The sequence below is a fragment of the Falco rusticolus genome, chromosome 3 (assembly GCF_015220075.1).
Source record: "Falco rusticolus isolate bFalRus1 chromosome 3, bFalRus1.pri, whole genome shotgun sequence".
Lineage (NCBI taxonomy): Eukaryota > Metazoa > Chordata > Aves > Falconiformes > Falconidae > Falco > Falco rusticolus.
The window spans coordinates 108714565-109818037 of NC_051189.1; the positions used below are offsets into that span (position 1 = coordinate 108714565).

The 1103473-nt window shown below is 51.8% G+C and overlaps 52 protein-coding genes and 7 long non-coding RNA genes across 187 annotated transcripts in view; 33 read left to right on the forward strand and 26 right to left on the reverse strand.

Annotated features, from left to right (window-relative positions):
* The first annotated feature begins 6311 nt into the window (after window positions 1-6311).
* WNT4 (Wnt family member 4) lies at window positions 6312-21709 on the forward strand. Its single transcript, XM_037380368.1, has 5 exons — window positions 6312-6545; window positions 17861-18096; window positions 20234-20365; window positions 20698-20840; window positions 21068-21709. Exons 1-5 carry the CDS (start codon window positions 6469-6471, stop codon window positions 21533-21535), a joined length of 1056 nt encoding a protein of 351 aa, XP_037236265.1. The 5' UTR covers window positions 6312-6468; the 3' UTR covers window positions 21536-21709.
* A 29083-nt stretch (window positions 21710-50792) lies between these two features.
* On the reverse strand, window positions 50793-79447 carry CDC42 (cell division cycle 42). 3 transcript variants are annotated; one of them, XM_037380374.1, is made up of 6 exons: window positions 79346-79447; window positions 65932-66073; window positions 61060-61132; window positions 58406-58515; window positions 58100-58297; window positions 50793-52215 (listed from the first exon to the last, which is right to left on the reverse strand). In XM_037380374.1, exons 2-6 carry the CDS (start codon window positions 66034-66036, stop codon window positions 52126-52128), a joined length of 576 nt encoding a protein of 191 aa, XP_037236271.1. In that variant the 5' UTR covers window positions 66037-66073; window positions 79346-79447; the 3' UTR covers window positions 50793-52125. The 3 variants fall into 3 exon arrangements, with proteins under 3 accessions (XP_037236271.1, XP_037236272.1, XP_037236273.1); XM_037380375.1 differs by lacking the exon at window positions 79346-79447 and adding an exon at window positions 79185-79207; XM_037380376.1 differs by lacking the exon at window positions 50793-52215 and adding an exon at window positions 52500-53724.
* A 1891-nt stretch (window positions 79448-81338) lies between these two features.
* C3H1orf50 (chromosome 3 C1orf50 homolog) lies at window positions 81339-87134 on the reverse strand. Its single transcript, XM_037380379.1, has 4 exons — window positions 86985-87134; window positions 85990-86076; window positions 84736-84867; window positions 81339-84040 (listed from the first exon to the last, which is right to left on the reverse strand). The coding sequence occupies exons 1-4, from the start codon at window positions 87108-87110 to the stop codon at window positions 83858-83860; spliced, it is 528 nt and encodes a 175-aa protein (XP_037236276.1). The 5' UTR covers window positions 87111-87134; the 3' UTR covers window positions 81339-83857.
* A 110-nt stretch (window positions 87135-87244) lies between these two features.
* P3H1 (prolyl 3-hydroxylase 1) lies at window positions 87245-94756 on the forward strand. The gene is made up of 15 exons (XM_037380351.1): window positions 87245-87793; window positions 88233-88385; window positions 88591-88780; window positions 89232-89363; window positions 90631-90770; window positions 91499-91588; window positions 91709-91761; window positions 92123-92244; window positions 92439-92566; window positions 92666-92761; window positions 92871-93021; window positions 93502-93619; window positions 93802-93877; window positions 94040-94180; window positions 94260-94756. The coding sequence occupies exons 1-15, from the start codon at window positions 87299-87301 to the stop codon at window positions 94383-94385; spliced, it is 2211 nt and encodes a 736-aa protein (XP_037236248.1). The 5' UTR covers window positions 87245-87298; the 3' UTR covers window positions 94386-94756.
* A 1657-nt stretch (window positions 94757-96413) lies between these two features.
* On the forward strand, window positions 96414-101051 carry CLDN19 (claudin 19). Of its 2 annotated transcripts, none has more exons than XM_037380372.1 (5): window positions 96414-96660; window positions 98309-98473; window positions 98683-98770; window positions 99174-99320; window positions 100147-101051. In XM_037380372.1, exons 1-5 carry the CDS (start codon window positions 96438-96440, stop codon window positions 100166-100168), a joined length of 645 nt encoding a protein of 214 aa, XP_037236269.1. In that variant the 5' UTR covers window positions 96414-96437; the 3' UTR covers window positions 100169-101051. The 2 variants fall into 2 exon arrangements, with proteins under 2 accessions (XP_037236269.1, XP_037236268.1); XM_037380371.1 differs by having other exon boundaries at window positions 100656-101051.
* LOC119144704 lies at window positions 100760-107885 on the reverse strand. The gene is made up of 2 exons (XR_005103193.1): window positions 104585-107885; window positions 100760-104185 (listed from the first exon to the last, which is right to left on the reverse strand). It is a non-coding gene; the product is annotated as an uncharacterized LOC119144704 (long non-coding RNA).
* Window positions 107886-110238: 2353 nt separating this feature from the next.
* Window positions 110239-120430, reverse strand: YBX1 (Y-box binding protein 1). 2 transcript variants are annotated; one of them, XM_037380370.1, is made up of 8 exons: window positions 120098-120430; window positions 119665-119728; window positions 115801-115834; window positions 113417-113506; window positions 112891-113193; window positions 112407-112489; window positions 112034-112299; window positions 110239-110617 (listed from the first exon to the last, which is right to left on the reverse strand). In XM_037380370.1, the coding sequence occupies exons 1-7, from the start codon at window positions 120252-120254 to the stop codon at window positions 112065-112067; spliced, it is 966 nt and encodes a 321-aa protein (XP_037236267.1). In that variant the 5' UTR covers window positions 120255-120430; the 3' UTR covers window positions 110239-110617; window positions 112034-112064. The 2 variants fall into 2 exon arrangements, with proteins under 2 accessions (XP_037236267.1, XP_037236266.1); XM_037380369.1 differs by having other exon boundaries at window positions 112034-112311.
* Window positions 120431-122545: 2115 nt separating this feature from the next.
* Window positions 122546-134863, reverse strand: PPIH (peptidylprolyl isomerase H). 2 transcript variants are annotated; one of them, XM_037380378.1, is made up of 10 exons: window positions 134739-134863; window positions 133763-133827; window positions 133139-133162; window positions 132594-132638; window positions 132154-132196; window positions 130048-130140; window positions 128434-128521; window positions 127641-127681; window positions 126315-126403; window positions 122546-123499 (listed from the first exon to the last, which is right to left on the reverse strand). In XM_037380378.1, the coding sequence occupies exons 1-9, from the start codon at window positions 134802-134804 to the stop codon at window positions 126335-126337; spliced, it is 534 nt and encodes a 177-aa protein (XP_037236275.1). In that variant the 5' UTR covers window positions 134805-134863; the 3' UTR covers window positions 122546-123499; window positions 126315-126334. The 2 variants fall into 2 exon arrangements, with proteins under 2 accessions (XP_037236275.1, XP_037236274.1); XM_037380377.1 differs by lacking the exon at window positions 122546-123499 and adding an exon at window positions 124570-124746.
* A 37-nt stretch (window positions 134864-134900) lies between these two features.
* On the forward strand, window positions 134901-135619 carry LOC119144703. The gene is made up of 2 exons (XR_005103192.1): window positions 134901-135134; window positions 135307-135619. It is a non-coding gene; the product is annotated as an uncharacterized LOC119144703 (long non-coding RNA).
* A 1687-nt stretch (window positions 135620-137306) lies between these two features.
* On the reverse strand, window positions 137307-175127 carry CCDC30 (coiled-coil domain containing 30). Of its 9 annotated transcripts, none has more exons than XM_037380344.1 (24): window positions 174632-175127; window positions 173492-173612; window positions 168283-168473; window positions 164656-164742; window positions 163663-163816; window positions 161914-161973; window positions 160833-160948; window positions 158328-158435; window positions 157804-157910; window positions 156819-157011; window positions 152176-152274; window positions 151440-151565; window positions 148523-148680; window positions 147234-147480; window positions 145449-145622; window positions 144926-145135; window positions 144082-144239; window positions 143393-143540; window positions 142702-142823; window positions 141435-141576; window positions 140716-140852; window positions 140301-140415; window positions 139316-139383; window positions 137307-138642 (listed from the first exon to the last, which is right to left on the reverse strand). In XM_037380344.1, exons 3-24 carry the CDS (start codon window positions 168445-168447, stop codon window positions 138429-138431), a joined length of 3108 nt encoding a protein of 1035 aa, XP_037236241.1. In that variant the 5' UTR covers window positions 168448-168473; window positions 173492-173612; window positions 174632-175127; the 3' UTR covers window positions 137307-138428. The 9 variants fall into 9 exon arrangements, 8 of the variants coding, with proteins under 8 accessions (XP_037236241.1, XP_037236237.1, XP_037236239.1 ...); XM_037380340.1 differs by lacking the exon at window positions 174632-175127 and adding an exon at window positions 174001-174279 and having other exon boundaries at window positions 157804-157904; XM_037380342.1 differs by lacking the exon at window positions 174632-175127 and adding an exon at window positions 174001-174279 and having other exon boundaries at window positions 144926-145060.
* Window positions 175128-176014: 887 nt separating this feature from the next.
* Window positions 176015-180266, reverse strand: PPCS (phosphopantothenoylcysteine synthetase). The gene is made up of 3 exons (XM_037380380.1): window positions 179777-180266; window positions 178710-178813; window positions 176015-177394 (listed from the first exon to the last, which is right to left on the reverse strand). Exons 2-3 carry the CDS (start codon window positions 178800-178802, stop codon window positions 177071-177073), a joined length of 417 nt encoding a protein of 138 aa, XP_037236277.1. The 5' UTR covers window positions 178803-178813; window positions 179777-180266; the 3' UTR covers window positions 176015-177070.
* Window positions 179845-193405, forward strand: ZMYND12 (zinc finger MYND-type containing 12). Its single transcript, XM_037380053.1, has 10 exons — window positions 179845-179879; window positions 180066-180207; window positions 180352-180443; window positions 181974-182115; window positions 186678-186849; window positions 187831-188000; window positions 189356-189478; window positions 190348-190468; window positions 191439-191584; window positions 193268-193405. The coding sequence occupies exons 1-10, from the start codon at window positions 179845-179847 to the stop codon at window positions 193385-193387; spliced, it is 1263 nt and encodes a 420-aa protein (XP_037235950.1). The 3' UTR covers window positions 193388-193405.
* Window positions 193406-195777: 2372 nt separating this feature from the next.
* Window positions 195778-208965, reverse strand: SLC2A1 (solute carrier family 2 member 1). The gene is made up of 10 exons (XM_037380352.1): window positions 208896-208965; window positions 203989-204081; window positions 199916-200076; window positions 199481-199721; window positions 198970-199132; window positions 198702-198889; window positions 198491-198595; window positions 198288-198389; window positions 197815-198018; window positions 195778-197552 (listed from the first exon to the last, which is right to left on the reverse strand). The coding sequence occupies exons 1-10, from the start codon at window positions 208911-208913 to the stop codon at window positions 197355-197357; spliced, it is 1473 nt and encodes a 490-aa protein (XP_037236249.1). The 5' UTR covers window positions 208914-208965; the 3' UTR covers window positions 195778-197354.
* Window positions 208966-239762: 30797 nt separating this feature from the next.
* PHC2 (polyhomeotic homolog 2) lies at window positions 239763-250648 on the forward strand. Of its 3 annotated transcripts, none has more exons than XM_037380347.1 (15): window positions 239763-239908; window positions 242954-243141; window positions 243234-243392; window positions 243654-243731; window positions 243826-243987; window positions 244951-245055; window positions 245139-245352; window positions 246027-246355; window positions 247032-247191; window positions 248512-248720; window positions 248836-248965; window positions 249102-249237; window positions 249315-249456; window positions 249550-249856; window positions 249931-250648. In XM_037380347.1, the coding sequence occupies exons 2-15, from the start codon at window positions 242998-243000 to the stop codon at window positions 250083-250085; spliced, it is 2430 nt and encodes an 809-aa protein (XP_037236244.1). In that variant the 5' UTR covers window positions 239763-239908; window positions 242954-242997; the 3' UTR covers window positions 250086-250648. The 3 variants fall into 3 exon arrangements, with proteins under 3 accessions (XP_037236244.1, XP_037236245.1, XP_037236247.1); XM_037380348.1 differs by having other exon boundaries at window positions 239765-239908; window positions 249123-249237; XM_037380350.1 differs by having other exon boundaries at window positions 239767-239908; window positions 249607-249856; window positions 249931-250647.
* A 1453-nt stretch (window positions 250649-252101) lies between these two features.
* Window positions 252102-264399, reverse strand: ZNF362 (zinc finger protein 362). Of its 13 annotated transcripts, XM_037380362.1 has the most exons (11): window positions 263211-263420; window positions 262622-262648; window positions 262430-262514; window positions 260178-260378; window positions 256657-256720; window positions 256266-256512; window positions 255824-256145; window positions 255494-255718; window positions 254564-254642; window positions 254285-254443; window positions 252102-253643 (listed from the first exon to the last, which is right to left on the reverse strand). In XM_037380362.1, the coding sequence occupies exons 5-11, from the start codon at window positions 256717-256719 to the stop codon at window positions 253527-253529; spliced, it is 1212 nt and encodes a 403-aa protein (XP_037236259.1). In that variant the 5' UTR covers window position 256720; window positions 260178-260378; window positions 262430-262514; window positions 262622-262648; window positions 263211-263420; the 3' UTR covers window positions 252102-253526. The 13 variants fall into 13 exon arrangements, with proteins under 13 accessions (XP_037236259.1, XP_037236260.1, XP_037236264.1 ...); XM_037380363.1 differs by lacking the exons at window positions 262622-262648; window positions 263211-263420 and adding an exon at window positions 264330-264393; XM_037380367.1 differs by lacking the exons at window positions 260178-260378; window positions 263211-263420 and adding an exon at window positions 264330-264375 and having other exon boundaries at window positions 256657-256723.
* Window positions 264400-269892: 5493 nt separating this feature from the next.
* On the forward strand, window positions 269893-273633 carry TRIM62 (tripartite motif containing 62). 2 transcript variants are annotated; one of them, XM_037381385.1, is made up of 6 exons: window positions 269893-270001; window positions 270576-271004; window positions 271529-271624; window positions 272236-272492; window positions 272566-272681; window positions 272879-273633. In XM_037381385.1, the coding sequence occupies exons 2-6, from the start codon at window positions 270597-270599 to the stop codon at window positions 273427-273429; spliced, it is 1428 nt and encodes a 475-aa protein (XP_037237282.1). In that variant the 5' UTR covers window positions 269893-270001; window positions 270576-270596; the 3' UTR covers window positions 273430-273633. The 2 variants fall into 2 exon arrangements, with proteins under 2 accessions (XP_037237282.1, XP_037237284.1); XM_037381387.1 differs by having other exon boundaries at window positions 269906-270001; window positions 270588-271004.
* A 1389-nt stretch (window positions 273634-275022) lies between these two features.
* Window positions 275023-276088, forward strand: LOC119145183 (small vasohibin binding protein). The gene is made up of 3 exons (XM_037381390.1): window positions 275023-275141; window positions 275663-275784; window positions 275866-276088. Exons 2-3 carry the CDS (start codon window positions 275665-275667, stop codon window positions 275950-275952), a joined length of 207 nt encoding a protein of 68 aa, XP_037237287.1. The 5' UTR covers window positions 275023-275141; window positions 275663-275664; the 3' UTR covers window positions 275953-276088.
* A 961-nt stretch (window positions 276089-277049) lies between these two features.
* On the reverse strand, window positions 277050-279899 carry TMEM269 (transmembrane protein 269). Of its 2 annotated transcripts, none has more exons than XM_037381389.1 (6): window positions 279769-279899; window positions 277993-278140; window positions 277807-277904; window positions 277574-277717; window positions 277294-277494; window positions 277050-277212 (listed from the first exon to the last, which is right to left on the reverse strand). In XM_037381389.1, exons 1-6 carry the CDS (start codon window positions 279791-279793, stop codon window positions 277079-277081), a joined length of 750 nt encoding a protein of 249 aa, XP_037237286.1. In that variant the 5' UTR covers window positions 279794-279899; the 3' UTR covers window positions 277050-277078. The 2 variants fall into 2 exon arrangements, with proteins under 2 accessions (XP_037237286.1, XP_037237285.1); XM_037381388.1 differs by having other exon boundaries at window positions 277294-277497.
* A 1934-nt stretch (window positions 279900-281833) lies between these two features.
* Window positions 281834-284633, reverse strand: CELA3B (chymotrypsin like elastase 3B). Its single transcript, XM_037380055.1, has 8 exons — window positions 284597-284633; window positions 284412-284488; window positions 284243-284340; window positions 283403-283537; window positions 283184-283320; window positions 282519-282664; window positions 282282-282434; window positions 281834-281851 (listed from the first exon to the last, which is right to left on the reverse strand). The coding sequence occupies exons 1-8, from the start codon at window positions 284628-284630 to the stop codon at window positions 281834-281836; spliced, it is 798 nt and encodes a 265-aa protein (XP_037235952.1). The 5' UTR covers window positions 284631-284633.
* Window positions 284634-287290: 2657 nt separating this feature from the next.
* HSPG2 (heparan sulfate proteoglycan 2) lies at window positions 287291-326134 on the forward strand. Its single transcript, XM_037379716.1, has 93 exons — window positions 287291-287363; window positions 292203-292326; window positions 292512-292595; window positions 293019-293128; window positions 293222-293280; window positions 293875-294035; window positions 294228-294353; window positions 294435-294674; window positions 294751-294870; window positions 294944-295075; window positions 295933-296077; window positions 296596-296744; window positions 296824-296970; window positions 297037-297200; window positions 297272-297448; window positions 298037-298233; window positions 298310-298457; window positions 298540-298667; window positions 298741-298827; window positions 298901-298959; window positions 299056-299123; window positions 299728-299868; window positions 301246-301422; window positions 301502-301681; window positions 301761-301879; window positions 301963-302074; window positions 302158-302271; window positions 302351-302478; window positions 302556-302642; window positions 302732-302781; window positions 302873-302961; window positions 303051-303191; window positions 303268-303457; window positions 303968-304062; window positions 304139-304219; window positions 304297-304527; window positions 304626-304739; window positions 304825-304952; window positions 305022-305108; window positions 307237-307463; window positions 307550-307660; window positions 307737-307837; window positions 308367-308547; window positions 309035-309094; window positions 309282-309404; window positions 309495-309635; window positions 310336-310478; window positions 310565-310700; window positions 310779-310924; window positions 311009-311147; window positions 311226-311380; window positions 311557-311695; window positions 311831-311982; window positions 312118-312256; window positions 312445-312602; window positions 312867-313005; window positions 313086-313237; window positions 313334-313472; window positions 313555-313706; window positions 313793-313931; window positions 314013-314164; window positions 314249-314387; window positions 314471-314622; window positions 314706-314844; window positions 314936-315079; window positions 315154-315288; window positions 315624-315805; window positions 315877-316069; window positions 316160-316339; window positions 317044-317304; window positions 317379-317574; window positions 317661-317758; window positions 318472-318738; window positions 318813-318925; window positions 319009-319156; window positions 319238-319354; window positions 319638-319722; window positions 319810-319954; window positions 320040-320139; window positions 320225-320334; window positions 320410-320518; window positions 320594-320692; window positions 321224-321445; window positions 322137-322369; window positions 322463-322640; window positions 323438-323560; window positions 323642-323695; window positions 323801-323876; window positions 324583-324661; window positions 324752-324822; window positions 324898-324981; window positions 325059-325162; window positions 325690-326134. The coding sequence occupies exons 1-93, from the start codon at window positions 287304-287306 to the stop codon at window positions 325851-325853; spliced, it is 12573 nt and encodes a 4190-aa protein (XP_037235613.1). The 5' UTR covers window positions 287291-287303; the 3' UTR covers window positions 325854-326134.
* LOC119144394 lies at window positions 323896-337883 on the reverse strand. Its single transcript, XR_005103112.1, has 3 exons — window positions 337874-337883; window positions 334442-334447; window positions 323896-324482 (listed from the first exon to the last, which is right to left on the reverse strand). It is a non-coding gene; the product is annotated as an uncharacterized LOC119144394 (long non-coding RNA).
* On the forward strand, window positions 326963-357546 carry USP48 (ubiquitin specific peptidase 48). 4 transcript variants are annotated; one of them, XM_037379676.1, is made up of 27 exons: window positions 326963-327163; window positions 327999-328119; window positions 328362-328518; window positions 329404-329531; window positions 330632-330756; window positions 331349-331457; window positions 332740-332873; window positions 333100-333182; window positions 333484-333663; window positions 335999-336124; window positions 338202-338351; window positions 340916-341116; window positions 342530-342644; window positions 342796-342926; window positions 344300-344371; window positions 347445-347569; window positions 347731-347853; window positions 349707-349768; window positions 350293-350403; window positions 351052-351182; window positions 351422-351528; window positions 353659-353763; window positions 354190-354345; window positions 354557-354682; window positions 355112-355160; window positions 355387-355413; window positions 355521-357546. In XM_037379676.1, exons 1-27 carry the CDS (start codon window positions 327030-327032, stop codon window positions 355541-355543), a joined length of 3111 nt encoding a protein of 1036 aa, XP_037235573.1. In that variant the 5' UTR covers window positions 326963-327029; the 3' UTR covers window positions 355544-357546. The 4 variants fall into 4 exon arrangements, with proteins under 4 accessions (XP_037235573.1, XP_037235574.1, XP_037235575.1 ...); XM_037379677.1 differs by lacking the exon at window positions 353659-353763; XM_037379678.1 differs by lacking the exon at window positions 335999-336124.
* Window positions 357547-358577: 1031 nt separating this feature from the next.
* Window positions 358578-367853, forward strand: LOC119144383 (RAP1 GTPase activating protein). Of its 7 annotated transcripts, XM_037379699.1 has the most exons (22): window positions 358578-358849; window positions 360398-360486; window positions 360575-360617; window positions 360735-360773; window positions 360871-361056; window positions 361660-361754; window positions 361833-361911; window positions 361993-362046; window positions 362137-362220; window positions 362299-362399; window positions 362475-362604; window positions 363139-363294; window positions 363378-363449; window positions 363529-363615; window positions 364460-364597; window positions 364708-364851; window positions 365150-365218; window positions 365300-365409; window positions 365495-365569; window positions 366871-366967; window positions 367041-367269; window positions 367361-367853. In XM_037379699.1, exons 3-21 carry the CDS (start codon window positions 360579-360581, stop codon window positions 367125-367127), a joined length of 1842 nt encoding a protein of 613 aa, XP_037235596.1. In that variant the 5' UTR covers window positions 358578-358849; window positions 360398-360486; window positions 360575-360578; the 3' UTR covers window positions 367128-367269; window positions 367361-367853. The 7 variants fall into 7 exon arrangements, with proteins under 7 accessions (XP_037235596.1, XP_037235590.1, XP_037235591.1 ...); XM_037379693.1 differs by lacking the exon at window positions 358578-358849 and having other exon boundaries at window positions 360215-360486; window positions 360570-360617; XM_037379694.1 differs by lacking the exon at window positions 358578-358849 and having other exon boundaries at window positions 360215-360486; window positions 360570-360617; window positions 366874-366967.
* A 1300-nt stretch (window positions 367854-369153) lies between these two features.
* Window positions 369154-376251, reverse strand: ALPL (alkaline phosphatase, biomineralization associated). Of its 3 annotated transcripts, none has more exons than XM_037379711.1 (12): window positions 376123-376251; window positions 374924-375005; window positions 374724-374843; window positions 374093-374208; window positions 373296-373470; window positions 373043-373218; window positions 371510-371653; window positions 371268-371337; window positions 370592-370726; window positions 370159-370350; window positions 369962-370081; window positions 369154-369840 (listed from the first exon to the last, which is right to left on the reverse strand). In XM_037379711.1, the coding sequence occupies exons 2-12, from the start codon at window positions 374979-374981 to the stop codon at window positions 369590-369592; spliced, it is 1557 nt and encodes a 518-aa protein (XP_037235608.1). In that variant the 5' UTR covers window positions 374982-375005; window positions 376123-376251; the 3' UTR covers window positions 369154-369589. The 3 variants fall into 3 exon arrangements, with proteins under 3 accessions (XP_037235608.1, XP_037235610.1, XP_037235609.1); XM_037379713.1 differs by having other exon boundaries at window positions 374924-375103; XM_037379712.1 differs by having other exon boundaries at window positions 374924-375127.
* Window positions 376252-377694: 1443 nt separating this feature from the next.
* On the forward strand, window positions 377695-390057 carry ECE1 (endothelin converting enzyme 1). Of its 8 annotated transcripts, none has more exons than XM_037379681.1 (18): window positions 377695-377753; window positions 380767-380853; window positions 381776-381917; window positions 382474-382686; window positions 384054-384178; window positions 384478-384690; window positions 384783-384974; window positions 385515-385657; window positions 385739-385853; window positions 386083-386193; window positions 386448-386546; window positions 386665-386742; window positions 387141-387244; window positions 387440-387550; window positions 387679-387746; window positions 387826-388016; window positions 388109-388204; window positions 388491-390057. In XM_037379681.1, exons 1-18 carry the CDS (start codon window positions 377751-377753, stop codon window positions 388665-388667), a joined length of 2268 nt encoding a protein of 755 aa, XP_037235578.1. In that variant the 5' UTR covers window positions 377695-377750; the 3' UTR covers window positions 388668-390057. The 8 variants fall into 8 exon arrangements, with proteins under 8 accessions (XP_037235578.1, XP_037235585.1, XP_037235582.1 ...); XM_037379688.1 differs by lacking the exon at window positions 377695-377753 and adding an exon at window positions 378604-378622; XM_037379685.1 differs by lacking the exon at window positions 377695-377753 and adding an exon at window positions 379348-379699.
* A 5193-nt stretch (window positions 390058-395250) lies between these two features.
* EIF4G3 (eukaryotic translation initiation factor 4 gamma 3) lies at window positions 395251-543568 on the forward strand. 15 transcript variants are annotated; one of them, XM_037379661.1, is made up of 36 exons: window positions 395256-395858; window positions 438714-438789; window positions 445883-446026; window positions 464482-464577; window positions 469781-469813; window positions 477115-477135; window positions 477959-478138; window positions 478704-478818; window positions 482873-482973; window positions 485550-485672; window positions 491106-491214; window positions 496940-497797; window positions 505069-505157; window positions 507048-507297; window positions 509899-510056; window positions 511198-511323; window positions 512449-512559; window positions 516427-516597; window positions 517561-517758; window positions 518446-518592; window positions 518886-519122; window positions 521406-521510; window positions 522828-522960; window positions 524077-524171; window positions 525801-525894; window positions 526152-526269; window positions 527507-527730; window positions 528870-528985; window positions 531138-531310; window positions 533480-533605; window positions 534442-534523; window positions 536377-536475; window positions 537422-537568; window positions 538795-538876; window positions 540330-540476; window positions 541430-543568. In XM_037379661.1, the coding sequence occupies exons 1-36, from the start codon at window positions 395674-395676 to the stop codon at window positions 541609-541611; spliced, it is 5451 nt and encodes a 1816-aa protein (XP_037235558.1). In that variant the 5' UTR covers window positions 395256-395673; the 3' UTR covers window positions 541612-543568. The 15 variants fall into 15 exon arrangements, 14 of the variants coding, with proteins under 14 accessions (XP_037235558.1, XP_037235559.1, XP_037235560.1 ...); XM_037379662.1 differs by having other exon boundaries at window positions 491109-491214; XM_037379663.1 differs by having other exon boundaries at window positions 445898-446026.
* Window positions 531318-541420, reverse strand: LOC119144393. Of its 2 annotated transcripts, none has more exons than XR_005103111.1 (3): window positions 541296-541420; window positions 540589-540745; window positions 531318-532226 (listed from the first exon to the last, which is right to left on the reverse strand). It is a non-coding gene; the product is annotated as an uncharacterized LOC119144393 (long non-coding RNA). The 2 variants fall into 2 exon arrangements; XR_005103110.1 differs by having other exon boundaries at window positions 541255-541420.
* A 3511-nt stretch (window positions 543569-547079) lies between the features above and the next one.
* On the reverse strand, window positions 547080-554487 carry LOC119144555 (collagen alpha-1(I) chain-like). The gene is made up of 3 exons (XM_037380056.1): window positions 554424-554487; window positions 553096-553715; window positions 547080-547513 (listed from the first exon to the last, which is right to left on the reverse strand). The coding sequence occupies exons 1-3, from the start codon at window positions 554485-554487 to the stop codon at window positions 547481-547483; spliced, it is 717 nt and encodes a 238-aa protein (XP_037235953.1). The 3' UTR covers window positions 547080-547480.
* HP1BP3 (heterochromatin protein 1 binding protein 3) lies at window positions 552869-575715 on the forward strand. 11 transcript variants are annotated; one of them, XM_037379702.1, is made up of 17 exons: window positions 552869-552968; window positions 554365-554586; window positions 554904-555026; window positions 557416-557487; window positions 561368-561513; window positions 561983-562085; window positions 563520-563667; window positions 563998-564157; window positions 565237-565380; window positions 565894-565974; window positions 567602-567756; window positions 568493-568583; window positions 569263-569422; window positions 572017-572128; window positions 573087-573215; window positions 573992-574273; window positions 575221-575715. In XM_037379702.1, exons 5-17 carry the CDS (start codon window positions 561472-561474, stop codon window positions 575312-575314), a joined length of 1701 nt encoding a protein of 566 aa, XP_037235599.1. In that variant the 5' UTR covers window positions 552869-552968; window positions 554365-554586; window positions 554904-555026; window positions 557416-557487; window positions 561368-561471; the 3' UTR covers window positions 575315-575715. The 11 variants fall into 11 exon arrangements, with proteins under 11 accessions (XP_037235599.1, XP_037235597.1, XP_037235598.1 ...); XM_037379700.1 differs by having other exon boundaries at window positions 557416-557470; XM_037379701.1 differs by lacking the exon at window positions 557416-557487.
* A 57-nt stretch (window positions 575716-575772) lies between these two features.
* SH2D5 (SH2 domain containing 5) lies at window positions 575773-583316 on the forward strand. Its single transcript, XM_037379715.1, has 12 exons — window positions 575773-576669; window positions 576800-577211; window positions 577338-577492; window positions 577864-578842; window positions 579017-579097; window positions 579215-579289; window positions 579546-579689; window positions 579781-579990; window positions 581198-581366; window positions 581462-581564; window positions 581637-581796; window positions 582995-583316. The coding sequence occupies exons 4-12, from the start codon at window positions 578759-578761 to the stop codon at window positions 583193-583195; spliced, it is 1227 nt and encodes a 408-aa protein (XP_037235612.1). The 5' UTR covers window positions 575773-576669; window positions 576800-577211; window positions 577338-577492; window positions 577864-578758; the 3' UTR covers window positions 583196-583316.
* A 1083-nt stretch (window positions 583317-584399) lies between these two features.
* On the forward strand, window positions 584400-600414 carry KIF17 (kinesin family member 17). 2 transcript variants are annotated; one of them, XR_005103105.1, is made up of 12 exons: window positions 584400-584659; window positions 585858-586004; window positions 586408-586509; window positions 588972-589161; window positions 592622-593074; window positions 594145-594239; window positions 594895-595042; window positions 596070-596152; window positions 596282-596403; window positions 598558-598789; window positions 599699-600276; window positions 600361-600414. XR_005103105.1 is itself a non-coding variant. In XM_037379690.1 (11 exons), the coding sequence occupies exons 1-11, from the start codon at window positions 584429-584431 to the stop codon at window positions 600020-600022; spliced, it is 2127 nt and encodes a 708-aa protein (XP_037235587.1). In that variant the 5' UTR covers window positions 584400-584428; the 3' UTR covers window positions 600023-600325. The 2 variants fall into 2 exon arrangements, 1 of the variants encoding a protein (XP_037235587.1); XM_037379690.1 differs by lacking the exon at window positions 600361-600414 and having other exon boundaries at window positions 599699-600325.
* Window positions 599320-601017, reverse strand: LOC119144392. Its single transcript, XR_005103109.1, has 3 exons — window positions 600893-601017; window positions 599765-599863; window positions 599320-599492 (listed from the first exon to the last, which is right to left on the reverse strand). It is a non-coding gene; the product is annotated as an uncharacterized LOC119144392 (long non-coding RNA).
* Window positions 601018-601124: 107 nt separating this feature from the next.
* Window positions 601125-606243, forward strand: DDOST (dolichyl-diphosphooligosaccharide--protein glycosyltransferase non-catalytic subunit). Its single transcript, XM_037379714.1, has 11 exons — window positions 601125-601285; window positions 601885-601995; window positions 602268-602354; window positions 602723-602826; window positions 603664-603758; window positions 604139-604232; window positions 604644-604792; window positions 605071-605218; window positions 605358-605478; window positions 605555-605661; window positions 605744-606243. Exons 1-11 carry the CDS (start codon window positions 601147-601149, stop codon window positions 605891-605893), a joined length of 1305 nt encoding a protein of 434 aa, XP_037235611.1. The 5' UTR covers window positions 601125-601146; the 3' UTR covers window positions 605894-606243.
* A 561-nt stretch (window positions 606244-606804) lies between these two features.
* Window positions 606805-630415, forward strand: DDI2 (DNA damage inducible 1 homolog 2). Of its 2 annotated transcripts, XM_037379692.1 has the most exons (10): window positions 606805-607005; window positions 611205-611334; window positions 612418-612648; window positions 615017-615143; window positions 617214-617341; window positions 617902-618030; window positions 618821-618924; window positions 619331-619520; window positions 623883-623945; window positions 624047-624163. In XM_037379692.1, the coding sequence occupies exons 1-9, from the start codon at window positions 606868-606870 to the stop codon at window positions 623897-623899; spliced, it is 1194 nt and encodes a 397-aa protein (XP_037235589.1). In that variant the 5' UTR covers window positions 606805-606867; the 3' UTR covers window positions 623900-623945; window positions 624047-624163. The 2 variants fall into 2 exon arrangements, with proteins under 2 accessions (XP_037235589.1, XP_037235588.1); XM_037379691.1 differs by lacking the exons at window positions 606805-607005; window positions 611205-611334; window positions 612418-612648; ... (3 more) ...; window positions 618821-618924; window positions 619331-619520 and having other exon boundaries at window positions 623877-623945; window positions 624047-630415.
* A 4870-nt stretch (window positions 630416-635285) lies between these two features.
* Window positions 635286-662596, forward strand: PLEKHM2 (pleckstrin homology and RUN domain containing M2). The gene is given in 21 exon segments (XM_037380910.1): window positions 635286-635653; window positions 647532-647638; window positions 647794-647903; window positions 648826-648925; window positions 649465-649552; window positions 650062-650248; window positions 652350-652409; window positions 654984-655218; window positions 656363-656516; window positions 656518-657143; window positions 657403-657472; window positions 657560-657650; window positions 657953-658017; window positions 658365-658453; window positions 659090-659222; window positions 659311-659501; window positions 659790-659855; window positions 660294-660453; window positions 660687-660866; window positions 660951-661067; window positions 661447-662596. Coding segments are annotated over 21 exon segments (3027 nt in total). The 5' UTR covers window positions 635286-635593; the 3' UTR covers window positions 661585-662596.
* A 1108-nt stretch (window positions 662597-663704) lies between these two features.
* SLC25A34 (solute carrier family 25 member 34) lies at window positions 663705-666211 on the forward strand. 2 transcript variants are annotated; one of them, XM_037381338.1, is made up of 5 exons: window positions 663705-664358; window positions 664934-664999; window positions 665328-665480; window positions 665579-665713; window positions 665786-666211. In XM_037381338.1, exons 1-5 carry the CDS (start codon window positions 663870-663872, stop codon window positions 666092-666094), a joined length of 1152 nt encoding a protein of 383 aa, XP_037237235.1. In that variant the 5' UTR covers window positions 663705-663869; the 3' UTR covers window positions 666095-666211. The 2 variants fall into 2 exon arrangements, with proteins under 2 accessions (XP_037237235.1, XP_037237236.1); XM_037381339.1 differs by having other exon boundaries at window positions 663714-664358; window positions 665805-666035.
* On the forward strand, window positions 666211-669251 carry TMEM82 (transmembrane protein 82). Its single transcript, XM_037381336.1, has 6 exons — window positions 666211-666472; window positions 666557-666629; window positions 666891-667065; window positions 667592-668000; window positions 668525-668712; window positions 668817-669251. The coding sequence occupies exons 1-6, from the start codon at window positions 666394-666396 to the stop codon at window positions 668877-668879; spliced, it is 987 nt and encodes a 328-aa protein (XP_037237233.1). The 5' UTR covers window positions 666211-666393; the 3' UTR covers window positions 668880-669251.
* A 1060-nt stretch (window positions 669252-670311) lies between these two features.
* FBLIM1 (filamin binding LIM protein 1) lies at window positions 670312-675091 on the forward strand. Its single transcript, XM_037381927.1, has 8 exons — window positions 670312-670391; window positions 672520-672728; window positions 673099-673238; window positions 673334-673445; window positions 673539-673708; window positions 673815-673993; window positions 674099-674216; window positions 674541-675091. Exons 2-8 carry the CDS (start codon window positions 672533-672535, stop codon window positions 674652-674654), a joined length of 1029 nt encoding a protein of 342 aa, XP_037237824.1. The 5' UTR covers window positions 670312-670391; window positions 672520-672532; the 3' UTR covers window positions 674655-675091.
* Window positions 675092-678455: 3364 nt separating this feature from the next.
* Window positions 678456-688064, forward strand: LOC119145161. Of its 18 annotated transcripts, none has more exons than XR_005103328.1 (9): window positions 678456-679307; window positions 679656-679960; window positions 681554-682048; window positions 682429-682479; window positions 682981-683092; window positions 683624-683741; window positions 684188-684295; window positions 685153-685985; window positions 686535-688064. It is a non-coding gene; the product is annotated as an uncharacterized LOC119145161 (long non-coding RNA). The 18 variants fall into 18 exon arrangements; XR_005103323.1 differs by lacking the exon at window positions 683624-683741 and having other exon boundaries at window positions 678458-679307; window positions 686535-687330; window positions 687565-688064; XR_005103327.1 differs by lacking the exon at window positions 683624-683741 and having other exon boundaries at window positions 678460-679307; window positions 686532-686570; window positions 687228-688064.
* A 2563-nt stretch (window positions 688065-690627) lies between these two features.
* SPEN (spen family transcriptional repressor) lies at window positions 690628-760290 on the forward strand. Of its 6 annotated transcripts, none has more exons than XM_037380860.1 (15): window positions 690628-690810; window positions 712647-712967; window positions 716315-716791; window positions 737329-737489; window positions 738711-738911; window positions 739783-739934; window positions 742251-742376; window positions 742957-743070; window positions 744263-744376; window positions 746054-746154; window positions 748587-756522; window positions 757139-757552; window positions 758424-758618; window positions 759140-759298; window positions 760082-760290. In XM_037380860.1, exons 1-15 carry the CDS (start codon window positions 690728-690730, stop codon window positions 760211-760213), a joined length of 10686 nt encoding a protein of 3561 aa, XP_037236757.1. In that variant the 5' UTR covers window positions 690628-690727; the 3' UTR covers window positions 760214-760290. The 6 variants fall into 6 exon arrangements, with proteins under 6 accessions (XP_037236757.1, XP_037236758.1, XP_037236760.1 ...); XM_037380861.1 differs by having other exon boundaries at window positions 748590-756522; XM_037380862.1 differs by having other exon boundaries at window positions 690663-690810; window positions 712647-714271.
* Window positions 760291-762628: 2338 nt separating this feature from the next.
* Window positions 762629-772400, reverse strand: ZBTB17 (zinc finger and BTB domain containing 17). Of its 6 annotated transcripts, none has more exons than XM_037380870.1 (17): window positions 772278-772400; window positions 770835-770933; window positions 770124-770212; window positions 767851-768057; window positions 767494-767682; window positions 767071-767235; window positions 766812-766940; window positions 766119-766357; window positions 765894-766036; window positions 765138-765438; window positions 764936-765023; window positions 764299-764415; window positions 764077-764197; window positions 763847-763977; window positions 763529-763744; window positions 763109-763198; window positions 762629-763014 (listed from the first exon to the last, which is right to left on the reverse strand). In XM_037380870.1, the coding sequence occupies exons 4-17, from the start codon at window positions 768053-768055 to the stop codon at window positions 762728-762730; spliced, it is 2421 nt and encodes an 806-aa protein (XP_037236767.1). In that variant the 5' UTR covers window positions 768056-768057; window positions 770124-770212; window positions 770835-770933; window positions 772278-772400; the 3' UTR covers window positions 762629-762727. The 6 variants fall into 6 exon arrangements, with proteins under 6 accessions (XP_037236767.1, XP_037236765.1, XP_037236766.1 ...); XM_037380868.1 differs by lacking the exon at window positions 770124-770212 and adding an exon at window positions 770254-770371; XM_037380869.1 differs by lacking the exon at window positions 770124-770212 and adding an exon at window positions 770254-770371 and having other exon boundaries at window positions 772329-772364.
* Window positions 772401-773731: 1331 nt separating this feature from the next.
* HSPB7 (heat shock protein family B (small) member 7) lies at window positions 773732-775594 on the reverse strand. Its single transcript, XM_037380880.1, has 3 exons — window positions 775213-775594; window positions 774970-775103; window positions 773732-774552 (listed from the first exon to the last, which is right to left on the reverse strand). The coding sequence occupies exons 1-3, from the start codon at window positions 775337-775339 to the stop codon at window positions 774367-774369; spliced, it is 447 nt and encodes a 148-aa protein (XP_037236777.1). The 5' UTR covers window positions 775340-775594; the 3' UTR covers window positions 773732-774366.
* Window positions 775595-775796: 202 nt separating this feature from the next.
* On the forward strand, window positions 775797-781379 carry LOC119144918 (chloride channel protein ClC-Kb-like). 3 transcript variants are annotated; one of them, XM_037380874.1, is made up of 19 exons: window positions 775797-775991; window positions 776083-776211; window positions 776322-776450; window positions 776539-776678; window positions 776789-776866; window positions 777001-777079; window positions 777169-777294; window positions 777407-777491; window positions 777582-777683; window positions 778790-778874; window positions 778958-779134; window positions 779235-779304; window positions 779693-779803; window positions 779894-780107; window positions 780191-780324; window positions 780402-780493; window positions 780573-780656; window positions 780789-780875; window positions 780959-781378. In XM_037380874.1, the coding sequence occupies exons 1-19, from the start codon at window positions 775883-775885 to the stop codon at window positions 780995-780997; spliced, it is 2070 nt and encodes a 689-aa protein (XP_037236771.1). In that variant the 5' UTR covers window positions 775797-775882; the 3' UTR covers window positions 780998-781378. The 3 variants fall into 3 exon arrangements, with proteins under 3 accessions (XP_037236771.1, XP_037236774.1, XP_037236772.1); XM_037380877.1 differs by lacking the exon at window positions 776083-776211 and having other exon boundaries at window positions 780959-781379; XM_037380875.1 differs by lacking the exon at window positions 777582-777683.
* A 2647-nt stretch (window positions 781380-784026) lies between these two features.
* Window positions 784027-795952, reverse strand: EPHA2 (EPH receptor A2). The gene is made up of 17 exons (XM_037380867.1): window positions 795102-795952; window positions 792229-792296; window positions 790917-791580; window positions 790035-790190; window positions 789601-789933; window positions 789399-789523; window positions 788926-789085; window positions 788732-788828; window positions 788562-788617; window positions 788356-788481; window positions 788083-788265; window positions 787509-787570; window positions 787175-787384; window positions 786942-787091; window positions 786644-786837; window positions 785159-785314; window positions 784027-784158 (listed from the first exon to the last, which is right to left on the reverse strand). The coding sequence occupies exons 1-17, from the start codon at window positions 795169-795171 to the stop codon at window positions 784053-784055; spliced, it is 2916 nt and encodes a 971-aa protein (XP_037236764.1). The 5' UTR covers window positions 795172-795952; the 3' UTR covers window positions 784027-784052.
* An 894-nt stretch (window positions 795953-796846) lies between these two features.
* On the reverse strand, window positions 796847-799091 carry CPLANE2 (ciliogenesis and planar polarity effector 2). Of its 2 annotated transcripts, none has more exons than XM_037380878.1 (6): window positions 799011-799091; window positions 798244-798368; window positions 798008-798160; window positions 797797-797921; window positions 797570-797709; window positions 796847-797159 (listed from the first exon to the last, which is right to left on the reverse strand). In XM_037380878.1, the coding sequence occupies exons 1-6, from the start codon at window positions 799088-799090 to the stop codon at window positions 796856-796858; spliced, it is 927 nt and encodes a 308-aa protein (XP_037236775.1). In that variant the 5' UTR covers window position 799091; the 3' UTR covers window positions 796847-796855. The 2 variants fall into 2 exon arrangements, with proteins under 2 accessions (XP_037236775.1, XP_037236776.1); XM_037380879.1 differs by having other exon boundaries at window positions 798244-798384; window positions 799011-799041.
* A 1229-nt stretch (window positions 799092-800320) lies between these two features.
* Window positions 800321-849769, reverse strand: FBXO42 (F-box protein 42). Its single transcript, XM_037380733.1, has 10 exons — window positions 849631-849769; window positions 833792-834058; window positions 831206-831322; window positions 824069-824203; window positions 806183-806336; window positions 804981-805091; window positions 804607-804703; window positions 803489-803545; window positions 802905-803021; window positions 800321-802752 (listed from the first exon to the last, which is right to left on the reverse strand). The coding sequence occupies exons 2-10, from the start codon at window positions 834039-834041 to the stop codon at window positions 801655-801657; spliced, it is 2136 nt and encodes a 711-aa protein (XP_037236630.1). The 5' UTR covers window positions 834042-834058; window positions 849631-849769; the 3' UTR covers window positions 800321-801654.
* Window positions 849770-850223: 454 nt separating this feature from the next.
* On the forward strand, window positions 850224-865667 carry SZRD1 (SUZ RNA binding domain containing 1). Of its 5 annotated transcripts, none has more exons than XM_037380690.1 (4): window positions 850224-850367; window positions 862088-862137; window positions 863156-863407; window positions 864011-865667. In XM_037380690.1, the coding sequence occupies exons 1-4, from the start codon at window positions 850278-850280 to the stop codon at window positions 864111-864113; spliced, it is 495 nt and encodes a 164-aa protein (XP_037236587.1). In that variant the 5' UTR covers window positions 850224-850277; the 3' UTR covers window positions 864114-865667. The 5 variants fall into 5 exon arrangements, with proteins under 5 accessions (XP_037236587.1, XP_037236585.1, XP_037236589.1 ...); XM_037380688.1 differs by having other exon boundaries at window positions 850238-850367; window positions 863153-863407; XM_037380692.1 differs by lacking the exon at window positions 850224-850367 and adding an exon at window positions 851962-852077 and having other exon boundaries at window positions 863153-863407.
* A 1383-nt stretch (window positions 865668-867050) lies between these two features.
* Window positions 867051-870688, forward strand: NECAP2 (NECAP endocytosis associated 2). The gene is given in 9 exon segments (XM_037382194.1): window positions 867051-867186; window positions 867851-867951; window positions 868056-868160; window positions 868635-868716; window positions 869258-869366; window positions 869745-869898; window positions 869901-869921; window positions 870071-870155; window positions 870523-870688. Coding segments are annotated over 9 exon segments (813 nt in total). The 5' UTR covers window positions 867051-867079; the 3' UTR covers window positions 870572-870688.
* A 32-nt stretch (window positions 870689-870720) lies between these two features.
* Window positions 870721-895752, forward strand: CROCC (ciliary rootlet coiled-coil, rootletin). 7 transcript variants are annotated; one of them, XM_037382181.1, is made up of 36 exons: window positions 870721-871692; window positions 872520-872787; window positions 874271-874422; window positions 875247-875432; window positions 875510-875593; window positions 875677-875768; window positions 875860-876025; window positions 876521-876627; window positions 876730-876936; window positions 877012-877108; window positions 877759-877854; window positions 878025-878171; window positions 878264-878463; window positions 879155-879316; window positions 879802-879946; window positions 880642-881010; window positions 881732-881925; window positions 882001-882128; window positions 882917-883068; window positions 883269-883370; window positions 883447-883581; window positions 884376-884507; window positions 884583-884821; window positions 885397-885556; window positions 885633-885800; window positions 886692-887028; window positions 887648-887775; window positions 887849-887969; window positions 889145-889302; window positions 889380-889583; window positions 889683-889877; window positions 889958-890107; window positions 890908-891066; window positions 892465-892596; window positions 893017-893142; window positions 893217-895752. In XM_037382181.1, exons 3-36 carry the CDS (start codon window positions 874288-874290, stop codon window positions 893265-893267), a joined length of 5364 nt encoding a protein of 1787 aa, XP_037238078.1. In that variant the 5' UTR covers window positions 870721-871692; window positions 872520-872787; window positions 874271-874287; the 3' UTR covers window positions 893268-895752. The 7 variants fall into 7 exon arrangements, with proteins under 7 accessions (XP_037238078.1, XP_037238075.1, XP_037238079.1 ...); XM_037382178.1 differs by having other exon boundaries at window positions 874312-874422; XM_037382182.1 differs by having other exon boundaries at window positions 874312-874422; window positions 890989-891066.
* Window positions 895753-895821: 69 nt separating this feature from the next.
* MFAP2 (microfibril associated protein 2) lies at window positions 895822-904793 on the reverse strand. Of its 4 annotated transcripts, none has more exons than XM_037382198.1 (11): window positions 904316-904793; window positions 903528-903785; window positions 902799-902867; window positions 899097-899185; window positions 897833-897922; window positions 897401-897427; window positions 897227-897313; window positions 896996-897037; window positions 896685-896772; window positions 896494-896567; window positions 895822-896218 (listed from the first exon to the last, which is right to left on the reverse strand). In XM_037382198.1, exons 4-11 carry the CDS (start codon window positions 899131-899133, stop codon window positions 896115-896117), a joined length of 549 nt encoding a protein of 182 aa, XP_037238095.1. In that variant the 5' UTR covers window positions 899134-899185; window positions 902799-902867; window positions 903528-903785; window positions 904316-904793; the 3' UTR covers window positions 895822-896114. The 4 variants fall into 4 exon arrangements, with proteins under 4 accessions (XP_037238095.1, XP_037238096.1, XP_037238093.1 ...); XM_037382199.1 differs by having other exon boundaries at window positions 897833-897919; window positions 902670-902867; XM_037382196.1 differs by having other exon boundaries at window positions 902670-902867.
* Window positions 904794-905251: 458 nt separating this feature from the next.
* On the reverse strand, window positions 905252-924184 carry ATP13A2 (ATPase cation transporting 13A2). Of its 6 annotated transcripts, none has more exons than XM_037382185.1 (29): window positions 923372-924184; window positions 915692-915765; window positions 915268-915435; window positions 914872-914930; window positions 914649-914760; window positions 914443-914522; window positions 913870-913947; window positions 913536-913605; window positions 912956-913090; window positions 912640-912706; window positions 912410-912541; window positions 912093-912260; window positions 911893-912003; window positions 911734-911780; window positions 911425-911613; window positions 911139-911345; window positions 910863-910976; window positions 910557-910713; window positions 910136-910256; window positions 909776-909900; window positions 909012-909169; window positions 908456-908560; window positions 907596-907675; window positions 907227-907379; window positions 907001-907097; window positions 906645-906868; window positions 906260-906411; window positions 906004-906176; window positions 905252-905828 (listed from the first exon to the last, which is right to left on the reverse strand). In XM_037382185.1, exons 1-29 carry the CDS (start codon window positions 923448-923450, stop codon window positions 905658-905660), a joined length of 3606 nt encoding a protein of 1201 aa, XP_037238082.1. In that variant the 5' UTR covers window positions 923451-924184; the 3' UTR covers window positions 905252-905657. The 6 variants fall into 6 exon arrangements, with proteins under 6 accessions (XP_037238082.1, XP_037238087.1, XP_037238084.1 ...); XM_037382190.1 differs by having other exon boundaries at window positions 915692-918442; XM_037382187.1 differs by lacking the exon at window positions 923372-924184 and adding an exon at window positions 921089-921153.
* A 119-nt stretch (window positions 924185-924303) lies between these two features.
* Window positions 924304-934520, reverse strand: SDHB (succinate dehydrogenase complex iron sulfur subunit B). Its single transcript, XM_037382193.1, has 8 exons — window positions 934401-934520; window positions 933194-933321; window positions 931783-931868; window positions 929629-929765; window positions 929194-929310; window positions 926853-926954; window positions 926528-926650; window positions 924304-924528 (listed from the first exon to the last, which is right to left on the reverse strand). Exons 1-8 carry the CDS (start codon window positions 934473-934475, stop codon window positions 924451-924453), a joined length of 846 nt encoding a protein of 281 aa, XP_037238090.1. The 5' UTR covers window positions 934476-934520; the 3' UTR covers window positions 924304-924450.
* Window positions 934521-934739: 219 nt separating this feature from the next.
* LOC119145578 (protein-arginine deiminase type-2-like) lies at window positions 934740-945812 on the reverse strand. Its single transcript, XM_037382192.1, has 16 exons — window positions 945594-945812; window positions 943922-944108; window positions 943772-943841; window positions 943536-943597; window positions 943331-943448; window positions 942585-942710; window positions 941620-941798; window positions 941338-941441; window positions 941045-941156; window positions 940859-940966; window positions 938428-938579; window positions 938012-938156; window positions 936835-936928; window positions 935919-936004; window positions 935617-935745; window positions 934740-935228 (listed from the first exon to the last, which is right to left on the reverse strand). Exons 1-16 carry the CDS (start codon window positions 945683-945685, stop codon window positions 934995-934997), a joined length of 1998 nt encoding a protein of 665 aa, XP_037238089.1. The 5' UTR covers window positions 945686-945812; the 3' UTR covers window positions 934740-934994.
* A 5060-nt stretch (window positions 945813-950872) lies between these two features.
* Window positions 950873-961348, forward strand: LOC119145599 (protein-arginine deiminase type-1-like). The gene is made up of 16 exons (XM_037382234.1): window positions 950873-951102; window positions 952984-953158; window positions 953626-953695; window positions 955020-955081; window positions 955816-955933; window positions 956084-956209; window positions 956819-956994; window positions 957080-957183; window positions 957512-957635; window positions 958335-958442; window positions 958527-958678; window positions 959724-959868; window positions 960178-960271; window positions 960366-960445; window positions 960893-961018; window positions 961115-961348. Exons 1-16 carry the CDS (start codon window positions 951011-951013, stop codon window positions 961346-961348), a joined length of 1986 nt encoding a protein of 661 aa, XP_037238131.1. The 5' UTR covers window positions 950873-951010.
* Window positions 961349-962797: 1449 nt separating this feature from the next.
* Window positions 962798-968766, forward strand: LOC119145600 (protein-arginine deiminase type-3-like). The gene is made up of 16 exons (XM_037382235.1): window positions 962798-963065; window positions 964648-964828; window positions 964899-964971; window positions 965060-965121; window positions 965211-965328; window positions 965414-965539; window positions 965821-965999; window positions 966088-966191; window positions 966263-966374; window positions 966459-966566; window positions 966787-966935; window positions 967078-967222; window positions 967310-967403; window positions 967701-967780; window positions 968182-968310; window positions 968403-968766. Exons 1-16 carry the CDS (start codon window positions 962974-962976, stop codon window positions 968634-968636), a joined length of 1986 nt encoding a protein of 661 aa, XP_037238132.1. The 5' UTR covers window positions 962798-962973; the 3' UTR covers window positions 968637-968766.
* An 820-nt stretch (window positions 968767-969586) lies between these two features.
* Window positions 969587-980382, reverse strand: RCC2 (regulator of chromosome condensation 2). The gene is made up of 13 exons (XM_037381225.1): window positions 980090-980382; window positions 978392-978714; window positions 975697-975790; window positions 974580-974723; window positions 974335-974466; window positions 974145-974233; window positions 973754-973868; window positions 973319-973485; window positions 971945-972125; window positions 971755-971860; window positions 971530-971602; window positions 971301-971378; window positions 969587-971117 (listed from the first exon to the last, which is right to left on the reverse strand). Exons 2-13 carry the CDS (start codon window positions 978707-978709, stop codon window positions 971013-971015), a joined length of 1602 nt encoding a protein of 533 aa, XP_037237122.1. The 5' UTR covers window positions 978710-978714; window positions 980090-980382; the 3' UTR covers window positions 969587-971012.
* LOC119145114 lies at window positions 980095-980776 on the forward strand. The gene is made up of 2 exons (XR_005103305.1): window positions 980095-980183; window positions 980381-980776. It is a non-coding gene; the product is annotated as an uncharacterized LOC119145114 (long non-coding RNA).
* Window positions 980777-984875: 4099 nt separating this feature from the next.
* Window positions 984876-1007866, forward strand: ARHGEF10L (Rho guanine nucleotide exchange factor 10 like). Of its 5 annotated transcripts, none has more exons than XM_037381539.1 (28): window positions 984876-985540; window positions 991099-991183; window positions 991499-991684; window positions 991812-991839; window positions 992615-992700; window positions 992834-992917; window positions 993191-993366; window positions 993870-993986; window positions 994855-994963; window positions 996305-996411; window positions 996610-996687; window positions 996777-996956; window positions 997182-997298; window positions 997395-997487; window positions 997739-997912; window positions 998545-998690; window positions 999255-999439; window positions 999536-999651; window positions 999840-999967; window positions 1000053-1000153; window positions 1001045-1001166; window positions 1001451-1001537; window positions 1001654-1001883; window positions 1001994-1002148; window positions 1003648-1003793; window positions 1005156-1005330; window positions 1006590-1006712; window positions 1006797-1007281. In XM_037381539.1, exons 2-28 carry the CDS (start codon window positions 991147-991149, stop codon window positions 1007279-1007281), a joined length of 3771 nt encoding a protein of 1256 aa, XP_037237436.1. In that variant the 5' UTR covers window positions 984876-985540; window positions 991099-991146. The 5 variants fall into 5 exon arrangements, with proteins under 5 accessions (XP_037237436.1, XP_037237437.1, XP_037237439.1 ...); XM_037381540.1 differs by lacking the exon at window positions 984876-985540 and adding an exon at window positions 986243-986350 and having other exon boundaries at window positions 1006797-1007866; XM_037381542.1 differs by lacking the exons at window positions 984876-985540; window positions 993870-993986 and adding an exon at window positions 986243-986350.
* A 59400-nt stretch (window positions 1007867-1067266) lies between these two features.
* Window positions 1067267-1103473, forward strand: part of IGSF21 (immunoglobin superfamily member 21) — a 41097-nt gene continuing 4890 nt past the window's right edge. The window contains exons 1-6 of one of the 2 annotated variants that reach the window (XM_037381673.1): window positions 1067267-1067513; window positions 1089052-1089164; window positions 1097035-1097156; window positions 1100983-1101101; window positions 1101495-1101610; window positions 1101869-1102316. In XM_037381673.1, the coding sequence (XP_037237570.1) occupies window positions 1067450-1067513; window positions 1089052-1089164; window positions 1097035-1097156; window positions 1100983-1101101; window positions 1101495-1101610; window positions 1101869-1102316 (982 nt within the window). In that variant the 5' untranslated portion in view covers window positions 1067267-1067449. The remainder of the gene's footprint in view (window positions 1067514-1089051; window positions 1089165-1097034; window positions 1097157-1100982; window positions 1101102-1101494; window positions 1101611-1101868; window positions 1102317-1103473) is intronic. The other variant, XM_037381672.1, reaches the window with a different exon arrangement.

Below are 1103473 nucleotides of genomic sequence, written 5' to 3' on the forward strand. Positions count from 1 at the left end.
TTTTCATCGTTTTTCTACCATATTTACCTAGGAATGCGCTGGACAGCTGAGGTGATTTTACTGTCTCTTACATTTCCTCCTCATTTCTGAAAAGAACATTACTTTAAATACAAAGTTTCCCACTACAACAGAAAATTAAATTGAAGAGCCCCAGACAGCCCAGCGCTGCTGTGTGAGCTTCATTCCTGGTGCATTTCAGGAGAAACAAGGATTTGGAGAAGGAATCAGAGTCACCTATTGATGGCATTTTGATAAAGTCGGTCAAAGCTGGTCTGAGTGCAGGAACCCATCCCTCAGTCATCTCCCAAAGCCCAGTCCCACATCACCCTCCCAAGCAGGAGACAATGCCCTATCCAAGTGCCTTCATTGGCCACCAGCAGGATGAATTCGTAAAGCCACAGCCGACACTTTGCTCCATGTGCACCCAAGAGGCCCCGCTGAGCAAAAGAGGAGCTCTCCAGAAGATGCTGCTCACACCCCAGGTTCCTGCTCCCTCCGCTTTGTGGATGCAGATGGTTGGCATCAGGCCAGTAGAAGAGATGGTTCAGCACAAACTTTGGGACTTCCTGAAGATGGGCATGGAGTGGAAATGCTGTCCTTATTGAAAACATTCCCCACTCGGGGAAGGGGAAGACAGGTTGATGTCCTCCAAACGTAGCCACGCTCTGCCATAAGACAGAAAAAACTCCAGACTGAAAAAATACTCCATGTGGCCTTCAAAGGGCTTTGCCAAGGCAGCTCTGCAGCCTCTTGGCTGAAGACAAGGGAGTGGGGGGTGGATTTATGCATGGAGAAGGCAGGCACCTTGGGCAAGATGCAGCAGAGGACTTTGGTCCTGGACTTCTCCATTCATCTCTTCCCTTGTCCCAGGAGGAACCTGCAGGCTCTTTCCAGGCTCTAGTGTGTCGTTTTTCTTGCCACCTGAGATTTAAAGGATTTTGTCCAGCAGCGTTTTTGTCACCATCAGTAGACTTAATATCCCAATCATCATCTCGCTTTTCCTCAATTTCCTTCTGTTCCTTCCGACCCTGGGTTTCTATCCCCAAAGGGCTCTGCCTGTACAACTGAGCAAAACAGGTCAGGCAAAGGTGTCATAGAAGGTTAAATGGTAGTGACCTGCTACAGACCACGTAGCTAAGCCTAAAACAAAGCTGCCTCGTCTATCCCAACCCCATGCCTTGGGACAAGACGTCCCTTGAACTTTGCTTAGCCACTGCCTGGCAGGCTGCAAGTTGGCTGGGCCAAAACCACACCAGTAAGAGCATTAACAGGTTGGGTAGTGCCGAGAGAGCTGGACCAAGGCGCATCCCCACAAGCTCCTTCGGAAATGGTCACACGCAGGAAGAGAGATGAGGACGTCCCTCAAGCTGAGCTGAGCACCTTGGCTTTGGTAACACCACCGGGTGCAGGAGGAGGTCTGATCGGCAGCATGAAGACAACGCCACCGCAAGCCACGAGTGGTCAGAAGGGTTCATCCATGCCAAGTCCTTTCCTGACCATCACCAGCCTGGTGGCCACCTTTGCCATCTTGGTGGCCACCATCCCTCCTCCCAGCCCGCTCAGCTGAGCGTGGCTCCCCACCAGCTCCTGCAACAGGGGATGAAGCCTCCATGCTCCTGAATGCCTGGGGGTATAATAAGCATGGAAGAGGAGTCGATGGGGGTGTTATGTATCCAACCAGCCTGCAGTCTCGTTTGCAGGGTGAGTAGGGCAAAGGTTGCAGTCGCTGGCTGTCACTCCAACGCTGGCTCGCTGCACGTGCCCCGCCGGTTATGACCACTTGTCCAGCACCTGGATCAAGATTTGTTGCAGCAGTGCTACAATCTGTTTGGGTTGGACGGCACCCGGGTGAGCCATGAAGTCAGTTGTGATATATTTTAAACCCTGGAGCCTGGAATCGTGATACAATCTCCTCTGCAGACAGTACAAGCCAAGGGACAATTCATTCACAGCCCTGTGCGAGAGGATATATTTGGCTGGTGGAAAACTTGGTTCTTTCTGCAATGGTACAGTTTGAAAGCGTTCACCGTATTCAGGGGTGCTCTTCAGTTCCCGCATGGACGGCACCCACAAATTCACCACAGGCACTCCTTTTTCCCAGATAAACTTTCCCGGTGTTCAGCAACAACATCCAAAAGCAAAAACCTTAAATCCCACTGTGACTTAAAGTCACTCTGCTTTTTTTTTTTTTCCAGTGCCCAACTTGACAATAAACTGAGAGGCGTGAATTTTTCCAGCCTTGGCACCAGGTTTCAGGTGATGGCACGGCAGATTTGTTAGGGCAGAACCGCTGTGCCTGGCGCTTTCTAAAGCTTCACACGAATAAATGCACATCCCCATTGCCACGCACGCATCCTGAAATGCTCAGCAATCCACGCGGCGCTAATCCTGTTGCAGCTGAAAAAGGACCATCTGGATTCTCTAGTGCCCTTCGTGCCGTGTTTAGCCGACCAGGTGAGCATGGGTTAGAGCAACCGCTCGCTTTCCGTTTATAATGGACTGGACACAGTTCTTTTGTCGGAGCAATTTTCATCTTTGCAAAGCTGCTTCTGTTTGTGGACTGTGCTCCTATACAGCACCTTCTCTGAGCAGTCATCAGCGCCGCTCTGAAATGTTTGGATAGTTTGAAATAAATTTCATCAGAAAAACCACAGGTTTCTATAAAGGAGTACAATTGTCCTGTGTTTTCTGGTATGGAGGCTCCCAGAACAGCTTCTCCTTTCTCCAGGACAGGATTAATACATGTACTGTTGCTAAGTGTCTGATATTTATGTTCCATTAAGTTCAAAACAGAATTTATTTCTATTCAGCCTCAACCCCCACAGCCTCAGATTCACCCGTGAGTTTTGCCTCCCTCTTTCTCACAGCTCTTCTCCCCGTCACACGGCTGAGATCGCCATCCCCACTGGAGACTACCCCACTTTTGATCCCATTTGCTAAGCCCCAGGGGCATCAGGAAGTCGAAAAGAACCTGTAAAATATCTCCCGCAGCCTCAATGACTAATAAATAGCACTGGTCAGATCCAGGAACCGAGTCAGAGTGCTACCTGCCTGCGCTTATTCTTCAGTGTAGTTGTATTTACATCGCTTAAATCCTCTGCGAGCTCTGTGCTTTCCCCTTGGCCTCAGAGGTGGGAACCCCCTTCCTGCCACCACCGCTGGGACCTTTTCCTCGCCTATGACACAGTGATGGAGATTTCTCTGCAGCCTTTGAATAGAGGAGCACCTGGGCAAGCCTATGAAACACTCCTCAGGTGCATTTTATCCCACTTCCCATCCTCTGGGATATTTACACATCAAAGGGAGCCTTCTTATCTAATGGGGTTTTGATGTTTATTAAAGCAACGTATGGGCGGTAATAAAAAGCGCTGCGCTGCGAAGCTGGGGTCACCAGCAGGCGCTGAGCCCCCAGCCAGGGGTGACAAGGACTCTTCGCCCCTGGCTGCTGTCCCGAGAGGGTGGCATGCACAAGGCCAGGAGATCTGGTACCTACTTGAAACACCCTCCTGGATCTGGCCTTTCCTCTCTTCCACATCAGCTGGGCTTTGAAGTCTTCAAAGCAACCTGGCATCTTACGAATGAGGGGCCAAAAGAACCTCGCTCAGGAAGCGCCTAGGGCGATGGCAATGACCGAGTGGTGCTCCATAGGCACCTTTGACAAGACCAAGGGACCCCCCTCTCCTGGCGAGTGTCCATTTCCATATTGTGTCCGCTCACACTCATCATCTCCTCCACCGCCCAGGCTGTAAAATAAACACCCCTCCTGCCCTGCCGCGTCGTTATCGTCTCTGCAGACAGCTCCCACTGCACCTCCCTCCAGGGTGACTCACTCCAGATGTGCCTGCATCTGCCTTCCCTCCAGCGCGGGGCTCCCACCCATCACGCTGTGAACGCCCTCCCAAACCAGACCCCATGCTGTGACTGCTGGAAGTGGCCAGGTACCCTTGTCCTCCGCGTGTACCTCCCTTCCTGCTGGGTAAGTCGGGATGTTCCCCTCTGCTCTACCTGCTACGCTGGAGACAGTGGCTTGAACCTGCTGCAGAAGCAGGTGGACATACTCTACAGCTCCTCAGCCAGGCCAGGAGAGGTGTCATGGTTGCAGGCAGGAGGTGGGAAGTGAAAGGGAAGGTGGAGCAGACCTGGAGGGAAACATCTCGAGGGGTGCTGCGGCCAAGTGGCTGGAAACCTCCACCACTGCTTGCAGGGTGAGGAGCAGAGTGCTGGGGGATCTGCATTCCCAAAGATCTCCTTGACCCAGCCAACCTGCCCTTAACACAGGGCCAGCGACATGAGCCTGGAGCCAGGCGCTGGGAGGGGATATCACCGGGCAGAGGAGCATCACGCATCACCCAGGGATCCATGTGAAAGGCCCTGGGAAATCAAACTGCGGCATCTCATGGAGGTCTTCCAGCTCACGGCAGACACTCGCCAAACCACCCTGCCATCACAGCTCCCCCGACCAGAGCCGCAGGGTGCCCTGAGCCTGCCGGCAGCGCTGCCAGCCCTGGCACCAGGAGCATCACAGCCAGGGATGCTCCTCAGGCTGCAGGTACCCGCACCAGCCAGCGTGCCCTGGGGACCCCTGCAGAAATCTGGGTCCGTGCCCATCCCTCCGGCTGAACTTTCCGGTGTTCCTCCTGGCGGGGGAATAACACAGCAGAGCGAAAGTATGATATTCCCAGGGACCCACGTGGCTTTGCTTCTAACCTCGCATTCCCCTTAGTCTTCCAATTAGCTCTTGCCTTCCTGACGACTTCACTCAACACCCAGAGCGATTAGAAGCCAGAGGAAGGCCACAGCTTTGTCTCCAACGATGAGCCAGATTAATCAGCTCCAGTTGCACTGAATTACCCGGTTGGGGCTCACAGCAACAACCTCCGATTCAGCCAGCATCCCACTTTCAACCGGGATAATCAGCAGGGACGTGAAAGCCAGATGAATGACTAGGTGAGGGTGGGCTGCTGCCTGTCAGGAGCTGGAATATAAGTCAAAGCACTTTGAAATTAAATCCTCGCTTTGACAGGGAACTAATGCAGCGATTTTAAAGTAGGTGTAATACACTTAGACAGGCATGTGTGCAGCCCAGTGCAAGTTGCCGTGCTTTGAATAAGTGCGTCCCAGCTCCACTGAGAGCAGGAAAATGGAATTGAAAAGACAAAGGGAATTTTGAATAGCTCCAAACCAGCTTGGCAAGATTTTAGAGATGGTAGCAAGAGGTTTTAGTAATGGACCTAACTAACAACATTGTCAGGAGGAGATTTGGTGCGCGGTTGTTGGCTGCCTGGGATCTTAGATTTCACACCAAGCAGCCATCTCGTGTTGCTCCCGGCTTTAAATTAAGTCATTTGCACCCGCACGGACTGCTGGGGATAGACGGAGGCATGGTGGGTGAGGGAGGAGGTCGGGATCCCCACCACATCTCCTGACCTCCAGGGCTTCAGGGATTCCCAAGGGCTGACCTTCCTGGAGAACTCCACAGGTGGATTTGATCCTGGATCCTTGACCAGGCATCACCACCGACAGGCACAGCCCGGAGCCCATGGCCAGGGTCCTGCGGCTGGCTGCTACCGAGGGGCTTCACATCCTCATCCCTGCAGCCAGCTGCTACCAAGGGGCTTCGCATCCTCATCCCTGCGGCTGCTCCCGAAGGGCTTTGCATCCTCATCCCTGCGGCCAGCTACTCCCGAGGGGCTTCGCATCCTACCCCTGCTGCCAACTCCACTGCTGTTCCCTCCTGATGGAAGCCCCCAGACCCCTCTCCTCACCAGTGAATTTCCAAGTGCCAAAACTAGGCATTTATAGTGAAGCCTTAGAAAACGGGATTTGGGATACCCCTCCGGATGGAAGGTGGTGGTGAAGGGGAAGGCAGTCCCGGAGATGCCAAGGCTGCCCCCACCCCCCCCACCCCCCGCAGTGTGGGCACCCCCAGCGCCAGACCCCATCCAAGGGCTCCGCTTTCCCACAGCCACGCGGAAATTCTCCTAAAAGCCCCAACCGCGAGGGGAGACCCCCACACACACACACTTCGAGACACCCCCATCCCTCCCCGCACCTCCAGGAGGAGCGACCCCCGACCCCCCCGCACCCCCGGGGGGGGGGGGGGGGGGGGGGGGCGGGGGGGGGGGGCGCAGCGGGGCAGCGGGCGCCGGCAGGACCCCCCCCCGGTGCCCTCCCCGCCGCCGTCCCGCCCCCGGGGGTGTCCCCGGCGGGTCCCGCCCAGGCGGCGGCGGGGCTGGGGCGGCCCCCGGGGCTGCCCCCGCCCCCGGCCCGCCCCCGGCCCGCCGCTCCATCCCGGGATGGGCCGGCCGAGCTGACAGTCGGGCTCGGCGGCCGCCGCGGGCGCATCCAGCGGGCAGCGCCCGCCGCCCCGCTCCTGCCCGGTGCCCACCCGCGGCGGCGGCTGCCCCGGCCGGGCGGGGGGCTGCCGCCGCCGGCCGCCCTCCCCCCGCCCCGCGCCGGCGCTCCAGGATGAGCCCGGAGTACTGCCTGCGCTCCTTGCTGCTCATCATCCTCGCCACCTTCTCGGCCAACGCCAGCAACTGGCTGTGAGTAGCCGCGGGGCGAGGGGAAGCGGGGGGGGACTCGCCACTTGTTGATCCCCCCCTCGGGAAGGCGGAGCAGGTGCTGCCGGGGTCGGGGTGCGACACCCCCCCACCCCCCCTCTCCCCGCGCTGTAGCGATGCTGCCGGGTACCCGGCGGGACACCGGGCTCCGTCCCCATCGCGCCGCGCCCCCTGCGCCCCCCCAGCTCTGGGGGCGGGGGTCGCAGCCCGGGCAGTTGAGCTGCGGGGGTGCCGACCCTCCCCAGCCGCTCGCGTCCCCTGTGTCACGGAGGCTGGTGGGCCTGGGGCTGCTTCCCGAGCCCCCGTCCCGTTTTTATCCTTCAGCCAGGAAGCTGGACCACGCCGGGGGTCGGGGCGTGGGGTCAGCGCAGGGGTCGGGGGCTGGCGAGGTGCCGTGCGGGGGCCAGCGGTCCAGGGGAGGGTTGAGCAGGGCTGGGGGTGGCCAAGGGTGCCAGCCCCGGGGGGCTGCCCACACCTCGGCCCTCCGCTCCCGGCCACAGCGGGGGGGGGGGGGGGTGCTGTTGGATGCTGCAGGGAAGACCGGTGACATTGGGAACCCGCTGAACAAACACTGAAATAATGTGTAAGGTAAACAGGGGCGGAAATCATTCTGGAAAATTCCTGCGTGTTTGCCAAGGCGGTGGGACTGTCTTCTGGGGAGACCCCCCCCCCCGCCCCCAAGGGCAGAGGGGATGGAGCACGACAGCACTTTCCCACCTAACTTTGAACGAAGGCACAGGGTCCTCCTAATTAATCTGCTCTGGTGGGAGATGGTGCTTCCCCTGCTCCCGACGTTGCTGGCTGCCGTGAACAAATTAGTCCCCGCTGTGGGGCTGGGAACGTGGGCCGCCTCCGCATCACCTCCCCATCGGTGGGTTAGCTACAGCCTGACCCAGCGGGGGGTCCCTGGGGCTGTTGGGATGAAAGATCCCAAGTGGCTTGTGCCTCTCCTGCCACCTGTGCTCAGGTGGGCATGGTCCCACGAGCGCATCCCTGGTGTCCTCATCCCGTGTCTGGCTCCCGTCTCTCCTGCCTTGAGATTTGGCTGGCTGGAGGCTGTGGGGTGTGGGTGGGTTTGAGAGGATGCTCCCTACGCCCCGGGGAAAGTGCCAGGTCAGCAGCATTCTCCAAGTGGCCTGCCCATGGGAAAAGGTGCTCGCCCATCTGTAGCTGCCTGGGATGCGTTAGCACTTAGTCCTCTTCCCCTCCTCCTGTGCCAGATGGAGCCACTTGCGCGCCACGCATCTCCAACAAGTGGTGGGTGGATCATAGCAGCTCTCAAGGTGGTCTTTTAAGCTGTCATGCTTCTGGCGAAGGTATATCGGGAACTGTGGGAGCGTTTTTCCTGCAGGGAGAACATCCTGCTGAGGAAGCTTTGCAGGACCTGGCAGGTCCCTGGAGAGGAGCAGCCTTGGCTGCCCTGGGACGGGCATGGGGAACTATCTGGCAAAGGGGGTTTTGTGAGCGAGGTCGACATGGATGTGCAGAGGTGGGACCCCCCAGGTCCCCGGCGCCGCGCACAGCTGGGATCGCATTTGGGAAGCTGGGGAACAGACGGGGAGGGCTGTGTGCAGCCGTCCGTGCTGGCCAAGCGAGGGGTGGGCGCGGGGGGCTCGGCGGCCGGAGAGCAGCGGGCTCATTCCTGCCAACAGGGGAGGAAAAGCAGATCCATTTCAGTGCCTTTGAAAGGAAGGGGGTCAACTTTTTTGATGTTGTAAATGTATTGTGATAAAAGGATCGTCCGCCGCTCCGTGCTTTTTATCCTTTGCCTTTAGGATTAAGACAATTCCCATTGTTTATCTTCTCACATCAGAAACAAAGGCTGCCGGAGGCAATAAACAGAGTTAGAAGGATCCCAGGAGTTATCAGATATTCGAGGAATGAGTGTGCCTCGTATGTCTTCGTGAAGCCTCACGCGTGTGGGCTCCGGCGTGCTCTGCCTTATCATAGTGCTCGGGCGCTGCCAGCCTGTGCCCAGCGCAGCGGGGCCAGATCCAGCCTCGCCGCCGCGTGTTTCCACGCATCGGCATGTGCACGGTGAAGTTTGCTTTTCCAGAAACCTGCTGGATTAGTGATTAAGCTCAGTGGTGACTTTTTTTTTTTTTTTTTTTTTTTTTCCTCCCTTCCCTTAAAGCTGCTTTCAACCTGTCCGGACTCGCATTCCCCCAGCGCTTTGGAAAGACGCTGCTTGCAACACTTGAGCTGAAGGTTTCCTGTTAAGCCTGGCTTGGTGGGGAAGGGCTCGGTTTGGCCATGCAGATGGTGTCCTCTGAGCCACCCCATCCCATATAAAAGGGAGATGGTGCAGGTATCTCTCAGGGGGATTGCTCTGCCTTAGCAGGCATAGAGCTGGAAGGGACTTTGCTGAATCTTTTCATTAAACAGACCAAGCTACTTTCCCTCTGGTTAGGAAGCAAACCTCAGGTGTGTTTTCTCAGTGTCTTGAGTTTAGGGAGTTGCTGCTTGGCTTACTGCCTATCCAGAAAACCTCTGTTCTTCAATCTGAAGAGATGCTCTGTTCCCGCTTCTTGTGAAAACCTTCAGGCTGGCTTTTCTTCCTGCCTTTGGAGGCTCAAAGAGTTTTAAGGCTTTTCCTCCTGCCTCTTCAGGCACAGAATTGTAAAATTAAATAAAGGGCTGTCGTTAGTGCCTTTTACATCTAGCTGGTTGTGCCCAGCAATGTCCCTCCGGCTTCTGCTTTGTCTCTGGAGGAGCCCCGGGATGTGCATTACGCAGGGGAAGGGGCTGAGTTACTGCCCAAAGCAACTCGCGTTTCACAGATTTGATTTGGCTCTTGAACCTGCACGTGCAGTGATGTGGTGGAGTTTGGAAGCGTGTCATCTCAGTGTGGTCCAAAACCGCCCCGATGCTGGGAGGTGTTTTGGGGGGGGGGGGGGGGGTTTAGCCCTATGAGCACCTCTCTGAAGCTGGCGTGGGAGCACCAGGCTCCAGTTTCAGTGGGAGGTAAGGGGCCAGCAGCCGTTTAGTTATTTATTTGTTTCTTTATCTGTTTTGAAGAGAGGGAAGTCCACCTGAAGAAGTGAACTAGAAAATGTGCAAAGTGGGGTGTGGATGTAAGCATCCCCTAACCCCACGTGGCACTGGGGCTGCCGTGCTCCAAAGCTGTTTGGGTGGTTTGAGTGATGAGAGTCAAACCCCTTGCCCAGAAAGCATCGGATACAACCGGGCAGGGGTCCTTTCTGGGTGAGACCCCTGGTTATCAAGCTATCTGAGAATCATTACAGCCTCCCTCCGTTTTTCTTGCAGCTACAAGTGGCTTTGGAGGAGGGTCTCCATATGGATGCTGGATAGTCTGAGATGCGGTTATGCTGCTGCCGAGCAGGGTGTGCCACCAGCAGCTCAGTCTACCCCCTATTTACAGGGGTTTAAAACTTCCCTCTGGGCTTGAGACTTGGCTTAAAGGGCTAGGAGCACAGATGGGCTTTTAAACCCTTTAAAAAAAAAAACTGAATTTGAGCACACTGGGAAAGCTTGAAGACCTTGCAAGTGTCCAAACAAACCTGGCTAAGCAGCTGCTCTCTAATAGTAACCACTTTTGAGGGCTGGAGAGGAAGGGATAAAAGGAGTTTGGATTTCTCCGGACCCCTTTCATCTGAGTATCACAAGGTGCTTTGCAAATGCAGGGCCCGCTTCTCCGTGCTCGTCCCTGCCAGCTTTGCCGCAGGGATGTTGCAAGAGCAGCTTGAACGGTCATTTTGTGCTGCCTTGGGTCATTGTGCAATGTAGAGGACTTGGGAAGAAGCGTGCCTGGGTCCTGCGCTTGCATCCCTCTGGTTTTAAACTGGATTTGATTTATTTTTGTTTTAAGGTGAATCTCCCCGGCTTGGGAAGAGCAGGGAGAGCTCACTTCACCTTGAGCCTGGCTTGGTTTAATTTTGCACAAGATTTTTCGCCTCGTCGTCGTGACTCTCCCGTTTTCCACCTGGTGAGGAACCGGTCCAGCATTTTCCTGCTGGATGCCGTGCCGCTGCCACGCTGATGCAGCAGGTGCAACTAGCTCCAGGGCAGAGCTGCTGCCGCCGAGCCCCGCTCTCCTCCCTGCCCTCTCCCTGTTTTGATGCAAGGTTCTCTCCTGGTTTTGATACACCAGGAAAGTTCCCCAGTCCTGTCTCCTCTGGCAGCTGGGATGGTGGCTTGCAGTGGTCGGGTTTGATGGATAATTTCCTCACTTTGAGGGTCACTGTGGGTTAGACAAGCAGTTCTCCACTTCTGGGGTGCCCAGGTCTCTTTGCATCGCTCTGGGCATCCTGCCGGCTCCATCAGGTTGGTGCCTGCAACCAGGGACACCCATTCCCCCAGGCTGTGGGGAGGGAGAACAAAACCAGCAGCCTCCAGCAGAAATATAATTGAATTTTTATTTCCTTTTAAGTCTTAGCTTGACAAAAACAGCTCATTTTAGCTCAGCAATGAAAATGAGCTGGCTTTAAGGGTTGCATCCTGCAGAGGCAAGAAACCTCTGCTGGTCTTGGTGCTGGACTTCTGACCAGTTTGGCTTGTCTCTGGGCACTGGCCCTATCTGGTGGGAAATCTTCAGGGCTGCGTTTGCCAGGGTATAGGAGAGACCTGTGCTCTCTGGCTCGCCAGCAGTGATGGGCATCTCTATCTTTTCCTAAGGAAACCTTAAATAAAATGACACCCCAGGCTTTAGCAGCAGAGCCTTGTTCTAGGGAGGATGGACGTGAGCGAGATAAAACCACTCTGCACCCCAGATTGTGCAGAACTGGACCAGCTCCAAGCATGAGCAACAGCAAGAAGCAGATTCCTTTTTTGCCATGGTTTGCTGTGACTTCATGAGTCAGAATTGGACTTTTGCATTGAAGCAAAAAAAAAACCAAAAACACGTTACTCTGCTGAGAGCTCCTGTCCTCTCCATCAATTCACCCTTGCAGGTGGAGAGAAATGCATTACAGCCATTTCTTTGGGCTTTCTTAAAATGATGAAATTACTGAGCAATCCTGAGGTTAACAGTTTCCAGGAGGTTCTTCCGTGTTTCCTTACAAGTGCATCGATGCCGACTCTTACAATACTTGGTAACTTTTTTTGCCTTAAAGCTTGAAAGATTTGCAAATCCACAAAAATCTCAGTCATCCAAGGCTGCCTGAACAGCGGGCTCTGCTCTGGGTACAAAGTGCAGGTAACCTTTGTTTGGCTGCAGCCCCAGGGTGTCTGCTCCCCCATGCCTGTGGGGGACCCCTGACAGCACCTCCCAGGCTCCCCAGGAGCTGCTGCCATGGGCTGTTGCAGTTTGCAGCTGGGAAGGTGGCGTGCAGGATCTGCCTGGCTCAGCAGAACTGGAGCCAGTATTGTGCTTTCACTAAATTACTGGGGAGGGGGGGGAATTAATTGAGTATCTTGGCCGATGGAGAGCAGCCTGGGGTCTGTTGCAAGTTGGGCGAGATCAAACTAATCCTGCAGAAGGCTGCTCTCACCACGGATTTGCAAATTCGAATCGAAACTAAAAACTCCTCAGGTTTGCTCCAACCAGATCTAACCTGAAGCACTGCACGAGGGGAATTCCCACGGAGCTCAGCCCCGTGGCCTGCGCTTGCCTCCTCTTGCAACAAGGCATTGCTGTTGTATGCGAGCCCGGGAGCAGCTTCTATCGACTTCTGAAGGAAGATGCGGTAAAGGGTATTTCCTACACATCCAAAGCAGATTTCCAAAGTGGATGCTGCTCCCAGCCTCTCCCCAGCTTCTACCTTGGTCTTCCCCATCACCAAGTGGAGATGTTGCCCCGGGATGCTCAGAAAGGGCATCTTGGGACCAGCAGCCAGGCCACCTCGCTTCCCCCCCGAGCCCTGTGATGGGGGAGGCAGGCCACCAGCGATGCGTGGTGCATGGGTGGGCGGGTGTTTTCTAGGCGCATGTGGTGTTAGGTGCAGGGTCTGAGGTGCAGGGGGGACAGGATTTGAGCTTGGGCAGTGGAGCTGCGTGCTCAGGTCTGCGGGCAGGTCGTGCTGATCATGGCAGTGCCTCCTCCTGCGAGACTGTTTCAGCATTTGTTGGTCGGAGGTGGAGCTGAGGGTGTGAAAAGAGCCGTTTCAGCCAAGAGATGACACTTGCAGTAACTGCGATGGGCAGGACTGAGCCCGAGAGCTGCTTTTCTTCCAGGGAAGGAAACGGGCTCTCAGATGATGGCTTCGGAAATGATGCTTTACGCTTTCAAGGGATGGAAAGGCAAGATATCTCATCCTAGGAGGGGGATGCCTGATCTCTGGGAGGGAAAAGACCTGCTGCAGAGCCATCAGCTGGAGAAGAGCAACCTTGCAGGGTGCAGGTTCTCCAGCAGATCCCGACAGGAACGTGCCGGAGTTGGCAGACCTGCTGAACCGTGCCGAGGACGTGGGTGGTACCAGCAAGCCTGGCCCTGCTGGCACAGGCAGAGTGGCACTAAGCCCACTGCAGGACACCACAAGAAAGCACAGAGGGGGATCTGTGGCCACCTAGAGTATCCTTTGACCTGCCAGCCCTGCGACATCTCTCCGTGCCTTCTCTCTCTGCTTGGAAGGGGAAAGAAACAAGGAAGAGATGATCCCCTTCTCCATAGCTGTGGGACGGCTCCTTGCGGTGCCTGGTCAGTACCTCTGCATGCATCCATCCATCTATCTTCATGCTCTTCTGTTTTTTCCATCCTAAACAAGCCTTTTCTCCTTCCTCAGAAGAAACCTGTCTGCACAGGGCAGCCTCAATCCTAAATACAACCCGGAGTCGCTGGCTGACTATGCAGCCAGCCACAAGATGCGCCACTGATCCAGGCTGGCTTGGCTCCTCCACAAGCAGGGAGGATGTTTGCAGAGGCTGCCTCTCGGAGAGGAGCAGAGCTGAAGCATCTTTGCAATTTAAAACTTGGAACAAGCTTCTTGTGGCCTTGGCCGGGCAGGTATCCCAGGCAGGCTGAGCATCTGCTGAACGAGGTGAAGCTTCTGAGCTTGTCTGGCTTCTCAGCATCTCTAAGTGATGGATCAGTGATGCTGCTGTCTGTTAGCTGCTTCAGGAAAATATTCCCAAAATGAAATAATACGAAGAGTTCTCACACTTGAAACTCATTTGTTTCAATAGAAGAAACACCAGAGATTTCTGCTTTCTCCAAGACATCTGCTACGTCTTCCCTGGCCCGCCTCTATTGAGAATTTGTCAATGACTCAAATTTCCACACCTTCCCATGGCAGGGAATCTCCTCCCCTCTCCTTCTGGCTCTATCTGCCAACCGCTGTGGTTCTTCCGATGGTTTTCTTGTCATTCCACCAATTATTCTTCCTTCTGAAACAATTATCATCATTTTAATTTAAGCAGGGCTTCCTCCTCCCCACCCCACCCCACCCCTCCATGTTGTCTGTGTGTCCCCCCCGGCCTTTTCCAAGCTCCCTGGATTTGAGGTTTCCTTATTTGCCATCTTGCAGGGTGGATCAATTGCAGCTGCTTAAATTACGGGGCTTCAGTCTTGATCTATATGCTGTGGATGGGGGAAAAAAAAAAAGGAAGGGCTGTCCGTCAGTTTGGTGTTAAAGCAGTGACTTTTATTAAAATGGAGCTTGTTCTGTGAGTGACTCTGCTGGATGTGAAGGTGGGAGAAAAGAAATGTAAATGCCATGGTGAAGCAAGAAAACAAAACCTGAACAAACGGCTTGGGCAGCAGCTCACCCCTTGAAAGATTCTTTGCCCAGTCTTAGAAAAGGAAGAAAATGTGCCGTGATTTGGGTTGGGGTTTTTTCCCACTGTTTTGAGGCTGTATGTGAGACTTAAGCCATGATCTGGAGCTCTGCACAACCACCAAGATGTCATATCAGGATGGAGATCTGCACCGAGTCCTTGAGTGGGCAGGAGTGGTTGGGTTCCCCCCATTGCGCCTGCCTTGCTGTATGTGCAGGTAGGTGAAGGCTCTGTCTGTGGTTTCTCCCACCTCAGTCCAGGAAAATGAAGCCTGGAAGCAAGATCCTCCTTATGGACCAGGCGAAGTGTTAGAGCCGCGTTTCCATGGTGACTGTGGGATGCTGCGGATGGATTTGGTGCCTTGCTTGGGCTCCACAGCCCTCTGTGAGTTGTGGGGTAGAAGCATATTTGAATGCTGGTGAGATCTTTGAGTGCTGGTGAGGGCAGAGCAGGTTTCACAGCTCTTATCTCACCCTTCAGCTGCTCCGGAGAGGGGAAGGGGGTGAGACATTCCTGCCCAGTGCCGCTGGATGTGTTGGGGAGAGATGCCATGTGAAAGCCTCAGAGATGAGGTCCTCCAGCAAAGGTCCTTCCTTACATCCTAGACTCAACCCCTGGATCCCTCCTGGACCAGGGACCAGGATGGGAGCCTCCTCCTACTGTGAAACCACCGGGGGTCTCGGTTGTTTTTTTTAAACAGCGATAGTACTCATGGGGTGTAGGAGACTGGTAGCCTGATGGAGCCATGGCATTTTGGGCACAGTTGCCTCCATCCCTAGGGAGGGGCAGACGTGGCATGGGTCGAGGAGGGATGATGGCACACAGAGGACCTGTCACGGAGGATTGAGGCCAGAGCACTGTTCTGGATAGCTTCATCTTATTTGCCTGCCCTGCAAAACAAATTACCAGACCCATTTTTGGAGAGCTGTACCTATCTTTGAAGCATCCTTGGCCTTCATTTTATCATTCCAAACAGCATTAAATGCTTGTTGGGGAGGCATCTTATCAGGCGCATCTACTTGGAAAGGCTTGAAAGGCTCCTGTCACGCTTTTCTTCATGTGTGCTTTGAATTTATAGCTCCCCATTGCCTGGAGAATCCCACTGAGCTGGGAAATATATTAGAAAAGGAGATGATGCCCCCATCCTGAGTGGAGCTGATATTAATGGGGCTGTTACACCCATGGCACGGTTCCCTCCTGCCAAGGTGCCTGCACTCGGGTCAGGCACTGACTCATTGCACGACCAGCCCCGCTGCTGCGCAGGAGCTGCTTCCCTGCTATGATAAATGCTGCTGAAGTTGCAGGATGGGGGTGAAAGCCAAACGGGCACAAGAGGTGAGTTCCAGAGGCATAATCTGGTTTTCTTGGCTTCCAGGCTTAAATCTGATCGACTGACCCACGGTGTCTTGCGGCGAATCTCACCGCTTTGCTGTGTGTCTGTTTCCCCGTGCCCAAGCTGAAACGATGGCTGGACCTGGAAGGGGACAGACCTGTCACAGCCACTCCAGGCTCGCTCAGCATCAAACATCCTCGAAGCTCCCAAGGGCGGATTGCTGCCTTTATCCTGGCTCAGCCGACTGCAGCAAGATGTGGGAAGGGCAGTTGTTGCATCCCATGTCTGGGACCGCAGCATGGGGCCGGGGATGCTTCTTGCACGGTGTGGGGGGCCAGCAGGAAGGTGGCAACCCTGGGTTTTGCCACGGTGAGGGTTCCAAGCCAGCCATCTGCAGCAGGGAGCCGCGCAGCCATGCCCTCAGAGGAGCAGAAAGCCTTGGGCAGGGATGTTTAGCTGGTACAAAGGCTAGAAGAGGACTTGGCTCTGAAAGCAGGGCAGCCTGCCACTTCCCGCTGTCCGAGAGGCATTGCATCAAGTGATCTCCGCGCACAAGGAAAGCTGAATGCTTTTGACGGCTCGCCATGCAGACTCCCCACGGACGCTGCAAGCCAAGCCGGCTTTCTCACCGTCTCCCACGGCCCCCAGTTGTAAGCGTGAAACCAAGCTGGTGAATAATTCTGCTGATGCACAGAAGAGAAAATCCTGTTCTCTCCTCCTGGGGCAGACTGGCAGGGCTAATGAGAGGAAGAGGCTGTGACAACTTGATTTTGTGGCTGGAGTCAGCAGATCTGGCTCCTGGGACACATGGGAACAGGCAGGGAGCAGGAGCCACTTTTGCACAGTCACTTCTCGGAGGCAAGCAGGGCTTCAAAGGAAAAATCCTTAGCAGGATGTCGCAACTTGGGAGGAGGAGGCAAAAAAACAAGCAAACAAAAAACCCACAAGCTCTGTAGGGCTGGGAAATGCAGAGTCAAGGAGTGAGGTTTCCAAAAAGCCTTCGCTCGGGACCCACATCTCTTGGTGCAGCTGAGGGAGCAGCGTGAGCTGACGCCGGTGATTCCCAAGGACGTTAAAGCTCGGCACGTGCAAACGTGCATTTTGCCTGTCCCACGTAGGGGACCTCCCTTCCGCATGGCAGGATGGGGCTCCAGCGGTGGCAGTGTCACTTAAAGCAGGTGCCAGCAGCCACGGGAAGGAGGGTGGCTCAGCTACGCGCGTGCTGGCACAGGCAGCTGTAGATCTTGGATTATCCAACGGCCTGATGAGCCCTTGGACAATCTGACCGGGGCTGCCTTAAGCCCCCTCTGGGATCCAGAGGCTGGAGCGGGAGGATGGACCTGGGAGATGGGTGAGCTTGGGCACGTGCAGGGGGTGGTGGGGTGGGTTACTGGGGTGGGCAGCATGGACCGTTGTGCCCCAGCACTCGGTGAGGAGATGCCAGGAGCTTGCAAGGCGCTTGCCCCAAAGGAGTAAGCTCCCTCCTGCCTCTAAAGCCCAAGAGCAGCTCTGTAACTCCTTCTGCTGAGGATGGGCCACGGAAAGCAGAGCACCTGGTCACCCCCACACAGGACCAGTCCTTTCCAGGTCACCTCATGGCCACGTCCACGAGCTGTGCTGGTGGAGGAGATGCCCAGCACGTGCGATCTTACCCACGGCAGGCTCCTGATTCTGTCCTGCCCACCTCAAGCCCTGCTCGAATCCCAGGTGATGGGAAACCTGGCAGCTCCCGGAGGCCATCCCTGCCTGCTGGGGGCCGGGGGAGCTAAGAGCAGGCTCCAGGAGGGAAGTGGTTTGGAGGGTGATGTTTGTCGGTGATGAGCACAGCCACGCTGCGGGAGCAGTGTGGCAGCTGGAGCTGGCAGCTGAGCCCCTGTCCTGCTTGTTTTGGCTGACTTCAGAGGCCTCTGGCTTTTCCTAGTAGCACTTGGATGTGCCGGTACTCAGGAGACCTGACCGGGCACATTCAGACAACGCCGAAAATATCTTCCTTGCAGGCAACAGAGGCAAAGGGGAGCCAGCAGCTGGGCTCCCTGAGAGACGGGGGACCAGGCTGCAGAGGGAAGGTTGTTTTGCTTGGGTTTGCTCTCTGCCAGCCAAAAATGCATCCTGAGGAGCCACCGCAGTGGCACATTGAAGGTGACCCCAGATGGGCACCAGGTCTCAGCTGTGGAGGAGATGAGAGGGTAGGTCTCCTTGCCTTCTGCAGTGCAGGGTGTCCCAGCTGAACACGGGTTTGTGCTCCCCCGAGCCCTCCTTGCCTCCTAACCGGTCGTGCTGGCTGTCGTGGCAGGTACCTGGCCAAGCTGTCTTCAGTGGGGAGCATCTCCGAGGAGGAGACCTGTGAGAAGCTGAAGGGCTTGATCCAGCGCCAGGTGCAGATGTGCAAGAGGAACCTGGAGGTGATGGACTCAGTGAGGCGCGGAGCCCAGCTGGCCATCGAGGAGTGCCAGTACCAGTTCCGCAACCGCCGCTGGAACTGCTCCACGCTGGACACCCTGCCCGTCTTCGGCAAGGTGGTAACACAAGGTGAGCCATGAGGATGTGTGCCTAGGGTGCTACGTGGGGGACTGGCTGCCACAGCAGCCCGGTGGGCTGCACGGGGGTCTGGCTCGCCTGCCCCTGAGCCGGCAGCTGCAGGGAGAAGGGAATGGCCTGGTGTTGGATCCTGGGGCTGACCAGCCTTCCCTGGGCGTTCAGCAGGGCTCTTTTCACAGTACAAGGGGCAGCGTATCCAGACCCTTGGAATTCCTCAGCTGCTGGGTGCTCCCTCTCCCAAACCTTTTTTGCACCCAGAGGGTGCCCGTTGCATGGAGGCACCAGCCCAGGGCATCTGGAGAGCCCGGACCTTTTACAAGGACAATTCCAAGCTCGGGTGAGGGCCCTAAAGTCACGCTGCGGTCTAATCTCTTCCCCACCAAGCCCAGGAGCCGCTCTCCACAAAGCCGTGGCTGCGTTCGCATTTGTTTGGTCTCTTCTCCGGGCAGCCGAAGCGATGAGCGCTGCCAGAGGAGCCCTTGGGAGGACAGCCCTCTGCCGCCCGATGGGAGTAAAACACATTTTTTTATGGATGGACCCTCCGAGGACATCATCATCATCGCCCACCACCACCCAGCTGCCCACCTTCGGGGGGGGAGTTCTGGCCAGGGCAGCCCCCAGCCCATCTGATCCCAGCTGCACGCAGGCGTCCTGGAGGCACGGGGCTGTGATGAAACCAAGCAAGGACCCAGAGCAGCGGGGTGAGGAGACGAAGGGGAAAGCCCCTCCGCAAGCCCTGGAGACCACCAAAGCAGCCCTTGGCTCCCCTTAGGTGCCGCCTGTGATGTACCCTCTCGCCTCCCATCCCAGGACCCATAGACCGAAGCCACCCCCCGGCTCCTTGTTTGACTTTCCTCCCCTCCACACAGGGGTGAAGATCTCTCCTTGTGAAGGTTCAGGGACTGGAAATACCAGAAATACCAGAAACTAAAAGTCGTCTCTTTTTAGGCAGCCACAGCACAAACCGACCAACACGATCCTACTATTAACCTCGATTAACTTGGAGGCGGTTCAGTCCCCGCGCTGGCTGGGTCCTCCCCAGCCGCTGCCGCCCAGATTACAGCTGGGCCACCAAAGGCTGGGCTGCGACCACCAAAGGAGCTGCCCTCTGTCCGACCGGCGAGCCAGGGTGACATCTGCTTACAAGCCATCCCCTCCTCTACCCCAAGCATGGGGCTACCCCAAACGCCAGCCCTCCTTGCTTGGCGATGGAGGGGCCGTGTCCTCCACCAGCCTTGGAGGATGGTGAGGACTAGGGTGTTGTGGGAGCTGATCCCTGGCTACGCCGCCCTGTGTGTTTATCCCCAGGGATGCTCCCTGACTTCCCAACCAAGTGTTTCCTAACCGTGCGGCACCACAGAGGTAGATGGAAGAGCTGGGAAGGGGCTGCACCCTGGGGACCGGCGAGGTTTTGCAAGGCGCTTTGGGAGCGGCATAGGGCTTCGCAGGGTGGTTTGGGAGGTGCTGGAAACCACAGGACCCTGTGTGAGAGGGTGGCAAGGAGCTGCAGCTGCAGGGGATGTTCCTGGACATGGAAAGCAGGCAACTAGTTTGGATGCAGGAGGGATTTCACGGCAGAGGTGCATTGCAAGCACCAGGCAGGACAGTCTCTCCACATAAACTCTGGAGAGCTCTCCCCACGTTGGCAATACAGCCATCGCCACGTTGCCAGGTTATCATCTGCCCATCACATCCACGTTTTTAACCTCGTGGGGCAGTTCCTGGCTCCTTCACTATTGCAAGACAGGGCTCTCGCTGCTGCAAATGATCTCCCAGCACCGAGGTGTCTCTGCTGAGACTGGTCCAGGCTTGGCACTAAGCAAAAAGCATCCCTGGGAGCAGGGAGGATGGAGCATCCCACGTGGGGTACCCCATTCTGGGAGGAAGAGATAGAGCAAAGGGTTTGACTCCATAGCTCCGCATAGCGTGTTTTGCCAAGAGCCAGTTTTCAGACCAGCTTTTCAAGGTGCAACACCAGCGTTAGGAGGGAAGAGGAGCAGAGACACACACAACAGCCCACCAAGGGGCTTTGGCCACCTGGCTGCACCCCCACACACCCCCCAGAAAGCCCCCTTTGCATGCCTTGGACTTGCTGCCACGTTTCCCACCATCGTTTGTACTGTTGCAGGGACACGGGAGGCAGCATTCGTCTATGCCATCTCTTCGGCAGGGGTGGCCTTCGCAGTGACCCGAGCCTGCAGCAGCGGCGAGCTGGACAAGTGTGGATGCGACCGCACGGTGCAGGGGGGCAGCCCGCAGGGTGAGCATGCAAAGAGCAGGGGGGGGAGACTGAGCGGGGATGCAAAATAGCCAAGCATGGAAATGCCCATTCTCTGGAGCCACCCTGAAAGGAGGAAAAAACAAAATAAAAAAAATAACCAAACTCAAAAAACCCTCCTGTTAGTCCCCAGGAGTGCCCTCAATTTTGGAGCATCACCCATGGGGGAGGGAAGGTCGGTGTGTGTCCCCGGTGCCCCAGACAGCCCAAAGACAGAAGGGGGGGCAGGTCAGCTGCATTTTAGGAGGGGCACGGCTGCAGGGGATAAGCAATGCGGGGTGGCTTGTCCATCTCATCTGTGCTTGCTGCCTTAGGCTTCCAGTGGTCGGGCTGCTCCGATAACATCGCCTACGGCGTGGCCTTCTCCCAGTCCTTCGTCGACGTCCGCGAGAGGAGCAAAGGGGCCTCTTCCAACAGGGCATTAATGAACCTCCACAACAACGAGGCAGGGAGGAAGGTAATGGTGAGGGGGCAACCTGGGCAGCCGGCGCGGCTGTGCAGCATCCCAGCTGGGCTCCGCAGCCGGCGCTTGAGCCGTTTGGGCTTCGTTGCATCCCGTGGGCTGATGTACAGCAGCAGCAGCGCTTCCTGCACCACCCTCCCAGCCCCCATACGTCGCACCCTCCTTGCCGTGTCCGTCCCGCGCTGACCGTCCCGTCTGGTTTCTTGTCTCTGTCCCTCCAGGCGATCCTGAACAACATGCGGGTGGAGTGCAAGTGTCACGGCGTGTCGGGCTCGTGCGAGTTCAAGACGTGCTGGAAAGCCATGCCCCCCTTCCGCAAAGTGGGCAACGTCCTGAAGGAGAAATTCGACGGTGCCACAGAGGTCGAGCAGAGCGAGATCGGATCCACCAAAGTGTTGGTGCCCAAAAACTCCCAGTTCAAGCCACACACGGACGAGGACCTCGTCTACCTGGACTCCAGTCCTGACTTCTGTGACCACGACCTCAAGAACGGGGTGCTGGGCACCAGCGGCCGGCAGTGCAACAAGACCTCCAAGGCTATCGATGGCTGCGAGCTGATGTGCTGCGGCCGAGGCTTTCATACGGACGAAGTGGAGGTTGTGGAAAGGTGCAGCTGCAAATTCCACTGGTGCTGCTCCGTCAAGTGCAAACCCTGCCATCGGGTGGTGGAAATCCATACGTGCCGGTGATGCACGGAGGGGAGCAGCCAGCCATCCCCCTTCTCTAACTGACCCTGCTTCTCCCTTGCCCCACGGCCAGGACTGAGGAAGTAACCCAGATGCTGCAGGGAGAGCGCAGCTCTTTACAGAGACACAGCCCCAGAGAAAAACAGATTTTAAAGAAAAAAAATATTTAAAGTTTAAAAAAATCGATCATTGTTGGGTTTTTTTTTTTTATTTGCTTTTGTTTGCTTGCTTTATTTACTGCTGAAGCCAGAGCCCTGAGCCCCTCGGTGTCCTGGGCCAGCAGGGACATGTCTGCTCCCGGTGCTGGCCGGGGACCCATGCGATGCCTGCTTTCATCAGATGGGCTCCTGCCGGCTGCGGAGCATTGCAGACAGGAGGTGTTTAAGCCAAGGTTAGCGTTACGCATTCGGTATCTTCTATCACAGTTATTTTTATTTGTTTAAGGCATGCACTGAGCATCCCGGCACGCTGCTTGCCTTGGCCGAGCCTCCGGAGGGGATGGAGCGCGGCCAGCCTGCGCAGCCAGGTGCCTTGCAGAGGATGGGCAGATGGTGACGGGGTGGCACTGTCCCCAGGAGTTACGCTCCATGTGGGGAGAGCCCAGCCAGAGCGATCGGTACGTGAGGGGGCTGTGGGATGCTCCTGGGTCCCCTTGTTGTGGGATGCTCAATGGCCTCCCTGGGCACTGGATGGATTTTGGAGCAGCTCCAGTGACCACTGATTTCCAGAAGCTCCTCAGCTGCTGCCCAGGGCTGTCGCGGGACGCAATGTTCTGACTGTGCTCCCTTTCCCCTTGAAAGCTGCCCTCCCCCATCACTTCTCCAGCATTTTGTTCAGCTGGAGACTGTGAAGAGGGTCCAGAGAGGCCATGGTACCTACAATCCCATAACTTAACGGAGCTGGGAGCTGATGGGACAAAATCCCGGGGGATTTCTTTTCCTCTGTCCCATCATTGCCCCCACCTTGCTCACCAGCATCCCACAACCAGGTCTCCCCTTCTTCCTCCACATGCCTGAGAGCTCTGAGGATGGTCCCTGTCCCGTTGGCTGCTGAGAAAACCAAAAGCATAAAGTGGAGTCGTTGTTGGGGCTGGGGGAAAGATGCTGCTGGGGAGAAGGGCTACGCTCGTGCTCTGCCGCTGTCTGGCCCTCAAGAAGCGTGAGAGGAGGGCCGAGCCGGAGGGATGCTGCCATGTGTGCCCCGACCACTGGGATTTAGCGCAGCAGGGCCCCAGCTGCCCTGTCTGGCTCCCTGCAGGCTGGCCTGGAGCGATGCCACGAGGATAACGCGCTGTCCTACCCCCTCCGCCTTCCCCTCCGCCTGGGATCCTTGCTGCTGGGCTGTGGGACGAAATATTTGGAGAACTAATAAGCAGAGGGGCACTGCGAGGGGAGGTGGAAAGCAAACCCGTTCCTTTCTCCCTCACCCACTTGTCTGTGAATCGAAAGGCAAAAGGGGAGCAGAGAAAAACCTCCCAGTGGCACGCGGAGCCAGCAGGAGCATCCGCAGGCGGCGTGGCGAGGACCCACCCTGGGGTGGCATGGCCAAGCCCTCCCGCGCAAGCGGAGAGCTCCTGTGTGGTCCAAAAAAGCCCGGACCTGTGCCCATCACCCGCTGGGCTGGAGGAGGGGGTCCTTGCAAACCTGCAGTCTTGGTTTTGTCTCTTGCTTCATCTTGAGAGGGGAAAGGTTGGGGGGGAAGGCGCAGATGTACGTGAGATCCCGTCTGTGCCGTGGCAGTGATGGGCTGGGGGAGAGCCTGTGGTCGCTGGAAGGTCTCCAGACACCGTCCGGCTGGAAGGCTGCTGACAACTGACTTGAAGCAGCGCAGGGCCAGGGAAGTTTGCATCGAGTCATCCCCCCAGGGTCAGCCTTCCTGCTGCCTGCTCAGCCCCAGCTCCAAAAAACCTTCAGCAAAGGGTGCTGGGTGCCTGGCAGAGGGGCTGCCACCCTGGGGAGACCATCAGGTGGAGCAACCCTGGGTTGATCCACTTCAATGTAAACCAAAGATCTCCTCACCAGAGCAAGGACTGCCTCTCTCAGTGGTTTGGAGCATTAAGTCTTCGGGGGGGGATCTAAGCTTCACCCACCCACCCCAGCTCCATCTCTTTAGCCCCCCAAGGCTGCAAGTTCTCAAGTACCTTGGAGACTGTTCCTCCTCTTCCCAGCTCACGCAGAGGAGGTCACGGACCTCAGGCCACTGGCCAAGTTTTCTGCTCACTGTCCATCTAGGATGAGGGCCAAAGCTGAACAAGACAATCCAGATCAGTGTGGAGATAATCTCTGCCGATGGGATTTTTTCAAGCTGCGATGAAAACTGAGCCCTGTAAATGTCACCCGGAGATACCCCGGCTCTGCAGCGCTCTGGCTCTTCTCACAACTGTAAATTTCAGCACCACAGGGGGAGTGGGAAATGCCTTTTTTTTTTTTTTTTTTTTTCCCATATTTACTTTATCTATTAAATAATGAGTTTGTGCTGAATGAGCCATGGGGTTTTCTTCTTGTAGCAGTTGGGCTCCACCAGGCTGTGTAAAACCAGCGTGTGCTGCAAACACCAAATCGTTGGTCCCTTCCTCAGAGCCCTCAGCTGGGAGGAAAGATGCTCACGTCATGCCTCTTGGCGCAAAGGGGACACCAGAGCTGTCCTCATCCCTGCTCCTGTCTGTTCTCCAGAGATGCTGGACCACAGGCTGCATCCCTGCTTTCCTGCAGTGGAAGGAGAGCTTGCTCCCTAATCTTCTGCCTTAACCACTTGACACACCGCTGGCTTAAGAGGCCACTTATCTTAGATTTCACTAAGTCTGTGACTTCCTCCTGCCGAGAGGGCGCTGATGTTTATCTGCTTAAAACACTGCTCTCCTCCCTTGCCCGCAGCCACTACGTGTGCTGCTGGAAGCATCTTACCAGTGGTCTTAGGAGTGTTGGGGCTGGGAGGGGGCGAGAGATGCAGTCAGGGACCTGCTGCCTCTGGCCTCCATCCCTGTGCTGCTGGGTACCGGATTTGGAGGGGATGCAGTGCCAGACGCCTGGCACACTCCAAGCTGCCTCCAGCCAGTGCATTTCACTTGTCCCTTGTCCCTCCACAAGCCCAGGGCACCCAGCTGTATCTTTTTCACTCTGTTCCTTATGGTCCCGAGCTGCTGGCATCAGCACAGGCTGCTGCTGTGTCTCCTTTCTTTAGTTGCAGCTCTCCATTTTTGTGCTCTCCAAGCTCACCTTCCCAGAGGATTCACGGTAAAACCAATGGCTTCTGACTTCGGCCTCCATGGGTGGCAGAGGTTGAGGGCTGTTTTTTTTAAGTTTAACCGTTGTCACAGAAATAGGATGGTAGGACGGGAGAAAATGAGCCCTGAGCCTCCCAAAACCCCTTCTTTCAAACAGCTTCTCTCTTCCCCAGCTGGATCCCACCCCACAACCTCCCAGCTCCATCCCTTCCCCTCCCCACTCCCCCACGCCTCCTCCCAGCCTGGCGGTGAAACAAAACATGCTTCACCGTTGTGCTGAAACAAGGTGCAGGGAGATGCCAGCTCCTCCGCGACTGTGGATGAAGCAAGATGTTCACCTCCTCCAGTGCCCCCCACCTGCTCAGCCTGTCCCCTGCATCCCGCACGCATCCGAGGACATCAGGTCTCTCCCCACCACTGCATCCCTCCACATGCTCGCCCCCATCCCAGCCCCACAGGCTCAGCGCTTGTTCCTCATCCTCGACCCCCCTGACACCCTCTCCCTGGTGAGCTCATGTCTCCTCCAGGCACTCACAGGCTGACGTCTCCACCCAGCCTCTCCCACTTGTAAACCTTCCTGGATGTCCCACTGCCAACTCGAGATCATCGTGGCAAAAACAGGACATCCCCTCCAAGTCCTCCCCACCCTGCTCCAGCGGATGGGTAACTCCATGATTTTTTCCCATTCCCCAAACTCCCAACTTTGCCACCATCTTCCGCTCCTTCTTTTTTCTTCACCTTTTCTCCTGCAAAACCCATCCCACGTGTCACATACCTTCAACCTCAGCTACTCCACGCTCTGGGCTTCACGTTTGCCAGCTCTCCAGCCTGAGCATGACACGGCCTGGCGCACGGGCAGAGCTGCTGTTTCTCTCCAGCTGTTTTGACCACATCACCCTCATGCCCTTTATGGGCCACGAACACTTCCATCACTCACAACTATCTCATGCTCCCTCCCCGGGCATGCTCAGCCTCACCCGCCGCTCTTCCCGCAAGGCAATTAAATCACCATGGGCAATGCTAATAGCGCTCACGCAGAGCACAAATTAGCACCCACAGCCTTTCCCTCCCTTACACCATCAGCGAACATCGTAGCAAATCCTTCTGCATATTCCTGCAGCGACAACCACAATAGTTTTCCTCTGTCTCCTGCTCTCCTGTTATCTGTGAGTTCACCAGCTGGTGGTAGGGCAGCCAAGTGATGGAGACAGCAGGAAACAAGAGCCTGGGACCACGGGGAGAAGATGCTCAAAGGATGGGATGGGTCTCTGCATGGTCAGGCAGCAGAAGAGGGTGAGTCCTTATAGCTGCCACGTCACGGTGATGACTGGAAATGACGAGTCTCACCTTGGTCTGGCACAAGAGCACCCACACTGGGGTGACTATTTCTCCTACCAACACTTGCTGGAGATGTCAACAGTGTCTTGGCCACCCAGGCGCTTCCTCCGCCATCCCTGGTGCAGCGGCAGAAGGCCACGCTGAAGGACGCCTGGTGGAACGGAGCCTTTGACAGCAGCGTGATCCCGTGACAGCAGGAGGGCGGCCAGCCAGCGTTCCTCAGAGAGGCCTCTCGACCCTGGCTGCCAAAATCCTGCTTTAAGTACAGGAAAATAAATTGTGCAACCTGCCTTAGGCTGGCTTGTAACACCCAGTGCAGGGGAGGGGGAGGAGGGGGCAGGACGCAGGCTGAGGATCAGGCCCTTCATCCCAGCAGTTAGGCTGGACCGTGCTAACATCTGGCCCTCGAGCAGCACCAGGCACTCGCCTCCTCATCCCTCGCAGACATGCCCGGGAAGCTTCCATAGCCGCAGAGCCCCTCCTCGGGGCTCCCAGAGATGCGCCCACTGACAAGCCCCATCCTTGTGCCAGTGCTCTGACCTCAGGAGCCACAAGCTCCTCTAGGCTGGTCCCCTGACCCATTCCTTCCCCCATCCCAAATCTGATTATTAATATTTCCTGGAGCACATGAGCAAGGCGTGCCGGCTGGGAGAGCCCCCGTACCCCTGTGGATCCCCAACCTGCCCTGGGAAGCACCGTGACACCAGATACTTGGTCCAAAGCAGATAAACCATCATACCTCAGGGGTCCTCTCCTTCCAGACCTCCCACCAGCCACAAGAGAAAGCACAAACTGCAAGCCTTAATTAGAATTGATTGCTCAGCAGCGCAAAAAATAACCACCCAAACCCCCTCAGTGGCTGTTGAGCTCACTTGTCCCTCCCAGCTCCAACCTGGGACTGTTGTTGCTTTGCTCCCGTAATTGCAACCACGCAAGACAGCCCAGGAATACCCACATGAGCTCCTCCACATGCATGCCAAAGTGAGAGCAAGGCATAAAAAAAGGGGTTGGAAAACACAAGAGCCTGTCTCCAGATGTCCCAGCCTCCCTCAGCTGAGGGGCAGCTGAATTCAGTCCATGAGAAGGTCTCACCGCTGCCTCCAGCCCTTTCCAAACGAACGCGATCGAGCAGGGCTGCCAAGCAGGCAACCACCAGTGAGATACCCTCCCTTCACAAGTGGCTACTGGTGTACAGACCAGCAACAGGAACCCTGATGGGCTGGTCACCTCTCTCACCTGCCTCATCACCCCTGGGTGCCCCCCTTTGCCAGAACAGGGCCACTCTCACCAAGCAGGAGCTCAGCAGAACCGTCACTGCTCCCCCACACCATAATGAGTTCCCATCCTTTGACCTGCGAGATGATTTCAGCTCAATGCATGTACAACTTGGAGAAAAAAAAAAAAAAAAAAAAAAAAAAAAGCGCTGTACAAGCATCGCTTTGCTGGTCCAGAAACAAGAGATGCACAATCTGCTCCCACCACACGTCAGGAAAATTGCCATGGCCAGGAAAGGATGTAGGACACCAAAAGTGCTCCTGCATCTTCCCTCTTATCTATAGTTTCCAACAAAGAAACCCAAGAGAAGAGACTCAGCACCTGACAAAGCACGCAATTCACAGCCTCAGAACCTCACCTTTTCCAAAGGAGGGAAAGTCTTGAACCCAAGAATTAGAAATTTAAAAAGGGAGTTTTCAGGCTGCTTCTGAAAAAGACAGTTCAGGCACCCTGCTGCACTGCAGAAAGTTGCTTGCTGAGCTACTGTCCAGGATGGAAGTTGTGCAGAAAATTAAATGTGGCAGAAAATTAAAATAGATGCCTTCAAAGTTGAAACTTGGCTATAAAACAAGATGTCCAAGAAAGACCCACAGAGACACAGAACATGTTCAAAGCAGTGCCAGGGGTCAAGGCACTGTGGTTTAGATGCAGCTCTCAGTTGAAAGAGTGAAAAAATCTGGAATTCTGCAAGAAAAGGAACATCGGTATTCACATTGCCTCACTGAATTACCAGTGGTAACAGACCTTGCACAGACAAGCTATCCAAGGCCAACCACAGGGTGACGGTCAGCTTGTGGCCACTTCCAAGGACACTGTGAAGATGTTCTGGAGCCTACCTGCAGCAAGATCTCAATCTTATTTTGCATGCTAACACCACTCTGCAGGCTGGAGGGGGGGGGAGGCTATAGGCAATGCATCTCAGAAGGCTTCATGGTGCAGCCTTCCATTCTAGAGCAAAGTCCTCTCTCCGGAGGTCAACTCGAGCACTTTATCATTTTCTTCATTAGCAACGAGCCACGCGTCCTTCCAGCTGGTTTGCTTTGTTTTGGAGCAAAAAGCAGCCTTGTTCCCAGTCATCAGTAGACCTCACTAGATCCACGGTAATAAAGTGGGGAACAAGCACAGCAGAGGCCATCTTGCAGCTCCGGGGCTGCCTCTCACGTATGCGTGAGCTGGTGTGGTGGTACCACATCTTTGCTGCTTCATCAAAGCCGAGGGAAGAAAGAGAGTAGGTCTGGATGGAACATGGGATGACCGAGCAACCAACCGGGCAAGAGAAGGAAAAAAACCCCCACAACCCACAGCACAGCAGGAAGATGCACAGTCTCGAGAGGACTGGGACCGCGACGGGGGGAGTGGGACAGACAGGACCCCCAGGATGTTATGAAGGGAAACGAACTTTGAGATGAACAGGGGGAAAGGCAGAACAGCCCAAGTGAAACAGCAGCAGTGGAAGCCCTGCTGATAGCTCATCTGGGACTTGGCCTGGTGCAAGTGCTCTGCTTTCTGTGGCCAGCTGGAAGATCTGCAGCCGTTTCATTTCCACCCAGAAACCCGGAACATCTGCGAGGGCCTCAGAGCTGAATTAGATGCAAAAGAAATCAGTCCTTTGTGTCCTTTTTTTTTTTTTTTTCTCAATAAAGTCACTTTGCCACCTCAATTTTCAATGTGCCACAGCTGGGGAAAGCCAGGCTGACAAGCACGCTGGGATGATGGCACACCTCGGAGTCCCTGCTCGGGGTTGCCTGGAGATTCGGGAGATGCCTGGAGAGTCAGTGCAGCAGTTACCTCTGCTCTTGGGCTTTTCCCTGTTACCTTCTCCTGGTTAGAGAAGGCTGGTGTATACTGCTGTGCCTGCAAACCAGAGGTCTGAACACCATCCTGGTCTCCGTGGTGTCAAAGGCAGAAGCCCTGATCAGAGGGCAGGCACGCAGCGGGAGCGCATCTTCCAGTGCCATGGGCATGAGAGAGCCGCCAACCTAAAGGCTTCAGCAGGTGAAGATGCTGGAGGCCACAACGTGCCATCTAGAGGGGCAGAGGTCAGGACAAAGATGTGGCTGGGGAAGCAAACGGAGATTTTGGAGCTGGGAAGCCTGCCCAGGTGCAAGGCTCAGGGCAGAGGCAGCAGTGGAGGTGCTGCGACTTCCCCGAGCCCTGAGTTTCTTAGGCAGCATGAGCTGGAAACCTCCCAGAACCGGGCAAAGAGCCCGGGAGAAGCTGAGCTCAGGACTAGGGAGGGTGGTGTGTGGAGAGCAGATGCAGCCGAGGTCGCAAAAACCAGTTAGAAGTGAGGGCAGTGGGACAAATCTTCCTGCGTGGCTCTGCCACCGTTTTAAGAGCAGCCCTTGGGAGGTGTCCAAGCTGTCCTAGCACAGCAGCTTCCCAGCTGCATTCCCTGCATCTTCCCACGGCGCCGAGACCCACCCGCCCTTACGCTTCCCCGTGAAGAAGACCCCCCGGTGCTACGGAGGCAAGAGCAGAAGTGGATGCTCGGCTGGGAAGGTGGAGAGCAGCAGTTTCGTTGCTGCCAGAGAAAGTGCTCAGCCCATCAGAGGTTTGGGGGGATCCCAATTCTGCCGTGGGGCTGAGCACCCGCAGCCAGAGGAGGAAGGGAAGGATCCCAGGACTCGGTCCAGGGTGGCAGCGGGTGTTTCACAGGTGACCCGAGCACCGCACCATTGCCAGGGATGCTCTCAGGCGCGGTAACAGACTCTGCACGTGGGTTTTGGCCAAACCCGGCTCGGGAGGGTCCGCTCTGCACCCTGACATAGCAGAGGCCCTGAGCTTAATTCTGAAAGTACAATAAAAATCCCCTCTAATAAACAAATTCACAATGGTCCTAATAATGCCAAGCCTCTTTTTTTTTTTTTTCTTTTGTGACAACCAATGGGGAAGCCACCTCAAGCTGTTTTTTCCCAGTCCTATTTCTGTCTCCATCTCCCATTTCCTTCTATCCAATATTACCTTCCAAATTCCAGCTCTGATCCTTGGATAATTCGAACATATTGCATTGCTTTACAAACTGTGTTATTTTATCCCTTTCACCTGCCACTTTTCTTTTAGATAAACACTCATAACTCCCAACAGATCACTTTAACTCTTTGACTGTCACTAGAAATTGAACCAGCTGAGACTTTTGCGGGGGAAATTCTTTCCTTTCCTTTTCTTCTCCATTTTGTGCGTTAAGCCAAGCAAAATCTCACCTGCCTTAGCACTGTCTTCAGATCTTTTTACTTAAGCTCTCCCTAATAATTTCACCAACTTCTGAGGTTATTGTATCTGGTCCAGGCTGGACTTGTGGTGTAAAGCTCTCTTAATCACAGATCCTTGTTGAGGGCTACTTATCTCCCACCCCAGCCATCACCTCTTAGGATCTGGAGATGCTGAGCTGTGCACAGGACACCAGCTATAGGTACAGGCACGTCCCCAGCAAAGCAGGGAGCTGACACATCTCACACCCATCTCCATCCCAGTGAGCACAGACAGCACCACGAGCAGGAGCTGAACAAAACACTCCCACATGAGAAGCATCTTCCTGGTCCTCCTTCCATATCACTCAAAGTCCAGCCCTGTCTCATCCTTGCTGTTGGATCTGAGCTCAGAGCTACTCCAGCAGCACCTCTGGCACATCAGCAGCACCCTGGCAAGCCAGAAACAAGCCATGACAGAGTTGGGGAACAACAGAAATAGGGGGCAAAGGGAAAAAATGGCAAGGTAGAAATCCCTTTTTGCCCTATAAACAAGTCAGGAGCATTTCACTCACCATTCTCTCATCCATCACCCAGGGATCCCTGTTCAGCTCCTTGGGCTTAGCTGTGCCTGCTCTCCTCAGGACCCAGATCCCGTAATCATGGGATCAATTAAATCACCATCCTTCAAAACAACCAATACCTCTGTCTTCCCAACCTTAACCACCTTAAAGCCTGTTGTCTTTCACCGGATTTCCTCGTTTGGGATGCTGGACCAACATGGTTTTTGGTTGGGTTTGCCAAAGCAGGAGTTTGGCAGGGAAACCAGCCACCGGCATGGAGTCCCTGCCCGGTCAGAGCCAACAGCAGCCATTCAGGTGTGCCGAGAGGGGACCAGCATGGAGCATCGCCCTCATGACCCTACAACAGCTGGATCCACGCTGAGTCCTGCTGAGAATCCTACCTCAGCCATGTGCTCCACAGCGCTGGGCCACCGTGGCCACCAGCCTGGTCCTCTGCCTCCCGTGTACCACCTCAGTGTCCTCAGGTGGGATGTCATCCCAGTCCAGGTGGGCTATGGGAGGAACATGTCATGCACAGGGGCGCAGGGAGAAGCTACTTGGAGCACAACTTTCTTGCACCCATGAGAAGGCATCTCCTGGTGCCTTCACCATCCTTTGGACACCGTTTCAAGGGAAAATGGCCATATGGCAAGGGTCAGTCAAGCTGCAGACTGACCTCCTGGCCCCAGTGCTCCACCACTGAGCCCACACATTGCATCCCCTTCCCACCAGCACCGCTCCAAACCAGAACTCAGGAGTGGGACGAAATCTCTGCCACGAGGGACAGCTGGTTGGAAACGCCTCACAGATCAGGGGGGACCCCACAGCCCCCCAAAAACTGCTGCTGACTCTCTTGCCACAAGCCTCAACAGGCTGCTGGGAGGCGCCTGGGTTAGCAGGGCTGCTCCACAGAGATCCACCCATTCAGCCCAGGGTCACAGCCCATCGCTGTCGCAATGTCTCTCTGAGTCATCCCTTTCCTCCCCGTCACCCAAAATGGCCTCAAAGTTTGCACAGATGGTGCTTAATCCCGTTTGGACAATGGGTGTTTGGGCTTTTAAACGACAATTACTAAATGCAAGCAGGGGGAGGGAGGGGAGGCAGCAAGGGGTGGGAGAGGGCACGGGCAGGACTGCAGGATGGAGGCAGCAGTGCAGGCAGCACTCAGCATCCAGCAGGGATGCAGGCAGCAATGCAGGCGGTGCTCAGCATCCAGCAGGGACGCAGGCAGCGGTGCAGGCAGCACTCAGCATCCAGCAGGGATGCAGGCAGCAGTGCAGGCGGTGCTCAGCATCCAGCAGGGATGCAGGCAGCAATGCAGGCTGTGCTCAGCATCCAGCAGGGATGCAGGCAGTGCTCAGCATCCAGCAGGGATGCAGGCAGCGGTGCAGGCAGTGCTCAGCATCCAGCAGGGATGCAGGCAGCAATGCAGGCGGTGCTCAGCATCCAGCAGGGATGCAGGCAGCAATGCAGGCTGTGCTCAGCATCCAGCAGGGATGCAGGCAGCGCTCAGCATCTGCAGGCAGTGGTGCAGGCAGCGCTCAGCATCCAGCAGGGATGCAGGCAGCGGTGCAGGCAGTGCTCAGCATCCAGCAGGGATGCAGGCAGCAAAGCAGGCGGTGCTCAGCATCCAGCAGGGATGCAGGCACTGCCCAGGCAGCCTGGCTTAGCCCGTAGAGGCTCAACACAACAGTCACTGCTAAGTCTCAGAGGGATAAGGCCCAGGTGACGTGTCCACCCCAGGGACCTCTGCCTGCCTGGGGCTTTCTGTCCTTGACCTGGCCATGAACCCTCTCCCTGCACATCGCCCTGGGGGGCCGTGGGTCAATGGCATGGCCATGGCTGCATGAAGGATGGTGGTAGGGTTTGTGGCCTCTTCCCAAGGCCAGAACAGCATCTAGCAGCACCTCCTCCTGCCCTAGATCTCACCCAGGTCTGGGAAAGGACATCCCCTCCCACCACAGATGGACACAGCTGAAGCTACAGGGGATGACGGTGAATTTGGCCTGCTCAAAGTGGGGTGACACTGAACGATGCTGTGTCCAGCCTGCCAAGGGAAACGCTCAGCACCCTAGGGCATGCACCCAGGTGCTGGCATGTCTGGAGGTCCCAGAAAAGCCCTGCAGAGCTCTCAGGATGGTGTTTTAAGGCCTCTCCTCCTGTCCTCAGCTGCACTCATACCAAGGTGAGGGAACTGAACCCCTTTGCATCACCACCTCAGCCCCAAAGCAGGGCCAGGTACAGGGAAGGGACAGTGATGGAGGGGGTCGGCCTACGCTCGTGTGAGGGGGAAGCCCTTCCGTGGGGCAAAATCTTCCTTTCCCACCCCTCATTCTTCCCAGCCACGGCACTTACAGGGGACTTACAAACAAGCATGAGAGCAAACCTGGGCTGAGAGAGGGCAGGGAGAGCCAGCAGGGCTCAGCACCTGGATGTGGGGCAGGGAAAGCCTCTTCCCTGCCAGTTCCCTCTCTCCAGCCCAGGAGAGATGATGTGGGGCAGGGAAGGGGGTGGCTCTTTCCCCACCGAGAGCAGAGCATCACTCCTCAGTCCCAGGGCTCCCGAGCAACTGGCTCACGGCTGAGAAACCTCCGCTCCCCACAGATTAAGCGGGGTTGATGCAGCCAGGAGAGGCGAGATACGAAGGTCTTGAGAGCCCTGAGCATGGGGCCAGCTCTCCTCCCCGGCTGTGCTCGCTGTCCCCGTCACACGTCCGTTTGACAGAGCCCCGCACTTCAGAAGCAATTAGCAGCCGAGTTCAACTAATTCCCCGCCACGGTCCAACACAAACAGCGCAGGCTGGCCCGCGCCCCACACCTCCGCGTGCATTCACCTCTGTTTCGGAGGGCCAGGGCATCCCTGCCAAAAGCAACACAAATAACCCGCTGCTTCTCCAGGTTAAGAGGCAGCCCTGGAGGGCTGAAGCTTGGTGGCCGGGGCCATGCACGCCGCTGCCGGCTCCGAAGCTGGCAGAAAAGCAGCCTCTGTTCCCAGCTCGGGTCAGGGCAGAGGCAAGCAACAAGGATCCGTGTATGCAGCACTTGTCCCGGGGGGCTGCCGGGGGGGAGCGTGAGGTCTGGGGGCAGGCAGCGAGGGAGCCCCGAGCTGGGGAGCGGGGGGGTTTTGGGGTGGAGGGGAGAAGGTACTTGCAAACAGCACCTGCGGGGTGTTTGTCAGCCCCGCAGAGGCTCCGGCAGCTGAAATAACAACCTGGGGAAGGGTGGGGAAACGCTGCTGGGCCCCCTTGCCCCAGCACTGGTCCCTGCTGCTGGGCTCCAGCACTGCTGGGATGCAGGCTGGTGGGTCAGCGCAGGGATTGCTCAATCCCTTCTGGAGCCAGGGATGTTCCTGGGCTTGGTGACAGCCCCTGGCAGGGGTCTGGGACTCATCCAAAGCCTCCTGCTTCTGTTTGAGCCTCACAATGCTGCAGCACTTTCTTTCTGCAGGTTGCCAGACTCTCCTGAGGTGCATCGTGATTTTGGGTGCCAGGGGGTTGCAGAGTTAAACTCAGGTCCTCTCTCTCCAAGAAAAGAATGCAGGACAGGTCTTGTGACAACCAAGGAACCCAGGCTGCTCTCCAGGAGACAAACCCACTGAGGGCTGAAGACAGGAGGGGAGAGAGCAGCAAATCCCCCCGCCTTGGCATGCCAGCCTGCCCAGAGCCCTTTGGCACAGGGCACCACGCTGCTATGGCCAGGCCAGGATGCCACCCCCACAGCCCCAAGCAGCTCAGGGCTGCCCACCTTGGCAAGCACACCAGGACAGCTCCAGGGCAGCAGCTGAGCACCCATCGGAGCCGGCACACAAAGGAGACGCGGTGCGGGAGAGCAGCCGGCAGGGTTACGGCCGCGCCAAGCACGGTGTCTCACCTGGGATCAGCACGCGCCAGGGATCCCCGGTGGCACCGGCGAGGCTGTGACCCCGGTGTGCCAGCTCTTCCTCACTTCTCACTGCTCCTGGAGTTGGGGCCGTATTGATCTCACGCATCACCTGTGCCAGGACACAGCTGGGCTCATGCTGGGTCACCGAGGAGAGGGAGAGGGAGAGGAGAGGGAGAGGGAGAGGAGAGCTGTGCCACCAAGCACCACCCCCAAACCCACGTCCCACACATGGCCAGGGACAGTCCCCTGCCTCCCCAGGGTCCCTTCAGGTGCACTTGGACAGGCAGGGGCTTGGCTGCCCACCCTGCCCGTACTCCCCCAGCCGGCCCAATGACCCAGCAGAGGGGTAACCATGTCCCCCCGCAGACATCAGGCTCACACAGCCCACCCAGGCAGAGGGACTGGCGTCTCCCAGAGTGGCGGTGCACACAGGAGCCGTTGGCCCACAGATGCTCAGCCCTCTGCTGCGAGGGGAGGTCTGTCCTGCCCCTGCTGCAACGCACGGCCGCAGATCCACCCCAGCGGAGCAATGCCTGGCTCGGGACACGTTCCCACACGTGCTGCAAAATCCCAGCCGCTGCCCCAAGCAGGCGATGGAGAGGTCCCGGGGTCAAGCTATTAAGCCTCCTATCTGTTTAAACCCTTAAGCTGTCCTGTGATCTTGGCCAGGCATCCCCGTGCTGGAGCCCACGGCGGGGAGGGAGAGGGGCATTCAGCAAACGATGCTGCAAGCACCCCAAGGAGCCAAGGATTGGGGGCTGCCAGGATTTAGGGGGGGGGGAAGTGGCAGAAGCAGGGTTTGGGGGGCTGCCAGCGGGCAGGGAAGGCTCCGCGGCACAAAGCGTCCCATTTTCCACCTCTGCCCAGCCCTTGGGCTCCTTTCCACCACGCCTGCACGAGCCCAGCAGCTTCCAGCCCCTGAAGGCATCTGCAAGGCCATAGGAGAGGAACAGATGGGGGGGCCAGGGCAGAGACTGGCGGATGGATGGGGTGGGTGGATGCATGTGTTGGCTGTGGTGGGAGAGCCAACCAGCCGTACCTGGCAGGACCAGGTTGTCCTTGGGCACTTACCCCAGGCAGCGGCTTGGCCTACTGCTCGGTGTCTCCTCAGTGTGTTCCACTGCTCTGGTGCATCCAGTGGCTGAGATGTGGCTGCTGCCATGTGCCCAGGGTCCTACCCTCAGCAGGGTGGGCAGGAGGGTGAAAGAAGCCACAAAATGCGAAACATGCCCTCAGATGAACTATACAGATGCCACAGCAGTGCCAGCTCATTGCAGGAACATCCTGCAGGCAGGAGAACTCCTGGGACACCTACCCATGAGATCTCCACCCTACTCATGCAAGATCTTCAGGGACAAGGGAAGAGCCAGAGCTAAGGTGGAACCTCCAAAAGCCAGGAATGAACAGGCTGCTCCATAAAGCTCCAGGCCGGCTGGGTCTGACCCAGCCCTCTCTGCCACCAGCCACGCCACCAAGCAGACTTCTACTCCAGCATCACCCCCGCTGCAGGTAGGATGCACAATGTGTATTGTCACCCATGTCCCTTGAAACCAGGGATGTGCTGCAAACACTGCTCGGGCTCAGGCAAGCTTGGAAAAACCAATGCTTCCATTTTATCTTGGTCCCCAAGTCGCCCAAAACAGAGGAGACCCTCCCAGCCAGCCCTTGTGAGATGCTGATCCAGCTCTCCAGCCACCACACAGCCAGGTCCCAGCCTCTGCTGTTGGCTGTGGTGTGGGTCTCCGCTCCTTCAAGCTCCGACAGGACCCAGAGTGACCGAAATGATCCTTCTTGTTGCTGCAATGACATCAAACAGATGTAAGCACTCGTTCTGCCCATGACTGTGCCTTCCCCCAGCCTTCAGGAGGGAAGCAGGCAAGGAGCCAGAGCTGGCAAGCTACGCCAGCAGGTTCAGGGGCATTTTTTTGGATGGGACAGTGTCAAAAGACTGACAGACCCAGCTGCATACCAGAGCCCTGGTTCTCTGAGCTGCTCTCAGGAATGAAAATAGAGTGACGCAGACCTTCCGAAACTAGCACCCCTGTCCTGAGACCTTCCCATGGGTCATCAGAGCCAGCAGAAGCCCTGCCAGTGCGGTTTGTTTTCATGTTCCCCCCTTACTCGTCCTCATTCTCCAAGACTCCAGGTCCCAGTGTTGTTCTTCGGATACGGGCATCACCCCTGGAAAGCTGCAGGATTGCTTGGGTACCCAGGAAGAAGCCTTGTTCCCCCTGTCCCAGGTTTCTTGGGGGTAAACCACGGAGAGAGAAGGGGGTCTGGCGACGCACACGCAGCACACAGAGCCTCCCCTACCACCCCGGCTGCGGCGGGACCCGCGGGGTGCACCACGCTCCCTCCAGCCTGACATCTGCTAACTCCACCCAGGACAGTAATAAAAACGCATCCGGCACAGATGGGGAATAATACAGCTGCAGCTCTCCGGCTTCGTTATCTGCACGCAATGAGATCTCCCTCCTCAAAGGCAGGGGACAGGCAAGGAAGGGACTGGAAACCCGGCTTCGCTCGCAACGCAAGCCCGGAGCAAGTCTTGGGTGTCCTGGGCTTGGGCTGAGGCTCCTGCCAGGCAAGGTGACAAGGGAGCCAGGCTCACCTGCACCTCCAACAAGCAACTGCTGCCCCGAGCACCCCCACCCCGGCAGCACGCCTCTGCAAGCACTGCGCAAGTCCCTCCGCAGCTGGAGAGCTGGGAAGGGGTGCTGGGCATCACCTCTGGCCACAGCAATGGCACCACTGGGGGACTCAAAGCCATTTCAGAGACTTGGAGCTCCCCGTGGCAGAGATGGACAGTGCTCCATCCCCCTTCCCATCCCACCACAGCCTCTGAGCAGTGCCCCAAGGCTCAGCACTTGAGGGAGGGTGGGCAAAGCCTAAGCTAACCCCCCAGCGCCCCAGCCACACGGCAGGGAGGGCCAGCACCCGATCCCCTGCTCCCTTTTGCAGGCTGTCCCCACACGGGACACGAGCAGCAGGTTGAGTGACCACCACACTCACCTTGCCACGCGCTGTGCTAATTTTTAAACACCACGATAGTCAGTTGCACCTTTTGCAGAGCCAGAGCCTGCCACGTAAACTCAGTTATCTTCAGCAACCAAACCTGCAATCTCCCCAGAGAATGAAATCAGGGCTGTTAGACCAGGACTATTGTTTTCGACCCCAAATTGCTGTAGATCCAAGATCGTTCATTGTCTTCTTCGTAGGTTTGTTAAAAACAGCCTGACAGATTAACCCATGCTGGAGCCAGGCTAGAGCCAAGCCAGAAGGGACTAGAAGGGAGCGGAGTGAGATCAAAGCAAGAATCGAACTCCAGGCTCCTCACTCAGAGGCAAAGCCTGCACCACGCTGCAGGGATCGGAGGAAGGACCAAAAAGCAGATGCCTCCAGCACCACGCTGAGGCTTTCCTGCGTTCACAGCCAAGTTCGTCACTGAAGGGCAAGGCAAGCACTGCGGGCATGCCACGCATGCCCCATTAGCACTGCCGACACATCACGGCAGCCCAGAGGCTTTCCTGCTCCTCCCAGGGTGAGAAGCACATCTGAACACCCCCCTCAGCCAGCCCCAGGGAGAATCATCCCCCATCATGTCCCAGACAGGGCTGGGGAACAGGACAGGCTCTGTCAGGGCATGAGGTCAAAGCTCACATTCCCAAGACCCCCTGGAGCAACACAGTCCCATCTTCAAAAGCGATATGGCTTTCTAGGCACAGCAGCTGAGCTCCGGCCAGACACCATGGACAGGTTTTCAGAGAGATTTCAGCCCCTCATAACCCAAATTAAAGTCTGGAGGGATTTGCAGAGGCAGCTCTTTGGGCACACCAGTACCTGCATCCATGAAGCTCCTGAATTACTCGGGCATCACAAAGTCTCCTGCTCTGGGGCATCTCAAAGAGTCTCCTGCTCTCCTGCAGAGGCACTGGTGTCCCCAGGTTCTCTGGGCAACATCTGAAGCTGGCAGCAGCTTTTCCATTTCACTTGGGACACATCAGCCCAGCAGATTCAAGCTGCCTCGCTCTCAGGAGACAGAAGATGCTGCCACTGTTTCGCTGAACCCTCAAAAGAAAAGCCCCAGCCTGCAAAACTGAGCAGCATCTTCCAAAACGTGAAAGCATCCAGAAGCCAAAGCTGGGGAGAGGCATCAGTCTGGTGGCCACGTCCTCCCTGGGACAGGTTTGTCCTACTCCCCTTAGCGATGTCTTTCACCAAAGAGGCCAAACCACGCCAGGCTCACTGGGGCTGGACACTGGGGGACAGGGAGCACCCCTGCAGGGACATCTGCAAAGAGGGATGGGGTGCCTGGGCAGCATCACAGGTGGGCACAGGCTGCTACAAACCCGGATCAGGGTCCCTGAGAGCCCGCTCTGTGTGCCCGTGCAGAAACCACCACGCAGGGACACAGCTTGAGAGCAAACAGGCGCTTTGGGTGAACTTGCTCAGCAGCCAGGGGGATGCGGGGAAACCCAGGCTGCTCAGCACAGCCCATCCAGGGAACAAACTCCCGCACGAAACCCCCTTGCCTCTCTCCTCTTCCTCCTGATCCTCTCTAAACCAGTTCAGCCGGAGGAAGCCAAAAGCAACAGCGCCTGGGCTGCTCCCGGCAGCAGTCGGAGCCCAGCTGGACGCTGCTCATTCAGCCACGCTCTGTTGATGGCGAAGCCCCGGCGCAGTTGTAAACAGCTCAGCAGTTTGTACACTCTTCCAGTATTGATGTTATACAAAGGAGCTGGAAATGTAAATGATTGCACTAGACCTACAGCCGGTGGCTGCTGGTGCAGACGGCCTTCAGGAAAATAATAATAAAAAAGAAATTAAAAACAAAATAAAAATCTCCAACCCACTCCTTGGCACTGCAAATAGGGCCTGACTCTGGCCAGGAGCGGAGGAGCAAAGCTTTTACATGTTTGCCATCTAGTGGGCTTGGGAAAGCCTGCACAGAGGTGCAAAGTTTCACCAGGTTGCAGGACTGGAAAGAAAATCACCGCAGTTTGGCCGAGATGGTCGCAGTTCTGCCCACTGATGCTTTGCAACGGAGTCAAGGCAGGGTGGCAGAGCAGGTCCTTGCAAAGTATCCTGCTCGTGAGACCCCGGCTCTGGAGGTCACACATCTCGGGACAAGACAACATCCATCAGGGGCCAGGGGTCTGCACCTGCAGGGTATGAGCATCAAAACCCACCCCAGGGCAGCTCAGGTGGCCGCATCTCATGGATGCAAGGATGCCGCCTGCATGACATCTGCTTTGCCTGTTCATAGAGGAGGCTAACTACTATTTTTAGGAATAATATTTTCATTTTTACAATCAGCGGTTTCAAGGGAAAAGGGCTTAACATTTCCACCATGCTCCCAGCCAACTTGGCTGCTAGCTCAATTAAAAATCATTTGGGCTGTAAGGACCCACACAGGCCTGCTGCCCCATAGCCCACTGGAGTGTCTTTAGGATCATAAAGAAAAAGGGGCATAAGAAGAAAGAAAAACACATGATACCATGCCATAGCACTAACAAGTAAACTGTTTTAATTTTCTCTCAAATAATAATTCCTAAGGAGGAAAAACAAAGTTTGTTCAGCTGTAGTTAAGGTTGAACAAACATAACACTAATCGCTTTTGCTTTGCCTCTTGGAAAAGTGTGTCAGATTTGGGAAAAAAAAAAAACCCAAACAAAACAACCAAACCACCAAAAGTACCCCAACCACCACAACTCTCAGCCCCTGGGAAAGCTCTGAAGAGCCGGTGCTGCTTCACCTCCACGGGGTTTAAAAGTCTTGCTGCAACCTGGAGCAAGTGACCAGCTCCCCCCACACCTGCCCAGCTCCAGCAGCACGTTTTCACCCTCCAGAAGGCTCCAACCATACATCATCCCACGGGAATCGGCTGCACAACTGCTGGCAGACCCTACGGCATGCCGAGATGGCTGCAAGAAGGCTTGAGCACGTGGGATCTGCTGCCTGGCCCCATCTCACGGCCTTCTTTGCCGGCATCTCACCACGCTCCCTGCCTTTGGGAAGGGGGGGACCTAAGGAGAGGCAGCCCAAAAGGACAGAAGGTGGAAGGAAAAGAGAGAAGGATGCTGCAGAGGGAGGGATAGATGGAAAAGGAACACTTGTGGAGAATACGAGACAGGTGGAAGGGGTTAGAGGTACAACAGAGAAGCAGAACGAAGCCAGAGGATACTGGGAAGGCATGTGGGGGGCCAAGAGGTGGGAGAAGACTGCCAGTGGGAGAAGGGAAAGCAAGGGAAATTCAGCGGGAGCTTTCCCTCCCCTCCTCCAGCCTGCAGGGACAGTTCAGTGCAGCGCAGGGTGTCACTGCTCCAGTTAATCCCCTTTGGAAACACCAGGCTGCTCCTAAACCGCTCCTCTCAGGTCACCAAGGATTTGCCAACTAGCCCACAAGGAGCAGACAACAAGCATCTGCAGAAAAGGGGGTACCTTGCCCACCCCACAACCCCGTACCCAACCCAGCTGTACCACCCCTCTGGTTTGTCCCCACGGGGTCCACCCGCAGCAGAGGCCAAGCACTGGGGCAGACCCTGGTGCCCAGCTCCCTTCCAGCTTCACCCACAGCTCTGGCAGCGGTGCCGCAGCCACCCTGCACGCACAGGGACCTGAGCGGGCAGGAAAACTGAAAACCTCTGTCCCAGATGGTAGATTTCATCCCAGGGAAAGCTGCCAGGAAGCAGGGAAGGGGACAGCACGTCGCGGCGAGGTTAGCTGCACGGGCAATAGCAACCCATGTGCTCAGCAGCAGTGAGAAATTCCAGGTTATTTCTCACAGTCGACTCCGTCCCTGCGTGTTCCCCCTCTGCACGTAGGTGACAAATTACCATCTTTGTTATTCGAGCACATACCGAATCAGGGTGATCAGTATTTGTCAAAGAAGGGAAGAAAAATACATTGCGCAAAACATTTCAAGGTTTATTTTAACAGGGCTTTCAGTATCAGTCAGTGCCAGGTTCATAAGCACCTCTTGGGACGGTCGGTCCTGGTTTGCCATGAGACTTTTTATTTTTTTTCCCCTTCCCTTTTTCTTTTCATTAATTCAAAGGAAATAAAAAAAAAAGCCTGCTGCCTATCCCATCGGAGGACAAACCCCGCGCTAAGCAATGCCAGCTCTGCTGTACAGCAATGACTTATGCAGAGCTGGTGCTTCCCATTGCATCCATGCGAGCCCGAGACAGGCAGCAGAGGCTAAACCCCTGCCTGTACACGGAATAAAACACTTTTCAATCCCCAAGCAGTAACGGGGCTGGACTCATCTCACCCTGCACCAGTGGGCAGAGCTCCCAGGAGATGCCAGTCCGCACCAGGCAGAGGGGAGACCCACACCAGCCTCCATGGCTGCTGGTCTCCCACAGCATCAGGTGTACTGACACAGACAGGCAGCTGGCCAGCCTCAGAAAGGCCGGCGGGCTCATTTCTTTGCCCCCCACCACCCCCCCAAATCCAAAAATCACTGCAAGCGCTCCCCAGTCCTGTAAAAACCATGCCAACAGCAAGTGGTACCTGCTGGCTTACCCCCAGAGCCCCACTGCGGATGCAGAATGTGAGCAGAGAAATGTGGCGATATGGAAGATGTTTTTTCTTGCGCTTCAGAGCCAGATCTGTGGGTGCTGGAAAGCTGCGATTGCTGCTGTACGCTCCGGTGAGACTGAAGGCAGGCGATGGTACAGGACAAGCTTCAGAGCGACCCACAGGTATCCTGACAGCGCAGGACAGCAGGGCGCAACGCCACAGCAGTTACAACCACGGTATCTCCCGTTTAACCCTACAGGAGCCGCTGAGTGTCCAGCTCCGGTCCCACAGACCAGGAGAGCAGAGCAGATCCCATCCTCCACCAGGATCTGACCCAGGGTCACAGCTAGATCAGTGCTCCTTAGCTCAACCTTCGCTGGCACAGGAGGCTCCTTAGCAGGGCCAAATACCTCCAGGGATCTGCCGTAACCACCACCTTGGTTGCCAAGTATCCCCTTGTGGTGGCCACAGCAGCCACCTGCACACCCCAGTGTTGCCACCACTCGGGAGGAAGCCAGGGATGTCGCGCTCCAGGATGGGCCAGCCAACACCCCTGAAAATTGAACTTAGGATGAAAACAGAGAGCAGCAACCATGCAACAATACCACTGCCTTCTGCCCGCCAGCCCCGCCGCTTCTTCCCACTTCTGCGTTTCAGGAAGCGGAGCGGCTTCTCCTCCGGAGCTGCATTGCTCAGACACGGCCAGATCCCCCCGTCAGCGCACCGGCAGGTCGGACACGGCCAGATCCCCCCGTCAGCGCACCGGCAGGTCGGACACGGCCAGATCCCCCCGTCAGCGCACCGGCAAGTTGGACATGGCCAGATCCCCCCGTCAGCACACCGGCAGACCAGCCCCTTGTGCCTTCCCGCAGGAAACAAGCAACAGCCGCTTGGCTGCCAGGACGATGCCTCCACAGTTTCTAAAAGCAGTGCCCGAGTCAGACATTGCCCAGGCGAAAGGAAGAAGCCGGAGCACGTTTACGGGGCAAACCCTTCACATGCCATTAGCTCCTACGCAGATCCAAGCATCCCCTCCGCACCCTGCAGAGCCCCGCACCTCCACAGCGCATATTCAGCTCAGACAGGGCATGAAGGATCCCACTGCACCGTCGGGCCACGGACGAGAAGGCTGACACACTCCTCGAGGGCCAAAGCAGCCGCTTACCTCGCTCGGAAGACATCGGTTCCCAACCCACACGCAAAGGTGCTCACTGCAGGCTTCCAGTCGCCGTCCGACATCCGTGCCGCTCTGTGCCCACGGCTGCATTGCAGAGGGATTGCTTCTCGCCCTGCGGCGAGCCTCGGGTGTAAGGAAGGTACCCAGCCCAGAACTGGGACGGGCAGGTGAAAGGCAGCAACTAACGCATCGAGAAGCAGGGGGCCGCCCTGCTGAGAGCTCTAGGAGGCAGGCTGTACTGTGCTGGCATCTCAAGTTCTCCTTGGGTACCAAATTGCGAAAGGCGGGAGGGAGAGGATTTGGGAAACAGAGAAACCAAAGCAGGGCAAGCCACTGAGCGGGAGCACAGGACTTTTTGAAGGCTCCGTCCTGACAGGAAGAGAAAAGCCTTCAAACCAGCACAGCATCATGAAGAAGGGGGCAAGATACCGACCTGCTTCACTGCCACCACAGCTCTCGGCAAGGGAACCTCCCCACCCATCTGATGCTCTCAAAACATTCAGGAAGAGTCAAGAGCTGTGAGTTTCTCCTGGGTAAGCCTCCTTTAGCTGTAACCATGCTATCAGGAGCACAGGGAGGTCACATCCACGTGAGGGATAGCACCCTTTAGACTCTAGAGCCCATGCTAAACTTGAGGAAGACGTATGCAGCACTCTGCTGCCCACCTGTCCCTCTTTCCAGGGCTGCATGTCAGATAAAAGTAACCATTCCCCCTCTGCGTGGATGTGAGGCATCCTCTCCCCTCCCCGTGCAGTCACAGCTACACTTTGGCGAGCATCATTACCGCTGAAAAAGAGATGCTGGTGTCCTCCCACACACTGAGCGTTGGCAGGTCGGCAGTGTCCCAGAATTGTGCAGAAAACACTTTTATTCAGGAAAGAGGAGCCAGACTTTTCAGCAGCAACATTTCCTGAGGCGTGGGATATCTGCAGGTACCGCGCTGACGTTTTTACACAGCTCAGGGAAATATCAGCCCATCAGACAACAGGCAGATGTATCTGGGGTCAGTTCGGCAGGAATAAGCCACACAAACCTGCCCAGCGTTCATCCAACTCCAACCAGTGCCTCCAGTGACTGTACAGATGGGACCAGTACACAGCTTGTACTGTGGGGTTTAGGCTTTTTGCTTGCACGCTTACGGCGACATCTTTCACACGGGCACTGCTCTAGCTTGAGAGGTGCAGCAAGTGGAGGTGAAGGAGTGAGCAGATGAACACACATTCCCTGTATGTGTAGGCGCTAACCCCAGGCTGCACTACATAACCCTCAGCAGGGTCCCAGTTTCTTCAAAACGAAGGAAAAGCCAGAAATTCAGAACTAACAGAAGTATTTTCACACACGCATGAAGTCTAAAAGTCAGGAACTTAGTAAACATCTAGTTCAATTTTTTGTTTACGTAGTTTAGCGCACTAATACTGATGGTAAGGTGATAGCAAAGTTGTGCCCCAGAGCTCAAGCCCACCCCTTACCAGAAAGCCCGTAAGGCAGCTGCTGTACAGCCCCTGGCTCGCATTTTCCTGCTCCAGAACTCCACCACCGCACCCCGAAACCTCCAGTCACCTCCCATGCACCTACTAACCCGTGTGACCCTTACAGCTGATTCATTTAGTCCCTCATCAGGCTTTATTAGCAGCACCCATGACCCAGGCACGGCTGGAGGCCATCCAGGAGGCCCAGAGGGCTGCTGGAGTGGAGCCCACCATGTCCCACCCTGCCAGCTCCTGCTCCGAGCTCCGGATGCTCCCTGGGTGTGGTGCGGGGAGCGCTCGGTCCAATTTGCTGCAGAAGCTCTTACCAGCGGCTGACGTAATGGAGGCTGATTTTTCATCTCATCCTTCTGTCCAAAACCACCAGAGGGCAGCTTGAAACATAACCATTTCCAGGCTTGGCGGCATTAAATATTCCATTTCTGAGCACCGAAACCTGCCCCAACAGTAACTTCAAAGTGACACCCCACCCCACCCCACCCTCTCTACCCTTTGGATGAGCTTCAGGTGTGACGAGGCAGCTGTTGATGTCTCAGGGAAGCCCTCTTCCCTGCTGTAAAGTATTCCCAGTGGCCTGCCAGCACGCATCACAGCGGGTCTGTGTCTATTTGTCTATTTATTTGTCTATATAGCAGCAGGCTCACCTTGAAACTCAGGCCCAAAATCTCCTGGGAGTAAGGAAAAGACTTTACTAATTTCGAGGGACCGCTAGATTGGGCGGTGAGCAGACAAACACCCTGCCTTTGTTACTCTCAACCTCTGACAAGGCTGGGAAGCAGGCAGAGGGCAGCAACATCAGGCAAGGGCTAAAAAAACCTCCAGAATCCATACCCAAGAGAGTGCTCAACATCGGACAAGAGCCCTGCTGTAACATCAAGAGTTTCATTCTGCTCCCCCTACAATCCAGGCTCCTCTGTCTGAGCCAAAATAAATGTCTTTTTTATCCAGGCTTTTTATCCTGGTCTAAACCCATGATAAATTATATTTTTATCTCACCTCGCTATAATGGGGAGTTGATTAGCTGGCAGCAGCTTACCAGGGAGGGAGGAGGTCCTGGACTTGCCAGTGTGTTTATGACTGGGCAGCAGGATCTCTAGTTAAGATAACCTTGTTGTTGAGCTCAAGCCTGTGCCCTGCTACCAGTTTCTTACGCAATGCTGAGCAAGTCATTTAGGGCAGGAGTTCACAGGACAGCTCCCAGCCACTGACTCCCTGCTCATAGTTTCTTTTTTCCCAGGCTGGGTTTCAGGAACTGATTCAGCATATGAAAAGGACGGGACTAAGGTAAAAAAAAAAAAAAAAAACCACACACACACCAGAAATGCATGGCCAGGAGCAGGGGTCTGCTTCTTTCACCAGCAAGAACTAATTTAATTCTTAGTTCAATCCCTTCAGGATTATTCTTTACAGGTTCTGAAGCAGTACTTCCCTCTTTCATGCTTGACCTTCCCTACTTGTTTTACCACTCGCTAGCAGGAAGGTCTCCAGGCACCCAAATGGTGACTTGCAATCCTGAGACAGGAGACCAGGGGGTGAAGAGGAAGAACAGCAAGGAGGAGCGTTTCTCAGAGGAAGCAAAGAATGGGCAGCCAGAGAGCAAAGCAACGCATCTCCCCAGCACAGGACCCCAAAAGCACCCCACATAAAATAGTTACACAGCGACAGAGAGGCTGGTCTAATAGAAGTTAAGGCAAGAGGAAAGCTGGGTCAGGGGCAGTGCTGACAAAAGCTCTTGCAAATCCCACTCAAAAGTCTGTTTTTAAAAGGAGGCAGCTGCTGCCAGCTGCAAAATGAGACCTAGATGGTGGCCAAGTAAGAGAGGACACTGCTGCCGCTTGGGAAGATGCCAAAATCATCAGTCTGTTTTTAGCAGCAAACAGCAGAGATGGTAGGAGCAGACCTGCCAAGTGAAACCGTACCCCACAACACCACCGCGTGCTTCTCAGGGGGCCCTTCAAACAAACTCCAGCCAGGTCCCAAAGACCCAAACTCCATTTGCTGCTGGAGGACAACATCCACGTAAATCTTACCTAGTACAAATCCAACTAGCACACTCCAAAAGCACCCTGGGATGTGAAATCAAGCACGTAAAGTATGGACAGCTTGGGAGATTTGCACATCGATCTGACCTAACCATCACTGAGCTGCATCTTGTCAGATCTCCTTTCTGGGAGTCCTTTAAGAAAGGAAGAGCAGACAGACATGACCCAAGCAGAGACAGTGAACAAGGCAGAGGACCATCCCCAGGTCAGATGAGGCACTGTGCTGCTTGGAAAGCCTTTTAGGTGCTGGGCAGCATTTGCCCGGTGGCGTACCACAGTTTGGGCCACACCGTGAAACAAACAGCTAAGGAGCCTGGGTGACTCAGTGGTGCTGGTAAAGATGCAGTTGCTCCCAAAAGCTCCTCTCAGAGGTCTTATCAAACGTGCTCATCTTTCCTTACACGATACCCTACCCACGTTTTAATAAGGGCCACACCTAGGTAAGTATAATGCACAGTGCTGATGGCAAGAACTAGCACATTACTAGGGAGGAGAGGAGGAAATACGGCTGAGCAAATGAACTCCCACCTGGGAAAGCTGCAGAGCTCAGCCTATCTCGCAAACACTTAAAAAAAGATGACTCTAGCTGCGTCCGTTCACAGCAGCACCATTTCTTTCAAGACATAACATCGCTTCCCATTGCCCCATCGAGAAACAGGCAAGGGGAGAGCAAGTAAAAGCTCACGTTTTCAGCATGTTCCTGATGGCACAGCACAGGGGAGCTTAGGGACAGCTTCTGGTTTACCAAAATCCTATCACCGGTCGGAGTTACAGCAGCCGTGCAGAGACCATGCCTGCACCAGAAGCTACAGAAACAGCAGGGTAAGTTACACCAGCTGACACACAGTGGGGAATTTCCACATATTAACCAAATCAGCAAGGGAGGAACTGGGCATAAGGGTGTGCTTAAAGTTATCTCCTGCTCAGGGAAGCAACCGCTGCCCTGGAGCACTCTTCCCACCAGTAATCAACCCTGGAGTCCAACCTCTTGTTTTGGATTTCTGATGCAAGTATGTCCCTTACAAGAGAGGCAGGACTTTTCTCCACGTTAAGTACTTGCCCATTTAGCTGACAGTCCTCAATTTCCACCTTACAACTCTGTTGACAACAGCACAGTGGGAAAACAAACTGATTGAAGCTATTTGTCACCACAGCATACATGTGTTTACCTGATACAGCTGAACTGGCCAGCCTGTGCGTGTGCTTCCACCTCCTCCCTAATCCTCTGAGCCAGATCTGCTCCCCTACCTCCTCTCTTGCAGTCATTTTAGCATCAGCTTGACCATGAAAAACAGGCAGTAGAGTCCACTAGTTCAGCAGGAAAGCGTCCTGCAAGATTTTACTTCTCCATGCTGAATGTAAACATCTTCCTATACAGCTTAATAGAGTTAATATGAAGGATGGGAACACGCAGAGCCGAGGCAGGGAAAGGGGGATGATCGCTGCTTCAGGGACATCAAGCAGCTGATAAAGATACAGAGCAGCCTACAGAAGCACGAGCTCCACTCGCTACCTGCTTTTCAGTAAAACTGATTTAGTACCAGGAACTGGAGGTTCACACGAGAGCCAGCTGAAACCCAGAACTCGCTAACCTATTCCTTGTGCAGGAAAAACCAAAGCATTTCATTAAGGAATCGCTGTGTGTCCCAGCCACTAAAACAAGAAGCTGCTCTTCAGCTTCCATGCCTTCCATCCTTGGAGCAATTTTAATATCATGCCTTCCCATCAGAGATTTTTAGCCCTTTACAAGGGACACCATTAACACGTGTAGCAGCTGGTTAAGCAGCCAGCCCGGCCCTCGCGAGTGGTTTGTGCTAGCGAGCTGCCACGGGAACCTCAAAAATCCTCAGAGATGAGAGAGAAAACAGCCTTGAGCTGTGGGTGCATCCTCAGATAGGCAAGTCCTCTACGGTAAAAGCAGTCACATCAGACAGCCCGGCTCACACCATGTGTTAGCTTGCCAAACTAGTATCAAGGGAAGTGGCAAGCATTCCCACCTGCCTCCAAGACCTTTGCTTTGGAAGAAAGCGGAGGTTTTGCCTGCTTTTGTGCCAGTTTTGCATGCCTTCACGCCGCGAGACAGTCATCAAGGAGCTCCTACAACCTGGCAACACAGAGCACATCTCACATACCCAGCTTAACACAGACCTCACTACTGAGCTCTAGCGGGGTGGAAAAAAAAGAAAGCATGGAGTGAAAAAGCTGGTGAGCTAAGGGGTTTGAGCTTCTTTAACAGATTCCACCACCTTGTCCTCTCTTGGGACTGGGACAGCCATGTCCTAGCAGATTTATGGAGCTATCAGACAGATTTTTGCAAAGCTAATTCAACACCGAGGGGAAGGAAGCAGCACCACTCCTTGAAGTGGATGTTTTTCCATCATCCAGTGCCTCCAGGATTCCCTCCAGAGCCAAGTTTAACCTCGTGGCACCAATTTAACAGAACAGACTTTATTTCTTTGCCAAATGGACCGGCATGAAAGGACTGGCACAGATCACTGCCATAAAAATCTATGCAGAGGGACCAGACAGCTATAGGCAACCCTCATGTAAGGATCCATCCAAGACAGAAAAAGCTTGACAGGGTAACCCTGCTACTTAAAAGCAGAAATCCTAAAGCGTTCTCTACTTCAGAGGCAATTTCCTGCTTGATTTCATGCAGGCAAACCCTTGGTCACCAGTCCTGCTGCTGGCTTTAGACAAGACAAATTTGGTTTAGCTATTAGAAGGTGCAGAAGCCCATTTCAGTCTGCTGTGAGCACATGGAGCAGCCACCAACGCTGAACTGTCACCAAGCATTACAAGTACCAGCCGTCCTTTGAACTGGGAGCCACAGACCTACAGCCAAGCCTCCCACCAGAGACAGCAATTAAAAACTGAATTGCAAAGTTGAACAGCACCACTAATTGCTAGGGAAAGTGAAAAAACACTTATTTTACACTAAGCTTCTGGATTACAGCACTCACAAGGCAGCTTCTTAAAATAAAAGTGACCTTTAATAAGGCCCTTTAGAATGTGATTTTATCATTAATACAAGTTATGCATCAACAGTGTGAGACTTCACCTTTTCTTTAGGGAATTAATGAAAAGGTGTAATTAACCCTATGTGCATTTCTGGGAGGGAGATGGGTATGGTGTCATTTGTCCCTTTAGGGTTTGTTTTTTTTTTGCTATCTGCCCATGAAGAGGGAAGAACAGGAAACTTCCCCAAAGACTAGCTTCTTGACAAAAGACGTGCAAGAGCCCAATAACCCCCAAAAGCCAACTTTTCGTATTTGGGAACACACACAACAAGGAGCATTCATTCCACTGAGAACCACCGTATCCTCTCCTCAGCGCTGGGTATGACAGCAAGGACATTGCAGCAAAGATTAGAGCAATCTCGACAGAACTGAAGCCAGCAGCAGAGATGAGGGAAGACATGAGCTGACAGGATTAAGCATTAAGGAGAGACCCAAACTAACTTGCAAGGAGGAGAGTAGGGCTCGCAAGGGGATAAAATCTGTATTTACAAGTCCTCCACACTCAAGAGATAGGCAAGGTAAATAACTACCCTCAGGCAGGCTTGTGAAGATACTTTATGTTTAATACATCTGAAAAGAATGCATATACAAAGAACTTAGACATGAAAAAGCATTGGTTCAACACTAATGAGTCTACAAGAAATCGGAATTTTGGAAGATGGAGAAGATTCCTTAAGTCTTAAAAAACTTCGAATTTGCAAGCCGAAATATATTTTTGGTAAAATCCCTCCAACGTTGCAGTCAGTCTACATAAAGACCCCGCACACAATCTTCAGCGGGCTGGAGCCAATCTTACAGGTTCAAGGTTACTTAGAAGCACAATGCAGAAAAAGGGGATTCCCTCAACTGGTCCCTATATGGTGCCACGCTAAACACTAGAAACCCTTCCCTGCAGTCCCCTCCTACTGACACAGGTCTAGCTTTCCACCCCTCCCTGAAGGATGACAAACCATCCAGCAAGAGATGCACCACCAGGGCCAGCTCCAGAACTCGTCTTTTAACATACACCACCTGCCTTCAGAGTGTCCAAAGAGCAGTGCATACACTGGTCACAGTAAAGTTTCTCTAATAATTAAGGACTGGCAAGAGATGGATTTGTTAAAAGCCAACTGCATCAGTTGGGCGTGCTTGAAAAGATGCCGTTACTTCTTCACCACGTGACAAAAGCTTAGAATGTGAAAGATTAAGAAAGAGACTGGCAAGCTAGTTTCAAGTCTGATGGTGCATCCAGAGAAAAAGATTCTCCTATTCCTAAGGCTTCATAACTTAGAGGATGGGGTAGAAATTCATGACCTGCACAGTGGAAAGCCAGGGGAAGAGATACAAGGCAACTTCAGAGGAGATGCAGATACATTTTCTACACTCCTCCTTAGAGGAGCACCAGCTTGGGACATTTTACTTTCCTGTATTTCTCTTAGTACTAAAGTCTTCTCACACCCAGGCTGCTGGCTGGCTGCAGATAAGCCCCAGAAGTTCTTGAAACCAGAACCAAGTCTTGCCAGACTTGCATAGGGGACAAGGCTTCAGTAAAACAGCCTAGAATTAGTCTGTTACGGAAAAAGTCATCACAAGCATGCCTGGATTTTAAACAAAAATTAGAAACAGTAAACAAAATAAAAAACTAGTACTGATCAGTGTTTTCTGATAATACATAATTACTCAAAATTAACTAGTTTAACTGAATTGAGGGGGCACTGGGGAATAAACACTAACATTCTCATCTCACACAAGGATCGTGTGGGGGAGATGGGAGTGCAGGGCATTTGTCATTATTGCGAAAACAAATTTTAAAATTTGTATCTTTAGTTTGATTTAAACATTGCTTTTAGTATGACATCAAACACCAGCTTTGCAGAAGGGGCCATGGAGGGATGTTCATAGCAGCACACACCTGCGAGTCTTCTTCGGCTCCGGAGGCTCCAGGGCAGCCAATATCGCTTCGTCAAATACATTCTTTAGGCCTTTCTGAAAAGGGGCAAAGAGAGAAAGGGGCAGTCTCATTTTTAAGTTTTCACACAAACAAAACCACAGAAAGCCAAGTGGCAGACAAACCCCTCCAATGCCGAATCGAGGTTTGCCATCTACAACTCCCAGAGTCTCCTCTGCGTTGCTGTGGTTCGCAGTTCCTTAGCACAGCAGCTGATTTTCTGAACAGGAACGCGAATCCTTCGAGACCAGACCAGTATACTTCACGAGAAGCAAAAACACACGTACCAAAGTCATTTCCCTAAGGCAATTTTTTTTTTTCATTAGTTGGCTACTAACATGTTTCACATGCTAATGACAAAGCAGAAAGTGCCGCATACAAATGGAAGAGCTCAGTTTGGAGCACGTCAGGTACAGCAGCGCAGGCACCCAGGTGTCAGGGGAGAGAAGAGACAAGGCAAGCATGCAACGAGATAAATCGGTCCGGTACACACGCTGGTCACACCTCCGGCCCCAAACACCCGATGGTTAGAAGCAGCCAGGTAGAGCCCAGAAGCTGTGCATGGCATCAGAGAAGTCAAGATGGGAGGAGGACGAAGCAGGTACTGTACGCTGCGTTAAGTGTTAAACTGAAGCCAGGAAATGCAAATCGGAATAAAGCTTCATCAGTCATTTATACAAACAACTGCAATTTTTAATTTCAAAATTTAAAGACAAGCTACAATTGATGTTTTCTCCTTCAAACAATAAAAATCAGAAGCATGATATTAAGAAGCAGCTTTACATCTTACAGTAACAGGCTTAAGGATCTATTATTGAAACGAAGAGGTCTACCATGTTAGGGAAAGCAAGAATTTTAACAGTTCATAAAGCAGTAGCAAGTACATTGATATTTCCTTCCCCCCAAGGACTGACAAATACTCCACTATAGCACAGACAGCCAAAGCAATAGCAACAGAAAAACATCTCACTGCACAAAAGGAGAACCAGAAAACCCTTCACATTACAGCGTAACTTGCAGATCACCGTTTCATGTACTTTTGTCATGCAAATACAGTTAACAAGAGTCACAAGTAGAAATTGAAAAACACACGCATCGTTTCTTCCAGCTGGATTCAGGAAGATCAAACAACATGTCTCATTCTTTTGATCTTTCTTTAAATAATGATGTTGTAACCAGATCCTTTCCCCCAAACAGCCTGAATTATAAAGCTACCCACATCTGGCAACCCAAGCAGCAGAGAGTTAAGCGAGTCCAGTTCATGTTCCACGGTCACGTTTTACTAAAGAGCTTAAATATATTGTTTTCAGTCCAAGAGTTAATACAGAGGTTGCTCTAAGATGGTAAGCAGACACAACAGCTTTCAATCAAGGTGGTTTTATTCTTTTTTTTTTTTTTAACCAGGTTTCTACAGTAGTGGGACAGAGGAAGCAGCAGCAAGAGGGGAAGGAGAAAGTTTAGAATATACAGCACTTCCTTTTGGGCTGAGTTTCCGGAGGCTCGAGGGCAGCTAGGATAGCCTCATCAAACACATTCTTCAGACCTCTCTACAAGACAGAGGGGAGGAGAAAAAACAGCAGCCAGGTTAGAGGATTAGAGAAAAACAAGCAGATACAAAGAGCATTCAGGATAGACCAGGCTGAATTCACAGAGGCAGTAAACAGATTTACTTTGCAAAAAACAAAGTAGATCCCAGGAGGAAATCTCATGTAGATGACCCAGAAGTCAATGTCAGAGACAGACAGGACACGTGACAGACCAAGTTGGACAAAATGAACACCCAGAAGGGCAGAGGCACAAACACAGCAGCAACTGGCAAGAACACAGGGGTGGGAGGGGCTACACAAGAGATGGTGCTTTCCACTTCACTGCTGAATGTACACTTTGGGAGTTTACAAGGGAATAAACACAGGGGAGAGCAGCTTGCCCCACCACGGGGATCCAAAAGGTCAGGTAAACCTTTTGTAGTCACCCACTGCGGATAAGCAAGCACCTCAGATGCACCGACTTACTGCTGCCAACTTCCCCAGCGGCAGCTAGTCCAGAGCAAGGACTCCAGACAACTCTTCTACTTTGTGAATTCAGCCCCTGAATAACTGAAGATCTCCAGATGGCTGGGAGAACAGGATCTGGGATCGAAGCAGTACCTCTCTGGTAAGCCATCATCACCTTCAGACATTAGCTATCGGTCTTTTAAGAAGCGATGCAATACCTTACCAGCGCTGCTATTTCGACATTGCGAGCCAGCATGGAAACGATGCATTTCAGTTATTCAGTTTAGTTACCAAAGCAAGTATAACCACTCAAGTCACGGGAAAAACAGCAACGGTGTTAGGATTGGAATAACGGAGCTCCAACACCAGACAAGCAGTCACAGAGCTGCAAGGAGTCTGCAGGGATCACACCGGAGCACGAAGCATGCGTTGGGTTTGCTGTAAGCACAACAGGAACACTGCAGTGTGTTACCACTCCCACAGAACCCTGCCAAGTTACACAGAACACCAGGAGTGAAACCTGGCTCAGTTTATGCTAACTGGACTCGCCTAAATCTACTGTCATGAGTACAACCTTCATAAATTCAGAAGAAATGCTTTATCCCAGCTAAAAACAAACAGAAAAACTTGAATTACTTCCTGTAAATAATTGCAGTCTTTGCAAAATTAAGATTTTAATTTTCTTTTTTTTTTATATCATTTAAATGTAACTGGTTTCTCCCTCACAGGTTCGACTGGGTATAACGCTTTAAAAAGGTCTTTAATCTTATTTTACTGAAGCACATACACGGGCAATCTCTAAGGCAATTCCATCTGGAAGCATTTAAGTCCATCACGTTACAAGCAAGATTATACTTGAAAGAACAGAAGTTAAGAAAATTACCATGTACAATCATCCTGTACATCTTCCCCAGCAACTTTTTTTTTTTTTTAACCCAGCTGACAAAAGAGCTAGAGACCTCAGATAAATAATGCCTATGTGAAGTACTAATTAAAATTCTTCTTTCTTTGCAAGAATGAAGTCGCAGTATAAACTCAATTATGTACTGTTAGATAGATTAAGAACCCAGGCAGGCCAAGAGTCAAGAAAATCTGCTTCCTTAATTCTCCTACTCAGGGACTTCTCTTTCGGTTTCCTGTTGCACAGGAGAAAATTTGTTCAAGAGAACAGAATCTGGGGTTTGTTTTGAAGGACCTAACAAAAACGTGGGATAAGGGAAGAGGAGAAAAACAAACAGCACAGGGACAAAATTGTTGTGAAAAATGGGCCTGGGGTTAAGAGCCTGGATGATACAAGAGTAGCCACAGGAAGGGAACTGTGTTGGATGCCACTGGCACACAGACCTCAATACTCTGGCTCAAGTAATGGCTCTGTGCTGCACTGGGGAACAGGCAGAGCTCAGGCTCCCTTCACCCCCTCCATTCATGGACAGTTTAAGACCCTTTATAAAAATCTGTCAACCCAGCATCGGGGGGGGGAGGGGGGGGGGAAGGAACCAATTTCAAAGTTCTCCCTTGTGTTAGGTACCAGCATTGAGCTTCAGAAAGTCTGCTCAGACCATTTAACTCTTAAGTGTAACAGAAGCAACTATCATTTTAGTTGTAATCTATTTGTCAGTCACCCTCTCCTAATAGCAGTGTTACCTACTTTTTACAGTGGTATTGGGTACTATTTTTTAGAGAAAAGTTGAAGACAGACATTGAAAGTGCCTTCATCACAAAAAGGGATTCCACAACCTGAGGAAAGGAGAGAGAACTGACCCCTCAGTACTGCAGTCATCCAAACTCAGGGAGAAGATACTCTGTCTTTACAGAAAAGACTCAGAAACTCAGCCTCGTAAGGACTCACCTCGTACTTGCAGAACATCGATTCTTCCACACAAACAAGCAAATTCCTCCCAGGAGAAAAAAAACCAAAATGCTCTGGCTCCAGGATTTTATGATCACTTGCTACTGTGGTGTCAAAGTCGTTTGTAAATTAGTTGAGAAGGAAAAAAACAGCCTAGACTGCCGAGGTGAACTGTGCAGACAGGAGCCAAGGTAAAGAGAGATTGAGCTAGGCAGGTAGTCTAGCTTTAGTTGAAACCAGCTACTACAACACTGCCTGGCAGGTAAGAAAACAACCCTCCTGGCTAGGGAAGCCAGCCGACTTGTGTTTAACGAGCTGCCAGCTAGATCAGTGCCGGGAACTTCAAACAACCCTTTGTAGATAATCTACACTTCTGTTTGGCAGCTGTTACTGACAGCTGAGGAAAAAGGTGTTTTGTGAGGGGAGTCAACAACAAATGAAGATGAACAGAGCAGATGCGAACTGACTAGTCTTCCAGGTGAGAAGGCTTCTGAAACCTCCTCCCAGGTTACTCTTGATTCCTAAAACCATCAATGGGTTTGCAAGCACTAGTGTGCTGGAAGAATTCAGGCTGAGCTTCCAAGTGCGTAACGATGTTCTCTGCAACAGATACAGTTTAGTCTATCTGGAAGTGGGGAAAAGAGGAAAAAAAAAGGATAAACACTGAAACTTTTAATCATGTCAGCTCTTACTCGGGTAATTCTAGGTGCTCCCGTGCAATTTGAGCAGACTAAACAAGGCAAGTTTAAAGATAGAGGAAAGGGTCTCAGTGAGCAATACAGGACAAAAGTCCTGGTATGTATTTATCTAATTATCAGGTTCTACAGCCTAGTTAGCAGCAGCACTCAGGATGAGCCAGACACCATCTATAAAATGGTATTTTGGGACTGAACGGATCTAAGAGAATTACAGCACAAGCACGATTAACCCTCAGTTTGCACGTGGGCAGTAAGGAAGCACAGCCAAGGCCACCTTTTGATCAGGGATTCCCAGGATGAAATGCAGCGTGCCTTGGCACAATACCTCCAGCACCACTGTCCTGCACCTTTCCATCAAAAGCCTCTTCCTTCTCAGCAAACACTCAAAGCTTTGTTACAAAAAAAAAGTCTCAGGATCCCAGATGGAAGAGTCAACATGCAATCTGGGCAAAAGGTGCAAGACAAGGAGAACTTCAGGCTCCATGATGTTTGGCAATAAAGATTTGTACTCAAGAAACTCTAGAGATGAACACACAACAAAACTGAGAAGAAGAGTGAGGGACGATACTGTGCACCCCTAGTTCCCTGCACATCAGGTAGCGACAAATTCTTTATACAGTAACATTAAGGAAATCGTTAAAGAGTTGTAGCCAATTCTGCAAGAGTAGGCACACAAGATTCCCAGGGCATCCAAAGTCAAGGCAACATGCCAGCTAGCCAGCCAACAGCTCCCATCCACTCCACCCTAGTATTCCTAACTTAAAGGATAACCAGGTTTCCTGGCCTCAAATCAGCTATTTTAGCCTGCTTTAGACTCACATTCACGAGTTAGTCCACACAACGTCACCACGTTTACATCTTAAGAACTACTTCATTGTTATTTTCTTTCAACACTTGCCTCTTAAGGTGGACACAGGAAACTTAGCTCATCACCAGCTGCACAGGATGAGAAAGAAGCTCTCAACTATGAAGGCTTCTAGTCCTACGAAGTACCAAAACTGACTTCTCCAATAGGGTTTTTATTTTTCTTTGCCTGCTCTCTTCTACAGTGACCTGCATTGTGTCTTAACCCACCTACTGTCCATAAGACACCCTCTAAGTTTTCAATAGTTATCTTCCTCCAACACAAAAGCAAACATGGCAAGCACATCCTCCTCCATCACCCCTCTACACTATGCCTAATCTTCACAGGCTGGTTTTCTTCATACCACTGCCAGCTCCTTGTTCCTTAGATCAACAGGACAGAAGAGAAAGCTACACCGTCAACAGCACAAACAGAGCTTATATACCCTCTCACATCCATATTGAGTTGGTTTTCCCCAATACTGAAAAAAAATTATGGCATACAAGCAAACAAAAATAGTCAAAGACCAATCCTCACCTGCGTAAGTGCAGAGCATTCCACATATTTGACAGCCTTCAGGTCCCGGGCCAGTTTTTCAGCCGTCTCTGGAGTTATGGGCTTCTGCTTATTCTTGGCAAGTTTCTCAATTGTTGAGGGATCATCTCTTAGATCAATCTGGGTCCCAACAAGCAGGAAAGGAGTCTTTGGACAGTGGTGAGTAATTTCAGGTACCCACTAAAGACAGAGAAGACACAATTATTTGTTACTAACCACCTAAGATAACGCCTGATGTATTTCCAGAACCACTGCAGCAGCCCCATTTTTAGGCAGAGTTCAACCAACCTTTTCTTTCACATTTTCAAATGAAGAAGGAGACACCACTGAAAAACAGACCAGAAATACATCTGTCTGTGGATAGCTGAGGGGTCGTAATCTATCATAGTCTTCCTGACCTAGAGAGGAGAAAATGAACACAGTATTAGACCCAGACAAGAAGTACTGCCCTTTACAGGTGGTAGGGTGCATATTCTGGCACAACAGTATTACTGTGATTAATCCTAACTCTTAAGCAAATACACATGCCCTGAACCCAAACATTCTAAGATCCTAGTTTTCAAATCCAGAATTTATTCAGTTGCTATGTCACAGTAAGCTGCCTAAAGTCACAGGAGAGTTGGGAAGTCTGATAGGAATATGATCTAATAAATTTTTAGATCAAACACGCTTTAGACTGCATAACGCTTTTCTCTATTATAATGAAGTTTCAGAACATGGATCTAGTTATAGATGAGGTCTTCCGCACCTAGTCCATTCATTAGAATTATTATGCCATCAAATTTCATTATCCTGCAAAAACCCTGCAGTTTGGAGGGGAAAAAAAAGCAATTTTGTTTACTAGAATGTTCTGACATGCTTGCAAATGCTTAGTGAAGTGTCCTCCAAGCAGTAAGAGGAGAATGCTGCTGTTACAGGTGAGACTGTGTTCAGCTCGTCCAGCGGCACTCCCCCAAAAATGCACCAAATTCCTGGCGCAGGCTGTGCCTCAGGGGAAGCCAGGCTCTCCCCTCTGGGTCCGACAGACAGCAGGCAGTCCTCGCAGGGCACCATCAGCACTGACCCACCAGCCTGACTCTGCTTGAGCTCATCCTTAAACTTCCTCCTGCTCAATTCAGCAGTATGCTGTTTTTAGAAACTACACCTGGCACTAGAGAAACTACTGCACCAGCTGGCAACCAAATCAGGACCGCTTGCTCAAAATGCCTCGGATTTCAGCTGACACTCTCTTGCCTACAATGCAGGACAAAAACCTCTGAGATTCTGAAGGAGCCAACCGAACCCTGGGGACATCTCAATGGAGAAAGAGCTACAGTTTGAAGATGGAGGTCTAACAGCTTGTTACAGCTATCATGCTTAGCTGGACACAGAGGAGCTAAGCACTGATGAAAAAAATTCATTGCAGTTAACAGACTACTCGAGAAAGCTTTGTCTTCATAGCCCAAGTTCAAAACAAGGACTTTGGTTTTCTTTCTAAATTGGACAGTTAGTAATACAGGGTTTATCCATTGTTAAGATCTGTAATTTGTGCTGGCCACTATTTAGCAAAAAGCAGGTGACCCTTAAAGCACAAAGGCCACTTCAGAAGCCCAGCTCCAAAAGGAAAGCCTTTACATTCACAAGTACGTAGCATCACCCACATGTGCTAAAGCCACTTTAAGTTTTCAGAATTACTAGATGGTTACTGCACTCATGTTGCTAGACAGTACACAGATCTGCCCGTCTATGCATGCAGCAGCTTCCAGAGCCCTGAACCTAGAGGACCTCCACAGAAAACCAGGCAGAAAAGGACCCAACGCAGCTTTTACCCACACAGGTAGAAGAATGCTTATAACAGAGACCCATCTAAGTACTGATCCCTACAGCAGCCTACACAATGTCCAGGAAGGAGCCTCTCTTCTCTACTTACCTCCTTTATCCATGAACTAGGGAGTTTGCAACACCTAAGCACACGAATCACATTTGGGAGAAGAATGTGAAGAGCTAATTGAAGCTCCAGTGTTTAATTGGAAGCCTAAGACCATTTCATTCATCAAATAAAGACACTAATGATGCATCTGTACGAATACAGCTGGCAACAGTCAGGTTAAGTTCTATCAAGACAATTTTAGGTAACAGCTTATCAACTAAGCTCTCTGGAAGGACTCTCCTGAAGAAGACTTCACAATACCAGATGCTGCCATACCACTTTGATATTATTACAGGTTGAGGACTGGTAACTAGCAGTTGAACCAGTTTCTACCCTTTCTTGCTAAATCTTCACACGTGCAAAGCAATGTGTGTAGCTGTTTAATCACTGTGCAGCTCTCCAGCCAGAAACTGAGATACAGTCTAACAACCATAAACAAAGAAGCCTGCAGATTTATTTTTCATTTTAAAAAGGCACACAATGCGAGGGCTTACAGAACTCCAGACATCCCGATTTCATCCGTGTTAAGAACACGGACACACATGCACATCCAGGATTTTGTAATGTTAGTCATTCTGTCTTGACATTTGGTCAAAAAAATAGGCTATTTACTAAATAAAAACTACACAGAATCCACGTATTTTATTCAACACAACTTCTTCCTGTAAGTTTTGTTTAAAAACATAAAACCCCTTTATCTTTCAGGTATCCTGTAGATGAGAGGTGCAAGTTTGTAAGTTGTCATCTGGTGTCACAAAATAGCTCTAAAAGAAGTAGAGGGTTTTCTTGTCTTGGTTTGGTTTTCTGTTGTTTGGCCGGGTTGGGTTTGGTTTTTTTTTTTTTGTTTTGTGGTTTGTTTTTTTTTTAATAAGTAAACTGAATTTAGCAAAAAAACCCCAAAGGTCAGGAACAAAAAAAATGATGAAAAGGGAAAATCTTTCTGGAAAACAAAACAAACCGTATGTCTTCATGTTCAACACCACCTCAGCTAAATCTTGGGCAGTTACAATGATGCAAGCACTTGATTTCTCACCTGCAGTATCAAAGAGGCCTAGGGTGTAAGGCTCTCCTCCAATCATCACTGTTACAGCATAGTTATCGAAAACCTGGTAAGAAAAGAGAAATATTTAAGAGGATGTGAATAAGCTATTTTTTAAACCATCACCCTACTCACCTTGCCAGACAACCCCCACCTTGTACAATAGCCACCTGCACAGGATAACAGAAGCCATCAGGCTTACAACACTATCATCATTAAGGCTGTTAACAGGCCAATTCAACTGTGAATAGGGGTGCAAGAGACATTTCCATGAGGTATCTAAAGCAAAGGCACCCTAGGCACATTGCTGCATTCAACAGGTTAAAAGCAAAACACCTGCAACAGCTCTTGCCTGTAATTGCAAAGAGGTCTGCCACATCGCCACAGAAATTTCAACCAGCATGCCTGGGTCTGTATACAGTGAACACATCCCCACAAAGACAGAACTGATAAATTCCAGCCCTGCCCTTCAGGGCACAGAGGTACGAGGCTTCTTCTAACAGGACCCAAGTCCTCTGATGTTCATCTTTCTGAGCATCGATGGAATTCAATACAGGGTCCATCTTTTCAACAGGAATTTATCCTCCATCTCTGGAGGAAACCATATAGTTGGCCACAATCAGTCTGTGTCAAATTCACTCTCAATCTAAACTGAGACTTGCACTCCAGAAGACCAAGACAGATTGTCTCGCTGTACAGCATGTGGCACAACAATCCTGTCCTCAAGGGCAGACCGACTACCAAAAATGTTTCACCCAGTAACTTGTTTACAACACAACTGAGCACAAGGGCCTACACAAAGCTTTCTCCTTCAACACCCACATACTCAGCATTAAGGAGTATACCGTCTGAGGTCAGTATCCTTCATTTCAAAAACAATTCTATCTTCAGAACCACGATAAGACAGCATTTCAGAAAGTAACCTCAGCAAAAAATCCTTCCCACTGGAAAAAAACACCAAACCCTGTCCCTGCATACAGTGCTGCAAGGTTACCCAGAGAGTGTCGAGGTCTCTGAATAAGGATAAGGAAGCCCTGCTTCAACACAGACCTAAAGTCTGAGCAGCCCCACACCTGCAGGAAACTGCAACATCGAAAAGGCTAGCAGTCACCTCAAAAGCTTTTCATGGAGGCTAGGAGGGAGGAGCATGGAAAAATGAGGAGTCACATGCATGTATTTAGAGGGCTTTAGTAAGAGCTTAGGTCCTTGAAAAAAATCCCACTAAAAACGGAGGTAGGACCAGCAAGACAGCACTTCAAAGCTGAACTTCCAAGAGGTCAGATGTCTCCTTTCCATTCCACCTGACACCACACCGAGTTTTTTCAACTTCTCGCAGCTCCCAGTGACCAAGCAAGCAGCTATGGCCAGAGCATGCTGCATACCCCCAAGACCACCAGCTAGAAGCAGAAGTCCACCTCGTACAATTTTCGATTAGCATTCAAGATTTTTAAAGCACTGCAAGAGATTTCACCACTTACCTCCGTCATCTGCAGCCCGATCCTTTACACATTGCACTGATTTTGCCTTACTGAACACCTCAAAGCATCCAGCTACAAATAAGACCTTCAGGCTGGAGGAGTGCGGAAGGCATTTCACATCACAACTACTACTTCAAGACTCCAAAGGACAGGTTCAGGATGAGAACTCATCTATTGCCAGGTACAGAACAAGAAACTAGTATGCTCTGCGCTGAAGGTCAGAACACATTCACTCTTTCAGGTATCAGATGGTTGGCAGCTTCATCCCCCAAAGATATCCCCTCATTTTCACCCAGTGGACAGGGAGTCGATAATACTACTTGTAGCTGCCCTTTAGGGGGATCAGCATGCACTCCCCCTCATTTTTATTTTATTTATTTTTGTTTAAGCTCTCAATTTCCAAAATGGGAATAATTTTTTTTTTAAAAGGTACAGCCACTATTGAAAAGGTCTGGGATTCAGCCCTAAGGAGGCCAGGATTGCAAGGCTAGCCTTCAGAACAATCCGGCAACTAATCTCACAGCATAATCGACAGACGATTCCACCCTCAGTGACACCAAACAGGCTAAAAACCAGAGCAAAAATTAGCCCAATAAGGAGTTTTAATTCCTGCCAGTGCCAGACATCCCACCACAGCAAGTGGATGAGTTTGTTACAGGACTCACACCTGATCTGCCACTACCCAAACGTTACCAGTGCCTTTCCACAGCCATACCCCTCGCTGCCATTTTTGTGAATGGCAATGACATCAAAACCATGCAGGTGACAAACCATGTGCAGAACCAGTATGAAACCCATCTCCCACTGGGAAATAGCCTCAAAAAAGTGAAAGGGTTGCAAAACACAGAGCCAAGTGAAAGACTCATCTGTCAGTCTGAACTGGCGCACTCTCCAGCAACATTTTGGCCACAGAGCTGCACAAGCACAGCCACGCAGGGCGACAGCACGGGCAGGTTACACCAGCCACTCCAGTGCTCGCACACACGGAGTAGCTCGGTTTGAGGCCAGCCCGTTAGTGATTTGCCTCAGCACCCCAACATTTACTAACTTTTGTGCCCTGTACTGCTGGACACCCTGAAGAAAGAAAAATGTAACCTTCCTCTCAAGGGAGGCCTTGCAGCAGCTGCTGCAGCTGGATTCCCAGTGTCTGTGGGCACACTGGCCTTGAGCTACCACCAGTGTTTACCAGGATCTCAACAACAGAACTTTATCTCTGGGTTCTCTTCCTGCTTCAACGTTCTCGTTAAGCAGTTTTGAGTCCTACCTACTTTTCTCCAGGGTCCTTATTCAGCCACAAACATTCTGAGGACATTAAGGCTTGTTGGCTCTTGGACAGCTTGCTTTCATTTTGGGAACAATGCTACCTGTTACATTTCTTCGCCTATTTATTACAAGTATTAGCTGGAATATCAGAGGTTACTTACCAGTTTCCAGAGTCTGAAATACACCTCTAGGCCATACACAGAATTGGGAATAGGCTGTGATATCCCCAGAACAGTGAGTTCCTCAAGCCGTGAAGTACAGAGGTAAATACTATTCCAGAAACACGGGACAGTTTTAAAAGGCGCTATAAATAAGCCTTAACACACCTTGGTCACACTTTACTGGCAAGTAACTTGCTTTGTTTTTCCACACTGCTCATTAGCAGAGATTTACAGACAGTACTACAATCTGCAGGACAGCAGACAAACTCGCAAGCTTTCAAAAATACACATTTTAAGATTATAACATTTTTCAACATAATTAAGGGTCATTTCGCTAGGGGCAAGTATAGAAACACTCGCTGCCTGAACTCACCGACCACTTTCATTTTGTCTTGACCATAAAGAATAGCTTAAATAGGGCAAGCAGTCTCCCACAGGTTCAGCACAGGATGTGGTTGTCCTAGAAGCATCACAGCTGGCTACTTGATACGCCTCAACTTGAGAATGGCAAAAGGCAGTTTCAAACGTAACTTTCTCTCTACCCATCCCTAAGAGAGGACCTCCGTGAGGGAAGCTGAACGTGGGTCTCCAAGCCTGCAGCACAACCCTCAGATTCCTAGCAGCGACCACTGCATCCAACCTGAATACCCTCGGGTTTAGGAGCCCTTTCATCTTTAGTTCCTGCACTACAACTAAACACAAACATTTTCATTCTGTGGAAGCCTGTCCTATTCTTAAAACTTTCCATTTGGCAGGCTGCAAAAACAACTTTGGATAGCGTACAAAGCCAATACCTCAAAAAGAGGCAGTGACATTCACTGCAACTTATCTTCCACAAAGAGAAAACATTTTTATGAATTTTTATGAAGTAACTATTCCAAAAGAGCTGTAAGGCAGAGCTACCTGGCATCTCAGAGGAGCTATCTGTTCTTTTAAGTTGCTTTATAATAGCAGAAAATATTATGACTCTTTCACCAGCAGGTGTTCAACCTCTTTGCAAGGCATTTCCAGATCCGAATTTGTTTGAAGTAACTCGGTAAACTCTTCAATTTTCCTATCAGTAAAGATAGATTTTTTGGGTCCATAACAGAAAACTAGTAAAAAGAGCATCCAGATGTCAAAGTCTCTTGCAGCAACCACACTAAAAAACTGAACCGCCTCAGTGTCAGTGTGCTGATCTTGTATATGCAACATTAAGAAGAAAAGGACTGTTCTATTAGAAAGATAATGCACATGCCTCACAGGCAGTCAGCAAACTGCTCCCAATCTGATCTTTAGGTAAGCCAAGGGATTCAGTATCTCAAAAAACTGAGCCTGTAAAACTCAGAAATGTTATTCATAGTGAGGGACTACACACAAAGTTGGCAAATGTTTGGAAGTTCAAATGAATGAGACTGCGTGGTCTAAATCCAAACATATTTCTCATGCTTAGCTGGAGCGAATTAGCCATGCTCCACAGTTCACTGCACGACCTCAGGATCTTTCAGAGTTGCAAAGCACAAATCTGCATCCGAAAGCATTAACTGTAGTCACTGACTATTTTAACAACAAAATACTACTTTCCCTAAAAATGCAGATGTAGCAAGAACCGAGAGAGCAAGCTGAAGAGCAGGTGTTCCTGCTGCTTGCTCTCCACTTAGCAGTCCTAACTGCAAATAATTTTGTTCACTGAATCCAGCCAGTGGCCATCAACAAACAGAAGCTCAGAGTCCACAGAGCAGTTAAGCAGCAAGAACTGACCAGACACAGGAAAGGCATCCCAGCCCTACCCCATAATATGAAAGATAGGTAGCAGCAGTGTATCAGACCAATCGTTACTTTTCCATCACGTATTAGTCTCCAAGAGGAAAGCAGACTGTAGGGACAAGTATTAGGGCATGCACGCTATAAAGGTTAGTTATAAAGGAAACTCATGCTACCCGACCCCATCATGCCCAAAGAACTGGAGCCATTCTCACACTTACCGTTGGTACATATTCCGATGGGAATTTATTTGTTGTGTAAGAAATTAAGAGACAGGTTTTACCGACAGCACCATCACCCACGACTACGCACTTGATCGTCTGCATTGCTGAAGTCAACTAGAATATCAACTCCAATGAGAACCTAGGAAAAAAAACACACATATTTAGATGTTTCTCATACTCACTAGATAACAGTACATTTCACTGATGAGCTCTGATGGGAGCCCAAACCACTAACAGCACATTTGGGATCTAAAACCAGGACATTTCTAAGTGAGTTGGTAGATCCATCCCTCCATCTCACACACACACAACAGGAAGCTGTGCATTTGCATAAATGCAAATACCTCCTCCGTACAGTTAGACCCCTCTCACTGCACACAATTGCCAAACACCACCCAAGACTACGGCACCGTCACTTTTCTGCACTGGGAAGAAGGACTAGGTAAATACAATCTCTCTAACACAGTGCCATTTTTGACTAGTTATCTAAAGGTGGGCAAAAAAGGTCTTTAGGCTTTTCCAGACTGTTTTTAATGCATGGAAGCATCCAGTCTTAGATGCACTGAAAGCCTAAGCTTGGGTCTTGATAGCTGCTAAGTAACACACATGCCTCCCAAGAGATCTTCCCTCTGGAGAGCCCTTCAGCCAAGAAACCTCAGCAGGAAACAGCAGTATAAGCTTTGAAACTAGTTTATGGGATAAAAATAAGCACGTACAGACAGAAGTAAACATGATTACTCCTCCCCTCACCTTTAAGGCCTAAATACAGTTCCACAATCTTTTGGTTGAAGTTGCTACCTAACACATACCCCTATCCCCACTCTGAAGCAGCTAACAGCACTGAGCAGCTCAGCAGGGCACGCGGCTCCCAAGGAACCGGATTGCTCTCCAGCCATTACAAAATCACGATGCACCCAGCTACTTCAACACCACCCCAACACACACTTTAGCACGTGAACTAAATCAGTATTTGCCACCAAGAGCCCCTCCAAACATGAGCTAGCTACCTCCAGTTCCAGGCACAGCTGCCTTTCATTAATGTATTACTTTAATTAGAAAAGCAGCAGGCCTCTGGCCATTCATTCACATACAGGTGTGAAATCCTGACCCCAACAGCCTAGTGGCAAAGCTCCCACTGACTTTCAATGTTTCCATATTATTGGAAGTACTTTTATTTACAGCAAGGAAGACTTGCAAACCAAGTTACCCCCTGCCAGGGTGTGGGGGGAGGAAAGAAGAGACATCCCCTGCAGCAAATTTACCCTCAGAAAGGTGGCAATCCTTTAGCCTAGCAAGGATGTTGCAATGGCTCTCAGTTCTGGGTAACTGCATTAAAAAAATTGAGTCAATCCCTACTGAACTATGTATTCCAGCACTTCCTGGGGATTTAACTTAGAGTGATCTGGAAGAAGTCCAGTGCAATTCCAAGTTTTTGAGCACTCTGGTCACAGCTAGCAACATGATTTGATATTGCAATTCACATTTCCAAGGAAAGACAATTGCTAGTGACTCAAAACAAACCTCACACCACTAGCTTTTTCTTCAGGTGCTGCAGGGATGCTCACAGATTTAGACAAAGCCAGCTACCTTCACAATAAACATCCTCAAAAGTTCCTAAAAACAGGACTTGAAGGGGAATACTAATCACACACACACCCCGTTCCCACAAGCCACAGAGATATCCACAAACAGTCAATTTTAGGAAATAGCAGCAGACTCTTTCTCAGAGCAGGACATCAGCCAGTACCTGGTACATCACACACTCACATTGCTATCTATACATCTTCTTTCAACACATACAGATGATTAAGGATTTGCACAGGCATCAGGCATTATCGCCACTCCTCTACTTGATACTGTATTTCAATATCAAAATAATAGAATTTGTTGATTTATGCATCAGACCTCAGTTTCACACAAGACAACCCAGCAATATGCACAGCAAAGCCGTATCAACAGGCCCTTTATTAATACTACAAAAAAGTCTGAAATCTGGCCCTGAAGCGCGCACACATTTATTCAGAATGACAAAGCAATTGTTTCCATTTCAAAAGACATTTTCTACAGCTCAAACGTTTGTATTTAATATTAGTCAATATTGCCTCAGCTGCGAGGGTGCTCACATAGTTCTGCCTCGCCACACTGGTGGCACTGATCACAGAGAAAAAGGTCACATTTTAGAATTTAAAAGTCACCAGAAAGCAGGCAATGGAACAGAGCAGCTCAGTCCCAAATTAAGAAAGGCTTCATGCTCTAAACAAAGGTGGAAAAGGATGAGTCACTTGTTGAGTACGTTTTAAAAGGAACACACATCAAAACAGGTATCAGGCCTAGCTAACCAGCTCAAGCATGCTCCAACTAAAACCAGCCTGAATTACCAGCATGCTCCGCAAGCTTGCCAGCCTTATCCATGCAATACGGCACCGTCATTGGCCTTTTGGTTTGGGATTTGCCCAAACACAGCCAGCCATTCAGCTGTGTCACTGCACAGCACAGGTAGCAGCCTTTGCTAATTCCTTTCGGAGTTAATAAATCAAGTGCAGAACAACTCTTCGCACTGGGTTTCCCAGCCACTGCTCATATGCTTTTTCAATTTCAACTGGCACTCATTACAGCGCCCCCCAGCCCCAGGGAGCCCCTGCTCCAGCTGTCCTTGCTCACTCCAAGTGCTATCACAGAAGGATCAGCACATCCACCTCCAGGCTAACAGCACTGTGCAACCACCCCTTGGGAGAAACCCGGCCCCACTTTCCACCCTGCCCTCCCCCCAGCAGACGCCTCCTCCTTCATCGTGTATTCTTCCCCTCCCTTCCTGCTCTACCTCCTCTTCTACCCTCTTGCCTAATTATTTGTATTTCCTTGTTTACCCATAATTTGCAGGTTACACATCTGCTTCAGACAGCCTACCCAGAAAGCACACCAGAGGAGAGCACTTCCTATGCACATTGCAGTGCACCAATCCATGAGCAACTATAAATCTTAAAATTCTGTATATGCACTTTGTACAAGAAAAGCTCACAGATGCCTCTGAAAAAAAAAAGGGGGGGGGGCAGGGAAATGTGTTTAATTGTGTTTAATGTTACTCTTTGACAACTTATTATTCCAGACAGCATAAAGCAAGCAACAAAATGAAACCACAGTATCAGAAAGCACAGGAGATCACCCGAGGGTGCTACATCCCTCTGCTTCTCTCCTGTCCTCAGACACAGCCAAGCCCGCCGCCGCCCCCCCCCCCCCCCCCCCCCCCCCCCCCCCGGGAGACAAGCTGCTGTGCTCTGCTAAGGGCTCAGGTCAAAGACTCCAGCAAAGCCAAAGCACAAGGTGCACACACGTGCCTTGCACGCCGATTGCACTATCCCTGCAACAGTCAACTCTGACTTTTCCAGTGAACCATCGACTTTACCTACACAATTACTCTCACACAGCAGAGAACACCAGCAAGGCAAATTAGGAGTATTTCCTGCAGAAGACTGCTTATCCTCAAATTCATTCGCAAAGTAAAGAGCGAGTATGGTCCACATCACCGATTCAAACAGGTACCACCCTACACTGGGGCATTAGTGTGAGGCAAAGGCTCTGAACCGAAGCCACACACCACCTTTTCCTGCCAGATGCCCCAACCCTTTAAGCTTTCTGGCAGCAGGAACAAAACAAGAGTGCAAATAACCCGAGGCATCACTCTGGAGGCGTAAAGCAGAACCTGAACTGCACAGCAAGGGACCTGGAAAAGCCGGAGTGGGGGTGGTTTGTTGTTCTTTATTATTATTATTATTTTCTAAAAGAAGAAATTAACAATATTTACCATGAAAAACACTGAACTGGCCCACCAGAACTTCTCTAACTACCAAGCAACTAATCACTTCTCTTACAGTTGTTTAATTGCCCCCCTACCCCACCAGACACTCCAGGATCACATCCTTAAAGGACCAAAAATGCACTCAAGCACATATTTAGGTACAGGGATCTCCTCACCTGTTTGGTTTTTTTTTTTATGCATATATATCTTTAAATACTGAAATAAGATGGGCTAAGTTATAAACAGATTTGGAGTCTTAAGCATGGGCCTCCAGAATCTTACCAGTGGGAAAGCAGAGCTGTTGAATACGTTATTTTACTTGGATTAGTAGGCTTTCTAGATTAGCTAGATGAGCTACTTCATGTTTCCTACTTCTAAGGAGTCCACAAAACACAGCTGAAAACAAGCCCATTTTTTAGGGACCTTAAACATAATATCCTGGGACTTACTCTTCCATAGGAATGGCTTTAAAGACGCATAGAGTTTAAAAGTAATTTAATCCAATAAGAGATATGACTAGAAAATAACTCATCCCCAGAGTACAATGCCAAGGGAGGTAGAAACAAAGAAGTTACAAGGGGTCTGGGTTTGTTCCACCTCCAAAGTAACCTAATAAAAGGAAGTCTACATAAACAACACCCAGCAGGACAAGAAAAGTAGTTTTAAATATCTGAGGGAATTGAAACAGACTGGAAAGTGCACAAGTCATCCCAGTTTGAGGGCAGTGAGTGGATTCTGAGCCATGTAATAATGAGCAATCTGGCCAAGCCCAGAGAGGAGAGCTGATAAAGAGTGGAAATGTAATGCAAGTCAGTGTGACTTCATTCTGTTCAACAAGTTCTAAAGATTATTTAAAAAAACCAAAATCCAGAACAACTGAATTAATTTCTCAAACTTCTCTGTATTGTAATCAAAAACTTCAGTGCTGCAGTAAAGTACACGTTACCAGACCATACTTCAGGTTGGATTTAACCTGTTCAGCATGTGATCACACCAGCAGGATTTCACAGAACTCAACAGCATCCCGGAGAGCCAGGATCTAGCACCCTGGAAACTGCAGATTACAAAGCCTTGTAAACTCTGTTAAATTCATCATAACCCTATCCCAGGCTGAATAGACCCCTTTTACAGAATTTTGGTTCAAAGCTTGGTTACGCTTTTATGAAAGGCAGCTGATCTGCATTTAGGATTAATCCCAAAAAGTGGTAAAGACATGCAAGCAGTGCAACGAACAGTTAACCGAAGTCTCCAGTGGGGTGTTGTGTAGACAGGCAACCCTTTCTAGTGCAAAGGAAAATTTGGAATTACACACTTTCTTCACACAGGCCTGTGCATGCACCAGAAGACACTGACAGGCCGCTAAAGGCTGAAGAAATCCACGGTACCTGTAGCAGGTTCCCATTTACCAAGCACAAGTTGCAAGAAATGCTGCCCCAAATGCACCCTGACACCGCAGGCCACTGCCCCTCTTGTGCAAGCCTAGTTTTCCCACCTTAACGGCAAGCACATGAAATGTGCTGTTATTGTGGGAGCTCTTTAGTTTTAAAAACTGTCTGTAATTCAGAGTAGCTGCAATATATTCTAGTTGCTGTATGAACTACCAACTAAAGAATTAAGTGAAATTTTGTGGGTCTTTGTACACAACCAGTGTACCCCTACTACACCAAGGGGTAAGAATCTGCACGATCTTGCCCTCACTCGTAACTAGACATGCAGTATGAAGTAGAAACCACCAGCTTTCAAGCTTGTTAAGATGCCTTTTATTTTTAAGCTACTGCAGTCTGTTTTCAGGTTAAAATGTGTACATTCCCCTAGCCAAAGGAAACCGAGCTGTCAAATCTGTCTACACATCCTGCACTAGCTTCCTGTGGAGCCTCAGCAGCACCATGACTTCCTCTTTCAGGCGGGACTGAAACTGCTGCCATTTCATCACAGGTACCGGCTAAACTCAGCCTGCTGCAAGCAACCGCCACTGATGACCAAGAACCATTTCAGGATGCCCTTTAGCACACACCATTAACTCACAAATGGAAGCCTAACCAGTCCGTCACGGCTTCCAGATCCTGTTTGAGAGCCTGCTTCACACATTGCAAGGAAAGAAACACAGCCATTTCTAAAAAACTAAGAATAAGACCTCCCTCCCACAAGCAATGCAATTTTATAGTGAACAGGTTCTATAACCAACGCCTGTGGGGTCAAAGCACTCCAGAGACCACAAGGAAAGCAGCAATATACACAGGATTTTACTCGTGATCTCCATTAACCACTTCTACACAACTTTCGTATCTTATAAAAAACCACACATTCCTAAATAAAGTATTTGTTTGAATTCCATAATTTCTTCCTAGTCACACCAATTTCAAGGTACCCCTGCCCCACCATTTCAAGGTCCTTACCCTTTGCCACCTCCTCTGTCCCTACTACAAACTAATATTTATGCTTTTCAAAGTGACAAGGCTCCCAAATCAAGAGCACCAAAGAGAGATAATCAGCTACTACAATCCAAGGCGTCAGGTTTTCCCCACCAGAGATAGTACCTTCTCCATATAATGCTGGTAGGTAACTGCACACGCCTATGACAAACCTGGCGCAGCAAACACTTCATCACAAAGATCACTGCATACAACACGCCAGTTCTCTGCAAAGATTGCAAACCACTAATGAAGAGACAGCACAAGTTCAGTCATAGAGTTAAAAAGACCTTGGACCTCTTGGTACACCGCTACTGTCGCAAGCCTATGATGCAAAACACCAACACAAGTCACTCCCTGATTGAGAGCAGAAATCCAGAAAGACTAACAGGCACAGAAGGCAGAACTGGTTTCAAGAGCAGTATTACCACGGCCAGCATTGTCCTCTGCAGGTACACAGCAGTCATTTTACAGACGAGACCGAAATCTTCCAGCCCAAAGCTCACCTTTCAGCTTGCTAGGAATCATCTTCGTCAAGAAGATCTCACCCCAGGACTTCAACACCTCTGCCACTTCTATGCTAGTAACGTGGTAAATGACATTTAAAAGAATGTGGTATGCTCTAAACCACCTGGTGCCCGAGATCACCTGCTTGTCTTGCCCATACCTCAGGCTGCCACAGGCACATAAGCTCTATACACAAATGTGTTTGCTCCCAAGGGCATCAAGTTGAGCTTAAGACCAGAGTATTTAGTTTCTTAAACAGAGCTTAAAAAAGGCTGTCAAACTACAAAGCACCACAGGAGCTGCACTCCCTTAGAATAAGGCAAATCATGAAGTCCAAGGCAAAACCTGCAAAAAGCAGAAGGGCCAGACTCAAGAAACAATCTTGTACCACATCAGGATCTTGGAAAAGATACCCTTCTTTTTAAGCACTGGTTGGCTGGCTGGCTGGTTGTTTTTAAACTGCCACTAAGTAGTCAGACAATCCTTTAAATCTTATCTCAGAATTTGTACTCCACCAGGGAGAACTATCTCCAAAAACCAGTGCTGCTGTTTGGTTTATATGGCAGGTGTCTAATTAGGAGACGTACAGCCAAAAAAAGCTCTGTTGTGCTACAGGCTGGTGTTAAGACAAACAAAAATTTGGGTAAAGATCCAGACCTGCAGCCAGCAAGCCTCAATGTGCAGCTGGAGAGACTCATCACAGCAGAGCACGCTGGTGGGCTCTGCCTTGCGTGCCTGCTCACACCCACACTCAACCTGCTGTTGGGTGGGAAATGTTTAGGCAGGCCCAGAAAGCGAGCTGTATGAAGAGACACAGACGGGATCACCATCACCAAGGTAGCTGGACCAGCACCACAACAAAATTGATTTAGCTCTCAGGCTGATGTTCTTGAAACCCACAAATTTGCTACCTTTATGGGAATCCCTGTTAGAGATGAAGTATGTGCCTGGGATCTTGGCACATCCCTACGTCTGCCACTTGACAGGGCTTATCCCAACATCTCTGGTTTTGAAGCATCCATTTCTGGACAAGTTACTATGAATTACCAAGGAAGTAGTAAGAGATTTAAGAGGTTTCTTCTCAAAACACAACTGTCTGAGATCAGACGGTATTTTCTACACTTAATTCAATTTTCTTTTTCTGATTAGGCAAGAATTGACAGCTACTTTGTACATCTCCATACAGGCTCCTTATAACAAACCAGTAAAGCAGAGATGTACACAAGATAGGAAGCGAAGGTAGCTGGGTGGATGAATTTTAAAAGCCTGAACCCAAGCTACCAGCAGTACAGTAACACGTTTCAAGTTCTACAACTTCAGAAAAAGGTGAAAGCCATGTCATTTTGGTTTTAGTCCTCAATTCAAAACAAGAAAGCTGCCCGTGCAGCCCGATCAGATAGAGCGCGTGACTCGGTGGGCTCTTTGCTGCCACACCAGTTACCCGCCTGCTTTAGCACTGGCACTGCTGATCTATCCCACTTCACGGCTCAGAAAACCTGCCTTAACTTTATCAGGAACTTGACAGAAAGAAGCAAGTGTGTCAACTTTTCTGTTATCGCTCTGATTAAGGTTACACTGTCAAAACTAGCCATCAGCACTGGGAAAACCTGCTCCAGACTAAACACTGGGAAGTATGTGGGCTTCCATTAAGTCCTTTTCTGTCAAAGGCATTTTAATCTTACATTATTACTCTTCACTTGCATACTCTACAGGAAGCTGTTGTACTCAGCCATGTAACAAAATCCTGTTCAGTATTTTAATACCACATTAAAAAAAAATAATTACTTCCAGAGTGTTAATATTTAAAAACACAAGCTATACCTATACTCCTGTTTGCACATACTACCAAATCACAGCGCTCACTAGCCCCAACATTTCTCTCCTCATACCCACAGCACGCTACATTTAGCGGTGGTAAAACAGAAGTTCCTCTATTTTGAGGCACATTTTTGCATAATGGGAAGCACCCTGCATGCACAGCGGTTGCAAGACATTACCCCCATTTCGGTTAAGCCCAGGGACCAGGACAGTTGCGGGAGCTCTGTGCACACGGCCTGACAGGTGCCTGGCGTACAAGGTGCTCAGGTGGAGGATAGCTCAGGCCAAGTAACATATACTACCTGAGGAGTGAAGAAAGCAAGCTTTGTTAAAAAACACTGCAAAAGCAACTTTCCCCAGAGATTGAGCTACCTTGGTGTTTCTGTTGAAAGTAAGGAAGTAGCTAAGAAGCTCGCTGACTCCAGGACTGAAGAGGGAGAGGTCGCCCTGCACTCACCTAACCAAAGGAACCACAGCAGCCGAAACCACCCTCCACCACACAGCAGAAGGCAAGCCACCCGCAGCGCCATGACTCCAGCCAAGGCTGCAGGACCAAGAGCATGTTGGGCAACTGGTTTCTCAGTTTCTCAGCAGCAGGTAAACACAGAATACTCAAGAAGTAAAAGCCCCCACTTCAGGATGTAGAAAATGAGGATCCATTCTCATAAGGAGCCAAGCCTTTAGCTCAGCAACACTTCACAAGCACTAAAAAAAAAAAAATAAAAATCACTAAACTTGAGCTAACTGGTCAAACACACCAAGGTGAACCGTAACCAGAACATGCCTGCTGTCAAATTCAAGCCCAGCACAGCCCTCCCACAAGCGCTTTTGCATTCAGCTGTTTACCAACCACAGCTGGCCCAACGCAAACAGCTACACCGTTTATGAAGTGGCAAATGCCTTCTTTCCTTACATCCAAAGCTGCAGGAGCATTTTTGTCATTTTTTTCCCCCAAAACAGAACATTCATCATTGGCCAAAAACATAGCACAGGATCTTTCAACTTGAGAAGAGCTGAGCAATTCAAAACAGCTTGTTGCAAACCAAGACAATTCTGGCAGCCTTGGCTATTGCTGCGAGGCTGGCACCACAAGTGACAGCAATCCTCTCCAGGCGTACCCGGCCGTCTGCCTCTGGGCCTTGATGAGTCCCACTCCACCACACAGTGTAAGGTTTGCTCCAGCACCGTATGAGCAGAGTAAAAACCTTCACCTTGCCATAGTTTGATCTACACGTAGAAAACACACACTGATCCCACACAATCTGACCACAGGCACAGGAGTCTTAGTACAGACCAGCTAGTACCTGCACACCGCCTCCAGACAGAGAGGCTCAAAGAAAGCCCCTGCGTTACTTTTTTAATAAAGGGTTTGGATTTTTAATGAGACCAGAGAACAGCGCACGGACCAACTCTCCTGCTAGGAATTACACCATAACATTTGAAAGTAATGCAGTGAATTAGCAGTGCAACAGCTTAAAATAGAACAACGGGTTTTAAAAGCTTTTGCAAAACTAACTCCTTGTTTTCTTTTTATAGAATGTCATTATTTTAGAAGAAAAGTCAATACATCTCAAGAAAAGAACAACTCCTTTACTGAAAACAGGCCAAATACAGTATTTTGAAGTTTTTTTAAACCTCTTTAAAACTGAACCCGCTATCTGAAACTCAATGGGAAGATTACAAAGATTAATTACACGACAACAACATTGAAACTTGGCTTCTTGCACTCGCCACTTTAAATTTACTGCACACATAGGGCTGGTGTGCAAAACAAATCCAGTTCTTCCATCCAAGAACAGCCTAAAGGTTCCACACCAAAAGCCGGGATACCTTGTCCCAGCACCATTTCTGCCATCTCCTACCTGCACAGCATTGTAACGACACAGCAGGGACTGCACAAGGCAGCTGACCACACACAGGGGAGGCCGGACAACCTCGGGGAGGGCTAACTTTGTGCCAGGCTTTAGCCCTGGGTGATACTCTGGCGAAAGGCTTTTACCTGCCATTTCTAGGGGAAAACAATCCTTTCCGATGGTGCAAGTCTGGTGTAAGCTATTTTAAACAGAGCATGAAGGAAGCCACTTAATTAAATGACAATAAGCTGCAGAAGTGTAGAGATACTTCATGTTTCTCTAAAAACTCAGCCTAAAAGCTTATCTAGTCACTAAGTTATTTGTCATATATTAAATACTAAAAATAGGGCTTTTTTCACCTGCTATTAGTGTAATGGGGTGAGAGGACCCAAGGCAGAAGTCTACAATACATTAAGTCGTTAAAGAGAGCTTCTTGCTACCTGGAGTACCAGAAACCAGTTTCACTTCCATTTAATTTGACAGCACCTTCATCTTCTACAAAAGGTGCTGTTCTTTCCTCAAGAGCAAAGATAACTACACCCCCTGCAATTCCTCCTTACAGGCTATTTACTCTAGAAGCTCAGATCATTGAAATTCTTATGATCGAGCCTAATGACAGCATGAAGGCTTGGCTGACCACAAAAGGCAGGGAGAGGAAAGAGCTAGCTAAAATACACAAGCCCACAGATGACTTTTAAAAGCTGTGAGCGCTCACATTAGCGTAAAGCAGAGTACACACACCTTGGCTGCAATGATGCATGTTCATTTATTGTACAAAACCCAGCTATACCAACACGCTGTACTAACTTAGAAGCTTGTAGGGTAACAGATAGCTGTTGAAAAAAATTTTAATTAAAGATGTCCAGCTGTCTATATGCTTGTAAGACTTGGAAATTTACGGTAGCACCACAGCTGCATTTTAACCAGAAGGAACTTTTACATCAGGATTGGCGGTCAACTTCATCCTGCACTTCACATTGGCCCTTCACATGCTTTACAGGAAAAGTAAGAAAAGCACAGTTGCACACTCATCAGGGAAATCCCTAGGAGTTTCAGATGGGCTCCATTTCTCTTCACTATTTTTCTTTTTGTAGAAGATCCCCAGTTTCCATTTCAGATATTCTAGGATTTTCAGAGCATTTCCATTAAACAGTGAAAACATCATTCCCAAAACTGGCCATCAGGTTCAGGCAAACAAACAGCCCCAAAGCACAGCATAATAATGAATTAAGAGCATCAGTTCCAGGTCATGAATAACCAAGTTCAAAGTATGCAAATCTAACGATTAAAATTTCTGCCTAGAACACATTACCAAACTGCAAACATGTTTTATCTTGCATTGCAGTAGTTTTTATTCCTTGCCAAGACTTAAAAACCCTTTTCCTCATTGTTACTGAAGCATACAAATCAACAGTTTAAACACAGAATCATTTCTACAGTTAGCGATGCACTGATTCAAGTTTTATGTGCATCCGTAAGACCTGTTTCAAATATACTTTGCCTATATTGCCTTCCCCATAATCCCACACTAACAAGAAGGAACAGTTTACAAAGCAGAACAACAGATTTTCCACATATAGCTAGCCGAATACAAAGGCTTTCTATCTAAAGTTGGTTTTGCATGAGACCTTTTCGCTAATTGGGGGGAAAGAAAAAAAAAAAAAGAGAGAGAGAGAAGCTTTAAATGCTTTCTGAGTTATTCCAATTAGCAACGAGGGGCTTGAACCAGGTTTCAAATACACTTCCAAAAAAAAAAAAAAAAAGATATTTGAGGCACTGCGGTTTAACACTTTGAATCAAGACAGCTAGCACCTCCTTTCCTAGGAGAGAAGGAGCAGAGATGAACAGGAGACAAAGACGATCACAGATGGCCACACCAAACTACTTCTGACTACCCGCTTGTCAGTTAACATGGCCTCCTCCTTACGGCCTGGTCTCCCCCGTGTCTTTCTCAAAGGAGAGTAACAAAGCTGCTGTGGCTCCACCGGCTGCAGTACCCACACAGACAGGGCAAGAGGAATTTGAGCATTTTACAATTCTTCATTAAGCACAGGTTTCCCGGTGCTGATTGGTATGTTTGCAGCTACCTGGCTCGCCAAGCGTCTCCCGCTGCCGCTGCCACCAGCTGCAAGTTCTACCCGCATACAGGAAACAACACACGGCTGAAGTCCAGATCACTAAAACAAACCTTTAAAACACAACTAGGTGATGTGCTGCCGCAGTGTATACACCCTGATGACATTTTTCACAGGAGAAACATATGTCAACACCAGCCACACCGGCTCTGACCCGGGCCAAAACCAGCGACATCGTTGGCACCGTGCAACAACAGCTACCAGGCGGTCTTGGAGCAAGACAAACACCTCGCACCTAGGGAGGCAAAAGCCAAGAAGCGTCTCCCAACTCCTTTTTGTGCGGGAACTGAGTTTTTGCGGTGCATCCAGCTTGAGCTAAGCCTTCCACAGCGCCTGCACCCCCCCAAGGCTCACCCCCTACCAGGGGAGCCGGCGTTGCTCGCCTGAAAGCGGCACGACAGCTCAAGCTGCAGCCCCATGGGCCCAAGCAGCCCTTGGGACGCTCCCCAGCCCCAGGAGCAGCACAACCCCGGTGGGGAGCGGGAAGCCCCCCGTGACGGCCGATGCACGCAGCGCCGCAGCGGCCTCCCGAGCGCCGGGGGTCCGGCCCCCGCCCGCCGCGCCAGGAAGCGGGGGAGGGGAGGAGGCGGCGGCCCGCCACAGCCGCCCCCCGGTAGACCCGACCCCACAAAGGCCGAGCCCCCCCGCCCAGCACGCACCGGAGGAGCTCCGCAGAGCCCACACACACACCCCTCCTCCGAGCACCGGGAAGGGCCCCACACACACACACCGGCGGCTGCCCGAGGAGGCCCCACACACACGGCGAGCCCAGGAGAGCGGCTCCCTCTCCGTCCCCGGGAGGGACGACGGGGAAGAAGGGGGGTGGGGGAGGTCGTAACGGGGGGGGGGGGGTCGCGGCGCTCCCGTGCCCGCCCCGGCGCGGCCGCTCACCTCAGAGTCTCCGCCGGGCGTTGGCAGCTCGCTGCGGGGTCTCCTCGGCTCAGGCACAGGGGCACGCCGCCGCTGACGTCATCACGCACCGGACGTCGGGCGGGGGGGTAGCGACGGGTGTGGCCGGTAGGGGTCGCTGCTGGTTTGGCACGGCACGCCCCGCCCCGCCCCGCCCCGCCCCGGGCGCGCGCGCGCGCCCGGGGCGGGGCGGGGCGTAGGGAGCTCGGCTGCGGCTTGCCCGCACCCTGGGGGTGGGGGTCCCGGCCACGGGGGAGGGGGCCATGCCAGGCGTGCACAGCCCTCCGTGCACCCCCTGAGGCCGTGGGATCCCCCAGCCGCACCGCCCTGTGTGCACCCCTGGAGGCTGCAGGACACCCCCCCTCCCCACATCTGCATCACCCTGCATGCACGCTGGGGGACCCTGCACCGCCTTGTATGCACCCGGGGGGCTGGGGGACCCCCACCCTGCATTCATGCTGGGGGCTGCAGGACCCCCACCCTGCACCGCCCTACATGCACGCTGGGAGCTGCAGGACCCCACAACTGCACCACCCTGCATGCACCTGGGGGGCTGAGGGACCCCCACCCTGCAAGCACCCTGGGGGCCATGGGACCCCGCAGCTGCACTGCCATGCAGGCCCCCCTTGGGGACCGTGGGAGCTGGCCTGAAGCACACCACTGCTGAGTAATTCCATTTTTCGAAGCCAGGAAAGCCCCCCGCCCCAAAGGCCAGCGAGCGTCGGCTCTGGGGAGCAATGGCAAGTGGCTCAGGCGTTCGGAGCATCCTTCTCCGCTGGCTCTTCGAAACGAGCCCTGGTTTATCTGCCCATCCAAAAACGGAGCAAAACCCACCCTGCCCAAGGCTAATGGTGTCAGAAGCACATCCACGTCTTCTCCTGCAAAAATGGTCCATCCCTGGGGATTTCGCAGCCAGGCGCTGCCTTCAGACCATGTTCACTGCTGCCCTGAGTGCTCATGAAAGAGCAAAAGGAGAGGAATATTTTCAAAATGCATTTTCAAGACAAAATCGTGAATGGAAATGAAGTCTTGCAGCAGACTGCTGATTCTTAACCTTTTTTACCAGGAAATGCGTTGCGGACTGCAGCTGCGACAGCAGCATGAGCCTGCAGCCCCCAGTTCTGTCTTCGTCACCCCTTACCAGTTGCTCCTCTAAGTAGAGGGCACACACTCGCCTAAATGAAGGGCTTGAAAAACATGCAGGAGCGAGACATGGCCCATATCTCACCTGCGGACAGCGTGTGCCCTCCGGCACCACGTCCCACTGACTCTTCCCAGCTGCTTTTTGGATTAAATCCCTGCCCCGTTGAGCCAAAAACCCATCAAGGCACCGGCTCAGTAGAGGCTGAGCCGAGCAGATGAGATCATGAACGAGGAGTCCTCCACCATGCACCATCTCCTGGGCTCATGGACACCCATCCTCGCTGCGAGCGCTGCAGGAGGCTCCGGCTCATCTTCCTGCCACCAGCCCCATCCCTGCCCGCTTTCCAGAGGATGGGTTGCTCAGCTCTGCAGCAGCACCCTCCGGTATTTCTGATGCTGCCTCGGCGCTTTGGGTTTAATCAGAACAAAAACCAGCTGAGATGGCGACACTGGGCGAGCTGTTTTGGGGGGGAACAGTTCCCCCTTTCCAGCATCACCTCCCTGCACCGCAGCAGGACCATTTGGGAGCCACATCCCTGCTTCCCGCAGAGCAGGGAGCACCGAGCATGAGCCCACCGTCTCCATGTCCTGCCTCTTGATACCTCCTGTGTAATTTAATACAAAGCTACAGCCAGAGGTTTTGCTCTTCTGGGAAGAATCCAAGAAAAGGCTGGCTAGTGCCCAGAGGAACTGCAGGACACCGGCGAGTTGCGGGGTACGGAGGGTCAGGGGGGCTTGTTGGAGGTGTAGGAAAGCACACGCCAAATCCCACCAAAGGCCAGCGTGTGAAATCCCAAGCTAGAGCTCTACGAACTTCACCCCGATCCCTTCGTGCATTTCATTGTACGGATTTTAATGATAGGAAACAGAGATAAAACTGGGGCAGGAATCCCCTCTTCCCAGAGGAGCATAAATCAACACATGAAGGTCTGTGATGTTGCTGTAATTAGCACCGTGGCAAAGCCCATGCAGTAATTAACTTTCTCCCTTCCAACTTCAGATTTAATAACATGCAGTAAAATAAGACCTAGGGCATTGAAACAAGCAGGGAAAAACCCCATCAAATTAGACACTTGCGACTCGATAAGGAATTAATTATACTCTGGGCTAATAATAACAATCATACATTGCTTTTAATCTGCCCTTGTGCTCCAAGTGAGGGAGGGCGCACTGGGAAAAGGTGACTGAAATGTCCCGCATTGACTCCGAGGAGCAGGGCTCTGCCAGAGGCTTGGCCACACTGGGATGGGGCTGAGCTACCGCACCTGGCAGAGCTGGGAGAAGAAAATCTAGGACAAAAACATCCTGGGCTGACAGGGAGCTGTCCCAAACCGCCCATCCCTCTGTGATCCTAGCAGGGAACAGCTCTTCCCATGGGGAACAGGCGCTGCCAGCAGCCTCGAGCATCAATCAAGGCAAATCCCAGGGTGTGCCAGGGCTGTGGGGATGAGAAAAAGAGGGAGACCAGAGGCAGGAGGAGAGGCTGCACCCTGCCAAAGTGGGAATAAACCACAGCAATGGCAAGACCCAGTGATGGTGCTGGTCCCCAAGGGTCTCTTGGGGATGCAAAGAGGCCCTCCCCCACCTTGGCAGTCACTGCAGCACCCAGCCCAAAGCAGCAGGTTCTGACATTGAGATGGAGAGGCACAAGACGAGGGTGACCTGGGAGAACGTGGTGCTGAGCAGCCTCCTCTGTAGGACTCTGGTGGGGCACTCAAACCCCTCCCAGCTGCAGGTGAGGGCCAGGAGGAGCACAACCCTCTGGGGACTTGGCATAAGACGAACAAATCAATGCTAGAAAGGGAAGAAGGAAGTTTGGAGGAGTTAAGAGATTATTTTGAGACCGTATGCATGAACCGATCCAAGATTGATGCACAGAATTGTGTCAGGCATCACCCAGCAGAGCTGAAGGCAGCAGCGTCTTCCTCAGCAGTGGGTAAGGGGAGATGGGCAATGCCTGGGAAGGTCACTTGGAGCTGAGTGATTGCCTGGAACAAGCCAGCCCCCAGGAAGGTGAGCAACTGCTGCACCCAAGGCCATGCCGCGGGGAACAGAGAACACCACTCTTCCACCACCACCTCGGAAGTCAGGAGAGCCCGACCACAAAGGCTGGTGGAGGTAGAGCTTCTCGCTGAAGCACAACTGCAACTGCACTTCGGTTGGGCTTCACCAAGAAGCACCACCTCCACCCTTGGTGTGCCCAGACACCAGGGTCACAATTCTCCTTCCACAAACGGTCCCCAACCCTTACAATGTCACCGGTGGAGGAGGAGGCTGCAGCCAGTGCGCACATGCAGTGCCTTGAGCAGCACGTAAGGTCACTACCTTGCCATCTCAGGGAGGTGAACAAGTCATAGGAGGGTCTGTTATATGCCAGGATCCAACCTGGATGTCTCCTTCTCCATCAGTACATTCCCACCTTGGCACTTTTCAGGGGAGCAGGCGAGCTCCTGGAGGAGCCCTGTGCAGCTGAGCTGAGGGAGGACACCTCCACAGCTCTGATCTTTGCTTCTCCCCAGTTCTTGGTAGAAAAAGAGAGGCTGGAGATGTCCTACCGGCTCCACGCGCCACCAAGTCTCCCTGGTAAAGCCAAAGGGATGCTTGCCGTGCAGAGAGGACACAGGGCTTGTCTTGGAGGTACATGTGAAATCAAGATCGGTTTATTTCCTCCACAGCTTTGGCACAGAGGCGTTCAGTGTTCCTGCACGTTCCTGTCTCACCCTGGCTAATCCGCTTAAAACTAAGGGCAACACACGAGGACTGTGAAACACCCACATTTTGAGGAGCACCTGAAGCCTGCACAGCACTTTTGAGGACACTCTTCCCAGAGAAGCAAGCTCCAGGTCACCTCATGTCCCAGACTCAGGGGTCTGGACAAGCTGCAATGCAGACCAACAGACTCCAGTCACAACAGACTCTTCTGCACAGGATTTTGACTGCTCTTCCCAGGCCAAAGAGCTTCCTAAATAGGTGCATTTTAACGAGAAGCAAAATCCAGCCTTGAAATCATTACCTGCTGCAGGTAGTCACAGGGAGGTACACCAGAGCCGAACAGGTAGGACATATTTTATAGCATTATCACACCTGCCCCGAGCAATTTTGCTTTTTGCCCCAAGCCCTCTTGGAATTGACTCCACCTATTATCCCTCTCTCGCTACAGCTTGGCATAAGTCGAAGAAATAAATTACTCAATTACCAGAAAATCCAGTAAGACTGAATGCAGAATTAGTCTCTTAAAGCACAGAGCAAGTACTGGCGGCATCAGCATTTTTGGTTCTTGGTCTCCTTCCTTGCCCTGCCTTTGGCAGCACGCAGGGACTCTACTCAGGAGGTCCTGTATGGTCACTTGTGTCACTTGGTCAAGCCCTGGAAGTTGGGCTCTGTACACGGAGGCAGGGCTGCCTGCCGGCTCAGCAGCTTGTCCAGGATGTTTATTTCAGCATCTCGTCTCTCAATGTCCTCAAATGGAGTCCAGGACATGTCGTGCTGGAGCTTATAGGCACCAAGAAATTCATGGGGACTGGTCCCCCATTCCTGAAGGAGAAAGGAGATATTCACATCACTGCTCAGTTTCCCTTGGAGCTGGGCTGCGCTGTCCCTCAGCCCAACTTCTGCCCGTGCTGGATAGCCCTACCACCTCTGAAGCAGTCCCAGCGATGTGACCATCCAGTTTTCTAACTTAAAAATAGGCTCAACTACCCTGAGTCTAGGACTCGGTAGAGCTACAAGCGCTGCTGACGCAGGGAGGTTTGGGCATACAAGATCTCCCTGACCTGCACAGAGCTTCTCTACATGCTCTGTGCTTTGCTCTGAAGCCTTCACCCTGCATGTAAGAAAATGGGTGGCCTGGAAGGAGGATCATCTCTCTGAGATCACCCCTACCAAGCTGCAGACAAACTCACTCCCAGGGCTGAAGCACCAGAGGAGACAGTACTGCCAGGCAGGGAAGGCCCTGGGCACGTTTGCAGTTCTTTATTTCCAGAGAAAGCACTGCAGGAACCGAAAGGCAGAATTCAGGACCAGACACCAAAGGTCTTCTTGCCCACCATCCGCTAAGAGAACTTCATGATACGGTTCTTACACCAGCAGAGTAACTCAGACCAAACACCAACTGAGCAGGGGCCAACAAACACCCCCTCGGTGCTTTAGTCTGAGCTCAGAAGTACCCAAGCACCAGAAAAATGGGGGGTTTCCCCTCCATGCTTCCCCAGGGGCTGTAAACCACCCACCTTCGGAGACAGGATGGAGAAGTATCGCTGACCACTCTCCCGCCTGTACATGTAGTAAATGTTTCCTGGCTTCTTCACAAGGTTGCAGGCCACGTGGTGCAGGTCAGCGTCTCTGTTAGCTTCATCCAAGACCTAAAAAACCCCAAATTTAAAATTTCCCCACTTGAAATAAAATGACAACATGCTACTGCCTCTCAGCCAGAGCCCAAGATACATCGCTTGACACACCACTTGCAAGGCCTCATCCTCCCCCGCGCACATCTGACTTCAAGCGGCACATCTTTACTTGCCCCAGGAAGGAGATACTTTCCAAAGAGAGAAAGTTTTCTCCAAGTTTCCCCTGTCAGCTGAACCTCAGAGCTCCTGCAGTCCTCTACGGAGGTGGAGATAGCTCCAAGCATCAAGGACCTCTTCACCACAGCCCCAGAGTTCACCTCCGTGCCTGACCCCACCATGTGCTGGACTCGTTCTTTGTCTCCCTATGCAGCTGCTGGACCCCGGGGGCTTCCCTGCTGCCATCCCCAAGGGACGGGACAGCAAACAAAGGGGGAATTCATCTCTCCAGCTCCACCAGCTGACTGCGCCACAGCTCTGGCTCCACCAGTTAATGACTACATGACGTAGTGGCCTTGATGGCAGCAGGCCAGTCACAGTGACTGGCAGATCCTTTCCCACTCAGGCTCCAAGATTTCACCCCCAAGGATGAAGTCTGAATTGAAGAGGACAGCCGAGCCTTGCTGGGCTTGTTGCCAGGGCCACCTGCTCCAGCAAATGAGCTGGGACAAACTGGAAAGCCAAACCCATCATCAGGTAACAGCTCATCTCCCCTAGGGACTCAAAATATAGCCAGAGCCACCACCTGTCCACCCCACTGTGCCGAGTCCTCCTGGGAGCACAACACACACACTACAGTGACAGGAGTCATCTGTCCCCAAACTAGTCATCTCTCTGTCCCTTCTGACACCTGGACTGCTTCTGACTAGCCACCGTCTCCTCTACCATAACAGAAGTTCCTCTGATGTGCAGAGGACTCGGGGAAAACACCACAACCAACCTTCCCCCCTCCCCAGCTGATACCAGACAATGAACCCTCCTTGTTTCTTCACCGAACCGTCTCTGCTTGTCTCCCAGCCATGACTCACATCCAGGCCATGACTCACATCCAGGCCGCAGCTCTCTCAAGTGCTTGGAGAGCTCGCAAGCCCCTCGCAAGCACAAGGTAACAAACCTTCTGCCCAGCAGATGCACCCTCACCTTCCGAGCCTGCTCCTGCAAGTACCGGATCTGCTCGGCGATGACGGTCAATTTATTGCAGGCGTTCGCTCGGATGAAGTCGTCTGCCTGTGGGGAAGAACGAGGTTTGGTCCGGACAGGGGAGAGCCGTGGCCGCTCGGATCCTGCCATGTGCATGCCAGTGCAGCAGCAGTGGTGGCCTCGCTCGAGCCTTTAATGGGGCTGTGGGTGCTGCAGGAGCTGCCCCACGTGTGGCTGTGGGGCAGCTGTGACACCCCACACGGTGGGGCAACAGCCACGGAGGAGAGACCAGGCACTGGGAGCTGCCTGAACATGCTGGGTAGCAGTGGGAGCAGTAGGGTGTACTGGGAGGCACTGGGGTGGACCAAGAGGTAGTGGGATGCACTGGGAGGAGGCAGGACTCAGGGAAGCATTTAGTTGGACTGAGAAGCTCTGGGGGGCGTACTGGACTGAGAGGTATTATTGGAAGGCAATAGGATTTACTGGGAGGCACTGGGGGTGACAGGAGAACATACTGGGAGGCACTGGGATGGACTGGGAGTCGCTAAAGGGGCAACAAAACGTATCAGGAGGTGCTGGGATGGAGTGGGAGAGCAGGCGGTAGGCCACGCTGAAGGCACTGGGGTGGACTAAAGGCAGTGGGGCATGCTGCGAGGCAGCAAGCTATACTGGGATGCACTGGGAGCTTACTGGGACGTTCTGGGAGTCACTGGCGGGCAGCAAGACGCGGCAGGAGGCACCGAGGCGCAATGGGCGGTACCGGCAGCATGTGGCGCACTGGGGAACACTGGGGCGCACTAGGAGGGGACGGCGGGATACGGTGGAAGGCACCGCGGAGCACAGCGGGAGGCCGTCGGGGACAGCGGCGAGGGGCGAGATGTGCTGGGAGGCACAAGGGCCGCCGGCGGCTACGGAAGCCCTACAGGCGGCCGGGAGGGAACCGGGACACCGGGTACGCTGCCTCCGCCGTCCCGCCGCCGGGGCCCGGCCCTCACCTGCTGCACCTGCCGGGCCAGGGCCACCAGGTCCCCGGGGTCCCCGAGGCGGGCGGCGCGGCCCGCACTGCCCTCCACCAGGGCCAGGCCCACGCCATGGGGCTCCGCGCCACCCTCCGCCGCCATTACCGGGCCGCTAAACCCCCCCTCTTCCGCCCGGCGAGGAGCGACTTCCGCCGTGGGGCGGGGCCAGGGGAGGTGCGGGCGCTGATTGGTCGGCGGGCGGGGCGCGGCGGAGGGGCGGGGCGAGCCGCGCTCCGGTGCCCGGTTCGGGGCGCGGCGGCGGGGGCGCGCGCGCGGCCCCGGGCTCGGCCATGGCGCTGCCCGCGCTGCTGTCACTGCCGCTGCAGCTGCTGCTGCTGCCGCCGCCGCCGCTGCTGCTGCTTCTGCCGCGTGCCGCGACGCCACTGGAGTCGGTACCGGGGCCGGTACCGGGCGACCCCCCGCTGCCGGCCCAGTCCCCGGATGCTCTGTTCGCCGCCGGTGCTGAGGCGTACACTCGGGGCGACTGGCCCACCGTGGTGCTGCAGATGGAGCGGGCGCTGCGGGCCCGGGCGGCCGTGCGCTCCCGCTTGGTGCGGTGCCGCCTGCTCTGCGCCAACGGCACGGCCGGACCGGCGGAGGGCACCGGGCCCCAGCTCGAACCGGTGCTCCGGGACCTGCTTTTCTTCCGGGGGCTGCTGCGCCGCGCCGCCTGCTTGCGGGGCTGCGGGCCCGCTGCGCCCACCCGGTACCGCCTGGGCGACGAGCTGGAGCGCGAGTTCAGCAAGCGCAGTCCCTACAACTACCTGCAGGTCGCCTATTTCAAGGTACGGCACCGGCACCGGGAACGGGAACGGCCGAGGGGGGGGGTGCCGTGACCGGCGGGACCGGCAGAGCCCCCGGGAAGGGCAGCGGGATGTCCCGGGGAGGGATGGGCGGGATGCCCGGAGGGATCGCAGAACCGGGCGGGGGGTGGTGGGATGGAACCGGGGAGGGAAGGGGGGTCCCGAGAGGCGGGAGGGGCCGGCTGTCTGCGCCGAGGGGGGGAGGGCGCCGAACGGCGGCCCCGGGCCCTGCCCGGCCCTCCCCTGCCCCCCCCCCGCAGTGCCACGTCGGAGCTCGCCGGGGCCGCCCCCCGTCCCCGCCCTCCATCCCGGCTGCGGGACCCCCCGGGGCCACCGGGATGCTCCGGCGGGCGGGAGTCCGCCCGGTACCCCTCGGTAGCCCACGCCGTGGGGTCTCACCTCCGCTTCTGGTGCCACCCAGCTGAACCGGCCGGCAGCGGCGGCGGCAGCAGCTCACACTTTCTTCATGGCCAACCCTGCGCACCAGGAGATGAGGCAGAACCTGGAGTACTACCAAGCCATGGCGGGTGTCCGCCAGGAGGACTTCACCGACCTGGAGGCCAAGCCCCACCTGGTGAGACACCCCCACCCCCCCCAAACACCCATCAGCTGCTGGACCCAGCCAGGTCCCGCCACTGCTGTTGGCTTGGCAAAGCTCATGAGATGCCACCTGGGTGCTGTGAGGTCCATCCTGGGGGGGTGAGGCATCCCCGGGGGCTCCGTCAGGGGGAGTGGAGTCTTCTGTCCCCCCCAGCCCCTCGTTTCTCATCCCTCCGCAGAGCGAGTTTCGGCTGGGTGTCCGGTTTTACACGGAGGAGCAGCCGGCTGCCGCCATCCTGCACCTGGAGAAGGCGTTGGAGGAGTATTTTGTGGCAGACGCCGAATGCCGCGCCCTCTGCGAGGGCCCCTACGACTACGAGGGCTACAACTACCTGGAGTACAACGCGGACCTTTTCCAGGCCATCACAGGTGGGATTCACTCAAGCTGTGTCCCCGTCTCAAGAGTTGGGATGATCCTGGAGGGTGGTGGTCCCCAAAGAGGGCAAACCCCATCTTAGGCTTCTCTAGGAGCGTGGCCAGTAAGTGGCAGGAGGTGTTTGCCCACGCTTAGCGCTGGGGGTGATGCCCAGGAAGCCCCCAAATTCCAGAGGGATATGGAAAAACAGGAGAGGGGCTAGCGGAGGGTCACCAGGATGCAAGGATGGGAGGCTGAGGACGGCCATGCCATCTCCAGAAGACGGCACAGCCCCATCACCGATATGCGGAGGTGGGCAACCACCATCCTTGAGGGCTTCCATCACCAAAAAACTGGCAACAGCCCCGCTGTGAGCCGGAGATTGGAGTGGAGGCCCCCTCAGGGTGCTGTCCTCCAGCCCTTGGGTGACCACGAGTGGTGACCTGAGGGTTTTTTTTCCAACAGATCACTACATGCAGGTGCTAAGCTGCAAGCAGGGCTGCGTCACGGAGTTGGCCTCACCGCCTGGTCAGGACAAGCCTTTGGAGGATTTCCTACCCTCGCACTTCAACTACCTGCAGTTCGCCTACTACAACAGTAAGCAGCTGGTTGCTGTGTCCTCCGATGGCCATCGGGGCTGGACGTCGCGTTCTGCAGAGGCAGAAATCAGAGGTTCACCAGATGGGTTGGGGTTGGGAAGGGACCTTCAAAGATCATCTAGTCCAAGCTGAGATGGAAGGACATCTTGCACTAAACCAGGCTGCTCAGAGCCCCATGCAACCTGACCTTGAACGCTTCCAATGATGGGGCATCCACAGCTTCTCTGACTGTCCTGTTCTGGTGTTCCACCACCCTCAGCGTAGATTTTCCTCCTCTTGGCCAACCTAAACCAACCCTCTTTCAGGTGAAAGCCATTGCCCCTTGTCCTGTCGCTACAAGCCTTGGTAAAAAGTTGTCTCCATCTTTCTTGTAAACCCTCTTTATAGACGGAAAGGCTGCCAGAAGGTCTCCTTAGAGCCTCCTCCAGACTCAACAACCCCAGCCTGTCCTCAGGGGAGAGGTGCTCCAGCCCTCAGATCATTACTCTGGCCTCCTCTGGACACCCATTTCCCCAGTCTTTACTGATACTGGTGGAGAACCTTCCACTTGACCTTGTTGAACCTTCCACTTGACCTTGTTGAACTTCACGGAGATCTGGATCTCGCTGCACCAACCCTCCACATCGCTTTAAATGCTCAGTTCCCAGGCAGCTTCGCTTTCCAAGTGAAATAACAGCCTGGAGAAACATATTTTTCCTTTTTTTTTTCTCCCAGCTATCCACCTCTTGCTCCAAACCACAGAGCCACCCTCCCCCTCCAGAACAGTTTTGTTATAACCCAGGCAAATCCACCCTTTTTTAAAAAATATTTTATCTTTTTTTTTTTATTCACCTCCTTAGAAAACTATAAGCTGTTTCTGTACAAATTTCTCCAAAAGGAGGAGGAGGGAAAAAAATGAAGTCCAAGAAGATTGAAAGGCTGGAATTCTTGGCGTGAAAATGGGTCGGGATGCTTAAGTGGCTGAAAATTGGGAACGGTCGGCTCTTGCTGCCTGGAAGTAGGTTCAGGATGTTTTCCAAGCAAGAAAATTACCCAGGCAGCCTCCCCGATTTCTGGCGAGATGATTTCTGGAGGCAGGAGAGTGTCTTGGACTCTTAATTTTGCCGTTGTGGCAGCAGTTGTGTTTGCTTCTGGGCATCTGCCCTCCTTGGGAGACCCTTTGGAGAACAAGAAGGACTTTCTTTCTTGGTTCTCCTCCGTATCCCTGTTTGCTCCGTCTCAGATGCTCTTGGACGCGCTGTTAACGGCCCCGTTTCTCTTTGCAGATGGGAATTATGAAAAAGCCATTGAATGTGCCAAAACATACTTGCTCTTCTTTCCAAATGACGAGGTGATGAACCAGAATTTGGCCTATTACACCGCCGTCCTGGGGGAAAACCTGGCAGGACACATCCGACCCCGAGAGGTGAGCAAGGAGCTGGGGTGAGCCCTTGCAGGGACATCTTTTCCCCTCCTTGGAGACCTTGGCAGAGGTTTTGGGGTCTGCTTTGGATGGGTCTGCTCTGGGCAAGCCACCCTTTTTGGTGGCAAAGTGGAGAGGACTGGATGAAATGCACGACCCAAGAAGCTAGAAAATAGCTGAGAGACCGAAAAACATCCTTGGCAAAATGTCTTTGGCCAAGTGAAGGCTTGGTGGCTTGCCCAAGGGGACCAGCTCTTGTGGGAGAGGGCTGTGAGAGGCAGAGGGACAGGCTTTTTTGGAGGATCTGAGCCCGCCTCTGTGACACATTCCATAACGGAGGTGAAATTGCTGAAAAAGGAAAGGATTTGGCTTCAAAATAGCTGGATCCGGACGCTCGCGTGCTACCTGGGAGGTGGTGGGCAGGGATGGAGGTCTCTGCCCCACGTCAGCTGGAGCATCTTCTAAAGAGCTTCCTGCAGGAGGGATGTGCATGTGCCTCTGTCTCCCCCGTCCTCTCCCCAGGACTCGTCCACGTGGGACAGGGAGGTTCATGCAAGATGGGGAAAGCCACTCGCTTCCCGGCTGCCAGAGGGACCGGGAAACCAGGGCTGTGGGTCTGGAGCGAGGACTGCGGGAATGATGTAAACCCTGCGCCCTCCCGCCCTCGCTCGGGGTCTTCCCAGAGCCCTTGTGCCATGCCCTCACCCTGCCCCCTCTGCCCCTCGCCGCAGGAGATCCAGGCATACCACCAGCGAAGCCTGATGGAGAAGGAGCTGCTCTTCTTCAGCTACGATGTCTTTGGCATCCCCTTCGTGGACCCGGTGGGTGGTGCTGGACCAGGCTGGTGGTCCAGCATGCAGTGGCCAGATGGATGGGGCGTGAGGGGTCTGCATCCCAGCCAGATCCTCGTCCAGCTCCTGATGTTGTTCTTCTGGCTGCAGGACACTTGGACACCCGAAGAGGTGATACCAAAAAGGCTGCGAGAGAAACAAAAGTGAGTGCTCTCCCAAGCTGATGGCCAAGCCAACCCAACGGGGGCTGACGGGACGTACCCCTCTTTCTCCATGGGCTTTGGGTGAAAGGCCATGGCCATGGAGCTGCTGCCAGGGAGGGGGGGGTTGGTGTTGGGGCTGGAAGAGGCTGCTGGAGGGCAGAGCTTTGTTCCCTATGTGATGGGGTGGTGGTGATGGGCATGGGTAGGTCATCCCAAGCAGCTTGGGGTGAGGGATGCGTTGAGATGACTCTCTCCAGCCTTGGGCTTTGTCACCGGCCCCTGGAAGCAACTTGTCCTGCTGCCCCTCGTTCCTGATGTGGGGAAAGTGGGGCGGTGGAGCTGATGGCTGCCGCGTGCCCAGGGTGGAGCGGGAGACAGCAGCGCGCATCTCCGAGGAGATTGGCAACCTCATGAAGGAGATCGAGACGCTGGTGGAGGAGAAGGCCAAGGAGTCCGCCGATATGAGCAAGTTCATCCGAGAAGGTGTGGAGAGCTGGGAGGGGAGGTGGGATGGGAACCTCCATGTCCTCTGCTGCCATGCCAGCTCATGGTCCTTCCTGCTGCCAACTCATGGTCCTTCCACATGGGTGGTGGCAGGAGCAGGTCCCAGGACCACAGCTTCTCCCAGGACTGGTGGCACCTATCCCCACCTCCTCCTGATCCTGTTTGTGCCACAGGTGGCCCTTTGGTGTACGAAGGAGCCAGTGTCACCATGAACTCCAAAGCTCTGAACGGCTCCCAGCGTGTCGTGGTGGACGGAGTCCTTTCTGCCGAGGAGTGCCGGGAGCTGCAGAGACTCACCAATGTGAGTGGGGGGACGGCGGGCAGGGTGGGACAGGGGGTGCTGGGGGGCCCCGTATTGCAGCTCACAAGTTGGACCGGTGGCACCGATGGGGTTTTGCAGGCAGCTGCCTCGGCCGGGGATGGCTATCGTGGGAAGACATCTCCTCACACCCCCAGTGAGACCTTCTACGGCGTGACCGTCCTCAAGGCTCTCAAGGTGAGGGTGGCTGTGGGGAGCGGGGAGGAGCAGGCTGTGGAGACAAGGTGGGTGGTGGTGGTTGGCCAAGCCACCTGGGGCTGAGCCCATGTCCCATCTGTCCCCACAGCTGGGCCAGGAGGGCAAGGTGCCCCTGCAGAGCGCCTACCTCTACTACAACGTGACGGAGAAGGTGCGGCACATGATGGAGTCCTACTTTCGCCTGGAGGTCCCGCTCCACTTCTCCTACAGCCACCTGGTATGCCGCACGGCCATCGATGGTGAGCATGGCCTCGGAGGAGCACAGCCTGAGGAGAAACAAGTCTCCTTCAGCTTCTTGTCCTGTCTGGGTCCCCTCCAACAGCTGGGGTGGTCTGGGCTTGGACCTTGCCTTGGAGACCTCCTTGCTGCTCCCAAACCTGCTGCTTCTCCCTAAGCCGGGTTTGGGAAGATGAGCAGCTCCAGTGGTTGCCCCCAGCAGGGCAGGTGGCTTCGTGCCACGCAGGGTTCCAGCGCTTGGAGGCGGTTGGGATCGGGTGCTGGGAGAAGCTGGAATTGGAAGGCCATGGAGATGCCATGGGACAAGTCAACAGAGGCTTGTGCCACCTGAATGGCCTCTCATAGTCCACGCTCCAGTGAGTGGAAGGGCTGTAGGCTACAGGTGACTTTCTTGTCACCTCCAAGCACGTGACGCTGGGGGACAGACCCTGGTCCTGCAAGGATGGAGTGGTCCTGATGTGCCAGGTCTCGTTCCACCCTAGAGAAGCAAGAAGGCCGGAGTGACAACAGCCACGAGGTGCATGTGGACAACTGCATCCTCAACGCAGAGGCCCTGGTGTGCCTGAAGGAACCTCCAGCCTACACCTTCCGGGATTACAGGTATCAGTGGTGTGTCCCCCACGAGGGCACCGTGGCTTGGTGGCACCTGGGTTGGGAGGACAACCCAGCCTGGGCTCTCCTACCTCCGGCTCTTGCCATGGTGTTGGGGGAGCTCCAGACCCACCTGCTTGCCGGAGCTATGGTGATGGTTGTCACCTCCGCTTGTCGCCTGCTTCCTTCAGCGCCATCCTCTACCTCAACGGGGACTTCGAAGGAGGAGCCTTCTACTTCACCGAGCTGGATGCCAAGACCGAGACCGTAAGTAGCTCAGCTCCTCGAGGATCCCTGTGCAGCACCAAAGCCACCTCCTGCCTGCTGGGGAGGTCCCCTGTGCCACCCACCGTGAGGGATGAGCTTGGGGAGGGACCCACTCGCCCCCCTCTTGTGCATCCTGACGGGGGGGTCTCCCACCCATCGCAGGCGGAGGTCCAGCCACAGTGCGGTCGCGCCGTGGGCTTCTCCTCCGGCTTGGAGAACCCCCACGGGGTGAAAGCCGTCACCAAGGGCCAGCGCTGCGCCATCGCCCTCTGGTTCACCCTGGACCCCCGGCACAGCGAGCGGGTGAGCTCCCTGCGGGGCAGTGGGTCTGGGGGGGGGAGGTGTCAGGGGCCGCACTTATCACCATGGGTCTGCCCCACAGGAGCGCGTGCAGGCAGACGACCTGGTGAAGATGCTTTTCGGCGCAGAAGAGGGGGATTTGCTGCAGGAGACGGAGCCGCAGCAGGACCCGCCGGCTGCCCTCGCGCTGGGGAAGGACGAGCTGTGACATCCCAGAGCTGTGACATCCCACAGGCACCGGGACATCCCTGCCGGGACCAGCGATGCTCAGGCTGGATGGGACCCCCCTCTGCCCCCCGCCGGCGTGGGAAGGGGATTTGGGGGATGCCCTGCACCCCGCTGCAGAGCTGACCTGGGGGTATCACAGGCGGAGCTGACCTGGGAGTATCACAGAGACTCTGGGGCGGGGGGGGAGGTGACATGGGGGACAGGTGACATGGGGGACAGGGGAGGGATGCTCTTTTCAGGGCGAGGACCCAGTGCCACCGTAGCAGACACGTGCCTTTCTGCTCGGCTGAACCTGCGGCTATTTAAGTGCCTTCTGCAGAAAATGGGTGAATAAAGGTGGGTTTTTTCTAAGCTGTCACTTGCTGAGTGGGGGGCTGAAGGATGCCCCCCAACCCCTGCCCTCTATGTCCTCTGGCCTTGGGACACATCCTGCCCTCATTCCAAGCATTTTCCCGAGGGTTCTACAGCCCTGCAACCCCAGGAGGGCGTTTTGTGGGGACAACAGGGATGCTTTCGGGGGGCGAGCATCTCCCGTGGGTGCCAGGGGACTTCTTGGCAGGGGCCGTGCCCCCCCGCCCCCAGCTGCACCCCGGAGCATCCCCTGGCCCCTGCAGCGTGGGAAGGGACCCACAGCTTCAAGGGGGAGGCAACCGTCCTTGAACAAGAAGGACATTGAGCGTGGCGGCACCCCCGGAACAGGGCATGGAATTGTTCATGTCCAGCCCCAGCCATTTCCATAACCATCCCGGGAATGCGACTCCGTAAATCCTGCCCCACGCCACCGGCACCCGCTCCCCCATAATACCGGGGGACGGCGTCGGGCAGGGCCCGTGTGGCATCCCGGTGGGGGCTGGGGGCTCTTGGGGATGGGGTTCTCCAGGCTGGTTGGATGGTCCCGTTGGTGGTGGCCCACCATCCCTGTGTCCGCCACCTCCACCACCCCGGTGTCCGACCCCGGCCGGGCGCGTGAGCAGACTGCTGATGAGGCCGGGGCGGTTAACGATTGCCAGGGCCTGGGGCTGCCACCGGGGCGGGGGCACGTGTGTGTCCGTGTCCCCCCCGCGCCCCGTGTCCCCCGTCAATGGCGGCTGTTGTCGGTGCCCCCCCACCACGGGGCGGAGGCGAGGGGCAGGCGTGGGGGGCACGACCCCCCTCCCTGCTCCCGGCTGAATTGCTGGAGCCACCCACCCCCAGGGCCTCTGCGGCTGAGGGGGGGTCCCACAGCAGGGGGGGAGGGGAACCTCCCCTAGTGCCCCCTCCCCACCTCCCATGGAGACCCCCATTTTCCCATCTCTCTCCGCTGCTGTTGGGAGGGGGGAGGGTTCCCATCTTGCTCAAGACCCACATCTCCCCCCTGGAACCCAAAAGCCCCCCATGTCTGAAATCTGTCCCCCCAGCACCCAAATCTCTCCCCAGGACCCTGAATCACCCCTCTCCGGACCCAAACCCCTCCCCCCCCAACCTCCCCCCTTCCTCCCACCCACCTCTCCCCTAGAGTCCTAAATCCCTCCCCCCCAGACCCAAACCTCTCCCCCCACCCCAAACCTTCCCCTCCCTCCCACGCAAATTCCTCCCCCAGAGACCCAATCCCTCCCCCTCCCCCCCCCCCCAATCTCTCCTTGGGACCCCAAACCTCTCTCCTCCCCCTCCCTTCCACCCCACCTCTCCCCCCACCCCAAACCTCCCCCCTTCCTCCCCCCGAAATCCCTCCCCCCCACCCCAAATCTCTCCTTGGGACCCCAAACCCCTCCCCCCACCCCAAACCTCCCCCCTTCCTCCCCCCGAAATCCCACCCCCCACCCCAAATCTCTCCTTGGGACCCCAAACCCCTCCCCCCACCCCAAACCTCCCCCTCCCTCCACCCCATCTCTCCCCCCGGTCCCCCCCACCGCGCCCCCTACCGCCGCGGGGGCGGGGCGGCGGGCGGGGCGGGGGGCGGGGCGGGCGGGGCGGGGGGCGGGGGGGGCGGGGCGGGGGCGGGGCGGGCGGGCCGTGGCGCGGCGCGGCGCTGGGCAGCCCCGCGGCGGCGGCGATGGGCGGCGGGGCGCGGCAGGTGGCCGGGTACCTGGCGGCGCTGGGCGGCTGGGTGGCGGCGCTGGCGGCCGCCGTGCTGCCGCACTGGCGGCAGAGCTCCTACGCCGGGGACGCCATCATCACGGCCGTGGGGCTGCACCAGGGGCTGTGGATGAGCTGCGCCGCCCAGAGCACCGGGCAGGTCCAGTGCCGCCTGCACGACTCGCTGTTCTCCCTCAGCGGTGGGTACCGAGGGGGGGGTGGGCTCCCTTGCGCCCTGCAGGGCTGAGCCCCGCCGTGGGGCTGACCCCCTTTATGGGTCTGAGCCTCTGTGTAGGTCTGACCCACCCCTCCTCCCGTAAGGGTCTGTGTCCCGTCCCCACCCATATGGGTCCGAGCCCCTCTATGGGTTTGACCCCCCTATATGGGTCTGAGCCTCTGTGTAGATCTGACCCCCCCCGTAAGGGTCTGTCCCCCCCCAGGGGTTTGACACCACCCCCCCCCATATGGGTCTGAGCCCCTCTATGGGTTTGACCCCCCTATATGGGTCCAAGCATATATACAGGTCTGATCCCCCCTATACGGGTCAGAGCAACCCCCTGTATGGTTTGACACCCTCCCCCATATAGGTCTGAGCCCTTCTATGGGTTTGACCCCCCCTGTGTGGGTCTGACCCCCCCCGTAAAGGTCTGTGCCCCCCCAGGGGTTTGACACACACCCCCATATGTGTTTGACCCCTCTATATGGGTCTGAGCCTATATATAGGTCTGATCCCCCCCGTAAGGGTCTGTCCCCCCTATACGGCTCTGAGCAACCCCCCTATACGAGTTTGACCCCTCCCCTATATGGGTCTGAGTCCCTCTGTGGGTTTGACCACCCCTGTATGGGTCTGAGCCTCTGTGTAGGTCTGACCCCCCCCCCCCCCCGCCTAAACGGTCTGTCCCACCCTGTATGGGTTAGACACACACACTCCATATGAGTCTGAGCCTCTCTATGCGTTTGACCCCCCCCATATGGGTGTGAGCCCCCCCATATGGTCTGTATAGTTCTGAGCCCCCCCATATGGGTCTGAGCTCCTCTATGGGTCTGTCTCCCCCTGTATGGGTCTGTCCCCCCCCATATGGGTCTGAGCCCCTCTGTGGGTTTGATGCCACCACCCCCCCCAACAGGTCTGTACCCTCTCTACATCTGAGTGCTCCCTTGGGCCTGAGCTCCCCTGACCCCTCCAGGGGTCCGAGTCCTCTGCAGGTCTGAGCCCTCCTAGCCCTTCCCCCACCCCCAGGCCTGAGCCCCTGTACTGCACCTGAGCCCCCCCACAAAGGATCTGAGCTCCCTGCACCCTTCCACTGAGTCAATGTGGGTCCAAGCTTCCCCCCTGCACCCCGTGGGTCTGAGCCCCTCTTGGCCCCCATCCCCAACTGTAGGTCTGAGCCCCTCTTGGCCCCCATCCCCAACTGTGGGCCTGAGCCCCTCTTCCCCCCCTCCATGGGTTTGAGCCCCTCTGTATGTCTGAGACACCCCTGGCCCCTGTGGGTTTGGGCTCCAGGGTGGGCACCACATTTGGGGAACTACAGTGTCCCGTGGGGACATCACAACCCTGGGGCTGCGCATCAGCCTCGTGGCATTGGGGGACTGTGGTCCCGCTGTGGGCAAGGTACTTCCCCAGGAACCCATGGCGAGGATGAGTGTGGCAGCGAGGAAGGTCAGGGAAAGCAGTGGGAGCAATGCCCTGAGCTGAGGTCTCCCCACCGGCCGAGCAGAGAGAGGGGGTGGCATGGGAGCCATGCAGCAAGGGTGGGTTAAGGCCAAGTTCATCCCCAAGGTGGGACCAGGTGATGGTGGTAGAAGGCACATGGTGACCAGCGGCTTCTCTGCCCCTCTCCGCTGCAGTTCACATCCAGATCTCCCGGGCTCTCATGGTGATTTCTCTCCTCCTGGGTTTCTTCGGCATCATTGTCAGCGTGGTGGGCATGAAATGCACCAAAGTTGGTGAAGAGGATCCTGTCACCAAGAGCCGCATCGCTGTGGCTGGAGGCATCCTCTTCATCCTCTCCGGTAAGGCAGCTCCAGCCTTGGCACCTCTCCCCCACAGAAGACCCCAAACACCTTCCAAAAACTGTTTGATGGGGCAGGGGAGAGGTTTGCTGGGGGGTTGGGGATGTTCTGATGTTCCACGCCTCGAAGAGGTGGCTGCAGGGGACTGGGTGGGCTTTAGGGGTCCCTTCCAACCAAACCACCCTGGGATTCTGTGGTTCTGGGTCCAGGTCTGTGCACCTTGATCGCCGTGTCCTACTACGCCATGCAGGTGGCCCACGAGTTCTTCGACAAGAACCCCTTCCCCGCCAACGCCAGGTAAGCGCCTGGCTCGGGGGATGCTCTTTATCTGCATCCCACCGCGCTTCCCAGAGGACCTTCCCTCGGGAGGGGGAGGGAGTGGGGGGTGGGTCGTAGGCAGCTGTGCCACGTGGTGGGACCTCTGCCACCCCCCCAGCTGCTGCGCTGGGGCAGATCTCCCCGACGCTAAAGCTTTACTGGGTCCCACTGCCGGTTTTGCACTGGGATAGAGCAGGAGCTGCAGCCCCAAGGAAAGACAAAAGTGCCGGGAAACGGAGCAGCGGGGTCCGGCCACCGTGAGAGATGGGGGTGGCCAGGGAGAACCAGCATCTGCCTCGACAGGGCTTCGAGCATCGCGGTGGCCCTAGGGGTGTCCCCCCCCCGCCAACGCTCCCCTCTCTCTCTCTCTCTCTCGCCGCAGGTACGAGTTCGGCTCGTCGCTCTTCATCGGCTGGGGGGCCGCCAGCCTCTCCCTGCTGGGGGGGTCCCTCCTGTGCTGCTCCTGCCCCGCCAAGGAGCAGCGAGGCCAGCAGTACTATCGGCAGTCGCAGCCTTCGACGGCTCGGGAGTACGTCTGACCCCTAACGCTCCCCTCCTGCTGCCCAGCGCCCCCCTCCCCTCCCCAAACCAGGCAAGACCCCGGCGCTCCCACACCACACCACACGGTCCCTGGATGCTCCCTGAGACCTTTCTCCTCCTCAGCTTCCAGGTTTCAGCACCGTTTGCTACACTGTCCCCTAAAACAGGGGGGCTGGGGGCCATCGCTCCCATATCCATCATTGCCAGGCCCCCCAGCACCGGGCAGGTTGCCCCCCAGCCCCCTGGGGTGGGCAGGACTGTGGATGCTGGGCAGAGCGGGACGATGCCGGGGCACGGCGCCGGTCCCGCGGGGGTGTGCTGCACAGAACGGCTTTGTGCTTTCGCCCACCCCCTCTCCATCCCGTTCTTGGGAGCAAGCAGGGAGTGCAGCCAGTGCTTGCTTTTCCTGGGATGAAGCTGCCGTCCACCTCCATCAGGGGCTGGAGCATCCCTGCACCCCGCTTTTGGATGCTGCCAGGGTGCAAGTGTTCCCCTGCCTCACTGCTACCCAAAAAGCAACATTTTTTTAAAAATTATTATTAATTTTTCAACCGAGCCTGGTTGCTGGTGCTCCAGCTGAGCTCTGCCAGCTAAAATCTGCCCTGGGTTTATTTCTCACCAGGCACAAGTATGTGGCCTTGTTAAGCAGAATAAATGGCATTGGGCAAATTAAAGCAGGCAAAAAGGGGACTTTGAACACAAAGCAGCAGTTTGTTTTTATTTTTGGTGCCCAGCGCAGCTATTTCAGGTAGCAGATGGACAGACCCATGAATTTTGATGCCTCCCCACTGTGTCCAAATCCCTTTCCCCAACAGGATCCCCTGGAGCGGGCGGTGAAGTCTTCAAACGCCGACAGTGCTAATTGCCTCCACCTCCTTGTACCTCGTCTGGACCGCTACTAACCGCTCTGCAAACACCACCGCTCCAATTTCATCAGTAATTCCCCCAAACCACCCCATACCTCCATCCATCCATCCATCCATCCATACTGATGTGCTATGCCAGCTAACCTGCAGGAAAAACCAGTGGAAATTACCCAAAGAGCTTGATTATGTATTTTTTATTATTATTATTATTATTAATATTTTTTAATCCATATAGCCAAAGTAGCTGATTTTTTAAAAATTTATTTCATTTTTCTCTGGTTTATTTGACCTTATTTCCTTTGATTCTCTTTTTTTTTCCCCCTCTCTTTTATTTTATACCCAACTGCTTTGGGTCCTGGTCTATGCTGGAGGGGAAGCAATGCTATTTTTTGCCCTGGGGGGGTTGATTTCTTTCTCTCAGGTGGGACTAACAGCCCTTTTTCTCTTTTAAATTGCAGACCCCCTGTAAAAATGTCTTCTTCACCCATCAGGGGAGAGCAGTGCTTATAGCCTGGCTTCACCCATCAGGTGCTTGGTTGGCTGAACCCCTCTTACGGGGTTCCCCTCCAAAAATACACACCGAAAGCTACTGCAATGAGGATTGAAAAGGAAATTTGTGTTGTTTTTTTTTTTTTTTAAAGCCAAATAACCAAAAAGGTGTTTTATAGCAAGAGCACCGCATCGCGTAGAACGACATATTTTTTATTCTTTTCCTATAAAATTGCATTAACTTTTCTAGGGGATGCATGGCCGTGGGAATGGGACCGATCGGGATTTTTCAATGCATTCTTTTGCTGATTGTTTGTACTAAAAATTGTGACTCAGTGGTATTAAAATATTTCCAATCACGGGTATCTTGCTCAAATCGTCTCTTTGTTCTCCGCACTTCCAAATCTGGCCCAGTCCCCTGCGAGTGACAGCTCTGCTGGGTCAAAGCCACTACAGGCGGGGGGCTCTCCCCCGTGCTGAAGGTTTTTTTGCCCTCCTGGGCAGGTGCTAGCCCAATAGCTCAAGTCTTTTGCCACATGTGGCTCTAGAAGGAGGGGACATGGCCTTAAAAATTGCTTAGTTTAAGGCGAAACCCCTGGGAAACTCGGCATCTTGCGCCCTGGTCCCTCTGCAGGGCTGAAGTGCCACCAGCATCCTCCTCTTATTGCCTCGCATGGACCCTCGACCAGCATCCTCCTCTTATTGCCCCCCATGGACCCTTGCAGCTGGGCTCTGCCTTATTTTCTCCCATTTTCCATGAATCCAAATTCAAATCCAAAGTGCCTAACTGGGCACTTTGCTAATTTAACTTGATTTTTGCTTTCTTCGTGGAGGAGCAGGACCCCTGGCCCCGTAATGCTGTACTTGGTTCTCCTCAGGGGATGATGCTTTCCATCCAGCTTTTTGCATGGCTGCCGTCTTGTCTCGGCATCCTCATCCCACCTGCAGCACCTAGTCCATAAGTACATCCCATCCCACCTCAAAAAGCAGGGATTTGTGGTCCGGGGGGGCTCCCGTGACATCTCCACGGGTCACCCGAAGGCTCCTGGGGAGGGACGCTACGGCTGGATCAAAGTGGGTGGTGGCAGGGGGAAAATAGCAGAGTGGTGATAATGTGGCTGGGGGTATAAAGGCCCCCACTGTCCTTGGGACAATCCCTCGTGTGTTTTACTCAGGGCAAAGCGGGATAAAATGTGGTAGCAGGACACAGGGCTCGCTGCGGTACATGGGAGCTGCCTCCATCCATCGCACCCCGGCCAAAAGTTCTCCCCCCCGGCCCAACACACATATTGTATTGAATAAAACCAGTAAGATGAACAATATGTAGGTTGCAGGGCACACCGCTTGCTGGCACCCAAACCCCCATGGAATATTATTAATTTTTAAATGGGTAGACAAGAGGGAAAAGGGAAAATGACCCCCTGGAGGCCAAGATCACAGCCAATCTCACCAAATTGCCGCAGCACTGAAATTCCATGTAAATAATGAGTAGAAGGGGGGGAAAAAAAATCACGGTTTTTTCATAAAAAAAAAAAAAAAATTCTAAAAATCCATCTGGGCACGCCTCGTTACATTTAGCACGAAGATGCTTCTGCAGCAGCACTGCCCTTGGCCGGGGGCCCGCAGCCGGTCCACACGCAGAGGAGCTTTTCTCACGCCTCTGAGCTGTGCCTGTTTTAATTCAATGCTGGTTTTATTCTTTTTTATTCATTTTTATACGTTAGCTTGCTCCAACGGCATCTACAGAGCCCTCTCCAGCTCTATGGCATGGCCCCATCAAAGAAAACATCTTTTATTTCTTCTTTTTTTTTTTTTTTTTCTCCCTTTCCAGCTGTAAGAGGTTTCCTCTGCACAACATGTGCTAAAATACAAAGCTTTGGGTCTCCTGTTAGCACTATTTTTTTAACACACCGGTTTTACAAACATAGTGGGACACAAGATCTGATTTTTACCTTCATTAACCAGGGAAATAATCTTAATTGTTCAACTACTGATCGATCTGCCCCTCTGCCTGCATTCTTTCAACCCCTCCCAAAACGTTTCAGTTGAGAATTGACCAGGCAGATTAGTTTGACATATAATAAAGGGACCGTTTAGATGAGCAGAAAATAAAAATAAACCTGTTTTAGAAGCACCACCAGGGTGCACAGCTGCAGTTCTGTACTGCTTGGGGTCACACCAGAATTTCAAATGCCATGGACGTCCAAGTACCACAAAATCCTGAGATGTAAATTTTGGAAAACGAAGGTACAAACCCTCCTGGATGTTTTCAGCACTAATTCATTGCTCCACGCTGAAGCGTTGGAGCTGTCATGTGCCAAAATTCCAGGAAAACAGGATAACCCCCCCCAAAAAAGTCAAGCACCTGGGTGCCTCTGCAGGGCTGAAGCTCAAGGATTTGCCAAGACCCTGGTGCGTTGCCAAAATCCCCGCAGTTCAACGCTGCAAAGGATTATCTAGAAGGAAAAAAAATCCACCAACCAACTCGAAAACAAACCTAAAACCCCCAAGGGCTTCTCTTAAATTTAATCCACGAAATGGAAATAGGGATGGAGCTGAGGGTGCAGCCATGCCTGCGAGCCATGGGGCGCAGCTGATCCCAAGGATGCTCAGAGGACGCTGCAACACGCTTTGCAAAAAAGTGAGAGCAAAAGGGTTTTTTTGTTTGGTTTTTTTTTTTTTCCCCAAATAGTAGGGGACCAGGGAACAAACCTGAAGTTTTCAGGACAGCTCCAAGTGCCAGGCAGCTGGGACACAGCTTTCCACGGTCACAAAAACCTCCTCGGGAGCTGACTGGACACATTATCTGAGCCATAACCACCACATATAATGGGGCGGGGGGGGAGGGGGGGCAGGGAAGGGTCTTAATTATTGGCTGCATGCCTGGCCAAAGGGTTTTAATTATCCCCTTTGCATTTTAGCTTCTTTCTCTGGCCGCCGCCACCCCTCTGACTCTCTCGCACCGGTCCCAGGGACCCAACATGTCTCAGGCCACTCACCCCTAGGCAGTAATTAAAAGGTCTAATTAAAGAACAGGGGATATTTGCCTGGGACACAAAGTCCCCCACCTGGGGAGTGTTCCCAGCAGGCTCCCACAGGTTCCCCACGTGGTATTTTTGGGGGAGGCTCCCTTCCCAACCTATTACCATTCTAACCGCAGGGATGCCCATCACACCTTGGAGCCCAAAGTCCATCTGACGTGCCTTGGACCTCGGAAAACCGTTAAATAACCCAGCACAGGCTTGGGCAGGCGTTGCATTTCCCTCATTCCATCAGGTGGGTCAGGATCGAACCCCACCGGTACTTGAAAGTCTTCAAGACCCACATCCCCAGCCATCGTCCCACCCCGGCAAGGATGAGCCTGCAGTGAAGGTAACACTTACCCCCACCAGCCCCTTTTTATTGCTAACACAATTTCTTTTCTTTTCTTTATTTCTTTTGCTGGTATAACTCCGATGGCTGAGCAGATTTTCTTCAAAGGCTCCAAAACAGCCAGAGTCTAGTGGAAAAAAAATCAGGTTACGGGGAGTTAGTTCAGAAGAGAGCCTGGGAAATTAAAAAAAAATATTGTAAATTGGGGTCTGAGAGGCTGCCTGTTAATTACAGAGATACACTCTCTGGGTGAAACTGATGGACATTCTCACAGAGATGGGGTGAGTGGTCCCTCTGCTCCCAGTGACGTGCCAGGTGGGATGTGGTGGGAGATGTTGCACCCCAGGTATGGGGACCACGACCCTCCCTCCCACCCCTGCCCCATGGGGAAGCCTGTGCCGCGCCAGGGTTGGCAGCACCTGGCTGGAGGTCAAAGCCAGCGATGGTGAAGAGTCATCACCATATGATAATTAACCCATGCAGCTCAGAGAGCTACCCAGTCTCATTAATTAAGCCATTAACTCACAGGAACCCCTTTGCCCAAAGGGCTGCAGCTTCAGGCGCTGAAATATTTAGCATCTTGGGTTGCAAAATAGAGCAAAGGAGGATTTGTGTCCAGGCTTCGGAGAGACGATGTCCTCTGCTCCACACCTTGGGCACAGCTCCTCTCCTAATGTCCCTCCATCTCTGGCAAGGATGGAAAACAGACGGTCCCATCCCTTCTGGTCTTCAGGAAGCCTTGGCAGCACTTGGGGGCACCCAGCAGCCCTCACCCACCTCCGTGGTGGGAGATGCTTTCCTCCTTGGGCTGGCCACTTGAGATAGGGACACCTCCATGGGACACTTGCTTCTGCTCCAACCTGGCTGTTTCAACACTTCATTGCTTATCTTGGGGGGACAAAAAAAAAAAAAAAAAAAAAAAAGCATGCAAAGGCAGGTGATCTTCCCGCTGAATCACATGGCTGCAGGGATGGAGGCATCAAGGAAACCTCGGGGTATCAGGAGCCACATGCTGAAGTCACAAGTTTAGACAACAAGAGTCGTTTGACAGCAGTTTCCAGCAGCTCGATTCCCAAAGGACAAGTAGTACCGGTGGGCAATACCAGGGGGTCTCGGGATGAGGGAACATCTGGAGAGCCGCCCCGTGGGGGTACAGCTCTACTGCAGAAGCGATGTGTCCCTGTGTACATGCAAAACTGGCTCTGCAGCTCCGTTGGAGCATTTTGGCAGCGCTGAGGACCACGAGATGAGGTCCAGATGCCTCTTAGGGATCCAGGCGACGCCCCAGCCTAGGTGGCACTTTGGTGGCTCAGGCAGCTGGGAAGCAGCCAGAGCAGAGGTGATGGACATCTCGACGCCCTCGCAGGTAACCCCATGAGCGCAGATTTGCAGCTGACGGCGTTCGGTCTCGTTCTTCTCTCAAGCCTTTTCCTGCTCCTCGCCACCTGCACCGACTGCTGGATGGTGAACGCTGACGACAGCCTGGAGGTGAGCAGGGCAGCCAGCTCCCAGGTTAGCAGCCGGGAGCAAGGTGGGTGCCTCGCCATCCAGGGGGTCCCACCGTGTCTCCCCAGGCTTGGAAAGGGGGTGTGGTGGGACAAACCTGCTGCTTTCTGCATCAGTTGGAGGGTTAGAGGATTAGAGAGAGAAAGAAATGCTGGAGCAAGAGGAGGAGACAGAGAGCAAGGTATGGGTAGGCAGTCACCAGGACACGTCCAGTGGTGGTGGGCTATCTCTGGGGGGAGCTGGGGGGCTTTTTGGTGCTTTCTGCTTGAGCATCTTTCTCCTGCTTCCAGGTAAGTCACAAATGCCGGGGGCTTTGGAGGGAGTGTGTCACCAACATGCAGGACGGGGTGAGAACCTGTGACCAGTATGACTCCATTCTGGCTGACCATCCAGGTAAGCTGGCATGGCCTGAAGGCATTTTTGAAGTTCACAGCGAAGAGTTCTCCCTCTTCCCTTTCCAAGAAGACGCGCCTCTTGCAAGGGGCTGCCCTTCATCAGGTAGCAACGCAGGGCCGGGGCTTCCCTGGCTCTCCTGCCCCACCAGCACAGCCTGGACAGCCACCCATGGTCCAGCCAGACCTGCCACGGGGTCACCAAGCGGAAGAGAAGCTGTGCCACCTCCCAACAAAGGTGTTGTGGCACGTAGAGCCCAGGCGCCGCTCCTATCCCCCACCGCACGGTGGGATTTGCAGCCCCGTTGACGTTGCACGCAGGGCTGAGGACCACCCCCACCAGCCAGGGACTTGTGTCCTCAGCTCCTGGACAGTCGTGTCATGGTGTGGAGACTTCTCCATACCACGGATGGTGACAGGGGACAACACAGATTGGGGTGGTGGAGAAGGGAACAAGATGTCCGCACGGACCAAGTGGGGCTGCTGTGCTGAGAAGCTCTGCAGGAAGAAGTTGCACTGCATTGGTGACATCACAGCTGGTGACGTGCCTCATGCCAGCTCCACATTTTTCCCCGCTATTTTTTAGAAAAAAAAAGACATTTGCTGGTCAAAACACCAGTTACACAACTGGGAGGAAAACCAGGCAGTCTGGACAGCAGCATCTTCTGTCCAAAGCTGTGCAAGAAGGTCTTGAGTAGGTGATGACACCCTGGGTGCCGACTGGTGCGCCTTAAATGTCTGGTTTCTTGAGCTGAGCTATTAACGAGCTCGTTAAGTCCTGTTGCAAGGTTTCTGGGGAGCACTTTGCCCAGGGCAGGTGGTGGGTCCCAGTGTCGGTATCTCCTATGGACACGGCCACTGGTGAGCTGGGTGACTCTAGCAGGGACACAGGCAGCAATCCGGAGCGGGGAGACCAGTTCCTCTGACCATTCCTCAGTCCCTTCTTCTGGTTTTTTTTTTTTTTCTTTCCTTCCCTGCCCAGTGAAGATCGTGGTGACGCGGACCCTGCTGATCGCAGCGGATCTCCTGGCTGGCCTGGCTTTGGCTTCCTTGCTCCTCGGGCTTGATTGTGTCAAGTTCCTCAAGGAAAATCCTCGTGTCAAGCTGAAGATGCGCTATGGGGCTGGTGTCACCCTTGGTGTTGGCAGTGCGTGGCTGGGAGCGCTCGGGGGTCCCATGGGGAGCTGGGAGGGGTGCCAGGAGCTCGGGGCACCCTCTCAGAGGGGTCCTGGGGGGTTGCAGAGTTCTTTCTTAACCAGCCCCGTTTCTCCTAGGCATCCTGGGTCTCGTGGGCTCCGTGTGGTACGCGGTGGACGTCTACGTGGAAAGGGCCACGCTGGTGTCGCACAATATATTCCTGGGGGTCCACTATGACTTTGGGTGGTCGTGCTGGCTGGGGATGGCCGGCTCAACGGGCTGCTTGGTGGCATCTGTCCTGCTGACCTGCTGCCTCTACTCCTGCACAGGTCAGTCCGCCCTGGCCCCCCACAGCCCACCGCAGCCCGATTGCTGCCCTGCAGGGACATACGTGGGGGGAAGGACCAGCTCAGAGGGTGCAGACACTTCTCACAGGGTCCAAAGGGATCTCCATGGCCCCTGGGGGGGGCTGGGTCACGCCAGGCAGGATTGGGCTGCGGGAGGATCCCCGAAGCCTCGTGAGGGGATGGAGGGGGGGTGCAGAAACATCCCAGCCACATCTCTGGGACCTTGAGGTCCTGGTATGTTGGCATCTACCCAAAGTGGTGGCCGTGCTGCAGCTGTGTCACTGTGACCAGCCCAAACCTGAGCGGGTGACCACAAGGATGTGCTGGTGAGAATCTGGTCCCACCAGCAGGGACGTGGGACAGGCGATGCCTCACCAGACACCATCTCCACTCCTGACGCCTGGTCCCACTGGGTGGAAGCTGCCCCCCCAGAGCTGGCTGTCCAGCTTCATCTCTCCTGCCATGTCCCCACACTGCAGCACCCCCCCTGAGTCGCGCCCCCCCCCACTGGTGGCCATGACACAACCCCCCATTCTCTCCTGGCAGACCCCAGCAGGCACCAGCAACCGCAGAGAGCTCCCCAGCCCCAGGGCCACACGGCCACCAGCAAGATGTATGCTGTGGACTCTCGCGTGTGATGGGCATCAACACCTCCCGCACCCTGTCCTGCTGTGGGATGCTCCCCTGCTCCAGTCAGACCCCATTAAAGCACCATCACCTATACTGGGACAGCTCTGCAATCGCTTTAAGGCTCTGACTGCAGGGTTCATGCCAGCTGCAGCACCAGGGGCTGCAAAAAAGTAAGGATGCTGCAGAAGCCACCCAGAGAACAGGTTTTCCCCCACCCCCCACCCCGCTTTCAGCCAGGTTTGATGAAAATAAACCCCAGAAAAGTGTTGCTTTAAGAAAAGATCGCCTCCAAATCCCCTGGGGAAGCCGTTGAGCAAAGAGCTCTTATGATGTGGCTTTGGAGGACTTGAGTGGAAAGCCTTTTCTGCACGGAGCAACACTGACTCCACGTGGCTGGTGGCCCCGATCCCTCGTGCACGAAACCACCCCTGCGCTCAAAAACTTGGCAGCAAAAGGTTTGCTTTTAAAAAGCGGGTAAAGCGAGCAGGCCGCAGCATTAACGAATGCCGCCGTGGGGTGGTTGCTGGAGGATCGCTACCGCCGCACGTCAGGCACAAGGAGGGGAGTCAGTTTGAAGCCTACCCGCCGTGCTCTACTTGCAACGTTGGGTTTTTGAGTCCACGCAAAAAGAGAATCCTTGTTTTCCAAGCGATTTACCATCCTTTGCTTGCAAACCGTGATGAAAACAAACCAGAATCCAAACCCACCAACAACACCCCCCCCTCCCTCCACCTCCAATTGCTGGTTTTGTCCTTATTCCCTTATTTCTCCAACAGTTCGCACACAGACAGCATCGCAGCGCAGGGAGCTGGGCAGAGAGCTGCCCAACACAGGCTCTGCACCCCAGAAAGCAGCAAACCAAGCCCCCCCCTGCCCCAAGCAGATGTTGCTGCAGGGCCCCAAACAGCCCCCACGAGGGAAAGGCGCAGAAAAGACACACAGTACCGCTTCTGTAGCCTAGGCAGGCTGCAAAACACCTACACCCCCAAACCAGGAAAGCTGCAAGGGTCCTCCCAAGCCCCCAGGGAAGGCAGGGAGAGAATTCCCAATCTCACCTAAAGCTGAAAAGCAGCAAAGCTGTTGCTTTCTTACAGCTCCTCACTTCACCTGCTAAGGCAGAACCGCCAGCGGCCAGCTGCTGCATCCTGCAGCACCGGAACGAGTCCGTCGCGTTATTAGCAGAGGTTAAAGCAACGCCACGGGGACCTGAGGAAGGAAGAAATGCGATCACTAACGGTGCACGACAGAAACAGGGCGTGACCGACAGCTTGCTGGTAAACAGCAGGCAGCCGCGGTCCAAAGGCTGGGCAGCCAGCAGCATGCTACGAGGTAGAGAGCAAAGCCTAAAGCCCAGGGCTGCTACCAGCTGGCACTTAAGCGCACAGGAAAGCGATTCAAAAGAGCAAACCCTCGCACCATACAAGCACTAAGCACCTTAGTGCATGCAAAAGCTTGCAAAAGCTGCCATCAACCACACCGCAACCACTGGGTGCTCTCCATCGTATGCGTTACTGCTGATTTGTAACTGGTTTGCACGCAGCAAACAGGAGAAAGCTCCATCTCCCACCACCAGGACCCCAGACCGAGCAAGAATGCTCCTGTGCTCTGTCACCCCCGGCGTGACAGCAGACCCCGTGGTCAGTCACTGCGGGGTACAAGGAGTGTGTCACCCCCTGGAAAGGCTTGGTGTCACAACAGGGCAGCTTGGGGGCAGCTGTGGGAGGCTCTGGATGCCAAACCCAGCCGGGAACTCACCTTTTCCCCTAGTTTTCCCCTCAATCCCTCTTCCCACACACCAGCAACTCGTTACATCCACGCTCCAAGATCCCAGAGCAGCAGGGCTCTGCACAGCTCAAAATGAGTTTCAGCGTTTGGGTTTTTTTTCTTCTTTTTAAGTATTTCACACCACCTCAGTTTTGAGACTACCCCAGCAAACAGCTCTTGGAAACATGCACCAAGCACCTCCCCTCCAAGCCGTGCCACCCAGTTGCAGTAAGGACTCAATCGATTTTTAATTATTTTTTTAACTTCGATTTTTTTTTCCTTTTACTCCAACCTGCCTGCACACTTCAGAAATAAAGCAGGTTTTTTTTCTCCCCCAAACTTTTTTATGAAAACTTAAACCCTTTCACACAAAAGTGGGTATAAAACAACCAAGCACACAAGGCAATTCTTTAAGACCTTTATTAACAGATGCTTGCAGTTTGACTTGAAAAAATCAGGTGTATATTTCATACAAATTAAAAATGAGGTTCTTAAAAATCTCAACTTGACCAGATATGAAACAATTTAAAAACCTTTAAAGGTATATTGAGAAAAAACAGGCTTTTAAAAAACGTGTTTATCGTTTCCAAAAGGAGACTTCTTTAGGTAAAAATAATAAAAACCCCATGCTGCATAGATAATGCAGATAGTTCTAGTAATCTGGTCAACAGCAAAAAGCAAGCACTTAAGGTCTTCAGTTCCAATTCTTTTGTTCATTTCTTATTGCTGGAATTTCATTTTCTTTTCTTCTTCATTTCTTAAGTCTTTTCTTTGATGACTAAACTGAAAAAGAGGAAGAAAAAAAAAAAAAGGATGATCAGACAGGTGTCAGGGGGTTATGCAGACATTTTGCCTGGCGAGCCTCACCTGCAATTCACAAATTCTGGCTAAGCCACCTTTCCTGCACACACAGAACCTCACCAAATGCAGCTCTTTAACATCACCAAATGCAGCTCTTTAACATCAGCCCACTTTCAGTGGCCAGAACAGCCAACTTCCACACAAAGGACTCCAGAAAGAGAAGAGATGATGAAGTTTAAACCCAAAGGGATCCCACTTCCACCTCTCCCCGGCCTCCTGGGGTGAGCTGCTGATGTTTGGGCTCTGCTGACACAGCCGGCTCAGCGCCAGGGGACCAGGCCTGGAAAACCAGGCTGGAGAACCCCAGACAACCCCCGGGAAGGCAGGCACGAGGGCAACTCCAGACCTTCAGAAGGTGGCTGAAGAGCAGATTTCTACCTGTGCCTAACAGAGGCAGCATGGCTTCAGCAAGCTGCTGCCCAGACCGCAGAAACCACAATTTATATTCTCCCCTACTACCCAAGAGACAGAAGAGCAACCAAAACTTCATCCTGGTGTTTTTTAAAGCCCATGATATTAAGAATTCATCCAGCAGGTGTTAATCATTACAATGAACACCAGGAGAAAACAAAGGTTCCCATCACGTGCACAGAAAACACCGCAGCAAGGCTTGAAGAGCCATTGAGGAATCCCACTGGATCCAGCAGCCCGCGAGCCCTGGAGCTCTCGGAGCTGGGAGAGGTCTGCGGCTGCCAGTGGCACCAAGCTACTCCCCATGTCCAGCCCCTGCATTCCCTGCTCATCCCCTTCATGTGACCCTGCACCGTCGCTCCCACCAGGACCCAACGCCTCTTTCCGTTTGCCTGCCCTCCTGGCGACGAGCGACCAGCGAGACAATAGGGATGGGATATGAACGCTGGCGAGAGGAAATACAGAGAGGGGAAGGACAGAAAAGGCAGGCACCAGAAAAAAAGCAGAACAAGTACAAACAGTCCTAGAAATGAAAATACTTTCAAAATAGCCACTGTCCATTGGAAGACAGCACCAAATCAGGGCCAGCCCACCTTGCAACAGAACTAGTTTTAGCATCAACATTTAGGCAATCCTCCCAAGCAGCAAGCCACACCAGCACCTCAGAACTTCAACCACCACCACCCTGGATGCCCCTTAAAAAAAAGCCTGTCTCCCACTAGTTTTTCCAGCACTTTTTTCTTTAGATAAAAAGCCGCTACTGACACGTTCTTGCAAATCTTGTGTCAACTTTCCAGAAATTAGTGCCTAGAGGTCTAAATGCCATTCACTTCCCCTTGGGGACCGAGGGATGGAAGCTCGGACACTTCGGAGAAATTAAAGGAAAGCATCGAAAATAAAAAGAAGGGTCAGCAGATGGACACGCACCCGGATGATGGTAGAGATGGTAAGCCGGTATTTACTCAGCCCCGCCCTGCTCGGCCTCGGGAGCGGACGTGTTCTCAGCTGGTGGTTCGGCTGTCTTCGTCTCTTTGCCATCTTGTGGTTTAGGGTTCTCTGGGCGTCTGCGTCTGTAGTTGAAGTTACGACGGTACCGACGTTGAGGTGGCTGCTGACTTTGGGTCTCATCCCCTTGGTTCTCCTTATCTTCTTCGTTCCCATCCTCTCTAGGCTGTCTTTGACGAGGAGGACCCCTGAAAGTCAAGCTAGGCTTTAACAGTGCAGCAACTGACCATCGCCATGTTCTGTCTCTGTTGCCAGAAGGCAAGGTTAAACCAAAAAAAGTCGATCTGCCGCATACCTGCGAAATCGGGGTCTATAACCTCGATACATGTTCTGCCTGACTGGTCTGCCTTGGTCTCCTGCACTCTGGTTGTCAGCACCCTGGAAGACATCAGGCAACAAACCATTTTAGATGCAGGAAAAAGCACGGGAACGCCACAGCTGGCCAAGTGGTGAGGGGGACAGCTCTAAGGGGGCTGTCGGGTTTGCTCAAAGGCGTACAAAGCATCCTAGGGTGGAAGAGTACACCCCATGCAGAGTTTCTGTTTCTTCCATGCAATCCTATAGAAGTTAATGCAAATTGCAACACTCTGGCTTTTAAAAGCTGTGACATCACCACCTTCAGCCTATCCACACCTGCTACAGGGTTCATCTTCCTGCCAAATCTTGCCAAGAACACCCCCCAGTCTCCAGGAAAGGTGGCAAAACCCTGCGTCCCACCACCCTGCTCCAAAGCAATCGAGCCAGTTTGAGTGTCACGCTTCAAGCGGCCGTTACGTTACCTCCACGATCTCTCCCTGCACGGGAGGGTTGGAATATTGTGGTCGACGCCCGTAGGGCCTACGCATATAGTAAGGTGGGTACCGCCGCCTGCGATAGGGACGGCGTTGCTGGGCTTGACCTTCTGGTATGTTCTCTGCTCCTTCGTTCTTTTCCCCACTCTCACTGTTCTGGTAGTTTTGCTGGTAGTTGCGTGGAGGACCCCTACGACGTGGATATCGTCTGTAATGGTTACGGTCTGCTGCGTATTTACTGCCTTGCACTGGAACTCCACCGGGACCTGTAACATTAGCTGCCTCCGCACCCTAAAGAGCGGGGACAGCGTGAGGTAAACGGTCAGCATCGTTATCACTTAGAGCATAACAGAATTTAGTACTGAGCAACGACTGACATCCACCTTGTAAAGCCATGAAAAAACATTCCGTCTCCTTGGATGGCATCAGGCACCGACTCAAACCACAGGCACCACACCACAGCCTGCAGACCGATTTTTCCATGCACACTCCAACCCCCGAGAGATGTGTTTACCTTTTCTCCCTCAACCACATCAAACTCCACGGTCTCTCCATCTCCTACGCTGCGGAGGTACTTCCTGGGGTTATTCTTCTTTATGGCAGTCTGAGAACATAACATTGCAGGATTACTTTTACAGGCACAGCATGAGAATGCTACTTAGCACATCTAAAGACTTTTTTTTAAAAAAAAAATTAAGAAACTTGAGTATTTAATATCTTAGGAGAAAGACCTGTACTCCTGAAAAAGCAATTAAGCCACCGTGAAAATCCAGGAAGCCAGAAAATCTACCTGTATTACTATAGTTATGGCCTATTTGAAATGTACAACAGCTTTACCACTGACTGGAAACATCTGTCAACACGCTGTCTGCGAGCTGAAAAAGCAGTCTGAAAACAAACAAACAAGAAGCACCCCACAATACAAGCTGGCCAGAGTATTCCTAACCAGAGTTCTGCATTTAACACCCCCGTAGTATTTATTCATCCCTCTGAAGCACATACACCAACGTGTAAGCCTTTCCAATCCCATCCACAGACTTCAGCCCTCTACCATTTCCCACACCACCGCAACAGCCTACGTGTCCCAAGCTACATAAACACATCGACAGCCAGAAACCAAGAGATTTCTTTCTCTCAGGCTTCCAATACCATCACTCCAGCCGCAGCATTTACCAGTCAATCACAAATCTACTCTAGCTGCGTGCGTATTATACACCAAGGATTAGCCCTTCCAAGGTGTCAGCACCAGACAAGCCTTTGTATCAGTATCTGCATGTTAAACGACATTACTAGAAAACACTGAATTTTCTGTGCTGTTCAGCAGCGGATTAAATTTTTGACAGATGAGTTAACACTCAATATGCACTGCTCTCTGCCACGTTATGCTTATCAAAGGCTTTAACTGAACAGTAATACAAGTGTAAGTGTAACAACTTTACAAAAAAATACCAGCAACAGAATCTGACTGGATTTTTTTTCCCCTAAACGGAGCAAAATCTATGGGAAAACATGCCCACAAGCCTCAGCCTATAGAGCAGTGATTTTAGGGAAAGAGAGGAAGCTTTATTACAACAGCTCTGCATGAGACCCAAGCTTGATAATGGGGATGGGGAAAAAGTATACAGCTGTAACTCCTAAAACATGCCCATTTCTTCCAGATGAGACCCCTGAAACTGTTTTGCTATGAAAATCATTACTTGAAACAAATCACTGCCAAACTTGCTTTTACAACCACTGACGGTAGTTACAGGACAAGTCCTGAAATCTGACTTGTAGGTCAAGGTCACTTAGGGGTTACCCTACTTGCAAATCAAGTAATAAAGCCTGAAAGCTTTCCTTCAGGGTATGTATTCCTGCCTCAGCACACAGGAACACGGTGGAGTCACTTGGCCTTCCTCCACTGCCCATTATAGAATAACCTTTGCTAAACAAATGCCTCTACATTTTAATAGCAGGTAATTTAGGTACAGCACAAGCAAGAAGCCGAGAGCTGACAAATTAAACCGGAGTCAGGATACTTCCCAGGGGTTACTCCTCCCTCCCTCTGCGTTTGCAACATCAGTAGTGTACCCCTAACTCAAAACAAACCAACAAGCCACAGGCTCCTAAATGCCAGAAGGAAACCATGCCCTGCTAAGAACTCTTTGTGGGCTGCTGCACAAGAAATCCTAAGACAGAAAGGAAAAAAAAAAAAAAAAAAAAAATAAAATCACACTGCTGATCACAGCCTTGTAAGTCCGACACGAGACTAACTAAAGCCAACCTGCTCCATGAAATAAGCTGCAAGCGCAGTGTGCAGTCTCACCCTGGTCTAGTTTCCAGAGGATTACATGCTCACCAGACATTGTATCTGAGTGTACATATCTGTTAAACAGAAAATATACCTATTAAAATGTTTGCAGGCTTTCGCTGAAAGCCTGGAGCAATAAAATCTACCAAAGTTCTGCCTAAAAAAAAAAAAAAAAAACCAACCACCTTCACTGGTGGCACTTCATCCCTATTACAGCCCAATTAATTTCTCTCCCTGATGCAAGCTTTTAATTTAACTTTATTTCCATATGCTTATTTAACAACTATATGGATCCACAAGGCAATTTAACTGGACTTCAAAGAGTTATCCCCAAGCCAACAGAGCACACTTGCAGACAGCGCAATTTTCATCACTATAGTGTGTCAGCCCGCTCAACCCCACAGATCTCGTGTCCTCACGATGGATGTGCAAAACCCCCAGCCGCAAGCTGGCTCTACATGCCATCCAATAGTGAGAAACAGTTGTTTGTGTTGAAGTAACGGTTTTTGGAAAAGGTGAGGCTCCCTCACCACCTCAGCCCTACTTACACAGGTCATGCATAGCAAGTTTCAGCGAGGTAACGCATTTTAGTTCCGAGGAAATCTTACCTGATGGACAAACACATCTTCCTTGGTGTCATTCCTGCAAGACAACAGGACATTGAAATCCATGCACGAAATGCACAGTCAAGTTAAAAATTCAATTGTCTGGGGTGGGAACAAAACACAGATCTGTCGAGACAACTAGCTTTCCGCATCAGCCTTGCTCCTCAACCTGCTCTCAGCTAGTCCCTCTACTAGTTTACTGCCTGGAGTAAGGAGATGGCCAGGTAGGTTCAGAGCAAGGTTCAGAGCGCAGGCTGAAGCGCAGCAAGTTGCAGCTGAAGGCATTCTTCCTCCCTCCTGCACACCCCTCTACCTGTCACATCCCACCAATGGAGATGTTCGCAGGGGAGAGAACACCCGACAGTAACCTGACAGTCACTCCTGGCAGTGCTCTGCGTGGGCATGGGCCTCCACAACCTTTGGAACAGGCTGTGACACCACCACCCTTGGGTGATCTCTCCAGAGTTATATCCTCTCAGCCTCAACATTTCCTTGGTTTAAGAAGCCAACACCACCAGCTGACCACTGAAGGCAAACAGGGTTAGTCAAGCTGCGTTTGTGAGCACAGAGAGGGAAGAGCTTGGGTTTCTCACCTCACAAGAAACAGAGCAGCTCAAGCCCGCACCTACGAAGATCCAAGAGCATCCTTCAGCGCTATCACAATACGCAATTAACACGCTGAGGCCAGACAACCCCCCTACAGTACCAACCTCGGTCAGAAAAGTTTCTCTTCTGCAATTAAGAGGTACAGCAGAAACAGCCTCTGTGCAGGTCTGAGCGCTGCACGTGCCGTTTCTACCGCTCATGACAAACTTACAGCCGTAAATCCCAGCTCGCGTTGCACCAACTGAACCTCACCACGGGATGAGTTTCATTGGTTTGACTCAATAGCAAAGTGGCTTTAATTTCCTAGAATGACTGGTTAAAGACATTACAAAGCAAGCTTGCATGAAAATGTGCTCAGAACTGGAGAGCTTACAGGTACGGGTAACAGAATTAAGAATTTTTTTTTTTTAAAAAAAAGATAAAGCCAAGTGTTCCTCACCACTGGCTTGAAAACGTGAGGATGACAGGTAAGACTCTTCCAAAAACTCAAGCCCAGCTATAGTTACTCCATCAGACAGCACTAGAAAAAAAAAAAGTCCCCGTGCTTAATCATGGAACTGATGTCTACAAACCTCAAAGGTTACTGGAAAAAGCAGAGCCAGCCCAATCACCACAAGGCAGCTCACTTCTGAGGTGCCACGATGCAGCATCCAGCAGCCCTCACAAAGCCTGAGCCTAAATATTTTCTTCTTTACCATGCAAGGTCTCTTGCCAGATGCTCCAAAAGCTGAAAACCTTCAGAAGATCCCACTAACAGGCTTTCAGTAAAAATGCTTAGCACCTTCCTCCACTCTCAACTGAAAAAAGGTGGTAGGAAGCGCTCATCATCTGTGCTCTGCAAGCGCGGATGCTCTCGTTCTCGCTTAGGTTTTGGGCAACCAGACCAGACATTTGAAGTCCTTTTGAAAAGTTTCTATTCAAGAAGACACTGGAGGTTTAGATCAACAAATGACACTGTTCCACAGACCCAGCTCCAGGTGAATAAACAGTTAAAAAAAATAGACTGTCCAATTTTAAAGCCCAGTGCCACACAGCACACGATTCCCAACGCTGTTTTCCAGCGAGCACATCTAGATAGTGTCATAGTAATAGCGATCGCTTTCTCAAAATAAAACTTGAAATGGTACCAGAGAAACTCCCATTCTGAAGGCCCAACAAGCCATTCAGCTTATCTTTGCCCTAAATGACTCCGCTTCCAACATTCTTAATCCATGAAAGTGGGGAAAAAAAAAAAAATTGGACAAGCAGACAGATTAAGAGAACACAACCAGTTCAGCAGAGCACTGAATACAAATCCAGATATCAACGTGCAGCTCCAATTATGGTAAGAGGACCAAGCCCCTGGCCTGCAGGTCCATTTATTATTTTGACAACTGTGAGAAACAATTGACAGATGCTCAGAATTCAAACCGGCATTTCACAACAGGAGCGCGCTTTGACGGTTAAGAGGAACGCAGGAAGCACTCAAAGCCAACGTGCACCTACACCAAAGGTAACATTTTACTTCCAAAGTTCACGTTAGCTGCAAGCAGACCCAGCTGAAGCAAAGACAGGCAAGGGCAGGAGCTCCCGTGAAGTTTCCCTTGCAGCAAACCAGAGAGATTCCAGAGTTGAGGAAATGTCCTCCAGTTGAGTTCCCATGCTGCCGCTCTAATCTCCTGATAACACGAGATCACGCTGGGTTTCTCATTAAAAATGGCAACCTCAGGGATTAAACAGCTGCCAAATTAATGACTGGGGAAGCCATTTGGATGTCTTAACTAACTGCTGTTGCTTCCTCGCTTGACTCACATCACTCAGCATTTCCACTACTGAGGGAAACAGGAAAAAAACCCTTCCCTAGAGGTAGAGTTTGTGGCCTATGACTTTATACACGTTTACAAAAGCCAAAGACATAAAAGCTTACAGCACCATATAGAACACGTAACACTAAAACACTTTTTGAGGAACACAAAGCGGGCAGACTCAGAGTCAAGTTTTTAAAGTTGCAGACGCAGAACCGATTGAGGAGCTTGGCAGATGCTTCAGGCTAAGTCATCAGGTAACAGACAGTTTAAAAAGGCAGAGTTTAAACCGAACCTAAGCAAAAGGGCCAATAAAAGCTCCAACAAAGATGGAATCCCAAGTTTTCAGCCAAAACTTGGGGTTTGAAGCACTAGGTGGATAAGGGGAACAGTTCTTTGGAATATGGCCTCTGCAAAATAACCCCCGGGGAGGCCCTCCAGAGCTGGTGGGTACCACAATTTCCCATTTTTCCAGATTCAATTCGCAGAGCAATTCCAGGACTCCTCTACTACTGGATAGCTACACTGACACACCTATTTTAAGTACTTACACAACTCAGTAAGTGTTAAAATTTTTCTTTCAAACCAAGCACTGTCACAAAAAGAACCTTCTAGGCACTTGTTTCTCGAGACCCCTTCGTATCCCAGCCCTGCGGCCTAAGACAGATCTGGATTTTGCTCATTTCCTTAAACATTCAGGTTTCCCTCATGGGAGCACATTTTTAACTACCAACCCCTCCAACCTTATTTTTTTGCTGGCATGGCTGTGAGCGAGCTTCATGCAGAGGTTTACACAAGAATCTCCTGCATGCGAAGAGCCACCAGCCTTTTATACCCTTGAAAACGACCCCCTCCTCCCAAAACCCAACCCCCCATTAAAAATATATCTTAATATTAAGAAATATCAGCAGGAGTCGCTAAGGGAGCACGGCTCCTGCTGGGATTAGCGCAGGGAAAAGCCAGCCCAGTGGGAGACACTGGGATAGGGGTAGGGCCTGCCTCGCCTGCTGTCCCCAAGCAGGGCAGCAGTGTCCCCAAACAGGGTGGCGGTGCCCCCCAAGCAGGGCCTCCCAGGCAGGGTGGCAATGTCCCCCAGGCAGGGTGGTGGAGCCCCCCAAGCGTGACCCCCAAGGAGGGCGGCAGTGCCCCCCCGAGCAGGGTGGCAATGTCCCCTAAGCAGGGCACCCCAAGCAGGGTGGCAATGTCCCCAAGCAGCGTGGCGGTGCCCCCCAAGCGTGACCCCCAAGTAGGGCGGCAGTGCCCCCCGAGCAGGGTGGCCATGTCCCCCAAGCAGGCCCCCCCCAGCAGGGTGGCAATGTCCCCCAAGCAGCGTGGCAGCACCCCCTAAGGAAAACCCCCAAGCGGGGCCCCCCGGGCAGGGTGGCAGGGTGTGACATAAGCACAGCCAGCCCGCCCCCCCCCCTCCCCCCCCCGTGTCACCGCGCCCCGCAGGCCCCACCCCCCCGGGCCCCCTCACCTGTTGATGAAGCCGTAACCGTTCCTCACGTTGAACCATTTCACTGTTCCCAAAACCTTCGTTGCTGAGGGAGGGGGGCGGGGGCGGGGGGGTGACACACACACACACACACACACACACACACAGAGAGGAGGCGGCGGCGTCAGGGCGGCACGTGGCGGGGCGGCGCACACAAAGGCCCCGCGTGGCGGACATTTTGAGCCGCCCCGCCCCCACCCGCCGACACGCGGGGCCCGGCGGCGCGCGCGGGAGGAGGAGGAGGAGGAGGAGGGCGCCCAACGGCCGCCACGGGCGCGCGCGCCGGGAGGAGGTGGGAGGGAGGAGGAGGAGGAGGAGGGGGAGGAGGAGGCGCGCGCCGCCCCTCAGCGATGGCGGGCGGCGGGACGCGGGGACACGCGGGGCCGCCCGACCCCCAACCCCCCCCTCCCCTCACCGATGACCTTCTTGTCCCCGCCGGCGGGAGGCGCCGCCGAGGCCAGGCCGCTGCCCCCGTTCCCGGTGCCGCCGTTAGGCTTAGAGTCGGCGGGGGCGGCGGGGGCCGCCGCGGGGACGGGGGCGGCGGGCGGCTGGGTCTCGGCCTCGCTGCTCATGGCGGCGGCTGTTCGGTGCGGACGGTGGTGGTGACTGGCTGTTTGCGCCGCCTCCCGCGGTGTGATGGTGACTGAGGCCGGCCGTGGGGGGGCTGCTCCCTGCTCCGGGCTCGCTGAGCTCCGCTCTCCGCTCCCGATACCGATCGAACTGGCCACAATGGCGGCCCGCACCGGCTAGCCACCCCGCGCGCCCCGCCCGCGCCGCACGCTACTCGCCGCGCGGCCCGTCCGTCAAGCGCCCAGACAGCCCGTTGGCTCTTCCCCTACCGGTCACCGCCCCCCGCCGAAAGCCTATTGGTAGCCGCACCTGCCTTTCCTCAGGAGCGCGCTTCCATTGGCTGTTCCGCCCGCGGCTGCCAGGCTCTCTTTTCTCACCGGCCTACCCGGAGTCCCCGCCTCCGCGCTCCGATTGGCTGCTCCCGCCACTCCCGCCCCCAACGGGCCCGACCGGGGAAGCGCGCGCGACCATGTGGCAGCGGCGGCTCCGTGCGCTCCCGGCCCGGGGGCGCCGCCACCGCCAGCCCCCCCCCCCCCCCACTCCCCCGGTACCACCGGGACCCGGCCTCGTTCCAGGGTGAGGCCCAGGCTTCCGTTAAAAAAAAAAAAATCACGATGGGAAGGAGCCCGGAAGCGTTAATTACCGGTGGGAAATGACGGATCTGGAGACATGGCGGAGCTGCTTCAAATACGCCGTTACATGCAGTTCCAGCGCCGGCACCAACCGCCCGAGAAACGGCTGCGGGGGTTGCGCGGCGGTGGCGAAATGCCCCGAGTGCCACAGCTGGCGCTTGAACGGGGGGGGCTGGACTCACCCCTCTCCCCCAGGAGCTGGGGTCCAGGTCTACCCCACCATCACCACCACCCAGGAGCAGGGGATCCTGGTCTAACCCGCCCCCTCCCCCCCAGGGAACAGAGATCCAGGTCTAACCCCCCCCCCCCGCCCAGGAACAGGGGGTCCTGGTCTAACCCCCTCCCCAGGAGCAGGGGGCTGGGTCTAACCCCCCACAGGGCAGTGGGGTCCTGGTCTAACACCCCCCACCCCACCCCCACGAGAACAGGGCCCTGATCTAACCACCCACCAGGCGCGGGGGCCTGGTCTAACCACCCCCTCCATGGAACAGGAGCCTATGTCTAACCCCACCCGCAGGAGCAGGGGTCCCGATCTAACCCACCCCCCCCAGAAGCAGGGGTCCTGGTCTAACCCCCTCCCCAGGAGCAGGGGTCCTGATCTAAGCCCCCCAGGTGCCAGCAGAGGCACTGAGCCCATGCCAAGTCCCCCGACACGGAGGGGAAGCGTCCCTGGCATCGCCAAGGGGAAGGGGGGCTGCACCCGCGCTCCCCCAGCTCCTCTGACCAGGCAGTCACACACCCACCCCCCCCCAGACACCCCCTAACCCAGCCCTGCAAGCGCCAGGCTGCAGCCCCAGCTCAGAGGGCTCCTAAGAAAAAACGTTTTGGCTTTCATCAGCCTTTTCCCAAGAATCCCCCCTTTTCCAGTGCCTCTCCCAGAGTGGGGGGGAAGCTCACCCTACCCCGAGCCTTCTCCCCACCCAGGCTGCCAAGAAAGCATCACCGCTGCCCTCTTCATCCTGCTGGAGCCCCCTCCAGCCACCACCTTCCCTCTTTGCCACCCTTCCCTATGCCTTCCCCCTACAGCGGCTCAGACAGACCCCAGACCTCTCCTGGATCCCACCGGGAAGGGCCAGGGTAAACCCAGCATCCTGGTCCACCAAGTTATTTCCCTCGGGCACCTGAAAAATGCGGTTGTTGGCCATGGATTCCCAGCCCGGCCCCCAGCTAGGTCATTCCTGCCACACAAGAGGAGGGAAAAAGTCACCAGCGACCACCAAGGTGGTCTTTGGGAGCTGACCCATCGCTCCATCTTTGCAACTGATGTGGAATCCCCATGGGATCAGCCTTTCCAGCATCGCACACAAATCACTGTCGATTCCCACATCCCAGTGTGAAGAATAGATGCTGGCTCCCCCATGACACCATGGCCAGGTGAGAGGCTCAGGTGGGGTCAAGGTCAACCCCCCCAACCACCATGGTGGGTTTATGGACACAGGTCAAGCTGCCTTGGTAACTTTTCCATGAGATCTCCCACTCAGCTAATAAAGGAAAGAGCTTTAAAACTTTAAAAGAATACAACTCCACAGGCTCTCTTTTCTCACCGGCCTACCCGGAGTCCCCGCCTGCATGATGAAATCTGTATCAGGATTACAACCTTGATAAAGGAACTAAAATGATATCAAAGCTGGATGATGCTTGGGAAATCAACTGAAAAATACATCTTAAAGTATCATGGCAAATAGGGAATCCACCACACGGGAAACCCTAAAGGGAGAAAAATGGGGAGAAAACTCCAAACCTCAGCGATGAAGCTGGTGAGGATGTCAGAGCCATGCACCAGCAGAAAAAAACATGGGTCACCCGACAGTTAACGACATCTTCTGGGGGTCCCAGAGGCCAATCCGCTCCCCAGATCCACAGAGGCAACCAGAAACATCATTTCCAGTTGCAGCATCCACAGCTGGAGGGAGATGCTGGAGCTCAGAGGGAGAAGATCCACCAGCTGCTCTACAGCAGGAGATTCCAGAACTTGCTACATAACCGGTGGGGGAACTTCATCGTGGCGGGATTAGACCTACAAATGTGGTCTGAGAACACTTTCAGCCAGCAGATGAGGGACGGCAAGATACAGACGCTGGAAAGCCAAAGCTCTGCACATTCAGCATCAAAGAGAAACATAATGGGATATAATTACCCGCTGGAACAACTTTCAAAGAGGCTGTAATGGATTTGCCGCTGTTAATTAATTTGGGGAAGCTCTGTGACCCTTGCTATGTGGGAAGTGAGACCAGCTGATCACAGTGGCATAAATACATCAGGCTGAGAAAGTGCTGCTGAGCCCAGACCCAGAAAGAAGCTGTTTTTTCCTGGTGAAAAAAGTACCGTGGATTTGGGTACCAAATTCAAACTGCAAAGCTCAGCACTGAGGGGCTGAGCTCCTGCCTAAATCCCACAGGGAAGTGCCATCCGGACACGTTCCTGGAGCAGGACCAGCAGCCAAATTCCTCTGGTTTTGGTTACCTCCACCTCACAGCTGTCACCCGGCTCCAGTTTTCTCCTTCCTATTGGGAATCTTCAAGCCCCATCCCATAGGAGAGTGCCTGCCCTCTGCAAAGTCTTTTTGGGGCTGGAAAGGGATGGCATGGTTTGTGATTCTTTCCTCGCCTGATGTTCTGCAGGTCTAAGAAGGTGAGACATTTCAGGCTGGAGAGAAACAAGCGTCCTCAGCAGCCGTGCAATCCCAGGAATGGAGACCCGAGAGCCCGAGCCTGCTCCAAGGACTTTGAACAAGTCACCAGATAAAAAAGCACACGCCAAAGCACACCTGCAGGATCTGCACTCGCTCTCCAACGCCGTGTAACGTGCTAGTAAGCACACCACCTGCACCACCCCGAGACAGCCCCACACAACGCGCTCCCGCTGCCCAACGAGCGAGGGGCCGTATACGGATGGCGTGAAGTGCCCACACGTGACACAACAGACTTTGTCCCAACTCCTTTACCTTTAATCTGCAGCCCAGTCACCAGGAAGGGTGCTTCCTCGTCCCCCAGCGGGCAGGCCAGTTTGCAACCCAATTGCGGGGAAGTTTTTCCACCAGCCTGCAGCTTCAGCTGCGCTTTTTGTATCCGTGCAAGATAAGGAGCCCCAGTTTCTACTCCTGCAGCACAATCCTCCTCTGCTTCCCAGCCCAAAGCCCTGCTCCAACGCGCCTGCAGCACCCAGGTGAATCCCTGAAACACTGGTGCCGCTGTGTGCCAGGGGAGGCGTTACCAACGCTCATTTACAACATAACTCACCCCAGAGCCCAGCAGACTCACGGTGATGGATGTCTGCGCCGTACCGATTCCTTCGGCCTCAGTAATAGGAATGCAGAACCAGCAGAACACCAAAAAAACCCCACCAAAACCAAACTCCACCAAGTGACATGTCACATGGGAAGAAAAATACATGAGATCAAAACAGTGCCACGCACTCTCTCCGTGCTGGTTCTTGAAGATCCTCCAGATGCCCAGAACCTCTCTGCCAGGCAGCCTTACTCAGCTGCCCAGTAAAGGAGCTGGTGTAGCACAACTCTGCTGTGCTCCTTGCACCCCTTTGTTCCCATTTTGCAAATGCCCAACCCCACGCACGGTACATGTTCCCTACTGACCCAGCCAGGGATATTGCACATTGCTGAGGATGCCACAGCCCTTCTTCCCTGAAGAATCTGTTCCCAAGCACATTAACTGATGTGCACTGTACAGATATTTTAACAAAAATTCTTTATTTACATTGCAAAACATTAAAAAAAAAAAAGAGTGATGCCAATTGTTAAATAATTTCAGGAGAACATCGAGAGGACGGGGGCAGTGGGGGAACTGGCTGGAGTTGGAAGTGGTTGGAGTTGGAACTACATGGAGCCAGCACAGGTGAAGGAACACTGAAACAAAGAAGAAACAGGTCCGAAATGCTGGACCAACTCATTCCCAACAAGCCATTCCCAATTATCCTACAACAACAAGGCTGCACAGTGACACTGGGTGCCACTACAGTGATTTGCAAGTGAGTGCTACTCACTGCGTGCACTAACTCACTTCAACCCAACTCTGAGCTAGAAAACTTGGGAGTGGTCCTGGCTCTCTGTGCCGGGCATCCCCCGCTACCTCTGAACCTAAAAAAACCCAACAGTGCCCGTTTCTCCTGGCTGATTTTAAAGGATCTTGACAAATACCCGCTTTAGCTGCCTGAAGCTGGGCAAGACAAATGCTGTCCATGTCTACAGCGGCAGAAGGGTACAGGAAGGCGCTTCCAAAGACCTGGCTGGGACCTACACGTGGTGACACCAGCCTCGTACCTAGAAATGAAAACCTGCCAGTCTCAAGTTGGATGTTGCCTAGGGATCGTGGACGCCCAACTGAAATGACCAACAAGTCTGGGCTTGAGGACAACCCTAAAGGGGACCTGACCCATCAGCACGGGTCTTCCCACCTGCAAGAAAGCCCGTTAACGAGGTTGTCCCCTCAAAAACCTACAACCACCACCAGAAGTACCAGGAAAATGAAAGAATGATTGCATTCCCTGTTAGCACTTCATCAAACAGGAGGAGCTCCCAAGAGTCTGAAGCTCTGCAGATCTGAAAGACCTTTTTTACAGAAGCAGGGACACATCTTCATGGGCAATTCCAGATGTCTTTAGACATCATTTAATGGAAGGTCAAAAATGGTGGGGATCTGCTTTTGTCAGTGCCTGCCCACTGGCTGAAATTTGAAAAATCCGCAACCAAAAGGCTAATACAGCAGATTTTTTACAAGCTGCAGCCTGACACATTGAAATCGAGACAGATTTGTTTAAATGCTTGTGTTTTTTACGGCAAAGTGGGCGGACAAATGGAAACAATACCGTACATTAGCCTGAGCTCCGTCTTGAGCCTATTGGTTTAGTCAAAACGAAGCCTGAATAATAGGAAATGCTGGAAACATCTCCCTTCAGATGAGGACAGTGGTATTTTTTTGAGTTGTACTGAGCAAGGAGGCTCAAGTCCTCTCTTTCTCCTCTTCTTTCCTTGATCACTGCCTGCCCCACACATGGCTGCTCCTCTTTCTATAGCGATCAGAGGGTTCACCCACCGGCAGGTCAAAACGAAGCCTGCACCCACTCGACTGCCCGGGTAATACCGGCTGGATTCCTGCCACAGCTCCCTTTCATCCGCTGGTGTCTAAAGCCGAGGCTTCGAGGCAGCCCAACCCCATCTTCCCCTCGATCCCAGCTGCAAAATCTCACCCCTCCAGCACTGCCTGTGGTGTTGGTGTAGCCCAGAGGGAAGCCAGTTCAGGCGGTTGAGCTGGCAAAAAACCCTGACGCTGTCAGAGAAGCATCTTCTGGTGCCTCACGGAGCTGAGTCAGCTCTCTGCAGGCTCAGATGGACGTGGAAATAAGTCAAGAGAAAAGCAAGGCGCAGAGCAGCCTGGCGTTCAGCTGCACTGGGTGCCTGTGATGAATGAGACTTACCACATTTCTGCTCCGTTGCTTTACATTTCCCCACACTGAGAGATCACAACCGGCAGCTTGGGTTTGTTATTGGGACCTGTAGGCACGTTCTGAGGACAAACATAAAGTTAAACGTTATAAAAACACGGCAAACTGCTCACCAGTGAGTGACAGGTACCTGAAGACTGGCTAAGAGATGCCTGTACAGCAGGAGCAGGGAAATCGAGACTCAGCTCCGAGTAACACGGAAGCGCCGTTACACGTTTTGGCAACGGACCCAGCCAGATTCCGTGCACAGTTTGGGATACTGACAGACCCCCCATCCTCGGAACAGGAGGGAAGAAACAAAGCAAAAACTGGAGAGCTCCTCACGAGATCACTTGAGGCTGCTCTGGCTTAAATCTTTAAAAGTTACTAATTACAGCTGCAACAAGCAAAGCCAACTTGTATTTGTACAGAAAGGGAATCTACGCACGAGGCAGTCACAACGCAACCCTCATCCTGAACCTCTCGTTCTGCTGGACTCGGCTGCTCTTTCATGAGTCTCTTATTTATTTCCTTTAACTTGCCCCTTCCTGCAGTGATGCACAAAGCCGGCACACCACAACCCTTCCACCAGTGCTTCTGGCAAAACACGGGCTGTATCATGCTCTACAGCTCCTTGCACGTGACCTTTTCTCCACACCTCACAGCTCTGTGTTTGCCCCACTTTCTAGACTGAGATTAGAGACCCTCGTGCACATTATCCCCTGCGTGTGCAGTGAAGCTGTGTCCACTGCCTTGGAGAACTCAACGCTCTTTGTTAAACCTACTCGTGATCCTGCCATGACACCCCGGCACAAAGCTGGTGGCAGCTACCACCCTGAGTGTCTTTATCTTCAGCTCCTGGAAGCCCATCAGAAGATCAGTTTAATTTTTCTTATTGCATATGCTGATCACGGATCAGCAGAACTGATGATGCAGCATCCACTGAATAATCCCAGGCAGTGGCACAGAAGGGATCTGCTTTTTGCTCTTGTCTGAGTTGCTGATGGAACAGCTTTTTAATTCAGCTTCCTGAACAAATGCAAAGCGTTGCAAATAAAGCCACAAGACCCAATCCCCACTCAAAGACCAGCCAGCAACCACAAGAGCACAGTAATTCGAAAGTCAATCTATATGACAGCCTTTGCCTCAACAGATTTCCTGCTACTTTATGAAGATGAGAACTGATAATACCAGTTATCAACACTGGTATTCCCCAGTTCCTGTAAACAGGCAGTGGGAGAGAACACAACAACCCTTGCTAATCCTCTACGTGACTTTCCAACATGGATATTCACAGAGAAAGAAGGGAATTCCACTTACTTCGATTTTTCTCATGACCAACAGCCCATCAACAATTTTACCTAGAATGAGAAAATTGATCCGTTTCAATACGGCCAGTTTTTACCGTTGCTCCTCCCGACTCATGACAGGTACACGCATTTTTGCCCATCCTGAAAGCCTTGGGCAGTGTATGTAGCTACTGGGCACTTCAGGGTTTGTTGCCCATCTCTAAATAAAGGAAACAATCCCTCTGAAAATACTTTCCTCGTGTAGAACAGATCAAGTGCATTTTCCCATCCCAGGGGTGGCACCTGTAAAAGTCTAGATTTTGAGACCTACAGCCACCAGCTGCGCAAAAATACAGCCCAAACACCCACCTATCAACACCACCCTCGTAATGATGCAAAACCAGCGACGAATGGCATCAGGGTTACTGAAGAACTGGAGAAAGCAGTAAGCAGGAATCAGCTTAAAGGCTTGGAAACCCTACAGCTCAAGTGGCACTGCCTGAAACGCTAGCAGACGTGGTTTCGCAGAGATACTGTCTAAAAATTCTGCTGAAAATTCTAACAGCGGAGAAGAAAGGCATCCCTGCACTCATCTGTCTTCTGCACTGGCACAAGGATTTGTGTAGGAACACGATACACCGATCAAGGAACTGATCTGGATTAAAGCTAACCAGGGAAAAAATAAAAGTGTTTCATTTCAATAGCGTTCCCTCTCAGTGCCTGGCAGCACAGGTACCTCTGCTAGCACAGGCGCGGGGGGAAGAACAAGCCGTTTATTTTAGTGTCTGTGAGCCGGTACCGCGGCCCCTGTGGCAGGTACTCACCGAACACAACGTGTTTTCCATCCAACCAGTCGCATTTGGAGCATGTAATGAAGAACTGACAGCCGTTGGTGCTTGGACCACTGTTTGCCTGCAGGGGAAGAATGGCAAAATACAAAAAATGTACAATTTCAAGACTTCCCAAAACTGAAGGCAGAAAAGAGCTGCTGCTCTAGACCTACCCTAGCTTATTTTTAATTTATTGCTACATGAAGGAAGGAAGGAAGATAAACATCTGGAGGGGAGTACCCTGTGCTGGGACGCAGCACGCCACGTCTCGTCATGCTGGTGTGCACAAAAGCCACATTACCAACTTTTTCTTACACTTCTACAAAAGCACATTCAGCACAAGGCTGTGCTGAAATCTGGGTGCTAGAACATGCTCCAGAAAAAGGGCTGAACTTTTTGGTGGTGCGCACTTACTGGCTGCAGTATTTCCTAAAGGAAAATGGAAAGCCAGGAACCAGGGCAGGAAAAAAAAGCGGCCGATTTCTGCTATTCAGAAGGTTTCCTCAGAATTAAAGAAAAAAAAGTGTCTGTTCTGATGTCAGGATGAGAAAGGTAACGATTGTATCGGCGCAGGGCTCACGGGAATAGAGTGATGCAGATGTGGAATTTAATTCACACCTGAGCGCAACACCCAGAGCATTCACACTCTCCTGAGAAAACATCTCGGCAACACTTAAATCCATTTCAATTTTTCAAAGCTCTGCTGACAACCAGGCAATACTAAAGCACGCTTCTGTGCCGACAAGCAAACTGGGCAAGTTTTGCAGCTGCAGGACTGCACATGGTCACATTGGATTTTTACTTATTGCTAGCCAGTTCCAGAAGCATCCAGCTGGGATGGACCATGGTTTGGCCCAGCAGAATGACTCCAGAGCCATGCCACTTTAAAACAAAGCTGGTAATACCAGCGTGGATCCCTTCTCCCACACCACGACACACTGGTTGCTTAGCTGTGTCGTGACACCTCTTTTTGGGCCGTGTTTTGAACCAGATAAATAACTAATCCAAACAGTGAACGCCCTAAGCAAGCGGTTCTAAGGGCAGGGCAGCTCAAAGAGCTGGGGAAGCAGCAGTTGTGGACAGGAACGCTGAAACACTGGCCCCACTTGCTTTCCCCTGCAAAAGTCAGCGTCATTCCTACCAGGCAACATGCAAATGTTGCAGTTTTTCCTACGACGCTGAACTGGAATATGTTATAAAAGATACCATGGTAACACCGCTACGGCTTTGAAACTCCCAAATCTCTCTGTTTCATCCTTGCCGAGGTCAGTGTTTGACAACAGTATCAGGGAAGAAGAAACCACCACCACTCGCCACTATAAAAAAGCTGGAAGAATCACGTTGTTCCAAAAGCTGATAAAAAAAACCACCTGCCCCAGCACTCCAACAGGTAAAAACCAAAAGGATGCAGCAGAATCCAGACTTTTGTGTTACTCAACACATTAACCCATGAGTAGACTTCTGACTAGTAGTTGTTACAAAGCAGACCCTGTATCCCAGGGTGGAGATTTCTGTTGTCTGGCAAATAATTTACACACTTAGGAAAAGGGCAAAGAGGAAGTACCAAAAGCTTTTTTTAGTCTTACAATGTCAGTATTTTTTACTCACCATAGAAAGCAGCCCTGGAGCAGAGTGTTTCAGCTTGAAGTTTTCATCTGCAAAAGGACCCCTATATATACTGGCTACTCCAGTGCCGTCTCCCTGCGTGACAGAGGCACCCAGTCAAGCCACAGCATTTGTTCTGGAGCAACTGCTACAGAACAATTTAAAAATTAAATTTAAAATCCCCAGGCAAAGGGACAGGGTGAAGCAGAGCCCCAAATGGATGCTGTAACTGCCCATTTATATACCCTGGCAGCAAACACATTCAACACTTCATCGCTGAAGAGGAACAGCAACTGCTTTCTAACCACAGCGCACATCATTTGCCATCCCCACGTTGGCAGAACCCCACGGAGATGCTGAGGGTTAATCCAAGCCTCCCAGAGTGAGATGGAGCCTATAGATGGCTTGGTACGGACCCACCTGGACTTCGCAGAGAAAAGGGAGGGGACACAAAGGTATGGTGTGACAAGGAAAGCAGAAGTGATTGTGTGGAAAAAGTTGGTAGCTGATGGCGTGCTGACTTATTTCACCTTATTTTCTGTGACTTTACTGGAAACGGGGAAATGATCTCTCTGTTCAGCAAGGACAGTTTCTAAACCACGGAATTTCCAATCTCTGCTGCACTTTCTACCAAGTCAAGGCATCTGGTACTTAACTACAAGCCCCGGCACTCCGATCTCAAGACAATTATAAATTCAAGCTGCATGGCCCATAACGGCCGCAGGTTGCAAGCTCTGACTGCTCACAAGTTTGTAACTTTGGGGAAGGATGACACACGATTCACATGGGACGCATGAACTTGTGGGACTGATGAAAGGCCACCCTGCCTCGGGTGCAGCGCGGCAGAGACACTCCTGTGTGATGCCAAAAGGACCGAGCAGGGACCTTTCAACAGACAGAGTGGCCTTAAAGGCGCTGCAGCGAGGAACCCTTCGGGGAAAGCCGCAGAAGCAATGCAAACAGGCACCTCTGGCACAGTCAGATTTACTATTCTGACCGTAATTTCCAGTTCTGTGTGGATTTTCCCTGTCTGTGGCAGTTCTGCCTTGCTGCAACCTGTCTCCCTTTATCGCCTTTCTGCTTAATGTATGCATTCTTTATTAGGCTAAATTTAACAGGAAAATAAACGCCAGTAATACAGCAGCACATGCAAGTCCACATCTTCTGCTCTGCTCGCCTCGCCTTCGCTTCTCTTCCTCCTGTTCTCTGTGGTTTGCTTCAGCTGTCAGCTCTGAGACGGGAACACAAACCCTACCTTAGTGGTCAGCATGACCCTTCTTGCTCCTCAAGTGACTTTTTAATAAGTGTAAGATATAAATTACAAATACTGGTGCAATCCGTAATTATTGTTGAGCTTCAGTGGAAGCAATAAAGCCCACTGGGACGTTTGAGTGGCATCACAATTGACAAAATTAGAAAAATTGGCTAGAAGTCTGGTGTGGTTGAGCCACCTGCTGTGTGGGTCAGTTCTCTCAGTGACTTTCATGCAACCAACTTTTATAAATTTGGTATTAACAAAAGCTTCATCACCTCCCGGAGATTCTGAAACATTTCCAGAAGTGAAATAATTTTACTGGGTCCTAGGACAGCGAGGAGACCCTGTGGGCCTCCAGCCTTCCGCCGGCACTCTGCGTATCCCCAAGCCAGAGTGTGACCACCTCTGTGGGCACGAAGTCTTTTCACAAAAAGTGAGTTTTCATTTAAACTATCTCTTGCACTAGATACTTGGTTCTAGACTTAGAGACTCTCCCTCCACAAAGCTAATAGAAATTCACAGGATTTCTTGTTTGGGGGGACAGGAGAACAGGGAAGGACAACAGGGTTAAAAAAAAAAAAAATCTTTGAAAGTTTCAAAAGCCTCTACCTGTACCGCCATGCTTTTTTTTAAGAGGAAATATTTTGGAAAGAAGGTATGTTCACCCAAGACTCTGGATTTGTTTTCCAAGTACGTTCTAGTCTCTTGCAGTAAGATGACAGCAATGCGATGAGGAAACCTCCAGCTACTACTGGGGACCCCAAAAGAGAGGCAACAGATCCCGCAAATCAGCATGGGAACAGCTGCACGTTATACCACACGGAAAAGTACAAGAGGAATACAGAAGTACATACGTTTACAAAGTCACCTCCCTGGATCATGAAATCCTTTATTACCCTAAAAAAGTAAAACAATACTTAGTTCTCAGTAGACAAATGGCTCAATATGTGCTAAAAAGGAGTTGTGCCTCACAGCACACACAAGTTATCAGGGTCTATGAATGCTACAGTCTAAAATCTACAATAAATATTAACTACTAGCTAATTTGGGACCTATTGCTCTTCAACCAGGGATAGTGATTAGGTGACAAGATGCCAGAAAACAATCTCTGACCTGGTACACCAGTAATGGGGGATCCCTCCCAGTGACCCCAGTGTGCACACCTAACAGCACCCCCAAACCCACAGCAGGATGAGATCATGACCTACAAATGCCCCCCAGACCAACAGTGCCTTGAGGCAGGTCTCAAACCCACACCTAGCTCTGACGGCCAACACAAAAGCACATGAATTACCTGTGGAAAGTGCTTCCTTTATAACCTATAGGGACACCATCTTTCCTGGAAGGAAATAGAAAGGAAAATCATGGCAACTTACCGGATATGCCAACACAAAACCCTCCCAGAATTCCAAGTCCCAAAGGGTTGCCCTATACATTAGTAGCCAGGCTATACGACCGAGCGCTGCAGCCTGGCTTTCAGCTGGTGCTAACAGAGGGAAAGGGAAATCTCAAATGGGCTCTGCACATTAAATGACACACGATTTCCTACAACTTCCATACCGTCACGTCTACGAGATGCCACTGCAACCTGAAGCGTGAACAGGTGGGATTTGCAGACAGGGCTTTGTAAAGCAACCTAAGCACAAACAAATTCATGTCTAAAAGGGAAAGTCTGCCGCCTCCATGACTGACTGAGCCCATCACAATTTCATCAGAGCTTATTTCCATAACTCTTTTTTACTGGCAGAGTAAGAGAAACTTCCAAGTGAGCCTTCTTCCTACTCACTCAGTCCCATTTCTTTGAACAGGCTACTTAAAACGACGCTATAACCCACATACCTGAATTCACCTGTACAAAACTGCCTGGAAAACAAAAAAAAGAGAGCAGAGCGTGAGGCACATCTGAACCCTGAGGACACAGGGGGCTCTGTTCAGCAAACTCGTACTGACTGTTGGGATATCCCCAACAAGACTGGAACCGGCAGTAACTCCTCCCAACTCCCATTTCACCACAGATTTCGGCGCTATCTGCAGCTGAGGAGGTCACCGAGGCGGTAAGAGGTGGTGAATGGGGAGCAAGCACCACATTTCACAGAGAACAGGGCACATCCATCTCTCCCCTGGAAGTGGGATGTCCAAGTGGCACGTCCTTCAGGCACTGGCAAGAGAACTGGGTGCCAAGGAGACCTCCACCGTGACACTGAGATGCTGCCTTTTATAAATGGAGTGAGCGTATCAGAAGCTCCGAGAGGGGCTGGGGTCCTTCACCTTCCGACCAGGTGGGCTCCCCTGAGCGGTCAGGATGCCGCATGGTCACACCGCTCCAGGAACGGAGGAAGGAGCAAAGCAGCTGCAGTGGTTTGGGGGGACAGGTAGCCCCTCTGTCACCAGAGACAGTCCCGAATAGAAAAGCCTTTGCAGCCAGGTCCAGGTGGCGCTGCAGGAGCACAGGCTGCTCCTTACCTGAAGTTCTCCGCTGTTTTGGGGACAACATCAGCAAAGAGCTCGATCTTCATACGCCCGACCTCCTGGGGAGACAGTGGCCAGGTCAGCTTCGCACACACCACCCTCCGCCCCGCAGGCAGGGAAGCTCCAACAGACCCAACCCCTGCTGCACCCCCACCCCACCAGCCCCCTCCTGACGCACCCTGCACCCCCTGCTGCACTGCTGCAGGCCCTTCCTAGTGACCCCCCATAACCCTACAGCCCACCACCACCCCCTGCACCCCCCACTGTACTGCTGCAGGCCCTTCCTAGTGCCCCCCATAACACTACAGCCCCCCCCCCCCCCACTCCCTACACCTCCCACTGCTCCCTGCAGGCCCTTGTCAGTGCGCCCACCGTAATCCTACAGCCCCCCCCTGCTCCCTGCAGGCCCTTCCCACTGCACCCCCATAACCCTACCACCCCCCCTCTACTTCCTACACCCCCCACCGCTCCCTGCAGGCCCTTCCCAGTGCACACCATAACCCTACAGCCCGCCCCCCCCCCGCAGGCTCTTCCCACTGCACCCCGATAACCCTACAGAGCCCCCTCTGCTCCCTACACCCCCCACCGCTCCCTGCAGGCCCTTCCCAGTGCCCCCCCGTAACCCTACAGTCCCCTCCCCCACTCCCTGCAGGCCCTTCCCAGTGCCCCCCGTAAACCTACAGCCCCCCCTCTGCTCCCTGCAACCCCCCCACTCCCTGCAGGCCCTTCCCAGTCCCCCCCCATAACCCCACAACCCCCCCCGCCCCCTGCACCCCCCTCCCGCTGCACCACTGCCGGCGCTTCCACCTGCAGCGCTGCAAGCCCCACAGCGACCCCCTGAACCCCCCATGGCCGCAGCCCCCCAGGGAACACGGCGAGGGCCGCCCCCACCCCGGGCGCTCCCCTTCGCCCCCCCCCCCGCCACCTCCCCGGGGGCAGGGGCCCTGCCCAGCCCCCTCACCCAGCCCACCTGCCCGCCGATGCTGACATCGAAGAAGACGACGGGGTTGTTGGGATTGGAAGCCAGCACCGCCATTGCGGCCGCCTCGCCCCGGAACCGGAAGTTGTCGGGCCCTGAAGCGGAAGTTGTCCGGCCCGGAACCGGGGTCGGTCCGGAACCGGAAGTGGCTGACGCGGGGAGCGGGGCGGCGCGTCCCTAGGCTGTCCGGGGCTATCCCTTATCCCGATGAGCATCCCGGAATGTCCAGGCCCAGCTGGGGGGGCCTGGGCCGCCATGGGGGGCTCAGCACGGCCAACGGGTCGGTCCTGGTGCACCAGCGACCCCCTGAGCGCGTTTCTGATAGAAAGCTTAGAAATCACTAGATTAACAGGATATGGAAAACTTAGAATAATGAAAACTCTCACGGTACGTACAAAGAGGAGATTCACAGCGTGACTTTGCAAATCAGGCCCCGTCCTGGGGCCCGTTGTACTGCTAACGTGGGCCTGGGGTGCTCCTGTGCTGGTAAGACACCGGTATCAACCATCTGCGCCTTGAGATCTGAAAACTGGATCTGTTCTGTTTTATGGTCTGGAAGAAACTCAAGACACAACTGAGTCTGCGCAAAAGCAAAGGTGACAAGTTCGGAGCGAGGGAGACTCCTGAGCCTTCATCCTCACCGACTTCCGTGACCACCACCAGGAGACAGCGCGCAAATGGGAGAAAACTTACGTTAATGACTTCTCGGTAGACTAGTTATCCTAACCCCACCTATTCTTAGGCATCTCTTGAATATGTAAGAATGTATACTTTAAATCACACATGCACTAAGAAGTCAAGGCACCAGGTGTTTTTGGAATTACGCACCCTGATGCCTGCCAGTGAATTAAACATACCTGCTTTATAACCTATCCTGAATTATAAAGTTCAATTCCGCACATCGTTTCTGTTCCAAAATTCCCAAAGATTTGTGTGCGGTCTGGGGGTGTCCACCATCTCTGCTGGCAACCTGTGCCAGCCTTTCATCATCATTCTGAAACATTTCTTCCTCACATCTAGGCTAAATCTACCCTCCCTTACTTCAAAACCATCACCCCCTGCCCTATCGCTACAGGCCCTGCCAAAAAATGTGCCCCCTCTTTCTCAGAACCCCCTCCAAGCTCTGGCAGGTCTCTGGGGTCTCCCCGGAACCAGCTCTTCTCCAGGCTGACCAGCCCCAGCTCCCAGCCTGTCCTCACGGGAGAGGGGCTCCAGCCCTCGGAGCAGCTCCGTGGCCTCCTCTGGACTCGCTCCAGCAGGTCCGTGTCCTCCTTACGCTGGGGGTCCCGGAGCCGGAGGCAGCGCTGCAGGGGGGTCTCACCAGAGCAGAGCAGAGGGGGAGAACCCCCTCCCTGGCCCTGCAGCTGGGGGTGCAGCCCAGGGTAGGGGTGGCTGGCTGGGCTGCGGGCGCGCATTGCCAGGACACATGGAGCTTCTCACCCACCAACACCCCCCAGTCCCTCTCCATCTGCTCCCAGCCTGGATTTGTGCTTGGGATCACCCTCACCCACGTGCAGGACCTTGCACCTGCTTGTTGAACTCCATGAGGGTCACTCAGGACCACCCCTCAAGCCTGTTGAGGCCCCTCTGACTGGCACCCCTTCCCTGAGGCAGCCCTCCATGGTTGCAGCTCTTTTTTTTTTTTTTTTGGAGGACTTTCCTCCTCCAAGCACTCAGATTTCCTCGGTTCCCATCTTGCAAACTGTGATTCCTATTCATCCCACGCATGGGAAAACCACTTGAAGGTGGGAAATTATAGAAAACTGGCACCTAACAGAAATTATAGGATTATAACCACCTTTTTAGGGTAAAATACAGTTGCCACTTCCAGGACGGTTCACACGTACGGAATCTACTCCATCAGGGTTCCCTAGGCAGCACCACCTGCTAGCCTGGAGGAGCAGCGGAGGGGGGAGTGGGGTGGAGACCCCACAGCCAGGCTGTGCTCCCCACAGGACTGGGAGCTTGGTGGTACCACACAGCCAATAAGCTGCATAGCAGCTGTTGGCTGGAAAACACACGAGCAGGTACCCACTGCTGGGCCAACAACTGTGGCCAAATTATTCTCCTTAGACGAACCTCGCTCATTATAATATCGTTATAATACTAATGTACACCTCCATCCCACTCCTCCCTCCACCTCTCCCTCCACACCTCCACACCTCCAAAGTGTGACCACCCCTCACCGAGCACGCGCTTTCCAGTTCTTACCAACTATGTCTTTAAATGAAAGCCAGAGAATTTTATACCAATAATAATGAAGCAATGTACGACTGGAGTCACTCCAGCTCTGCCTTGAGAGTCAAGAAAAATATAACAAGTGAATGAATGAGAAGGGAAGTTAGGGAAGACTCCATTGTAACTTCTGGGATCAGTCGATGGGCTGAACCTGTCTTCTCCCCCCTCAGGACGCCTGGTGGGTAAGAACTTTATGCACGTTAAATAACTAACTCATTTTAGCTGTCATTAGTAATTAAGGTTTTGGTTGTCTCTAGTTTGGTTGTATATAATTTCAAGCTTGTTTTTGCAGACAGTCCCTCTCACTGGCACTCACGACTCTTAACTTGTCACCATTTTATAATAAAGAGCGTTATTCCGTAAGGTGTTAGCGTGAGCCCTCTGTGGGCACCAGCAGCAGGTGACACATCCAAAGCGGGCAGAGCTGCCCAGGGGTCCCCACGATGCTCCCCTGATGCTGTCGGTGCATTGCCCTGAACGAGTCAGTCGAATCGCCCCCCGATCCAGCGGGACTGGGCAGTGAAGGGGCCCGGGAACGGGGCGCTGCCAGACTGGTGGGGCACAAGGGTCTCAGCTGATAGATCAAACACCCAGGGCTGAGAGAATCCGCCCCCCACCGCTTTTCACGTGACACCCATGTCCTCCTGAGCAAGCACAGAACTCTTCTATTCCCACTCACGTGTCCAGGTCCCTTCTCCTCCCCACAATTCATGCTCTGATCCTTTCTGCTCCCCTCTTTGCATACACAGATCCCTTCTACACCCCTGTTCTGCATGATCTGATCCTTTCCACTCCCACCCAAGCATCCTCACGGAGCCTCCATCACTGTCAGTGCGCATTCAAGATCTAGCCCCTTTCCTCCTCTGGGTGTTCAGATCCCCTCCTTTCTCCTGCTCCTGTTCCATTCCCCTCATCCCCTCCATCTCCATCTGTCTTCTGGTCCCTTTACCCATCATCCACCATTGTTACATGTTCTCATCACCCCCTCGGCACTCAGATACCCCCTGTTCCCCTCCACAGGCTCACACGAAGCAAAATGGAAGGGGTAAGAGCACGCAAAAGGGAGCAGCTGGCATCTGGGCACAGATCAAGGGGACTGGAGAGAAGTGGGCGCATGGTGGAAGGGAACTTCTCCAAGTTTTATTTACAAAGTTTGTAGCTTTGTACTGGACAAGGAATCAGGGTTCAGAGCTTCAACCCCAACCCTCTTCCATTTTACAGAGTTTATCTACAAATTCCAGCCTCCAGGTGAATCTGGGATCTCACACACACGGAGTTGGGTAAGTTGAAAAAATGCCTCTTGAACACTGTAGTTGAAATATGGCAGGAATCACCGGGTCAGTCCATTTGGCAATTCTTCCTCCGCAGTCTTTGTCATCCCACAGCAACAGCAGCCCAAATCCTTGCCATCCAGCTAATATTTTCAGCAATATCTTTCCCCGTTTAGAAGTTCTCGGAGCTGATGCTCTGACTCTCCTCCTGGAGCTGGGAGGCTGTGGTGTCTCCAGGTGAAGCTACATTCAGGTACCCGATCTCAGAAGGTTGAGAGGGGGACAAGCAGAAGGGCGAGTCTTGGCTTTCAGCTTCTCCTTCAGGCTTTGTGTCTGGCGTGGCCTTCAGGATGCTGAGAGAGTCTGGTGGTTCTTGTGATGGGAAGCTGAAAAGAAATTTCCTCTCTTAAAGTCACTCCGCAAACCCCAGCCACCCACACAGCCCCAATATTCCTTCCTCCCAACATCTACAGTCAATGCCTTTCGCTTGAATGAAGGCTCCTACACTCTTCCTCCAGCCAAGCAGTGGCCGGCCCTCATCTGCCCCAGAACCTGCTCAGACTGTCACCCTCAGCAGCACCGAAGGCTGTAACCAAGCTGGCCGGGCTGGGTCTCCAGCGGGCAGAGACCGGAGGTGCAGAGCCTCTCTGCATTCCCCTTGCCCGTTTTGGCACGGATCGTGGTGCTCCTGGCTCCACCAGTGGAGAACAGCTCGAGCTCCCTCCTGCCCGGGACGTGGGTCATACAGCTCTGCGCAGCAGGCGTCCTTTAAGTCTCACCACCTCTCATGTAAAGACACTCCTCCAAAACCACTGGGCGTCACACCGATTCCTAAATCCCACGGTGTTTCCCAACATCTTTTGAAAATTTTACTTCTTCATCCCTATAGTTTCAAATCTTTTTAATATCATTTTCCCTATAATTTGACCAAAAAACCCCCCACACCCAAAACCCACCCCTTGGAGGTGAAAGCAGAGGGTGGAGCAGCCAAAACACTCAACTTGTCCCTCACTACATACAGCGAGGCATTCCCTGCTGCCTCCTTTTACCCCACGGTACCTGGTACGGGGAGAGGGCAACACCTTGCTCTGGAGCTGGCTTTCGGAGAAGTTAACGTTCTTTGAGTCCTGGAAGGAGGAACAGAGACTTTCACAGGAGGAGGTGCATGTCAGACCCCGAATTTCAAACACAGTCTTGGTCTTCACAGTGCCCCCAGCTCGACGGAAAGTTCTCCCCACGAACTCCAGCCCCGCAGAGGTACTAATCATAGATTTGTCCTTTGGGGCTGAACTTAAATTACAAAAACCCAACCTAACTAGCCCCAGTGAAACTAACAGAAAGAAATAAAAAGAAAAAACCCACACACAAACAATTCCTTCTGCACTTTCACCCCTAACAGCTAGTTTCCAACCAAACTGGGGTTCCTCCAAATCTCAAAATGTACCAATAAACTTTTAAATAAAAACCAGTGGATCTGGAAAGCTGTTGAAACACAACCTTTGACTTTCTTGGCTTTTTCTCCATCTCTTCCCCCAAAGTTCTTCATTAACTTGGCCAATCCAAACCCAAGTTCTCAGGTAAGGCAAACCTTCATTCCGTTCAATTTAATCGGTATTATCTGTCAGCTCGGTCTGAGGGTTTTTTGGCTTACAGGAGTAACATTCCCAACCACACTGCTCTGGGTTATTTCTCCTATTTTTAGAGCTAACTTTAAAGCTGAGGCCTTTTAACAACTCTAAGTCTGCAAAAAAGCCAAAATGAAAGTTCCATCCTTGGGGAAAAGGATCTCATCACGCAGCAGCTGGGGCATAGAGCAGTATGACGAGCGTGTCGAGTGTATTTCAGCCCCCCACAACACCCCTCCTCACCGCACAAAGCCCTTGCAATCGCCTGGGGGTTTGATGCCACTCTCCACCCCAGCCGAAGAACCGATTCAGCTCTTCTCCAGCACCCTCAGCTGCAGCAACAAACACCAACCCGCACCCACAGGAGACAACAGCTCCTGCAACCCGCCTGCTAAGCCCAAGCCCTCCCCGAGTCTCACCTCTGTGGTGGGAGCGTGGATGCTCCTTGGCGGGCGGTGCGAGGTGGGCACGTGGCCGGAGAGCTGGAGTTTGTTCTCGCGCAGCCGCACGTTCTCCTCGTCCAGGATCTTCACTCTGAGCACGTCACACAGACAAGGCACAAGTTATTTTCCTTCTGGCCACGCTATGTTTTCAAAGGGGCATTTTACTTTTTCACCCTTGGACCCTTTGGCCTCCACAGCCTTCACCCGTATGCCCACAGCTCCAAGGGGGAAAGGAGCTAAGTACATCCCACAGCAATTAAAAGCCACAGCACTAGTGACTGGGGCACAGCTTGGATTTTCCTCTGGATTTCTTAGGAGAAACAGGCATAAAACCAGAGAAATGCTGGGAAGAGGCAAGCTCCCAGAGGCGCAGACATCATGAAGTACCTACCTGCTCTGCAGGGTGGCAATCATAGACCGGTTGCTCCAAGGGGTCTCTTCTTGCTCGGTTATCTTCTGGAGGAGCCGTCTTCTTTCCTGGAGTAATTTCTCGTTCTCGGCAGTGAGCTGTGCGATCAGCACCTTTCCCTGAGCAGTGTTGCAGAAGGAAATAACAACCGGCGGTTACGCTTGGCTCTTCTCTGTCCTCTGTAAACCTCAGAGCGCTTTACCAAAGGGGTGACCATTGAGCACGTTAACTCCTAGAAGTGACGCACTACTTGCTGGAACATACCCCAAAAAAGAGGCTTTTGAGTCACTTCCCCGCAGTAATATTTCTGAAGTAAAAGAAGATGGAGCTTAGGCAGTTTCTGAACGGGATTTGAGGACACAGGTTCCTCCCCTGAAGAAAAACTTGAGCCAGGAATTTCTGTTTGGCTATTTGTTCCTACGAGGACGGGCTGGTGCCCCTCGGCACTGCCAGCTGTCTCCCAGGGCAGCATCAGTCCCGCGCACAGAGCAGGAGCAGCATGTCAGGCAGAGCTCCCCATGCTCCGACTGATCATTTAACAGTGCAATCCCAGTGCCTGCAAACCAGCTATTCCTAAACTTCATTGTCTTTTTTTTCTCTAAACCGCATTTCTTTTTGGAAGAAGGGATGCTCCCACAGCCCTGCGGTAGCCTGCTCCCCTGCCTTTCCTTGCAGGAGAAGCCCTTGCTGTGTTCTCTCACCTTTTCCACCTGGAGCTTTGCCTCGCTGAGCTCACTTTCAAGCTGCTTAATTCTGCTGTCCCTTTGTTTCACCTCGTGAATAAAGGTCTCCTTGGCTCTGCGGATCTTGTCTTTGTGGCGGAGCTGCATTTCATTATATTTCCTGAGGAGGCAGAGACACAACCATCAGGCACTGAAATGCTTTTGTGTTCTAGGTTAAAATCAAGGCAGGAGATGTCCTGTATTTATTCAGGCTCTTCAAAGCCTGAACTGGGAGCCTCAGCCACCTACCCAGCTCCTTCTGGCTATGCAGCTAACGGCAGAATGAGCCCACTGGCTTTCTGGACTATGTCTTTCACTGATCAGTCAGTTGGTTTGTTTTCTGTTATTGTTGCAAAGGTTATATTGTTAAGTGTCAACCAAATGGCAATTGATTGAGGGAAAAGGATCCAAAGCATTCCCGAAACTGACTCCCAGCTTTACAAATCCTTGTGCTCACCCCTCTCAGCTCTTTATACCAAACAGGGATATAAAGTCACAAAACCTGGAAGTAACAGGGAAAGGGTAGGTCGTTTTATTTGGCTGGGGCTGGGGGTGGTTAAGGGGAAGTATTTGTGTATGGGGGCAAAAAGGCCAAAAAATAAGAATCCTAAACAGCAAGGGCCAGGCAAACAGGTTGCAGAAAGGGCTACTTCGGTGGGTGCTTCATAGAGCTGCAACAGCGAGGTTAAACATTTGTCTCTACTGAGACTTGTGCTGATTGCTCTTCCCCCTCAAACTTGTCTCGTTCAGGCAGTGTTCTTTATTTTTAACCAGCTGGGGTAGAAGAGAAAATAATGTCAAAAAAAAAAAAAAAAAAAAAAAAGAGAAAAAATCTCTACCATATAAGGGATATTTGCCCATGATATTTGCTCACAACTTACAACAAAAAGGCCACTGTGCTTCACATTAGATCACAGGTGCTCTGGGGAGAAACGAGCAGCTCCGTGGAGCATCTCTGCCAACGCCAGACCCTCCACAGCAGCACCCGCAGCTCTCCCTAGGCACCCCCTCATTTTCTGCACTGCTGCTGAGGACAACATGACAGCAGACATGCGAGGCACGACACAACCGCACGCAGAAGCGTCAGGCTAAGGCAGATCTCTCAGTGCTAATTGCCTTCCAGGAGAGACAAGAAAGGCTACAGAACAGTCAAATCCAGTGTCACTGCCAGGCATGTAAACAGCAATTCCTGGGTACGTTTTTTTCCTGTGTCTACACCTCCCCTGCCTGCTGCTGCATTCATTACCTGACATACACATCCTTCTGGTTCAGGAGACGGACTCCTTCCTCGTAAAGGGCTTTGTTTTCCCCCTTCAGCAATGAAAGTTGCTCTGAAAGCTTCTGGTTCTCCTTCTGGCACTGGAGGTGCTGGAAAACATTTATTTTTTATTCGCGTGTGCGTCCTTAGCTGTAGAGGCCCCTCTGCCTCCTTTCAGTCTGGTCTCCAAAGCTTCTCTGTCATAAATCCCAGTGATTCCCACTATAGATAACATCCATCCATTCTGTCCCCCCAAGGCCACTGCCTGCTCCCCTTAAAGGAGGAGGGGGGTGTGAATTTCTGTGCTGCCGGGGGGCTGCTCTAGGCTTCAACAGGGCATCCTCCCTGGACTCTGCCAAGATGTCCCTGCAAGAAGCTCTGTGCTCTGCAAGAAAAGGGAAAGAAGCCACCAAGTCCTCCCTCCTGTGCCCTTGGAGCTGCATTCCCAGGAAACCTACACGAGATGGGATGGTGCTTTTCCTCTGGCTCCCATTTAAATCAGTGTGATCTGCATGGGCTCAGCACTTGGCCAGAATTGACCCTACTTCAGCAGTTCCCAGGTACAGATTTCACACTGGGATGGTCCTGTTTCGCCCCAGAGCTCAGCGGTCTGCTCTGGAGCCAGCCACCAGCACAGCATCCCCTTGGGTGACGAGGAGCCACCTGTGCTGCAGCTCACCTCGTTCGAGTCAGTTTTCCTCTCATCTTCCAGGACGTGCAGAGTCTTGGCCTGCAGCTCCACGTGCATCTTGGCCAGTGACGCCTCTGTCTCTTGTGAATGCCGGAGCTGCTGCCGCAGCTCCTCCACCTGCTGCTCCAGGAGCTTCCTAAAAACAGGTTGGTGTGACGGTGAGACACAAACGTGGAGGCCAGCCGGTGATGTGCCACCGTCAATTCAAGGCTGGCTTGATCTAAAAACCATCAGCCCGCTGCTCTGGCCCTGCCCTGGGCAACACTAAGGATAGAAAGAAATCAGGACGTTCTGGTTGTCCCCATGTCCCAGTGGCATGTGAAAGGGTGCACGATGTGTCTAGGATTTCCAGTCCCAGTTGCAGAAAAAAGGGGACTGCTGGCATCTAGAGGGTAAACCAAATCACTGGGCTGGCAGGAGGGACCACACACCTTTTGAGGCAGCTGGGGTCTCCAAAAAAGCTTTTAAATCTCATAAAGAGGGGATCCTGGGGAGGGACGCTGGCAGGTCAAAAGGAGAGAGAGGAAGGTAAAACCAAGGGTGCAGGGTCTCCTTGAAGCCACCTAGGGCCAGTCATGGAGCTGCAGGAGGTAGCTGGAGGGAGGCTGGCACAGCAGCATTTGCTGGCACACACCTCCCCTCCGCACCCAGCTCAGGCACCACCCGGCTCTGGGTACCTTTTCAGCTGCTCCTCGTGAAGTTCTTGCTGCACACGGGCTTCATTTTCTCGGGTTTCCTTCAATTCCTCCTCCAAGAGTTTCTTGTCTGAAACACGGGCCTCTGCCAGCAGGAGCTGGTGTTGTGAGTCTTTTAGCTTTTGCTGGAGTTTTGAAATCTGGGATTAAAATTGGATACAGATTAAACATTCTGAATTTACAGGCCAGTATCTGAATCCAAGGGATTCACATGCCTTTGATCCCTCTGTATTCAAGTCATGGGAACGCAAGGTTTTCTCGCTTCTACTCAAAGTACTTCTGCATGTCTTTGTGTCAAAGTCCGTTAAAAGCAAAACCTTTCAAACAGCTGCCAGACTTGGGATCACACACTATGTCATGAATTAACAACAATCCTTTTTGCACCTAATTCAGTCCTGCACACTTCAAAAAACAAATCCAACAATTAGTGCAGGAATACGGCAGAATCGATGCCACAATTCTTTTGCAATTTAAAAACACAAACTTTTGCAATTTACCAGATAGCAAACAGTAGCAAATCTCCTTGTCAGGAATGTGGTCTGGGCTCCCTGTGCCTGCCAGCCCTGCTACCAGTATTTTCAGAGACACTGAGCTTCAGAGGCAGGAGTTGAGCCATCAGATCTCACTTCTATTGTTTTGATTACGCTCCCACTAGTAACACCTATTTTCCCTAAAATATTTAGCCAAGTGATCTCAGAACGGACTAGCAAAATAGGCTTCAGGGAACCAATTCAATTGCTGCTAGAGCTTCTTTTTCCTGAACTACAGTTGCACGAAACTGCTAAAAACATACCTCCTGTTAACTTAGCTCATGCTGAAGAGTTACCTTTTTTTGTGCTTCACGTACTTTGGATTTCTCTTGTGCAAGTTTCTCTTGCAGACCGCTCTGCAGTTTATCAGCCTGGGAGCACTTCAAGAGCTCTTGTTCAAGTTCTTTGACCTTCTGCTGGCTTTTTTCCCACTGTGCCGAGAGAGAGGAGCATGTTTCAGTTGTGTCCGAGAGTTTTGCCTGGGCTTGCTTCAGCTCAGCTTTAACCTGAGTTTCAAAAGAAGAAATGAAGTTTGCACTTCAACATATGTCATCTGAAACGTCTTGATTAGGAAAGGGCCAACAGGATTCCAGAGAGTGAGCAAGAATAAACAATCCAGGGAGCAAGCACAGCACATTTTATTTGGAGGCAGTGCAATTTCCACTGAGCTGAGGCAGAGCACACTGAAAAGCCCAGGTGCTGTACAGTCAGATGTAAATGAGGTCCAGCCTGGCGAAATCAGCACCTCAGACCTCCCGTTTGACCCTTGTAAAAGGATGTGACGCTCCCTACAAGCAGCTCTCCCTGCTCTGTTCCTACCTTGGTGCATTCCTGTTGGAGCAAGAGATTTTGCTTGTGTAAGTCGACGTTCTTCTCCCTTTCGTATCTCAGCTCCCTCTCAGCTGAGCTGCACAAGTTCTGAACTCGACGCAAGTCCTGCCGCAGTTGCTGCATTTTTTCCTCCTGCTGCTGGAATCTCTCCTCAGACAGACTCTGCAGGAACAGCAAAATGACAAAGGTTACATTGGACATCAACTTCAAGGAAAGATAAAGACTAGTAATTAATACAGGTAGAAATACACCAATAGGATTTAAGGGCATTTAGTAGGAAGACAGGTAAAGCCAGGCAAGCACTTCTGCCCCCACACTATGCTCCCTACCCTGTCCATCCCCCTCTGGAGGTCGAGGGAAAAGATGCAATAACCTGGATGAGGGAACAAATCCCTGTGAAAACCAACCTGTCAAAACAAATTCCAAACCACCCACGTTACTCTTAATGCTTGTGCCAGTTTCACTGGCACTCACTAAGGCGACTCAGCGGGAGTCACACATCCAGCCGCGACTCCCCGCGGTGGCAGGAACAAGGCAAGTCCTGGAAGTGGTACAGAAACAGACAGGCTGGCACAAGGCGACAGCAGCCTGGGCACCAGGAGGCAGTCACTGATGGTCTGTGATGGCTTTCAGAAGATAATTGAGCTCTTTGGTTCATCCACCTTCTCACAAGTGCCTTGCATGCAGACTAAAAGCTATTCCCACGTCTGGTGTACCAAAACCCACTTCCAGCCATCTGTCCATCTGCATTCCCGCTTTGCGTCTTCACCCTCTGCATGAAGTCCACTGAAGTTCAAGCTTCCCTTCTCAGACAAATCACCAAGCTGGGGAGTCTTGATCTAGCGCTGTGGGATCTGGCAATGTCATTTGTCCTCGAGGTCCGTTAGATTTTGTGGGGTTTTTTTCCCCCACCTTCTTCTACCGGGATCCTTTTCAGCATCCCCTCTACACCATGTTGTCTTGCTTTGGTCTGCTCTAACCGTACAGATTTGCTGCTTCTTGGTGTCAGCACAGCTCCAACCCTCTCCTTTCCACTCCCACTCCTGCCTAGATGCCACCCTGTCCACTCCTTTTCCAAACACTTGCATATAATCCTTGCTCTTCCTCAGACTCCCCACCCCGGGTACCTTCATCATTTCTTCCCCTTTTGGCAGAGCTTGCTGCTCTTCCCTTTCTTTTTCTGATCCCACGGTAAGAAAGGAGAAAAAAAATTGCATTTCAAAGACAGCTAAACGTAGTGACAAACAGGGGTCTCGCCTGGCAGCTGCTAGAGCAGTCACCGAGATGCAGGCACGGGGCTGCAGCCAAACCCAGCTGCTTGTGAGCTGCCACGGGGCAGCAGCCACGGGGTCAGTTCAAGCCCTGGAGTGTAAGAGCAGAAAATCCCAAGGAGAAGTAGGGAAGAGGAACAGCTTCTGCATCCAGCAAGAGCAAGACTGTTGTGGGAATAGCAAGCCAGCTCCACTTCTCACACTCCAAAAAGGAGCTGAGAAAGAGCTTCAAACAGTTTAACACGTCATTTAAGGACTGTATAACTTCTTGCATGTGTACTAAGGGAGCCCTTCAGTTTATCCAAGTTCCCACTACAACGAAAAATACAACAGAAGGAAACAATGACACTCAATTCCCAAACATTTCCCCCAAGGAAATCAGTCAGCCTCATCTCCCTGCCGTGTGCTAACACTCCAGGATTGGCTTCCAGTCCACTTCAATTAGGCTTTGCCACTAAATTAGTGAAAAAAAGTACAGTGCAGCTGGCAAAGCTGCCCATACCTGTTTAACGCTCCCATCTAAACTGCCTGCAGAGCTCTGCGCCACGAGAAACCTGTTCTCTCTATGTGCCAGGCCTCGATTCATCCACAAAGTCTCTTCAAGCGTGCTGTCGCCCTGCTCCCGGGTAGTCTGGATATCTTGTTTTAGCTGGGCAATTTCTTCCAGTAACAACCGTTTTTCTTCATTGCTCTCTTTTAGCTGCTTTTCTAGCTCCTCCCTCTTCTTGTTGCTCTCTAGTAATTCAGAACTCGAAGGAGAAATAGTAAAGGAGAGAGGTAACTATACACATCCAAGGGAAACCACCCTCTGAAGGGGAAAAACTTGGGATACAAGAATCCAGTGAAACGCTCAAGGCAATGCTTAAGTGTCTCAGGAGGACCCAGAAGGGATTTAATCCTGGGTCTAGCAGTTCTGGGCAAGGGTCTGTGTCCAGGGGAAGCTGGCCCACAAAGAAACATGTGTCCAGAGGGTCAGCTCTTGGGCATTCATGAGTGGGTGAAGTGCTGGCTAAGGAGACACTCACACAGAGCCACGTGAGCTGGTCTGAGCTCACAAGTGGCGGAGAAGCACTTGCTGTATGGAAATATGAGCTCAGGTCTCCCGATCAAGCTGTCTGATTTATCTCAATCCCTACCATATGTCCTTATAAGCTAACCTACCTGTCCTAGCCTGGTTTTACTTTGTCTCACTACCTAGGTACCAGGTCATTGAGCTGATTGTAACTACAATGGATTTAATCCAAGCTTTTATTACTAACGGGAGCCTGAGGAGGGAGGCTTCAGCTTCAAATTTGTATTGATCTACTGAAAAAGAGGAGTCAGAGGACCTGTAAGAGCTTTGTTTACAACCCCGGTGGCTGCTGACACCTGCCTTCCCAGGACAACTGAAATCCACAGCAGGATGTAGCTCAGCAGTTAGCCCCAAGGAGCCCAAGCCCCCCACGGGAGCATTTTTTGGGACCGTGTTAGCTCAAAACTCACTCCAAGAGAAGCCTCCTCCCTAAGGACAGCTCTCATTTATGCCATTCAGAATGTGGAATAGCTGCAGAAAAAAAAAAGGAAGGAAAAAAAAAAAAGAAAAAAAAGTTTACTCCTGACAGACCATGATGTCGGTAAGGGCAATGCTTATTCACCAAAATCTCTACAGAGAGATGATCATCTGATAAGGAAGACACAAAGCTGCTGTGCCCATTTTTGCCAGAAGCAGCACTACGGGGATTTTTAACACATTAAAAAATTAGTCAGCAAAGATAAGAAGCAGAAAGTACCACAGGCCTTGTTAACGTTTACCAGAGCAGTTCTTGTTCATCCCTCAAGTTTTTGATTTGTTCTTCCAAAAATACTACTTTAGCCATCTGTTCTTCATATATCTTTTCATCTGTACATAGATCTTCATGTTGCTGCTCGAGTTTGTTAATCTGTTCTCTTTCTTGTAGGAGTTCAGAGGCCTGTAAGGTCAGAAAACACCACGACTTTGACTTGCTTCATGGAAAGCTTTTGAGCAGTATATGGCAATCTGGGGGCTCCATCGTGATTCTGTAGCTAAATTAGTGTAGTTCTTCACCCTTGAAGATACCCACGTAAGGCCTTTTTTTCTGCATGGGAAGTATCTGTGTGTAAACTACTATCGAATCACACTTCTTTATTTGTTTTCATCCTTCTGTGGCCCATCTGTAGTTCTCAGGGCTTTATAGCATGTGCCGTTATCTCTTTACAAAAGTGGCAACTCTTGGGAAAACAGGGAGAGTACAGGATATGTATTCAGCTGTCTCACCCGGTGCTACGCATCCTCCATCCATGTCAGCCCGAAACAACTCCCTAGGGAGGGCTGGTCTCCGCTTTCCACCTCACCTAACACCTTTTTTTGGCAGGCCCAAAACCTCAGACATGAAGAGAAGATGCCAAGAAAATAAAAGGATGAAGAAAGGAAGGCACGAGGAGTGCATAAGGACACAGGAACTCCCAGGCTCGAGCAGAACCAGAATCTTCCTGGTCTAGTATCTCCCACTAAGCGGTGGTAAACCCAAATCCTTCAAAGAAAAATGCTTATAAGCCCACTAAACACTAGCAATGACTTTGATTCCTAAAGCCTCTTAATCCATAACTCTTCCTGAGCATATGCTAGCACTAATGTTTCAATTTCAGGTCTTCCTTATCTACACCAAGATGAATTTACTTACATTGGAGCAACACACACTAGCAGCTCTGTCTACATCAGACACCAGAACAACAGGGATTTCTTTACCTTTCTCACCTCTGTATCTAACAAAGCATTATTTTTTTGTAGCTTCCAATGGGATACACTAATGAGATCCCTGCTTGCTGATGTTCTTTGGAGATTTGGAAGTTATTACAATGGCTTGTAAACTCAGATTTTGAGTCAGGCAACCCCGGTGAGGAAACAACAGGAGCTAGTGGATGTAATGCACCCCTAACTACAAGCTCAGAAAAAGCTTTCTCCTCTCAGATGTCCAAAAACCTCTTAAAAACCAGAAGACAGCTCCAAACAAATGCAGAGAGCTCTCTGCATAGCATCATAGCACGTTATTAAAATTTACAAGAACAAAAATAACTATCCAATTGACTCGCCCAGTCCATGTCTTGGGCATCCTGACAAACACAGCACTGAGCAATCTCAAATCCTGACCTCCCGGTGCGTATCACCCATGAGAACCCGATGATTTCACACCAAGCTCATTTCCAGCACCCTGTTGGTAAACAATTCACCTCCATAGAGCTGCTCTATCAGAAGGAAATAAACCCATCTGTGAAGTCAGAAATCCCACCAAACACACACAAAGTCCTCTATTTTCAAGACTGTTACAGTCTAATACAGGCCACCAGATTCCACCTCTTCATCCTTGAGATGGAAGAACAGTCCTCTCCTCAGGTGAAGCCACTGGCCAGCTGGTGGCTGAATTACAACCAAGCTTACAGGGATACAGGGATGCATCATTTTGATTAAAAGGTCCCTGGACCACGAGTAGATTGCACTATTGGGATGCAAAGGTTATCATCCCCCAAATCAGACGATTCCTTTTCATGTGCATATTCACAGACTGACCTAGCTCCTCCCTAAACTGCCCTTCCACAAGGCTTGGTCTGCAGCCCAAGCTGTTACGATGTGAATTTATTGCCCAACAGCACTACAGAAGTCCTGTCCTCTAGATGCCACTGTTCCTCCAGTAAGACTCTTGCATATGTGCAGTTCTGCCAACAGTTCAGGACTTTCATTGGGTTTTTAGTTATGTTCAAGGAAGCGAGATGACTCACAGCTGGTTTAAAGCCTCTCAGAGTGCTGAAAAGGGGGGTTTACAATAGATGTAAACCCTCTCCACTTTGCCAGTCTCCCTCAGGTCCCCCTTGTCTGCCCAATCCAGGCCACAGGTCTACAGTTTTCCTAAATTTCAGCCTAATTTTCAGCCCCTACCCTACCTATGCCTGTGCCAGCCCTTGTACAATTTTGCTGGCATCACTTGTCCTCTCTCCTCTGGCCCAACTGGAAGACAAGAGCACCAGCAACTCTCCCAGCAAAGATAAACTCACCAGAAGCCTATCTAGCAGTTAAATCGCTTCCAGCAAAGCATACTGAGGTCCTATGGGCACATAAAGCAACACCGGGACCTCAGCAAGCTGTTCATGTAGACTTCTGTGACTCTTGGGTGTTCTGACTTCTTATCATGCCATATTGTGGTTCAGAAAGAATACTATTCATTTTAAAGGGGATCCATGTTAAACAGATTTAGAACTAGGCAGTTGATCAACCGCAGAAAAGCAGTCACTGCGAACAGGTGACCCTGATGTTGCTCTGCAGGAAGGTCTCAGCTCAAATCTCCAAGTACCCTGCCATGTTTGACACAGAGTGATGAAGGCTCGTGATCATGAGCCTTACGATCACAAATAACTCTGCAACAGCTACGTAAGTCGGAAAACTTCCACTCTACCTTCTAGAGAAGGGGGCTTTGGCTACAAAGTTTGAATTGAAAGGGAAAATAAATTAAGAGAGACACAGTTCCATTAAAGCAGATGGATTTAAAATCACCTGCCCAAGAAGCTTTGAGATTGGCTGGACTAGAGAAATGCATCAAGAGCAGTCAAGCGATACACTTGGGGGGCAACTAGGAATGTTTCATGGAGTCATCCCAAGGCAACTGCCTCCTGCAGGGAGTCCCACTGCAGGGGCGATACATACTGGGCTCCCCAGTACCTTCTTCTCAGCCTTCAGATCTTGTCGTAACAGTTCAAGCTCAGAAGCAAGTTGCTTTCTCCGTTCTCTCCGCTCTCCCAACTGACTTCCCAACTTTTCTATCGTTTCCTGACAGCTTTCCAACATCTGGAACAAAAAAAAAAAAGAAGAGTCACTTCTCCAGCATCATTTATTCTAGCAAAAGAGAAACAAATTGCAGAAAACTTGTCTTCTGGAAAACAAGGATAGGAAAAAACGATTCTCAAAAGTTGCCAGGGCTGGCAGGACATCTCTCAAGGCCTGGAGCCTTCAAGGTCCTCTCCCAGAGGTAATAAGCTCTGTCCAGCTTATACACCTGGCAGATCCGATTGTCTGGATCTGTCTAGCAAGTAACAAATGGACAGCAAGGCCAGCCTAAGACCAGCTGGGAAACAGCCTTGTCGATGTACCTATGCACTACCTAGGTTTCATCAAACCCTAAACAAGATCAAGCCCCTTTACACATGCAAACCCTTCACCAGGGAGTCAACAAGCTCCTCAGCTTGCAGCGCTGAAGGCAGGACAATCTCACAAGGGAGATGAGTTATGCCAGTACGATCTCCATGCTCACTGCTACCCTCTAAAGACATCCCTCTGTCCTGTATGAGCTGATGGGCTACCAGTTCTGAGAAGGTGGTGACAAAAAAACATTCACAGGAGATGCTCATTTCATATGTTTCTAAACAAAACTATTTACTTCCCAAGGAAAACCTCTTACCTCTTGCATCTCTTGTGCTCCAGACAATGCCTGCTCTTCCCCATTCATCTCAGTTTTGTTCTTCTGCACTTCAAGTAACTCCGTTTCTAAACTTGTGATCTTAGGACAGACAAAGTGCAAGTTACAAGCAAACCAGTACTCACAACTAGTACTAAATACACAACCACTACGAAATGTCTCCTTGTGCTGCTGTTGCAGAGCAAACCCCACATTTGGAAGCATGGAGTAGGAGGGGATGTGGACAGCCGCCAGCGGGGGCTTGCTCCACCTCACGTCTTTCACCCTCTGCTTCAAAGGGGGAAGGAGCCATCCAAGGCCAAGTTAGAAAGCGAAAGAACCCTGCTCCACAAAAGGAGAGGAACAACCCAGACACGTGGGGAAAATTGAAGGTCTCCACAGCTTGTGGGCCTTCTACACGCCGCTCCCCCAACACTGAGGACCCCACGAGACCCCGATGTATAGCGCCGGCCATCTCCCTACCCCGTGCTGTTGCAGTGCCTGCTCGCCTGCAGCTGACCTCATCCAGGCAGGTGTTCAGCCCCGTCAGCCAGAGGGTCCTGGTCCCTCCGCTGCTCAGAGGAGGTGGTAACTCCCTCCTGCAAGGCTCTGAGGACTCCGGACTCGAGCCAGCAAAACACTGACCTCTGTTTCTCCTGGCAGGCATGAGTTTGCCTGGACAAGTGCTCATTCTGCATTTACACCACCACCTCCCCCCCTCCCAGAGGCATTTACTTTTGCGGGGGGTGAATCTCGTGGGAATGATTATTAATCCTGCTGCTTTAAAGGGTTTAAAGGAGCGAGAACAGTCCAGCTTCTCCTCCCCATTACAGCTCCTGCAGGCCCTTTTGTAAAATCAGAGTCTTGGCACTCACGGCCACCCCGCTCCGCTGCCAGCCAGCAGGGCATTCAGCAGCTTTTCCTTTCAGCTACTTTCAGAAGAAAGTTTGTGCTGGTTTTCTGATTTCTAAACCACCAAGCTGGCTTCCCCAACTGCCCAAGCTGGGCTTTCGCTGAACAAGGCTGCAGAGCAAGCAGGGACACTGGAAGGAGATGAAATCTCTTACAAAAGCTTAAAATCTTAAAAAAGCTGCAGATGAAATCCAGCTTCACACAGCATGCCCTGTACTCATAGGAGCAACAGCTATCACTCCACTCACGCAGACGAGTGTATGGTGAAGCATATAAGATGTCTCACACCTTTCCCACTCTCCTTGCTTTGCAATTATTCAGAGATCATTTTTCATTCCTTTCCAATGGGAAGCCAAAGCTGAGGAAGTGCCAAGCCTCTGCCAATCCCAGTCCATTTAAAGCGGTTACAAAGCAGCACATCAAAGTCCAGGAGCTTTTTGCCTTCACTGACAGGCTTCAGGCACAAGATGGCTCTGTTGGAGCTCCCAGCAGGGAATGATCTCAACACAGAGGAAAGCTGCTGTGATACTGGTTTTTAAGACAGATGATGTTGCCTAACCTAGGTGTTAAAGGCAGATCACTGAGGTGAGACCTCCAGGCCTCTTACAGAACAGCTAGAGGGTAATAAAAGGCCCTCCTCTTGCATGACTAGATGATAGTTTGGGGTTCAATAAGACTTTGGAGTTCTAGAAGGGAACTCAAAGGCAAAATATACCTCCCCTCCTCACCCCGCAGCCAACCTTTGGTCATGAAGTTGATACCTAGCGATGCATTTCCATCCTTTTGCTTATACATCCTCCAAGCCACTAACTTTCCAGCATTTTAGTTGTGCTGGTGCCAACAGCAGAACAATACTCATGTTGTATCCTGGTGTCCTTGTTCTGAGTCAGTGGCCTAATCAGCCAAGATTTTTGTAGGCGACCCAAACTAGAAAAGACTTCCAAGTCCTGCTCACACGGGGCAGGCTGGCAAATGCCCAGCAGCGCCGCTTTCTCCAGGCTCCAGCGCACCTGCCCTCCCTCCAGTGCAGTCCTTCCCTCCTTACCTCCAAGGCACGCAAAAGCCCCTTAGAGATGAAGGGTGCAGCTCTGCAGCCCTCCATCTGAGCAGATGCTGGATCTAACCAAGGGTTAACCCAATTCCTCTTCCATCCTGAAATCTGCCAGTCTCCCCTCTGCTGCCCTGCTGTGCACATTTCTATCTTTTTTTTCAGCCTCAGCGACTGCCAAGCTCCTGCCAGCCAAAATGCCTTGCATCTCCTTGGCTACTCGGTGCTCCCCTGCTGCGTTCGCCCTGTGTCCCCCAAAGCGGCGTTCCCAGGGATCTGTTTAACAACGCACTGAGCAAAGAGGGGATTTCTCCAGACTGAAAACCTGTCTTGTTTGATTTGTTGAGGGTTGTGTTTATCCTGCTTCGATGAGAAAGTGGGAAACATTTCAGTCTGTGCTGAACAAGCCCCGATTTAAACAAAAGCACAGTCATGGTGGACAGACCTTTTGGCATTCCCGTCACAGAGCCTGCCCTTGGCTCCACGGCTACACACTTAGAAACATGATGTCTGCTGGCATCCTTCCTTAAGATATTTGAACGTGCCTTCAGTCTGTTTCACTGTAGTTAGAGACTTCTCCCTCACAGCCAGAGGCTACTGACAAGCAATTCAGCCTTTCTGTCTTTGGACAATTCATCTTGGAGATGTGTGGTTACTTCAGCATTCACATAGGATATGCCTTCACACATGTATTATCCTCCTACGTCGTTTTTTAACCTGAGACACCCGAGCACTGCTCACTCCTGACTGAAAACCTGTGTGTGGCCTTCCTTCTCACCTCAGAAATCCAGAAGACACTACGGACTGGTCCTGCCGCCCGGAGATGCAGGACCAGAGTCACTGCAGAGGGCATCTCTTAGCCACAGACAGAGGGGAGAGGGCAATGGCCCAAGGGAGGAAGAGCTTTTGGCCAGGCAGCAGGGCTTCAGCCAAAGGAAAAGACCTCCTCAACCAGCTTTTCTGGGGAGAAGCCCACCTCCCATCTAGCAAGACCAGCTTCTGGCTTCCTCTGTTCTCTCTGGCTATAAATTCTTCAGCTGCCCTGTCCGTAAGGGATCACGTGCCCTGGTAGCGATGCTGCACGAATGCTGCATGAATGCTGCAAATGGTATTTTCCCTGAGGACAAGTAGTGACAAACCAGTCCACAAGCGCAGATGCTCCTCACAGAGCTACCTCCAGAGGGATGGAGAGTCCATCCAATAAACTGAGCCTAAAGACAACCCTGACAAAGGCATCATCAGGCTGAGAAGCTTCAGCAATGACTTAATCCTCACTCAAAACGTGGATGGAGATAGCTCTTCAGATGTTGCAGGGAGGCCTCTAATGTTGCTGTGGTTCTGGTAAACCAAATAATCAGCACGATGCTTCACATCTGCAATTTCCCAGAGGCTCCCTGACTGTCACATGCAAATGAGTGCAAACAACCAAGACTTCCTATCAACCTCCTAAAGTCAAAGGATGATCTGAGTGGACTTGTCCTATTAACAGGAAAAGATTCAGATTGCCCTGGGATGAGGGTGCCCAAAATCAAGTAGGATGCGAGTTAGGAAGAGACTGTCAAGGTCACATCTTGATCAAGATTGAGCAGAGCAGCTCCAGATGGATCAGCTTATCACAGCACTTCAAAAAGAAGTCTCCAGCCACGGCTGCCCCATTCAACAGCAGATCCTGCACTAAGAGATCGCAGGCAACGAAGGAAACTCTCCATCCCCTCAAATTTATGTTCAGCTAGGATGTCCCCAGGCAGTGCAGATCCTGGCCCCCACACCCAGAAGTGCCTCAGTGTTTGACACATGGGCTGACACGTTTACGAGATGCTGTGCTTGGGGAAAAGCCAGAAGTACAACCTTTTGCCACCAGCATGCTGAAGCGGTGACCTTTCCTGGGATCAAGGAGCAACAGTGTCCTGCGCTGACCATTTTCACCTGTTGGACAGGTCTGGAGAGGGGTTAGAGATTCAAGTCAAAGCCTGGAGTTCTGTCATGCGTGCCAGGTTAAAAGACATGGGCTTCAGGAAAACCTCTTGCCTCTCTTCTGAGCCTCAAGAGGACTTGGGGCTTCCTGGAACTTGCTCTTCAGCAGGAACTGCAGGCAGAAGAAACAGCCATCCAACATGGAAAAGCAGTTCCTGCAGGAGACTGTCAGGAGCACTGATGCCATCTAGGACAGCCTCTGGGGGGGAAATAAGAGCTTCTGAGCTACAACAGGCTCAGAAGAAATAGCTCCTGAGAAAATAAGATGCAACTTGAATTTGAAACAGGCTTTGCTTCAGCTCAGCCAAGAAAGCGAAGGGTGTACAGCGCCCACATGTACAGAAAGGCTTTACGGGAAGGGAACACTGCCTGGTCTCACTCCTGTGGATGCAGGAGCTCTGTTAGCTACTTAACGCTGCTTGCCCAAGCACGGAGAGCAGGGACAGGGGCTGGAAAAGACAATGCTGCTGTAACACTGGGGGAATCTGCATCTCCAGAGCAAGCGTCATTTACTCAACGGCTGGAATTTTTTCCTTCTTTTCACCTCTTTTCTGAAACTGCCAGATTTTTGTAGTTGTATTTCTTGTCAAACTAAACAAAGCAGCCTGCAGGTTTAGGTCAACCGTAATTTTATTTTACCAATCATTATGCAGAGAGAAAACCAGCTAGAATTAAGCAGACCCAAACTGTATTTCCTCCATTCCTTACTTACTTTCCGGTGAAGTCCCTCCACCTCAGTCTCAAACTGTTCCTTCTCCTGCTTGGTTTGGATCTGCGTCTCTCCCAGAATTGATTCCAGCTCTTCATTGCGCTCAACCAAATCCTCATGCTCCTGCTCCAGTTTTTGCAGCTTGTGAAGGAGCTGTGAATTCCTGCCCTCGATGTTTTCAATCACCTCTCGGCACCTACACACCAAAGACCACCATCACCAAGGCTAGAACTGCTATGTAAACCTATTGACACACATCATGAAAAAGCCAATGTGTTTTCCACTATGGAATATTTCTGTCCTACTAATTTTGAGTCTCACACCCAGCCTGACCCATGCCTGCTCTTATTTAGGTGGGCTCCACACAAATAGTGATGAAAATCCAGGGAGAAAACTGGTCAGGCACAAGGATGCTAACAGCAAAGAGGCAACGGCAAATTCAGCTCCTTGAGGGGGGGAAAACAGGCTTGGGCATTTGAAGAGAAAAAGTCAGAGGGCTGGGATCAGACCCCCTTTCCTCTTTGAACCTGCTAGAAGAGGCGCAGCAGCTTTCCGAGCAGGCCACAGGAGAAAGAAACTTTGACTTCCCTTAAAAATCCCAGTTTACATATTTACATTTGAAAGCCAAGTGTTTTGGTATAACCCTGGACAGCAACCAAATCCAGAGAAATCTTCCCAGCAACAAAACAGTTCCAAAACCAACACTTTTGTCTGCAGAGAGCCCCAAAAGCCCAACCCTATTATATTAGGAAAGCAACAAACTGGAGAAAGTGTCAGAAAACAGCCTGCATTCTTGATACCAAAGGCTACAGACCTACTCAGGACAGGCACTACCTCTGCTTTGGGAGCAGAGCAACAAAGTTAGCACCAAAGAGTATTCTAAAGAATCCAGTACTTAAATCCACTCTGCAAGACAGAATATCAGCAACCAGAGCACCAGGTAAGCCACCGTGAAAATACAACAATGAAGGATTCCTACACTGCTCACCTTCTGTGAAGTGTTTCACTACTCTGACGTCTGTCTTCTTGATCTGAGCCAGCTTTGCCTGAAGCGCAGTCTCCTTCCACCCCCGCTTCATCCTTTGTGCCCTGTGTCTCAAGAGAAAATGAAAAGTCAGCATGTAGTTAAGACTGAAATCTTAGCACAATGTGATTATCATATTATCATAAATAAACAAGACAACCAGAAAACATGAGCTACATCATCTACATTTGTCTGCATTAGGTAATCCGCTGGCCATAGGAGCAAAAGCTCCCCCAGACCCATAATAATACGAGGGCACTAGTGAGTATTAGCTTAGGCCAACAGATGTGCTCTACACATTAGTGTATCCATCAGGCCCAGCACAAATCCTCTGTCACACCTGCACAGGGTGCGTGGAAAGGAAAACACAACCACTCCTGCATGACAATCCTCGTGTCTTCATTTATGGCAGGGGGCTGGAACGCAGAGGTGGGGCTGCTTGCTCGATTTGCTTTCTAGAATGGCAAACAAAGAGCCCTTGAAAATACCTGCAGCGAGGACGCTGCGACTTCTTCAGCCTCGGTGGGTGCAGGCAATGGAAGTCCTTGCTTCTCGCTCTTCTGATACTCACAGATCTCCTCTTTGAGCTGTTCAATCTTCAAAAGAAAAACACTTGGTTTTGGTGAATGTTCATCTTGCTGGCTTAGAGAGTTAAGATGCCCCTCAAATTCGCTGTAGATAAGCTACAGATTTATTAATATCAACCACACAGCTTGAGATCGTGTGGTTGCTCCAGCTGGGTGGTCTCAGACTACTGAGGGATGTAAAGAGCAGTAAAAGGAGGAATGCATGCTGCATTAAAGGGTAAGCAGGTTTTCTTAATTTATTTTAATTACTGATCACGCACATGTTGTACATCCCCTTTTACCAAACAGGACTGAGTGCAGAGAGGTAGACAGATTACAACCACTACTTCTGAGGACACCTTTTAGTCTTTGTTGTTATTGATAGGATCAATATAATATTAATTAGCAGGTAACTGTTCACACCACACAGTCACTTGCACATATTCGTGGCTGCCAGTTGGAGCAGCAGCTGGGAAGCCAACCCCAGCTGTTCATGGAAAGGCAGAGTTGTACCACAGTGGCTCCTGGATGGGTGTTCCTGAAGTGCTCCCCATCAGGTGCAGATATAATCCTGCACCCTTCGAGTGTGCCCAGCAGCACACACGGATGCCATCTGAGCCTCACGCAGTCAGTGCAGGCCTTGCACAGGTTCAGCGGGCCACTGGTGTCCCAAGTTTATAATTTTTTGCAGATTTAGCAGCCTGGAGCTATCAGCCCTTGCAAAGCCTTCACGCACCACTTTCTCAGCACGCATTTTTCCTCCTTTCTTCAGCTTTGTGCCATGCCTCCACCCACACCCACAGGCAGAGCCCACTCACACAGACTCGCTCACACCACACAGACACCAAATCTGCACCATTAAGGCTCAATACTCCAACTGGTGGAGCATGTGGCAGAAACGCCATCGGTCTTCCACTGACCACCAAACCAAAGCCATAGCCAGCCTGCTCCTCACCCTGCTGTCCGCAACTCACAGGCAGAAAAAAAAACAAACTTCAGGACACAGAAGTTCTGTGGCTCATAGTAAGTACGCTTTCAGCTTCTACAAATTAAAAACTATGGCTTTCTAACTTCTATGCCAACAGTTACACCTCATTCCAAGGAACAGAAAGATGGTTGGTTGGGCGTGCTCTCAGTCTGGCTACATTTTTCTTCTGTACAGAGAAAACAATACCTTCTGTGTAGCTCTCTATTTTTTGTATATATATATTTCTTTTTTTATACAGGTTAAAAATATACACACACACACACACATGTGTATATATACTTAGTGACTGAAAGAAGCAATGTCCTAAAGCAAAGAAAATGTTATTTGGAATAAAAAAAAATATATGTAAACAGAGGAAAGTGAACTAAATTACATATTTTTGCAGACCCAGAAACAGACTGTCCTGTAAATACAAGGTTTGTGAGGACAGATATGCTTAGCTAAGGAAGAGCCAGCAACTTTTTTAAATGCAAGGGACAGAACTACCCACTAAATTTTTAAAATCCTCAAACATGAATAAATTATATTCAAGAAAGTAAGCCTTGGATATTATTTGAAAGAAATATTCTCAGAAATACTTAAATTATTAAGATACTCATTTTAATCCAGGAGAACAACAAGATAGCTACTGGGCTTTCTGTGCTGGGATGGCTGCTGGCAACCAATTATAGGCTGTTGAAGGACTGATATAAAGAATTTTAAGAACAGAAACAGAATTCGTGCCAAATAACACACTTTAATGGGAAACAGACTGTTATATTCATTCACTATTGGCAATCTCAGTGAGGAACTCTTGTTGATAAAGATTAATGCATTTAGAGAATCCTCAATCTATTACGTCAAGCATTTAACTCAGAGTAATTAATAGTAAGTAATTCACTGAAAAAAGCCCACACAAAATGAAAAGGATGTTTATTCTTCTACTGAGCAAATCAACACAGCCACATCAAAAAGCCAAAGAGGCTGAGAAGTATCAAAACATGAGCCTAAATCAAAAATTCTTTTATAAATAGCTAGTACTGGAGTTTAGACTAAAATGACTGTCTTTAGTAACAGCCCCCAATAAAAGGTAGAAATATTGCTTACTCTGTTCACCCCCTTGATTTTGTGCAAATATGAGCTAGTAAAGAAAGCTTCAAGCTGAGCCTGTACGCTGGGCACAGGAAAACACGTATTTCAGAGCCCTACAGCACACCTCAACCTGAGCGCGTACAGCTCACCCCCCATTCTGTGAAGTATCAAACTCTCCCTGCGCTGAAGGATGCTGTAAGAGCTGAATTTTTTCAGGGCTGCAGTAACAGCAGCTGCTTTAAAACACTCTTGGGATATTTATCCTGTTTGTTTCCCAGATTCTATTACTCCCCGAGCCATGAAACATCAGAACGGCAGTTCTGGAAGGACTCGCTGGTGCCACAGCAGACCGGGAGATAGGTACTCACCAGATCCAGGAACGCTTTTCTTTCCAAGTCGAGCGTTTGGACCCGTGCTCGCAGTGCCAGAATTTCCTTGTCCAGTCTGCTGTTGTGCTCCATGGCCTTCTGTAGCTCAGTCCTGTCTGTACGGAACAGAAAAAAACAGTCACCAACACCAGTGTGGCCCTTGACCAAGCTCAGAGGGGGGCTATCGCATGAGTAAGGTTTCTGAAATTGCCTTGCCCTTATGCGACAGCACAGAGCAGTTTTCCATATATATGGTGACACGTCCTTTTCCTCAAATAGCAGAGGTTTCTGGAGATGCAGGTTCAATAGCAATGCTATGTTTATTGTAAGAGCACAGCAGTCTCTCCACAGTTATTTCAGCGATTCAGTTCACCTCTGGATCATGGAAAATGCCTCACCTCAGATATTTAGGTATGGGTTTCCCAAACAGCTAGGGTAAGCTTTGAAAAACCCAAACAGCCATATTTCTTACTTTCATCATAGAATTCATAACTTTCTGCAAGCGGAAACACAATCACAGTTAGTGTATCAGTGTTGTGCTAGCATTAATATTTAGGAAATGGCCAGTACAGTAAAAATTAGGGTTGCATACCAACCCTTCGAGTCTGAATCAGTAAAGATATATATAACCATCACATCAATTAGCACAGACTATCTAGTATTTGAAGTGCAAGAAACAGGAAAAGATGTATTAGGAGTACACTGACAGAAACCTGTGAGTATGCACTGGTATCCAAATCCTAAGTAAAACCAGTGAGAAGACACAGATTTTTCCCTTTTCAGCTTAATACTGGGCACAGGAAATTTCAGCTTAAGTTTGACTTCTATTCAGGCAAAAATTAAAACATACATTCTTTCTAGATCCCAGTCTGGCAAAACCAAAATAAACCACAACCTACAGCCCCAAACCCCTGTTTCACACAAGGATCTTGATATGGAATTTTCAGTTTTGTGATTTGAAATAAAAGGCAAGGAACACCTTCTACCAAAGTGTTGTTATTCTGCTGAAAAGCCTGTTTAGCACTACAGAAAGCCTTGACAAAATTCTGGATCTTCACCACTTGTAAATAGTGTAACTTACCGCTCTTTCTCCATTCTTCCTGGCTCTCAGGTGCTTGCAGGGCTGACGATGAGGCCGACTCTATGAGGATAAAAGAGACAGTTTTACTGAGACAGCCCATACATATGTTGCTGAAAGCTAAACTCTGCAACGTTTTTAATGCACTTTAAATACAGAGTTGAAGGAAAACTAAAAAATAAACTAGTACACAGCTAGGCACACAATTCAAAATCTCTAATCACCAAAGACCCAATAACAGGGCTACAAAGTGGCCAGAAGCAATCTTGTATTTTCTCTTCAATGCAAGCAAGCAGCTGCAAGTTATCATTGAACAAAAATATGCTGTGCCAGTGGAGGTTTACTAAAGATCAGAGATTTCATTTTAGGTTTGTATTAGAACATCAATTTGCTTACAGAGCAGTTGGCTCTGAAGTTCATTGGGAGAAGGCATGCTGATATTCATCATCAGGGAAGCCGCTAAGATGCTATAACAGTAATTCCTCACACTAATACTCGCGACATAATAAACCACACAGACATAACAAGCATTCAAACCCTGACTCACAGTTTGGAAAGTTTTATATTCATTTGATACTTAAGAAGATTCTAAAACAGAGATTCCCCCATGCAGGCTATGATCCGCTGAGCAGAGCTGCACACTGCAGCCCGTCCGGGATCTGGAGAAGCAGTACTGTTGGGAGGCTGCAACGCGATGCTCGCTCCATCCCCAGGGACACGTGTATCGATCAATACACAAAGCAGATGCCCACAGAGTGCTCATTTCCCTGCCTTTGATTAAAAGGCTGTAAATGATGGGTTTGGAAACTGGCTAGAAGGTTTAGTTAGGTCTGAGTGCTGGGCATGAGCTGCGAGGTCTGCAGTAGGACCTGCAATTCACACAGAAACCCTACCCAGGTGGTACCGCTCTCTGCAAAGGGACATGGGGTCAGAACATGTTCTCTCATCACATTTTGCTGTTCTCCACTGAAATTTTGCATCACAGATTTTGGGACAATTAAGTAATCCGAAAAAATGCATCCAGAAACTAGTGTTTTGCTTGAAGAAATCTCCTGTAGGAAGTAGCAGCGAAGCACCTGGCTTTAGAGACCTCTCCAATAGGAGTTTTATCAAGTCATTTGATTTCCCTACAGAAAACCATTTATTTTTACAGTCAGCATTTAAAAAAAAATAAAATTAATACTTAAGGGCTGGTCAACAACAGTTATTTCAACAAAGAGGTTAAGCAAATATCACAAGTGATAAGAATCTAACCAGTCACTTCCAGACTGCTGATAAGCCTTGCTTATGAGCACTTGCTAACAGCTCCTAACCAGGCAGCATCCCAAACACAGCATCTGAGGAACCTAAAAATTCATGGTCAAGCTGTGCTAACACTGTGTGTGTGGCATTATAGCTACTCTGTCTCTGGACCAAATAATTTCTTCTCCATCCCCTACAAGAGCCTGAATTTCTCCCTGTACAGAAGCCAGAAAGTCAGTCAAGACCCTGCTGCTGTAATAATGGATCAGATAACCCCATGTCTCAGCCTTCCCCATTCGGAATTAATTGATTTGTGACTGTTAACAACTGCATTCAGATCTCCTAGGTACCAGGCTAACATCTGACCCTGATTTTTCCACATTACAAGCAGAGAGGACCCTGGGCAGACTGCCTCCAGCTCCCCTGGGTGAGAAGTCCAAGGCTTACACTAACCAGGGGCAGGCTAAGCACAGGCCAGTAATTGGGACTGGCCACAAGAGAAGCACTTACCTGTTTTGCTCTGCTCCTTTCTTTGTGCATCCAGCTCATCTGTCAACCTTTGGATCTCTTCCTGGGCTGTCATCAGCCTCTGTGTGGCCTCATCCAGATCTCGTTCAACTCTTGCATGTGCTGCTTGTTCCCTCTCCAGCTCTTCCCTGTAGAACTGAAACACAAGAGCTAATGCTCCAATGGAAAAGATACAACCCTCCCAGTGATGTAACCAAGGCAGGTCCCTCCTCCACACTACTCCTGGCCTGCCAGGACAAAGGTGGCAACACAAACAGAAAGCAGGTGAGGTCAGGGAAGCCACTGCAGAGGCAGAAGGCAGACACGCAGTGGATAACCCTCTTCACCATAGACACATGCCATAGAGCAGGTGGTGAACAGCACGCTGTGGCTATTTCCCGACACAAGGCTCTGTTTTTCCCTCCTTGTGACAATGCCATTAATTACGATGCATTTTCAAACACATAATACACAAGGTTTTCCAAGCAGAGGGCTCCACCACACCCCGTGAGAGTCTGCTCCAAGGACAAGTCAATTCTGCATGTCCCTCCCCCAGCCGTTGTGAGAGCTACCCTCAAGCCAATCTGGCACCTCCGATCCTAGAGGGAAGGAGAAAGACCTGCTCCTGCTGTCCTGGGATTCTGCAGAAAAGTCACTTTAGTTGATATAAAAAGAGCTATTTCTCACTCCCTTGGACTTTGGTCCGCTCATCTCCAATGCCATTTCTTTGACATACCATTAAAGGCAGGTGAGTGCTTCCAAGCCAGCCCTGACCAAAGCTGGTGAGACATTAACCCTGGCTCTCAGCAGAAGTGATTAACCCATGTGCAGCACCAGGCTGATGTGGTTGCACAGCCTGAAGTTCAGAGCCCACTTGCATCCCATCAGCTAAAACCAATTAAAAAAAACCCTCACAGCATGCTTAAGAGCAGACCCACAGCTTGAAATCTCAACTATGGGCCTTTTCATCAGCAAGAAAACGTGCAAAACTGTTACCTTATGCATTGCCTCTCCAGTAAGCTGCATGGATTCGTGATGTTGTTGAAGTTCATCTTCTGTCTGCTGAGTGTGATCAAAATCATCCTTGCACAGAAAAGAGATTTTAATAAATTAATATGACTAGAAAGCATGCTACCATGTATCACTCAACACCAGTGTGTAGGATTTTCAGTTTTAACATAACTTTATTAGAAGGGGTTTTGTAATCACACCTTATATTTGAAGAGGATGTTTAAAGCACAGTTTCCCAAATCCTTGTGAAAACCCCTCAAGTTGTCTCAGCTAGTACTGGGAACTCTGTGGGTTCACTGTTTTCTCTTACAACCTGTGATCTCCTTGGCATCTTCCTCTTTGAGCCTGTGGGCTCAGCTTTGCCCAAAGAAATGTGTTGGGGCCAAGTATGCTTGACTCACTTTATCAGAGTAATGCTGGGTTACTTCCTCACGTTCCTCTCTTTTGAACCACTTGCCGAGTTAACAGATTCCTGCTTCCCTGCAGCCTGCACAACTGAACCAGCATCAAGGATTTGCTAACACTCAGGAGGTTGGTTGCAATTAATATTTTGCACCTTGGCTCTAGAGAGGTGAGCACGTTTGCACATGCCATGCCTTCCACCAGCACTCGGAAAGCATTTCCCCACATATGTATTAGTGACTACCACACAAAGACACATGTTTGTACCCTGGCTTTTTGCATTAGTGGGGATGCATCAAAAAAATCAATTATGCCTGAGCAGTCTAGCGAAAAGCTGCATTCATTTCTGTAACAGTCAGGAACGTGTCTGGACCTTCAGTCTAAGAGTAAAAAAAAGTACGTAACAGGTCATTTGAGAATAAGAAAGGCTACATCTTCCAGTAAACAGAGTAACAAGAGCAATTAACCTATTAACCTCTAACACTGCTGTGACTCTAATGATTGTGTAAAACAAATATGATGCTACCCCAAACAATGGAGTGCTTAATCAACAGTTTCTAGTTCACAAGCATGGATAGCAATGACATCATCTGGGGAAGATAAACAGTCTGCTTTAGAGAAAATGTTTTCCTGAAAAATAGAGGTCCAACATAGCTTTCTTTCACCTGGCTTTAAAGACACAGACAAGGTATCCAATATAAGGACTGCAGAGAAGTTGTGTTTGATTAGAAACAAGGAGCATTATACTTATAATGTGTTTAGATCATGCAAAAATATATTTTCCTTTAATAAGTCTTATTCCTCTAAACAGCTGCATGAAAAGTGGGTAAAAGTCAGGTATTTACAGGGCTGTCTACCTACTAGGGGATCCTGGCACCATGCACCAGGAGGAATTCAAGTAAAATCCACACTGCCCTTCATGCATAGACAGCCTATATTGTTTCCAAATAGAAGATTTTGCCTTGGTTCTGTCCTTCACTGAGACCAGCTGGAGCAACACTCTCTGTCTTCACCCAGTAGTCCAGACCAGTTACAGAAACATGTTCATTAGATCATGAGAAAGAATGGACCCGAGAGGAGACTGCTAGGAGAAGCTGCCAGTGCAAACGCTGGAGCTTCATGAAGTCTGCAGCCAGGTGGAGAGGGCGTTCAGCCACAGGGTGCATGAAGAAATAAAAAACAACAAGAGCAGAAGAAGGCAGAAGCCCTAACCCTTATTTGGAGTTTTGCTCCCTGCCTGCTTGCTCCCCTGGCTCCAGCAATCTGCCTTTCTTCCCTGCTTGGTAGCTCAGCTCCAACGCAGGGTGGCCAGTCATTCCCTCTGGGAGACAAAAATTCAAGTTAAATTCATCTGAAGTGATCCATGGGAGAAACTTGCACTTTAACCTTCCTGACCAAGTGCTTTAGCGACAGCCTGTGAGGCAGAGGTTCCTTCCCATCAGCTGCATCCTCAGAAGGACGAGTTTTGTGCAGGAAGGTTGGATTCAACACCAGACTTGCAGACATCTGTGACCTTCCTTTGCCCTGGCCCTGCTTTCCTTACTTGGCTCTGGAAGAAGAGCAAATCCAATCACATCTGGGAAATGCTTAGTAGCAGATGTGGTTAACTGGCATTTCATTGGAAGGTTACAGCTCTGCTTCCTCTTTAACTACAGCGAGGTTTCTATCACAGTGCTTCATAGGGAAAACGGTGTGTTTGCAGCAAAAAAAAAAAAAGTATCAAGTGACGGGCATCCACTGTAGATTATTTGATTTGCAGAGAGGTGTTTTCTATCCAAGAGTGGGAGGCAGCGCATCAGGGAAGCTCCTCGGCCTCACTGCAAACAAGATTCTTTCATTCTAAGATGGATAGTTACATCTAAGATATACCACGGATGCATCCTGAATGACACCCAACCCTAGAGTAGTTAGTAGGAGTAGCTCTCCAGCCAGAAAGGGATGCTCTTGAGGTCACTAAAATCTCAAGTGGCACAGAAAAGGCAGATAAAAGGGCAATTGTTCACTGCCTTTTCATACGAGAGCTGGAGAGCACTGAACGAAGCCCGGAGATGGTAGATTGAAACAAAGGAGCTTCCTGTGACAGTAGCTGAACTGTGAAAGTCCTCGCTACAAATCGTTGAGGATATTAAGAAAACTGCACAGGTTTAACAAGCAACCAAATTCATGGAAGATAAAAATTAATCAAGGACTACTGGACACAATAATAGCACCTCTGGTTCAGACACCACATACCACTGGAGGCAAGGAGAGCATTTGTGATGCACTGTCGTGACGTATTTGCCCTCTTATGACGTTGCCTTTTGAGATTTTGCATTTGGCTTCTGGTCAGATGGTGCAACACAGCCCAAACCAAGCTGAGCTTTGCAGCAGGGCTTCCAAGTGTCCCATCCTCAACAAGCTTACTCAAAAAAGGCCAAGAAGCTCTAACTTGGAGGCCACCCAACCCAGCCAGTCCCCTCTGGCCCCAAGAGGGCTTTCCTGTGAACAGCTACAAGAGCCAGCAGCTCCTGGGCTGCCATTCTGTGAAACAGCCATACTCAGTAGCAGGTGGACATTGGAGGCCTTGGTGGGAGGGAGATCTCCCCAGCTGAGGCGATCGGCCACAAACTGTCTCTCTAACATGGAGTAGCTGCTGTTCCTCCACCATTTGTCAAAATTCCTCACCTCGGAAAGCAAAAAATCAGGACACGGATGGTCCTCTCTAACCTGCCAATCATCAAGTCGTGGTGACATTTATTTACTGAACTCAGTGTGTAAGCAGAGGTTTGCTTAACTTCCATCCTCAAGCTCAGCAGCTGGAAGGGAAGAGTTTTAACCTCACTTTAAGTATAGGGAAAGGTGTTGTGTTTTTTTTTTAAATTCACGATTTTCATGGGAACTTAGTCATCTGAAATTAAATACTGGATCACCAGGAAATCTAGATTAGTAGAAAGTCATTATTACGCAATGAAGATCCTCAGACCAACTATATCACAAATTCTTCAACATTTTGTCTGTTAAAATGAATCCTATTCACTATCCCTGTGCAAGATGTGGGAGCAGATCAAGTGTAAACATGCAAGTGTGAAAACTAACAAAGAAATCAACATCAGTATTAAGAATCCACAGTGTCCTCATAGACAGGCGAAGTATTTTTACTTTAAAAATCTCCAAGACATCCTTTTCCCCAGCACACTTTCAGCCAGCCTGAGCAGCTAAAGCAGGAGGTACCTGAAGCTGTGCCACATGCAGCCTGTCTGCGTAGCTGTGTGAATTCAACTTCTGATCTGTGATCTCCAGTTTCTCCAGCAGCGTTGTTCTTTCTACCAGTAAATAAGCAATCTGTTCACTGGCATTACTGTGAGCTATTTCGGACAAGCCTTCCTGTTCCAGCATCTCCTCGATCTCCTTCAGCTGGGCTTCTGCAAGACAAGGCTTGCTGTGAGCAAAAGAGCAAAAAAAGCATGGTTTCCTGCAGATCTGAGGTCCCAGCTCCTCCAAACACTCCCCACTGCAACAGCCCCCATTTCTCCCGGAGCCCAACAGCTCCTAAAGTCTCTTCTCCCATCTCCCTTGTTGCCTCCTGCCCCCTGTTCTTACCTGTTGTCTCAGCCCTATTCCCTCCGTCCTGATGTTTCTGATCTGTCCCAACATTTCTGCTCACAGCCACCACCCTGCCTGCCGAGCAGGTGAGAGGACCTGCTGCATCTAGACTGAGTTCTCCTGCCTTGTCTTCAGCGCGGGATTTATTACAACCATTTTCTTCCACCCGGCAGCTAAGTCTCACCAACCTGGTTATCCTCAATCCTTTTGACCCTTAATACAGCCTGGTGGCAACTAAACAACAAATTAAATGGGCATTGAGAGAAACCAAACAGATGGATGTGCAACCACATAAACATTTTCTTTGGAAAAAGAGACACAGAATATCATAGCACTCATATAAGCAGAACATTACTATTTTCCTAAGGGCTGTTTGGTAGGGAGGTAGATCTGTATATCTTTACTTTTTCGTTGTGCAGAACTCAGAGGGTTCAAAGGGACTCAGAGTACTTCTTAAAACACAACCTTAGAAATCACTCCCTCATTCCTCCAAAACCAGCCATAAGCCCAGGCTAAGGACTGCCTCTGGTAACACAGACCTGTTGTATGAAGGTCTCCTGTAGGATTAAAGGAACAAAAAAAAAAAATCCTTTTAAATTTAACTGCCCATTCTTCACCATTTATCCCAAAATTATAGCTAGGGAGACTGTGCACTGGGAAGAACTTCAAGATTCAATGACCTCCAAGGCAAATACATGACATTTGCAAGAGAAGTTGGTTTATGGCTAGGACCATTGTGTTTGTGCAACAAACAGTTATTAAAAAGAGCCCCTCATTTGCATGGTTAGAAATTTATCTGCCAGGAGAAAATGAGGAAACTTTGGTCTCCTGCGTGGTTGGGGCAGCAACTCCTGCACTGGACACCATAGCTTATTAAGCTCAGGAAGGATTTTTCAAAACCTCCCTACATAATTCATATTAAAAAGAAAACTAACAATCCCTGCTGCCAATTTCTAGACCAAACCAGATTATAAAGGTTTCCAAGTGCTGTAGCATGGGAACTGTGGGGAGCTGTGGGTATTGTACAGAAGCAGGAGGGACATTCACACTCTTTCACTGCTTAGGAATACAGTTAGATGTCTGAAGTTAAGCAGTGCAAATATTCCTTATATTCTTACACAGGATACATACTCAGCTCTGAACAAGTCTGTTCCTCACTTCCATACACTGGATTTAACAGAGGACCCAGTGCAATCACATCCTAAGGCTCAAATCAATCACATGTTTCCACTCTGCATTTTGCAGCCAGCTCTGTCCAGCCCTATGGATGGAAAACACCCTGCGGTTTCCCATTCGCCTTCCCCTGTGGTTATAAATTACAGCTCGTTCAATGAAGAGGTCAAACGTGGCTGGTTTGCATCCTTCCCGCATGAAATGGAGCAAAGTATTGCATTTTGCACTTTAAAAATAGCTGGTCACTTGCTCCATATGCATTATGAGGAGCCTACAGCTCATATTAAACTGAACCCTCTCCCTTGCCTTCAACCAGCCTTGCAGTTTCCTCCCATGGTTTTGCCACATCCCATCTAAAATAGGCTGAAAGCTGCTCTGCTTTATAGCCAGAAACAGGACAAGCATGTCTGAACTCATAGGGCTGGCTCCTGCACAGACAGTTTCACTTGCAAATGTTTCCCTCACAGCCAACCTGCAAAACATTATTAAGCAGTATAGCTTGTGGTAACAGGACCTAGAAACTTTCCACAGGCTGAAGAAGAAAAAATATTTGTGAGGATGAAGGGATTCTGCCATACACAGCACCGATTACCTGCTTGTAAAAGCCCACTAATTCCTTAGAAATATCTCAAACACCTTCCCTCTACCACATCCAAGACGTCCCACTTGAGAAAGCAAACACCTCATAGAAGCAACGTTATACCAATGCACTGATGTGTTCCCGCTTGCAGTTATCTCCTGCACCTCCTCTGCACTCGCTTCGAGTTTTACATTTGCAAAGGTTCTCACCCCAGGAAGTTTCTCAGAAATAAGCAATTCACCAGTATCCTCACACCCACCACAGAAGTTGCATCCTCTCATCCATGCTGGGTACGTTTAAGCAGTACAGCCATTACAATAACCAAGCTCAGGCCACGACTATTTGTTCTTTTTGTCTCACTTTTTAAAGAAACCCGGGCAAGCCCCCAACAGCATTGTGGTTTACTGCCATTACCAAAAGCCTTTCTGAAAAACAAATGTAATGCAGCCCATGAGTTATTGATCTGCCCTCCAAAAACACTGAGGCATATTTGACAAGAATCATTGGAAACAGATTACGAACTGCCTCGAGGAAAGGAAAAATTTCACTCTGGGCAGAGGTACCAAATGAGGTAAAGCTCAGATCAATAGCCCAACATAAAACCAGCAGCATCTGCTCTCTGCAGTAACCCTTCGAGCTCTTTCCAGGCAAGAAGTAAACATGTAAACAGAAACTTACTTTTTATCATCAGAAACAGCTTTTAACAGATCAAATTGCTCCCAGCGATCCTCAGACCAAGCAGAGCTTCTGATCCATTTGGCTGCTTTTGAAAAAGGGTGTGCGCTCAATCCTGAGAGCCCACTCGAGTGATCTCCCGCATTTCCCCGAGCCTTTGCCCCTTCCCTTCCCAATCTCTCAGCTCCCCAAAGCCAGGATTCCCAACTGTCACTACAAGCCAGATCAGGACAGATCCCATCCACCCGCACCTCACCATCCGCAGGCCAGGCCCCTCCTTTGTACCACAGCCTTGAACCAGCCTCTGTCTTTAACTGCCCTTTCCCATCTGAACTTGTTATCGTCCTCAGCCCCCCAAAAGCTCCCTACCACCATCCTCTCTTCTTGCCCTGCCCACATTTTTGTTCAGCAATCCCAGCAGACTGGGGTATGCCTTTCCACAAAACCCTTCTCCAGTCCTGTTTCCAGCATGATCTGCAGTATCAACGTGGCCCTGCTAAAGACAGCCAGCTGCCCTGCAAAAATGAGGGGCAGCAAGACCCAGAGGACAATCAACTTGTGGTTTAAGACCTCCTTCAGCCTGCCCTGCTCCTACAGGAGGCATCTCTACGCTGGTGTGTACACACTCTGATGAAAAGCAGAGGCCCAGGGAACAGACACAGCAACGCAGCACTGAACCCTGCAGCAGAGCCACGTTAAAGACCCAGAGATGGCAAAGGCCCGACAGAAGTCTTTGAGAAAGTGCAGCAGCTGAAGTACAAGCATAGCCATACACTCTGTGCCAGAGATGGGCAGTGGCATTGCTTGTTTTTTTGTGTGAACAGGCTGACCTGTGAAGCAAAAGGTCAGTCCCTCAAGAAAACTATCTTACAAGCATCCCAGAACACATCAGGGGTGGCATCCCTCCCTGCAGAGGACAGCCTGGTGGAAGGCAGGGCTTCACCCGCTGCCCAGATCACTAAATTATCAATGCATACCGCAGGACCGCAGCTAATGCCATCGGTATGGCAACTGCAAGTCTTCAAAACCAAAGTCTGACAGTAATATCCCAAAACAAACTCCTCCACAAAGCTGCACAGAAACACTGTACGACACCAAAGCACCGCTGAACCACAAAAACCCCTCGGGGGTGGCAGCCTAGTAACAACTTGATTACATACAGCCACCCACCATGGACAGGATACACTGAGATCCACGGACATGGATCTGTTGCCATTTAAGCGTTAATCATTGCTCAATAGCCACAAGAGTCCCTAAAAAAATGGAAAAAGTCCAAAGAAGCAGAGCCGCTGCCAGGAAATAAATGCAAAACCAGCTTTCGGGATGTTTTTGTCATTCGTCTGCCACCTTGTGGGGAAGATACAAGACCCAGTAATAAAGTTTTCTGCCACAGTGATGCTCCCGAAGGCTCATGAGTAGTTTAAACCCTGGCATGTCAGCATTTTCAACACTAAATGATGGCTTTACATGCCCTGAGGAAACAGACTTTCAGGCAGTGCTTAAGCACACCCATCTTTGAAAAGTAACCCCACCAGATGAAACCCTGAAGCCCACGGGCTGGTCACAGCTGAGCAGAGACTCAAAACTGCAATCAATCACCCAAAACTCCTGTATCTGCTGCCCCAAATAAAGTATGCATAACAGAAAAAAAACTGTTAAAGGTGTGCTAGCACTCCCAGTTTTACCTTAGACCCAGGATAATATGCACCATGAGAGGAGGACTTAATGATAAGAGTGTGCTATTAGCAGCACTCAAAACACAACAGAAGACTAGGAAGAAAATCAAGAACTAACCCCAGCAAAATATATTTGCTTTTACTGGAAGCAACCTCAGGGTTTGAGAGGAAAGCAAATTATTTGAAGTGAAATGTAAGTGAAATAATTTGTTTTAAAAAAACCGAAACTATACTAAAATAACCACACATGGCAAATTTTGAATCACTGTCACAAACATACCACTGTCCTTCAGAATTGTTTTAAAAAATGTGGATTTTGACTAAACCAAAGCCAACGGCAAATTCCCTGGCATCAGCCAGAACACAGTTCAACATTCCGTTACCTGAGGAGTCTCTAATTTAGAGTTGGAAAACAAACAGCACCATCAATTCTGTTCTTCAACCAGCCTCTGGAAGACGCTTAGTGCAACAACGGAGCCACACGAAGCAAGAAACCGCCCAATCCACTGAACAAATGCAGTAAAAGCAGACAAGACCCTTCAAGGCAATTACAAATCAGTTGTAATATTTCATTAACGCTTCTGCCAACCTCCCAAACCTTACCACACACGCTGCTCTAACAGAACTCACTGAGAAACGCCGCTCTGCTTTCAAAAAAGCTTTCAGCAGCTCTGCTAAAGACCTGGATGCCGCTACCTGTCAAGGCATCTCTGTTTCGGAGGGAAAGGATTACCCTGCTGCAGCTGCAGCCGCGTCAGCTCAAGCCTGAGATGTTCGTTTTCTTTTTCATATTCAGTGGTGATGGCATCCCGTTCCTCCGACAGGTGACGGACGTGACCCACATAGCTTTCCACCTAGAAATAAAGAAAACATCACAATCCCGGAGTGTGTTTGCAAGGCCTCGCCAGCAAGTTGTTGGCGCAAATAGCTCTCCATCCCCCTGGATTTGCAGGACACCATGTCTTCATGGCATCTGGGGATGTTAAGGAGTGATGGAAAGGTGAGGGGGGTGGGAGGGGGCGGTGGTAGGAATGCAGGGGCTCTGAGCCTGGCTCGGTGGGAGATGCTGGGCTCGCTGGGTGCTCCCAGCACCCCAGTGTGCGGAGCTGGGCCGCATGCTGCCAGGCATCGAGGAAAGTGGCCAGCAGCTGCGAACACCCGTTAACCTGCTGCTGCAAAAGGAGGGGGAAAGGCCCCAAAAGCCCGGGGCTACAGACCCAAGGGCTAACGGTGACCCCTTACGTCTCTCATCTCCTGGGCCCGCCGCCGCTCCAGCTCGCCCAGCCGCGCTTCGGCCCGCCACAGCAGCCGCCAGGCCAGGCCCAGCTGCTCCTCGGCCGGGGCGGCAGGGTCGGCGCCCTCGGCCCGCAGCCAGCACCGCACGGCCTCTGCCGGCACCGGGCCCTCGGCCTGCGGGGGCAGCCAGAGAAGCGGGGAGCGGCGGCCCGGCGGCCCCGGGCACCCCCCGTCCCCCCGCGGGGCCGCGGACGGCTCCATGCAGCGCGGGCCCGGGCCCCGCTGCCGGCGCCATGGCAACGGCGCGCGCCGCCTCGCTGCCACACGCGCCCCCTGGCGGCGCGGCGGGAGCACCCAGCGCCCCCTCGGGGACACCGCCGGGGGGGGGCAGCCATCACCCCCCGGGACACAGCGATACCAGGCGAGGGGGGGCAGCCAGCGCCTCTCCGGGACACGTGGACACCGGGCCGGGGCAGCCAGCGCCCCTCCGGGACACCACACCGGGACAGGAGCAGGAGGGATAAATGCGTGTCCCCCCAGGCCACGAAACCGGTGGCATTTAGGGCTTCCCTGCCCCCACCCACACCTCAACCTTCAGGCCAGTGCCTCAGGCCCACGGCACAAGCCCAGGCCCTACCGAACACTGTGCCAGTGCCAAGAGCCAGCAAAAAGGGGCTGACGGGTTTTCCCAATTTCCTTCCAAACGCCATGGGAAGCTGTGGGAGATGGAGGGCTTCCCCAGAAGCAACCAAGCCGGAGAAAGTAAAGGAGGCTTTGTCCTGCAGAGCTGCCCGAACAGGTGAAAGCACTGTGCCAGGGGATGGTCCAGAAAGGAAGAGATGAGGGACACGGCAGTGTGCAGCGAGGACCTTCGGCTGAGTGGTGGTTGGGATCCTTGGAAAGCGGCATACCGATGGTGCTGGGCCTGCAGGAGCTACTTCCCACTTATGGTACCACAACAGCATCCCTGAAGGAAAAGGGCTGGTGCCCTGACTCGGCCAGCGCTGGAGGTGTTGGGATGGGAGCTCTCAAGGTCTCGGTTCAACCTCCGGCACGGAACAGGACTGTCACTGACACCGGATCGGGATAGCTGCGGCTTAGACTGAGCTTTGGAAGTCTCTCCAACCTGGACTTCACACCCACCCTGAAGAAGGAGGGGCAGATGTTACACAGGGAAGCCCAGAGCCATGCTCCCGAGAGGAGCGCTGCAGCCCTTTGAGGCACCTGCAGGGCCCAAGACAGGCAATGCCCAAGTCTTCCCCATGAAACGTTTAAATTATTTCTCTCCTGCACAGCCAGCTTACAGAGAAAGTCCAGAATACTCCAAAGAGAGCCTTCATTGCACTTCTCCCTCCCCTCGTCCCAACACTCCTGTTCCATTTACACAAGTTTTTATATTCCCGTCTTTGCCAGCCCACTCCACAAACTCCAGCTCACTCCACAGACTCCAAAGACTACGGAAGCCCCTACATCAGCAGGGCTCAACGTTCACACCAGTCACATACTGGGAGATGAAGACAGGCAGCTCTTGGAGCTCACGAGCGCATACAACACACATGCAGGCTGTTCCATCATCTCCTTCCCTATCTGCATGTCTCCAACAGGTGCTTCCCACATCTACAGACAGTCTGTGCTGCGGTTCTCTCTCCACCTTCTGCAAATATCAGTCCTGGCCATGTAGAAGTTGTTAGTTCCTTCTCCCAGCTCAGTTACTAGCTGGATCTCTGCGCTCCTGACTAATCCGGACCGTTTCTCCCATCACTAAGCACCTTCCCTGCACATCGGCGGTCCTTTAGCAATCAGTGCTCCCTCCTAATCCACTGAGCCCAACCTCACGCTCTTTTCTTGCTCTTCTGCCTTCCTTTTTCCCAGTTTTATGAGCACACCTGATTTTCAGGTGATCAGTGGCATTACAAAAGCACTGCGGCCTTCCTGAATGCTCAGTGGCTTTAAATACGAGCACAGTCCCACCCCTGGAGAGGCATCAAGCACGAGAATAGCATTCTTGTGCATCACCATCTTTCTTTACAGACTTCCAGTGAATTTATTTCAAGGAAAACATGTAAACAGGCACACAACAGACAGCAGTAGAGCTGCAGTTAAGGTTTTACACATTGCACACATTTGCACATGGCACGCATTTACACGTTGCATGCTGCACTTCTTGCAAGCATGAGGAATGTATGCTTAGAAGTTGGTAATCATATAGAAGCAGGATTTAGAGAAAACCAGGAACGTCCCAGCTCTAACTCCACCCAAACAGCCAAGAGACAGTTCTCCCAAGGCTGATCACCGCTAGTCCATCCACCTTCACCTCCACCCCCACTGCCTACTCCCTTTTTCCAACTTCTTGTCCTCAAGCCACGCGCTTGTGCTCTGTGCCACATGTCTGCTTGCCTTTATACTCTCCCCAGCCATCTACCAACACTCCAGATGGAAGGAAAACTTTGGCGGAACAGCTGCTTTAGGGACACTGCCACAGTACCTATTTCTTGAACTGTTTCTGAGCAAAGTTCTTGACACGTAGGTCCACTGGATCTCTCCCTGAGCAACGGACGCTCTCCAAAGTTGTTACCACCTCATTCTCCTTCGTCTTTAGCCACACTTGTTTCACCATCCACTTTCAATACCAGACGATTGCCAGCTCTGTTGTTCCACTCCAATCATAAAACCAGAATGTCTTATTTTCGGCAAAGCACCATTCCATCCATCCAACACATCAAAAAGAAACTTTGAAGAGGCAGATTCAATAAAATCTTTTATATACAGACATATATACCATTTCTCCACCTCCTGGTTCTCCCAGCCCACGGGACAGAAATAAGGCAATATATCCTCTCCTCCTTTAGACACTAGAATAAATATCATCTTTTGAAATGTTTTCACCTGTGTGCATTTTTTTTTCAAAGCAAGCAACAATAACCTTTACCAAGTTGTAGAAAAGTTACACTGTTTTGGACGGCAGCCTTTCACACAGTGTTCCACTGAGGATTGTTTTATTTACCTGGGATAGAGAATTGCTCCAGTTCCACTCCCTCTCTAGCACAATTTCACTTGTTTCATTCAGAGCTGGTCCTCAGACTTTTTTCTCTATAAATGCAGTATGTTGGCCCTGAAGATAGCTCACTATCTTTTCCTCTATTTCCATGCCTTGTGCTATTTCCTCATCAGAAAGAGATAACGGAGTCTGTGAGTCTTTGGTTACAATAATAACAGAGGTTCTCCGCGACTCCAGGATATTTGCTACCACCACCTGGTGACGGTATTTCTCCAGAGCCTGCCGTGATTTATCAATTAAGATCAAGGGATCGGTCTCCAGTTTAAAGGAAATAACAAATGCCTCTGGGGCCCATTCTTTGACGAGAGGAGACAGCATTTTTGGCACCATCTTCATTGTGATCTACAATTGGGAAAGACAGTAGAGAAAAGTTTCAGTAAAAACATTATAATGGGTTTTAGTAAGAGATGGGGGGAGAGGGGGAAGGAAATTCCAGCTTCGCTTCATGTCATATTTACACTGGAAATGTTTCCAAGGCAGTATTTGGTTAGATCCCACCAAACAAGGTTAAAATCTCACTGGCATGCAGCGCACAACTAAATTAAATTATCAGTGTGGTATTAACAGTAAGCAGGGCATTCTTAAGTGATGAAGCAGGCCCACAGTAACTGCATAAACATTTTGTTATTTAAGAGCTAAAACCCACTCTGGGAATATAAACATAAGCAGAGGAAGACATAAAAAAAATAGAATTATATCTGCAGAGGTCCAAGTTTTCAGTTCTCCAAAATCCAGGCAGCCTACCAAATTTTAACCCTTCTTTCTCTCAATTCATTAAGGCACATGATGCATAAATATGCCAAAGCATGGCGAGGGGGGGAAAGTAGATGCCCTTGTTCTCCAGCTTCCTAACCTCTGGGTCCGTCACTGGGAATCAGGTTTTGCCTTATCTTCCCTACGCTAACAACAAAAAACTAAGCCCAGTGACTTGTTAGAAGCTAATTAAGTTAAATAAATTTGGTATTTGCTATATACGGAGCTCAGAAATCCACCTGCTCCCATAGGTGAAAGGCACCTGGGCACCAGGCACGTGCTACAGCTTTGGACTGTCATCGGCGCGAGCCGGGAGAAAGCAACACAAATACTCCAGCAGCCGTTCCTAAGAGCGCTTCAGCTACCTGTGACGCGCCATGTGCCCACCTCCGTGCTGTAAGCACAGCAGCTCCAAAGCAAAAGGCTAGGAAAATAGAAGGCAATCTCGCAGGCAGGCTATAAGCACATGCCATACCAGAAACCAAACTGTAATACTGCTGTTTCTCAAAGATAAAGCAGCGATGAACTCGGCTGCTTTCTCCTGTCTGCAGATAAGATGCTACACCACTCACTTTTGGTGCTTAAGTCTGCCAGTTACCCTCTTCATACCATTCTAAAAATAAATGTCAATCAAACTAGAGCAGGACCAATCCTGCCTCATCCTCTCATCCTTGCCCCTTGGTGCAAGAGAAGAATAAAACAATGCAATTCCACCGTTTCCACAGGATTCTGTCTCCGTCAAAATTCACCCTCCCATTCCCACTGCAAACTCCTGCTTTTTTGGCCAGCGAGCCATCGCTTTACAACCTTTCCCAGGTCTTATTCACAGTCAGACCCCTGGCAGCTGCGCCCCTGGCAGGATGCTGGGACAGGCAAGGCAGGGGGAGGGGGGGGCAGGCCTCACCTGCAGGGGCCCCTCGGAGGACTGGATCTTGTGCTCGGGCATCTCCGAGGCCGGGATGTAGAAATCCGACACGGCAGCAGCCAGGTAAAACATGACGCTGGAGCCTATGAGAAATACAACCACAGTCACCCACTGCTACTGGCGCCTTCCGACAGCCTGGCCCCCCCCACCCCTGCGACGGAGCAGAGTCAGTGGGACTGCCAGTGTGCCCCAACACCAAGGAGGGGAGCCCAGGTCCCCCCCCGGGGAGACCCCCCACTGCCTACTGGCACTGTCCTGAGCAGGGCAGCGCTGACCCCCCACACCAGGGTCCCCTCAGACACACTGTCACCCACTGAGCCTCATGCAGACTGCCATGGCAGGGTGCTGCAGCCCCCACAGGCCCCCTGCGCCCCAGGGACACCACCCCCGGGCCCCCCTGTCCCCTCACACCAGTGACACCCACCTCTTGGGCCCCCTCATCCCCTCACACTGGGGGGGTGGGGGGTGGGGTACGACACACACACCCCCAGGCCCCCTCGTCCCCTCACACTGGGACACACACACACAGACCCCCAAGCCCCCCTCATCCCCTCACACTGGGGGAGGGAACACACACACATACAGAGACCCCCCGGGCCCCCTTGTCCCCTCACAGTGTGAGGGGGGAACACACACATACCCCCCCGGGCCTCCTCGTCCCCTCACACTGGGGGAGGGGACACACACACACACAGAGACCCCCCGGGCCCCCTTGTCCCCTCACACTGCGGGGGGAACACACACACAGACCCGCCTGGCCTCCTCGTCCCCTCACACTGGGGACACCCACCCACCTACCCCCGGGCCCCTCCTCTCACGCCGCGGACGGGACACAGACGCCCCCGGGGATCCTCGTCCCCTCACGTCGGGGGGACACAGCCCCCTCCACCGGGGACCCCCGTTCCTCCTCACACCGGGGACACCTATCCCCGCCCGAGGCCCCTTGTCCCCTCACAGCGGCGACACCCCCCCCACCTCCCCTCACACCGGGGCCACACACACGCCCCGGGGCCACTCGCCCCCTCCCGCCGGGGCCCTGCCCGTACCGAAGGGCGCCAGGGCGCGGGCGGCGGCTCGCAGCAGCGCCAGGTACTCGCCCAGCCCGGTGAACTCGATGGCGAGCAGCGCCCCCGCCTCGGTAGCGCGGCGGTAATCGCGGAGGGCGGGCAGCAAGGCGGGCAGGGCGGCGGGGTCAGCGGCCACGCCGGGCGGCGGCCCAGGGGTGAGGCGGAGGGCGTCGAGCAGGGCGGGCCCGGGCGGGGGCAGCGCCCTGGCCCAGGGGAAGGCGGAGCGGGCCCGGTGCAGGAAGCAGACGCCGTAACCGGCCCGTACCAGCCGCTCGGCCGAGGCGGCCCCGCGCCTCCCGCTGCTGAAGTTCTCCAGGAAGCGGACGGCGCGCGCCTCCAGCGGCACCTGCGTGCCGCCCGACGTCACCAGCGCCACGCGCCGCCCGCGCGCCGCCTGCCCCGCCGCCCAGGCCCGCACGCGCCCCTCCGCCGCCGCTGCCGCCGCTTCCTCCGCGCCCGCCGCCGCCGCCGCCGCCATGCCCGCCCCGCCCCGCCCCTTCCGCCGGAAGTGCTCGGCCCGCGCCCTGCCGGAAGCGTCGCCTTGGTAACGCGGCTGCCGAGCGGCGCTGGAGGGGCCGGGGCGTTGCGAGCTGTGCGGGGCGGCTGCGCGGCTCCGCTGCCCCCGCTGCCGCCTCACGCACTACTGGTGAGAGCCCGCCGGCGGCGGGGCCCGCGGAGCGGGGCAGGGGCTAGCCCCGCGGCAAAGCCCGGGGTACACAGAGAAGGCCCGGGATGAGGCTCAGAGCTTAGGGAGAAAGCCCAGGGTGAAGCCCAGGAGGCAGGAACAGCCCCGGGACAGAGAAAGAGGCAGGGAGAAAGCCCAGAATAAGGCTCAGAGCACAGGGAGAAGGCCCGGGAGACAGGAATAGGCCTGGGACAGGGCGAGAGGCAGAGGCTAGCCCCCCGGCAAAGCTCAGCATACACAGAGAATGCCCACAATGAGGCTCAGGGCATAGGGAGAAAGCCCAGGATGAGGCCCAGAAGGCAGGAACAGGCCCAGGGCAGAGCAAGAGGCAGGGAGAGCCCAGGACAAGGCTCAAGGCACACAGAGAAGGACCTTGATGAGGCTCAGGGCACACAGAGAAGGCCCTGGATCAGGCTCAGAGCTTGGGGAGAAAGCCCAGGGTGAGGCCCAGGAGGCAGGAACAGGTCTGGGACAGTGCAAGAGGCAGGGACTAGCCCCACAGCAAAGCTCAGGATGGATGCCCAGAGAAGGCCCAGGATGAGGCTCAGGGCAGAGGGATAAGGCACAGGACAAGGCTCAGGGCATGGGGAGAAGGCCCAGGGTGAGGCCCAGGAGGCAGGAACAGGCTTGGGGCAGAGCAGGAGGCACAGACTAGCCCCATGGCAAAGCTCAGGACACAGAGGAGGCCCAGGATAAGGTTCAGAGCATGGGGAGAAGGCTCAGGAGGCAGGAACAGGCTCAGAGTGACACCCAGGAGCCAGTGGCAGACCTAGGGGACAGGGCAAGGGCTGAGAGATAGGTACAAACCCTGGGACACAAGGGACAGGGCAAGAGGCAAGGACTAGCCCCAGGATGAGGCTCCGGACACAGGGACAAGCCCCAGGACAAGGCTTAGGATGCAGGGATGAAGCCCAAGTAGCAGGGATGGGGCCTGAAGCAAAGCTCAGCAGGCAGAGGTGAGGCCCAGGATGGAGCCTGGGGGAAGGCCCAGGACAAAGCTCAGCAGGCAGGGTAGCAGGAGCTGGAGCATTCCTCCTTGCTTCCAACAGTGCCTGCATCAAAGAGAGAGCAGTGCAGCGAGCTTTCTAGGTGTCTGCAAAAATATCTTCACTTACACAGGGTCCTCGCTGAGGTCACATGTTAGCTGTCTGTTTCATTGGTTTCACAGTGACGTGGGGTTTGTTTGGCTTTGTTTTGGTTTTTTTTTTGTGCACTGCAGTACTGAAAGCCAGGCATTTGCTCCAAGCTAACTGTAGCAAGAGTTCTTTGAGCGATTTAAATAAAGTTTTAACATACAGAATCATGGTGACCGAGCAGGACCAGCGCTGTGTTCCCACTTGGGAATATCAAGTGTGTGTATTAATACTCTGTGAGCAGACTAAGGCTGCTGACTTAGTCTGCAGTGAAAGTCCAGATCACACAATAGGCAATAATCTTTCCTTACATTGCTTCCAAGTAAACAAAAATATCGTTCTTCCCTTACTTCCTTAGTGATGTAGACCATCAAAAAGCTGACTGGGTTAGTATCCATGAGCGAATATGCCAGCTGCTGATTCCAATCCGTACATCCCTCCCTTGTCTCCTTTCTGAAAAAGAAAGAAAACATGGCATGGAACAGCTGGTGAAGAGGCAGGTACGTACAAGAAAAACAAGGACCACTTCAAAGTGCTGCCAGTGAAATTTAACTCAATCTCTTCCTCCTATGTTTTGATGTACACAGTGTTGGGAGGGCACCTTGTTGGTTGATTGTTATTTAGTTGCAGAGCTTTAAGGTTCGTTTTAAACAAAAACTCTGTGATAAGGGTAGTGGGAGCATCCTCTCTCTGATTCTATGAGCCTCTTGCCTTTTTTGCGGTCCTTACTTGAAGTCCTGAGCTTCCTCAGGCTGCGACAATCCTGGATCTCCCGCCTTGTCAGGCAATTAGTCCACCTCCCTGGTTAGTCTGGGATCCATCTGAGTATTTGCTTCTTATGGGCTGTCCTCATCCTTCACTGATGAGAGGGATTCCCCTTTCTGAAAGCAGGGGGGCAAAGAAATAACGTCCCCTCCCTTTGTTTACCTGGCCAACTTTAAACACCCTTTCCCACAAAGTAGTCTTTTTATCTCTGCTTTTTGGCCTCGTGAGTGGTGCAGATGTGCAGCTCCTTTCCAGCCCAAGTGGTTTTCAGCTTTTTTTTGTTGTTGTTGTTGGTTTTTTGTTTATGGGGTGGCAGGATCTGCTTTTCCACAATGTTGATAAAATAAAATAACCCACCCAAATGCATCTGCTACTTAAAATCTTGCCCATAAAAATAAATCATCGTTCTACGTTGCGTAACTCCTAATCACAGAATAATAGAACAACAGGACAGCTGCAAGCGAGCTCGTAACAATCAAGCAGTGCCACTGAGAACATCATTAATCTTCTGGATTGTACATCACACATTATTTTTAAGGTTGTTTCTGGGCCAGGTGCTAGTGCTTTGGTGACTGGCTTGTTGCTGTGGTCTTTCTTGGGAGCATCCAGAAAGAGAAAATCTAAAAGGGGTGGAACTGGCGTAGGCAAAAGTCCTGCTTGGTGAAAGCTTGTGGGAGGCTTTAGGCAGCAGATTCCTTTAGACTGTAGGAACTGGGCACTGGCAACCTGGTTTTGAAAATCTCATCTGTTTGAAAATCACAGACAAAATTGTTGACCAAAGTCCAAAGAAGGAGTGTTAGAACAGTATGTCCCAGAAGCATCAGGAAAAATGTAAAAGCTCCTTTGCTCCACTTTACGTTTGAGTTGGTCTTTTATAAAGTCTCCAAAGAAAGTTAAAATTGGTTTTACTGAGGGTGATGGCAGGGGTTTTGCATCCTTAACTGCTTAAAGCTTTTCCAAGAAACTTCACCTAATATTGAACAGCGATGGTGAAAGCATCTATTATTACCTCTTTGAATCTATAGCAGCTAAAATTGTGCTATATACATTACAAAAGTCCACGTGACCCCTAGACCAAGGAAGTACTCCTTGATTAGCTGTAAACTAATCATTTGCTTTCATTAGGTTCCAGGGAAGGAGAGCAGGAAGACGGGCGAGTCACTCCTCTTGATTGGAGGGCACACCTAGGTTAGCAGACGGCAACTGCAGATCTGCAGCTTGAGCCAAGGCTTGGAATGACTTCATGGGCTAAGTCACAGAGAGCAGATTCCGATTCTTTTTTTTTCCAAGTAGAGATTTTTTTATAGGATCTTTAACAACCCTGTTACATTTGTTCTTTGACCTTTGCCTCCTGATTATTTAAATAGAGGTTCTGGGAACAATGTGTGCTGGGACACTTTGTCTTCCTTCTTTCCTAAGAAAGGAGTGAAGAAGTTGACACGTCGTGTTGGTTACCCGTTCGCTTTCACAGTGAGACCGCAGCTGCTAGCCCACAAATGAAGCCTGCTTTTCTGTACAGCCGGCTACATGGTGGACAGCGCTGGGCCTGGACTGTCTGACCAGCATTGGAAGAGCGGTATGGAGAGGCTGAGATTATTTAATGCCCTGGCTTGCTGGCTTTATCACATTTCTAGTCGTGGAGACAACAGAAATGCTGTAAAAAAAAAGGTCTTTGCAGCTCAGGGGAAAGCTATGTAGTCTCATGAGGATCTGAGAAAAAAACCACCTTCTCGAAGTCTGCCCATAGCTTTGTTATTTTTTGAACGTTTTTGCTGTACTTCACAAACTCCTGCACGGTGTTTGTTTAGAAAACACACAGCTCGAGCCTCAGTCAGGACATGGGAAAGCTTGTGCACGTCAAAATGCCCCATGGCTTAAGGGAAGGTGCGTGAAGCTGAGAGCCAGGAGGTTATGAGTTTCATACCTCGTCTGCACTCCAAAGCTTTGTTGATAGAAATCTGCTTTTGTCAACGTAGCCGGGGGCTTGCCTGCAGACAGCACCTCCAAGCTGACAAAACTCCAAGTTTCTGTTTGTAGAATAGCCTCACCTGCCTGCGTGATGTCAGCTTACCGCAGCCCCTGGGTATGGGAAAAGATCCATGCCTCAGCCAGCTACAGCAGTCCTCCAGCATCGGTCCGACTGCAGGTTTCAACTCAAACTGACGAGGAGCCTGCCTTCCTCTTTAAATCGTCATTTAATCAAGGCCACCATCGGTTTTGGTGCCTGCAACTGAGTAAACGAACGTGGCATCGAACCCCAACCATGTTCCCAACCCCCTGCTCCCACCTGGAGCAGAGCTGGGGTCCTCAGCTGCCTCAAGCCCCAACTGGGGGAAAACTGCGTGGGGGCATCTTCAGAGAAACCTCTGTAATTGCAACACACATGAAAAAGCCCAAAGCGTGCAGGTCTGGGGGCGTGGGGCTACTGGCAAGATGAAAAACAGCGCAGGGCCAAAGCTAACAATCCCCTCGAGGCTTGTAACTGCGCAGTCTTAAATATTCGGTGCTGCAGGGCTTCTGTTGTCTCCTGCCCTTGCTTCTCCTCCTGGGAGCTGTGCGAGAGCCTAACCCTTAGCTTGTCCTCACTGCAGATGTTTTGAGATAGCTTATATCGGGGGAAGTAGCGATGATCCTATTGACAAGGAGTAAAAAATGAATTATCTTGATCTCCAGCACCTCCCCAGATGACAATCTGCTTGATACCCACGCACCAAATCTGGTGCCGGTTGCAACAGAGACAGAGCAGCATGGACAGAAAAAGCTGCCTGATAAATAACTGCTTTTATTGCTCCTTGCCCTGAGCGTGTGCTGACCTTCTCCTGGACACTGCTCCCCCAGCACGGTTTGGGTTTGATGCATGCCTTTTTCGCTCTAGATGTGGTAGCTCAGGAGTAGAGAGGGGGGTGGGCGCTATGTTTTCTAGCTCTTAGTTCTCCTTGCTCTAGCAGGGAGCTATCACTCTGAGGTGTGTTCTCTGAAGCTCTCATTGATCCAGAAAGGATGTCCCTTTATCTCTGCCAGGATCCCCAGGAAACACTCGCAAGGCAAGTCCTTGAGGCTCCTATCCCTGAGCTGTTCCTTCACCCATGGCCTACCTCTCTCTGAGCACTTAACCTCAGCAAAATGCCAACACCTGGCCACCAAAAACACTGGAATTTGTTTTTTTCTGCCCTCTCCTCAGCCACAGCTGGAAACCAGCAGGCAATAAAGAGGTGAAACGGTATTTTCTGCCGGCGCTCACTGCACAGGCCTGCCCGTGCCTTCTAGCAAAAGAGCGAGCGCCTCGCTGACTTCCCATGGCAGCACTGCTAGGCACGCCAGCAACGGGATTTCTTTCCAGACAGCTTTCCCTTGTGTGAAAAGCCGACGCAGAATTGTTGGGAGTTGGCAACCATTAGGCTGCAAGCAAAGAGATAAATAAGCATCCTGGCTCTTTTTTCGCTGGCATCCCTCAACACCTCACGCAGCATCTCCAGTTGCCTCAGAGCTCCTAACGGGCATTCAAACGATACATTTACAGAGCTGGTGGATAATCAGATGCTGCAAAGGGTGAAAAGACCAAAGGTGGTGTGGCCTGCTAGGAGCAGCGAAAAGGCAGGGAGCGACGCTTCGCATGGGAAACATTAGGGATCCTGACACCAAACAGAAATGCTGCAGAAGCTGCCTGGCCACCGAATCCGGCGCAGGCGCTGGCTGTACAGAAGCGTCACGCCGTGCGTTCGGGTGTTCTGATTTTGACCTGGTTTCCAGACTCCGTGCCTAAAAATATGAGGCCCAAAACTGGCCAGGAGAGGGTGGGAGGAAGCTGCAGCACCATGTGAGGAGCTCTCTCCTCACTTCCAGACAGCGTCTCCCAGAGCTGGAGCTGTGCCATGCTGGCACCAGTTTGCCAAACCATATGCTCCGCTGCCTGCTATGAGTCACTGTTATTACCGTCAGCAAAACCCTACCGTAGCCCCTTTGTCTAATCTTTTCTATGGTCTTGTGATGATCATTTTCTGTGCTTCACAGCTTTTATTGCTGCAGCCTTATTAGCCCTTTTTCGTAGGCATAAAGGATTCTTCGTCTCATAAGACACCACATGACCTAAGAGGATGTCCAGAGCTGTTCCTGCTAGAAGTAGGAGCGAAAGCCAGGCTCTAACATGACAGCTCTAATTTCCACCCGTTAATTACAGACACAAACAACATTGCAATCACTGTTTTATAGTTTTCTAACTTGAATGTAAAAAGAGACCATGCGTTTTATTTCACCTTACGCTTTGTTCAGTCTGTCTCATTACTGTGTTTCCCTGCAGAAATACATCATTGATGTCGCATCCAGCACAGCCCAGGAGTTTGTTTTGGATGGGAAGCATAAAGAAGCGATACCTGCAGCTTTACATGCACTGCGCTTCGCTACCGAAGCGTACGGCTCAAATTCCGTGCAACTAGTGCCTGCTTATCTCCTCTTGGCTGAGGCCTCCGCTGGTAAGTATTGTCTAAATAAGTAACGTTGGCAAGGGCAAGACCTCCCCTGGGTCAGGTTTCTGGTTTCCTTTTACCATTTATCAGGGAAGGAGCAGCTCTGCATTTCAGCATTGTGCCATGCCTCTACCCTGCCCTGTCTCAAGGGCATTTCAGAGAGATTTCAGAAGTCACACACACACCCCTTTACTGTGTGAGTCTGGGGAAAAAGAATCACTCGTGGGTGATGAGAGATCAATGAAATGTTTTCTCCCTCGGTCCCAATTCCCACAGGAGGAGCAATATGAAAAGCTGTTCTTCACCTCTGTGGCTTCATCTGACTCTCAAAAGCATTAAATTCCTGAGGGTGGTTGGTTGTGCTCTTATCTCAGGGAACCAGCAAACATTTCGGAGGCCGTTGCATCAGAGGCATGCCCGAGTTCATTCACAAAAGCACGCTGTGCCTGGAGCGGAGCTTTTTCTCATTGACTGTATGCTTTATAAAGAATGTCAAATTAGGGCTCGGTGTGCATGGAGAGCTGCTCCCTTCAGCTGGAGATGTAAAGGACTGAGAAATCACTGTAAATCGTTGCCATTACGGGAGTACATGCAACGCTCAGCCAGCAGAATTGAGCTCTCTCAAGGATTGTCTTAAATGGTGTGGCGAGAGAAGGGGGGGGGGGAAAAATCCCATGAGTAATTCTAGTGTGATAATAAATGAGTCATTAGTGGCTGCCTGTAGCTAACCTGTTTTGAGCACGTGTTTCAGAGATGCTGAATGCATTACACAGTTTCTGGTTTCTCTTGTAGCTGTAGACACTCAGCCTGTCCGTAAATCAGATTTTGAACACCTGCTCGGCTACGGAGCGCTCGGGAGAGAAGCGGGGAATCCACAAACTAGGTCTTTATATCAAACTACTGCAGAGGGCTAGCAGGCAGTATTCTCTAAATTTCTCCCATCCAAAAAGTGCTCTTTATCTTGCTTAATCCTACGTGTCATTTCAGGTGTTGGCCGTCTTCCACAGGCATCTAAGTATCTCTCCCAAGCCCAGTGGATTGTCCTCAGAACTCCAGACTGCAGCGTTGCTCTTCAGTGTAAACTGCATCGTAGTCTGGGGCTTTTCTGCGCTGCTGAAGGAGACTTTGAACAGGCTTTGTATCACCTGGCAAACGATGTAAGCCAACTCAAATACAGAAAGGCTTCAATTTTTCTTCCCACTCTAACACTTCCACATCGATATGAAAACCCCAGCAGATTGGTCATTCTGGGTTTAGGTACTGAACGACACGTTACAAACACCTGAGCTGTCTAGATCTAAGATACCCGCGTATCCACGTGTTAGCCAAAGCATTTTACCAGGGATCCTTACTCCCATGAAGTGCCACATACCTTGTCTTTAGTACATCTGCTTATAAATTTACCTGTCAGCCTCGTACTGAGATGAACAGATGTGCCAACCCCAAACCGGTACAGTTGCCTTTTATTCAACAGGTGGGGAAGTGACTTTATACTTGGGCCATCATTTTCCTCACTACTTTTCTGTTAGACGGCAGCTCTCTGTCAACTGTTATTTAACAAATGCCTTATTTAATGATTTAAACGCCTGGTTCAATGGCCTTTTCCCCGACTCAAGCCTTTTCAGCCCCAAGAGCAGGTTGTCACATTGGAAGTGGTGGTTGCCAGCTGTTTCCTGAGGATGCTTTGCCTGTCATTTGATCCTCCAAAGGCAGATGAACTCTGCAACATCCTATTTATGTCCCGTGTGGACTAAATTTATCTAGTGCAGAGTGATGTATACCCGCTACTGTTGAATTTGATAGTAGCTTTGTGTGGGTGTAAAGGATGACATATGGTTGGGAAGAATTCAATGGTTTCTGTTGTAGGCTATACAACCCTGGCTTTGTTCAGTCTGTAAAACTTCAGGGAGGTTCCCCGCTGTGCCATTGTGTGTTTAGGTGTCCTCAATCAGGTGCCTGAAAGGGCATCAGGTAATAATTTTCTGCTCTTAGCGAGTCGCTGGTCTACGTCAGAGCAGCCCAAGACCTGCCTGAACCCTGGCTGCGTGTCAGATCTGCTGAGAGTCACACGCCAGCTCAGAATAGCTGGAATGCACCACTGCCTTCCCACTCCCTGGCTCCGGCCGGGGCTTCGGGGGGAGAAACTGGCACCGCGGAGCTGGAAAGCAGCAGCAGGTTGCGCGTTTGGAGGCGGGAGGTGTTCGCAGAGTGAGGACGAGATGTGGGAAATCTGCCCCATGCTTCAGTGGGGTGATAAGGTTCCTCTGCCCCAGGGAGCAGAGAGTTTGGGGGCACTGTGTTCCTTTGCATAAACCCGTAAATTCCTTCACATAAAAATACAGCTTTTTGAGTACCACATTTGACAGTCAGAAACAGGTATCACTAACTTTTTCATTACACAGAAAAAACCTGAATGCTTGTGTTATCATTATTAATCCATAATGAAAAGTTTCCCAGGTTTGACATGAATGTTAAAGTCTTGTCATTTTTTCATTTTTCATACTGATTTCAGATTTACCTTGCTAGTTCTACATTTGGACTAAAATCTATTGAGACCTCTGGAGGTTATTTCCACATGGCCAATGTTTTCTTTCAGCAGAACAAAACGGACATAGCAAACTTACTGTATGCTAAGGTTGGTAAACTCGAAGGTCACCCTCCTATCTATTTCTCACTTATTTTTCCTGTGCCCTTTCTGATGTTTTTCCTGTTTCTGATTGCCTTTAATATAATGGCAACCATATAAAGTGTTGACGTTGCCTTTTTGGATCAATCTGGGAAACCATTTTCATACTTATGTATTTCTCAGAGTTAAAACCAGGAGACATTATTCCTGTGCTAGGTTCAAAATCATTATTCAAGCTGTCTTCAATTTGGGCAGCCAAACCTTGTTAAGAAATAGCTTTGTTACCAAACACCCCGTGCCAGGGGTTAAAGAGTCCCACAAGCAGAGAGGATCACCAAGGATTTTCCGTAGCCAGGGAAGAGTGGCTGGTACATACAGCAGTGGGATACAAACGAGCCATGTAAAATTTACAGTGAGAATCAAGGAAAAGTCACACTGATAAAAGATTGTCAGAATGGAAGGATAAAGCAAGGGAAGGAACAATTATCTAAGCACTCTAAGAACTAACAAAAAAAAAAATGAGCTTTTCTTTCTTTAGCCTGATTTTCTGTGGAAACAAGGCTTTGGCTGCTGCGCAATTTGCCTCTGTTCCCCTTGCAAACTGCTTTTGTTTAACGATTTAGTTAGATTTGTTCAAGTTTGATAAAAAATTAATAGCTGGCTGGAGAAGTGAGCTTCCAGCTAAGGCTGCCAGCGGGAGAAGAGCAGTCAGATCTCTCCGTGAGCCATCCAGCCCAGCAGCAGCCAGCTCAGTGACCAGCAGGCACTCCAGTTATCGCAGGAGGGACGGGCATTGCAGGACACAGTGTTCATGGAACAACTAGTTGCTAAATACCATGGATTCATGCAAGTGAAATAATTCATTTGCTTCCTGATAGGTAACTGACATCTGGCATGCTTTTCTTGTGAAGGCAGTTCAAGCGCAAGAACAAAGTCTCAGCTCACGGCTGGAAATGTCTCCGTTCGCCGAGGAGAAGGAAGTCAGCGAAGACCTGATGAGTAAGCACCACTCTTGCGCAGAGCCACTCAGAAGATGGGATTTTAAAGAATCTGTATATCCTATGGTTCATGTTTACCATGTTGGGTTTTGCGTGGCATTTTTGTAGACCAAATTTAGTCGGAATCACAGGTGTTCCTGGGGTTGATGCTCAGCAGCTTGCGCTGGATGAAACAAGGCTGCTTTAGGAATAAGGGTGTTTGAGTGGAAGCACAGCTTTGCCCTTTTTGTTTCCGTGCTCCTTTTCACAGCACCCGTGGCAGCTACTTGAACAGTGCAGGATTTGGCCTTTCAAGATTCAATTCCACTTCGACATACTTATTTCTCTGCAGCTCCTTTGTCTCCATTTAATTATGTGAAAGTGAGATGTCATCTTGCTTAGGCAGGTTCACAGCTTAATCTTCTGAAGTGGTAGGACACAGTGGGATAGCACGTACTGATAATTGGATGCATTAATCAGGAGAATACTCTCAGGGGAGAAGCTGGGGAATCTCTCACTAGGACATAAAGGGTTAGGAAACATGCTATTGCACGTGGTACTACCCTGTGCTCCGCTGAAGTCAGACTAGACTCTGGTCCTTGTCTTCTTTCCACCATCTATACTAATCAAAATATTGTCAAAGAGAAACATTCCAGCAAATCCCATTACCCAGCGTTGTCTCCGTTGGTAGTTGCTGCCGTAGGAACCACACCAAGACAGGGCCACGCGATACCATCTTCGGTTATGACAGGAGTATGAAAGTTGCTCTTTTCATGCAGCTGTTATGACTCCACATCCTTACGAAAGGCTAATCAACACAATTACCGACTGGATGAAAAGATACCTGTTAATGGGTATGGAATTTGCATGGAGCTGGGATACCGCGTTGATGCTTGTAGTAGAAATGCTTTGATGTCTAGAAGAGATAATTGGACAGCTTTGAATATATTATCTTGCATGCATCCAACGAGATTGTTTTATTCTCGATGCAGCCGAAGCCCAGCAAGCAGAAGCAACCCGAGTGCTGAGCGCCGTGTTAGCTAGCAGGGAGCAGGCACCAAAGCAACAGCCTGGGGAAACCGCCAGAGTTCTGCATGCCCTCGCCATGCTTTATTACCTGACCCTGGATTTGTCAAAGGTAAGTTTTGTCTGGCAGAAGGCTCCAGGAGAGCTGCCTAACTCTGCCTCTGTGCTCACCCCAGCTCACGAAGCCAGTTGCTTCTGTTCCCCCAGCACCTCTCCTGAGCCCACAACAGCCTTGCAGCACTGGATGACCACAGATAAAGCTGCCTTAGCAGCTCTGTGTGAAGGCAGTTTGCGATCTGCACTCTGCCGAGGCTGACAAACCTCACCGCGTCCATTTTGGTCTCTGCCAGGCCATCCACTGTCACAGCACTATCAAAACTCACCAGCTGCAGCGAGGCTTTTACCACTCCATCCCAGGTTAACTTCAATAAGCAGTTCCCACACCTTTTCCTGGCACAGCCACCGATTTCCCCCAAGGTTTCAGAAGTTCATCTACTGTCCATGCTGTTTCTTCATCCTCTTCAGGCCAGTCCACACTGCTTCTTGCCTCTGCTGCAAGTCCAGATTCTTCTTTCCTTGGGATCCTCTTCCAGCCAGCCTTTCCTCATCCAGACCCTCTTCCTCTCCTAGGGCTTCGCCTTGTCTCTCCTCCATCCAGGGCACTCTCTCCTCCCGCTGCTTCTCCCAGGCCTCTCTCCATCCAGAGGTCCTCCTCCATGCCCCTCAGAGCTATTTAACTACTTAGCAGGAACCAGCCACAGCGGCACCTTACCCACGTCAGCCAACCCACCGCCCCTGAAGCCAGCCCACAGCTGTATATTATCAATGTTAATTAACCTGCCTTCATTCCTCTACAATTCCTCTACAATCCACAGTGGATCCTATAGTCATCCATGTTTTCTGGGTTCGTCCTTTACCTGGGACATCCTGGCGGAGCAGCTGCCTGTCACGAGCTGCATTTAGGCATCAGGTTGGGTGAGAGAAGACGCTGGCCTTGCACGTGGCTCTCCTTGAGCCAAACTCCCTCTAATTACCACAGTGTTAACGCAGGTTCACTCTGTTGGACCCTGTAATTCGGTTTTGAATTTGCACCCCTGTATTTTGATGGCTAAAAGTTTCAGATGCGACTCCTAACTTCAGAGCGCCCAGTTCTCTGCCTTAACAATAATTGATTTTGAGGAAATGCTGAGCACTGGAAATCAGGTCTCTTTGTCTGGGCAAGGGACTTAAAATCCTGAGTCTCTTCTGCCCGTGTTTTGGAGGGTGAAAATAGAGATTATTAATGGTCTCTTCATTGTGTTGGAGAGAGACGTAATGATGTGAGTCAGTGTTTGGAAGACACAAAGAAACAAATTCAAATTAGGAAAAAAAGGCAAAGCTTTGTAATTGTGACAATGTCTAATCCCTGGAAAAGCTACCGAGGGAAATGAGGGATTTAGTTCAAACTGAGTCAATACAGCTGGGTTGTTTGGTTTTTTTTTTTCCTGAAATAGCTTTGGGAACGTTCAGACAAGCTGCTGTATTAGATGGGAGGTAATGATCTCCAGCACAGGGGGCTGGGGTTCGTAATCTCTTCTGTCTGCACCGCTGGATCCTAAATATGATACCTGTTGGCAGCTTTTCTCTCTCCTGTAAAGCAGCTTGCCCAGGTCACCCTCTGGAACGGGTGGCTGAGAGGCCGGATCCTGATCGGCTCCAGCGCCACGGTTCCAGTCAGCCTCTGCAGGCATTTCAACTGCCGCTTGAGAAAAGGCAAATTCCTGACGATTATTTTGTCTTTTCCGTTTCCTTCCAGGCTCGTGAGGTGGGGGTGAAAGCCTTTGACCTGGTGAAACAACTGCCCCAACATGAGTCTCTAGAAACTATCGGTCATTTGTTAAAGTTGATTAACGCCAAGCTTCCCTGCGCAAAATAAAGAGCTCTCTCCACCAGAGGCAGGTGTTTGGCTGGGTTCTCTCTCTGGAGTGCTGAAAACCAAAGGTGTGACAAGCCGTGTGGGTCCTTCCCGCTGCTGCCAGCTTTCCAGATGTGTCCCTTTCTGCCTCAATGAGTCTTTGAAAATGAAACACTTTGGTACAAGTTAATTTTCCTGCCCTGCTCAACCTCAGTCACCTGTTACGGGAAAATAGTGCGAGGGTGAGAAACCAAAAGCACAACCGACACGTGACGCGTAAATCGTTATCTAATGATTTATGAATAAGCAAACAGCCTCTTACGTCCTCACATTGTCTGTCCAGAAGCCGGGACCAGCCGATGTGTGTTTGTTACTGGTTTCCTCCATTTGCCTTTCAGTGTGATGAGGGAGGAGCCGCCGGGGAGGGACGGGGGGGAAGGTCTTCGCCGCGCCCTAACGCGGGGCGAGGCTCAGGACCTGGTTGGGCTCCATCAGGTGCTGCACCTCGCTGCGGGGCCCCTCCATTTCCAAATCTCCCCGTTCTCTTTTTGCAGAGCTTTAGCGGGGTCTGGCGGCTCTGGCACTGGGGAACTCCTTTGTTCTGCAGAACTTGTGCCCAGGAGGGGCCAGAACAGCATGAGGGGCTGTCAGCCGTCCTGAGGGGCAGGAGTGAAAGGCCAGCTAGCTCCCATCCCAGCTTCCAGCCCAAAGGAGACGTGGTTTCCTCACAGCTGGGAGCTTGCCAGGGTGCCCCATTAACTCTGACATCACCCTCAAGAGGAGGAGGTCCCTTGTGTCACCGCTTTCCCCTGGAGAGCCGGGAGACCGGCCGGGCAGGGGGTGCAGGAAGGCAAAGGGACATTGGGGAAGGGCTAGAGGGGACCCCAGGGGTGGGACACGGTGCGCTGAGCTCGGTTCAGCCACCAAAGCATGTGACAGCCTCGCACAGCTGGGAAAGAGGTCAAGGGAAACTTGCCCCGCTGCGAAGGTCTGGATTCAGCTGAGCTTTAAGCCTACGATTAAGTCTCATTTACTTCAGGAGGATTTATGAGCGCATTTAATTGCCTCGCTGAATTGGGATGGAGTCAAGTACGCTTCTAAACGCTTCGTCAAGCTGGGACCGGAGCAATTAGAAGGGATTGATGCTGCTGGGAAAGGGAAAGGCTCCACGCCAGCCCCGGTCTTGTTACACGGGGCAGGGTAGCGCTGGTTGGGGTCCACAAGGGGCCCCACCAGCAGCTGGGTTGGGGGGACGGGTGGGAGACCTCCCAGTACCAGGGGAGATGCTTGGGGATGGATGGGAGACATCTCAGTACCACGGGAGATGCTGGGGGACACATGGGAGACGTCCCAGTACCACGGGAGATGCTGGGGGACGGGTGAGAGACCACTCAGTACCATGGGAGACCTCCCAGTACCACAGGAGATGCTGGGGGATGCGTGGGAGACCTCCCAGTACCACGGGAGATGCTGGGGAACATGTAGGAGATGTCTCAGTACCACAGGAGATGCTGGGGGACATGTGGGAGACCTCCCAGTGCCACGGGAGATGCTGGGGGACATGTGGGAGACCTCCCAGTGCCACGGGAGATGCTGGGGGACACATCCAGCCTCATCGGGTCTCTCCACAGCTGGCACGACCACCGCCGCAGGGTGGGGGATGCTGGGGGGACGCTGCAGCTGCTGGCACGGTGCTACGGGTGCAGAGGAATTGGGTCATCGCGGCTGGGGATTTGGAGCCGCGGGCGCGCGGGTGCCGTAATCCCTCGGGGCGCTGCACGACGTGCCCAGCCGGCCGCTCGCTGTCGCTGCTCCTGCCTGTTCGATGCTGTAGAAGACAGCGTGAAAATTAACTTTGCGTAGGGCCGAGCATCTCCAGGGGCTGGGCTGGAGATGTGAGCGTGGGCGAGAGAGCCTTGGGCTAACCAGGAATATTTCTGGGCAGCTTTGGAAGGTTTTGGAAGAGCTGGTTCCTTGACACGCCGCCCCAGCGCGCACACTCCGGGGTGAGGAGACGTTTCAATCAACAGCCAAAAGCCCGGAGTGACCAAGCTCAGCGCTTCCCTGCCCGGGACCGCTCAGACTTGCAGCTCTTGGCACCTGAATTCCAGGGAAAAAACCCAAAATCTGGGAAGAAGCAGCAGCCTCCAGCCCTGCCTCGCCCGGGGCAGCGGTTCAAGGGCGGCACAGGCCACCCCTGCAGCCGGGAGAGTTGGGCCCGTGGGGGCGAAGCCTCGCAGGGACACAAACCCCCCAGGGACCCGCCATCCCCGATTCCCATCGCGGCTTCCCACAGGATTCCCCCCTTCCCCACCCTGTTGCAGGAACGTGCCAGGCGTCGGGTCCCCGGGTGCGAAAGGACGAGGCGGCCGCAGTGGCGCAGGGGAAATAAAGGCACGGGAGCCAGTGGGCGGGGTCGCTGCATCCATTCTCCTTTATTGTTAGCACACCACACACCGTCCTCTTGGCACTTAGTAAATTGTATTTGCTTTAAAAAACACACACACACGCGCGGGTGCCATGCTGCGCAGACGCCGCAAGTTTATCCCAGGGTCTTTTTTTTGTAATTTTTAGTAATTTATTTTTTTTTCCCCACCTACCTTTTATGTTAAGTGTGGTCAAATGTCATCACTTCCAAAAGAGACAAATAAATAAAAAATCTTAAAAAAACCCAGAACTATCTATAAAACACCGCCTGGGGCTTTGGGAATGTGCCAGGAGCTCCCACACCAGCTGCACTCAGGGAAATGCTTTTTTTTGTTGTTTGGGTGGGGTTTTTTTCCTCTTTTTCTTCAGTTTTGTTTGAAAAGGACAGGATTTCTCTTTTTCTTTTGTTTTTTAATATACTCCAGCTTGAAATTCAGTGCAATAGATACAACTACAGTGCAGGGAATGAACTATACAAAAGTCATCCTAACCATGTACAAGCTTTTTTTTTTGTCTTAGTCGCTATAGAAACTATACCTTTGCATCTGTACCTTTTTGTATACATTATACAGTGTGAATATACTCCAAGAATATTTACAGTACTTTGCTCATCAAATCAGAAACACTATAACTTAAACGTCTACTATTAACAACCATTGAACAAAAATATATATAATATAAATATCTTCCAGTCTATACACAGAGCAGGACATGGATGTATCCGCGTGCTGATGGATTTGGGGGAGCCGGGGGCGGGGGCAGTAGCAAGGGAGGGGGGTGCTGTAGTGTGCGGCTGCCGGTTGGCTCTGCCGGCGCTTCACCGTCGGGCAAATATTGCCGAGATTAAACCACAAAAAAAAAATAATAAACCAACAAAAAAACCGAAACAGAAAGAAAAATCACGGTCCCGCTCCTCTTCTCCCCTCCTGGCTGAAATTCAGGTGACGGAGATGAGAAGCCACCAGCGGAGCCGCTCTGCGGCGGGACAGTGACCTTCCCGCTCAGGTCCGCACGCTCCGTCCAGGAAATCCCCATCCCCGAACCCACCGGGGCTTGAAATCAATTAGACTGCTTTAAAAAACAACTCGTTTCTTGTTTTTCTTTTTAAAAAAAAAAATCGTTGGTTTAGGTTTAGTCAATTTACATGATTTTTCTAAGATTAGAACCTTATAAAAAAAAAAGTTTCCAGCTTTAAAAACTTCCGCTACGTGATTTCTCGTTAAATAACCTATCGCGTCATTAAAAACAAGGGCACCGCCCTCCCGTGGCAGAGGCCGCATGGTTGGTTTTTAAAACGCCGACTGGCTTTGAAATCCTGGACGCGAAACCAGCTAAAAAAATAAAACCAAAACCCACCAAAATCATTCCTAGCAGGAAAAAAATAAAATAAAATAAAATAGGTCAGTCTGTCCACGTTAAACCAGTGGGGGAGTCTGGAAAAGGGGTGTAAGCGCAAGAGCCGGACCCCCCGCTCCCTCCTTCCCGGTTTCTGTACAAAGCGTTTTAAAAAATAACCCCCAAACTCAGGAGAGAAGGTGGGCGGCTGCAAGGCCGCGGCGGGTTAGACCTGCGAGTCGGCGCCCAAGCTGTGAAACTCGTCCGGGGTTTTGTCGCTCTGGCTGGCTCCTCCCTGGCGGAAACCCGAGGCGATTTCGTCGAAGGTCCGACCCTTTGTCTCCGGCACCTTGAAGTAGGTGAAGATGAAGAAGAGGACTAGCAGCACCGTGAAGATGATGAAGACGTAGGAGCCGCAGAGTTGCTGGGAAGGAGGAAAGAGGAGGAGGAGGGGTGAGCACGTGGGGGGAGGCGGCGCTGGGAGCCGATGGGCAATGGCTAAAGGAGCATTCAGCGACCACCCGCCCCCCCGGCAGCTCGGGGCACCCTTCCAGCAAGCACCCCGAGTGGGAAGGGACCCATAAGGATCGCCACGTCCCGCTGCTGCTCCTTCCCTCCCCCCTCCTCCGAGGGGTGCCCATCCCCGGTGTCCCCCTGGCTCGCGGCGAGCGGCAGCGGGTGTTTACCGCGATGTACTGGAAGCCCATGCCCACGATGAAGTTCGAGGTCCAGTTGGAGAGCCCGGCGACAGCGAAGGCAGCGGGCCGAGGGCCCTGGCTGAACAGTTCGGCCACGATAAACCACGGGATGGGGCCTGGACCGATCTCGAAGAAGGCCACGAAGCCGAAGATGGCCACGATGCTGAGGTAGGACATCCAGGGCATTTGGTCCTAGTCCAAGGGAGAGAGAGAAGGGTGGTTCGGTGAGGGGGGACGCAGCACCCGGCCATCCCAGATGAGGAGACTCGAGCACGCATGGTGCTGTGGGGCTTCTCCATGCTGGAGACTGGATTTCTGGGACCTCGAGAGAGACGTGGGCAGCGGGGACCGCTCAGCCGTCACCCTTAGGACAAGTCCTTCCTCCCCCAGGTGCCCCCAGCGAGGGGCAGCGGGCAGGGCCTCCTCCTGGCCCAGCCGGCCTGTCAGCACCCACCGCTCACCAGCAGCGTCAGGGCGATGGTCATGAGCACCGCGCACCCTGCCATCCCTGCCAGGCCGATGAGGTGGAGCGTCCTCCGTCCAGCGCGTTCCACCACGAAGAGCTGTTGGATGGAGACACGCGTCTGTCAGCACATCCCCGGCACACAGGAAAGCCCGTGTCGCTCCACCTTCCCTGGTGAGAGCCTGGTGGGCCACAACTCACCGAAACGACTGTGAAAGCTGTATTGACCACGCCGGAGCCAATGGTGGCGTAAACGGGCTGCTCCACACCCGACTTCTCAAAGATGCTGGTGGAGTAGTAGAAGACCTACAAAGAGCAGGGATGTGCCATGAGGAAAGGGTCTTGGAGCCAGCACGACGTGAGCTGTGGGTGAGCAGCTGACCCATGGCATCTAGCTGCCCCCAGAACTCACCGCGTTGATTCCCGAGAGCTGCTGGGACAGCTGCAGGACGATGGCGATGAGGATGGGCTGGCGATACATGGGGGAACGGAAGAGCTCCATTATGGTGACCTTCTTCTCCCTCATCATTTGCCGGCTCTCCTCCTTCATCTCCTGGAGGTCGCTGCTGACGTCCGTCGTGCCCCTCAGCTTCTTGAGGACTGAGGGGAAGAGCTGGAGTCAGGAGCAGCTGAGGACCCTCCTGCGTGGTGGGACAAGCTTGGGGATGGGGGTCACTCACCGCTCTTAGCTTTGTTCTCCTCGTTGCGGTTGATGAGGAGGAAGCGGGGGCTCTCAGGGGCGAAGGGCAAGATGATGCACTGCAGCAGGGCAGGGACGAAGATGAACCCCAGGAGCAGTGGCCAGAGCGAGTCGTTTCCCATGATCAAGTCCAAACCGAACACCTGAGGACAAGAGGGGTTGAGTCACCCTTCCCCAGCTCAAGTGAGACCCAACTCTGCTGCTCACAGGTTCGCTACAGGCTTGGAAACCCATCAGAGGGGCACAGACAGATATGCTGCTTCCAGGTGGCCAACAGATGCTATATCGTGCTGCTGCCCACCCCAAACCTCAAGATCTCACAGCATCCCTGCTCCCACTGAGCTCCAGGTCCATCCCTCTAGCCCCAGCTCCATCAGCCCAGCACAGGCAACACTCTGCGCTGCCACACAAAACCCCACCCCCTGTGGACCCTGACAAATGTCAGCACCAAAGATGGGGGAACCCCCTGCAGCCATTTCTCCGGCACTCACCTGTGCGATGAGGATGCCCAAGACGATGCCAAGCTGGTGGAATGTTCCCAACGCGCCGCGCAGTGCAGTGGGGGACACCTCACCCACGTACATGGGCACAAAACCGGTGGTGAGGCCAGAGTAGAGGCCAATGATGAAGCGGCCAAGGATGAGCATCTCGAAGGAGAAAGCCATCTTGGAGAAGCCCATGAGGACGGCTGACACGAAGGCGAGAATGTTGGACATCAGCATGGAGTTGCGCCTGGGGAAGGAAGGGAGGAGCGTGGTGAGGACCAGGGGGGTCAGAGAGGCTGAAGGGGCATCAGGAGAACCCAAAGAGCAGCTCTTGGCAGGAGGGAGGTGCCCAAAGCCACCCCCCTGGGATGCCGGGGTGGGGTGAGGCTGCACAACCCCCTCGTTGAGGTCCACCATGGGTCCACCACACTCTGTGCTCACCGTCCAAAGCGATTGACAAAGAGCCCCACGGAAAAGGATCCGATCATGCCTCCGACAGAGAAGATTGCGACGGAGAGGGACCAGAGTGTAGTGAGGGTGGCAGGGCTGATGGGCTCATCATATCGGTACAGCCAGGTACGGTTGTAGAAGTCCTCAATCACCTACAAAAGAGGGAGGAGAAAGGAAGCTGTGGGTTAAAACCATCTCCATTTCATCCGTGCCACCGGTGTCATGAATTGCCTGGCCTCAGCCCGGCCACCTACGGACCCTTGGCTGGCGAGCGCTGCTCACAAGACGATGCGTCACAGAGCCAGGAGCCGCCCAGCCGCCAGGCTGGTGGCTCAGCTCCAGGCCAAGGGAGGAAACCTGATGGGATGCACGGGGGAAATGCAGCCAGACAGGTTCTGGGCTCGCCCTGCCGAGAGAGCGGCTTGGCATTGCCAAAACACCTCTTTCGCCTCACCGGGCGGCCACCGGGAGGTCATGCTCCTCCCAGGGCACAGGAGGTGGGAAGGGACACGCCTCCATCCCCAGAGAAACAACACAGAAGGGGAGACAGTGGAGCTGCTGGAGGAAGGTGAGGAAGACAGCAGGGTGATCCAGGCAGCTGATCGATTCCCATCCCCTTGGACACTCCCCTGAATTTAATTTCTAGGGTTTTTTCTGCAATACTTCCATAACGCAATACTTATAACACTATAATTCCGCAACACTTCCGCAACACTAACATCCAAGACAGGCACTCGTTTTTACACAGAACACCCTTTTTTATATATATATATTTATATAAAAATATATATATTACAAAAATGTATTTTTAAAGCCAGCCCACTGCTGAAAAGCCTCGAGTAAAGTTATTTAAGGGTCACCCACCCCCAAACCCAAAAAGCAAAGGGCTTGGTAACACACCCAACTGACCCCGGGTGGAGGGAGCAGAGATTCCGTGTGCGCAGGGGAAGCTGCTGCTGGACATCAAGTGGCCCAAAGGCCTCACTGCCTCCAAGGGTTTTGCACGTGCTTGATTTAAGTGTTTGCACAATCACACTTGGTTTTCTAGTTTTTCCGTCATTTCAAGCACAAACAAGAGCCCCTGGCAAAGGCAGCGCAAGAAATACACCCTGTACTTCACTATTCATTTCAATAATGTAATTATTATTTTTAAGTTGTTCCTTCTACAAAGCTCCTAAACTATTAGAATTTCAGTATTTAAGTGATCTCGTTCGCTTCCTGCTTCACCTGGAGGTTTTGACGCTTTGGGGGCTTTTCCCTTCCTTTTCCTAACATCACCAAAATAGATTATTGATATTATTACTTGGAGAACCCAGGACTGGCCCAGGCTCCGGTAGGGGTAAGCAGGTCTCCGCACACACCCCACCAAACCTTGCAGCGCTCTAAATTCCTCCCTACTTTCCCAAAATTGCCAGCTCTCTCGCCTTGAAGCAGAAAAAAATTAATTCAAGCAACAGCGGACACCCCAGTGCCAGCTGAGCTACACTGGGCTGTGCCTCAGCTTATCAAAAAATAACACCCAAATACCCCCCTCCTGGCACCCGTTCCTCCTGCAAAAAAGGATGGATGGAAAAATCCACCATAAGCCAGTTGTTGGGAGAGGAGGAGATGAAAAATGAGTTTAAAGTGAGAAGCATGAAAAAAAAAAATTGCCATTTCCCAAAAGCTGGGGTTTTTTTCCCCTTCTCTTCCCCTTCATTTCACTTCAGCTGAGTGTTTGCTACCAGCCCTCGCCCAGTTTCGGGCCATTCCCTCCCCACATCACATCTGCAAACACCCCACAAACACCAAGCCGCTGTTTCAGCAGCAGGGAGGACTCTATTAAGAGGACCACAAAACCGGCGCTCAGCCCTCCACCTGAGAAAGGAGCCTTTCTGCAAGGCCGCCGGCCGCAGGGAGCGGCTGCCAGCAAACACTGCTGCACTTGCACTGCTGAGGCCAGGGGAATGATGCATCCCAGCCCTTCACCCCACTCCATCCCCATCCTGCACCCTGATGCATCCCCACGCCTGTGCCACACTGCGTCCCACTCCCAATCCTGCACCCCAGCGCACCCTGACACATCCCCATCCTGCACCTCAGTGCACCCCAATGTATCCCCATCCCAGTCCTGTACCCTGACACATCCTGATGCATCCCAGTTCAGCACCCCAATGCATCCTGATGCATCCCCATCCCAATCCTGCACCCCAATTCATCCCCATCCGGCATCCTAACCCCAATCCTATGCCCCAGATTATCCTGATGCATCCTCATCCTGCACCCCGATGCATCCCCATCTCATCCCTACACACTGATGCAGTCCCATCCCAATGCATCCCCAATCCTGCACCCCAACACACCCCCAGACCCACGTCCCAACGTGTCTCCACCCTTAAATGTGGGAGGAACCCCCATGCCCAGAGCATCCTGCTACCCAGGACAACACTCACCCTGCCTCCCCTCACGCCTCCAACACAGAGCACCCCAAATCCGTTCCCCCATTAGTTCTGCACCCCAAACACAGCATCACTCGCTTGGGTGACTCGTCCCTAAAACACACAGCCCAGCCCTGGCCTAAGCTCCAAGGGTTTAATCCTAAAATGCACAAAGGAAACTGAGGCAACACCCATCGCAGGGGCATCCTGCTTTGCTGGGGGCTCTGCAGGAACCGGAGCTCAGTCCCCAATGCTCACATCACCCAGGGCAGCATCTCCTGGGTCAGGAGAGGATGGAGTAAAGTCCTTCAGCCACAGGGAAACAACCCACATCCTTGGGATGCGGGGCCGGGCTCCGATGCAGGGCAGTAATTACAGAGCTCCTGCTTCCCGCGGTGCCGGAGCTCAGGGGAAAACGAGGGCAGATGCCAGAAAGCAGCTCCTCAGCACGTTTCCAGGGATTTCCCAGCTCGCCACCATTTCAAACGCTGCTCCTATCGCCTGTCTCCAGAGGAGGATGCTCACCGCCAGCCAAGTGGGAGCGTTACCAGCGCGCATCAGTCCAAGGGAAGGCGAGCATGGGTTAGGCTGTTTTAGCAGGGTGATGCTTTCAGCAGACTGATGCATGCACTGTGGCCGTGGGTGCAAGCAGCAAGGGTGCTGGACAGGAGTCACAGCCTCCACCCGCATGAAATCCTGCATGGGCCACTCATCGGGATTAAATACAATTTAATGCAATACTTCAAATAAAGACAATTTGCATCTTTTTTGTTCTTTCCATATGGGTGGGGTCCAAGAAGTTTTTGCATGGGGTCTTCTGTCCCACAAGGAGTTTTTTCAGCGCTTGAGGTGAGATATTGCAGCCTGCTCCCTGGTAATGGGATTAATGCTCTCGCAGCGTGAATCCTGTCTTGGTGGCTTTAATTATTTGGGATGGTGAACCAGAGCAGAGGCTGCAACGATGCTGAGGGACAGGCTCTGAGCTCCTGCAGCAGCAGCCAGACCCCAATTTGTCCTTTGACACCTTACCCCAGCAGCCGAGCTTTACCCGGGGCACATCACAAGCCCTGCACGGGATTTCTGAGCTAACATTTCCAAACCTTTAACTCCTCAAAAAGCCACATCATTCAGCAAAAGTCAAGTTTTTCAAGGCTTCCATGTACCTACCAGTCGCTGGAGAGTCCAGGCACTACACTAGGGGAAGGAGCAAACACCTCCTGCTCTCCACCCTCCTTCGCACACAGCCTGTCCCAGCTGACCATCTCCACCCCGGGACAAGGGGACATCCTGCCTCCAACGCTCCGGGATGCAAAGCACCCACCCCAGCAGCCATTCCCCTGCTTCCAGATGACTCAAACCCTAATTAACTCCCAGACCTTTGCTAAAAGCCAAGGTTAAAAGTTACACTGGTCCCACTTGGAGAGCATCCTGCATGCGTTCCTGGGATTTTTCCCAGCAAAACCGCTAAGTAAGGAGGAAACTAATTCTCCCGGGAAGGCGGGAGCTAAATAACGGCCTTGCAAATCCCATTACAGGCATTAAGCTGCCTAGCGGGATGTACTATTTTAGCCCGGTTGGCAGCATATGCAGGTTTGTTTTCGGGCACAGGGGAGTGGAATTTTGCACAGCTGCTCGGCGCACGCTCACCTTTTGTGGGGCGTTGATGACACCAGTGTTGTAGCCAAACTGCAAAGAACCCAGCACCGCTCCTCCCACAGCGAGCATCAGGCGAGCAGTCATCTGCAGGAAAAGGGGGAAGAAAACAAAAAAGAGGGGTTAAACTTGAGGTCCCAGCTATGCCCCCCCCGCCCCCCCAGCAGAAAGGTCCCCCAGTGCCTCTCCCTGAAGAGCTGCAAAAGGAGGAGGGATGCTCATAAGGTTGCAAGCACAAATACACAAGATAAAAGAGAAAACTTGCTTTTTTTTATAGCATCCACATGGGCTAAGGGAAAAAAATACTAGTTTGGGGTTAAAAAAATACTGTTTGGGTATTCCATGATTATTTTGCCTCTGGCGTGGGGCGGGAGTTTTTATCTGGATTTGCAGGGTCCCCTCCGAGGGCTCCACGTGACACCCAGGCAGCATGCCAGCACAAGATGTTTTTGGGGACGCCACGGTGACGCTGCCGGTCAGCCGAGCGTTGTCCCAGCATCAGCATGAGGATGCCCCAGACAGCCACCACTAACAAAGTTTTTGCATCAGAGCCTAATTAACAGTCCCTAAGCAAAATCCCGGCTATTTGGCAAAGCCTTCACCCGCCTCCTCTTCCTCCCGCTTAAGCCAGAGTGACAATCAGAGCCTTGTTTAGGAGCAGGGTCAGGGCAGGCCAGTGCTTGGGCCACCTTCGTTAATGGCCCAATTATCCCAGGCAGGAGATTTTCCCAGTGCTCAGCTCCGAGAACCAGGATCCGACATTCCCGGTTAATCAGCTTTGGGATGGTCCACGTGAAATTTATAAGCCCCTTAATTTGGGGGGTGGGTTCTTCCTGGTTATCCAGGGAGACCAGTGCATTACCCCAACCCCAGGGATGCTCTCCTGGCATCTCAGATTAATATTCCTAAGGGACTGGTGCTGGTCAGGCTCCACCTAAACACCTCCCCCTAAATCAGGAGGGCTGATTGCAAAGTACATACACACAAGAAAGGGGTATTTTCTTACTGTTTTCTTTTTTTTTTTTTAATAAATACAAGTAAGTGCTGCGACTGACCTCCCCTCTCTGGCCAAACTGCCTCCTCCCGGCGTTAAAGTTTGCAGGGAAAAAGCAACAGGGAATAAAGCCAGCCCCGTTAATGAAGCTCATTAATTAGGCTTGGCCCCAACACAACTAATCAGGGAGGTTTTGGCACTTGGTTTTGTTCAGTGATTCTGAATAAACCCACCCTGAGACAAAAATGTCCCACTTGGGAGGGCAAAAACAGGCTGGAAAGTTGCTGGCATCCCAGAAAAACAAGGAAAAAGCCCCCAAAAAATTCTAACTCCAACCTCATCCATCTGCTCACTGCTCTGCAAAACTGCAACAGGCAACATCAGGAACGCTGAAAGCAACCCGTGCTTGAATAAACGTTGTTTAAAAAAATTAGGGTTTTTTAGTCTTTGGGTGGTTTTGGGGAACTTTTTTTTTATTTCAGGGTTCCTGTGGGGCTTTAGGAGGGGTTCTTTGCTTTTTGGGGTAGTGATTTTTATTTCGCATCACTAAAGGCTGGGTCACCCACCCCGGAAAGCTGGGGCTGCAAGTGTGCAGGTGAGTCACGGCAGCACCATGCCACAGGGATAGGGATGCATCACGCCAACATGACCTTTACTCCAGGAAGGTGGCAGGCAGTAACACCTCGTTGCTCCAACACCAGCCATGGCCCCACAAAGAATTAAGTAAGAAAATTACTTTTTCAATTTGAACCTCTAGCAAAAAAACCAACAGAACAAGAAGAAGCCAAAACTTGTGGGTTTAACCTCTAGCAAAAAACCCCAAACTTATTTTTAACCTTTAGCAACAAAAAATCTTTATATTTTTATCTTTTAGCAAAATAAAAAAAAACACTTTTATTTTCATTAAACTCCAGCAGCCTGAAGAGACGATGGGAGAGAGTCAGTCGGAAGGCTGCTGGCGTTTCTGGAGGCTCTCCCCAGGCAGGGTCACTGTGATTCAGCTCCTCTCCCTCCCTTCTGGCTTCCCAGTTCCAAACACGCTGCCTGGCCCGATCCGGGAGCCTTTCAGCTTTAACCTCGCCATTAAAGGAGAGGCTTAAGATGGCGAGATGGGGGGGGGGGGGGGGGGGGGGGGGGAGGAAGAAAAAAAAAAGTTTATTTTTCAGGGCAGCCTTGCACGGGAAACTCCAGCTAAAATCACATGCAGGGTCTTGGGCCTTTTTTTTTTTTTTTTTTTTAAACCAGCTTGCAGAAAGCAGCAGCTTTATTTAGAGTTCAGGGGAAAAGAAAAGAAAACCAAAATACTTCCCCTTCTTGCTTTTGTGCACTAAGCTTATTTACAGCCTGGATATATCTAACACTTGCGGGTTTTTTCCCCTACTAACTCCTATACCTTATAGGAAGTTGAGTGCCACGCTTGTAATTTTCATAAATTTGTATTTAGTTTTTGCTGCTTCCTTCATCACTCTAAACACAGAGGTCTGGATGCTCAGAGGAGGGTTCAGCCTGCAGGGTGACAGCAGCCCCCTCAAACCTGCAGCGGGCTGTGTCTGTCTTTACAATTTTTTGTAATATTTTTTTTTACCCCTTTGGTTTTGGTTTTTTTTTCCTCCACTGCAGAATTACAGGATGTTGCCTACCTCATGGAACAAGGAAATTAATAATCCCTTTAAAAATAATAACATTAACAAAAGCGTCCCAGGAGGGAGTCTCAAGAAAAAAATCCACATTTTAACAGAGCTCATCAAAATTAGCCACGCAGCCTTAACGAGCATCCAAAGGCTCAGTGCAAGAGGTCCCATCCTGGGCCAGGCTGGATACAGCGGGCAATTGTGGGGAGGGGATGCAGCCTTACAGCATCTTGTACACTTGTTTGCACACTTATGTACACTCGCTGGAGTGAAGACAACCGGATTCGGTCATTGCCTGCTGGCTCCCAGCCCAGGAAAAACTTACGCATCCACCGAGGGCCAGGTAAAACCTGCTCCTAAAGCCACGGTATGGGCCACAGCACCAGCATTTACCGACAGGAGGGCTTTTTTGCAGCCAAAACAAGGGGTAACACCAGCACCGTGGGGATCAACCAAGATTTTGTTGGGGGATTATTGGTGTGGGAGAAAACTCAGGGTGAGGGGAAGTGGAGTCAGAGCAGCATTATTTCTTTTTTTTTTTTTTCTCCCCTTAAAGGTCAGCTGGGGACGGCGACATGATCCCTCTCAGTTTTGCAACCACAAGAGGTCTGCGACAAGCCCAGGAGATGTTTTTGCATGCAAAAGGCCAGAGCTGCCCAGCTCCGTGGGCAGAAAAGCACGTCCCACTTTAATAATATTAAATATTAAATTGAAGGGCGGAGGGGTAAGCTCGTCCCCCACCTCCCAGCACCCCCAGCATCCCTACCGCCAGCTGCTTGAATAAAAATCCTTTTCTTCCTTGCAAAACACGCTCCGGATTATAAGCGTCGCCCATCAGAGCGGAGCAAACTGTTCCTGCAGTTAACTACCCTTAAAAAAAATGTAATTCTTTCTAACCCAAATTTATCGAATGGGGTAGTTAAGATGGAGAAGCAGAGGGAGCACATCTCTGGCTCCATTTTGGTAGCCGGGAGTTAAGCCTGGCCGGCAGCGCATCGGATTTCTTCGTTATGAGAGCAAATTTCCTTCCAATTCCTCCCCCCATCGACGCGCTGCCGGCCGTCACGTTCCCAGCTCCCACCCCTAAACCCACACCTCGCCCAAAAAAAAAAAAAAAAAAAAAGAAAAAAATGGCGCTGGGGTAGAACTAGCTTTAAATAAAATAATATTTCTATATAAAAGTTTAATTAAAAAAATAGTATTCCCAATGCTCCAAAGCAGGGGACGGGGGGAATAAGGAGTTGTTTGCTGGGGAGAAAAATAAGACTAGTTGTTCCTCTAACATCTTTAATTGGAATAAAATTATTATTTTTGTTTTTAATTACACGTTGTCTGGCGCTTTGTACAGCCACGGAGCAAATTTTTTACTTCCTTCCCTGGAAAAAAAAAAAAAACACGAAAAAAAATATCCCTACATACTTGAGTATCTCCCAAAACACTCCCAGAAGGGAATATTGGGGGGGTGAGGGGGGCCAGAATCCCCCAGGCAAGGCCGGGACAAGCAGAGCCCGGAGTCTAACGTTAACGACCCCCGTGCAATTAACTCACCTTCCTCATTCTGGGCCCGATGTCGCATCGCTTTAACCCACCTCTATTATTATAAATCAACTTATGTAAAGGGGGGTTGCGGCGCTGGGAGGACTCGGCTACTGCCGACGGGCCGACTGAGTTTAGATTACTTAATTAACTCATTGGGGGGGGGGGGGGGGGGGGGGCGGTAAACTGCTGTGGATTGCGTCCCGGTGGCGCAGAGGGCTGACACCGGGGTCGAACCGGCCGAACCTCCGCACTGCCGGGGGGTCCCTCCGTATCACGCCAGCCCTGCACCCCCCTGTCGCCAAGCCGGCACCCCGGGGCCCTGCCTGCCTCCTCCTTACCCCCAAAGCGGGGCCAAAACCGCCCTGTTTTGGCGCTTTCCCCCGCACCTCAGGGGGCAGAGGAGCGCCTCACCCCGAACTCTCATCCCGGCGCGCTGTGAGGCACCGAGGCTGCGCGACGGCTGTTTGGGGGGGGGGGTTCCCCCTTGTTTCTGAGGTAAATTTTTTAAAAAAAATGTTTATTTCGCCTGGCGCCGGCCACCCAAGCGTGTCCACAGTGTGAGCTGTGCCCGACGGCTTCGGGGACCCCAAAAGCTGCCGGTTAACCCCAAACCCACCCACCGCCTGCTTCACCCGGGGCCCCGCGGAACAGCTCGTCGTCCCGCCAGTTGTGTAACGCGGGGGAGGGGGCGGCGGGCGGGACGGGACGGCGGCGGATCCCCGGGGCGCTGCGCTCACCTTGCTGCCGGTGTCCATGGCGGCGGCGGCGGGGCGGCGGGGCGGGCGGGGCGGGCAGCGCGGGGGAGGCGGCGGAGCGGCGCGCAGCGGAGCTGAGCGGTGACGCGCGGCCGCGGCGGGGGCATTGAAGCGGCTTAAGAGAGCGGGAGCGCAGGGAGCGCCCGGCGCCGCGGGGCGGCGGCGCCCATTGGGCCGTGCGGCGGGAGGGGGCGGGGCGAGGAGGGGGGCGGGGCGGGGGCGGGGCGGGGGCGCGGTGGTGTGCGGGGAAGGGCGGAGCGCGTGTGGCTCTGCACGTGGGCCCGAGGGCGCGGGGGGGGGGGCGGGGGGGGCTAGGTGTGCACGTGCGCCGGTGTGCAAGGGTGCGTGTGCGTGGGGCGGGTGTGCACGCGCGCGCGTGGGCCTGTGCGCCCGGGTTTGCACACGCGCGAGTGTGCCAGGGCGCCCCCGCGCATGCTTGCACACGCGTAAACTGCGTGTGTGGCTGGGCCCGTCGCGCGTGAGTGTGCAAGGGCGTCTGTGCGTGTGTGTGCACATGTGAGTGTGCCAGTGTGTGCGGCCGAGTGTGCCAGTGCATGTGCAGTTGTGTGCAAGTATGTGCACACACATGTTTGCACACGAGCAAGTGTGCAAGGGAATGCCTGCATGTGTTTGCGTATGTGTGCGTGCAAACACATGCTTGCCCAGCTGGGTGGGTGAGCGTGCAAGTTTGCAGGGGTGTACACATGGCTGCATGCATGTGAATGTGCAAGGGTGTGTACAGGTGAGCATGCGAGTGTTTGTGTACCTTTACACTTGTGCAAGTGAGCACAGCTGTGTGTGTGCACATGCGGGAGTGTATGTGGGGTTGTGCATGTGTGAGTGTGCATGCGTGTGTGTGCACATATGAGTGTGCTAGTGTGTGCATGCCTGTACATGTGTGCCTCTGCATGCACATGAGCATGCAACTGTGTGTGTGTGCACACGTGAGCAAGTGTGTCTCTATACATTGTGCCTCTGTGTTGAATAATGGGCCATAAATCAGTGTGCACACGTAAGCATGCGTGTTTGTGCATGTGCTTGCCTCCACGTGTGCATGCAACCACTCGCACGTGCTCGCCCATCTGCATGTGTGCGTGCCTCCGCATGTGTGAGTGCACACGTGTGCAAATCCACGGGCACACGCATGCAAGAGCTTCCCTGCAAAGACCTAGTGAGTACACATGTGTGTGCAACAGCCGCCTGCAAGGGGCCACCCCCTTGCAGCAACCCCCTTTGCTGAGTGCAGCCCCTGGGGTCCCAGCTCCCCCCCCCCGCCTCCATCCCCAGAAAATCCCCACACCTGGTGTAAAACACCCTGCAGCTGGTGCAATACCCCACGCCTGGTGCAAAACCCTGCACCCGGTGCAAGACATGCTGTAGGCTGTAGTGGTGCGATACCCTGCACACGATGTGAAATCCCATGTGCAGGGCAAACCCCCGCACGTGGTGCAATACCCTGGTGCAAAACCCTGCACCCAACGCAATACCCTGCAGCCGGTGCAATACCCTGGTGCAAATTCTTGCACCTGGTGCCATACCCTGGTGCAAAACCCTGCACCCAATACAACCAGCCCCAAGGCGCTGGGCCGGGTGAGAGCAAGCCGATTCCCCCCCCCCCCCCCCCCCCCCCGCTTTTCGCGGGGTGCCATGGGTTTTGGGGGGCAGACAGCAGGCAATCCAGTGGGAGAAGCAGCCAGGCAGGGGTTTCTGCACGTCCTGCACGTCCGCCAGCTCCTCCCATCCCGGCATCCCACCGCCAGGCCACCAAAGGGGACGCCGGGGGTCCCGCTCGGGGACGCGCTGCAGCTCTTTGTCCACCCTCGGACCCCAAAACCTCCCCTTTTCCCCTCAAAAGCATTTAAAAAAAAATCATTAAACCCATAAAAATAATTCCAAAAATTCAATTTCCCCATGATTTCTCATCCAAAAAATGGGAGGGGGGGAATAATGGGAAAAAAAATTAAAATTGCAAAAAATGCAAAAAAAAAAGGCAAAACAAAGGCAAAAAAATTAAAACATGAAAAAGAAAAATACACGAAAAAGAAAAAACACACAAAAAAGCAACAATTTTTTTTTAAAAAGGCAAAAATAAAAAAAAAGAAGCAAAGAGCAGAAATTGGGCACAAATTCCAAAAACTTGAAGTCAAGAATTCATTTTATTTTCCTAAAGCTGCAAAATTTTGCCCCAAATCTGGCTGGTTTGGGCAAATCCCTGCCTCTAAACTGCAATAAATACAAATTTTAGCAACCCCAACCCCGTCCATTTGCTTTTTCTCCCTTTTTTTGCTGATCCCAAATGGGAAATGGGGAAAAAAATTTATTTTTTTTTTTCCTGAGCTGGCATTTTTCTGGTGGGGGGCGGGGGGGCCAAGGGTGTCGGGCGGGAATGCTGATGGAAGGGAAAAGGGCCGGAGGCGGGATAATCCCGTCGGTGCCACTGAGCTGGAGGGGGATTTAGGGGAGATTTTGTCAGTCCCGTCCTTTTGAATGGGAAGGGGCGGGGGAAAGGGTTAAAATCGTTAAAATAATATCCCGGCGGGTAACGGTGGAGGCCAGAGGCCACGGTGATGGGTCAGGGACCAGCGTGGTGGTGGGACTGAAGCCATGGTGATGGGCTCAGGGACTGACATGGTGGCCACAGTGATGGGCTCAGGGACTGGAGTGGTGGCCACAGGGATGGACTCAGGGATTGGCGTGGTGGTGGGACCGAAGCCCCAGTGATGGGCTCAGGGACTGGAGTGGTGGCCATGGTGTTGTGCTCAGGGTTTGGCGTGGTGGCCACGGTGATGGGATCAAGGACTGGAGTGGTGGCCACAGTGATGTGCTCGGGACCAGAGTGGTGGCCATGGTGATGTGCTCAGGGACCAAAGCCACAGTGGTAGAGCTCAGGGACCAGCGTGGTGGCCACAGTGATGGGCTCAGGGATCAGCATAGTGGTGGGACTAAAGCCATGGTGATGGGCTCAGGGACTGGAGTAGTGGCCACGGTGATGCGCTCAGGGACCGAAGCTATGGTGATGGGTTTGGGGACCAGCATGGTGGCCATGGTGATGGGCTCAGGGACTGGCATGGTGGTCACGGTGATGCGCTCAGGGACCGAGGCCACAGTGATGGGCTCAGGGACTGAAGCCATGGCAATGGGCTCAGGAACTGGCATGGTGGCCACGGTGATGGGCTCAGGGACCGAAGCCACAGTGAAGAGCTCAGGGACCAGTGTGGTGGCTACGGTGATGGGCTCAGGGACCAAAGGTACGGCAGTGGGCTCGGGGACTGCCATGGTGACCACAGTGATGGGCTCAGAGACTGAGGCCACGGTGATGGGTTCACCCTCTCTCCATGGGATTCGAGTTGTGGCAAGGCCAGAGGCCACAGTGATGGGCTCAGCCTTCCCCTCCTCACCCTCTTCCCTGCCCCGCGTTCCAGCTGTGACTCAGCGGCATGGCACATGCTCCCCTCGCCACCTGGCCGGTGGGATTTCTGCTGAAAAACACGAATTCCTGATGGATGAGGAAATCCGGCCACTTAGATCCCTCCTCCATGCCGCCTCGCACTGTCATCGGTCCTTATCTTGCGGCCTCTCCCATCCCCAGCCGTGTCCCCACCCCGGGGACACGGGTGACACGGGCGTCCCAGTGACACACATGGGTGCAGTGGGGAATTGTGGGCAGCGGTTCCTATTTTTTTGGGCAAAGTCCGGGCTGGGACAGCCTTTGCCGGGATAGCTTCCCGTTAATAAAGCCAGCATCACCAGATGGTGCAAGGGAGGGAATTTGGTGCTGCTGGGACTTGATGCCGCTGATGTCTCTGCAGCCAAAAATCCTGGGTTATTCTAACAAATTTTGGGAAAGTGTTAGCGCTTGACCTCTGAGCATCCTTGGGATGGAGTTGATCCACTGCAGGAGGGAATTTATTGTAATATTTCCCATGTCCTTTGATGCGTTGGAGCCTGAAGCCCTTTCAAACAAGCCCCTGGGCCAACAATTTCTTTTTTTCCCCTTTCAAAATCCAGGCAAAAATCCGCAAAAACGGGATTTCCAGAGATCCACCACCCCAATTCCTCCCCACCCCCCTAAAAACACAGCTCCCTACCCAAGCTCATAATTCCTCTTGCACAACAGCTGGAAGCAGCTGCCAACATCTGGCTGGCCCCGCTGAGCCCATTGGCACTGCGGCAAAACTGGGTCAAACCGCAGCGGTTTTGCCCTTTGAAGGTGCAGGTTGGGACTGGGTCAGGTCAGGAAGCAGCTGGAGCCAGAAAACACCAGTTTAGGTGATGAAATTGGGGACAAAGTCCATAAGGAAACAGGGATTCGTCATCAAATTGGGTTGAGCAACGCCGGCGTGAGCTTCCTTGGGGATTGCAGCCCTTAAATACCACCGGACAACCTCTCCAGCAGCGTTGTGCTTTGTTCCCGGAGAGGTTTGAGGGACCAGGAGATTATCCAGCAGCATCCCAGCACCGCCTGGGATCATCCCCATCACTCCTGGGTCAGTTCCATCACTCCTGGGTCAGCTCCATCACTTCTGGGTCAGCTCCATCACTCCTGGGTCAGCCCCATCACCGGCGACACCAAAGCACTTTAACGGCCGCCGCGCTCAGATCCGGCAGCTGCATCCTCTTGCTTTTCCCATTTTATCTGTAACCCAGGACTAGTTAAATCCCTCCTTGTCAGGCTGGGATCAACCCCGTGGTCTTTGGGTCAGGTGGATGCTCCACATCCGAGGAAGCTGGAACACCAAACCTAATCAAAGCAATTGGTCCTGTGTAATTTATCCCAATTAATCAGCACTGAGCCCCTTGCTTGGTTTTCCCAGCTAAGCAGCGACTTTCCATCCTAAACTGCGCTGGGTTTGGTGACTTCTCACCCATTAAAGATAAAAAGGATTGGAAAAGAAAGGGATTTTCTGTTTTTTCCATTAAAAGGGGGGATTTATCCCCCCGGTTCCAGGTCTTGCAAAGGTGCCTTTTGCATCTCAGCCCTTATTTTGCATTTTTAGGGCGAATTGATGCTCATGGAAACACGGGGAATAAAGAGGCCAGAGCTAAAAATAATCAGGTGAGTCACAGCGCAGCACTGGGACGTGTCATAGAGCCGGAGCTGAAATCCATGGGAAGACTTAGAGGGAAAAATCCATTTTCCCTTCGGCTTCGCCTGCTCACGCGAGTGGCTCCCTGTTCCTCCTCCAAGCAGAAAGGAAAAGGGACACACACGTGCACATATTGACATATAGATCTATACGATGATGCTTTCCCTGCCCGTAAAAGCTCCTTGGACCTCACAAACGCCCCTCACAGCCAAAATTGCAGAAAAAGGGAAATTTTTTCCCCATTTCCCATAACACTGAGATGAAATAATTCCCATTTTCTGGAGTTTTCTTCCCTTCAGGAGCTATTTCTGGAGCCAAAGGAGAGCAGCTGTTAACGCTAATAATTAATCATTAATGATAGTAAGCAGAGAACGGCCACTCCCATGTCTTAATTGGCAGAGATGCTCCTTTTTGTTTAATTTTTTATTAATTCAGTTATTTTTTTATCCCGTTCCCAAGGTGTGGACAATACTAGGGGGGAATTTGGGGGTGTTGCAGGGTTTTGGGGGTTCAACCACTGGGATTTTCTCCGCTTGGGGAGAAAAAGGGCGGAATAAGGACATTTTTGCCTGTTTGCCACCCCAAGGCCGGGCGGCTGGCGCGTTCCTAAGGTCACCAACCTTGGCTCAAGGTCACTGTGATAAGGGATGTGCGAGCAAGAGTCACAACGTGGGGGGGGGGGAGCCCCCAAAACTGCCTCCAGCAAAACCCCCATCACCCTGCAATGAGCATCCTCCCCTCCCCGGCACCACCATCCCAGGAGGAATCCACCCAAACCCGCTCAGGATTTAGGAATTCTCCAGGAATTTATTTTTTTGGGGGGGTGGGGAGGGGGAGAGTGGTGCAGCAGCTGGGTCCTGAGCATCCTGCAGCACCCAGAGAAATCGCAGATTTGCTCCCAGAGCGATGGCTTTCCTTGCAGGCAGATTTCGGTCTGCCCATCCCATGTTCCCTGCCAGACTTGGCAAAACCCAAAATGTTGATTTTTCACCCAAACCAGCCCCGGTTTTGCTAATTTTAGGCATCCTGCCAGCCTGCAAGCCGCTGGTGCAGAGGGAGCATCCTTCTGCCCCTTGGCATCCCCGAAATGGGCTTTCTGTGGCTGGTTATGGGGAGCCTGGAAGGGGGCTGGAGGAGGATTTCTGGGCTGAATTTCAGGGCTTTGGGGGATGGGGAGCTTGGATAAATGCAGTTTTAGAAGCTGGGAGTGTCGTCGTTGCAATATTAAATGCAAGGGTGGGCTGGATGCTGCTGAGCACCAGAGGGGTGCAAGGTGAGATGCTCCCCGCATCCCGCTTCAGATGGAGAAGGAAGACCTAAAGGAAGACCTTTTGGGATGCTCCATAGGACACCATTTCATTCTTAATTAATTAACTTAATAACTTTCCTCGCTCTGCACAAGGCTGGAGCCAGGCAACTTCTTTCCCTCCACGCCAACGGGGAGCACATCGGATGCTGGGGGCAGGTGGCGTTGGCATCCCAAGCTGTGAAACACCAGAAAGGAAAAGAAAAAGCTCAAAAATCCTCATCTCTTGCATTAAAAACCCCTCCAGCTACAGGCAAGATAGGGTTTGCCCCCCCATCCCCTTACTGGACTGGGAAGTGCCCAGTTTCTGCACTGGGAATAGGCCGGAGCAAGCTTGCATCTGCAATTACCGCCCCGCAGGAAGACAGATTAATCCCCATTACCTAATTAACTTGCTGAATAATAATTAGTCAGGTATTTCTTTGCTCTTCAGTCATAAAACCTCTTTTGCAGGGGCATGTTTTAAAGCTGGTCCCGTACATCAAACGCGTTTCTGCAAACTCAGAAGCAAAAATAAAATTCATCACCCTTGCCCTGGGGCGGAGAGCGTCACCCTGCTGCCCTGTGCCCTCCTGCTCCGGCAGCGCTGGGCTCAGGGTTTTAGGGTCACCATCACCCCAGGGTGATGCAATTGGATTTTTTGGGAGGAGTTATCGTCATTCCAGCCCAATGTAATTTGATTTTTGGGGGACATCACCCTCCCAGGGTGATGCAATTTGATCTTTTGGGGAGCTAGCATCCTCCCAGGATGATGCAAATTGATTTTTTGTGGGGCCATCACCCTCTTGGGATGATGCAATTTGATTTTTGGGGGGCCATCACCTCCTGGGATGATGCAATCATATTTTTGGGGGGCCCACATCCTCCCATGATGACACAATTTTATTTTTTTGGGGGTGCTCCCAGCACCCCTCCATCTCACCAAGACTCAACCTGCCCTCTCGGTAACCCCGCTCCCCAAATTCATGACTCAGCACCTCCCAAAAATTCAGGAGGCGGATTGCAAAACTCATGACTTGACCCGTTCCTTTCCAAGTCGGAGAAGAAGAAAAGCCACGCCGCCGGCTCGCCTCCAAAAAAAACCCTCCCCAAAAACTGTCTCTGTCAGCTCTGGGATTTATTCAAATTTTTATTTAGGCTTTATAAATAATGAGGAATAAAAAGGTTGGATAGAAATTATCTGTATTATTATTAGCTGCGTCAGGCTGGGAGAGGTGAAGAGTCAGCAGATGCATGCCCTGAGCATCAGATGGGCGAGATAAAGCAGAGCTTGCAACCCCTTTGCTCCTGGATTTGGGAATATTCTCTCTGTTTTTGGGGGTGATGCAAAGCCGTTGGGTAAAATCGGTGGAAAACAGCCCCCCAAAAGCCCCCCTCGGTTGATTTTCTTGCAGGGCTGGGTCACCGTCCCCTTGGTTCTCCCAATTAAAAGAATTAAAGAAAGGAAATTGGAAATGCGGCCCCCGCTGCACCTCGTCTGGAGTAATTAAAGCCCAAGGTTTTAATGAGCGGCTGATTAAATACAAAAGCAGAAGGAAAGGGAAATTCTCTGCTCATTAGAAGAAAGCGGAGGTGGCGGAGTGGGGGGCTCAGACCCCCCAAAAATGTGGGGTGACGTATAGGGTCTTGCTGTGGCCACAGGGAAGGGAAATTGATGCCATTTGCCATTAAATCCTCAAATTTGGGGGGGGTTCCTGGCTGGATTGGAACAGAGGGGAGGCCAAGAGGCTTTTTGTACCTTGCCTGGGCAGTTTGCAAGGTTTAAGGCTTTTAAATCAAATTTTGAGGCTCCAACAGAGCCTGAAAGTCCCTGACAGCCAAACCAGCTCCAGTATCTTCCAGACTGGACTTTCCTTCCCCATTCCCAGGTCTGTAAATGCAACAGGACCAGTTTAAACCCCCAGATATTTGCCAAAGGGCTGCAGGCAGGGCCTGAGCCCCTCCCGAAATGCACCAGTGCAAAAGAGCCCCCCTTCGCCTTAAGCCTGCATCCCCTCAAACCCTTTGTGCACCTGCAGAAGCAGCTCTTTCCTCGTTCCAGGCTTTGCTTCCCATGCAACTATCCCATGTAATCATCCCATGCAATCCTATGCGATTCCATGCAATCATGCCATGCAATCCCAAAGCAATCCTCTGCAATCATCCCATGCAATCCTATGCAATTCCATGCAATCATGCCATGCAATCCCAATGCAATCCCATGCAATCATCCCATGCAGTCCCATGCAATCATCCCACATAATCCCATGCAATTATCCAATACAATCCCATTAAATACCAGGAATCACCCCTTGCAATTCCCATGCAATCCCGTGCAATCATTCCATGCAGCCCCATGCAAGATGATGCAATCCCATGTGATTGTCCCATGCAGTCCCATGCAATCGTCCAATGCAATCATCCCATGCAATCGTCCCATGCAGTCCCATGCAATCATCCCATGCAATCACCCCATGCAATCCCCAAAGCCAGACCCCACGGGCAGTATCACTGCCGCATCCCGCAGGGAGGGTGGGATTGGGCCAGAGCAAAGCCCCCGGCACTGGTTTTTTAGCACCAAATTCTTTGCATAAGAGAAGAGAGAGATAGGAAAATGCTGTAAAAGCGAGTGCTTCCCAGCACGTCCCGGCATGCTGGAAAACCGGCCCAGCTACAAATGTACCAGTGGGTTTGGAGGATGCTCAGAGCATCCCAAAAAAGCCGGGTGTCCAAAAATACCGCCCCCCCGCCATCGGGGTCCTTTAGGTGGTTAAAGCCCCAATTTTGGGGGCAGGGCATCAGCCAAACGTACCAGGATGGTGAGTGATGCTGGTTGGATGGACCCTAATTTTTTGGGATGTCAAAGCAAGGTCACCTTCGGATCATGCCAGGGCTTGCGAGGTTCCCACGCAGCCGCTTTCATCCCTCCCTCAATTTTTAGCCTCCGACATTCTTGCGGCTTTTCCATTACACCCTGCGCTACCCTGCCCTGGGTTTCTGATTTATTTTTACCTCCTTTCCACATTCCCCAGCTCATTGCGGGGGTCAAGATTTTAGGGGTTTCCCCACCCCCGCCCCATTGCCCAAGCACCCCCCGAAAATAATGCTCCAGCTTTTGCAAGGGGAGCAAAAAAATCGCTCGCTTCCCAAAGCCAAGGTCAAATCCTGGCAACACCCACCCAAAAATGATCCATGCCGGAGCTGCAGGGGCTTGCCCTCCTGCCCATCCATGGGAGCCCCAAAATTTTAGGGGGGGGGGGCCAAGCCAAGGCTTGTTGCCTCCTGTTGTGGTAATTGGGGCCGGCTGGCAGCTGGGGAGGGCGGCGGAGATTTGCTCCAGCACGTCGGGATTTGAGCAGAGCCTGAGCCCTGGGATGCTTGGGATGTCGATAGGCACCATTTCCCGGTGGGACTGGTGGGATCCATGGGGGGGTGAAGGGCACCCCTGGGGTGAAGGACACCCGTGGGATGACTGCCAGCAGGCATTGCTTGAGCAGGGACCCCCACCGAGAGGGACGGTCCTGGGGACACCCAGGGACAGGTTGCTAGCGGGTGGGGGCTGGATTTTGGAGGGGATGCCCTGGCCAGGCTCCAGCACCCCTTCCAGGATGGGGAGGGGGGGTAGGAAGAGGAGGAGGAGGAGGACTACAACAATGAGTTTCTTCCTCATACCAAGCTCTTGCGTAAGGACGGAGGGCAGCAGGGTTGGGCATGTAGCGGCCTGATGCCAGGGTGATGGGCACCGTCTTGCCCGGCAGCAGGCAGCTGCCTTCTCCCTGCATCTCCCAGTTCCCATTTCTTGGATGGTCCAGAGCTGGATTTAGCCTCCTGGATGGAGAATCCCCTGGGATGAGGGGTCAATATTGTGGTCAAGCCTTTTTCCCAGGCTCCCGGTCACCACCAGCAGCCGAGAGCACTTGCCCACAGCAAACGATGGGGCTGGTGGGCTCCCGCGCTCCCATTCCACCTGCTTCTTGATGAGCCAAATTTAGGCAATTTCCACCCAAAATACGCAATAAAACAACCATTTTCAGCCCCGGGTGCAAGGGCTGCGTGGGTGCTCTCTTGGTTTGAAGTGACTTTTTTTTTTTTAATACCTCTTTTTTGAAGTTTTATCTGCTAAAAGGCAAAGAAAGAATAAAGAAAATTTAAATCTAACCCCCACCCCCCACCCCCGGTGATATTTTGCCCCCGGGGCAGAGGCGGGTGGGAGCTGCTGGCGCATTTTGTGCTGCGTCTGCAGGGTCGGGGCGGCGGATCAGGCTGTGTTGGCTTTGCAAAGCCGGGTCCCGCCGCGCTCGGCTGCGCAGCAAAGCCCGACAGCACGGTGAGGGGCTGCTGGCCTGGCACACTCGCTGCCCTTGCACGCCTGCCCCTTTGCACGCTTGCTCCCCTTGCGTGCTCGCTCCACTGCGGGCTTGCTCCCTTTTCACCCTCACTCTCTTGGCTGCTTGGTCCCCTTCCATGCTTGCTCCCTTTGCAGCTCGCTCCCCTTTCACACTCAATGCCTTTGCACACGGGCTCCCCTTGCACACTCTCTCCCTTTGCACGCTTGCTCCCCTCCTACGCTTGTTCCCCTTCTATGCCTGTTCCCCTTGCATGCTTGTTTCTTTACAGGCTTGCTCCTTTTAAACACTCACTCCCCTTGCACATTTGTTGCCTTTGCACAGGGGCTCCCCTTGCACACTCACTCCCTTTGCAGCTTTCTTCCCTTCTATGCCTGTTCCCCTTCTATGCTTGTTCCCCTTGCATGCTTGCTGCCTTTGCAAGCTTACTCCCTTTAGACACTCGCTCCCCTTGCACACTTGCTGCCTTTGCGCACGTGCTCCCTTTGCAGCTTGCTCCCTTCTACACTTGTTCCCCTTCTATGCCTGCTCCCCTTCTATGCGCGCTCCCCTTGCATGCTTGCTTCCTTTGTAAGCTTGCTCCCTTTAAACACTCGCTCCCCTCACACACTCGCTGCCTTTGCAGCTTGCTCCCCTTCTACACTTGTTCCCCTTCTATGCTTGCTTCCTTTGCAAGCTAGCTCCCTTTAAACACTCGCTCCCTCTGCACATTTGCTGCCTTTGTGCATGTGCTCCTCTTGCACACTCACTCCCTTTGCAGCTTGCTCCCCTCCTACACTTGTTCCCCTTCTACGGTTGTTCCCCTTCTACGGTTGTTCCCCTTCTACGGTTGTTCCCCTTCTATGCTTGCTTCCTTTGCAAGCTTGCTTCCTTTATAACTCACTCCCCTTGCACACTTGCTCCCCTTGCATACTTGCTCCCTTTGCACATAATCCGTACTTCCATGCTTGCTCCGTTTGCAAGCTTGCTCCCCTTGCATGCTTGCTCCCCAGCTCACTCCCCTTGCACACTTGCTGCTTGCAAAGAGGTGTGCGGTTGAACAAACCTCGGGAAGGAGACATCACCCCCCACCCACCCCCTCAATATGGGTGCTGGGGAGTGCGGGTGTCAAAAACCCCGGTGACGACAGTGAAGAGAGCGATCACGCGTCCCACTAGCCTTCTCCCCCATCGCCATCCCAGTGATGCCGGGTAATCCCAGTTCTGGGGGGATTTCGGGGTGCAGAAGCCGCTTACCCCCTTTCCCACGGCCCCAGCCCCTCCTGGGGGTTTATTTTCCCCACCCCCCGTGGCGCAAGCTTTTCTCTCCCTTCCCTTCCCCTGCCCAAGATTTCCTCCTGGCTTCCTGGCCCGCCTGTTTATTCCCTTTCCCACTCCCAAATCCTGGATTTCTTTGTTCGCCCGATGGTAATTTTCCATCGAGGCTCCAAATCCGACACGATGCTGTAAATTCCGGCATCACCGCACCGAAAAATCAATGTCCCACCAAAAAAACCTAATATTTACGATCTTTTATAGGCACAAAATACTCATTTACATTCCCACCAAACCCCTACAATGACTTTCCAAAGAAGGTTGCCCAAAATATCAAATTTTCCAAAATTTTGGAAAAATTGTAGTGTTGCATCCATCAAAACCTATTTAATATCTGGAACTGGGATGCCAGGGAACATCTGCAAGACTTGGATTCCTGGGTCATGGATATAAGTACTTGGGTGGCGTTTTCCTTGTGGAGGAAACCCCTGAGGATGCTGGTTTGGGATGAGTCGAGGGCTGGTACCCAGCTGGGATGCTGGGATGTAAGGGGCTGAGCCGGGCAGAGATGTTTGGACATGCCAGCCACAAAATTATATATATAAATGTATATGGGGGGTGGGGGTGTTAGGCCCTTTTTTGTGCTAGGAACCTGCAAAAAAAAATTATATTTAATATATTATATAAATATAATATTAAAATAGCATCATGTTTTTCAATGCATTATATAATAAACATAGAATAATATACTCTACTATACAATACTACTATAATATCATATACTATATTATAGTATAACATAATATAATAATTATATATTTATATATAATACACAATATTATATAACTATGACTAAAATCAATTGAATGAGTACATATACTACAATAAACATATTAATAAATAAATAACCAGGAATTTTCAAATCCTTCCTGTGGAAAACCACTTTTTTTAGACCTTTTTTCTAATGAGACACTGAGTAAAATCTGTCCCGGAGCAGGGAAAGTTGGGCTGGAAAAGGCTGGAACTATGCAAACTCATGGCACCAGCCATGAGCCCTTGGAGTGTTATTTAAATCCGACAAGGGGGTGACTTTTGGGGGAGGATTTTCCAAAATCTAGAAGAGCTCAATCCATGGATTAAGGTTTTTTTGGGACGGCCCCCATTTCAGCATCCTGCTTGTGGCGGGTACCAGAAGCCACACCAGCATCAACCCCTGGTGATGCAGGCAGGAATACAGGAGTTGCAGCATCCTCCCACATCCCACCGCCCATGCTCGTTAGAAAAGGCCTTTTCTAATGAGCTTTAATCCACAACGGATTTTTTTTCAGGCATTAACATTTTTCAGATATTATTCTCCGCCGTCACCTGATGTCCGATGAGGTTTCGGGGGTTTTTTTTTTGATGCCTGCATGGTTTGTTTTCCTCTTCCTGGAATAGCCAAAGAACAAAATAAAAAATAATAAAATAAACCACGGACAGGGGCATTTGCGGGGTCAGGAAAATTCCAGGAAGGTGGGAAAAAAACCTGTTTATTTAATTCAGGAAACCCAAACCCAAGCCCTCCCGGTGCTATTGAAGGCGGGATGTGCATTGTGCCCAGTCAGTTCCCCGCTCCGGTTCCCCGCTAAGGGCGCTGGGGGGGAACAAAGCGGTCGGGAACCCCCCGCTGGGTGGGCTGGAGGAGGAGGAGGAGGAGGAGGAGGAGGCAGAGGAGGAGGAGAAGGAGGAGGACAAGAGGTATGAGCGCTCCTCATCCACTCCAGTGCAAAGTCATTCCCTCCCTGGAGTCGGTGTTCCCGGCAGAGCAATGTCACGGGAGCACACGCAGGGGGGGGCACAGTAAAATAATGACTGTTTTTAGTTTTATTATTGTATTGCTTTTATTTTTACATGCTCGTTTTTATTATTGTTCTTTTAGGTTTGTGTTCTTCTAAGGTTTTATTCATTTCACTATTTTTATTTGTGCATTATCACATTATTTTTGCATTTGTTTGGTTTTGCATTATTTTTTATTCCTTTTTTTTATTCTTATTCTTGTGTTAGCTTTCTTTTTGCATTAGTTTATTTTTACATTCATGTGTTTTTTGTTACTTATTTCACTAGTTTTGTATTTCCATTAGTTTATTGTTCTGTTGTCTTGTTATTTACATTTTTGCCTTTTCATTCGTTCATTTTTGCGTTGTTTTATTATTTTCATTTTGTCTTAGTTTGTTTTTGCACTATTTAACTTCCGAATCATTGTACTTTCTCATTCTTTCATTTTCCCGTTTTTTTTTTGGTTTTTTTTTTTTTTGCATTATCCTTCCATAAAACAATAAATTTTGCCCGTTTCCAACCATTTTTCCAGGCATCCAGCCTTTGGGGGGATGCTCCAGGCGCATCCACCCTCCAGCTTCCTATTTTTTGTCTCCCAAATCTATTAAAAAAAACGGAGCTAAACCCATTTAAAACCATTTCAATGAAACATTTCATTTCCCAAATGCAATAATTAAAATTAAAACGATTGTTGTTGTTATTGCAGAGGGGGAAGGGGTCCTGGGTGACGGGGGATGGAAAGAAAAGAGGGTGGGGGGTCACGTGAAAGGGCTGCGTGCTCTAGGCTGGGTTTATCTTTAGGTCAAGTAGCTTTAGGCTGGCACTAGATGCAAAAATATCCCTCTCCAGGGGCCCCCCGAGACAAAAAATAGTTGGGGGGGGTGTCTGTTCTGCAGCAATGCACCTCCCTGCGGACTCCCTGCTGCAGGATGGGTGTCCTGGGGGACCCCATGCTAGAAAAATCAGTTTATTGGGGGACCCAGCATGGCAAATACAGGTTTCTTAGGGGATACTGTGAGGGAAAAATGAGGGGTTTGGGGGTTCCCTGTGCTGCAAAAATAAAAGGGGTCTCGTGGGGGACCCTGTGGTGGGAAACCGGATCTGTTGGCGGAGCCCACCAGGGCAGAAATGGGTATACTGGGGGACCCTAGCACTGTGAAAAGGGGTCTCTTGGGGGATCCCATCCCTCAAAAACAAGTTTATTGGGGGGTCCCAATGCTGCAAAGCAGGTGTCTTGGTGGAGTCCATGATGAAAAAAAAAAAAAATGGGTCTGGGGGGACCCCATCCTGCAAAAATGCAGTTACTGGGGGGCACCAGCATGGCAAAGCTGGGTCTTATGGGGAGCCCTGTGCTGCAGAAATGAGTCGGGGGGGGGGCGGGGGGCATGCTGCAAAAACGTGTTTCTTGGGAGACCATGTGCTGAAAAAATGGATCTTTTTTCAGGGGGGGGGGATCCCAACGCTGCAAAAATGGGTCTCTTGGGGGACCCTGTGTTACCAAACTGGGTCTCCTGTGGACCTCACGCTGGAAAAATAGGTTTACTGGGGGGGGATCCCCCTACAAAATCCCCTCATCCCAATTTCCCATGTTTAACTTTGGGGAGGGAACTGATCGACTCCTTGCAGGGGGCAAGCGGGGTGTGTCAGGCAGGAGATGCCGTATGTCCCCTGTCCCCACTGGCAGCCCCGAACCCTCATGCATCCCCCCTGTGCCCCCACCCGCCATCGGATCCCATCAGAACATCCACAAGGGGCTGGGAGGATGCTCCAGCCCCCAGCCCAGTTTTGGGGATCATGTGGGTTTTGGGGTGCAACAAAAAAGTCTGGCAAAGACTTTTCTGCCTCAAGAGGGGATTTTTGGTGCTTTTTTCACACTATTTTTGCTGAAATAACAGCGCGGTGATCAAGTAATTAGCGGATTAGCCAGGGAAAAAATCGCACGGGGATAAAAGCAGCCCTTGAGCCACTCAAGGAGGGGTTGCTGCCGATTAAATCATTTCCCAAAACCAGGCTTTTTGATTTTTAATACCTATTTGGGGGTTCAAGAGCATTTCCCACGTGGGATGGGGTGGGAAATCCTGCCGGGACACCCGGTGCTCCAGGCAAGGCTGGGACCCTTTCTGCAAACTGGGGACCCCTTTAAGCAAATCTGGGGTGCCTTTCTGCAAACATGGCATCCTCTTTTGCAGATCTGGGGTGCCTTTCTGCAAACCTGGGACCCATCTTTTGCAAATCTGGGGGGCTTTTCTGCAAACATGGCACCCTCTTTTGCAAATCTGGGGGGCTTTTCTGCAAAACTGGCACCCTCCTTGGCAAATCTGGGGTGCCTTTCTGCAAACCTGGGACCCATCTTTTGCAAAACTGGGGGGCTTTTCTGCAAACATGGCACCCTCTTTTGCAAATCTGGGGTGCCTTTCTGCAAACCTGGGACCCATCTTTTGCAAATCTGGGGTCCCTTTCTGCAAACCTGGGACCCTCTTTTGCAAATCTGGGGTGCCTTTCTGCAAACCTGGGACCCTCCCTGGCAAATCTGGGGCCCCTTTTCTTAAACCTGGGGCCCCTTCTTGCAAACCTGGGGTGCCTTTTTGCAAACCTAAGCCCCCATTTTGCAAACCTGGGGTCTCTCTTTCTTAAATCTGGGATGCCTTTTTGCAAACCGAGACCTCTTCGTGCAAACCTTAAGCCTCATGTTGTGAACCTAGGGTGCCTTTTCTTAAATCTGGGATGCCTTTTTGCCAATCTGGGACCCCATTTTGCAAATTTATGGTCCTGTTTTGCAAGCCTGGGGTGCCTTTTTCCAAGCATGGAGCCCCTTTTTGCCTACCCAAGGCTCCAGCACCTTTTCCCCTTTGATGTAGCATCATTCTGCAAAGCGCTTTTGCTTCTCCTGTCAAAGGCAGGAGGGCTGCAAAGCTTATTGCTCCGCATCCCCACACTCAACAGGATGTCTCACCAGCCTCAGCACCAAGTATCTTCCCCACAAGGCTCACATCTGACCCCAGAGAGGGATGTTCCCACCTCCCTCGCCTTCCTGGCCATAAAAGAGTTTTTTGGGGTATCTTCAAAGCAAAAAAACAGGGTTCAGTTATATAGTGCAGTATAACGCGTTGCTTAAAATTAAAAAAATCTGGGAATTCTCATTGCTTGTCTCTAGGGGCTCTTATTTAGCTTGAAAGATTAAAATTTCTCTGAATTTCTAGCATCCACTTCTATTCCCAGGCGTGCTTTCCCATTTGAGGGAGGACAACCCCCCTTATTTCACCTTTAAAATGATAAAACTGAGCCTAAAAGTTGCAGGAGGATGTTTGAGGACAGCATTACGGGACGAGATTAAGGAAAACTTGGGCTAAGCAGCAAACCTGGCTGTGGGATTTAGGGGCATGTGCCCCAGCAGGAAATATTTTCAAGCATCTATAGTTTTATTTCACTGTTTAATGAATAACAGGTCTATTCTTCGTTAGGAACTGGTGGGGGATTAAGCTGGAGGCAGCTAAGCTTGGGGCTGGGTTCTCCCTTTCCAAGCCAGCTCCTTTGCAGGGAAAAGGGGTTATCAATTTATAACTTTATATTTTAGATATAAATACATATACTTGGGGGGAGGAGGTGTAAAATTAAATTTATAACCCCTAGGATAGCTCAGACTGGGGGATTTAAAAGCTTCCCCCAGGGCTGCAGAAATCATAAATTCAATTAAATCCCTGGTTTTTTCTTTATTTTAAATATTGGAGTGGACCTGATCCATTGGGCATCTTCCTCCTCCACGTGTACCTGCTGCGACGTGGGATGCCAAGATGCTAATCCGGGCTGTATTGCCCGCTGCAAAACTCTGCCGGGAAGGATTTGGGGGGATGGGGGGGGTGGGAAATCCCTTCGAGCCAACACGTTTGCTGTGAAATTTCATGCCAAGGGCTTCATCAGAGCCGGACGGATTTGGAGCTTGAGCTTTGCTACAACCCATATTGCAGGTGGACGTGCGGTAACTGCGGCTGTTCAGTGGGGTTGGCAGGGATGGATGGGGGGTGGGGAGTTGGTTATTTACGTTAAATTTCTCCCGCTGGTGCAAAGGGCTGGAAAATAGAAAGCAACAGCTCCGCTGGCATCTTGGCCTCCTTCCGACCTGCTGAGCTGGAATAATCTGCAGGGATTTTTGTTTGAGGTTACCCCAGTCTCGTTGCAGGTTTCTGGCTACTGAGTTATGAAATGGGAAGCAGAGGGAAGGAGGGCTGGAACCGGGGGGTGGGGGGGATGAGGGGGTGGTCTGCATCTCCAGGGCTGGCATTGCCCCACGTTAGGGAGATGTGTGTTGGAGCCAGTTAAGGTTAATTTGGATTTTCAGGCATGTTTGGCACCATCCTTTACAGGAACACCCTCCATGTCCCTGTGGTTGTGCTTACATCCTCCTCTCACCCTCCTCTTCATCAGCATCCCCCAGCCCAGCTCCCCCGTATCTCCCAATGGGCATTGACCTGGGAATCTTGGTGACCTTATGCTGGTTCTTCTCCTCTTGACCTGGGAGGGTCTAAAGTGGCCACATCGTTCTGAGAAGGTGGCACCAACCCAAGGGGCAAATGTCTTGACTGGCCAATGCTCTTAACATCAAGAGCATGTTGGAAATACCAGCTTGCTCATCAAGAAGAGACCTGTCACCTTCCCTCGTCATGGGGTTGTGACTTCTCCTGGTCAGAGGAGAAAGCTTGGCTGATACATCAACCTCTTCTCACTTGTCCTTCTCCCCAGAGCAGCGTGACTCAACCAGTCCTACGTTATTCAGGGCATTCTCCTGGAGCAGGAACTCCAGGCTGACTCAAAAGGAAGCAAAAACGCGGATTCAAAGGGTAGGAAAAGGAAGAAGCCAAGTGGTAGACAAATAATCACAGTCCAGGAGAGCAAAGCGGGAGGATGTGACCCCATGCAAGCAGTGGTGGGAATGGGACTGAGTCTTGCCTGGGACCATGCATCCAACCCATGGTGCTCTTGGTGTGAGCAAGAGATGAACGTCTTGGTGTAAACAACAGAATAAGGTCTTGGTGCAACCAAGAGATGAACGTCTTGGTGTAAACAACAGATTAAGGACTTGGTGCAACCAAGAGATGAACGTCTTGGTGTAAACAACAGATTAAGGTCTTGGTGCAAGCAAGAGATGCAAGGAGGCTGAGCTGGAGAACCAGAGCCATCAGAAGGAGGATCTGCAGCTAACATTGGAAATAAGACCAAGTTGGAGATCTCAATTACTTTGGGTGGACCAAGTGGCATGCAAAGCCAACAGAAACTTTGCATTGGGAGCTCCACCACTTTGCATGCTCCCGGCTCTCATTTGCATGCACCTTGAAGTGGTGCAACAAGGCTTTGTGGTGCACATGCTTTTCATATCGGCCAACAACCAAAGCTGGAGGAGAAACTCAACCAGCAACAGGTTAGCACCAAGCAAAGTGAGGAAGAAGCATTGCATGCCCAAGTACCCTCCTGTTGCTCCCAGAGATTACCAAGGCACCTTTTGGCCCTCAAATCTGTTAAGAAATGAGGATGACTTGAGCCTGTGAAAGACTGTGTCAACAACCTCAGGGTGGCTCAAAACCAGCTGGCTAGAGAGTTGCTGAGCAGGGATGGATGGAGCCACATAGCTCCATTTGTGTCCCAGGTCCGTCCCATGCTGGAAGAGACATGGGAAGAACATCAACTCATCATCCGTAAAGGTCTTGGAGGCGAGAGCTTAAACCTTGTGGTGGTTTAGGGTTGGATGTAGATGATGCATCTGGATAAAGCAACTGGAGGTGACACTCCAGTGTCACTTTAGGGCTTATTTTGCCCTAAAACTGCGTGACGTGCCCCAAAAGCCACGTGAAATGAGACTGGATGAAGCTATGGGGTATGGTTACCCACTCATAGACTTGTATACTCAGTACTTACATATGGTAGACAAAACAAAAAAACTATTTCCAGTTAATTATGTCCTCAGCATGCTGTTATCAATCCTAATGACCAGCCGCATCCCACCTAAGCCCGGCTGACGTCCCAAATCCACTGTTTACCTTCTGTCATTGGAGATAAGAGCCAGAATCCGGAACAGCTCCCTGCCAGCCCAGGTGATGCTGAGCCTGGCTCGATGCCACGTTAAATAACCCGGGAAGAGCTCACCCTGTTTGTTTTACCTTGCTGGCATTCCCAAGATCCAAGCGGATCATTTCCGATGGGTGGTGGGGCCATTCAGGACATGGTTCGAGGAGAAATTCCCAGGGATAAGTGACTATATCAGGCTTGGAGCATCTTTATTAGAGCCAAGCTCTTGGCATGCAAAGGTTTTGGAGGTGATTGCACCCAAATGATGGATGGAGGCACTCAGGGGACTAGGGTTTTCCAGCTCCCCAGCGCCATCCGATAGTGGGATGGCCAAGCAAAGTCATGGAATGCTTCAAAATGTTCCCCAATCCTCTATTAACAGCACTTCATACCTACTCTAGAAAAATGGCACTTTTTTTGCAAATGTAGGTGGTTTCTCCAGCAAAACATCTCCGTGGGAGATGCTCAGGAGCTGGGCAAGGGGCTGTGAAGCATCTCCAGCAGCACCAGAGCATTGTCGTGCATCCCCAGCCATGGTGAGGAGCACAGGGAAGACATCGTATTGCTGCTCACTGCACACAGGGAGGGATAAACATCCCCTATCTGCAAGAAAAAAACCCACAGCTCCATTTGCTCCACCAAAAAACCCAGCTCCACCACGCAATCGGGGGGATTTTAGCTCCATATCCCTGTCACAACATGGGTTCGGCATCAGCGCAGGTTTTTCCCCAGCAGTATAAATAAATCGAGGAGTATTTTGCTGCAGGGGGGTCTATTTTTCCTGTGTTATCTCCTCCTTTGCTTGATTTGGCAGGTGTTTCTGGCTGGAGGGGAGCAAACCTGGATGAGTTCACCGGGATTTACTGGCGATAACATCTTTGCTCCTCCTAGGAAAAAATCAAAATACCAGAAGCAGGTTCTCCAGGAGGTTTCTCGAAGGGTAAAAATCCATGCGGGAGGTTCCCACGCGCCCATGGGTGACTGTACCCATGCAACCGGTTGTGGGGCTGGGTGAATCATTGCATTTCAACTTGGGTGAAAACCCTCCGACCAGAGCTCCTCTTCCTTTATTTTGGATATCAGGGATGAAAAGCAAGTGGTTGGGATGGGCTGAAAACTTCTCAGACCAGTTGTGCGATGTCTTCTCCAACTCCTTCCCAAAATGACCCCTCCTCGGTGCTTTCATCTTAGCGTCTTGCCCCAGCAATCAGGACTTGGGATTGTAAATAGGATGGCTGGGGAAATTTCTAACAAAAGGTACTGCCAGCCCCTATCCATTGCAATTCAGACCCTGATATATGGAATTTTTTCAGGAGGTGATGCTGAACATCCCTCACGGTGCAAAATGGGGACCGAAAGCATCCTCAGATCCCGCTGGAAATAGGGAAAAGCTTGAAAGGAAAGTGAAATCCCACCAGCAGAGCAGCTCCATTAAGAGAAAAAAAATATCAGAAATATATAAGAGAGAGAGAGAAATGCAGGATCTATAAAATATATTGCTTGATGCATTTTGTCCTCGATGTGGGGCAAAATGACGGGGAATGGAGGTTCAGTATCACCAGCAGGTTGTTGGTACCCAATGCAATACCATATTGAAAGGTGGAAAAGCCATAAATTAGGGTCAGGGATAAGGCAATAAATCCTTTTTGAAGGAAAAATGGATTGTCTTTTCCCAAAGGAAAGCCCCAGGAAGAGCACGGGGACAGCAAGCGCGCTTGGGTTTGGGTCGGGGCAATGGCTGAGCTGGCCCCAAGGAGGGGATGCTGGAGAGCTGGGAGCTGGTTTGGAGGTCTCCCACCCAAATCCATGTTAATCTGTTTAATTAACGCAGGTTTGCTCATCAAACAAGGACTGGGGTGGCATTTTATTGACTCTTGCACTGGAGAAAATGCCGGGTGTGAAGCATTTTTTGTAATTAGCGGGGGTGGTTTCCCCTCTCTGCAGTACAAATCTATAACAGAGGTGGAAAGTAGCGTCCAGTTCCTTCAAAAAATGGTAAAAATGCAAATAATTCCCTCAATTTATGGGTGTATTTAGGTCTTCCGTCAATATTAAAAATAAAATAGATTCTTACAGATTCCATGATTAACTTTGCCTGGTTAAAACCAAGGGGGAATCAGAGCAGAGCAATGCCTGGTGGTGGCCGAGAGCAAGCCCAGGGTGGCCCAAGCAGGACAATGGCATATTTTCCAGCTTTTCCCAAAAAATCCCCACCTCAGATGATGCTGTGGGAGAAGTGGAGGTGGCGTGGGGGTCCCTGCTGGTGGCTCTTGTTGATCTGCAAACCCATTTTTCGGGCTTCCCCTCTCCTGTTGGAGCCCCATTCTCGCTCAGCAGCAGCGCGGGGGCTCTCTGCTAGCATTTTCCAGGAGAAATCCAAGCGTTTCCCACCACAAATGGGATTTATGGTCTCCCTTGGGGTGGGAAAAGGCCTGGAACAATGTTTTTTCGTTTGTCCCGCTCCCATGTCCAGCGTGCAAGTGAGAATGTTGGGATCTGCTCCTTCGGCCACCAAATATTTGGCTTAAATGTGAGATGGGGTGAGGCGAGGGCAGGAGAACAGTGGGACAAGTAAGAGTGCTCTGGTACGAGGGGAGTAGTCCAGTGTAAGACTGTTGCAAGCCCCTTGTAAACCCATTGCAAGCCTGTTGCAAGTCTGCTGCAAGCTACTTGCAAGCTCGTTGCAAGCCTATTCTGAGCCAGCTGCATGCCTGTTGCAAGCCTGTTGCAAACTCACTGTAAACCTATTGCAAGACACTTGCAAGCCCATTGTAAGGCCCTTGTAAACCCATTGTAAGCCTGCTGCAAGTTACTTGCAAGCTCATTGCAAGCCTATTCCAAGCTACTTGCAAGCTCGTTGCAAGTCTGTTTCAAGCCTGGTACATGCCTGTCGCAAGCTTGTTGCAAATCCACTGTAAATCTATTGCAAGCCCATTGTAAGGCCCTTGTAAACCCATTGCAAGCCTGTTGCAAGTCTGCTGCAAGCTACTTGCAAGCTCGTTGCAAGCCTATTCCAAGCTACTTGCAAGCTTGTTGCAAGCCTATTCCAAGCCTGCTGCATGCCTGTCGCAAGTCTGTTGCAAACCCACTGTAAACCTATTGCAAGCCACTTGCAAGCCCATTGTAAGGCCCTTGCAAGCTCATTGCAAGCCTGCTGTAAGCTTGTTGTAAGCCTATTGCAAACCCCTCACGATCCCATCACATCCCACCACCAAGGGAAGGAGGAGGTTGGGATCCTGGATCAAAGGAACCCCGCTGCTCCAAGCCTCCCTGTGCTGAATTTCCCAGCCTGGGCTCCCCTCCCTTCTGGTTCCAGTTACTCAGAGGCTCCAGGGCTTCCTTCATCTTCGCTGTCCTGCCTTCCCGCGCGTCACCAGTCACAGCCCCATGCAGCCATCACACCTTCGGGGTCCTTCTCCGCAGCGCCAGGGGGTTTTCCACCCTCCCCGGGCTCCAGCCGACTCTTTCATCTCTCCCTTCAGCAGCTGCTTTTCCTTAAAGCCGGAAAGCAAAGAGAAGGGCAGGGGGGTGGCTGGAAATAAAACTTCTCCCTGGATGGTCTGAAACAAGAGGCAAACCCTGGGAAAGCTGGAAGCATCACCAGGGTGTTGGGAAACCTCCAGGCTGGCCCCAGCCACACTGCTTCTGGAGACGAGGTGCAAAAACTGGGAGCTGGGATTTGGCTTCCTGAAATGTGTTAGTATTTTAACCTGTATGGTTAGAAGACACTGCAAGCCCATTGCAAACTTCGTGCAAGCCCATTGCAAACTCCTTGCAAGCCCATTGCAAGCCCTCTGCAACATCCTTGCAAGTCTATTTGAAGCCCTTTGCAACTTCCTTGTGCAAATCCATCGCAAACCTGTTGCAAGCGCATTGCAAGCTCATAGTAAGCTCATAGCAAGCCAGGGCTGCTCTCAGCCCTCTATCCCACCCTACTGCAGAAGCCACCCAAGCCCCCAGCGCACCGATCCGTATCTCCAGTTAAATTTTGTTTAATTAAATCTTTCCTGTTGGAAAAATAAGATATACACGAAAGCGAAAAGAGAAAAATCGCATCACTTCTCGTAGCCTCCCCCGCGCGAAGCCCAGTGCCTCGCCGGGGCATCACCCCATTGCTCCCAACCCCGCCGGCTCAGCAGAACCCGCCGACAGCCTCGTCGGGCCCCTTGGCCTCGTTAGGGCTCATTAATGAAGCGTCCGTCTCGCTTTTCCAAGCTGTCAGCGCCCATTACCATCCGGGTCTCCTTCACCCCATCCCGCGGGCTGGGAACGGGACGGGAGCGGGAGGATCAAAGGCGACGGGTGTCCAGCTCCAGCAGGGCAGAATAATTTAATAGAGAAGCTTATAATTTATTTTTACAAGGTTTGTTGGGGTTTTTTTTTGCTATTACCAGCTTTTTTTATTTTCTTTGCTATTACCCGTCTCGATTCAGCCCATAAATCTTTGCTGCCAGCTCTGTCCGCTCCCATTCCACTTCCACCACCAGGAAAAACTGGGTGTTTTTTTTAATTAAGCTCAAAAGTTTTGGCAAATTCCACTTTTCTCTTTCCAGGGAAATTAAAATTTGTTGGAAAGGCTGGGATGGACAAGGGGGAGGCAGTGGGATGCTGGCGTGTTACCACTGCTCTCTGCTGGACCCACTGCATTTCCCACAGCTGGAGCCAGAGCCAGACACCGCGGGGCTGGGGCAGGGGAGGAGGAGGAGGAAGAGGAAGAGGGATGGTGCTGGGGCAACCCTGTCCTGAGCATCCCCAGCTAGAGAGAAGAGGCAGTGGTGGAGCTCCCATGGCCCTGCAGGCAGTGAAGTGTCCAGTATTGCAACCTTCTCCCCAGTGCTGCAATCCTCCCTTTAGTGTTGCAACCCCGTCCTGAGCATTGCAACCCTCTCCCGAACACTGCAACCCTCTGCCCAGCATTGCAACCCTCTCCCCAGTGCTGCAACCCTCCCTTTAGTGTTGCAACCCCATCCTGAGCATTGCAACCCTTTCCTGAACATTGCAACCCTCTGCCCAGCGCTGCAACCCTCTCCTCAGCATTGCAACCCTCTCCCTAGTGTTGCAATCCTCCCTTCAGTGTTGCAACCCCCTCCTGAACATTGCAACCCTCTGCCCAGTGTCGCAACCCTCTCCCCCGTGCTGCAATCATCCCTTCAGTGTTGCAACACCATCCTGAGCATTGCAACCCTCTGCCCAGCGCTGCAACCCTCTCCCTAGTGTTGCAATCCTCCCTTCAGTGTTGCAACCCTCTCCCAAACATTGCAACCCTCTCCCCAGTGTTGCAACCCTCTGCCCAGCATTGCAACCCTCCCTCCCACATTGCAACCCTCTTCCCAATGTTGCAACCCTCTCCCCAACACTGCAACCATCTCCCCAGCATTGCAGGCTTCCCCCCAGTCTTGCAGCCCTCTCCCCAGCGCTGCAATTGTGCCCTGCATGTGTCCCGGCTCTAACTCTGCTGGGGAAGGTTTATTTGCTCTTTAGAAAACCAGAGCCTGCTGCAATTTCAGCTGGAGCTGCTTCTCTCCAGGTGGGCTGGAAGCACCACCAGCAGTTTCACGGGGTTGGAAAACCCAGGCTCTACCGCAGCGCTGAGTTTTCTCTTGGGATCTGGGTACGAAAAATAAAAATCCCTCACGCCTGTGAACTCAGCAGCGCCTGGGCTGCTGCCGGGGTGTGTGCAGCACCCGGGGAGGAACACTAAATGCACCAACAGTCCCAGTGCTAAATGCACCGGTGCTTAATGCTGCAGTGCTAAACTCACTGTTGCTTAATGCACCAGTGCTAAATGCACCAGTGCTCGATGCTGCAGTGCTAAATGCACCGATGCTTAATGCTGCAGTGCTAAATTCACTGTTGCTTAATGCCCCAGTGCTAAATGCACCCATGCTTGATGCTCTGGTGCTCAACACACCAGTGCTCTATGCCCCAACATTTGCACCGGTGCTAGATGCCACGGTGCTTAATTCCCTGGTGCTAAATGCCCTGATGCTGAATGCTCTGCTGCTGGATGCACCGATGCTTAATGCACCGACACTGCCCTGATGCTAAAACCCCAGAGCTGAACGCCCTGGCAGCACCCGACTCATCCCGCTTTGACGGGGGGGAGGGCAGGGGGTGCGGGGAAATGCAGGTTGCAAGCAAGAACAGCAGCTTCGTTTTGGGAGACACCCCACACACCTCCATCCTGGAGTTTAAGCCATTTCCAAATTAATTGGTGTGATTTAATTAATGCAGAGGAGGTGATGCATGGGAGACACAAGGGGATTTAAAGTACTAAAAGGTGCTCGGTTCCCGGTGCTGATTTGGCACCTGGTGGGATTCCAGCCAAAAACTAGGAGCTGAATCACTCACATAGGGATCCTATAGGATATTCATGACCAGGTAATCGTTAATGCTGGTAAATTAAGGCTTTAATTGCAGGGAGGTGAATGCAGCCCCCTCCAAACAAGCCAACGCTGATGGGTTTGGGGTGGTTTGGGATGGATGGACAGACGGACAACAGGGCTGGAGCTGACACCAAGTGGATGGAAATTGCAATTTCTTCTCCATGAGCAGAAAAAGGACGATTTGGGGCAAAAAATGGAGGGGATTGCAAAAAAAATCCAAATTCCCACCCTGCAAGCAGCCAAAATTGTGCAAAAAAAGGACAATTTGGAGCACCCAGAAGAAGCCAGGGAGGGCGGCGGTGGCAGCAGGGGGGGAACCACGTCAGCCTGCAATTTCCTTTGGAAAAATACCCGAATCCACCGCAAATAAATGAAATAAACCCCCAAAGCTGACTCGAAATATTTATGTAACCTCAGTCATTCCTTTTCGTAGCTTTCCTGCCCCAGAATGGGGGGATGCTGGAAGCTGGGGGGGGGGTGTCTCTGGGGGTGGAGGGGTGATGCTTTGGGTCACCACGGTGACCTTCACATGCCAGGATGCTCATGCAAGGGAGGCAGGGATGGATGGGGGTCCCTCAGCATTCTGGGGGGGCTAAAGAGCTCCCAGCCTCATTAAACCACCTGCTTTCGTTAAGAAAGGGATGCAGTGACACCGTGCATCAGCAACCTGGGGACCATGGCAGTGTAGCCCCCACCCCCCACCCCCGCCCCCCACCACGATAAGGGTACTGGCAGGGAGGTGGGAGCCTGACACTCATACGAAGCCTTTATTTGGTCCCAAAAATTTTATTTTTTATTCCCCCAAAAAATAAAATTTTGCCTTTTTTTGGAGGGATTTAAAGCAGCTGGAGGCCGCAGGTAGGCGGATATGAACCAGCTCCGGCCTCGGCTCCGCTCACATCAGAAAATATCCGGCTTCATTGTTTGGGGGGGGGACGCACCGTGTCCGTGCTTTGTTCCCTTGGGACCTTTTTGAACCGCATAAATATTTGCAGAGCTGAAATACGTAGGGAGGTGGAGGAAATTTTTCTCTCCCCCGCCCCCCCCTCCTTATTTTTTGGGGCCAAATGTGGCTTTTTGTACTTTCGGAGGGAAATTTCCGGCTGGAAACCCAACCCTGAGCATGTTTGGAGGTTGAATGGTCACCCTGCTGGGTAGAAACAATACGAATTTTTGCTTAAAAGCTTTTCCTGCCCGGTTCCCTGGAGCGATCAGGAATTGCATCCCACCAGCATCATCGTGGTGCGGTGCCGGCGGGATGCACGAGGAGCATCGGGACTCCTGGATCTCGGCATGGCATGGATTTTTTGGGGGGGTGTTCAATGCAGACACATGGAGCTGGGGGTGGGAGCTGGGGTGGGGTACCCCAAAATGAAGCCGCATCTCCAGGGTAAAGGATGCTGGTGGGGCATCACCTGTTTGATGGGCATCGTCTTTCCCCCCAGGGTGGTACCTGAAGGGGACCACCTGCCCGATGCCACAGTTGGTGATGTCATCACCTGGTGTGGCCTTTTTTGGGTTGAAAAGGGCAGGATTTTGGCCACACACTGGTCTGAGTGGTTTTGGTGGGGGCTGGGATGCTCGGTGGGCCCTGAGCATCCTGAATCCTGGGCGGTCCTGGGGAAAAAAAAAGGAGGGGACAAAAGAGGGTGGGGGGTAAAAAAAGAAGGAAAAAAAGGGGAGAAAGGGAAAAAAGGGGGGGAAGGGAAGGGGAAAAAAGGGATAAATCCCGCCTCATCCAGGCCTTTTCCAAGCTCAGCGTGGGAGGGGAGGCATTGCCCCCTCGTGGCAGCAGCCAGGAAGCCCAAAGAGGGGGGCCAGCCGCCCCCAGCCCGTGGCACGTTCCCCCACAGCCCCCCCCTTACCCCCCCTCCCCCCCCTCCCCAGTAAGCTTCCCTGGGGTCCCCCCGCAGCCCCCCCAGTACCCCCTCATAGCCCTGCCGGTACCCCCACCAGTTCCCCTCAGTATCCCCCATAGCCCTCCCTGTACTCCCCCAGTTCCTCCCCCCATAGCTCTCACAGCCCCCAGTACCCCCCAGTTCCCCCCACAGCCCCCCAGTGTGTCCCCCCCGGAACCCTGCCATCCCTCAGTGCAGGCAGGAGAGGGCAGCACCTGCCCTCACAAAGCCAAGGGGGGGGGGAGGGGGCAGGATGGGCCCCCGAGGGTGGGGGCGGGGTGTTGGTGGCCTGGCCCCTGCCCCCCCCTCCCCCCCCGGGCTCCCGTTGCTGCTCCCTAGGGGCGGGAAGGGCTGGGGTGCTCGGCCCCGCTTGGGGATGCTCCCCCCAGATGCAGCCCCACGGGTCCCCCTGCAACCCCACGGGCGCCCCTTTGCCAGCCCACGGGTGTCCCCTGCAAGTCCACGGCCCCCGCACAAACCCACGGATGCCCCCTGCAAATCCACGGGTTCCCCTTCACAAATCCATGGGTGCCCCTTTGCAAACCCACTGGCCCCCTTTGCAAACCCCCAAGCGCCACATGGAAACCCCCAAGTCCCCTTTGCAAACCCACAAACACCCTTTGCAAACCCAGGACTCCCTTTCTGCAAACCCCTATGGTCCGTTGCAAAGCCCTACGTCCCCTTGCAAAGCCCTACATCCTGTTGCAAACCCCTACGTCCCGTTGCAAACCCCTATGTCCCATTGCAAAGTCCTACGGTCTGTTGCAAAGCCCCATGGCTTGTTGCAAGCCCCACTGCCTGTTGCAAAGCCCTACATCTCGTTGCAAGCCCAGAGCCCGTTGCAAACCCCTACATCCCCATTGCAAAGCCCTATGGCCCGTTGCAAACCCCTACATCCCATTGCAAACCCCTACATCCCGTTGCAAACCCCTACGGCCTGCTGCAAACCCCTACGGCCCGCTGCAAACCCCTACGTCCTGTTGCAAACCCCTACGTCCTGTTGCAAACCCCTATGTCCCGTTGCAAACCCCTATGTCCTGTTGCAAAGCCCCACAGCCTGTTGCAAACCCCTACGTCCCATTGCAAAGCCCTATGGCCCGTTGCAAAGCCCCACGGCCCGTTGCAAAGCCCCACGGCCCGTTTCAAACCCCTACGTTCCGTTGCAAAGCCCCACGACCCATTGCAAACCCCTACGTCCCGTTGCAAACCCCTACGTCTCGTTGCAAAGCCCCACGACCCGTTGCAAATGCAGGAGTCCCCTTTTGCAAACCCCCAGACCCTGTTGCAAAGCCCCTGGCCCTTACAGAGCAGATATTTTTATTTTCCACAGCGGGGCGGTGCAGCCAGGCTCGAGGCGTGGCCAGCATCTCCAGCCGGGCGCTGTGCACCTGCACAGCATTGATCTCCGAACGGGTCCAAAGTCCAGCTCCCGCCACAGCCTCGGAAAGACAGGGATGAACCCAGCACCCAGCTCCATCCAGCCGCAGAGAAATGGGGGGGTAACTGCTGGCCTGGGGCCTTCGGGTTTCTCCGGGGCACCCCAAATGAAGAGATGTTAATTAGGCAGCAGCTAATGAGGTGTGACTAATGGCCCAAATTCAGCACCCAGACTCCCTTCTGCAAACCCCGTCCCCACCAGCAGCTCTGTCCATGTGGTTCTGGGTGGGCCTCGGGGCTGCTTGGGACATGGGGACAGGGGCAGGACCCCCGCCGGTGTGATGGCCTCCCGCGCCTGCCCGGCCCCTGCCCCCCCAGCAGCTCCCCCAGGGACCACAGGCAGCACCGGGGCCACCATCCCTCTGGTGCAGCATCCCACCAGTACCAGTGCCGGACACCTCTGGGAGTACCCCCGGGTGACCCCTGGCAGTGGGGACACGGGGACTGGTGCCACCACCCCTGTACCGCAGCATCCCACCGATATCAGCCCCAGGTGACCCCTGGCAGTGGGGACATGGGGCCCGGTGCCACCACCATCGTACTGCAGCATCCCACCGGTCCCGGTCCCGGGTGACTCCAGGTGTCCCCAGGCAGGGGGGACATGGGGACCGGTGCCAACACCCCTGTACCACAGCATCCCACTGGTACCGGCCCCGGGTGACCCCGGGTGACCCCTGGCAGCAGGGACACGAGGACCGGTGCCACCACCCCTGTACTGCAGCATCATACCGGTACCGGTCCTGGGTGACCCCGAGTGTCCCCTGGCAGCGGGGCCATGGGGACCGGTGCCACCATCCCTTGTGTGCAGCATCCCACCGGTACCGGCCCCGGCCCCGGGTGACCCCGGGTGACCCCGGGTGACCCCTGGAGGCGGGGACATGGGGGCCGGTCCCCCCACCCCCGTACCGCAGCATCCCACCGGGACCGGCCCCGGGTGACCCCGGGCAGCCCCGGGACCGGTGCTGCCCCGCCCACGCCGCAGGGTCCCGCCGGTCCCGGCCACCCCCCTCCTCCCGAGGCGCATCCGCAGCGCGGGGCGGGCTCCCCCTCCCCGTTGCTACGACGACCCCCCTCCCCTCCCGTTGCTATGGCGACCCCCCTCCCCACCACCCCCCCTCCCCACGTTGCCATGGGGAGCGCGAGCGGCGGCCGCCGTCGCGGCGGGCGCGGGGCTAGGTGGGCGTGTCCGGCGGGGCGGGCGGGGCGCTGATTGGACAGCCGCGCCACGTGACGCGCGGAGGAATGCAAATGAGTTATGGCATCGGGCCGCCGCGCCGCCGCCTGAGGGAGGAGGGAGCGGCCGCGGGCCCGGCCCCGCCGGCACCGGCACCGGCAGCGGCAGCGGCAGCGGCCCCGGGACCCCCCCGCCCGCCCCCGGAGGCGCCAGGGCCATGGCCGTGGCCGGCGGGAGCCGCTCCGCCCCGGCCGCAGGTACCGCGCTGCCCGCCGCTACCGGGCCCCGGCGGCTTTGTCTGGGCCGGGCCGGGGCCGGGGGGGGGGGGGGCGGGGGGGGTGAGGGGGGGCCGCGCCGCGCATGCGCCCCGCCGCCAGCCGTGCCTCAGTTTCCCCACCCGCCTGCCCGCCGCCACCGGGCCGGCCCAGACCCCGCCGGTGGCCGTGTGCCCCCTGCCTGCCGCCCCTCCGCTGTACCCCACCCCCACCCGTGTGTGCCACCTCCCCCCCCGCCACCCTGCGCCCCTTCCTCCAATTCCACACCCCCTGTTACCCCTCCCCACTCGCCGCTATCCTGCTTCACCCCTGCGACCATCCCCCCTTCTACCCCCCCAGCCACGATCTCCCACCCCCCACCCCACCTTGTGCCCCCACTTTCTCATTTTGCCCCCCTTATTATCATCTCCCACCCCCCTTCCCATCCTATTTGGCCACTTACTGTCATACCTGCCCCCCCCCCCCGTGCTATCCCACCTCCCCACCAGCGTTTTCCACCATCCAACAACCACATCCCACCCCTCACCATCATCTCCCACCCCTGCCTTATTTTGCACCCCCTTTTTATCCCCCCCCCAGTACCATACCCTGCTGCTACTAGTCTCTCTGCCCCCCCTCTGATTTTATTTGCCCCACATCCTAGCCCACCCCCCATCACATCCCACCCCCCCTGTGATTCTCCCCACCTAGTTTGGGCTCAGCTCAGGGGACTCCAGCTCTGCAGCTGCTCCCCGGGAGCAGTGGGACCCGCATGTGCCCCCCCAGCCATGGTGGGTCCTGCCATTGCCTGGCGGTGCCGGGATTCTTCCCCCTTTTTTTATTAATTTGGGTGGGGTTAGTGGTTTTGGGGAGGTTGCAGGGGTTGGGGGTGGGTTTCCTCTGGCTCAAAAGTGAGGTGCCCCCCTGTGTCACCCTGGCATCCACGGGGGTTTGGTGTGGGTGAGGGCAGGGGGCTCAGCCCCACATCAGGTGAGTGGTGGGTGCTACCAGGGGCTGCCCGGGCCATGCTCCACTTGAGGGGATTGGCTCAGGATGGACCCAGAGTGGTCCCTGTGGTGGCCCCATGTCACCCTGATGCCACCAGGGTCTTCAGGCGGTTGGGGGTGTCCAGCAGGGGAAGGTACTTCCCAAAATTTCTCTGGCTTGTGATGGACACATGCCATTGGGCAGACCCAGCACTGGGAATTGTCATTCTGGGCCACGTGCAGGGATGTCACATGAAGCAGTGGTGGGGGCACATGCACGTCCCACCTCACACTTCGGGGCAGCAACACCCTCAGGGGACACAGCCCCATGGGCCACTGGGGCCAGGGACGTCACCTCTGTCATGTTCCTTGGGTGCCATGCCGGGGCTGGAGGTGGCTGGTATGGTTTGGTGGGGCCATGCTGTGGTGTGGCCACCAAGGCCACCTGCCGTGGCCACCAAGGCCACCCACCGTGGCTGCTGTCCATGGTCTGCAGCACCCCACACTGCTGTCCCTGGTCCTGCCACGGTGGCACGCGTGGTGGTGGCACCCATCATGGTGGCACCCATTGCCTGGCAGTGCAGGGGCTCAGCTGGGGCAGACGTCATGGGCAGGTGACCAGAGGTCCTTTGGTATGCACAGAGCCACCAGAGCGCGGTGGCCGTGGGTGGCTGCTGGTGACCACGGAGCCTCATGGCCACCACGGTGGTGGTGCTGCCCGCAAACCCCCTGCAGCCTCTGCAGCACCCATCCGTCTGTCATGTCCTCCTGTCCTTCCGTCCATCCCTCTCCTACCATCGAGTCGTTCCTCATCTTCCTCCCATCTGTCCTTCCTTCCAGCATCCCTTCATCCCTCTCCTTTGTCCACCCTTCCTTCCATGCCTGCATCCCTTGCCTGCGTTCATCCAGCCTTCCTTTCGTCCATCCATCCTCCCTTCTGTCTGTCTGTCTTTCCCTCTATCCCTTCGTCCTTCCCTTTCCTCCCTTCCATCTTCCCTCCTGTCCTTGGTCCCTTTCCTTCTTCCCTCCATCCTTCTGTCTGTCCATCCTTCCCCCGCCACTTCCATCCCTTTCCTCTCTCTGTCCATCCTTCCCTCCATCCTTGCCTGTCCGTCCTTCCGTCCCTTTCCATCCGTCCTTCTCTCAGTCTCTTTCCTCTTCCTGTCTTTCTGGCCCTCCTTCCGTCCTTCCCTTCGTCCCATTCCTACTTCCGTCTGTCCTTTCCTACTTCCATCCCTCCCTCCCTTGGTCTCTCTACTTCCTTCTGTCCCGTCCTCCTCCCGTCCATCCCCCTGTCCTTTGTCCCTTCCCTCGTTTCCGTCCATCTGTCCCTTCATCCCTCTCCTCCTGTCTGTCCCTCTGGCTGTCCCTGTGTCCCTGCCTCCCAGTGCCCCTCTCCCCATCCCTCTGTCTGTCCCTCCCTCCCACCATCCCTTCCCTGCCCCTGTCCACCCTGCCCGCCCTTCCTTCTCCCCCTCTGCTAGGACTCCTCCCGCCTCCCCCTCAGCACTCAGGGCAGGATGTGGCCCCAGCCCCCCTCACCACCCCTTTGGTGGGGGAGGATGGACCAGGGGGCCTCCTGCCTTCCTCCTCCATCCCGCCATCCTCCTCCTCCCGCTCCAGCGAGGCGGGGGAGTCGCAGCCGTGGCCCCCCCGCAGCCGGGGTCTGGCAGGCAGGAAGCAGCAGGCAGGGGGCCGCAACTCCCCTGGGGCCTTTGAAGTGCGGCAGGACCAGGACGGCACAACCCCGGGGGTTTTAGCCGCGCTGGAGGTACCAGGCTGGGCGCCCATGCGGGTGCCAGCCCCCTCTGCCCCTGGCTGACACCCATGGGTGCATCCCGAGGTGGGCGATGCTTCACCCTGGGAGCCCTCAAAGAGAGGGGTTTGGGGGGGTCTTATCCCCATCCCAAACACCCGAGGGGGACGCAGCAGCCCCACACGCCCATCGGCACGGGAATGCCAGCACGCTGGCCGCGACCCTGTGCCGAGGCTCAGAGCAGACGCCGGGTGCCAACTTAGGGTGCCGCAGGATGCTCCCTCACTCTTTGTCACCCTGCCCCAGCTCTAGCCTGACCCCGCCACCTCGCAGCCCCCCGGCAAACCGCCATGGAGAACGAGCAGCTCCCAGCACCTCCGCCTGCCAGCAGCACCGGCGGCACCGCCACGACGCCCAGCAGCACCGGCACCGCCCGCCCACCCGCTCCCCAAATCTCCGTCTACAGCGGCATCCCCGACCGCCAGACTGTCCAGGTACGGTGTTTTGGGGGGCTGGAGACTGGGGAGGAAGGGCAGCGTTTTGGGGTTGGGGGCAGCCCAGGAACATGTTTGTAACCCCCAAAAAGGTGATCCAGCAAGCGCTGCACCGGCAGCCCAACACGGCGGCACAGTACCTGCAGCAGATGTACGCGGCACAGCAGCAGCACCTCATGCTGCAGACGGCAGCGCTCCAGCAGCAGCATCTCACCAGTGCCCAGCTCCAGAGCCTGGCCGCCGTCCAGCAGGTACGGCACACCACCCCCGGGGCACCCATGGGTGCTGCGGCGTGGCACACCACCCCAGGGCACCCATGGGTGCTGCGGCATGGCACACCACCCCATGGGTGCCACAGTACGGCGCACCACCCCAGGGGCACCCATGGGTGCTGTGGTGTGGCACGCCACCCCAGGGGCACCCACGGGTGCTGTGGCACAGCACACCCAACCCAGGGGCACCCGTGGGTGCTGCAGTGTGGCACACCGGTGACATTTGGCTCTTCTCCCCAGGCCAGCCTGGCGGCAAACCGGCAGAGCGGCTCTTCGGGCGCTAATGGTGCCCAGCCAGCACCGGCGCAGCAACCCACGGTGAGTCCCCTGTTCCCTCCGGCACCCATCCCGCTGTCACCCACTCACTGATCCAGCACGGCACCCCAGCCTTCTCCCACCACCCTGTTTGCAGATCAACCTGGCAACGTCGCCGGCAGCCGCACAGCTCCTGAACCGGGCGCAGAGCGTGGCCCCCGGTGCCTCGGGCATCGCACAGCAGGCCGTGCTGCTGGGCAATGCCGCCTCGCCCGCCCTCACCGCCAGCCAGGCCCAGATGTACCTGCGGGCACAGATGGTGAGGGCCCCCGAGGTGCCATGGGGGGGATGGGGGGCTTTGTCCTGCTGTGGGGTGGCCAGGACTCGTAGGGTGTCCATGGTCCCATTGCAGGGTGGCCAGGATGCTATAGGGTCCCTGGTCTTGGGTACCCATCGTTCCACTGTGGGGTGCCCAGGAGCCATGGGGTGCCCATCATGCCGCTGTGGGGTGCCTGGGACCTATAGGGTGCCTGTCATCCTGCTGTGGGGTACCTGGGACCTATAGGGTCCTTGTGGTCCTGCTGCAGGGTGGCTGCGACCCTATAGGGTTCCTGACTCTGTAGGGTGCCCGTTACTGTGGTGTGGGGTGTCCAGACCTATAGGGTGCCCGTCATCCCCCTGTGGGGTGTCCAGACCTATAGGGTGCCCGTCACCCCACAGTCGGGTACCCAGACCCCATAGGGTGCCCGTCACCCCACTGGGGGTTGCCAAGACCCCATAGGGGCCCCCCGCTGTGCTCAGGCTGCATGGACCCCATAGGGCACCCATCGGAGCAGTGTGGGGTGCCCTGAGGCCACAGGCTCACTCAGCTGTTGGGGGGTGCCCAAATCCCACAGGGTGCCCCCCACCCTCCTGTGGGGTCTGAGGACCCACAGGGGAGCCCCCCTTGCCACACTGCGGGGTGTCCACACCCCATAGGGGTGCCTGGACCCTGTAGGATCCCCCCTGCCCCACTTGGCACCCACAGACCCGCTTGGGGGGGTGTCAGGACCCTATGGGGGTGGGGGTGTGTCTCCCCCTGGGGACACCTAGATCCTATAGGGTGCCTGTCCCTTGCACGCACGCCTCCCGGCACCAGCAGTCCCTGGGGACACACGTGTCACCCCACCCGCAGCCCCACACCCCATGGGTGCCAACCTACAGGGACACAGAGCGGGGGGACACGTAGGGTGCCACCCCCCTGTATCAGGGGGGCCACACACCCACTGTCCGTGCCCCCCAGCTCATCTTCACGCCCACGGGCCCCGTAAGCGCCGTCCGGCCTGAGAGCCCTGCGCCAGCACCGCCACCGGCACCGCCACCCGCCCCGCCGCCTGCTGCCCCACAGGTGAGCGCCCCCGCGCCCCCCCACCCCGCCAGCCCCCCAAAATCCGCCCCCTCCGGGACCCCCCTGACCCGCTGCCATTCCAGGTGCACAGCCTGGCCCTGCGCCCCACCGGCCCCCACCTCCCCGCCCTGGCCATGAAGCCCCCCGGGGGTGCCCCACCCCGGGCTGGCCCCCCTCGGGGTCCCCCGCCCGACCCCCCAGCTGAGCACCTCAAAAAAGCCGAGGGGCCTGACGCCCGCACCCACCCTCTGGCACGCGCCGCTGCCCCCACCACTGCCCACCCACTTGTCACCCCAGGTAAGTGCTGCGCCTTGGCGGGGGGCGGGGTGGGGGGCACCCGTGGGTGCTGGGGGAGTTACAGAGTAGAGTGTTCACTCTGAAACCTAATAATGGTTTTCTTGCCCCTACATGGGACTGGCAGCCCCGTCTACCCACCTCAGGGGCACGTCGCCCCCACCTCGGGGGCTCGGAAGGGGCGGGGTGAGCACAGTGGGTGCAGCTGAGCAGCCTGCGGCGTGTTCACTCTGAAACCTCATGATGGCCATTGCTGGTGGTTGCTGTACGTTGGCACCCTGCCTGTATTTGGGATCTTGTGGGTCCACACGTTCCCCCAGGGGCCCTGCCTGGGAGGGTCACAGCACCCATAGGGGCCTGGGGCCCTGTGGGGTGAGCCCCTGCAGGGGGTGCGGGGGGCTGAAGCAGCGAGGGTGTGGGCTAGGGGGCCCCATGGGGTGATGGAGCCTGGGGGTGCTGTGGTGGCTTCCAGAATGGTGACCCCCACCTGAGCCCAGCCGCCTCCTGCAGCAGCTGCGGGAGCTGGCAGAGCTGGTTGTCAGTAGGCACCAGAGTGAACAGACGCTAGCGTGAAGAGCAGCCTTGCAGCCTGGGGGAGGATCGTGGGGGTGGGGTCTGTTGGGGCTGAGGTACCAGTGACGAGGGGGGGTCCCTGTCCCCCGTCGCTGTCCCCGCAGCCTACACCCCGCTGCAGCCCCCCCAGTTCCTGCAGCAGCCGACGAAGCCAATGCAGCCGCAGCAGCAGTTCGTCATCCAGCAGCAGCAGCAGCAACAGCAGCAGCTGGCACCCCGCGGGCAGCCCCCCCCGGGACCCCCTACTGCCCCCCAACTCCAACCCCTGCCCCCCGCCAGCCCTGGCCCGGCGCCCCCCCCCAAAGCGGGGGTCCCCCAAGGAGCTGGGGGCGAAGGTGGCCCCCCCAACGGTCACCCTGGTTGTCACGCTGCCCCCCGCAAGTTCCAGCATGCCTCCGCCGTCATCCTGCAGCTGCAGCCCACCGGTGCCACGGTGAGGGACGTCGCCCCCAGCGCCCCTGAGCCCCCCAGCACGGGTTGGGAGGGGGGGGGCCGTGCATGGGGGGGCTTGGGGCCCCAACCTGTGTGTGCACACGTGTGTGTTTGCATGCACACGGGCGGCTGAGGTGGGGTGTGCAGGTGTCCAACCCTGGCACGTGTGCTTGAGCCGCGTGCCTGCATGCGTGTCTGGCCCGTGCACACGCATGTGTGCGAGTTGGCCAGATTCATGCACGTGTGCATGTGTGTCTGATCCATGCACGTGTGCTCAATCTGTGTATCTGCCTGTGTGTGCATGCGTGTGCCCTATCTGTGCACATGCGTGTGCAGATGCGTGCCAGATCCACACATATGCATGTGCATGGTCTGTGCACTTATGCAGGCATGTTTGCATGATGTATGCATGCATGTGTGCACCTGGGGGGTGCATGTCCCTGATCAGTGCACACGTGCTTGATCCATGTGTGTCAGATCATGCACACATGTGTGCACAGGTTTGCTGGGTACGTGCACATGCGTGTGTGCATGTGTGTCTCTGTTCCATGCACACGTGTGCGCACTCACACCAGAACTGCGCCCACACGTGTGCATTGGATTCAGCCACGTGTGTTTGCAACCATGCACGTGTGTGTGCCCTGACCCTCGCACATGCGTGTGCCCCTGCCCCACAGCCCCCACTCGGGGTCCCCGAGGGCGCCCGCAGGGACCCGCCGCCCACCCCGAGGAGTGCCGAGAGCCCACCCGCCGCCCCGCTGCAGCCCCCTGCCCTCTCGCCGCCCGCTGCCCCCCCAGGCCCTGACACCCCTGAGGGCGAGCGGCCCCCCACTCACGGTAAGCCCCACGCCCCTCCCCGACTCCTGGCACCCACCCGCGGGGTGAAGTTGCCCCCTCCACCCCGAGCACCCACTCGTGGGGGGAGCTGCCCTCCCCTCTGGTGACGGGCGGCGGGGGAGCGCTGAGCCACGGGTGGGTGCGGGGCGGCGGTTCCCTAAGCCCACGCGTGCCCGTGGCGCCGCCCCACAGGTGACACTGGGGGGGTCCGCGCTGCCTGCCGGGCCCCGCACACGGGTGTCCGCGGGGCGGGGGGGGGGGGGGGCCGCCCACCCACGCGTGGGCACGGCGGGGGCCGCGGCTTGTGCGAGGCCCCACCTCTTTCCCCGAGGTCCCGCCCCCTGGCGGCGTGGGCGCGCGCGCGCGGCGGTAGCCAATAGCGGCGCGGCAAGGGGGCGTGCCCAGCGCCAGGCCCCGCCCTCCCCGCGCAGCCGCCGCCGCCGCCCCGGCCCGGCCCCGCCGCCGCCGCCGCCGCCTTTGTCCCCGCTCCGCCGCTGCCGCCGCCGCCCGCGCCGCCTTTGTCCGCGCCATGGGGCCGCCGAGCCGCTGAGCGCCGCCGGTGAGTGCGGCCCAGCCCCGCCGCGGCCGCCCCGGCTCAGCTCGGCCTGGCCCGGCCCGGCTCGGCCCGGCGGGGCGGCGGGCGCTGACCTCACTTCCGCATCCGCCCCCCCGCACCCCCCCGGTCCCGGCTCCGCAGCCGCGGCCCGGGCGCAGGTAGGGGCGGGCAGGAGCGGGCTCCGCCGCCGGACAAAGGTGGCGGGGCCTACCGGGGCCTAGCGAGGCCTGCCGGCGCCTCCCCGGCGCTTAGCGGACCGTGCGGGGGCAGTTGAGGCCTTACTGGACCTTACTGGGGGAGGTGGGGCCTTTACTGGGGTCTAGCAGGACTTACAGTGGTAGATAGGGCCTTACTGGGGCGTACTGGGCCTTACTGGGGCGTGTATGGGGTCTTTCCGGGGTAGATGGGGGTCTGCTGGGGTGTACTGGGGCCGTACTGAGAGGTGCTGAGGCTTTACTGGGGGTTCACTGGGCGCCCCTGGGGGCTCCTCGGGGGCTGCCGGGGTATTTGGGGGCTGTCCGGGGTCCCCCTGGATCTTTTGGGGGGGCCTGGGGGTTCCCCAGCCCCCTGCTTTCCATGATACCAGAGGGCTCATGGGGGCTTACTGGGAGCCACTGGACCGCACTGGGAGCGGCAGCAGCTGCTCCCCCTCCCGCCCCCCCCCCCCCTTCCCCAAAGCAGCCCAGCTGTATGGTAATAGAGGCCCCAGCGTCACCGCCGGCGTCACCGCGTCCCCCGTAACCAGCCGTGTCCCCCCCGCGCAGAGCCGCCCGCCGACCGCCTTCATGCTCAGCCCCAGGCCCTGGCCAGCGTTCCCGGCATGACCTCGGGCACCGGCAGCTCTGCCTCCACCGTCGCCGGCGCTGCCCCCCACAATGGTGAGAACAAACCGCCCCAGGCCATCGTGAAACCCCAGATCCTCACCCACGTTATCGAGGGCTTCGTCATCCAGGAAGGGGCTGAACCGTTCCCGGTAACGTATCCCCCCATCCGCATCCTTTGGGCTTCACGGAGCTGGATATCGGGGTGGGGGGGGGAGGGGGGATTGGGGGGTGGGGGGGGCACCCACTAGTGTTTTCCCGTCCCAGGTGGGGCGCTCCTCATTGCTGGTGGGGAACCTGAAGAAGAAGTATGCGCAGGAGCTGCTGGCTGAGAAACTCCCGCAGCAGGACAACACCACCACCACCGACTCCGAAATGGAGGAACCTTATTTACAAGGTAGCGCTCGGCCCCCCCGAAACGCTTGCCTCGCCTAGGGGGGTGCAGTAAAACTGCCCCCTCCCCCAGCCCTGCTAAGCCAGGTGATGTTTTGGGGGTCCCCCGTGGCTGAGCTGGTTTGTGTTTCTCTCTCTGGGCGTCCCTCCGCGTCCCCCAGAATCCAAAGAGGAGGGGAACCCCCCCAAACTGAAGTGTGAGCTCTGCGGCCGCGTCGACTTTGCTTACAAATTCAAGCGCTCCAAGCGCTTCTGCTCCATGGCTTGTGCCAAGAGGTAACCCCCAAAAAAACACAGCACCGCAGCCCCCCTGCCAGGATCCGGCCCCTCTCTCACCCCCCTCCCTCCCGCAGGTACAACGTGGGGTGCACGAAGCGGGTGGGTTTGTTCCACCCTGATCGCAGCAAGCTGCAAAAACCCGGCGGTCCCCCCCACGGCCGCCGTCGCACCTGCAAGGGGACATTGCCCACCCTCAGCAAAGACACCAAGAAGCAGGTGAGGGCTGGGACCGGGCAGGATTTGTCCCTGCATTCCGGGTGACACGCACACGCGGGTGGGCTCTGAGGCCGGTGCTGCTCCGTCCTGCAGCCGCCGGTTTCTCTCCCGCCGGGTTCGGTGCCTCTTTCCGTGACGGCGTCGTTGCAGCTCAACCACAGCCAAGAGGATTCGAGTCGTTGTTCGGATAACTCGAGCTACGAGGAACCGCTCTCCCCCATCTCGGCCAGTTCCTCTACGTCCCGCCGGCGGCAGGGCGAGCGAGACCTGGAGCTGCGCGAGATGGAGCTGCCCGACGTCCACGTCCGCGACCTGGCCAGCATCGGCCATCGCTTCCTCCCCAGCGAGCCCAGCAAGTGGAACGTGGAAGACGTCTACGAGTTCATCCGCTCCCTGCCGGGTGAGGAATCCTTAGGGATACCCTGCGAGGAGTTGGAGGGGGGGATTTTTCTGAGCGTAGCCCCCTCCCCGCAGGTTGCCAGGAGATCGCGGAGGAGTTCCGGGCGCAGGAGATTGACGGGCAGGCGCTGCTGCTGCTGAAGGAGGATCATCTCATGAGCACCATGAACATCAAACTGGGGCCGGCCCTCAAGATCTACGCCCGCATCAGCATGCTCAAGGACTCCTAGAGCCGGTTGGGTGGGTGGGGGGGCACCCATGGGACCCCCCCTAAACCCCTGCCCAGCCGTGGGGAGGGGGCTTGGGCAGGGCCGGCAGGGGGGGAGCCACTTGTGAGCACAACCCAGCCCTGGGGCAGCCCCTCCCCGTCCCCGGGGTGTGTATATAGCCCGTAGCTATAGTGTCCCCCCATATGGGGGGGTCACCCCCCCTTCTCCGGCAGGGAGGGGGGGTCCCCACGTCTCCCCCGTGTCCCCCCCACACCCCCTCCCCAAAACGGCAGGGCGAAGCAGGACGATTGCCTTAACGTGTGCCCCCTCCCCAGCTGAGATTTGGGTTACCGGCCCCAGGGGGAGTGACGGCCCGGGGGGTGGGGGGGGCACATCTCGGCGTGCCTGGGCACAGAGACAAAGCGTCACCCCCACCCCACCCCACGCTGGGCTCTTTTGGGGGCACCTTAGTAGAGGATGGTGGCGGTGGGGGGCCCCCCCAGGCAGGTAAGGACCCCCCCCGTACTCCCCCCCTGGCCACCATGGTCTTTTTAAGAAAAGAAATGGAAAAAAAAAAAAAAGGAAAAAAAACACACGGACCCCACACACCCCTTTTTTTTCCTGGGTTTTTGGTTTTTTTGGGGGGTTGGGGTTTTTTTTTGGTTTTTAATAAACACTGGAAAAGATTAAAACCTTGGGGCCCCCCCACTCTTCCTCTCCTTCCCCCCCCCCCCCCCGCCAAGTTCCTTCCCAGGTAAACTGAGGCAGCACCTTGGGGGTGTCCCCATGCACCACCGAGGGTGGTGGGATCCTCTGTGGGTGACGGGGACAGGGCTGGTGTCACTCCCCCGGTGCCCTCCTGGCCTGGATGACCCTATGGGTGCCTGTGCTGACCCCCAAGTGGGGGGGGGGGGGGCTGAGGTGTTGTGTCCCCCTGTGCCAGCTCCCTCGCAGGGAGCTGGTGGTGGAGGTGGGACCCTCCACGCCTGCAGGGTGACCCTGAAATCCCAGCGCTCGGGGCTGTGGGGCCCCGAAGTTCATGAGATGGGGAGGGGGACAGGAAGGGACACCCACCATGGTGGCATCGTGGTGGTGGGTCTGTGGGGAGGTGGTCCTGGAGCTGGTGCCTGGGGGGGTGACACATCCCTGGAGCTGGTGGGGAGGTGGCCCCAGGGGTGGTGGCCATGGGGAGGTGGCCCTGCCACCAGTACCCACCGCAGTGGCATATCCTGGAATCTGGTGTCCATGGTGAGACGTCCCCAGAGCTGGTGGCTGTGTTGAGGTGTCCCTGCTGCTGGTGGCCATGGTGGTGACATGTCCCTGAAGCTGGTGCCCATGGTAAGGTGTCCCAAGAGCTGATGGCTGTGGTGGTGATGTGTCCTTGAAGCTGGTGGCCATGGTGGTGAGGTGTCCCTGGAGGTGGTGCCCATGGTGACGCAGCCATGGTGAGATGGCCCCAGATCTGGTAGCCACAGTGAGGTGTCCCTGGAGGTGGTACATGGTGACAGGGCCATGGTGAAGTGTCCCTGGAGGTGATACCCATGGGGACATGGCCATGGTGAAGTGTCCCCAGAGCTAGTGGCCACAGTGAGGAGGCGCCCATGGGGACATGGCCCCAGTGAGGTGTCCCTGGAGGTGGTACCCATGGGGACATGGCCCCGAAGCCGGTGGCAGCACTCCTGCCCGTGGTGACAGTGTCCCCAGCCGTGGTGGCCACGCTGAAGTGTCCCCAGGGCCATCCCTAGCTCAGGCCACCCACCCCCTGGGGCCCTGACCCGCCGCCTTCGCCCCAGACACTGGTGACCAGTGTCACTGGGGCCACCCCACCATGGGGGGTGGCCCCCAGCTCCTTCCTCCCCCCCCCCCCCCCCCCCGCAGGGACCCCCCCCGCACAGCCCCCAGCCCCACACCCCCATTTCCACCAGAAATCATTTTTCTACCTTCTGCCACACAAAAACGAGAGATATTTTCTTAATTAATTTTTTTTTTGTTCTGTTTTTATTCTTCCTTTTTTTTTTTTTTTTTTTTTTTTTTTTTAAAGGGGCACCAGTTTGGGGGGGGGGGTCACTCCTTTTCCACACCTCAAACGCTCCCGGTGAGGCCGCGGCTCCCCCCCCCCCCCGGCTTCTCCGTGAACCACAATGCAAGACAGCGGGGGCGCGGAAAGGGCTTTTTTTTTTTTTTTTTCTTTCTTTCTTTCTTCATTTTCTCCTCTTTTCTTTTTTTTCTCCTTTTTTTTTTTCTTTTTTTTCTCCTTTTTTAATAAGGTAAGAACTAGCTCTAGGGACGCGTGGCCTGGATTTCCATCGAGGAAAATAAAAAAAAGCCCCAAAACTGGGGAGGGGGGGGGTGTGGGAAGGGGAGGGGGGGTGTTAAGTGTATAAGAGGCGTATTTACACGGTATTAACATGCTGACAAAAAAGATTACAATATTGAGTATCGTACAACATCGAGAGGGGAAATGAGGAACGGGGGGGGGAAATAAAAAATAATGGGGTGGGGAGGGATTAAAAATTAATAAACAGAAGGTAAATAAAACACCCTGGCGAAAAAAAAAAATAAACCCAAAATAAACAATGAGTTAAGGCTTAAAAAGTGTATAAAAAAATAACACAGTTAATATCCAAAAACAGAACCAAAGAGTACAGAATATAGATGAGTTTTTTTTGTTGCGGCTCTGCGGGGGGGGCACGACCCCCCCCCAGATCTATACATGGGTTTATGTACAGGCGCCCGGGGCCGGCAGGCACAAGGCAAAGCGATTTAACCCCCCCACCCCCCCAAGACGGATTTTGGGGGATCCTCGGGATGGGGGACGTTGGATCCAGCCCCGGAGGGACACAGCTCTGCCCACCGGCTTCTCCCTCAAAAGGGACACCCCACCCCCCCCCCCAAAAAAAAAAAAACCCAACCCCCCAAAAAACCGACCAACCACCAAACCCCCAAAATTGTTAAAAATAAACCCAAAACGTCCCCCAGGAGGTGGCAGCCGCCGCGGTCCCTGGCCCGGGTCCCAGTCCGTGAAGGGGGAGCGGCAGCAGCGGGCCCCCCCCCAGCTTCCTTTTTCTCCATCCACGGTTCGTTTTGGGTCTTATTTCTGTTTTTTTTTTTTTTTAGCAGCACCAACTTCTTGGCCAATAAATATATATATATATTTGTATCCAAAAAATGAGAGGAGAGGGGGCAGGGACTCGCAGGAGGAGGAGAAACATCCCCCCCCAGTCCGCCGTGTCATCCCCCCCCTCCAAAATAAACCAAACCGCCGAGATTCAAAGTGCTCTGAAACCGTCTTTGGATGTCACCAAACCTGCGGGGACCCGGAGCGAGGGGGGGACACAGCCCCGGGCACGTCCCGCTGGGCTCCCGGCCAGGGCTGGGGTGCTGCGGGTGAGTCTGCTTCTTCCTCCTCCTCCTCCTCCTCCTCCTCTGCGTGGGGGTGTCCCCCCCTCCCCAATTCCCCGGTTAGATGAGGGAGATCCGTACGGGAATGCCAGGTGACTCCGTCCTCTGCGGCGAGTGCTGGCTGACGAGGTGCTCCACCACGGTGTGTTTGGACATGTGCTTCATCAAATAGGTCTCCTGCGGGGGGAGGAGGAGGAGGAGGGAGGTGAGGGGGGTGGGTCTGAGGGGGGGTGGGGGGGGCAGTTTTGTGGTTCAGGGTGGTGCTGGGGGTAGGTGGGTGGTTTTGGGGTTGGGGGTGGGGTTGGGGTTGGTGGTAGGGGGACGGTTTCAGGGTTAGGGGGGCTTCGGGTGTAGGCAGGTGGGGTTGGGGGTGGGGGTGGTGTTGGGGGCGGTGTGAGGGGTAGGTGGGTGGTTCTGGGGTTGGGGGTGGTGTTGGGGGTAGGGGGCAGTTTTGGGGGTAGGGGGGTGGTTTTGGGGTTGGGTGTGCTGTTGGGGGTAGGGGGGTGGTTTGGGGGATGGTTTTGGCGGTAGGGGCGGTTTCGGGGTAGGCAGGTGGGTTTGGGGTTGGGGTAGTGCTGGGGTTGGGGAGTGGCGTTGGGGTTAGGTGGGTGGTTTTGGGGTTGGGGGTGGGTTTGGGGGTAAGGGGGTGGGTTTGGAGTTAGGGGGCAGTTTCGGGGGGTAGGTGGGTGGGGTTGGGGTTGGGGGGTGGGGTTGGAGGTAGGGGAATGGTTTTGGGGTTGGGGGTGGTGTTGGGGGCAGGGGGCAGTTTGGGGGTAGGGGGGTGGTTTTGGGGGTGGGAGGCCCGTGCCCCCGCTCACCGAGGTATAGGCGCGGCCGCACATGCTGCAGCAGTAGGCCTTGGCGTGCTTGATGGCGTGAGCCGAGAGGTGGATCTGCAGCGAGGCCGAGTCCGTGTACGCCCGGTAGCAGTTGGGGCACTTGTAGGGCTTGTCCTTGTTGTGCTGTCGCTGGTGGGACTGCGAAATGGCGGGGGAGGGGGGTTACGGCAGCCGCCCCACGCTGGGCCCCCCACAACCCTGGGGGGCCGGGGCTCCTGTCCCCCCTCCCAGGGTCCCCACCGCCACGCCGGCGCTGACCTGGAGGTTGGAGAGTTGCGTGAAGGCCTTTTCGCAGCCGGGGTGCGGGCACTTGTAGGGTCTGTCACCGGTGTGGATTCTGGGTGACAGGGAGGGGACGTCAGGTCACCGTCCCCTCTGTGCCCCCCCTCGCAGCCTCACTGGGGACCAGCACTGCTCCCTCGCACGGGGAGGGGTCACACCAGGGCGTCCGTGTCTCATCAGGGGAGAGCCAAGGGGTTTGGAGGTGACGAAGGTGGTGGGGACGACGATGTGGGCACACAGAGGTAGTGGGGGATCACGAGGGTGGTGGGGACGATGAAGGTGCTGGAGACGATGAGTACGGTGGGGATGATGAAGGCAGCAGGGACAAGAAACATGGCATGGACAGATGTGGCAGGGGTGAGAAAGTGGTGGGGACAATAAAGGTGCTTGAGGGGATGAGCATGGTGGGGACCATCAAGGTGCTGGAGATGATGAGCGTGGTGGGGACAGATGACCATGGTGGGGACCATCAAGGTGCTGGAGATAATGAGCGAGGTGGAACAATAAAGGCAGGGGAGAGGGACTGGCATGGTGGGGACAGATGACTGTGGCGAGACCAATGAAGGTGCTGGAGATGATGAGCGTGGTGAGGATGATGAAGGTGCTGGAGATGATAAGCGTGGCGAGACCCATAAAGGCAGAGGGGAGGGACTGGCATGGTGGGGACAGTTGACCGTGGTGGGGTCAGTGAAGGTGCTGGAGATGATGAGTGTGGCGGTGACAGTGAAGGCAGTGGGGACAGACTGGCATGGTGGGGATGGATGAGCGTGGGGAGGATGATGGTGACGAGGACAGCAAGCATGGCACGAGAGATGCAGGGTGTGCACCCCACCACCCGCTAAGGGAAGATGGGGCTCAAGGCCCCCCCCAGACCCTCCTGGCCCCACAGGGATGCCGTGCCCTCACCTGGTGTGCTGCTGGAGGTGGGACAGCTGGCGGAAGGACTTCTCGCAGTAGGAGCAGTGGTAGGGTTTGACGCCCAGGTGGATGCGCAGGTGCTGGGCCAGGTAGGAAGCGTTGGCGAAGGATTTGGAGCAATGGGGGCACTTGTGGGGCTTGGCCTCTGTGTGCGACTTGGAGTGGATCTGCATCTCCGACTTGGTGAAGAACGTCAAGGGGCAGACCTTACACCTGGAGGAGGGTGGGGGGAGAACCCCGCAGGGACCGGGCTGGGCTGGGTGGGGGGGGGCACCCCACCATCGCCCCGGCCCCCCCAGCGGGTGGGTGGGTGCCTACCTGTATGTCTTCCCCTCTTTGGCCGTCTCCCCCGAGGCCAGGATGGGATAGGGCACCACCAGGACCGGCGGTCCTGAGGGATTTTCTGCCTTGATCTTCTTACGGCCCCGTTCGGCCTTGGGTGCCCCCAGCAAGCCGTGGCCCTGGATTGTCTTTATGGAGTCGAGGAGGGGGGGGCTGGTGATTCCTGAGATTAGGGTGGGCGAGGAGGCGATGAGGCGGCTCTGGCTGGTGGAGGTGGGAGTCGATGGGGTGGTGGTCCCCGTCCCCGTGCTGGATTCTGAGGTGCTGACCACCGGCGCGCGGGACGCCAGCCCCAACCCTGGTGGGCAAAGAGGTGGGGGGTGAATTTTCAGGGGATGCGCCCTCCCCTCTTCTCTCGCGGCAGGGTCCTGAGTTGGGGGAACCCTCCCCCCTTGGCGTGGGCACTCAGCCCCAGTACCTGTGACGGTGCTGGTGGCTGGTCGGGCGTGCAGGGCCACATCGGGCTGGGGGACGGCTTGAGGGTGGAGACCCGGGACCTGCTGCAGTTTGGGGAGGGACATGATGGACTGGCTGCTTTCGGCGGGTGAAGGGGGCACCAGGAGGGGCTGCTGGGAGGCCACCGAGGTGGGGGGCAAGTGCGGGGGTCGGATCTTCTCCGCCATCAACTGCTCCTTGATTTTGTTGATCAGGACCAGGTTGTCCAGCTGGTGGGGGTGGAAAGAAGGCAGAGAGGTGGGTCAGGGCAGAGGAACCAGGACCCCCAGCCTCCCCTCCCTGGCGTCGTCCCTGTCCATCTGCCCTCCCTCCTCCCCAAAATCCCACTGTCCCGGCATGGGGGGGGGTCCTACCTGGCTGGGCATGGTTGGGGGGGGTGGCCAGAAGTAGGGGTTGTTGAAGCGAGGCTCCGCCATCCTGCTGGGAAAGAGGGGGGCAGGTTATGGGGAGGCACCAGCCACCACACAGACACCCCCCCTCCCACCTCCCCTTGGGGGCTCAAACCCCACCGATACCATCAGTCCTCCCCCCGAAACAACACCCAGGCTCTGGAAGAGGGCAGGGAGCAGGCAGGGAGCAGGCAGCGCCAGGGAAATGCCCAAGCATCTTCCCAGCTGGAAAATTCCTGCAGGATCAGGGTGACACCAAGCACCCGCCTGCCCCGAAGACCCCGCAACACCAGCAAGCACGCTGGGAAGCCATTTGGCAAGGGGCAGGGGCAGAATTTGGGGAAAATAAAACCAAATCTCCCAACCCTGGAGGTATTGCTGCTCCTCCAATATCTCCAGGAGGGATTACAGAGGCGGACGGGATGCTGCTGCGGGAGAGGGCGAGCACGGTGGCGGCACATCGAACCCAAAGCCAAACCTGGCTGAATCCTCCCCCCAAAAAAAATAAAAAAGCCACCCCTATTCCTAAGCAAAGCGACCCACAACATCCAGGAGCAGCTCAGCAGGAAAACCCAGCCAGGAGATTTATAGAGACACTTAAACACATTGGGAAAATTAATTCTAAATCCATCTTTGGGTAATAGAAAACATCTGAAAGGGGGACGGCGAGAAAACAACACAGGCGTAATGGCCCAGTGTAAACGAGCATCGCCACGCCGGCAAACCTCATTACGGGGGTCTCCGAGGGTAAAGCATATAAGGAACCCCCGTGGAACATATAGGAGAGGGCCCCCAGGAGCTCTGTAATATAAACCAGGCCACAGCCAGCGTCCTGGGAGAAACTAGACCAGCACCTCCAGCAAAGCATGTCCCCAAAAGCCCGCGGGCTGGCAGGATTTGGGGGCGAGGTACCGATGGGAGAGCACTGGTGGCTGGGGAAACTGAGGCACGGAGAGCCCCAGGTCCTGGCCATGGGGATTTGGACACAGTCCTGCATTTGCCAGGCAGCCTCCTCCCAACACCACCAGCACTGCCGCTGTCCGGGAGCATCCCTGCTCCCACAAAAGAAGTGCCCTGGGAATGGGATGGGGCAATGAGCCTTCCTCCTCCTCGCACTCACTCACTGCCCCTACATTTAAATCAGACCTTGAGCTCTCCGTGGGTGGGTGGGCAGCACCCAGCAAAAGGGGGTCCTGGTTCCACCAGGGACTTTGCAACCGTACAGCCATCTCAGCCTGAACAAGAGCCACAGGCTGGACCCCTCCAGGCTCATTTTCACAGGAAACTGAGGCAGAGAGGAGGAGACTGGCCAAGCCTTGCGATACGGAGCAGCACAGCACAAGACAAGGCGCGTTTTTGGGGTGACTCAGACCGACACACTGGCAGCTGCAGGCAGCGCCGAGGAACGGAAGCCATTTCACGCGGCAGACCCCAACACCGCAGCCAGGCCGGGAGACCACCCGGACACTTGAGCACCCTGACTGGCTTCAGAAATCCCCCTTCCCTGCCTCCAACCGCTCCGCGTCACTTCCCGGCTGCCCATGCACCAATTTCAGCTTTTTCCAGTGAAAGCAGACCCAGATCCTCACAATAGCCCCAGGCACGATTGTTTTCCCCGTTTTCTCTTCGTCCGCTGCATTTACCCCCATCTCTGCGGTGCAGGCAGGCGAAAGGCAGAGCCAGGAGTCCTGCTCTGCGCCATGCCTGTGCACACAGAAAGGGAAATTGCTGGGGCTATTAAATGCGCTTTCCCATACGTGTACACGCCCGCCACCGGCTATTTTATATAGATTATATATGTACCCGCATGCCACCCACGTTGTGTGTTTACCCACCAGCTACGTATATATATATATATATATGATCACTTGGGATGATGAGCATGGGATAGGGGGCTCTGGGGTGAGGGGATGACGGCACAAGGGGCCGGTGCACGCAGAGATGGGGCCAAAAGTGGAGGTTGTGGCAGGAAAAAAACCCTCGTGATGGAGACAGGCAGGGAAGCGGGCAGCAAGCAGGCAGGGGAGTGCAGGCAGGAGGGCTCTGGGTCTCCCTCGATGCGGCCAAGCACCCCAGCACCAACCCCACCACCCCGGCTCGGCCGGCAGCAGTCCCACGGCATGGGAAAACAGGAAACCAGAGCTATGATTAGAAAAGGGTTTTTTGGAGCTGCTCCCCCATCACAGCAGGTGCCCTGCGACCTCCGTCCTTCCCATCTGCCTGTCCATCCATCCCTCCGTCCTTCTCCCTGTCCCAATAGCACGCCGGGCTCCATCAGAGCCATCAGCGGCACCAAGAAGGATCAAAACCACTGGCGCGGCTCCCAGACCATCGTCGGGACAGGGCACGAACCACTACAGACAGTCCCAGGACCTCTCGTGCAAAGCTGGAGGTGGAGTTGGCAAAAGGCACAAAGGGCACTTTGGGGAGGAAAGCGCAAATATCGCATGTATCTTCCCCCCCGCCTCCACCTGAGGAGGTCTTATTATATAAATAATATATCATTTGCAAAACCGTCGCACTCAGAGCTTGACGAACCTGCCCAGAATAAAGAGGAAAGAAATGGTCGGCGTGCCAAAAAAAAAAAAAATACAAATCCTTGTTCCTGTCCCGATGTAATGTTATAAATCGTGCGGTATTTCATCGGGAGCAGAGGGAGCGGCTTCCCCCTCTCCCAGAGCTGGGATGGCTGGGGGAGGGAGCGGGAGGGGATAAAAAGCAGATGGAAAAAAAAAAACCAACCCATACATATATAAAAACTCCCTTTTTCTATATTCTCAGCTAACTATGAAAAATGGAAGCTGACATGCAGCAAAGAAAAAAAAAAAGGAGAAAATCCATTAAAATGGAAATTATGAAGGGTGGGCAATGCTGCAGTGCATCTCCCCCTGGCGCTGCGGGACCTGGCTGTGTGGGGCACGGGGGGCAAGTGGGGCAAATTAGGGCTCTCCCTGCCTCCCAGTTTTTGGCTGGGCAGGGGGAAACCCCCCCTGGGTAACAGACCTCCAGCAGCACGGGGTCCTGTGGTCCAAACCACAGGGTGGGAGAGCACCTGGCATCCTCTGCAGGCACGGGATTTGGCCCACTCTTGCCGAGCAGATGCCAAAGGTTGTCCCGGGGCAAAAGGGTGGGTGCAAAAAGCATCGCAGCCGCCCGAGTGGGCATGGCTGGAGGAGAGCGATGTCAGAAGAGCAAGCAGAAAGATGCGCGGAGCCCCAAAAACAGGGGCTGAACCCTGAATTCCCACAGAACGACACGGTACCCAGCATCACCGCTCAACTGGGCGAAGGGGGAAGCGGCAGCATCTCAGGTGACCCTAGAAAGACACAAAAACCATTGCCTCCGCACCCACAGGGAAGGAAGAGAGCTTGAGAAGCCAGCAAGCTGGGGCGAGGGGGGATGCCGAGGGGGATAGGGGTGCGGCGGCGGCAGCAAGGGGTCGGCGGTGACGAGATACGGTTGGACGCCGGTGTTTTGGTACTCACAGGCTGGCCTCAGAAGCCAGGTGGCCGCAGCTGCCTGGGGAGACGTGTCGATGAGGCTCCAGATTGATGGGAGGTAGATGATGGCACGGGTGGGCACGAGCTCACTAGAGCCTTCCAACTTCCTACCCAACTGCCGCTAAGTCAAGCTACAGTTCTCTAGGGAACGCCTCTACCTTGGCAGCCCTCTCTGTCTCGCCTTCGCTGAAATAAAAAGAAACAAGAGATTTCTTTTCACGGCACCGCCGAGAGAAAGGGGGCAGCTCCCAGGTACCAGCAACCCTGAGGACGGCGAGCGATCACCGACCCAGTACAGCCAGCAAACAGGGGGCTGGGAGGCGAGGGGAGGGATTTGGGGCGACCAGAGTGGCAGTTAAGAGTGTCTCAACGTGCCCTCGATGAAGTGAGAAGCTGAGCCCTCGGGGTCCCCCAACCGCAGTGTCCTGTCCCCGAGGGTCCCAGCGAGAGCATCAGGGCAGAGATCCCACCCCCCCACCTCCATGCCAAGCGGCGAGCACAGGAAAGCCAACGGCGGCCCGACACGACGCAGCGGGCGAGAGCCAAGCGGGGTGGAGGTCCCCTGCATGTCCCCCCCGCCCCAGCACGCCCTCGCCACCACGGGACAGACAGGGTACAGTGATGCTGGTGTAGCCGTGCTCCCGCCACCTCGCACAGCTGGGGAAGGGCAGAACCCAGTTCTGCCTCGTGCCGTGCCTCAGTTTCCCCCCAAAACACAAGGCCACGGCCCCTCTCCCCTGGAATTTTCCCCCCACGTCAAGTGGGGAAGCAGGATTTGCCTGGAGCAGGAGGGTTTTTCAAGAGAAAGCGAGTGCCCCTCCACAAAACCGCCATCCCAGAGCTGCCAGGGTGGGAAGCAGCATCCACCACCATCTCACTTGCATCCTCAGGGAACACATATCCCTCCCCACCCGGACTGTCCTCATCCGGGAGGGATTTACCCCTAAGCAGAGGTGGCAGAAGGCAGGCAAGGCCGAGGAAGCAGAAACGACAGGCAAGACCCGAAATCCCCATCACTTGAGGAGGGGGGGGGCAGACCGCGCGCCAGAAGAATTCACCCAAGATGGAACCAATTAAACCCCACGTTTCCGCCCCCCGAAGGGCTGTTAACTGGTGTTTCTCCTTTGGATTTTCAGCAAAACCAACCCAAAATGAGCCTCAACGTAAACCCCATTCTGGTATGGGGGTCCCTGCATGGGAAAGGGGGCGCGCGGGCACAGGGATGAGGAGCCAAGCACCGGCAGCAAGCAAAAGGGGAGGCAAAGCCACGCCAGGGACCACCACGGGATCCATGTGTCCCCCCGGGATGAATCAGGAAGGCAACGCTGCCAAAAGATGGGGGGCCAATGTGGCGCAACCCCAAATCCTCAGGGCCAAAACACCGTCTGTCTGTCCTGTCACTGATGGGACCCACTGAAGGGGACATGGGGACAGCCCGCAGGGAAACCTGGCGCCCGTGGGGTGACGGTCACACCAAACATGGGGCCCACGTGTCCCCCAAAACACACTGTTCCCCAGCACTAGGGGGGTTACCTGCTTCCCCAGACCCCCAAAGACACCCACCCCCCTAAAAGAGACCAGCTGGACATCCTGCAAGGCAAAGCTGGTGCCCACAAACCAGCCAGCTCAGGGGCAACCAGCCCCCCACGACAGCAAGGCAGGGGGGTCTGGAGAGCACCCATGGGTGACACTGCCCACTGGCGGGTGGGGAAACCGAGGCACAGGTGGCTTAGCAGGGGTTCACCCCGAGGAGGTAGCAAGCACGCACCGAATCCAACATGCACTTGTCATGACATCGCACCCGCTGACCAAAAATCCACATTTTTTACAGAAAAAAAATAAGGGGGGGTGTCAAGGGAGAAGAAGATTATTTTACGCATACAAATACACTCTCTTTAAACAGAAATTTCAAGTGATGACACTTACAGTGTGAGCAGGGTCCCCTCTGCTGCCAGATCTGGTCCCCTCCCCGCAGAGGGGGTAGCCAGGTGACTCCCCGTGCCCCCCAAAATCCTCCAGGGAAGGCCAAAATCTGCCCCCGCTTATATAAATATATATATATGCACATGATAATACCTATATTATGATGTGCGTATGTATTATTTTTATACGCATACATCTAATTACATGCACACACATCATTAAGCACATATAACGTTATTTTACGATGTAAATATATAATATACAGGGGTGGGTTTTTTTCCCTCCGGTCCCCTCAATAAAGCTGGCATGCCCACCTCTGCGAGTACTGGCGTTGCTTCCCCTTATCCGCGTCCATCTCCAGCTCTAGCTGAGACCGGGTGCTGCACGCGGGGCGTTTTTCTACGGGGGGACAAGGAGGACAACTTCACACACCCCGAACCCACCGCCAGCCCCCGGCGCGCGAGATCCCAGAGCGGAGGAACAAAAGCGAAGCGGCTCCGACCTACCCGACCCGTGGGAACTTGGGGTTTTTCCTGAAAATAGAGAGAAAAAAAAAAAAAAAGAAAAAGAAAAAAAAAAAAGCAATGTGGTTTTTCTTTTTTTTAGCCCAGCTCACCCCCAAGCTGCCTGCAAAGCCAAGGGATGGGGAGCTGGCTGGAAAATCGGGGCTGAAATCCATCCCCTCGCCCCGGACCCTCCGCCTCTCAGCAAATTGCACGCCGGGAGGGACCAAAAACTTTTTTACCTCTCTGCTAAAATATCACTTTATAATCTCAAAGGCCTCGGGCTTGAAGCCGCTGTTGCCTGCTCCATCCTCCCCAGATTAAAAATCCCAGCTGATGTCCGAAGGACCGTGGGACCAGGGAAAAAAAGAAAACCAAACAAGGAGCATCCTCCGACCTTGCAGGGAATTTGCTGGAGAAAACGAAATAAAAATCTGCAAATTAATCATTCCTGGGTTAAAAAGCATCTTCGTCCGGCTTCACCGCAGCCACGCCGGCTCTAAGCTCCCCCCCGGGGCCCCCGACGTGGCCGGGAGATTATGGATGTATAAATAGTATATGGCTAAATATACGTCCAGGCAGACAGACAGACCTCTCTAAGCACCGCCACGGAAATTTGGGTCCCTCGCTAAGGCTGCCGCATTCCTGCCAAAGCGCGATGCAAAAATATTCCCCCGTTAGACCTTCCAGCCAGCGAGACCACTTTCTAGACAAAACCGGTTAATGCGGAAAGAGAGGAAAGGAAGGAAAAAAAAAAAAAAAAAGAAAAAAAAAAGAGGGGGGGAAAGGAATAAAAATGGTAATAATAGTAATAATAACCAAACCCCCCCCCCGCGCTTCTTCCGCCACCCCCTGCGTAAAGAAAAAAAAAAGCCATGAATAAATAAAAAAGCAAACCTCCCCCCCAAACATGCAACATCCACAAAAATAGGTACGTTCAGCTGCAATTAACTTTTCCATTAGACCATCCAGAGGGAGAGAAAAAGAGAAAATCCAGCGAAACGGGTATTTTCCTGGATGTTCCCCCCCTTTTTTTCTCTTTCCCCCCCACTTTCCTTCGTCCTCCTCGGCAAAGCGGGGTGGGGGGGGTGGGGTGGAGAGTGTAAAAATAAAATAATAACAATAAAAAAAAAAAAGAGGTGGAAAAAAGGCGAAGTTTGGCGTTAAGTGAAGTTGAAATCCTCGACCTGGGAGGGGAGATGGGGGGGGGGTGGGGGGTGGCCTTTTTTTTTTGCAGACAAAAAGGCCGGGGGATGGGTATGGAAGGGGGGGTTTAGGGGGGGGGGGTTTGGCCCGGCCGGGAGCTTCCCCCCCCCTTCATCCGCCGCCTCTCCCACATTCTCAGACGGTTTTATTAAAATTCGCAGACAAAAGGAAAACAAAAATGGCAGCCCCGGCTTATTTTTAAAACGCTAGGACGGGGACGCCATATTCTGCAGATCTGCGAGGAGGGGAAGGAAGGGGGGGGTGTGACGAAAAAAAATGTAAAAAAAAAATAATAAAAATTAATTTAAATTAAAAAAAAAAAACGAAACGCAGAGCGGGGGGGTGTGGGGCCGCCCCCCCCCAATCGCACCCGAGGGGGGGGGGTGGGGGGGGTCTGAGGTGTTTTGGAGGAATGGATGTGGGGGGGAAAGGGGGGGGGGGAAGGAAGGGAAGAGGAAAAAGGAGGGGGGGGGGGGGAGAAAAAAAAAAAAGACACTTCCTATACCAACAGCCATGCTGCCCCCGCCGCGTCCCGCCGGCTCCGCCGCACGGAGGAAGATGGGCGCCCCGCGCCGCCCGCCCGCCCCCGCGCCCGCCCCCGCCGCCCGCCCAGCCCCGGGCCCGGCCGCGGCGCCGCCTTCCCCCTCCTCACCCGGGAGCGGGGTCCCTCGGGGTCCCCCCGGCACCCCCAGGTCTCCGCAGGCCGCCAGGGGCTGCTCAGCCCGCCTGCGTCCCCTCGGCCCCCGCCAGGTCCCCGCAGCCCGCCAGGGTCCCCGCAGCTCCACCGGTTCTTCTCAGCCCGCCTGGATCCCCTCAGCCCGCCTGGATCCCCTCAGCCCCCCCGGTTCTCCTCAGCCCGCCTGGATCCCCTCAGGGCCCCCCCAGGTCTCCTCAGCCCCCTCAGATCTCCTCAGCTCCCCCAGATGCCCTCATCCCACCTGGATCCCCTCAGTCCCCCTAGGTCTCAGCCTGCCTGGATCCCCTCAGCTTCCCTGGTTCTCCTCAGCTCACCTGGGTCCCCACAACCTGCCTGGATCCCTTCAGCCCACCTGGATCCCCTTGTCCTCCCCAGATCTCCTCAGCCTGCCTGGATCTCCTCAGCCCCCCCAGGTCTCCTCAGCTCCCACAAGTCTCCTCAGCCCGCCTGGATCCCCTCAGCCCCTCCAGGTCTCAGCCCGCCTGGATCCCCTCAGCCTCCTCAGATCTCAGTCCGCCTGGATCCCCTCAGCCTGCCAGATCCCCTCAGCCTCCTGGTTCTCCTCAGCCCCCCAAATCTCTTCGGTCTCCCCCAGATCTCCTGAGCCCCCCCAGTTCTCCTCAGCCCCCCTCAAATCTCATTGCTGAGGTCCCTCTCAGATCTCTCCCTCCAGGTCTCCTCAGCCCCCCCAGTCCCCCCAGCCCCTCTCCCTACCTCTGCAGCCCCATAGCCCCCCTCAGGGTGTCACCCCCACCTTTGCCCCCCCCAGCCCCTTGGTGGGTCTCTGCAGACCCCAGGGTCTCCCCGAACGCCCCAGCTTTGGCAGCTCCTTGGGCCTCCCCATTTGCTTTCTCATCCCCACATTCCTTTTGCGGAGCATCCTTTTTCTTTAAAATTTAAATTTATTTCTCTGTTTTTTCATCATTTTATCCGTGTCCCCCTCATCTTGGCCCCTCACTCCAAATCAGCAGCTACAACCCCCAGGGGAAGGAAAATGGAGGCAAATCCCACCTGGTTCCCCGCCTTCCCCAAGGTCCAGGGGATGATGGTGCTTCTGAGATTCCAATTTAAAAACAACTTTTAAAAAACAAAACTGGGGATTTTTTCCACACTTTCCCAAAATGGTCCATCATGTCAGGTCATTTAGAGGAGACAGATGCCCTGAACAGGTGGACCCATAATTAGCAAAGGCAAATGATGCTGCTGAGAGAGAGGTAGGGAGCAAAGAAGGACCAGGGATGGGGTGTGGTGGGATGGGATGAGCTTCCAGAAGGTCTCCATCAAAGTGTGGGTATTCTTCTGCCCTTGGTGAATGAAGAGGCATGAAGACACTGGGGAAGGTCCTGGCCAAAGTGGTGGTGCTGGGGCAGGGGTGCTGTCACCCCCCTGCTGACGCCTTAGGTCTGGCTGTGTCCCCTACCCATGTCCCTGTGCTTCTTTAGCAGCACCAGCAGCTAGCTGGCCTGGGATCCCCCATCACCCAATATTTCCCCATCTTGGAAGGTCCCCAGATCCATTAATTATCCATGACTCAACCGAGAACGTGAGCCAGCAGCTCGAAAACTCCCCTTTTATCTGATTTTCAGAAGCTGACACCTAGCAGTTGCCACTCAACGCTGGTGTCACACCAAAACAGGACACCAGGAGAGACTGGAACATCTCAGAGCATCGCTGATGTCCCTTAAGCCACTGGTGTCTGCCTGATGCCACCGAGTTCCCCCTCATTAGGTTTATTTTCATCAGTGCTTTCACTTCTGCCGCAGCACTGGGGCTTTCGGCTGCTGGGATTTTTTTGGTCGTGATTATGAAACTGGTGGTTTTAAACCTCGGCACCATTTGATGAGATTCCTGATATCTGGGGGGCTTGTCCAACCCCAAATTCATGGTGGGAGGACATGGTGTGGGTCACTCCTGACCTTGGGAGGTCCACCAAGGGTTGGTGAACGTGTCCTGGGACTGCCCTTGTTGAGACTGGCTGAGATAAGCAACGCTCCAGGCTTTTTTTCCGACCCTATGTTGGGTGGATTTAATCTTGGGTGTGGGAAAGGGGCCCCTTTCCTGGGGAGGTGGTTGGTATGCAGGGATAAAAAAAAAATTAAAATAATAATAATAAAACTGTGCCCGTCTCCATCCCAGGTTGCAAAATGGAGGAAATAAGCACTCGCCTTCTGAAAAAATAGGGTTCCAAGGCTGGTTTTGCCCCCGGGATAGATCCGACCGCGATTAAAAGGAGGGGAAGGCAGGAGCAGAGGTAATTCACCGCCGCAAATCACTGCCGTGGGGGTTTTGGGAAAGCTGTGGGGCCGCTACACCTGTGCGCTCCCCCCCGAACAGCAGCTCCTTCCCATTTCGGCATCACCATGAAGCCAGATCCGTCCGGCACAGCACCGGCACTTTGTAAACCCACTCTCGTTGACACAGTGGAGAAAGTGAAATGTTTATGGAAGGCAACCTGGGATGTTCCAATGGGAAAACATGATCCCTGAGGGGTGACACTAGGCTCCCGTTGAGCTGTGCCAGTGTCCCCAAAGTCTTTGTCCCCAACTGCAGGACACCAGGCATGAAATCCTTTAGGAAATGCCTCTCCAAAATGCCTCCATCCCACCTGCCCTCCCATTTCCTTCATAAGAAATCCCTTGTTTTGCATACAACGCCGGTGAAAGCATCCACTGCCTGCCCAGAAGAGGTTCCCTGATGCCGGGTGGGCACGCTGGGCATCAGTGATGCTGGTGTTCCTGGTGCGGCTTGGGCCAGATGGGTGAAAATCCTCATTCCTGGCTTCTTGGGGTTAGCGAACCCATAAAGTGGGTTTTTCACCCCAGATTCCCAGCAATCCAGAGGGCTGGGTGCCAAGGTCTGTGCCAATGCTGGCATGAAGCTGGCGAAGGTTTTGGGGTGTTTGGTTGGGCAGGGGGGGAATAAAAATGAAGGTGCCTGAATTTCCCTTCTCCCTGCAAATGGGAGGGCCGTTTGGTTCTAATTAGGTAATAAGTTAATTAGGATTAATTAGTTAATGTTTGCAAAGCACTTAGGAGATGAAAAGCGCCAGCCTGGGGTGGCTTTGTGTGGACGTGCTCTCAGTGGAGGGGTGCAGGGGCTTTGGCTAAAGCCCCCTCCCCATGAGGGCCCTAGGAAGGGACTCCTTAAGCCAAGCTGAGCCAGGCCGGGCTTAAAACCCAGCAAGAGGATGGGCTCCAGTAACAGGAGGTCTGAAATGGTGAGGGACGCTCCCGGCACTCTGCCTTGGCTCCGGTGAGGGGAAGAGCTGTGCCGGGATGGAGGCATGCATGCCGAGAGCCAAGCGGGCACGTCCCAGCGTGCCCATCCTGCCGGCAGCGCTGTTTCATCCGGCGGTGGGGGGGAAAATTCCAGCACCGCAGCTCAGGGGCCTCCCTTCCCGCCAGCATCCCATGGGCAGAGCCGGCACACGCGGCACACGTGGGAAGGAGCCAGGTTTTCCCTGCCCGGCGGGTGCATCACCACGCTTTGCCAGATCACCCAGACCCTCACCCCATCCTGGCATCCTCCAGCACGCCAGAGCCAGGGCAGAGAAGGGCTGCATACCCCCAAAAAAATAGGAATCAAGGCATGGCAGACCCCCCTCCAGCTCACACTGGGGTTACCGGGAGGTAATGAAGCCAATTTACTAATTAACTGGGATTAATTTCCCTGTTTGCCCATATACACCCGCCCCGCGGTTTCCCTTCGTTGCCTAACGAGCTGCGGGGATGAGCACTGGCAGTCCCGGCTGACCGCCACGTGGTCTGGTGGGACGATGCTCTCTGTTGCCCAAATTTCCCGTGTATTTTGCCCACATGCTTGGGATATGAATTAAATAATAACCTGCTAATGACTCAGGATGGGACCCCCCAGTCCCGCATCTGAGCGGGGGGCTGGATTTGGGGTGTAAAAGGGTTGTTGTTTTTTTTCTCCAGCAGAGCTGGCTCCATCCCTGCTCGCCGGCGCGGTTGTTTGATGATATAATTTCAGCCGTTCCTCAGTCCCCGGTGGGTCCCGGAGGGGAGACAAGACCTGAATTCCTAATGCAGAAAAACAAGCAGGAAAAAAACCAAATCCATGTGGGTTTATTTTTTTTTAATTTTTTTTGGCTTTTTCTAAGCTTTTTGGGCCTGTCGGGAAGAGGAACAAAGCGGGTGGTTATTCCCCAACAGGAGGGGAAGGGATATGGGGGGGATACCCAGGTTGTGCGGGGGGGGGGGGGGGGGCGGGCACAGAAAGGGGGGTGCCGGCAGCCCGAGCGGGGCAATTTGGCAGCAAAAGCCGCGGAGTTTGTTCCCTTTGGCTCTGGGCCAGGCGTTCACACCACTGCTGCAATAGGCGGCTTAACCCCCCACCAGGGAATTGCGTGTATCCCCCCTCCCCAGGCCCCTCGCCCCCCGCCCGCCGTCCCCTCCTGCCCCCGGGGCTGGGGGACCCTGTCCTCCATCTTGCTTGGTCCTTGGAGGGGAGCGAGGGGATCCCCACGGTTCCCCAGGGCCTCGGGTGGGGGGAAGGGTTAGGAGGAGGCCTTGCCATGGGGCAGCCGGTGCTGGCAAAGCCCACTGGTTCCCATAGGTCCCACAGGTCCCAATAGGTCCCATAGATCCTCCTAAGCCTCACAGATCCCCATATGTACCATAGATCCCCATAAGTCCCCCAGGTCCCATAGATTCCCCTTAAGTCTCACAGGTCCCCACAGGTCCCATAGATCCCCGTAAGTCCCACAGGTCCTATAGATCCCCATAAGTTTCACAGGTCCCCATAGGTCCCATAGATCCCCATAAGTCTCACAGGTCCCCATAGGTCCCATAGATCCCCATAAGTCTCACAGGTCCCCATAGGTCCCATAGATCCCCATAGATCTCCACAGATCTCCACAGGTCCCCATAGGTCCCACAGGTCCCACCGTGGCCAAGCATCACGGTGAACGGGAAGGACAGCCAGACCAGTCACTCAAAACTTTCAACGTGATTTTTGGCCAGATTCGTAAAATTTGGGGAAAACTTGTGTTTTCTCAGCAGTACCTGTGGCAGTGTCACCTGTGGTGTCCCCTGTCCCCACAGGCCCCCCCCACTGCTCTGCCGGGGGGTGGTATGGGGGCATACAGAGGGATGGGACAGTGGGGAAGGTGGTTGCGGGCAGGGCTGGGGCCCGCGGCGGAGCTCCGGGGGCCGCCCCGGCGCCGCGGCCCCTTTAAGCGCCGCCCCGCTCCCCCCGCGCAAAAGGCCGCCGCGGCCCCTTTAAGCGCCCCCCCCGCGGGCGGGCGGTGGTGCGCGCCGGTGGGTCGCGCCGCGCGGGGGACAATGGGGCGGGGGCGGCACCACGGTGGCTGGCGGGGGCGGGGCGGGCTGGGCAGGAAGTGCCGCGCGGCCCCGCCCCCTCCTCCTCGCCCACCCCCCGCCCGTCGCGGCGGGGCGCGCTGTGAGGCGGCGGCGGGATCGCTCCCCCCGGGCACCGGCAAAGGCCCCGCCTGCGGCTGGGTGAGGGCGGCGAGCAGCGGCGGCTGCGGGAGGCGGGGGGCGGCCTCTCTCCGGGGCTTGGCGGGGGCCGGGCTCGAACCCGGTCCCTTTGCAGGGCGCGGAGCGGGGGGCGGGCTCGAACCTGGGCTCCCCGGTTGCAGCCGGCCGGCAGCCTCAGCTCCGGCCCCCCCGATCCAGCCTCACCCCCTGCCCCTGAAATCCAGCCTCGCCCCTGGGCCTCTGTAGTCCGGCCTCGCCCCCGGCCCCCCACATCCAGCCTCACCCCGGCCCCCCACTGCAGCCTCACCCCCGGGCTCCCCCATATATATCATCTTCACCCGCAGTTACTCCCCCATTACAACCCCATTGTACCCCCCAGGCTCCTCCGTATCACCTTCACCCCCAATTCTCCCCCATTACATCCTGATCCTGCACTGCAAGCCCCCCAGCACCCCATTGCAGCCTGACCCCTCAATTCCCCCCAATTCCCCAGCCCCCTCCCCAGCAGCCTCACATCCAGACCCCCACGTTTTCCCCCTCCCAATCTCGCATCTGCCCCCAGGACCCCCCTTTACCGTCTGGCCCCCCTCCCCAGCCTCTCCCCCAGCCCTGAGCCATGGCTTGCAGCCTGAAGGACGAGCTGCTCTGCTCCATCTGCCTGAGCATCTACCAGGACCCGGTGAGCTTTGGCTGCGAGCACTACTTCTGCCGCCGGTGCATCACCGAGCACTGGGTGCGCCAGGAACCCCAGGGCACCCGCGACTGCCCCGAGTGCCGCCGAACCTTTGCTGAACCCACCCTGGCCCCCAGCCTCAAGCTGGCCAACATTGTGGAGCGTTACAGCGCTTTCCCCTTGGATGCCATCCTGGGTGCCCAGCGCAGCCCCTTCCCCTGCAAGGACCATGAGAAGGTCAAGCTCTTCTGCCTCACTGACCGCGCTGTTGTCTGCTTCTTCTGCGACGAGCCCGCCGTGCACGAGCAGCACCAGGTCACCAACGTGGATGATGCTTTTGAGGAGCTGCAGGTGGGTCCATCCCTCCCTGGCCACGGAGCACCATCCCTCCAGGATCCCCTGCCCTGAGCTGCTCCTCTGAGCTCCTTTGTCTGTCTGTCCCCTCTTGCCTTGGTGTTGGCTCCCATCCATCTGTACCTGCACCCCTTTTGTCCCCATTGGGATCAGCCCTGTCCGTCTGTCCATCCATCAATCCACATGCACTTCTGCAGCTGCCTCCATGGGGTGCCCCCTTTTCCATCAACACTGGAGGTCCTTGGGGCTCCCCAAACCAGCCAGCCATGCACCCCCATGGATCTGCTGGGCTGTGCCTCAAGTAAGACCCCTCCGAGCCATTACCTATCCCCCAGCTGTGCCCTGGACAGAACCCTCTGTGCCGCAGGGACCAAGGGTGCCCCTGCCGCCCTCTGCACCCCCCTTTCACACAACCCCTGTAACCCCACAAGCCAGGTTTTGGCTGGAAAGCTGGCTGCTGGGATCCGTTTTTTTCCCCAAAATCCCTCATTTTATGGGTTTTTTTCCTCCCCATCTTGCAGCGGGAGCTGAAGGAGCAGCTCCAGGGGCTGCAGGAGAGCGAGCGTGGCCACACTGAAGCCCTGCACCTGCTCAAACGGCAGCTGGCTGAGACCAAGGTACGAGCGGGGACGTGGCTGTGACCCCCAGGTAGCTGGAACCCGGACCTCCTCACTTCCCCCCAGCCCTTCCCTGTGCACCCTTTGGCAGGTGGGTGCAGGAGTGCAGCCGGGATTGGGTCAACCCCATCCCTCCTCCGACAGCACCCCAACCCCAAGCCTGGCCAACCTGATTTTTGGGTCCTCCAAAGACTCCAGACCCCACAGTTTCATGGATCTGCCCCATGTTTTCCTTCTGCAGTACCACGAAACCCGCCAGCAGGTTGACAAAGCCACCCATCAGGCTGCTCATCCCTCTTTTTATTTCCTGCAGGGCTGCTTTTCTTTATCCTTTTAATTAATTCATGTTTTGTATTTATCTCCTCCTCCTTGCCCAGGGGTTCAGCTTCCAGCAAAGTTCAATTTTATCTTCATCCCTGCCAGTGATGGGGTTTATTTTTTTTTTTTAGGTTTGCTATAGGGATGCGGGGTCACATTTCCATCCTTGGATGCTTGGAGCATCCCACATTGTTCGAGTTAATGGGGCTGTAGGGGTTTGTTTTGGGGAATTATGGATTCATGAAGGGGTCAGGGTAGGTTTGGGGAGTCCTGACACCCACCTGCACCCCAAGTCCTCAGCCAAGAGCCTGCGGGTGACTATCGGGGAGGCTTTCGAGCGGCTGCACCGGCTGCTGCGGGAGCGGCAGAAGGCGATGCTGGAGGAGCTGGAGGCGGACACGGCGCGGACGCTGACCGACATCGAGCAGAAGATCCAGCGCTACAGCCAGCAGCTGCGCAAGGTGCAGGAGGGCAGCCAGATCCTCCAGGAGCGCTTGGCCGAAGCCGACAAACACGTCTTTTTAGCTGGCGTCGCATCCCTTTCTGAGAGGTGGGTGACACCAGGGTGACACTGGGGTCCCCAGCGTCATCCCGCCCTCTTCTCCATCATCTCTCCTTCGCAGGCTGAAGGGGAAGATCCATGAGACCAACCTGACCTACGAGGACTTTCCCACCTCCAAATACATGGGGCCGCTGCAGTACACCATCTGGAAATCCCTCTTCCAGGATATCCATCCTGGTGAGGGGCATGGGGATGGGCTGGCTGCGGGGGCGGGGGGTTCCTGGTGAGGGGCAGGTATGGGGACACACCGGTGAGGGATGGGGACACACCACTGACCTCACCATGGTGGTTTGCAGAACGGTGAGACAAAGCCACCTGTGCTGGGTCTGGGGGCTGCGTTGACGCTTCTCCCCGTGTTGTGTGTCCCCACCCAGTGCCAGCAGCCCTGACGCTGGACCCGGGCACAGCTCACCACCGCCTGATCCTCTCCGATGACTGCACCATTGTGGCGTACGGCAACCTGCACCCCCAACCGCTGCAGGACTCCCCCAAACGCTTTGATGTGGAGGTCTCAGTCTTGGGTTCGGAGGCCTTTGGTGGCGGGGTCCACTACTGGGAGGTGGTGGTCTCTGAGAAGACCCAGTGGATGATTGGTTTGGCACACGAAGCCGTCACCCGCAAGGGCAGCATCCAAATTCAACCCAGCCGAGGTTTTTATTGCATTGTCATGCACGACGGTAACCAGTACAGCGCCTGCACCGAGCCCTGGACCCGGCTCAATGTCAAGAGCAAGTTGGAGAAGGTGGGGGTCTTCCTGGACTATGACAAGGGGCTTCTCATCTTCTACAATGCCGACGACATGTCCTGGCTCTACACCTTCCGGGAGAGGTTTCCCGGCAAGCTCTGCTCTTATTTCAGCCCCGGGCAGAGTCACGCCAACGGGAAGAACGTCCAGCCCCTCCGGATCAACACCGTTCGCATCTAACGGGGTGGATTTGGCCCCTGGGGTTTGGTGTGGATCCCCCCACCAGGTGTTTTCCCACTGTTTGGTGGAGCTGGGCTGATCCTGCCCCAGGAGCTGCCCCCGTACTGGGCAGGATCCGGCCTTTTCACCCCCCTCTGTCCTGCACTTCCAGGAGGGTCCTGGCGCAGGGGGGCCGGGCAGTGGCAATAAAAGGATTTGGAGAGATGGGGCCGGGTGGTGGAGAACCCCTGGGCAGGGGTTGCGCCGGATGGGATGGTGACGCCAGGATGTGCCACGGTGCACCGTGGTGTGCCACTGTGCCATAGCGCACCATGCCATGCCATATGGCACCGTGCTGTGGTGCACCACGCGGTGCCGTACGTCTGGCACTGTGCCATGGTGTGCTGTGCCATATGGCACCATGCTGCGGTGAGCCACGTGGTGCCATACGTATGGCACGGTGCCATGGTGTGCTGTGCCATATGGCACCATGCTGCAGTGTGCCACACGGTGCTATATGTACAGCACTGTGCCATGGTGTGCCGTGCCATATGGCACCGTGCTGTCTATATGGCGCTGTGCCACAGTGAGCTGTGCCATGCCATACAGCACCATGCCGTGGTGCACCACGCTGTGCTGTACGTATAGTGCTGTGCCATGGTGCACCGTGACATGCCAAATGGCACCATGCCGTGGTGCGCTATGCTGTGCTGTACATACAGCATGGTGTGCTGTGCCATGCCGTACAGCACTGTGCCATGGTGAACCACACCATATAGTGGTGTGCCATGCCACACTGCACATACGGTGCACCGTGCCATGCCATACATCCAGCACTGTGCCAGAGTGTGCCATGCCATGCCATACAGCACTGTGCCGTGCTGCGCCACACTGTGCTGTACACATGGCACCATGTCACGGTGTGCTATGCCGTGCCATACATACTGTGCTGTGCATGATGTACCATGCCGTGCTGTCGTGGCCCTGGGGATGCTGGGGAAGCGGGAGGGCTCTGTATAGGGGATGGTGCCTATGTGTGGGGGCAGTTCCTCTACAGGGGATGGCGCCTGTGGGGCTGGGCTGGGGAAAGTATATGTATATAGGGGGGGCACAGCGTGGAGAGTGGGGCTGCGCTGCAGGGTGTTGCGTGTGTATTGGGCTGTATACGGGTGGGCTATAGAGGGGCTGTGATGCATGGAGGGGGTTTGTATAGAGGCTGGGCTGTATAGGAGTAGGGCTATACAATACATGGAGAGGGGCTGTGTAGGGGCTGGGCTATATAGGGGTAGGGCTATACAGAGGGTGTAATACGTGGAGGGGGCTGTATAGGGGTGGGCTATACAGGGGTGTGATATATAGGGTTGGGCTGTGCAGAGGGTGTGATGCGCAGAGGAGGCTGTGTAGGAGCTGGGCTATGCAGAGGTAGGGCTATATAGGGGGTGTGATGTGTAGAGGGCGGGCTGTATGGGGGCAGTGGGGAGGCTGGGGGAAGCCGGGGACACTGGGATGGTACTGGGGGGACGGGGACACCGCTTTCAACCCACCGTTCCCCGCCCGCCCGCCCGCCCTCCAGGCGGCGCTGCTGCCCCTCCCCGCGCTCGGGCTGGCGCCGCTTGGGCAGGGGCGGGGCTGCCTGCGCGTGCGCGCGGGGCGGGGCTCTGCGCAGGCGGCGCGGCGCGGGTAGCCGAGGGGCGGGGCTCCGCCGCCATCTTGCCCCGGGCACGGGCCCGCTGGTACCGGGCACTGGGGGACTGGGGGGTGGGGATTGGGGGGGCCATGGGGAGGCTGCGGTTTATGTGGGGCTGAGGGGGGGCTGAGGGGGGGGCCTGTGGGGCTGAGGGGGGACCGTGGGGGGCCGTGGGGCTGAGGGGAGGCTGCGGTTTATGTGGGGCTGAGGGGGACTGTGGGACATGGGGGGTAGGGGATGGAGAGATGCATGTGGGGCACGGGGGCTGTGGGGCTGGGAAGACTATGGGATCTATAAGGGGTTGTGGGGCTGGGGGGTGGAGTGTGGGGAGAGGGAGCAGCCGAGGGATGTGGGGGGTGTTACAGTGAGGAGCCTGTGGGGCTCAGGGTGTGGGTCGGGGGCCCCTACGTTGCCTGGGGGGGTGTTATGGGATGCGGGGGGCAGGGGTGGAGCTGCAGGCCCAGTGGGGCTGTGGACGTGGAGGGGGGGGCTGTCAGTGGGGCTGGGGCCGGTGGGGTTGGCAGAAGGAGGAGTGGGGGGCCTGGGGTGACCCTCCCCTCGCCCCAGCCATGGAGCCGAGTGGGGGGGGGCGGAAGGAGCGGCCAAAGCCCCGGGAGCCGGCGGCTCGCCTGGAGAAGGCCAAGCAGAAATCGGCCCAGCAGGAGCTGAAGCAGAGGCAGAGGGCTGAGGTGAGTGACCCCGGGGGACACACACACAATGGCAACACTGGGGCTGACCCCCCCATCACCTCTTTGTCCCCCCTCTCGCAGATCTATGCCCTCAACCGAGTGATGACAGAGCTGGAGCAGCAGCAGTTTGACTCCTTCTGCAAGCAGATGCAGGCCTCCGGCGAGTGAGGCGCCATGTGCAGCCCCCCACCAACCCCCCACCCCCCTGCAGCTGCCGCTCGTCCCCTTTTCTAACCCCTTTGTTATTTATTATCAAATAACTGTTTGGTTTTTTTTTAAATAAAATTTGTGGTGGTTCCACGTTTCTCTGGCTCCTGGTCCCTCAGCGGCACCGGTGGCTCCAGCCCGGCCCAGTGCCGGGTGGGAATGGCGTGGGGGAGGCCAGATCGTGGCTGGGCGCCAGAGCAGCTGTGGCCACCAGCCGCCAGCTCCAGCCCCCCTCACACCGAGCGAGACCTTGGTCCGCCGGTTCCCTGCCAAGGGGAAGGGTCCTGCCCTCCCGGTGCCTGGATTCGGCTGCTCCCCAGGGCCACTGGAGGGGTTCTGGTGGGGGCTACGTCCAGTTCTCGCAGCTGCTTGTGCCGCAAGAGCTTCCCCAGGGACCCTGAATGTTTCTCTCTGCCGCTCCGTGCAAGGTTTGACCTTCGCTTCCTTCCTCCACCCACACGCCCTCCGCTTTCCAGCCGCCGCCGTCCGGCATCCTCTGGCTTTCCAGAGAGTTTGGATTGCCGCCTTCAAATCCCACTTTCCCCTTCCACCTCCCTCCCGCACCCCAGCGAGCGCACACCAAGGGCGGGGAGGGGGGGGGGCCGCGAATAAAACACATCTGAGAGATCAGTTCCCTACAGCGATGGGTAAAATAATAAATACCAAAACTCTGCCGGTGAATCAGGTCTCAAAAAACCCTCTGCAGATTTGATTGGTGGCTTCCTCCCCCCAGGGAGGGGGCCTTCCTCCTTTTTCGGGGTGTAAACCTCCCCCTGGTAATAAATTAACAACGTACAGTGGGAGCAATCCCTAAGTTTCATGTTCTGCGCTGGGAAGGGTTTGGGGGTCTCTGGAGCGGGGCTATTGTAGTGGGGAATGGGGGTTCACTCATGCCCCGACAAGGGATGGGGTGCAGGGAGGGTATTTTGGGGTTCCCCCAAAGCAGAGCCTTTCCTACCCCTTCAAATTTTTCCCTTTTATAAACAGGCCCCTGTCGCGGTTTGGATTCGGTGAGGAGAGCGAAGGGAGATCCCAGTGGAGGAGGAGGCACCCAGGAGTGAGGAGGAGGAGAAAGAAGGCGGCTTTACTAGGCGTTAGGCGAAGGCAGAGCTGACGCTTTGCAGCTCCAGATGGCAAAGGGGAAGATGATGTAGGACGTCGACCAGGCGAGGCAATAGATGGAAGCCACCGCCACCGGTGAGAAGAGGACAGCCGCCACCCCTGCAGATTGGGGAAAGCCTTTGGGATCTGCTCCTTCCTCCTGTGCCGCCACCTTGGTTTTGATTTTGTCCCCATCCTTACCTCCAGCGTAAACCAATTTCTTCCAGAGCTGGGACTCCAGGACCTTGTCGTGGGGGTAGAAGCCCCGATCGACCATGAAGAGGATCATGACGATGGCGGTGACACGCAGCAGGGTGATGTTACCCCCCGTCAGCAGGAAGGTGCCCGCCAGCAGCGAGGAGGCGTAGGGACAGGGCAGCCCCCGGTAGGTGAAGGGGATCCCTGCTGGGTACCAGATGTTCATCTGAGGGGGGGAAATCACTCCCCAAACCCCCAGAACTCCCCAAAATCCTTGGCTTACCACTGGAGAAGAAGCACAGGCGAGCAAATACAGCCAGCACGTAGGCGATGGCCAGCAGCCCGTCCAGGACACCCTGAGGCTGCAGCAGCAGAGCTGTGGCCAGCCCGAAGGTGGTGAAGTCGGCAAAATCATCCAGTTTGGCACCTGCGGGCAGCGAACGGGCAGCTGCCAGATGGGTGGGGAGGGAGGGAGAACCCGGTGGGGGGGCTCCTGGGGTGGTGGGGCAGACTCACCCAGCGCCGAGCAGGCATCGAGCTGTCGGGCAACGGCTCCGTCAGCCAGGTCCAGCAGAAACCCCACCAGCAGCAGCCAGCAGGAGTGGTGGTATTGCCTGGGGAGGATGGAGAGGGCAAAACCGGGGTGACCCCCCCGCCCTTGACGGCTTTACTCTGTTCCCCTCCTTTCCCCTTTTTCCCCACCTATTGAGGCTGCAGAGGACAGAGGAGAGCCCCGCCACCAGATTGGCCACGGAGAGCCCGTTAGCGGCGTTTTTCCGGATGAACTCCAGCGTCTGACCCCAGCCCGCTCGCTCGCTCAGGAACAGCTTCTTGGTGGACTGCAAAATACCTGCAACCCGCCGGGGGGGCCGGTGAAGGGCGGAACCCACGGCCGCTTTCCAGCCGGGAAACTTCAACCCCACCCCAGGTAGCAGGTCGGTGCTGGGGAGGGGGGAGCAAAGCCCCGCAGCCCCCCCCTCCAGCACTGGGAAGGAGCTGGAGGAGGTTTTGGGAGTTGCTGCCGACGATGGGAGCGTTGCTGGCTGTTCCCCTCCTCAAACCGAAGCCCCCAGAAGCCTTTTAGCAAGCAGCAGGATGTTTTTTGAATATTTTTTTTTTTTGCAAGCCCTGCCTCTTAACTACCCGCCGGAGGTGAAAGTAAAACCAGATAAACCACTCAAAGAACCACAAAAAGAAAAGAAAACAAACAAAAAAAATAATAATCCACACCCCATCTCAGACTAAAAGCCAACCCCGCTTTTAAGCTCTATTGATCTTATATACCTATAGGGCTAAGCTTTAGAGAAAGAGTTTAAGGGTCATGTCCTACTAGTGGGCTTTGCACCCTGCCTTTGCCGTGGTCCCAAAGCCAGGCAAGCTGGTGAGATCCTTCATCTGAAAGAAAACAGCACGTCAGAGCAAAACAAAAGCCACCCCTTCCCCTCGCCATCCCACCCTGAACCCGCTCCGGGCTAGGCCCAGGCCAATTCACCATCCCAGCACTGAGACGGTGCCAAAAATGGGCTGCCAAGGTGTTTCAAAAAAAAAAAAAAAAAAAAAAAAAAAAAAAGAAAGGCAACAAAACCCCCTCGGTTGCAAAGAATTCAAATATATTCCTGGTTTTGGGAATCCCGTTGGGGTCGGTGGTTCCGTGTGCCGGCAGCTGGACGGATGTGGTTGCTGCTGGTGACCTTTGGACACCGCACCCGGCTCGGGGCGGCTGGGGATGGAAAAATCCCCTCCGATCCGCTGGGACAGTGGCTCCGCCGCCTCGGATTTTACCAGATCTAGTGGGTTTTGGGGGTCCGAGCGCACACCTGGTGCCGTTCCCCCCTTTTTCCCCCTTGGTTGGGGCTGATCTGGTGGGTTTTGGGGTCTCCAAAGGCAAAAAGGGGCAAAACCTGGTGATTCTGGGGCTTGCTGTCACCACACCTACCCTCCCCAGTGCCAGGCAGGATCAGGCTCCCAGGGAGAGTTACTGGTGCTGTCACTGCACTGGAACTGGGTGCCAGCAAGCATCACAATACCCAGGCATTGCCACGGCAGCCAAATGTGCCCATTCTTTGTATTCCTAGCCCCAAAAGCAAAGGGCTGGGGCGGGAGGGACTTCCTCAGCCCTGTGTCATTGCCGGTGCTTTTTATTATTTCTTGGGGGGAAAAAAAGATGGTTTTGGCTTTTCCCAGATGACCCCGTGTGCATTACAGGGGGCTTGTGCCCCCCAGAAGGGTCTCCCCGCCCCAGGGCCAAGGGGAAAAGGGGGTTCAGCTGGAGGAGGTGCAAAATTAACCTATTTTTTTGCAGCTGCTTTATAGTTTCTATGCTTTTCTGCCCCAATTCACAGGGCCGAGTGAGTGGCGCTTGGCCAATGACCCTTATTTTCTCCCTAAATCCCCCCAAACGGCGATTTTTTGGGGAGGGGAGGGGGAGACGCCTTGTGAAGGGGCCGAGCAGCATCAGGGCGTCAAACTGGCACTTACCGACCGGCGGTGACACCATCCACATGGCGGCGGCGGTGGCGGCCCCCTGGGAAGGGGAAACTGAGGCAGGGGCGGTTCAGCGGGCGCTCGCCCGGCGCGGCGGCAACGCCGCGTTATATAAGGAAAGGCTTCGCCGGCTGAGTCACCCCGCTGGGGGTGGGTCCGGCCAGAGGACACGGGGGTTTTCGGAGGCGGCTGGCACCACCGGCGAGGGAGGAGCTGTCCTGGGGGGGGCAGGGGGCCATGCCAGGCTCGCAGCACCCATGCCAGCCTCCAAGGCCCTGCGCCAGGCTCGCAGCGCCCGTGCCAGGCTCGCAGCGCCCGTGCCAGGCTCGCAGTGCCCGTGCCAGGCTTGCACCACCCGTTCCAGGTGTGGACCACCCGTGCCACCCTCACAGCACCTCTGCCAGCCCTGTGACACCCTTCATAGGTTTGCGCTGCCCGCGCCAGGCTTGTGGCGCCCGTGCCAAGATTCCACCACCCATGCCAGGCTTGCAGCAACCATGCCAGGCTTCTAGCACCCACGCCAGGTTTTGCAGCACCCACGCCAGGCTTGCAGCACCCACGCCAGGCTTGCAGCACCCATGCCAGGCTTGCAGCACCCACACCAGGTTTTGCAGCACCCACGCCAGGCTCGCAGCACCCACACCAGGCTCGCAGCACCCACACCAGGCTTGCAGCACCCACGCCAGGCTTGTAGCACCCACGCCAGGCTCGCAGTACCCACACCAGGCTCGCAGCACCCACACCAGGTTTTGCAGCACCCGTGCCAGCCCCCTGACACCGCCGCACTCTGGCCCCGTGCCCGCACTGCCACCGCAGGGCATTTGTGCCTGTTGGGCAGCACGACCCCGCGCCACTTCACTGCCGGTTCGGTTCGTGCCACCGGTGGGGGCCGTGGCCGGTGCCCCCCGCCATCCCCTGGCAGTAAGAAACCACCGGCTCAGCCAGGTGCCGCCAAGCGAGGTCACCCCTGTCCCCGCCAGGGCCTTCAGCGGGCGGCACCCACTTGTGCAAGGGTGTCACGAGTTGGGGTGGCCTCAGCCCCCTCCTCGAGCAAAGGGCCCGCGATAGCAGCGGGGCCACAGGGTGCCGGGGCAGCGCTGGTGGACAAGCGCGGCGATGCCGGGGCACGCGGGGAGAGCAAAGGTCCCCTGGGACACGGTGACAAGGGGCCAATAAAACTTATACAGCCCCGGCGTCCCGCCGCAGGAATTTTCCACCCGGATCCCTGGGAGAATTGCGGGGTGCTCGCAGCACCCATCCCTGCAGAGTGCCTCGGTGCGCTTGGGGCAGCTGGGGTGCCCTGCTTGGGGGTCCCAGGGGTGCTGGCCGCGGCGGGGTCACTGGTGAAAGGGCTCTTTGTTGGCTGGTCACGCGCCGGTGGCAGCGGTTGCGAAGCGACGGCGGGTCTGGGAGGGCAGGAGGGACAGAGCCACAGCCACAGCCATCCCACCCTGGGGCGCCTGGAGGGGGCCAGCCCCGGGCCTCAGGGCACCCAAGGGGGCTCGTCCCCGTGGTCACAGCGTGGCACCGGCTGCCCAGCACCGTGGCATCAGGGCACAGGGCTGAGGCCGTCCCCGTGTCCTCAGGGCACCTCCGGGCTCACCCCCAGGGCATCCAGGCTGCTGGTGGCGCCTGTCCCCTTTGGCACCACGGTGCCACACAGTGCCCAGCCATGTGGCTTCAGGGCACCTTGGGGTGCCTGTCCCTGTGGCACCTGTGTGTCTTTGGGTGCCCATCCCCGTGGTCTCTGGGCACATCTTTGGGTGCCCGTCCCTTGTGGCAGCTGGGTGTCTTTGGGTGCCCATCCCCGTGGTATCTGGGCACCTTTGGGTGCCCATCCCCGTGGTGTCTGGGCACATCTCTGGGTGCCCCATCCCTGTGGTACTTGGGCACCTCTGGGTGCTCCCTCTGCCTGCTCTACCAGTTCCATCTTCTAGCCCCCCGCCGCCCCTGCCTGCTGGCCCCCCCGCGTGCCCACGCCCCGCACAGGCACACGCGTGGTGTTTCAGCTGTGGGTTTATTTGCCCGGTGCCGTGCCAGGAGGTCGTCACCGCTGCACTCAGTTCTGGCTCATGGTCTGGAAAGGAGAAGTTGCTCAGGGGGGAGCGTGGCACCCTGGCACCCCAGCACCCTGGCACTCTGGCACTCCGGCACTCCGACACCCTGGCTCCCCAGCACCCTGGCACTCCAGCACCCCGGCGCTCTGGCACCCCAGCAGCCTGGCACCCCGGCACCCTGGCACACCGGCACTCCAGCACTTTGGCAGTCTGGCACCCCAGCACCCTGGCGCTCTGGCACCCTGGCATTCCAGCACCCTGGCACTCTGGCACCCCAGAGCTCTGGCACCCCAAAGTCCTGGTACTCTGGCACCATGGCACCCTGGCACCCCATCACCATGGCACCCTGGTACCCTACTGCCACAGCACTCCAGCACCCAGCACCCTGATACACTGGCACCCAAGCACCCCAGCACCCTGGCACCCTGGCACCCAGCACCCCGTCCCCACCTCGGTGATCCAGTCCTCGAAGGCAGAGACGCGGGTGAAGACCGTCGGCTTCTTGGGCGCGTTGCAGCCCAACCCTGAGACAAAGCTGGCGATGCCGTGCACCTCCCAGGTCCCGTCAGCCGCCCGGCAGTTCAGGGGACCCCCTGAGTCACCCTGGGGTACAGGAGGGGGGAGGTCAGCACCAGGGGTGGGGGGCTCAGAGCGTCTCCCCCTGCCCCGGTCTGGTGCAACACTCACGTTGCAGCCGGCCTTCTCGGCGCCGCCGGCGCAGATCATGGTGCGGCGGATGGCGAGGGTGCCCCACCAGTCGGGCTGGGTGCAGCGGTCAAAGGCCACCACGGGCATCAGCGCCTGCTGCAGCTGCTCTGGCAGCGGCCCCCCCGCTGCCAACCGGGCGGCAGGAGGTTGGGGGGTGCCGCTCAGTGTCTGGCCTGCTGGCCCTGAGCACCCAGCCCACCCAGCCATCCTTCCCTCCATCCCTTCACCCCTGCATCCTTCCAGCCTTTCCCTCCATCTGCCCACCCAGCCCTCCATCCTTCCCTCCATCCATTCATGCGTCCATCCTTCCCTCCATCCCTTCTCCATCCCTCCATCCCCGATCCAGGTCTCCATCCCTCCAACTATCTCCCCATCCCTCCCTCCATCCCTCCCTCCACCCCTCTTCCATCCCTCCAACCATCTCCCCATCCATCCCACCATCCCTCCCCCTCTCCAACCATCTCCCCATCCACCCCTCCATCCCTCCAAACATCCCTCCAACTATCTCCCCATCCCTCCCTCCCTCCCTCCCTCCTCCAACTCTCCCCATCCCTCCCTCCCTCCAACCACCTCCCCATCCCTCCCCCCATCCCTCCATCCCCCCACCATGCCCTGGCCCCACCCGCCGCATGCCCCGGACGCACTGGACAGACGCCCCCAGCCGCTCAGGTAGCAGGGGTACCCGTCGGGCAGGATGGTGCCCGCGGGCGGCAGCTGCCCTGTCTGCACCTGGGTGTTGAGCACCGCTGGGTGCTGCAGCTTCAGCAAGGCGATGTCATTGCTGCCAGGCAGGGACACGTGTCACCGGGGGCCTGCTGGGGACCGTGTCCCCAACCCCCCCACCCCCCCAGCACCCTGCTCACCCGCAGGCCACGCAGGAGCTTCGCCATTTGGGGTGGACAAAGATGTTGGCGCGGGCCACGGGGATGCGCTGCTCGGGGCCCTCGTTGACACCCATGTCGTACTCGCCCAGCACCACTTGGTAGGTGAGCGAGGAGCTGCCCGGGGACAGGGACATCAGGGGCTGCTGCAGCCCTCCTGCACCCCTCCCTGCACCCAGCACCCCCATGCACCCTCCATGCACCCAGCACCCTTCCGTGCATCCTGCACCACCCATGCACCCACCTTGCACCCGGCACACCATGCATCCTGCATCCCTCCACGCACCCATCTCGCACCCCTCCGTGCACCCATCTCACACTCAGCACTCCCTTCCTGCACCCTGCGCCCCCTCCTGCACCCATCCTGCACAGGGTATCACCCCTGTGCCCATCCCTGCACCCAACACAACCTCCAAGTACCCTGCACCCCTCTACACCCCTATTCTGCACTCTGCACCCCCCTGCACCCATCCCTGTACCCCCCTGCACCCATCCCTGCACCCTGCACCCCCCTGCACCCCTCCTGCACCCATCCCTGCACCCCCTGCACCCATCTCTGCACCCCCTGTACCTCCCCTGCACCTCTCCTGCACCCCCCTGCACCCCTCCTGCACCCTGAACCACCCTGCATCTCCCTGCATCTCCCTGCACCCCTCCAGCACCCATCCTTGCACCTTGCATCCCCCTGCACCCCTCCTGCACCTCTCCCTGCACCCCCTGCATCTCCCCTGCACCCCTCCTGCACCTTGCAGCACCCTGCCCCCCCTCCTGCCCCCCTCCCTGCCCCCCCAGCACCCGCCGCGGCTCTCGGGGGTCCCTCACGAGATGCAGTGCGCGGCCGTCATCACCCAGTTGGGCGCGATGAGGGTGCCCCCGCAGGTGTGGCGGAAGGTGCCGTCCCGCTCGTACTGCAGCGAGATCTGCAGGGACACCGGTGGGTGCCACAGCACCCATGGGTGCCACCCCCCACCCTATCCCCCCGCCCGCTCACCTGCCAGGGCCAGCCGTAGGGCACGGCATTCTCCCCGTTCACCACCCGTGAGTCCGGCAGCACGGCGGCGTGGCTGCCTGCGGGACAGGGCGCCTGTCACTGACCGGGCACCCACCACCCCACCCAGGCTTGGGGACACGGGTGGGGGCCGTGGGGACACGGGTGGGGGCTCGGGGGCACCTTACCGCCAGCCACCAGCAGCAGGAGGAGGCTCAGCATTGTGGTCACAGCTCGGTCAGGGCATGCGGGGCCGGCCGCGGGCCTTAAATCCCCCCGTTATCGGGGGCACCCAAGGGCGCCCCTGGGAACGGGCACCTGGCGCCCACCTGGGGGCTGGGGGTGCACCGGGGGGGTGCGGCGGTGTTAACCATTAACCTTGGCCTTGGGGGCATGTGGCACCTGGCACCAGCCGGGTGCACCCGGTGCAGACCCTATAGACCCCATAGCTCCCTCCTGTCCCTGGGGACCCCCACAGCCTTGAGAGCCCCCCCGTGTTGCCCATACTGCCCCATGCCCCTCCTGTCCCCATATGGCCCCTATAGCCCCCATGGGCTCAGTGCCCCATAAATCCCCTCTCCTGGACTCCATAGCCCCTGTGCCCCCCTCCAGCCCCTATGACCGCTCCTGTGCCCTCCACAGCCCCTATAGCCACCCCCGTGCCCCCCATAACCCCTATAGCCACCCCTGTGGCCCCCCAGCCCCTATAGCCACCCCTGTGCCCCCCATAACCCCTATAGCTACCCCCGTGGCCCCCAGCCCCTATAGCCACCCCTGTGCCCCCCATAACCCCTATAGCCACCCCTGTGCCCCCCCAGCCCCTATAGCCACCCCCATGCCCCCCTCAGCCCCTATAGCCACCCCCGTGGCCCCCCAGCCCCTATAGCCACCCCTGTGCCCCCCATAACCCCTATAGCCACCCCTGTGCCCCCCCCAGCCCCTATAGCCACCCCTGTGCCCCCCATAACCCCTATAGCCCCTATAGCCACCCCCATGCCCCCTCAGCCCCTATAGCCACCCCCGTGGCCCCCCAGCCCCTATAGCCACCCCTGTGCCCCCCATAACCCCTATAGCCACCCCCGTGCCCCCCCACCCCCTATACTGCCCATGCCCCTGGTGACCCCCCCGGCCCCCACATACACCCCCCTCCTGGACCCCATAGTCCCTGTGCTTGTCCCCGTGGAAATCTACAGGTGTCCCCAGGGTGTCCCCATGTCCCCCGTGTCCCTGTGGACACTCACAGAGGTGCCCCCCAGGTAACCCCCGTGCCCCCCCCCCCATCCCCTCGTGTCCCATGGAAGTTCTGTCCCCCTCCCCCCGTGTCCCCATAAAAGTTCCCAGGGTGTCCTACGGTGTCCCCATGCCCCCCCCCTCTCCCCCCATCCCTATAAAAGTTCCCAGGGGTGTCCCCATGCTCCCACACCTCCCCCCTAAATTTCACAGGGTGTCCCATGGTGTCCCCAAGACCCCCGTGTCCCCATAGAAGTTCCCAGGGGTGTCCCCAAGCCCCCTGTGTCCCCATAAAAGTTCACAGGGTGTCCCACGGTCTCCCCACGCCCACTTGTGTCCCTGTAAAAGTTCGCAGAGTGTTCCACGGTGGCCCCAAGCCCCCTGTGTCCCCATAAAAGTTCACAGGGGTGTCTCCAAACCCCCTATGTCCCCATAAAAGTTCCCAGGGTGTCTCACGGTGTCCTCAAGCCCCCTGTGTCCCCTTAAAAGTTCCCAGGGGAGTCCCATGGTGTCCCCAAGCCCCCCTTATCCCCATAGGAGTTCACAGGGGTGTCCCCAGTCCCCCCCGTGTCTCCATAACAGTTCCCAGGGGTGCCCCATGGTGTCCCCAAGCCCCCCCCGTGTCCCCCTAAAAGTTCACAGGAGTATCCCCATGCCCCCCGTGTCCCCATAAAAGTTTCCAGGGGTGTCCCACAGTGTCCTCAAGCCCCCCGTGTCCCCATAAAAGTTCCCAGGGGTGTCCCTAAGCCCCCCCTTGTCCCCATAAAAGTTCCCAGGGGTGTCCCATGGTGTCCCCAAACCCCCCTTGTCCCCATAAAAGTTCACAGGGGTGTCCCATGGTGTCCTCAAGCCCCCCTTGTCCCCATAGAAGTTCACAGGGGTGTCCCCAGTCCCCCCATGTCCCCACAAAAGTTCCCAGGGGTGTCCCATGCTGTCCCCAAGGCCCCCCGTGTCCCCCTAAAAGTTCAAAGGAGCATCCCCATGCCCCCGTGTCCCCATAAAAGTTTCCAGGGGTGTCCCACGGTGTCCCCAAGCCCCCCGTGTCCCCCTAAAAGTTCCCAGGGGTGTCCCATGGTGTCCCCAAGCCCCCCTTGTCCCCATAGAAGTTCACAGGGGCGTCCCCAGTCCCCCCCGTGTCCCCCTAAAAGTTCCCAGGGGTGTCCCATGGTGTCCCCAAGCCCCCCTTGTCCCCATAGAAGTTCACAGGGATGTCCCCAGTCCCCCCCGTGTCCCCATAAAAGTTCCCAGGGGTGTCCCCAGTCCCCCCATGTCCCCATAAATGTTCTCAGGGGTGTCCCATAGCCCCCCCCGTGTCCCCCTAAAAGTTCACAGGAGCATCCCCATGCCCCCCGTGTCCCCATAAAAGTTTCCAGGGGTGTCCCACGGTGTCCCCAAGCCCCCCTTGTCCCCATAGAAGTTCACAGGGATGTCCCCAGTCCCCCCCGTGTCCCCGTAAAAGTTCCCAAGGGTGCCCCCGCGCCCCCCCGCACGCTCCCCCCGTGCCCCCCCCGTGCCCCCCCGCGGGCGCGCTCCCGGCCCCGCCCCGCGGTGTGGGGGGTGGGGGTGGGGCGGGGCTCCGGGGCCGGGAGCGGCGGCGCGGGGCGGAGCGGCGGGGCCGGAGCGGAGCCGGGAGCGGCGGGACCGGAGCCGGGAGCGGAGCGGGCGATGGGGCGGCGGGGCCCGGCGGCGCTGGGCGCCCTCCTGCTGCTGGCGGCCCTCCTCGGGGTGAGTGTTCCCCGCCAGCCGGGACCCCCGTGGGGCGGGCGGGGGCCAAAGGAGTCGGGGGCCCCGAGTGGGTTGGGGTGCCTTGGGGGGGTCTCCCCGAGCTGGGGTCTCCCCCGGAGCTGGGGTCTCCCGGGGGAGTTAGGGTTCGCTGGGGGAGATGGGACCTCCCGGAGTTAGGGTCCCCTGGGAGAGTTGGGGTCCCATGTAGGAATTGGCACCCCTCCCCCGGAGTGGGGTCCCCTGGAGGAGTTAGGGTCCGCTGGGGGAGGTGGGGTCCTTTGTAGGAGTTGGGACCCCCCTGCGGAGTTGGGGTCCGCTGGAGCAGTTGGGGCCCCCCCGGCGTTGGGGTCCCCTGGAGGAGTTGGGACCCGCTAAGAGTTGGGGTCCTCTGCGGGACGGGGCGTCCTTTGTAGGAATTGGGACACCCCCCCCCGGCGGAGTTGGGGTGTGCTGGAGGAGTTGGGACCCCCCCAGAGTTGGGGTCCCCTGGGGGATATGGGTCCCCTGGGGGAGTGGGGGTCCCTTGTAGGAATTGGGACCCCCCGACGGAGGTGGGGTGCGCAGGGGGAGTTGGGACCCCCTGGAGGTGGGGTCCCCTGGGGTCCCCTTGGTGGGCTTTGGGTTCCCCTGGGGGAGTTGGGACCCCCCCGGAATTAGGGTCCCCTGGGGGAGTTGGGACCCCCCTGCGGAGCTGGGGGACTTGTGCTGTGTTGGAAGGGAATTGGGGGTGTCCCCGTCCGTCCCCCCCTCCCCCCCCGCTGCCGTAGACTGCGGGGTCGCCCGCATCGTGCCCAGGTCGCTGAGGGAATTGGGGTACCCCCCGGCGGGGGTGTCGGGACCCCCCGATCCTGCCCCATCCCACCAGGGAGCAAGGCCCCCCCGGCGCCAGGGGCAGGTGGGGTTCCCGTCCCATCTGGGACTCGGCCGCCCCCCCGGATCCGGCGTCCCCTCCCCAGGCTTCCTCCCCGGGGGTCCGAGCTGGGGACCCCCAGGCTGGGGGGGGGTCCTGTCTCCTGCCCCATCCCCCCAGGGACTTGGGATCCCCCAGGCCGGGCTGGGGGTGTCCCGTCCACCCCCCCCAAAGCCACCCATGGGTGCGTGCCCAGCTTTTGGGGTGCTGCCCCCCCAGCTCCATCCCCCACCCCGGCTAAATTTAAAGGGTGACGGGTGGCGCCGGCCACCCTAAAAATAACTCTCCCAAAATACCCCCCCTGGGGGGGTCACACCCAGCTGGGGTGCGGGGGGTGGGGGTGTGTGTGTGCATAACATCCCCCCCCGGGTGCCCCGCAGTGGGTGCAGGGTGGGTTTGCGCCGTGGGGCTGGGCACTCCTTATCTGAGGGGGGGTCCCCAGGCTGGGGGTGGGGTGGGGGTGGCACTCTGGGGGCGGGGGGGTGGTTTGGGGCTGGGACGGTGCCCGGGGCTGAGAACAGAGGGGGCCTTGTTGCTCGGGGCCATGCTGGCAGGGCTGCCCCCCCCCCCCCCCCCCCCGGTGGGGCTCCCACCCACGTGCGGGAGGGGGGGGGGCGGAGGGGGGAGTGTCCCCACTTTGCACCCCCCCTCCAGCCCCATTCCACCCTGGGATGAGGGAATCTGGGGACACCGCAATAGGATGACACCCCAATACCCGCCCCCCCGCCTCGTCCCGCCGGGATGCTGAGGAATGCGGCCCCCCCCCCCCCCCCCCCCCAAAAAAAAAAAAATCACGCGGGGGGGGTGTCAGCCCACTCCGCGGTGGGGGTGATGGGGTGCTCCCCCCCCCCGCCCCCCGGGCTGCGAAGGGTTAATGGGGGGGGTTGAGGGCGCAGCAGGAATGTGCGATAAGATCGCCCCGCCTGGGGGGAAGGGGGGGTCCACGCACGCGCGTGTGCACGCGCAGGCACCCCCCCACCCCCCCACCCCGGGGCACGCTCGTGGTGGGTGCTTGTGCACGCTTGGCTTGGCTCCCACGGCCCGGGGGGGGTGTGGGGGGGTCGTGTCCCCCATGGGAGGTACTGGGGACACTTGGGGGAGGGGGGTGTCCCCCCTCCCACCCCGGGACACCCCCACCCAGGCACCCCCGGGCCTCAGCGCACGTGGCTCTGCTCCCGGTTTCATTCCCATGGCCAAAGATGGGCTGGCTGGGGGGGGGGGAGGAGGGGGCAGCCCGGGCACCCGGCCCCCCCCGGCCCCCCCCAGCCTGGCTCTTTTGGGATAAATTAGGCAATGCCAGCGGGGAGGAATGCAGCGCGGGGGACACACACACATATTTTGGGGCCCCCCCCCTCCCGGCGGTGACTTTGACCCCGCAGCTGTTTTGACCCCCAAATCGCTGGGGGCGGGCGGCAGCTGCCTGTGCCCCCCCTCGGGACCAGCATCCCACCAGCTGTGCTGGCAACTTCCCCCCCCCCCCCCCCAAAACCCAGGAGGTTCTGCCCCCCCCCCCCAAACCCAGGAGGTCCTGGCCCCCCACCATGGGGGTGGCTTAGCACCGCAGCAGGGTCCCCTCGGTCCCAGGGGACCCCCGGTGGGGAAGGAATGGGGGGGGGTGTGTGTGTGACACCATTTAGCCACGACCTTGGGGGAACAATAAGACTGGGGGGGGGCTGCTATTAATAACCCCCTCCCGGTTATTATTCCTGCTATGCGTCACCTCCTCTTCCTCGGCCGGATGAAGTAAGGGGGGGGCACATCCAGATTTGGGGGTATATCCAGGTTGGGGGCCACATCCAGATGTGGGGCAGGGGTGTACATTGAAATTTTAACGAGGTGGCACATCCAAATTGGGGGGGGGGGGGTTGGCGTCCCCCCCCACCAGAGTGGGGCACAAGGTTTTTCGAGCGAAGTGGCACATGGGACAGGGTGGTGCTTCCTCACCCTCCTCTTCCTCATGTCCCGTCCCATCCCCCCCCCCCCATTTTCCCCAGGGTGTGGGGCAGGATTTGGGCCGGCAAGTGGAAAATGTGAGCATCGTCGTCTGGCCGGGCGCGGTGCCCCGGCGGTGGGGGGAGCCCAGCGTCCGGCGGGGCTGTGGTGCAGGAACCTTCCGGAAACTGGAGAGGGGCGATTGTCCCCTGCCCGGTCACCGGCTGCAGGGACAGCAGCTGCCCTTCCGCCAGCCCAAGATGGGGCCCGCTGCATGCTGGGGCTGAGCACCCGCCCGCTGAGCACCCACGCACTCAGTGCATGTGTGGGGAGCAGCGCTGAGCACCCACATGCTTGGTGCACACGTGGGCTCCTCCGTGCCTCAGTTTCCCCCTCTGGCCACCTCCCCGTTGCCCCCCTCCCCAGCAGCTGGGGCTGGGCTGGCACCCATGGGTGCCCCCCCTCTGGAGCCAGACTCCCTTGGGTCACTGGGTCCCCCCTGTTTGTGTGGGCAAGTGGCCATGTCCCCCCCTTGTCCCCCCCGCCCCCCCCTCTGCGCCTGCTTAATCCCCTGGCGCTTGTTTGCACAGCAAAGTGCTGCCCCGACGGATTCCTCACCGCGGCGGGCGCCGGGGGGGGGGGGCGGGGGGCACCCGCCGCTGGCACTGTGATGGGTGCGGGGGGCACCCGCCGGGGTGGTGCACACGCGTGTGCGCAGCTGTGGGGGTGCAATCACAGCCGTGCGTGAGCCGTGTGGGTGCCGAGGTGTGCATGCTTGTCAGTGCACACGCGTGCCGGTGCGTGCAGGTGTGCACGTGCTGTGGTGCAAACATGTGTGTGCAGCCAGGTGTTGGCATGCACAGGGATCCCTGTGTTGGTGCATGTGTGTAGTGGTGCAAACACATGTGCACAGCCCCACGCCACTGTGCACATGTGTCCCTGTGTAGGTGCATGTGTGTAGCAGTGCAAATGGGTGTGCACAAGCACCCCAGTGTGCACGCGTGCTCCTGTGGTGGTGCAAATGTGTGTGTGCAGCCGCGTGTTGGCGTGCACAGGGATCCCTGTGTTGGTACATGCATGTAATGGTGCAAACACATGTGCACAACCCCATGTATCCCCGTGTTGGTGCATGCGTGTAGCAGTGCAAACAGGTGTGCACAAGCATGCCAGTGTGCGCTTGTGTTCCTGTGGTGGTGCATATGTCTGTGCACTGTCACATGCTGCTGTGCACATGCATCCCTGTGTCAGTGCACACATGTAATGGTGCAAACACATGTGCACAACCCCATGTATCCCCGTGTTGGTGCATGCGTGTAGCAGTGCAAACGGGTGTGCACAAGCATGCCAGTGTGCATTTGTGTTCCTGTGGTGGTGCAAATGTCTGTGCACTGTCACATGCTGGTATGCACATGCATCCCTGTGTCAGTGCACACATGTAATGGTGCAAACACACGTGCACAGCCCCACACACTGCGCACACGTGTCCCCATGGTGATGCATGCATGTAGTTGTGCAAATACATGTGCAGAGCCCCACGCCACTCCACGCAACGCATCGTCGTGTCAGTGCACACGTGTCATGGTGCAAACAGGCATGCACAGCCCCATGCCACCATGCACACGCATCCCTGTGTGGGTGCATGCACGGAGCAGTGCAAACGCGCGTGCACAGCCACGTGTCAGTGTGCACACGTGTCAGTGCCTGCATGTAGTGGTGCAAATGCGTGTGCACAGCCCACACTCCCCTTGCACACGCACCCCCACGTGCCTGCACACGCGTGTGCCCTCTGCCGTGGCACGGTGGGGCCCTGACGGCGCAGGAATGCGGTGGGTGGGCGATGAGCTCATCCCCCCCCCCGCGCCGTGACTCCACCGCACAGCTATGCACCCCGGCCCTGCCAGCACCCACCCGCGTGGCCATCGGTGTCCCCCCTTCCCCCCTCCCCCGTGCTGGTGACGTGGCCTGGCACCCAGCGGGGGGGGATGGGTGTCCCCCAGGTCACCCGGGGTTTGGCCGAGACCTCCTTCCCCGAGGACACGGTGGCTGACCACATCGGGGGGACACGGGGACGCCGGTACTACGCACAGCTCTCCGATGATGAGGACCTGGTGGCATCTGGTGGTAAGGTGGCACTGGGTGAGGGGGTGGCACTGTGGGTGGGTGTCACCCTGGGTGCCCCCTATGCTGTCCCCATTGCAGATGGCAGTGGGACCTGGTGGCACCCGGCAGTAAGGTGACACTGGGTGGGTGGGTGGCACTGTGGGTGGGTGCCACCTTGGGTGCCACCCATGCTGTCTCTGTCGCAGATGGTAGCGGGGAGGACGGCAGCGGTGTCACCTGGCCACCAGTGAGTGCTACCCATGAACCCGGCGCTGGGCTGGCACCCACTGGTAAGGGGCTGCTGTGGGGTGGCACCTGTCCCCTGGGTGTCACCTGTGTGTCACCGCTCTCAAGCTCTGTCTCCTCTCCATCCTTCTTTTATTCCTCCTCTTCCTCCTCCTCCTTCTCCTCGGTGGGCAGCGCCCGGGCCCCCCCCCGCACCGGCGGGTATGGTGGTGGCCGAGCCCGAGGACGACCCCCCACTGAGTAAGTGACACATTTCGGGGGACGCCCCCCCACCTTGCTGCACCCCCACTTTTTTCTCCCAGTGCTGTATATTGGAGGGGGGCACCCCAAATATTGGTGGGGGCGGTCACAGCTGGATGGGGGGGTCACAGCTGGATAGGGGGTCATAGGGGGGGATCTTTGGGGGTGCAGGTGCCATGCCCCCCATTTTTGACACCCCCTACCCCCCCTTTTCTGACCCTTCCCAGTTTATTTTCGGGCACTGGTGAACTTCACCCGCAGCATCGACTACAGCCGGCAGCTGGAGGACCCCGAATCCGAGGAATTCCGGGAGATTTCCGAGGCCGTGGTGGATGCGGTGAGTGGGGGGAGCACGGGGGGTGCTGGGGGTGTGGGGCACCCCAGGAAGGGCACCCTGACCCCCCCCCATTTTCTCCCTTCCCCCCATCAGCTGGAGTCGGAGTATTATAAGGTGCCTGGGGAGCAGGTGGTCAGCGTGGTCTTCATCAAGTGAGCTGGGGGGGCTGGGGTGGTTTGGGGGGCTGGGGAGGGTTGAAGGGCTGGGGGGGGTTGGGTTGGTGGGGAGGTTTTGGGGGTGTGTGGGGGTTGTGGGGATGGGGAGGTTTGGGGGGGGAATTGGGGGGTTTGGGGGTGCGGGGGGTGTCGGGGTGCAGGGAGGACCCTGATTTGGGGGTGCAGGGGAAGCTTGGGGGTGATGGAGAAGTTTGGGTGGCTGTGGGGGGGTTGGAGTGATGGCGGGTTTGAGGGTGCAGGGGGGGTCAGGGGGCAGGGAGGGCCTTGATTTGGGGGTGCAGGGGAAGCTTAGGGGTGATGGAGAGGTTTGGGGGTGCAGAGGGATCGGGGATGACCCTGATTTGGGGGTGATGGAGAGGTTTGGGGGGGCAGTGGGGGTTTGGGGGTGCAGAGGGGTCGGGGATGACCCTGATTTGGGGGTGCAGGGGAAGGCTGGGGGTGATGGAGAGGTTTGGGAGTCTGGGAGGGGTTTAGGGGTGCAGGGGGAGGTTTGGGGGTGTAGGGGCTATTTGGAGGGGTGCGGCAGGGAGACTTTGGGGTGCTGACCCCTCCCCCCTCCCTCCCCCCCAGAGAGCTGGAAGGCGACGTCTTCGTGGAGCTGGACGTGGGCTCGGAGGGGAACGGGGACGAGGAACAGCTGCGGGGGGTCTTGCGGGACCTGGTGGCTGCCGGCTCCATCGCCTCCTACCTCACCTCCCCCCACGGCTTCCAGTTCCGCCGCCTGGGGGCTGGTGAGCTGGGGGGGGGGGGCTTTGGGGGGGCTCCGGGCTGGGGGTGCTCCGACCACCCCCTGTTAATCCATATCACATCCCCTGCTCGCCTGAAATGGCGTGTCTCATCTCCCCCCCCCCCCCCCCCCCCCCTTATTTCTGGTGGGTGGATATTGTGGGGGGGTGTCAGCCTGACTGTGCCCCCCCCCCCAGTGACCCCCCACCCACGTGCTTGCACCCCCTTGGAGTTCACCTGCGGCAGCGGTGAATGCGTCGCCGCTGAATACCGCTGCGACCGCCGGCCCGATTGTCGTGACGCCTCCGACGAGGATGGCTGTGGTGAGCCCCTCCCCCCATAACCCCCCCTATAACCCCCCCCTCGCTACCCCATTTCCCTCTATAACCCCCCCATCCCCACAGAGCCCTTGACACGGATGCCCCCCACCACCGCCCGCCCCGCCACCACCCGCCCGGTGAGCACCGTCATTGTCGCTGCCACCGCCCCCCCACGCCGCCCGCTCACCCCGCGCCCCCCCAAGCCCCCAGCCGGGGGGTGCCGAGTGGGCGAAGCCCCCTGCGCCGACGGGCGCTGTGTCCCCCGCGATTACCTCTGCGACGGCGAGCCCGACTGCGCCGACGGCAGCGACGAGGAGGCTTGCGGTGAGTTTGCGGTGCCGCGGTGAGGGTGGCACTGGGGGCACCCTATGGGTGCTGACCCCCCCACCCCATCGCCCAGGCACCCCCTCGCCCTGCGAACCCAACGAATTCAAGTGCCGCAACGGGCACTGCGCCCTGAAGCTTTGGCGCTGCGACGGCGAGAACGACTGCGGCGATGGCAGCGATGAGACTGATTGCCGTGAGTGTGGCTGGGCTGGGGACACGCGTGGTGACAAGACCCCGCTTGACGTATGTCACCGTCACCGCTGCAGCCACCAAGGCACCCGGTGCGGCGTGCGGGCCGGCGGAGTTTCGATGCGTGGCGAGCGGCACCTGCATCCGTGCCAGCTACCAGTGCGACCGGGAACCCGACTGTCCCGACCGCTCCGATGAGGTCGGCTGCGGTGAGTGGCATCCGCAGGGGACGTGGTGGCCAGGGAAGGGGACACCTCTGCTGGGGGGTGTGCCCAGCGCTGGGTTGGGGACCTTGTGTTGTGGCTGCTTGCGGGGGGTGCTGTGCCAGAGCTGTGCTGGGGGTGCGGTGCTGTGGCACCAGGCAGGGGATGCTGTGCCGTGGCACGGTGCTGGGTGCCGCACTGGGGACCCTGTGCCATGGAATAGTGTCAGGTACCATGCAGGAACCCCATGCCACACAGAGGACCCTGTGCCGTGGCACAATGCCAGGTGCCACACTGGGGACCCTGTGCCACACTGGGGATGCTGTGCTGTGGCACGGTGCCAGGTGCCACACTGGGGATGCTGTGCCATGGCACGGTGCTGGGTGCCACAGTGGAGACCCTGTGCCACACTGGGGATGCTGTGCCATGGCACAGTGCCGGATGCCATGCTGGGGACCCTGTGCCACACTGGGGATGCTGTGCCATGGCACGGTGCCGGATGCCATGCTGGGGACCCTGTGCCACACTGGGGATGCTGTGCCATGGCACGGTGCCGGATGCCATGCTGGGGACCCTGTGCCACACTGGGGATGCTGTGCCATGGCACAGTGCCGGATGCCATGCTGGGGACCCTGTGCCACACTGGGGATGCTGTGCCATGGCACGGTGCCGGATGCCATGCTGGGGACCCCGTGCCATGTGATGGCACAGTGCTGGGTGCCATGCTGGGGACCCCGTGCCATGGCATAGTGCCAGGCGCCATGCTGGGGACACTGGCGTAGTGCCATGCTGCTGCCCCATTGCCAGGCTGGGCTGTGTGGGGTGCTGGGGGGCTGCGGGTGGTGACGGGGGGCTGTGGGCAGTGCCCCCGCAGGTGGTGTCGCTGCCACAGGAGGCGGTGCGGGCCGTGCCAGGCCAGACCGTGACCTTCACCTGCGCTGCCACCGGCGTCCCCACCCCCATTGTCACCTGGCGCCTCAACTGGGGCCACACGCCCAGCAGCCACAGGTAAGGGGGGGGGGGAAGGGGGTGTGGCCATGGGGGTCTGGGGGAGGGGCTTGTGCTTGGGTGTGACCTGGGGGTGGGGTTGTGTGTGCTGGTGGGAGGGGCTTGTGCTGGGGGAGAGGGTTGCACTTTGGGAGGGGGCTTTGGTGGGAGGGGCTTGCACTGGAGGGCATGTGGTGGGCGGGGCTTGCACTAGTGGGCAGGGCGTGCAATGAGGGGTGGGGCCTGGGCATTAGGGCATGAGTGGGCCACCCGTGCCACTTGCTGGGTACCGCGTGGGCTGGGCACTGAGGATGCCGGGTGTGCTGGGCACCGTGTGGCTGGGTGTACAGTGTGTGCCGGGCACCGTGTGTGCCATGTGTGCCAGGCACCGAGTGTGCTGCGTGTGCCGTGTGTGCTGGGCGCCGTGTGTGCCACCTGTGCCAGGTGTGCCGCGTGTGCTGGGCACTGAGCATGCCGTGTGTGCTGGGTGTGCCGGGCACCGTGTGTGCTGGGTGCCAGGTGCCAAGTGTGCCGCGTAGGGTGTCGATCGTGAGCGAGGCCGGGCAGGGCACACTGACCATCCGGGATGTGAAAGAGGCCGACCAAGGTGCCTACACCTGCGAGGCCATCAACACCCTCGGCATGGTCTTCGGCATCCCCGACAGCATCCTCACCGTCACCCGCCCCGGTGAGCATCCCCTGCCCTCCCCTCCCCATCCTACAGTGTGCCCCATGGCACTGTCACCATCACCCACCCTCTCTGGCAGGGCCGTGCCCTGAAGGCCACTTCCAGGTGACGGGGACATCCCGCTGCCTGCCTTGCTTCTGCTTTGGTGTCACCACCGCCTGCCGTGCGACCGCCCGGCACCGCCATCGCCTCCACCTTCGCTTTGACCGCCCCGACAACTTCAAGGGTGAGTTATGGGGACGAGGGATGGAGGACAAGGGACACCCCAGGGGCTGAGCATCTCTCCTTGTAGGTGTCAACGTGACAGTGCCGACAGTGCCATCTCCACCAGTGCTCTCGGCCACCCAGCTCCACGTGGACGTGAGCACTGAGGAATTCCAGCTCCTGGATCTGTCCCGCCGCTTCCTGGCCCTTGACGCCTTCTGGGCGCTGCCGGACACCTTCCTTGGGGACAAGGTGACACCAGGGTGGGGACAGGGCTGGGGATGCCGGCAGCACAGCTGCTGACAGCCCGTTGATGCTGCCAGGTGGATGCCTACGGGGGAGCACTGAGCTACGGGGTGCGGTACCGGCTGGGGCGGGGGCCCCCAGAGCCCACCGCCCATCCTGACGTGGTGCTGCGGGGCCACGGGCGGCAGCTGCGGGCGCGCGCTGGGGCCACCCAGCCCGATGTCCTCAACCGGCGGCATGTGCCCTTCACCGAGGTGTGTGGTAGTTGGGCAGGGGTGGGGGTGGTGGGTGGGTGGTGCTGGTGATGATGGGTGTGGGTGATGTTAGTGGTGGCGGGTGATGCCGGTGGTGGGCAAGTGATGCCAGTCTTGGTGGGTGGGTGATGCAGGTGATGCTGGTGGTGGTGGGCAGGTGGGTGATGGTAGATGGGTGATAGTGGAGTGGTGCCGGTGGTGGCGGGTGGATGTTGCTGGTGATGGATGAGTGATGCCAGTGGTGGTGGGCTGATGATGCGGTGATGGGTGGGTGATGCCAGTGGTGGCAGGTGATGCCGGTGGTGGGCAAGTGATGCCAGTGGTGGTGGGTGGGTGATTCAGATGATGCCAGTGATGGGTGGGTGATGTTGGTGGTGGCGGGTGGGTGATGCAGGTGATGATGGTGGTGGTGGTGGGTGGGTGATACTGGTGGTGGGTGGGTGATGGTGGTGGTGGCAGGTGGGTGGGTGATGGTGGTGGTGGCAGGTGGGTGATGCAGGTGATGGGTGGGTGATGCTGTTGGTGGCGGGTTAGTGATGCTGGTGTTGGCATCACCCTGGGGTGACACTGGTATCACCATCCTGGCAGGACCACTGGGAGGATGAGGAGGGTGCCCCAGTCAGCCGGGAGCTGCTGCTGCTGGTGCTGCAGGAACTGGAGGGCATCTTCATCCGGGCGGTCTACGATGGGCGCATGGCCAGCGTGGGGCTCAGTGACGTGGCCATGGATGTCACCAGTGCTGGTGACACCGGCCTGGGGCCAGCCGGCGACGTTGAGGAGTGCAGGTGACTACCAGCAGCAAGATCACAGGCCCGGTGCCACCACTGCCACGATGCCACTGTCATACTGCTGTGTCCCTAGGTGCCCCGTGGGCTACACTGGGCTGTCATGCCAGCGCTGTGCCACACGCTTCGAGCGGGTGACGAGGGGACCTTACCTGGGGACCTGCTCTGGTTGTGGCTGCCACGGCCACTCCAGCACCTGTGACCCCGTTTTTGGGCACTGCCTGGTAAGGGCAGGGGGTTGACAAGGGGATGGGGACATGGTGCAGTGCCACCTCCCTCCATGCCACATGTGTCTGTTTCCCCCAGAACTGCCAGCACAACACGGAGGGTCCCCAGTGCGAGAAGTGCAAACCTGGCTTCTTTGGCGATGCCACCAAGGGCACGGCCACTGCCTGTCACCCCTGTCCCTGTCCCTACACTGAGCCGTCTCGCAGGTGGGTGCCCACCACAGTGACCTACCCCTCAAATGTCACTGCCCTGGTGTGTCACCATCATTGTCACCCGCAGGTTTTCGGAGTCGTGCTTTTTGGACACGGATGGCCAAGCCACCTGTGACGCCTGCGCGCCTGGTTACGCTGGCCGCCGCTGTGAGAGGTGGGTGAGGGGTGTCCCTATAACCCTCCCCCCAACCTGAGACCCCCAACCCATCACCCATCCATCCCCGTAGGTGCGCCCCAGGCTATGAGGGAGACCCCATCCAGCCGGGTGGCAAGTGCACCCCGATTGGTGAGTGGTGGGAGCTGGTTGTGGGGTGCCCCCTCCCCCATCCAAGGGTGCCCCCCCACCCATGGGTGCCCCCACCCTCACCCTCACTGCCTGCAGGCCAGGAGCTCGTCAAGTGTGACACCCGCGGGGGCAAGGACGATGCCGGTGGCAAGTGCCGCTGCAAGGTGCGGGCAGGGCATGGCGGGGGGGCTGGGTGTTCCCATCCCCCGTGGCACCCAGTCCGGTCTCTGAGGCACCCAGTGTGCCCCCCGCATGAGACCCAGTCTGATCCCTGGGGCACCTATCCCATATGGGGATCCCACCCCCATAGCCCCTATTCTCAGCGCCCCCCCTGAGGTATCCAGTCCAATCCCAGCAGCACCCCATCTTATCCCACACAGCACCCAGTCTGCTCCCTGGGGCACCCAGTCCGATCCCCCATGGCACCTATCCCGACCCCCCAATGGCACTGAGTCCATGGTACCCAGCCTGATCCCCCCAGCACCCATGCCGCCCCTTCCCAAAGCACCCGGTCCGATCCCTGGGGTACCCAGTCCCACCCCTCCCACAGCACCCCTTCCCACACCCCCAGCACCGAACCTGACACCCCCCCCCGCCCCAACACCCAGTCTCATCCCTGGGGCACCCAGTACTCATCCCCACCAGCACCCATTCCCATCCCCCGTGGCACCCACCTCCCCACCCTGCTGTACCATGTCCCGGTCCCCCAGCGGGTCCCACCCTCCCCGGTACCCTGGCACCCCCACCCACGGCGCCCACCCCCTGCAGCCCAACGTGCGGGGCCGGCTGTGTGACGCCTGCGCCGCCGGCACCTTCCACCTGAGCGCGGCCAACCCCGACGGCTGCCTGCAGTGCTTCTGCATGGGCGTCTCGCGGCACTGCGCCAGCTCCGCCTGGCACCGCCACCAGGTACCGCGTGGGTGCAGCCGGGCTGTGCCGGGCCACCCTGCGTCATCTCGTGCCGCATCTTGCCGTGTTGTGTCATGATATGGTGTTATATGCCATGCTCTGCCGTGCCGTGTTGTGTTACGGTGTGCTGTGCCGTGCCATGTTGTGCTGTGCCATGTTGTGCCATGCCACGTCATCCTATGTCATGCCATGCCATGCTGTGCCATATAGTGCCTTGCCATGCCATGCTGTGCATATAGTGCCTTGCCATGCCATGCTGTGCCATGCCCCGTCATCCCATGTTATGCCATGTTGTGTCATGTTGTGCTGTGCAATGCCATGTTGTGCCATGCTGCGCCTTATAGTGCCTTTGTCATGCCATGCCACGTCATGCCATGTCATGCCATTGCATGTTGTGTCACGTCGTGCCGTTGCAATTGCCACGGTGTGCCACGTCATGCCATGTCGTGCCATGGCATGGTGTGTCACGTCGTGCCGTGCAATGCCACGGTTGTGCCACGTCATGCCATGTCGTGCCAGGCATGGTGTGTAACGTCGTGCCGTGCAATGCCACTGTGGTGCCACGTCATGCCATGTCGTGCCATGGCATGGTGGTGTCACGTCGTGCCGTGCAATGCCACGGTGTGCCACGTTCATGCATGTCGTGCCATGGACATGGTGTGTGTCAAGTCGTGCCGTGCATGCCACGGTGTGCCACGTCATGCCATGTCGTGCCATGGCATGGTGTGTCACGTCGTGCCGTGCAATGCCACGGTGTGCCACGTCATGCCATGTCGTGCCATGGCATGGTGGTCACGTCGTGCCGTGCAATGCCACGGTGTGCCACGTCATGCCATGTGTCATGGCATGGTGTGTCACGTCGTGCCGTGCAATGCCACGGTGTGCCACGTCATGCCATGTCGTGCCATGGCATGGTGTGCACGTCGTGCCGTGCAATGCCACGGTGTGCCACGTCATGCCATGTCGTGCCATGGCATGGTGTGTCACGTCGTGCCGTGCAATGCCACGGTGTGCCACGTCATGCCATGTCGTGCCATGGCATGGTGTGTCACGTTGTGCCGTGCAATGCCACGGTGTGCCACGTCATGCCATGTCGTGCTGTGCCATATGGTGCCATGCTGTGCCGTACTTTGCTGTGCAACATTGTGTTATGCTACATAGTGCCATGTCGTGCCGTGTTGTACTGTGCCATGCCATGGAGTGCCATGCCATGCCTCGCTGTGCCATGCCGTGCCATGCCATGTTACACTGTGCCATCTCATGCATTGCTATGCCGTGCCATATAGTGTTGTGCCGTGCCTTGCTGTGCCATACTGTACCGTGCCGTACTGTGCCGTGCCGTGTCCACCGCCAAGCCCCTTCTCGCTCTCCTTGCAGGTCCTTCTCACGGCTGAGGAGACGCCGGCGCTGAGCCTGGCCAACCCGGCTGGCACGCAGACGGTGGGCGATGGCATCCGCTTCTCCTCCCCGCGGGAGCTGCTCTTCGCCGCCTTCCCCACGCTGCCCCGTGACGTCTACTACTGGGTGCTGCCCGCGCCCTTCACCGGTGACAAGGTGCCAGCACCAGGGCCGGCTGGGGGACAAACTGGGTGTCCCCAAGCCCAGCTGAGCCTCACTGCATCCCGCCCCGCAGGTGACATCATACGGTGGTGAGCTGCGGTACGTGGTGACGCATCGGGCACTGGTGGGTGCCCAACCTTTGCTGCACCAGCCGGATGTCCTGCTGCAGGGCAATGGCATCCTCCTGAAGCACTTCTCTGATGCCACCCCCCCCTCCGGCGTCCCCACCGCTGTCACCGTGCCCTTCCGTGAGGTGAGGACCGGTGGGTGTCCCTCTCCTTCCCTGGGATGGGGTTGGGGACATGGTGGTCACTGCCTGGTTGTGCCCGTAGCATGCCTGGCGACGGACGGACGGGCGCGATGCCACCCGGGAGCATCTCCTGATGGCTTTGGCTGACGTTGACCTCTTCATGATCCGGGCGTCCTACTCGGATCAACCGGAGGAGAGCAGGTACCAGGGACAGGGCAGGGGACGCTGGGGACATGGGGGCAAGGGCAGGCAGGGCAGTGGGGACCTCCTGTCTCTCCCCACAGACTGGCCGATGTCAGCCTGGATGTGGCAGTGCCACATGCCACCGGCCGCCCGCCCGCGCTGGAGGTGGAGGATTGCGCCTGCCCAGATGGTTACCGCGGTGCCTCCTGCCAGGTGAGACCCTCAGTGTCCCCTCACCTCAGCGTTGGCAACACTGAACAGTGGCCCACCCCCTTGTCCCCGCGTCCCCTCCATAGGACTGTGACACCGGCTACACCCGCAGCACTGCAGGGCTCTACCTGGGCACGTGTGAGCCGTGCCAGTGCCACGGCCACGCTGCCGAGTGCCACCCTGAGACTGGCGTCTGCCAGGTGAGCTGGGGACAGTGGGAGGACACCCCGGGGACCCCCGTGGCAGTGCCACCGATGCCATCGCCCCACTCCTTTGCAGGGCTGCCGGGATCACACGGAGGGCGCCCAATGTGACAAGTGCCAACCCGGCTACTACGGTGATGCCACCCGGGGTACCCCGGGTGACTGCCAGCCCTGTCCTTGCCATGGACCCCACGGTGACACCCAGTAGGTGCCACCCCCTGGTCCCCTACATCCTTGGGGACACCTGGCAGGGTCTCAGCCACCCCGTGTCCCCTCCGCAGGGTGACAAAGAGCTGCTTCGAGGACACAGATGGGCAGCCCACCTGCAGCGCCTGTGCCCCAGGACACAGCGGGCGCCTCTGCGAGAGGTGCCAAGGGAACCCGGGCTGGGGGCTGGGGGTGGGTTTTGGGGTGCAACCCCCCCCCCATTGGCTTTTTTTGTCCCCCCACCCCGTAGGTGCTTGCCTGGGTATGTGGGGGACCCGCTGAGGGGAGAGCTGTGCCGAGGTGAGTGGCATGCTGAGGGGACAAGGTGGTGTCCCCTGTGGTGGCACTGAGGGGGGGTTACGCCTAACCTGCTGTGCGTCCCCCCGCCCAGAGCCGGGTGTCCCCAGCGGGCAGTGCCAGTGTGACCCACGCGGCAGCACCGGCGAGGGCTGTGACGCTGACGGGCAGTGCCGCTGCAAGGCGAGTCCTGAGTCGTCCCCCCAGCGTGTCCCCAAGCCCTGGGAGAGGGTGACAGGGCCATGTCACCCCCGCCCCGTGTCCCCCCCCAGGCCAATGTGGAGGGTCCCCGCTGTGCCACCTGCCGTCCCCACCATTTCCACCTGAGCGCTGGCGAGCCGGCTGGCTGCCTGCCCTGCTTCTGCATGGGCATCATCCAGCACTGCGCCAGCACCGCCTATGCCCGCGGCACCGTGAGTGACCCCTGCCACGTCCCCAGGGTGTCCCCACATGTCCCCAGCCCCGCTCACCGGTATCCCCATCCCACAGGTCCGGACGCCCTTCGCTGCCGGTGATCCCCAGGGATTCGCCTTGGTGAACCGGCCAGCGCAGCACCCGGGGGGCACCGGCTTCAGGGTGGAGCCGGGCACCCCCCAGCCCCGCTTGACCTACGACCGTTTTTTGGGGAGCTGCCCCCGATCCTACTACTGGCAGCTGCCGCCACCCCTACCAGGGGGGACAAGGTAAGGGGGGGCGTCACCCGGGGACAGGGACAGCCGGCTGGCTGGAGCAGCTGCCCCACGGGCAGCCCGGGAGGGGGAGGTGGGGCTCAGCCCTGCCGTCGCCTGCCTTTCCTTTTTTCCCTTTTTCTCCCTTGTCTTTTTTTCCTGCCTTTTCCTTTTTGCCCCTCTTCCCCCGCGCCTCTTGCCTCTTTCCCCCGCGCTTCTTGCCTCTTTCCCCCGCGCTTCTTGCCTCTTTCCCCCGCGCTTCTTGCCTCTTTGCCCCCGCGCTTCTTGCCTCTTTGCCCCCGCGCTTCTTGCCTCTTTGCCCCCGTGCTTCTTGCCTCTTTGCCCCCGCGCTTCTTGCCTCTTTGCCCCCGCGCTTCTTGCCTCTTTGCCCCCGCGCTTCTTGCCTCTTTGCCCCCCCTTTCCTCTCCATGCTTCCCCCCCCTCCCTTTCCTCTACTCCCTTCTTTTTTCCCTTTCCTCATCCCTGCCATGTCCCACCACCTTCCCCGCCTCTCCCCACACAGGTGGGCTCCTACGGCGGGCGCCTCCGCTACACCCTGACCTACACCCCGGGGGGGCAGGGAGCCCCCCTGCCCGATGCTGACATCCAGATCACGGTATGGGGGTGCCTGGAGCCGGGGGGGACACACACAGGGTGCCACCAGGACCCCCACTGACCCCTTATATCCACAGGGCAACGACATCACGCTGGTGGCGTACCATCCCGACCTGCTGCTACGGGCACCCCAGACCTTCGAGATTGTTTTTCGGGAGGTAGGGGAGGGGCAGGTGGCTTTTGTCCCTGATGTCCCCCATCCCCACGGCGTGGTGACCCCCCCTTCTGCCCGCAGCAATACTGGCAGCGGCCGGATGGGCAACCAGCGACGCGGGAGCATCTCCTGATGGCTTTGGCAGACCTGGATGAGATCCTCATCCGAGCCACCTACTCCACCAGCACCGCCGCATCCAGCATTGCCGACATCGCCATGGATGTGGCCGTGCCCCCCCAGCCCGGCCTCCCCCCAGCCCCCGAGGTGGAGGAATGCCGCTGTCCCCCTGGGTACCACGGGCTGTCCTGCCAGGTGAGCCCCCAGCATCCTCCCCCAGCATCCTCCCCCCTTCACAGTGATATCTGGGGGGGGTCACAACACTGAACCCCCCCCCCCCCCCGCCCCGGCAGGATTGTGCCCCCGGGTACACCCGCACCGGCGGGGGGCTGTACCTTGGGCACTGCGAGCTCTGCGAGTGCAACGGCCATTCAGAGAGCTGCCACCCCGAGAGCGGCGTCTGCTCCGTAAGCTTCTGTATTACACAGGATTTTGGGGGGCTGGGGTCTCATCCCAGCCTAGACCCCTCCAATTTGTGTGTCCCCCCCCCAGGGATGCTTGCACAACACAGCAGGGGACTTCTGTGACCAGTGTGCCCCTGGTTTCTACGGGGATGCCACCGCCGGTACCCCTGAGGACTGCCAGCCCTGCGCCTGTCCCCTCCCGTACCCCGAAAACCAGTGAGTGCTGGCGCCAGGGCTGGGGGGGCCAGGAAGGGGACGCCCCCCCACCTCACCCTGTTCCCACAGGTTCTCCAGGACCTGTGAGAGCCTGGGGGGCGGCGGGTACCGCTGCACCGCCTGCGAGCCAGGCTACACCGGGCAGTACTGCGAGCGGTGAGGGCTGCGGCCAGCACCCCCAAATCCCCCCCCACCATGGGCTCACCCCCATATACCGACCCCGATGGGCTCACCCCTGTAAGATCCACCCCGATGGGCTCACCCCTGTAAGATCCACCCCTGTAAGATTCCACCCCACTATACCTGCCCTGAAGTGCTCACCCCGATGTGCTCACCCGCATACACTCACCCCCATAGACCTGCCCCAATACCCACCCTGATGGGCTCCCCCCGATAGACCCATCCCAAAGTGCTCACCCTGATGGGCTCACCCCAATATACCAAGCCCCGTATACCCACCCTGATGGGCTTAACCACATGCTCACCCCAATGTACGCACCCCAATAGACTCACCCTGATATGCTCACGCTGATATACCCACCCCTACGAGCTCACCCGGATATACCCACCCCGATATACCCACCCCGATATACCCACCCCGATGTGCTCACCCCGATATATGCACCCCTACGAACTCACCCCGATATACCCACCCCGATGTGCTCACCCCGATATATGCACCCCTACGAACTCACCCCTATATACCCACCCCGATATACCCACCCCGATGTGCTCACCCCGATATATGCACCCCTACGAGCTCACCTGGATATACCCACCCCGATGTGCTCACCCCGTGCTCACCCCATACCCACCCCTACGAGCTCACCCCTACGAGCTCACCCTGATGTGCTCACCCTGATGTGCTCACCCTGATGTGCTCACCCTGATGTGCTCACCCCGATATATGCACCCCTACGAGCTCACCCGGATATACCCACCCCGATATACCCACCCCGATGTGGTCACCCTGATGTGCTCACCCCAATATATGCACCCCTACGAGCTCACTCCGATATACCCACCCTGATGTGTTCACCCCGATATATGCACCCCTACGAGCTCACCCCGATATACCCACCCTGATGTGTTCACCCCGATATATGCACCCCTACGAGCTCACTCCGATATACCCACCCTGATGTGTTCACCCCGATATATGCACCCCTACGAGCTCACCCCGATATACCCACCCTGATGTGTTCACCCCGATATATGCACCCCTACGAGCTCACCCCGATATACCCACCCTGATGTGTTCACCCCGATATATGCACCCCTACGAGCTCACCCCGATATACCCACCCTGATGTGTTCACCCCGATATATGCACCCCTACGAGCTCACCTGGATATACCCACCCCGATGTGCTCACCCCGTGCTCACCCCATACCCACCCCTACGAGCCCACCCCGATGTGCTCACCCCGATGTGCTCACCCCGATGTGCTCACCCCGATGTGCTCACCCCGATATATGCACCCCTACGAGCTCACCCGGATATACCCACCCTGATATACCCACCCCGATGTGGTCACCCTGATGTGCTCACCCCGATATATGCACCCCTACGAGCTCACTCCGATATACCCACCCTGATGTGTTCACCCCGATATATGCACCCCTACGAGCTCACCCCGATATACCCACCCTGATGTGTTCACCCCGATATATGCACCCCTACGAGCTCACCCCGATATACCCACCCCGATATACCCACCCCGATGTGCTCACCCCGATATATGCACCCCTACGAGCTCACCCGGATATACCCACCCTGATATACCCACCCCGATGTGGTCACCCTGATGTGCTCACCCCGATATATGCACCCCTACGAGCTCACTCCGATATACCCACCCTGATGTGTTCACCCCGATATATGCACCCCTACGAGCTCACCCCGATATACCCACCCTGATGTGTTCACCCCGATATATGCACCCCTACGAGCTCACCCCGATATACCCACCCCGATATACCCACCCTGATGTGTTCACCCCGATATATGCACCCCTACGAGCTCACCTGGATATACCCACCCCGATATACCCACCCCGATGTGCTCACCCCGATATATGCACCCCTACGAGCTCACCCGGATATACCCACCCTGATGTACCCTACCAACCCTTATAAGCTCATCCCAATACACTGACCCCAATATACCACCCCAGTGCACCCACCCTGATGGGCTCACCCCTAAATATGCACCCCCAGATGCTCCCGCTGCTCCCCCCTCCCCTGCGCACCCCAATACCCACTCACCCCCTTTTCCCTGGCAGCTGCGCGCCCGGCTACATGGGTGACCCCACGGTGCGCGGGCAGGCGTGCATCCCGGTGGGCTCCCCACTGCCACTGGTGGTCCGCATCCACCCGCCGCGCACCACGGTGGCCCAGGGCAGTGCCGTCACCCTGCGGTGCCAGGCCAGCGGCGAGCCCCCCTTCTATTACCACTGGACGCGAGAAGATGGGCGACCCCTCCCCAAGGGCGCCCAGAGTCGGCGACAAGGTATTGAGTGGCTTTGCAGGGGTGGACTGAGGTGTCCCCAAGGGGGGGACACATGGGGTGTCACCCACGTGTGTGTCCCCCCCTAGATGAGGAGCTGCACTTTGCCAGCATCCAGCCCTCTGATGCCGGTGTCTACGTCTGCTCCTGCCGCAACCTACGGCACAGCAACGCCAGCCGCGCCGAGGTCATTGTCACCGGTAGGTCCTTGTCACCGAGGCAGGGGTGCACACGGACGGAGGGGAGGAGTGGGGCTCAGCTCTCCCATCCCCACAGAGACCCCTAGCAAACCCATCACTGTCACTGTGGAGGAGAAGCGAGTGCAGCGGGTGAAGCCCGGGGCTGATGTCACCTTTGTCTGCACTGCCAAGAGCAAGGTGAGCCAAGGGGACACCCTTGGGAGCCTGTGGGGACATGCAGGGTGCACAGGGACACCCCTGGGTGCTCCCTGGGCCATGCAGAGCATGGGGACACCCCTGCATGCTCATCTACTCACTCGGGGCGTGTGAGCACCCTTGGGTGCCCATGGGGACGTGCGGGACACAGGTGTGCCCTTGGATGCCCACCTGGCTGTGCAGGACATGCAAGCACCCCTGGGTGCCCCCAAGGCCCTGTAAGGCATGTGGACACCCTTGGGTGCCCACCTGATCCCACAGAGCAGAGGGACACTCCTGGGTACCCCAGGGGTCACGCAAGGCACAGGGACACCCCTGGGTGCCCATCCAGCCATATGGACCCCCCCAGCACCCTCAGGTGCCCATGTGCCCCTATGGGGCACCCCAACGCCCCTGGGTGCCCACCTCTCCTCCGTGGGTTGCCTAGGCAGGCTTGCAGCCCCCCCATCCCCAGCAGACAGCCCCCCTGTGTGCCCATCCCCGTGGCCTCAGGCCTCTCTCTCCCCGCCAGTCGCCCGCCTACACCCTGGTGTGGACGCGGCAGAACCACGGGACGCTGCCGGCGGGCGCTGTGGACTTCAACGGCATCCTCACGCTGCGCAACGTGCGGCCTGAGGACGCTGGCGTCTACATCTGCACCGGCTCCAACATGCTGGACATGGACGAGGGCACCGCCACGCTCTATGTCCAGGGTGAGCCCGTGGGGCGCCCGGGCACCAGGGGGATGGGCATGTTCAGTGCCCGGGCACTGGGGTTGTGGGTGCACTCAGTGCTCAGGTGCCGGGGTGATGGGCGTGCTTGGTGCCCAGACGCTGGGGTGATGGGCACACTCAATGCCCAGGCGCTGGGTTGATGGGCACACTCAGTGCCCAGGCGCTGGGGTGATGGGCACACTCAATGCCCAGGCGCTGGGGTGATGGGCACACTCAGTGCCCAGGCGCTGGGGGGTGGTGGACACATTCAGTGCCCAGATGCTGGGGTGATGGGTGCACGCAATGCCCAGATGCTGGGGTGACGGGCAGGCTCACCGCCCAGATGTTGGGGCAGCAGGCATGCTCACTGCCTAGATACTGGTGTGATGGGCATGCTTGGCCCCCACCCACTGGGGCGATGGGATTGCTTGGTGCCGAGATGCCGCGGTGATGGGCACGCTCCCCTGAGACCCTCACCCTTTTGCAGCCCCTTCAAAGACCCAGATGTTTTATGGACCTGTTGAGTTTATGGAGGGGCACAGACCAGGTAAGTCACCGCTGGGGGGGTCCGGGGGAATCCACGTGCTCCCCTCGCCCACTGCATGCTGGGGTTCCACTGTGCACCCCACTACCAGCCGTGCCACGCTGCCCCCCTGCTTCCCACTGCCTGGGGCCAGCATTTGGAGGGGGGGGCCCTGGCGAGCCCTGAGCCCCACTCCTGGCTCTCGCCACAGCCGGCACCGCCGCTGCCCCCACCGCTGCCGTGGAGCCGGCACAGCTGAGTGTGGCACCGGGGCAACCGGCAGAGTTTCGCTGTGTGGTCACCGGCAACCCCCTGCCCACCCTCGAGTGGCTCGGTAGGTGCCCACAGGGGCTGGTGGGGACACACACCAGCACTTGGCTTGGGGACATGGCAACCAGGCGTGACGCTGGGCTGTGTCCCCCAGGCACGCTGCCGCCACGGGCGGTGGTTCAGGGTGGGACGCTGCGTTTCGGTGCTGTGGAGCCCGCCGACGAGGGGTACTACGCGTGTCGGGCACGCAGCAGCGCCGGGCAGCACACGGCGCGTGCCTTCCTCCACGTGCAAGGTGAGCATCGTCTCCATCATCCCTGTTGTCCCCATTGTCCAACCCCATCATTCCATTGCCCCCGTCGTTATCATCTACATCATCCCTGTCACCACCATCATCCCTATCCTTGCTATCATCTATGATCACCCCCACTGCCTTCATCATCCCTGTCACCTCTGTTGTCCTCATCATCCCTGTCAATCACCCACCATCGTCCCCATCGTCTGCATCATCCTTGTTACTCCCACTGTCCCAATCACCATCATCATCCCCGTCATCATCATCCCTGCCATCTCCCATTGTCCATCCCTCCCATCACTCCCACTGTCCCCATCACCCTCACTGTCCCTATCATCCCTGTCATCATCATCCCTGCCATCTCCCGTCGTCCATCCCCCCATCACTCCCACCGTCCCCATTGTCCCCATCACCCCCATTATCCTCATCATCATCATCCCTGCCATCTCCCGTCATCCATCACCCCATCATCCCTGTCAGCCCCATCACCCCCACTGTCCCCATTGTCTCCATCATCCCCATCACTGCCACTATCCTGATTGTCCCCATCATCCCTGTCATCACTATTGTCTCTGCCTGTCACCCACCATTGTCCCTGTCGTCCCCATCTTCCTCATCATCTGCATCACTCGTGTCACTCCCGTTGTCCCCATGGCACCCCACCCCCCGGTGCTGCGCTGACCCCCCCCGCTTCCCTCAGCCGCCAGTGCACCCCAGGTGCAGGTGAGCCCGGAGCGGACAGAGGTGCAGGAGGGCTCCACGGTGCGGCTCTACTGCCGGGTCTCGGGGTCACCCACTGCCACCATCACCTGGGAGAAGCAAGGGGGGACTCTTCCACCACAGGTGAGCCAGGTGCTGGCACCCTTGGGTGCTTGCAGGGGGGTGTGGGTGCACCGTGGGTGCCACTCACACCCACCCTCGTGCCACAGTCCCGCGCCGAGCATGCCGACATCGCCACGCTGGTCATCCCTGCTGTGACAGCAGCTGACGGTGGCATCTACCTCTGCGTGGGCACCAGCACCGCTGGCACAGCCCGCGCTGCCATCGAGGTGGCAGTGGTGCCAGGTGAGGGACACTGGTGGTGGTTGGGGATGGTTTGGGGGGGCCACAACCCACCCGTGTCCCCCCTTTTCCTTCCTGCAGCATTGGCGCCGCCTGTCCGCATCGAATCCTCGTCCCCATCTGTTACCGAGGGACAGACCCTGGACCTCGACTGCCTGGTGGCAGGATCTGGCCCTGCCACCGTGATGTGGTACAAGCGCGGTGGCTCCCTGCCTGCCGGCCACCAGGTAAGACACGGGCAGCATGGGCAGCACTCCAAATCCTGCCCTGTCCCCCCTCTACATGACACCGATGGATGTCCCCAACCCCAGGTTTCAGGATCCCGGCTTCGTGTCCCCCACGTCACGGCAGCTGATTCAGGGGAGTACGTGTGCCGGGCGAGCTTGGGGACCACCGTCCGGGAGGCATCTGCCATTGTCACTGTTGTAGCTGGAGCTGGCTCATCCTATGGTGAGACTGGGCTCGGTGGCACCGGGGGATTCTGGCAGGTCCCGGACAGGCTGGTTATGGCTCTGTCCTCCCCACCAGGGCCACCAGCTTCAGGTGTCCCCGTCCGGATCGAGGCATCCTCATCCACCGTGGCCGAGGGACAGAGCCTGGACCTCAACTGCATGGTGGCTGGGCAGGGACAGGCCACCATCACCTGGTACAAGCGCGGGGGGGCCCTCCCAGCCAAGCACCAGGTAGGGGACCCTGGAGGGGAATGTCACCGACAGGGGTGGTTGGGGTGGCTGCATGGCCCCATGCAAGCCCAGCTGGCACTTGGGCACTTGGCCAAGCTTGAGCAGTCCCATGCAAGCCCCAGCAGCCCCATGGAAGCCCACGTGGCCCTGGTGACCCCCGTGTCCCCTCCCCACAGGTGTCTGGCTCCCGGCTGCGGCTGCTGCAGGTGACAGCGGCTGACTCGGGCGAGTACGTGTGCCGGGTGACCAGCGGGGCCACCACCAAGGAAACTGCTGTCATGGTGACAATCCAGCCCAGCGGTGCCGGCGCCTACTGTGAGTGGGGACAGGGGGTGACAGTGCCAGCTGCGGATGTCCCCACATGCTGTGGCACTGAGTCATGTCTCACATGCTTATGCCGGTGGGGCTCTGCCATGGTCACCAGTGTCACCCTCTCGTCTCGGTCCCCAGCTCCGGGCAGCACGCCCCCCCTGCGCATCGAGTCACCGTCCTCTGCCGTGGCCGAGGGACAGACCCTGGACCTCAACTGCGTCATCGCCAGCCCCGCACAGGCCACCGTCACCTGGTACAAGCGCGGGGGGTCCCTCCCGGCCAAGCACCAGGTAGGGGAGGTGGAGGGACATGTCCCCAGGGGGTGGTTGGGATCAACCCATGGCCCTGTGCAAGCCCCAATGGACCCGTGCAAGCCCCATGGAAGCCCACGTGGCCCTGGTGACCCGTGTGTCCCCTCCCTGCAGGTGTCCGGCTCCCGGCTGCGGCTGCTGCAGGTGACAGCGGCTGACTCGGGCGAGTATGTGTGCCGGGTGACCAGTGGGGCCACCACCAAGGAGACCTCCATCATGGTGACGATCCAGCCCAGTAGTGCCGGTGCCTACTGTGAGTGGGGACAGGGGACGTTACCCATGAGGGGTGACACTGTCCTGCTGTGTCCCCAGATCTGGGACAAATCGCTCCTTAGGGAAGCCACCCATGTGTGCGCCCATCCCAGCTTCCTGGGCTCTTGGTGTCCCTTGGAGGGTCACACATGGTGGTGACCACTGTCCCTAACCTGTCTTGGTCCCCAGCCCCGGGCAGCACTACGCCCCTGCACATCGAGTCCTCATCCTTGTCATCCCCTGTGGCCGAGGGACAGACCTTGGACCTCAACTGTGTCATCGCCAGCCCCGCACAGGCCACCGTCACCTGGTACAAGCGCGGGGGGTCCCTCCCGGCCAAGCACCAGGTAGGGGATGTGGAGGGTCATGTCTCCAGGGGGGTGGTTGGGATCGACCCACAGCCCTGTGGAAGCCCAAGTGACCCCATGGAAGCCCATGTGGCCCTATGCAAACCCAAGTGACCCTATGGAAGGCCATGTCGCTTGTGCAAGCCCAGGTGGCCCCATGCAAGCTCATGTGGCCTCATGCAATCCCAGATGGCCCCGTGCAAGTGCTGATGGCCCTGTGCAAGCTCTTGTGGCCCTGGTGACCCATGTGTCCCCTCCCCGCAGGTGTCCGGCTCCCGGCTGCGGCTGCTGCAGGTGACAGCGGCTGACTCGGGCGAGTACGTGTGCCGGGTGACCAGTGGGGCCACAACCAAGGAGACCTCCATCATGGTGACGATCCAGCCCAGCGGTGCCAATGCCTACCGTGAGTGGGGACAGGAGGGGACAGGGGACCAAGGGACTGTTCCATAGTCCTTAGAGTGACCCTTCCATCTCTGTCCCCAGCCGCTGGTGTCACCCCACCTGTGCGCATCGAGTCCTCGTCCTCCTCCATGGCTGAGGGACAGACCCTGGATCTCAACTGCATTGTGGCCGGGCAGGGACAGGCCACCATCACCTGGTACAAGCGTGGTGGGTCCCTCCCAGCCAAGCACCAGGTAGGGGACCCCAGAGGAGCATTTTGGGGTGGAACAGGGATTTTTTGGGGTGTTGAGGGGTTTGTGTCCCCCTTTTCACATCTGTCACCCCCGCAGGTGTCGGGCACCCACCTGCGCATCCCCCAGGTGACAGCGGCTGATTCAGGAGAGTACGTGTGCCGCGTGACATCAGGCGGCGTCACGCACGAGACGTCCCTCATTGTCACCATCCAGACTGGTGCTGGCTCCTCTTACGGTACTGGGAACGGGTGGGAGGTGACACGTGGACACCATGGAGACACGGTGGCTGCCCCCGCTGACCCCACTGCCATCCCCAGCTGTCGGGGTCACACCGCCGGTGAGGATCGAGACCTCCTCTGCCTCCGTCACCGAGGGACAGACCCTGGACCTCAACTGCATGGTGGCAGGACAGGGCCACCCTCATGTCACCTGGTACCGGCGCGGGGGAGCTCTGCCCCCCAACAGCCAGGTGGGACGCTGGGGAGATGGCATCACCCTGCAGGGCACAGCCCCGTATCAGGCACTGATGTGTCCCCAACTTGTTACCTCTCCTAGGTGTCAGGGACCCGCCTGCGCCTTGTCCAGGTGGCGGTGGCCGATTCAGGGGAGTATGTGTGCCGGGTGACCCTGGGGACCGTCACACAGGAGGCATCTGTCATTGTCACTGTGCCCGGCGGTGCTGGCACCTATTACTGTGAGTGCAAGAGGGCAGTGCTTGGGGACAGAAAGGTGCCACCTCAGTGACAAACGTCCCCTTTCTCTGTCCCCTCCCCAGCCTCCGGTGTCTCCCAGCCCCTCCGCATCGAGTCCTCATCCTCAGCCATCGCTGAGGGACAGACCCTGGACCTCAACTGTGTGGTGGCAGGATCCAGCCCTGCCACAGTGACATGGTACAAGCGCGGTGGCTCCCTGCCCGCTGGCCACCAGGTAGGGCACAGGGGGGGCTCACCCCGAATTTGTCCCATCCTCTGCTCTTTGGTGCTGACTTGTCCCCAAATTGTCCCCTCCGAGGTGTCAGGCACCCGCCTGCGCATCCCCCAGGTGACAGCGGCTGATTCGGGGGAGTACGTGTGCCGGGTGACGTCAGGCGGTGTCACGCACGAGACGTCCCTCATCGTCACCATTGATGACGGAGCCAGCCCATCCCACCGTGAGTGCCACCCTTTGGGGGGACGGGTCCCCACCAGTGCCCAGGACCAGTGGGGACATTTGCCCTTAACTCTGCCCGTACAGCCACCGGTGTCACGCCGCCCATCCGCATCGAGTCCTCGGCATCCTCTGTCACCGAGGGACAGACCCTGGACCTGGACTGTGTGGTGGCCGGGCAGGGACAGGCCACCATCACCTGGTACAAGCGTGGGGGTCCCCTCCCAGCCAAGCACCAGGTAGGTGGGGACACTGGTGCAGTGGCAGACAGTGGCCATGCGTGGCTGGTTGATGCCATCACCTCCTGCCATCATGTCCCCAGGTTTCGGGGTCCCGCTTGCGGCTGTCCCAGCTCTCAGTGGCTGATTCGGGGGAGTACGTGTGTCGGGCGGACACGGGCAGCTTCTCCCGTGAGGCCACTGTCACTGTCACCGTCACCTCCCGGGACAGCTCCAGTTACCGTGAGTGAGGCCATGGGGGCGAGGGAGGATGCCGAGGGGAGATGGGGGACATGGATGACCTCGTGGCTTCCCTGTCCCTTTGTCCCTACAGGTCTGCAGAGCCCCATCATCTCCATTGACCCACACAGCATGGCGGTGGCACCAGGCGAGGATGCCACCTTCAAGTGCCGTGTCCACGACGGCGCCCGGCCCGTCAACGTCACTTGGCGGATGGGACCTGGCCAACATCTCCAAGGTATGGTGGTCCCCAGGGTGGCCCTGGCATGGTCTCCAGGATGGCCTTGGTGCTGATGGCCCCTCCTTGCCCAGACAATGTGAAGATCAGCCCCAATGGCTCCGTCATCTCCATCACCGGCGCCCATGTGGGCAACCAGGGTGCATACCACTGTGTGGCCTCCAACCGCTTCGGCGTCGCCAGCAGCGTCGTCAACCTCCTGGTGCAAGGTGCGAGGTGGCCAGGGTGGCCCTGTCCCTGTTCCCATGTGCTCCAGATGTCCCTGGTATGGTGGTGTCCCCATCCCCATGTCCTCCATGTGCTCCAGATACCCCTGGGGTGATGGTGTCCCCATACCCATGTCCTCTCCACGCTTCAGGTGCTCCTGGAGTGGTGATGTCCATGTCACCATGCTGATGTCCTCCAGGTGCCCCTGGGATGATGGTATCCCCATGCCCATGCTGACATCCTACCCATGCTCCGCATGCCCTCAGGGTGGTGGTGTCCTCATGGCCATGTCAACATCCTTACTTGGCCCCATGCTGATGTTCTCCTCTTTCTCCAGGTGCCCCCACGGTGTCAGTGATGCCACCAGGCCCTGTGACAGTGAAGGAGGGCAAATCCCTCAGCCTGGAGTGCCTTGGCCGGGGCGAACCCCGGCCGCTGGTGCGCTGGAGCCGGCTGGGCTCCCGGCAGAAGGTGGAGCACCAAACGCTGCTGCACATGGACAGCCAGGCCATCCTGCAGGTGAGCAGGGCACCCTGGGGTGCCAGGGGGTGCCTGGTACTCGCTAACCCACCCTGTCCCCCCCTCCCCAGCTTTCACCAGCCAAGCTGGAGCATGCCGGGACCTACGTCTGCACGGCACACAGCGCCCTGGGTTCGGCACAAGCCCGGGTGGATGTCCACGTGGTGACGGCGCAGTCGCACCCCGGGGCCCCTGAGGTCACCGCGCCATCCACTGTCACTGTGGTGGCTGGGGACACCGCAACGCTGCACTGCACAGCCAGAGGTACAGGGAGGCTGGAGGCTGGTGGCAGAGGAGGGGTGTCGTGCCGCGGTACCCTGACACCACGGTGACGGGCACCGGCGTTGCCTGTAGGTGAGCCAGCACCGCGGATCGAGTGGTCAAAGCTGCGGGCACCCCTGCCCTGGCAGCACCGGGTGGTGAACGGCAGCCTGGTCATCCCCCGCGCCGCGCAGCAGGACTCGGGCCAGTACATCTGCAACGCCAGCAGCCCCGCTGGCTTTGCCGAGGTCTTCGTCACCCTCGACGTGGAGAGTAAGGGCGGGGTGGGGGGTGTCAGGGTGCCCCTGGGCCCCTCCTGCCATCTGCACTGTTCCCTTCACCCCCGATGTTGCCATCACCCATCCTTGGCTCCTCTCTGTCCTTCCTCCGCACGCGGCTATCTCCATCACTGCTCCCACCCATCGAGCCCTGCCTCGTGGATCCATCCTCACTCCATCCCGACACTTCCTGCTCTCCATCTCTCAAGCTCCGGCATCCAGCCCTTCCCATGGATGTGTCTGTCTGCTTGTCCCGTCCCAGTGCACACCTGTCTCTCTCCTCCATCCATCCCCTATTCACGGATCTGTCCATCACTCATCCATTCCAGCTCACACCCATCTCTCCATCTCCTTTCACACACCTCCGTCCATCTCTTCCTCATGGATCCATCTGTTTCTCCTTCATCCTGGCACATGCCCATCTCTCCTCTAAAACTCCTCCATCCACCCCTGCCTGGTGGCTTCATCCATCACTCAGCCCTCCCAGCTCACACCCATCTCTCCACCTCCTCTCACACCCCTCCATCCATCCATCCATCCCATCCCATCCTTTGTGGATCTGTCTCTGGTCCAGCCCAGCCCATGCCCACCTCCATCCCCACCCACACCTTCCTATCGCTGCCCTCCTTGCCCTGCTGACCCGTTCATTGCCCCATCCTGGCTGTGGCTGGGCACTGACGGTACCGGCCGTCCCCGCAGCACCACCGTACGCCACCAGCCTGCCGGAGGAGACCGCGGTGCGTGCCGGTGATGCGCTGCAGGTGCAATGCCTGGCCCATGGCACCCCACCGCTGCTCTATGCTTGGGACAAGGTCAATGGCAGCCTCTCGGCCCGCGCCATCCACCGTGCCGGCCTCCTCCGCATCAGCCCGGTGTTGCCCGCCGATGCTGGCACCTACCGTTGCCTCGTCACCAACCGCGTTGGCACTGCTGAGAGCTTCGCCCACGTGGCCGTTCACGGTGAGCCCCCGCCGCAACGGGGACGGTGCGCGCTGGGGAGGCCGGGTACCATCAGGGCTTTGTGTCTTGCCCAGGGGATGCTGGTGATGGTGGTGATGCCGGCGGCGGTCCCTTGACGGTACGGATAACGCCGGGGAGCCTCGTCAAGGGGGTGGGCAGCACCGCCGAATTTGCCTGCACCGTCTCGGGGGACCCCCGGGCACGTCTGGAGTGGCTGAAGGATGGCGGGGAGCTGCCCTCCAGCCACAGCGTGCGGGATGGGGTGCTGCGGTAAGGAGTGGGGGGCAGGGCAGTGGGATCCCCCCTGGGGTCCTACAGCCCGGTTGTGTCCCCACACCCCGGCTGTGTCCCCCCAGGATGCCGGAGCTGGCGTGGGGGGCGCAGGGGGTGTACGTGTGCCGGGCCAGCGCCCCGGGCAGGCAGGTGGAGGACAGGGCCACCCTCACCGTCCAGGGTAGGAATGCACCCGTGTGCCGGGAAATGCCGGCACCTCCCAACCTGTCCCCCACCAACACTGGCACCCCGGTACCCCCATCTCCCCCATGCCCTTGGGCACCCTGGTACCCCACATTTCCCTACACCCATGGGCATCCTGGCACCCGACATCCACCCACGTACCCCCTATTTCTTCTCACATTGATGGGCACCCTATTACCCCCCATCTCTCCCAGTGCCCATGGGCACCCTGGTACCCCTCATTTCCCTACACCCATGGGCACCCGGGCACCCCCCATCACTCACTGCACCCCCCATACACTCCCATGCCCCCTATTTCTTCTCACATTGATGGGCACCCTAGTACCTCCCATCTCTCCCAGTGCCCATCCAAATCTCTCTCCATGCCCACAGGCACCCCAATACCCCCCACCTCTCCTCAGGTTTGTGGGCACCCTGACACCTCCAATCTCTCCTCACACCCACAGGCACCTCGGTATCCCCCATCTCTCCCCAAACCTTAGAGCACCCTGGTACCCCGCCATCTCTCCCCATGCCCATGAGCACCCCGATACCCCCAGTCTCTCCCTGCACCCATGGCCGCCCCAATGGTCTCCCCATGCCCTCGAGCACCCTGTTTCTCCCCATCTCTCACTCCTCTGGTTGGCACCCCCGACCACAATGCCTCCTTGTGCCAGGGGGGGCCCCCAAAACCCCACTGTCCCCCCCAAGCTCTCCCCAGGGCCCTGATCAACATTCGGACGGCGGTGCAGACGGTGCTGGCGGGGATGGCGGTGGAGCTGGAGTGCCTGGGCTTGGGTGAACCCCGTCCCCACGTCACCTGGAGCAAAGTGGGGGGCCATATCCGACCCGGGGTGCTGGTCCGCGCCGGCACCCTCACCATCGAGCGGGTAGAACGGGCAGATGCTGGGCAGTACCGTTGCACCGCCACCAATGCTGTGGGCACCGTGCAGTCCCACGTCATCCTCCATGTTCAGGGTGAGGATTGGCACACGGAGCTGGGGACGCACATGGTGTCACCGCGGGGTGGTGATACCTCCGTGTGTCCCCAGCTGCCCCCCAAATCGCCGGGCAGCCGGAGGTGAAGGAGGTCTCAGTGGGTTCAGCGGCTGTTTTGCCCTGCTTGGCATCTGGCTTCCCAGTGCCGGAGATCACCTGGAGCAAGGTGAGGTGGAGGGATGCAGGGATGGGGATGCAGGGTCGGGGGGGCACCCCATGGGTACTGACCCCCAACCTGCTCTGCCGCAGCTGGAGGGGGAGCTGCCGGCAGGTGCCAGGGTGGAGGGGAATGTTTTGACGCTGCCGGCCGTGCACCATGAGGATGCTGGCGTCTACGCCTGTGCTGCCACCAACCACCGCGGCCAGGAGACTGCTTACTATGTCCTCAAGGTCCGAGGTGAGGATGGATGGACAGATGGATGGACGGAGCGTGGGGGGGAACGTACTCCCACCCCTCCTGACTCTGCCATCCCTGCAGAGCGCCTGGTCCCCTATTTCGGGCAGACGCCCCGCTCCTTCCTCCCCCTGCCCACCATCAAGGATGCCTACAAGAGGTTCGAGATTGTCATCACCTTCCGACCTGATGCTGCTGATGGTGAGCACTGACGGGAGCCCCATGTCCCCTCCGTGTCCCCTCCATGTCCCTTCCACATCCCCTCCATCGTTTTCTCCTCCCTTCCCTCTCCATTCCTCCATCCTTCCATCCCTCCATCCGTCCTCCCTTCTCCATCCTTTGGCTCCCATTCTCTATTCATCTGAACCCACATACACCTTATGGGGGGTTTCTCCTCCATCCTGGGGGTATTTTGGGGACTCCCAGTATGTGACCCCCTCCCCAAGGTGGGGACCACCCTGCCTGACCCACTGCCACCCCACAGGGCTTCTCCTCTATAACGGGCAGCGGAAAACCAGCGGCGCCGACTTCATCTCCTTTGGTTTGGTGGGCGGCCGCCCTGAATTTAGGTGAGACCCATCAGTGGGTGCTATGGGGAGGGGGGGAGAAATGGGTGCCAGCACCCACCCACACCCCTTGTACCCCCCAAAAATAAGGTTTGACGCCGGTTCGGGCATGGCCACCATCCGGCATCCAACGCCGCTGCGGTTGGGCGAGTACCACACCGTCCGTCTGCTCCGCAACCTCACCAGGGGTTCGCTGGCACTGGATGGGCACCCCCCCATTAATGGGACTTCCCAGGTATTTTTTTGGGGGGGTGTGTGTTGATGTGTATTGGGTGGGGGTCAGGGTGCTGGAGGTGGTGCCCACCTGCCTGTGCCTGCAGGGGAAGTTCCAAGGGCTGGATCTGAACGAGGAGCTGTACCTGGGGGGGTACCCCGATTTTGGTGCCGTGGCTAAGACAGGGCTCAGCCGTGGATTTATGGGTGAGTGGCGGGTTTTTGGAGGGCGCCGGGTGGAGGGGCTGAGCCATCCTGTCACTCCCTCCACCCCATCACCATCCCTCCATAGGATGCGTTCGCCAGCTCCGCATCCAAGGGGAGGAGGTGGCTTTTGGGAACATGGACCTGCAAGCACACGGTGTCACCAGTTGTCCCACCTGCCAGGACCAGCCGTGCCAGGTGAGGATGGGGGCTGATGCCCACCCATCGCCACACATCCCCACCTATCGCTGACACCCATGTCACCTCCTCTAGAATGGCGGCGTGTGCCAGGATGCCGAGAGTGGCACCTACATCTGCCGCTGTCCCCCTGGCTTCACCGGCAGCAACTGCGAGTACTCGCGGGCTTTGCATTGTCACCCAGGTAGGTGCCTGTACCCTGGGGATGTCACCCCAATGTCCCTCCCTGGATGGGTTCTCATGACTTGTCGCCCTACAGAGGCATGTGGGGCTGATGCCACCTGCGTCAACCGGCCGGACGGGCAGGGCTATACCTGCCGCTGCCACCTGGGCAAGGCTGGGGAGAGGTGCACCGAGGGTGAGCATGGCTGGAGACACAGTGACAGGGCTGGCACTACCTTGGGGACATGGGCGTGGGATGGGCAGCACCCCAGGGGGATGGACATCGGGCTGGCACCACCTTGGGGACATGGGCATGGGATGGGGACTGCTGTGGGGAGGTGAGCACAGGGCTGGGTCTGCCCTGGGGACATGGGTGCAGGATGGGGAGCACCCCAGGGACATGGGCATGGGGCTGGGACGGCCCTGGGGACATGGGCGTGATGGGGACAGGAGATTAGGTGCCATCTGGGGAGATGGTCATTGGGGAGATGGGCGTCATGGACATGGTGGAGATGGGCCATTGGGTGTCACCCCAGGGAGATTGGCACGATGGGGATGGGTCATTGGGGACCACCCTGGGGACACAGGCTGAGGACCACAGTGGGGAGATGGGCACAGGCCTGGGGACCATGCTGGCGACAGGGCTGGGGAGCACCCTGGGAAGATGTTCACAGTGGGGCTGGAGGCTGGGGTCCTACGGCTGGGCGCTGATGTGAGGGTGCTGCAGGCGAGGCGGTGAGCGTGCCATCCTTCGGTGAGGCGGGCGCCTTCGTCTCCTACCCACCCCTCACCAACGTCCACCACGAGCTGCGGGTGGAAGCCGAGTTCCTGCCGCTGGCACCTGACGGGCTCCTGCTCTTCAGCGCCGGCAAAGCCGCCCCCGTTGAGGACTTTGTCGCCTTGACCATGGCTGGTGGCCACCTCGAGTTCCGCTATGAACTGGGCTCAGGTGGGCTGGCGTGGTGACAGGGTCCTGGTGGCACTGAGGGGGGGGAGGGGGGCTGGTGGCACCGAGGACCCTGGGTATAGGTGGGGTGACCTGGTATTCCCAGCATCTACTGGCATCATTGGGGTCCCCTGGCACCACTGGGGCCCCCAAGTGTCACCAAGAATCCCTGGCATCACTGTGGTCCCTTGGCATCACTAGGGTCCCCAAGTGTCACTGGCATCCCTTGGCATTGTTGGGGTCCCCAAGCATCACCAGGATCCTCTGGCACCACTGGGGTCCCCAAGTGTCACCAGGGCCCCTTGGCCTCCTTGGGCTCCTCAGGTGCTGCTGTGTCCCCAGACACCACTGGGGTCCCTCTGGTGTCACTTGGGTCCCCTGGCATCATGGCACTGGGGTCCCTGCCCTGGCACCAGCCGGGTCCCCAGATGTCACCAGGGTGCTCGGACATCAGTGGGGAGTCCCTTGGTGTCACTGTGGTCCCCTGGCATCACCCATGTTCCCAGGCACTGCCAGTATCCCCAAGCATCGCTGTCACACCACCAGGGTCTCCTGGCATCCCTTTGGTCCCAGATGCTGCCAGTGTCCCCAGGCATCAGTGGGGTCCCCCAGCATCACCCAGGGCACCTCTCTGCTCCCCAAGCATCCCTGGTGTCCCCCATCCCCTTGTGATGCCACCATCCTGTCCCCCCAGGCCCAGCAGTGCTCCGGAGCACTGAGCCGGTGACACTTGGCCACTGGCACCGGGTGACAGCCGAGCGGGTGCACAAGGATGGGACGCTGGTGGTGGATGACGCTGCCCCGGTGAAACGCTCCTCGCCCGGCAAGAGCCAAGGTCTCAACCTCCGCACCCCCCTTTACCTGGGGGGCACCGAGCCCCCCCTGCGCCCCCCAACCAACACCTCCTTCCGGGGCTGCATTGGAGAGGTGAGACCCCCTGAATCCAACCTGAGTGCCCAGGTCCCCTCGCTGGGGGAGGGAGGCTGGGGGCTGATCCCCCCCTCCCCGGTGTCCCCCCAGGTCTCCATCAATGGGAAGAAGGTGGATTTGTCATACAGCTTCCTACGGAGCCGTGGCGTGGGGCAGTGTGGGCAGCGCTCGCCCTGCCTGCACGCTGCCTGCCTGCACGGGGGCCGCTGCCTGCCCCTGCCGGCTGGCACCCCTGCCTACCGCTGCCTCTGCCCCCCCGGCTTCAGCGGTGAGGCCCACACTGGGGCGCACACGCGTGCAGTTGGCATGTGCATGCATGCAGAGCATGCGTGTGCACTGTGGGTGCAAGTGTGCTGCGTATTGGGCATGCTGGGCATGTGTGTGTGCGGTGCATGAGTTTGCTGTGTGCACATGTGTGCTGGGCATGCGTGTGTGCAGTGCATGCCTTTGCTGTGTGTGCATGCGTTTGTGTGCACATGTGTGCTGTGTGTGTGCGGTGCATGTGTTTGCTGTGTGCACATGTGTGCTGGGGGTGTGCGTGCAGTGCATGCGTTTGCCGTGCGTGCATGTGAGCTGCAGATGTGTGCGCTGTGCACTGTGTGCACACATGTGTTTTGCAAGTGGCGTGTGTGATGCGTGCATGCAGGGGTGCTGGGAACACCTGTGTGCACACTTTGCAAGTGGGTGCATTTGCTGCATGTTCACACAGTATGAGATCATACTACATATGTGCTGCACATGCACGTGTGCTGTGTGCAGTTGGCATGCGTGCTATGCACTGGCTGCAGTTTGCACGAGTGTGCATCTGCCATGTGTGCGTTTATACATATGCATATGCTGTGTGCATAGTTTTCACACGTGCATGGTGTGCAGGAGCATGCGCAGTGTGCAGGAGCGTGCAGCGTGGCTGCTGTGCGTGCTGTGTGCACACACGCCTCATGTGCATGTTTACCCTGCACACACACATGTGTGCAAGGGGAACTCCCGGTGCAGCAGGTGAGCTGAGAGGATCTGACCACCCTCACCGCTGCCTGTGTCACCTGGTGTCCCCTTCTGTGTGCCCAGGGCCACGCTGCGAGCAGGAGGAGGACCGCTGCCTGCACCGAAACCCCTGCCTGCACGGCGGCACCTGCAAGGGCAACGCCTGCCTCTGCCCACAGGGCTACACTGGCCCTTACTGCCAGCACAGTGAGTCAGGGGATACTTGGGGACATGGGGGGGAGGGGGCAAGCATGTGCCACCCCCTCCCCAACCTCCCTTTGCCTGCAGGCTTGGCACTGGTGGAGCTGGAGCAGGACTGGCAGGAAGGCAGCGGGGGTGGCGGTAGGTCCCTGCACCCATTTTCCCCCTTCTTGCACCCAAAAGTGATGCTGTGGGCGTGGCAGCTGGGCGTGGCCCCCCCCCCTCACCCTCTCTCTTTCCCCCCAGATGCCCCAGGACAGTTCAGCGCCGCTTTCCAGGACGGCTCCTACCTTGCCCTGCCTGGGCAGCTCTTTCCCCGGGGGTGAGCGACACTGGGGACAGGGCCCCTCTGAGCAGGGTGCTGCACCCCCACCCGTGGCATTGCCTGGGGAGTTGCACCACTTCCCATGGGCTGCACCTACCACAGCGTTGCACCCTTCCCATCATTGCACCATTTCAGCATTGCACCCTTCCCATAGCATTGCACCCATTGCAGCATTGCAGCCTTCCCATCATTGCACCCATTGCAGCGTTGCAGCCTTCCCCTAGCATTGCGCCCATTGCAGCGTTGCAGCCTTCCCCTAGCATTGCGCCCATTGCAGCGTTGCAGCCTTCCCCTAGCATTGCGCCCATTGCAGCGTTGCAGCCTTCCCCTAGCATTGCGCCCATTGCAGCGTTGCAGCCTTCCCCTAGCATTGCACCTGTTCCCATGCCATTACACCCTCATAAGGTGCTGCACCCCCTCCTGCAGCATTGCACCCTTCCTACCGTGTTGCAGCCATCATGCCATTGCACCCCTTCCAGCAGCATTGCACCCATCGTGGTGTTGCACCCGTCGCAGCATTGCATCCTTCCTGGGGTGCTGCACCCTTCCTTCCTATAGCATGGCACCCTCCCTGGGGTGCTGCACCCATTGGGCCATTGCAGCCTTCTTGGGGTGCTGAACCTTTCCCAGGGTGCTGCACCCCTCGTGCCGTTGCACCATCCTGGGGTGCTGCACCCACCAAGCCGTCCCCCTCTCCTCGCAGCCCACCCGAGGCGCCCGAGAGCATCGAGCTGGAGCTGCGGACGGGCAGCGCCGACGGGCTGCTGCTGTGGCACGGGGCGGTGAGCGGGGAGGGGACCAGGGTGCTGAGCCCCCTGAGGGTGGGGGTCAGGGTGCACCCCACCCCGCTCACCGCCCCACTGCACCCACAGGAGCCCGGCGAGGGTGGCAAAGCCAAAGACTTCATTGGCCTCGGCTTGAAGGACGGGCACCTGGTGTTCAGGTGAGTGGGGGGACACGGTGTCACCTCAGGGTGCCCTGTGCCACCCAAGGGTGCTGATCCCATGTCACCTTGAAGCTACCAGCTGGGCAGCGGCGAGGCCACCATCATCTCTGAAGACCCCATCAACGATGGCGAGTGGCACCGCGTGGTGGTGACGAGGTGGGTGGGGGTTGGGGCAGGGGGAGGGGTGGGGGGCGGGATGGGGGTCAGGGTGGGTGCTGATGGGTGCCGTGCAGGGAGGGCCGCCGCGGGCAGCTGCAAGTGGATGGGGAAGAGCCGGTGAGCGGGGAGTCGCCAGGAGCCAACATCATGGCCAACACCCAGGGCAGCATCTTCGTGGGTATGGTGGCACCTGGGGGACGGGGGGGCACAGGGGGGGCCATGGGTGGGCCATGGGATGGGACTATGGGGTGGGATGGAACAGGGCATGACATGGGATGGGACATGGGTTGGGATGTGTCATGAGGCATGGAACGAGACATCTGATGGGACACAGGGTTGGATACAGGGTGGGACACAGAATGGGACATGGGCTGCATCGTGGGACATAGAGTGGGACAGGGGGTGGGACAGGGCACACATGGGATAGGACACAGGATGGCCATGGGACAGGACACAGGGTGGGACATGGAATGGGACGCCTGATGTGACATGGGGTGGGACATGGGATGGGACACGTGATGGGACACCTGATGGGACCTGATGGAACATAGAATGGGACACCTGATGGGACACGGGGTGGGACATGAAATACACATGAGACGGGACACGTGATGGACATGGGGTGGGGACACCTGATGTGACACGGGCTGGGCAGAGGCGGGTGGCACAGGACCCCCCGCACACCCTGTGCCCCCCCCCCCCCAGGCGGAGCCCCAGACCCCCGCAGCCTGACGGCCGGCAAGTTCTCCTCGGGCATCACCGGCTGCCTGCGGGGGCTGGCGCTGGCGCCCCCCGGCACCCCCCGGCACCCCATCGACCTGCGGCACGGTGCGGTGGGGGGCTCCCCCGCCCCCCCCTGCCCCTCCTAACCCCCCCCAGCCTCTTTGGGGGGATTGTGGCCAATTTTACTCTTTTCCAAAAAAACCAAGCCAGGAGGAAACGGTGCTTCGCTGCCCCGGGGAGACTCCGGGGGGGGGGCCGGGACCCCCAAAAATGTTTACACCCCCCCCCACCGGCACCCCGAAGCTGTGCCGGGGTGGCCGGGCCGCCTGGATGCCCCCCAGGGTGGCAGCGGGGTGGGGCGCGAGGGACAATCGGGGTGCTGGCGGGGACCCCCGCGGGGACAGCTATTAAAGGAGAGAGAACCAGTGCGGCTGCGTGTCTGGGGGTGCGCCGGGGGTGGGGGGGCTGGGTAGTATGGAACGTGTGGTATGGGGGGGTGTAGTACTGGGGAGTATGGAACATATGGTATGGGGGGTATGGTACCAGGGAGTATGGAATGCATGGTATGGGGGGGTATAGTATTGGGGGGTATGGGGAGTATGGTATGGGGGGGATAGTACTGGGGAGTATGGAACGTAGGGTATAGGGGGATAGTACTGGGGAGTATGATAAGTATAGTAGGGGGGGGTTATTGGGGGTAGGGGTATGGAGAGGGGATAGTATTGGGGAGTATGGTATGGGGGGGTTGTGGGGGGATAGTACAGGGGGGTATGGAATGTATGGTATGGGTTATGGGGGGTAGGGGTATGGGGGTTATAGTATTGGGGAGTATGGAATGTATGGTATGGGGGTATGGGTAGGGGGTTATGGCGGGGTAGAGGTATGGTGTGTATAGTATTGGGGAGTGGGGTGTGGGGGTGCGGGTCTAGGGGGGTACAGGTCGGGCTATGGGGCTACGGGGGATTATGGTCTGGGAGTGCGGGGGTACGGGGCGGGAGCGTTACGGTGTTGGGGTGCAGGGGGGTACGGGGCGGTACGGAATGGGGGTGCGGCGGGGGTGCAGCGTGGAATGGGGGGACGGGGGCCCTGGGGTGGCGGTGGCTCCGCCCCGGTGGCCCCGCCCCGCCGCAGGCCCCGCCCCTCGCGCGCCGCGTGTCGCAGCCCGGCAACGTCAGCGCCTCGCGCCCGGCAGCGCGGCGCGCGCGTGGCGTCACAGGCCCTGGCGGCGGCGGCGGCGGCGGCAGCGGCAGGAGGGGCCGGGCGGGACCAGGCCGGGCCGGGGCCGGAGCAGGCCCGGGCCGCAGCTTGGGGCGGTGGCGGCGATGGCGCCGCGGCTGCAGCTGGAGAAGGCGGCGTGGCGCTGGACCGAGACGGTGCCGCCCGAGGCGGTGGCGCAGGAGCACATCGAAGCGGCCTACCGCGTCGGGCTGGAGCCCTGCCAGCGCGGCGCCTGCCGGTACCGCCCCCCCCCCCCCCCCCCCCCGGAACCCTCCCCCCCCGGTCCTCCCGGCGCGGCCCTCCGCCTCCCCCCCCGCCGCTTACCCCGGCCCTCGGGGCCGCAGGGGACCCCAGGCCTCCCCCGCTCCCCCCGGGTCTGGGGCCTCGCCTGGTCCCTCCTGTGCGCGCCTCACCCCCAGGGCGGGGGGCGCCCCCTGTTCCTCCACCCTCCCGGGGGGCTGGGGAAGCACCCTGCCCTTCCTGGAGTCCTGAGGGCCGGCGGGGACAGCCCTCCCCCCCCATTCCCTTCTCTGGGACCCTCATTCTCTGGGGTTGGGGTGGGCGGGATATAGGGCACCCCCCGGGTTCCAGGGCCCCCTCTCCCTGCCTGGCTCCCCAGACATAGGGTACCCCCCCCCCGGGCTGTGAGGGTCTCTCTCCCTGCCTGGCTGCCCTGATATAGAGGATCCCACCAGGATTGGCGGGGGGGCCCTCCCTGCCTGGCTCCCCAAATGTAGGGGACCCCCTTGAGCTGTGGGGGTCCCTCTCCCTGCCTGGCTCCCCAGATGTTGGGGATCCCCCTGGGTTGTGGGGGCCCCCCTCCCTCCTTGGTTCCCCAGGTCCTGTACTCTTCCCTAGGATTCCCCTTTTTTCCTCCCCTCTAGTTCTCTATCTCTTTGTTCATCCATAACCCCTGTTTTTGCGGTGTGTGTGGGACCTGCATCCCACCCTGTTCATTCTTTTTTAGCATTAAGCGTCCCCCTTGCTGCCCTTGTCCCCCACGGTCACCCCCTCAGGGGACGGGAGCATCCCTTCAGTGAGGGTGACAGTTGGGGTGGGTGCTGGTTCTACAGGAGGAACTGCCGGGGGAACCCCAACTGCCTGGTGGGCATCGGGGAGCACGTCTGGCTGGGTGAGATAGACGAGAACAGCTTCCACAACATCGACGACCCCAACTGCGAGCGCCGCAAGAAGGTAGCTCTCCCCTCCCCCAAAAGCATCCCCTGCCCTTCCTGGTCCCCAGGAGAAGATGGGGACAAGGGGCGGTGACACCTTGTGTCCCCTTGTAGCCAGAGAGTTTGGGATGCAGCTGTTTGTACAGTACCGGAGCGGCGTTTTCCTGAAAAACAGCTGTAAAATTGCCGCCCCAGCTGCTGGATTTCTGCTTGCTCCTCCACAGTGACAAGTGACAACTGTTACTTTCTCTCTTACACCAGAACGCATTTGTGGGCTTAACGAACCTCGGCGCCACGTGCTACGTGAACACTTTCTTGCAGATGTGGTTTCTTAACTTGGAACTCCGGCAAGCCCTCTACTTGTGTCCCAGCACCTGCAGCGAGTACGCGACTGGAGAGGGCATCCCGAAGGACAAAGGTGGGTGGAAAGTCATCTGCTGCGAGCAGGAGTGGTTTTGCTCATTTTCTCCTAAATTTTTACACGTTGGCGTCCGCTTCGGGATAGTGTTTATCAGGAGAATTGAGGGGAGAAGCTACAGCCTGCTTATCCCATCTCTTCGCCATTGTTTTTGAGTTTATCATCCGGCCTTGGGGAACAAACTAACCTTTATCTGAGTTATTTCTTAAATCAGAATGTTCTGATCAGATTCAAAAATCTGATTCGTGTTCGTTCCTTGCCAGGCTGCTTTCCAAAGCATTCTCAGCTTAATGATGGTGCTGGGGGGTGGAAGCACATGGGTTGGGACCGATCTGCGTTATTGCGGAGCCGCACTCATCCCGTGGGAGGGCAAAAGTTTAGGTGCCCAGTAGGAATGAGACTCCTGGCTGCACAGTGGGCAGTGGCCCCGGCTGACGTACCTTTATGTACGGTATGGTGCTATAGGTGTGCTCTGGGTCAGGGCAGCTGCCCGATTTCTTCTGTTCCAATTTTTATGGGATTTTTAAATGATGTCTCGCTACTTAAGGTAAATAAGACGCTATTGCTATGTGGCAGTCGGTGCGTTCTGCTTGAATTCTTCACTTGCAGCTCGTGCTAGGCACTGTGGGACACTTACAGTTGGACTCGATGATCTTTAGGTCTTTTCCAACTTAAATAATTCTGTGATATTTGGCTTGCACTGGGATTTCAAGCCATCAGTGACTTGAACCACTTTGGTTCTTATGATAACTTGAAATGACTTTTAAAAAACATCACTTCTGATCGTTAAATTTACTCTTAGAAAGAAAGAACAAGCAAATTACTTGGAACAGTTATCTCTTGCCTTGAATTACTTACTGTAATTTGTGCAACTTGTTTTAATAGACTATGAGCCTCAGACCATTTGCGAGCACCTCCAGTACTTGTTTGCCTTGCTGCAGAACAGCAAAAGGCGATACATTGATCCCTCTGGATTTGTCAAAGCACTGGGCTTGGATACCGGGCAGCAGCAGGTAGGTTTGAGGCACGGCCCTTGAGTAATTAATTACCTTCCGAGAGCCAGGTTCTGCTGCACAGTACAAACACAACAGGAGAAGTGGTGCTCCAGGCTCTTCCCATTGGTATGGGAGGTCAGGGGGAGCCCGGGAAGCGATGGGATGGGGACTGGGAGTGATGGGATGGGGACTGGGAGTGTTGTTAGCACTTAGTCGAGCCCTGAGGGTCCTTTCGCAGGTGTTTGGTGGGCTGCTTCTCCCAGGCGGGTAGTCCAGCAGGGGTTGAAGTGCTCTTGCATGATGAGAAGATACTTGGTTGGGTCACCAAGAGCCAGTCACCATCCAGGGCAAGGGTGTGGGGTGGAGAAAGCACGGTTAGAGAGGCGTGAGTGCCGCAGCGGGGTCTTGCAGAGGTGGAACTGAAGAGAGCTCAGGAGCAGGGCACGGCTTGAAAAAAGTCCGCTTGGAGAAGTAAGGGAGATCGTGGGAAGAGGAGCCTGAGCGCCAGCACGCGTTTCCTTGGGAGGCTCTGGGAGGGGAAGGAAGCGGTCGCTACTGACCGGTGATCCTGAAGGACAGCTGGGAGAGGCCAAAGCCTGCTTGGTTTTGGGAGAGGAAGGCGCTGAGATGGGTGTGGGGAGGCTCCCGAGCCTTGCAGGAGGGGATGAATCCACAGGCCAGCTTCTCATGTTTGGGGTGGGTTTATTTTTCTTTTTGCCTATAAGGCAAGTGGGGACAGCTCGTATTGCGTGCTCAGCTTTGAAAAACAAGCATTAAGGGGATAGAAAGCCCTGCAGGAGTGTTTTTGTTTTGTTTTTTTTTTTTAAATTCCAGAGCCCTGCAAGGAGTGGGGCAGAAGTCAAACCACCCGGCGCGGCTGGCTGGGAGCCAGGTTTGCTCACGCCGTGGTGTCACGCTGGGGGCCTCGCACTCCTTTTAGGCAAATTCCTCTTTTTCTTTAGTTCTCTCGACTGGTCTTTTTTTCTATTCAGTGCACGACCGAAGCCTCTATGTAGCCTGTGTGAGGGCTCCGGGTAATTTGCAGTAAATTAGCGACAAGGTTGTGATTGGGCTTTGTGCTGCCGCATATTGTTAACGGACTTGGCTTTCACTTCTAGGACGCCCAGGAGTTTTCAAAGCTGTTCATGTCACTGCTGGAAGATACTTTATCCAAACAAAAAAACCCAGATGTTCGAAACATAGTGCAAAAGCAGTTCTGTGGAGAGTACGCCTACGTCACGGTGTAAGTATCTGGTCTTCAGGAAGAACCTTTCTGTAAATATTTAAACCTTTTACAAGAATGTGAGGCGGGGGAAAGATCCCTCCTAACAGCCGGAGCGGGCAGGTAAGCTTCTGCTGAAACATTTTGTAAGAGGTTTTTAGCTTTCAGGTTTCCTGATTCTGTGCATGTGGTGGTGGTGGTGTGGTTCTCCAGACGCTTTTAATCCTTTAATGAAAATTTACTAATTAAACGTGCAAGTGAATTAATGGGACGTAAAATCTCGCAGATAGAAAACTGTGTACTCACGTGTTGTATTTTTATTCCTGTGTTCTGGGAGCTGTGGATTTTGCCTCCAAAATGATATAAAATGGTGTATGCAAGTTGTAAGCAGGTGTTCTGTTTTTTCCTGGTGGATGCTATGATCTGCTTACACCTTCTTGCAGAGGTTTTGTTGTTTAGGGGTGTGAATCACACTAATTTTGACTTCTCCTGCTTTTATCACTCAAAGAGTATTTTACTAGTGGTTGGGGAGTTCAGACACATGAACCAGTGAACTGTCCTCATGCGGTTTTGTCTTTTTTTTTTTTTTTTCCTTTCTTTTTTTTAATCTTAGCTGCAACCAGTGTGGCAGGGAGTCCAAACTCGTGTCTAAATTTTATGAGCTGGAATTAAACATCCAAGGGCATAAGCAGCTGACAGACTGTATAACGGAATTTCTTAAGGTACGAGCTTATTGTTTTTCGAGTCCTGCTATTCTTAGCAAGATATTTTAATTCCTTCCTTCAATTAACAGCCTTTGAGGTCGGTATCGGAGCAAAGCAACTTAAGTCTTCTCAGTAAGATGCATCTAAAAGGAAATGTTTTTTTTCTGCAGACTTGGACGAGAATTAGTACATGCGCATGTTACAGCCTTAAAAAGCACTTGAAAGTCGCCTGTTTAGTTAAAAAAGCACTTGAAAGTCCCGTGTTTAGTTAAAATACTTTTCCAGCAAAGTTGGGAAAACATCTCCAAAGTCTGACAAAAACTCCCTGTGTGCTTTGTCATGGATAGCACCGGGAGAATGGCTGCTTTTTGTGTTTTCTATATCGGTAGTCATCTGCATAGCAACAGGAGACATTCCCTGCTCTAAAATGTGCTCTCAAAAATACTAGGGAGGACCCCGGGAATAGCTGCTGCCGGAACAGCTGCAAGTGCTCTTAATTCTACTTGAAAATTTGCCTAGATCTTAAGTTAAGATATGGCACGTGAAAGGTTCAAGATGTGGATTCAACGACAAATATTTGGGACAGAACTAACCTGAAACGTGACCCTGTACCTGAGCTGTCTGGCTGTTGGGCAGTGGCTTTGCTGATGCGCTTAGCAAACCGGTTGCTCAGCTTGGGGAAGGTCTGCTATGAAAAAAGACTGGTTGGTGTATGCGCATTAAAATCCTGAAATGGTGAACTTCAAGTTTGTCTGCTCCTCCTTCAAATGAAACAGCCTGCTGACCTTGTTTAGGGCAGCTGGCGTTCTCTGGCTGAATCATGCCTTTGGATCTACTTAGGCAGAGGCAGTGGCTCTTAGAGGTGATGTTTGCGTGGCTGAGCACAAGGGGATTGTAGTTTCCAGGCTAAAATGTGGTTTTACATTAACCCGGTCCATGTGAACTCATAAAAAGGCGACTTAATTATTTTCTTTTGCCATAGCCCTCATTGGTATTAACCAACTCAGTCAAGCAGGGAGCAAACCTGATGGTCTTGTAAGCAACCTGAGAACTAGGAATAACGCTTGATTCAGTCTACAGTCTCCCTTAAAGTGAGAGCAGCCTACTGTGACCGTGCTGTAAAGTGCTTTTATTAGCACGCATTTTTAACCAAGAGATTATTTTGGAAGGTAGTTGGGTAGAGAATTAAATGGTTAAAACAACTTCTGTACTTTTCAGTCCCCAGCTGTTGCGTAGCTTGGACTGCTTCACTTTTTTTCGGTTCTCAAGACCTTTCTTTCTGCCTCCCCTCCCCACTCAGGAAGAAAAATTAGAAGGGGACAATCGTTATTTTTGTGAAACTTGTCAGAGTAAGCAGAACGCCACGAGGAAGATCAGGCTGCTAAGTCTTCCCTGCACACTCAACCTGCAGCTGATGCGTTTCGTGTTTGACAGGTAAGGCTCTCGCTGGCACGTGTGCTGGTAAGGCAGGAGCAGCATGGGTTGCAAGGAAGCTCTTTGGGGAGTCATCTGCTTTGCTCTTTCTGCGTTAATTTAAGAGACTGAGGATCAAGCGCGTGCGTGAGCTTCTCTGGGAATGCTCGGTGGGTTTCAAGGGGAGTTCTTTTGAGATGTGAACTGTTATTGCTGTCCCCTGAGCTGAAGCTTTGCCTCCCCACAGACAAACTGGCCATAAGAAAAAGCTGAACACCTATATTGGCTTCTCCGAGCTGCTTGACATGGAGCCTTTTATGGAACAAAAAAGTGAGTTTTGTGCGCTGTGTTCCATCAGCTTTACCTACTGCCTCTCAGCAGACGAGCAGAGATCTCCTCTGAATCCCCTTTTTGAAGGAAAAATCTGTCAGGAGTTGTTTGAAGCCTGCGTTTCAAGTAACTGCCTCGCTAAGTGGGTTGTGGAAGTCACAACCTACTTAGCAAGGACTTGGAAAGATGCAAGTTCAAGGGCAGTCTTTGTCTGCTGCCTTACAAAAACATGAAGCACTAGGAAAGAAAAGATCTCTGCTGTTCCAGCCAGAGCGCTGTATAATTGCTGCTTTCCTTCCAGACGGCGTTTACGTGTATGAACTTAGTGCTGTCCTTATACACCGCGGTGTGAGCGCCTATTCCGGGCACTACATCGCCCACGTGAAGGATCCACAGACGGGCGAGTGGTACAAGTTTAACGACGAAGACATCGAAAAGATGGAGGGGAAGAAACTGCAGTTGGGGATTGAGGAAGATCTAGGTAAAACCTTTGAGTTGTGAGTGCCCTTTTAAAATAACTCTTTTCACCAAAAACACGGAGGCTGAATACGTGGAGGCCCTGTTACTCTTAAAACAAAAGTTCTCCTACGCGTGCTGTCGCATCTTAGGAGTAATGTGTGAAACAGCAATTCTGTTAATTGCAGCCAGATTTTCTTCTTTTCAGCCCTGTGTGAGTGTTTACACACACCTCGTGATCAGTTCCTCTAGTATTTCTCTTGCCTGCCACATGGCAGATAAGATGCTGATAACTTGGGCAGCAGTCGCCTATCGGGATGAAACAGACAAGTTGTCGCTTCCTTGGCCGCTGTGCAAAAGGAGGGTTAGGAACAGATAACAAGATTATTTTCAGTTTCCTTAGCACATTATGTTTTTATTTCCACTGAGGTGTTTTACTTGGAGACAGTAAAGAGTCTCCGTAAAAAAATCTTGATCTGTATAAGGGCTTGGAAACCAAAACTGCCTTTTTCTTTGCATTTTTTACTTCTTCTTTGCGCTCTTCTGTTCTACCGTTGTCGGCTCATCTCGTGCCCGTGTCCTGGTGCTGCCCTGATAACCACGTTCCCTGGACGGGACAGGGTCCTGATGTCTTGGAGGGGTTGGGCTGAGGCTGTACCTGGGGGGGGTTTCAGTCTGCAGTTGATCTATAGGAACAGTTCAGCGTTAAATTGGTATTTGGAGTGCACGGATTTGCAGTTGCCCAGTGTTCCTTAGCACAGGATGCGTTGCAGGATTGGGAAATGGGGAAGTTAACGCCAGACATTTCACTTCCAGTGCAAACAGTGCGTTCACAGAAACACTGGCCCACCAGGACGCTCGTGCTTTGCTGCAATTGGACTTTATGAAATGTTGCCGTTCTTTGAACGTCCTTAAGCGAGAGTTTAACGAAAAGACACCCTCAGGTTTATTTGCTCCCTTAGTTTGTTGTAAAGCCATGTCAGCCTGAGCATGCCCTCACGCAGGCACGGGGAATTAGCCTCCCTCTCCCGTTCCCTTCCGTGCACACATCTGCGTGACGCCACTTTATTTGCAGCTCTCTTGCTAGTAAACACCTTGCATTTCATCACGACAGACAGAAAAGCTGGCTGCCATCGGAGCAGCTTTGTCATCCTGTTAATGTTTGACTACCACTTGCTTCCAAACAAATTGTGAAGCTGGCTAGACATCTAGTGGTGTGAGAGAGAAAAATAAGCCCCGAAAGGAAATAAGAGCTTCTCAGCCTTTCTCTCTAACTTGCCAAGCTACCCAGCGTAGCAAAATAAGATGCAAATAAACCACTGTGGCCTCGATCTTGTAAAGGTTTACACTTAACCGCAAGTAAGTATTCTTGCTGAAACACAAAGCTGCTTGAAGCATAGAAGTAAAGCATGTTTAGAAGCCCCTGTAGGCTGGAAGCCTTAATATTTTTTATCAAGCACTGATGTTATTTGCCTGCTCCAAGGCAAACTGAGACCCTTCTTTGTTACAAACGCGTGCAACGGCAGGAGAAGGTCAGTAACGTAAAGCAGAGGTCTGCTGCAGGGAGAGAGTCCTGTGGCCTGGCTGCGCAGATGGGAACAATTTAGAAAATATTTGGAGAAAATGCAAATAAAGAGCGTCTAGGAAGTCCCCTGGATGGTGTGGTGGGAGAGGCATGTGAATTTTTTCAGAATTTGGGAGAGACAGGCCCTTCTTAACATTTCAGTGTTCTGTTTGACCTGTGGAGGATTGTCTCTTTACACGTTTAAAGTAAAAAAAAGTGGTTGATTTTTGCAGTTGCAGCTATAGATTGTTTTTTCCTTGCCTGACAGTCTGCTGGAAACGGCAGCTCTTGCAACAGGAGTTTACATCGCACCACCAGCTGCGCTGTAATAACCGTTTCCGTGGGTGTTTGCTCCCAAAAAGCTTTGTTGCCTAACAGAAGGACGTGTTTTTTCACATACACGATCACCTGTAAATAAGATTCTTTTCTCTGAGGATTTGACTCTGTTCTTTGGTATCAGGACACCAGAACAAGAGTCACTGGGGAGAAAGGATGTTTTTACAAGAGTTGCTGAGGTTTAACTGGGGAGAGAAGAAAGGCTTTTGTAGAAGGGCAGTTCAGAACAGGCTCCTAATTTTAGTCCCTTTGAACTACCCTGCCTCCAGAAATGCTGGAGGGATTTGGGCCTTTCTTTGGGATGCAATTTTGGCTCATGCCAAGCCCAGTGCTTGGCAAAAAGAGGCCTGGCAGAGCACAGCGGGGAGAGGGAAGCTGGCTAGGTGGCAAACTTGTCCCGTTAACGAAGAATCAGTAAGCGAGCTTGTGTGTTTATTGTGTTTTGCCTTCTGTACCACAGCGGAGCCTTCTAAATCCCAGACTCGTAAACCTAAGTGTGGGAAAGGGACTCACTGCTCGCGCAATGCTTACATGCTGGTATACAGGCTGCAAACCCGGGAGAAGTCTCTGACAATCGAAGTACCAGGTGAGTGAGCTTTGACTCTCTTGGCCTCCCCATCTCGTCTGGTGATGCTCCAGGCAGGCCAGGAGTCAGGGTCTTGCTCAGAGCCCCTTTTGTGACCACTGTCCCCAAAGGTGCCACTCGGTGTCACAATCAGTGAAACCCCTGGGCTTTCCTAGCGCTTAAATAATATCAGCCTGATCATCTGCCCCCTGTGCCCTCAGACCTCAATAACTTAACCAGCAAGACAAGGTGGGGAGGCGTTAGGAGGAGGTCATCCCGCTGGGAGCCACGTGCGGCAGCGGGAGCGTTGGGATTCACAGCTGGCATCCCACAGGAACCGCTCGGGTTCCTGAAGGCGAAGAACAGCGTGGTTAAATGTCATCGGCAGTGCATGTACTGTGCTGGAGGTGAATAATCCTGACAAATGTCAGGTTTCTTCTGCGAGTGCTTAATCTTTGCCATATTGAGAACAAATGGCATGGAAATAAGAGGATGCAAGCCCTTAACAGGAGTTTTGTACGAGCGTGCTCGTGTCTTGCTTTAGAATTGCTGGGGGTGGCAGAAATCCCTGTAGGTTTGGCCTGTGGATTTAATGATGCTTCGCATTTGCGTGCTACTTGATTGGAAATATTAATTAGGCCCCTGGTGCTGATGGGGATGGAGGTGTGTTCCACCTTCTCTACTCTTCTGCAAAGCGGGGACAGCGGAGGTGGGTAACCCCTTTGGACCTCTGCTGTTCGTTCAGGTTATCTGGATGTGAAGGGGGTAAATTGTACAGCTTTTCCCCCCTCCAATAACAGCGCCGATCCTTTTCCAGCCCCACCACCACTAAAACCCACCCTCTGAACCCCACAGCTTTGGGAATTAGTGACAATTCCTGCCTCGGATCTGCAATTTCGGTCTGTTCCCTGAGCTCTCTTGCGCTCCTTTTCCTCCTACCCCTCTGCCCAAAACAATAACTCGGCAAAAGCCTCTCCACCCAGCTCCAAATTCCTGCGCAGCCCCGCGGTTGCCTTTGTTTCACATGGAAGCCTGCCAGGGAACAGGGAGCGAAGGGCAGCAGTCGAGCTGTGCGGTTGCGGGGAGGTTTCATGCAACTGTAAATTTGAGGCATTTTGCTTTGATGCTGTTAAAAGCGGCTTTTCCGGGACGGTGGAGAGACGTAACTTGGCTCTGACCTCAAGGGGGTCAAGCTGGTTGTTTTTTAATACTGTGTGTTCTCCCAAGGTGGATATTGTGCTCCCTGGCTGCACAAGTGTTAAGCTTTCTGGAAATATTTTGGCTCTTCAAAATACTGCTGAATAGGAAGAGGCTTCAGATAAGCAATGCTTTCCCCCTTCCTTACACCAGCCCTGCGAGGGAAGTGTTTTATCTTCTTCTTTCCCCTGCTGAGGTTTGGTTTGGTTGGGTTTTTTCCATCGACAACAGCAAAAATTCCCATTTCTCTCACCTTTCCGTCAACAGCAGGATCTGTCCCGGCTTATCTCACATCTCCTGAGGGCTTTTTGCCCTTGGGTTTGCAATGTGCTTGACCCTTCACGCTGAGATCACGTGTACCTGCGGGGCTGCACATCGGGACAGGCTTGGGGTGTATCCGTAGGGTGAAAAGCTCTTCCTTCTCCTCTGGGAATGATGGGTCCTTGGCAGCACGGAGAAGCTGCTCTTGGTGGGAGGCAGAGAAGTGGCTGGAGCAAGAGGAAGAGCAGGGAGGGACTGAAGCGAGCAGCAAAGCGTCCTGCTGTGCTTCGGCTCTGCAGCCTCTCACCAAACCCCACTGCACTTTGCACAACTGCCAGCGCTGGGCGTAGGCTTGTTAGCAAGCAAAGGGTTTCTCTCTTAATGCAGCAACCAACCCCGAGTAAATTATTTTCTTGGGCACCGTTGTATTGCCCAGGACAGTTGCATTTAATCATCTACAACCATAAATATTGGAGAGAGCAACGTCCATGCACTGGGCTGTCGGGAAAACCTCGTATGTCATTTGCTGCGTGGGGTAATTTTTAGGCTTGCTCGTTATCCCCCAGTTAACCGATCGCAGGGATGATTAACATAATTGGCCTTTTCCTTTAAAATGACTGCTTTTTCTTCTTCCCAACAGCTTTTCTGCAGGAGCTGGTAGAGCGCGATAACTGCAAGTTTGAGGAGTGGTGCAATGAAATGGCTGAGATGCGCAAACAGAGCGTGGCCAGAGGCAAAATCAAACACGAAGAGGTGAAGGAGCTCTACAAAAGGTTACCCGCTGAAGCTGGTCTGTAAGATATTGTGGTAGTATTTTCTAGTAGACCGTTGTTAAGATTAGTACTGTTTTGTGACTAACCCACAACTCTCTTCTGTGGCCTGCACTTCGCTGGAAGGCATTAGCTGTAACCCTCTCAAACGAGGAAAGCGATGGCTGTCTATTGTTGCTGCATGCTTAGGATTTGCTTTCCCTCTCTTGTTTTTCTGCCTTAACCTATTTTTCTCCTTTTTTACTCATTCTCGTGGCCTCTGGCGTCGTTAATTCCCTCTCCCTCCTTCCCCATCAGTCAGTCTCCTGTGTGCTTCCATGCATTGTGACTGTTTTCTTCTGCCTGGTGAGCAGCTCGTCTCGTTAGCGGTTACTGGCATCGAGGCAGAATAACTGGCCAGTCTCAAATTGCCAACTCACAGCAAGTTTGGGAGCTGTTGATCCAAATTAATCAGCAGGTAACAGGGTACAAGAATGCCTGACCTCCAGCAGAAAATGGTTTGATTCATCCCTGCCAGCGCTTCAGAGTTCCGTGTCTAAGCTTCGTAGTCAGCCTGATGAATGGCTGGGGTTAATCCTTTCCTGCTACTCCTTGTGTCTTGCTGCCTTAGCACGTCTGGGCACGAGGATTTTTATTCTCCACCTTGTTTTCCTCTCCCATCTCCTTCCAAACACGTGCAGGGGCACTTGCTTGGCCCATCCAGCATGGATGGAACTTCTCTCCCCTATGTGCATCTCCTAAAAACTCCAGGAAATCTGTAAAGACTTTAACCCTGTTTAATTGTGTAGCCTGTTAGAAAATTTGACATTCAGCTTTAATATTCCTTGCTTGGTGCTGAGAACCAGCAGCAACATTCGACTAGCCAAACGGCAGACTCCTTGGCTCCTGTAAATGTCTGCCTCTTCAATTTATGAACCCGAGTTTGCAGACAACAGGCGCTTCACTCACGAACAGGAGTTTGTCGCAGCCCATCCTGCCGAGTCTCTGTGAGTCTGAGCCGTGTTAAAATGTCACCGTTAAATCAAAGTTGTGGTGGAGCTATGAATCCGCCGTGAGTCACCATTAAAAAGGAGCAACCAGCCCAACTCTTGTTGTTTTCTCTCCCCCTTAGCAGAACAGAATAGTTTGCTCTCAGCATTTCTAAGACAACAGAGGAATACATCTCAAAAAGATGGGTTTTTACAAGTGCAGGTAGAGCTCCTCTGCCCCAGTTTGAGGGTGGCGGGACCTGAAGCACTGTACTGGGGGCACCCACTGCCTGCTGCTGGGCACGTCCTCCTGGGCACAGCAGCTTGCTAGCACAGCTGGAGGCAGCATTATTCCAGCGCTGCTCTGGGTTCGATCCCGCAGGAGCTTGGGACTCTCTCTGCAGCTGTGCAGACACGTTTTCTGCCAGCTTTGTGTAGACTGCCCCAGAAAAACGTACTTTCCGGGGGAGGCAGCTTTCATCCCAAACTAGCAAACCATTTCTGACAGCGTTGCAATTCTCTGGAGGTCATGGCTGTGTATCTCTGATGGCGTTGCATAAGATGAAAATACCACTCATTTATGCTGCAGAGGAAAAGAGGGTTTGAAGCCCAGCTTTGCAAAGATCCAGTGCAAGCTGGAAGACATAGCATTTTCCTGTAGCTTCTCTGTTGTTCCTTTGTATAAAACATGAAGGATTTGTGTCCATTTGAGAAATAGATCTAACGGTTACGTTCCCCCTCGTTTCAGAGCTGCCCTCCTCCCATCAGCCCAGAATGGGGTTAATTGCCTCCTAATTACCCAGTCACCTTTACAGAAGGTTTTGCACATTGATACTTGGTCTTGATACTGAAATATAGGGGATTCACCCGAAGTTATTTCACCGCTCATACAGGCGCTGACCCGCTCCTGGGCCTTGGCTTTGTGCAGGGTGTTTCTCCTTGAGCAAACAAGGGCGAGCTTGCTGCTCTGTTTCAAAAAAAACGGGGCTCACCCTAAAAAATTTGAGCATGTTTCTGTTTGCTCTGGAAATCTTCAAATGCACGAGTGTTTCTCGCCCAGGGCTGTAAGAGCAGCCGAGAATAACACTGAAGTTTTGGGCGCTGAAGGGATGAGGCGAATGGTGACCTTGTCTGTTTTGCTGTTGCTGCCTTTTATTTTTCAGTTTACCCTTGTGAGCTCGCTCTGTTATAGAAAGAGCCTTTTAATATATGATGATAAATGTTAAATATTTTCATTTTAAATACTGTATATCTGTCCCTCGATGGGCAATAGGAAAACCTTCCCCTTTCCTCACCAGTAAGCCCCCAAAGCCCTCCCTTTCCTACTTGGAGTGCTCCGCTGTTTCATATTGAGTGCTTGAATTCTTGTTTCTTGCATATCTGCATTTCACGTAGCTCCTGTCTTCTCAATCTGCGATGCCAAGATGAGAATTGGACAGGGGAAGCTGTATCTGATGTTTATAAACTTGTACCGCAGAGATTTAATCAACAGTGATAGCCCGTTAATTTTTAAAAGTACTGTTGAATATCAGGGTAATTATAAAATACCATCTGCTGTATTGTGTCTTAGCTGACGTGCACGGGCTTGTTTCTCTTGATGTTTTTTCCCCTCCCAGGTTCCCCGTATGACTTCATCTCTCTTGAATGGCTGCAGAAATGGCTGGATGAGTCTACTCCTCCAAAACCTATAGATAACACAGCCTGCCTGTGCTCACACGGCAAGCTCCATCCGGATAAAATACCCATTATGAAGAGGATATCGGAGTACGTGGCTGACTTCTTCTACAGGAGATACGGAGGAGGGCCCCGGCTGAACGGTAAGGTGTTGGGCTAGAAAATGCCCTCTCCCAAGTCACCTTCTGGTGTGCTGGATGTATTTTAGAGCCTTTTTCTGATCTCAGCACCATTTTGAGCCATCCTTTCTCATCGTAACTTAATTTCTGCACATAGCTTTTATGCTGTGCTGTTATTTCTGGGTGATTTTTTTTTTTTTTTTTTTTAGTATCGCTTAATTAGGTTAGCATTCAAACAGATACAGTTAAGTCTGATTGCAGGGACTATTTTGTACTGGAGTTTTGCTCTGTCTGGGAAGAGCTGTGCATGGAGGAATTTCTGAGAAAGCAATGGTGCACTTAGGTTAGCAAACATAATACTTGGAAGGTTTTTATGAAGTTGATTCTAGAAAATAACAAAACTTGCACATGCAACCCCCGAGACTCTTGAAAATTACTTTCTGTGCCTGCAGCACCTACAGATCCTGCGTGGGCAGTGTTTCGTGGAGCATGTGGATCTGTGCTGCCTCTTGCCAGCAGCCCGCACTCCGGAGCAGCACGGATGTGTGCGGGCCAAGAAAATCCTGTACTGTCTTTCACCTCCAGCCTCTCCTGAGCTGCCTTCTGGCGAAGCACCTACCTGTTAGCCTATGTGCTTGTGTTGCAGGCATCTGTCATGCATTTTGATTTTTGGGGTCAGCTCAGCCCCTGCAGTCTTTGGGCATCCCTTAATCAAGCCCCAGGCTTAGTTTCTTTTATAAATGAGCTCAATAACTCCCACTGAGACCAAATTAGCTCAGCTCCTACTAGGAGCTTATAGGGACGAAACACAACCAGCAGAAAGTGCTGTGACGCAGGCAGGCTTTGTGAAAAAAACAGGCCAACATTTATTAGTCGACTGGAAGGTTGCCTGCAGGTTTTTTTTTGTTGTTGTTGAGTACGGCTGGGAGGGATGGGTGGACGTGCTGCGTTCTCTGACTTGCTTCCCTGGATGCGACCCTCCTTGCTCCCAGATGAAAATACACGCGGCAGCTGTAGCGTTTCCACTCCTGTTGGTCCGGTGTAGCTTTGCAGGAGGGGGTTTTCTTCTGGGTTTAACTGGCAAAGTGCCACGATACGGGTTTTGTTGTGGGGTTTTTTCCCTTGCATATGCCTAAACCGTCCTGCCTATTGAGTCCTGTGGCTGTGTGTTGGCATGACCTGGCTCGCAGCTGTAGTTGCAAACCGTTGATACCAGCGATAGAGAGCTGTGAAGCTGGAGGAACAGATCGCACCTCAATGGAAGCGTTTTACGCTTATTTCAGTTTGAAATGTGGCCTGATCCGGCAGTAACCCCAGGGATCTCCTTTTTAGTTGTGAAATCACCCGTCATGAGGCACCTGTCTGGGTGCATTCAAACCAGGGAGCAGCTCAGCCGCACATGCAATAAATTGTGTTTCTTTTTTCCCCCCACCCCAGTCAAAGCACTTTGCAAGGACTGCGTGGTAGAAAGGTGTCGAATCCTGCGACTGAAAAACCAGTTAAATGAAGACTACAAAACCGTTACAAACTTGCTGAAGATAACAGTCAAGGGGTATGTAAGTCCCAATGCTTTCAAATATTGTCGGAGATCTATTTTTTTTTTAGAAGCGCTTAAATAGCTTTTTCCTAAAGATTTTACTGTTCGGGCTCCGAAGGAGAATGGAGTTGTGATTCCTGTTGCCAACGCTGTTCTCTCTCTGCAGGAACGATGGGTTCTGGGTTGGAAAGGCATCCTTGCGGAGCTGGCGTCAGTTGGCTCTGGAGCAATTAAATGAACAAGATGAAGACACAGAGCACAGTAACGGAAAAATGAATGGAAACGCACAAAACAAAGGTACTTCTGCTGTTGTAGAGACCCACCAGCTCTCGACTGATACCTCCTACACTAGACACATCAGGTGTTCCTGTAGCTGTTTTGCTTCCCTTGTATAAGTAGGGAGGAAAGGATAATAAATCAAATAAAAAGCTTCTTATTCTAAGGAGCTTTTTAGGTGATGAACTTCGAAACTGCTGGGTGATATTCATATCCAGAGAAGAAGATGAGGTAATAAGTACTTTTACAAAGCCTTGTAAAATTATTGCCCCAGACACACGATCTTTTCATCCACTTTTATCTGAATGAAATTGCACAGGGAGGAAGAACCATGAAAATTACCTTGGGGATGGGATGAAGATGTTTATTGCAAAGGTCTGGATGAAACAGCACAGCTGGTAAAGCAGCACTGGGAAAACACAGCTTAGAAAAAAAAAAAATCATTAATTGAACTCTCTTCTCTGCCCACATCATCAGTCTCTGAGAATAGATGGCTTTTTTTTTTATTGGCCTTCTGCTCTTTAAAGCTTTGGAAACTGGATATTTTGTTGAGAGGGCCAGAAGCTTGTCTGAATGGAAGTGGAGATGATGGGCTAATGGCATCGATCTTGGGCTTGAAGGCTTGGAGAGCACCACAGCCCTCCTGATAATATCTGTAAGCTGGCGCTGCCCTTGGACCATTCATTGAGAAAAGGGTACTTCTGTGCTGAGTGAATGCTGCTCATTCCTTGGCAGTGACCTTGGTTTCACAACAGGTTGCAACTCCCAGTAGTACATTTGAGTTACTCACAAGCCAACTTGCTCGTTAGGCAGGTCGTTAGAGACTCTTACTGACACATTATTGTGTTTATGATGCTCCATTTCAGTAGCCAGTGCTTTTGTCTTTGGAGCTGTGGTTCTTAACTATAATTTATACATCACTGTGGGGCTTGTCAAACCCCTGGCAGGCTCCTCCTCAGTTTGTCAGGCAGCATCTGTTTTAAATCAGTATCCTCGAGGCAAAGAGCAGACTAATATTTTGCCAGGAAGGTTTCTGCTCCCTGTGCTCTTACCTAGACTTGTGTTTAGGTTAAACTCAGAGATCTCTGGGAGCAGGGAACCCCTGTGGTGCTTTAGCCGTAACAAATGCATCCTTTGTAATCTCACAAAGGACCGGCTTGTGCTCCATGCACTTCAAAGCCCTCCTACATGGCCTGTAGGCTGTAATCCCGCCTGCCCAGAGGCCAAGACATTTGAGAATAACAAATTTCCTTCCAAAGTTTCCCCTGGTTTAAGGGTTTTGCTGCAATTTGAAAGGCAACCGTGCTCCTTTCCCCCAAAGACTTTTTCTTTCCTTGGGAGAGGAACTCTGTGCAATCTTCTTGGTTTTTTGTTGGGTTTTTTTTTATTATTAGATGAATCAAATGAAGATAAGAGAGAAGAGGAAGAGGAGTTAAATTTTAATGAAGACATCGTTTGCCCACATGGTAAGTCTCTACGGGGGCTGGAGCTGAATATATCTGTTGTTGCCCGCTGCTCAAGACATTAACCTTGTAGCCTTTGCTCCGTCTAAGGCCAACATGAGTAGTTACTGAAGAAATGTGCTTCATTCTCGTTTTCCTGGTGTTTCTTGACCCTCAGACTTTGAGGGTTTATTTGCAAGCACGCCATCACGTTGCAATCCAAATTTTGTAAGGCAGCGAAAGGGGTGTAAATGCAGGGTTGCTTGGATGCTGCTGGGAATGCTGGGCTGCGGAAGGGAGCATCTCTTCCTGGCCCTAACGAAGCAACGTGATGGAGCAAGCACAGCACCCAGGATCTGCAGCCGCCTGGAAGCTCTGCAAGTATTCGGAGAAAAACAGTTGGTGTAAATCAGTCAGGGTGCAAGCTGACAGTATCCCATTTATTCGCTTCGTTGACATTAAACCGGGAGCACTTCCCTAACAACTGTAGTAACACAGGCTAATCTGCAAGTGGCTGGGACCACTAAGGATATCGATTTACCAACCTGCTGTGCTTTGGTGTCCGTTTACATAAGGTTTTGTCCGGATGTTTGTTGTTTTGCTAAGTGATGGTTCATTAAGTACATCCTTGGCTACCTTGGTTGTTTTGAGTCTCACTTTTTTAGCTTGTTTGTCACTCCCAGACGTAACTGTTCCAGAAAGCTCCTGTTTGTATGCATCAATTTCACTGCCAGGGATGCTTGATCTTGTTCCTAGTAAGAAAGAAACATGCCATAAATTAGCAACAGGCCTCCTGTCATCAAGGCTAATCAAGGATGTAGAGTAATGGCTTGATAAAGCCTCATTTTAAGGCAGACTGTTTAAGCACTTTGTCACGCCTTTAGCTGTTATTCAGAGCCTTTAACGCTGTATTTCCCATTGCCGGGAGGCTGCTGCTGTTAAATAAAAGCATGCAGCATGATGATGAAATATTTAATGTAGCCAGACGTGATAAAAATAGGCCAGTAGGCCTTTGAAAATATTCTGCTGGTAAATTGCTAGTTGATCTGTGACTTTGGGTCATATCAGAATAAATAATATTAAATATGGGATGGGGGCTGCTGACAGGCCGTGTTTCATCATCTTGAGCTAACCTCTGATGGCTCACGGAAAACAACCTTTCCACCTTAAAAATTTCCCTCTGGAGTGTATCAGCATATCTGTAGTTGGTCCTACAAGCCTTAATTTTGTCACGGAGGGAGTTCCTGCCTTCTTGGGTAGGAGCTGGAAAAAACAGCGCTTTATCTGTGAGGTCTGGCTGGCCTCCAGAAATGCCATCCGGGCGTTCTCTTAAGAAGTCCCTTTGCATCTTTGCTGCAATTTCTCGCTCTTTGATAGCTGCCTTACCCCAGCGAATTAAGTTTTTCCAGATACCAGGTTAAGACTTTGATGTCGGTGCCCAAAATATGTCCATGGACAGTGGGAGGGGGAAACCAAGTCAGCAGCGGTTAGGATCATCTTCTTCCAGATGGCAAAGCACTTGTTCCCTGCATGCCCAGGTCTGATATTTCCACCTCTTTCACTCATTAATCTGTTTCATATTAATCTGTTTTCGTTAATCGAGCGCTGTCAAGGCACTTATTTGTACAAGCTTGTTAGGTTTTTTCCTCATCCTTGCTGGCTCTGGAAAGGAGCCTGGCGCTGCCACCTCATATGGTAAAGCTGGACCGTTTGGTCGTGTTGGATGAAGAGCTAGTGGCCAAGTGCTGCATCGAAGCAGTCCAGCCTGATCTTTGTTTATTAGAGGAAAAGCAGGGGGGGAGTGTTGCTATTTTTTCCCTTCAGGGCTGGCAGTAATCCAGGCTTGGCTGAGGAGTCCGAGGAGGCTTGGTCCGAGGAGCTGCTTGTAATGTTAAAGAGCTACCAGAGGGTGGGGAGGAAGGAGCCTTTTCTCTCGGTCTTCTTTCTGTAGCTCTTCAGGCTATAGAAAAGGAGATAATAAGGTATTGTGCCCTTTGCTGGACCCAGCTCAGCACCACAACTTGGCGGTTGCTGTTTGGCTTCCCTCTTGCTGGTGAAATCCACGTCAAGGCATGAATATTCCCGTGCCATATCCAAATCTGGTTTGCATCTCGGTGTTGCAACAATTGTTCCACTTCTTTCTCACTGCAACTGCACGTAGCACAGCCATGCCTTGACTTCCCAGCTGCTCTCTCACAGGGACACGGGGTTATGGTTTCCCCTTGGCCATCACCAAGCCTGCAGGCAGGTGGCTGGTTGGATCCCTGAGCCTTTTCCAGTTCTCCCAAGCCTTGTTTGTCCTCTGGAGCGCGTGTCGTCATGCGTTCACGTGGTGTCCATAGGCGTGAGCATGACTTTTTTGCTGCTTCTGTTGCTGAAATGACAAGACAAGCACAAATACCTCACATTAAACCATTCTTGGGGTGGTTTTTTTGAGCGACTTGAGCATCAGGATAAATAAATACAGCAGGCAAGTCATCAGGGGGATAGCTGGTAAACCTTGTTTCATATCTTCACACCCCAGTTATTCCCTAGAGCAGATCTAGGGTGCAAAATCTGGCCTTTGCAGATTATGAAGTGCTTGAGTGAGGGCACGTAAAGCCATCTGAGATTATACAGCAGTAATTTTCTTCTTTAAGAGCATGGAAAGCACCTGGATCCTGTGTCAAGGGGCATGGGGTTAGCCTGCAGCTTGCTAAATGGGGTCACCATAAAAATGTGTAGCTATGGATAGCCAAGATCAGAAGACAGTAGCCCTGTGCCCTCTGTGGCTTGTCCACGCTTTCCCAAGCATCTCTCTACCACCGCTTGTATTTGATCGGCTGCTTGGTTCATGAGGTTTGAAACCTAAAGGATGTTTTTATTAATTAAAGTCTTTTTTTTTTTTCTTCTTCTCCTGTCTAAACAAGGAAATGATAAAGAAGTTGAAGGTGACTTTGTGTGTTGGTTGTGCTCTTTTTTGCTGACATGGTGTTGGCTGATAAGTGCGTGAATATCTTCCCCCACATTTATACCCCGTAATCTCCTAAATCTAGTTAGGGCTGCAAAACATCACTGAGCACATCGAGACCAAAGCCCTTCTCTTGGCTCTCTGCAGGTGACCTGTGCATCTCCGAAAACGAACGGAGGGTGGTTTCGAAGGAAGCCTGGGAGAAACTCAAGCAATATTTCCCAAAGGCCCCTGAATTTCCAAATAACAAAGAGTGCTGTTCCCAGTGCAAGGTATTTGCCAGATAACATTACCCTTGTGTTGACTGTAAATAGCGTGGTCATATTTCTGGTTTTCTTTTTAATACGACTTAGTGCAGCGTGGAAGAAGGTAATGTCACCTTTTAATAGCAGCTGGGAACTGAAGCTGTGGTGTAATTCACTGTTCCGTGCAGATTTTGGAGCGCGAAGGGGAGGAGAACGAAGCTCTGCACAAGATGATGGCCAGCGAGCAGAAGACTTCTCTCCAGAACCTGTTCCATGATAAATGCAGGCCTTGCCTGGGCAGCTGGCCTCAGGTACGGCCGGGATGGAGGGTGTCCAGGGGAATGCAGCAGGGCTTGGAGGCGGGTTTTATTAGCTTTTATCCCTCTCCCTTAGAAATTCTTTTCCACCTGTGAGAGAGACTGCCTGCTAATCGTTCACTCTGTCCAAGTGAGACCGTGCCTGTGCTGGGGAGCCTGTGCCAGCAGAGCTTACACGTGTGTTGTGCCGAGGTGTGATTTCCCCCGATTAGCTGTGCTGGCACAAAGCCCTGCTAAAGATACTTGAGAATGGCTCGTGTGCCAGCAGAGCTGTCGCTGGCCTGGAGTCAGCTAGATAAGCAGTGACTGTATTGCTGCTGTGTTTACGTCCGCCCCTAGAAGTACCAGAACGGTGTGGCTGTGCTGGTGGAGGTGGCTTTCCACCGCCCTCCGTCTGCCTTCCCGTGCTGGCCAGGCTTTTGCCACCGATCAGACAAAATTCACGTGTGCTCCAGCATCCTCCTGCATCCTGAGAGGTCAGTGGGAGCTTCCCTAAATGCTGAAGTCCTGCAAATAGAAGCAGCAGTCGTGCAAGACCTCTCCTACCAGCTTCTCCCTGGTACAAGTGTGCAGTTCTCTCTCCAGGACTTTCTTGGAGCTTCGAGGCAGCTCAAAAGAAATGGCACGAGCTGTTGGCTCCATGCCTTGGCTCCTGGATGTCTCGCAGCACTGATTAATGATTGACTCCTAAATCGTGCCAAGGTGCTTTGGCAGGTGTCTGCCTCTGTTGCTCCTACATGTGAGGGCACCTTGCCACTCTTGGGTGCCTTCTCCAGCGTGAATAACTATTGAGGTCAATATGGATCCACGTCTCGGAACTGGGGAGCCCCGGAAGGGTTTAAATGGGGAATGTTCTGTGTTGAGCTGGAGACCTACCAGGTCCTATTGATGGTATTTAAAGGGTGGTATCTGGTTGGGTCTGCTTTTGTAGCTGGAGTAGGTGCTGGAAAGCTGGAGCCCATCACCATGGGTCAGCTCAAAATATGAAGGTCTCTCCAGGCAGTTAGGCTACGTCTTCTGCTCTCTTTGAATTTCCGAAGGGAGCCTGATAAAAAAGAGCTAAGGATCATTCCCCCGAGCGTTTTGAGTTTTCCGGGTCCAAAACAGTGGAGGTTCGGAGAAGAAAGTAAGAGGAGCGGTTTGATCTGGAGGGCATGAAGGGAGATTGAAAAAAAATACATATATATTCCTCAGGTGTATTGAGTTTTCCTGCAGAAAGATGGAGTGAGCCCTTAAATCTGCATTAGGGAAACTGGTGGGGATAGGTGAGCACGGAAGAGATTTTGTCACCCAGCTCTTAGGATCTCGGTGGTTTCTTTGCCCAGGAGCAGACTTAGCTAACGGCAAATCAGTTGGGACAGGAAAACAATTCATCCTAAAACCACTGCCTCGTGGGGTGCACAGCTGTGGCTTTGGACCGTGCTGCTGCCAAAAGGAGAAACTCCTGGATTACGATGGGTGAAGCAAATGAGGCAGGTTGGATTTGTCTTGCCCCACACCCGTGGGGTGCATCTGCTTTAGACCTTGAGTACCTGGCGAGAGGAGATGCGGTGCTGGGGGGTCTTAGGTGCTCCAAGGGAAATGACCGTTTCCTGCTGAATTAAAGCTAATTGGATCTAAAGCTAAACTAACTTTGCAATAAACACAAGATTAGTAATGGAAGTGCTTAGTACTTGATCCCAAATTATTTTACTTGGCTTTCCCAGTGCAGTTGCATGGAGTTGTCATGGTAAAACCACGGAGGTCTCAAAGAGAACGAGCGCTGCAGAAAAAGCTGAACAGTCATCGCTTCTCTCTTGTTGGATTAATTAAAAAGAGATCCCTTTTTTCCCTCTTTTCACCTCCAGGAGACAGATGAGCTGTATATTGTTTCACAGTTCTTTGTAGAAGAATGGAGGAAATTTGTCAGGTAAGTTGGCTTGAGGGTTTTGGTGCTTTTTATTCCTTTTTGGGGTGGGCCGTGGATAACGATTTTGCTTTTGAATCCCGCTGCGGTGTGTAGTTGCCTGCGGTTTGCCCTTGCGGAAACAAGGAAGAGCTGGGTCTTGCAGGACTTGTATCAGTTGTAATACGTTGTAAGAAACTGAATTTCCTTGTTTACTGTGTCTTAACCAGATGGTTGGATTAGATAGTAACCTGATTAGTTTTTTTCTTCTGTCTGGAGCTGTATCTTAGGCAAAGGTCACTGCTCAGTCCTGTTTCCATGGGTTGCTGGTGGTAGGAGATGGAAATCTCTGCAAGATAGGAGAGTAATTTTGCAACGCACAGGAACACAGATCTGATTTCCTTGTCGGCAGTAGTTTCATCTTCCCTGTTGGAATGACTTCTGTAAATACTCACCTGCCATTTCTTCTTGGCTGCCTGCAGAGTTGTGGGGGTTTTGGTGAAATAACCGGACCAAGCTTTGCAAACCGCTTTCCTTTGCCCACGCAGGAGGCCGACGCGATGCAGTCCCGTGTCCTCGGTAGGAAACAGCGCTCTTCTCTGCCCCCACGGGGGCCTCATGTTCACCTATGCTTCCATGACCAAAGAAGACTCCAAACTGTGAGTTTCTTCTCTTCACATGTCTGCCTGTGCCGGGTGCCTTCATCTCTCCCGAGCCTCAGGGAACGGTCCCGGAGGCTCGCTGAGCTGCAGCAACGTGAGGAGCAAATGCTTTTGCTAAAACAAAATCAACACATAGGCTTTCTCAGACCCACCTTAGCCTTCACACAAGGCAAGACCAAAATTGTCAAAGGATGCTGGGTTGGGGAAAAAAGAGAGCTGACTTCAGCTTGGCTAGTTCCTAACAATAAACTACCCTGAACGTGACCGGGGCATAGGCACACCCAGCTTCCTTGTGATCTGCTTTCCTTGAGACTTGCCCCTGGAGCACTGGACACTGGGCTGGAGTTCATGCTCCGTAGCGTAGCTTCTGCAGTGATGCAGCACTAAAAGTAGCAGATCTTCCGCTCCTCTCCTCCTCCATCCTCCCTCCGGCGTGACTGGAGCAGAACAGCGTCACTAATAAGACGCTACTGTTTGCTTCTGTCTTGGGCGTACAGGCCCTCTCGTGTAGCTGGAGTTATGGATTGATTTTGCAGCTTTTCTTTCATTGAGAGACTTTAAAAAAAAAGGGGGGGGGAGAGGCTTTCAGAAGCTCGAGGCTTGGCATTTCTATGTCATAAAGCATGTTCTTGTTCCTTTGCACAGTATAGCTCTAATATGGCCCAGCGAGTGGGAGAGGATTCAAAAACTCTTCGTCGTGGATCATGTCATCAAAATCACCCGAACGCAAGCTGACAGGGCGGACCCCGAGAGCGCACTTTACACCTCCGAGCCCCGTGAGTGAATCTTCTGCTGCTGTCCGTGCTCTGTTCTTTTGCTAATTAGTGCCAGCTCCCTGGGAAATGGCTCATTTTCGGATAAAGGATCAGATCTAAGGGGATCTGAGTGGTAAACATGGAGCTTGGCAGATGCCCCCGGTTATGTGATCCGCTCTGGGTTAGTGGTGAGAGGCATCGGGCAGGTGTCTCCGAGGAGCTGAAGCAATTAAATGCATTTTTCTTTTGTGCCTCCCCAGAACTCTGTCCAGAGTGCAGAGAAGGGCTGTTATGCCAACAGCAGCGGGACTTGCGTGAGTACACCCAAGCAACCATCTACATCCATAAAGTGGTGGATAATAAAAAGGTATGGGCTCTCTCCCTCCGTCCTTGCTCATCCTGGCTCCGTTTCATTTAATGGAAACCGTGCCAAGTACCCAAATAAGGATCCGAGCGTGGCAGCAAGGAGGCTGTTGCAGCCTGCCGCGTCCCCGCAGGGTTGGGACCTGCTGTTGGGGATGCCGGGTGGTCTGTGATGGTGGTGCTGAGCAGGGCCGCTTGCTGTGGGCAAAAAGCACCCAGCTCTGCGGCTCGTGGGAGCTGTCGCTTTGGCAAAAATAGTAAATAGGAAAAATCCTGGCAGTAGCTGTTCTGAAAATTTGGTCTTGAGGTTTCCTTTTGCCGAACCTAACGCTTTGCAGTATCAGGTATCATCACAGGTGTTCCCAGCTTTGATTATTTTAGGCAATGTTGTAACCGTTTCTGTCTTCATAATTGTGTTACCGGGCTCTACTTGTTTGCCTTCCTCTCCAATAGTTGTCATTTCCTTTCCTGGTTGCTCAAGTGACATTTATTCCTAGATAGAAATAAGCTCTTAACCTCCATGCTGATGAAATAGCGGGGAACTTGAAGATGGTTTTCAGGATCCCCTACGAAGCTGTGAATTATGTCTCTGCTTTACTGGTGTCTTAAGGGATCCATACAAGGCTTGGAATTGACTTTACAGGTCCCCAACAGCTGGTTACAGTAATTCTTCCTCCTTAGGGCTTCTTTTATGCTTTAAGGGGGAAACGAAGGCTCATCAGAAACTCAGATAAAGATGTTCCCTGCACCTTAGCAGCGTGGTGGAGGGGGTGTTCTTGCCTGTCATTGATTTCCTCCTCCCTGCCGATGAAAGGGAGGAGCAGGAGCCCGGAGAACGTGGGGCACCGGAGGCTGGATGGGTTTCCACCTCAGTTGCGAGATGCAGAGCACGCAGCACGGTCCTGAGCCATCAGCTCTGGGTTTTCAGCCTGTCTGGAAGCCTGAATCCCGAGGCTGTATCTTGGCTCTGGTGCAGAGGAGGGGTGGGGGTTTCTTTTTCTTTTTGCTGGTGCTGGACAGGACTGTGCTCACACGTGTGGGGCTGGCAAAAAACAGGCAGCTATTCTTTGCTGAGCAGCTGGAGCTGGAGCGAGGGGGCGAGCGCTCGCCTGCAAGATCCCTCATTAGCAGGGCAGTCTCGGTGAGATGCGAAGCAGCAATAATGCCTGCCAGCAGCGCGGCAGCACCGCCAGCGAGGACGGCGGCACTCGAAGCCGCTGCTTCCTTCCCTGCTGCTTTCCATTTGCAAAGCCGGGGAGCGTTTCCCATCCCCTCGCCCCTGCTCTTCCCCCCCCGGCCCCTGCAACCCCCAGGTACCCCCTTTGGCGGCTGCTGCGGGAGGGCAGCCACGCCTGTATAAAATCAGCATAAGGCAGCACTGCTGGAATCCGGAGGGCTCTGGGGAGGCTGTGGTTGGTGCTGAATGTTTGGGAGCTGCAGTTGCATCATTAATTGCAAATAACGTTGACGGAGAAGCCAACTCTCGGGCATCCAGGATGGAGAGCGCGCCAGTCTCCTGGGCTCCTGCAAACCCCAGCTCCAGCCAAAGCATAGATGTGAATTCACATCTGGCAGATCCGTGCCTCCTGGAGTGACTTACACAGAACCGAACATCCTTGTTATTTATCTGTTGGTGTAAATTATTTAGATTTCATTTACTTACAACCTCCAGACCCATAAATAATGGTGCTGAGTGCCTCTTGTCGGCCTGCTGCAGGGATGGATAAGTGTCTAATTTACAGATAATATTCCTTTCTCTGTGTTAGGGCTTTTGTAATACACTTAGATGAACCAGAGAAGCAGCCAGCTAATGGGAAAGAAATCAGTCCAGGCCCCTGGAGACTTTCCCTTTGCCTGGAGAGGAGAGTAGGCCCTGAGCCTCAGGAAGCACCTGCAATTCAATAGAGGAGCTTGTTCTCCTGAGCCAAATTCCCCCATGGTTCGATGCCGCCGGGGAGGGGTGGAGAGGACTTTGCAGAGCGTGGGGAGCCCATCGCTGGGCTGTTCCTGCTCTCCCTCTGTTCGTTGGGTCAAGGTGGCATCCTGGAGGGCTCCGCAAGCTGTCTGCCGTGATGTGACAAGTCTGGGTTGTGGCCTTCGGGTTACTTACGGAGAATGATTTTTATGACTTCAGGTAATGAAGGATGCTGCTCCAGAGCTGAACGTGAGCAGCTCAGAAGCTGAAGAGGAAAGGGAGGAAAACAAGCCAGAGGGGGAGCAAGACCCAGATTTTAACCAGGTAGAGATCAAAACCACCACCAGGTTCCTTAGTTTTTGCATCATCCTCTTGAGTCAGCATGACGGGGTAGCTGCCGCCCTCTGTTTACTGCTGGCAGGCAAACCCGGCAGTGTCTTAAGTTGTCATTTTAATGGTCACACCATGCCACCGCTTCGGTTTTGGAGAGATGAAATATTGATGGTGACTTGCACGCTTGGCTGGCTACCCGCCCCGCCGTAGCGTTGGAAGCAGGAACAGAGGTTTCAAGGCGAGTCCTGCCATCCTCTTGATGCTTGCATGCGGTGGTTTGCTTTTGACGGGGCTTTTCAGTGCTTCACGCCTTCCTTCACGTGACGGAGTCACCCAAAACGCGCTCTGGGGGGTACGGGGGAGGTTGTATTGTCCACCAGTCCCAAACCTGGGCTGATTTTTGCCTCTTGTTCTTAGACCAACGGTGGTGCGAAGCGCCAGAAGATCTCCCACCAGAGCTACATCACTTACCAAAAACAAGGCATCAGACGAAGCACCCGGCACCGGAAAGTGAGAGGGGAGAAAGCGCTGCTTGTTTCTGCTAATCAGACGCTGAAAGAGCTGAAAATACAGGTAAGAGGGGTTTCCTCCCAGCGAGTTGTGTCTCGAGGAAGAAAACACAAAATCAGGAGCACGTGGCTGGGGGAGGATGGAGGGAAAGTCTGAAATCCCACGTGGCATCGAAAGGTGTGTGTTGCTCTTCTGAACGTGGTATTTGTCTGTAGCTCAGCAGTGCTGTTTTTCCTTCCGCACAAAATCAGCGTGTCTCATTGTGTTGGCACAGATCATGCATGCATTTTCAGTTGCTCCCTTCGACCAGAATTTGTCGATCGACGGGAAGATACTGAGCGATGACACGGCAACGCTCGGCAGCCTGGGAGTCATCCCCGAGTCCGTTATTTTATTAAAGGTAACGTGAGAGTGTGGCTGCTCAAATGAAGTTGAACGAAGCAGGGAACGGAACTGATTTTTGTACAACCAAAGAGAAAACGTGGGTTTGGGGCATGTGAAAACCACTGTGTGCTAGAGGTGCCGACCCGTGGCTGCTCGGTCGCCTGATTTAATGACTTCTCCCTGGAGTTCCTTCTTGGAGGAGGAAAATCCTCTTGGTTTGTTTTATTCTTGTTTTTCAAGAGTAGTTATTAGCTGGCCTTTGCTGCTGGGCTGCGTGCACAGCAGCCCAAAACAGGGCTGGATTCGGGAGTGAGTCCTCCCTTGGTGTTCCCAGACGGTGTTTGGGCAAGAGAGCCGTTCGTTCCCCGCTCCCCTCCGGAGTTCCACGTGAACTTCCCAACGAGCTTGCTTGCTCGTTAATCCCCCGCTCCGCTTTGTTTCCCAGGCTGATGAACCGATTGCGGATTACGCGGCGATGGACGACGTTATGCAAGGTGAGGAGGATTTGGGGTTCAGGGAAGGCGCTGTGATTTGGGGGAGAGGTATGGATGGCCAATTGAGGTTGGATTTGGGACGTAAAGGTAGAAAATGGAGGTGCTGAGGCTTTGCTGTCACTGTCAGGGGGAGGTGCAGCGGTACAACACCGCTCAGACAAAAGATGCTTCTAGAAACAACTGTCGGGAGGCTGCTAACACCGTGCTTTTTTCTTTCTGTCCCCAGTTTGTATGCCTGAAGAAGGATTTAAAGGTGCGTCCGGGTTGGTGTTTCCCCCCCCCCCCCCCGACTTTATGTAAGCCCCCTAAGTTCATCCCGTTAAGCATCATCATCTTTTGGTCGTTGTCTTTTCTCCTCAGGGACTGGTTTACTTGGACACTGATGGTTTTCAAACCGTTGGCAACAGAGGAGTGACCAGAAGGGAAGAGGATTTTGACATGGTAGGGCATTAAAAGAAAAAAAAAAAAACAGAAAAAAAAAAGGTGGATACAGGACTGAACTCTTTGACTCTTCCAGAAGGCAGAAACCCATTCTGAAATGACTGCCCCCCCTCCCCACCCCACCCCCCAAAAAAAAATGCCTTATGTCAAAGCAGATTGCACTGAAGGACACCCTGCCTTCAAGAGAGCGTTCCCGATTTTGTATTTAATGAAAGCAACAGGAAGGTTGGAAAGTTTAGCAGCAGCAAGAGCGCGTTGTGTTTGCAGGCGAGGGAGATGGAGGCATTCCCGTGTATTCCCTGACTCCAACCCTGCGCTGCGCTCATCTGTCCGAAAAAGGGGTTGTAATCCAGTAGATCAAAAACATCTTGATCTGTTCTCCAGTAACTCTTTTAGGCGTAAAACCTGCTTACAGATAATCCTGTCTTTGATCCACTATTACTCTTTCAGTACAGCATGGAAGTCAAGAAAAATTGTTACTTGTGAGGAATGTCTAGCTCTTTCAAAAAAAAAAAAAAAAAAAGAAAAAAAAATAACAAAAAACCAACCCACCCTTCATCTGTTTAACCCAAAACGTGAGCTGTGGTCTGCCTCCGAAAGCCTTCCAGCGCGGGGGGGCCGGGAGCTGCCTCCCCCGCCGGCTCTCCAGCCGCTCGCCTTCACTTCCAAACGGTCCATGATCTTGGAATAACCACCTGGGCTCTGTGAACTGGGGGGGGGGTTGGTGTGGTTTTGGTTTATTTGTTTGTTTTTTGGGGTTTTTTTTTAAGAAACGTGGGGTATTTTAATGACTTTTCATAACATCTTTTTCCTCCAGTCCGGGGACTGCCAGGAGCGCTCGTGCCCATGGCTTGGGGGAGCCTGAAGCGGAGACAGCGAAGGGGGCGCGGGTGGGTGCCGGTGGGTGCTGTGTATCCTGTGGGAAGAGCTTGGGGTTGGGGTTTTTTTCCCCCCTTCTATTCTCATTTTTCAGGAATGCACTAATTATTCTTCTTTTTTACATCTGTAGCTCCCAGAAAGGATCTCTCCCCGTTGCCTATTAGTAGCAGGAAATAACGTACCGCTTCCAGGCTTAAAAAAGGATAAAAAGGAAAAGAAAAAAAAAAAAAAAAAAAAAAAGGGCACTGTTGTGGTTTCTCTGTAATAACGTAAGTTAGATGTTTCCTGTTCCTTTTCAGCCTTTTAAACTTGTTTCTGCAGCAAAATGTGATGCAGAGAGTTGGGTTGCTGCCACATCGGGTTTATTTTATTATTTTTTTTAAGTACCGCAGGAGTTTGGGGCTGCAAGAAGCAGGGAGGGGGAGGCATGTTACCCCCTCCCGCCACCCTCAGTCCTGGGTTTTTTAAATGTTCACTTTTAGCCGAAGAACTACAGCCAAGCGCCGGGGCTCCGCGTCCTCCTCCCCGCTCCCATGGGATGGGGGGTGAAGCAGCCGGCGTTTGGGGACCCCCGGAGCTCCTCCAAGGGGGGGTGGGGGCCAGTTGGATCCACTTATTCTTTCCCAAGGTAAAGACCGTCGGCAGGAATTCGGTGCGCCAAAGCTGCTCCATCCTTCGGGAATGGGCAGGAGATTTTCTTCTTCCCAGACGGAAGCACTCGCTTGTGTACATATTCCCTGGAAATTCCGTTTTGTTGGGGGTTCTTGGGTTTTTTTTTCCAATTTGCGGTTAATTTTTTTTTTAAAAAAAAACACGTTACAAAATATCTCTTCCTCGAGCTTATAATATGGTGAAATTCGGAGTCTTTCAACCCAGTGGGGAGGAATGAGCCGGGGCGGGGTGGCTGGGGGGGGGCGCGCGGCAGCGGTGCCGTATCTGGCGGGGGACACAGGTACAGGATGCGACCGACGGGCCCGGTTCCCCCTTTTGTCTGTTCTTTGCAAACATTTATCAGATTAAAATTGTCATTTGAGCTGTGGAAGCCTTATTAAAGCGCATACACGTGCTCCGTGCTCCGTGGTGGCTCTTGACACCTCGCCTAAGGGAGTGGGGGGGGTTAGGGCTGCGCATCCCCTCGGGGTCGCCGCAGGAGAGGGATGCGGGGTCTGGGGGGGGAGAAAGGGGGATCCCTCGGGAACGGGGAGCTCCCCCCCCCCTTGGCTGGTGGGGTGGCTGCTGTTGAAGCTGGGGGTGGGTGGCAGCTGCAGGGCTGGTTGGGTGTCCCCAGCACGTCCCTGCGCTGGCGCATCGCCCGGGCAGCCGCTTCCCGGGGGGGCTCGCGGCCAGCCCCTGGCACCGGCAGCGGGGACGGTGCCAGCCCTGCCTTGAGGGCCCCCAGCCGGGGTGTCCCGAGGGGGTCACGCGTGTCCTGGGTGCTGGGGGGGGAGGGGGGGTGTCTCCTGGGTGTCAGGGGGGTTGGGGGTGTGTGTGTGTGTCTTGAGTGCCAAGGGGGTTATGGGGGGGTGCTGTCCCTGGGTGCCAAGGGGATTGGGGGGGGGGTGTTCAGATAGCCATGGGTGGGGGGGTCTCCTGGGTGCCAGGGGGGTTATGGGGGGGGATGCTCAGGGAGCCATGGGTGGGGGGTCTCCTGGGGGTTATGGAGAGGGGGGCTCTCTGGTCTCAAGGGGGTTATGGGGGGTTGGTTTCCCTGGGTGCCAGGGAGGGTATGGGTGGAGGGTGCCATGGGTGGGGGGTCTCCTGGGTGCCAAAGGGGTGATGGGGGGGGGGTCTCCTGGGTGCCGGGGAGTTTATGGGTGGGGGGTGCACTGGGTGCCGCTGAGCTGCAGGTGACAGATGGGGGTGGCTGGGTGCCACCGGGGCACCGGGAGGGCCTGGGGGCTGCCCCGGGCTGCTGCGGGCAGGAGGGGGCACCCGGTCCGGGGGCGGAGGGCACCGGGGATGGGGTCCGCAGGGTCAGTCCCCGGGGCCAGACACCGTTTCCCGGGGCCGGTGCCGGGTGCCGGTGCCGTTTCCTGGTGCTGGTTCCCGGTGCCGGTTCCCGTTTCCCGAGGCCGGGGCCGTTTCCCGGTGCCTGTGCCGGTTCCCGGGGCCGGTTCCCGGTTCCCAGTGCCGGTTCCGGTGCCGGTTCCCGGTGCCGTTTCCCGTTTCCCGGTGCCGTTTCCCGTTTCCCGGTGCCGTTTCCCGGTACCGGTTCCGGTGCCGGTTCCCGGTGCCGGCCGCCCCCGGAGGGGCCGCCCCGCCCCGCCGCACGTGACGCGGCGCGGTGGCTGCGAGCGGCGGGGCCCCGCTCCGCTCCGCTCCGGTACCGGCCCCGGTACCGGCCCCGGCCCCCGCCCGCCGCACCCCCGGTAAGTGCCGCGCCAAGCGGAGCGGGAACCGGGGACCCCCGGAGCCCCCCCCCCGCCGTGGGGGTGTGTCGGGGGGGGCCCGTCCCCCGGTGACCTTCAGCCGGTACCGGCAGCGCGGGGGTGGGGGGTCTGGGGGGCGGGGGATGCTCGGGGTCCGGGCGGTGGGGCCCGGGGGGGGGAGGGGGGGGGTTCAGCCCTCCCGTGTACCCCCAAATCTGCTCGTCCCCAAAATCCCTCCCCCTTGAACTGTCCCCCCCCGCGTTAATTACTCCCCTAAACTGCCCCCCAAACCTGCCCCCGGCTCTCCCAAAATCACCCCCCCAGCCCCCCCGGCAATCCGCCCCCCATGTCCCAGTCAACCCCAGCCTGCCCCCCCGCCTCGGCCCCACGTTTGGGTCGCCCCCCCCCCCCCCCCCGGTGCCAACACATTCCCCCCGGTGCCACCCCCTCACCCCGGGCCTGTTTCCCCTCCCCCCGCGGGCTTCTGGGGAGGGGGGCGGTGGGAGACCCCCCCTGCCCCACATACGCTGCAGCCCCCGGCGCACCGGGACGGGTCGTGTTTGCACCAGGGTCGCGTTTGCACGGGGACGGGTGACATTGTCGTATTTGCACCAGGGTTGCATTCGCATGCAGTCGTGTTTGCACGGGGACAGGTTGTGCTTGCACCAGGTCGTGCTTGCACAGGGATGGGTCGTGTTTGCACCAGGAGTGTGCTTGCACGCCGTCGTGTTTGCACCAGGGTCGTGCTTGCACAGGGATGGGTCATGCTTGCACCAGGAGTGTGCTTGCACACAGTCGTGTTTGCACCAGCATCACATTTGTGCAGGGATGAGACCTATTTACACAGGAGTCATTTTTGCACCAGGGATGTGCTTGCACACCGTTGTGTTTGCACAGGGATGGGTCGTGTTTGCACAGGGACAGGGCTCATTTTGCACCGGGGTCGTGTCTGCACCAGGGTGGTGTTTGCACCAGCGTCACGTTTGCACAGGGACGGGTCCCATTTGCATGAGACTCCCTTTTGCACCAGGGACACGCTTGCACGCTGCTATGTTTGCACAGGGACGGGGCGCCGTTTGCACGAGCGTTCGTGCTCGCACGAGGCTCGCACACGCGGTGGGGGGGGGGTGTTTGCACGTGGCAGGGCGGGCAGTGGTGGCTGCTCCCCGGCTGTGTTTGCACAAGGATGGGTTTGCACCAGGGCCGTGTTTGCACCAGGGCCGGTGTCGCCGTGTCCCCTCCAGGGCGGTCCCCGGCGCTGTCCGTGGTGCTGCCCCGCGCGGTGCCGCCTCCCGCCGGCAGAGGGCGCCCTTCGGGGTGGGCGGGGACGGGGGTGCCGGGGGGGTTGGGGGGGTGGGACTCACACGCTCATCAGCCGGGTACCCCCGTGTAGTGACCCCCCCTCCGCCGCTCCCGGCCCGCTGGCTCCCGGCAGCCAGCAAGGTGGCACTTGGCTTGCTGCCATCAGTAGGCTTCAGGGGTAACGCCGCTGCCTGAGCAGCCCGGCGGCGCGGTGAGGGGCTGTGGGGGAGCTCTCCTCTCCCCCAGAAAGTGCCATGGACCCCCCTGGACCCCCCCACACCACCTAGATATACCTCCAGCCAGCACCGGCAGCCCCTCGGCCACTGCACCCTCAGGTAAGCTCCCATGGGTGCTCCCCACCCAAGGGTGCCCATCCCAAGGTGGGGTGAAGGGCACCCACAGCCCCTACCTCCCGCAGGGCAGCAGGATGGCCCAGCAGCGCCACACCATCCCCCCACCACTCAAGGTAGGTGTCACTGGGGCGGGGGCATCCAACCAGCACCCATGGCTGCCAGCATGGCCTTCCCCCACCCTAGCACCCATGGGTGCTAGCATGGCCTTCACCCCCCCGTTTGTCTTGCAGACGGAGGAGGACTACATCCCCTACCCCAGCGTGCATGAGGTAGAGCACCCAGAGATGGGTGCGAGGGCAGGCGAGCGGCTGGGTGGGTGCATGGGTGGCTGGATGGCCGGAGCACCCACCTGGGTTGTGGGTGCAGGTGCTGGGCCGAGAGGGGCCGTTTCCCCTCATCCTCCTGCCGCAGTTTGGGGGTTACTGGATCGAGGGCACCAACCACCAGCTAAGCGGGGCACCCGAGGGCCCCCCTACCCCAGCACCCGGCAGCCGGGCAAGGCTTGAGGGCAACCACACGGCCAAGATCTACCGCAAGCACTTTTTGGGCAAGGTGAGGCCCCATGGGTGCTCCAGGCATGGGTGGGTGGGCTCCCTGTCTGGGTGGGCTCCCCGTGGGTGTGTGTGGGCAGGGGCATGGAGACCTCATAAGCATGGGTGCTCATGGACATGGGTGCCCTATGGCATGGGTGTTCACCTGTACGGGTGCTCATGGATGTGGCTGTGGGTATCTACGGGCATGGGAGCCCCATGGCTATGGGTGCTGGTGGACCTGGCTGCCCCATGGGCATGGGTGTGCGTGGGCATGGCGGCGCCCTTTGTGTGGGTGCCAGTGGGTGCTGGTGCACAGGAACCTGGGTGCCCCCTGGCATGGGTGCTCATGGGTGTGGGTGGCTCATTGCATGTGAGCCCGTGAGTGGAGGTGCGCTGTAGGTGGTGGTGTCTGTGAGTGTGGGTGCTCATGGGCATGGGTGCCCCATGGCGTGGGTGATTGTAGACATGGGTGTCCATGGGCACGGGGAACCTACAAGCATCTATAAGACGGGTGGCCCGTGGGCATAGGTACCCCATAGGTACGGGTGCTCATGGGGCACGGGTGCCTGCCAGCATCAGCACCCACTGGCACGGTCATGGGTGCTTGGCCCCCTCCCTGCAGGAGCACTTCAACTACTACTCCCTGGACCCCACTCTGGGCCACCTCGTCTTCTCCCTCAAGTATGATGAGCAGGAGCACCTCCACCTGCTGCTGCGGTGAGCAGGGTGCCAGGGAGCACCCATGGGTGCTGGCTGAGGGCAGGGGGCCACCCTGACCCCTGCCTTGCCCCACAGTACCCGCACCCGCACCCTGCATGACGTGGTGCCCATTTCCTGCCTGGCCGAGTTCCCCAACGTGGTGCAGATGGCCAAGGTGGGTGCAACACCTCCGGGCAGCACCCGTGGGTGCCTCCCCACCCTGGGCCACCCACCGCATCACCCATCCTTCCTGCAGCTGGTGTGCGAGGATATCAATGTGGATCGGTTCTACCCTGTGCTCTATCCCAAGGTGAGCAGGGGGTGGGGGTGCATGGCACCCATGGGTGGGGGCACCCCAGGGTGCCCCCCACCCAACCTCTACCCCCTCCCACCCCCACAGGCATCCCGCCTCATCCTCGCCTTTGATGAGCACGTGCTCAGCAACCACTTCAAATTTGGGGTCATCTACCAAAAGCTGGGGCAGGTATGGGGTTGGGTGGGGTGGGGTTAGGGTGGTGGGGGTCCTGGGTGGGTGCTGGCACCCATCCCCACCCCACTGCAGACCTCCGAGGAGGAGCTTTTTGGCACCACGGAGGAGAGCCCGGCGTTCGCCGAATTCCTCGACGTCCTGGGTCAACGGGTGCAGCTGCGGGACTTCAAGGGGTGCGTGCTGGGGTGCTGGGTGGGGGGCACCCATGGGCCCCAGGTTCAGGGTGCCTGTTGCCCCCACCCATCCAGGTTTCGGGGAGGGCTGGATGTGACCCACGGGCAGACGGGCAGCGAGTCGGTGTACTGCCACTTCCGTGACAAGGAGATCATGTTCCACGTCTCCACCAAGCTGCCCTACACCGAGGGGGATGCCCAGCAGGTGGGGCACCCGTGGGTGCTGGGGGTGGTGGTGGAGGATGGTGGGGGGCAAGAGTTGAGGGGGAGCACATGGGTGCTTGGGAGAAATGGGGATGTAGGGGGTCTTGGGGCACCTATAGGGTGGAAGGGCTGGTGGGCCACCTGGGTGCTTTGGGGGTATCCATGGGGTGCAGGGGCTCCTGGGGCACCCATGGGTGCTGGGGAGCATCTGTGGGACGCAAGGGCTAGTGGTACACCCCAGGGTGCTGGAGGGTATCTATGGGATGCAGAGGCTAGCAGAGCACCCATGGGTGCTGGGGGGCTGTCTGAGATGCAAAAGCTGCAGGGGCACCCCTGGGTGCTAGTGGCCATCTATGGGGCACAAGGACTAGCAGCACACCTCTGGGTGCTGAAGGGGTGCCTATGGGAAGCAAAAGCTCCACAGGGCACCCATGGGTGCTAGGGGGCACCTATGGAGCACAGGGTCTGTCATTGCCTTTGTCCCCTGTGGTGTGACCACCCCGTGTCCCCCGTGTCTCCCCCCGTGTCCCCACAGCTGCAGCGGAAGCGTCATATCGGCAATGACATCGTGGCCATCGTCTTCCAGGACGAGAACACCCCCTTCGTCCCTGACATGATCGCCTCCAACTTCCTCCACGCCTTTGTGGTGGTGCAGCTGGAGCAGGGTGGCCCCCAGGGCACCCTCTACAAGGTGCCACCCCTGCCTCAGTTTCCCCATCCCCATGGGGTGCTGGGGGCAACAGGGTGCCCCCTCACTCCCCCTCCCCACCCCAGGTCTCTGTCACCGCCCGTGACGATGTGCCCTTCTTCGGCCCGCCGCTGCCTGACCCTGCTGTCTTCAGGAAGGTGAGCACCCATGGGTGTTGCTGGGGGAGGGGGTGTTCTCCGGATGGCACCCACCCGGGGCTGCCCCTTGCCCCCCCAGGGCCCAGAGTTCCAGGAGTTCCTGCTGACAAAGCTCATCAACGCCGAGTACGCCTGCTACAAGGCCGAGAAGTTCGCCAAGCTGGAGGTGGGTGCAAATGAGGGTGCTGAGCAGCTGGGGTGCTGAGGGTGCTGGGCATCTTGGGGGTGCACCTGTAAGGGGGCTGTGTATGCCGTGGGGCCCGTGGGTGCTGAGCACAACGTGGGTGCTGTGGGTGCTGTGCCTGTAGATGGGTGCTGTGCATGCTATGAGTAGCATGCCTGCTGTGGGTGCTGCACACATGGGTGCTGTACCTGCTGCGGGTGCTGTGCATGCTGTGGTGGTGTGGATGTGGATGCCGCGCCCGCTGTGGGTGCCATGCCTACTGCAGCTGTGCTCATGGGTGCCGTGCCTGCTGTGGGTGCCGTGCCTGCTGTGGGTGCCGTGCCTGCTGTGGGTGCTGTGCCTGTGGGTGCTGTGAACGATGCAGGTGCTATGGATGTGGGTGCCGTGCCTGCTGCGGGTGCCGTGCCTGCTGTGGGTGCTGCGGGTGTCATGCCTGCTGTGGATGCTGCGGGTGCCGTGCCTGCTGTGGGTGCTGTGCCTGCTGCAGGTGCTGTGGATGTGGGTGTTGTGCCTGCCGTGGATGCTGCGCCTGCGGCGGGGCTGCGCATGTGGGTGCTGTGAAGGAGGCGGGTGCTGTAGCTGCGGGCGCTGCACACACCCTGGGCGCTGTGCGTGCGGGGGTGCCGTGTGCGGGGGTGCCGGGCCTGCTGCGGAACGGGGGAGGTGGGCGCGGGGGGTGCGGCGGTGAGGGTGTGGAGCCGGCGCAGGGTGCGGTGCGGTGCGGTGCGCAGCCAGTGCGGTGCGGGGCCGGTGCGGTGCGGCGCAGGGCCGGTGCGGCGCAGGGCCGGTGCGGTGCGGTGCGCAGTCGGTGCGGTGCGGTGCGCAGGAGCGGACGCGGGCGGCGCTGCTGGAGACGCTGCACGAGGAGCTGCAGGCCCGCAGCCAGGCCATGCTGGGGCTGGGCCCCGACGACGATCGCCCTGACAACGGCGCCGCCGCCCCCGGCTTCTTCGAGTCCTTCAAGGTGGGGCGCGGCGCGGGGGGTCCGCGTGTGTCCCCCCCTTCCCCGACAGCGGGGCGGGGGTGCCCGGCGGTCCCGGGCGCTGCTGACGGGGGCGCGGGGGGGCCTTGCAGCGGGCGCTGCGGGGCCGCAGCCCCTCCCTGGAGGCCGTGGGGCTGGGACCCCGCCGGGCCCCCCCACCGCCCTCCCCCAACGCCGCCAACGCCGCCGCCAACGCCGCCGCCGGACCCCCCGACGGCGCCGCGGGGCCCGCCAGCGTGAGTGCCCCGCCCCCGCGACACGCCCCCGCCTCGCTGGCCACGCCCCCCGCGCAGTCAGCCAGTCAGCGGGCGCCTGGCTGAGGCCGCGCCCCTTCTCCCGCCGAACCACGCTCCCCTCAGGCGGCACCACCCGGAGCTAAGCCCCGCCCCTTCGCGCTAGCCCTGCCCCACCTGCGTCTGCCCCGCCCAGCCCGTTCACCTGAGCGGCCCCGCCCCGCCCGCCCCCCGCCCCCCCCCCCCCCCCCCGCCGTTCCCCCGGGGCCCCCCGGGGCCGGTGACGCGGTGCCGCCCCCAGTCGCTGCTGGTGCCCGGGAGCCGGCGGGGACGCCGCGGCAGCGCCATCGGGCTGGGCTCGGTGGAAGAGGTGGGTACCCCCGGCACGGAGGCCCCCGCCGCCCTCCCTCCCCCCCCCCCCCGGTGCTCCCCGGTTAACGGTGACCCGCAGGCGCTGCTGGTGCCCGGGAAGAGTCCGTCGCGGCGGCGGCCCGGGCCGCTCGGCTCCCGCCGCTCCAGCGCCATCGGTATCGAGAGCATCCAGGAGGCGCCGGCCGGCAGGTGAGCGCCGGTGCCGGGGGCGCGGGGCTGGCCCCGGCCGGTGTCGCCTCCCGGTGTCACCTCAGCGCCCGCCACCTCCCCCCAGGGACGGCCCCGCCGCCGCCCCCGAGGGCGCCTGCTCCGCACACAGCTCCCCCGAGAGCCGCCGGCACCCCGGCAGGTCCCGCACCCAGCACCGGGACGGGGGCACCGGCGAGGGGGGGGCACCGGGGTGACGCGGGGACAGGGGGGGCACCGGGATGCATTGGGCCGGGGTGGCACTGGGGTGGGGTGGCATGCGGACAGGGTGACATTGGGGTGACATGGGGACTGGAGGGCACTGGAGTGGTGCACCGCGAGGATAGGGTGGCACTGGGACAGGGTTGCACTGGGATGTGGTGGCAGCAGCTTGGCATAGCACAGGGATGCAGGGTGGCACTGGGATGGGGTGACATGGGGCCTGGAGGACACTGGGATGGGGTAGCAATAGGACAGGGTGGCACCAGGATGGGCTGACTTGGGGACAGGGTACTATTGGGGTGACACGGGGACTGGAGGGCACTGGGGTGGCACAGTGCAGGGACAGGGTGGCACTGGGATGGGGTGACATGGGGACTGGAGGGCACTGGCACGGGGCAGTGCAGGGACAGGGTGGCACTGGGATGGGATGATCCCAGGACAAGGTGGCACCGGGAGGGTTGGCACAGGGCAGCATGGGGACAGGACAGCGCAGGGACAGGGTGTCCGAGGGACAGGGTGGCACCCAGGAGCCTCGTGGCACAGGGGCTGTGTGTCACTGGGACAAGGTAGGCGGAATGCAGTGGGTTGGTGGCACTTGGGTGGCCTGGGCACAGGGTGGCATGGGGCAAGGGTGGTGTGGGGTTAGGGTGGGGTGGCATGGAGGTGGGTGGCATGGGGACAGGTTGGTGTGACAAGGGACATGGGCATGGAATGCCACAGAGATGGGTGACAAGGAGATGAGACATTGCAGGGATGGGTGGCATGGAGACAGGGTGGCACAGGAATACGACATCCTAGGGATGGGTGACACAAGGATGGGACACCCCAGGGATGGGTGACATGGGGACAGGGTGGCACAGGGATGGGACATCCTAGGGATGGGTGGCAGGGGGTCAAGGTGTCACAGGGATGGGACATCCTAGGGATGGGTGGCATGGGGACAGGGTGGTGCAGGGATGGGATATCGCAGGGTGGGTGGTGTGGGGACAGGGTGGCACAGGGATGGGACATCCTAGGAATGGGTGACATGGAGATGGGACATCACAAGGATGGGATGGCATGGGGACAGGGTGGCGCAGGGATGGGACATCGCAGGGATGGGTGGCATGGGGACAGGGTGGCGCAGGGATGGGTGGTGTGGGGACAGGGTGTTCTGGGGACAGCACGGCGTCACGGCGGGCCATGGTGGCAGCCACGTGGCGCAGTGCCAGCCTGTCCCTGGCTTTGGGGACTGTCCCTCAGCAGGGCTGAGAAGCCGGAGCCACCGGATTTCTCCCGCTCCTCCTCCAGCGCCAGCAGCTTTGGCAGTGCCAGCGAGGAGCCCAGCGAGCCGGGCAGGGTACCAGGGTGCTGGGGGTGGGGGCTGGGGGGTGGGGGTGGGCAGCACCCCTTTGACCCCCCTGCACCCTTAGGAGAGCCGCTCGCCCTTGGGGACCCACTGTGACGCCTTCACTGACACCCCCTGGCCGGATGACCCCCCCGGGACCCCCCCCAGGTAGCCCATCAGCAGGGTGTCAGGTGGCCACAGCACTGGGGGACCCCCCGGGGTGCTCATGGCCCCCCCTTTCCCCAGGCCGCCGCCCCCCTGACCCCCCCTGCCCCGAGATCAAAATCCAGCTGGAGCAGCCCCCCCATAACCCGGTGAGGCTGTCCCCCCCCCCCCCCCCCCCCAGTGCACCCCTATATGGGTGTCCCCATATTGGGGTGCACCCACTGATGTCCCTCTGCACAGGGCTCATAGTCACCCCCCCCATCCCCGGGGGTGGGGGTCACTCCTTTGTGTCCCCCCTGCGTGCCACCCCCGTGCCAGGAGCTGAAGCCATCATCCCCGGTGCACGATTTGGGGGGACCCTCCCAAAAATGGGGGTGTCCCCTCCTCCAGACAATCTCCATCACCCCAAGTACCCCTTGGGGGGGGTGATGCACCGCGAAGGGCCCACCCCCCCCCGCTGTGACCCCGATGTCGCACAGGAGGTGCTCCCCCAAAACGCAGAGTGGGTCCAATCCGAGCATCACCCCCTCCCTAAAAAAAAAGGGGGGCTTAAATCCAGGGCAAATCAAAAGTGGGGCTCCCCTTGCCCCCCCCCCTTTTATTTTAAGGGGAAAAAACTCTGGAATGGGTCAGATGCTGGAATTGGGGGGGGGGGATTATTTTTTCAAGCTCCCCCAAATCGTGTTTGTGTTTCCCATGTGTCCTGTATAAAATAAAGGTTTATTTATCGCTACGGCTGGAGGGTGCTGGGGGAGGGTCCCTGATATCGGGGAGGGGTGTCCCCAAAACCCCAAACAGCAGCAGGGGCTGATGCTCTGTGTGGTCTTAAAAACACCCCAAATCCACCCTTTTATTGGGGGGGGGGTGGCATTTACACAGATTTGGGGACTTTTTGCAGCAGCCAGGCTGAGCAAAGCCTTTCTGTGATTTTCCCTATTTTTGGGGTGCCCCAAAATGTGGCAGCCGATGGCCCTCCCCCCAAAAAAAACCAACAACAACCCACCCTTTTTTTTTTTTGCTCTGGCAGCCAACCTGGCGTCGGGAGCGGCATTTGGCTGGCAGCCCCAGTGGCCACCGGCTCCTCGCCAAAGCCCTGGTCAAGAAAAAGCAGCTCCCCCCCTCCCCCCCCCCCCCCCCCCGAACCCCCAAAAACCACGAAGCACCCCGGGACCGGTTAAACATAGCTCGGTGCCGCCTGGTTTCTGGGAAGCCCCAGCGCCAGGGCTGGGTTGCGGTTGGGGATGCCGGCGAGGGTGCAAAGGGCACCCAGCAAAGTAGGGGTGTCGTAGCCCGCCCCCCCCACCCCCCCAAAATCCAGCAGCACTCGGGTCACCGCCTTTGCCTGCTCCAAAGTTTGCTGGTTAATAAGAACCTGGAGCAGAGATTTAGTTATAAAGCTGGTAAATAAGTAAAAAGGGAGGGGGGAGTGGGGTTGGAGGGGCCTGGCGGGGTTTTGGGGGTGTTTGGGGTGGGGTGGGGGTTGCAAATCAGAATGCAGCCAGGGTGTGCAAGGGGCTGCTCGTGCACAGGATTTGCACGGGCAAAGCGGTATTTGCAGAGGCAGGGCAACGTTTGCACCCGCGTGGTGGCATTTGCACAGGCGAGGAACCATTTGCACGCACAAGGCGCCGTATGCATGTTGCACGGTGATTTTTGCACGGGTGCTGCGACTTTTGCACGGGCAAGGCAGCGTTGGTTTAGCTCGGGCATAATTTTGCATGGGCATGGTGACTTTTGCACGCTTAGAACACTATTTGCACACCCAGGGCACTTCTCTGGTGCTACCCCAGGCCTCAATCTCCTCCTCGCCAGCTGCAAAAGCCCCCTCCCCTAATTACCCCGCCCCCTAATTACCCAACCCTTAATGAAGCGGGTGTGCCCCAGTGGGTACCACCCTATAAATCTCCCTTTTCTCCCCTCTCCCTGCAATACTTGACCCCAAAACTACTCCAGATCCCTCTGTGGGCAGCAAATTGCTTTAAAGCAAAGCATTTTAAAGCAAAATAAATGATCCAGGAGACAAAAAACAAGAGTTTTGGTGACAAATTAACCTGGTGAGTTAATTTTTTTTCCCATCTTCATGTGGTTTCTGGGTACCCACACATGTGGTGAGTGGGGCACCGGGGTCAGTTCTCAGCCAAGGGACCAGGAGGCATTTTTGGGACCCAGCCCCATCGTGTCTCGCTCAAAGAAGGGGTTTTATCTGCCGAGGCTCCAGCTCCCATCCCAAATCCCGCAGTGGGCTCGGGATAGGGCAGGCAACGATGCTAATTACAGGGGAAGGAACCGTCTATTTACAGAGGCAGCTCCCAGCATGAAACCGCCAGCGGCTGCTTTTGCTCCGCTGAGTCTTTCTTTTTCTCTCCTCTTTCCCGGGCGCTGCTACCCAAAAAAAAAAAAAAAAAAAAAAAAAAGGGGGGGTGTAAGGGATTAAAAATAAATCCCCCTCCATGGTTTGCAAGAGGCACTTTAGCAGAGGAGAAAGAGGAGGGCGAGGAAGGGCAGGAGGATGGAGGCAGTGGGGTGGCCGGCGGTGTTGCAGTGGGCTTGGTTGGAGCCGATGCAGGCGGCGTAAGCCATGGCGTGGGGGATGTAATTTTGCTCGTGGACCCCGTGGAGGAGGTGGGCCATGGGGCCGCGGGCGAACACAGCCACATCCTCGCCACCGTGGGTCTCCTGGCGCAGCGGCACGGCCGATTGTGCCTGGTAGTTGGCGTGTGCTCGGGGGAAAAAACAAAATAATTATAAAAAACCAGGCAAAAATAAGACTAGTTTTCAAAAAGCACTAATTGTAGCCAGGCTGTAACAATTTTAGGGGGTTTTGCCCCGAAATACGCTCACCAAAATCAACGGCGGAGACGTTTTCTCGTTCGCCCGCCACGATTTTGTAGCCAGGGCCGTTGCCGTAGAGGATGGAGGTGAAGGGTTTGCGGTCCACGTCACTCTGCATCGGGGCCAGACCTGGGGGTGGTGGCACAGTCAGAAGGACAGGGATGTCTCCAAGTGTCCCCCTGCTCCGTGGCCTGGCAGAGACTCACCGAAAATGGGGTTCCCGCGGGGGGTGTAGCCACCGAAGGTGAAGACGTGTGAGTGGTCGGCGGTGACGACGCTGAGGGTGTCCTGGGGCGAGGTGAGGCGGGTGGCCAGCCCGATGGCTCGGTCCAGCTCCACCGCCTCGTGCAGTGCCTGCTTCGCCTTCCCCTCATGGTGTCCGTGGTCGATGCGGCCCCCTGCGGCCCCCCAGCACTGCTCAGCATCGTCCTCCACAGCCCTGATTGTGCCCCATCCCCCCCCACTACCCTCCTCTTCCCCTCCCCCCCTTATCCCCATCTTTCCACCCCCCTACTCTTTTCCCCTTTGCAGCCCTCCTATCACCCCCTTTATCCCCCATTTTTGCACCCCTCATCCCCCTCCTTTCCCCCCATGCATCCCCCCCTCTGCTCCCCTTTGCACACCCATACTCCCCCCCACCTTCAACCAGGAGGAAAAACCCCCGGGGATTTTTCTGGAGCATCCTGATGGCTACAGCCACCATCTCGGTGAGGGACGGATCAGTCTCGTTATTCCTGTCCAGCTCGTACACCATGTCGCCCGGCTCGAAGAGGCCTGGGGACAGTGACACTGGTGGGGACATTTTTTCTCCACCAAAAAAAAAGGGGGGGGGGGAAAGGGGGGTAAATCCAGCACTGCCGCCTTGTGCTGGCTCATGTATTTCACCCGCCACCAGATCCAGGGCAGTTAGATAGAAGCAGGGGGGATGCTCCCAGCCCACCCTTCCTCCGGCCCGGCTGGATCCTGAATCCTGAATCCCAGCTGGGCTGTAGAGTTGCACCACAGGCAAAAGAAATTGAATCCCCAGGGTGGAGTACCAGCGTCCTTGGGGACTTGCCAGCGTCCTTTTGGGGTACCAGCATCCTTGGGGACATGCCAGCATCCCTTTGGGGTGCCGCCAGCGTCCCTTTGGGGTGCCAGCATCCCTGGGGACTTGCCAGCATCCCTTTGGGGTGCCAGCATCCCCAGGGCAGGGAACCAGCACCTTTGGGAGAGTAACTGGCCACTCCAGCTGCCCCAGCACCCCAGGATGGAGCAGGACACCCCCCCAAAGCACCCAGTTGAGGCTGGGGCACCCTTGGGTGCCAGGACTCACCCAGCAAGAAGTCAACGCGGCTGAGGTTGAGTGCCAGCAGGTCGCGCCGGTGCCACACGTACTTGGCAATCTGGGGGACAAGCAGGTTGTCACCTCCCCATCACCTCTGCCAACCCCAGGGCTGCTTTATCCCCCCCACCCTCCACAAAACATCCCCCCCTGCCCCCAGGAACGGCTTTGTAAGGTTACAGTGGGGTGATATATGTGTACCCCCCCCCCCAAAAAAAAAAAGTCCCTGTCACCTTGCCAGGGGGCTTGGCCTCGTGCCACGCCTGGACGAGGTCCCTGCGGTCCAGGCGGGTACCCCGATGCTTGTCCTCGTGGGGATACTCCACATCACTGGTGTTTTTGGGGAACATATATTTCCGCCCACCACCCAAGATCACCTGCAGAAGAGGGGAGGGGGAAAAAAAAAGGATTTTTAAAAACTATTTAAAATTATTTTTCATTTCCCCCCCCCTAATTTGGGTTGAAGGAGGGAAAACTCAGACCAGGCGGAGAGGGATGTCCAGGAAAACCCTGGCATTGCACAAAAAAAGCGGGTGAAAACACCTGAGGAATTTCACCTCGCTCAAAATAACCCTGAATCTCTTCCTATTAATTAAACCCCAGGACAAAAATAACTATTTCTAGCAGCAAATTTGGTGCTTCAATTTTTTATATTTTTTTCCTCCCCTCCTGTGGGAGGGATGCTCCACGTCGGGGTCCCCGCATGAACCCGCTGGGACAGAGCCCCATCCCGCAGCTCTCACTGTTTGCTTTGGAGCCCAATTTATTTGGCCTCTGTTATTTATAGGCGGGCAGAGATTTTTTTATTCTCCCCCCCCCCCCCCCCCCTTCTCCACGCAGAAGGTGAATTATAAAGCTGCAAAGCACTGCCGCCAAAATTATTAAGAAAAAAAAAAAAGGGGAAAAAAAAAAAGTCTTTCCCCCGCTATATAATTATTTCCAGCCTGGGACAGAGTTAAAATTATATTAAAGGAAAAAAATAACAGAAGAAGAGGCTATTAAAGAGCTAAATAACAGGCTGAAATGTTTTGCTTTGGGGCTATTTTGAAGGACAGAAGAGTATTTATTTACAGGGCTGAATTTCTGCGTAAATCCACAGTGAGGGGCAGAATCAGGGGGAAAATGGAGGGTTTTGGGTCTGAGAAGTATGAGAAAGGAGGGGGCTGCGGTGGAGGTGGGGGCTCAGTGGGATGTGGGGGTCTGGTCCGATATGAGGTCATGGTCCCAGCCCTATGTTTGACGGGGGTCCTGGTGGCACATCCATCAGGGGTTCTGGTCCCATATCCACACAACTGTTCTGGTCCATCACCCATGGGTGGTCCTGGTCCTGGGTCTACTGGGGGTTCTGGCTCTGCACCCATGGGTGGTCCTGGTCCTAGTTCTGCTGGGGGTTCTGGCTGTGCACCCATGGGTTGTCCTGGACCCATATTTTCTGGGGGTTCTGGCTCTGCACCCATGGGTGGCCCTGACCCCACATCTACCCACAATCCTGGTCCTGCACCCATTGGTGGTCTCAGCCTCCCATCTACTGGGGTGGTCCTAGTCTACCTAGACTGGTACCCCCTCCCAGTCCTAGCCCTGCACCCTTTGGTGGCCCCTACCCAACATCTACCGGGGGTCCCAGCCCTTCACCCAGTCACAGTCCTCATCCCACATCTACCCATGGCCCTGTCCCCCTTCCTGGCTGGCTCCAACCCGTGTCCTTGGTGGCCCCCTCCCTGGGTGGCTCTAGCTCATGTCCCAGGCAGCCCTGCCCCGATCCCTACCTCGATGTCTGGAATGTTCTCCACCAGCTGTCGGGCGATGTCCCTGCAGCCGCCCTCCAACGCGTCCGGGGGCATCTCTCCATCCGAGTACCAGTCGCGGTTGGCAGAGTGGGCGTAGGCAGCACTGGGCGTCGCGTGGGTCACCCGTGTGGTGGTGACAATGCCCACTGCCTTGCCTGCACCACGAAATTGGGGGACGGTGAGAACACCCCAACCCCCCCACTGCTTTACTTCCACCCCCCCAGCCCCTCACCTCCATCCTTGGCCCAGCGGAGGATGGAGGTCACCTCCTGGCCCTTGGTGGTGTTGCAGCGGTCACGGGTGACGCCGGCGCTGACACCCACCGTCCCCTCGTTGGCTTTGACGCCACAGAGGTAGGCAGTAGCCGTGCCCGCGCTGTCGGGCACCTGTGCGTTGGTGTTGTAGGTCTGGTGGGGGGAGACAAATAACCCACCATCGTCACCCACCACCATTGTCATCCTCAGCCCCATCACCAGTCCTACCCAGGGGGGCTCCACCATCACCGCCCCCACCCTGCAGCTCCCCACCCCACCCCGTTTAGCTGCACTGGACCCCCATCCTGCCTCTGCACCCCATCTTTTGCCCCCCCATTTTGCCCCTTGCAGCCCCCTGCGTGGTTGCACATCACCCCCTTGCTGCATTTTGCTGCTTTTAGCCTTTTTTCAGCCCATTTTTCGGCAAGGAGAGAGAAGCCACAGCCACGAGCATCCCCCGCGGGGCGAAGGGAAACGGTGGGGAGCAGCAGAGACTTCCAATTTAATTATTAAAAAAAAAAAAAAAAAAGCCTTCTGTTCAGCCAAACGACCCCAGGAGAAGCAGGGGGGGGGTCCCGCAGCTTCCCACGGCCGGGCAGCCTCATCCTACCCCCCCTCCCTGTTCCCACGGGCCGGACCCTGGCACAGCGAGTGGGCAACAGAGCCAGCTCCCTTTGCCCGCCCCTGACCTAATTTCGGCTCCTGGTCGATGCCGCCTACCCATGACCTTGCGGTGGGTGTCACGTCCCCCGTGGGTGTCCCAGGGGGGCCTCACCTTGGCCAAAGCGACGTAGGGGAACTTCTCCATCTCCAGCAGGCTCTCCTCACCCTTGCGGTTTTGCAGCTGCCCTTTGAGGATGCGGGCGGCGGTGACAGTGGAGACGCCCATGCCTGCCAGGGCACCCGTCAGCTCGCCACACGGGTGCCATGCAACGCCGGTGGGCGCCCGGGCTATCCCAGCACCCCATTTATTGCAAACCCCGTTTATCACAAACCGAGTTGGGTGCAGCAAGCACCCAGTTATTCCAAACCCAATTTATCGCGGCGCTCTGTTTGTTGCAAACTCTATTGCAACACCCGGTTTATCACCAATGGTTTGTTGTAGCACCCAATTTTTTGTAGCACCTGGTGCATTGCAAGTCCAGTTTATCCCAGCACCCAGTTTTTCGCAAATCCAGTTCATTGCAGCACCTTGTTTGTTGCAAACCCAGTTTAGCGCAGCACCCAACGTACTGCAAGCCCGGTTTAGCCCAGCAGCCAACTTATTGCAAGCAGGACACCCAGTTTATGGCTCACCCGATTTACCATAGCACCCGCTTTACTGTGCCCACTTTCCCGCAGCCCCCATTCTGTTGCAGCCCCCACTCCCCCTCTCCTGCCCCCCGGGGTGGGTGCCCCCGTCTCACCGTCACCCAGGAAGAGGATGAGGTTCTTGGCCACGTTCTGGTTGAGGTGCTGGAGCCGCAGCGCTGCCCGCAGGGTTTCCTGCGCCTGCCGCCGCCAGTACTCGGGGTCCTTCTCCCTCTCTGCAGGGGGAGGAACAGGCTCCATAGCACCCAACAGCACCCACTTTTGGGGTGCTGCCCCCCCCCCCAACCTCACCTACCAGGGACCAGTGATGCTGAGCAGAGCTGGGCAAGGAGGATGAGGAGGAGAGCCTTCATCTTGTGGTGCTGGGTAAGGGAGAGCTGCAGGGGGGCAGCACCCGCTCTGTGCCTCAGTTTCCCCACTGAGACCTTCGCCCCGGGGCTCAGCCAAGCAAGGACAGGAGGGAAATGTCCCCTCCCTGCATGGTCACCAATGTGACCCCCTGGGGACATGCCAGTTCCCTCGCCCCGGCCACCAGTGCCATGGGGCGTCACCTCACTGGCACCAACCCGGGGCTGGGCACACGGCCCCCACGTGTGCGTGGCACAGCAGGGTCCCCGTTGCGTGGCCCTGTCCTTGTTGCATGGCGATGTCCCCATCATGTTGGGGTCCCCATCGCATGGCTGTGTCCCCATCGTGTGGCCGCATCACCTCTGTGTCCCCATCCTGTGCCCATGTCCCCTTTGCACATCTGCATCCCCGTTGCAAACCCGTGTCCCCCCTGCACCTCTGTGTCCCCATCTTGCACGTCCCCACCACACCCCCCTGTCCCCAGCAGGAGTGCATGTCCTGTCCCGGTGTCCCCACTCTGTGCCCATGTCCCCATTGCACACCCGTGGCCCCATCACACGTCTGCATGCCTGTTGCACGCTTGTGTCCCCACCACATGCCTGTGTCCCCATTGCGCACCCATGTCCTTGTTGCACCCCAATGTCCCCTTGTGCACCGCACCCATGTCCCCTTCATACACCATGCACCCCCACATCCCCATCGCACCCCCGTGTCCCCGTTGCACACCGATGTCCCTGTTGCACACCTGCATCCACACCGCATGCCCATGTCCCCACCAGATGGCTGTGTCCCCACGCCGTCCCTGCGTCCCCATCACCCCCCCCGTGTCCCTGTTGCACCCCCGTGTCCTCAGCCCATCCCCGTGTCCCTGTTGCACGCGTGTCCCCAGCACACCCCCACGCCCCCACCACACACCCGCGTCCCTACCACCCCTCCGTGTCCACAACATACCCCCATGTCCCCATCGCACCCCCGTGTCCCCATCGCACCCCCGTGTCCCCACCACATACCTGCATCCTCCCCCCACCATTGCATCCCTCTCCCACCCCCCGCTCCCCAGGCCACCCCCCCCCCCCGTCCTCCCCGGGGGTGGCAGTGGGGCCTCGGGTGATCCTTCCCACGGCGGGGGGACACACACACACGTACCCGCACAAACTTGGGTGCCGACACCCACGTCCCTCCTGGGCGGCGGGAGGAAGCCGGGCCGGGGGGACCGCGAGCCCTTAAATCCCCCCGCACCCGGCCTTCGCCTCCTCCTCCTCCTCCCCCTCCCCTTCCTCCACCCTCCCCCCGCTGCCAGCACGGGGCGGGGGGGGGGGGGGGGGGGCGAGAAAAGGCGACAAACTGGGCTTACTGGTGCCCTCTGCTGGGTTTTACTGGGAGGACTGGGAGGACTGGGGTGCACTCAAGGATGGCTGTGGGCGCTCAGCATCCCTCCCCCCACGCGGGGGGTGGGGGCAGAGGTGTGTTTTGCCGGATTTTGCATTATTTTCACCCAAGACGTGCCAGCCACATGAGCGTGGGTTGGGGGTGTGTGTGTGATGGGGGGAGGGGGGGTTTCCCCCCTCTGCCTCAGTTTCCCCACGGTGGGTCCTGCCGCAGCTCACGCCTTGCCTGAAGCGGCTTTACTGTAGGTCCTACAATAAACAGGGCTCGGTGGCGGGGGTGGGGGGGGCGGGTGACACGCTCCCCTGCCTCAGTTTCCCCACCGCGGGGGCCCCGGGTGCTCTCCCAGAAGGTGGCAGTCTTTGCCCAAAAATCCGCTCCCCGAAAGCTTCGGGGTGCCACCAAGGGTGCCCCAAGGCCGCCCCGCTGCCCGGGGGATGGGCACAGCCCCTGCACACCCCCAAATCCCCCCAGCACAGCCCCCGGCCCTTTGCACCCCCCTAGCGCTTTCCCTGCCCTTGGCAGCCCCATGGGTGCGATGAAGGTGTCAGTGCTCAGCCCGCCGGTGTGGCGTGGGGAGCCGGGGGGTGGCACCCTGTCCCCCACCTCTGTCACCCCACGCACTGTGGGCGCTTGCCAGTGATGAAAAGCTCATTTAAAAGCTCATTAGTCCGGTGGGGAGTTGCAATCTGGGGAGCTCCTGGCTGCGTGTGCAAATCCGGCTGGGCCGAACCCCAAAACCCTTCAAGGGGCTGTTAAACACACACACACATGGGGGGGGGGGCAAGATTGCGGCCCACAGATGCACACTTGCACGCTTGTGAGCTTGCACAATTGCAGGCTTGCACGATTGGGTGCGTGCACGCTTGCACAGTCATGTGCTTGTATACATGGTGCAACTGCAAGCTTGCACAGGCTCGTGCTTTTACACGCTTGCACAGTCACTTGTGCGGGCACTTGCAACATTGCGTGTGCGCCCCCTTGCACGACTGTTTGCAAAACCGCTCGCTTGCACACGGGCGTGCTTGCACTGGTTGCGTACTTGCACGGCCGTGCGCTTGCACGACGGCGTGGTTGCAGAATTGGGCGCCTGCAACACTGGCTGCTTGCACGCTCGCACGGCTGCTTGCACGGCGAGTGAGCTGCGGTGATTGCCGGGGGGGGCTGCTCTCAGGGGCAGGGGGGACATGGGGACCCCCGGAATGGCTCCTGCCCCCCACCCCGAAGGAGTTAAAGGCGGCGGGCGCGGAAGGCCGTCCCCCCCGCGGCCTCATTGGCTCCCCGGGCAGGTACAGCCCCCCCCCCCCCCCCCCCCGCAGCAGCCGCGCCGGGCTCAGGCGGGCGCGCGCCCCAGCGGGGGCCGGGCCGGTGGGCGCGGGGTGCCAGCCATGGTGAGTGGGGACCCCCCGGAGCCGGGGCTGGTCGGCTTGTGGGTTACTTCGCCGAACTGGGGCGTGGGGCGAGGCGTTTCCTGTGGGACCCCCGTGAGGCCCCGGTGGGACTCCGCGTGGGACCCCCCGCGCATCCCCCGTGGGACCTTCATGCGCCCCTATTGCATCCCCTAGGACCCCCCCATTGTATCCCCGTGGCATCCCCCCATCGCACCCCAAGGGACCCCCCCATCGCGCCCCCAAAGGGCCCCCCGTTGCACCCCTTAGCACCCCCGGGTACCCCCCAGTCCCCCCCCCAGCACCCAGCCCTTGACCAGAGCCGCGGGGCTTTGCAGCGGGTTTCCCCCTACAGGGAGAGGGGTGCCCCCCCACCCAGCACCCGCTTTTTCCTTTGGGGGGGGCGGGTGTTTGCAAGCAACCCCAAACCGCCCCCCCCCCCTTTTTTAAAAAAAACTTTAACCCTCTTTTACTCCCTTTTAAGTTTCGGATTTTTTATCTGTAGCTGCGGCTCGCTACAAAAATGGGTGCCCCCCCCCCCTTTCCCAGCACCCCTAATTAACACTAGATCCCCCAATTAACACCCGGGTTTTCTAATCACCCCCTGGGCATCCTAATTCAAAGGCTACGCCCCCTGGGTGCTGCCTTGGGGCCGTGGAGGTGCGGGGGCCACCCGTGGGTGCTGGGGGTGGGGTGTGGGGCGGTGCCGCTGGAGGTTTAGGGGTGCCGGGGTGGGTTTGGGGGGGTGGGGGGATGGGGATGGGGGGGAGGGGAGGGCCGTGGCCCGCCGGAGCGGCGGTGCTCGCTGTGAAATGGCGCCCGGGCGGGAGCGGCGGCCGGGAGGCGGCGGCGTGGGGCGCCCCGATGCCGCGGTGAGGGGCTGCGCGCCCCCGGGATGGGGGGGGGGGGGGGGAAGCGGGGCCGAGGGGGGGAGGGGGGGCCGCTTTCTCTGTGCGGTGTGGGTACCCTCTGCCTGCGGTGTATTGCTTATAAAGGCGATTTGGGGGGAAATCGAGCGATTTGAGGCCCTGCTGGGAGTTTTGTAAGTTATAAACAGTGAAAAATCCCTGGGGTGGGGTGGGGTGTGTGTGTGTAAAGTGTGGGTGCCCCCCACCCTGTTGTTGCTGGGAAATGTGCTTTGATCGTGATTTCACCAAACGGTGGGGGGAAGGGAGAGAAACAAAAACCACCCTGTTTTCACCCAAAAAAGGGATGTTCCTGCTTCACAAGGTGGGAAGCGGCGCGGGGCGGGGGGAGCACCCATGGGTGCTGCTGGGTGCTGCTTTGCCTTAATGCCCCCACTGTGTGGGAAGGGGGGGGGTACCGGTGCTAAAAATACCTCCTGGACCCAGGATCTCCCAAATTAAGGATGCTGGGGGTTGATCTCGGTGCTTCCCTGGGGGATGTTTTTTTTGGGGGGGGTTCAAGCTCAGCTTGGATTCTCTGATGTTTGATCAAGGGTTGAGCCAGCACATCCCTAGCGAAAGCAAAAAACCATGTGGGTTTTGTTTCTTTTTTCTTTTTTCCTTTTTTCCTGCTGTTTTCAGGCTGGGGCAGGCGGGGTGGGAGATGGCTGAAAAAAAAAAAAATCTCATTTCCTCAGGAAGCAGAGTGAAAGCCTTGGCTGAAAGCTGGGACTCCAGGAATTTGGTGCTTTGGAGCCGTGGGGGCTCCGTGGACTGTGCGAGCGGAGATTTGTGCCTGGCTGGAGTGGCAAATGTCAGCCGTGTGCCAAATGCAAAAATACGGGTGAAAATTGAAAGGGGATGGGAAAAAATGGAAAGTAAAACCAGATTTCAGTAGTGATAAAATTCTGCAGCTAAAGCTTTTCCACCTCCTGGTTTGCAGGCTCGAGGGGGGCACCTGGGGGAGATTTTGGGGCTGGAAGCAGATTTTTGCACAACGAGGAGGGAAACTGCCTGTTTCTTTTAACCCGTTTTCCTCCCCAGGTGGGTTCTGTGGCTAATTAATCCCAGGCTGCGATTTGGGATCCGGGGAGAGGATGGAGTTCGTTATTAATTATGCAAGGAGAGGCTTGGGAAGGCTGTTACTGGAAACAGGGCTGAGAACTGGCATGTTTGTTGCAGGTACCTTCCTGCCAGGGGAAACTGAGGCATGGCTGTGCCAGGTTCAGATCAACTTGGTGTCCCTTCAGGGACGATGGCGGCGGGATGGACTGGATGCAGACCCCCACCCTGCGCTGCCTCGGGGCTGAAGGGATGTGACCAGTGCCGCTCGGCCCATCAGTGGCAGGGGTCAGGATGGGTTTTGGGGTGCTCACCCCCTCAGCAGCAGGCAGAGGGTTGTTTTCCCCAGCAGGAGACGATCCGGCTGGGTGGCAGGGCCATGCCAGGGGGGAAGGAAGCAGCGGCGGCATGATAAGGGCCGGCTGCCAACCTGTGAGGTTTCCCCTTGTTTTTGTGCTGGGGGATGAGATAAGAGCCAGGCACCAGCATAAGATAACACCCAGGGGACAAGGAGCAGAGAGGGAGTCCATCAGCAGCCTGAATTCAAGGTGCTGTTGCCTTTGGGTGCTCAGAGGAACATCACAGGGTGTTTTGGGGTGCGCACGGTCGGCAGACGGGGCGTGGAGTGGAGCGAATCAGTAGTTTGGGGGTGAAAAGCCATTTTCTCTGCTGCCAGCCCTTCTCTGGTCCCTGGCGCACAGGGGGTCCCTGGCACAGGAGTGTCCCTCACCCCGCTGTGGCTGGGAGCTGGTGGAGGAGGAACCGGCTTTATTCCAGGCTGGAGGGGAGGTTGCACAACCCAGCCCCAGGGGGAAAGCGAGGCGGGTTTGGGCTTTACTCAGATTTTGGCTCCAGCCCTTGCTGCTTTCCATAACCTTCCTCCGGCGTTTGTTCAGCACTTTACTACCCCAGAGCCATTCGGGATTTAGCTCTCCGGAGGAGGAGGAGGTGGCTTTAGAGGGTGCATATTCCTTCCTCGCCCTCCTTCCTTCTCTTCTTCCTCGACGCCGAGCCGCTGAGCACCTCTGTTTGCTGATCTCCCTGTGCAGATGTCGACCTACAAGCGGGCGACGCTGGATGATGAAGACCCTCTGGACTCCATTGGCGAAGGCGATGGGTACCCCAACGGCTTCCAGGTAGGGATTCGTGTGTGTTTTAGGGGAAAACAGGGGGATTTTAGGTCCTGGCAAAGCAGCGAAGGGGGTTGCAGAAGGGTTTTCTGCCTGAGACCAGCCTTTCCGTGGGGCAAAGTCCGGTGTGGGCAGAGCTGTGTTGGCTCCTGCCGCCACTGCCCTTTGCTCGTCTCCTGGCGCCTGGAGCCAGGAGGTTTGCAACACCCCACCGCCCAGTTTTTCTGCTGGCTGAACCCCTTCCCAGCGTGGCTGGCGTGAGCAATTATCACAGCGGTGGGAGCTTTGTCCCTGCACAAAAGGGGATTAGGTTAATTCCTCTCCGAGCAGTGGGAAAGCAGCTTAAAAAGGGCCGAAGATGGTGAGAAAAAAAACCTCATGGCTGCGTCGCTGGGAAAGATTTGGGGCCAGAGCAATGCACTTGGTGCTGGCCCCACTCCCAGCCCCATCGGTCTCTGCCTAGGGTGGTGTTTTCTGCCCCAAAAATCAGAGTTCTGCTGTATTTTTACTTTCCCCAGTGGGGTTGTCTCTGCTCGCCGTTGCATCAGTATGTTTCCTGGGGATGTTTTTCGGCTGAGTGAGAGTATCCTGTTAAGGCATTTCCCGCTGCCGCCACAGCCCCCACCCTGTCCCGGTGCTGGCACTGGGGACAGGGACAGCCAGGGGGTTACAGCAGTGCTCGAGGAGGGGTTTGGGGTGGCACGGGGTAGCAGGTGAACCAGCCGAAACACTCACTCCGCTCCTTTTCCTGCCATTGTGCCGCCCTTCCTGGCCAGTTTCTGGAAGGCAGCTGCTGCCTTTCCCAGCCCAGACCATGCCGGATCCCTCGCTGCAGGCCAAATTCGTGCCATGGGCTCTAGGAAGCAAAATGAGGAATGCATCTGTGGGTTTTTCTGCTGGTGGGGAAACAGTGCTGCTTTTCCCACAGGTGAACTTCCGTGGCTCGAGGAGCAGCCCAGGGTGCTGGGCTGAGCGAACGCGCGCTGAGAAGCAGCTGGTGGTGCTGGTGGGGGTGCTGGCGGCCGTGCTGGTGGCGTGTCTTCTGGGTCTTATCTTCCAGTACAGAGCTCGTAAGTCCTCGCACTGCAGTAGGATCCTGCCCCCTTGACTGGGGTGCATTGCTGGGGATTTCCCTGGAAAGGGAGCTTAGGTGCAAGGTGAGATGCTCACCCACATCCCTCACCCCAGGGCAGGATTCCTGGGTACCAGGCAGGATGTTCAGGTGTGGGGTGGGATGCTTGGACACAAGAGGAGATGCAAGCAATCCCTTGCCCCAGGGCGAGATGTTCAGGTGAGGATGGGATGCTCACCTGCATCCTTTACCCTGGAGCTTGATGCTGGAGCACAGGAAGGGATGCTTGCCTGCGTCCTTCACCCCAGGGTGGGATGCTTGGGCATAGGACGAAATGCATGCCTGTGTCCCTTGCACATGGATGGGGTGCTTGGGCATGGGACGGGACGCTGGTTTATATCGCTTGCCCTGGAATGGGATGTTAAGGAACAGGGTGGGGTGCTCAGGCACCAGATGGGATATTTGCCCACATCCCTTGTCACAGGGCAAGGTGCTCCCTGGTGTAGCTCATCGTGCTGTGGTGGAGGAGCTGAACCTGTCATTCCTGTCCCCAGGGCCGCCCGCCGTGTGCCTGTCGGAAGCCTGCATCTCCGTCACCAGCTCCATTCTCAGCTCGCTGGACCGGGCAGTGAATCCCTGCGAGGACTTTTTCAGCTATGCCTGCGGGGGCTGGATCAAGGCCAACCCCCTCCCCGATGGCCACTCGCGCTGGGGCACCTTCAACAACCTCTGGGAGCACAACCAGGCCATCATGAAGCATCTGCTGGGTGAGTACGCAGGAGCAGTGGGACCCTGCGGTGCCGAGGAGTCCTGTTTGGTCTGGGGGATGCCAAAAACATGCCTGCAGGGATGTAAGGATGTAAGGTTGGATGTAAACCCAGTGTCAAACCAGTCTGTAACACACGTGCTGCAAGGAAGTTGGGAAGCAGATCCTGGCCGTGTTTGCTCTCCTGGATGCCACTGGGATTTTCGACTGTGGTGTTGCAGCTCTTTGGCACTGAGTAGGGGGAGGGTCCCAGCCTCAGTTCTGCAAACCCTATGATGGCGTTCCCAGGAGCAATGAAATTCAGGATTTGTACCCCAGACAGCATCTAGAGGCTATAGCGCCCCAATATTACTCTAAGGATATGGATTTTTTTCTCCTGCTATAGCTTCCAGCTTCTGTGAGCAGCCTTTTTGGAGGCCTGGCTGCCCATCTGACCATTTTTCAGGGCCAAAAATCCCCCAGAGGAGGGAGGATCCTGGGCTCAGCTTCGGTGTGCAAACACTGAAGTGGGGCAGCTTATCCGAGCAACCGGCAGGGACCAGAGACGGTTTGTTCAAGCTCTGAGCAAACAACTGGCTCCTTATCAGCGCTTTCCACTGTGCTGGGGCTGATTATCTGAAAAGAGAAGGTTTGGGAAGAGTGTTGTCTTTTGGGAAAAGGGGGGTGGTGCAGAACGGCTTCATCCCAGCTCTTCCCGCAGAAATCTGGCACTGGTTTTACTGGGAGAAGGGGCTGGGCCTCCAGCCAAGTGGTCGTGCTCGGCATTTCCTTGAATTCCTTGGAGCCAAGGGACCTTTAGTTAATAAAACTACACAGCTGAGAAGCCAAAGGTGCAAGCTGTGTCATGAGGGAAAAAAGAAAACCAAAACCAATCTCTGGGGAATCAGAATTTTTAGAGGGGGAAAAAAACCGAAAGGATGGTTTTTGGAGGCGGAGGAGAAAAATGAGTTTATTGTTCTTTCTTGCATGAATAAATACTGTAGGGCTGGAGAGCACCAGCACAGGGGCAAGGGCAGTGCAGGGGGCTGGATGATGCTGAGAACATCAGAGCTGCTGGAAAAAATGCTTTTTGTTTTTTCTTTCTTTATCTTTCTGCTCCAAAGAGCCAGAGCCGTCGCTGCGGGTGGGAGAGGAGATGGGGGCAAGAGGCCAGGAAGGGCTGTGGGGTGTGGGATGCTCTCTGGGGCACGGAGGGGACCAGCAGGGCAATCCTCGGCGCCTTTTTGGAGCCTGACTTTGCCCCAAACGGGGCTAAATATTTCTTCAATGGAAGGGTTGGGGCTGTGGCGTGCGTAAGCAGCCCCCACAGGGGGCTGGATGCCTTTCTCTGGGGACCCTCTGCAAGCTCCCCCTGGGTACCTCCTGCAGAAAACACCACAGCCAACATGTCGAGCGAGGCAGAGCGCAAGGCACAGCGTTACTACCAATCCTGCATGAATGAGAGCAAGATCGAGGAGCTGCGTGCCACCCCACTCGTGGAGCTCATCCAAAAGGTTTGGCTCCTTCCTTGCGGAAAAGCTGTCTTCCCTCTGTAAAATGCAGGGGGAAGAGCTCACCTATGGGCAGTCCCAACACCTTCCAGACCCCATTCCCAGTGCTTCCTGGGGAAGAGCATCCCCCAGGGCAGGCGAGCAGAGAGAGGCAGGGATTTATAGGCAGGTCTTGCCTCTCCTGGGCTTTTTAGCCCCATTTCAAGATGTTTCCCCCCAGGATGGGTATTGGGGGGGATATTTAAGCTATTCCAGGTAGTTGGTTGCTCCTTACTTAAAAGCTGGTTGCTGTCTGTCCCCAGCTGGGTGGCTGGAACATCACAGGTCCCTGGGCTGGTGACAACTTCAACGCGACGCTGCGGGAGGTGACAGCGCATTACCGCACCTCGCCCTTCTTCTCCGTCTACGTCAGCGCTGACTCCAAAAACTCCAACAGCAATGTCATCCAGGTGGATCAGTCGGGGTTAGGTCTGCCGTCACGGGATTACTACCTCAACAAGACAGAGAACGAGAAGGTAAGGTTGTTGGGGGAAAAATGGCTTTGCTGAGGACATGCCGTAGGTGGGTGGCACCCACCATGCTGATTGCCCCTTGTCCTACCACATAGGTGCTCGCTGGGTACCTGAACTACATGGTACAGCTGGGGATGTTCCTGGGAGGCACCGATGAGGAGTCAACGCGGCAGCAGATGCAGCAGATCTTGGACTTTGAGACAGCGTTGGCCAACATCACCATCCCGCAGGAGAAGCACCGGGACGAGGAGGTCATCTACCATAAAATGACGGCTGGAGACCTGAAGGTAGGGATGGAATTGGTGAGCCTCCCTGCTCCGCCACAGTTTGGGAAGTGGGGTGGACGGGTGGAGGTGACAAAGCTCTTCTGAGGAAGCCCAGCGCCAGCCAGCACTGCCTGGGAAGCTCTTGTGCAACAGCTTGGCTCGTGTCCTCCTTGGGGAAATCCCACCCTGACCCGTTCCTCCCAGCCTCCGGACAACCTCTGGGGCTGGCAGCTGTCCTGCTGCGGCACTAACGCCCTCCTGACACTGCTGCCCGTGGTCTGGCTGCAGACGTCAGCCCAGTCACCTCCCTGTGTCCCCAAAGGGGCCCTGATGGCTTGTGTGTCAATGTTTTTGACACCCGCCCCACTTTCTTTTCCTTTGCGGGAGGAAATTGTTTACTCCCCTCCGACCTTTCAAGGATGCTGCTATTATGGGAACCAGCCTCTGCAAAATCAGCTGAATCCCTCAGATGGGGGCTGATGTGGTGTCTTCCAACCCGGGAAGCAGCTGCCACCCCATCCGATGGTTTTCGGGTCCGTAGCAGTGGCATGGCTTTTGCAGGAGCTGGCGCCGGCCGTGGACTGGATGCCCTTCCTCAGCACAGTCTTCTACCCTGTGGAGCTCAATGAGTCGGAGCCCGTTGTGGTCTACGCCAAGGAGTACCTGGAGCAGGTCTCTGACCTCATCCTGGCCACAGACAAATGGTGAGAGACCCCAGCCCGCATGGAGGGTTGCCCAGGGTGGGCAAGCATATTCTCCTGCCCGCTCACTGCCTCTTGCCACAGTCTCCTCAACAACTACATGATCTGGAACCTGGTGCGGAAAACGAGCCCTTTCCTTGACCAACGCTTCCAGGATGCTGAGGAAAAATTCATGGAAGTGATGTATGGGACGAAGAAGGTGAGGGTGAAGCCCCCAACGCCCCCAAATCGCCGTTAAAATGGTGACAGCTTTTTAAGCCAAGTCACCATCGTGTTGCATCCAAAACCGAGATGTGGGGCAGGTTTTGGGGTGGTAGCTCTGGCGCAGGGAGGTGGATGTGGACCTCATCTCCTAGCAGGCCAGGGGAATGGGAAGGTGGGGGGCTTCAGCCGCACCACCGCTGACGACTGCTTCTTGTCCCATGCAGACCTGCCTCCCACGCTGGAAGTTTTGCATCAGCGACACGGACAACAACCTGGGCTTTGCCCTGGGGGCCATGTTTGTCAAGGCCACCTTTGCTGAGGACAGCAAGCAAGTGGTATGTCCCCAAGCGAGCAGTGTGCAAGTGCTGGTGGCAGGAAAGCAAGCGTGGTGATGGAGCCGCCGGGGGCAGCTGATGTTTCTGTCTACCTTAGTTTGTTCACCGTGCATCTCCGTTTGCTGGGTTTTTCACTGGTCCACGTGCCGTCTCTGCCTCCTAGCCTCTTCCTCCCCGCTGGTGCAAAAGATCCTTGACCTCTCTGGGTGGGAAGCTGGCTCTGGACTGGCGCTGTGCCATCTTGTCTTGTCTAGGCAGAGGAGATGATCGCAGAGATCAAAACGGCCTTTGAGGAAAGTCTGGAGACCCTGCAGTGGATGGACGAAGAGACAAGGAAATCAGCCAAAGAGAAGGTGAGGCACTGGCAGGAGTGCTGGGGAGAAGAGGGTGATGGTGGAGGATGGTGGAGCTGGACGAGCCTGTCCTGCCATCTCTGGCACCAAAACCACTTGGGTCCTTGTCACCCCCCAGGCAGATGCCATCTACAACATGATCGGCTACCCCAAGTTCATCATGGACCCCAAGGAGCTGGATAAAGTGTTTAATGATGTGAGTTGGTCAGAGAAGTCCCGTGGGTTTCCTGCTTCCCCCTCTGTTAGCATGTGCAGGACATGTGCCCATCACCGTGGCCTCAGGGCAGCCTTGAACCCCAGGTTTCCTCCAGAGGGGTCTCGCTGATGTCCTTGGCCCTTCTCTGGGGACTTCCCAGAGAGCTGCAGACAGGTCCTGGGGTGGCTGGGGCTCTTGGGATCCCTGCCCGGGAAGAGGAGGAGCCGGTTTCCATAATGGTGATTCATTGCCCTCCCGGGACTCTGCAGATGTTGGAAAGGAGGAGAAACAAGAGTGGCCGTAACTCAGCCGGCTGCAGAGGCCCAAACGTGGCCGTGGAGGGAGGAGTGGGGCTTGGGCCATCGCCACGCACCACTCACACCTCGCTCTTTTTGCAGTATGAGGCTGTGTCTGACCTCTACTTTGAGAACGTCATGCAGTTTTACAACTTCTCAGCCAGGGTCACTGCCGATCAGCTCCGGAAACCACCAAACAGGGATCAGTAAGTCCTCTGCTCCGCTTCCCCATTGTGCTCAGCAGGGAATTATCCCAGTATCTGGAGCACTGGGATTTGGTGTCCACATGTTCTGGGGGGGTAGATTTGGGCCGACAGCTTTGCACCATAAGTGGATGGTGTCGGAGCAAACATGGGTGATGGGTTTGTGCTGCCACACTGGCCGTGTCCGTGTCCCTGCAGGTGGAGCATGACGCCTCCGACTGTCAATGCGTACTACTCTCCCACGAAGAATGAGATAGTCTTTCCCGCTGGCATCCTCCAGGCCCCTTTTTACACCCGTGCATCTCCAAAGTAAGAGCCTAGGGAGAACAGGGAGGGCAGAATTCCCAAACTTCCTCCTGTCCCCAAATTTGAGGCTGAATTTTGTGGCTGAGGGGAATAGCAGCTGTTTTCTAAATCTTAGCATTGCCCACCTGCAGGTCACTGAATTTTGGTGGGATCGGCGTGGTGGTGGGCCATGAGTTGACGCATGCCTTTGATGACCAAGGTATGGCCAGGGCCAGGCGTTTGGGCTGCTAGAGGGGTGGCCAGCGGGGTGATGAGGGATCTACTGGGCTTTTCGGCAGGCCGGGAATATGACAAGGATGGCAACCTGCGTCCCTGGTGGAAGAACTCCTCGGTGGAGGCCTTCAAGCATCAGACAGCGTGCATGGTGGAGCAGTACAGCAACTACACCGTCAATGGCGAGGCTGTCAACGGCAAACACACCCTCGGGGAGAACATCGCTGACAACGGGGGCCTTAAGGCCGCCTACCGGGTAGGGCCATGAGGCTGGGGAGATGCATGGAGGGGCATGGTGTGGTGGGATTGGTGTTGTCCGCTGAGCCTGCTGTGCTCCCTGGCCTCCAGGCATATCAAAACTGGCTGAAAAAGAACGGGGATGAGGAAACCCTCCCAACCCTTGGCCTCACCAACCACCAGCTCTTCTTTGTTGGCTTTGCACAGGTAGGTCACTTGGTGGTGGGCAGAGAGGGTGGATGCACAGGTGTCTGTGGGGTGGAGGCATCCCCAGCTGACGCTGAGAAGGTGTGATGGCCAAACAGGTCTCCAGAGATGATGTGTAGTGGATGGAGAACCAGGTTGGGGTGGTGCTGTTTAAAAAGTGAGACAAAGCTGGAGCTCGATCTGTGTCAGTGGCGGTCACCAAGCGGGGAGGTCCAGTTTGGCACTGAGCAGAGCCCTGTGGTTGCAGACGATGGCACTCGTGCCTCTTGCCCTCCTCTGTTTGCAGGTGTGGTGTTCGGTGCGCACACCGGAGAGCTCACATGAGGGGCTCATCACTGACCCCCACAGCCCCTCACGTTTCCGTGTCATCGGCACCGTCTCCAACTCTCGGGAGTTTGCAGAGCATTTTGGCTGCCCCCTCGGCTCTCCCATGAATCCCCCCAAGAAATGCGAAGTCTGGTGATGGGTGAGCACATGAGGGAACCAGCTGCCAGTTGCTTCGTCCTCTGCTGACAGCTGATTTCCCCTGGTCCTTTTGGGAGGCTCAAACCACTTCTCCGTGCCGCGAACTGCCCAGCTCTGAGCCGGAGCGGCGCCCCGCATCATCGGTATCGTCCGAGGTTTGATCCACTGTGAAAACTCATCCCCTCGCTCATTTGTGAAATGACTTTTGATTTGGGGGTCTTTTCTTTCCCACCGTGACCAGGCCACGTGTCAAGGCATGTGTGTCCGTGGGCGCTATCCTGTATTTACACACGCAGTGCTCCAGCCTGACCCACTGCCCCGGCAGAATGCCTTTTTTTTTTTTTTTTTTTTTTTGGAGGTGATAAAGGGAACGCCGTGACACCACCAGGTTTGGCTGCGTGTCTAAATACACCCGACATACCTTCCTCTCTCCAAAGATGCGCACATGAGGATGGAAAATGTTTTAAGATATATTTTTTTTGGGGAAATATATATTTTTTTTTTCATGCGTTGTGGAATACACTGGAAAAATTCAGGGAAAATGCATGTAAAAGCCTTTTTTTAGTAAAAGATAAGTATATTTATTAATTTTTTTTACTCAGTGCAGCTGTAGGTGCAGCATCCCATGGTGACAGTCTCTTGTCCCTTAGCTGGGGAAGCTGGATGGGGTTGCCCAGGCCACAAATGCAACTAGCTGGCTCTGGATCATGGGTTTCGCTGGGAGGGACTGTCCTTGGAGGATGCTGATGGGGAAAATCGGGGACAGCAGGCCTGGGATCAGGGCTGAAGGATGCTGTGGGTCACAGAAAGACTGTGCTGGGATGCTGCAGCTCCTGGGATTAGCTTTAATTTCGGAGTGCAAAGGGAAAAGTTGATGTGCCAAAGTTGTAACCAAGGTGGTGACGGTGTAGATGAAGCGCCTGGTTCTCCGTCCTGTCCCCTCTGAAGTGAGGTCAGTTATGATTTCCTGGCCCAAAAGCTTCCCCAGACAAGTGCAGGCAGTTCCTGCTGCTGCTTAGCTCGCTGCCGTGCCTGGCTTCTATGCCCAGGAAACTGCAAGCCCTGAAGTGACCATGCAGCTCCAAACCTCCGTCCCTCCATGGCTGGTTTGGCACTGCTGTGAGATCTGGCCAGGATGGGGTGAGGGGTTTTCTTAAGGGTTTTTTTAATACTTCTGCGGTTTTGAGAGGAAACCACTGACAGTAGCTCAGGTGCTGCGTGTTGTCTTGTGGAGTACCTTCTTGTTCTAGACGGAAAGTAAAGATGTAGAGGGATTTTAATATTTATATGTAAAAGGAGGGATAGGGGGGAATTCTTTTGTAACTATTTTTTCAACCTACATGTGGGGCTTATCGTAATTGAAATAAATACTTTTTACTGGGTCTGGATCTGCTCACAACTTGTTCTTTTTTCTGATAGCAGGAGAGTCTCGTGTCCCTTTATCTGCATTTTTCTCCCATCCACATGGATGAGACGATCCTGTACTTAGAAAACGGAGCTGAGGCAGCTTTTCCCAGCCTGCGCTTGGCGTCTGCTGTCTCTCTTGGAGGCTAAACCCAGGCTTTTGTGCCCAAAAACATCACACTCGCTGCGGGTGGTTGCTTACTTTCCACCTCTATGGCACGGCCCCACGCATCTCCCCAGCAGGGAGGTCTTTCCCGGATGCTTTTCCTTCCTCCCGGGTGAGTTTTTGGCTGGCCGGGCTGTGCTTGGATCCAGCGGCATGGGCCTTGCACAGGTTGCTCTCCAAACGGCCTTATTTATAGCTCTGTGATGCAGGCTGGATGCTGCCAGCTCAGTAATGCAGGCCAACGTTTGCTCCTGAGTGGATGCTCCATGGCTTTGTTAGGCTTGCCCAAAAAATGCAAGGCAGGACCTGGACTGCAGGCTCCTGCTGAGCCTCACCCCAGCACCTGGGAGGGCTGTTGCCTATAAAACAAGGAAAGTGCAAGCAAAGTTTGCTATTTAGCTCTGGCTCATTATCAGAGGCTGGATTTGGGCTCCAGCCCTCTGTTTTTGCCCCATCGGTAGCAACTGAGACAGCAGTGAGCTGTGTTGCACAAATAAGACAGTAAAACTTCCCTCTTGCTGCTTTTACTGTGTTTTCTCTCCCCGATTGAGTTGAAATATAGTAGGAGCTCTTGCTTTCTGCTTGCAGGACTTGCTGTGGGCCCTCTGTTTCCTGCAGAGCTGGGAGACCAGCTGTGGCCGTTGTTTTCCCTGGGATCTGGCTGGAAACAGTGGCACAAACCCATAGAGGGCAGTGGAGCTGAGAACATCGCTGCCTGCGCTCCCAGCTCCTGGGCTGGCAGGAGGCTCCAACACTACTGGTGTGATATTTTGGCCTGGATCTGGCCCCACAGCTTTTAAAATGCGGTGAAATGCCAGCCTTCCTAGGAAAAGAGGAGTCGTGTGGGTATAAGGCAAAGAGGAGTTAAGTGGGGAGAGCAAGGCTGGAGTGAAAGGGTGTTTTCCCAGCTGCAAGAAGCAGGGAGGGGAGCGCAGCCCGCCACATGGAGAGGTGGGATGCTGTTAGAGGCGATTTAACCATCTGAAAGGGAAATACTTTGGCTCTCCGGGGCTTCCTCGTAGTGAGGGACCAGGCAGGTGGTGTCTTTGCCACCATGGAGGGGACAGCCCCAGCGCAGGAACAATCTCCAGGGTGAGCATCACCATGGCAAGGGGGGCACTGTGGTCAAGGCTCTCTGTGCTGAGCGTGGAGCTGGCGGTGGCTGTTTGCCTCTCCAGGAGGCTGCTGGGTGTAGGCAGAGCAGGCAGGAGGTGAATCATCCTGCTCGTGTGCCAGTGCCTGGCATTGGGCTTGCCTGATCCTGGGTGGTATTCGCTTTATTTTGCGCTCAGCCGTCCCCAGAGGGCCAAGACGTTTGCCGAGGGCTGTGCCTGGGCAGGAGGAAGAATGGGGAAAGCTCTAAGGCAGGGCTGTTGTGGGTTTTTTTCTTTTTTTTTTTTTCCTTTTTTTATTTGCCTGAAGGGTGTTGGAAAGGGATCAGTGGGGGGAAAAGCAGGAGAAGCCCAAAGAGGGAGGCGCTGCCATGCATGGTGAAAGCAGATACCTGGAGACTCCAAAATGAGCTGGAAATGGCAGTTGTTCCTAGGTTCGGTGGGGTTGAGACAACTTTGAGGTTGCAAGAGGCTGAGCCCAACCATCTGAACTGCTCCCTCCCAGCAGGATCTAGTGCCCACCACGCTGCAACAGTGCTGGGCTCACCTACTGGGACCATCAGATTTTTAGGGCCAAAAGCTTTCTCAAACAAGCTGGACCTCCCTGAAGGAAGGAGGACAACAACTGGGAGGTGGTGATCAGGTTTCGAAGTCCCACCTTGCAGCTTGGGATCCGCTCGTGCTGATCACTGTGGTGGTTTTCAGTTGGAGCGAAGAGGCTGCGTGTCCTCACTTGCTCTCAGGGCTGTGGCTTTGTGGTTTACACACTCCTCTTCATGAGGATCCCTGCAGGAAAACAGCCATTTTTCAGTGATAACTCAATCCTTTATTTCCCCAAGTTCACCAACGGCTCTGGCACTCCTACTGCACTCTTCGCCACATGACTGTGAGCATCTCTGCTGTGCTAGGTACATGAGAGACTGGTGGGACTGGAAAAAGGGTTCGTGATGCTCTGAAACAAGAGCTCAGCGCTGTAAACTCAAGCTGCCCGTGATGACACATTGGTTCCCAGGTGCTAATAAAGCTAGCAGGAAAAATAGGAGGAAAAATTAAATGGAGAGGCAGTAGGAAGGGCATGAATTCAGCTGGCACTTGCTCAGGCTCGCCAAATCTGCAGGTTTCATTGGCCAAATCGTCCTACGTGGGGTAGTATAGAAGAAAGACTTGTCTGCTTTTTTTCTCTTAAGAAAAAATAAAAAAGTGAAAAGATGGCTGGGGGGAGACACAGACTGGAGGAGCTTTAAGGCAGAGCCAGGAGCCTGGTTCCTTTGCACAGCTAGCATGCTTTGGGAGCTTCAGCAGACAGTATGGTGAAAATGTTGGGTTTTTTCCCCTTTCTGAACAGGCAAAAAGTGATATATCTAAAGATACTGGAGCTAGGAGGCTCTTTCACAGCTGTGTTTACAGGCAGCTATTTCTGTGGAACAGAGGGAGCCATAGATGTTAATTTGCTTTTGGTATGATTTCCTTCCACGTGAAGGGATGTACCGGGAGAAGTGCCACGTTTGGGAGGTGGCTGATGGAATGGTGCTGGACACCGACACCCCCTAGACCATGCAGCTTTACTTGCACCCTCGAAATTATGACACCAAAGTCTTTAAGCTGTGGAGGAGGATCCGTCTTCCCAGCAGGCTGCAGACAGGAGAGATGTGCTGTGAGCACGGCAGCTCTCAGGATGTCTGGAGATCTATCAGTCCTTAGGCAACCCCCCTGCTGTGATAAAAGTTCCTCCTTTGTTCTCCCATTTTTGGGGAGTGGGGGAGTACTTGGCCTTTCTTTGAGGTCGTTCTCATTTCTCTCTGCAGTCTTCGGTTTTCCTGGTAGGGAATCAGCAGTTGATCTGGCAGGTGGTAGGCTGCAGATGAAAACTGGCTCAGAAAAAAATATCCAACCCCCCTCTAAATATTTATTTGGGGCTGCAGATGGAAATAGTTCCCATTCAGGACTTCTTTACAGGCTGGAGAGGACTGGTTTATTCCCATTTAAAAAAATTTAAATCTCATCATTCCCTGTTTCACCCAGGAGTTTGAGGTAGATGCGAGCTCACCTCATCCCAGGCATTTCCCTTGCCTCAGTGCAGAACAAAAAGCACAGAAAGGGAAACTAAATAGCATGCTAGTCATCTTCCCTCTGCCACCCGCTCCACTAATAACTTCTGGCACTACCCAGGACGCTTGTTTGGTGTGGCTGTACCCTGTAGATAGCACCTTAGTAAGTAAGAAACTATTCCAGTCGCAGAGCTACTTTTACTGAGGGCCAGTGCAGTGGCTTAAGTGGCACGGCAGCTTGCAGGAGCTTTTCTTCTGAGGTCACACCTCAGAGGATGGTGAGCCTCTGGGTATGCTGCAGTCCTTGTACTTCTGCACAGTCAGGTGTCATGGGCTAAACCTGACCTGCGCAAACCAACTTGTTTAATAATTCAGAGTCTGACTGAAAAGGGAAAGTGTACTCAAGACCCTTGTACTATTTTTTGGCTGCTGAGTCCTGTGCCGAGTTTTGATCTAGTGAACAACACAGAGTCCAGATTCTCCCCCTTCAGATTTGTATTTTAAACCCCAAATTTAGTTTTCTGCTTACAAATAGGGCTTGTTCTGGAGACATGGAGAGATGTGACTCATAGGGTAGGTTGTCTTTATGCATAAGACCCCTGTCTGTCTTCAGTCAACTTTCAGTTGCAGCACCAGTTAGTTACTCACCAAGTGCCTGAACATACCACCAAGAGAATGGTTTAATAAAAGCAGCTTTTCACTCTTTAAGCATTTGTGATTGCATTGAAGTTTTATCTTCCTCCTAAACTTGCACCTGCCCAGAAGATGCAGCAGATGGGATGGGAATAAACTATGGAAAACTTTCCTAAAGCAGCTTGTGTACCCCAGGCTGGGTGACATGGGGCAGCAACACTGGCCAGCCCAGTGAAGGCACTGGGAGTACACTGGGACGTGCGGCGCAGCAGGAACATCGGTAGGTGCCAGCAGGCTGGAATGAGCCCTTGGGAGCCAGCGGTGGAGCAGGACAAGTCAGGACAATCCAGCGGCTGCTTAAATCTGCTCTGAGGTCCTTTTTATCTGCCCAAGATGGTACAAACCGCTTTTGCTCCTGCTGAGCCCAGCCCGGCGGTGGTGGTCGTGGGGAGGGTGCAGCAGCCCAGCTGCAAAACGCTGAAGATGGCAGTGGCGTGGCAACCGTCGGTGCGGTGAAGGCGTGGGTTGGGTGTGAGGTGGATGCCTGCCCCTACAAGGCCCTGAGGGCCCTCCCGACGCCAGGCCCCATTGCCAGAGGTGGGCTCCCTCACGGGCTCTGGGCCTCCCTCACAGCTGCCCTGTCACCCCCAGGGCCGCCAGCCCTCAGCCCCCCTCGTGAGGGGCTGCGGCTCTGCCCCTGCTAGCCGCCCCAGGAGCCTGGGATGTGGCTGGGGGCCGCAGGGCTGGCAGCGGGGCTGCGGGAGAGGTGGCTTTTTTGGGGGGGAAGCCCCCCCTGCTCCCGGGCCCGCAGTGGGGTGGGCGCTGCGGCGGCCAGGCTCCGCTTCGCAGGCGAGGGCCTCTCTCACAGCCGAGCGTTGCCGAAGTCTCTCCGGGCCAAGCCGAAGGCACCCGAAGCCGCGGCCTCGCTGCTCCCGAGAGTCTCCGAAAAGGCCCAAGCGCCTCCCGCCTGGGCGGGAATCCCTCCTCCGAGCCTATCCGAAGCTTCCCGAACTCCCTCACGCCCTCGGTCTCCGGAAAGAGACGAAGTTTCCCGAGCGCGAGGGTCACGGGAGGTGCCGGGTTGAGCGGTGGAGGGAAGGGGGAACGCGGGGAGGAGGACGCGTGCGCTCGCGAAGGTCTCCGGAAGAAGCCGAGGTTTCCCGAGCGCCGCTCGCCGGCGAGCGGCTCCGGAAAGAGCCGAAGATTGCCGAGCGCCGGTGGGCCGAGCGGCTCCGGAGCGGCCCGAAGGCGCCCGAGCGTCCGTCCTGCCGGACTGCTGGAGGCGGCCGCAGCGCCATGTTTGATGCTCCGCTACTTCAGTGAGGAAAATCCGCCGGCATCGCCCGAGAGCCGCCACCGCGAAGGGCTCCGCTGCCCCCGGGGAGGGGGACCGAGACCCCCTGCTGCCGGCAGCTCATGAGCAGCGCGGCCTGAGCCGCCTCCCCCCCCTCCCCTCCCCGCCGGCCCCTCTCCCGTCCCCTCCCCGCGCCGAGCCCTCCGGGAGGCGCGTTGTCACGGAGACCGGCGCCGGTGCCGGCCCGCCGCGCTGCCCCGGCCGCCGCACCGGCCCCCGGCCCGCTCCCCGGCTCCCCCCCGGCCCCGGCCCCGCTCCCCGCCGGGGGGTGGTGGCTCCGCTTGGCGATGAGTTTACCGCAGAAGGCGGCTTTGAAACCCGGCGCGGCGGCGGCGGCGGGGACCGGCCCCGGGAGCGGGGCGGCGGCGGCAGCGGCGGCGGGGCCGCCTCCCCCCCCGGCTCCCCCTCACCCGGCGGCGGCGCCGGCGCCTCACCCCAACATCAGGGCCTTGCCGCCCCAGCCGCCCCAGCAGTATCCTTTGCCCCGGGGGGGGGGCGACAGCCCCTTCCCACTGCGAGCGGGGCCCGGGGGGGCGAGGGGCCGCGGGGACCCCGCTGGCCCGGGGGGGTGGGGAGGGGGCGCCCCGCGGGGGGTGGCGGTTGGGGCGCCCGCGCCTTTTTGTGGGTTGGGGGCTGGGTGGGGGTGTCTGTGTGGGTCCGTCCCCCCCCTCCCGGTGCACGGTGGGGCTGCACCTGCTGGGGTGGTGTGGGGAGAGGGGGTGCCTCGCCCCCTCCCCCCAGCGGGCTGCTTTGGGGGTTCACCCCCTTCCCCCGGGAAGGCAGAGGGTCCCCGGGCCCCCTTCCCCCCCCCGTGCCACGGTGACCCCCAAGGGTAAACTTTGAATTATAAATCGCTCCTCAGTTTTGCCCCCGGTCCTGCCCAGGTAAGTCCTTTGGTTTGGTTGTTTTTTCCAGGCGAAATGAAACCCAGGGTTGTTTGGTTTGTTGTTTGTGTTTTTTTTTTTTTTTTTTTTTTCCCCAGCTGGGGCCGATTTTCATGTGATTTATTTATTTTATTTATTTATTTATATATCCCCCACCCCCTTACTTGGCTGGTGGAAATAAATCTCGGGTGGAATGTCGCGCCGAACAGGTTTCTCTGCCAGGCCACGCGTGATGGGCAGGAGAAGGCTCCCGCTCCAGAAAATCCCACCGCCGAAGCGGCCCCGGCCACAAAGAGAGGCCGGCGGTTGCTGCGAATGTTTTTTAAAGGTCTTCGGTTCTCTGCTGCGACTAGGCCCCGAGTCAGGAGGTAAATACTGCAGGGATCAGCAGGATAGTGGGGTGGCCAGCCTGCCTGCCCTCATGGGGTTTTGTCTCCAGCGTCCGACAGCATCCCCTCGGCAAACTGGCTCTTCTCACCGCCCCCCTCCCCATCCTCGAAGTTTTTAGGGGGAACGTGAAGTGAAAAACGTACTGAAGTGCAATATGGCCAGGCTGTGTGATCCAGGAATGGTGTGGCCGTGCTGTGCAGGGAGTGTGTGTTGCTATTTCTCGGTGGCAGCGACTTAGGTTTTAACGTGGAAGTGCGGGGTGGATTTTTGCTGAGGGCTGTTTTGAGCTGTGTGAGGATGCCTGTGCTCTTCAAGAAATGTGTTCCCTGTGTAGAAGCATTTTCTTGCTCTCACTTTCGGTTTTGAGGTGGGAAAACCGAGCTCTGTTATAATCAGTTTAAGTCCATTGTTTTCTTGAGCTTCTGGCAAGAATCATTCTTGCCATGACAACAAATAACGTTGCTTAAATCATGAGACTGTTGACGTTACAGATTTGTTTGGGTCAATAGGAAAACCTCTGAAGACTTTGGGGAGTGCTGTGGAGGGACATACTCTCCGCTGGGTGTTTTTGGCTAGCTTGTGCTATTCTGTAATGCCAGCGTGTGCTTTAGGAAAAAGAGTGTGAAGGTGCTGTCATTAGAAAGCCAGCGGGGCGGTGGTAAGTAAAACTGTTGCTGCTCAGGGGAAATTTGCTCAGTTTTGAGTGATGTGCCAAGTGTTACGGTGGGAATGCTGGCCATTGTGCACCTGCGGAGTCCGTGCTCAGCTGAACTTTCCAGCAAGGTGCTGGTTTGGCTGGAAAAGGGTCTTTTTTTAACGGGGAATGTGACATTTGGGGTGCCTTGACAGTTGAAGGGCTGGTTTGCTGGCTTTGGGATCAGGAGCGTGCGGGGCTTTCCGAAGCACTTTTATTTTCAAGTCATCATTGAAAGCACTGTGGAGGGACACAAATACTTCTCCAGTGTTGTTGAGGGCGATCTTGGTGGTGGTTTGCAAGAGTGGCTGTGCTGTTGTAGCTGAGACAGGAGGATGTCCTTGCTTTTGGTGAGTGTTGTTGCAAAATGCCTTGCATGCGGGAGACGAAGCTTTGGCTTACCTCTGAGTACAGCCTAAAGACAAAAAAAGGCTTGGGAAGGAATGGGTGAGACTCTAAAGGAGGCAGAGATGGTGTGACAGTATATCCCATCACTGGGACCCAACTGGACGCCCAGAGCAAGAAGTATGGAGGAACAGGGAAGCATTAGGTAGATATGACAAGTTGATGGTGGTATAAAGGTGGGGAGGTATATATGATACAGTCTTTATTTTTATTTATAGCCACCCCTGTTTTGAAAACACACTGTGTTTGACTGATACCGCTCCTTAACTTCTAAACTACTAATCTGTGCTCATAATATGTACAGGTACTCTGTTGTTGATACCTTTTGGGTGAACCTTTGGTGTTCAGGTGTCCTGGCTGGTTTTGTCCTCCGCCGAACTTGGGTTTGCTTCCAGGTAGTAAACAAAAGCTGTTACCTTTTCTGAGTGCTGCTGCAGAAGTGAGGCTTGGGGAGCATAGTTCATCTGTGATTTACTGGAGTGCAGAGGGTCATCTGAGTTCAGCCTTATTTTTAGCTCTGTTTGGTTTCTTTTTTTTTTTCTTTTCTTTTTTTTTGTCTGTTTTGATACCACTATTGAGACAGCATTACCCCACAGCAGATGAAGTATAGTTGCAGGTTTCTTCTGGCAACTCAGAGTGAGCAGAGCGCTGTGAGGTCTCCTCCTCACAGCAGTGCAAGGGTTTTATTTGTTGATGTGAAGGATTATTATATGTTAATAGGTAGACTGAGGCTCTGACTTGAGCTTTCTAAACTAGAACAGTTTCCGCATGGTGAACTTTGTGTCTTTGGAAATAAATGTGGTTTTGGTACTTAATGCATCGTGAAATTAAATGGTTATCTGTATAATTGGAAAAAAAAGAAGAATTGGGTGAGTGTGTGCTGTGCAGGAAAAAGAGCATGTGCGTTTGTAGAAAGGTGTTAGCAAGGGAAAAGAAAAACACAGGGGAAGAAGGGATTTAAAAAAACCCTTATTGATGGAAAGCGAAGCTGGAGAGTGATGGATGTGAAGAACAGAAATGTTTTGATGGGAGTTTCACTCTGTTATGTGCTGAATAGGAAGCTGTTGGAGCCGCTGTTACGACAGGACAGAGCTTTGAGAAATTTCCTTAATGTAGTGGCTTCAAGAAGTTAAATTTTCTGTGTAAAAGTAAGATGGGATAACTTTGCGGCTCTGGTGGTGGTGAATATACAATCAAACCTAATTTCAGGCAGAATTTGTGCTCAAAAGTTGTCAGTATGGATAAATCCTCTGTTTGATTCTGACCGTTATTTGGGGGGGATAGGTGAGGGAGCGTGTAACTATGAAATGACACACAGAGGGATGTTATCAAACATAAATCTTAATCTGCCCAGCTTTGCTTTGGCTTTCAGACTACCTCTGAGGAAGAAGTTCCAGATGAAGTCAATTGTTCTGTAGTGAGACTTCTTCCATAAAAATGTAAAATAATGAAGGTACGCTCTGGGCTGCACACTTACTGTAGACCTTTGTGTTTTTAACTTGATGGTACTTCTGATGCGTGTTAAACTACACTGTGTTTCTTTACTCTTTAGCCACTTAAGGGTAAAGTATTTTTTTGTGTGTGTTGTATTAAGCTGCTCTTTAAAAAGTCCCCATGCTGTGAATAAATTTTGTGGATCAATATAATTAGGTCACTGGTTTCTTCACAGCCCCAGCCCAGACATGGGCAAACACTGCGCTATAAGGGACAAACAGATTGATTAATGTTGAACTTGGGTAATGTTGCGTGTCTGCTGACTCTTCAGGGTTAATTTAACACCGTACCTTGGAGCGAGATCAGAGCCATCTTGGGCTCTGGGCTGGTGTCAGTAGGTTTTTGCTTTCTTTTCCAAACTTCCTTGCATTTGGAGGGAGTTCAGCTTCCTGATCGTTGATGGTCTCTGTGCGGGCACCAGCAGACTTGACCTTAATATATCACTGTAGCTGTTTCAGGGGGGGATTGGGTATCTCTGGGCACGGGGGTTTGAATTTCAGGTTATTGCAGCGGGGCAATCGTGTGGCAGGTTCAGGGTGGGTTTCAACAGATGGTCATTTAAAATCTTTCTTTTCTTCTCCCACTTTTAAATCCATTTCTGAGAAGCGGAGAGGAATAGTCAGCCTTTGGGGGGATTTTGCTGTGAAGTACATCTTTGCTGTGCATGGAAACTTGGATTTTGCTAACGTTGCCTCAGTCATTGAGTATCTGTTTTAGTTTTTCCTGAGTTGCTTTAGCTAACTGCTGTAGTTCCTTTCAGAAAGCGGTATGCTGGTTCCTGCTCTGTTGGGTGGCATCTTCTGGATGCGAGCAGCTTCCCAAAAGCCCAGGAGAATGGCAAGAAATACAGGATTGCTTTCAGGAATTTAAGAGACTGTGTGTGAAATGGGGGTGAGTTTCTGGCGGCACTTACCTGGTGTTTGGGTGCAGGCTGAGTTGGAGTAGGCCTGCGTTGGTAATCTTCTAGTTAAATCAAGACTGTTGAGGGGGGTTTGGGTGGAGAGGGCTTTTTGTCTTCCTTTAGTGAACAGAGTTGAGCTGAAGGGGAAAGTTCTCAAGAATTTTTCCGAGGAGAACATCTTTGGTGCGTGCTGAAAGATCAGTGTCTCTGGGTTGCTTTGATACCCTCTGGGAGTTTGGAACCAACTCTGTCTTCCCTCCCTGCTTACTTCCATTACGAGTCACTTTTTTCCAGAGTATGTGATGCTCCGTACTCTCGGGGGTTTATCTGTTGATGACTTTGAAGATGAGTACCCAGGGATTAGAAAGCTGCTTGGGCATAAAAGACAGCTCGAAGAGCTGCGTTGGTGGCTTTTGAGTCAAGTGCTCTGCCTCCCTGCGCAGATCAGCTTTGGTTTCTGGGCAGCTTTGACATTGAACTGTAGCTAAAACAAGAGCGCGGTTGGAAGTCCTCTTCCAGATGCCAGTGGTGGCTACTCGCAAGGAACCGTGTTTGTAGGGTTATGGTCATGAAAGAGAAGGAGTGGCAAGAGATGGGAAGGAGGGGAGGAACTGGGCTGAGATCAGAGATGTTCCTTTGCTCTCTGTTTTTTTTGAGTTCAGGAGTGAGCTTTCTGAAACCTCAGCAGGATGAAGGGAAAAGAAGGGGCAGTGGTGTTGCCTGAGAAGCGTTTCTGTTTAGGAGTGTCTGAAGCAGTGGAGATCATACATCTCGGGAGGGTATGCAGCGTGAGAGAAGCTTTGAAAACGCAGAGGCTTTCCCTGCCGCTCCATGGTAGTGACTCTTCTGCAGGGGAGGATCGGGCACGGGTTTGTGAGCATATTGCCAAAAACTAAGTGCTTTTAGACCTCTCTGCCATCTCCCCTGTTGATGTTCCCCAGCCTTGGCACATCTTTGCGTTCTTCCAAGCAGAAATAACTTTAATTTATTTAATGACAAAAGCTAATCATGTTATAGCACAGATATGTCACTTTACCAGCTTTGTAAGATTTTTGTGGTGAAATGTCTTGGAGAAAACCGCTCTTCCAAAAATGTGATTTCACCTAACTTATTTTTCCCTTCTTATCTGAGGACATGATTGTGTATGTTCTTTGGCAGAAGTCAGCAGGAGAAACCATTTAAATTTATATGTATTTAATGCGCAGTACTGGTTTTGGAACACAGTTTGTGATTTTATCTATGGGGAAAAGTCGGTGAGAGACTAATAGGAGACTTAGAACAAATGACTTCCCTTTTAGATGTCGGGACACAGAGGGGTTTTCATTTGTGTGTGTGTGTTTTGTCCATCATCTTAGGGCTGAAAGGCTTTTTCATGTCATTAGCAAATGTTGGGGTCTGCTGAGCTGGTGCATTTGCTCTGTTTTTGTTTTGTAGTAAGAGTAAGCAGCGAAGATCTCTCTTTAGAAGTCATAGGTAACCTATATTTTCTTTTTTCCCCTAATCCAGCAATTTCAGGGCTAGTCAACTGTCAAGTTTAGTTGTGCGTAAATCCGCTAATATGATTAGAGTTGCTGGAATTTTTACTCTGGGGAATTATAGATGGGTAGTATCACTGTTTTACAGGGATTTCTTTAGTAGGAAACTTTATCTGTGACTTGAATATGTCTGCTAGCAATTGCAAAGGCTTTTCTGGAATTAATGGGGAAGAGAAAACTGGCGTTTGTTATGGGGCGTGAAGATGTGCGTGGAGGATTTGCGTGCCCCATGGTCTGAGGGAACAAATCTAGAATTTTTTGGTTTTTTTTTGAGGGAACATCGTTGTTGTGACTTCTCATAGTGCTGTGTTTCACACTTGGTGGTAATTTCAAGAACTTCTCCTATGTACAGCTTTGCTTTCCAAACTGTTGACTTCATTTTGTCTCCCAAATAGGAAATGATGATGTGGAACAGCTGGAAGAAGAAAATAGAATGTGTTCTTAAAAAAGCCAAGGATCAAAAGGAGGAGAGCAAAATAAGCTTTTAGGCTAGTGAAATTTTCTAGTGCATGTTACTCTTATGTTTTATTATATATGTTTGGAAGATGTCCCAGAATGTGTGCTCTCTTTCTGTAGTAGGTGATGGCACGCTGTTGCTGATGGGACTTCAGTCAAATTGCTGCTGGGCATGTAACTAGGTTAATGGGACAGCATTTTTTTTTTTTTCTTTCCTGAAAGGAAAATTACGCGCTCTGTATTCTGATTGTACCTTAAGAATTGTTTTTACCTTTGTTTGCCATGTAGTTGTCCGAGGTGGAGAGAAAAGGACAAATTTCCACACACCGAGATTGTATCAGTTTAAATCGGTTCCGTTATCAAAAATAATGTGTTTCTGTTGTTGGTTGTAACACCTTTGTGTATCCTTTATCTGTCTGAGGGTTAAAATATTTCTAGAGCTTTTAACGTGCCTGAAAATAAGCGAAGTGGCTTCTGAAATGTGTGTCTTGAAAGGAAAAATCCAGTCCTTGACCGATACCAATAGCATTCTGCAAAACTGTCGGTAAAGTGTTGAAATGGGTTAGGACTTGTCGAGATGCACGGAGCAGCTGCTCCTTTCCAAGTGGTTGAGCTCAGCAGGAATGAGGCTCATGCTTCAGAGTAAGAGTATCTGCACAGGAATAACTCTGTGGAGTGGGCTTCATGTGGTACGTCCTCAGGGTGGTAGGAAAAGAAATCTTGCTGCTGATCTTTGAGTTTGTTCTTGAGGTTGTGAAAACACAGAGCAAGGAAGAGTTAATGCAGTTAAAGATCTTAAATACAGATTTTCCCAAGTTTGGAAAGCTTTTGGGAGGTGGAAACTAATAAACATTGCACAGATTTTCTCTTTTGGGTTGCCAGATGATGATTGTGTATTTGTTTGTGTTTCAGTTTGATTTACATGTGAGAGTGACTGTGTGTGAGTTACTGAATTACTAAGAGTAGACTGATTTAAATGTCTGCGTTGCTGGTGGCGTCTGAAAATCTGTTTAAACTAATGCTATGGCTGCACTAATGGTAGTCTGAAAAAGAGATTTCCCTCTTTTTCTGTGTTATTAAAAAGTTGTAGAAGTTACTGTGCCTTGAAACTGGCATTTTTCTCATCTTATTCTTTTGCCGCAAAGCAAACATGACAGAAGTCTTCAATCTTTTCAGACAAAGCAGGAGACTCTTCTTATAAGCATCAAAGGGAAAGATGTTTTTTTAGTGATACTACTTACAGTTCTGGTTTTTAAGTCAGCCACTGTCTTTGAAAGGCTCCTACCATGCTGAAGAAAAGGTATGTCTGTAAAAAAAACATAAAAAAATTAAAATGTGCTTTGCCACTAAGTGGCGAGGCCAAGCTGTTCTGTCCTTGGGCGACCGTGATATCTTTTAGAGAACCATCAAGTCTGATGTGAAATTCAGAACAAAATCTGGTCTGAAAACTTTCTGGAACTCTGGAGTTCTTGTTTGGGGTTATGTAGGCTTTAAAATACTATATTTTTTTCAGGCTTAAAGCTGGATGCTTTGTTTTGCAGCATGCAGCTGATCTCAGTATCCGTATTATATTTGAAAGGGAACTCGGCAGGGTACTACAACTGAGGGTAGATAACCTATACCGCTTATTTAAATTCTTGACTTCCACCCCAAAGTGTTGCTTTAGCATGCTTGTCGTGACTTTTAATGCGTAGTTCATGGCACATCCCAAGCTCTGGAGGATGCTGGGAAAGGGATTTCAGCAGCTGGTGATTCATGGCCAACTTTAGCATGATGAAGTTGGTGTTGAAGGTTCTTGTGGATGTACTATTCAGCTGGTGAGACATCTTCTGAGTTCAACTGGCTATATCTTAAAAGGCTAGCTTCAGTTTGTGTCACCCCTTCTTACCAGTGCTTATGCAGATATAAATACTAGTTACTGGACAGTCACTCTTCAAATACTTTACTTTTCTGGGCTTTGCATTTTGTATTCTAGATTTGCAAAATGCAAATAATTCAGCTGTCAACCTGTCCAACTTGGGTATTATGTTTTCCTTCAGCGTTGTGTTTTAAAGTGATTTCAAAGTGCTTTTGTGTCTGTCTCTTCAAAAGAAAGAAAGATCTAATTTTTGTTGATATGCAAATATCACAAAGTGTAATTTTCAATGAGCTTAAGCTGTTCAGCTTAATTGTGTTGATTACATTTCCAGAACGCTTTTTTAATTAAAAAAAAAAAAGGGTCATCTGCACAAATAAACTATTTCATGTTTAAATATTTAGTTCTGAGGTTGTGCACCAGGTTTAACTTGAAATTATTCCCATTTCCCCACCCCCTCACCACCACCACCACCCCCCCCCCGAAAACGTAACATTTTGTTGTGCTGTCTGTGGCAGCAGTACCTGGTATCGCAGGCATTCACCGAAACAATTGTTGGCGGCACTTGGCATGGTCCCCATCGCTGCTTGCTGAAGCCAAAGCACACTTTATCCACTCAGGCTGACATTAAGATCATTAAATAAATGAATGAATTGTACTGTCACCAAATTCCCATTCTGGCAGCTGAAGAACATGTGAATTTTATAGCTGGGACCTCTGTCCAGAATGTCTTACTGAATGGCCTGGATGTCAGGAGTGGGAACAGTCAGCAAAAAGCTTTCTAGTGAAATGTGTGTGCCTTAATGAGAGTTACGGTGTGGAGCGGTGTAAAAGCCTGAATTACTAGACATCTGATCGTTCGAGATGAGTATTAATCAACCTGTGAAGGGCGTGTAGAAAGAAACTGGAGTGCAGCAATAAAACAAGGGAGCAGGAGGGAACTGAAGAGGAGTGGAGAGCTGTTTCTCCACTGGCAGCGCAGCTCTGTCTTGCTGTTTGAAAGGGGTTTGTTGGGGGAAGAGTGCAGCCAAGCCAGGAAGTGTTGAAAGCCGGGATAACTCTTGGTTTCCATCAGGGAGTTTGAGGTCTCGCTGGTTGAGCTAAAATGCTGAAAGGTCACTCAGGGTTTGGAAGATCTTGGAGAAGTCGGCTAACTTCCATGTCTGGGAGGGGAAGGCTGAAAATCCTTTCTCAGAGGAGGAGAGTTCGCTTATCAGGCTTTGATTGCTTTTTCTTGTGGTGTAGCTCTATCCTCGTTTTTATTATGTTGCACTTAAGATGGTGTTTTTGCTTAGGAATGGGGGACGTAAAAGATCTGTAGCATCCATGCTTGCTTCAGGTGGGTCAGAAGTGTCTCTGAATTGCGAAGGAAAAAACAGAAGTGTGTTTTGACCAGACAATTTGATGAACCGTATAATTTCCTATCTGTAGGCGGCTTGCACTGCAGCCCCAAATAATACCAGAGATGCTCTGCACTAGGGATAACTTAAAATGTTTGATTTGGTCCATTCCTGTTCTGAGGCCTAGCAAAACATCAGCATTTAAGACTATATTCCGTGCTTTCAACTGAAGCAAATAGTTTTCTTAGTCTTCTCTTCCTCCCCTCCCCATACCTTAGTGTTTGTCTTAATTAAGATTAATTTGAGAACAGGCTGCTAAACCAGCATTGATAACCAATGTGGTCCTCGGTGCATCCTTATTCTGGTTGTAACAGAGGATGTCACTCATTGCTGTGGTAGTGATGAAAGCCAAGTGGTTCGGCAATTTTTTTAGGTGTGGAGGTTCATAATCTTTGAAAACCTGCTACAAATACAGCAACATTGTGATTTCTGTGCAGTCTGAAATCAGCAAAATGGGATTTTCTGCTAATTGGAAAGGAGCAGTCCTGCCTGCTGCAGTGTTCAGGGTGTCCTGTTGGTGCGAATAGTCCCGAGCAGCCAGAAGGCAGGGACGGGTCCAGAAATTCCCATTTCCTTCCCATCTGGAATGGCACATCAGGTGTACATCTTCACTGACTTCCACCTGCAGTTCAGCTGTGTGGCATTACTTCAGAGGCCACTTTGTACGATAAGGAGACACGTGCTGGGAAATCTTCCGCGATGGCCACGTGCAGCAGATGCAGCCTTCCCTCTGTTTTACCTCTGCGTGGCCCGAATTCAACAGGCAGAGCTAATGACAGTAAACCCATCATTTCTTTACATGAGAAATGCTCTGAGACTAATTCACTGCTCATCTTCAGACTCAGCTGGGATAAATATATTGTTGCTATTACTCTTTTTCTTGAAGCACCCTGTAGAAGTGTGTGTAAAGTATGCAACTGAGAGCCCTTATGGGGAAAAACTGAACATGTGGAGGATTGGACCAAGGAGACCCAGAGCTCCTGTCCAACCTGTATTCCTCTATGAACTGTTTTTTGTGCAGCAGTGTAAGATGCATTGCACTGTCTTCTCTAGATGCCTTCTTTCTCAGGGTTTCATTTTGTATGACATGGGATTTTAACTTGGGAGAAATCATAAGCTCTGCATGTGGCAAGAGAGTACTCAACGATTTCATTTCATTTTGATAAACCACTGAAATAAAGATTATGGGGGGAAAATAGTGAAGCGTTACAAAATCAGGAGTTGAAACGAGCATTAACGCTTTCGAGAAGCATACTTCGAGAATTTGTTGCTCAGCTGATGGAAGGACATTAGTCTGGGTGACAACGCTGCTGTCACCACGATGCTTCCTGACGGATTGACCAGCAAAGCATTACATTTTCCCATGCAGTCACAGCATGAAGTATTAGAAACACGGTAGGAAACGTAGCTGAGTGAATGAGACAGTAAACTACTAGGCTGTTTGATATGCATGCTTATCATACAGATAGAAAGCTTGGCTTGGTAATAAATGGTTACAGCTGTAGGGTCTCAAACCCCCAAGGATGCAAGCAGCGGCCGTCCCTGTAGAGAAGAGGTGTGCGTGGGTTGTAGCCTTGTGAGCTGTAGTAGCTTATTTGTGATTTTAGGGTACAAAGTTTGAGGTAAGTGGGCTGGGGGAGTTCTATGTTAATAGCATGCATAGAAAGATAAAAATAAGCAAGCTGTTCTTTAGTACGTTACAGAAATTCAAACTCTCTGGTGAAAATTGCCATGGATGAGCCCTGTAGTACTTGTGTCTGCGTGGGGAACTTTTTTTCCAGTCATGTAACAACATGCTCCCAGATGCAGATAATTGCTGGTGTTAAAGGGAAGCTGGACATGTTAAGGTTTTATTTTGTGAATTTAGTATGAGGGGAGGTAGCCTGTAATACCTTGGAAAGTTTGGAAGCTTGTTCCAGGCTGTAAGCTGAAAAAAGGCTGAATAAAAGCTTGGTAACCTTTCTGGCAATCAGATAGGTTTCCTCCTGGTCTGCCTTCCTCTGTGTGTCTTCTCAGTTATGTCATCTGGAGCTCTCTGCTTTGTCTGTTTGGACTTTACTGTTCTTAACCAGTTATGTGTTTGCTGGATAAACTCAGTGTAGAAATAACTGTGTGCGTGTTAAGTAACTGTTCTGAAGGGAAAAAAAACCAACCCAACGCACAAAGCAAACAATCCCAATCTTTGCTGGCGAGGCTGTGGGACATAGAGGAATTCCTCTGCCAGCTCAGTGTGTTACCCGGTGTAAGCTGTCCTCCCCCGGCGCACTGACAGCGGCTCCACACTTCACAACCCAGACCTTGGAGCGTGTTTATCAGGTTACCTCAAAGCAGCACGGGAACGGTGGCTAAGCAGGTCAGAGCCTTTCTGCGAGCTGGTATCAGGCCAGAAACTGCTGTTTCAGCTGCTAATCAGGGGACAGAAGTGTGGTAAATTTGGGGGTATTTGTTTTCTTCGAAGTGTGATTCGGTTTATGTGAAGTACTGTGTGTTTTGGATATTGAGGCATGAATTGTTTTCAGTTCAATGATTGAAATACGGGAGTATTTTACAAAAAATGTTGTATCAGCAGTTGCATTGCAGAATGTGAAAGGTAGAGGATGGATATGGCTTTAGCTCTGCTGTCTTGTCTGCAGCGTTTTATTAAAAATACTATTTTTTCTGGCAGACTAGAGATGTGCAGGCATCTGATGCAATCTGCTGTGTGGAGGACAGCCGAAGAACCGTACCTGTTTGTTTTGGAATAGACCAAAAGCCAAAGTAACTCCAGAAAGGAGTGGGCTGATGTGTGCCATTTGGCCACATAGGAGATCAAACCCTTGTTCCTCCCATGGCTGTCTCCTCCTGATTGCTCCTTGTGATCTCCACTAAGCTGGCTTGCTTGCAGCCTTGCTTTGTATATTTTTTGTATTGTAAAAAAATATCATTTACCAAGACACTTGCTTAGTCTTTAGTTTTGTATAGCTGCTGCCCAGTGTAAGACTACTACTGTTATTTTTTTGCCTTCAAAATGTGATAAAAGGAAAATATGGTGATGGTCACTGGCTCTGATGTTGCCTGGCATCAGATTTGCCTGTATCACCCTGGCTCTTCCTTGGCTGCTGCTGAGGACTTTTGTGGATGTGGTATTTCTCTTTGGATGCTTGTCTCCTATGAAGGATTCCTGCTTCCCCCCCTCTTCCTTCTACCTTACATTCTTGATTGATGTACTTTCTTCACTCTGAAGAAAGACTTCTCCACATTTGCTGGCTTCTGAACTTCTGCCCATCTGGGATGAGCATCTTCCTTCTTCCCTGGTGGTGGCTGCAATTAGTTTGCTCAGTGTTCTGGCTTGATAAAGTGACCCAGGAATTTTTCCCAGCCCATCTCTTCTACTAACCCTTCAGTTTGCTTCCATCTTTATAAATGTTTTAAATAAGGATCGCTTTACTGAAGCAGGTTAGGGAGGAATCAGATGGTTTTTAAAATGACAGAACTGGGGGGTGGGGGTGGTGAGCTCTGACCGTGGTGGTTATCAGCTGGGGCAGAAATGTCTTCAGCGAGCAGCAGCTGGAGCAGTTTTTTGGCACCATCTTTGCATTCATCGTCTCCAGAGGGAGGTTTGCAGCGTGCAGGGCTGCCTCTAATGTGTGTGCTTGGAGGGGGTCTTGGGAGCTAGCATACCATTTCCCTGCTGAACTGTTCCTTACGTAAATATGTTTTTTAACACTTACCAAAAGCGTGGTAGCCAGAGGCTGGTCTAGAAGAACTTTGTTGAAGAAAGCAGTGTTAAGATATCTCTCTCTTTCAGGCTATGGATTTTTTTTTTCCTTTTGTTGCAGTTAATCACAAAAACAAATGCAGTTAACAGTATCCAAAGGACTTTTTTCTTGCTGCACCATGCTGAGATGCCTTGTTCGAGATGCTTTCTTCCCTCTGAGCTTGGTTCGTTTTTAGATGCTGAAGGGGCATTTTGAGACTTTGTTTTAATTTCACTTTACATCGTGTTTATATGAAACAGACAGAAAAAACCAACTGTTTTGCCAAATATTTTTGGAAAGAACAAGCTTTGTGGATAATAATTTTCATGTTCTACCTGCTCCTTGGTGTGTTAAGGCTGTAGAAGAATCTTCTCTACTCTGAAAAAAGGCTTTGAGAGATTAGCCTTCAAGTAGTCACTTGAGGCGGGTTGATTAAGAAATATACTTGACGTTAGATTTAATCAAGATTTGAATAATGGAGTTAGAATTGACTGTCACTCCTGTAATCCAGTTATTTTTAGATCAGGATCAGGATGTGCCACTCCCCAAGTTGTCTATACCATTGCTTTGAAGGCAGACTGATCAAAATGTCGTTTGACAGAGTGGATCTCCTCCAGTTTTGTGCTTGCTGCTTCATCCCATTAACACATCCCATATTAAACACGTTGTGCCAAAACTCGGCAATTCAGAGCAAAGGAATTCCAGTGCAGTGCTGAGGGTTGCTGACTGAAATACAGCTCAAATATTATGTAAGTAGAAACGTTGTGGTGGTATAGATGGCAGGACTTCAGCTCCTTTTGAATTCAAGAAACCTTTGGTGAGTCACTAAACAGTTCATCACCTTTTAGCTTTTGGAAGTCTTGCAGGAAAAAGGCACAGGTATGAAATACCTTCAGGATGGGGATGAGGTGTACCTAAGCAGGTGCTTTAGATACTGTGGTGTTGGAAAGTCTTTCATGCTTGAAGGTCTAATGGTGCAGGGTGTTGCAAGTCCTGAGACTTGCTGCTGTCCTCAAAGCACGGGAAGCTTGCTGGCCAAATTCTTGCAAGAGCTCACTGAGCATCAGCATACCACTGCTCTCTTTGCCACTGGTTTCGTAGCGTGAGGTCCTGAGCTCTTTACACATGCCAGCTTCAGCTGAGTGCCTTAAGGGGAACAGTATTTGTGAAAATTGAGACCTTAGTCTCACTGCTGAGCGCGAGAAAGCCATCCTTTGCTGTCTTGCAAGGGGTTGTGTCTTGTAGTTGATGTTTGGCTGTGTTATTTCTGTTGCCTCAAGGTGAGAACAAAACTGTTTCTTTGTGGTAGCTTTCTATCTTCAGCTCAGGAAAACAGTAAGTTTTATCTGGATTAAAGCCAGAGAGGTAGCTGTGGACCAGGAGAGGTTTGTGGAGACAGACAAGGCTGTTTGCTGTTCACTGCTGTTCAAGAGAAGCTTGGTTGCAGAGGGGTGAGTGGAGGAAAGTGGGGCTCCCTGCATGGGATGACAAACCTGCATTGTTTGAAAGGAGCTTCCTTGCTTAGTTAACATGCCCTGGCTGCAGAGACAGTCAGCACTTAATTTGCTAAATTCCCTTTAAGAACAGGGAAATCATAACAAAATAGTCTTCCCAGGGACTGAAAGGTGATTGCCCCAAATGTAAAAATCACCTGTATATGCCTGGCAAGTGCTCCACAATCTTGTCCTTTTGGTTGTGTCTGGTAAGAATATCACCTTCCCTGTAGAAACCTTTGGTGTCACTGTGGGCGGAAAAGGCCAAAGCCTGCATGAAGTTCATCTCATGGTACCTTCAAGCAAGGAATTGTTTAACCGTGAGCTGCAATTGTGACTTTTTTGTGCATTATTCCCTGGCAGGGCTTGTCTTTGCCGTGTCCAGGATGTCTGCTTGTAGGTTTTGGTTTTGGGGCTGTTACATCAGCGTAACCACAGTGTAAGAGCAGTCGCTAGTGTGAAGTTGCCCCTGAGAGACCACTCACCTGAGAGGCCTCAAATGCTGCATGTTGTGAGCTTCAGAAGCAGGTAGAATCAGAGGGCAGCTCTCATTTCCCTGTCCATGGGAAAGGAAAGGTTCCTGTGGTCACTTTGCATGATGCCAGGGGACAGAACAGTATTTTAAGATCATCCCAATCTCAGAGCCACCTCAGGCAGTGGCGAAACGTGATTGAAGTGAAATCAGTGAACTGAGAACAATCTCTATCCCGAAAATGTATGTCATACTCTTTGCAGTTTACAGCTTGGTAAAAGCAAGAAGCATAAAACCAGGAAACCTTTACCGGCAGTACTTTGAAGAGGCTCGTTTGGTTGACGTATGGTTTGGTCGTGTTGCTTGTCCCTTAAAGCCTATTTATATGCTGGGGTGGCGAGGCTGCAGCATTTGTACTGAAAGCAGCAAAGAGCCCCCAGTTGGGATTTAAATCTACCTGGTCTGTGGCGGCTACACTTGGAGCTCTTTTACTAGCCTTAATAAACTTAACGAGGTTCTTTGTCTGGGTTTTCTTAGGTTTTAATTTTTTTCCACATGAATATTCAGGTATAAGAAGCATTGCATAGCTCTCAGGTACCATGTAATAGCGTATGTGAATATAGCTGCTTTTGTTTTTTTTCCTTAGTTGTTGTATTGAGTAACTTATTACAGATTGTTTGGTTTCTAAATGCTGGCATTTCATAACTGCATCTCAAAATGTGCGTTATCTGGATTGTACAAAGCAGAATTAAGTAGAACAAATATTTACATCTTGATTTACCTGAAAACAGAGCGTGCTTTCATGTACATGACATTATTGATGTTCTCCTATCTATGGTGGTGACATTAAAGCTCTGGAGTAAATAGTTTTTATTTAAGTTGCTGCTGGATGCATGCTGCGTTCAGGAATATAAATAAATAAAACTTGCCCTGCTATGTTCTGTTCTTAATCATCAGCGCAGCAGTCTCTAACTTATAGTTGGGAAGGTGAAAGAGAGTTTCCTATTTATATACCATCTCTGTTTCTAATGCCAGAGTTGCAAATGGAAGCCCATGTGATTGCCAATCAGAAATAGATGTGTTACGGACTGTGTTTCTTTTTCTTCTCTATTTCCATGTTTCTTTAGACTTTGGTTTGAACCTTGCATGCTGCAGCAGCTGCTGCCTTCGCTAGAGTTTTAGGCGCACAAAGAATTACCTGAATTTATGCTGCGTAACTATCTTTTGTTGCTCTTTCTGCTTTTTTGTTCTTTCTTGCCTTTGAGGGTATGTCAGTAATTGGACAGCTGGACCCAAGAGCATGTAGCACCCTGGCATTAAAAAAAAAAAAAAAAGGCTGGGGGGCTGGGGGGAAGATGTGGTATGTGGTACAAGAGCATGCTATGAAATCCCACTTCTGCGGCGGCTGCAGACACTTTGCTGTTCATGGTGCAAGGGGGTTTGTGTTTTAAGTTCCTCTTCCCAGCTTTATGAGCTGCCTGCTTGACGTCACCGTTCCCCACCTGCAAAGAAACAAAGGAGGCAAAAAATGTTCCTGCAGTCCAGGAGAGGAGAGCGGCGGGAGCGTGTGTGTGTGTTTCAAATGCCTCTTTGTGCTGCGAGGTGTATGTTCGGCTCCGGGTGCAGCAGGCTGCGTGCTTGGTCCCTTCCAGTGGATTCTCCTTCCAGAGGCGTGCGGGATGCCTGAAGAACAGTAACTTTTTTGCACAGCTGGCTATTTTTAATGAGACCTTCCACCATTTTCCAATGAAGCAACAAATCAGGACTTATAAGAAGATTTTTATCTTAATGGTTAAGAACAGGAGTCCTTTCTGTATTGAAAAACCTGAAAGGAAATAGCATCCTGTGTGAACTGTGGCTCTGTGCATACTTATGTAATGGGCTATCAATCAAATTTAATTAAAACTGTGATTGCGGTGGAGTTTTACTCCCTTTTAGTTAAGCTACGACACGGAGGGGGGGAAGTTTTTATCTTTACAAGCTGTTCTTGCAGAAGTTATTGGTCTGATTGCAATTAAGAAGCCTTTGTTTTTAAGGCAAATAAATTAGTTTGCTTCTTTCTATAAAGAATTGTTGCCCCTTGGTCAACTCCAAAAATAGATGCGGAGTCCACGAAAGTGAAGTGTTTAAATGCAGCAGTATGGGTTAGCTTGTGTGGTGGTGCAAAAAGACAGGATTTGACCAACTTTGCCTTTCATGTGGCTATCTCAAGTAAGGCTGCTGGAGGAAAATGGAGCCCGCCTGCTCAGGTTTCCTTTGAGCGAGGCTGTGTGCATCCTGCGAGCGAAGCATGCGAGAGCTCCTTCTATAGTAGGTTCATTTGGCGATTGCTGTGCTGTCCCCTTTGCATGCTACGGTTAGACGAATAAATGTTAAAGGTGTGGAAATACGCACTTTGTTGTTTTTTCTCACTTAAGTGTTTGCTTTGTATGGTTATGTGCGAGGCTTGCTGCAGAAACCTTTTTGCAGTGATCTTACCAGCATCAAAATCTTGGCTCCTGCAGCGGTCAGGGCTTCAGAAGCAGGGAGGGTTCACACTTTGCTCCTTGGCCACAGGCTCCAGCACGCAGCGAGCACCGAGCACTCAGTGTAGGAGAGATGAGGAGCAAGCCTAGATGTATGTGCGTTCGCTGCTCTTGGTTTTTACAGCAGAGTATTTATGTTCCTTGGGACGTGCAGTTCACAAGAAAGTATGTGATGGCAGCGTCTTAAACCATGTGGAGGGTCTAGCCTTGCAGACACGTGAGTACGCACTCCTGGTGCTTGTGGCTGTGTGGCCGGGGTGAGGAGCTTGTGTGTCTCCCTATTGCAACATGCGGGAGAAGAAATATGCCCCAGCAAGCGTCAGTGTCTTCAAGGCAGCACTCACTGTCATCACCCTGCATGTCAGGCTGGTGGTCATGTGTGTCCATGTTAAATAACACACTAGTATCAACTGGGAGTCTCCTCCTTCAACCTTGGTTAGATGTTGAGCTCTGCTGAGTTTTTACAGTAATGCTAAGAAAATGAGGAAAGGGGCGTTGGGTTTGTTTGGTTAAATCAATATTAAATTTATTTTCTCTTGAACTGTGAAAGGCTTGTGTGCTTTGTAGCATGTTGGGTAATTATCTTGAAATGAGGAGCAGGTCTCTAAATGCAGAGGACCTGGAGAAGGAACACAAACATTTCCTCAGTACCAGGAGTGGAACAATAGCTCATTGTTGGGAGGAAGGGATCGCAGAAAAGCCAGCAGACTTTCAGAAATAGGGGGTTTATTTTCTATAGCTTATTATTTATGTTGCACTTGGAGGCTTTTTTGGGAACTAGATGTCCAGTGCCTGGAATGTGTGTCCCTTGGTCGAGTAAGGTTGGGCGCGAGCAGAGCATGTCCTTTCAGTTGGCGTTTGTTAATAGACAATGCCTGGGTTACGGGCCGCTTGGAAAGCAGCTCTGTGTTCATGCGAGAGTCCCCTCTCTCTCTGCTTTGCAGCTTGGCAGCTGAGGAGACGTCCCCTAAAGAGACAAGACTCTTCTTCCTCCCACCCTCACTTTCTTTCTGCTATATATCGGGCTGTTGAATAGGCTTGCATTGACCAGAAAGACAAAGAAGTCTTTCAGGCTCTAGCTTTAGCCACAGCCAGTGTGCTGTGGGCTTTTGTTAATACTTTCAGTCCCCCCTTTCTCTTTCAGCAGCCCTCACTCTCATTGTTAATACATTTCAGGAGCAGCACTGATATTTCTGAATTGATTTTGTTTGCTCAGTTTGCAGGAAAAGTTGCAGAAAGCTGGGGAGAGAACGTGTTGCCTCTTACGTTCTCCGCAGAGTATTTTCTTTCATGCCTTTAGCAGGGAAAAGTGGATTGTGTAAACAGATCCTGGCAAATCCTTCCAAGAGCAGAACGTGGTTGTGGAACGTTAACGCCTGTGCGGGCTGCGTGCACGCGGAGACTAAATGGCTTGTTTCAGTGCTTGGGAATACTAAATGGCTTTCCCCCGCCCCGGTTGGATTAGTCTCCATGTTGTCCTGTTTAATTTTGTTATTGCATTAGCCAGCTAAAGATGTAAGCGCTTATTAAAACAGCTGTTTCTGCTAAGTGGCAGTATAGAGTTGGAGAGTTTTGTTCAACAGTTGTAAAGTCGTTCAGCATCATCCTAAACTGACTTTAGTTTGTGAGTGGGTATGCGAGGGGCTTTCCTCTTACCGGTAGGTAGAGACGAGAGAAATGAAAGCTCCTTTTCCCAATTCCGTGTTAGTAAATCTGAAAGCTACTGGTAGGTGCTCTCTAATCGTTATGAAACATCAGTATGGGAATTAATTCCTGGAAATAAAATGTTAGGAAGCAGCTGATGGAGAGCGCTGGTGCGTATCAGGCATGCAAAAATAAATGTAAATGCTGCCAGGAGTAAGGATCGAGGTAGAGCAATTGTTTCTTACCGTGAAGCGCAGACAGTGATTTGGGGTGTGTGTGCGCGCTCCAAAATTGAATGTACTGATGGGTGAAACAAACTGGGAGAGCAGGACAGCGATGAATTTGATTGTGCAAATGAAACAGTGTCAGCAATGTCGTTGCAATTGAGAGATGACCACAAAGACTGTCCCAGGGTTTGAAGCACCTTGGCGCACCTTTTTTCTAGAAATAGCTGTTTTTTTCGGTCCTCTAAACCAAATTTCAATGGGATGTAAAGCTGGCTGTTCTTTGGCTAGCATTTCCTAACTGGAGTGTAAATTGTGGGGTTCAGAGAAGTAAGTGAGGCTGTATTTCTGTGCCTTTTGAAGGACAGTGTAATACTGTAGTGAATACGTGACAAGCAGGGAGAAAAATGGCATTCAGACTCGTGGAGGGGCCTGAGCAAGTGGCAGAAGAAATACTTGTCATGAGACACAAGTTATTTTTTCCCTTAATGGAGAATGACTTAAACTTTTTAATAGATGGATGCTGAGCACACTGTTTCAAGCTGGAAAAAAGTAGCCCCAGACATGACTGTTCATCACTCTCTACCAGCCATCGTGTGCCTTGCAGTTAGGAAAGAGCAATTGCCTAACTTTCCCGATGAGAAAGTACCCATGTGTGTATGTTGGTTTTTTTAAAGGACTTGAAGGCTTTAAGTCCCATAGTCTTTAATAAATTAAACCAACTTCAGATAGATACAGCAATACAGGAGAATCTGCCTATGTCGGCGTTTCTTTGCCACCTCTCTGGAGAGGCATGGATCTGTCTGATTGCAGAATACTTGATCATTTTGAGTGTGGATTTTTCAGTGAGGCTTTACTGCGAATTTTTTTGTAGCATTTTCTAAATCGGTGTATACCTACACATGCGAAATAGGAATCAGTGCTTCTCTGCTTGTCTCCTACTTCTTGGCACCACCCCATTATATGGGTTAAAACAGATTTTGAAATACTTTGAAGCCACTCAGTAAAACATGGGTCTGGTTCATGTTGTTGCTCTTGGGGAGGAAGCTCACCGTCATCTCAAATGTAGCTTTGTGTTTGAAAGGCTTCCTTCGTGATATGAATGAAAAAAAAAAAAGGCAAATATTTCATTAATTGCTCAGAAGGGGTTACTTTAGCCAGGGAAAACTTCACAACTGGTTGGCCACACAAATGCAAACGCTCCTCACGCCTTGGCAAGTGTTGTCTTAATTCTGTTATTCTTGTCAAGGATCTGGTTCTGGTTTTTGGGCAGGGGGGTTAGGTGTGCAAGTGAATGCCTGGGGTAAAATCGCTGTGTGGCAGCATAGCCCAATAGGGGGAGTCTGAACTTTAAATAAAGCCTTGTCTGAATTCCTTCCAATTTCCTGTACAAAGAGATGAGCCTTGCCGCGTGTCTAGAAGGCTAATAAATTTAGGCTCTTGCGGATCAAAGCGGAAATGAATTTGAAGGCCTAGGGGCCTTCACTTTACTTAAAAAGTATGGAATGTGTCCGTGAGACAACACTCAAATTGTCCGTCCTACTTGGTTTTTTCTTTAAGGCCAAAACTTTCCCAACGAAGCAAAAATAAGTTGTTTTCTTTGCGTCTTCAGTATGTGAAATCCTGTAGCCGCCCTGCTGCCTCTCCCTTTGGTGGTAGAGGGTGACCTTGGGATTGGACCAAATTTGCTGGATTTTTGCACACTTAGCCCTAAGTGAGGTATGCTGTGCTCATTCCCTCTGCTCCCAAAGCTACCAAAAGTGCAGCGCACCTCAGCATTGCTTGTTGCAAAAATCCACCCGATCGCTGCGTTACGGCTGCTGAAACCCAGGTTTTCTGAGCTCCCTTTCTGTTGGGAGGGGGGGCAAATCTGCTATCTTCCTCTGCAAGCCTTTATGGAAGACTTGTTGTAATAAAAGTCTTGGGTTTAAAAGCTCTGGCATACGTTTTGACCTTGGGTGCCCTTTTTACTGCTCTTCTTTTCCTGTCTTTGATGTCTGAGCGCTGCATATTTGTGGCGATTTCCACAGGCCTATGTGGTGCTCAGACAGATAGGGCTGTGCTTCCGGACTTAAAATGCCAATGCTCAGACTCAGGTTTGATTAGCTTTGAGTAAAGAGAGATTTTGTAAGGCATAACCATCAGCCCAGGACTCTCCAATCAGTTACTGAATTATTGGGAGCATGGTTGGAGTGTGGAGGTGGGAAGCAGCAGTGGGATGGCTGGAGGGGGGTCCATGTGGCCAAGTTGGGAGGGGTCTTGACCCCCTCAACTATACCAGGGACAGCTCCATCAGACAAGGGAAGGGATGACGATCCCTGTTTTAGTCCCTTAAGCCTTTCCTACTCCAAAAACATAAAATCCAATTGCATGCATGTTAATACTGGCTTAGCTGAACTGACAAAAGTACCTATGGGAGCGCACCTCCTGAGCAGAAGAATCCAGTGTGTTAAATGTGTATATTTGACTTATGCGGTGATAAAAAAAAAATGCCTGCAGCTGCTAAAGCTGGGTCAATAGTCCTCTTCCTATTTGGACTGATATTGGAGAAAGCTTTTCTGTTTCCCTGGTGTGGCTCGAGTACCAAAGGCAGGAGATGAGTCAGAAAATGACAAGCTGAGCTGCTGCCTTTGTTTTATTGGGGGGCTTGTACTAAGAGTGGCCGGATTTGCATCCAGCTGTTGGGCTAGCTCCATGGCTTTTCAAATGTTTGAAATAATTTGATCAACTTTTCTTTTTTAGGCCCTTGCATCATCTTCCTTCATTTCCCCTCCCATCTCTGTCTTTTCGGCTCCAGCTCTTCTGCCGGGAAATAAAGATTAACTTGCTTGCTTTTTCACATCCTCTTACTGATTCTGATAGTACTGCTTTTTATGCAGACTCTTCAGTTTCATGTGTCTGTCCTCTTGAGGTCTGTTTACACTGGGTTTTCTCCTTTGGAGATTTGAACCTGCTTGGAAATAGGTAGGTGGAGATTTACTCCGTAGGGATACAGATGGTTTGGCGTGGCCCCATGCCAGAATTGTGCAGGGAGTGGGGTAGGAGACCAAAACTCAGGTGCTTGAGGAATACCTGGCACTGTTGTTTGCCCCTTTTACGAAGTACCTATTGGATTTCAGAAGCTTTTTTTTGTGTGTGTGTGTGTGTGTGTGAGAACCCAAAATTTATTTTTTCTCTTCCCAAATGTCATAAATGCCCATTTCTTATGCTCCACCATCATCCACGTCTCTCCAAAGAAAGCAAGTCAGCTGTCCTTGCTCAAAGGAGTTATTGAATAGCGTGAGTCCCGGAAGCCATTGCAGGCTGTGTTGTGAGCTGGTTGATTCAGTGACTGGGGAGGCCCCAAAAACATGAGGGGAAGGCAGGATCTCGGGCAGACGGCTCGTCTGAGCTCTGCCTCGCTAGCTGGCGTGGATGAGCAGAGACATCAGTAGCGCCTGCCTTGTTCCCAGTGCAAAACGTGTAAGCACTGGGCTCAGAGCCGAATCTTTTAATTTGGGCAGCAAGATATTGCAACGCTCTGTGTGGTTGCACCCAAATCCATGTACGTGCTTCACCCTTAGATGCTGAGCAATGTTAAAAAATTATTGGGATTTTTTAATTTTAACATTTTTTGGAACATTTGTGAAGGTAGAATGTGAAGGCTGGCCTGGGGATGCTCTGCTGCCGTATGGAGGCTGGAGTGAGCTGGACGAAGCAGTGGCTTGCCTGGTGGTGTTCAACCCAGCCTGTGTCACTCGGTTCACGATGCAGGAGGAGAAAGGGCGGTAGCTGAAATTTAAACGGAACAAACGTAGCTGCTCACTCAGCTTGTCTTTCAAACTTCTTCTCTCATGGTTCTTGTTGTGACGGTTTTAGGAAGTTGAGAAACGCCTTGTTCCTCCCGCTTTGCCTCCGGGAGGTTATAGAGGAGATGTGTCCTCAGCTTGGCTGCACTTGCCAAAAAAACCCCAACCTCAACCAGGTTGTGGGGATGCTGTCAGTCACTGTGCTTCAGGAGTTGGCTTGAAATAGAGGAGGAGATGTCCTTCAGTCCTGTGCTGAAGCTCCAGGTGAGACCTTGGCTCTTGGAATCATCTGGGGTCAGAGCCAGACACGTAATAACTGTTACTCAGTCTGTTGTTCTGAGTGTGTGAACCCGTTTCTGTGCTCTTAAAAGATGTCATGAAACAGAAACTGTTCTAGAACCAAGTGCTTTTCTGATGACATCCACAGCCAAGGGAAGGAATGCCACTGTAGGAAAAAATTTGATTATTATTATTTTTAACTTTTACAAATATGAGAGCCCCTCTCCTTTTGCATCAAGAGCATGATAGACCTGATAGCGGTAAAAGCATGCAAAAGCTGATCATTCGGTATTTATTTCAGTGACTTCTTAAAATGTAGCAAATCAGCAGATGCCAGATAAAGTAATATGAAATTAAAACAAAGTGAGAATCAGAGTGTATCCATAATAAAATCAATGTTTTAATTTTTAATAGGAGCTTCATGGTGTTACATTCTTTTTGCTTGAGCTCTGTTCTCTAGCGTTAATGTTTCTTTTTCCTCTTGGCTGACGGCCCCGTTTCTGCGCCTGTCGTGCAGTAAACTGCTTCGCTGTGCGTGTTTCCATATCTCAGCAGATCTCAAATTCCCATCGCCACTTGGAGGGTCCTAAAGAGTGCTCACATTTTTCCATTCGAGAGCGCCTGCCTCCCTGGATTGGCCCAATGAGCTGCGCTGACTCCTCTCCTCGGTTCACCAGCCCTTTAGTTATGGAAACCAAAGAGGATGGAGCCCGGTGGGTTGTGTTTTCAGTGGGAGGAGGCTTTCCTCAGGTGGAGGAGGCTTTTTCCCCCTTGGAAGCAACAGTAGCAGTCAAAGCTTGACTCCCCCGATCCCTTCAGTAAGGAACAAAAGTCCTAAAGGGTTTTTCTTTTTCAGGGCTGTTTTCTATGCCGTAACAGGGGATTTATTTTCTAGTAAAAGAGTGGAAAGTAACTCCCTCCTGTCAGTGGGATCGTCTGTGGATTTCCTTGGGGATTTGGTTTTGTATTTATCAGCCAGTGTTTATACCTGTTGTCTTTACCTTAGGTGCTGTGGCAGCAGCTAGCCTGGTCTAGGACAGAGATTGTCCTCAAAGTAGTGGCGTGATGCAGTTTTCCCTGCTGCTGTAGGGCTCTGTTATTGCAGGATAGTGAGTGGCATCGCAGACTTGCTAGAGGAGGCAATTTTACTCACCTAACCAAGTAGATTTCCTTGGAAAATAGCCTTCTCTTTCTTTACCTGTGCACAGATTCTCACTTGTCCTAGCAAAAGTTTTTTGGTTTCTTATTTTTGTAAAAGGACTTGTATCTCTTCATCATGATGTGTTAAGAAGCATCTCTAAGCATGTTTGGTCTAATATAGCCAACTCAAATGTAAGTGTCCATTTAAACAACAACAAGAAAAAGCCTTTTTATGTAGACAAGGCGAAGTACTTCAGGCTATAGCAAGTTTGATGAAATGAATCGGAATTCGAGGTCCAGAAATCCTGTTGGGGATTTCCAGTTGGGTTCTCCCTTCAAGAGCGCTGTTGGTTGTGGTGGGTGTATGGTAAAGATTAATACTACGCGGTATGAAATGGAAGAAAGGTGGTGTTATATAAAAATGAAGATGACTGATGAAATAGCTGACCTTGCAAATTACTTTCTCTTGGCAATGGGCTCTTAAAATATGGAGGAACACATAGCAAGATGTATATACAATTACTTCTGATTATATTTAAAATATGAAAAGATGTCATGCTTGATATTTCACTTAATTGAAGAAGCAGCTTTTCCAGCAAACTGACCAAGGTTGGGTGCCTAAGAAACCTTGTACAAATCCACAGGTAGTATGCATGTTTTAGAAGCATTCTGACATGGACATAATTAAAGAAATGTTGAAATTGCATGCATTTTTACTATAAATTATTCTATCATTATCTATATTGTCAATTAATCCATTTAGCGAATGTGTGTGAAAAGTTGTGAACAGCTTAGCTCAGCTTGGACATCTGCACATTTTAATTAGCTGAGATGGTCTCTGAAGAGCTTTGTTAGTTAGCTGTACTTGAATGCTTTTGAATTCTACAGAATCTGTTTTCTTTTTTTTTTCTTAAAGAAAACTCAGTTATCTCTGCAGATTCTTAGTTTTTGCAAAGCCCTTGTCTCCAGGTCCTTAAAAATTCCTTTCTGAAACATAGACTTGACCCAAATGCTTCAGATTAAATGTGAGATTCACCTAGTTTTGAGGTAGCTTTTTTTGCATTCATTGTTGCTAAAGAATTTTTTGCATTCGTTGTTGCTAAAGTCCGGGTGATGTGGGTTGGGTTGGGTTGGGGCGGGTGGGGGTGCAAGCCTGACAGCACCCAACTTCAGTGCCAGTCGCAGAAAGTATCAGCTGATGTTAGAAAACAGGGACAGGATCGCATGTTAATCCAAGGATATGGTTAGTAAAACTGCTGCTGGCAGAATTGGTACCCAAATGCTGCAGGTATTTGTGATTAGCACCTATTTTATTTTTTTTAAAGGGGTATGGGTTTTCAGTCATGGGTGGAAAGTCATAAACCCGTTGCTTTTATTGGATGTTGCAAATAGGACTTTGTTCATACTTGGATGCAAAGCTTATAAATGCTTCTGAATTGCTGTTTCTGTTGCAGTATTTAAGGAATATATTTCAGAAGTATCTGGGGAAATTAAAAGTTAGTTTACTGGTAGTGGGTAGCATAAATGCACTTGAAATGTATTTTCTTTATGCTGCTTTCTGATTCAGTGTAGCTTTTCCTTACTTGAAAAATAAAGGCTCTGTTTGTGCTGTGCAGGTAAGAGTTGACCTCAGAAACTCTTGGCTTATATTAAAACCACTTGGTTGCATGAGTGGTTATTACAGTTTTCAGTTCTTCTGCCATCAAATGACATTATTTGCCAAGAAAAGTCTCAGTGTATTGTAATCTTTTCATCTGCTGTGAAAACGGAGAAGAACGAATAGTGAAATGACTGGGGAGGAATGAGAAGGGCGGGATAGTTTTCATCTTGAAGTATTATGGAAGATTATGGAATATTATGGAATGAGAGCTCTTTATGTGGATAGGGATGCAATAGCTGTTTGAAAGCCACATGTAGTGCTTTGGGCATCCATGAAAAATTGTTTAAAGTTAAATCTGCTTAAAAATCTACATCACTCCCTGGTTTTGCTGTGCAACATGGGGATGCTTTAATTGTTCCTGAATTAAAGAGGCTTTAATATCTCCCCATGAAACAGATAGTCTCCAATGTGGAAGTTCATAACGGTGATCTAAATATCTGTGTGTGTGTGACCTCTCTAGCAAATGGTGTGGTTGCTTGCTACAGGGATGACAGATGCCCAGAAATGCTTCCTGGTGATCTTTGGCCCCAGTTCCTGTAGCTCTGATGGGGAAGGTCCCAGTGTAATCGTCCAACTCTGTCCCAGGAGCTTTGCTGGGAGGCTGCTCGGTGCTGAGAGCAGCCACGCTGTGCCTGAATTGGTGATCCGCCTGTTGGCACTGCGGGATCCTGGGCCCAAAAACTGGTTCCTGCCTCAAGGGACCTCTTCCGTTAATGAAGCCATGGGCCGGGTATCCAAGATAATACACCATATCTTGAATAAATTTAGAACAGACTGCAGCCAGTTTCACAGGCTCTGCTAAATTATTCTTTCTCCAGCTGTGTCAGATAACTTCATGCACCGAATTAGCATGAGTTGGAAACTCCTTTCTGAACAAGGAGTTTTCAGCCTGATGGCCTCCAGGACCAGCATTGCTTCCTTCTTTGAGGACCTTTGTATGAAATTGTCTGAACTAGACAAAAGAGAGGAAGTTGTCTGGGTAGCAGCCCCATCTCTCTGGCATTAGGGGTTATTTTTAAAAGTCTTGTCCCTTGGTCATGTCTTTTTCTCCCCCCCCCCCCCCCCCCCCCGTTATATAGGCATATCTATATGTATGCCTATGTCACAGGTGAGCCTGTTAGCAGCTACAGGTTAGGTGCTGTTGATACTGTGTGTAGCAGCTTCTGGGCAGAAGTTTTGGATGGAGAAAGGCTGAATGACAGTCATCTCCTGGTTTACCTCTGCAGGGAGGAGAGAGAGGCCTTCAGCCTTCTGTCTCCAGGTCCGTTAGGTTAAAACCCTCAGAAATTCATGGTCAGGAACTTTATTCAGTTGAGTGCAGATGGCCACCTCCTCCCTTTCCCTCCCTTCTCCTCTGAAGTCCTCAGATGGCTGGAAGTGACTGCCTAGTAGAGGCATGTGCCCTGTAGCTCGTTGTGCCAGCTGGGAATAGCTCGTATATTGAATTGTGAGACCCTTCTGCATAATTTCAATGGTAGATACCTTGATTTTACTTTTTTTCCAGTGTTGGCTGTTGCGTTTTGATTGTCACATCCATTAAAAGATTCACTGTGTGTAAATTAGTGCTCAATGCTGCATTTATTATCACTTTCCTATAAATACTGGTCTGCCAGCGCACTGAACAGGGTAGGGAGCGCTGCATGAATTCATCAGCACCCAAGCTAAACCTTGTCCATGATCTTTCCTCACTCCCTGTCCCCCATGCTAGTAGTCTCCTTTCCCAGAGCGCGTAATCCCTAAACCAGAAAATGGAGAATTTAAAATTCTTCGGCATAGCTGCCTGCAGCTTGGCAGATAATGTAGAGATGCAGCTCGACTCGTGAGTAGCCTTGTCTTATGTTCGAGTTCTGGAGCATCACCACGTAGCCCTCCAACTACATGCCTGCGCAGCTGCATTAATGATCGGCATTAAGGCATCCATGCATCACCACTTGGGTTTTATTGGACATGGTGTTTATAGACGCATCTTTGGTCAAGGGTTTGTGGAAGAACAGCCTGATCCTAAACATCCATCGAGGCTTGGCTTGACTGTAGCAGCTACGTGGTTTTGGTTTTTGTTGGGTTTTTTTTTTTATTATTATTATTATTATTATTTATTTTTTATATAAATGATACTGGGAGTATTTGTAGGGATGTAGTTGCAGGATTTGCACTCACTTGGTAGCCCAGGATGGGGTTATGCTGGTGATGGAAGGGTGCCCTCTCCAAAGCGTGTTTCCAGAAGGGAGGCAAGAACTGGCATGTTCAAGGTGGTATGTAAAACATCTCCTGAAAGATTCAGTGTGTTAATGAACTAATGGCACTGAAATGAATTACTAATTAAAGAATTATAAGACTTCAAATCTGCTAGTACTGTCGAGAAGAAATCTCACACTGTTCAAGGGAAGCCGTGGGAAATCTGTTCTCAGATTGTGTTGCTTTTCCCACTTGTTTCCTTTCTTTTTTGGTAAATGCATGACAAGTTTTGTGTGTCCCTCCTAGGGCTTGCTGCCTTGGAGCTCATATGGTCTTTGTGAGTGTCTGCGTGCGTTCTTGCCCATGTGCTCTGTAAAGGGGCACTCGCTTTCTCCTTCACCTACGCAGACTCCATCCCTCTCAGGAATAAGCTGCATCCTACTAAGATTTACCTCCCTGCTGTCTCATGTGAAGGACAAAAATAATCTTGGAGGATCACAGAGCTGCTTGTGACTTCAGCTGGTGTGAACGTGCCCATTGCTCTGCTTGTTTGCTTTCTCATAGCTTGCAAAATTCGTTTAGGCCCCTCAGGGCTGTTACGTCTGGCTCTGCCGTAGGCTACAGCAGTTTGGCAGAGGCGTGGAAGCAGAGGAGGAGGCATTGAAGAGCGTGGTGCGTACGCAGCTGAACTTCACCCCATGCCCAATTCCTCTACTCTAGTGCAAAAGAGGAGAAGCCACGGAGCAAGATGGAGTATTGTGCCTCAGCTGAGAAAGGCACTGACTTCATAGTGTTGATTTTTGGGTGTCTCGGGTGAAGGCAGGTGCTTTGGTGGATGTAGTTTCATGTTAGGGTTAAAGAGATGTACCTGCAAGCTGCCGCTGAAAGTGTAGGTCTGCCTTCGCTGGCTGGGTCTTCATGCCAGTTCCCTTGTCTGGGATCATGTGAGTGTTCGGTGATGTAAATCAGCTCACAGAATTGACGGAAAACTTCACCCAGCCAAGAAAAAAAACCCCTATTTTTCTGTTGAATCACAGGGCTGAGCTGGGTCTCCAAAGAGTCTCGTGATCGTTAGCCCTTACTGAAGGGAGGTGGCAGAAGTGTGTGGGTGTCTTGGAGTGGCTTGCCACCATTTAGCAGCTGGGCTGGTTTAGGGATCCCAGTAACAGCCCTGTGCTTGTGGCAGGGGCAAGGGAAGCACTGCGCCCTCAGGGAACAATGCTTTTGGTTTTTTCCCCCCCTTTCCCAGGGACATTGTGTCTACTCTGTGACCTGGAATTATTCCCTTTTGCCCCTTTAATTAACAGTGCTGCCTAAAGGTTTCTAAGTGATACTCCAGGAGTGCAAGGGGTAAATCATCCCTTAAACTGCAAGCTTTAGCACCTTTGAAGTCTCTGTTTCTTTCCCCTACCTGTCCACCCAGACGTGAACTGATGGAGGAATTGCTGGATGTAGAACTGGGGCTTTTTCCCTGCTGTTTCTGGTTCTGATCCAGGATTGTCCCCTGTGCAGTGGAAGTGAGGGATGTGAATTGGAAGAGCCATGTGAAACAGCAAGAACCACTCACTTCAGTCACTTGCACAATAAATTTTGCTGCTATAGAGGTGGTGTTTTTCTTGAACAGAGAGATGAGATTTATTTTTTTCTATTGCAAGGGCTGTGTTAAGCAAGGTGAGCTCCCTTGTTCTAGAGGTAGGAAGCTTGCTGGCTGACACTAAAAGCGGTTTTATTTTTCTCAGGGTCACAAAAATAAGTATTTGGGTGACAGAGGAGCTTCAGAGCTGTGTCTCATTTCAGGAAATAGTAGGGGTTTAATAGCCGCGTAAAATCTTCTAATTAAAAGAAGCAGCTGAGCTGTTTAGGCTTGTGAACTGCCACTAAAATGATAATTACTTTGGAGTGTGAGAATGTCTGGAAGAGCTTCTTGATCAGAAGTCCTGAAGGCTTCTCCTGTTTAAATCACGTTCTTGGGTTATCCTAGTGTCTGGAGTAGCTAATCCACAAACTGCTGACCCTCTGGCATTTTGGGGTAGGAGACCTGCTGCCTTCGTGAGAATGTGCAGATGTCTGGATCATCTTGGAGCACAGAAGGTGATTTAGCAGCTGCTGCCAAGCTACGTAAATAATTTTGGGAGAAACCTCACTGTCTGTGGTCAACTAAAAGCTTACTACTTACTCAGTTTGGGTGTTTTTTATGTTTTGTACCTGTAGTTGTAGCTTCCAGATTGTTAATTGACAGTGTGTTCAAGTCTGCCAGTTAGCTGGGACAGCCTCCGAGGGTGACGAGTGCAAATGAAGGATGGCTTTTCTGTAATTGAGAAGGAAAAAAATTAAAAGCTGTTAGTTATTACCTTTTATTTTACCGAGGTCTTTCCATCCCTCATGTTTTAAGCTGATTGAGCTGATGCTTACGGTTCATCTCTTTTCCTTTGTGTGTGTACCTCCTCCTTTTCCAGCCATGTTGAACTTCCATCCTTTGAATAAACCTTCCAAAGCTTGTATGATTTGTAAAACTTTGATGGCTGTCATGCTGTGAATTCAGTTTCTGAAGGTTTAGACTATTACCTTGTCTTTCAAGAACATGATTTCTTAAGGAGGATCTGCTTGCATTCTCATTTGGGAGTGCTAAATATATATATATATATATTTGGAAAAACATTTTATGCTGCGGTTTAAAGTTGGAATAATATTTAGGATCGCTATGTTATGTTTAGGTCATCTCAGCAGCTGCCTCTGGAGTTAATACATCCCTGCAGCTTACGTCATGTGCCAGTGGTGTGCTTCAGGAAACTACAGCAAGAGCATTTTATGGTGCAGCCTCCCCATCTCTCTGTTCCTGCTTGGTCCTGTGCTTGAGGCTAACACAGTTGTCGGCATGGCTGGGTGGCAAACAAAGTCGGGAAGAAAAGGTTCATTTTAATTGAAATCTGCTCCCCGGTCTGGTTGACTGAGCAGCGGTGAATGGGCTCACACTGGCACGGGGCAAGCGACTGAGAGAGGCCAGGACCACCACCTCTTTGGCAGTGCCGCTGCCGGATGACAGCTTAATACCATGTCTCTTATTGTGTCCTTCTGCCTGCAGGCACCTGCTATTTGGATTACATGTTCATGGCAGTAATTTTGCGTTGATGCCACCTGACTTGTTGTAGATGCTATCTGTGACTTCCTTCGCCCCAAGGAGCCCGGAGAGCCGGCTTGCCTGTCCTCTTTCAGGTTAGGAACTCGCTCGGAATAGCTCTGAGAGCATCCAGCCGCCTGAGTTGCTTTCTTTCCAAATCAGTTCCTCCCCGTTAGTGCTGGATTTGGATTTTGAAAAGGCAAAATAAAAAGTTTGAGAGGAACTACTGAGCGTCAGGAGGTGAGTATTGAGCCTTCAGGTATGGAGTGGCTGTGTTGTAGGGACAGGACAATTTAAAAGTTGATTTCCTTACCCATCCTCATCCTGGTATTCTTCTGGTAACCTCAGCGGTTTCTTGACCCTCAGATCTTTTGCAGTTGTGGGGCCTCCTAGACAGCTGGAAATGAGTTCCCCGTGCATGTAGCCCCATTTTTGGATAGCAGGGTGACATACATCTTACCCGGGTCACAACTGATGTGATTTATTCCCAGCATGTGGCTGGGGGCATGCAGCTCCTGCTGAAACAGCACCAGGGAGATGCGGGTTCACTTCCTCCCATTTTTATATGTGTACAAATCATCTATAAAGGTGTGTATACACATTGTAGGATGCTTACAGATGCACTCTGACTGCTATGACTATGTGTATTGATCAGATCGTACGTGTTTTAAGAAATAAGGAAATGACGTCTTGGTGTAGATCTTCTGAGGATGGCAAACAAAAATCCAGGTTTGCCTTTCATATACAGATGTAAAGAGGCAGCACCATCTAAACCCATCATTCCCATGCCTTGCACTCTATACTTGGTTGGAAAGCAAAGGAAAGCTTAATAATTGATTAGAGCAGCACAGCCCTGGCAGAGAAGATCTGTAGCAATTTCATGTAATATTAAGAGATAGTTAGCCCAGTACCGCATGGCATGAGCCCAACTTCCTGGCATCGCCCTGCTGGGGACTTCTGGGTTTCGTTTTTGATGCCAAGCCACTCAAAGCTGACTGGGTGTACACAGTGGTGGCGTAACACATCTCTGCTCCTGATGGACTTGGTGTGTTTTGGAGTGCAGGCTTCATTTGTCATCTCCCCTTGGGCTGTTGGCCCACGATGTTCCTCTGACTTCCAGCAGACTCTCCAGAGCTCAGCCAGTGTTTGTGCTGGTCACCAAGGCTCACCCTGTTGAGCCTTTTCCTCCACCTTAATATTCTGGGCTCTTTATAAGGTCCCTCAACTGGGGTTGTGGCTGGAGGACCATGAAAAATCACTCTGAGCAGTAGGAGCGGTGGCCGAGCAGGGCAGGATGGTTGAAAAGTAACGGGGCTCTTTCAAGTTCCTGAGCGTAGCCTGTTTTCTGCAGCGTAATGGGAGTTTTGATTACCATGGAGAAGTACAATCATAAATAACCCTCCTAAAATTAAATGGAATTTTAAGGCTACATTGGCATATTCCCCCTGATGCCGTTGCCTCTCTGGAGAGGTAGTGCCATGAGTTTCCAGCTGAAGGGAGCTGATGAAATCTGTTGACTTTTTCGTCTATTGGAAGAGTCCGTATATTGTAAGGGTAAAATATGAATTTATAATCTATGGAAGTGGCTGATGTTTTAGCTTAATAGTCCCTTTCCTCCATAAAACAAGTCAGCTAGCGAGAAGTTTTCTGTAGCTGAGCAAGAGATGCTTTCTGGGCACGTTGTTCACCTTGCGTTACCTGTTACCTGAGCTGGCACAGACATGATCCAGGGTGCCTTTGTGTTCAGTTTCGGGTTTTTTTTCTTCCTTTAATTACTAATATTTTGCAGCTTGGTCCAAACTTGGATTTAACCTTATTCAGGCTGTGCTTTGAAAACCCCCTTCCTGGAGATGCTGCGGTTAAAAATACACGTAGGACAAAGTTCACAGTTACAAAAATATTCAGTCCATCACTTCCAGCCCCGTCCCCCCGCCCACGAACACCACGCTTCAAGGAAAATCCCAGCAGGATTAGTGGGGTTTAGATACAGTTGCTTCCACCCTGAACAACCTTTCCAGGTCTAAGCTGAAAATAGACAATTTGCATTGATGCTGGGGCTGCAGTCGAAGAAGACAGAGATGAAGTAACAAAATCAGGTTGCCCTTAGAAACACATTCATATTGGGCAAAATAATTGATTGGGTTTTTGTCGCATTTGCACTGATCTAGTGTACTGGCTGACAGCTCCCCTGATAAACTCACTCCTGACGGCTTGCAGGCTGAATGAAATGCATCAGGGTGAGGTGAGGTCTGGGGATGATTACGTGCTGGTGAGCTGTCTCCAGTTCCTTTTAATTTAGAGATGCAAAACTGAGCCTGAAAGTAATGAGCTCTAGATAATTAGGTGCTTGTCTGCAGGTGTAACTATTGCAGCTGCCTACAGCTGGTGCTCTTAATATTGCTGATTTTTATTTGAAAGCATTATGAGATGCTGGAAATACAGTTAATTTGCAACAAAGAGGGTTTTTTTCTGTTATCTTCCCCTCTAACCCCCACTTTCCTTTGGTGTTCTCGTTTGTGTTGGCTGTGAGACGTATGACACGTGGACCGAAGACTAAAAGGAAATGATGGTGATAAGTAACAAAGTGTTGTATTACACAGCGATGATGTCTGGTACGCGTCATAGATTGACGAAGGGCCTGATCTAGTTTATCATCATTAATGATTAACCAGGTGGGAAATAGTATCTTGAATGCCTGCCTTGGTATTAAACAGGTTGTGAAGGAATTTCTGGTGCAAAGAATGCAGCGCAATTTGTTACCTGCACATCAGGGGGGTCAATGAGGAGGAAAAACATGTTGCAGAGTGGATGTATGTAGGAAGAAAGACTTTGGAAATAGATGTTTTGTGGAATGGATATTAGAAAAAAATATTAAGTTGGAGGATTTGGAGATGTGCATATGCTTGGGTATAAATAGAACTTGCACTGTGAATGTGGCCGCTGCAGTGCAGCTTTAGCACGTTCAGTCAGGAAGAAGCACTAGGTTATGCAGCAGGTATTTATGGTGTGCCACGCTGGAGTTCGGCAGTGCAATCGGACGTGTAAACGCATCTGCAGATACAGAGCAGCGTTCATCAGAGCACCTCTGAAATGTGTCAGGATTTGCTCACGAAGGGAGAGGAGGAGGAATCTGAATTGCTGGAGGATGCTAGATCCCAGCAGCAGCGATGCTGGGGGAAGGAGAGGCAAATCGCGCTTTTCAGTAAGCATTTGAAGGTCACATTTTCCTTTCAAGCTGCGATTTTCAGAGGAGCCTTGGAAATTTGTCTTCTCAATGGCTGTCAGGTTCACTGGGGTTTGTGTGCCCCTTCCCTTTTGAAAGCTCTCGCTGCTGCCCTGTTCCTATTCAGTGGAGTGCAAACGCAGATTGGGTGACATTATGTGGCAGACAGCAGGGAAAGCAAGTGTTTGGGATTATTTGGAAGCTGGTACTGAGATTAATGATACGTAATTGGGTAAAAAGCTCAAGATGAATTTCAAGAGAAGTTTTATTTTGGGGAGAGTATTTGTTTTAGAGTATAGCGTAAGCTAGGATAAGTAGCAAAAGCCTCACTGCTTGTAACATTTGGATCCGGATAGAGCTTGGGAGATGATGCTTTAAGGGGGAGCACTTAAATGGCAGAGGGATGGACAAGCCTTATCACTTTCAGTTATCATCAAATAGTTCAAACGGGGAGCAAGAAAGAGTTCTGCCATTGGTAATTTAGAACGAGGCGATTGCAGTTCATAAGGAGCCAGTGAGACTGCGTGAAACATTAATGATATTTATGTAGGTGTATTTCTGGTACAAAAGCAAAAGATAAAGACTTTATTTAAGGTATTTGTTACAAGCATAAAATAGCCCATAAATGAGGACTTACAGAAAATTTGGTGTTACCATTTAATACGCAAAATAACATGAAGGATTAAAAAGGTGGTGTGCACAAACACTTCATTGATCCGCTTAAAATTTGTATGTTTGATAAATGGCAATTTGGTTGTGAACATTGACTACACATGTTGCAGTAGGGAGCTTTATATTAGGCCATAAAATGTTGAAACAGGCTTCATAATGGCTTTTGCCATAAGAACCTTCTGGATATTAGTCATTACAGAAGGTGGTGAATCTTGGGAGTATGGTTTGCATCTGTTCACAGGAATAGGGGCATGACGACAGAATCATAGAATCGTTTCGGTCAGAAAAGACCTTTAAGGTGATGTACTGTGCTGTTACGTAGCTTGATAATTTTAAACCATAAACCTCACTTTTGCCACTGCACAAACAGTTTTGATTGTGTTCCTTTGTTTTTAAAGCATTTGACTAGGCAGAACTAGTCCTTAATATCAGAGTTAAGTATTGGTGTAAAGCTGACATGGCCTTTTCACGAATTCTTCACCTGCAGCTCTTAACTTTGACTGTATATCTGAGTGCTTGTGCCAGCACAAATTTGTATTTATTTTTCCCCTGCTATAATAAAGTAAGTGCCAAACATTGAAACAACAAATCCCCCATTTGGTTTTGACCTGTGATACAGTCAGGGCTCTGAACCGTATTTCATTTTGACATCTCATCACATTGCACAAGACCAGTTGCATCCGTCTAAGAAAACTAAAATAAAAACACTGTTTCAGTGCAGAGGAGCAGCTCATTCCTTTGAGGTTTGACCGAAAGGCACGGCCCCCTTGTCAGGAGTCTACTAGCAAAAAAACCCCCTGAACAAACAGATAAGAACAACCCCAAACCCACCCTAAAATGAAAGAAGATCTCTGTAACGCTGGGAGATGTTACGTGTCTGGGCGCCGTGCGGTTGCTGGGGCTGGGTTATGCTGTCGGATATCGGCAGTGGAAGGGTTAGAGAGGGCTGAGCAGCAGCTTGGCATTTTATTAGGTAGTTCTGAAGCCTTTAAATGTTTTCCAAAGTCCTTGAATTATGTTGGTCTTGATTTTTGTAATATTAATTATCTCTTTCTCTTATTAGCGAGAACTGCTTGGCTATGAAGGGTGTAAGGGGCTGGATTCCTGTAAGACAGTTGAAAAAGTGGAGATGATGGGGATGCTGGGGAAAACAGACGTGTGCCTCTGTAATTAAGGGCTTGATTTTGCGTATACACAGCGGGATTGAATTATGGTCACATGGGCAACATTAATCCTGCCTTTTCCTAAGTTCGGAGTTGTTTGCTTTGTAACTTGACTTTTTCTTTCTTGGATGAAGTTTGGCTGTAGTATTTCAACATGGAGAGAGTGCATGGCACTGTTTTGATCTCATGTATTTATTTTTTTTTTCCCCATGTGACACGTCACTTGGTGGAGTTTGGCTTTGGTGGGGTTTTTTGTGTGTTTTTTTGTTTTGGTTTGTTTGTTTTTAAAGGCTTGTAGTTTGTTTTTACCAGCTTTCCTTCCTCTGGCTTCTGAAACATGGCCTGTCAAAAGAGGAATTTATTGTGAAGGGAAAATTGATTCACGAAGTACTTGCTAAATAAACGGGTTCGTGGTAGTGCGCGTTGCTGTGTTTGGGGGTAGCGAGAGGAAAGCCGAGGGAAACGAGTTGCAAAATTTCTTGCTGAGGAGTTTGTGCTGTGATTTAATTCTCCTTCGAAGCTTTCCAAGCCCTTCGTACATTGCAATGCAGATTTCTAAATCTACAACGTGCTGTAGGCGAGCTTTTTACCTTACGTGTTCTTTTGTAAGCCTGGTTTGATTTTTGTCCTATATAAACTCGCTAAGAGGGGCATGATGCGACCTCCTGTCCCTCCTCCACTGCATGCACAGCAGGAAAAGTCAGGAAGCAGAGGGATTTCCGCAACATGGAAGCGCTTGGGTACAAAACCCCCTGCAAGGTATCACTAAGACCCTCATTGCACTATCTCTTTAAGACCACAAGCGCACTGTGAGAGCTCTGCTTGCGAGGGTGAGAGGCAGGCAGAAGCTAAGAAGTCATCCCCGGATGGCACGGATGCGGCCGTGGGCTTTGCTGCTGCCAGATGGGGGGAAGAGACCGGGTGCTTGAGCCGGCTTGCTAACGAAACGCTCCGGGAGCCTCGCCTGCCAGGTAGGATCGAGCGTGCCAAACAAAAGGCTTCACCCAGTGAATGGAGAATGGCAGAGCTGCAAAGGATGGGGAGATGCTGGGGAAGTTTCAGCAAGCTGCTGCGACTGGCGTAGCTTTTCCATTTTAACCTTTTAAGCGAGCCCTTGTGGTTTCCGAACCTGCTAAATTAGGTGCTTCTGCTGTTAGGATGTTCACCTCCTGCGTTTTAATTGCATGTTAAATAGAGAAGAGGCTACAGAGGAGAAACACACTCTTTTAACAGTTTTCTGCCATCAGATACCTCCCTACTCCGAGTGTTTTTAAAAATGCCTTGCACCAAAAAGCTGAAAGAGGTGCTGGAGTTTGATGTGATTTCCTGCCCTTCTGTAATCTTGCTTGATGGTTTTATCTTGTATTTTTTTCAGTTGTTTAATACACAATTTCAGTGCAAGCGTGGACGTGCATCAGGATTATATAACCCCAGGGATAGCTGGTGGGAGACTCGCTCCCATTTCTGTGCAGGGATAAAAATCATTAGTTCTGGAACGTTTTCTGTGTAACGTGTTTGCATACGCGCCCTTGGGTACCTGCAGATATTTTTATTCACGTGAGAAGGTGCTTACCCGTTACTGTCAGCTGAAAGTGAGGAGGGAGGCAGTCTGTGCATGCTCAGGATAAAATGGTTGCTAGTTGCTGAAAATGAGCTTAGGTGAGAAGCAGCATTCAAGGGAGAATGAATCCATTTTGGAAGAAAGTGTAGTAGTGTTTTTTTCTTTCCCCCCCCAATCCTGGAAACAGGAACAGAGCAGAAAAGCCAGTACAAATTCTTGCTGTAAGAGCTTATTTTACTGCATGTTTTCAGGTTGCTCGTTGCTGTAAAAGCACACCAAAAAATCTCGCAGTATTTCAGTTTTGTAGCATGATTAGAACAAGCAGACAAATGCGATACAAGTGGGAGATTTCTGCAAGAAATTCCTCCTGACTTTTATTTAAGTCTGCATTTGTCATGCTGCTGAACGCTGCAGCTGGTGGGCAGCTCTGGTCTGGATTTTTTTTTTTTTTTTCTTTAATCACTTTACAGAGAAGTGTTCTCCCTCTCCTCAGAGCGTGGCTATGGCTGTCTAATTAAAAGATACCCTCCTCCTTTTAGAGGGAGGCTTTTGGTTTCGAGAAAAATTCGGTTTCGTTTCCAGCCGGCATTACTATCTTTGCCTGTCTTCTCCCACTGGGTCTTTAATAGCTCCTGAAATTCCCCAGCCTTGTAATCACTGCTGCAGCCAGATGGGGACTAGGTGGAACTCCCATTGCATCTGTGCCTGCTTTTATTAATCTCCCAGAAGTATCTCACTTACGTGGATTTTTAAATATATATTTCATGAGTTAATGAGCCCTAAACAGCCACAAAGAGAATCCAGAGTCAGTGCTACCCGCTGGCTGCCGTCCTTCTGGTTTTTGACGTGATGCTGATGGAGAGCTGTAAAGAGTCGTTCAGCCCAACACAAGCGTGACAAGCGGAGACTGTCGTTCCACTTGCTAACCTGCTGGTTGCAGATGTGATTTAAGAGGTTCCCCTCGCTCCTGCTCTTCTGTTTCGTCGCCCGCCCTGTCTTTTCTCGCTGTGGTAATGGAAGGATCCCTGAAAATGGTGTGAGGTTTGGGGTTAGCTTTGCTTTACCCACCCCCACCCCTCTCCCTTCCCACCCTCCCGGATCGTTTCAGAGCATGGCTGCACAAACAGTTGAATCAGTGCGGCTGAAGAGGGTGACGGGTGACGTGGGTGGCAAGGATGGAGGAGGAGGAGGGAGGGCACAGGATCCTCCTGAATTGGAGCTCAGCATGCCAGAATAGTAACATGAAAGAGCTGCCTGAATTATTCAGCATATCCTCGTTTTCTTTGCGCTGTGGTTAATTAAGCGCTGCAGTTGAGCCGGGCTGGGTTATGCTTTAACTCTTAAACTTTACTGTGTGATGAGGGCAGTGTTGGTGTGGTCGGTGTCGCATCTCAGGTTGTACAGCTCTGGATGGTATCAGAATTTCTGTGTAGTGAAAGAAGAGGAGTGCCCGGAGGGTGGTTTGCTGTCGGCGTGGATGAGACCATGCTCTGGATGAGGTTTCGCTTCCCACCTGCCGGCCATGACCCATTCGTGTCCCATGGCGGAGTCGCTTGTGCTGTCACTTTTAACCCACTTCTAGGAAAAAGAGCCTCGTTAGCAAGCATCTGCTGATGAACTTTTGCATTTGCCTTGGCTCACTTCTGAAATAACAGCAACTGTTACCCCTGATGGGCTCCTTTGGCGGATGGAAGGGGAGGGAAGGTAGGCACTTCTGCTGGGGAGCGGGAGCGAGCTCCGGGAGGAATGCAGGGAAGCTAGATTTGAAAGTAAATTGAATATTTGGGGTAGATGCTTTTTGCCTCAATATTGTAGATGCCAGAATTTAGATGTTGGAAATAGTCACTTTCTCCAGCCATTACATCTCATTAAGACTTACTGGAATTTAAGAAATGTTGGTCCCTATCAGTCTGGTGTGCAGGTCAAGTCCTTTGGCAAAAAGGACTTAAAAGGTTTATTTTTAATCTGGTGAGAGTCATCACTTCCTGGAAGCGATTTTAAACAGCATCCCCAAACTCTGAAAATTCATCTGAACTGCTCACTCCTTTAGGCAGCTGTTCTTGGGTGTAAAAAAAAAAAAAAAAAAAAAAAAAAAAAAAAAGGTTACTCTGCTCAAAGAAGATTATTTCCTCCTGGCTTATATAAGTTCTAAAATAAGAAAATAAATCCCAACCTTCTTGAGGATGAAACAGTTTTTCCAAACTCAGGAATGATCCCTTTTGAAGCAGCAATTGCATCAATTAATCGTCAAAAACTGCCTCAATAGTTGAAATCTCAGCTGTGACAAAAAGGGTGGCAGCTTAAAACCTTGCCTCTGTCCATCTTTCTTTATCAGACGATGGTTATGGGTGTGAGGGTAGGGTGCTATGGCAGTGGCATGCTGAAAATTAGTGAGTTTTCATTCTGCCTTGCAGTGTGGTTCTCGTCCTCCTCTCCCAAATTCTGGCTTTTTGTTGGTGTTATCCAAAATTCAGGAATGAATACAAGATCCTCTTGATGAAGGGTGGGAGCAGCGCCTCAGCTCTGTTGAAGTCTGTGGCAAATTTTCCCATTGTTTTGCTGGAGTCAGGCTTTTTACGTGTAATTTTGTTGTTGAAAACCTCCTTCTTTTATCAAATGATACCACTTATGCATGAGTTGGCAAGTCTGCAAATTGAAGGCAAGCCTTAGACCCTGCAAATAAATTTTTGCACTCCTTTAATAAAAAAAAAAAAAAAAAGAGAGAGAGATGTAGGCAGAGTGAGCACCATCTTGGGAACCAGCAGTGCTAGATCCTCATCTCACTTCTCTCAGTCTGGAGCTGATCGCAGGTGTCCTGTTTTACACCTGCCATGCTTTAACAGGGACATTACTTATGTGCAGAGGTGTTGTAAAGGTCACTGTCGGTCTTTTCCATGCATAATCCTATAATGCAGGGGCTTTATTGTGCCTGGCATTCAAACACTGAATATATAACAAAATTGGAAGTTTTTAGAACAATTTCTTAGCCTGCTTGGTGAGGGTGGTGGACCTTTTTAGTGATGCATTGAGAACCAAAATAGTGCACTATTGTAAATTTGTTTCTGCTCTGCCTTAGCACTGAGATCTGGCTGCGGTGTGCTGCAGACAGTCGACCGATACCGAGCAGGTCGCATCTGAACAACCCTTACTTCAACCTGTCAAATTTTGTCCATTTTAAGGGAGGGGAACAGGGTTTCAGAGCTGGGATCGCTGTCGAGCCCTGTCGCCGCTGGCAGCGTCTCTCCTGCCGCTGTGATGTTGGTTCCTGCGGAGGTTTGGGCAGCAGCAGTGTTTCTTTGGAGATCAAACTCGTACTGCAAAGGGAGGACTCTTGAGAGACTCAAACTAGTCCTAGATTTGAAATTCAACTTATGAGTGGGTTTTTTTCCTCGTTGAAACAAAACCCAAGGAGCGTTTTTGTGATTTTTGTTTTATTTTTTTAAGTGTCTGCCCTGACATTAACACAGGAGGTTTGCGTTGCTGGCTTGTGCGCCAGGAACTTCATCAATCAGGCTGCTCTCGTTTTCCAAGAGGCTTTGACGTATAAAATGTAAACAGCAAAAAGGTGAGATCTGAATATGGCATTTAGTGGGAAGGTTTTCAGCAAGTTAAGCGTGTCTTTTATGAGAGTGGGCATCTGATACTGCATAGATGTATGCTGGACCTAAGGCCACAAGGCGTTAGCTAAGTCAGGCGGCTTTTTTATTTTACATACCTGCATCCCTTTGTTTTATTCCACAAGTAGAACGGATTCTAGCTTGTTTGTTTCTTGCATAAAGTCATGTGTCCCCCATCCCTGTCCCCCCCCTGGATTCCCGCAATACCTTTCCAATTTAAGAAAACTGTTGCAGTTTGCCTTTAAGTAACCCTGCAGCAGATGATCGAAACTTCGAATTTATCTGACAGCCCTTTTTAGAAGCAGTTTTGGTGGGTGGATGAGGAAAGGAGTTACTGGTTGAAGAGAGGCAAACAAGGAAACAATTATAACATGATTCCTGCATGGTTAGCAAAACAGGCGCTGCCTTTGTCAGAAAATGCCCTGCTGATCAGCAGGGTTTGTTGCTGAATGCAAAAGGCTTGTGGGTTTTGGGTTTTTTCCCTTACTCTTTAAAAAAAAAAAAAAAAAAAAAAAGAGAGAGAGAGGTGGGGGATTCTCTTGTCAGGACCAAGGTTTTGTAGATTGTTCGGCGATCTGTTTGCTTTCGGTGCTCTATTTGTCGGTGACGTCTGCCTTTTGAAGCCACACTTTGCTCCTCTTTTGGAAAACCTTGGAAGGATTGTAGCTGCCTGGTTGCCTGTGAGTTCCTTGGAGATGTTTGTGTGTCTGCCCGAGCGTGGAAGGTGACCGGCTACACTGCTTGCCAGCGCAGTCACTGTGTGTATCACCGGGAACACGCGTATTCCTTCGACGTTGCTTTCCTTAACTTTATGTGTTGCAGAATCCCCCGAGGTCCTGTTCAGCAGCCCCTCGAGGATCGGATCTTCACTCCGACCGTCTCCGCTGTGTACAGCACTGTGAGTATCTGGCGGGTGCTGCTGTGGTCACATTGCTTTTATTAAGTTTTATTTAGTAGATACAAAAGCGGGTTTTCCTAACAGAGCTTCACCTGAGCGCAAATGTGACTGGCCTGTTTCCAGTCCCTTGGCTCCATCTCTTTCCTGCCCTCCTGCACCTTGAAGACGGGCTTGTTGGAGTGTATTAGTGGCTGCCCGTTTCTAATAGTTTCTTATCGGAAAAATAATCAAGGAAGATTTGTTTTTCATGTGAAACGTTCCATTACACAGACAATGAAATGTTTTGAAAGTAGATTGAATATTCGGGATAGGTGCTTTTGGCTCAGTATCCTATGTGTTTGTTTGTGAAGCTTGATTATCATGGAAATTTAGCTTAGAAACATAGCAACATTTATTTGTGAACATATGATACTGTTTTCCTTTCATGCGATTCTTTTTTTTTTTTTCAAATAGTAATAGCTGGAAGCCCAGTGTTATTTATAAGCTTTGCTAAATCAGCACAGCCCTGGGAAAGTAATATTTTGCTTTTCTGGTGGGATAGTGCAAATATTATTAATGCCAAAAAACCTGCTTTTAAGCTGCTCTTTTAATTATTTGGAAACAGGAAGAAAAGCTGTAGATGGGAGAAACTCACTGTATTTTATGCGGTAACGTAAGCTGCTTATAGAAAAACGTAAGCTGCTGTACAGGGTTTTCTCCTTCCTCCTGTTTGCTTGAGTAACTGGCGAAGGGGTTATCCGCTCCTCTTCTTCGTCGTGCGGAGTCCGCGTCTGGAGCATCTTTTGCCTCTTCCTTTTTTTTTGGGTCGTAGAGAAGAGTGTTGTGATCACCTCTTCTACCAGAGGGACTGCTGCCAAGAGATGCAGAACCGGGCTTTGTGCAGGATTAAGTGCAGAAGTGCTGTCCAGTCCCCATTGATCCCAGGAAGGCAGAGACTTGGGTGGTAGCTGCAGTAGCAGAAGGACTCAGGTCTGACCGTGGATGATGGTCTGGTGGGCAGCTGGCGGTGGGTTGCCATCCAGGGGGGGTCAGAAAGGTGGGGGTACAGCTCTTGGCGAGGCGTTAAGATTTCAAGGTTTGTGGCTTTGACAGCAGTGGATTGACAGACTTGAGCAGTGGAGACTGTTTTTTTTATTTTTTGCTAGCTCTGTCCTCAATATTATATACATACATATGTGTGTATATCCATATGTATGTATGCAAAAAGTCAAAACCAAAGGAACATAAGTGTACAAACAGTTGTAGTAAATAATTCAGTTTATATTATCCTCTATATACCCCATACGACACTTAAAAACCACTTTAAAAATGTCTGAATTCCTTTTGGGGGAAAGAGGTTATTTTTTTCAGTTCTTTCTTCCAAAGACATAATTCTGATGCCTGTGGGAAAACGACTGTGAAAATTTAAATTAATGTAAAATATAAAAGTAACTGTGAAGAATGACCTAAAAGAGCTTTTCTGTGTGGAAAAATATCGCTCCTTGGTATGTTACAGGAATAGAAGCCAGTGCCGTGAGTATCTCTGTTCTAGGCTTTAAGAATACACAAGTTTCAAAGAAAATTTCATGTTTTAGGGAGAGAAATTTCTCAGCTAGGTTCCTTTTGGGCTTCTGTTTGAAGCCTTGACAGACAGAGTAAGTTCTAGCAAAAATGAATTAGGATGGAAGAGGCACATGATCGGAGGTCCTGGACAAATTCATTCATCAAAGGTCTCTGCAACTAATTACATGAGTAACATGTAGGTCGTGTATTTAAGGTCTGAGTTTGCAACAAATAGGTCTTTTTTTTTTCTTTTTAGTTTATTGTTTTTATACATAGTTTGTCTAGTTTTTACAAAAATCACGTAACACAAAGGTATGGAAGAGCACCATCTTCAGCAGCCGAGGACAGCTTTTTCACTTCCATGTTTTATTTGCTCAGTCATCCTGTTTGGGTTTCCACACGGATTACACATCGCAGTTTTCCAATACGTGGATTTTGGCGGAGGACAGCTGGTTTAGGAAGAGGTCTGTGGTCTTGACGCTACCATGCGGTGACTCTGAGCTGCCTCGGTGGTTTCCCTGAAGTCGTAGTACGCCATGCATGTAGTGGGAAGACAAATCATTTGAGATACGGGCAACCCACAGATAAAACCACTATTTTTAGTTAGATAAAGATGAAAAAAAAAACAACGGAGTTATCCTTTCCATGCTTTTCCACATGCATTATCAGGACCTCAATTGCACATTCCTGGGCTCTTTTTTTTTTTTTTTTTTTTCCCCTGAGAACTATGTGCTGCTTGCTGAAAAATGGAATGGAAAATCATGTGGCTTGCACTACGAGCCCCCAAAATCTCCCCAAAATAAAGTCAGAGGAACACATATTTCTGTAGGGCAGAGACAGGAGGTGAGGAAGAGGCAAAGTGTGATTTGTCAGATGAAATTTAAGTTTGTCTGAGAACTTTGTGATGCTCAAAGTTCCCAACAAAACTTTGGTAGAACCTCTTTCTCAATGAAATCATATTGGTATTAGAAAAAAAACACCTAACCTCATCATACATCATCTTAATTTATTTGATGTAGTAGATCATACAAATACTGATATTTGGTAGGTTGTTGATGTTGGTTTTGGGGTTTTTTGTTGTGTGTGTGTTTTTTTTTTAATAAATAAATCCGGCAGTAGGATTATTTTAAAGCAAATCACAGAAATAACTGTTTCAGTGAACTGATCCTGTAATTTCATCCCCTCATCAATAATGGAGAATGCCATATCACAAGAGCTACGTTTGGACATAAAGATTTAGGTTTTGTCCTGTAAGCAGCTTCTTGTGTGGCATTTCCTAATTCTTTATATTGCAAGAAATTAAGGCAGTTACTCGTACATCTGCTATAAGATCCCCAACCTGTGGAATCTGGAAAGGGGAATAAGAATAAAATTTTGTTTCTGTTGTAAAATATTTCAAAGAAATACATTCAGAGAAGCTTTTTTTGACTTGGAGTTTGAGGGAAAGATGTTGAATTCTAACAAAGGGAATTGCACCAAAGGTGACTTTAAATGTCACAGGCCATGGTGTGTGCCCGCACCCAAAGCGACGGGGGCCGATTTCTATTGAAAATCAAATTATTATGGGCGATTGCTCAGAAGCAGATGTACTCTTCAAATTCAGCACAAGGCATGAGTTGAGAATCAGATAAGAAGAATAGCTATGTTAACGTACATCCAGTTCTTGCACAAATAACCTTTTTTTGGCAGATTATGGTGGAGGCTCATAGCTGCCTCGCTAACACACTGTGATCTCAAGGGCCGAAGCTTGGACCAAAAATACTTTGGGGTAGATTTTTATCAGCTAAGGAACAACATTGACTCCTGAGTGCGAGCTGATGGGAAGCGGGTGTTGATGTGATGCACCTGTTTGGACAGGAGTGCTCCGAAGTTGGGCAGCTGGAGCCTTGAGCGGAGTTTCTGCAGCACGGCTGGATCCAGCACTGGTTTAAATTGTCTGTGTTAATTGCAGCCTCACTGTGTCTCTTCGGAGCAGATACCACCTCGTGTCAGGTTGCCCGACTCGGTGCCAGCTGGTGGTAGAGAAGGTAATGAGGAAGTGAGGTGCTGAAGAACCTACTCGCCCCAGATTTTCAGTGACTAAGGCTTGGCTCCGTCGTTGACTTCTTTGGGTGTTCGTTTGGTTCCTTCTCTGCAGCGGGATGCTTGTTGGTGGCCCCCTGCTGATTTCACACCCAGCAGAGGTGCTGTGATTCGCCTTTGTGTCCTTTAAAGGGATCTTCCTACAACGAAGAGAATCCTGCAGAAAAGAGATTAGGGAGGATTAGCTGCTCCAGCCACCCTGTGCTTGAGGGAAGGATCTGGGTCAGGAGGCCGACTCGTCCCCCTGCCTGGCCGCGGTGGAGCTGCACGGTGTGCAAGAGGGGTGCTCAGTTCCTGGGGTACTGGTAACACTGCTTTGAAGCTGTTCGGACCAGTCCAAGCAAATAAATTGAATGCTGGAAGGAAAGAGGTTCTGTCCAGGTCTGAACCCTTTTATTTTGGGGGGAGGGGGCTTTGTTTAGGGCAAGAGCAGTTCTTAATGATAAACAAATTAATGATAAACTGTTATCGTATCATGGCCAGGGCATTCCCCATAATCAAGGGGTGTCTGTGGCATGTCCCGTCCATTCTGGTGTAACCTGAATGTTTCATGGACATAACTATGTGTCTGAAATTATGCTTGGAGGGGGGAAGAGTAACCCAAAGCTTGTGAAAGATGCTAAAACCAAAAAGATGTAAGCTCAAAAGGAAAAGAAAGAATTCCAGCCTGAGTGTTTATTTCATGTTTCATTCATTATTTCCTTTAAAACACAGGATTAAGGTTTCTGGAAAACTAAAGGTTAGCCTATTGCTACTCAGTTAAGGCAAAAAGAAACTGATGCTCTAGCAAATTGGTATGTAATTTTGTGTGCTCATTTTTAGGGGAATAATTTAATCTATAGATTTAAGAAGGGTATTTGCTTCCATCATAATCTCAGACCAAGTGTATGTTCTACAGCATCCCATTTAATAAACAGAAAGCCACACCCCAGACACTGTGGGGGCAGGCATCCCAGAACAGAAATGATGAGCTCGTATAGTCTCTCCCTGGTTGGCTTTTTAAAAAATTACTGAACAGAGACATGAGTTCAGCAAGCTTGTGTTTGTCTTCCTTGATCACCTGTTAACATTCAAATCTGTATCTTACATTTCAGTTTATTTGTAAATAATTTGTTGTTGGAGCTAAGAGGAAGGTGTAGAAATACCTGCGTAGGTGGAACTGGCAAGAAAGGCACTCTGCTTTTGCTGGTGCTGGAAGGAAAACTGATCTTTCTTCTTTTTTTTTCCCATTTTTTTTTTTTCTTTTGGTGTGTTTTTTTCTTTGTTTTTTCAGTGTGTCCACTAAGCTAGACTTGGCTAATCTTAGGAAGTCCTACCAGGTCAGTGGTAGACTCCCAACAGATACTGTCCAAGTGTGTTGTTGCCAAGGTATCAAGCCGGTATGATTTTATGGTCGTTCTGTTGCATTAATTGGGCTTTCAAGCAAATTTTAATAGGTCCAGACCTGTGTCCGTAGTGGATTTGCTACTTGCCTCCTGCATTGCACAAGGGAATCTCACAGACCATCAGCTGCACAGCTTTCCTTTCAGTTTGGCTTCCAGATTTCATACCCAATTCAGAACAGCATTCCTTGCAGTCTTTAATTAACCTCCAGCCTGGGTTGTTTGCATGTTTTAATTTGTGAAGGGGACTCTTGGATGCTGATGCTAATCTAGGGTGTTATTCCTGCTGCCGTCCCCCTTGTCAAACGTTTGCATGGACTTGGGTGCTGGTGAAGATCAGAGGGGTTTGTGTGTGCACTTGTAAGTGTAGGGAGATGAAAGCTGGTGGTGTTTGAAGTACCACAGCTATTGCAGAATAACTTCTTTTTCTCCCCAAGAAGCAACATTCAAGGAGACATCTTGGTGATGAGTACGCATGCAACCTACTGATAGGGCTGTACATGGGAATGATTTCCTTGTATTTTGTGTTGCTTTTGCTTCCTTCCCCCCACCCCCCTCCTTAACTGCACTTTTTGATACCCATCATTGTATGTAGTCACTTCTAAGCACCAACTACTGCGTGATTGACATGACAAGTCTTTCAGGGTTGTCTTAGGAGTCATGTAAGAGGCTTTGATTTTCTCGGGGAATGGGACGCAGAAAGTTTTATGATGCTGTCTCTTCACGCTGGTTTCAGTTCAGCCAGCTGAGGCGGTGTGTGCACACCTGCCAGCCTAGATCAGCCAAAAAAAAAAAAAAAAAAAAAAAATTATTCCCCCTGAGGAAGGGACAGGAAGGATCCAGCTGGGGACAGAGGATGAGGTTCTCTGACTTGACCCACCCTTTTCTCTGATGAGCACAAGGATGCTGTAAATCTTCCCGCAGCGAACGATTCTGGACCATTTCCAAGCCTCAAGAAATTGCATGTTATGATTCTCATTGCCGGTGCAGCTGGTTTAGCGGTTTAGGTAATGCAATGACAGGCACTGATAGTTGGAATGCAATAAAATGACTTGGAAAATGCATTTAGTCGTGAACTCTGTGACTTTTGCTCTCATACTTTGGTCTCTTGGAGCGTGGTGCTGATACTCCGTTAAAAGATCAAGAGGCAGGAATTTCCTTCTGCCTGGAATTTACCAGTGCTGGGGAAATACATATGCACGCACATCTACCTACGCAGTGGCAAGGTCCCCTTTTAAACATGGTCTGTGTTGGTTTTTTAAGTGCCTATAACCAGGTGCTGCTTTTCAGCCAACAAAATACAGATTTGAGAAAAGGTCAGTGGGAAGCGACTGCTGAACTTCTATAAGCTTTAACCAAATCGTGAAAATGTAGTTGTATTGAATTGTTGGCGGGTGTCACCCAACAGTGATGTGATTATTTTTTTTTTCCCCCCCCTTTGATTCTCCTTTTTTTTTTTACCATAGCAACTATATAAAGTGTATTTAAAACACTTCCATTTGGGAGATAGTATAGTGGAGCAAGTATATGTGCCGTGAATAGGTTTTACAACATTTTGCTTCATGTGTTTAGATATTTATTTTTTTTCTAAGCTGAGAAAGGAGATAAGTGTATGCAAGAATTGCTTTGGTATTTCATTCTTTGCTTATGGCATGCCTTTCAGATAACAGGGCTTCTGTGCAGTCCTTTTTTTTGCTTTTTGGAGGGGAGTATGCAGATTTTCCCTTTGTGTTTTTGGTCTATGGTAACGTGTATCCCTTTGCAAAATCACAGTATCATTGGTGTGGCTTGTAACAGAAAGATTGCAAGATCCCAATATGAAGTCAAAATGAATATTGCAAAGCAAGACCCCGGCAGTAAAGCTCATCCAGGTCCTACGTATTCTCTACCCGGTGACTCAGCTGGGTGCTCTTATTTTTTGATCCTTCTCCATCTTCTTGAGTCATACAAACAGTTAACTAGCTTGTACAGCGTTTCACTTAGATATTATTATATATATATGTATATAAAGATGCTGCTAGCTGCTTTCTTAAAAAGATTACGGTATCTATACAGATTGGATTACTAATACTATGTTTTACTAACAGTTTATCTCCACACAGGTAACACAAGTAGCAAGACAACCGGGTCCTCCTGCCCCATCCCCTTACACTGCACATGAAATAAATAAGGGACACCCAAATCTTGCTGCAACGCCACCGGGACATGCATCGTCCCCTGGGCTTTCACAGGTAAGACCTGGCACCGGAGCAGAGTGTTCCCAGCCTCCCTCTTTTCCTCTTGTCCGATTCTCAGCTTTGCTGCTCAAAACCAACATAGCTGTCTTGTCTGTGACCCATGTAGAAAACTTCATTAGTGAATATCTATCTGGCTCGAACCTTGCAGTGGCTTATAGGTAGCGCTCAGGTTTATTTAGGCATCAGTTCATTGTCAATTCTGTAACAGAAACTAAAAGCAACTTGAAAAATGGTAGGAAATGCTCATTGATGAGGAATGTGCTTCAGTGGTGGGTTAGGCTGCTGTGGGGCATGGTCTGACTTCCACTTTAAATGCTGTAAAAGTGCCTGATGTTCTCAGTTAGGAATTTTCTACTTCAGATGTTTTGTACAGGATGCTGTAATTCTGTAATTCTTCTAGGGAGTGGGACAGTAAAATGAATTACAAAAATGAATGCTAATAAAAAAAATGAAACAAAGGACTGATTGCAAAAGAAGTACAGAAGAAGAGATAAATAGGAGTTACAAGAATGGAGAAATAGCTTTTAGTAAGATGTGGAATGAATTGGTCTTTTTGTAGTCTTTATTAGATGAATATTCTACAGGGTTGATGTGAGAGTGGAGAAGCTTATCTTAAGGAAGGGGCAAAAGAGACAGGTTATGAGGTTTAGAAAGAGGGGAGATAAAAGGTGCAGGGTGGGGAAAGTGGGATATGTAAACATTGAGTTTGAAGTAGAGGAGAGCCTTGCGTTTCGTTTGCTCCTGTTCAGTTTGTGCTTGTTCATATCAATGGTACAAAGTAGGAAGATGCGAGTAGGTTGGCTTCGTGCTGAGCAAGGTGTGAAGTGGGGAGGCAAGGTGACAACTGAGGATGGGCTGGGGACGGCTGCGAGGCGGCGGGGAGAGCCTTGAGCGTGTTGCAGAGCTGGGAGAAGGCAAGCTTTCTAGTCCTCCTGCCGGCCTCTTTAATGTGGATGAAATATTAAACTGCAGCTGACCTTTTAGACGAGGAGATGCGTGAATAACAAATAAGGTCGCGTAAGGAGCACTTCACCTTAATATTACACATTTCTAGGTAAAACTTGGGGGGAAAACTGGGAACTTGTGGTCATGTTGAAAATGTGCAAACGCTCATCCTTTACGGAGTGGGAAATTAGAGGCTGAAGTATCTATTAAGTAGCTTGCAGGCAGCAGGCAGCAGTGTCAGAGCCATTTCTTGCACTCTTGCTGCATGGCTGTTGGAAATAAAGTCTCTGGTTTGAAGACTGAGCCTCACATAACAGAGGGAGGACGTAGCAGGGTTGCAGAGCAAACCCTAAAATGTTGTCTGGCTTGTGTCGTATATCAAGAAATTTAATTCCTGGTAAACCTCGTCAACAGACGGTAGCTAATCATGTGGCAGATAAGAGGGGAAGAAAGAGAAACTTCTAGTCAACCTCTTTAAAAAAAAAAAAAATTCTAATCAAGATTTTTTTTCTTCCCTTAATATTTTCCTGTTGAGTCAGTGCATACGTAGAGAGCAGGCTCTGTGCCAAATCACCACTCCAGCCAGCGGGGAAAACGCTTGTTTCCTGTTCTGCTGGCTCTTATCGTCTTGGAAATGAGTGGCGGATTGTGTCACTCTGGTGCTGCTAGCAGGAGCGGTTTGACCTTACGTCCTCCATGTCAGCTGAGGATCCTCGAGGGCTCTAGGAAGATATTTGTCCTCTGACTCTATGGGGCTGGCCCTTGTGTGCTTAGTGAGAGGAAGAAAAAGCGAGATCCAAGGTTATATGCCCGGCGAAGCGTCCGTCATTGAGTGCTTTTGGGACTGCAGAGGAGTGAGGTCTGGGGAGCTTTCCCCGAGTGACTCCTTCAAAGCTGGGATTCGGTAGCAAAGCAGCAGAAATAGTGGTTTCTGTTCGTTCACAGCACGCACTTGCCTCTGACCAGGTATCTTTGTGTTGTGGCATCCCATCAGTTGACTCTCTCACTTGCAGCTGGAGGTGATGATGCAGAATCAAAAGGGAAGTGCCTACGCTTGGGACACTTCCACCAGTAAGGCTTAAAAGGGGTCCAAGACTTTTGATGTAAGCAGTTACAGGATACAGTGTCCCCAGAGAAAGTTTTCTGTACCCCTGAACTATTAGAGGTTTGGGTAAACTTAAGTGTTTTGGGCTTTTTTAATACTAGAATTCTGAGTATTCTTATGTATGTCTCACGTCAACCCCTGTCAGGTGTTGAGTTTCAGTATTATATTATGGTAAGAAATTCCCCAGCTGAGTGTGGAGTGTTGGATGAAATTATTACCTTTTCATTGCATCTCTCATTTGTCCTCTGTGGGTTTCGTTGAATGCCCTCGTTGTGTATTAAGAAACGAGGTGAGTGGAAGTTTCCAATTTCCAGACGGCTCGCAGCTTTGTGAACATCTATCATGATTTCATTTATTTGCTTTCTTTTAGGTGAACAATCAAAATCCTTTAAAGCTCTCATCACTTGAAAGTTTTTTCCGTGCTGAAATTGTTCTTTCTCTGATTCTTGCATCCCTTAAATCCTGCTGTTTCCCTTTTGAGATGAAGGGACCTGAGCTGACATGGTGTTCTGATGAATGGGTTATTACTGATTCCTTTAACAGCAATGTAACACTTCACAAACTATTCTGTATCTTGACAACCTACGCTTTGTTGGTGATTGAATGAAGGTTGTCTTTGCATTTGTCCAGTTGTGTCTAATGGGTTGTGTTTGTGCGTGGCGAGGGGGGTGTGTGTTCTGGCTTAGAGAGCGTAGTTAAAAAAGTAAGGAAGAGACCTCTTCGTTTGAAACAGAATCTGATTAAGGGGTTGATTTCTCCACCAGAACCGTGACTTACTGAATACTCATCAAATTGAGTCTTTCCAAGATAAGACTGCTGTTTAGGCAGCAGTGATTGAAAATATTTATGTATGTTTTGGGGCTTTGGGTATCACTTAGGTCTAAAAATAATGTTGCTAGTGGTAGAATATGTGTTACTTGCTCGTGCAATCACAAATTACTGAGTGCTAACTCTTGGTCCAGCGCTCAGCAGAGAGGTCAGTCCCTTGCTCATTCCTAGCAGGCATCTCAGCATCGCTCCTCTTGGAGCTCACAGTCGCTTACCGGTTTCTTCTAGTGGGGATCTTGCAGAAACCGTGTTGCGAAGGAGAATGGAGGGTTAATAAGTGCTGTGGTTCTGCAAATGGTCCCCTCTCTGTCCTGGCAGCTCTAAAGTTGCCTGTTCCAGTAAGTCTGGGTGATGGGTGATTAGGTAATACCTTAACATGCTGGTAAGTGATAAAAGGAACTACTGTCCCTTACAAAAGCTGTGGGCACTGGGACCTGGAGCACTTCGTAGAGCCCTGCAAACTTCTGTGGGACAAGAGGACAGCATCATGTTGAGTCATCTGTAAGAGAGGCTTTGGGAACCGCCGATCAGGAGGTGTGTGGGATATTGCATGTCTCCTGTGGGAAGGAAAGTCAGGTGCAAATGTATGTGGTACCTTTGTAGCTGGCTTTCCTTTAACTTTATTTAAATAAACAGAAACAAATGGTCATGCGGTGCTGTGGTTTGGTGTCTTTCTTCTACCTTTTCCATCTGACATAGCCAAACCAAGAGCAAGGCTTGCTGTTTGACTTCCTCCAAAGTCTTTCAGAATGACCAGCCGCTGGCACTTTACAAAAACCAATTCTGAAGGGCAGCAGCAAAATGGGAAGAGCTTGGCAGTGATGTGAAATGGTCCCACACCCCCGTCGCTGCAGCAAGAGACAGTGTTTCTGCTTCCCAAATTCCAGGGCCTTGAAATCATACTGCTGCTCTCAGGAATGTGTTGAACTCCGCTGGCGTTGGGGAATGCAGAGCACATGTTGCTGCAGTGATGTTATGGCCAGATGTGGCCCCGTGTACATAAAATTCCATATTTCTGCTGTTCCTTGCATGGAAGAGCCCCTGGTACCAACTGGGAGAGGAGGGGTGCATCTCCTTTGCCTCCTGTCTTGGCTTGCAGGCTTCAGAAGTAGCTTGTTTGAGAAAATTCGCTTTCTCAGCATACAGAGGGAAGCAGAAATCATTGAAAAGGAGCAGAGAAGTTTCTCCTTGAATGTAGCTACTGGATCAAGTTATCCTGAGATCAGACAGGGCATGGATTTACAGTGTGCCAGGCACCGCAGGGTAACTGCTTGCCTGAGCACACCCATCCCATGATGGATGTGAGATAGCCCAGTGCAAGTAGTGCAGGCAAAGAGCGTTCACACAGGCAGTTAACACAAAGCAGCTGAAACGCTGTAAATCTGCCCCCCACTCCGGCTTTATGTTGCAGTAATTTATGGTGTGGCCGTGTTAAGACAGGAATAACAAGAAAGTGGAGCTCTTCCAAAGCAACCAGACTGGGGTTTGGAAGGAGGCAGCAGGAAAATGCTTCCCTCTGTCCAGTGAGTGATGAAAAGAGGAGGAGAGGGCTCCTCCAGTTGTACCGTGAGCAGGAGGCAGCATCCGAAGCTTAGGATATCAGGAGAAGACCATTTCATCCCTCCTGGTGACCTAGGAGTGTTTTGAAGGATCCCAAGGAACAAGTGCAGTGGGTTCTGGCGCGTGAGCTGAAGCAACACAAGAGGGGGGAATGGTTTGGAAAAGACTCTTGGCTTTCTCCGCCTCAGCTTTAAAACTGCGGGCTGTGATGTGCATGCTGAGGGATTCTTTTAGCCTGGGACCACAGTATGTAAAACACCGACCAACCACGCTTGGAACAAATTGCCAGGAATTTCCTCTGTAATCAGGGAAATGTTTAGTTCTCGTTAAGAACACGCTGTGCACTGAGCAGATCGGCGCTTCGTGCCCATGGCTACCTCTCAGGCTAAAATGATGAAGTACCCAGTGAGCAGAGGACCCTGTGGCATCTATTGAGACCTGACTCCGAAGCTGTTTTAGTTACTGACAGCCGTGTTTAATACCCTTACCGTTTCTACCAACGTTGAGATACATCTGCAGAAAACAAAAGTGCAAGAGAACTGACTTCCCAGCATCTTGGTGTACAGAGATCTTGACTTCTAGGTGGCTGATTTAAATCCAAACCAGATTGTACTAGCTGAAACTTGTTACCATCTGGTTCTTTGCCTTAAGTGAAAAGAGTTTTGTGGTCTCATTCTGGTCCTCAAAAAATGTCACCATTGCTAAATTAGCGTTTGTAATAGCAGTGAGGCATTCCTTGGTACCTTAAGGTCTGGGAATCTGTGCCAGGAAGCGTGTCTGTGTGCCATCTGTGGCATGTTTATAGGCAATCCCCAAGCCCCCCCTTTATTATCTTGGATCCTTTCTCCAGGAGCTGGAATCCTGTTAGAACCGTGCTGTTTATTCAATACTTCCCTCTCATCATTTGTAGCCCAATTTTACGTTTTAGATGTTTTTAATAAAGTGACATTTACTAACGGATTGGAAGGGAAGGAGGAATGTAATTGCATCGTAACTTTGCCCGTTTGTGCCCTGTAGTAAGCTGGGTGCCCTGGGATGTGGTTGAGTGTTAACGGTGGCTGCTCACCCCTCGTGCTGGTGGCAGCTGCCTTCTGTGCCTTGTTACCGGTGAGCGACACGTTACGCTCCTCTTCCCCCAAGTGCAGCTATTCCCCGTTAATCGAGTCCGCGTATACTTTGCTCAGAAGTAATCTGCGTGAAGTCAGGTAGTAAACTTCCACGGCCCCTGGACCACAAGGGGCTCCCTAATTTTATTTTTATTTTGTTCAGACACCCTGCCATTTCTGCCTTTTGAGAGCATCTTTTGTAGACACCTTGGTTGGAGTCAGTTCTCTAAGCTTTGCAGGGAACTCGTCACCCAGAGAGTTTTTCCATCCAGGAACCTCCTTGTTCTATGTCAGGTGCCGTTAGAGCGGATTTCATGCCGATTAAAACCCGTGGAATCCTGTAACGTGTCGAGCAGGTACGGTTGTCAGTCAAGGTATTAATTATCAATCATCTTCGTGGCCACGCTGATGTGGACACAGAATGAAAGATTCAATTCTCCATGCGTTAAGTGAAGAAATCGGGGCTGGACCAGCCCAGGGAGGAGTTTGCATGTGCGTGCTGCCCCTCCGAGCGGTGGATTTCAGCTTCTTGGGTCTTCTGGCCATACCAGATAATGAGGATAAAAAGAATTTAAGCAACTAAACTCCTGATAGTGCTTTGTGGGCAAGAAACCTGCCTTCTGGACACATGTGTTAATGTTTTCGGGGTTTTTTTTTTTCTGAGCAGTCAAGAATTTGACCTCTCGTGCTTTTCTTCTGTGTGCTTCCATACGTCCAGGTTAGGCTTCTTTGCAACCCCTATTTTTAATGCAGCTCACTAATTCGGAGCTTGCAGGAATATATGGCTGCAGGTGGAGATTTGAAAATGCGAGTTATTTAATGGCTGATAAATCCAGGAGAAGTGTAATCTTCTTTGGGCCTTTGTGTTAAAGACCTTCTGGAAGTGCAGCTGAACTCTCTGTTTTGTAATAGGGTTAGTAGGTTTTTGATTGGGTTAATAACGCTGGGAATATTTGCTCATATAACGTATTTCATTATTTTTGATTCATTGCTGTGCCTTTTTACCTCATTAGTTTAAATCTGAGCAAATCTGCACTGGAAGTGGAAAGCATGTCTGTGTCTCAGCACCTGCTACCAGGGTCGTTTGTGGAGGGGTGCCCAACCTGATGGGGGTCTGCTAATTTGGGGAGAGCAGCTGGGTGTAAGAAGTGCAGGAAGGGAGATCTGGGATAGTGGGAAGGCATAATGTGCCTTCAGATGCTGATTAATGCTGTTAACTTTAGTAATTATTTAACCTTGGAAACAGTTAAAGGCACAACGTAGGTGGGATGAATGAATTCGGTTTAATATTTGTGCATTTCAGAAGGGCTAGAAGCAGCCTTTAATTCTTCCTTTTTCTAACAGGGAAAGGAAAGAAAGGAAAATCCGTTACAATTTTATCATGTACGTGTGCAAAGGGAAGATTGCAGCACAAATACTGAGTCTGGCCGGGACTAGGTCTGCTTGCAGACCTGCTCCCTCGCTGCTGCTCCTGCGTTTTGCAGTGGATTGCTGCTTTGAGAGGTGTGTTTAATACTTCTCTGTGTGGTCTTGTTGCCCTGAGGGGGAAGATACATATTTTTTTTCTACTGCTGCTTGAGCTTTTTCTTTCAGAAGGGACCCTGGCCTGGTTCAGAGTCTGTCCTGGGCTGTCCACCTTGGTGTAAACTGAGTTATTTTGAATAAAAAAGCTCTCACAGTAGGTGTGTTGGCCATCCGGCGCGTCCTGGATGCATGATCTAGCGGGAGAGTTTTCATTTGGTTTGTGATACAATTGTGAATCAAAAGCAGCTTTAAAATTGCCAGTAACTTTCTTTTTTTAGGGGGTGGGGTGTGAAATAGCGTTTTTAATAGAAAATCAAACTCTTCTGTTAACTGTCTTAAAATTCTGCAAATCCCTTTCTTCAGGACTTTTCCGTGCATGTTTTCTTTTCTCACAGTCATGTGGACTGTGCTTTATTTTGATGTTTTTCAGACTTTACCACTTGTCGAACCACATTTTTCTTCATAATGCAAGAAGACAAAATAATGTGAGGCAACTTGCCATTTTCTTATGTTTAATAATTTCTATTCTGGTATTCCTTCTGCAATAATACCTTCTGTTCTGTGCGACTTAATGGATGTTTTCTTGCATGCTCCAGAAAATACATAGTTTTTAAACAAACACAATGTGTTGCAGAAGGCAATATGTCCCAATAAATGCCAAAGTCAGCAAAAAAAGTCAGAGCTTTACACGGTCTGTATTTTATAACCATAGAGGGCATAAAATATCCCTGCAACTAGATCAAACTGGGGAGAAAGAGACACTGAATTACTGGAGTGTGCTGTTAGCTGTTGTGCCAGGCTGGGGGACTGAAGAATAAGCTCTGGAGCCATTTTTTTTTAATATTTATATATATATATAAGGAGCACAAGAGGATGTGATGGCTACGGAGCGGTAATTCCACTTCTGGCTCCTTGTGGCCTGGAAGGGCTGTGCCCGTGTTCTCCATAGACCCCTCCTTACGGTGCCGTTAGAAACCGGTGATTTATTTAGTTGCTTTAAACGGTCTGAATTAGCACAAAGCTGTATGCAGTGGTATTTCTGGGCTTCAGTGTAACGGAGTAAAATGGAAATGGAATGTTTTATTTGATTGCTGCCATGGTGTCATAAAAAGGTTGAGGTTGAATGAGAGATGGAGATCATCTCGCTGGAGCGCCTGCTCAAAGCTGGGTCGGAGCAGGTTACTCTGGACCATGTCCACTTGGGTTTTGAGTATCTCCAGGGATGGAAACATCCTTAGAGAGAGATGGAAGGTGACAAATTATGGAGCTTTTTTGTCTTGGAGGAAAGTAGGATAAAAGCTGCAAACATGTGGTTTGACATCAGCGTGGTGTAGGGGTCTCAGCTGACTGCAGGTTGTGTTCCTGAGCACAAGTATTCATCCTCAAAGTTCATGTTCTGGTTAAAATGGGACAAAATGGTACAGGACAAGCGAAAGGCATGTTGTAAATGGAAGGGTGTACCCGCTAAGATTCACAGATCCGCTTCCAGCAGCGGAGATGTTGTATTTCTGCCCCCAGCACACATAGACTTGCACATACATTCTTTATTTTTGAGTACCCTTATTATGGGAAATACTAATTCACTTAATTATGTAATGGTCATTACCAGACCACCCCCAGGCTGTGGGCCATGTGCTGCAGTCAAGGTGGGGACTGTAATTTCAGTCTCTGTGAGGAGCCAAGTTAAATCCATGCTAGTATTTACAGATATTATGAAATAATAATCTACTGTGACATTATCCTTGCTCTCGTGCCTTTGTTAACAACAGTTTTGAATCTAGGCACATTCCATGTTGATAGATGAAGTAACAAAAGTGTCTTTGGGAGGGGGACAGCGGCTAGCAGGACATCTGTGCACCTTGAGGTCTCAAAATTACACTTGTTTAAATATTTCACTCTGCATCTTTAGCTGACCCACATCACTGCAGTCTAAAATTTGGTAGGGGCTTACCGGCTTGAGTGTCTTACCTTTTTTTAAAAAGCAAAAAGATGATTGTTTCCTCCCCAAAGCTTTGTGTTCTGTTTACCTTTGCACTAAGGGACAGTTGCATCCCACAGTATAGCTGCTGGTAAAATAATTGCAATTATTATGTTAAAAACGTAAGGTAAGCCTGAACTGGGGAGGTGGCGCCTCAAGAGAGGGACACTTTCTGTCTTGCTTTTCCTTTTCACCCTCTTCCTTTGTAGCATCCCTGCAAGAATAGTAACGACAGTGTCTTAAGCAGGAAGGAAGGGAGTGCGTATCTGGTGTCTGTGTTGTCCTTTGCACAAACTCTCTTTGTCCTAGGAGGAGGAAACCACGTTTCCTTCGCTGCCTTCCCTCAGTGACAATCTGATTATTCATGTTAAAGTAGGAAAAATGCCTGTAGCTCTGCAGTTAATACGTGGGATTCTCTTTCCTGGCTCAGCTTGCTGCTTTTGCCCCTTCAATGCATGAATGTTAAATCATACGAAGCCCTAAAAAAAGTGGTTAAAAATCTAGCAGGGCAGGTAATGACACAGCTGATGCACCCAGAGACAAACTGCTGCAGGAGAAAAGGATAACAGTGGTTGAGCCACATTTGTGGGAGAAGTAATTCCTCTTGGGTCAAGGTATTTGTATCCATTTAAAGGCTGAGTTTACAAACATGGGGAATGCTGAAAGTTGGGCTTGTGGAAAAAGGGGGGAGCAGAAACCAGTATGCTTGCAAGGAGGGGGACCAGTGAGGATGCCGACTGCTGCAAGCAGTGCAGGCTCTTCTCTGCTTGTTCTTCTTGTCTGTGGTTTGGTGACTCCCTAAAGTCAGGCACGACACCTGGAGCTAACAATCATCTGGCATTTTGAGGAAACAGCTTTTGAAAAAAAACCAACATATTTAAATAACTGCACCAAGCAGTCACAGTCCTTGCTTGCTCTTTGCTTCCATCCAAATCCAAACCTCGAAGCTTCCTAGTAAATCCAACATGCAAAGATTTTGTACCAGTTGTCACAAGTTGGTCCCATCCCAGCCCCTTCCTTCATCAGGAGCTGGGTATTTGCGCTGTAATTGTGTTAAATTCTGTTTTTAAGTGGAAACCCTTAATCTGTACAACCTGTTCAGTGTCAGAGAAGAGCTCTGGCATCATTGATTTTAATGGGGATTTGAATATTCCAAGTAATATATACCAATATGTGCAGAAAAACAGTGTTTTGAAGTTACTGATGCATCTTACAGGGTAGCAGCACTGGCTTATAGAGAGTCAGCAAAGTAGAACTGCCGTGTATTTTTTATTTTACGGGGCTGCTGTTGATGAGGACAAGCTGATTTCAGTGATGTTAGATAATATGCAAATGAGCTGCTTAAAAAAAAATATTGAAATTCTTGATGTGATGTGTACCAAAACCATGCATATTTGAACACGTAGCTGTGAATGAGGACTTCTATTTAACCAGAATAATCTGGTAGCATGTTTGATGATACGCAGTTGAAGTATCATTGTGAATAACGAAAGCCAAACTGTGAGCATTTAGAGGGAAATTGTCCTTGTTTATTGGTTCAGTCATCACTGTGCTATTTTTAAAGCTGTAAAGCAGGGATAGCTCACAGGAGTAGTGTGAGAATATGCTTTTTTGCATTATTTGAGAAGGTACTGTGTAAAAAGAAGTCTGAAATGAATAAATTTAATAATCCAGGTTTCTCCGTCATCGTTTGTAATATTTGCAGATGAGCTGGTTCTATATATTACAGATACTACAGGTTTTTTTCCTACCATGCTCAAATTATTCACGTTATACAAGCCAGACAGCAGCTTCAAAGTCTGCCGTGACCCTGTTCTGCTGACTGCAGGGCACACCGGGAGGGAAAAAAAAAAATGATGATACGTTTGAATTACCTAGTTACCAAAATAGTAATAAAAATCAAGTATGTTCCAAAGAAATATGCAGGAGCTGAGTAATGTCACGCTTGTGTTCAGATGCAGGAACTAACCTGAGCTGGTTGCAGCAGGGGTTTCCAGGTGTTCTGGTGACATTGGTCCGTGTCCAAGGGAATGCTTCTCGATGTGTCAAGCACGGTTCACTCCTGCAGGGTTTCTGTGCGCTGCTTTGGCACTTATTTCTCTTTCCCCGCAGGTCCTTATTGCTTGTACATGCAGCTGTTTGGAGGGCTGCTGAAATGATGTAGGTAGTGTAGTTTTGTTAGGCATTTGTCACCAAGGTGGGTGTTTCTAGCTTGGCAACATAACCCTGAGCAAAAGTAAGACTAAGGGGGGCAGAGGGAGACTGAGAAGGGCTCATGTGGCTGGTTTGGCTTCTCATGGTGTTGATCTGTGAGTGCAGCTGGATTAAAAGATCTAATTCTTTGCTATCTGAGCTCTTCCCACACGTTGTTAACTCTGTGGTGAAGTGGCTGAATCCTGGGCAACTCCAGAGATGCCACCGTTGGGAGCCCAGTTAATGTAGTTAAAAAAGGATTTTATTTTGTCCGTTGCCAACATACTAATTTTAGGTCAAAGCTGCTTCACCTCCAGTTCAGTCATCTCTGCTGCAGCCCCTGGGAGGCTGGTAAGGGGGACAGTGAGAGCAGGAACCTCTTCATCCCTTTCACTTGATGCTACCGTTGTTCATAAGTCAGCACCCGGATGGAAAAACGAGCCTTTCATTAGCGCTGTGGCTTCTAGGCTGTAGCAGTAGGAGATTCTGGGCTGTTCCCAGATGCTCTGGCTGTAGCTGTTATCTCTGCCTTGCAATAATACTGCTTTTCATAATCAGAAAAAAAAATACCACCTTGCTGCAACATTCAATCTGGAAGTTTCAAACCTTTTTGCAGTCTCCTGAAGCCAGCAACACTGCTGAAAGAGCACAGGAGCAAACAGTTGCGTTTGGGGGGAAGACGGGAGAGCTGCCTCTGCTGACACCGTGCGTTTGTGCTGATACACACCTGTCTGAAAACTGGGGCCGTTCAGAAACCAAAGCTTGAGGAAAAAGAAGGGCTCTGGTTTTGTAGGAGGCAAATCTGAAGCAATCTGAAGAACTGCTGTTCTAGCATGTGCTTGCCTGCAGACTAGTTTATTAGGTCAAAATGAAGATACAGGTTTTTTTAAAAAAAAAAATAATCAGAGGATTAAAATTTAAGAACTGAATGCTGAGAGATTTCTGCTTATTGGGTACTACGCAGTTGCAGTTGTTTCGTAGGACAGTGATTTGATTTCAGGGAGGGCAGAGCAAATCCAACTCAACAGATAAATGATGATTCAGAATTAAAGCTGCGTCCTTGCTGGCACCATCTTTCCTCGCTTGTGAACCAAGTGATGGTTTATGCTGCTGCGGGGGGGATTTCTACACCTGCATCTGAAGCCAAACTCCTCCTGTGCAGGCCAGTGACCCAGGGGGAAGATTCCTGAGAGGCTCCAAGAGCAGCCTCGAGGGTTGGTGCATCAGCACAGCCTGTCCTGCACTCCCTGTTGTGGTTTTCCTCGAGGAAAACAGTTCAGCAGCTGGAAGGAAAACTGAGTCCGTTTTTTAAAAATGGGGATAGAAAGGAAACATCTGTGCAGTGATCTTGCCGGTGACTCTTGTGGTGCTGTCTCCTATACCTTGCTCCAGGGGCAGCTGCATTCTGTGTCAGGGAGCTTGTGTAAATAAGAATTTATAAAATTTAGGGTTGGGGATCCCTTAGTATACATGACGGTGTTACTCTAAGTGCCCATCGGGTTTGGTTTTAATCAATATTTAGCATTTAACTGGGTCAGTGAATGTTTTGGTCAAAGACCACTGTCGTGCAGGAACACCTGTACATCCAGAGGAATGTGTGTGGTTTTGCTTGGAGGCCTTTTGGAGGGAGGGAGAGATCTTGCAACAGTATTATCCCATTTCCAGCTGAAGAATATTTTTGCTCTTTTCTCTCTCAACGTAGAATAGTAAAAAAAAATCTTTGTGACAGTAGACATGGTGGCACTTCCAGTAAGCTTTTAGCTGGGTACTCTCTGTCAGCGCAGTGATCTGAATGCTCAAATGAGATATAAACCACTACAGCAAAGTATCATATTTTTTTTATTCACGTGTGAGCATCACATTGCTTTCTGTTGTGGCCACACACACACAAAAAAAAATGCCCTTTAGGGTCGCTCCAGGATAGCTAACGGCTGCCTGTGGCCCCAGCATGCTTCCTATTGTTATAAAACGTTTTGCTTACGCCGTCATGTTCCTCCCAAAGAGATTAAAGCTTTTTGCTGGCATTCAGCAGAGTTTCAGCTCACCCTGGACCGGAGCGCGATTGCTGCGTTGGTGTTACTGGGAAGAAACTGGGAGTCCGAAGGTTTTCTCAGCCAAGGTCACAGCGATAGCGATAGTAATAGAGCAGCAGGCTCCTGAGTCACGGTCATGTGTTGGAACTACAAGACCATTTCTCCTCTTCGTATGTAACCAGTAAATATAGACCCAGCTGAACTTCCTAAGTCAAGAGAGGATTCAAGAAACGACGACAGGACTTAACCCCTTCCCACGTTCAACCCAACCGTGCTGCTGAAGGCAGAAAGCTCACCAAGCAACACCTTTCTGCCTGGGGATTTAAAGAGTTTTGTTCCAAAAAAAAAAAAAAAAAAAAAAAATTTCCACCGGCTGCGGGAGGCAGAGAGCTGCGTGACTCAGCTTTTTCTGACCCTGATGTGTGTACTTTGCCTGTTTATTCCCAGTACAGTCAGTACCGAGGGAGTCATGTTACGCAGCAGGCTCAGTGTTTATTAACCAGCTTGGGAACTGATCTAAGAATAACTTTTTTCATTTGTTTTGTTGGTAGTGTTTTTGTTGGGTTTTTTTTGCTTAGCACAGTCAGCAGCCCAAGGTGAATACTGCATGGAAAATGGATAGAAAGGGTTTTCCCCAGCAAGTTGTGGGAATACATAAACACACAACTATTATCGCCTTCCCCCCCGTGAACAGCCCCATCTGAAATATAAAATCACTAAGATGAAAGCTTTAAGGGAAGCAAATTGCTCTGCCTCAAAAGTGGAGCAGCTCAGCAGCCATCCGTTCTCTTCCACCTCAGGGTGCTGCAATTATTTGAACTTTAGGGATTTCAATGCCAGAATTTAGATGCTTCTGAACCAAATTTTTTATACAGAACGGTATTTGCTTCCCTGCCTTCCCCTCCACTGTAGTTTATTTTGGGGATTTGGGGAGCATTTCCTCACTGGTCTCTTCATTTGCTCACTTCATCCTCTGCACTTCAGCAGCAGTGTATAAAAGCCACGTTTCCAGCGTGACTGCATGTGATTATATTACTTTGTGTACCTATTTAGCTGCTTGGCACAGAAACAAGTCCTTTTGACAGATGAATAGATGCAATACTTTTCATCAGCTGACTTGTCTGAAAAGCAGTGGAGCGCTGTGATTATTCCGTTGGATGTTTTGATAGTTTATTCAGGCTACTTAGATGTGAACTTAGTACCTGCAGAACTTCATAAAGCACTTTCTTCCTCCCTTTCCCGCCCCCCCCCCCCCCCCCCCCCCCTTGTGGATTTGACACAAATAGCAGCGAAGGCACACCTCCATCTGGTTGGAAGCCCGCCGAGCAGAAGCATTTGTTGTGTAATAGTTGTCAAAGATGTTTGTTTAGGTGATGCTTGTTGCCTTCGGTGGGATTTGGGTAGCGCTCGCTCCTCAAGGCTGCAGTTGTGAACCTCGCACCCCGAGCAGACAGCACTGGCTGTCCAAAATCGCCTTGTTTTGACGGCAGCTTCATAGCAGAAACCCTTCAGTGGCTGCTATTTAAGCTTTCCTATGCTTTTTTCTTCCTTTATAACATAATGCTGTGCTTATTCTGCTAGGGCTTAAATGCTGCGACAAATTTAACGCTAGATAGTGTCGTCTTGCGTTTGCCTCTCAGCCCTGCTAGTGTCAGAAATGACATCTGTTGTCAATGAGGTGGCTGTCTTTGGCAGTGTGTTTAAAAATGCCTGCTTTACAGTCATTCTGCTCAAACTCACGGGTTTTTTAGGCTTGGTGATAGCTGCAGTTTCTTTCTTTCAAATTGCCTTTTGCTTGGGTGATTAAAAGCCAACTAAGGCTGTTTTGGAGGTGAGGACCTTGGGGGTAGCATGGAATCTGTTTTAGGTCTGTCTTTTAGATCTGATTTAGGCTCTGTTCTGTTGTGTGCAAGTTAAACCTGAAGAAAACATGTTTTCACGAGCCTGGAGGAGGGGGAAAACAGTCGGTATTTTCTTTTCTCTTTGCTGAGATGCTGAGGGAGCAGCAGTTCAAACCATTTGGGATAAGGGCTCTTCCCTTGAGATGCGGAGCAGGGAGGCACAAGGAGCTGGTGGTCAGCTGGTTCGTTTACTGCCAGTGTTCAAAATATTTCCCGACGCAGTCACCTACCCAGCGTGCTCGCTGCGGCTGGCAGGCTGGTGTAGTGTCCGGACCCTTTGCAGGGTGCATGGATTGACGCAGAAAGCTGCTGATCCGCTGAGGGGAGAGGCCGTAATCTCACGTTGGGCAGAGATCCCAGGCGCAGAAAGTCACCAGCAAGCTCCTACAAACACAGGACAGCTTCTCGAGGTGGGGGACGAAAAGATCCCAGAGTTTCCCTTGTCTCGTTTGCACTCGATTACTCCGCGATCACTCGATGCTGTGGTGTCGGTACTGCTGTGAGATATGGTACATACTGTTTATTATACAGCATTGACACGAGCAGCTCAAGCAGAATCACACTTGTCAAATAAAAGGGGAAAATATTTGACGCTGCATCTGACATCTCAAAAAATTAGAAGGCTTCTTGCAAATTAGTTGCGAACACGAATTTGAGGTTTTGCCAGTGGTAAGAAGGGAGGGAAGTGCTGGCTGGAGAGGATTAGACCAAATGAGCTCCTGGCGAGGAGGGGCAGTGGAAAAACCTGCCCTGCTTACCTGCCAGAGGTTGCTGCTTCCATAGCAGGAGCAGATTAAAGCATTTAATTGCTCTTGAACCAGCGTCTTTGTTGCTGTGGTGATATCAACTACTACAGAAAGATGTTCTTCAGCTAAATATTCCACCAAGGGTGCTCGGTTGTCCTAAATCACACCAAAGATCTAGTGATAGGCTTGGAGACAGACATTTTTATCTTTTCTCTGATCCAAAAAGCAACGTGAGGATCGGGTAGAAAATAACAGAATGCCCTGCTAGCTGTCCTTAAGTGTCTGTGTATTCACGTTTAAGTTTTACTCTTTAATGATCAGTGTAAGTATTGTCCCGAAGCATAGGAATAGGAGGTATTGCAGCAGTAGGTGTTTGGGACGGGACTATTTTTGGACTATGCTCAGTCCTTTCCCCTCTGCCACATTTTATTTTGCCTTTTTTTTTTTTTTTTTTCTTTTTTCTGAGACTGGAAAATTCCTCAGACGGATTGTTTCTAAAACTATATTTTCATTTACCTTGTATTACATTTTGATCAGCAGGAGATTAAGCAGGGATTTTATGTCTAGGGATGAAAAAGAAGAAAAAAAGAGTAACACAGGCTCCAGCTGTCTCGTAGACACTCTGCGGGGCACAGGACACTGGTCAGTGTGTGCTGGGGCACTGGGTGGTGGATGTCTTTCAACAACGAGATGTACTGGGTGCTCTTCCAAAACAAGATACATTTTTGCTGCAAAAGCATCCTACGTTTGCTCACATTGAAAGGGCTGAAGAGGCTGAGCTGTGGGTGAGGTCTGTGACTGCTGTAGGACTCAGCCTGGGAGGCGAGAAGTAAGCACATGCTTTACCCAGTGGCATACTATTATGGTAGCTTTATTTTGTTAGAAAAACTCTTCTTAAATTGCTTTCTTTTCCTTTAAAAACATACATCCTTCACCTTGTAGGGACTGGTTGATTTTTCCCTTGAAAGCCAGAACGTGCCTGATTATACTTGGCACAGTTTGCTAATTCAGACCTGGAAGTTTTTGCAGGCTTCAGGACTGAATTTCTTTCTAGAAGCAGCACGCTTTATGTTGTTTCTACACCACTCCTTGAGCTATTTGCCTAAACCAGCTTCAGGCTTTATGCTCGATCACCTCTCTTGACAGCTGAAGTTTTATCAGTTTTTTTTTCTTTCTTTCTTCAGTACAAATAGGTAAAACTTACTTTTATTGTTTAAAAACTTAATTGTTCAAATAAAATATATAGCACAGTTCAAATCAAAGACACCCTGAAACGTGCCTGCAGGCTGGTGCCGTGAAACCTGTTCTCCCAACACCACATTACGGGCTGAAATGGGTCCCTTTGTTCCTTAGACCTGCTCTAGGATTTTAATGCAAGGGCCATGAAATTCAAAGACGAGAAGGCATTCTTCAGCGAGGCTTGCGGCATGAATATATCATCATTCTGTGTACAGAGAGGGATTGCGATGTTTTTAAGCGTATCCTCTCCTGTAATCTCTTCCATGAACCCAAAGAGAAGTCCCAGAGGAGACCCAAGACCTTATGAGCACCTTGATTCATTGAGTAAATCTGATAGTACGTAGCCAGGAGGTTAGCGGGGACCGTGGGTGCCATTAGCAGTGCCAGTATCCAGAGGTGGCACCACAAGGATGTAGACAGTGAAGGGGGAAGAGCTGAGGAGCTGGAAAAGTGACTTGTGATGGAGCTGTGCAGGAGCTACAGGGCAGTGCACAGAGTTTGGGCTAATGCCTCTTGAAAGTGAAGGTTGGTGCAAGCTAGTGGCTGGTTTCTGTGCCATTACAATAATAAACTATTATTTTTTAAAAAAAGTAAGTTATAGGGGGGTTTTGTTTCTTAAAAAAAGGAAAAAGGTGCTCTGTAAAGTTATTTCTAAATGTTTTGTTAAAACGTGATCGTAACTCTACAGCTCAAGTTTATTGTTACTTTGGGCGTATAACATGAGGGAGAGCATCTGGTGGTATAAATTGTTATAGCCCATGGAAATCAGTGGAACTATGAAAAATTCACCCAACCCGTGGTCTGCCTGACATCTGTGACAACTTTGGGCCATTTCATTGTGTTGCAGACGCTTTAAAGCAGCAGTGGCTTGTATTAAAGGCATTTGAGCTTGTTTCTTGCCGTTTGTCTTATTTCGGAGGATTTATCGGCGATACCTACAGTTCCAGCTTTCCTTGGAAACAGGTTCAGAGGAAACTTTTGGGAAGGAGGTGGTTGGCCAACACGGGTTGTGACACGGTGTTCCACTGATGTGCCTCTTCGTTATGTTTTCCACTGCGGCACTTGAGCTTAGGGTAGCGTCAATAATTAGGGTAGCGTTGATAATTAATTAGGGTAGTGTTGATATTGGTTGGGTCCTTGATGGAGAAGGCTTCCTCCATTGCAGTCACCTATATTGTCTTTATTTCAATGTTCATCAGCAGTCCGTCTGATAACGTGTTCAGTTCCTATCTCTTGGGATGAATCATTTGATACACTCATTTTTTTATTGATTTTTCTTGTTCCCTGGCAGGCTCCTTACCCCTCAGGACAGAATGCAGCTCCAACCACGTTGGTGTACCCTCAAGCCCCTCAGACAATGAACACCCAGCCTCAGACCCGCTCGCCGGTAAGGGAGCCCATATGGCCATTACCTGATGTTCTTTCTTCCTCGTTTGTGTGTTTCACCGTTCGTATGTGTGTGTCTCTAGCACTCGGCCGGTTCTCTGGAAAGCGTGTTTTACTGAACTGGAGGCACATTCCAAATGGCAAATCTTGATTGAATTTTTCAGACACTGTCCTGGTAGGATAATTTTCCTTTTAAAGTGGCTTATCAGAAAAGAAGCGATGGAGGGATTTTCATCTACGTTCAAGTAACACAATTTATTTTTAGCATAGTTGCTTTCAGGTTCATTTTATTTTAGACTTTAGATTCATTGCCAGAACGTTTCTCCTTTCTTCGTTTTTTTTTTTTTTTCTTCTTTTTTCTTTTTTTTCCCTCTTTAAGGAAATATTTCATAAAGTGATAGACCAAAGATGAGTAAACAAAAGCAATTCTCTGCAGCAGCACTCAGTCTCCAGTGGCTTCTGGGCATTACTTCGAGTCAGTGCCACTGAATCAGTTCTAACCATTTACTGCCTGGCACCCTGTGGGTGCTGATGCATTTAACCTAGAGCTTCTGTGTACCCACATCTTTTTGTGGTAAGCCCCTTTTTCATCCAACTTTAGGTTTGATTGTCCTCCGTATTTTTTTTTTTTCCTTTGGTATGTATTATAATACCGCTGTGCTATCGTAGGACTTTGGTTCCCCAAACCAGGCTCTTTTGGGGGGAATTTCTGCTCGTAGCGCAGTTCCACGTGATGCTAGGAGACCCTCCTGGGGCATCAGGTGCTTAGCCCAGCTTCTGGAGGCAGGGTAGCTTACCATCGCCATGTCTCGGGTGTCAGTTAGCCAAGGGAGCAGCAAGCCCTGCGCTTCTTGCCGATCCACATCTGCGTCCTAACGCTTTCAGGTTGCCCGTAAAACCACTGCACCCTTCCAAGCACTCTTCTCTTTTTAGAATAAGATAAACGCTGCTGAAGCATGGCAACTGAAGGCCTCCGAGACGGAAGTCTTCTGTTTGTCCACTTCACACACGTGTGTGTGTATATATATATATATATACAAGGAGGCAAGCGTCCTCCCCATGTGCAGCCGTACTGATGCACTTGCCCCACTTCTGGAGGTTTCTCCTCCAGGGTATTTGCAGAAGGGTTAGTTCCGAGGCCCGTTAAGCTCTGTGTCGATGAACGAGCCAATTAACACCAGTTTTGATGAAGTTTCTGTGATGTGGACAGCTGCGAATTTGTAACCGGATCCCCCCCACCTCCTTAGTCCCCCGTTCTGATCAGTAATGCAGGATACTGATGGTAAAAACCCCTTTTTTTCTCAGTAAGTATAATCATCTTCTTTACCTTTAATTGTTGAAAAGCGCAAATAAGTTTATATGGTTAGAACTGGAGCAAAAACCTGACTGAAGAGCTGCATCTCTAAACCAGTTTTTTTGACAGCCCAGCAGAACAGTGCCAATACATTGCACAGACAACTGGAAGAGGAGGAAGGTTTTGGAACAGAGTCCGGTTTACAGGTCCCTGGCTGGAAGAGGCTGGATAAAATACTGCATTGTAAGCAATATAACAAACTGTACTCCTTCTTGCAGGCAATTGTGCCGATGGCACTGTTTTTATTTCTTCCTTTCTTTCTTTCTTTATTATTTATTTTTTACCACATCTTTTTTGTTGGCTGATCTACAGAAATGCACTGATTTTGCTTCTTTGCTAAAAGCATGAGCTACTGTGGCAGTTTCTGCCAGGTTAAGTGGCAAAGCAAGGTCCAAAGTTGAATTGCAGCTGGGAGGGTCTGACCTGGCGTAGGACAGAGACCAGGGCGACTTTGGGTTTGTCGCTCAGGAGATAACGTCTTCAGGAAATTTGGCTGGAAAAGTGTGACAAATTGTAGGGTTTTGGCCCCGTTATTGAGGAGGTATGGAGGAGGAATTTGTCTGCGGTTGTCGGCCATGTTTATATTTTTATTGGTTTTTTTTCAACTCTCCTGTCTGCAGATTTTGCCATCCGCTCTGCTAGCCACCATTTCCACCCCCATTACTAAAGCTGCACCCATAACATCTCATTCCACCTCCCCACCCCAAAACAAATGCAAGACTGGCCCGCTCCTGCACTACTCTTGCATTTTGTTCTGGGCTCGATTTACTTATTCTTTTTGAATTTATTTTTGAACCGTCTTTTTTGGTGGTGAGGGAAGGGTAAAGGAGGGGACGAGGAAGGTGGCAGGATGTCTTTGCCATCCCTAGGCTTCCATAGCGCAGTCCCGTCCGTCACACAGCTGGGGTGGCTGGTGTGGGTAGATAGGCAGTTGCGCTAACGAGGTTGATCCTAATCCTGCTTCCTCGAGCACCCAGAGTTTCCTCCATCCTGTTTCAGCAGCATCCGAGGGCCATTGGCAATTGCAGAGTTTAGGCTTTTCTGTTCCTTCCAGGACAGCTGCCTTTGCAATCCAACTGGCTTCATGTTTTCTCCCCGTTAGCATCGTAGCATCACTCCAATAGTGAGAATTTCAAAGTGCAGCTCCAGCTGGGGGAAGGAAAATGAAATCAGAGGCGTTCAGCCCTACCGAAAATGATCCGTTAGCTCTTGCCGATGCCAGCCCTGAGAACCAGGTGATTTTAACTGTCCAAATCTAGGATATCTGCCAAAAACCCCCATGATCAGAAAGGGTGTTCGAGCGATCCAGAAGTGGTTATTTTCAGAGGCTTGAGGTGTGCCAGCTCAGCGTCAGCAGATAGAGAACATGCCCTGTTGTCCACAAGGCAGTGAGCAGGACCATAAAGAGTGCGGGTGGCAGAAATGTTGGACCCAGGTTTCATAAAATTTTCCTTTCTATCTTACTACCTTCATCGGAAAGAGAAAAAAACCCACCAAAGTGTCTGTTTAATCTGAGCCAGCAGTGACTACAGTTTGTTCTGTTGCTTACAGCTACTCATAGGAATAAATCCTATCAACCTGAATTATTTAAAAAAAATTAAAAATATCAAGAGCCAATGGTGACCACTGCAAAATAGGTTAGGGTATTTTTCACTAACTTCGAAGGTTTTTTTTGTTTGTTTGTTTGGTTTTTTTTAACTTGTAACACATACTACGTTTCACTATGGAATGTACTTTTAGCTTCTTAAGATACAGCTTCCAGCTCTTGTTTTAAACACACTAAGAACAAATCTTTCCTGTGGAACAGTGGTAAGAGAGGCCCTGAAATTAAGCAACGTGAGGTTTTTGCACCCCATCATTCTCTTTTTGATTCATTTTTTTTCATTGTGTATAGTGTGAATTGTGTAGCCCTGTGGGAAAGGCTTGCCAGCCCTTCCAGGGTAAGCTTTCTTCCCTTTTCTCAAACACAAGACATACAAACTGATTTTGAGGAGTTCTTCCTTTAGGAAAATAAGGACTTGAAGCGTGTTCACCTCCCGAGACTCATCCATGTGCCCATTTCTCACCACTGTAGGACCGATCAGCAGAGCCACTGTCCTCTTCACATCCTGAGCCTTGGGAGGATGCTGGGAGTCTCTGAGTGCTTCTGTCCTGCGGTTGCTATGAAAATAAAAATTTTAGCTCTTTAGTCTTACAAGATGATTGTGCTTTGCTTTTTTTTCTTTTTTTTTTTTTTTTTCTTTAAGGCTTAGGGAAAGCTTTCAAGATGGGGAAACTCTTACTTTGTGAATCAGTGCAGGTCATTCTTTATAAACTCTTGTACTAGAACTAGTCCATGTGTGCATATTTTCTCGTTTCCGAAGGTTTTTATGGCTTTTCATCCAAGTGTCACAATGAGGCGAAGGTAGAAGGAATATATAAACACTGGTATTGGTAGACTAGTATTTGGAAATCTTAAATACAGACAATTAAAATGTGTATAAAGGAGAAAATCAGCTGGACCAGTCAATGTTTATAAATTGCTTCTCATGTTTGATGGCATTAAAATAGCTGGGAGGTAAGGCTGCAGGTGAGCCCTGGTCCCTTTTTTCTTACTGAAAAAAACCTCACATTAAGAAAGTCAATAATTAGTAGCCAGTTTTGATCACTCTTCTCGGGCAGAAAGTGAAATGCACTGAGTCCCTGTAGTGTGAATCGGCAGGGATGGACTGTACCGTGTGCTTCGGCACCTGTGTTGAGTTACTGAGCCGTCACAGACAGCAACAGGTAGAGGCATGCAGTGGGTAAAAAGCCACTGTGGGGTCTAGTTTCATTTGCTCCATGTAATTATTGGAGCTGCCATCAGTAGATTTATCTGCTGTCGTCGTGCTCTCCTTATTACACTGAGAATTAAGGGTTTAAATACCTAACTTGGCTTCTTGAAGAGGATACCTCGTCATCTTTATTTATATTTTCCATTTCTTGCATTCATTTTTATTTCTACTTTTAACAATCAGCTCCTTTTTGGAAAATGCTTTGAATGTTTACTGAGCATGTTCAATTCTGATTACTTTGCTCCTCGTGTAACCCAAGTGGGTGGGAGGTGATTGAGTAACCCGAGCTCAGGGCTGGGAACCGGGACCTCCTGTACTCCACTCGAGCTCAACCACTGATGCCTTCAGCTCCCCAGGGACGTCACGGGTTAACCTGTCTCCTTCGCTTTCAGCTGGGGGTGACAAATCCGACTCGTTAAGGAGGGTTATATTGTGATTGTTATGGGGGGGGTGGGGGCGGGGGGAAAGAAAGAATTGCTGATCTTTGCCTTGCAGGGAATTGCCCACGGCCCCCTCGCTGGCAGGACACTAGCTGTGCCTACCTGGCTCTTACCTGCTCTCCATCCTCCGCTCCCACCAAATGTTTGGAACGGCTCTGAGTCCAGCTGCTTTCACCATTTACCTCCACCTTAAACCAGTTTAAAAAAAATCTCCACTGCTGCTTGTTTTAAGTTGGTTTATGGTTTTATTGTCTGGTGTTTGGTTTTTTTCCCCAGGCAGGATAAAGAATGCCTGCATCCATACACTAGAGTGCCTTGAAAATAGCAGCTTTGGCTGTGTATCTCCTGGCTCTCGAGCAGCACACTTTCCCCGTAGCGATGTTCACTCGTTATATCTCAGTACCTGTCTGTCACTGTCCTGCAGCAAAGCTTTTGACTGTTTTGTGGTTGTTTTTGTTGTTTTTTGGTGTGTTTAGTTTTTTGTTTTTTTTTTCTTGTGGGTTTATTTTGCATAGAGTGTGACATTTTGGTTTCGTTGTGGTGTTTCTGACTCTTTGTGCCTTTCCTTTTGTGTTTGTTTCTCCCGCCTTTCCTCAGTTTGCAGCGGGGCCTCGACCTGCCCATCACCAGGTACAGTACCCTGCCCCTTCATTATCATCCTAAACTAATTGGCTGGGGGAGGCGGGTGGTTGGAGGTGGTTCACCCACTAACAAAGAACGAAGGCTCGTTTCGGAAACCAGCTCTGTTAGTAGATACTAGCACGTGCATAACCCCGCTAACAAGCTGCCTGCAACGCAGAGTAACACTTTTAATTCTCAATTGGTGTCACCGCACTCATTAACCACCCCACTTAACGCCGTTTCCCTAGGAAAGGAGATCCTGTAGAGACTGTTGCCAGGTGTTTGTGAGATTTGCTTGCCTTTTCAAGTGGCTAGTAACTTGGCCGAATATTTCTCAAACTAGTCGGTGGATTGAGTTGCCTGAGGTGAAGATGTCAACGAGAACCGAGTGTTTGCATCCCTAGAAAATCCTGCTTTTCAAACTCAGAGCAAGGCAAATGATTTTCCAGTTCATAAGTTTCTTGTGTGATACGCCTGGTTATCTGTAATCATCACATCAACTTAATACTTTTTTTACTTCCTTCGTGAAAGCCAAACATTTAGGAATCTTTGTAGTATTCCTGTTGCATGACTTGGACTGTGTAAGGAACCACTTGATTAAGAAGAATGAAAATCAGGAATAGCTTTGGCTCGTGAAACTCATGGGCGGTGCTTATTAGGGTGACGGGAATACCCAGAGGACCTCTTCAGCGCCAGGACAGATACACAGGTCCCTTCCATGTAGTCGAGGTCTCCAAAGTTGTTTTTTTTATCAACTCCTGTATTCATCCTTGCCAAAACCCTTTTCCCCTGATTTTGCTGCTTCTTGCAACTTTTGAGGGGACAGAGGTGATGCTGACAGGTGGAAAAGAGGAGGAGAGGCATGATGAGTGCAGGAAAGTTCTCCCAGATTCGGTTGTTTCCGTGTCACTCTTCTTTCTCTTCGTTTGGAAGGAGCAGGTTGTTTCCACCAAGTTAATAGGAAATAAAAAATAAAAAATCCGTTTAACTCCAGTGATGTCTGGACAGGGGCTTAAGTCATAAAAGGTTTGTTTCAGGAGAATTATATTGTTCTCACTTCGGTCCTGTTAGTATGAGCAGTTTAATACTGTAGAGGTGAGGGGGTGAGTGTGTCGAGTGGGCACTCACACCCAAAAAACCCGATCATCTTTGTTCCTTCCACCTCAAAGTGCAGCATGGAGGCAGGCATCCTTCCAGAGCAGGCAAAAAAAAAAAAAAAAAAAAAAAAAGGCTTAAAAAGTAGAATGAGGCATTTGCACTTGTTTGCTCGCAGGCAAATGGCAAATGTCACGTGTGTGAGAAGAGAGATCATTTTTGTGCGTGGCCAGGGATTGCATTGACAGGCAGCGGTGGAGGAATGTTTGCAGGATGATGGAATTAGTATCTTGTTTAGATATTTTTCTTCTTGGCCTTGACTTCAGGGCTGTGTTTATATTATGCAATACCAAAAATGCATCACTATCAGCAACTCGTTAGTTCTTTCATAGGTTGTTACTAGGCGAATTATGTATTCAGCGTGAGCCATTTAATATTCTCATAAAACTCACTGAGCTCGCTGCAAGCAGATTTTGGACCGCGAGTCTTGAGGCAGCACAGCCTTGGAGGAAACTGTTCCAGCAATTAGTGGCTTTACTGATACGACTACCACCAATCTGTCGTAACTTGATTTAAAACTTTCTCTTGGACCCAGTTATGACCCTGCTTGCAGGTTAAAACTTGTAATTTCCAAGTGCTTTCCAGATTTTATCACTACATATTTAATAGTGTGGCAGTTAAGAGTTTTTGACTCTGTTACATTTGAAGTCTGTTTATAATTATCTGAGAGAAGCTGTCACGGTTAGAGAAACATTTCAGGCTTTATTCCCAGTTCTATCTATCAGCGCTGGAACCGGGCAGGCACGGAGAAGCCTGGGCTGTAGATGAGTGGTTTAGCTCTCTTAATCCCAAAATTTCTGCCTGTGGTGTGGATTGGGAATGGAGGGAGGGATTTCTGCCACCGACCCACGCAGGAGGGTCACAGCTGTTGAAGCGAGCTCATCCCAAACTTAGAGGATGCTTGAGACCAATGTAAATAATTATTCTCACATGGGAAACTTTTGACACGTTTAAATTGTGTAACATAAGCCGGTAGGCTTCGAGACCGAGATTTTGTAACCTAAAAAGTGCCAAATATGTAAATCGACCACAGCAGTGTTAATGTGTGTGGCAAAAACGTGCTCTTCTGAGGCGGTGGCAGCGAGATGAGGTTTGCAACGACTCCGGTGTCGATCCCAGTGGGATTTTATTAACATATGCCTCGTATTGATTCCGTGTCTTTTTCAGTCAAATAATGGATTGTTCTTTAATGTTACTTGCTGTAATTATTAGATCTTTAAAGTACTCAAATTAGCATGATTTAACACCTGAAATTGACTGGGAACTTTATTAGCAACTTTTTTTTTTCCTGATGGGAATGTCTACCCGGGTGGTTGATAGCCAGTCGATGCTATGGAAAGCATAGTCAAACCCTGCTTGAGAGAAAATAATTAGAATGAGATTTGGGATGCTGCATTAATGGTGGCTGAAGTGAAATGAAAATAGCTGCAGTGGTTCTGATGACAAGTTAAATGCTTGTCAGCAGTCCTTGATTCTGGTAACATGGCCAACGGAGAAACCACTGAAAAGACTCATTTTATAGGAGAAAGGAAATGGACCCTACAGAGTGTTTTGTGGCAGTATATTTAAAAATACTGTCACCTTGTGTTCTCAGAATGCTGTAGCGGACTTGGCTACCACCCTGCCTGGACTTGCTGCTCTGTTTCCCACTTTATGCACAAAGCATCCTTGGTTGTTTTTTCTTTCAAAGTTAGGTTTTTGAGTCACTTTGTTGCTTCTGATCCTCATGAAGCACAACTGAAAACAGCAGTTTTCTTCTCATCTGAAATCCAAAATGTAGGATAACCCTCAATTTAAGAAGTGACTTCAGGAGCGTATGGGTTATTTTAAAATGGATGCTCAGAAGAGGCCAGTGTAATTAAAAACAGAAATAAGAACAAGTATAAACTGAAATGTCATAGCTCCCTTTCTGACTTTATAATTGTATTTGAGATTAGTTTACTGGTTATGGCAGACTAATTTAGTTTGAGGTTGCTGGTGTAGTCTGTCCCAGTTTTAGCTTGGGGTTACTGGAGTTCTTTCGAGTAGAGCTTATACAACAGAAAGCTGGGTTTGGCTGTCTGGTGCTGTTAAAAAGCCATGTGATTTGGAGAGGTCGGGAATTTACTCCCTGAGCTGACTCAGGACTAACCAATTCGTAGCTTTTTGGAGTATCTCGAGTTAGAAAGCCATCAGAAACGGCTGCCTTTCTGGTCACTCCTGTCTTCATCCACGTGCGGGGAAAGGAGCTGCCAGTTTTAAATCCCATGGTGCATACAAAAAGGGGTGGGTTTTGCCCCTTGTTTTATCATTTAGTAAATAATAAAACAGGGAAAATCTGCATGTAGCGGGGGAAACAGGCCTTGTGTTGGTCCCATAGGGCTGCACTTGGCTGCTGGGGAAGCAAGATGTGGACCTGAGGACTTTCTGCTGTAGCTTCTGCTTCTGGCAGCAGAACTTCACATCTCAAAGCTGCAGCTCCTCAGCTGAGCCCAGGTGCCTGTGCTGAAGTTTGAAAGAGCAAACGTAGTGTGCCGCTTCTGTCTGCAAGGAAACGTGGCTCCTGCTGTCTTGCCTGTGCAGACTTCTCCTGCTTCCAGGTCAGGGTCGGGTTATCCCACCAGCCTTCTTGACGGGACCCAGGCTAAGGATGACTAACAGGGCTGTCTCCGGTGTTAAAAGCTTAATGGAAGCGGAGAGCCTGGATGTACAGTTTGATAGTGTCTGTGACATCTCGTTGAACTTCCCTTTTGCTGCTTTTCTCCGCAGCCTTCGTGTCTCTATCGCAGCTGCCAGCCTTGAGCCCATCTAGGAAAAATAGACGGGTGTCTATGCATGTTGCGTTCGATGGGCTGAGCTTAGCACAGATTTGTTTTCAGCACTCTTACCACAAGTTTATTTTTTAGTGAATCTTTTAGAGTAGGGAGGGAGTGTTCCACAGACATCTCACTGGAAGTGATGGCTTAGAAATACGGAATAAATAGAAAATCAATTAAAATGCAGTGGTGGTTTATCAGAGGGAGGTTGGCGCTCTCTTTGATCATTGATTTTTCTAGATGACAGCCTCTTATCTGGCTGGCCTTCAACAGGCTTTTGACACAGGGTCATGTGGGAAGAAAATTAAGCAGGAGAAGATGATGGTTAATAAAAGGATATTGAGGTGTGTATATATATATAAGGAGTGACTAAAAATGAATGGCAGGGTATTGCTGAGAGGGGTACGCAGGAGGTTGGTGGTGATTTTCCTTAATATAAACGTTAATTACTCTGACACAAATAGTAGGTATGTGTCTGCAGCAAACAATGAGCACAAGGCTTGAAAATGTGGTGAGCACAAGGATGCTGTGCGAGGAGGACTGGCGGGATGGAAGCAGGGTGCGATCCAGCATTGCAAGGTGCGAGCCCTTATGCTTCAGTTTCAGTGCCAGGGAGAAGATTTTACTCCGTAAATGGGAGCTCATCAGCTGAAACCACCTGTGCAAGGCAATTTTCAGACAAACCACAGAAGTTATTTCCAGCGGAGATAGGGAGTTTATTACTGCTGCATTGGGAAGCACTGAGGAAACCCTGTCCGGAGCTTGTGCACAATTCTGCTTTTTATTTTCCAGAAAGACTTCCTTGAGCAGGTAGGTGAAGGGCTGCTGAGATGATGAGAGCTTATTAAACAAGCAGGCTAAAAGGGTTGAGCTTAAGGCAGCTGATAGAAGCAGTGTCTGAGAGGGGTTTACTTGTGCTCTTCTCTAAGTGTATCGGGGGAGCAACCTTAGGAAGAAAAAAGTCAAAGACATATCGCCCAGTAGTTCTGACTCCAGGATGATCCAAGAAATCTCTTCCTGGCAGAGCTGGACATGTAAGGGACAGGATTGTGACCTGAGGACCAGGAGTCGGGTCCTCGCTGGTTGCTGAACATCTGCATAGCAATTTTAATGCTAATTTGACCATCGTTAGACATAGGAGGACTTAATGTTAATTGTTGAAGGAAGTATTCATGGAAGGGTTGGTGTAACACAGGGTTTCTATCAGAAGCCTTGCTGTGGCCCAGGGTACCTTCATTCTGGTCCTGAGCAGGTCCTGTATGTGTTCCGCTCCAGATCCTGCACTTATTAAAAGAAATTGAGACAAAATATACCAGATTTTAATTGCCTGGTGTGTTCTCCCCTGGGACATCATTAGCATTACTTGAAAATACTTGTCTGTGCAGGCATCTGTTTGACCTTGCCTCCAAAAAAGATGATTTTTTTTGGCAAATCAAGTCAGAACAGCGAAACATCTCGAGAATGACTTTGAATATTGCTAGCTTAGCTTTGGAGTGACGCGAACAGGGATGGAGTGTAAAACCGTTTGCCAGCCAAATGATAGTTGTTTTGAACAGTAAAACCCAGATACAAATCAGATGTGTAGTGCCCTGAAGATACCAGATTTCCTTGAGAATTTTAGTTTTGCTTACAGGAAGTGGAATAGCTAAAAGGAATTCAAACGGCCAGAGATATCTCTGGTTGGCACTTCCAAAAGTTTCTGATGGTCTTGTTGCTTGGAATAATGGATCTGCTTTTCTTCTTGCTGCGTCTGTCTTGCTACTAGTAACAAAATTCTTCTTTTTTCTCCATCTCTGAGTTTGAGCTACTTCTGCAATGGGGCGGGCAGTATGGAGTGTTTTTGAGAGGTTGGGTTTTGTAACCTACGAGCTCTCTCATCCGAGGTTTTCCTTCTTGGTGCTACCATGGTGGTGTTGCCAGCGATGGAAGTGAAAAGCTATCTATAAGCAAGGAGTTTCTGGGGCTGTAATTTTTTTGTCAGTGGTTTCAGTGCTGTTACTAGCAGGTTTTATGGGTGCAGGGTTCGTGTCTGGCTCGCACCCGTGGAGGACTCTCGTCTCTTGCAGCAAAGGCTTTTCTGTGCTGCCCCGTGCATGTGGTTGCTGTCAGCAGAGAGGCAGGTCTCGCTTCACCCTCCAGCCCATTTTCATGCTGCGTACAGAGTTGCGAGGAGAAATAATCATTATTCAGCGATTTGCAGTGAAAGAAGAAAGGACTTTTGCACTTTCTGGTGCCTTTGGATATTGAAGAATCGCGGATTCCAGTTATTCTCGCCATAAATTCAGCATATGCCTTTGGTTCATGCAACACTCGTGTAGTTCCCCCACATCTAGACAGCCACATGGTTTGTATTAATGTGGGAGCACGGTAGTGTGTTGCTTTCCTGGTTTTCTTTCTGCACCCTTGCTACCAAACTTTTCTCCCCAGACAGTTGCCTTCTGCTGGTTCAGGTCACAGTTCTTTGTTCAGATTAACAGGGCTGGGCATAAAAGCATTGTGCTCATCATAATGCTATCTGGATTTCTGGGAGGGAGTCATCCATGGCTTTCTGGAAGAAATCGTTTGCTCTGGGGAGCAACTTAGGTGTCATAAAGTCTTTAGCAGCACCAGAGTGACCATGTTAAGCTCATTGTCATGTCAAGTGTAGAGGCATCACAGCTTCCTTCTGCCCTATCCCATTCTTCCCAAACGCCGAGGCAGATGGGCCCAGCTCATTCCTTAGTGGATACCACTCTCTCTTCTCACCGCTCATGATGCAGTTGCTCACAGGTTATTTACATCAACGTGCTTCATCAGTCAGCAGTGTTCAATGTGATGTATGGTGACCTAATGATTATTATTTTTGTTGCTTAACAATTAAAGATGTGGCGTTTCTTATTCTTCCAGTCTTGGTGCAGAAACGGAAATCCGTGATTTGAGAAGGGTTTCTGCTTTAGCTGCTCTCTCTGTATCACTGAAAGAGACCAGAAAGGAAAAGTGTTTGATGTTTTAGGAACAGAGTAAACATAGTGTCTTTCTGTAGTATCATATTTCCTGCAGTTAATCATGGTTTGCTTGTTGGGTTTTTTTCTTTTTTTTTTTTTATTTTTTTTATTTAAGCTTTTATACTTCCATATAAAACTTTTCACAAAGAATTTCTGACCCCTGCCATGGGATTCTGGTAGAAGAGTCCTTGGTTACCAGTTCATTGTCTTTTTTTCTTGCTGTTTCTGTAAGAGATTAGTCAAAGCAGGATAGAAAGATGATTGGAATTGTGTGCAATTAGGGTGCATGTTTTATCCTATTCCTTCCTATTGATCTGTAAGCTGTTCCATTGGCTTTCTTTCTGTTTCCTGCTGCTTTCTTGCTTCGTTATTGAAGGGAGGATTCAGACCTATACAGGTAATTTTAACTCCTGGTTCTGCATGGCATAAGTGTCTCTTCTCACTTGTATCATTACTCCGTTAGTGAATGCATTAATGTCCGATGCATATCTTACCGACTGAGTTTCAAGATTGCAAAGACTCCAGAGCCAGGTCTTCCAGTGCCATGAATGCTCCATACCCTGGATGCCGATGCCTTTCCCAGCGCGTAAGGGTTGAGAACGGAGCGTGTACCAGTGGGTTGCTTGGTTTCCTGGACCTGGTCCATCTGCGTGGGGCATCACTTCATGCAAACGTGGTAGACGAGTTTGGTGCCACCCTGGAAGAGGTTGCCACCTTTCTGAAAACAGAGGGCAAGAGAAATCACCCAGTTTACTTTGTACAGAGGATTGATCTGAGGTGTCTCTGGCCTTTGTAAAAATCTGGCTTTTTAGCTGTTCTGGAGGTGTATTGGAACAGTTGCCTTGATATTTTATTTTCCTGGCATATTTATAAAGGTGGCTGTTTTGGCAGTCAACCCGCCTTATAAAAAATACATTTGCACAAAAATCATTTTTCTAACATTCGCTCTGAAAGCTGAGCATATAATTCAGTACATACAAACTAATAGTTACTGGAGTTTAAAATCTCTTACCTTTTTCTACCTCGTAACGTGGAAAGCTGTAGCGTGATCTTGCTATTTACAGATAAACAGCAATCGTCCTGCAGTTTTCTGAATGCGTGGCAACCCTTTGAAAAGTAGTAATATAATGATAATCTTGTAATGATATTCGAATTCTTTCCCAGAAAGTCTGACCCGTTTTTTTGTTTTCTCTCCCTCCTCTCTCCCTTCCCTGCCCTAGTTTTTCCAGAGGCCGCAGATACAGCCTCCAAGAGCTACCATCCAGAACAGCAGCCCTTCCATCCGTCCTGGTGCGCAGACACCGACTGCGGTGTATCAAACCAACCAGCACATCATGATGGTTAATCATCTGCCAATGCCCTACCCGATGCCTCAGGGCCCCCAGTACTGTATACCACAGGTAAAAAAATACGTTGTCCGATCACCGAAGGAATTGCAGCGTTCGCTTCCATCTGGATTTTCTCAAGCGGAGCTGGGGGGGCGCAGGGTGTGGAGTGAAGCTGGCGGTTGTATATTCAACCTCTGTCCTTTTGCTGGATGAAGTATTTGTTCTTCTGTGCATGCAGGCAGTAAGAATAAATTCCCTTTCTAGTTTTGGAGATCCCCCCTAAAAACAGCGTGTGGCTAAGCTCTTGGAAAATGTTCAGTGCTATAAATAGAACTAAATTGACTTCATAGATTTATAACTACTCTAAAACCTTGGGGCTCGTAAAAACACAATGTTGCTGAAATCAGAGGAGTGACTGTTTTCTGCTTCAGCTCTCCTGTCCTCCCTGTCTTGTCTTTAGGTGACATTGTTTACCTTTTTTTAATTTATTTATTGGCAGTAACATTTCTGAATCTGCAATTAATTGGCTTGATAATTGGATCCCTGTTGGTCGGGGGGCTCGATTACAGGATCTCTGTGCAATGGCATGAAGTTGCCCAGCTCTTTATAAACTGATGGTTATTTTTTCCCCTCCTAGTATCGTCACAGTGGCCCTCCATATGTCGGGCCCCCGCAGCAGTATCCTGTTCAGCCTCCAGGACCAGGACCCTTTTATCCAGGACCAGGTCCTGGAGAATTCCCCAATGCCTATGGTAAGTTCTGCTTGGAGTTTTCTTATAAAGTATTTTCTGGGTGTGTTTTTCTGTTGTCAAGCCAAAGATTTATAATAGCGAAGTGGATTAGCATTTGTTTGAACTTCAAATAGCTGCTCAATTTGGTTTTGTCGCAGCCCTTATTATTCACTCCTGAAAAATGCACAATAACAGAGTTGTTTGGACAAGTGCTTAAGGAAAGGCTGTAACTCACGGCACTACCCATAATCACATGTGAACAAGAATGGTGGCTATTTGTTATTCCCCACTCAATCATTATTATTTATTAAGGTATTGTGAATACATCTGGCAGCCCTGGTTTCCATTCAGCTATACCCTGAATATGTTCTCAGCAATACAGCAGCGAGCGTTCCTTATCCCGGTGTTCCTCGTTCGGCGTTTAACGAGGGGAGAAGAACAAACCGTGTGATTTGATTCACTGGGCTGCAAAGATGAAGCGAGTCCAGTTGAAGAGTTTGTCACCGTGCACAGGCTGAAATTTGGCCTTTTAACGGGCAGCTCTTGGTCTTGGCCTTTTTCAAGCAAAAGGCTTGGGAGGTTGCCCGACATCACTGCGCACACTGCTGTTGTTGGGCACCCTGTATTCAGGTACTGAGCTTCAGAGCTGCACCTAAAAATTCCGGGGCTGCATGCCCAGTGCTGCATCCCTCTTGGCTGCATCTCACCAGTCCTTGGCTCCTCCGGGACCTCACAGCTGCTTCTCACTTGGGTCCCAGTTTGCAGACCCCGTGTAACAGTGGGGGACTGTCCTTCACTGTCCCAGGACGCCTCTTCTCTTGGCAGTCATCTTGTACCTAACAGTAATGAATCCCTTCCTTAATAATTTCCACTGTGTTGCTGTGTACAATGTATAGCATACTTGCATCAGTCACCTACAAGGTTTTCTGTGGGATCTGTGTTCTGATAGCTAAATCAGGTCCTGCAAGCTGCGTTTGAATGAGATTCATAATTGAGTGTCTTGTGGTCACGTATATCACTACTATTTATCTTTTATTATTTACCTTCCTCATTTATGGGAACATAATGAAAAATCCACCAGGATTCTAGTCATCACCCTGTTTGAATGAGTTGTTGTGTTTGGTTTTTTTTTTTTTAATTTAAAGGGCTTTCACCTCTTGATACCAAATTTTGAGGTATTTTGTTCAGCCTGATGGCTACCTGCCCACGTACATTCTGTAATTTGTTAGGGGCAGAGATACTACCAACGTTCCGTGCGGCTTTAGCTGTTGGTATTTCAGAGCCTTAGAAGGGAATGCTTCATCTTCCAGGCTGAACAATGACAGCCCTGTACCGCTGGCAGAATCGCACGTTTGCTCTTCACAAATACAGATTCCTTTTAAAGGGGAGAAAAGCCCCAGCTGCTTACCTACTTCTCATTGTAAAAGGTCTCTTTCTTTTTTTGTTAATTCCCCTTCTTTCCTTTTTTTTTTTTTCTTATTTGGTGTATATGGAGCTAATGCGACTACTTTGAAAGGTTGCCATGAAGCCTTCAAACCTGGTTCTGCACTTTCTGACTAAAAGGAGAGAGTGCAATTACAAGGCAGCTAGTTCCTGTTTGCTTCTCCTGGAAAAATTAAAGAGAAGAAATATTGCAGTGGCTTTTTAAATCTGATCTGCTAAATGAGGAAATTACCCCATATTCCTCATTTTCTTCTGCCGTTAGAGGTCTGCTTTCTTACTTTCTGCTCGCTTTAGTGCCGTTTGTCTGTCTTCACTTCTGTAATTTGGAAAAGGTTCCCTTCCGCTTCCCTGACGCTCCTGAAAGCACCTGGTTTCTTGTGGAGAGAGCTTGTCATCTTTCGGTCCCAGCTTGGTTTTAGGTTGCTGCGTCTGTGGAGCATCAGTGGGCGAAGCTGGAGATGTCACACAGAGCATTTGCCAGGCAGGGCAGGTTTAGCCGAGGAAGAGGATGATTGCCGGTTTGCCTGTACGTATCCACCTTTCCCTCCTCTTGCTTCATTGCTGTTTATATAGGGACTGAAGATGTTCAGTGTCTCACCAGGCACTGCTCGTGGCATTCAGAGATGACTAAATTTATAATCCAGACATGGCTAATGCTGCTGGCAGCGGTCTTTCCTATAAACCTTGGGACTTCGTAGCCAGCATGGCTGCTAGACATCAAAATCATCGCTGTTTGGCAGGCTGTAAAAGAAGGTGACAAGGGAAAATACTGCAGAAGCCAAAACTTGTGAAGACGGACAGTACAGTTCTTTAAACTGTCTTGGGTTTGCAATTTATCGTTTTCTCTCCTATCAGTGAGTCTCTGTGCCGCACTGGGAAAGACCTTGAAATGAAGAATGGAAAGGAAGGAGAATAAAACTTGGGTGCTGCTGAGCTGGAAAGGCTCAAGAGGCAGGGTGCGGAGCGGAGAGCGTCGCGCTGAAAAATGCGCTTGGCTCGTTGCCACAGAAGCTGTATTTCTTCCCAGAAGTTACTCTTTCTTTTGCGGGATTTGTTTTATTTTTATTTTTTTTTAAAGGATTTTTCAAAAAGGAAGTGTTCTTCCTGGAGTTATGCTGTAGCTCACGCTCTGACAGGGATCACATTACAGGCAATCTGATTAGATTTGGTTTCTAGGAAACTAGAAATCAAGATTATGAACACGCCGCAGGGCTCCCAGGCTTGCTCCTGTCCTCTCCTGTCATCCAGACCCCTGTTGTACACCTGGCCAGCTTGGCCAAAGCAATACTTGGAAGAGCTTGAGGCTCCATCGCTGTTTTTAAGGCGAGAGGTGGGAGGGTTTTCACTTCCCAAGCTATAGGGATGCTGATGGAGAGTTTTGTCCCCCGAGGCCAGATCTGAAGTCACGCTGCCTACCATGAAGTTCAAAATGAGAAGTTTATTGAATCATTTAGGCCACCTTAATTGCAGCATGCAAGAGTAAATACAGCCGGCTGAGCTTTCAGCAGCCTGACGCCGGTGCGGTGCTCTCTGCCTTAAGCTCTGCCTGCTGTTCCGGCAGGGAAAAGTTCTCGCTCCGAGCGTGCCGACAGGGAGCCTGCTCCGAGCTTTTGCTTTCCATGTCTCGGTGTGAGGGATGCATCCTTTGAAGTTGCAAATCAGATTGTGCTGGGCTGGCTTCGTTTGCTCTCTTGGATTTCATCGTTTGCTTGAGATAGTACTAACCTTCTGTTTGGTTCCAGACACACAATACAGATTTTCATTCCCATTTAAAGGTTGGTTTGGTTGAAGAATAGATGAGATTGCTCCAGATGCAAGTGCAAGCCAGCAGTCCATCTAGCATCCAGGCACAGAGGGGGAAAAAAACCCCAGCACCATCTCTTACAGGTTAACCTGACATCTGATCCACAGACAGAAGACGGCTCTACTGTGCCACTTTTATTTACGTCTGGCACATTTTTAAAGCCTTCAGTCCTTTTGAGCCAGCCTTATTCCATAAAGAAAAACATAATGAAACTGTATTGGATTATGAATGTAATCAACAACGTGGTGTAATTTTGCAATAATAACTGTGGCCGTGCTTTTTTTGTGTTGCTGCATGAGAAGAACATTGCTTGTAATTAAATTTTCTGGCTCTGCTTCAAAACGGGTTGCAGTTGACCTTGCCAAATTCTTTGTAATGGTTTGACTGAATTTCTCTACAAAAGCAAAAAAAAAAAAAAAACCAAGAAGAAACCTACCTGCGTGGTCAGAGGAGTCCAGGGTTGGGCCACTTTTCATGCTTTGGTGATTTCAGCAGCCTCCCAGAAATGGATGCACCTGAAAAAAAAAATGAAAAGAAAAAAATGAACGAGTGCCTTAATCATTTGTCTTGATCAAATAGCAGCTTCTGTTTCAGTGGAAGGGGGGAAGAGCAGAACACAGACCGGTTAGCAGCTGGATGTTCGGAGTTCTGGTTTTTGGAGGGAGGGAGGGAGGGAGGAGCAGGTGGTCAGTTGTACCTCTTGTGCTTGGTTTTGTTTCATTAACAATGAAACGAATTTTACTGGAAAAAGAGTAACTGAATTTTTTTTCATTTTGGAAAATTAACTGAATTTTTCACTCTTGCTTCTGTCTTCTTGTCCTCTCCCAGGAACACCTTTCTACCCAAGTCAGCCAGTGTATCAGTCAGCACCCATCATAGTGCCTACACAGCAGCAGCAGCCTCCACCAGCTAAAAGAGAGAAAAAAACGGTAAGGGATCACCAGTGATGGATCTGTCCCATCTGGGAATTGTCCTGGTTGTAAGGCTGAAGGAAATTAATAATGAGCTAAGCTTAAAACTGAGCTTTATCTACGCAGAGAGGCTTAAGTCTTACCTTTCACGCCTAAGTGTAATTAAACATCGCACAATACTGCCACAACGTCTTATTTTCGATTTTGCTGTGGGGACTGTGACATCTCAGCCAGTCTAAAAGGAAATATTTTTCCGTGTTTTGTGGTGAACTTAAAAGCAGCAGCAGCATCTCCCCGAGCGTGGGCTCCTCAGCTGCCCACGCTGCTGCCTAGAGTTTTACCGAAGAGCCAGGTGGGAATGAACAAACTCAGATCAGTTTGGGGGAGGATGTTAGGAATCGGTTCAAATTGACAAAAAAGAAATTGTTTAATAGTATGCCTTGAAAAAGGTAGAAAACCAGGATGTTCTGAGCGTATTTGCAGGCTTGAAAGAACCTGAACACACAACCTTATGAAAGTGGGTAGAGGTTTGGAGGCCACGTTTCCTCTCTTCCTAATTCACTGGTGAGAATTGGAGAGGGACATATTAATGGAATTTCAAGCCATTCACAGGTGGATGATGGTAGGGAATAGTAAAGGCTCACCAGGCAAATGTAACGTTTAAACAGAAAAATTTAGGGGTAGGCTTGAATTTGTGAATGAATCGTTTCTAAACGATTGAAAAAGAAATTAAATTACATCACTGTGTGTGTTAGTGGTTTGAAAACATCAGAAGATTCATGAGGGAAAAAACCCAAGACTTGTATGTCTTTTAAAACGCAGAATATTTGCATCTTTTGATTTATTTATTTTTTAAGATGATCTGAGGTGACACTTGATTTGGGAAACTGGAAGAGCTGAACAATGTGTTAGCTGGGCTTGCAAGAAAGACCTTTTTTGTAGCTGCTGTCAACAAAGGGTCACGCATCTCCTTTGCCACCCCTTCACCATGCTCTTCAGCATCCAAAACATGACATGGCCAGATCATTGATGCTATTTGAAATGCAAAGATGTTCCCAAACACTGAGCTGCGGTTCAGACATGCCAACGAAGCCAAGTTCTTTGAAGCAGAAAAGCAAAAGTTTTTCTTAAATGCCCGAGGTGCTTTTCTCTGAATGTACTATTTCAGTTTGCTAATTGGTGTTGCAACTGAAGAAATGAGAGAAATTAAAGAAAAATTAAATATGTATATGTACACACACCCGCACGCATCATTAGTTGATTATTCGAGTACTACAAACTTTCAGGCAGGGTGAGCTTGTTTTAAGGCCATTGACTGCTTTGTCAGGAGGAGCGGAGGGCAGGAATTTGTGCCAACTCTTAAGTCCTTGTTGCTGTGGTTAATTAAACGTCTTGGCAGAAAAACTCCATCAAAAATAAGAGAAGACCACATCTTGTCAACATCCCGAGTATGATGTGTATATTTATTGATCTTCCCAAGAGTCCCAAGGACTCTTTGGGTGAGCCCAAAGAGTCAAGAAGACATCACGTGATACTGAAGTTGATGAATCACAAAATCCTTCCGCAGTTAGCGACTTGATATGTTGCTGATTAAAAAAAGCACAGTGGCTTCCAGCGAGACCCCTGCCCTTGGAAGGATTATGTCTCTTGGTTTGCTTGCAGATGTACATTGTGTTCAGCGCAACAGGGACTACTGCGTGCAATTTATCCCAGCGTTCAGCAAAGAGCTTTTAGGAAGGTGGACAAACAATGGCACTGTCTTTAGGTTCACCAAAATCTTCAATTCTTATATTGCAGGTTCAAAAATCTATTTCATGTCAACACAGACAGCTTGGCTGTTCCCCATATTCAGCGACACAGATTGGCTCAAGTGTCAGTTGAGGATTCAAATGATGAGTGTGTTCTTGAGTGGTTTATTTTAGAAAATATTTTTCCTTCCCATTTTGGGGCTTTGGAGAAACTCAAAAAGCAGACTTCTTTCCTAAATGCTGATGAGTTTCATAGCACTTTTGTTTGTTCTTCTTGTGGTTTCCCTTTCCTCTGCTCAGTGTTTTTTGCTTTGATTCCCTTTGTTTTGTTGGTATGACTTTTCTCAGTGTGGAAAGGAAAAACAAGAAGAGCTGATTTGCTTTCCCCCTTTGCCAGCAGCCGGGTTGGCAAGGTCACTGAATTTCATATCAGAGTGAAACATGCCTTTTTTTTTTTTTTTTTTTTTTTTATTACTGCACTTTCCGCTAACTGGCAAGCTTAGTTCTGTAGCTAAACTGTCTGCTAAATTTTCTAAGTTGCAGTAAACATTTTCTAGAGGTAGAGACCGTGTTCTGAATTACAGGGTCATGCACTGGGGTGCACGTATTTAGACCTAACTGGTGTGGTGGTTGAGCACTTTGATTAAATTAGCTTTCCAGTTTAAGGGGTGACATACCATGCATTTCAAGTTATCGAAACAAACCACATTCCAGCATTCCTGCAGAGCATCAGCTCACCCCAGAGCATCTCCTACTGAGCGTAACGGAATTAGGTCCTGTCCATGCACCCCAAGGACAGTGTGTAATGGGAAGATGTTTGAATTATTTCTTTGTTCGATACCGTAGATCCGAATCCGGGATCCAAACCAGGGAGGCAAAGATATAACAGAAGAAATAATGTCTGGAGGGGGCAGCAGGAACCCAACGCCTCCCATCGTGAGACCCACTTCCACACCTACCCCACCTCAGGTAATGAAGTGGCCACGTAGCCTTCTCCCAGTGATGTCTGCTTTGCTTTGCTGTTTGTTAGAGCCAGTTCCTCTCTCCCGTCTGCACCACCCATCACCTCAGACACCTGAATGGTCCTAAATGGGCAACATTCTTCAATGATTTATCTTTTTTTTTTCCCTCCCCTCCAAGTCTGGTCATTTTTTAGCATCCTATAGCCTGTAAAATGTGGAGCTGCAGTGCTGCCACAAGCGCCCCATCCCTGGTTTTGTATCAGCGGTAGATTTTAGAGCTTGTAAATACTTTCAGTGTTAAAGGAGGAGCCAACATGTTTGTGAGAAACATGTTTCTGTTAGTCTTGTGTACCTGAGGAAAGTTCCTATCCTGCATGTGACTGATTATGTACCTTCAATTACATCACTGTCCCTGCTAAGGTCTTTCAGCCTTAGCACTGTTGTTTCAGGGTAACCAGAACGACTGCAGCCCAGGAATTTTTATCGCAGAACCGTGATAAATCTATCACAGATTTGGTCTCTAGTGTGTTCAACCTTAAAAATGCATTTTTCTGATGTAGGAAAACTATCCCAAACCGACATTTTCCATAGCTCATAAATCTCTCCTTGTCACACGCCTTTGAGTTGGACCCCCTCTAAGTCTCTGCATCCTGCTTCACCTGAGAAGGCCACGTGTAATGTCTGGAAATTAAACTGATTGGAAACCCAGGTCTGTTCTAGTCTTTTTTGCCCCAGGGCCAAAAGAGCGTGCTCAGACCTGCAGACCAGCAGTCCTGACGTCAGTGTAAGTCCACCATGACATGAACCGCTGGGGCTGGAAGTGGCTGCGTTATCTAATCAGACTGTTTTTTCTGTCCTCTGACCACTCTTTTCACCTGCAGCAGGAGGAAGCGATGCCTCCTTCATCTCCCTGTAGCATCAGAGATGGAGAGGAGCACGTGGCGGCTTGCCGTCTTCTTCCCAGCTGCTGGCTTGGTGCAGCTGCTGTTTGCTTTGACCATCATCTCAGTTCTCCCTCTCTTTTGGGAGAGATGGTACTGAGCCGCAGACCGCTAAACTGGAATGTTAGTGAACAACTAGAGGAGAAACTTTGTGGTTTGGAAGCTGCCCATGTTTTATCGGAGCTTGTTGCCCACTGCTTGCTGGGCCTGATCAGAAGCCGTGAAGGTTCTGCAGGTGATGGGTGGGCTTCAGGTCAGAGCCTGGCTGAGGCTGGGGTGCAATTTCTTCTTCCAAGTTCTTTCCTGTTCGTTGTCACCAGTTTTTGCTAGCTTTTAGGGTGAAACGGCCTTTCTGGAGCTGAAACTTTACTTTCCCCTCTGTGCCTGGGTAGTTTTATTGCTGGCTGTCCTGTGCAGAGCCCAGAGCACAAGCTTGCCTTGAGACACCCGCTGTGCTGCAGTGGGACCTTGAGGTTACAGCTGGGCCAGTAGCAGTGTAACTGGGATCATGGAGATGAAATAAGGGCTTGGCCCGCAGATCTCCTTGAGCCCAACAGGGTAGTTACAGCTTTTGGCCGTTCCCCTGGCTCAGTGGAATCCTCTTGTTGCTTGGAGGCATGGCTCTGTGCGCTGGGTCACCTGCTTTCTGCTCCTGGTCCCCACCGTGGGCGAGCAGCAGCAAGGCGCGATGCTCGAGCCATTCCCAGCTAGCTGGGTTGTTGCAGCAAGGTCTGCAGTGCTCTGCTGGAAAAAGCTGTCTTCTGCCAGAGAGCGGTGTGATGATTTGCAACTGCAGCTGGAAAAGGGAGAGAGCCGGGAGCTGGTTACATATAGAATCAATTAAAATTATTTTCCAGCATTTTCCGTAAGAGACGATATTAGTGATGTAAAACGTTTGAATGCTGGTGAGATCTTCCTCCCATTATTACATGCTAAATGACTTTCCCCATTAGAAGTGTGGAAGAGTTGAAAACAGCCAGAGTTTCAGATTGTGTTTATGCATGGTGCAGCTAATCCAGGCACTCTACCGGATCATTTTTGCATTCTGAAATCTATTTTAAGATACTACAATTAAGTAAAACAGGACGAAATAAATGTTTTTCAAGAGGAGGTTAATAAGCATGAATTTGTATCAGCTGTAATTTATATGCAGAGCACAGCAGTGATGTCCAATCATCTACTCTAAGTTAAGGTATGCAAATACTTTATTGTTTAATATCCAGGGTTCGTTTTGATTAGGTACTTGGAACCACTTTTGTTAATCACAGAAGACCTGTGAAATAGTGCTCCCCAGAAAAAGTTCATTAGTGTACCATAACTGAACATTTAAGCCCACTTAAGCCAGGAAATTCGAAGTTATTGTCCCAACAGCATCTCTAATTTATTCATTTGGAGCAAGTTAAGTATCTTGGGGGAAATTAGGTAGTGCCTTAATAACTGGATGTTATAATTTTGAACGGTCTAAAATCAGTCAACTTTAAACATCCAGCCATAACTTTGCTTGAAACACGCTACGGCTTTTTCATAATCTCTTTCCCCAGCTTAAAAGCATGAGCTTCACAGAAAAATACCTGCCTCCCGAAATGCTCATGATTTAGGGCAGCTCCTGGAACAGAAGCAAGGGGAGCATCGTCACTGTTGTCTTGTTTCGCCATCCCTTTGAGTCAAACCCTGCACATCCTGGGGTTCGGCGAGATACTGTCTGGGTGAACACGCAAAATGCGAGCATGCAATCTCTGGGCTTGACGAAGCATCATCGAATCAGCGACTCCCAGTCCAATGATATTTTAGAAGGATGCTAAATTCTAGTGACACTTCTTTTATGGTGTTGGTTAGTGTCAGTAATCTTGTTATTTATAAAGACAAGAACAGAAGGAGAAGCTTGCTCAAGAAGTGCATGGAAGCCACTGCTGTAGACCAATCCCTGTCCCAAATTCCACATTTCTCTGAGAAAGAAACCATTTTATTGTAATAATAGGTTTCAAAATTTTCATTTTTTTCCTTTAGATTTGGATTTTTGTTTTTAACTAACTCGAAGAAAACCTGAAACTTTGAGAACACGAAGCCACAGCACCCTCTTCTCTCAGTAGATTAAGCACATGAACATCAAAAAAAAATCTGAAATTGTCCAGCAGATGGGCACTGCTGCCAAGACTGAAGCCGCCTGGTTTTAGCCATTTCCATGCTTTTTGTACCTCCTGCTTTGTAGTCAGCGTCGCTAACCAAAAAGTGCTTTAGGTGGAGCGTTTCCAGCCCCTCTGCAGTGCTTGCTTAATTACTAAAATGCGTTAAAGTTCCTGCAAGAGAAGCTGGCAGTAAGTGGAGGTATTATTTATACGTTTCTAGCACGATGCTGTTTTTCACGCTATATTTTTTGCTGGGAAGATAAATAAATTGCAAGACCGCATGTTGGGTCTGGCTACGGTATTTACTCAGCACTGACTTACAGAGAAGATCACCTTTTAAAGAGTAAGAAATGCTCTTATTCTCCTGGCAAACCTCTTCCAAGCATCAGGGGGTTTTCGTACGTTGTGTTTGCTCAGTCTACGGGCCATGGTAGGATATAATAACAGAGCAATTCTTTTAACATCGTAAATCACAAGAGGAATTTTGAGTGGGGTTTTTTTTTTCCTAGAAAGTCTCTAAATGCTGCATTTTGAAGCTGCGAGCCTGTAAGGGTCAGTACTTAAGTGCCATTTATTATTGCTTTGCTGTATCATTCCCACAAAATAAATGAGCGCTTTCCAAATTGGTTAAGAAAACATGTTTACTGACCCAAGGAGTTTCTAGGCTTACAGGTTTCTTGTCCGGTATTCTCGTTTGGTTCCTGTGATTTTTACCACGTTCTCCTTTTTCCCTGCTGCTTTCATCCATAAATTTTTCCTGAAATGAAACTAATGATCCGCTGAGGGTGAGGGGAAAGCGTTCTTGAAACCTGCTCATTTGTAAAACCGTGTTTTCTTTGGCTTCCTTCAGCTGTGGCTGGAGGGGGGATGCAGCTCTTCATCAGGCTGATTCCTGGAAGAGGAGAAATCCCAAATAAAATTTCGATCCTTTGCCCCGCTTACTCTACATTTTGATTTTTATTTTTCCAGATGTGCTTTTGCACAGTCCTCCTTTACCTTTGTGTTGCCTGAAATGGTGAAAAATACGTGTACGGAGAGGATTCACTCTTTATTTTGGACTGTTTAGACGCAATAGCTGAAAAAGCTGGAAATGGGAGTGAAAAAAGAGTCCCAGGAAGAGGAGCGAGTTGCTGCAGTTTTGGCTTTGTGGTTATTTAGGGAGATAAGTTTTGCCTGGAATTTCTGATAGCCTGTCCAAAAGAAGGAATGGGACAGCCATGTCTTGGGTACTCTGCTTTAGTTTGATTCTTTAAAAAAAATCCCTTTTCCTGTTGATCTTCTGAGAAGTCAGTGTGGGTTTAGAGCTAGGTGGGATCAGACACCTGCAGAGAGCTGCATGACTCTCCCCTTTAGATTATTAAATTTAAATTTAGCCCGTTTCTTCTTCACATGGCCCCTGATGTGTGTTTAAGGGGATTTTGCAAATGTGAATCGTTGACTTGCCCCCTCTGTTGGCTTTAACGTACACAGGTGCTTTACCTGGACGTCCGAGGTAGTTGTTTAGCCTTCTGAGATAAAAAACAGGGGATTGTGTCTTTATCAAACCTTCATGAACACAAATGAAGCATTTAGTGGGGACATAATTAAAAGACATGATCTCTGCAACTGGCCATGGCTTTTTCAGTCCTGTGACCGTGCTGCTCTTGCAGTTTTGGGTTTGGATGTAGAACACCTCGGGCTCGCTCCGCGTTGGCTGGGCACCAGCTCCTCCTGCTCCCCTTCAGATTGACGCACAGTCGGGTTTATTCTCATATTACCCAGCAGGTACCATCCGTAAGTCCCTTTGTAGAATGTGTCAGGTGTATTTTTTTCATGCAACCACACAGGTTCAACCAGTCTAGATGATTTTCCTCCTATAACAAGTTAGTATATGTGTGTGCATAGAGATACGCATATACCTTATTCATACGTAAACACGTTATCTGTCGATAATAAATATAAGGTGTTTGAAATAACCATCAGTTGAGGAGGGAGTCAAGTCCAGAGAGAAAATTTAAATTGCAGCGCGGTCCAGGAGTCTTGGCGTGTGCCTGACGTTGTGCAGACTACGCGGAGGAGCGCTTCTGCTGCTCTTGGAGGAAGCGTTCGGATGAAATGTGTTAACAACTGTGCTGTCTCTTTCTTGCTGTTGTGAACAATAATCGTCTCTTTTCCCCCTTTTCCTGCTGCCTTTTCCTCCCTCCCTTTCTCATGTACTTTTTGAATTTCTTCAATCGGTCTATGTATCTTTTCTCTTGATTTTTTTCCCTGCCTTTTATTTTCCTGTTCTATCCTACCCTGTCCTTGCCTCCCCACTTGCTTGCTTGTGCTCCATGTTGCTAGTTTTTATGTTCGCACGCTCATTATCACCCTTTTTTGTACTTCAAATCCCAGCAGCTGTCCAGCCAGGTCCCCGAGCACAGCCCTGTGGTTTATGGGACTGTGGAGAACACCCATCTCGCTGCCAGCACCCCTGTCACTGCGACTAGCAACCCGAAGCAAGGTTTGTTGATGGATTTTTTTTTTTTTTTTCCTTCCCTGATTATTTTTAGTCATTTTTCCCCCCTCCTTTCTTGTTTTAGTTTGAGTATTTTTGGCGTGGAGACAAGCAGTCAGCAGAAATAGGAGGGGAGGGACTTCTTTTCCTCCAGTGGAACATTTTAACAATGTGTTGCTAAGGGAATTAATTGAAATTTGCCAATGTGAAACTGGTTAAAAATAATTGTATTGAAGGTTATAGGTCCTAAACATTTTTTCAGAGCACGAAGATGCGTGAACCTCCTCTCGCCCATGCACTGTCCTTCAGAAACAAGCATGTTGTCAGTAGAATGCTCGTAGCCAGGGAGGCTTTATATCATTTGGACAATTAGCCATAGCAATGGCATGTAACCAGAGCGTCTTATGGCTCCTCCAGAGCTGCTTGTGTGTCCTGTCCTACAGGACGTGGGCAATATTAATTAGAAAAAAAACCCCGTTGACGTGCCAAGTGTCTCATAAATGGCGTAACAAATTTTGCTGACATTAGTCAAAATGGCACAGATGGAAAAATTTTATGGAAGTGGTTACATTTCATTCTCCTATCTAAGAATATGCAATTGAAGGGAGATTTTCATTATTTTTAAACCATTCAAAGAAAAGGTGTCCCAGGAGGGGGGACGGAGCGTGCCAAGTCTCTTCCCACACTGAAATTTTATAGCCACCTAAAAGCCATTAAGAAGCTGTAGTTAATAATGTGTATACTGCCGTCACGTTAACAGACGTGGTGTTGGAATACAGAGTTGACACCACCGTTTGCTTCCCGGTTACTCACCGCATTGCAGCGTTTGCGGCTTCTGCCTCGAGCGATGTGTACAAGGAAGCCAAGAAGTGCCACCTTTCGCTCCTGAGCCTTGCCTGTAACCTCGGAGCCTGACGAGATTTTTATTTTTTTTTTTTTTTCACCAGAGTATTTGCTAGAGGAAAGCTAAGCCCCAGAGGAGCACAGCTCTAGAAGGGAGGGGAAAAAAGCTGCCTCTGGTGCTTCAGGTGCCATAGATTTCATCAGCAGCACGGCCACTACTTGAAAGTAGAGGGAGGTATCCCTGAGGCTGATTTGTGTCGTGCTGAAGTTTACTGAAAATGTTGCTCTTTCACAGCCATAGCACAGACTTCAGGGGTTTCCCTCAGCAAAAGCTGCTCCACGGACACATCTCTAAGCTGCTGCAGTGTCTAGAAATGGTTGAAAAGGGACCTCTTGGAGATCACCTGGTCCTGTCTCCCACTCGAAGCGGGACTATGGCTTTGTCTAGATCTTTGTGCAAAGCTTAGTTGTCTCTGTCCCCTGGAAAAGTGGTGGGTGGATTTAACACGCGTCCATTCAACTGTGGCTGTACTGGCTGAGCGTAGCTCGCCGGCTCGCTGACGCTTGCTGCTCAGCTCTTCCCGGTCCGTGTCCCCCCTCTGCTGACGTGCCGGGGACATCTCTGAGCGCACCGAGCTGCGAGGTGGCACTGGGACTGGAACGACTGGTGACTGCGCTGCAGGTACCGCAGTGCATCCGCCCTTTCCAGCAAGTGGATGCTGAACCGTAAAATCCAGCATTTACATCATGGTATTTCAGCCCTGTGTATGAAAACTGGTATTTCCAGGACAAATGGGTCTTCTCACTCTTCTCTCTCTCTTTAACGTAATCCCTTCGTGGGCAACTGGAAGTAAACTGGAAGTAAGTGGTCTGTAGTTAGTTACGCAGGTCTGACTGTGCTGGTTTAAATACAAATCAAGGCTTGAACTGGGATTCAACGCTGATGAGCTTTCCTGTGTTTTATCTCCGTTCCATCCTTGAAAGAGTCAAACATTTGTTCCAGTCCAAAAATTGCTAAAGAGCACATTTATGTAAGCATTGCGGCGCGAGCGAGCCCTGAAATAACACCATCAGCGTTCGACTGTGGCCTCGGGCTGGGGGGGAGCAGCGGCAGTGTCAGTCGCAGGACAGAGCAAATAAAAGGTGAAGGAACTTGAGACACTATTAAAATTACTTATTTAAGTCCAGCTAGCGAGCTGGGGGGGTGCATCTTCCCAGAAATATATACCAAGGTATCAAGATATTTTTTCACTTTGTGCCTGAATGTTGGGGTTTTCCTTGTTCCAAGATGAAAATAGTCATAGATAGGGTTGCATGGCTTTCTTAAAAAAGTGCTTATTAAACCCCGGGTTATCGCTTCCCTGAAGTCCCGCTCACTGTGTTCATCCTGTGGGTTGGATTCTCTCGTGCCCTTTGCCTCTTGCGCTTGTTTGCATCAGTTGAAATTTGGTATAACGCCGTCAAGTCTTAATTTTGTGAAATTCAGTGGTTTGCAGTTATTTATAACTGCGCACGGCGTTTGGCCCATTCGCCGGGCTGGCATCAGGAACAGAGCACGTGTGCTCTGGGCTTTCTCCCTGCGAGTGTCTGCAGTCCCTGTTATTTTTGCATCGAAGTCATTAGTGAGGCTGAATTCGGGCTTGCGCGGCGTTTAATACCCTTGTTTTTTTCTTTAAAAGATAATTATTTGGTATTTGCTGCTTTTAAAGCAGCTTCTGGCTTTTCAGGCTGCAAAGCTCATATATGAGTTGGAGGTATAGGAATTGCTACTATAATACCGTGAAAAGTACCATTGCCTGGGGGCAAGCAGCTAGCTGTCGTTCCTGTAGGTGCCCATGGTGCGTATGTATCAGCGGGGCTGCAGAAGGCAAAGATATTGCTGGAGAATTCGGGTCAAGCTGATGGCAGACGGCGCAGGAACCTGGCTGCAGGCCAGGCTGGTGCACAAGTTCTAATGGGGTAAAATTGTGCATGAAATCAGAGCTGTCCGTGTTTACTCAGCTGGCCCAGGTTCCCTGGGATGTTTGGGGTAGTCGTCGTATTATTTTTTAAAACCTCTTTCCAACTCCTGCAATGTATCAGACAGGGAGAATGTATAACAGGGTTTGTGGAAAATAGATGAACATCAGATCCCGAAGTTTGGAAAGCTTCGAGCCTCTCTGCTGACACTGTGACTCAGTAACGTGTGCTCCAAAAACTGCCTGCGAAGCCAGCATCGGGACCGCCGCGCCAATGTTTGCATCAGGACAAAAGATGGAAAAATGGCAGCAAGCCCAGCGATTATTTTCAGATAAACACCACAAAGCAGAAATGAATTCCCGTATCCAGTAAAATCTTCCCCATCCGTCACTCTGGGCAGTCTCTGCCACCACAGCAACCCAGCTCCCTCTCTGGCTTTAATGGCTTTTCACGGAGGAGGTAGCAAGCATCTGTCCTGCTGAGTTGGTAAAAGTGTTTCTAATGAACAGTAATTGTGCAAGATTTGTTTTTATCTGGAGATTTTCAGAAATACCTATGGATGGAACAAGCTTTCGTCCTGAACAGCCCAGCGCTTCCAGTAAACAATTTCTAAATATAATGTGAGGAATGATATTGGCGTATTTAGGAAAAAGGGGTCTGATTCAGTTTGGATGAATTGCGTTGATTTTTTTGTTTTCCCTTCCCAACTGCATGTTGTTTCATGTGACTGTTTCTGTAATAGTTGGCAGGGACGAATGTTTCTTTGCCAGGACTTAAGAGATTTGTCCTCCGTGATGGTGGTTCAAGTTAAGATCCACTTCTCATTAACCAAATCTGCTCATTGTTCTTCTGACACCCTCCCTCCCCCCTCAAATTACATTTTTCCTTGAATTTTGCACACACAGCCTCTATCAGTGGCTAATATATTGGCCAAATAAAGTGTAGTTTGAAGCAAGCGTGCTTAAACCACTGGTTTTAAAACGCAGCTGTATGTTTTTGCTGTGTTTTTGATCTCCCAGAATGTTTTTCTAGACACTTCAAATGCTTTTCTTTTTTTGAGCAATCTCATTTGACTCAAGGGAGAGAATATCCAGGCAGTTGTTTATAGTGAGCTGTAAATGTCAAGAATGCTCCATGAGTTGTCTCCAAAGGATGTTCCAGAAATCGGAGGTGACGCATTTTCTTTTCTAAACCAGTTCCCTGGTCCTTCCGCGGAACCTTCAGAATCAAAATCAGCTGTTGGGATACTTTCTCCCATCTTTTTTCCTCATTTGTCATCTTCCTCCAAAGCCATCTCCCTACGTGCCTCATTAAGTTAATAAACTACTGCTTTGGCCGTAGTCCTCACTGTAATGCTGCTGGGGCTGTTGATGGCCAGAAACAAAGTTCTTCATTGCTCCAGCTGTTCCTAAAGACGGGACTCGATGCTCCAAGCAGTTTCAGATGGGTTTTCCTTGAAAAGCTCTTTCCCTTCGCCGTGTCAGTTGAATAAGTCCCAAATGGAAAGCTGGCAGAGCTGGAAAAGGCCGAGCAAAGCCATACCTCTTCGGTTCTACCCGAATTTTGATGATTCAAGGTTGGTCATGGCCTTGGATTTCCTAATCTGAACAGCAGGGTTTGTGCCTCTGGCTTTTCCAGAATTACTTTTTGCTGGTGTGGCAGTGTCCTGGAGGAGTTCCCTGTTGCTTCAGCGCTCAGAAAGCCTGGGGACACCTTGCATTGATGGAGCAGAGCAGAGCTCCCACCCTGAGGACGGCTGAAGCTGACCTCCTTGGAACGGTGATTGGGAACTGGACTGTGGAGTCCCCTCCATCTGCGTGTTGACTTTGCGCAATTCCTGTCCCATCCCATTCGTCTCGCGGAGTTGTAGCACAAAGGTGCTTTCCTAAGCAAGATCTTCCATCATCACGTTGGAAGTGGGAGATGGTGTAGCAGAGATCCCAAGAGATCCCGTGGATCCAAGATCCTGAAAGATTATGGAGCCAAGATCATACTTTGTTCAGAAGAAGTGCATTCCACGGAGTTGCAGCAGACCTTTGGGAACCGCGTGACGGTCAGGGCAGGAATGTTATCGCAGTCCTGCTGCTCATCGCAGGAGAAGTACGGGGACGTCTCTCCGCACAGTGTTTTGGGGGTTGGTTTGGTACAGTCCATCTTTCACCGTGCTCTTCCCACCGTGCCTGATGCCCTGGGACCACAAACAACAAGAGGTGGCTGTCCTTTGGCGGCACCTGTGCTTACATCTCTTTTGAGGTTTGCTTTCTTTGGGAAAAGGTACCTTTGCTGAAATGTCAAACGAAAACAAGGAGGTTGTGTCCTTTAGTCTGATGGGTGATGGAAAAACAAACTCAGTGGATCTCACGTGTTAGCAATGGCAGGACATGTGGCGTGTAAAAGAAGAGCCCGTCATCACTTGTGGAGTGGTTTCCCCGTTTTACAAAGAGGGGGAACAGTCGCGGAGAGCGCCTGCAGGCTGCCAGTGTCTCCGTCTGCCTGTGTTCTGGAACATGAGTTTGCCCGGGTCTTGGCGTTAAAACACCAGGCTCCTTTGAGGCAGAATCCAAGTAAAGTGTATTTTTATCTTCTGTAATTTCTGTCAAGAAAAGTTCTATTTTCAGCTGCAGAGTTTCTGCAATAAAATCCACATTTTGTAACACGTACATGCCGTTTCGGTAAAGGATGGCCCTTTACTGTAGAGCCTGTCTTCGGTAAAATAGAAGCAGCAGTTGCATTTTCAGATTTGCAGTTGTGGGCTGCCTGGGCTTTTGTTCTAGGTGCAGGGTGGGGTTCAGGTGCCTTCCTCGGAGCTTCTTGAATAGTGGGTGGGATGCAGGTGAGGGGATCTGAGTGGGCTTAGGTACAGCAAAGGAAAATGGGGTTTGACTTGCTGTTTGTCACGTTGCCTTTTTCCCCCCCTCTCCTTTCACAGAAGAGAAGCCAAAACCAGATCCAGTATTAAAACCACCTTCTCCAGTCCTCAGACCAGAACCTACTGGGGAGAAAAAAGATCAAGCTGGCCAGACGACTGAGGCCACCCCAGTGGAAACCCCACCAGAACTTCCTCTTGCTCCATCGCCAACCCCAGCCGCTCCCATCACCGTTGTTTCTGCTGCCGCCGCTGCTGCTGTTGTCACCATTTCTAGTAAATCCACATTCACAACTGACTCGGAGGAGAAATGTGAACTGGCTTCCCCAAACGAGGAGGCGATACCTATATCTAATGCCACGGCCTGCACGGACACATCAGACCCTTCGCCAGCAGAAGAGGCTGATGCCGAGGTGTGCAAAGAGCCTAGTAGTGTAGCATCTAGTGATATTCCAGTGACTGCTAGTACTAATCTAATTAATGAAATGAATGGAGTTAGCGAAAAAGTAACTGCTGCAGAGAGCGTAGTAGATGTAGCCCAGACGGAAGTTGCGCCATTGACTGTTGAGTTGGAGACACCAGAAGCACCTCCAGCAGAAGTGGAAAGCGTGCCATCTTCCAGTGCTCTTCACACTGCTCCCTCTCCTCCTCCCACCCCACCTCCCACCCCTCCGCCTCCTTCTCCTCCGATTTCTGTTGCTGCTGCTGCTGTTACCACTACAACTCCTTCTCCACCTCCTCTTCCATCTCCTAGTGCCCTCCCTGTTGCTCAGGGAGATTTAGAAGCAGAGGAGAGCACAAGAACTACTATTAACGAAGAGATAAAAGATACTGAAAAGAAGGAAGAGACAGAAGCAGATGGGCAACTGGAGGAGAGCACAGAGGCTCAGAGTTTAAACTCGAACAAGAGTCCTGTCCCAGGTAAGTAACCAACCACAGCACCTTGGTTGCATGCGGTGAACTGGAGGATGAAGGAAAGGGACTTTGGGGTGGCTCTTCCATCAAGAGGTATTTGTTTCTGTTTGTCAAAAAAAAAAAAAAATCTGATCGTGCTGCGTGATCGCAAAATGATAATCTTTGTTTGCAGGGACAAAAAACCCCTCACAGTTGTTCATAACGGAGGTAGCTGACTCAGATGCACGTCCCAGGGTTGGCTGGGTTCGTGTAAGCTGCCAGCATTTCGCTTTCACGATGCTACAGGGCAGCGCGCCCAAGTGCTGCTGACAGGGGGGGTTCAGGGACACTGCTCCTGTTCTCAGGGATGACCGGTTGGTTTGCAGACCTGTTGCACTGGATCGATCCTGCTCCTCAGCCGGGTTAACGTTCACACCCTGAAGCCCTTTGGGTGAACATTCCAAGCCAGCGATTTCTGGAAACCACTGGGGTGGGGTTTTTTCCAGCTATAAAAACGTGTTGTGCTGGTGCCAGATGTGGGTGAATGAAATGGACCGTTAAAGCTCTTCCAAACGACTGAAGCACCCAGTATCACACACCTCAGTCTGCCCAGCTTTAATTAATCATGTGGCTGGTTTTCCTCTGCAAAAGCAACATGTAAGCGAAATTCCCCCTTCTCCTCGCTCGGCTCGGCTGTTCTCATTTCACTGTTCTTGACTTTTGCAGAAAACAAGGTGCTTTGGTTCGGGAGATGTAGGGTCTCGTTACCAATTACTAAAAATTGACATTTCTGTAGCTGCCTTTTAAAATCCAGGCTACTTCTCTGAATGTTGTTACCTGCCTTTGGTTTCAGTGTCCCATCACATCGCTGGTTTAGCATTTAATGGATTAATATAGACCACTGGCTTTTTATTTGCTGTATTTTCTATAGGAAACGGCTTCTTTTTTTTTCAGGACTTCCTGGAAGTGAAACTGGAAAAGTAGTTAAATCAGTCAATTACTTGTATTTAGCTGCTGGGGGGAGTATAATAGTGGTTATTATGCACGTATAGCAGTGTTAAATTATTTAAATGTGTTACATCTTTTACACCCTGTTTTGTAGTCCTTTCAGAGCTGTGAAGCTGAGGTGGTTTATCTAAATATATCCTTTGAATTTGGGGAAGCTTGGATGAGAAACGAAGGAGAAACAGGTTGTGATTTGGTTTACAGGTTTGTTTTAAGTAACATTTAATAGTAATTTTTAAATTTTTACTATAAAAATAGTAACAATTAATAAGTAACATTTTATTAATAAATAAAATAAATTTTAACTAGTTAAAATAGGGGGATCTTTTTGTTTATTCTTTCATAAGCAAGCGATAGATGTGTAATGGCATCAGTAGCATCTAGAGCTACGCCCTTCTACGGATTAAATTAAATGAAAACCTGAAATTGGCCTTGTTCCATATTAGTGTAATGCTGTGTGAGGTCAATATGCTGGATCTTAAATAAAATCCATTATCTAGAGAAGATCAGAAAGATCCCTTCACTATAGCAGCCACAAGGGGTTTTTTTCTGTTAATCTTTTTCTATTTTTATTTTACTCGGGTTGTTTCACGGCTCTGGCACTTGTTCTTTCTATCTGAGCTTCTTCATAACAGAAATGGGACTCTCTTCTGTAAATAAGGTTTTACAAGGCCAGGTTCCAGCTTGCAGTATTATTGCTTGCTTTGTAATGTCCAGTAGTTTAAATTAAAAAAAAAAAAAAAAACACCTTAGTGTTTTGGGCTTTTAATTATGCAGAAGATAATTTTAATGTTCTAATGCCATTAGGCTAGGCAGCACACATTAGCCAATACATCGGCTTTGGCAACAGAGAAACAAATATTTCTTAAGTCATGTAAAAGATCACTTGAGACTGATTACAATTAAAAGCTCAGTACTTCAAGGAGAGCAAAATATTCCTCATGTCAGTTTTTTGTGCTGTACCCCTTCTTTAATGATGTGTAACTGTATTGCATTTCTCTGCCAACCTTTTTTTGAGGCATAATTTTACAATTCTTCCTTGGAGAGATGAAGAGAGATGTAAATCAGGTAATCTGAAGGTGATTGCTAATTCAGGCATTCATCTAGGCTGATCAAGGAATTGCATGTCTCTGCTATAGGCTGGAAATATAGATGCTGAACTTTAGGAGCAGGGAGAAAGGGGTGAGTTTTATTTTTTGTTTGGGTTGGTTTTTTTGTTCTTGGACTAAAGGCCAAGAATCTTTTTTATGATCTCTGGAAATACGAGAGAAATTGGGATAAGGGAAACTTCTCAAACGTGCTGGTAAGTGTGAGCTCGGTGACTTAACAATATTTCTTTGGGGTTTTCAGCAGAAGAGTGTGTACTTGTTACCGAGCAGTTTGGTTGGCCCCAAATAGTGCCGCTTTATTCTCCTTAATGGTAGCTGATCTGATTGGACTGGGAGACTACCAAGACCCAAGACCTTTTGGAATAATCTAATTGCTGCAGCCCTTGCTTCTGAGTTTCCTTCTCAAAGTTACCACCTGGCCTGCTTAAAAACATGGTGCTTTCTGAACGAGGGGTTTGCCCGCCCCCTCCCTGGCCTGGCAGGGAGGCTTGCAGGTGTATCCCATATTTTGCCACGGAGTTGACAGCTTTTCAGAGATGAACTAAATTACTTGCTTGTTCCTCGAGGGCTTTACAGAATACAGCTTCTAACAGTCAGAGAAACGATATTTTTTTCCTCCATCAAGCTGTGTATAAAGAGCAAAAGAAGTACGTTCAGACTGCAAAGACTTTCTCTTAAATGTTGTTCTCCAGCCATTCTCTGTCACAGCTCACAAAAATGATTTTTTCAGTGTTTGCAGGAAGAGTGGAGCTAAGCAGAGCTGACCCTTGGGGGGCCCAGGGGAACCTCCACTCTTTCTTTGCCTCTGGCATTAGGTCTCCACCAGATTTCCAAGGTCAGAGGATGTCTACGGGAGCACCCATGTTGTATTCTTCTTTGCAGAAACTGGAGTATGCTTGGGTTTATTTTACACTATATTCTGTCTACTTTTAATGTCTCAAGTTGTATTAGCCGCATAGTGGAGGCAGCAGTTGTAGTGCTTTCATCTCAGTGTCCGGCAGCAGCTGGTTCATCCGCCGCCTGCTCGTCAGCATCATCAGTCTTGCGTATCCCCTCCAAAATGGGGCAGATTTGAAGGATTTCAGAGTGTTAAACCACTGAGCACTGAGGGGTTTTTTATCCTGCAAGCAGGATGTTGTACCTGGGTATATGGTTTCTTGCTGTTGACTGTTTCTGTTCTGAGCATACATCAGACTGTGGGGTTAGAGGAGACACGTTCACCCTATTCCAAGCATGCAGGTGGCAGATCTCATTCCTGTCTGCTCAGGAACAATTATCTCAGGGTTCTCTGGACGGGCAGAGCTGTTTTCTGCAAAGGGCAAGGGCACGCAGCTTTTAAAATAATTAATTCCTACTCATCTTCATGACAAGGAAAAAAAACACAGATGATATTAAGAGAGGAGCTCCGCACTCGGCCTGCCATCCTTACTAAAAACAGTTAAAAGTCATCAACGACGTGCAGTCGCTTTGGTTATTAAATTCTGGGTTTTCTCTAGTAGCTTTGCCAGCTGTGATGAGGGATCAGCGCTGCTTGAGGAGCAAAACAGGAAAAATGGTGGTGGTGGAATGGAACTTCTAAGGAAGGGGGCACTACCAGAGGCTGGAAGCCTTTTGGACGTGCTCTGAATGCCTGCCTTTGATATCATCTTTCTGTCTATGGCTATTACAAGAAGCAAAGAGGAAAATAAGAGATTGCTGTCTGTCCCAGGCAGAACTCCTAGGAACACAGGAAGCCAGAAGAGCTTCATACCCGCTGGATTCAAAGGGCTGTTTCTTGCAGAGCTAATTTAGAGACATACTTCAATATAAAGTAGCCCAACTGACGGTGGGTCGCTGGATTTCTTAGCTGTGGGGGGCTGTAACAAGTAACTTGGGGCAGTAATTAGAAATATTTGGAGAAGCAGCTCCAGCACCCAGGGCTGGAGAGCTGGAGACATAAATCAGTTACTGCCGTTTTCTTGATTTGCTGCCATAGACCAGTGGAATATATTTTTCTTTCCCATGAGCTGTAAGGCGAGGGTGAGTCTTTACTTTGAGTTTTCATGGCACATTGGCTAAGAAATAAAACCTAAGAGCTGGTATTTATTTATGCTTAGCAGTTGGCACCCACATCAGAGAGGAGGCTGCCTTCTCTGTCTTGCTTGATGGGCTGTGGACTTGCAGGGGGGGAGTTATCCTGCAGAAAGGTGTTCCACTGAAGAACATGATGGAGCTGGAGAGATGGGTTGGGGTAGCACAGTGCCTGCTGAGCAGATTGGGCCAGTGATGATGTTACCAGCAGGAGCGATGTCTGGGATAGTCTGGAAATGAGGATTTTGTTACTCTTCCCCATCCTAGTATAGATGGGTGTTGTCACTCCTGTTCTCTCTCTTATTTTTGTAAGCAGCGATAAAGAGCTCACAGTGTCGGTGGGGCAGAACGCTGGGTCTGCTGATGTCCCTTCCCATGGAAAGAAGTTACCACCTAACACATCAAAGTGAGCTGAAAACGAGCTCTGGAGATGCGTGAATGCTGGCAAAAATTAACCTGCATTTGAGCAGGAATTCAGTTATTGGTGTGCACGCAAAGATGCTTAACTTGGGGGTCAGAAAATTGAAAGACCAGAGGTGTCTGGAGACCTCCCTCACAGAGAGCCAAATTGGACACATCACTTTTTTGTTTCCCGGTTACATTTTTGTTTCCCTATGGCTGATACAGTGCCTGGCAGCAGAAGCTCCATTTTCAGATAGCCCCATTGTCTTGGTTGAGTTTTGGGTTTGGGAGGGTTGGCACCTAAACTCACTTTAATTCTCTAAGCATACATTAGCATAAATTATCCTGTTGAGTCAGTTCCTGTAGCAGAAATGAGAACTTAACAGGGGAAAAAAAAATAAATAAAATCTGATGCCTGCTATTTTAAGAGGGGGAAAAATTGAGCAATGTCTCTGGAGATTTCGCTGGCACACCCCAGTCAGCTCTGAAATACTGTCGGGCGTTAGCACCGAGTCACAGGCTGCAAAACTATGGGGCTAATCGAAGGCTGCTGCTGTGTCTTGGGATTAAAGGCGAGCATCCAGCCCAGCGTCCTCGTGCAGGGAAGCCCCAAAGCAGGGGAGAGATCTGCATAACTGAAACAAGGCAAAAGCTGCAAGACTCATTCAGGAGGCTCAGCAGGATCACATCCTTTATATAGCTTTCTTTTGCCAAAAAAAGGGGGAGGGAAATGTATTATTAAGAAGCAATAATATTAACGTCCTGACAGCTGAGGAAGGAAACACCCTAAACCTTTGCCAACCTCAAGTCCATGACCCTGAGTTTATTTCTGTGCGTTTAAAAATGAAACGTTATTTTACACAGTTTGAGCTGGAGTGGAGTGGAATTCTGTCAGATTAAAAACTTTGGGTTTAATCAATTAAATACTGCCACAGCCAAGTAATATAAGTCATTACTTTGCGGATGTGATGGTTTTCTTGAAGAAATCCCCCAAAAGTGTAGATGTGGCATCACCAAACAAGAAGGCATCTTACCATGGCAGTGGGGCTTGATGTCCAACGTTAAAACAGCAGGGTGACTTTTGAAAAGCACTAAATTTCCACTAGATTTTGGCAGGATTTTGTGGTGTGGAGCCTAAATGACGGAAGTCACCACCTGCACGGACACCGGGTCCTTCTCCAGCCCCGATTTCACCCCAAGACGGTGAGAGTGACTGGGGTGCCCTGGCGAGGGTGCAGTGCGCTGCTCTTGGCAGTGGTCAGAGCTGAGCCCTGGTTGCGTCAGGCGAAGCAGTGTCGCAATCCGTGCCTGCTGGGCTGTTCCTGCACGCTCCTTCGAGCCCCGGGGAATTTAGGGGTGCTGCTGGGGCTCTGCCCTGCTCCTACAGTTTCTGCGTAGGGTGCTGCAATGGGTGGTGGTGGGGGGGGGGTGATGGTTCTGTGAGCGACCAGGTGCTGTTTGAATATTTGAATTAGACTTTTTTCCTTTTTTTTTTTTTTTTTTTAATTAATCTTCGCTTTTGTGGCGTTTAGCTTTATGATAAACATCTTTTATCAGTGACGATAGCTCCTGTTGTGCTTTGGGTTGGGGCCAGCGTGCTGACTGCAGTGGTTTCCGCAGCCCCACAGAGTTTCTGCAAGGCCACAGTCGCCCTCCAAACAGCCAAACGCTGTTAAGAACCTGCTGAGGCTCATACTTATCTTATGGGGCAGTGGAAACCTAACAAATCGTTTCTTCGTTGCCCATAGGAACAAAGCAGGCCATTATTAACACTCTTTTTGATTTATCCATAGCTGAAGAGCCTTTTTAAAATTATATTTTATTGTGGTAAAATAAGCACACGCTGTGTTTTTTCCATAATATCGGCTAGCATCCCAAAGCTGGAGCTGGAAATCTGCTCGCAGTAAACTTCAGTCACGAAATCAATTCTGTTTACACTATGTGTTAAATATGCATGTGTGCCTGCTATCGGAGTTGACGCTGGTAGCAGTTGCAACAAATTACGAGCGTATTGGATTAATGGTTTTGTCTCCTTAACATATTGTGTGGGGTTTTTTTACCCTTTGGCGGAGAGGGGGGAAAGGTGATTAGAGTAAATCACTACTGATCTTAGAAATATTATACGGTGTTTCCTTTGAATCAGTTGGCCAGGGAAATTAATGAATGGTGGAGTTGTTAGCCTGCTTTTAAATTGAAATATAAATCCAGCTCAGGAGAGCCAGCAGTGCTACAAAATTGGAGGAGTTGTACTTCTGGATGAGATACTGGAAATTTTGGACCGTTCATGGTTACGGTTTATGGTTAATATTATAATGATAATTCTTGTAATACTTCGTGATAAAAATACATTGAGAACAACCTTCACTCCTAGCCAATACTTGATCTTTCAAAAAAATTCCATTTCTGAAGTTTTTCTTTGGCTCTGCGTGATTCTTACACTGTTGGTAATAAACTCCTCGCTATCACAAGTACCATTTCGAGCTTGAATGAGCAACTTGTAGAACAATTACTGTGTTTTAATGTCGTTCTAACGACTGTGTTATTACTGCATTGAAACAAAAAGTGGTTATATTGAGCTGAATCCTCTGCAAAGCTGCAACTGCTTCATTTCCCTGTATGTAAAACCAGCGCGAGAGAGGGAAGTGCATCACCCACGGCCAAATTTGCTCCGTATAATTTTAGTGTTGTAATAGATGTACGCTTATATTGCAGCTCAAACAGCTGTAACTGCACCAAAGACGTGGAAGAAACCAAAAGACCGGACCCAAGCCACTGAGGAGGGGGTAGAAGTGGAAGCAGAGGTAAGAGGGAACCACAGTCTTGCTTTACCCAAATTTAATTATGATGTTGCTCTTTTGAAAGTGTAATTTAGTTATGTTGCTTCCTCATCATCTCGCAAGGATCCAGGGCAGACTTTTTTTCTGGGGGGACTATGATATTCCTCAGCATCCTTCAGATAACTGGTTTTAGTCTGATTCCAGTTAAAGCTCTGGAATTTTCTTTGCTCTTGCCTGATTTAATGACTCCCAACATTCAGGAGCATGTAACTTCTGTCCTTCCAGTGAAGGATGAGATAAAAGTGGGTTTGAATCCCTTGGTGCTGCCCTGGTTGGGTTGCAGGCCACCATCATGATGTTGGGCAGGTGGTGCTGCTGCTTAATGATGTCATTGCCAAAAGTTGGTTCTCCTGCTGAGCACCTGCTGGAGAAGCTGAGAAAGGAGAACGATGAAGCTTTCAGGCAAAACCGCCTTGACAGTAACTAGATCGGTAACAGAAATCTGCCTTGCTGCCGTTCTGGTAGGAATATTGCAGGAGGGGTTTTGTTTAATATCCTGGGTGAAACTGGGCTTAGAATAGATCAGAAAGGGAGTAAAAGAGTAAAAATTCAGGAGTGAGAAAGTAGAAATTCAGGAGTAAGAGAGTAAAAATGTAAAAATTCAGACTGCCCTGTGATTAGATAAAAACTGCTGTCGGCCAGGTGTGACGCGGAGAAGCATTGCTTCTATCGCTCTACATTTTTCTTCGGTTATGATTTGTCTGCTGTTTCCTCCACAACTTTCCCTTAGCACAAACATCACTGAACCTTTACGCTGTAAAAGCATGTTGTTGCAAAGAAAATCTTGAGTCTAGCAGACGGTACTTCATCCTTTGTACAAGCAAGCGTTCGCGGTTTCTCCACCCAGTTAGCAGATAGGCTTGTTTACCTGTTACGCGTGGTGCAGGAGTGCTTTCCCCTCTGCTTCTGGGGGAATAAATGCTTAAAGTGCTTCTGTGCAAGGTATCATGAAGCGACAGCTGGTCGAGAAGCTGGTGAGTGGGTAATCCAAAGAAATTAAAAGTGACCCTGTGCTCGTTTTCAAGCCAGAGAGCAAAGGATGTTGCTGGGGCTGCACCTGCAGGTTCATACTCTGTGCTCTTTCTTTGTCATTTACTGGAGGAATCTTGTCTCCTGGACTGCTCCTATTTTCATCGATGTTAATTTTTCAGAGTATTCAGTTGAAAAATCTGCAGAAAGCATTTTAGGATGCGGTACCCTCAAGCAGGGAAGCAAAAGGATCGAGAGCCTCCTTGATTAAGTCTTCCCTTTGTTTAATGCTTAGAGATGTTGGGCTTTTTCCCAGGAGCAGCAAGTTCCCAACACCTCCTCTGAATGCAGAACAAGGCTGTGTCCTTGGAGAGCTCTAAAATTAACAGCCAGGGATGCTATTAATGCTTTTTTCCTGAAACAGAGATGCTGAAATTGTGGCTGTATGTCACATTTACCTTCTTTATTTGGGTCTGCTCCAATTAGCAGCGTACATTTAAGGGAAGGATCCCCCAAAACAAGCCTGGAGTGCTGCTTAAGGTGGCTGGTGAGCTGCAGGAGAGGAGAAAAGTGAGGTTGTCTTTCCAGGCTGGGATTGCTGTAGGGCTTAATAGTTCTTTCCATCGGATCCCAGTAGCAGCTGTGGATTTCACAGGCAACACTGAGTCTTTCCAGTTGCACTGTTAATTACCAGTGGGTCGTCTCCAGGAACAAACTGATAAATCATGTGGTGGTTCTGTGTGTTGTTCCATACCATTGTTTAAGATGCGTATATATTCCTGCTAGGCGCAAAAATGCTGTCTGAATAAATGAAGAGCCTTTTCATGTGCTTTGAATTTTGGCAGGGTATTTTTAACATAACCTCTGTTTCCATCTGTGCTTCAGCCTAAAGTAGAAGAGGAACCTTCAGGTGACAAAGTACTTGAATCTGAACAGGAGAAAATGAGCCATGGGTTTCAGCTGGAGAGAGACCCCTCTGAGCTTAAGAAAGTGAAACCTGTGGAAGAAAATGGAGAGCAGGAGGCAGAACCTGTGCGAAATGGTGCTGAGAGTGTTTCAGAGGGAGAAGGGACTGATGCAAACTCAGGCTTCACAGAGAGCTCCAGTGAAGGGCCAGTGTACCAGTATAAACCAGGTAAATCCTGTTTCAGACTCTTGCATGCTTGCTGGGTTTTCTGCCTCCCACCTTTAAGGGCTGCGAACGCCCCACGCATCCTCCCCATGGAAGGAAGGATGTTTCCAGTGGGGCTGGAAGAGGGGGTGCAGCGTCTCACCGTGTCTGGCTCTGCTGGGATCCTCTAACCAACAGGCTGAGACATCTTCTGGGGGAGCACGAGAGGAAAATTGGTTTTCTCTTGCTGGTGGTAATGAGGAGAAAATCCCCAGTTCCTTGAACTTCTTGCACGTGTGGATGTTGGCTGCAGGACAGTGGAAATGGTGGGGAATTAGTTCCAATGTGATCGACAGCTGAGAACAATCAGAGAAATTCCATCTAAGCAGACATACTTCTTAAATAAGAGATCTGAAAGTTCTCATTGGGTCCTAAATATGTGTGTTTATATAGATATAATTTTCTGGCTAAACAGCTGCATACATTTTCAGATTCCTAGGAGAGTAAGGAAGACAAAAGAAACAGTTTGTGGTTTTCAGTCCAGACTCTGCTATTGAGCTGCGAGGGTGCAGTTCTTTTGATAAAATAGTTCAGGTGTGGGCTCACAGGATACAGTCCTTGTGTTGTCGATTAGCATTGGATTTAGTATCCCTAAGGGGTGTTTTTGTTACTTATTAAGATACCTGATTTGTAGACCTAAACCTCTATGAATTCACCTCATTAAGAGACACCTTGAGACCAGCTTCTCAGTTGCTCCCAGTTTTTAAGCCATTGCTTATTCAGGTGAAGCTTCCTCCAAATAAATTAGTCGTTTCCTGAGAAGCCCAGTGATTAAAGAGCGTAAAACAAAATAAAGAAGGACCTTGAGAGCCTGATGGACGAGGTATTGGACAGAGAGCACCACTGTTAAGTGATTACGCTGCAGTGGTTGTTTCTGCACCAGTTTGTTCTTACAAAGTCCTGAGTTGCTTTTCTTTTATTAATTTAGTACTGTCATATCGTTAGGAGAAAATGTAGAGGCCTCTTGATAGTTTAGCACACGCTTAGGATAGCTTACTGGTTCATTAGTTAAGTACATCTTGAAGTCAATCCATAATTCATCAGCTGTCTCTCTAAAACACCCGATGCAGTCAGAATGATCCCAGTTGGATCTTTCGCTCAGCTGGAGGGGTTGGATCGATCCCTTGGAAAGCAGTGTGCGTGGGGCTTCTCTGCTGCAAAGCAGAGTGGGCCACTTGGGTCAGTAATCTTTGATTTCAGCTCTGCCCTTGCTAAAAAGGGGGATTTGTGCCTTTGGGTCAGGCCTAGGAGGAATTGTGGGTCAGCTCGCGGTCTGTCCCTTCACTGAGGATCCAGGTGGGCTGCCTCTGATGCTGCCCAGCTGCTTTTATGTTAAAACAGCTTGTCGAGAGCTTTGCAGGAGAAGGAAACCATACCTATAAGCTGTTTCTTGTTGCTGTTGATGCTTTTCCATGATAAATGGAGGGTGATGGGGCACAGTGGATCGGCAGCTGGCCAGGGATTCTGGCTGGGACTCGGCTAGCCAGCTGAACCATTTTCTGCACCTCTTTATCCCAGAGCTCTGTCAAAATAAAATCCCCCAAAGAGCTGAAAATTGTAATTACTTTTGTGTATTTTCATTCCCAGTTATTAAAACCCATCATTGAAATAAGTTCCTGTTTGTGGCCTCTGCGGGGATGACAGTGGTGAGAACCCAGAGACCTAAAGCTGGCAATCAGGGATGAAATAAAGAAATAATAGGACACCTTAACAGCAAACCTGAACAGCCAGATAAATGCAAAGCAACGCCGCCTGGCATCAGTGAAATGCAAAGGCAGCATCTCGTACAGATGTTTTCCTTCAGATAAAAACACGCTGCCCTCTTAGGGGCCTGACTAGTCACCCTGGCTGCTGAGCAAGTCCACGTTTTCTTTCCTAAACTTCAAACAAACCATGTGGCCAGCAAAGAAAATCCTGTCTCTAGGCTAGCAGGTGCTAATATTCCTTGCGCTGCAATGGCTGTGGGTTTACATTTTGATTTGCATCAGGCGAGGTCATCTACACCAGAGAGCACAGAAAGCCCTCGGAAAAAAATGGATGAAAAGTTGAAATTCTTGGAGCCTGACCTGCAGTTTTGTGTTTTCTTTTGGTTCCCACCATTATCTCCCATGTGTGTTGTTTAAAGGCTTGGTGTTTTCACATTTTCAAAGGGTATTTTTGTTCTGTGTGGTGCTTTCCTCAGCTCTGTGTTTATTGCTGCCTTTTACACAAAACCAGCTGCTTTAACTTCTGCATTTTCACCCAGGAGCGGGGAATTGTCCCTGTTTGATTGTATTGCACAAGAGAGCGAAAGTCAGAGTTAAAACGAGATGACGTGGGTTAGAAGTGGAATTAGCGATTAGTTCCGTGTGTGGTTGCTGCTGGAGTTGGCTATGCGCTCCCCACTGTTTCTGTTCCTTTAATGCGATGTATATTCCTCCTTGCTGCCTTCAAAATTAAAGTAAAGTTAAATGAAATTTCCCCAGGCAGCTGTGACAATCTCCTGCCTTTGGATTTACGGGAAACGCGTCTCGGAGAGCAGAGGTTTTTGTTACCTATGAATCTCAGCACCTTCTCTCCTTATAGAGCAGTGGAAGCCCCTGGACCCGGAGGGGAAGAAGCAGTACGACAGGGAGTTTTTACTGGATTTCCAGTTCATGCCTGCCTGTATCCAAAAGCCAGAGGGGCTGCCTCCCATAAGCGATGTGGTTCTCGACAAGGTGAGAGGAGAGCCGATAAAACAGGTGCGTGCAATTTGTTAAATATAAATAAAGATCCCTAATGCATGCTTTATTCCTGGACAGTTTCAATGCAGGGTTCTGTTGGGAAGGGGGAATATTTGTGTGATTCCACATGGCAAAATTCTTCAGACAGAGGTGTTTGTGCCTAAAGAATGTGCACAGGTGATTTAAACACTGAAGCATTTCTAATGGTCTCTGTCTGGATTAGGTTGTACTGGGTTGTTACTAAAATGTAAAACGATACGGCCACGAGCACCTAAGGATATAATCAAAGCAAGACCGAACCGAGAGGCACGGTGTCTTTCATTAGATCAATCCTGTGCTTAGAAAGCACAGCCAAGCTTTTGGGCAAACTCTTTTTTTGGTCTGAAACCGTTGTGTCACTGTGAGCTGATCTGATAAAAGATCTTTAAAACCTTGACTCTCGAGAAGTTTTGTGATTTCTATCCAGCCTTATTACAGCTGCGATTTTCTCTGCTGTGTGTCTGCAGTTATTGAAATACTTGTTATTTCTGAAGTGCTGACACCGAGACCTTATTCTCTTCTCAGTTTGAACTGTGTCGTTCATTGATTTTGATGTAACCACTGCAGACTCACTCGTAAGGTTCAAGCACAGATCAGGATGTAGGTGATCCTCATGTGCAGAAACATTTCCACTCTGAATTTCATACCCAGACAAATTGTAAAATGCAGCTTTGTTCCCAAAATGATTTCATCCACCTACTAGTTTTCCGTGATTGCTTCTCACTGCTCTGTCTGCTTTGGAGCTTCCTTTGCTCGTTCGGCCATCTGTCTTGTTAACACAAAAGACATTTATCCAAGGGAAGGTGGCAGTTTTGTGATCCTGAACCAAAATGGGCCCCTATCACCATAATTTTATTCTCCATAAGTCATGCTCAGCCTTGAAATGTTTCTGATCTTTGCCCGTTTCCTCAAGTCACCTGCAGAAGATGTATTTAAAATTAAATTATTATTTTTTGTGTAAGTGGGGATGCATAAAACTTGTGGTGTTTGTCAAAAGCACGAATTTGGATATTAAATTATGACTATTACAGTTCAGCAAAGATTGTAGACTTGCGTGCACTTTGGTAGCTGCAGCACCCACTGAGCAGATCCTGTGTGTTTGTTCTGCTCCACGATGCAGGTTAATCAGCCGAAATTACCGTTGAGAACTCTGGACCCTCGGATACTGCCTCGAGGACCAGACTTCACGCCAGCCTTTGCTGATTTTGGGAGGCAAACCTCCGGTGGAAGAAACGTAGCTGGAAGTGTGAGTTTACCCCAACTTGCTAATTTAAAAATCAGCCCTAACACTGATGAAGTCCATCCTCACACTTTTGGGCCTCTTCCGATGCTCCGGTGGTTCTGGTTTTGTCAGGAGGAATGCAAGGGTGATGTTTTCTTGGCTGTCAAAATTTAGGCAGATTAGAAAACCGTTGCGGATGGTTTTAACTGGTACGTATTGATCTTCAATGGATTTGATCTCTTTCCCCTTTTCCCTGCATGAGAGGTGTGGAAACATGTTTCCATGCTGAGGACCTGGCAGTCACACGTGTGCAAACACATGTTCTCATACAGCAACCCAGCATCGGTGTGTGTCATCGTAGGAGTCTATTTTATACAACAAGCCGATAGAGCAAATAGGTTTCACTAACAACAACAGCAAGAAGAACATACACAGCACCTGTGTATGTTCTTGCTTTCTCTCTGCTGCCACATATTGCTTTGCTTTGGTCACACATTCCTTTTTTTCCTGCCTTTTCCTCTGCTTTCTTTCACTTTCTCTTCTTTTCCCTGTGTCTGGCTTTGCCCAAACTCTGAAATCCCTCTCTGAATTCATCCTTCTTGCCTTTGCCATCTCTTTTTTCTGGGGGTGCAGGTGCCCCCCAGTGTGGTGCTGCCCAGTCAGCTGCAGCTGGAGGATGGAGGCTGCCTCCATTAGGTGCAATCATTGATTTTTCATCTGTCTATTAAGACACATCCAACGTATCCATCTAGATACCTCTCGTGACACAGCCATCGTTTGTCTTTCAAAACTGCTGGTTTTAGAGGAGTTCACTGAATAACCTTGACTTCCAAGTGTGCAGATTTGCAGGAGGCTCGGAGTCAAACCCGGCGATTTTGAGTTGAGGTAGTATTTCTGGTTTGAGGGCGGTCTTGTGGCCGATGCCTCGGTTCTGGGGTGTGTGCCCATGTCTTGGAGTCGCTTCGGTGCCACGGTTTCTCTTGGAGCACCACCCAGTCCCGAAACCTTGATGCTGTTTGAGGTCAACATCGCTTCCTGTATTTAGGACTTGCAGGTTGTACTCCAGTGCCTTCTCTCCTTTTGTGCACTGAATGTCCCGAGCCTCTTGGCATCTCAGTAACACCCCTGTTGCTCTTTCTCTTTCCACAGGCCTGCAAAGTGCAGAGCAACCCTGGATTGCCTTCCCTGGCTCGGTGCGGTTCCCCAGCATGCCCTCTCTTGGTCTCGCCTCACCCACCATTGAGGAACCTGCCGCTAGGGGTAAGCCGAATCCCCCCCTCTCCCCCCCAGTCTTTGCACCTTTTTGTAGAGTTGTCTTTTTCCCTAATGCCCACTGTTGATAAAGAACGACTGGCAGAAAACTTTACAAAAAGGTGCAACATTGTTTAAAAAAAAAACAAAACAAGACTTGCATTGTACCCCTCTAGGCAGTCTTCAGTGGTGGGTGGGACATCACCAGCTGAGGGCATGCTGGGACGTTGGCCTGAGCGGGATCCGCGAGGGGTCTGCACTTTGCAGACCTGTGGAAAGGGGGAGAAAAGGTAAGTCCCGCTTACCCCGTTCATTTGGAGCATTCAGCACATAACATACATCTTACATTTGCGCCTTTACAGAGTAGAGCCTTCCTTTGCGTTTTCCTCGAGGAGGGTCAGAAGGGAGCGTTATTTAACAAGCCCTGCTGTCCTGTGGCATCGGTGGTTATAGGAGGAGAGGGTTTTCAGCCCTGAGCCAAATCAGACGTTATCTTCTCCTAAAAAGCATGGCAAAAATCTGCGTGTACGCTGTCTGTCCACTCAGTCATTCCACCTCTGCACAGGCCATGCCCATAAACCATTAAACCCCACTGCCTACTCCTTGCCCTCCAAATAATTTTGAGCAGCTCAGCGCTAACAAGCTTTCGGCACGTTGAGAATCTTTTGTTTTGCTTCCTTGGCTTTTGTCTTTCCTTCTTTTTTCTTTTTCCTTCTTTTTGCTATAAATGTGTTGTGTGACTGTTTTTAGAACTAACAAATGTTGCATCCAACACAAGGAGTGTCATGAATTACACAGGCACAAAGTACAGCTAATAAATGCTTCTTGATGTAGACAAGGAGTTAGGTGAGTGCAGCGGGAATGAGATGTGAACACAGAGAGATAGGGTTGGAGAGGACCGGTCTGTCCCTGCGCACCGAGGCTGGATGTGTCGGCTTTTATCCTTCCTTGAGTGGTGATGGAAACTCAAGTTGTCTCGATTTTTATGCTTCCCTGGAAGGCAGAGTCACCCCTATAACATCTAAGCTTAATTTTGGCTTCTGCATTTGGAGCCTGTTGTAGAGGGAGAAACGGTTCTTTAATTTCTTGGGTGTTTTTTTTAAAGTGTTACCGTGACTTGTGGCCTGGGAGTGGAAGCAGACTGTGAGGGAGAGCACCAGGTCATACCATGTTGCTGTGAGTTTTTGGCTTATCCCTGTTTCTTTCTGCTTTCCTTTTTTCCTCCCCCTTCTTCCTCTGGAAGACAGGTAATTCGGGTTAATGTAGTAACATCTGGTAAGCACTTCTCCGTGCCTTTGGTGGAAGATATTATTTCAGTGCAAGCTGTAGTGCTGTAATATCAGGTGCTACAGAACCATTATTATTTACTTGGACTGGGTTACAAAAAGGAGGCCAGGCATGAATGAGCTCAAGCACCTACTTTAACTTGCTGCCAAAAAACCCCAAGATTTTTTTCTGTTAGAAAAGTGTTATCCGGGTATTATTTTATTACACATTCAAAGGAGGCTTCTGTTCACTGCTTTTAAAACCTAATCAAACGGTTTGAACCAAGTTTGTTCACGTACATTAAAAAAAGTACAGTCTTACAGAAAGTCTTTGTTCTATTAATGCACTTAAAGGTCTGGTCTCGAAGGCAGCCAGATTTGAGGAGGGTGTGACATGTAACGTGCCGACACTCGGAGATGCCCAGGTGCTCCTTGCATCCATCAGTTCTGCAAGGGGAAGAGTCACCTCCTTCAGGGAAGTGTTTGCTGTAAAAGCTGGTGCCTGGGCTTTGCGTGGACCCGTACCCGAGGAGGCGCCGTGCCTCTGTGTTGTGTCCTCGCATGTCACAGCCCAGCTGTGCGGGAGAGATGGGGCGGCTGCAGGTTACCCCTCGTTGGCTGTACCCGTGTTCCTGGGGAAAATGAGCCCAAATCGTTTGATTTGCTGCCAGCCTGGCTCTGGTTACAAAGCTTTCCGCGGGCAAGGCGGTGTGTGATGAGGTCTCATGCACGTGGTTGAAACCAGTCGGTTTGCTGTTGCGTTGTTGTCTGGTTTTTCAGCTGGAGGGAAGTTTCTTCTTTCCACAGCCATACGTTTGCGGTGTGGTTAGAGCCTGGGCAGCAAAAATGGTGCAAAATTGCATAAAAACAGTGGCAGGTGTCTCAACGTGGGGCTGTGAAGCAGACTTGGCTGCGTCATACTGGTGTCAGGCTCTGGGTGAGAGCAGAGCGGGGTCGTAGGGAGGGATGGGTAACTGTTGTAGGGAAGGTGTCTAACACAGAGAAGCATCACAAAGGCTCCCCTGTGCTCGCTGCCTCGTTCCACTGTTGATTTCTCGGGAGCAATTGACTCGGGCAGTTGCGTTACAGCTACGGCTTGCGCCCAGAGGAGTTTGAATGATTCAATGGATTTATTTGATGGATTATGCCGGTGGGATCTGAACAGCGGGCTTCGTAGGTGGTGGGGCAGTGCACTAACACGCTGTGCCATGTAGCTCTTTTCCATGCATTGTCTCGGCATATGAAGCATGTCACTGCATGAGGTCGTTGTCTTCTGACAACACCTTATTCTGTGCTTTTATCCCATATTGAAGCCCAAACATGAACTCCAGCAGTGACAGTGATTGTGTTTGTTTGCTTTCGTCGGTGGCAAGCGTTTACGTCGTCAAAGCCAAGTGGTTCACATTGCAGATACGAGCTCCTGCCTTTAAGGAGGATTTTGTTTTTCAGTAGTGCAAAACCAGGTTTGGGACTGATACGTGACATAAGAGGCACCAGCTAAGAGCACTTTCTTCCTGTATTCAGTGAAGCTGTTTGAATAACTGAGATGGTTTTGCCTCTCTGATGCTTGTTGAATCCCTTCTGCTGAACAAAGAAATGTTTTAAATGGCCCGTCTTTCATGTGGAGGTTGCCTGCTGCCCTCTGAGGAGATTAATTACTTCTGTGGAAAGTAATGGGGTTTGATAATGGAGTTTTGTTGCTGGGCTAATTTTTACATGGAGGTGAGACATTTCTAGTAAATGAGTTCAGAAATACGACAGAGCGCAGGGGAAGAATAACCTGACAGCATTTGATACTTTCAGTCCTTAATCAGAAGCTCCCAGGTGATGAAGAGGGAGTTTTGGGGTATCTTGTGCCCCATCACTTGTGCAACTGATTTAAAGCTCTCCAGTTTGGGCAGTTTTCATACCGTTTATGTTTCATATGTCCAACGTGGGTTTGATAGTGTTTGACTGGGAGGAGCATCATGTTATATGGGATTGCAGAGAGGCGCTTGATGTGGTTTCAAACAAAGTACTGTGTTTCCCTTCCTTCTGTGAAACTACAAAGAGTTTGACACACATCTGTTAGGTTCTGTATTTCTGCAATGCAGGAGCTGCACTGATGCTCCATTCAGTGCATTTTATATAATTCTCATCTCAAAATGGCTCTGTTTGAAGCAATCTCCAGTAAAACTTAACATTTTTGGCAGAGCTGCTGATTTATCGTTACCTAATTGCTTGGGATGGCACGTTTGAATTGCACCTGTAAGGACGGACTTAGTCCTTAAATGCACCTTTGCTATGATGTCTCAGTTACGCAGTTTCTGGCTTTCAAGAGGCCGTTTTGGTCAGTCAGGGCCAATTCTGCAGCGCTTAAGCAGTGTCCGGAGCATCACGAGTGCACATAGGCAGCGGTCATCCCATATCTGTTTTGGAAAAAGCTGCCCAAGAAAAACGTGTCCGGTGTCTTCATGTTCCCTCTGACCAACCCGGCCTGATGTGTTGGGTCGGAGGGAGTCCTCAGAGTCCTAGGAGGAGTTGCTGCTTGTTGGTGTTGGCGTGTGCCCTGGAGCGGTTTATCGAGGTGTGAGTTTAAAAGGGGATATAACAAGGAATATTTTTGTCCTAGTTGTTGAATGTTGGACCGAGGAGATCTCAGCCAGGCCAGAGGAGAGAGCCCAGGAAGATCATCACTGTGTGTGTGAAGGAGGATGTCCACCTGAAGAAGGCAGAGAATGCCTGGAAGCCAAGCCTGAAGAGAGAAAACCAAACTGAGGACCCAGAAAATGTCAAAACCCAGGTGAGAGCCTTAGCAAGCGCTTCTGAGCGGGCAGCAGTCTGTAACAGCAGGAGGATGGTGGTTTGCCTTAGCTGTTGTGTGAGACAGTGAAAAAGGGCAATGAAATTCCAGTTGGAATTACAGCTTCCCCCTACCTTGATTATTTTTTTTCACGTGTTTATTCCTGCCCTGAAGTTCAAATGGCAGGCCTTTCTATTAAGTGAGTCTAATTAGGGAACACCAGACAACCTACTACCTCTCTTCCAGGATTGTTTTCCTGTTGCTCTTTTACTGGAATATTTCTGTCCCCATTCTAAAGCAAACAACCTCAAACTTCCAGCACAGAACTTGCTTTTCATCCCCTTTTAGACCATGTTACTGCCCTGAACCTCAGCAAGACTGAGGTTCCTCTGTAAAATTCCCTGAGATCATCCTGCCCAGCCCAACAGCACCATCTCCGAAGCTTTCTCTGCATCTTCCTCTCCCTGCTGTTCTCTACCGGGCGGCTGCTCTGGGTGGAGGTGTTTGCCTGGTGGTCAAACTGGTAATTTATAGGATAAGTTGGGATAGTCTTGAGGGACACTGGAATTCTGTTCTCAGGGGTAACAGCAGCGTTGTTGACCTAACTATCATTCTGGATAGGAGAAAAAAAAAATAATAATGCCTTAAAATAAATATAGGAGAAGTTGATTACCTCTGGTTGAGGGAGAAGGATGTCACTCCCTGTTAATTTATATCTCATGGCTAAATTGTTATCAAGAATATTTGGGTGTTTCCAAAAACCCTGTGCCGCAGCCTTGGTCTGTGGTCACGGGTAGCTGAGTTAGAACTGGGGCCGGACTGTGCACAGACGTGTGCGTGTGTGTAACAGCTTCCAGGGAGTTCCCGTAGGACAGCATCTCTGTTCACCTTGGAGGTGGCAGCCTAGCTCATTCCTGAAAGCCGCCTGTTGGATTTGTACTGAAGAGTTTTTCTGTCCTTCAGGAGCTGTTCCGCAAGGTACGAAGCATCTTGAACAAGCTGACGCCCCAGATGTTCAATCAGCTCATGAAGCAAGTGACAGACCTGACGGTAGATACCGAGGAGAGGCTGAAAGGAGTCATCGACCTGGTCTTTGAGAAGGCAATTGATGAACCGAGCTTCTCGGTGGCGTATGCCAACATGTGCAGGTGTCTTGTAACGGTAAGAGCCGCCCAAGTCAAACAGGAACATGTTCTGCTCATTATCCCCATGAACTGATTGGCAGTAACATAAACGTGGCAAGAGTAGAGTTAAATGTTAGTCTCTGAAGGTAAATAAAGTGGCAGATTTCTTCTTCTGCATTTGTTGGCCATGCCTGCAGGCAGAGGGCTTTGCTTGGAGTGATATGTTTGGAGTTGAGGACACCTCGCACTGCCTGGTTGCGAGATGCAGTGAGTCACGCTTGGGAAGTTCAGTTTATCTCTCATTTCCAAGAGGAGCCCGAGGTGCTGAGCCAAGCTTTGGACAGCTAGTTTTCAGATGGTGAATCTGGGGCAAAATAACCCTCTTCTCCTCCTGATCCTTCATGACATGCAACAAAGGAGCACGGAGTCTTCGCCACATAACAAGGGTGTTTTTAGGCAGCGTGTCTTTTTAAAGGATCCTGTGAATGGAAATGTAATTTGTCTCTGGGCGGAGGTGGTGTCAGCCAAGTTTTGAGTGCGACTTTACATATGAAATGTAAAACTCCGCTGGAAATCATGACGTGATGTTTAACTGTCACAGCCTTGCAGGCTTGTGTTGCTGAATATGAAGTGCATAATAAAATGTAATGGATGGCTTATAGGAAACCTCGCTCGTATGTAGAGTTTAGCCGTATTTCTGCTGATGTTTTTCTTCCTTCTGCAGCTGAAAGTGCCCATGGCAGACAAACCTGGGAGCACAGTAAATTTCCGCAAGTTGCTGTTAAATCGCTGCCAGAAGGAATTTGAAAAGGACAAGGCTGACGACGACGTCTTTGAAAAGAAGCAGAAAGAACTTGAAGCTGCTACCACTGTAAGTGGTATTTTTTTCCTCCCATAAATTCTCAGAGCTCCCTCTGAAAGTGATCTCTTTTGAAGATGGCAGTCGATTTAGGGGGAATTTTGGAGTTGAGAGTTTTCTGTCACACTGGCTGAGTGTAATAAAAAATACCTGCTTTGATTAGTGGGTTTACACCAGCCTTTTCTTGGTTTTTAGGAGAAAAAATGTAAACAAGACAACAGCAACTCTAAATGTGAAACTGGATCTTTTGAAGAGTTCTGAGCTCTGTGAACGTGGCTTTTTAGAACTGTTTTTCTGTTTTACAGCCGGAGGAGAAGACACGGCTCCATGACGAGCTGGAAGAGGCCAAGGACAAGGCCCGACGGAGATCCATTGGGAATATAAAATTCATTGGCGAGCTTTTCAAACTGAAAATGCTGACGGAGGCTATCATGCATGACTGCGTGGTCAAGCTGCTGAAAAACCACGATGAGGAGTCCCTTGAGTGCCTTTGCCGCCTGCTAACTACCATTGGCAAGGACCTGGACTTTGAGAAAGCAAAGGTAGGGCAGGACTGGGAGTGAGAGATGAGGCTTTCTGGGCGGGGATGGAAAAATAGGGGTGGGGTGGTTTTATTTGAGGATTTATTTTTTTTCTTCGGCCATTTCTGTATGGCACAAGGAAATCATCTGCTCTTCCGTGACCTGGCCTTGCTCCTTTGTCTGTGATGGGTTCTGTATCGTTTTCAACAGTGTTCTCCAGTTGTTAGCTGTTCCAAATATTTCATCCAAACACACAACCTAGAAATGCTCAACACCTACTTTTTCCAGATATCTCTTACCTTGCAGTGTCCAAAACATTCATATTTAGAGTCATTTCTTTACCATTGAAGGTTTATATTACCTACAAAATGTACCACTTACATGTATCGTTGGGGTTAAATCTAAAAAAACCCTTCCTAACTGGCCTAAACCCCTACCTGAACCTTGGTGGATGCTTTTATTTTGTGTCATCATTGCCTCCAGCTATGCTGGAATGAAGCAGCTGTTTTGCAACTGCAGCACTCCAGCATCCTCCTCCCGATTTTCCAACAAATGTATATGTAGCACGGAGCCTTACACACTCGGATGAGCTTCTCTTGGCACAGGCAGTCTGCTGCTCTTTCACACAAGCTAGGCTTGGGATGAAAAAGCATTCGAGGGTTTTGCCAGAAATCAGTGGGACTCAGCTCTGGAAACAAACTGAGCTAATTGTTTTCAGCTGCTCGGGGAAGGGAGGTCCCTTACAGTGCACTGGTTTGCAGGGATCACGGTGGATCAATCCTGATCCTTACGGGTAAATAGTTTCCCAAACTGTTTTGCAGAGCATTGACCAAAACGGCGCAGTTTACTACTAATCCCCCAGGCTAAATACCGGACACTGTTAATGAACAGCATACACATTATTGGTGCAGGTTTGAAAGTGTCAGAAGCAGGGATTAAATTTCTCCACGTGTGTTGGGCAGAAAACAGGGTCTGACTTCTAAGCAGTAGCTGAGGTCATGCTGGATGAGTCCTGGATGCTGTTTTGCGAGCATGGAAACACTGTAGAAGCCAATGTTTTGGTGCACTGGCCGGTCCTGCAGCCCAGAGCCGTGGCACCGTGTAGCATGGAGCATGCACACAGCAGGGAAGTGCTTGCAGATGTCATGTTACGTGTTGTGAGAAGCTGCCAGTCTCCTGTCTTTGTGATTTGTTGTTTCTATCAAGATCGAGTGAGAATCCTTTATTTATCTTCTGTTAACGGAGTAGAAGTTTTATTATGTGTGTTTTACTGAAGGTGAAGCGTTAGTGATAGTTACAATTAAAGCTTTTGGACAATGTCCATTTTAAATATTTTCCCCGTCATTCCTGACTTTGGAAACGTTTGCTCTTGGAGCTGAAACTTTCCAAGGCAAGGCCAGAACCAAATTTTAATAGGGTTTTTCTTGTTTGTTTAAGTATAAGGAAAAGGGTTTAGCTAGTTTTTAGTGAAGGGGGTGGGAAACATTTTAGAAAACTGCCCTGAAACTTTTTGTTTAAAATGGCCAGAGCCTCCATTTCGGGGGGAAAAAGGCTCATTGGAGCCTGGCGAGTCAAATTTAGACCTAATGGAGGCTTCTCTAATGATACCATTTCATGTCTTAGTGCAAACTGATTTGGATTCGATCACATCACGACTTTTTGGATGAAAAGGAGCTTGTGGGATTTTGTACCACAGCTAAGCCTGTTAAACAGTTTCTTGCTGAGGGAAACACTGCTTCTGCCTCTGCTTCCCTTGCCTGACCCCAGATGAGACAGTTCAGGGAGGTAAAGCATCAAAATGTGTGCAGGGTCAGTTTTATTCCCGTTCAGTTTCCTGAGCCAGTTTTTCTTGGGCTGAGGTGATGAGCACACATGCTGATATGAAAAGGAGGAGCTCAGAAGTAGAGCAGGACTCCCCTCTTTGGTGGCCACTAGCCAGTAGGTCAGCTTAGCTGTACAATGAAAAAATACTAATTTTTATTTTTTTTTAAATGGATGGCAAGTTTATTATGTACGTGCAGAGGGTGTAGATCTTTTGAGCGATTAAAAATGCAGAGAATGCATGTGCTAAACGAACGAGGTGCCTGCAGAGTTGTGCCTCCTTTTCTGCACGTCCTGCACTGTGCACGCTCAGGTCCAACCTGGGGGGAGCGTACGAGACCCAGCACTCACTCCGAGCAGCTGGGTCCCCAGATGTGCTTCTGGCACGAAAATGCTACAGTGCAGAACCCACTGACTCCCTACCTGAGGGAGTATTTTCCTTTTCTTCCAAGACGCACTGATGATGATGTCTCTCTTGTGTAGCCTCGCATGGACCAGTATTTTAATCAGATGGAGAAGATTGTGAAAGAGAGGAAAACATCTTCAAGGATTCGGTTCATGCTTCAGGATGTAATAGACCTAAGGCTGGTAGGTGCCAACTCAAGTAAGTAAAGGAGCATGTTGCCTTCCATGTCCAGGCTGAAAGAGCACTCCTGCGAGAGCAGGGACTTTATTTACAGCAGATGTGGGATGTTAGGGGGAGATCTACACTCCTTATCCCAAAGATCTCATGGAAGGATGGTCCTATATCAGCTCTATTGGTAGCACAACCAGGCATCTGCCAGTTGTTGACTGGCCATATTGTGCAGACAAAAGCAGATGGAGCCTGTGCTGCAGCAGAATGTGACGCCGATGGGTCCACACTAAGCTCCAAAAATTAATAACCTGGTGTAGACAAGCAGGTGCACAGTACAGACGGGGACCTGCCTGTGTGGTAATCAAGCAATGGTTTTCAACACAGCCAAGGTGTTAACAGCTGGAGTGTGGTACAGTGAAGGGTGTCTCTACACCACGTGGTTGAAGATGTGACCACAGATTGCGCAAACTTTACCCAGCACATGTAATTTCACCAGTGAAGGTGCTGGTAGCAGCGTGGCTTTGGCCATGACTGAAATGCTGGGCAGGTTTTACTCATACCTCACATCGCTGTTTTGAAGCTGGTTTGGGTTTTTGTGGAGGCTGAAGTCACCATTTTGACTGCAGGGTATGCAGACATAATTACCCCGAAAGTTGTAATGAGGTTGTAGCAAGATCAAGAGAGAGTCTGGTTGTTCTAGGGGTAGATGGATCTGTACAGTGTATGGCTGAGTAGGCACATCAAGCAGTGGAAATGTTTAGTGCAGAGACGGCTCCACCTCTCGCCGCAGAATTCCTGTCTCAGCCATCACAATCCCTGGAGTGGCAAAGCACCATCTCCAGATAAAATGTAGTTGCTTCTTGCTTCTTTATTTTGAGTTCCGTTTATTTCCTTAAGCTTGAAGGAAGGGCTTCAGCAAGCGGTGTCAGTAATAAATGGTTGGAGAGCAACAGCAGCCTCCCTCTGGTCCTTCTCTATCCTCTGAACCTGGAAAAACTGGAAAGCTGGGAATGGGTAGGATGCTAGGGGTTAAAATGTCTTGAATTCAGTCATGCCTCTACAGAGCCAGGTCTTCACTGCAGCTGCCCTTCACCAAAACATATACCGCAGTCTGTGTACCAGAGCAAACAGCTTTGACCTGTGGTGCTGGGGTAACCACCGCCACAACGTGACCCAGCTCCACAGAATTTTCCCCAGTCCCTCGTGGAGCAGCCCCTCCAAGACGTTACAAGGGTGGCAGGGATAGGCCTTGTTCACGGTTTTCAAAATACCCCATTGATGATGCTCCCCTGGAAGTATCTCCGAGCACATGTTTGCTTCTTTCCTAGTGCAACTGGGTGTCACGGAGAGCAGATCAGGGCCCGAAGACCATCGAGCAGATTCATAAAGAAGCCAAGATTGAAGAGCAAGAAGAACAGAGGAAGGTCCAACAACTCATGACCAAAGAGAAGAGGAGACCGGGTAAAGTAAAAGCCAAGTTGGCTGCTCGTCTCACTCATTTCATCCAGTGGCCATAAAGGGAATCCCACATAAAAGAAAAAAAATGCGAGGTTTTTCTTCCCTAAGTGTAATGAGCAAAGGGAATTGGGGCCTGATTGTGGCTGAGGCTGGAGAAGGAACAGACTTGCCATGGATTGGCTGTGTGGATTTTTCAGGAGCAAATCCCTTGGGTAAAAATAGACAATCGTAGGCCAGTAGTACTTAAGTTTCACATTCATGCAAACCATATTTGATTTTGTGACAGGCTGCCAGAAATCTGTTAGAACAAGTTACTACGTAGGAGTCAGATTTGCCATCCATTCTTGCATACAGCAGAATCTAATTTCAAGAGAATAGCATCTAATTTCAAAAGTAACCATGTTGTCTTTAGCGGTTGAAGTTGTGAGGTGTTAACTCGCACACGAGACAGTGTCTTGGCGTTACCTTAAATTGCTCCCAGCCCTTGAGGTTGGCAGTACCTGAAGAAGAATTTGGAATGACTGGGACAGAGCAGGGCAAGGAGGAAGAAATCTTTGTGATTCTTGAACACTAAAGATTGTCAAATGGAAGTGCTGTGAAAACAGGGCATAAAGAAAATACATGTAGACTTTATTTATCCTAAAACTGACATTGGGAGAAGGTAAGGAACTTGTGGCTGCTTGAATGGTTCTGTGTCTAGACTAGCATAGCATTGCTGAAATCTGTGCAACAAGTGCAGCTTTGGGTTGGCAAAGGCACGTCGTCTGCTCCTTCAGTGAGCTTGTGAACACACAGTACGTGCAGCCATATCCAGACTGCAAGAACACATGCTGAGAAATCTAACCAGGAAGCACTGATAACAAAACCAGCCCTTGAAAATAGTGAGATCTCATATGTTGAGGCTATTTTATAATAATAAACTCAGGCGAGCTAGTTCTTGGTCTGAAGAAACATTCCGAAAGACATGATTTCTGCACAGAATTGTGCTGAGGCTTAGCAGAAACGTGCCATCATCTTTTCCTCCTCTTGCTGAGCCTGGAGACGATCGCCTGTGCTTTCCCAGGGTGCGGCTGGAGCAGTGGGGATGAGCTAAGGGTGGTTATGTTTGTCATCTGGCAGGTGTCCAGCGGGTCGATGAAGGAGGTTGGAACACTGTGCAGGGGGCAAAGAACAGCAGGGTGCTGGACCCCACCAAGTTCCTTAAAATCACCAAGGTAGGTGCCAGCACAAGACTCGTTCAGAGCAACAACAAAGCCAAGGTTTAACCTTATTGTATCTGTCTGTCTAGGAAAGACCAGTAACGGTGTTTAGAGGTCAAAACTTGGGGTTTGGGGTATATTAAATCCCCAGAGTTTATAGTGTGCACAAATAAAGCACAAGGGAAGACTCTCCGTGGTCTTCTGAATGTTCCCATTTTGTTTGTTCTGAGGGGAAGGGCGTATTAATACACTTTTTCTCAGGTTCATAGTGTCCTTTTAGTGACCCAGACGTTCTCTTAGTTGGAAAATCTGCATTTTATTAAATGATGAAGAGAGATGTGAATCAGGGTATTGGGTGTGATGGTGATGCAGCACATGACGTGGCTCTGACAGAAGGGTCTGATAGAGATCATTTGCTGCCTCAAGTTCTCAAGACCCCATTCTGACACTGCTTCTTAGTAGAAAGAGGATGCCACATTCAATCGGAAAACAAAATGTTCCTGATGTGTTGCAGATGGCAGCACTCCTGTCTTGAAAGGTTCAAGTAGTATGAGGAGAGCCGTGTCCACTTTTACGGTGTTCTTGGACTGCTGTGTGGTGCAGTTGCATCCCTCAGAATGCCATAAACTTTCATGCCCATCCTCCGGATGAGCATCTTCCTATTAATTTACCATTAGAATGGTAGTTTGGGGACATCTATTTCAGGCTGCAGGTTAGACAAGCTTGGAAATTTCTTTCACTGATCTTCAGAACAGCTTTGTTCTCCTTTTTCTCGCCAAGGAGAACTCCGTTTTTCACATAAATCAGGGAAATTCCTAGACGTTCCCTTGTCCCAGTTAATGTCGCTCTTCCCTGGATTTTACTCTCAGTGCCTGGATGCTCAGCAAGCTGGAAAGTAGAACCTGGATGGGCTGTAGCCCTTCTGCAGATCAGACTTGGTTTGTTCCTTGTGAAAGTCATAAAACAGTCTCCAAAACTTAATTAGCAGGAGGGATTCAGCCTGCTTTTGTCTGGGCTTACAGCTCATCTGGGAAAAGTCCTTCTACTGCATTTAGCACAAATACAGTACAACTAGAGCTAACCCCGCAACAACTGCATTGTCGGAAGGAGAGAGGAGCTCATACAAAGAGATCTGTGGGGTCACAACCTCCTCGTCAATAAATTCACCTACTGAGCTTTGTAAAATCAATGTCCTCTTCTTGTCAGACACTACTTTTTCCCTCCGAGTTCTGCAACCTGTTGTCATCCCTTGCCCTCTGAATTCTGTTTGTTACTGTGCAGGTTCCCCCCAAGGTTGTGACTGGTAGGTGGAGTGGACAGCAAAACCGTTCTACTAGTCACAAACTAACTGAACATCTTTCAAGTACTGATTTCATGCGCTTTTTCCTCCTTACTGAGCTTCAGAGTTCCCAAGTAAAAAAAGCTCCTGGTCATTGTGAATGTCTGTGACGCTTTGGGAGAGGCTGTTCGTCTTGCCCTTTGTTGTTTGTGTCCTCTGTCTTTGGCTGGGGTTTGGTCTTCCAAAAATGTGTTAAAGTGTATTTTGGTGTTCACAAAACGGGGATTGTTGCCAAAAAAATACCCCATTTATAATTCAGATGGATAATTTGCCCTTGTAATGGTTTGTCTTGATGTGTTTTACAGCCCACAATAGATGAGAAGATTCAGCTTGTGCCTAAAGCCCAGTTGGGCAGCTGGGGAAAGGGCAGCAGTGGTGGAGCAAAGGCAAGCGAGATGGGTAAGTCAGGAATGGGTCCTGCCGCTCTGCTTTGCTACCAGCCATCCTTGCCAAGAGCGGATTTGGGTGGGAATGCTCCTCTCCATGTGTGACTGTCTGACCAGCAGGGTTAAAGTGGGGCAGGACCAGCCTTTTCCCTTCAGTTGTCTCCCCATCACTCTGAAAACAGCTATTGCTCAACTGATTTTTGTGATGCTAAGGCATCAGCAGCTACTGACCTTGTTGTCGCTCTTGTCTGTGTTTTTACAATCTCCCAGACTCCTTACGACCAAGTGCCACTAGTTTGAACAGATTTTCTGCGCTGCAGCCTCCAGTCTCATCTGTATCTGCCTCATCCGCATCTTCAGAATTAGATTCTCGCAGGGCCTTAACTAGGTAAGCTTCAGTCCGACGATGACTTTCCCTTCTGCTGTCTGTCTGCCTGCGCCTTTCCTTCGCTGCTGTAGTTACTGGCACGCAGGAAGAAAGAATTTCATTGAATTTCGAGGAATGAATGAGTCTTTTCCTCCACCCTGTGTGCTTTGAGTTAACTTAAAACACATGTGTATTTTGTATCTTTGGAGAGACAGGTGGTATTGATTTTTAAAGCCATTAAATGGAATATTTTAAGTTCCACTTTTCAGTCACCCTTCGTGTAAGATACACTTGCTAGTAGTTTATAACAAGTTAAACACCTCTTCAGATAAAATGGTGTCATAAATGGCTATTCAGGTTGGATTCAATGGTCGTGGGTTCAGCCAGGTCAGTAGGTTTGTTTATCCAGAAGAACATGCTGAAAACCTCGCAGAAATTCTGCAGGGCTCTTAAAACATTCTGGCTGTGCCTGACCCTTCCCATGCAATGTGACCCAGCTTGCCCGTGCTTCCACATCATGTGATGCATATGTAAGGCTGTGCAGCACTCTCACACCCCAATTTCATCAGGGCTACAGCCACTCCAGCTTGTAGCATAAAACGTATTAACCCTCAATAATTTATCACTTCTAGACACTGTTTAGAAATGTATGGTTTGTTAAAAATGTCACTTCCAGTATGCACAAGCTGCTGGACTGTTTCCTTGGGTTTGTCCCTCTGATGTTTTCCTTCCTTTTTCACCTAAAACTCTGGCTTACCTGGATATTATTCTGTTTTGGTGTCATTTTGCCCATCTTACTCATTAACACAGTAATTAATAGGACAGACCCTTGTCACCTGTTGCTGGTAGCCTTCACTATTCAGAAGCTATTTTATCAATAAATAGGTAAAAAATACACCGCTCTTTCACAGTAGAACAGTACCTTTACATTATAGAATTCACTGTTCTGCATCTACAATAGGTGCTGTAAGGACTTCATTGCTTTTCCGTGTGTACTTTAGGAAGCACTGGCTCTGCCTGTCCACTCAGTGGATATTTGGTTTTATGCATCTCTGAGACCTGAGTTCATTTCGATGATAATTTAATTTGAAGTTAAATTTTCTGTGTAGCTACAACCATAAAAAATTGAGAGGACAATCCTGCAGGGTTTGGGTTGTGGGGTTTTCCTGCAGTTGCTAGAAAGCTGTCCAATGTCTTTTCTTGCGAGCAGGAGTTACTTGTACCGTAACCTTTAAGTGTTTATGGTTTTGTTCCGCAGTCGCGGAAGCACAGGCAGGGAGAAGAATGACAAACCTCTTCCGCCTTCCCTCTCCCGCCCCAACACCTTCCTACGGGGCAGCAGCAGTAAAGAGCTGCTGCTCGACAATCAGGCACAAGAGGAGCAGCGGAGAGAGATGCTGGAGACAGTGAAACAGTTGACAGGCGGCATGGAGATGGACAGAAACAGCACAGAGGCAGAGAGGAACAAAGCCAAGGAATCTGGTAAGCGGCTCTTCCGTGCTCAGGGAATCTTGCTGAGTACGTGAAAAGGCATAAGGGAAAATCTGTCAGAAAAAGTGGCAGATTTCTGTGCAGCGGTGTGAATATTTGTCCTACAGTCACACATCAAGCTGCAATAGCTGTGATCTGCCTCCCCAAGGTTTGTAACAGTGGATTCATACAGGCCTTGGCATCATCTCCTCCCTCCAGCTCCCCCTTGGGATTCGTTGGAGTTGAAAGGCTGCAGGTACCAGCAAGACACCACGTCGCTGTCATGCCTGCTCAGACCCTGTTGCTTTTGCCATCGGTTTCTGGGCTCAGAGTCCCCAAAATCAGTGTCAGTTCTGTGGAACCACTGCTTCAGTGCCCAGTAAAGCCGTATCTACCCTTTCTGCATGTTTGCCACGGCCAGAGCAGCGATTTGGGTCTGGGACAGAGCATGCACAGCATCTTTTTAGTGCTGCGTTGTTGCCAGCCCTCCTTCTGAGCAGGCCTTAGCACAGTGCAGTGTTAGCACTCGCTGGGGTGGCTTGTCACCTTGTCAGCACTGCAGCTCTGGCTTTTTGCTCCTGCCAGCTTGAGCCAATCTGTTAGTGAGAAAATATTGAGGACACTCAGGGCAATGTTCCCTGTGGACAGAGCCTTTGTGATAAGTACAGTGTTCTGCTCTGTCCCTGGGAAACATCTAGAAACTGCTACAGTGAGGAACACGTCTTGACTGCCACAACACAGCAGATGCTTGTCTTGAAGCTTCAGGACTTTGTACAGGACTTCACGGGGACCAAGGTTTTGGAGATGTGATCAGGAGATTGCTTTGGGTTGCTGCCCATTGAGGTCAGCATGTTTTAAATTTCCAGCATGCTGTAGCAGCTCAAAGTTTAATTATTTAATGTTGATAGAGAACTTTGAAAGTGTTACAACCTGTGTCACTGCCAGCAGTGTTTCTACAAGAAGGTTGATTTACAGAACCATCAGGAGTTCATGCAGGGGAAGTTAGCCAAGAAAGGAATGACCCGTGCCTGATGATGGGAGAGGGAACATGCCCTGCTCCGGTGACTTCTGTTTTCAGAGCGTCTTCTCTGAAAATGATGCTGATTTTCCCTTTCCAAATGCATGTAGTTTTTTTCTTCTATTTCTACCAGCCAAGCCAGAAGCTACCCCAGCTCCAGCACAAGAAAAGCCTTCACTATCAGAAGAGGAAATAGAGAGAAAATGCAAATCTATCATTGATGAGTTCTTGCATATTAATGATTTTAAGGTAAGCAAAATTAAAATCTCACTTAGCAGAAAGGTCTGTGGGACTTGAGTATGTTTTCTCTCCAGGAACAGTGTCTTTGTAAGCACCCAGCTCACGCAGAGGTAACGGAAACGATGGGGCCTGTCAAAATCTGAGCAGCAGCAGCTCCATGAGTGTTTTGAGGACAGTTGTCTCCCAACCTTGTTTTCTGCCCTCCTAGTAATAGGAAAAATAGGCCAGCTTGTGTGCTTTAAGTAGCAAGATGTATGCGTATCTGTCATGAATCACTGAGCAGCTCCATAATAGCAGCGATTTTGGAAGCAGAAAAGCCAGTGGGAAAATAAACTGAGGTTTTCATTCAGTTATCAAAGCATGTGCTGTTCTGATCTGGAGGCAGATAAAGCAGTCCTAAATATTGAACAAACCACTCCAGAGTATTTTTAATAAACATTGAAAATTACAGAGCAGCTGTCATCACTTCCTAGTTAAAGGTTGAAATTTTGTTTCCTTTGTAAATGGATTTCTGGTTCGTCCAGGGAGTTTGCAAGAAGTGTTACGTTAGCTGCAAAGTTGATTGGTTTGATCTTTTGCTGAAATAAATTTTTAAAACCTGCCAAGTTTGAAATAGCAGCACTGGGGAGTTCCTGGTTTGGCACCCTAAAAGCAGACTTGCTGCTTCCGCTTCATAGGGCTTCCAATTAAAATCAGAAAGAGGAATATTCTTGTGATGGATTGTTTTGGGTTCACATCTAGTTATCAGGAGAAACTATTAAATCCTGGTTTGGAGAAAAAAAAAATGCTTTGATTTGCAGTGTCCCCCAGCTTTGCTGGCCTGGCAGATCTCAGCAGGGAGAGTTAGGGGCGGGGGGGGCTGGTGAACAAAGCAGTCTCTGGTCCTTTTTTCTTTTTGCCATAGACTTCAAAGGCTCACCCCTGGATGTCTGGGGCGAAGGGGCTGCTTCAGTTTCTCTGCTCACACATACAGTGAGATATTTTTATGGCTGGATGGAAACACGAGTTGAATCATATTAGACAAGTGCACCTCTGCTTAAAAAAAGTACATCAGATTGAGGCACCTTGTTTGCATTAAAGGGGTTACTTAATAATTGTAAATTCTTGCTGCTCTTCAAATGCATCGTGCAACAAAGCTGCTGGCTAATTCAACTTAAACTCACATTAACAAGGCCATATATGAGTGTGTTAATGTAGCATAGAGCATAGGAATAGCCGTTTGTCATGAGTTTAGTCTTCAGTATTTAACCTGACTGTAAATTAAAACTGCTGATCTGTGTGCTGGTGTCCAGTGGCAGCAGGGTCGAGCTGTGTGTGTTCACCTGTCTGTCCTGGAGACACAGAGATCTGTCAGGCACATCTGACGGGAGAGCTCTGGCCCAAGCGTGCCGTCTGGGACCGCCAGGCCGGTGACCTGCAGAAAAAAGCTGTTCAGGACCTGCAGAAATGCATCTGGGGCTGCCAGTTCTTGATAACAAAAGGCATAACCTAAGACAAAGAGCAAATGTCTTTAGTTGGGAAGCCCACTGAGATCCGTTGGGCTCAACCTAGAAGGTCAGTAGAAGATCTTTGCTGATGACAGTGGAGGTTTTTGACATGAGAGCTTTCAGAGACATGCTCATTTAAGAGTGTTTTATTTGCTTCAGTTACAAAATGCACATGCCAGAAAGCAGAAGCTTTAGTAAGGGGAAGTTTTCCTCCAAATGCTCCCCACCTATTTTCTGCTTCTTTATATGATGTGGGTTTGTAACAGGCATTTTTGTGTCAGGTTGGATCAGTAATGAATCTAACCTCATGTCCTCTTTTTGACTTGGCTTGATATTTGATGAAATAGTAGGTGTTTTGGTGGCATCCAGAAGACAATTCCTGTCCTTTCACTGAGCAGCCAAACTGTACTCTGGAGTGTGATGGTGTATTTTACAAATTGTTGCCTGCATCGTATAAATTCTCATATCTTTTTTATTATTATTATTATTCTGTTGCCATCTCAGTGATGATTTGTGATGAGCTTCCACAGCCTAGTCCAGCACCTTTGCTGGAAGCTTCACTAAATACTCATTTGCCAAAAAAACCCACCCTATCTTATAGTTGAAAATATTATTCTGCCCCGTTTTTTGATGTTTTCAGTTCAGGCGAGTGATCCTGTGTGTCATTCGAACAGGAAGCAATGCAGTGTGTGGAGGAGCTGAGCACCCAGAATCTGCTGCCTGTTTTCGTGCGAGTGGGAGTGGAGTCGACACTCGAGAGGAGTCAGATCACCAGGGATCACATGGGCCAGTTATTACATCAGTTGGTGCAGTCAGGAAAGCTGAGCAAGCAGGATTTCTTCAAGGGGTTTGTATTCTGCACATAGAAATGAATACTTTTTTTCAGCATTCATTGAACACTGTGTTGGAGAGGAATTATTTCCCACCTTGCTTTGGTATCCTGCCTTCTCCATGCATCTGTTTGGAAGGAGTATTTTCACCTGGGTGTATTTATGAGTAATATAATTATTGTAATATATTTAAAGTATTTCACGTTAGTGAATGTAAATATTTTTGTGTTTTTGTATTGATTTCTAAGCAGATATGTAGGTGTCTGTTGAAGTGTTTAGAGGTCTGGTTTGTGATGCGTTTGCCAATGTTAGTCTTTTGGCACATCACTGAACGAGAGTAAAAGAGGAGGAAATAGTCAAAAGTCTGTACGTGACATTAATGCCTGGAGGCTGCGTGGCCTGAGGGCCTGTGCATCCACAGAACTGCAGCCGTTCTCCCACAACAGGCTTCACCCATACGATGCCGTTTCTCAGGACAGCTCAACTCCAAGGAGCAAATGTGTCCTCAAGGGGCTGAGAAGGAGAATACACGCCAGATGTGTATCAGACGGGTTAAACCTTCCTCAAGAGGTCCGAGTTTCAGCTGCTGTTCACATCAGCTCTCTGGGGTTTGTGTTCCCAGCCTGGATTTTAACTGGTGTCCAGTCATAAAACGATCCGTGTTCCCAGGGAGGTCTCTGGCACTGCTCGGTCCTTGCTGGGGCTTAGAGGAGAGTGGTTAAAACGGGGACAACCATGAAGAGCCGCCAGCGAACGAACAGATGAAGTGATGCTTTTGATACTGAGTTTCGAATAGTTAGTCTTGTCTTGCTGCTGTTGAATCATGTCTTACCGTGGCACCGCTGACCACTCCGATCATGATCTCCCTGTGCCCATGTCTGGTGGTGAATTTCATTGTGATGCAATCCAGTGGCTCACAGGAAAAGTCCAAAACTGTTCAAAAAAAAAAAAATTTAAAAAAAAAAAACCAACATATCAACAGGGAGTCCACTTGTCTCTGTCCACACAGTTGCTGATGGTCAGAGCAACTCATTCAAAGTGTTACATTTCCATAATGGATTGTGATGAAAGCCGTTCCTGTGTTTCCTGGAGTGTGGATAAGTGGTGGTGATACCATATAAGTAGGATCTTGATGAAGTAGTGGGACATGCAGTCTGAATGTGGCATAAAAAAAGTGAAACAGCTCCTGGAGATGATGAAAGGGCAAGTGGTGTTCAGCCAGCACATGAGTACACCACCAAAAACCACTATATTTATTCACGCAAGACAAATTATTGTGTAATTAGGGGTTATGGGACAAGTACTGGTCGTAGCGCAAGTCTGGAGAGTTACACAGCAGGAAACCCATTTCTGGCAGAAATCCTTGGACAAACCTGGGTTGAAGTAGTAGCACAGGATGTAATGAACAGAGCAAAGGAGATGGTTTCTGGGTCTGAAGCACGAGAGAGATTTATAGTCGCTAAACTGGACCCCAGAATTTTCAGGATTTTCAGGCAGAAATGAATCATGATGAAAACTGGCAGGAGAGCCAGAAAAATAATCATCTTGTACCAGGCACAGGAAAGGAAGCCACCTACAAGGGTTTTATTGGAAAAAAGAGTTAGCGTGATTCCGGAAACGGTGTACGGCATTGGGGAGCAGTTTTGTAATTCGTCCTGCCACATTTTCTGTTCTGGATGGAAACCTTCATCTGGCGTATTGAACTTTTTTTCTCATGTTGTTTTACATGCTTACAGACATTTTGCTGCTTACCTTACATTTGGGCTTCTGTTATCATTATAATGCCCTTCTGTAAATGTTTGGATGTTTCTAAGAAGGCTCCATTTATTAGATGGTTTGTATTTCTAGACAAAAATGCTTTTTTGGTTTAACAGGTTTTACTAGTTAGCAAACAATTTGTTACTGGGATAGAAGAATTATTGTAAATAGAGCTTTCCTGGATATATCTGCTGGTTTTACAAAAGGCAATGCCTTTTTCACGTACTCGCCATGTTACTACGTAAAGAAATTCATTCCTGAACACCACTGAAAGTATAAGATAGCAATAGGGTTTTTTGTTGCCTTTGTGATTCTCTTCACTCCTCTCTCCTGTAACAAAGGATTTTTAAAGTGCAGGTTTGCTTTGCAGGAAAAGCTTCAAATTAAATTGTATTTAATGCTTGGCATTTTTCCTTCTTCTTTTAAAGCTTTTCAGATACCTTGGAGATGGCGGACGATATGGCCATAGATATACCCCATATTTGGTTGTACCTAGCTGAGTTGGTGACCCCCATGTTAAAAGAAGGAGGAATCTCTATGAGAGAACTTATACAGTAAGCAATGCTGCTCTTTTCTGGTGTTGGTTGAGCTGAGCACTCTGCCTGGCTATGCTATAGTATTTTCACAGCATGGTTCCCATCAGTAGATAAAAGACAAGTGGTGTTAGAGGCTCAGCTTCTCGTGTGAGCTGATAAAAGGCTTGCTGCACATCGTTCGGGACTTGCACTAGGCTGTGGTAGGAAGGGAGCTTGCTGCTCTGTTCAGGGGTGAAAGTTTCATCCATAAATCTGCTTCAGTCCTGTTTGTTTCTAACTAAACAAGTAAACTAAAAAATACTTTAAAAATGCCCCACTGTTGTACAGTTGAAGTTGTTTGAAAGCACAGCAAGGCCCTGAGAATTAGATTTGAAGAGAGCAAGGTGTCTCAGGAGTGTAATAACTACCACGAGGGTGTTGCCTTAAATGGGCACAAAAACCATGCCTGCAAGACTGGAAACTGTTCCCAGGACCAGAGTTTCTCTATTTTGCATGTGACCTTACATATTTGGGGATAAACTGGAAACCAGTCGAATGGCTCCCTTTTCCTGTAAGTGGTGTATTAAGAAAAGAATAGCCTTTTCCCTCAAAAGGGTCCTGCTGCCCAAATGCAGCATCCCACAAAAATGAGTGGATTTGACATGACATTAAAATGAAGTATTTCTAATTAGCCCTGTTGTGGCAAGTGCACTGCATCACTGAAGTCTGTTTTATCAGCAGTGCTAGCCAGATGGAATCCTTTATCCCTGGCAGAAGTTAAAGGTGATGTCCTGCCTCACTTTGATCACTACCCCTTTGCCTTGCATTCCAAATTCAAATTATAAGGAAAAATATCTGGTTTTCTTTCATTCTAGAGAATTTAGCAAACCTTTGCTTCCTGTGGGAAGAGCCGGTGTCTTGCTTGCTGAAATCTTGCACCTTCTATGCAAACAAATGGTAAGTGTCTGGGTGTACTGTTCATAGATGGGAGCTGAATGCAGCGAGTACATGTTTATGCATGAAGCCTACACATATCCCACGTGAAGGTATTTAGGGATGGGCCAGCCAGTCCAGATAACCTAGGAAACCTGCCTCTTCATCCCCAGTTTCCAACCAAGCCTTACGAGGTTCCAAAAAGTTGAGTTAACTTTTTTTTTTCTCATCACTTTTCCCTTTTGCAGGTACCTTTGCACCTGGCTTCTTCCAGAAGCTAGAGTGCTGAAATGCTGCAAGAGGGACATGCTCGAGGTATTTCTGGGCTGACCAGAAGCAGCAAGTGCCGGAAATCTTGCGAGAGAGCTGTTCTTGCAGACCGGAGAGGTTCTAAGGGTTCGGATAAGCTTCAGATGGCCTCTCAGACTTCTGGGTGCTTATCCAAACTAAACCTGCCAACTCCTAAGATTCACCCATCACTAGGGGTAGTAGCGACACTTTTTCACCCTGTAACTTCTAGAGCTCTCTTACACATCTCACAGTTGTGTGTCCAACCAGTTTGGTGGTTTCCCTATTAATTCTGTCTCCATTTTTTGTCTTTTTTTTAATATATATATATATAATCAAGCTAAATACTGCACTTCGGATATTTTCAACCCTGTAAAATCCCTCACTTGCCTTTTCTTTTTTTTTTTTTTTCTTTTTTTTTTCCTTTATAAAGCATGCATTCAAATAAGGTTGAATGTTCCAGGAGCATTTCAGTCTAGCAGTGCAAATAGTGACTTTTTATTTATTTATTTTAGTCTCATGCTTGTTTGGACAGTCAACTTCCATTTGTTGGGTTTTTTTCCTCCATTCTGTGAAAGAAAAGCTGCTGTGCTCCAGGGGCTGAAGCACAGCCTTGGGTTTCTGTTTCTGCCACAGCTTTCTAATTCCATCTTGTCCAGGCCAGCACTTGGACTGGGTATTTCAGTGTAGTATCAGTCATCTAATTCAGATCCTGATGAATAGTAGCAGGAACCATGCGCAATTAACTCTTAATGATCTGTATTGTAAACTTAAAAGCATAATCTGCTTTGTAAACTACAAATCAGGCTGCTTTTATTAGGGCTTAACTGAGGCTACACAGTCATCTCCCTTGTGCAGGTGCTTTAAGGTGAAGTTTTGGCAAAGCATTTGGGTGTTTTTTTATTCTTGTATTTTTTATTCTTGTCAGAATTGTATATGTGCCCTCTTAGGCAGGACACCAAAAGGTCAGCGTGACATTAGAGGATGCGGGAGATTGAACTGTATGTGCTGCAAAGGCGCTTTTCTCAAGGTTTGCAATAAATTCTAGGAATTGAAGAGTGAACTTGGCATTATGTTCCTGAATTTGAGGCTTGATCTCTGCACAGAAAACAGCCATGCAAATAATTATTTTCTAAAAGTAGCTGATCTGCTGGTGCCTTAATGTCAAGGCAGGGGAAGTATGAGTCACAGAGTAAGTTGCTGTCAGAGTCAGGAGAAGATTCTTAAGTCATCTAACTGCCAGCTCTGTGTCACGGCCGTGGGAAACTGTGCCTCGTTCAGATGTGTCACTTTTCATAGGTAATCTCTGGCTGAGGTTGCTGGAAACCCCACGTGTCACATTATGCCTTGTTTATTACCCATCACTGTGGTGTCTGACCACTTGACGAGATGTGTATATCTGTGGCAGGATTGCATATATAATTTCTCTTGCACGGGATTTCCGGATGTTTTCACTTCATTGCTAGGCATCTTGTTTGGTGGCTGAACGGTTCTTTATTTCTCCTGACACAGCTGCACCACTCCAGCTTGTGTAAGCTCCCCTGGTTGTCTCTCAAGTGTTTAAAATGAACAAACTGCTTGTCTTTTAGAGCCATAAGAAAGTGGGAGCCTTATGGAGGGAGACTGGCCTCAGTTGGAAGGACTACTTACCTGAAGGGGAGGATGTACATACCTTTCTCATGGAACAAGTGAGTTCAGAGCAAGCACTTGCTTAATGATTTTGGCACACTGGTTTTTGGCCCTACATCCCTTTTGTTCCTCCTTTTCCATCCCATTCTTCTGTACAGCTGCTATGGGATATGGGGTGAAGCATCTCCCTCGCCAAGTTGGGGTTAGATTAATTCAGCACCTCCTTTCTGAAAGGCTAGGACGGACTTGTCCCTTCCTGTCCCAGGTACATGTCTCCCATCAGCTGGCTTCTTGTAAGAGGTCCATCATTGCATCTGCGGGGAATGAACTCGAGAATGAGTTTTGCAGCAAAGACAGACAATCTGCAGAAGGGTCGGAATAAATGGTAGCAATTATTCACTCATCCCACCTTGCTTTATGATCCTGGAGGGTTTCACAACCAAGAGGAACTGGGGCTGATGGGGGTACCTTGCAGCCCTGGCTGGTGGTGCTCCTGAGGAAGAAGCTGGAGGTTTCTCTTTGGAGCACCGAGTGGTCCACTGCTCTGTTTTAGCACTTAAGAAGTGCTGCGCTGCAGGAAATGAAATGGATTACTGAGGCCTGGGGCTTGGTGAGGGGACTGTAGATCCTCTGTCGCGTTTTGCAATGAATTGGGGCGTTAGCTGCAATTTCTTTGAGTGAATGCCAGCTTTGGTAATTGCATTCCAGCTCCCCGTCGTTTCAGTTGAGCAACATGCGCTTTATTTTGTGCTTGCTCGTATTGTGCAGGACTGGAGTTGCTTTGAGATGCCTGGTTGTCTTTGCTGGGTAATGTAGTTCCCACATGTTTGTAAAATGCTTTATAATCTTTGGAACAGAGAAAGTATATAAATCATTGTAATGATAACTCAGTGGTTGAAAGATGCCAGAAAGCAGATTGAAGTGTAGCTTGCTGCCTCAATTTGGTATAATTCAGCATAGGAAAGTATATTTAACTAATTCTCATTATCGCTTCTAATGTTGCAGAAGTTGGACTTCACGGAGTCCGACTGTTCCAGTTCCTCAGAAGCACTTTCAGAGAAAGAACTCTCTGCGGAAGAGCTGAACAAGCAGCTAGAAAAACTCATTGTTGAGGACAAAGCGAATGATGAACAAATCTTTGACTGGGTAGAGGTACAAAGACTGTTTTCACCCTCCCTGTGCACAGCTCATTAACTGCTTTTGTAAATATTTTCTCTTTTAAAGGAGCATCTCTGCAGGCTCCTCCCTAGGCATAGGGTGGTAAGATGATTAGGTCTGTGCAATCAATGCATCGGAAGAATTAAAATCTAAAATATCATCAGTCACATTATTTCATAGTAACCTTTAGGAAGAAAGAATTGTAGCCACGTTAACATACAACTGTGTAACTGCCTTTTAAATATTGTAGACTTTCTGACACTGAATATGCTGCTTCTGGCTGCTTAGTACATTCTAGACCAAGCACGCTGCTACATTCTTGCTTCCCAAAATATAGGATAAAAGCTTTGTGTTGCTTTTTGCACCATGACCTATGCGAATTCTCCCCTGCCCAGCCGCATGCCCTGTCATGGTGCAAAACTGTCCAGGGCAGTCACGGAGGGGACATGTACCTTTTCCAGTGCATTGGGCCAGGCACTGTAAGAGAAAATAAAGAAAAAGGAAAAAAAAAAAGGAAAAAAAAAAAAAAAAAAAAAGAGGCCATGTCAACCCACTGATCTTTTGCCCTCTTGTCTCTGACTGCATCCTTCAAGCCAGATATTTAATCTAGTGTCTGAAATTATACCCAGCCTGATTCATTTAGATCTGTGCTTACAGCTAAATCTTGGTCAGCTTCATTTATTTCTGTTGCTAGAGCAAAAGTGTTAGAAATGCCATTTTTTCTTCTGCCGTTAGGGAAGTTGAGAGTGGAACAAAAGCAGCACTGAAAATCTTGGGACACCCATAGGCTCTTTGTAGTCTTGGACAAGTTACATAGCCATTCTCTGAATTTCTTCTACAAAGCAAATTCTACAAAGAAATCTCCACCCAAGGAGCATGCTGTAAAATTTCTTGAAAAAGCCCAAAACTCTTAGAAAATGTCTAAGGGCATTGCAAAAGCCAAGTGTGGTTGGGTTGGTTTGTTTCTCAAGACAAATGACTAGTTGTGAGAGTAGTTAAATGGTGAATCGATCGCATGAGAACTGTTGTTGGGTGTTGAACTACCTGAGCTAGTTTCAAGGAGTGGGGAAGCTGAGTATTTGCAGAGGGCTGAGCTGGATTTCTGCTGCAGCAGCTTTTGCTGTACTTGAACTCGCTGCCAGATTCAGTGGTGGAGTTTGAAAGCAGTTGCTTTCACACAGCAGCGTGTTTTTAACCGGTCCATTTACTCTTGATTTCAGGCTAATCTAGATGAAAGCCAGATGAGTTCACCTACATTCCTTAGAGCTTTAATGACAGCAGTTTGTAAAGCAGCTATTATAGGTGAGTAACTTGCAATGTAAACACCACACAAACCAAATGTATAAAGAATTATTTCATATTTTTCAGGTTTATATCGCTTTTCCCTCCCCCAAGGCTATATTTTATCACACACTAAGACTTTTGCCCTGCAAAAAGGATGTCCGTTCCCCCTGCAACAGCCAGGCACTTTGCCAGTTACGGTGTTCTCCAGGCCCTAGTGCGTCCCACTGACCTTGCGTGAGCAGACGCTTTGGACTGAGTAATGCCAGATTGTTCGTTGATTTTTTATTTTTTTTTTCTCTAGTGACGGTGGAAATGCGCTAGACATTATTAAGATAATTAGCATTTCCACTCCCATGTCAGCAAGTATGCGTGGGTGCTCTACCATCGCAGGTTGCCACGTGCAAGTTGGAAGAGTGGGTTGCAGAAGAGAAGCCAGCCTGCATCTCTGTCTTGTTAATAGTTTTATGTCCAAAGTTGCAGTTTTGGAAAGACAGTTCATGTGGATTACTTGAATGTAGGGCAGTCGTCTGGAAATGGAGGAAAGGGTGGGTTCCCAAGTCAGATGTGTGAGCCTCCGGCCCTCAGGGGGGCTTGAGTAAAGCATTGCAGCCAGAAACATCTGGTCAGCTCACTTTGTTTTCTTTAATTTTACTGTTGGCATCTGGCAAGGCAAAAAATTGCGCTTGTAAAGCAGTTGGTTCTGCTCTTAGCTGTAAAAGTCACGCTGCTTGGTGGAGAGAATGGTCTGAACTTCATCTTGTTGGGAGGGGAAAGGCAGCCCAGCTCCTTTCTTCTCCCTGAGTACGGAACCTTTCTGATGCCACCTAGTGTCAATGGCGAAACGACACAGGATTTGATTACAAATGTTTAAGGGTTCCCTGATGTGTATCAGGAACATCATCTTACTGTTTACGTTTTGACCTTGCTTCTAACCGGGGGGTGGGGGTCCTTACTTAGTTAAAAGCTACTGAATAATTTATCTATGCTGCTGATGGACTGCTTATGCATATTTTTCCTACATTCCTGACTTGCTATGTCATTTCCAGTTTATGATTCTGTTTCTGCCTTTTTTTTGGGGGGGGGGGGGGGGCGGGGGGGAGATACAATTTTCTAAAAACCTTCTATATAACTGAAATTTCAGCCCTAGCCACTGTACACACTTTGGGCATCCAGTTGCCTGTGGAAACACAACAATTTGCTCCGCAAAGGTTGTAATTCTGCATATGTCAGCAGGCTGGTTAGGGCCAGGGTTGCTGCTGGTACTGGTTGAATTTGGGGAACTGGAAGAACCAAGTCTTCCAAAAAAAGCCATTGATCAGAAATACTTCCTGTTGTCTCTCATCCTCTTTTCTCCCCAAGCAAACCTCTATCTGTGATTTCCTTGTGATTTTTTGAATAAATAAAGGTGATAAAAGATCCACCCCTGCTGCTGTGTACTAAAGCTGATCCTGGTTGTTTCTCTTCCCTGCAGCGGACTCTTCTAGCTTCCGTGTGGACACTGCTGTTATCAAACAGCGAGTGCCGATCTTACTCAAGTACCTAGACTCAGACACAGAGAAGGAACTTCAAGCACTTTATGCACTACAAGCATCAATAGTAAAACTTGATCAGCCTCCTAGTAAGTATTGCCTCTGTGCTGGGGATTTGAACCCTGACAGTATAAAGAAAGGTGGTTCCTGCAAGAGTGAAATTTAGTGGTAGAGACTGGAAGAGCATGTGCTTTTCCTTACCTTTGTACGTAACAGATGAGAGAAAACAGCGTACAGTGGTTCCTGCTTGTCCAGATTCCAGCTGTTAGAGCAGTGCAAGTCCCCATATCCTTGGCCAGAGACTGACTCTTCTCTTGGTTGCTCCTGTAAGCCGCTATGCAGCAGGAAGGACAAACCCCTGTTGATAAAAAGAACAGTTAAAAATAATCTATTGAGTTTACAGTACCTAGACACATGGGAGCATTGGACGTTGTAATTGCATTGCTGCACCACAGGTGTCAGTGGACTTGGAGGGGATAAAATGAGTGGGGCAACTGATGAGTCTTGTCCCAGAGACACTGCAGAAAACTGTTGTTGGAAGAGGCGAGGGAGTTGCCGGAAAAACAGGGATTCCCGGGGAGTCTGCAGCGCACAGTTGGAGAGTGCCCAAAAAGATATGACTTGACCATCCTTAGCTTTAGGGTGCTAGTCATTCATTATCCCTCCCACTGAGCTGCAAAAATTAGGTGTTGGAGAGGAGCCAGGCTGCCAGGTTGCGTGGTCCAGCGAGAGGAGGATGAGCTGCTGTGGATTCTGCTTGCTGGCCAATCTCTAAATAATACGTTCCCATGGCTGCTTTCCCAGCTTTCCCTTTTCTGCGAGCATGTGTTATCCGATGGCATCAGAGGGACCTGTTTTCCCTCTCACCTGTGTGTAACCAGCCAGGAAGCAGTAACTCAGTAACAGACCTTCCTTTTCCTTGTATCTGCATCTCTTGCATTAAAGGTCACGTTAATCCCCTTATCCATAACTGCGTCTTTGTCTGCTGACTTAAACTGCACAGTGCTAACAGATGTTCTCTCCCATGATTCCATTATTGCAGATTTGTTGCGGATGTTTTTTGATTGCCTGTATGATGAGGAGGTAATATCAGAGGATGCCTTCTACAAGTGGGAAAGCAGCAAGGACCCAGCAGAGCAGAACGGGAAAGGAGTAGCGCTAAAATCTGTCACAGCATTCTTCACGTGGCTACGGGAGGCCGAAGAAGAATCGGAGGATAATTAAAACTTAAAATACAGAGAAAAAAAAAAGAAACAATTTAAGTATTTTTTTAAAAAGTTTCACGTCTTCGCCAATCACAGTGCAGCAAGGCCAATTCTCGCGCAGACCCCCCCTTCCCCCACACATGCACGAGTGGGAGAGGTAAAAATAGATAAACACAAAGGTGATCATTGAGGAAAAAAGGTACTTGAAAAAAAAGTAAACTTCAAACCTGAGGGCGGGAGCACTAAACCAAAATACATGTATTATTTATAGAAAATATTTTCTGTTTTAATCTTTTTTTTTTTCTTTTAAACAAGGACTCATACTTACAAAAACACAAAGCAAAACAAATCTGTTTAGGAAAAAAAAGAAGTTTAAAACTTTTAATTTATTAAAGGACTGCAAATGCCAGTGTAATTTTTAAATTTGCAGTTTCTGTAAACAAATTGTATAATAGAACAAAAGCAGAGAAATAAATTTCCCTCCCCTTCATATGCACCTCAGTTTTGTTTCAAAGCATGATAAATAGACAAAACTTTCAAGGGGGTTGGGGTAAGCTAGGTGAGGAAGAGATCAATTTTTTTCTTTTTAATTGTCATCAGATTTTTTCTGCCTGCCTCTCAGCTTGCTTCAGAAATTTAAAAAGAAAATAGTAATCAAAACTTACATAACCTTGGAACGGAAGGAAATGCATTTGAGAAAACCGCTGCGGACCAGAGTGCTCCGAAAATAACTCATTCAAAACAGTGCTACCCTGGGGAAAAAGTACTAGTGATACTTTCAGAACCTTTAGAGCAACTTTAAGGCTTGTAAATACATAGAACAAATATTTAAAAAAAAAAAAAAAAAAAAGAAAAAAAGAAATTGACTCAATACTATTTCTTTTCACTTTCAAAATATAAAGAACAAAATAAAGACAAACATTGCAAGTTTAAAAGAAAGTAAAACGACTTCTCCTTTTGACAGCTGCTGAATGTGTGCACCATCTCTGAGCGGTGCTGGCTTCCTTTTCATTGTGTAGATCCTCGGTTCCAAATTGTGTACATATAGTGTGTGTATGTATGTGTGTCTACCAAAAAAAAAAGAGGGGTGAGAGCAATTGTTGCAAAAAAAAAAAAAAAGGGGGGGGGGGGGTTGCTGCTTGGGAGACCTTTTCTGCAGAGAGAACTTAATGGCCAAGGAGCAGCTGGCTGGGCTGCTGTACCATGTAGGTGTGTTTGGTTCCCAGCACATTGCCGTCAGGCTGGGAGATGACCCCGGGGGCAGTTGGTGCCCGATCCCAGCTCCTTTTTTTTCCAGCTGTGCAGCTGCAATGTCTCTCATGTGACTTGGATCAGTGGCATCATCCTGGGGACTGGGGACCCTGCTAGCTCTGGAGGTAGCAGCCGCTCAAGCAGAGAAGCGACATCCCTTCACCGCGGCTTGCGTGTCCGTTGCTGCCCAGCTTCTGCTGCCACTGCCCTTTGCATCTGCCGGTTGCCTTGCTGTGCCTAAGGAACCCAAAGACGGGTAGAAAAAAAAAGCGCCCAACACGAGTTAAGAGGTGGAACAAGCATTGTGGTGCTCTTCCCAGCTCTGCCCGTCCTGTGGTGGCGTCTGAAGTCCGAGTGGAGTCTGGGTACAGATGAACAGCAGTCACTTTGCAGTTGCAGTTCAGAGCACGTGTTTTCTGTGTACCCAAAGGGACCTCGGCCGCGCCTCGATGCCACGCAGTCCTCCAAACTGAGCTGCTGCTGAGTACATTAAGTCTCTTGTGTGTCTCTCTTCAACAACCAAAGATGACCTGCTGGCTCTCACTGTGAAGAAGCATCTACCATAACACATTCTGCAAAGTTTGTGAAGCCCTGAAATGTAGTTTGTGAACTGTGGTCCGTGGACCACGAGTAACCTGTGGAGCATTTGCTGGTGGTCTGTGCAGCACTAGCTGCTCACATGATGCTGTCTTTTTCTTTCCAGCTGCTAAATCACTTTTTTTTTTTAAAAAAAAAAAAAAAAAAAAAAAGGAAAAACAAACAAAACAAAAAAAGGCTACAAATACATTACATACTTTCCTAATCTTTTACATGTAAACAATTGCTGTACTTGCATAAGGATGTTATTTGATCACCAGGGGGAAGGGAGGAGGGAGCCTGGTTGTGGCTGGAGGGGAGATGTCCCTGAGACATTTTCCCTGTTAACGTGTTCCACGCCATGAATCTGAGCTAGAGAATCCATGGCCTAAAACACTACAGCATTGTTTGGGGGGTTTTTTTAGTAACAATAAAACACTTTTCTCTGAGATTTTGTTTAAAAAAAAAATTCTCACCCTTACTATATGCATATGTATGTATCTGTATGACATCCAGCAACTCCTCGTCCTCTTCCCCTCCTGGCCTTGCAGTTGGGCCCAGCAGTTTTGGTGACAGGCACTCTCAAGATCTCAGAAAGGCTCATCTGCATGGAAAAACCCACGCAGTGAGTCTCAAGGTCTGCGCGTTAAACTTCTGCAGAAGGTTGTGTTGGTTCTCTTCTTGCAAAAGTAATTTCTGAGCGGGAACATGAGTGGGTACATGATGGTTTGTAGCAGTTACATAGTTGAATTAAACAGATGTGAGTTTGTATGTAAATGAGGCCAAATATTTGCCAAGTCAGTGTGTGCACCTGATGAATTTCTTCTGAGGATGGGGCAGTGTCAGGCCCTGGCTGGGAACATGAGTGTTGCGGCAGCAGAGCCATGTGGCGCAAGGACTGTGATTTATTTATTGATTGCCTTGAATCGGAAAGGAAGAAGTTGCTGCAGAGCCTTTGAACAGCCGTGTGAATCAGAGTGTGTCAGGGCAGAAAAATTTGTTTGGGGAGCTTGAATCTTTTGGCTGAAAGAGTTGGAAAACTACTGGCTGGAGGGAATGGGAATGGTGAGTGTGTGGTAGAGGAGAGATGAGAAAGTCTCTCCTCCTTGTTTAAGCCTTTAACATTAAATGTTTCAAGGGTGTGAGGACTTGCCCTGTTAGTGTCCTACAAATGCCAGGAAGGGAGTTCACAGAGGTTTTAAGTTGGTGGGTGTTTGGTTTGGTTTTTTGTTGGGGATGGTGGTTTTTTTTCAGAATTACCCAAAGGTTCTGAAAAGGTGGTTTTGCACTAGGCAAGCTGTGTCTTTTCTGAAGCTAGATCAGTTAAGCTGCATGTGGAGCACTGCGAGCAGTTTATGCATGAGATCTTGAGGTCTCCAGCTGTGGTTGTGTTACCTTGAGGTTCAGCTTCCCACAAACGTCACCGCAAGGAGCATATCTGACACCAGTCTCGGACCAAAACTCTGCTCCCCTCCTGCTGTTTGCTCTGTGCCACTTGCTGCTGGTAATGGTACTGAGCTGTGGTTGCTTTTCAGTTGGCTTCGAGATCAGCACAGGTTTGCAGGCTGTTGTAGCTCCTCAGGATGTGGCCCGTGGTCCCAGAAGATCTTTGCAGCACGTCTCCTCCTGAGTGGTATTAAAATACAAAAAACTAAGAGAGACATGAAACAGAAAAAGGGGATAATCAATTAAAAGATTCCTGTGGGAATGTAATTTGTGGGAGCCTCGTTTTATGTGAGGAGAGGTGAGCTGTGGTTACTCCTACCGAATACTACAGCAAAATCTAAACGGGGAAGACAGCAAATTTTCACCAAGGATACTAACGGTTTTGAGTATGTTGGGGTTTTGGTGGGGTTTTTTTCCTCCCTGTAAGGCATTTAAACACATTTTCTGGGCAGGCTCATGAATGTGGCAGGGAGCTAATGCCGCTTGGCAGGAAGGAGCTATATTAGAAGCCATTTCCACTGCTGGGAGCCCTTCTTGTGCTGAGGCAGTGCACACTATCAAACGCATGGGCAAGGAGCAGCAAGTGCATCACTTACACCCATTTCTCTGTATTGCTGAAAACATCCCCAAACTTGAAGCAGTCAAGCAGCAAATTTCCAGGCCAGGTGTCTGCCTAAGGCTGGTTTCTTTCTAGGAAAGTGTTTTCAGAAAGGGATCGGCCATTTCTGTGAGTGAGGTCAGGGAATACACCGACACCAGATGTTGCCCTCTGTCTGCTTGTGTTAATGTGTTCAGGTTTTAACCGTATTTTCTCAGGAAACCTCGAGTGCAGGAGCAGGCCTTGGTGTGTGGAAAAATCTTTTGCCTGGGATCAGCCCTCCCTGGTGCAGGAGCTGGTAGCCAAAGAGGCCATGCGGCAGGAGAGGCTTGGGAGAAGGGATTCCTCTGCAGAGATGGTTTTTAGTGTGCACAAGGCGGGTTTAAGCCAGTAGTAAGTTACACTGGTCTTTGCTGCATTTCTGCGACCCACAGAGCTTTCTGTTCCAACCCTATAGACCATTTTTTCTGATGAAGGAGAAACAAGGCCTCTAAAAAAGTCCCATTAACTCGCTGAGCATCCTGAAAATGTTTAAAACCAGTTGCAGATGTCAGCATCTCATTGCCAAAGGGGCGGCTGTGCTTGTTCCTGCTGTGTTTCATTCCAGCATGAGTCATTTTTACAGACGGAGGGACCTGAAGCTGGTTGCCTTGTCAGAAGCATTCGTTGTGGAGCAAAGAAGCTATTACAGCCATGCCCCTGGCACTACTCACTTGATTTGTTTCACAGATGTGAGAGGGTTTAGCTTTGGGGGCAGTAAGCTCAGAATCAGACCCTCCTAGAATACTTGGATCCAGCACCCTTGGCCTTGAGGTGCTGAACTGCCTTCTGGCAAGTTGCCTGTTGGCCGCAGGTCAGGGGCGAGATGCCACGTGGTAGGAGTTGGGTCAGGGCTGCCGTGCGCTACGTGGGGATGAAGCCATCAGATGTTTGGGCTGGCAAGTGCCCTGAGCTTCCGCTGTATGCAGTTGGTCTGGCAGGGAGAGCTTGGCCTTTCTGCTCTTTGGAAGATGCTGGCCCTCTGCTGCTGCTACCTGATCCTAGGCAAGTGGTGCAGCATCTCCAGCCAAGCAGCGTCAGCAGGAGCGTGAGCTCTTCACATGCCGCTTTTCTTTTAATGAGGTGCCAACCTGGAGGCTTGCATGAGACACTGCACGCCGATAGAAACTCCAAGCAACAGTTTGATGTAGCCTGGGGGCCATGTGCAAGCTGCAACAACCATAGGATGGAGCTTGGGGATGAGGCGGCTTCAGCCCAGAGGGTCCTGCTTGGCTGCCTGTCTCCCAGCCCAGCTCTGTGGATAGATAACCGATGAGGAGCCATTGCAGGAAACCCATGGTGATTGGCAAGGAGCTGCAGCAACAGATTGATCAACCCACTTGGCTTCCAGCAGTGTGACCAAATCCCTGCTGATATCTAAAGAAACTTAAAGCTGTCTACCCTTGTGTTTTCCAAGGTGCTCTGCTTGCCACCTTTGGTAACCACCATGGAACTGTGGTTTGCTGAAATAACTGCAGCTTATTTAAATGCTGCTGTAGGGATGCCTGGACTGTGATCCATGGAAAGCTTTGGTCATGTGGCACCAGTTTCTCTTCCTCTTTTCCAGCTGCTAAATTGCACTGAAATGGCAACAGAAATAAAACTAGCTCCCCCTCCATTCAGTACTTTCCAAAGGGAATTTGTCCAGGCATGCAGTTGCTGTCCCAGCTGCAGGGATGGTTGTGCTGTGGTTACAAATTGGAAAGAGGAGACTGGGCTCGGGGAAGACAATCGATGCTTTCAGTTAGGAAATCTTTGTGTTACTGAGTGAGCAAAGAGAATGGTAAAGCCTGGCTTTTGCATGCTTGGTTGTCCTGTTGCAGTCCCCTGCAAGGGTTAATGGCAAATGCTGTCATGAAGCAGAGTTTTAGTAAGCTGGCAGTGTACAGAGCATTAGAGAATGTGGAGCAGAGCACTGTTAGAAGTGGTTTATCACAGCATGGCAAAGGACAGCTGGAAGGGAGCTGAGAAGATCACCTCAGTGAATGCCACCAGTACCTTCGGGTCTCACCTGTAAAGTAAAATCAGTCATTACACTGTTGCAGAATAAGCTGCTCTGAAATAATGCCCAGTGCAGATACTCTGTGCCATTAAAGACTGCCTAAAGCGAATAATCTGTCAGTCCCAGCCACCTCCTGTTTGTGTGCAAGTGTGCTGGGAAGAAACAGTGTACTTCACCAAAAACAGCTGGTGTGAGAAGGGAGCGGGTGCTCGGTCTCTTCAGCACTCCGCAGGGTTGCAGCACCACCACGGTGTGGATTCATGGTGATCAGTGCAGTGCATGGCTCTGTTCTCCTGCTGCACAGCCCTGCTTTGGGTGTTCTCATACACAGTCATCGTCAAATGCTAGAAATTTCACACGCCTTCTCTGCAGAACGGAAGGCAAGGGTTTTACCTGTCCTCCAAGGAAACACATCTGACTCTTCAGGCCTCCTCCAACATCACAAGGTGGATATTTTGAGCAGGAGCCTGAGCCATGGCTGACACGTCTCAAAGAAAAGCCAGCCAACAGGATTTCCAACAGATAGACGAGCCAGCCAGCACTAGAGCTGACCTTACACTTCAAGCAAGAGCCATCGCCAAAAATCCTTTAAATTCCTGCTCGACCTGAAGGTTGTCTGTCTTCCCAGCAAGGCTCACTGGCATGGCACTGCTGTCTTACGGCTGCAGGACTGGTGCAGAGGCCAGAGGCCAGCCAGGCTGCTGACCGCATTGAGCATGCCACTGATCACAGGGGCTTACAGTGCACGCACAGCTGCCAAAATGAACTTGTGAGGCTGCAAAAGCATCCCAGCTGGGCGGTGTGACAGTAATGTTATTACCTGCCCGGGCGAGGGGAGCGGCTGCTGCGTGCTTTGTGCTGCAGCCTGTTATTTACCAGCTTTAACCTGAAATGGTGTTTGGCTCGGAGAGCAAGAGAATTTAGCACATTCTCACTGCCAGATGTTAACTGCAGGGACATGCGGCTGTTGGGAGAGGTGTGTTGTCCCAGTGTGAAACGCTGAGCTGGTGGACTTCAGCTTCTCCTTGCTTAGAGAAGCTATCATTTCCACTTGCCTGCATTGGGTAAAATAAATCTTTACTGGAATGCCAAAAGTGCTGTAGAAGAATCACAACTTCCAGCCACTGGTCTCCCAGTGACGACAGCATCTGCCTCGTTAGCAATAAGGATCTATTTCAGATCAGTGTCTCTAGAAAAGCAGCAGCCTGTGGAAGCTGCTTGGTCCGCAACATTTTCCTGCTCCAAATTTCTGTCAGCTCCAGTTGCATTTCTGTCATAATTTGCTCCAGAATGAAGCAGACTTTGGTATATTTAAACATATTTTTATTCACTTGCTAGGAACCGACATAAAAATGGATTGGTGGGTTTGAGAGCACGCAGATAAATGGGATACTGGGAAAAGGGGAAGTGGTTTGAAAAGATAAACTTAACCAGGTTAGCCTTGAGGGGTAGGGTTAGAGGAGCAGCAACAGAGATCATCTGGGAGGTGGTATAGGGTGACTCTGGGAAAAGCATGGAGAACAAATTCTTAGGAAGCTGATACTGAATGAAGAGATCAAAGGTGATGCCTGGAAGGCCACAAAGTGGCAGGCAATATGCATTTTTGAGTTGAAAGCAGAAAAGGAGTGATTTTTGCACAGAATTATAGGAACTACAGGGCTGACAGCAAGGCTGCTGCTGAAAAAAAGTAAGTATGAATTAGAAGAGCACTGTAAGTTGTTCCAGTGATCGTTAGACATGTGTCTTTGGTAAAGTGAACCAGCAACAAAGTGGAAAATGGCAGTTAAAGGACATCACCTCATCTCTTCCAGAAGTCCATGTTTCTAACAGAGATGTAAAAAGGAAAAAAAAAAAAACCAGAAGCCAAAAGCAGCTCAAGTATAAAGACATAAGTTGTGTGGGGGACTGCGGGAAGGGTGACACTGCTGCCTTTACCACTTCATACTTGTGTACTGCAGGCACAGAAAGTCCCCTAGAAGTTTGTGTGCAGCTCTACAAGTGGGAAGTGGGAGACCCACATTAATTAAATGTTTTGGTTCCATGGTGGTTATGGGATAGTTGAACTTGGAACCAGGTCAAGCTGAAAACAGCAGCAACTGTCCCCTCATGGCCCAGCTCTCCCACGGCTGAACAGAAGCTTCAAGGCAGAAGAGCAAGGGTGCTGCTCCAGTGATCCCATTAAACCAAAATAATCCCCCATGGATACATGTTCAGGGATAGTCACACCTAAATGTAAGAAGCTTCTCAGGGAATACTTGATTTGATTTTCAAAGCACAAGAAGCTGAAGAAGCAGCAGCAGCAGGATGTGAAGCTTTAGGGATGAAAGAGCGAAGCAACAGGAAGGAGCTCCCCAGCCTGCTGGCCGCTAGACATGGGATGACATGGAAAACGGCTCATATTTTCCCTGATCCAGGTGGACTGAGGGCCAAAACTGTATTAGAAGGCTTTCTAGAACAAATGCAAAGGTTGAGGTAAAAATGGAAAAGCAAAACGTTCTCCAAAAACTTGGAGTGACAATTCCAGAGGCAAGGCATAATATAATCAGCCGAAGTTTGGAGCTGCAGGCCAATATTAAAACAGAACTTGGTGATAAAGACCGCTCACTCAGCGAGAAGGATCAAGAACATATCTGCAGAAGCTGATTTCAGAATATGAGATGCGCAGTGTGACAAAGGTAATAATCCTTTTGTGTTTTGCGGCAGGTAGCTCTTAAGCAACACAGGAGCAGTGGTTATTAAATAAAAAGCATTCACTTTAAGTAAAAAATGTCAAAATCAGGAAAATACAAGTCAGTGTAGGGTACAAAAGTTAAACAGGGTAGCCCCTGGAATGGTGCTTCTGTGATCAAATGTATTTTAAATGAAGCACAACAGGTTTCATGTTTCTAGCAGAAGAACAAGAACACGTGGCGTGGTTCTGGATACAGAGTGGAAACGGTAAATCTCTTGCCATTTAAATCATACAGCTTCTACTTGGGAACAATAACAGTAAGTCTAAATGATCGGGTTTAAACTGCAAGCTGCACTGTACAGTCAAAACCCAAAGCTGTAGGCAAATATGTAAAAGCTGTAGGGCTGCAGAAAGATGTAATCAAATTGAATGGTTTGGCGGGGGGGGGGGGGGGGGGGGCGGAAAAATCCACGAACCACTTGGAATCCTACTAGTGCATGGCACCTGGGAGGGCAGGAAAGGTGCTGAAAATGCTTAGTACTTACTAAAAGTACTTGATGATGATGATAGTGCTCTGCACAATCACAGATTAACTGTGACAGCAAGCCCCATGCTGAAGTAAGACTCCATGGCAATGAATTTCCTTGTCCTGCACCATTCTTTCCTCCTGTGCTGGGTCACCATTTCCCACAACTTTGCTCCTGTCACTTGTCACACACAGTGTGCAGTGGTGAGGGAACAGGGAGGAGGACACAAATGACACACGCCTGACCAAAAAACAGGGCAGAGGAGATGGAGCAGCAGGATGCAGCTGCCTTCCGCAGACGTGGTATTTTCGCAAGAGCCCACCATGGTCAGGCAGGCATTTAGCTGTTGAGGAATGTGCAGGGCCAGCAGCTCCCCTCTGGGGTGGATTTTGAGATAAAAAATGGGGAAGGAGACAACAAAAGCTTTTCTCCACTTCCATCTCAGTGTAGCTCTGTGGCTCGGGCAACGCAGGTGCTGGGGTTTTGCACAAAGGCTTGCAGTGAGCGAGGGGAGGGCAGCTGGGGTGATTTCATCTTTTCCTTTTTGCTGTCTTAAAAGCTGGCAGTAAAGGAGCACATTCCCTCTTCCCTCTCCCCTCTTCTCCACCTTCCAGTCCCTCCCCTCCTGCCAGAGAGGCACTGCAAGGGGGAGAAAGGCCAAAGAACACATTTTTTCTGCAGTTGCAGGGTCCTTGTTTCGCACTCACAAGCAAGACAGGAATGTTTAGCAAAGTGGAGCCATCTGGCTAAGGCACTTGCAGGGCTGTTCAGCGCAGGAGACAAAGGACTGTACGAAAGCAAAGCATCGCAGAGATAATCTGGAGTGGAGGAGACGACACTGAGGAGGACCAGGCCTTGGTCACGACAGCTGGGCTTTGAAAAGCGACGGTCTCAGGCGTAGTATGCCATTAGAGCAGCCACCTAAGGTGGGGGTGCAAGCGGGAAAAATCTTAGACAAGAAACAGTCAAGGTACACTTGCAGAAACAAGACACCTCCCCACAGTGCTTTGAATGATGTAAGTGCTCCTGGAAGTGCTCACAGAGGGGCTTCCCATCCCCAGGAGGGATAGAAGTGCCCAAATAAATGCAGTAGTGCCCATACAGCCTTCAAATTGTAAAAATTTGACGGGAGAGAGAGGTTGGCAGCACACGAGTAAGGATTATGTGCAGAAAACAAAGCAAAGAAACTGCTTGGGCAAGAGACTAGAGGTGAAAAGTTCTGTGGCTTATTTGGAGACAGTTTGTAGTAAGCAGAAAGGAAAATAGGAATAGGTAGGGAAAGGAATTGAGGAGTTGTACCTTAAACTCAAGTGAAGGGAAAGGACAGGGATTTGAGGGAAGAGATAAAAACCCAAACCAAAACCCAACACATCCGCAGCCCTAGCCAACGAAAAAACAACAAACTTGGAGCAAGAGCAGAGCAAGAGGTACACAGAAAGAGGTTGTGTTCATTAGCTTTCAAGTGTACTTCTTCGTAGACCTGAAATAACCATGATGGTGAAAATACCAGCGTGGGTCACGCCTCTGCTCTGCCTTGCAACGATAATCCTCACCTCAGGCGGCTGAGGTAACGAAGTGAAGGCAGACTGAAAAGGGACCCTGGCCGCAAGTGAGGACTTGTTAGCATGTTTTGACAGAAAATTTCCAGCTTGCAACCAGATCTCAGGGATGGAGCTAGCATAATCGGGTAAATTACCTCATGAGAGCGACGGGGGGTAAAGAACAAGAGGCTGAGGCAAAACGAAGGGAAGGCAGTGGAAACATGGCAAACGGCGGGAGGAGGCGAAGATGCAGGGCTGCGACGCCGCAGAACCAAAGTGCCCGGTTCCGACAGGGGCGGCCCGGGCGGCGGCGGCTCCCGCCCCCTCAGCGCCCTCAGCGGGCGGCGGCGGGAATCGCCTCAGCTAGGGGCGCGCGCGCCGCGCCCCCGCCTCGCCGTTGTGTTTTGCAGCGCGGGAAGGGCCGCGGGGCGGGACGGGGCGGGAGGGCACCGCGCATGCGCGCGCTGCCTCCTTCCACCCCCCCCCTCCCGCGCGACGTGGAGGCGGAGGGGGGGAGGGGACCTGCGTTCGAAAAATGCCCGCGGCCTCCCATTGGCCGGCGGCGCCGCCGCGGCCCGCCCCCCCACCGCGCGCCGCGGCCACACCCCCATGAGGCTCCACCCCCGCCCCTTTGCCCCGGCCCCCCCCACCCCACCCCCCCCGCCGGTTCTCCCCCCGCCGCCGCCGCCATTAGAGGGGCCGCTTTGTGTCCGCCGGACCTGCTGGTGAGTCCCCCCCCGACCCGTCCGCCCGCGGCGCCTCCACGGGGGCCGCGCCCGGCAGGCCGTGGGGTGGTGCGTGTGAGGCGCGGCGGCGGCCTGGCGCGGCCGCCGGAGGAGCCCGGGAACTCACCTCAGCGCCGCGCCTCCTCCCCGACAGGCCTGGGGAGGCGCGCGGGGGCTGTCGTGACGAGTCGCGACGCTCCGGGTGTACAGGGCGTGCTGTCGCGGTGGGCTGCGCGGCCTGCCTTCCCCCCCTCTCCCCCGGTCTTACAGCTGGGGAGGCCCGCGGTGCGCCGCGCTCCCCCCGTGCAGGCCCGGGGAGGCGGCCCCGGCCCTCGGTGCCGCTGGGCCCGGGAGGTGCGGGCGCCGCGGCGGGGCCTGGCGGGGTGCGGGGCCCGGCGGCTCTCACAAAGGCGGTGCGGGCCTCAAAACGGCCGCTGCCGTCCCGCTCACACCGGGCCCGCACCGGCGGTGTGCCGCGGGAGGGAGGTCTGTGGCGGGAGGGCCTACAGGGGTGCGGCACGGTAAATAATCGCGATTTATTCACTGAGGAAGTGGCTCGGCTCCCGCCGCAGCCTTCCCGCCTTTTGGTTGCGGGTTTGTTTTTGGGTTTTTCTCCTCCGCAGACACACCTCAGAGGCCGGAGAAGGGCTGCTACCCGAGGGAAACCTCTGTCTGAGGCTTGGCTGTGGCTCTGCTTCCAAAAAAAAGCCCTTGGTCCCTCTCGGTGCTGCTGGAGGAGGATGGGGACTTAAGTGTGAGACTCTTGGGCACCTCTGAGTTCCTCCCCGAGACCCCCTGGTAGTCACAGCCTGGTTAAAGAATGTTAATTGCCCTCCTCCCCTTATTGCAGTACTTCTCTGTAGAGAAGGCTGTTGAATTCTAGCCTGGATGGGACTGTTCCAGAGGGGCTTCCATTCTGGGTTTGTTATCCTCCTTGCTGCTCTCAATTGTGGCTTTCCAGTTAAAATCTTGCAAAGACTTAAGGAGAGGAGGAGCAGCAAACCAAAATCTTAGCTGGTGGTAAACAGGTGTAGCTCTTGCCAGGCCAGGGGGGCTCCACCAGCTTACAGTGCCTGAGGACAGCTGTGCAGAACAAACATTCCCGTCTGTATGCTAACTGTTTTCATAATCACAGGGGACTGCTCAGGAAAAGTTAAATAATGTGGGGTTGTGGGTGTGTTCACTCCTTTTACAGTGTTGCAGAGACTGAGGGTTTGCTCATATCTGTGGTATTTCACAGGTATTTCACTTTTTAGGAGTCCTGCTCAGCCATTGAATTGTTTCTGGTTAACAAGCCTGTCACTTCTCAGTTCTTATCAGGCCTTTTGAGTAACAGTGCATTCTGATTTCCAAGCATGCGACTTTGTGTTTGTTTGTTTATTTTTACCATAAATAGTATTTTTAGGATCTTCGAGAAATAGTTGGCCCGCAGTCTTTGGCAGGCAGCTGTCTTACTGAGGCCGGAAAGGTTCAGAATACTGATGTTTATAAACAATGTCACGCTACTAAGCTCATCCATGTGAGGACAGCGTGTGTAGTGGGAGTGAGAGGAGAGGAAGATATTGCTGGTGAGCGTCTCTTCAATTAAAGAATGGAGGTCTTTTGATGGTCCGGGCAGGTGAGCATTTACCTTCCTCAGGAGAGACTTAAAAAGAGACTGGTGGACAAGGTGGATTTTCCAAGGAGCTGATTTCCAAGGATTTGCTTGGAACTGAGGAATGGGAGGGGGGTGGAAATACATATAACTTCTCTTGGAGGGAAGATCTCGGTGTATATGCTTTGAAAACTTTTACTGGCTTTTGCAGTCTTTCTCCCTTTTACCTGTGTGTGCCTCCTAATTAAATCAGCTTTTTAATGCATTCCCTCATGTGGTAGCTGCTTGAATTATTTTTGTCTTCAGAATATCTTTTTGCCTTGTGTTTTTCCTTTCAACAGAAACCGATGTGTGAATCTTTTGTCAGTGTTTTGTTACAAGTGACCCAGGGCGCTCTGAGGATTTTAACTTCCATGAGAGGGAATAAAACAAGTTTAACATACTGATGGACTCTAAAGTGAGATGTGAGTAGATTTTATGTAGACTGCAAGGAAGTCATAGCTTTCATCATTGTATAGTTTTGTACTACAGAATAATAAGTGACGGCTGGATAAGTAATAATTTTGAGAGGAGGGTTTATGTAGTGGTTTTAAATTTAATCCATCTAAGCAAGGAGGATATGGCTTATAAAAGGTTTGTACCCTGGTATGTAATGTTAGTGGCCTAAATTTTCATTCGAGTGTCAGTGGTTTGTCAAAATTCATAATGTTGGATCCTGGAATTAAGTTATTTCATCCAAGGCTGTGAAATTTTCAGCAGTGGATTTTTATGTTGGAGTAGTTTTGAAGTTTGTGACCTAAACCTGTTCTAAACTTAAAGCTGAACCTGCGCACACTCATACGGACTAGTTCATTCCTTAGCAGCTTGTGTCAGTGCAGCACATGGAGAATTGGATCAAGGACCATACTAGCCAAAAATTGTTCACAAAAACTGTTGTCCCACAGAGGTTGTTGCACTTGCAATCTTGAGCATCCGTGCAGAGAGGGATTATTTTTAGACAGCTATGCAAGCAGAAATTCTGCTTCGTATTAATCCCTTAGCTGAAGTTTTTGTGAGTTTCTAGGTATGATGGTGACATAGTTTAAGCTGCATGCTACCTTGCTTTGGCTGTGTGTTTGGGGGTATGAACAAAAACTCCTGTGTATAGGAAATTAAGATAATCGAGGCCACAGAAATGATCTGCTGTTCCTGTCTTCTGTATAGGTCTGTGTAGTGTTTTTTTATATTGAGCTGGCATTCTTGGTGGTGAAGAATAGTAGAGGTGAGGTATGGGTTGTTACTTCTGTTTTAATAAACATCTGTTGAGATTGAGCTGACTTTAAGTTGCTGGTATTGTACCCTAACAGAGACGAGGTGCTGAGCTCAGTCCCAGGTGGGGAGGCAGAGCATCAATCTCACTGTAGTAACGTGGCTTTTTTTTTTTTTTTCCAGTGAAAGCAGCATCTGTGTGTGCAGAAGGGCAGTATTTAATTTTTGCTTTGCTCTGCAAAAGTCAACAGGTAGGCAAGGTGTAAGTCAGGTTGCGTTTGTGGCATTTGGAGTCAGAGGTCCAAATTCAATGCTGCCCTGAAATGAAAATATATCTTTTGACTTAGAAAAACTCTCCGTTGGGTCTCCGTATGTGGGAATGCATTTGTTTTGGGTACTAGAAGTGTGAAAGATTTCACGGTGCTCCCCTGAACCCTAACGTACTTGGGAATTGTCATTCTCCTCCTTAATGCTCAATAAGGAAGGGATGGATGGAAATAGAAATTGTAACACTAGTCAAGCCAAAGAAATTCTTGCCTGGCAAGTGGTGAGCTATTGGATCTTTGTGTTGGACCACTGTTCTTCTTTAATTGAAACAGGATGGTTTATAATGCTTGTAGCAGCGCCGGGCTCAGATAGCCTGTAACAGATCTCTGGGAGACTCAATCACAAGCAAGTTGCCAACACAGCCCTTGTAGCTTAATCAGGACACATGCAATTGAAAAGTCTGCTGAAGTAGGACACCTCCCAGGAAATTGATGCAGTGTGGTGGCCATAAGGATTGGGACAGAGTTAGCATGAAACTTGTTGAATGGCAGAAAAAGTGATGGGAATGCCAGTTGTGAAGTAACACTCGGCCAGATGTGAAATGGGAGTGAATTTCTGAGCAGGTTGCCAAATAAAGATTAGAAGTGGGAACTGACTCGTGTTCTGTGTTCAGTAAGATGTTTTAGTGCTCTGCACGCTTTTAGGCAGTTTTAAATGACTAAATACTACTGGTCTGACTTCACCAAGCTGCCTGTTGTCTTGATTAACTTCAAGAACAAAAGGGAGATCAGTAAATGCTAGAACATCTTTGTGAAGCAGGCTGTGACAGTCAGCTGAGAACTTTTAACAGATACACTGTAAACCAAATTTGGATAAAAGGTGTTGCTAGATGATATATTCTGTGACAACATAGATATCCAGGGTTTTGGTAATGTATATTCTACCTGAGCTGGATTTCTAGGGAAGAGCTTGGAGGATTTCAGGGGGCCAGAAGCCTTGAAGGCACTGGCCAGCTTGCAATTTAGAAGGGGATGTTTTGACAGGTTTGATTTGGATTTGCAAAAATATTAACGTTTCTCGTGCATTTTTTCTGCAGCTTCTGAGACATTTAAATGCTCTTCTGCTCCAGACAGCATTATATAGTAATAGATAATTGCATGATAGTAAATAGCCTGGTTTTGAAATCTGGTTACTTTGCTTTTTAAGCCTTTCTGATAATAAACATTCATTCTTGTTTGCGTTGCTTGTAAGGTCGGTGGTTTTGTATCCCATGACACCCTGGCTTCAAATCTGCAATAACATGAGTGTTTTTCTACCTTTTTTTGACCTTATTTCTAGACCCACGTTGTGTACTGTATCCCAAGTCATGTCTAAGAGCACATCAATCACCAGTGTACGTGTTGTGTAACAGTAAGTGGACACCCTTAACAGCACAGGATTGGATATGCTTTCTCATTTTTCCATTGCATATTTGTTTTCAGTCCATTCAGCCTGTGCACCCTACCCTGAGTCCTTGTGACTTGGTATTTCCACCAGCCTGACGGTTGGCTTGCCATATTAGAGACCTGATTTTTGTCCTGAAATATTTTCCCTCAAATGAGATTGAAGTCTGAGATAAGCTGGAAAATATTACAGCCAGCAGAAATTCAAGGAGTCAGCCAAACTATGCCTCAAATTAACATATTTTTTTTTCCCCACTTTTTTACACTTGTCTGTTACATTGTTGGGGAGCTTCACTCTTCTGAAGTATTACCCAAAATGTGTGTGTCTCAACTGAACCCTTCCCTTTTGGTGTTTTTTGGGTTTTTTTTCCTAACAACGTGCTGATAGCTCAAGAGGAAATTACTATAGCTTTTCCTAATAGTTCATGGCAAGCTACTTGTATCTTTGACTGGATCTTCCATTAGTGGCCACTCCCTGAACTGGGAGACTGGATGCTGTCAACCATTCCCGCTTATCTAGAAATCCAGAAAGTTAGGGTGGTTTGTTGCTCTTCAGCTCCTTGCTGAATTACCAGCTTTGAAATGTTCGTAATAGTAGGGGAACCTGCAGTTCAAATAACCCGTAGGAAAATGAGTGTGAGTAGCTGTGTGAGGACTTACTATCTGTACTTTCAAGCAACTTTTTGTAAAGGTTAGTACCTTGATGTTTGATTCGTTGCTGATGGGATTATTCTTTTCAAACAATCGATCAAATTTGAATGTACATGAGTTACCCAACAACCACCTTGAAAACCTGCATCCTCCATTTATGGCCTCTTCCCACTTTCTAAGCACAGTATTTGTTCATTTGACATTTGTGTAAATGTGAAATACAGTTATTACTTTTCAGTTGTTTATTATTAAGAGTGATGCTTGCAATTGTAGCTGTGGTACACATTTAAAGATGTCTTGGTGTGCCGTACATGAAATACAGTGTCCAGGTAACAGTTGGTTTGGGGGACTTGATTTTTCCGTTAAATAAATGTACGGAATAAATAAGTTTGCAAATACCAATTTGGACGGGGGCACAAGAGTTTTCTGCATTGCTGTCACGAAACTTTCTAGTCTTTTGCTTTATCTTTTTGAAAAACTGAATTCAGGCCTGCCTGTTCATAGTTGACATTTCACACCCAGTCCAGAAAACTACTTTTTGATCCCTCTATGGAAAGAAATAGGCTAAGCAAAAGCAGTCCTTGAGCTGTGATGCTTTCAGAAGGTGCTGCTTCACCCCTTGAGAATACTGATGCTTGGAAATGAAGAGGAGATTATCCTCCTGCCTCTTTGATCATCTTGGCCTTTTGAGCAGGAGGTGATCCACATGTGGGAATGCAGAGGGAATCAACAAGCTCCTGTTTGGATCCTTCTGAATTTCTGCTGGGTGATAGCTTATTTGCGTGTATTGTAGAGACTGAAGTTACAAATCGTGCTCCATTAAGTTTCACTCTTGAGAGCAAAGAGACTCAAATAGTTTATACTGTGATCTAAACACAGGGGTTTGTTTTTTTAGAACTTGGGGAATTCTAAGTCAAAAGTTGGGAGTACTGTGTTTTCATTCATGTGACATGCAGGTCACACAGTTTAAAAATAAAAAAGACCCATGACCAGGTCAGCCACAGTCCATGCTTGTATATGTGTGTTAGTAATCCCAGGGAAATCATCCTTTGTAGCCCCCAACTCATTTCCCTGAGGATGGATCTGAAACTGGTGATTCTAGGAATCACTTCAAAATGCTGGGATTTTTTTAAAGGGCTGCAGGCCATGCTTACTAGAAAAAATATTTCATACTGAGCTGAAGCCTGGCAAAAATTTTCATTTTTCCTCTACTTGTCACACTTGAGGGAGGAAAGTCCCTTAAAATAGGCCAAAAAATAAGTGCTGGGCTATATAGTTCATCTGTTCTATTTGGCCATTAGTATTTTTTCCCATCCTGAAATTTCATGAGAAGCTTCATTCATCTCATTTATTTTGGTTTTGGTGTGTAGTGTGTTTTGATTTTTCTGTTTTATCTCAGAAGAAAACATCTGGCACTGTTACTACTCATTTGCTTTTACTGGTGCTGAAGACGGGACTAGTTCACTCTCGTTTTTCAGAATGACTGTTCCGTGTCAAAGGAAAAGTTGCAGAAGCAGATTGACTGCCTTTAGCTGTCAGAAGTGCTGCATTTCGAAGGTGGCCCACTAGATGAATGTTTTTTAGAGCATCTCCCATGGAAATGCTGCCAAGCAACATGTCTAGTCCTCCTGCTAGCAGACTAAACAGAAAGTCTCTTGGTCACTTGTACCATAGGTGTGTGTGCACCTGATGTGACACTGCACCCCACCTGCAGCAGCAGTGGATTTAATTTATTAATTTATCAGTTTATTATCTGGGGGGGGGAGGCCTTGTAGATACAGGGGTGTAGCCTCTTGAATCGCCAGTCCTTGTGAACCATCGTATTGTGTACCCCTTGGCTCTTCTTTCACTGCCACTGGTTTCTGAACGGAAACTACTTGACACAGCTTGGAGGCTTAACAAAAAGTACTCTGTGCAGACTAGCTGGATTTTGGTTTGCCTGGGAAAATAACTGAGGTAAAGAGAATCCCTCCAATAGATTAGGAGCCCCCACTGCTGAGTAATGAAAGCACTGTATTTTGGGGCAAGAATATGGAGTAAATGAGACAGTATTGGTGTGATGTACGGAGCATCCATCCCTGCAATGGAGAATGCAGTGCAAAGTGCTGAAACTGGTGAAAGTCATCTTGAAAACAGTGCCAGGAATGATGTTAGGTCTCCATTCAAGAGGAGAATACTCAGGCTGGGGAAGTGCCTGTTAAAAGTGGAGATTTATGGTAAGTGCCTGCCTTCTCATCCGAGCAAACAAAAACATCCAGAATAGGTAGAAATTGGGAGTATTTGGCTATTTCTCTTTAAGGAAGACAAGAGAGCAGCCTGGAGCTTGATCTTTGGGTGGAATGGGCAAGAATGGGTCCAACCCTGGTGGCTGGAGGTGAGGCTTTGCTTCTGAGGTTTTTAAAGGGGGTGCTGAGAAGAGGGAGTGAATGAGCAAGTAGACTCTCTGTTTTGTGGTGGACATAGTGGTGCACCTCTCCTTAGGAGAGACTGACGCAGGCAGATGGGCAGCAGGTAAGAAAGACTATGGAAGTATAATGGCAGTAAGGGGTGAGCCTTGATGAGGGTTAAACTAAGCTTAATCCATTTGGTACCCGTGACAGTGCATGCATTTGGAGGAAAAGTTTTGTAAAGCTTACGTTTATTTTGTAGAAGGTGTGGAGACTGCTGGTTTGATGGCTGTTTTCTTCTTCAGGGACTCCTTCATTTCTATCAATTGCATGGGGTTTAGTTTGGGAGAGGCGTGGTTCGGATCCCCAATGTATGTGTTTTCTCCCTAACATAAATTTATTGGTTTGATTCTTTAGGCGATAGAAGCTGGATCAATGTATCAGCTCCTGCTTTTACCTAAAGTCAGTGACTGACTAGTTACCTCAGTGCCTTTAGGCACAGTGCAATGTTTGCTTCTCATTAACGCTTTCTGTTAATTTAAAAAGCCTTTTTATTCTTTCAGATATGTTTTAATGGAGCAGGCTGCAGGTCTGGCTTATACCTTTACTATTTCTGCTACATCCATAGCACTCAAGTTTGCATATGTGTTTTAGCATCTTTGTTGAATGCAAGTCTTGATTCTCAGTTATGTTAGTCATAAGCTGTAAGTCATTTATCGTTCTTTTCTTTTTAATATTGAGTTTGTTAGATACATGGACGTAGATGTTTTGTTTTGTTAATTTTCACACCACATCTTTTCTGTACTTTAGGTTGACTCCTCACTGCACTGTGAAAACCATTAGGAAAAGGTCCTTGGGGTTAAAACCTGGGGCTCCACAGTGTTAGCTGCACTTGGGGCTAGAAATTAATTTTAATGGCGACTGATCTGTCTGAAGCTGAACCCGTGCATCATAAGGTGCGTCCACGCTTAATGGGAGCTCAGCTGATTCACACAGACAAGTTAAGTGAGGTAGAGGCTGACCCATTCTCCAAGCTTGCCCTTGGATCAGTCCTGCTGAAGGTTACTTAGTACTCTTTCTCCCCTGCTTGTAGGAAACTCGGTTGGGAGCCTAATAAATCCTGTAGGCACTCTCCTTCCCCAGCCCTCCTTTCCCTGAGATGTTGTATTTGTCAAAATCCTCAAATGCTCATCTCATTTAATTTGGAATTGAAAAGTTACTTCTTTTATAAGTGTAAAATGTGAAACTCTCCTCTGCTAGTATGTTTCAAAGAAGCTGGTTTGAGGATTACTGTCTTAAAATTCTGAAAAATCCGAATGTAACCAGAATATTTCTCCATATGCTACTTTGATTTACTTTAATCCCATTTTAAAAACTACCTGATTCTTTCCAGTATCTGTAATGATTTTCAAATGCTTTTTATAGAAAGTTGAAGACGACACAATGCCAATCCGCCGCTCGATGAATTCTTCTTCCCGGGAAACTCCTCCCAAAAGCAAACCTGCCGAAGGTGAAGAGGTCAAAGCAGGTACAGTAATAGTTTTATAATGGATTGTTGATGTATATCCAAACATAGCATCTGTTCTGAAACTCCTGAAAAACCCTACTGCCAAGGTTAAAATATTGCTAATGCTTAGTTCCTTTTCACAGGCTTTTCTTGGATTATTGGGAAATTTATTTTGCAGCCACTCTTTTCAGTCTGAACCCATTTGTTTTGTCCTTCATACACCGTGGCAAAGTCCTGACTCTCCAGACATGAAAAACGAAGCTAAATATAATCCCTTTTAAGCTTGCACGTTCTTTAAAGGTAGAAATTGTGATGTTTCAGTAGTGTCAAGAAGATGGCTTGAGATCAAAAGGTGGAGTTAATGAATGGGAAAACAAAGTATCTAATGTTTTTCTTTCTTTTCCTGAAGGAAAGGATTTTAACACAGTGTCGTAAAATCCTGTCCAATATTCATGTGTCTGGTCTTAGCAGCTTCACCTCAGTTTCTCATAATCTGTCATTTCAGTATTACATCCAGTTAGTTTCACTGACTTTGTCATCTTTGGTGTCACAAATAAATAAAATATGTACAAAACTAACTACTAATGCACAGCACATTTTAAATACATGATGCCTCATTGGGAAAACTATGCACAGAAATGTAGCAGGAGTGTTTAAGCTCCTTCTCAGCAATAGAGAACCTGTCTACTGCATGGAGCAGTGATGGTGGGCAGCTCTTTATCAAGAAAGTGGGTAATAGCAGTTTATATAAATCTTATCAAATAGGCAGTCCAGTCTCTAAGGCTTGTTCTCAGCTAAATATACTGGAGTTAATTTGCTTGGTAAGTTGATTTCTGACCGGGTTTGATCCTGCTGGTAGACAAGTGCTTCTGCTAATGCGTGTTCAAGCTAAAGCTTTGCCAAGTGTAGAAAAATGTGAGGGCAACAGTTAAAATCCTTCAAGGTGCTGCAGTGTATGGTGCAGGAACAGCACTATTTGAAAACAGGTTGGTCATAAACAAAGCTACTTGTATGTTTTTATCTAAATTTCTTGTAGAGGTGTATGGTTTTGCACCTGAGTTGAAACTACATAAACCTCAACCTACTGGAAAATCTTCGTGAGTGGTACCGATTTCCTCCCCCCTTCCCCACCCAGGCCGCTCTGATGAGGAAGGATTGTAACAGTAACTTCTGGAGTTAAAAGGAGAAGACTGGGGGAATTGGTTCATTGTGAAAATGCTACAGTGTTTGAAGTTATTCTGGCATTTGATGGCTGATTGCACTTATTGAAGCTCTCTTCGGTGGTTTTGTTCGCTTCAGTTACGTTCAAATCACCCATTTAAATTAGAGGAAAGAAATTGTGTGGTGGGAAATAACTTTTGGGGGTGTTCTTAAGGTTTTGGGTTTTTTCTCTGCCCTCTTGAAGAATAGAGGCTAGTTTTAGGCAGTAACTTGATGCGTTTTCACATCTTTTAGATGCAGAAGTCACCTCTGAGGAATCTGCCTCTGCTGGAGAACAAGAGAATGAAACCGTGCCTGCTGCATCCAGTGAAGCCGAACAGCCAAAGGAACCTGAGAACAAAGGGAAAGGGGAAACAAAGTCCTCAGAAGAAACCAAAAAGGAGTAAGGCTTGCTTAGTACTGAATTCAGGGATTTGGGTAGGATTCTGAAGAAAGTCAGGTTCCAGAGAGGAAGGATGGTAGGAGGGGTGGGGAAAACGGGATGGGTCCCTTAAATAGGTGTTCAAATTTCTCAGGAAGAAGCTACCAATGAAGTGTAGCTGCTGTTCTAGAACATGTGTGAGACTGAATATCAAGACACAGTCTCTTTTTTTCTAATAGGAACATGAAGGTGTTCTTTAAATTATTTTCAGTGTCAGATATTTTGTTTTGTTCTGCTTGTTGGCTTGTTTTAGTATCTCTTGTCTTACTATTGCTTGGTATTTTTCCTAAGCGAGAAGGATCAGTCTAAGGAAAAGGAGAAGAAGGTGAAAAAGACCATTCCTGCATGGGCTACTCTTTCCGCTAGCCAGCTAGCTAGAGCACAGAAGCAAACTCAGATGGCTGCCACCTCGCGTCCCAAAATGGATGCTATTTTAATTGAGGCCATCGGGGTAAGCAGGAGACAAATGTTTCTTTTGTTCATCTGTTGCAATAATTTATGCACCTGAAATCCACAATTTCAGCTTGCTGATGGTACAGATGATAGTGCTGTCTGTTAGCAGGAATATGACTGTGTAAGACGTGTGTGCTTCTGCCTGGAAGCCCATGGAGCTGAAATGTGAGTCCATGGTGATGATGAGGGGCCCTGTAGCTTATTTCTTTGTTTAGAATTTGTTTCCTTAATGACATTATTAGAAACAGCCAGGATGACATAACCTGGTTGATAGCTGTCATCATTTAGTTTGGTGTGCCTTCTAGCCATATTTAAGTCTATTTACCTTGATTAACCCACGTATCAGATGCGTGCTTTTTTCAGCGTTAACTTACTCTAATTTGGGACAGGTGGGGATACTGTAAACTATCATTCCAAAGTGGTGTTGGTCTTGGTTTACTGCATCCCTCCTAGCTGTAAGAAGAGATCTGTGCTGTTGTAGCTGCACTGCTGCTCTTCCCTTGAAGCTCGGTTCACAGCCTTCACAGGAGGCCTGGATTCCACCAGCCTTAATTGCAAGATGGCTTTCCCAGCGGCTATATCTTCAAAATATGAACTTCAGCTTAGGTTTTTCTACTCATTTACTAATGTCAATCTTCATCTTCTTAAAAAAAAAAAAAACAAAACACCAAAAGACACACAAACCTGGCAACTTGTTCTGACTTAATGGTTGCTCCCTCTGACATTAGTAGAACGACTTAACAGTTGTGTGGCATTTGTTTGCCAAAAGGTGACTGCATTTTGTAGTAGCATGTAACGTTTAAGCCATTACATTTAAGTGCTTCAGAATAGGGGACTAGTTGGTATGTGCTTGCTGTACTGCTTTTGTGTTGTCTGCTCTTCAGCAGCTCAGAAAGGGTAAGTTTTTTGTTACTCATATTTTATACTTTTGAGTCATTGCGTGGGGAAAAGGCCAGCCCTGGTATCCTGTGCTGATGTGCTGGCCTGTATGCATCAGTTCAATCTCTGTTCTTTCAGTCCTACGGCAAGATAATTTTGGTGCAGGTGGTTTTGACTAACATTTTGCTTCTGTTTCAGGCGTGCTTTCAAAAGAGTGGCGCGTCAGTCGTTGCAATACGCAAATACATCATCCACAAGTACCCTTCCCTGGAGCTCGAGAGGAGAGGCTATCTTCTAAAGCAAGCATTGAAAAGGGAGCTGGAGAGAGGAATTATTAGACAGGTAAGAGCTGCTTTGTGGAGGTGGTATTACGTTCCTTAAACTCCCATTAACAGGTCTCAGGGGTGAGCATGTTCTCCCTCGTGGAGGTTAATCAACCTCTGCCTCCACTTTGTGTTAGACACTGACAGAATTTCAGCGTTGTTCTGTCAATCAGATACTTTGCATGGTTGTCTTTGTGCAATTTCTGACCATTTCTTGAGTCTGTGTCATACAGCGTTGCAGCAGCCGAGTCCAGCAATGTCACTTCTGCAGCAGTATGTTTCTTTAGTTTATGCACATGATATCCGTTAGGATCGCCTGGTCAGGACAGCAGAGTATGTTATTAATGTCTGGCTGCAGTTTCTGATCTTACTGCATTTTCAGTGGGTTCAAGTCAGGCCTCTGCCATAACAGCCCATCACCAGGGTGACGGCGCATTCAAAAACTACATGATGATGTCAGTTAGTCCCTTTAGGTTGTTATTATTCTGAGTTAACTTTGTTAAAGACTTAAATGGACTTTCTTCCAAACTAGGTGAAAGGAAAAGGAGCTTCTGGGAGCTTTGTGGTGGTGTCTAATGCAGGAAAAACTGTTCCAAAGGCCAGAGACAGAAAGGTGAGATGGATCATTTTAAACAATACTCTGAAAAATCTTGCACTGAAACACAAGTATCTTACAAAATGCAGCCTAACCCCAGCCCAAACAGTGTTCTCCTCCTTGCTGTGCTTTTTCTCCCCAAGTACAGTAATTAAAACACCCATTCCACTAAAATCAGAATCAGAAAGCTAGTATGAGAAATTAAAATCAAGTAGAATAATCAAAATCTTAGTTTTAAAATGTTTACATTAAACTCCTAGGCTTTGGTTCAGAGGCAGAAAACTGAATAACCATGAAGCTCCTCTTCTGTCTTTACCTGGTAGAGAGAGATGCCTCTCAGGTATTGTAAGAGAGCTTTATGCTACTGCTGTTTCTGTTATATCTGTTGCATGGATAAATCGAAGACTTCAGTCTTCAGGACTGTCAGATGAATATTTTTCCATCAGCTTGAGGGCAGAGGGAGGAAGAAGAAAATGTCCTAAGGCTCCTGGAAGAAAGCTGCTAATGTTGGGTGCATATTGTTCTGAGGCAGTGCAATGTGATGGGGCGGGGGGGATGCTGAGCTTAGGCCTCACAATTAGTTGTGGTTCCTGCATCCCTGTTCGCCACTCTCTGCTGTACTGGGTGTATGAAACATGTTTCTAACACAGCGGATACAAAATGCTCAGCTGCAATTTGTCGATACCCTTGCAGCTTAACCGGGTGAACCCCAAAGAGCATTGTAACGCCTTGGTGCTACTGGGGAGACCAAAAGCTCTAAAACTGAGGGAATCGGTGACACACTTGGTACTAGGGTGTGGAAGGCGGCTAATTGCAGTGTAACCTCTTTCTAAACGGAGTTCACTGCCTCCATGAGAAGTTCGAGCAAGACACCTGGTAACTGCTAACGCATCACTTTTCTTGTCTACAGCATATAAGTATTTTTGTTCCTAGTTACTTTCTCAGTGTTGCAGCAAAACGAATAGCTTGCTTTTGGTTTCGGTGAATGCAGCTAGAAGTCAAGCAGCTGTCTGGGTGAGCAGCACCCTCACCCATTTGACGGTTTGCGGAGTTGCTGTTCAGCGTGAGAATCACTGAACTTCAGTACATTTCCCCACTGCCTTTTCGGTATAAAGAACAGACTGTTTTTTCCTGATTGTTTCCTCCTCATAGTAACCAAGGGAGGGAGGAGAATTCAGAAGGGAGTGATGGTTTCGGTCAAGACTTCATTTTTTCATCTGAAAAGAATGCATTTCTGTTTAGCTGTTGCTTTTGGGGAAGATTTGACCTGTGTAAGCAGGTCTTGCCTTTAATGGTTTTTCAAGTTTAATGTCTGTGTGTATCATTTTCACCTGTCTCCTTGAAGGGTAGCAGAGGCAAATGTCTATAGAAAGAGGAAGGAAATGATTAAAAATACAGCTGTGAAATAGTCAGCAATTTGTATTTCTGAAGCTTTCGTAAGGCTCTATGAAAAGTCCAGCCAAATGTGCTCGATTTTCCTTAAGCTGCTAAATTTTTTAAATTGTTCATTTAAAGAGCTGCCTTACAGAATTTGGTTTTCTAGATCTGTGGCCAGTGTCAGGGGCGTGTCTCCCTACCTGTGTGTTGCTGTTTCAGAAAACCCAGGTTTAGGCCCCACTGATGCATAAAAATGTGTGTATTTCAGAAAAGCACTTCCATGTTGACTGCAGAGCAACAAGTCAAGCTGGAAGATATCCTGCCACTGGCTTTTACCCGCCTTTGTGAACCAAAGGAAGCTTCTTACAGCCTGATCAAGAAATACGTGTCTCAGTATTACCCCAAACTCAAACTAGATATGAGGTAGGTGCAGGAGTACCCTTTTGCAAGCAACACTGCAGAGGAGCAGTGAAACGCAGCCACCTTCTGTCTTTGCCTCGCTTCACAGTGATTCAGTTCAGTATTTCAGCAGACAGGTGGTGCTCTGCATTGTAGAGCCTGCAGGAAATCGTGAGGAAAAGCTGTGCCTTTTTCTGCGTCCCTCCACACCCAATCTTTGTTCCTGCTGTTGACATCAGCATTGCTTTACGCACCAAAATCAGATCCTTTTAGCTGCGTGGATGTGAAGATCTCTTCCCTGGGATCTTGTCCCACTTGGTTCTTGATGCTTTAGTGGCCCATGCTTGCAGTAATCTTTTAAGTTTGCCCATACAGAGTGGATTGAGGCTTGGAGAGGAATCACATTTAGGAAAACCCAGTGCATCACTTCTTACAGGGGCTTGTACTCAGTCCCTTGTTTGTCTGCGGGCTGACTGACTCATTGCCCCCCAGGTCCAAATGTGCTTTTCAAAATTAGTAAATCCTTCCAAGTGAAGCTTGTATGTTTCTGGATACGCAGTGACACCAAGAAAATGTTGCGGTTCAATTTCTGCTCGTGTGATCAGCCCTTGCTGACAGATCTCCATTTAAAATGTCTCTATATAGGCAGATACCACTTGTAAGTACTGTTCTGCTCACACTCTGTATAAAGTGTTGTTTCCCTGTGTGTGTTTTAAACTGTCAATGTGTGTCAGTAAAGCTTTGTCCTTCTGTATTTCAGACCCCAGCTGTTGAAGAATGCCCTGCAGAGAGCTGTAGAGAAGGGCCAGTTAGAGCAGATCACAGGGAAGGGAGCATCTGGGACATTCCAGGTCAGAGCCAGAGTTCATCTTGTTTTGTTGGCTGTGCTGACCACAAGCCTTGGGTATAAGTTAACATGCCCTTTCCCCGCCCAGTTCCATTGGGTACACCTTTCTTTAGCAGCCTGTCATATTCAGGAGCTGTCAATCTATGAAGTAGTAGGACTCTTGTTCTCCTCTTGGTCTGCATTTCTGGAGCAGACCCCCCCGCCTTCCTTGCTTAGCATGCTCCACACCCTGCTTCAGCTCTGACTCACTAGCACAGTAGGGGAGATGGTGGGGTAAGCTTCCCTTTCCGTCACTAATTGTAAGTGCAGTAGGTACCCCAGATGCCTGCAATGTCTGTATCTATGCCATAAAAGTCTCTTGGGTACATTTGGTCTGTGGGATGGAGGAAGATCTGATTTATTTCCTTCCCTGAGTGCTAGGCCCTTAGGTTGCCACATCCTTGCAGTGTATTTGGGGGACTAGGACAATGTGTTACTGATAAAAAGCCCTCCAGGCCAGCTGACTGAATAGGCCTGTCCTCCCAATTAAAGCTGGGAAAGCAGCGTTCCCTGTGCAGTGTTTTAATATAAAACATATCTGTGCTAATGCAGGAGCGCCGACCCACCTGGTGCAGAGGAGCTTGTCCTGACCTGGTTTGGGAGAATTTTGTCTTGATGCTTTTCTCTTCCTCCTTGGAAAATAGCTGAAGAAATCAGGGGAGAAGCCCCTGCTGGGTGGGACTCTGATGGAAGACGCCATCCTGTCTGCTATTGCGGCCATGAATGAACCGAAGACCTGCTCCACCACAGCGCTGAAGAAGTATATCCTGGAAAACCACCCAGGGACCAACTCCAACTTCCAGGGTAAAGTACCAATTTTTGTAATGCTTCTCTTCTACATGCTGAAAGACAGTCCTGCAGCTGCAGCTGCGTAGCACCTCTGAACTATTCTGTTGAGCTAGCTGGGCAACTGACAGCTGCTCAGCTCTTTGTGCTGCAGAGATGCTCAGTGGTTTTAATTCCCATCAGTTCCTTTCAAACCTGACAAAGGCTCATTTCCGAGACATAATGCCTGTTTCTCTTGTCTGCAGCACATTCTCAGAAATGGGGAATAGTATTCAAGTACTTTATTGTTCTTAAATCACCAAGTTGATTTCATCTGTCTCTCTATTTTGAAAGGCTACAGCCTGGCATAAATGCAGTTTCTAGCTGCCTTTTATTTAGGGAAGTTGCACTGTCCAACTTTTTTTAAAAAAAAAACAACACAAGCACCCATCTTAGTGATTTATTTGAGGTCCTTCTTTGGTTCTGGTTTTTGAAAGGTCAACCAAGTGAGGAGACAGTAACAAATCCTGTTGTATTTGGAAAGAGATCTGGAGTGTCTTTGTTCCCAGGGATGACACGTGTCTGTTTTGACTTTTGCATTAGCAGAAGCAATACTAGCAGAGACTTAAAAGCAGATCTTCTGATGGCTTATTTGCATTATTTGATCTGAGCCCTGATGCAGTTGTTTAACCGATGCTGGAGGTCATTTGAAGCAGGATGAGCTCACAATAGTCTCTGCTAGAACCAAAGCTAAAAGCAGATCAGTTTGTTACTGTGGTGTCACAGTGCTGGTGCCATTCCTCAGGACACAGGGCCGGAGAGGAGATTGCTGATCCTGCACTCTTCACCTGGAGCTGGAGCACGGCGTCAGCATGGCTGTTTGATGCAGGGCTTACCAACATGCAGAGGAGCACAGGTTTCTTCGCAGCAGCATGAGCTAAAGAAGTTGCCTGAGGCCTTCTGGCAATTAGAGGCTGATGTCAAGTGTGGCTTCTCTTAATCCTGGGGCAGGGAGAAGCGTTTTCAGGCTTACTGAGCCTTTGCACAATTTATTTTCAGGACCATGGGCAATTTTCCTGGTCCTTAGAGGGCTCTGTTTAGCCAGCCTCCAGTGCTTGTCGGTCTTATGAGTTGGATAAGGAAATTTCAGCTTGCAATCTGTTGTTTTCTTTCTCTTTCCGTTACATGAAAGGAATTTTGATGATCTCTGCTCTGCTTTAAGAGCAACCAGAGGAAGATCTGGTGAGATGTAAAAGCAGGCAGGTACACACTGCAGAACCAGTGCTCTGCACTCCTCCCTGTTTTACACTCACACTTAAAACTGGACTTGACTGGAGTCAAATCCTTTACGTGCTGCTATTGATCTTTGGTACCCGGAGTAAAAACCAACCTTATGTTTTTGTGTTGCTCCTGTTTATAGGAGTGTGGGGTTTTTAAAGAGTTCTTGAACTGTAAGAATCCTGATGATGCAACAGTAGTAATTTAATGGATACAATCATCTCAATTAGCTGTGCAAGCTCTTCCGGTGCCATTCAAAGGAAAAAAAAATTCAGCGGAGGTAGGCTGTAAGCTGGTGAAGGTATGACGTTGTCCCAAATGATTCTCTTTCTGTGAAATGTCAGTTCTTGATAAAAGCCCATTTCAGGAGTGTTGAATAACTGTTGGAGCAAATACCTTTGCATTAATCGTACAGAACAGATTCAGATGACAGTTCTGCCAGCTTTTTCTTTGTATATTTCCATTTCTTAAGTGAACCTCTTTGGAGCGTGCTTGAGGGCAGGTCTTGCTTTTCCCTTGGCTTGGAGGGAGCTAAATGTGTAAATAGTCCCTTGAATTCAAGCTGAAAATGGTTTTGAGTTGACTAGACAGCTTCAGCCCTTTGCCAGAGACAAAGGGTCCCCTGTACTTGCGCAGTTTTGGTTACCGTTCTTACACAGTGCACCATGGAACAGAAGACTGGACTGGAAAGTGCATTTGTCATATTTCTAGACCAAATATTTTCCCTAAACAAAAAAATACCCACACACACCCCACCCCCTCAAATGGGCAAAGATGTACCACATGTGAAATTTAGAACACAAGGAGGGCAAAAATAGGGTAAAAACTTCTTTTAAAAAACATTTTGGAGGACAGGCTGAAGAAAGCTGAGACGGGTTAAATTTGGACAGAAGTAGTTACGTGCTGCTGTTGAATGCGTTTATAAAGGAGGATCCCTTGATCGTGACATCAGAAGCATGCACCGTTCTTGACTTCTTCCTTTGGAGAATTTAAAGCCACACATGCTAAATGTTCAGGAACACTTGTATCTTGCTTGAAATTTAACTGCGAGAGGATTTCCCTTTAGAAGTTTTAGTACATCTTATTTAAACACAGTGATCTAGCTGGGTCCCGCATGCAGCAGCTGTCCTTTGCTGGGTGCAGAAGGAAGCAAGCAGTGATGTCTTCACAAGTCTTGGGTCTCCACTGCTGTTCCGTTCCTCTGCAGGCGTCCTGGGCAAAGAAGATTTCACCCTGTCTCTCCCTCTTCTGATTTCAGAGGGCACTTCAGAGCACAGTAAGATTAGACAAGTGGATAAAGATAGCAATGCAAGCTTTCTCTGATATTTTCCCCCCCACCCCCCCTTCCCTCACAGTGCATCTGCTGAAGAGAACCCTGCAGAAATGTGAGAAGAATGGCTGGATGGAGCAAATTTCTGGAAAGGGCTTCAGTGGAACTTTTCAGCTTTGCTTCCCTTATTATCCTAGGTAAAGAGCTTGGCTGTAAAATGTTTTTCAAGATCAATGTTGCATAGGTCAGCCAGGGAGCAATACTGAAGTTCATGGGCCAGCCTCCTATTTAGAGGGAAGTTTGTGGAGGGTTTAATAACTGGTGAGCTGCTGCCTTGTCACCCATACTCTAGATAATGATGTTACTTGGGTGTCTGAATGTAAAGCTGGCTTCATTAGCAAGAGAAGCTTTTAAGGACAATAAAAATATCGTGCTCTGTATTCTCAGGTACTCTGGTGGTTTTTTGCAGGATGAGGGCTGTCTTAAGTGTTCCCATGCTAAAACAAATTCACATGAGCAGGTAGTGTGGCGGTGGCCTTAATGCAAGGATACTCCTAATGAGGGGGACCCAGCTGTTTGCCTTTTTTAATGCCAATGTAGAGGAAAGGTCAGGGGAGGGAAAATGTCCTAAATTAGCTACTGTGAGACTAAAACAGCCTTTGTTCTCCTGCTGCTAGTATATATTATGCCAGGCCATGTGGAGCCCAGGGGTGGTGACTTAGTATCCCACGAAGAGCCAAATGACAGTATAGTCATTAAATCTTGGCTCCTCACCTTTTATTGCATGCATACAAAGACCTTGGTGGCTTCAGCCTGCATTCAGAGTCGCTGATCTTGTCCCTTTATTGTCTGCCTTTCTGCATTTGCACGGAAGGAGCAATGAAGAAGAGAACCAGAGAAAGGGCAGCTTAGGGCTGGGGCATTCCTGGTGACTCAGAAGCAGTTGCACTTCCACCGTTGCAGACTAAATAACGTTGGTTTCGGATAGCCGCAAACACCAAAGTCGTGGGAGTATATCTGGGCTAGGGTCGGAGCTGTAGCCTTACAGGAGGGTGGGCAGCAGTGCCTGATGAGAGCCAGGGTTACCCAGGGCTTGCCAACTCTGGAGTTGTGTCCTCAGAAGCAAGTCACGCTCTGACAAGAACCCTCTTGTAGCCCAGATGTGCTCTACCCAGAGAAGCAGCAGGACTCTGAAGAATCTGATGAGGAGGAAGAGGAGGAATCTGAGGACGAAGAATCTGAAGAGGAAGAGTCTGAGGAGGAAGAACCACCACCAAAGAAGAGGTATGGCAGCACGAGAGATGAATGGGCTCTTTCAGATGAAATAAAAGTGACTGTCACAGCTGTAGAGCACACAGGTTTGTCTCTTAGTGTGGTGGTTTACCCACAAGGCTGTTGCTCAGAGGTGTTGGAAGAAGAAGTTTCTAGTTATGCCTTGCTCCAGAGATACTGATCTCCCCAATTCCATAATTCGAAGCTTACCTTTTTTTTTTCTTTTTCCTCCAGATGAGAAGAGAGGCTGTGTTTATTCTCTCTATTGCTTTTAGTTTCCTACTTTAGTCTGATGTTTGATGTGGGACTTCTTATGTTTATAAAGTGTTTCCTTAGGAGAACTTTTCCCTACAGTATTACTATTTGCAATTCTGTAGCAAGATACAAAACCTACCTTACTTAGCATATGGATTTAAGAGCAGTGTTGTTTGTTAAATAATAGAATTCCATTTAGAGAGGAGAGCTAGTGCTTAGGTCTCTTAATTGTTCTGACAACTGACTTTGATTCACTGTCATTATTTTATGTTTATATGCCTATCAAAAGAGTTTGAAACCTCACTGCAGAGCACTGTGGAGCCTGAGAAGTGCTTAGTGTGGCAGGATCCACCAGAGGAGTTCTTGCTCTCTGGGGTTTAGCTAATGAAATGTACTGCTGCATAAAGGAACATCCGTGGTAAAGAACAAGGATGCCAAGATCTGCTTCGTTTATGCAAATTGATGACAGCAGCTCTGCTCTGGCTAGCATTTGTGCCTCCACTGAGATCTTTTGCTGTCTCTCTTCCTGACAGGATGCAGAAGAGACCACCTCCAAAATCACAGAGCAGGGCCCCTCCAATGAAACGAAGAGAATCCAAACCCAAGCCAAGAAAAACTCCTGCAGCCCATGGGGGGAAAGCAAAGCCCCCTCCCAAGGTTAAAACCCCTGCTAAGAAAGCCAAACCAGCAGCCCCAGCCATCAAGAAACCCTCTGGTGGCAGCTCTTCCAAGAAACCAGCAGCCAGGGGGAGGAAGGAAGTGAAATCCTCTGCCAAGGGCAAGTCCACCATGAGGAAATCTCTCCAGGCAAAAAAGTAAATTTTTCCACTGTCAGGGAATCCCATGGTCAAATCCACAATCTTGTTTTATAAGTCAACGTGCATTTGTGTTTTAGTTCTGATGCTTAAATGCTTCTTTTTTTTTTTTTCTTTTTTCTTGAGTAATGGGGGAAAAGCTGAAAACTAAATCAAACCAACCCGAGCATTTGTTAGATCTCAGTGCTGTGCCTCGTGCCTGCCCCCCCCCGGAACAAGTCATCTTTAGTTTCTGCAATAATTTTAGGACTTTTGTAGGACATATATAATCTGTACATTTTGTGGTGTTCCTTTTGGGTTTGGGGGGAGGGTTGGCTTTTAAAAATTCTTCAAAGAAGATCTTTATATCTTTAGACAGCAGGAACAGGATGATTGGGGGAATGTGATTCTTAATGAGAAGGTACAGCGGCAGAAGAGTCCTCCCTAGATCCCCTGCATGACGAGGTCCTTAACGCTTCTGTAAAGAAGCATTGTATATACAGCACTTGCACTGAGTCCTGGAGGTGCTTCTTTCTGCTTGGCTGTTAGAGTGACAGGCTGAGGAGACAGCACCTTTGCTCCTTCAGACCAGCAAAGTTTGTTTGACGGTTAGTCAGATCTTCAGTAAACAGAGGCTGCAGCGTCTACTGATGGTCTGATGCCAGAGGGGCTCCCAAAGGGGCAGTTCTCGGTTAGGCGGGTGATTTGAATTAGTATTTCCACACCACATCTGTTACCTTAAAACCAAAATATATAAAAGTCTTCTTGAATCCAACTTTCAAATGTTTTTAAGAGATGAAGAGCCTGAGTTTTGTCACCTCTTGTTTACCCTTTTTTAAAGAAAAGTTGGAGAGCTATACAATTGCTAATGTAGAGATGTTGATAAGTGAAGAACATGCAGTTTGCTAAAATAAAATGAAACTGGATTCCAGGCCCACTTTGTGTGTCCTTTCTCTTCCTCGCCACAGCTTTCTCCTCCTGGAAACACAGAGAGGAGGGAATTACAGTCACCGTGGATTGCTGCAGAGGCAGATCTTTGTTAAAAGTACATTGCCAGCATGAAAGAGTGGGGCTGTTCTAGCCCTGAGCCCCGGCCAAGCTCTAGCTGGACTGACTTGTGATCTTTTTCTTCCCTGGTTTCTCTGGAGATCAAGGTGAGCAAGAAGAAAGCTCTATTTGAACCTCTTGGTGCTCCTCTTCTCCCTCTGCCCCCCGTCAGTGGCCAGTGGGGACAAAAAAAGACCGGCTGAAATCTTCCTCCTCTCTGCCCTGCTCAACAGAGCAGCACCTGCGTTCAAAACGCGCTCTGCCATGTCCCCAGCTCTCCCTCGCACAGGGCAGTGGTAGTGATTTGAATGTGACCCGACAGGGTTGTCATTTAACGTTCTTTTGGACAGAGTTGCACATACCGTGCTGAGAGGCGTGGAAGTACCTTTAGAAATAAAATGCAAAAAAAGAGAAAATAGCTTTACTGAATATTCTTTTCAGTTGCAGTTCAGTCCCGGTGTGCTACCGCCAACAACTGGGAGTTTAAAAAAAATTCTTACAGAAATGTTGTAAATTGTTTCCAGCCCTCTAACGAGGGTGCAAACAGTAGGTTAACAAAAATCACTGCTGATAGAAAACTGGGAGAATGAAAGCCCTGATCAAAGAGGAATCCACAGGGATGTAAAGCAATTGGAAACATTAGTTAATGGCTCTTTCCTGGGGCTACTTGTACCAAAACAGCGGGGTTTGTTGGCATTTTCCTCCAGGCAGGCACTACAGTGAGCCAAACTTGAGAAACTGCTTCTCTCATTGATAGGATATTTATGGGGACAAGGAGTCCTTGCCTGGTGGTGGGGTGTTTTGCAACCTCCCTCTTCCCAATAGCATTCCCACACCACGGGATATTTGTTAAAACACTGGTTTAGATAACACCAGTTTTTTCCACAACGTGAGCATGGCTTAATTTTGCTGTGGGACACCTTGAACTGGAGCATTGCGCTAAAAAGGGTCATTGGCTCCCTTGGTCATCGCCAAACTCCTTTTGGTTGTGGTTTTAGTTGCTAATTCGATGATTTCTGCACACTGGGCCAAAAAAAGCTGTGGGTCTTCTTGTATCTCACACAAAGGACCGATCCTTGCCTCCTGGGAGCAGCAACTGGGATTGAATGGGAAAATCATCCCACGGCAGTGTTGCCGGCAGAGCAAGTGGCAGCTCTGCTGCATGTTCAGGAAGGTTAGCACTGGCTCTGCCGCTCGCTCTTCTCCAGTTTTTGCTTCCTAGCCAGACTGGGCTCTGTTATGTTATTTCTTCAGCCCCATCTGTCCTGGCTTTTTTTCTTCCGCTGTTTCTGCGCTATTGACTGTTCCAGCGGGCTCTGCCGGGGCATCTCATGGAGTCTTGAAGCTGCCAGAACTGGCAGCGACCCAAGGTTTGAATGCTGCCGTTCATACCCTTTTCCTTGCTCCCTAGGAGCACCGGGGTGCGAGATGGATTTTTTGGGTGTACCCATGAGAGGTTAGACCCCATCTCCTCCCCAAACTGTTGCTTTCCCTTCCCAGGAGCCAAGCGTGGCCCTGAACCTGGAAGCAGATTTTGCTTTGGCCCCGTGGATTTGCCTGGCCAGAGGATTTTGGGCACCAAGGCTCTGGGTCTGCATGGCTGCGTTGCAGCGAGGTCAGAGCCATCCCTCTTTATTTCCTTTTTTTTATTCCTAGCAGAAGTGCATAGTGGTGGGCAAAACTCCCCAGGGAATTCAGAAATTTGGGTGAAAAGGGTCTGAGCATCAGGGCAGGGGGTGGCGAGTCAGAAATAAACACGTGTGTACGCGTTGGGGTTAGAAATCGCTTCTCCACTGGGCACGCTGTAGCAGGGGGGGAAGCAGAAAAATACCAGTTGCAGCCGCGTTTTCCAAAGAGCTCGAACGTTTCTGCTCGCCGTCGTCGCTTCCAAGAGACGGAGAAAACCGGGGAGGTAAATTGCAGTGATTCATCGCAGGCAGATCGGAGGCAGGAAATTAGAGTTCACTGCCTGCCCCGTGCCCGGCGTGGGCTCGGGCTTGCCGGGGCCTGGCTGATGGCGAGGGCCTGACGCCCACAGGTCGAGCATCCCCGAGCATCCCTGCATCCCTGCGCCGCAGCGGGAGCTGCTGGAGGAGCCACCCTGGGGAAGGAAAACAACCGGCCAAGGCCGAGAGCCGGAGCGGGGAGAATTTTTCGCCTGCGTTTCTGCGGAGCCATCCCAGCAAGCTGCCCGTGAGCCGCAGGGTGGAGGGGTGGGGGTGGGCAGTGGCATGGGGGTCCCTGGGGGTGCTTGGTGGCTGGGTGTTACATTCCTCCCTTCAAATTTGGGGTCAGCATCTCTCCCTTGGGGACCTCCAGGGTGGCCGGTGGGCTGGGGGGCTCCATTGAGAAATGAAGCGTGAGAAAAGGGGGGCGGGGCTTGGGGGCTGCCTGCCTGCGGATTGGCTGGGGGCGGGGGGAGACCCCCCAAATTGTGCTGGAAAGGAGAGGGGCAAACCTGAGCTTGCGAAGGGGATGGGGGCATCATAGGGGGACCCCCCTCACCCCATCAGGATGTGCTTGGGGTAGCCAGACCCCCTTCCTTCCCGTGTGTTTGTACCCAGGTGGCTGTGGCGTGGCCTTGGTGACACGAATTGTGCCGGTCTCAGCCCAGCTGTGGGGGCAAAACCCCGTTGGGTGACTGGAGAGGGGCTAGGTCCATCCCTCAGTGGGTTCTCTGGCTGAACACCCCCCACCCCCCCAAACCTGCTGTCCTCATTGTTGGTGTTTTGGGGATCATCCCTGAAGGGCTATGGGGGTCTTGGTGCTGCATGACCAAGGGGGAGCGGGACAGTGTGCTGAAGGGGGAGGGCGGGATGGGGGGCACCCCAAAATCTCACTGGGGTTCAGGATGTGGCACTGCATGCCCCTCGCTTGGGGTCTGGACTGTATGCTCAGGGCACAGGGACTGCATGCATCACGTCGGGATTTGGGGACCCTCGCACCGCACCCCCTGTCAGGACACAGGGACCACCTGCACGCTGCCCGGGGCAGGACATGGGGACCCATGCATCAGGGTTGGGGTCAGGCTGTGGGGACCCTGGCATGGCACTTGGGGTCACAGGAGGGACCCTGGCATGATGCTGAGGGTGGGGACATGGGGACCCTTGCACTGGCGTTGGGATGCAGGGACTCTTGTGTTGGGGTTGGGGTCAGAACTTGGGGACCGTTTTGCTGGGGCAGGTACGGAAGGACACTTGCATCGGGGCCGGGATTTGGGGACCACGGTACGGGGACTGCAGCATCTCCCCAGGGCTCAGCCGGCTGGAAACGGGGGACAGTGGGGGCAGGTTGTGTCTGTCCCCTCCCTCCCCGCAGGGACCCTGACCAGGGGCCAGATCCGGGCTCCCACCGCTCACTCCTGTACCACCACCCTGGGTGGCTCTGGATAATTTGGATGTGGCACCGGAGACGCTTAATCCTGTCCTGATCCAGCCTTCACCCCAAAACCCTGCTGCCATGAAGAAGAAGCCGGGCAATGGGAGGGGGCCGGACCCTGCGGCCCCCCAGCAGCGAGCCCGGGGCATCATCAAGCCAGCGGAGGTGATTTACCCCCAAGGGACACCCTGAGATGAGGTTTGGGGGCAGGTGCATCCCCATGAGCCCTCAAACCATCATCTCAGGGTGGTCCAGTTGCCCCGGGGGGAGTAATTACTGCACTGGGGGGGGGTTGTTGCTGACTCAAGTGAGTTTTTGCCCCCCCTCCCCCCCGCCCAGTATGTGGGCTCCTTTGCCGTGGAGGACCTGGACCTGCAGCAGCAAGTGGGGCAGCTGGAGGAGCAGCTGCGGGCGCTGAAGGTCAGCCATCCGCCACCACTCCCCCTCACTGGGAAACAGGGGGACCCCAAAGAGTGGAGGGGGACCCCTGGGTAGCACAACCCAGACGCCCCCCAACGCTGCCTCTTTCCCTGCCAGGACTGCCCCAGGAGGAGGTCGGTGGTGCTGAGGTTCAGCTTGCAGGGGCTGAAGGTCTACGGTGCCGACGGGGAGGTAGGGGTGCTGGGGGGGGGGTGTGTCATGGGTGCTGAGCAGGGTCAGGGGTGCTGAGTGGGGTCAGAGGTGCTGGGTGCTGCTGGAAAGGTGCTTTGGCAGGGGCTGGCACCACTGAGCATTGCTTTCCACTTGGGAACCTGTTTTCCCATTGCAAATAGGGTTGCAACCTGCTATGGAAATAGGGGTGACCCCAGCCTTGCTTGCACCCCGGGGGGTGCTCGGTCCCAGGGATCCCCTCGCCTTGTCCCCGCAGACGCTGCTGATGGCGCACGCTCTCTGCCGCATCCTGTACAGCACGTGGCACCACGCCGACCGCCAGTTCGCCTTCGTGGCCCGCAATCCCTGCAGCCCTGCTCGCACCCTCTTCTGCCACCTCTTCGTGGGGCTCCCGGGCGAGGTGCGTGGCACAACCCCCCACCCTCCCCCCCAAAAAAAAACCCCCACCCCATTATTATTATTGTGAATATTTAATTTTTTGCCTCCTCCAGGTGCAGACCCTGCACCTCTTGCTCTGCCGCTCCTTCCAGCTCTGCTACCTCCTGGCACACCCCGAGGACCAGGCGGCCGAGGGGGAGCCCCTGGGGACCGGGGTGCTGCGGGAGCCGCTCAACCCCGAGGAGGTGTCGCGCAACGTCAACGCCCTCGTCTCCTTCCGACGCCTGCCTGCACCTGCCGGCCTGGGCTCCCTGAGCACAGGGGTAGGTGCACTCTGCAGGGTGCTGGGTGCTGCTCCACGGGCCTTTGCACACTTGCTTGTATGATTTTTACATGGGTTTTATGTGGCCTTTGCTTACACGGCACATTTTTGCATGGTGTCTTGCACAGCTTTTCTTGTGCAGCCTTTTCTTTGCACAGCCTTTCTTTCACAGCGGAATGTGCGTGGCACTTTATGAAGGGCATTTTTTTTGCACAGTGGTATTTACATGATGTTTTTTGCGTGGCAGTTTTTGCATAGTTTTGCCTGGCAGTTCTTGCGCCAGGTTTTGCCTGGCGCGTTATTGCACAGCACATTTCTGCGTGGTGTTTTGCGTGGCATTCTTGGGCACATCCTCTTTGTCAGCATTTCTTTGCACAGCGGTGTAGGTGCAGCATTTTGCACGGCACGTTTTTGAGCTGCACATTTTGCAAGGCCCATCCCACACAGGCTTTTCTTGCATAGTGTTGGCACAGCCTGTTTTAAGTGGAATTTTGTGGGACAGTTTTTTGCACAGCATTTTGAATGACCTTTTCTTGTACGACCTTTTCTTGTGAGGCATTTTGCACCAAGCGTAGTTGCATGTCAATTTTTTTGCACAGCAGTTTTGCATGGTGTTTTGCAGGGCATTTTCTGTGTAGCGTTTTTGCACAGCACTTTTTTGAATAGCATTTTGTACAGGGGGTTTTGCGTGGTGTTTTTTTGTATAACATTTTTATATGGCCTTTTTTTTGCATGGTGGCTTGCATGGGCATTTTTGGTGTGGTACTTTTTGCAAAGCATTTTTTAATGGCTTTTTCTTGCATGGAAGTCTTTGCAAGGTGTTTTGCATGGGTCTTTTTGCCCGGCGTTTTTGCATGACATGTTTTTTGTATGACATTTTTTGTATGGCGCTTTTTTTTTTTGCATGGTGATTTGCATGGGTTTTTTGGCATGGTATCTTTCACAAAGCATTTTTAATGGCTTTTTCTTGCATGGAATTCTTTGCATGGTGTTTTGCATTTTTGCACGGCAATTTTTTTTATAGCATTTTTTGTGTGCTCTTTTGCATTTTTCGAAGGGCAGGTTTTTTGCCCAGCATTTTTGCGTGGTGTTTGAAACAGCATTTTTTGCCTGGCATTTTTTTTTTTTTTTGCCATGGTGTTTGGCATGACATTTTGCATAGCAAGAGCCCCCAACCACCCCTCACACACATCCTCTCTGCCCCCCAGGATCGGCGGCCAGAGGCAGAGGGCAGAGCTGGTGCCTGGTGCCCCGGGAACCCCTACTGCTCCCCGGTTCTGGTGCGCAAAAAAGCCATCCGCAGCAAAGTCCTGCGCTCAGGGGCTTACCGGGACTGCGGGGGCGACAGCCAGCTCCACCAGCCCCCCCGTGACACTGGTGAGTGCCAGAGGGAAACTGAGGCACGGGACATACGGGTCGCCCCAATTTCATGAGGTTTTAGGGGTGATGAGGGGATTAACGGGCTCCCACAGCGGCGGTGGGATGGGAGAGCAAAGGGGCGAAGAGCTTGGCCTTCCTCCCCGAAAACGAGAGCGTCCTCGCCGAGAGCGTGTGGGCCTTCGCCGGCATCACCAGGTGAGTGTGCGGGGGGGGCCCCGCTTGTCCCCACCACCCCACCCCCGTGCCCACCTGCCACCTCGTCCCCAGGGATGGTGGCATTGCGCTGCTGCGGCGGGACGTGCCTGGCGCCTTCCTCCTGCGCCCCGAGCCTGGCCTGGCCAAGCGCTGGTGCCTCTGGGTGCGGGCGCCCTGCGGTGTCGTCTCCTACTGCCTCTTCCGGACCCACCAGGGCAGGTTCTGCGTGGAGGTGAGGGTGCTGCGTGGGGGTGGCAGGGTGCAGGGGCGGCGGGGGTGAGGGCGTTTGGGGCATGAATGCACCGGTGTGTTTGCTTCGTGGTTGCAGCAGTGTGTGGTGGCACTGTGCATGGGTGCACTGGTATGTGCATGCATAGGGTGTAAGTGCATTTGGTGCAGCTGTGCATGGATGTGCTGGTGCGTGCATGCACAGGGTGTAAGTGTTTGGTGCAGCTGTGCATGGGTGTGCTGGTGCATGCATACACAGGGTGTAAGTGCATTTGGTGCAGCTGTGCATGGGTGTGCTGGTGCATGCATACACAGGGTGTAAGTGCATTTGGTGCAGCTGTGCATGGGTGTGCTGGTGCATGCATACACAGGGTGTAAGTGCATTTGGTGCAGCTGTGCATGGGTGTGCTGGTGCATGCATACACAGGGTGTAAGTGCATTTGGTGCAGCTGTGCATGGGTGTGCTGGTGCATGCATGCACAGGGTGTAAGTGCGTTTGGTACAGCTGTGCATAGATGCATTGGTGCATTGGTGTGCCAGTGCACAGATACTCTGCGGGATGTGTGCATCTGACGCATTGTGTATTTGGTGCATCTGTGTGTGGCTGCATTGGTGCTTACGTGCATCTGATGCAGAGGTGCACAGCTGCATTTGCTTCATGGTTGCATCAGCATTCAGGTGCGTCTGTGCATGGGTGCACGGTGGCACTGGTGTGTGGGCACATTGATTTGTCGGTGCATTGGTGCACAGGTGCATCTGTGTGTGGTGCACAGGTACCAGTGTGTGTGGGCGCACGGATGCACCCACACTTTGATAAGTGTATTTGATTTGCAGGTGTGCAAGCACATCCACGCATGGGTATGTGGTGCACAGGTGCATTGGCGTGAGCACGTTTGGTTCACGGATGCCTTTGATGTGTGGGTGTGTCAGTGCACAGCGTGCAGCTGTGTGGATGCATGGGTGCATGAGTCCATTTGATTTATGGGTGTACTGGGCTTGTGCGTGCATGGTGCACGTGTATGCAGCTGCTTCTGTGCATGAGTGCACTTTTGCGTGGCTACACAGGTGCTTCGTGCGTGGGTGCGTTCAGTTCCGGGGTGCATGGGTGCACAGCACACAGGTGTGTGGGCATCCTGGCAAGGCCCGGCGGGGGGGCTCACCTCTCCCCTCTCTCCTGGCGGCTGTGGCCAACACCATGGCAGCATTCCACCGCCGAGTTCGCCAGCGTGGCTGCCCTGCTGGCTCACTACTCTGCAGCACCGGGGGGCTGCTTCTGCCGCCTGGCCCCCGGCCGCCGCAACCCCGGCTACCAGGAGCGGGACCCCGGCGGTGGGGCCAGTGCCTGGGGGGAGGCCGCCTGGGCCCCCACCGCCCCCGTCGGGGTGCAGCATGAGCGGGGTTAGGCCCGGGAGCACGGCTGCCCCCCCAAATCCCCATTTAGCTTTAAATCGCTGCCGTCTGCCTTAGTTATTCCCCTCCGCGGGCTGCGCGCAGCGGGCTGTACGGCGTGCCTCTGCAATAAATGGCTCTCTGCTACCGGAGGGGGAGTCTGCTGGCGGCCTTGTGTTCCCCATCCCCCACTACAGTGCTGCGTGCAAGCGGTGCACACTCTTGTGCACCCTCATGAACTTGCTGTCATGCACATGTACCCTTGTGAACTCGCACTCATGCACGCACTTGTGCTTGCATGCACGCATCTGCGTAACCACACCATGGACTCACGTCTGCATGCACACCCATGTACACTCACACACCTGCACCATGCATTTGTGCCCGTGCTCTCATACTCGCACGCACTCCTGCACCCGCGCTCCTGAGCACCTGCAGTCTCCAACCCTCGTGCTCTTGCACCCCCTGCACACTTGTGCAGCTGCACATGCCCTCTCTTGCACACTCAGGTGTGACGCTTGTGCAGCGGCCGTGCCCCCGCCCACGCCAGCTGCACCCCCAGGCACGCGTGCCCCCGCCGCGCGCAGCCGTGCGCGTGCTGCTCAGCCGGCCTTGCACACCCGCCGTCACGTGGCGAGAGGGGCGGGGCCTCGCGTCACGCGGCCCCGTTGCTGTGGCAACCGCGTCGGGGCGCTGCGCGCATGCGCGGTGGGGCGGGCGGCGCTTCCCGCCTTCCCGCAGCCCCCGGCCCGGGCTCGCAGCCTGATCCCTTGGGCTTCCCGCCGCTCCCTCAGCCTTGCCTGGCGCTCACAGCTTCACCTCAGGTTTTCCCTCGCTCAGCCCCCCCTGGGCTTGTCCCTGCTCCCCGAAGTTACCTCAGGCTTGCCTGCCCACGGCCCCCCCTCAGGCCTGCCCCACTCAGGCTTCCCCGCCTCAGGCCTGCCCCCCTCAGGTCTACCCTCACCCTCAGACTTGTTCCATGTCTCCCCCTTGATCCCTCCCAAGCTTTTCTCCTCCGTTACTCTCCCCTTCTCCCCCAGCCGTTTTGTGGCTCTCCTTCCTTATGCCAAGTGGTGGGGGTGGGGTCCTTCTCCTCAGTGTCCCCAGCAAGGTGAGGGCTCTGCCCCACCCGGGGGCGCAGGCCCCAGGGTTAGACTTGCCCCAGCACTCCCACAGGCCCACCCCGGCCCCGATGCCCCCCAGCCCCACCAAGTGAGTGTGCGTGGGGTTGAGCTGGCCCTTGGGAAATGGCCTCGGAGGCGGTGAAGGTGATCGTGCGCTGCCGGCCCATGAACGAGCGCGAGAAGGCCCTCGGCTGCAAGGCGGTCGTAAGCATGGAGAGCACGCGGGGCCAGTGCTTCCTCCAAAACCCCACCGCTGCCAGGGAGCCCCCGAAGCAGTTCACCTTCGACGGGGTGTACTACCAGGAGCACAACACGGAACAGATCTACAACGAGATCGCCTACCCGCTCGTGGAGGTGAGTGATGCCCGAAGCAAGCCAGGCACAGCCAACATGTAGCTCCAAACGTGGGCTGAGGAGTTCTCCCTGGATAGGTGATCCCTAATTTATAAAAATTGATTTATGGACAGAAGCAGCCCAGCCTGCTGCTGCAGGAAGTTTAGCTGTAACCCTGGGATGCAGAGGAAAGCACGACAGTGTCCCAGCAGCAGGCTGGGAAATTGGGAAGAGGAAAAACATTTCTAGCAGCCAGCGGAGCTCTGAGGATAGAATTACATTTAATTGTTTTGAGCGGATGTTTATACAAAGGATGAATCCTGCTGAGTGGGCCCTAGAGATAGTAGCTGGACAGAAACTGCAGTGGAAAGTGATGCGAGGAGAAGGGAGACAAACAAGACTCCTGATGATTTTAGGGACATGTTTACTGTCTAGTGAGAAACCTTAGAGAAGACAGGGAACCTCAGCCTCTTACAGACTAGCAAAATGAGAGGGGATATGTTTGTTTCCTCGTTAATGCAACAGCTAGGGTGAGACGGGAATCAGTCAAGCAAAGCAAAAAAACCCTAATCCCCCCAAAAAACCAATTTTGTTAGAAAAAGAAACAGGGATAAAATGGCTAGTGATCTTTTTGAGGTGGAAGTTTCTGCTTATGAGAACAGGCAGGGTCTGAAGCAGTAGATTATTAGATTAATAGGCTATTTTATTTTATTTTATTTTAATTTATTTAAACCTTAAGAAATCGAAATACTTTCTGCTCCTACCATGCTTCTCTGAAATAGCAACAAGTGAAAGTGAGGCCTTCTTTCAGCCAGCTTTCCAAGGGGAAGTTATTCTAAGCTAAAGACCATTCCTTTGGCCACCCTACAATCAACTAGCATTCTAGTTGTCTCCCTGGATTTCATAAGATTTTTCTGCCCTGCAGCAAAAATATTCTGGTCTTCTGAGTGTTGTCAACATCCCTTCCACTTTTCAACGCCTGCATTTCTTCAGGTTTTCCATTTCTGAGAGAAAAGCCATTGATTTCTATGCTAGCAGAATGCATTTTTAAATTATGATACTCTGATGGCATGTGGAGATCAAGTAGCAGTTTGAGGTTTACTTCCAGTTCTTCCTTTAAAATACCTTTTATGAGCTGGGACTGAATCAGGACAATGTATTTCCAGTTATGTAAAATGTGAAGATAACGGCTATTTTATTCGGTTTTCCTCATTTCCAGGGTGTCACCGAAGGCTACAACGGCACCATATTTGCCTATGGCCAGACTGGCAGTGGGAAGTCATTCACCATGCAGGGAGTTGTGGATCCTTCTACACAGAAAGGCATAATACCCAGGGCATTTGAACACATTTTTGAGAGCGTACAGGTAGGCAGCAATGCGAAAGAGATCCCATTTTAAGAGTGTGTGATATCTAGAAAGATCTTTTTCTCTCCTGCCCCAAGGAGTGAGTGCTGATTGCGCTTGGGAGCAAGAATGGGAACAGGCTTTTGGGTACGCTGCCTCTCGTCTTAAAGCTGAGGCCTGTATGTAGTCAGAGGAGCTGCACCCTTATCTCTGCTGACTTAGAAACTCACGCTTGGGGTGTTGAAGGACTGAATGTCCCTGTGGTGAGCGTGTTGAGTGGTTACACCTAGGAGTGTGATGCCAGCAAGAGATCTGATGAAGTGCTGAAGGGAGGTAGGCACCCAGCTGGCGCTGAGGAGCTATGTGGGCTGCCTACTTGCCTTCATTTTGAGCCCTACCCAAAGATTGTTCCTCTTTTGTGCAGTGTGCTGAAAACACCAAGTTCTTGGTGAGAGTTTCCTACCTGGAGATTTACAACGAAGACATACGAGACCTTCTGGGAGCTGATACCAAGCAGAAGTTGGAGGTGAGGTGGAGTCAATGTGTTCTCAGATAGGTATTAACATGAATGTCTTGCAGAAGTGCAATAATACTCTCTGTCAGAAGCTGAATGCCGGAAGGTGAAATTACAGTTATGGATGCCAAGAGGAGATTTTGACAGACTTGAGCAAAAGTTTAGTGGCAGAAGGAACAGGATCTGGTCAGAAACACGTCTCGTGTGTCCTGCTTGATAGCAGCCAGTAGCTTAGCAGCAGCTGTGTGAATAAAGGATGGAATAAAGTGCTCATGGGGTAATTTCTTAATATTGTTTCTCTCACAGCTGTCTCTGAAGCAGGAGGATTCTGTGCCTTATAAATGTTTAGTCTGATCCAGTGGAGCTGTGGATGATCTCATTATCTGTCTAAAACAAAAAAAGCTGATTCTTTTTTGAGGGGACACAGCACATCTTACTCCCCATGGGAATGCATGAGGAAGGCAGGCAGCTTCCAGGAATACAGGAGGGTAAACTTTCCTGAAATCCTAATCAGGGGGCTGATTTTTATAATATCTACCTCTTGGTGGCTTTGCAGATCTTTTTGCACATATTCCTGGAGGGAGCTGCAAATCTCTTGCCCTAATTACTTCCCTGCAGGACTGCCCTGGTGGAGAAAACTGAGGCACTAGCACCATCTGCCGCACAGTCGCACCAAAATGGTCACAGACCCAAACTGCCTTACGGGGCAGATGTGTTTTTAAAAGGTTCTTGCCTTTAAGGGAGGCAAAACCCTCTCAGTTCCATGTTCCAAGTGTGCTTCACCTGTGCGTGTCGAGTGGGAGGGTGGGAGAAGGGGACGCGCTGCTTTGGAAGGTGCTTGCTGCAGTTTCCCATCCTTTGTTCCACATCAGCAGTGACACCGGTTTCCATGACGACTGCGGTTGGCACTGGGAGGGCAGGAGTTGGGCAGAACAGTTGCCAGGGTAACACTGTCGCACTGGTGACAGCCGCTGCCTGTTGCTGCCTCCACCGAGTCATTAAGGGAGTCCTGTGGAGACAGAAAGCCCAGGCTGACCTGTTGCTCTTTTCTGTGCCCCCCCAATTCTCCTCCAGAAATCCCACTTCTCTTTGTCCCTTTGCCTTTCAACATCTGACTTTGGTGACCCTGAAGCCCACAACCCCCTCCCGTGGCATGAAACCCTGTGAAGAACAGGGCTGCTGGAGCTGTGCAAGGAAAATCCCCCCCCACCCCCAGTCAGGCTGTCGTGGAGTTCAACAGCCATGCCCTCCGCTGGGTGCGCCTCAGGGTCTTGCAGCACCCTCAGACACAGCCGTCCAGCTGCAGGGTTCTACAGCACAGGCAGAAGTCAGGGTGTATGAACAGTCTGGCTGTGTTTCTGGAACCAGATCCATCCTGGGCGGTCACAGCTTTAGAACAAGGTTAAAACCCTGCCAAGTTTAGTTTTCAGCCATTTCTGCTCTGTGTGGATTTTTTAACAGCAAACACTCTAGTTGACATTGCTTCTTGTGGTGCACGCGTCACTAATGCTCGTCTTTGGAAGTCACACTGACAAACGTGGTAGTATCTGTTGCTCTGTGACACCAAGTCATGACAACCATATCTTGATATCCCAGCTGACATGATAAAGATAGTTTTGGTTATGAGCTCAGCAGACGTGGGGTGTAACATAGCTGTTGAAAATGAATTCATCTCATTTAAAATTCCCAGCGTGGAGGGGGCTGGTGTAGGAGTGCTGGGATCTCTTGATTGTTTTGTGTTTTTTGTGTAGGTTTGATGGGTCATTCAAGATTTTGAATGTTTCAATCGTTTACTAGCATGCTGTATGAAATTTTTCTTCTGCGTGATTGGTAATTGCTGAAAAGATGCTGCTAGCTATTTAACACTGTCTCTACTCAGGTGCCTGAATAGAATTTTAGAGCATCTTAAAAATGAACTAATCTGGAAAAAAATTATTATAGCCCACCTGTGCATGATGGGTATGACTTTGGGAATTTTGTCAGTGTGATCAAGACGCCCTCTCAGAGCGGAGGGGTTCAGCAAAGCACCGGCAACAAATATCTATGACTATTGAATCTGGGCTTTGATTTTTAAAAAAAGCTCCCTATGACTGACGAGATCCTGCCATAACAGGTGAAAAACATTTCACTTTTTTAAAATATGCAGCTTAATAATAAGGAGGTAGAAGGTGTCTCAGCACAGAGAAGCTGGGTTTCTTGTGGCCTAGGAGATATCTGAATCAATCGGCAAACTTTTAATTCTTTTTGCCTGTGAAGACATGAAGGTGGTTCCCTCTCTTTGTGTGGTTTTATTCGTCCTTCAGAAATATTGAGGCTTTTTAGTGGCAGTCAGGTAAGCTTTTGCAATACTGCAGTTTAATTTCTCCACATGCAATACTCATGTAGCCTTCAAGCTTCTGGACAGTTTCCAGAGTACCTTCCTGCAGTCTCTGTGTGTCTTGTTCTAACCTGTGTCACGTTGTCCCTGTTTGCAGCTGAAGGAGCACCCAGAAAAAGGGGTGTATGTGAAGGGGCTCTCCCTGCACACCGTGCACAGCGTGGTACAGTGTGAGCAGATCATGGAGACAGGCTGGAGAAACCGAGCAGTGGGATATACCCTCATGAATAAGGACTCTTCCCGCTCCCACTCCATCTTTACTGTCAATATGGAAATCTACACCGTAGGTAGGTAGCTGGATGTCCCATGTCAGGCCTGGGCCTAGCAGAGTGCAGAATCTGTGCAGTCTGACCAGTCACCCCACAGCTAAACTTAGATCCTAAATGATTTTAGGTCTAGTAGAAATCAGAAATACGCCCTGACATGCACGTTCTTCACAGTGTGAAACGGCTGAGTGTTCAAAGCCATTTGGGTTTTTTGGTGTGTTTTTTTCTTTTTTTCCCTCCTCGATTCCCCCTTGGGAGAGAAATGTCCTGCACTCAGACTGGGAACATATTTAATTATCCTTCCATTCCTTTATCTTCTCAAACCTTTATTTCCACCAAAGGGGGCTAAATCTCACAGCCCATCCGATGGCTTGGAGTTCAGGTGTTGTACAGCCTGGAGAAACTTGTCTGATCTCCTTTATAATCCACGTCAGATCATTTCACCCAACAGTTCCTTCATTGAGCTTAACCATGGGGCACATCTTTTAAATATGGAATAAAAGAATCCCTTAGTAATGTTTTAGTGACTGTTTTTCCTTTCTGAAGTATCTCATTCCCACTGATGTTTCTTTAGCTGATAAGGTTGCTTCACTGGGTCTGAACACAGACCTGGAGAGGGTTTTTTTCTGGGACTAAGAAAGGAATTAAGTCTCCTGTATTCTGTCTAGTCCTTGACGCCAGCTGCGGCTGTGAACAGCTTTGCCTTCATTTTCTTGAGCTCTTCCAGTCGTGGGGAATGTTACACAAAGCCTTCCTCAGCTGTGGTTCTAGGTGTTGGTGAGGTCATTTTCCTCTATCCAGAATGATGGTGGTGGTGGTGGTATCTTGGGAACTTCTCAATTAACACAGCCAGTGGATGCTAATCCTTGCATCATGTGGGTCTATAAAATCCCAACTTTAATCCTAAAAAGGAAAAAAGTATTTACACTTCTCTTTTGTGTTCCAGATTGGTTCAGGGCTCTTAATCTAGCCTGAAACTATTTCTCTAATTTAATTATTTGAAAACTTGTTACATGGAACAGGATGGGAGGTGGGGAAACTTGCAGTCTTGGCAATTAAATGGAAGACAGCTGGAATATTTGAGGAGAAAGCTGAGGGTTTTGGCACAATCCCCATAACTGGATGTCTACTAGGGTAATCATTAGTTGAAATAGTTAATGAAGTTGGTATTTATGTTGTCATCTTTAGGCTTCACGAAGGGGTACGTGGAGAAGTTCATACTTATTTTCCAGTTGACCCTGTAGTAAATTATAATTTACAGTGAGTTGATATTTTAAAGGATCTCTTTGTAATTATGTGGACTAAAATTACTCTCTTTTTTTTGTTTGTTTGTTTGTTTGTTTGAGTAACAGATTCAAGAATTATGGCAAATATTGGGTTCTTTGGCTGGAGATGCTTGACGTGCGCAAGTTACCATCAGTATTTTTACTGTGTTTAGAGTAGCAAATGTTTGATACCTTTACATTTTGCTCAGGGATTGGTTTGTTAATGAGGAAGATGTGCTTATGCCACCAGCACTGGCTGATGGGGTGTGCAAAAATTAGATGGGCCAGACTTTTGGTCTGCGACAGGCTTCTTAGCAAGAGTCTGGGGACCTTGTTACACCACGGAAACTAAACTGCTAAGCTCCGAGGTCGAAGCAAACAGCCTCCCTGGGTAAAAAGACTGGCAGGAACCGAAACAACTTTTTAATTGCCTGTCAGTGTTTACATAAACTGGGGGAAGGCGGGGAAAAGGTTAGAAAACCTACTTTTTGTGACTCTCCACTCACCCCAGCACTCAGAAAAGATGGTGAGAGGGTGCTCTATTTAAGCTCCATCTGGATTTTTTTCCCCCAGTTCTCCCATGTCTTGACACACCAGAAAGATCTGGAGTGAAACAAGTTTGTTCAGTGGCAAATGTGAAGTTCCACAGTTAATCTGTTGCTGTAACTGGGGAAATATCCTGGGGCAACAGATTTTAGATTTTTTCAGTGTTTACCTGTGAACTTTTAACTTTTCCCCCATGCATCAGATTATTCGTTGCTCGTGGTAAGGTATTGTCCACAGCCATAAATCTGAACTGACTAATTTCAAGGCTCAGTTTTGTAGAAGTCTGCCTGGAAAAGGGCAGACTGTTAAAACCTTGATGCTTTCTGCACTTGGAGTGCTGAAGGAGCTGTTCCCTTGAATTTGAGTTGCAATCTTAAGGAAAGATTGGGATATGGACATTCAAGAGTGTGGTCTGGTGCTTAGGACATAGCCTGTGATTTGGGAATGCTTGTCCAATGCTTTGCTCTGCCTGAGGCTGGGAAAGTATGTAGGCAGCGAAATTAAGGGATTCCTAAAGTGACCAGAGGCACTCGCTCTCTGTCACAGGGAACTTGTGTCATCGTGTTAATCCAGCCTCAAAATGCAGGTCAGAAAGCAGATATTGTGTGCGTGAGGTGAGCATCCAGGTAGCTGGGGAGCTGGCTGTTAGCTTTCAGCTCACGTCTTCTCTTGCCTTAAAGCGTTACGATGGGGATGGCACCAGCTCACTGGGTCCGACTCCTCACTCACTGGGACCATCTCCACATCAGGGTGGCTCGGGCTGAGCACAGTCCCAGTTTCTTGCGGTTTCCCCATTTCTTGCCTGCGTTCCTTCATTTTACTTTGTCATTGAGAATGTCATGCATTGAGGAGGAGCAGATGTTGCTGAGCATGCCTGCATGCTGAGTCAGGGTGCAGTTTGACAGCTGTGTGGGCCAGAGGGGAGATCTCCTGGGCTTCTTGAACGTTCGAATCAGATGGTGGACCTTGGTGGTATCTGATAGGATGTGCTTTTTCTTTTGAAGCACAGCAAGAAACGTCTCGAATATATGTCCCTTGATTAGGGTAGGTGGGGTTCTAGTCTTGAGAGAAGCTGTAGTTTGGGACTTCATGCAAAAACTGTTTCCAAACCTAGTGTCTACTCCAGCCTTTCCGCGGTAGCCTGTAGAGGTAACCTTCCTGCCTGTCTCTCCAGGATCCCTGAATGCCTACGTGACATCCTATTTAGTCTGTGCTAACTAGCCCTGCTCCAGTTACTGCTCGTTGACTTCTCATTTTCTGCTTCCTCCCTTGTTTCTCTCCATTTGCCAGACATTGTTTAACTTCACAAAACAATCTGAGGAGGAAAAAAGTTCTATAAACTCACAGTCTGACCTCATTACTTGTAGAGGGCTTTGTGTGAAATTGTAAACACTGTGGAAATATGTGGAGGGGGTGTATGGGTGTGTGTGCTCAGAGCTCACTGGGTGAGTAAGAACAGGCATGAGTTTTTACTGTGCAGGATCTTGTTCAGGAAAGCACTAAGACATGTAGTTCTACGATTAACTAGATATTTATTTACTTAAGGGAGGTGGGCCTCAAATGCAGACAAAGAACAGGGCTTGAAATGGAATGTGATTCTAAGGGAGTCCTGGTTCTTGACTGTTAAGATGCTTTCTCTTAGAGCCCAACCTGGAATTATTTGCTTGCAGATGGGCGAGGGCAGGACCACCTTAGGGCTGCAAAACTCAATTTAGTGGATCTGGCAGGAAGCGAGAGACAGTCGAAAACTGGAGCCACAGGGGAGCGGCTCAAAGAGGCCACCAAAATCAACCTCTCCCTCTCGGCCCTGGGCAATGTCATCTCGGCCCTGGTCGACGGCAGGTGTAGACACATCCCCTACCGAGACTCAAAGCTGACCAGGCTGCTACAAGACTCCCTTGGAGGGAATACCAAGACCCTGATGGTAGCGTGCTTGTCTCCGGCTGATAACAATTATGATGAAAGCCTCAGTACTTTGCGCTATGCTAATCGAGCGAAAAACATCAAGAACAAGCCCTGTATCAACGAGGACCCCAAGGATGCTCTGCTGAGGGAGTATCAGGAGGAGATTAAGAAGCTGAAAGCCATTCTAGCTGAACAGATGGGTGCGAATAACTCGTCAGGTAGGAGGGCCCTTGTGGCTGCAGAGATGTTTTATCTTTGACAGAAAAAAAGAGGTTTTTACACATAAAATGCTCACTGGATTTCACCTCAACCTTTCCCTTACCTGTTGGAGGAAGAGGTCCGCATTCTGGTAACAGACTTTTCTTTCACCGTTGCCAAATCGACCTTATTCCACTGGTAAAGACCATCTCAATTATCCCATATTTTCAGTTATGACAAATCCTGCTAGAAAATGCTGATGAGATTCAAATCCTTAATTCCCCTTGATTGTTCTGGCTACAATTTGGTCAGTCACAGAAGAGAGGTTTTGGCTGGCAGAGCAAAAATGAGCTGTGAAAGAAATAATGATGTAAAATTCTTTATTAAATATATATTATATATTTTTTTAAGGTAGCATTTAGCCCCTGTTCTCCTACCCTGTGAGCTTTTGACAGTCCAAGAAAAGTTTTGCCCTGCTGATGGCACTGCTTACAGAGAGCAGCACTGTCCGCTCAGGGTTCAGCCCAGCCCCAGCAGACTCGGTCTTTGCTGTGAAGTAGGAATAGCAAATGTGGGAACAAATGGGTAAGAGCAGTCTTTGGGGAGCTCATCACCTTTTGAGAATTATCCCCCAAAAAAGGGCAACTTTCAGCAGAGGAATAAGGCTGTAAGATCGTTTCCCCCACCCCTTCTGCCACCTTTCAGTAACAGCTGTGAAGAAAGAAGGCAATTTCGTTGCACCTTTCATCTCCTTCCCAGTGTCTTTTTATCTTGCAAATCTGTTAGCACAGCCCTGGAAACAAGTCTCCTGTTATTTCTCGAAAGAGATTAGATTTATATTTTGTATACCTGAAGCTTAAACCTCTCCCCTTTGGCTCAGCGCTCACTCCTTTTCTCCCCACACCTATGGAGTCTCAGGCCAGTGGGCGTTTTGGCAGCGCAGATGCTGGCACGTGAGTGCAGCTTGAAGGAGCACAAGGATTACGGTGTTCTTTGCTGGCAGCCAGGTTCTTTGTTCTGTTTCCAGGCATTCTACAGACAATCCCACCCAGTAATTGTGAGTGATTTTTATTTCTGCTTTGCTTTGTAGGGCTTCTACCTGCTGAGACTGCTCACCTGGCAGAGAAGCCAGCTCCCCTCAAACCCCAGTTAGATCTTGAAGCAGAGAAGCAGCTCATCAGAGAAGTAAGTCAGGAGGGGGTATCCCATACTGTCTTTGACTAAGGCTTGTGGGTTTTTATAATGATCATTACAAATATGGTATAGGGCTGTGTGGTTCAGCCTTTTTGGAATGCTTCTCTTCCTAATTTTTGGTCCTTGGGCTTCTCCTGTGGACAGGACATGTGTTGGTGGAGGCCTTATTTACAATGGCACTGTCTCTCAGCATGGTTCCCACCTCTCTGGAGATGAATTGATATGGATTCCCAAGAAGAATTTTTCACACTCCATGTGAAACATAGATTCTACCTGTCAGAGGAGGGAGAAAGAGGGAGTAGGAAAGTGGTAGTCAAAGGTGTTAGGAACAGTACAAGGATGAAGATAAAGAGGGGATAGGAAGCCAGGAGGAGGAATGAGGAGTTAGGGGGCAGAAAGAAATAAAGTGCTCTCCTTACTTTTCACAATCCCCTCCCAGGGCACCACAGCCACCCAAGACAGTGGTTTCTAGGCTAGTCACCTTCCATCAACACCATGCTGACTTAAATCACAGGAAAAGTCAACGGATACAAGATCGGTCGGGTTTTATTGGGGTGGACACAAGAAGTGACCTAGAGCGGACCTAGATGTGACCTTGTGTAGGGTCAGGGGGCTGTTGCGTCAGGCTGTCTGCTGTGCCTTTCAGGAGTACGAAGAGAAGCTGGCCCAGCTAAAGGCCAGCTACGAAGCAGAGCAGGCGTCCCGGGCCCGCCTCGAAGAGGACATCAGCAGCCTGAGGCATCACTACAATCTGAAGCTGTCTGCTCTAGAGGAGAACCTCAGGAAGGAAGCAGGTGTGGATGAGGCAGGTGGAGGCTGCAGCGCAGGCTGAGGGCTCCCTGACCACAGATGCAGGCTGCTTTTGCAAAGCATGACTTGTGGCAGCCACTGCAGCCTTTAAAGCAGCAGTGACTGCTACTGCAGTGAGCGCTACCTGGCAGCAACAGCAGTCCCTGCTTTCGGCCCTCCCTTATTGACAGGAGGCTCTGGCTCTCCTGGACCCTTCCTAGGACTCTGTCCCCGTTTTGTCCTCTTCTCTATTTCCCTGGTTTCTTTTCCCTGTCAGGACCAGCCTGGCTCTACCCTGTAAGCCCTGAGGCCATGAAATGCAATTTTTGCCCATGTAGCTGTTTCTTCTGACCTGGGGCAGCGTTTCTCTCAACCAGAGGTCTGAGCTACAGATGTGACTGGTCTTGAGCCGGTTGGCTTTGCACAGCTCGCATGCCCAGGACAAGGGTGGCTGCGGTGGCTGCAGCAGTCTCTTTCAGCACATGCAAATGCAATGCAGCCCTTGGTCTCCCGGTGGATTATCACCACCATCGCTTTGCTGGAGGGTGGTTATTCCTCTCGCATACCTATAAACTGTTGCCAGCTCTTCTCTTCATTGCTGCTTTTCATTTATACTTCCACAGCGCCTCAGAGCATATTTGGCAATGTGCTTGTACAGCACTTATTGCCCAATATTAATTCTTGAACCTACATTCTTCATTTTTGATGCTATCACTTTCTAAGATGAGAGCTCCCCCCCTTCCCCCCCCATTACAAACGTGCACCCCCCCAGCCTCTGGAAATAGGTTATTTGTGCATGAACATGAGGACCCAGGCTCTCCAAACCCTGTAAAATCTGCGTTCTGTACCTGATCTGCCCTCTGGGTCTTTAATGGCTTGTAGTGACCAGCAAGAAGGTAAATAACAGGGTTTTTCCTTTCAGACACAGAGTTCTTGGCTTTTGGTGAAGACTTTGATGTTTTCACAGATTTATGCTCTAGTTTTGCAGAGGTCATTGCTGACACTGTGGTTATTTTCTCTTTTACTCTTCAGCTGCTGTGAGGACTGAAACTACTCCTGACATGATACCTCTGCCTGTAGACGCTACAGCAGGGGAAGGACCAACATCAGCCCAGGTACCCTCTAAAGCTACTTCTCCCCCCACGGTGGCATAAACCCAAGTGGGGAGTGTTACCCTTCACCTATCCTGGTACTCTCGCTGCGTGTTTTCAGAGCTGCAGCCTTTGGTTTCCTCTTGTCCTCAGGGCCCAGAAGCACTTCGGACTGTCCCGGATGCCTGCGGTGTGAGCAGGGGGAGTGCTGGAGCAGAGGGGGCTGGCGCAGAGGGGATTGCATTGCCTGCAGACCAGCAGCAGGTGCTGGCCAGGTCAGTGACCACGCTGCTCCTGCTAACCGCCCCCTGGGCGCTGCTTACAACACATGCAACCCTGTTCTTCTGTTATTACAGCTGTTGAGCTTCAGCTGTCAGGTCAGCGCAGTACAAAGCTAGGCAGGCATGTATTCTTTACCCCCAAATTACCTTTGTCCTATTTGGGCAGATAAATACTTGTTACATGTGGCATTTGATGATGCCAAATGCCAGAATTATGAGAGAAAACTCTGGAGGTGTCTGTATCAGCAGACGTGGATGCAAAAAAGCATGCTCTCCTGGTAACAAATCCTAGATCTGTAGGCAGGGAAGTCTCTTCCTTCTCTGGCTTTTTGCAGCTTTAATTTATGAGGAATTTATGAAGTTGAGTCTGGCAGTTGCTGAAAGAACTTGTGTGCCCAAAGAGGTTATGGAGGCGACCTCCTTTTCCTCTTGGAAGAAAGCTCTTGCAGGGCACGCGGAGCCCTCTCCTGTCAGTACAAGTAAGGCAGCAGGCCTTCCTGCGGCTCACTGCGTGGATGGAGCACAGCGTGTCCTCCACGACTCTCCCTTGTCATCGAGGGCACTTTTGCCCCTCACTCACGCATCTGACAATGTTTGCAAGACATCAGCCGGAATTGGCATCAGCATTTCCCAGTAACCTCACTGCAGGGGCAGCGTTAGCCCAGGGGCTGGAGCACGGGGCTGGGATGTGAGGGGTGCAGGCTCGAGACTCACACCAGGCCCTGTCTCAGAGGCATCTTGTCTTGAAGTCAGAGTACAGCACAGTGTATCAGAACTTCTGGGCTCTTTCAGAAATAACGCTTCAAGCACATTCTGCCGATTTCTCTCTTTTACTCTATTGCGTGGAATTATATAAAAATCAGAAATGCTGAGTGTAAGATATAATGTGGATGATCGGGTTTGATTCTGAAAAGTTCTGTGGTTCTCAACCAATCAGCTTTCTGGTGAGCTCCTGTGGCACATGCTTGCTCTGTTGGGCCTCACCCAGCTGAAAAAGGAGCTATTAAGACATTGAGATTAGCAGCATCTGTAATTTGTGGGCAGTTCTGTCTGTTAATGGAGAGGTCTCCGAAGAAACCATTCGTTTTGACTATACAGCAACTCTTAATAGTCCTATTGCAGTGTTCCCTTTCATGACAAACAAGTGACAAATGCACTTCTAATTACATTGTTAGAATCACAGTTCTCTGCAGATTAGGCAGGAGGGTTTGGGGGTTTTCAAAGCCGCCTGTTAAAAGCTTTACCCGTCAGGGGACAGCTGTGAGATCTCTGACACGCTCAGCAGCGCAAGGATTCAAGTGCGTCATGAAACAAACAAAACTGAAGGCTACTTGGCAAGTGCAGTAAAGAATAGCAGGTCACCTCTGGTGGAGAAGGAGCTGTTTCAGCTGGGTTTGAAGCTAATTAAGAGGCTGTTATCAGCAGAGGGTTTATCAGTGGTGGGATTTTTTCCATCGTGAGCCAGTGCTGGCCAACCGAGCCGCCTGCTCTGCTGCAGATCCCTGTGCAAAGCGAATGGCTCCGGAGCTGGGCTTTATTGCCGTGCCGGAGCACGCGGGGCTGCGTGGCACAGCCCTGAGCTGAGCTCGATTTCAAACAGGGGTCCGGGCCAGCACCAAACAGCAACGCTGAGCTCACGAAGTCATCACCCCACCCGATACAGCCCCCAGGAGACCGTGCTATGGCTTCCCACTCTACCCCTCCCATATCCACCACTTAAAATATTTCTTTGTGTCATTTGGGCATTTTTTTTTGTGTTTGCTTTGAGAGTCTTTCAAAACAAGAAGTAAGAATTGAAATATGGTGCTATAGTCAATGTATATTTCAATAAGAATTTAAATGTAAATTTCACAAAACAGGGCTTTTAAAAAAAGAGTTCTGGGAGCGTAGATACAGATTTCCAGACACACCTGTTGACACAATAACACACACGCTGCCTTGCATCCACAGGAGTATTTATGACAGAAACTTAATAAAAGTAGAATTTTCCACGATTACTCAGGGCAGCAAATCTCATCAGAAATCACCGTTTTCTGGATGTTTTCTGGTGTCTCCCCAGATGTTGGTGAGGTGGGGACGTGTGTCCTCCGTGCTCACGTGGACAGTTCTTTGTCCTGCTAAGCTAAGAGAAGCGTTTGCCCTTCCCAGGCTGCAGATGCTGGAGCAACAGGTAGTAGGAGGGGAGCAGGCTAAAAACAAGGACCTCAAAGAAAAGCATAAACGCCGGAAAAAATACGCGGACGAGCGGAGGATGCAGCTGGTGGCTGCCCTGCAGCAATCTAACGAGGACAGCAGTGACTGGGTCCTGCTTAACGTCTACGACTCCATCCAGGAGGAGGTCCGAGCCAAGAGCAAGCTTCTGGAGAAGATGCAGGAAAAGGTGAGCAGCTCCCCGCTATCGCTGCGGAATCTTTTGGGAGCATCCCTTTCCTCCTCTGCGTGCCTGTTGGTTTTTTTAGGTTAAGGAGGTGTTTTAGGGCAGTATGTGTAAGAATGACTCCGGCTGCGTCAAGTATTTCACACACATGCCTGTCAGCTTGCTCACGTGCGTTTTGATGACATTCCAGACGCAGCAGCCCTCGAGGTGGTCAATTAAGGTGTTGAACCCCCAACCCCCACCTGGTTTCAAGGCTGGGCTCATTGTCAGGGCTGGTGTCGGGAGGGGATGTGACTCCCGCTGCTGACCTACACAACCTACTGCACAGCCTCCTCTGCTCCGGCCGCCCCAGCGTCACGCCGGGGTCTCAGGGAGAAATTACAGCGTGAAAGGGGGGGGGGGGGGTAGGAGGAAATTAAATATATATATCTGTAAAAGCAATGCTTTTGGATTTTAGGCACACTTGCAAATCAGTTTTGCTCTGCTGAGGCGGGGCAGAATCAGACGAGCTTCCAAAAAAATCTGTGTGTGTGTGTGTGCGTGCAATGCTGAACCGCACATTTAAGAATGTGTTTTATTTCTGTATTTAGGGTACGGCAGAAATATTGCACCTTTTCATCCGCGTTAGGAACTCCCAAGGGTTTGTTATCACTGGGCACAGACCGTGCTAGTAAGAGTAACTTCATGTCTGTTCAAAGACTCGGCGCTGTGGGGAGACGCAAGAAATCTTTCATTAAAACAGATGTGGAATAATCTCTCGACACAAATCACATCCTAATTCTGAACTATAAATTAGAAATCTACCCAAATATTCATGCTTTTGTGTCCTTCCGTCCCTCTGCCTGTACTCACAGTAATAATTGCTCGCTCTCCTTCACAATCCTAATGATTTATTTTGGTTTTATGTCCCAGCTGCGGGCTGCTGAGACTGAGATCAAAGATCTGCAGTCGGAGTTTGAGCTGGAAAAGATCGATTACCTCAGCACCATCCGCCGCCTGGAGCGAGACGTGATGCTCTTCCAGCAACTGCTGGATCAGGTGCAGTCCCTCGTCCGGCGTGACTGCAACTACAGCAACCTGGAAAAGGTCAAGTGCGAATCCGTCTGGGACGAGGAAACTGGCTGCTGGAAAATTCCAGAGCCCGTCATTCAAAAAACACGCCTGCCTGCAGGTAAGAGCGTCTCGGTGGTGGGCGCATGGCTCGGCAGATGGCGGGTGGGCTGTGCTCGTTTGTAAAGCCTCCCGTGTACAGAAAGTTTATTTAGAAAGTTTGAGTAATGTCATCTAACACGAAGATGGGTATGGATCCTTAGGGAATCTCTGCGGTACAAATCCCTGGGGAATCTCTGTGGTGCTGGGGATCGGGGAGTGCGTTAGTTGTGCTGGAGGTGACAAGCCCGTAACGCCCGTCTCTTCCCGCAGCAGTTCCTGCCCTGCCAGAGCCCACACCCGCCCGACGGAGCCCCCCGGCCCAGCGCGGCGAGCCAGCGGTACGGCGCGGTTCTCTTTTATTTTCTATTCCTATTTATCCCATTTCTGCCCCGTGCGCTGCTGACGCCGTTGCACGCTCGCAGCCTGAGCAGGACCGCTACAAGCTGGTGCTGAGCAGGAGCGGCAGCGAGGCCATCGCCAGCAGCTACTTCCGAGCCCCGCCAGCCCGCGGGACCCTGCGGCCCCCAGGTGAGCCCGTCCCCTCCCGCACGCTCCTTCCCCCGTTGCGATTCCCGAGGGGAGCGCGTCAGGCTGGGCACCTGGCCTCAGCAGGGCCCGCCCGCAGGATGAGGCCGCTTCTGGCCTCCCGCGGGGGGACCCACCGCGCCCCCCCCTCTTCTCTTACAGCCACCCCGGGGCCGCAGGGGGCTCAGGGGGGCGCCTGCCCCCTGCCCCGGCCCTTCCGCCTGCAGGCCCTGGCCCCGGCCCCGCCGCCCACCGCCGCCAGGCGCCACAAGGCCAAAGCCGGCGCTGGCCGCCGCCCGCTCTGACCCCGCCGCGCCCGGGCCTCCGGCTGCGCGGGACGGCGCCGCATCTGGCCGGTTTCGCAGCGAGAGGCTCTCGCTCGGCGGCGGGGCGGGCTGGCAGCCGCCGCGTTGTGTCGCGCCCGGTTACCCCCAATAAACGGTCCGACAGCGCCATTTTGGGGTCTGTTCCTGCGCCGGGCCGGGGTGGGAGCGGGCCGGGCCGGGCCGGGCCCCGCCGCCATCTTCCGTACGGCGGCCGCGCGGGGTCAGGGCGGCCTCCCGGTGATTGGGCGGCGGCGCGGAGCTGGCCGCCGCTGGTTGGGAGGCGTGGGTGCGGCGCCTGGCGCTGACTGGCTGCCCGCGCCCGCCCGCTGCCGGGGGAGCTCGGCGGCGGCCAGCAAGATGGCGGCGGCCGCGCTGCGGCTGTGGTGGCTCCTGGCGGTGGCGGCGGCCGGGGCCGAGGGCGGGCCCCGCACCCTGGTGCTGCTGGAGAACGGCAACCTGCGGGACACGCACTCGCTCTTCTTCCGCAGCCTGGCGGGTAGGGCCCGGGGGGCCCCGCGCCGGGCTGGGCGGGGGAGAGGGGGGCGCTTGGGGCCCTCCGGCCGGACTGAGGGTGGAGGTTGGGGTCCCCTGAGGGAGAGCGGGGGGGGGGGTGGGGTTGGGGTCCCCTGGCCGGGCTGAGGGAGGAAATTGGGGTCCCCTGGGGGAGAGGGAGGTTTTTGGGTTCCCCTGGCCGGGCTGAGGGAGGAGGTTGGGGATCCCTGGGGGAGAGCTGGGGGTTTTCGGGTCCTCCGGCCGGGCTGAGAGAGGAGGTTGGGGTCCTCTGGGGGGGGGAGCTGGGGGTTTTGGGGTCCCCTGGCTGGGCTGAGGGAGGAGATGGGGTTGTGTCCCCAGCTGTGCTTGTTTTGGGTCCCCAGCAGCGTTGTCTGCACTCGATGGGTGTCAGCGGGGCATCCTTGCAACAAAGGGGCTCTTCGGGGGATTGAACCCTGAGGATTAACATGGGAACATCCCGGTGGTCCCCCCAGGAAGCCCCTAAGCCACTTTTTCCAAACCCCCGCTGTTCAGTGGGGGGATAAACCTGAGTGTGGTGGGTTGGTGAGACACCAAAGCTGTCGGTTGTGTCTGTGGCTGCAGACAGGGGCTTCGACCTCACCTTCCGCACAGCGGACGATGCCGGCCTCTCCCTGATAAAATACGGGGAATTTCTGTACGACAACTTGATCATCTTCTCACCATCCATAGAAGGTAAACACAGGAGGGGAAAACTCGACTGCTTTTGGGACTTGGCAGCATTTTTGGAGGGGGATTTCCAACTATTCTGTCAATTTTAATTAAATCTTACGCTTTAGGTGTTATCCTTTGTGTTTTGCACCTGGTAGCAAACTGCAGGTACCTCCAGGCCTCTAGTGGTGGTTCTTTCAGCCACGAGAGAAATGATCTGGTGTTTTGCCATGGTTTAATTGTGCTGTGGTGTTACTTCTGAGAACTAGTCGTGAATTTCTGGCCCGCGCTTTCAGATTTTGGTGGAAACATCAACGTGGAGACCATCACCGCTTTCATCGACGGCGGTGGCAGTGTCCTCGTCGCTGCCAGCTCAGACATTGGTAAGTACAAATGTTCGTCAGGGTGAGTTAGTGCATTTCGGGCACTGCTTGTAACCGGCATCTCTGCCGCTGATGCTCTGCGGAGAGTTTATTCACCATTCTGCAAGTTCCTGTGACAAAAATGGTGAGAAAACGGTTTCTTGTTTCTCATTGTGAACCTCAAGGCGTGTGCTGTAAGGAAATGGGGGATAAATAGCCTTTATTGACACTTTGAATAGGAATTGAGCTGGGGGAGGTTGAGTTGCTCCTGGGGGTTTGGCTGTGGAGTGCTGAGCACGTGACTCTAAGCTGAATTTTGCTTTTGAGCGCTGAGACTGGTGTTGCGTCCTGAACACACTGTGTAAAGAGGATCCGTTTTGTTCTTGTAGGCGACCCACTGCGGGAGCTGGGCAGCGAGTGTGGGATAGAGTTTGATGAGGAAAGGACAGCGGTCATCGACCATCACAACTATGATATATCCGACCCCGGCCAGGTGAGTAGGTTTGCCTGCACGTTTTGGGTGTTTTCAGTGCAGAGGTTTAGGCGTGAATCTCCTGTCCTCGTTTCCTCTTTTTTTCTCCCATCTGTTCTCTGCTTTCCTGCCTTTCTCCCAGGAAAGTCGTAAATGATGGCACCTCGCAGTGTTCAGTGACATAGCACTGCAGGGCGTTCGGGGTCTCTGCCCTCAGATTCATCTTCCTGAATCTCCCGGGTTTCATTGTTCAGATTACAGCCTGAAACTGTCACTGGGTCTCAGGCGGTCACGCCACGGTCACTGGTGGGTGTGAACCGCTCTGAAGGGTGTGATGGGGTGAAGCACGTCAGACACCGAGCGTGACGCTTTGGGTGTGGGAAGGGAGATTATCCAGAGATGAATATAGAAATGTACGTGTTTCTGTGATTTATTTTTTTTTCCCTCTAGTATCATCTGGTACTGTAAAGGCTATATTAAGGCCTGAACTAAATATATTCTGCTCATTTTTAATAAAGTTAAACTGTTGAAGCAGTATGCAGACGTTGTCCTAGTACAAGGATGAAAGTTATTAAGTACAGGAAAATAAAACACCAGCAGTGTTGCTGTCTTTATCAAAAGTTGGTTTTCTTTTCCTTATGTATCAGTATCAGTTTGATCATAATTAAACAAAAATAAGCTGGTTTTTACTTTTTAATTGAATTGTAACGTTCATCCACCAGCGGCTCAGTTGGAGTTGTCTGTAAAAGCAGCGTTAGCTTTCAGTTAAGCAGAGGATCCGTTGCTCGCCGCTAGAACCTAACGCCAGCCCGCCTGCCCCTGTGGCGCGTTCACGCCGCTCTCTCTCACTCCTCCCAGCACACGCTCATTGTCGCCGATGCTGAAAATCTCCTGAAGGCCCCCACCATTGTGGGGAGAGTGGCGCTGAACCCCATCCTGTTCCGAGGAGTTGGGTAAGCGACCTGCAGCACGGCGGCGGAAGGGGGGGGAGGTGGTGGCTGTAGGGGAAGGGGAGCGAGCGCCGCGCGAGGTAAGTGTGGGGTCAGCCAGCTGTGACTCCTGATGGGAGCAGCCTCCCTCGATTTCAAGATGCCAATAAAAAGAATCTCCAAAGCTGCTTAGTCGCTGGCTCAGGAACATTTGTTAATGTAAATTAGTGAAGCTTGACTGTGTATGTTAAGGAAATATTTCATTGCTCAGCGTGTGCAAGTTCTGCGGTTGTCTTGCTGCATCCAGAGGGCAAGGAGGTTCACACAGTTGGTGGCCACACATTCCTTGGGGGTTGGGGGCGCTGGGGGGTCTTTGTGCCACTCACGGTGCCTCTCCCTGCAAGGATGGTGGCTGACCCTGACAACCCGCTGGTGCTGGATATCCTGACGGGCTCGTCTACCTCTTACTCCTTCTTCCCAGACAAGCCGATCACTCAGGTACGCTTGGTGGCTTTTCCTCCTCTTTGGAGCTGTACTTCTGCAATTAAGCCTCTCAGATTTTGGCAACTTGGCAAGGTCATCGGATGTTTGATCTCCTGATGGATTTTGAAGGGGTCGGGCTGTTGGCTTGCCTTCCTGCATTGCCCTGAGAATCTTCCTCTTTGGTTTCTGCCCCTGGGAAAATGTCCAGCGTGAGGGACACGTTGGAGGAGAGGCCAGCCTAGATCAAAGGTTTCATTCCAGGCGGAGGGGGTGGAAGCTGTGAACCCCGTTCCTGGTTACTCCGAGCTTCTGTGCTAGCGAGTCGGGATGTTCCACCCCGCAGCAAACCAGAGATTAACTCTTCTTTAATCACCCCTAAATTGGCTAAACACTCTTCGAAATGCCTTCTTTCCCCTTCCTTTCCAGTACCCACACGCAGTTGGGAAGAACACCCTTCTGATCGCGGGGCTCCAGGCCCGGAACAATGCCCGCGTTGTTTTCAGCGGCTCCTTGGATTTCTTTAGCGACGCCTTCTTCAATTCTGCCGTGCAGAAAGCTACTCCCGGCTCCAAGAGGTACGTTGGCTCCCTGACATCCCTGGCTGCGCAGTATCTGGGAGCTGTTTGGTGAAGAAAGTCCTGGGAAATAGGCAACAAATATTCACGTGGTGGGAAAACTTGAATGAAATTGGGGGTGATGCGTTTGTTTGGCCTTAGGGAACAAAGCCCTTCGGGGAGCAGGTCCCTCCTTTCGCCCTGGCTGGTGTTTTGTTGCTTTAATGGTTTGGGTTTTGGCACGCGGTGTGTGTTTTCGGCGTGGCTGCCGTGCTCTCTCAGCCTTCCTTTGGCCGTAGGTACTCGCAGACAGGGAATTACGAGCTGGCTGTTGCCTTGTCCCGCTGGGTGTTCAAGGAGGAGGGAGTGCTGCGTGTCGGGGCCGTGTCCCACCACCGCGTTGGGGAAGTTGCGCCTCCCAACGCCTACACCGTCACCGACCTGGTGGTAAGGCTGCCGTTCAAGGTGGCGCGAGGGCACGAGGGGACATGGAACCTCCTTGAGAAAAGGAATTTGGGAAAATTTGAACTTGGAATGAGTCCAGGTTTGCTGGTTAACTTTTCCCAACGTTGTGGTTTCGTTCCAGGAGTACAGCATTGTGATCGAAAAGCTTTCCGATGGCAAGTGGGTTCCCTTTGACGGAGACGATATTCAGCTGGAGTTTGTCCGCATTGATCCCTTCGTGCGGACTTTCCTGAAGCGGAACGGTGGGTTTCCCTCGCCGCCTTGGGGCTCCTGCGGCTTCGTGCCTCACTGCCACCTCACTGCCCTCTCTTCCCTCAGGCGGCAAATACAGCGTGCGGTTCAAGCTGCCGGACATCTACGGCGTGTTTCAGTTCAAGGTGGATTATAATCGGCTGGGTTACACGCACCTCTACTCCTCCACCCAGGTACGTGGAGGGGGGAGACCCACCCGAGGGGGGAGGGGCTGCTGGGCAGCCCACCGAGCGCTGCTTTCCCCCCCCCCCGCAGGTGTCGGTGCGTCCCCTCCAGCACACGCAGTATGAACGGTTCATCCCCTCGGCGTACCCGTACTATGCCGGCGCCTTCTCCATGATGGTTGGCCTCTTCATGTTCAGCATCGTCTTCCTGCACATGAAGGAGAAGGAGAAATCCGACTGAGCTCCCTGTAGGAGGGTGAGCCCCTTCCCCAGCGCCGGGCAGGGGCGGGCGGCGCTCGGGACCCTCATTTGTCATCCTATGAGGACTGGTAGGTGCCAGACACGCTGTGGATTTGCGTTTGGTCTTTTTTTATTTGTACACACAAGAGGATTAATAGGAAAGAAAAGGAAATTGGGGGGGGGGGGGGGGGGGGGGGGCGGAATCTGTCACCGGAGCATCTGCAGAGCTGGAACCATGGCACACTGGTGTGGTTCGTGGCTGAGTTGGTGATGTTGGTCTTGTCCCACCGCTGGAATGGTTTTGATCGGAGCTGATAACGCCCTTTTCAAAATAAAATCTTGTTCCTCTCACTCTGGGTTGAAGCAAAGTGAATTTGCCACCTGGGGCTTTCAGCCGCGTCCCCAGGCTTGTGGGTGGCGCCCCAGGGACATGTCCCCATGTCCCCTGCCAACTCGAGGTGTTCCGTGGGGCGGGCTGTGTGGGAACATCTGGATGATGCCGACGCTGGAGTGCATGGTGGGGGGGGGGGGTTGGGACGCCCTAAGAAGCACACTGGGGAGTTTGGGGGGTCACCAGAGGCACACTGAGGAAGATGTGCCCCTGAGAGCAAACGGGGGGGTTCAGGGACACCCTCAAAGGGTCACCGAGGGCCTGGAGCACCCCAGAACGCACCTGGGGGGTCTGGGGAGGACAGGATCCCGAGAAAAGCGGAGGAGCCGGGGGGGCGCTGGGCTTTCCTGCGCCCGGGGGCACCGAGGAGCAGCCGGGTGAGTGCGGGGCCTGGGGGTGCTGGCCCCGCCCACGTGCGGCCGCAGGGGGAGGGAGCCGCCCCTCCCGCCCACTGATTGGTCGAACGCCCCTGATTGACGGCCCGCTCCTGACCCGGCGGGGCGGGCGCTTTGCGACGGCGGCGCTTGACGGCGGCGGCGGCCCTTGGCGGCGGCGGGGCCGGTGGCGGTGGCGGCGGGGCGGCCATGCTGCTCACCGTGTTCTGCCTGCGCCGCGACCGCAGCGAGCTCACCTTCTCTCTCCAGGTGGACGCCGACTTCGAGCTGCAGAACTTCCGCGCTCTGTGCGAGCTGGAGTCCGGCATCCCGGCGGCCGAGAGCCAGGTCAGGCCCTGCCCGCCCCCCCGGCACCGGGGCCGGCTCGGGGTCCTCCCGGGGGGGCGGCTGCGCGTCCCCTCCGCGGTCCGGAGGTCATTGCGGGGAGGGGGAGGTCCCTCCCCGCGCCCGCCTTTCGGGGTGGGGGGCAGCGCGCCCCCCCCTAGCCCGCTCCTCCACCCGGAGGGGCCCGGCGTTCCCGGCGGCGTCAACGGGAGATAAAAAGGGGCGTTGTGGGGGTGCGGAAGGAATTCGGTGCCCGGGGGGGGCAGGGCTGGAAGGGGGAGCAGCGGGGGGGCGCGGGGAGGGGGCGGCCCCCTCCGGCCCCAGGAGCGGGGCTGGGGGACAGCATGGTTCATCGCACCGAATTCCTGCCGTGCCTAGGGCGGGTTGGGGCTTTTCCCCCTTTTTTTCCTTCCAGACGAACGGGGCAGCCACCCGGTTCCCCGACAGAGACCCCCCTGCGGCCCCGAGCGGGGGCTCACCCGTGGGGGCAGCTCCCCCTCTCCCTCGGGCTCTACTCACTGTTTTGGGGTCACTCCCCCCGGTTTGGCCATCGCTGCCTGCAAGGCGACAGTGATGTCAGCGCCTTTTCCCGGGGCGCTGGCCGTGCCTGGCAGAGTTTACGGAGTTTTGTGGCGATGGCTTTTCCTTCCCCTGCCTTTGCTGAGCTAAATTAATAAAGTTATTTTTCCGAGTAAGCAAATATTAGTCAGTGATGGAAAAACTGCTGAACTGGCAGCCCCGGAATGGATGCGTTCCCTGGCCGAACAGGTTCCCGACGCTTTACCCGCGGCGTTTTGCTTTGCCTTTGGCAAGCCCTTTATTTTGGGATGGGAGGTTGGGCTTGAGTGAGAAGCCGTCTCCAAAGCCAAGGGTAGAAAATCAAGGTGAGGTGGATTTTCCTTTAGAGGAAGAAAAACCTCTTGGGTTTTCGTGGGTAGAAAGGTGCCCACCTGCTGTGCTCCAGGAAACCCCCCGTGTCTGTGTCACAGCCACCCACATTCATGGCCGGTAACAGGGACAACCTCAGCGCATGGGACACTGAGCTGTGGCTGCAATATGTTCTCCTCGATAAACTCCTCGCTGCCAGCTCTGTGCCCCTTGCATCACGGTAACGTGCCAGCTCTGGGTCCGTTTTAGGATAACGAGGGGTCACAGACTTTTTGTCTGGATTTTGGCGGGAGTTCCCTCACTTTGAGTTTTTGCCCCACCATTGTTAAGCTGCTGCGGAGTTTAGCGATGGTATCAGGGATCAGCACTGTGCTTTTTGTAGCCACCTCTGCTTGCCTTCTGCTCACCCATCTGCCATTTGTGCATCATCTCGTTTCAGTTCTTTTCGTGTTTTCTAGCCACGTATTTTTTGTTCCTTTCTCTGCTGTTCCTGCCCAGTGCTTGTGAAGCATCTGGAGGACCTTCAGTGCTGGGGAAAGTTATAAAAATTCCCATTATCAGTGAAGCGGCTTGTCGTGTAGAAGGATTTTGCGTGCTTCAACCGTCCTTCGCTAACAGGCAACATTACATTTACCAGACTTGGTGGTTTACTGCTGTTTTGCCACAATCAGGGCGTACGTTGTGTTAAAGGTGTCGCGTTGGCACAAAAGAGGGCGAATTTTCTAGTAAACCACCGCTGCGTCGAGGAGGGTTAATCCTGGTTCTGGTCTCTGCTTTTTTGTGAAATTAATTCCGGGCGCTGCAGTTTGGGGTGGAGGCGAGGAGGGGACCGCGGGGTTTCTGAGGGATGGTGGAGGGCGACGCAAGATAACAGAGATGGCTGCTGGCAGGCTGCGGCGATAAGAGGAGCTGGGTGAGATGATGGGAAATTATTTGGCTCGTTGCGGTTTCCTCCGCACACCAAGGTGGTGGCTTTTCTGGAGAAGAGATGGGGAGGCTTTCAGCAGGGGAACCGTGCATTCTGCTGGCAGCACCGTTCATTGCCTTAGTTACTCCAGCTTTACACACCGTGCATCTCCTGTCCAGGGCCACACCCAGGAATATTTAACGGGTTCTGGGTTTGGATTGATTTATGGTTGTTGGTGGTATCTCGCACTCTTGGCTGGGGCTCCTTGCTCCGTAAGGAGGTTCTACTCTATGGCATCATGCAAAATCCAGCCGTCGTGCAGTGTCAGCGCCTGCGTCCCTGCCCAGGTCACCTCCAGAAGAGCCCACGTCAGGTACCTGGCCAGCCTGCAAAAATATGCTGCAAACCAGATAATCAAAACACAGCAAAATTAAATCAGTTTGTTTTAACAGCAGAGCGGCAGGGTTTCAAAAGCGTACTAAGCCGCATGGCTAATGGATGTAGAGTGAGCGCCGGGCGCTTAATTCACTGTCTCAGGTGTTAAGGCCGAACACTTATAAATCCAATCCCAGCAAGATGACAGAGGTAAAACCTCACTTAAACTGATTAACTTGTCTCTTCCACAATGTCTGCGCGGGGAAACTGCCATCTGAGATTTGCGCGTGCAGCTGGGATTTATTTACAAGCTTGCTTTCTCTGCGGGCAATGGCGTTACTGAGTCAGCTGGGTGGGACGCGGCCGTAACGTGAGAGGATGCACTGGGACTCTTCCCTAACCTTAGTATGCCGGTAATGTTTTGCAAACCATCAGAGCAGAGACTGCGTGCCTTAATATAGATCGCAAACGGGCCCGTGTTTGCTTTGGAAGGGACCCAGTCTGGTGCAATGCCGCTGAGGCTGTGAAGTGTGTCGTTAATGAGACGGTACGACGCTTGTGCTTGTTTCTAATTCTGTGTGTTTCTCTTAATTCTGACGGCTTGGGTTGCTGTCGAACGTGGTTCTTACTATTTTTGCTTTTTCTGACATGTCTTACTTTGGCACCGCTGCTGATGGTGGATCTCCGCTATTAGAATGCCTTGGTGAGATTCTCTGTAGTATTTCTGAGTTGCTGGAGTAAAGCAGTGAAAGTCTGTAGCGTCTTCCAGACCTTACGATGTGTAGTAATTGGGGGTTTTTTTTGGATCTTCTTTTTGGATCCGCTCCTTGCGATAGCGTCGGGTAGAGCCGTAGCCCATCCACGCAAGGACTGCGAAAGCTTCTCCCACACAGCTCTGCTAGTCCCGACCTGCGGCAAACCTGTTGTTGCTGAACCGGCCTTTTCCAGACCAGGAGAGACGAGGTCTTGCTAAACAAGGTGGTAAATGGGAAATTCGATCATATGCCCAACGGGTTTAGGCCAAGTTCTCCAGTGCTTCTTGCTTTGGATTTGTGCCAGGGGTAGGAGGTTGCTGAACCGAGCAGCCTGGTCTCATTGTGCTCCAATGAAGGCACAGAAACCGTAATATTTAGCAGAAACCATTTCTGGGAACTTTTGTTGCCATGCTTCTCTGTAATTTAGGGCATCTGTAGGTATTACAGAGGTAATGTTAATAGAAATGTTCCCATGGTGATTATTCATCTTTATCTCAATATGTTTTTATGTTTAATCTGCGGACCCCTCGTTAAGTCAGATTATCTTAATAGAAAATGTATTTTATAGTCAAAAGAAGTTAATTCCTGGCTTTGGACCGATTGCAGCCTTGGGAGTGGTATCTTTGGGTGCTGAGCCTTCGAGTCTGGGTATGGTTACGTCACCGAAGTAAACTGGAAATCACTGGGCTAACCATTGAGGTCCCTGTAAAACTGGTTGTTCAGGGGAGCCATGTTGTGGGAAAAGGCAGAGATCGCAGATACTGGACTGGATCATCCATGGATCTACCCTGACTGACACTGCCTGCACGTAGGCAGTCGGTCCTTGGTCAGTAGGTGCTGACGTGGGGGAGATGTCGCTGCAGAAGGCAGCCGTGACTTGGGTAACCATAGAGATGGGATTTTGGAGACGTGTCCGAGCAGTCCTGGTGCAAGGCTTGCTTTCCTTTAATAATCTTGGCCTCTAATTAAGAGAGACCAGCCCTTCTCTGAGATGCTGGGTTTTGAGAAACCGCTGCCGGATTTTGGTAAGACTGACTCTGTCGTTGTCCAGCTGCTCACTTGTTGAGGTGTTTCTTTGCCTGAGGTGGAGATGCTTTGGCAGGGCCTGCCCGTGGTGAGAACTGCACATCTTTCCTTCTGAAGCTTGAGATGGGTGCAGAGGATTTACTGGAATACTTTCCTAAAAAAGAAAAAAACCCAAGAAAAATAATAAAAAAGCGAGATGTTACCCACTTTGCCATGCGTGGTGTATTTCATTGCGCTCTCTCCGTGAACAGATCGTCTATGCGGAGCGGCCCCTAACTGACAACAACAGATCTTTGGCCTCCTATGGCTTGAAAGATGGGGATGTGGTGATTTTGCGACAGAAGGAGATCACAGAGCCACGGCCCTCCATCCGTTTCCCAGGTGAGAAAGGATTTCTGTTAACGTTTGCTCTGAGCGTGCAAAGATCTCAATATTTATCAAATACCAGCTCCATCTCCTGCTGGTCTCCTTCAGTACCGTGCTAGGCAAAACACTTAAGAAAGGAGGGCGGCTAGAGATGGGGCTCTTAAAATTAGCCAAAGGGCTTGTTACTTAACAGGCTTTTTTTATTCCAAGGAAGCAAATACCATTTTACTGTTCTTTTGGGGAAATACAGAGAAAGCGGGGAAGGTAAACGGTTCACAACGATGGTTTCTGTTAAGGTGTGTGAATTTTCATACGACTGCTGGTTCCCTTCCTGCTCGGTGTAATGGCACGATAATACGCCGTCTGCATGGCTCAGGGATGTTAGAAAGGTGCATCCATGTGCGCTCTCAATCCGTACTGTGACAAGCACCCAGAGAAGCCGCATCCGAACAAACCCCGTTATGCGATCGTGCATACATGCAAAAGGCTCCTCCGATAACGTCTGAGTGGGGCCCTGCTCCTCAGTCCTGCCTTCTGCAGCAGTTTCTGGCAAATCCCCGTCATAAAATATCACTGGAAAAGAAGGTACCGCTGGCTGAGAAGGGTGTGGGAGTGTTGCTCGAGGTCTTCATCCTCCTGGCTCAGCTGGAGGATGGGTACCTGCAATGCAGGTCTGCAGAAGTGTTACTTCCCTGCTCCCCCCCACCGCCCCCCCCCCTTTTTTTTTTTTTTTTTTTTAAATCTGAGAGATTCAGAAGGGCCTTAGAGACACTGGGTTTAGCCTGGCTGTCCCTCCATGCAGTACTCACATTTGCGAAGCTGGAAATAACTAATCTGCGATTCACTAAGTGCATTTCAGGGGATAAAAAAATGGGGCAGATAGAAGGCTAGAGCAGTTACATAAATAGGTGCTGGCATTCCTAACCCAGTAACCTGAGTACATGGCCGCGCTTCCGACACAAATTGCTGTGCACAGACTCCGACCTAATACCGTAGCGTTAAGAGCAGCTCATCCTTCCCATGGCTTCTCCACAGTGTTTTTCAAGCAGAGTTGTAAATACGAAGCGCTGACCCGTCTGACTTCTTTTTTCCCTCAAGGTCTGCCCAGGATAGACTTCAGCAGCATCGCGGTTCCTGGGACATCCTCTCAGCAGCATCAGCCACCAGCGCAGCGTTTTCGCCCGTCGCCTCCTGATGCACCATCGTTCCCTCAGGGTTTGGACAATCCGGCACTGCTACGGGAGATGCTGCTTGCAAATCCCCACGAGCTGTCCCTGCTGAAGGAGCGCAATCCGCCCTTGGCGGAAGCGTTGCTCAGTGGAGACCTTGGTAAGTTGTTTTTTTAATCTGCGGGAGTGGTTTTAAATCTGTTGGAGCTCAGTTCTAATAGAAGGTTTTTATCAGCCACAGGTTTTACCTAGCTGGGAGATTTGCTGCCAGTTCATTGATGGTACTGATAAATGGTGCCAGTTGCGAGGACTCGGGGCAGAGTTCCTCTTCTTCTATCTAACGACCATTTCTGGCAAGTTGGGCATATTTCTTCCGATTGGCTTCTTTAATATCCTCTGGTCTGAAATAGCAGATGCACAGGCAGGTTGAGTTTCTGCGAACACAAGTGTCTCAGCTCCTGACTTCTACGCAAAGACCCCGAATGCACATTTCCCAGTAACGGTGTTGCATTTGCTGCGTCCCAGAGCCCACTGAGACCTCCGTAGAGCGCTGTATGCTGTAAAACCAACTCTTTCTGTAATGATTAGCTGCTGTGTGTGTCAGAAAGGGAGAGGAAAAGCTTTTTCAATAGGAATAGTCATCAATGTTTAAATTTCTGTTAATCTTGAAAGTGTTCCCCTATTTTGGGCACAACTGAAGCCTGGTACCATGCCCTTCCCTTCCTCTGCAGGTGAGTAGCTGATGGCAGTTCCTCGTTCTTCGTGTGATGAAAGCTTTGAATTGTAGTGTCCTTTCAGTAGGAGAACGGAGCGGTGTGCTGGGCATCAGCAGACGTGATTCTAAACCTCTGCAAGATGTTTAGCTAGGAAATAAATCCTCTTGGCTTTGGGGAAGTGAATGAGGAGAAGGAGCTTCTAGCACGAGATGGTTTTTTTCCTCGTTCAAGATTATATCCTAGTGGTTTCTCTCTGTCAAAGGAAGCTAGAAAGGAACTTGCATGTATATTGTCAGCCTGTTTCATTTTTTAATTCTGACTTTAGTCCGTATTCAGAGTTAAAACGGTGTCCTTTGCGCTCTCAAGTTTCTTCACACTTCTTGCAAGGACTATGTCCGTAGGGCAGGAGTTTTTCCCATCACCTTGAGAAGATGTGCTGCCCTTGGCGCAGAAAACGAGAGGTTAAGCCCAAGACGTGCAGAACTGGCTCATCTGCTGATCTGCCTTGTTGTGCACAATAAACTTTGAATCTGATGTGCATTTTCAGTCCCAAATGGCTGCAGTGGGCTGGCAGAAGGAAGTGGTTTGATCTGGTTACGCTCTCATCGTTCTCTGCTGCTGCTGTCGATATTTGGGCACAGATCCAGCTCAGCTCTGGCTCTGCTCAAATACATGCACAGATGTGTGCCACGTGACTGTGCTGGATGCACCACAGGCACTTCAGAAGGCACCTGCTATACAGAAGCCTAATTTAAAAAAAAAAAACAATCAAGAAAACATACCCAGTGCCTTCCTGAACATGTTAACAGCCTTTGAGCCAGAGAGCTTCTTCATGGGAACTGCATTTCTGGAAGCAAACCCACAACCTTCTGTGTTTACAGAACTTAATATATTGCCAAGTCCTTTTGGGAGTGTGTGTGATCACATATCCAAGTAGTAAAAAACAGCCAGAGGCTATCCAAAAAGTGGGGATCTGAAAACCGTGTTCTTAAAATATGCGGCTAGACTTTGTGAAGCAGGTGCCTGCCTAGGACCTCTTGATTTCGGTGCCAGGTATCCAGCTTTAGGGATTATAAGGTCTCTGTCTTTGCCTGTGTTGCTTGGGTTTAAAGTCAGTTTTGTTGTTAGCCTTTTTATGCCTTGCAGTTTTGCATTTGCTGGACCTACAGGGTGTTAATTTACCGGGGATTGCTGAGTGTAAAACATGATGTATTTTTACAAGCTGCTTTTGTAGATGGGCCATTCTGCTGAGAGCTATGAAATCTCGCTTCTATCTCTGAAGCTTTTTCAAAATACACATGCACTCGAGCGCCTTGTTTGGATTGTGCAAGTTCTGTAGTCATGATTTCTGCTTTGGGTCTCATTTATCTGCTGGTTTTGCAGCTGGTTTGGTGTTTTGGGTTTTTTTTTGAGTATGGTGTAGGCAGTTCTTGCTGCAATAGAAGAACGAATTCCTGTTTTCAAGGCAGCTCTTTGTTTTAAATCTTGTTGTCTTCATGGTTTTTTTCCATTTTTCTTCCATATAAAAATGTATGTGCAAAGAAAATGAGTTTGTTTGTGCTGAGTTTGGGTAGCAGACAGAAGGAGAAAGAGGCTCTGTCCAGTTGCTTTTCATCTCGGTGGGTTCTCAGGTTTGCCACTGACCCTTTGAGGTCCATCCGTGCTGCCTTCAGAGGAAGCCTTTTTTGCCTGTGCTGCTGAGTCTGCCCCTGAGTGCATGCTGGCATCAAAAGAAGAGCTTGCTGTGCCAGGACTTGATTTGCAAGAGTCATTTCCAGTATAAAGCATTTCTGTATCTCCTTGTTACTGCAGAGAAATTCACCAGGGTGTTGCTGGAGCAACAGCAGGACCGAGCCCGGCGGGAGCAGGAGAGGATCCGACTCTATTCAGCTGACCCTTTTGATCTTGAGGCACAGGCCAAGATAGAAGAAGACATAAGGTAGCAAACCAAAGTTGCTTGCAGGCTTTGGAGGTCTTCACGGTGCTTTTTTCCACAGGGTGCTTCTATCCGTGGTGCCTTTTCCTTGGAGGATGCAAGGATTGTGTTTAGGTCTTGCCTTAAGACACACATTCGCTTGCAGGGCGATGCTCTGAGCCACCTTTGCGCGTGGGAAGGTTGGGATTCAGGAGTGTGAAGGTACACCCCATCGTTAGATGTATCTGGCTGAGCACAGATGGTGAGGTGACAGCGCTGCTGTCTGTGCGTGTGATGTCCCAGTGCCGTCTAAGCTGACCCACTCTGGAACAGAAGCACTTAGCCGAGATCCTCTTCACAGGTGGTACTTGAGTGCCTCGGATGTGTTTTGAGCTGGAGAACTGGGCCTGCGTAGTCTCTAAGCTGAGCTTTCTGCACAGCAACGTGGTGTCATTTCTCCCAGCTGCCTTTGAGATTTGGGTTTGTGTACTGCTGATTGTTTTGCCTCTCTGGCTAATTCCAGACTCTGAACATCACTGCTGTCAGAAGAGATGTTCTGTAGAAATATGTTCTGCCCATCTGCACGCGCTCCCTCTTGCTGCCTTCCAAATGTAATTGCATTGGCTTGAAGCTTGATTTCTTAAATTGAGTGATAAAACCTTGAGTCAGAACATGACTGGTGGTTTTTTACCCTGATAAAGAAATACCTTTCTGCTACAGGCTCATAGTTGGCCATAAGTAAAATCCATTTGTGAGCAGAGTCATTCTTGCATTACAACTGACAAGGTGTTGGTGCCAGCTAAATGCTTAGCTTAGCAATGCAGAAAAATATACATTTGTAGATAGTAAAACATTGCTTGGAGGCACAGGATCGATTTCTGTCTTCCATAGATGAGGAGACAGATAAAGGTGATGTGCTCACGGCTAGGCAGCTGTTGGGGAATGGTTTGGACATGTAACAGTCCCCAGGTTTCGCTTAGTTTCTCTGAACATCTTGCTTAATCGGATGCGCTCTGCCCAAGATTGATTGGAAGCTATTGCAAGCATCATAGTTTTTTTGAGACACATCTCTGCCCTTCAAGTGTATCTTGGGTGGAGAGAGCAGCAAGTGCAGAGAAAACAAGGATAGATTTGACAAGAAAAACTGAAGATTAACCACTGTATATCCCATTTAAGCTTAAATAATAAAAGACAAGACAATGTGTGGCTGTTTCATGAGTCTGTGAAGCGGGACGTACTGGCAGTAGGGCGCTTTAGCTCCCAAGCGAGCCAGGTCTCGGATGCTGTTAGCTGTTTTCCTCCCCCACCAAGAAACCACGTCTGCTCATCTTATTGTGGGAAGGCTATCACAGTACAGAAGATGGGTAAGAGAAGAGCTTGGGGGTTTTCCTCTTCCCCTACTGAGGAAGAAGAATGAAATGGCATCAGAATTGGAAGCCCATTTCCCTTTTTGGGATGCTACAGATACCTGTCATTTCCAAGATGAATGTAGCAGCTGTGATGGCCTTGAAGGAGAGTTTCTTCTGTAGGCTTGAGTTTGCACCAAGGGCTTGTGTTCATGGTGGCGTTCTCACTGGGGTGTTGCTCACCTCCCTCCCCATGCCTGGGAAAGGAAAGATACCAGGGAAACGTTGGAGGATTTTTATGTTCAGCTGCTGTGTGGGATTCCAGCATTGTAGCTACAGGCAACATCTTCATCGGTGCCCTCAGCGCTTTATTTTAGAGTGACTAATAAATACGCAGGTTTTTTACTCACTAGTTCTCCAGGTTAACTCTGTAGTGACAGGTTTCTGTTACAAACAGAAGGTCGTCAGGAGCTGTAGTGTGAGTTAGGCGAGGTGTTGGAAGGAGCAGTCTTCATGGCTGCTGGGGAGCAACCTGGCGTCGCTGGATTAAGCCAAGATCATTACTAGCAATCCCTCTGCTAAGAAGCCTGTGTTTAGCTAGTGAAGCGGTCTTTGCTGTGATTTAAACATGCTGTTTGGAAGGTAAGCTGCAGTGGGTGGGATTACCAGGTTTGTAAGTCAGAGGGATGCTGTTAAGGTTATGCTGATGGAAGGTCTGATTTTTCTCTCTCTTCTCCATTAAATTCAGGCAACAAAACATTGAAGAAAATATGACGATAGCGATGGAAGAGGCCCCTGAAAGTTTTGGGCAGGTGGTGATGCTGTATATTAACTGCAAAGTCAACGGACATCCAGTGAAAGCCTTTGTTGACTCAGGTGAATTGCTCCCATTTTCATCTCTTTAATGATGATAATGATGAAGAAAAATTTCCATAATAAAACATTCTATTACAAGATTTTGAAGCACCTAATTAAAAACCTGAGAGCAGCCTGGGCATTGTTTAAAGCAAATGGAGTGAATTGTTGAGAGAGTGGTGTGCATGAGTGCTTGAACACCCCAGATCAAGGCTCCTGCTAGAATCTCTGGGGCTGTGATGCCAGAAAGGTCACTGCCACGCATGTCTTATCTCTTTTTACAGATGGGGGGATTTGGCATGCCTTTAATGTAGCGCTTCCCATCCACAGCCTTAAAGGGAAAGTACTTGGGGTTATTCCAGCTCTACGGTAATACGTACTGTACTGTCACTGCTGACCTGTGTGTGTGCAGTCCGTTCAACACAGCGGGATTCACAGGAAGCCTTTATGCCCTAGTGCCGTTGCCTGATGCAGGCGGGTTGGTTTCCCAGCTGCCGAGTGCAAGATCTTAAGCCCTTCCAGGAGAGACTTTGAATTTGTGGTGAGCTGTCAGGATTTAACACATGTTCTGTTGCTGGTAGGTGCCCAGATGACCATCATGAGCCAGGCTTGTGCTGAAAGGTGCAACATAATGAGGCTGGTAGATCGGCGATGGGCTGGCATTGCTAAAGGTGTCGGGACACAGAAAATAATTGGCAGAGTGCACTTAGGTAAGTACTGCCATTCTTCTTGGGGCAGCTTTAGCAGAAGTTTGCGTTTCCCGCAATCTTGGCACTGAGGAGCATCTGGTTTAATGCTATAATTTTTAGAAACTCCTGCAGAGTAAAATAAAAGTGCATCTGCAATATGTTCATTTGTCTCAGGCACCATACTCTGGCTTCTGTCTCATTTTAATGCTTTTTTTAATGGAATTACGTTAGTGCTTCTAGGTGAGGGAGTCCTCAGCTCCTGCAAACACAGGGGATGTGTTCACTCTGGGTGTGAAAGGCAATGCTAATGTGAAGCAGCACGATCTTCCCTTTTTGTAGTGGGACTGGTGGGTGGTAAGAGTTGCTCAGGAAGGGTTCCAGCAGAGTGGAGTGGTTTGTATTCCTTTGGGAAGAGAAGGCTGCCTGTGCTCTTGTGCAGGTTCTCTGGATGAGAGAAAATTGTCCTTGTTGTCTGAAAAAACAGTTCTTTCCACTGTTGTTGCTTCTTACACTTGTGCTCTAATGAGCTGTACGCAGCTCCTCTATCTTGGAGCATTAGATAAGCAGTACTTCAGCCTCTAGGGCAGGTCAGCTTTTAAAATAATTAACTTCTTGAGACCGAGGCAAGCCTGGTAGTCCCTGGGGCTTGCACAGCACTAGACTTTCTGTGACCAAAACAGTACGTCGGAGCTCTGGTTTCAGATTTGCCCGGCAGGTTTGTGTAGACCTTCCCCAGGAGAAGGAAGAGCAGAAAGTAGATCTGTTCCGCTGTAGCGTTGCAAGGTGGTAACTTCTCTTCCTTGTGTTTCAGCTCAGGTCCAGATTGAAGGGGATTTCCTGGCATGCTCCTTCTCAATCCTTGAAGAGCAGCCCATGGACATGCTTCTAGGACTGGATATGCTTAAGAGGCATCAGGTACCAAAACTTCTTTTGAAACAGTTACTGGCTTTTCCAAGTTAAGTGTAAATGCCTTGCCTGTGAATGTGTTGGGATTTTTCTGGGGAGAGTTGGTGGTGGATTGTTTTCCAGCCAGTTATGAAAGAAGTACATACACTACATACGTCGTGGATAGCTATAGGGTGTCTGGCTGCTCCCTGAAGTTCTTCGCTCTGATCAAAGATGCTCAGAGCTTTCCAACTGAATGATTTATTACAAATCAAGTCATACGGGGCTCGCTGCTTATAGCTGATGCTCTTGGCCCACGCTTAGCTGCTGTGAGCTGTTCCCATTGGAAATGGATGGTTTAACTTTGTTTCTCCTTTTTCTCCGGGAATTGCCTGGTGCTCATGCAGGCCTCTGATGTCTCGATGCTCTTTCACAGTGTTCGATTGATCTCAAGAAGAATGTACTAGTGATTGGCACGACTGGCTCGCAGACCACATTCCTCCCGGAGGGCGAGCTCCCCGAGTGTGCCCGGCTGGCTTATGGTGCCGGGCGGGAAGATGTCCGGCCAGAGGATATTGCAGACCAGGAACTAGCAGAAGCAATACAGAAGTCCGTAGAGGAAGCAGGTACCAGGAGAAGCCCAGCTGAAATAGTTGATCCACATAGTTTTCTTGCTGTGTATCAGTGTGTCTGTCAGCAGTCCCCCTTCTCACCTCCTAGGAGATACGGTCTGATGCAGCATCAGCAAGTAAATGGTTGAGAGAAAGGGGCTTTATTCTCGCTTGTGGCCTCTAACTGCACTTCTCCATTTGTGTACAGCAAAATCTGTCTGCATGAAGGCATTCGGGGGGGGGGGCTCGCTGATTAATTTGTGCTGGTGACTTCTACCTGCTCTAGTTTCTTGGCCTTCAAAGGTGTGGAGATAAATGATTGTCTCTGGCACCCAGTCACCTGGGTCAAGTTGTAGTACCTAGTCAGGGATGTGGTTTAGTTGTGTGCTATTTTAGCAGCCTTGTATGAGAACAGCTTTGTGGAGGCTTCCACAAATCCTGTTGTTAATAGCTGCAGCGTACAAAAATAGAGGAGCTGTAGCAGTAAGTACAAATCTCTGGGCAAAAGTTCATGACAATTTTTAGAAATAGTATTATTTCAGCATTTTTTCCTTGGAATGGTGCTTGTGCCCTTGGAAGGTGAATTGCTTCTCTTACTGGAGGTTACTGTTGCTCTGCACTTCAGAAGCAGCAGCTGAATTTGCTTCCTAATGTGTATCATCAGCCTTAGGTGTGATCTGCAAAGAGAATTTGCACCTTCGCTATGGTTTTGTTCCCTGTGCCTCTGGAATCCATAAGCTGCACAAATGCAGACTGACTGGGCTACCAAAGATTTTGGTAGCTGCAAAATTCAGTGAGGTGGAGATGCCAGAATAGCTGAAAGCTAAACTGTGAGCCAAACTGTCTGAAACTCAAGATTTTCTGTTTATCTCCTCCCTTAACTTCAGCGTATGCTTCTGACTAAAGGAAATATTTGTTGGTTTTTTTCCCCTGCTACTTCAGTGAAGCTGTGTATTCATATTAGTGTATTCATATTAGGCCTTTTTCAGAACTCTTAAGGATAATATTTTATAAACAAGTTTATAGAGACTTCTGAGATTTACTGCTAATTCTTCCTCTGACAGCATGCAGTAAGATTCTGCTTCACACACACATGCAGAACTCTTTGCCAGGTCATGTTTAAGCTGATAAAGTTGATTTCTTCAACATTTTTGTTGCTAATTTTTTAAGACTTCAGTGTGCCCATATTTAAAATTGAAGTGCAATAACCTGATTTAACCATATATGTATACATACATATATCTAAAAAACCAGTTGTAATCCACTGAATAATACTTCCCTGTTGCTTCTTGATAGTCCAAAGAGTAAGACTTTCTTGTGAATAACAAAGTTGTTTATATTAAGGGGAGCATGGGGCTGCACTTATTGCTCCCTCTGACCAATTTTTTTCCATTCTAAGAATATAAGTTTTCCAGAAATGTAAAATCCTCAAGAGGACAGCCTGGCTTTAATGAATCAGCAAGAAATGGTTTACATGTTCGATTTCTAAAGCCAAATTTGAATGCTTATTAACTTAAGTTGCAGCAAGTGGAGAGAAACACAAACATAGATTTGACCTTGCCCCTGCTGGATTTTGGCATTGCTAAAGGTTGGACTCGGTAGCTTGGTCTCTTCCCATAACCTGACAGAGGAAATATGCAGATGTAGTATTAGTTCTTTTCCTGTTAAAACTTTGAGCCTGATGAAGCCTGGCTCGCTTTTTGCAGTATCTCTCCATTTCAGATGAGACTTTGCAGACATCATAGTTGGTTGGACTTAGTTCTTATGCTTTTTGTTTGACCCTTTCAGCAAACTTGGCCCAAAGTATATGAGTCTTTACAATAAAAGCATTTTAGTTGAGTGCTTTAAAATTAAAAGTGCCTAAAATTACTTAAATCAAAGCTGCTTATGTACCAATACAGTTCTAAAGACCACGAGGCTTGATTTAGACTAGTCAGCAGTCTGCTGTTTTCCATTGATGCTGAGCCCTGGAGGAATGTAAAAGATTTATGAAAATGGGAAATCCATTTTGTGTTTTCACTTAATGCTTGTAGAACACCAATGCACAAAACTAAGGCAGGTCTTGTTTAGATTAACTGCCTGAAAGTCTTAGACATATTCCAAGCCTCTGGTCCCCGGGCATTCGTTGGCTGTGTCCTAAGATGACAGAATATACCCTCTTCCTCTCTTCCAAAACTGTCAGCTGCTGCTAGATGGTACCAGGAAAACCCAAGTGAAAGAACAGGAAACTGGAGAGGGAGAGAGAGAGAGAGAGAGAGGACGTAATATAGCACCGAGGAAGATCAGTTTCCTGCAAGGCCTGTGATCTTTCTTTGCTTGAATTTGTGCAGCCTTCTGGTAGATGGTACAACAGAAATCACTGTGTACATCTGTAGGCTATTAAAATTCTTGGTTTGAATTCACCTGGATTATTCCTGAGCTTTATTTAAGCCCCACAGCCCACATTTCAACACCTATGGAAAGGCAGCTGAGGCGGTAGTGGAGTCCTGGTATGTTCTACTGTGATCCTCCACGTCTGCTTCATTTATTTTTGAGAGCTTGCTCTTTTCTGCCAATATGTAGTGTTTCCCACCACCACTGAGAAACTCGGTGATTATGGAGGATTTACAAAGCTGGCAGCAAAACTACAGTTGCTTTAGGAGGAAGTGTATTTCAGGTAGTTTACAGCTTTTCGTCCAGACAGCCTTGATACAAGAAGGGCACTGCCACCACATATGCAACTCAGGCTTTTCCTAATGTAGAGAGGAATTTATCCCTGATGATGCACTTTGTGGAGAAGAGTTTGTTCCCAGAGTTAGCTGGATTGATATCCTTGATGGGGCTGGGATTCAGCTCCTGTAGATAACCCCGGGAGGAGGATGGCAATGGGTCTCGGAAAGATGATGTTTGGCAGAATACCAGCTACTTCTGCTGTCGGAGTAGACTGCAAATCCCTGACGTGTTTGGCTGGTCAGACCCTTGTTACCGATCCACTGAGTCAAAAGGCAGTTTTGCTTCCTCTCTAAAGGATTGGCTTAGGAGCAGAGAGCGTGAATGTAATCCTACCACGTAGAAACAGAAAAAGATCCCTCCAGTTTTCATCTGCATCCTGTGTCACAAGCCTTTTTGCCACCCTCATGAAAGATGAGCAGTCTGAAAATCTGCAAGATAATTCTGGCTTTTTAATACTCCAGGGTCACCAAGTTGTTGTAGCTGCATTAAAACCACATGTGCAGCGGCTGCTGTATTTTATACCAAAGTGTATCGATCAGAGGTGCAGTATCGCAGCACAGAGTGCACCATTTTTATTTAACGAAGAATAAAAGAAACCAGTAGCTGAGGTGAAAAAGGCAGACTTCATCCATGTTGTGGAACTTAAAGGAAATCCCGACTGTACATGTGAGCATGGTTAGCTGTCCCCCAGTACACTTGGGTGAGTATCTGTAAAAAAATTAAGACTTAAGGTACAACAGTGTTTAAGACCACTGAGTCTGGAGGCCTCTGGGAAGGGAAAGGGAACTAATGCAACAAATTGTACAGCTTTAATGGAAGAACAGGTGCTCTTACCACAAAGGTCATGTTTGTGATTTAATGAGAGCATGAAAGCTGATACATTAGCAAGATTAGACTATTAGCATGATAAGTTCACTTATTTAATCTCCTCTGACAACTAGAGCCAGTGTTTGGTGCTAAATGTAAAATTCATCCTTCCTGCTCTCCTTGCACCCAAAGGCAGATGAACCACTGCTGTGGGGTCAGCTTGCCCTCTGATAGAGATCTGCAATTCATCCGTTCTCCTTATGGAGAAGGAAACAGTGAGCTGGGTTTGACTTCTGGCTGCTTCTTCCTTTGCTTTGCTCTTCCCAGCCTCGGACAGCAGTTCCTTTTGGGGATTTCTGCCTTTCACGCTAGGATCTTTACGCTTCCCTTTTGTAGTAAGCTGGTGTTTGCTCACCTTCCCTTGCCTGTGATGGCACTGTCAGGAGCACAGTCCAAGAACTGTGTTACTATCTTGGTTCTTATTTCCCTGAAATGTGCCTCCTGGATATCTTCAGCCGTATGGAGAGTGAACCAGTACAGTGCTAGACACGTGCCTTGTGCTGCGTGTATTTTATGAAGTGTGCAGTATCACCCACGGACCACTCTGCAGCATAGATAGTACAGAATGGCATTTAAATTGTTCTCCAGCAGAGTTATTTTTGACTTGATGTAAAGAATTTCCGAGGCAGAACTCCTTCTGGAAGACAGTGAACGTGAGGAGCTCCTGCTGCTTGCACACTGTCTCGATGGACAGTCGGGAGGGGAGCAGCGAGGCGAGGTCGCAGGACTATAACCATGCATGTGGAGTGCTCTGAATGCTAACACAAGTTTGGTGTGTTTGTTTCCTAATCCAAACAGAACGTCAGAAGCCTTGATGCATGTAGTGTGTGTTTACTGCAGCTGGAGTGGGCCACAGACCAGGTATTTATAGCCGTCGGTTTATAAGTTTTTGCTACTACAGTGAAAGCAGTGCTTCTCCCGTGTCCTAACTACTTTCTTTCTGTCTGTCTGTCTTCTGTTAGAGAAGAGTGACAAAGAAACTACCTCACTGGAAATGCCCTCATTACCAGCTTCTGATGGGTTTCAAAATCCAGTCCAGTCTTCAGGACTAAATTCCAAGATCTGTAATCCCACAAATCAATTACTTGATCGTTCTGTCTCTGCCCCTGCTTCAATTTGCTCATCTAAATCTAGCCTTGCAGAGCTCATTGATCCTAGAGCCGTCAAGTCTTTGGAGTCTTCAACTGAATGCCAGATAACCCCAGAAAAAGAACGTCCTCTCTTATTAGAGCATCTTTCCAATAATGCTTCCTTGGCAAATAACGACCTTTCTCCCCAGACAGGGGAGGCAACCTGTTGCAATCCAGCTTGCCTTTCACAGAAGACACTCAAAGAAACATTTATTGCTGACAGTCTGAAGGAAAGTGACGCTAAAGAACAAGACCGTGGTCAGGAACATCCTTTGGAGGTGACAAAAGAAAATGGTTTGGCTGACACTGCTGCTAAGCATGGGCAAAATAGAGATGTATGTTGGTCTTCAGAACAGGTGGAACAGGAGCAAAAGCATAAGCTTCCCATAGACCATCAGACGTGCGAAGAACCAGAAAAGGAACATCTGGAGGAGCAAACTGAGACAACTGACCCAAAGCCTCCTTGCCACGTTGGTGCGGTTGAGAAACCTGTTGTGGAAGAAGCCAGCCAGCCAGAAAATCCTCCTATGGAAACAAGAGGAGATGGACTGGAGAAAGCGGGTCTTCCCTGTGCGAAAGGAAGCATCCAAATGTCAGCCTCCTGTAGTCGTACGCACATGGAAGCCTTCATGGAGATAGATGTAGTTGAGCAGTCTGTAGCTGAAGCGCACCGCTCAGCGAGCAAGCAGAAGCGGCAGGCTGAGAGCAGAAGCCTATCTGACCTGAACTCGGATGCTTTTTCCATGGAGGTGGAGATGCCGAAGCCTGCATTGTCCCTGAGTGATCTGCTTTCCACCAGCGATGTCCCGCAGTCGAAAGGCGCTAGTGAAATTCCTGCAGGGTACAATGAGTTGTCTGATTTGGTGGCTGAAGACAGCTCTTCCCCCTCCAGCATCCATCAGCTGGACAGGGATCCAGGAAGACCTTCAGAAGAGCCATGTTTCTCTCTAGCATCAGCCTTAAAAGAGCTTCACAAACTCCTGATTGTCAGTCGGAAAGGAGAAGGTAGAATCCTTGCCTCTGAAGAAGTCTCTCAGCTGGAAAGGGTTCACAAAGAGCCAGCAGCACAGCAGAAGGGGCTTTCTGAAGGTGAGCAGAAAGGTTCAGATCCAGCCAGCCAGGAACAGAGTTGTTCCCCCTGTGAGTTGAGGTCTGAAGGTGAAAGAGCAGAGGGGAAACAGCCTTGTCATTCTGGCATAGAAAACAACAGCACCGTGTCTGTCAGTCCCGCACAGCCTGCTCTCGGAGAAGGTGCTTTAGAGATTCAGAAGCTTCCAGGTAAGAGTGATTTGGTTGTGGCGAGTTCTGCAGCACCATCTGACCAGCAGCAGAGCTCTGAGCAGGTGGAGGTTTTGACAGAAAGTTATCAGAGTCCAACTAGTCCAGCTGTGGAGCAAAATGCATCCATTTCCTCTCCGCCTGCTTTGGCTGAAGGTGCACCTCAAGATGCTCGGAGCCTGTTCACAGAAGGACCTGGGAGAAGCAGCAGTTCTACTCCTGCAGGTCCATGGCCCTCGGGTGGATGTGAGGAACCACTGCTGAGCCCACCAGCTGGACTCACCTCGGGTGCTTCACCACCTGCTTTCCCTGCGGCTGATGTTGATCGGATCCTCAGCGCTGGTTTTACCATGCGGGAAGCTCTTGAGGCTTTGGAACAAGCAGAAGGAAACGCAGATCTTGCTCTTCTCATTTTGCTAGCCAAGAGTATTGTTGTTCCTACATAACTATGGAAAAGGTAGCTGACTGGGGTGTCTTTTCTTTTAAAGGACATATCTAAATTATACACCACAATGTACAAGCAGAATGTTGAGCCAGATTTTTTTAATTATTTGCAGCCAAAGTAACTTGTCTCTTCTGTTTCACTCATTAGATTTGGCCTTTTGAAAGAAAGAAAACCTCCTAGTGTTGTGCGGACAGGGTAGCTTTGAATTATGCATACTGGATTAAAATTAATGTTTTTATTTAAAAGTACAATTTTAGAATAAGCTCCAATGTTACAAATAAAAAGCAGAAGCCATTAAGATCACCGCCCTGTCTAGCGCAAAGCAGATTGTGAAGTGAATTGACCATGCCTGTGTGTGCACAGGACAGGAGGTGCACGTGAGTTCGGTGTGGTGCAGATGTGAAACAGCGCTTGTCCAAACGGACTTTGTGGATTTGTTGTAGCTCTCCTGCGCTTTGTAACCCAATGTCCCATCTGTGACGCTGATGAAACTATTACGGCAGCTACTGAAGGTATGTAGATGCCCACAGACATGTAACACTTTGCAAGAGGGGTGGAGGGGGTTTCTGGAAGCGTGTGGTTTTGTGTGTGCATGGGGAAAGCTGATGCTTGTTTTTGCCAAACCCTTTAATGCTCTTGGGCCAGTGTGTTCAAGTTTACAACATTGGGGATAGAAGAAGGGAAGGGATAGACTTTGGTGCTACCAAAACTTAAGAGACGTTTTAACTTATTTGAAGATGTGCTGGTATTAATTGTAGATGCAGCAGGGGGGGGAGGGGAAAAGGAGTATTTTACTTGTTTTTTTCTAGCCTTGCCCACATCATGTTTCCCCCGTGCAAGAGAACAAGCTCAACCACTTTAAGGCAAAACCTTAACGATGAAATTGTTTAACAAACCAACTGTGTGTTACGGCTCTTAATCCCCCTCTGCCCGGGACAGAATGAACAGTTTCAGTGCGTGCATTCTCTATGCACGAAGCAGGGGTGTGATCAGCAGAATGAAGAAATCTGCTTTGCACTAGTTGATCTGGATGTCTGGGGACGAACAGCCTCTCAGCTGTGGAAATGCAAACTGCAGAAAGCCTGTAGCGGCTGGTGGGGTACTAAACATTTAATACCTCTTAAAAAGCGAGGGCTCCCCAATAGGGTTGATGAAACAAATGCACTGACATGGCTTCTGCATTACAACCATTGTGGCCTTCTGGGAAGTCCCCGGCGAGTAGCCTGCGTGACGAGGACTCACCGAGGCTGTGCTGTAGGAAGCCCTTTCCAGATGCTTTTTTTGGGGATAAACTACTTCTGATGCTCTGCAAAGCCCCAAAACACTGTTGGGGCTAGGGGAAGGGGAAGGAAAGTGTGGCTGGAATGTGATAACCAAATTTTAAATAGGAACTTTTAATTAGTCCCACTTGCAAATCTCGGAAGTGGCTTTGTGTCATCTTGAACTTTCTGCTTTGAGCTAAACCTGAAGCTATGGGTCAGCAGCGGCTGGAAACATGTTTTTGTTCATGGCTTTCATTTGTTGTCATCATTGTCTCAGGCCTGTGTTTCTGGTGTTTTGTTCTCCCTGTTGCTTAGCAGATTTGCCTGTGTGTATGCAAGGGTTTTTTTCACGTGTGGTGGCATTTAAAAGCCACACAAATTTGGTGTCATCTGTCAACTTGCAGGAGTTTCTGATGTCAGTGAGTGGTGGTTGTCAGATTTTTCTTAGATGCTTGGGTAGCCAGGAGATCCTTGAGAACAACAAAGAGCTATAAGGCATTCCTGTGTCTGTCAGGTGGAGCTTTTGCATGAGCTGTGAGCCTACCAGCTAGGTGTGGGGCTCCCAGACATGTTTTGCTCATGTCCCTCATGAGCTCATTGTGGTGCTGGCAGCAGGCACTACTCTGTGGGTGTGGAGGTAGCAGTGTTTGCCTGTTTGGGAGCCCCTCACCAGAGCAGCATCGAGTAATTCACTTCAGGCTCTGTTCAAAATGAGTTACTGAGGCAAGACAATGACCCTTACCAGGCAGGTGGTAAGAGTAATCCCCTGCTGAAGTGGGTTTTTTTTAATATTCTCCTTGCAATGACCACCTCAAATGGGCAAAATCCCCCTCTGACAAGGGTAACGCTTGGGCTGGTACAGGAGTACAGCGTCATCGGACCTTTCTCTAGAAGCCTTAGGAAGTAAAATATATTAGACCCATTCCCATCTGCATCTGGTTTGTTATCAAAAGCAGCAACACGAGTGAGGCTCCCAGCTCTCAGATCCAGAGCATCCTCAGTCTAAACAGCTGAATCTGCTCCAAATTCACACCACGGATCTCAGTGAGGTGGTCCTAGGAGCAAGCCCTGACCTGGTACACAGACACCAGCTGCAGGTTGGTCCTCGGATGCACAAGAGCCGAATTTGCGCCCTTAGCCTGCAGGTTGGTCTACTGCCAGCTTCTTGAAGCATCAGATGTTAGCTAGTCAATGTTATACCCTTTTTGTATTTACACTTTATGTTTTTAGAAGCAATTGCTAATAGCTAGACAAAGTACTGCTGCTTTGCACCGAACAGGTTAAAGGCTCTAGTTTTATGGCCACATTTACTTAGACTGCATATACAGAATTTATGCTATAAAAGCTTTAGACCGTCAGCCAATTTGCTTCAATGCTCAGTTTTATTCTTTGTCAAACATAATTTTTGAAATCTGCCCTTCTGCCAAAGCTGTACGGAAACATTTATCAGTAGTGCTAGAATTTCCTGGGTAACTTTCTCTGAACTGCTAGAAACAAAGCCTGACCCCCAGTGGATAAATACATGTAAAACTCTTTTTTATCAAGTCGGTCCAAGCCTGGTGATTTAAATCTCTTTAATTTCAGAGCCTTGCTTTGAGTGAATGGCTACGTGCTGCTAAATTAGGGGGTAATTTTTTTAGGAGCAAGAATTATGTTGGAGAAAATTGGGGCAGTGGTGAGTATTTAAGGTTAAAATAAAATGTAATAGAACGTGTATTTAGCAAATGCTGTCTAAAAGTTGTCTTCTGTTTTAACATGCACATGTGTCCTCTCTGCTGTATGTACGCATCCTTTGCTCAGCCTTCAGCAATCCCTTACCTGGCCCACAGTGGGAATACTTCTATTTTAGCAGGGATGACAGACTGCTACAGCTTGTTGGCTAGAGCTCTGGGGATAAAGGTAACGCCAAAAGCTGTTCAGGTTTCCAAGGAGCCATGTATCCTTAGCCTGAAATAAGGCTCTTCACTCCCTTCTCTTCCCCCTCCTCATTAACCATTGCTCCAATGTACTAATGTCACATCAGCTTAGCAAAATGATTTCGCTATGAAAAGTCAGTCCGTGGAGAATAAAGCGGCACTTGGAAACTGCTCCTTAAAGGTGCCAGCGCCTGTGGGGACCCTTGTGGGTCTGTAGAGCTTGTTTCCTGGTGTTTCCCAAAGCCACTGCAGTCATGTATCTTGCTGTGGGTTTCTGAGATGTATTCTCTTCCTTAAGGATACTGAAGGAATTTACTTGGCCTCTTGCTGAACACGTGTTTCTGTACATGAGGCACTAGGTGAGGTTAGAGGTGATGATTAGTGAAATACCGACATGTGAAAGTTTCTGGGCACAGATAATTCTGCCAAGAGGAGGAAATATTTCCTGGTGATGGTCCCTGGCATGTTTACCTGCTGCTGGACAGAGCTGAGCTACGCTGCGTTATCGTGACAATCTCTGCCTTGTTGCTACGTACGTTCAACTTTCTACGTAGACACTTGGTCTCCAGGACTGTTAACCTTGTACCTCCTAGATATGTTCCTTTTTCTGTCTTTGTCTCTTGCTGTCTCCTTTCCTCAAAAGTAGCAATATTTAAGTGTACTGGCTGAATGCTTAACTTCCAGATAAGTTTTCTTTGAAACACTATGCCATTTACAAATAAAAGGAGGAACAGATCCTAGAGGTTTCCTCACCAGACTTGGACTTCTTGCCAAACGGCTCCCCAGAACTCTTAACGTGAATTCAAAGAGGAGAAATCCAGAGGTATTTTTGCCTGCCTCTCTCAGAAGTCAGCTTGGGAAATGGGGTCGGTTTTGTGTACATCATTCCCTTCTGAAGCGTTCAAGATATTTCTTCCTGCACTGTGTAGACGAGGCTTAGTCCGTGATCCAAATGTGTAGCGGTTTGGGTTAATCTCTGACTGATGCTTTTTAGCTTAAGAGTTTTACAGACTCATGTAAGGAACTTGAGGGAATCAATACTCAGGAATCCTAAAGCTGGTTGCATTTGTGTCATTTACTCTTCTGGGCTGAACATACTGCGGTTGTCCTCGCAGGTGGCTGAAGGGAGGAGTGGTTGTGTCATCAGAGAATGGGATGTGGTTCTGCCCAAAGTAATACACACTTGATTCTTTTTTTGATTTTTTTTTTTTTAATATTGGGGGACTGTTTATCAACAAAATTGATGTGTAAAAAAAATTTGATATTTAAAAAAATGAATAAACACTTTATCATAATGTTGCTTGATTGGTCTGTCTGTATTTCTGAGGTCAGCATCTTTGCACTCAAATCCTTCTCTGGCTTTTTTTCCAAAGCCAATTCCTTAACATAAATGTTGCCATTTTCAACATTAACTAGTAGAAATGTGTGGCTAAAATGATTACAGTTAGCAGGGCCTTAAAACAGGCATGAGAAATTTGTGTATTCCCCTTCTGTGGGGATGGGCTGTCGAGTCCTTCAGGCAAGACTTGGAAGTGGGAGAGCATTAGGAGTACAGCACAAAACGGAGCACGTGGCCACAGCGCTGTCCGCTGGAAAAATGAATGCGGCACTCCTCACGTCTCCTATGTAAACACCTCATTTCCAGGCAGGTTTAGAGACAGTTGGATTAATTTTTCTGGAGCTGGAAGCTAATCTCTTGGGACATCAAAAAAATTTGCAATTTTATCTCTGGAAAGCTCGTGACAGTTTTAGTTAGAAATAACACCTTTTATTTTTTTAAAGTCCTGGTCTCTTAGTGTCATGTAATAGAACAGGTTGTGGAAAGGGGGAGTAGAGATTCTTCCTCCTCTGAAACTTGTGGTGCAGTCAGCTAACCCTAAGCGGCAGCGTTTGTCTCATGGGGCCGTAATTACTTTTCCGGATCTTGAAAAACGGATGCACTTTTCCTTGAGACGAGCAGAGGTTTTGACCATTTTAAATCTCAACTATCCGAGAGCAGTCGGTGTTAGTACCAGCTGAGCAGACACACTCAAAAATGCGAAGGGTTATGAATCAGTTACTGTGACAAAGCAATGCTTGGGCAGTGGCTTCCTCCTTGTGTTCAGAGCTCTATGTGTCATGCTGGTGTCACTAAGTTATGTCATTAAGGCAGGCATTAATTAGAAGGGCAAAACTACGTTTTGAATTCAGGTCTTGGGGTGGGAAGGGGGAAGGTTCTAATCTGTGGGCTGCTACAGCCCTGTTTGTACATTGGCCGAAATATTGGTTGTGATTCCTTCTGCTGGGAGATGGCTTAAGGACTAAATGGTGTTTGAAAACTGATTTGAGCACTTGGGTCTTGTCCGTTTTGCTTTATGGTTTTCTTTTTGGTACTGTATACAAGTGCAAATTAAGTACACTGTTACAGCTGTGTTCACGTTTGGGATCGTCCCCGTTTTGTCTGACATCTGGGGCATTAGCACTTACAAATCTGCAGCCCCTTATATGGCCAAGAGAGGGTCAGACCCTATGTAATAAATGTAAAGCTTGCTGTAAGATGCTGTGCCTTCTGTGGTTACCTTGTATGGGTGCTTTAGGAGCCCCTACAAGATTTAGGAAAAGGGACTCCCCAGCCCCCAGTGGTCTAGATTTAAAAATGATAACTGAAGGGTTTTTGAGTAGTCACATGGGTGCAGAGGCCGCATTAAGAGCAGGAGCTGGATGCAGAGAGGTGAGTGTTGCATCATGCGGCTTCCTGCACCAGAATAGTTCAGAGAATGGTCAACAGAAGAAACGTGACTGAGCCATCACTCATAAATTCCGCTCAGTGAAGTCCACTGCCTTGCTTCTCTGCAATCTCGTGGTTCTAGCACGTGCCTGGTGTTGCTCTGCCAAGTGAACCACATTTTGGGCAGGTTTGTCACCAGAATGGGATTTGGGAAACCCTGCAGGCCAGCCTGGCTTTCGATTTATGCTGGCCTTACATTGGTTATCTGCTCTACCTCTTCTTTCCCTGGGGGTACGCTGGGGGTGAAGGACCCTCTTGGAAGCAAAATTGCTCCCCTATGACATAATTGTCTCTGACAACAAAGCTTACTAATTACAAGGTGCTGTCATGATTGCCAATAACAACGTTGAGTCATGCAGACAAGGATGCAAGTGGTTGGTTGTTGAAATCCCTGGCAACAGCAGCTGCCAGAGGGGTGTGTAGTTCCTAGTCCCTTTGCTAATAAATAAAAATGGGAAGTGTTTTAAAATCAAAACACTTGTGCCTGGTTGTGGAAATGGAGGTGTGTTCACAGAGCTGCAGGTTGGTTGTGAGATACAGGGCTTACCTCGATAAGCATGCGGCTTCTTTCTTGTTTTTTCCTAATACCAAAGGTTTTCCTGCCTAAATCTCTACTGCTACCTCCTGAAATCTTTCTTGAGCCTCTTTAATTTCCTTCTGGATCGCTGGCAACATTATTGGAGTGCCTTACAGCTGTGCTGTGTAGTAAGGTGCATATCTTGGGAAGACAGTATCTTGCATATAACACGCTTTGCTGCAGGAAATGAGATGCACCTCAGTGACTCAGTCTGTCCTGCCTCGCTATCCATTTGTGACAAGCACCTGATGGCTCCTCTCTTTGTGGGTAATGTTCTTTGTGCTGACTTTGGGCTGTAAATACTGGCCAAAGAGTTAAAAATCTCTTGGGAAGAGGGTAAGAAGCAGACCAGCGTGTGGCAGGAACTGGGTGGTATCTCCTGAGCTTGTCCAGGGAGAATGGGAGCTGTCTTGAAATGCTGGGAGCAGGGAATTTTCCATGTAAATCCATAATTTGGGTGGTGGGTGCTTTAAGGGATTATAACCAACTCATTTTACTTGGAGTAAAACAAAGACTTGGGGCATTCAAAACATCCAGGAAAACTACAGGAGACCAGGAAGTCTGCTGTACCATGGGATTATACAGGCGTATACACTGCAGCTGGTGCCTCCAGAGCAATGAAGAATGCAAACGGATGCACTTACCTGCTGGCTGGTGCTGTACAGCTTGTTTATACCCCGACCACGCTTCTAAATCCTGAAATTCACCAGTAAAAAAAAATAAAAAATCCAACGGTGCATTGGATCTGCTGGGCTTCTTTAAAAGGGGCTGACTTTAGCTTACTGGTCTCTGTAGTGACTTGTTAAGAGATCAGGCTTGAATGTTTCATGCTCAGTTGTATTCATGTGTGCATTTTTAGTGGGGTCGTTTCCCTCTAATCTCCCCCCAGCTCTAATTACCCCCCCAGTGGAGAGGTTTACCTTCTTCCCCAGGTGCTCTGATCAAGCTCTGATCCTCCTTGGGAACTCAAAGCAACACTTCTGCTTCTCCAGTGGCTGGTGGGGAGCTGAGAAAAGCAGAGTTCTATGGTTTGGCTCAGTTTTAACCCGAGCACTAATGAGTTTCCAAAGCTGTTCAACTGGCTGGGCCCGGGCTGTTCCGCAACTGCAGGGAAGAGCAGGCTTGGCCTGGCGTCTTTTCTCCATCCAAGTCCTTGCTCAGACCCTCCTTCCCCTGCCAGCAGGTTATTTACAGAGGAAGGTGTGGGAATGGCACAGGGAACGCGCTCCTGAGAGCTGATGGCTTTTCTTTTTTAAATTGCTTTTACTTTCAGTTCCATTTCCAGTTATCAGGGTTGAAATGTCACAAGGGCAATAAGCCAGCCCTGGGTCACAGCCCCAGCATCAGAGCCTTTCACCTGAATCTCAGGAGGAGGGTTTGTTATTAATTTTATCTTTTATTTCTTTAACCCCACCCCTCCATTATGCCTTTGCATCAACACCTAGCTCTCCTGTGATGGCAAGCAGGGCTTGTGTTTGCGTTTTTTAGGAGCTTTTCCCACCGATGGAGGTTTGGGCTCGAGCAACACTCATCTGGCCCATTTTCAGTTCCAAGGTGCCATCCCACCCAGCACATGAACCTTGGCAGAGAAATGGCTCTCCCATTTCAGGTTGCTGGAGCAGGACCGGAGGAAGCACTGCTGAAGCCCAAGGTGGTGGGGTGCCATGCAGACCCCCCCATTTTTTCCCTGACACTAATGAATATTTCTCTTTCCTGTAAGGCTGGTCAGCGAAGCTGCAGGCTGGGCCCTGGCTAGGAGGGCTGAATGTCTGGTAGCCACCTCACCTGGTGTCCCCAAACTGGGGGCTGCTGACCCCACCGTGTGTCCTCTTAGCAGGCACCCAATGCTGTCATCGGGGGGCTGAGAAGGACCCCATGCCATCTCCCCTCACTGGGTCATGAGAGTCCCAAATGTCATCTCCCCCCACGTCCCCTCACTGAGCCTGGGGCTGCGTGGGACCCCGTGCCGTCTCCCCTCATATCCCCTCACTATGCCAACGGTCCCCTCGCTGGGGCATGAGGGACGTGGCGCCATCTCCCCTCATCCCCTCACTGGACTCAGCACCATCTCCTTTCATCTCCCCTCATGTCCCCTTGCTATGCCCAATGCCATCTCCCCTCACTGAGCCCAGGGCTGTGAGAGGCCCAGTGCCATCTCCCCTCACATTCTCCTCATGTTCCCTCACATTCCCCTCATGTCCCCTCACTGTCAAACACCATCTCCCCTCATATCCCACACGTGTCCCCTCACTGTGCCCAGCGTCGTCTCCTCTCATGTCCCCTCACTGGCCATGATGGACCCAGGGCCATCTCCCCTCATTATCCTCCTCAGGTACCCTCACTGGGCCATGAGGGACCCAGGGCCATCTCTCCGCACATCCCCTCACTGGGTCATGAGGGACGCTGCACCATGTGCCCTCACTCTGCCCAGTGCCATCTCCCCTCGTTATCCCCCTCATGTCCCCTCACTGGGTCATAGCAGACCCAGTGCCATCTCCCCTTATCTCCCTCATGTCCCCTCACTGGGTCATGAGAGACCCAGCACTCTCTCCCCTCAAGTCCCCTCACTGTGCCCAGCGCCATCTCCCCTCCTTATCCCCCTCATGTCCCCTCGCTGGGCCTCGAGGGACCCAGCGCCATCTCCCCTCACGTCTCCTCACTGTGCCTAGCGCCGTTTCCCGCCACCCCTCACTGAGCGCGGGGCCGTGAGGGACCGACCCGGCGCCAGCCCCGCTGCCGGCCGCCCGCGGGCGCCATTCGGGGCGGTGCCGGTGCCGGTGCCGGTGCGGGGGGCGGGCAGCACCGCCCCCTCCCTCCCGCCTGACCTCAGTTCCTGGCGGAGCGCGGAGCCTGTCACGAGTGCGGCGCCGCTCCGCTCCCTCCTCCCGCGGGGCCCCGTTCGCCTCCGCGCTCCGCCGCGGGGAGCCCGACGCGGCCATGGCGCGCTGAGCGCCGGCGGAGGCCGCCACCCCGCAGCCGGCGGGCCGGGCCGGGGCCGGGCCGGGGCAGCCGGCAGGACGGAGCCGGCCGGCGGGGGGCGGCGGGGCGGCGAGCGGGCCCGGCGGGCGGGCCGGCACTCGGCCTCCGCCGGGCGGGCGCGGCGGCGGGCGGCGGCGGCGGCGGGCAGCGGCGCCATGGAGCCGGCGGAGGTGAAGGACCGCATCCTGGAGAACATCTCCCTCTCCGTCAAGAAGGTGGGCGGCGGGGGCCTGGGCTGGGGCTGAGGTGGCCCTGGAGGCTCCGGCACCGGCGGCGTCCCGTCCCCGCCCCAGCTGGGCCTGGGGACCCCCCTGTGCTGGGGCTGCGGGCCTGGGGAACCCTCTGCCCTTGAGGTGTCCATGGGGACCCCCTTCTCCTGGGGCTGCAGGTCCGGGGCCAGCCCTGGGGATGCCCCTCTGCCCTGGAGTGTCCCTGGGGACTGATTCTGCTGGAGGTGTGGGGCTGGGGGGCACACTTGGGACTCCCCAGACACACTGCCGCCGGAGATGTGGGGACAGTCCCTAGGGACCCACACGTGCACCCAAGGTAGGGGTCTGGGGACACCCCAGGGACACTGGAGGACTCTGGGCCAGGAGCGTGGGGTCAAGGACAAGTGGCATCCCCTCTGCCAGAGGCAGGGGACACCTTTAGGGACTTCTCTGTGTCATTTGGGGATGTCCCCAGAGACCTCCTGTGCTGGGGGTGTGAGGTCGGAAGCATCCTTTTTTTGCTGGTGCCATGGGACACCCCAGAGGTACCCCTGGGGGTGCGGGGTCACCCCCTGGCCCACCCTGCCAGAAGAGCGCTGCTAGGGTCACCCCCAGGAGCCTCTTTCTCTGCTGCTTGGGATATACTGGAGTTCCCCCCTGGGGTCGCCCCTTTTTAAAGGGTTTCTTTCTCTTGTGAGCAGGACTGGGGGAGGATCCTTGGGGGATCCCCTTTCCTGGGGCTGTTTGCTAGGGGGATCTAAATGAGTCCAGGTTGAAACCCTCTTTCGAGAGATCTCCCTTCAGCCAGGCATGTGCTGTAGAGGGCACAGGGCCGGGAAACTTTTCCTTGTGGACACAGGAGACGCATGGTTCGTACCTGTGGGTTGGCTGAGCCCTGATCTGTGCCCTCAAAATGGGGGCTCCGAAGACATGTGCTGTCTTACCTTGTCTCTCACCTTGTCCTCTCGCTTGCCCCTCATTTCTCCTTGCCCCTCAGTGTCTGCTGCCGCTGAGAGTGTTTCTTAAAGCCCATCACTTTGGTGGGGAAGACCTGCATGCTGGCTCAGAGGGGACCAGGACGTTGGAGTCTGGTTGGGGTGGTCACAGGAGTGAGTTGTAAGGACTTGCTGAAAGTTTTGGGCTGGGCCACGTGTCCTGCCTAGTCCACATGCGAGCTCCAGCCATTCTTTGAGAAAGAACCCAGGCTCTGTTGGAGGAAGTAAAGGGGGTTTTGTTTGTTTTCATCATTTGGGGAAAGGAGGCTTTTTGAACTCACTGATGTTTCTCCAGTCGTTGGGTTTCTGCTGCCTCACAGAATGGGAGGTTTCCTGTGATCTGCAATGTGTCCTGACACAGATTCATCTGTGGAAACTCATCTTACAAAGACCATAACGAGTGAATTCCCGGCACTGTTAAGAAAGGGATGGTCTGCCATCGCCTCTGGGATGTAGCATGGATGTGCAAGCCCCTCCCAGCCTTTTTCTTTACTTCCATGGGTGACCCTGTCCTCTGGTCTCTCACCTTCCTGTCCTCTTAAAAATTAAGGATACTCTTTTTATCTACCTGGACATCGCTGGATGTTCAGCCTGCTCCAAGCTCTGTCACAGTGCTCTGCAGCACTGCTGCCTCAGTTTCCCCTTATGTATTACATCTCACACTGGATTAGTTTGACATAATTTATTTGCATTCATTCAGAAAATCCTTGGAGGACCCTTGTTGGGCATATTATAAAATCAACATGGTGCTTATTCTAATTATCCTCAACTACAGCTTTGCCAACACACCTTTGCCTTGACTTGTCTTGACTTTCACCAACCAGCAGTTGGTCCAGCGGTGAAGAGGGATTTGGAGATTTTTCGGTCCTGCCTCTTTCGCTTTTTTGTTCACAGCAAGAAAGCTCACGGCAACTTAGGAATCTACATGAAACTTCAGGCTGATGGACTTATTTATACCATCTCAGTGAAAGCAAACTGAGCTGCATGGCGAAAGTCCACCAGTGGCACACCCCTGCTTTTTACCTCCCCAGGATGCGGTTGTTCTTCCCTGGGGACATCGCTTCGCTTCAGCTATGGAGCCGCTACTTTCTCCTGGCACTTGCCTCTCTGACTTCAGCCCTCAAGTCCCTGATATTTCTCTTTTTCTCTTCATTAGTGGGAAGAGTAAGATAGTAGGTTAAGGGAGCAGGTACACCCTTCCCACACCCTGGCTGCGCGCTGGGAAATCCTGCTCTCATTCATCCTGCTCTCCCTACCTCTGGGTCCATCTTGAGTAACTCCTCATTGCTGGGATTGTGTCATGGGGCATGGAGGAGTTTTCCAAGTAGCTCACCTCTGATTTCAAAACCTTCCTAGCTGTGTAGGTTGCTTGCTCCATACTTTCGCCATTGCTGCAGGTTTGAGTTGTAGAGCGGAGGGTTTGGATGTGTTTGTGGAGATGTGCATGCCTCTCCACGCTGCTTTTTGGCCAGATTATGATAACTTTTCTCAGCTTCAGACCCAAAGAGGAGTTTGTGAACTCTCGGCAGTCCATGGACTGCAAGTCAAGTGTTACTTTAGAAGACAGCCAGGACTAAACCCCACCTCAAGACTGGGTAGACTGGGACAAACCACCACTGAAGGCTGAGGTACCTGGTTATGATGTCAGGCTTTGAGTAACAGCAGCAGAAAAAATGCCTTATTTTCACAGAGCGGCTCAGGGAAAACCATCCAGACACTTGTCAGCTTCCCCCTGCCTCAGATGGGGAAGGCAACGAGCAGCAGCGCAGCCTTGGGCAGGGTTTGTGCCACAGAGACCTGTGGCTGTGACTTCAGTTTCTACAGGGTGCTTTGGAATTTCAGGAGGGGGTGGGGGTCAGAGCACCAGCGGTGGGTAAATTCTGTAAAAATCAACATCAAAAAAAGTGCTTCAGTTCCAAGGGAATCCCTCAAGCCTCAGTGGACAGGACTGCTTCCCTCTTATTTTCCTAGAAATATATGAGGGATGGAGCACAGCTAGAAAAGGTGAGGTTGCAAACCTGCTTGGAGAGAGTAATTACAAACCTGCAAGTTTCTCTGTGTGATACCCAAGTGCCAGATCTGGACCATTAGTGTACTTCATCGGTATCTCTAGAGATCAGTGGGAGCTTTGCTTTTGACTGCAGAGGTGTGAGATCAGGCCTCGACTGCGAAGAGGGAGGCAAAACATCTCGTTTAGACAAAATTGGCCTTTCCAGCTGAAGAGGTGTCAAAGAGGCTTCTGGTCTTGGTGGCTTCAAGAGAGGTTGGAGAAGCTCAGCGCTGGCGAGCTGGGTCCCTGCTTCAATTCCAACATGCATCCAAGGGAGCTGTGAGCATGGTGTTGATTTTCTGTCTACAGCTTGTCCTCTCTGACCTCCCTGAGAGATGTAAATTCAGAGGGCAATGTGGGACAGTGATTCTGTGGAGCTTGTTACTTCTGTCTCATGACCACTTCTTTTCCCCTTTCCATTCCAGTACTCATCCTGCTTTATGCTGAGGGTTGTGCTCCAGCACAAATTACTGTGCAAGTTGATGCCTAAACCTTATTTTTTTAAAAAAGAATTGGTGTTTTATTGAGGCAGAAGACTGGAGATGAGCATGTTATTCACTCAAGTGCTTGTTTTCTTCTAGGAGCTATTACTGTGCGTGGCAGCAGTGGGATGAGAGCTGTGTCCTGGTGCCTCCCAGTTGAACTCTTGCCACTATAAGCATGTTAGAAATGCCAACAGCTTCATATCCATCCTTGGCCAACCATCTCCTGGTAGCTAGAAGCTATCGCAGATGACCTGGTCCATGCTGAAGCTGGTAGTGTAGATGTTTTGTATTCTCTTGTTGGATTTCCGTGCCCTCCTGGATGTTGCAGTGTAGGTTAAGGAGAGATTTATTGCTGTCCTGCCTGCGATTAGGTGGTAGAAATGCAAAGTCCTTAAACAGTGCTTATTGTTGGCAATTCCAGGAGCTAAATGTAAAATCAGAAAAGAGATTGGAATCCAGGATTTGGGGGCTCTTTGTTTTTCAGCCTTTCCTACTGCCTTTGAAGGACACACATTCTCATGAACTCTAGAGCAGCTCTTCCTTGGTGCATGTCAATCAGGTGGAGCAGTGTGTTTTGCCGATGTTGCAGGAGTTCTTGCCAAAAGCTCTGGCTCTGCTCTGTTTATGCATGACTTTGGGAAAGTTTCCACTTCTCTCACAGTGTATTGATGCTGTGCCTTTTCTGCCTGTCTCCGGATCAGATTTTTAGCCCTGTACTATGGAAATGCCTTTGCAGTCTCCCATGCTTCCTGGGCTCTGCCTTGCAACATCTCTGCTTGTCCTGCATGGCGAGGAAGGGTAGGTTTGGGGATGGTGTAGTACCCCCGTGTCCTGGAGAGGAGCAGGTAGCGCTGGAGTGGAGCATCCCTCCTCAAATCATGTAGGGAACATGCTCATCTCTGGCTGAGTGGATTTATTTAGCCCAGCTGCCGTGACATAGAGGTGGCAATTCTGGAGATGTGAAAATATCCCGACAGCAGCTTGTCTTCTGCTGCCTGTTGAGGGGCACCTTGCTGATTCTAAGATAACAGGGGGGTTTATCTCTGCCAAGATATTTCCTCTCGCTCACGTTTGTTCCAGGCCACATCTACTGTTGCTGTGGGGAGCACACAGCGGAGATCAACATCAGAATGCTCATGCTGCTCCCCTCGGAAGTCCTGGCATGCCCCTTCACCACAGGAACCAAGTCTGCCAGCTGCCAGGAGCCTGTGGCTGAAGCTAGCAGCAGTCTCACGGAGCTACTAAGTTGACCACGAAGACACAAGGGTCGCTCAGGTGCTTTTAGGAAATCTACAAAAGCTTGCAACTCTGACACTACATATTTTGGTGGTCCTCTGAGGGCTTTGCCCCTGTTTGATGAGTGAACAAAGCCATTTGCTGTGGTTCTGCTGAGAGCGTGGCTCTATTTCTTTGGTTGCTTGAGTGGTACAAGGTTTTTCTCTTTGGAAATTCCTATCACCTCATCCTGGCACAGGTCTGGTGGTGATATGAGGTTCGTAGTGTACAGTTGCAAGGGGATTGGATTCTGTGGGTACCTAAAATGATGTCTCTATACCCAGGGAAGGTATTTCTCAAAATCAGTTCTGGATCTGCTTGTGGACAAGGCTAGGATAGCCATTTGGGGAGGAAAAAAAAATCCCGTTTGTCCTCCTACCACTAAAACAAAGCATTTTGCTGGGAGACCAGTTGGTTTAAGGGGCTGAATTTTGGCAGTAGGTTTTGTATGAGGAGCTGAAGCAATGCCTCTGAGCCTCCCTGCCTCCGATTGCACAATTTCAGTGGCTGTTGAGTGATTTCAGCTTTCCCTGCTTCTGATATCCTGGTCCAAGAGGAGTAACTGAAATAACTGCAGGCCAGAGGACTTGGTCGATGGGGTGAGATTCAAAGCAGCAAGTGCCTGGCGTGTGAGTAAGCAGCAGCTATCTGGGAGAGCAGCACCGTTACCAAGACTCGCAGGGCACGGGCACCCCACGCTCGCTTGTTTTTTGGTGTGTTTACCAACCAGACGTGGGTTTTCTTCCCATGAAACCTGTTTTTTTTCAGTTGTGCCGAGCATTTGACCTTTCTGTGTGCCTTCAGTTAGCACAGGGATCCTGTTCCACAGCAGCCAGCTGCATGCCCGTGCCCTGCTCTGTGCTCTGCTTGCCACAACAGAGGAACACGATGCTCCCTGCGACCTACAAGCAAGCGTCACCACTGGAAAAAACCCTATCCTTGGCTGAGCCACGCACAGGTCTGGCCTGCTGCAAGGTTTGCCACTTAGAAATAATGAAGGAAAGCCCTGGAAGAGCCTTGACGGTGTGGGGGCTGACAAGCGTACGTGTCCCAGGAGGTGACAGCCTTGCTGGCATTGGATTGCAAATGCTTGAAAGCTCTGCATTTCCAGCCACGGAGCATCTTTGCTGTGGGTTTCAGCTTCACCTGTTTTAGGCTTCTGTCTCTGCACATCATGAGCACGCTCTGTTTCTCTCCAACATTATGTGTGATGCTCTGAGCATGCCGATGTATTTCACCGGGAAAGCCACAAGACCTAGGGCAAGGCATACTGACTCTGGGATGGGAAGCTGGGCGCTGAGGCCAACACTGGTGTGGATGCTTGTTGTAAGAAATGTTGAGTCAGACCACATATGCAACCTCAAAAGCTTTCTGCTAGAGCTGAAGTTGTAGGGCTTTGTATTCCACAAGTGAGAATAATACTCCTGCCTTGAAATTCAGCCTGCTTTTATGGGTGGTATGGAAGATCAGGAGTTTCCCAGGCAGAGTAGTTCAGCCTCCTTTTTATCCATTTGCCGTTGAATGTCTGTACTCCCCTGAGCAGGTATGAGAGTGCCAGTTCTTATGTGTCTGTCCTGTCCCTTCCTGTTACCTCTTCCCTTGGAGTTGAGCTGCCATCGCTTGCCTGGAACAAAGGTCAGTCACCTGCCACCTTTTTTTGGTGCTCCCTGGAGCTCCAGGCTTGCTCCTGAAGGTGCTCAGCTCCAGGTGCAGCCCCAGACTGAGTGCCAAGGCCCAGAGCTGGCTTCTTAATCAGCGTTCTTTTGATGACATTAAGACAGCTTTGCAAGCTGTGTTCCAAGAAACCGTATGGGCTTGCTCTTGCTGCAGAGGGTTGTTGTGGCTGTGCATCTGGCAGGTAACATGCCACCATCCTTGTACACTTATGCAGCATGGTGGAAAAGCAGGTGCTGGGAGCAGGCTTGGGAAGGGATTTGGATCTAGCAAAGGGTTTGCATCTTCAGCTGCCTGCCTGGATGGCTGGTGACGTACTGCCCTGAAAGAAAACCACCTACTTGATAGCTTGGAGAAGGTGTCTTTCCAGCTGCTGGTGAAAACAGTGAGAAGACAGGAATTGAGGCAGAAAAATGGGTGCTGCAGTTTCCTTCCGTTACGTTTTGGCTGTCCACTTGCTGCTTTGTGGTACTGCTTTCGGTTTGCATTCCTGCAGCTGGGGAAAAGCCCTCACCACTCCATGTGCTGTGGGTGGGAAAATGGGTTTTGAAGCACCTCTCGCCTTTCCCATGCAGCAGGCACGGTGGTTAGGGAGCCAGAGGAATCCAAGGAGTGTTTATTTTTCTGTCACTGTGTTTGTCCTGCCAGGGAAATACCGAGCAGAATAAGGGAAGTGAATTTGGTGTCGGAAAGCTGCTAGTGAAACATCTGTGGGCCAGATACATGGAGGGGAGATGAAGACTCAGTTGGGTTGTGGCCAGCCATCAACAGGTCAGGAGACAGTATTTCAGGAACGTTTTGGAAATGCTGGAGAGATTTCAAAGGAGCGCCACAAAAGTGATTAGATTTGGAGCATGGACTTTACAGCATGCCTCTTTGATTGTTGGCATCTCTTGCAACACAGAAGAAGCTCTGCAAATCGGTCTGGAAAGCTTCACGCTCATTGAGAACCAGTGCAATTAGTAGGTTATAAAATTGTGCAAGGAACATCCTTTCTTGTGCATGCCACCGTGGGGTGTGGTGTATCACTGCAAAAAAAAAAAAAAAAATCAACTTGTGGTTGATAAACAGCAATTAAATCTACCTTCTCCTCAACAGGGCAGAGGTGCAATTGTTAGGAGCACAAACCTCTTGTTCCCCCCATGCAAAGCAGCTCCCTTTGGACAAACGCCCTTCTGCTCTGCTTTCTTCTCAAGTGTATTTTAACTTGCCAGCCTCAAGTGTTTGGGCTTTTGTAACCAGTTCACAGAAACAGGTTCTTCCCACGCTGTTGCAACACTGGTGCTCGGACCGAGTCAGGGCTGCAGAGTGGTCTCGGGGAATGGCAGGGATTCCTTCTGCGTGCCGACAGCGCTTATTTTGGCCACAGGAATGCCTAAAAATAGCCCCGGGTCAGGGCTCGAGGCGTTCGCTGTGCCCTACTTGAGTCCTGTTTCAGAGCCAGCCTTCAGGCTTGGCTTCTGGTGTTGGAGCGCAGGAGAGGAGGGGAAGAGCATCCCTGGAAAACCCAGGTGTCGTGTTTGGTTAATGCTTTTTAACCCTGTTGCTTGCTGCCTTCCTGATTTGCTCTGGCCCAGCTCTGCCCAGGAATGTCAGGGAGCTGCTTTGTGGATGCTTCGTAAGAGTTTGGTCACCACCTCCCAAACAGGTCCATCTGCTGCACCGTGATTAGGGAGAGGTTGGTTTCAAATTATCCATTTGTGTTTTGCAGTGATTTACAGGAGAGAAGTAAACACTCCATATAAATGCCATTTTTTTCAGGGCAGTGCCACATCACTCCTGCCTGCACTCATGGTCAGGGTCAGGTACTGGGATGGTCCGTGGCCTGTGCCTCTGCCCCAAGATGCTCATGGTCATAATTCCTACAGATTTTTAGCTAGGTTGATCTTGGAGCAGGCAGTAGGCAGATGTGTTTCAGGGGATGATGCAACTGGATTTTGTTCCCCAAATGGGAAGGCTGTTTCACTGTACCTTTCTTCTGCGTGTGTCTTCATCCTTCTTCCCAAGCTGAAAACACCTCCCCATCAGCTTTTGCAAGCCTCAGCCTTTCCCCACCCTCGCTGTAGGGATTACTCCACCCAGGAGATCCCGAATCTTGTTCTGTCTTGTTTCCTCCCTGGACACATGGTAGGTTGGCAGGGATCTGCCTGGCCGATCTCCTTTTGGGGCGCCAGCAAGCCGTGCACGTCCTTTGCTCAGCCCACTGGCTGTGTTGATTTTGGTGGAATGCTGGAAACGGCACCATTCTTGATGCAGCACCATACGGAGAACGTGGTGGCACATCTTTGTGCCTCTGGGTAGGAGTGAGCCCTTGGTGCCCTTCCCTGTGACCTGCAGCTTCTAAAATGCCGTGACTCAGAGTGCCCGAATCCAAATCCAAAACTGCTGAGTGCGCATTCCGCGCTCGCGGGGTTCCACGTGCACAGGGCTGGTGTGACCCCGTGACTCTGAGCAAAGCGCTGTCACGCCAGCTTGTTCTCAGGCTCCTGACATTGCGGAGGGACAGGCTTGAGCCTTTTGGGGTAGGTTTGCTCTGGACATCCCTGTGATGCTGGGTTTTCCAGCAGCTTTCCCAGGAAGAGGGTACAATGCAGGGGTAGCTGGTTTGTGTGGAGCAGGAGGCTGCGTGCTCCTTGCAGAGCAGTTAAAAGTGCCACCAAGCCTTAATATAACAGAGAATGAGTCCTTCAAAACCTAGATCCCTTCACGTGGGAAGATCAGGCTTTTCTAGGGAAGAGAAATCTGTTTTTTAGAAATTCCCTGGTGCTTCTTGATGTTCGGAGACATTGAGATGAGACAACTGCTGTTTGCTGGTGGTTTGCATCATCTGATGATGGGAGCGCATCGGTTCGTGTAGCAACAGAGGGTTGGGAGCTGTGAACTGGCTGCAGGAAGGACTGTAACAAAGATCTAAGTTATTTTGGGGGAAGGAAGGGAAGAAAAAAGAGGAAATGCTCCTACTTGCTCATCTCTCTTGCTGCTCAGGCTTGGAGTCTCTCTGTCATGGGGAGTTCCTCCAGTCGGTGGCACAGACAGGCTCCAAGTTCCCTCTGAGGTGACCTCCCCGAGCTGTGTGTGCAGAGCCTAGCTTGAGTATTTCTTTGTGTTTAGTGGGAAGCTGACGGAGAGCCTAATTTATTTGTGTTTCCCCCTAACTGTCCCCTAGAGCTGCATTTCCTCAAGCCAGTGCAGAGCCTGCAGAATCCCTGCGGACAGGAGCCCTCCTCTGAGGGTATCCCAGCTCTCTGCAAAGGCAGCAGATGGATGGAGATGGTTGGGACAAACCCAGAGTTTCTGCCTTCAAGTCCAGGCTCACAACCAGTATGGCAGCGGCTTTGCTTCCTGCCTCAGCTTCCCCAGAAATGAGATATTTTAGTGAGCTCCAGACAGCTCTTGGAGAGCATCCCCTGTGGCTCCATCTATCCATGGTCTGAGGGATACGGCTTTAAATGATGACTTTGTTTCTTCTTCTAGTATCCTTACTGCAGCTTAAAACACTGACTGCAGGTAGCTCCTGAAATAGTTCCCAGATAGTGGGATTTTAGGGCATTCTCCTCCCTGCTTGGGTCTGAGCTACCTATTAATAGTGTAAATCTTTTGGGACAGCTTCCTGCCAAAAACAGATGAGTGCTGCTGAGCTGAAGTGCTTCGCGTCTCACCTGGGTGTTGTAAAAAATTCTGTTCGTCACCAGAGCACCCGCGGGTGACTCTGCAAACAAAACATTACTGTGTTTTGCCTTCCCCAGGGGATTTGTCTTCTGGACTACATGGGACAGGGACTGCGCTGGGCGATGGGATGAGGGAATTTGGCTGCGATTCTTTGGGCTCAGCAGTTCTTTCCCACGTGAGGGCTGGGACCAGCTCCGTGCAGGAACACGCCTGGCTCTCCCATCTTACCTAAGAGCTCCAGAAAGATTTCAAGCCAGGAGGTGTTGGAGCTAGATATATTCATGTTTTTAAGAGTGTCGTCAAGAACAGTTCTCCAGGGGCCATGAGGTGTTCTCTGTCCCCTTGATAACTTTTACATTGAGACTGGAATTACTTTTACATTGAGACTTACATTTCTAAAGGAGCTTCTCTGGCTCTAGTAGTAATTCAGGAGGAGCAACCAGTTTCTGGGGCCAGGTCAGACTCAAGCAGCACAGTACTGTCAAGTTTTTCGCTTCGAAATCTACCATTTAACTGGTGAGGTTTGGCAAAGACATATCAGGTCACTAAAATATGTGTATGGGTGATGCATTCGGCTCGGCTGAACTGTGCTCGCTTGTCACCAGCCAGAGCAAATAAACGTGGCTCGTACAGCTGAGATTACATCCTGGGTGAGTAATCTCCCTGCCTGGATGCCAAGTATGTGTGAGACGGGCACCTAAATAGATCTGTAAGCTCTAGGGGCAGGAGGAAGCCGGTGGGTCAGCTGGGAAGGGATATAGGATTTGGGTGTAAAGGGGTTTCTAGGATTTCTAGCAGGTTTTGCAGAAGCAGAAAAGCAATTCACACTGTGGTGAGCCTCTGAGGGCTGTTGTCAGCAGAGCCTGGGGCCAGTGCTGACTTCAGAGCTAACTGCGACTGCGAACGGGTTAACTGAGGATGAGTCAAGCTGTCCTGATTTTAGAGAAAGTGGCAGCTTCCTGAAGTGATGTGTTGTAGCCTTGCCCAGCAGAGGCAAACTACTCGGGATTAATTGAACTGCCTTTGTCCTGTATGCACGTGCCTCCGTATCTGCGCTGCCCTCTGCACCCTCCGAGCCCCCGCTGCCTGTGGTTGAAAGTCTGGGGCAGCCCTCTGCCGCATGGCGTCAATACCCAGCATCGTGGTGGTTACCCAAGCTGCCTGTAACAAGAAAACCTGTGGTTCTTCCCGGGATGCTGAAATTCTGCTGAGATTTCGCACAGATGCAGCACAGAGCGTGCACGCTGCGGGAATGAGTCTCCTGGGCTCGGTGCATCTTTTGTACCTGGAAGCGATGTCTCTCCCCAACAAGGGTTTCCCATGGCAAGACCCTGAGACTGAGGAGGGGGCTTGTTCATGGCAGAGCCAGAAACAGAGCCCAGAGCTCCGATTTATTTCTGTACCAAAATGCTTTGCAATGGCTACAATGCTGCAGAGGAACCACCGAAACCCCGCTGTAGTGCTGGCTGTGAAGGAGGAGGCTGTGCAGCTGTGGCCACGCTGCTGGCCTGTCTCTGAGGCTTTGTGAGTGAGGTTCTCCCTGTGAGTTACTACTGCCTTTAGAGTACTCTTAAAACCAATTGCTAGACCCTGTAAGTAACCTGCATCAAGCTTTAGCAAGCTGAGAGATTAAAAAAAGCTGATTAATGCTAGCTGTGAGCGTGTTGGCATCTCCATCTGCCTCCTCGGTGGGCTGCAGAAGGACGTTGCAGCCATCCCATCTCCTCCTTTTGCAGCTGCAGAGCTATTTTGCTGCCTGTGAAGATGAGACGCCAGCCATCAGAAACCACGACAAGGTCCTGCAGCGGCTCTGTGAACATCTGGACCATGCCCTGCTCTATGGGTAAGCACGGAGCCTGCCCCTGGGCTGCCGGGATGCTTTTCACCGTGCTCTGCCTACCGTGTAGCCTCAGCACGGCGTAGCCATCGAGGCAGTAACTGGGATGGAGATAACTAAGCCCTCCTTTAACCTTCCTCTGGGCTTCTTTCTTCTTCCAGCCTGCAAGATCTTTCCTCGGGCTACTGGGTGCTGGTTGTTCACTTCACCCGCCGGGAAGCCATCAAACAGATAGAAGTGCTTCAACACGTGGCCACCAACTTGGGACGGAGTGAGTATTCGCAGACGCTGCCCTGGCTCTGAGGGCCAACCTGAGTTTGGGGACATGTGGCAGGAGGCAGGTTGTGCTGAGGGCTGGGGCTGCAGGCAGCCCCCTGCTGAGGCCAGGTTGCTTTGCTCAGGCCAGGGAGGTGGGAGTCCTGCTGTTACTGCATGGTGGCTCGAGAAATAACCACGCCGTGCCTCAGGATCAGGTGTTGGGTCAGTCGTAGCTCTGTTTCTGCTGCTGTGAAACCAAAGCAATCTGCTGGGCCGTGCTCTAGGGAAGGTTTTCTGGCAGATGGGAGGCATTGCCTCTCTCGACCCAGAATGTCCCACTGTAGCTGTTGTTTGCCCGATGCTGCTTCTCCCCTGCTGTGAGTTGTCTGTAGTGGATGTTTGGGACCATCGAGGCTGCTTTTGACACAGGACGAGGCTGCTTTTGACGCAGGATGGTGCCCAGAGACTTCCTTTCTGCCTGATTATCCCAACACCCTTCATCTCCCAAGCCCTGTACGCCCGGTGAGAGCGGAGCTGAGCACAGGCTCCACCGTCACCTCTCTCTGCACCAGAATTTGTGTAATATCTCAAATTGCACCTGATTTAAAACAATTCTCCCTTCATCTCTCCCATCTCCTGATCCGTGCTGGAAATGTGGAGAGACACAGTTGTGTGTCTGCTTCGCAACGAGCTACCACGCAGTCTCTTATTCCCCTTCCCACTCCAAATCATGAATCTGTCCCTTCACCTGCTGTCGTTTCCACCACCACCCCACCACCCCCCACAGATTTCCTCAATGGTCAGTTGCTCCCCTGAAATGATAACAAATGCAAATGAACAATCTGATGTGTTTTAATGGATTTGTGATTATTTCTAGGCTTGCTTCACTTCTCAGGCATTTCCCCACAGATAAATCTCTGTTGCTTTGTTTTCAGGCCGGGCATGGCTGTACCTAGCTCTCAATGAAAACTCCTTGGAGAGCTATTTGAGGTTGTTCCAGGAGAACCTAAGCCTGCTGCACAAGTACTATGTCAAGTGAGTACCCCAGCTCCTCGTTTGGGCGCTGGTAGGCATCCTTTCTCATCAGAAGCCAGCCCTAATTTGCCAGGCAGTTGATCGGGGTCCGATTTTTCCTTGTGGGTTTTGCAGAGGTTTTGCATGATTAATGTAAAGGTCCCAGATGTGGACTCACTGTCCTATATAAAAAGGCTTGCCAGCATGTCTCTCCTAGTTACTGCTTTTACTCCCAGTCCCAGATGTACACTTTATATTCTTCCCTGTTTTCCAAGAAGATGCTGACCTCTTGTCCGGGGACCCAGCTGTGGTGGATGCCTGGAAATCTGGCTGTAGCTCAGTTTGGGGGCAGCACGTAGCGGATCCCTGACTATTCTGAGCCGCATGTACCTGCCCTTAAGCTCTGCCATGGCTCTTCGGAGGCAAACAGCAAGCTCGTAGCTCTGGGGCCATTTATAAAGCAGCTCGGAGACAGGCCGCCAAGAAAACAGAAAGGCGCTTGTGGCTCTTTCTTCTCTTTCCCCCATCTGTAAAGCTCTTTTGTTTTACCCATGCTGCAGGAACGCCCTGGTTTGCAGTCACGATCATCTGACTTTGTTCCTAACGCTGGTGTCGGGGCTGGAGTTCATCCGCTTTGACTTGGATCTGGTGAGTGTTTTATCTGTCTCTGTTGGTTCAGGGAGAGCAGGTCCGTGGGGCAGGGGGAGTCCTGGCTGTGACAGGTCCCACCACTTGGTCTGGGCTGTACCTTCCTGAAGGCCATCAGCTGAACACGTGAAGCTGCCACTTTCATGAAAGGCTCTAGGTTGGGGTCTTTGGAGATCCAGGATTTATTCCTGTTGCTCAGTTATTCCTCTGCACTGTTTGGAAGAGGAATAAGAGCAAGGCAGGTGCAGGGAAGCCAGCTGTGGGGCGCAGTGATGGGGATAAAGGATTTAAGCTCTGCAAGTGTGGTATGAAACACTGGCGTCCCTCCAGGTAAGCACAAAGCCACTGACTAACCCTCAGCGTTGTAGCGGAGCAGCCGGGTTTCCTTTGAAAGGTGGCAGAAATGGACGGTCAGAGGACGTTCAAGGACAGTCCCGTTGTTTTGACTGTGCTAGTCACAGCGTGCGGTGACGCAGAGCCTGACTCACCCCACGCTCTCTTCTCTGCAGGACGCACCTTACCTGGATCTGGCCCCGTACATGCCAGATTACTACAAACCTCAGTACCTGCTAGACTTTGAGGACCGACTGCCCAGCTCCGTGCACGGCTCGGACAGCCTGTCCCTCAACTCCTTCAACTCGGTCACCTCCACCAACCTGGAATGGGACGACAGCGCCATCGCTCCCTCCAGTGAAGGTCAGTGGTTTTTTGGAGACAGGCGTGGTCAGGGCTGTGCGCTTCCCTATCCCCTTCAGCTGAGCTGCTGGACCAGATGAGGCACCAAATGATGGGCTGGAAGAGACCAAAGCCAGAGACCCAGCAATTAGGCTGTGAGTCTCCCTGTCTTGCCTTGGGAAGTGCTGGGATTTAAGCTGTTGACTGCCCCTTTGCCTTGGATCGGGAGAGAAGGACTTTCCCTGCTAGTCAGCTCAGGCAGCATTTCCATCCTGGGGAGTGTGTCTTAGCGAGATCTGGAGGAATCTCCCCGTGCAGTGAAAGCGTACCCATACCTGAGTGTGGCTTCCAGCACAGAGCAGGTACACTGGGCTGCAGAGGACCTTTTTTAACCGCTTATTTTGCAGTCCGGAGTCCCCCATATGCTGGAGATGGTGGGGAATTTTTTCCAGAGCTTTCTCCATGTCTGCAATCTGAGGGAAAGGCAGCCCGTGGTCCTGGAGGTGCTGGTTTTTCCCCTTTATGCATCTTTACTTGAGCAGCCCGATCAGTTGTCATACTCACCCCCTCGGAGAGGGCTGGGTGCTGTTCCTGATGAACTGAGAAGACCTGCATCTTGTGCCTGCCCCCTTAACCCTCTTGAGGCTGGAGCAAGGAGCTCTTATCCTGCACGAAGCCTGTTCACGTGAAGGAGCAGCTCTGCCGCTGCTGTTCCTAATCCAAAATACATCGGCCCTGTTCCTTTTTGGATGTCGGTTTGAACAAAGCAAGATCAGGGGATTCTGAAATAGATGGGGTGATGTGTGCTTTTAATTGGATGCAGTGAGTTCAGGGCTGAGTCCGCATTACAGCTGGGTTGCCTTTGAGACAAGGGTCCACCAGTTGCCATTTATGTGCCAGAAACCACAGACATTAAAGATGCTGAGAAGGAGCAGCCCGGGGTGGGCATTAGTGTTGTTTTAGCAAAGGGCTTTGAAGCGCACCGCTGTTCTGGGCTCACCTGCAGTATCTGCACTCATGCTGTAAGTGTGAAAGGGTTTGCTTTCAGGGACTTGCTTATGCCAAACCATCGTCCCAGGTAAGTTGGAGCCAGCACAAGGAACCTAGCGATAAAAGTCACAGGAAGAAGATTCTCTGGCCTCAACGGTTTGGCGTAAGCGGCTGTTTCAGTGCTTGCTGCACCCCGGGCTTGTATTCCTGTTTTTCCCTCAGCAGAACACGTCTCGGTGGCAGCACATCTCCAACCTGTCCATTTTGACTGGGCAAGGGGTGTCATGGGTTTGGCTATGCCCTCCAGCCCGTCTGGTGGATGGAAACCTAATAGTCAAGAGGAGACAGGTTTGGAGTGGAGATACAGGAGATTTTGGAGCTAGGTTTTGGGTTTGGCATCATGGCAAGCTATTCCCTGTGTCCGGGCAGCGGCTGTGATCTGTGTCTCGGTTTCCCCGTGCATAGAGGGGTTTGGTGCTGACATAGAAATGTCGTCCCCTGTTGTGGCACCAGGATGGTGGAGGTGTCCAAGCCCAGGAGGGGAGGCATTGCCGCTGGTCCTCCAGTGTGGAGCTGTGTAACTTCTATAACTCTTTCACTGCTCCTCATTTCAACAGGAGCATCTCACTACCCTGGGAGTATAGGTGGAGCTGGGGATTTTATGATCAGAGGACAAATTTTCCTCTTTGATCAGACCCCTGGCTTTGCAAGCATTAATGAGTCAAAGGTCACAGTATCTGGGAGGTAAGTGTGAAGCGGGGAGACTGAGGCACAGAGTGATTAAATTGGTTTCCAGAGGAGATCCCTGATTAGGTGCACAAGTCCTGGATGACACTGATTGTTTTTCTGTTTTAGCTTTCCAGCACCTTGCATAATGGGGCCCTCGTCCTTCGCTGGTCCCATTGCAGCTCCCATAATGCAAACATCCAGCAAGAACAACTGTTACTGCAGCTGGCTTCCATTTGCATCCATGTCCGCTAACTATTTTCTCATGCGTTTCGGATGCCGGTGGAAAATTGTTTTGTTTTTCTCCTTTCCCATCGCCCCAGATCCCTTTTACACTCTCCCCTGCCTCCCTTCCCTCCCCACTACTTGTATTTCTAATCCTGAGTTTTATCCCTCATTTTTATAGATTATGATTTTGGAGATGTGTTTCCAGCAATGCAGACCATGCCCAGCAGAGGCTGGGAAGGTGGGACATACTCATCTGTTACAACATCTTGTTTTTCCCTCTGCATTGCTGCCACCTGAAGCTTGCTGCATGCTTCCCGGTTCATTTCTTTTAACAAGCAACCACCACATCTTGATGGAATTCAGTAGAGGCAGAAAGGAGCAGAAAAGATCCCCCAAGGTGGGAGGTCGTGTGTCTCATCTGTGAGACCACGTGCAGAGCTTTCCCCAGCTCCTGGTGTGTGCAGGCACGCTCACCTGGCTGTGTGTCCTGGAGCAGGGGGATGTTTTCCTGCCTCTGATAATCCCTCTGTGTCTTCTCCACGTCTGTCCCAGCGCTTGGCGTAGCAGATGCAAGGCTGGGGTTTGCAGTGCAGGTCCGTGGCTGCTCAATATGTTACAGCCCATGGTGATAAAGGAGCCTCCAAACCAGGTTCCAAAAGAAAAGCTGCAAAATTGCCCTCACCGTGAAGCTGGCGGGCAGGGATCAGTGCCTGTCCAGAATGAGCATGACATGCCAGCTGGCCTTACACCGCAGATTTCCTCTTTGGGGTAAAGAAGAACTGATCCACCTTCTCTGGTTTCCTGAAAGCCCTGGAAAACAGCTGAATTAATTCTGCTTGCTTTAATTTTGGGCATTAACTTGGGAGGTTTTGTTGTCCTTGAACCCTACTTCTGTGTCAAAACACCCCTCTTGAAGGCACAGCATCCAGCACGTGGCTGTCTTCAGTTTGGGTCACTACGCTTCTTTTGTTTTCTTTGGGGTTTTTTTTAATTTGTTTTCTCATTTTTAAAACCAACTTGTCAGCTATGCCTGGCCTTTACGGTCAAGAGCATGAGCCTGTTTTAGAGGAAATTGTTCTAGTTCCTCCACACACAGGAGTAGGAGACCTCTCTGCTTTACCCCAGAGGAAATACACCCACGCTCCATCCCTTGCAGCTGAAAGCTGGTTGGAGCCTTGGGTCCGAATTCCATGGCCGATACCACCTGAATATTTGGGAAGATCTACCTGAATTCCATGTGGATTGCTCTTGGGCTCTAACATGCTCCCCTCTCACCTTCTTCCTTACCCCACGCACAGAGATGCTCACAGAAATGGTTTCATGTGTCCCTGAAGCTTGACCGTACACCCAGGGGGTACGAACCGTGTTTCCAAACCCAACGCCCAGCATGCAGCTTAGCTGAGGGTGTTGGGTGCAGGCTGGGAGAAGCCGAGGGACGCTGGGGACAGATCCCTCCGGCTTTGGGGCTGTGCACAGCTCCCGTGTGCAGGTGCCAGTGTGACCTGTCGCTGCTCCGGGCTGGGTTACTCTGATGAGTAAACCTTGGCCATAGCAAAGTTTTAATTGTAACCCCCGGCCGGGTTAACTTACCAATGTTTGTACCAGAGCAAAAGGTTAAGAAAGTTGGGGCAGTTCCTTGTTTTCAGCAAATGCTTCTGGGGGTAAAATTCTGTATTTTTGACAAAGATTGTTTTGTCTTAACCAGTAGGGCTTAGGCAAAAGAAGTGACATTCATTTTGGTGATGCAGGCTAGAAGCCTGGGGCTGAAATAGCTTGTAAATGTTTTATTTTCCCTTTAATGTAGGCATTAAAAATCTACCCGATTTACTTCCCTTGATAGAGTTCGCACCCTCCACGCTGCAGGGCAGGCGTTTCAGCAGGAACAAAGCCGTGCTTTGAAATCGGCCATCACAAAACTGCCTTTATTAGGGTTTTATAAGAGGTTTCATTTTTCTATTTAAAATGTAAGCTCCTGAGTCAGTCTGCTAGGGCTGTGGCTCCCTCCCGAAGGGGTCTCCCTGCCCAGCCAGAGGTTTCTAGCTGGCTTTGGAAACAAAGGGTGCTGGAGAAGAGAAGGGCATGGGTAACCTTCCTGTAACCATGACTCTGTGGATGGGTAACTCCGAGCATGACTCCTCTCGCCCTTCTCTGCTGCTCCTTTTCCCTCTGAAGACTAACGTGGGCCAAGCCGGTTGTGCTACAGCCCCTCTGTGCGCTCGGACCCCGGTGAATGCTGTGTCCCCCCTCCAGCACACCTCCAGCCCCCCTTGTGCGTCTCATGCAAGCAGAGGAAAGCAGCCAACTCCGTAAGGATCGCTGCTCTCTGGGCTGGCTCCGTTCCTGCCCTTCTAGCCAGGCAAGCATCTTCCCAAAACCCCGTCGCAGGGGGGAAGCAGCAATGCAGGGCAGCAGCCTCGTTAGCTTGCTGTCGCCTTGCTAAGGAGCACTGTGGCCCCCAGACCCCTCCAGTTCCTTCCCAAGGATGCTGCCTCTACTTAACCTGGCTGCCGGGTCGTGGGTAGCCAAGCTGGTATTTCCAGGCGTTGTCTAAATTGCAGTGGGTGCAAAAGGCAGAGCGATGCTGGGTCGCACGCTGGCCTCTCTGTCCCTCCTCGCAAAGAGCCCGCTACCCGCAGCAATCTGAAGCTACGCTGGTCCGACGGCGCTCTGCCAGTGCCCGCGATGGTGTCACTGCGAGCAGCACAGTGACCGTGTAATGCCCCAGCCCCCCAGCGCGCGGCTTTGCTTGGTTTGACTTGATCCAGGTGCCCGAGCTGACGTTAATCCCGCTCTTCCCTTCTTGTCTTTGCAGATGGAGACCTCACAGACACACTCAGCTGCCCGCGCTCCACCGCCTCGGAGGCGAACGGCAGCAAGGCCTCCGTGAAGAGCCCGACGCAGCGCTACAACCCCTTCAACGAGGAGAAAACCGATGCGCCGTCCTCTGCTGAGACCACGCCGGTGCACACAGCTTCCCAGGAGAGGGCAGAAGCCACCCCTGAAGGCACGGACCAGTCTGAGAGCTGCACAGAACTGGAGGTCATCAGGTAGGGACAGAGCTGCCTGGCCTGGAAACGTGCCCTTCATTGTCATCTGTCACCAGAGGTTGATGATGTGCCTGCCACCCCTTGTAGCCTGACAGACAGCATCTGTGGCGTAGCTTTTATACCATCGTGAAAAAGTGGTTTTAAACCTCCACACACCAACTGATGCTCTGTAGGTGTCAACAGAGCTGGTTCCTTGGGTCTGTAGAGGTACAGGCCGGCTCAGCTTAAACACTTTTGCCCAACAGTCTGTATCAGAGAGCTCAGAGGAAGCCGGGAGCTTTTACTTGAAGCTTTCTCCAGCTGGTGGCAGGTTTGCAGCACCTCTGGGCCTCAGATCGTCTCTGCTGTCCTTCCTCTTGTTTGTCAAGGAGCTGTGGCTAAACCTGTCGAGGGAGATGCCTCTGCAGACCTGCTGGCCTGTGTTTGACTCTTGCAGAGGAGATCCCCAGGGATCCCTCAGAGCTCTTAACCCAGACAAAGAGCTCAAGGCTCCGTCTGCTCACACCTGGGGACGGGGACACCCCAAAACCAGCCCAGCAGGCCTGTGCTTTGTTCTTGTGCCCTGTTTTTCCTGGGAGGAGCAGAGGAGCTGGGTTATGTTGGGTAACCCAGGGCAGGCACACGGCAAGGGGAGCACGGTGCTGGCTTCCCAAACAAGAGTGACCTGGCAGCAGTTTGGGTGCCGTGGGAGGCCTGAACACTTCCCCAGCCCCGTGTGCCGTTCGGGCTCCAGCCTGCATCTCCCTTTTCTGGCAGGCGGGGACCCGGCATTCCCATGGCCTCTTGAAACCTCTCCTCCCCAGCATCTGGCTCTCAAGGGATTTCTCCCAGGTCCCTTTAGCTCCACATCCATTTGTGATCCCCTTTGCAGCCAAAGGAAGCCCAAGACGCTGCCTCCAGCAGCCAGCACCTCTTTTCTTTTTTGGATAGGTAGGAAGCAGCACCCATACCTTGCTTGTCATGGGCTGGCTGGCATGGACATGAGGACTCGGGTGTTGAGCGATGTTCCCCTTGGTATAAGGATTTCTCTGCAACAGGGAAAACTGCAAAGGGAGGTTGTTGGGAAAGGGTGGGACCCCTCTCTATATTACAGAAGTCTTAGCGCGCCCAGGTGTGACATCTTCATTGGTGTCTCACCATGCAGGTTAGCCAAGAAGAAGAAAACGGGGAAGAAGAAGAAGGTGAAGCCCGAGGAGCCAGTGAACACCCCTGCGCCTGTAGCATCTGAGACCCAGCAGGCCAGTGGAGACAGCGGCGTGAACGGGCTGAGTGACAGAGAAGACCCGCAGAGAGACGGTGCCCCCCCCTGCCCCGGCTGGTGAGCCAAACCCGAGCGGGCAGGAGGAGGGTCGTCAGCGCTCTGCCCTCAGCCAGCTGGCTTTACGCATCCCCGAGATGAAGGACACGTCCATGGAGAGCGTGGGGCAGCCGCTGAGCAAGGTGATGGACAGGCTCAACGGGCAGCTGGACCCTGGTGGCTGGAACGCCCCCCTCGAGCTCCCCGGGCAGTCCTTTCGGACTGGCATGCCAGGGGAGACCCCAGATGGATCGTCCTCTGGCGACTTTAGTGAGGGGATTTCAGCCCCCATGGACTTCTACCGCTTTACCGTCGAGAGTCCAAACGCTGCTGCATCAGGTGGTGGCCACCATGACACTCCAGGGCCTGGCCAACCGCCACATGTTTCTGGTAGCCCTGAGGCTCCTGAAAAAGAAGAAGACAAAGAGGGAGAAGCAGTTGGGGCAGTAGAGGGGTCTGGAGGGGCGAGTGATGAACCCCAAACTGGTCAGACAGAAACTGCCAACCCCCAGGCTCTCCGTGAGCCGAAGAAGGAGCAGCCCAGCCCTTCCCCGAGCAGTGCTGAGGACTCTGGTGTGGAGGAAGGGCAGGGCAGCCCTTCGGAGCTGACCCATCCCTCCGAGTTCAGGTGAGGCTGGTTTGCTCAGCAGGGAGAGCATCTTCCAAATAGTCTTGAGCTCAACCTGTCACTTTTCCGTTGTTCTGGGTTGGGGGGGCAAAGCCCACCCTTTTCCAGGATGAAGAGGCACCAAGGGGTCAGGACAAAAAGGTCTTGGATGGTCAGCAGGTGCCCAAATCGTGGACAAGGTCAATCAGGAAGGGAATTGCCCTTTCTCGACTCACCCAGCTCTGCATCTGTGTCCATCCTCTACTGTCTCTCTTCACAGGGTGGATAATAACCATCTTCTCCTGCTGATGATCCACGTCTTTCGGGAGAACGAGGAGCAGTTGTTCAGGGTAAGGTGGTCACCATCCATCTCCCGTGAAGGACCAGCTCTGTGCCTGCGTCGGCCGCAGCCTGAGAGCTTGTTTCTCTCCACACAGATGATCCGAATGAGCACTGGGCACATGGAGGGGAACCTGCAGCTGATCTACGTCCTGCTGACAGATTGCTACGTGTACCTGATCCGGAAAGGTATCCTGTCCCGACAGCCTCTATGCTCAGCTGCAGGGAGCAGGCTTGCTTGGCTCGTGGCTTGTCCATAAATGAGGGCACTGTAGCTTGCTACGTCCACTGCCAGCTCCTGCCAGTCCCCCCGTGTCCCCTGGAGCAGTGGCAGTCACAGTAGGGAGCTCAGGGTGACTTGTCCCCCGAGAAGCCCTGGGACACGTGCCCTGTGGCTCCGTGCTGCCTGGGACACAGCTTGGTTTGCGGGTCTGTTGCTGCTGCTGCAGGTCCTTTGCCCCCCTTCACGTGGCTCTTTGTGTCTGTGCCAGGGGCAGCGGAGAAGCCGTACATGGTGGAGGAGGCGGTTTCCTACAATGAGCTGGACTACATCTCGGTGAGTGCAGCCTGGCTCGGGTCAGCCCTCTTGCGAGGAGCAGGAGGCGAGGGGGGGGCAGTCCTCGCCTCTCTGGCCGCAGGGGTGTCAGGAGCTGCACGGTGGGGTGGTTTTGTTGGGTGCTCTGTCCACGGGGAGCTTTTTTGGCCAGTAACTCTGACACTGGGAGAGTTCAAAGTGATCCCCCGTCAGATGCCACCTCGGCGGGTGCCCAGCTTGCTTGTGTCTTCACGTGGGCAGCAGAGCGACTGCTGACCTTCTCTGCTGGGGCCAGAAGCCAGGTTCAGCCCTGCTGCGTTGCAGCTCATCTCCCACCCGGCTGCTTTAACTGGTTTTACGTGGCACAGGTTGGGCTGGATCAGCAGACGGTGACTCTGGTGTGCACGAATCGGAGGAAGCAGTTCCTGCTCGACACCGCGGACGTGGCTCTCACCGAGTAAGCAGGGACCGGGCAAGGAACTGCGGCGCTTTCCTCCCAGCGTGCAGCCCCTCGGGCTCCCGGGGTGACTTGGGGAATGCAAGAAACCCCGGTGACAGCCCTTCACAACAAAGTTCTACCACCAGCTGGGGGTTTGAGGTTTGGTTTGATGCCACCTTCGAAACCCTGCAGGTAGCTGGAAATGCCTTGAGCGTGAATAAACCCAAAGCCCCTTCCCTGATTATACCCTCAGTCACCTGTCCCTCAGGCTGACGGCCTCGGGGCTCTGGGCGACGCAGGCTGCCTGTCCTTGGTTCACTTGGGATGAGTAGAGACGAGGCCTTGACTTTCAAGGCACATCCCCAGGTCTCTCCGCGTGTTGTCAGCCCAGAGAGGTGACCTCTTCAGGGCCCGGATGGCCCTGCCGAGAGCTGTGGTGGGATGGATGTCCATCTCCCAGTCTCGCCCATCTCCTTCCTGGAGTTCAGACTTTGCAGCCCCCATCGCCTTTGGTCTGTAGGTTGATTTCGAGACCCTTTGGTCTGGAAAACCGGAGGCCAACGTTGAAGGGAAGCCCCTTTGGCATCACAGTGCGTGAGGGAGGTGAGGGGCTGTTTGCCCTGGCCTCATCGGAGATCTCTGCCTCCCTCTCAGGTTTTTCCTGGTCTCCTTGAAATCAGCCATGATCAAAGGGTGCCGGGAGCCCCCGTACCCCAGTATCCTCACAGATGCCACCATGGAGAAACTGGCACTTGCAAAGTTCGTGGCCCAGGAGTCCAAGTGCGAGGTGAGTTTGGATGTCGCGGCCATCGCTGCAGGCGGTGGTGGCTCGTGGGAGACCCCCTCCTGTTCACTCCTCCGCCTCATTCTCACAGGCCTGCAATGTCGTCGTGCGTTTCTACGGCCTCGTTCACTGGGAAGACCCCATGGACGAGGCGCTGGGACCCACCAACAATAGCTACACCTCCGCTGAAAACACGGTCACCAAGGACGGCATCCTGCACTACAAAGCGGGGACCTCCTACCTGGGCAAGGAGCAGTGGAAGACCTGCTTCGTGGTGCTCAGGTGGGTGCTGGGGCTCTGGGTTGGGACTGGGGTCAGCCAGGGCTGGGTGCTGGGACCAGTTTGCTGCTCAGGAGCTGCTTGGGAGGTGAAAGGACCCATTTTGTCACCTGGGAGGCTAAAGCCACCAGCTGTGGCTGCCCAGCAGCAGGAATGCAACACCGGGGGGGCTGTGTGGGGTGGAGGGCAGGGCAGGGAAGGAGCCGCTGCGGGACCAAAGCAGAGGGTGGCCAGGTGGCTGTCGGAGCCGAGCTGACTCCAGCCACCACCTCTCATCTTCCCAAACGGCAGCAACGGGATCTTGTACCAGTACCCGGATCGCACCGACGTCACGCCTCTGCTCTCCATCAACATGGGGTAAGCGGCTGGTGGGATGTGGGGGGGGATCTGGGGGTCAGGCGCTCCTTCGGATATTGAGGGAGGTGTTTCGGGGCAGCTGGTGATCCAGTCGGTGCTGCAGGACACCCTGCTTGCTCCTGGCTGGGTACAGGTGCCCGTTGGCTTCGGCTCCGCTGCGTGGAGCTCATTTTCTCCTGGGTTTGGCACACCGAGCCCACCCTTTGCTGGGGAACTGGCCTCTGAGGGGCTGACGTACCCCTCCGAGAGCCACGCTGGGCGACCCGCCACACTCAGCTCCGGCTCTGCCGCAGCGTGCGGAGGTGGAGGCCATCGTCACAGATGGGAACAGAGCGCTTGTGGGGGAAAAGGGGTGACGTGCAGCGCAGGGAGAGCAGAGGGAGGCTGCTTTCAGGCTAGTCCGTCCCGCTGATCCCCATCCTCCCCCCTCTCTCCCAGCGGCGAGCAGTGCGGGGGATGCCGGCGCTCCAACACCACCGACCGGCCCCACTCCTTCCAGGTGATCCTGACGGACCGGCCCTCCCTGGAGCTGAGCGCCGAGAACGAGGAGGACATGGCGGACTGGATGCAGTACTTCTGCCAGGCTGTCTCCAAAGGGGTGAGCTGGGGACAGGCCCCCAGGCGTGGGCGCATCGACCCCCTCCTTGGCCCAGACTCCCTGTGGGGCGCAGCCCGGCCGGCACGGAGCTGCCCAAGGGAGCGGGGATGTCTGGTAGGGATGGAGCGGGCAGTTTTCTCCCGAGCCAGGAGGGCTTCCCCACGGGACACCCCATGGAGATGGGGCTCCTTCAGGCCACAGTTTACCACCCCCCGTTTCCCCTCCCCGTGCAGGTGATCCCCCAGGGTGTTGCCCCCACACCTTGCGTCCCCTGCTGCCTGGTGCTGACGGACGAGAAGGCTTTCACCTGCCACGAGGACTGCCAGACCAGTTTCTTCCGCTCGCTGGGCACCGTGGAGCTGACGGACATCACCGCCATCTCCACGGAGGCCGGCAAGGAGTACTGTATCCTGGTGAGCATGGTGCTTCGGGACCGGCTGGCCCACGGCTGGGCAAGGACCGGAGCGGTAACGGCCGGCCTCTCTCCTGGTGTTTAGGAGTTTGCTCAGGACAGCAAGCAGTTCCTGCCCCCCTGGGTCCTCTATTTTAGTTGCACTACAGAACTGGAGAGGTTCCTCTCAGCGCTGAACGCCGCGTGGAGAAACATCTACCAGGTGAGGGTGCGAGGCTGCGTCACACCCTTCCTCTGGCGAGGAAGGGCGAGCGGGGCCCTCCGAGGAAGGCGTGGGTGGATGTTTCCCTGCAGGGTGAGCCCAGCTTTCCCACGAAGGGTGGGAGAGCCACGGAGCTCTTCAGTGTCCATATAACCACAGGATGTGGGATTTGCAGCCCGAGTCCCCTGGCGAGATGGGCCACGAGCATCCAGGGCTGGCAAGGGGACTGGGGAGGAACCTGGGTCAGCCCCGTCCCCCTCTGTCACCCGTACTTATGACACGGGCGACTTTCCCGGCTCTTTTTGAGGTGGTTTTACAACAAGGAGGAGAAGCAGCTGTGGTTTGTTCCTCTCCTGACTGCCCCCCGTGTGTGTTCCAGGTCGACCTCCTGCACAAGGCCATTCTGGATGCCGCTGTCAAGAAGAAATGCGAGGACGCTCAGAGCCTCATCGACAGCGCCTGGCAGCGCAGCGACAGCCTCTGCCGCGGGCGAGCGGAGCGGGACCCTTGGTGTTAACCCTGGCCGGGGGGAAGGACAGCTGCCAGGGGCCCGGTTTTGGAGAGCAGAGCTTCTGTCTGGCTGCCCCAGCACCCCAAACCCGCCTGCCATCGCTCAGTCCTCACCAGGAACATGCCTGCAGGCGAGGACCCGTCCCCACCACGCTCTCCACTGAGCTGGGGACATCCAGCACGTTTTGGGGAGCAACCAGACGCTTCACCACGCTGGAGGCGAGGCCGAGCTCGCCCCCTTTCCTTGTACAGCCATGCAGGCGAGCCTGCGCCGCCCCCCTCATCCAGCTGCCACGGGGCAAAATAATTTGCCTTTCACGGAAAAATATCCCACTAGTAGTGAGGGAGAGGGTAGGAGTGGGGTGGGCTGGGGGAGGGCATCCCCCCAGTGCGGCGGGGAGCAGGATTGAGGACTTGTTCATTTTAGAACAGGCTAGGGGGCACGGAGGTGGTGGAAGGGGAACACTAAATCGCTACCGTGCATGTTTTCTCCTTGCTAATACAATCACAGAGTACAGCTCCGCTTCGCCACCTCTCCCAGGCCGGGAGATCTCGCCCAGGGCTTCTGGACATCGCAAAACCACTCCCCAGCCTCTCCATGAGATGTGAGACTTAAGGAAGAAGGACCGGGGCCAAAAATTTGCCCTTAAATATTCCAGCAGGGTTTCGGGAGCTCTCAGAAGCTGGTTTGAGGTTTGGATGCTGGCCCCACGTGCCGGGGGAGAGCAGAGACCGACTGCAATGTTCTTCGGGTGTCCTAAGGGACGTTGTCACGTGGCTGCCACCAAACATGTCCCCATCTTCTCAGCTCACTGCATCCGAGGCCAGCGAGGGCCCGTTGCCACTTGCCCTCTCCAGCGAGCCTTTTGGGGCACGACCCCAGCTTTTAAATAATAATAATACTCCGGAAAACCTTCTCATGTACCAGACGTTCACGGGGCCTTTTTCTGGGAGGAAACGTATGTGACTGAATGTATATGTATATACATCCCCAAATAAATGCCCGTTGGGAACGCGGATTTGGCCCGATGCCCCCTCCCATGCTGGGGGGCTGCTCTTCCCCCCCACCCCGCCTTCCCTGTGCTGTTGGGGCCCACAGCTTCGCTGTGGGGCAGGGAGAAGGGGGGTTTAAGCCGGAGAGAAGGGGAGGACAGGCCCCCCCAGCTCCTCGCTGAACCCCGGCAGCGTTAATCCTGCAGCAGGGCACGTTCATGGTCTTCAACCATGAATCATCCGTCCTGATGCCCTGGCCGTGTTTATCCCTGGATCCAGGAGCTCTTCCCAGTCTAGACAAGGAATAAACAGCCCCAGGGCCAGGCTGCAGCGTCACCCACCTTCCCCATCAACCCTCCCTCGCCTTTGGGGATTAAAGGGGGGGAGTTGGGGGGATATTTGGGGTGGCGTGGCCATCGTGGGGCAGTTTAAGGGAATATTGGGGGTGGGGTGGCTATCAGGGGGGATTTTAGGGGGATATTGGGGATGGGGCAGCGATTGGGGATACAGGGGATGTGGTGGCTATTGGGATACTGGGGATGGGGCAGCAATTGGGGGAGTTTGGGGGGATATCAGGGATGGGGCAGCAATTAGGGGGGATATCGGGGATGGGGTAGCCATCCGGGTGGGGGAGTTTGGGGGGGTTCCCCCCCCCAGGAATCACTGAGGTGGTGACCAAGGGGTCACTGCAGCCCTAAAAATAGGAATCGGGAGGGGGAGGATGGGGGGGGACGGACAACACGGACAGTGACACCCCCCCCCCGCAGCTCTTAGGCCTGGGGCGCTCTAATTCCAAAGCATTTCTGTAACCATGAGAGGGGAGAGGAGAAGGAGACCCCCGCAACCCCCACCCCCACCCCCCCGCCGCACATGCAGTGAGTTAACCGGTCCCCATAGCTCCCCCCGGGGTGCATCCAGCTGGCTGGGGGGAAGGGGGGGTTGTCTCCTCGTGCCCCCCCCCCCCAACCCACCTTCCTCAGCTTTTATTTCAATTTTAGCGCGTCCTGGCTTTTTCCGCAGAAACTGCCCTTTTTTCCCTGTTTGCGCCGGGGCTTCGCCAAGTCACGTGAGACGAGACGAGGCCGCCTGAGATTTGGCTGCGGGTGTGTGGCGGGGGGGGGGGGCACACGAGATGCACCCCCAGCCCTGACCTTTGCCCCATATCCCTTCCCTACATTGGGGGTTGAGCGGGGGGGGGGGTTTGCAAGAGGCGGCGCTCGTGTCTGTCCCCCCCCCCTATTTTTTCCCTGCGGGGGGGGGAAGGTGGAGCCTGGGGCCATCCCTGCAGGCAGGTGCCGCATGGCGGGCGCTGGGGCCCTCGCACCCTTCCCCGGGCCCCCCCCCGCCTCCCTGCATGAATTCCCTTATCCCCCCCAAAACAGACCCCGCGTGGCAGGAGGGGGGTCCCCAGCCGGGGGGGTCCCCCCCGCCACCGACCTGGTGCTGGGGGCCGCGGCCGGTTGCTTGGCCTGCGTCCTCACCAACCCGCTGGAGGTGGTCAAGACGCGGCTGCAGCTGCAGGGCGAGCTGCAGCCCCCCGGCACCTACCCCCGGCCCTACCGGGGGGTGCTGCAGGCGGTGGGGGCCGTGTGCCGGGCTGACGGGCTGCGGGGGCTGCAGAAGGGCCTGGCGGCTGGCCTGCTCTACCAGGGGCTGATGAACGGCGTGCGGTTTTATTGCTATTCCCACGCCGAGGACGCCGGCTGGACCGGGTATCCCGGGGGTACCGTGGCCGCCGGGGCCGTGGCTGGGGCGGTGGGAGCCGTCGTGGGCAGCCCCGCGTACCTGGTGAGTGCTGCTCTGCCCTGGAGCCCTTCTGGGGGGGGGGGGGGGGGCGCGGAGGAAGGGCGGGGGGGCATTTCGGGGATCCCCTCCTCCCCTCAAAAGATTTGGCCGCCGTGGAGCTGGCTGCATCCTATAAACACTGGCTCGGTGCATCCCTTCTCCCGCTGCTTTGCTTCACCCCCAAAAATGTGGGGCTGCTGTGTGCATGCTCCCCTCCCCCCACTCCCACAAATCCCACCCCCCCTACTCCCCAAATCCCCCCCTCCTGGGAACCTGAGCTCCCTCATAAGGAAATGAGAGGGTGTCCCCCCTTTTTAGCATCTCTCCTGGTTTGGGGGTTGCAGAGCTCAAAGGGGAGCGTTTGCAGGGTCCCTTTGTCCCGGGGTGGGAGGGGTGAAAAAAAAAACTGGGTTCAAAGCCTGGGGGTGCTGCTTGGTGACACATCTGGGCACCCCACATCTGCCAGAGGGGCTTAAAGCACCCCAAAAGCTGCTAAGGACAGAGGAGGGGGAACCACAGCCTGTCCCAGCGTGGGGGCTTGGGGGCATCTCGTCACCCGGTGCTGTCCCCCCCCCCAGGTCAAGACTCACCTCCAGGCCCAGACGCTGTCGGCCGTGGCCGTGGGCCACCAGCACAACCACGAGGTGAGCGGGGATAGGGTGGGGGGACACACAAGGTGCCAAGGTGGCACCTTGGCTGTGCCGGGACCTGGTGGGGACAACGCTGTTTTGGCCACTGGGTAGTTAAAGCTGCGGTTTGGCAGCTTGGCCCCACAGAGATGCTATAAATAACGGTGTGAGGACAGAGAGCTGTGACACCAGGGCTGGGCACCCCTCGGGACCGTTGTCACCCAGCCAGAGCCACGGTGGCTTCGTGCCACCGACAGAATGGGGTTTTGCACGCTGGGGTGGGAAATGTTCCCAGGGTGGGATGTCCCATTCCCATTTTTCCTGCCTTTCCTCTCTTCCCCAGAGCATCTCCGACGCGTTTGAGAGCATCTACAAGCAGCACGGGGTGGCGGGGCTGTGGCGGGGGGTGACGGGCGCCGTGCCCCGCGTGGCGGTGGGCTCGGCCGCGCAGCTCGCCACCTTCACCTCCGCCAAGGACTGGGTCTGCGAGCGCCAGGTGAGGGGCAACACGTGCCAGGTCGGGCTGCCACCGGCCCCCCGCTCCCTTTTTTTGATGGTGGGGGGAGAAGAGCTGACGGCCAATCCTTCCCGCAGTGGTTCGGGGAGGGCAGCTGGGCGACGGTGCTGGCGGGGGGCATGGTGAGCGGCGTGGCCGTGGCGGTGACGATGACGCCTTTCGACGTGATCAGCACCCGTCTCTACAACCAGCCGGTGGATGCCGACGGCACGGTAAGGCCACTGGGGAAACGGGGGGAACGGGACACGGCTTTTCCCAGGATTGCGTCTGGCAGGGGTGCGCAGCCTGCTCCTCTCTCCCCAGGGCAAGCTCTACCGGGGTTTTTTGGATTGCATCCTGAAAATCTCCAGCAAAGAGGGGCTGCTGGGCTTGTACAAGGGCATCGGCGCCGTCTACCTCCGCCTCGGCCCCCACACCGTCCTCAGCCTCTTCTTTTGGGACGAGCTCAGGAAGATGGTGCAGCACCAGCAGCCCCCAGGGCCGTAGGACAGGCTCTCAGCCCCACCACAGCCATTAATAAAGGGGTTTTTCTATTTTTGGCGTCATTTCGGGGTCTTTGCGGTGGTGCAAATGGGGAGGGGGTTACGCCCTGAAAAGTCAGGACCTGAAACGCTGCAATGCGTTGGGCTGGGTAAGGGCGATGCTGGGGGCGGGGGGATTGAAGATGCTGGTGGTCCCTAAGCCCCACCATGTGCATCCCATCACCGCATCCCTTCTCCCCACCCTCATTTTCCCTTCCATGGGGCAGCTGGAGCTCAGCTCCTCCAGCCAGGGCTCCAGCTGCCCCCACTTGCCCCAGTAATGATTTACTAGCCGGAGGGGCCGCTCCCAGCCTCCGCCCGGTGGACCTTGGAGCCCAGGCTGGTTGCGCCGTGGCTCCTCTCCACTGAAAATGTTTTCTCTGGGGTCCTGGCTGCCGCCATTGCCTGGGCTGGCGTGGGGCTGGGCGCTGCTGGATGCGCTCCTGCAAGGTGAGAGCCCCCCAGGGTGGCATGGGGGCAGCTTGGGGACAGCCCAAGGGACACCGGTGACCCGCTGCTGCCTTTTCCCTGTAGGGCTGGTGGGTGCCTGCGCTGTGTCGATGCTCTGCAGCCTCCTGAAGGTTTATCTTTACATCCAGTGCCTGAAGTAAGCACCGGCCCTTCTTCCCCCGTGGGATTTGTTCCAGGGAGCTGCTCTTGGGATCTGCTTTTGGGATCCACTCTTGGGGGGCCGCAGCCCTCGGTACCCATGGGTGCTGGTGGTGGCCTGAGCAGGGCCAGGGGTTGCACCCTCCTTCCCCGGCTGCAAAGCACAAGGGGGGGTCTCCGAGGCTGGCGCCCCGTTTTTGGGGTGGGGGCGGAGGGAGGGGACGTGGTGCCGGCTCAGCGTCCCCCCTGCTGTCCCCAGCCACCCCGAGAGGCAGGCACAGAAGGAGGCGATCCAGGCGCAGCGGCAGGTGCTGGAGCCGCTACACGTGGTGGTGCTGACGGCCGTGCTGGCACTGGTGGGCTCCCGCGTGGCCGCGCTGGTGGTGCTGGAGTTCTCCCTGCGCGCCATTTCCACTGTCCTCTCCCTCGGCAAGGTGAGGCAGGACTGGGGAAACTGAGGCACGGCAGGGCAGTGGCATGGCGGGAGCCGTGAAACCGTGCATCCCTTGCAGCTTTGCAAGGCAGTTGCTTTGTGACCGTGCGTCCTCTTGCAGATCTGCAACAGCCATGGGGGATTTGGGGGCTGCAGCGCGGAGGAGAGCACGCATCGCTTTGCAGCCACATGTCCCCTTGCGACACCTGTGAGGACAGGGGCTGTGATGTGGAGGATGCATCCCCTTGCTGCTCCCCCTCCGGGGAGGACTGGGGTGGCTGGCATGGAGAAAACCATGCGTCGCTTTGCATGCTTGCGTGCCTTTGCAACTGTGCGGCCCGTTGCAGGGTGCAGCATGGAGGAGGCCATGTATTGCTTTGTAGCCGTGCATCCCCTTGCTGCATGCAAAACCTGTGGGGTTTGGGGGGCTGCATCAGGGAGAAAACCATTCGTTGCTTTGCAGCCACGCATCCCCTTGCTGCTTTGCAGCCTCTGCAGCAGCTGACGGTGCCGTCCTGCTCTCACAGGGCGCCCACAGCAGCCAGCTCTACCTGCTGTGCCAGTACTCGCTGGGCTGTGGGGTGTCCTGTGGCCTCAGCTTCTTGCTGGAAGGGGCTCCCCACAGGACCTGCAACCTGGCGCTGGCGGCGGGGCTGGCGGGGCTGCTGGCTGCCTACACCCGGCGCCTGGCTCGTCACGTCTGCACCCTCTACGAGCTGCACAGCCGAGCACGTTACTGCGGCATCTGCATCCTCCTCCTCACTGCCGGGCACGGCATCCCCAGGCTGCTCCGCAATGCTTTGGCCATCACCTTTGCCGTGGCTGATCTGGCTGCCGTGACGCTCATCAACCGGGATTTCCTCTCCACGGCGGAGGCCGTCCGCTTCTGGACACCGCTCACCATCTGCTACACGCTGCTGGTCACCTACATGCAAGGTGAGAAGGGGACCGAACCCCCAGTTACGGGGTTTTTTTTGAGGCTGAGGAGGGTATGTCCCAGTATGGGGCATCCTGGGTGGGTATAGGGGTATATGGGGCATCCTGGGGTGTATGGAACCGTATGGGAAGTCCTGGGGACATATGGGGGTACAGTGGGCCACATGGGGCTGTGTATGGGGCCGTATGGAGGCATCCTGGGGCCGTATAGGGAGTGTACGGGGCATCCTGGGGTGTATGGAAATGTATGGGACATCCTGGGGGTATGTGTGTGGGGGTACAGTGGGCCACCTGGGGCTGTATGGAGTGTATATGGTGCATCCTGGGGGTGCGTGGGGCAGCACGGCGCACTCTGGGGCTGTGTAGGGGCAGTCCGGCACATCCTAGGGCTGTATAGGGCACCCTGGGCTAGATGCGAAGCCGCCCCATAGCATCCCCGACGTGCACGGTGCCCCCCGGTCGTGGGGCTGGGGAGGAGACGGGGTCACCCCTGCGGTGGCCACCCCGATGCCTCGTCCTTGCAGAGGAGCAGCGACAGAGCTCCGGCGGGCGGCCGGTGTACCAGACGGTGCTGGTACGGATGGGCGGCCTCTTCATCCTCCTCCTCACCGTCGGCCGTTGGAGCGACGTCCTCCACGTCTTCATCTCACTGCTGGGAGAGCTGTGGTGCCTGCTCCGAGCCGGTGTCTTGCTGGAGGCATGCTGGCAGCAGGTGAGATGGGGTCACCTCCCCACCATGGCTGGGGTGAGGGGCTGGCCGCAGCCCTGAGGCCATGGTGAGGGGCCTTTCTGCTTCACTTCTTCCATCTCCTGTAGGATTTCGCCCAGTGGTCTCAGCTGGATAGGCGGTCAGGATCAAGATCGGAGGAAGCATCTTGATAAACTGTGGGGTGTAACCAGGCATCAGAAACTCAGGGTGGATTTGCCCAGGTCCCCGAAACATGGGCACCCCCCACATCCTCCCCGCTGCAGATCCCCCATGGGGACAAAGGCAAAAGGGCTCCCAGAAGGTGCTCGACCCCATCCCACGGTGTGGGGGAGGCCGGGGGGAGGCTTACATGGCCCCTGGGTTTTGGGAGGACCCAGTGAGGTTGGGGTGCTGCTGAGGGTTTGCTCCCTGGTCCCACCGGAGATGTGGGGTGCTGATGGATGTCCCCATCCTCAGAGGCTGCAGGGCCATGCTGTCGTAGTGCAGGGGCCTCCAGGGGCTTATAAATCTCAGAAAATAAAGGTGTTTTCCAGCAAAATTCATGGACAGAGTGAGCTGGGGTCCCATGATGCTTGAGAGGGGCTCTGGGCAGCTATGGTGCAGCTTTGTGGAGGAGGTGGGTGGTGCGGTTCCTCCCCAGGAGGGGAAACTGAGGCACAGAGGGGGTGACCTCTGTCCTGACAGACCCTCTGGGCCTGAGGGGTGCCCCCGTGCCTCGGTTTCCCCACCTGGCTGCAGCTGGCCGTGCCATGCCATGGGGCAACAGGCCCTGTGCAGGTGGGGTGCGATCTGGGGAGAGGGAGGCTCCGGAGGTGGCTGCTTGCCTGGGCGAGAACCCCCCAGCCCTGGGGGGCAGTACTGTGGGGTGTCCTGGGGCGTTCTGGGGGTGCACGGAGCTGTATGGGGCATCCTGGGGCTGTATGGGGCTTGGGGGGCTACAGGGGTATATGGGGCATCCTGGGGCTGTGCGGGGGCTTGGGGGGCTACAGGGGTATATGGGGCATCCTGGGGCTGTGCGGGGGCTTGGGGGGCTACAGGGGTATATGGGGCATCCTGGGGCTGTGCGGGGGCTTGGGGGGCTACAGGGGTATATGGGGCATCCTGGGGCTGTGCGGGGGCTTGGGGGGCTACAGGGGTATATGGGGCATCCTGGGGCTGTGCGGGGGCTTGGGGGGCTACAGGGGTATATGGGGCATCCTGGGGCTGTGCGGGGGCTTGGGGGGCCACGGAGGCTGTACAGGGGCGTAGGGTGAATGTACAGGGGGCAGCCTCCAGGCACAGTGAGCACCCTGGGGGTGCCGGGGGCACCCAGGGCTCCCTGGGGCAATCGGGGGGGTTCATGGGACAGCCTCGGGGGGAGGGGGAGGGCCATGGGTCACCGTGGGGCAGTCGGGGGGGGCCGTGGGGGCACCCTAGGAGGGTGCACGGGACACCCCATACCCTACAGGGCGCCCCAGGGTGCATTGGGCACCCAAAGGACGTGTACCGCCCCCCCCTCCCCCCCCGCCCGGGGCCGTGGGGCAGGCGGGGGGGGGGGGGGGGGGGAGGAGGAGGAGGAGGAGGAGGAGGGAGGAAGGAGGAAGGGGCGGTGATGCCGGGCGGCTCTGCCTCCCCGCTGCCCCCGCCGCGCCGGGCAGGGTGCGCCCGCCGAGCGCACGGAGGGACCCGCACCGGCCCCCCAGGTAAGGGATGGGGACAGGGACCCCCCGAGGGGCAGCCGGGGCTGCAGGGCCACCCCCGGCCAGGCGCCCCCTCCCCCCTACCTTCGGGTAGGGGACCACCCCGCGCCAAGGTAGGACACCCCCCAGGTGGGGGACAGGGCCATCTCTAGGTAGGGGAGACCCCCAGGTTGGGGACGGGGGACCCCCAGGTAATGGGGTCCGACCGCAGAGCCGTCCTGGGGTGGGACAAGGCGGCCAAGAGCCACCCCCCGGTGTGGGGACAGGGGACACCCCCAGGTAGAGAACGGGGGGCTCTCAGGCGGGGGAGGACGCGGTGGGGCCACCACCACATAGGGGAGAGAGCACCCCCCTGTAGGGGACAGTGGGCTGTGGGGCTACAGGGTGGGAGATGGGATTGCAGGGGGGCTGCAGGGCCCCCCCAGGGAAGGGACAAGGGGACAGTGGGGCCACCCAGGGAAGGGACAAGGGGACCCCAAGGGCTGTGTCCCCCCACCCTGTCCCTTCACCCTTGGGCATCCTCACAGCGCTCTCTGAGAAGTCCCCAGGGCAGGGGACAGAGTTGGGGGACAGCTGTAGGAGGACCATGTCCCATCCCAATTTGGGGGTGTGGGGGTGCCCCATCAGTGGCCCTGGCCCTGTCGGTCCCACCTGGGCTCCCACCCCAGGAGATTTTGGGGCGATGCTTGCAGGAGCCCAGAGGGGCCCTTCCCAACATGGCCTCAGCCATCCCACAGCAGGATGGAGCTGGGGGGGGGGGGGGGGGGCATAACAAAGGGGGGAGGGACCCCAGTAATGCACCCCTCAAGCCTTGGCCACCCTGACGGCCCCCGGCCAGGGGGGGACCGAGGGGTGCTGCGATGGGGCCGCCGGGATCCCGTCAGCCTCAGCACAAAGAGGAATGCAACGAGCACATGGTTTCCATTAACCCCGCAGATTTTATTTTTTTTTGGGGGGGGTGTGTGTGGTGTTTTTTTATGATTATTACTTTTTTCCCCCCTATTTTCTGCAGCTCGGCTGGGGAGGAGGAAAAGCGGCGGCTCCTGCGGGCGAGGATTTGAGCGGCTGGGCAAAGGCTGGCAGCGCCGGAGCCCGTTTGGGGTTTCGCCGGCGGGGAGGGAGGGAAGGAGGGAGCGAAGCCGCTTTGGGTTTTGGTTTTTTCCCCTTTTTAATCCCTTCCCCTGCTTGAGTCAGAGGCTGAAGTTACCGGTGTGCACATCCTGAAGCTTTTCCCCTACCACGGGGGGACCGGCCACCCCCCGAAAGGATGCACTGACACCCATGAGTGGGATTTTGGGGGAGCAGAGCTGCCTTGCACCGGGGCGTGAGACCAGGCAACTCATCACACGGGTGTTTTTCAGGCCACCAATTCATCTCGGGGATGAGTCCCACTTTGCTGACACAGCACCCCAGCTAAAGCCTCGGGGTTCCCCCCTCCCCAAACGGGCATCCCATCTGGGAAGGGGAAGTTTCGCCCCGGCTGCTTTTCCCGTTGGGAAGCTGAATAAACAGCCCGTTTCCTTCCCGAGCAGGGTTTATCGGGGTCAGGCGCATCCTGCCTGCGCCGCCAGGCGATGCTCGGGGGCTGTTTCGGTGACGGGGACGCGGCGATTCACTGCGTCGTGCCTCAGTTTCCCCACCTGCCAAAATAAAACCTGAGCTGGAAGTGATTAGTGGGGAAATGGGGGTCAGCAGGGAGAGAAGGGGGAGCCAGGGGACCTAGAAAATCCCAAAAATGCAAAAGCAGATATTTTTGCACCCCTGTTTTTAAGCGGAAAGGTGGGTTTTCTTGCTGCCCGCAGGGAGTTTGATCCCAGGTGAGGGCAACGAGAGGTAATAAAGGGGGTGAAAACACTTACAAAAGGGCAGGGTTTGGCCCCAGAGGCGCAAAACCGGGATATTTCAGCTGCTGCTTCACTGGGACCCTTTATTCTGTGTCCTCCCAGGCACGAGACTGTTTATTGCCGTGACGTGGGACGTGGACGCTCATTCCCTCTCCCTTTCCGGGAGGGCGAGGAGGGAGGCAGGTTGAGGCCAAAGGGCAGCAGGGCTGCAGGAGCCGCTGGTGCAGCCGGGGGTTTCACTCTCTTTTATCTTATTTTCCCCAAAATATTTCCCTAAAATAACCTAGGTCCAGCCCTTCCATGGCTTCGGCAATGCTGCCGGGGAAAGCGGAGAAGAGGATTGCTTCATCAGTCTTCATCACCCTGGTGCCACCACGGAGGGAGGCGGCTGCCAAGGAGAAAACCCAGAGGGAGCTGCAGCCAGACGGTGCCGAGGTGCTGGGCACCCACCGGCCATGGGCCCCGCCGCCGCGGCCGCCCGCGTTGCCCAACGGAGGTGAGGGGTGTCCGCAGGGGGCTGCGAGTGGTGCCGGGAGGAGGAGGAGGATGGTGCCAAGGATGCTGCAGAGATGTTTCGCTAAAGGATGCACATGCAGGCAGGAGGGGGGATGTGTTTTTTTGGTGGGGGGGTCCCCAAATCCCTGCGCCCGTCCCGGGACGGATCCGGCTGCGAGGGAAGGGTGGTGTTTGCTCTCCGTTGTTGCCTGGTGCTTATCGGTGTCATTTGTCCCCTCTGGCTGGGACAGCGTTTGCTTTTGGGGCAGGTCGGTGAGCACTGCTGCAAAGCTGACAGGGCATTATCACAACGGGGCGTTATTGGACATTGTTGCCCCCCCTAAACACACCGCGTCTGGCTTTTGCTGCAGAAACCCGCCCTGTGGCTGTGGCCCCTGTGCCTTCATCCCCGCCGGTCCTCGTCCTTTCCGAAGCACCCCAGCCCTTGTCTGCTGAGGTGCTGGGTCCAGCGCTGCAGCAACTGGACCTTGCGGCACCCACCACCCTCCAGGTGAGGACAACGGGGGGCATTTCCCCCCAGTGCCTCGGTTTCCCCACCTGCAAGGGCATAAATGTAACGTGCCTTCGCCCTCCTCTGCTCGCCAGACCCCTTCCGCCTCCCCTGCTGAATTGAGGCCACCCAAATGTTGCCAGGAGCAAGCGGGCAAGCCGCAGTGGCAGGATGCAAATGGGTACCCAGAGAGGGACAGCTCCAGAGGTAAGGGGGTGACCCAGCTGCGCAGTGGGGGCTGGTCCCCGCTTGGGGAAACTGAGGCACGCAGCACTGAAGCCCTCTCCCTTCTTCCCACAGACATCTGCGCTTTCTGCCACAAAGCAGTGGGGCCCCGGGAGCCGACGGTGGAGGCGATGCGGAAGCAGTACCACGCCGACTGCTTCACCTGCCGCACGTGCCACCGGCTCCTGGCCGGCCAGCGCTACTACCAAAAAGACGGGCGCCCCACGTGCGACACCTGCTACCAGGTACCTGTTTTCCCTCGGGGACAGCCAGCACCCTCGTGGGGGCGGCAGGAGATGCAGTCCTATGGGTGGGAGCTGGCATCTCACGGTGAGTGTCCCTAAACGCCAGGCCACGCTGGAGAAATGTGCCAAGTGCCGGGGGCTGATCGTGGAGCGCATCGTCCGTGCCCTGGGCAAGGGCTACCACCCCGGCTGCTTCTCCTGCACCGCTTGCGGCCGGGCCATTGGTGCCGAGAGCTTCGCTGTGGATGAGCGGAACGAGGTGTACTGCGTGGCCGACTTCTACAGGTTGGGGAGCGTGGCACCCGGGGGAACATCCCCCACACGGCGGCGGGGGTCAGCCCACCCCCGTCACCCCGCAGGGCTCATGCTGCTCCCGTTTTCTCCCATCAGGAAATACGCTGCGGTTTGCAGCGCCTGCAAGCACCCCATCATCCCCCGCGAGGACAAGGACACCTACAAGATCGAGTGCCTGGGACGCAGTTTCCATGAGAGCTGCTACCGCTGCGAGGTACGGCCCCCACAGGGCTGGGGGTGCCCCCCAAAAGCTGAGGGGTTTGGCGCTGAGCTTTGCAAAGCACAGCCACAGGGTTCACAGCACCCAGGGTTATTTTTTTTGCCACCAGTTTATCTTGCAAGCGACGGGGAAGGGGAAAAATAAATAAATCGGGTGAAAAAGATGATGTGTTCGGTCAGGAGAGCTTCAGCTTTTCATGCTTCTGATGTAGTTTGTTGCTTTTTCCAAGTACTGGTTGGTGGGTTTTGCAGGGAAGGTGGGATGCAATGTTGCACGTGGACCCCTAAAAGTGGCCTCCCTTTCCACTCTCACCCCCAGAGCTGTGGGACACCCCTGTCACCGGAGCTGACGGAGAACGGGTGCTACCCCCTGGACGACCACCTCCTCTGCAAGTCCTGCCACGTCCGCCGACGTAACGAGTCGTCCTGCTAAAACTCCATGGCTCAAACTCCATCTTCCAGCACTAGACACCAAAAAGAAGCTGCACCCACCGGGCTGCACCCCACGGCCGGTGCCAGGTGCCCGCTGCACCCTCAAATAGCTGCAGGACTGGTGTTTTTGTCACCAAAATGCACCTGGGACCCTGACCCACTGGGCTGGCCAGGCGGAGGATGCAGACATAGTGTCCCAGCGTGGCTCTGCGCTGGTTGCAAACATAAAAAGCCCTGGCAGAGCAGTGGTGGCAGAGGAGCTGAGGTTTTATTCACTTCTTTTTTTAAACTCCTTTTCTGAGGCCGGTTTGGTTTCCTTGGGTGTTTTTTCTTTCTTCTCAAGCTTCCTTGGGGTTTCACTTAAACATTTCTCTTTGTGGTGATGCAGAGAGCACACGATTCAGTTACTCGCAGTTAAATAAAACTCCGAGTTTAAAAGCCCATTTCCATCCACCCTGCATTCCAAACCCATAAAATGAAAGTTTAAAAGTAAGGGGGGGGGGGGGTGGGAAGCCACTTTTTAGATTGTATAGGCACGGCATCAGGTCGCTCAAGGCAACAACACGGCTGATTTTGGGGTGCAGCGAGTTGGCAGATGCTGTTGTCACCCAGGAGAGAGCAGGGGGGTCATTTTTGGGGGCCGGATTTGGGATTTTGTGATGTGCCGTGGTGTTGATGAAAGGGTGTTTTGGTGGTGGGTTGGTTGGTTGGGTTTATTTTTTATGCTGTCTGGGCTTCATCTCAACCAAGTCCCGGAGCCGGCAGAGGGCAGGCAGAGCACAAATTCCTCCGTCAGGCAGAAAAACTCCAGCTAAACGCCAGCCGTCTGTCTGTCCCTTATCTGACGGCGCCGGAATGCCCGGAAAGACTGACGACCACATTTTTCCACGTTGTCTAACATAATATTGCTCCGACATCAGAAGCTTTTTGATCTTCTCTCGATCCGAGCCCCAGAACGGCAGAAATTAGGCCACTTCTCTGCGTGCCCAACATCTGTGCAACCGATGTCACTGGTGCTTAGCGGTTTTGTTTGCGAGGGCGTTGCGAACCAGCCGGAGAAAGAGGGGTTTTCTTTTTGACCAAAAGTGCTTAAAAAGCCACAAATCAAGAGCAGAAAATAGCAAGAGCATCTGAGATGATTGTTAATGCTTTCCTGACGGAAAAAGGGAGCTGCTAAAACAACCAAACCAGAAGTTGTAGGCTTCTAGGTTGCATTGTACAGTGCTCTGCAGCGTGTGCTGTATTTATGAATGAAAGGGTTAATGTATGGTTAATGTATGCACTGGAGTCCGGCAGGCTGGTTGATTAATCACACCAACCCCACAACTATTTCCTGCTGACCCCCCCCCCCCATCTACAAAGCCTATTACTCGATGTTTGTTAATGTGCATCTACGGCCCATCAATCAGGTCATAACTTGCTATAAACTTTATTTATAAATAGGATGTTAATGTAAAGTTGCGGTTTGTCCCAGCCACGTAAGTAGGTGGCTTTGGGGCCGGCTGGGTGGGGATCCCGTGTCCCATGCCGGGGAAGTCCTGTGCTCAAAATTAGCTCTGGCTTTCCAAAGCCTCTTGCACTGTGGGGAAAACCAGGCACCAACATTATGCTAAAAAAAGTCAAAAAGGCGTGGGCAGATTTGGTGGTGCCCAAAGGGAGCACAGAAGGGAAGCCCCAGAAAGCAAAGGGTTGCTTGATTTTTTGCAGTACAGCTATTTTTCGAAGTGAGGTTTTCGGGGAGGGTGGAAATGGTGACGCTGAGTGGTGTTTTGGATGCGTTGTTGCATTGCACACCCGCTTAAACGCTCTGCGCGACACCCTTGGGTGCTGGGCAAGCTACGGCACCCCCTCCGCAGAGCTGATGGTGGGAAGGGGTCGGATGTTTCCCCTGCGGAGCGAGCCGGGATGGACTGTTAGCGCCAGGACGTGGCAATTTTCGGCCAGAGGTAGGCAGGGAAAGGCTTTTATCAACGTGAAGCCTTGGAGAAGATGCTGGAGGGTGAAGAAAAGGGCCAGGCACAACTGGAGAGTTTGGTGGTGTGGCAAAGGCACACTGAAGTGGTCAGATTTGGCATTTTTTTCCTGGAGTGGAGGATGACAAGGGACAGGGATGGATGGACATGGAAGCAAGAGGTTAAAAGACTTATTTAAGCCACTTTCTTCTTGGATAAGGGGAGAAGCATTACAAGCTGAGGTGTGGGGAGTGTTGCTATGCCTGAAAAGCGTGGCCCTGTGTTTTCCCCAGGGAGGATCTCAAGGAATTTCCAGGGCCGGCCAAACCACGGGGAGATCTTGGAGGGTGAGGCTGTGGGAGCTGGGTCCGACCCTGCTGCCGAACAACCTCCCACTGGCTGCAACAGCTCAGCCCGTCCTTAGGCTCATCAGCCCGTTGCAAGCACTCAGGTTGGTAAGCAAAAATAAAACAAACACAAATAATGCATGGAGCAATATAAAGCTCCTGCTCTGCCCTGGGAGCCCCGCAAAGCCTTGCAGAGCCCCCCAAGACCACCCAGGCATAAAACCTGCTCAAAGTCTCTCTCGTCTTATTCCGGCAGCGGTGCAAAAGGGCAAAGAGGATCTTACGCCTCCGAATCGTGCTGGCCGGGCCCTGCCCTTCCCTGGGCTGCTGCAATAAGCCTGTCTTTTTTTGCAATCCCTTTTGGCAGGCCAAGGAGAGCAGGGAGGGACCTGGCTGCCCTCCAAGGAGAAGCAAATGCAAATATTTCTTCACTTAAGGCTGGGTGCGGTGCAGTGGATAAAACTTCCCCGGGATTTCCCAGTGAAAGCATAAGATACTGTACCCGGCTGCGAGCTTGTTTGCTCCCAGGAATACAACAGTGTATCCCATAAAAAGACCCAAAGGTTATCTTTCTTGCACTCAAAAGGAGCACCTGTTTTTTAAAAAGAGCTTTTAAATTAAAGGAGGAGCTAACATGCAGGGCCATAGTATTTTTAGATCCATGGTCAAAGCTTTGCTTTGTAACAAGTAAGGCCTTTTTGCAGGTTTTGTGTGTGTGTGCCACGCCAAAATCTTCGGCTCGCAAAAGGAAAGCAAGCCTGTAAAGGGAAACAGACTGGAAAGCGCCTTTCCCCGGCATCCGCCTGGGTCAGCCGTGAGAAATGCGAAAAGCAGAGAGGGAGAGATGAGCCGGATTCCTTGCGTGCCTTCGCTCTGCCATCACCACCTCTGAGGTGCAGGGAAGAAGCTGGCTGTGCAGAGGGAAACTGAGGCAGAAGCAGCCACCGGGGCTTTGCTGGCTGGGCTGGGTGCTCAGTGCTGATGATGTTTTGGGTTTTTTTTTTCAAATGAGATGGAGAAAGCTGGAGGAAAAAATGGGGTTTTCCTTTGCTCAACCTGGGTTAATTGCAACCATCCCCTAGCCAGCTTGCTGCAGCGTTGTCCTTCCTCACAGAACATTCAGACGCATTTTCTGCACTTTCCTGCCTATGACACAACCTAAAAATCTAACATTTCTTCAGTGACAAGTGGCCTGATCCTGCTGGCTTGGGGACCAGGGGGAGAAACCCAGCAGGGATTACTCTGAGAGCAGCCCAAGCCCTGAATTTCTCCAGTTTCATTATGCAGCACAGGCAGCATATATGAACAACGTAATGCAATACTCCCCTCCCCCCATTTTCCCCACAAAACTGAAACACCCAGCACCACAATTTTATTTTAAAGCATGCAGTGTTTTTTGGTAACACGAGGCAAAATTCATGCAGCGGGTTATGCAAACACGTTACCAGGCTGCGAGTGATACAATGGGTTATTAAAAAAAAGGGGGAAAAAACCAACCCCCAACCCACCCTATTTATGAAAACAGATACATGGCACGCTCCTGCAAGCTTTAGACATTTTCTGTCCCAGCTTTCCTTCATCGTATCAGCAATGACTACAGCATCCCCGAGCCTATCTCCCCAAAATTAATAATTTTCACCCAGACCTGGCTTCAAGCAGTTTGTTACACCTTAATGTCCATTAGAGCCCATAGGTGAGGTGTTTTATTAAAAAAAATAAGGTATTTCTCGCAGAGGTTATCCCATTTGTCAAGGCAGCTTATTGACCTCGGTGATTTATCACTGGGAAAAAAGCTGGAGGGAGGAGGAGGGAATAGCTCCTAAAAATAAATATATCCCTTAATTCTCAGTGCAGCTAAACTTTCCCTCACAGCCCAGCTGGGGGAATAGACTTTAATCTCCTTTATCGGATTCCTTCGTCCGAGGCTGAATTTTGCTGACGCGATCGCCCTCCACCCGGTGTTTTAAGAGCACCACGTTTTGTAAAGGAAAGGAAAAGGAAAAGGAAAAAAAAAAAAAAAAAAAAAAAAAAAGAGAGAGAGAGAAACCCCCAACAAAAGGGAGGGCGTTTGCCTGACAAAGGGGAGGCGAGGCGGACGCCCGGGGCTGCCCCTCAGGCCGGCCCCGCCGCCTCCGGCTCCACAGCGCCGCCTCGTCCGCGCTGCTGTAGGCGCTGCCCGCCGCTCGCTTCACAAAATGGCCGCCCGGCGGGGCCGCGGCGAGAGGCGCCGAGGCGACAAAATGGCGCCGGGTGGGCAGCGCGGGGAAAGACGGACGATGCGCGGCTGTGGGGGCCGGGGCGGCGAGCGTGGGCTTCAGCCGTGCCAGGAGCACGGCGGAGGGGCTCCTCCTCGATGTGCGTAGCCCCTCCAGGCAGGCAGCGAAAGCGCTGCGGATGAAACCTGACCTCCCGCCCCCCCCTCCCGCCCTTTTCTCCTCGCCGCCTTTGCAAAAGGATGCGAAAATGCCCAGAAACGCGCGTTTCCACTCGGCCCCGGCGGAGGCCTCGGCCCCCGGCCCCACCATCCCCTCACGGCACTGCTCGCAGCGACCCCTAAAATGTGGGTTTTTTTCCCTCAGAGCATGAAGAGTTTTGGCCCAGAACTGGTCATCCCACAGCCGCCCCCTCCCTCATCACCACATGCACCCCAAGGTGGGTAGTTTTATGCCTAATTCTCTCTTCCACCTCTTTTCTCCTTCGCAGGGGTTGAAGCCACCACCTCCCGCTCTCCTCACGGCGTGGAAAATACCCAAACGCGCTTAAAAAAAGATTTCCACAAAAACCAACCCCGAAACAGCTGAGGATTGATTTATCTACTAAGCCGGAGCGGCACAGGGAAGAAGCCGTCGCTGCTCGCCTTGCTCCCCACGACAACCTGCCCGCCATTCGGTTAATTAAAATCATACTTGGTGTGATCAGACGTGGTAATACCATAAAAAAAAAAAAAAAGGTGTATATATATACACCCCATAACATCCAAACGCTCATTGTTGGACTCTGCAGCCAAGGTACCACATACGGTTTTTTTCTTTTCTTTTGTTTTGTTTTGATTTAATGTTGCCTTACCTTTTTTCTGCCAGGCTACGTTATAACATTGCCCCTTCTTTGTTAAAAATCACATGCCTAAAATACTGCTGATTTTTCCTGGAATTACAAATTTAGGCCCATACAGATGCTCTTTTACTTCTACATATACATATATATATATATATACACACTACATATTTTCTATCTCTCTCCTTTTTCCAGGGACTGATTACAGAATATAAAATAAACCCACACACCTAAAACACTGATTTAATTATATATAATCACTGTAATTTTGGCCCATATATATGTTTGATTTTATATATATATTACCTTTGTTTTCCTCCATTGGCTTTCTACTATAATATATCCTAAAAGCAGGAGAAAAAAATGCCATCAGAAAAGGAAAAAAAAAAGAAGAAGAAAAAGAACAAAAAGTAACCCATCTCTTTTTTTACAGTCCATGGTGGAAGTTTGTGCCTGAATGTTTTATTTATTCCACAGAGATGTAGATTTTCCTTGGGAGATTTGGGGAGGTTTTTTTTAAATTGCAAGAGGAAAAAATACACCCAGAAAAACAACAATAAAAGAGAACCAAAAAGAATAATAATAAAAAAAAGACACAAACCCCAGTAACTGAAGCTGCAAATGCAATCAAATAGTCCGGATCAGACAATTCATTGCAACAAAAAGAGAGGACAAATTAGTTCAACTGAAATGGCAGGGCTTTGCTGTAGATCCGGGAGGAGGGATCAGCTCCTTTATCCCACCATCTAGCGCTCCAAACACCACCATTTTTTTTTTTTTTCCCCTGTGCTTTGTGTTGGGGTGTTTTATTTAAAGCCAAGCAGGCTGCAAAACCCTGCCGAGCCGGGGCTGCCAAAGCCATTCGTGAGCTTAATCTTTTATATATATTTTTTTTTTTTTTTTTTTTCCTCCCCTGCACGCACCCAGTCCTTGTGCAAGCCTCTCCCTTTTTGTATGTGCTTTATTGCTTGCTCCCCCCTCCCGCGGGTATAAAGGTTTCTCTCCTCTCCCCAGCTTGGCAGCTTATTCCAGAAGTTTCTACGGGGGAGGGGAGCACCCACTGCGGAGCCTTTGCCGCAGCGCCGGGCAGGCGTGGTCCCTGCCGCCGGAGGAGGAGGAGGATGCAGAGGATGCACCACCTCTCCCTGCCTGCCTCTTTCCGAGCCTCTCCCCCTTGCTAGATCTCCCCATCCTTGAAAAGGGTGTTGGGGTTTTTTTATTATTATTTTTTTTCCCTCCCCCTTTGCTAAATAAATTAAAAGCAGAGATGTCTCCTGATGGAGATGGATGAGGCTGGGCTCGCAGCAGTGGGGTTGCTCGCTCGCACGCACTGCCGCAGCCTTGATCTGGTTTAGTGAGGGCACCGATGGCAGGAGTGACCTTTCCGAGGCGGTGGGAGGGAGGCTTCCCCGCCGCCCGAACATGCTCCTGCCTGGAATTCATTTTAAATAGCAGGATTATTATGTTTTTATTTTCTTCCCCCCCCCCTCCCCTTAAAGAACAGCTTGCTCTTTCAGTGATTTTTTTTTTTTTCTTGGTTGCCTTAGGTTGAAGCTTCCTCATGATTGTGTGTGTTTTGAATTGCGTTTTAAAATTGCCCAGCTGGAGACAAGTCTTGATTAGAGCTGGAACAATAGCTCCATTTTATTAATAATGGGAAGGATTTACAATCCTACAGCACCTTCCTTGGAAGGCTTTCAAAATCATTTGCAAACACTCACAAATGTAAGATTCCACAGCCCTTGGCTGTGAGGTGGGTAAGTATTTTAATAGTGCCACCACTAAAAATCATGTAGGTGGCAAATCTCCATTTCTGAGTGCTTAAAAAAATGCGAAATTTGTTGGGTTTTAGGGCTACAAAGCTGGGAGTAGGGGAGGTTGATAAGTGGGGCTAGCTAAAAGCTGTAACCTAAATCTGTTCCGTGTTCTCTGTAGATGCAGAGTATTTTGCTGCGTCCTGGGAACCGGGCTGTTCCTTTTCCTCCTGCTCCGTGCAGACGGCCATGCAGCTTGCCAGAGTGAAGCTGTGGACTTGCTTGCTTGTCAGTAAACATCTGCTTATAGATTCCATCTCCCTCCCCCCCCCCCCCCCCTTTTTTTTTTAATTCATTAGCTTTTTGTAGTCCCCAAGTGACCTCCGTTAGTGCTGGCTCTGCTGTGGTTTGACCACAGCTTTGCATTAAAGCCGGCTGCTAGCGCTAATGTGTCTCCCTTAGAGCCAGAGTGACCTTGCTTGGGGGACTGGGCCCACCGAGCGAGTGCAGACGCTCTCCTTCGATTACCGAACCCTGCGTGCTGCTTTTTTCCAGCCCATCCCTTCCCTGACCCAGGTAGCGCAGGGCAATGTTGCAATATTAGGAGTGAAAGCTGTCTTATGCCTTATTTTTTCCCTTCTTTTTTCTTCTTTTTTTTTCCTTCCCAGGGAAATACAAGATTGTTTGCATAACCCCTCTCCACAGCAGATACCTTCTTTGTAAGTATTGTAAACATGCAGCGATCTAAGAGCTGCCTGGGCAGTGGGATCTGGCCTTGCTGAGGAGCGTAAGGCACAGGGTTCTGGTTGTGTAAGCGTGTGTTGTACACGGGCCACAGGAACCCACAATGTTTCTGTGGTTACTTCTGTCTGGATAGCATGAGTAGGTCCAAGGGCTTCCCCTTCCCACCGCTTACTGTTTCACAAAAGCAAAGGCTGGTGTTTCTGGAAAAAGCTCTGCTTTGTGGCCTTTAAAAAAAAGAAAAACTGCTGTGGGTTAGTCATCCTTATTTTTAAAGGAAACTGTGTTTGCCAGTCCTATCTGTGTAACGCATGTGCGTGTGAGATGTTAACTATTAGCTTTATTTGCAAAGGCTGGTAATGTGCTCTGGTTGCTGCTCTTTGGAGCGGTGCCACCGAGGCTCCGCTGAGCTTATGCTGGCAGGTGGAAAAACTGACAGTCCAGCTTTTCATACTCTTCCCTCCATTTTCCTGTTTCAGTGGCGGTACCTCTGCATTGGCAGGTGTGGAAGTGTGGAGACCCTAACAACAGTGAGCAAGGACAGATGAGCTGTCTTCTGGGGTCAATTCCAACTCCACAGAAGGAACCCTGGTAATTTATTTTTTTTTCTTGCCTGTGGTAGCTTTTACTCTAAGCTTCACTGTATCGTGTGAGAAGACTTGAGTTTGACCCTTTTGGATGCTAAAAATGGCGCCTGTTTTAAGCCTTAGTGATTTTCTGCCTTCCCTGTGGTCATATAGAAGAGCAAGCCATGCAATTAAAATGGTATAGCAAAGGACAGCTCCCTCCCCCCTTCCCCTTTCAAAAAAACCTTCCAGAGTTGTGTGCTCTTGAACTGCTGCATAGGCAGAAAACATACAATGCAGTTGTCAGCATTGTGCTGATGTGTGGCACATTTAAAAAAAAAAAAAAATACACACAAAAGGGGTGGGGAGAACGGTTGCCTCCAGGGAGTAAAACTGTGGGGCCCCTTTCCCTACAAGCGAACAGACCTACATGTGACAGTATATTACTCTTAATTTTGCTCAGGCAAACGTCAGAGGGAGCATTGCAACGTCCTAAATTGTGTTGGTGAAGATCGGGGTCCCCTTGAACTATATCTTTTTTTTTTTTTTCTGTGAGCTTGCTCCTGTGAGATGCTGCTGCTTTATTACTTGATTCCTCAAAGTCATGCTCGCTCACTGAGGAGGAGGAAAATGCTTCCTTACTGGGTGCAATTTCTTTTGTTGTGTTGCAAAAGGTAATAAAAAGCACCTGGTGCTGGTCTCTCCGAGGTCACACATGACTTCAAGGTGCAGAGTCCCAGCAATCATTAGTGTGTGAGGAGTGTTGGGTACTGGCGCGTTCTCGTTAGCCTCCCTTAATGAGAATATTGGCATTGGTGTTGCGTGAATGCCTCCGGCTGACCAGTGGAAAGGCTCTGCCCCTGCTAAGCTGGAGCAACACCTGAGAAATGCAGCAGTTCATAGCACAGCTATGACTTTATGCTTTTCTGGCAAAGATTTAGTAGGGGGTAAGTGTGAGGGGTCCAGTCCAGATGTCATACCCTACTCCCTGTGGTGCAGAGCTGGGGAAAGCGGGTGTGTGGTGTACATGAAAATTGTCAGTAGCTCCAGTGCCTAAAACCTCGCCTACGCTTGAAATAAACCAGTGTGGACAGGGATATTAATTTTATTCTCTCGTTAGGGATATGTGGGTTTGGAGATACACCTCATGCTCATCAGAGGCCTTTGCTGGCATGGAGGTACAGCAAACCAAGGAGCTGGCTGTTTGGGATGTTTCCACATTTTTCAGGTTGGCGCACCCTGTGGGACTGGAATTACTTCTCCTTGGCAGTTTAGGACAAATGAGTAAGAATTACCTTGTGAGCACTGAACTTTTACCACCCTCTGCTTTGGACCAAAGAGTTATAGAACTACATCCGTCAGATTTCCAAGCTAAACAAAACCTGAATTTCTGGTGCCAAAAAGCCAAAACGCAAGCGATAGAAACCTCCTCTCCTCCTCCATAACGGGGGGAAACCGCAGTCTTTCAAGCTTTCTTGTTATCCCAGGGTTAAAAAGCTGCACCACGGTAAAATGAAAGCCAAAGCTAGCTGAGAAACTGTTCTGCACCGTATTGCTGGAGAGGGTTTTTGAGTACAGCAGGTCTTGACGCACAAGTATTTTTCTTTTGTGCTTTTCTCTGGAGTGAAAGCACAATAACCATGCAGATGCACATTCAGTCTGCTTCATTTAAAACACCGTCAACTTGCTTCGGTGTCAAAATGGTGTTTGATGAAATAAAAGCTCTGACCGTGCCTGGCTCGGTATTTATTTTGTGCTGGGTGTGCTATCAATCCAATGGGGAACGTGGGGAAGAGCAGGCTTTAGCTCACAGGTTTGGACTGTGGGTTTTGTGTTAAAACCTTGTCCTGCAACACTCCAGCGTAATTCCTGGGAGTTTTCCTGGGCATTGCACACGGGGCCTTTGTGTAGAGGTAACAGAACACTTGGGTGTTAAAAATGGCAAAGTACGGGATACGGCGATCTATCCGGTCCTCGGGGATTTATATCTCTTACAGTTGTCATGTTCGGGTATCAAATCACATGGGGGTGGCTTTTTGGGGTTTTGTTTTCTTTGTTTTTTGCCTAAAATGTAATATTTTGTAGCCTGGAAGATCAAAGTCCTGCGTCTAGCTGCTGAAGTGCCCTGTGTTTGGGAAAAACCTTTGTGAGGTGAGCAGGCACAGCTCTTTGGTATGTGGTTGCATGGAAGTTCAGGGGCAAGGGGAAGCAGGGCAGAAGTGATGCCCCTGAACACAGTGAAACTGTGACGTTTCTAATTTTTCCTGACAACAGGCAAAAAAAAAAAAAAGATATTAATTCTAATATATCTACTACCTAGTGAGCAAAAGTAGGTTCTTTTGCAGTCCTGTGACAGGATTTTTTGACAGCGCGGCTCAGCCATGGCACTGTACTCTGCTGCTGAAGAAACGTCTGTTGTTGTATAGCCAGGTATTTTAAAAACAGAAGTGTGCTTTTATATATATACAAATGGGTTCAGTGTAAACTGAATTCCAGGGGGCTCCTGAGCTGTGTTTACTGTGCTGCAGAAGCTAACCCACTGGCTACAGTGGTGGTATTTTGTGGCAGCTCCCATCCCTGGTACTGTGTGGATAAGAAGTCTAGCGGGGAAAGAGCGTTAGAAAATAAATTACTAAATACTGGGTTTCAAAAACGTGAAGGGAGGTTTCTGAACAGAGTCATCTCATTATGAAGATCTGGAGCACTAACCCTCAAAGAGGAAAGAACTGAAATCAACAGCTTTATTAATACAAATCCTATACTTTGTGTTGCTTAAGGATCCAGAACCAGGCGCTTCATGTTCAAAGCGTTACCCGCGTGTAAGCTGATATCCTCTGTCTTGGCAACAGATGAGCCCAAATATCAAGCAGCACCAATTCCTTCTTGGAGGAAATTATCCATTGCATAAAACGTAATGGGTAAGCAATAAAATTAGGCCAGTAACTCAGGCTGCCTGAAAAATGCGATAAAAGCCTAGCTGGCAATTTGATATTCAGCTGCCATACTGTCATTTTAATAAATATAGTCAATGAGCAGGAAAGGCACGTAAATACATTTTATAGTGACAAGATGGTGGCTGGAGCTGGCCAGCTCGAACAAAGAAACGCTCCGAGTGTTTCTGTTGATGTCTGAGGGCTCTTGCCTGGGCAACCTACTGTTTTTCTGTAAAAAGCAAAGCAAGCTGGATGCATGCTGGACACTGGTGGGGATAATCATTGCATGCTGCTAACGTGACCACTCTAATCCATGCAAGTCCCTGGTCGATACAGCTGGCTGGTGCCCTCAGCTATGGGGAGAGGCATAATGCCTCCCTTCCCCACCTCCAGCTGCGCTGCTGCAACACGAAATGCAGAGCTACTGCTAAGCCAGAACCAAGTATAGGAAGTTACTGTCTTAGCAAATATAGCTCTGGTTGCTGTCCTTGTTCGGTATCTAATCTTTGCTTTTTTTATATGTTTGGCAAGCAGTCCTGGCGACACGTGGCAGCGAGCTCCACCACTTGGGTAAGACGCCGTGTTAAAAATGTGCAAACTTGCCTTTTCAGGTGTTGTCTGCTCCCTTCTTTGTATTGATGTTTCCTCCTTGAAGTGAGGCTGTCTCTGGCTGTGTGGACCCCAAGGATGTTTTCTGTTTCTCCTGGCCCCCCTCCCTTTTTTTTTTCCTCCAAACTGGAGAGCGGCTAACTTTATTAGCTCCTTATATGGCAGCACCATTTTCTCACGCCTTTAATGGCTTTCTTTTGATCTGTCCTGTTTTTGCTTTGCTTGATGTGAACGCAGTGTTCAAGCTGAGATGGGTTTATAACCTGCTCCCTCATTAATATATGCCCTGGCATTTTAATCCTCTCCAAGTGCCGATAAGAAACATCCAAATGTTTTAACTACGGGGTTGGCAGAGATGTCCGGAGATTGCTGGGTTCTCGGCTACGCCCACTGCACGGGCATGAGTAATTTAAATTGCACCTTGTGGTGCACCAGACCCTGCCCTTGCGTGTCCCAAAGGTGATGGTGAGCAGCTGAAGTCCCCCCTGCCTTGGCTGGCTGCCCGCCTGGGAAGGGTAGTGTGCAGGGATGCGTGTCCATGTCTCACCCCTGGATGCTCACCGTGCTGTCACTAGTGGCGGGACAGTGGGCTGGTGCGAACACGCGTCTCTTCTCCAGCAGCAAGGACAGCGTTGGTTGCTGCCATGTAAGACCAGTCCTTCGTCGAGGCCCCTTTGGCCTGCGGAGAGGAAGGTTACACTTGCTCTGGTCTCTAGGCTGGGTATGTGTTCTTTAAAATCTTCGAATGAGTTGGAGGGATCCGGTTACAGCGGCGTTGCCAGTGCGGTCGCGTGTTGCAACTGGGAACAGTTTCCCCCCAAAGTGGTTGAAAAGTATTGGGATGGTCCAGAGCTTTGTTTGCCGTCACCAGCCGGGCTTGCGCTCCTCTCCCAGCTGGCTTTCGTGTGAAGGGAGCTCTTTAAGCGCTCGTTTCAACTGTCGCTTCTGTCAACAGAGTCGATTCTATGATTCTGGGATGGCTTTGTTTGCGACAGCTTCCAACCCGTGGATGTCCCTCCCGGCTAGCCTGCTTGCAAGATGGCTGTGTGACAGCAGCGACCCTGCGTGAGGTTTCTTTGAAGGACCTGAGAGCCGCCACGGGTTTCTTGTGGCCCTTGGAGGTGCCACCCAAGCAGGGAGTGAGGGGACAAACAGTTGGAAATGCTGTTGCAGCAAGCACACTTGGTCGGAGAGGGAAGAATTCCGCCTCAAAAACCTGTTAGATGCGTGGTTTGCATTTCTTCCTCTCTAAAATAGTTGCCTGTAGAGCCCATTAAAGGTATTGACATGTAGCGACTGTCTTTGCGCTTCCGAGCAGTTAAACCAGAAAGCTAAGCCCATTTCCACGGAGGTGAAACGTGCGGTGGAAAGTGCTGGTGGAGCGCCTTGGCAGTGCATTTTCTCGTGCGCTTGTGGCTCCATCACGTTTTAAATAATAGATGGTTTGCTTGCAAAGAGGTGTTGGGGTTTTTTATTAATCAGTAGATCTCGGTTTGGTGGAGCAGCATAACGCCCGTCATTGCTGGGGAAACTGAGGCACGGGGCTGTAGGGGATGGGCACGCAGCCACCGGCAGTGCTAGAGTTGGGGATAAGGGCCAGGTCCGCGGAGGCTCGCGTCGATGTGCGTCAGAGCCCTGATTAAACCCAGAGATTTGCATGTTTGTTAAGCCACCTATAGCTTGATGACTTTGCCCAGTTGTCGAGGTGGACTTGTTGCCAGAAGGTTACAGCGGCCCCAGGCAGAGCCTGGCCAGACCGGGTGGCAAAGGCAGCAAAGTTGAGCACCACTCGCTCGCCCCGACAAATAAAACGTGGTTTTAATCAATAGGAAAGCGCCGTCGGGAGCCTTCGGCCAAGGGAAATACTGAAATATCAGGCTGCTCTCAGTGGTGAAAGCAGCTAACTGGCTTCCAAAAAAATGCTCGCGGCCCTGGGTGCGTGTCTACTTTTATCCTGACCTCAGACTGCTCGGAATCTTGCAGCGGTAATCGGTTCGGATATTTTCCTTTTCCAGTATAGAGATAGGTGGGTTTTATCCACGCAGAGGCACATTTTGGTGGAAAACCAGACCCTTTGGGTTGAAAAATGTGTGATTCCACGTTGCAGAGCCACCTTCTGAGCAGGGACGGGGTGCAACGTGCGAGTCAGTTAACTGCTGGGAGCAGGGTAATACTCGCAATGAGCATTTTCTTCACCCCGTCTTAATTAAAGAGCTCTGCAAAACCCCGTGGGGAGAAGGGGGTGACCCGGCTGCTCCCGACGGTGGGAGTTTCTTTCGTGCAGTTCTCAGGGTGAGGTGGCCTCCCCATTTTGGTGGCAGGAAGTAGTTTGGGCCACTGGGAGGATTCGGTGACCCCCTTCCCCACTCGCAGCGGGGACCAGCACCACCAGCCCCACTTGGGGTTGCCTATAGCGCCGAACTTTGGAGCCATCACAAATGCACAGAGCTATAGGCTCCCAGGAGTAAAGATGGTCTGTGCCTTGGGATGGGGGGGGATCCCTACGGCCCCCCATGCCTGGCTGGGACCCCCCAGCTGGGAGAATCACGAGCCTCCAGCCTGGGTGCAAGTGGGGTGCTGCTGGTGGGACCTTGCCCTTGCATTGCAGCCCCCTATTTCTGGGGTTTTTTTTATTGCATTGTAACTCCTTTATTATTTTTTGCATAGCATCCCATTATTTTTTGCAGTGCACCCCCTTTTTTAGCAGTGTGCCCCCTTTATTTTTTGCATAGCCCCTTTATTTTTAGCAAGGCACCCCCCTTTATTTTCAGCAGTGCACCTCTTATTTTTAGCAGTGCCCCCCCCCCTTATTTTTTGCATAGCACCCTGCGTTTTGCAGGGCACCCCCTTATTTTTAGCAATGCATCCCTTTTTTTTTGCACAGCAGCTTGCTTTTATTTTTTTGCACAGCACCCATTTTCAACAGTGCACCCTCTTTTATTTTTTGCATAGCACCCCATTTTTAGCAACTCACCCCCCTTATTTTTAACAGTGCACCCTTCTGCACAGCAGCCTTTTTGCAGTGCACCCTTGTTTTGCACAGCACCCCGCTATTAGCAGTGCACCCTGTTGATGTTTTGCACAGCACCCATTTTCAGCAGTGCACCCCCTTTATATTTTGCAGTGCACTCCGTTTTGCACAGCACCCCGCTATTAGCAGTGCACCCTGTTGATGTTTTGCACGGCACCCATTTTCAGCAGTGCACCCCCTTTATATTTTGCAGTGCACTCCTTTGTTTTGCACAGCACCCCGCTATTAGCAGTGCACCCTGTTGATGTTTTGCACAGCACCCATTTTCAGCAGTGCACCCCCTTTATTATTTTTTGCAGCGTACCCACTTTGTTTTGCAGTGCACCCTGATGTTTTGCACAGCACCCATTTTCAGCAGCGCACCCTGCCGATGTTTTGCACCGCACCCACTTCCAGCAGCGCACCCCCTTTATGCCTCGCAGCGCGCCCCGGCCCCAGCAGCGCACCCCTCGCCGGTTCGCAGTGCAGCCCCCCGCGCCCCCCGCGCAGGCGCAGTCCCGCCGCCCCCCCGCACGGAGCGGGGCGTTGCGCGGCCTCGCTCCGCCCCCGCCGCCGGGCCCGCGGCGCGCGCCCCGGGGCGCAGTGCGCCTGCGCGGGGGCCCCCGTGTGGCGCTGTGAGAGGCGCGGGGAAGGGGAGGGGGGGGCCGAGCGGAGCCGCCAGAGGAGCGGGAGCGCGGAGGGGGGGAAGGAGGAGGCGGCGGCGGGGGGGGGCGCCGCGCTGCCGCTGACGGAGGAGGAGGAGGAGGAGGAAGCGGGAGCGAGCGAGCGAGGGCCGCGGCGGGGGGAGGCCGGGAGGAAGAAAACCCGCGGCGGAGGGGGAGCCCGCCGCCCGCCAGCCGGCCCGCCAGCCAGGGGGCCCCCCCGGAGGGGATGGTGTCGTCCGCCGCCGCCGCGGCGGGGGGAGGCAGCCGGCGGCGCTGAGGGCGGCAGGGCCCCGCGGCGGAAGAGGCGGAGGGCGGCGAGGAGGAGGCGGAGGAGGAGGCGGCGGCGGGCGGCGAGCGGCGGCCGGCAGCGCTGCGCGGGGGGAGGCGGCGGCAGCGGCCGGGAGCCGGGGCAGGGGCGGCGGGCTCGCCCCGCGCCGCGCAGCATGGTCCGGGAAACCAGGCACCTCTGGGTGGGCAACTTGCCGGAGAACGTGCGTGAGGAGAAGATCATCGAGCACTTCAAGCGGTGAGTGGGAGCGGGGGGGGGTCCCCGCCGGTCCTTCCCGCGCCTCCGGGTCGCCCTCCCTGCCCTTCCCCCGGGGAGGCCCTTTCCGCGGCTCCCCTCTCGCTCGGCGTGAGGAAAATCGGGAGGAAAAAACCTCCCGAACACCGTAAAAAGCGAAGAGAGGGGAGAGGAACGCGGGGGGACGGCGGCTCCCGCGGCCTGTGGAGAGGAGGAGGAGGAAAACAAAATCGCTGTAAATAACCCCGCGCCATGGCCGGGGCCGCCCGCCGCTCAGGGACGCGCGGGGAGACCTGCTGGAGCGCAGGAAAAACCGTAATAACACCGAAAAATAACCCATAAAAATACGGAGGAGCAGCGTGTCGAAGCTCGGCTTTCTGCACGGAGTGGATTTCATGCCGGGGGGGTGCGCGGTGTCTCGGAGGCAGCCTTAAGCCTGGCCATCTTGCCGCTTTCTTTTTCTTTTTTTTTTTTTTTAAATAATTAGTCAACGTTTGGAGTTTTCTCTTTTTATTTTGGTGCCTTTTTACTGTGTTTTGCTCCGCTTGGAGCCACGTCGGTCCTCAGGATGCTGCGTCCCCCCGAGGTGCGGCGGGCGGTGGGAACCCCAGCGCCTGCAGCTGCAAAAGCGTGACTCTTAAATAAATAAAACCACACAAACCCACGGAGAAAACACCGGATCCCTCCACGCGGGAAGGGCTTTGGAGTCGTTATATTGTCGTGTTTTTTTTTTTTTTTATTGCATAGATTAATTCTGCTCATAAGGAAGTAGTAGCTGTTTGCATGGTTGTATTTTTTTTTCCTCCCTTCGGCTTTTCGCGGGAGAAGGAGGAGGAGGAGGAGGCGGCTTCTCCCCCGCTGCCTCAGCAACACCTTTTTCCTCGGGAAATGCTCTTGCACAAAGTTGATGCTCGGTACCCTACGCCGGAAGCTTTTTTTTTTTTTTTTTTTAAGGGAAAAAAGAAGGTAACGAGGCCAGAATGGCCGCTCAGCTCCCGGCCCCTCCAGCCAGGGTGTTTTAATCCTTCCCTACCCCCCGAAAAAAAAAACATTTTTTTTGAAGCTTCCTTTAATCTTCCTGCGTCGGAAAAATGACGGAGCGTCCTTAATAATGAGTCACCATGGGAAAAATAGATGCGGTGACACCGAGCGGAGGGAGGAAGGTCCCTGCTGCCCCGGCTCCTGCTTGCCTGCCGCTGCCGAGGGGGCCGGGGGGGACTCGGATCCCACCTCCCCGCTGCCACAGCCACCACGCTGGTGGGACCAACTGGTCTCTGAAATGGCGGCGAGGCCCCAGTTGGGGCCAGGGGGGGTTGGGGTCACCCTGGGTGTGTAGGGAGGACCCCCCGGGGGGTCTTCATCCTCCTGGCCTGTGCTGCGGCAGCAGCAAAGCCCCTGTCCTCGGCATCATCGGTGCTTAGAAAACTGTCCTGGTTTAATCGAGCTTCACCTTTTATTTTCTCCCCTGAGCTCAGAATCACCACTTTGCCTGTGCCAGAGCGCGGGATGGTGGCTCTGCGTTCAAGGTGGCTTGGCTTGTCTGCCAAGTCCAGGTTACGTGACCCAGTGTTGTACAAAGGCAGGGTTTTTGGGGAAAGAAAACCTGCTTTGGGGTTGGTTGTCAAATTGCAGGCATGGTTAGCTAAAGGGGTAGGTACTCAAAAGTGGAAATTTGACTTTCCTGGGTCTTACTTTGTCCAGTCCTCCTCCTTTTGTAAGATGTATTAAAGCAGGAAAAAAGTTGCTATGGTACTGTTGCTTAGAGATGGATGGGAAAAAATGGCAGGCGCTGAATCGTTAATTACCTTTTTTTTTGGTTGTTTTTACCTTCATGAGTTTCAGTCGGAGGTTTGGGAAGGAGATTTGCAGCCAGGCACACACCCCCCCCCCTTTCATTTCTGCAGTTTCTCACTGGTTTTGAAAACTGATTTTTAGCCGGGATTGATGTGTTTGGGTGAGGCTGATGTCACGCAAGTAAACAGAGTTAAAACACGCTTCAAAACATTTGGCTGTGGGTGCAGGTACTAATGCATGGGGGGGAAACGACATGCTGCCCCCGTAGCCCTTTTGGGGATGTAAACAGCTGAATATTGGCGGTGGGAGAAGCGGTGTGTGTTGAGCTGGGTTTCAGGCTCAATGTATAGGTGCTGTAGGTGGACAATGGAGCAGGGCTTCCTTTGTATGCTGGTACCCGCCTGGGGGAAGGGACACATGTTACACAAGGATTGCATGGCGTGGTGGGTATATCCATAGGGAAGGCGGCTGCTGGAGCGTGGAGGTGGGATGTGGAAGGCTCCTCCTTGGGAAGGACAATTTAGTTTGGAGAGAAAGTCTTTTCAGGTGGAGCTGGGCTTGGCGAAACCCGGTTCCCACCCATCCCCCAGCCTGAGAACAGGGTGAACGGTGCACGGGGAGGCTGAGCCATGGGAGCAGGAGGAAGAATTCGGGGAAATACCGCCTAAAATTTCAGCTGGGGTGCGCCCGGGAATACTGTGACCCCCGAAGCCTCTCTGCAACCCACGGGAGTTTGTTTTTCCACTTTGCTTAGGAAATACTGTCATTTCCATATTAAAGCCTATATGCAAGTGGTGGTGTTGTTGCACAGTCTCTGCTAGGGGCAAGTTTGAGAAACACAACCATTTTCCTACTAAAGAAGCAAAAATTCGAGGAAGACTCCTAAAACTTAAAACCCAAAGGGTGTGTTCAATGTGAGGGGTTTGCTGGTTCTCCTCCCCCCTTCACTGAAGCAGTTACTGCGGGAACCTTGCTTGGCTTTGCAATCTCACAAGTAAATTCTTCTAAGGGATGAATTAAGATGAAAAAGGCATTTTTGCAGAAACTGTGGGGGTTTTTTTAGTTTAGTTTTGTTTTTGTTTTTGTTTTTTTTTTTAAAAAAATGCTCCTGATCAGTTTTGTTTCATGTGAATTGAAATAATGCTCTCTGTTGACAAATCCTCCTCTCAAATTAGACGCTATTGAAGCTGGTCTCAAGAAGCACTGGCTTATGCGAGCAGTGGTATTTTTTTCCTTAAAATCCCTTTTTTTAAAAATTTATTGCCTTGATAGGAAAGGAGGTTGCAAAAGAATGGTTTTCGGTGCGTTTTAACAAGTTGAAGTTGTTACAGCCTTTCAGTTTTGTACCCAGATACTGCCTCTTAAAAAGCTTCTATTTCATGTGCCCTCTTTTCTTTCAACTGGAGTTACTAAGGCATTCCCAAGTGCGAAAGCAGTCGGTGCCGGGTTGGAGGTCCACTGTTAAGATGGAATAAGTAGCAGATCTGTGTTGGGATATGGGAGCCGAGAGCTTGGTGCTCGGGGAAGCGGTGGTAGCAATCATTTGGGTTCGCCTAATCAATGCTGTCTTGACTAGCAGGAAAAAAAGAAGTCGTTCACCATCACTGAAACAGATGCTCGGCAGCTTGCAGAACAAGGTGACTAAATATAGTAACAGTTGTCCCCAGCGCAAGTGCTGGCCTTCTATATTCTCCCCCCGCCCCGCGTTTTCTTTCAGTTATCTTAAAGAACATGGCTTTGCCCCTTTATTGGTGTTTTAAAGGGCAAAGAGGAGTAAAAGCCTCTTAATTATGAAGCACATGACTTTGGTATGCCATCTCCTATTCTGTGGGAGAGTTATGACGTTCAGAGTGGCAACCAAGGCTAGGAGAAGCCCCGGGTTTCAGGAAACAAATGCGCGACTTGAAAATTGTTGGAAGTAAATTGTGTATTGGAGCAATCTCAGCAAAGACAAATAACTGTTAAAAAATTATTTTTTTGGGGGGGGAAATGGGCTTTTCCTGGCTTCAGCTTGTTCCAATTTCTGTTTTTGAGGAGATGCATAGGACACCTTCTGGAAAAGGGGTTTGCGTTTTAAACACAACCTCTCTGAGGAGTTGCTGTACAGAAAACTAGCGTAACAACATTTGTTTTCAGTAACTTCTAGAAAACATTTGGTCAGTTCACAAGACCATGTTTTGTCTTGATGCCTGGGAGTGTAAATTCAGTGAAATTTCCCTGATCCCTATGTCCCTGCTGTGGACTGAGGTGGAGTAGAGGGCTTTTCGGTCAGATGTGCACATTCTGAGCAGTGAGGATTGCTGCTGGTGGGCTGGCTTGGAGCGCTGAGAAGAAAAGCCTGCGTGCCTGTTGAGGGTGATGGCTGCTAGGACAGCACTGTGTCTGGTGCCTCTCAGCCGCCTCTGATGCCGGCAGGTCTTGCAGTGCCCTTCCACGGGGACGGGCTTCAGTTGGAAGGAATAGTGCTCCTGGTTTTCTAGTAAAACTCTCAAATACATTCCCAGGCTTTCATTGCTTACAATCGTGTAGTAGTTCTTGGTACCGTTTAGGATGCAAACACATGGATGGTTATACTACATCAGCTTTGCATATAGAGATCTTTATCCAGATGTGTTTTTTTTTTAAGAAAAATACAGAAGTTTTCCTCTGTTTTCTTTCTCTAGTCATACAATTTTTAAGTGATGGTATTTTCACAGATAAGGTACCAGCCGTTTCAGTTCAGAGACTTTGAAGGGAGGGGGAAGGTAAAATTTATGCCCGTGCTTTGCTGAAGCAATGTCTAGAATACTGGGTGGTATCAGGACTTGTTTGTACTGTGTTTTACAGGTCCCTCCAGTAAGGTAATCTTAGTTTTGCAGAACATAAACCCCAAGAAGATCACGGGAGGACATTTGGTTGGGGGATTAGGGCAAGGGGATTAAATTAATTGCCCAGAATCAGAAGGGAAAGGAAGGTGTGGAAGACACGAGGTGAGTCCTGCCTCCTTGAGTCTCAGTCTGTTCCCAGTGAAAGTTGGCCTTGTGCTGGGTGTAGGTTTGTTGATTGGGTGGCTGACTGGGGAGATGGTGGTGCTGGTACTGGTGGCGGCTCACGTCTTTGTTTTTGGCTAGATCTCCTTTAATTCTATTCCTAATTCTGATTCACCCAGTGCCACAAAGCAGCACAGGCATCACCTCCATGGTGTACCGGGGACGTTACGAGCAGCGTTTGTCTGCAGCCACCTACTTCTTCCCCTGAGCCTGAGTCACACGGAGGATGGCTCATCAACAGTTGAAGATTCATGAATCCTCTGGCTGCTCCGGATTCTGCTCTTTGCATGCACTTGAGGTGGCAGCTTGGTGACGCCACGCTGGTTGAGGAAATGCCTATATAATTATTTCAAAGAAACTTAATGAAAAGCCGCAAAGAGTGTAGATTTGGACTAAGCTTCTATTAAGTGTTTTTATATGCTTAGCTGTGTTAGATAAGTTGGTGTCACTTGGTCACAAAATTCTGTCGTCTGCTGAGCCTTTTTGGCATTGTTTCTTCTCTGAAGTTTCTTCAAAGGTCCTGGCTATGTTTATTTGTGATTTGATGAGAGCAGCCTCTGTTGTCACTGAGCCGTTCCAAAGCGACATTGGCTTTTGGTATTTCTTGTCCTTACTCTAAATTCCTTTGGTACAATGATAAAGTAATCCTAGCACCCTTTCTTGCAGACTGCGAGGAAGCAGTCTCACGTGTTGAGAATTTACCAGTTCTTGCGAGGCTTGTGGAGGTACTAAATTCATTCATCAGGTTAGAACAGGGGACGAGAAAGGGCTTAAATTTGTTTTGTGATAGCCTTGTTAGCTGTTGGTTGGGGTTTTTTTTCCCCCTCCTTGCTTTTCATAGGACAGAAAGTCATGCCAAGTTCTCTGGCAAATGACCTTATTGCCGTCTTAAGGTGCTTCCAAAATTAGGTCCTTGTCTTCGCTGAGGGCGAAGAGGCGCTAGCTGGCTTTTCATAAAAAAGGAAGTAAATATCCAAATGAGCAGAGGGCAGGTTACAGATTTTGGACGAGTTGGTGAGTCAGGATGAACCTGGGGCTCCTCGGGCGTTTTGTTTTCATGAGCTGAGGTGTTGCAACAGCTGTCTTGCTGTTGCGGTGGTTTCACACTGTTGTCAGCTTCTGAAGAGGAGGAGAAGATGCCTTCTGCACATGAGGATGCACCTGAGAAGTAACAAGTATCAAAACAGTCTCCTGAAGATGTTTGGGGAAGGGGTAGAGAACTGAGGGTCACTGGTCACTGGTGTGAGGCTATTAAAGGTTTTGGGAGAGTTGCTGGCAACAAGGATGTAAGCTGTTAAGCTGCTGGTGGGGTGGATACGTTCTGGTTTGGGTAGCTACCAAAAATAAGCACTTATGAGATGCTTTGCTTGTGTTTTTTATTAAGTTCAGTGAACTTGCTGAGGTCTGAGAACGCCCTGAAGCCAAAGACTGCAAGGGCAAACATTCCTAAACAATGAACTGAGGAATAAACTAGAAAATATGATTACTCTCCATAATAAGATTCTGAGTTTAGCTGCATCTTCAGCATGCCGATTTAGAAATCTCGTGGGAGGAATATGAGCCTGAAGATGGAAATTCAGTGTACAACCAGCCTCGCGGCTTACCTTTGCATGAGTCTTTGTAGTGTTCTGAAGACTACTTGAACAGTTAATGAAAATCAGACAAAAGCTGCTTTCCCTGCCCCCCCTGCCGCCCAAGCTAAGGAGTCAGTAGTGTTTCCCACCTGGTGATTGTACACACCAGGGTAGCGCAGGAGGTTTCGCCTTTCTGTCTGCCTGGTGAGTAATGGCAGCTCTGGTCTCTCCTCGGGTCTGAAAAAATGTCTCCGGTGCTGTTCTGCAGTAATATATTAAGATGTGATGACGACTTCTGTATGATGAATAAAACACAGCAACAGCTTTGTTTTCTGCATTTCCATAGTTATTGTTTTACCTACTAACACTCTGTAATTGTCCCGTGCAATCTGTAAAATCCTGCGTGTGAAGATAACATCCTTTAGTAGAAAAATAAACGTTGTTGCAGACTTTTCATAAATATACTGGGATTTATTCCAGGGCCTGCTGCTGCCTGATCTGTGAGCAGGATAGTTTGAATATGAAGGCAGTGCCTCTGAATGCACTTGAAACAACATCCTTCTTGGGCTGGATTTTTTTGGAAGTGTGTCCTGCAGCATAGCATGTGGCTGGCTCTGTGCTATAGTTTGTATATTCGTGCCTTGTCCGAGGTCCAAATGCTCATGGTGACTTGGGTGAGAATGCAGCAGAATTCAGATGTGAAAGGAACATCAATTTTCCGCTCAGACAAACTAATCATGGGAGAAGAGCAGCAGTCTTGTCTTAATGACCGCTTTCTGTTTAAAGACTCGGGCAGCTTTTAAGAACAAAAGGGAGCTTTTTTGCTTCCTTTTTCTTCCCCTTTTTAATTAAGCTTAGCAACATAAAATTTAAAGTGCTTTTTTCGTGGGATTTTTTTTTTGTTGGTTTGGGGTTTTTTGTTTTGTTTTTGTTTTAAGTGCACTTAGATCTGAAGCTTGAGCTTCCAAATCTGATGAGAGTGCCTTGAACGCACTCTCATCTCCACTGAATGTCTCTGGAAGGAGTGTGAATAGATGATCTGCACTGCTGTCTGTTGGATACCGATGGCTACAGGTGGCGAGGAGACAGTGCTGACTTGTGTGTGTGTGTTCCTCTTGGATATTCCTTTATCCAAATAGACGAGCTTGCATGTCTTTTGTTATCCCCTGATGTGGTAGGAAATCAGAGCTGGGTTCAAACCAGGTTCTTGTCACAAAGGTGGCCAGGCATCCAATCAAAGCTGGGTTTGAAATGATCCTTTAGCTCAATAAAAATACTATTGCCAGATTTTAAGTTTGGTGGGGTTTTTTTGGCAAGTGGTGAATCACCTTCAGTTTTCTTCCAGGTATAGAACTGAGCTGGTGGGGTTTTCCGTCCATGGGATTCATTGAGAGTAACCCAGTGTCCCTGTCAGAGATTTCCCCAACTGCAGTGTATGTGTCTTTGGTGAGATGCTTGCCGCTTCCGCACGGCACAAAGCACGGAGCTGTGGTCCATCTGCTCTTGCCGCTCGTGTGAATACCTCCCGTCCTCATTAATAGTGACGGCTGCCAAAAAGCGCATAGAGGCTTATTTAAATGTTCCCTCTTTAGGCTCTCTGTGGCAGCTGTGGGTGACGTGTAATAGTTAATAGGGCAAAATAAGAAAAATAAATTGCCAAGTTGTATGTTTAAAGTAGACATCTTTGGAGGAAAAAACTCTTCCGGCCTCATTAGTGTCCTAACTGTGAGGAGAATAAAAGCTCAGGATGGGTAAGTATCTCCCTTTGTATATATAATCAACATCTGATTTAATTTCAGGGGCTCTGTACTTGTATGTGTGAGACACTGCTCTTGGAAAGCCAGCTAAATACGCATCTAGACAGCTAACGATCTGCACAGTAACCTCATTGTAATCAAAGTTTAAATAAACCTTTGGTCTTTCTTGACTCTAAAACAACTCATTGGAAGTGTTAATAGCAGAGAAGCCTTGCCACGTTTAAAAAATAAAAATGACTTCAACACTGATGTTGTAGATGATAGGCTGGTTGTGGGTACAGTGAGATACACCGTTTTTTGGCAGCAGCTGAGCTCAGGAAGCCTCTCTTCCTCTGCATCCATTCAGAGATTACAGTCCCTTGGCTGTGTTGGCAAGGCATGCTCTTGCCTAGCTTGTGTTTTTTGAAAACAAGCATTTGAAGGTGAAGCTGGTGACTGGAATAGCATAAAATGAGGAAGCATCTTCCCTGGTGGTGATGGTGATGTGCCTGGTTGTGTTGCAGATGGGGTGGTGTACCTGGCTGTGTCTTAACTGCAGGAGGAGCGCTGTTGGTCTGGTAGTACCCCTACACCTCGAGAGAAGGGCTTGCTGAATTCTGTGCTGTGGCCAGCTCCTAAAACTGCAGTGAGAAACATTTTGGCGATGAAATTCAAGCTAGCCAGTTTTCATCTTAGCTTAGCGAAACCTTGAGTTCAAGTTGCATCGAAAGAAAAGCCATTAAAATCTGGCTGGCTAAGGAGCTCAGCTGTGGAAAGTTTTAAGCTCTTACTGATGGAGAAAGCGCCTAGAGCACAGGTAGTCACTGCAGACGGAACACCTGAGTGTGTGCTGGGCGCTTGTCAGCAGGGAATATTGATTTCCTTGGGCTGATGCCTGGCTCACGACGAGTATTGTGCTGCCAGTTGGTTTAGTCACAGGACCAAGCACTTTCTCCAGGGCGATGGTAGCAGTGAGTCACGAACCAACGCAGTAACATTTGCACATCTGTGTTTGGGTGACTGGCTGGTGTGGCAGTACGGGAGTGGCTGGGCAGCTTGAAGACAGGGCTTTGTGGAAGAGGCTGGACTGGCTGGGAACTGACTTTTTTTTCAGAGTGGTGGGGCATTTTTTCTTCCCTGGTTTCAAGGTGGTAACCTTTCAGGAGTAGTAGGTGAGCTTTTGGGGTTGGTGGCCTGACTGCGAGTCCTTGGATCTGTCACTGCTTTCTATCAGAAATTAACTTCAAATTGTTAAAGCTGTTGACTGAGTTGAAGCTGGTCCCTCATTCAGATCTAGTTGTGGTTCGAAGGAGAAGAGCAATCCTGTCACTTGGGATGGTCTAAGAGACTGCAGACAGATAAACTTGATTTTCTTGTGAAATAACCATTTCCTGGAAAATGTACAAAACCTTGGAGAAGAGGTTGTAAAGTTTGTGTTTTACTGGAGAAGTATGAACCAGTGAGCACCAAGACTTACGAAGCCTTAAGATGATACATATTTAAAGTACTCTGCAGCATGGCAGCGAGACCATAATGTTATGACTCTGCATTTTCCTCCATCTGCTGCCGAATACATGCAAAGCAGGGTTTGGAGGAGCAAAACTGAGATGGGGAATTACCCTTTCATGTAAGAATGAAAAACTTGATTAATCAAGAGATTCTGCTACAGTTGTGATGCAGCGTGTTCTTAAAATCGAATCCAAACAAATCCTAAAATCAGTCATGCAAAAGAACAGGCTTGAGCAATTCCTCTGCAGAAAGCATTTAGTGTAGCCTATCGCCACCGGTATTTTTGAAGCAAATCTGCAGATTATGCTTTAAGCTGGAAGAAAAAATGCTGTGGAGATGGAATTCAGCAGCTCTGTCTCTAGCATGTAGTAACGTGATACTGCACATCTGTGTACGTAGGTTGGTGGATAAAGAATCACAGTGCACTGTGCTTGATACAACACAACTGAACATGCAGGGTGTCTACAAATTTTTGTAACCTTTTCAGACTTCTACGAATTTATTCTGATCTGCTTGGAGAGCAAGACTGATGTCATCTTGCTGTGCATATGTATCTTCCCTAATGAATTTTGAACCCATTAGCCAGTTTCAGCTAAACTTAAGGGCGAAGGGTGTACTCACAGTCTCAGAGATACGACGTTCCTTGGTGTTTTGTGAAAACAAGCGGTTTTAATAGAGGAGAGAGACCTGATTAGTGGCCCCATGGAGAGAAAAGCTGCAGTGAGAGTGCAACCCTTATTAGACATTAAAGAATCCACATGGGAGAGAAGTGTTCCTGACCGTGGGAAAAGCTGCAGTGGGAACTGGCAGTTATTGGATGTGGAGAATTCGACCTCAAGACATGCATCCATAAGAAATGAGTCTTCATTATTTCTGCTCACAAAGGCACTTTGATTTCTTTTTTTTAAATAATGTATATACCAGTAAGCCCTGCTACAGATGCTTGTATGCTTTTTCTTAATTGTACAGGAGTGGCAACTAGGAAAAGTTCCTTAATAACAGAGCTGCTGCCTCTTCTCTGGCTGGCTGAGGTGGCCATGCGAACGAGGAACTTGTATCGTTGAGCTACATTTACATGGCTTTAACTTGGTAGTTTTGTGTTAAGCCCTTCATTACAGTTCCGTCAGGATTTGCTTTCTGACTGCAGCCTGCGGACTGTCTGATGCAATGCTGGGCTCGCCTGACGTTGCAGGCAGCGGAACTGCTGACTTGGGCGAGGATATTAAATGTAGCCCAGCTAGATGTTGCATGGAGTGCTGAGGTCAAGCTGAGGCTTTTTTTTATTCATACAGCTTTGTGTAATCCCACTGTCCAAAGCATGGATTCCTCTCCCCCCTCTGTCGTCTTTGTCCTAGGTGGAAATGTCGCTAGGACTCCTTTTGAATGTTGTGTCGTGTTGTCAGGATGTTGCGGTGGAACTGATCAGTGTCTCAGGGAATGAGCATGTCTGTATTCTAAGTTTCACCTTAGAATTTTTTGTCGTGGGCGTTGTAGAAAAATTTCTTGGTATGTTGACTGTTGGAAGAAATAGTTGTTAACCGACAGTAGCAGACGTGAATAAACTTTTCGATATTCTCTTTCTTCCCTCTCTGGTGTACATAAGAAGTTCATTTGTATATTAATACCTCAGCAGTATCCAAATGGTGACTTTGCAATAAAGACATAAATTAAGATGTTTTAATTAGGAACCACTCTTACTTTGTGTCTTAACATGGAGCATTCAGCAGAGCTGTAAAGCAAGAAGCGAGCGCTTATTTCAGCACAGAGTTATCTACCAGACTATCTGATATGTTGAGCATGTTGCTCTTAAATGACAGAGGTATCAGAAGTATCAGTGAATGTGCCTATGCTAGCTTTTTAATTTCCTACTTTGTCATCTCTTAGGGAGGGATTACGAGTGTAGACAAAGCCCTAGCTGTTTTCAGTGCGTGGCAGGAACACGTGCTGTATCGCATTAACAAAACCCCTGTTTGTAGTCAGAGTTGGGAGATTTCCCATTGAGTGCTGTTGGGGGCTGAAGGGAGCTGCGCAGTCCAAGAGTGGTCTGGGTTCGAGTAATTTGGGCAGTGGGGCGGGAGGGGAGAGTTTCAAGCGTCACGTTGAGGACTTGCCCCAGTCACGTAAGCGGTTTGACTGAGCTCCATAACCTGGTTGATCATTTCTGCTCCTAAATTTTGAGGTTTCCCTGAAGATCCTCATTGCTAGGAGGAAAGCCGCAGAGAATGCCCTGAAGAACGTTGTTTTTCTCCCCCCCAGAGGTTGTGCAGCCAATAAAGATGACTCTAAACAGGTTTTAAAGCATCTCAGATTGCAATCTAGAAAATTATGGGAGCTTGGTAATTAGGGCATGTTTCTGAATCATTGCTGTCACAAGGTCTGTTCTCAGTATGGCCTGAAAACCAGTGCTGCTTGTGATACGAGGAGCTTTTATTTTGCCTGGTTTTGGGAAGGTAAAGGTTTTCAAAGCTTTACGCTCCGTGGATTTATTGCCCGCAGACGAGATTCCCTACTTGTGATCATCCAGAGTGCTATCCCAGCTGCACACGATAGCTTATTGTTACAGAAACATTAATTTATGTACACCATGGGCACATTTATGTACATGGGCACGTTTATGTACACAGCATGGGTAACAAACAGAAGGAGTTGCAAGCCATTGGGTGGCAGGAAGAGTATGACATAGTTGCCATTGTGGAAACATGGTGGGGTGACTGGCACAACTGGAGTGCTGCAGGGCACGGCTGTAAACTGTTCGGAAGGGGGCAAGGAAGGAGAAGCGGTGTGGTTGCGCTGTGTGTTATCGTTTTGATTGTCTAGAGCTTAACGATGGTGTCGATAGGGTCGAGTGCTTCTGGGCAAGAATCGGGGGGAAGGCTGACGATGCAGATACCTTGGTGGGAGTCTATTATAGACCACCCGACCAGGGTGAAGATGCAGATGAAATGCTCCGTAAGCAGCTGGGAGAAGTCTCACGACCGCTAGCTCTTGTTCTCGTGGGGCACTTTGACTTACCAGGAGTCTGATGGAAATACAGTCCAGCAGGGAGGACACAGTCCAGGAGGTTCCTGGAGCGTGCGGGAGGGACCTTCCTGGTGAGGGAGCCCACTGGGGAAGGTGCCCTCTGGACCTGTTGTTTGCGAACAGAGAGGGGCTGGTGGGTGATGTGATGGTTGGAGGCCATCTGGGGCACAGCGATCATGAAATAATGAGTTTTAAATTTTCATTGAAGTAAGGAGGGTGGTCAGCAGAACTGCCACCTCGGACTTCTGGAGGGCAGGCTTTGGCCTGTTTAGGAGCCTGGTTGCCAGAGTCCCTTGAGAGGCAGCCCTGAGGGTCCAGGGGGTTCAGGGAGGCTGGACATCCTTCAAGAAGGAAATCCTGAAGGTGCAGGAGCAGGCTGTCCCCATGTGCTGAAAGACAAGCCGGCGGGGAAGACCAGCCTGGCTGAATAGAGAGCTTTGGCTGGAACTCGGGGAAAAAAAGGAGAGTTTATGACCTTTGTAAGAAGGGGCAGGCAACTCAGAAGGATTACAAGGCTGTTGTGAGGTTATGCTGGGAGAAAATTAGAAGGGCCAAAGCCCAACTAGAACTTAATCTGGCTACTGCCATAAAAGACAGTAATTGATGTTTCTATAAATACATTAGCAACAAAAGGAGGGCTAAGGAGAATCTCCATTATTTATTGGATGCAGGGGGAAACATAGTGACTGACAAAGGGTGAGGAAAAGGCTGAGGTACTTAGGGCCTTCTTTGCCTTGGTCTTTAATGGTAGGAGCAGTTATTCTCTGGGTACCCAGCCCCTGAGGTGGAAGACAGGGATGGGGAACGGAATGAAGCCCCCATAATCCAGGGGGAAATGGTCAGCAACTTGTTACACCACTTAGACATGTACAAGTCTGGATGGGATTCATCCGAGGGCACTGATGGAGCTGGTGGATAAGTGCTTGCTGAGCCACTCCCCCAACATTTATCAGCAGTGCTGGCTAACCAAGGAGATCCCAGCAGGCTGGAAGTTGGTGGATATGACACCTGTCTACAAGAAGGGCAGGGAGGAGGATCCAGGGACTACAGGCTTCTCAGCCTGACCTCGGTGCCAGGGAAGGCTATGGAACACAGCATCCTGAGCACCAGCATGCGGCATGTACAGGACAACCGGGTGATCGGGCCCAGTCACCGTGGGTTTATGAAAGGCAGGTCCTACTTGATGAACCTGATCTTCTGTGACAAGCTGACCTGCTTAGTGGATGAGGCAAAGGCTGTGGATGTTGTCTACCTGGATCTTAGTAAAGCCTTTGACACCGTCTCCCACAGCATCTCCTGGAGAACCTGGCTGCACATGGCTTGGGTGGGTGTGCTGTTCACTGGGTGAAACACTGGCTGGATGGCCAGGCCTGAATAGTGGTGGTGAATGGAGTTACATCCTGCTGGTGGCCAGTCAGGCGTGGTGTTCCCCAGGGCGCGGTGTTGGGACCAGTTCTCTGTAATACCCTTATCGATGATCTGGATGAGGGAATCGAGTGCACCCTCGGTAAGTTTGCAGATGACACCAGGTTGGGGGGAGCGTTGATGTGCTGAAGGGCTGGAGGCTCTGCAGAGGGGTCTGGACCAGGGCCAATTATATGAGGTTCAAGGCTGAGTGCCAGGTCCTGTACTTGGGTCACAGCAACTCCATGCGAAGTTACAGGCTTGGGGAAGAGTGGCTGGAAAGTTGCCTGGTGGAAGAGGACCTGGGGGTGCTGGTCACTGGCTGGCTGAATGCGAGCCAGCAGGGTGCCCAGGTGGCCAGGAGGGCCAACAGCATCCTGGCTAGTGTCCGAAATGGTGTGGCCAGCAGGACTGGGGCAGTGACCATCCCCCTGTACTCGGTGCTGGTGAGGCTGCCCCTCGAATCCTGGGTTCAGTTTTGGGCCCCTCATGACAAGAGGGTTGCGGAGGTGCTGCAGCGTGTCCAAGGATGGGCAGCAGGGCTGGAGCACAAGTCTGACGGGAAGCAGCTGAGGGAACTGGGGGTGTTTAGGCTGGAGAGGAGGGGGCTCAGGGGGGACCTTACCGCTGCCTATAACTGCCTGACAGGAGGCTGTAGTAAGGTGGTCGGTCTTTTCTCCCAAGTAACAAGTGACAGGACAAGAGGAAACTGCCTCAAGTTGCACCAGGAGAGGTTTAGATTGGATATTGGGAAAAATTTCTTCACCAAAAGGGTTGTCAAGCACTGGAACCAGCTGCCCAGGGAGGTGTTGGAGTCACCGTCCCTGGAGGTACTTAAAAGATGTGTAGATGTGGCACTTAGCGACATGGTTTAGTGGTGGGCTTGGCAGTGCTGGGTTAATGGTTGGACTTGATGATCTTAAAGGTCTTTTCTAACCTGAATGAATTTGTGCCATAAATGTAGATTTGGAGAGGCATTTAATTTGTTTTATTTTTAGCGGTCTTTAATGCAGTGTAGCAGCTGGAGATAAGGAGAGCCAACACCATACATTGAATCTCCTCTAGAGGCGGCTGGAAGTGCTCCATACGTTGCTGGCAGCTTTTGTGCTGCTACCCTCGTCCTAGTGGGTTTTGTCACTTAAACCTATTTCTTCAGAAAACTGGGGGAAGATCAGGCGTTTGGAGGAGTGTTACAAAATGGTGCTGCCGGGCTCTTCAGAGGGGCGTGTGCATATGTATATTAGATAAATACTTGCAGTATTTTCACCACAATCCTGAATAGCCAGTTTTCAATTTTCAGGATACAGCTGAAATGCGTGCGTGTTGATGTGAAGGATTCGTGCTGTCCTGAGCGTTCTGGGGTGCTGGGTCCATGCAGAGCAGGGTCTGGTGCCCTTGGGAATGAAGGCTTCTGCCTTCAGCTGACTTTGGATCAGGCCCTTAGTAACAAGACATCACATTACGTTGTTCGTAGTAAATACTGCCTTTTGGTCTCCCCTACGCGCAGCTGCTAGCGAAGGCCAGCGGCCGTGTGTACGTTGCCATATTTGTTGTTAAGCATTTGAGATATCGTTTGACAAATTCTCCGGGATTGAGTGACAGTCCTACAAAGGCAAGTGGTTGTGGCCCATCGGGTGACAGTTCCCCGTGTTTGTTAAAGTTGATTTAAAATGTAGTTTTCCAGAAATCTGGAATTTTTCTTGTTGTTTCTATCAAGATACATTTAAATTAATTTGCGTTATTTTCATCCCAACCCTGTGCACATGCTTCTTCATGGTCTGTCTTAGGTTTTGCTGTCTTCAACAGATCAGCTACTGTATTTATGATTGGACCCAAACCCAATAATGCAGTCTGTGTGTTTTTGAGCCCTTTTTGTTTAGATTCCTTTATTCTTCTCTGTCTGTAAGCTCTCAAGTCTTCCTTCTATGCTAGGCACGTGATGATTTGTCAGATTCTGAACTGATACTCTGCATTACTTGAAGCAGAGTGTAATTCCAAAGACCTGTGCCACTCAGGTCTGAAGGTGGTGAAATACTATCTCATACCACTCTTTATGTGAAATTCCCTTTCTGGAAAAAAAAAAAGCAAAACTAAAACTTAGAAGCGTGTAAATATTTTTTGTGGCAAGTAAAGTATGTGGCTATAATGAATATGAAGCATGGAATGTGGTGGTATATCATCTTCTCAGGCCAAGCATGTTACAACTCTTACATGGTGTATTTTATTTACTATATTAATGCTCTCATGATCAGTTACAGTGCCTTATTCTTTGCAAATGCCTGTGTAAAGACACGAGTCCCTTTGTGTTGCTGGCTTAGGAACTTTTACAGCGGTGAATATTAAACACCGCTTTTGTTAGTGGCGTGGGAGGGAGGCGCTCACTGTGCAGTTCATGTTGTGAGTTGGTGATACTGGAAGCTGGTGCTTAACTCTGAGCAGGATTTCTCCAGGATAGCTGTCACCATGGCTTGGTGTCCTGCTGCTGGTAAGACTGCACTGCAGTGGGTTTTGCTGCTCTTCTGGTGTCTTTATTTTGCGTGTTATATAGGTGCATGTGCTGTTGCGCTGGGCTGAGTTCTTAGATGCTGAAATGAACGTCCATGATAGCAGAAGAGCCTAGGACTGATGCTGATGGAGTTCAGCAGGCCTCGGCAGCCTGGGTAAAAGTAAAAACCCCTGCGGAGCTGGCCATCGCAACCTGCTTTATGGCAGCTCTGGTGTTTGCACATCTTGCGTTGCCCTGTACCTGGAGCAGGTCTGCTTCGTGCAGGGGGAAATGCAGGACTGGAGTAGCCCCTGGTGTGGGGTGTTTGGACTGACTTGGAGTTTAAGAATGAGGAGAAGAGGTGCAGGCATCTGGATACAACACATTATTTCAGGTCACATTATTTTGTTATGAAATAACAACAAAGCAAGAGGAATGCAATTGGCCAAGAAAAGCTTCAAGCTGTGCGAACGTTTTACTGAATAATGCAGGCTGGGGCTTGCCTGGGTTATATAATAATGGAGGGGGAAGGAGCGTGATAGTGGCATGGAAAAATCATCCCTGCTTTTCAGATGGCTAAAGATACCTGGCTTTAGTCAAGGTGAATGCAAATGAGTCCAAAATATTCAGATGTCCTGCTTTATCAGGATGTCTTGTCAAATCATGTTCTTAATGAGCGGTGCAGAAACAAGCACAAAAAACCCTATTGTGTTGTTTTTGATCTTGCAGTGTGTCTTGCATTTAGTAGTATCTGGAGTGTAGTGTTGTGCTGGCTTCTAAATAAAAACACAATGAAATTTTTTAGACTAGGACGTGGCTGACCTGTGGAATTCTGCAGTAATGAAAATGGCTGGGTATAAAAGGTCTTGACAAGCTCGGAGGGAGCTAGGTATGAGAAATAGAGAAGTAATATGGTTTAAAGTGGGATATGGTTTAAATTAAAAAAGCACGTCTCCTCGATTTCAACCTACTTTTCCCTATTGTGTATGGATCATCCTATAAAGATCCTAATCAGTTTATAAAATATTGCAGCTGAATGGCAGCCTTTGCATACTAAATATTTGCTGTGCAGTTTTCTCATAGTCCATCCTTTGTTTAAAATGCTTTTGCTTGGGAATAGCAGAGACTGTGCAGAAAAATTGTTTGGAGTAAGCACCCAAGATGAAATGATTAATTAGAAATGGAAAGGCAAGGGTGCTGATACCCCTGAGTAGGGAAAGTTGTAGGGTAAGAGATGACTTTGGCTGTGTCTGGGTGACACATCCACCCCTGGGGAGGAGGAACCAGCCCGGCCTTGCATTGGCGGAGGCTGCGTTTCCCAACCTGGCCGCGCTCTCTGCTGGTACGGGAGGAAGAGCTGGGGAGGAGGAAGGGCTGGAAGCGAGAGAAGCATGCCAAACAGCCATGCCAAGAGCCCAGGGACATTTCAGCTGCTCGAATATAGAGGTGCTTTGATCTACAGTGAATAAACCAATAATGCTTAAATTATGAATTCCTTTTCTTTGTCTGAAAAGCTGGATTAGCGTGGCTTTGTTCAAGCAGTGATTATCGAGCAACTTTTTTTTTTTTTTTCTTTTCTTTCTGAAAGGGCCACTAGATTTGTGTTTACAGCTGAGTGCTGCAGTTGTGCTGTGCTCGTGGAGGGGCTTGGTGACATAACAGCTCTTGCACGTCCTCATCTCCTCTGCTTCTGGTTGAACTGTAAACCCTGCTGAAAATACGGCCTCGGCCACCTTCATTACGATATGGAGCTAATGATTAATCAGCATGAGTTGCAGATGGGAAGAGGCACTAAAAAGCCTTGTTTTCGTTAGGGTCTGTGGATTTGGAGCGGAGCGAACATGTCTCTGTTTTCTGTTCGGGCTGCCAGCGATTGCAAAATGCAGCCTTCTTGGAAAAGGCTGACGCACAGGTATAAAGATAGGAGATGAAGGTTGAGAGAAGCCGCTCTGCGAACATTACCAAAGGTCGTGGTGATGCCTCCCCTTGTCTTTTGTCTCCTCTTCCCAGCCCTCGGCATCTGGACAAAGGTTGCTCCTCGGAGCACGTTGCCTCCATCTTGCCTTAACTTGCAATCTGCGTAATGAAACGTGGCGTTATTGCTGCTTCTCCTACCCTGGCCCTCCAGAAATTCTTTTCTTTTTCTTTTTTTTTTTCCTCATAATGTATTATTCTGCTGCAGTAAACCCGTCTGGTGATGCAGCACTGCAGATCTCCCCTCCTCTCCCCTCGATGCGGTCCTCCTCCCGGCAGCATCTGCCAAGACAGGAGCAGCTCGGAGAGATGCCAACGGGTGGGGCTGGGTCAGATCACTAGACAGATTAATCTTCACGGTGGGGGACCGAAGGATGTGTGTAATCACGGGACCACGTTGGGGCAAGGAAAATGCAAACCTTCCTCTTCTAGCAGCTGTCCTTGAACACTCAGGGCTCTCTCCTCAGTTTTCTTTCATCCCCCCCCTTCTGCTCCCTTTCTCCTCCCCCCAGCTGCCTCCCTCGCTTTCAGCAAAGACGATTGTCACAGATTATCCTCAGGGCTTGTCAAGGGTATGGTGCAGGACACCAAAGCGCGGCGTATATTTATGTATCTGGATAACGGATGGATTAAAACGCGCCGTCTTCGAGTGGGGTGATTTAGGACCATGGCTGCAATGGAATACAGTAGTAGCATCACCCATCCATTTCTTACTTGGGAAAAAAAAAGAAATAATTTTTTAATGAATGGCAACCAAAGTATACTTTTCCCAATATAAAAATTAAGCTCTGGCTGCATTTGCTGGGTGATTTTCCTGGTATCTGGGGACCACATTACGTTGATGTTCTGTGTCTTTCTGGGCAGCATTAATTTGAATATTTGAACATTTTAACACATTCTGGATCTTCTGCAGCAAAAGAAAAATAACTGAGGTCTGTGTGTATGTTACAACAACATACACATGTTAGGATTTCAGAGTGGGGAAATAAAAGAATTGTCAAGCTGGGGAGTGGGAAGTCCTTTGGAGCCCATTTCTGATGTAACTGGCAGACAGCACTTGGTACGAGGTAGGCTGTGGTGACTGTAGTCAGAAGGTCAATTAGGATTTTAGTTTTTATGAGTAGAGCTAAGATACCATATATCCCCACCCCCTCCAAGACCGCAGACAAAGTAGGGGCTCATGTTGCCAGAAACTGAATGTGTAAACAGTGAGCAAAAGGAAAGTACGTGTTCTAACCAGTCACTTCTGTATCTGTGTTATTTACAAGAATGGCCGTGAGGGTTAGAGCACGCACTCTGTCCTGTTGCATCTTTCCTGTGTTGTCTGCAGAGAACTGGCACTGAAATACATGTTAAAGGGTGATGTTAACTAGGATACCTTGTTGTTTTTCATATTTTTTTGTCATGTTCATTCATGGCATGAACACTTTTTCAAATAGGCTCTTTCCTGTTTTTCTTCCCCCTTCTTCCTTTCTGTTTCTTGTCTCTCTACGTGTGCCACGTCCAATTAGACCATTTTTGTCCTCACACAGATTTTATTAACCATATCTTCTACTTTTCTGGTCTTTCTAAATCTTGCCTTCAAGGCAAGATAATTGTATCCAGTGTCAGAAGAGTGCAGACTTTGAGAAGTATCTTTCCTGCAGTACCATTTACTATTATTTGCACCTTGCAGCTTTTAATTAGAATAAAAAAGAAGCAGTGCATCAGTTTGGTATCGCAGGTTAGGAAACTCATGAGAATTAACGTCGCCGTGCTGTACCTATGAGTATAAAGGCAGCAAGCTCGGCTCTGGATGGCTTAGAAGCAAGAACGTGTTCCATATGCGACCTTTATGCCTAACAAGGTGCTTTTTGACTTGAAAGATGCTCTCTTTTGTGCACATATTCCTTAATGCTGCATTCGGTGGAGTATAAACCAGAGAAAAATGAGATCTAAATCCAAACCAGATCACGTATAGAGTATAGTAGGTCGGGTTGGCATGAGAAGCCAACAGTCAGCGAGGCAGGTTTTCAAATCGTATTTACGGATTAGTCATCCAACAGCAATGATGAAATTTTAAGGTGTATGGAAAGCCGTGCATAAACCAGAGTCAGATGCAGGTCCGGACAGTGTTTGCTCCCCAGAGAGGCAACTGTAGTAGCTTTTTCCTATGTGTATAGCTGAAAACAGATTTTCTTGCTTAAGATTTGCTTATGTCTGTTCAACATTGTGCTGCCTTCATGAATAAAAAATTCTTGCAATAATTCTTCATAGAGTTTACAGATATTTCTTGATTTTGTGTGTCCCTTTCCTGTTCATCAGGACATTGAAAACCACGCTTTTTGCCTCTTTCTGCCATGGATTAATAACTGCAGTTAAAAGCCCTTACCTGTTTTGTTTAAAATATCCTGGCTGAGAGAAATGAGCAATCAAAATGTGACCTGCAGTTTTCTCGGCTGTTTTAAAATGTTGCTGTGTTCATACATTCCATTTTATCCATTCTCCTATGAGTTGATGCGAGTTACTTAAAAACATTTTTACATCGTGTTTTCTTGTGTGCACAAACATGTTTATTTTTATTTTTTTATGTAGACGTTTACTCATCCGTGAGTGCCCATGTTGCAATTACTTAACATACATTAAGTAGGGTGGCGTCACGGTCCTGCCAGCTTTCCTCAATGTGGCTGTTGCGTGGCCTGGTCCATGGTGCGGGGTGTAAAGTTGAACCCCAGAAGCAGCCCAGTGCGGGGGTGCCTGTATTGGCCGTGCTTCAAAAGCGTCCTCTGAGGTTGTTGTGAATAGGTGGGTTTGAGATCAGGAGTGAGGATCAGAATGAAGACTTTGTTTTAGTGCGGAATGGATTAAATATACATCAGAGTAGTGGAATTGCTGTGTCAAGGTCATTTTTTTTTCTTACGAAAATTGTCGGGATGTCTTTATTTTTACTTGTTGTGGCACAATTTTGTTTTAATTACGTCTTGCTCATCAGATTAAAAATGAGAGGGGCTGCTCTAATTGCGAATACCTATTTCTTCAGCTGCTGTTGCTCTGTTATTATAAAAAGGGCAATCTCATGGTAGGCTAAGCGAAAGAGAGGAATTTTAAGTGTGACGAAAAGTTTAAACAGCTTTTTCCCTTTTACAAACGGCTTTTCCCCTCTTTTTGGAAACATGTCTTCTAACCTCTGCTGTGCTTGGAGATTGATTTTTCCTGCCGTATGGGAAGGGCAAATGGTTTGAAACTGATGTTGATTTTGCAGGAGGCAATGTTATTAAATGCGGTCTTTTTCTACCAGCACTAACATCTGTGCTCTGCTTTGCTTTTCTTCCAGATATGGACGTGTCGAAAGTGTCAAAATACTCCCTAAGAGGGGGTCGGAAGGCGGAGTGGCAGCGTTTGTGGATTTTGTGGACATCAAAAGCGCGCAGAAGGCACACAACTCTGTCAACAAAATGGGAGATAGAGACCTACGGACGGATTATAATGAACCAGGAACCATTCCCAGTGCTGCTCGGGGATTGGATGATACAGTTTCCATAGCATCTCGTAGTAGAGAGGTTTCTGGGTTCAGAGGAGGTGGGGGGGGGCCCACTTACGGCCCCCCACCATCGCTTCATGCACGGGAAGGACGTTATGAGCGGAGACTTGATGGGTAAGTTCCAAGGTTTCTCTAGGCAGGTATTTTGTATTTGATATGGTGAGAAACACAAACTCGTATCTAGGGCCCCCAGATGGATTTAAAATTTTGGGAATTATCTATGTTTCCTATTTTGGGTTGGAAACGGAAGTGATTTGTATCCCAGTGGCTGGTACCTTGTGGATCCATAGAGGATGTTTTCTGCAGCTGGTTGGATATCTACACTTGAAATAAGGTGGTTTTAAGATGGAAGATTTCCTTTGGCCAGCATCGATATTGGAGTTACTCTTTTCTAGAAGTAATGATTCCATTTCTTGGATAATATTAAGGCCTTGCTCGGATGTATCCCTGCTGCCAGATGGAGCTATCTTACTCTACAACATGTGGTGAAGTTCTCTATGGAGTATCTTCGGAATACTAGAACCTAAAATTCTGTGAAAGCTTGATGCCTAGTTCTCAGTTCTCGCTATACGCAGTTGGTATGTTAATTGGATTGTCACCACAAAATTTCTAGTAGACTTTAATGATGCAGTCCCTTGGATTCTACAGACAACACTTAGCCATGGAAATAACGCTTGGATGGAGAAGACCGAAGGCAGCTTGTGATGTTTCCATTTTGGATCTACATCATTTCCAAGTTATTGGGATTATTCTTTCTGATGGTATTGGCAAAAAGAGATGATGGACATTACTAAATTTTGGAAATTATAGTGTGTTTTTTTTTTTAAATGCTGGGATAAGAACTACTGCCTTGAATTTATTGGATGGTATACAGTCAAGACGCCAGTAGCCATGGGGAGTGGATTACTATCTAGTCTCTTAAAAAGCTCTTTGCTACTCCACATTAAACATACTTTAGTTTTAAGGACGTGGTGCTAATACCAGTTTGTGGATACACCAGTGAAAAATGACTGGGCTGGATGGTTACAAAGGCGGCTAGAGGATGCCTGCTGGCCAGCAGCGATGAGTGCCCTCGTGCATTGGGTGATCTTCTACCAGCTGCTTGATTCAGACATAGGGCTGGAAATTAAAATAATGGATCTATTTAAGTGCCTACTGTCTCAAGAAAGAAGTCTGGGGGTTTCAGAGTTACAGTTTCAGTCTGGGACTACTTCCTTCCAGTGGAATTTTTTTTTTTTTTGTCTTGTCACTAAGATTTTTTTTTTCTTGTTGGTTCATCTAAAATATCATTTGACACCCTTGCCCATTAAGAAGGTGGATTACCCCTGTAAGAGGGGCCAAAATTGGGGAAGTTATGTTCACAATTCTCTCCCTAGATTTAATTGGGAATATAGGTCGTGTTTCCACACTTGGAAAAGGTTGGTATGTCCTGCCCTGTGTATATTAGCCCCTCTCCTAACCCAAGTCAAACCCTCTCTTTCCACTAACTCCAGTAGTACCTAGTACTAATAGATAAATCAAAAAAGCACTGTAGCCATTAGATTTTCGGCTCTGCTAGCTCCTCTGTCTGTCTTCTGTGTCCTTTTCATGGATAAGGACTTTGTTCTTTTATGTCAGCTATATAGCAGTAACCCTCTAGAAAATACTGCTTTTTCTCTTACCTCGTTAAATCAGCTTTCACTGATTAACACTTTGTAGGATGCTAAATGCAATCGTTTATAAAACTGTTTATCTTGGTCCTTCAAAAGGGGGGGGGGGGGGGGGGAAGGGAGACATGTTTCTGTGCCAGCTCCTGAAATACCTTTCAAAATGCCATTGTTGCAAGCAAGAGATAATGGAAACAGAAAGGCAACAATGAATTTCAAGCGGATAGATAAGTTAATGACATCCTGTTGCATTGGTTAGGTAGTTTCTTACATATAATGTGAGAGAAAAAAATGCAGGCAAAACATGAGCTAGCTGTGTAGAAAGCTTGAAAATGAGCTATAATTTAAGAGCAGAGGATGAATGCATTTAGAGGATTAAGGACCTGGCAATTCCTTGGAGGAGGAATGGAAGGAACCTCCCCAGATGCCAATTGAAAAAGATTCAAATACCATTTTCAGTTCATGAAAGATCCCCACAATATTTCTGCCATTTTAAATAGAAGACAGACCTGTGATGCAGGAGAGGAGGAAGCACAAGGCACAATTGGGTTATTAGGATTCAGGGGATTGAAGTGACTAATAATTGATTCTGAAGGAAGAATCTGAGAGAGAAAGCTGAAAAAAGAAAAAAAAGGTTGAAACGTCCTTTGTAAGATGGATAATTAAATTTTTAAATTAACTTTGGCTACCCTGACATATTTAGAATTTTGCAATTATTTTTTAAACATTCAATGTAATCATTCTTGATCTTTCATTTTGCAGACGTAACTTGGACATACCGTCCTGGTACTTGTCTAAATTAGACTACTAAACTATTTGTAACGTTCTTTTAACTTTATCTGTCGGTTTTACTATCTCTATTTGAGAGATCACACTAACTTTCTTAGAACATAGAGCCTTTCTCAATTGACATGCGAAACGCTTGAAATACTGAAACAAAATGGACTGTAGTTACTTGAAAGTAGCGTGCTTGTGAAGATGCAAATTCTGTGATTGCAGTAACAGTCGCAGTCTGAACAAATAAAAACACCAGCTGAAAATTTATACTCCTTGTGTAGGGTCTTAGTATCTTTTGGGGGCCTGCATCCTTGCAGTTTAAGTAGTCTGACATTAGTAACCGAGGTGTTTCTTTAGTGTATGCAACTTTGAGGAGAATTGAGTGTAGCAATCTGATAAAATCCAAATTTCCTCTAAGAGGATGAAATATTTTAGAACAGCAACAAGAAAACCCTAATTTTCTGGGCCTTCTCTATGGGTTATGCTACCCCTTTTGAAAGCAGCTTCTTACCTCTGGGTCATGCTTTGCACGGAGGCTTTCATGGCTACAGCCCAATTTGCGATGCCATTTTTGCACAAGAAGAGCTCCAGTAATTGCCAAATTCCTGAAAAATTTTTGAAGCTCTCAAGCAAAAATGGAGGGGGAGGTGAGGGAAGTTAATTATGATATCCACAAACATGGAAGTTTTTCTTGTTTACCGAATTTAAAAGAAAAAGAAAAAACCCAAACACAACTTAAATGAGGATTCTGCACTGGAAGGCAGTATTTTTTTCCTGTGCAGGCAAGATGCTGGTCATGAAAGCCCAATACTGTGATTAAAACAAAATGATCGCTCAGCTTTATCGTATACAACTATAACTTTGGAGTCAAGTAAAATGTTTTTTAAGTTTGTCAGTGTTTGCTTGATAGGTTATTGCTGTCTAGTGGAGAAGCAGTTGCAAAAATAAGTTCAATGCTGACATCAATGTTTGCATGATTTGCTTTTAGTTGTGCTTGCCCCTTTCTGATGAAGTATTTTTCCCCCTTCCTAAATGCAGGGCTTCAGATAACAGGGAGCGTGCTTATGAACATAGTGCCTATGGACACCATGAGCGGGGGACGGGAGGATTTGATCGGACAAGACATTACGATCAGGATTACTATAGAGATCCTCGAGAGCGGACTTTACAACATGGGCTCTATTATACTTCTCGGAGTCGAAGCCCAAACCGTTTTGATGCTCACGACCCCCGTTACGAACCTAGGGCCCGGGAGCAGTTTACATTGCCCAGTGTGGTACACAGGGATATCTACAGGGATGATATTACACGGGAGGTACGAGGCAGAAGGCCAGAGAGGAATTACCAGCACAGCAGGAGTCGGTCGCCGCATTCGTCCCAGTCCAGGACCCAGTCCCCGCAGAGGCTGGCCAGCCAGGCGTCCAGACCCACCCGCTCCCCCAGTGGCAGCGGATCCCGGAGCAGATCTTCCAGCAGCGACTCCATCAGCAGCAGCAGCAGTACCAGCAGTGACAGGTAGGGCACTGCGGCTTGTTGCCCGACCCAAAGTGACCATCCCGTGGGTTTTGCGGGTTGTTTTCTGAGGCACGGTGAGGAGTTGTGAGCCCGGGCTGTGAAAATACAAGGTGTTCTGTGGCAAAGCATTATTCATTGATGTAGAAGTAAACCGGTGTGAAATGTAAAAAGGCTAAGTTGGCACGAAACAGATCCGAGGGGAATGCTCTTGCTGTCGTTAATTATTTTCCACGGTGGATCTGCGCAGCATCCGTAAGGCACTAGCTAGGCAAAGCGGGGGTGTAGGGACACAAGGCCTGGCTACACCCTGGCTGCTGCCTGCGTCCCCAGAGAACGGGGTGACGCTTTTATTTGCTTAAACGAGGAAATAAGCAAATTTTAAGGTCAACTACTTTTTACAGGATGCATTTTAAAATACTTTCGGCAATGATGAGTGGTATTGTTCAGTCTCCTCTCATTCCCTGTTGCTGCTGACATTTAAAAGGTTGATGTGTTGCCTTTTGCCTCGCAGCAAAAATTGCAGACTTGAACTAAAAAAAATAAAAAATAAAAATCCAAGTACGCATTTCCTAGCGATACACTCATGTCCTTGGTTCTGTATTAAGTGCTATATTTCTGTATTTGTGTGGCTTTATAAACTACAGGTGGGGGTGGATAGGGAAAGTGCTAGAGCTAATTGCTGTATTTCTTGTAACAATTTGAAAATTCATGTTGAAATGCCTCTTGGATATTTCACTTTTTAAGAGTAAATCCACCCTAAGAGTGGTTTACTTGCACCCGTAAATGTTTTGCACTCTGTTTGGCGAAGAGCTTTGCTCTTCGGAAGGGTTTGCAGAGTTGAAAACGTTTCATTTGCATACCAGTTCTTTTCCAAAACTGAAAATATTCTTTAAGTAAGTAAGTATATCAGTATAATAAATACTTAGTGTTCAATTATTGCTATGAATGGAATTTTACTACTGGCAACTCTGTAATCAAGCTAATTATTACAAAATCTTACCTGCTTGAATATTGGACCTTGTGGAAGGGTTAGATGGGCTGATGCTGGGGATAGCGTACAGAAGTGAAGATGAAGGAATTAGTTTCTTCTCTTCTGATTTCCCCACTCCACCGATGTCTAAAGAACTGTGCAAAGATTTATTTACTACCTTTAATTATTGTTTCCTCTTCCTGGATTTAGAAATCCAGGTCCTGTCTTGGCTGGAGAGCAGGTGGAGAGTGGACCTCTAGAGTATTTGAGACCACTTTTAGGCTGCCTCAAAGGCTTGTTTGTTTATTTCTAACACCTCTCAATGAGATCTTAGCACTTAGTTAAAGACAACCCTTTTGTTGTCTTTAAAGACAAAAAATGAAGACAAGTGAAAGCTTTTCACACTACAGCTTAAAAAAAAAAACATTGGTGAGATTTCCAGAGGTGTCTCCAAAAAAAAAAATCCACCTTGAGAAGATGAATTAAAAGGAGGCCTGGTTACATTTAAGGTTTTTTTTTTTTTTTTAAATCAAGCAGGAAAAAACCACTGGTGCTCCTTTGCTTATTGCAGAATGGATAGAAGGGAGTCCAGGAAACTTGTAATATTTATAAAATGTCATTGTTGGGATGTCGAGACGGGATGAAATGTGGCTCTGAGTTTGAGAGGACTAAATATGATCCCACTGGAACAAAGTTTTAAGATGTAATCAGAAGAAAACCAGCATCTGCTGTGCTTCAGCATTTCGTTTTCTTGGCAATTTCTAGCTGTAGTAATGGAAAACTAGACACTACTCTGGAAGGAAAGGGAAATAAACATTTTTGTCTTATTAATACAGTAAATTCAATAGAGCAAGTAATGGAATCTGGTGGATAGTATATTTCCTTTTGAAGGATCAGAAAGGAGTTTTACATGTTTCTAAGCAATGAGTTAGATAATAAACATTTAAACATACCTTTGTAAAGCAGAACCCCACCTGGCCTTGAAATCTGTTAAAGCACAAGTGGACTTTTCTGTTTAATTTTTAACACACTTCAAATTTAGCACTGTAAATATGTAAGCCCCTCGTACCCTGTGGGCAGCAAAAGCTGCCTTGCCCCCTTTTTAGTGGTACTCGCTGTGTAGTATATTTGGGTTTCACATACCCAGATCAGGCAGAAATTTATTTGCATCTCCATATCCTGGGTAGTAAACTCTGTCTGTGTCCGTCCCCAGACTGATTTACCAAATTCCCTATATATTTTTCATTTCTAGGGTGGGATTTATCTGGAGCAACTAAGGACAGTTTGTTACTGTCTGAAGAAGAATTACTTCTTGTAATTCCTGTAGTATTTCTTGGGGATTTTAGCAAATTGGAGATCCTCTTAGGGCTTTATTATAAGTGGAAACGGCGGATTTTGTGACACTGTGAAATTATTAAGTGTCTTTAAGACACTGAATTTTTCTGAAATCGTACGTCTTCAAGAACTTTGTCACTCAAGTCTCGTCCTGTCTGTCTCTCCACTGGCAGGGTGGAAAAGGCAAAACGAGTTGTGCTCACTGGGAGAGGTGGGTCTCTTACTCATGCTCCGGTGAATGTTTGGGGCCAAATGTGGAGCCTGTGGAAACTCATGGGTCTTAAAACACTTGTGAGAGTTTCTGTGCATGGCACCGTCCTGCAGGTGCTGTGAAAAATTAGCAGGAAGGTGGCAGAGGAGAAGTTTGGGCTTCGTTCCTTGTGGTTTTCAAAGAGCTGTGTGATGTAAACATGACTTTCATTAAATGGAGGTGATTTTCTGGATGTGAGGAAAGATGCTCTGCAGGTTCTTTAAAAAACAAAACAAAAAAAGCATTTCTTTCATAAAGGTTTGGAGTTTGTTGCATTGGATCTCAGCTAACCTTCGCTTTAAGTGTATATTTGGAGGCCTTTAGAGGAGGTTTTTAATGGAAGCTGCAAAGGGGTAATTTAGAAGGTAAGACCAAAAAGAAGGTAGTAACAATGAAATGTATTCTCTGAAGCAGGACTTTATTTGGTGTATGTTGTGGCCTCTCAGAAGTTGCCCACCAGGCTAAGGCGGGGAAGCTGGTGGACGTGACTGTTTTCTGTAGGCGCTGTTATCTTAGATAGCGTCACCTGTGCAGATGTGAGGAGGAGTTTGTGTTTTGAAGGCTTCTTCGGGTGAGATTTCTCATTCCCCAGCCATGTTACGGAAAAGGGTCGTTGGGGTTTTTTTTACCACTTTGAAAGACTAAAAAACCCCTTGAAAAATACTTAAATTTTCCTCCACCAGAAGCCTTAATGTGATTTTGTTGATTCAGACATGCACCACAAATGATACATGAGCAAACATATTTTCTGTACTGTGTCATGAAAGGAGCTGAATATGCATGGAAGCTGTCTGATCCCATAGGAAACAAACCAGGTTTTGTTTGTGCCCTGCTCAACCTCCTGGACAGCCCTCCCCCCTCCCCCCCCCATTTTCTTTGTAGAAAATTATCTTTTCTAGACTGGTTGTCGGGGTGTTCTAATGCACTAAAAAAAAAATTTGTGCTATTTTATTCAGTTTTGTAATGTCAAATGGCTTGACATGTTTCTTACTGTTCTATGTGTTAGTGATTATTTTTAATGCTTTGCTGCAGTGATGTACTGAACACATGGTGCTGAGCAGTGGGACGTTTGGCTCTTAAATGCCACATGCCCAGCTAAGTACCTTGTTGAGACAGGATTTAAACTTACCAAATTCTGGCAGAAGCATTTGATTTCCTATAGGTGATGTCCAGAATGTGAAAGTGCGAACACAGGTGTGTGTGTGTGTAAATTTACAGATAAGTAACCTGAGATTTCCTTTTGCCACCTTCTTTATTTTTTGAGTGCTTATTCAGTTGTCTGGTGTTGAGGATGCTGGAGGATTTACTTGTTAGATGAGTAATTTCCTATCTCATAATGTAAAATAGATCTTGCTTTGAAATGAAAAAAGCAACTTCAGTTTAGATGCAGTGAGTATTTTCACCACGATCTAGGAGAGCATAGTCATTCCAGTACAGCTGAAATAAGGCAGTGGTAAGAAGTTGCATGTATAGATGTTTGAAAATAATTTTTTTTGGAATTGTGGTAGCTCTACTTAAAGTTCTAGTGACAAGTGGGCAAGGCTTTCATAAAGTAATTAGAGATTGTTTTTTAATTTTAGATTTCTGTGATGAAATTCTTACTGGAGCAGTGAAATACAGTTGGAAAGGAATATGTATGTGTTGTTTTATGTGTCTTAATAGTGAAATACACTGAAAAAAAATACTGCCAAGAGAATTTTAATCATGGGAAAAACAGGCTTCCTGAAACCTCCCATGGAGGCTCCTGCATATTTTGTTGGGGACTTTCTTAGCCTGTTCAAACGACTGAAGTGAAAGTAGAAAAAAGTGAATTTAGTTTCATTACATAATGCAGACCTTTCCCCTACCATTGTCTTCGTCTCCTCTTTCTCGCTTAGTTTGTCTGCCAGCAAGTGATGAATCACTGACTTAGAATAGGATTTAGGGGTTTTGAGTGGGTTGAGAGATGCCTCTGCTGGGGACAGCTGAAAAATCAGGAGGAATGAGGTTAAATGTAGCTTGTCTTCATTTAAGAATCTGCGAGATGGTCTTTGCTGGTAATTCTGCATAAATTTGGGACTGTTGAGATTACCTGCATATTTTTGATCTCTTATAGCAGGATGACAGGATTTGAGCAGGAGCCTGTATGGGAAAAAGAATTAGGCTAAGATTTATTTAAAAAAAAATAAATACGTATAATAGGAAGCCTCCTTTTCAGTTACCACAAAAGCAACAGTAAATCCTTATGAGTCAGGTGAAACACCAAATCTTTACCTTTTGTTCACATAAAGCCACACGCTGCTTTGATGTTCTCTCTGTACAGGGAAATGTGAATTAGGGAAGGGAAAATTAAAAAAAAAACAACTGAGGTACTCTCAGGTTTTTGTTACTGATGGTCGAGCATTTTCACTTTGTTCTTTCTTGTGTTTCTGTTCATGTCAGCCTGCAATGCTTCTCATCTAAATATAACCTAGACCATCCTCTTAAAACAGGTTGGGGTTTATTTTAACCCTTGGGAGTGTATCAGGTTTCTTGAAACTGAGCACAGGCAGAAAAACTTCAGATAGCTTTGAAGAGAGAGGAGATATTTTTGTGTTGAAGAGATTAAAATACAGAAAGCAAACCTTTATACCTTCCCTCCCTTCTCGAAACCGGCCGATAGAGACTACCTGTACATGCATGCACACGCATGTTTACACATAAATAGATCCTCCTGTGGGGAAAAAGAAATTAAAAAATTAATCTGAGATCTCCTCGCAGCTGGCGAGCAAATGGTGTCTCGGTCCCCTTGGGCCGGGAACCAGCGACAGCCCATCCGTCACCTCAGGCCGGCGGGAGGCGAACCGCGCTCTCCCGCCCGAGCTGCTGACAGAGCGGCGGGGGGAGGGCGCCAGCTCGCATTACCTCACCCGTACACTCCGGAGTCATCTATTAAAAATGCGCGTTGCATAACAGATTTTTATCTCGCCCTGAAAACCCGCCGCTTTAGGTCCCCTCCCAGCCGCTGCTGGCGGCGTGAGCCCGGCCCGGTGCTGTAATAATGGCGGCGCTGCCGGGAGATGCGGGGCCGCCTCACCGGGTGCCTGCGGGGGGTGTGTGTGTGTGTGTGCGCGCAGTCCCGGGCCCGCCGCCGCCTCAGCGGGCGGGGGGGCGGCTTGTTTGTGCCCGAGAACCGGTCTGAACCGGCGGGAGCCGGCCAGGCCCGCCGCCGCGCCGCCCCCGGGGCGGGGCCGCGCCGCCCCGCAGACCCGGCAGTTAAAAATACCTCCGCTTTCTACAAAAAAAACTTTTTTTTTTCTTTTTTTTTTTCTGTAAAAAAACCCAAAAAACAACAAACAACCGAAACCCAACCAGCTCCTTGCCGGAGCGGCTTTCGCTCTTGGGTGATTTTTTTTCTCTCACACAGCGCAGGAAAGCGCCGCGGTTACGCAGCGAGACGGCAGTGGAAAAAAGCAAGGTCTGACTGAGGGAGAGAACCCGGCTCTCCGTTTCAGCCCTGAGTTTTAAATCGCTTTTTATTTTTGAAACCTTCTTTCAGCGCCCAGCGCTCTGCCGGCTTTAGAAGTTAGCACCGGTTTCCCCGCCGGAGGAATGAGCCCCAAAAAGACCCCAAAAAGGGTCGAATTTGGAGCCTGCCCTCTCATCTTAGCACTACCACTGCCATGATATGAAGCAGGTAGGACATGGTTGCGAAACGATGTAGAAATTTCAACGTTGGTGTAGCCCTCTGGAAGAACTCACCCCCCATCTTTTATATGAATATAAAATAAAATCCTTTAAAACATCAAATTAATCGACTTTTTTATTTATACATAGTTTTCTTAGCATGAGCTGCCCAAAAAAAGAGTGGACATTTTGCTGCAATTAATACACTCCCCCAACCCCCACAGCACTCCTAATAACCAATATTGGTAATTGCTGGCTCTAAATGACACAACAATTAAGCCTCTACCTAAATTTCCAGGAATAGGTGTTTATCTAAATCTGGTTTGTCTTTGTTTCCATAGCAAGGCCCAGAAGCTTAACTGCTGCTTTTTCAAAGTGCATTTGGTTTCTTTGTCTCTACAGAGAAAGATTTCTGTCTTTTTCCAAATTAATTTCAGGAATGGAGTCTTAAAAACACATGGTGTTGGTGGATGCAAATGGAGAGGGGTCCTAGAAAAAGACATCTGTTTTATTGCAGTAACTATTTTGATCATCTCAAATGACATTAATATTTTGCATTCTGTTAAAGATTTAATGCTGTAAAGACTTCTTGCAATTAGATCAGTCTTTGTTAGCAAATATGAGGCAGCTGAATCCAGGCCTTTGTGTGAACTTGCCTTATCTGCTGGGAGAGGAAGACCTGCTGTGTTTAAAAATAACATTTCTAAGTCACCTGTGGACAGCTGCAGGTCTGCAGGAGCCAGTATCTGGTGTGAGGTTTGGCAATTTCATGCCTTCCTAACCTCCTTTTTTAGGAACAGTGGGGAAAACCAGAGCCCCATATGGAAGGCATCGTTCCCGCCAGCATTGGGGGAGATGATGTCCTCCTGAGTTTCGCATTGGGTTGTTTAAGCCTGTGGGAGCTGCTAAAAATTGGTTTGTTTTTTTTTTCCCCTGCAGGCATGCTGTAGCCTGAGGAAGGTCTGGTGCTGTTGGTGCATTGGGTTTGACTTTGGGGTTGTGTGTGTGTGTTAACAAAATGGTCACTTCTAATTGCGTTTTTAAAGCTTTGATTTCCTTCCAAGGATTTTGCTTAATCATCTTGAGTAGGCTGAGGGAAGGAAAGAATTAGCTGAGGTCAGGGAAGTTGAAGCTGCCCGTGTTACTTCTCAGAAGTCAGGCTTAGTCTGAGGGATCCTGAAGGCAGGAAGAAATCTGCCTCCTGTTCTCTTCCCTGCTGCACGCCGAAAGAGTGAAGGGAAATCAAACCCCGAAAAAGCCAAACAAAACAGGGAAACTATGTAGCGTGATAGGCTGTGCTGGGTGCCTCCCTCTGTGTGAATGGTCCAGATTCCCCTTCCTTTGGGAGAAATGCAACTCGGATGTGATTCATCACTAAAATAGATTAGAGGGATTGTAGTTTAGAAGTGCCTGCTTGTCTGCACTGATGGTGGAGTCTAGACAGCTCAGATGGAGACACATACATTACAGGCACCAAAAGGTGGGGGAGAGGATTCCTGTTGTAAAGTCCTTGGGAATAATGGGCAGTTTAATAATTTCTAGTGAATATTCACATGGAAGGGTGAATATCAGAAGAGGAAAGCTGTGTTGAGCACTTCCTGAAAAAGTGCTAGTCATTATGATGATAAAAAGAAAAATCCATCCACCACCTCCATTCAGTCATATGTGTTTCCATTAAAGCGTAGCCAGGGCGTCCCTTCGCACCTTAAAGGTTGCAAATACAGCAGTTTGGGTTTTTTCCCAAAGAGGATGTTTGTGGCTCTGGCAGAGGTGTGGGTGGGGGCACTGTAACGTCTTCAGGAGGATAACCTACCCCTTAAAACCTAAGGGCTGGCAGAACAGCTCTCTTCCAGGTGTATTTCTGAGACTGGGGCATGAACCTTAAAGGTAGAATGTGCTGTGCTTCAACTGAGATGACAGGGACGTGAGTTAATGGTAAATAAACCTTACTGGGAAGGAAGAAAAAGGGTATCGTCCCTCAGACTTTGCCTGTCAAATTAACTGCGTAACCACTGCACTTAGGTTTGCCCTTAACGTCCAAGCATCAAGTGTAGTCTGTCCGTGAAGTCGCCGGTGCCGAAACCACTAATGATGGCATCAAGGTTTTAAGCGTGAAAGCTTCTTAGTGGGTGATTAGGTATCTCTCTCCAGATCATTAGGGTCAGCTGGTAACGCTGCTGGGAGAGGAGAATGCAGCACGTTTATGAGTGGAAAATCACAGACTCGGAGAGAAGTGAGAGCTTCGATGTTGTGTGGAGGAGAAACAATTTGTATGTGCTAGGACGCAGTTCTAATTTTAAAAAAATCTTTAGGGGAAGCAAAAACTGAGTTTCTGCAAGGAGGAAGAGGGAGGCGTGTGCTGTGTAGATGCCACAGTAATAAACCCCATGAAAACGCTGCATTACTATTTAAGTGCTTCATACAAGAACAAAAATAGCCCGTTTAGTATGTGTGGCATTAAGAAACAAGACCTCTCTGCGAATCCCTCCTTCTCGCAAAACCCCTGTAACAAAGGTAGAGGACCTGTTCTTTGATTTCCCGATACTTGCTGGGTTTCAGAAACAAACACCCCATCTCCTTCCAACCACAAGTTCTTGTTCCTGTTTGGGAAGTGAAACATGGAGCTGTTCAAATACTTCTCTGAAAAACATCTGGAGTTCAGCATACAGTTGCTTTATTTAGCTCACAGTGATGATTTTGACTAGAAGACACTTAGGAACCTAGGATGGCAGCAAGAGTACCTTTTGGAGAATCCTTTTGAAGAGAGGGAAGTGGTTTTCAGGGCTGTCTTCTCCTTTCTTCCACAGTTGCCTTGTATTCTCCACAGATACCTGGAAATATTCATTGTTTTTATACCAGGGTAAAAGTAGGAAAACGTCATCAAAGCCTTTAGAAATCAGGAGAGTAATTAAGACCCATCTCCAGCAGATCCTGGCAGTAAAGACATTCACGTATTTTATCATCTTACGTCTGTTTGAGAGTAGAAAGCTTTTCTAGCACCTTAGTGTGTGAAAGAAAGGCACTGTTCTCCTGAAAGTGAATTCCCAAGAATGAAGAGTGCTGGGTCCCCACGAACAAATGGTGCCGGGCTGGGCTGATTGAGAGACGCAGAGTGCCCTACTTATTCCGGCTGCTACAGGTTTGACCTCCTTGTATCATCTGACACCTCGTTTGGTAAGAGGTTGCTGCAAGATCTCAAACCCTCAAATTATGTAAGATTTACACAGTTGCTTTGAAGTTAGTCCCTCCCTTCAATGTTTGTTTACTGCCTGGTATGTCCTGTTGTCTGGATTATGAAGGATGAATAGTCACAGAAAGGAAGCTATTGGGTTTGTACAAATTTTCTATTCCTCTTCCCTTTCTAAACCTGTTGGGAGCTGTATTTATCCCAGTTTCAGAGTCCGGGAATACACTGGAGACGTCCTGTGCTGGTTGGGGCTTTGCTGGGTAAATACTGGCTTGTAAGTTTTCTGTTTGTTTGTTTTGAGGCGGAGGGAAGTGAGGAATGGCTTGTTGTGTTGTTAGAGGAGAAACAAATAGATGCTATCTAACAGTTATTTCAGAAGGAGTTTATGTTGGTTTTGCTTTTTAATATGCATTTTCCCTGTAACGTTTAGAAATCACATGTGAAAAAAGGAAGATGCTTAATTAATACTGTACGTGTGGCTTACAGACTATGCCTTGCTGTGCTGCTATGGTTTGGAGGTTTTAAAGTCTGCTCTCCGTAAGCTCTAAGTCCCGTAAGGGGAAGCACGCAGGTGGAACACGTAGGCTTTGCGTGTGGGAATTCCTCAGAGGACTTTTCTTCTGTCCTGTAATCTCCAGTGTACCAGCTGAATTGCTACACGCTGCTCCTCCTTTCCCAGCCCTGGTAACTATGCTGCTGCTGCCATGGGGTATGGAGACCAGAGACGTAAAGGCTGTAGATCCAGGGAGTTGTGAGGATGTAAGGCATTTTTCTTTTGCATTGTTCCGTATTTTTGCATTTTACCCACAGATACCTTAAGTCCTCATCCTTGTTTTACGGTCCCTGGTTAGTCTGATAGACTGTCCCAGGCTTTTGGGAAGGGGAGTCATGACTTCGGACCATGGAGAGGTTTAATCTCTAAATTGTAACAAATACTGCTGAAGTGAAATTACAAAATAGGGCGCTTTATCAGAAGTTGAGATAAACTCGAGACTGCTCTCTCATATGATACTGGTTTGTTGTGTTTTACTTTTTTTTATTTGTTGTTTGGGATTTTTTTTGGTTTTGGGTTTTGTGTTTTTTTTTTTTTTTTTTTTTTTTTTTTTTAATTTCTGAGGCTAGTATTTCTGTATATGGTTACTTGAGAAATGTAAAGACCCGCTTTCCCCACCAACATGACGTACATTCATGAGACTGTGGCGCTTTACCTGTTTCATACAAAGATTGTCTCTTTTATTTTATTTTTGTGACTTGTGTTTGCTACCCATGTGAATTTTCACAAAAAGTTCTACTTTTAGTTTTATTTTTACTTGCATGTGGGCAGAAAATGAAGTAATTCCCAAATATAGTCCTAGCCAAGAGTTCCATCTGTTCTCTGCATTTTTAAATGGCAAATTAATCCTTAGCATACAACTCATCAAATGTCTTCTCTTTTATAATATATGCTGCCTGAGATCACAGAAATTACTTTTTTTTTTTTCTTCCTTCCTCCCAGGCCTTCCATTTTAAGTCATCCTTTGCGTAAGAATAACAGCTACCGTTCCGGTTTTACGGAGTGCTCATGTGCATCTTCCAGTTGCTGTAGTTGGTCTAAATAAGAGTATTAAAAAAAAAGCCTCCAAAATTATTCTTCCCTTCGTCTCTTTGGCATTTCTTTAAAAGGCTGTAGAAGATGTAAGGCAATAGAAATTCTGTTTGAAAACCACCCTTAATAAATGTACTTCTGATGGAGAGCTAAGGTCACTCTGTTTTTTTCCAGATTTCACTCTTTGGACAATGCTGCCCATTTTTAGAAGTTCTAAACTTCCACAGCACTATCTGCCATAAATGGAATTTCTATATTAAGCTTTCATGTTCCCAGTTTTACTTAAGAGGCATTGTTTATCAGCTGTGTATCTTGGCGTGCCTTTCATCACAACTCCCATCCGAAGAACAATTCTATTTGTTTATAAGAAAGGATGCACCATCTCAAAACCGCTCTGCATTAGGAATTTCAACAAATGGCATTTTGTGTAATGCTAAAAAACAGTCCTGTGAAGAGGGAGGCGATGATCTCACCCGCCTTTTGGCAGGGCAGAGCACAGGGTCGAGGGCTTGCCGCCCACGCAGGCGGGGAGAGCAGCCCCTGGGGAGCAGAAGGTAAGGAACGGCCGAGGGTGGAGTCGATGGGGCACGTGTGAGGCCAGATGGCAGACAGATGAGAGCTGTTGCACCGCAAGTTGCACCAGGAGAGGTTTAAATTAGTTACTAGGAAAAATGTCTTCACTTGAAAGAGTGGTCAAGTATTGGAACAGGCTGCCCAGGGAGGTGGTGCAATCCCTGGAGGTGTTTAAAAATTAAATGAAATTAAAAAAGACGTGGAGCTTAATGACAGGGTTTAGTGGTGGGCTTGGCAGTGCTTGGTTAATGGTTGGACTTGATGATTTCAAAGGTCTTTTCCTACCTAAATGATGCTATGATTCTGTGATCCTGCACTTGGACATGATAGTGGTTCCATTTGAAATGACATTTCACTCTGCTGGCTTATAGATGTACTTGGAGTAGAGTTTTGCCTGTTTGTTTGGTGGGTTTTTGTGTGTGTTTGTGGTGTTTGGTTGTTTGTTTTTTTTTTTGAAGATGCATAGTAATCCCCTTCTGACAGCAGTGCAGTTGTTGATTAGGAAACTGCCTTTAAATGTTGCTTTCTTGGTATTTTGAAAAGATTTGGCCTCCTGCAAGCCAGGAGATCAAGTTCCTCAGCCTGCTCCCTTGGTGATTCATTGAATGACCTTGGGCAAAGCCCTTGGCCTCTTCTTACCTTGTTTTTCCATCTGCAATGCAGGGATGTTAAGACATACCTACCTCCCATAAGTCTTGAACTGTCTTTTTTTTTTTTAAAAAAGGTTTCATATGCTCTGAGGTGATAGTTGCAAAATATTAATTTAGATCATCTGCAGATAGCTGGCAAAAACTGTTTACTTTAACAGTATTACGCTAATTTTGGCCAAAGGGTCAAAAGCAATTTTTCTTCGAGACTGAACGAGCCGTTCCTCTGCCATAGCAGTGAACTTTGCCTCACTGTTTTCTTTTCAAAGCCTGGACGATAGCAGGCTTACCGGTGCCGGCAGCTTGAGCAGCAACTCTTCTGCAAGCAAGTCCCAGCGGCACTTGCAATCATTTGGCTGAAGCCTGGTGTGCTCAGAGGAGGTGGGAATTTGGGGTGGCTGCTGTGGGACTTCTCACAAGGGCTGGTTTTTGAGCCAGGGCTTCCCTTGATGAAGGTGATGTTGAAAAATAGAGACACTTTGGGCTTGCACATTCTCACACCCACCCTCTTTCTTCCCTCTTTGCATCGGTGGAAGTTTAATTGTGGGAAAGCTGTACCAAAGAGCTGGCTTTGTACTTCACCCTCAAGGCCTCGATGACTTTAATCTTTCCCAGCACTGAGCTCCGTCACCGTGGCCGTTTGCTGAGAAAGCATTTCCTCCGGCTTCCCAGAGTTTCATTTGTGAGCGTGAGCAGTCCCACTGTTCCCTGAGAGCATCCATGGTTCAGAAAGGCTGTGCAACTGGGCAGGCGGGCAACTCCAGCTGCTCCCAGGTTCAACACCAAACCCATCCACGGCTGAGTTAACAGCCAGCGCGGGGAGCAGAAGGCTTAAGTAGCGTCTTCCCAGCAGTAGTAAGCTATTGCGGTTGCTGAGTCGACTGTTTGCTATGGAGATAGGCTCATGTGTTTGTAACAGAGACTTTTTTTTTTTTTTTTTTCCCCAGGTTAGGTTTTTTTATTCTTGGCTTGTACGAAGCTTGAGCGTAAGGAGAGAGGGACATAGGTCAAGGAGTGAGCTGGTAACGCTGGCTGTGAGTTGGGCACAGTCTCCATGAGCCAGACAGGATTAATACAAACAGATTTTTAGCAATTGGAATGGATTATTCAGTTGCAGGGAAGAACTAAAAGGAGCCCATGGCTGTCCTGAAACTCCTAGAGCATGGGGCTCGAGGGGAACAGTGGCTGTGGGGGTGGGAGTAGTCCTCCGTCCTTGTGAGCAATGTCTTCATCTTTTCCATGATTCATTTCAGCCTGCTTTTTCTCATCAGAGATCAGGTGTCACCATGATAAAATGACTACAGTAAATATATTAGTGTGGCCTGTCATAGAAATTAAAATGTGATATTAATAAGCCAGTCGCTTGACTTGTGTTAGATATATGGTAATTAGTATCTGGAGACTGTCTCTCAAAAACTTACTGGTCAAAAACTGAAAAAAATACTGCAAGCAGCCTGTGTTATTTGGCCAGCTGAAAGTTACCATGGTTGTGTTGCTTTCCCATGGCCTTTAAACATCATTTAATTTCATTTTTTTCAATTTTAGGATTCCAGCCCAGCAGGAGATTCTTTAAGTCTCCTTTCTGGGTGTGGTAAGACAGAAAAAGTTAAGGGAAAGAGGATGTCTTAATTTCATTTGTCTGCATTATTTAATGATCTTTCTTCAGAGCAGTAAATACTTTACTTGTTGTGTGCTTTTTGTGACTGTTTTCTGCTTCTGTGCAGTAGGTATTTATCCCCTCCCCCCGTAGATTGTTTTATCATAGTTGTGTGTTGTTAAATACTTCAGTGTGTGACATGTACAAACCAAAGTTCCTTGGGTGGCAAGTTCTTGGTGGCTTGAAAGGGTGCCAAGAATGTCACGCAATTGCATCCCGGCGTGCTTTTCACTATGAGCTCCAAAGGTACTGGAGGCTGGGGTGATGGGCACAGGGTAATTACACTGAGAAAGTACTAGGTGTAGCTCTCTGCTCCCTGGCTTGCTTTCTCCACCTTTTCACGCTGAGCAGCCAGTCTGCTTGTATACTTACTGAAAATGTAAAGCTTTGTTATGAAATGGAAGAGCAGGGTTCAGGCTCTTTGTGGTACCTGTGTGTGGGCTGAGCCCCTTCAGCTGCTCATCTGTGGTCTGCAAAATATGGTAACAACTTGTTACCTCTTGATCTCTTCATCCAAACAAACTTTAGATGCTTGACTGGGTTTTCTGATATCTTTAACTTCAGGTTCAACAACTTCTTTTAACTAGGAAACACACGCACCCCCCACACCCTATTTATTTTCACACATGTGGGGAATGCTATTTTTTTTCCTTACAAATAGGCTGGTGTGGGCTGGTATTAATGCAGGACACATCATGTGTACAAAACAACTACCTGCATATTTAGGTCAGCATTGGAATCTGCTCTGACAAAGAGATGCTAACCCTCTGCCCGGACCTCATGAATTTACATCATGGTTACTCCTCCTTGAATGTGGCGGAACAGCCATCTGGATTGTTGCAGTGGGAATGGGTTACTTGCTGTTCTTGCTGTGGTACATGTAATTAGATGTGTGCTTTTTGACTTGCGCGTGTGTAGAGAATGAGGGAAATTCTGGTTAAATACCTTTCTAGATGCATGTAGTATTTAGTAGTAGGACAGAAACAGCAGCCTGTAATAGACCTGTGCATATATTACTTCAATAGATCATTTTTCATCGAGAAGAGAAGTCAAAGTGTTTAATGGGTAAAGATCCTTTAATCTATAGCTAGAATGGAATAGGATGCATTTTTTAAGGTTTTTTGTTTCTAAGCAGTTAGCATCATAGTTTTTGCTGGATGTTGGCTGGCAATAATCAGGTCTTTAAAATTCTTTTTTCCGAACACATTGGTGCGTTCAGGGTACGTTGACCAGTTTTCTGGTGCTGTTTTCCCATGTCCAAGAAATCAAACTGGCATTTTGTTTCCAAAGCCTATTGTTGACATAAACTATCACAAGGATTTGTGTCTTCTGGATAGAGCTGATCATACAGCACTGTCACTAGCTGCCTTTTGCAGCTGGTGGTTTTTTGCATGGAGATCATTTACGGTGGCTTAACTCGTATATGGAAAGGGAAGGACAAGAAAAAAAGGGTTTCTGTTGCTTCCGTTGGGAGATGACTGTACATTAACTTTGGATTTCCTGACCCGACTTGGGAATCTGCTGCTGACATCAGCCATGAGAATAACCTGCTGTCAGCTGGGACTGGTGCTGCAGGAGGTTGTCCTGAAGAGATCTTTAGAGGAGATAATCTTTACTTAGAGATTATTTTGACGGGGTATTGAATCATAGCTGATCTAGGCAGAGTTCCTGATTTCGGTTAATTTTGGCAGGAAAAAAAGTAATCGCTCTGCATATTTCTGTGAAAGGAATCCTGGATCATTTACAGTTCTGGTTAAACATTTTTTTGAAAGCAGCTGTTAAAAAAACCCTTAATTTTTACTTTTTTCCCCTGCTGAAATTTGGCATGTGCTCCCTTGAAAAATGAAAAGGGGTTAAAACCGATTTTAGGTAACTTGGTTTTTAACTTGCTCCAACAACAAGAGCTTGTTTTTGTTTTGCCCCTCCTTTTTTTTTTTTAACCCTGAAGTTTGGCAGTGCGTGGCTGGAACGCATGTTCACGCTGCTTTCTGCTTTATTTTCCACGAAGGCCGCAGTGTTTCCTGCTCGCTGTAACAAGGGTAGTCACCAGCCTTGCCGCTGACTCACTGTTCTCAAATCAATTCGCAGAAATGACAATTGTCCCACATTTTAAAATTGCACAAGGGTAGGGCAGGTTGTGAGATCCCTTGATTCAGCGCGGCTGCCATTGACGAAAAGCAGCGGGTATCCTGTTACATCGACTGGTTTGGAGCCTCTCTTTTATCTCTCTGTTGCTGGAGAACAAAGAGAACAGCTCACTTTGTATTCTTCACTCAAGTGCTTTCATTTTTCATACGTAAATGGAGTGTAGTTAGTTACTAGAACTGCAAAATGCAATTACTTGAAAATGAGATATTTCAGTGGAAATGAGGACTGGTTATATAGGGTGCGTGCACTAGGATTTGAAACGTCACCTTTGCAGTTACAAGTGAGAAAAGGAAAATTCTGTGTGCTAAATTAGCTGCACCATACTGAAACCAGGCGTATCTGGGGCTTCTTTTTGTGGCCTGAACCCCATTGCAGGGTTCTTAGATGGTGAAGCCTTTGTGGCTCGGGCCATATGGATGAAACTTAAAGACTGGATTATGAATAGATTTTTATCTTGATTAATAGAAAGTAGATAAATTCTGTGACTAAGAACACACGCATCTTTATACACTTGTAGGCAATTATGGAAGGCGGATTAATATTTTAAAAGGGCTTGTAAACTACACTTGTAGTGAAGTGCATGTATAAGGGAAGGATTTCATGTCTGCCTCCTCATTAAAGTAAGAATGATCTCCTCTATATTGCTCAGGTTTTGCATCTGATTTTGCTGACAGTACAGTCAGAAATCTTTATTCTACATCGCCATGATGCCATGATAAAAGCTGGAGTGCAGCTGATTTTAGAAGCTGAACAAAAGAGCATCTGAAATCCTTCCTGGTTAAATGCTTAAGTTTTTCGCAAATGAGTATACATCACCAGAAAACGTCTGTGAACCACCGAAGAGGCAACTGAAGCTGTAAGCCCGAGATGTTTAAAAAAGCAAATTCCCAGCACAGGCTCCCTCTCTGTGCAACGCGTGTGTTGTGACAGCTCAGGAGATTAGTTTTTCTGCGTGCTGGCATTCTGCTCCGCTGAGTTTACATGGATGTTGAAGAGCAGGTTTTCCCGTGTTGGGAAAAGGCTGTGTGCCAGAGCACGCTCTGCTTCTGGAAAAAATCATCGTGGGTTTAATACCGTTAGGGGAAGCGCAAAATGAAGCTACAAAGCCATTTTCTTTACGCTGTTTTTGGCCTGCCCCAAGACCTATTGATTACTTGAAATACTTTCAAGAAGGATGTTATCAGAGCTGCTGTTTTAACCTGTCTTTTATATTCCCATGTTAAAATTTCCCTGCGTTGTTTTTCTAAAAGCCTCATGAACTAACTTTTGCTATAAGAATTTTTAGTTACTTATTTTCTGCGAGTTGGCAACATTTTCAAAATTACTCGTAGGGAAAAGAAAAGCCATATTCTCATTTTAGTATCTTGGGCATATATCCTTGTGCAGCTTACATGCTTTAGTTTTGTATTTTTTTTGAAGCTGGGGTAGTTGAGAGTTCTGTTTTTCTGCTTGAGACTACACATAATTCACTGTCAGATACTTTATTTTGATTCTGCTGTGTGCTATAACTGGATGACACAGCAGCTATAATTAACTCTTCCATCATTCTCCTATTCACAGAACATAAACCCAAACCTTTGACTGACTTTTGAATTATTATATCCACTTTTCTTCAATTGGAAAAGTGATGAGGCTTTCCCTAAAGAAAGGGGAATTGTCCTTGCTACCATTTTTTTTTCCTGTCTAAAAACAGAGTCAGGAAATAATGAATTTTTTTCCTGGAATGTCTCTGAAGGTCTTGATTTCCTCAGGGACACTTATCCCTAAAACTCCCTGGGGAAGTGGAAATTATCAGCATGATCCTTGTTTCATCAAGTTGCATGGAATTCAAACTCTTGTTGTAGAATTTATCACCCTGTTAGACTGCTGTTTCATCGCTTGGATGTCTTACGGTGTTACCCAGAGATTTATCTTTCTTTTTTTCCCCCAGTGGAATGCTGTGATTTTAACGGTATGTTTCATATTTTAAACATCCTCATTAAAAAACCACCTAAAAATAGCCTGGTCCCATTTTAAAGCACCACTTAAATAGAAATTCAATGCTGCCTCTTAAAAGATACAATCTTAGCAAAGTAGAATATTAAAAATGCTTTAGGAAGTACATGGTTGATGATAATACTGAGCCGTCGAGACATGAGAAGGGAAGGTAAAAATGCATACGGGGCAGAGGCTCGCTGCAGCCCTAAAATCTTATTTTAGCCTTCCCCAGGGGATCATGGTAAACCATGCAGTACTGCTGTCAGCTTGGGAATTATTTTCAGATTCTCCCCACACACGTTCTCTGACAATATTTGTTACTAAAAGAAGTTTCTCTATTCTTTGCTGATTTATTTCATAGTAGCAGGCAATTGCTGATGTTAACCCCCTGAGACTACTGAAGGCCTGTTCACGTGGGGCTGGGTTTGTCCTCCTTTTCCCAAAATACGGTAGATAAGAACTTCAGTTTATTGAGGACTTGAGGTGATCCAGCATTGCCAGAGTTTGCAGAAAGGTAGGAGGCAGAGGGGATCGGGTAAGTGGGCAAAAGATGAAGAGTGAATTGCAGCATGCTTCACTTCTAGCAATTAAATAGTTTATTAATGAATAGGGCACGAAAACGGGTTGCACAAACACAGGTGAGGCAGAAAGGCAGGGGGTTTACAAATTCAGAAGAAAAAATGAGGCTGTGAATGGGCAGCTTGGTGGTAGGAAATCAGAGCTGGGAAGCACGAGGGACCGTAGATTGGGAGGGGAAATGTTGCTGTATCTGAGGTAACAGGTTGGGTGGCGCAGGGCAGCTGCCCCTTGGCCAGCATATAGCAGAGCCGCCTCGGAAGAGGAGGATGGGAGGAAGGACTGAGATTTTCACTCCTTTTCTGGCATGGCTTTATTTTATCTGCTGTCCCAGAGTGACACTGAACTTCCCCCTCCAGGGATGGAGGAGTTAGGAGGCGAGTGTGTGGGAAAGGCACCAATGTGTGAAGCGGCTCGATGTCAACTGCATGGGAGGGTTGTAATGAGGGGGTGAGACTGGGAGGAGAGTTCTCATGTTTATTACTACTTCTGCATTTTTGACCTTTTTTGTTTTGTTTTGGTCTGGCATGTTTTTATATCCTCCTTCGATTGTAAGCATTTTGGGACAAAGATTGCCTTCTCTTCTGTGCCTCCAAATATAATGGGGACAGAGCCCAGGGGCTTTTAGTAATGTGCCACAGTGCTCATTACACCAAGGCATTCAGAAAGAAAAACAGTTTTCTGGAATGTTTTAAGAAAAAGGACTCTGTCGCTGCTGCCCTGGCATTATATAAACAATCCATTCGCAAAAGGGTGTAGTAGAAGTCACAAAATCAAATAATGAAAATTATTAGAAGCCTGAAATGGTTTCCCTGAGAAAAGAATGGGAAAAGTTAAGCAGTTTAATGTAAAGAAGGTATGTAAGAAGCCTATGAAATAATTTAGAATAAGAAAAACTTGCTTATCGTTTTCTGATGTGATGTGGAGAGGAACGTAAAAATTCAGTTGAAAGCAGCAAATTTAAAACTGACGCGGTTATTTTTGTACGTGGCAGATCTCCCCCCCTCCAGCCTCCGAGTTAAAATTCCAGCAGAATTTTTTAGAAGGCTGCTCGTGTAATGGAGAATGCAAGTCTCCAGGGTTATGTCAGACAAAATTATTTTTAGCGAAGTTATAAGCCCTCATGCCTCGGGGAAGAAATCAGCCACTGAAGAAGGATGACGTGTCCCCACTGGGCAAGCTTTAATAACATTATTCTCTGTGTTTCTTACTCTCCTGCGAAGCATCTAACGATCTGCACCGTCAAGAGTCGGTGGACTAGATTGACTCCCTCTGTGATCTAATATGCAAATCCTGTTCTGCCATAATTATTGTTTATAAAAGATGTTCTTGGCTCTGAATTCTTTATTCCCTGAAGTTGGCTGTTGAGCCTGAGCCTGCAGATAGCGTTCGCTGGTTCATATGCATCTGCCCAGGTTGTTCTGAAGCAGTTGACCAAAAAACTTGCCATGCTTCTGTTGCACGAGATTTTTATATCATCAAAGGTACAGATCTTTTTGTAAAAGGTGGGTAGGAGGCAGTAAGGAGAACTCTAGGGTCGACTCTTGGATTGACAGTGGCACCTGAGAGCATGATAATATTTCGGTTTTGTACATGAGAGTGCTGGGGGGGATTTTTAGGCTTCAGCAGACCTGTGTGCCCTCTCTGTATTTCTCCAGTCTTCCCACACAACATTGTGTTACACTTAATTAAATCTCCACCATTGTCACGGTGCGTAACAGGATCTATCTGACATTTTACCCATATTCTGTTTCCCTGACACTCTCTGAAAGCTTTGTAGGAGAATATGTGTAGAATGACTCTAAATTCCTGTGTATAACTGGGCTGTGTTACGGAAACAGGATTTTCTGCATCAGGCGAAGGAGAGAGGACGGCCTGTAGACAGCAAAAAACTGTGACATTTTGCTTTTTAAATAAAATACCTGTGTCCTCTAGTTGCTTTGCGTGTTCGTGCACTCATCTGTCGTTTCCTTCATGCTGTTTATAGCAGTGACTCCAGCAGCAGCTCAAGCGATGAGTCCCCAGCACGGTCAGTTCAGTCGACAGCCGTCCCAGCACCTGCGTCCCAGCTGCTTCCATCTCTGGAGAAAGATGAACCCCGGAAAAGTTTTGGGATCAAGGTTCAAAATCTTCCAGTGCGCTCAACAGGTAAATTCACTTGGGAAAGTAAAATAAGGGAGAAAAGGAATAGGAAGCATGAGGGACTGGTTAAATAACCTTTATCATGTCTTTGATGCAGCAGCCATGTGCTGCCTCCGAGGACAGGATTTGCTCTGCTTCTGTCTCGGTTCTTGTGTGGCGGTGGGAAAATTGCTTAATTAGTGACCATCTGTGAGAAATCCTGCAGGTCCCTCGCTTGAGTCCCTGGGCTTGAGCGCTTAGAGCTACTGGAGCTGGTGCTTTGGAACAGTAATGTGGATTTCCCCAGGGAAAAACCTGAGGCATCTCAATTTTTTCACTTAAAATTCGGACCATTTATTCTCACCCTGCTTCATTTTATTTTTTAATAGAAAAACTTCAGGGTTTTCTGTTGCAGCATCGAGTGCTGTAAAACACCCATAAGCATATTTGTAATGGTATTGGATATTGCATGGTAAATAATGCAAGAAACCACTTGGTGAGGAGTGCACATGATCACACCCTGTTCCCTGTGCTGAATGCAGGAGGGATCCCCCAGAAAAAAGCAGCATGGGATCATTTGTAAAACAGTTGTAACACAATCCATGGATACAAAGTACTGGCTGAATGAAAATAATATGTATGAACTTTGTGAGCAGGGTACCTCACAATGTTCTTTTTGTAGATTTTATTTCTGTAACACTCCTTGAAGTGACGCGACGCTGAGGGAAATAACTCCACATAACTCCCGGGCAGATTATGTGATTGTGAGTCAGATTTTGCAAAATCTGATGAATCTGCCTAGTTGTCTTTCTGAATTGACAGAACCGAGTGCTGTATAACTGATCTCTATTCCAGTGCCTCATCCCAGCTTCGGGAAACGGCTCTACGTAGTATCTGTGTGGGATTATTAATGAAGTAACACTGTTTATTTCTTCTTCATGTTGAATTGGATGTCTCTTAGAAGTAATAACTATACACTGACAGCTTTAGTGATGTAAAGCAAGCCTTATGTGTGTGGTTTCTTGGGTTTAAAAATCAAGGCAAAGAGAAAGATCAGCCAGAAGCTTTTGACATTGGCAAAACTAACACCCTCAGTTAAAAAGGCACTTCTGTGAACACTGAGATTCAGATTAAACGGGGTGAAGGCACAATTCGGAACAAAGATTAGATTTCTTCATGTCTCTTATGGTGCTACTACGTTGGTAAAAAATACATTTTTATGATACTAATGTTTATGTGTTTCTTTAGACACAAGCCTTAAAGATGGACTGTTCCATGAATTCAAGAAGTACGGAAAGGTGACGTCAGTGCAGATTCATGGGGCTTCTGAGGAACGGTATGGACTGGTGTTCTTCCGACAGCAGGAGGACCAAGAAAAAGCACTAAATGCCTCAAAAGGAAAACTTTTCTTTGGCATGCAGATTGAAGTCACAGCCTGGATAGGACCAGGTAAGGTCCATGTCTCTGCACAGGGCACCTGACTGCTCTGGGCACATTCACGGGCTGTTGTAAAGAGGCAGCATAGAAATACGAGATGTTAAAACTGCCTTTCTGCAGAAACATATTTTAAAGAACCTGGGGGAGATATCAGAATAAATTCCAGAGAAAGGAGAGTGGATGTTCTTAGGTCAAACAGGGAGAGAGTTCAGTCTTTAACCTCAGAGAAGGAAACCTGCCATCCTCTCAGACGGTGGGATCTGCCGGCTGCTGGAAGAAACAATTTCATCTTCCATGTCTCAGTGGAGCAGAAGCCAGTGGGTGGTATAAGCATAGCACTGAGTCCTCACAGCTTGTTTTCTCTGCTTTTAATTAAAACAGCTAACGATGGCTGCATTTTTGAGGCTAAGGCAGCATAGCCTGAATGACTGACCAGTGAACACTATAGCATTGAGCACGTGGTTAAGCTTTCAGTCTGTACTTCAACTGCTTGTTTAAAAATTGATTTCTGAAAACAAACTTCTTCCGTGTGCTGTTCCCCAAGTACCATGAAGCCTTATTTGAATTCAGGCATCTGAGCATTAATAGTTCTTCAAAGAGTAAATTTCTAGAGAAGTGGTTGGAGAATACAGCTATCTTTCACCTGAGGATGCTCAAATTCCTCTGCAGTCACCCAGTGGTGTGATGCAGAGATCTCAACATTGCGCATAAATAACAATTCACAAGTGTAGTACTGTGTATTTTTGTCAAAGACATTGGTTGCTCTTGTTCAGATCATATCTTCTCATCAGGAAGTAGACTTGAACAAACCAACCAATGTGAACTGAACTTGGTGAAAAACACCTCCGTCCATTACGAGTTTCTTCCTCTCTTTTGCTTCTAGAAACAGAAAGTGAGAATGAATTTCGTCCTTTGGATGAAAGGATAGATGAGTTTCACCCAAAAGCCACAAGAACTCTCTTCATTGGCAACCTGGAGAAAACAACCACCTACCATGACCTTCGCAACATCTTTCAGCGCTTCGGTGGAATAGTGGTATGTGAATTCTCTGTGCTATGTAGGGTGTCATTGCCTCTTTCTGTATAGACCCGTAAAGTGCTGCAAGCTGCAGTAATCATAGTGTCGATGACAGATAATTCAGTCTTCTTATAATAATCTGAGTCATCCATCTTGCTGGAATATACCTGAAAGCTTTTCTTTGCATGAAATCTTTGCACACGTGTGTTGAGGGAATAACTTAGCAGTAGAAACAAGTCTTAGGAGCGTTTACAAGAAATGTCTTCTGTGAGCTCGGAGCGTTGGCAGAAAAGCCTAACTAGATAGTTGAGATGTAAATGTGCCTGGTGTTATTTTCATGATGAATCAGTACAACTCGATGAAAGTCTAAGTTTCCTGTTGATTTGTGAAACAAAGGGTTTAGCTGCTGCGTGTGGAAGTAGCTATCAGCTATCACAGTCTGTGCCCTGACAATAGGGCAGAAGAGGCGCAGAGCAGATGGATTAGTGATGACACATGTGGGATTTGGGTTTTCAGCTGAGCAGGCGTATCTGAACGAGATAGAGCAGCAGTCACTCCCCTCTCCTCTCCTCATCCCACTTTCTATCAAGTCATATCGATGTTGCATTTAAGAGACATTTTACAGAAAAGTAAACTATCCACAGTCAGTTTAATTAATTGGATCTGGACTTCAGCACTGGTAGTTTATGTACTCACTGGTAGCTGTGGCTGCTTGGGAACATGCTGTTCCTTATTCATTCTGCTCTGACACATTTTTGTAACCATTGAGGTATCAGTCACACATATAAGGGACCCCGTATGTACTTCCCCCAAAAAAGAAGGGGAGGCTTCTTTATGTGATGTAGAAAAATATAAAATCTACATTTTATGATGTCTGGCACTTCTTGTGCATCCAGCCTCCACTGTATCCATGACATCAACACGGATTTATGAATTCACACAGTGTCTGCAGCTTAAACCCTTTTCTAATGTTAAACCAGCAGAGTTGTCCTGATAAAGATGCTTATCCGTAGTAGTGCACTGTCTTATAAATTGGCTTTTCTGTGAAATAGTGCTGTCCTGTCAACATTATTAATGGGTCATAATTTGGCAGCAGTGCTGCCTTGCACAGTTTCCGTGAAAACTTGCAAGCTCAGGTGCAGCAGGGACCAGCTTTATAACCTTTCTGATGGGTAATGAGCAAATAATGATATTTTATTTGCCTGTCAGAAGGAATTGCTTGCCCAGAGTGAGTGGTCAAGTATAATTTGCCACAGTTGCAATTGTGCTACTTCAGACACTGGAAATGTAGTCCTCTATTAGTATTCCACTTAAATCATTAGGCCAGGGCTATAGAAGTCTAATAGTTGTGTAAATCTCCGTGTTTACTTCTGTTTTCCCAGATAAAGAGCTCTTGGGTGAGACCGTATCAAACTGCTGCCTTGTCCCTAAATTTATTAACCATGAAATTAGTCTGTCCTGGATGTTGGAACGTTTGTGCTTAAATGCGTGTGCTGGCATTGGCATGTAGCTCACAAAGGAAGCTTGTGCTATTTAAACAAATAAAACGAAACACTCCACCTTCTATTTTCAGCTCAGAATGAATCATAATCATGAGTTTGTTCAGAGGCTTTTCGTACATTTGCCAGTGCTAGTGCTGAGCTTGAATGTTAACTAAATATCAACTCCAAGCTTGCTGGGTTTTTAAAATCGATTAAAATCGGCCTTTATTAGACTTAGCTGTCTCGTGACTGCACTTACTTTGAATCGGTCTGTGGTGGCTTGGGATCAAATACCAGCAGCAGTAGAAGTTGAGGATCTTTTTTGCCTTATGGTGCCATGTCAGTGCCAAGTTCAAGAGGTGAGTCCAGCCTCACTTTCTGTCTCTAGGAACAGGATGGATCATGTTTATTTGGAAAAGAAACCCTGCTTGCCTCTTGGCTCAGAAATGAGGATTGGAGCAGGTTGTTTCCTCTTGAGCCTTTGCGAACGAAAATGAATCTGTATTTCTCTGATTCTGAGTTCTCTCTTCTTGACATAATACTAAGAAACTAAAGATACTGTTCATTGATCAGGTCAGGCTTAACTTCTGCGGGGTTGAATTTTAAATTGGCATTATGAAGAGCTTTCCCTGCATCAGTAAGGATTTGGTTTTGAATGAGATACAGCAGAACAGTGAAGTTAACTGTCTAATATTGTTCAAATCCTCTCTCTGAAGAAAATACTAACTAAAGAGTGTTTGCTGTGCCATGTGTGTCTTAAAAAAAAAGTCCACTTAGATGTAATTATGACACTGTTGAATGCTTTTTTTGGCCTGTTGCTGACTGTCGATTGTTATTTTGTGGTTTTCCCCAGGATATCGACATTAAGAAAGTGAACGGTGTTCCTCAGTATGCATTCCTGCAGTACTGTGATATTGCAAGTGTGTGTAAAGCAATTAAGAAAATGGATGGGGAATATCTTGGAAATAACCGGCTCAAGGTAAAGAAATCCTCCTGTGGACTGTATCCTTCTCCTTGTTACTTTCATTTAGAGCATCACAGGATATTTTGCACCAGCATAGTTTATGGAAGTAAGCTGTTTTTTAATGCATAGGTCAGATTAGAGCATGACGCTTTCAACCACCACCATAACTGGGATTAATCAGCATTTTGTTGGCTGTCACAGTAAGGAACCCCAGGATTGAATAGGCCTGGAGGCTGACATCCCCTGGCCTTGAAGGTCCGCATCTGGCAAGGCTGTGTTCTGAAGCTGTACCGGTACTGATGATAAACAGAGGCTGTCAGTCCCTAGAGCTGTCAACCTGTCACTTTTCAGATGCATTCAAATTGTAGAAGAACCAAATGTTGTCAAACACTGTATTTGTTTAAGCATGCAGAATTATTTTCATTAATTGCTATTTGATTTTTCTCTTGCTTGCACCTGTGCAGGATGCTAATTTTAGAAAATCTGTACAAATGACTAGCTTTTTTCAAATAACCCTTTTAATTAGGCATGCTCTATTCAGTTAGTGTAACACTTGTGAATTGTACTGATGGAAGTTTTGCCCTTTTGTGTTCAGCTGGGTTTTGGAAAGAGCATGCCTACAAACTGCGTGTGGTTAGATGGTCTTTCTACAAACGTTACGGATCAGTATTTAACTCGACATTTCTGCCGATACGGGCCTGTGGTAAAGGTAGGTGGGAGGCTTTGGCGTGTGGTTTGAAGTTGTTACTGTCTTCCTTTCTTCCCATCCTGTCCTTTCAACCCCGACTGTCCAGGGCTTTATAGCTCAGGTAGAGAAATTAATTCTCTCTGGGGTGTGATTTGGCTGAGAGGGCTCTGTAGCCTTGCATCCTGTTGATCCGATACGTAGAGCAGTCGCTTCTGGTGTTTTGAAAACAAAACAAAACAAAAAATACTTTGAATGAGCCGAGATAATGAGTATTGTAAACCATTTGTCGCTCTTGTGCAGTACAGTCTCTCCCCAACAAAATTTCAGTAACATTGGAGGAACAGCAGTCTTAATTACGTAGTTACTCTCATGCATGCTGATTACATAATTAGACATAACTATATTTTTTTCATCAGACCAAAAAATGACTTTTTAAAAGCAGTTAGGATAGTCGCACTGACGAGTACATGAAAGAAGAGAGAAAGTCAGTGGTGTTGCAACATACCTGTATCACACAGTGGGAGTGCATTACCTGCCCCGCTGTGGGTCGGTGCTGGTGATTTATGCGTGTGCTTAAACTTAAGCATGTGAGTTGTCCTGTGTATTTCTGTTGGACATTGATGTGCTTGAAGTTAAGCAATATGTGTAAATCTTTGCAGGATCAGGGTCTTGCCTCCTTAAAGGATTTTTGTGGATTTGTGTTGCAGCTTTGACATTCTTTATTGTAGCTGTTGTTGCTTGAATAATAAATTTATGTTGCTAAAGGAAGCTAATACTTGGAAATTGGGCGTTCAGCAACTGACGAGTGGTACTGCAGACTGTGATAACAAAAGCTGTTTCCATTTTGGGATTAAATGTTCCCTTTACCTTTTTTCCCCCCTAAAACACATTGGAAATTTTTCAAAAAATGAAAAGTAAACAAAGAGACACTGCAAAACTGTCACCAAAGAAAAAAATTAAAAGTAAAATACAGAAAAACAAAATAAAGGCATAATATACCTCAAGCCACAATATCCACAATTCAAAGCAGTCCCGCGTCCTTTTATTGTCTCTTCATTACAATATGCCTCATCAGAAAAGCCTGGAAATTTACCTTGCTAAAAATTATTTCCTTACTGGTATCCTTATGACTTAGGATTTTGTTGGGACTGACATTAAGTCCTGTGGATGAGGCTCTTATTTGGTTTTTGTTTTGTTTTTTTGTTTTTTACAGGTGGTGTTTGACCGCTTAAAAGGCATGGCCCTGGTTCTCTACAATGAGATTGAATATGCACAAGCAGCTGTAAAAGAGACCAAGGGGAGGAAAATCGGTGGGAATAAAATTAAGGTGTGCAGAATGACCTCCAAAACAAAACAAAAAATAACAAACAGGGGAAAAAAAAAAAGAAACAAATTGTATTTAGGCCTTACCCCTTAAATGCTGGCATTTGCAGACTGCCAGACAAAAGGAATACTTAGCGGGACTGTATGTCCCCCACATCAAAGGCTTAAATATTTTTTTTTATACTCGGCTTATCAAGATGTTAGGGTATCTTGAACTGTTACTTATAAAGCCTTTTCCAGTATTCTGCCATTTGTTTCACTGAACTTGTCTCTCTAAGCTCCTGAGTGTTGGTGTCCGTGTTACTACCTCATTTACCCAAATCCAAGGCAAACTTTTGTGTGTTTTCATGTTAGAAAAGTGAAATCTGAGGGTGTGAGTTCCTCCAGGATAACACATCGCTGCGTTTCAGCTGCTCCCTGCTGATGTCCAGGCTCTTGACCTGGCCAAGGTGATTTGCAGTGGCTTGCACACCATAGTTGTGGGGTACAGCAACCCAGGCATGCAGTTTGCTCTTGTGATGGCAGCTCCTTCCTTGTAACTGATTTTAAAGAATAATAATTAAACACACTGCTTAAAAAAATAGATAGAAAGCACTTTTTCCAGGAGCAACACTTAACATTTGCAGGGATGTCTTGGATTTGGGTGAATGTGGTAATACCTGTTACGACTGTCCCATCAGTTCCACTAATTGGGGATGTGAGATATCAGCCAACCCCCTGAATTATCTTCCTCCTCCTCCTTTCTTCTCTCCTAAAGAGTGGGTAATGATTTCAAGCATGATCTGTCATCTGGTGTATTAACCTAGCAACTTCACACTTGTGGTTGGGACTTGGATATACTGTAGTTTCTAAGTGTGGTGGTTGAATATAAATAGCCTTCATATGCAGTAAAATGTGTGGTCATTTAAAAGTTTCATATCTTGCGTTTGTGGGTCTTGCTGCTTAGTGACTTTGGAATAAGCAACACCCTTATGCTTGTATGTCTGTGCTCCACTGCTGTGGTTATACCAACATCTAGGCTGATTGAAGAAAAAAAAAAAAAAAAAAGGAACTAGAATGTTAAAAATACTGCATTATGTGGCATATGCATAGTGAAATCCATTCTAATCCTTAATTTTTTGAATCAGCTATGCCATTAGCTTCTTAATATTGTCACCCTTGGCTAAAAAAATCAACTCTTTGAGTAGCTACAATAGGGAGGCGTAATTCAGGAGGCTTGGTTCCTTCCCCGTCCCTGCCCTTGCCTTGGTGTATAACCGTGGGCATATAATGTGGAGTCTGAAATAGATTAATAATACTGACCTGCTGTAGTGCTGTGTTGAGATAAAAGGGACTTTGCAACTGTAATTGGAGTTGTAATATTAAAAATGTCAGTACCACGATAATAAGGTGTAGTTTTCCTGCTGGTTTACTGAACAGAAGCCTCTGGTCTGGCAGCTACAACACACCCCAGTAAGGAGCTAGTTACGTAGCTCCACGCAGCTATGCTGAGTTGAGAGGGAAAGGTCTTGATTCCTCGAGATGTGTAAGGCCAGTCCTGAGAAGCGTTTGATACTGTTTTGTTAAATATTATCATCCCTATTTTCAGTTCTGCTCCCATCTTCAGACTGCAGCAGGCAGTGAAATGTTGTCAAAATAGGATGTTTCTCTCACTGAACGTCATTTACCTTTTATTTTTCAGGTGGACTTTGCAAATCGAGAAAGTCAGTTGGCGTTTTATCATTCCATGGAGAAAACGGGTCAAGATATCAGAGACTTTTATGAAATGCTGGCAGAAAGAAGGCATGTGTCAATATCTTTATTACAGTTTTTTACTTTTCCAGCATTGTCTTCAGTGCAATTTAAACTTTCTTCAGGGCATAATTCATTCAACAAACACTTCTGTTCCTCTTGACTTTATCCTTCTTTTTAAAGTTTTATTAACAACATTTTAGCATATTTTTAATGTATTTTACCTTTTTGGTGGTTTTTTTTTTTTAAACAAATTTAGGCGGTCAGACTTAAACTGTGCAGGTTAAGTCAGACAGGATATCACACATCTAAGTGCAGTCGGTTACTGGAATTCATACCTAGGTGGAGGTTTTGGCTATCTGTGTGATCTGTATATTTAGTATCCGGTTACTGTGATGGGTCACCAGGACACAGTTGTGAGTCATTCATCATTTCTTAGGAATGCAAAGAATAGCGTATCTGTAATGCCTTCCTGTAGCCTCAAGAGAAGGATGTATGTTAATGGATGTATATATAGCCTGGTAAACTACTGCTGCTCATCTGTTGAGCTGGGAGTAAAATTTGGTCTTTGACCTACCCCTTTTCAACAGTGTAGTTTGTTAATTTGATAAAATATAAGTGAGGCTGCAATTTTCGCTGTTTGGCGTGAAAAATGTGTTCTGTGTTGATGCCCTTCTGCAGCATCTGTCATGACAGTGTCTGGCCATTTTGCACATGCTGCAACGGCTTCTGTTCCCCCTGCATGGCCACTTATCTCTGCAGACCCTGACTGAGAGCAGCCTGGCACGGAACACTCTGCATTTTGTGCTGCTTTTTCTCCAGTGACTGAATAAAACATCCATGTTTTATTGCCTTCAGAGGCTGGCTTAATTGTTGGGGTTCTGGTTTACCTATGAAAAAGCCCAGTGTGACACTGATTGTACCTCTGAGCTAGATAAATTCAGTGAGGTTTTTTGCAGCAAAATGGATTGGTCTAACATATATGCAAAATTACCAAATTTAAAAGTGAGAAGGGTTTGGAAATTGGCAATCAGGATTTGCATAATCAAAATAAATGAGTGCATTCCCCAGTCCATGCCAGATGTTGTGATACACCAGCAAGCAGTCGGTAATAATTTCCTCTGATTACACCAAATTCAGAAAAGAGAAGTGCATTATCGGATGTCTTCTAATGCACAGGAGTCAGCTGGGCTTGTCTTTGCTGTGAAACAATTCTGAGTAGAATGCTGATTTCTAGAACAGTGTGATACTTGGGTACACATTAGTCTTGTTTTTCGTTTTCTGTCACTATGCTCACATAGTCTTTACGAGATACTTGGGAGTAATGAATCGCAGAGTGATTGAGTGAGCTCTGCAGTGAGTCTTGTAATTTTGCATGTTCTGGTCTTCCTCTGAGCTCTTCCTGGCAGTTTATGCTCCCTTGCAATGATGCTAAGATCTCCACTAACTAGGTTATCTTAGCTTATAGTTGGAGCCAGACTGAATAGGACCCAAAGGAAAAAAAACCTACAAAAAACCCCAAACAAAAACCGTGACTGATTTTTTTTTAACTTCACAGCTGCCATTCACGACTTCCCACTTTGCTTGCAGAATGAGGGTTTTGTCTTCCATGTTTTGTTTCTTTGGGTTCTTTTTCAATTTTGTACATTTCTTAAAAGGTGGAAGCTGTCAGCTTTTACCATAAAACATAAACTGTGAAGCCAAATAAATGTATGTAAAATAGTGTGCAAAACACTCCGTAATACTGGAGAACTGGAGCGCCAGCTCTGTGCCACCCCTCTGCTAAAAAGGCGTGTTCAGTGGTATAAATGGCTTATTTTTGCAGTTTGGAGGTACTGAGATAATAATGTTAATTGCTTGACTGACTTTGCTGAATGCTTCCCATGAATTCACCTGATATCAGAAAGAACCTCATGTTTTTTTGTTGACTTGATCTTACTGTAGATAGGCAATGTCAGCATGTCACATGCACAAAAGAGCTAATTTTGGAATAAAATGATCACTTGCAGGGTTTAGGATTTTTTTAAAAAAATATTATTACCTTACTGCTTAGTAATGGAGAGGTTCCAGCCTTGAATTGTGATTTGACTCATGTTTTCAGAGGTAGGTTTCAGGTTCTTGAGATGGGGTGGTCTTCACCGTGACAGCCTGTGTGGGTGCACACGTGCTGTGTAGGTTTTACCTGAACTTAATGCAGTACTTGAATTTGGCAGAAATGAAGCAGCGAGTGTGGTGAAAAGATACTTGGCAGAGCTGTCCCAAACTGACCAATTAACTGCAGATGGTATTTGATAAGCTAACAAAGCATTTCATCCACTGCGTGCTGGTTCCTTGTTGTTAAGTCTCTGTATGCAGCTGTGTACAGTTGCCTTTATGCATGTATCGAGAAATTATCATAAAATCATTCCCCGACATAGCAAAGAGCATGACAGTGTAGTGCATTGGTTGAGAAGGAAAACTGACCTGTTTATTCTTATATTTAGCAGAGATGAAAGAAGAGGATCTTACGAATACGCCCCTGATCGTACTTACTACGAGACTGTTCGGACTCCGGGGACGTATCCTGAAGATCCTCGGCGAGAATACCCAGCTCGAGGCAGAGAGTTTTATGCGGAGTGGGATCCCTACCAAGGCGACTACTATGACCCACGATACTACGACGACCCACGCGAGTACAGGGATTACAGGGGCGATCCGTATGAGCAAGACATAAGGGAGTACAGTTACAGGCAACGGGAGAGAGAGAGGGAGAGGGAACGGTTTGAATCCGATCGGGACAGAGACCACGAACGGAGGCCGATTGAACGGAGCCAGAGTCCGACACACTCCAGGCGTCCGCAGAGCCCTGGAGCGTCTCCCTCGCAGTCGGAAAGGCTGCAGAGCGATTCGGAGAGGAGGATTTACAGCAGGTCATCAGATCGCAGCGGCAGCTGCAGCTCTCTGTCTCCTCCACGATACGACAAGCTCGACAAAGCCCGTGTGGAACGTTATGCAAAAAACGAAAAAACAGAGAAGGAGCGTGCTTTCGAGCAGGAGAGGGTTGACAAGGAGAAACGCTTGGTGAGAAAGGAAAAGCCAGAAAAACTAGAAAAGGAGAAAACGGATAAGCAAAAACGGAAAGCAAAAATCCATTCCCCCAGCTCTCAGTCTTCTGAAACGGATCAAGAGAATGAGAGAGAGCCTAGCCCTGAAAAACTGAAAGGCAACAGTAAACAAAATAAAGAGAGAGGTGACAAAGAAGGGACAGCTAAAAACCGCCTGGATCTAATGCCCTGTGTCGTGTTGACCCGAGTAAAAGAAAAGGAAGGGAAAGTTATTGATCAGCCCGCTTTGGAGAAACTGAGAGCAAAGCTTGATAATGACACTATGAAGGCCCCGCTTCTTGAACAAAAAACACAGGCATCTCAAGCTGAGCAAACCAAGTCTGAGCAGTCTAAACTGGAACCTGTCAGAACCAAGGTACAAAAAGAGAAAGCCCTTGCCAGTCACGTAGAAGTGGTGGATAAGGAGGGAAAACTGAAACCCAAAAAGCACTTGAAGACGGAGCAGACTTCTGAGGGGGCCAACGCAGTAGATTTAGACAAGTTGGAGGCTCGTAAAAGACGTTTTGCTGATGCAAATCCGAAGCCTGACAGGCAAAAACTGGAAGTAAAAAGAAGCAGCCAAGATGAGGAAGATGCACGCATGGTTTTGAAAAAGCAGCTTGATTCGACAGCTTCGTCTAGAGAAGCGACAATGTTAAGGGAAGGAGAATTGGAGAGGAAACCCCTGAGGAAGGAGATGCTTAAAAGGGAATCTAAAAAACTCAAACTGGAAAGACTTATTCCTGTTACTAGTCCCAAAGAAATTCAGGAGACTCTTAATGTTGGTGGGATTGGCATGCGTCCCACCCTAGATCTGCAGGCGAGGCTAATGGAGGCAGCTGACGAACCAGTGGAAGTTCAGGAACTCTCTTCTAAAAAATTGAACCCGGTAAAACCCCAGCATAAACAGGTACAGCTACTGGACGATCAAGGAACAGAGAGAGAGGACACAAGGAAGAATTACTCCGGTCTTCCTGAAGACACACCTGACCATAAACTTGGCCAAGAGAAACCTCAGTCAGCTGATACGGAAGAGAAGATTGGCATTGACATCGACCACACGCAAAGCTACAGGAAACAAATGGAGCAAAGTCGGAGGTTAAAACAGCAGCTGGAAATGGAGATAGCAAAGTCTGAGAAGTTCGGCAGTCCAAAGAAAGATGTGGATGAATATGAAAGGCGGAGCTTGGTCCACGAGGTGGGAAAACCTCCACAAGACGTCACGGATGACTCTCCGCCAAGTAAAAGGAAAAAGACTGACCAGTTCGACTTTGAAATTAGCACTAAAAGAGAAAGAAACTACAGAAGTTCTCGTCAGGTGAGTGAAGACTCCGAAAGGACGTCGTGTTCCCCTAGCATCAGACACTTCCCTTTCCACGAAGATGACGACACACTCGATTCTCCAAGGCTAATGCCATTAAAGGAAACCAAAGAGTCACCTAAAATAGAGGAAAAGGGTCTTTCGTACTCCAACATGACTGTGAGGGAGGACTCGCTGAAATTTAATCCTTATGATTCCAGCAGAAGGGAGCAGATGGCAGAAATGGCTAAAATAAAACTATCCGTGCTGAGTTCTGAAGATGACTCGAGTAGGTGGGAAACACAAGTGAAGCCGGAGCCTGGTAGAGTTGATATCAGCTTTCCAAGCAGCATCGTCAAAAGAGACAGCATACGCAAGCGGTCTGTCCGAGACCTGGAACCTGGGGAGGTGCCTTCAGATTCAGATGATGACAGTGAAAACAAGCCCCACTCCCCAAAAGCCTCATCCTTGTTAGAGAGTTCCAGGTTGTCTTTTTTATTAAGGGACAGAGAAGAGAAGTTACGTGAAAGAGAGGAAAGGTTGTCAAGTTCCTTAGAAAGAAACAAATTTTACTCTTTTGCGTTGGACAAGACAATCACGCCAGACACAAAGGCCTTGCTGGAAAGAGCTAAATCTCTCTCTTCCTCTAGAGAAGAAAACTGGTCCTTTCTAGACTGGGATTCAAGATTTGCTAGTTTTAGAAACAATAAAGACAAAGAGAAGGTTGACTCGGCTCCGAGACCTATTCCATCTTGGTACATGAAAAAGAAAAAAATCAGAACCGATTCAGAAGGTGGAAAACTGGATGATAAGAAAGAAGATCATAAAGAGGAAGAACAAGAGAGACAGGAACTGTTTGCTTCTCGGTTTTTGCATAGTTCAATCTTTGAACAGGACTCCAAGCGCCTGCAGCATTTAGAGAGAAAAGATGACGATCTCGACTTCATTTCTGGTCGATTGTATGGGAGACAGTCTTCCTCCGATGGGACTAATAGTGCTGCTGATTTGGTGCAAGAACCGGTGGTTCTTTTCCACAGCAGATTTATTGAACTGACGCGAATGCAGCAGAAAGAAAAGGAGAAAGATCAGAAACCAAAAGAAGTGGAAAAACAGGAAGATAAAGAAAACCGGCCAAAAACTCCAGAAGTGGTTCCTGATAGTAAAGAACCAGAACATAAAACTTCCTCCGTAGTCTGTCCCTCTTCAGTCGCTGTCCTGCCGCAGGAACCAGCGCCAGTCGCTTCTGAGAAGGTAGTGAATGAAAAGGTAGTGGTGGAAGCAGCTTCTGTAAAAGAAGAAAAAACATCTGAACCTGCTTCTGCAGCAGAGGAACAAAAACCTTTTCCTGAACTTGCTTCTCCTGTCAAAATTGAACCACCTGAGCAAACCGAACCCCCGCCAGTCGTAGAAGCTAGTAAAGAAGTTGTTGCTACAGCCCTGGCACCAGAGGAAGATGCTGTGGCAACAGAGCATCCATCGTACTTGGATACCAAGCCTCCTACTCCCGGAGCTTCGTTTTCCCAAGCAGACAGTGTAGATCCAGAACCCGAAGCTGTCCAGTTGATTCCACCTCCGCCCAAGCTAGTTCAGAAGTCCGATGAGGCTGCTGAACCTAAAGAAGAAAATCCTCTGCCGTCTGGCAACGCTGATGCCAGTGCAAGTCAAAAGGTGGAGGCAGCTGCTGAGGTCCTGCCGCCCGTTTCTGACAATGATATGGAAGTCGAACCTCCAGTTGTTGTAAAAGATAAAAAGTCCTACAAAAGTAAACGCTCCAAAACTCCCGTGCAGTCGGCTGCAGCCAATGTCACAGAAAAGCCTGTCACGAGGAAGAGCGAAAGAATTGACCGTGAAAAACTCAAAAGGTCAAGCTCTCCTCGTGGAGAGACGCAGAAGCTTTCTGAATTGAAGGTGGAGGCGGAGAAGGTTTCGAGGAATGCTGCTAAATCCCCTAGTTCTGCTGCCGAGCCAGAAAATGTGGAGCCGAGCTTGCCAATAGGTCGGACCAGGCGCAGAAACGTCCGGTCAGTCTATGCTACCACGGGGGACAATGAGGGCCCATCTCCGGTGAAGGACTCCGTGGAGTTCACCAGATCCACCAGGAAGAGAGGGGAAAAGGAACCGCAGGAAACGGTGACAACTGTTCCTACGACCCCGAGGAGGGGAAGACCTCCGAAAACCCGCCGTAAGCCAGAGGAGGACATCTCTCCCATAAAGACAGAACCGGTACAGCAAGAGGCTGAGGAGGCTGAAACGAAAGATGCTGTGGAAGCTCCTAAGCCTGCAGAAGGTTGGAGGTCTCCTAGATCCCAGAAGCTAACACACAGTCACTCATCAGCTGCTGGCAGCCAGCAGGGGAAGAAAGGGAAAAACGAACCAAAAGGCGATACCTCGGCTGAATCTGAAGATGCTGCTGAAAGAATTGGTCAGGAATCAAGCGTCGGTGACAATAGCAATAAAGCAAAAGCGGCTGAGAAAGAGCCAGCAGCGAGCGAGCAGAAACGTGATAGGAAAGAACTGGATGCAGAGAAAAACCAGCTAGAAATCCCCGCAGTTGAGATCATTGAGAAAAAGCCGGTGCCAGAAAAGGTTACGAAATCCAAAAGGGGAAGGTATAAAAATACCAAAACTGTCGTAGATAAAGCATCTGTTTGTCTCAAAAATGTAGAAATACGCCTCAATGTGGATGAAGTCAAGGGCGCCTTGCGGCCAACCGAGGAGGAGGCAGAGCCAGTGGCAGTGTCACCAGCCAAAATGAAGAGCCCCCCAAAAGAAGACATCTTGCCACCCCATTTTGCTAAGAATGAGGTAGAAGATTCGTTCCCAGAGACAGAAAAAGAGGTGGTGCGGGAACCAAAGCAGTCCCCTGAAGCTGCCCAGTTAGCAAAACAGATTGAGCTTGAGCAGGCCGTGGAGAATATTGCAAAACTCACCGAAACTCCTCCGTCAATTGCTGCCTACAAAGAGCCGACAGCGGACGTGCCTGAAGTTCGTCAGGAGGAAGAGGGAGACAAGCCCGCCCATCAGGCCAGTGAAACGGAGCTGGCAGCAGCCATCGGCTCCATCATCAACGATATTTCTGGGGAGACAGAAAGCTTTCCTGCACCCCCAACGTATCCTGCTGAATCAGAAACTGAAATCCCCACAGAGCCCTTGGTGTTACCGTCACCTCGGGAGGAGATGGAGCCTGAGACGGATCAGGCAGTGAATAACATCCTAGAAACGGAGGCTGCCGTCGAGCCTGCGGTGCAGCCGGTTCCCAGCTCTGCCCCGTCAGCGGTGGAGACGGAGAGCAAGGAGGCTGAAGTCAGCTTCAGCGAATCTTCCAACTCTGCACAGGAGGCTGAGACCTTGCAGGAGGCTGAAGTTTCTCGGAAAGAAAAGGGTCGTCAGAAAACCACGCGGCAGAGACGCAAAAGGAGCACAGGCAGAAAGGGTGACGCCGCTGAAGTCAACACCTTTGAGCCAGAGAGGGTGCAGAGCAAATCGCCCCCCGCCAACGAAGTAAAGACAAAACCCGAAGAAGCCTTGAAGGAGGAAAAGCAAACTAAACCTGCGGCTCAGGCGTCTGTGGAGCCAAGTGCTGCCGACACCAACAAGGCTGCAGCCACTGACGTGGCTGCGCATGAAGCTGTCGCTGAGAGCAGCACCTCTCCGAAAGCCCCTGCTCCAGCTCCTCTGGACCTGGCCGCCCCACCGCTTCCCCTGGATGAGGGGAGTCAGAGCGCGTTCAAGATACGTTCGCCCATGGAGAACGCGCCCATCACACCACCGAGTGCCCCAAACGCAGCCCTTCCTGCTGTCCCTTCGGCAGCGCCGGCAGCCAAGCTGCCCACGCCGGTGCCCGCCGCGATCGTCCCCCTTCACTCCGGCACTGCCAAGGTGCCGGAGTGGATGGTAAGGCACGAGGAACCCCGTGCCCGTTCCACACCGCCTCCCGCTCTCCCACCGGACACGAAGGCGTCGGATATCGATACAAACTCCAGCACTTTGCGGAAGATACTCATGGAGCCCAAGTATGTCTCGGCGACAAGCATAACCTCCACGCACGTGACGACGACGCACGCTGAGCCGGTGAGCGCGCCTTGTTTGGAGGAGGCACCCCTCCACCCCGCGGTAGAGGCCATAAAGCCGGTTTCGGAGGAGAAACCAGCAGTCCCCGTCACCAACGCCTTGGACCCACCGGTGGGAGAAGCACCGGTGTTCAGTGAGAAGGAAAAGATAAGTACTGTGATTGCTCCCAAAGCCACTTCTGTTATAAGCAGGATGCCCCACAGCGTGGATCTGGAGGAGGCTCCGAGGATCACCTTGGTGAAGCAAGCTCCCCAAACCCAGACATGTCTCGTCAATGCCCCCTCGCCAAAATTTAAGCAGAGGTCAAGCACGAATGATAACAGTAGGTTTCATCCGGGATCCATGTCTATTATCGAGGAGAGGCCAGTAGAGACTGGGTCCAGTCCGGGGCTACGGGTGAACACCTCAGAAGGTGTAGTGCTGCTGAGTTACTCGGGACAGAAGACAGAAGGCCCTCAGCGAATTAGTGCCAAGATCAGCCAGATTCCCCCAGCCAGTGCTGTCGACATAGAGTTTCAGCAGTCTGTATCCAAGTCTCAGATTAAACAGGAACCTATCACACCATCTCAGCCAACGCCGAAAGGCTCCCAGACCTCAGCGGGCTACGGGACTGTTTCCACCCATTCTTCTTTGGTACTAGGAACACAGCCTTATAATACGTCGCCTGTCATCTCCTCCGTGAAACAAGAGCGCACAGCACTGGAGAAGTCCGACTCGTCCCACCTTTCTGTCCAGACTCCGGCGTCTCAGCCTGGTAAAGTCCTCACACAGACTGTAAACACTCCACCTGTACTCGTCCATAACCAGATGGTTGTGAACAAAAAACTGTCTGATCCAGCTGCTCTGAAAGTGGAGACCAAGGCTCTGCAACCCTCCAACTTGAGTCCTGGAGTCAGTCCTCACCACCCTTCCCTCTCTGGGAAAATGCATCCAGAAGCAAACCACGTCAGCTCGGGACCCAGCACCCCAACTGACCGGGCTATTTCCCACTTGGGGGTCACCAAACAGGAGCCGCACTCGCCGCGTACTAGCGGGCACTCACCGTCGCCATTCCCCCGGGCTTGTCACCCCGGCAGTACCTCGTCTCCGGCTTTATCGAGCAGTACCCCAGTCATGCTGGCGCCTGGAATTCCCGTTCCTCAGTACATATCCAGCATGCATCCCGAGCAATCTGTTATCATGCCCCCTCACAGCGTAACGCAGACTGTGTCCCTGGGCCATCTGTCCCAAGGCGAGGTGAGGATGAACACCCCTCCTCTCTCCGGCATCCCTTACGGCATCCGCCCGGAAGCGCTCCACTCCCCCAGAGCTGCTCTGCAACCCCAGATAGAGATCAAACCTCAGCGATCCAGCACGCCCCAGCCAGCTCCGATACGAGACATAGTGATGCCTCCTCTGTCTTCTCAGCATCCCCCTGAGGAGGAGATGCACTACCACCACACCACGGTGTGCCGAGGACCAGCCTCCGTTCAGTCCGACGTGCTGGTGATGCAGCCGGATTACCGCATGCACCCCACGAGCATCAGGCTCGACCAGTACAACGTCCCCCGGGATGTGAGGATGATGATGCACCCGCACATGGCCACTGTGGGCGAGCACCACTCGGAAACGAGACAATCCCGAACTCCTGAAGGGGCTGTGAAAACTCCCCCCGTCAGTAAGACCCCGCAGCCGGGAAAAGAGACGCCAAAATCCTCTGAAGGCAAGATGGCACACTCTCCTCACAGCGAGCCCCGGCTCCTCAGCGTCCCCTCCAGCAGCCAGCTGCCTGGACTGCCTTTGACGCAGCCGGTGGTGGTGCCGCATGGGGTACAGATCATGCACCCCACGGGGAGCTCCTTTCATGATTATCGGTCTGTGTATGGCGACATGAGGAATTACCATACAGCGGCACAGCTCGGGCATCCTCAGTTCCCGGGTGCCTCACCGATCGGGCTGCCTTCCCGGAGCATGACCCCATCTCAGGTGAGAAATAAAACCCTTTTTTCCTCCTTCTACCTGAAATCTGGAGCGCTTCAAGCTAATTGCAACCCTGGCGCGGCTCTGCGTGGCCACAGGAGCTGAGTGTAGCGCTCTGTGGTTAGTCTCCAAGCCCTACTTAAGTTCATAGCACAAGAAGAGGTATTTTTGTTTGGGAAATGGGGTTGGAATGCTGCTCGGCATTAGAGGAAGCTAAAGTAACCTGTTTCGTTAACTACTCTAGGACGCAAACCAGAAGGTGTGAAGCTGCCTACGGGTTTCTAGACATAGAGGTGTCGGGGGGGAGAACTGTCAGCATCGAGGTGGCGCGTAGGTCCGGCATCCTGGGATGGTTGGTGTGGCTAAGGGCTGGGCTTGGGGCAGGATTCAGGGGATGCGGTCTCAGCTCTCGGGTGTGAGAGGCTGGTGGGGTGGCCTTGGAAGGGGCGGCGTGTCCCAGCACCACCGCAGCAGGGCTAAGTGCTGTGGCGTGGAGACACAGATTTCTCTGCCAGCAATCCGATGGTGTCCTGGCAGCCTTATTGTTGAATTAACAAGTTCTGATACGCCCACAGCCTAAAAACTTTCCTTTCCCCCCTCCCCCCCACCGCCCACTTCCCAGGGTCTGCCGGAGGGCGAACACTCACACCCCAGCCAGCCAGTACGCAGCAAGACTCCTCAGATCCCCCAGGATCCCAAGGGCCCGCCAGCAGGAGGACCCGAACAGAGTCACCACCCCACTGTAAATAGGCATGCGGCACAGATAGACCCTCACGTCCACCTTCAGAGGGCACAAGCGGACACGGGCCAGACCTCCTACCCTTCGCCTGTCGCCATTTCAATGAAACAGGAGCTTCCATCACCGCACCAACCTCAGGCGGTTCCCAAGCAATCCATCTTTATCCCCACGACGTCGGGCCCCGGAGCACCGCCAGGGCTGCCCCTCAATCGCCCTGAGCCCCAGTCCACTCTCAAACAAGAGCCGTCTCCTCACCCCGTTGCGCAGAGACCTGTGGATATGGTTCAGCTTCTGACAGTAAGTATTGCTCTGTCGTCTTCTCCTGGCTGAGCAGCCTCGCACCCCTCATCCGGGAAGAAATAACTGGGTTCTGCGTAGCTCGTCTCACCTCTGGCACCAAAATTTGACCTCTCTTGCATCAGATGCAGAGAAAGTGATGGATGGTCTGTCTGCTTTCCGGGCTGTTCCTGTCCCCGGTGAATTTTAGCCATGTTCGTGTTTACATGGCATTTATGAGCGCCTCACGACAAGGCGCGCAGTGCAGAGCAGCCTGCTCCTCTGGTTACTTACTGCTTCAAACAGCCGGCAGGCTCAGGCAGGCAGTGCTGCGTCATTTTTACAGTCGGCTGTTTCTTGGGAAGGTTTTTTTCACGGTCAGGAAAGACTGATAGTTAAAGGAAAAGGAAAAAACCACTCTCCCAAAGCCTAGAGACTGAGGAAAAGGGGGGAGATAGCAAGGCACTCATGAGGAATCGAGCATTGCGTTCAGCTCTTGAGTATTTCCCGCATAACCTTGAGCAACTCTCCTGCTGCTGCTTGTTTCTCAATTTTCCCCTTTGTAAAAGAGAAAACGGCGTTTGATAACAGCCCCCCTCTGCCTTGTGCTGTGTGGGAGGCGGAAAGATGGGGAAGTGCTCTGATGTTATGATGAGGAGAGCCACCCAGGCTAAGCCGGCTGGAAGAAAAAGGACTGAATTAACTGATTGAGCAGGACTTAACCCCCAGTGTACAAGGGGTGATCAGATGGTATGTCTGTACGGAGTCCTTAAAGCAAAGCAGCGGTGTCTTAATTGTGGAAGTATTGGAGGCAAACGAGCAGCTCAGATGGGATTTAAGGTCCCCCTCTCCTTCATTTGCATTTAATAATTTCTGCTCCCTCTCTTTCCAGAAATACCCGATTGTCTGGCAGGGCCTTTTGGCTCTAAAAAACGACACGGCTGCTGTTCAGCTCCATTTCGTCTCTGGTAATAACGTCTTGGCGCACCGGTCCCTGCCGGCACCGGAGGGAGGACCGCCGCTGAGAATCGCTCAGCGCATGCGACTGGAGGCTTCGCAGCTGGAGGGTGTTGCACGGAGAATGATGGTGAGGGGTTGGGACGGGGCGAGGACGTGTGTTTGGGAAGGGCTGACACCCATGTGCTGAAAACGGGGCTGCTCTTAGCAGCTGTGTAACCAAAACTCGCACCGCTTCTCCCGGAAACCTCGGCTTTCGTTGCTTTTGTCACGTTATTTTGGGGTTCTGGTGGTAGCTGTGCGATTCCTTCGTCCCAGTGTGGGTTGCAAGTCACGAGCAATAAGTTTTCCTCTGCATTCACGCAAAAGGGAACGGTGGGGCTGGGAAACCTTTGAAGTCACCCATCCCTCAGCTCTGGAACGAAATCCTGCTGGCTCCAACACGTCTGAGTAAGGTGGAAAGTGGAATTCGGGTTGGAAATGAGTAGCTTTCAGGCCTTTTCACCATCTCCTGGGCTGGCTGAGCTTTCAGCAAGTCTTTTGTAACTTTGAAGGAGTTCAAAGAGAGGATTTTCCACTGCAGATAATGTTTGCTGGGAACAGGCCCCTTCCTGACTTACATTTGACTTAATTACTGTATTTTCTTTGCAGGTGGAGAGCGATTACTGCCTGTTACTGGCCTTGCCTTGTGGCCGGGATCAGGAAGATGTAGTGAATCAGACTGAGTCACTGAAGGCCGCGTTCATCAGCTACCTGCAGGCTAAGCAAGCTGCAGGCATCATCAACGTTCCCAACCCTGGCTCTAATCAGGTATTGGCAGGAGAAGCCCTGAAACACCGCGGATAAATTAAATCGATAGATAAACGGGCGGACAGCCTTCCACCTTGGCTCTTTGCTTAAGATTGTCATTGAGCTGGCTTGTTTTTACTGTTAAAGCACACCCCCTCCTGTTTACTGTGCTGGCATCTTCACATCACCAATCAAAACACTGGTATAATTGATTTAATTACTGAAGATGAACCACAAAGCCCAAGAAAACCCCAGACATACGTTCAGTTTGTTCACAGCCCTACATAGTTGGCTGAAAACAAAACAAACCCATTTTCCAACCTTTTTTTTTTCTTTTTCCTCTGTTCCAAGTAGAGTCCTTGGTTCTTCCTCGTATCATACCATGATTTTTCCAGAACACTTCCAGAACACCTGGTGTTTCCTTGCTCTTGGCCCTGTAACTACAAAAGATTGGAGTTTGGCAGCATGGAGCATTTATTTCAGATGTGTTGCTGCATTGAATCAAATTTAATCTGTTCCCTGGATGTAAAAAAACCCGGAATGAGCGGTCAGCACTCAGAGCAACCGCTGAAATGATAATTAACGGGAATTTTTCTGCCTTTCCCGGTAAACCAGCCAGCTCTTATGTCCCTGGCGTGGAAAAACTCCCCACCATTGGGGCACAGTGTGTCCTTTTTTGCCTAATTGCTCTGGTTTATGCGCACTTAAGTGCCCCAAACCCAGGCCGTTTGTCCTGTTTTCAAACACTGTAGGCCCCGATGGCCCTGGTTTGTGTCTGATCTGTGTCCCGTTTCTGCCTTGCAGCCTGCCTATGTTCTGCAGATCTTCCCACCCTGCGAATTTTCGGAAAGCCACCTGTCCCGCCTAGCCCCGGACCTCCTTGCCAGCATCTCCAACATCTCTCCTCACCTGATGATTGTCATCGCGTCGGTATGAGCTGTTTACCGGTTACTGACTTTTATTATTTTTTTTTTCCAAGGCCCTGCAGCAAAAAAAAAAAAAAAAAAAAAAAAGCCCACAAAAACCACAAAAAAAAATTAAAATAAAAATAAATAAAAAGAGAGAGAGAGAAAGTAATGAAACAAGAAAATGCTGCCAGACTACCAGCCTCCTGCCCTAACTGGCCTCGATCAAACTGTTGCTGGGTAGCGGTTCCGCTACCTTGTATGTTTACATATTGCTTTAGCTTACGGACAACTGATGCACTCAGCAGGCGGACTGGTATTGGGTTTCTGTGCCTCCTTTTGGGGAAAAGATAAAGGATGGCTTATTTTTTTTAACAAAAAAAAAAGGAAAAAAATAAAAAAGAACCTGAACTGCCTTTGCACTAAATTAGTGACTCGGACCTTTGCACAGTTGGAGACACGCTGTGACGTTCTGGATGTCTTGACACACATTAACACGCGCCGTGGACTAAACGCAGGACCTGGGGACTTCTGCTGAAATTTGTGGGTCAAGGATCATTTCACACATTATCTTTTTTTACTTTTATTTTATTGGTTGGTTTTTTTGTTTTGTTTTGGTTTTGTTTTATTTTTTTCTGGATGTGAACCTTCCTCTCCTCCACTTGCCCCTGCTGCAGCCGTCTTCTCTTCATCTGGGATGTACAGTTTACACTGAAAAAAAAAAAAAAAAGAAAATACAAAACAAAAAAAAAACCAACAAAAAAAAACAAAAGGGAGAGCTATTTTCCTTCCTGGTGGGATATGCAGAACTCAGTGGGTGTGTGTATATATAAATATATATATAATATATATAAATATATATAATACTGACTTTAAAAAAAAAAATCAAATCCCCACAACATACATTTTTTTTTAATCTGTGCCAAAAATGTGTTTTCAGAGAAAATCTTATTTTCATACTCAGACTTTGTATTGTCACTCATTTGTAAGTGCGCTTCATTTAAACATGCCCCCCCCTCGTCTCATGAGCTGTGGAAGTGTTATACACTTGTACAAAAGACTTTCGACCCCCCCCCCCTTTCCCCCCTTCGCCTTCCCTAACACTTATTAATTTATGGAACTGTTTTTTTCGCAGCGCAGTTTTGTTTTGTGTGTCCATTGGATTACAAACTTTATTAAAAAATACAAAACACCTCGGCGCCCGGATCTCATCCCTCGGCCGCTCGGGATGGGGGGGGGAGAGCAGAAGGAGGTGTGGGGGCTCCCCCAGGAGTCAGCACCAGTCTCTTGTTTAAAAAACAAACAAACAAACAACAAAAAAGGTAATTTTACCAGAGTAAATCAAATCTCTGTTTATTTTCCCTTGCGTGTTGTTAGTATTTGTTGAAAACCAAAGCTGAAATTTTTTGCTCTGCTGTTGATTTTGGTACGTGCCAACAACAAAAAATAATCCCTGAATTTTGATATTCACCAGCCTTTAAAAAAACAGGAGCCAGACTTTGCCTTTTTCACTGCTTTTCCACCCAAAACCGCAGGAGGGAAGCAGCGCCGGTGGGAGCCACCGAAACCCTCAGTTAACCACCAGCGCTGGTGCGAGTGGGTTAAATCAAGAGGATACGGTAAGGAAGCAGATTTAGGAGAAAATGGGGTGGGTGGGGGCGTGTCTGGACCCTCTGCCGCGGGAGCAGCTGGGGTGGGACCCTCGGCTGCCCCCGCACTGGGCAGTTGCTGTCTGTGTGTCTGTGCCGCGGCCGTACGGCTGGAGCCAGGATTGGGCCTGAACCCCCAGCCCCAGCAATGGCCACAGGGATGCTGGGGGGCTTGAGGGGCCCCATCCTGCCTGTGAGTGGAGGCCAGGAGAGCGAAATTGTTTTTTGGAGGTGGCCTTTGGGGCAAAAAGCCCATTTTTAGGGAATTTATGCCAGCAGGTAGAGGAGGTGTGGGTGCGTGTCTGTCACCCACCCCAGGGCACTGACCACCGGGGGGGTTTGTGCCCCTTGTCCTGCCCCGGGAGGAGCCCAGATCTGGCCCCTTCACCCCATGGGGGCCCTTGGCCCCAGCCGCACCCCCAGACCCCTGGGACTGAGCTACTCACGCCTATCTTCATCCTGCAGCACCTTTTTGTCCTTCTTTTAACCCAAACCAGGCCATGCACTGCCCTCAGCCTGGGGGAGCAGGGCCGGGGGCTCTCCCCCTTTACCCCAAACCCGCCCCTGGCTGCTCTTGGGGAGTGCAAATCCTGAACCACCTTTTTTCCCTTTCTCGGCTTGATTTTCGACATATCTCACCCTTGTTAGCAATTAAACAAGTATTTCAGTAATCCCAGATGGGCTCCAGCTCCTTCCCCTCGCAGCAAGACCAGACCCAAAGCATCACAGGGTGGGGGCAGGGCACAACATGCCTGTGCTGTGTCCCATCCCCCCCCCGCCCCCCCGAGCATCAGCCGTTAGAAAATATTGCAATTTATTCCATCTCTCTCCTTCCAGAAATACACTTTTTACACCATTTCCAAGCAGCTGTCTTTTAAATAAAGGCGAGGGGGAGTTCACTCGGGGGGCGGCTGACCCTCCCCAGCTGTGGGCTGGGGAGCCAGGGGGGTGGCGGGGGTCTCGGGGGGACCATCCCGAGTTCGGAAGAGGAGTTCTCCGGCGGGAATGACCTGCTCCGTTTGCCAGGCGGCGGCGGTTCCGTATTGCTGGTAAAAGTCCGTGTCAGCCTGGAACATGACGAGGGCTTGGGCCGTGTGGATGCGGACGTGCTGCGCCAGGCTCGTGGCATCCAGGAATTTTTCCCCACAGGAATCGCAGGCGTAGAGGATCTGGGTGTTGGGGTCTGTGAGGGGAAAGAGGGGGGTGACACACACCCTGGGGTGGATGGGGGTGGCGGGGCAAGGAGGCAGCCGCCCCCCTCCCCTTCCCTTTCTCACCTGCTTCTTGCACTTGCTTCACTGCTTTGGTGATCTCGGCTTTAAGTGCTTCAGTCTCGTCCGCCGTCACGGCGGCGGCTACCGGCACCACTGCAGGGGGAGAGAAGGGGGGTGGGGGGTTGGGAATGCTGAGTGGGGGGCAAGGACATGTGGGGGGCACATCCTGGCTGGAGCAGGACGCTGGATTTTGCCCAGCACAGTATTTAGGAAGGGGCTCCAGGCAGGCCACCACATTTCCCAGCCTCGAGCCACAGCAATGGCTGCTGCACCCCATGGACAAGCCTCCAGGCTCCTTTGGGAGGGGCTCTTGGGACCCCCAAGCCGCTCCCCATTGGACTAACGTCCCTTTGGGGACACCCCAAGCTGCTCCCCATGGTTTAACGGCCCTTTGGGGATGGCTCCCAGGACCCCCCGGCTCACCTGTGAGCTGTGTGACAGCGGTGGCCGCCAGCGCCTCGGTGGCCAGCGTCACCATGTCATCGGAAGCCACCGTGACGATGTTGACCTCGTCGCCTTCCTCCGGCTCGAGGATTTTGATGCCGGCCTTGCCCTGATGCACCGTCTTCACGTGGGAACGCAGGTTGTCCACCCGGTTGAAACCTCGGCCGCACTTGTCGCACAGGAACGGCTTCTCCCCTGGGAACGAGATGAGGAATTTGGGGAGGGGGGTTGTTAAAGATTTGGGGAGGGGGCAGTTAAATGGTTTGGGGGGCTGTTGGGAGCCCTGGCGGTACCCACCGGTGTGGATAATGATATGTTTGGAGAGATCGCCCACATTGACGAAGGCTTTGTTGCAGACGGTGCATTTGTGGGGTCGGATATTGTCATGGTGCCGGATGTGGTTGGCCAGTTGGCTCGACTGCACGAACCTGGGGCGGGGGGACACGGTGGTCACCGCCAGCCCCCTCCCCAGCAATGACACCCTGGAACCTCCAGAGCCCCCCTAAAACTGACGAGCGGCCCCTCACCTCTTGCCGCAGCGTTCGCAGACGTAGGGCTTCTCCCCCGTGTGCTGGCGCACGTGGGCGATGAGGGAGCTCGCTTGGGTGAAGGCCTTCCCACAGATCAAGCACTGGCATGGCTTCTCTCCTGTGGGAGAAAAGGGAAAGGTGGGCAGGGAATTGATATAAAAAAATTATCTCAAAAATCTCCCCAAAAGCCCTTGGGAAAGAGCAGAGCTGTGTCCCTACCGGTGTGGATGCGGACGTGCCGCTGCAGCGCGCCGGGGTCGGCGAATTGGCGCTGGCAGTGGACGCAGACGTAGGGTTTCTCCCCGCTGTGGATCCGGAGGTGCCGCTTCAGGTTTCCTGAGAGCAGACGGGGCTCAGCCAGGGGACACCAGCACCCTCCCTCCCTCCGCGCACCCAGGTGGCTCCCTTGGGAAAGCCCGTCGCTGTTTATGGAGCAGGGGCTGCACCTCGGCCAGAGGCCAGGATCAGGCAGTAATGTGGGGGTGGGGACAGCCAGAACAGGCATCTGGGGATGGAGAGATGCTGTTGGGCTCATCCAGACCCCTCCGGCTCCGCAGCGGTGTGAGGAGAGGGGAGGGGACATCCCTGTCCCCACAGGCTGGACCAAGGGCTCCTTCCTGGAGCACCCCGGGGTGCAATCCCACGGGGGAACCCAGCCTGGCCCCGTAGAGGAGGACAAATTTATGCACCACAACTGTGGCACCACAGCAAAGAGGTTGAAACCCTCCCGTGCCCAGGATGAACTCCCTTCTCTGGCTCCAAACTGCCCCCTCCGCCCCCCGGAGCGGTCCCTGTGCCCCCCCAGGCAGCCAAACCTCCGTCGCTGGGACCTCACCACCTACCAACCCCGTGGTACCTGAAGTGGTGAACTGTTTGCCGCACTCCCGGCACTTCAGGGGCCCATCCGCGATGTGAATCTTCAAGTGAGCCTTCAAGTTCCCCACCTAGGGACAGACAGAGGGATGCAGACAGCCCCCGGCCCCCATCACCCCATCTCCCCCCGGCCCCGGAGGGACACGAACAGCCGCGGGGCCGGCTCTTCCCCTCGCCCAACTCACCTGGTTGAATTTCTTGTCGCAGTGGGGACACTTGTGCTCCTTGTCGGTGTCGTGGGTCTCCAGGTGCCGCATTTTCGAGGTGGGATCGGAGAAGGAGCGCCCGCAGTAGTCGCACTGGTACGGTTTCTCCCCGCTGTGGACCAGCTGGTGCCGTTTCAGGTTGCCAGAGGTGGTGAAGAGCTTGCCACAGTCGTCACAGCGGTATTTGGCCTCTCCCGTGTGCCGTTTCTTGTGGAGGTTCAGCAGGCTGATGAGGCGGTAGCTCTTCCCACACTCCTCGCAGCCGTAGGGCTTCAAGGGGCTGATGGAGGAGATGGGGCCATCACGTCGGGGGGAAGAACTGGTGTGCCGAGCTCTCACCGCGCCGCTCCGAGCTCCGCCACCCCAGCTAGACCCGTCTGGATCCCATGGGATGTCTTGAAGCAATGCAAAAGGGAAGGATGGGCAGAAACGCAGGTCTTCTCCTGACCACCCCAACATGCCAATGGATTTTGCAAGGGTTTGATCTTTTGCGGTAAAAGCCGCACTTTTTTAGGCCCGGCCAGCGTCTTTTCATGCCTGGTGCCATCCAAACGAGCTGCTGGGAGCCTCCAACCCCACAGCGCCGAGCCCGCCAGACCAGCACGAGAGGCAGAGCGGTGCTGGCCGCCGTACTGGCCTCTCGCTCACACCCTCAGCCGGCCACCAGCACCGTCACAAGCATTTCTCCCCCCCACTTGGCCTGGTGGCACCTCTTGGTCCCCTGCATCGCCGTACCTGTGCGTCTTCTCGTGGGCTTTGCACGCAGCCGGGTCGGAGAAGGCTTTGTTACACTCCCTGCAGGAGAAGGGTTTCTCGCCGGTGTGGATACGGATGTGCCGCTTGAAGTTACCGGTGTGGGTGAACTCCTTGCCGCAGTCCTGGGGACAGAGAGAGACAGGCTGGTGACACCCGGTGTCCCCAGGGGACAGGAGACGCCGCTCGGGTGGCGGCCGGCCTCACCTCACACTTGTGCGTGACGGAGCCGTAGGCTTTCGACTCAGTCCTGTCGCTGTAAGTACCGGAACGCAGCAGACGGGTTTCACCCGAGTTTTCCTGCCCGGAGTCGGTGCTCCCCGATTCGTTATCTTCAGCATTTTCTCCATTCTCCAGCTGGGGCTGCCCTTCCTTGGGGATTTTAGTCTCCTCTTCCTCCTCTGCCGTCATCTCCCCCTCTTCCTCCTTCCCTTCCAGCTCCATCTCTGTAGGCAGTTAAAAAATAGGTTGTGACAAATTGGGTTTGTGTCTCGAGTGCTGCTCCCCACCTGCATTTCCTAACTCTAAGCCTGGGCTTAAGGCAACGGGGATTAGACCTGCCCTACCGTGCCCGGGGAAATCCTGGGAACTCCATCGCTTGACACAGGTGCCCAGACCTCTGCCTGGAGTCAGCTGGGATTTGCAGATTATTAGCCCTAAAATCCCCAACCCTGTACAGACAGAGGAGCATTTCCCACCCTCTCCTAGCTCTGCCCCGTGAAAACTGCTGCTGTGGGCTCTGCGACTTGCAGGAGAGAGCTCTTGCACAGCAAAACTCACGCTAACAAAATTAATTCCATGGAAAACAAGGGTTCAAGCCTTGCCCAGCTTTGTTTCAGCCCTGCTGAAGGGCATGGGCAGACAGCAAATCCCGGCCACCGCCCTCGCTCACGAACACACCTCCTGTTTCGGCACCCTGAGAGACGCTGCCCTTTGCTGTGGTGCTGCCGCTGCCGGCGACGCTCTCCGCTGGCTGCCGGTGGCTGGGAAAATTGGCGTTGGAGCCATCCTGGATGGCAGCATCAGCCCCTACAAACGACAGAAGGTCTCAGGCACGTGTGGGGAGACACACAGGCTCCACACAGCAGAGTCTGGCAGCAGGACAGTGTGTTGGGGTAGGTAACAGCGGGATTTTGGGTGTCATCCCTTGGTGGCTCACCTTCTTGGCCACCCAGCTGCTCCACCTGCGCCTCAGGGTGAGCTGCTGTGGCTGCGGGCGTCTCTTCCTTCCCCTCCGCGTCGGGAGGAACTGGTTTGGTTTTGTCAAGGTCACCCAGTGCTTCTGTCACCAACGCCTTGTCCTTGACGGTCGCCTTGTCGGCCCCTGCAAGGGAAGAGCGATCCAGCTTCGGCTGCCCATGCAGGGGCACCTCAACGGCTGCCAGAAGGGTTCCCAAATCCCGTACGGATTCAAGGAAGCTTCAGCTCTTCAACGGCCGGTGCCACACAGGGGCAATCAAACCCCATCCAGACATCATCGCGCACCAGATGCACCCAGGACGTGGGTCTGGATGGTGGCCAGAGCACGTGGCTGCTTTGTGGGGTGATTCTGAGAATCCTTGGATGAGGGGATGCTACGTACCGATCTGGGCAGGGGGCTGCTGGCTCTCGGCAGGGCTTACTGCCGGCACAGTGAGGGACTTGAGAGCGTGGCAAGCGCTGACGATCTCCTGCATCTGCAGGAAACCCGCCACGGCCAGCACGTCTTCCACGTTGTCGGAGTTTAGGCTTAGCTTAGCCGTGTACATGAACTCCAAAACCTGGCCCAGGCCTGCAAGGGAGGCGATGCAACCAGAAATAAGCTCTCACCGCTCAGCCATACAATTTTGAAAAGCTCAAAGCGCATGAAACAACAGGGTGATGAGCCTCCCTCAAACCCTGGGCACCAAACTGCTTTGTTTAAGCAGCTCAGAGGGCTGTCAGGCAACCCTCTTCCTACCTGCCGCGTTGCTGATGTCGAGGTGCACCACATCCTTCTGGTCAACGAAGAGCATCCTGAAATACTCGCTGCAGGCTGCCAGCACGGCTTTGTGGGCCTTGAAGTCGATGCCGTCCACCACGAAGGTGCAGTCGCACAGCAAACCCAGCTGCCGCTGCTGGTTCAGCTGTTCCAGGACTTGCTTGCTGTGTTGGGGGAAATCCATGGCTGTGGGGGGAGAAAAACAAACCCCGACACCGCGTCAGAAAGGGCCATGAAGCAGGACAGATCACAAAGCCCTGGATCAACCACAACCCTGCCCTGTTAGTTAAAAAACGCAGCCCAAAAAGCTTAATTTCAGCTCCTTGCTACAGCCACCTGCCTCCCCCACCAAATACAACCCCAAAATCTTTCCTGTAACAGCTGCAATGCCACCACAGGGCTGGAGTGAGAGTTGATTAACAGTCAATATATTTTTTGCCATCCTAACAGCATTTAAAATACACTTATTGCTCTTCAACCGGTTCAAGCTGCAAGCAGGATCCCTGCTGCCTCCAAAAACACGAGTGCCATCACTCCTTGGGTGAGCAGGTGGTGCCACCGCTCCTGTTGCACAGCACAGAAAGTGTTCATCAGAATCTTCAAGCTCCTGACCACTTCAGGTGCTCACGTCACAATACTGAGTGATTTTTAATTTTTTATCATGTGTTTGGAGGGAGTTTTCCCTGCTTGAAGCCCAACTTCGGCTGAGGAATGCTGCAGACTGCTGGGAACATGGTGAAAGCCCATTTTTCAAGCAGGTCCTCATCAGCAAAGGTTGAGGGGCACCATGAGCTTGATCTGCCGCCAGAAGCTGGGTTTTCTCCTGGGCTGTACCTGCAGGGGGCAGGGTAGAGAATGAAGGGTTTTCAAACAGCTACGTTTTCCAAAAATGATTCCGGGAGGGCTGAAGGGATCATTTCATCGCTTGCTAGGCAATGAAAGTCCAGCTAAAGTCCTTAAAGCTCCGGATGCTGGGAGAAGCAAAGTTATGGCCAGGGAAGCACTCCTGGTTTCGTTATGGCCAGGGAAGCACTCCTGGTTTCGATGTTCAGTTGATGCTCAGTGCCTCCCTGAAGGTTTCCAGCTCACAGTAGCTGCTTTTCCACTTCACCAGCTCTTAAAAGCAGCCCAGAGAATCCCAAGCTGGGGAAGGGCAACCGGTTTGGATCCACAAAACCAGGTTGCTTCCAGGCAGCCACGAGCATGTCCCTGCCTCTGGATCCTCTGGATCCCTGGGAGCCCTGCACAAGCACAGCAGGCGAGCGCCGCGGGCAGAGGGAGCCGCCTCCTGTCTGCTGCGAGTGCTAGCACCGTGCTCGGTGAAAGACCTGCCCAAGGACTGATCTGGCTTCCAAAATCATTCCCAGTGGAGATGAAGAAACCCAGACACCTGACAGCATCAGGTCACACACAGAGAGAGAAAGTTTTGCTCCCCAAAATCACTATTTGTCTTTGCAATTAACTCACCACCACTTCTCCCCAGCTCTCCAAAACGTGGGGTACTTTTTAACCAACACCCAAAGTGTGTCCCAAAATACATCCCTTGAGAGCCAGAAAAATCAGTATTTGTATCAAAATCTGCCTAAACCCCCGCACACGCATGACACTAAGGTCTGTAAAAGAAGCTCTGGAAAAATAGGGGAAGATTTTCCCAGCAACACAACCACCACTGCCTTCCAGGCTCAGAAAGCTCTGCGTGGCAGGACCTGAGAAATCACGATGGTTCGATGCTTTAAAAGGCTATTTTCCGTAATTTGTAGGAGGCACTTTGCATCTGAATGATGATTTTTATCACTCCCTGACTGGACTCGCCTCAGCTTTGCAAAGGAAGCAAAATCCCAAGAAATTCAACTCCAAAAAACTTCCATCTTTTCTGTGGTTTTCTCCGTAACGTCACATTACAGCTCTGTCAAAGCAAGCGCAGGCAGTGGGGCAATAGTTCGGATGAGCTGCATATCGCCCTCACACCCAAACGCTGTGCCCAGCGTCCCCCCAGCAGCTGAAATCACCTTTGCACACTAAAATCCCTGACTCAAGCCTTAAAAATCCCAAATATCTGAATCAAAAAACCCACGGTGCACTCAGAATGCCACCCTGGTTCCTTGCCACCAGGTGGGCACAGCCAGTTCGTGGTTCTGGTGCTGAGATCTGCCTCCATCCCTGACCGAACAGGATGCGCCGAAATAGGGATGGATCTGGGGGTGGATGCAGGGAGGGTAAATGCCAAATCAGGCATTGCTGGTCCACCTGACCTCTAAATAAATTAGCTCCCTTTAGTGCGAATCCATCGCTGTCAGCTGTTTAAGGTGCTGTCTGAGGACGCGTGTCAAATGCTCCTTGCCTGAAAAACAAAGATAAGCCAGGATCGGTGCCTGAACTCACCCCTGCGCTGCGAGGAGCGGAGATATCCAGAGGACCAAGTCTGCGCGCAAGACAGTTGCGGCTCTCCTCCAGAGCTTTCCCCCTTCCTGGTACTCAAGTCAGTCTCTACGCAGCCATCCTTGGAGAAACGGGACAAAAAGCTCCATTTTAAAACCCAAATCTCCCATGTCGAAGGCACTAAGGTCCGACATCACTGACCCAGGACTGGGCACCCCTCAATTTCACCCTGTCATTTCCCATCCCAGCCTCTCCCCAGTGCGGCTGTCGAGTCTCTCATTACCCAATTAATCATGGAAAAGCTTTGTTATGAGAACACCCACGCCTGCTGCACGTGCTCACAGAGATAAACAGAGTGGCTACAGTCCGAGGGAGCTTCCCACATGAGCTCCGTTATACTCTCTCACTTATTAATGACATTAACCTCTTCCTATACCTGCCACCCAAGCAGCTACCTATTAAAAGGACTCGATAAATCGGAAAAACCTAGTTTAAACGTTGCCTTTCAATGCTGTCAACCATCCAGCCATCCTTCTTATGGTGAGACGATAAAAAGGGAAGAGGGGGGGTTACTTTCTGCCTACCGTCATCTCCCTTCTTCTGTGTCAGCTTGGGGAACAAAGCAGCCCTAATCCTTTCAGTCTCTGTGAAGAGCTGTCTGTCCTCATTTCCAGTAACTGATTCTGCAACATTTTTAGTTAAAAAAATAAAGTTAAGAGCTGATATGACAAGAGCATTCAAGGTACAGATATACTAATAAGACAAATTACAAAACAGATAGACTCCAGAGTCTGTGGTCAGCAGCAAAACCAGAAGGCAAGTTCACATTTGGCTGTAAGGAAGGGAAAAATAACGACAAGTGATGACAGGCATGAAAAAAACACGGTGAAAAGGAGCTAAAAGAAGAAAGACACAAGGAGAAAGGTGAGCAGAGACACTCTGGACACCCCTCAGTGATCAGACCCCCCACAGACCCCTTGGCTGTTTAGTTTTCAGTCCCATGGATGCGCTCGTGCAGCTCCTGACGCGGCTGTGCAGGCAGGGCTGCCCGCAGGTAACTGGAGCCCTGGGCTGCAGCAGGCAGGGAGCCAGCACGGCCGCTGAGGCATCGCCAGACCTCAAGCTCTGCCGTGAAAACCGCCCATTCCTGCGGCACCCGGATGATGAACTACAAAACCTTCACCTTCCTTGAAAAACCCTGCCTTTGGAACGCTGCCCCATGCCTGAAATTTCAGCGGAAGCTTCTGACGCAGAAATGCAATGAGGGAAACGTGGCTTGTCCATGAAACGTGCCCAAGAAGCAACACCCGCAGAGGGCACGTACAGCCAGTACAGGCTGTCACCACAGCAAAAATGATGCCAGAAGATGAGAAAAACCCTTTTTTCCTTGAGCTGCTGCACGAAGCTTTGAAGTTTTCTCCACTCTTCTGCCGGCGACGTCCTTGACACGCAGGTAGACAGCTCGTGTGGCGTGAGGGGACTCATCCTGCACAGCGCTGGCTGTCAGGGCTGCATCCCCCCAAGACGCCTGACCGTGTCCTGAGGGGGTGGCGGCTGCCCCACGCGTGGGGGGCACAGGGCTTCACTCCTGACCTCCCCCCAGAGCACCCCACGGCTCCGTGGGGGGACACCCCCCCTGGACAGGGCCATGCTGGTGAGGGGGGGCTGGCGAGGGCCCTGCCGAGCGCTAGCAGCCCCCCGTTCCCCTCAGGGCAGCCGCCCTAGGCCTCTGCGCCTGAGGGGGGTCACAGGGAGTGGGGCACACAAATCCGGGGGCAGAAGGGCTGCCACAGCCGCCCCCCGCGCTGCTCAGGGGACGGCAGGACCCCCACGCAGCCTGCCCTCAGAACACCGGGGGCCGCACACCCGGGCGCCCCTCAAAACGGCTCCTTTTTAGGGGGGAACCCCCAGGCAGCGAGCTGGGCCGCAGCCCCTTTCCCCTCCCAGCCCCCCTAACTCTCCAAAGCCCCCTCCCCAGGCCCTCCAGCCACCCCCCCGGACAGCCCCCCTCCCCCCCAAGCCGCTACCTGCCATGCCGGGCCCGGCGGGGGCCTCACACCGCCGCCCGCAGCGCTCACCGTGACACGGACCAGACAAAGGGCGCCGCCATCTTGGCGCCGGGCGGAAGCGGCGTCGCCCTCCCCCGCCCACCGGCCGCCCCGCCGCGCATGCGCGGCCACTCGCGGGGCGCGAACTACGCCTGCGCGCTGCGCCGTGGCCCCGCCCCCTCCCCGCCCTCCCGCGCTCCCCTCAGGCGCGTCGCCATGACAGTGCGGGGTGGCTGGGCGGCGGGGACCGCCGGCGCGGCCCCTGCGGCTCCCTGGGGGGCGAGGGGCTCTGTTCCGCCATGCTGTGTACCCCTAAGGGCTCTCGTTCCCGCTCCGGGGTTGCCCGCAGCCCTAGGCGTGCCAGCGGGCCGACGCGTCGGGCAGTTGCCATGATGGCGGCCGCAGGGGATGGGCTGGCCCTGTGCTCCCCGCAGGTCCGACAGCTGTTAATGCTGCCTGAAGTGCGGCCTCTGTGCGGGCAGACCCCCTCAGGTGGGCGTGCGGGGCCAGGTGGCATGAGAGGCCCTGCAGGGATGGCAGCTGTGCACTGCCGTGACTTGGCGCAGGTGCAGGCGGCTGGCTGGAAAGCGGGCAGCCCCAAAAAGCGTAAAACTTCCTTTTAGCAATCTGTTGCCCCCTAAGGCCAGATTTCGGCCTGCCTGCCCAAAGCAAGCCCAAGCTACTGCGGGGTCTGCTGGGAGAGGGGCTCTGAGCTGTGCCTTTGCCCGCTCTCCGTTACCCCCAAATCTTACCCCCTGTGCAAAACCAGCCGGCTTGGGGGGGGTGAAAAAGTGGGCTTTTTAATTCCTGCTTTCCTGCAGCTTCATGGGTGAGGGCCACCTAGCAGCCTGTCACCACTAGGTGGCGATCTGTGACCGCCGTGGGTGGCTCCCGGCCTGCTGGGGTGCCCTGGGCACGCGGGGGTGGCATGTCGTGACAGAGCAGACACAGCCCATCGCAGAGGATCAGCGACAGGGCTGCTCCTCGCCTCCGTGGCTCCAATTCCCTAAGCTGTGCTCTGGCGGCTTTTATAACCATTAAGAGCTTTTAAAAAACTTTTTAAACATCGTTCCTCGCAGGATGCTGCGGCGGGGCGTACCCTCAGTGATCGGCAGTGGCCCGAGGAGCTGCTGGATGAGCTGTGTGTTTGTGTGTGTGTCCGGCGCTGCAGGTGTGTTAACGCAAGTCATGAGTCGTTAGGAGACAAGTGGGGACGAGGTGACCTCGGAGCTGGAACAGCAACACGAGCTGGGCAGTGTGTGGTAGCTATAAACAGCTGCTCGCCCTGAACAGGCGCCTGACTGTTGTTTGTACACACAGGGAGATGGAGCTGGGGATTTGGGGAAGCTTTTGGGCCCCCAGAAAGAAGCCCCTGGGTTTGACAGCCAGGCTAGGACCATCATCCCGGCTGGGGCTGCCTGGGGCTTCCCTGAGGGTGGTGGGTGCAGGTGGGCGAGGGGAGGAGGAGGATTTGGTGACCTTCCAGGTGGGCCAGCGGCCGAACAGCTGAGGGAATGGCTCAGAAATAGAGTGTCAGGGAAGAAATGAGTCACCCCGGGCTGGAAATAAATGGGGCAGCGGGCACTGGAGGGGAGCTGGGTCGGCTCCTTGTCCCTGTTTTTGTCAGGAAGAAGGAATCACTTGCAGGACCCCTTACTGAGACACCCCTTGGGGCTGAACCCGCAGCCCTTTTGGGGGAAATGCATCAAGAAAACAATAAAAAACGGAGGAGGCAGCAGTCAGGCGTTCTCAATAATTTATCACAAGCTGTATATACAGGGACAAGCTCTGGCAGAAGGTCGGGGAAGGGAACCTCGCTCCTCACTCCCGGCAGGGCTCTTGGCACGCCGGATCTTCCCCATCAACCCTCGCCAGCTAAAAATCGCCGGAGCCGGGACTCCCCTCCGGAGTTTCTCCAGTGGGTGATGGGATGCGTCTCTCCACGCCGGCCCCTCAGCACAGGTCCCTGCAGGGGAGCATTCCTGTTCCCTACCCCACATCCCGCCTCCTTCCCAAATCACCTAAATAATTAAGGGGGGCGGGGGGAGTGGAAGGGACCCCCGACCCCTCAGATCTTGATCTCAGTCCGGAAGGTTTGCTGGACATGGTCGGTGTGCTTGGCGGGCTGTCGCTGAGCCCGGATGGTCAGCGTGCCGTCATCCCCCAGCGAGGACGACACCGATGTGGGGTCCACGTCTTCGGGCAGCTGGCATTTGTGGGTGAAGGTGTTCATGACGGTGCCGTCTGCGGCCAGCTGGGAAAAAATAAAATGGGTGAAAAAAGGGGCGATTTTGGGGTGCAAGCAGGACAAGGGCTCATTGTTCCCTGCCCTTGGGTGAGGCTGGCGGTTGCGCCTTGTGTGTGGGTGGTAATGTTTATCTCTGCTAGGGGATGGGTGGCACGTGGGTGGCATCGGCAGGGGGACAAAGTGCTTTTTTTGGCTGGCACCCGCCTCAGAGAACGGTGATTACAGAGCTCCTGGGTCTCCTGGGCTTTGTTGCTGTGAAATACGGGGCCAAAAGGCGAGGAAATGGTGAATTAAACCCCACTGAGGTTTATAGCCTTGGCCATTAGGAAGTCGGGTGGGAGATGGAGGATCCCTGTGTCCCCCACGTGAGGATTTTGGGGTCCCCCACAATGGGGGAGAGTGGGGAGGGGAGGGAGCACCCACCTTCTCGGCATGCACCTCGATCTGGTTGTTGGAGGTGGTGACGATGATGTCCTCGGGGGCGAAGTCGGTGACATCCACTGTGAACTGATAGGTGTTGCCCAAGGTCTTCACCGCGCCGGTGTTGCCAGGCCGAGCTGCCGGAGAAGGGGCGGTCACAGCCGCGGTTCGGTGGGGGTCCCCCCCTAACGCCTCTGGGGGTCACAGCCACAGCGATGTGGGGGTGCTCCCCCCACCCCAACTCACCTGGGAACCCCAAGGTCTCGCCGCGGGGCCGGACGAAGCTCCCAAAAAGCTCCATGGTGCCGGCGGGCGACGCTGCCCGGTGGAAGCTGTGCTCCGATCGGAAAGCAGCCGAGGATTGCACGTTCATCCACCGCTCCCCCCACACCTCCACCCCCGGCTCCCACTGGGGAGGAAGAGCGAAGCCCCCTTCCTCGTCCTCCTCCCGGTGAAGGCGAAGAGCCGGTTATTTCGGGGGGGGCGGCTTGACGAGCCTTTTAAAGCCTCGTTACGGCTCCCGGCCGCCTGCCAGAGCTCTTGTAAAACGGGCTAAATTTAGGTCTTGCGCCGGAGACGGTGGAAATTTTTCCCCTCTCCGTCTCCCCCCTCAGCGCCGTGGAATGCGATGCTGGCGTTCCTGCCTGTTATTAATGAGTAGTAATGATAATTAATTAAAATACTTATTAAATACTCCTCGCCCCGGGATGTACTTGGGGATTGGGAGCTTGGAGGGGGCGGGGGCGGGGGGGGACCCGGCTCGCTCCGGCCCGAGCGGGTCCGTCGGCTTCGTCAAGGTCGTTTTTAATGAGCTCGTTTGCAAACTCAGTCTGGCAGTGGAGGCCAAGGCGGGAGGACCAGCCAGGGGGTGCTGAAAAAAAGCGGGGGGGATCCTGTCCCCCAAAACGTCCTCGGGATGGAGCACCCTGTCCCTGAGGGGGTGCGTGGGGAGAAGGAGGAGGAGAGGGTGCTGGTGTCGGAGCAGAGCTGGAGACCCTGCCCCAAAGCCCGGAGAAGGCTCCAAGGTGAGACCCCCACCCAAAGAGGGGGACTTTGGGGGTGGAGGGGTGGGGTTTTTTGGGGGGTCAGCACCCTGTTGCCCCCCCCCCCCCGCAGGGTGCCTGGAGCAGGTGAAACAGCAGCTTTTCCGTGTGGGGGAGGATTGGTATTTCCTCTTCGCGCTGGGGGTCCTCATGGCCACCATCAGCTTCATGATGGACCTCCTCGTCTCCAGGCTCTACAAGGGTAAAGGAGGGGCTCCCGTGGGGGGCTTCGCTCGGCGTTTGGGGGCTCATCAAGGAGGGGGGGTGGTCTTCTGGGATAGGGGCACATCCCTCCCGATGCTTCTTCTCCAGCCCACTGGTGGCTTTACCAAGAGGTCGGTGACATCTTGGTGCTCAAGTACCTCTCGTGGACCATGTACCCCATGGCGCTGGCAGCCTTCTCCACCGGCTTCTCCCAAAGCATCACCCCGCACTCGGGAGGTGAGCCACCTGCACCCCAACCCTCCCGCCTCCCCAAAACTCTCCCCCCAGTAGTGGGGGGACCCCTAACAGGATCTCCCCCTTCCAGGCTCCGGCATCCCAGAGCTGAAGACCATCCTGACCGGGGTGGTGCTGGAGGACTACCTGGCCATCCAAAATTTCGGAGCCAAGGTGGTGGGGTTGACCTGCACCCTGGCGTGCGGCAGCACTGTTTTCCTCGGCAAAGTGGTGAGGGATCCCCCCATCCCAGTTCCCAGCATCGCTGGCAGTTTCAGTTGGCACCGGGGTGGGGGTGGGGGGGACGCTCAGCACTGTGTCCCCCCCACCTCACCACCCAGGGTCCCTTTGTCCACCTCTCCGCCATGGCCGCGGTGTATTTGGGGAAGATGCGGACCACGGTCACAAGGGAGTATGAGGTGGGGGTGCCACCTCCAGAAAACTGAGGGGCAGTTCCCCACCCAAAAATTGGGGGGGGGGGGATTTTATTTTACACACGCCCCCACCCCCACCCCAAAATTGGGGTTGCGGCTAACCACCCCCCACCCTGCAGGACAAGTTCAAGCAGAACGAGATGCTGGTGGCAGCGCAAGCCGTCGGGGTGGCCACAGTTTTCGGGGCACCCATCAGCGGTGAGGATCTCCCTCCATCCCACCCTGGGGACCCCCAAAGCCTCCCCTAAAGACACACCCTCCCCCCCCGCCCCCCCCCATTTTTCCAGGGGTCCTTTTCAGCATCGAGGTGATGTCCTCCCACTTCGCTGTGCGGGATTACTGGCGGGGCTTTTTCGCTGCGACCTGCGGTGCCTTCATGTTTCGCCTCCTCGCCGTCTTCAACAACGATCAAGGCAAGGCAGGGTGGGCAGGATGTGCCCCCTCTTCCCATTACCCCCCACCCCCGCAGCATTTTTGGGATGCTCCCCCCAAAACCATGCGCTCATTCCTCTACCCCCCTCCCAGAAACCATCGCCGCTGTTTTTAAGAGCGACCTCAGGATTGATTTCCCCTTCGACCTCCTGGAGACCTTCTTTTTTGTGATTTTGGGGTAAGGGGGGCCCCTGCCTGTACCCTGCCTGTACCCTGCCTGTACCCTGCCTGTACCCTGCCTGTACCCTGCCTGCCCTCTCCTCCACAGGGCCGTCTGCGGGCTCCTGGGCTGTGCTTACCTCTTCTGCCAGCGCTGGCTGCTGGCGGCCGTCAGAGAGAACCGGCTCACGGCCAAGCTGCTGGCCACCGAGTCTGTACCGGGCGTCTGTCTGTCTGCGCCATGCGTCCTGCATGTCCGTGTGTCCGTGCCGTGCACCTTGCGTGTCCGTGTGTCCTACCGCATGCACCTCGGGCATCTGCGTGTCCACCCTGGGAATCAACCCCTTGCACCCTGCGTGTCTGTGCATCCACCCCATGCACCGTGTGCGTGTCTGTGTGTCCACCCATGCACCCTGCATGTCCGTGCATCCACCCCATGCACCGTGCGTGTGTCCCCGTGTCCACCCGTGCACCCTGCGTGTCCGTGCATCCACCCCATGCACCGTGCGTGTGTCCCCGTGTCCACCCGTGCACCCTGCGTGTCCGTGCATCCACCCCGTGCACCGTGCGTGTGTCCCCGTGTCCACCCATGCACCCTGCGTGTCCGTGCATCCACCCCATGCACCGTGTGCGTGTCTGTGTGTCCACCCATGCACCCTGCGTGTCCGTGCATCCACCCATGCACCGTGCGTGTGTCCCCGTGTCCACCCGTGCACCCTGCGTGTCCATGCATCCACCCCATGCACCGTGCGTGTGTCCCCGTGTCCACCCATGCACCCTGCGTGTCTGTGCATCCACCCCATGCACTGTGCGTGTCCGTGCATCCACCCCATGCACGGTGTGCGTGTCTGTGTGTCCACCCATGCACCCTGCGTGTCCGTGCATCCACCCCATGCACCGTGCGTGTGTCCCTGTGTCCACCCATGCACCCTGCGTGTCCGTGCATCCACCCCATGCACCGTGTGCGTGTCTGTGTGTCCACCCATGCACCCTGCGTGTCCGTGCATCCACCCATGCACCGTGTGCATGTCCATGTGTCCACCCCATGCACCCTGCGTGTCTGTGCATCTGTGCCACACACTGTGCGCGTGTCCATGCATCCACCCCATGCACCCTGGGTGCCCACCCCATGCACCCTGGGTGTCCGCATGTCCCCCCACCCACGCACCCTGGGCATTCCCGTGTCCACCCCTGCACTCTGCCCATCCACCCCATACATCCCAGGTCCCCCCCATGCACCCCAGTCATCCACGGGTTCCCCCCCCCCCAGCCCATCTGTCCCTGCGCCCCCCAGCCCTACCTCTCCCCCCCCTCCAGCAAGCCCATCTACACAGTGCTGGTGGTGCTGCTCATCGCCTCCATCACCTTCCCGCCTGGGCTGGGGCAGCTGATGGCCTCCAGGGTGAGTGGGGGGCGGGGGGCTCCCGGGGGCACCCCGACACATCCCAGCGGGTGCTGAGGGTGGCCCTCGGTCTGTCCTCCCAGCTCACCATGAAGGAATATCTCACCTCCCTCTTTGACAACCTCACGTGGGGCACGCTGGCCCCCAACGCCTCCTCGGTAGCCAACCCCCACAGCGTGGACCCTTCAGGGCTCTGGCAGGAGTGGTGCCACCCCTCTGCCACCATCTTCGGCACCTTGGCTTTCTTCCTACTGATGAAGGTAGCCATACTCCCCCTCAGTCCCTATGTCCTGCCCCCCCCCAGATGGTGTCCTCATGAGGATGACCCCCCTGGCCTTGGCCGGGCTCTGCCCCCCCCAGTTCTGGATGCTGATCCTGGCCACCACCCTGCCCCTGCCTGCTGGCTACTTCATGCCCATCTTCATCTACGGTGAGGCTGGGTGTCTGCAGGGCCTGAACCAAGGGGGGGTATGGGGGGAGGGGGATCCAGCCCTGAGGAGGGGTACAGGGGGAGAAACCAGCCCTTGGAGTGGGGGTACAGGGGTGTATCCAGCCCTGGAGGGGGGTACATCCAGCCTGGAGGGGGGTACAGGGGTTGTATCCATCCCTGGGGGGTGGGGGGGGCACAGCCAGCCCTGGGGGTGGGGGGTACAGGGGTGTAGCCAGCCCTGGTGGGGGGGCAGATCCAACCCTGAGGGTGGGGGTACAGGGGTTGTATCCAGCCCTGAGGGGTCTGCAGGAGGGTGGTCACCTCCAGCTGCACCACTTGGGAGGGGGGCGCTCCTGCGGTCTCCCACCTTCCCCCCTCCCCATTTTAGGAGCCGCCATCGGGCGCTTACTGGGGGAGGTGGTGGCCCTGCTCTTCCCCCAGGGCCTCCGTTCGGAGGGGGACCTGCGCCCTGTCATCCCTGGTGGCTACGCCCTGGCCGGTGAGTCAGTGGGGAAGGGGGGACACCCATGGGTGGGGGGCACCTGCTGCCCATACACTGACACCCCCCCATTCCGGTTCTCCACGACAGGTGCAGCCGCCTTTTCAGGCTCAGTGACCCACGCCATCTCCACGGCTTTACTGGTGTGCGAGGCCACCGGTCACCTGAGCCACGTCCTCCCCGTCATCCTGGCCGTGCTGGTGGCCAACGCCATCACCCAGAAACATCAACCATCCTTCTATGATGGCACCATCATTGTCAAGAAGCTGCCCTACCTACCCCGCATCCGCAGCCGGCACATGGCGTAAGCATCCCCCCACCCCAGACCATATTTTGGGATGATTTCCTGCAAAATGATGGAAATTTGGGGGGTTTATGGCTTACCAGTTCCTACAAAGTGGTGGTGGAGGAGTTCATGGAGCGCCGGGTGGTGACCTTGGTTAAGAGTGGTGGCTTCGAGGAGGTGCTGGTGGCCTTGGATGCCTCTGTTGATGCCGAATACCCCGTGGTGGAGAGCACAGGTGGGATGTGGAGTATGGGGGGGTGGTGTCACCATGGCTGGTGGAGGGACGTCACCAGGCTTGTCTTTGTCCGCCAGGGTCACCCATGCTGGTGGGCACCGTCAGCAGAGCCCAGCTGGTCACCTTTCTCCAGAGCCACAAGCATCCCCAGGCGCCCCCAGGGGAGAAGGTAAATAGGGGTGAGCACCCTGATGCACCCAAAAAAGCTATTTTTTTCACCCACAAATTAACATGTCACCTTCCCCAAGCTGGCCACTGCAGGGACGCTTGGGGACAACTGCACCATCGAGCCCATCATGCTCCAACTCTCACCATGGACCTCCCTGCACCAGGTTTGGGGACACACACACATCCTGATGGGGCTGGGAACCACCCCCTGCCCCCCACTGCTGTGTCGCGGTGAGGGGACACAGCATGGCAGGGGTGGCTTTGTCCCCACGTGTCCCTGTTGTCACCTCCCCAAGGCCCATCACCTCTTTGAGCTGCTGAAGCTGCAGCGCATCTTTGTCACCCGCTTCGGGGAGCTGGTGGGAGCCGTCAGCCGGGTGGAGGTGAGGCGGGGGACAAGGGGGGGGACAAGGGGGTGAGAATGGGGGACACAAGCCCCCGTCCCACCTTCTCTGTCCCCTTGCAGCTGCGGAGAGCAATCGAGGAGCTCGCCAACCCCAAGTGATGACTTTCGGGGATCACAAGGGACCCCTCCCCAGGGATGTTACCCACGGAAAGAGGGGGGTCCTGGCCCCCCAGGTGGTGCAGGTCCCCCCCAGGGGAACCCAGGCATCTGGGTTGGGGCAGGGGCTGTTCTCCGGCAGAGTCTCCTCCTGTATTAAATACATCCTCAGTGCTTCCTCTTCTCCTTTCTCCTCCTCCCCTAGCACCACAGGGTTCATTTGTGGGGGGGTCACCCCCCCGTACCCTGCAGCAGTGCTCAAAACCCCCCAAAATCACCCCAAAACTGTGCCCAGCCCTAGGACATGCACTGAAGTGCCCCAGTCTGCGCAACACCCCCACCGTGGACCCCCCCCAATAATTTTCAGCACATAATTATCCTTAATTATTGCAATGAATAAGGGTGGCGAGTGTTTTGTGACCCCAAGATCCTGGGGAAACGAGGGGGTGCTGAGCCCTCCCCAGCTCTTTGGTGTCCCCCCCAACTGGGGTGCGGTGGTTTTTTTTTGGGGGGGGGGGAAATGGAGGGTGTGGCGGGCACTAACAAAGATGTAATTAAGTCTGCCAGGCTAATTAAGCACGGCGGGGCAGGTTGGGTGAGGCGGGCATGTCTGGGCCCAGCCAGAGGAGGTGAAGCAGGGACAGCACCAGAAAGACACCCCAAAAGCAGGGCGGGCGCTGGGATGGGTGCCAGGGTGGGGGCTGGGGTGGAGTGAGGCTGCTGGGAGCAGAGCTGGGCTGCAGCACCCATGTGCCCCACGGAGGATGCTCAGTGGGGTGAGGGGACCACAGGGAGGGGGGGCACAGCACCCATGGAGAGTGCCTGGTGGGATGAGGGTGCTCGTAGGGTGATGGGACCACAGCACCCATGTCCCTTGGGAAGGATGCTCAGTGGGGTACGGGGACCACAGCACCCATGGAGGGTGCCTGGTGGGGTGAGGGGACCATGGGGAGGGGGTCCACAGCACCCATGAAGGATGCTCAGTGGGACGAAGGTGCTCACAGGGTGATGGGATCACTTGGAAAGGATGCTCAGTGGGGTAGGGGTACCACAGCACCCATACTGCCCATGGTGGGTGCTCAGCAGGGTGAGCGGACCATGGGGAGGGGTCCATGGCATCTACAGAAGGTGTTCAGTGGGGACCACAGCACCCATGTCACTTGGGAAGGATGCTCAGTGGGGTACAGGGACCACGGCACCCATGGAGGATGCCTGGTGGGGTGAGGGGACCACAGGGAGGGGGTCCACAGCACCCATGGAGGATGCCCGGTGGGGTGAGGGTGCTCACAGCATGATGGGATCACTTGGGAAAGATGCTCAGTGGGGCATGGCGACCACAGCACCCATGGGTGATGCCCCCACCCCTGCCCATCACCCCACCCCTGCTCTCACGGTTTCACCGAAACCGAGCCAGGCATGGGGGGGGGGGGGGCACCTCAAAGGCCCGGTGCCTCAGTTTCCCCATCATCCTTACCTGGCCCTGCCATAGGCAAACAGATAAGGCGCTGCCGCACCCCCAAATCCGGGGTGTCCCCCCCCCGCTGCTGGACTTTGAGCCGGGACCGAGCCCAGCAAACTCACGACACGCATGGAGCATCCGCAGCCCGAACGCCCCAAAGCAGGTGAAACCCACCCAAACGGCAGCTTCCGCAGCAAGACGCTGGTCCCCCCTAACACCCCACCCCCTCCTTTTTGATGGTTTTGGGAAAATCAACCACCAGCAAACCCTTTTTCCGGCTTTTTTCCACCCCGTTCTTTGCAGGCCCCGGGCAGCCGGCCCCGCTGCCACCGGTGGGGTTTGGCATGGGCGAGGGGCGGGTGGTAAAAAGGCCAAATTCCTCCTGGATTTCGCCCAGGAGAATCGGCCCTGGGTGGGAAATGCTCCTCGAGCTGACTACAACCCCTTAAACTCCTCTTAAACACCCTGATAACCCCTTAAAAAAACCTCTAACACCCCCCAAACCCCTTAAACCCCCCTTAAACCCCTTTAAAACCCCACCCTCAAACCCCCTTAAAAATGCTTTTAAAACCCCTTTAAAAAACTCCTTACAACACCTTAAAACCCCAAACCCTCCTAAAACCTCCCATAAATCCCCTTAAACCTCCCTTAAAAACAGAACCAACCTAAACCCTTAAAAACCCCTAAAACCCCCTTAAAAAATCCTGAAAAACCCTTAAAATCTGCCTTGAACCCCCTGAAAACCTTTAAAAATCCTTTAAACTCCTTAAGACCCCTAAAACCCCCTCCTCAAACCCCCTTCAAAAATTCTTAAAATCCCTCTGAACTTCTTAAAAACTCCTTTAAAATCCTTTAAAACCCCTTAAAAGACCCCTAAAATGAGGAAAAGCCCCCATCTCTCTGCCCCCCCAATTCCTGTGGTCCCAGTGAGCCAGTGGGAAATGACAGTATTTTAGAAAACAGAAAAACCACAATTTTATTTTAATCAAAACCCCACAAAAATCCCCCAAACCCCTGAAAATAAATGAAAAGGAGGGGGACGACGGGAATGGGGATCCGGGTTTTTTGTTGGTTTTTTTTTTTTTTTTTTAAAAAAAAAAATCCCCCTTTTTGCTCTCAAAAATCTGACATGACCTTTGCTTCCTTGCAATAAATATATAAAAATAGAATAAATTAGGTTAAAAAACAAAAGGAAAAGGTAACACTGGCAGATCAGCGTTAAAGGGGGAGAAAAAAAAACAACCCACCCAAAAACCCGGTGGGAGAGGAATAAATAGGGAGAAAAAAGCAAAAATAAGCCAGTGTGGGGGCTGAGCCCTTGTTTTTTTTCTTGAAATGTAGAAAAAAAAGAGGAACCCCCCAAAACACCTCGCCCAGCCCCCAAAGAGCTTGAAATTTAATTTTTGGCATTTTTTTTGGGGGGGGGGGAGGGGGGAGGATGGGGGGTGATACCTGTTTCAATCCCCAACCCCGGGGATGATAATAATAATAATACTATAAAAAAACCAAAATAATAATAGAAATAATAAATAAACCCCTCGGGGAGGAGGAGGGGTGTGTGTGTCTTCATTTGGTTGCTTTCAAGTATTGGGGGGGGGGTTAAATGGGGACCCCCCCGGCCCCGAGCTGCTCCTGCAGCCCCAGCAGGCTGTAGGCGATGCGCTTCTGGTGCCCCGGCAGGCGCACCCCGATTTTCTTGATGTCGCTGGGGATAAGGGTGGGGGGAGGAAGCAAATAAATAATGATGGTTATTGGGGTGGGAAGAGCCGTGGGCGTGTCCCCCCCCGCCCCGTTTTGGGGCTCGTGTCCCCCCAACAGCCCCACTGCTGGGGACAGCTGGATGGACACGGCTCTGCATCTCTGGGCGGATCCTAGAGGGAACGGGTCCCTCGGGCCATCCGCGGGATGTGGATTCCTGTCCCTGTCCCTGGGTGGCAGCCAGAGGGGACAGCATGGGGACACACCACAGGGACACCACAGGGACACCATGGATGCAGTAGGGGGACACCATGGATCTAGTATGAGGATCCATAGGGACACCATGGATGCAGTAGGGGGACACCATGGATCTAGTATGAGGATCCATAGGGACACCATGGATGCAGTAGGGGGACACCATGGATCTAGTATGAGGATCCATAGGGACACCATGGATGCAGTAGGGGGACACCATGGATCTAGTATGAGGATCCATAGGGACACCATGGATGCAGTAGGGGACACCATGGATCTAGTATGAGGATCCATAGGGACACCATGGGGACACAGACACCACAGGGACACCATGGATCTAGTATGAGGATACATAGGGACACCAAGGGGACACCACAGGGACACCATGGATGCAGCAGGGGGGACCATGGACCTAGTATGAGGATCCATAGGGGACACCATGGGGACACCATGGATGCAGTAGGGGACACCATGGATCTAGTACGAGGATCCATGGGGATGGTATGGGGACACCATGGATGCGGTAGGGGGACACCATGGATCTAGTATGAGGATGCCATAGGGACACCATGGATATAGCATGAGGACACGGTTGAGTATGGGATGGGGAAACCTCAGGGACACTATGAGGACACCATGGGGACAGTACGGGACACCAAGGACATAGTATGAGGATGTATGGGGACACCATGGGGACAGCACAGGGACATCATGGGGACAGTATGGGGATACCACGGGGGATGTGGACTCACTCGCTGGTCATCCTGCAGGACCTTCTCGATGGTGCTGTAGCCCGAGGCCATGAAGTGCTCCGTGTACTGGGGCATCTAATGGACTCCAGCCACTCGGGGACGGAGGCGAAGGGGACTCCCTCTGAGCCACTGGTGCTGGGCAGGCGGATGGAGACCTGCGGGGCGTGGAACGGGGGGTGCAGAAATGGTGCAGAAATGGGAGGGTGCAAAAAAACAAATGTGAAAATGGAAGGACACCAAAAAAATAATGCAGAAGGGGGAAGATGAAAAAAAAAAAAAAAAAAAAGGGGGGGTGCAGAAACGACAGGAGGGGGGAAAATGATTGCAAAAGTGTGCAGGATGCACAAAATAATGCAGAAACAGAACGATGCAAAAAATTTATGCAGAAATGGAACGATGCAAAAATGATGCAGCAATGGAGAATGCAAAAATTAAAAAGCACAAATGCAAAAAAGCAACACCTAAATGTCAAGATGCAGAAATGCACCAAGCAATGCCCCAATGCCAAGATGCAAAAAGGCAACAGCTCAATGCAAAACGGAATGCTGGAAAGCAAAAGTATAACGCAAACAGTGCAAAAAAAGTGAGAGGTGATGCGAAAGTGCCCAGATGTAAAAAAGAAGGCAGAAAGGTGAAGATGCGAAGAGTAATGGAAAAAGTGGAAATGCAAAAAATGAGGCAAGAACACTAAAAAAGCAAGAAACAATGCAAAAATGCCAAAGGGGAAAAAAAAGCGAAAATGCACAGATGCAAAAAAGCAGAAAAAAACCACAATGAAAAGCTGCAAAATCAATTAAAAAGAGCAAAGGTCTAGAAAAGAATGCAGGAATATAAAACTACAAAATAAAAAAATTACAAAGCACAGATGCAAAGAAACGCGCCACCATGCAGAGATGCAAGACCCAATGCAAGAATGCAAAACCAGTGCAAAAATGCCGAGACCCAAAAAGGAGTGCAGGAATGCCACGATGCAAAAGAGCACGCAGGAATGCAAAGTTGCAAAAAGCAATGCAGAAACGCAGAGCTAGAAAAAGCGACGCAAGGATGCAAAGGTGCAAAAAGCGACGCAAGAATGCAGAGGTGCAAAAAGCGACGCAAGAATGCAGAGGTGCAAAAAGCGACGCAAGAATGCAGAGGTGCAAAAAGCGACGCAAGAATGCAGAGGTGCAAAAAGCGACGCAAGAATGCAGAGGTGCAAAAAGCGACGCAAGAATGCAGAGGTGCAAAAAGCGACGCAAGAATGCAGAGGTGCAAAACCCAAACACAAAAATGCGGAGATGCACAGAGCAACGCAAGAACGCCAAGATGCAGAACCCAGTGCAAGAGTGCAAACCTGCAAAAAGCAATGCGAAACCCCCCTGCAGCGCTCCAAAACCTGCCAAGGCGCACAGGAGCATGCAAGGGTGCGACAGTGCAACCTGCACCCCCCTTTCCTCCCCCCTCTTCGCCCCCCCTCCTCGCCCCGGGCCAGCTCTCGGTGCTCACCGGGGGTCGAAGTCTGCCAGCGCCTTAAGGGAGTCGGGGGCGCGGATGAGCTTGTCGAGGATGCTGACGATATCGGCAAACCTGGGGCGCCGGCTGCGCTCCTGCTGCCAGCACTGCATCATCAGCTGGTAGATGGCAGAGGGACAATCCAGGGGCGCCGGCAGGCGGAAGCCCTCGTTGATGGCCTTCATCACCTACCAGGAGAAGGAGGTTGAGTGGTGCGTCCCCTCCCAAAAAGCTGGCTGTTTAACAAGCCCCCCCCTCGCCAAAATCAGTGTTGGAGGAGGGGGGTGCTCACCTCGTGGTTTGAGAGCTCCCAGTATGGGCGCTCGCCGTAGGACATCACCTCCCACATGACGATGCCGTAGCTCCAGACGTCGCTGGCAGAGGTGAACTTGCGGTAGGAGATGGCTTCGGGCGCCGTCCAGCGGATGGGGATCTTCCCCCCCTACGGCAACGTCGGGGTCAACCCTGCACCCCCCAACCCCCCCCTACCGCGGCCAAGCCAGCCCAGCCCTTGGTGGCACTTACGCTGGTGGTGTAGGTGGCTTCGGGGTCGTCTTCCAACACCCGTGAAAGCCCAAAATCGGACACTTTGCACACCAGGTTGCTGTTCACCAAGATATTCCGGGCGGCCAGATCCCGGTGGACGTAATTCATGTTGGCCAAGTACTTCATGCCGGCGGCGATGCCCCGCAACATCCCCACCAGCTGGATGACGCCGAATTCCCCCTGTTTTTCCTGGGGAAAGGGGAGAATCCAGCCTCGAATCCACCTCTCATCCCACCTCCCGCGATGAGTTTTGGTGGTTCCACCACCCGGTAATCTTTGCCCGGAGGGGATGTTGCCACCACGCTTCACCTACCCGCAGGAATTTATCCAGCGCGCCGTTCTCCATGTACTCCGTGATGATCATGAAGGGTTTGTCTGTATGAAATCATAATAAAGAAAAAGACTCAAAATGGGTAAAACCCCTCCCCCAAATCCCCCCCCCCCCCAAACCCAACCCCTCCAAAACAAAAACCCCCAAAACACCCAACCCCCTCCAAAATCCCCAACTCCCCCCAAAAAACCAGCCCTGCCCCCAAAAACTAAAAAAACCCCACACCCCAACTCCCCAAAAGCTCAACCCCAAAACTTCTGAACCCCCCCACAGCCCCCAAAATCCCACAAGCACCCCCAAAAAACCTCACACCTCCCCCAAGAAAACCCTAAAACCCCCACCCCCCCAACAAAACAAACACCCCCTCAAAATAGAAACCCACAAACCCCCAAGTGTCCGCCCCCCAAAAGCACAATGCCCCCCCAGAAAAGCCTCCAAAACCCCCAACCCCCTCAAAACCTTGTTGCTCAAAACACCATATTTTTATATAGTGGTTTTTGGGGTGTTTTCAAGGGAAACTTGGGAGGGGGGGTTGGGGGACACACACGAGACTCACACTTGGAGACGACCCCTTCCAGGCGGATGATGTTGTGGTGGCAGAACTGGCCCATGATGGTCGCTTCGCTCAAGAAGTCCACCCGTTGCTTCTCCGTGTAGCCCACCTTCAAGGTCTTGATGGCCACCGGCACCTCCTTCTTACCGCGCTTCAGGGTGCCCTTGTAGACCTCCCCAAATTCACCTGCTCGGAGGGAGGGGGGACGTTTAACCCCCCCCATCCTGGTTCAACTTTAGGGTGTCTTTGGGGTGACAAAGCCACCCAAGGACCTACCAGCGCCGATGACCTTCTGGCGGGTGATGGAAGATGGAGGGATCTCGGTGGTGAACTTGAGCATGGCTTGGTTGGGGTCTTCGTAGGTGTGTGGGTCAACGTAGGTCTTGAGGGGCTTCAGCTGGTCTGCGGGGTGATGGGGGGGGGGGTCAGAACCCATGTCACCCCCCACCCATCCCTGTTGACCCCACTGTCCCATTGCTCACCTGACTTGGAGAAGTAGACATCCTCGGCAGACTGGCGTGGCCGTGACCTCCTCCTCCTGCAAAAAAGCAGCATTTTGCCCCCAAAAATTACCCCTCACTCATCCTTGTGGTGGAAAAAATGGTATTTTGGGGTTTCTTTGGGGAGGGTTGGGTTTTTTTTATCACTTTACCGCCGGAGGATGTAGAGAATGGCCAAGAGGAGGACTACAAAGATGACACCGGCGACGGAGCCGCTGATGACAGCGGTGGATGCCATGGCCTCGGTGCCTGCAGGGACAGTTTGGGGGGGAGTTGGGGTGAACCATGCACACCCTGGACCCTGCACCCCACAATCCTGCCCCCCCCCCCGCCCCGAGATCCTCACCCTCGGGCAGGGTCTCGAACTCGTGCTGGGGGCTGTAGGCACCGTGGCCGTCCGGGGTGAGCGCCTGGACCCGCACCACGTAGGCGGTGGCAGGGGACAACTTGGGGAGGGTGACGGAGGTGCCCTCGCAGCGCAGCACTGAGTAGCTGTTCTCATCCACCTGGGGACACGGGGGACGGGGGTGACAGGGGTGGAGGTGACGCAGATGGATGGGGTGAGGATGGAGGTGACAGGGATGGAGAGGTGACACAGATGGAGAGGTGACACGGATGGAGAGGTGACACGGATGGAGAGGTGACACGGATGGAGAGGTGACACAGGTGTGGGTAAGGATGGAGGTGACACGGATGCGGGTAAGGATGGAGGTGACACGGATGGGGGTAAGGATGGAGGTGACATGGACAGAGGGGACACACAAGGATGGGGATGATGGATTTAGGGGTGGTGGGCTGAAGCTGTGACACAGGACAGACCTTCTTGCTGTAGGTGACCTCGTACTTCCAGACCCGACTCTGCTGCCGCGGTGGCACCGTCCAGGAGAGGACCAAGCTGGTGGCCGTCCGTCCATCCAGGCTCACCGATGTCACCCGAGGTGGCTCTGCCGTGGGGACAGTGACATCAGGGAGGTGTCCCCACGATGGAGGGAAGATGTGGGAGATGCTGGTGGCCCCTTACCCGTCTGGTTGACGCTGATGGTGGTGGTGGCTACACTACGGTGGTGGCTGTAGGGTGACACGCCATTCTGGGCTTCGACGGTGAAGGTGTAGTTGACATGTGGCTCCAGGTCGGTGACGGTGACCCCCGTCCCCGTCAACCCCCGGGGGGGCTGCGAATAGCGGAGCCCCCCGTCGCAGGGACGGCACTCCCCGCTCTCCGGCCAGCACTGCTCACAGGTGACGCTGTAGGTGACATCCCTACGGCCGCCGGGGTCAGCAGGGGGGGACCAACGCAGCTGCACCGTGGCCCCCAGCCCCACAGCTGTGACACCTTGGGGGGGCGAGGGGGGACCTGGGAGGGGGGACAGAGAGCAGGGAGGGGAGGTCAGGGGGAGGGATGGCCACACCGTGCCTCAGTTTCCCCCCACTCCCCCCCAAAAAAAGGTCACTTACGGGTGCAGGGGTCGGCGGGGGGGTCGGTGGGGGCGCGGAAGAAGCCGTCCTGGCAGGGGCAGGTGGCGGCGGCAGCAGGGGAGGGCAGGGTGTGGGGCGGGCAGGGCTGGCAGCCCTCGGGGGACACGGTGGCCTTGAAGGAGCCGGGGGGGCAAGCTGGGAGGGGAGACACACACAGTGACACCGGTGAGACCCCCAAGTCCCCCTCCCCACTCACAGCATCCTCACCCAGACGGGTTTTGGGGTGCATCACCCTCCCAAGCACGCAGAGTGGGGATTTTAGGGTATTTCACCTTATTTTGTAGCTTCTTTATTATTGGGACCCCCCCAGCCCACTCCCCTCCCGGCTGAGCCCTGCTGCACTCGCTGCACTAGTGATGCTCTGGGGCGAGGATCCAGGATGAGGAATTTTGGGGCCAACAGCCCATTTCTCCAACCCAAATTGGGGATTTTAGGGTATTTCACCTTATTTTTGCAGCTTCTATTATTACTGGGACCCCCCCAGCCCACCCCCCTCCCGGCTGAGCCCTGCTGCACTCGCTGCACTAGTGATGCTCCAGGTCAAGGATCCAGGACGGTGAATTTTGGGGCCAACAGCCCATTTTTCTGACCCAGAGTGGGGATTTTAGGGTATTTCACCTTATTTTTGCAGCTTCTATTATTACTGGGACCCCCCCCCCCCGCCCACCCCCCTCCCGGCTGAGCCCTGCTGCACTCGCTGCACTAGTGATGTTCCGGGTTGAGGATGCAGGATGGGGAATTTTGGGACCAACAGCCCATTTCTCTGCCCCCCCCTCGCCTTCTACCCCCTGGCACGCATCGAGCCAGTACATCCCCCCCCCCTCCATGGCTCCTCAGCCCCTCCATCCCACTTCACCTTACCTTGGCAAGTCTCTCCCGCTTTCTCATAGCCAGCGCGGCACAGGCACTCGCCGATGGGCACCAGCCACTCGCCGTCAGCGTTGCAGTGCAGCGCAGGCGCCTGCTCGGCCACCGCCTCCTCCACGCACCTTCCCCGCACCTCGGCCAAGGTCTGCGAGTCGACGCCGGCCACCGTCTCGGGGAAGCGAGCCATCCCCCGTAAAACAGCCGGGCACCTCTTGTAATAAATCCGAACGGAAAGCAACGCCACGCACGCTCCCAAATCCTGGAAAGCCAAGTAGAAACCTTTCCGACGGAGAGGTCCCACCGATCGGACCTCAACGTTGAGTTTAACATTCCGGGAAGCAAAATCATCCTGGACGGTGATTTCATCCGGCGCGATGGTGTCGATCTTCTTGAACTGTCTCTTCTGGAAGTTGGTGCCGTAATCCACGTCGGATTCGGCATAGTAGAGGTTGAAGGTCTCCTTGCAGGAGCCGCCGCCAGCGGTGGGGAAGCTGTTGCAGTCGCGGACGGTGAACTGGAGTTCGATGAAGATGCGTTGGGCCACACCGCGGTAGATCCAGTTGGTGCGGAGCCAGTTCTCCTGCTCGCCCTCCAGCACGTTGCACACCGAGTAGATGTAGATCAAGGAGTCGTTCAGCACGTTCTGCAGCAGGTCCCACTGCCCCCCGAGAGAGAAACGGGTGCTGGGGGGGGGGGGAAACTGAGGCAGGGGGGCGGTGCTCCTGGTCCCCGTGGATGTCCCTGTCACCGTGGAGGTCCCCAAGCCCATCCCAGTGGAGGTTCCCATCCCAGTGAATGTCCCCAACCCTGTGGATGTCCCCATGGATGTGCCTGTCCCCATCTACATGGATATCCCCAACCCAATCCCCATGGATGTCCCTGTCCCCATGGAGGTCCCCAACCCTGTGGATGTCCCCATGCCCGTCCCCATCCACGTGGACATCCCCAACCCAATCCCCATGGAGGTCTCCATTGCCATGGATGTCCCCCTCTCCATTTCCATCTCTGGGTGATCCCCTCCCCATGGATGTTCCTGTCCCCATGGAGGTCCTCAACCCTGTGGATGTCACCATGTCCATCTCTACAGGTGTCCCCATCCCAATATATGTCCCCAACCCAATGGATGCCCCCATCCTCAAGAGTGGCCCCATCCCCACGGAGGTCCCTGTCCCTATGGGGGTCCCCATCTCCATCCCTATCCCCATGGAGGTCTCCATCCCCATGGATGTCCTTGTCCCCATGGAAGTCCCAGTGCCCAGCGTGGGCTCTCGGGGTGGTGCTGGACGCCGGGTCCCCCAGTGCTCACCCCTTTGCCGTAGGGCTGGGTCAGCCAGCCCAGCTCCCCCTGCGCCTTGGCGAAGTCCAGCAGGACCACTGCGGGGAGAGGAGAGGGGCTTTAGCGGGGTAAGAGATGCCACCAGGACCCACGGGTGGCCCCAGGACCTGCAGGTGCCACCAATGCACCCCTGGGACCCATGGATGTCCCCCAGGTACAATGTATATATCCCTGGGACCCACAAATGCCACTGCAAGCCATGTGTATGTCCCTGGGACCCACAGATGCCTCTGGGACCCATGGGTGTCCCCCAGGATCCATGTATATACCCCTGGGACCCACAAATGCCATTGCAACCCATGGGATGTCCCTGGGACCCACAGATGCATCCAGGACCCATGGATGTCCCCAGGACCCACGGATGCACCCAGTCCCCGTAGATGTCCTAGGACCTGCAAACACTCCCGGGAGCCCCAGATACCTCCAGGACCCCCGTTCCCAATGGATTCGCCTGGGAACCCCCCCAGAAGACCCCCAGGGCTTCCCCCAAAAGAGGGGAACCCGCGCAGAGCTCTGCAGGGCGCGAGGGCAGGCAGACCTGCCGGGACATGCCGGCTGCCCGTGAGGGCGGTGGCTGGATCCAGCGCCTGGGAGAGGAAGAGGAGGCCGGGAGGGAAGTGCTGACGGGTGCCCCCCCCCTTGGTGAATCACCCCCCAGGAATGTGCCCGGACGCCTGGGTTCACAGGATGGGTCCCAGTGGGGTGGGGGAGTTTCGAGGATGGATGCCCCCCCGCCAACCTCCTTGGCTGAGAACGGGCGAGCTCGTGACATGCCCCAAGAGGGTAAAGTCTAGGGAGGGGAACCCCAAGAACCTGCTTGGGGGACACACACACATGTGGCTCCGTCATCCCCCCCACCGTGCCCGGGTCAGGAAGGATGCCGGGGCGGATATCCCGGCTTTCCTGCAGCTGGAAATCCCCCCCGAGCCTCCGGAGAGCGGAAAGCCGGCGGGGGGCTGGCGCGTGAGCCGAGCTGGTGGGGTGTCCCCCCCCGGGCATGGCGGGGGCGAGTCAGGGGACAGACCCGGGGCTGCGGCTGTTGAGTCAAGGGGTGCAGCACCCAAGGGCGCACCCATGCCCAGGGCCACTGGTGCTGTCAGCACCTCCGGTGCCATCACCATCGGCATCTGCACCCCCATCCCCGGTGCCACCTCCACCCACCCTGCCATTGCCATCGGCATCACCATCTCCACTGCCACCAGCAGCATGGCCGTGGCCATCACCGCGGCCTTCGTCACCTCCAGCGCCACCGTCACCATGGCCATCACCACGGCCATCACCACCACCTCCACCCCAACCTGCAGCCCCGCCACTGTCCCTGCCACCACCTGCAGCCCCTGCACCATTGTCACTGTCCCCACCTGCACTGTCCCTGCTGGTGCCACCACCACCACCACCGCACCCCACACCTGCATCCCCGTCCCATCCCCAGCCGCATCCTTATCCCTGTCCCCAACTGCATTTTCCAGCCCATCGCCATCCTGTCCCTATCCCATCGCCAATCCTGTCCCCATCCTCATCTCAATCCCAATCTCATCCCAAATCCAATCCCAGTCCCATCCCCATCCCAGTCTTACTCTGAATCCCAATCCCAAAATGAATCCAAATCCCACCCCCTCCTACTCCCATCCCGTCCCCATCCTAATCCTGTCCCATTCCCTCGTCCCCTCCCCACCCTCAGGGACCCCCCAAACCTCAGACCGAGTGGCACAAGGATCCAGCCAGGGCGCCCAGCACCCCCCAGCTGCCCCATCCCACCGGATTTTGCCCTGCCCAAGCAATGGGAAGAACCCCCCCTCCCCAATCCCGCTACTCTCCCAACACTTCCCCCTTTTTTGCAGTTTTCGACCCAAGAATCCCCACGGATCCCTCCCGGGAATTGGCACCTCGGGAACGTGCCCCAACTCCTGCAGGTCGGGTGAGGGTCCCCACCTCCACCTTCCCCCCAGCACTTAAAAAAAATCCTCATTTTAGTTTTTTTTACCCCATTTTTATTTTTTAGGAAGGTATTTTCCATCCCAAATCCCCCCGCCAGCCTCCAATTTATTTACAGTCGGGGCTGGATCCTTCCTTTTTTCCCTCGAAAGCAACAGATTAAACCCTTTGGACAGAATTTTTAGCAACCTTTTTTTTTTTTTTAATTAAATGTATATATTAAAAAAGTGACTTTCCCCCTTTTTTTTCCCCCCGATCCCTCCAAAGTGAGCTCAGAACCCAGCCGGGGAAGGCTGCGAGGTGGAGGCCAGGACGCCGCTTGTTTTTCCCAGCTTTTTGGGGTTTTCCTGACATTGTTTCCCAGCTCGGGGCCGGATCCTGCCCGGCCCAGCGCCGGCTGTGGCACACGCTCCGCTCAGGGGAAATTTCCCCCTTTTTGGGGGTTTATTCCCTTTAAACCCCCCCAGCCCCAACGCCACTTTTCGGGGGGAACCAGCTGGACCCGGTCGGACGCTCCACATGGGAAAAGTTGCCCAAAACTTTCGGGTTTCCCCCCCATTTTATTTATTTTCCCAGCTCCCCCTTTTCTCCCTCCCTCCCTCCTCTTTTAGCTTTCTCCCCCCGCTTTTCTAACTTTCCACAGTTTTAAAACTTTCTTCCCTCTTTCTTTTTTCCCTCTTTCTTAAATTTTTTCCTCTTTCTTAACTTTTTTCCCCTCTTTCTTAACTCTTTAACTCCCCCCGCACCCCGTAGCTCGCCGCACCCATGGGTGCCCCTTTTTTTTGGGGGGGGGGCACCCCCCCATCATCCTTTATTTTGAGGGATCCCCAGCCCCCCCAACCTCTCAGCCCCCCCCGCACCCCAATAAGCGGGTTTTGGGGTGTCCACCCCCCAAGCGCGGAGCTCACCTTCTTCGGCTGCCAGGGGGGTGACGGCGGTGAGGAAGAGGAGGGTGAAGGCTGGGGGGGTGCCAGCCATGGCGGGGGGCTTGGGGGGCCGGGGTGCACCCCACAACCGGCGGCACAACCAGCGCTGTGGGGCGTGTGGGGCTGAGCACCCCGCTCCTGTTCATTCATGTCCCTGTGATGTCACCCGGCCACGCCCGCTCTTAAAGGGACAGGAGCCGCTCCCAGTACACACCAGTATGGGACTGGAGGGGGGGGGGGGGGGCGGGGCCGAGCCTGAGGATCGGGAGTGGGCTAGCTGGGGGTGGGACCCCCCACGGGGCTGCACGCGCAGGGTGGGGTGGGTGGGTGGGTGTGGGGTGTCCGGATCGGTCCCGTACCACCGTGTCCCCCCTCCTCAGCTCCGGTCATCAGGGGGTTAAAGCCCCCCCCGCCAGCCCCCTCCCCTTTCATTCATGAAGCGGCGTGGGAAGGGACGGGGGGGTCGGCAGCCAATGGCAGCAGGGGGCGGCGCCATGGGGCTACTACCGGCCACGCCCCCCACCCACCAGTTAAGATACCGGGGGGCGTAACTGGGGGGAGGTGGTGGTGTAACTGGGGGGAGGGTAACTGGCTCGCCAGCCCTCCGCCAGCCCCACCCCCCCCCGCCCCGGTCCTCCGGGATGGGGGTCCCGGGGGGCTGGTTTGGGGGGGCTGCCGGCCCCCCCACCCCTGCCCCGGCATCCGCTGGGCCGGAAAAAGGCCGGACCAGAAATCGGCTTTTTCCGGCCTAAAAATAATGTGGTTTTTCCGCTGCGCCGGGCGCGGGCCGGGGCGGCTGGATCGGGCCCCAGCACCCCCAATCCCCCAACACCCCCATCCCAGCACCCCAAATCTGCATGATACTGCAGCACCCCAGCACCCCAAATCCCGCAGCACCCATAGCACCCCATCCTCAGCACCCACAGCACCCCAAATTCCCAGCACCCCACACCCTGCAGCATCCGAAGCACCTCAAATCCTGCAGCACTCCCAATCCCACAGCACCCAAAGCACCCCAAAACCTGCAGCACCCAAAGCACCCCAAATCCCCAAAGCACCCCACATCCCGCAGCACCCAAGGCACCCCAAATTCCAAGCACCCCAGATCCTGCAGCACCCAAAGCACCCCAAATCTCCCCACATCCCGCAGCACCCACGGCACCCCAAATTCCAAGCACCCCAAATCCTGCAGCACCCACGGCACCCCAAATCCTGCAGCACCCCACATCCCGCAGCACCCACGGCACCCCAAATTCCAAGCACCCCAAATCCTGCAGCACCCCACATCCCACAGCACCCAAAGTACCCCAAATCCTGCAGCACCCACGGCACCCCGAATTCCAAGCACCCCAAATCCTGCAGCACCCAAGGCACCCCAAATTCCAAGCACCACAAATCCTGCAGCACCCCCACATCCCACAGCACCCAAAGTACCCCAAATCCTGCAGCACCCACGGCACCCCGAATTCCAAGCACCCCAAATCCTGCAGCACCCAAGGCACCCCAAATTCCAAGCACCACAAATCCTGCAGCACCCCACATCCCACAGCACCCAAAGTACCCCAAATCCTGCAGCACCCACAGCACCCCAAATTCCCAGCACCCCAAATCGTGCAGCACCCAAAGCACCCCAAATTCCAAGCACCACAAATCCCAAAGCACCCACAGCACCCCACATCCCACAGCACCCCAAATCCCACGATCCCCTTGCACCCAAATCAGACAAGTCAGGGCACTCAGGCATCTCTTGGGGGAAAAAGATGGATTTGGGTCAAAAAGCACCTTCCCCACCCCCCACCCCCCGGGGGTTCAGGCCGGGGGGGGGTCCCCTCATCCTCCAGGGCGACACCAGCAGCGATCTGGTCCCGCCGCCAGAGCCTCTCAACCAGGGCGTCAAGGAGGGGGGCGACCCGGGCCAGCCCCCCACCCGCCCCCCCGAGCCCCGGCCCGCTGCCCGCCCGCAGCACCGGCAGCCCCCAGGTCCCCTCGAAGGCCACCACATCCCCCTCTGTCACATCTGCCTGCGGGGACAGGTCGAATCTGGGTCACGGGGGGGGGGGGGGAACACGGTCAAGGTAAACACCAAAAAACCAAATCTCCCCCCAGCCCCCCCCTCCCCCAAATAAGTGGGGGGCACCAAGGCATCGGTGTCACGAAGTGTGCATGGTCTCAGCCTGCCAAGGTGCTGAGCGCTGTGAGATGTGGGGGTGCAAACCCCCTTATTGTGGGGGACACACACTGTCAAGGGGGACACCAACACCCAGACCCCCCCCCCGGGGGGGGGTACGAACCCCCTTACAACTCGGGGGGTGCAGTTGACCCATCGGTGTCACGATGCGCGCGCGTTCTCAGCCCGCCGAGATGCCAAGCGGTGGGAACTATAAGGGTGCAAACCCACTTCTGGGGGGGGATGTGGACCCCCAGGGACACCCCTGCCCCCCGAAGGATACTTGGTGCCGACGACCACCTTAACGAGGTTTTCTTCGTCAGGGCCGATGACCCGGCTCATGAGGGCTGGCAGCTCCTCGAAGGACGAGCGGTCGGTGAAGGAGAAGAGGAAGAGGATGGCGTCCGCCTCCTCCTTACAAGCCTGGGGAGGGGGAGACGCCACCATCGTTGGGAGGGGGGGGTGGGGTGTCCTCTGTGTGTGTGTGTCCCATGCCCCCCCCCCCCTCACCGGCAGCAGATGCTCGAATTTTCTCAGCGCTCCGTCTCCGCAATCCCAAAAATGCAGCTGGAAGATGACGGGGCGGCCGCTGGCGCGTGGCTTGGCCGGCCAGTGCACCGTGGTGGCCTCGATGCCTGGGGACACACACACACACACCACACACACTGTCACCCCCAGGGGACATGCGGGAGGGGGGGCTGTGTGTCCCCCCAAGACGTACCCAGGGTCTCATGGTGGGTGGGGGGCACGGGGGTCCCCGCCAGCATGGCCACCAAGGCCGTCTTGCCCACGCCGCTCTTGCCGGAGACGAAGAGTTTGTAGGTGACAGTGGGGGCGGCCAAGGGGGGGGGCAGCACCGGGCGCTCCAGCAGACCTGGGGAGAAAGGGGGGTATGAGGGGTTTGGGGGGGGGCTGACACCCCAATTTGGTGAGGGGGGAGGCGAGGGGGGTGCTCACCGAACACTCTCCGCCGGTTCTTGTGGAGGATGGAGTCCCGGTAAGGGCGGCCGGCGGGGGAGAGGAGCCAGCCGGGCTCCAGCACCGGGCCCCCCCGCTCCGCCATGAGCCCCCCGACAGCGGGCCTACGGGGGGGGGGTCCTGCCCCATGGGGTCACTGCGGCCCGCAGCGGGGGGAGCCCCTTAAGACCCTCCCCCCCCCCGGGCTGCACGCACCCTCCAGGGTTCCAGCATCCCATCACAGGGTCCCTGCCCCACCATGGGGTCCCTGCCTCACCCCCTCCAGGGTCTCAGCACCTCCCCATGGGGTCCCTGCCCCGCCATGGGGGTCCTTTACCCCCCGGTTCAGGGTTCCAGCACCCCCCATGGGGTCCCTAATCCCCCCCCCAGGTTCTCAGCACCCCCCTATGGGGTCCTCTGACTCACCATGGGGGTCCTTTATCCCCTCCCCCCCAGGGTCCCAACGCCCCCCATGGGGTCCATTACCCCCCCAGGGTCTCAGCCCCCCCCACGGGGTCCTTTGACACCCCCCAGGGTCTCTGCACCTCTCCACAGCACTCCGTGCCCCCCCCCCCAGAGTCCCCGCACCTCTCTATAGGGTCGCTGACCCCCCCCAGGGTCTCTGCATCCCCCCCCCGGCTCCCTGTGTCCCCCCTCGGCACCCCTACACCCCCCACGGGCCCCCTGTACCCCCCCATGTAGGTCCCTGCACGCAGCCCCGGGTCCCCCCCCCGCGGCCCCTTTAAGGCTCGGCCCCGCCGCCCCACCTGCGGCCGCTTCCGCCCCGGGGTGACGTCACCGCGCCGGGCGTGGCCTCGCGGCGCCCCGCCCCTTTGCTGCGGCGCATGCGCGAGAGGTGGCCCGGGGAGGGGGGTCCCTATAGCCGCGGGGATCCCCGGCCCCACACTACCCTATGGGGTCGGGACCCCCCCCCGCCTGCCCGCCCGCAGCTGTGCCCAGCGCTGCTCTGTACGGGGCCGCCGATCCAGCCTACGCACGGGCTCGGGGGTCCCCAGATACCAGCCCCACAGGCTATGGGGTCCCCCATCTCCAGCCCTGCCAGGATTTGGGGTCCCTGCTCCCAGTTACCAGCCCCACAGGCTTTGGGGTCCCTCATCTCCAGCACTGGCAGGATTTGGGGTCCCCAGTTTCCAGCACTACCCTCCTTTTTCCGAACCCTCCCCTTCCTCCTCCCAGCTTTCCCCCCCCTTTTTCCACCTCCACTGATGGCTCTAACATCCCCTGGTGGAAATACTGCCCCTTTTTCACCCAGTAAGCCCCCACATCTCCCCTTTCATCCCCGAATTTTGGGGGGCACAGCAGGGGTTTCTCTCCATGGCATTTCCACCCCCCGACCCCCTCCCCAAAAGGACCAACCATCCGTTTCTTTTCCTTTTTATTTGTTAAACTGCTAAAAATTCATCAGGATGGAGGGAGGCAGAACTCATTAATCCCCCCGCCTACCCCCCCTCCCCCCCAATGTACACAAGATTTTAAATATCACCGAAAATCACTTTTCATTTCTCCGCTCGGCCGAGCCTAGGATGATGACGTGGGGGGGACACCTGAGTGGGGGTGGGATGCACCTCGCTCACAGCACCAGCGGCTCACGGGGTGGGGGGGTGGGGTGTCGGGGTGTGTGTGTGTGTGTCAAAATTTGGGATCAATTTATCGTTAAGAGCACAGAACATGCGTTTCTGTGGCCGACTGGGACGGATGAGGGCTGGCCCCAGCCACTCAGCAGGTCTGGGGCTGATTGGGGGGGGGGGGGGGGGTTGGGGACCAAATGCCCCTGCAGGGATGCTCCGTGCAAGGAGAAGGATGTATCCCCAGTGGCAACCCACCGTCCATCCCTTTTTTTAATTAATTTTTTTTGGGGGGTGGATGACAAAAGACATGCAAAGGGGAGGAGGGAATCGATGCCAAAGCCCCGACTGCCTTCCCCGCGTCAAAGCTTAAAGCGGAGAAGAAATATTTCATAGCTCACCCTAGGTGCTCCTGAGGTTTTTGGGGGTAAAAATTGCATTTTGCCTTCCCTTCGGACAAATCAAATACATTGGGATTAGAGTGGGAGAGGTTGGTTTTCACCAGGGATTTATTTACAGAGGTGGAAATGCCGCGGACAAAGCAAAACCCTTCCCATCCCCACGCGGCTGGGATGCGATTTAAGGCTCTGACCGGCAAAAAGCTCAGTGGGGATGGAGGGGAGAGCAGAAGAAAGCCAAGAGGGGAAAAGGGGCCACTTCATGGCACTGCCGGTTTGGGGAGGGTTCCCTGCTTTTCAGGTGCTGGAGGTTGTTGACCAAAACCTGGCAGAATCCGCCCATTTGTCCCACCCCCCCCATCATCTCGAGGGGAAAGGGAAAGAGGGAGGTTGTCCCAGAAGGACGCACAGGTCCAATCCCTTCAGATTTTAATTTGTTTTAATCTTTGCGGAAGGAGGCACGTGCAAAGATGAGGTGCAGTTACTGCTATTGAGGCTGCTCACATCCTCAAATTTACCGATATCCATCTGTTTGGCTGGAAAAAAACCCCACACGTTCCCAGGCTACAAGGTGCTGGTTTGGCCTTGAACGGGTTTGGGCTGTTGACCGAAACAAAACCTTCGAGTCTAGAAGGGAACGGGCAGCTGAATTTCTCAGCTTTGGGGGAATAACGGTGTTTCTAGCGTAACTGGTGTGGGTTTCTGCTGATCAGAAGGGATCAGGGCTGATCCTGAAGCCTGATCCAGCACAGGGCAGGGAGAGCAGGATGCTAACGCCCAGCTAATTCTTACTATTTTTGGCATTTTGATGCAAAAAAACCTGTCCTTTCTTCCTTCTTACGGTCCCCTACAGAGGCCAGGAATGAGAGGGGCAGGCCAAAGGGGTGAAAGGCAAAAAAAAAAAAAAAAGGCATCATGTTTGCGTTGAGCAAAGGTTCGCAGCACTGCAAGGTTCCTGACGGGGTATTGCTGTTGTTTTCCTTACGGAGTCAAGCACAGAAATAATCAGTGCGCGAAGCTCCCAGCCTCCTGCCTGCGGTGTTTGGTTTGTTCCTATAAACCCACTTTTATTCACGTCCCGCGAGGAGTTTTGGGAGAGAGACGAAGCCTCCCCAACCCCTAGAAAAGAAAACCAACCTCAAGAGGATACTGGATGGCAGATTTCCCTACCTGCTCACCCCAAATCCTTGGCTTGGATCACAGCGGCGTGGGTCCTTCCCCGCCTGTAAACATGGATTGCTTAACTGGGGTCGGGTCTTACTGGGAACTGGCGGGGCAGCGCTGGAGGTTTTGCTTGGACTTTATTGGTTTCTTTCTCCCTAATTCACAGTTTGAATGCCTGCGTGACAGAGTAAGGGCTCGGAGAGGAGAGGGAAGAGCCGGGGGGGGAAGGGAGAAGGCGATGGCGGCGAAGGGCTTGGGCCGCATTATCTTTTTGCTCGCACAAAGTACAAGGCATTTGTTTTGGGATAGTATTTCACGTTTTGTTTCTTGTCCATGAGGCCACCGAATATGATCAACTCCCCTCTGCCTTGCACCACCGTGTGTAAACTGGTTTCGGGTGGCCCCACCACCGAACTGCTGTTGAACACTTTCCATTTGACTCGTCCTTTTTCCTTGGTGTCTTTAATGTCCAGCACGTACATCTGCATGGGTTTGCAGTTCATGCTCTGGTATAAAGGCTTCCCCACGTTGAGGGACTGGGGAGGGTGGTGGCCCAGGCGGCGGGCGATGGGAGGTAAGGAATGGCCGTCGCCTTGGGTAGAGCCCAGACGCGCCGCCGAGCCCGTCTCAGCACCTGGGGACCCTGGGGAAGAAGCCAGAGGAGGGCTCAACGCCGCAGAAGCCGAGGTGCCTTTGGAAGAGAGGGCTTTGACGGCCTCCAAGCTCCTCCGGAGCGCGCCGGGGGAGACGGCCCCTGGGAGGGAGCTGGCGACGTGGGGCGGCGTGTGGATGCCGTTGGTCTGCTCAGGGGGGTTCCTCACGCTCGCGCTGACTGTCCTGCCCTCCACACCGTCCATCTGGCAGATGATGGAAGCTGGTTTCTGCTCCCAGCTCAGGTCGACGGATCCCAAACGCAGGTCTTTCTGCTCCGGCAGCGATCCCCGGCGCGGTGCCAGGGGAAGCCCCACTTTTAGGTCGTATCCTTCAGCCGCGGAAGGCGTGCTGGGTGATACAACCTGCACGGGGCTGTCCAAGGAGGCACCACCAGCCGCTGGGGCTCCAGGCGATAAACTCCCACCGTTGAGTACAGGGGAACTGTCCCCTCGAGCCGGGGAGAGGCTGCCTTCCCGGGACCCTGAGGGGGTTTGCCTCTGCGCTCTGGGTCGCAAGGTGCCCCAGCGGCCGTTGACACAGGGAGCCTCGTCCGTGTTCCTGACGGGAGACTGAGAACGGTATTCCCGTGTTTCGGGGACCAGGGCGGGCGGCGTGGCGCTGATGGGAGAAGGACGAGAGTTCAAGCTGGGGCTCAGCGGGGCTCTCCCGCTGGGGGCTTGGCTAAAGACCACAACACACTGTCCCACCTGGAAGAGGAGCAGGGATATAATAGGTTACGGATGGCGGGATGATCCTTTGTACTGTATTGGGGAAAAATTCAGGGGTATGGAGCACCCTGGGCAGGGAATAAGGATCAATGAATGTGTATGAGAGAGCAGAGACCCCACTGCGTCCGTACCCTGCAGGCAGGATGGCACCACAGCTCCGGGGCTCCATGGTCTTCATTCTCCACCTTGAGTGGCTGCCACGTCCAGGGGTTCGCATGCATGTGCAGTAACCAGGCGTCTTTAAACAGCTGTGAAGAAAAGTGGGACAGAGTTAGGAGTCTGGTTTGAGATTTAGGAGCCTGGTTTGCTGCTGAGATCACCCCATCGGAGGCAGAAGCAGTTCTTTGCTGCTGCAGACGGAGCAAGGGTGACCCAGATCAGGATCTGACCACCCAGGAGTGACTACACCCTACCACAGCCATGGACAAATCCTTTCACGTCCACCTCCTACCCCAGTATAAAATCAGGATTAATTCTTCTGAGGTTCAATTAACCTTGGCGACCTGCTCAGGTAGTGCCTGGGGTGTTTCTTTCTTAATTAAAGCAGCTGTAGCAATAGCTAGACAGCTTCTCTGGAAAATCTAAAATGTGGGTGCCCAGATTTGCAGAATAAAATGCTCTCTGGGTAACATGACAAGTCCCCCCTCTCCCTAGTCCAGCACCCAGGGCTCACAGTCACGGCAAGACACATGCAGTTCATGCCCAGGATACTTACTGCATTGGGACCACCACAGCCACCGAGGATTAAAATGGTTTCGTTGTCTATTACGATCTGGAGGAGGCAAAGAAGAGCGTTTCAGACCGGGAAGGATGTGAAGCTGTCCCCAGCGCTTTTTGCAAGACCTCCAAGTGCAAAGAGAGCCAGGTTATGGCTTCTCAGCTGCGCAGACACTGCCGAATTTTGTCTGCCCCGGGATGAGGAGGGGAGCTGGGATGGAGAGCCGGTTTTGCTGTGCCTGAGGCAAAGTGGGATGCAGGGTTCACCCCACTGCCTTGTCCCAAACAGCTTGCAAACCAGTTCCTCTTACAAAGGAGAGCAATTACTTCCTGAAGGTGAGCCAAAGCGCAGGGGACTCAACACCCCTCTTCAAATAAGGGAGAACGTGGAAGGATTGTCTGGGAGGGCACACGCTTGCAGAAATGTTTGTTAGATGCTGGCAGTGGGTGAACTAGTCCCCTAGTCTCCTTTTCCAGTGGGTGGAAAGGCACGTTCAAGCACGACCCACGCGATCTCTTCTGGGTGCCCTGCTAGGCTGAGATGAACCGCGCGCTGGGAACCACTGACCATCTTCCCAGGGACCATGAAGGGAAGGCAGGGATGGCAGCTGCAACAGAGATACCTGCATCAAGCTGGGTGACTCCCACGAGCTCCCTGCCCTGGGCAGGCAATAAAACAGGTGCTGCCAGACCCATGCTTTGAGCGGGTACAATCCGCAGTCACTTGAACCGAGAATCAGGAAAGCGGAGCAATCAAAAGGGACCCAAGCCAAACCAACCTGTGATAACACTTGATTGATCTTAAATGCCATGGGGGATGATTGCTGGGTTAAAACAGCCATTTGTTTTCTAGAAATGCTCATTAGAGTTCTGAGTCATGTGCAAGACATGGCACGGTACCTGCCTAAACGTTAGGGAGATGAAAAGTGCACCCTCACAGAACAGATGGCTTGGGAAAACAAGGCCCCGTCGGGCAAAGGCTGCAAAGATAACTTGGAAATCGGGTGCTAGCTTTCAGGCAACCTGCTGAGAGCTGCCTGGAAGCTGGAAATGAAGCTCTGTCTGGTTCAGCTTTGGCAGTGTGTGTTGGTGCTGAGCTAGTGAAGGAGAGCTCACCTGAGACTGGCCACCTCGTGGGTGAGGGCTGGGCCCGGCGATGTTGGGCTTGGACCAAGCCCACTGCTCGAGATCCAGCACCCAGACATCATTGCTCCTGCAAGGGCGAGACAACAAGCGCTGACAATACAACTGGGCCCCCTGGGCATTTGAAACATGGGTTCAGGGCAGAGTTTTATGGCAGAACTGGGTTTTTTGCCGGCTGAAGCCTCAAGGGGATTTGCCAAAAGATGCGAAGGGTATGCTAAGCCAGCAGGCAGACCCCAAAACCCTGTGGAAATTTCCTTCTGAAATGCTACGAGCTACCCCAGGACCACCACGACACGCTCCTCACTTGCAAGAGCACTTGTCAGGCACCCTCACCCCAGACTTACATTTGTCGAGATCCTAGTGAACCCCCAAAGACGATCATTTTGTCTTCAATAACGCAAGAGGAGTGTCCTGCCATGGGAGGGGGGCCGTGGGTGGTCACGATGCAGTTCCACCTAGGGAAAGAGAGAGGAAGATATTCACCATCGGGTCAGAAAGGCAAGTGCCAAATGAATGGCAAAAAGCAAAATCCCAGGGACTGGCAAAGTTCTCAAGAACATGTTACAGAGGAAAACCTCAGGGAAAACCTCCAAAAATCCAAATAATAACGAAACTAATTAGAAATACTAATGTGCTAAACATATTTAAAGCATGACAAAGTCACAGAGCCAAGCTGGAAATATCGCCCCTTTCAATTAAGTTCGCCTTGAATTATTTCCAACGCTGTTTAATTACAGCGTTGTTAACGACACTGCCCAAAAGTGCATTGGATAATTGACACTTTTGATGATGAAAAGTTCTCAGTGAAAAGAGGAACAGGAACCATCGCCGCTTTGATACAACATTCTCTCCTTTCTCACACACAAGCATCAGTGAGAAAGCCTGGTTTGAACCCAGCCAAATGGCGTTTAAAGGGAAAAGGAAAATTCCTGCCATCTCTCTGGTCACTGCTGGATGCTTTCATCCAGGAGCTGTAAAGGCAGAGAGATTTCTAAAATGGTGCAGATACCTGCTCAGGGTGCAAACACCTGCTTTATCCCGTCTCCCTTGGAGGCCCACAGGAGCTGTGAGTTTTGGACTATCACTAAAATCAAGACCTCCAAGAGTTAAGGCTTTATCTTCTCCTTTCCTCAGAAAGGTCTCACTGCTCCCAGCTACATCGATTAAGTTTTTAAAATATTCACATCCAGATTTCCCACCTGGCTGGCCGGGAGCCCTCCGGGAGCCTGGCATTTTTTAAGTATGAGTCGAGAGCCATATGGAAGCAACCACCAGCCAAGAAGTGCTAGACAGCAGCATGTCCACATCTCCGGTGTGCTTTTGTGGGGTGGTTTTTTTCAGCTTTTTGGTTTGTTTTTTTTTTTTTTTGGTTCGTTTCATTAAAAGCATCGCAGACACACCAGGATTAGACACACCTAGGAAACCAGGGCCGTGCATAGCTTCCCAGGCGGGCTCAGAGAGACACCCTCCGGCATTACTCCAGCTGCATTACAGACACATTTTTACAGGATCAAAGCCTGGGCTTTGAATCCAGATGTGCTCTTACCAGTTTTTGGAGGGTGAGTACGTATGGATTTCATCGAAGAACCTCTCTGGCTGGTGTAAAGGGTAAGGGCTCGGCCGCGTCCACCCACCGAAAAGCACAAGTAAGTCCTTGTAGACCACCAGCGTGGCGCCAGCCTTGGGCGAGGGATACGAACCTGGGCAGGGATAGAGAAAAGGAAGGTTAAGAAACCATGCTTGAACACAGACACTGCACTCTGCATCGGTTTCACTGAAGTGTGACAACACATGGACTCTACCTTTAAAAAAAAAAAAAAATATGCAGAAAAGAAGGCAAAATTAGAGCTGGGAGCCTGGGAAGAAAACTACAGCCGATTTGTGTCATCATAATTAGTAGGAGCCTGAAAGCACATCTCATGTATGGCAAAACATCTGTCACTCACTGGCAGGAAATTGCTAGTTTTTGAGTGCATCCCTGGAAATTATTGCTTTAGCACAGAATAAAAGCAATAATTACCTCCAAATACCGAGTAACTTCTCCCTAAGGAAGGGGGGAGAACGAATACCAATTCTAGCGCATCCAGAGTCACTCGTGGCAGATCGCTCGGGTACTCACAAGCGGCAGCGTGCACCAAATCACATTTTTTTTTGTCAAGTGGCACAATTAAACCCTAAACGCTTTGCTGTGTGAATTAAGTCACTCCTCGAGCCCGCAGAAAAAAAGCACTCCTCTAAAAATAGTACTAAGAAACCTTTTGCTTGGCTTGTTTAAGGTTCAAAAGGCTCTGCAGGGGGCAGGGACCTCCTGAGCAGGACCTGCACAAGCCAGACGATGTGACCTCTTGGGCTCGGTGCCATTGCGATTTGCCATGCTTGGAAAATGCTGTACACCCCAGAGGTTTTCCTGCAGTGCAGCGAAGCGCAGAGCTCACCTCTCAACCTGCTGCTGCTCTGTTATGACCCTGCTGCCACCACATCAGTCCTTAACTGGCTCAGAGCAAGAGCAACTTCAATGCAACGAGCCCCTTTGTGAGGGTGGCTATCAAAGGATTGGATCCCTTTGAATTTATGTCAGGAAATCGGCCGCAGTCTGCTGCAAAACCAGAAACCCTGCCCACTCCAGCAGCCCGAGGTGCTGTGTCGCTACCTTGCTGATGCGTTTGGTGCCAAATTGCTTCCCAGGAAAAGCTAAAGCCTCTCCAGCCAGGGCTGATGTGTCTGAGCATCCTCCTTCCCACAGCTGTCACCAGCACCAGGCAGATTCCTCTACCTCTGCAGTCACGCTTTCAAAATAATTAAAATACATCACCCGAAAAACACGGATGCGCGTGCCCAGCCGTGGGAAGCGAGGGCAGCTCAAGGGCAAGGCAGCGCACGTGGCCACAGAAGCACCGTCACCCTCTCCAAAAAGGCCGATACACCAAACAGACCTCTCTCCTCCAATGTCCTAATAGGACTTGGAGAAGAATTTTTAGCAGGTAATGACATGCAGAACAGACTATTTTTAAAAGAAACCAGAGCAGCTATTTTAAGATGCTGCAGCTGAGAAAAGCAATTTGATTGCGATGGGTTCCAGGTGGTGGGTGGTTAAGAGCCCAGCCAAAAAGCAAACCCCGGCCAGACACAGAGGAGATGGCTGTAGAGTGCCTGAGCTTTTCTCCAGGGACAAAGCACATTTTGCTGCTGCTCAGGTATACAGCTATAGGGGAAAAAGGGAAATAAAGCTGTGCAGGAAACAATTCTTCTGCTGTGGCACATATATAGCCTGGCCAGAGCTACACCTAAGGTCTCCTTAAAGATGAGAGTGCCAGAAGAGGGTCACATTTGGTTACTCTTTGTTCCCACATTTGTTTTCCTGGCTCGTTCCGTGGCTGTGTGCAATTCATTAATCCACACCAGCAGGTTTCCAGCCTAAATATTTCCCTGGCAAGAGCCTAAAGTTGCTCTCCCAAGCTTGGCATCACAAGCTAGACTGCTAGAAACATTTCTACCTGACTTGTAGAGAACTGGCTGGCTGAGCTTTTCTCCATTGAGGACGCCACAAGGCAGCATGGGGTGAGAGGTGCTGGTTTTAAATTAGGGTATTTTAAACCAAAAAAGGTTAGTTAAACTCATCCCAAGATGGAGAAACAGATTGGCACTTCGCTCCGAATGGTCTGGGATGGTGCCACCCTCCTACTGCTGTAACCTGAAGGTCAACCCCAACCTCAGACACCGAGATGGTTCCCAAATGAGTCAACAACAGATAAACAGCCCAGGGCAGAGGCTAGCCCTGGTTTTTCAGGAAGCTTTGCCTGTTATTGGATGTTGTACGGTTGGAAGCGAGCGGAGTTTCATTCTGCAATGCAGGAAATAAACCTGGGTTTTACAAGTCAAAGAGCAGTTGGGCTCTCAAAACCTCTTCCAACCGGGCAGCCGGGATATCTACAGATGCTCTCTGCAAGAGACACGCACCACGAGCTTGTTGTACCCGAGAGGGCTTCAGCGATCTTGCATTCGAGTGAAACACGTGGACAAAAAGCAGCTGAAACCTGCGGAATTCATACCGCTTATCTCTCCAAAGCAGAGGGGACCTGCCGGGTGCTGCTGCCACTGTCCTGGGAAGGGCCGGAGCACCCCAAGGGAGCCAGAGCAAAGCTTGCCCTGCCCAGGCAAAGGGGGGAAGGCGACCGGCAGCCTTTGTGACTTCAGGTCTCAAGTATGCAGAGAGCGCAGGGACGGGAGCAGGGACATCAAAGGGACACCGCTCCACTACATGGGGCGCGTAACAACCTGCTCAAAGTCCGAGCTCTTGAGAGGATGTGCCGAGCAGCGTTTCAAAGGCCAGCAGGAATGTACTTGACACGGGAGGGCTTCTTCCTCTCCCGGATTACGCTTGCAAATGAAACGGCTTCTGTTCCTCACCAGGGACCAAAGTGCCTGCAGAAGAACATCGTTAGCTAATTGCACTGGTTTCTGCTGCTCCCTTGGTCAGAGGGCAGAGAGGACTCTTCCTGGCTGGATTTCCAAGCTCCACACCCTGATAACACCATCCAGCCTGGTATCTGATTATCTTTCCTTGGGGATAAGAATTTAAGCAGGCAGAGAGTGCAGGCACAATTAACTACTCCTAAACATAGAAGGCAACATCTCTTTACAGCTGATGCTGTTTATTCAGTCAGAATGAGCAGCTAAAAGCTGGTCCGAGCTATTTTTTTTTTTCCAGTTGATGGATTTTCCTGGCTCGCAAAGCAGATACATACTTTTCAAAACACAAACACAGATCTCCGGCTTCCACTGATGTTTGGAAGAGAAATGCTAGCCTCTGATCGCTTCTGACACAAGCTCTGGATGCTATCTATTTAGGATCTGTCCTTATAAGCATTTTTTAAGCCCATTTATTCAGCCGTCTAATGCAACTGAGCAGCATGCGCAGAGATCAGCGGCCACAAAATAAAAGCCTGGCTGTAAGGGCACGTGTAAAACTGATTTCCAGATGAGCCTTTTCCTATGGTAGGTGCAGCCCCGAGCAACTCCAAAAACGAATACCAAGTGCAGCTTAAAATAAAAATGAAGTGGGGAAAACAATACAAGGTGCCCAATTTGATGGGATTACCCAGATGAAAGGATAGGTTCGGATCGATATTGTTTGGGGAAATGTTGTAAAAGAGATGCACTGGAGTGAGCCAAAGGTTTGCACCATCCTGGGGGGAAGAGTTCTGGGGTTGCATCAAGGGGATAAATTTTGGGGAATTTTATTACAACAGAGGCAGATGAGACTAGAGCTACCAGTAACAACCAGGAGCCGCTACTGCCTGATCTGCTGGATTTCTCAAGCCACCTTAGCTCCAGCAAGGGAGGATGCTATTCTCCCTACAACTCCAGTGAGCTGATCACCATCATCGCCAGCTGATTCCATTTACACAAGATGCTAGGATAAACAAAAACAGGCCCACAGCCGCATTTCCAATTTCAAAGCTGAGAAATTAAAGTGAGCTCGTCCAGCAACCAGTGGATTTCAAGGTGCAAAGGAAGCCAAGCTCCCAGGTTCAAAAGCCGCCCGCAATCTGCACACCAAAGGCATATGAAACCTTCCTAGGGAAGGGCTCGGGGCTAATAGCCACCACCTGCACCAGCAAAAGAAGGGACAAGGCAATGATCCTGCTCCACTGTGGCTCAAGCCACGCTGGAAACACAGCAGCTGCCTGCCAAAGCCAGCTGCTCACTGTGAACAAATTATATTTCTTCAACAAATCAGGTCCCATCACAAGGACATGCTTAATTTGGTGGGCACATGAGCAATGGAGCACATTATAATCCCAAAGAAAAAGCTAGAGGGAGAAGCTGAATCTGCATAGTAAGGTATGAAAAGCAGCATGTGCTAGTGACTGGTGCTGGTGCTTCCCAAATGGTTTGTACCTCTGCAAAGTCAGAGTGTTTCAGTATAACCCACCTGCCGAAGAACAAAAGGCTGTGCAGGATTTCACCCCAAGGAGCTTGCGTTGCTTAGAGAGAGTCAAAGAGAAGCAGTAAAAAGCAAATTCCTTTTGAGAAAGGAAAAAAAAATGGACCCAGCTCTTGGATGTCACAGCAGAAACAAGGCTAAAAGGATGGCTTGGACTTAACGCACTCTGCCTCTGACTTACAAAACCCCTGCCTCAGAGCTCTCCTCGCAGGAGCGGTACCCTGTCCTGTTGCTGTTTTAAACCATGTGCAGCTCTGGGGGAGCGGCATGCAGAATGCAGAGCTCCTGCTCTCCCCTGACCGCTCAGCAAGAGGGTGAAACCTGCTGCGCTGCCTCCAACTGACCGGCAGCAGCTGGCCTGATGCTCTGCCAGGATTTATTAGCCCGGCATTTAGGCTGGCAGACTTAAAGATGCCAAATCAGAGGTCCAAATCTGCAAACCTCATCAACCCCAGCACCATCATCTACCCTGGTCAAGGCATTACCTCGACTACACTCCATTATGCGAAGGTCCATCCCAAACTCACATGACAGCCTGAAATCCCTAAATCTTTCCCCTTCGATGGGAAGAGAAACCAGAGAAGGAAAATATAATAAATCCCTCTGCTTCCCAGGCCAGCCAGGATTTTTCCACAGCAGTCTGCAGATTTGCCCAAAAGCTTTCCCCCTGCCAGCAGTTTGCGAGGTTTCACAAAAGGCAGGCAACAAGCTGGTGAGCAGGGGTCCAGAGGCTGGAATACAGCGTGACCAGCAGAGGATGAGCATCCTGGCAATCCCAGTATTAGCATCGGATTTGGGAGACACCAAAGGAGAGCCCCTGTGAGAAGAGCGGACATCTCCCCAGCACATCGCACACCAGCTCTTTTCCAAGTCAAACCCCAACATTGAGGACTCACTGGTCAGCCGTCTCAGATCCAGCATCTGACGTTCACCTGGTTTTATCCCCAAAATGTTCAAAACAGGGCACTGGGACTATGAATATTTTCAAGACCAGCTTTAGCTGGGCCTGCCTAAATGTTAAAGCTTTTAAGAGCCAGGAAAGTATCATCTTCCCTTACCAAAGCCACATGCAATTTAGTGTTCCCTCAAATCTGACTTAAAAAAAAATAAAATTCCTTGCTCAGAAGTAGACAGGAATTCAGTTTGTAAGAGTTTAAAGAAAAATTAAACAAGATGCGAGTTGTCTCCCCAGCAGGGAAACAAAACCTCTGCAGACACATACATCTGCTACCTACAAAACACCCCTCAGGTAGCAGGGGAAATATTTGTGCACAACTGGCAGGGTTTTTTGCAGTTTAGGGGCAGTATGTAACCAAACCACAGCAGCCCCCCTGACGTTTCCACACAGAAAAGTTTCCACTGTGCTCTCAGTGTTGCAATCCCACCCTGCAATAACACAGACCCATGGTACAAGCCCAGTCAAACCCACGGCGTCAAACCAAAGGTCTGGTTTCCTGCAGTCTTTACAAGGTGGAGGCAGAAATCCCCGCCGTGGAGGATAAGTCACCTCCAAGCTTTTGCAATGTTATAGTCTTTAAAAAAAAAAAAAAAAAAAAAAAAAAAAAGCCAGGAAATTCTTACATGCTGTGACTCCGAGCCCGATAAAGCTGTTGAAAAGAGGTAGTGTCCTCTGAACCCTGTGCAACAGGATTACTGAGTCACTCTGTGCTAATGCTTGGCAAAAATGTCCTTACACAGCAAGCTGAGCAAACAGCAATGAGATAAGAGTGCCAGAACACCCCCGGAGCTTTGCCCCCTTATCTCTTAATAGCTGCAAATAAGCACCACTGCAATTCATGCACCTCGATGCTGCAGGAGAGGTTTTATTGGAGTCCACCCTGGGTGTTTCTCACCAGCAGCATCGCTCCGAGGTGCTGTGAGGTCATGCCATGTTCCCCTTCGCAATCATCTCACCTGGTTTTGGGAAATGCAAATTTGGCCCTGCGGTAAAGGGTGCCGCTGTTGCAAAAGCTGTTTTTCCCTCTAGGTGGGTGGAATCAAAAAGCCAGCCAGCAATCCACCTCTCTCTGCTTTAATATTTGGGTTTTTTTGCCCCCCCCGCCCCTTCAGTGATACTGTACCCTGTAGACTTTCAAGTGATTTGAGTAACAGCCTGACATCCTACACAAAACAGCTCTGATGCCAATTAAAGAGCTCAGCGCTTGCAGAGAAAGGGTTGATCAGCTCCTGTGACTTGTCTTCCCTCCAGGAGGCAAACGGAGGGATGGAAATTGCTGTATCAGACTACACAACGCCATAATAACCAGCTAATTGTAGGGAAGGGACCGAGGTATGTGTGGGTTAGCGGAGAAGCGTGCCCCAGCTCTGCTGAGCTCCACACTTTTTGCTCAAGTCACGCTCCCGTTTTGTTTGCCACAGCACGAGGGAGGCAGCAGAGGCATTTCAGACGTCCGAGAACCCCCAAATTATTGGCATTTCAGGAAATGGCTGCTGTGTAATTTGGTGAGGTTATAGCTACCACGGGGCTAAAAAAACCTCAACCATCCTTTAAAGAGTATCCTGTGGGCACAGGCAGAAAAGTCTACTGGAGTAAATGCAAAAAGCTCAGCGCTGGGAAGAGCAGGGCTACGCTCGTCTTGGAATTTGCTGCAAAGAGAATGCAACTTCTTACTGAAAACAAAACACCTACCTACTGAAAACCCCAGTATAACACACAAAGGGACATTCAGTCCGGCTCTTTCCATCTTCCTTTTAACCAGCCCTTCCCTCACTTGCTGTCTTCCCCCTTATTTTCATTTGCAAGCCGTCGGTTCCTGCACTACGCTTTCTTTACACAAGAAGTGCGCTCTTCTCCCTTGTTCTGGTAAATCCAGTGCTTAATGCCAAACTCGCTAAATATTTCAAGTCAGGAATAAATATTCACCTTTTGGATCGCAAACAAGCATGAGCTAGTGCTTCGTCATTCCGCATGCCTACCGGATTTAAGGAGATTTTTTTACTGCAGCTGCTTTTGTGAAAGATGTAAAATCAGGCTACGCAGCGCGAGGGTTTAAAGAGTCTTTGAAAGGACGTCACGCTGGCTAGGGTATAGACTGCAAAGGGAATATTGCGTGTTTAGTCTCGAGTATTGCATACGTAACCTTGGTGGACAGGGTCCTTCAGGCAAAGGCTTCAAGAAGGCAAACCTCGAGTCGGGAAGCGTGCCTGCTGGCTGGGTTGCCTTGGAAGGAGCTCTTGCCGATAGATGTCAGCATAGCCTGCCCGAAGCCTCTCAGCAGGACCTTTCCGAAGGCTCCTCAAAGCTCCTTCCCCAGCTGATAAGAATGATCTAGCCATGGGATAGCAGGGTTTTCTTGCACTGACCCCAAAACGGAGGTGCCCCTGATGATGGATGTACCTGCCAAGGAAGGATGGCTTTGTGAGGGACCCGGGAGGAGAAAGGAGTAAGTTGATACAAAATGACCAGGGAGCTCATGGTCAGAGAAACCTCTATCGCACCTCGGTACTTCCCGCGCCTCTCGCCGAGGGCAACGGCCGGGATGACAGCACCAGCCTCAGGCAGGAGCTGATTTCAGGCTATCAGCTTCCTCTCTGGTGCAATGCATTAATTATATCCGAGACAACACCAATGTAAACAACCAGTGTGTATGTGGCTGGGGCGCCTGCTTGCATATTTTTAAGCCTCCTTTCCTGAAAAGGAAAGAAAATAGGTGGTTTCACAGATGCCTTGGCTGTTCTCACAGCCTCCTGACACTTTGCAAATACCTTGGCTCCAGTCAGCCAAACTCCGACAAGCAGGTATCTGCAAGAAATTAAATTCTCCACAGGGCTGTGAAACCAACTGTCAGGAAAAACACAGACCCCTGAAAGTAAAACAAATAAAAAAACCTCTTTATAGAAAAAATAAACTCTTGCAAAATCAACCCTAAGTTCTGCTGAGGGAAGTACTGGTTTGAAAGATTACAGGCTTGCACTTTGAGACCATGAAGAAGCAAATTGTTCTCCAAGCGCTGGCTTTCCCAGGTGGAGGAAGGAGTTTGGCAAGAGAAAGATTTCTGCTCATCATTTCAACAGCAGGTACCCAACTCTCAGATGTGTGAGACCTTCAGAAGTTTCCAAACTCATTGGGAGCTACCAGATGCTAAGCACCACCACCAAGACTCCACTAGTTATTTGCCTATATAAGGACTCCTAACCCCACAAACCTATTTTTACAGATTATGGACTTCTTATTTACCAACAGGGCTACAAATAGTTTTCCCCAATTTTGGTATAGCACACTCGTCGGTAGTATTTTCAGATGGCCTAGGGGTCATGTTTAAAATGAGCGCGTGCTACCCGCGATGCTGAAAAGTGGTGTGCATCAGCCAGCCCTCGCCCAGTCCCTGCTCGAGGCTACCTTTGTGCATCACAAACGGGCACCAGGGAGGCTAAAAATTCTCTGCATCCTTCCCGGAGGCTGATAAAGGCAATAGTGGGAAAAATTCTTCCATTAAATCTCGGGAGGGATCTGCGCCCAGGGAGCTTTTCTCTGAGAATCTAAATCCGACAAAGTTAAAGCAACAAGCTATTTTTCATGCCGTTCTGCTCAATCCATGCTGATAGTGTCTTAAGAAGGGCTGCTCCACACAGACACATGCAAGAAAGCTTCTAGAGTGACAACTGCCATACAGGCTGATTTAAAATCCTGAATAAATCCCTCTACCTTTCATCATTCAGGAGACAAGAGTTTTATCGAAACCATTCCTTATTGAGGCTCTTGCTCTATGAGATGCGCAGACTTGCTGACTTTACCATGGCAAGGTCGCCAGCTCCCGTTTGAGTAAGCACTCCCGAAAAACTCCTGGCAGCTCTGCTGACCAGCTGGATGTCTCCTTTTGAACACAAGACAGACAGGGTGGCAGCCAGTGAAATGCAACAAGGAAAGGCAAGTAAAACCAGCTCCCCTCTTTCAGGGCTGTCTTGACTGCAGCCTACACAGAGACCCAGGTTCTCTGTGTCAGGGATCTCAACAAAAGGAATTCAGCATCCTATGGACTAAAACAAACCCACAGGCTCAGGGATGAATGGATGCATGGGATCTCCTTGCCTGACTCCACTTCTGCACCAAAGTACAGATGCTCAGCTTACCTCTTGCCTTATAGAGGACCACAAGTCCCTGGACCTGTACTGAGGGAAGAGGAAAACCTGATCATCGCTTAAAACATCAACTTCCCTTCGAGCCACCTCTCTCCCAGCTTCCTCTGTTGCTTTTTCCCTTTCGTACTCCCCCGCATCAGGCTGAACTGTCCGAGGCAGGATAGCAGGGCATCCAAAGGGTAAAGCATCTTCCCCTGTGGAAGCGCCATGGTCAGACATGCCTGGCTGACCTGCTGACAAAAGCAGGCGAGCCACCGCTCCGAGAAGCAAATTTCCCACAGCAGGGACTGTTTTCCCCTCCATGTTTCACCTACGGATAAAAATTTGCTGAATTTCCAATGATCACGGTGCACTGAAAGCAGGGAACAGGAGAAAGAAACTACCAGTTGTTTTGGCTTGCTGATGTAAAACCATCTTTACCAAGTCTCCAAGCACCACTGTGACAGCTCGTTAGACAAAAGCTGGCTCTGCTGCCACTGGTCCCAAGTCCTGGGCCCATTCCCACCTCCATGTGCAGGCGGGCGGGTTGGCATCTTCAAAGCGATTTCTGCCTGCCTCCGGCACCGCATTCCTGCGATGACGCACATGCTGATGCTGAAGAGGCAACAACAGTAGCATCCCAGCATCCCTGTGGACAAGGTGAGGACCAGTCACTCCTTATTTTAATTGCTGAACAGGCTCTGTCCCCCATCCTCAAGCTGTAAGAGAGGAATGAAGTTATGGAGTGACTTTATGACCTCTGCAGATATTGGGAGCAATTGGAAATGCTCCAGGAACGCGGCTCGGGTGCACTGATAAGGATAACTTACTGAAGGCCAGCTGGAGCAAGGGGCAGGCGGCAGCCAGGCATGATTCAGGGATGGAGGAATGGAGAAAGCCACACAGCAAGATGGTTTTCAGGTGCGGTGCTCAATAGGAGGCACAGGTATATTTTTTACCCTGGTAGCAGTAGTTCACATCCAATTCCCATCACACTGAGCAGCTGAAGAGTTTAAGGGCTTTACTTCTGAAGCATTTAAACAACCGGTCTCTCCAAGCAGCTGCCTTTTTTTTGTAGGAAACAGATTTCCCAGGCAGAAAGCCTCCAAGAGCCCTGGGAAGAAGAGAGGAATCTTTTGGCTTTTCCTGCCTGTGCAGGATAGATCCTTGCAAACAGCAGATCACATGCCAAATTTGCACATGCACTTTCTACCTCTGCATCCCTGGTGTAATCCATGCAATGCTGCTGGGTCAGCTATGGCAGGGTGTCCATCCCATGGGGCAAGAGCTACCCCGTGCACAAGAAGCAACGCTGGATGAGCAAAATTTGGAAGACAATGGATTGAGATGACAAGCTGATCAGAGGTTAAAGCACAAACAGTCAGAGAGGCCACGAGAACGGCGGAAGACAGGGCCCAGGCAAATCAAAGGGAGGGTAGATGTGCGTTGTAAACCTAAACCCACTCAGATTAGGCACCTAATCACTGCCACAGAGCAGTCCTATTGAAACCAAACAGCGATGGATTAATCCTGGAAACCAGCCTTCCACGCACAAGCAGTGCTTTCCCAATGAGGTGTCACAGCTTTTGAAAAAAAACACCCCAAAACCAAAACCTCAAACCTTCACCTGCTGATTCTTCATCTCTTGCCCTTGAAATATTTCATATTTAATAACACACATTTCACAAGAGATTTTTCAAAACCACCCAAGCAAAGAAAGAAGAAATTAGCATCCTGTCTGCCTCGCACAGGCTAACTGAGGGACCAAAAGGCACTGAGAAACCCCCGAGCACTGCAGAGCCAGAGCTCAGAGCCTGCCAAACGAGCTCTGGGCTCGCTCTCTGGAAGGGCAGTAATGAAGTTTAAACTCTATATTCAAAGATGTTGCTTCCTTCGGAGAGCAGGGCATAGCCTGCTGTTTCCAAGTGCAGCAAACCCAGCTCCCACTCCCTGCAATGTTATGTTTTGCAATATAAATTGTTTAACACTTGCACAGACACGGTTTTCACCTAGGAGCAGCAGGCTACTGCCCTGCATACCTGCAACGAGACGATCTCGACATCTTGTGCTTTGCAGCATTTCTGTACGTACTGCCAGTTAGATTTCTCTAGTTACCAGGATGCTTCTTCAAAAGATGCACTTTGCCTCTTTATTTCTGCCCTGCAGGTTGAATTTCAGAAAGGTTTCATATCCTTCAGTGCTCCCTGTCACTCCCAGCCTGACAGGACAACACCAGGCTGGAGGGTACAGGTGTCAAAGGCTACTACCACTCTGCAGGAGTGCTTACTCACCTCCTTGTAAACCTGTGAGCCCAAAGAGGGGAAAAGCACTCAATATATTTAAATCACAGAAAGCAATGCCAAGCAACCCATGCTGCGACAGTGTCAGTCCCAAAGGATGGGACAGAACGAAGCCCAGAAACTTGTGTTTTTGTCTCAAGAAGGGCAGCAATTAGGTCTGCAATAAGCAAGCTCCAGTCAGGCAGAGTTTTCAACGGGGTCAAGTCACTCCGGACTTGAGGGCTCAAAGAGCATTTTGATCATGGTGGGAAAGTCAGGGAGGGTTTTGATGATAACATGGAAAGTTTTAGCTCTGCAAAGGCAGAAGTATGCCCAACTGCTACTAAATTCAAAGGGCGATGAGGAAGAAACAAAGCAGATCAGGAAAAGAGCTGGAGAAAAGCTTTCCTCTCTTCCAGGCTGCATTTAATACTACGACAGCAGAAAGACACCGTACATACTGCAAGGGATTTCCATCCGTTCCATTAACCTGTTCTACTTTGAAGTATCAGACACCCGCAGCCAGCAGCTGCAGTCATAATTAGAGACGTTATTCTGTGCCAGGTATCAACTTTTCACTTCTTTTGATTCCCAGGAGGCCAGCAGCTATGACATGGCTTCAGTGTGCTCAAGGTGATCCCAAACTTTTATTAAAAGTTAGGCGTGCCTTCAATTAAAAAGTGCTGTTCAACACCGCAGCAAGTTCAGAAACCCACGGGTACATGAAAACCCTTTTGCTGCCCTCCCCTCAAGGGCTGTAAGTGGAAATGAGTTGGGCTAAATTTTGGAAGTTTATTTTCAAAACCTGCTTCTCCTGGTTTCCGTCTTTGTGTATGGGGGAATTGTTTGTTTTGCTAAGAAACATCTCGCAATTGAAGTCTTGGGGACCAGCAGCAGTCCCCAGACAAAAAGTGCTGCTTGAGAGGCTACCAGCATGGTCAGGTCAGGATTTTGTAGGGCTTTTTTTAATACCCAAAGCAAGGATGTGCCTTGGATCGCTTGCCGAGTTACCACAAGGCAAGTCACTCTGCAATGGGAACAGAAGAACTGCAATACAGGGATCAGGGCAGAATAATTCAGCAATGAGTCTCAGCTGGTTACTGCTGTTCAGAAAAAAGAAGAGGCAAAACACAACCAAGGACTGAACAATCTGCGATCTCAAGAGATCTTCAGACACAGTGGGTTTTAAATCCAAACATGAGGAGGTTTCCACTACTATAACAACTGTTTACTCTTTAGAAATCCCACCATTCCCCATGGACTGCCCTGCAGCCACAGGTCCTGTCCGTTATTTAAGCTGTGGATGAAGGTGCTGCACCAATGTGCGGATGCGAAGGGCTGGACATCTGCTGGATCTCAGCTGCATGACCACCTGCCTTCCTTGGGAAGTCCAGTCCTGCGCTGTGGCTCACATCTTCTTCCAGCTCCACAAAGCTCACACTGCTGAGGCCACGAACAAGGAAGCTCACTCCAGATTGGGACCAGCATTATGAAACTTCACCAACTGTTTTGAAAACTTACCGCTGTTTTCTGTAAGGAGATGATGAAAACGGGGCATTTTGTTTTGCTGGAGGCAAGGGTTTTGCACAGCTTTGTCAAGGCTAAACCACTCCACTTGTGCTCGACAACTAACAGGCAGGTTTCTCTTCCAGCCAAGAGAGCCTCCCACCGCACAGGGACCACATCTGATACAATCACCTGGGGCAGGTGACAGCAGAGACTCTCCTACCTCCTTTGGGCTGTTAGTTTTGTTGACACAACACCATCAAAGGCACCTTCCCCTCAGCTCACAAGGGGAAACCTGATCCTCAAACTCCAGCAGCTCCCACTCAAAGCACAGAGGGGACCTGGGGGAAGAACAGAGCCAAGAGGAATGGATGTGGGAGAGGGGTTTTTTTTGCACACTTACTGTGCTGTGTTAAGGCTACCCGGGAGGTTTTAAGTGCAAACTTCAGGCTGAAGGTCTCTACTTATTTTCAGGCTGAAGAAGGGAAGATCAGCTGCTCTGATGCAGCTACATCTTGACACTGTGAACGCGGACAGAAAGGATCAGAGTATCTAATGAACAAGTTTGGCCTCCAAGCCTGATTTTGTCCTAAAATTCTGAGAAAGAGATGAGAAGCTTTCCCACCTCTCCAGTGAAAGCAAATGCAGCACGACTGTAGGGAGACAAAAACACCAGGAAACAAGTCCTGGGGAGTTCTACCCCCCCAGCGGAAGGGTGGATGCAGGGCCGGCTGCACGGCGAGCCTTTTCACAGCAAACAGGAAAAGTGGAGCCGCAAGTCTCCTAAACTCCCCTGATATCAGAGTGGGATATCACGGCCTGGCAGTGGGAAAACACACTGTGTCAAGGGCAGGGACTGGGGTCTTTCCAGCTTTCTCGCCTTCCCAGGTAGCTGCAGGGAAGACGGAAGAAAAGCAGGGGATCACACTTGGCTGAGGACAAAGCAGAAACAACAGGAAGGATGCACAGATCCTGTAGGACTTCAGCTAGCACCCCTCTCCCTGCAAAGACCCAGTCCTTATATCATCATTCTGTACTTTATAAGCACAGTAAAGGCCTCAGTTTTAAAAAGAAAAGCTTTCCACCTTTGTCCCCTAAGCCTCCGGGAACACTGTCAAAAACTACTGGAATTTTTATATTTCTGATTTAAAAACAGTATTTCCCAGTTTAGTGTACAGTTCTGACAGACAGAGGCAAACTGCCGGGCTCCTGAGGAATATAAACTAACAAATACAGGAAGAGAGAAAGTCTGCAGAAACACACAGTCTGAAATAGCACAGGCAGGCCAGATGGATAACTGCCTGGGGATATGCTCTCAATTCTACCTATAAATTATCCACTGCAGCCTGAGGATGACACAAGCAGGAGACACAGACGACGACAAAGGGTCTGGGTCTGTGCTGATGGCCGAGGCAGCCTCTCCCAGGACCTGCCAGCAGTTTTCATCGCACAGAGATGGAAGGATCAAGAGTGTTTCACAGACCTGCATGGAAATAGGAAAAATCCCTGCCACCAGCGCCGCAGATCCAGGGCTGGATCCTGGGTTAGCTGACTCTAGGCGAGGGCTTTGGTGCGGGGTTGCTGACGCTATGGGAACCCCTGCAGCAATTACCCATTGCATTAAGTCCTGGGAATCTCTGTTTCAAATGGATTTTGGTTTCTTCCCTGGCTGTTTCAGCTGCACGAGAGGTTGTTTCTTGGGGAGGGGGCGGGGGGATGGGACACTACAGGACCAGAGGACTATCACCGCCAAAGTCATCTTGCCTGCACCCTCGTTGCGAGAGTGGCGTGCTGCAGCTTGAGTTACAGAGGAGTCGAGACTAACCCTTGCCTCTAGCTGGATAAACAGACTCCAGCGTAAACCACCTCCAGTCCTCCATCAAGTTCTCTGTGCAGATAGGCTAAAAATCAAAGAAATGCCTGGATTAATTATGCAAATAAAGGTTTTAAAAAAAAAAAAGCATCCCCAACACACGGAGAAAGGCACCTGCCTCCCAGGGACCACCTATCCTGGGATAACATTGCAGGCTTCCCACATAATACGGGCCATTAATTATCACTCCCCTCCTGCTCCAGTAAAACTCTTAATGTGGGAGTGGAAGAGGTGGAAAGTAGCTCCAAAAGTGGCCAGAAGAGCTTGGGGGAGAAGAGTTTAGAGGCATTCCTGTTCACGTTCCTAAAATAAGAGATCCTGCTGCCTTAGAGCCTCCTTTGTAGAGCATTAAACTCCACCAGCAAAAAAACACTACATAAAAGCTAGGCATTAACTCTCTTGTTCTGCTCCAGCCTAATAAGTAGAAAGTCAATGCCATTGTTTTAGATCCAAGCAAAAAAATACTTTGAAACCTCAAAAATTAGGATTTTTTAAAAACAATTATCTCCCTCCTCTGTCTCTGAGACTGAAGAAACACGGGCCAATTATTTCTTTGAAGGCTAAATATTTACTCCTAGATGAAGTGCAGCAGCTCAGGCTGGAGATGAATTATCCAGCGCTCATGTCATCTAATGCCTGCAAGTAAGAAAACCCAAACGAAAACAGGTATGAACAAACAACAACAACAACAACAAAAGAGGGTGTTTTCTCCTGGAAAAGCCCTTCAGAGAGGAAAAAAGGATTAAGTTGTTTCAGCTCACCTGAGCTGCATCTAAAGCATTTAGCATCACCCTGGCACCACGCTCCCACTCCCTTTAGGTCTCGTTAGATAAGATGCCCATGCTTAATGAGGGCATAAGTAGAGCGTGATCAAACCTCTTTGAGCAAGAATGAGCCTTGTGGAAAAGCTGCTGTCTTATTCTGGGGCAAGACCTACCCTACAGAGTCTATAGGGCCAGGTGTGGGAACTCCTCCTCAGCCTCCACAAGCAATTAGCCTGCACACACAGCAAGTGTTAAATCAATCAACGTCAGCTCTTCTTTTAAAAAGATCCCTCCTGCCTTATTTACATCTGACTCCCAAGTTTCAAAGCTCTCTGCTTTTGCCCCCTCCAGTCACTATTCTTTCCCAGGCAGTGGGTGCCAACCCTCTGGTTAAGGGCACACAGGAAAAAAAAAAAAAAAAAACCACCCAAAAAAAGCGCACAGCTATGTGTAAGAAACCACCACCGGCACAAGCGTGGGGTGACTCATCTTCTCTGAAGACCAAGGAACAAGAGCGCTCTCTGTTCGGTGAGACTGCCTGAAGTTTCAGTTGTGATCCCATCTCGCTACAGGCGCTCATGACAGCATGCAGAAATATTTCCTCGGGGGATCTTCCCATGGGACTTAACTCTGACACATATTCCCACAGGACTCGTTCTTTTAAAAGTGTTATTTGTTAGTAAGGCAGTGGGAATTTGACTTTGCGAAATACCAAGAGAGTGACTGAGCAAAGCTGGGTGCCGACGGCTGGACTCGTTAACTGCGAGTCGTGCCCCACATTCAATCCGACGGAAGAACTCGCTGGGCTGCAAGAATAGACGTCCTGGGTCAGAGCAGAGGTCTGCATCGCCCGGTATCCTGTTTATGCTACCCATGGCCTCTTCTCTACCCCTGAGTAGAGGGAGAGTGCTACGGCAGGGGAGGAGGAAGAGCAAGAGCCACTTTCCACATACGTGTAAGGCTGTGGTTTGTTTTCTTCCTCCATTTTAAGTCCATGACTGCTTAATTCTCACCTATAGGCATCAGAGTGCACGCGCAGACGCAAAAAAATCAAATCAAAACATTAACAGTTGCGCGGACTGATATCCAGTGAGCGGTCATCAAGCAATAAGTTACATGTTAACATTTCAAAGTTTCTGAGAATTGGTCAAATGTCACATCTGCATTTTGGAGGACTTTATATAAGAAAAAAGTGTCAGACAAGAAAATATTACTTTAAACAATAATGATGTAACCCATGATACTTAGAGCACACGAAGCAGGGTTAGAGCGAGCCTGCACCCAAGCAGACCAGCCCACAAGGAGTGCTTGGTGGATGCTGAGCTCCTTTTCTTCTTCCTACTCTTTGTTAATGTAAAGCTTTTGCTGAAATGGCTAGTTTAATACTGACTTCCCCCCCAGGAGCTTCCCCCAATTCTTCTGCTTTTCTCAAAGTTATTTTAGTCAAAATCAGAAATATAGAGGAAAACAAGTGTGCCGTGTGTGACAAAATTTTGAGTACAAAAACCAGTGTGGGAAATAATTTGTGGCATTTTCCTGCCCTGCTCAGAGCGCACGGACTGCAGGAATGTACCTGTTTTCCCACGCTCTCCTGGTTGCTGTGGGCAGCCCGCACAGGCATGTCTCCTCCACTCCTCAAAATACCTGAAGTGGCAGCTACCAAAGTTACTAGAAAAATTAATAATCTCAGCTTTGGGACAATGACTTATCAACACAGGCTCTTGCGGCCACAGGTAAGTGTCACTCATCAGGCATGGCACAAACCAGCACCAAGCAACCGCTCCAGACAAGGAGGAACAACACAGCACGGTGCTGTATGCATGAGGATACGCACAGTTTGATGCAAAAAACCAAAGGGATATAATCTGAAAACCAGTCAGATGATAAAACACACAGGGAAATACAGAATCAGACCAGCCAGCCCTGGGAACAAGGTAAGTTTTGATAAAGCAGTGGGGGAGTTTGCACGTCTGCCACTTCTCACCTGATGCCAAGGGCCGGATCCACTCCTTGCTGTTCAGGTCAAGTCTCCAGAGATCGTTGAAGGCGGCGTTACAACTGCTCTGCGTGCAGCCACCGAACACGTACATCGACTGGTTAGCATCATAGTAACACGCACCTGGAAAAAAGCAAACGCACAGATTAGTTAATTCTTTGACCTTCATGTTTTTGGGTGAAGATAGTTTCCCATACCCCCCTCTGGGTTTCAGACAGGTGAAAAGCAGACGGGCTGCCCCAATGTCAATAAAACCATGGGCCAGCTTAGGAGTATCCCTGACCAGTGTAAACCTCCAGCAAGAACTTCTGAGATGATTATCCTCTCAAGCAGAGCTGCTCCTAAAAGCGCAAAGAAAGCTGCCTTAGAAGCTTGTAATTAATTAGATTAGCTACAATTAACGCACTCAGCACACTTAACTTCTCTAAGCTAGTTCGTATGGTTTATAGGGTCGCCAAATTAGATTAAGAAACTGGCCCATGTACCTAGACCTGGTCATTTATTCTCCTTTTCAAAATCTGACAGCATTTTACCCTATTTCATCATAGAAAAAGCACCACTGAAACACGTGTATCTTACGTGAGCACTCCCTCTGCTCTGTATGGGAAAGGATTGGGCAGCAAGATGAGGAATGGGGAGGGAACACACTTGATAGCCCCTCAAAGATACCCAGGGAAATAAAGAGCTTTTGGCCCCAAACCAAACTCTGCAGCAAGAAAGAAATTATGCAGGTGTTTTCCTTTGGCAGCGAGCATCCTGTGGCACCCAGGCACCTCTGACAAGAAGTAAATTAAACATAAGGTAAAGATGACTCGTTCAGCTTATCTGCCTTGGAGGATAAACATGACTCCAATGTGCTCAGAAAGTTAAACCCCTGCAATTACAAAGAGGATTTCCCAGTTTCTGCATTTCCCTCCTCAAACACAATGAGCTCCGTTGACTTTGTATGATGACCCCTTGCCTTTCATGTTCTGGAGATCCCTGCAAGGCAGCATCATCTCTTCCACATCTTGCCTAACTCAGAAGTGGAACAAGTGCCTGATGGCAACGCTGGAAGAGCAAGCTCATCCTTTGGTTGCAGCTTTGATAGACAAAACTCACACCAGCTGCTCAGTTGCAAGCCAAGGATCGAGGAGCCAAGGTGACTTCAGCTCCTGGGCTGGGCAATCAGGCAGCAGGTTCAGCATCCGTGCCCTCCGATCGGCCGGGTGCTGTCTGCTCCGCTAACCTGCATGCAATGTGTTTGAAATGCAATCCTCCCTTGACTTGACACAGCCTGAAATATCTCAATTCTTGTGCTTTCTGTAAAATTCTTCCCCCAGAGCTTTGGTAAAAAGTGGACAGTGTGGCTGGCAGGAAAGACAAGGTTGTTTCTGAAGCCTCGATCTGTCAGTCAGGGCATTGCTCCGTTTGTTATTGCATCTCCCAGGACATATTTAAAGCTCTCTAGATACCAGGAATGCAGCAGCACACATACAGATAGTCCCAAAACACTAAATCCTGTGTGCAATCCCCTAGCCCCGGCCAGGGGAGCACCGGCACTTGTCTAAAAGAGGACTCACTGCCTGAATTGCACCCAGAACCAAAGTATCTCTCTGTAAAGCCCAACTTCATATACAAGTGCCCTCCAAAAGTAATCAAAAAGTAGTATCGACCCTTTCAACATGAGCAAGGCCTCCCCAGTGATTTCTCAAGCATTTATTATCAAGTCTAGCGAGGCGAAAAACCACAATAAACCATATCCGTGCACACATGTGCCAGTGCATGGTAGAAAGCCACAATGTTTTATGCTCTGGGAACACTGAAGGGTACCGGCCAGGGCTCAGAGGGAGCAGAAGTCATCACCCTTGTGATGACAAGCGATATATTGCCCAACACGAAAAGCAAGAGGAAAAGTCAAAGTTCAGGCAGGCAGCCCATGGCGCAGGGCAGCATCTGGCCCTGGGTCCAAGATGGAGGTGAGAAGCACCCGTGATTATGCAGAAGCTCCTCCACAGAGCACCTCCAGGTTAAGAACCACACGGTGTCGTAAATAACCAGCACAAGGGAAGTGACAAGATGAAGGATTAGCATGCAAATACAGCGGCTTTGATAAAAAGCACTGATATTTATTCTCTGCTGAAGCAAAAGTGGAGGTAGATGCATGGCAAGGGGTGCCAGCTGCACCGTTCCTTCCCTCTCTCTCTCCATCACATGTTGTACACAGCTGTTCACCAGTTAAAAAATAAAAATAGATTCAGATGAGCTGACCTGATGGGACACAGGACTGCTCCAGAGCTTGTACAGACATAAACGCTTTTTTCCTTTTTGAAACAGCAGCAAGATAGGGAAGAAAAAAAAAAAAGCACCTATAAAAGGAGCACCTGCAGTGAAAGGCTGATAACCTACTTCTGATAGCAAGAGAAAACTACTCTGAGAAAATCCTCTCGAAAAGTCGTCCCTGCTTCCAGCTTCACTCTAGACCAGTACAAGCATGCCACTGGTTTCCAGTGACCCAGCCCTACAGTCCTAATTTTGCAGCCCAGAGGTATGTATTTCCAGCATGAAAGAGATCTTTAAACACAGCCCACCCATACATACGCCAGCGACATTCATCCCACCGCTCTGAATTGCGACGCCATAAACCGGCACATTCAAGTGCCTGCAGACAATACCACGGCTCGGCAGGGGATGCCATGACGCCCGGTGGCCTTTGCCGTGGGTCCCATTGTCTGACCTGGGGCTTGTCATGCAGATCCTCTATTGAAAAGCCAGAAGCCCTCACGGCCTTGGCTTTTAGTGAGAAATCCAGGGCGCTCTGCTGACCACACAGCGGGAACGGGGGAGCTGAAGACACGGGATGTGCTCCGCAGGATGAGACCACCCAGCTCTCCCCCGCCTGCATCCACACGACGTCCTTACGTGCAACTGAACTGTCATCATCTCAACCCGTCTTACCAAACTAATACAATATGCACCCATATGCCACGACACATCACTTTGGAGCTGTCTGGGGTGGAGGGTATATAAACAGTGGTGTAGTGGAATTACCTGGGATGGGATTGAGGAAGAAATAACGATTAAGAGCATTTTTATAGCTTTACCTACTGCTTAAGGTTCGACTGTACATCATTTCTACATGGTAAGACCTCTTGTAGGCTGCAATGTCACCTCCACCCAGGAAGGCACCAGCCAGTACTTTGCACCATACGTATGTGCAATTAAAGCCTGGTGCAAAGCAATGCCGTGGTTTTTCGACTTCACCTTTCTTGAAAGGTTTAGCTTCCTTAGAAATCTAATCCCTACCTAAACCATGACAGGTCGAGAGCCTCTTACCTCCTCCCCACGCCAAGCCCTTGGCAGGCACTGCTTTCACACAACAGCACAGCTCATTTATTATTTTTGAGGGGAGGTGGCAGCATTCTTCTCCTCTATTTGGATTTAAAAGCCAGGCCAGCCAGCCAGGCACCATGACGTCTGCATGGCATGTATTTTAATCCTAGACCAAAATAATTTAAACTGTGCTTTCCTACTTCTTAGCAAACCATTTAAAGCTTCTGAAGCTGAGGAAGACAGATTAGTTTCTGGGGAAAAAATATTAGGGGGAAAAAAACCAGCACAAGTGAAAACTGCAATTTTTATCAGCCTTGCAAAGGTGTAGAATACATCAGGGGAGGAGGGTGCAAGTCCTTGGTGCCTTTAGCTCTTTTTTGGGTTGAAAACACTGAATGGATTTTTAGTTGTTTTTTAGAGTCCAGTAAAATTCAGCATCCCCCAGAGTTTCAGTATGCAGAGATGGCACATCTTTGTAACTGGAAATGCAGAGAATAAGTATTTCTGATGTCTGAAGGCACTGATACCCAAACAGAGACAGAGCCAGCTTGCTTTGAACATGTTCCTGTCTCCCCTCAGTGCTGCATAACAAAGCATCAGAGACTTTCACCCAGAGCGTGAGATAACTGAAATAAAGATCAGCTGGGAAGGGAAAACTGAATGCAAAGCACATGCCCTTCACGATAATTAAAGGGCACTGACTTTTTAAACTTTGAGTACATCAAATAAAGTAACCTATCCAAGTTCAAAGGTCGTAATCCCCATCGGAAAGAGGGGAAAGAGTCAGCCTGGCTATTGAAATCCCATTGCTACACGGCCCTCGGCTGAAAACAGCACCACAGCTTTGCGGCTAAAGGCTGACAGCCCTCGGCGTTGGCGCTCCCAGGGGGACCCTGCCAAGCCAATGCTGCAAGTGTTGTACATTGAGCTGCTGGCACTGCTTCCTCCAACGCGGAGCTGGGTTTTGGAGGTAACCTCTCCACGCCCAGCCACGCTTGGCACGAGAGCCCGCAGGATGGCGGCGCCGAGGAGGTAGGGCTGCAGATGAAAGCACCTGGTCCTGTTGGCTGGCACAGATGTTTACAGCAACTGCGCCGCAAGTTGCAGCACGAGAAGAATGCACCAGACCTCAGAAAGCCCAGCTCTCCACATCTTTGTGGGGAAAAAAAGAAAATCCCACATCTATCTCCTTATTCTCTAAAATACCATTTTCATGCTCCTTGCAGTGCAGGGATGCAGTGCAGCCAAAAGACAGGGATATACGGAGCAAAGCTGGGTGATATTAAGAGCTGTAGCTCTGGTACAAAAGCAGCCCATCCTGTAAAACAAACAACATTCCAGCTTCTACCTCTCCCTTGCCTCTCAGGGTAAACCACAAAATTGCTTTAATTAGTCATCATGTTGGTGCCATGCTCCCCAGACTGCATGGAAAAAAAATAATCAGTATTTAAAATTAGTCACTCTTCCATCAAAAGATCAATATTTCTGGCACAACGGTCGACATTCCTCTGCTGCTTTTCCGTTTCTGCATTCCTGTGCCTTCTGACATCGTGTCCTGATTGTGGCCAGTTATTTAACCACATGAGTCATCGCCCTGCTATGATATTTGTAGGTTCATACGTTAGGGCTTAAAAAGAATTAGATGACTACAGCAAACATTATACCTGGTGTTCAGCTTTAAAAAAAAAAAACCTATTCGTGAAGCATGTCTTCCAGTAAACCTGTACATTTAGAACTAAAAACCAGCACTACTGATATTGTATGATGTTCTGCAGCTTCAGTCAAATCCTTTAGAAAACCTACCGCTCATCCATAAAGTTTGTTATCAGTTGTATGATCAAAGACCTTGCCAAATACTCCCTCTCCATGAGACAACAGTAACTTCCATTAATTATTCCTTATCAAACAGTTTTTCTATTACTCCCTTCCGAACTGATAAGATGACACAGTGACCTCCAACTATTTAAAATTCTCTCGCTTGTCCTTTTATGCTCCATATGAGCATTTCTGGGATATTTCTAATAAATCCTGGAAAAGAGATAGCCCTAGCCACTTCTTTAATGCCAACAGGCAACAGTAGCTGACTTCAAACAACTCATGCCTGGTAGATGACGTCTTCCCACAAAAACTGGCAAATCACCCCTAAAAAAGGGGCTTGCAAGTCCTCCCTCACTGCCCTCTTCCCTGAACCTCCTGTTCCTGCTTCACCTCTGCTCACCGCATCTTAGTATTTTAGATCACAAACAGATATTCGGTTTGAATTTCTGCAGTTAATAATTTGTAGCTTCAGTTTAATATTGGAATCCACCCACGAACACCCAACACTCTGTTGTAGGGAAAGCAGATACAGCAGATGCAGAAACCTTAAAAAAAGCTTTAAAAAAACACAAATAATCAGTTTAAGTCAGCAAACAAGTTAATCCAGACTAGCCTTCTGGACATAAGGTGCATTAATAATGCTTCTGTAGCAACGGAGGGCTCACTAGAGCCAGGACACTGTCAAATAGCGAGGCTAATAGAGATTACATGCTCCAAGGGCAGTGGCTTTAGCAAGACAACTCATTTTGTATCAAGTGTAACAGCAGCACGCTCAGAGGAAACCCCTGGTGGGCAGCAGAATAATTTGAAGAGCACACAGTGGTCTTTGGTGCAGTATTTGGGCCTTGTTCAGGTAATTTCTACTTAGCCCTTAAAGCTCATCAGTTGCCAAAAGGCTGCAAAAAATGAGGGGAATACACACACAAATCTGCAAGTCATTAATAAGCACTTTAACGCGGCCACTTAAAAACAAGCAATGAATAGTGGTGCCTTTTTTATTCTTTAGGAGAACAAGGAAATATTTGAAGAGCACAATGACTTCACCAGAGCTTCCTGTAGTGTCTCCTGAACTTGTCTTGGCAGAAAGCTGCACACTGGTTTCTTCATGAATTATTACTTGGGAATATGAAAATTTTATGCCTGCTTGCTCTTGGAATCGCGCGGCTTACACCACATTTATTTACCTTTAGAAAAATGAAATTTGCTCCTCGGAAGAACTGCCTCCCAGAGGGCTCAGACCCAGCAACGAAGCCACAAAGACTGAATTTTTGTCATATTTGACTACATCACATGGCGGAGCAGGCTGAGGCAGCTCCATGCTATTGCAGTACAAATAACACATTTTATTTAAGTATCTTTCCCTCAATGGGAATGCTTTTCCTGTTCTCTTCCAGAAACTTGGAAGCAGGGCAAATTCACCCACACATTAAGCAGCATTGTCAACTGAATTGCTTACTTCTACCAGTGAATATGCTTACTTCTCACATGCAGCTCTCTGTTTTATTTTGAAGCCAGCCACACTCAGCCTTCCTCCAAATTATATTACTCACAGATATAGATGTTCTGCTGTAAAAGCAGCCAACGTACATCCCTGAGTGCCGTGGCTAGGCAAACTCATTGGCTTTGACAGTAATGACTTGAGTCTAGGGCTACGTGTGGTTTCTCTCAAAGAGGACACAGCTCACACTCGGAGCTGCGGAAAGGTGGCCGCATGTAAAATACACAAAACCAGCAAGCAAAACCCCCACCCCAGCTCCATTAACATTTCCTAGGAGCAATGAGGCAATAACTACTGCAAGCAGCCACTGAATCCTTCTTCTTGTGCAAAGTGCTTGTGTTGGCAGAGCTGCGCGTTACACCGACCTGTTGAAACACTTGCTGCAGCGGCAGGCACGTGCGGCACTGCTGCATCCCAAGTGATGCAGTGCAAACCCCTCGGTTGCAGCTTCCCGTTGCAAATCAAGGTGAGCAGAGCTTTCCCCAGCAGCTACTTACTGTGCGAGAAGCGTTGTGTGATGGGGGTGCCCGGGTAGGGGTAAGTGCGACTCTCCCACTGAATATTTCCTTCTTGCACTGCTTTGATAAAGCCATGATAACACTGATGGGCCACACCTAGGGAAAAACAAGATGTCAGCAAAATTTGAGGCAGGTTGGGAACAAACCGTGCCTGCACAGTTGCACAAGCAGCGTGACAGCAATTATAAAGAACCCCTGTATTTAGATTATAAATACACTGGTGGAAATTCAGAGGATTAAACAGAATAAAGAATGGGGACTCTGCAAATGGGGAAGTCAGCAACGTTCACTGAACTGATTCACCACATTTCCAGTATCTGTCAGCTGTAGCTTGGTAAAGCAAAGCTTTGTGAAAGGTAAACACGCATGATGCCTTAGCAGAGCTGGTTTTCAGCCTTCTTTGCTGCAACACAAACCTGCTGTCCCCTAATCACACCCCCTGAGAGGCAGCTGCCCTTCCCTTAACGGACCTTGGAGAACAAATAACATGCAATAATGAATTTTTAAGAGCATGCACGCAGCTACTGCAAAGGAATCTAAAATAAATGCGAGAGGAGACATCAGTGATAAAAGTCAGTGTGCCTTAGGTGAAAATATTCCTCCTTAGCTGTGTGAGGGAACAGATCTGGCTGACTACAGCTCCTCTGTGGAGCAGGCCAGCCTCAGAGCTGCAATTAATTCTGTGTATGGAGTACATATGTCTATGTTTGTGCTGAGAGGGGCCAGAGACTGCTCCCTGTGGAAAGAAAAGGGTCTGGTGAAGTTTTATGACTGCAGCAGCTCAACAGATGCTTGGTGGCATCCGCTACGCTACAGCGGCCCTAGCACTGAGGATGCTACAATCTGCCCAGATTTTTTTCCCAAGGATTTGTTTATTGAAAACCCAGTGCCAGGAACACCCCCAGTAAGAAATCACACTCCACGATATAAAGCAGGAAGTTGATGGTTTTTTTCTGATAAAAAAAAAAAAAAAAAAAAAAAAAAGAAAAAAGCCCAGGGTCCTTAAGCAGCCTGTCACCAAGACTCATGTGAGAAACAATCTGAACTATCGGATTTCATAGCAGATGTATCCTGACAAACAGGAAAAATGAATGAGAAAACAAATCCAGCATTTACCTCAAGTGACCTCTCTGCTTCATGGTACACAGGTTAGCAATTACACTCCCTTTTTTTACTATAGTTGCCACAAAAATGGCACAGCTGCCCAGCACCACTTCATCCCCTGAGACTCGAGACTCGGACTACTCACTCCAACGCCACGTCGTGCCTCGGGCTGCTCAGCCCTCCCTTCCACTCCAGGGATGTTTCCCACAGTCTATTTTGGGGTGAATCACCAGGTGCTTGTTTGTTCCAGCTGCATCCTTTGCATCTCTTAAGGCTGCTCCAGGAACAAGCACGTGTGAGAAAGCACACCCAAGCTGCAACTCAAGGGCCATGGACACTTGAAAAAAAACCTTTCAACAGGGGTGTGGGCTGCTGCTGACCCAAAATTATGCAAAAAGAGTAATTTTGTGCAATGTTCGCTTCTGAAGCAGCTGTGTTTTTCTTAACCTCCAGCCTGTTAAAGTCCAGGCAAGGCAGAAAATGCCTGGAATCTGAGCAATGCTTTCCCATGTGCAGAGAAGTCCATAAATTAGACATCACCCCACACACCCGCCAAAGGCGTTTCTCACCTGACACCCATTCTGCATTTTCCAGAGGAAACAAGTTACCCTCATGCAGCAGCGTGCCTCATTTCCTACCGATTTAACTGTGGTCTCCTTTTAAACTGCTTGTTTTTTAATGATGCTTGCAATCAAAGTGCATGTCCCCAACAGAAACATAACAGAAACCATTCAATATATTCAAAAAATACTGAAGCAGAGAGCTTTGTTTGTATCCTTGTCCAAACTTTACCTACCTATTTGTTGTAACATATATATCTAGCATTAAAATATTGCCATGAGGCTTCAGAATTAATGCTGCACAGAGGCAAAGCAAAGTATCTGTATCTCAGGGCTACTCTTTCAGGAAGTCTGAATATGCAGATCTATATTAATGTAGATTTTGTATACCACTTATCTTCAGCAGAGCTGTAAGAATCAGACATGGCTTTGTTTCCAGCCAAAAGCATAAGCTTTGGGAATGTTAATTACCGAGCAAGATGCAAACGAAGCACAATTACAGCCACGAAGCACAATTACAGCCACGTTAGACACGGCATGCCGGCAGTGGGGGCTGCTGCGTGGTGGAGGAAGCCTGAATGCCAGGCCAACAGCACTGCACGTCAGCTACGCACAGGGAGCTTTCAAAAGCGACATAAGTGAGCTGCTCCATCATGGGGGTTTTGGGGTTTCACTCTCATACTTCAAATGAGGTAGAGGGGCTCAACTCTGCACCATTATTAGCAATGACTTGAGCAAAGCAAGCGACCCGAAGGCTGTAGCTATTTTTCTGGCATTTTGTGTAAGTCAAATTTCTCAGTTTGAGGGGAAAACAATAGAGGAGGCTAACAAAAGAGCAGCTAGGATCCAAATCCGTGTTCCCACAACTAAAAAAATGCAGTCTCATTACAGCTATTTGTACCTTTGATTAGTCGATACCACTGTTTGCAGACAAGGGCAGCCGTTTTGTGCTCCTGATAGGGTGAAAGGAAGGAGAGAATATATTCCAAAACCTCTTCTGGGAGCTCCAGCATTGATCTGTTATGCCTGGTCTCCTCGACCTCCAGCTCAGCATGTGGCTCATCGTCTTGCTCCATCGTCCCTTCGACCACAGCGTCTTCTGGATCCACAGCCATAAAACCGTCATCTTCACTGTCCGAGGAACTGGCCATGGCATTCCACTTCACAGCTGCAAGGAGGTGGGGGGGCGGGGAAGAGACAACAGTAAGGTCACAAAGGAAATTAATAGCATCAGAAATACATCTGCTAACTCTGTATGTTACACCAAAGGTCTATGTCAGGCTCTACCCCAGCAAACTCCAAGTCAAGGACGTGGTTTTTGCACAGCTTTGAAGCAGGCTGAACACGGCTTAGGAACAAGCTGTTCTCCATCAGCGCAGCATTTTCCCAGGCCACTTCATCTCTCCCCACTCTCAGCCCTGCTGTTGCCTACAGACAGGTCCAGAGAGAGCAAAAAACCAGCACACTGAAGGAACAGCAGCCTCCTGAACCCCTGCTCCCTTGCTGAGCATGAGAGGCACCGTGCTGCCACACTGGTGGCCTGGGCTGGTTTGCACTGCAGAGCTGGGCAGTGACTGGGAAAGGGATCCCCACCAAATTGAGAGCAACCCAAGGCACGAAAGGATCGAAGGAACAGCTTTGGAACTCTTCCTCCCCTGCATAACCAGTTTTGCCAGTGAGCCTGCTTTATCTCAAGCAATTTCTCAGTAGCACACAGCGGGGGAAAAAACCCTGACCCATTCTCCCTTAACATTCCGGTTTTTTTGGTTGTTAAATACTTGCACACAGTTCTGGTAGCTGGTGAGGAAAGCAAAATCCCCACAGATTTACTGCTGCTGAAAGGCTGGAATATCCAATATTGTTATCTCCAGCGATTCAGAACAACTTGAGTATAAGGTAACATATCGATGACAGAAATATATCATGAAATAAATTCATCTTAACAAGTGGCTGCATCCAATGTGGCCAGCTGGCATCGTGTGCAGTTAAACCCATGCCCATTGCTGCAAAACAAATCCCTGGACCCTATTTCCTAGGAAGCAGCCAACCTATTCTGGGGAGAGCAGCAAGAATTTTCCCTTCCAGTGCCACTGGGTGAAGACTAAGGGATGCAATGGCTCTGTGATTGCAGGCACTGATAGGTCACACCAAAATAACAGCTCATGAACATGACACGTGGACTTTCTTTTCCAGAAACTGCAACCACAAATTCCCTTTTTATCCTTTCCTAGCACAGCAGGTTGTAATGGAGGACCCACATGAGGGCAAGGTTTCAGCTCTTACATCGCTCAGCATGAGTTTCTCCCAACTTCACCAGGCAGAGGCTGCCCAGGCATCTCCAGGTCTCAGATTGACTGGGATGATGGGATGCAGATCACCGCAGTCCATGGGACAAATCCCATCCACAACAAGCCCAGGAAGCAAACCCACTCCTCAAGAGGGAAGACAAGACATGGCTTTTTGCCCAACACACTTAAATACAAGTTTATAGTACCTTATTTTTACCAAACTCTTAGTATCACAGAAAATACAGCTTGAAGGAATTTAAGTTACCTAGCTATCAGGAATAAACTAAAAAGCTTCCAGCGATGCAAACTCTACTGTCTTCCCTAGCTAAACCTAGGATTTTCCCATCCCAGCATGCATTGAGCCAAAGAGCCACGGGAATAACAGACAGCAGAGATGCAGAGCGGAAAAGCTTGCCATGACAACTAATTAATGCTCAGAAAAATTGCATTCGACAGCATTACTCTCCACTTTTGTCAGGTTCCTCAATGAAGCAGCTTCAGAAAATCCTAGGGGCTGTCAATCTTCAGTAGAAACGACGTCAAAATTAAACTTATAGTTATCAGCCTAACAGATGCTCTGCACATTTTCCCGTGTCAGAAATCCTTCTTAGAGTCAATGTTATGACAGAGAAAGGTTGAAACCCAAATGCTTTGACACAAGCGCTGCTGCTGCTGCCGGCAAACTGCATTACGCAGCAGATAATACACATATTCCCAAAGATTAAGAAATGGAAAACTAAAAAAGAAAAAGTGAAGCTGCACTAAAAAAAAGAAAAAAAAAATAATTTAAAAACCAGAAGGTTGGGTCTTTTTCCAAGCAAAAGCATCTATTGTCATGAAGCGCATGTGCTGATTTCCACCCTGACATGACAGGGCAGGAAGCCAAAGGCTGCCAGTACTCCAACCTTGGGATGCGGTTTTGCTCGAGCCAGGGAGGTTGGAGGAAGGAGGGTTGGTCCCTATCTCACAGCTTGGGAAAACAGAGCAGAACACCTACCCAGGCAGAGCAGAAGGCATTTCACACCCTGAAAACATGCTAGAAAACCAAACATAAGCACATTTGCATCCAGATCAGGTACAACAGGGCACCTGCGGGTGACAACACCGAACATAAGCCTCAGCTCGACAGGTTCACACAAGACATCTGTTGTGTTATTAAGGTTTAGAAGCAAAGATTATGTGTGTTTCCCAACAGCTTTTATTTGCCCTTTAAATAATGTCCAAAACCTACTGCAGGAAGTCTGCTGAGAAGTGCAGGAACGAATGCCTGGCTAGCAAGGTTTTTTTTCCAATTATTAAATCCCAATTTCAATCCTCTGGAGCGGGCTTGGGAACCACACAACATAGCAAGCTAATCACAGGCGCAAAACAGCTTAGGCGTTAGAAAAGCATCTCTAGGGCCAATTTTAAAAAAGGCAGGAGGAGTAGCAAAATCCCTTGATGCCTCAAATAGCACATGCTCGTGCAGATCTGGGGATGGAGAAGCTGCACTGGGTTTTGTCTGGTCTTACCAGACCACTTGATAATATTACAAATATTCAAATGCATCTACTTTGCTAGATCCTTGTTTTCTAAACTTTTAGGCATCAACTTTGCACACTCATGATGTGTTATTTTTCTTAAGGAAAACAAGACTGGCAACAAACAACTCCCAAAAGGCAAGTTGCTGTCAAAATAACCCTTCAAGCCTGACCTGCCATGGATGCAGATTTTGCTCTCATGGCACGGAAACAGTGGGCTGGGAATAACTACTCCCAGACTGCAAAGCAGGAAAAGCCCTGTCCTATAACCCTGCTCCAACATCAAAAAAAGGAAAAAACCTCAGACAGTCAGTAAGAGAGAGCTAAAGCATCCCAACAAGCTCCTACTACCAATTATTCAGCAGATCCATAGGAGGAAATCCCATGCCAGTGTTTTTGCTAGTTATTTGAAGAGCAGAACAGAGTGCTTCTGTCCTGTTTGCGTTCAGGGGAGATGCAATAGGTGCTTTCTCACTCATCCTGGCTCTCCAGGTGCTCTATGCTTGTACCAGCCTGGGCTTCAATTTGTACACAGACTAAAATTAATCTCTGAGCACTCAAAAAGCTGCAGCAAAGTGATTTAAGCAGTCATCTCTCATCCAAAAGTATATGCAATTCAATTAACTCACTAAAACAGATCCAGGAGCCCCATTCTGCTTGGACTGATTGCTGCAAAGGCCAACACAAGTCCCTTGAAGCATCATATTTTGGACCCTACAGCCCTCCTGGTTGTGGAGAAGTGCCTTTATATTCCAGCAGCAGAGGTTTTACAGTGTTCAGAAATTTGCCTAAAGCCCTACCAAGGAGGAATTGCAGCTGCTTAAAATAACATGTAAAGAAACGCTAGAAGGGCAGCTGAAACAGAGCTCCACTAGCACTGATCAGATTTGCCTGGCCCTTCCTAAAAGCTGTGTGTCTGCCAGTTGGCAAAACGTTGTAACTCTTTTCTTCCTTTCACAGCATTTCAATTTTCCCTCTCTCCCCTCCTGAAATCATTTAAGAACCTGCCATTTATTCTGCTAAAGTAATTACCCACTGCAGTGGAACAAACAGATGAGGAATATTAAAATGCAGGCAAAAAAACCCACCAGGTTTAAGCACTTCTTGAAGCCTGGTAGTGACATCAGGCAGCCAGCTCCTGCAAACCCCCTCTTGTCCCAGCAAGGTTTTCCTACCTGCGAGCACCTCTCCTGGTCCCATTGACCCCAATTCACAGGCGTGGGTGGCATCGGTGGTTCCCATCCCGAGCTGCCTCCTCTTCTCCGCAACTCTCAGCTGTTTTAAGAAGTGCTTGAACCCGCAGGGTTTTTGACCTGGCCTTTTTTTTTTTTTTTCCTTTAAGTCAACAGATTTTAGGGGAAAAAGCCTCCAAGGGAAAGTTCTTGAATGAAAATAAGAGGCCGTGCAATAGTATTGAGTCAGAGCACATTATGCATAAGGGAATGCTCATTTTCACATGCCACAAAAAATTCTCTCTCCAAACATAATCATAGAAGCTATGTTCTCACCTGGGGGAAAAAAAAAATAATAAAGGTGTGTGAAAGGACCCAGCCCTGGCTGGCTGACTGCTGCAGCTGGAACGAGAAAGGGACTCTGCAGAACAGAACGGTTAATTGCACTTGGCAATCAGGAGCTACGGCGTTAATTTAGGGTTGGAAGATAGCAACTGCCTCTAACTCACTCCAGACTCTTCCTCATACTTTGCAACTGCTTATTCTGCTTGTCAACAGGCCCATCTGCACGGCAGGGTAGCATTTATGGGGACATTTAGACCTTTTAGGCTTATTCTCTTACCCAGTGTAAAAAAAAAAAAGCCTATTCCATCAGACACATTTAATAATAAGTCTTAGGCTGCTTTCCTTGAAAAAAATTTCCAATGGTATTGGGATGGGTTATTTTTGCACAGTATTTTATTGTTTGTCTCATGCAGCCATGCCACCAAGCACTTCAACAGCAGCTTTTCCCGCTTCAGTTTGGCTTTTGCTACTATCAGTTGCCCTACAGAAGCCCCGAGCCATTTTCTAGTGATGTAAAAGAAAAAATAAAGCACTATTTCCTAGGCAGAAGCACACTATTTTATGAAAGCAAGAGCACAGGGAGTGAAAGGTCTGTGGGAGCCACTGGATTCCGGGTAGGAATAAACGCTGTTCAGTAAGATGTTGTTTCCAGTCCCCCAAAACTTGCACCAGTTAGAGCTGACCCCTTTGAAAATCAACTGCTAGAGAAGTTCAAGAATGGAAAGAAAAAGCTGATTTTAGTCAGCAAAAAGAAAACAAAGCCTCTGGGAAACCAAACGATGAGCAATATCCTGTCTGTGCTGTCATTGAGCATCGCACCCAGATGAAGGAGCAAGACCTCAGGGATACCTACAGCATGCTTTTCTTCTTATCCCTGCAAAACAGGCAATTACAAGTTCTTTGAAGCACAGCGTTTCCTTTTTTTTTTCCCTTTAGCCGCCCTTCAACAGGAAATTGTTTTTTTTTTCTTTCATATGAGACCTAGCTTCGCCCATGAAAATAAAGGTTTCCTAAACTCCATCTGCAAGTTTGAAAAGTCAAATCTGTATCTTTCAGTATTACCTCCCTGCCTTGTGTTTTCCCTGTTAAACCAGTATTTTTATAGACTCCAGAGACAAATTCAAAATTACATGACTTCATTTTACAGTGCCATATAACCTGGTCCATGCTGCAATGAAACAGCATGATTGCAACTGAATTTTAATTGATTATTGTAATAAAAAGGTTTAAAGTTACCAGAAATCCCTCCTTCCCTCCCGACGATGATGAGCTAACCTTCAGCTACTCCAGATCCCTGCTCATTTTTATTGTAAACTTTCACCAAAAAAACCAGTAATAACACTGCACAGTAAGATTTACTGCCCAATCAGCACAGCAACTAAAAATAAATTACGCCTAATCTTTCTTCCTACAAAATGAGAGAAAATTTGAGGTTTTTTCTGGATTTATTATAGGAATACAAACCTATGCAGCACATTTTATATACTTGTTATTAGTGTACAGCTCATGACAACAAGAGGAAACAGCCGAGTTTCATGACTCCGCACTTCAGGTGTACACAGCAAAATCTGTCATTCGAATTTGCTTATGGAATAAACAGGACAAAACCTCAGAATTGGCCTAGAAGCTTAATAAAATATTAACAAATCAAGAACTAGACAAAAAAGTGAGGGCACCATCTCCAGATATCCCTGCAGAATGCTGCTAAACAAGGAGAGATCTCCAACATTCAACAACCCCCCCCCATCCACAACAAATGGGATTTGGAGGCTTCCTAATTCCTTTTGACAGCATTATTACACTTAAAACAGCTTAACTTCTTTAAAACCTGTCAAAATCTGGCTTGATAAGCACTAGCAGCACAAAAGCAGCTGGTATATTTCTTATTGAGGTACCACTTGAGCTCACACACATGCTGTTGGCCAGCGATCTGCAAATTTAATCATACTGGGCATTAAATACATTTGCCCTTAAGTTTAAAAAGTGATCCAGGTGGGCCAGGCATCTGTACATGGGGCACCACGCTCCTTCAGTTTCCTCAATAAAAATTCGGGCTTCCACGTGCACGTCTCCAACTCTGCAACCTCATTAATTGCTCGATGACATGACATCCCTCCTCCAACCAAGCCAAAAAAATCAGCAAGTCTGAAAATCAACCCTAGCTGGGGTTCTCCAAATGTAGGACGGGTCATTCCAGCAACTCAGACCCACATTGGGCCTGTTTGGAAAATTACACTCTGGTGTAATAATTGGTGGGTCTGTATCTAGGTTTGCTCTTGTGATTCATCCCCTCTACTGAAATCACCCTAAATTTTGCAGGGCTGTAAATAATTAGTATTTGGGGCTCACATACTCCCTCTGCCGGCTCCCTGCGAGCCGCTAATTAAAATGATTCCCGCCTGAACGTTTTCCTAGCAAAACAAATAATCATGATTCATTTCAGAAAGAAAGGCAAAACTGCATGCTAGCCAGAAAACGCGAATGATCCCTAAACAAGGAAATGAAAGGCTCTGAGACTTGGAAATAGAGGATTTTACAAGAAAACGTGTAGATGCTTCTCCCGCTGTAACATGAGCTGTCTAAGGACAAACAGTTTGCACAGCGGCTGCCTGGATAAAAACAACTGATGTGATTTTCGGTACCTATCCAAACCTGCCTGCACTGATTCATCAGCAACAACTCCTGCTCAATAAATGCCAAGCAAACACACAACAGCAGGTCCTGGAAATAGTTGTCACCTCTCTCCTCTGTTAAAATAGCGTAGCAGGTCTCAAGCTTGCGGGCAGCACTTGGAAAGCTGCAGTTAAATTAATTATTTTGAGAACAGCCTGTAAAAATGACACAGCACTCCTTACTTTCTACAGACATCTCTTAAACATCCCAAATCCGCTAAAATTGGCTAATCTGTACACAGGTTTCAGGCAAATGAAGGCAAATTTACAGCTGAACCATGAGGAAAAGACATGCTACTGGTCTAAAAACCAGTTCAGTTTTGACTGTATGAAAAATATATCTGAAAACACACCTCTGAAACATCGTTTCTGTATTTACATTTCCAGACAGCCCAATGCCCATTTCTATCACCAAGCTGACCAGATAAACTATTCAGGCAAAATAATTGCATGTAAACCATGGAAATATCTTAGAGAAGTGTTTGCTAACAAAACTAGGAGGTACCTGTACATATTGGGTGGTTTAATTCCCAACTTTTTGACAGACTGCATTAGAGGCAGCTATTCAGTGCGGTTGGGATTATTTTTTAAAAAAAGAAAAACTTTCTTTGCACAGCATAACCCAATGAATCCAAACAGCTGCTCCCAACACAATTCCCACTAAACTGCTGCCCACACGGAGGAAACCACAGTCCCCGAGGTGCCCACGTGTCAAGCAAACACTGCCACAGGAAAGCAGCCCGCAGCAAGTGTCAGAGTCTGACCTGGCGCACGGCTTCCTTGGCTGGGAAAGCCCTGGATCGCATCCACCTCCTCCAGCTCAGCCAGCAAAACAGGCAGCTCGGGAAGCAGCAAAAATGTCATTTCCTACTGGTGCATCGCTTGTGGGTGAGCCCCTGCTGCCTGCAGCATTGGACTTGGGGGGGTGTCAGACCTTTTTCCTCCCCCATAGCTCCTCTGATCTCCAGGATTTTGAGCTTTCTTGCCTTCAGCAAGGGTGCCCACAGGGTCTTTCGTCTCCCTTTCCTGTCCTGTGAAACTTGGGGCAACTCAGGATCTTTGAGACCTTTATCCTTTCATTGAATCAGGCAGGAAGGGGCGACAGGGTCAGGGAATTAGCGTGAGAGGGAGAGCAAACTGCAGAAGCTTTGCTCCCAGGAAAATAACCCTGGCAAGAGCTCATCGAGAGACAGACACATGCTGCTCCACACGACTTCCGTCAGAAACTACCAGCACCTTAAGAGACTTAAATAATCAGCGTTAATACCCACACTGCAACATTGTCCATGTAAATGAGGCAATCTCTTGTTGCTTTAAGCAGTAGGACAACCAGTCAAGATTCAGGTTTCTAACACCACTGCAAGATTCCTGCTTAACGTTTTGCTGTGGGAACAAAGAATGAAGTTTTAACGCTCAGGAAAATTAAATTAAGCCAATGCCAGGTCAAGGTCAGGGTTTACCAGCAGGGCAACTTGTCATGCAAGCTCTCACATTCAAGCTTCTAGTTACCCCCCAAAACATGGTCTTTGGCTTAGCACATGCATGTGCTGGAGGAGGGGTGGGGAAGAATTTCCTTTTTGCAATAAACAAAGTTATTCTGCACCCTAAATTCACAAACCACATCGTTCCCCTATCCACTAAGAAATAAGTCATGAGCACCACTGAGACATTCAATCTGAAATGAAGACAAGCTCAAGGGTACTGACTTTCAGGACAAAAAAAAAAAAAAAAAAAAAAAAAAAAGAGGATGCACTGGAAAAAGCCGTGTATTAGTGTAGACCCGGGGTAGCCAAGGTTTAATTTAAATCGATATCTACTGCTTTCAGATGGACTGCTGACTTCGCAGCAGTGCGCTGATAGAATGTTTTTTTTCTTTGTTAGCAAGCAGGGTACCAAGATATCTAATACCATCTTGACACGGACATTATCAGCGTATGAGCACTGCAAACGATGCTTTCCTCCTTATCTTAACTCCTAGCAGATGAGCTGCTCAGCTGTAACACGTATTGTGTGTCTAACACACTAAAAGCGTGTTTTCGCCATGTCCACTCACCTAATCGCATCAAATAAATTTGTATGCCACCTTCAAACCAGTTTCTGTAATTCCTGGTGCAAAGCCTTTGATGAAAGCTGCCAACTACAGAGTTAACCATCTAGCAAATATTGCCCAGGAGCAGGCCTGGATCACACCAAAGGGAATTTAAAGGCAGATCTGTTTGCTAAACAGGCATTGCAACAATACAGAAAAAATTTTCTCTCTCTCACCCGTGGAAAAAAAAAAAAGAAAAAAAAAAAGGAGTTTACACTGATAGATACGAATCCGGCAGTGTAGCACATACCTGCCCAACACAACCTCAAATGCCTTTACAAAAGCAGTGTCGACGGGTGTCCCAGTGCCTGGCTCATTAAGCACCACAGTGGTAATTAACCCCATTTTATAGGTAAAGGCACAAAAGCACCAAGAAGCTGAGGTCAAGCAAGCCCTCAACAGCACTGGGATTACAATACCAGAGGTTTCTGGCTCTCTGACCTGTGCTGAAGAAATTAGGCCACGGCCTCTCCTGAGTTAAGATGAACGTGCAGATAGCACCAAGAGCTGTGTTTTATTTTTGAAGAGCTGGAAACAAAGATACACCAATCAAAACAAAAAAGTGATGGAAAAAGAGTAAGATTCATGAAAAGCAAGCACTGAGCTTAAGCACTTGTCTCGACACCCATGAAGAGGGCTTGAGCGTATAGACTCAGAATACGCAGAATTAATCACTGGGGTTTTTTTAGCAGGTGTTAACAAGCAAGGGCAAACACCCATCAGTCTCTGCAAATACAAGACTATGTAGCCCCTGATCGCACTGTGCAATGTGGATGGAGAGAAGAACGGTACCCTAAAGGTTCACGAGCACGAGATGCACATGTTGGCGAAGGGCAGAGCCCAGCAAAGGGGCAAAAATCAGCTTCAAGGTGGGACTGACTTTGAGGCAGCGTGTCTTCTCATTGCTGAAAATCCCGCAGAGCTGTCAGTAGCTCGGTGACTGGCAGTCTAGACAGCGTCTCTTTTATTTGCTATCAATATGGTGCTGGCAGTGAGCACCGGGAGAGCTCTTCTCCTAGTATTAAAGCTTCTGCTAAACACATTTTTTTCCCATAAACCAGCATCTTGGTGGGGGAAAATCTCAACCAGCTCCCAGCAAACAGCGATGTCATTTCAAGTGAGCAACAGAGGATCCCTTTAAACCCTTCAGGAGGTAAAGCAGATGGGAAGGGAAGAATAAACACTTTCCTCTTTGGTGACATGAGTGTGCAAAACAGCCTGCAGGGTGGTGGCAATTGCAACGCTGTTATTATAAAACAGGAAGGACTGCTCTGCGTTCCCCCTGACCCCAAGGCTTTAGAGTACAAAGAAACAGGGCTAAAGCCACAGGGAAGACCCCCACGCTTCTATGTGAGGGGTTGCAAACAGCACTGGCACCACCACCAAGCAGATCTTGCAAGCCACCTGCAGGAAAATACAACCCAGGAATTGCCATTTAAAATAGATTTCACAAAAGCTAGTTTGACCCACCCAGCAGGCTGGATGAGGATTTGCTGCAGTTTCCACACATTTTGAGAATTTGCATTTCTTTTTGTAGTGTTTTTTTATTTATTCCCCAGCTAATGATAAAGGCAATGCATTGAGAAGCCAGAGCGCTGCAAGTCAGGGATGCACCACCACTGAGAAAAGCAAGGGTTATCTTTCTATCCTACATGACACATCTCAAGACTAGCTGTTTAGTGAGGCTTAAAAACACTAGATATTAAATACTAAGAAAGAGAAGACAAAAAAAAGAAAATAAGTCAAATCCACACTATGCTAATAAACAAATAAATTCAGGAAAATTGTGCTAATTTCAAATTCATCCCTACCTCATCATCAAATATGCAGCTTTCCCCAGCAGCCCAAGACCTCCCCTCATTAACATCCCAAACGAGCACTCCTGCCACCCCACCAGGCACCCCTAACTGATAAGCACAGCCTGGCTTTGTGCCGGGCACGAAAGCAGGGCAAACCAATATTGTCCCATGTTATGAAGCCCTGAGATTTCATAGCATCCAAGAGTCAGGTACAGAGCGGGCTAAAGCATCCCACACATCCCCTCCCGAGCCACAATGCGTGTCCATGTCTGCAGGATGGGTTGCTGCTGCTCCAAAGCCTGAAGGTCCGGCGGGTTTGCAGGAGACCCCGGCAGCAGTCTCAATGAGGAAAGAAAACAGCCAGCCTAAAAACAAATGCAGGAAGAGCACGCATTCAACAGCTCAGATTAAAGGTGGCTGCCCGATGGAGGAACTGAACTAAATAATTGCAGAATGGATGCAACAACAATGGTACAAAAGTAGCTGCTATTTGGTTCTCTCGTTAAAGGTGTTTTGGGCAGGCGCCTTCACATGCTGGCAAAAGGATCCAATGTGCATCTCATACCAGTAAGAAGAGGAAAAAAAAAAAAAAAAAAAAAAAAGAAGAGATTCAACTGAAAATATTTGACTTTTGCAGACTTAGGCTTTTTGAACAGGCTCAATGCCCTGCACACAGACAGCCCCTTCCTTGGAAGCTGACTGTGAGGATAAGTGCACCTAAGGGGTTCGTCATCCTTCTTGATGTATAGATAAATCACTTGTATCAATGCAGGCTCTCCAACCTGACAAAAAGCCAGCTGAAATGATTAACACATATCATGGATTCCCCGATGTAAAATGTTTTGGGACAGACAGCTTCTTCCCGCAGTTACCTCGACTTAACAGCGAGTTTTTTACATTTATGAGAAGCTTTTTATCCCAAACACCCAAAATCGCTCAGCAAACCACAGATGATCTTTGGCTCACTGAAATGTGTCATGTGCAGACAGACCGTACAGTCACTAGTGGCAAGAGCAATAATTTCTGCAGCTTCATGGGGAGCTTTGCTTAGGCAGAACATATATCACAAAATACCGATTTTGCTAAGGTTATCATACATTTTTGGTAATGATTTGCAGCATTCTGTGACAGCCCCTTGCTTTTACACCTCACATATGAAGCAGCCTGGCAGCACAACACCTCCTAACACCGTCTCTTCACAACCAACTCAAATAAAAGCAGCTTTTCACCAAACACAACTTTGCCATGGAGACCAGGGGTACCCTCAAACACATCCCAAAGCACTGATGGGGCCATCAACACTGATCTGAGGTTTGACAAGACCAGGGGTGGAAGGGAGCATTACCACAGCACATCAATATTAACCTAACAAGATGCCCCAAACAAATTCAAGTAGCTCTACCAACTTACCTTAAGCCTTCAAAAGCTCATATTACTACAAAATTTGCCCAAGCAGGGAACAAAGTAAGCCAGACAAGTGTTTCAAAATTAGTCTGAAAACATATGAAGAGATACAGTGTGTCTAAATTGCAAGTCACTGTTGCCTGAACTAAGTTAAGTAGGGGGGAAACAAACATTAAGTCACAGAGGTTTCAGTAGTGTTCAGCTGGCAAAGACAAATATTTTTAAAATTGCCATAGAAATGGGGAAGCGAATACAGTCCACAGCATGGTCTGATGTTCTCATTGAGCTTTGGTTAATGCAGCTCTTGAAGGCAAGAGCCACGTTTTCTCACACTCGTTGCTCAACACAAGCCACAATTTTCGATGCGGATGTGTCAACCCACTCATTTAATCTAAGGCACAAACGAGTTCAAAAAGGATTTTGACCTGAATTTCTAAACTACATCAAAAAGCTGCATTAGCTGTTAACGACAGCACAGCCCAGATACCTTGACGCATCTCTCTGGGACATCAACAACTGCAGATGGTCCCACTCAGATCAGAAAACATACTCCAAAAGGAGCTCTTACCTGGAGAAACACCCATGGAACACATTATCAGGGCCACCAGAGTCCTTTTTCACAGGCTTTTATCTAGATTTGGACCAAATCTGAGCCTAGCTCTGGCTCTAACACCTTCTCTAAGTTCTCACAGACATCCCCATGCGATGCTGTATTTCAAAAGCCAAGGCTCAAAGCTCACTTACGTTCAACTTTAAAGAATATTTCTCAGGGCAAAGCCTGAATCAATGTTTTACAAAGCCTGCCATGACTAAATACACAGGGAAAAATAACTTCCCTCGGAGGCGTAGCTCTGTTTATACAGAAAGTGGGAACCTTTTCCAGCAGCAGTCGCTCACATCCTGTGGAAGTGGCTGGAATCGGCAGCGGGCGAAGCTGGCTGCACCGAAACCCAATGCCTCTTTGAAGTCCTGAAAACAGACCTTCACAAACCAGTTGTGCACTGGGAACACACAGAGAACAGACCACCCCCATCCTCCCACTCCAAAGCTACAGCTAGTGTCACTCCTTCTGTTAAAAGTGAAGATTTTACACACTAAATTTCGTGAGATTAAGGACAAGATAGTGGAGCGCATCCCTGCTATCCTTGGGAACAAACTCCCGCCTTCAGAAGGTGCCCCACGCAGCAGCTAGCAATACCAGCAGCTTGAAACCCCCAAGTCAAAGTTAACACACGTTCAACAGCAGCAATAAACCACCCCGATCCTTATACCAACCACAGGCAGGACAATAACATTTGTTCTGCAGGCAAGATTTCTTCTTGGGCTTCTCCGACAGCCAAAGACAAAGAAAATTTGAGTCCCAGAGACTAAAAGCTGCAGTAAACTCAAATTAAAATTTTAAATTACACATACTGCCTGTAAGAGTCCACAAGAGTAAATGAGCGCAGGTTTGGAAACCAGCACAATAATAAAACCATGCGGTGCCTTTCAAACCCAAGTGCTTCACTTGCCACTGTGGAAAAAATGCTGCTTGGGCGGAGTCACCCATCAGTTAAAATACCAGGTAACACAGCAGGAAAAACACGCACAAACACCTTCGCAATTCTGCTTCTGCTAGAAGCATGCATGTACAAAAGCCCTGGTGAACAGGATTGAACCCGATACAGTAACAACTGTAATTTCTCCCTCTGCAAGAGATGTATCATCCTGCCTTGGGAATAGCCTAGATTCCTGCCCAGGATTTTGTTCTCTTCTCTCCCAATTCCGACACCAGGGAAAGACTGACCCCAGGCAAACCTGAGGGACCTGGTATTTGGCCTCTCTCAGGCATGAGCGTAAGGAAAAAGAAGGAGAGATGGTGGTGGCGACATGCATGGCCACGGAAATGAGGAAATAACAGCAAGTCTCTTAACTCTTGAATTAACAGCTGGCTCGGAGATTTGACTTTCTGGAAGGGCCAAGCCCAGGCTGCGACTGCTGCGTTGCAATACCAAGCAATTAGTTAGGGCACTGCAGCAGCATCACCAGTTCGGGGCTTCATGAGGCCACGTGCAAGGCAGCGGATTGATTCAGGCATTGGGCTCCTTCACTTTTGAAGGCAGGGTGGGTAAAGACATCGTGACATTGTTACACCCAGGTTACAAATTTAGGTCAGCAGCACCTCAAATGTAATTTATTTTAATTCGTGTCCCCTTTAGTAAAGGGGGGGGACTTTCAGCTGCTGACCTACAGCATGAGCTGGTCTCACTAGTGATAATTAAATCCATTATAATACAAACAACATCCCCAGCGATCAACCGGGTTATCTTACAAACAGGACACAGTGCCCATGTAACAAACCAATTCACTGTACTGCAGACAAGCATTTCAGTTTGCACGACTTCCCTTTTGTTCTTCCTCCAAGCATTAATTAAGAATTTAGCTTATTAAAAGCAAGGTACCAAGGCTCTACTTCTGCTTTTATGGCTCCCAAGAAATGCCCTGGCTGATTTGAAAACCCAAACAGGCTTGAAGCGAGACACTTCACCCCAGAGAGGTTTGGGCAGCATCTTGCAGGCAGCATGAGGTAATTCTCCTGAGCGAGACCCGTGCATCGAGACAAGCCCCTGCAGTGTCTGCTCAGCCCAGCCCCGTTGTGACAAGAAAATAATAATAAATAAAACCATTTTCAAATCACCGACAAGGAATTAGCAGTGAAGACAATGGGGAATAAAACCCCAAACCCTGTTGGGCTGATAAATACTGAGCTGGCCACTGCTGCCGATTGAACACAATGCTTTCAGGACCAAAACAAATAGAGATACACTATAAGGCGAGCAGCCTGCCATGAACCAACGTGGAAGCGAGTCAAGACAGGGAGTTATTTGGAGAATAACTGGAGAATAAGCCTCAGCTTTGTTTTTACATAGATGAGCCTTTGAGGCAGCCGCAGCCCACAGCAGCCCCCAGCCCTGCCAGCCAGCACCTTGGGGCTGCCCAACGCCAACCCTGATTTTTGGGGGGAAACCTGGTGGGGTTTTTGATTGTTTGTTTTTCTTTATGGGGGGCTGGAGGGGGGCAGGTTTTGCCCACCCCCAACACTGAGAAAGACCCCGGGGCTGCCTTCACCTTGTCCCCCCCGGGGCTGCTGGTGCCCACCGCGGGAAGGGGCCTTCCCCCTCACAGGGCCGAGCCCTCGGGGGGTGGGGGTGGTACAACACCCCGGTGGCTCTGCCCTCAATACCAGCCCCTCCCCCCCCCCAAGAGATAAGAGGCAAAGAGGGGCTCAGCCCCACCCTCAAGGCTCCAAATGGGTGCCCTCCTCCAGGCGAGGCCTGTCCCGCCCTGAGGGGCCTGAGGGGCCCGGCGGGCCGGGCCCGCCGCCGCCGCCCCGCTCCCCAGGGAAGGGACGCTACCCACCGGGGCTCCCCCCGCCCCCCGCCCCAGGGAGCCGCACCGCGGGGCCGCTCACCTGCCGCCGGCCACCGCCCGCCGCAGCTAGGCCAGGCCCTCAGGGCTGCAGACGCCGGGGCCGCCGCGTCGCCCGGGTGACGGCTCGAACCGGCGCCGCCATCTTCCCTCCCCTCCCCTCTGCCGCCACCGCCGCTCCGGCCGCGGCGGAGAGCGCACTGCGCAGGCGCGGGCCGGGCCCGCGTCACATGACAGCGGAGGGGGCGGGGAGGCGGGGTCACGTGGCGGGGGCGCCATGATGGGAAGGTCGGTTCCGCCCGCCATAGCATCGGGGCGGACTCTGGCCGCCATGTTTGAAGGGCCTCGCGCAGGGCACGCGCGCCGTCCCGCCGCCATGTTGGAAGGGACGGGCGAGCGAGGCCGCCATGTTGGGAAGGTCGGCTCTGCGGAGAAGGTGGCAGGGCGGCTTCCTCTCCTTCCTAGCTGCCTCGCAGGCCTCACCCGCCGCCCTTCACCTCACGCCTTGCCCCTTTGCGAGCTCCCCTCTTCAGCTGCTCCCTGGGGAGGCACAGCCGGGGCCTGGGGACCCACAGGGTCAGGGCTACCTGCTGTAGGCCAGCCACATTGCTGCCTCTCTCCCAGGGCCTGGCCATCTCCTCAGGCAGGAGGCGAGTCGGGAATGTCCCAGAAGGGAGAGGGGGGCGGTCCATGTGCCTGAAGGACAGTAGGTGCCTGTTTCACCACAGAAGTGAGGGAAGGAGGGAGCCCTCAGTGCCACTGGAGCCCTTCCATGTGGGGGTACGTATGTCTGGACGTGATAGGTCTGTGTTTTGACATGTGGTCATGCTGCTGAGTTGTGGGGTGGCGTTATTCCTCTGGGAAAGGGGTAAAGGAAGGCGCTGCCATCCTCTCTGTCTTCTACAGACCTGCATCTACCACAGAGGTTGCTGCTCAGCATTCTGGATACATGCCCTGCTGAATTGGATGCCCCAAATGCCTTGTGGAGGCTGGGATTACCTCAAAGGAGATGTGGAATCTGTCCACATGCACATAAGTAACCCAGTGTTCACCTGGGTCCATGTATACAATTATTAAGATCACATTCCCAAAACATATGCGCGCATTTTGGTAGGATGCTCAGTGTCAAATGGGTACCATGGCTGGGAATGGGATTGATTGGGATTTCTTATGGTATGGGTGAAACCAGCAGAATGTAGAGAAACATCCATGAATAACACTGCTGGGACATTAAATAGGCTACAAATTGAGCCAACAATACCGAGCACTGGCTGCTTGAAAACATGGTTCCTGTTTCCTTCTGGAAAAATCCCAGAGGATGGGTAGGAACAGCCTAAGGCTGCTGCACCCTTTCCTGCCACCTGCACCATTCCCATGAGCCCTGCATCTCTCCCAGGGAGGGGAGATGCCATCTCCAGCCCCTCTGGGGTACCAAAAAAGTTGAAATTCGAGACTATAACCCACCTACCTCCAATGCTATATGCCCAGCAAAACCCCACTAGCAGTTCTTTCAATAAACAACCCCCCCAAAACTCAGCTGTGAGGGTGTCCGGCAGTTCCCTGCCCAGATTTTGAGCTTGGCAGAAGAGAGGGAGACCTGGGGAAGGGGCCAGGGCAAACCACTGCGTTTGTGTCAGGATTTTTTTAAAAGGGTTTTATTTGTGTTAAGTTTTTTTTAAGAAGCTGATCGCCATCTGCCGGCAAACTGCAGCTCTCGGGTGGGGTGCTTGGGGGAAATTTTAAGGGCAGTTTCTGTAACTACCTGTCCAAATGCTTGGATTTTTTAGGACACTGGAAGGGCCATTTAATTTTGCAGACAGCAAAATTTAAATCCCACCCTCACCCTGGATACCTTTGTATCACTCAGAGCTCAAAGTAATACACTGGTATGGTAAGTGTCACGGTTACAAATGAGGTGAACGTAATAAATTAGGGTTTTTGGGGGGTAATCTAGCTATTTTTAAAGGCTGGAGCTGGACTGGGTTATCCTTACGAGATTTTAGAGTAGGGGAGGGATTAGTTTGTGTAACTGGGGTGATGGAAGGACACACGGACACCTCAGTGCCTGCACGAGGGACGCTGTGGTGAGTGGTTAACGAACAACATTTAGTAAAATCCCGGTCAGTTACTTTGGCTCTCAATTAAGGCAAAACACCCCAAAATCGCCGAGCTGTTCGAGCGTTTGGCTCGGCGTGGGCGTTCAAGCGCCACTCACACGCGTGTGCCCGTACCCCGTCCCCGCCCTCGGTCCTCCCGGCCGCCAGGGGGCGCGGGTGAGCCGCCCTCCCCGCCCTGCCGCACGTGGTGGCGCGCGGCCGCCCGCCGCGCGTGCGCTGTGCCCGCCCCTGCCCTGCGGGGCGCAGGCGCGCGGCCCGGTAGGCGGTGGCGGCGCATGCGCGGGGCGCGGGCTGACGGCGGCGGCGGCGGAGGGGAATTAAAATGGAAGATGAGGAGGTCGCCGAGAGCTGGGAGGAGGCGGCCGACAGCGGGGTGAGGGCGGCTGCTCGGGGCGGTGCGGGCGGGTGGGAGGTAGCGGGGGGAGAGGGGGAGGCGGTGCGGCGGCGCTGGAGGAGGCGCTGGGGCGCGGAGGGCACGCAGTGCCTGCTAGGCCTCTTAAAGTGACCGCGGCTTCGCTCGCCGCGGGGGGCTGCAGCCCGGCCCCAGCCCCTCCCTCTCGCCTCTTCTTCATCCCCCGGTGCCGGGGCTGCCGCAGGGATCCGCTCCCTGCCCGTCCTTCTGCCGCCGGTTTACATTTGGTTGCCAGACCCACCTCTCTCTCTGCCCGGCCTTGTGGGGCTGCGGGCAGGGCGGCAGCGGCTGGTCGGTGCGGGTCGCAGCCGAGCCCGGAATAAAGCTCCTGCTGCCGAGGAGCGTGTTGTGGGTGCTGGGAGGATGGCGGGTAGCTTGTTCCCTCTTCAGAGGGGTTCCCACAAAACGTGCCTCCCTAGCATCACGTTAACCCTCGCAGGGCCTGGGGGGAGGGGCGGGTGGGCTGTGTCTCACGGGGTGTTCTGGCAGAGCTGGGGGTTCACATCAAAAGCCCTTTCTCCCCCTCGCTCGAGGTGAACGTGCTCTTTGGTTAGGACAAAACGTGGAGAGTCATAGTGGGGCCTAGTGCAGCTTCCAGTGTTGCAGTTGAAGTTCTCGCCTGCTTTTAATAGGCAGCTCAATAGCCGAAGTTTTCATCACGTCTCTCATGCTGAGAGACTCCAAAGCACTTGTGTGTGCGCTACGCTTGCAAAATAAAATTATTATTTTAGCAGGAGTGTGGGCGGGTGATCTGCGGGGTATTCACAACAGTGCGACGAGAGAAAGGAAACCATCTCTGCCAGGCAGACTCCTGTTTTAATAAGTTCAGTGGGCTCGTTAACGATCAGAGGGCAGAAGGACTTCACAACAATGACTTGGTGAGAAGACTGAATTTGATTCTGGTCAGGAGATTGGGTTACAGCTGGCCAGAAAAAGGGTAGCAAAATAGAGCCTGTAACTCAATGCCCTTGCCAAGCGGTGTGAGAGATGCCAGCGGCAGGCAGGCAGCGTAAGCAAAGCGCTCGCACTCTCCTCTTGCCAATGCCGTGAGACTGCAGTCATAGGAAGCCTCGTGCTGGGCGGTGGGGTTAATTCCGGCACTTGTTAAATCATTCCATGAAGGGACATAGCTTGTGTTGCGGGAGCTGATGATAGCTGTAGCCTTGAGTAATGATTTAAAATTGTAGGGGTGCTCAAATCCCAGCCACTGGTTGTCTGTCTTCTTTGTCCTTTCAGCTTGTACCTTTTAGGTGTTCTGCTAAAGCCCTTAGAAGGGGTAATCTGTTGCCTGTCCTTTCTCACATCCTTTTCCAGTACAAACTGCTGGGAATTTGTGTTCGTAAACTCTGTGGTGCTTGTGCTGCTGAGCAGAGAGATTTCTTGAGGAGCTGCTGCAATGCTTGCAACTGCTTTTGCAGTTGTTGGGGTTTTGGATGCAGTTGAAGCAACAAGAAAAGCAAGCTGTCTGCGGCAGGAGCTCTTCTTACGTAAGATAAGAGACAGGAGATGCCTTTTGGCATCTGTCATGGTTTAGAAAGGTCATTTTCAAACCCTGCCTGGCAGGAAGGAGACCTGCTGCTGCTGCTGGTGGCTGCAGGAAGCAAAATAAGTGGGATGGAGCAGGGGAGAGCCCAACCTCCTCTTGTCTTCAGTTTTTCATGGTCCAAAGGGATGCTGGTGCAGTTGGAGACTGTAGGCTGTCCGTGCTGCTACAGAAATCAAAGCTACTAGAGGTAGGCAGGTTGAGAAAAGAGGAACAGAAGGCAGGAAGAGGCACTGCTGCAGAGCAGTCACCATGAGTGACTTGTTTGTTGGCAGTTGAAGGAGATTGCAGGTGCACCTGCTGCTCTCTGTGCCCAAAACCCCGCTGCAGTCTTTGGGCAGGGGAGCCTGGGAACTGCCTGGGTGAAGCGGATCTTCTATTGACGGTGCAAGAGGAAAAATGATGTACGGGAAAGGCATATAAGTTGGCCTGGTCCTGTCATCACAGGGTGTTGGTTTTTTTTTTTGTCTTAAGGAATTTCCTTTATCATCTTTTGACTTTTATTTGGTGTGAATCCGAGGCGGAACAAGACAGAACACAATGTAAGGGCTCAAGATGTGACAGTCATTGTCAGTGCTCAAGAGAAATATGCAATAAAACAAAGAGACACCAAGGAGCAGCTTTAAACACATATTCTTCTCCTAACCTGATTTGCTATTTATTCCTTTTATCAACTGTATATAGTATTATTTACAGCACATCTCTGAGGAACAGTAGACATGTAGCAGGAGTTCCGTGGTGGGCTTCGGGGATTCATGGCCTGCTTCTCGGCATGTAATTTTTTAATGTTCCACCCAGGTGGTATTCCTTAGGACAGAAAGTACATCAGATTTTTAGTGCTGGTCTTTTTTTGTGTGTGTAGTTTTGGTGTTAGGCTGCAAGCTTTTACTTGAGGCCTTAAAGAAGGTGGCTCTCAGCAAGAGGCAGTTCCAGGCTGAGCAGAGATGCTGTGGCCTCCTAGTTACAATTTACCTCGTTTATCTCTTGCCCATCTGCCTTCCAAAACAGGCAGCGCTCCAATCTCATAGGCTGAGGGAACCCCCCCTGAAAACCTGACACAGATCTACTTTGGTTTGGTCCATCAAGTAGCTGTAAAACTGATCCTCAGGTTTTGGGTTCCCCCCCCCCCGCCCCAGTCTTTAACATGGCTTCTGTTTGTCTTTTAGTCTTCTGTGTCATCAGAATTACCCAGTGCTTGCCTGAAAAAGGAGCAGCTCCCTGGGTATGTGCCACCCTGCTGAATCACCACAGGCCAAGCAGCTTCCCTCTACTCCAGCAGCTTCACTGATCCCAGGGGTCCTGCAGGCACAGGGGTGTTAATGCTGGTGCAGCAGAATTTGGTGAGGCCTCTAGATCGCTGTTAGATCTAAGAGGTCTTCAAAATGTCAGTGAAATGGGGAGGTTTTGCTTGTTGTCGAGTTACGGATGGAAAACCAGCGTGTAAAGCATGAATGAGTTGTCCGAGTTACGAATAAGGGTTGAAGCGCCAGGCTTCAAAGACCCAGTCTGGGTTAGTAAACACTAATATGACTTAATGCCTGGCTTGTTTTTCTTTTGCGTGGCCTAGCTGGCTTTAGGGAAGAGGGAGATCGCAAATGAGAGGTCTGTTTGTGACACCTGAGTCCATTTACCTGGTTAAACTAATAATTAAATGTCAAGTGGGAATCTGGGCTCCAAAACTGGAGTGGAAGCCCTGTGTCCAAGGTTGCAGGTAATCCTCAGCCTGGAATTGGCACTCTTCAGCTGGATTGATTGCTTATTCCTCCACTAACTAGTATTTGAGTATATCAGGGTCTTCTTAACTCATAACTTATTTAAAGTCAGAGTCTGTGCAGATAAAATGTTAGTCTGGCAACCCCAAAAAGCTTACCAAAAAATAAAAAATTATCTTCTGTATCTTTTTTTTTTCCACTTCAGTTTGCTGAGGGACAGTTTGCAGGGCAGTTAGCTCCCAGCTGCTGCCTACAACCTCCCTGGCAGTACTTAAAACTGCCACAGTCCAGAGTCTAGGTCCCTTGGTGAGACTGTGCCTTGCTTCACTGATTGCGACCAGAGAGAGAGAGACAGCCCCCTGGATCATCTGATTACAGGCTGCTTGGGGAGGATGTGAGCAGCCGAATGTGCGTGACTGAACTTTGTCCTTTGTGTGTGGGGATGGGGATTGCCAGCTGCTTGGGTTGTGGCACTTGGTGGGGACCATTCACCGGAGGTTTGCAAAGAAACCTCATTTCTGTTGGCTTTAAATTGGTCTGTGTGAGTGGCAGAGGGCTGCCCACCGTGAATTTCACCCTCCAGCAAAGGCAGCGCATTCCCTGGTTATAAAGGTTTTGGCTAGCGTTGCTTTGAGTTGCTAAATATGATCGAAGTACAGAGAAGTCAAAAGGGAAATATTTTGGAGTGTAATACTGTGACCTCCGGTCTGCCAACTACTTGTGTGATCAGAGGACAAATTAACAGGGTTTTGGTGTGCAGCAACTGTACCCTGGAGGAAACCTGGGAGGATAACCACGGATTTTTGATGTCATGGCTGTGAGGATGGGTTTTGGCTTCACGGATCAAAATGATTTTTGTAAAACTTCTGCTGAATATTTGCTTTAAGTGTTTGTCGTTGGTCAAAAAAATCTTGAATCTGGCAAGATTTTGTTCCTGCTGCTCAGCATTGCTTAGGTGGAGGCAGTTTGTTTGATAAGAAGGGTGGTGTTTGTAGGTTGGGAATGAACAGGTACCTTAATACCGTGAAGTGAGTATTGGGTTTGGGATATCGCAGCAAATCCTGTGTGGCCCTGCCTGGGTCACTCGAGCGGTCGCTGTTTCATACCTGCTGTCACAGACCTTGAGCAGCTGGGTGGGCTGATCGACCCTGGGCAGGGACCTGGCTGCAGAAGGTAAAGGTGATCCTCTAGATTAAGAGATGTTCCGATGCCTTTGTGGAAAAGCATGCAGAGGGCTTTTGCTAGGGTTTAGCCGCTGGTTGTCTTTTTTTTTTTTTTCTAGGTTGATAAGGGATGTAAATATATTCCCAATCTGGATCTCTGAGGAGCATCTGTGCAACATGCCCACCCCAGGAGGTGCAAAGGGTAGGGAGGGAGAAGGAACTGCAGCCCTCTCAAAAGCTTTCCCGTGGCCCAGAACACGTCCATGCTGGGAATACCGTGTGGTGCCTGCCAGGCTTGTTCCCAAAAATACTCTCATGTCTTGTTTCCCAATATCCTAGCTGCCGAGAAGCATTATCTACCTATGGAGGATGTAAATGCCAGCACAGCTTAAAAGCATCTGTGGCTTCCTTGGGTACAGTCCACTGCCAGGATCTGAAGTAAGAAGAGTAACTTGGAGAATTAATTAATGAAGCAGTCTGATTCCCAATAGCCTCAGGAATTGGAATGTTTCAGTAATTAATAGAAGATTAATTTATCTTCAGAGGAAAGAAATAGGTAGCTAATGAGAAGTCAGCTTGGAGGTACCTTAGAATTATCTAGTTCTGCTCTTACTTGGCTGTGTTTTCGATGAAGTAGTGAGTCTGATATCTGCAGCTGGAAGTTGTTGGGTACCCATTAACAGCTTTGGTAACCTCAGATGTTAAAACCTTTTTTTTTTTTTTTCCTAAAGAAGAGAACATTAACCAGGCCTTGAAGTTTATCTCCTGTCCTTTAGAAAATGCCAGAGTATCTGATGGTGCTTTTAATAAAAGCAGATGAGGCTTTGTTTTTAGTGTTGATGTGGGAGGATGCAACTCTAGCCTAAATCCCCCCCTTTCTGGGTCTGATCTTCCACATTATTTCGATGAGCAAGGGTAGAAGGTTGTGTTTGGGAGTAAACTCCAGTAAATACATCAAAGAACGTGGTTAATGGTTTTCTAGAGCTGCATATTTGAAATGTTATCAAATATCTAAGGGAGCACAGCTTCCTTTATCAGTGACTGTCCTGTGCTCTGGCAGGAGGGCCTGTAGGTATCTTTGCTCAATTTCTGCAAAGTAACCTAATTTTGGAGGAAAGGGGGAGATACCCTCTGAGAGTGAGGGGTTTATATGAAGCCCAAGCCTTTGCCTTCCTTCTAACATTCAGTTGTGGTTACTCACTAAACTTGAAATAAAAAATAGCCAGCAGTTATCTTGTTCCTTTCCCCTGTATCAGCAGAGCTTGGAGCTGCTGTTGTTTAGTCTATTTAGAGAGGCTTTGCTGGCAATGATGGGAAGGGTAATTCTTTATACGTGTCTGACACAGTACAGTTATTCCCACAAAGTTCTTTAGACAACAGCTAGGGCTGACTCGGGCCTCTCTCTGCTTTGCAGCACGCTGGAGAACTGGGTTTACTTGGGAATGTGCCTAGACCCCATGTGAAACCGTGATCTGTAGGACCCAGCCTCTGCAGGGGCATCTCTTCCTTAAGGGCACATTTCTGGAGTGTTGGGGGGGCGGGGGGGGGAGTATCCACCGTCAGCTCGCCAGTAACATCGCAAAAGCATCAGCTATATTGGTGGGGTACTTATTTAGGATGACAGACCATAGGAGTGTCACATCCAAGCAGCAGGTTTGTGTCTTGGTGTCTAACTGCTTTCCAAGGGGCATTTTATTGATCCTTTCATGCATTGCTGTTTTTCTCAGGGTGAAAGGGCAGGAAGGATGGCTATGATGGGGCTGGAGTTTAGTTTCCATTACGTCCTCATCCACAAATGCGGCTTAAATGTCAAAGAACAGTGTCTTCTTCATGCTGTTTGTCTGGGTCCTTTTTAGTATCTAGACATAATAGCACTAAAAATAGTTTGTTGAGATTCTTTAGTACTCTTTGGGGAGGGTGTTTTGAACAGGGATGTAAAGGAGACTTAGATTTTGATTATATAGATAAGTTTGTTTGGGAAATGAAAGCTAGGGAGAGCCTCCTAAGAAGATTAATAACTGCGGTTTGTATGGTGCGACCTGCCCGGCTACTGGGGACGTGCAGTGTGATGTCCTTGAATGCCAAGTCTAATTGCCTCTCCTGTGAGCTCGTGCCTTTGGGTTGTTGTAGTGCTCCTGGCACTTGCCCTGTAAGTCAGGTCCTAATTTTATCTCGTTACCCACACAGCTCGGTGACAATGTGGCATAGCAGTGGAAGGGGAATGGCATCAGCAGACGAACAGATCTGTGCAGAGCTGCGGCCGGGATTTGATTTTATTAAGAATTAAGCCATATTGAGGTGTTTGTGCTTCTCAAGCTTGTAAATTCGTGCAGCGTGATTCCCACCACGAACTGCTAACTGTGTTAGGCTGCTAACGTCTTGAGTTGGTTTTGCAGGGCGTTTAAGGGCTGCCCATTCGATCTGGCAATGCTATCCTTGTTCAAACGCTTCCATACCTACAATTCCAAACACAGTAGCATCGAACACTGAGTTTGCAGTGCTGTGACTTCTGCTGAGAAAAGACAGGGTCAGTCCGTGAGTTGAAAAGAAAACACGACAACTTCTAACGCATCAGGAGGTGTGTGTGAGGTGGGGAGCTGCTTTTTTTACACTAGCTGTCTGCTTTGAAAACAAAGGAAGACCTTTTTCTACCCAAGAGTTCAGTGCATGTCTGGAGGCAGCTGGAATCCCCTCAGCAGTGCTGGGGATTACGAGGATCATGTAAGACATTTGGATGGGGTGAGAGTGATACGTGTGTATTTGGTGGGGATGATTGTTTTATATTATTCTGCCAGGATTTCTACGTGTGGAAGGAAGCCTCTTGTTTTGCAGAGTACATAGTGGTTCTAACAGTCGCTGGTGTTAGAACTTGGAGGATATTTTAGCTGCCCTGTTACTTTGCTCCTTGGTGAGGAGCTCCCCAGGCTCAGAGCAACTGTTGAGCCTGCGTGCGGTGGCTTGTGAACCAAGGCTGTGCACGTTCACTTAGTGAGGACTGGCAGTTACAGAGGGATGAGAGACCAAAGTACCAAATATTTTGCAAGAAACGGTCTGTACGGGTGTAGGAAGGAGTGCAACTGAGACTCTAAAGGGCTCGTCTGGGGAGGGGTGTTGTGATGGCAGGTTTTGAAGGATTCCTTGGAATAAGTTTGCATGTGTTAAGCAAATGGAAGAACTATGGATTTTTTTTCTGGTAAGGGAAGCTGCAGGTTCTGGTGTCAGAGGATGCAGTCAGAGGAAGTCTGGCGTGTGTGAGGGCGTCAAGAGCTGTCCAGCAGCGCTCGGAGACAGTGTGACAGTCGTGTTAATCAGCGTGTTTTTCAGATGCTGAGGTCAAACTGACGCTTTCCAATTACAGGATCTCATAGTCCTAGGTATGGACTGCGACTTTAGCCCCAGGACTGACCTGCAAAGCCACCAGGAATGTAGAAACGTGGCTTTTGTCAAAGTCATCTCTCCTCTGCCAGGGTGGAGAGAGGTGAGATGAGAATGGGGCTTTCCTTGTGGCTGCCACGTGGCTTGTCATACTTTTGTGCCCCACGGTCCTCGCTGTGGGCCGTCGAGCTTGTCTGCCCTAGTTGAGTAGTTCAGTGCTGCGGTTCTGACTCGCAGCTGGCTTCGTAGTCCCCACACAGCGCCGAACGCCAAGTTAAATGAGTTGAGATGCTCTTGAGCATGCTTTCCCCACCCTCCACCCTGTCCTCCTGTCATCCCTCTCCCCCATGCACTGAAGTACTTAATAAGGGATATTTAAGGAAGCTTCCTTCCCATCTACCACTTCCAAGAGGCCTCGAGGAGGTGCGGTTAACTATTTCGGTTTGAAAAAGTGTTTTAAAGACTCTTCTATAGGAGGATATAACCTCTTGAGGCGTAGTGCAAGCAGATGAGCTAACCCCTTCCCCTTAACCTGACTTTCATTGTTTGCTGCCGGCCGCTCTACATCTCCGTCCTTGCTGGGATATCCGTTTCCCTGCTGCCAGTTCCCGGCTGAACATTCCTCTGCCTTTGTGGGTAGGAGGCGGCTGATGCACATTTTTCTCTGTCTTCCAGAGCAGCATTGGGATGGGATTTTCCTCCCAGTCCTCTTGAAGAGGAAGGAAAGCGCAGGTGTGTTTGCCCTCTATGGGAGGCTCTAGCTGTGACCTGGTCTTCAGCTCAGTGCCATGTGAAGCCCTTGGCTGCTTTTGTTCTTACAAATCACCCGTCGCCTCCCATTACAGAGCTTGGTAGGAAATTCAACCCCCCACCCACCTTTTGTCATCAAAAATACAGTTTGTAACTGTTCCCTTCTAGATGGAGCCTACCATGGACTGTTGGCCTGTGTAGCTGCGTGACCAAGAGCAAACACCATGGTTTGGCATCTTGTAGCGACTTGTGTTCATTCCCTGCTTATTGGGGCATTGGAGAATTACTGTGCAAACCAGTTTCTTCACTGGGCTGTGCCTGCTGCGGTTTTTGACGGCAGGGTAGGCCTCACTGGCAGCGAGCTTTTAGCATAGTTAAGCAAACTGTCCTGAAAAGTAGAGCAGCTGTGTTCTGCCAGAAGATTGGAATTTCCTTCAGTATTGCCAGTTATCGGCTGGCGAAACTAGGACACTGTCAGGTAGGGGTTTTTTCCTCTTTGTTGATGATTAAATAAAACACTGCTGTTTCGGAGGCTCTTTTAATAGCATCAGCAGTTGTGAGAATCTAAAGATGTCAGCGAGGTCGGGGAAGGTTATCTAAAGCAAGACTGGGCCTGAAAGCTGGCTTTATTTTTCTGTTTAGCAAGATTTCTCTGCATAATTGCTCCGATTGCAAAACATAACACCTTTGCTAAGGTAGATGCAAGCTTTGGTCAGAAGTTGACATGCTTTAAAGCCACGCTCTGTTGGCATTCAGGGGTGATTAATACATCTTTCTGCTGATTGATGACTCTGCAGCTATGTTGCAAAGGGAAGGAGAAGCGCAATAAGGCTCTGCTCTGCTCTGGCGAGTCCTTGGGTGCATGTCGGGCAGGGCAGGGACTTTTTTTGAAGGAGGGTGATTGCAGCAAGCAGCAGGAATGCAGACCTGCCGGCTAGTCCTCCAAACGGCTGCAGGCTTCGGGGCTGAGCTGCCCTGCTGAAACCAAGCATGTAGTCTGATGCGGATCGCCCTGCCTGGCTGCTGGTGCTGTTTCTCTGCCTGAGAGGTTTGGCACCAGTTCCTGCTCAGATCTGGGGATACCTTGCTGTGTATTCCTGTGAATTTTTACCCTTAACAGAGCTTTTTTGCCAGCCGAAGTCCTTAAAATGAAAGATGAGTGCCTCTCAGCTGCCCTCTCACCTTGACATGCAGAATTCACAGCCTGCTGTAGGTGTATTAATGGCTGCAATAGAATATATGTAGTGGCTTTGTTTTTCTCTGCCTCTTGATTTGCAAGTCATCCTCTGATGAAGGCACACACTCTCTCTGCCTCCTTTATAGTATTGCTGTATGGAAGAGTGAAATTAAATGTGTGCGCAGACAGGCTCGAACTCCAGTCTCCAAGACGAGCCTTCAGGTTTTTATTTTTATCTCCTTCCTTTCTAGGAAATAGACAGACGGTTGGAAAAGAAGCTGAAGATCACGCAGAAGGAAAGGTAATGATGCTGCACGGGTCGGTTAAAAAAAAAAAAAACAACACAAAAAACCTTATTTCCTGAGATGCCCTTGGACATTTGAAGGCCTGGGGAGCAGGGACAGTGGGGAAACAGCTTCAAACTGAGCCAGGGAGCACTGGGTTAGAGTTGAGAAATAGGGAATCTCTGTAATCATGCCACTAGATGGCCCTTTCGATCCGTAGCAGGCTAGCAGAAAGCTTCTTGAGAGTGATTTTATTTCAGAGCCGGGTCTCCCAGACTGGATGTAGCTACAGCTATGGGGAAGCCATTTAAGAAAAAGACACTCAAAGGAAGAAATGGGTGAGTCAGGTAATCCCAACTCGTGGCCCTGAATTGGCTTGCTGTGTCTTGCATCAATAAGACTCTTTTCCTGCTTACTTTGGGTTGGGGCCGGGTTGTGTTTGTTGCCATCTTCTAGCAGAAATATTTCTAATCACTTCTGACAAGTCTTTTTCTTGTTGGCTTTACCCCCCCCCCCCTCCTTTGATTCTTAGTAGGCCACTTAGAGTCATGGTATTACTTCTCTGGGAATTCTGCACAGAGAAGGGACCATAAAAAAAAATTCAAATAGTGAAGGTGGGGGCCAAGGCTGGCTTGGAGGAGTGAAATGGCAGGGTTGGAGCCAAAGGCCGAGTATCCTGGCAAGAGGAGCCCTAAAAATACCTGCAGGGAATGGAATCAAGGTGCTTATACCCATATCTTTGAGTAGAAGCGCTAAAACTTTTGTCCAGTGTCTGCTTCCCTTTCCTTTGGTTGAGTTTAAAGATGTTGAATGCAGCAGGGATTGATTTTTTCCTTCCCTTATTGAGCTGATCTCCTGCAAACCTGCCTGCAGCTCTAGTTTAGGGTTATAAATATAACAAGGTCTTTAATTATTACAGGCTGCCTCTTAATCACAGGAATGACATCTGACTGGGAGGAATTCACACGCAGAGTGAAAAACATGCTTGCTGTAGAAAACAAGTACCAACCAAATGTTTTTCTTTTAAAACAGTAGAAAGTCAAAATCTCCTCCTAAAGTGCCGATCGTGATTCAGGACGACAGCCTTCCTGCAGGTCCTCCCCCGCAGATCCGCATCTTGAAGAGGCCGACGACCAACGGTGTGCTTAGCAATCCCAACTCTGCCAGCAGACCAGCCTTCCCCGTGAAATCCTTGGCACAGAGGGAGGCAGAGTACGCGGAAGCCAGGAAACGAATATTGGGCAGCGCGAGCCCCGAAGAAGAGCAGGAGAAACCCATTCTAGACAGGTCAGAGCAGCCTTTTGCGCCATGGCAGCTTTGCCTGTGCTCCTCGCAAACTCCCTCCTATCAGAAGGAGTGGGGTGAGCTCCTTGAAGGGTAAAGTGAGGCCAGCAGGGAGAAAGGAGTGCTTTGTTAGCAAGCAAGGCATCTTAAATCTCAAATATGTGGGAGCTGAGGGAACTGCAAGTGCCTGCTAAGGCCGTAAAGGTTATCTTAGACCTTTGGATGAGTATGCTGTGGTATATAGAGGAGTGCAGACAATCAGAGTTATCCTGGCAGGACGTACCCTCGTCTTTTCTGAGGGTTTGGACTTAAGGGAGATGCCACGTGCGGCTGGGAGAGTTGGGCATAAGCACTCTTAAATGAATGTGCATTATTTGAAGGCACCATGTTCACCCTTTTATTTGCAGCATGGGTCTTGGCCGCTCTTCGGAAAGAAATGAAGGGCTGGTTTGATTTTTGGTGGTGGTCCCTGTCCCAGGGAGCAACATGTGATGCTTGTCCCATGGCAGTGACTTCCCACCGAGGCAGGGGCGGGGTTATTTGTTGAAGGTGTACAGCGTTACGCAGCCACGTTGCCTCCGTCTCTGATCTCCTTTCTCCTTGCAGGCCGACAAGGATCTCCCAGCCGGAAGACTCCAGACAGCCCAATAATGTGATCAGGCAGCCGCTGGGTCCCGATGGCTCACAAGGCTTCAAACAACGCAGATAAACGCGGGCGAGAGATGCTGCTGCGGAAGGCAGGGTCCGCCGCCACGGGTCGCACTGCCGTGGCGGACAAACGGACTTGAGCAAAGGGAACTACCTGGTTTATTTGCACTGTGATCCCCTTTGCTCTGCCCACTGTGACCTTCAACCCCACGCACTGTGACCTCCCCTCTCCACCCACTGTGACTGGCAAACCCAGAAGGGCTGTCCCCAAGTCGCTGCAAATGGGAAGGGGGACAGTGAGGGGGGGTATCAAGGACTCGGACGGGTGCAGGGAGTTGTGTGTGTGCCACTTGGGTTGAAGCCAGCGCCAGCAATAATGTTTGTTGTACTCATAACCTGGCATTTAAGGAAAAAAAAAAAAGTATGGGAAGCTCCCCAGACACGCATGTTGTCCTCATCACTTAAAGAGCAAGTTCTTTTTCAAAGGATCTGTTTTATTTTTCTTTTCTGTTTTGTTTTCTGTATATCAGATCAACGGAGTGCATGGGAAGGATTTTAACCATTTGTTTTTATTGAGAGAGGTAGTTAAGTGTTTGAAAAGGAGTTTCAATGAATTTCTGCGACTTTAATGGCTCGGGTTTGGCAAGCTCTTGCTTCTTGTTCTCTTATTTCTACTGCCATCAGCACGTGAAAGTGAACTCCGGGATACCCGGTCTTTCAGATTGCCTTGGGAGCTGGCGGAGTCTGACGACCTAGTTTACGTCTTGCACCTGTTAAAGCTTGGCTAGTATTTTCTGCTGGCTTTGAAGAAAAGCTTAAAATACATCGGTTTTATTTTTTTTTGTTCTTTTTGTATTTGGGGAGAAGGGAATGTAGACCGATCCCATGAAAATGCCTGCTGCCCAGCCATTTTTTGCAGCAGAGAGAGCCAGGTGGTGAAGAATTAGGGCTCTGTCGCGAGGAGGAGAATAGCCAGCGCCCTCCAGTCCGTGAAACAAGTAGGTGGCGAGGATCTGTGCTCCATATGGCCTGCGTTCGTCGAGTGGCTGGCGCTACAGTGGCCAGCGGGATGTCCCGAGGGTCCGAAGCAGAGTGGCGTGGTGGAGCGAAGGCTCCCATTGATCTCTCAGTCACGGTACAAGCTGCGTTTGCCTCCCGAAATTGCAGACATCAGGAAGGAAGACGGCACTGGTTAAAGTTCGGATGATTTCTCCGTCTTCCTGGCGGCAGCTGGCTCCCTGCGAGGCTTCAGGGAAGGGACTTTCCTCCTCCAGCTCCCAGGAAGAGGACAGGGAGGCTGGTGCTCCACAAGAACGCTGATGTTTCCCCCTGGATGAAGCTGACCTACCTTAATATCACTTAAAATTGAGGGATTAGATGAACACTAAATGCTCTTCTTGGAGGGGACGGTACCTAGAAAACCATTTCTGGTTCTCAGCGGATTATTCTGTACAGGTGCAGCCTTCCCTGCCGCTTTGTGCTCAGTAGGTTCAAGGGTAAACGAGCAAATCTTGACATCTTCTACACAAAGGGAAGCGACCGTAGAAAAGGACATGTGTGGAAATACAGTTTAAAAAAAATATACCGGTAAAATAAAACTACCTGTGTATAAAAAGAATCCGCTAGAGCATTAATTAGCTGATTAAAGCACCGAAGATGGTGGTGAGGTGGGGGCAAGCAGACATCCCCCAGGCATCCCCGACTGCCGGTGCTTTATTTTTTGGGGGTGGGGTGGGGTGTGTGTGTCCCATATTTATCCCCCCCCTGCAGGCTGGTGTGGGATGAGTCCCCGAAGGGGAGCGGGAGGGGAGAAGGACGTCAGCAATAAGTGTAGTCACCGCGCCTTTCCTTAATTATTACTAAAAATAGCTTTTAATAGCCAAAACACCCCCAAATCCATCTGATTCCTGGTGTAGCTGGCCAGTGATAAAGTTGCCACCTCCTCTGGCACCGGAATCTCTGTCTCCGGCACTGAAATCTCCTCCGGCACCAAAATCTCCTCCGGCACCGAAATCTCCCGGCTCCTCCATCCCGGTGACCAGGATACGTCCCGCCCGCGGGCAGGGCTTGGCGGCGTTCCTGCGGGAAGCCACTTCATCCCGGGAAGGTGGAGGATAAGCACGGTACTGCGTGTTTTCACCCCAAAACGTGCGCCGAAAAGAAAACGTTTTATAAATTGTATTTTAAATAAATGTCTTTAAACTTTTAACGACTTTTTTTTTTTTTTCTTCTTTTCTGTCTTTTATCCCCGTCTCTCATAGGGGCTGCTGCAAGAGGGATGTTTCAGTAGCAGCTTAGGCTCCCAGCGTGAGTAGATGCTTAAAAATTCATCAGGAAGGTAAAATCTGGGAGCATTTGGCTGTAATCGGCCACTCCTAACCCAAAAAGGGGAATTTTTACCCCATTTTTAGAATTGCTGGGGAGATGTGGTCCGAGGAGAGGGGGAAGGGGCAGTGCCTGGGGGGAAGATGGGGCTTCCAGACCCAGGTGTGAGCTGTGCTTGTGCTGCTTGTTAAGTTATTTTTAATTATTTATTTTGTTGGGATGTGCTGGCCTCCCAGCTTGGACATTGTGCTAAAGAACTGCTGGAGGAGGTGGGCAGAGGCCATCGGGGTGTCTCCAGCCAAGGTGAGAAGGGGTTGGAGTGCACTGGCAGCTGCCGCAGGCCATCACCCCCTTTTAATTCTTAATTTTTAATATTTTTTTTTTAATGGGAATTCATGGAAAAAAAGATGTTTGGTGCCGCAGTTGTTCAGCAGGGAGGAAAGGTGCTGCAGCAGCATGCCCGGCTGGCAGCGCGCCCTGACGGGGCCGGACTGGGGGCTGGCCGCAGCCGGGCGCCGTGCGGCCGCGTAGTGGTTCCCGGTCGCAGCAGCTCAGTGGGACCAGTTCCCCTCCGCCTCCCTGCAGCGGCGCCTCCCGGCCGCCAGGGGGCGCCCCGCTCGCAGCCGCCCCGCCTGGGGAAAGGGGCGGGGCCGCACCTTCGGGGCGGCGGGCCAGAGTGGGGGCGGGCGGAGTTCCGCCGCGATGGCGGCCATGGCAGCGGAGCCGGAGGACTACGAGGCGGTGCTGTGCGTGAAGCCGGCGGTGCATGTCTACCGGGTGCCACCGCGGACCTCTAACCGCGGCTACAGGTGGGGGCTGCGCCTCTCCGGGGGGCCCTTCCCGCTGTGGGGGGCTGCTGCCCTCCCTCGGCCTATACGAGGCGGCTGCCCCCTCCCTCCCGTGGGGTGTCTGCGCCTCCTGTCATGGGGTGCGCGGGGTTTGCTGCCTCGATGGGGGGGTCCCCTCTCCATAAGGTGCGTGGGACCTGCCCCTCGCTATGGGGCGGCGAGCCCTGCACCTCATAAAGCATCTCTGCCCCCCAGCCAGGGATCTGTGCCCCCCTGTGTTTTGGGGCTCCTCTCCCGTCAGTCCTCAGATTTGCTGACGTGCCAGGCTGTAGCTAACGCAGCTCAGCACCTCTGAGAAACCGCTTTGGAGCTGGAGATCCTGCAGAAAGGGAAGCGAAACCTCTTGTGCAATTGGTGCCTGGTCCCCGCTGGGACCTGACGCCTGGTTTTGCAGGGGGCCAGCTGTTTTGGGGGTGAAACGAGAGATGTCGTGATAAACCTGCCTCCTTCTGCAGTGGGCAGGGGTGCAAGAGGGCTCCCGCTTGCTCTGCTTTGGTACTGTTAACAAGGAGGGTCCAGCAGACAACCTCTGCCATGCATTGTAGAGGCATTACAATAGGTTGTTGGTGGTGTCTGGGCTGTGAGAGGCAGCTCAGACAGCTGTTGCTGTTTCCTCTTTCTCCAGAGCTGCAGAGTGGCAGCTGGACCAGCCGGCGTGGAGCGGCAGGCTGCGGATCACAGCCAAGGGCAAGACTGCGTTCATTAAGCTGGAGGACAAGACCTCGGGTAGGGAGGAGGGAAGACGATGGCTTCGTACCTCTTTGTTTGGATGAAGATGGCATAGAGGTGCTGTGCCCTGGTGTTAACCTGCTCCTGTTTCTCTTTTTCAGGTGAGCTTTTTGCTCAAGCACCGGTGGAACAGTTCCCTGGCATTGCTGTGGAGAGCGTGACAGACTCCAGCAGATACTTTGTCATCCGGATTGAAGATGGCAATGGTGTGTCGTGAGACGCGGGGCATGGGTTTGGGGAAGGCCTCAGGAAAGTCTTCAGTGCCCTTGCTGCTCTTATTTATGAAGGATTCTGGCTCTCAAAGGCTAAATGTTCCCTGCGTATGATGGCAAAGGGATGAATTATTTTGCTCCCGCACGCTGGCTGCGCTCTGTCCTTCACCAGGAATAAAACCAGTTTAATTTCATTGCTCAGCGTTAGTGTGAAGACACCTCTGTACACAGGATCATCGCTGTGATGTCAGCTTCTGCTTTGACTTGCTTGTATTAATTTAAAAGCTGCTTTTACTAAGCCTATATGTGCAACCAACAGACTAAAACTGTTTCTAGTCCCATATCTCAATCTCTGGAGTCCCAGCTCCAGTTGAAGGAGGCAGCAGGCATGAGGCTGTGCGGGGTGGTATGTCCCATCCCTCCTCCTCCTCTGCTTTGCGATCCCAGCCCTTACTCTTCCTTCCCCAGGCCGCCGTGCTTTTATTGGAGTTGGCTTTGTCGACCGAGGGGATGCTTTTGATTTCAACGTGGCTCTGCAAGACCATTTTAAGTGAGTTCGTGCCTCTCCCTGTGTCCTCTCAGTTTGATTTGTTTTTTTCATTTGCAGATGTCCACCAGAAATGGTGGGGGAGAGGAAGCGGTGAGCTCCTGTCACGCTTGAGCCAGCAAGCGTGGTGTAAAGAGGGGGAAATGCCTGTTCGTCTGTGCAGCCTTTCTGCAGGCAGCTCTCCCTCTCTCAGATATTTCCCAGTCTATTAGCAGGGTCACAGACTAGGCTTCCCAGTCCAAAATCGGGCAGATTCCCAAATTCCTTTTCTCCTGTGCCACCAGTAAGGGACTGCTCGTGAGGAACTGGGGTGCTGCTCCAGCTCCTGGCAGGCAGTGGGGTTTTAGGGCAGGGTGGGCTGTGCCTCTGGTTCCCTTGGTGCTGCCTGTAGCACTTTGCTCTGGCAGGCAAGGTCTCGCGGATCACATCCAGCACTTTTAAAGAGCTGCTGCCAGGCAGAGGGGATGATCTTGGGCAGGATTTGTCCCAGAGAGCCTCAGGCTTGTCGTTGATGTGTCCTTTTCTGCTTATTTACTTCCTGCAGATGGGTGAGGCAGCAGAGCGAGCTGGCCAGGCAGGCCGAGAACCCTGAGCAGGGACCAAAACTGGATCTGGGCTTTAAGGAGGGGCAAACCATCAAACTCAACATTGCGGTGAGGGGCTTTTCCAGCTCAGTCCATTCCTGGCCTTTCCCTTGGGTGGCACAAGAGGAAGCAGTGGCTTCTTCCCAAAATCCCCATGTAGAAGGAAGCCTTTCATGATAACATGCACGCAGTGATTTGCAGAGGGGTTGTATTACAGTTCCCAGTTACTGAGCTGTGTCTCTGGGTTCGTGGTGGGGATTTGCAGGTAAAAATATCCTTAGTGTGACCCCTTTTGCTGCACCAGCAGTGGGACGTCACAGCACAGCAGTGGTGTTTTTTTTCCCCAGATTAAAGCAATCTGGATTTGTGTGACCCGTGGCTGGGAGGAATCATGCTCTGGCTCTGGATTTAAATGTGATATCACTCCCATTTCCTTCTTTCTTTCAGAACATGAAGAAAAAGAAGGAGCAACAGGAACACCCCGACCACGTCCCCGTGGGGCCTGGGGGCCTGAGCTTGCTCCCCACCACCTCCTGGAGGAAATCTTCCGCTCCAGTTTTTCCTTCTGGAGAGCAGCCATCTTCGCTCCCCAAGCCCACCCAGCTCCGGGCACCCCCATCACAGGTACGTGCTCATACAGCGACGATCTGTAAAGCTCTTTAGACTCTGTTTTATCCATCCAGTTGGAAAACAGTGTGGGGAATCTGGGAATAAGTGGGAAATAACTCCTGGTGTTTGTTTTCTCTCTTGCTGACTTTCCTGGCTGTTGACAGACTCCCTCTTGTCCTGGCCGCAGCCTGCTGCTGCTCCCTCTGCCGTTGCTGGAGACGTCTGGGGAGACTTTGCCAAAGCTTCAGGGTGAGGCCATGTGGGGTTTGTGGGTGACGTGGGTGATCCAAGTCCTACTTGTTTTGCTGAAAAACCCCCACTGGGTTGGGGGTGCGGCTCCATCCAGACCCCTGTTTGGGATTTAAAAGTGGTGCTGATGGCACGCGTTGCAAATTCCCCGAGTTCGGTGCAGGTCTGTGGGCGCTGCCTTCCTCATCCTCCCAGCACCAGCACCATGCCCCGTCTTCCCCCGCTGCTCGGGGCCGCTCTGTGCAGCAGGAGAGTTTTGGGGTGACCCTGGAGGACCCCCTGGCAGCTGTCTAGCTCCCTCCCTGCGTGCTGCAGTCCCTTTCAGTGTCTAAAACCACTTTTTCCCCCCCTTTTTCTCTCCTTCCAGGTCAGCTTCTAACCAAACTCAGGCGAACGCAGGCTGGGTTCAGTTCTGACCCCAGCCCATTGTCTGCTCTTCCCCGCGCGGGTGCTGGGATCACTGTGATTCCTTCAGGACCAAAGCAGGGGCTTCAGGACACCCCGCTCCTGCCCTTAAATCCCACCCGGCATCGAAATGCTGAAATAAGTGCCAGAGAGTAAAATGACACGTGCCTTAAAACACTCCACACCAGTGCCCTCTGCCTTGGGGGCATTTTATTTTCTACCTGGATCACAGGAAACTTTTGAGGCATCTCCTTTCGCAAAAAAAACCAACGCCATCAGCTTCATCGCCTCTCCTTAATAACGAGAGGGCGAGCGTGCACTTAGAGCAGGAGGACTCTTGCTTGCAGCACTGCCCCAATTAAGGTAATTTTCACTAAAGGTTTAAGCAGCAGAGCCTTCTCTGCTTTCTCCTCGCATATTTGGGCTGGATAGATCCTTCCCTCAGCGGGGAGCATCCTCCTGGAGACATCCTGCCTGGAGAATCCAGATGAACAACCTGCCGAGATGCTGAATGTCACCCCAGGTTTTTTCTGAGCGCTTAACTCTGCGATGCGGGAGGCGGGGAGCCGGACCGCTGTGTTTCGATGCTGAAATTCCTAATTTCTTGCTCTGGGAAGTTTTTTTTTCTCCTCTATTTTGAAGATGGATACTTCTTTCTGTGGACATTTTATTAAGCGATAACATGCAGTTACGGACAGAACAGAGTCGGTCTCTTTGACAGAGCTGGGGTTGAGATTCCTCTTTAAACAAATAAATATTTTCTTACCTATTTATATGAAGGCCTTTCAGTGTAAAAAGTCCTGCTTATTTTTTTGCAGTGCCTTGGATTTTTATTATTTCTGTTTCCAACTGGATGATGAACATTTTGGTTTCAGAGCTTGTAACGGTGCCTGGCAGCGAGTACGCAAACCTAGGCGAGAGATATAATGCTTCAAAGCGAGTAATAAAATGGTTTTGAAGCCAAATAAGAATTTTTTTACCTGCCTCCTTAAAGGCTCGGAGGGCCTGTGATGAGCTTTTGTGGTTCACCCTCCTTGCTGGTGTTGAGGAGACAGTGTCGGACAGCAAAGCACAACAGACGCTTGTTGCTTAGCAGTGGTTTTATGCTTGGGAAGAACTCTGGGCCGGGAAGGTAAGGCAAGGAATCGCGGGGGGGAGGGGGGAAATGAGGGTTCTTGTGTCCCTAACACTTGGGGTGAGCCTCGTGTCAGCTTCCACTTGGCTGGGGGGACCCCAGACGCCATAAATCCTCAATCCCATCAGCTGGTGCTGGCACTGTCTCCTCCTCAGCATTAATCAGTGGCTCTTTGGGGTGAGACAGCATGCTGCCCCGGCTGCGGGGGGGGGGGTGCATTTCCCTGGCAGAGGGTGGCTCGGGGTCAGATCTGTGATTTATTTTGGGAGCAGGGATGCCTCCAACCACCAGCACGGAGGATTTGGAGCTCCAGTTAGGGATTTACCAGTGGCTTTCCATCTGGGGTGGGGGCAAAAAGTCCTTAATCACCCCAGGGGGTAAAATTTGTCACCCTGGGGTGGCTGCGGGGAGGGGACACGTCCCCAGGCGGTTGTTTAATGCTGCTTTGCCCCATAGCAACCCTGGCATGCTCCACCCCAAAGCTTTTCCTGCCAGAGCAAACCCCTGGGCTTTAATGAGCTTAATGAGTATAGAGCTTAACGAAAGGGCTGGCTTACTCTCTCCGAGGAGCTCCTTTCCCTGGTGGGAGCCAGCACCATCCTGCCGGGGGGGGGGACAGCACGGCAAAGTAAGCACATTTCCACCGATTTTGGGCATGGGGAAGCGCCGGGCACTGGTATTTTTTTTAATGTTTTCCTTGATTTTGCTCATTCCCCTCTCGCTCAGAGCCTTGTTGGTTGTTTATGTACAAAGCCCTGCTGGGCCGGGGGAATATTAGCTGATATTTTTTTTGGTGGTGGATGCTAAAACGTTGCTGTTCGCAGCCTCCCGGAGGCATTGGGACCCCCGAGGTGGCCAGGAAGAGGAGGGTCCCCGCTCTCGCCGTCACACAGTGAGGGGAAGGCCAAGATTTCAGGCTAATCCCGACCACGCATCCGCTTTCCGGCGACGAGCCGATACAGAGCCCCCAAAATCCCAGGAAAAGGGGCTTTGGGAGAAGGAGGCCACGGCAAGGGGGTGCAACGGGCTCGGCGGGCCCCCCCCGGGGACCCCATGAGTGAAGCGGAGCCCACGGCGGAGGCTGTGGTTGAGGTGGGGGGTCCCCCCTCCTGCAACGGGAACTGGCCACTGCTCTCGCGGGAGCGGCCACAGCGTGGCAAGGGCGGGGGGCAGGGGGGGGGCCCATTGCAAATGGCACTTTGGCGGTGGGTTTTTGCAAGTGTCATGATCGCACGTTGGAAACCTGCAGCGGTTCTGCGATTGCAACTGTAAATCTGCACCGGTTTTGTGGTTGCAGCTGTAAATTTGTAGAGGTTTGGCGGCAGCAACAGTAAAACTGCAGGGGGGTTGTGAGAGCAACTGCAAAACTGTCGGGTTTGCAATTGCAGCTGCAAAACGGGGGGGTTGCAGTTGTGCCTGGAAAACTGGGGGGGGGTTGCAGTTGTGCCTGGAAAACTGGGGGGGGGTTGCAGTTGTGCCTGGAAAACTGGGGGGGGTTGCAATTGCGTCTGCAAAACTGGGGGGGGGGTTGCAATTGCGTCTGCAAAACTGGGGGGGGGGTTGCAATTGCGTCTGCAAAACTGGGGGGGGGGGGTTGCAATTGCTTCTGCAAAACTGGGGGGGGTGTTTGCAATTGCGTCTGCAAAACTGGGGGGGGGTTGCAATTGCGTCTGCAAAACGACAGCAGTTTTGCAGTAGCAACTTTAAAGTTGCAGTTTTGCGATTGCAGCCGCTACTCCGCAGCGGTTTTGGGACAGCAACTGCAAATCCACAGCAGTTTTGGGACAGCAACTGCAAATCCGCAGCGCACTTGTGATCATAATGACAAATTTGCGGTAGTTCTGTGATTGCAGCTATAAATCTGCAGTGGGTTTGTGATCACAAACACCAATTTGCAGCGGTCTTACACTTGCAACTATAATTCTGCACGTATAATTCTGTTTTGTGATGGCAACTGCAAATCTGCAGTGATTTTGCGACTGCAGCCATGAATCTGTAGCAGCCTTGCAATCGCAAACAATTTGGTAGCGGTCTTGCAGTTGCTGCTGTGGATTTGCAGCAGTTTTGTGACTGCAACTATAAACCTGCAGTGCTTTTGCCATCACAAATGCAGCTTTGCCTCGATTTTGTGATTGCAACTACAAAGCTGCAGTGTTCTTGCAATTGCAACTGTAATTCTGCAGCGGTCTTGCAATTGCAAACACAGATCTGCAGCCCTTGCAGTTGCATCTACAAAGTCGCAGAGTTTTTGCGATGGCGGCTGTAAATTTCCAGCGGTCTTGCGATTGCAGCTTCACATTCCAGCAGTTTTGCCACTGCAGACTGCATCGCTCAGCATGTCTGGGGTGCAGGGGATGCAGCGTTTGCAGCTGGGTGGGGGAAATGCTTTTCGTGGCCTTGGCCCAGCACGTGGGGAAGGCTCAGCCCAGCCCCCTTCCCTGCTGAAGGAACAAAGCAGCTTTTGGTAGCAAAAGGGCATCTTAGCTTCATCCCGGGGCCGGATCCCCATCCCGGGGCCGGATCCCCATCCCGCTGTTTTTCCGGAGCTGCCCTGAGCCCCGTCCCCGTCCCGCAGCGGCCGTCGCGGGGGCCATGTCCTCGCTGCTGTCCCTCCAGGAGGAGAACCGCATCCTGCAGCAGGAACTGTCGCGTGTGGAGGACTTGCTGGCTCAGAGCCGGGCAGAACGGGATGAGTTGGCCATCAAGTACAACGCCATCAGTGAGCGGGTGAGTCACCTGCTGGATTAACCCAAACCCACCCTTTTTAACCCCAAAACCAAGGTGATGCAAGCTGGAACCTTTGCATTCCCAATGCAATGCTCCGAGTGGGAGATGCTGCAGCATCTTGCAACGTGCTGATGCGATGGGGATTTCAGTGCCATGCGCCCGGCTTGTCCGGACCCGTCCTGGCTTGCCGGGGCTTGTCCTGTGGGATGCTCAAAGCACACTCATCCCTTTATCCCACTGCTTTTCAGGAAGCAGGACACACACACACACATCCCGTGGGCTTCTTTCAACTTTGCATCCCTTTACCGTGGCAACGGGGGAATTAAAAAGGCCTTTGGGCAGCAGCCAGATGCTGAATGTGGCTCCTGGGGAGACCCAAGTTGAGGGGCTGCTCGGATTTGGGGGGCAGCCCCTCTGTTTGTGCCTGGTTATTTACAAAAAAAAGCAAATATCAGGAAAATACCCCAAGGCGAATGGGCGCTGCTGTGCCCAAGGATCCTTTATCCATCAGCCAGCCCACTGCAAACTGGGATGGGGCTTTGCTGAACCCTCAGATTCCAAGTTGGAATATTTTTAACCCCCAAAATTTCCGAATCATCCCCTTCCTGTGCGTGCAGAGACGGGGAGATGCAGAATTTGGGGAGATCTTAGCTTTGACTGTATGGGGGTTTGCTGTGGGACCAACCCAAAGCGATGGCTTTGGGATGGGACATTGCGAGTGAAGTCAGAGGATGCTCAGTGGGTGCTGAGGGGGATGTAGCAGCCCTGTGGGTGCAGGGGGTGTTCCAGGATCTCCCCTATCCCCCCACCCCACTCCATCCCAGCTGGAGCAAACCCTGCGGCTGGAGACGGGTGAGCGGGACGCGGTGGAAAGCCGGAGCCTGGCGCAGCACAACATCGAGCTGCGGCGGCTGCTGGAGGAGGAACAAGCCGCCTACAAGCGCAAGCTGCAGGCGTACCAGGAGGGCCAGCAGCGGCAAGCCCAGCTGGTGCAGAAGCTCCAAGCCAAGGTAAAGCCTTCTGGGGGTACACAAGGACATTTTGGGCCCCCCCACTTGGTGTCACCCACCCCGTCCCCTCTGCGCAGTTGTTGCAGTATAAGAAGAAATGTGGAGAAGTGGAGCAGCAGCTGCTGGAGAAGGCAACGGAGCTGGAGCAGGAGAGGCTGACAGTAAGGGAGAGTTTTGGGGGTGTCCCCTGCCCTGCCCCCACCCCCAAACTGGGGTGGTGATGAGGGGGCTGATGTCCCTGCAGAGCCAGCTGGATGCAAGCAGCTCCCAGCCGGAGGAGGAGAGCAGCAATGAGCTGGAGAACGCCTTGATCCGGCTGGAAGAGGAGCAGCAGAGGTGAGCAGGAGTCCCCAGGGAGCTGCGGGACCCCCCCCCCCCCGAGGTGACACTGATGCTTCGGCCATGTGTGCCCCCCCCCCCGTGACAGGAGCAGCAGCCTGGTGCAGGTGAATTCGATGCTGCGGGAGCAGCTGGAACAAGCCAATGTGGCCAACGCGGCGCTGAGCGAGGACATCCGCAAGCTGACGGCCGACTGGGCACGAGCGCGGGATGAGCTGGAGCAGCGGGAGGCAGAGTGGAGGCGCGAGGAGGAGGTCTGGGGGGGGGGCGCGATGCTGGGGGGGCTCAGGGATCCAGCAGGGAGCAGAACAGGGGGTCACAGGGAGAGGGATGCAAGTCAGGGGGATGTGGCACAGAAAGGGATGCAGGGAGGGATGCTGGGCTGTGGGAGATGTGGTGGGGAGAGGGATGCGAGGCAGAGGGACGTGGCATGGAAAGGGATGTGGGGAGGGATGCGGAGCCATGGGAGATGCTGCACAGAGAAGGATTTTGGGGTGCAGGGGGTGTGGCACATGATGGGAGGGTGATGCGAGGCCGAGGCTGTCCCCCCTCTCCCTGTCTGGCGGGTGGAAGGGAATGGGGGTGAGGGGCTGCTGGCTCTGGAGGACTGTGTGGGCATTCACCGAGATTTGGGGACCAGAGGGCAGAGGGATGGGAGGCCAGGGGAGGTGGGATGCTGCGCGGGGGGGTGAGGCAGAGGACCTCGCAGCCCCCGTCCGGCAGCCGACGCGGCTCCATCCCGCTGGCAGTCCTTCAACACCTACTTCAGCAACGAGCACAGCCGGCTGCTGACTCTCTGGAGGCAGGTGGTGGCCTTCAGGCGTCACTTCGGGGAGATGAAAGCCACCACTGAGAGGTCAGGAGGGTCCCAGCGAGGCTCTTGGAGGATCCCCAAGGACCACCGGCTCCCCAGGGCTGGCCTGGGGTCCGATCCTGTGTCTCCCAACTTATGCTGCAGGGATCTGTCGGAGCTGAGCCATGAGGCGTCGCGGACTGGCAGGGCTGCCCACGCCGCCTGCCTGCACCTGGCTGCCAACCTGCGGCTGGCTGAAAGCCAGGCGGGTGCCGTGCGGGAGAAGCAGGCGATGCGGCTGGCACAGCTGGAGGAACAGCTGGCGGCACGGGCACGGGACACCGACCTGGAGAAAGCCGCCCTCGGAGCCAGGTAAGGGGGGGTTTGGGGGGGGTCAGAGGGGGGTGGCTCTGGAGGGTCCTGCTGCTGCTGGGTGCTTTGGTGCAGGCTGGCGGAGCTGGTGGCAGCCCTGGAGCGCCTGCGGGCTGAGGATGAGGAGAAGGAGCAGGCGGTGCAGGCGCTGACCCTGCAGCTGCAAAACCTGGTAAGCGCAGGGCGTGATGAGGGTCGGGGTGGGATGCGTGCCGCGTCTGGGGGTGCAAAGATGGCCCGCGGTTCATGCCAAGCTGCAATGCACAGCGCACACCGTGATGTGATGCATGCCAAGCTGTGGTGCTCGGTGGGGCAGGATGCGTGCCACGCTATGAGGCATGTCAGGGTGCAGTGCACGATGCACGTTGACCCATGCTGCACGCTAGAGCGTGATGTATGATGCACACCAGGGTGCAACGCATGCAGGGGCACGATGCACACTGCGCAGAGGTGCGATGCATGATGCATGCCGGGGTGCAGCGCATGCTTGGATGCAAAGCGCTATGTATGCGGGGCTGGGCTGCACCGCAGGGGGTGATGAACGGGCTGTGCTGCAGCGCAGTGCATGCCAGGATCTGATGCTCAGCAGGGCATGATGCATGCTAAACTCTGCACAGCGGCGCGCCATGCACGACACACAGCGGGGTGCATTGCACGATGCACACCGGGGTATGATGCATGCCAGAGCATGATGCCTGATGCGTGCTGGGGCATGATGCATGCTGTGGTGCGACACGTGATGCGTGCTGGGGGGTGATGCATGCTGGGCTGCGATGCCCTGTGTGCGCTGGCCATGCCTGATGCTGTGCTGGGGGTTTGTAGGAGGCCTCACGCGCCCAGGAGCCATCGCTGGCAGAGGTGGAGACGTTGCGCTCGGAGGTGGAGCTGCTCCATCAGACGCTGCAGGATATCACCCAGGTGCTGGGCACTCCCTGGTCCTCCCCATGCCCTGTAGCCAGGAGGGTCCCCTCCCCGCCTCGGTTTCCCCCTTCCCCGCCTCCCTGCCTCAGTTTCCCCCTCCTTGCCTCGGTTTTCCCCCTCCCTGCCTCAGTTTCCCCCCAGTGACAGGGCAGACCCTCTCCTCGCAGGCGGTGCTGGCAGATGACCCCGAGCAGCCACGGCCACCCCGGGAGTCCTCCCCGTGTCCCTCCACGTCCCCTCGCCGCAGTCTCTCACCCAGCACTGCCACTGCCGCTGTGCACGCCGCCCTGCGCCACCGCCACCTCCAGCTGCAGGTGAGTGCCAGGGGGCTGTGGGGGGAGGAGGATGATGATGATGATGATGATGATGATGAAGTCTGACCCCCCCGACCTTTCCCCCGTCCCAGGATGCCCGCAGCCAGGCAGAGGCCAGCCAGGAGGTGGCTGGGAGCTTGCGGCGGGAGCTGGAGGACAGTGAGAAGAGGCTGAGGACCCTCGAGCGGCAGCTGGAGCAGCTCAGTGCCGAGGCTGGGGGCTGCCGGCGGGCGCAGGATGAGGCCCTGTGCGAGGTGGCCCGCCTGCGCGCCGAGGCTGAAGTCCTGCGCAGGTACCCACTGTCTGTCTGTGTGTCCATCCCTGCGTGGCTGGCCCTGTGCTTGCATCCGTGTGTCCGTCTGTCCCTGTGTGTGCTGACCCATCCATCTGTCTGTCCGTCCAGCCCGGTGTGTCCCTGCACATCCATCCCTCTGCGTCCTGGCCAGTATGTCTGTCCGTCCATCCATCCCTTTTTATCTTTCCCTGTGTCCTGCTGCATGCCTGTCTGTCCCTGCGTATCCTGGCATGTCTGTCTGTCTGCCCCTTTGCATCTTTCCCTGTCTGGCCTGGTGTGTCCTCCCCTGTGCTTCTTGGCCTGTCTGTTTGTCCATCCCTCCATCCCTTTGCATCTCTCCCTGTGTGTTTCTGCATGTCCATCTGTCCCCGTGCATCAGCTTGTCTCTCTGTCCATCCATCCCCCTGGCCTGTCTGTCTGTCCATCCATCCCTGCGCACCCTTCCCTCTCTGTGCATCCATCCCTGGCTGTTTCACCCTGTCCGTTTGTCCGTGCACGCATCCCTGCACGTTAATCCCTGTGCATCCTGCCTGTCCATCTGTCTGTCCCTCCCTGCCTGGCTGTCCCTATCCATCTGTCCATCCATCCCTACACATTTATCCCTGTCCGTCATGCCGGCGCACGCACCTGTGAGCATCACCCTGTCCATCCACCCCTCCCCGTGTCTGTCTGTCTGTCTGTCTGGCAGGGACCGGCTGCGTGCGGAGGAGGCGCTGGCGGGGGAGCAGCAGCGGGCAGGTGCCCTGCAGCAGGAGCGGGCGCAGCTGCAGCGCTGGGGCGAGGGGCTGGAGGATGCCCGGGATGAGGCCGCCCGCGCCGCCGAGGCCGCCCGGCAGCAGCTGGAGCACAGGTGGGGGCACGGGGTTGGGGGGATCACAGGGCTGGGGGGGCCATGGGTGGGTGCTGCGAGATAGTGGGTGCTGCATCATCCCCCTCCCCAAGCGGGTGCTGCAAAATTGCAGTAGGTCCCCTCCCACCTCCCCCCAAATCTGGGTGCTGCAATTCCCCCCCCCAGCTGGGTGCTGCACCCCCCCACCACGTGGGTGCTGCAAAATCTCAGTGGGTCCCTCTGAAGCCCCCCCATATGGGTGTTGCCACCTCTTCCCCCTCCAAATTGGGTGCTGCAACTTCCTGCCACCAAGTGGGTGCTGCAAAACCTGCGTGGGTGTTGACCTGCCCCCCAGGGTCTCTCCCCGAGGTGGGCGCTGCCACCCCTCCAAAGGGTGGGGTGCAAATCTGCAGTGGGTGCTGCAAAACAGGGGGTGCTGCAGTGCCCCCCCACGTGGGTACCGCAACCCCCCCCTTCCCCGTGGGTGCCCCCATGGGTGCTGGCAGCCAGCAGCAGCTGGAGGAGCTGGAGGCGCAGCGGGCCGGGGCGCAGCAGGAGCTGCTGGAGGCGCGGGAGGCACTGAGCCGGGCCACACTGGAGGCCGAGGTGGCACGGGGTGAGCAGGAGGCGCTGACTGAGGCGCTGAGCAAGGTGGGTGCCCCCCTCCCCACCTCGTGGCCCCCAGCGGTGGGTGCACCCTCGTGCAGCAGGCTCGCTCCCATGCAGTGGGTGCAACCCGCAAGCAACAGGCTCAACCCATGCAGTGGGTGCAACCCCCTGCAGTGTGCAATTGCCACGCAGCGGGTGCAGCTCCAGCAGGCAGCAGGTGCAGCCTCATGCAGCGGGTGCAGCCTCATGTAGTGGGTGCAACCCCATGCAGCAGGCTTAGCTTTGCCATAGGGCAGTGGGTGCAAGCCATAAGCAACAGGCTCAACCCCTGCAGCGGGGGCAACCCTGTGCGGCAGGTACAACCCCGTGCAGTGGGTGCAACCCCCTCCATGCAGTGGGTGCAACACCCGTGCAGCAGGCTTACCCCTGCCACAAGGCAGCGGGTGCAACGCCATAAGGAACAGGCTCAACCCCATGCAGCGGGTGCTGCAGCGGTGCAGGCATGACGCAGAGTCCATCTGTTTTGCCCTGTCCGTTTGTCCGTGCACGCATCCCTGCACGTTAATCCCTGTGCATCCTGCCTGTCCATCTGTCTGTCCCTCCCTGCCTGGCTGTCCCTGTCCATCTGTCCATCCATCCCTACACATTTATCCCTGTCCGTCATGCCGGTGCACGCACCCATGAGCATCACCCTGTCCATCCACCCCTCCCCGTGTCTGTCTGTGGTCACCCGGCAGGCGCAGGGGAGCTGTGGGGTGCTGGCAGCGGCGCAGCGGGCAGCGGCAGCCGAAGAGGCCCGGCTGCGGGATGCCCTGGCCAAGACTAGCGAGCTGGCGGCCGGGCTGGCGCGGGAGAAGACGGAGCTGAGCCGGACCCTGGCACGGCTGGAAGAGGAGCGGGAGAGCGGCCGCATCCGGACGCGGGAGCTGGGGCAGGAGCTGGCGCTGCTGCGGGGGCGGCTGGAGCAGGGGCGCCGGGCTGGGGCGGCCGAGCGGCAGGGGCTGGAGCGGGCACGCAGGGCGGCCGAGGAGGGCTGCCGGGGGCTGCGGGCAGAGCTGCGGGTGCTGCGGGGCCAGCAGCTGCGCCTGCGCCAGCACCTGGGGCAGGTGGGTGACTGGGAGGGTGCTTGGGGCAACTGGGAGGGATAGGGATGCTGCACGGGGCATCTGGGATGGGGCAGGAGGACAACGGGTGGAGGTGGGGGCATGCACAGGGTAATGGAGGGATGGGGAGGGTGCTCGGGGCAACTGGGAGGGGCGGGGAGGGTGCTCGGGGCAACTGGGAGGGGCAGAGAGGGTGCACGGGGCAACTGGGAGGGGTGGGGAAGGTGCTTGGGGCAACTGGGAGGGTGAAGAGGGTGCATGTGGCAACTGGGAGGGATGGGGAAGGTGCAGGAGGCAGTTGGGAGGAGGGGGAGCGTGCACAGGGTAACTGGGAGAGTGCGTGGGGCAATTGGTGGGGAAAAGTGTGTGCATGGGGCAACTGGGAGGGATGAGAAGCATGCACAATGCAACTGGGAGGGTGAAGAGGATGACTGGGAGGGATGGGGAGGGTACATAGGGGAACTGGGAGAAGTGGGGAGGGTGCATGAGGGAACTGGAAGGGCTGGGTCGGATGGACAAGCTAACTGGCAGGATGCTGGGGAGGCTGAGTGGGGCCACTGGGAGGCATGGAGAGGGTGCACAGGGTAACTGGGAGGATGCATAGACTAACTAACTGGGAGGACCGTGGTGGATGCATGGAGCAACTGGGAGGGTGCCTGGTGTCACTGGGAGGGCGGGTGGGTGCTGGGGCGGTGGGGTGCCGCCGACAGCCCGTACCCCGCAGGCGGCGCAGGAGCAGAGCGCAGCGGGTGAGGCGCTGGCGCAGGCTCGGGGGGAGCAGGAGCGGTTGCGGGGGGAGCTGCTGCGGCTCAGCCGGGCCCGCGAGGGGCTGGCCAAGGAGGGGGCCAGCCTGGCCGTCCAGCTCGCTGCCGCCCAGCGCCATGGCCAGGATCGGGCCCAGGAGGCGGCTGGGCTCAGGTGGGTGCTGGTGGTGGGGTGAGGTGTTGCCCCCACCCCGCACCCGGCGTTTGAGCATGGTGGGTGTTCGGGCAGGTCGGAGAAGGAGGGGCTGGAGAGCAGCGTCTTCCAGCTGCAGCAGCAGCTCGCCCAGCTCAGCACCCGCAACCAGCAGCTGGAGGCCGAGGGCCGGACCCTGCTCCAGGCCAAGGAGGTGCTGGAGGGTGAGGGGTCCTGGTCCCCGCTCCATCCCTGCCACCTCTGCCATCCCCACCCAGCCGTCCCTATAGCTCTCCGTCCCCATCCAGCCTCATCCTCCTTCTTGTCATCCCCATCCAGCCTCATCCCCATCTTGGTCTTCATCCTTATCCTCATCTTCATTCCTATCCCCGTCTCCATCCCCATCCATCCTCATCTTCATCCCTGTCTCCATCTTCATTTTCATCCCCCTGTCCATCCCCATCCTCATCCTTATCTTCATCCCCATCTTCATCCCTGTCTCCATCTTCATTTTCGTCTCCATCTTCATCCCCCCATCCCCGTCTCCATCTTCATCCCCCCCATCTCCATCTCCGTCTCCATCCCCCCCGTCTCCATCCCCATCTCCATCCCCCCCGTCTCCATCTCCGTCTCCATCCCCCCCGTCTCCATCTCCGTCTCCATCCCCCCGTCTCCATCTCCGTCTCCATCCCCCCCCGTCTCCATCTCCGTCTCCATCCCCCCCGTCTCCATCCCCCCCGTCTCCATCTCCGTCTCCATCCCCCCCGTCTCCATCTCCGTCTCCATCCCCCCCGTCTCCATCTCCGTCTCCATCCCCCCCGTCTCCATCTCCGTCTCCATCCCCCCGTCTCCATCCCCGTCTCCATCCCCCCCGTCTCCGTCCCCCCGTCTCCGTCTCCATCTACCTGCAACAGGGCCAGGACCAGCCCTCCTCTGTCACCGCATCCCCCCCCCCCCCCCTCACTCAACCTTGCCCTCCTTGGGGGTCCCCACTGATGGGGGGTCCCCGCAGCGGAGCTGGGTGCGGTGCGGCAGGAGCGGGAGCAGGAGCTGGAGGTGCGGCGGCAGGCAGTGGCAGCGGCCGAGACAGCGGCGGTGACGGTGGCCCTGCAGAGCGCCCGCGATGCGCACCAGGACGAGCTCGACCGCCTCCAGCGCGAGAAGGTAGGCATGGGGCGACACAGATTTTTGGGGTGCAATACTGATTTTTGGGGTGCAATGGTGATTTATCTCTAGTGCAATGGTGATTGTTGGGGTGCCATGCTGATTTGGGGGGCGCGATGCTGATTGTTGGAGCGTGATGCTGATTTTTGGGGCACGATGTAGATTTTTGGGGGGTTCACTAGTGCTTCTGGGGGGAGCAGGAGGAGCTGGATGCCGAGCGGGGGCGGCTGGTGCGGGAGCAGGAGGAGCTGGCAGCTGAGCTGGCGGTGGTGCGGCAGCAGTGCGAGAGCGAGAAGCAGCAGGTGGGTGGCCCCAGTGTCCCCCCAGTCCCAGCTCTGGTGTCCCCCGCCCCCCCCGGCTGAGCCACGTGCCCCCCAGGCACTGGCGCTGCAGGAGGAGGAGAGGGCGGCACTGGCGGAGACCCTGGGGGGGCTGCAGCAGAGCCTGGCCGAGGCCACGGCTGAGCTTGAGCAGCAGCGACGAGAGGTCAGCGGCCACCAGGAGAAGGAGCAGGTGTGTGTGGGGGGATGTCTTGGGACCCCCCCCAGAATGGCACAGAGCCCCATGTGGCCCCCACGGCAAGCCCCCATACCTGGGCATCCCCCCTTGTTGCAACCCCCGATGCCTAAGCATGCCTGGGCATCCCCCATGGCTCCCCCCCCAGTTGCAAACCCCCATGCCTGGGCATCCCCCATGGCCCCCCCATTGCAAACCCCCATGCCTCGGCATCCCCCATGGCCCCCCCATTGCAAACCCCCATGCCTGGGCATCCCCCATGGCCCCCCCATTGCAAACCCCCATGCCTGGGCATCCCCCATGGCCCCCCCCATTGCAAACCCCCATGCCTTGGCATCCCCCATGGCCCCCCCATTGCAAACCCCCATGCCTGGGCATCCCCCATGGCCCCCCCATTGCAAACCCCCATGCCTGGGCATCCCCCTGCCCCGCCCCCCCCTTCATTGCAAGCCCACATATGCCTGGGTGCAGCCCCCCACTGCAAGCCCCCCGTGCCTGGGCACCCCCCTATTGCAAACCCCAATGCCCAAGGCTCACCCCTGCCATTGCAAGGCCCACTCCACACCCCTCCAACCTGCAGTCCCCCTAGTGACCCCCTCCATTGCAGCCCCCCCCTCTCCCCATTGCAAGCCCCTGGTGATGGGGGGGGGGATGCTCGCCTGTGGTACCCAAGCATCCTTATCCCCATTCCTGCACCATCCCCACTGCAATCCCCCCCTGCTGGGACCCCTACGCTGCCCGGGGGTGGTGGTGGTGGGAACTCAGGGTGTCGTGCCACACCCCCCCCCCAGAGCCTGGCAGCAGAACTGCGCAGCCTGCGAGTGCAGGCGGAGGAGACAGCGGTGGCCCATGAGCGGGAGGCGAAGACTCTCCGTGACCAAGTGATGGTGGCGGCCAAGCAGCGGGATGCTGCCCTGCGAGAGGTGAACACCCTCCCACCCCAGACACCTTCCCACCCCCCCAGATATCCCCCCTAACGCCAGGCACCCCGGCTGCAGGCGGAGGAGGCGCGGGCGCAGCTGCGGCTGGTGGCGGAGGCACGGGCGGCGGGGCGGCGGGAGCTGCTGGAGGCGCAGCGGGAGGCCCGGGAGAGCCGGGAGGGCCGGGAGGCACAGCGGCGGCAGGTGCAGGAGGCACGCCGGGCGCTGGGAGACGAGGCCAGGGAGAAGGAGGCCCTGAGGCGCTCCAACGAGGAGCTGCGGGCTGCACTGCGGCGTGCCGAGGGCGAGCGCATCAGGTGAGGGTGGTGGTCAGGGTGATGCTCAGGATAGTGGGATGCCCAAGTTGGGAGATGCAGGGCAATGGGGTGATGCTGGGGGTTGGGGTGGTGCTCAGGATAGTGGGATGCCCAACTTGGGAGATGTAGGGGATGGGGCGATCCTCGGGAGAAGGAGATGCCCAAGTTGGGAGATGCAGGGCAATGGGGTGATGCTTGGGACAAGGGGATGGGGTGATGCTGGGGGTTGGGGTGATGCTCAGGATAGTGGGATGCCCAAGTTGGGAGATGCAGGGAATGGGACGATACTCGAGGTTGGGGTTATGCTCAGGATAATGGGATGCCCAAGTTGGGAGATGCAGGGGATGGGGCGATGCTCTAGATCAGGGCATGTGTGAGGCGGTGCGATATTTTGGGTGCTCAGGGCTGGGGTGATGGTCGGGCCAAGGGACTGCTCAAATTGGGGGATGCAGGGGATGGTGTGATGCCTTTGAAGGGCGATGCTCAGGATGGGGAGTTGCCCAAGCTGGGAGATGCTTGGGGCCAGTGCAATGCCCCCGGGGGGTGATGCCAGCCCCTTCTCCCCCCTCCCGCAGCCTGAAGCGTGCCAGTGAGGAGAAGGAGCAGCGGCTGGCACTGGTGGAGGATGGGCGGGCGGCGGCAGACCGGGAGGTGACAGAGCTGCGGGCAACCCTGCGGGAGCTGGAGCGTGCCCGCCTTGACGCCCGCCGTGAGCTGCAGGAGCTGCGCCGGCAGGTGAGGAGGAGGATGGTGGGGACCCTCCCACCCATTCAGGGTGCCCCCAAATCACCCTCATCTCCCTCTTGGGCAGGTGAAGGACTTGGACAGCGAGAACAGCAAGAGGAGCAAGGAGGTGGGTGACCTGCAGGCACGCGTGGCCCTGGAGGAGCAGCGGGAGGAGGAGAGCCGCCGCGAAGCCTTCGGCCTCAGGCAGAAGGTGGCAGAGAGTGAGGCTGGCACGGAGGCCGCCAGGAAGGAGGTGGGAGAGTCCCCAAGGGTTCCCAACACCCTGTTGCTCGGTGTCCCGCATCCCAAAGTGTCCCCAGCACCCCATAGCTTGGTACCCTGTGTATCTAGGTGTCCCTGTCCTCTCACCCTGTAGTTGGTGCCTGCTGTCCCCAAGCATCCCCGTCACCCCTGTAATTGGTATCCTGTGGCCCTGGGGTGTCCCCACTATTCTGTTGCTTGATGCCATGCCCCTGGGTGTCCCTGTTGCCCCACTGCTCAGTCCCCTGTGTCCCTATTGCCCCCTGCTCTCTGCCCTGCATTCCTGGTGGTCCCTTGCACCCCCATTGCCCCCTTGCTCTGGGCCTGATGTCCCTGCTTGTCCCCATCACCCCACTACTCCATCCCCTGCATCCCTGGGGGGGTCCCCATACATCGTTGCTCCAGCCCTTGCATCCGCATCATGCCGTTTCTGTGTCCCCTGCATCCCTGGGAGTCCCAAGCTCCATCCTTGGGGGTCCCCCATCACCCCATTGCTCCATCCCCTGCATCCCTGGGGGTCCCCATCACACCATTGCTCTATCCTCTGCATCCCTGGGGGTCCCCATCACACCATTGCTCCATCCTCTGCATCCCTGGGGGTCCCCATCACACCATTGCTCCATCCCCTGCATCCCTGGGGGTCCCCATCACACCATTGCTCCATCTCCTGCATCCCTGGGGGTCCCCATCACACCATTGCTCCATCCCCTGCATCTCTGTTACCCCATTGCTCCATCCCCTGCATCCCTGGGGGTCCCCATCACCCCGTTGCTCCATCTTGCATTTCCATCACCCTGTGCTCCATCCCTTGCACCCCGTCACCCGCTCCGCACCCTGCACCTCACCCCTCCCCATCACCCCCTTCCCACCCAACCCCTCCCAGCTCCAGCACCTGCAGCGGCGGCTCTCAGAGGCGGAGGGCGAATTTCGGCAGCGAGAGAAGGACCTGGCCCGCAGCTTGGAGGAGGCTCGGGGCAATGAGAAAAAGCTGCTGGCTGATGCCCGCAACCTGCAGCTGAAGGTGGAGGCGGCGCGTGGGGAAGCGGCCGAGCTGAGCCTGCGCCTGAGCGCGGCCGAGGGTCGGGCACAGGGACTGGAAGCTGAGCTGGCCCGTGGCGAGGCACTGCGCCGCGCTGCTGAAACCCGCCTGGGAGGCCTCCAGTCCGCCCTGCGCCGTACCATGGGCATCGGCCGGGCACAGGCTGGCTCCCCGGGCAAGGGTGAGTCCTTGGGGACCCCCGGTGCCCCAGCCCGTGCTTAGGGGAAAGGGGTTCATCCTGCTGCAGTGCATCCCGCTGCTGTGCTCCAGCCCCTGCTTCCCTGGGGGTCCCCCAAGTCTCATTGCTCCATCTCTTGTATCCCCCATACCCCACTGCCTGCTCCAGCCCCTGCTTCCCTGGGGGTCCCCTATATCTCATCACTCCATCTCTTGTATCCCCCATACCCCACTGCTCCACCCCCTGCTTCCCTGGGGGTCCCCTATATCTCATTGCTCCATCTCTTGTATCCCCCATACCCCACTGCTCCATCCTCTGCTTCCCTGGGGGTCCCCTATATCTCATTGCTCCATCCCTGGGGGTCCCCCATCACCTCATTACTCTGTCCCCTGCATCTTCATCACCCTGTGTGCCGTCCTTTGCACCCCATCACCCTGTTGCTGTATCCTCTCCATCCCTGGGGTCCCCCATCACCCCATTACTCCATTTCTTACATCCCCAGGGGTCCCCTGTGTCCCACGGGTGCATCCCACTGCAGCGCATCCCACTCCAGCTTCCGGTCCTCCCTTGGGTGCTGCGCCCCATTGTCCCCATGCCACCCACCCTGTTTGTCTCCATACAGGTGAGGGACCAGGGGGGTCGGGGAGCCCCAGCTCATCCCCGGACCCCGATGCAGCGGCTGAGCCCGAGGCGGTGCGGGCAGCCCTGCGGGAGTTCCTGCGCGAGCTGCAGGATGCGCAGCGGGAGCGGGTACACCTCCCCCTTCCCCTGCCCTCCCCCCATCCCCAAAAAGCCCCTTTCTCACCCCTTTTTCTCACCCCAGGAGGAGCTGCGGGTGCAGGTGGACACCCTGGGCCGGCAGCTGGAGGAGGTGGAGGAGGAGCGGGACAGTGCCAGTGCCCGGGCGCAGCAGCTCCAGAAGCTGGTGGCTGAGAGCGAGGAAGGTGATGGTTTTTTTGTGGGGAATCCCCCCCCAAATCGTGGGGTTTGGGGTGATTTGTCCCATGCTGGCGCCTCGCTGGCGAGCGGGAGCTTTTGGGGAAACAGGCATGGGGAGGGTGGCGATGCTGCTTGGGGCTGCAGCATGCTTGGTGGGATTTCCCCCATGCACGACCCCAAAATCCTGCTAAAATCAGTAAACCTCCCATGGACCCCAGTAAAACCCCTATGCATGCCCAGTAAACCCAGTAAAAGCCCCCACACATCGCCTGTAAACCCCAATAAAATGGGTAAAGCCCCTCTACGTCCCCTGTAAGCCCCAGTAAAACTGGTAAAAGCCCCTGTGCAGAGCCATAAATCCCAATGAAACTGGTAAAAGCCCCTGTGCAGAGCCATAAATCCCAGTGAAACTGGTAAAAGCCCCCGTGCATCGCCCGTGAACCCCAGTGAAACTGGTAAAAGCCCCCGTGCATCCCTCATAAACCCCAGTGAAACTGGTAAAAGCCCCCGTGCATCGCCTGTGAACCCCAGTGAAACTGGTAAAAGCCCCCGTGCATCTCCCGTGAACCCCAGTGAAACTGGTAAAAGCCCCCGTGCATCCCTCATAAACCCCAGTGAAACTGGTAAAAGCCCCCGTGCATCACTCGTGAACCCCAGTGAAACTGGTAAAAGCCCCCGTGCATCGCCCGTGAACCCCAGTGAAACTGGTAAAAGCCCCCGTGCATCGCCCGTGAACCCCATTAAAACTGGTAAACCTCCCCGTGCATCGCCCGTGAACCCCAGTAAAACTGGTAAATCCCCTGCGCATCCCCTGTAAACCCTAATAAAATTGATAAAAGACCCACGCATCCCCTGTACACCCAACTAAAACTGGTAGAACCCCTTGTGCACCCCCTGAAAACCCCAATAAAATTCCCACGCAACCACTGTAAACCCAACTAAAACTGGTAGAACCCTCTGTGCATCCCCTGTAAAGCCCAATAAAATTGATAAAAGACCCATGCAACCACCTGTAAATCCCACTAAAACTGGTAGAACCCCCCTGTGCAGCCTTCATAAATCCCAGTAAAATGGTAAAACCTCTTTGCATCCCTCATCGACCCGAGTAACGCTGGAACTCCCCTGTGCATCCCCCATGGATGCTCTGGGGAGGTGGGTGACAATGGGGTGGCTCTGGCAGGGCGTCGCAGCACGGAGCTGAGCAGCACCCAGGCCACGCTGCTGCTGCAGGAGGAGACGCTGCGGCGGGGCGAGCGGGAGCGGCGGGCGCTGCGGGAGAAGGTGGCGACGCTGGAACGGAGCCTGCATGCCACCGAGGGCGAACGCCGAGCCGCCCAGGTGGGCATCGCCATGGGGGTGGGGGGGCCGCATCCTGCCCCTCTCCTGCTGTGTGCCAGCCACCCCGTGCCTTGCAGGAGAGGCTGAGCGCGGTGAGAGCCAGCGAGGCCGAGCTGCAGGATGCCAAGCGGCGGCTGGAGGTGGCGGAGAGCCGGAGCACCCGGCTGGAGCTGCAGCAGCGGGTGCTGGAGGGCGAGCTGCAGCGGGCACGGCTGGCCCTGGGCGAGCGGCAAGCGGAGGCACGGGCGATGCAGGACCGTGCTGAGCTGCTCCAGAAACAAGTATCCACGCTAATTCTTCCAAATCCCCATTGGACAGATAATTTTTTTTTTTTTTTTTGGTAACGCTTATATTTAATTTTGCTATGGTTTGGGGTCTAGCTGGCGGAGAGCGAGCAGCGCGCCGGAGCTTTGCAGCTGGCGATGGAGCGGTTGAGCGCGGTGCTGGCGGAGAGTGGCTCAAAGGACGATGCACCGAGCACGGCAGCGTTGGCCGATGTCCCCGTGGTCCATGAGCAGCTGCTGCAGCTCCAGAACGCCCTGGCCGCTGGCGAGCTGGACCGGCGGGCGCTGCAGGTGGGAGTGGACACCCTGGGGTGGGGTGACACCAGGGTGTCTTGGCGTAGGGGTCACTGGGGGGGTCCCCTCCATGCCAGGAGGGGCTGGAGGTGGCACGGCAGGCGCTGGCGGAGGCGCGGGAAGAGAAGGGAGCGTTGCGGGAGCAGCTGCAGGGATTGCGGGAGGAGCAGGAGGTGCTGCAGCGGAGCAAGGAGGAGCTGGAGGCGCAGGTCCGGCAGCAGCAGGAGGTGAGCGGGGGTGGCTGCACCCCACATGCGCCATCCTTTGCCCCCATGCAGCACCCTGCACCCTCTTGCATGCCCCACGTAGCACTCTATTGCCCCCTCCCCTGCATCCCATTACACCCTATTGCCCCCATATAGCACCAGCACCCTTCTGCCCCCCCCAGCACCCTGCTGCCTGCACGTGCCCCATGCAACATCCTGCACCCTCTTGCCCCTCTGCATCCCCTGCACCCTTTCCCACCCCCCTACAGCACCTTATTGCCCCCTTATAACACCAGCGCCCTTCTGGCCTCCTGCCAGCACCCTATTGCACCCTCTGCCCCCGCTCCCAGCACCCTATTGACCCTGTGTAGCACCCTACACCCTCTTGCCCCCGCTCCCAGCACCCTATTGACCCCGTGTAGCACCCTACACCCTCTTGCCCCCCCTCCAGCACCCACACTGCACCAAGCACCCTACTGACACCCCAGCGCCCTACTGCCCCCCTGTAGCATGCTCTTGCCCCCTCAGCATGCTACTGACCCCATGCAGCACCAGCACCCTACTGACCCCTTGTAGCACCCTCTTACCCCCCCCAGCACCCTGTTGACCCCATGAAGCACCAAGCACCCTCTTGCCCTCCCAGCACCCTACTGACCCCGTGCAGCACCCTCTTGCCCCCCAGCACCCTACTGACCCCGTGCAGCACCAAGCACCCTCTTGCCCCACTGTAGCACCCTCCTGCCCCCCTGTACCACTCCCTTGCCACCCCCCAGCACCCCTTACCCCACCGTGGCGGGGGCCCTGGCTGACCCCCGGTGCAGGCGCTGCGGCAGCAGCAGCAGCAGCACGGGGGGCTGCAGCAGCGGGTGGGCAGCCTGCAGCGCGCCCTGGCCCGCACGCAGGGCGAGAGGCGGGAGGCCGAGCGCGTCGCCCTGCGCCTGGAGAAGGACAGGAGCGCCCTGAGGAGGACCCTGGAGAAGGTGAGGCCGCGGGCAGCACCCTTGGGGGCCGCGGGGGCTGGCACCCAGCGCAGCAGGAGGCAGCACTGGGGGTGCAGGTTGAGCGTAAAGCCCCGAGCCCGGCTCAGCTATAGGGTGTTTATACATATCTTGCACGCTGTTCCGCTACGCGTAAGGTCTATGGCACTTAAAATATATATATTTGCATATAAATATATACAATAGAGTATTTTTTTAATCTGCTGTATTTTTATATTTATTTTCTGCTGTATTTTATATGTAAAATAGAGATAAAATAGATCTGCTATATTTTTATTTATAGCCTGCTGTATTTTATAGGTACTATATATATTATCTGCTGTATTTTGTAGATATATATATTACCTGCTGTACTTTTTTTATGTTATCTTACCTGCTGTATTACATATGGCACATATACATTATTTGCTATATTTTATATGTAAGATATATATAACCTGCTATAGTTTTTATATATTATCTGTTATATTTCATATGTGCTCTCTCTATGCCATATTTTATATGTAAGACACATATATTGCCTGCTATATTTTTTATATAATATATCTGCTGCATTTCATATGTGCTTTCTCTATATGCCATATTTTATATGTAAAATATATATATATTACCTGTTATGGTTTTTATATATAGCACCTATAAAATATAGCAGGTAATATCTTACGTATAAAAAATAGTGAATATTTATGTTACCTGCTGTACTTTTTATATATGTTATCTGTTATACTTTGTGCTCTCTATATATGCTATACTTTATATGTAATATATATTACCTGCAATAGGTTTTATATATAGCACATACACAATATAGCAGATATGTTTGCTATATTTTATATGTTATACATATATACACTAGCTGCTATAGGTTTTATATATAGTATGTATACAATATAGCAGATAATGTTTGCTATATTTTATATGTAATATATATACTAGCTGCTATAGGCTTTATGTGTAGCACATCTAAGATACAGCAGATAGGTTTTATATATAGCACATATAAATATATTATCACAGGTAATATATATATTTTACATATAAAATACAGCAAATATATGTATTATCTGTATATACATATTCTAAAAATATACATTTTATATGTAATATGTGTATTGCGTATATACCTATATACACACATATGTTACTTGCTATAGGTTTTAGATATATAATCTGCTACATTTTATAGGTAAAATGTGTATTTTTTTCTGCTGCTAGAATTATTCTTTATGTCACCTGCTATATGTTACAGGCGCTATATGCATTATACGCTGTATACCTGTAATATATATGTCTGTAACCTGTGATGCTGGGCACGTGGCACTGTGTGTGGCGTCGTGGTGCCATCCCATCCCATCCCATCCCTGTATCCCCATCCCGCAGGCGGAGCGGGAGGCGCTGCGGGCGCGGGAGGACTCGCTGCGGCTGGAGGCGCAGAAGGGCGGCCTGGCTCGTGCCCTGGGCACGGCGGAGCGGGAGCTGGCGCGGGCACGGCAGCGCATCCAGCTGCTGCAGGTGGGTGCTGGGGGCGGGGGGGGGGGGCACCCCGGGGTGCTGCCTGCTCGCTGCACCCTTCGCTTGGCAGCAGGAGGGTGCTGGGGTGCTCCGGGGGCTCGTCCCAGCTTGCTTGGAGGGTTGTACTGGGAGTGTGCTGGGCTCTTTTTGGGGTGCTTCCCATCTCAGAAGGATGCTTGCACTGGGATGGTGCTGGGCTCATCCCAGTTTGGAAGGATGCTGGTGTTTGCACGGGGATGGTGCTGGCCTCATCCCAGTTTGGAAGGATGCTGGTGCTTGCACTGGGGCAGGGCTGGGCTCATCCCAGTTTGGAAAGATGCTGGTGTTTTGTACTGGGATGGTGCTGGGCTCCTGCGGGCACCCCTCCCAGTGCAGGGCCCACCAGTGACCAGCTGTGGGATGACTGGCACCCCTGGGCAGGCACCGGCACCGCAGCCCCCGTCGCCCCTGAGCCCCGCGCCCACCGCGGCGCTGCAGCGGGAGCTGGACCGCCTGCGCATCACCCAGCCAGCGCCGCAGCATCGCCACCGTGGCCTGGAGGAGCAGGTGAGGGGGCGGGGACACGGGGGCACGGGCCATGTCCCCTCCTTGTTGCGACCCCCATCTCCCCCCCCTTGCAGATGGCGCTGCTGAAGGGGCAGGAGCTGCACCGTCACCCCAGCACCATCTAGCCCGCCCTCCCCGAGACCAGCACAACTCAGCTCACGGGTGGGGGTCAGTGGCCCCAGCCCCCCGCCTCAACAAACACATCGATTTTCACCTCATCATTCCCTTTTCTCAAGCAAAACCGTGCACTTTACCAATGAGATGATGCCACTCGTGTATTTTCAGGATAGGTTGGGACCTGAGGGGAAGTTTTTCCCATTTTTCTATTGCGATTTTTAACAAAAAGTTTGGAAATACTGATTTTTTTAGCCCCAGGAGAACCCTGTATATATTCCACTTGATTTATCGTGATGCTCCTCCCGCCTCACAACCTCGACACTCATTTTTCCCTTTTTTCTACAAAAACACACCTGCTCTAGGGCGGTGGTTTTTGGGGTGGGGGGTGTTTTGGGGATGCCCAAATGGCTGTCTGCTGGGGCGCAAGGCTTGATTCAGGTCCCTAAATGATAGCAAATGAATAATAAATAATAACAAATTAATAATAAATAACAGCAATCAACAGTAAATAGCAAGGAATAAATATTAAGAAATACTAATAAATAAATTATTTTTATTATTATTAGCACCGGGGCCATGAAGCAGCACCGTGCTGGGGTGCCACTGCCCTCCCACGTGCTCCCCAGCCCGTGAACTGGGAAGCCCACCCCGGGCAACTTTCTGTAAGGGAATTGGAAAATGTAAGGACCACGCGCTGCATCCACACTCTCTAAGAGAGGGGTATGCTATAGGGCTGTAGATAAGAGAATTGCAGCCTCTGTAAGAGCTACATGCTATAAAAAGAGAGCTGCCCCCTGTGTAAAGGTATACACCTTATAGAGCTGCCCCCTATATATGAGCAGGTGCAATATAAAGAGGGCTGCACGCTATCTGGGTTGCACGCTATAGAAGAGAACTACATGCTGAAAGAGCTGGAGGCTGCACACGTGGTGTAAGAGAGCAGCACAGTATATAAAAGAACTATATCCTATATGACCTGCACACTATATAAGCAAGCTCCACCCCATATAAGAACTAGATACCGAGAGCTGCATGCTATAGGGGTTGCACACTATACAAGAGAACCACGTGCTATATGGGAGCTACACCCAGAGCTGTATATGCGATATAGGTGCTGCATAAGAGCTGCATGCTATAGGGAGGAGCTGAATGCTGTACATGCCAGCTGCACAGTATGTAAGAGAACTGTATCCTATATGGGCTACATGCTGCGTAAGGGAACTGCACGCTACATGCTGTATGAGAACTAGATACTGACAGGTGCATCCTATATGAGCTATATGCTATATAAGAGAATGGATATATATATATATTATATATATATATATAAGCAACATGCTATATAAGAGCGCTGTTCACTATATACGACCACAACACAATTCCCTGTGAGGGACCTGGAGAAACTCCCCACGCCGAACCCCTAAAGCCCAAACTATTTTCTATAAGTGACCCAGACCCCAACCCTCTTTCTATAGGGGAACCTGAGCCCTAAACACTGCAGAGCCCCCTCCTCCCCCCTTTTCTATAGGGGAACCAGGCAACACCCCAGCATCAACCCTCCAAACCACAGAGCAGCTTCTGTGAGACTCAGAAACGTGCCCCAAATGCCTCTATACAGCACTTTTTTCTATAAGACACCCCCCCCAAACTAAGCCCCCCCCCAAGCTGCACTATTTCCCCCAACTACTCCAAAATCAGCTATTTTACAAGCCCCAAAACACCCTGAAAACACCCCAAAACCATCATCCACAGCCCTTCCTCCTGTGCACGGGGCTGGATGACTGGGAATCACTTAAATCAGCAGCAACCCCCCCCCCCCCCAAAGTTAGACCCTTCCCAAAAAATCAGCCCCCCTCCAAAGAAATCTGAAATCTTCCCCAAAAGTCAGAAATCCACCAAAAAATCAGAACCCACTCCCCCAAAAAGTCAGAAAGCCCCCAAAGAAATCAGAAGTCTTCCCCCCAAAAAATCACAAATCCATCAAAAAATCAGAACGTCATCCCCCAAAAAGGCAAAAAGCCCCCTCCAAATTAGACCCTCCCCCAAAAATCAGCCCCCCCTCCAAGAAATCAGAAGTCCTCCCCCAAAAAATCAGAACCCCCGCCCAAAAAAGGCAGAAAGCCCCCCCAATTAGCCCCTCCCCAAATAATCAGCCCCTTCCCAAAGAAATCAGAAATCCTCCCCCAAAAATCAGAAATCCACCAAAAAATCAGAACCCCCTCCCCCAAAAAGTCAGAACCCCCCCCAAGAAATTAGACCCTCCCCAAAGAAATCAGAAGTTTTCCCCCAAAAAATCAGAAATCCATCAAAAAATCAGAACGTCATCCCCCAAAAAAGCAGAAAGCCCCCTCCAAATTAGACCCTCCCCAAATAATCAGCTCCCCTCCAAGAAATCAGAAGTCCTCCCCCAAAAATCAGAAATCCACCAAAAAATCAGAACCCGCTCCCCCAAAAAAGGCAGAAAGCCCCCCCCAAAAAATCAGACACCCCTCCAAAGAACCAGACACCCCCCTCCAAAAATAAGACACCCTCCCCCCCCCCCAAAAAAAAATGAGTCGGGAGCCGCAGCGACCCTTACGCTTTATCTCTTGGATACTCTACGTAGAAAATGGGGCAGCGGGGGCTTGCACCGCTCCCCCTTTACAATATAATAACGAAAGTAATAAAAATAATCCCCCCCCTTTTTTTTAATTATTATGTGCACAAAAAATGGACTTTTTTTTTTTTATGCTCTTTCATGCACAGTTTCTTTAGCACCACGGTGAGGATCCGGAGCGGGATGGGTACCCAGGAGAGGAGATGGGAAGGGGTTGGGATCCCGGGATGCAGCTGGCGAAGGGGGGTTCCCCTCGAGCTCAGCACCCGCCGCAGCTGCGGGCGCAGGATGCGACCACGGTTTGGCAAAGCCCGCTGGTGGCCATCACCCCGCACTTGGAAAACTTGTCACGGCAGAGATCGGCTGCGGGGACAGCAGGAAAGAAAGAATCCGTGGATGTAGGAAAAACAGGGAGGAGGAGGGAGGGACACCCCCAGTGGGGACCGGGGTTTCACAGTGCTGCAGGGGGGTGGCTCAGCCCCCCAGAATGGCACCCCAGTTCAGTCCACTGGTTGTGGAGCGATGCCTGAAGCAACTTCGGGTGGTGGCTGGGATTTTTTTCCTCCCCTCCACCGTGGGAAAAGGGGTGACCTGGGTGGGGACACCCCCGATGTGGGGTGCACCCCCCCAGCCCTTACCTCGCAGCAGCTCTTCGTGGGCGCACACAGTGCGGACACAGATCTCCTTGTTGATCACGTAAACCCGGCGGAGGCTGGATGGGGCGGGGGGGATAAAAAAGGTGGGGGGGGGGGTGGTGCAAAAGCAGAAGGGGGTCCCTGAAATATGAAAGGGGGGGGTCAGGGAAGTTTTTCCCCCCACCCCTGCTCACCTGTAAAAGCAGATCTCGTTCAGGCACTGCTTGCAGGGCTTGTGCACGGAGTAGAGCCTGGTGCAGGGGTACTGCTCCTCCCGGCAGTCTGCAAGGCCAAAAGGCAGCGGGTTTCTGAGGGATCCAGAGCAGGGGGCCTGATGCCCTGGGGATGGGCTTCAGAGCAGCTCGGCACCTTCCCCCCCACCCGCCCCCAGCTTCTAATTTTCACCCCAGGTGTGAGCGTGGCAGCACATCCCCTCCCCTAGCTGGGCTACGAGGGAGGATGAACGCCCCCCTTCCCAGGACCGAGGAGGGGAATAAGCACTCACCAAGGGGTCCTGGCTCTGTGGGCTCGGTCTCGGGGGCAGCAGCTGATGGGGGGAGCAAATTTAGGGATGGAGCAAAAACATCTGGCTGCCCTTTCCCTGGGTTTTAGGGCTGGAGCATCCTCATGCTGGCACGTGTGAAGCTGCTCCGGAGGGGAGCACAGCCAGGCTAAGGGTGCAGGGGAGGGATGGAGATCCCCTGGGATGGGGAGGGGGCTGGCAGCTGCCACCCACCTGGGGTCGGGGCCGGCACGATTTCCTGCTGGGATTGCTGCTGGGACTGGTACCGAAACTGCTCCTCGGGGGCACGGGGGGTGACATCTGTGAAGAGACAGAGAGTGCAGGCACACCCCAAAAACCTGCCCCCCCGCCTCCCTCATCCTGGCATCCTGCAGGGGAACCACTTACCATGATAGTCATAATAATCCTGAATTTCTGGGGAATAAAAGAGAAAACAGAGCAGAGGCTGAGGATGAGTTTTAGGGAAGAAGCACACCCCAGGACCGGGCAATGAGCTCCCCAGGATTTTGCAGATGGGTCAACCCCACCGCAGCCACCCCAGCAATGAACCTGGGCAACATCCCACCAGGGTTTGGGTTTTAAAGCTTAAAAAGGCTTAATATATAATTGGCAGTGTGAGGAATGGGGAGGCACGTGCGCAAGGTGGGAGATGGGAAGGTGGGAGGAGGAGGTTGGGAATTTAAGGGGCAGGAGGAAAAGGATGGAGCAAAGAGTGTTGAAACAGAAAGAGGCATCAGACCCACGTGTGTTGGGCCAGAGAAAGCAAGAAAGAAAGGAAAAAGAGGGGGCGAAGCCTTTCCCAGTTCAGGGTGCTCTAACCTGCCTGCTGGTCGTACTGAGAATATTGCACCGGCTCAGGGTAGGTGATGCCTTCAAACCTGCTGTACTGTCCCTGGACCAGGAGCGCTGCTGGGGAGACAGAGCCAGGGGAGAAGCATCACCAGGAGGGGCACGGCCACCCCCAGCCCAGGGATTCGGGGCTCCCCGCTCTGCCTCTGCCTTGCCAGCTTCGCATCGACCCCCAAAATACCATCCCCCAGTTGTCCCCAGGGGCACAGCGCCCGGAGAAGATGAGGGACAGAAAAGTGGGATGCTTGCTGGCAGGGAGCCAGCACCAGCCCAGGATTCCTACGTTATCCAGGTGCAGTTGGGGATGATCCCGGGTGATCCTGCTGTCTTGTGGCACCTGGGTACCACGACCCTACTTGGAGCAGGGGCCACCATCCAGCTGACCCCTGTGATGCTCCTGACACCCCGGGGGACCATGGCAGTCCCTGCATCCCTTGCAGACACCCTGGGAGCTAATCCTGCCATAGATCCAGGGGCAAAATGGGGTTCCAAGGCCAGCGTGCAGGAGTTGATGCAATCACGCAGGCAGAATGCTTTGGAGGGGGGAGCAGGTCACCCCCAGCCCCCCAGGCACGGCAGGGACCCATCCCCAGGACACACCGTGATGCCCCGTCATCCATCCATCCCTCCACCACATCCCTCCGCATCCTCGCAACAGGCAGCATCCACCAGGAAAGCATCGCTGGGAATGATGCCAGGATGGGACTTATCTTTTCTGCCCGCTACCCCCTGCACTGCCCCCACTTCCCCGGGCTCCCTCAGCCTCGCCTGCTTAATGTTTTCCATCTGCTCACTAGCCTTTGTGTGGAGCTGGTTTCACCCAAAGTTTTCCTGGCTCCAGGCTCCCGGGTCCGTCACCTCCCTCCTCGTTTCCATCCTGCCTTTTGCCAGCCCCCTCGTGGAGGTTACAAATACAACTTTATTGGATGCTGTCCTGGCCCTGAGGTGCCTATTTTCTGCCACCCCATGGTGCCACCTCAATGTTCCCTCAAAGGAGGAGACTCCCTTGGTGCCAGACCCCACGCAGCCTCTGTGCCCCCCAACCTCAAGTCAGTCCCAGCCTAAATATGAGGCTACACCAGGGCTCTGGGTTAATTTTGGGGTGTAAGAGGTGGCAAGGCGATGGTTGCCCCAGGGGATGCAGGCACCCAAGCATCACTGAGGGGGCAGCCGGCTCTTGGGGTTTCCTGGGGTACCACCTTACCTTGGGGACCCCTGGGGATGGGGCACTCACCTGGCAGACACAGCAAGAAGAGCCCCACCGCTCTCATCCTGACAGCAGCGATGGAGGAGCAGCGCGGGCCGGGATGCAGCCGGAGGAGTCTGGATGGGGCGGAGGGAAGCAGAGAGGGGTTAGTGGAGGGGAGGGATACGGACCCCCAGACCCCTCCGTTCCCCATCCCCAACCACAGCTCCTCTCAGGCCCCCTCCCCGCATCTCTGCCTGAGACGCCCCCAAGGACTGGCTCCAAAAAAACCCCAAACCCTAAAAAATCAAGAAACTTCCCCCAAAAAAGGCAGGCTGGGCTTCCAGCCCTGACCACGCGCTCCCAGGGGAATTGCAAGGACTAAGCCCTGAAATATCCCGCGGGCAGGAGGGGGGATAAGAAATGCCGGGATGTCTGAATCACCACCATGGGGGGAGACATCTGGACCCCTCCCGGTGACAACAGACCCATGAGCTGGAGATTCGGGGCTCCCTTCCTGGGATTTTCAGCCCTGCTCCTTGGCAAAGGGCTTATTTTGGGGGTCCCTGCTGTCGGTGGAGGCTGCCTTTGCTTGGGCATCCCCTAAATCCAAGGGGATGTGGAGATTTGGGGAGGGAAAAAGAGCTTTTAAGAAAAATCCTGTGCTGGGTGCTGGGGTTTGGCAGCCTTGGGCGCTCGAGGCTCCCCAGCTGCTCTCCTCATCCCAAGCCAAGCTCCAGGGGGAAAATTGAAGGGACACCCACCCACCCCTGGATTCTCCCCAAAAAATCCTTTGAAACCCAACCGAATGCATTTGGCCATCAGGGATAAAGCACATCAGCTTTCCTGGTGCGCCGAGATGCCGTGAGGATGGGGAAGTCCTCCCAGCACTGCGGCCGGAGCGGGGACACTGAGGCATGGGGGGAGACAAGCTGGATGCATCAGTACCAGCAGGCACCCACCCCAGCTCCCACCTTCTGGCCGCCACGTCCTCACCATCACCAAAGCACGGCACCTTCTGGCCGCCACGTCCTCACCATCACCAAAGCACGGCACCTTCTGGTCGCCACATCCTCACCATCACCGAAGCACAGCACCTTCTGGCCACCACGTCCTCACCATCACCAAAGCACGGCACCTTCTGGCCGCCACGTCCTCACCATCACCAAAGCACGGCACCTTCTGGCCACCACATCCTCACCATCACCAAAAGCACGGCATCTTCTGGCCACCATGCCCTCACCATCACTGAAGCACGGCACCTTCTGGCCGCCACGTCCTCACCATCACCAAAGCACGGCACCTTCTGGTCGCCACATCCTCACCATCACCGAAGCACAGCACCTTCTGGCCACCACGTCCTCACCATCACCAAAGCACGGCACCTTCTGGCCGCCACGTCCTCACCATCACCAAAAGCACGGCATCTTCTGGCCACCATGCCCTCACCATCACTGAAGCACGGCACCTTCTGGCCACATCCTCACCATGATCAAAGCACAGCACCTTTGAGCCACCATGTCCTCACCACCATCAAGGCACAGGACCTTCTAGGGACCACGTCCTGCACCACCAACAAAGCACAGCACCTTCCAGAGCCCATATCCTGCACCATTCCCATAGCGTTGCACCTTCTAACCACCATGGCCTCAAGATCACCAAAGCATAGCATCTTCTGGGGACCATATCTTGCCCCATCACCAAAGTGCAGCCGCTTCTGGGCACCATGTCCTCACCACCGGCAAAGGGCTGCATCTTCTAGGCACCACATCCTCCTCCATCCCCAGGCTCGCAGGCACTGGAGATGTTGACAACTGCCTGCCAGACCTTTCCCAGCTTTGGGAAAGCCAGAAGGTTGCTCCTTACCCGAGCTGGGATCAGATCAGCGAGCTCAGCTGGCAGTCAGCGCTCAGTGGTCCCAAGGAAGCACCAGCAGCACTCTATCTCCAACCCGCCTTGGTGGGACCCGGCTCCCCGTGAGCCCCCTCTGCTTCCCACGGCGAAGGAAGCCCCAGGCCCAGGTTTAACCGAGGCCAAACGTGTCTTGGGATAAAAGGGATTGTGCGGGGATGAGCGAGATCAGTGTGCGGCTCGGGGCTCGGCAGGCGCTTGGCAAGGGGCTGGGAGGCTTCATGGAGCCTTGGCGGCTGCTGGCAGACCTTGGCTTGGGGACAGCAGCTGGGTCCTGGCCAGGCCAGGGCTGTGCAGGGGCCTGGGGGGGCCTGGGGCTACCTCGAGGTGCCAGACAGGGGCTGTAAGACGCCTATCCCGACCTTTGCCACTTCTCCGGATTCCAGGATGCTGACGTCCCGCTGCCCCACATCACCCCGACCGGGCGCCTGTATCCCACCCGGGAGGGCTCGGGGCAAGGCTGGGGGGCACAGGGATGCCCACCTCCAGCGGCGTCCCACGCGTCCTCTCATGGCTCCAGCAGTCCCAAGGACGCGGTCGCACTGCTCGGGGTTAACCCGCCCTGCCAGCCCCAGTTTTTTCACACCAAAGCAGCTCACAAGGCTTCTCCCGAGGTCTGGTTCCCCCCGAAGCCGGAGAGCTTGGAGCTCGCTCGCAGGGTTTGGCCGGGGAACGGGGACAGCCGGGTCACGTCTTCCCCCGATGGCATTTGCCAAAGTTCTCCTCGACGGCCACCGGCGCGGCCGCCGCCACCTCCAGCCCCAGCTGGGAGCGATGCCGAGGGTCACCCCACACCCCCCCCAGACCCAAACTCTGCCAGGAGGGGAGGGGGCCACCTCCAGCCTCCTCCTTCCCCACCTTTGGCTCTCCCAAAGCAAGCCGGGGGGATGCTGGGGAGGGATGCTGGGTGCCCCCCCTCCCCACAGCTCCTCTCCCCTCCGTGCAGGGGTCCGGCGACTCCAACCGCGCCAGATGTTTTTGCAACTGCACATCTGGGAACAATCAACCCCGAAGAAAGAACACCACAGTCTCTCTCTTTCATTCTGCTAAACCCCACCTTCCCCCAGCCTTTCCCCCCTCCCCCAGCTTTTTTTTTCTTTTTCCTTTCTTTTCTTTTTTTTTTCCTTTTTTTTTTTTTTTCTGTAAGCTCTCCAGTTGCCAGAGAGTGGGAGAACAAAGGGAATATGAAAGGATTCAAATTTTTTTTGGCCCTTGACCAAAGGTAAAAAACTTTTTCCCCCCATCCCCATTCTCACACATCACATTTTCACAAGGGTCCCGCCCCACCCACCCCCACCCCCCCCAGGGGAGCAAAATAAATAGAAATATGAAAATACCCCTTTTTCCTACAGTCTCTTTCCAGGAGGAAAAAAAAAAAAATAGAGCTTCCTTCAGACGTTAGGGTATTTTTAGACTTTTTGAAGTGGTTAAAAACCAACTACAACAGCTGTCAGGCTGCAAAGATGGGCCCCCCCCGCGGCCGCTAGCTCTTCAGCACCCCAAAAATAAGGTGCCTTTTCTTTTTATGAGATTAAAAGGTTGAAACCAGCTTTTGCGAGCTTGCCTGCCCCGACCCGTGGAGTTTTTAAGGCGACTTTGCAAAGCCCCAAAGTTGGGGTTCAGCCCCATTTGCTTTTTTTTGGGGGGGGGCAGCATCCCTGCCTGATGCAGGGGGCTGTGGTGGGGGGGTCTCTCTCGCCTGGTCCTTACCGCTCTGGGTGTTAGTGCTGCTTCTGCCCTTGCCCACCGCCTTGGTCTCTTCTCTCTGCTTTCAAAAACTCCGAAATGAGAGTTAAAAAAAAGAAAAAAAAACACACAAAAACCCAAAAAACCTCCTACCTCCAACATGGGGGCTCCGCTGGGTCCTAATGCCACACCTGAGCCGGCCCCTTCCTCCTCCCCTGCCTGCTGGGGGAAAAAATAACAAGTCATTAAAATAAATCAATAAGCGCGTATTGATGCAACGCTCGTCAGGGCTAGTTGTTTTGGGGTTTTTTTCTTTCTTTCCACCCCCCCCCCCTCAGCCCGATGAATTTTAAATCATAAAAGCAAGGAGGGAGGAGGATTTTGTGCAGCCCCAAGCACGCCCGTGTGGTTTCGGCTGGGTTTTGTGCTGCTGGAGGGTGAGATGAAAGGATCGTGTCAGGGCATTGCTCTGTGATCTCGGCTGCTCTTAGGGAAACCGAGATAAAACCCCTAAATTTGGGATGCTGGGACCCCAAATCACCCCTCCTGGCTCCAAGCTTGGCATTAGCGCTCCATCTTCCCCCAGAGCTGCGAGGATGCTGCAACCCCGCAGCAGATTTAAAGCTTTATACCAGGATAGAGGGGGGGTAAAAAAAAAAAAAAAAAAAAAAAAAAAAGGAAAAGAAAAAAATCCCCTTTTTCCAACCCAAGCTGAGGATGCTGGAGCGAGCACTGCTGGCCATGGGGCCCTCTTTCTCCCGGCTTGCCGGTGACATCCCAGAGGATGCAGGATGCCGGCTGCATCCCGGCGAGGGGATGCTCCCTGTAAACCCCCCCCCGAGCCCAGCAATGACACCAAGCCTGGCCCTGGGGGATAAAAACCTGCAGATTTTAAGCATCTTCAAACCCAGCAACAGAGCAAATGGTGGGTGCTCGAGGGCTGGGATGGAGGGAGAAGCTCTCTGGAGACGGCCAGCGGCGTGCGTGGGAATGGGGATCAGCAATGGGGAGGAGACGGTGATTTTTCACCCATAGGGCAGGATTGCACCCATTGGACCAAGCCCACGAAGCGTTGTGCCAGGGTATGGACACTTCTGCAGCCACTTTTGGTCCAAAACTCACCGAGGGGGTCTCACTGCTCTAAAAACAAGGAGAAAAACACAGTTTCAGACTGGGAAGGATGGCAGAGGGCTTTTTTAAGGTGCTCCCGTCTCATATGGAGCCTGGTTTTCCAGTCTGAAGGATGGAGAAAACCCTCCAAACGACTCCAAGCCCCTCGAACAGCCGCTTCCCCAAAGCTTGTGCCTGCCCTGCAACGCCGCATTGTCCTCGGCCCCAGCCCTGCTAACCTCTAGCTAACGGCAGGAGCCGCCTGTTAATAATTAAATGGACTTTGCAAACCGCCCCCCGAGGCGGGGAACACCCTGCAAAACCCCAGCCAAAGAAAACACCCCGGTGCAGGGGGGGAAAAACGAGGTGCAAGCAGGTCCCTTGCACCTGGGTCCCTTTTGCTTTTAAAATTGCCAAGCAAAAATCTCCAAGGGTTGTATGGTGGGTTTTTTGGGTTTCGGGGGTTTTTTTGGTTGGTTTTTTTTTTTTTTTTTTTCTTAAGCTCAGGAAGGCTGGTTTAATAACTCGAGCCTTGGCTAAGATTTCAGGAAACCTCTTACCTCTGCTTGTGCCTCATTTCCTGATCTAATCCCCAGCTCCCGGAGGGCAGAGAGGCGCCGCTGGCGCTCGGAGGGGTTTAGACTTTCCATGCAGGCAAGTCCCTGCAAGAAGCAGCCTTCCATCCAAGAGCCAGGCTAGCAAGCAGCTGAAAGAAACCCCTGGGAAGGTGATGCAGAGCATCCCCCCTTCCCCAGGGATCAGCTCTTCCCCACTCGGGATACGGCGTCTCCATCTACTGGCTTTTCATCCCTTGGAGTGAGGTTTTGCAGTCTTGGCGAGGACACCTGGGTTTTTCCAGCAATTACTATTATTTTCTAGGAAATTCTAGCTGGAAACAGGCTCAGGGATTGTTTACTCGCTGATGCTCAGTTTGGGCTGCTGAAATCCCAGCGGTGCTGTCCTGGAGTTCACTCTCTGCTTTTGGGCATCGAGGAAAGCATCTTTGCAGCTTCCAGAGAAACGAGGTGACCCTAAAACCTCCCTGACCTGCTCCCCTGCTCCATCCGACACTCACTCCATCACTGCCATCCTGCCCTGAGCGCTCCATCCACGCCAGGCAGCACAAGCAAGCGGTCAAGAAAATAGTGTTAATTTATTAGACAATGCTCATGACAGCACCAGAAGGAAACCGAAAGCCATACGTCATCCCCCCGACTGCGCTTACACCTCGATGCACCGGAGTTAAAAAATAAAGAGATTTGTGGGTGGTTTTTTTTTTTGGTTTTTTTTTTTTTGTTTTTTTTTTTTTTAATGCTACAAGTTCCCGTCCGAAAGCAGAAGTGCTCTGGCAGGAGCACCCCAAACAGAGAGGGTGCCCATGGCTGGTCCCCAGGTGCTGGGGACTGAGCAGCATCCTTGGCAAGTCAGGGACAGGGCAGTTTGTAAACAGTCCCTACACATCTAGGGTGGTCACAGGGGGAGGCGGGGGGGGGGGGTTTTCACAGTGAGGAGGGATGCGAGGCTGGGACGGGTGCCCTCGCCAGGAGAAGATCAGGGACCCTCTTCTCGGGGGTTCTGACCAGCCAGGAGAAGAAAAAGGAGGCAGTACCCCCCTGCAAAACTGTACCGGTGCCCAGCACGGGGAAACGGGTCCAAGGGCAGCAGCAGGAGGAAGAGCTGAGCTGGATCATTTCTCCTTTTCCTCTTCACCTTCTCCCCCCCTCCCCCGTTTCCTTCTCCGCCATCTCCTCCTCTCAGCCACGGCTGCAGGACCAGCACGTGGGGATTCACAGCTGCGATGCTGAGGGTCTCCCCGCGGGAAACTGCCCCTCCATTTCCCAGGAGCAATAAATAAACAACAGTGTCCAGGGGCCGGCAGGCAGGGCGACAGCCCGACGCGTGCTATCTCACAGCAATGGACATCTTGGGTGTAGCAAAGAGGGGTTCGTTAAGGGGTGGCCAGGATGGCTGCTGCTGGCTCAGCTCCTTCTCCAGCCTCTTGAAAAGCTTCTTGGACACCTTCTTTCGGCGCAGTTTGCGGAGGCAGCTGAGCAAGCCGTGGTCCAGGGCGGTCTGCAGCAAAGATAGGGAGGGGAGAACGGGTTTTGAGGAGGTTGAGGACCACAAGGAGAAGGCAAAGGTGATGCCAAGGTGAGCCCTGCTCCCTCCGCGCCCACAGCTCCTGGAAAAGGGGTTGCCGGGGCAGAGCCACAAGGACAACACGCATCCCTCGCATGCCCACCCTTACCTCCAGCACGAAGGCGGCGAAGAAGTTGAGGGCAGCAACCCCCAGCAGCAGCAGCTTGAAATTCAAGTCATCGATGCCCTGCAGCTTCAGCAGGGTTTTGGGGAAGCCCAGCGGGTAGAGGGTCAACCATATCATGAGGCCAAAAAGGAGGATGAGGACTACCAAGAACAGCACTGAGGGCGAGAAGGAAGAGGGTTGAGGAGGAGGATGCGAGTTTGATGGCTCTCTTCATCCCCGTGGCCAGCATCATCCTCACCGTTGGTGTAGAGCGGCTCCCGAAACGGGTACCCCTTGGACATGGCGACGGCCAGGATGAGGTACTGGAAGCCCGTGACACAGAAGAGGACTGTGTTCTCGTAGTTGGGCAGGTTCTGGGGAGCCATCACCGTGCTGTTCAGCGGCACGTACCTGAGCCAGGCAGGGGAGAAGGCAGAGGGTCAGATGAAGCGAGAGGCAAGGAGAGGGTCTACACACCAGCCCCTTGCTCTCCACGAGTGCACGGGCACCGTTCGCTGCAAGGTGGCTGGATGCATCCCTGATGCCAGCTGGTGTTGGTCAAAACCAAGGACAAGCACTGGGGCTCCGTCGCGATCCTCCGCGCCATGCCCCTCACTAAACTCACACGAAGCCGGGTTCCTCACCAGCTCTGTGAGACAGTGATGAAGTAGCTGAGGACCTGCACGGTGATGAGCAGAGCCGTTTGAAGGAGCAAGCTGCCCAGCACGAGGACGCTGATCAACGTCCCTTGGGGACGCTCCACTCCCAGCTCCTGGGCAGGACCGGTGCGACCCATCAGCACTGCCACGGTGGTGGTGATGATCAGGTCAAAGAAGAGGAACTGGAAATCGCTCAGGTTGGTGTTGATCTGCAGAGGAGAAACCACCAGCGCTCAGTGCAGGGGCTAGGAAAGGGACAGATTAAAATCCAGCCGCGACAAGGGGACCCAAAGGCATCCCTCCCTCAGCACCCCGGGCGTTTGGGACACGGTGGGACTCACCGTGTAGAGCAGCAGGACGGACACGAACTGCACCAGGCTGTACAGGGCCATGTACTTAAAGACGCCGAAGGAGGTGACCAGCGAGCACCTGCCCTCCCTGCAGAGAGCATGAGACTCACTCAGCCATGACACCCCCTCCACCAGTTGTCCCAAAGAAGGGACAGAGGCACTGACGAGCCCCCCGGGGTGTCCGTCCCCCCACCCCCAAGAGGCTCCCAGCGCTCACCGTATGACGGTGGGCACGCACTCGATGTTTGCCACGCGGGAGGTGAACGGCGAGGCCACCGACGCCTCCGCCTCCGACAGCGAGATGCCCACGTCGGCCGCCTTCAGTGCCCCGCAGTCATTGGCCCCGTCCCCGCACATCCCCACGCAGTAGCTGCAGCGAGAAGGGGTCCCATATTTCACCACGGGATGAGGGGGGAAAAAGCCCGGGGTCTTCAGTGTCGCACCCCCGGGTTTAGGATCACCCCGCAGCTGGGAGAGGGCAGGATGCAATCCCGCAGCTCTGGCACACAAGAGAAGCCTCCGGGTGGAGGGTGAACCCCCTCTTGCCCCCCTCTGCCCTCCATCCCTGGGGGCTGCAGTCGCTTACTTGAGCTCCTGCAGGCTGCACACCAGCTGAGTCTTCTGGTCAGGCAACATGCGGGCGAACACGGTGGCTCGGATGAGGATCTGCAGAGGGAAGGCTCCTAATGATTCCCCACGTCAGGTTAACATCTTACAAGTCACAAGCACTTACACGAAGAGCAGCTGTACGCTTCATCACTAAAACCCGTTGGTAAAATACAACACGGTATTGTACAACAAGTACACAATCCCAACAAAAGGCTAGCATGTAGTAAAGCCTGAGCATCCTACTATGCAGTATGATGAATACATGACTTCAGAGACATCGGTTTAGTACTGTTATCTGTTAATTTCTGAAAGCATTCACCAAAATTTTAAATGCAAAATTTTCATTCCGTATCTGGAATCAAACAAAAATTACCTGTGTTCTAACAACTTTTGCTCGTGGTTGACCAGTTCGGTAGATTACAAAGAACCCAAACAATTCTGTAACTTTCTGTAGAACTACGTAATACAAACATTGCGGATGTTCCTAGTACGATGTCTTTAGCCATCATTTACTGAAATGTAACTCAAACATCAATCTCTCAAAACTTATAACTGACTAGCTGCTTTTTAGTCTATATCCGAATCCAACTTCATCACTAAACCCCTTTTAATACAAAGATGCAGAAGTACATTAGGTAATTAAGCACGGCAGCACCCCGCATCTCCGTGCACCCAGGAGGAGCTGGGTTATTTTAAGCTTTGCCAGCTCAGCAGGGCAGAGGGCACCTTGCACCAACGAAAAACCCCTCTCAGGGCATTTTATTTTGGAGCTCCGAGGCTGCAAGATGAAACCCTGGTGAGGTCAACCCTGCCAGGGGCTTCCCTGCCGCCACTCACCTTCGGCAGCAGGTCGGCGAAGTGCTCGCAAAGCACGGCGAAGGATTTGCCGTTCAGGGCGAAGTGGCAGGGCTGGGGGGAGCAGCCGTCCTGCTGCTGCGGACCCTGCCAAGGAAAACGCCGGTGTTTCCTGCAGCGGGGCTTTGGCTCACGCTCAGGTCCCTGCTCAGTCCCTGGACCGGCGTCCTCAACCCAGGCGGGGCAGGAGGTGAAGCGCTGGCCCTTCAACCTCAGTTTCAAGCATATAAATGATGGTGTTTGGGATAAAAGGCTTGTGTGGCCAAGCCCTTCGTGCCAAACCTGGAGCAGAACTTGAGCAACACGGTGCTGGGCTGCATCCAACGAGGGTGTTTGGAGCATCAGCTCCAGCCTGATGTGCTCCCGGGGAGGAAGAGGAGCAAGTGATCTTTCCCTACAGCAGGCAGTTAATAAGGGGCAGAATCACACCCATAGCTGCCTCCAAGGGCAACGATGCCGGGAAAAATAGAGAGTCCTGCAAGGTGACCGGCAGCTTGGGGCTCTACAATCCCCCCAGAAACGCTGCCCTGGGACTCACTGGCTGCTCCTCGCCCTGGGAGTGCTCGGCGAGGATGAACTTGAGCGCGGCAGGTCTGTCGTGGCTGGGTGGGGAGGCGTTGACAAAGACCACCCGCTCTTTCGGCTCCACCATGCGGCAGCTCTTGGCCACGTTCATGGCCGTCAGCATGTTGTCTCCTGGCAGAAAGAGGCGGTGGGGCTGGGGTCTCACACGGCTGCAAGCCAAGAGCAGCTCAAACCTGCTGCATCCCCCCCCTCCCAGCCACCACAGCCACATTGGGGGTCTGTTTCCTTCCCTGTGTTTTGGGGGACAGCTCCAAAATCTCATTTCTTCCCTCCTCCAAAGAAAGGCAGCAGCTTCAAACCCCGGCAGCGCTGCTTCCCTTGCTGCAGAACACCCGAAGGTGGCTCCTACGTCCCCCCCGTTAGCTGGGCAGCTCAGGGTGCTCACAAGGTTTGACATTTCTATCAGCAGCGGTGAAACCATGAGCGGTTTTGCTGTTTAAGTTGCCCACCTCGGGTCTGTGGGTTCACGCTGCATCCATGAAAAAGCAGCCTGCACCCTTGCACACCCCGCCTGCCGTGAGCCTGCTGGCAGGGCAATGCAAACAAGGAGCAGGGATGCACACATCCAGGCTCCAGGAGTCCTTGCCGTGCCTCCCGGCTGCTTCAGGCCACCGATTTCTGGCGGAGAAACCCTTCACCCCTTGCAGAACGTCAAGGGTTGTCCGTGTCCCATCCCTTCCCCAAGCTCAGCATCCCTGTTCCCCTCCGCAGGGTCACCTGTCACCATGACGGGGCGGACGCTGGCATTCCTCAGGAGGTGAATCACAGGCGCAGACTCCGGCTTGAGGACGTTTTTCATGACGAGGAACCCCAGGAAGGTCAGGCTGCTCTCCACCGAGTCCCTGGTGGGATACAACGAGCCGGTCAACACCATCTTCAACGCAAGGCAGAGAGAAACAATTGGTGTAAACGGCTACAGATCCATCAGGGGGTAGCCAGGAATTGCTTTAGTGGGGGTGAGGGTTTAATCCCTCGCAGGCTGCTAGGATGGGGCAAGGCTGCAGGGCAGCAAAACATCCCATGAAACCCTTGGAACAAGCAAGGTCTCAACGGAGAAAAGAAGTTGTTGGCACCAACCTGGGGAGCTGCAGGGCCTCCTCAAAGGTGGTCACCGCGCTCAGGGTTTTGCAAGCCAGACCCAAGACCCGGAAACCATCCGTGGTGTAGTGCCGCAGCATCTGGGAGAAATCCACGGGCACTGCCAGCCGCCAGGGGAAAAGCGAGGTCAAAATAATTCCTGAACGAACCTTGGATGCTCAAGATCCCCAAGGGCTTTGGATTCTCACCCAGGTTCCAACCCCCTTCCCCGCCTTCGATTTTCCTCCCCACAGGCGGCTGGAGCTGATCCAAAGCCCTGTGCCTCTGGGAACTGCCCAGCAGCATCACCGAGGACAATTCCCCGTGGGGTGAGCCGCAGGGATGCAGACGGATGATGGAGCAGCCGGACCAGCTGCTTCCCAGCAAACCACTGTCCCCCAGCACTTCCCCCAGTGCATACCAGTTTCCTTCCTGCAGAGGCTGGCCACCATCTCCGGTGCCCCCTTGGTGTAGAGGTGGGCTGAGGCTTCGCCGGGCAGCTTCACCAGGACGCTCATCCTCTGCAGGGAAGAGGAGAAGGGGAAACGCCGGAGGATCCCCACGGGTGACTGGTGCTTCTGCGGAGGAGAGGGAGCGGGTGTCGGGGCCAGGCAGGAGCCTTCCTGGGAGGTGCAACCTCTGCAGGGGCTGTGAAGCACAGCAGCGCTTTGGGGGTGCAGACCCAGCGACCTGGGCAACTTGAGCCACTCTGCTCTGCAGGACCTACCGTGTCTCGTGGCTGTTCTTCCTCGGGCGGAGGCTTCATCACAGCCAAGACCTTCATCCCAAACTGCTGGAAGGCAGGCAGCTCACCTTCCCCCTCCTCCATCATCTCCAGGCGCTGGAACCAAGGAGACGTCGAGATGGCAAAGCCCTGCCACGCAAGCCCCCAAGCCCCATCCCCCCCCCCCGGGTGGTTTCAAACACCCCCTCTCCTGCCAGAACAAGGTGTGTCCCACCTCCCTTTTTACAGATAAGCAACTTTGCCCACCGCTTGTCTTACCCAGCCGGTGGACTCCACCATCTTGAGGTCCACAGGGTCCCCAATGGGCTGCGCCCGCAGCAGCGAGACTGTGTGGCAGGTGGCCAGGGAGTAGAGCAAGGGGCCGGCGGGCAGGCAGCGGGGCTCGTGGACGATGGGCATGAAGTGGTTGCTCTCCAGCGGGACCACCCCCCAGACATCCAGGCCTTCCTCGGTCAGAGTTCCTGTCTGCGGGGAGAGCACGGTGGGTCCCAGCCAGCCCCCCTGAGCTGGACACCGTGGTCCCACGGCGCTGCCCGAGACTCACCTTGTCGAAGCAGACCAGGCGGATCTTCCCGCAGAGGTTGATACGGGGAGGGCTGATGCAGAAGATGCCCTGCTTCTTCAGCCTGTTCTGGGCATAGATGGTGCCCACCGTCATCGCAGCCGGGAGAGCCGGGGGCACGATGACGGTGATGAGGTCAAGAGCACGGATAATGATTTGCCCCACGGGGACCTGGCAGGCGAGGAGGAAGAGGGTGAGCATCCTGACAGCCCCCACTCATCCCCACCCGCATCGGCTGACGGTCCCAGCGTCAGCCTGCGCTCAAGGATTCACCAGCTCCAACAACCCTACCTGGTTTTTAACCAAGATGAGGATGCTGTACAGTGTGCCGATAAAAGCTGTGCGGGAGGGAGAAGCGGCTGGGTTACAAAGCAAAGCAGCTGCAGGGTGGGCTCAACCGTTTAAGAGGAGTTGGGCAGCCCCCGGCCGTGCCTCCATGCTCAGACATACCCAGGATGGAGAGGAACAGGACGAACTTCACAGCATCCTTGTAGAACTTGAAGCTCACAGGTTTGGGGTAGAGGATGGAGCTAATGAGATCCCCTTTGGCCGTGCAAAACCCTGAGGGAGAGGAACAGAAAGTAAGCACACGCAAAGGTGCCGCTCCAAAGGACGCGGCTTAATCCAGGCTTTTCCCCTCCATCCATTACCTGTGCGGGTCACCACGGCCAGCACTTCGCTGCCCACGTAGGACTTGGCTTGGATGACCTGCGTCCCGCAGAACAAGGTGTGCCGCCGGTGCTCCTCGGGGGAATAGACAGGGCTGGCTGCCCGGCTACCAGCTGGGAGAGGGGTCTTCATCACCGGCACGCTCTCCCCTGTGGTGAGGAACATCCCCGAGCCAGGTTTATCACCCTGAGGGGGTCAGGAGCCAACCAGCCTGGATGGGAAGGGGCTGCCGTAGGGCCACTGAGACACAAGGCTCGTCCTCTCCCCCCAAGCCCCCAGCAGAAGCAGGGGCTCTCACCCGTCAGCATGCTCTCGTTGACCATGCACTCGCCCGTCAGCAGCGCGGCATCGCAAGGGACCAGCATCCCATCCGTGGGGAGGCTGATGCAGTCACCCGGCACCAGCTCCGCCGAGCTCACCACCATCTCCTCTGGAAAAAGTCACGGCTGTGCTCAGACACATCATCCCGGCACCATCCTGAGCAGCTTTACGCCAGGAACCCTGGCTCATCGTGGGCATCGCACTCACCTCCGCTGGGCCGGCGGACTCGGACACCCACTGACATCTTGGCCATATTTTGCAGCGTGACGCTTTGCTGCAAGGGAGGGAGCAGTTAGCAGCCACCCAAGGGTAGCTCAAAAGGCACGGCGAAGCACCATAGAACAGGTCTCGAAGGCTCAGGACTGAGATGAAGGACAAGGAGACCTGCCCCACTGCTGGGAGTACGGGATGTCCTCACCCAGCTGGGCTCAGAGTGAGTTCAACATCAGCACAGAGGTCAAACAGCATCAGGAAACGAGCTATTCCATTAGAGCTCCTTGTCCCAGGTAAGCCCACCACTCACCTTCCTCGTCTCGTAGAGGGACAGCCCTAAGGAGATGGTGGAGATGAGGAAGATGCAGGCGGCATAGTAGTAATAGGCGTCGCAGACCCACAGCACGATGCTGAACACTTGGAAGATGTAGAAGGGATTGAGCACCTGGAAGGGAACAAGGAGCGTGAGTAGGTCTGGGGCAGGGAGAGCTTTGTCCAGCCCATCATGAGACCTCCAGGCTCTTTGAGGAACAACTGCTTATGCAGAGGAGAAGCTGTTCCTTCCCTGGGGGGTGGGAATCAGCCAACTGACTTCTTACAAACCCCCCCATGCTCCCCGGCTTTGCTTGCGGTCAGTACTCCTGAGGATGCTCAGCCACCTCTGCAACTACCTGGGCATGCTCCTGCCTGAGCCAAGAGGTGGGATGGGTCCCTTCCACAGCTGTACCAGCTCTGCCTTCTCTGGTCGCTGCCCAAGCTGCCTCTCCTGAAGCCCTCTCCTCCCCACTGCAAAGGGCCCACAAAGCATGTGCAGTGAGGGACACGGAGCAGGGGAAGGATCTGCCCTGGGACAACTCGCCCTTTTGACGCACGGCCCCGTGGATACACACCTCCTCCACCAACAGCCTCGCGTAGGACTTGACCGGCACCTCGATGAGGTTTGGTCCATAGATCTTCCTTCTGCAAAGGGGAGAGAAAAGCAAAGGAGGAGCAAAGGCACGCTAGGGAAAAGCTGCGTTTCCAGCTCGAGGAACCCCCACGCTGCCCAGACCCCCTCGGGAGCCCCGTTATGTGGAGAAGCCAAGCCAGGACAACCCAGCCCACCTAGCTGTCCTCTATTTAGAGGTCTGAGTGCAAGAAAAAACCAGGCGTCGGGATTTTCTGGCCCCTAGAAAAGCCTCGTCTGTGTTCCCCAGGTGTCCCACAACGCTGGTAGATCCCTACCTGGTGTTGTGGTCTTGCTGGTCGAGCCCAGCTTGGGAGAGGTGGAGATCTGCGCAGGTCCAACCTTCATCCAAGAGGCTGGCAAGCACAAGGGGAAAGAAAGACAGAGGAACAGAGTCAACATCAGCAGGAGCCTGGCCCAGAGGAACAAACACCATGTCCAAGTCCTTGGAGACAAAAAACCACCACTTTGGGAGAGTATCTTGTTCCTCAGCCTCTGCTGCAGCTTGCAGGTGCCAAGGAGCGGGAACAAAAGGGGCACAGTTCGGAGAGCTGCAAGCGGCACAGCATGCTGAGGACCATCCAGCACGGGACAGCTGCCAAACCACTTTGCCCAGTTTCCTCTGCCTACAAAGACGGGCAACATCGACAACTGGGGGGCGGGGGAAAGGCAGCACAGCATCCCCAGCCCAACACCCCGGGGATGGGCTCCAAGGGAGAGCAGAGAGGAGCTCCAGTGTGGTTATGTGACTTCCAGCCAGGTCAGGATGATTTCGAGGGGGTGCAGGGGCCAAGGAGAGCAGCAGAGAGATGCCCAGACGTCGGCTGGGGCAGGGGGGGGCAGAGGAATACCTGACTTTGCAGAATGCCTGCCGCCGTTCGATCCAGATGTAGCGCATGCCCTCGAAGAGATAGTACCGCAGGTGGTTGTTCTGAGTGGAGCAGGAAGGAAAAACCCAGGTGTGAGCGGGACACGAGGGCAGCCCACGCCAAGGGAGAGGATTGAGGGGGCGGAGGTGGGAAGGGTGGTGGGAGGTGGGAAGGGTCACGAGCGTTACCTCTTCCTTCTCATGGAGCCGGATGGTGTCCCGGCTCTCCTCCTCATCCGACACGCCGATGGCGATGCTGCTCCTCCGGTCCTCCAGCCTGGCCCCAGGGTGATGCTCCAGGCTGCTCGGGGTGGAAAACCCGAGGCTCTGTCCCTCGCCCATCCACCCCCTCCCTGGCAGCCACACGCAGATGTGATGCCGGCATCGCCGCGGGGCCGTGAGCCCGGCTCACCTGCCCTCGCCCAGAGCCTCCGTGCGCACGCGGGTGGTGAAGCACTGTCCGAATCGGTCCTGCGACACAGGCACGGGTCTGAGCAGCGGGGAACGGGAAGCTCCCCTCGTGCCCGCCCCCAGCTCCGCAGGCAGGCAGGGAGTCCCCCAGCCACCCGTCCCCACAATAAAGTGACACGGAAGCTGGGCTGGCTGCTAGGGAAGGGGAAAGTGCGAAATTATTGTGGGAATAATAACTATCCCTGCAGTAACTTGGCTCTGGGGTAGCTCATTGCTGGATGAAAGGAGGTATCAGACACAGCGAGGGGGACAAGCAGCAAAGAATGTGCCCAGGGCCCTCCCGGGAAGCTGGTGGCAGAGCCCAAGCCCAGACCCTTGGATGTCTCCACGGCCTTACCCTGATGATGACCCAGTCGGCCTGGCCGAGGGCGCAGGGCTTGCACTTCGCCTGCACCTCCAGGCTCGGCTTCCAGTGGAAGAGGAGCAGGAGCAGCCCGGCCGTCAGCACGGAGCAAGCGTGGCACAGGGCCACCCGCCATGTCTTGGTCTGGTAGCCTGTGACCTCCTGGAAGAAAGGAGATCACCTTTATGGAAATGCTTACTCATAAACCAAACTGAAATTAAGATCAGCAAGCATCGACATCCTGAACTGATGAAAGCTCTCAGCCTCCCGGCCTGATTTAACACCAGGCAGGTGACAAGCAAGTAGATCTGGGGTTGGAAAACCACCACCTCGTGCCGGTGGCACGGACAATAGATGGGTTTCGTGCCAAGCCAGTGGCGGCATGCCCTCCTCCCTGCAGCGAAGCCCTCAGACCTACCATGCGGGACTTATCGACGTCTCGCTGCAGCGTCCCGTAGCCCGGCCGCTGGCTCCCCAGCAGCCTGCTGCTGTCTGCAAAGGGAAAAAACAGGAGAAAAAAAATAAAAGGGGAGCTGATCCGAGGGGTTATTCAGGAGATGCCACAGTGACAGGCTCCCAGCTGCAGCGATGATATCCCTGGATAAGTCCCAGGAGGTGGCCAGGCTCAGTGTCCCCCCCCTGCCATCCACCCTGGCTCCCAGCAATGCGGCTCGGGGCCACCTCGGCCACGCAGGGGGATGCTGCGGGCACGGGGCACCCCGGCACTGCCCCGTCACCCTCCCGTGGCACGTGACGGTCACGCGAACCATGGCAAAGGAACCCGGGCAGAAAAGCTGGCAGAAAAGCACAGCGGCTTAGCAGCCGGGGGAAGGGAGCAGGGCTGGTGCAGAGCCAGGTCAAACGCAGGGAGAGCTCTCCCAGCCACTTTTCATGCTTGTTTGCTCCTTGTGTCTCCCCCTGCACCGAGGACGGGGCCACAAAATTTGCATTTGCCAGTTTTAACCATGTCCCAGCACCTCCAGTTCCTGCCGGTCTCCACTGCACCCCGACACCCAGCCTGGGAGACGCTGGGGATTGCCGAAAGCATCGCCGTAATCGTCCCAGGTGCGATTTTAATTGCCCCCCTCCGTGCCATGAAGTTGAACCCGCTTATCCCCTAAATTCACGACGGATTATAAACTGCGGTGTCCCAACTCTGGGATTTTAAAGCAGCGGCGGGGGAGACAACACGTGGCACAAACACCAACCCAGGAGCCAGTTCCCACCCTGGAGCCGGTAAATAATTTCCTGGCTGGGCTGGGCGCAGGTTTCCAGGAGAGCACCCAGACCGGCTTAACGATTTCCACGCCGGGTGGGAGCCCGCGCAGCCATCCCCTGCTGGAAAAGCCACCCCAGCTGGATTCCTGCCGCTCCCCAGTCCGACCCCAAAGCTCATCTGCAGGTGACAAAAGCAATTAATTAAAACCATCCCCTGGTTTTGATGACAACCAGGGCTGTGGTCTCCACCTCGCCAAGTGACCCAGGGAGTAGCCAGCTCCCCAAACGCAACCGGTGCCGCTCCAAGTGATAAGTTTTGGGTTGAGGAGGGGGGGAGGGAACAAGCCCAGGGGACGGTTTATACCAGGAAGCAAAATGAAAAAAGCTTGCCAAGGGCCTGCGAGGGAGGGAGACGTCAGATCGCCCCACTGCTGGCGTCAAACCCTGCGAAAAGCGTCGATTCCCAGTTAACCGAAGCCGGGAGCAGGAGGGCGAGGAGCAGCGTGTGCCGCCCTTCACAAGGGCAGAACAAAGGAGAGGGCCAGGGGGTGCCTCGCACAAAAGCTTTTCCCCAGCGCCGTCCGCAGGGTTTGCGGGAGGGGGAAAAATGGGGAAACAACCCAAAACCAAGGCAGTTTGCTTCCTGCACCTCCCCGAACCAGGCTGGGGTCGCCAGAAGCACAGCCCACCTCCCCGCCTGAACTCTGCTCTCGGCAACAACAAAACCCGTGCGACTTTCTCGCTTCTCCAAGCAGCAAATCTTTCAGAGGAGCGCACGAGCACGGCCGCCACCGGCTCTGTCCTGCAGAGCTGCGGCTCTTGCCCAAGCCCATCCCTGTCCCCGCAGGTTTTCTCACCCTCCCGGCTGCTCCCCAAAACACGGCGAGCGAGAAGAGGCTCTCGCCTTGACTCACCGCGCCTTACCCCACCGGTTGTGCAAGCAGAGCCATCCCCGGTTGGGACAGGATCGGTCCAGCCGTCATCACCTGCCTGCCGGTGGACGTGTCCGGAAAGCATCCAGCACCGCGGAGGGGAGGGCACAGCACCGTGAAGCTGCACGACCAGTTTGAATCGTGGCGCAGCGGCCGCACCTCGTGGGCAAACACCGGCCGTCCCTCCTCTGGCCCCTGGAGTAGGGGGGCTTTACCCCAAGAGCTCAAAAGCCCTGGGGAGAGATTTGCTTCTCCCTCTGCGGCTGCTGCGGGGGGAAACCAGCCAGGAGCGGCTGCGGACTCGGGGAGGGGTCAGCGATGCACCAGCCAAGCTTCCATAGGGAAAAGGGGAGCCGCAATTCACCACTGACACCCAGGTTGCTTGGAGTCCCGGCAGCTGCCTGGCTCCCAGACCAGCTCGTGCTCCATCTTGCACCTTTCAGTGAACCAGCACGTGTCCCTGATGCCAAGGTTTGGGGAAAAAGCGGGGAGAAAGGTGTTCAGGATGCCCTGACAGCTAGCACGTGTCCTAGCCAGGAAGCGTGGTACGCTGACACCAGAAAGTGGGGCTGGAAACCTTGAGCCCACACACCTCACAGCACTGAGCATCCCTGAGCGCAGCCCCTGCCCTGCCTGGGGACTGGGAATGCCAGTACCGGTCCTTGCCCACCCCCAGACACAGCCTGAGATGACAGCGGGTGCGTGCTGGTGCCAGAGACCTTCTCCACAAGCTCCCTTTGCAACCACAGCCCTTTTATAAGCAACCTTCTTGACAAAAACAAACCCCAAGAGGACTTTTAGATCTCTCTCCACTCTCATGGTCCCCACTGGATGCTCAGGGCTTCCCAAGCAGCATCCATCCATCCCTCATCCAGCGATCCATTGATCCATCCACCCCCCCACGTGTATGGGCTAGAGGTTGCACACCAGAACATCCACCCAGGGAGGTCACTGCTCCAGCCAGCAAGGTCTAGTGTTGTCTGGCCGGTGGGATGGGGTAGGCAAGGTCAGTCTGGGCCCTTGGAGATGGAAACGTGGAAAATCAGGATGAGGCAGAAGGAAGAAAGGAAGGATGACGAAAGGAAAATGGTGTTTGGGTCACGTAGGGCAAGAATTAAACTCATGAGGAGCTTTCAGGCTCTGGTTTGGGATGGGAGATGTCACAGCCAGTTGCAAGCCCAGACACAGTGAGGGATTGGGATGAGATGACGTTGGTTCTCCAGCCCTTTCCACCAAGCCAACATAAACTCATCGGCGCGATCCAGCCGGAGAGGAACCCGCCGCCCTGCCACCACGCAGCTGGAGCAAACAAACGTGTTTTACCAGACACGGCCGCATCCACCAGCCCAGCGCAGCCGGAAAAACGCCCCAAGGCTGGAAGAAACAAAAGGATGAGACGGGCTCGATAAAAATGGGAACGTGGGGGACGGGGATTCAGGGGGAATCACCCTCATGCATCAAACCCTTGCAACGGGTGAGAAAACGAAGTCCTTGCAGGCGAGGTGCCTTCCCAGCAGCCCTGTCCATCTCCAGCTGGTTTTGGGTTGGATTTTAGGGAAAGGCTGCCCACGAGGAAGCCGGCAGCACTGCCAGCACTTGCTTTGCCACGTGCTGACGACACCGGCTGAGGCAATGGCCGACAAACCCTTCTCTCCCCCACCCCGGGCAGGCATCGCCCTGACCTCTCCTGCACCCTGTTCTGCAAGACCTCAGCGTACGCCAAAACCACCTGCCAAGCTAGAGGTAAGCGCCCGGCGGCTTCAGGGAGCATCCTCGCCAGGGCAAGCACCGGTGAGGGGGGAAAAAGAAGGTTGTTTATATCAAAACCCCATAATTTCCCCAAATCTTGGTTAAATAAAGGGTTCCTACCCCCCTTAGGGAGAGAGGGGCTGTGCTCCTCGCAGCCCATCATCTGTTTTGGTGCAATAAGGCAGGATTAGAGCATCTCCCACCTCGCAGGGGGAGGGGGCAGGGACAGACAACCGGCAGCGTTGAACCTGAGCACCCTTAAATCAAGCAGGGCAGGGAAAAAAAGGGGTGAGGTTTAACCCCGAGCGCTGCTGTGCTGCAAAAGACGGGCAGAGCGGCAGGGACCACGGCCATGGCACAGCATGGCAAGTCCCACGGAGCCAAGCCTGGCCACCCCAAGAGCCCCCTGAGCCGGGCTGGCCATGGCGGGGGCACACACCTCCCTTTCCTCCCGTAAAGCGCTTCCTCTTGCACCCGGTGCCACCTTCAACAAACTCCTCCGTGCCGGCCGGGGGAAAACCTGAAAGGCAACGGGCAAAGTACGCAGGCGCTGCGCTGCTCCCGCGTGCCCTGGAAGGGGAAACGGGGCCGACAAGGAGCTCGGATGCTTTCTGCAGCACCATAGCAAATTTCTCAGCCTCTTCTGAATCCCTGGATGCCTTTTTCCCTCCACCAGCCTCAACCTTGCAAAGGGTCTTCCAGCTGCAAGGCCAACCCGTGGTCAGCAGTGATGGCAGTTCAGTGCCCGTTCACCTGACATCGCGTAACATCCTTTATCGATCCTAGAAAACCCCGGGATTGCTCCACTCATGGGGTCAGAAGGGCAGCATGGTCCTTCACAACCTTAAAATCCAGCCCCGGCTCTGCAGCATTGACTGAAGGTGCCGCCAAGGGATGCTCTGCTCCAGCTGTGGACCCCGAGGGGCTTGGAGCCCCCCTGAACGCCAGGTCAGAGCAACTGGCCGGCGGGGAAGCAGCCCCCAGTGGGCTGCAGGGATTCAGCCGCAGGGTCTGACAAGTCTCGGAGCATCCGAAAGAGACGCCTGGGTTTCGTTTCCCCAAGTTTTGCAGAGATTAATCAGCGCACGCCTTAGCGCAGGGTCCCAGGCGGCGGCAGGGCTGAGAGCTCGGGGGTGCACAGCACGAGGGCTCAGCACCCACCGAAGGCTGCACCATCCCACACTGGCAAAACCACCGACCCTGTCAGCCACGGCCTTGCAGAGCATTTTCCAGACCCCAAGGTGGGCAGGGGCTCCCACGGGACAGCACTGTGCTCCCCCCTCTGCTCTGTCACCCCCTCAAGCTGTCATGGCAGGGAGGGGGCAGCGCCCTGCTTTGCGCTGTGCCCAGCTGCTCCTTGTGGAAACCCTGCTGGAGGGGAAAGCAAAATAAAGCAAAGCAAAAAAAAAAAAAAAACCACTAAAGCAAAGCAAAAAAAAAACCTAAAGCAAAGCAAAAAAAAAACCTAAAGCAAAGCAAAAAAAAAAACCTAAAGCAAAGCAAAAAAAAAAACCTAAAGCAAAGCAAAAAAAAAACCTAAAGCAAAGCAAAAAAAAAACCTAAAGCAAAGCAAAAAAAAAACCTAAAGCAAAGCAAAAAAAAACCTAAAGCAAAGCAAAAAAAAAAAAAAAGAGAGAGAGAGAAAGAAGCGAAGCTGCGCCCCCCCCACATGCAAGCCCCCCTTCCTGCACAGCCCGGGGCACAGGGCCGGCTGGGGGGGGGGCGTCTGCAGCCCCCCGGGGCCACGCCGCAGGCAGCCGCGCGCCCCCCGCAATGCAGCCCCCGGGGCCAGGCAAAGGCGGCGGCGGGGCCCAGCGCGAAGGGCGGGGGTCGCTCGGTGCGGGGCGGGGGGGCGCGCACACCAGACAACCCCTCCCCCCCCAGCCCCCCCCCCCGGCACGCGCGGGCCCCCTGACCTGAGCTCATGGCGGGCGGCCCGGGGGCCGCAGCCCCGCGCGCACCCAGCTCCGCGGCGCGCGGCGGAAGGGCGGCGCGTGGCGCCTGCTGGGACTTGTAGTCCTTCCCCCCCCCCCCCCCCCCCCCCAAAAAAAAAAAAGGCAAAAAAGCAAAAAAAGCAAGGAAACACCCCGGGTGCTGCCCACCCACTCCACCCACCTCCCAGCCCGGCAGACCCCCGTGGCAGGGCACTGCACCGGGGGCTGCCCCACGAGGGGGTCTGCACTCCCCACCCCCCCTCCCCCCCCCCCAAAAAAAAACAAACCAAAAAAACCCAACAAAACAACACTTGGGTTCTGCCCCGAAAGGGCTTTGCACCCCCACATCCTGCAAGGGGATGCACCAGGCTTTGCACCCTCACAGCTTCCAAAAAAACCAGACGGGGCTCTGTCCCCGGAAAAGGCCTTTGCACCCCTAAATTTTACAAGGAAATGCACCAGGCTCTGCCCCCAAAAGGGCCTTGCATCCCCACGTTTTGCAAGGAAACACACCAGGCTCTGCCCCCAGAAAGGGTTTTGCACCCCCACATCTTACAAGGAAATGCACCAGGCTTTGCACCCCCATATCATTCAAAAAATGCCTGGGTTCTGTCCCCCAAAAGGGCGTTGCACCCCCACATCTTGCAAGGAAATGCACAGGGCTCCGCCCCCAAAAGGGCTTTGTACCCCCACATCTTACAGGGAAATGCACCAGGCTTTGCATCCCCACAGCTTCCAAAAAAACAGATGGGGCTCTGCCCCCAAAAAGGGCTTTGCACCCCCACATTTTTGCAAGGAAATGCTCCAGGCTCTGCCTCCAAAAAGGGCTTTGCACCCCCACATCTTGCAAGAAAAGCCCCCCCAAATTTTGCAAGGAAATGCACCAGGCTCTGCCCCGAAAAGGGCTTTGCACCCTTACATTCTGCAAGGAAACACACTAGGCTCCACCCCCAGAAAGGTATCTGCACCCCCATATTTTGCAGGAAATGCACAGGGCTCCGCCCCCAAAAGGGCTTTGCACCCCTACATTTTGCAAGAAAACGCACCAGGCTTTCCACCCCCATAGCTTCCAAAAAAGAGATGGGGCTCTGCCCCCAAAAAGGGCTTTGCACCCCCACGTTTTTGCAAGAAAAAGCACAGGGCTCTGCCCCCAAAAGGGCTTTTTACCCTCACATTTTGCAAGGAAACGCACAAAGCTCTGCCCCCAAAAGGGCTTTGCACCCCCACATTTTGCAAGAAAATGCACCAGGCTTTCCACCCCCACAGCTTCCAAAAAAGAGATGGGGCTCTGCCTTCAAAAAAGGCTTTGCACCCCCCCATTTTGCAAGGAAATGCACTGGGCTCTGCCCACAAAAGGGCTCTGCAGCCCTCCTTTCTCCCCCCTTGGATGCCCACCACTCCACACGCAGAAGGCCAGGGAGCTTGCACAGCTCCCACTGCAGCAGGGCTCCCTCCCGGAAAGCTGCTGCGAGGGGATTTTGAAGCCAACAGCCAGGTGCAGACCCCCCTAACACCCCTCGTGCAAACCCCTCGGGCCAAAACCTGGCTTTTCATGGCTCCGAGTGCTGCAAACCCACTGCCCGAAACAGCCAAGGCCGGCGAGAAGGGCTGCTCCTGCCCACCACGCTCCGCTGCAGTGGCCAAAAAGCACCTGCTCTCCCCCCTGTACCCACCCTGGCATATGGGAGTTTCAGTTTCCTTTGCAGGAAAGGAGATAACGCCAGTGTTTTCTTTGGATGTGACTCGGGTACAGCCTGTGCTACCTCCTGACAGCAAAGGTGAAGGAGATTTTGCTAATTAGAAGAGAAAAACCTCAGCCGCTGCAGCGAGTTGAAGCAGCAAGGGGCTGCCTTTACTCCCTCCGCATTTCCAGCTGACCCTATTCCCAGCAAGAACGCCTAGCTTTTAAATAAAAAAGGCAACCACCAGTTCCACTTGTCCAAAAAACCCAACATTAACCAAAATAAGCATAGTGGGAGGGGAGCAGGGGGCTCACAAAGCTCTTTTTGAGCTGTTGATGGGAACTCCTTGGATTTAAGCAGGGAGATGAGATGACCAAGTGCAGAGATGCAACAGATCCCGAAATACCAGTGCAACGGGACTGACAACACAGCCCTGCTGTCTAACATCAACAGAGGGGTCTCCTCTATCACAGGACCGGCACACACCCATCCTTAACCACAGCTCACTCGAGACACAGAAAATAGGGGCAATCCAGTGACATGGAAGAGCAGCCACGTGGATTTTAAGTGTGAAGTCTCTGACCTACGGAAGTCTGTCTTGCATCAGCTCGCAGTAACGAAGACATGAGCTCCAAAAAAAAGCAGCATGTAAACACCGACATCAGCTTGGCTTCTTGACACAGCCACAAGGTTCCCTTGCTGCAGGAGAGAGAAATGTATGGAAAAACCAGGGTCAGTTTTGGGGTAAGCCTTTCCAGATTTATGCCACCTCAATCTTCATTTCCCACCCGCTGGCAGCATCCTGGTTTACCACACTGTGTCTCAGAAGTGGCATCATGACATTTCTAAAATTTTTTACTACAGCTAGACAAAACCTCCCTATTAAACAGCAAAAGAGAAAGCTCTTCCTTTTTCCTCCAGCTCCCAAAGCGTGCGAACAGTTGCTTCCAGCAACAACCTACCACAGCCTACTACAAACATCACAAGTTTGAGAATGTGGAGCTAAAACCCACCTGTACCAGAGCAAAGAGAAAGATTCAACCTTGAGCAAATAGGATCTCATCTACTACAGGACTGGGAACAAAAATAAGCACCCCAGCAGGGTGGTGGCAAGACCCACTTCCCTAGCGGCATCGCCACTGGTATTTTCCCACATGCCTGCACCCTGCAAGCTCCAGGTCTTCACGGGATTTCACGACACGGTGAGATCCTTATAATATTCCCCTTTCCCAGCTGCTTCCATTCTTTTCTTGCTCATTGCCAAAGGGCTTATTACTTGCAGGTCTCTTCCCACACATGCATTTGCTTTCAAGACACGGGATTAAGGTCACTACAGAAATTCCATCACCGTTTGTCTCTGCTTGTGGGACCACTTTCAAATCCTCATCCCACAGCAGAACCTCAGAGGTGACTCCGGCTGCTCACACACACAAAACCACAAACCAGCGAGGTTTGGGATTCTACAACAGGGGCAGAAGCATCAGTTCAATGTTGTTAATAAAGTAACAATTCTTATTTGTTCTTTTTACAGTATTTATTGTACGTGCAAACCTATGGGAAAAATGCCAAACTCCCTGCTGGAACCTTCTCTTGCTAGATCAGGTATAAATTACTTTCAGGTAAAGCACGTCTGTGTGTTACACTTCCAGTTAGGGAACAGCATTATGCAGCAGTCGCCTTCTCTTTGTAAGTTGCCATCATCTTCTTGATCTCAGCAATTGCTTTGCCAGGGTTCAAACCCTAAAAAGGAGAAGTCTGTTAGCTCCTCAGGAAATCAGCGTGTTAGAGCATCATGCCCTCTGTGCCCCAACCTAACTCATAGTAAACTCACAAATATGCTGCTACTGATAGAAATAGCTGGCAGAGGAAGCACTCAGCACTTCCCCCTTCCCCCCCACCCCCCACGCCCCCCGGCCTAAAAGCTGGAGTCCAGCTTAATACTGGGCTCCCTTTCAAGTGCTGGGAGGTTACAGGATACCCAGGGACAGCTCTGTGGGTATTGTGGTATGCAAAGCCCCTCGGTGAAGGTGTGCTGATGCAGGTTTGCTGCACTCCAGACTCAATTTATAAGGGAAGAGCAAGCCAGCCCGGCATGGAGACGCAGTGCTGGGAGCTCAGCTCCTCTACCTGGAGGCTGAGCCAGCAGCACTTCCCACTGCTTGAAGAAAAACACTCATTTGACTTTGGAGGATTGGTTTTAACCAACAACGCGAGGATCAAAGAAGAATGAGTGTCTGAGCCATAGGAACTTTTAGTTAAGCTCAAGCAGGGCTCAATTCAACACTTTTACAGGTTGTTATGAGATGACACCTGGAGGGAGGGAACTGCCTTGTAGAAGCCCGATAGTGACAGTACAAGAGATGTGGCTTTTCTCCTTGTCTGAAACAAAAAACGCTCGGTATCAGAGGACACTAGGTGAGCAAGAACACTCACAAGATGAAAATGCTCCTCACACAAAAGCCAGCTAAGCTTGCCTAAGAAGGTTTTTCTACAATATAGGCACATGTCACGCTGCAAAGGCCCTTAATCCTGCAGCACTGCTACCAAACCAAGCATGCCTAATCTTAAAATGAGAGAAGGATCACAACTGCCCTGCTGTATCCTTGTGATTACAGCAGCAGCACTGTGGGACAGAGAACGAACAGGAAATTACCCTGGTGCAGAGCTCACCGTGCAGTCTTTCAGGGCTGATCAAGACACCAACCAGGATTAGAGCATGTGAGTGGAAACGTGTTATTAACCACAAATGTGTCTCAAAACTTGAGACCAAGCGCTATTCCCCACTGCTACATACATTCCCACATACAAGCAGGTCTTCAGGTTGAACCTTTGTCTTTTGCTGAACTATGGGTGACACCGGATCACGAGCTACCTCCCTATACAAAGGAGGAATTATCTGTAGTCAGGGAATCACTTCAGAAAGACACACACAAAAAAATCAGCATGCAGTGCTCCTGGTAAACCCATCAACGCAGTTCTCAAGCATCTCATTTTCCCCACATCTGTGATCCACTCAAAAATTTGCCTTCATGTTATTTCACAGCTCAAGGAGAATTACTCCACCACCAGGTGCAAGCCAATGCTAGCTAGAAAACAGCACAGCTGGCAGGAAAGCAAAACTTGATAGTCTGCCCAACAACAGGCACAAGGTCATTGCAAGACGAAGAGGAGGCATGCTCCAATTTGGGAAAGCTTGCTCAGTTCGCAGAAGAAATACCAGAGAGAACAAACCATCTGGGAAACACCCTGACAGCAGAACATCAGCATAAAACACATCCCTCAAAGGTGCCAAAAACGCAAGATGCACAACACATAAGGGATAGCTGCTACCACCTGAGGTCGCACTGTGTGGGGCTATGTGTATTACAGTGCTCACACCACTGACAGGGCTACTCAGGACAAAAACTTCCCCATACTGTTGCTGGCAGCGTCCCTCACATGAGCAGTGCCCTACTGTCACGCTCCTAAATCTTGGACACAGACAGATTCTCAAAGTCTTGCTCACGAGGAAGAGATGTTCCTGCGATGTGTGATACTTTGCCACGTCCCCTTGTACAGTCACTATCACAGGCACGACCGCTGGTAACTCACTGTGTTTCAAAAGGACGAACAAGCCAAGGCAAGCTCGAGGAAAACAAAAACCTAAGTGTTTTTTGTTTTTTTTTTCCTATTGGTTTCATACAGGGCGCTTGGAAACAAGCCAGTAACCCCAAAAGGGACATATGGAGGACACACGTACCTTAGGGCAAGTCCTTGTGCAATTCATGATAGTGTGACAACGGTAAAGAGAAAATGGGTCTTGAAGCTGTGCCAGGCGTTCCTCTGTGTAGTCATCTCTGGAGTCAATCATCCAGCGATAGGCCTGCAAGTCAGTGGCATTTGATACACCAAGTGCTTCTTCGAGGTGTTGTAATCAGTGTGAAATGTTAAAAAGCAACACCTAACTCAGGAATTCTGGTCCAGGATCTGGACTATGTAATACTACCCCACCTGTGTGCGCAAATATTTCTTTTACATAGCGAGTCCCTCAGCAGTCCCACGTGACAAATGGGATCTGTCCTTACCTGCATCAGTACTGCAGGACCCAAGTACTTGTCCCCGTTCCACCAGTAACTGGGACAGCTGGTGCTGCAGCAGGCACACAGGATGCACTCGTAGAGTCCGTCCTGCACGGGGGTGGGAGACCACAGTCAAGCCACTCCAGAAATCCGTGACGAAGCCTTTTTTAAAGAGGGTTTACAAGAGCACATGCTTCCCTCAGCACTTTCCCCTCTAGTGACATGCTGCAAGCGTGGCTCCAGAAACCTTACATTGAAGCAGACTGCTTTAAGAAAGCAATTCTTACATGCAGGTCCTCTGAAACAAAATGCATGCAATCCTCTCAGTGCAACCCGTACGATGAACTCTGTGACAACAGGGGGAGAAAAACTGAAGACTACCATGGAAATTGCTTGATCTTCCAGCATTCCTTCCTTCAGCCCATCCCAGTGAGTGGCTAATGAACACATATATAACCAACGAACAATTCAAGGCTGTGCTACAGAAGAGAAGAAAGAGCAAAGTCTGCCCAGCAACCCAAGGGAGCAGAGCTCATAGCTTAGCATGTGCTTTGAGGGGATCCCCAAGCACTTACAGAACAGGACCGGTGCAAATCTTTAGCCATTTCACCATTTTTAGAGAGATGAAGATCTTTTTCATTTCAGGCACCAAAGAAAAGAAAGGTAGACCTACATGGAAGCGACACTGGGCAGAAGACAAACTGAGGAGCAGGTCTCCCATCTCCAAGTAGCTCAGTCAACCCCCCAGGCTGAGAGACAGATTTCAGTCTGCCTTAATTTACGTATCTGAAAGTTGTTTTGGGACAAAGGTCTCATTAAATTTAGTTTGGAAAGATACACGATGCCAGAACTCCTGGGAGGTTGTAAAAAGTCTACTACATTAGTCTTTTGCAAAGACTTGCCAAGGCTAGGCAAGTCAGTTACCTAACCTGGCTTACTATATTTGTCTTATTTCCAATTGTAACATTTCAAATGTCTGACAATTTAAAGAAAAAGGTGGAAGTTTTTCAGCTGACTCTCTATGCAAGTTTCTCTTGCACAGAGGCTGTTCTCAAAGTAAAAGAAACTTCAGCAGGGGGATAAGAAGCAAGTTTAAGAGTTGTGCAAAAGACAGAGGCAACTCTTGCAGTCACTTTTAGGTTTGCTTATTTCTACTTGAAAGCGATTTCAAGGATGTCGCTTCATGAAAACCACATGAAGGGAGAATCCCTTCAGTCCTTACAGATAACATTATGAAGTGGTGCAGGAGAACTAACTGTTGCCCTTGGATAGAGATTCTTTCAGACTGTAAAATCCTGCGGCTGTCATGACATCACAGCGCCAGTCGCATGGTGCTGCTGACATCCCGGGCACATGACCAGTCTATTCATTGGATGTCAGCTTCACAGCAAACACACATAATGGAAAACTTTCAAAGGTCACCATAGCTCACGTGTTTTCATTGAATCCCCTTTAATCAGCCTTCCTCTTTGCTGTTCACACTCACCTCTCTTACCACTTGCCAAAAATCTAGGCTGCCTGCCCGCTGTGCGCCTACTCAGTGTCCGTACCGCAGCAGCAACCACAGCGGAGCACTGACAGGCCAAGCCTTCAACCATGAAGTGATGGATCCACCAAGACAGGTCAGAGGCAGAAGAGAAACTGCTGATTTTAATGTTACTTACTGTGGCAGCTGAGGAAATCCAGACAAGAACTTACCCACACCATAAGCTTTTTGAAAAGCTATTATGCCCCAGCTGTTCAAAAGGTTCCTCAGACACCCTCCAGCTTTACGCAGAAACTTTGGAGCAACACTACTACGTTCCCAGAAAAGCCCCTCCAAACAAAGCAGTGCTCGAGACAGACATCCCAAGACTTGCACTAACACATCATGCTTGTGTCTCCACATCCAAAAAGGGTTTAGCTTTTGCCATTAGCTTTTTTAGGGCTGATAAAACCCAACAAGCAGCAACACGAGAACATTGCTTAGCATGCTACAGCTAGACAAGACAGCCAGCGCCGAGCCCGACAGCCTACATGCCAGCATAAGCTGCAGTGCCTTTTGTCCACTGGAATATTACAAGCCTGTAGCCTTCACAATGTTTTTACAAACACACATGGCCTCGCAGCGCAGACAGTGGAAATGAGATCAGAGTCCCCATCACAACCGCGACTGCATTTCATTAGCAAACGTTACCCCTAGCAATGCAGGCATGCCATGACACTGCATTTCAGGGAGCAGATTCCACCCACGTTGGGTTTTGCACCAGACAGCTCTGTCATTACAGGAACTAGAAGCTACTGCAAGTTAACGTTTAACCCTCGTCTTATCTGGAAGGGATTTCAATGGTAGAAAAGAAGCAGTAACCAGTTTCTGACGGTCTTCTATGGACTGCAGGTACTGCTCCTTGCCCTGTTTTGACTCATCCTTCTTCTTCAGGTAAGGCTCAATGGATTTGTACTGTGCATAGAAGTTGCTCAAGTCCTAGGAATCAAAAGGCAAAGAGGACACATTTATTAAGCTAAACTGACGCATGAGAGACTGAACATTTACTACCACTCCAACAGAAGAAGGCATTTTCTGCCTCAGCCTGCCACATTCCTCCAAACGAGGACAGATTTAGTCACTGCTGTGAAGCCCACACCCACCCAAGCCAGAAAACTCCAGCAGGAGTAACATGTGAATCGTGAGACCCGATCCTGTTGGCATCTCCCAACGTTATCCCTTCCAGCCTAATCTGAACCCCACGCTGCCTGGAATGCTGTCACCCTTGGTCGCATGCTGACAGAGGCCAACACTCACCGGGACAAGGTCCTTCACCACATACATGTGGGGGAGAGGGTAGATTTTAGTGGTCTTGGTGAGATCGGTGTCAATTCTTTTGATACAGGCCAGTGTGTTTCCGCCAGCAATGTTCATAGCACAAGAGCCACAGATGCCTGAGTGGGAGAAAGAGTAAAAGCATTAGAAATTCACCCTCTTATCCTAGTTGAGAAAGATCCTCTTGGCCCCAAACATGCCCCCGGGGTGTCTTCAAGAAACTGTACGTGACAGGGAAAACGCCAGAAGTTGCCATTAGGCCAAACATGTTGCTACTTAAATAAAGAACAAACTCGGGAGTCACTTTCATTAAAGCCTAAACACATTCTCAGTGTTGAGCTTCCTTCCACAGTAGCAAACAAGCTGCCTGGACACCTCATCCCTTTCGCATCATTCATTAGTTTTACATGCTACTTAGGGTGGGGAAAACATTCAGCTTTATTCACCAGTTTGAAGCACAAGCTTGTATTGATGTGAAGCAGCTAACGCTAAGATTATAACATGAGACCCAGACGCATCCCCCATTGGCCCTACAGTTATGGTCAAAAACATCCATGAAGGTCAGGAGCACAAAACTAAAGTCCTTAAGACAGAAGGTTCTTTCTGTGCCTCCTGCAGCAGGACAGAGTGGTGCCATGGACTGCATTCAATAACTCCCAAAGGTGAGAGGACAGACACTCACCAGAACAAACAGCATATAAATAGCTTAACAAATGGAGTAAATGACACCACTGATGATCTCCCAGTAACAGGAAGATCAGATGAAGCCTAGGAAGGGCCAAGGTTTATAAGAAAAAACGCTGCAGAACTGCCACAGATACTGCTCAGGTCAGGAGCTCGGGTATCCAATTCAGACTGATGCCTAACATCATATTAGAAAGATGACAAATGTTGCAAGGGCAAAACTCTAATTTCTGAGGATTTAACACATATCAATTGATATGAGTCAGAGAAATGCCACTGCTCCTCAAACTGACAGTCTGCCTCAGTACTGGATGCATGGGCCTTCCCCTCGCTGCCAGCTGAAGGCTGGCACTTGAACAAGGTTATTCCTCCCACTCGAGAAATGGTTACAAGTATTTTCCAGTCAACTGGAGAGGGAATCAGGACTGCAGATACAAACCCACTGGTATGCAACTGGAATGCACGATCGTTTTGTTTTTTTTTTTCTTTCTGCATGGTAGAAAAGGGGCAAGACCGAACCAGCCCAGCTTCAAAAATCCGTCTTCAGGTTCTCAAAGGGCAACTAATTCCAGCACTGGCTACCTAAATATCAGACACCGAGAACAACCACACCATATGACATTCCTCTACCTGCTATGCAGATTCTACAGGAAATGCCTGCGTTAAAGGCTGCTTTTCATACAGATCCAAGCCAAAACATCTTTAGGCATCAACTGCACCTAAATTTCTCATGCTTGCAAACCTACCTAATTAAATCAAAAGTCAATCCATAAAGGCATCCTCCCCTCTTGCACTTCCACAGCTATCATTTTAAGCTCAGCATCCTAACATTACCCATGAATTAGGATATTTTACAGGGAAAGTCACCTGGACAGGTAAGTTGTAATGCAGTTAGACACACTGATTTGTACCTGTATGAGAGCGAGCCAGTTGCTCTGCAATGTAAAACCACCAGATGGCCCTTCCCTCAATCAATCATTTAGCTTAGCCAAAGGGCCAAAAAAAAGATTCCTGAAGCTATTCCTAGAAGTCCTGTAAGTACTCTTCCAGTTACACCCTTTCTTATTTCCACACTAGCACTAGATAAAGCAGCCCCTACAATTCATTCCCATTCACCACATCTGCCCCCTCAATCCTGCTGCCGCAGTGTCTCTTGCTAGACTTCCTTAGGCAGTCCATCACTGCAGGGCAGCAAGATGAACAAGATTAGGACAGAAACAGGAACGACTAGGGCTGTTGAAGCATACTGCTCATATGTTGTGCGATTGTGCCCTGTGAATATGCAGTTTAACTTTACTACCTGATCCACTGAGGTATTTCCTATACAGCAGCTGGAAGATGAGAGTGGTAAGCTGCCATCCACCCTCAAGTTTTCTAGCGGTTAAACGTACACTGTCAGCAACAGTGTTCAAGGACAATTTTCGGTTTAGCAGGCTGGAAAATCCTTCTTACCTTCTCTACATGATCTGCGGAAAGTCAGAGTGGAGTCCAACTCATTTTTTATTTTGATCAGAGCATCGAGCACCATAGGTCCGCATCTGTAACAGAAAACGAAGTCAGTGAACCTGTATAATTCCCTCCCAGCCTCAGTGTTTGATGTCTTAGCACCCTAGCTAAGCAGCACCGAAAAGGACTTTGATCAACTCCCATTAACAACACACTTTTTTTGCCAATCCCAGGCAACAAGATACGAGATCTCTTGATCAGTAGCACAACCTATTTGCCTCGGCAGACCCAGGGTCAGGGTAGGAGAAGCCCTTTCTTTTGCTGATGCCCAGATCTGGCTCAGCTGGGGAAGGTTCAAACAGCACAACTGAAAACCAAGTGCCTTACTACTGGTTCTCTCCTTTTGGGTCAGGTTTTAACAAGTCTGCCTGTCCTCATTAGTCACAAGAGGCAGTGCTGCACGCAAACCCAAACAGTCTTGGACAACTTATGTAACTTTATACACAGCAGACAGGGCAACACCCAGAAATTATTAACTGGTGCAAAAGACACAGTAATTTGAGTTCTTCATCATGTGCATCTGAAGTTAGGAGCCGCATGGCTTTGTATCTGAAGCTTTCAGAAAGGGCTCAAGGTGAATTCCTCTGGCAAGAGCAGGAGCTGGAGCTCAGCGAAACCAAGGCACATGTGCCCAGGCGAAGATTTCTGCACCACAGGGAAGACAGCACCCCTTCAAAGAATCACAAAGAAGCAAGAGTTTTCTTGGTGATAGCTACACCAAAGTGTGCAAGTGGTTACTAAAAATTTAATATGACCTGCAAATTAGATGTAACTGTGATGAAAACTATGAGAAGAGTTGATAAGGCTTCCACCTTATCTCCTAGGTCTGGGACTGCGAGCTATATGTAAAACACTCTCCTTCGGGAACACGCCCCAAAATTTCCTATATAAATAAAGCTTATTAAACCCACCAGCACCTTCAAGTCTTCAACACAACCCAGGGACACAGGTAAAACCTCACGGAAGTCACAAAACAAAGCAATCATTTTACTGCTGACAGCTATTGAGACACCAGCATTCACGGTGCAGTTTTATTTGTCACACAGCACCAACAGGTGAGGGAAGCAAATACAATCCTACACAATCATAGTAAGATTTGCTTTATGAGGAATTAACACTGATCTCACCTGTGCTGAGGACAAGGTGCTCTGCAACACAACTGAGACACCACCTTCCTCACCACTCCAACAAGGTTTCAACAGTCCCTGAAGCTTAATGAGACTGCTGACACCTTTAGCTGTCAGTTCAACTGCTCCTCAACCACCCCCTGTTATCACTTGCAGGATAACCTGCACGCACACACAGCCCCAGCACACCTGCCTGGCAGCAAAGCTTCTCTCTAATGGCGCATACTCACTTATTCAAATCCACTTCATATGTCTGCATGCGGGGCTTGTCCCCAGGCTTATCGGGATCCCATCTGTAAATGGCAAACTTCTTCATACGGGGCGCTGCCGCAGCTGCTGTCTGCACTCCCCGACACATCTGTATTCAAACAACAGCAAAACAGCCCTTAGGTCCGGTGGGGTGGCTTTTAGTCAGGCATAAAAATGACTTGAGGCTGCATGTTCAGGATGAGAGCTGCAGGACCCATCACTGCTTTGTACTTGGGTATTCATACAGTTTTTGGAGATTCCTCCCAAGGATTTGCCACAGCAGCGTTCCCCCCCACACACACACACAACCACCTGTGGCCTGGGGCTCGCTCCTCCACGAGGCAGGAGATAATCTTAAAACTAAATGGCAGCCCACAGGTGCTCCTGCTGTGCCTGCAGACACTCCTTCCTCCACAGCCCTGAAGACTTTCCCTGCCCCAAAACTGCCCTTGGAAGCTCCCAGCCGTGTCTCTACCCAGCTCCAGGCCAACAAACCACATCCTCTCAGTACTGCCCCCGGAGCTCCTTCCTCCTCCAGGCCACATGCTCCCACTCTCCGATCCCCAAACTACCCTATATCCCTGCTCCTCTTGCTCCCACATCTCTTCCCAATCCCCTTCTGGGCCTCCTGTGCCCCCAGTTTCCTGTCAACCTCTCTCTCTCTAAATCCTTCCCAGTCCCCTTCCTGCTCCTTTTTGCCCTCAGACCCTCCCCAGCACCCCACTCACACAGCCTCTTTCCACTAAGCCCAGCCCCCCTTCTCCTACCTACTCTGAACCCCCTTTTCACCCTGGAATGCCTCCTGCCCCTCAGCCACCTCCTAGTCCACTCTCAGCACCCCCTCCTGCCCCACAGCTCCCTCCCAGCCCTCTCTGCATCCCCTCCTGGTCCCCCTCCCTCCCAGCACCCTCATCCTGCCCCCCTCTCCTTCCCAGCACCCCTATCCTGCCCCCCAGCTCCCTCCCACCTCTCTCTGCACCTTCTCCTGCCCCTCAGCTCCCTCCCCTCTTGCCCACCCCCAAATCTCTCACAGCCCCTCCCGCCGACCAGCCACCCCTCCCTCATCTCAGCCCTCCTCACCCCCCAATCCCCTTCACACCCCCTCCAGCCCCCCAAGCTCTCAGCCTCTGGCCTCCCCCGAGGGCCCCCACCCGGCTTCCCGGGGCAAAGCGGCTCTAAGTCCCTCACCGGCCGCGGGCCGGCCCGCAGGAGCCGCGCGGGGACGCCGCGCTTCAAGGAGACTCCCACTACGGCCGCCGCCATCTTGGCGTTGCGCAGTTCCGACCCCGCTCCACCCGGAAGCGGAAGGAGGCGGGAGCGCGGCACTGCGAGGGGGCGGGGCTGGGCGGCCACAGCGCGCGGCGCTGGGAGGGGGCGGGGCTGCGCGGCGGCCATCTTGGGTGCGGCGGCGGCCGCAGGAGAGGCGCCATCTTGCGTGTGGCGGGACCTGTGGCACAAGGCGGGATGGCGCGGTCAGGATGGCTGGATCCCCCCGCTTTTGGGGGAGAAGGGAATTCAGCCCGTCCCTCCGTTAATTCCAGGCTTTATTCTTTTTTCAGAGACCCTCCCACCTGCCCCGACACCAGGCAGGGCAAAATGGTGGGTGAGGGCCAAAATGGCATCCCCTTGGCCTCACCCTCTTGAGGGCTTCCCCCTCTTTCTCTCAGAATTATCGTCTGTTATTTAATTTCCAGCCTCTTTCCTCACAGCAAATTTATTTATTAACTGAATTGCAAGCAACACACACAGAAAAAGCCACCGGGGGCTGAGGTGCAAGCCTCACTACGGCATTACGTGCCACCATTTGAAGGTGAAGGGCCGCCGCTGGACGTTGATGCCACAGCGGACCTCCCCGAGCCTGCCATGGTAGGAGGCCACATCCTCGAGGAAGTGGCAGTGTAGGCCCAGCGGCTCCAGGAGAGAGCGGGTCCGCTGCTCCAGGCAGCATTCACCCCCCATCACGGGGCCAAAAGGTTTGGGGATGCCCAGGTCCTTGGCCAGGATGATCATGGTGACCTGTGGGGTGACAGAAGGGGAACCCAGCAGTGTCAGGACTGAGGAAGCCGAAGGAAAGCTGCTGGCCACCCTCCTCCATCGACCTCACCACACAATGGAGCGTCAATGCCACTTTTTGCAGCCACCCTCCTCCAGGGACGAGCCCCATGCCTTGCAATTTCACCGCTTTGAAAGATTTTTACCTCAAAACTATGTAGGTTGATCCCACTTCAAGCAACACAAGGCCACAAAGTTATGGTAGACCTGGGCTTATCTGAGCCTGGCTGGAGATACTTCCTATTTCTGGACAGAAGTAAATACTGTGCTTTTTAGGGACAACTTTGGGGACTCATCTTGACTGAATAAACTGCTTTTTGGAGAGGATCTGGGGAGCAGCGACGCCCCTCACCATGTTGGGGAAGTACGGCACAGCTTTGCCCTGCTTGTCGAGCTTGAAGAGGGCCGGCAGGTCAACGATGTCCTCCTCTGTCAACCCCAGCTCCTTCTTAAGGACATCCCTGTTCCAGTCGATGCAGCGCTGGAGGGGATGGAGAAGAGCACATTGAGCAGGGGGACACAGGTGTGCATGGCCCCCAAAACCATCTTACACAGGAGGAGAGCCAAAATGCAACACCTCCCTTAAAGGTTTGTACCATCCTGGGGAAGTTATTGCAAAAAATACCAGTTATTACTGGAAATATTGGTTATTACCTGGACATACTGGTTCTGCTGCACCAGGATGTCGTTGGAAAGGACCTTGTTAATGGTGACCCGTTTTGTGTCTGCCCCCGAGTAGCCTAGAAATGCAAACCCCCATCAAAATGAAGCAGTGCTAGCAGAAGCCTGGCTTAAGTCATGGTATGGAGGTGGAAAAAGTCCCCAAAAATCTGTTTCCTGAGCTTGGTGTTAAGGCTACGGGGAGTCCCAGTTCTTGGTTTGCTGGGAAACTGGGTGGGAAGAAAACCTCTGCCCACTGGAAAGAGTAGTGGAAAGGCCCTGTCCTCCATCCTCCTGCCCACAGGAATCATTACCTGCTGAATTTCTCCACTCAGGTCCATAAAACCCGAGTTGCCACCTCTATGGAGGCCACCCCTTGTTTGGGGACGGCCAGGTCCCAGGCAGGTGGCAGTGACCCAACAGGACCACAGAGGCAGGGAGATCTTTCCACAGCCCTGTCGTGGATGGATGATGTTTAAAACTCCAATTAAAGGATGCCCAAACTAGCAATCAAAATGTCATTGCTGCATGGAGGGAAGGGCAAACGTGAAAAAATGGTACTAATCTGGGGTGACATGAGAGCCCCTAGTTGTCCCACTCCGTGCTGGAGCTCTGCTGGCATTTACAGAGATGCTCCATCCCACCAAGCAAGCATCCCCTCTGTGCAGAGGGCTTTATCCCTCCCGTCCCACTCGCTTTCCCAAAATAGGGCTTGAGGAGGCTGGGTATGGTGGGCAGGCATCCCGCTTGCCAGCTGTGAAGGGCAGCCGGGTGGGAAAAGGTCCCCACTTCCCCCCAGTACCGCACGTTGGCCAGGCACTGCCGCCCTCGGGCCAGATGCTTGGTGGGGTGGCTCTGGCTGTCTCAGCTGACATCAAAGCTAGGCTGAAGCTGCCCACTGTCCCCTTGCCTTTGAACATGGTGGCTTCGCCCTGGCCCTCCTTCTGCTTCTCCCGAAAGAGCTTGTAGCACACCGCGGGGCTGGCCATCAGCATTCGAAATCGCTGGGGCAAGACAGGAGGGAGAGTGGTCACCAAAAGTGGCTTGCTTACCTGAAGCCTTGGGGGAACCTCAGGGACTTATTTTTGCAAGGAATCCAAGCTTCAACTCTTAAAAATAGATGTCTTTTGTTGTTATTTATTGCCTTTTTTATTGCAGTGCTGAGGGGCTGTATCTGAATGAGATCTGGTGATTTATGCTGTTGGCAAATACCCTCCAAACTGACCCTGAGGGCTTAAACTGCTGCTGGGGCAGGGAGGGGAAACTGCAGCCTGGCTGCAGCTGTGTCCAATCCTGCCCACCCCAGGTGGGGTGTATAAACCCCCCGGGAGGGTGGTTGTTGGAGATTTGAGCGAGCTGAGATGGTGGGTGAGGAATGTTGCTGCTGCTGCCTGGATTGTTGGGGTTTTTTGTTTCTGGGTTGGCATTGCAATGCAGGGGGGGGATGGAGCAAGGGAATAATTGTGCTCTGACTTCATCAGAAGCAGTCAAAAGTCATTATTAAGCTAATCTCGTGGGAATTGTGGATTTCTGGGGTCTGAGCCCCATGCATATGCTGGCTGGCTTCCCACCAGCAGAAATGGTTTCCTTGCTCCTTGGTGGAGTACTGGAGGCTGCTTGCTGCAGTCTTGATGGTATCTCTTATAGGGCTTATCACAGCCCTGGGGAGGGCAAAAGTGGGCATAAATACTCCTTTTCTGAGCCATCCAGGTCAAGGCATAGTTGCCCCTAATGGGAAAAGTCTTGTTTCAGAAGTAATAAAGCTACGATAGAGGAAAGAGCTAGCTTCCGGAAACATCTGGGAGATGCTGAGCAGCTGTGAGCCCTGGCCAGCCCTGGGAATCTTGAGCTTTAAATTTCCTGGGCTACCTTTGCTGGCACCTTTTTTTCTTCTGTCTGTCTTGATTGTTAGAGTAGTAAGTCCCTTTTTGCATTCAGAGCCCTCATTTTGGGGGCAGGGTGAAAACTCAAAAAAATACTGGCTGGGACTGTTAAACAGATGACCTTTGGGGTTTTCCCTAGAGGTGCCTCAATGGGATTAGTATCTTGGAAGAGAAACCAGGAAACAGCATGGGGTTTTGGAGTACCTTTTTGTCAGAGGTGGGCACAAAATTGACAAACTCGTTGACGTGGCCCACAGACAGCCAGTCAGAGTAGAGCTCCACGGGAGCCTGCACTTGCTGGGCATAGAGGAAATCTCGCACCACTCTGGTCATTCTCCTCCCTGCAGATCTGGGAGTGAAATATCCCCAAGAGGGGGAATAAATATTTTTGCATTAATATGTACATACACATAAATTGCTACCAAGGTGGAGGAAAGAAAGAAGGGTGCAAATGTGAAGGCAGAGACTGAGCACTGGGGTTGGGTGCACCTGCCCCACAGAGGACCATATTCACAGCTGGTCAGGGAATGGCTAATTAAGCCCATTAACATGATTTTAATGATGTTTAGGGACACTTGTGGTTCCCTTGCTCCCATACATGTGGGTTTCCCATCTCTTACGTGGGAAAGCTGCTGCCAATGAGGATCCTTCCCAGGGGATACTCCTTCCCTGCCACGGTCACAGGTGGGCTGACCTCCAGGTTGCCGAAGGAGTCGAGGCTGGTGGTGGCTTCGAAGAGAGGCTCTTTGCTCACGTAGCCAAAGTCGGGGCCCTAAGGAAATGGAAATCACTGTGGGCTTTGCCCTAAGTTCCCCCTGCCTCCATATCTTTGCTTTTTATCTCTCCTGCTGTGGGCTCATACCTGCTCCAGTGGGTAAAAATATCAAGAGTGGAGGCTGACCATGGGTGGGGGGAGGCTAAAGAGAGGAAAGGCAAGAGGATAAGGGTCATCTGGTCTTGGTAATAAATGACAAATGCCGGGGCACAGCTGGGGAGGGATCTTCTCTGCTATCCCACAGCCAATGTTTAAGTGTCTGCATTAAGCTAATTAGGTGCTGGTGTAGCCCTGAAGCTGAGGATCTGGATGACTCTTGTTGAGCTAGATGAACTTCAGCCCCTGAGGGTAAGTCCGCTCCAGGCATAAGAGCCACCTGAAGGGCTGAACTTCACTTAAATCCTACTTAAGCCCTGATTTTCAGGACCTGATATATCTGGGATTTAGGGCGTTGTGCATGCAGTGGTAAATAAGCCTTGGTTGTGATGTGTCAGGGTCAAAGGCCTAAGGGAGAGATTGCAACGTTAAAACCAAGGCAAAAATGGCAGTAGTGGGACAAAAATCCTGCCTTGAACCTGTCCTTGCTCTCTGGTTCAAGTCAGTATGGGCTTGGAGCTCACAGCAGATCAGGTGTCTGTTGGGTTTGCATTAAATCCCCGTCGCTCGCTAGTGTTGAGTTTCCATAGGGGTAAACCAAATACACAGGTTGGTAAAAATGAGCAGGGAGACCTGAGGGTGTATGGCTTTGATCTAGGAGTTGCTTTTTTTTTTTTTTTTTCATTGAGGGTGTTTGGAGAAGCTGGGATAGAGAGGATGCAGCAGGCCTGCCTTTCCCCAAGGCTCCGCATGAATTTTTGGGGAGCATGTCTGGAGGATGGCTGGGGGTCACATCCTTTCCCCGGGTGCTGCGGTAGGGACTGAGCATGAAACACCTGCTCTCAGCTTATTTCAGTTTAATAAACCACAGAGCCAGTACGGTTTCAACTGTCAAGGCGATGGTTCATCCCAGGTTTGCAGGTTGCATCCAAGTCCTATCAGTTCCAGATTGATTTTGAGGGGCTAATTCCCTCTCGTCTCCTTTTTCCCTGGCATGGGGTCCCAGGGGCTTAGGGTTTGGCTGGGGTGAGAGGAGGACCTGTGTGTGTTGCGTTTGACTAAATATTCCTAGCTGGAAAATGAGATTGGAAAGTTAGGAGTGGGGATTAGAGGAGGCTTCAAAGCAGAAATTGGAGTATAATGTGTTAGTAGCTCCAAAGGCTGAAATTACTTCTCTAAATACGAAGCAAAGCAATTCCTAAAGAGGGCAGATAGGAGCGGTTGCCTGGCTAATTTGCGAAGGAGCGGATCAGCGTGCTATTCCCATCCTGCCTGATGAATCTAGGACTGCATGTGCTTGTTTCAGGCATGAGGAACTATTTATTTCAATGCCTTTGAAAGTACTTAACCTTCCCCAAAGTGACATGCAGCAAAAAAAAAAGTGAACTGTCCTCTTCTGTTACAGTCAAGAGAGACGACCAGGGCTGAGGTTGCTGTCAGGGCCTGGCTGGGTGTACAGGGCAGAGATTTGGTGGCTACTTGGGGGTGTCCTGCCCATTCTGTATGGTGATATCTCAAAGGGATCACTCGATCCATCTTTCTCCCATGCTTGTCTGCTGGGCTCTCCCAAAATGCCCTGGCCAGGGTCGCTGCGCTCCCAGGCAGCCTTCTTTGCATGCCCTGCCCGTGGCTGGCCCGTTGCCTTGGCAAAGAAGCCCCACAGGGATGATTTTGGCAGCTGGCTGCATCTTGTCCTCTTCCGAGGAAGTAAATTGACCCCTCTCGTGCTTTCCTTTCCTCTCCTGCTTGGGAGCTGCTGCGTATTTGCAGGCCTAGAGGAGGAAAGGAAAAACCAGCCCATTGCTGTGATACTCAGGGTGAAGAAATCCAGTCCTATCCCAGAGCTTGGCAAGAGTCTTTTGTTGCCAGAGGAGTGAGCGCCTCCTTTCTCCTCTTGTCCAGCACCTTCTGAATAAAAGGTTTTCTGTGTGGCTGAGATGTGGATTAGGCTCTGATCCTTGGTTTGAGGGAGATGTTGGTGTACTCCCAGCTGGAAGTGGATGGGGTAGTATCTCCATGCAGTTGCATGCAGAGGTGTTAAATTCTCATTTTTTAGGCAATTCATTGTAGGGTCTTCAACGAGCCAAGTGCAAGCAGTGATTTAGGAGTGGTGAAATAGGCTAAGCATAAAAACCTGCAAGCTGCTCTTCAGGAAATGCAAGCGACTGTCCTGCTCTTACCAGCAGTTCCTTGATGGCACATTGCTCCAGCCCTCCTTCTCGAGGGGAGTCCAGCACCACCGGGAAGCTTTTGTGGGGAGCGTGGGTGTAGCCAAACTCAATCTCATCCTAAAGAAGGGAGGAAAACCTGCATGGGGCACATCAGCAGGGAGGGAAAGTTTTGCCCTCTCTCTGGTGCCCACCTACCTGCATCCAGCGGTCCCCACGGTTGATGTAGCCAAAGCAAACCTTCAGCTCGCAGCCTGCCTTGTTGACCAGGTTTTTTATCTCCTTGATGAAGAGGTAGTTGTCCTTCATGCTGGGAAAGTGGATGGCAGGAGGGAGGGGATGAAGGACTGTTGGAGGATGGATATCCCATCCCCTGCAGGCAGCTGCCTTTCCCTCTGCCCATCACCACCCCAGCCTGTCTCCGTGACCTCCAGGGAGACTGTGGGGCTGATGCTGATTTGGCTGGGAAGGCATCATCCCTTGGCCTTTACCTGCAGACGAAGACGTTCTCTGGTGCCAAGGTGTTGGGAGTCATGATCCATGGTGCTACCCTGAACACTACTGTGTCAGTGAAGATTGGTGTATGTGGGATACCCTGCGGGAGGCAAGCACAAATCAAGGACTTTCCACACCCTGTTTACCACTGTTCCCCCTAAATACCCTACCCCTGAGGTCATTTTTGCACTGCTCTTCATTCAATCCCCTTCCCCTTTTCCATGCCTCTTGGGCTGTTGCAGCCTCCCATCTGTGCCCCTTCCCTGGAGCACCCAGACCTCAGCTAGCGTCTCCAGGAGGCTGACATGGATGGAGACCAGCCCAGAGAAGGTGTCATCAGGAAAGCGGAGCCCCTCAACGAAAAAGTCAAGCTCAGTGGCCCCACCAGTGTACTGCACGGTGTGGTACAGCTTCCTCTGGCCCAGCACGTGGATGTAGCGCTGCCTGCAGAAGGGATCTGCAAGAAAAAGGGGAGAAGTGGGCAATTTCCAAAACTTCATTGATAGTTTCAAGTCTATTTTGCTTGTGTGCAAGGAGGTACCACAATCCCTGTGTGCTAGAGCTTCTCCATCTCTGTGGGTAGATGCAACTTCATCTGGCAGAAGTACCTTTAAATAGGAGTTAAGGGGCTCAAAATTTTGTGGTCATGCACAAAAAGGGTGAGGAAAAATGTCTTGGCCTTTTCTTGAATGGTGCAGTCATGGGGAAGATGTTTTCGTGGTGTTTCTGCCCTTGTAGCCTCCATCTGACCTACCATGGGATGACAATGCCACCAGCCCTCCTGCTGACAGACTGCTCCTGCATGGAGGGATAAGGCCAGGCTGCTTAATGGCATGTTTTTGGGCTGGATGAGTGCTTTTGGTCCCAGAGAATAAATTGCTGGGCCCACAACAAGGAACAAGGAGGGGAAAATGTGTCCTAGAGCATATTGCCATCATGGATAAAACATCTGGGTATCAGGATACATTTATTTTTTTTTTTACTACTCCTTTGCTGGATGACCTTGGATAAATGGCTTTATGGCACTGTGCCTCTGCTTGTTGATCTCCAAAGTTTTCCAATTAATTGAGAAGAGAGAATACTCAATGCTGGAAAAAAATTGGAGAAGGGATGCCAAGGGCATGATTTGCTTTAGAAGTGCCATTTGAAGAGCATGGAGAGGACAAGAAAAGAGCTTGCAGGGATCTCAAGAGCACTACAAATGAGGAGGAAGGGGCAGAGGAGGAGGTGAGGAAGAACTTACTCTGCACATAAAAGACTCCAACTTTGTCAGCATCAGAGACAGGAATATAGAGAATGATTTCGTGTCCCCGGGGCAAGCGCTGTGGCCCTTCAGTCCTTAAGACCATCCGAGACATGTCCAGCAAATCTGGGTTGCAAACAAAAAACCTGAGTGATGGGTGATTGCACCATGCAGCTCTGGCTGACTTGTATGCTCCCTCCTGGGGTTTGCATCTCCCATGCCAAGAAATCTGCTCTTCCCTTGCTACCAGCCTTTGCAAGCTGGAAAAACAACCTGTGGTCCTGCTAGCAAAGCTCGTGGCTTGTGCTTTGAAGCAAATGCCAGTTTCTTTTTTCCCCCCATAGCCCTGGCACAGTTGATCTCTGGCCTCAAAAAGCTGATGGGCACCAGTTCCATGTGGTTTTAGTTTTCCAGGAACAGGCGGGTGTATTCCTGGCTGCCGGCCGCATGCCTTGCCCCGAGCTCCTTTCACCCGTGCGAAGCAACCCTGGGCTGAGCTCTGCCGTCAGTGGCACCTCTGCTATTTTTCTGGCTGTGCTTCATGCCCCTGCTTGACCGCAATTAGTTAGCACGGCATTAAAAAAAAATGAATTCCCATGTGGGAAGCTTACTCAGCAGCTTGGTGGAAAGCAGCTCATGGGCAGCTGGTTCCCAAGCAAAATTTCATCTCAAAAAAGGTTAAAGAGGGGGAATAATGGAGCATTTTTTGCTTTATGTGATTTTTTTTTTTTTTAAAGCTGTGTTACCTTCTTTGTTGAACACCCTTTCATCGTTGCAGTCTGATGCTGGAGTGAAAGGGCTCTCCTTGTCGCAGTTGACGAGCAGGATGGCCCCGTGTCCCTCAGGACCCCAGGTCCAGCTTGCCTAAAACACCCCACTGAGGCTTAGCTTAGTGAGCTCAGGCTCTTGCAAGCCTGTGGACTTTCTGTGCCGTGGAACAGGCTGAATTACCTTGTTGGGGTTGTTCTTTTCCACCATGCCATCCTGATCTGCATCCACATCCAGAGAGATCCCTGGGTGGACAGACCCCACCATCATCTCAGGGTAAGGCAAGGTTGGGTGAGTGCAAAAGCCCCCCAAACCCTGCAAACTTGGGTCCGTCTCTTCCCCCACGTCACAGGACCCTACCGCAAGGGACTGAGGGGGTGAAGACAGATTGCTGCATTGCAGTAGGCCTTCGTACTCACCGATGCCAGTGAGGAAGACCCCGGCTTGGTTGATGGGCTGCCCTCCGTCTGTGTAAAAGCTGACAGTTACCTGCAAACCCCCAGATGCCTGTTTGGGAAAGGATGCTCTTCCTCTGTGGAGGTCCCACAGCCCAGCACCCCACTTCTTACCTTGTTATCATTGACCTCGGTGCTGGCCTGGCTCATGCTGAACCTCAGAACTGTCCCCTCATCCAGTGGCCACCGTGTCCCACTGCTGGGGGCTGACACGACCTCCGCTTGGCCCTGGCACACCAACTCCATGCTCACCCCTTCTGTGTGCTTCACGCTGAAGGAAGCTGCCCCAGCTGGGGCCGCCCTGCCAAAAATGCTTTGTATTTTTAGAGGTTTATCTCAAAACCACCTGGTTCTCACTGCAACTAATTTCACTGCCCAGCACACAGCCAAGACTGGGCATGCTGGCGTCTCCACGCTGACTGCTGGTACCTTTCTGCCCTTTCCTCCCTGCCTGGGAATGCTTAAAGTGTCTTGGGTTTTTTAGGGCAGAACATGCTATTTTAGTAAAATGAGTCGGTTTCATAGCCATTGGTGCAGATTACAATCTATAATTATCACAGCCAAAGAAAGCACTTGGTGCTGCTGGAACTGAACTTGAGTTTGCACTTCAATAGAGAAATCTGTGTTTATTTTCCAACCAAGCCAAACCAGGTATTTAACAGCTCATCATAACAGTGTGGCAAGCCAGCTGGGAGACTTTACCATGGGAAACTCTTAATTTTCGGAGTGATTTTATCCAACCCTGAAGCAGCTAGTGTAGCACCACTCCCAGTCTGATGTGTCCTTGCTCTTCCCAAGTCACTCCACACATCCACTTCCCCTCTTCTGGCTCCTTTTCCCCAATTTCCCCATCTTTCCAGGGTTATTATTTTTGGGGCTGCTTGCAGCTCCTGAGATGCAGGCTCCCTTTGAGCATGCATGCTGCTGACACCCGAGAGCTCACGCCGTATCACCGTTACAGCATCATTTATTGGATTTCGGAATGCTGATAGCCCCACCAAACCTGTGCCCGTTGCAGAGAGAGGGAGAGGAAATCTAAGTGCTCATTTGCTGCTGCCTGGGTGTTTCTTAAATCGTTAAATTACATTTAATTATGCATGGAAAAACTGGTTTGGTTTCCTTGTTTCTGGGTTTTGGGAATCCCACTGGGAGGAGATTTGACCTGGAGAGACGCCAGGTGAGTTGTAACTGTGCTGCTTGGCTTGAATATCAAGGGTAAGATTTGCAAAAGCAGCAAAGACCAGAATTAACCATGAAATGAGCTTTTAAACTTTTTCCTTTGGGGGAATAATTATCTTGAAGTACAGCACTTCATGTTTTAGGGGAGCAGGGTTGGTGTTGTGGGGACTTGCATGCTTTCGCTGGACACTGCTTGGTCACTAGATCTTGTTTTCCTCCTGTCTCCCAGCTACATCCCCTCCTTTGCAGTCCATCCCCATAGCTCCTGCTAATCCCTCCACGCTCCAGCAGCTTTCCAAGATGACATTGCATCTGTTCACCACAAATGGATCAAACCCATTGCTGTTGCAGACTTGGGGTAAATACCATATCGTGCAAATGCGGATGCTCAAAGCTTTCCTGGGACTTGTGTAGATTTGCAAAGCCCAGGGAGGATTTTGCCCACAAATTGCATTAAATCACAATGTCAAGGCTGTGGGTTTTGAGGGAGCAGAAGGAAAAATGAGGAAGGGAAATTTGCAGAAGGTTAAACAGGGGGTAAAGGGGAGAAGAAAGGTGAAGGTGCAGAGATGGAGGAGGAAAGGGATTGTTAGGGCATCCCACTCACCTGTAGACATCGGCGGAGATGTGGGTGCCCAGCACGCACAGGGCCTCGATGCGGTTCCCATGCTGCAGCCGGAGTGTGCGGTCCCCTGGCATCTCCCTGTGCAGCAGCCTGGATGCCCCAACGATGGGCACGCACGCCGCTCCCCACCTGCTCTGGGTGGCACTGAGACCCCTGGCAGCACCCAGCTGCTTCTCCTTCCTGCCCGGTACACCTCCTTCCTCCTCCTCTGGCCCTGGAGCAAATCAATCAGCTCTTGGAGCTTGCAGAGTTTGGGATGACAACTTTGCAGCCTCCACCCCTGTCCGAAGGGAGGGGGCAGTTGGATTGGACCCTCTAAAGCCCCATGAAAATGATCTCCAAGGGGAGGGAAGGATGGAGAGGGAGGGGAGCTGGCCCAAAGCCTGGCTGGCTCCCAGCCTTGTGCAAGGAGCTCCCCCAGCTGTCCCCAACTCCCCATCCCTCTAGCATCTCCCTGACCCCAAACAGGGATGAGCAGCTCAACGTGGAGATGATTTTGCAGTGCTTTGGGTTTTGGCAGGTGTTTGCATCTGTTGGGTATCCGCTTGTTTTTGCTCTCTAGGGAAAAGCTCTGGCTGCTTTTGAGATGAAGAAATACAATTTCCCAGCCTTTAGGCTAGAACAGGACTCTCCCCTTGTTCTTTTCCCCGTGCTTATTTTCAAAGGGAAGCTGGGGAGCCAGTTGCTGATGAGGAGAAATCAGAGGTGGTTTTGCATGACAAACCTGCCATTTGCCACCCTGCACTACAGTGGAGCACGTCAGGAGCAATTGCTGCCCACGCAGGTGTTTGCATTATTTATTAACATCAAGCTAAATATTCATTTTAAAAACCAAGCTTCTGCCCCAGATTTTGGAAGCCACAAGTAATTAGTGAGGAGCAGAAATGTTCAGGTTGATGTTCCCTACTTATATCCCTTTCGGGCTTTTCTTTTTCAGTGCTCTCTTCTCTTTGTGGCTGGGCTGTAGGAAATAAGCTCAAATCCACTTTCACATCTGTAGTTTGGTGGGTTTTTTTGCTGTGACCTCATCAAGTGTGATTGAGGACTTTGCATTGCTGAGCACAATTGCAAGCTTCCTGGGGTTTTTGGAAACCAGGTTTAGTCTTTGCAAGCCATGTGGGGTCTTTCAAAGCTTTTTGGGGTCTTTGCAAACTTCCTGGAGACTTTTGGGGCTCTTTGCCAGCTGTGTAGGGTCTTTGTAAGCTTTCTGGGGTCTTTGCAAGCCTCTGAAGGTCTTCATGGAGCTGCTGCAGCTATGCCAGCAGTGGGGAAAATACTAAATCCTTCTTGCAGAGCCTTTGGCAAAGCACCCACCCATTGCAATGTCTCATTTGGGGACGAAGGAGAGGGGCAATCACACTGCGGAGAGGTGGCTGAGGCACCATCTCCATACCTGCATCTGGTGTTGGGGACAAGTACAAGGACCTGCCTGTCCCCATCACAGTGACGGCTTGGGTGACTCCCCCCAGGAGTGGCTAAATAAACCTCAGTTTATGCTGCAAGAACAGGATTTTTCAGGAGTCAAAAGTGCTGTTTGTGATGCAGGACCTACGCTGTGCTATCAGATGGGACATCAGACATGGTAAACCATCACAGGACGTATGTGTGTATATATGGATAGATAGATATCTATATACATGTAGATGTCTGGAGGCTCGTGGTTTCGTGGCTATAGTCAATCTGGTCAGAGGAGTTCTCTGTTTTTTTAAAAAATCAGATCTGCCAGATTAGGAGCTGCTCTGCATAAACTTCCCCGCCGCTGATGGATCCCTGCCTGCCCTAATTTCGAGGACCTGGGAACAGATCCCAGTGCTGGAACTTGCAAACAGCCCCAGCGAGCTCATTCCTGAGGGTTTTCACGTGCGCATCGCCTAGCATCTCCTCCCTGAGGAGGACTGAGCAGGTGTGTACAAGGGGGTTTTAAGCTCCATGGGTGCTTGGTGAGGGGGTTTGGGGTCATTTTGTGGCTCCCTGCCAGCAGGCACGTGCCTTATTGCAAAGAGTAGGAGGGAAATGTTCCCCCGATAGAGTCCTTTCAGGCTGACCTTTCATGTTTAGGAGGTGCAAACAGGTGCCCATCCCAATCGAGCCATGAGGCACTGCCTGTTCCTGCCTATTCCTGCCTGCGCTGGCTTTATTTTGGAAGAGGCAGGCAGCTTCGAGGAGGCGAAACCAACCCACCAGCAAGGATGAAGGAGCTGGGGCGAAGCGGAGCCCACCTGTGGCTTTATTGCTCTCTATGGAAGAGGCATCCAGCTCGCCCCAGTGAGGGAGATATTTATAGGGCAGCAAATTTGATGCAAAGCCGGGGGAAAGCGTGGGCAGGGCAAGCACAGGGGTACGTGCATGACTCCAGCCCCGGAAGGCAAAAGCAGTTTTATGGGGTGCTTTGCTCTTGGATTGCCAGGTATGAACTCTCCAAGCCAGGCAGACACCTTTACTTTGGGGAGAAGACAAGATGGAGAGAGATTTTTGGTGCTTTCTCACCCAGGACAAAGTGGTTGCAAAGCCAGGATGTTTTACCAGGACTGGCAGCAATCTGTTGGGTTTTACCAGCTTTAAAAGCATTTTTTGCTGGTCCAAACCAGCCTCTTGCCCATCTTCTCTGGCTTCCAACTGGGATGGGGAATGCAGGTCCTTGAGAGGGGACTTGTGCCTGCCTGGGATGCTCCTGCCCTGCTGTTACAGCTACATGCCTAAGGAAAAACTTCATGCAAACCCAAGTGGGACTTGATAACTGGTTCAATGTCTTGCCCTATTGCAAGTAATTAGACTGACATGGCTCTTAAAAGTTCTTATGCCTGCAATTACACATACAGAATAATAAATGAGGTATAATTATCAGCTTAAGGAGATTATCAAACTTTCTTTGACAGAGTGGTGGTGCAGGATGGGTGAGAAGAAACGCCCCAAGGGGGTCTGGGCTATTAATGGGGCTCCTGGGGGAGCACTGGGGGGTCGGACCTAGCTCCATCATGGAGCTGGCTGAAATTGGGAGAAAGATGAAGTGAGCCCCAAAAACCAAGTCTGACCAAGCTCACACAATCTGATGGAGAGGCGGGATCCCGTCTGTTGTGTACCAGGGATCTTAATAGCAACTTCTCAGGACAAGGTGTTATTAGGAAGGAGCACTCAGCTCTGAATGGGCCAGATGACTTAAAATCGTCATTCTCCCTGTGCACAGGCATGTTGGTGCTAATAGCAGGTGGAGGAGGAAGAAGGAGTGAGTGTAGGTACCACCCAACGAAGACGAGGTGTTTTGGGCTTGAGTGAGCATCCGCAGTGACCGTGGTGGCTCAAAATGTGCCGTGACTAAACTTGCTGAATAAAAACCCCAAACCCAAAATGAAGATGAGGTTTCAGCACTGTCTCTCCATCCTTTCTGGACAGGTGTGATCCCAGGTGGATTTGGAGAAGCACATGTTCCCAGACCCTCTGCTGAAGCCCTCATGCTCACTGGGAGCCTGAAACCACTATCCTCCACCTCCCTCCAGATTACAGACCATACCAGCCTGACCCCGTGGGGATTAAGGTGTGTTCCCTGTCCGGCACAGGATTCAAACCAGCTGAGCAGGATACGATGCTAAAATCACAGCAGGTGGCAAGCTCAGCACCATGCCCAGTCCAAACCAGTGTGACCAGCAGCCACGAGTGGGAAATCCAACTTGCAGCTCTCTTTGGTAGAGATGCTGCCGTGGCCAGACTCTTCCTTGGAGGATGCAGCAAGCTCCTTGCCCACTGTGCCAGCTCTGCTTCACCCCAGCTTGAAGGGTTTTAGGGGTGCATGAAGGCTTGTGCTTCTGTGAGGGACCTTGAGAACCAACAAAATTCACAAGTCTGTTACCATGAGGAGTTTGGCTTGTGCTGGATTTTGGGAAACAGGGTTTTATCTGAAATTTCAAGCCAAGCAAGGCAAGGTCCTGGAGAGCCTGGAAATGCCACTAGCATTCCCCACTTAAGCATCCTGGCCACCTCAAGCAGGCTCCCACGATCTTATTAAAACTGTTCTTGTGTTTGAGACACAGTGCTGGGGTTTTTTTTTTCAGCTGCAATTAAAGTCAGAAGGAGCCCTTTAATGTAGACTGGCTGGGAGATATTTTAAAGCAGCTGGTTTGATCTTGCAGGGGAAGGTGTGTGCAGGTCACTGCTCCTCCGGCTAAGGACGTGCAGCTCGGTGCAGTGGTGAGGCCTAGTCCTTCTAGCTCTGCCAAGCTTAGAAGAGGTTCTTTGGGCTTGCAAGGGGTCCTGCTGCTCACAAAACTGGATTTCTTCTGGTTCCAGCCCTGTCCTGCCCATTGCATCCCTAACATGACCACGTTACCCTGCGTCCCCCCTTGCTGTGTGGACAAACCTTGCAGCGATGGGGCTGTTGGTGCGCTCTCTGTCCCTGCACTGCCTTTTTCCTCCATCTTAGCTGCTGCCTCCTTCCCCAGAAGTGGTGGAGACCTCCTTTCTGGCTTCAGCAAGGTTAATCTCGCTTGGTTTCCCTCTTTGCAGGCAGGCAAAGCCTCCTGGGATGGCCTGGAGAGAGATGACTATCTCTGATAGATGACATCTTCCAGTGACGTGGATGTTTCCCATGGGAGCTTTGCTGTATGCCCCAAAAACCCCAGTTCCCCTGAAAGGTAATGTCCAAGCAAAACACAGAGAACTTTTAATTTCCATTGAAAGCCTCTTATTGTTTTGTTCTTGTTTGTTTTTTTCCCCTTCCCTGCATGCCAAATAACCAGTTTTCCCTGCACCCGTTTCTGCCTGTCGTGCTCCTCGGGAGTTGTTATGGGAAGGACCAACCTGAACAAACATCTCCTTTTGTTATGGGAAGGACCAACCTGAACAAACATCTCCTTTTGTTAGGCTTTATTCGGGCATTGCCCTAATGGGGTAGCTGAGGCCGTGAGTCACTCGTAGAGAAGCTAGATGGAAAATTTGGGTTGTTTTAAAGAAAATGCTTTATTTTAATGATACAGTGTATTGTAATAACCCTAAACAACCACGTTGCCCTAAAGCAGGAGGTAAAAATGTTTAATGCATTAAGCTTTGGAGTCCTTATATGGAGCTATAAGGGAATAAAAAAGTGAGAATAAACCCTGAAAGAGCTTGCTGCCAAGCATCCTGGGGCACGGCTGGGTGTTACCCACCCTGTTCTGCCCCCCTGCTGGGTGTCATCTCCCTGGAGCTGCCCGTGTCCCCTCCCGGGGCTGCTTTATCACCTCCATCTCCCTGAGCAGGGCGGCAGCTTGCTGGGTGGTGGAGGTGGAGACTGAAGGGTCCCCTGGCTGAACCCCGTCATCGAGGGAAGGAGGAGTTAAATTCCCCTGCCTTTTAATCCAGTCCTGCTGGTTTACCTACAAAGCCAGGCAGCAGCTTTCTTCACATGTGGCCGCTGTCCCCGGCACATCATGCCCCAACGTCACGTCATACAGATGTCCACCAGCCATGCCAGCTATGGTGTCTGCGTGTTGGGTACCGAGGTCTTCCTTGATACACGCCGGTAAGGCTTGGGACCGGGCTATCCCTGTTGTTTTCTATAGAGCTGATGGGTTTTGGGGGAGCCCAATGGCGTGTTCGCTTTTTGGAGGAGAAATGGGTGCTGGGGGAAAATCAGAGCTCATTTTGAGCCCACATCATGGGTTCATTCAAGGATTTGGCAAGTTTGTTCAGTGCATGGTGGACATGTCCCGCTGGGTCTGTTTTAGGGGATGATGTCCCATGGGGAGCTGCAGCCAAAGGAGGGACGTTGGCTCTGGCAAATGCAAGGCGTCGAAATGTAGCTGAGCCATGACGATTTGCAGGCAAAGCCCGTGCACACCCTGGCTAAACGTGATCTATTTCTGGCTGTGAAAACATTAGGCAAGAGCAATTCAAGACAGGCAACTTGGCTGGAGCTAAAATGAGCTAAAGAATAAAATGTGTGGCTCAGGCAGAAAAAATCCACCAGCGGGTTTGTGCAGGTGATTTCATAAAAAGAGATTTTTCCATTAAATATGGGGGTTGCTTTATTGGCCAGATATGAGGCTGTATTTACCCTGCTGTTACATTGTCATTATTTAATAAATCATGTTTATAATGATAGAGACTACAGGACAAGCCAACCGGCATCGCATCCATAGCAATTATTGGGGTTGCATGTTGGAGCCAAGCCAGGACATGCTGTTAGCCCCCAAAAAGGCTTCAGACTGAGCTTCAGCTGCCCTAAATAGTATTATTTTTTCCCTCAGCCAGATGGGAATATATAAACCCTATTATTTGCAATTTTTCCCCCCCTGGATTAGGACTCAAAGCAAGATCAGTTCCATTTAAACGCGGAGCCCAAGCCCCAGAATAGGCTGATTTGGCTCCTTGGTAGCAAATTTGAGCTTTGGTCCAAAAAAGCAGACGGCGGATGTTCTTTCAACTAAAAAAATAGGATCATTTTGTTCCTGCAAAGCACTGGTCAGGGGGAGCTTGGTGATGGATGTGTCAAGCTTTGACTGTGGTTTGGACTGTTTTGGGGCAGCAAATGGTGCACAGTGGGGATCTGGTGATGATGCTGAGGTGTGAGGGCTGTAAAATCAGGGCAAATAGACCCAAATTTGAGAAGTCACAGTGTGCAACAGTGTGCAGGTGGATTTATGATGTTGCACGATGTTAAATATGAGGGATGACAAGCAAGATGACTCTTTAATCTTCCCTTAAAAGCCACTGCAGGTACCAGGGATGCCATGCCAAGAGTAACACTGGGAATAAATCTCTTCTGTCCCCTTTTTTTTTCCCTCCCCTCTTCTCTCCTCACTGTTAAAATTTACCACCCTGTCCCTTTTTGTGTGTGGCTGGGGAGGCTGGCTCCTGGTGGCAGACAGGTCGGAGCACTCGTGCTCCTGGGATGGGGGTGCTGTAATGAGCAGGTAGGCAGCACTTCAAAGGTGAGGGATGTCATGCAGGTGGGGTGCGGGTTCTCCATGCTCCGATTCAGGCTTTGCTCCAGTTTGAGCATCTCTCAGGTCAGGGTATGGTCCACAATAACCATTTCCCTGGATGGTTGACATAATAAATTGTCCTGGCTCTTTGTTGGGGTTTTCTCATGAGATACTGACATTTTGGGGGTTTTCTTGCTGTTGTGGAGGGAGATTGGATGCCCAAACTTCAGCAATTTGCAATCTAGGCTTAACCACAGACGGACGTGCTGAAGCTCCAGTGGGAGCTCTGCTTGCTCAACACTGCCACAGAGATAATACATATAAAATTCAGATGACGCATTTCATCACCTGGAGATGGTTTCTGAGTCCTTTCCACCCAGTTAAGGCTGGATTTTAATTCCAGGTTCAAGTATTTGGCTCCACAGAGAACAGGAGGGACAACTTGGTTTATAACCCAACACTGCTTTCTGTTTCAGATCTACCCCCAAAGGTGCCACGTCATTTGATGTCCATGCCACCTCCGCAGTTACGGTCCATATCATCCACAGCCTCACGACAAAACCCATGATTAACTCCAGATGGCCCCTGGATCCAGATATAGAGGTTGTAGTGACCATTGATGTCACCAGCAGGACAGTAAATGACAATAAGGTTAGTTGCTGCTTAAGCAACTTGAAAAATAAGTCAGAATTTCTAGAGAGAAGGGAGGGTTATGGGCAGGCTCCAGCATTTCTAGGTGGTTCTGACATTGGATTTTTTCCGTGGAAAAAACTCAAACTTAAACAGAATTGTGTAATTATCACTTACGAAAAATGAAACTAAGAAGGAGAAGTTCACATGTTGAGCCCTAAAGATGAGATAGCAGTGGCTGCAAAAGCTGGTGTCAAAAATTCCATGCCAAGCAGAAAAAATACTCCAACCTTGGCTTTTTCCATGCCTGTTTCTGTGCTGAAGCAGGCAGAAATGGTTTCGCTGAACTGTGATTAATGGAGAATGACTTGGATGAATCTTCCAAGAACTTGGTGTATAGCATTGGTTGGTCAACCCAGTGAGTAGAAAGACCTACTCATCATGATGTGACACAGGACTTGGGTCGTGATCTGATGATGTCTTTGCAGGTTAAGATTTCATACTACGGACGAGAAGGCAATGAGCTTTCGGTGGCTTGGTTGTATCTCACTTGCGTAGGTAGGTATTACAGCAATGCTTTTTCAAACCCGGCCAACTCTTTCTGATGCCAAGATCTAGTTGGGTTCATGGGATGGGAGTTAAGTGGGGGGCGCGGGCTGCCCTTCTGCAATGTGCAATGAAGGTTTGGGTGTTGACTGATGCTGACAAGCAAGAGGGAAATAATTAAAATGTTATTATGCTGCCTTATATGGTGCAAAAAAGACACAGGCTGGGCTGTGTCCCCACCCAACGCACACACCGAGCATCCTCCTCTGCTTGCCAAGGCCATTGCGTTGGTGGCAGAGGAACCAAAGGAGACCATCTCACCCAACTTTGGCTGGCATCCCCCTCCTTGACCTCCGTTGCAGCTAGGGGTGAGGAACAGGCACCAAAGTGTAGTCGTCTGACCTATTTTAGAAGTTTAGGATGAGATGAATCATTCCCTTGAAATGCCTATTTTCCTCTGCTGACTACAAAGGGAGTCTAGACAACCAGTCTGGATATAGAGCCTTCCACTTGGATGGATTAATTACCCTAAGTTTGGGTTTTTCTAAAGTGTTCACATGACAGTCAGACCTGTGTCCTTAAGTCATGCATATGCCTCCTAAAATTGCACCTGTAGAGGCTGATGGTTTCCTGTGTCCCATGACCATGATAGTTTCCCATGTCCCATGGGGCCACTGCTGTCGGCAGGGCTTTTGCCTTACAAATGTTTTTCACTTGCTTAGATTTAGAGCTTCATTTTCAGCTTCTCCATGTCCTCCTCTTTGCATCAAGGAGAAGGACCAGTGCCTGTGTTTTCCACATTCCCATTTGGAGGAGTTTCTATGTTGAGGTAGGCTTAATACAGATTTAGGTAGGGTTTAGATGAGGTCACTGGTAAACATCCATTTTATTGCAGCAGAGACAGAGATTTGGGCCAAGAAGAGCTCTGTAAGGGAAAGTCCTTCTCAAACATTGCATCGAGCCTAGTAATTATTTAGGTGACCACTCACCCGTGGTGAAAACTCTTTCATGCCTCCACCATGTTTTGGCATAATGAAAAACAGTATCATCAATATGAAATCAGTGAAAACACAAAATATGCCATAAAGTGATTACGTCCCTGCTGGAGGAACCAAGGTGGGAGACGATAGCTGGAGACCAAAGGGGGAAAGCCATGGAAAAGCTATAAAGTTGGCTTTTCTATCAGCATTTTGTTGGAGACAGGGTCTGGAGCAGCATCGGAGCATGAAGGTGGGGTTGGTGTTGGATGACTCATGGCTAGTGCCAAGGCTGAGCCCAAAATGCCGTTGAGAGCTCATTCCCCTGCCAGTGGCTTCCTTCCCTCTTGATGTTTCAGATGTATCCCTGGATGTGGACTTGAGCCGTAGTGGCCGAGTGAAGAGCAAAGGGAAGGACAAGGTAAGGAGAAACTTTGCTGTAGGCGGTGTATGGGGGGTCAGTGCCGGGTGTACCCCTTTGCAGTCTCTTCCCCGAAAATCCCCAGGAGGGAGAGGGACTTGGGTGGTGCCTCTGATGTCTGCATTAGGGCAAATAACCTGGCAAATTCTCAATGTACTAATTGAGAAGGAAAAGTCATTATTTTCTTATTCCGTACCAAAATCTTCTACCTCTCCAGTCCAGCCCACATAGGAGAAAACACTCTGCCTTTCCCCCCACCGCCTTTTTTTTTTTTTTTTTTTTTTCCATTTTGGACTTGAAACATGCCACTAAATGAGTCAGCTAAAACTTTAGCAAACAGCAAGAGATTTACCCCTTTGGCAATATATCTGCATATGCCCAAGCACTTACACCTGGGTAATTAGCTGCAGCCCAATTGGCAGTGCAAATTGTACATCAAGATGAGATGTATTTCTAGAAACAGCGTAGTGTTGTCTAGATGAGGCCCGGCAGATATTTTCTGGCTTGTTGGAAGATAAGATCTGTTTGAAATAGCCTTTGCTGGCCTTGCTAGAAGCTAGAGGTTAGGAAATTTAGTGGCTTGAAAGCATCATTGCTGTCTCCCCACTAGCCTTGACTGCTTGTTGTGGGTTGTCCTTCAAGCATGGCCGTGGTGGTGGGGTTTTCCCTGGTTTTGGAGGAGGCTGGAATTAAGGAAATCTTGCTTTCACCCCTTTTGGGTGCTTCTCCTCCAGGCCAAATGGACGTGGGGTCCAGATGGGCAAGGTGCCGTGCTGCTGGTCAACTGCGACCGGGACAGCCCTGGCAGGGGGGGGACGGACAGCGGTGAGGTGGACATACGGACCAGTGCAGGTAGCGTGTCATCCGCGGTGCAAGGAGACCCAAAAGGTCTCACTGGGATGTTTCCCACTTGCAACACCTTCATCTCCTCTCTCCATGTCCCCTCTCTCCACCCTTCCCCCTGCCCTCCCCTCTCTCCACCCTTCCCCCTGCCCACCATAGACCTTCAGGACATGTCTGTCATGCTGCTGCGGACTCAGGGTCCCAGTGCTATCTTTACTGAGTACCAGGTGGTCCTGCATGTCCCTGAGTCGGATGCGGATAAAGTACGGGTTTTCCATGCTATCCGTGAGTATTTCTTCCTTTCTTCCCAGATATCCGTGCATGACCCCAAGGTGGGTGAACCCTACATTTTTTGTTCACTGTGGTGAAAGGCTGGGCAGCCCTGATTGCTGGAAACACTCACTTATCCCCAAAGCTCTTCTGCTGTTGTAGAAGATGGGGTTATATGGAAAAAATAAATGGGAAAATGGATAAAAAAAAAGCTTTTCTCAAGGACGTTGCTGAAATTTTGACGTTCCCATGGGACAGATAACCTCCACGTGGCTCCCAGCACCTTTTTGGTGCAGGCAATGACCCAGCCACAATGCAGCCCATCTCGTCGGGCAGCACATTCTGCCTTTGAATGCCACCAGCTCCCCAAGCAAAATCAGGTCAGGGAACCCAAGTATATCATTAGATGCTTAATTTGAGCCACGCATCTTGAAAGGGTTGGACCTGAGGGTATAGAGTCCTCTTTGTATAGGAAGATCAAGTGTGTTCCCCAGAGAAGGAGAGGCACACCCACTCCTCTGCAGACCACGTTGGCATCAGCCACCTCCTCACTGGTGCCTCTTTCCAGCCCAGTGGACAGGTTGGTCACACTGTCTTGGGTTGGGTATTTTGGTATTTCTCCAGGGAGTGACTCACACCCCCAGTACAAACCTGTGCTGGGGCCAGACAAGCTCTCCTACGTGCTGGACCATGTCGGCAGTGGAGAAAACACCTTCTACGTTGAAGGGTTGGCTTTCCCCGATGTGGGCTTCTCTGGGTTGGTTTCCTTCAGCGTCAGCTTGCTGGAGGTCCCCCATAAGGTATGTGAGATTTGCCCCATCCCCTGCCAAGTCCCCCAATGGTGGGTTTTCAACCGCTGCTCCACGCTGTTTTCACCCCTTGCAGAATTCACCGGGCACTCCAATTTTCACGGATACAGTGGTTTTCCGCATGGCACCCTGGATAATGACACCCAACACCCAGCAGCCTATGGAGGTTTTTGTCTGCAGGTAGGAGCGATGTCACCCCATTGTTCTCCTGCCTTGGGGGACTCTCCAAGGAGGAGTTTTCAGCCCTTCTTTGATATGTAGCAGCTATAGGGTGAGCCAAGCTTTGTGCATGCTATACTGGAGGCAGTATTTGGGTAGGGAGCCTGGTGGCACTGCGGCACTCGTTGCCACCCCAAGGAGAAAGGCTGGAGGGCCCTCTTTGGGGTCTAATCTCGTGCAGCACTATTGCCCAGCGCAATTAGGAATGAGGAATGGGCTGCTTGGTCAGGGTTGTGAGGGGCTTCTTGTGATCCCCCTTTGCAGCCTTCGCTCCTTCCTCTCCCTCCAGCATCCAGCGAGGCTCAGACTCCAATGAAGTCTTTCTGGAAGGGCTCCAGGTCCTGCTGAAGAAAGCCAACTGCAAGCTGACCATCTGTTCAGAAGTGGAAACCCGGAGTGACCGCTGGATCCAGGTCATCAATTGACGCTTGTAATATGTGGCTCTTCTGGTCCCTTACAAGCTCCTGGGGCACATAAGGTGTCACCCCTGTTGCTGGCACCTCTGGGAGGGACTGGCTGAGTTGCTCAGGGAAGCACCTGGATGCTAAGAGGCATCACCAGGCAACCACGAACTAAAGCATAGGGAAATGCTGCTGGTGGTGGCAACCAGCACAGAAATGTTGCACAGGGACCCTGGTTTGCAAGAGTGACCCCATGGGGCACTGCAAGAGGGACCTCATTGCAAGGGGGGACCCCATTGCAAAAGGGACTTTGCAAGAGGGACTCCATTGCAAAAGGGATGCCGTAGGGCTTTGCAAAAGGGTCTCCACTGCAAGAGGGGCCCCACAGTGCATTGCCAGGAGGGCATGGTGTGTGCCGGCTGGACGTGCAGGGTGCCCCGCAGCATGCTCAAGCCCTGCCGTCCCTGCCTCTCTTCCCTGCCCATTGTGGCCCTGTGTCGCTTTCCCAGGGGTGACCCATGCCAGGTGGGGTGTCACCCCCCAGGGAGAGCAAGACAGCTGCCTCCCTTGGGGTTAAGGGCAATAGCCGGGCTTTGCCAGGTGTGCCATGTTTCCTCCTCCACCCTCACCACATGCCTTGTGGAGATGGCTATCACTCTGCTAGGAGCCCTCCTTCTCCTCTTCCTCCTCCTCCTCTTCTTCCTGCAACAGGACGAGCTAGAGTTTGGCTATGTGGAAGCGCCACACAAGACCTTCCCTGTCGTCTTTGACTCACCCAGGAACAGAGGCTTGAAGGATTTTGCTTTTAAAAAGATCCTGGTGCGTGGCTGCATTGCCAGCCCCCTTTCTCCCTGCAAAATCCCCCACCCAGGTGGTCCCTGTCACTGCTCCTCTCTTCCCCAGGGTCCTGATTTTGGCTACGTGACCCGTGAGCCCCCCAGGAGAGACGTCTCCAGCCTTGACTCCTTTGGCAACCTGGATGTCAGCCCACCGGTGACAGTGCAAGGGAAGGAGTATCCCCTGGGCCGGATCCTGATCGGCAGCCCCCTGCCTTGGTGAGATGCAAGGGGAACTCGAGCCCTCCATCTGGGATGTGGGGAAGCACCAGAAATCCTTGCATGAGGAGAGGTTGCACCCTTTGGAGTGGAAATTTGGGGCGATTCCCATCAGACCCCAGATGTGACATGCAAACCGCATTGTTATTCCTTCATACCTTACAAAATCCTGCCACCGCTCTGATTTTTACCCCCTCCCAAGCTGCTGGTGCTTTTGCTCCAATCCTACAGCACTGTAAGCATCCGGGCTTACTTTTTTTCCCTATCCTATTAAAAGGAAAAGCAGGGAAATCCAGGAAAGGGTAAAACCCTGAATAACTGGAAATTGTTTTGCTCTGGGCAGGCAGTGCTAGGCAGCCCTGCGGGAACAACAGTGCCCTGCAAAATCCTCCACAAAGGAGGTTATTTTCCTGGAGAAATAACAACGGGGACGAATCCAGATGGGATTTGATCCAGGATAACAAACAGGATGCTCCAACCCCAGCCCCGCTGCAAGCCAGGGGGCTTGCTTCGGTTATGGTGGTGGGTAAATGGCATTTTCCCAGCCTTGCCGGGACTGTAATTATCCCTTATTACTAGAAGTTTAATTAATGTTTTCCCAGCCTACTGCTCTCTGTCTAAGAAAACTTCACGCCCGCACAAAGTGCTGCATAAGGAGTAATTTAAGATTCACAAGGACAGAGTGAAAGATGCCCAAACAGAACAGAGGATGTTATGCACAATTGCCTAGAGATATATATGGCCTAGATATATATTAATGTATAATAATATATAGAGGAGATAGTAAGGTATAATAAAGCTATATTATATGTCGATATAAACATATTAATATACAGGATCTAGATATGTTAATATACAATATCTAGATACATTGATATATAATACAGATGTATATTGCTCAGACCATTTCCAGCCGTTTGCCATAAAAATGGGATGTGCAAATGCATCTTCTCCCCTTGGCACCATGCTCAGGGGAAGGATGGGGATAAATCTTGGGGAGGGGTGTGATGGCCACCCACTTTCTCCTCCTCCCTCTGCTCCCCAGGTCCTCCGGCCGGCGGATGTCCAAGGCGGTCAGGGATTTTCTTTACGCCCAGAAGGTGCAGGCGCCGGTGGAGGTTTACTCGGAGTGGCTGAGCGTGGGCCACGTGGATGAATTCCTCACCTTTGTCCCTGCTTATGATAGGAAGGTACTGGTCCCCAGAGCCATCCCTGTTCCCGCACGGGGTGTCTTCTGCAAACGAAAAAAAAAAAAAAAAGCCCTTTTTGCAGTTGCTTGTCCACCCAGGGGGAGTGGGGTGATGCACCTTCTTTTGGGGTGGCTTCCTGGAAAACGGTGAGTCCCTGGGTGGCATCCCATGCACCCTGTGACGGTGGCATCCCGTGCACCCTACAATGCCTGGGGCTGTGTTTGGGAGCAGCGGGCTGTCTCTCAGCAGGACGGTGGGATAAAATATCCCACCAACAGCAAAGCGTGACCCTCGGGCTGTCTCCCGCAGGGATTCCGGCTTCTCTTGGCCAGCCCCAACGCCTGCTACAAGCTCTTCAAGGAGAAGCAGAGGCAGGGCCACGGGGAAGCTACTCAGCTTGTTGGTAAGGGAGTGGGCAAGGCATCCCTGCGGCGTGGCAGGGACCACCAGCGTCCCTTACAGGCATCCCTTAACGCTCTGCTCCCATCCTTATGCAGGGCTGAAGGGCAGTGAGAGGAGAAGCATTGATGAGATCCTGGCAGACGAGTCATTGAAGAACGACAACAGGCATGTGCAGGTAGGACTTCGCAGCCGTGGATTTGAGCAGATTGGCTCTCCTCACTTCTGTATTGCTGCTGCATGATTTCTGGGTGCAGGCAGCATTTTTAGAGATCCTGGGGAATAGCAAGGAAACGTGATGTGAGTTGCACTGTGCAGTGTGAAAACAGGCGGGTGAGAAGAGCAGCCACTGAAGAAGCCAGACACCCTTGAGTGGTGGCTCACCCCAAGCCCATCGTCCTGCTGGGCGATGCCCCAGGTGACTGCAGAGGTGTCAAAACTGAAGGAAAAAGAGGTTGCTGGGGTTGGGGATGGGTTCAGGAGGCTGCTCAAAAGGGTGGGGTGGGATGCAATGGAGCAAGTGAGGCTCCAGGCAGGATGCAGTGGGGCACACAGGGGTCTGCGCATGGGATCCGGAGGGCTGGGATGGCCAGGGGTGGCAGTTCCAGGTCCTCCCTCTCCACAGCGCTGCATTGACTGGAACCGTGACCTCCTGAAGCAGGAGCTGGGCCTGAGTGAGCAGGACATCATTGATATCCCCCAGCTCTTCATCCTGAAGGGCTCCCGCGCAGATGCCCTCTTCCCAGACATGGTGAGACCTCCTCCCCTCTGACCCTTCTTTTTCTGTCCACACCTGATGCAAACACACCTTTTGGGTGGCAAATGCTATTTTCTGGTCTGGCTGCAGGTGAACATGCTGGTGCTGGGCAGGCACCTGGGCATCCCCAAGCCCTTTGGACCGCTGGTGGGTGGGCAATGCTGCTTGGAGGAGCGGGTGCGGGCGCTGCTGGAGCCCCTGGGCCTCACCTGCACCTTCATCGACGACTACTACTCCTACCATGTCCTCTCTGGCGACGTCCACTGCGGCACCAACGTCCGCCGTAAGCCCCTCGCCTTCAAATGGTGGCACATGGTGCCTTGAAGCACCCAGGAGTGAGCTTAGGTCCTGCAACCGGAGGGTGAAAGGGCATTTGCTGCATCAGAAAACGCAGCAAAATAAAGGGTTTCACCAATAAAGCTGCATTAGCACCAAGGGCGCAGCTCTTTCTCGTCTCCCATCCTTTCTTCCCCTGCTGTTGGGTTGAAAATATTGTTTAAGACCTTTTTTTAGGCACATGGGTTTGTTATGGGGAATGGTGGTTTTATGGGATGGGGACAACACAGGGCATCTTTGGGAATGTGGTGCATGTGAATCAGCAGGCAAGGAGGCTGCTTTGGGGGGTCTGAGGCCCCGTCCCACTGCTAATGGGTCTTACAGTCCCTTATCCCAGGTTTTTGGCTAATAACCACCTTACCACCACCACCCCCCCATTCCCTATATCAGCCAAAAACCCACCTCCTGCTGGGAACACTGGCTCTTCACCCCAGCACGGTGTGGAGGCAGAGCCCCTTCCTTGTGGGAATCATTTTACACGTTCCCCAGCCAGAAAATTTCCTTCTCCGTATGCAGCCGCCCCAGCCGCTCTTTCTCTCCCTCTTTTCATCGCAAACAAAGCGTGGCATTTCCCCGTACCAGCCTGGCACCCCTGCCCATGCTGCCATCACGCAGCAGGAACCAGCACCAGGAACTGAAACCAGTGGCCTGTCCCAGGCGTCGCTTAGCCCTGTGCAGCCCTGGGAGCTATTATTGGGCTAAACCCACTTTTTTTGGTCAATTTGCTTTTCTAGCAGTACTTTTTGAGGTGTAAAAGTGTAGCCACACTTCCCATCCACACTGCTGCAACACTGTTGCAAGTGGTGCTGGAGAATTGAGGGGGATGGCTCCCAAAAAGTCATGTGTCCCACTTGGCGCCCCTCTTCTTGCCCAAAAAGATGATTTCTAACCCCATTTCCCCTGCAATTATGGTTCTGCTGAGTTTCCCCAGCCCTGAGGAGCGATATTAAATTCCAGCGGCGCATGACCCTGCAGGGAGTTGGTGGGGGGACAGCTGCATCAGCAAAGGGCTCTCCCACGCCGAGACCAGGATTTAATTAAAACAAAGGCAATTAAAGCCATGGTGGGGTCTTCTGTCCCCACTGCAGGTGACATACCGAGCCCCCGGCCCATGCAGCAGCCAGGGGATGGGCAAGCACCCAGCTTGTACCTTCAGCCCGCCCTAAAATAAGAATTAAAGCTCGTTTTTCCAGCTAGACAAATAAAACCCTTTAGGAGGAGAAATAAAACCCCACCGAGCCTGGTGCTGGCATGTCCCCAGCTCGGCTCTGGTGTCACACTGAATATTTTATAGCGTGGGTTTAAGGGTGGCTGGTCACATCAGCGTCTCTTTGTGCTAAGGGGGGAGGGGGGGGAACCAACCCACCCCCAGGCTTCTTATAAAGAAAGAAAAAACCCTCGTGGGTGTCTTGGGGTGCTTTTCCCCCCGCACTGATTCATACTCCCATCACCAGGAAGCACGGCCGGGCACAGTGCACACCCAGCCTAGAGGCTGAGAGCCCGGAGGTGGGATTAAGCTGGGCTTTGATTAATCCCCTCCCAGCAGCCACACTTTATAAATCCCCTTGTGCCACCCATCGCAGCACCCAAGGGTGCCCCAGGGGCCTGCCAGCATGGCCCAGCAGCGCCGCGTCCAGCTCTCCACCCAGCGTCCCACCAGCACTGTCTGCGTGCTGGGCACCGAGCTCTCCCTGGATGTCTGTGGGTAAGCAGCCACGATGCTGATGGAGGGGGGGAGGAACCCAAAATCTGCTTTTTTTTTTTTTTTTTTGCTTTTATCCCATTAATCAAACTGATAAAAATAGCTCAGGGTGAGGCCGGGGCAGCACTGGTGTTTTTCCCAGGGGATGCCAAGCCCTGGGAGGAAGGGGATGCTCTAAACCGCGATGCAACAGCCAGGTGGTGACCCCCCCAAGGGGGATTTTGCAGTTTTTGGGGTGCAGAAAGCACCCCCTGGGAGCTTTGAGTGATGCCCTGGGCTGAGTTTCACATCTCAGGCGGGGTTTGCCGTGTCCTGCAAAACTGAAATATTTCTCTGTTTGGGGGGAATGCGTGGAGTGAAACCACCACGGCGCTGCTGGCCGGGACGTCACCTCCCAGCACTGGGGGTTTTCGCTGCTTCGTTGGCCCCAGCCCAAGTTCAAGTGCTTTTCAGCAGCAGGTTTTGGGGTTTTTGTTTCCTCGAAATCCAGCTCAAGCAGAAGCTTGGGGTTTTATTTTGCATCCAAACCCACCACACCATGGCTGCCGACAGCATCCCATCCTCTCCCAGTTGCCGTGGGGATGGGTTTTTTCCTTCCCCCCTGGGGACAGATCTGTGCTTCCCTCCTGGCGGTCAGGATTTGTGCTCCTTGGCCCATCGCCCGTGGCCTCTTGCAGCCGGGTGGAGTGATGCGAGCTGCAGCCTGCCCGACCGCTGCAGCTTTGCTTCACTCTGAAGGGGATGCAACCAGTCAGACCTCGCTGCCAGCACTGCCGGGGGGGTTAAACGTGAATATTTGGGTGATCCCATGAAAAAAAAAACCACCACGCTAAACCCAAACAGCTCCAGGGGGTTTGCTGCAAGGAATGTTGCAGGATTTGTGGCAATTTGGAGGTTTTGTGGTATTGATTTGTTGCAGTTGCGTTTTGCAGAACTCGTGGCATTTTGTGGGCTGCGTTGCGACTCAGTATTGCACCATTTGGTGCATGTTGCAGGGTTTATTGTGATTAATGTTGAGGGACTTGTTGCATTTCGCATCATTTGATAGAGTTGAATGTTGCAAGATTTTGTGTGAATGGCAGGGTTTGTTGCAATTAATATTGCGGGATTTGTTGCCGCTGCCTTTTGCAGGATTTGTTGCCTCTGGCTGGATTTGTTGTAATCGCCTTTTGCGGGATTTGTTGCAATTGCCTTTTGCAGGATTTGTTGTAATCACGTTTTGGAGGATTTGTTGCATATTGAAGGACTTGATGCAATCGCACATTGCAGGATGTGTTGCATATCTCAGGGCTTGGTGCAGCTGTATTTTGCAGGGTTTGCTGCATTTTGCAGGACTTGGTGCAACTGCAAATTGCAGGATTTGTTGCATATTGAAGGCTTTCTTGCAACTGCGTATCGCAGGACTTGTTGCAATTGCATTTTGCAGGATTCAGTGCTTTTTGCACGACTTGTTGGAATTGCACATTGCAGGATTCCTTGCATATTGCACGTGGCAGGATTTGTGTCACCTGTGGTTGGCCGCACGCTCTGTTATTCCAGCAATGCCCCCACCTGGGGCTCTCACTGGGTTTTCCCCCGATCTCAGATCTGCACCCAAAGACGCGGTTGCCTTCCACGTGCAGGGGACGCCGGGCGTGAAGCTCTACGTGGTACATGAGACACAGAGCGTCAAGCTGCCCTCCAGCGTGTGCCGCTGGCCCCTGGCCGCCGGCGCCGAGGTGCTGCTGGCCATGGATGCTCTCAGCAAGGACGTGGGCGACGAAAAGGTGGGTGCTGGTGTACCGGCAGGGTCCGGCCCTTCTCTGCACAGTGGCGAGCACCCACTCCTTGTTGCAGGTCAGGATTTCTTATTTTGGGGAAGCTGGCGGGGTGCCCGTGGGCAGAGCCATGCTGTACCTCACCTGCGTGGGTAAGTGTGTGGGGTGGGGGAACCCCCAAGCCATGGCGCTGGTGGGGATGCCCCCCACCCCCCACCCCCAGCATCCCTCTCCCCACAGAGGTCTCGCTGGATGCCGACACCAACCGCAGCGGGACGGTGAGCAGGACACTGCTGGATAAGGTATAAAGGGGGGGTAGGAGCCCCCCGGCACTGCTGTGGGATGGGGGGAGATGGCTGACACCCACAGCCCTGCTTCATCCCCCCGCCAGGCAACCTGGACGTGGGGTCCCGACGGACATGGGGCCATCCTGCTAGTGAACTGTGACCGCGACGATCCCAAAGCCGAGATGCCGGATAACCGTGACACCGCCATCCGCTCCTATGCCGGTACTGGCACATCCCATACAAGAAACCCCCATTTTCCTATTTTTTTCCCCCAGATTATCCTTTCTTACACCCCTTTTCCTGCCAGACCTGAAGGACATGTCACAGATGGTGCTGCGGACCCGAGGTCCCCGCACGATCTTTGCCGGCCATCACCTCCTCCTCCACGTAGACTTCGGCGACGCTGATAAAGTCGGCGTTTTCTATGGCGGCAGTGAGTGGCTGACACTGGGGTTTGGGGGGGGACAGGCACCCCAGATTATTGCCGTTCAAGCAAAATGCTTGCAGCGGGGCGGGTACCACTTCTGTAGCATCCAGCCTACATCCCGTGGCGGGGGTTTATCTGATGCACTGGCTGATTTTGTTCCCGCTGTGCATGCTCCATGGGATCAAATATGTCTTTTAGCCAAAAAAAAAAAAAAAAATAAAAGAGCCAAAACGCTGCAGAAAAGGGGTCGGCTGTTTAAGGGGGCTGCACGGTGCTTGCATCCACAGACAGTGTGGCACTGGAGGATTACAAGCACGTGCTGGGGGGCTCGAAGCTCGCCTACACCGTCAAACACAGCCGGCATCAGGAGGAGAGCATCTTCTACGTGGAGGGGCTTGCCTTCCCCGACGTCGGATTTTCAGGGCTCGTGGCTTTCCACGTCACGCTGCTGGAGAGCCCTGAGAAGGTACCAGCCACTGGGGGGGTCAGGGTGAGCTGTGACGGGGGGGAGCAGAGCCCAAACACTGCCCCCCTGCCCCTCCCCGCCTTCCCAGGGTTTGCTGGAGACTCCGATTTTCACTGACACGGTGGTTTTCCGCGTAGCTCCGTGGATCATGACTCCCAACACAGCAACACCGCTGGAGGTCTTTGTCTGCAGGTGGGTGCTGGGTGGGTGGCTGCATCCTGCCTGGTGCTGGAGCAGTTCCCGTATCCCATTTTTCTTCCCAGTGTGGATGACAACGAGGATTTTGTGGCGGCCGTGGGTGCCATGGCCGAGAAAGCCAAGTGCCCTCTCACTGTCTGTCCGCTGCCAAAGAACCGCCATGACCGCTGGATCCAGGTGAGTGCAGGATGATGCCCAGCCCCATTCTCACTGCAGCAGCTCCAGGGGGGGTCCCCCAAACCCTCTCCATCCCTTTTCCAGGATGAGGTCGAATTTGGCTACGTGCAAGCCCCCCACAAGACCTTCCCCGTTGTCTTTGACTCACCCCGTGACCGGGGACTGAAGGATTTCCCCGTCAAGAGCATCCTGGTACCCAATCCCTTCCTCCTCCCTTCCCCAGCAAGGCATAAAGCTTTGCTAATCCATTAAAAAAATAGGATAAATCTATTATTTTTCCTTCACTTTTGGGAGGGGAAGAGCCAGCAGGGAGGATGATTTGGGAGCACTGCACTTTGGGTGCTTACAGCTTTTTTTTTTAACCAATACCCCTTGGTTTTTTAACCATTATCCCTATTTTTTCCCCATCCAGGGCCCTGATTTTGGTTATGTGGCCCGGCAAGCACCGGAGGGTGCTTCCAGCCTTGATTCTTTTGGTAATTTGGAGGTGAGCCCCCCCGTGACGGTTCAGGGCAAGGAGTATCCCTTGGGCCGCATCCTGATTGGCAGCAGCTTCCCCCGGTGAGATGCACGATGGGGGTTTGAAGCATTGGGGGAAAAAACCTCCAAAAAAAGATTTTTATGTACTGTTTGAGGCTGGTTGCAAGCAGAGCATCACCTTGGGCACCCCAAAATGGCAGCCCCCCTCCTTGTGTCCCCCCAGGTTCGGTGGCCGGCGGATGGCAAAAGCCGTCAAGGATTTCCTCGTTGCCCAAAAAGTGCAGGCGCCGGTGGAGCTGTTTTCGGACTGGCTCTTCGTCGGCCACGTAGATGAGTTTCTTAGCTTCGTCCCTGCACCTGATCGGAAGGTAACGAGTCCTGGAGCAGGGAAAAAAGTGGGGTGCAGCCTTTATCCCCCCCCCCCTCCCCCCCAATCATCCCTTCTTCCTCCCCAGGGTTTTCGGCTGCTCCTGGCCAGCCCTGGCGCCTGCTACCAGCTCCTTAAGGAGAAGCAAGAGGAGGGGTTTGGCGAGGCGGTGATGTTCGAGGGTAGGGGGGAGGAGGAAAACTGGGGCTTGATGGGTTCATTTTCCCTTTTTTCCTGCAAAATGCAACGGGGCATGTGAGTGCATGACACCCTGAAACCCAGCTAATGGCTGGAAAGCGCTGCCAGCAGCAAAGATGGGGGGCAGGATTAATTAAAAAGCTGCGCAGATTTGATTTCCTGGGTTGGGATCGAGCTCACTGCCCGTGACCCCTGAAATGGGGGAGCTCCTGGATCAGACCTGGGAATCTCATCCCAAATGTGTTGGGGGAAGAATTCCTGCCCAGTTATCTGTGCTGCAGGACTGGAGGACGTGCCCAAGCGGACGATGAACGAGATTCTGGCTAACGAAGGCCTCCGGAAATTCAATAATTATGTCCAGGTAAAGAAGGGGAGCAGGGGGGCCTCCTTTCCAACCCTCCCTCCCTTCTTCCCCATCTCCACCCTTTCTTCCATCCCTCTGTCCATCTGTCTACCTGTCCCTCTATCCATCCCTCTATCCCTTTATCCATCCACCCACCCGTCCCTCTGTCCATCCCTCTATCCCTTTATCCATCCATCCACCCATCCCTCCTTCCACCCACCCCTCCCTCCACCTGCCTGCCCATCCCTCTGCTCTCCATCCATCCCTCTTATCCCTTTATCCATCCATCCACCCGTCCCTCCATCCCTCCCTCCTTCCACCCATCCCTCCCTCCACCTGCCTGCCCCTCCCTCTGTCCCTCCCTCCCTCTGTCCATCCATCCATCCATCCATCCATCTCTCCCGCCTCCCTCCTATCAGAGCTGTATCAACTGGAACCGGGACATCCTGAAGCGGACGCTCGGGCTGACAGAGCCGGACATCCTTGACATCCCCCAGCTCTTCCAAGGCGACGCAGCCACTGGTGCCTCAGCCTACTTCCCCGACATGGTAACTAACACCCAGCATCCTCCTCCTGCCCTGACCCTCCGGGGTGAATCTGGGCTGGGATGTGCACCCTCACCACCATCCCCATGCTGCAGGTGAACATGCTGGTGCTGGGCAGGCACCTGGGCATCCCCAAGCCCTTTGGACCGCTGGTGGGTGGGCAATGCTGCCTGGAGCAGCGGGTGCGGGCGCTGCTGGAGCCCCTGGGCCTCACCTGCACCTTCATCAACGACTACTACTCCTACCATGTCCTCTCTGGGGAGGTCCACTGCGGCACCAACGTCTGCCGTAAGCCCCTCGCCTTCAAATGGTGGCACATGGTGCCCTGAAGTCCCCTCTCCCTAAAGCCCTCTCCCCATCCCTGCAAGTGCCTTCAATGGTTTGAAATAAAGGGCTGCAGCTTCCTCCTGGCTTCCCTCTTGCTGGGGGCAAGGTTGGAAGCTTTGTTTTAAACGGGCAGGTGTTTTTGTCACTCTCTGGGTGTGTGGTGTGGCACGTGGGCATTCTCTCCTGGCACAGCAATTACAATTAAAATGGTTAAACAGGGCGGGGGAAAAAAGCGGTGAGCAGGGTTGTACAGTTCTCTCTATTGCTGCAGTGATGCATGGGCAAAAAACACACGTGCATGCCCCAAAGTGCACACACGTGAGGCTACGTGTGCTGGCACAAACCCACATGCATGCACAAAACCAGACATGTGTGTGTGCACAAAACCACACGCATGCACACAAAAAGACACATGCATGTGGGCACAGAAATACAGGTGTGCCCAAAAAGACATGTGCACGCAAAACCATCAAGCATGTGTGCCCCTTAAGACTGCTGCATGCGCATACAAAAATGCACATGCATGCACAGAAAACAGACACAGGGATGTCCAACAAGGCACACACATGCACAAACTCCTGCATGCATGTGCAAAACCATGCGTGCATGCACAAAAACACCACCCATGTGTACACACAAAGCACAACCCGGTATGCACACAACCACCCAGGCATGCACTGAAATACTCAGACATGCATGCGCCGCCCTGTGTTTGCACCCTGCCTGCAAAATATGAAAGAGAAATGCTGGGGGGAGGCTATTTTGGGATGGAGGATGCTGTCGGCAGCAGGATGGTGCCCTCTAATGGCTGTGGATTTCCTTTTGGGGATGCTGGGCGTGCATCCCGGCAAGGAAAAAGCATCCCCTGCACCTCCCTTTGGTTAAATTAATCAAATTTAAATGAAAAAGAGTTAAGAAATAAGGGTGGATAAAGTGAAGAGTGAGAGGGGTGTACACAATGACGTCATTTATTTAAACATTTACTCCAAGAAATATAAAAAAAAAAAACAAAACAAAACCAAACATGAAGAAGACAATTACAGCACTAACCCAGGACCCTCTGCTAAAGGACGAGCTGTTCCCAGATCCTCGTGGTTTAGGATTATTTTCTTTCTCGAGCCTCCTCCTTTGCTCGCCCGTGGCCGGGACAGGGTGGCCGATGGGGGAGAAGTTTAATCAGGCTAAAATTATTTTGCTGGAAGGCAGGATGAACCGAAATGATGCTTTTCGGGGGGTGTGTGTGTGTGTAAAAGTGGGGGTTTGGTGATTTTTCCACCCCATCTTTTACTGAGGCTGCGGCATCTGCTTGTGCTGCAACTCCAAAAAACCCTAATATTGCTAAAAAAGCGGAATATTTTACTTTTCCACCCAGCTGCTCTCCCTGTCCTGGATATTTTCTCTCTAACACACCCCAAAAAACCCCCAAAATAACCCCCAACCCCAAGCAAATTAAGAAAAAAAACCCAACCCACCCTTTTTTTTTACTGCGAAACAACCCAAACGGGCGCGAATGCGGCAACCACCGCCCCCGAGCACCCAGCGCGACCCGTCAGGGAGAGCAGAAAGGACTTAAAAAAATCAGTATTTCAAAACAAACCCTAAAAATTTTGAAAGAAAAATAAAAAAAATCACCCTTGGGTTGCGTGAAGGCAGAGCTGGGCTCTGCTCGATAAAGGCACCTCGTTTCTCCAGCACAGTGCACAGCGTTGTAGGAGGGACTTTGGGCTGATAACCAGGCAGAAATAATTAATAATAATTAAAAACAAATCAAGAATAATTCCAAGAAAAAGCTTACGCGATGCTTTAGGGCTCCCCTCTTCATACCTGAGATCTCCCTGGGGTGGGCGAGGGCTGCGATAGCGGCGAGGGGAGCCCCAAAATGATGCTGGGGATGGGTTTGGCCCTTGGGGATGTGGGATGACATCCGTATCCTGAATCCCTCTGGGAAAAGGGATGCTGGGGGGCAGGGGGACCCCCAAAATTATAGCACCCAAAGTGGGGGGTATTTGGGAAAAATGCCAAAAAATTGGAATATTGAGGAAAAAGAGATGTTTTGCAGCTGCTCTTCAGGTCCCCAGTTTCACCCCAAGCCTGCAGCCAGGGATGTTTGCGGCTGGGAAAAGGGGAAATAATAAAAAGCAATGCAGAAAAATACAAATAAAGTCAAAATAATTCAAATCATAACCCCCCAAAATTAAGCCTGGATGTGCCAAAAGATCCTGCTACGGTCGGGAACTCAACAAGCCATGGGGGGAAAGGGAGTGTGAAATAAAAAAAAAAACCCCAAGGCTTTGGAAATGGGAGAACAGGTAGTTAAAACCGCGGCTGGCTTGGAAAAGCGGGGTTTGGGGGGGGGTCCCGGCGAACGGGGGAGCCCCTCAGATGGTGCGGGGGTTGTACTCGGGCAACTTGCGGAGCTTCTCTTTCTCAGCGTCGGTCTCGTCGCGGGCGATGACCAGCGAGTGGGCATAGCCCATGGCCACCTGGGATGGGGCAGAGTGGGGAAACTGAGGCACGAGACCATGCCCTGCTGCTTTCCTCCCCCCCCTCCCCACAACCTTTCTTTTCATCCAGGACCATGTTTGAGCACCCCATGGGTGTGATGAGTTGTGTACGGCCCCAGCCACCGTATTTAGGTCAGTGGCCCCCCCTCCAGCACCACTCACCTGCTCCGTGTAGATCCCATCCAGGGTCTTCACCTCTTGGGCAGCCGTCGAGGATTTGGGTTTGTGGTCCCCGTAGCCCTGCCAAGCGCATCCCATGGAGCGGGGTGGGGGGAAACCAGTGTGGAGGGGGGGGGGGGGGGGTTGGCAAGCAGCCAGTTCCTGCCACTAGGAGCTGCCAGAGGGGTCTGGGGTGTCAAGAGGTTGGGGGTTCCCAGTAAATCCATCTTACCAGTTCCCCGAAGGTAGGCGAGGGACCCCAGCTGATGGTGCTCTCGTCCGCCGCCACGATGATGCTGCTCTTCCTGCAGTGGGGTGCAAGGCAGGGTGACCCTGTGCCCCCCCACCCCCCACCCCATAGGTGGCTGCACCCCAAAACACCAGGAAATTGGGGTGGTTTTTTGTTTGGGTTTTTTTTGGGGGGGGGGGGGGGCGGGGCAGTGGGGCTTGGACTTACCCACAGGCCAGGCTGCGGATTTTCCAGCCGCAGAGGTCCTGCACGGCTTTGGGGTACATGGTGGACTCCCGGGAGGTGTTGGTGGCACCCCAAAAAAACAAGCCGCCTGCAAGCCCCCCGACATGATGCGTCAAGCTCCAGCACCCCCCCGGCATCCCCTAAAACCCCCAAATAACACCCAAATCCCGACCTGTCTCGCTGACGGCAAAGGAGCACGTGTAGCCGGCGTAAATCTGCGCCGCCCCGCGCCCCGGGAAGTCGAAGAGCTTCACCAGCCGAGGCACCATCTCGTCCTTCTGCTCGGCATGGCCCAGCCGCCCGTAGCCCCCAAACCCCCAGGAGAAAACGCGCTTCTGCGAGTCCAGGACGAGCTGGGGATGGAGAAACGCACCCCCCCACCACCACCCATGAGCAGCTGAGACCCGACCAGCTTGTTGCAGGGAAAACCGCAGCGGCCGCCATAAACGGCATCGATTGCGGTGCGTATCGCAAATGCTACATGCACGCTGCAAGTATTTATCCTTAAATGCACCCTGCAAGTCTTCAGCCTTAAAGCAAACCTCAGTCCTTAAATGCAGGCTGCAAGACTCTATCCTTAAATGCAGGCTGCAAATATGTAGTCTTAAATGCACGGCGCAACTATTTATCCTTAAACGCATGCTGCAAATCTCTATCCTGAAATGCAACACTGCAAGTATTTATTCTTAAACGCATCCTGCAAATCTGTGTCCTTAAATGCACTCTGCAAATCTTCAGCCTTAAAGGCATGCAGCAAACCTCAATCCTTACATGCAGGCTGCAAGACTCTACCCTTAAATGCAGGCTGCAAATCTGTAGTCTTAAATGCACGGCACAAGTATTTATCCTGATATACATGCTGCAAATCACTATTGTAAAATGCACACTGCAAGTATTTATCCTTAAATGCACCCTGCAAACCTTCAGCCTTAAAGGCATGCAGCAAACCTCAATCCTTACATGCAGGCTGCAAGACTCTATCCTTAAATGCAGGCTGCAGATCTGTAGTCTTAAATGCACAGCACAAGTATTTATCCTGATACGCACGCTGCAGATCTCTTATCCTGAAATGCAACGCTGCAAGTATTTATCCTTATATACACAATGCAAATCTCCATCCCTAAATGCACGCTGCAAATCTCTACACTTACATGCATGCTGCAAAACTTTACCCTTAAATGCGTCCTGCAAATCTCAATCCTTAAATACACACTGCAAATATTTAGCCTTACATGCACGATGCAAACTTCAATCCTTAGAAATGCATGCCGCAGATCTTATCCTCAACACAGGCGCTGCAAAACTTCACCCTTAAAATGCACGCTGCAAATGTTCTGACATGCACACTGCAACGTGTGCATTAAAAATGCATGCTGCAAATTTTAATCCTTAAATGCACCCTGCAGATCTTTGCCCTGACGTGCACCCTGCGAACACCCGCACCCTGCAAACATTCAGCCTGACATGCACGCTGCAAACCTTCCTGCATTCACGCACACCGCTATTTGCAAATAACTGAACACAAGGCGCCGCCGGCCGCGCGTACCGTGTGGTTGGCCCCGCACGCCACGTCCCGCACCACCACGTTGGGGACAGGCAGGATCTGCCCATCTTTGGTCTTCTCGATGAAGATGGCCACGCGGCGCGGCACCAGCTCGCAGTCGTACTCTATCCGCTGCGCCCGGGCGATGAATTTCCCATCGGAATTATGCCCTGCGGACAAGCAACAGGATGAAAACGGGGTGCCCTCCCCCACACTTTGCACCCCACTAGTCCCACGTCACCTGCAGAAATCCCCTCTCCCCTCGCAACCCCCTTTTTATTTGCAGCTCCCACCCCGCCACTTTTCCTGGAGGTAAAGGGGAGGGATGCTCTCGTCACTCAGATGTGGAAACTGAGGCAGGGAAATTCCACTCACCACCACCCCCCAACCCCATAATACCTCAAAATTGCAGCAAAACACCCCAAAACAGCACCGTACCCAGCTGCCCGTACTCGGGGCACCCAAAGGAGTAGAGGTTTCCTTTGCAATCCATGATCATGCTGAATTCAGCCCCGCAGGCCAGCTTGGTGATGGGCTGCCCATTGTACATGATCTGCAGAAAAAGGGGTAAAAAATAGAGGAAAAAGGCAAAAAAGCTGAATTTCCCAGGGGAACCCCCAAAATCCTCAGATCTGGGGGTTTATTTTCAATTCTTGCATTTTTCTTTTCCCACCGCAGCTGCACATGAAGCCCTCCCTGAGAGGGATGCTCGGGAGTTCCTAAAGGGGTTTGGGCTCTGCTAGGGATTTTTTTCAAGGAGAAACCCCCAAATCTGTTGGTTTTTTCACTCAAACCACACGAGGGGAAGGACGGAAAGGAGCAGTGATACCTGCGTGGGGCTGGGCACGGCATCCGTCTGGTTCCCCAGCCCCAGCTGCCCCATTTTATTCTCCCCAAAGGCGAACACCGAGCCACTCTCTGCAATGCAATAAGGAAAAAAAAAAAAAGATGTTTGGGGGCAAAATGGGCTGATTTCAGATAATTTGCTTAAAATGTCAGGTTTCCCCCCCCCCTCATACCTGTAAGGGCCAGGGTGTGATTACGGCCGCAGGCTGCCAGCACGATGGCTTCGCCCCCCAGCACCTCGATGAGCTTCGGCGCTTCCACCCGCTTCGTGTCCCCGTGTCCCAGCTGCCCTTTTTCATTGCGACCTAGCCCAAAATCGCCAGGTTTTGCAGCAAAATGGGAGGATGAAGCCTCCTGGCATCAGGCTACCAGGTGGCCAGAGGGTTTTTTGGGGGTGCCAGCCCCCCTTGTTGCTCACCCCAGCTCCAGAGCTTGCCGTCGGTGGTGATGAGCAGGCTGTGAGCGGCGCAGGGTCCCGAAACCACGCTCCGCACCTGAATACCTGAGAGACACCCGTACCTGTGCGGCCCCCACAAGTTCTGGCCCAGATTTCGATAGGCAACTGTATTGAAAAAAAAAAAAACCACAACCCCCAGATTAATGCAAAAATTAATTTGGCATCAATGCATCAAAAATCAACAGAAAAAAAAATAATCAGCGGCATATCAACACATCCAGAAGAAGCAGCGCCCGTGTGTTGCTTTGCAGATCTGGCACACTCCAAGTTCTGACCCAGATTACGATGTGCAACTGCAACCCCCTTCCCCAATTAATTAATAAAAAAAATAATTAAACACAAAGGCTTAGAAATAATTAGGAAAATGAACAGCCTATAAATGCATCAAAAAGCAGTGGCACGTTTTGTTTTGCTTTGCAGGAAGCCCAGCGCCCCCCAAGTTCTGGCCCAGATTACCATATCCAACTGTAACTCCCCCCCAATTAATTAGAAAAGGTAATTAAATATAAATGCATCAAGAATAAGGAGAAAAACTAACGAAATAAAAATGCATCAAAAATAAGCAGCGCACGTATTTTGCTTTGCAGCAGATCCGGCGCTCCCCAGGTGCTGGCCCAGATTATGCTACGCAACTGCAAAAAAGCTCCTCCAAAAATATGAATAATAAAAATAAAATATAAAAGCATTAAAAATAAGCAGAAGAAATTAATTAAAGGCACCAAAATTAAGCAATGTGTTAATTTTGCTTCGCAGGAGATCCAGCACACCCCGTACCCCAAGTTCTGGCCCAGATTACAATACCCAACTGCAACCCTCCCAGTATTATTAACTAAAAATTAGAAATGCCTAAAAATAAGCAGAGGATTTAGTTAAATATAAACGCATCAAAAATAAGCAGCGCTTTTAGGTTGCTTTACGGGAGTCCCCGTGTCCCCCGCATCCCAGATCATGATATGCAACTGGTTAAAAAAAAAAACAAAAACCAAACCAAGAAAAATTAATTAATAATAATTAAAAAAATTAATTAGAAGTGGAAAGGGCGGCCGGTTTCGGGGTGCAGGAGCCCCGCGCCCCTCACCTTGCTGCTTAGGCACTTCTTTGCGGCCGATCAAGTCCCAGTTGGTGGCCCCGAAGATGAGGAGCTGCCCCCGGCACTTGGCGCCCTCGAGTTTCTGCAAGGAGCCGCGACACCATCAGCCACGTGGGGGGACGGGGGACAAGGGGGGCATGGGGGACACGGGGGGCATGGGGGACACGGGGGGCATTCGGGGCATGGGGGACACGGGGTGTGTGGGGGATACTGGGGATGTGAGACATGGGGGATAGTGGGGATGCTGGGGGCACAGGGGACATCAGGGACACGGGGGACACTGGGGGCATGGGGGACTCTGGGGGTGTGAGGGATATTGGGGATGTGGGAGACACGGGCGATACTGGGGATGTGGGGGATATGGGGGGCATGGGGACACTGAGGATGTGGGGGACATCAGGGACATTGCGGACACTGGGGGTGTGGGGGACATGGAGGACACCAGGGACGCTGCGGGTGTGGGGGATATTGGGGATACCAGGGACACTGGGGACATGGGGGATACTGGGGACACAGGGTGTGCAGGATACTGGGAACGTGCGGGACATCAGGGACACGGGGGCCACTGGGGGCATGGGGGCCACTGGGGGACATGGGAACCACTGGGGATGTGGGGGACATGGGGGACATGGGACATTGGGGATGTGGGGGACATGGAGCACTTGGGGGACACTGGGGATGTGGGGGGGCAGCAGGGTGGAGGGGGGGTCCGTGATTGCACACCCCAACATTGCAGCTATTGCTTGCACGGGGTCAAAAGTCCCGCCCCTGCCCCCCCCAAAAAAGCCCAAAATGGGTCAATTGCCAAAAAAAAAACCCAACCAAAAAGGGGCTGGGATTTCACCTTGGCAGGACACAGGGCAAAAAGGGGGGCTGGAAAAGAGGGGGGACTGCTCCCCGCCCCCCCCCCCCCCCCCCCCGTTTATGGTAGCGGGATGGAGCTGGGGGGAGTAATTGAGGGGTGCGATGGGGTGAAACTTTGGGGGGGGGCGATGAAATGGCTCAGTAAGGGGGGGCCAGGCGGGAGCACCGCGATGGGGTGCAATGTTGGGGGTACAGTTTGGGGGTACGCGGGGGGCCGGGGGCATGCAGCAGAGGGGCGCGTTAAGGGGGTGCATTAGGGGAATGAAATGAGGCGCTGCATTACTGGGGCGCAGCGGGGTGCAATAAAGGGGTGCAAGGGGGGGGCAACTGGGGGGGAATTGTGGGGTACATTGAGGGGTGCAAGGGGGGTGCAACTGGGGACACATGCAAGGGGGGTGCAATGGGGGGGTGCGTTAGGGGGTGCAATGGGGGGGTTCAGTGAGGGGTGCAATTAGGGGGTACCCTGGGGGGGTTGCACTGGGGGTGCGATGGGGGGTACATCAGGGGGTGCATTAGGGGAGGGCAGTAAGGGGGTGCAGCGGGGGGGCTGCATTAGGGGGTACAAGGGGTGGGTGCAAGGGGAGGTGCAGTGGGGGGTGTATTGCGGGTACAAAGGGGGGGCTGCGGGGGGGTGCAAGGGGGTGTTGCATTAGGGGGTGCAAAGGGGGGGTGCATTGGGGGTTATTAGGTGGTGTGCAAGGGGGGCTGCACTGGGGGTGCATTGGGAATTTTATTAGGGGTGTCAGGGGGTTGCAATGGGGGTGCAAGGGGAGTTGCATTGTGGGGTGCAGGGGGGTACAGGGGGTGCATCAGAGGTTGCATTAGGGGACGTGGGGGGTTGTTATGGGGTGCAGGGGGTGTGCATTAGAAGTTGCATGGGGGTGCATTGGCATGTGGGGGGGCATTATGGGGTGCGGGGGATGCAGTAGAGGTTGCATTGTGAGGTGGGGGGGGTGCACAGGAGTGCAAGGGGTGCATTCGGGGGTGCGGGGGGGTGCAGGGAGGGTGCATTACAGGTTGCATTAGGGGGTGCATTAGTGAGTGTGTGGGGTGCAGCAGAGGTTGCATTGGGGGTGCGGGGGAGTGCAAGGGGATGCATTATGGGGTGCAGGGGGTGCAGTAGAGGTTGCATTATTGGGTGCAGGGGGTTCAGGGGATGCTGCAGAGGTTGCATTATGGGGTGCAGGGGGGTGCAGGGGGTGCAGTAGAGGCTGCATTATGGGGTGCAGGGGGTGTAGCAGGGGTTGCATTATGGGGTGCATGGGGATTCAGCAGAGGCTGCATTATGGGGTGCAGGGGGGTGCAGCAGAGGTTGCATTATGGGGTGCAGGGGGTGCAGCAGAGGTTGCATTATGGGGTCCGGGGGGTGCATGAGAGGTTGCATTATAGGGTGCGGGGGGTGCAGTAGAGGTTGCATTATGGGGTGCAGGGGGGTGCAGGGGGTGCAGTAGAGGTTGCATTATGGGGTGCAGGGGGGTGCAGCAGAGGTTGCATTATGGGGTGTGGGGGGTGCATTAGAAGGTGCATTATGGGGGGCGGGGGGGGTGCATTAGAGGTTGCATTATGGGGTGTGGGGGGTGCATTAGAAGGTGCATTATGGGGGGCGGGGGGTGCAGCAGAGGTTGCATTATGGGGGGCGGGGGGTGCATTAGAAGGTGCACTATGGGGTGCAGGGGGTGCAGCAGAGGTTGCATTATGGGGGGCGGGGGGTGCAGCAGAGGTTGCATTATGGGGTGCATTAGAGGTTGCGTTAGGGGGTGCGGGGGGTGCATTCCGGGCGCGGGGGTGCAGGGGGCGCATCCCCCCCCGCCCCGCTCACGATGCGCTCCTTGCTGTGCTCGGGCTCGCAGATGACGACGCTCTGTCCCCGGGCCGCTCCGCCGCCCGCCGCGCCGGGCCTACCGGGCCGCCTCCCGCCGGGGCTGCCGGGGCTGCCGGGCCGCGCCCGCCGCTCGCGGGGCGCCTCGTCCTCGCTGCTGCCGCCGCTGCTCCCGCCGCGCTCCGCCCGCCGCCGCCGCGCTCCCGCCACCGCCACCGCTCCCGCCGCCGCCGCCGCGCCGGGCCGCCGCCGCCCCGCTGCCGCCCCCGGGCCCGGGCCCGCGTCCCAGGGCGGCCCCGCCGCCTTCCTCCGGGGCATGGCGCCTGGGCACAGCGCGCCGTCACCGCCCGGCCGCGCCGGGGGGGCCGGGGCAAGGGGGACCCCCCGCCCCCGGCCCGGCCCGGCGGGGGGAGCGAGTGCTACGGGGGAGCCGGGGGGGGGGTGGGGGGTGCAAAGGGGGGGGCTTTGCAAAGGGGGGGTTGTATGGGGACGGTTTGCAAAGGGGGGGTGCAAAGGGGGGGTTGCAAAGGGGGGGTGTATGGGGACGGTTTGCAAAGGGGGGTGCAAAGGAGGGGTTTGCAAAGGGGGGGTTGTATGGGGACGGTGTGCAAAGGGGGGTGCAAAGGGGGATGGGGGTTTGCAAAGGGGGGGTTGTATGGGGACGGTTTGCAAAGGGGGGTTTCAAAGGGGGGACTGCAAAGTGGGGGTTTGCAAAGTGGGGGTGCAAAGGGGGGGTTGTATGGGGACGGTTTGCAAAAGGGGGGGGTGCAAAGGGGGGGGTGCATGGGGACGGTTTGCAAAGGGGGGGTGCAAAGGGGGGTTTGTAAAGAAGGGGTGCAAAGGGGGGGCTGAAAGGGGTGAGTTTGCAAAGGGGGGCATGGGGGGCTGTATGGGGACGGTTTGCAAAGGGGGGGCATGGGGGGTTACAAAGGGGCTTGCAAAGGGGGGGTTGGAAAATGGGGTGCGAAGGGGGTGTTGGAAATGTGGGGTTGCAAAGGGAGGGGTCGCAAACGGGGGATTGCGGGGGGGGCTGGAAAAGTGGGGGTGCAGAGGGCTGGTGTAGGGGGGTACACGGGGGGGTTGCGCAGAGACCTTTTGAAAAGGGGGGGGGGTCGGACGGGGGGGTTACAAAGGGCTGTTTGCGGAGGGTTGCAAACGAGGGGGTGTAAGGGGGTTTCGCGGGGGGGGGGGGGGGGGGGGGGTTGCACGGCAAGCAAACGGCCCGGAGCCACGAAGTCCGCCCCCCCTCCCGGGAAGGGGTCGGGGATCCCCCACCCTTCGCACCCCCACACCTGCCCGCTCGTGCTCCCGCTGCCTCCGGCCTTTATTTGCTTGTTGCGGGGGGGGGGAGCTTTTTTTTTTTTTTTTTTTTTTTTTGCTTGGGGAGGGGGGATAATATTTTGGGGGGGGTGGAAAAAAATCCCAGCCCCCTACGCGGCTGGGGCCCCCCCCCCCCATCCATCTCCCTCCATGCCTCCCCCCCCCCCCCTTTTTTTTTTTTTAATTTCCCCTTGATTATTGCTGGGAAACAATGGGATCTCTGTCTGCCCCCATTACACCACGTGGATCCGCCTTCCTTCTCCTTTTTTTTTTTTTTTTTTTTTTTTAAGGCATTTTAAGCCCCCCCCATCTCCTTTTCCCCTCCTCCTCCTCCCCCCCTTCCCTACCTCCCCCCCCCCTCCCCCCCCCATTGCAAACCTGATTTTAAGGCGAAGGGTGCAGCATAAAGAAAGCAACAACTCGGGGCCTTTGCAATATTTTTGGTGGTGTTTCCTGTTGCAGAAAAAAGGAGGTAATTTTTTTTTTTTTTTTCCCTTTCCTCCCTGAGCGCCCACCCACCAGATGCACTTAAAATGTAAATATGAGCCGCCAGAACAAATGCTACAATACAAAACAGAAACACATGTATGGGCAGGAAAGGCGGGGGGGGGGGGTGGTGTTTAAAAAAAATTTTTTTTTAAAAAAAAAGCATCATCCTGCTTTGCAAAGGAAGAGGCTGCAAAGTCCGGCTCGGCACCCACAGCTCCATCTTTAGGACGGGAAGACTCGGGGAAGGGTGAGAGCAACGCGAAGAGGCTCAGAGTGGGGGTGGGGTGTGCACGCGCTCCCCTGCTTCCCAAAGGATTTGTTAAAATTTTTTAATTCTTTTTTTTTTTTTTTTTAATGGCCGAGGAAAAGGCGCTGCTTCTTGCACAGGAGAATTAGGCTTTTTTTGCAAGAGCGAAAACGCGCCCCTGGTTGCAAAGGGGTTTCTTCCCCCTGCAAGGAATAAATGCACATGCTGCCTGGGTTGCAAAGGGATTCTTTCCCAAGAAATAAATGCACATGCTGCCTGTATTGCAAAAGGATTTATTTCTCAAGAAATAAATGCACATCCTGCCTTTATTGCAACGTGTGTGTGGGGGGTGTCCCAGGAAATGAATGCACATATTGCCTGTATTGCAAAGGGATTCTTTCCCAAGAAACAAATGCACATGCTGCCTTTAATGCAAAGGATTTATTTCCCAAGAAATAAATGCACATATTGCCTTCAATGCAAAGGGATGTTTCCCCAGGAAATAAATGCACATGCTGCCTTTATTGCAAGGGTTTATTTCCCAAGAAATAAATGCACATCCTACCTTCAATGCAAAGGGATTTTTTTCCGAAGAAATAAATGCACATACTGCCTTTATTGCAAAGTGGTGGGTTTTTTTCCCCAGGAAATAAATGCGCATATTGCCTTTAATGTGAACAGGTTTTTTCCCAAGAAATAAATGCGCATACTGCCTTTATTGCATAGAGTTGTTGCAAAGGAAAGGTGCGCTCCTTCCCCTTACTGCAAAGCAAGATTTTTGAGGGAGCAAAGTCACGCTCCCTTTCTTGCAAAGCAAGTTTTATTGCAGTGGGAAGGTTGACTTAATCCCCCCCCCCCCAAAGAAATATTTTTTTTTTTTGGCAGGAAGGAAAACGTGCTCACTCTCCTTATTGCAGATTTATTTTTTTTTTACCAGAACATTCCCTTTATTGCAAAGAGAGATGCTGCAGGAGGGGAAGATGGGTGCGTTTGCCCTGACCTTCCTTGGCAGCTTCAGTTTTGGTGTCTCCATCTTGTGCAGGCACGCCAGGATGTGATGCATGTGCAATAAGTGATGTAACTGCAACGTGTGGTGCATTTGCAGTTTGTGATCCACATGCAACGTGTGATGCATTTGTAGTTTGTGATCCACATGCAACGTGTGATGCATTTGCAGTTTGTGATCCACATGCAACGTGTGATGCATTTGCAGTTTGTGATCCATTTGCAACGCGTGATGCATTTGCAATTTGTGATCCATGTGCAATGTGATGCATTTGCAATTTGTGATCCATTTTGCAATTTGTGATCCATGTGCAACGTGTGATGCATTTGCAGTTTGTGATCCATTTGGAGCATGATGCTTTTGCAATGTGTGATGCATTTACAGTTTGTGATCCATGTGCAATGTGATGCATTTGCAATTTGTGATCCATTTGCAACGTGGGGACCCGTTCCCATGGGATACTGGTGGGTGCCATATGCCACCCCCCACCCCCACCCACCCCAAAATGCCCAACTGCTGGCAAACCCCTGTTGTTATTTAAGAAAAATAACCCCCTAGGTGGTTAAAAAAAAAATAAATCTATTACTTACGGAATCATCCACAAAGCATCTCAGCTCAGCGACCTCCCGTCCTGCCCATGCTCCAGCTGGATTTGGGAGAGGAAGGAGCGGGGAGGGGGAACTCAGTTTAATTAGGGATTTTCCATGATTCCGGTAGGAACGTGATGTCATTGAAACTCTGCCAGCGCTGGAACGTGGCCAGTTGTCCCTAAAAATGTGTATTTTTTTGCCCCCCCCCCCCCCCCCCCAATGCCTGCTGGGTTGTATGGCGTGGATGGGAAGATTTCAAGGTGATCCTGGCAGGTTGCGTCAGGCTGTGGGTTAAACTGGTTTTTCCCTGGATAAAGGAAAAACTGGTCTTACCTGTTAATTCCCAAGGGTGTCTGGGATGGGGAGCGGCTCACCTGGGATAACCTTGGCCTTGCTTTGCCTTCCCCAACCGGGATCTGGCCGCGGGGTTTGCATCCCCGGCCAATGATATTTGGGGGTTCCCCAGGGACTGTGCTTTGGGATGCGCTCCCAGGGATTGGAAAAGGGGGGTTGCAGCAAGACCCTCTGCAAAAATCCCTCTGTCCTGGGGAGAGGGTGGCTTTGGGTGCAGCATGGGAATGGAGGCTGGGGGTGTTTGCATGGAGCAAAAACCGGCTGGTGCATCCGGCATGAGATTTGCTGCAATAAATGCAAATCCCTTTTCCTGCTGCCTTTGCAGCCCGGTTGCACTGCTGGAGCCTTGTAGGAAGTTGCTGATGCTCTGGGAGGCGATTTATCCTCCGGGTGAAGGGTACGTTAAACTTTCCCAAGCCTTTAGTCCAAGGGAAAGGGGAATGTGAGGTCTGGTTTGCCTCGGGACGTCGCAGGCAGAAGGGGCTTCAGGAGGGTTTTGTTACCAAGATCCCGGTTTTGCTGAGAATTGTGTTACAAGGAGATGTGGAAGCAGCAAGGGCTGAGCTAAAAAACGCATGCATGCCTTGCGAGCTTGTACCCACGTACCTTGCAGGCGGGTTCATGCATCTCTGAGGAGATTTTGTTCGGGAGACCAGGGAGCAAAAGCAGCTCAGCTGCCCTCCTGCATCCCTGCGCGATGCACCAAGAGGGCCGGTATCTGCACCCAGCGTTTGTAAGGCTGCCGTGATGCCACAGCCGGCAGCTTTGGATGCCTCCCCGCAAGGTCTTTCCAAAAATACTCTGGAGAAGTTGGGACACCTTTTGGAAAAAGGTTTCCCACAGCTTTCCCAGGGAGGATGCCAGCAGAGGGCATCCCTGGACTGGCTCCATCACCTCAATTACATAGCTACCCATAAATACATATATACGCACACCCATGGAATGGTTATATTTAAATATTTTTCACATATATATATTTAAATAAATGCCCTCCCTCTGTGCACATCCCACCTATCCCATATCATGCAGAAGCACATGGTGTGCTTCTACAGATACTTAAATGCCAAATATTTAAAGTTCCTTGAAAAAGTTTCAGTTCACGCCCATAAAAACAGGTTGATTGAGTTCCTGTTGCATTTTATATGTTGTGAAGCTTTACAGGGAGGGTGTAAATGTGCACAGGGTGGAGATTTAATTTTTTGGTGGGGCAGGGTTTTGCTTGGGGTTTGCATTTTAAACCAGGCGGTGGTGGCTTTTGCAGGGGGTGTTGCAGGATGAGGCCAGCTGGGCTGGATCAGCATTGTTAGGAGGGAAGGAGGCGGCTGCTTATTGAAGGGCTGAGCATGGGTGTAAGCTGTTTGCTTGCCCAAATGTCCTCTCCTGGAGGGGTGAAGGTCTGGATCCTTGAAGCACACACACACACAAATCCTCTGGCAGGTGGGATTAAGGTGCTGTGACCACGGGTGGGTGACCCCAGCCAGCCACGTGCATCCCCAATCCTTTGTGGGTGAATAAAACCAGGTGGATGGACTTTTTTTTTTTTTTTTTTTTTTTTTGGCTAAATGGAGGGTGTCCTGCATGCAAGCAGGAGGTGCATGGCATCCCTTCGAAGCAAGGAGCTGGAAAAGCATCCTTAACTCTTGCAGGTGTTGGCAACCCTGCTGCAAACATGCAGCCCTGCAAGGTCGGGGGGCCTCTTGGCTGAGTGCTGCAGCCAGGACCCCCCTTGGCTTGCAGGGGAGATGATCTGTAGGGCATTGTTTTAGTTTTAATCTCTTTTTCTTGAGAATTTATTTATTCTGGGGGGGTGTTTCAGCTCCCAGTACCCCAGGGTAGCCCAGCCCTGCTGACGCCGGCACCCAGCCCTGGCTGAGTCAGTGCTGCGGGCACGCTGGGCACCGCACCGGTGCCAACACGCCGGCCACCGTCAAGGAAATCTCTTGTTCCTCCTATTTTTAATTAGCACAGGGTGAGTTTTTTGGGGCTGGGGGCACCCTATGGGTGCCAGGGAGGGCAATACTCCGGGGTGCATTGGTGCACCCTTGCCAGGGGGTTTGCACATCACTTTTGAGTGCTCTGTGTGTGCAATTCGGGGGTGGTGGTGCATAAACTCACCCCCTTTGCCAATGCAACGGGGCCAGAAAACCATTTAATCACCGGCTCACTGGGACGGTTAGCGCTATACATCTGTGCGGACGTATGGCTGTACCATATAGAGCTGGCTGTGGGGCTGATGTCCCCCACCGGGGGGGTGCTGCGACCTTTCCACGTGGTGCTGCGTGCGCCCCATGGATGCGTTTCTGCTCGGCTGGTGCAAAGGCAAGTGCAAGGGGGGGTGCTTTGGGTGCTCCTGGCTCAGCAGCCTGCAAAGGGGGGGGGTGCTTTGGGTGCTCCTGGCTCAGCACCCTGCAAAGGGGGGGGTGCTTTGGATGCTCCTGGCTCAGCAGCCTGCGAAGGGGGGGTGCTTTGGGGTGCTTCTGGCTCCATTCTCCCCTTGCTGTGAGCTTTGCAGAGCTGGTTTTGGGGTGCAGTGGCCCCTCGCCCCTTCGGGAGGGCTTGAAGTCCTTTCCACGAAGTTTCTGGGCCAGGGAATGGAAGGTTGAGTCATGATTGAAGCGTGATCTGAAAAACCAGAAAAATGACTTTAATTTCCGTGATTGCCGCTGAGCTGCTTTTGCTGCTACCCAGCCCCCCCAAAACCGGGCTGGGGAGGGTCTCCCCTGTCCAAACAGGGGGACGGTGGGGGTGAAGCCCTCTCTGCGGCGATGCTTGGGTCCTGTTCCCTCTTGCAGAGAGATTTTGGCAGGGCTCAGCACCTCTACAGGCAGCAGCACCGGGCAGGACAGCAATGTCATTACCCAAAGGAAAAGGGATTTGGTTGTGTTTTTTTTTTCCTTTCGGCTGCCTTCAAGTCATCCGAAGGGCACTGGGATATATATATTTTATTTTTTATTTTTCTTTGCCGGGCTTGTTTGGCTGGTTCCAAGCTGGAATAAACCTGGCAGCTGTTGAGTTTGTTTGCAAGGAATGTTTTCCAGCAGGGCTGGGCGGCAGCAGCTGGGGTGTGCTGGCAGGTAACGCTGTGACAGTGGCAGAAAACTCCTTCCCAGCAAGAAAAACAGCCCCAAACTCCGATGAAATAGGTAAGATGGGTGCATTTAGTAGCCAGGATATTGCATTTAAAGAAAGGTGTGCGAGGGAGCCTTGCACCGCCGTAAATTTTCTTTTTTTTTTTTTTTTTTTTTTTTTTTTTCTGTACAGTGTATTTGGAGGAATGGTGGTGTTATGGCTTGAAAAGCTGGTGTGGGGGAAGCACCCTGGAATGGGGGGTTGTGGAGCGGTGTTTTGGGACTGCCAGCCCCACAGCTGGTGGCTTGGATGTAAAATATCCTGGGAAAAAAAAAGAAAAAAAAAAGAAAAAAGAAAAAAGAAAAAAAAGAAAAAAATCCTCTTTGCCTGGAAATTTTGGAAACTCCTGCTGCAAACCCACCCAGGTCCGGGCTGTTTATTGCATGGGGGATGCTGTTGGCAGCGAAAGGGTTAACCAGGCACCCCAGCATCCAGGGGGTTAAAAGGCAAGGAAGGGGCTAAATCCTGCTTGGGGGGGTGTGTGTTATTTATTAGGCTTGGGATCACCAAGAGTATAAATCAGAGCTGCCTGGGAAGAAGAAGAAGAGGAGGGGGGGGAGATGCTGCCCAAAATCCCGGCATCCCTCGGTGCAGCCGCTGGACCGCAGCTCCCATCCGGCAGCGAGCCCTTGGCTGGGCTCTGGGGGTGCTGGGCTGGGGGATGGGTGCCAGCTGGGGGTCACCCACCCTGGGCACCCCCTTGTAGGGGCCTGGGGGGGTTAATCCCCATCGGGTTGGGGGTTGCTTTCCCCGCCGTCGCCTGCCCGCCGGGGGCCTGCTCGGCCGATGCAGATACAAAGCCGGAGGAGCCGCGGCCTTCCCAGGTCAGCAAAATTCATCTCATCCCGCCCCAAATCCCGCTATATCCCACATAGGATGCGGATCTATAGTTGATCGCATCCTCTGGTGGGGGGAGGAGGTTGCCCTTTGCCTCCCCGCTGCTGCCAGCGATCGGGGCTTTTATTATCCGTATATATTTTATATGTATATATATTTATTTTTTTAATTGCTTTTAAATATATCAGCCCAAAGCAGGAGCGATGGGGAGGGAGGGGGCGGCCGTCTCTGCATCGCGCTTATTCCGCACCGGTTCCTCCCAGTTCACCCCATTTTCTTGCAAACTCCGCGACGTTGCAAATCCCTCCTGGGTTTTCCCGGCTGGGATTTGCAGCACCTGCAGGAAACTGCAATTTTGGGAGGGGTGAGAACTTCCGGGATAATTTTGACAGCAAATAATGGTAATTTTCCCCCTTTTTAGCAATATTTTATTGATTTATTTTTTTTTCCCAGCCATTGGTTGCATTGCTGCACCAGGTTGCATTGCACGCTGCAAGGCTTGCAAAGGGGGTGAAGTCGCGGCGCTATTTTTCTTCCTTCTGTTTGCACCCTTTTTCTTTTTTTTTTTTAAGTATTAAATGTGTTTTAGCGAGGTGCCAGGTTGCAAAGAGCATTTTGCTCAAAAATACTAGCCCCCCCCAAAAAAAAGTATAGAAATGCATTTTCGGGGTGGAACCCCCCCAGTATTTGATGGGGTGCTTAAGCTGGTGTTTGCAAAATGGGGGGAGAAGTGGAGAATTTGGGGGGGGGGGGAGGGGGGCATCTCAAATAAATCAGCATCATCACCTGATGCTGATTTTTCAGTCCCTTTTCAGCCCCAAAAAAGGTGATCCCAGCGCCCCAGCAGGAGGAAATTTTGGTGGGAGATGCTTTAATTTGGAGCTTTGCAATAAAGCAAACCACCAAGTTGTTGGGAATGTTGAGCTGGAAACACTAATAGGGAAAAAAAAATCCCAATTTTTCGCTGTTTTTGGTGTTATTTTTAATTCAAATTCTTCTGCCTCCAGATTCCTGACTGGGATAGTTTTGCAGTGGGTGAACTTTGCATTTGCTTTGCAAACATTGAGAAGGAGAGATGGGGGTAAACATTGGCCTGGGGAGGTTTTTGGCAATAAATAAATATTTTTTGTTGCTTTTTGGGTCTCTCCGCAAGAAATCTTTGCAGCACAGGCTCTTTTTAAAAAAAAAATAAATTCAGTGCAATAATTCTGATTTTATGATTCTTTTTTTCTTTTCCCCCCCTTTTCCCCCTGCGTTTGTACTTCTCACGGCACGAGCTGGACGAGGGATGGATTTTTTCTGGTTAAGCGGTGATGTTGAAAAGCGAATCAGAAGGAAAACAGTGGCGGTTTTCCAGGTCTCGGGTTTTAGCTGGAATATTTGCAGGCTGTTTGCCCAGAAGAGTAGTTTCAAGGCGAAAGAGGGAAACACCGTGTTGAGGAAAAGCTTCTCCTATAAGATGATGCTTTTTGGCAAGAGTTCATTTAAAATATTATCACCAAATTGCTTTGAATCAGGACTTTTCGTGGAATTTTTTTTCAGGGGCAAACCCGCTCTTTTTGGCTTTTTTTCTGGGAAAACCTTTTTTTAATGGTTTTTTTTGGGGGAAAAATATCTGTTGGCTTTTTTTAGGGGGACCCCCCATCTTTTGCTATCGTTTCATTCCTACCACTTGCTTCTTATTGCTGCCTCCTCCACCTGCAACTGCATCAAAACACCCGATTTGGGGAAGTTTTGAAGACTGAGTATAATTTTTCTTCACCAGAGCCCTCATTCCGACACGGATGCCTTCAAATCTCCTCAATTCTTTCCTTGGAAAACTGGGAAATAAACCACTCTGCCATAAAAGCACCGATAATGCACTGCACAGACCCAATGAGGGCTGGGAAAAAAACAAATTGCAGAAGACTTTTGCTGGGATTTTTTTGAATTATTATTTTAAAGGACGGGGATCTGGGGGAGAAAACATCCCTGCTTTGCTCCGGGGATGGTGCTACTCTACCCTGGCTGGGAATAATCAGAATTAATTTTTTTTTTTTTTTTTGATCGAGGTGACGGTGGTAAATCATCCGGGTGGTGAAATGAGGCTTGAAGCCACAGTTGGGATGTGGGGCCACCAGCTGGAGGGATTCATAAGGAGTCGGAGGAAACTTTTGGGAGACAAAAGCGAATTTCTATTTCTATCCCGCCCCGCTCCATCCCTTATAAATAGTGCCGGGGTTATTTATAAGGAGGGATTACCACGGCGGGGACGCAGAGAGGAGCAGGAGGGATTCCCGGGGTAAATCCCGGTTGCGATATTATGGATTTTTTTTGCAAACCCTTCGATGGAAGGACAAAGGGGGTCGGCAGGATGGGGCAGCGTGGTGGAGGATGATGCTCGGAGCAGGGCCGGGTCCCCAGGGCTGGCAGCCGTCCCTGCCAGCTGGGACCTGTCGCTCCGTCGCGACGGCTAAAAATAAACCCAATAAAGCCCGAGAGCTGCCAGCTTGCCAGGCAAGGGGTCAGGCTGGCCGCAGCAGATGGCCCTGCTTTTCTGCCTTTATTTAGCTCCGGCTCCGTTTATTTTCCCTCCCCACCCAGGTTGGGAAGGAGACGGTGCTGAGCCGCAGCTCGTGATGCTGCCGGTGGGGTGAGGACCCGGCAGCTCCCCTGGGCTTTCTAGCCGTTTTTTCCCAAGGATGAGATCGTATCCCTGCATCCCTCTTGGATTACGTTGCATCCCCACGTCCTTCTTGGATTATCCTGCATCCCCTTTTTGCCATCCCACGCTGCTTTGGAGGCATCTCCCTGGTAGGGCAGCTTGTCCCACCAGCTTTTCACCCCATCCCACGGGATGCATTTTTCATTTTTGCTACTGGGATGCTTCTACCCCTGATAGCAGTTTTGCTATTAAAAATTATGCAAAATAACCTTTTTTCTTTTTTTTTTTTTTTTTTTTTTTTTAAATTTAACAAGACCCAATTAAAGGTTGCAGTGGGTTGTTTTGGAAAGCTGGTAATTCTCCTCAGGGGCAGGCGTGCTCGCGGCCGGAAAAATAACCAGCCCTGGGACAAATCGGGCTGATGGGAGCTTATGTCAACTGTCAAAATGGGATGTGACCTTCTCCTGCCCCGCTAGCAGGATAAAACCGGGAGCAAGCCACAGGGCCTGGCTGCGCATCGTCCTCCTTGCTCCCCTCTCTGAATGCAGAAGCTGTTGTGTGGCTGGAAGGGCAAACCAAACCACTAAGCAAACTGGTTTCTGGATAAAACAAGAAGCATCTCTCTGCTGGGTTTCGTTTACCCAGGTGTCATTATTTTAAACTCATTTTGGTTGGTTTTTGGAGGTGTTGCTGCAGAAATATGGCTTATTCCTTTTTTTTTTTTTTTTTTTTTCCTCTTCTCTCCCCTGTGGTCCTCTGCTCCGTCGCATCTCCTGGGGCTGGTTTATCGTGGATTTATGGCTTGGTTGGCATCACATCCATAGGGATAAAACCCAGGGCTTGTGAAGTGGGGAGAGAAGAGACTTGCTGCTCCCACGCTAATGGGAAGCAGGTTAGGTGACATATGAGATCAGCCTCGGCTGCCAACTGCTTGCTGTTTCCAGCGCCAGGAAAAGAGTTCCAGGAGGAAAAAATAAGTGTCCCCGCGTCCTCCCCACAAACAAATCTCTATTAACCTGTTTATGGAGGCAAGGGGCTGGTTGCAAAAGTGGCTGGAAGAGGATATTTGCGGCGGTAATGCAGGTCAAGAAGCGGGGGGAAGAGGTTTATTTTAAATTATTTTTAGGGCTGGGAAAGGGTCGGGTGGGTTTTAGCTGGATGCTTTGGGGGGGTTTGCAGTGGGATGGGGTTGGGGTCGCTGAGCACTTGGCAGCCTGGCAGGGTTGTGACGTCAGCTTGTGCCCGTGCTGAGACTGCAAGGAGTTTCTAGCTTGTTTTCCAGGGGTGAATGCAAATTTTGGAGGTGGTCCCAGACCTCAGCTCCCTCTTGCTGTGCTCTAGACCCACATATATATACACACATATATATTTAGGTGGCCCTGGAGCTGTATGGCTTGCTGCAAACCCATGTGGGGCAATTGCACCCATGCTGTGCTGCAGGTTGAAGGGGTTGTGGTACAGGGGGATTAAATAGATCCTTTTGGGGGGGATCAGTCCTGCGTCTGTACATCCCCTATATCCACCTCCCAGAGGAAATGAGGGTCCAGGCATGGAAGAAATGGTTGCTGGGGGGGTCACAGCTCTTCGGAGCAGGGTGGTGGCATCCGTCGTGCACCAGTTGCTGCTCCCAGCAGGACCACATGAGCAGAGTTTGGCCCCGTTTTGTGCTTTGCAGCCTCTTGGGTGTCGTTTCTTTCTCCTGCATCATCCCTTGGACTTGGGGGTCCCTGCTCTGTCCTTCCTCTTCCTCTTGGCGACCTTTCAGGGAGTTGTGCTGGGCGTCTCTGGTTACCCGAGCGGATGAGCCATCGATTGCAAGGAGGATGCTTGGCGCTTCCCAGCCTCCGAGACCTTCAACCTTGATGCTCGGAGCTGGATTTGCCGTGCACGGGATAAATTTGCCATGCATGGGGTGAATTTGCTGGGCAAACTGGGACCTGGGAGCAGCTTTTCTGCTTCCTTGCAAGGTTTTACAGCGGCCGGAGCTGGATCCATCCCACCTGGGGTCTCTCCACGTTGCCTTCTCTCCTGGGGATGGATCTGGGGGGGGCGGATTGCCCCTCTCAACCTCCCTTTCCTTCTTTCCTGCAGGAAAGCCTCGGGGAAGGGCCCAGGCGGAGTGTCCGGACCCCCTGTGCCATGGCTTCGTCTGAGCTGCCCCCCCATCCTGCAGTAGGTACTGTCAACCCACCAGAGCTGGGGTCTTTTTTTGGGGGGACACACACCCAGCCTTTGGCAGAAAGGGGGTGAATCACTCGGGAGCATCCTACACATCCCTGCCAGAGCCTCTTTGGGTCGTGAAAACATGAAGGGCTGTTGCATCTTGCAGGTTTTTGGGGTGATGCTCTCTTCTGTCCTCTCCATCCCTGCATCCCTCCCATCCCTGCATCCCTCCCATCCCTGCATCCCTCCCATCCCTGCATCCCTCCATCCCTGCTATGGTACAGCAGCACTGCAGGGGGACACCAAGTGACGGGGTTTCTGCTCACAGGTGACCATCTTGCCCTGGAGACCCCCAGCCCCCTGCCCCACGGGGAGGAAGACCTCGGTGAAGCCTTTGACTTTGAGGACAGCGAGGAAGAGGAGGAGGAGGAAGAGGACTCAGCGGCTGAGCCGAGCGGCGAAGCTGTCCTCCGGGCACCTCCTCGTAGGCGGCGTGCTGCCAGCTCCGGCGTCGGTGAGGAACATGGGCGGGGGGTCCCTGGTGTCTCCCATGTCCCCACTGTGTCCCCTTCACGTGCCCAGGGTGGTGCCACCCAAGCCTGGGTGCCAGCGCTGGTTCTCTTTGCTTTTCCTCTCCGCAGATGGGCTGGTGCCGGAGACCCAGGAAGGGTATGTGGGGTTTTGGGGGGGATTTTAGGGGTTTTTGAGTCCTTGAAGGAGAAAGCACAGCTTTGGGGTTTGTCCCCTGCCCTGTTCAATATGTTGCGGCCTGCTGCCGTGCCTCAGTTTCCCCAACTTCTCCCCATTGCTTGCAAAGGGGGCTACAAGCAGGAGAGCTCCAGGGTTTTGGGGTGAACCCTGCAGCCCTGGGGATCTGTGGGGGCTGTGGGTGCCATCGGGGGGTCTGTGGTTAACTGGGTGATGGGGGCTTCCTCCAACCCCCAACCAAGGAGATGAGGGAGAAACCCGTGGGGGTGGGTGTTTGAAGGGGCTGGTGTTCACCCCAGCTGCAGATTTGGGGGGAAAAGATGCCCATTTGGCTGCAAGGAGGGCTTGTGCCCCCCTGGCAGCCCAGGCACAAGGTTCAGCGAGAGGGTCAGGACCCCCCCAGGTTTGGGGACCTTCTCCCTGTGCTCCCCGATGCTGGCGCATCCTCCTGTGCTGCAGCAGGCCGTGGCTAAAAAAAGCCATTTTTGGGTCTTTTGCATCATCCCCCTGTAGGTTGCCTGGACCTACTTAAAAAGCCATCGTGACCCTAAAATCTGGGACCCCCAAATCCAGGAGGAAGCAGATGGGCAAGGGCAGGGGGCCCCAGATACAAGCTTTATTCTGTGTTTGTGAACCCCTGTAATAGGAATGGGAGGTGATGGGGGTGGGGGGCTTGAGTGCATCTGATCCTGGGGGGTTTGCACCCCGGGGTGCTCCCTGACCCCTTTTCCTGCAGGCTGCCGGTGGGGGTGAGCAATGGGGAGGCTGGTGGAGACCCCCACGTCGATGCCCAGACCTGGAAGAGGAAAAGCATCTGCCAAGGTGGGTTAAAATGCTGAAAAAAACCCCAACAACCCCCAAACCTGCCAAGGCTTGGGAAGGGTTCCTCCATCCTGGCTTGATCCTGGGGTGCTGACCTGAGTCCCTGGGGTGGGGGTGGGGTTGTCGCCCAAAGGTGAGCGCTTCAAGTTCCCGGAGGTGGAGGATGATGTGATTTACGACGATGTCCCCTGTGAAACTCTCGATGCCGAGCAGGACGGTAGGGACAGACCTTCCTCTCCCCGGTTCCCCAGGGACCACGAGCCCATTTTCCAGCTGGGTAAACTGAGGCACGCTCCAGCAGGGAAAAGCGCATCTTAGAAAGGATGCTCAGGGGGATAACCCCGGAAAACCGCTGGGATTGGGGAGGGATGAAGGCAGATGTGTTTCCAGAGGGACTGCAAGACCCTGAGGATTTGGGGGGGTTTCTCCGGGTCCCTGGGGAGGGGAATGGCCTCCCTGGAAGGAGCCGGAGCTGGATTTTGCTCGCCAGGCGCCGGCACGGAGCGCAGCCTGATCTACGAGGAGGTGCAGCGGGGCGAGGGGCCGCGGGCGGGCGAGGAGCTGGGCTGGAGCTCCAGCGAATTCGAGAGCTACAGCGAGGACTCGGGCGAGGACACCAAGCCGGAGGCTGAGCCAGCCAAGCAGCGGGCATCCTTCCAGCCCAAGGTAATGCTTGAATTGATGGTTTTATTATTATTATTTTCCTTTTTTTTTTTTTTTTTTTTTTTTTTTTTCCCTTGGGTTTGCTTGGATAAAGGCACTGGAGCATCAAGCCCAGCTGCTCCCGCAGAGGATGCTGTGGTTCCTGGGGTCACCTGCTGCAAAGCCAGCCTGAAACTTTGGTGGTTCATTATTTATTTTTTTTTCCTTCCTTCCCCTCTCCCCCCCTTTTTTTTCCCCCCTTTCCTGTTGCATTTTGGCATTGCTGGAGCGTGGCTGCTGCCTTTCCCTGCGCTTGCTCCCTTTCCTGCTCAAGCAAAGCCAGATTTTTGGGAAGATGCTGCCTGTACTGTGCTGCTTTGGGATGATTTCTCCTCCTCTGTGTTGTTTTTTTTTCTTCTTTCCTTTTTTTTTTTTTCCTTTTTTTTTTTGCTGCTTACTTGGATCTCTTCTCTGCCTTCTCTCGCCTCCTCTGCCTTCTCCTCCCGCCTGGTTTGCTTTGGGCTCAGCTTTCTCCAGACCTGAATAGACTAAAGGAGAGATACGCCAGGACTAAGAGGGACATCCTGGCTTTAAGAGTTGGGGGGAGAGACATGCAGGAGCTGAAGCAGAAGTACGATTGGAAGGTACTGTCCCTCCTCCCTCCCTTGTCCCTTGTCCCCCAGATTTCCCAGGGGGTGATAAAAAAAACAACAACCCACCCTCCCAGAATTTATCCAGGTTGAATTCATCCTGATTTATCCCCCAAAGGAGAAAAAAAAAAAAATCGAGCTAAGCACCGCAAAGCTGCCTCTCGTGTCCATCTGTCTTGCAGCTCCCCGTCCTCCAGCTGCCCAAACCATTTGCTTTTTTTGGGTGTTTGTTTTTTTTTAAGGGGCATTTGGACGAAGCAAGGTTGCCCGTGGGCTAGATGGATCTGAGAAGGTTTTTCCCCCGATACAGGGTGGAAATCAGGTGGGGAAGGAGATTCTTGGGAGGCGTAGAAACTTAGTGCAAAGCCTTTCCCAGCCCCAAACCATCCAGGCTGGGACTTTATGGCCAGTTTGGGCTGGGCAGGTGACGTTGGATGTCAGCTTGGGCTAAAACCGCTGCGATTTGAGGTGTGAAAGCTCCCCGCCCCCCCCCCCCCCCCCCCCCCCGACCTTTGCACTCTGGTACACAAACCCCCGGCCGTGAGGAGGGGATGGATGTGCTCGTGCCTCCCTTCCCCCCCCTCCTCTCTGCTTTTGCTGCATGCTCCCGCTTTGCCTGTGCCTGCTTGCCCACAGCCATGTCCTGGCGGAGGGAGGAGAGATGCCAGAGCATCCTTCTTCCTCAACCACCTGCCTTCTCTTCCTCCCCTTCGGGCTGCCTGGGAAAACGGGGACGATGCTCAGAGGGGATGTCCCCAAAGTGGGGGGATGTCCCCAAAGGGGTGGCACCGCTGGATCCAGACCTGAAATGGGGTCTCGGTGCTGCCTCGAGCCTCCTGGTCCCTCTTGCCCCCCTGCCCAGATGACACAGCTGATGAAAGCGGCTAAAAGCGGCACCAAGGATGGTTTGGAGAAGACCAAGATCGCGGTGATGAGGAAGGTGACGTTCCTGCACCGGAAAGAAGCACCGGGTAAGCAGAGGAACCCCCATTGCCTTCGACAGCCAAAAAAAGCCTTTTTGAGGGTGGTTTTTAAAAAATTTCATTATAAATCCTTACAGCTTTCAGCTTTTCCTTTTGCTGATTTATTTTCTGCGGTTTAAGCTCTGTTTTAACTTTTTTCCCCCACTCTTTGCATCCCCATGCAAGCCCAGTCGGTTTGGCTCGCTCCTTGCTCCAAGCACCCATGCCCTTTTGGGAGCAGGACAGTGCCCCACCACGCCAGCACCCATGGGTGCCTCCCTTGGACACAGGGCAAGATCTGCCCTGAAATACTGATTTTTGGGGTGTTTTCCTAACCCTCCTGCTGTCACATAGGGGTTGGGGAGCAGAGGAGGAGGGCGGTGGAGGCGGAAAAGCAGCCGCCTTCCCGATGGAGCTCGAGGGTCTCCCTGGAGCAACACGGGGGAGGTAGGATCCCAGTGGGTGGCCTGGTGGCTCAGCCGGGGCTGCCTGAGGGATCCGGCGTGTGTGTCCCAGCCTCGCTGCATGTCCCTGATGCGGCTTAGCCTTGCCAGGGTGGGGGCTTAAATGCTTTTGGGGTCCCCGGGGTGCTGCAGGGCATCCCGTCCCCAGGGTGCTGCAGAGCATCCCATCCCCCGGGCACGGGGATGGGCAGGGGGAGCTGACGGAGCTGGCAGCTAAGGGTGGCGATCCTCCCTGCCAAAATTAGGGAAGGAAAAAGGTCACCCGGCCGCCAGCGCCCTCCCCTCCAGCCCAGCCGGTCCTCCCCGTGCCCGGCTATTTATAGGGGATGGGGATGGGGCCGGGGTGGCCGTAGCGGGGCGTTGCGGCCATGTGGAAGAAGCGGCCATCCCTGCATTGCGACGCCGCCTTGGCTCGCTCACCCTCCTCCTCCTCAGCTGCTTCGGCCTCGGGTAAGGGATCGCCATGCCGGCCGGCCAGTGTTGGCCTCTTGCCTTCCCCATTTTCTTTGGCTTGTGGCTTGTGGCTCCTTCCCCCCCCAGTTTCCCTGCTTGCACCCGCCCTTGGAGTGAGGACGGGGGTGGGGGCTCTTCCCCCATCCAGGGTGGCTGTTGGGGGGCCGGGGACACTTTCTGTCCCCTTCCCGTGGGGAGCTGGCTCGGTCCCTGCCGGGAGCCTGACTCATGCTGGTGTCCGGTGACAGTGGCTGGGGCTCCGGGAGGGACACACGATGCTGGGAGGACGCTGGAGTCCATCTCGCTGGCAGCTCCAAACCCAACCGCATCCCCAGCCAAGCCACTGATGGGGCCACGGGCTCTTCTTTAGACCCCAAAAAAGTCTAAAATTTGGGGATTTTTGGCATTCGGTTGTGGATTTTTTGCCCTGCAGGGGACTCGGAGGAGGAGGACACAGGTTTCCTGGAGGTCACAGTCTCTGACATGAAGCACCCGCCGCCGGAGCTGGGGCCCATGCCCGAGGGGCTGAGCCCACAGCAGGTCAGTGTGGGGTGGGGGGGTTGGGGGGGGGCACAGCTTCCTCTTGGTCCCATGATTGAGCAAGCAGGGAAGGGCGGGTCAGCAGAAAGCGATGCTGCTGTGTCAGCACTTCTGCAGCACGCTGTGCCCGTGGTGCACCCCCCATCCCGTTATTCAGGGTGGGGGGGCCCCCCCAGCTGACCCCCAGCGTTGTTGCAGGTGGTACGGCGGCATATCCTGGGCTCCATCGTGCAGAGTGAGCGGAGCTACGTGGACTCCCTGAAACGCATCCTGCAGGTGGGGGACCCCCCCTTTTTTTTTGGGGGGGGGAGGGGTCAGGGGCGCACAAGGATGCAGGGATGCTGATGCACCGGCACCTCCTGCAGGATTACAGGAACCCGCTGATGGAGATGGAGCCGAAGGTGCTGAGCGCTAGGAAGTGCCAGGTGGTGTTTTTTCGCCTGAAGGAGATCCTGCAGTGCCACTCCATGTTCCAGATCGCCCTTGCCTCCCGCGTGGCTGAGTGGGACTCGGCAGAGAAGATCGGGGACCTCTTCGTGGCCTCGGTAGGAGGAAAAGTTGGGGGACCGCTGCCAAACCTGCCCCTGGACTCCTCTCTGTGATAGCTGAGGTGGGGGGAGGATCCAAGTGATGCACCCCCACCTGGGGTACCACCAGCATCCTCAGCATCACTCCAAAAACACACACCCCCACCCCCACCCCGTTTTGCTGAGCCTTCCTTTTTGGGGGAGCCCCACGCCATCGCACCTCTCCTCCTGCCCTCTCCCCAGTTCTCCAAGTCAATGGTGCTGGACGTCTACAGCGACTATGTCAACAACTTCACCACTGCCATGTCCCTCATCAAGAAGGCTTGTCTCACCAAACCTGCCTTCCTCGACTTCCTCAAGGTGAGCAGGACCCAAACGCAGGCACATGGCACTGCTGGGTGCTGTTATCACTGAAAACTTTGCTTTTTTTGCCTTCCCTGCCCCCCGCCCCTGCAGAAGAGGCAGATGGCCAGCGCCGACCGGGTCACGCTCTATGGGCTGATGGTGAAGCCCATCCAGAGGTTCCCTCAGTTCATCCTACTCCTGCAGGTATGGGCAAGGGGTACCTGCACCTCTCTTGCTTTGCACCCCATTTTTTTGCAACCTGGGTGCTGTGGGAAAGGGTTTAGGAAGGGGCGCAGGTTCGGGTTGGCAGCTTGGTTGCAGCTTTGGGGACCATCCCAAGGATCTTCTTCCAAGCTTTGATTTCGGAGGTGCTGAAAGCGCTTCCGATCACAGCAGTCCCCACAGGGCTGATTTTCCTGGGGTGGCTTTTGTCCCCCATCCTTTCCCTGCTCCAGGACATGCTGAAAAACACTCCCAAGGGCCATGCGGACCGCCTGTCCCTCCAGCTGGCCCTCACCGAGCTGGAGACCTTGGCAGAGAAGCTCAACGAGCAGAAGCGCTTGGCCGACCAAGTCGCCGAAATCCAGCAGCTCAGCAAAAGCATCAGCGACCGCAGCAGCCTCAACAAGGTGGGTCCTTCAGCCTCACGCCCTCATCCTTGTGATGGGTATGTTTTGGAGCTGGTTGGTTGAGCTTTGCTGCTTCCACCTTCCTTTCTGCGTCAGGGGCGTGGGGAAGCCAAGAATCCCGGTTTTATCCAAAAGGATGTTGAGCAAAAGCAAATCCTGAGGCTGGCACGGGGAAATTCCTCTCCAGCGAAAAGCAAGGATGAGTTGCTTTGTCTCATCCGCCTGATTTTGCAACTGTTGGTGGCAAAAAACCCAAACATCCCCTAAGTGAAGTTCTTGCGACATATCCTGGGCCGTGGTGGCAAAAAGCGCAGCGGGGCACCCACCAGCTCAGCCCTGGGACTGGGATTTAGAGCTGGGGGGTGAAGAGAGACCCAAAACCAGCTGCAAAAGGACCACGTCGGTCTTCCAGGGCTCTGCTTTCCTGGGGGCTGGACATACAGGGTGCAAAGGGGGTTTGCATTGTGCAGCCCCAGAGCCTGTTGCACGGCCATTTCTGCAGAGCTGGGAGCCACGTGTGGTCCTGGTTGGAGGAAAATCCTTGCAATAAGAGAAAAGCAACCAAATTTTGGGACAGGAGGCTTGCAAGAGCCCCCAGGCTGAGCCCCCTGCCTGCTCCATCCCCTTTGCAGCTGCTGAGCTCGGGGCAGCGGCAGCTCCTGCTCTGCGAGACGCTGACGGAGACGGTGTACGGCGACCGGGGGCAGCTCATCAAGTCAAAGGAGAGGAAGGTTTTCCTGCTCAATGACATGCTGGTCTGCGCCAACATCAACTTCAAGTACGTGCTGATGGCCCCAGACCCCCAAATCCCTTTGCAAAGCACCGATGTAAGGACCTTGCCTCTCCCCAACTCGATTTCAGGGCTTAGTGGGTTTTTCTCGCTCTACCCCACGGAGTTTTAAAACCCCCTCACCTTATTTTGGAGGGGGAAACCACCTGGTCTGGGGTTGCTTTGCCCCCACTGTGGACATGTCTCCATGCAAAGCCCCATCCCCTCTTGACTGTGGTGTCCTGGAGCTGGTGCGAGGTCTGGGAGCCTGCTAGGACCTCAGGGCTTAGTGGAGGTTGATGCTGTAGAGGAAAACCTTTGGGGTGTTCCCCATCACACCTCTTTCTTAACCATTTTTCCCTTCTTTCAGGCCGGTGAACGCAGGGTAGGTGCTGCTTGTGGTCTGCTGTGGTCGTGTGCCCCACATCTGGGGGTGCAGGCATGCACCAGTGCATGGCGTGGGGTTACCAGTGGAGGGGCTTGGCTTGCAAAATGCATTTTGCCAGGGCTCGCAGGGCAAGCCACAGTGCCTGCTCATGGATTTACCTACACTTTTGCATCCTCCCTCGGCAGAGGCCAGCTGGAAATTAGCAGCCTGGTGCCCCTGGGTCCCAAATACGTGGTGAAGTGGAGCACGGCCCTCCCGCAGGTGCAGGTGGTGGAGGTGGGGCAGGAGAGCGGTGCCTACGACAAGGACAACGTCGTCATCCACAACGCCGGTGCCAAGAAGCACGCGCCAGCCGGGCAGGCTTCGCACAGTGAGCACCCATCCCTCGATCCTGTGTTGGGCTGGTTTCGGTGGGGTGGGATGGAGCATCCTCCCTGGACCTCATTTCTCCATTTTTCCACCCAAGATAAAGTCTACCTGGGGCCACCACGACTCTTCCAGGAGCTGCAGGACCTGCAGAAGGACCTGGCGGTGGTGGAGCAGATCACCCTGCTCATCAGCACCTTGCATGGCACCTACCAGGTATCTGTGTGCCAAAGCATGGTCAGACTCATGATTTGGGTGGAACCAAGCCTGGCTGCGTTGCGATAACCGTGTGGACCCTCAGGGGCTGCTGGTCACCTCATCCTCCTGAGCCCCGCAGATGATAGTTGGGGGTGATTCAGGCTTGTGTTGGAGGCACTGCTGTGATTTTATGACTTTTTCTTTAGAACCTGAACATGACGGTGGCCCAGGACTGGTGCTTGGCCTTGCAGAGGATGATGAAGGTGAAGGAAGAGGAGATCCACTCTGCCAACAAGTGCCGCCTCCGCCTTCTGCTGCCTGGGAAGCCGGACAAGTGAGTTTGTGGATCATGGATGGGCTCTTCCCACCCTGGGCAGGAGGAGGCTGAAGATCAACGTGATGATGCTTTCCCTATGCAGGTCTGGCCGCCCCATCAGCGTCATGGTGGTCTTCATCACCCCAAACCCCCTGAGCAAGATCTCCTGGGTGAATCGCCTGCACTTGGCCAAGATAGGACTGCGTGAGTGGTCTCGTGGCGTGGGGCTTGCCATCACCCTTGCTCTGAAAAGCCAGATTTGGGAGCGTGGCGAGGTGGTTTGCTTCACTCCCAGCATCCTGATGCGAAATGGGGCAGTGGGGGGGGGGGGAATTGAGAGCAAAGGGGTAGAGAACATTTTGCGAGGTCACAACTGGAAATGATGGGAATTGATAATTCTGGCTCAAAATGCGGCTTGCTGCTCTCAGGTGGCATCTCCAGGTTGGCATCACCTGGTGATGGATTTCTACTGGCTCTCGTGCTGATGGTGCTGACCCATTTTCCATGAAATAATATGAATAAGCAAAGGAGGAGCCGTCCCTCCTGCTGCTTCCCTATCCCTATTCCTATTTAACTCCACCAGCCACTGCAGCAAAAGAAAAAGAGTTTTAATGGAAGGGAAAAAAAAAAATCATTTGAAATCCTATTTGAGTGCTCGGATCCCCCTGGGCTGGAAAGATTTTTGATTCTCTTGTTTTCACCAGTTTATGTGTTTGGTTTGGGTTTTGTTTTTATTTTAATCTGGGATGCCTAGGGGATAATCCTGTATCCATGAGTTCGAAATGAAAACACATTAAAGCCTAATGTGAAGAAACACATTAGGGTGTATTTCCCTCCCCCCCTTTATATATTATCTGTTTTTTGGGGGGCTTTTTTTTTTTTTTGCTGCCACTCGAGGCAGTTGTTTGGCTGCGTGCTGCGCAGTAGTTTGGAGGAGAGGGGTGAGATGTACCCCAGGTCTGCAGATGATGGTGGTGGTTTAGGGTTGGAGATGAGCACCCTGCACCTCACATGCCTGATTTTGGGGTCCCATCAGGGAGGGGAGGGATGCTAAGGGGTGTCCTGGCTGTCTTCAATCTCCTCTGCTCACCACAGGGGAAGAGAACCAGCCGGGCTGGCTCTGTCCCGATGAAGACAAGAAGAGCAAAGCTCCTTTCTGGTGCCCCATCCTCTCCTGCCACATGCCTGCCTTCTCCTCCAAGGCCCTCGATCTGCAGGTAAGAGCAACAGCCAAGTTCTTCTCCAGCCCCCCCCAACACCTCCTTCCCCTTTACATCCATCATTTTGGGGAATAAAGGCAGAAATCCCATGGCGGATGGGCTGGATGGGGCGGCCAGGCTGGTTGCAAAGGCAGAAATCGGTGCAATCCACTCTGGAAAAATTAAAAATACAAGTTAGGCTGTGGCTCGATCCCGAATTTTGGGGCGTGCATGGATACCCTGCATGTGTTAGGGTAATTCGGGGGTGTTGTAACCCCCCCACGCCCCGATCTTTCCTGCAGCTTGGCACTGCCGTGCACAACCCTGTGCAGTCCTCCCTGCTGGGCTTCTCCGCCGTCAGCACCTCGCTGCCGCAGGGCTACCTCTGGGTGAGCAAACCCACCCCAAAACGGGGCAAAACCTGCCGGGTTTGGGTCATGCTGGCTGCAGACCCCCTCCTCAGCGCTCGTGGCTGGTGCTAACACCCCTTTTCTGCTCCCCGCAGGTTGGGGGGGGGCAGGAAGGTGCAGGGGGGCAGGTGGAGATCTTCTCCCTCAACCGCGCCGTGCCGCGGACGGTGAAGTCCTTCCCGGTAGCCTCGCCGGTGCTGTGCATGGAGTACATCCCTGAGGGGGGCGAGGGGGGCCCGGCGGGCACCCAGGAGCCTCACCCCACCACCGAGCAGCCCCCCGCATCCCCGCATCCCACCGTGTGCTTGGGCTTACAGGATGGCAGGTGAGCCCGCAGCCTCTGCATCCATCCTCCGGTGCGATCGCCAGCACCGAGCCTTGAGGACCAGCACCATCTCCTGCATCTCCCCCCTGTTCCCCCCCCCCCCCCCCCAGCATCGCCGTCTACGGCAGCGTGGACACAGGGACGCAGTGCTTGTTGACCTGCAAAAGCCCGGGCATGCAGCCCGTCCTCTGCCTGCGGCACAGCCCCCAGTACCTGTTTGCAGGGCTACAGGATGGAACCGTGGCCGCCTACCCCCGCAGCAACGGTGAGGGCACCCCCGTGCATGCTTTCGGACAGGCTTTGTGGTGGGACCCCTCAAAAGTATGGAGCAGGAGGTTCTTCGTGCCGGCAAGATACGCTGGCTGCTAAAATGGTGATAAATATTTGTCATTATCCCCCTGCTCCCACTATTTCATTCTGCTCCTTGCAGCCCGGGAGAGGGGAAGCTGGTTTACATCGCCAAGACGAATGCAGAAGGGGCTCAGTTTTGGGGGGAAAAGGGTAGAAAACAGTCCTGGGGAGGGGTTGGTACCGCAGCAAAGGGTTTGCTGGGAGGCTGGTTGCACTCGAGGGATGCAGGAGGGGTCTGACACTGGGATGCGCAAGCAATCGGAGCTCTTGGCTTCAAAAAATTTACCTTTTTCATGCTATAAACCGAGCTGATCCCCTCCAAACCTCATCCACACAAAACCTCTTTCCTTCATTAGCTTGATTTTGGGTTTATTTTCCCTGGCTCCAGCTGGGGCCAAGGCTGTGGCTTGCTGAGAGCCTTCCTCCCCAGGGACTCCTCGCCTGGGCTCTTAAATGCCTTTGCTTTGTCGCTAGAGGGTAGGAAAGAGCCTCAAATAATGTCACATTGGCCTATTTTTGGACAAAAACCTTCATTTGCTCCCAGGTAACCTGCAGAGAGCAGCACCCAAACCAACCCAGAGCCAGTAAAACCACTTCAGTTGCATTTTGGGGTGCTGCGCATCCCCTTTCCAACCTTACCGCAACGGTGCAAGCCAATTAAAGTGCCTTTAATTTAATTTCAATTGCAGAAAGGCACACTGAAGGCAGCCAGCTGCTGGCAGGACTGCAGGGTGGGGTTTTTAATCTTATCCTTATCTTTTTGGAAAGAAAAAGCTTACCTGAAATAGCTTGTTTTTACGTGAAAATTAGGATTTGCTGAAAGATGGCTCGGTTGCAAACTCCTGCTGATGGGAGCAGAGGTCCGAGCGCCCAAAGGGCTCTTTTATCCCTCAGTTCTTACGGTTTTATTAAAAAAAAAAAAAAATTGCATTGGAAATAAGGAAAGGAGAGCAATTATCTATTGAAGCTTCTCAGCCACTGCTGGTGGTGAATTCATCCAAATCCAGGTTGGATGCTGTTCACAGACACTCCAGATCCACCCTGGATGAATCGGCTCTGGAGTGTTGCTTCAAGAGCAAATAAAAAATAAATTAAAAAATCAATTTTTGGCTTTTCCAGCAAGGAACGTGCCGGAGTGTTGCAGGTGGCCAGTTGTTTGCTGCTAACAAGCTGTTTGCACGGGGTCAAAGGGGCTCTGGGGGGGGTGAAGCTGGGGGTGTGAACTCCCCTCATCCTTGGGGTTGTGGCACGAAGATGCTCAGAGGCATCCTGGGTGATGCTGGGGACACAAGGCGTTCGCAGCTGACCCCAGCAGCCCTTTAGGGCAGCTTCAGCTGTATCAAAAGATGATTTTCCTTTTTGCTGAGCATCTTCTTGCTCCCCCCTACCCCAATCCTGGCATCTCTGCTCTAGGGGGGCTGTGGGACCTGGCGGAGCAGCCCACCCGCCTGGCTGTGGGTACCGGCCCCGTGCGAGCTCTCCTGACGCTGGATGAGACCCTTTGGGCCAGCTGTGCCAACCAGGTCACTGTCCTCGATGCCACCAGCCTCCGCACCCAGGTAGGGAGCATCGCCGGGACCCCTGTGCTACATCTGCAGGGGGATGCAGAGGTGGCTTTGGGGGGGTCACCGTGGTTTAAGCCCCAAAGGATGCACAGGCACAGGCGCATCCCTGCCTATGCAATGCCCAAACCAACCTTTTATTGCTGCTTTTTGCTGCTTTTCATTACTTTTGGGTCCCTTCCCTCCAACATGGTGTCACAGGAAGAGGATGCAGAGATGTCTTCTGCAGCTGCATAAACAGGGAGTGCTGAATAGTTGCTTTTTCCTTTTAAAAAATCCCTTTCTCCCACCTTTAATTTTCACATTTAGTGCCCAAACTTAGTTTGCATGTATTAGCTGTCGTAAATCCAGCCTAACGGCGGTGCCGGGGATGAATAATGCATCGGGGACTGGATTCGCTTTCAGTCTCTGATTTTATTTATGACAGGAGCTGGGTGGGAATTTTTGCAGAAGAAAAGTGATGGGGGAGGAAAAAAACGGTGGTGGTGGGATGCTTGGGGGATGGTATAAATGGTATTTGATGGAGAGCTGTGTAGTGTAGGGTCTTGGGTCTGCCTGGGTGGGACCAGAGACTCGGGAATAAACCCCCTGTGGGGTGGGGGATGAGGGGGACATCACCTAAAAGTCTCTCTTTACCGCTGGTTTGGGCTGGTTTGGGGGGGATGCTCTGTGCTGGTCCTCTCTGGGAAGGGGGTTGATACCAGCTCCTCTTTATTTTTTTTTTTTTAATACGCATATCAAATAAATTTTAAGGCAAAAAAATGTCTCGAAGCCATAGGAGAGGGAGGGTGAAGTTGCTGCCTGCAGGTTTCTCCCCCAGTGATTTAACCCTTTGATGCTGACGTGTTTTTATCCCTCAATCCTGCCCGCAGCCCAGGCTGCAGCATGGGCAACTTTTTGGATGCAAGAAGATGTTTTTCCTGCAGTTTGCATCCTGTGTCTGGTAGGGAAATGCTCTGGCGGGGAGTTTGGGAAGCAGATGGACCAGTCCGTGATCCCCAAAGAGCTCTTGCAAGGGGGCTGAGCCTTGTCACTGTTTTTTGTCGTTGGAGGGGAGCAGGAAGGTCTTGTCCCACCTTGGGGTGGATTTGGCAGATGCAGCTCATCAGGCAAATGAGTCTTTTAAAGAAGAAAAAGAAGGTGGAGGGGGTGGGAAACGCTGTGTTATCATCCAAAAAAAACCCCGAGGGGTTTGGAGATGGGCTGGTTTTGGTGTCCTCTGGCCAGAGCTGGCGAGGATGGGGGGACCTCACGGTCACTCTGGTCCCCTCCCCATGCAGCTCCTGGAGAGAGCCCAAGGCAGCAGCAGTTTTAGGGAGCAACTTTTTGATTTCATTTTTGCAATTCCCCTTCTGGTAGCAAACCTTCGAGGCCCACCCGGACACGGAGGCCAGCGTCACGCACATGATCAAGGCGGGCAGCGGGGTCTGGATGGCCTTTTCCTCAGGCTCCTCCATCCGCCTCTTCCACACCGAGACGCTGGAGCATCTGCAGGAGATCAATATTGCCACCAGGACCACCTTCGTCCTCCCGGGTGAGCTGCCCTTTCTCCCTGGCTCTTAATTGCAATTAATGGGCAAGGTGGGGCATCACCCCATGGGTGTGTTGCTTTGCTTTATGGCTGTGCTGATGTGCAGAGAAACTGTGAGGAATTTATTTGGTTAATGGTGTAAAGATTTGAGCTTGGGCCTCTGGGGTCTCTCCTCATTGAATGCAGAGACAGAGCCAGTGGTGCCTTTGCATCCGTGCGCACATCCCTGCATCCCACCTTTGCACCCGTTGCTCCCATGTGTGCACCTTATCCGTACAGCCCACCCTTGTGTGTGCACGTGCATCCGCTCACCCCGTGTGTGCACCCACTCACCTCAGAGGCGCACCTCCTCTTTGCATCCGTGCACCCCACCCTTGCACAAGTGTGTGCACCCCATGCACCCCATCTTTGCAGCCCTGCACCCATGCACCCCATCTTTGCACCCGTTCACTCTTGCACCCCATTTTTGCACCCCTGCACCCTTGCACCCCATCTTTGCACTGCGTGTGCATCCTCACATGCCTCCTCAGACACACGTGCATCCCCATGCATGCATCCTTGCACCACATCCTTGCACCCCTGCACACATCTATGCGTGCACCCCACTGCCGTTACCCTGTGCACCCCTTTTTTCCCCACCTTACCATCCAGCACCATCTCCCCGCTGTGTCCACCCACCCGGCTCTCGCCTGCCCCAGGCTTGCAAGGTTGGCTCTCCCCTAGTTCCAGCTACAGAGCAACATAATTGTGTAATTAGTTATAAGCACGATACTCATGTAAGTCACTTTTCCCTTTTTTTTTTTTTTTTTTTTAGGGCATGTTAAAATATTTATCACTTCCTTTTCTTCCTGGGCGAGTGAGCGTTGGGTATTAATGCGTTTTTGAACTTGCGCTCCCTCATCCTTTTTAACTCGACAGGTCATTAATAAAGTCCTCCTGGAGAAACTGGAGTTGCATCTCCGCAGATATATTGCTTTGCCGAGTTCGACGCCGTGCAGCGCTAAGTCCTGGCAATAAAATATTCATTTGCCATTAGAAGTCTCACTTTTTTTTTTTTTTTCTCCCCCTCCTTTTTTTGTTTATATTTGTAGTGCTTTCCTTGGCGTGGAGACCTTTGTGCAAAGATGCTGCTTGGTTCTGAGGGGCTCTGGAGTGTGTTCCCCATGAAAAATCCACTGGTGATGGGTTATTTGCGAAGATGCTGCTGTAAAATCATCCCTCACCCTCTTTTTTTAATTTTTTTTCTTTCCCCGCTCATGCAGGTCAAAAACATGTCCGTGTCACCAGCCTGCTCATCTGCCAGGGTTCGCTTTGGGTGGGCACTGACCAGGGCATCATCGTGCTGCTGCCCGTGCCCCGCTTGGAGGGCATCCCCAAAATCACTGGTGAGCACCCACAAACCCCCTCCCTGGGCAGATGCATCCTTATTTTGGGGCTTGTTTTTAGCAACCCCCCCTTTTTTTTGGCAGGAAAAGGCATGGTGTCCCTCAATGGGCACGGTGGCCCCGTGGAGTTTTTGGCAGTGGCGCTGAGCACCCTGGCACCCGATGTGCTGAAGGGTGATGAGGAGGAGGAAGAGGAGGGTGAGGAAGAGAAACCCCCAGAACTGGATGGTCCCCCACCTCGGGAAATGAGAAAAAAAGGGATTTTATTACAATACCGCTTGCGATCCACCTCCCACCTCCCCGGGCAGCTGCTGTCGGTGCGGGAAGCGCCCACGGGTGGCACGCCGGCGCACACGGAGGAGGACGGCTCCATCTATGAGATGGCTGATGACCCCGACGTCTGGGTGCGGAGCCGACCCTGTGCCCGTGACACCCCACGCAAGGAGATCTCCTCGGTGGCCATCGTTTCGGGGGGCCGGGGTTACCGTAACTTCAACGCTGAATCGCCGCGCCGGGGAAGCGATGCCGACAGCACCCTGCTCATCTGGCAGGTGCCATTGATGCTATAGCACCGCGGGACCCCCCCCACCCATCCACCCGGCACCTACCTCAAAAAGCCACCCAAAAGCTGCCGGGGGTGGTCCTGCCCTGGGTGCATCACCCTTTAGTTTTTTTTAAGGAGGAAAAGACTGAAAAATGGGCTTTTTTGCTTTTTTTCTTCCCCCCCCCCCCCCCCCCCCCCCAAGAAAACAGCTTTGTGCATGGGGAGAGGGGAGTTTTTAATGGCAGGAACGGCAACCTCCCTGCGGGCTTTGGAGGTGCCGGCTCTTTGGCCAAAGGTGTCTGTGTGTCTGCGTGTGAATATATATATATATATATATAAATATATATATATATAAATATGATGTATATTATTACCTGTATAAAGAAGGAATCTGTATATATTGGGGCACTTGGAGCTGCAGAAATAGTGATGAGAGCATTCAGCGAGTGCCGGCTGCGCCGAAACGGGGGGATTTGGCTGAAATAACCATTTTTTTGACTGTGAATTGAGGATATTTGGTACAAAAATCCCCTGTTTTGGGGAGTTGAGTACTCGCGGTTTCCAGAGGAAAGGAAATTTTGGGAGCGTGGAAATAAATCCTATAGGAATCGGTGTGTTTCCTTGCAGTATTTTGTAACTGGGTTTGGCTTGGGTGCTAATGTTTTCTTTCCTTTGCTTCAGCGACACATCCCAAGGGGTTCATATACCCTCAAAAATCAATCAGAAGCCCCCAGATGCCCGTTTTTGCACTCCCCAGAAATGGTGCAGGATGGAGGGAAGATGGGGAGAAGGATGTACCCTGTCACCTGCATCTCTGGTACCCAGAGCATTCTCCGTCCACGGCAGAGAAACACAAGGCCAGGGAGGTGGAAACTTGTCCGAGGACTAAATCAATTTATAATGCGATCCTCTAACTGGCTTCAATTTGATTTTCATTTGTAGCATTACAATTATCAGATTTAAATTCCCAACCGCTCAACCTTGAAATGGGACGGCATGGCTCCTGCTGCCAGGGAGCGAAGATTATCCGCCTTGTACCGATTTCTGAGTATTTTTCTAATTAGCCATCAAATGTGCTTTGCTGGGTTTTTCTTTCTTTGCCCTTAAAGTCTTTTCTGATTAAGTTTTCTCCCTATCTCAGCTGCATGAAATGGCATGAAGAGGGGGGCAATCTCCAGACCAGCCGCAGCTGGAGGACCACGAGCATCCTCATGAGCATCTGTGATGTCCGTGGGAAGGGTGTCAAAAGAGCTTGTGGCTTTTTCCACCCCTTTTTCCTATTTTCCATTGCAATTTTACCACCTTTGGGGTCAGTGTGTGAGAAAGCAGCTGGTTCTCGAGGGATATCACCCCATGGAGCTGTAAGGATTTCCCACGCTATGTGATTGCAATGGCACAGTTAAAATATATATATATTTATTGCAGAGCTGGATGTAATGACAGCTGTGGAGTATGCACTTTATTTAGCAAGAGGATCTTAAAAACAATTTGTGGGACCCCAGACACCATCCCTCTGGGCTCACCAGCCACCTGAGCTACAATTGCAATCAAAATACCCCAAAATGAGGATGCTACATCGAGCTGCGCTGCTGCTTTTGAAGCCGGGAGGAGATGCCACTGCAGGTTTTGTCCCCCCACGCATGGCCTGATGGCACCGGGAGGCTCTACAACCTGGCATATTTTTTCCCAAGTTGATGTCCTCTAGCTAACGAGGATGTTTCTCATGCTAACGGTGTGTGTTGGGCTCCTGTAAGGAGAGGGGAGCTGTCAGACCAATGAGGTTTGTTGCTGCTGCCTTAATGAGCTGCGTTATTAACCGAAGAGTGGCCTGACCCCAATCTCCCCCAATCTGGGGACAGCCCTGGGCAGGGTCACCACCATCTCCCGTGCACAAGAGGCAAAAAGTGTATTTAATGCGCTAAATGCAACTATTTCTATGCTGGTACTCTTCAGAAGATGCTTTTGCAAGACCTGAACACGCTCCCCCCTCATCCCAGTTGGAGGATGGCTGTTCTGCACCAAGAATCATCTTCCCAAGTTTATGATTTTTTTATTATTATTTATTACTTCCCTATTTTTCTTCTCCTTGATGTTCTCTGTGTCGATCCCTTCCTCCAGCCTCGTTATCCTCACCCGGATGTTTATGTGCCAGGGCAGCTGGTGAGCTGCTTGCAGGCGGTGTTTGCAAACGCCCAGCAAATGTTATTGAGCAGAAGGCTCCCTTTAACAACTGTGTCAACAAAAACGAATATATAAAATCCCAGAGATCTTTTAAGAAAGACTTTTTGAGTTTTTTTGCTTTTTTTTTTTTTTTTTTTGCTTATTCTCTGAAAGACACTACCTAGGGGAGCTGCAGGGGCTTGGGACAGCCCCCTGGCTTCAGAGAGCTTGCTGGGGGGGGGGGGGAGGCGTGGATTTTTTGACTTAAAATGGGGATTTTTGCTACTTTGAAGGGTTAGAACTGTTTGGGAGGTGGGGCTGGTTTGTGGGTTTTTTTTTCTTTCAGATATGTTCAAGGAGAAACAGGCTCATGACCCTTGTCCCAGGGGAGATCCATCATGCATGGAGCATCTCACGCAAGCATCCTTGCAGTTGCTCTTGCAATGGTCCACAGCGGGTAAGGAGATGTGTTTGCTGTGCCAGCGTGGCCAGAATCAGGTACAGACAATGGGAAGCTGCTTCAGTCGTGCTTTTCACCCCTGAAGATGTGGGAGCCTCCACCCAGACCAGGCTCATTGCCCGTCTGTAGGCAGCTGGAGTTACCCTTTCCTATCTTCTTCCATCCTCTTTGGTTGTCACCAAGCCCTGCCCAGACCTCGGTGGTCGATAGCCTTCAGCTCTCCTGTGTGTTGCAGAGGGGATGGAGAGCGATGGCTTCATGAGCAGCCCCTGCCCCAAAGCCTCTCCGGGTGCTTGAAATGCTCCTCCTGGTTTGGGCTGGCTGGTGGCCAGTGCCATGTGGCTCTCCCCGACCAAGGGATTAAGGATGTTCCAGTTGTGCTCTTGGCTGAAGGTCAGGGGCTGGATTAGGTGTAGCTGTGCTCCTGCTCCCTGCCTTGCTGCAGGCTTGAGGTGGCTGGATGTGCCATGGTGGGCCAGGTCTTAAGGTGGGCTTGTGCCTCGGCCACCAGCCTGGAGGGCGGTTGTGGGCCCTCAGGGTGAGTTCTTGCTGTGGAAAAAGGTGGGGAGAGCTTGGTGGGGCCCCTTGGCTCCCCTGGAGAGCTGCTGTGGAGGGGGGGCATGTCCCCTGGGTGTGCCGTGCTGATACGTCTCAAAGGTGCCGTGGTGGCATCTCCCAGGGCTGCTGTGGTGGTACCTCCCAAAGGTGCCGTGGGTGGTCTTTGTGAGGGATGCTGTGGTTTTGTCCCCAAAGTGGTGCCCTGGTGGCATCTCCCAAGGGTTCCATGGTGATACATCTCGAAGGTGCCATGGTGGTATGTCATAAAGGTGTGCTGGCGGCATCTCCAAGGGTTTCCATGGTAGCATGTCCCAAAGTGGTGCCCTGGTGGCATCGCCACAGGTGTGTCATGTCAGTATGTCCCAAAGAGGTTCCCAAAGAGGATGGAGATGTTGGGCTGTGATCAGTGGGATCTCTGTGGCTTTTTTCATCATCCCAAGAACCAAGAACATTCCAAGATGGAATGTCCCATCACAAAGGAAGCGTGATGCTGGAGCAGCCGTGTCCTTCAAGCGGACGGTGCCTGGTGGGGAATAAGCTGGGTTATGAGATGCCTGAGCTGGCTGCAACCATGGGGGGAGAAATTTCCTTTACCTCCCCAATATTTGGGTGTGGAAATCGAATCCGAGGGGTTTCTGGGAGGGGTACGTGGTCCAGCCGTGGCGCTGCAAAAGGAAAGCAGCCTTGCCGTGCTTTCCCCTTGGCTTCTTCCCCAGGAGATGCAAACAAAGCCAGTTCCCTTCCTCGCTGCCCATCATCCCTCTGCGTTGCCTTTAATCAAGCCAGTTTGATTCCTCCTGGATTTCCCCCCCTCCTCCTTTCAAGCTGCGAGTGGAAAATAAAAAAAAAAGAAATAAATTTATAATAATAATAATCATCATAACAAGCAGTGTGGGAGCCTGGGGGGGAAAGGAGCAAAGAAGAAATTGCTTTGAGCTGCAAAGGCAAGACTGCTCTGAAGATGGGCTCGCCTGAGATTTGGGATGAGAAACCTGTCTTGAAAGGAGCAATTAAAAGAGGAAAGCAATTAAACTGCTGCAGGAAAGTGGGGTGCAGGAGCTGGGATGGGATGGAGAGGGCTGGGGGGCTGCACCAGGTGCTGCATCCCCGGCACTGCTCCTTGCTCCTGCATTTAAAAGCACTCACATACTGCACGTTAGATGCGTTATATATTTTATAGGTACGCATATATATAAATATTTTAGAATTATATCTATATATATACGCAGTAGGGAAGGACAATATTATTTCCGCAGGATGAAGTTGGGGTCTGTATGAAGGTGTTTGGTTATTAAGTCCTGAGGAAGTGTGGCGGCCAGAGGGCTTTCGGCGTGGAAATTATTCTATCAAATACAACAAGTGGCTGCCAGGCAGGATGAAAGCAAGCTTTGCTTAAAAATAAATGCTTGACAAACCAGACCCGATCTGTAAATGATTTTCTTACCACAGCAAGTGGTAAGTCCCTTGGGCTCAGTTTCTCTCCCCATTCGGTGGGTGCTACCTGCTCCAGCACCCACTGAAGGGTGATATTTCCCCCTGGCTGGGCACGGGAGGGATTTAAGGGTTAACATCCTTGCTTGCTATTAAAATCCTTCCTGGTTATATTCCTTTATTATTTTTTTAATTTATTTTTTGCATGCCCCTTCCCCAGGCTACAGTGCAGGAGAGGCTCTGCTTTCCCCCCCATCCCTTTGCTTTTGGGGCTTGCAACCCCATCTCTTTATTTCCAAAAGGTCTCTCTGCACTAATTAGACCTTAATTACAGCAATAAATTCATCTTGGGTCTGGTTTTCATCCAGTCCCTCTCCCCCATCCTGCTCAGGGCAAGAAGCCTGGAGCTGGTATGTACACATCTATAATTATATACATAGATATTTATGAAAAAAAATCCATTTGGGATATATTCCTCCAGAATTCACCAAATTTAGTGCAAATCCTTCAGGATCCAGCCCTTACACCCCTGTCAGTCTGGGCTCTGCGGCAGCGGAGGCTCCAACCTGCTTTCTGCAGCAGCTCTGGTGGCAAGGACATCGTCACACGCGTGGTCCCCATGGGGAGTGGGGATTGGGAGCAGTTTACATGGGAATCAGCTGGGTTTTTTTTTAAAAAAAGCATATATGAGGAGTGGTTACGTGTGTAGAGCAGTGCTAGAAAGGCTTATGCAGCACTACCTCCCCTATACATATATATATATATATATATATATATATCCCATGTCCACAATGCATAAATGAATAGGCTGGTAATTGTCATTTCCAGGCAGAATTGTTCAGAGAGGCTTGTTTAACTCAGAAAAAAATTAAAAATCCCTTTTTCCCTTATTTTTCCTGGAAAGGGAGCTCTGCTGGATAGGAAGAGATGGTATTTTCTCTCCCCTTCCTCGTCCCCCATCTCATAAAAATAGGTCGGGAAAGTTGCAGCATCCTTAATTTACGCCCTAGCCCAGCTCCTTTGGTGGGTCACAGCCCCCACCTCCTCCCGGAGCTGGTCACCCCCACCAGTGCCTTCCTCACCGTAACTCAAACGGCAATGATTAGCCAAATAAAATTTCCATCTGTTGAGGACTTTCCGGGAGTTATTACCAGCAATAAAATCCATGTGCAGCGAATGATGTATCCGAGGGGTAAGTGCCTCCATTACAAGCAAAAGTGACTTTTAAATAAGGTTACAGGCTTCCTCATCAGCCTGAAAAAAAACATTTTGGACCACCTGGAAAGGGCATCCCCTAAATCCTGGGTAAAAATCCCACTGGAAAAGGCTTTCCCAGGTCAGCCGGGCTGGATAAATGTGAGAAATCAATTGCTCCAGCTTGATGGGGGAGGTTTTAGGTGCTGGGATGCTTCTGCAGCTCTGGGCTCCCTCAGGATGCTGCACCTTTTGGGACCAGAGCTTGCAAACCATGCCCATGAGCATCACTTCATCCCCTCGATCTTGTTTCCCTTCAAAATAACTCAAGGAGCCGGCGTCCTTTGCTCATCCCTTATCTGACATGATTGAAGCCGCCGGGGCTGGACGTGCAAATCCTCACCCCGCTCTTAATTGAAGCGGAGGGTTAACGGCTGCAGCTCTTTGCACGCTCTCCCGGTGGGGAAATGGCTGCCTGCTTAAAAAAGATGGGATGCAGAGCTGGTTTTCCAACCTCTTCTTGCTCTAAAGGAGCTGGTAGCAAACTGCGATGCCCTAGAAGGGCGACTGCATGCTCCCGTATTTAAGGGATGCATGCAGCAGGATGGATGCTGAGGGGCAGAGCCTGTTGCAGGTGGATGGCTGGATGCTAAACCCAGCTGTGTGGCAGGGAAAAGAAAAAGAAAAAAAAATATTTCAAAGTGCAGCTGAATCTCTGGCTTATTTTCCCTCGCACACGTGGCTGGCTGCTGCGGACGTCGAGCCGTGCCTGGGCTGCATCGTTTCGGCTTCTAAAAACGATCGGGGTGTTTGCAGAAAAAAAAGCTTTAGGAAAACAAAGCTACGGGGGTGGGGGCGGGGGGGGGTGGGGGGTGGGGATGGGCTGAGAGAGAGCAGCGGGATGGAGTCACCTCCCACGGCTAACAGGCAATATTTGTGCCCTCTTAATGCCTCCAAGTGAATTTTGCCTCAGCAATTTGGAAGGATTAAACCCAACTGAACAGCAGGTAATAATCCCAGTGCTGTCGGATGCTTAACCAGCTGGTGGCTGGCTGCAGCCTCAGCCCGGCATTCCAGGGTTTTCCCTTGCCCAGGGCACCTCCGAGGCAGGCACGTTGCTACCAGAAGGGAACTGGGTGGCAGCTCACCTGGGGGTGCTTCAGTTCCCCACGATCCTCTTTTATTCCTTGAGCTTTAGTAGCAGCTGGGAGCGATTTCTAGCTCTCCACCTTCATTTTCTCACCTTTGCAACAGCTGAAGGGCAAAGATGCTGCAGCAGTGGCCGTGCAGCGGGGCTGGGGGGGTGTATTTGGCATTGCAAGGGGGGCAGCAGAGGAGGGCAGGATTTGGGGTTCAGCCCCCGACCTGACCTAGGAGGTATTTTGGCAGCACGGGGGCTTGCAAAAGCCACGCTGCAGCTCGGCGCTGAGCCAGTTTGGGTTTGGCTGCCAGTGCGGTGCCTGGCTTGGCTGGGATGGCATTCGGGCCCCGCTCAGTGCTCCCCAGTTGCCTAAAAACTGGCTTTGTCCTCCCCCTTGAGCTAGGCTTTGCTTTTCCAAGGAGCCAGGTCCTTCCCCAAATGCCCCATTTCCTTCAGCTGTACCACGTGCATCGCGTTTGCTGGGGATAGAAAAGTAGCTGGGGCTCAATCCAGGCTGGGATTTGGGGGTTTAACCCAAAAGGGGTTGGGGAAGAGGGAAGAAAAGCAATAATGAGCCTTGGGAAAGTTTGGAAAACATCCACCCACCTTCCCTGCCAAGCTATCAGCCCTGTCAGCATCCTCAGGAAGGTATTTGAGCTTTGATGCGCTGGTGACACCCCAATGGCTCTTCATCTTGCCGCTACCCTGCCGGGTGTGTTTCCAAAGCTGGTTTATGGCAAGCTTTTTATTTTTTAGTTTATCTCCTCATGGGCTACAGGGTGGTTTCCCTGCGTGGAGGTACATTACTGCTCCATGGGAAACTTCAAGGAGCACTTTGGGAGGGCGAGGAGCAAAGGCAGAGGCTGCTTTTCGGGTGGACTGGAGCCAGACTGGAAGGGGTTTGGCTAAAAGCTGACCCCCCCATCACTGGCGTTTGCAAGCCCCGGTGCTGTGGAGGCTGAAATCCCTTTTGCAGAGGGATGACCTGGTGCTTCCCTTGCTGCTTCTGCAGCTCTCGCTGCCTTTTGTGCCTGCTGTTGGGGTGAAGGCACAGCCAAGTGCAGCTGGCGCAGGGGTGCGTGTACTCTCCTCGTGCCATATCCACTGAAACCAGCTGCAGGCATTGCCGGCAGCAAACGCAGATGAATTTCACATGCAAAATATCCCCCTGTGGTATCTTTGTCTCTGGCTTCTAAAGCAAGCAGGGGAGCTAGTAACCCGCTGGGCTGCGGCTTGTGGTATCAAAGCCCAGCTACACGGCACCGGCACAGAGAGCAGCCGTCTCAATCCTGGGAAAGATGATAAAAAAAAAAAAAAAAACCAACAAAAAAAACCTCCAGAAATTCGCGTTCGTTTGCAAGCTTTCCTCTGGGCTCTGCCCCTGGGGAAGCCAGAGAGCGAGAGACATCAAATATAGCAGCAGAGCAGAGACTCTTGTGAAGCTTGAAACCGAGTTTGGGTCCAGGCTTAGCAAAGCTGCTGTACAGATCCACTGCAGGAGCATCGCAGGGGGAGACAGGGGCTCCGGATACTAAATCCTGATATTTCCCCCCCTCCTTATTTTTCACCTAGGTGCTCTGCAGCAGAACATCCTCTGCCTCAGGCAAAATAAATACCACCTGCTAATTGTGTCTGCAGTGCAATACTTGGCTCTAAACCTTAACCAAGTGACTAATGTTAGAGCAGCAGGGTAGACCTGACCTCTGCTCCTGGCTGACTCCTGCCATGAATAAGGCGTGGAAGGAGCATCTTCAGCCCAACCTCAGGCGATGGCTCTGGTTTTATCACTCACCATTAATTTTTGTAGAGGCACCTGATAACCAATAACAACCTCTCCTCAGCTGTTACGGTTTCAGCTAGTTTTAATCTAATTAAGTGCAGTAATGAGTGCAGAGGAGAGGCAGATGTCAGTTCCCATCCTCTGCGCTGCTGGTTTGCTTCTCCGCTTCCCCTGTCCCAGGTAATGTGGGTTTTGCAGCCCCATAAGTGACTCCAAGGGAGGTGATGGGGGTGTCCCCATTCCCATCTTTTTTTGGTGCCTCGACCAGCTGCTTCTCAAAGCAAAGGGGGAACCGAAGCTCCAAAGCTCTTATTTTACTCTTGGCCGAGTGTTTGAGCTGGGAAACAGTCACCTTGAGTTGGGTGGAAGGGAAGCAAAACACTTGAGAAATGTCAAAACACGGGCTGTTCAAAAGTAATTTGCTAAACTAACAATTTGGGCTGCGAGAAGAGCCGTGATTGCCCTCTTCAGATATCTTGGATGGGTTTGTTTTAACTCCTGGCTTGACGCCCTCCAAGCAGGGCTTTGGTTTCTGATGACTCTTCCTCTGAATCTGCGGAGGCGGGACGACCCCAGTTTCTTCCCTTTTTAGCCTATAAAGACGTGGAAGCCCCCGTGACCACCTCAGATGCTCACCGGGGATATTTCACCTGCTTTAGCGTTGTCCCCAGCCCTTGCATGGCTGGGGGATGCCTCCCGCAGCATCCTTGGGATAGAGCCACTATTAACTGCACTGGAGCAATTGCAACCCCAGTGGGGGTGATCCAGCCCCAGGGGCTTAAATTATCCTTTAAAAAAAGAGGGGTTTCTGCTCCCATGCTTGCTTGCAAGGCCCAGGGGTTGCTGAGCTGGAGGTGGAGCGCTTGTAGCCGGCTGTGTTTTGCTCCGAGGGCGGTGCTGCCTTTCCTATAGCCACTATATAGTGCGGGGTTGCTATAGGCGCCCTGCCAGACCCTGAATTTGGGTAGGCAGGTTAATTTTAGGGCAACCTTCGCTCCCAACTTGACCGGGGCCATGGGATCCGGCTGCCAAGGATGCCGTTTAATAACGACGCATCTTTTTGAATGCCCAGCTTGCTAATATCAGGTGCCATTAAATGGCACTTAAATGCTTTTAACATTTCACCCTGGCACGGCTCAGCTGCTTGTTTGCCTGTTCATGCTGACAAACACGACTAGTCTGCATCCAGCCAATTTCATGGTCTGATTCCTGCGCACAAGCACAATACAATAGTGTCCCTGGCTAAAAATAATGCAACGTATGCTATATTAAAGGCTGATTCATGATGTCTCTATGAAGCAGTTGCTTCGGTACCTTCCACGCAAGGAGGGGGCTGGAGGATGGTGCACTGGCTGAAGTGTATACAGCTCGCCTGGTCTCGTCCTGGGCTTTTTTTGGCAGCAAAATGGGGATGCTGAGCAGAGTCCAAGGGTTGTCCTGCTCCTGGCTGCTCTTTTGGAGAATGTATTTGCCATGCAAACACCTTTCTGCCACCATCCACTGTGCTGGTGGGCATGCGGGGAAGGGGAGATGGACCTGAGATGCTTCATATCTTGTTTCAACGGGAGTTGGAGCTGCTGGGAAGAGTTTCCCCTTCCCAGGGTAGGATATTAGGCAGCTGCCTTAATCAGGCATCATTGTTTGCAAGAGCTGGACCTCCGCACGCGTTGCTATTCCTGGTGATAGGGCTCTGCCAGCAAAGGTTGCCAAGAGGAGAAGTTGGGTGAGCTGGGAAGTAGCTGCTGCCTTTGGGATGCTTTGCTGCAGGCAGAGATTTGGGAAATGGGAAGGGAGGCAATGGGGAGGGTGAAGCCAACTTTGGCATGGCTCTCAGTGAGCTCCTTTATTGCTGGGAGTGTGGATGCGACCCAGGGTCCTGGCAGTCTCGCTTAAAGAGGTGGAAAGATGCTTGGTGATGTGTGGCAGGACCTGTGCAGGACCAGCTCCCGTGCTTTAACCCGGTGCGGGTCATTGCACTCATGGATGGTGACAACTGGGACCAGTAAGGCTGGAGAACTGGGCTGGAGAGCCTCCTGATAACTCCCTGTTGGCTGATCTTGCAAGCCCAAAACCCCGGATTTGAGATCTTAAATCCACCCAAGCCACGGGACCCGTGGCCTCCCCAGCTGATGAGACTCAGTGAGTTCCTGGTACTCTGAAGATGAAGAAAAAAAATCACTCAAGAATTTATTAGTCTACTTACATTTTCCTAATGCGGTTGACCACAGCCACGCAGCCGAGTACTTATCAAAGCTGCAACCTCCCAGACATTATTGGACTTTTAATAACGGTTGCTGTTCCTTGTGGGGACACGGCTGTCCCTTGGGAACGCCGTCGCACCAGCGGTGGCTTTGCTTTTGCATCATGATGCTGATGCAAAGGGCTGCAGAGCTTTGGGGGTTTGCAGGGAGAAAGGATGGGGCTGCTCCTGGTCGGGGAGGACAGGATGGGAGTGCAACGCCTTGCGTGGTGGGGGTAACCCCCTTGGGTGCGGATTTAGGGGTCCTGTGGTCTCATCCCCAGCTCAGGGATGTAAACCATCCTAATAGGATTGCAGTCTGTGAGCGGTGAGGGAAAAAGTGCTCTCGCAGGAGCCTCTCGCAGAAACAAGGCTTAAACGCTCTTTATGTTAGAGCTTTTTGAAGTCCTTGTCAAAAATGACAATTCTCAGGTTGTTAGCCAACCCCCCCCTCTGCCAACCCCCAATCTGTCAAGTGGACACGTCCTTTCCCATCCGCCTTGACAAAGCCATTTTGATCCGCTGCCGGTGCCGAACCCCAAACGTCTTCACCGGAGCAAGATGCAGCTGGTGATGCTGGGTCATGCTGGGCGGGGGGAATCTGAGGCAGAAGAGGGTTTAAAAGTCTCAGAGGGGGGACAAAAAAGCAACCCCCAGGAGAGCATGGATTGCTGTGGTGGGGATGTGCCCAGGCTGAGTTGGGATGCAGCAGGGCAGACGCCTCCTCAGCAGGGATTTGAAAACCTGGGAAGGGCAAATCCTGCTCCAGATGGGGAAAAAACACATCAGTGAGTGGCTGGGTGCTTTGCTCTTGGCTAATGAACCATGTTTGGGGTGAAGGGTGCCTGGGCTGCACCCCCAGTGTGTTAATGGGAACCTGAACCCAGGGCTGAGCACTGCGGCTTTGCCTCCTTCCAGCCTTCTGCAATTAAAGCCAGAGGAGCAAACGAAGATGCTAACACAATAGGAAAAACTCGTCAAGGCTGGCATTAATTCCCCAGCGTGGGGCTGATGGAGGCCACGTTGGGTTTGGGGCTGTGTCTCCTGCTTCGCTACAGCCGAAGGAGGGAAAAAAGCGCTTGGGTTTTTTTATATATATATTTATTTTTTTTTAATTTTATTTGTAACTGCTTTTTTTAATCTGCTGACTTGTTTTCAGGGGTTTAAGACTGCAAAGATCCCGCCTGGCTCAGTTTCAGATTGCCTGACAGGCTATAATCTCCTCTTCTCCAAACAACTGACAATCTCAGAAATGGCACAAAATAGCCATCTGCAACTTTTGGGGGGCTTTTGCTCCCCAAACCAGCTGCTGCCAGTGCTGGGAGGGGGAATTTTCCCCCTTTTTTCCCCCCTGGATAAGCTGTTTGCTGGGGGGTCTTGCTGCGCAGAGTGTGTGTGTGGGGTGGACGCATCCACTGCCGCGGGGCTGTTTAACTGGTTTGCAGTGGGTTGGGGGGGGGCGGGTTGGTGATGAGCTGCCGGCTCCAAGCCCTGCTCCCCGTTGTGGAATCCAAGTTCATCCCCTTCGGTGTGCTGAGAAAGGCTCTCCCCCCCTCCAGCACCTCTCCTGAAGGATGCTTTGGGTGCAGTCCCAGCACAGCTCTGTGGGACAGGATGTGGCCCACTGGCTCGCAGGATGAGCGCAGATGCTCCCATCCCACACTGGCCGCTGGCTTGGGGTTGCCGGGGATGCGACGAGGCAGCAGCGGGCGGTGACAAGCGGCTCTTTTGGCCTATTTGGGCTATTTTTGTCTCACTTCTTAAGCAAAAAGGTCCACGGAATAAGACGTTATTGAATTTGCTTCCTCCAGGCTGGTTTCCTCCTGTCTTTATTTCCCTGACGCTCTGATCTCCCTTGAAACCGGCTTGAAGGCTGGTGGCTGTCCGAGCTTAAACTCTCACAAAGGCTTATCCCTCCCGTACTCTCATTTTTGACAACCCTTTCAAGCCACGCAGCCGCTCCGTGTCTCTCTCTTTCCTAGATAATGAGATTAATTACAGCCAGATTTGTGTTCTCTGCACTCATTTGGGAGGAACCGGTTATATATGTTGATGGCTTCGCGTTCCCCCTCCTCTCCCCAGCTTTGGGCTCTTAATAGCTTTGCTTGGAGCTAATTAGTGACCGGGAGGGTGGAGGGTGATGGTGTGAAACTGTAAGGCTGGGAGATGGGGGGTTTGGAGGGTATTTTTGCAAACCATGCTGAGCAAATAGCTCTGGCAACAGCCTACTCTGGCAGGGGATGGTGAGTGATGGCCACGTGGCTGGGCAAAGTCCCGGTGATGCTGACCCCACGGCAAAGCCCCGGCGATGCTGACCCCGTGGCAAAGCTCGAATGATGCTGACCCCATGGCAAAGCCCCGGTGATGCTGACCCCACGGCAAAGCCCCAGTGATGCTGACCCCATGGCAAAGTCCTGGTGATGCTGACCCCACGGCAAAGCTCGAATGATGCTGACGCCACGGCAAAGCCCCAGTGATGCTGACCCCATGGCAAAGTCCTGGTGATGCTGACCCCACGGCAAAGCTCAAATGATGCTGACCCCTCGGCAAAGCCCTGGTGATGCTGACCCCACGGCAAAGCTCGAATGATGCTGACCCCATGGCAAAGCCCCGGCGATGCTGACCCCATGGCAAAGCCCCAGCGATGCTGACCCCACGGCAAAGCCCCGGCGATGCTGACCCCACGGCAAAGCTCGAATGATGCTGACCCCACAGCAAAGCCCCAGCGATGCTGACCCCACAGCAAAGCCCCAGCAATGCTGACCCCATGGCAAAGCCCCAGTGATGCTGACCCCATGGCAAAGCCATAGTGATGCTGATTCAAACTACCCCGCTGGGGCAGAGGGCCACGTGCTGCAGGAAACCCTTACCCCAAGCCTCGAGGACGTTGGATCTATGACCACACTGCTGGGCAAAGCTGACCCGTATTGCTGCTGACCCTATGGCAAACCCATGTTGATGCTGATCCAAGGGCAAGGCCATAACGATGCTGACTTCAACCATCCCATCCTGGTACATAACCACGCGCTGCAGCGGACCATCAGGGATGCGCAACAGCTGCTCAGTGGGACCATGTTGTTTCCACCATACCCTTGACCTTCAGGATGTCCAGGTCCACCTTCAGCCCCAGCCTGGTACGTCCTTGTGCACTAATTATGATGGCTGTGTTCTCATTAAAGCTCGAGCCCAGGCTATTTCTCAGCACCAGCATCCAAGCCATGTGCAGCTGGGGAGGAGGTTAGCTGGTCCATTCATAATTACAGGGCCAGAGCCCGCGTGAACATCAAACCATTAGTCTAATTTGACTATCTAACGAGGAGCTGTGATGTTTTATGCATGGCACCTAATTTTACCCTCGCAATCTCCTGCTATATTTAACATCATTAATCATTGATTCCCATGGGGCTGGAACCCTGATTAGTGTCAGATGTATTATGGGAGGAAAGGGATTTAAAATAAAACCCCTCGCCTTTCTCCTGTGGGAGATGAAGCGGGTTCATCGGTGTTGAGCTGCCAGTCCTTGGCTCGGTTGAGTCTGGAAGAGTTCTGTCCTTTGCTGGGCTTTCTGATGATGTTTTCAGGGTAAGAGTGGGGAAACACAAACAATGTGGGGCTGTTGCGCCTTCTCCGCTCCCTACCCCAGTCTTATTAGCTATGTTTACATGGCAGGGATGTCAAGCGATTAATTTTTAATGGCTCAGTTTATTGCGGGTTTGAACAGTTTATTGAGTAATTCCCACATTTAAGTGATTCATTCCCCAGGGTTGGGAGCGACTGGTTAGTTTTACATTAATCAGGCCGTCTGGATGCCAAAGGAGGGACGATCGATCAATCCCCACCGCCAGCAACAGTGATGTTGAAATACTTCAAGGTGCAATGAGGTTAAGGGAAAGGAGTAATTAAGGCTTGAGTCCCCTTTGCAAAGCTGGGGCACAGCCAGCAGCCATCTGCTCCCACTTTCCTCCTTTTCCCCAAGCAAAACACACCCCCCTACTTAATTTGGAGACCGAACACTTGTAGCTCAATACAGTGCTGTAGGGTTGGCAGTGAGACGGGGGGGTTACGCGCACATGGGAGATGTGGCTGCTATCAAACCCTCCAACGCCTGAGCTTAGATCGATGAAAACCTCCTCAAGGTCGAGCGTTTTAAGTAAATGACACTAATTACAGCGAGACTACTTCTTCTTCTGGTGCTAATTGCTACTTGCCAGTGATGTACCGGCGGGATGGGGGGGAATGCAGTGATGGTTTAGGGGGGCACCCAGCTTCTGCAGGCAGCTGCTCCTCAGCCCACTACCATCTTCTTGAGACCCATGAGGATCTGCTCTGCCAGACTTGTCCTTCAACAAATCGTTTGCAAGGTGGGACAGTGGATTTCTTGTGGGGATGCCAGTGGCTGCTGTAGTCCGTTGATGTCTTCTCCCTGTGCACGCAGAGAGGGAGAGCTGGGTGGTGTCTACCAGCCTCTCCCAGCTTGCAGAGATGCTTTCCCACCACCCCACTTGCGTTAAGAGGGTTTTTTTCCCTTTGCTTAGCTCCATCCCCTGCTATTTTACATGGAGGCAGCTCTCTCCTCTCCTGCATGCTCTTTTTTTTCTCCCCAAGCTGTGCAAAACCCACCTGCGAGGGAGGGGGGAAAGCAGCAAACAGGTGCTTTGCAGCAGATCTCCCATCACTCCAGGGCTCACAAGTAAAACAAATGATGCGGGTTTATTTATTTTGTTAGATATATTTAATTTTTTTTTTAACACTTCCACATGGAAAAGGAGCTGTTTGCTGCCAGCCAGGCAGATGCGAGCTGTTAATGACGGCTGCCGAAGGCTCAGGGAGCCGCTGTCTCCTGCCTCATCAGAGCAGGCGGAGGTATTTTTAGCAAAGGCTTTGCGTGGCACTGCAATGGGAGCATTGCTCGTAGAGCAAGAGATGTGTGTGTCTTTCCCCCCTCAAGGGTCTCTCTGCAAGGGCTGTTCAAAAATCAGACTTTGAACAGTTGAAGAAAAAAAGGGGTTTGAGGTCCTTGCTGCGCTGTCCAGGGAAAAGCAGTTTTGCCACGGTGGGTGAGCGGCCGAGCTCTGGGTGAGAGGGTGGAGGTGGGTTTGGCATCTCCAGCGAGGATTTCATCCACACTGTTGGCAGCACCAACTCTTCTGAGCGCAGCAAAGCCCCCCAGCTCCTCCATCTTCAAATCAACACTATGTGCTGGGCGCTTTGTGAGCAAACATGTGTCCAGCTGGCATCGGGCATCACCTCCTTGCCCCAGATTTGCTGCTCGGTCCCCGTTTTTGGCCTTGCAGCTTGGGAACGGTGTGGTCTGGCTTTTGGGGGAGCATCTCTATGGGTGTGTGGGTCCATCCTACTGTGACAAGGCAGGGATCATGACTCAGGGATGTGCTTGAGTCAGGGGACAGTTGGTGCAACAGGGTCTTGCACCCAGTTGAGTGCTGCTTTGGTACCTGTTACATATTTCCCACTAAACTACCCCAAAATAGGAGTCTTGTGACTGGTGGGTCTAAGCATCCGAGTCCTGGGCTGGGGGGATATTGGGAGCTGAGGGATCCAAATATACAAGCCCTGGACTGGGGGGATATTGGGAGATGGGGGGTCTGAGCATCCAAGCCCTGGGCTGCGGGGATATTGGGATCCCGGGGGTCTGATCATCTGAGTCATGGGCTGGGGGGATATTGGGACCTGGGGGGTCTGAGCATCCAACCCTGGGCTGGGGAGATATTCAGACCTGCAATTACAGAACTTTTCTCCAAGGCAGGAAAAAAAAGAGAAATAGGCGAAAAAAAACAGCAAAACAAGGGATGCAATCGCATCATCCCAACGCACAGATGGTGCAATTAGAGGACAAATCCTTTGCTGAAGATGATGCCACTCCAAGAAAGCAAACAGTTCCACGGGGGGTCCTTTCCCTGGTTTAAAAGGCTGCCAGCAGCATGTAATTCCTTGATGGAAATTGTATATTCAAGTACTTAAGATGGTTATGAGAACAGCGGAGGACATGGAAACAAGCGTTTTCCACCCTGCAAAGTTCAACAGAGCATCGTTCTTGGGGTGCAGCGGGCTGCTGGAGAACGGGGATGGACCCCACACAGATAACTTCAGGAAATCAAAAATCCCAGGAGAAAGGAGCATCCAGGTGCATTGCCACCCAACCCAACAGCTGCAGGTGGATTTGGGGTTCGGGGTGCAGTGGGCTCAGCCGTACCTCCCTTCTTGTCTCCCTCCATTGTCTTGGGTCGCTGACTCAGGCTCAGGAGACCAGAAACAATTTCCCAATGCTTTAAATTAAGTGCTTCCTATATGAGAGTTTAATTAGCACATTATAGGACAGTTACTGGGCATTAGGATTTTTTTGGTAATTATTAATATCATATTAAACAATGAATTATCACGAACAATTAAAATTAATTACATTTCTCCAAGTTAATTAAATTATTCCTATAACAGGGAGACAAGTGTGCTCCACCATAAAAATTAGTGTCCCTCATGGGAGAGTCGAATAACGTGTCATTGGCAGGAGCGGGGAGGGGGATCCATGCTTTCAAATTTCTTTTTTTTTCTTGGTTTCCCTTATTTCCCTGCTCACTCCTGTCCCATCCCTGCATCCTCACGGCATCTTGCTCCGTGGGCTTGGATATGGTGGGTTTTTCAGCTATTTCTCCAAGGAAAAGTTAAAAGATTATGTTTTTGCTGAGTTCTTCTATAGGAAAAGGAATCTTATTTAAAATAAATGAGTATTTTTGGTGAAGTGGCTGGAGGCAGGCCTTGAGCGGAGGCTAAGGGACATGCCCAGGGTCGCTCAGGGGGTGCGGTAGCAGAGCATCAGTCCATGATAGCACATTTCCACCCCTGCAAGCTCCCGGACACCCCTAATTCAGGCAGTTTTCCCCCTTGTCTGACTTAGGCTTGATTTTTCCTGCACTAACCCAGGTTTAGAAAATCGCTTTTCACCAAGGGGGTATTTTCAGAGGTTCCAAATCCCCCATTCCCGGTGGAAGCAGCTGCACAACGCTAAGCACAGCAGCACGGTGGCGTTGCACCAGGATCAGGCCGTTTGACCTTCCTCGTTCTTGCCCGTAATAACTGTTATCCTCCATAATCGCTCGGAAATAACTCGGGGTCATTGTGCACCTTCTTGCAATTTTCCCCCATTTATCCGATGGTGGTTTATCCAGACCAGGTGGTGATGGGATGTAATGGCTTTATTTGAGATCTTTTTCTCTCCCTTTCTTAGATGTATTAACCCTTCGGGGGGTTCAAAAATGGGAGCCTGAGGTTCTCCACCCTGCTCACGAGTTGGCCGGTCCTCTGTAAAAAAATAACCTCCGTGGTAACACCTATTTGGGAACAGCTCCTGTGCGTTTTGTTTTTCCCTTTCCTGAGTAAATTCATAACCAGGAACTCAACAGGAAAGGGGAGAATGAGAAAAGCTTCAAGTGATGGGAGAAGGTGGATTTTCTCTCTAGTACCCAGAGATGGAGCCGTGCAAATCCCAATGGGACGGAACACAACAAGCGCTTTTTTAGGGTGTATTTAGCAGCTGGGGGGTCCCTCACCCCCCAAACAGCCTGGTTTTAGCTCCCCTGCCTTGCTCTGAGCCTCTCCTGCTGCTGGAACCATCCCCCTGCCCTGGATTTATTTACTTCAAGGACTTTTCTGCTTAATGACTTGCTTTAAATTGTCCCTATATTTACCCCATCTGTAATGTCCCCATTACACAGACAAGGAAAAGAAAAACCACCCCATGGATTCCCAAAAGACACATAAATGCAGAAAAATCCCACTCAAACCCAGCCAGCGAAGCACTTAAGCACCTCGGTGGCGTTGCTAACGCTGCTGCCGTGATTAGCAAGGAATAAATGCTTAAATTTTGGCAGGATCTGGCCCGTTTGCAGCTGCTGAGGGATAAAGCGAGGCTCACAGGAGCAAGTCCCCGTGCCTGCTGACAGCCTGACCTATTTGTTTCCATCCATCGCACCACGCGAGCATCCCTCTCCTGTTCGCGTCAGTGTCACCGAGGTGGTGACACGGGTTGGAGCCAGCCCGGGGGAACAAAACAAACCAAAATCTCTATTAATAAAGCTGAAGATGGCCCAGGCTCTGCTGAAATCTAGTTTTTATTTCAGCAAAATGTTGCAATACTATATATTTTGCTTGGTGATAGGGTTGAAACACAAGGAGAAAAATCCATGTATTGCAAGAAAATTCCGTGTTTTCCCTGTTCCCCTTTCTAAGACTGAGATTTTTCCCTGTTCCCCTTGCTAATCTGAGATTTTTCCCTATTCCCCTTTTTAATATTGAGATTTTTCCCTGTTCCCCTTGCTAATACTGAGATTCTTATCATGCCAAGACATGGTCCTTTTGGAGCCGCAATGGGCACCTCAGACACGTGCACCAAGTCATGCCGTGCTGCTCCCACCTCCGTAACCTTTTAAACTTAATCCTTTAAAAATGTAATAAGGGAGAAACGTTTTGCAGAAGAGCATGAATAGTGGGCAAGGAGCTAAGCTCAGCCTAGGTTGGATTTAGGTGGTGGATTTGACCTCAGCAGGAGCTTGGAAATCCTCCCCCAAGGGACATGGGCAAAAGAAGGGGATTGCTTCTACAAGATGCAGCTGCTTTTTGCAGTTTCCCTTTAAATTTTGCAGCTGAATATAATTGGGGCGACACGAGTTTATTTGTTTCAGGTGGGACATCACCTGTAGCTTATTAGGAGCAGGTGGTAGCCCCAACGGTTCCTGGGCAGGAGAGGCTGTTGGGGCTTTTGCTGCTGGGCTTTTCAGTCTTCTTTTTCCCCTCAAAATTAAAGGAAAAAATAGTTCTTCTAAACTTAATCCTCACCAGTTTGCTTTGCCCAGTTGTGGGATTGCGCCTGGAGGACCTGGGATGCTGGTGTTGGGGAAGGAGAGCTGACACCTGCCAGGCAGCGCTGCACCTCCTGCATCAAAAGAAGCACGGTATGTTCCTCCTGTGGTTTACATCCCGGCTATTTTGGAAACGGTGGGTTTTATGAAGGAGATTGTTCTAGAAAGTCTTTTGGCACAGGTGGATTTGTGCTTTGTAGGTTTTTTTTGGAGAAGGTGGGCTTCAGAAAGCGGGTTTTTTTGACCTTATCTCGTGGGCTTTCCTCACTGTGATGGGTTTGGCACTGTGTGTCCCACCAGGGAGGGATTTACATTGTCTGCTTGAGCTGCTCCGTATATCCCAGCCTGGTCCGGAGCTTTTCCGAACTGCTGGGATAAAAAATGCACCAGCTGCGGTACCTGGAATGGGGGACACATCCCTGGTGGTATGTTTGACGTCCAGACCTGCTTTTTGGGGTCCCCACCATGACACCGGTGTCCTGGTTTTTGGGCGCTGCTCTACTTCGCCCTTCCTCTGGTCCAAGAAGCAGTTTAATTAGCTGGCCCTGTAATTAGGCCATTTATCTGGGTGGTGGGAAATGCTGCTCGGTGTCCATTCCCCAAGGGTGCATCACATCCCTTTGGCTGCCCCCTGTGCGTGGCCTCCTGGTTGTGCTGGGATGCACCAGCTCGTGCTTGCAACATGTGCAAAAAAAATAAAGATCCTGGATTTGGGGGAAAAAATGAAAATTGGCCCTTTTTGCCTCATTTCCACCACCTTGAACATGGGCAAAACACCTGTGCTGGGTGAGGTTCAGTGGTGTAAAGCTGAATTTCTCCCAAAGCTCATCCCAGGGCAAGGGAACAAGGGTTCTGTGCAACCTCCAATTTTTTTTTTAAATAAAAGCTTGATTTTTTTGTAAAAGCTCGGCTGTAAAGGAGGAAAACGCTGCGTTTTCTGCAGTTTTAGCTTCCTCCTAAATGCAAAACATCCTGAGGAATGGCCAGAGAGGAACCAGTCGTGTCATTTAGAGCCATGGCTAAAAGCTTAATTTGTTTTGCTAATGGGTGCGCAGGTAAATGGGAAGCAGCGTAATGGTGTGGGTTTGCAGCCGCGAAGTCACGGGGCTTCTATAAATGGGGAGGAAAGAGTAATTAATGGGATGGCTGTGAGGGATTTGTAAGCTGGCTAATGGAGGCGTTATGGCATGATGTGCTCGTTTAGGACCTGAGTGAAATCAAGCTGGTTTTTTCCTAAAATAGCTGCCAGGTTGCTATATGGAATGGCAGGATGCTGGTGCGTGAACTGGGAACCCGCCACCAAACGTGTCAAAACTACACAGCCTGGCTTGGGGGTGATACTGTGAGATAAACCTCTGTTTTTCTGAGAAGATAACCAAACTTTTTGCTACTGTTTGTGTGTCCTTCATTGACCTCTCACTCCAGCTTGCCGCAACTTGACTTTTCAGTATAATTTTCCTTCTTCCAAGCCCTGAGAGGGGATGGGATGGGGATGCCTTCCCAATGCCCGAGCTTCCCAGCTCCAAGGCTGGATATTCACCTCCCCAGGGGTGCTTCAGAGCCCAAATTTAGGCTGCACAGGGGAAATAGGCTTAGGTTAACAGGGATGGGTACGATTTTATTGCTTTGGGCATAAGGGGCAGAAGATCTCCTGGAGCATCTCCCCATCCACCCCACCTGCCAAAGCTGTTTTTGGAAATTTGCGTTATATAGCTATTTTTGCCATCTTCTTTCCCATCCTTGCATCACCCCATGGGGCTGGGAGATGCTGGGAAGGGGCAGCAGAATTGCAGCTGGACCCGCTTCCATCCAACGCATCCCTCTGGCTGCCCGTTTGTACCCTCTGTGCTTTTCTTCCTTTCCCTTTCATTTCACCAGAACACCGTGTACTTTACTTGCTGCTGGATCAGCACAGGTATATATAGATGCAGGTGGAGTTAATTTATAGACAGCCTTTCTCCTCTCATCCTTGACTGGGAGCATTTCTATTGGCACTCCCTTGTTCGTACCATATAACTTGCAATCGTCTACTATTGTCTGCTTTTCCCCCCCACCTATAGTTTAAATGTTTTATACTAATGTCCTCGTTTCCAGGGCTGAATTGCTTGCTTCAAGTGTTACCAGGCAATGGCAGGAAATAAATGTGAGCACCAGGCTTTTAAAGCGGGGGGAAAGGAAGCATCGTTTCATTAAATTAAAATCCACCAATGTAAATGTGTTTTCATTATCAGTACAAAAAGTGCAGACAAGGCAAAGAAAACATTTAAATATGAAAATGTCTTTATCTGGAGGTCTGCGTGCACCCAGGCTGGGGGAATGGGAATTGCAGTAGGCAAAGCAGTTTCTGGTCCTGATGGGCCCATATACTTCAGAATTTGGGAAATATGTGGATGTTTCCATGCTGCTCTGTCTCTCTGCACCCTGGAGGGGTTTTTCTTCTCCTCTGCAAAAGGAATAAGGAATTAAAGTTTGGTAAGGGGCCGGGAGCTTTGGAGGGGTTGAACCCAAATGGTGGACACCATGGTTTGGTCGTCCATCCACTTGGATGAAGAAATTGAAGTCTGGAGGGGCTCAGGAAGGGGTTTGGGTGCCCCGTTGGATATATTGCAGAGCTCCTCTTGGCTTGGATGCTTGGAGCTGGGGATTCACGGGGGATTTTCCATAAATCCCCCTTTGCAAAACCTGGGTCCTCAGCCGTGGGTCAGTGGCTTGGCACAGGAGGTGCCAGTCCTGGCAAATGCTAGCCAGGATTATTGGCACGCCAAAGAGCTGCTTTGCTAATCTGGTTAGAGGGGAAAGAACTAATGGTCCCTTTGGATGCGCCGTTTCACGCCGTAAATGGTTTAGTAGCAGCTTGGTGGGACTTAGCTGGGCTCGGAGATAACAAGGAGGGATCGTGGCGTGTGGAGGGTCTTCCCCGTTTATCTTCCAGCTTGGGCACATTTTGGTTGAATTCCCAAGGTTTTCTGTGCAATCACAAGGGGGAGAAATTGGCGTTTCTCTTCCCAAAGCCTGAGCCGCTCGTGTGATGATGAGATGCCGGGAGCCTTAAAACTACAGTAATCACAAGAGCTGTCAAACAGCACATTAAAGTAAGTAATTACAAGCGTGGAGGGTTCCCAATTCTGCACAAATTTTAGCTTAATGCAATTTTTCATACCAAAAAAAAAAAAAGAGAGAGAGAGAGATTGAATAGATTGTGACTGGCTCTGGTTGCAGCCTGTTCTACACCTGCATCCCTGGTGCTCCAGGGACTGATATCTTCATTGTTGTCCTGTTGCTAGCCCAGGAGCAAAGAGCTGAGATGCCACGTGGTCAGGAAGAAAAAAAAAATCCTAGGTTTTGGGGGATTTTTTTTAACCTACAGGGGTTTTTCTAGTCTTCGCGGTCACAAGAAGTAGTTTGGCTACAGAGCCAAATGATCCCGTGATATAAAATAACTCCTTAAATATAGACTCCTAAGTGGTTCAGTTTTCATAAAAGATCTTTTGATTTGGGAGACAGAAGAGCAGCTTAAATTTTGTCCGTGGTTTCGGATGAACCTTTTTTCCGCAGAGTGCCTTTGTGGAGGTAGGGAAGGGTGATTGACTGACAGCGGTGCTGCTTTGAAGATGTTTCGGAGTGATTGCAATAGGTTTTTATGTTCTGAAATTGTCAAAATGGAGCAGCTTTGTAGTTGCAAATGATTTCCTTTGGAAAGTGAAGCGGGTGATGGGAGGAAATTGAAATCAGGAATGAGCAGAAGCACGCCTGGGAGCTGGCGTGCCTCTAACCGACACAAATCTGCCATCCATCATGGTCTTTTAACATATGTTTGGGTTTACCTGTTGGCTCAGGGGCAGCCTCTTGCCCTCCGGGATGCTTCAGGTGACAACAGGGGTTTCATAATGCCAAAAGCTGTGACATGGCTTGTCCATGGTCTTTTCATCACCCTTGGTGGTGATGTCAGGGATGAACATCCTGGTGAGGCTGCAGGGAGCTGCTGGTTGCACACCCAGCCCCGTTATTTACTTCCCAATTGGGGGGCATTTCTGTTCATGACAAGGATGTAGCCATGCATATACCTCCTCTTCCAGGGTTTTGCCCAAAACTTCTTTCTCCTTTCCTTTTTTTTTCCAGTGGAAAGGGGTTTGCTGGTGCTCAGAGAGCAGAAACCACCTTCTTTTTGACATTGCAGGTACTGAAAAGATGCAGTTGAGTAATGCAATGATCTGCCAGCTTGTGTTTTGCCCAAAAGTCCCAGCATCCCAAAAAAGCTTCGTGCAACTGAGCTCAAAAGTGTTGATTTGGTGTTCAACCCTTGCAAAGGCTCCTGGCCGACCTTGTTTGTCTCCCTCTCCTGCTCAGACTCTTAACTGGAGTCTGGGAAGGAAAGAAGAGGAGAAATCCTCTGTAATTTGGGGTCAGAGGCTTCAGGAGGACACAGGTGCCCCCCAGGGATGCTTGGGATCTGCATCACATCCTGCATCCCAGCCTGCGCAGAGGTCATTCGTGACACTTCATGTGCGGCCTCCTTGGTTGCATATGCTGAAGAAATGGGGAAAATAAATTAAAATTAAATTGGGAGGCTCTCAAGTATGAGCAGTATGAGGCAGAGCCCCCTGTTCGAGGTTGTTTTCCTCCCATCTCAAGTGCTTGGGATTTGCATGGCTGTTTGCTTCACCCGCTCTGCGGCATGTGGATTTAAATGGGTTTGGGGAGAGGAAACATTTAGGGTGGAATGTATTTTTGGAGACCAGTTGTCACGCGATATCAGGCTTCTGCTGCCTGGGGTCCTGTCCCATTGTGTGCTGGGTCTCGTCTCTCTGCAGCACCCCTTGTTTGTTGATTGGTTCTTGGGGTGGGGTTTTTTTGTTGTTGTTTTTTTTGTGGTTTGTTGGTGGTTTTTTTTTTGCAAACCACCCTGGACTGTACCTAATGTTTGTCATCCTACAAAAATAAGAGCAATTTCCTTGTGAGAAGGGAAAGCTTTGTTCATCCTGGAGCATCACGCCCAGACTCAAGAATGCACCCCTGGGAACTAGTGTGAATGCTTCCGCAAGCCAAAACATGCTTTATTATATATATTTACCTGTTTATTTAACCTTTTCCTTCCTTTCTTCTTTGGCAACTGATCTACTTGCCAAGTGCTTTTCATTCTGCTCTGCTCCAGCGCTGCTGCTGGACCCCACGGGATCCCCGCCACATGTGCTGGCAATGTCGCATCACTCTCCACATCTTGTGCATGAATTATTCACACCCTTCGCAGGCTGCCTTGTGCATCCCAGAGTCATCCCGCTGTTGATTTTAAGGCGGCGTGACAGGTTGAGGACTGGATCGGTTGCGTGAATCCGTGGGTGTGGGGCATGGCAACGCAGCGGAGAAGATGTCGTGTAAGTCACAGTGCATTAATGCTGCGATGAGGCATTGCGGCGATGCTGCAAAGATGATACCACCCTGGAGAGTAAATGAGATGTAGTGGTAATTAAGGATGCTCCACGCCGTGAGCATCTCTGGTGGCCATGCTCTCTTAAATCCTGGTGAGGACACAATTCCTGAAGTTTTGGGAGAGGGGATGCTGTGGAGGAGGATGTGCTTTGCCTGGGTTTAGGTACCTGAGGCAAAGATATTGGTACCAGGGTAGGTTTTGCACCTTCCCCTAAGGATCAGCAGACAGAGAAAAAAAAAAAAAAATAGTGCCTTTAGGGTCCTGTTACTGTCCTTTTTCTTTGCCTTCTTGCCTATAGATCTCCTTTTTTCTTGGTCGACTATTAAGAGCATGAAGGTCATTGCCAAGACATGACTATCTAAAAGACATCTTGAGCGATGAAGGTGAAGCCCACCTTGGGTTTCTCTTTTGGTTGGCTGCCAGGATGGCCAAAAAAGTCGATGCATGAAAGGTCCGCTCCTCTTACTGCTTGCGAGCTGCCTGTGTCCCCCTGGCATCTTTGTGAGGAGCAAGTGAACTGGAAGGAAGCGAAACCTTGAACTTGGATTCAAAGCCAAAACCAAGCTCTGGTGCCAGGCTTGGAAACGCCGGCTTCTGTCACAGCATGGGGGTTTGTCTTTGCAGCCTTCCCTGCCAACCCCCCCCCCCCCCCTTCCCCCCCCCAGGATTACTAGAAACCTCACGCAGGATGGCTCATGTTACTTCCAGCCCCTTTGTAGGAGGATGGGATCCCATCCAGGGCCCCCTTGAGGATCTCCAGTTGGGTTTGGGGGGGGTGTCTTGGAGCTAGGTGAGCTCCGTACCTGGCAGAGAAGGATTTGAGGAGGAGACAGCATGTGGCTTTGCTCCAGCTCAGCCAGCATGCCAAAACCCTCATTAAAACTGCATGAGCTCGGCAGTATATAAATATGAAACTTGGACAAAGATGTGGGTTTTTCCCCCCCCCCCAAAGTACAATTAATTCCTTCAGTCTAAGTAAAAGCATCTATATATAGCGATGGGAAGATGCTCAAGTATGGCAAAAGGCTCTGTTTGGGGGTGGGTATGTTCACCAGGCATGAAGAGCCTCCAAGAGCTGGAAATTTGGGGCTACCTCCCCTTTTTTTTGCATGCTGGCTCTGCAAAGGCAGCTGTGCATTCTCTAGCACCTGTGGGAATGCTTCTTTGCTCTGCTTGAAGAGGCTAAAGGAGCCCAGCAGCTCTCAGTTTGGAGGAACTGAGGGTCTGGGATTTTTTCTTTTTTTAAAAAAAAAAAAAAGAGACTTTTTATTTAAAAGAGGATATCTATAAGAAGCAGAAGTCCATAATGGGGTTAATGACTCAGTCGGCGGTTCCCCGCAAGCCAGCAATAACCTGATAAATTGCTGAGTACACTCAAGCTGGCTTTGCCCAACTCCCAGCTCAGGTTATTTCCTACACGGTAGAGACCTCCAAGTAGGTCATTACTGCCTAATTACTGCCTAAATGCTCTCATTTGTCCTCCCCTTGTCAGCTGAGGCATAGGACCGTGCAGCGCAGTGGATCCCTCCTGGCCTCATCCTTCTGCACTTCCCAGGCCAAGAGGAAACAAGGAAAGAGGGGGGCGGGGAAAGAAAAGTGTTTGGTTTTTTTTTTTTCTACTTTACAAATAAAATTAATTCCATCCCAGCATGTGCTAGAGCCCAACTTGGCTTTTTGGGTTTGACGCAAGCCGAGCCCATCGTGTCTTGCATGCTTAGAGCAAGGCTTGTCCCATCTTCTTGTTTCTCCTCTTGCCTTTGGTCACCTAGGTGCAAGCAGCCGCCGTCAGCTCATCCAGCCAAAAATGCCGCCAGTTTAGGAACATATTCCCAGGTTTTGTGTTATTGGGATGGATCATCAAGCTTCGGGTGGGTTTAGATATTTTTTTTTATTTTTTTTTTTCCCTTCTTCTTACTGATGTTTGGGTTTTTTTGCATTGCGCTCACAGCCCAACTCACCATCACTGGGTGACAAGTTGATGAAAGCTGCTCCGAAAAGAGGGTGAGGAGATAGATTTGTGCAGGAAAAAAAAATAAAAGGGGGGAAGAGGAGGGAGGGAAGGAGGTCGCGGAAGGAATAACAAGACGTCGAGATGCCACTTTACTGCCAGCGCTCACCTTGATTATCCGATTGCAGCTCCTCGGAGCTGGAGTGCGTGCCACCTCCTCCCTCCTCGTGCGGTGTGATTAATCCCCTCCTCCGTTTCTGGTGGCTTTGCCTATTTTTACTTATCTATATTTATTTATATATATGTATCTCTAAAAGCAGGAGCCCTCTCGGTGCCAGCTGCCTCCCTGCAACGTGAGGATGGGGCAGGACAGGAGTGGGTCTGGTGTGGTCCCTTCCCCCTGCCAAACCTGCAGCACAAATAGCTCCGGGATGGCTGCTGATGGCAAAATACCCGGCAAAATGGATTATTTTTTTTTTTTTCCTTAAAATAACATGGCTTCTGCTTTTTCTTTTTTGCCCCTATGGAGAGAGTAAGAGCTTTGCAGGCAAATTAACAAAGCTGTTGTGTTTTTTTATTATTATTATTAACACCGTTTTGAGCAGAGGCTTGGCTGTGGAAAATAGTTTCAGGACTCAGGTTGCCATCCGTGGGGCAAAGCGTGCAGGGAATTACGGTTGGATCTGGGGGGCATATTTTCCCTACCCTTCCCTTGGAAAATGGTTGGTGGTTGTGCCCTGCATCCAAACCTCCTCAGGGCCATTTGTCTGGGCTTCAGGGAGCTCTCTGCTCCCAAAAACCTGAGCCAGAGGTATCGGTGCACCCTAGTTTTACAGCAAGAAGGGAAGTCCATGAAGTCCAGCCTCCAGTTTTGTGGTGGGAAGATTTTTGCGAAGGACAAGGTTTCTCTGTACGTGGGTGAGAGATGATGCAGAGAAACGCAAATACCTTTTTTATTATTATTTTATTATCCTTTCCTTTTTCTTACCTTGCACTTCCCCCAAGCTGTCGCTGGCAGCAGCCTCTTCCCCAAGGCAGCGGCACCTGTCTCCAGGATTATTTTTACCATCTCTTTTTGGCATCGCTATCTCCTCCCGCACAAAATCATGTCCTATAAATAACTCCAGCCTGCGCTCATGCTCACTCCCCACCCCCCCCACACACCTCGTATCGCTACGTCTCCCTTTCTCCTTGCCTCGTCTGTCCCTTCACCTGCGGAGAGGAGATGCTGGAAGAGCCTGGAGTGGGGGCTCGGCTCATCCAACACCCCCGTGAGCCCTTAAATCAGCCGCATCTAAGGCATGTGGGGGATACACAGAAGTTGGATTATATGTAGAATAACCCACCCCAATTTTCTCCCCAAACCCCCATAACGATAATTTAGTGTATATTGGATTGACTGTACTTCCTATCCTCCCTCATGCTCCCAAATCCTCCCTTAAGATCTCCCCCTCATCCATGGAATTCCCTGGTTTTCCACCCCTAAGGGCACGCTTATCCTGAAGGAAAATGCTCGTAATGATGCTTTTCAGCTTTTTCTGAGCCTGGTTCAAACAGATTAGGGGGGAGGGTTAGCTGCATGGGGATTATAAACATTGTCCCTTGGCCCATGGGAATATGTATTTCCAGAAATAATTGCTGGGTCTGGGTGAACACATAAAGCTTCAAGAAGTAAAAATTGTCCCCATGAAAGTGTGTTAATTTTTGCCCCCGTTAGGAAAAGCTCAAATGAGCTCGAACTGGGGGAGCACGAAGGGTAAATCCGGGTCTGGGTAGCAGAAACTTTGCACCCCCTGCAACCAAAAATGCCTTTGGGAAACTGGCTGAATCCCTGGGGATTGCATGGATTGCAAATTTGGCTTTTACTTTGGACTTTTCCAAAGGGAAATTTGCTGGGGATGGCAGCAGGGGTTGCAGTAATGAAATGCTGCTCACGTGCCCTAATGAAGTGCCGAAAGACTCGGCGCCTGGCTCCTGGCAAATTAGATCTGGATTATTGGAGCAATGAGAATTGAACGATCCGAGATGTTATCGGAGGGGGCGGGAATACCTCGCCTCGCAGCACCAAGCTGCCTGTATTTAATTACTTGGAAGAGAATAACAGGTATAAACCTCCCCCCAAAATCCAGATTCGAGGAGGATGAGAAGGGAGGGACCATCACCTGCGGTGGTGATGCTGGGTTGAGCAGGGATGCAGTGACTGAGACGTGTAAATGGGGCTCTCTGGAGCATCTCCAGCTTCTCATGGGCTGCATCTCTCCAAATGTGCTGGCAAAGGAGCTTTATCTCCAACTCCTGGCTGCGTTTGGCTCCGTGCTCCTTTCCGAGAGGTCCTCAGGCAGGTTTGCATCCCGGTACGTGGTCCAAAAGCTGTTTGTCTAGGAAATACAACACTTGAGCATGTGCGATCCTTGAGTTTCCCAGCAAAAAATGAGTCTTGATCAGTTTTGCACCCAGGTGACCCCTTTGCACATATAGGTGCTCACCCATGCACCATCGTGATTGCAACAAGCAGGACCTGGCAGCACGGCCCCTTTGCGGCCGCGGTCCCTGGGGAAGGTGGGAGCAGCGGAGCATCCTCCCCTGCCCGATGACAGAGGCTCAGAGCTCATTTAAAAGCAGAGAACAAGCAGATTTAATTAAACATAACCTTCCCTTTAAGAAGAAAATAAACCGCCTTCTCCATATAGAACAATTAGTATTTACAGTCCTCCCTTTGCTGGGCTTCCTCCTTCTTTTAATACCTTCCCTTTATTATCCCTGGCTGGGAACAGGCGAGGTTTGATTTCCATAAATTAGCATGAGGAATTGTGGGGGGGAGAGGAGAAAAATAGAAAAGGGGAAAAAAAAAAAAAAAAAGCTGGGAAAATGGTATTTTTAAGAAATGAACTTGCTACAGAGAAAGAAACAACAACTCTCCCTGGCTGGAGGAGGGAGATGGCAGGAGGAGGTGGGAAATTATGTTTTTTGGTTTTGGTTTTTATTTTTTATTTTTTAAAGTTCACCCGGTCCCTGGTGTTTCTCGGGAGATAAATGCTTTTGCTGGCCTGGGCAGGGAGCCAAAATCCGTGTTTATCTGAACAAAATATAAAAATGATCTGCAAGACAGCCGCTAATTCCTTGAATCGCTGGGGTTTTTTTCTTTTTGTGGGGAGGATCTGCTGCGCTCTGGCTCTTCTATGCTGAGACAATGACAGCTCGAAGCTCCCAGGTGTGTTGGTGTGAGAGAAAACCCCTCTGGTACCTGTGAGGTTGAGCTTTGAGGATGGGATGCGGCAAACCTGGAGGCTTTGGAGGCTCATTTTGCTTCCAGACTGGCTTCTACCAGGGATTTCGGTGAAGCCCCGTCATGTGAGCATCACCCAGGTGGACAGGAGGATACTGAGCATCGAGGACCACAATGGCCCTGTCTTTCAGATGTGTGCTTGGGTGATGTGAGTTCAACAAGTCAGATTTATCCACATTGGGTATATTTTGAATAAAAATGACTTAATGTCCGAGTTTGGACAGGTGGAGAAAGCTGCATCCCAAACCTGCTCTAGCCTGACCTTATAAAAAAAAAAAAGGGGGGGGGGGGGGGGGGGGGGGGGAGGGAGGCAAAAAAAGCTATGTAATGTCATTGTGAAGGTGACCTGCTTTGCTGGAAGATTTCACAGCTAATTGCTGGTGACAGTGGGCCATCAAGATCTGGGGATTTTGCTTTTTATTCTTGATTTCCGAAGCAGCTACGCTGTAATTACAGGCCGAGGACGTGCTGTACTCATCCCCGTGGCTTCATCAAGCCCCTTGGTCCTGAATTTTTGGGCCTCAGGCTGGAGCTGGTGCATCAGCAGCTGGTGCATCTCCGGAAGGATGCAGTTGCGTTGCAGTAACGTGATGTCCCCATGCAAAGTGTTCGCAATTGCAAAAAATATTTGCTCTTGCTGGTTTTACGGGTCCTTCCAGCTGCTTTGCAATCAGGCAGTGGATAATTGCAAGGTAGAGCTGCATGTGCGTGCTCTTTTTGGGTAGTCTTCCTCCTGATGGTGGTTTCTAGGGGTTGAAGAGCTGGAAGACAGGGCTTGGCGTTAAGATGTTGGGATGATGCTGGTCCCCATCCATCGGAGCCTGTCTGTTGTCACCAGGTGCCTATAGGGGATGCTTCTTTGCATAGCTGAAGGTTTGATGGTGATGATGCACCTCTGAACCCCATCTCTAAATCCCCTATAGTCCTCCTGAGCTGTTTCACCAGTTTTTAACTGGACACCCTAATGAAAAGCCACTTGCAGAAGAACAGCTCAGAGGGTTTTTCATCCCCGATGAGACCGTTGTCCATCAACCCAACCCACTGCCAAAACCCAGCCGATTTTGGGGCAGAGGTGGATGTGGAGCAGCTTTGGAAGGGGGATTGCAGGGAATAAGCCACTTCCCATGTCTTACAGCCATGGTGTTATTTGTTGACTTTAATATAAAAGCAATACTTTATGGGTGGAAAGCTCTATCCACTGTGTATCTGTTTACTCCCTTATCCTAAGCTGTCAATCAGCTGTCTTGGTTATGTAGGTGTGATGGACGGGTGCGCGGAGGTGACATCAAATCTGCTCACAATATTTGGGGGGATAATGAATGGCTTGCAGTGATGTATGATGACACCGATGGAGGCACGTGGTCACGTCGAAAACCCCCAGGCTGTTGCTCAGCCCCCGTCTCGGCAGCATCCTTGAGTCAGAATTAAATCTGTAAGATTATCAGTGGTTCAAAAGTTGGGGTTTATGTATTTTGGTCTATTTTGAGGGTGGGGGATGTGTAAAACGGCTGAAACATGTAACTGGATTTGAGGAGTTATTATGGGAGCACTAGGACTCAATCTGTTCTCCCCGAAGAGGAAGACATTTGCAGAAAGCCAATTTAACTGACACATCTGAATGTGTTTTTAGTTAAAATCACATCTAAATGCCATTTTCTTCTTTTAAATGACCTCAGTGAAAGACAGCTAACCTGACATTGGGGTTTTGCTGCCTGGTCAGGCCCTTGCCTGTAGAAATTTAGAGACTGCAATTACCAGAGTCGACTCCCTCAGTGCATGCTCATCCTGCGATGGAGGGATGTCCTGTGGGGGCAAGGGTAGGAATATTTCTAGAGGGGATTTTGCTGGTCTTTCTCTCCCTCTGAGGCATCTGGGGGGGGGGGGGGGACTGGATCACTTTCCCAGCTCTCCTTTAGTTTTCCGGGTTGAATTTTTCTCCTTCCCCAGGAAATTTTAATTTTGGCTGCCAATTTGGGGGTGTTTATAGATTTATATTATTTTTTTCCTTTTTTATCTGGGCTTCCATTTGCTTTTCCCTGTGGAAATGCAGCCCTCGGAGGCAATGGCAGAGAGAAAATGAGATTTTCAGAGAGACATCCCCCCCAGTTCTCGCCATGGTCCCCTGGGCCCATGCGCCACCCCAACACGGAGAAGAGCATCCCTTGGGTAGAAAAAAAGAGAAAACTATCTTCTTCGGCCAAGAGAGAGAAAATGAGGGCTGAGGAGCTGAAAGCTGGGAAATGCCCTTTTTTTCTTATAGGAAACTACCCCACTTCCAGTTCATGAGATGCTGGCTTATTCCTGAATTTGCCTTCTCTGTTTTAATTTTGGCCCCTCTCTGTTTTTATATAGACTTGTTAAAAAATAAATAGATACAAAATATGTAACTATATATATCCATAACTATATATAAAAATAAATATATATACACACACGTCTCTCCATGTGTGCCAGCAATTTCTCAACCCTCCTCATTTTTATTTTTTTTTTTTTTTCAAAGCGAGTTGATTTTTTCACTTGATAATCCTTTGAATGTAGCCTCTCTTCCCCACACAAATCCCCGCAGCTGTTAGGACTTCAAATCCTTCATCCATCAAGAGAGGCAAGGAAAAAGGGGGGGATCAAGGGGGGAATGAAAGAGCTGCCCGGCACGCACAAAAGCACCAGAGCCTGGAAAAAGGCGCCGGCGATGTGGTTGATGCATAAACCGCGGAAAATTTCTGGCACTCGTCGTATCATTAATCTGTCTAAAGTGTCTTTGATCTCTTCTGCTTTAATTAACTTATAATTATAATGTCATTATATATTTTTTTTTTTGGTGGGTGAAGTGGTTTTGCAGCGGGGATGGGCTCTGCCTGTCGCTGTCCCCATGGGGATGGGTGACCCTTTCCAAGGCGCCTCCGCGCATGGTCCCTGACTTGGTACCTCTGGGGGGACCCTGGTTTAAAATTCGTTTTTGCTGAGCATCCCTTGGGGACTTGAGCTCCAGCGTATCTTCAAAAAGGCTACTAAGCAAGAAAACGCTCACAGCAGTTTGAGTTTTGGGGTCACCCATCAGTGCCTGGCACCAGCAGCAGTCACCCCAATGTGTCTCATGCCCAGGAGCAGACGAACTTGTGATTTTTGGCCAGTTTGCTGCAAAAACCCCAGGTTTCTGCAGTGATGAAACAATTTGTGATTTAGCAAAGTGTTTAAAATGAGAGGTTGGGGATGAAGAAATTGACGGGAGGTGCATGGGGCTGCCCCAAAAGCCCTGCCCTGTGCTCCTGAGGACCTGGACCACAAATAGCCCTTTACAGGGGCAACTGCCATGGAGATGGGGACCATCAGGAGCTCAGTGGAGTTTTTAAACCTTACTTTGGGGGCTATTTTAAACCTTATTTTGGGGGCTATTTGCCTCCTTTCACATGTCTGCATCTTCCAGTTGCACTATGAGCCTGAGGGTGGATACGTGGCTTTTCCAAATGGGACGCCTCTACTGCGCAAATTGGTTTTTCCTTTAGGAAGGATTTGGGTTGGAGGTGCAAAAAACACTCACCCAACCCCCAAACCATCCTTTTTGCAGGTGCTGCTGAAGGGAAGAGGCAGGGTGATATCCCTTTGGGTGATGTAGATTCTTCTGGAACTCCTACCAAGCAGCTACTTTGTACCAGCACCTGGGTTTGGTGTCGTGGGGAACACAGAAAATACAGCAAAAAAGGGTTTGCACGTGGTTTTGCACATGGTTTTTGCCCATGGTGGTGCGGTGCTGCTTTGTCTGGAGTTTTTCCTTATTTGTTTTCCTTGTCCCGCTGGATATTAGAGCAGGGATGGAGGGATGCAGAGCTGTGTCACCTTCCTACAAAATACGGGGGCAATTAGTAGCTCTGCCTAAATCCAGAGCCCAAATTAAGGTTGGATTTGGCTGGGGTCTTGCTCATCTTCCCCGAGAGCTCTGTACATCTCTCCAGCCCCCCTAAACCCTCCAAGCACGGGGGGTTGCTCCCCATCTGCTTTCTGCTGCTCTGTTTTTGTTGTGGGTTTGTTGTTTTTTTCTTTGCTAATGCGTGAGCGGTTTCTGCATCCAAATTGCAAATTAACATGGACGGTCGAACAAGCCGGTATTGATCCACTTTGTGCATCTGAAATTTCATGTGGCAGTCCGTGGAGTCATATGCAGGCAGGAAAATTAGGGTTTGGTTGGTAATATCTTTGGTAACGATGTTTGGGCATGCTGGTGGATGATCTGCGGGGGCTGGACGAGGAAAGGAAAAATGCACCCCTCCAAAATCTTCTTTGGCACAACCGAGGGCTAAAGGCAGGACTATTTCCTTGGAAACTTTTGGAGCCCAAAGCTGGCGATGATGGTTATTTGAGGGATGCATCACCGGCTGGAGCCTCCTGGGTCACCTGCATCCATTGAACCGTGTAATTTTCTGTCTTAAAAAAAATAAATTAGAACTTGTGGGTTGCCCCAGCTCTCCATCTTCTTGCAGTCAGTGCCTGGACCCTCTGGATGTGCCTGAAGCTGGCCCCAGCAGCAAGACGATGTTGTTTGGATGGGATAGGAGGAAAAAAAGTGAGAGCTGGGTGATTCCAAGCTAGTATCACTGATGAAATCATCTTGCCCTCAAGTGTCTGGGCTGTTAGATGCACAAGAGGCTGGATTGACCCGAGTTGTTGGCTCATCTGACCGCAACGGGATGGTCCGTTTGCCTGTCTACACCGCAGCCCGCGTGCAAGAGGAGCAGCGGAAGCGGCTCCGACTTTCCTGCCTGGCTCAGAAATTCAATTAAAATGAAACGCCTATTGATTTTGCAATCAACATTTCGGGAAGACTCTTCTGCTCGCTTGCCCTGAGATAATGGGCCCCATAGGAAAGCCGGTGTGACTGGGGGAATGCAGCAAAAACCAGTTGCACGTCGCCGTGGCATACATGGAGTTGTTCAAGGTGAAGAGCGTGGCCAAGATGCCCATCTTGGCATTTCCTGGGGATATTTGATGGTGGTGATGCCTTTGGACCATGGAAAATTTAGCCCTTCTTCCACAGAGGACCTGGTGGCATCCTGTCCCCAAACCCCAAGCCATGGAAGAGCTCCGCTGGTCAAAGCTTGAGGAGTTTGGGGTTGTCCCCAGATGGTTGGAGGACACCAGTGTCGGTACTGGAGTGGTGGTGGGACCCAGTGGAGCTATTCCAGCTGTGAATACTGGCAGCTGGGGAGAGGGGGGGACTCTCCACCAGGAGAAACGCTGCTGTCACAGCAGCACGGTGCCTGTTTCCAAGGCAATGACATCTCACCAGAAGATGCTCATGGCGGAGGCTGCAATGAACATCTCATTTGCACCTGACAGGCTGGGAAATACGTGCCTGCCAGCAGGAGGAATACTGTATGTCACCCCAAAATTGTATTTATTGGTGGTGGGCAGCATTCGGGCCGCTGTTGGGTGGCACGGGGTCAGATTAAAAATCAAGAGACAGAGCTTGTCCCCATCACTAGACCCACCCGTGCTGTGCGAAGGTCCCATTTATAAAAAGCACCACTTGGGTGTGTTATATATTAGAAATTAGCATTTTCAAATTCAAGGAGCTGGCTCCTAAGGATGTATTTGGGTCCCCAGGCAATTTGTGTCAAATTCAGCCTTGGAGACGGATTTCCATGAAGGTGGCAGAGGTTGGTACATCCAACAGGAGATGTCTCGACTGAATTATAATCTGTTAAAAAAAAAAAAAAAAACAAACCATATGCTGCAAAAAATGAAGTTGGTTTCACCAGGCTCCTGTTTGGGGAAGAAAGGTCTGGAGAGAGCAGAAATGCTTTGTTTTATCTCTTCTTTTTTTCAAAACCTAAACACTTTATTTATTTCCCCCACTTTGAAGCATTTGGGCTTTAATTTGGTTTTGAAATACAGAAGCTGATGTTTCAGAAAAGCCTAAACTGATGCTTTCGGAGGAGTTTTCCTCTGGAGAGATGGGGAAATCTGGATTTTTCTTTAATATGGTTTGTTTTTGGTGTTTTTTTTTTCTTTGAGGACATCAGTGAAATCCAATTTTCACGTTTGTGGGGTGCAAGTTTCTGAACTTGGCCATTATCTGCTTGGGATAGGTGTTATTTATCGGGAGAATCTGCTCCCGGCTTTATTTGCCACCTGCACGTGGGAGCCTACAGGTACCCCAAGGAATTTATAGTGGTACAGGTCACCCTGCAAGGGGAAGGTGGAAGAAACCTCCCTAAAGAAAAGACAACCAGTTCCTGAGCTTTTTCCCTCTGTGCCCATCCCTTTTGCATGAGATAAATCCACTTTTTTTTTTTGGTTCATATTTTGCCTTTGCTCAGGGAGCAGCTCCCAGGTGGGTTTGCACCATCGAGAACAGCTTTGGCCCATCACGTTGCCATCCAAAAAATAAATAAAAGCAAGAAGTGGATCAGTGTTGTTTAGAGTACTGCTTGGGGACAAAAATAATGTTTTATGGCAAACATCAATGTAAATCTCCAAGAATAAAGCGATGGAACAGTGTAGAAAAATCAAGAGGGGGACCAAAGCCATCCCGAGGGCGCATCATGCTCACAGGAAGGGATTTTGGGGACCAGCCCAGGGACCAAATATGATGCTTGGCCCTGAAATCGCATCCCTACCTTGGCTCATCCCTGGGGAATTGAGACCCAGCCCACCAACGGGACTTTGTAGGTGAAACAGCTCCTGCAGACTTCAGCCCTGATTTCCTGCTTTTTAGCCCCCAAAATACTTGGTGTGCTGCCTATTCCCTCCTCTTGGGATGGAGCTGTGGGGTGCTGGGCTCCTTTGCAAGGATGCTAGGGAAGCATTGTGTGATATTTTTTTTTTTTTTTTTTTTTTTTTTTCCAGGAAATTGCCAAAATAACTTTATTATTCATAAATCCAGCTGTGGTTTGCAAGTGGGCATGGGGCACCACCGTACATTGGGGGAGGCTGTTGTGAGCTTGCAAAAAGGCTTATTTTTAGGAAATCCACCACGAATCTATGTGGAAAAGTGGGTGCATGAGGTTTAGTTCCCGGGAAATGGTCGTATGTTGCATTTTTCCCATTACAAATACCCCAAAATGCCAAAATATCCCAACGAAAGATGGGCCTGGTGGGATTTGGGGTCAGTTGAAGACTGAGGATGGAACCTATTGGGATGTCCTGCCCAGTGCTCGCTTGGCTGAATCTCCCGGAGCTTGTTAAAAAGAATTAAAAGGAAAAAAAAAAAGGATAATTTTTATTTATTTTTTTTTTAGTCTGCAAAGGTGCTTGCAGGCTTCAGCTGCTGGCCAGGAAGATATCGCCTTCCCCGGGAGATAGTGATCGGGAGCGAAATGCAGCATCCTGGCTGGAACATGGCAGATAAAGGCGGCCAGCACCAATGGAAACGCAGGAACATGGGATAGAGGGGGGATGCTCCCGTCCCACCACCTCCCCCCACACCCCAGCACCTGCTCAGCCTGGGTCTCCCGCTTATTCATCATGATTAAGACTCGAAATTGGCCAAAGACAGGGAAAAAGGTGCCAATTAGAAGGTTTATTTCGACTATCAGTCTTCCTTTCAGGCCCCCGGCTCGCCGGAGAGGGGCCGGCGGCAAATGAAGAAAGACTTAAATGCCCCCAAATGACTTCCCAAATGTTTAAATAAGACTTCCATCAGTCTTCCCCCTTTTTGACCAGGCATTTCAGCCAGCTGCGAATGGGATGATTTACAGCCTCCAGATCCTTAATGGGCTCAGCATCACCACGGCGCTGCCCGGGGAGGAAGAGGTGGAGCACGGGGCTGATGAAGGCTGAAGGTTGGGGCAGGGGGGGGTTCAAATTTGGGGAAAAAAAGAAATAAATCCATTTAAGGATTTTTTTTTTTCCTAGGCAACTGTGTTTAAAATCTGGGGGCTTTTTCCTTGGAAAAACAATTAAAAAAAGGAAATGTGAGGGGAGAAGGGGAGTGTGAAATGGGTAAAGCCACGGCAGAATCTGTTGATGATCAGGAATGACCTGATCATTTTTTAAAAGCATTCAGTATTCCAACTTTCTGGAGATTATATATAGATATATCTATCTATCTATCTATCTCTAATAGTCCCTTCTGATTTGGGGCAGAAGCATTTATCAATATCCTGAGGAGAAACTGCTCCCCTGGTCCCATCCTCCTGGGAAAAAGCTGGGCTTCAGGAAGAAGCCACCAGTGTCCACACGAGGACATATTTATCCCAAAATTTGGATTAAACACAAAATTTACACCACCCAATTATTTTCTCTCCATTATCTATATGTTTTTTTCCCTCCCTCCCTCCCTCTTTTTTTTTTTTTTTTTTTTTAATCCCATTAAGGACAAAATTCAATCTTTATTAACAGGATTTGCTAGGGCTGGCTGCGTTTTAGCCTCCTTGCCTTAACACTTTGCTTTTAAAATGTGATATTTTTTTAAATATTTTTTTTTTACCCCAGTTTTTGTTGTTCTACTATTGCCAGAAATAATATATAAAAGCAGATATTGGGGGAAGACTGGGGAAATCACTGCCTGATGGATGACTGCAACCACTTCTGAGGTCTCGGTGATGGGGGGAATGTTGGGAAGTTGTGGAAAGGCAGGATTTTGGAAAGGCTGAAGGATTTCTTCACCTCCACCAGTCCCTTTTGCCCACCGCATTTGTGGAGCAATGAAAGGAGAGCAAATCCTCTGGTGGCAATTCCCGAGCCAGGATCATCAGTAACAGGAGTCAAAGTAGCCGGAATACATCTTTTTTAGGAAATTAAAGCAGCTTAGGAGGAGGGGGGAGGGGGTGGCTGTGGGGGGAAAGAAAAGGCTATTTACAGATTTCAATTTGAAATGGATGAATCCCAAAGAAATGCAAGGAGTGGGGCGGGATAAAGGCAGTTTTGCTGTCCATAGCAAAGACGTGTGCCGCAGAGCAATGTTCAAGCGTGTCCCTGCAGGCTTGGCTCAGCTCAGCCCCAATTTATGCAAAATTGAACTTCCAAGTGTTCCTCAGCATCCTCCTCCCATCTCCCCTTACTCTCCCTGAGCCAAAGCATCTTCTTTTTTTTTTTTCTTTTTTTTTTCCCTCCCCCAATCCATCTTTTATTTCCTCTTTGAATCCATCCGTTCTCTCTTGTGGCCTCTCCACCAACTTGCATGCCAATGCTGAGGTGGTTTGGGGTTCAAATGGTGACTTTTGGGGTTCAGAGTGAGGTTTTTTTGGCTCTGGAAGGACCAGTGGAGAGGGTTTGGGTGTTTTGTTTTGGGTTTCTTTTCCCCTGCTCATCAGATACACCTCCTGAGCAGGGCGGACAATGCAGCCTTGGTTTGGGGAGCAAAAAGGCAGCTGACCCCAAGCTCGAAGAGTTCTGGGGGGCTGCTCTTTACCTGGTGCATGGTGGTGAAATCCTGGGGGGCTTATTTAAGGTGTTGGGCTAAATTCAAGCCAAACACGGGCGCCCCTTCTCTTCCCCCAGGGTTTTTTAGCTGCACGTGGGTGTAAGGGATGGATATGTCCATCACCAGGCTGCAGTGGGATTATTCCCCTCCCTTCTTTTATTTCTAGGCATCCTATGGGGGCTGGAAAAATCTTAATATTGTGGGATTATATAATACCTTGCGTGCCAAAGTGCTTGATAAGGTGGGAATGGCTTCACCCACCAGTGCAAAGGGATGGCTGTGGGAGGGGGATGCTCCTCGGCGAGCAGCTGAATGCTGCAGGGAAGTTTTTGGGGGAGATTGCTTCCAATTTAGTGTGTGTCCTGGGGTAGGGTTGGCTTTCCCTGGTGTGGGATGATCCCTCCAGATCTGTGCCCAGGAAACCAAGGGGAAGGGGTGCGGTTAACAGCGCTGACGTGGAAAAGCAGAAGAGGAAACGTTTTGCAGGAAATTCGGGGTTCTTTTGGTTTTGTAAGGGCAAAGCAATCAATTTGCACTGAGGCGATGACAGGACATGTGTTACTGTAAATTTGAGACCACCAAAGATAGGATTTTCTGCCTCCTTTAATTAACCTGAGCAAAATTGAGAGCAAGTGGTGCAGGGGAAAGGCGCTGTGCTGATTCAGTGTTTTCAGGAGCTGTGGTTTGGGCTCTCTGGGTTTTGAGGCTTCGGTTTTCTCAGCACCGAGCCCTTGGCAGTGATGATGCTCTGCCGGGAGCAAAGGGCAGCGATGCAGACCCAGAGGGGAGATGGGGCGCTGAGCCCTGACACTTTCATTGCACCAGTGGGGGTGCAGAATTCTGCCAGTAATGGGAACATTTCCAAGTGTGGGAAAATTCATACCCATTATCTATAATAATAATAAAAAATAAAGAAATAAAACCCAAACAAAAGCAAACCACCACCACCCCCCGGGAGCTTGAATTAGTTACTCAGAGATGAGGGATCAACGAGCCTTGATCCTAAATGGAGCATCAATGCGTTGGCAGCAGCGCAGCAGTGGCCCTAATGCCATTTCCCAAGGCTGTGGCCAGCAGCCAGCGGGCACTAGCACTGCTGCCCATCCTGCCCACATCCCACCCCTGCGTGCTTTTGGGTCCCCGAGACCAAATTCCCTCTAACTCCATGCTCTCGTGCAGTTAAGAGACATTTCTTAGCTTTTGGAGGTCTCCCGCACCCGGTTGGGTTTTTTCCTTCCCCTTTGTGTTGGGATGTGTGTAAAAAGGCATTTACCTAAAATATTTTCCCTCTTCATAAATCAGATCAGTGTGTCGTCACCCAGGCAATGCCAAGCTAATTAGGGAATTACTGCATGATGGATTAAAAAAAAATAATACTTAAAATCTGAAACAATTTTTAGCAGAGGAATTAATTTGGCAAATGTTTGACTTGGGTGCCGTCATCCTACCCTTTCCTTCTCGGTGTCAAAACCAGCGCTGGCTAAAAGGACTTTGAGTAATTTCATATTAATCAATCTCTTTTTAAGAGGAGCTCAAAGGACATTCAAGGCCAAGGATGGAAATGAAGGCACAGGGCCAAATTAATCCCTGGTGCAACGTTACAGATGCCAGCAAAGGAAGGCAGCAAGGCACTGAGGTAGCAGGAGGCAGGGAGGAGGCTGGGGGTCCCAAATTCTTCAGAGCACAGTTTGCATGGAATTGTTTTAGGGCAAGTGGAGGAGGAGAGACACGGGGCTATGCTCGGCCGCAGTGCTTTGCTGCTGCTCCAGTCAGTTGTGGTCCAGCAGCAGCCTGGGGGTACCTGGGTCTTAGGGATGCTGGTGCGAGCATCATCCCAACTAAAGATGGTTTTAGTTGTGATGATGGCATCTCTCTTGCAGAACCCAAGCTGGGAATAGGCCTGTGAAGGATGGCGACAGTGAAGTGAAGCTGAAATAGCAAAGCGGATGATGAATTAGGGAAATAAAAGCCAGCGGTGCTTGCACCATGTGGGAGGCGGTGTGAAAACCCCACTGCAACAGATCCCTGGGCACGGGAGGTTGTTGCAGCCTTGCAGTGATTTTGGAGGGAGGCAGGAGGGGGACAGGGAGCCCTATTGCAAACCCCACTTTTCCAGGGAACGACAGCCCCAGCCCAACTTTCACACCGCTGCTGGTAGCCCCAGCTCTTGCTGCAGAGTGTGGAAGTTGCAAAGAGAATGCCAAAACATGGAGCCAGCCCCAGGGAAATGGGGCGAGCTCACAGCGTGCCAGGGTGCATGGGGCGTGTGTGGGAGAGCAGCTTCATCGCGCTGCCGGCTGAGTCACAGCATGAGGGATTTGTTCAGCCGCCTGGGAGAAGTTTGCTTTTTTCCAGGTTACCAAAGCTGAAGAGGGGAAAAAAAAGCAGCGGCGCTCTCCGAAGGGAGAGGTGCGGAAGGATGGCTTTGAGCTGGCCGTCCATCCCGCACGGCTGCGGCTTGGCTGTTTCTGTTTGGGTTTTGTTAGGATTTTACTTTATCCTGAAGTTTTTCCGAGCTGGGAACAAAACCTGAACCGAGCAGTGAGGGGTTGTTTGCAGGTGTGGCCAGGGATGCGGCCACAGCCTTCAGCATCAACCCAAATTACTGCTGAGCGCTAATGACCTGGGTTTAGGCGAGGTCCCTGCTCGTTGCCCTTTCTGTTGGTGCCCTATGAAGCATCTTGGCTGGGTGAGGTGGGGAAATGCAAAGTTTGATGCAATGCTTTACAGAGAGAGCAGGTTTAAAGGGGGAAGAGGGGAATTTCTGCGGGATATTTGATTTTTCTTGGCAATGCCATCACCCAGCCCTGCCCTCTCCCCGGGGAGGAAGGGAGCAGTTCTCCAACAACAAGGAAAACAGTCCGCTTTTGTGCCTGGCCCTTTCTTTTCCTTGGCTACTGGAGGATTTACCAATTAAGCGGTTGTTTAGGGCTTTAAAACCACTAATCAGATCTGCCAAAAGCCTTAATGAGAGCTTTTCACTTCCCTTTCGCTTTGTTGTTGGTTGTTTTTTTGGGTGAGTTGTTTTTTTGGGTTTTTTTTGGCATGTTTAAAGGTTCATTAAAGATCTGCAAAGGATGGCAACGAGCTTCTCAAGCCACGCTCCTCTTCCCAAAATAATTGCACCGGTGGCTCTTGCCCAGACTTTGCTGCTGCCGCTCGCTAACCTGCCCACTGCCGTGCTGGTGGGAACTGGGGATGGGATGCTTTTCCCTGGGAAGCATTTTGCTTTTCTCTTCCCTTCTTTCTTCTCCCCCCAACCCCTCCCCCCCCCCTTTTTTTTTTTTTTTTCTTTCTTCATTTTGGTCTTTTTCCCTTCTTGTCTCTTTGTCTTTGCCATTGTGTGTGCAAAGGCTGCAGCAAGCCCTTAGGAAGAGGGTGTTTGGAGCACTTTGGGTCGGCTCCATGCTTGACCTCCGAATTCTTCCTGGATTTTTTGCTGCTCTTACTGCAGCTCATCTTGCTGTTTCCGGCCTTGGAAACTAAACCTCTCCCCAAAGAGCATGAGCCCTTCAAGGGTAGCAGATGGCTGATGAGGAGGAAAGTCGTGGGCAGAAGGATGCAAATGATATTGGATGTCTTTGCAATATTCATCTCGTCAAGGTCGTGCTGCTGAGGAAATGCATCATCCAGCTTGGCTTGCTGCAGGTTCTTCCCCGCAATCATTGAGGGTTTGGGGTATTTAATGACTGTTTTATGCTTTTGCAAGAGTTCTAATGTCTCGGCCGCTACCACATCACGCGTTAATGAAATACTAAAGCTCCACCAAAAGTGTTTTGTAACATCACCCAGCCTTTTCTGGAGGTGATGCTCCAAAACAGAAACCACCCCCATGTCTGTGGGCAGTTTTGCAATGATGTCTTCTCCATCAGCTGGAACAAACCTGCAAATTTCAGTATGTCAGAACTTCTCCTGGGACTGAAATTCTATGTTTTGACCAGCTATAATTATCGGGTGTATCACGCGCCACTTGTGCCATCTGAGTGCGTAGGTGTTTCAAAGATCTCAAGAAAATAACAATTTCCAGTGGGGCTTTTGCATTCGAAAGTTGGGTTTATTTGCAGCAAAATGGGACCTGTCTGCATCTTGCTAGAAAAGATTCTTGCTTCTAGACCCACTGCCAAGTGCAGTGCCAAGCAGATGTATTTTAATATCGAAGAAAAAAACCCTATAATAACGTATGCAAAAATGCTGGGGAGTTCCTCAAAGCTACTTATCAGCGGCAAAACTTCACCAGCCCTCTTCAAAACTGCAAAACTCTGCTCTCAGATGAGCATATTGCACATTTAATTCTCTCTGCACGGATCTCCTCTGCATTGCTAGGCGGCTTAAGATACTTTAATGTGTGCAGCAAAGGCTGGTGGTGACACATGTAATTAAGTCTTGCAGAACACCCTTCAACAGTAGAGATCAAAGCAATTTGCAAAATAAATGTGTGTCATTATCTCGACTTTACAGGGAAACTGAGGCTTAGAGAGGGGAAATCTCCCAGCAGACAAAGGCTTGGAGGCAGGGAGGGGAAAACAGGATTCCCAAATCCCTCTTCTGCTGATGAGGCGAAACTGTGGAGCACTAAAATTGCTGGTGAACACGTTTGGTAGAGTATGAACAACGAAGGCTCCAACGGGGAATAATTTGGCTTGAAAGAGGAAATGCATTGAGTTGTAAATAGATTCTCCCCACTCCCACCCCCCCCCAAAAAAAAAGACAGCTTGAAAGACTTGACTTGCTGTGTCAGAAGCTATTTTAAGGAGAAAAGTCAGTATTTTATGGTGGTGACCCAAGGAGTCTCATCTTGCATGAGCAAACTCAATCTGTCTCCAGTTTTCACGCTATGAGTTGGAGTGACTCAACCTGTTTGCATCCCATAAGCTCTGCTTCCCCCCAAAACCCCTGCTTGCTGCCACGGTATGGCACCTCCATAGACCACATCTCCGAGAAGAGGTGCAAATTTAGGCTGCATCTACATGCCAGCTTCTTCATGTGTCTCCACGACCACGTTGGCCAAGAGTGGACCAACCCAGGGGTGTCCCTCAGGACCCCATTTCTCATCTTTACGTGGTGGTGATTTTCCCCAGACAATATTTCTTGTTCATAGTCCTTGTTGAGCAGAGCCGAATGCACCCCTTGCCCACCCAAGCCTCTTTGTTTCCAAAAGCCCTCAAGACAGTACCCCTGTGCTTTCTTTGCTGTAATTAAATTTTGCTTTGCAACCACCAATAAAAAAAAAAAAAACCTCCTGACAACCAGTGAAAAATAATTAGCAGCACGTTGTGTCATTAAACACTAGACTTTAATTAAATTGCATAGAGATAACTGCCTCTAACGACTGGAAGTCTGGAGCCTCGAGACAGCCAAGCACTCGGCAGAATGGAGAAAAAGACCTCATAAAATAGACACAAGTCAAGTCCTTTCCTCTGGCTGATGAAGCACCTGCCTAAGTAGGGCATCACATTGCATCTTCCACCTGAAATAGCTTTTCCTCCACTGCTTTTCATCTCTTTGGAGCTAAAAAGCACTTGTTGGGGCTGTGTTTCATTCTGGGAGGAAACGATGCTCTTCTCGTGTTGGCCTCCCCGTGTCTGGCAACCTCGTTTTCTTCTTTGTGCTTTGGGAAAAGAAGCTTCCCCCCGGGATTTGGGGTGGCTGGACCTGGACCAGCCATGACAGCAACTCTTTGAAGGTCACCCACAAAATTTGGCAGTGTCAGGTATTGGTGGAGGCTCATCCAAGTAGTGGCTTTGGTGGGTTGACCACAGGGAAAGCTTCTTGGAGCATCTAGGTCACTATGTCCCCTTGCTTGCCCATGTCCTTGGTGGACTTGAGCTTCTCTAGAGGGGTTGGAAATCTTAAGCAGACCCATTTCCAAGGTCGTTTTGGGTTTATCCACCCCTCCAAGCTGATTTCCAGGTATGAGTTGGCTTTACTACCTAACTACGAGTCTCTTTGCACCACTTGTGAACTTCTCAGGTTGTCTGTATGTGTTTAGTGGGTAAAAAGGTGGCAGTTCAATTAATACTGGGGGGGAGAAGGTGCTCCCAGGTCTGTGCTTGCTTTCTGAGCTGAAAAGTGTTACTTTTTTTCTAGTATTACTGCCTTGCCCTAAATACAATTGCAATCCCCCCGTCGCTGGCCCACCCTGACATTTCTGATGACTTCTCCCAACGCGAGCGCAAAGCAGAAACCTTCTTCCGCATGAAAATTTAATTACTGCTTTCTCGCATCTCACTGCCAGACCTATCAAAAGAGGCTTATCAGGAGCGATAAGCCCAGCGTCCTCGGGAATCGCACTGTAACTCATGCACAGAGCCGGAATGCAAAGGGGCAGCTCCTTTCGTGGCCTTTTTCCAGCCGCCTTCTCCTGGCAGCATTACAGCCAGGCACTTTGATGCACAAACCCAAGGTTTTGAGTTTTTGGTGGTTTTTTGTTGGTTTGTTGGGGTTTTTTTTTTTCTTCCCTTTGTGAATAAAGTAAATATCATTAAAATTCTACTGCTTCTCTCTTGCTTTTTGCTCAGTCTTTCATCCTGACCTCTTCCAGCCGTAGTAACGCTTCCCCCTCCCTACTTCTTTAGCTGGAAATCCTCTTGGGAGGTTTATCTTGAAGGGATCCCATCGCTGGTGTAAAGGAGCAGAAAGGATCTGGGTCAGACATTGCCGGTGACTCTTTGCTCACTGTCATGTTGCAACATCCCCAAAAGCTGCCCCTTCGCAAGCAGATGTCTAGCCAAATCTCCAAAGAACTCATAAATGGAGAAAGCAAAAGGAAAACAAGATGCCTCCTTGCTAAAAGTCAGTTTTCTGCAAATTCCTCAAGGTACTTTTCCTCCTTGTAAATCTGCCCATTACAGGCCAAGGTCAGGTCTCCAAAGAAAATAGTCGTGTGCCGGGCAGGGTTGTGGATGTGCCCGGAATGGAGACAGGCTTGCTGTAAAACAGCCCGAGGAGGGCAAGGTCTCCTCTGAAAGGCTAAAAAAAAAACAAAACAAAAAAAACCCCAACCAACAAAAAAAAAAAAAACAACTAAAAAAACCTTAAAAAGCAGAATTCTCTGTCAGCTATTGCCTTGAGCTGGAGCAAAGCACCTGGCTCCCATCCCTTCCTGGCGTTTTCCCCACGCGAGCTGGGTCATGCTCTTTCCCTTTTGCCTCCTCGTTGCTTCGCGGCGGGTTGTGGTGGTTGGCTTTGATTTATTATTGCTGGGTTTGCTCCGAAGCGCCAGGGAACACAGCGCTCCTGCTCCCTTTTTGCCGGGGCCAGCAGAGGAGTGAAAGCTTCAAGCAGCGCCAAAATTATTATTCATTATATTTTGTTAGACGATTTTCTTATTTTTCTTTTTTTAAATTTATTTTTGCTCTACAAAAACCCAGATTACTGCTGGTTTCTCTGGTTGATGGGGGAGATGTACAGGACCTGGCTGCCCTTCTGCACCGTTTAAGGCCAACCCTATACATCTTCACTTGCAATATTTGGCTGCCGACACCACGGCTTGAGCTGATGCCGAGTTGTGCATCCAATCGACCAAACCCCTCCTGTCCTGGCATCACTGTTGCATCTCCCTGGAAAGGTCTGGCTCTTTTTCAAGGTCATTTTTAGTCTCCGAGCCCTGTGTGACACACAACATTGCTTCTCCCAGCTGGCCACTGGCTCCGATGCATGGATGCATTTCCACCCCTATATAAAGCATCGCTACCTCTGTGATTTTCTAGAGGATTTAGGGTGGGTTTGTGGGGTTTTTTTAGCATTTGCTCCCATAGGAGCAATATGGCAGGAGCATGGCCCCATGGGTCCACTCCCCAGCACCGGCAGGGATGGGCAGGAGCTGGCAGCAGGCAGCGATGGGCCATCTGGCATGGTTTTGTGTGCGGGCAGGTAGCTGGCAAGGGGAACGCTCAGCGCTTTCAAAGAAAAGGGGAATAAAAAGGCACTTGGATCACGCTTGCAAAGTTCTTCGGCTGGAAAGTCGGGTGTTTACAGTGGGTTTTCTTACAACTCCTGCCCAAATCTAACACTTTAGAAGGCAAAAATACCGAGCGCAGCAATGGTGGTATGGAATAACCCGGTAAATCGATGGTGTTGCTTCAAATCTGAGCTGTTCTCCTATTCCTGCCCTCTACAGGGATGACAGTTTTCTGTGGATTTGGGAGGGTCTGGGTGAAAAATAGGGGAAAACCATAGTGTGCTCAAGAGCGTGGCATAAGACACCAACAAATGCTTGCCTGCCTGTTCCCATCTTGAGGCTTGCTTGGTGTTGTATTTATTTTGGCTAGCCTGCGGTTGGGGGGGGAAATAGTGATTTATTCCTTGGGGGAAGCATTTATAAAGCCTGCCTGCCTTGGAAAAACGCTGAAGAGCGATTACAAAGATTAGACTTATTTATCCAAGAGAAGAGCCTGGTAGGAAGGTTATTATGGGCCTGGGAAATACGGAATAGGGTAAAGATGAGGAAGCAGGCACTGGTGGTACTGGAAGAGGAGTCGGGGGCTGTAAGATGCTGCAAAAACCCAGTGGGGAAAACTTGTCTTGATGAAACAAAAATTTCACACATCTGGCCTGTAATGAGACTATATGCTGCGGTTTTAGCTGTTTTCTTTTCCAGCTCACTTCAATCTGGACTGGTGAGTGCTATGGCACGGTGTGTTGGATTTGTTTTTCAATGAGAAAAGCTTCCCTGCTGCCATCAGATGCGTTTCTTTACCCTGTTTCCATGCAAACTTCAGCTCTGGTTTATTCTGCTCTTCTCCAGGTACTTGGCGGTGGCTGGATTTAATACTTAACTACAGCCTATTCGCACACCTCACCTGCCCGAGGAGATGCGGGGAGTGATTTGCATATTTATTAAATATCTTTTAGTAGGATACACAAGTCACATTGCTCATCTCGCTCACGATGCTGGGAGGTGAAGCAGCGGTGGGAGGAGGGGGAAACCCACCACAGAAAAGCACAGTAAAAAATGTTAAAGATAAAATAGGCAGAGGTGCCTGAGGAGTCAGGATCTTGCTTTTTCTCCATTATTTTCCCTTTTCTGCTAAACCTCGAGCAGCGAAACTATCCTGGTGCTCCCAAAGGAGTCGTTTGGAGTCAGAGCAGGTGTAGACAGGCAGTGGGGAAAACACTCGGGGTCGTGTTTTTAAGCTCAAAAGACCTGTGCTGTGCTCAAAATGTGTTGCTTAACATGGTCTTAATGAAGAAGAGCACCTGCGGTGATGGGATGCTCTTGGAGATCAGAGCGTGATTCATCTCAGTGAATTTTTGACGCCTGCCACGCGGATGCTTTGCATCTGAGCTCGTCCTCCGGCTGCTTTTACATCTGCCACAAGCAAAGGCGACGGGCAGCCCCTGGGGTGGGAGGATTGGATATTTTTTTCCCCCAAATTTGGCAGCCGTTCCTATATTCTGGTGCAGCAGCGATGAACTGCTGAGTTCTCTTGGGCTTGACCAAAAAAGCTTACTTTTATTTCATTTTTGCTTTGGTCTCAGTAAAGCAACAAGCTGTCCCGTAAGGTATTTAGCATTGCTTGTTTTAACCCATTTTCTCTAAGAAAGCTCATCTTGTGTGACTGCTTCTTGTGCCCAAAACCTGAAATTTGGGGCTGGCTTGGTCAGTCACCTCAAAACCCCCATTTTGAGGCTTTTGAGCCAAAAAGCATCCTTTCCTTTTCCTTCACCCATCCCTCACCACCAGGAACGTATTACACTTAAAGTGATGCTACAAGACCCATCACGGGCTTGTCTTCCTTACCTGGATGTTGAGGAATCGACCTACATGTCTTCAATTTGGGTCAAACCAGAGGGTTTTTTTGCTCACCTGCTTGCAGTAGCACTTGCTAACCTGGCCGCTGGGAGAGCTTGCATAATTCACCTTTCTTCCAAGGCAGAAAGCAAATACAGTGCTGTTGGGAGGGATGGAAAGCATGCAAACAAGCAAATCCCATTTACACCTCTGGGAAGGAGCCTCAAATGTGGAAATAAAAGGAAAACTTGGCTGAAAACTTCCCCAGTGCCTGAATTTCACCTGTTTGCATTGGCGTGTGCTGTCTGTTATCTGTATTTCTTGCTGGGTGATGGACAGTGCTTAAAGTCAGCATCTAGAGCAGAAAACACACACTCTTCTCTGAGATGGATGGATGTTCCCCGCTCCACAAAACATCTTATGTGCCCAAGGTGATACAGACATTGTAAGAGCTCCCTTGACAATATGTAAAAAATTTATAGTTGCTTCAAACCTGCAGATTTATGCGCTGGGGAGGTAAAGCTGAGTGAAAGCAAAGCTGGTAGAGGGATGTTGGAAGTGAGTGAGGAGGAGGAAGGTCTGGATGATGCAGCTGGTGTAGGTCTGTCCCGGTGGTGTTAGCACAGAGGATGACTTGGAGCAGAGGTGCGTAGGGATTGCAGTGAATTTATTGGAAGAAATGCAATTTTCCTCTTGACAAAGGTCAGGCTGAGTGACCTGGGCAATCCCTTCAGGTTACGGCTGCTGGGAGGAATGCTGCAGAGGGAAGCAAACCTCGTCGTATGGGATGCAAAGAGAATTTAGGAGGCACAGATGAGATGTGAAACAAGATGACAGCTGAGAGAGGCTTGGGTGATATTGCTTTTGCAGGAGTGTAAACAGCCAGGCGATGCACCCGACGGCATCTCTGTTTAAACAGGCGTCGGCCGCTGTTTGCTCCTGTGGAGCTGGGCGGTGAGAAGTGTCGGAAAGCTGCTCGCCCCAGTGCCAGCCAGGATTGTCTCCAGACGAGCCCCTCCGCTGTGGAAATCCCTCTGCAAATGGATCAGGGATGTATTTGCCTTGCTACAGGGAGGGGGGAGGTAGGAGGCAGCCAGCCCCCTGCTCCTGCTGTGCCAGGGAGACGGGAGAGGGCTGGAGGGGACCTGTCTGATCGCGTTTGGCTGGGTCCCGGTGAGCCCTGCCTTCCCAGCCATGGCTTTTCCCAAGGTTTAGGGCATCCGCGGAGGAGTTGAGGTCACACGGGGATGCAGGCGGAGCTGGAAAGGCTCCTGCTGCCATCAGCATCCCTCCTCGGTCCCCATCTGGGAGGGAAACACCACTCAGGGTATGAACCCACCCTATTCCCCAAGACACAGCCCTTTTATTAAGTGATTTTTCCATTTTTTTACATATATATATATATTGTCCTATTAACCTGTAAAACCCCAGCCTGTGCTGAAGAAGCCCTGGACCAGCCCCCCGAAATTCAGTAAGCTCAAGCATGGCAGAGCAAGACCAGACACAAAAAAGACCTGACAGCCTTTTGCAAGCAAGCGATAATGATGGTTAATAAATCAGCAATCTCTGTGCCTAGGATGGCAGTGGGGCTGGGTTCTGCTGACCCTGGCATCGTTGCTACCTGAAGGGAAAAAGGCTCTGGAAAAATACTGGAAAAAAGAAGGAATAGGAAGGTGGGCAACATGACGGGAGGGAGACCTGCGCGCTCCCTGGGTCACCGTTCGCTCCGTTGGCAAAGCCTGCAGCCATGTGCGCAAAGCTGCAATGGGGCGGATGCTCCCAAAATGTATTTTAGCAAAATATATTAAAATCCCTGTGGCTTATGGCCACGTGCAGCAGCCCTGAGCCAGTGGGGAGGTGCCCTCTGCTTTTAAAAGGCGTTTGTCCTGTCTGTCTGTCTGTTGCTGTTGCTTGAGGTTGGAAACACAGTGCATGGGTTGGATTTCGGGCTGGCAAGATGCTTGGAAGGGTTTTCCATATTGTGTGGAACAGCAGCTGTGTTTGTCCAGCTTTGCACTGAAAATTTCCCCTCTGAGAGTGGCCCTGACCATCAAGACGTGGAGATTTATAGTTTTTTTTAACAACTGCCAAGGGGCCAGCTCTGCAGAACCAGGCTGGGGCTTTGCAAACACTTGGGACCCATTGTCCCTCCTCCCTGTGATGCCTCCATCCCAAAGGATGCTGCATCCATGCGCTGGTCCCATTTTAGCCCCAACATCCCCATGTCAGCGCTTCAAGCCCTGCTCCCAAGCAGAAGTCAGTCCCCTGATGCCCATCCGAGGGCGGACTGCTCTCCTGGAGCCCTTGATATATATTGAAGATAAATTAGCAGTTATTCCTCAGCCCACAGATTCTAGATATCTATGTTTAAATCCCAAATTGACCTTCCTCATCAGTGCAGGAGCTTTGAGGCTGGGCTGTTTGGCTCTTCTTCCTTGCTAATCGTTTGCCATGCCTTGTTGCAACAAGGAATTATTATTTACCCCCTTTTCCTGCTCTTTTCTGGGCTCCTCCATGCCTGGCCAAAGCCACCATCCGACTAGAACAGGAGCAGACCCCAGGGGCTCGTAGCTCAGCCAAAAAACCCATGGGAGCCCATAGGTAGCTCCGACCCAGCGCCGGCTCCATCCTTTACCCTCTCAATTACATGGTAATGCATGTTAAAATTACAAATTTATTTATAGCCTCTATTTTTTCCTCCTCCCCCCCCCCCCCAACTCCACAATTTTTTACAGCTCATCCGCCGTAACAAATTTGACTTCATAAAGCAAAGGCGCGGGTTATTATTGCCTTATGGAAATAAACGGGAGCAGCCGATCTTTATTCTCGGGCCTGGCATTTGTCTCCCTGAATGCTTAACACGGTCTCGGTCGACACTTTGGATTTGTTCCAGTCACTAAAGACGGTGACAAGCTCAGCTCAGGGGTGGGTGGTGGGTTATTCCCTCCCTCTTCTCACTCCGTGCATAGGGTATTGCTAGTGAACACCCCATTATTTGTTCACCAGGGGGATGCTCTGCTGCGAACCCTCTGTTATTTGTTTGATGGGAGGATGCTCCATCGCAGACTCCCCATTATTTGTTTGTTAGGGGGATGCCGTGTTGCACCCACCCCCTCCCATTACTTGTTCACCAAGGTGATGCTCCTTTGCAAACTCCCCATTGTTTGTTCAACAGGGGGATACTCTGTTGCAAACCCCTCGTTATTTGTTTGCTGGGGGGATGCTTCATTGCAAACCCTCCGTTTTATGTGCAGGGAGGGATGCCTCATTGCAAACCCCCCATTATTTGTTTGCTGGGGGGATGCTCTGTTGCAACCCCCCCCTTATTTTTGCAGGGAGGGATACTTCGTTGCAAATCCGCCGTTATTTATGCAGGGAGGGACGCTCAGAAAGAAGGCAGTGGGGATGCAGACCAGCTGTTTTTGCAAAACTCTGAGCTTTCAGGGTGGTTTTCTTGCAACCTGCTGGTGGAGCAGAGGGTGCTGCTCTGGGTTTGGTCGCTGCCAACACAGCTCGTGCTGAAAGAGGGCTTGCTCTGGGTTTGCAAGGGCTTGAAAGAGGGATGGAGCTGAAAGGACGGGCACAGTGACACCCGTGCAGTGCCCCATCCATTGGTCACCGTGGGGGTGAGATGCTCAGAAGGCAGCCAGGATTTGAGCATCACCCCACACCGTGGCCCCCTGTCCAGGGATGACGTGGGAGGTGGGCGATGGCCACGCTCTGCTCTTATTTCTCTGCTTGCTCATTTTTATAGTAGTTTTCTTTTTTTCTAGCCATCCTATGGGGGGGGGAAAGTTCAAGTGAGCGCTCAACATGGCTGCCAGCATCAGAAAAAGATCCTGCAATTGTTGCTTAATGCTTTTTTTTAACACATTTCCGAGGCTGAGGGGCCCCAATTGGCCATTAGTGGGGATATTTGGAACAGGGAATATTGGTGAAAAGGGGGGAAAAGGAGTATTTTTGTCTGTATCTAGCATTGTTCAACTGCAATTAGTTTGGTGAAGATGAGGATGGATGTAACTCCCACCAGCCTAGGTAAAAAAAAGAAAAAAACCACAAGGCTGGTCCTGATTTAACCCACCTATTTGCAAACAATGTTGTTTTGATGCAAAAATGGGGTTTGGAGGAGGCTGGAGAAGGTATTTTCCATCCCCTCCGCAAGATGTGTGGGGATGGAAGGGGGGAAAAATGTCAGGGAAAGGGTGCCTACAACTTTTAATCTTATTTATATCCACCCCGTGGCTGTCATCAGCCTATTTATACAGCTGCGAAGACGTCCGCTCAAACGTCTTATATGTATATATATCTGTGCATGTGCGCTTTTATATTTATATATCTCCTAGGAGGATTCATTTAGTGATGGGAGATGCTTCCTGGAGGTGTTTGGAGGGAATTTAGGGCTGTGAGCTGATCGAGGTGTTTTTTGCGAGGGACATCCTATGGAAAAAGCAAATGATTTCCAATGGTGGTTGGTGTTCAAAAAAAATATATTTTTTTTTTCCCCTTACAACTTGGAGATGCTGTAGGAGTGTTGGGTATGCCGGGCAATGCACAGCCCCCAAATGCAGCAAATAATTGTGGGGACAAAGGTTATTCTAGGAAGAAAATATTCAGGTTTCTGGCAAATCATGGGTTTGGGGGGGGGGAAATGTGAGCTGCTGAGATGCTTGGTCTCAAAGGCAGCTGAATTGTATCAGTTTTGGGGGGGTTTAAGGCAGAAGCGAAGGGATTTCTGTAATGAAATGTTTTTTTCTAGCTGAAAAAACTAAAACCTTCCATTTACGCAGAGAGAAAGACCACATTAATCCTTTGAAAATACTCCCCATTTTTCGAAAAACACAACATTCAAGCCCCAAACCTCTCCCTGAGTGACTGACAAGCAGGAAATACTGCAATGTTTTTTAAAAATGAGGGGGGGTTTAATTCCCCCAGAACTTCATTTTGGTGGAAAACAGTAAATCCAGCCTTAACATTGCCTCCCAGGCTCGGGGGCAGGGCAGGGCTGAACGTATGGGGACTTACATTCTGAATTTTGCCCATATAGAAGGGACGTTTCTCCCTCTCATGTGGCCATCTATTTAGTTAGAGGATCCCATTTTAGTGTGGAGATGAATGAAATAAGGACTTTTAAAATGTATTAGCCACCGGCATAGATTTATAACTATTATTAGAAATAATAATGGAATAATGATGGCCCCAAAGAGCAGCCCTGGGGGTTAGTCAATGCATGGTGGAGCTGAAGCAAAAGGCGGGGTGGAATAATAATAATAATACCTTGATTTTGAGAGATTTGGGGCTAAAATCACATTTATGCACATTTAGGCTGTGGGTTCGGGGGCTCTGGGGTTTGCTCCTGCCCTTCTGCATTGATGTTGTCAGTGTATCGATTATAGTTTATTAATTACGGCGCGTGTGCTCTGAAAAGCCCCTTGCTAACGTGATGATGCTCCTTTGCTCCTTGTGGTTTTCTACCACTCGGCTTGTCAAAGGAGGAGAAAAGTATTGAGAAAATCACTTCAGTTCCCTCCTGCATCACAGGGCTTGGATGCTTCACGTTACCTGGCCAGAGCAGGCTCAGTTGAGGGCGTTTGGCACTCAATGGTAGGCTAAAAATAAATGCAAGGAGATTTTTTTAACCAGGGAAACAGCGCTTTGGCTCCAGCTGCTTTGCTAAGAAAAACCTGTGGCAGGAATTCCAGAAGAGCTGCGTTGTGGAAACACGGTTGTTTCATTTTTCAGTGGGGTTTTATTGTTGAAAAATAGATGTTGTGGGTGGGAAAAGGCAGAGCTTGGGCTACTGCGGTGTAGGAAAATGTTTTGGGTTAAAGGCAGCGTGTTGGGTCATCCCATGATGATGGCTTTTTGCTTTTTGACTGCTGGTGTTTCTATTTTTGATGGAAAACTGCTTGTGAGGAGAAAAATGGATTATTTGAAGCCAGGCACCTGTGACTCGATTCAGTTTTGCCCCAGGTTTTAAGCCATTGAGGCTTAAAACTGGGATGGATGGGAGGGCCACGGCAGGGCACGTTTTCAAACAGGGGTAATTAGCCAAGGGTAATGCTAATGGGAATGATCTGAGGCCAATTACCCCTTCGCACCATGGCTTTGGTAATGGGGAAGCAGATGGGAGAAGAGGAGGCTTAGCTTTCCAGGCGGGAAATAGCTCCGCTCCCTCCCGGTGGCTCTGCAGTAGGGACCGTGGGATGCGGGCACTGGGATGCTGAGGGATGTGATGTTCATTGATGTTGCTTTAGCTCATTAAGCAACGGGGTTTTGCAGATGGAGGACCAGAGATGAGCACCCTCTGCATCATCCTTCACCGCACAAGTTAACTTCTTATTTTAACTATAAGCAAGTATTTTCCAGCGCCAGGGATGGTGCAGGATCCAGGCATCAGGGACCAGGTGAGGTCCTGACTGCATTACGGAGAGTTTTCCCACCTACAGGGAAAATTTAGGTTATCCCAGGGATAATGGAGACTTTCTCCATCAACTCGCTTTGCTGAGGAGCATTCCCCCAGTTTGGGATTCACCCCATTTTGGGAGGTGCTCAGCTCCCCGTGAAGGGCAGGGGGGAGCCGCATGTTGCTCTTTGCCTGTTTCCTCATTAATCTTGATTAGGGAGCCCTCGCGCCCGACTTAATTTTCTTGTAGATGCATATCAGTCATGTAGCTGGGAATCTCTCAAAAGCTAATGAGGAATCGCATCCTCGCCACATTATTACTTGGCTAATTAGTACACAGGCTTCTTCTGGAAAGGTCAGGAGAGAGGAGCTGAGAAATTTTGCCTTTTGGATCTTTTTTTTTTGTGCCAAATCGGGGCCACCGAGGACAGATGGAGGAGACTTGCCCACAATACGCTGCCCTGGATTTAAGCTGCTCCCAAAGGATGTCAGGGATGAGGCTTTGGAACTAGTTTTCCAGGCTGGGTCCATCCCTTGTGAGGATGGGAAGGACAGGAGGACGACAGCTCCATGCCAAAAATAGCGTTTTGGGTTGGTTTTTTTTTTTAGGGTGGGATGCTTGGAGGAAGGATCCGGCCTTTGGCAATGAGATGGGGCTGTGGGAGAATGCTTAATGATTAAAAAAAAAATGGAATAACCACCCTCGTGGTCTGGATGGCCGTGTTTGGCCAGGAAAGGAGCATCGCTCCGCACTGGCCTGGCTCATTTTGTGCCTTTCCAGGGGACCGAAGCCCTCGGGGCTGTCGATCGAGTTGCTTTTACCAGCCGCTGCATTCACATGCAATTAAAACCCAGGCAAAACCCAAGTGAGCCAGACACCCCATCCAAACGGCAATATTTTTTTATCCAACAATTTCCATCACTTACTGTCTCCTTCAATGTCCCAAGAGCCGGCTGACGGCCCACGTGCTTCTCTCTGGGTTCCCCAGCACTCGAATGCTAAAGCCGGAGGCTGCCAAGGAGGCTTCATCGCAGGGAGACGGGTCCTGCTCAAAATGTTCCAGGATATTTAGTTTCTGCTTCTCCCACCAGGTCATCGCTTTCGCATGAGGGGAAGGTTGCGCAGCCAAAAGGCAGAGCTGCAAGAGGCTAAAATTCAGGTTGAAAAGGCATGGGGAATTTTTTTTTTAGTAGTATTTATTTTACAAGGGAATGCTTGCAATTTAATAGCAAATGCAAATTTTTTATTTATAAATAAAATATTTATTTATTAAAAAAAAAAATGCAAAGAGGGCAGCTATTAAACCTCTTCCTTCCCTGGGTTTCTCCACTTCCCAGCCTAAAATCTTCACCTCTTTACACCCCTCACCTATGGGTTACCGAATCAGAGGGTGGAAAAAAACTGCTCTGTGCACATCCGAAGAAAACCAGTCGTGTTGCTGGGGATGGGAGCGAAAAAGGGGATGGGGAGTGATGGAGCCGGCGGTGTGTGGCTCGGGAAAGGAAGAGGAGGATAAAAAAACCCCCCGTCTCAGCAGAGGCATCGGGGAGCAGCGGCTCTTACAGGAGCTGACGGCACCGTTTGGGTCGAGCATGGGCTGTTAACCTGGCTAAAACGCCAGCAGCACGCTGGGCTGGGCTGAACAGGGCTTCACTCGGGCCGCCCGTTAGGCTGGAGCTTCGTTGGGGTTTGCTGGGCTATGGCACCGCCAGCTCCGGTTCTTCCCAGCCCTATCCATTATATTCCAGAGAGTAAAGAAAAGGCGATGTCTTATGGGGGCGAGGGTCGATCAAATCCACGATCAAATAAAGCGAGATCCAATTTCCAGACATCTCCTTGCGAGGACAAACCCTGGCTCTTCCCAGCGGACACGAGGCAGGGGGAGAAGGGAGAGAAAATCCAGCTTGCTCAAAGGAATTTCAGCAATTGATTTTATTTAATTTTTATAAATTTTTTTTGCACTGATCTAAGCAGAGCCTGATTGCTTTCTGGGTGGTTATTTAAGAAACAAGTTGTTATCAGCCTGGTGTCGCTGGCTGTGCTGAAATCTCGGCACAGGGTCTGTTCCCTATCCCCATCCCAGGAAAACCTTTTGTCCTGATGGTTGTTTTTTTTTTTTTTTCTTTTTTTGCAAATACAAGCCCCAAGAGAGGATGCTGAGCTGTTTTGGGGTGCGTTTTTTTCATATGGATCCGACGGTGTGTGGACATGAGGCATGTTTGTGTGGTTTCGGGAAGTGGCAGGGTTAAGCTGGGCTTTGAGGGTTCTGAGAAAAAGCATCGGGGAGACAGGGCGACCACGCTAGACTGGGGAAAAAATGAAAAGCAATTGCAAAAAAGGTGATTTTGCATAGGAGGGAGGCGTGGGTTTGGGAAGCACTGCTTCTAAGGTGGAATAGTGACAGAAAGAAGCCTCCAACCTGGAGGAAAAGCTTCCTCCAGCCTCCTGATCCCTTCTGCCGTGGGGCTGCTGCCGGCTCCCTGCCTGGGTTCTCCCTGAGGAATTCTGGCGTCTTCTCCGGGGCCCAGGCACTCCTGAAATCTGGGGGCCTGGAGGGAAACAAGGGCGGGTGTGAAGCAGCGAAGCTGGGCCATGGAGGGATGCGCATCCCCAGCCGGCCAGACCTTCTGGGGCTGGATCCTGCTGCCGGGGGGCTGCAGGGAGTGGGAATTGCTGAAGGAAGGGGCGTCAGGTGGAAACGGCTGCCCTGGGGCTCCCTCTGCCTACCTGCGCCTGCACCCCACATCCCTGACTGCATCCTGCCGGCTCCTGGACCCCACATCCCTGCCTGCATCCCACATCCCTGACTGCATCCCAGCCCCCTGCTGGCTCCCGGACCCCACATCCCTGCCTGCATCCCGTCCTCCTGCCTACGTCCTGCCAGCTCCTGGACCCCACATTCCTGCCTGTATCCTGGCCCACTGCCTGCATCCTGCCGGCTCCTGGACCCCACATCCCTGACTGTATCCCAGCCTCCTGCCTGCATCCCACCCACTCCTGCACCCCACATCCCTGCCTGCATGCAGCATCCTTCCTGTGCCCCCCTGCCTGGGTCGCACATCCCCTCCTGCACCCCCTTCCTAAGCCACCCTTCCCCTCCCGCCCCCTTCCCTGCGCCCCCCAGGCAATGTCCCCCTCCTCCCCGCCACCCCCCCAATACACCGTGCAGCCCCTCCATATACCGTGTTAACCCCCCAACACCATCCTGCACACCCTATACCGTGTTAAACCCCCCGACACTGTCCTGCACCCCCTCCATATACTGCGCATCCCTTATTCCTTCCTGCCTCCCCCCGTATACCGCACACTCCCTCCTGCATCCCCCTTCGTATCCCCCCCCCATATATCGCGCACCCATCCTGTCCCCCCTGTATATCGCACGCTCCCTCCTGCATCCCGCTCTGTATCCCCCCGATACACCGCGCACCCCATCCCGCGCCCCTCCCCGGTACAGCGCTCCCCCCCGGTACAGCGCTCCCGCCTCCGCTCCCCGCCCTCCCCCCGATACAGCGCTCCCGCCCGCACTGCCCCGTGCCGCGCTCCCCACCCGGTACATTGGTTCCCCCCCCACCCCGGTACAGCGCTCCCCCCCGGTACTGCTCTCCCCGCTGCTCCCCGCGCCCGTATAGAGCTCACACACACACCCCCCTCCGGTGCCGCGCTCCCCCTTGCTCTCCCCCCCCCCCCCCCGGTACAGCGCTCCCCTCCGGTGCCGCGCTCCCCCTTGCTCCGCCCCCCCCTGCTCCGCCACCCCCTCCCCGGTACAGCGCTGCCCCCCTGCCCGCCACCCCCCGGTACAGCGCTCCCCCCTCCCCGGTACAGAGCTCCACTCCGGTGCCGCGCTCCCCCCTGCTTCCCCTCCCCTCCCCGGTACAGCGCTCTCCGCTGCTCCCCCCCTCCCCGGTACAGCGCTCCCCCCCGCTCCCCCCGGTGCCGCGCTCCCGCCCTCCAGCGCCTGCCGGGGGCCGGGCCGGGGCGGGCTCAGCGGCGGGGGCCGGCGGGGGCCGGGGGCGGGCAGCCGCCAGCTCGCTCCGCTCTCGCTGCAATAAATCGGCTTAGGGCGGCAGCGCGGCGGGTGCGGGCCGAGAGCTGGGGGGTGGGGGGGGGCACGGAGCCCCCCGCCGCGATGGCCGCCTGCCCCCCCGGGCAGGGGGCTGGGGCGCCGGTGAGCCCCATGGGGCTGCCCCCCCCGCGGGCATCATGCGGACGATGAGCCCCCTGCCCCTCTGCCTGCTGCTCTGGGACCTCCTCGACCTGGCCCTGGGTGAGTGTCATCCCCCCCCACGCCCGGGGACGGGACCCCCCCCCCCCCAAATGAAATAACGGGGTGCCCAGCTGCACCCCAGCGTGCGTGCGGAGGCTCTGGGCTGCACACACCCCCCCACCTCGGGGATGGGGGGCGATGGGGGGGTCTGGAAGATGCAGGGTGGCGGGCACTTATGAATAAGAGACTGGATTTGGAGCTGGTACTGGGGTGCTTGCTAATGGAGCCCCTAGTTACCGGGGCACCCCTACAAGGGTACTGGTTTTCAACCATTAATAGGGTACTGGTGTTGGACCCGTTACTGGGGCAGCCATTAGTAGGGGAGCCAGTACTGGGGCAGCCATCATGGGGCACTGGCTTTGGAGCCAGTAACTGGGGCTGGGAGACGGGGTGAGAAGATGGGGGGCTGCTCATCCCTGCCCCCCTGAGCCAGCATCAACGGGGGGGCTCCCGTATCCCTTCCCCGCTGCTCCGTACCAGGGCTCCATCTGCGAGTCCCAGCCCCGCTCGCTCTGTACGGGGGGGGTGGTGGGGGGTCTGTGCTAAGCTACGGCTTTGATTTGGGGGTGTCGCAGCAACCTGGGGTACCCCAGCCCACCCTGCCCCTTGGGCGTGCAAGGGGGTGCCCCAAAACCCATCGGTGGGAGGGAGGGGTACCCAACGGGGAGAAGCAGCCCCCCAATCTGCGCTGTCCGGGGGGGGGGGTTGCAGGGGGCTGAGCTCCAAAATGAACATCCTGACTCCCCAGTTTGCTCTGCAGAGGTTTTAATAAAAGCACACACACACACACCCCCAACCCGACAGGGGGGTCCCAGGAGGTAAAAATTAACGGGGCAAGAAACTTTCCCCTCCTGGCATGCCGGCAGTGGAGGGGGAGCCGAGCGATTTAATTCCGTGTGCATTTGCAAGCGTTCTCCCTCCTCTCTCCCCCTAATTCCCCGCACGCCCTGCTCCCCATGCCCCCCCAAATGACCCGCTGTGGGGTCTCCTGCTCTTCCCTCAGCACAGCAAGCCCCAGCTGCTCCCCGCAGGGACAGCGGGGGGGGGTGAGCAGAGCTCGCTCCATATCTCCTTTTTCTTGAATTTTGTGAATATTTTTACTTTTTTTTTATTTTATTTTATTTATAATGTACTTTTTCCTCTCCGGAAAGCCGGCGTCAGCTGCTGCAGGGTGCGGGGAGGGGGAGCGGCGGCTGTTCTGCGGGGTTGAGCGGGGAGAGGTTGACACAAAGGAGTCAATTCTTCCCCGGCATCGTTGAGCAGCTCCCAAAATGTTCCCTCGGGGATCACGGACCACTGAGGTTAGCCAGAGCCCGGCTTGGATTTGGCCAAACCAGGCTTGGGCAGGCAACGTGCATCTCCTGCATCCCTCCTCGCCATCCCCCTGATGGGTTTTATGAGCTGCCAGGCTGCGGCTGCTGCTCTTTTCCCCCTCCCAGCTTTGCTGCCTGCATCCCGAGCATCCCACCGGCATCGTGCAGCTGAACACGTGGTCGAGAATAAAACCTGCACGGCTCAGGGTTTGGGGGGGTGGGGGTGGAAACTTGTGCCAAATCCAGTCCTGCCTCCATCCTGGATCTCCTCTCCACCTCCACCACGTTTTAAGGTCAGGGGGAGATAATTTTCAAGGAACAACGCATCCCCCCAGCTTTTCCCCAGCGGCAAGCTGTCCTTCACTGGCCCATGGATCATTTTTCCTCCCTTTCTCCCGTTTTTTTTATTGCTGCAAATTGGGTGATTGCTCTGCTGCTGCTGCTTTGTGAGAGCAGGTGAGCGCCTGTGGGTAAATCTGTTAGTGATGTGTATTTTTCTTTTGGGGGTGGGGGAAGGGGGAAGACCTAAAAGTTGGTTTATGGTGGATCTAGAGGAAGCCGGTGGCCCCGGGGCGGGGGTTGTGGGTTACAAAGTGATGCGGGAGGAGGATCCCGGTGTCTGACAAGGTCTGGTGGGCAGGTTGGATGGGCAGCGCTTGGCTTTGGGCACCCACGAGCTGCTTTTAGCACTTAAAACCACGCTGGAACTTTGCTGCTTTCCCATATCCTGAAGGATCAGCTGCATGAAGTACCTTCTAGCCCTCGGCAGAGAAACGCTTGTCCCAAAAAAAGCTGTTTTGCGCTCTGCTTTCTCAGCGAAGTGCTGAAAATCGTTGCGACAAGCCTGGTTTTGGGGGGGAGGGGGCGGGGTGCACCCCGCCTGATGCCCCTCTTTGCTCTGGGCGGCAGGAGGCTGCAGAGGCCGAGCGCTGCTCCTGGAATTTGGTGGGCAGATGGCTTTTCTGTGGCTGCCGGCTTCCTTGGCTGGAGCTGCCAGCGTCGTGGCGGCGAGGGAGGACGTGCCCGCGGCGATCCGTCCCCTCGCCATCCCGGTGCTGTGCTTGTAACGGGTCAGGCAGGATCCGGCCGTGTCGCCGGGGGTGATGCAGGGGGACACATCGCGCCAACCCCCACTGCTCTTCCCTACAAGTGCATTTGCCCTCGGTGTCTGCCATATGTCCCCGAAGCCATTTTGGGGGGGAATGTCGCCTATTTTTATTATCCCCTTATATATTGCCCGGTGCTGGTGTGGCGGACAGCTGCCCCCAGCGCTGCCGCATACAGGAGGAGTAAAAGTCCCGCTGCCAGCATGGAGGGAGCTCCGAGGATCCATCAGAAACGCTTCCCGTTCTGCAAAGCATCTGCACTTTCGCAGAAGCCTTTTGGGGGGTTTCCATCCATTGCCTCGTAATGAAAAGCCTTTTTGTTCACCTGCCCGAAGCCGCTCGCTTCCATGCTGCGCAGTAGGTCAGCTGGAGCCTTCCCAACGTGTTATACATCCCTTCAGGGAGCATCGCCCCTTGTAATCCAGTTGGGTTTTTTTCTCCTTTATAACAAGCTCAATCTCTCCTCTTGGCCAGAAAAAGCTGCCTAGGGCAGGGCTAAGTGGGTTAAGGAGCCGTCAAGATGAAAAAACGAGGGCATGCAGAGGCAGTGGGCGGCTGGACCATGGATAACGATCGAGCCGTAGCCTGAGGGCCCCCCTTTCCCAGGTTTTGGAAGCTGGGAAGCCCCATCTGCAAGCACGGGCGATGGCTTCTTGGCATCGCCAGAGTCAGGGCTGGCTGATTAGCTGGCGCTCAGCTTGTCGCCTGAAATATGTTGCCATAAAATGTTCATCGGGGTTTGTTTTACAGCTGTGTAAAATCAGAGCTGTGCTTTGCAAACATGAAAGGGAGGGCTAAATATGTCGAGTTTTGATCTTGACGAGATATTTCTATAGTCCTTATCTGAGCAGTTGGTTTAGCTTCTATATTCCCCCACCCTGTGGCACCTCCTGCAATGAGAAAAAGGGGGAAAATTCAAGCGCAGCATCTTGTTTGAAGCTGCTTGTGGGTTTTCTGGGCTTTGCCCCCAAAGGGCAGGTTTGCTGGGGCTCAGCTTTGCAGGGAATTGCCCTTAGGGATATCCCCGTGCCAAAACACTGCTTGGAAAAATCCCTTTCCAGTTATCATTTTTATCAGCAAACTGAATTTCTGTCACCTCTCCATTCCCAGGGACCCCTCCCGAGGCTTTTCCTCGCAGGGATTTTCCCAGCTTGCGTGCAACCCCCGCGGTGGCTCCTCCTTGTAAGCCTGGAAAAGCTCCTTTTTTTTCCTTTCCGTGGGAAAATAATGGCGTGTGGCTTTTACCAGGGTGATGGGAGCCACCTGCTCGTGTCTCTGCTGAGCTCATTTAAGAAAAGAGGTGTTTGGTGGGAGTTTGTGTGCTGGGGGGGGTGAGGGGAAAGGAGGAGCATCCTCTGTGCCACCTGGGAGCAAAAACCTGCTTTAACTCACCTGCAAATGCATGGCAGTGGCCTGAAAAGCCAGCCCATGCTCCCTCCGTCCTTTTCTACTCATGCATTTCCCTGGCAAATCTCGCATTTCCATGTATTCTGCATTTCCGTGAATTCTGCGTTTCCATGAAGCCTGTGCTTTGCTCTCCGGGTAAATCCAGGCCACGCAGGCGGCTGAAGCCCCTGCTGGAAATCCTCCTGACCATGCTAATTGCCCTTCCCCAATTAGCCCAATTTTTCTCTTCCCACCAGCTGCATCTTGTAGCAGTTTAGAGCTGCCAGTTTGAATCCAGAGTTCTTAAAAAAAGGCTTTAACACGGGCAAGACTCTTCCCCTCGCCTTGTACCTTTCCAAGCTAATAAGCATCTCTGTGGTGCAGAGATACTCCGGGCTTCATTCCTCTGTGGAAACCCTCATCTGTTAAATTGTGGCTGAGCCCTGGCTGTCACTGAGCGTTTCTGAAGCTCTGGGGCGTGTGTTGGAGCACAGTTTTGGGGTATTTACCTCCCAAAATTCCCTTGCTGCAATGAGTATCCCTTGGTATTGCCCTCTCCCCCCCAAAAAAAAACCCCAAAAAACAGCTTAGGGATGCTGTAGGGTTTGGGTTGAGGATGTTGGTCCTGAAATAAGGAATTGTGTTGCAGGTCCTGGGTTTGGTGCTAAGCAGCCCCTGCTAAGTGCTTTATGTGATGTGCTATATGCTAAATGTGATGTGCAGCATGCTACATGCTAAATGCAAGGTGCTACGGTCTATAAGCTATGTGCTAGATGCAAGGTGCTACGTGCAGCGTGCTAAATGCAATGCACTATATGCAACACGTTAAATACGTCACAGCCCTCATATATGCCCTGTGGCTTCTCTGGTGGCTCCAAGCCCTTCCAGGCGAGGTCTGTCCTGGCGTTGCATCCAGGCTGGAGCAACGTGGAAGGGCAGCTGGGCTCCTGCATGGATGGTTTTTTTATGGAGCATCTGGACATGGTGTTAACCGTGTTCTCCCCTTCCCGTGGAGATGTTTCAGGTCTTCACGTGCCCCACCTGCCCTTTTTTTCCTGGTGGTTGTTACACAAACGGTCTTTTTCTGTCAGAAAATCCTTCACTGGGAATGCTGGACCGGCTCTCGCCTTGCTCCTTTCGCCAAGTGCTTTAAGATTTGCTGATGAAAAGCTCTCTGCGATGTCGGGATAAGAGCAGGTTTTATTTAATCCAGATGTGCTAATGGCTTGGGAATTAAGCTGAGACGGGGCAAGGATCATGCTAAGGCTCCTGCAGCACTTGCCGAGGGAAAAGCCTTCCAGGGAGGTGGGGATGGAGCTGAAACCTCACCCTGACAAGGATGGAGATGGCCGGGACCTGCCTGGGACCCTGTGCAGGGAGGATGAGGGTGATGGGATTTCCTCGCTACCGTGGGGTTTTTTTCCCTGCCTTCTAAGAGAAAACCTTGATTTCAGTGACGCCAAGTCAGTCTCTTTGCTCAGACGTTGGCAAAGAAGAAAAGCAAGGGAAGGAGCCCCCAAATCCCTATTTTTCGGAGGCAGGAGGTGCAGCTCTTGCCTTGTAAACTTCCCGGCTGATAAATCCCTCTGGGAAGAGCCGAGTGGGGAGGATGCAGCTGATGTGGCTGGTTTTGTTCCCTTGCCAAGCTGCTCTCTTTGCCCTTTTGTTTGCTTTCTACCAAGGCACTTGGAGTACTGATGGGCTTGTTTTTAACTAATGACTGGCGCTCACATTATCTCTCCCTGGCATTATCTCCTTCCCACTTTTCCCCTCTCCTTCCTAAAATAAACTGTCAATCACGGGCTTGTTTTCAACGCTTTTGGGACTGGATTCACCATGAGTGCCAAGGGCAGGCGGGCTCATAGCAAAGTGCAGGCACAATAACCCACTACTGTGGTTCCCTCTGTGGATTTGTTATATGAAATTAGGGTTTTAGGGTGTGCAAAGCCATTTGGACTGGGGAAGGCGTGTGCCCTGCTAGTTTCTCCTCTCGGCTGGCTGAGAAACGGGGTTCATCCTCCCCTAAACACTGGTCAGAGCCCTCCCAATGTGCTGGTCTGGTGGGGTGACCTCGAGCCCCTTTTGGGTGGATCCTGCCTTACTGCATCCCTGTGGTCTTGCAGGGTTATCACCTGGGGTATGCGGGCGGTTTGTGGCAGAAGCCAGTGCTGGAGCCGGTCCTTTGAAATGCAATTAGTGCTCATTATTAGCTAGAAGCAAAACTTTATTATAGGTCCTACCAGCCCTGTTGAGGGAGGTTTGAAGCAGGGAAGGAGTTTTTTTTTCCAGCACTGGGCTGAGGTCCAAAGCAATCCTGCCTGCCAGGGACCTCCAACGAGGTTTGGGGAGCATCAGGAAAATCCCCGTTTCCCAGCGGAGGAGTGTTACAGCCCAGTGGAAGGGGGCTGCGGGAGGTGGAAACGTGGCATCGCCGAGCCCTTCCCAGCCTCCAGACCACACATTTAGTCTCTTCTGGTGCCAGGAGCGCATCTCCACCTGCAAAATCCTTCTTGGCTGAAAGACTGGGTGTCTTGGGGCATTGCAAAAACAGAGCAGGGGTTGGCAGGGATTTAGTTCGTCTCCTGCCCAAACCTCTGTATAATTTCCCATTTATATAATGCCTTCAACATATACTCAGAGGGGAGGGCGAAGGGGATTAGCAGGCGGTTATTCCAGCCCTGCTCCGCCTCCCCGTGCTTGTAGAGAAATCCTGATGCTGCATCCTATCTGGCCAGGGCACGGAAAACAGGAGCTGGAGAAGCCTCCGTTGGGATGCGCCCGCTTTGCACGTGTATTTATACTTATTTGTTGAACCTTTCTTGTTCTGCAAAGGGATCTGCAGCAACGGGGATGGGCTGGAACAATGCAGAGATGCTCCGCGATGGAGGTCTGGTTCTCTCCAAAGGGAGCAACATGATGGGTGGGATGCAGGGGGATGTGGTGGGTGGCGCTTGGGATCGCTTCTAGGTGGACTGCCATCCATGGAAATGCTTTTTGGGGGGATCGGTTTCGCGGATAACCCTGGATTTGCTGGTAGGAATGTTGCTTTTGATGGTGCTCATGCTGGGGAGGACACCAGCTGGTCCCCAAGGTGTGTTTTGCTCTTGGTGCTGATAATACTTGAAAAGAGGAAGGTGATGAAAGGGATAATTTTGGCTGGTGGTTGTCATCATCATGGGTGCCAAGCAATGGCTTTGGGAGCCGCTGGCTCCTTGCGGGGGTCTGAGATGGACCATTACAGCAGGAGAGGGTGAAAAAGGCTCAAGCCCAGAAGGTACCACCAAAAGCATCACAATCACCCCAATTTTGAGGTGGGGGGGATGTGGGCAAGCTGAGCTCCTTGTACCCTGGTGAGCCCTCTTGCAGAGATGAGCACCTTCTTCATCACAAGTCGGCTGTTGGCTGCATCTGTCCTGCAAAAAAAAAAAAAAGACCCTGTTTGGTCAGAAATGGTCTGGGAGGGGATTTTGATGGCAAAGTGATTTAGATTTCCATCTCAGCTTTGCACCTCTGGAGAGTGGGTTTCAAAGCTTGGCTCTAGGTTGTGCTTAGGAGGATTTCCAGCCTGAATTTGGGCAGTCCTTTGACATACTGCCATCTGAGATACTTTTTCTGCTCCATCAAGCATCTTTCTCATGTTTCTAAGCCCAGAAAAGCCCCGTTCCCTGCAGATTTAGCTTTTGCACGAGCTGTCAGCAGAGGGAAATCACATGCACAGGCTTTGCCATCCCACCCCCGTGCCCCCTTTGCAGCACTGAGAACATCCTAGGAGGCGGTGGCTGAATTTGGCTGGGTTTCTTGTTGGGTTTTTTTTTTTCCTAAAGATATACCTCCCAATTTGTATTGCAGAAGGACGTGGTGATTCAGAGCAGGGTGGGAGGATCTGGGCAACTTCGCCTTGCCCAGCACCCCAAAATATATACAGCAGGCTGCTGGGGAGGGGCGTTTTTTCCATGTGGGTTCACTAACTTTAGGTGCTGCTGGAGAAGCACCATATAACGAGTAGATATTGCTCCAGAAAGGAGGCAAAAGATGTATCAGCACCAGGAGCAAGGCTGGGTAGGAGTGCTGCTGGTTCAGCCTCCAGACAGACCATCATTCATGGAGACAAACCTCCAGCGTTTGGTCTCCATTTGCGCCATCCTCCCTTTGCAACTTGCTGATGAGATATTTTCCATTAGTGCTGGCTGAGGTGGCTCTTTTTAAGCTATATTTGTGTCTCGTTGTGTTATTATGGCTTTTTTCTTTCTTTTTTTTTTTTTTTTTCCTTCTCTAAGGAAGTTCTTTGCAAGCAGTTGATGTATGCAAACTGGCTGGAGATAGTTGGGTTTCCTCCTGACAGAGAGTGAATTTACACCACTGTAATTATAGCAGCGGCGTGGGAGCGGAGTGATGCTCGAGGAAACGCAGGCAAGCCCAGTTTCCAAATTAAACCCTTCTGCTCCTAGAAATGTGTCTTTAATTTTTTCTTTTTTTTTTTTTTTTTTTTTTTTTGAGCAGGAAAATATATCCCGGTGATTTCATGGTGGGAAATGATTTGGAGGGGGCAAGATTTGGGACTTGGATGTTAGGGATGCTTGTGCCTCTCTGGTTGTTTGCATGGACCACCCTCCTCTGTCTCCTAATCTGCTAAAAGCTCCCCGCCACAGGAAAACAACACGCTTTTTAAAATGGAAAGGGCTTATTTAAACAATGTTATCTCTCTGGTGAAGGGAGAGAGCATATTGAATGGTTATATTTAGTGCCGGGTGTAGGACAAAGCAGATGCAGAGAGATTTTTAGCACAGGAATGTTAATCACTTACGCCACGCTGCCTCAGAGATGTATATATATAAGTTTTTATATATGCAACACGCACGGGCTCAGAAGCCCGTGGACTCCCTGAGGATGAGTTGAACATCCTTCCCTGATTTGCTTTTTGACCTTTTTCCACCCCGGAGAGCCCATCCTGGCAGGACAAAACGATGCGGCTCCGGGAGCGAGGGACCCCCCAACACACGCAGCGGGAGGGATGTGCTTTGGCTCTATGGGGGAGTGCACAGCCCCCCGTCTCTCTACCCCCCCAAAATGGGATGGGAATGGGAAGGAGAGCACTTACAGGCTTGCAAATGGGCTGTTTAACAACCCCAGAGTGCTCTCCCCCTCAGCGAGCCGCGAGGAAAGCCTACCGCATTACCCAGCCTCTATTACCCACCCTCACGGGAGCACTGAATTAAAGGAAATATTTTATGATCCTATGCTTCGTTATGTTTTATTAAAAGCAGAGCATCAGCCTCCCCTGCCACATTCATCAGATCAGAGGCTGTGCCGGGCTTTTTTTTCCCTCCCTCCCAAGCTCTTGCTGCCGTCGCTGTTGTTCCCAAAGCATCTGACTGCTTGGGTTGGCTGTAGGGCTGGTCCAGGGTCTCCCAGCAGAGGAGGAAAATATGCAACAGGGTGAAAAATGTGGCTGTTTGGTTTATCTAAGGATGCTCGGTATCCAAACGGGCTTGGGGGGGGTGAAGTCATACTGCAGAAATAGCCGGTGGATGCAAAGTCATGAGGAGATGTCACCCCACGGAGGTGTTTGAGTCATGGATGGAGCTGAGCACATCCCAAGAAGATGCTCAGAAAAGCCTCCCTCTGTTTTTTGGCTTTGCTGCATCACAGGGCGAGCAAACCTGGGGAGGGGAGGACCTCTGAGATATCACCGTCTGGGGGGGAAACACCCCAAAAATGCCAGCATTCCCTCTGTACAGGTGAAGTAGCAAGCAGGGCTGCAAGTTTGCCCTATCAGCCTTTGAGATCAGTGGGAAAAAGCCAGACAAATATTGATAGCTGAGCATATCTGGAAGTGGTGAGGAGACAGAAAGGTATTAATTAGCAGTTATTTCTCAACGGTGCAGAGATGGATAGGGATTAAGGTAACAGCCATGTGCATCCTCTCCGTGAGAGCGAAGAAGTAACGGTAAATCAGTGTTATGAATCGGTGCTGTAAGAGGAAGATATTTTTTAATCTTATTAGCAGTGTGGCATTACTGGGAGAGCAAAGGGATTATTAATCACAGAGCGTAAATCGGGGAGAAGAGGGTAGCTTCAAATTAGCAATCCTGCTCTGTACAGGGGGGGGCGGGGGGGTGGGGTTGGAGGGGAAAAGGCAGTGGAGGGGGGACTGAAACAAGGGAGAGGTACCGAGGGAAAGGGCAAAAAGTCTGTGCCAGCGGATGAGGATGGGGTTGGGATGCAGCTGCCCTTTGCCTTGGCCAAATCGGTGCCTGGGAGAAGCTTCTCCAGGCCAGTGCCACAGCCCAGAGCTGGAAATCCCAGTAGGTTGTGTCTGGTGTAACGCAGGGTGTGCAGGTGTCTGTCCTGTCAGCCCAGCTGCCTGCCTGTCCCTCCATCCCTCCATCCTTCCCTCCATCCTTCCCTCTATTCCTCCTTCCCTTCATCCCTCCATCTCTCCCTCCATCCTTCCCTCTATTCCTCCTTCCCTTCATCCCTCCATCCTTCCCTCCCTCCCTCTCCCTCCCTCCCTCCCATACCCCACCAGTAGAAGACACCAGCTGCCTGGGGTGTCACACCAGTGGTGGGTGAAGGAGCAGCGTGGCTTTAACTGCCCTTTAGCACCCAACCCAGCTACCGGTGGTGCCGATCTGGCTGCCCCAGGCTCTCCAGAGGTTGTTTTTGGGGTAAAAAGCTGCACATCGTGCTCTAAATTGAAAAGAAAAAAAAAAAAAGAAAAAAAAAAGTGGATTTTGTAGCACTTGGGACTTCTGCCCAACACGGGGCTTTATTTTCCCCCTTTCTCTGCCTGAGGCCGTGCCTTTGGAGAAGTTGTTCAGAAGGAAAATGGAAAAAAAATTAAAATATTAATAATAATAATAATCCCTTTCCAGTTACACAGCACAGGAATCAATGGTGCGGGCAGAGATTGCTCACGGCAGACACCCAGGGAGGGAGGGGGAGAATCGATGGCTGCCTCATTTGTCACCAATCCAAAATATGGGATAATTGGATTTCCTGCAAATAGAGAAATAATAAGCAAATTCATCATCTGGGTCACGGTCACCTACTTCTCCTGGGCCACCTTGGCATGGCAAAACCCCGCTGTGCCTCTCTGGGACTCTTGATGGGAAAACCCAGCGGCGGCACCTAACCTAAATCCTTGTATTTGCTCTTCAGTGAAATTAATGATTTTCCCCTTTTTGCCCACCCCCAGCCTGCATATGTCGCGCTAAGCGGGGAGAAGAGAAGGTTTGGGGTAGATTGTGGGCTTTCAGAGGGGGACATTTTAAAACTGCGCTGATTTTCTGGAGGAGCAGCATCTCTAATAACCCCTTGCTGGGACTCTGGGGTGGGATTTTTGCTACATCTCAGATGGGTTTGTAAGGGTTTTGCTTTCCCCCTTCCGAGTGGGGAAACTGAGGCAGGGAGTGGGACTCGCTCCAAAAGGCATCCTTCAGGCAGCTCCCTGCTACTTTCAGCTCCACTAATTAGCCCTGGCTGGGATTATGCTCCATCCTAGATTAACGCCACAAACCGTGGTTTCAAATAATTAGCCGCCAGTGCTGTAATCCTCACCCCGACGGAGGGCGAAAGCAGCGGCCAAAACCATCGGCTGGTGCCAGCAGGTCCCTCCCCAGCTGGCCCAAGAAGCAGATCGGGCTCTGCCGGCAGCTCAGCATCTTTTTTTCTTAGGTTTCACATCTGTATCCAACCCATCAGCTTCACTTTGGGGCTCTAACAAACCAGGCTGGGTACCAGTAATTCGCTTTTTTACTCCTGAGTTGCATCTCTGGGATGGTTTTTGCTCAGCAGTGCTTTCAGCGCTGGCTGGAGACAGGACCCTTGATCCCAGGTGAGGTTTTCCATATTCCCTAGTGCTCGGGGGCAGCATCCAGATGTTGCATCTCCCTGCAGCCAGTATGGGGAGGGATGCCAGAAGGGATCCGGCTGATGGGGAATGTCAGGATGGAAAGCTGAGCCTGTTGCTGGAAAAAGGGGGTCTGGGCGTTTGCTGGTGTGGAGAAAAAACCTGTTTCCAATCCTTTGCAGCGCAGGATTATGATACGGTATCTCCTTCTCCTGCCGCACTTAATTCCGGATTAAACCCTGCGTCTGGGTGGGGAGGGTTCTGCTGTGCAGCCAGTGGAGATTAGCAGATCCCACCACACTCGCCATGATGCTGCTTGATTAAAACTGCTGGAAAAGCAGAGGAGGATGTGAATTTTTAGCACGCACAAGGCGTGGGGCAGCTGCTGAGGTCGCAGGGCACCTGGGCATCCCGGCCCTAAGCATTAACCCAGGTCGTGCCCAGGCAGCGGGAAGGCGTCGTGCTCTGTTGCAAGGGTTGTGGGGGGATACTGCACCATTCCGGAGGCATTGCATTGAATTTGGTGATCGGCAATTGCTCCTGCTCTGCAAAAGTGGGGTTGTAGGAAAATTCCTTGTCCCGTGAGCTCAGGATTTGCTGGGGAAAGACCAGACCCCACTGCAAGTCTCCACGGAATTAGATGCAATTACTGCTCTTGGAGGAGCCATCCGCAGTGCAGCATGGTGGAGAGCTGGTAAAGTGGTAACGGGGTAAAATGTAAAAGAATTGGGGTTTTTTAGCAGGTCTTGAGGTTAATTGGGAACTGCAAGGAGGCACTACTAGGAAAAGGAGAAAGCAAATCTCTCCTGGGAGTTAGTAGCAGAAGTGGCACGCAGAAGGGAGTTATTGCTCAGTAGTTGGGGGGGTGGCAGCAGTTTTGGGTGGAAAGCTTGAAGGAAAATCCGGCTGCCATGGGGGAAATCTGCAGGAGAGCAAGAAATCCTTCAGGAACTGTGTTTGCTTAATTGGGGAAGGGGAAATGTGGGGCACGAGGGGAGGGGTGCATACATGGAGCTGGTGCAATGCAGCGTGCACGGGGCTGGGTAGCTTCTCCCACCTGTTGTGCCTCGTTTCACCAAAATCTGCTGGTTTCAGCTCATGGCATGGGAATACAATTGGGGTGCAATTGCTTTAGAGGACTCTGCCTTAAATAGCTGGTGCAGGGCTTTTCAAACAGCATAAAAGATAGGCTGTGCTGCAGGCAGTGAGCCCCTATTTACATATATATGCATACATGCAAATGAAGAGCATGATCTCCATTGAAGAAATGGGACATCTGAGGCCCAGGTTGACCCAGGCGCATTTTGGGCTTCATTTTGGCCCTGGCAGCTGCTTGCGCAGCTGGGGAGAGGCCAAGAGGTGCTAGCAAAGCCATTGCTCTGAATCAGTGGTGCCACTGGGGTTTTGAGGGAATTTGGCTCCGCCGGACTCTGTTTCCCTCCTCTCCTGTGATGAGACATCATTTAACACTCTGAAAACCCAGAAAAGCACCCGGCATGGCCAAATCCTTAAATAACCTGGAAATGGGGATAAGGGAACGAGATCAATGAGCAATGTAATGATGACAAACATCCCCCCTTCCAAAAAAAAACCAAACCCAACGACCCATCGCAGGTCATGGCCGCCAATTTTAGCAGCTATAAACCAGAGCCGGACGCTTCAGCGCTGTGCTAAAGCATTATATTTTAATAGCAATATCAGTAGGGTGAAGATGTGGTAGTAAAATATACTCCTTCCCCCCCAGCATCGTTAGGAGACGGAGGTGCGCGTTGTAAGCTGTTGGCTTTACGGTGATGCGCTGAGCACGCTGGCAGCAGAGGAGGGGGGAGAAATTATAAATAAAACTTTACTGCACTAGAGTAAATGCTGCTAAACATACTTCACGTCTGCGCAGCGGCGGGAGATAAATATTCAATCTATAATTTATGTACACGGCTTCTCAGCCTGTGCAGGGTGGGTCTGGTAGCAGCTAATAAAATACAATATATCACAAAGAGTTATCAATGCAGCAAGCGCAGCCCTGCTGATAATCTGCGTGGGGTGGTGGGACCCCTCTTCTTCATGTTGACTGCTCTTTTGGGAGGTTGATTTAGGGAGGGGTGGGGTTGGGTGTGGGGGGTTCCCAAGTGGTGGTTGGTTTTGGTTGGGTCTCTGGTCTTTCTTCGTGTGTGTGTGTGTGTCGAGAGATGCTCACCTAGGGGTCACCTCGGTCTTCAGCCTTGTGGGAGTTGAAATATTATCCAAATGGAAGATACTTCCCATTCTTCCCAGTAAGGTACCCCCAACTCCTACTGGTCCAGTTTTCCAGTGCCTGTTGCTTCCCTTCTCTTCTCTGCATTCACCCCCAAATCGGTGCTTCTATCCCCCATCTCCCGCTCTGTAGCGGGTATGGGTTTGGCTTGGCTTTGTCTCTGGGGGTGGGGACCCTTGGCTTCATGACTTCAGGATCTCCCGAAGGTTTATGCTGCCAGCATTGCATCCCTGAGGTTTGCTCTGGGAAATTGCCTGATTTTTAGGTTGAGGGATCCATTGAGCATCCCAATGATGCATCCAAGGTCATCCAGCACGTTTGTAGCAGAGCACGGGCATTGCTCCAGGCCGAACGCTCTGGCCATTTTGCCTCAAAACTTCATCTTTTACTGGAACACTGATTTCCCAAGGATTTCAGGCAGACGCCTTGACGGAGATGTGTACAAGCATAACTGGTGTGTGGCGAGTCAAAGAAGCCAGGCTAGAAATGGCCTTTCTCATCTTGTGCTCCGGTGAGCTGGAACAGCCTTGCCGATGAGCCTTCGCTTAGGAAAGGCACAATGAAGATGTTAAAGCGGGTTTTGTTTCGGTCCCTGCCCCAGCTGCGTCACTGATATGGATGGCTCTATCTGCCACGGATTTGTTTGTCGGGAGACACGCACCAAAGGTGGCAATGAGTTTGTAAAAAACCGGTGTTACAGCTATTTTATTAGCCGGCGGTTGGCGACAGATAGAGCTGGCGCTGGAGTAGCGGGTAGAAGGGAAGCAGGAGTCAAGAAAAGTGGAAATGTGGGAAGGAGGAGATGGAGAAGAAGCAGGAGATGGGCATTGGGGAGGGAGAAGGAGGCACTGCAGCATCCCAAGGCTCCCACAGCCCCAACCACCCATTGCATTTGCATGCATGAAGTGTCCCAAACTCTCCCTTTCTGTGTCCGAGGTCGTTTACCGTACCGAGGTTTTTCCATGCTGATGCACCTGAAAACCCCACTGGGTCGAAGTATTTGGAACATGTTTTTAGCCCAGCATGATCCATTTTGAGCCTCGCTCTTCATTTCTCTGCAGCCTACGGTGTTACTGCACCATACCAGGGCTTAGCTATAGGTGTTGGTAGATAAGAGCCACTGTCTGCCCTTAAGAATGTAAAAATGACTGCAGTGTTCATAATGAGGACAAAACTGGTCTAACAATTGATTTTTCTTAAGGTATATTGACATCACTTTTTGGGAAGCCCTTCCGTGATTGCTCAGAGCCGAAGATGCTCTGGGTGATGCTGACGGCTGCACACAAGTGGTGTTGGGTACGTTGGCAGGACACAAAATCAAAAATTTCTTTTTGACTAGGATATTTTTTTCTAGGAGAAAGCTAGGATTTAAGAAAAAAAAGGAAAGCTGTGGGCAGTGCTCAAAAGTCCCGTCTCAACTGGATTTTGGCACCAGCATTGAAATCGTTGGGGTCTGGGTTTTGCGTTATACATTTGCATTATAGAAAAGCTTTGGATTGGGGCACAGTGATAAAATTTGACCAGTAAAGCTTCATCGTTTTGTAGCTCTGACACATTTTGATCGTGAAATCCTAACTGAAGCAGTCCCCTCAGGGGCTGCCTGTCCCCAGCAACCCCAGTGAAGTGCTTTTCTCAGTTAATCTTGATTTAAAAGGGGTCAAAAGGCCAAACCGGCCACCCTCAGTCGATGTATTGATTAAAATTATTGATTTACATTACAAAGAGCTAACAAGACACAAGATACATCCATGGGATCTGTCAGGTGCGGTGTGCCTATTGCATCCTGTTCAGTTAGAGAAAAATGGACCCAAGAATATTCTATATATAGTCCCTGTATATTCTGTGCATCTCCCTGGTGCTGCAGTACGTATAGATTTAGGGACTGGTTTGGTCCAGCAACCCCCATAAAGAGTAATTACAGGTACAGCTGCAAAGTGTTTCCTCCCACTTATGCAAATGGATGAGGTAAGAGGCATCTAATTAAATGTTTGTACTTTAATACACCGTGGTGTGAAGGAAGATGAATTTTAATTACCGGCTCTTAATTGTTTGGTCGGCCTGTTAATATCCTATTTACACAGTATTAATACAATTTGCTCTCCGCCAGCAGGGCTCTTCCTCGCGATGGGTGATGCCGGGTTTTGTGGTTTTATTTCATGGAACAACCCCGTTTTGCAAAAGCCAGCGCAGTTTGGGGGGGACAGTGGTGGGTTTGGGGATGCTCAACCCTGCTGCTGTTCGGCTTTTGGTTTTCTTGAAGGAAAAGCTGAAAATGCAAGGAAAACTCAAGCAGTTCATGCTTTTAAAAATACAAATGGGCTCCCCCAGCCCATTTTTTTCCTTCACGACATGACTGTCTCTTTTGGAAGCGCGATGCTGAGTCCATCTGTCACATCCCATTCCACTTGCTGTGGTTGAACCTGTATTAAAACACTTATTCCTGCATTTGGAAAAAAAAGCTAATAATCCATGCAGCAGCTCTCTAGGAGGAAAAGCTCAAGATTCAGCAAAATTTGGCCATGCCAGGTTGGGACAGATGTGAATCCTTCACCGGTTCTTGCCCCTTGCAGCCCTCTTGGGTTAGCGAGGAGAGGTAGCACCACATTATAATTGTAAATCGTCCTGGAATATCATAAATAAGGCATTGCCGGAGCCGGAGAGGGAGGGAGAAGGTATTTGCTGTGCTCACAGGAACAGGAGCAACTGCTGGCGTTTAATCTTTAATGAACAAGATGTTGCAAAGTGCTGCAAGTCAAAGCGCGTTTGTTTAATGGTCCTCAGCCCTGGCGTGCGGCGGGTGACATCCCTGTCCCTGGGGCTTCCTGCATGGCTGCGAACCTTTGCGTGCTGGGGATCTTCCCTCGAGCTGGCCAGCATCTTCCTCGGGTGGCTAATGGGGAGCAGGATCGCTCCCTGCTTTTTCGGGGGGTGTTTTGCAATGCTGTAGCATCCCAGCTGGCTCTTTTGCAAGGGGCAAAATGCCTCTTGGAGCAGCAAATGCCTTAAATCCTGGAAAAGGATGAAAATCAGCCCTGCACCGATTGGGGGGGGTCCTGGTCCCTTTTCCCCCACCCCCCTCCTTGTGTTTGCACCCTGAATTACCGTCCTGGCCCTGGCTCGGAAAAGTGAGTGCTGGAAAGTGGTGGAGAAATTGATGTGAATTATGTATGAGCCCCACTAATCACAGGCTGATTAAAATGATGATGTGTTAATATTATCTCTCCCTGTCGCCTCCACTGAAGGGGACGTGTCAGCACCTGAAGGGTGGGGGGGGCACAGCGGGGGCAGATGGGGCAGCTGCATCCCCACGTGTCCTGTCCCCGGCTCCATCCCGAGGCATCGCTCCTCTCTGGTCCCTGGGAATGCCGTTGCTGCTCCAAATGATCATCCCCAAGCGCAAGGATGGGGACAGGTTGAACCTCGAGGACACGTCCCGAAGGGGTAAAGCCCATTGTTGGTTTGAGTTGGCAATTTGGGAGGTGAGAAATCAGGAAAAGGAGCTCTGGTTGGTTATTAATAAATGAATACTTATTTAGATGGAGGTTAGAAAGTATCAGGCACATGGGGAAGATGCGGAAGGGTCGCTTTGCAGTGCTGGGACATGCTAAAAAGCTCCATCTCTCCGAAGTTTTCAAAGACACCCAGGGGTGCTGTGGTGGGTTGCCCTTGGGTGACTGCCAGCCACCCACCCAGCCGCTCTCTCGCTCCTGCTCAACAGGACACGGGGAACCTCAGCCTGTTTGGGGGGTTCAGCCACATGTGCTGCATCCCAAGAGAGCTTTCTGTGGGGTGCTGAGCTGCTCTCACCTGCACAAATCCCCAGCAGGATGCTCCCGTGGGGCAGGGACGGGGCTTTCTGCCAGCACCTTGGTGGAAGCCCCTGGCTGTGCCCTCTGCTTCCACGGCCGGGGCGAAACCTGCCTCCTCCCTCGCAGCTATTTTGTAATTGAAAGCAGTGAGCATGTTACAATGTGCTCCTTTTATTAATGTGTCACTCCTGATTTAAAAGGACATTTCATTTATCTCTCCCTTCCCCCCTCCCCTCCCCCCCCTTCTTTTTTTTTTTTTTTTCTCTTTTTCTCTTAAACTGGATGTCACAAGAGTTCCCACTGCTCACTAGCAAAAATACTCTTTTCTCCCCAGGGATGCGATCTAATCAGAGGGCTGAATTTCCATAGGTCAGAATCTAATCAGAGGGTGGCCCGGCACAGCTTTTTCTATGAAATATGTCTTATTTAAAAAGAGCAAAGGGGAAGGAGAGGAGCCTCGGGTTTCGGAGCTGCCTTTGGGATGCTGATAATGCAGAGGATGATGGAGATGTTGGATTGGGCTCCTCCTTTGGAGGTGCAAATCTGATGCTCAGCCCCATTTAAATAGCCTTTAAAATTCAGCAGTACCTGTAACCGCTGGTTTCTTCTACCCATAAAAATCCAGAAAAAGGACCAAACTGGGGATTTTGAGGAGTGGTGACACTTTGCAATCCTCCACTGTCGGAAAGCAAAAGGCAGGGGGGGGATGGGGGATGAGATTCACACAACCACAGCAAAACAGCAGGTTTTGGACAGCTCCATCTGGATTCCTGCTTTATTTTTTGGCACCTGGCTTTATTTTCCCTGCTTTTCCCCCGCCCCTACGCACATCCTTAGCATTTGGGGGGCTGGCTCTTCTGGGGACTGCGCATCTGTTTCTCTCTGCTCTCCTGATCATGCTCTTTCCTTCCTTCTTTTCCCATCTTCTGGGATGGTTTTGCTCAGCATTTGGGCAGCTGTTGCTCTTCAGCTGGGTGAATTTCCACCTTCCATCCATTTCCAGGCATTGTGGGGCTCCATCATCAACCCCCTGTCCCATCCCTGTCCCCCACGGCACTGGTGCAATAAATCCTGGAGCTCCAGAGCATCGGCTTTGCCGTGCAGGATCTGCTCAGGAGAAGCTCAGGAGCATCCTGTGGTTACACTCTGGTATTGGTAAGGACCAGTGTCCTCCCAGCACAGCCGAGCCTGCATTACTTGGTGGAGCGGTGGGAGCTGGTGGGCTGCAGCCCCATTGCCATCTCAAAATGGATTTGCAGCATGCGGAGGGAGCAGAGCAAAAATAAAAAAGCCCTTTTTGATGTTTTTTTGGGCCATCTAGAAGGTGCAGGTTGGGGATGTGTGTGGGGAATTTGCTTGGATAAACGCTTGGGCCAATGCAGCTGCTGCACGTGAGTGGAGGCTGGTGGCTGGGACCACCCCAAGCTTGGCAATTTTTTACTTTAAAAAGCCACCAACCATCAGAAGATGGTCTAAACACTACCAAATCCTGGCTGGACGGGGGTGGGGATGCTCCTGGCTCCCCACTGCTGTGCACAGGGTCTGAAGGACAAAGCCACAGGAGGAGGGATGGGGAACCATCTGGAGATGCTGCAGTTAAGAGCCGGGTACTCCTGTATCTCGGTAAATTGCAGGCACGAGGGAAAATGCAATCTTAACTCTGTCTTTGTCACCCATCGCTTCTGCCGCCAGCTTTATCTAATCGCCCCGCTGATCTGCGCCGGGGGCAGGAGGGAGATGTAATCTCGCCCAGAGGCTCCCAGCGCTGGTTGATGAAGAGGCAGAGCTTCTCTGCACACATGGGAGCTTCATCCCCGGCATGAATCCATCCTGGATTTCCTTTGGGCAGATGCCATTGTGCTGCAAACTGTTTGCTCGTCCCCCTCCCTTTGCTTTCATGCCTGTTGCTCATCTCGCTTTTGGAAATGTCAAAAGCGAAGCGGGGGAATTGGGGCACCCGCTGCGAGACCTCACCTGACCTTCCCCGCATCCCTCCCGCTCCTCCTCTCGCTCCGCTCACCCACCGCAGCCTCTCCATATCTGCAAAGCCCCCCGTTTGAGGGGCCCGCGTGCTGCGTCGGCAGCCACCAGGAATTAATCCCCACTTTAGCCTGCTAAAATAAACCCTGTCCAGCCAAGGAGAGAGGCTGGAAAGAAGCTGGTCCCGAATGAGGGTGGTAGCTGCTGGCGAGGATTTGGATTGCTGTGAGCAAGGAGGAAGGTGTCAGGCTGGGGTTGCAGAGGTGCAATATTAAAATCCATCTTGCTGTGCACTTTTTCAGGGCTGAAAACAGCCTTTAATTTACTCCCCATCCCTGCTTGGTGCTGCTGTTCCCCGTGTGCATGCTGTGTAGTGATGCAAAGCACTCTCCAGTACTCCCCACCACCCCAAAAAAATCCCCTTTTTCCAAATTTCCTTGAATCCAGCCGGTTGCAGCAGCAAACCTGCTGTTGCAGCCCCCCCAAAAAGCAGCACAAAGAGGGCTTCTTCACTTTTAGAGCCCCGTGTTCAATATGCTGGGCCACGCTGCCTTGCTGTTGCAGTAGGCACGTGGGCGTGCAGCGTGCTCTCCCACAGGTCGTGGCTGAGATTTATTGCCAAAACACCGGCAACTTGTTTTACAAGTGATGCAAGCCTCGTATTGCTGGCAGTGGGTTGTATAAAGTCACCTTCCCCTCTTTTGGGGCGTCTTCTGCAAAGGAGCCTCGGTTCCTGCAGCCCCATTTCCAAACCTGCTGCCGTTTTCCAGGTGCTCTGAGCTTTTCCTACGTTGCTGTTCCACCTGATGCAAGCAGTAATTAAAAAAAATAATAATAATATGGATTTCTGCAGTGGGTTAAGGGCTGTTTTGGGGTTCCTTGGTTGCAGACGGTGTGGAATGGGTGCGGTCTGGGCGATGGTGCTAAAGAAAGGCTGGGATCTGGCAGGCTGTCAATCTGGCATCTTCGAGCAGCAGAGGAAATAGAGGAAAATAAAATAGAAATGCAATTGCCTGCCCTCCCGACCCCGGCTGCTCTGTGCTCCTGCAATAGCTTTGCAGCAAATTGAGGGGAAACAGGGAGAAAACGGCCAGACGGAACCACCCGGGCTCTGATTTTCCCTCTGCTGCAAGGACAGATCCTGCATCCAGCGCTGGGGGAGATGGGGAGGGGGCAGGCTGTCGGCCAGAGCTGGGCTGTAAAACCACAGGTTGGGCTTTGCACATCCTCTGATGAATCTGTTGGACCCGTTCCCGTAAGGAATAAGTCATTTAAGAGGGTTTTAAAGCAAGCGCGGGGTGGAGGACCTTGGTCTGCGATGGGGAGGGAACCGGTGTGGAGCGATGATGGTGGAGGGGAAGTGGAAGCCAATATTTTCATAGGAAGGATGGGCTTGAGCTTGCAGGCAGGAGAGGGGGGCTGGGGGGCTCAGAGCTTTGTGCATAGACCAAGACGAGCCTCAAAATCCGGCCGCCCAGGGTGTATTTGGGGCCAACATGGGCAGTTTTTGCAAAGCTGGGGGGAGAGAAGCAGCGAAACCGTCAGTCCTTGCAGTTTGGTGCCATAAGCTGGTAAATTAGGTCAGGAAGGATTTTCTCCAGTTCGTACCTTGCTGGTGCGTTGGGAGCAGGCAAAATCCATCGCTGCAAGGGGGCAAGATGCCACAGTGATGGGCTTGCCCATGTGTTACCTCTACGTGGATTGCAGCCAGCGTTTGCTCCCCATGGCAGAGTATTATTAATCCTGTAAAACTATAGGAGAACAGTGTTTTAACCCCCTGCACCATTCTTACCCAGCAGCTCACATCTCTTTTTTTTCTCCTTTTTATTTAACTTTTCCAGCCTACCTGACGGTCAGCATCGAGCCGCTGCCACCCGTGGTGGTGGGAGATGCCGTCACTCTGAAATGCAACTTCAAGACAGATGGGAAGATGCGGGAGATCGTCTGGTACCGGGTAAGCGGTGCCGGTGCCTCTTCCCTGCCCTTGGGGACAGGGACACGAAGCCACCCGCCTGCTTTGCTCCTGTACAACAGAAGGTCAAGGCTGGATGGTGGAGAGAAAGGCAGACGGCGCTCTCGCTGACGGGAATATCGATGCGGTGGAGCAGGCTGGCAGGCTGGCCTTTGAAAAACCTGGGTGGGGAAAGATGTAAAATGGTTTTGCAGTCATCTGGAGGGCTCCAGGAGGCTTTTTCCAGGTGTTCTGTTACCTTTTCTGGGTGGATTTGGGGTTGGCAGGCTCAGTTTGGTGCTGGGGGCTTTGCACCCAGGGTTGGTGCTAGTTGGGTTTGGGGAGCCAGGGGCTGGGGTCAGCACCGCTGTGCAAAGAGAATTTGCATGTTGAGTGTGAAACGATGTAAAAAAGAGGGTGGTTTTCGTGCAACATGGGAAATGATGTGAAATTGAGGGTGTTTGGGGCTTGGGAGCAGTGCTGGGCTCTTCAAGCCTCCCCAAAAAAACTTGCCCCTTCCCATCCCTGTCCCCAAAACACTCACAGATGTAGGATGCTGATCTGGACTTGGAGCATCTGGTTTTATCTGGGGAGGGGGGCGTTGGAGGCTGTAGCTTTTCCCCCCTACCAGTATCGCTCCCATCTGCACCAAGCCTGGATCCAGCCTCAGCTATAATGGTCCAGAGCAGTGGGTTTGGTTTTTTCTGGGGAATTTCAGGATAAGCTGCCAAACAAAAATAAAACCCCCATGGTGGTCTGATCGGAGACAGCTTGAACTTTTCCAGGATGAGAAAAACTCGGCTCTTTGCTTGCACGTTTGCTTACGGAGGAGGCGAAGAGCAAGCTAGCTGGGCTGGTGGCGTGGGATGAAACGGCTGCCCTTCACCAGAGGGTATTTTTTCATGGTTTTACTGTCATCTCTCTGCTCCCTAAACAAGGAGCATCTCTGCCTTAAAGCTCTTCCTTGCATCCAGGCAGGTGTATAAATAGGAAAAGGTGCTCTCCGGACTGATGTATATTCAGTTCCCGGAGCGTGGTGCGTGCACGGGAGTATTTCCATCGAGTCCTGGCCATTGTTTGCTATAAATACCTGTGTTTGCGTGTGTAAGTGATACAAGCAGGGAAATATGAAAATATAAACCAAACACTGTCCTGAACCCTGAATTACAGCTTGCAATTGTCTTTGTCTCCCCCTTATTTTGGCGAGGAGTTTTTTTGCCTGGTGCTCCTTCTGCTGGTGCTGCCGTCTCCACCAGGTTTTTCCTTCCCTTTTCCACTCGGTAATATTGGATTAACCCACTTTCTTGCAAGCTGGGGCTGGATTTGCATAATCCCCCCTGCGCAGAGGGATGCTGGAGCCCTCGGCGAGAGGATGACGCGCCGGGGCGGCCGAGCAAATTACGCTCTGAGAAAGCACAGAGAGAGCAGGAGGGGAAAAAATAACCCAGCTTTTCTTTTTCTCACCGCAAATCCCCCTTTCTTCCAGGTTTTTTACTCCCTCTCCTCTTTCTCCTTTCCCAGGGAGCTTTCCGCATTCAGAAAGTTGGTGTTTTCATAGAGCATCTCAGGATTTCCCAAATTCCCTCCTGATTTTAGGGGGTTTTTGCCTTTTTCCCCCCCTTTCTTGTCTCACACAGGGAGTTTTGCAGCTGCCCAAAGTGCCAGTCACAGCTTCCCCATGCAGGAGGTGATGGATGGTCTCGGCCAAGCCAGGGTGGAGATGCTGGGGCTGCAGAGTTATATTTATACCATTTGTAAATCATCCTAACGGCGTCTTTGTGCGTGGTGCTGGAGGAGCGGAGCGGGGTGGTGTGGGGACCCGCTGGGGCGCCGGTTTCCCTTGGTTTATTTTACGGGGAGCAGAGTCAGCTCATTGAGTTTGAAGGTGCAGAGCTGCTCCAGGGATGCACATCAGGTTGCATGGAGGGGAGGAAGGCAAAAGAGAGGGAGTGCAGCAGCAAACTTGACGGCAGCAGTTTGGTGTAGGGCATGGGATGCATCCGTAGCCCTTGGGGTGCAGCCATAACCCATCAGGGTGCAGAGTGGGCGCATAACCTGTGGGGTGCTTGTGTTAACTCAACAGGAGCATGCATAATTCATCAAAGTGTGGGCACAACCCGTCAGGAGCGTGCATAACCCATGGGGTGGATGCATAACTCATCAGGGTGCGTGTATAACCTATCAAAGTGCGTGCATAACCTGTTGGGAGCGTGCCTAACCCGCAGGGGTGCACGCATTAACCCCCAGGATGAGTGCATAACTCCTCAGGAGTATGTATAACCCATCAGGATGCATGCGTAGCACATCGGGGTGTGTGCATAACCCATCAGGGTGTATGCGTAACCCGTTGGGATGCGTGTGTAACTCATCTGGGGCATGCAGAACCCATCAGGATGCGTGCACAAACGGTTGGGGGGTGTGCATAACCCATCAGGAGCACGCATAAGCCCTGGGGTGCATGCCCAGCACATCGGGGTGCATGCATTAACCGACGGGGAGGGCGCACAGGCAGCGCAGCTGAAGGCTGTGAGGCACGGAGGGGCTCCTTACCACGGGTAAGGTGGGTAAAACCCTGCCGAGCAGCACCGTGCTGCAAACCAGCACCCCCAGAACCCCTCTCCAGCAATTCCCCTGGAGCCCCTGGGCCAGCGAGCGGGGGTGACAGCAAGGGACAACCTTTTTCTCAGGCCAGAAAACCCCCTGGGCTTGAGCCGCCACTCCAGGTCACTTGAAATGCAGAAGACTCAAGGAGACCCGGGATGAGCAAAGGGGCTTTTTCACGGTGTAAACAGCAACACCTACCATCTGCAGAGGTGTTAATTAATATTCAGCCACCCCCCTCCACGCTAAATTCATCTCCAGAAGGTGTGATTTGCCTGAGAACATGTGCAGACATGGGTCTGAACCTCTTGTGCCTTAGTCAAGGGCCCGAAAACCCTTGCAGGAGACAAGGGTGGTGGCATCCTTGCAAACGAGCTTGTAATGAGTCCGGGAAGCCTCGGAGCTGTCAGGCTGTTAGCTGCCTCCCATCGCAGGCGTCTTGGGGGTCGTGCTCGAGACCTGATTAGTATGGTCACTGCCACGCCGCGGCAAAGGATGGGGAGGGAGAAAATTACTTTTTGCAGCAGTGCAGAGCTCTAAAAAAAAAAGAAATCATAATACAGGAGCGGGAGAGGGAGGGTAAATCCTCTGAGTGTCTGTTCTGGCTCTGTACAGACATCTGGCAGTGCCAGGGAAGCAGGCAGCCGGCAGCAGCCAGCCTGTACACGCAGCCGGGGGCTCGGGCAAGGTGGTGGTAATTGCAAAAAAGTGTTTTGCAGATTTTTGGTGGCAGGCAGGGGTCGAGCGTGGTTCCCTGGTGGAGAGCCGTGCTCCCACGCTTGCCGTCCCGCTGCCGGGTGGGGGCTGGGGGCTTGGCGTGGGGATGTATGGCAGTGAGAGCCGGGGGTGGAGGGGAGCCCTCGGGTCTGGGGGCAGTCACTCTGCCTCAATTAATTAGAGTTTGGTGCTCAGTCTAATTAGGAAGAAGGAAAATAACCGCAGAACTGCGGCTGGTGTTGCTGTCGGCAGTGCCCTTGCTTGGGCATTGCTGTCTGTAGCAGCTATGGTGCGTTGGCATTGCTGTCTGTAGCAGCCATGGTGCGTTGGCATTGCTCTCCATAGCACCCATGATGCGTGGGCATGGCTCTCTGAGCACCCATGGTGCATGGGCATTACTCTCCGTAGCACCCATGATACACAGACATTGCTCTCCGTAGTACCCATGGTGTACAGACATTGCTCTCCATAGCACCCGTGGTGCATGGGCATTGCTCTCCGTAGCACCCGTGGTACACAGGCATTGCTCTCCGTAGCACCCATGGTGTGTTGGCATTGCTCTCCGTAGCACCCATGGTGTGTGGGCATGGCTCTCTTGAGCACCCATGGTGCATGGACATTGCTCTCTGTAGCACCCATCATACACAGGTGTTTCTCTCCATAGTCCCCATGATGCACATTGCTCATTGTAGCACCCACAGTGCACAAGCATCACTTTCCGTAGCACCCATGCATGAGCACTTAGCTCCATAGCACGCATTAACGTGGCCTTTGCAGGTGAGGGGATGCACCCCAGGACCCTGCAGGTCCCCCGATCCCCCCTGCAAGCCGTTCTCCCCATCCTTCATGCAACAGCTCCTGGTTTTTAAGCTCCCCGGCTCGGTGCATGGGGATTGCAAAGCGTTTTGCTCCACGGAGGAGCTCATCAGGCTGGTCCCCTCCTGGCGAAGGCCAGGGGGCCTCCAAAACCCGCGGCAACAGCAAGTGGGGGCTGATGCTTTACAGATGTCGGCAGTGCCACTTGGAGCCGCCTGATCGATGGTGACAAAGTGCAGTCCCCGCAGGGGCTTCCTCTGCCACTGCCCATTAGGGGAAATGAGACGTTACAGCTCCGGCCGGCGTCTCCCACGGTGGCTCCGAGTGGGAAATGTTGCTGGTGACAGTGATAAAGTCACTGCTCAGAGCAGCATTGGCTCCAGAGGGGGGGGAAGACGGGGTGGAGGAGCCAAGCGAAGGGCACCCGGCACACTGAGGCTGTTGCCAGCCCTTCCTGCACCGTCCGGTGCTGCTAGAAGAGCCCGGAGCCTTGGCAGGTTTGGGGGTGCTGGGTCGGGGATGCTTGGGAGCAGCCAGGCTGCAGGCACCGGGATGCTGCTTATCACCTCTCGCTCCTGCACAACATCTCCCAGAAATTTGCATCCCCCCTCCAAATTTTCAAACCAAGCCAATTTACAGGGGATTGTGCCTCCAATTTATAAACCTGTTTCCCTTTAGGGAAAAAACTGAAGTTTTACAGCTGGGGAGAAATTCTCTAAAATCTGAGCAAAGCTGCTGATGGAGAGATCTCGGGCCGGTGGCTGCGCGAGGTCTGACTTGTGCCATTCATCTACACGCCGGCTGGGTCGTCTCTGCGCCTCGGAGATGATAATTTAAATGTCAGTATGGGGAACTCTCTTAATTCCTCATGCTCAGGCAGGGAGAGAAGGTCACAAGCATCAGCAGAGTTTATTGAGCTTTCTATTACCGCTGGGAGAGGGCATCGCTCCGGCGCGGCAGTGGGGAGCTCGGGCTGCGCCTCCCAAAATTGCACAACCCTCGTGCAATATTGATTTGCTTGTGCACGTGGTTTAGCGATGCTGGAGAGGGGGGTGTCGGCGTGGGTGCTGCCCTTTGGGGGATGGAGTCAGGTTGTGATCCTCATTCTGGGATCCAAAGCATCTGGGTTTGGGCAGATATATGAACTGCTTTGTATTTTTTGGAAAGCAGATTTGCCAGTGGCAGCGTTTGGGGTGGCTCTGAGCAAGGTGGGACTGAGTGCTCCAGCCAGGGCAGGGCAGGAGGAGGGATTTCAACTAGCCAAGCTAAATGCAGGTGCTCAAGCGGGTTGGGGGGGAATGAGAAAAAAATCTAAAAAAGGGGTTTTCTAACATGATGCGTTTCTCTCCATGGCTGTGGCATGGGCTTGGGTGCAGCTAGGGGATGCTGCACACGCTGGTGCTGCCCACTGAAGCACACTGAGCGTTGCAGCCACCCCTTGCAGCGTTGCAGTCGCCCCTTGCAGCACACTAAGTGTTGCAGTCGCCCAGTCGCCCTTACAGCGCACTAAGCGTTGCAGTTGCCTGTTGCAGTCACCCCTTGCAGTGTTGCAGTCGCCCCTTACAGCACGCTAAGCATTGCAGTCACCCTTGCAGCATTGCAGTTGCCCCTTGCAGCGTTGCAGTCACCCCTTACAGCACGCTAAGCGTTGCGGTCACCCCTTGCAGCGCTGCAGTCGCCCCTTGCAGCCCCTTCAGGGTATTTTCCCTCTTGCCATAGCAAGTGCTCGTTGCATTTGCTCGGCAAAGGGGCTGCATTCAGTCCCAGGGCAGGAGTGGGTGCAGGTGGCTGGAGCAGAGCCCAGCCCTGCTCCCCAGGGTGCTGTGGAGTCCTCCTCCTCACCCTCCAGAGCCCCTCCCCGCCACCCCCTCGCCCTCCTGTGCATCGCTCCCCAGTGCTTATGCAGCCCACCGAGCATCCCGGCGAGAGGCTGCGGCAACACGAATGGTGCCAGCGTTATCTGGGGGCAGCAGGTCGCCGGCCAGCTGAAGTGCATCGGGGGGAGAGGCAGGAGGGGGCTGCCCCTGTGGGGGTGGGAAGGAGCCGGGGGTTAAAGTATCCCTGCGCTGTGGCAATCGCCGGGTTTGTGTCAGAAATAAGATTTTTACTGGGGTTTATAAATAATGCAGCAGGCAGCCTCGCGCTGCTTAAACGTGCCTTTTCTGCTCCCCGTGCCCCTTCTCCTCCCACTCCTCAGGGTGGGCACAATCTGGGGCAGTCACCGTCAGCTGCTGCTGAATTCTCGTCCTTTTTTTTTTTTTCCCCAGCAAGAAGCGTTGGGCTTGGCTGCTCCCCCACACCCCCCCCCGTGGGTTCACCTGCAATTTTATATGTAGCTCCTCTCCAAAAAAATCGACCCCAGGGCACAGATAAAAGGCTAAAAGTAGGTCTAATCCCTGGGAAGAGACTATTTTTTATGTGCCTTTTCATAGGAGCCTATTAACTGCCTGTAATCCCCTGAGGATGCGACAGGGCTGGGGCATCTTCCCTTGCTGTGCATCCCTGGGGGGATGCAGGGGGTCCTGGGGGGTGAGCAGTGGCAGGAGCGATGCTTGGAGCTGCATTTTTGCACTCCCATCCTTGGATCTGGCTCAATGTTTCCTGGCGTTGCCCACAGCTGTCCAGATGTGCCAGGGAACCGTGGCTTGGTCCATGGGGCATCACCTCCACCGCTCCCCTTCCCCAGAGCATCCCTCCGTGCAGCAGCTGGCTCTGTTGCATCCCCAAAATAATCCCTGGAAAACTCTTTGAAATGATCCACAAATTGCTTCTCGATCCGGGAGCAGCTTGGAGGCTTCTCCCCAAACCCACCCCAGCGTGTAAATAAAAGTCGGGAAAAATCAGGCGCGTCCTTGAAAACTTCCCATCGTTCCCAAGGCCAGAGATTTACAACTACGGTAATTCGTCTTGCAATTCTTTATCCCGCATCCGTGCCAGTGTGTATTTTCTTTGCAATAAAAGCCTCAGCCTCGGCAAATAAATCTGAAGAGGTGGTTTTAGTGTCAGCTTTTTTCCTGCCCCCTGCCCCTGGCCTTTTTGCCATAAAAAAAAGGGGGAGAAAGAGAAAATCTGGAATCAAAGTTGGATTTTGCCCAAGTGGGGTGAGAAGCGCTGGGTGGGGAGAGGGGGGCTTCTCCCTGGGAGATGCTGGGTTTGGGGGAGTTAATCCCCCAAATCCCTTTTTTCATGCACCCGGTTTGTTTTTTTAAAAAAATGACTATTCTAACCCACTAATGGATCAATCTGAGGTGGTTTAGCCCCAAAATGCACCTCTCCCCTCTGCGTCGCTGCCCTCTGCCTTTGCCTCCTTGGTTTTGTATTAAACTTTGCACCTCACAAGAGGGGGAGATAAATCTGAAGGCGCTGAGGGACACAGGGAAGAAACGAGCCTTCCCTGCTCCTAAAAAGAACCTTTTTCCACTTAAAAATTACAACCCTGGTGAGTGGCTGGAGAGAGGGGTTGGTGATGCGATAACCACGCAGGTTTTAGTCTCAGCAGGGTCATAATAATGAAATAATATTTGTTGGCTCTTAATGAAACTATTAAAACTATTTTTAAAGTTACAATCTATTAATATTTTAAAATACATTTAAAAAAAAATGTGTAAAAATAAAGATAGTAAAATTTAAAATAATTTAGAACTTTAAAAAGTGGGTGCAGAGCTGCTCCCGTGTTTGCAAGGGTGACCGTGAGCATCTCATAGACGAGTTGGGGTTGGGTTTTTTGGTTTTTTGGCAGGTCACCGATGGTGGGACCATCAAGCAGAAGATCTTCACCTTCGATGCCATGTTCTCCACCAATTTCTCACACATGGAAAATTATCGGAAGCGGGAGGATCTGGTCTACCAGTCCACCGTGCGGTAAGTCACCCTATGTCGCCTCCTTTGGATGCCGGCTGCTTTTTAATGCCAATTTTTAGGAATTTCTGATTTTTAGGAATTTTTTCCCCATGTTGGGGTAGTTGAGGGTGTTAGGGCAGTACTCAACGTCTCGCCTTTGGCAGTCGGCGGGGATTCATCGCATTGCAAAGAAATTATCATCACCAAATAGCCCAGGTCTGTCCCCAGAGTCCTGCTTGTCCCAGGGGAAAAGGTGACATTGGTGGAGATTTCCAGTGGTGAAAACGGGCAGAGAAACACCAGACTTGGGAAAACAAACCAAAAGAAAAAAAAAAATCTATATATATATAAAAGAGGCAGCATGGAAGCTTGTCTTTGCTTTTCTTCCAAGTGCGAAATCACTTGCAGGAGTGTCAGCTTTATTACTAATTACACACTTGCTTTATTGCCAGTGTTATAAAAACAAAACTGGAGCCTGGAAAAAAAAAAAGTCACGGGGAGACTTAATTCAAAGCAAAAAAAGCTGAGGTGAAGTATTTATTTTTGCAATTTTTTTTTTATTTGTTCCCTTTTTAAATTAGAATTTGCTAATCGGATTTCAAAGCTCGTTTTTCCCAGCATGGGATAATAAAAATTCTGTGTACGGTGGGGGAAATGCAGTTGTTTCCTCGAGGTGATGTGATGCTTTGCACCTGCAAGTGTCCGTGGATGGATTGGAAAGGGCTTGTCCCATTGCATGAGCATGTGTGCGAGTGCTAAATTCTTTCTAATTCTTGGAAATTTGAATTTCTGGAGGTTTTTTTGTTGTTTTTTTCTGCTACACTCAGAGCTATTGTTTTATTATAAGAAAGGGCAAGGGTGTTAGGTGGGCTGCATGGGAATAAACGTGAATATAGAGTGGAGAAAAGCAGGAAAGCGGGGCTGGAGAGGAGATGCTCAGGGGAGGCTCAGAAGATGCTCAGAGGATGCCCAGGAGTTGTTTGGGATGTTCAGGAGGATGCTCTGAAGGGTCAGGAGATGCTCAGAGGTTGCGCAGGAGGTGCTCGGGATGATCAGGAAGATGATCAGGAAATGCTCAGGGATTTAAGGCGTGCTCAGAGGTTGCTCAGAGAGGTCTCAGGGCTTACTCAGGGGTTGCTCGGGCCAGAATTAGAGGCTGCTCAGGGGGATGCTCAGAGAATGCCCAGGCAATGCTCAGAGGTTGCTCAGGGCAATGTTCAGGCGATGCTCAGAGGTTACTCAGGGCAATGTTCAGGCGATGCTCAGGGACTGCTCCGCTCCTTGAGTTTTGTTTCCCCGTGTAGCACAGGATCCACTCAGCTGCTCGCTCGGATGATGTACAAATTTCTGACACAACTAATTATTGTTCAAAGAACATTTTGGCGGCTTCACGAAGGGATTACACATCCCCTAACCCAACAGCCTCGCTTGCCTGCCATAAACCCGGTGGTTTCGCTCGGCGCTGGGTTTGGCCATTGCTCCTCTCTAGCAGGGAGCACTAGGAAAGCTGGGAATTAAACCGGAATAAAACATCCCCTGTGCACGGAGCGGGAGACCACGAGCATCCCTTGGGCATGGGACGAGGACGTGCCACGTTCATGTTGCACCGTCCTGGCAAGGCAAAGCAGCTGCTTTATTTTTTGGGGCACAAAACCCTCTGGTTTTCTCCCTTTCACCACGTATTGTAGAACTAATAGAATTTGTGAGCAGAAAATTTCACTGCCCTAGGACCAGGCACTTAAAAGCCTCGGTAATCGTCGGCACGGTGCCGACAAATCGTCCGTGGAGCCGGGGATGTTCGCGGTAAAAAGTCTTTTCACGCAGTAGCCTTTTTTCAGAGGAAAACAGCAACTTGCCTGTGGAGAAAGGAGATATTTCTCAGAGGGTATGAAAAAGAGCTTCTTTTCTGAATCATTGGCTTGTTGCTTGCCGGGGGTGGGGGAGGTCCTGCCTTATCTCGGCTCTGGTGAAGAAGAGGAGCAATATCAGGAAGGGTTTGGTGATAGGTCAGTCACTTCCCAGCCGTTTGCACTCAGCTTTTCTCTCCCCTTTCATTTTACCCTTCTGTATTTTCCTTTTTTTTTTTAATCTTTGTAATGGCACGGTCACGTCAGTGCCGTCCCACGGAGCGTTATCCCGGGCGGCGCAGCCCTTATCTGCGCGGCGCAGAGGGCTGCCGGCGCTGCCGCTTTTCATACCGGCTTTGAACGCCGCCTGCTCAGATGTGAAGAGCAAAGCCGGGAGATATCCAAGCCTGGATTTTTTTTTTTTTTAATTTTTTTTTCCTCCTCCTCTGATTAAAAACGCACCCTCGTCGAGTAAGGCATTGCTTTATGCATATCTATATAATTTTCTTTCCTTATTTCCAGCGTGTTTAGAGGACACAAAAGGACACGACAGGCGGCGGTTTGCCTTTGCGGGGCTGAGGGTCCCCTCTCCCTGGTCCTCACTGATGGTAGAAATGTCAAACCAACCCCATTAGGACCATTTTACACCCAAATCTGCACACAGACCCAAAGGGCTGGTCCTTTGTGGCAAGGGGCAGCTGCCGGGATGGAGACGGTCCCCAGCTTGGCAGGGACCGAACGCTCCTGCGCCCCACTAACGAAGGGTGTGGATGATTTCCCGCTCCGTGCGTGGGTAATTAGAGGCTGGAACAGATGGCGGAGGCTGAGTTGAAAGCGTTGTGGCCATTCAGAGGAGCTGCCAAGCGACTGTTCACTTCAACAGGGGCTTGTTTGTGCTGGCGGGGGGCTCGCGCGATGAGGAGACAGCGTGGGAAGGCGGCCAGGGGCTTTCAGGAAGGATCCGGCAAACCAGCACTGGATTTCCCCCCGGCTGGGGAAGCCCCGCAAGTCACATCTGGGGTTGCCTGGAAAAGCAGGGGTGTAAGCTGGGAGTGGCTTGCCCGGTGCTCCGTGCAGGAATTGCCCCCATCCTTATTGCTGTGGTGGGATGCTTCTGGCTGGCAAGGCAGGATGATGCTGCTGGCCGGTGAGGCGGGATGCTGCTGGTCAGCAAGGTGGGATGCTGCCGGCCGGTGAGGTGGGATGCTGCTGGCCAGCAAAGTGGGATGCTGCCATCCGGTGAGGTGGGATGCTGCTGACTGGCAAGGCAGGATGCTGCCAGCTGGCAGGGTGGGATGTTGTCGACCGGTGAGGTGGGATGATGCTGGTCAGCAAGGCAGGATGCTGTTGACTGGCGAGGTGGGATGATGCTGGCTGGCAAGGTGGGTTGCTGGTGAGGTGGGATGCTGCCAGCCGGCAGGACGGGATGCTGCTGCTCAGCAGAGTGGCTCCTTTGCAGCCAAAGTGAGCATTTCCACCTCCAGCAGCACTGATCCTTTTGCATGTCTCTTCCTCTCCTCTGGTTTGTTTTTTTTTATAGCTATATAAAGAATGTAGATAATATATTGATCGAAACATGCTCTGGAGTTTGGGCTTTTGATGCTTTTCATCCACCACGCTTTGCTACAGCCATTGCATCACCCAAGCGGTCTGTAATGTTTGGTGCTGAGCCTTTAACATCGGCGTTTCGCAGGCATTTACTGTCCATGCTTCGTGGGTTTTTGCTCTCGGCGGTGCCTTTACCTCCTGCACACTTCTCCTTTCAATAATGCAATTACTTACCCTCCCGAGGAGCTGTCAGTGCCGGTAAACTCCAGCTGCTAAACCGCATTACACAGCTCTCTCCTGCAGCCTTTGCAGTTATTAATAGTTTATTGATCCCCGTCGCTGGCAAAAAGCAACCCCATCCGATGCCTTGATATCCGGATGCAGACCGCTGCATCCCCCGGGAAGACAGGGTTGGGATGGAGCGAGTGGTGAGCCCTGTCTCTCCTCCCCAGGCTCCCCGAGGTTCGCATTTCAGACAACGGTCCCTACGAGTGTCACGTGGGGATTTACGACCGAGCCACACGGGAGAAAGTGGTCCTGGCCTCCGGGAACATATTCCTCAATGTGATGGGTGAATGCAACCCCCGGCTGGGTGGGGCGGGAGGGGAAACAACGGCGGGGGCGCAGGGTGGGGGGAAAGCAGGGATTTGGCTCATTTTCCTCTCCCTGGGGATGGAGATGGGGACAGGGATGGGGACAGAGGTGAGAATGGGGATGGAGATTAGGATGGGGACGAGGACAAGGATGAGGATGGAGATGGGCGTGGTGATGAGGATGGAGATGGGCATGGGGATGAGTACGGGGATAAGGATGGAGACGGGCACGGGGATGAGGATGGAGATGGGCACAAGGATGAGGACGGGGATGAGCACGGAGATGGGCACAGGGATGAGGACGGGGATGAGCATGGAAATGGGTGGCTGTCAAGGATTCTATGCTAATGCCCCGGCTCTGTTCCTGGCAGCTCCTCCGACCTCCATCTCAGTGCTCGCCGCTGACACACCGGCACCCTTCAGCCGCTACCAGGCGCAGAACTTCACCCTGGTGTGTGTGGTCTCTGGTGGGAAGCCTGCCCCGCTGGTGAGCCCCTGGGGAGGTTATCTTCCATATGTATATATGAAGCAAACATAAATATAAAAATATACAAAATATGTGCTGCTTTTGGAGGCAAAATAAGGTAAATAGCTGCCTGCTGCCGAAATCTTGCCCTGCAGCATCTTTCCACGGGGACTTTGGGAAGGGGCTCCATCCAAAGCTACCCAAGGGGATGGGATGCTGAAGATGTATGGGGTAGTGGCTGTCCCCACCGGGCTCACCTCCCCTTTTGTCCCCATGCAGGTCTACTTCAAACGGGATGGGGAGCCCATCGAGGCCACCCCACTGCCGGAGCCGCCGGCCGGCACCGGGAGCTGGGCACCCCGTAACCTCCTTCACCGCGACCTGGATGACACCAAGGTGCCGAAATCACTGGCAGCCGAAGGAGAGGTGGGAGGCGGGCGACCCCCAGCCACGGTGGATCCCCCCCGGGGGCTGGCAGCCGAGCGGGGTTCCGTCACCGAAACCATCCCCGAAACGGTGGTAAGCCGGGAATTCCCGCGGTGGGTGCACGTGGCGGAGCCCATTTACTATTTCCGCCACACGCACGCGCCCGTCAGCGATGGGACGGTGGAGGCGCGGGCCACCCTCACCTGGACCCTGAACCCCCAAATTGACAACGAGGCGCTCTTCAGCTGCGAGGTGAAGCACCCGGCGCTCTCCATGCCCATGCAGTCCGAGGTGACACTTGGTAAGCGCAGCCACCGCGAATAAATTTGGGGGATTTCTTGACTTTTTTTTTAAATTATTTTATTTTTTGCAGATTTTTTTTAGCAATGGGTTGCAATGGTTTTTGCGACATTTTTTTTCCCCTCTTTTATTTTTGCTTTTTTGCACTTTTGGTTTTCTCTTCGGGGGGGTTTCAGGCACCTTGCCAGCCAAAGCAGGGTGCCATGTTGGACTGCACGATGAGAGGAGGCAGCGCTGCCAGGGCTCCCCAAATGTAGGGTGGAGGGCAGGGACTTTTGGGGGGGGTCCATCGGGCAAGAGAAGGGTTTTGCTGTGTGGTGTAGGTGAGCCAGAGCATGGTGGAGCTGTGCGGGGCAGAAGGGGGTGCTGGAAGGCGAGGGCAGTTTTGGGAGGTGAGCCAGAGGTGGGTGCTAGCTGTAGGGGTGCTTGGGGGGGGGGGGTCATGGGGTCTATGGGGTGCAGAGCCCTTGTGCATGGGGGAAGGTAAGTAAAGAGGCTGTGGGGGCTGCTGCCACCCAAGTCCTTATAGCCTCAGGGTGCCCTGTAAAGGGCAGCAAGCCCCCTCCCTGCAGAAGGGGGTGCTGAGGGCCCCCCAGCCATGGGGGATGCTATAGGGTGGGGGTTGTGGGTTGACGTAGGGCTGGGGTTGGGAGGGAGGGGGCTGTAGGCACAGGCAGTGGGGGTCCTGGGGTGGTGTGTGGGGCTGGGAGGGGGGAACTGAGGGTCCTGGGGTATCGGAGCAAGGCAGCAATGTTAGTGGCAGGGGTTGATGTGGACACAGCCCTAGCTTTTGGGGGGTCTATGCTGGGAGAAGCCCCCTTGGTGAGAAGGGGATGAGTGTTTGGATACAGGGGGATGGTGCAGGACCAGGGCAGGGGAGCTGGTTTTAGGGGGAGCCAGGGCTGGATGTAGGGATGAGCGAGGAGCTGGGGGGGCTGTGTTGGGGGACCTGGTGTTGGTGGTGCCTGCAGGGCAGGTGGGGAGGTGGTAGCTCCTCAGTGTTACCTCCTGTGGGGTGTAACCCTGGGAGGGGATGGGATGGAGGAGCAATTCTGGACCGGGATCCTGTTGTGGGGAGGGGGGAGCCACCTTCACCCCATAGTAATGTCACCTCCATTTATCTATACCTGGTCCCGGAAGTCCTAAGGACATGCCATA

Coding starts and splice junctions, on each gene's coding strand:
- ARHGEF10L (XM_037381539.1), top strand. CDS start 991,147: ATGGCTTCGTCTGAGCTGCCCCCCCATCCTGCAGTAG. Junction 1,000,154..1,001,044: donor CTTGGCCAAGATAGGACTGC/GTGAGTGGTCTC, acceptor TGCTCACCACAG/GGGAAGAGAACCAGCCGGGC. Junction 1,001,884..1,001,993: donor TTGGGCTTACAGGATGGCAG/GTGAGCCCGCAG, acceptor CCCCCCCCCCAG/CATCGCCGTCTACGGCAGCG.
- TRIM62 (XM_037381385.1), top strand. CDS start 270,597: ATGGCTTGCAGCCTGAAGGACGAGCTGCTCTGCTCCATCTGCCTGAGC. Junction 271,005..271,528: donor ATGCTTTTGAGGAGCTGCAG/GTGGGTCCATCC, acceptor CCCATCTTGCAG/CGGGAGCTGAAGGAGCAGCT. Junction 272,493..272,565: donor GTCGCATCCCTTTCTGAGAG/GTGGGTGACACC, acceptor TCTCCTTCGCAG/GCTGAAGGGGAAGATCCATG.
- WNT4 (XM_037380368.1), top strand. CDS start 6,469: ATGAGCCCGGAGTACTGCCTGCGCTCCTTGCTGCTCATCATCCTCGCC. Junction 20,366..20,697: donor GCAGGGGGGCAGCCCGCAGG/GTGAGCATGCAA, acceptor TTGCTGCCTTAG/GCTTCCAGTGGTCGGGCTGC. Junction 20,841..21,067: donor ACAACGAGGCAGGGAGGAAG/GTAATGGTGAGG, acceptor CTGTCCCTCCAG/GCGATCCTGAACAACATGCG.
- HSPB7 (XM_037380880.1), bottom strand. CDS start 775,339: ATGAACGTGCAATCCTCGGCTGCTTTCCGATCGGAGCACAGCTTCCAC. Junction 775,104..775,212: donor CGAGACCTTGGGGTTCCCAG/GTGAGTTGGGGT, acceptor CTTCTCCGGCAG/CTCGGCCTGGCAACACCGGC. Junction 774,553..774,969: donor TCGAGGTGCATGCCGAGAAG/GTGGGTGCTCCC, acceptor ATTTTTTCCCAG/CTGGCCGCAGACGGCACCGT.
- DDOST (XM_037379714.1), top strand. CDS start 601,147: ATGGCGGCGGCCGCGCTGCGGCTGTGGTGGCTCCTGGCGGTGGCGGCG. Junction 601,996..602,267: donor CTTCTCACCATCCATAGAAG/GTAAACACAGGA, acceptor CCGCGCTTTCAG/ATTTTGGTGGAAACATCAAC. Junction 605,479..605,554: donor GACTTTCCTGAAGCGGAACG/GTGGGTTTCCCT, acceptor CTCTTCCCTCAG/GCGGCAAATACAGCGTGCGG.
- ECE1 (XM_037379681.1), top strand. Junction 381,918..382,473: donor TATCTTCCAGTACAGAGCTC/GTAAGTCCTCGC, acceptor TCCTGTCCCCAG/GGCCGCCCGCCGTGTGCCTG. Junction 385,658..385,738: donor ATCCTGGCCACAGACAAATG/GTGAGAGACCCC, acceptor CTCTTGCCACAG/TCTCCTCAACAACTACATGA.
- ALPL (XM_037379711.1), bottom strand. CDS start 374,981: ATGAAGGCTCTCCTCCTCATCCTCCTTGCCCAGCTCTGCTCAGCATCA. Junction 374,209..374,723: donor CATCCTCTTCCTGGGTGACG/GTGAGACGGGGG, acceptor GTGCCCTGGCAG/GCATGGGCGTCTCCACTGTC. Junction 373,471..374,092: donor CCTACGTCGCTTTGGCCAAG/GTGAGGCCCCCC, acceptor TCCCCCCACCAG/ACCTACAACACCAACGCACA.
- LOC119145599 (XM_037382234.1), top strand. CDS start 951,011: ATGCCCCAACGTCACGTCATACAGATGTCCACCAGCCATGCCAGCTAT. Junction 951,103..952,983: donor GTCTTCCTTGATACACGCCG/GTAAGGCTTGGG, acceptor TTTCTGTTTCAG/ATCTACCCCCAAAGGTGCCA. Junction 960,272..960,365: donor GGAAGCTACTCAGCTTGTTG/GTAAGGGAGTGG, acceptor ATCCTTATGCAG/GGCTGAAGGGCAGTGAGAGG.
- SDHB (XM_037382193.1), bottom strand. CDS start 934,475: ATGGCGGCGGCCGTAGTGGGAGTCTCCTTGAAGCGCGGCGTCCCCGCG. Junction 926,651..926,852: donor GTCCTGCAGTACTGATGCAG/GTAAGGACAGAT, acceptor ACTGACTTGCAG/GCCTATCGCTGGATGATTGA. Junction 924,529..926,527: donor GCACAAGGACTTGCCCTAAG/GTACGTGTGTCC, acceptor TCTCCTTTTTAG/GGTTTGAACCCTGGCAAAGC.
- TMEM82 (XM_037381336.1), top strand. CDS start 666,394: ATGTTTTCTCTGGGGTCCTGGCTGCCGCCATTGCCTGGGCTGGCGTGG. Junction 666,473..666,556: donor GCTGGATGCGCTCCTGCAAG/GTGAGAGCCCCC, acceptor TTTTCCCTGTAG/GGCTGGTGGGTGCCTGCGCT. Junction 668,713..668,816: donor TGGAGGCATGCTGGCAGCAG/GTGAGATGGGGT, acceptor CATCTCCTGTAG/GATTTCGCCCAGTGGTCTCA.
- LOC119144918 (XM_037380874.1), top strand. CDS start 775,883: ATGGAGCACCCTGTCCCTGAGGGGGTGCGTGGGGAGAAGGAGGAGGAG. Junction 775,992..776,082: donor AGCCCGGAGAAGGCTCCAAG/GTGAGACCCCCA, acceptor CCCCCCCCGCAG/GGTGCCTGGAGCAGGTGAAA. Junction 776,867..777,000: donor CGGTCACAAGGGAGTATGAG/GTGGGGGTGCCA, acceptor CCCACCCTGCAG/GACAAGTTCAAGCAGAACGA.
- FBXO42 (XM_037380733.1), bottom strand. CDS start 834,041: ATGGCCAGTTCCTCGGACAGTGAAGATGACGGTTTTATGGCTGTGGAT. Junction 805,092..806,182: donor TACTCACCCTCCAAAAACTG/GTAAGAGCACAT, acceptor CTCTTTCCCTAG/GTGGAACTGCATCGTGACCA. Junction 803,022..803,488: donor GCTGTGGTGGTCCCAATGCA/GTAAGTATCCTG, acceptor TTTTCTTCACAG/CTGTTTAAAGACGCCTGGTT.
- SLC2A1 (XM_037380352.1), bottom strand. Junction 198,390..198,490: donor CAGCTTTCACAGTCGTTTCG/GTGAGTTGTGGC, acceptor TCCATCCAACAG/CTCTTCGTGGTGGAACGCGC. Junction 197,553..197,814: donor TGGGCTTCCAGTACATCGCG/GTAAACACCCGC, acceptor CCTCCTTCCCAG/CAACTCTGCGGCTCCTACGT.
- RCC2 (XM_037381225.1), bottom strand. CDS start 978,709: ATGCCCCGGAGGAAGGCGGCGGGGCCGCCCTGGGACGCGGGCCCGGGC. Junction 972,126..973,318: donor CGTGCGGGGCCAACCACACG/GTACGCGCGGCC, acceptor CTCCATCCCCAG/CTCGTCCTGGACTCGCAGAA. Junction 971,861..971,944: donor CTTTGCCGTCAGCGAGACAG/GTCGGGATTTGG, acceptor GGGGGCTTGCAG/GCGGCTTGTTTTTTTGGGGT.
- KIF17 (XM_037379690.1), top strand. CDS start 584,429: ATGGCCTCGGAGGCGGTGAAGGTGATCGTGCGCTGCCGGCCCATGAAC. Junction 586,510..588,971: donor ATACCAAGCAGAAGTTGGAG/GTGAGGTGGAGT, acceptor CCCTGTTTGCAG/CTGAAGGAGCACCCAGAAAA. Junction 596,153..596,281: donor AAGGACCAACATCAGCCCAG/GTACCCTCTAAA, acceptor TCTTGTCCTCAG/GGCCCAGAAGCACTTCGGAC.
- CCDC30 (XM_037380338.1), bottom strand. CDS start 174,255: ATGGAGCCGTCCGCGGCCCCGCGGGGGGACGGGGGGTGCCCGGGGCCG. Junction 151,566..152,175: donor GAGCACAAGAGATGCAAGAG/GTAAGAGGTTTT, acceptor TTTTTGTTCCAG/ATGTTGGAAAGCTGTCAGGA. Junction 140,416..140,715: donor ATTGCCACCCTGCAGAGCAG/GTAGGTACTTCA, acceptor TGACGTGCTCAG/AGTGAAGATCCTGGACGAGG.
- SPEN (XM_037380860.1), top strand. CDS start 690,728: ATGGTCCGGGAAACCAGGCACCTCTGGGTGGGCAACTTGCCGGAGAAC. Junction 738,912..739,782: donor CACAGCCTGGATAGGACCAG/GTAAGGTCCATG, acceptor TTTTGCTTCTAG/AAACAGAAAGTGAGAATGAA. Junction 743,071..744,262: donor GATACGGGCCTGTGGTAAAG/GTAGGTGGGAGG, acceptor TGTTTTTTACAG/GTGGTGTTTGACCGCTTAAA.
- P3H1 (XM_037380351.1), top strand. CDS start 87,299: ATGGCGCTGCCCGCGCTGCTGTCACTGCCGCTGCAGCTGCTGCTGCTG. Junction 91,762..92,122: donor AGGCTGCGAGAGAAACAAAA/GTGAGTGCTCTC, acceptor CCGCGTGCCCAG/GGTGGAGCGGGAGACAGCAG. Junction 93,620..93,801: donor TACACCTTCCGGGATTACAG/GTATCAGTGGTG, acceptor TGCTTCCTTCAG/CGCCATCCTCTACCTCAACG.
- C3H1orf50 (XM_037380379.1), bottom strand. CDS start 87,110: ATGGCGGCGGAGGGTGGCGCGGAGCCCCATGGCGTGGGCCTGGCCCTG. Junction 86,077..86,984: donor TGGCCCGGCAGGTGCAGCAG/GTGAGGGCCGGG, acceptor TCTTCCCCACAG/GCAGACGACTTCATCCGAGC. Junction 84,041..84,735: donor TCTCCATCCTGTCTCCGAAG/GTGGGTGGTTTA, acceptor TTTCTCCTTCAG/GAATGGGGGACCAGTCCCCA.
- SZRD1 (XM_037380688.1), top strand. CDS start 850,278: ATGTGCCTGAAGGACAGTAGGTGCCTGTTTCACCACAGAAGTGAGGGA. Junction 862,138..863,152: donor AAGATCACGCAGAAGGAAAG/GTAATGATGCTG, acceptor CTTTTAAAACAG/TAGAAAGTCAAAATCTCCTC. Junction 863,408..864,010: donor GAGAAACCCATTCTAGACAG/GTCAGAGCAGCC, acceptor TTCTCCTTGCAG/GCCGACAAGGATCTCCCAGC.
- LOC119145600 (XM_037382235.1), top strand. CDS start 962,974: ATGGCCCAGCAGCGCCGCGTCCAGCTCTCCACCCAGCGTCCCACCAGC. Junction 966,567..966,786: donor TCCCCGTCAAGAGCATCCTG/GTACCCAATCCC, acceptor TTCCCCATCCAG/GGCCCTGATTTTGGTTATGT. Junction 966,936..967,077: donor ATTGGCAGCAGCTTCCCCCG/GTGAGATGCACG, acceptor GTGTCCCCCCAG/GTTCGGTGGCCGGCGGATGG.
- LOC119145578 (XM_037382192.1), bottom strand. CDS start 945,685: ATGCCAGGGGACCGCACACTCCGGCTGCAGCATGGGAACCGCATCGAG. Junction 944,109..945,593: donor ATCTCCGCCGATGTCTACAG/GTGAGTGGGATG, acceptor CATTTTTGGCAG/GGCGGCCCCAGCTGGGGCAG. Junction 943,842..943,921: donor CCGAGGTCAATGATAACAAG/GTAAGAAGTGGG, acceptor GGGGGTTTGCAG/GTAACTGTCAGCTTTTACAC.
- SH2D5 (XM_037379715.1), top strand. CDS start 578,759: ATGAAGAAGAAGCCGGGCAATGGGAGGGGGCCGGACCCTGCGGCCCCC. Junction 579,690..579,780: donor TCGTGGGGCTCCCGGGCGAG/GTGCGTGGCACA, acceptor TGCCTCCTCCAG/GTGCAGACCCTGCACCTCTT. Junction 579,991..581,197: donor TGGGCTCCCTGAGCACAGGG/GTAGGTGCACTC, acceptor TCTGCCCCCCAG/GATCGGCGGCCAGAGGCAGA.
- HSPG2 (XM_037379716.1), top strand. CDS start 287,304: ATGGGGCGGCGGGGCCCGGCGGCGCTGGGCGCCCTCCTGCTGCTGGCG. Junction 304,063..304,138: donor ATGCTGACATCCAGATCACG/GTATGGGGGTGC, acceptor TTATATCCACAG/GGCAACGACATCACGCTGGT. Junction 311,696..311,830: donor CAGCGGTGCCGGCGCCTACT/GTGAGTGGGGAC, acceptor CTCGGTCCCCAG/CTCCGGGCAGCACGCCCCCC.
- ZBTB17 (XM_037380868.1), bottom strand. Junction 763,745..763,846: donor ACATATCATTATCCACACCG/GTGGGTACCGCC, acceptor TCTCGTTCCCAG/GGGAGAAGCCGTTCCTGTGC. Junction 763,015..763,108: donor GAAGCAAGTGCAAGAAGCAG/GTGAGAAAGGGA, acceptor TTCCCCTCACAG/ACCCCAACACCCAGATCCTC.
- YBX1 (XM_037380369.1), bottom strand. CDS start 120,254: ATGAGCAGCGAGGCCGAGACCCAGCCGCCCGCCGCCCCCGTCCCCGCG. Junction 115,835..119,664: donor GGTTACGGCTTCATCAACAG/GTGAGGGGGCCC, acceptor GTTGTCTTGCAG/GAATGACACCAAGGAAGATG. Junction 112,312..112,406: donor TATAGACCCCGATTTCGCAG/GTATGCGGCAGA, acceptor GTTAAAGCCTAG/CTTGACTTTCAGGGGTCCTC.
- LOC119144555 (XM_037380056.1), bottom strand. CDS start 554,487: ATGGATGAGCTTAGTAGCGTGACATTGTTTATAAACATCAGTATTCTG. Junction 553,716..554,423: donor TCTGAACCTTTCCGGCCTCA/GTAAGACAGCTG, acceptor CTCACACTTAAG/TCCCCATCCTCCTCCAGCAG. Junction 547,514..553,095: donor GGAGGAGGCGCGGCGCTGAG/GTGAGTTCCCGG, acceptor TTTACTTTACAG/GTGAGACCCGAAGGTACTGG.
- EIF4G3 (XM_037379661.1), top strand. CDS start 395,674: ATGAGTTTACCGCAGAAGGCGGCTTTGAAACCCGGCGCGGCGGCGGCG. Junction 519,123..521,405: donor TGGACTTTGAGAAAGCAAAG/GTAGGGCAGGAC, acceptor TCTCTTGTGTAG/CCTCGCATGGACCAGTATTT. Junction 521,511..522,827: donor ATGTAATAGACCTAAGGCTG/GTAGGTGCCAAC, acceptor CTTCTTTCCTAG/TGCAACTGGGTGTCACGGAG.
- ZMYND12 (XM_037380053.1), top strand. CDS start 179,845: ATGGCGAGCAGCGCCCCCGCCTCGGTAGCGCGGCG. Junction 180,208..180,351: donor CCGCCTGCCCCGCCGCCCAG/GCCCGCACGCGC, acceptor TGGTAACGCGGC/TGCCGAGCGGCGCTGGAGGG. Junction 182,116..186,677: donor AACAGCTGGTGAAGAGGCAG/GTACGTACAAGA, acceptor GTTTCCCTGCAG/AAATACATCATTGATGTCGC.
- DDI2 (XM_037379691.1), top strand. CDS start 624,079: ATGCCCTCATTACCAGCTTCTGATGGGTTTCAAAATCCAGTCCAGTCT.
- USP48 (XM_037379676.1), top strand. CDS start 327,030: ATGGCGCCGCGGCTGCAGCTGGAGAAGGCGGCGTGGCGCTGGACCGAG. Junction 347,854..349,706: donor GCCTGGGCAGCTGGCCTCAG/GTACGGCCGGGA, acceptor TTTCACCTCCAG/GAGACAGATGAGCTGTATAT. Junction 349,769..350,292: donor GAATGGAGGAAATTTGTCAG/GTAAGTTGGCTT, acceptor TTGCCCACGCAG/GAGGCCGACGCGATGCAGTC.
- EPHA2 (XM_037380867.1), bottom strand. CDS start 795,171: ATGGCTGGCACCCCCCCAGCCTTCACCCTCCTCTTCCTCACCGCCGTC. Junction 788,482..788,561: donor TGTCTACTTCTCCAAGTCAG/GTGAGCAATGGG, acceptor ATCACCCCGCAG/ACCAGCTGAAGCCCCTCAAG. Junction 787,571..788,082: donor GGAAGGGGTCGTCTCCAAGT/GTGAGTCTCGTG, acceptor GATTTCATACAG/ACAAACCCTTCATGATCATC.
- ZNF362 (XM_037380367.1), bottom strand. Junction 254,643..255,493: donor CACCTCCAGCAGCACACCAG/GTGAGGGCACGG, acceptor CCTGTCACCCAG/AATCCACACCGGTGACAGAC. Junction 254,444..254,563: donor CGCAACTCTCCAACCTCCAG/GTCAGCGCCGGC, acceptor GCCATTTCGCAG/TCCCACCAGCGACAGCACAA.
- CLDN19 (XM_037380371.1), top strand. CDS start 96,438: ATGGGCGGCGGGGCGCGGCAGGTGGCCGGGTACCTGGCGGCGCTGGGC. Junction 96,661..98,308: donor CTCGCTGTTCTCCCTCAGCG/GTGGGTACCGAG, acceptor TCTCCGCTGCAG/TTCACATCCAGATCTCCCGG. Junction 98,474..98,682: donor CATCCTCTTCATCCTCTCCG/GTAAGGCAGCTC, acceptor TTCTGGGTCCAG/GTCTGTGCACCTTGATCGCC.
- CDC42 (XM_037380374.1), bottom strand. CDS start 66,036: ATGCAGACGATCAAGTGCGTAGTCGTGGGTGATGGTGCTGTCGGTAAA. Junction 61,133..65,931: donor CATCGGAATATGTACCAACG/GTAAGTGTGAGA, acceptor TTTTCTTACCAG/GTTTTCGATAACTATGCTGT. Junction 58,516..61,059: donor AGGCCTCTTTGATACTGCAG/GTGAGAAATCAA, acceptor TCTCCTCTCTAG/GTCAGGAAGACTATGATAGA.
- MFAP2 (XM_037382198.1), bottom strand. CDS start 899,133: ATGAGAGCGGTGGGGCTCTTCTTGCTGTGTCTGCCAG. Junction 897,428..897,832: donor TCAGTACGACCAGCAGGCAG/GTTAGAGCACCC, acceptor TTTATTCCCCAG/AAATTCAGGATTATTATGAC. Junction 896,773..896,995: donor CACAGAGCCAGGACCCCTTG/GTGAGTGCTTAT, acceptor TTGGCCTTGCAG/ACTGCCGGGAGGAGCAGTAC.
- LOC119144383 (XM_037379699.1), top strand. CDS start 360,579: ATGGCCCAGCAGCGCCACACCATCCCCCCACCACTCAAG. Junction 362,605..363,138: donor CCGAGGGGGATGCCCAGCAG/GTGGGGCACCCG, acceptor GTGTCCCCACAG/CTGCAGCGGAAGCGTCATAT. Junction 365,219..365,299: donor GGCTGGGCTCGGTGGAAGAG/GTGGGTACCCCC, acceptor GGTGACCCGCAG/GCGCTGCTGGTGCCCGGGAA.
- CELA3B (XM_037380055.1), bottom strand. CDS start 284,630: ATGCTGAGCCTCCTCCTGCTGCTGGTGGCTGGCG. Junction 284,489..284,596: donor CCTGCTGCTGGTGGCTGGCG/GTAAGGTGCCCC, acceptor CCTGTCCCGCAG/GCAGCCACGCCGCCGTGCTG. Junction 284,341..284,411: donor CCTACGGCTGGCCCTGGCAG/GTGAGCGGGCGG, acceptor GTGTCCCTGCAG/ATCTCGCTGCAGTACGAGCG.
- CPLANE2 (XM_037380878.1), bottom strand. CDS start 799,090: ATGCGCCGCAGCAAAGGGGCGGGGCGCCGCGAGGCCACGCCCGGCGCG. Junction 797,922..798,007: donor CACCCACCATGAGACCCTGG/GTACGTCTTGGG, acceptor GTGTGTCCCCAG/GCATCGAGGCCACCACGGTG. Junction 797,710..797,796: donor AATTCGAGCATCTGCTGCCG/GTGAGGGGGGGG, acceptor CCCCCTCCCCAG/GCTTGTAAGGAGGAGGCGGA.
- PHC2 (XM_037380347.1), top strand. CDS start 242,998: ATGGAGAACGAGCAGCTCCCAGCACCTCCGCCTGCCAGCAGCACCGGC. Junction 248,966..249,101: donor GGAGGAACCTTATTTACAAG/GTAGCGCTCGGC, acceptor TTCTCTCTCTGG/GCGTCCCTCCGCGTCCCCCA. Junction 249,238..249,314: donor TCCATGGCTTGTGCCAAGAG/GTAACCCCCAAA, acceptor TCCCTCCCGCAG/GTACAACGTGGGGTGCACGA.
- SLC25A34 (XM_037381338.1), top strand. CDS start 663,870: ATGGCGGGCGCTGGGGCCCTCGCACCCTTCCCCGGGCCCCCCCCCGCC. Junction 665,000..665,327: donor GCCACCAGCACAACCACGAG/GTGAGCGGGGAT, acceptor TCTCTTCCCCAG/AGCATCTCCGACGCGTTTGA. Junction 665,481..665,578: donor ACTGGGTCTGCGAGCGCCAG/GTGAGGGGCAAC, acceptor TCCTTCCCGCAG/TGGTTCGGGGAGGGCAGCTG.
- PPIH (XM_037380378.1), bottom strand. CDS start 134,804: ATGGCGGTGCTGGCTTCCAATCCCAACAACCCCGTCGTCTTCTTCGAT. Junction 132,197..132,593: donor AAAGGAAGCACTTTCCACAG/GTAATTCATGTG, acceptor TTACTTTTTTAG/GGTAATAAAGGATTTCATGA. Junction 130,141..132,153: donor AGGGAGGTGACTTTGTAAAC/GTATGTACTTCT, acceptor TCTGTCACGCAG/GGAGACGGCACTGGAGTAGC.
- FBLIM1 (XM_037381927.1), top strand. CDS start 672,533: ATGGCTTCGGCAATGCTGCCGGGGAAAGCGGAGAAGAGGATTGCTTCA. Junction 672,729..673,098: donor GCCCGCGTTGCCCAACGGAG/GTGAGGGGTGTC, acceptor CTTTTGCTGCAG/AAACCCGCCCTGTGGCTGTG. Junction 673,709..673,814: donor CGTGCGACACCTGCTACCAG/GTACCTGTTTTC, acceptor CCTAAACGCCAG/GCCACGCTGGAGAAATGTGC.
- HP1BP3 (XM_037379702.1), top strand. CDS start 561,472: ATGGCGACTGATCTGTCTGAAGCTGAACCCGTGCATCATAAG. Junction 562,086..563,519: donor AGGTGAAGAGGTCAAAGCAG/GTACAGTAATAG, acceptor CACATCTTTTAG/ATGCAGAAGTCACCTCTGAG. Junction 572,129..573,086: donor TGCTTCCCTTATTATCCTAG/GTAAAGAGCTTG, acceptor ACCCTCTTGTAG/CCCAGATGTGCTCTACCCAG.
- PPCS (XM_037380380.1), bottom strand. CDS start 178,802: ATGTTTTACCTGGCTGCTGCCGTGTCGGATTTCTACATCCCGGCCTCG. Junction 177,395..178,709: donor CCTCCGAGGGGCCCCTGCAG/GTGAGGCCTGCC, acceptor TCCCAATTGTAG/ATCACAATGAAGATGGTGCC.
- ATP13A2 (XM_037382185.1), bottom strand. CDS start 923,450: ATGTCGGTGTTTACATGCTGCTTTTTTTTGGAGCTCATGTCTTCGTTA. Junction 911,781..911,892: donor CCTGTTCCTCTCCATCCTGG/GTATGTCTGAGC, acceptor CCTCCCGCACAG/CTTTTATCGGCACACTGTAC. Junction 907,380..907,595: donor TGCAGCCTGCAGGAGCTCAA/GTAAGCGACTGC, acceptor TTCTCGCTGCAG/CTACTGCGTGGGGATGTGCG.
- TMEM269 (XM_037381388.1), bottom strand. CDS start 279,793: ATGTGGATGGTGTCACCGCCGGTCG. Junction 277,905..277,992: donor GTCCTCTGCAGCCTCAATAG/GTGGGGAAAAAG, acceptor CATCCTCCCCAG/GCAATACCACCACTCCTGCT. Junction 277,213..277,293: donor GAAATTGGTTTACGCTGGAG/GTAAGGATGGGG, acceptor CCCAATCTGCAG/GGGTGGCGGCTGTCCTCTTC.
- LOC119145183 (XM_037381390.1), top strand. CDS start 275,665: ATGGAGCCGAGTGGGGGGGGGCGGAAGGAGCGGCCAAAGCCCCGGGAG. Junction 275,785..275,865: donor AGCAGAGGCAGAGGGCTGAG/GTGAGTGACCCC, acceptor CCCCTCTCGCAG/ATCTATGCCCTCAACCGAGT.
- CROCC (XM_037382178.1), top strand. CDS start 872,749: ATGAGTGAAGCGGAGCCCACGGCGGAGGCTGTGGTTGAG. Junction 874,423..875,246: donor ACAACGCCATCAGTGAGCGG/GTGAGTCACCTG, acceptor ACTCCATCCCAG/CTGGAGCAAACCCTGCGGCT. Junction 877,109..877,758: donor CCCTGCAGCTGCAAAACCTG/GTAAGCGCAGGG, acceptor GGGGGTTTGTAG/GAGGCCTCACGCGCCCAGGA.